Source organism: Leucoraja erinacea, chromosome 2 (assembly GCF_028641065.1).
Source record: "Leucoraja erinacea ecotype New England chromosome 2, Leri_hhj_1, whole genome shotgun sequence".
Taxonomy (NCBI): domain Eukaryota; kingdom Metazoa; phylum Chordata; class Chondrichthyes; order Rajiformes; family Rajidae; genus Leucoraja; species Leucoraja erinaceus.
This window is the reverse complement of record NC_073378.1, coordinates 98,203,119-99,356,551: the sequence shown is the minus strand read 5'-3', so window position 1 is coordinate 99,356,551 and position 1,153,433 is coordinate 98,203,119. Positions and strand designations below refer to the sequence as shown.

General features: G+C 41.9%; 2 protein-coding genes and 1 long non-coding RNA gene across 5 annotated transcripts; 1 reads left to right on the top strand and 2 right to left on the bottom strand.

Moving 5' to 3' along the window:
* Positions 1 to 330,221: 330,221 nt before the first annotated feature.
* etv1 (ETS variant transcription factor 1) lies at positions 330,222 to 434,691 on the bottom strand. Of its 2 annotated transcripts, XM_055661912.1 has the most exons (12): positions 434,546 to 434,691; positions 433,955 to 434,080; positions 433,007 to 433,091; positions 432,259 to 432,306; positions 422,455 to 422,508; positions 378,392 to 378,521; positions 375,297 to 375,485; positions 373,185 to 373,432; positions 352,502 to 352,570; positions 346,027 to 346,196; positions 336,031 to 336,132; positions 330,222 to 331,557 (listed from the first exon to the last, which is right to left on the bottom strand). In XM_055661912.1, exons 2-12 carry the CDS (start codon positions 434,009 to 434,011, stop codon positions 331,336 to 331,338), a joined length of 1,374 nt encoding a protein of 457 aa, XP_055517887.1. In that variant the 5' UTR covers positions 434,012 to 434,080; positions 434,546 to 434,691; the 3' UTR covers positions 330,222 to 331,335. The 2 variants fall into 2 exon arrangements, with proteins under 2 accessions (XP_055517887.1, XP_055517897.1); XM_055661922.1 differs by lacking the exons at positions 432,259 to 432,306; positions 433,007 to 433,091; positions 433,955 to 434,080; positions 434,546 to 434,691 and adding an exon at positions 431,709 to 432,133.
* Positions 434,028 to 477,693, top strand: LOC129713052 (uncharacterized). Its single transcript, XR_008726177.1, has 3 exons — positions 434,028 to 434,335; positions 434,689 to 435,887; positions 476,031 to 477,693. It is a non-coding gene; the product is annotated as an uncharacterized LOC129713052 (long non-coding RNA).
* Positions 468,784 to 987,232, bottom strand: dgkb (diacylglycerol kinase, beta). Of its 2 annotated transcripts, XM_055661892.1 has the most exons (23): positions 986,815 to 987,232; positions 909,001 to 909,077; positions 892,265 to 892,430; positions 879,725 to 879,895; positions 868,857 to 868,906; positions 857,022 to 857,096; positions 843,347 to 843,466; positions 828,267 to 828,384; positions 823,751 to 823,839; positions 823,534 to 823,650; positions 793,697 to 793,795; positions 777,325 to 777,441; positions 766,425 to 766,498; positions 763,979 to 764,053; positions 742,235 to 742,320; positions 734,794 to 734,883; positions 728,337 to 728,497; positions 636,265 to 636,329; positions 551,085 to 551,175; positions 541,907 to 542,099; positions 511,693 to 511,813; positions 510,772 to 510,832; positions 468,784 to 473,929 (listed from the first exon to the last, which is right to left on the bottom strand). In XM_055661892.1, exons 1-23 carry the CDS (start codon positions 986,912 to 986,914, stop codon positions 473,834 to 473,836), a joined length of 2,412 nt encoding a protein of 803 aa, XP_055517867.1. In that variant the 5' UTR covers positions 986,915 to 987,232; the 3' UTR covers positions 468,784 to 473,833. The 2 variants fall into 2 exon arrangements, with proteins under 2 accessions (XP_055517867.1, XP_055517874.1); XM_055661899.1 differs by lacking the exons at positions 868,857 to 868,906; positions 892,265 to 892,430; positions 909,001 to 909,077; positions 986,815 to 987,232 and having other exon boundaries at positions 879,725 to 879,846.
* Between the last annotated feature and the right edge of the window lie 166,201 nt (positions 987,233 to 1,153,433).

Below are 1,153,433 nucleotides of genomic sequence, written 5' to 3'. Positions count from 1 at the left end.
TGATGCTATCTGTATGGAGTTTGCATGCCTTCCCTATGACTGCATGAGTTTCCTCCAGATGCTCAGTTTCCTCCCACATCCCAAAGACATGTGGGTTTGTAGATTAATTGGCCTGTATAAAATTGCTCCTAATATGTTGGATATGGATGATAAAGTGGGATGACATAGAACTAGTGTGAATGGGTATGAAAGAACTGGTTTAAACCAAAGATAGACACAAAATGCTGGAGTAACTCAGCGGGAGAGGTAGCATCTCTGGAGAGAAGGAATGGATGACGTCTCGGGTCGAGTCCCTTCTCCAGATTGGGTGTGAATGGGTGATCGATGGTCGGGAAGAACTTGGTGGGCTGAAGGGCCTGTTTCCATGTTGGATCTTGAAACTAAACCAACCTAAAATTGATCTAAATAAAACTAAACTAAACTAAACTAAACTAAACTAAACTAAACTAAACTAAACTAAACTAAACTAAACTAAACTAAACTAAAATAAAATAAAAAAATATATAGATAATTTTCAGTGAAATGTTGAAGACATATGCTCCAGAACTAGCCATACATCCAGCCTTTTATTCCAGTGCAACTAAAACACTCAACTACCAGAGAATGTTTGATGTTGCCCAGGTAGATTGTGTGAAGCAGGAAAAATTCCAGTCTGGTTAATTATCACTGCAGCAGTTTTATCAATCATCTTAGAAGATAGCATTGACAACAGCAATGATAGTGTTTTCTTAGCAATAGATCACTCAGAGATGTTCAGCTGCATTTATCTGCTGTGTCACTTGGCTTCCCTCCCCAATGCAGCATAATCTAAACAAAAACAAAAGAGTTGAGTTCCAGGGGTTAGATAAAAGTGACATCATGACATCAAGGCTGCATTTGACCAAGTGTGTCGTGAAATACCTGTTAATACTGAAGTCACTGGCACCAAAGGGCAAAGACTCCAATGGCTGGAGTTACCGTTTGCACAATGGAAGATCATTGTGGTTGTTTGAATTGAATACTCCCAGCCAAAACAGCACTATAGAAGTTATTCAGGTTTGCGGCCTACGTTCAAACACATTTAGGCATTTCAAAAGTTAATGTTCCTTTCATTGCAAGTAGAAACATTTACTGATGCTTACACAGTGTTCAATTGCTTACGCACATTAGGTAATGAAGCAATCCATGCCTGCATGCAGATATACCAGGAGAATATATAAGCATGGAAAGTACAGCTTTCATGCCACATTAGTAATGAGCAATGATCGCCTCAATAGATTCTAATCAACTCTTGATGTTTAAAACATTATCATCACCGTGAATACCCAAGATATTCTGGTGGCTGCATTGCACCAATATTTAGAGTTAGAGAGATACAGCATGGAAACTGGCTCGTTGGTCCACTGTTCCACACTGACCATTTACCACTCGTTTACACTAATCCTACACTAATCCAGTGCAATTTTATTCTTTCTCTATTGTTATCATCTCCCCCCTTATTCTATCACTCACCTACACACCAGTAGTAATTTGCAACAGCCGATTTTACCTGCTATCTCACATGTCTTATGGATGTGGGAGGGAAGCCAGAACATCCACAGGAAAGCTCACAGGGAGAACATGCAAACTCCACACAGGAAGTATCTGAGGTCAGAATTGAACCCTGATCTCTGGTGCCATTGTGCTGCACCTTTAAATGGACTAGTAAAAAGAAAATGTGATTATAGGAATAGTGCTGAAACTTTGCATTAATTACTTATTCATAATTGCCCTCAAGAAGATGGGTGTGAACTGCTTTCTTGAAATACTGCAATCCTTTAAATTAACATATGCTCACACTGCTATTGCTAAGGGTGTTCCAGAATGTAGACCTGTATTCTTTGAGTATAGTTACAGTTGCACTCATCTAAGTAAGTGGAACTCATTTCACCAAGCTCATGACTTGTGCCTTATAGATTGTAGAAACCATAGGGTTGTAAGGAGATGAGTCACTTGCCACAGGAAATCCAGCGGTTCGGGCCAGGTAGCATCTCTTGAGAGTAGGAATGGGTGACGTTTCGGGTCGAGACCCTTCTCACCATGTGTTACATAAAGTAATTTTTTTTTTGATTACCAATAATTGTGCCGTGATCTCAAAAAGCAGACGCTAGCTTCAGCTCCGAGCTCAATATGTATGAAATTGGTGCAATGCAGAACATAGTTCTGAATCGCTAAAGACCGATGCATTTCATTTGCCCAAGTGCGTTCCGCATGCAGAACTGTCGAGGTTCCTAATGGATCATATTGGCTCCATTCCATACTACACATCAGTCCATTAGATTTTGCAGGAGTGGACCATCTTGCTCCGCTCTATGATCTTTGGTCAGACTGGTTGGAGAACTGGGAAGGGGGAGGGATGGAGAGAGAGGGAAAGCAAGGATTACTTGAAGTTAAAGTAAATATTCTTACCACTAGGGTGTAAGCTGCCCAAGTGAAATTTGAGATGCTGTTCCTCCAATTTGCGCTGGGGCTCTATTTGATAATGGAGGAGGCCCAGGACAGATAGGTCAGTGTGGGAATGGGAAGTGGAGTTAAAGTATTTAGCAACCGGGAGATCAGGTAGGTTTAAGTGGACTGAGCGGAGGTGTTCAGCGAAACGATCGCCGAGCCTGCGCTTGGTCTCACCGATATATAGGAGTCCACACCTGGAACAGTATTTAACTCTGATTGCTTGCTGGTGTGGGCATCTTAATTTTCTGAAGAGCTGTGAATATCCCACCTCTGACTTCATCATGGAAGAAAAGGCACTACTAATGAACCAGCGGAATATAACATCCTGAGGAACTCCTGCAGCATTGTTCTGGGTCTAACATGATTGACCTCCAATATCCACCTTTAATGGGGTGTGACTTGATTCCCATTGACTCCAATGTTACAAACACTTCTTGATGTCACACTTGGTTATATACTATAACCTGTCACCTCCCCTCCAAACTTCCATGTTTGATTCATGTTTGGACCAAGGCGATGATGAAGGTTCAAGTAACCTTGATGAAACCTATATTGAGCAATGGCGCGGAGCTTGTCAAAGACTGTCATTTAATAGCAATTTGAAAGTCATTTTCCATCACTATGCTGATGATTAGACTGGTTAGATAGCAATTGGCCCTTTGGATTTGCCCTTTTTTATGTCACTCATCATGGGCTAAGTGACCTCCCTTCTGAAATCAACGAGGAGCTCAAATGTTTCCATTTTAGCGGGTGATTCTATTTATGGTACTAATTTTAATGCAACTATATAATTTTCAACTAATTACTTGTTATACTTAGTTTACTTTTTAATAAAGAATGTTTACAATTACATCACCATCAGCAAATGGAATGCAAGGGTTAGCATATTCATATACAAAGGAGGAGCTATTGGGAAAGTATGTGGTGTGTGTGTGTGTCTGTCTGTGTGTGTTTGTCCACTTGTGACTATGCAACTATATACCTGTCATACTTAGGCACAGTTTTATAAAAGTAAGAATCAAGCAATTTAAGTGTATTAGGTTTGCTATTGTCACATGTACAGTAAGAAGCTTTGTTTTGCAAGCCATCGAAACAGATCAGATAAACCATACATAAATACAATCAAGTCAAATGCAGTACAACTATTTTCACTTCTGCACAACTGATGCTGATTGGGCCATGTATGCAACCGCACTTTCTGAAGTCAATAACTAGCTCCTTCATCTTGCTGACGTTTAATGAGAGGTTATTGTCCTGACTATGTTCTTTATCTCCTTCCTGCACTCCATCTAGCACTGTTCATGATTTGGCCAACAGTGGTGTCGTCTGCAAACCTGTATATGGAGTCAGAGCCAAATTTGGCTGTACAATTGTGAGTGTATAAGGTGGATAGTAGGGAACCGAAAACACTCCCTTGTTCCGGAGATGAGTTTTGAGCCAGGGAGTTGGTAACTGCTTTGGAACTGTTGCGATGGTAAGCAAACTGCAATGGATCAAGTCTGGCTAGGAGGCTGGAGTTAATGTACACGATCACAAGTCCTGTGAAGCACTTCATGATGGTGAATGTCAGAGCACCTGGACTGTAGTTATTACAGCATGTTAGCAACTGATAATGGATGATTGTGGTCTTTTTGAAGCAGATAGGGACTCAGAATGGAGAAGTGAGAGGTTACAGATCCAGCTAATCCACATAATGTCCTGGGGATGTGGCCAGGAACTCCATCTAGGCCAGTGCTTTCCGCGGATTCACTCTCAGTAAGGCTGAACTTACCTCTGACATGCTAACCATTGGTACAGGTGCACCTGAGACTGGTGAGGAGGTGGCTTTACACCACTGACCTCTGTTCAAAGCTGCCAAAGGATGCTTTGCCTCATCAGGGACTGACAGTAAAAGTATTAATTGTGGAGACAGTGGCATGATTCCAAAAAAAAATCACAATTACAATCTTAAAAATGAGACTGTAATTATTCATATTTGCCACTGTGCAAGTCTACAACGATTTTTTCTTTAAATTTTTTTAGATTTTACACGTTTCAGAAAAAAAAAAGCATGTTAGTTTTGATGTGCTATTCTCAGCAGAAACAATTTGTCAAATTAAAGGGCCTGTCCCACTTCGGCAATTTTATAGGCGACTACAGGTGACTAGGCTGTTGCTACATGGTCGCCAGGGTGTCACCTGTATGGTCGTGAGTAGTCTCCTCAGTCGCCCAAAGAGTCGTAGCATTTTTCTGATCGCCTCTGGATTTTGAAATGTTCAAAAGTTTTCGCCGACAGTCGGCGACAGTGGGCTTGACACCAATGAGCGTAGCTTGACTTCTCCTGACGAGGTGCTGTTGTAGGTTGTCGCCAGAATAACGTAGGTTGGAGCCAGGTGACGTAGGTTGTCGCCGGTACTGGCTGGTGAATTCCTTTGGCTACTACCTAGGTCATCCTACGTCAACCGGCAACTGAATTCTTGTCTTCAGTTGTCGTAGCTTGTCGTAGACGTAGGTGTGGTCGTAGGTGGACATCCTAATGGGTCGCCGGTTGTCGATAGCTTTCCGTAGCTTGACGTCGACTAGGTGGTTGGTTGTTGTAGCTTGTCGTAGACATTGTCGTAGGGGGGTCCAGTCACCAGTTTTTCGGCGACCTGCCAGGACTATGACAGTCGCCGAAAAAATTACCTAAGTAGGACAGGCCCTTAAAAGTTCTAAAGGAACACAAAACAATTTGTCCTGATGTAGTCCTTGTAAATGAAGATGTTGCAGGTATGCTCGTATATTTTTAATATGCGTTAGGTTTACGTTTATTATTGTCACGTACTGTGGTATAATGAAAAGCTTTGTTTTGCATGCTATCCAATCAAATCAGATAATACTATACATAAATACAATCAAATAAAATTCAAGTACAATAGATAGAGCAAAGGGGTAGATACAGAGTGCCGAATATAGTTCTCAGCCTTGTGGAGCATAGGTTCCATTGCTAAAGTCGCCTTATCCTTAATCTCTGTACTGCCAGATTCATAAGAAATTTTAATAGAACTGGAATATTTAAAAACTCATTTTTAATTGTTAACAAAGAAAATAAGTAATTTCAATCAGCTAGATAAATTTAATTCACTTTTTAAAATGTATTTGCTCCATTATTTTGATACAATTTAACACATTAGTTGCAAAAGTGTGAGAAATTTACATGTTGTGGATAATGTTGAGATCAATATTAAAATAATCAGCTGAATCTTCATGACACAGGTCAGATCAACATACAATCTAACTCCATGTTATCCCATGTTATCCCACTTTCACAATCACTCGCTATGCATTCTGGGCAATTTACAGCAGCCAATTAACCTACAAACCAGCATGTCTTTTGGATGTGGGAGGAAACAGTAGCATCCCATAAGAAACCTATGTGGTCAGAGGGACATCGTGCAAACTCCACAGATACAGCACCAGAGGTCAGGATCAAACACAGGCCTCTGGCAGTGTGGGACAGCAGCCGCCCATACTTGGGCATAAAATGGGTGTAACTTCCAAATTAAACCCAGTAAAAACTTCCAGACTCGCAAATAAGTCACCATTTAATACGCAGATCTTTCCTCAGAATTGTGATGACTAATGATTTTTTTCTATCTTTGTTTCATGAGTTTTATTAACTAGGAATTAAAGTATGCTGAGTTTATTTTGGGCGTACTACTCTTTTAATATAACCATTTAAGAGGATTGTTATTTATTACCATTTTAATTTTTTTATTATGAAAATGTTGCAGAATTATCACATGTGATACTGTGCAAGAAGAGTAAACAATAAGGAGACAAACTGTAGTACATTTACCTCAAGATATTCACAGGACATGAGAAATGTTAATGCCATACTGGAATCATGATATTATAAAAAGGCTCAGGTACATGAACAGTGTTTGAGAAATATCCAACTTCTTTAGACTGATCTTGCCTTTATTATAATCTAACTTGACAGTGTTTAATTCTAACACTGGGAACAAATGTGGGAATATATTCTACTGTCTAACACTGCTTGGAGGAATATAAACAAAAAAATTGGCATGATGGCACAGCATGTTGGAACATCGAGAGAGGTGGCATGCATATTCACACTAGTGATTCTTCACATGCTGAGATGCTAATCTGAGCCAAACCCCTGCTGGGATGCACCAAATGAAGGCCAAATGCTCCTATACAGAAAGGAGAGACAGAAGGGGAGACATTCCTGCCCCTCCTTGCTGCATGTTCATGAGACTTGTTTTTGAGTGGCACAGTTGAATGTCTAAAAGGTCACTTGCTTGCTGATTTGGATGTGGATGTTAAAAAAAAATGTATTGAGAAAATAACATTAAAATAGTATCATGGTTGTGATCTTTCTCCAGTTCAATTAATATTCAGACTAAGGCAAAAACAAAATCATGTCTACATTGCAAGAACCCACCCACTTACTACACCACACACAAAAATAAATGCATTTTCATATAAAATTGAAAATAAAACCAAGCCTTAACATAGCTAAGGTCTATGTTTCCTCATGCTGGTGCTGATGGTGCAGTCCTTTGAAAAGTAATTACAGAATAATGAAGAGCCGAAGTCTCATAAGAGAGACCTATATCTCTCTAAATCTCAATTTTTTAGTTGAGTATGTTAGAGTCATGACTATGTTCAAGTCATCTAACAAAAAGTGGCACTGTGGAGTTAGTGCAGCAAAGTGATGCTGAGAAAACTGATCAGCAATGATCTCATGGAACAGCAGAGTAGCCACAAATGCTTTCTCCTGCTTCCATTTCCAATATTTTCATATTTTATGCGGACCTAGTAGGGACAATTACATTTTGGCCATGGCAACAGCCATATAGCCATTATATTATAGTCTTAGAGTTATACAGCAGGAAATGAACCTCAGCCCTACCTATCCACACTGAACAAATTGCTTACCTGAATTAGACATATTTGCCAGCGTTTAACCCATATCCCTCTAAACATCTCCTATCCATGTACCTGCCTAAATATCATTTAAATGTTCAAATTGTACCCATCTCCATCACTTACACTGACAGTATGTTCCACATACCCACCACCCTCTGTTGTCCCTCTTTTCCATCTTAAATCCATCTAATTTTTGACTCTCCTGTCCTGGGAAAAAGACTGTGGGCATTCACCTTATTTATACCTCTCATGATTTTGTACACCTCTATAAGGTTATTCCTCTCTTATATAACTCAGAGTAGTATAGCACACGACCACATGCCTCGGTTCAAAAACATGTTGTCAAGTTAAGTGAATGTCCTCTGCCTGCATGTGATCAACATCCTTCTATATTTCTAATAGCTGTTAAACGCCACAATTGCATCTGTTTTCACCAACACCCTTCGCAACACGTTTCAGATACCAACCACTTTCTGTAATAAAATGTGCCCCACACATCTCCTTTAAACATTCCGCCTCTGACCTTAGAACTATGCCCTCTGGTCTTTGGCATTTACATGCCGGGAAATAGGTTCTGACCATCTACCCTATCTACGCTTCTCATAGTTCTTTATGCCTCAATCAGATCTCCCTTCAATTTCTGACTCTCCAGAGAAAACAATAAAAGTTTGTCCAACTTAGCTTATAGCTGATGTCCTATAATCCTGGCAGAATTCTGGTAAACCTGTTCTACATCTTCTCGAAAGCCTCCATACCCTTCCTGTAATGGATAATCAGAACTGTGCAAAATACTCCAATGTTTAACTAATGTTTTCTAAAGCTGCAACATAACTTTCTGCTTCTTAAAGTTAATAACCTGACTGATGAAGGTAAGCGTACCATATGCTTTCTTTACCGCCCTATCAACTTGTGTTGCCACTTTCAAGGACATATGGACGGAGACTGCAAGTTCCCTGCCTACATCAATTCTTGCCATTAACTGTATACTTCCCCCTTAGATTCAACTCCTAAAGAGCAAAATTCTACTTGCTTGGATTAAAAGCCACATTCCATTTCATCAATTTCTGGAGTTGATTTTTATTCCGCTGCATCCTTTGACAGATTTCCTCACTATCCACAACTCCACAATTATTTTGTGTTGCCTGCAAACTTACTAATCTCATGAAACACAATTAAATTCTGAATGAATTCTACTCTAATCATAAATATATGCTGAATAACACGGCACAGTGGTGCAGTGGTAAAGTTAATGCCTTACAGCGCAGAGACCCAGTTTCGATCCTGATTATGGGCGCTGCCTGTATGGAGTTTGTATGTTTCCCCTGTGAACTGCGTGAGTTTTCTCCGGGTACTCCAGTCTCCTCCCACACTCCAAAGATGTACAGGTTTGGAGGTTGTTTAAGAAGGAACTGCAGATGCTAGAAAATCGAAGGTAGACAAAAATGCTGAAGAAAACTGCAGGTGAGTTGCTCCAGCATTTTTGCCTGCCAGGTTTGTGGGTTTAATTGGCTTCGATAAAATTGTAAATTGTCCCTGGTGTGTGTAGGATAGTGCTCCTTCTTCTTCTTTCGTGTGGCATGCACAGCTTAAAGTTGTGGGACAACTTGTTCTATTTGATCTTCTGTTTGTGCACGTCTAGTTGATTGCATTAGTCAAAACAATCTTCCACCCCAGGATAGTGCTGGTGTGTGGGGATTACTGGTCGGTGCGGATTCAGTGAGCCAAAGGTCCTGTTTCTGCGCTGTGTCCTCAAACGAAACTCTAAACGAAAACTAAACTAAACTCAGTAAAGCTGTTGCAAATGTTGATGTTTTTCCGATGAATTTGTCACTTTCTTATAGGTAGTAACACAATATTGTTAGAAATGGTGATGTGGATGTGCAGACAGCCTGATAATAGTGAATGACAATAGGCAGCCTGGTGACAATGAGTGAAATATTTTCAAGTTATTAGAATTTTGGATTAGCGAAAATTTGAGGAAAAATGAACCAAAAAATGTCACAACAAGATTGGCGGCACAAGAGGAAGTGATCCAGCCCACTTGAGTCCATTCCAGACTATCCCTCCATCATCTATTCAGATGGTAAGATCCAGACCCTCAAGATTGTGAGTGAAATTACTGATTATTTACTGTACCAAGGAAAACAGATTGTTCACCTTGCCTAGCCCTCTCTTAATATTATCCATTTCAATTAAATTTCCCTTCTATATCACTCCTAAGGTAAATACAGAACCTTATTAGGGTCTCAATCCGAAACATCACCCATTCTTTCTCTCCAGAGATGCTGCCTGACCTGTTGAGTTACTCCAGCATTTTGTGTCTACCATCGAATTAAACCAGCATCTGCAGTTCTTGCCTACACAGTCTACGCAGCTTATAACAATAATTCTCCAGTCCAGGCCCATCCTCACATACCCTCTCCACTACTACTGTCATATTATTTTTATTATTCAACCCCTAGAACTGTACACAGTCCTCAACCTGTGGCCAAGCTTATTTATTATAACATTGTAGCATGATTACCCCGCATTTTTATTCTATGATTCAGCCAACATATTCCTTGTATATTCCTTTTAAACCACCTTCACTATCTATTCTGCTACATTCAGGGGTCTATGGGCCCCTGAATGTAAGATTATGTTCATCAGCGCTCCACCATTTCCCATTTATTTCCATGCTATATTTACTCTCTCATATGCATGATCTCATCCTATAATTTCCAATTTTGTGTCCACTCAGTCATTCCATTAATATTGAACACCAGCCTCGAACTTTCTTCATCGTTATCAAATAAGGTATCAAAGGTTTCAAAGGTCTTTTATTGTCACATGTACCAATTAAGGTACAGTGATATGCGAATTACCATACAGCCATACAAAAAGAAAAGCAACAAGACACACAACTACATAAAAGTTAACATAAACATCCACCACAGCAGATTCCCCACATTCCTCACTGTGATGGAAGGCAAAAAAGTCCAATCTTATGCCTCTTTATTTTCCCGCGGTGGGGGCAGTCGAACCATCCATCGGGGTGATCAAAGCTACCGCAGACAGTGGTCGAAGCACCCGCGTCGGGGCGACTGATACCCCTACGTCGGAGCAGTCGAAACTCCCGCAACTTGGAGTTCCCAAAGTCAGTCCCGGATCAGAGATCCCGAGCTCCGTGATGTTAATTCCACAAGCACCCATGGTTGGAGCTCCGAGGTCGACCCCTGACAAAGGGATCATGAGCTCCGCGATGGTAAGGCCACAGGCCACTGCGGTGGAGCTCTCAAAATCGGTCACCAGCAAAGGCCGCCTACTGCTCGATGTTAGGCCGCAGTGCGGACGCAAATGCGAATCAGAAAAAAATTCCATCGAGGTAAGAGGTTAGAAAAAGTTTCCCCCAAACACCCCCCTTGCATAAAACAAGCTAAAGAATACTAAAAACATACATATAAAACACAAAGAGGGAAAGGACGGTCAGACTGTTGGCGAGGCAGCCATTGATGGCACCACCCAGCAACCAAAATATAATGCTAGTATTGTTATCAGCAATAAACTTGCCAACTACGGCCCCTTCAAATCACTTATATACACCGAGCAAATGCAAGTGTACTGAAGTGAACTCACTGCATACAGTCTTTCAGTCACGATGACAGGTTAAACCTAGGCCACTTTCACTGAAGGTAGACCAGCAGTTTTCGATTTCTTTCAGATTTGCAACATTTATTTTTGTTTCTTTTTTTCTCTCACTCTAAATCTGTGTCCATAATCTTCTGTTACATTCAGCAGCAATTACATTCCCTTGCAACAATTGATTAGTTTGTGACATCAATGATCTGCAACTCAGTTCCTTCGAAAAGCTAAGGGACAGCATTCTTTTGTCCATGGGATTTATTTTAGTCATTTTTAAAATGAAAGCTGAATTATCTTTTGTTACTTTTTTAAAGTATGTGGGATAGGAACATAGGGACAGAAGGAGACAATTTTGGCCCTTGATTCCCAAGTTCTAGACCCAAGTTCTAGACTCCTCAGTCAGGGGAAACTTTCTTGGTGCAGTTGAGCCCTCTGTTATCCCTCACTTTACCAAATTCCAGTGAATGGAGGCCTTGCATACGCAGAATATCCCTGCTATAAAACAATACAGCTTTGAAGCCGAACCTTAGCTTACAGTCAATAGCAAATATCAAACACCAACTTTACAGCAATCCTGCATTAATCCCAGTTTTGTTTTTCACCGTCTCCCTCCAGGTTTTACTATCTACTTGCACACCAGGTCAATTTATAATGGCCAACCCGCACACGATTTGGGATGTGGGAGGAAACGTGAGTATGGAAGAAACCCATGCATCTCATGGACCATTCTGGTGAACGTACCCTGCATTGCCTGCATTAACAAATACATCATTCTTTAGAAAAAGGAGAGCAAAATTGTGCACAATACTCCAGATGTGGTTTTACCCAGGCTCCATATAATTATAATAATAAATTCATAGGACCGGTACTCAAATAAAAAGCCATCACATCATTTGCCTTCCTAATTGTCGGCTGCAACTTTATGTTTGTTGCCACTCATGTCCATTGGAAAATTAATGTTTCCCAATCTCTTATCAGTTTGAAACAAAGCATTTTGAAAGAACTCAGTGACTGAGTTCCTTCAAAATGTTGTATTCAGTGTCCTCAGCTAAATAATCAATATAGATTGTGAACAATTAGAGCTCAGGCACTGATTGCTGTGACACCACTAGTTACAGCTTGCCAAACCAAGCAGAAACCATTTATTTCTACAATTTGTAATTATTTGGAATAAAATGTAATTATTGCTGTTGGAGCATTTTTAGCTTCATGTACTTTAAACATTATTGATTTTGTACAGTCTTTCTTGCTGCTTAAAAGCAAATTGTCCTGTCGTAGTTCCTTTGTGTTTATTCTATATGGAAATGTTTCACATTATACATTATATGGATTTGCAGTAAAAAAAGAAGCCCATGCATGAACAGTTGCTTTAAGACAAGATTTGCAACTATCTGATTTTAAATTGCATGAGATTTGCACCAGTGCCACCAATTCCTGGAAGCATGGGTACTGCACAGAAGGTTGCAAAGCAAATGTAAGATTGCAGAATTCGCTAGAACTGTTTGGCAAGAAGGCTGTTTTTTTTTAGTATTTGGTTTGTAGCCAGGCGCACAAAGCTTTTTCTCCCACGAATGAACTGACAGCATCAGCACAGATCTTTGCAATGTAAAACAAGTTATTGCACCTTCTCAAACAGTTAGGTAGGTAGGTGCAGACCAACAATTACAAAGCCCCTTCTTGCCAAGGTAAAGTGATCCTCTTAGTTTACGGTTGACTGTAGTACATTTAGATTAATCCAAAGACAGCACTGCATGTGAATATGCCTGCAGAAAGCATTACAGGTTTGGATACTGAGGAAGTAGTTGTATAACCTCACTGCATTGCAACTTATATACTAACAGCCATAACCATCCAATGAAATCTTAAAACATGCTTTTTAAGCTACAATAAGTCTTTCGATTATGAGGGAGTACCTGTTTCATTAGATTACTGGCTCCTGCAGGCATTGGAGTGTTGGACATATTTAGTGTTAATTAATACATTTGCATAACATCTCTAAGGATGGCTGGTGCAGCATCAGTGCTGTGATAAAAATATAATTAAGCTACTGGGTTTATAAAGATGCAATGTAGAGAAAAGCAAGAGTTAATCTGCAGTCCAGAATATGAACTGTGGCAAAAGATTGTGTAATCGTGAAGGAGACATCTGAGAGATTAATTTTATAGAAATGTAAATGGCTTTGTCAAGGAAAAGATACATTTATCAGCAGGTAAGATATCAAGAGATCTGGGAAGTGGATATAAATATGTTTCTTATTTGTCAATCTATGTTGTCAGGTCTAGAAGCACAAGTAATGGAAATAATGGGACAGCAATCTTTCTCTTTTTTCATCATGGTTGCTATGTAGAACAAGAAATTGCAGATGCTGATTTACAAAAAAAAACATAAAGTGCTGGAGTAACACAGCAGATCAAGCAACGTCTCTGGTGAACATGGATAGGTGACATTTCAGGTCGAGATTCTTCTTCAGACTGGGTTTTCCATCATGGTTACTATGTTTATTTTCTGTCAATAAACCCCTCTTCACCTATAACCACTTATTGCACCTCTTTGCCACCTCTTTATACTGACTATATCTTCTCTACTCTCATTATATTGAAGGGTCTTATCGTAGGATATTGATTGTACATTTCCTTCCACAGGTGATGCCTGTCCTGAGGAATATAGTATTGGTTAGAGAATATCCTATGATCAGGTTCAATGATACAGCAGAATATAAGAGTGGAATGTCTTTTTCCTCCTCTTATGTTTCTGCTTCTATATTCTACAGAAAATAAGCGTGGAGCAGAATAATTCCTTAAATTAAATTGCAGGTGTAAGAAATGGAAGCATGGGTTGAAACTAGTGAAACTTCATTAACTACTTAAGGGCTAATCAAGAAGAAATGTAACATTTTTGAAGGCAGCCAAATTATTCTTATTAACCCACTTCTTGGCTGTTTGAGACATCTGCTCTAATGCCGGCACAGCAGGCCACTTAATGATGTGGGAGAATCAATTATATTGACTAGCACTTATTAAATGCAATAATTAGCCATTTAAACACCTGAAATAGCACAGGGGAGTCCATGGCAGCATTGTACAATAATTCCCCTTAACAAAGAAAATATGTAGAAAGAGAACAAAACGATTTACTGAGTAGCTACTGAAAGCCAATATGGAAAGACTGAAAGACTGCCGAAATACCAACGCTTGGATGAGTCAGATGCTCAGAGTGATGGTCATGAAGACCATTTCTACTGCTTATAATCCAGATACAACACCTTAGATTTGTGAATATATTAATTCCTATTCAGGAAATGGATCAACTTTTTCCTTCCCATTCCTGTAAAAAACTGGAGATCCAAAATTTCACCCTCTTTATCAACACAACATGCTGGACTAACTTAGCAGATCAGGCATATCTGTAGAGGGAATGGACAGGCAACGTTTCAGGCCGGGACACTTCTTCAGATTGATTGTAGTAAGGGAGGGAAAGTCTGAAAAAAGGTAGGGGCTGTGGTATTATGCAATAATAGTGTAAGGCTGAGCAGAGGGGCACTAGGACCCTGCCAGAAGCCAGGCTCCAGTAACCGGTTGTGTCTGGAAACCCAGGGTGTGGGCAGTTAGAGAGAGAGGCCTGGGCTTACACGAGGCTGTTGCAGTTGCTGCTGTTGTTGTACAGATTAAAGGTATACTCTGTTTACGTCGTGGTACGAGCCTTATTACAAGCATAACTCGACATGGTGCCAGAAGTGGGAGACTTGTAAGCAAGAAAATAAATAAAGAAGAAGAGGACGGTGTATCGTTTTGGCAGGAAATAGGAGACGAGCTGGCAGATATGGCGCAACCCACACCAACTGCTACGTTCTCAATACAACCTCCAGAGCCATTCGATTTTACCAAGCCTCAAGAATGGGAGCGTTGGATCAGGAGATTCGACCGCTTCAGGCTTGCAAGCAATTTAAACGCGACGTCGGCAGAAAACCAGGTGAACACGTTAGTGTATTGCATGGGCGATGAAGCAGAAGATGTGCTAAAGGGGCTAACGCTAACTGCAGATGAGAGGAGGGTGTACACGGATGTCAAGGCAGGCTTTGATGCATTTTTTGTTATCTATGAAAGAGCCAAGTTCAATCAGCGTGTGCAACTGCCAGGAGAAACGGTGGATTCCTTCATCACTGCTCTATACGGATTAGCTGAACACTGCAACTATGGACAGTTACAGAACGAGCTGATCCGCGACAGGTTAGTGGTTGGGCTGAGAAACGTCTCATTGTCCGAAAAGCTACAGCTAGACAGAGACCTAACCCTTGAAACTGCTATAACAAAGACAAGGCAGTCTGAAGAAGTTAGACGACAGCGGTTTGACTTAAGAGGAGAAAATAGCGGTGCTAGCAAGTGCTCAAATGTTGATGCTGTGCATGCTAAAAGCTACAGAAAACCCAAATTTCCCTCAAAGCCTCAGCCACAAGCACAAACACCAGGCAAAAATAAATTTAATACACAGCCACAGCCAGGTTCAAAGGCCTGCTATAGATGTGGAAAAATGCCCGCGCATGGAAAATTGGAATGCCCTGCTAAAGATGCTGCGTGTCACAACTGTGGCAAAAAGGGACATTATGGCACAGTGTGCAGAAACAGTGCAAAATCTCTCAATGCTGTCACTACAGAGGAAGAAGAGAGCTTTTTCCTGGGATCCGTGGATGCTGGAAAAGACCCATGGACGGTGCAGCTACAAGTGAGACAACAAAAAGTGTGCTTTAAAATAGATACTGGTGCTGATGTGACCGCCATGCCAGCGGAGGTGTACCATGACATTACAGGGGGGCATGATGTGAAGTGCCTGGCAGTGTTGACACGCCCATTGTTTGGGCCAGGGGGCAATGCACTCTCTGTCCTGGGCGTAGCCAGAGAAACACTGCGCAGAGGCAACAAGACAGCCATAGAGGACATTTATGTAGTAGAAGACCTCCACACTGCACTGTTGGGAAGACCTGCCATAGAAAGGCTTCAGCTTGTGTGCAGGGTTGACGGCATCACCTTGGAATCTGTGAGACAACAATATCCGAAGCTGTGTAGCGGCTTGGGTCTTGTTCGGAGGCCATACTCAATTGAAGCCAGAGGCTGTGCCCTTCTCTCTCCACACGCCATGCAGAGTCCCTCTGCCGCTTATGGGAAAAGTGAAGGAGGAGATAGACCGTATGGAGAAGATGGGCGTAATCACCAAGATTGAGGAGCCGACTGATTGGTGTGCCGGGATGGTGGTGGTGCCGAAAAAAACAGGTGATGTTCGCATTTGTGTGGACTTCACAATGATGAATGGATCAGTATGCAGAGAAAAGTTTATCCTACCTTCTGTCGAGCACACTCTGGGCATGCTAGCTGGGGCAACAGTATTCAGCAAATTAGATGCCAACATGGGCTTTTGGCAAGTACCATTGACAAAAGAGTCTGCCAAATACACCACCTTCATCACGCCTTTTGGGCGCTACTATTTTAACCGTCTACCCTTTGGCATAGCATCAGCCCCCGAGCACTTTCAAAGGATGATGATGACAGAAGTGACCGGTGGCCTGGAGGGGGTACTGTGTCATATGGATGACATCCTGGTCTGGGGACAGACGCAGGAGGAGCATGATGTGCGGCTACATGCGGTGCTAGAGAAGGCACAAAAGGCCGGCATTACGCTCAACATGGACAAATGTGAGCTCACACGCCACACAGTCAGATTCCTGGGTCATGTAATTTCAGCAGATGGAGTGAAGCCAGATCCAGAGAAGACGAGAGCAGTACAAGAGTTGGATGCACCCAAAAATGTCAGCGAACTCAGGAGTTTTCTGGGCATGGTCAATCAGCTGGGCCGCTTCTTGCCTAACCTGGCTGAAAAAGACAAAGTGCTACGAGACCTGCTGTCCAAGAAGAACCACTGGTACTGGGGGACAGAGCAGCAGGCCGCCTTTGATCAGTTAAAAACAGAGCTGTCATCCACACCAGTGCTCACATTATATAACCCAAACAGTGCTCTAAAGATCTCTGCTGATGCCTCTTCCTTTGGCCTGGGGGCAGTCCTGCTGCAGAAGAGCGATGCCATGTGGTCACCTGTGGCATATGCATCCAGGGCAATGACACCAACAGAGCAGCGCTATGCTCAAGTAGAAAAGGAGGCATTGGCTGCGACGTGGGCATGTGAAAGGTTCAGCTGTTTCATCCTGGGAAGACCATTCGAGCTGGAAACTGACCACAAGCCGTTGGTGAGTCTGCTGGGAGGGAAAGCTTTGGATGACCTCCCACCAAGAATCCAAAGATTTAGGATGAGACTCATGAGGTACAGCTATACAGTAGATCATGTCCCTGGCAAAAGCCTGTGGACAGCCGACACCTTATCTCGTGCTCCTCTAAGAGCCGCAAGAACACACACAGACACAAGCCTACTAGAGGACACCAACATCTATGTAGACTCTGTCATCAGCAACATTCCTGTCAGTGGAGATTATCTGAGCAGCCTACGGGAGCACCTACAGACAGACAGCACATGCTCTGCACTGATGGTGTACTGCACAGACGGCTGGCCCGACAAAAGCCAACTGCAGGGAGTGCTGAGACATTACTGGGCTGATAGAGCAGTGCTGACTGTGCACGATGGGCTGCTGCTGCGGGGCACGAGGCTCGTCATCCCATCAGCCTTACAAGGTGATGTGCTGCAGAGACTACACGAAGGACACCTGGGGGTGACAAAGTGCAGGGGCCGGGCCAAACAGACGGTATGGTGGCCAGGACTCAGCAGCCAGCTGAATGACATGGTGCTGAAATGTAGAACCTGCATCCAAGAGAGAAGGAACGTCAAAGAGCCGCTGATGCCAATGGAGATGCCAGACAGGCCTTGGCAAACCTTGGGAGCTGACCTATTCACGCTGAAAAACAAGACTTATCAATTAGTCGTAGATTATTTCTCAAGATATGTGGAAGTTGCGCTGCTATCACCCACAAGGTCCACAGATGTGGTGGTGCACCTGAAATCCATACTTGCTCGTCATGGAATTTGTGAATTTCTTAAAAGTGACAATGGGCCCCAATTCTCAGGTAGCCACTTTAAATCCTTTGCAGCAGAGTATGGCTTTATGCACATCACGAGCAGCCCCAGGTTTCCTCAGAGCAATGGGGAGGCGGAACGCGCTGTACAAACCGTGAAAAACCTGCTAACAAAGGCGTCAGACCCATATCTTGCATTGCTGGCCTACAGAGCAACCCCTCTACGGAACGGCTATAGCCCGGCCGAGCTGTTGATGGGGCGCCGCCTCCGCACTACAGTTCCTGCCCTTCCAACCCTGCTGAATCCAGTTTTGCCTGACTACAACGCGCTGGGGGCCAAAGAAAGGGAGAAGAGGTGGAACGATGCAAGATCCTTTGACAAGAGGCACGGAGCGAGAAATCTGGAGCCACTAATACCTGGGGAGGATGTGTGGATCACCGATGCACGAGTCCAGGGCAAAGTGCTATCTACACACAATGCACCTCGCTCTTATATCGTCCAGGTGCCTCAGGGCACACTGAGGAGGAACCGGCAGCACTTGGTGTCGCTGCAGACCAACAGTGAGGTAGTCGACGCGGATGAGCCACTGGTGGGAGAAGAGCCAGCTCCACCAGAGCCAGCTCCACCAGACCCAGCTCCACCAGTGACAGCATCACCCAGCGGAGAGGGCCCCACCACAGAGACTGTGCGGACTAGGTGTGGGAGAGAGGTTAGAAAGCCGAAGAGACTTGATTTGTGATTTATTGATCTGTTTTCTACAATAAAGAAAAAGAGAGAGTGAAATGTGATGTGAAAATGTTCTGTAAACCTGTTACATTTACCTGAAACCTGAAAGAATAGTTCACAGTATGGTAACGTGTAAGTTATTTTATTTCTATTTTGCATGCTTAGATCAGGGACAGGTCTTCCAGCAAAAGGGCAGAATAAACCCCTTAAGACCTGCAGAGACAAAGGTAGTCCACCCTTTGTTCTCAAAGAAAGGGAGATGTGGTATTATGCAATAATAGTGTAAGGCTGAGCAGAGGGGCACTAGGACCCTGCCAGAAGCCAGGCTCCAGTAACCGGTTGTGTCTGGAAACCCAGGGTTGGGCAGTTAGAGAGAGAGGCCTGGGCTTACACGAGGCTGTTGCAGTTGCTGCTGTTGTTGTACAGATTAAAGGTATACTCTGTTTACGTCGTGGTACGAGCCTTATTACAAGCATAACTCGACAGGGGCGGGACCAGACCCGGCAAGTGATAGGTGGATACAAGTGAGAGGGGTTTGTTTGGTAGATGGGTGTTGTAAGTGACAAAGGCTAGAGATGTAAAGAAGACAAAAGGTGATCAGATAAGGAAAGAAGAAGAGTGAAAAGTAAAACCAGAGGGAGGGACACAGATGTAATAGAGAGGGGTAAGTTGATGGAGAAGGGGGGGAAGGGGGGGGGAGGGTTGTAATTTAAGATTGACAATTCAACATTCATAACTTTGGGTTGTAATCTACCCAAGTGCAATATATTACAACCCAAAGATATAAACATTGAGTTTTCTATTTTAAGTAACACCCCATCTCCCCATACAACTCTCCCTTTCCTGTGCTCCCACCACCTTGATGTGCACCCATTTCTTCCCTTATCCCACTCCTTTTTCTCCCCCTCTCCCCTGACTATTTCCACCTAAATGCCTCCCTCTGGCTTCACATTTCATTCCTCTTTCCTTCTCGTGTGACAACCGTTTGTCTCCTTTCCATCTACAGCCTTTGTCTCGAAACCTTTACTCCGCCCATCTGCTAATCAAACTCCCCTTCACCCCTATCACCTGTTGGGCTTTGTCCCAGCTCCATCTGGTCACTACAACTGTAACATGAGCTCCCAATCTCTGTGCTCAATACTGAGATGACTGATGAAGGCTAATGTGCCGAAAGCCTTCTTAGCCACCCTATCTACCTGCGACGCCGCTTTCACGGAACTATGTACCTGCACTCCTAAATCCCTCTGGTTCTAGAGGTTGACCATGAATGCCCTTGTCCATATCCTTTACAGCAGAACTCACATGCAATCTCTGACACAAAGTGCTGGAGTAACACAGTGGATCAGGCAGCATTTCTGGAGCATGTTCTTCACAGATGCTGCCTGCATTAAAATGATAGCAGTTAGCCTTGGAAGCCTAACCTCCTTACTCAAAACGCACGTCAAAAACCTTGGCATGATATTTGAATCCGCATTAAAGTTTGACAAACAAGTCAATGCTGTGGTAAAAGCTAGCTTCTTCCAACTTCGGACGATAGCTAAAATAAAACCATTCCTCTAATTCGACGACCTTGAAAAAAATCATCCACACATTTATCTCCTCCTGCCTTGATTACTGCAACTCCCTATACACTGGAATCAGCCAATCATCCCTGTCCCGCCTGCAATTGGTCCAAAACACCGCAGCGAGACTTCTGACGGGCACCCGTAAAAGGGACCTCATCACCCTGATTCTGGCCTCTCTCCACCGGCTCCCAGTACGGTACAGAATCAATTTCAAGCTCCTCCTGTATGTATACAAAGTCCTTAACGGGCTTGCCCCCACCTATATCAAAAATCTGCTAACCCACCATTCTACCTCCAGGTCCCTCAGGTCGGCCGACTTGGGGCTACTGACTATCCCGCGGGTCCAGGCTTAAGCTCAGGGGCGACCAAGCTTTTGCGGTTACGGCACCTAGACTGTGGAACAGCATCCTTCTTCTCATCAGAACTGCCCTCTCCATCGACTCCTTTAAGTCTAGATTTAAAACCCATTTTACTTCGGAGTCACGTGAGCGACTACGTGAAGACCCCATCCAGTACGCATGCGTGTCATATCGTCTATCGCATTGGGTGATGACTGGCAGGGTGAACATGATTCTCCTGCCAGCAACAGACCTGAGGTAAGTTTTTTTTTAACTTTTAGGTTAAATCTTCTTGCAGGAATCTCTACTTAGAGGTCCTGCTAAAAGTCCGGGGCTAAGTCGGGACGGAGGGGAAACCCCAGTCTCAAACTTCAGGGAACCCCAATCATGGGGAATCCCGCCCACGGACCTAGGCGCTCGGAACCGCAGAATGCCAGTAGCGGAATGCCGGAAGAAAGCCCCGACTGGAGAACACCGTGGAGAAGCCCGGTATAAGGGACCACGGAGAAAAAGCTTGGGGGAGAAATAACCCGCAATGGAAGTGTTTCTACAAGGACCACAGAGGAACCCCAGCTGTAACAAACCATGACCACGAGACCAGGCTCGGGAGGAGCAATGCTCCGCAGCAGAAGGTTTAAAAAGGACATGCAGGTAAATTCCTTACTCGAAGGTCGTTTTGTGCTATTTTGTGAGAATATGTTACAGGAATGGACCTCATCCAGACTGACAACGGAGGACCGCGGAATTGCGGGCAGTCAGCAGCTGTAGACTTCACCTGGATCGCTATTGATCAGTAGTCTCCGGCCTGGCACCTGCACAGTCGGAATCGACACCTCAGACTGGTGGGAAAGCCAAGCAGAAGTCGGACAGACCGAAGACTCGGACGAGTCAGGCTGTGAAGACTCACCGCCGGCGGGAGCAACTGTGATCACATATCCCACATGGAGCGGTTGATGGATCAGAAGCTCCAATGTGACATGCTCCGGTATATGGAGCCTAGTCACCAGAGGGTCCTGGGACGCCCCTGTCAGCACCTTATTGAGGGCTGCATAATACATCTCCCTCGACAGAGGGGAGCATTAGGAGTCACTTCTGGGCTGACTCTGAAGACAGGGATTTGGCTGAAGAAACCACAAGTGTGCAGGGGGTGCAGGAACAACACTACCAGCAGCAGGAGCTCGACGAGTGGCCATCGGGTTCAGGAAGGGCACATCATCATGCAAGACCTCACATCTTCGACGGCAGCACCCCTACACACCCACCAGCAAACCACGATGAACTGAAGCTGGTGAAAGCTTGAAGGCCGTACAACCAGGACAAAGGTCTTTTTTAGGCCACAGCCCAGAGCGGCCTTCCTGGAAGATGCGCCAACCTCGTACTCGAGCTCCTCTACCTCCCAGGAGCAGATGTAAAATCATGCACACATGTTTGAGGCAGCTCCTGGGTCGGGTTGCATAAGTCCTCCCATTCGGATAAAGGTATGGAACCTCATCGATGATGTCTCCAGTCACGGATACAAGTTGGTAATATTAAACTGGTTTGAATATTTACACTGGTTTGGGATAACACTAGATTAGTTTATACTGCACAAAGGTATGGTTGGAGTTGCCTTTCAAGACAAGGCTAAAAAAAAGGGATGCGGACTGATAATTGTCAACAGCCTCAATCTGCATGTGCAGTATAGACTTTTCTGATCATTTCCGCTCACAGGGTTGAAGATATTTGAAATTTAACTGGATGAGGCAACGATACACTCAGAGTGTTACAAAATGGGCTAACTTCAGTTTCCAGATTATTTACCAAATCACTACTATCAGTGCTTCGGCTGCACAGAGCTAACAAATAAGTAGCATGGCCAATCTGAATGATATTGAACATACTGTATTTTACTAAATTAGCCTTATCAACCACATAGCTATATTTGAGGAATTGGTTCTCACCCGTTCAGTTAAATTTAAATTAAGTTGATACCAACTGAAACTATTGATTGTTGGGATACAATCATCCATTTATTGGTCTAGGATCGGCTCTGAGACAAAAAAATAGACCTCTGCTATTTTTAGCTGAAACAATCAAAGTCACAATGATGGACAGCTTTGCTCCACTAAAACCTCTTATCCGTAAATCTTCAGTCATTTCCAAACTGATGCTATTGCCCAAAGATGGGTAATTTACTAATACCATCTCTAGTTATGGAGGCAGATGGGATTAGCATGAGTTATCAAGTGTTCAGTCATGGTATCAACTGCCAATGGACACCAGGTGCATTCTGTGCATTAAAGGGTGTGTGGATATGCATATACGGCATGCACAAGTCCAAGGTGATACACTTGGTGGTGGTATATGTTAATCACAAAGGTACAATCAAATCAAAGTATCCGGTGATAGTTTTACCAAACCGCTTTTAGCACTGGTGTATTATCATGCAAAATCAATGACAACACAGAATGAATGTGTGATCACAAAGTATTTAATGACAATGTGGATTGATAGAACACTAACTATTGAGTTGCTTGAATCCAGTTTCAATCAACAGTGAACGAGGCATACAGTGGCGAAGGGTGCATTCTCGCTACACTAGGAAGAAATGTTCTTTTATGTCTTCCTCCATTTGGCCTCAATAGACGGGTCTTGCAAAATTCAGCAAGATTCCCGCTTCCGGGTTTTCATAGTGCCTGCCTGGGTTATATACCTATGGCTTCTGCTGAGGCGAAGGATGAACATAAAACCTTACATGGTTAATTCCGGATAAAAAGATGCTGGTTCAGTTGTGATGTTGAAACCATCCTCTGCATGATATAATCAATCATAGACTTACAGACTCTGAGAGATCGTTTCTGCGGCTCGGGTTGTCTAACCATAAGCGTTAAGAGTGTTCACTACAGATTGCAGGGATAGCACCAAATAGCAGCAATCTGCATAGGAGATAGGAAGCATTGTTTATGCTTCCTTACGTTTAACTCGGCACGGATGACTGACACATTAAAATTCAGTTTTATGGGATTATAACATTAAGTTACTATTCCATTACTGTGCCTTAAGTACCTCTTAATCATTTGGTTGATGAGTACATAAACCACTCTGTCCGGTCTCACCCTCTGATATCCAGAGAATGAAGGTATCGTCAGCTTAAAACCTCCCAGGCTTAGGGATGCAGAGACATGAGTTGTTAACATTGTACTACATCACTTCACCGATGGGCACCAGCAACATCCCAGCCCATGGTCATACTCATGTACTAGTGATTATGCCATGGCACTGAGTTCAGCGCTATGGGTCCAGTCATTGCAACACTGGATAGGATGATCATATCTGTGGGCTATAATAACATGTTTTGTTTATGATTAATCAAGCAGATTAGACAGGGACACAAGACCAAACTAGAGTTGCATATCCCATGGACCTTGGGTTGCGTGTGATCACGCATTTACACCAGTATGTCAAGGTTCCTAAGAGCCTTATAGACTGACAGCAATATTATTAGTTACATAAAATCTTGTTAGAAGGAATCACTACGAACCTTCTCCAGATGGTTATATGGGTCTGGCATATACAGGAGTGTACATTGACATTGAGTCTCACTCCACCAGGACCGCTATACCTCAGCAGCAGGGATGGACCACATCCTAGCGGTTGCAGGATGGTCAAACTATTGATCTGTCCAAATATTCAGAATAAACCTATTGCCAGATCAGGGGTATTTGCCAACTCTATGTTAGGTATGGTTCATACTTCCTCCAGGTTGAGGGAGGTTACTATTGTCACTATTATTCATTAATAGCATCAACATGTCTATATCTATGTCATATCTGAATGCATTCTTAATGTTCACTCATCATTGGCCTACTGATGCAGTGTATGACGCCTGGACTCGGTTCCACGGCATGAAATTATAGAGCTTTATAATCTTCACATAGTCACTCACGTGACTCCGAAGTAAAATAGTAAGATTAAACAAGAACTTACCAGCTTGAAGTTTGATCTTTATTTTATGAGGAGTAACTTTGAGGGATTACGTGCCCTCCGCTCCCAGCCCTCTATCTTAAAGTTCAACTGGTATTATGGTTCTCTTATCTTCCTACGTTCAGTTCAACAACTGTTATCTGTGATTTCACACCGCTGCTTTGAAGATTGACACACATGCGTACTGGACGGGGTCTTCATGTAATCCCTCAACGTTACTCCTCATAAAATAAAGATCAAACTTCAAACTGGTAAGTTATCGTTTAATCTTACTATTTCTACTCACAAGCGTTTGTTGAGGTCCTCTGAGGGAACAATGTATGTATGTATTTATGTATGTATTGTTAGATCTATGTACCATTATATGTAGCACGTTAGTACCTGCACTGATATAAAACACTTTGGTCAACGAGAGTTGTTTTTAAATGTGTTATAGAAATAAAATTGACTTGTCTTGGCTTGACTTGACGCGCTGAATTACTCCAGACTTTATTGAAAACTAGCAACTGCACTTTCTTGCTTCTCACATGCAATCTCACCCTTTTGGAAGTTGGCACCTTTCTCCGACTGTAGACCACTCATATCCTGTAAGTCACCTCCGCATATTTTATCTCTATTATGCATAATTGCAGGTTCTCCAGTTGGGAGAATTTAATTAATACTAGACTAAGAGGGACCCGTTGGGTCCCATGTTCACACAGGAGGGCTGGTCCCCCGACGCAATATTCCACCTCTCCACCAATTCCAGTATTGGTGGCCAGTGGGGGGGGGGGCTTTCTGGAGCGCTGATATGGGTGTTGTTGGCTGCAGTGACTACTGGTCTCCAGAGGGCTAGTGTGAACATTGTGGGCCAAATGGATTCTTGGGGTGGCAGCTCAGTCCCTCAAGCCTGATGTGCTGGCAGCTCACTCACGGCTGGTGGGCTGGCAGTTGACTCACAGCTATTCCTTGAAATTCCATTTCAAGCAGAGTGCTAGGCCACCAAATTCAAATCCATTTTCCTACCATTTCAAGCAGGGTGCAAGGCCACCAAATTCAAGTGCAGTTTCTTACCTCTTCGAGAAGGGTGCAAGGCCACAAAATTCAAGTGCAGTTTCATACCACTTCAAACAGGGTGCAGGGCAGTGCCTTTTCACTTCAACCCAAATCCCCCAAAAAAACATTTGCAGGCAGTGCCTTTTCACTTCAACCCAAACCCCCCAAACAACCATTTGCAGGCAGTGCCATTTTACTTCAACCCAAACCTCCCAAACAACCATTTGCAGGCAGTGCCTTTTTACTTCAACCCAAACCTCCCAAACAACCATTTGCAGACAGTGCCTTTTTTACTTCAACCCAAACCCCCTAAACAACCTTTTGCAGGCAGTGCCTTTTTACTTCAAACCAACAATATTTTCATCTTCAAACCACATTAAGGGCACTCACAGTTGAGTAGACATGTGTTCAGTGTTATTCAGAGCTCAGAGAGATGGCTTCTTCCAGAGGCTGAGTGAGGCACACCACTTCCTGTTTTTATAGTCCCTTCCCCTCCCTCCAGCAGGTGCAGCAGAGAGACTGGCAATTAAAAAAAAAACATTAATATCTCTCTGATTTTTCATCAATGGGAAACATCCTCTGGTCCAGGTGAGCGAGGTAGCAAAAAATGATGGCCATAGGTGGCGGCGTTCTCTCTGAAATCGCAGCACAGTGGGCCAAAAGTGGTCAAGATCAGACTTTTAGTAATATAGATTGTGTCTTTATATTCATTCAGTCCTTGCTCTTCTTTTGCCATCTGGCCAGTATGAACTATTCTAAAATATGAAAATCATCATCATCATCGTTGAAAACATTAACGGGCACAATGCCTTACAATGCTATGTACGACAGTGATCACAACTTCTACAGAAATGAATAGGTGCTGATTTATAGTTGTGATGAAGTGGCAGGTTAGCAAGAGATCCATAATTACACCACCTAGAAGTAAGAAGTAAAGAATTTGAAGGATGGTAGTAGGATGTAAGAAAGAGGATTTGGTATGAGAATATCAACATCATCAAAGGCTTCAGCCCTGCCACTGTCGCTGCCTCATAACAGCCCCACCAGAGCTGATGATGATAATACAGCCAACTTATTGAAGATTGTCGCCCATCAACTGCTATAGCTATGATGCACGTTCCCTTTGAAAGGAGCCGTGGTCTTAAGTAAAGCAAGTTGGGAAGAGTGCAAAGAAGATTTACGTTGTCAGGACCCGAGGACCTGAGCTATAGGGAAATGTAAGGCAGGCTAGGTAATTATTCCTTGGTATGCAGGAGTCTGTAAGATGATCTTATAGAGGTGTATAAGGGGAACAGATAGGAAGAATGTGCATTTTTTTAAACCATGGGTAAGGGAATCAAGTATCAGAGGATGTAGTTTTAAGGTGAGAGGGGCAAGATTTAATAGGAACCTGATGGCCAACCTTTTCACTAAATTTGGTGGTGGATGCATATTACGAGCTGCCAAAGTAGATAGTTGAGGCAGGTAGCATAATAACATTCAAAGGTTGAGTAGACATGTGTTCAGTGTTATTCAGAGCTAAGAGAGATGCCTTCTTCCATCTTGCAGAGACTGAGTGAGGCACTCAGTAAAATGAGGGTAGAAGCAATAGGTAGCAAGGTGAAAAGCCAAAATGGCAGGCAGACAAAACCAGGGCAAAAATCAAAAAGGGCCACTTTTCAACATAATTGTATAAGGGGTAAGAGCATTGTAAAAACAAGCCTGAAGGCTTTGTGTCTCAATGCAAGGAGTATTCGTAATAAGGTGGATGAGTTGAACGTGCAGATAGCCATTAATGATTATGATATAGTTGGGATCACGGAGACATGGCTCCAGGGTGACCAAGGCTTGGAGCTAAACATCTAGGGATATTCAATATTCAGGAGGGATAGAGAGAAAGGAAAAGGAGGTGGGGTAGCGTTGCTGGTTAGAGAGGAGAATAACGCAATGGAAAGGAAGGACATTAGTTTGGAGGATGTGGAATCGGTATGGGTACAGCTGTGGGAGCAGAAAACGCTGGTGGGTGTTGTGTACAGGCCACCTAACAGTAGTAGTGAAGTTGGAGTGGTATCAAACAGGAAATTAGACATGTGTGCGACAAAGGCAAAACAGCTATAATGGGTGACTTCAATCTACATATAGATTGGGTGAATAAAATTGGCAGGGGTGCTGAGGAAGAGGATTCCTTGGAATGTATGCGGGATAGTTACCTAAATCAACATGTAGAGGAACCAACGAGAGAGCAGGCTATTTTAGACTGGGTATTGAGTAATGAGGAAGGGTTAGTTAGCAGTCTTGGTGTACATGCCCCCTTGGCCAAGAGTGACCATAATATGGTTGAGTTCTTCATTAGGATGGAGAGTGACATTGTTAATTCAGAAACTATCAAAGCGAAGGATGATGCGTACAAATTAGCCAGACAAAGCAGCATACCACAGGACTGGGAGAAATTCAGAGACCAGCAGAGGAGGACAAAGGGCTTAATTAGGAAAGGAAAAATAGATTATGAAAGAAAACTGGCAGGGAACATAAAAACTGACTGCAAAAGTTTTTATAGATATGTGAAAAGAAAGAGATTAGTTAAATGTAGGTCCCTTGCAGTCAGAAACAGGTGAGTTGATCATGGGGAACAAGGATATGGCGGACCAATTGAATAACTACTTTGGTTCCGTCTTCACTAAGGAAGACATAAATAATCTGCCGGAAATAGCAGGGGACCGCGGGTCAGAGGAGTTGGAGGAATTGAGTGAAATCCAGGTTAGTCGGGAAGTGGTGTTGGGTAAATTGAATGGATTAAAGGCCGATAAATCCCGAGGGCCAGATAGGCTGCATCCCAGAGTACTTAAGGAAGTAGCTCCAGAAATAGTGGATGCATTAGTAATAATCTTTCAAAACTCTTTAGATTCTGGAGTAGTTCCTGAGGATTGGCGGGTAGCAAACGTAACCCCACTTTTTAAGAAGGGCGGGAGAGAGAAAACGGGGAATTACAGACCAGTTAGTCTAACATCAGTAGTGGGGAAACTGCTAGAGTCAGTTATTAAAGATGGGATAGCAGCACATTTGGAAAGTGGTGAAATCATTGGACAAAGTCAGCATGGATTTACGAAAGGTAAATCATGTCTGACGAATCTTATAGAGTTTTTCGAGGATGTAACTAGTGGCGTGGATAGGGGACAACCAGTGGATGTGGTGCATCTAGACTTCCAGAAGGCTTTTGACAAGGTCCCACATAAGAGATTAATATACAAACTTAAAGCACATGGCATTGGGGGTTCAGTATTGATGTGGATAGAGAACTGGCTGGCAAACAGGAAGCAAACAGTAGGAGTAAACGGGTCCTTTTCACAATGGCGGGCAGTGACTAGTGGGGTACCGCAAGGCTCAGTGCTGGGACCCCGGCTATTTACAATATATATTAATGATCTGGATGAGGGAATTGAAGGCAATATCTCCAAGTTTGCGGATGACACTAAGCTGGGGGGCAGTGTTAGCTGTGAGGAGGATGCTAGGAGACTGCAAGGTGACTTGGATGGGCTGGGTGAGTGGGCAAATGTTTGGCAGATGCAGTATAATGTGGATAAATGTGAGGTTATCCATTTTAGTGGCAAAAAACAGGAAAGCAGACTATTATATAAATGGTGGCCGATTAGGAAAAGGGGAGATGCAGCGAGACCTGGGTGTCATGGTACACCAGTCATTAAAAGTAGGCATGCAGGTGCAGCAGGCAGTGAAGAAAGCGAATGGTATGTTAGCTTTCATAGCAAAAGGATTTGAGTATAGGAACAGGGAGGTTCTACTGCAGTTGTACAGGGTCTTGGTGAGACCACACCTGGAATATTGCGTACAGTTTTGGTCTCCAAATCTGAGGAAGGACATTATTGCCATAGAGGGAGTGCAGAGAAGGTTCACCAAACTGATTCCTGGGATGTCAGGACTGTCTTATGAAGAAAGACTGGATAGACTTGGTTTATACTCTCTAGAATTTAGGAGATTGAGAGGGGATCTTATAGAAACTTATAAAATTCTTAAGGGGTTGGACAGGCTACATGCAGGAACATTGTTACCGATGTTGGGGGAAGTCCAGGACAAGGGGTCACAGCTTAAGGATAAGGGGGAAATCCTTTAAAACCGAGATGGAGAAAAACTTTTTTCACACAGAGAGTGGTGAATCTGTGGAATTCTCTGCCACAGAAGGTAGTTGAGGCCAGTTCATTGGCTATATTTAAGAGGGAGTTAGATGTGGCCCTTGTGGCTAAAGGGATCAGAGGGTATGGAGAGAAGGCAGGTATGGGATGATACTGAGTTGGATGATCAGCCATGATCATATTGAATGGCAGTGCAGGCTCGAAGGGCCGAATGGTCTACTCCTGCACCTAATTTCTATGTTTCTATGTTTCTATGTTTCTATGTAAAAGACACTTAGACAGGTACATGGATAGGGAAGATTTAGAGTGATATGGGCTAAACGCAGGTAGATGGGACAAGCTTAGATGGGGCATCACGGCATAGACAAGATGGGCCAAAGGGCCTATTTCCATGCTGCGTTATTCTATGACTAAGTTTTAACTGGTACTAGCCAATCAGGAATGTTGTCCTCTACTGAGGCAACAACAAGGCAATTAGAACATTTTTGGTGCTAGTTGCAGACCTCATCTGTTATGATGAGGAGGCCGCAAGATTTTGATGTGCAGCCTGCAGCAGAAGCAATGGGCATCATCATTGTTTTGTCCATTTTTGGGAGCTCTCTAATTTAGTCACCTACCCTCTCACACAAAAGCTACCATTTGAAAATCAAACACACGAGATACATTGAATGATACCAGCTTAGGGTATTCACTGAGTCATGGTCATACAGCATGGAACCAGGCCCTTTGGCCTACCTTACCCACACCGGCCAATGTCCCAGTTACATGAGTCCCACCTGAACTGATGCTTTCTGTCTTCTCAGCATACCTTTGAATCTCTTGGTGTTATCAATTTAACTACGAGGCAAATTGTGTAGCCAACCAGATAACAGATTCAGAAATAGGTAACAAAGTAAATCTCTGATTAAAAACCATCAAACAATGCGCTAATGTCATTACAGCCTGTTCACCTCAACCACTTTAGATTTATAGCAATATTCTATTCTTCTTTGTTCCTTTGCTGAATTTTACAATCACTAGGATTCTCTCCTCTGCACTGAAAATAGACAAGTTAATTATGTTGTGCACACTGTCCAATACCTGCTGCTAAGGTTAATTTGTGCAGCGCAAATGAAGATTTCAGGAATACACGTCTGAATAAAGTGTAACAGTTACTGCTGTGCTGTTTCAAACTGAGCAATTTTTTGCTGTAAGACATCTTATTATTTTGTTATAAGAAGCACTGGTTTTCGTTTTCGATAGAATTAATTCATTATGTGTTAGCTACTTCATAATTGGCCCTATCTGCTTGTTTATTTATTTTTTATTTTTTTAATTAATGCTCTTTGATCAACCGATCTAAAAGGCATGAAGTATTACAGAGGCCATGAGAGGAATAGATCAGTAGATGCACAGAGTCGCTAGACAAGATGACATAGGTTTAAGGTGAATAGGGAAAAAGATTTAATAGGAATCTCAGGGGTACCTTTTCCACACAAAGGGTTGCGGGTGTATGGAACAAGCTGCCAGAGGAGGTCGTTGAGTCTGTGACTATCCCAATGTTTAAGAAACAGTTAGACAGGTACATGGATAGGACAGGTTTGGACGGATATGGACCAAACGCAGGCAGGTGGGACGAGTGTAGCTGGGACATGTTGGCCAGTGTGGGCAAGTTGAGCCAAAGGGCCTGTTTCCACACTGTATCACTCTACGACTCTATAGTGGCTCTGAAAATATCCAAGTCCAATAAATTATATAGAAGGTTCTTGAGAGGTGGGACAACAATATCAGTGCCAGTGGACTGCCCGTTTCAATGGTGGAAAGGGAAAGGAAATCAAGTTTAAGTACTAATGCATACAAACTGTTTAAGAAAGAACTGCAGATGCTGGAAAAATCGAAGGTAGACAAAAACGCTGGAGTATCTCAGCGGGTGAGGCAGCATCTATGGAGCAAAGGAATAGTTGACGTTTTGGGTCGAGACCCTTCTTCAGACTGATGTGGGGGTGGAGGGGCGGGAAGAAGAAAGGAAGAGGCAGAGACAGTGGGCTGTGGGAGCGCAGGGAAGGGGAAGGAGGGAGAAAGCAGGGACTACCTGAAATTGGAGAAGTCAATGTTCATACCGCTGGGGTGTAAACTACCCAAGCAAAATATGAGGTGCTGCTCCTCCAATTTGCGGTGGAACTCACTCTGGCCATGGAGGAGGCCCAGGACAGAAAAGTTGGATTCGGAATAGGAGGGGGAGTTGAAGTGCTGATCCACCGGAAGATCAGGTTGGTTAATACGGTCTGTTTGAAGGTGTTGGGCGAAGCGATCGCCAAGCCTGCGTTTGGTCTCACCGATGTGGAGCAGCTGACACCTAGAGCAGTGGATGCAATAGATGAGGTTGGAGGAGGTGCAGGTGAACCTCTCGCACTTGGAAAGACTGCTTAGGTACTTGGATGGAGCAAGTGGGGAGGTAGAAAGTGAGGACAAGGGGGACTCTGCCCTTGTTACGATTGGGGGGATGGGGAGTGAGAGCAGAGTTACGGGATAAAGAAGAGACCCTGGTGAGAGCCTCATCTATAGTCGAAGAGGGGAACCCCCGTTCCTTAAAGAATGAGAACATCTCCGATGCCCTGGTTTGGAACACCACATCCTGGGTGTAGACGGAGGAATTGGGAGGAGGGGACAGAGTCCTTACAGGAAGCAGGGTGGGAAGAAGTGCAGTCCAGATAGCCATGGGAGTCAGTGGGTTTGTAGTAGATGTCGGTCAGTAGTCTATTACCTGCGCTGGAGTTAGTGAGGTCGAGAAACGGTAGGGAGGTGTCGGAAATGGTCCAGGTGAATTTGAGTACCGGATGGGTTAGTGGTGAAATGGATGAAGTCAGTGAGTTCAGCATGGGTGCAGGAGGTAGCACCAATGCAGTTGTCAATGTAGGAATCTAAAAACAAACAAATAAATCTTCACCATGGAAGTCTGAAATAAAAATAAAACCATTTGAAATGTAGCATATGTGGATAGAGAAACAGTGAACTGTCATATTATCAGTTCATCTAAAAAGTTGCTGACCTGAATGGTAAGTCTGTTTCTCCCTCTGCCAATACTGTCTGTACTGCTGAATATTTCCAACCTTTTCCCGTTTAAATTCAAAGGAAATTTCCTCCATATTTTTCTAGGGGGTCCAGGTTAGAAGGCACTATAAATTGATGTGACATTGCAGTTCTCATGAACACTTCTCAGTAGCAGGCAATCAGCAAGGACGTTTGCCTTGGCCGCAGAGCAGATGGACATTCAGGGAGTGAAAACTCTCACAGGTGAAAAATTCTCATGTATCCTTCAAGAAAAGCTAGTAAATATTTTTCAAAGAAGTATCCGCAAAAAGTGAAATGATTTTCCATGATCAGCTTCAAGGATTTGAAGTAAATAAAATTTCAGACAAATGGCATTATTCATTCGTAACAGAATTGGAAGTGTTTATCTTATGGATTTGAGGAACTATCAAGATTTAGGGGATGAAGGACTGACAGACAATGGGGAAGCATCAAACTACCTAAGAAATATAATCTCTATCCCCTACTCCCAATTCCTCCGTCTACGCTGTATCTGCGCCCAGGATGAGGTGTTCCATACTAGGGCATCGGAGATATCCTCATTCTTTAGGGAACGGGGGTTCCCCTCTTCGACTATAGATGAGGCTCTCACCAGGGTCTCCTCTATATCCTGCAGCTCCACTCCTACTCCCCCTCCCACTATTTCTAACAAGGACAGAGTCCCCCTTGTTCTCACCTTCTACCCTATCAGCCGTCACATACAATGTACAATCCTCCCACATTTCCGCCACCTCCAAAGGGATCCCACTTCTGGCCATATCTTCCCATCTCCTCCCGTTTCTGCATTCCGCAGAGACCGTTCCCTGCGTAACTCCCTGGTCAATTCGGACCTTCCCTCCCAAACCACCCCCTCCCCAGGTACTTTCCCCTGCAATCACACATCACAATCAGTTTTACTCGTCACTTTGCACATAAAGTGCAAGTGAAATTAATTTGCCAGCAGCGGTACAATGATAAAGATAACACAAAAACACGCAAAAAAATTGAACACAAACATCCACCACAGCATTCATCACTGTGGTGGAAGGCACAAAAATTGGCCAGTCCTCCTCCAATTCCCCTGTGGTCGGGACCTCAACCCTCCGCAGACATCACTGTGGGCGTACAGATGTGCAGACAAGGTAAAAAGTCCAGGTAACTCCTGAATAGGTGCTGCACCACCGGAGACCGCGGCTTTCAAGTTGGTGTAGGCCGCAGGCCGGCGGTCAAGATTTAAAGTTCGCGCCGCGCCGCAGCCAGAAGCACCGCAGACCGCAGGTCCGGCAGTTGAAGCTCCCCTCCAGGGATCACTGGCGAGGGACCCCGCTCCTGTTGGTAAGTCCCCGCCGCGCCCATGGTAGAAGTTGGCCGTGGACCGGCAGTTGGAGCTCTTCTTCCCCCGGGCTTCCACGATTGATCCCAGGCTGCGAACATTGCGGTCAATTCGGCCCTTCCCACCCAAACCACCCCCTCCCCTGGTACTTTTCCCTACAATCGCAGGAAATGCAACACATGTCCCTTTACCTCCTCCATCGACTCCATCCAAGGACCAAATCAGTCTTTCCTGGTGAGGCAGAGGTTCACCTGCACCTCCTCCATCCAGATCTACTGCATCCGGTGTTCCAGGTGTCAACTTCTCTACATCGGTGAGACCAAGCGCAGACTCGGCGATCGCTTCGCTGAACATCTCCGCTTAGTCCGTCTTAACCAACCTGATCGCCCAGTGGACCAGCACTTCAACTCCCCCTCCCTTGCCCACTCTGACCTTTCTGTCCTGGGCCTCCTCCATTTCCAGAGTGAGGCCCAGTGCAAAATGGAGGAACAGCACCTCATATTTCACTTGGGTAGTTTACACCCCAGCGGTATGAACATTGACTTCTCTAATTTTATATAGCCCTTGCTTTCTCCCTCCTTTCCCTCCCCCTTCCCAGTTCTCTCACAAGTCCTACTGTCTCCGCCTACTTCCTTTCTTTTTCCTGCCCCCCCTAACATCAGTCTGAAGAAGGGTTTCGACCTGATACATCACCAATTCCTTCTCTCCATAGATGCTGCCTCACTGAGTTTATCCAGCATGTTTTTGTCTACCTAGGATATATAAGCTGGCTTTGCTGTTCAGAAAACTGTTGGTGAAGTCCTAGCAATAAGATTTAAATCCTACTAGCGAAGGTTAATAAACTATATTTAATTTGCTTAACTGTGTCCTCAACTGTCTATTCCATACAAAAATACCAATTAACTGCAATGCATGAATCAGATCAATCCTGACATCTCCGCCTACAAATTGCAATGTGGAATTTAGTGAAGAAGCTGAAGAAGAGATCGCATTGCATCTGACCTCCTGCTTTGCTCTGCTGCTGAACCCACTGCTCAATCCATGGCAGGAGTCATGGACTCATAGAGTGATACAGTATGGAAACTACCCTTCAGCCCAACTTTCCCACACCAGCCAACATGTCCCAGCCACACTAGTCTCACTTGCCTGCATTTGGCCCATGTCGTCCAATCCATGTGCCTGTCTAACCGTTTCTTAAACTGTTTCTGGAGTGTAAACATCCTGACACATTGGGTATCTAGTTCCTTAGTTTTATGGCTGACATGGATGGTATATGAAGCACACCCCTATTTGAATGGAAATTTAAAAAAACACAAGATGCTAAAGTAACAGCAGGTCAGGCAAAATCTACGGAGAACATGGATAGGTAATGGTTCAGGTCGGTACTCTTTAGACTGATTGAGGTGGGGGTGAGCGGTGGGGAAGAAAGCTAAAAGAAAGGAGGGACAGGACAAAGTCTGGTGGGTACATGTGAAGTAGTGTTGATTGACAAATGGTTGGTCAAAGGCCAGAGATGAAAAGACAGGAAGTGTGAAATAAGATAAGGTTAGAAGACGTTTGAATTGTGGAACCAGAAGAAGGAATACTGTACTGAAAGTAAGCATGTAGGTGCAGCAGGAAGTGAAGGAAGCTAATGGCCTTGATAACGAGAGGAGTTGAGTATAGGAGCAAAGAGGTCCTTCTGCAGTTGTACAGGGCCCTGGTGAGACCGCATTTGGAGTATTGCATGCAGTTTTGGTCTCCTAATTTGAGGAAGGACATTCTTGTAATTGAGCGATTGCAGCGTAGGTTTATGAGGTTAATTCCCGGGATGATGGGACTGTCAAAGAATGGAGCGACTGGGCTTGTATTCACTGGAATTTAGAAGGATGAGACGGGATCTTATAGAAACATATAAAATGATTAAGGGATTGGACACGCTAGATGCAGGAAATATTATCCCAATGTTGGGGGAGTCCAGAACCAGGGGCCATAGTTTAAGAATAAGGGGTAGGCCATGTAGAACGGAGATGAGAGACATTTTTTTCACACAGAGAGTTGTGAATTTGTGGAATTCTTTGCCTCAGAAGGCAGTGGAGGCCTATTCACTGAATATTGTACATTCAAAAGAAAGTTATGGGCCTGTCCGACTTAGGCGACTTTTTAGGTGACTGCAGGAGACTATGCAGTCACCACATGGTCGCCACATGTTGGCGGGTGGTTGCCAGGGAGTCGCCTTCATGGTCGTGAGGAGTTCCCGCATTCTGGGAACTAGTCGTGGCCTCATTATGGTCGCCGTGAATTTTTCAACATGTTGAAAAATTAGAGGCGACTAGAATGAAGCCGCCATGGAGAGTAGCGAGAATTCTTGAGCCGTAGGTGGGTCGCCAGGAGGTCCTAGTGGGTCGAAGGTTCTCGGAGGTTCTCGTAGGTTGTAGCCGGTGCTGACCAGTGAATTCCATTGGCTCATTGGGAAAAAAAAGGTAAGCAGTAGTTTTCAGAACCAAGGATAACCGACCGGTAATGTTAATGTCCGCCGAATTTCACAGCCATGTATCTCTGGCTTCTTAAAAGTTGTCGCCACTCCTCCTCCCCCTTTCCACACCCCCCCCCCCTCTCTTCCCCCCTTCCCCCCAACTCTGCCCCCATCTTTTAAAGGCCTTACCGTACACTGTGTTAGCCGTCTTTTTACAGCGCCAACGTTCCTGTTCATAGCGGTGTGTGTCTGTTTCACCTTGGCTCTGCTTCATGTGAATTTTTTAGACAGCGCACCCCCCGCTTGCCCTGTCCCCCACCTGCATAACTGGCTGGTGAAGGAAGTGATGTGTTTGTGTGTGTGTGTCTGTGTGTTCCACTCTGACAGTTGCCATTCCAGTTGCTGGTTTTTCAGGCGACTGCCGGCAACTTGACAGTCACTGGCAGTCCACTGAAAAATCGCCTGTGGGACAGGCCCATCAGATAGAGCTCTTAGGACTAGCGGAATCAAGGGGTACGGGGAGATGGCAGAAACGGGGTCCTGATTGTGGAGGATCAGCCATAATCACATTGAAAGGCTCGAAGGGCCAAATGGCCTACCCCTGCACCTATTGTCTGTGTACTGTAGCTATATATAACCTATTTATCTTCTCCAGAGATGCTGCTTGACCCTCTGAGTTACAGCACAGTGGGTTTTTTTTAAAGCAGGGTCTGCAGTTCCTTGTGTCTCCACTTAAAGATGTTATTTGAATAAACGTTTAAGCAGTTTTAGTTAGAAAGGGCGCAGAGGAGATTAAACAGAATGTTACTGCACTTACTGGTGTGTTACGGAGAAATATTGGATAGGCGGAGGCATTTTTCTTTGGAGTGTAGGTGACTGTGGTGACCTTATTGAGGTGTACAATATCATGAGGTGCATGAATAAAATGAGTGTTCACTGTCTTTTTCCCCAGGGTAAAAGATTATAAAATTAGAGGGTAGATAAAAATGCTGGAGAAACTCAGTAGATGTGGCAGCATCTATGGAGCGAAGGAGGCAGCATATATGGAGTGATGCTTCGGGTCGAGATCCTTCAAAAATTTGAGACTTCTTCTATAAAATTAGAGGAAATATGCTTAAGGTGAGGGGGGAGAGAGATTTAAGAGGGACCTCAGTGATGGTCCACATCTGGATTGAGCTGCCTGAGAAAAGGCTAGATAATCTGATACAGTTATGATTTACAAAATAAATTGGTTAGATGTTTAGATAAGAACATTTCAGAGTCTTATGGGCCAAATGCAGATAAATGGGACTAGCCCACGATGCCAACTTAGACGCCATGAACAAGGTGGGCCAAAGGCCCTGTTTGCATGCTGTATAGTTCTATGACTGTTTATACATAGTAATCCATTTAAACTATTTTAAAATATTTATGCTCATCAAGTCAAGTCACTTTTATTTCTATAGCACATTTAAAAAACAACTCTCGTTGGCCAAAGTGCTTTACATTGGTGGAGGTACTAACGTTTTACAACATTGTTTCATAGATTAAGTACAAACATAAAATACAAACAATATAGCCCTCCTTCAGAGGACGGCAAGAAAGGCTTGAGAGTAAAGATGTGTTTTAAGTCTCGACTTAAAGGAGTCGATGGAGGGGGCAGTTCTGATGGGAAGAGGGATGCTGTTTCACAGTCTAGGAGCTGCAACCGCAAAGGCGCGGTTGTCCCTGAGCTTATGCCTAGACCGCGGGAGGTTCAGTAACCTCAAGTCGGATGATCTGAGGGACCTGGAGGTGGTGTGGCGGGTTAGCAGACTTTTGATGTAGGTGGGGGCAAGCCCATTGAGGGCTTTGTAGACATAACGAAGGATCTTGAAATTTATTCTGAACCGCACAGGGAGCCAGTGGAAAGAGGCCAGAATCGGGGTGATGTGGTCCCTTTTTCGGGTGCCCGTCAGGAGTATTGCTGCGGTGTGTTGGACCAGTTGTAGGCGGGACAGGGAAGATCGGCTGATGCCAGTGTAAAGGGAGTTGCATAATCGAGGCGGGAGGAGATAAATGTGTGGATGATCTTTTCGAGGTCATCAAACTGGAGGAATTGTTTTATTTTAGCTATTGTCTGAAGCTGCAAGAAGCTAGCTTTTACCACGGCATTGACTTGTTTGTCAAATTTCAATGCTGAGTCAAATATCACGCTAAGGTTTTTGAAGTGAGGTTTGAGTAGTGGGGTAAGGCTTCCAAAGCTGCCTGCTATCATTTTGATTGAGTCCGAGGGGCCGCGAAGGATGGCCTCAGACTTACTCTCGTTTAGTTGGAGGAAGTTCTGAGCCATCCAACACTTTATATCCTCGAGGCAGTGGTAAGGTTAAGTAGATTTGATTGGTTTTTGGGCTTCAGGGGGAGATAGAGTTGTGTATCGTCTGCGTAGCAATGGAAGGAGATGCCGTGGCTTTGAATGACTAGGCTTAAGGGGAGCATATACAGGGAGAAGAGAATGGGGCCAAGGATGGAACCTTGTGGAACCCCACAGCAGAGATTAGCTGGGGAGGAGAATGAGTTGCCTATGTTAGTAGAGAAACTCCTATCTTTGAGGTAGGAGATGAACCAGCTCAGGGCAGTGCCATCAATACCAACCCCATACCGGAGACGGTCAATTAGGATGGTGTGGTCGATAGTATCAAATGCTGCGCTGAGGTCGAGAAGGAGCAGGATTGCACAGTTGCCGGAGTCAACAGTGAGCAGTAGGTCATTATGTACCTTCAACAAGGCAGACAATGTGCTGTTTTGGGCCCTAAAACCTGATTGGAAAGTTTCCAAGATAGTATTTTGGTGAAGGTAAGGCATAAGTTGACTTAAAATTACCTTTTCAAGGGCTTTTGAAAGGAAAGGCAGTTTTGAAATAGGTCTGTAGTTGCTTGGCAAGGTGGGGTCGAGGTTAGGTTTTTTCAGGAGGGGCTGGACCACCGCATGCTTGAAGCAGGTAGGAACAGTGCCAGTAGCCAGAGAACTGTTGAAGATGGCGAGGTTGCTGGGACCGGCTATTGTAATGACATCCTTCAGAAGGGCAGAGGGGACAACGTCGAGGGGGCATGTAGTAGGTTTCATGGTGGTGACCAGTTTTACAAGGGAGGGTAGAGTAACGGGTTGGAAACTGTCTAATTTTGAAGAGACCAATGAGACAGGCAGGTCACGGATGGGAGGGGAAATATTTGTTCTGATGTTCTTTACTTTGCTGATGAAAATGTAGTAAATTCCTCGCACTTAGCAGGGGACCCAGTTAAGCTGGTGCTGGGGCAGGACATATGATGGAGGTGAAGGTACTAAAAAGGACCTTGAAGTTATGAGTGTTTTTGGAAATTAGGGTGGAAAAGTATTGTGTTCTTGCAGATTTTACTGCTTCCTGGTATTTGTGAAGATTGTTTTTCAGGAGTTCAAAGGAAATTTGAAGCTTATCAGATTTGTACTTCCGTTCTGATTTACTGCACTCTCTTCTTAGGGCTCTGGTGGTGCCATTGAGCCACAGCCAGCCTTTAGGATTAGGCTTTTTCATTTTAAGAGGAGCAACAGAATCCAGGATGGAAGAGCAAGTAATATTGAATAAAGAAACAAGGTCGTTGGTGCTGAGATGGAGGGGAGACATCTCAATAGTGCAGATGTCGGGGGCGGCTATGAGAGCCTCAGAGAACTTACCAGCAGTCGAGAAGTTTACATAGCGGGAGCAGTGAGCAAGGAGATGGGATTTTGAGGGAGAGAAAGGCAGAGATGCATTGAATATAATTGCACTATGATCAGACGGACAGGCATCAATAATTTCTGTATTACAAATTTGGAGACCAGACGAAAGTACTAGGTCTCGTGTATGGCCAAGCTTGTGCATCAGGAATATTTTAAAAATGTCCAAAGCCATTTGATGTCTACGAAATGATTGTCAGGAAGACAAGCACCTCAGGATCTACTGCCTGAGGTCGTCACTGCCCGTGACTACTTTGCTTCTTGGGACCTGAATCACAAGGCCTGAAGCTCCCATTAAACTGCTGGATCCTAAAAGGTTGAGACAGCTGTTGAAAACAAGCAACACATCTGTCAAGTACAGCCTGGATTAATAACTGTGTGAAAGTGGTAGAAAAGTTTCTGGAATGAGTAGAAATACATTTATTTTCAAAAGGTATCTCAAGATTAGAGCCTACCCAGTCTGACCCAGCTGACACCCCAATGTTTCGTTTGAAATCCTCTCAGCAAAACTGAGAATGGGCAACAGAGACACAAGGAACTGCAGATAGAGTCATAGAGTCGTACAGCATGAAACTGTCCTTTCATCTAAACTAGTCCATGCTGACCTAGATGCCTCATCTAAGCTAGTCCCATTTGCCCATGTTTAACCCATATTCCACTAAACCTTTCCTATCCATGTATCTATCCAAGCTGGATACTAGATCATGAGCAAAACACATTGTGCTGGAGTAAGTCAGCGGGTCAGGCAGTATCTAGAGGGAGTGGATTTGAAATGTTTTGGGTCAGGACCCCTCTTCAAACTGGGATGGTCAATAAATGGGAGAACATAGTTCATGGGCTTGGAACAAATATTTACTCAAATCATTATCATTGGATCGCCTTATTTCAAAACTTAGGGCCTGTGTTTTTGGACTTGTTTGATTCAGCCGTGACAAAGAGTGCTGTCTGGCAAAAACAACAATGAACACTGGTGTATTTGTGCTTTCTCATGTAAAATTCTTATGCAGTAAAATCTTATGGCTTTACATTTCGCAAATTTTCAATGGTTCAATGGTTCAATGGTCCTTTACTGTCACGTGTACCGAGGTACAGTGAAAGTTAATTTGCCATACAGTTAAACATAAAAAAAGCAACAAGATAAATAACTACATAAAGCTTAAACATAGACTTAAACAGCCACCACAGCAGGGTGTGAGAGTTCCTAGGGCACACAGCATAGGCGCAGATCCACAACTGTCAGTTCAATGTCCAGCCCACACACACGCTCCTTCACCGTGATGTGACCAGATTTGTACCGATCACTGTCACTCTCTCTGCAGTCCCTGTCCACCCGAAAAGTCAGATAGCAGTCCACACTCACACCAGACTCCAGGATGTCCTCATGGAGCGATGTCCCCACAAACACCGAGATCACTGCACTCACGGCAATCACTCCGAGTCGCCACCAGCGCAGGCAGCACGTCCATCTTGTTTTTCGGCGACCACTGCGATGGAAGGTGGATAACGTACCTTCTTTCTTCCTTTGAACTATTTTGGAATGATTCAAAACTAGCCATTATTTGAAAGACAAATTACAACAATTATTAGCAGTTCAATGTTCAGATGAAAATTAACTTTTATCTCCCTACTTGTGAGTACAGCATGAACTTTCAAGTGTTGATTTAATAAGCCTGAAACAGCTATTTGTGTTCACAGAGTATTATTGCTGTAGATATTTAGTCTCTATGTATTCCTCTATGAATATACGCTTACACTTTTATGCTTCTACTTTTTTGTATACAGTAATGGACAGAAACAAATATGGTGGATGGGAACAGAAAATGATAATATTGCAGTTCTCCGAGAAACAAGATACAATGTAACTTTATGATTTTAACAAATAAATCGTTAAAAAGCCATAATTTTTTGTGGTGTCCATTTATGTAATGAAAACATAGAATTGAGAGCTGCATCCCTGTTGTTTGAGAAAATGCTCTACAATTCGTAAGATCGCACAGAAAGCATCAGTGTTAAGCATTTCTGTTAGAGGTTTCAATAAAGGTGCAATTTTATTTTGGCAGTGGATGGTAACCTATTTAAAAATATTCTCAATGTTTCTGATTACATCAAGTGAAGCAGGAATGTGTGATGGTGTGTGATTTAAAAAAAACTCTAAAAATAGTGAATTTGAAACGATTCAATGGCTTACACTTACTTTGGTTTCCTTGGTACCGGATGTTCTTCACATTGCGCAATCCTGATTTGTAAATGGTGTTGTCTAACTTTGTTGGACATACGCTGGAGTAAACATCACACACCTGCTACCTCCAATCATCCAGCCTCCATTCTCACACTACATTACTGCACTAGATTCTTCACCCATTCGACTTTGAATGGAGTAACCCAATGGGTCTAGCATCATCCCTGGAGAATATGGACAGGTGTGATGGTTCAGGTTCGGACTCTGAAAAAAAGGACGCAAATTGAAATCTACAGCAATAATACTCTGTGAACACAAATAGCTGTTTCAGGCTTATTAAATCAACACTTGAAACTTCATTCTGTACTCAAAAGTAGGGAGATAAAAGTTAATTTTCATCTGAACATTGAACTGCTAATAATTGTTGAAAGGTTAAATTGCTGGAGTAAATCAATGGGTTCGGCAGCGTCTCTGGAGAACATGGATTGGTGACGTTCGGTTAGACTTTATTATCTAATTGGTTGATTCTAGACTGTCACTCGAGAAACTTTACTTCCCACATATTATTTCTTAATCTTATGGACCCCTTAATATTCCTGATGAATTATAATGGAGTCTTGGAGATCAATATTTAACTCCAGGAATACTGGGGAAATCTTACCAACCTTATTATTGAGAGTAATTCTGAAGAAGGGTCCCAATACCTTATGTCACCTAGTCATTTATTCCAGTGATGCTGCCTGACACACTCAGTTAATTCAACACTTTGTTTCTTTTATTTCTAAACCAGCATCTGCAGTTCCTAATGTTTCATTATTGAGTGTACTGAGTTTATGTACAATATGATATGATAATAATTTTTGTTTGCTTGATCCTGCTTATACGATGACAGCAATAATGTTGGCAGCTCTTTCAGCTAAGGGAAAGGATTGGTCTGCACTTCATACATAATTCCACAAGAAAATGCCTTTTGTTCTCAAAACACTTTGGAGTCAGTCAAATAACGAAAGGGGCCATTGAAATTAACATTTGGGAATTGCAAAACAAAGACAAAGTGTGTTCCCAATTAGATAAAATAAAGCAGAATGCAACTTTTTCAGGGATGTAAAGATAAAATTAAAAATGAACTGAATTATCAGATTATTGCAAAAATCCATCCAGTTCATCATTGCCCTTTAGGAAAGGAAATCTGCCAAAGATAGAAACACAAAGCTGGAGTAATTCAGCGGATCAGACAGCATCTCTGGAGAAAAGGAATAGGTGACGTATCAGGTCTAGACCCTTCTTCAGACTGAAATCTGCCAACTGTACTTGGTCTAACTCAAAACCACAGTGATGTGCATGACATTCAAATGGTCCTCACAAAAGGCTGAGCAAGATATTCATTTTGAGAATGATTAGGGATGTACAATAGACATTATCCTTATGGGTAGCATTCATATTCAGTAAATGGAAATAGAAGGAACAAAAAACACTTTCTTTGTATCCAGCTCCCAGCAGACAATCAGCAGAAGAGATTTCACTGCCAGTCTTTCAATTGGCTAGTAAACAGCTAAAACGATATGGTTGACTTCCATTGAAAGTTTTATGCGTTGTGAAGGGATATGTGAATGCCAACAACATATCCAGTTGATATTTCGCTTTTCTCCTACCAAGAGACACAAGCTGTTCCTAGCATCTGTAATTTGCTCCTCCTTGATGTACTGGTAACCAATATCATTAATTTGCTCTTTCAATATATTGTTAAGTAACTTAACACTTCATATCCTAGCAACATCAGTAATAAAGCTTTAATTTGCTCATGTAATTAGATCTTTCATCATTCACAGTGGTACAGGCCATTCTGTTGTCAAAAGAAGTAACATTAGGGATAGAGCTAATATAAAACCTAAATTGCTATTGATTAAAGCACTGAAATAGTGTCTGTGTAACAATCAGTAAAGCGTTAAGGGCATTGAATGAACTGACGTGAAGAAATGAGTGTTTCTGGACAATTATAAATTGGCAATATGTAAGCTTAAATTCACAAAAAAAGAGAATGAACTGAGACATGAGGAAAATTAGGTGCCTTTGAGACTCATTATGCCTGGTGATATAAGATATGTGGTGATGCTTTACTATTCTGCTTTTATTAGGTTTTGTGGAAGTGCTTCAATACTTTGTCCACACTCCAGTAAAATGGGTCCTGGCTATTTGGTTCCAACTGAACTATTGGAGAGAAATTTCCTTTGCAATCTTGGGAAAACACATGGGCAGCATTTCTTATTGGAACCTGGTGTACTTTAGGGATTAGACAAAATTAAAACTATATTCCTTCTATCCCATAATCTAGTATATTGGGTTATGGTTGGGTTTTTTTTAAACAGTTTACATTACTTATCAGAATATAATAATCAGCAAATAATGGTAAGATAAAACACATAGAGCAAATACCTCATTCCTCCAGTAGAATTCCTCAGGCAAATTACACTATTTTAACAGTAATCATAGCAGCAGTTTAATAAACAATTTCCATGCAGCAACTTCATTACATCAGACCATGCTGCTTATACTGCATTTGTCCATTAATAAGTATTAACTAATATTTGACTTGAACTCAAGCCATCTCACTAAGCCACAATCAGTTTTAGTTTGGTTACTTGAATTCCTATAAGAGCACTTTGTGGCCCGGGATTTCACGGGATTTAATGGTGAGATTGCAGTGCTTGCCATTACAGGCCCATAAAACAACATGGATGTGCTGCCTGCACTGGTGGGAACTCGGAGCGATTGCCGTGAGTGCAGTGATCTCGGTGTTTTGCGGGGACATCGCGCCATGAGGACATCCTGGAGTCTGGTGCGAGTGTGGACGGCTTTTTGACTGTTCGGTCGGACAGCAACTGCAGAGAGAGTGACAGCGGAGGGTACAATTCTGGTCACATCACGGTGAAGGAGCGTGTGTGGGGCCCGAACATTGAACTGATGGCAGTGGGTCTCCGCTTATGCTGTGTGCCCTGGGGATTCTCACACGCTGTGTGGTGGCTGTTTACGTTTATGTTTCATTTTTATGGGATTATGTTTCTTGTTACTTTTTTGTATGACTGTTGGCAAACCAAATTCCTTGTATGTTTACATACTTGGCTAATAAATTAATTACAATTACAAAAGTGTTAAATTGCACTTTATTTCCTTTTTTTTCTGTTTCAATTTTTTACACAGTGCAGCCTTTCGTATGCTCTTTTCTTGTCCTTTGTTGAATTTGACACAATTGTACCATTTCCATCCATGCCATTTGCTCCACTCCTTCCCCTGCTTTTAATTGAATGTTACTGGATCGGACATTCAGAAGCTCCCAGATTAATTATTGACTTCATGATGCCATTGTCAATTTGCATTTCCTGCAGTTTTCTAGTGTAAAAATTAGGTAATCTAGATGAAGAGATTCATAAAAGACAATAAAGCATTGTGAGATTAGTCACTCCAGGAATTTCTTGATTATAGAAATTTAATTAAAGAAGTTTGTCAACAAAGTATAGTCGGGAAGAACATCAACAGTGTCTCGAGCAAAACGTCACCCATTCCTTCTCTTCAGAGATGCTGCCTGTCCCGATGACTTACTCCTGCTTTATGTGTCTATCTTCGATTTAAACCAGCATCTGCAGTTCTTTCCTGCACATCAACAATGTTAAAACTAGAGAATGAATATGGCTGGTACCAATAAATATTAACACAGGAGAGTTTCAACTAATTTATATTTGCTTTATTAGTATAACCCAAATGAAATCAAGTCAAACAAATGCAAAAGACTGGGGAATTATAAATGTAAGATGATAATGCTTAAATTAAGTTTACATAATGAATAATGCTTCTTTTAAAATATTTGTTTCCTGAAATCTGCCCTGTCCACAGCGCTAATCAGTATCCCAAATCAAAATAATAAGGATGGTGAGAAGTTGTACCATAGGTGGCCCTTCTTGCAGAGTCTTTAAATTGCATTCCTTTCTTCGATGGACAAGTATTAGGATGAATACTGTGAGAAAAAATGACGTTAAACCTATTTGATTATGTTACGCATCGGACAAGTGTGCAACAGTGAATTAAGGGATGTTGCAGCAAAAACTCTCTTTCACATGTCATTTTATGGATGTAAAATTATGTTTTTCATTCAAGGAGTACTTAATACATGCAGAAGATAGACACAAAAAGCTGGAGTAACTCAGCAGGTCAGACAGTATCTCTGGAGAAAATAAATAGGTGACATTTTGGCTTGAAATGTCACCTATTTCTATTCTCCAGAGATACTGTCAGACCAGTTGAGTTACTCGAGCTTTTTATGTCTGTCTTCAGTTTAAACCAGCATTTGCAGTTCCTTCCTAAACATTTAATATATGCACTCTGCTATTGTCAATCTTGTAAAACAAGAAGCCTTCAAAGCTTATTTTTAGTGATTAAATTAATTTACAGTAATGTAAATTTATATATAATGTATATCAAGAACCAATTTTTATTGGAAATAAAGGGTAATTCTATTCTACTGTCCAATTGGACTTTTTGTTGGGAGATTTTAGATTTGTGTTTATGCAAATATATTTTGGAAGAAAATAGTAGTGTTTTCCAACCTATAAAATGTCAACTTAATTGGCACCCAGTTTCTCAATTTTGGCTAGAGTTACAGCTCTGCCACATGTCTCTTTGTTGCTAAGGTAATGATTTTCTTATTTTGTTCAATGATATTCCTGTAATGTATGTGAACATAACCATGCTAAAGCATATTCTTCTCCTTTGTGTAATCACAATTCTTTGAGTTGCAATATGCTGTTGAGTTCCATCAATAAAGGTTGTGACAGCTGAGATCAAATTAAGTAATATATTGATAAATATGGCATTCAAACTCAAAACAATGGCCTATTATCCAAGATTCAATACATTTTAGACAATTTTAGCATTAAATGGTAAAAAAAAAAAAAAGATCAATTTAAGGGACTGTAACATCTTTGTATATGATTTGCTTTAACAATAAATATTTACCACCTGGGGCTAAAAGCACTAGTCAAAGTAATTATTAGCTGCATATCCAATCAGGATAATTAAATCTGATATTTCATGTTATTCCAAAGTCATTACACATGTTGTATTTGGCTATGCCTTAATACCAGAAATGCACAAGTCAATATATTTTAATTTGTTTGGTTGAAAATAATTTGCAATAAAAATTGGGAGCTGGAACCTCCCTGAAACATTGTTACCCAGAAGAAAACACAATTAATAATTAAAAAAATATATATATAAATCCAACATAATAAGTCAGTGGATAGTTCTCAGCATACATATGCAGAAACCTAGCTCTTGAAAATAAATAGGAAATAGACAATAATGGGCCTATCCCACTTAAGGGCCTGTCCCGCTTTCACGAGGTAATTCACAAATTCTCCCGAGTTTTCCCTTTGATTCAAACTCACAGAATGTTTGTAACGAGTCCGTAGGAGGTTGTAGGAGTTTGTAGATATATCGTAGCAGCTCGTTATGCTAACTGTAGGTACTCGTGGCATCAGGTAAGTTGGGACGTTTTTTCCAGCCCAATAAAAAATCTCCACGAGTAAAAAAATGGTCGGGATAAAAGAAACTGCAACTTTTTACTCGTAAGGAGGGCATCAAAATAGTTGTAGGAGTTCATAGACATACTCGCAGGAGTTCGTAGGAGTTTGTGAACATAGTCGTGGAAGGTTGTAGGAGTTCGTAGATTACCACGATCTTGATTTTATTTTTACGTCCTTTAAACTCGGCAGAGGTTTTGAATTAAGTTGTGAAAGTGGGACAGGCCCTTTAGGCGATTTTTCAGGTAACTGACGGCGACTCTCAAGTTGCCGGCAGTCACCTGAAAAACCAACTACTGGAATGGCGACAGACAGAGACAGAGACAGAGACAGAGACAGAGACAGAGACAGAGACAGAGACAGAGACAGAGACAGAGACAGAGACAGAGACAGAGGCAGAGACAGAGGCAGAGGCAGAGGCAGAGGCAGAGGCAGAGGCAGAGGCAGAGGCAGAGGCAGAGGCAGAGGCAGAGGCAGAGACAGAGGCAGAGACAGAGGCAGAGACAGAGACAGAGACAGAGACAGAGACAGAGACACACACACACACACAGCGGGGGACAGGGCAAGCGGGGGTAGCACTACCTGAGTGAAATTCACACGGTGCAAAGCCAATGTGATACAGACACACACCACAATGAACAGGAAGGTTGGCACTGTTATTGAGATGGCTAAGCACATTGTATGGTAAGTCCTTTATAAGAGGGGTGGGGGAGAGGTTGGAGAAGGAGGGAGAAGGAGTGGAGCCAACTATTAATAAGCCAGAGATACACGGCTATGAAGCACGGCGGGCATTTAACATTACCGGCCGGTTATCATTGGTTCTGAAAACTACGGCTTACGTTTTTTTCCCAATGAGCCAATGAAATTCACTGATCAGCACCGGCTACAACCTACGAGAACTTTCGACCTCCTTGCAACCCACTAGGACCTCCTGGCGACCCACCTACAGCACGAGAATTCTCGCTACTCTCCATGGTGGCTTCATTCTGGTCACCACTAATTTTTCAACATGGTGTCACGTCGACCATAATAAACCACAACCAGTTTGGAGAATGCGGGAACTCTTTACGACTATGAAGGCGACTACCCGGCAACCACCCACGAGCCTAAAAAGTCGCCTAAGTGAGACAGGCCCATAACTGCATCCTAGGTAACTTTTTGGATTTTTTTAAATGAAAGACACTTCAGCCTGAAAGCAATCACTTTAAAGAGTAATTGCTGTACAATACTATATGATAGAACTTTATTTATCAGGAGGGAAATTGATCCCCTTTGCTGTTCACCTTTGACATCCAATATTGAATCTTTCGAAATTCTTAGAGTGAATGGGACTAGTTTACCTGCTGGATGCTAATGATCCTGGGCTACTCTTTGCAACTTTTCCATGATTATTTCAAGGCCTCTAGCCTGCCAACGCTCTCACCTTATGCTCACTACAATTTTCTCAGTTTAAGGGCAATGTCTACTTGCTGTCTGATCTCACTTTTCCTATTCAGGTTGCACTGGAGCCCATTTTCAGAAATATAAAATGAAGCCCTGCAGTTTTATTAGAGTCATGGAGTTGTACAACGCAGAACAGGCCCTTTAACCCATCGAACTATGTCAACCATTTTGCCCATCTATGCTAAAAATATGCCGAATGCCTATTCTGTTGTGATCATTCATTTCCTTCTCCTGTACTTACAGGTCAACAAAATTCTCGTCATCGGGCTCAAATGATTCTGGGATAGGGTTAGATTGAAAGAGATGTCAAAACGTTTGAACATGGTCTTAATTTGCATCCAATCTTTCCAATTCCAAATTTAAATGACTTTATAGTTCCATTGTGGACCTAAAGATGCAAAGACGCCTTTCATCCTCCTCTAAGCTTAGCCTTTTTCCTTAATTCAGAAGCATGCTCCACAAAAAACTCCTTTTCCATTCCCTGCATTCAGGGATTATAATTTACGAGATCAGATGTCCTTGATTCAGAGGTCAAACATCATCACATCTTCCAGTAATCGGGCAGGCTCCTAACTTTGGATCTGGTTAGATTGCCTGTTGCTCAACTGGAAGAAGTATTGAGCGATAGTTAAGATAAATTAAGTGCCAGTGATAGTTCAAATCACCTAATTTCACATGAACAAATTCAAAACCTACAACTCTCGATTGAAACTGCATTTTCTGATTAATATTATGACTTTGTCTGCTATTTAATGTGTCTGTTGGAACTATAAAACAACTAAAGTTCAACAAAACTGTAAATGATCTCAATCAACCAGTTTCACTTCATGGACAGTTTTTGTAAGATGAGCAGAAAGAGTAATGAGGCTCAGTTTATGCACCATGGTCTTCAAAGGGGCATTTATTGTAACAATATCTGAGAAGAGCATGATGACTTTTTGCACACATCATATTGAAGTGCTTTGAGAGATTTGTTATGACAGTAATCACCTGAATCTGCTGCAATTTGCCTATCACCACAATAAGTCAACAACAGATAGTCTCACTGGCTCTCCACTGTTCTGGACAATCTGGATACTAGGAACAAACATGTCAGGCTACTTCTCTTTGACTACAGTTCAGCGTTCAACAAAATTATCCACTTCAAACTCATCACCAAGCTCCGTGACCTAGGAACCTTTGTATCTCGCTTTGCAAATGGATCCTTGGCTTCCTCATCGGCAGATCTCCATCAGTGCAGATCAATGACAACATCTCCTCACTGACCATCAGCACAGGTCTACCTCAGCATATATGCTGAGTCCCCTGCTCTACTCCCTTTACACATAACTGTGGGCTAATCCCAGCCTCAATGAAATCCATGAATTGATCAACAACACCAATGTTTTTGGCTGAATCATGAGTGGTGGTAAGTCAGTGTCCAATAAAGAATTAGATTGAGTGGTGCTGTAACAACAATCTCTCACTAATGCCAATAAAACCAAGGAACGATCGACGGATTTAGAAAAGGGATGTCGGGTGGTCTTGTGCTGGTTTTCTTTGGTGGGTTGATTGTGGAAAAAATTAAGGAGCATTAAATATCTGAGTATTAATTTTGGGTAACCTATCCTGTCCCAGTGCGTCAATATAATCATGAAGAAAATGCCAGAACTTCTATTTTGTTAGAAGTTTAAAGACATGCAGCATGCCACCAAATACTCCAATAAACTTGGAAAGATGCAATGTAGAAGCTATCCTAACTGGCTGCATCATGGCCTGGTACAGAATCATCAATGTCCAGGAGGCCAAGATGAAGCAGTTGCAAAACTTACCTTCAGCGGCGCTGCAGTCCTGACACTGGCCGTGTGCGTGACTTTGGCGCCTTTGCGGGGGGGCGGGATTAAAATCCAGTTTTGTGCTGCCTGTCGGAGGCGCATTTCCTTGGGCTGCTAGCTGCTGAAGAAAAATCGATCGGACCTCCGTTCCCGTATTTTTTTTAATCGCTAGACAATTTAATAATTAGTTTAAAATAAAAAGCGACTTACGCCCTCAACGCCTACATGACAGATCGCAAGAACGAGACAAAACCAGGGTAAGTCGTATATTTTACATAAAATCTTGCTTCTTGGGATGGCTTTAATCTAATTTTACATTGCGAAAATGTTATTTGGGACCCATACGAACCGCCAGTGTCTTTCCTGCCAGTATGTTGTTAAAACTCACTGAAAATGCAACATTCCAATCAATCGCATTCCATAAGCAAGATGATTAAAATTACATTTTATTTTTGGCCAATCAGGTCATAAGCCGTCCAAATTGTCTGTATTTTGTGTTATTCGCTCTCCATGATCATTATTTTTAAACTAAACTAGACTAAGTGGGACCCGTTAGGTCCCAGCATCACACAGGAGGGCTGGTCATCCAACGCAATATTCCACCTCTCCACCAATTCTAATATTGGTGGCCAGTTGGGGGGGGGGGGGGGGGGGGGGGGGGGGGGGGGAGACTTTCTGGAGCGCTAGTATAGGTGTTGTGGGCTAAAGGGACTGGTTTCCAGAGGGCTAGTATGCAAATTGTGCGCCAAATGGATTCTTGGGCTGGCGTCTCAGTCAATCAAGCCTGTTGTGCTGGCAACTCACTCACGGCTGGTGGGCTGGTAGTTGACTCACGGCTAATCCTTGAAATTCTATTTCAAGCAGGGTATAAGGTCACCAAATTCCAGTGCAGTTTCATACCATTTGAAGTAGGGTGCAAAGCCACTAAAGACAGCGAGTCGTGTCCTCTCCCTCCCCCATCTTGCAGAGACTGAGCCACCCCCACATTTCCGGTTTTTATAACCCCTCCCCCCCACCCCCCCACCGGAAAAGGTGTGGCTTTCATGGAGTGATTGACAGGAGAGAGATTCTCAACATTTTTTCAAAAACTAATAACACTTTTATTTTTCATTGATGGGAAGATTTCTCTGCATCTGCTCAGCGGATGGGGACCGAGTAAGATGGCCAAAATTCACAGCCGTAAGTGGCAGAGTTTTATCTAAAATCAATATACAGTGCAAACAGGAGGTAAGTGCATTTACAGTAGTGCCTTTTAACTTGAAGCCAAAGCTCCCAAGCCACCATTTGCAGTAAGTAGTGCATTTCAACTTCAAGCCAATGAACCCAAGCCACCATCTGCAGTAAGTAGTGCCGTTCAACTTCATGCCACCATTTGCAGTAAGTAGTGCCTTTCAACTTCATGCCACTATTTGCAGTGAGTGTTGTCTTTCAACTTCAAGCCACACCCAAACCACACCCAAGCCATAATTTGCAGTAAGTAGTGCCTTTCATGCCACCATTTGCAGTAAGTAATGCCTTTCAACTTCAAGCCATTGCACCCAAGCCACCATTTGCAGTAAGTAGTGTCTTTCAACTTCATGCCACCATTTGCAGTAAGTAGTGCCTTTCAACTTCAAGCCCTTTCAACTTCAAGCCACACCCAAGCCACCATTAGCAGTAAGTAGTGCCTTTCAACTTCGTCAAAGCTCCCAAGCCACCATTTGCAGTAAGTAGTGCCTTTCAACTTCATGCCACCATTTGCAGTAAGTGGTGTCTTTCAACTTCAAGCCACACCCAAGCCATCATTTGCAGTGTGGTGTCTTTCAACTTCAAGCCACACCCAAGCCACCATTTTCAGTAAGTAGTGCCTTTCAACTTCAAGCCAAAGCAACCAAGCCACCATTTGCAGTAATAGTGCCTTTCAACTTCAAGCCAATGCACCCACGCCCCCTTTTGCAGTAAGTAGTGCCTTTCAAGCCACAATTTGCAGTAAGTGGTGCCTTTCAACTTCGTCAAAGCTCCCAAGCCACCATTTGCATTAATAGTGCCTTTCAACTTCAAGCCAAAGCTTCCAAGCCACCATTTGCAGTAAGTAGTGCCTTTCAACTTCATACCACCATTTGCAGTAAGTAGTGCCTTTCAATTTCATGCCACCATTTGCAGTAAGTAATGCCTTTCAACCAAGCCATTGCACCCAAGCCACCATTTGCAGTAAGTACACTGCCTTTCAACTGCATGCCAAAGCACCCAAGCCACCATTTGCAATACGTAGTGTATTTCAACTTCATGCCACCATTTGCAGTAAGTAGTGCCTTTCAACTTCAAGCCACAATTTGCAGTAAGTCGTTTTTTGCAAGCTTTAGAACCAATAGACATATTTTTGCAAGCTTAGAACCAATAGACATATTTTTGCAAGCTTTAGAACCAATAGACATTTTTTTGTAAGCTTTAGATCCAACAGAGACACTTTTTTGCAAGCTTTAGAACCAATAGACACATTCTGCAAGCATTTTAGAACCACTAAGGGCACTTACATTTGAGTAAACATGTGTTCAGTGTTATTCACAGCGCAGAGAAACGTGACCCACTGCCTTCCTCCAGCTTGCAGACACTGATTGAGGCACACCACTTCCTGGTTTTATAGTCCCTGCCGCCAGCGGGGGCAGCAGAGAGAATGGGGAATTTTGTAAAAACATTAATATCTCTGTCATTTTTAATCGACAGGAAAAATCCTCATCACACATGCGGCGGAGGGGGGCTCTGAGCAAGGTGGCCAAAAATGACAGCAGTAGGTGGCGGCGTTCTCTCATTAATCGCAACACAGATCGCCAAAACCGGTCAAGAACAGAGTTTTAGTAATATAGATATTTACAGCAGTTTGAGTCACATGTATTGTGCAAAAAACAATAATTTTGATTATATTTTGAGTGGATGTTTCTGGATTAATGGGAATTAAACATTAAATTCCTTCCATCTGTTAAAAATCATGTTATATTGTGAATTCTTGTGTGAATGGAATAAGTTTGTTATTTGGATACTTAGGCTATTTAAAAAATATATCCTTTTCTTAAGAAATGGAATCTACAGGACATTCTTAATGGGAAAGTAGTGAGCAGAAAGGCATGTCATGCGTGGTTTGAAGATCAAAAATTTGTAGTTTACAAATACCAAAATTGAAAAGTTGAGGAAAAACAAGGTGTGCGGAGTTGCTTATTGGTTACAATCTGAGGAGTATGATGATGCTACTGATTATGATATGCCAATGTACAAGCTAGCAACTGATCTTCTCCATAAAGACTTGGTCTATTGCTAGAAATTGTATTTTACTTACCTTTCTGGTATGGACTTACAGCATTTAATACAATAATATTAAAGTTCTAACCTTGAGAATATTACATTTTTGATTTTTCAAGGCTGTCTGGGTGTTTATTACTATTTCCGTCACAACGGTGAATTTTGTAATTAGCTACAATTAGATAATTAACTAATTATATGCTTTAATTTCAGGTCATCCAAGTAAGATGTTTTATATTTGTTTCAAAATGCTTCAATCTACAATAACTGAAAATTTCATTCAGTTCTCTTAATTTTTAAGAAAGTTATGGGCTTTTGACTGTCCTCAATCACAGCTTTTGCATTAAGTCAATGGAAAAGCAATAGGGAACATGATGCTAATTTTCAAGTATGAAAATGGCCATAATTTTTTAAATATTGAAGATATGAAAGTGAATTATGTGTCAAATTAAACTTATTTTTATGTTTTATCTGATGGGATAAATTGCAGACTTGATTTTTAAAATCTCAAAATGTTGTAACATTGCTACAAGATGTTGTAAAGTGTGGTGAACTCACCCCAGTCCATCACCGGCACAGTCTTTCCCACCATTGAAAACATTTACGTCCTTCAAGATGGCGACATCTAAATCAAGGAAAGACACAACAGCATCTGCAATTTCTCGTGCCTACATATATATTGAGGATCCCCACCATTCATGTCATGCCCTCTTCTTACTGCTACTGTTGGGCAAGAGATGTGGAAATCTGAAGTCGCACACCACCAGGTTCAGGGACAACTATTCTCCTTCAAACATCAGGTTGTTGAACTGACCAGCACAACACTGTGACCACATGGGGTTTCTCCGGGTGCTCAGATTTCCTCCCAAATTCCAAAGATTTGTGAGTTTGTGGGTTAATTGGCTTCCGTAAATTGTTCCTAGTGGGCAGGTTAGAACTTGTGTACAGATGATCATTGGTCGGCATGGACTCAGTGGGCCAAAGGACCCGTTTCCACGCTGTATCTCTAATCTAAACTGAGCAAAATTTTTGGCACAGACATTGTGAATTGAAGAGCCTGCACCTGGGCTGTAATGTTCTATGTTCTATTTTCTGTGTCCTTGGTCTTACTGAATGCAGATGCATGGGAGTCATTTGGTACCTCATCTATATTCTCTGCCTCGATGCATAAATTCCCACCTATATCCTTGGCTGGTCCTTACTTCTTCCTAGTTATCCTTTTACTTTTAAGGTAACGTGTCAGACCCCAGGGATTTTCTTTAATCTGACTTGCCAGTGACATTTCATAGATCCTCTTTGGCCTTTCGAATTACCTTGAGTTCTTTCTTGCCTGCTTTATATTCTTCAAGGTCCTGTCTGAATTCATCCTTCTACACATTACACATGCTTATTTTTTTCCTTATTCACCCATTTTACAACTTCTCTGGTCATCCAATGTCCCCTTATCTTGTCACCATTATCCCTCCTCTTTACTGGAACTTGCCATTAGCTCAGCCGATCAGGCAGCATGCAAAAATCTGGAGTAACTCAGGCAGCATCTCTGGAGAGAAGGAATGGGTGATGTTTCTATCCGAGACCATTCTTCAGACTAGTGAGAGAAAAGGTCCTTCTCTCCAGAGATGCTGCCTGTCCTGCTGAGTTATTTCAACTTTTTGTGTCTATCTTTGGTTTAAACCAGCATCTGCAGTTCCTTCCCACACAGATCATGCAACATCCCTGGAGAACATGAATAGGTGACAGTTTGTGTCGGGATTCTTCTTCGGACTGGAATGTTGGTGACAGGAGAAGGGGTCATCACTGGGAGGTAAGGATTCTCAACTCTGGTATTATGTTGCTGGTTGCTTTAACTTATTATCATTCTATTCTCTGAAAGCTTTTGTAATACCTTATTATTTCCATTCCTGAAGATTACAAATAACAGTTCTCAGTTGAAGTTTAGGACTCACTTTGCACTTTAAATTCTCTAGGTATTACAATTCTGCAAGGATTTTTCTTAACTATTCTAATTCCTCTAATTTTCACGAGCACATTTTAGAGTGGGAGCTAGACTTATAGCAGCATAAATGGACCAGAAAGAACATTAACACGTATGCTCCCCTGATATCACAAATCTAAATTGTCATTAAAAATCTCACATAGAGGAAAATCTGGACCATAGCTCCATGAAGATGTTATTAAAGGGACACATTTTCCATTTAATTGATCGTAAGTTGGTCCAAATTTGAAATTAACATGGTTTACCCCCGCTGTTGTTGGATGAGTTAACCAGCCGTGCTTGATGGTACTTTTCCTAAAAAATTATCTTCAGGAGCTATGCATATCCCTGCTTTATATGCATCTTCACACTACACGTTCCAAATATCTGGAAGCTGTGTGATTAATTAACATCAAATACATGAACCCTGAATTTATTGCAAGTTCTCAGGAACCAATTAACTTGCTGTGAACCTATAGCAGGGAGAACTATAGACGAGCTTTTATCAACAAAAATTCTAAATATATCCTGACACTCAGAGCCATGAACCCACAGCTTTATAAGTGCAGTCAGCTCACTGTTGGTGCAGGTGGATACATTTAAAGTGTGCTTCCTTGAATGGTAACAGTGTGAGTAGTTTAAAACGGTTGTCATACCGAGAATGTGTGGGGAAACTTGAAGGGAACAGTTGGCAAAATGAGGCAGACTTTCATTTATTGCTGTGTTGAAAGTGGATGGATTAGGCACCCTTTTTAACCAACATGATTATCATCTCCTTTGAGGGTGTGCATGAGGGGATAACAGGGATGCTCAGACTACTGCTGTCCATCCATCTCCCACATGGCAGCAAACATGCTAATTCATCCCTGTGTTTGAAAATGTTAAGAAGAAATGCCTTGCCCTTTGACTCATTGCTGTAGCTCTTCCTTTAACAATGGCAAGCAGCAACCAAAACTGTAAATGTTAATGATGATTTTAATGCATACTTTTAATAACCATGAATTGGCAGTAATCGCATAAATATAATATTGTTTGGTATTAATATTAAATGAGTTGAATAGCTATGCATTACATCCTTACCTCATTTCTAATTAGAGTGCTCATCTGGGTACTTTTGTAGGTTTTGGTCGGATTTGAAAAAAATCATGCTCTCCATGCATGGATCCACTCAATCAGGGTGACCTTTGGTCAACAGCTCAACACACATGGCTTGCTACTTGCAGACCATCTTTTACTCAAATACCAACCAGGCCAGAGGCGGATTAACATTTGAGATCAAATGCATTCACGTAATTCCAGACCAGTACTTTAGTTTAGTTTAGAGATAGTTTAGTTTAGAGATACAGCGCAGAAAAAAGCCCTTTGGCCCATAAAGCTGCGCTGACCAGTGAACACTATCCTATACACACTAAGGACAATTTACAATTATACCAAGCCAATTAGCCTACAAACATGTACAAGTGTGGGAGGAAACCGGAGCATATGGCGAAAACCCACGCAGATCACAGAAAGAATGTGCAAACTCTGTACAGACAGCACCCGTAGTCAGATTCAAACATGTGTCTCTGGAGCTGTGAGGCAGCAGCTCTACCACTGTGCCACTGTGGCGTCCCTAATAGAAACAAGAATGGGAAAAAAGAAATAAAATTATAAATGCTGTTACAATTGATTTACAAAGTGAGGTGTTACAAAGCACATAGCTCAGAAGCTGACAATTCTGCCCAACCCTTTTCCACCATTCATTCATCATCATTGAAAACATTAGCGACGCAGTGGTTCTGGTTTCCAACGATAACGGTGACAGACGCACCACACATCTCTGTCCTCCAGTTCCTGCGGACTTCCGCCGCTGGAAGTATAGGATTTTGGTGTGTGTGCTTAATTATCATTCCTTACAATACTATGTACGATAGTGATCGCAACTTCTACTGAAGTGTCGATGGCCGTTGGCTCGCTAGAAGCTCATCCACCCTTTGACAGGTCTTGTTTTTGGTCCTGCTAGGAGTCCACAGCCCCCTCCTCACCTGACAAAACAGGTGGGGGAGACGGTTTAGTCGTGGACTATCCGACCATGGAGCAGGTAGCACGGGATTACATGGTACCTGTTCCTATATTCCTATAAATATAACCTTCTAATCCTTTCTTCCCCATCTGCTAAAACTTTCTCCATTTAAATAACTCTGTGCTGTTAGCCTCAACTGTTCTTTCAGGTACCAAGTTTTATTTCATAAAAATGTCACAGTAATTTGATTCTAGTCCCCTGACATTTATCTCTCTTCTATTTTTTTTGTAACAGGTATCCAATAGAGCCTTTGTTATTTCCACCAGACAAGGCACATTTTTGAGTCTCTTGATTGTTTATCATTGCGGTCTCCTGTGTTCTAACATTCATGTGTGTGTGTGCGTGTTTTTTGATTACTTAATCTACATGTGTGATTTTTATTTTTTCAGACCTGTCTTCTATTTCTGGTTCTTCCTTCTTGATCTGTTTGCATCTGCATTTGCTTACTCCCCCACTTTACTGTTTTTCCTTTACTCAATGTGAAAGATAGCAGAATGGGTGAGTGAGCTAAGTTGGTGTATGGGCAGCAGCAGGGCTGGACTGTTGATCTGGTGATGTGTTCAAGTCACACCATGGCAGCCGGAGAGATGTGATTCTGAATGGTGACGAAAAAGCTCCAATCCTGTTGTAAAAGTCCATCTGGTTTTGTGATATTCTTCAGGAAAGTTAATCTGCCATCCAAACGCATCATGGCCTACATGTGATTCTGGAAAGCAATCTGGTTGATTCTTAACTGCCCCCTCTTCAAAGTTATATGGGAATGGACAATAAAATGCTGTCTTAACCGGTAATACTCATTACCTGGCAGTGAATAAAGTAAAGGAATATGGAGACAGGGTGGGGCATGTGAGGGTAAATGATGTCATGAAGGAGCTGACAAATAAATTATACTGGAAAAGATCCCATAAGGGTCCGGGAGAGATGATATTAAGTCCTGAAATCATGATCTGACTTAAAGAGCATGCAACATACACTCACCAAATTCAGTCAGATAGGAAGTTAGCACACAGAGTGGAGTGAACATGGTAATGAAACAATAAAGAAAGAAAGCAGCAAAAGAATGAAAGTAAAGAGAAGATCAGAAACAGAAAAAATAGCAATTGGAGAATTAACCAGAGAAGATAAACAGCTGGGAAAGATAAACAACAAGGACTAGCAAAAGGAACAACGTGAATATCGATAAACTAAGTCTCATCTTGACCACTTCCTGGCTGCGCTGTATATTGATTTTAGAAAAAAAACGCTGAGGCAGCCCCGAGGATTTTTCTGATCGATGAAAAATAAAAAAGTTATGAGTGTTTAAAAAATCTTGAGATCAGCTGATTCGTCCTCTCGCCTGTCAATCACCACGATGAAGGTAACACCGCTTCAGGAGGAGGCAGGACTATAAAACCCCTGATGCCTGGACGTGAGTCAGTTACTATGGAAGATCGCGAGGGAGCGTCCACAACTGTGATTCTAAGCTGTGAATCAAATGAACTGTGAGTCTGCAATGTACTTGCAATAAATGATTTGTTAGCCCTTAATGACAATGCAATGAGTTGTTTGGCAATTTGGTGGCCTGCACTCTGCCTGAAATGCTGTGGAATTGGGTTTGGTGGCCTGCACTCTGCTTGAAATGGAATTTCAAGGAATAGCCGTGTGAACTGCCAGCCCACCAGCCCTGAGTGGCTGATCTGCCAGCCCAACAGCCCTGAGTGACTGAGCTGCTAGCCCACCAGCCCTGAGTGACTGAGCTGCCAGCCCATCAGCCTTGACTTAGCTGCCAGCCCAAGAATCCATTCGGCCCACAATGTCTGTACTAGCCCTCTGGAAACCAGTCCCTTTGGCTCACAACACCCATACTAGCGCTCCAGAAAGCCCCCCACTGGCCACCATATTGGAATTGGTGGAGAGGTGGAATATGGCATTGGGGGACCAGCCCTCCCATGTGAACATGGGACCCAACGGGTCCCACTTAGTCTAGTAAATAATAAATTCCAAACATCTTGGAAAAAATTAAGTAATGCACGCCTAAGTCAAAATACAAACAGAAATAATGTTTCTAAATTTGTTCTTTATGCAAAGATAATCAGTTGCAAGCATGAAAATATTGAAGAAAAAGTCATAATGAAAGTAGAAAAAGTATAGCAACAGCGAAATTCTGACCAGAAGGCAGAAGATCTGTCAGAGCAGAAGAGTTCTTGGAACCAGATCAAAAGAAGTAGATATATCACGATGAAAGCAGTAAGACAGTTTGTTGCAGTTAAGTGGGATTCAGTGCCGCCTCACAATATGGAATATCTTGTAAAGACTGGCTACAAGACATTGCAAAATAAATTATGTCAGTGCTGGGATAGCCAGCAATCTGTAAACTATATTTATAGAGGTGGTTTCAAAAATGCTGGCGATGAGCTACCATTTAGATGCCAGTTGGGTTAAAATTACCAGAATTCAACAAAATACAATCGCAAACATCAACTGGTGAACAAATAGCAAGGGGAAAATTCACTCCAGTTATCCCCTTAGGGTCCATTAATTCATGCAACTATTTTTAAAGTGAAGTTCTGAAAGCCAATAAATCAGATATTATCTTCAACAATATTAAGGGATGAATATTGCTCAGCGGTGAGAAGATTCTTCACTCAAATTTGTTGAATCCCGAAAAACAAAGTCATTTCTCTATCTCTGTAAATAGTGAACAGATTCAGATTCAATATATTTTTCCTTCATTTAAGACTAAATGACGGCTTTGGAGGTTTATCATGTTGTACTTATTTGTCCATATCAGAAAGATGGTACTGTCAACACATTTGGATACAGTGATTATTTTGTTCTAACATACATTCCTGTCTCATTTATTACAGAATTAAACAATTGGGTCACTCCATAACCAGTGGTCCAAAAGTCAACTATAATTAAGAATCATGTCACAGATTACTTCCACATATCAAATAGGTTTTGTTTTAAATCATACCATCAATACTAAATATACATTTCTTTGAGTTCTTTCCACATTACATTGCATTGGATAGAATTAAATTATATTTCAAAGATCAACTAGATGTCAGCTTGCTAAAGCTGAAAACCAACAGGGACTAAATCATGCTATCATGCATTTACATGTTCTGTTACTCAAACTTGAGTAGTTACAGCTGGGATTAATAGTGTGGTTATTGCTACTGTTACCGACAAGTTATTATTCCCAGCAGTAATTGCTGCAATCATTACACTTCAAATTAGACTCCAAAGATCACAGTACTTAATTAAAATAGCAACTGATATAAGACTAAAGTAAAAGATTTCTTGTATTCTGATTTAAGCACAAAAAGTTTCTCATTCACATGCACCGACTGTTTTAGACCACACTTTGGGTTCCTCTGATGGCAGTTATGTTTCTTACTGCCTTTCTTAATTAAGAAAGATGACTGAGAAGAAAATAAAGTTAACCAGAAACAAATGGACAGGCATACTGTTAGAAGTGCACATCATCTCCCATGTAAAAAAACTGGATAACAACAATAAATCTGTCATATCGAATCAAATGTTACTTGTTGCCTCAATAATAACATTTGATAATTGAAGAGGAGGAGGAAGGGTAGGAGAGAGCTTTCAGTATATTATGCAAATAGTAACAAAAAATTAAAAGCCTGACCTTATCAGTGTGGAAAATCTCATACGTAGCCATAGCACACAATTCAACATGTATGAGGGTTTTTTTTAAGTTTAAAGACAGCATGGAAACAGGCTGCTGAGCCCACTGAGCTCATGCTGACCATCGATCACCCATTCACACTAGTTCTATGTCATCCCACTTTCTCATTCACTGCCTACACCCAAGAAGCAATTTTACAGAAGTCAATTAACCTACAAAGCCACACATCTTTGGGACTACCGAGGAAACGGAGCACTCAAAGGAAACCAACGTGGTCACGAAGAGAATATGCAAACTCCACACAGACAACATCCAGAGGTCAGGATCACATCCAGTCACTGGCGCTGTGAGGCAGCACCTCTACCAGCTGCGTAACTGTGCCATTCAATGACTTTTCTGTGTCCCAGCTGAGATACACCGGGTTACAAAGGTGGAAGGAAAATCCAAGTAAAATGGGGATGTGGATTGCCCATCTGTAGGGATGTGTGCTGGCTTCCCCAGTATTCAGTCCATCCAGTCAATCCTGTCACCCTGCATCTGGAGCCACAAAATTGCCCCTCATAACATTTTGGAACAACAATGACCTCCAGCAATTTGTCCACATTTCTGATCTATGCAGAGATCTGAGTACAGATTGGATGAAGCAGGGACCTCTGGCGTCCCATTCAATGTTGATTCATGCTATCTACACAATTAGGGGTCTCTACAACAGGAGTGACAAATGTGAATAAATTGAATATGAACAAAATGAAAGAAAATGTCTATTTCGTCCATCAATTGAGAGCCAATCTCATATGGTTGAGAAGGCTTCTGGGAGACGCCAATTGCTTGTGATGAAAGCAAATTAGAAACTTACTACGAAAAGTTTAATTTCTCAGGAACCAGCAAGGTTCCTTTAAATGGTGGTGAAGAACCATAGCCATCACAGGTTCAGAATATTTGCCCCAAACATACTCATATTCAGGCATATTGCCCACACCTAACAATGACATGACTTCTTGTCTTAACTAATTATTCTTTTCAGACATCTCATTTAATTGGATTGTAACAAACTTTTCCTCAGCCACATTTTCTCTGAGTTTTCACTTATTCGAAGTAAGGCTGACTTGTGGAACCTATCATTAATGCAAATGATTTAGTTAGTTTCACAAAGTGCATGAGGAGATCTGTGAGGCAGGCATCATATGGGGAAGAAATGGACTGGCAACATTTTGGTTCTTCAGTACCCTTCCTCTGATGATTTCAGAGCGATCAATGGAATTGGAAGCAAAGTATAAAGGGCAGCAACAAATGGCTAAGGCCATATTTCTCCTCCTAAAGCTTCTAATACAGATTTACCATAGAGCTGTGCTCTTCTTTACGAACCAGCCATCCTAGAAATGCAATCGAAGATCTAATTTTCTTCCCCGGAGCCAACTATTTTTGTATTTAATTGAGTGATCAACCGTTACCTTCAAATCCCTCTCCTGATCTATTAATTTATTCATGTTCCACCACAGAGAATGACTTTATTTGTTTATTTGTTAGTCACATCAAATGACACCCGGCACAGTTGGAGCAAACTGGCGATATGATCTATGGACATTTTCGTATCAGGCTAAGTTAATTCCACAGCATTAATTTTAATGAAGGAGGATGACTACAAGGGATTAACTTGTTTATAATTTTCAAGTTTTTTAATTGGCTGAGTTTATTTGGATGATGTCTTGCCATTCTATTTTACCATACGTTTTTAAGATCTGTTTTAGTAATTTGTTTAATATGTTCACTTGTCTGACTATTTTCAGTAGCGTTGGAATGTTTTATATACTCTTGAATGTCAGCTGTGACAGTGACATCAGTTAGAATCAAGGCTTAGCAGGCTGCCAAAGTTTCCTTCACATTTTCGTACCTTGGTCTTATTGTTGCAATTCCCACCTCATCGATTCCTCTTCCCTTAATAGGAAATGAGAGGCAACGTTTTCACACAGAGGGTGGTGGATACATGGAACGAGCTGCCAGAGGAGGTGGTTGAGGCTATAACAGTATTTAAAATATGCTGGACTAAGTGGGACCCGTTGGATAATAATAATAATAATGTTTATTTATATAGCACCTTTCAACAAAATCAAATTTAAACCAAAGTGCTTTACAGAGATTGATTAAACTAATTGAACAGATGAAATGTCAATAAATCCATACAAAATAAAAAGAAAAAGAAAAAAAAGACACAGAACAGTACACTATAGAAATCAACAAAAAAAACGTCCCCCCACAGCAGAATTCACTGTGAGGGAAGGCACTAAAAATATCCAGTTCTCCCCCTCATAGTCCACCCCAGGTCGGGGTCTACATGTGGCCTCCTCAGCCAACTCGATGTTTTCAGGCCCCCTGCCGCGAAGCTGGATCATCGGCGTCGGGTGAACATTCTTCAGCGGCCTGGACTGAAGCGGCCTTCCTCCCTGAAGACTGCAATGTCCAAAGTTCTCAGGCCGCTTGGATCCCATGTTCACATGAGAGGGCTGGTCCCCCAATGCAATATTCCACCTCAACACCAATTCCTATATTGGTGGCCAGTGGGGGGGGGGGGGGGGGGGTGCTAGTATGGGTGTTGTGGGCCAAAGGGACTGGTTTCCAGAGGGCTAGTATGGACATTATGGGCTGAATGGATTCTTGGGCTGGCAGCTCAGTCACTTAGGCCTGGCGGGCTGGCAGCTCAGTCACTCACGGCTGGTGGGCTGGCAACTAAGAGACTCAGGCCTGGTGGGCTGGCAGATCGCTCACGGCTATTCCTTGAAATTCCATTTCAAGCAGAGTGCAGGCCACCAAATTCAATTCCACAGCATTCCAGGCAGAGTGCAGGCCACCAAACACAATTTCACAGCATTTCAGGCAGCGTGCAGGCCTTCAAATTTTATTTCATAGCATTTCAAGCAGAATGCAGGCCATCAAATTGCCAAACAACTCATTGCATTGTCATTAAGGGCTAACAAATAACTTATTGCGAGTACATTGCAGACTCACAGTTCAGTTAATTCACAGCTTAGAATCACAGTTGTGGACTCGTCCTCATGAATGACATCGTCCTCACGTCCAGACATCCGGGGTTTTATAGCCCCCCCCAATGGTGATTGACAGGCGAGAGGACCAATCAGCTGATCTCAAGATATTTTAAACACTCATAACTTTTATATTTTTCATCGATCGAAAAAATCCTTGGGGCTGCCTCAGCAGAGGAGGACTGTGAGTAAGATGGCCAAAAATCATAGCAATAAAGAGTAGTGTTTTTTTCTAAAATCAATATACAGCACGGACAGGAAGTGGTCAAGATGAGATTTAGTTATATATATTTGGAGAGGTGCATGGGTAGGAAAGGTAGAGGAAACTTATTGCCAAACACACATTCCTGGCTATTAGCTTTAGATTTAATAATGGAATTAATGAAAACCACCTCAAATCATTAATAAAAATTAGGCAGTGCAATATTGCCAACACAGAATCCTTTGGAATGTTACTTTTAACTCTCATTTACTCTTGTATTACTGTTATTTAACATAGGATTTTAACAGCTATTCTTCCATAATAACTCTTCCACAAAGCAAGGAGTTTGAATTTATCCTAACAGCTATCTTTATGATATTTTGCTTTGTCTAAGCTAAGTGCTTTGTCAAAATAAATAATATCAATCAGACTATATTCATCCATCTGGACATTTCCTCAAATAACTTGATCAAATTAGTTAGCAGGATCTACATTTCCTAAAGCCAGATTAGCAACCCTAAATAATCACTACATGATCCATGTGATCATATATCACATCCCATATAATGCTTTTTAACAGCTTTCCCACTACTGAAGTGAAACTAATGGCTCTGTCATTTTGAGAGTTTGATTTGTTTCCAAATTACTGACTTACATCAACTACCCCCAATCCATGGGAAACTTAATGAACAAAAGAATAGTTGGGAAAGAAATTAAATATATGACCGCGCGCACTTTCTTGAACTTTGTAGGATTAATGACATTAGATCCTGTAGCACTATTAAGAATGCACAAAAATAATTTGTAATATGCCATTTGGACTATAAGGATGTAAATGTACTTATTTTGACTATTCTTTGTTACAGGATGGCAGTGATCACTTTAAAAGGTAGAACTGGGAATTTTGTCACTTTAGCAGAAAGCAAAAGTAGATTTGAATGAAGAATTTCTGTTGCTGTCCTTGAATCTACAATGGTCAGTCAGGAAATCCCTACAGAAAATTCCAGCTAAATTCGAGAGGTTATGGGGAGAAGGTAGGAGAATAGGGTTAGGAGATAGAGATAGATCAGCCATGATGAATGGCGGAGTAGACCTGACGGGCCGAATGGCCCAATTCTACTCCTATCACTTATGATCTTATGACCTTAAAAGCTAGAATACTTAAGTATCATTCAATAGAAAATGCTAGAGACAGTCATCAGATCAGGCAGCATCTCTGAAGAGATGAGCAGAGTTAATATTTCAGTCAATATTCAAATTACCGCACAGTAAGATATCTGATGCGGTAACCAGGTAATGAGGGGATAATCCATTCTCAGGATAACAGGATAACAGGGATACATACTAACCTGTTATGGAAATGCAGTTTAATTTATTTATCTTTGGCATGGCCATCATTTAAAGCTCAACCTCCGTTGCTCTTTGAGCTTTCCTAATATCATAAATGGCGCCCCTTAAATGTATGTATTGCTTTCTATAGTTTTATATTTACAATCTCTTCATCCTCCATTATAATTTCAGTCAACAATTGATCTGCATACTCATTGCATATGAGCCCTCACCACTTCACCGGGTGGAGCCGTATGATGGCATCCTCACCAACAGTCTGTCTCGTCCTTTTCTTCTTTTGTTGGGGGGTTGGTGGGGGAAACTTTTGTTAATCTCTTTCCTTGACGGAGATGCAACTTTTCCGTGTTGTATCTCCGTCCGCACTGTGGCCTAACATCGAGGAGCTGGCGGTCCCTTTGCTGCGGATCGACTTCGGGAGCTTCGACTGCCTCGATAGCGGGAGCTTTGATCACTTTGACCCATATATGCTACTTGACTGACAAGTTCCTCCAGCAGTATTCTCCAGATTAGAAATTGTTGGTTTGTAGAAAGCAATAAACTGTGGTAGAAGGTGTGAATGTGGGTGCACGGGTGTGTGTGGAGAGGGGGTGGAATTTGAGTAAAATCTAAGTGTCATTGATGCATCGCCCCAGTTGTTATTGATCTTAGAGAACTTCAGATGCAAAGAACTTCAGATGCAACTATAACACACTCCTTTGTTTCCTGCATAAAACTTTATAGATTTTGGAGCGACATCTTTGAAATATTTACAAAATTATTCAAGATCAGAATAGAACCTAATACTGAAATGATTATATTTGGAGTAATGAAAGATGGGAATAAATTGAACACATCTCAACATTTATTTTTAAATTATGGTTTAATAATAGCAAAAAAATTAATACTTAAATTTTGGAAAAATACATCAATAGCAACGCTTAAAATGTGGATTGCAAGCATGTTGGACACCGCACATCTTGAGGAAATGCGATTCCTCCTAATGGATAAATCAGACCAATTCATAACGAGTTGGTCTCCATTTGTCGTCCTTTTGGAATCATATGGTGCAACACAATTGTAAAAGCTAACTGTTTCAGGATTGGACGAGGGATGGTCAAGATTATAAACAATGATCTCCTTACTATTTTTTTTTTTTTCTTTATGTCTTATTCTCTTTTTTCTATTTTCTGTTCCTCAACTTTCTTCACTTATTCGTCTTTTTTCTTTTTCTTCACACACTATATATCTCATGTCTTTCCATCCTTTACTATCTAATTTATTTTTGTTATTCTCATCTTTCTTTATTATAACATAAAAAATAAGAAGCTGTACATAAAATGTATTATGAAAATATATATTAGGCACTTTGGTGCCATATGATTGTACTTACTTCTAATAAAATAAAATATTTTTTTAAAAAAAAACTTCAGATGCTGGAATCTGGTGACAAACACAACGTTCTGGAGTAACTCAACTGGTCAGGCAGCATCTCTGGAGGGCATGGATAGGTTGTTGGACAGTCAGTCAAGTAATAGGTGGATACAGATGAAGGGGCTTTTGAATGGTAGATGGGTGGACCAAGGGCAGAGATGAAAAGTGGAGAAAAAGTGGACAAATGGTGACAAAAGGAGATAAAATGAGATAGAAAGGAGACAAGGATACAAACGTGTATCAGATAAAGAGAGAAGAAGTGTGAAAGGTGAAATATGAAGGCAAAGGTGGAAAGAGATGGGAGAGGAGGGGTGGATAGTGGAATAATTGGGTGCATGCTGGAGAGGGGGATGGGCACAGGTAAGGGAGGGGGAAAATCAAGAAAAAGCTGGGAGTGTTATTTAAAATTGGAGGATTTGGTGTTAATACTGTTATGTTGTAAGCTACTGTAAAATGACTTACTGCACACACAAGTCTTTTTACTGTAACTGTTTATTAACTGAGAGTTAACACTAGGCTGTAGCTGTCCGTGGTCATCACTGGAGCTAGAGAGAGAGCTAGAGGTGGGGACACTACAATTATACTGGAGACAATGGGGAGTGGTTAGTAATGGGGAGGTCACTATGGTTAAGGGAACATGCACTGATCTACAGCTACCAAAGCGGAATATGTGGTGCTTTTCCGCCAGTTTACATGTGGCCTTTTTCTGGCAATGGAGGAGGCCCAGGACAGAAAGATCGGTATAAGAATGGGAAGGGGAGTTAAAATTATTAGCAACGGGGAGATTCAACAGTCTTTGGTGAATCAAACGTAAGTAGTTGGTAAAACAGCAACGTCGTCCACGCATGTAGTATGGCCTCACCGATGGGTAATGATTTAAAGAATGGAATTGTTTTCATGTTGCCAAATATTACAGACATATTTGAACCAGGAGTGATGATAATTATTAATGTTCATCGGTCACAAAAAATCATTCAGATGCTCGCTCAGTGATGTGTACGTAAGACTGGATATGAACAATAATTGTTGCCTTAAACAATTGCCTTAACTGATCTTTGAGCTGCAAAAACATTGGTAGAAAGTTCCAAAGAGATAGTATGTGCAGAGCCTTTAGATATAGAGGACATTTTTATGTTTTATGTCATTGTCTGCAGGTTCTGCAGATAGAGTTTGTTGAATGATAAGAATTCAAGAGAATGTCTTCTCCCTGTGGGTGTTCTCCGATTGCTCCAGTTCCTCTCACAAATCCCACATTTGATAAGTACGAGTGTCAGGGGTTATGGGGAGAAGGCAGGAGAATGGGGTTGGGTAGGAGAGATAGATCAGCCATGATTGAATGGCAGAGTAGACTTGATGGGCCGAAGGGCCTGATACAACTTGTCACTTATAAACATGAACTTATTTCAAAGATGTGCAGGTTTGTAGGTTAATTGAATTTCATAAAGTGTACCTAGTGTGTAGAATGGAAACAGCATTTGCCCACTCACCCAGCCTATCCAGGTCACCTTGCAGCCTCCTAGCATCCTCCTCACAGCTAACAACTCTTGCCCAAGAGGCCACGCACAACAAGACTGCTAACTAACCCTTCCTCATTACTCAATACCCAGTCTAGAATAGCCTGCTTTTTCGTTGGTTCCTCTACATGCTGGTTTAGAAAACTATCCTACATGCATTCCAAGAAATCCTCTTCCTCATTGGCCTTCATCATTCTACTTTGTAAATTGGCCTTCATCAGTCAAGATATTGAATATCAAAGTTTGGGAGGTCATTGAATAGTTATACAAGAATTTGATGAAGCCACATTCAGAGTATTGTGTTTTCTTTTCGTCACTCTGTTACAGGAAAGATGCAGTTAAGCTGGAAAGGGTGCAAAGAACATTTACGAGGATGTTGCCAGGACTCAAAAGCCAGAGCTTTAGGGAGAGGTTGGGCAAGCTAGGACAAGCTAAGATTTTGTTCCTTGGAGCACAGAATAATTAGCGGTGATCTTATAGAGGTGTATAAGGATCATGAGAGAAATAAATAGAGTAAACACATTTACAATGTAGCTGGCAGAGCACTTGACTGCATCTCATCCATTTCTAGCAACTCCTCTCTCATCCCTCTCCTATTGGACAGAACAAGGATAGAGACTCTATTCCACCCAATAGCCTATGCGTTCTATGGGTCATCCCTCACAATTTCTGCCCATTTTAACAAGATTCCATCACCAGACACATCTTCCCCTCTCCTTCCAGCATTTCAAATGCATTCTTTCCGATTCCATGATCTAATCATCCATCTAAAGCCATCGCCCCCCTTCATACAGTATATTCCCAAGCAACCACAAGAGGTACAGCATGGTATTAGATACCATTATACTGAAATATTTATTTCCAATTATATTACCAGTTTAGCACATTTCCTTAATGCTTGCTTGCAACTTATTGCAGTTCTCCTTATTTTTGACATCCATTCCTCAATTGATGATTTTCTTAGATTTAGAATTTGTGCATCGTATTACAAAATCATGGTTGTTAAAATTAATTATGAACCATAATAGTTCCCAGTACTAATGTCACAGCACTTTCACTTCCTACCTGCAAGGAGGCTGAGTAGCTCTCGTTTGTCCTACTCTACATTCTGACTGACTGCCAGTTGGTTATCAATTTTGAAACTTGTTCCCTAACTCTAACATGCTTGAAACTTGCTGCGTAACACTTTATAAAAGGCCTTTTAGATATCTAGATATGTTATGTCTACCATATTGCCTGGTTCACTCTCTCTCTGTTTCCTCTAAAATTAATGGATTGAGATTTGTAAACTGAATTTCCCTTTTGAAATCCATGCTGCTTATTCAAATTCATGAATGTCTTTTATTTTATTTTTTTCTGTAGGTGTTACACTATCAATTCCGGCATCATTCAGCAGAGACATCTTTATTTCTGAAAATATGTTCTAACCCTTTTCCAAAATATAGGTATAAAGTTAGCTACCTTTTGCATCATACCTTTTCTCATACAAATTACATATTTGCAAGAACAGTTCAGTTGTTTCCTGGATTCTTCTAAAACAAATTAGACGACAATGTCAAGTTGCTGAAGCACACCTGCTTTGTGCACAGCTCCTTGCTGGGAACAAAAGAATGGCTAATTTCTATATAACTAAAAGTCTCATCTTGACCACTTCCTGTCTGCGCTGTATATTGATTTTAGAAAAAACGCTGCAATATATCGCTATGATTCTTGGCCATCTTACTCACAGTCCTCCTCCGCTGAGGTAGACATGAGGATTTTTCTGATTGATTAAAAATAAAAAAGTTATGAGTGTTTACAAAATCTTGAGATCTGCTGATCGGTCCTCTCGCCTGTCAATCACCAGGATGAAGGTAACGCCCCTTTCTGTGGGGGGGGGGGTGTCAGGACTATAAATCTCCGGATGCCTGGAAGTGAGTCAGTCACTCTGGAAGATCGCGAGGGCGAGTGCACAACTGTGATTCTAAGCTGTGAATCAACTGAACTGTGAGTGCAATGTACTTTCAATAAATGATTTGACAATGCAATGAGTTGTTTGGCAATTTGGTGGCCTGCACTCTGCTTGAAATGCTGTGAAATTGAATATGGTGGCGTGCACTCTGCCTGAAATGCTGTGGAATTGAGTTTGGTGGCCTGCACTCTGCCTGAAATGCTCCGAAATTCAGTCTGATGGCCCACACTCTTCATGAAATGCTCCACAATTGAGTTTGGTGGCCTGCACTCTGCCTGAAATGCTCCAAAATTGAGTTTGATGGACTGCACTCTGACTGAAATGCTCTGAAATTGAGTATGGTGACCTGCACATCAGGCGCAGAGGATTCTTCCCATCAATGAAAAATAAAAGTGTTATTAGTGTTTAAAAAATGTTGAGAATCTGTTTCCTGTCAATCATGCCATGAAGGCCATGCCCCTTCCGGTGTGAGTGGGAGAGATTATAAAACCAGGAAGTGTGGGTGTGGGTCAGTCTCTGCAAGATGGGGGAGGGAGAGGTCACAACTCTGTCTGAGCTGTGAATCAACTGTACACACTGAATGTCTACTGAACTGTGAGAATTGTGTTTATGTGGTGTTTTGTGGCGTTTTGTGCAGTTTTATGGTGGTTTTATGATAGTTTCACCCGGCTTGAAATGGTATGAAACTGTATTTGAATCTGGTGGCCTTGCATCCTGCTTGAAGTGGTAGGAAACTGCACTTGAATTTGGTGGCCTTGCACCCTGCTTGAAGTGGTAGGAAACTGCACCTGAATTTGGTGGCCTTGCACCCTGCTTGAAATGGAATTTCAAGGAATAGCCGTGTCAACTGCCTGCCCACCAGCCGTGAGTGAGCTGCCAGCACATCAGGCTTGAGTGACTGAGTTGCCACCCCAAGAATCCATTTGGTCCACATTGTTCATACTAGCCCTCTGGAAACCAGTCCCTTCAGCCCCCAACACCAATACTATCACTACAGAAAGTCCCCCCCCCCCCCCCCCCTCCACTGGCCGCAAATATTGGAATTGGTGGAGGTGGAATATTATGCTTGGGGGACCAGCCCCACCAAATGGGTCCCACCAAGTCTAGTATATACTAAATGCGAGAGAAAAAAAGTTCAGTGTGTATATATACACATACTCACAAGTACACATAAACACACTGAACTTTTTTTTCTCTCTCATTTATTATATTGTTTACAGTATACTATGATTGCATATTCTGTATTGCAGCAAGTAAGAATTTAATTGTTCTATCTGGGACATATGACACTCTTAACTGTTGACTCTTGATTCTTGAAGGGAAAGAGGAGATGTAGGAGTAGGGTGAGACTGGTCTTTAAATATGCTGATGGCCTTGATGAGGCAGTGTGAAGTGTAAATGGAGTCAATGGAAGCGAGGTTGGTTTGCGTGATGGTCTGGGTTATGTCCACAACTCTATGACATTTCCTGTGATCTTGGATGGAGCTTTTCTCAAACCTTGCTTTGATGCATCCCGATAAAATGCTTTCAGTGGCGCATCTATAGAAGTTGGTAAAAGTTGTTGGGAACATGCTCAACTTCCTAAGCCTTCTAAGGAAGAAGAGGTATTGGTGTGCTCTCTTGACCATTGCTTCAATGTGGCTGGTCCATGGCAAATTGCTGGTGAAATTATTTCCTACAAACCTGAAGCTTTAAATCATCTCTACTTCAGCACAAACAGCTGTGGAAAGAGAAACAACGTTTTATTGTTCAAATTAGAGATCAATCTGCCAGCATCAAGTATATCACAGGGTGAAGACAACTCTTTCTGGAGCTGGAAGATGAGCAGCCAGAGGTTAATATCTATCTATGATTTCCATATACCACTAAGCATGGAGCAAGCAGAAATGAGACCTTATAATACATACACTGATGTTAAAAAAATGCAAGTCACAGGTAATATAAGGATTTGAGTTACCAATGTAATAACAACTCTATGTTTAAAATGTGTTTAGCAACAATTCCCTTTGGTGGATTGCACCTCTCTGGGAAGCCAAGGGCTGGAGATTATGTGTAACTGTTGAAGAACTTTAACACACATAACTCAAACAAACAGTTCACAATTCCCAGCATGTCACAGTTTGAGTCTATCCAAATATCATGGAGAAAATTCCCAACATGCTACCTTCTAATTCTCCACAGTTGTCTGCTTAGAAAAGACAAGCTGCAGCAACAATTAGGAGTTCATTGTTTTTACACAAATTATGGCAACAATTTACAGCATGTATTTTAATGAATATTAATTTTCAGGGCTTCAATTTAGCTGCGAAAGTGAGCAGTTAAACTGTAAAGCAGCATTTTCCTCATACAATCTTTTTTTTCAAAAACACACAAACACTGTATTTGAGGTGTGGACATTTCAGTCTTTCTATTGTAAAATCCACCCACTGCTTACTTTCTGGTGAGAATCAAAGTTAAAATTTTGCAGTGTTTGAAAGGAATACTTCAACGGACCATCGATGCTATCTAATCTCTCGGGTTTCCAATATCCGTTAGTTTAGAACCAGATTTCCATTGATTTTTTTCCCTTTCTACCAAATGCATTCTAGTGCTGACAGCCCTGAGCATAATTTGCTGTTGAAGACCTCATCACTTCTGAAGTCCACAAAGAAGCACCACCATTGAACAGTTTGATACATGGCATTGTTCAACTGCAAAACAAAGTTCTAGTTTCCTTTTGGTCTTAATCTAAAGCCATGCCTCCTTTGATCAATTTTCATTCATAGTATATATCCTCATTTGGATCCGAATTCTCCAAACCCCTCACTATCTGAAATGCTTTAATTAAAAGACCCCTAGCTATTCACTTTTCAGAAAGGTTAAGGCACTTGTCGACTGATCTCTCTTTTTCATTCTTAAATTTATCAAATTTAACAAGATACTAGACTAAGTGGGACCTATTGGGCCCCATGTTCACACGGGAGGGCTGGTCCCCCAACACAATTTTCCACCTCCACCAATTTCAATATTGGAGGCCAGTGGGGAAGGGGCTTTCTGGAGCGCGAGTATGGGTGTAGTGGGCCGAAGGGACTGGATTCCAGAGGGCTAGTATGGACTTTGTGAGCCGAATGGATTCTTGGGATGGCAGCTCAGTCACTCTGGCCTGGTAGGCTGGCAGCTCAGTCACTCAGGCCTGGTGGGCTGGCAGCTCAGTCACTCAGGGCTGGTGGGCTGGCAACTCAGTCACTCAGGGTTGGTGGGAAGAATCCTCTGCGCCTGATGTGCGGAGGGGGACTGAGTAAGATTGCCAAAACTCACAACCATAAGTGGTAGTGTTTTATCTAAAATCAATATACAGTGCAAACAGGAAGTTGTCAAGTTTAGACTTTTAATCATTTGCCATTTCAAACCAACCATCACCAACCATTTGCTGTGCATTATTTCAAACCAACCACCACCAACCATTTGCTGTGCTTTATTTTAAACCAACCACCGTCAACCATTTGCTGTGATTTTTCAAATCAACCACATTTTCCTTTTCAAACCACATCAAGGGAACTCAAGGTCAGTAAAACCACACTCACAGTTTAGTAGACATGTATTCAGTGTTATTCACAGCTCAGACTGAGAGACGTGACCCTCTTGCTCCCCCATCCTGCAGACACTGACTGAGGCACTCAACACCTCCGGGTTTTATCGTCCCTCCGGGAGGGGCGTGACCTTCAGGAGAGAGAATCTCAACATTTTTAAAACTCTAATAACTCTTTTATTTTTCATCGATGGGAAAAATCCTCTTGTCCTGTGCAGCGGAGGGGGACTCTGAGTAAGATGGCCAAAAACCACAGCGGTAAGTGGCAGCGTTTTTTCTAAAATCAATATAAAGAACAACAGGAAGTGGTCAAGATCAGACTTTTAGTAATATAGATTGTTATTACATCAGGCAAGAGGTACAGAAGTTTAAAAATGTATACCTCCAGATTCAGGGACAGTTTCCCAATTATCAGATAACTGAACCATCCTCTCACCCAACTAGAGAGCAGTCCCGATCTGCCATGTACCTCATTGTCGACCTTCAAACTATCTTTAATCAGACTTTACTGGACTTTATCTTGCACTAAGCATTATATGCTTTATCCTGTATATGTACACTGTGAATGGCTTGATTGTAATCACGATTATTATTTTTGCTGTTTGGATAGCAAGCAACAAAAAGGTTTTCACTGTACCTCGGTGTACATGTCTAGAATAAACTCAACGAAGTTAAAATATCTCTCAACGTTTACCCAGGTTGACAGGCAGAAGTGGACCCTGCAATTGTATACATAGCTCATCTGGAAATCTTTAATATGATGCCAAAGATCCATGAACCCATGTTCATTCTGCTTTGATAATTAACGTTTTGGAACAAGGCACTTGTTTAAATAAGTTGAATCCTCATCGACGCTAAAGATCCTTGCAATTGCAGCAGAATCTCAAAAATACCTTAACAGATCTCAGTGCTCGGTTCTTGCCTGAAAATAGGCCAAAAAACCACAGTCAACACAAACACGGCTGGTTCCAGAAAGTTAGCAAGGAAGAATGAGAATGGGTGATGCAGATCAGAGGACACAGACAAATTTGGGGGGGACAAGGACAAAGAAATCTTTGAATGTAACTCGCACAGTTTATTGAAAATGGAAGGGCAGGTTCATAAAAGCATACAGAATCCAGGGCTATATAAAGTACAAGCACAGACCCGTTGGGCCCCATTCCCCCAACGGAATATTCCACCACTCATCCGTTCCCCCAACACAACCCATTTCCCCAATGCAATATTCCACCATTCACCCATTGCACAATACGTTTAGAAATAAAGCATAAAATGTTCATTGAAAATTATCTCGGCTCGAGGGGAAAAATGTGAATCAGAATCAGTTAGGTCTTTATTCTCTGGAGTGCAGAAGGTTAAGGGGGGACTTGATAGAGGGGACAGAAGTTTAGGGGTAACATGAGGGGGGACTTCTTTCCTCAGAGAGTGGTAGCGGTGTGGAATGCGCTTCCAGTGGAAGTGGTGGAGGCAGGTTCGATGGTATCATTTAAAAATAAATTGGATATGCATATGGATGAGAAGGGAATGGAGGGTTATGGTATGAGTGCAGGAAGGTGGGACTAAGGGAAAATAATTGTTCGGCACGGACTTGTAGGGTCGAGGTGGCCTTTTTCCGTGCTGTAATTGTTATATGGTTATATGGTTATATGGTTAATATGTAATAATCGTGTGAAAGTTAGCATTTTTAAAGCTTTAATTGTGAATAACATGTCAAATATAAGATTAAATCTTCATTCAGGCTGCTCTCTGCTAGCTGAGCCGTTGTGACGTCATCATTTGATGCTGGCGGTTTTAATATCAAAATCTTTAATCAGCAATGTCGAGAAATAAAACATGAAATGTTCAGATAAGGTGATCTTGGCCTCGCCGGGAAAAATGTCAACCGGAATATGTAAATATGTTATCGTAACCGCATAGTTTTTTCGCGAAGATGTAAAGACAACCACATATACACACACATATACAGATATACACACTAACAAGATCAGAGTTTTAATATGATGATCAATAGATACAAGAGTATACAAGAGCAAGGAAGCTGTGAAAAAGCTTTCTAAAGCAATATGTCTATTCACTGGTTTTACTGGACAAGAACAGACATATGTGGTCGTTCCCACTTTATCATCACAGACAGGTTTTGCCAAAGTGGTGAACAGGGGATCAGGCTAGATAGGGCTCTTAAATATATATAGCGGAGTGAGGGGATATGGGGAGAAGGCAGGAATGGGGTACTGATTGGGGATGATGAGCCATGATCTCATTGAATGACGGTACTGGCTCGAAGGGCCGAATGGCCTACTCCTGCACCTATTGTCTGTCTATTGTCTATTGATATACATGAGCTGGAAATTGCTCGACTTGTTGTGAACCAAACCAAAGGTTGTTTAAAATGTTTTGTCTAATTTACTGCAGCGACTCGGGTAACTCGATCATATTAAATCTCAGTACCTAAATTTAAAACCTAATTTTGGCAATAGAATGAACACAGAGGGTAAAACAAGCCAGATGACTGTCACATGCTGTTTTTTTTGCAAATTAAAATGAATTATTTAGGCACCTCTTTTAAAGAGGAAAAGGAATTATGAAAACAAATGTCAGAAAATATAGATTTTGCAACTCACTAACTGAAATTCTATGCGGTCTTTTTTTGTTATTTTGTTCTTCTACACTAAATAATTATTTGTTTGCACAGTTACAATAATTTGAATGGCCACATAGTTTCCCCTGTGGTATTGAAGATAAGATGAGTATTCCACATTGTTTTCCACAATTTAATGTGGCATTAGTAATTGTGATACTCATCTGAGGTTATTTTCACATTTCTTCAATATATAGGAAGTGTGAATATATTTCACATTTCCTTGTTCAGCCCATCAAGGGTGTGCTGGATCCTCTTCCTCACCATTTTTACCTGTAACTAATTCTCCCCACATTCCTATCAACACTGTTCTGATTGTCATCCATCTACACTCCAGGGGGCTATTTGAAGTGGATGAATAACCTACCAATTCATAAGCCTATGAATTGTGCAAGGAAACTGGAGCACCTGGCATTCACATGGAGACTGTCCAGACTCCTCATAGATAGAAGGTACACAAAGTGCAGGAGTAGCTCAGCAGGTCAGGCAGCATCTCTGTAAAAAAAGGGTATGTGTTTCAGGTCGGGACCCTTCTTTCCACATAGACTAAAGTTATTGACAAGCTTATTTAGCTATTATACAGCCCTCATTAATATATTAATCTAGTTAAAGATAGCATTTTGTTACATGTCAATTTTGTAACGGTTTTGTTTATATAATTTTATCAGAATCACCGCAAACTGCCGTGTAATCTGTGTGCAAGAAGGATATATGTTTAACTTTTACAATTGTTCATAAATTTATACCTGTTTGTCAACATTTTCCATAAATTCTAATGACATACTGAAAACTGTTCATATATCGTTTATGAGAGTTGCGGTTCTATAAGTTAAGGTGATTATTAGGAGGGATTACATTTTGCAGAGGATTGTGAGTTTTTAAAATTCTCAATGCAAAGGTGTTTTGGAGGCTGATTCAATGAATATATTCAAAGATGAAGTAGACAGACTTTGTTACCACAAGGAGTCAAGAGTCTTGATAACAGGCATAAAACTGGAGTTGAAACCATGATCAGTTCAACTGTGAGCTTATTGAATGGTTGAGCAAAGGTGGAAGATTCCAACCTTCACGTGGTCCACCCTGTTTCGACTAATGCAATCAACTCGACGTGCACAAAAGGAAGATCAAATGGAACAATTTGTCCAACAACTTTAGGCTGTGCATGCACACACGAAAGAAGAAGAAGAAGAATGGTTGAGCACAGTCGACTATTGTTCTGATCTATTATAAGACACAAGTAACAAGAGTAGAAATAGATCATCACCTGTTTGTACCTGCTCCACCATTTCACTAAATTACAGTTCATCCTTTACCTAGGTGCCACTTTCCTGCACAAACATCAAATCCCTTGAATCTCTTGATATCCAAAGATCTATCAACTTATTTCCTGAATATTCTTAGTGACTGTATCTCCTCAGCCCTCTTGTATAGATAGTTCCAAAAATTCACTGCCCCCTGAACAGTATTCTATGTACTCTTAATCTATAATGTTTTCTTATCTCCAATCCTGCATGACCAACTCTTTGCCTTCAGACTATGACCCCCGAGTACCCCAGCCAGAAGGGGCAAAATTCCATATCTCTCGTATCTATCCAGTCAATCTCCATAGTAGTTGCATGTATTAAAGGGCAAACTAAGCTCGAAAGAGCATAGCCCCAACCTTTTTAACTTCTCCTCACAAGAATATTCTCCCATACCATCAATCAATCACAGGCATCATTGCACTTTTTTCCAATAATTCTAAGATTTCTGAAGAATTTATTTTTGGATGATTTGATTCTTTGCACACTAGAATTGGGGTTTCAAATTATTGTGTTTGATTTGATCTCTGTGGCTGGAATTCATGGCCTTATGTCTTCCACAAGCTTCTTATCTCCTTTGCTTCCCCGACTCTGAATCTCCACCTCACTGTTTATGCAAGGTGGCCTATTGCATTGATATAATCTGAATCATGTTTATTGTGCCTACTGTAACATTATTTGGCTTCAGAATCCATCTTTGCCCTAACCCAAAAAGCTAATGCACACAGTCTGAAATTTGGCAGGGTGAAGGGCACCAAGGTGCATAAAAGTTTGGGAGAAGCAGATTATAATTGTATACAACATAATAGTGGTGTAAGAAATAGCACACTATTAGGTGGAATAGCACTAGGAGTTTCAGATGGATTTGAAGTGCATTTATTTAAATACATGTTATATAGTAATTGAGATTGTTGAGTCAAAGGATATAACTATTTGTAAAGTCAGAAACAGCACAAGGCTCAGGTACTTAGGATTGAGAGATGTCCCAAAGTGGTCACACAAAGTTTCAGTAACATTTAACATATATACCCTGATCCATGGTGTTAAAATTAGAAGCGTCAAGTGGCACTTTCTATAGCAATTACAGGTTCAAGATCCTCATCATAAGAACTCATATCCTGAGCTTCAGATAACTGTCTGAACACACATTGGGAGCAGAGAATCTTCTTTATGTCCAGAACATATAAAACATGAATGCTTCTAGACCATCCTGCACTCCAAAGGTTTGAATAGTTTGTTCATCCACAAAATGGATCTACACAATTTCAGAGTCTGTTTTCAGCGTGCCTGATCACAAAGTTTAATGTGCAAGTTTACTTCTGTCTTCTTTTAAGTGTTGTGCATGCAAGTCTTTGTTTTGAGTGACTGCATTCAGATTGATATTATGTTCTGATTCAGTAGCATTACTTTTGAAAGTGGTAAGTGGAGATTTTTATGGCTCTCCGTGGAGTCAGAAGCAGGTGCCCCTCATTTTACATTTCCTATTTTGCATTAGTATTTCCAGGTTGTCTGATTAAGAGACTGAAGTTTTGGAAGATTGCTGTAAGTTTAATTTATTTTGTAGATGCCTAATCTATTTTCATTTGAATTTTCAGATGTTGCAATGTTGTTTTACCTGCTATCTGCAAATTACCATACACATTCCCCAATAGGTATAATTAAGCGATTCTTGCTTAAAAGTTTTCCTGAATGTCTCTCAGAGATGTATTTGGCAACATTAGCACTTTATGTTTGAAAATGTTCTGGTATATTTATAAGATAGTACTTATAAACACATTTGCATATATTAAGATGAAAAATTCATTTAAATTGCAGTCATTTGCATTTCTTAAGCATATGGTATATCAGTGGAGGCCATTGGGCATGCCTTCATTAATTGAGTGTTGTTTCATCATTATCCCATTTTCATGCTGTGGTTCCCTGTGGCGAAGCCTTCTGTCCCTGAGGTTTCACTGACAAGGGACAATATGTCCCCAAGGTGAAAATCTGGACAAAAGATTGCAGATTAGCTCTCTAAGGAGTTGTAATTATTATTTTATCAGACTAAAAGAAATGTACGCTGCTCTTAGAAGATTATTAATCACTTCACTGATAGTATTCAGAAGTACTTCATCTTCCTGTACAGCCCACACATGCTAAATACTTCAACATTAACTTTCAGCAGCCTACAGCTCTTAATTATGACAGGATTAGCATTTGCACAGAATTCTATAGATCAAGAAATGTTGTGTATGACAGATTTTGTGATACTGTTTGTCAGAATTTGACATATATATTAAAACATTGTGGCAGTGTTATTCATGGAAAGCTATTTTGAAAAATTGCTATTTGCAGTTCATTTGTTTTCATTAGAACTAACCTTGTTATGTTTAAAGCTGTTCAATGAAACTTAAATGGTATCTTAAACTGATCTCACATTTTATCATAAAATATTCACTCTCTGGCAATTCAGGTTTTTGTGAAGCACAAATTAGAATGTTGTTTGTGCATAAATGCCTTTAACAACTGCCTGAAACTTAGATGTATAAAACTATATTCTGCTAGCCTTAAAGGTGAAGCAGCAAGCAGCAGCTTTCATGTACTGAAAATGCGAGTAATATCAGCACAAAAAGGGATGTGGAAGTTACGTGATCATTCAATCTACAAATTATTAGGGAACGAAACAGAAATGATTAGGGCTGATCTTAACTCAAAACAACAATTGGAGATGGATGGAGGGTGGTCTTGATCAAATCACCTAGGATGTGATCTTAACTTTAAAACTATCAATTGCTGTAGGTATGGCTCAACTCCTCATTCCTGGGTAATGAGTTGGTGCGAGGAGACTGGGTGAGGACTGGCAGTGAAGGATTTAGTGGTGGGAGCATATAGAATTTCTTCTGACCATCGACAAAGTGTAAAGAGAAACTGTAAGATTAAATTGATTTCCTGAATATGTTCAGGTTATTTCCGATGGCAGCTTTTGAGCATTCAAATAGGGACTCTCCTCCTTGAAGTAGGCAACATTGCCATGCCTGAAGGCCAGTGAGTGCAAATAAATAAGGTTAAACCTCAATATGAAAGTCCTATCAATCTACTCCCATTCAGACAATTTATGTTGATAGAGGAAGTGAATTAAAATCGTCTTTCAAATGCAAAAGAAACAGCTGGTCACACAACCTGCTTGGTGGCAGCCAGTAAGAATCTATATTTATGTATTTATCTATCCACTTATCTATCTATTTATTTATTTATCAATCCATTTACCTATCTATTTATCTATTTTATATGGATTTTTATTTTTGTTATTTCTTTATCTATCTATCTATCTATCTATCTATCTATCTATCTATCTATCTATCTATCTATCTATCTATCTATCTATCTATCTATCTATCTTCTTATTATTACCCAAATATTAATTGCATTTGAATGCGATCACTTTCAAAAGCATAGTTTAATTCCCAATGGCATAATTTCAAATTTAAAGTTACTTCATTTCATTTCAGTTGCAGTTACTGTTTGGCTTCTAAATCAAAATATGCCGGTTTTTTGGCTTTAAATTAATTTCTCAAAATTCAATTAATATTTAATAATCACTTTAAAAGAAAATACATTAAATGATAGCAATATTTAATAGATCTACAATTAATATTTAATGCACTTAGGTTAACGTTTTAGATTGAATATTTATTTTGTATCTTACTACTAATTACCTATTTAATCTGTTGTATTATCTATATATGTTTTCAGGAGATGCTTTTTTACATCTGTATCCCACTTGTAGATTTGGTTCTAACACCTTTGTACTATCCAGTTAGTTCCTGTATTGAAAATCATATTTCCCAATCCCTGTGATCTATGCTATGACAATGTTTACCCACACAACACATATTCAAATTAAGTTGTTAATCACCTCCTAGCTTGTCCTAGATGACTAATTATTTTATGATATTCTACATCATTTGACATGTAGAATTAATATAATTAACAGTCCAATATTGAAATTAATGCATGAGATGTTATGTAGGTGATTCGTTATGTGAACAATAAAAAAACTTTAAATGATTCACTGCTCAAAATTATATTAGGGCCAATCTAAAATAAGTGGCCGCGCTCATTTGCAGGAAGGATGAAATGATTTTTTAAACCGACTAAAATGCTAAAGCACTTGAAATGTAGCATTTGTTTGGTGTGCCTCAGTTCCCTGCTCAATTAATTGTTCCATCAAATTCTGATGTCTCAATTGTGAAACACAGAGGATTGAGAGCAAGGGGAGTCATTATATCCTGTGGTGTGCAGAGATCTTGTTTTGATATTCTTCCACTGGGCTCGGTCACTTCCACAATTATGTTTGACATTTAGAATAAAAACTATGTCTGTGTGCTGCAACCTGTGTTATTATAATGGTTGAAAATGATCAGAAATAGCTGGGACAGAAGAAGGACAATGAGTGTTATTGTCATTCAGACACCTTCATGGTCACAAGTTATATATAATGGATAACTATTAACTAGTGATACCAACATTTGTTTGTTACTAGTTAAATTAGATTTTACTTGCAAATACATTGGGAAAGAATGATAGATTTATGTTATTTTCTAAGAAAGGAGGAAGCTAATGGGAGATTGAATTGATCTGTGTAAAATTATGAGGGAACTAGATAGATAAACAGGAAGTACCTATTATTCTTAGCCAAAGGGTCAAACAGTAGATTTAAAGTGCAGGAAGGAATTGTAGTTGCTGTTTTAAACCAAAGATAGACACGAAAAGCTGGAGTAACTCAGTGGGACAGGCAACATCGCTGGAGGGAATGAATGGGTGACGTTTTCGGACAAGGCCCTTCTTCAAACTGGGTCTCAACAAGAAACATGGCCCATTGCTTCTCTCCAGAGATGCTGCCTGTCCTGCTGAGTTACTCCAGCATTTTGTGTCTGTCTATAGTAGATTTAAAGTAATTGGTAATAGGATTGGAGTGAAGATTAATGAAGAGGAGGTTGAGGAGAGACCTGATTGATTAAGTAAAATTATGAGAGACATAGATAGAGTAGATAGTCATAACCTTTTACCCTTTAAATCTTGGGTTAAATCTAAAAGACTAGCAGGCATTGTTTGAAGGTAAGAGGAGCAGTGCGGGGCATGTTTTTTTTTTTATACAGCTGGTTGTGGGAGTATAGAACACACTGCAGTAGGGGTGGTGGAGGCAGATACGATAGTGGCACTTAAGAGGCTTTAGGATAGGTACATAGTTTTGCAGAGGATGGATGGATATGGATCATGTGCAGGCAGAACCTTATATTTTGCTTGGGCAGCTTACAGCCCAGCGGTATGAATAAATATTTCTCTCTTTTCATGTAACCCTTGCATTCCTTCTCTCTCCGTCCCTCCCCCATCCTAGCGTCTCATAATGTCTTGTTAATTTCACTGACGTCCTTCTAGTTTCACTGTCAATATCCTTTCATTATCACTTCTACGGCCAACAACGGACCATTGTGGGCTCCACCTTTAGTTGGTCATCGGTGCTGGCTCTGATATGTTCTGTATGTTTGTATTCCTCTAGTTTCCCTCTCCCTGACTCTCAGTCTGAAGAAAGGTCTCGACCGGAAACGTCACCTATTCCTTTTGTCCAGAGATGCTGTCTGACCCGCTGAGTCACTCCAGCATTTTGTGTCTATCTTCAGTTTAACCTGGCATCATGTTCGGCACATAAATTGTGGGCCACAGGGCCTGCTCCTGTGCTGTATGTTTTAAGGAAAACATCGCCCAGAGTGTGGGAAAGGTCATGGCCTAGCTGCCTGAAAGGGTGGATGAAGCAAAAACTGTCAGCACAGTTTAAAGAGTCATGAACTACAAGATTGCAGACCTTGTGCTGAAATGCAGGATCAAACTGTATGGCCATCCTAGGCATGAGAAAAATGACCTAAATTGCAGTTTTATATGGCTTTTTTTGAATTTGGGATAACCTAAATGACGATGTCCTTTAAAATACTAGATAATGCAATGAAATGCTTCCCTTTCCTTACAATGCTTCACTTTTTAAAAATATATATATTTTTTAATTAGTACAGTAAATTACAGTAATACACATCACATAAATCTTATTACATTTGTTGTACCACTTCGTTGTTCGAGCTTTAAAAAAGGTAGAAATAAAATAAGTAAGGAAAGTGAGCAAGAGTCGTGAAGGTGCAGGAAAGTGTTGGGAAAAGAAAGCCCCTTAGAGAAGAAGTTAGAGAAGGCAGTAAAGAAAGGAAATAGACCCTAGAAAGAGAAGGGAAAAAAGGAGAAATAATTGCTCTATTATAACACAAAACTCCACAAAAAACGATATACCAACCGTGTTTTATTTACCCCCCGTTACCAGATCCTGGTACCATTTATTTTTTTAAATTACTATTGCACCTTATGCTTGTAATAGTTCCATAAATGCAGACCACGTCTTTTGGAAGTGGTCTGCTTTGCCTGCTAGGAGGAGTCTCATCTTCACTTTTTGTGTAGAAGAAAGAGCACTTCCTTTCTAGAAAAGTGCAATTACTCAATACCCTTTAAAACTTCAATTGTGTCATCCCTTTAGAATTGTTTTCTCACATAATTTATGCTGGGTTGGCATTGGTAAATTTAATGATCCAGATCTTGTGGTCAACAGCAAAGTGATACTGTTTGCTGCTGACCCCACCAAAAGCCGTATTCATAGTTAGCTTCTATTAGACCTAATATTATAGCCAGTTGAGATGATAGGCAATTTCCCTGCCAATTGACTTTGATGACCTCAATGCCACAAACAATCATGATTGATTTTATGCAAGAATTCACAGGTAACTATCCGTATTCACTATAGAATGTATCTGCTCTGACAGGGAGAAGTTGCAGAAATTTGTTGCCACAGCTCTTTTTAGATCAGTTTAGTTCATAGATACTGTGTGGAAACAGTCCCTTCAGCCCACAGAGTCCACAACAACAAATGATCAACCATACACTAGGGACAATTTCAACGGTCAATTAATCTACAAGCCTGCACATCTTTGGAATGTGGGAGGAAACCAGAGCACCCGGAGAAGACCCACGTTGTCACAGGGAAAATGTACAAACTTCATACAGACAGTACCCATAGTCAGTATAGAATCTGGATTTCTTGAGCTGTAAGGCAGCAGCTCTTCTGAAAACATAGAGCCAGCACTGCCATTCAATATGATCATGGCTGATTATCTAAAATCAGTACTCCATTCCTGCTTTGTCCCCATATCCCTTGATTCCTTTAGCACTGAGCTAAATCTAGTGGCATTGTGGCACCGTGGTAGAGTTTCTGCCTTACAATTCCAGGGTCCTGGGTTCGATCCTGACTACGGGTGATTGTTTGTACATTCTCCCCATGCCTGCGTAGGTTTTCTCCAAGGTGTTTGATTTCCTCCCATACTCCAAAGACGTACAGGTTTGTAGGTTAATTGGCTTGGTATAAATATAAATTGTCCCTAGTGTGTGTAGGATACGTTAGTGTGCGGGGATGGCCGGTTGGCGCGGACTCGGTGGGCCTGTTTCCGCGCTGTATTTCTGATATCAAGAAAGAGTTAGATTTAGCTCTTAGGGCTAAAGGAATCAAGGGATATGGTGAAAAAGCAGGAACGGGGTACTGATTTTAGATGATCGGCCATGAAGGGCCAGCTGGCCTTCTCCTGCACCTATTTTTCTATGTTTCTATGTATGTTTCTAACTCTCTCTTGAAATGTTTCCCGATTGTTTAATGAGTAACTTAACTTTGTTTGTTTGCCGCACAATAAATGTAAATTCATGAATTGTACAACCACCCATTTCCAACACATGTTCTGACATTATGTTGACAGTAAATGCACTGTACAAATACCAAACAATCTATTTCACTCTGATGACATTTGTAATGGAACAATGCAATCAAGAAAAATCAACCAGTAAAAAAAATGAAACAGAATAAAAATGGTGCCAGACGCTAGCAAATAAGGTAACACAAACCTTAGTTCAATAAACATAACTATGCTGAATGAATAATATGCTACACTAAAAATCAGTTTGTCATGCTGAGGAGGGTGGTTCAGCAACAATAACGATTTATCATGTATAGGACCGAACTGCAGATGCTGGTTTAAACTGAGGATAGACACAAAAAGCTGGAGTAACACAACGGGTCAGACAGCATCTCCGGAGAAAAGGAATAGGTGATGTTTCGGATCGAGACTCTTCTTCAGATGATTTACTATGGTGTTACAAATTTAATTATAACCCTTTTAACAAGGCTTAGCATTCATGATGACTGTTACAATACTTAAATAGATGGCCTGATTTTTAGAGCTGAGATCAGAGGCTGGCACCTGTTATGCCTCAGTTAAAACATGGTGAGCAGGTTGTTCTGAGTTCAGATTTATAAAATGTTAGCATCTAACCTGAGCCCAATGCACCCATTTCTGTGGTTAAGAATTCACAGCATGGAATAGCACAGTGCATAAAAAGCTCATTCGGTCCATTGAGTCTGTGCAGGCTCATTCAATGAATATTCTCACCACTCCCCTCTCAGGTTCCTCAGATTTGTGCAGTTATTCTCTGCTTCCCTTCTCCAAATTGCGAAGTTCCATTGAATATGTAACTAATATTCTATCAGGCAGCGTAATTCAAATCTTCACCACTGATCACAAAGTTTTTTTCTCTCATTGCTTCTTGTTCTTTTCCCAGTCACCCAAAACCTGGGACCTGTCAATCGCCCTCGAATCATGGAAAGGCTCTTGGCTTTATTTGCTCTACCCAAACTTTTCTGTCTCTTCTATTAAGTCTCATCCTAGTTGTAGAAACAAGAAACTGCAGATGCTGATTTACAAATCAGACACAAAGTGCTGGAGTAACTCAGCGGGTCAGGCAGCATCACTGGAGAACATTTTGGGTTGGGAAAAGGGTCCCAACGTCACCTATCCATGTTCTCCAGAGATGCTGCCTGACCCATTAAGTTATTTCAGCACTTTGTCTCTCTCTCTCTTCATAGTAGTCCCTGCATTATATTATGTATTCTGGAAATAACTTTCCTCTTGATAAATGAAGCAGTAATTTGAAATTAAAAAAAAAAGAAAATGCTGAAAACACTATCTGCTGACCACTTCCAACATTTTCTGTTTTTACATCAGATTTCCAGCACATGCAGTTTAAAAAAAATATTACGGGTGGTAATCTGCTTGCGTGGATCGTCCGTATGCATTACATCTCACCTAATTCACATTTATCACAGGCAAATGATCTGCTACCCAATTGATGCATTGTTCGTATCCCTTCGTTATCACCTCCTCCACAATCAACAATGGACCATTGTGGTCTCCTTGGCCATTGGTGCTGGCTCGGATCTGTTCTGTACCTTTGCACTGCTCTTATTTCCCTCTCCCCTGACTCACAGTCTGAAGAAGGGTCTCGACCCGAAACATCACCCATTCCTTCTCTCCAGTGATGCTGTTAGTCCCGCTGAGTTACTCCAGCATTTTGTGTCTACCTTCGATTTAAACCAGCATCTGCAGTTCTTTCCTACACAATTTTGGATGAGAGGTCTCAATATTTGTTATGATGTGTGTAGCAGAATTTTGAATTGAATTGAGTATGAGGTCAATTTCATGGTGTTCTTTTCACTTATTTTACCTTGTGCAGATGAATTACTTATGACAAATCAAGTAACAATTTAGAAAATAAAATATAATTAGTCTGGTTAGCTTCCATGCCCTCTTTCTGAGTGTTAACCTGACGGATCGGATCATTTATGGAGAAGGATAGGCTGCCATTGTTTCCCTAGGGCACAGGAGGCAGTGGGTTAACCTTATAAAGGTTCATAAAATGGCGAGCGGAATTGATACAATAGGTAGTCTTTTTTCCGGAGGTAAGGGAGTCTAATACTAAAGGACATACGTTAAAAGCGAGGGGAAAATATCCCCCCTGGCGGGCCCGGCGTGAACTTACCATCACCCCTGGAGGGGAGCTTCGACCGCCGGCCCTGCAGTCTACGGTGCTTCTGGCTGTGGCGGAGACTTTAAATCTTGACCGCCGGCCTGCGGCCTCACCAACTTAAAGCCACGGTCTCCGGTGAGGAAGAGCCGATCCTGGAGTGTCTCTGGACTCTGGTCCTGTCCACGGAGGGGAAATAGAGGAGGATTGGCCAAATGTTGTGCCTTCCACCACAGTGATGAATGCTGTGGTTGATGTTTGTGTTACATTTTTATTGTGGTTGTGTGTTCTTTATTATTGTACCGCTGCTGACAACCCAAATTCCACCGACCCTGGTTGTGTTGCAAATAAATTCTATCAAAAATATTTGAAGGAGATCTGAGAGGCAATATTTCACACAGAGGATGATGGGTATATGGAACAAGCTGTCTGGAGAGCTGGTGGCAGCAGGTATAATCGCAATATTTAAAAAGCTTTAAAAAGGTACATGGATAGAAAAAGAATAGGGTGAAATGGGACTAATGCAGGAAAAAGGGATTAGTGTGGATCAATAGCTTGGTCGGCAAGGGCACCTTGTGCCTAAGGGCTTGTTTCTGTGCTGTACAACTCTAAGAATCTAAATTGAAACAAAGCTCTAGAAATCCAATTCGTTGGCACCTATGTAGCTATCGGAGGGATCTGGGTCCAGAGATTTATGAAAATGGTTCCTTCCTGGGCTGAGGATATGAAGAAGCTAGGGCTGTTTTCTTTTACAAAGTTTCAAAGGTTTCAAAGGTTTCAAAGGTCTTTTGTTGTCACACGTACCAATTAAGGTCAGGGCGATCGAAGCTCCTGGAGCCGGCTGTTAAAGCCCCCGGGTCGGGGCGATCGAAGATCCCACGTTGGGGCGGTCGTAGCTCCTGCGGCTTGGAGCTCCCGAAGTCGGTTTCTAGCCAGGGACTGCGAGCTCCACAATGTTAAAGTCCGCAAGGTCCGATGGTTGGAGCTCCGAGGTCGATCTCTGGCAAAGGGATTGCGAGCCCGCGATGGCAAGTCCCGCGGGAGGCCGCGGTTGGAGCTCCCGAATATGATCTCCAGCAGAGGCCGCCAGCTCCATGATGTTAAGCCGTAGCGCGGACGGAGATACGATACGGAAAAAAATTGCATCTCCGTCGAGGTAAGAGATTAAAAAACGTTTCCCCCAACAACCCCCCCCCCCCCCCCCCCCCCCCCCCCCTCCCCCCCCCACCCACCACATAAAGCCAAAGAACACTAAAAAACATACATTTACCACATACTATTAAAACATCAAAAAAAGGAAGGGACAGACAAACTGTTGGCAAAGCAGCCATTGCTGGCGTCACCTGGTGGAGTCTATAAGAAGGTTGAGAGGAAATTTGGCAGAAGCATATGAAAAGATTGGGTGTTTGGTCAGGGTGAATTGTGAAAGGATGTTCCATTTCATTGAAGGGTCAAGAACTAAATGTTATAGTTAACGAAAAGGAAAGGAGACTGCACTACCTGCCAATGTGGGGTCTTCGAGTGAATAAATGGTGCGGAAAAATTTGTAAAACAACAGAGAAAGAACCAATGAGTGAAGGAACTAAAGAAAATATAAAAAGATGATGGGTCAAATGGCTTCCCTGTGTGCTGCAACTATTCTATAGTTGTATGATAAAAGCAATTCATCCCAACTTAGAGAGGCTGGCAATCATTTCCAGGTAAATGTGAATCCAATGAGAAATGTAATTTGTTGATACAGCGTGGAAACAGGCCCTTCGGCCCATCGAGTCCATGCCGACCACCGATCACTCGTACACTAGTTCTATGTTATCCCACGTTCATATTGTACACACTAGCAGCAATTTACAGTAGCCAATGAACCTAAAAATCACGCACGTCTTTGGAATGTGGAAGGAAACTGGAGTAGCCGGAGAAAACCCACGTGGTCACAGGGAGAATGTACAAACTCCACACAGACAACAATAGTATTTAGGATCAAACCAGGAACTCTGGTGCTGTGAGGCAACAACTCTACCGCTGCACCATTGTGCTGTCCTTTAGACAGGGGACTTTTCATTATACTTTCCTGACGTTTTCTTGCTGTCACACCCACACTTCATAGTGTTATCTCACATGCAGAGGCTATGTTCTGGATTACAGGTAAAGATCCAATAATGACCACTGTTTTTCAATCATGAAATAATAAGGGCAGTAGGTTGACAGATAAGACAGTAAATTAAATGGTCCCCAATGTGACATCAATATTTGACTCATGGCATCAGGCAAACTTATTGTGCATTGCTCAGTGTTCATGCAGATACTGTATGTTCTTTTGATGATTCCATAGTTCGGTGCAAGTGCTGTGATGTCTGTAAGACTGGTCACCATATACAACAGTGTTTTGGGACCATTCAAGGTACAGGACTCTAACAGGACATTAGATTACATCACATTAAATCACATCTTCCAGGTCATAATTTTCCCTTTACCACACTTGCTCTCACCTCCATGACCATACTTTTACAGCTGGTCTGTGGCTGCTATGAAGAGAGGTTTTCTTTTTATAGGGATAGCTATAAGGTGAGAGGAGGAAAGTTTAATGGAGATGTGTGGGGCAAGTTTTGTACACAGTGTGGTGGGGGCCTGGATCACACTGCCAGCAGTGGTGGAGAAGGCAGATACCACAGTGGAGTTTAAGAGGCTTTTGGATAGGCACATACACAGAAGTGCAGGGAATAGAGGGATATGAATCTTGTACATGCAGATGAGATCAGTTTAACCTGGCATCATGTTCAGCAGTAAGATTGTGGGCCAAAGGACCCATTCCTGTGCTGTACTGTTCTATGTCAAGTCAAGTCAAGTCAAGTCAAGTCAAGTCAAGTCAAGTTTATTTGTCACATACACATACAAGATGTGCAGATGTTCTATTAAAACACAAAATGCCAGAGGAACTCAACAGATCAGGCAGTATTTCTGGAAGGAAGTGACAGGTGACTTTTCGGCTTAGGATTGATAAGAGTCCCGACCAGAAAAGTTACCTGTCCATTCCCTCCAAGGATGCTACCTGGCCTGCTGAGTTCCTCCAGCACTTTGTGTAATGACAGCAGCAATCTCGGGCGGCAGTTGTCACTGGGAATTGAGCAGGTAATATTGTGAAGCATGAATTTAATTGCAATTCATTCTCCTAATTTGTTTTAGTGCTTTATCCCATAGTTTTCTTTTTTGTTGTTGTGGTAATTGATTAGGCATTAATTGCTATATTTAAGAGGGAGTTAGATGTGGCCCTTGTGGCTAAGGGGATCAGAGGGTATGGAGAGAAGGCAGGTACGGGATACTGAGTTGGATGATCAGCCATGATCATATTGAATGGTGGTGCAGGCTTGAAAGGCCGAATGGCCTACTCCTCCACCTAATTTCTATGTTTAATGGTGTATATAGCATCTATAAAGTGTACCAAATTCCAGTGATAGCCAGTGCATTGACACTTGTTGCCTTGGGTGTGTCATGATAATTCCCACTAATGCTATATTTCAAAGCTACCACCGATTTATCACAGAGGTTGGGAGAGAAGCTCGTTTGATGTGTAAATAAAGGATGCATGACACGCACCACAGGGCATAACTCTGCTCTTTCAGAAATATCCTGGGCAAAGTTGTGCTGAACAGAGGTACTCATCTGGATTATAACAAAACAGTTGTTCTTTTGCTCCCACCTCTCTTGCCCTGTCTCTGGAAACACTGGCTGGTTTAACATGTATGGGACTCAGCACTCAAAATGGTTAGTTTGAGGAGCAAGATTGGCCTTGAAGAAAGGCCACGGTGGCACAGCGGTAGAGTTGCTGCCTTACAGTGAATGCAGTGCCGGAGACCCAGGTTCGATCCTGATTACGGATGCTGTCTGTACGGAGTTTGTACGTTCTCCCTGTGACCTGCGTGGGTTTTCTCCGAGATCTTCGGTTTCCTCCCACACTACAAAGACGTACAGGTTTGCAGGTAAATTGGCTTGGTAAATGTAAAAATTGTCCCTAGTGGGTGTAGGATAGTGTTAATGTGCGGGGAATGCTGGCCAGCGCAGAGCCGGTAGGCCAAAGGGCCTGTTTCAGCGCTGTATCTCTAAACTAAACTGGAATCCCAGCACAAAAAGTTAAAAAATTATTCTCAGCAACAATGTTATTTTAAAACAGACTTCCTAAACACAAGTTGTTTAAGAAGGAACTGCAGATGCTGGAAAAATCGAAGGCAGAAAATAATTCTGGAGAAACTCAGCAGGTGAGGCAGCATCTATGGAGCGAAGGAGTAGGTGACGTTTCGGGTTGAGACACTTCTTCAGACTGATGTTTGGGTGGAGGGGGCGGGAAGAAGAAAGGAAGAGGCGGAGACAGTGGGCTGTGGGAGAGCTGGGAAGGGGAGGGGAAAGAGAGAGAAAGCAAGGACTGCCTCAATTTGGAGGTCAATGTTCATACCGCTGGGGTGTAAACTACCCAAGCGAAATATGAGGTGTTGCTCCTTCAATTTACGGTGGGACCACTCTGGCCATGGAGGAGGCCCAGGACAGAAAGGTTGGATTCGGACAAGACCTCATTCTGCTCTGGGAACCCAGAGCCAAGGACATCCTCTTTAGTTTTTGCAGCTTACTCTCCTTAGGGCCTAGCTCCGCTTTCCCCAAATCCTCCCCCATGCTACTCATACACATGCCCAGGCTTTGACCTTGTAAAACAGGCTCCAGTCTCTGGGCACCCTGCTGCAACAGGTACAATCCTTGGGCACAATCCCCACCAATCCCCCAGCCCCCATATATGGTTGTCTCACTAGGATCAGATCGGAACCCTAGACCTCCACCAAAGCACGCCCCCATTCTGGATCCCTCACATTTGCCGCGTGCTTAGGGCACAGCTGAACTAGACAATAGTGAGCTGCCAACTAAATTGATCATTGATGTGCCACACTATAATTCTCTAGCACACTTTTAATGGTACACATCAATTACTAGTCTGGTATGTCTCAGTAATGGAAGGATAGCACACCTCACCAATCTATCATCAAATTCCCCAAACATTCTCAATCCATTCTCAGCCCCTATCATTTACATTTTGCCAAGATGCCAGCTTTTCTTTGCTAATGATCCTTGGGACATTTTGTTCTGATAATGGTGCTATGAAAGTTGTTGTTGTGGTGGTACATTATTTTGAATTAAAAGTTAATTCCAAATAATTTTTGGTTCTGTATTCATCAGTGTTTGTTATAGTTCATATAGTTCCAGGGACTAACTTACTGTACCAATTTACAGTTGTGTTGTGGCTTTTTTTAAATTGCTGTTTTTTTCTCACTAATATGTAATTATGGATTCTGTTCTATTCTGTTTCATAGTTTGTTGCACATTCTGCAAGCATTGCCACTTTTCACTTCACTGCGCATCTCGTATGCGTTTGTGACAAATAAATCTGACTTTACTTGACTTCTGTAAATTTGTGACTCATTTATCCCATACATTTGATCACTTCAATTAATATAAAACTATATGGTGTCCTGTATCAGTATGTTCTGCAAGTTCATTATGGGTTACAAGCCCAACCAATAAAAATAATTCACAGTCATGAGATCTGTCAGAACTGGATGCAGATTTGTTTCTGATGTAATAACATTAGTTTCTAGCCAGGAGAAGAAAGAAAAGTGACAAAAAAAGAATCTGGTGCAAATATCGACTCATTCTTGAGTTTACTTTAGTTTAGTTTAAAGATACAGGGTGGATACATGCCCTTCGGCTTGCTGAGTCCGCGCTGACCAGTGATCCCCACACACTAATACTATCCTACACACACTAGGGACAATTTACAATTTTACTAAAGCCATTTAACCTACAAACCTGTGCATCTTTGGAGAGTGGGTGGAAACTGGAGTACCCGGAGAAAACCCACACAGGTCATGGGGAGAATCACAAAGCTCCATAAAGACAGCACCTGTAGTCAGGATCAAACTTGAGTCTCTGGCTCAATAAGGCAGCAACTCTACTGCTACGCCACCATGCCCCCCCAGTTGTTGAGTGTACTTTCTTGGTCTGTGGTGCCTGTGCCCTGTTGTTTCCATGACTATCATGAACTGAAAGATTGACAGTATACAAATTTGGAATTTGGGATTGTGTTACCTTCTCAACATCTCCCACCCCCACTAACCGTGTTCCCTTCCCCCCTTCTCCCACTACCACACTTCCACTCACCCACCCCTCTTCCCACTATTCTGGTACCACATGGCTACAGTATTTTCCGAGGATTGCCTCTGGGAATTTATTTCCAAACATTTCATCTCAATGCTTCCTGATGCTCTGCAAGTCACAGGCTCAGGCTTTACATTAATGTCAGAAATGTACTGCTAAGAAGGGGTGACATTCACCATCTGTCATGTTGTGGATAAGCTCAATGATAACCCCAGCTGTACAAATCTGACACCGTTTAATATAATCAAGTTTAATAGCCTGCCCCAAACAAAACCTTCTCTCAGTATTTGTTCCAGAAACCCCCAAGATCTTTCTGCCAACTGTGACAATGCTGGCAGCTTTGTAATAATTCATAATTGCCAAAGATCAGAGGAATTACTACCTACAGAAACAAAGGCATTTTAGCATGAGCTTTGATAAATATTTTAATAATTGAAAAAATATAATTAACTGATTGCTTGGATGATTAACAATTAAAGTGGTCAGGTAATGTATCTAATTATTTTTTTTCAATGCATATTTGTGGGTAGGAATTGCCTCAGTTATTTTTTGTTAAGGCACAGACAGACGTTATTCAAAGTTCCAATCTGAAAACTAAAAAGAGCCGGAGGTATCTCACTCTGGATGTGAAGAGATAACAGGAACACTATATTAAGGAAGAATCACACATCCTCAAAAAAACTTCAATGCAGGATGAGTTGGCAGTCGCCATTAAATCAATGCAGGGACCAGCCTGAATGAGTACATTTCTTTTACATCCATTTATGCATTTATGTTGCCCCTTGCCCCACAAGCTCAGAAAACATCACTCTCCAATTATGGAAAAGCTCCAAGTACACATTAGGCATCTGCACTCATTGGTTATCTTTTGATAAAACTCTTATGCATGTCAAAAAGTTAGGGCCGCATGCACGACAGAATTCTTCTTTGTTATTTTCCGGCTGCCTTACTCATCACATCCCATAAGTTTCCTGCTGAAAGTAGCTGGTTGAATCGCTCAAGACCTTACTGCTACAGGTGCATTACATTTTCTGTTGAACATTAGGATTTTGTAACCGTACACACAGTAGGGAGCATATTATAGTGTACAGTAGGGAGCATATTATAGTGTACAGTAGGGAGCATATCGACTGGTTGCTTCACAGCCTCGATGCATCGATTCAAAATGATGAGGATTTCAAAGGCTTACGGTATCCCTTTCGTCTCCCTAGAGCATTTGAGCAACTGGGCTCCATGTTTGTCACCTCGGATGGCGAGGGCAAAATATTCGAGATCCTCGTGGGGGTCTTACAGGGAGACACGCCGACACCCTTTCTCTCCGTCATTGTCCTTGATTATGTCATGAGGCAGGCGCTCAAGGAACATGAGAACCTCGGCTTCACAATCACCCCAAGGCATTCGAGAAGAATCGGGCCAGTCAACTTGTCAGTCCACGACTTCACTGATGACATCGTCCTGCTGTCATACCAGATTAGGGAGGCCCAGGAGCTGCTCGGCAGGGTCAAGACGGAGTGTGAGAAAGTGGGCCTCCACCTCAATGCCAAGAAGATGGAGTCGATGGTGTACAACGCTGGTGACCATGAGCCTTGCAAGACATGGCGGTGCATCTCTCATGAAAGTGGAGGACTTCAAGTACCTGGGAGCGAGGATGCAGAGCTCGGAGAATGATACCAAGGTCCGGAAAGCGCTCGTATGGAAAGCCATCAATAACATGGGGAAAGTCTGGACGCCTCAAATGTCTAAAGGGCCTGTCCCACTTAAGCAATTTTTCCGGCGACTTGCCTGCACCCGTCATAGTCGCAGTAGGTCGCCAAAAAATGTCAAAATGTTGAAATGACATGTTGAAATGTTGAAATGACATAAGAGCAGGGAGGTTCTACTGCAGTTGTACAGGGCCTTGGTGAGACCACACCTGGAGTATTGGGTACAGTTTTGGTCTCCTAATCTGAGGAAAGACATTCTTGCCATAGAGGGCGTACAGAGAAGATTCACCAGACTGATTCCTGGGATGTCAGGACTTTCATATGAAGAAAGACTGGATAGATTCGGCTTGTACACGCTAGAATTTAGAAGATTGAGGGGGGATCTTATAGAAGCTTACAAAATTCTTAAGGGGTTGGACAGGCTAGATGCAGGAAGATTATTCCTGATGTTGGGGAAGTCCAGAACTAGGGGTCACAGTTTAAGAATAAGGGGGAAGTATTTTAGGACCGAGGTGAGAAAATCATTTTTTACACAGAGAGTGGTGAATCTGTGGAATTCTCTGGCACAGAAGGTAGTTGAGGACAGTGTATTGGCTATATTTAAGAGGGAGTTAGATGGGGCCCTTGTGGCTAAAGGGATCAGGGGGTATGGAGAGAAGGCAGGGATGGGATACTGAGTTGGATGATCAGCCATGATCATATTGAATGGCGGTGCAGGCTCGAAGGGCCGAATGGCCTACTCCTGCACCTATTTTTTATGTTTCTATGTTTCTATGTTGCGGGGTGACGCTTGTATGGTTTTGAGTAGTCGCCCAAAAAGTCGTACCTTTTTCTGGTTGCCGCTGGATTTTCAACATTTTGAAAATTTTCGGCGACCTGCTGCGACTATGACAAGTGTCGGCAAGTCGCTGAAAAAATGTGTAAGTGGGACAGGCCCTTGAGGGTCTCAAACTGAGATTCTTCCATGCAACTGTAGAGACCATATTATTGGACGTGTGAGGCATGGACTCTCACTCGAGCGCTGTCCAATGGTACTTACACCTGAATACTCAGAAATGTTCAAAATGTCAGTTGGAGGGACCACATCACCAATGCCCTGCTCTATGGGGAGAATCCACATCTGACTGAGAAGATCAGGTCGAGAAGGATGAGGCTGGCTGGAAGATGTGACCCGGGACGGCCAATCAAGATGATGCTGAAGACGCATGCATGTGTAGAAACAAAAGAGGAGTTTGCCAGCTGCATGGAGGACAGAGATGTACGTTGCGTCCGTCACCGTGCCCATCGGAAACCAGCACCACTGCGGCACTAATGTTTTCAATGATGATGAACGAATTCACGGCCTGGTTCGGTAACACGAACACCCAGGAACAAGGAAGATTGCAAATAGTGGTGTACACTGCCTAGTCCATCACAGGTGCTGGCCTCCCAACCATTGAAGGGATCTACAGGGGTCGCTGCCTCATAAAAGCAACCAGCATCGTCAGAGACTCACACCACCCTGGCCACACACTCATTTCACTCTTGCCATCGGAAGAAGGTGCAGCAGCCTGAAAACTGTAACATCCAGGTTCAGGTGCAGCTTCTTCACAACAACAATCAAGCTATTAAACACTTCAACCTCCAAATAAGTTACATAGACTTGGGGACATTACTTTTGTCTTTGACTTAATATATTGCATATGCAACACAGCAGCATAATAAACTACAAAAAATGCTTTAGTATATACACACACGCACATTGCATATGCAACACAGCAGCATAATAAACTACAAAAATGCTTTAGTATATACACACACGCACATTGCATATGCAACACAGCAGCATAATAAACTACAAAAATGCTTTAGTATATACGCACACATATATATATATATATATATATATATATATATATATATATATATATATATATATATACAGGGTGCTCCCCAATTTACGATGCTTCGACTTGTGATATTTTTACTTTACGATCGGCAAACGCTCGGCAACATGATTGCAATATCTCGCAATGCGTTTTCGACTGTTGATATTTTCGGTTTATGATGAGTTTATCGGAACGTAACCCCATCATAGGTCGAGGAGCAGCTGTACATATATTAGGTATATATACGTATATTTATACATATATTTGTGTGTAATGTATATTTATGGGTGTGCGTGTATACTTTGTAATTTATTATGCTGCTATGTTTACATATCAGTTGTGCTGCTGCAAGTAAGTATTTCATTGTTCTGTATCGGGATATATGAGGGGGTTGGGGAGGGGATATGAAACAAGCTGCCAGAGGAGGTGCTTGAGGCTGGAACTATAATGCCATTTAAAAAAAAACTCTTGGACAGGTAGTGGATAGGAAAGGTTTTAAGGGATAAGGGCCAAACGTGGGCATGGGACTAGCTTGGAAGGGGCATCATTGATGGCATGGACGAGTTGAGCCCAAGGGCCTATCTCCATGCTGTATGACCCCATGACACAGGTTAAAAATTGTGGATAATAAAGGCACTAAATGCAAATTCCCATTCTTGGATGCCTCAGCAATGATTTCAACCCAGCCTCCAAATGCCACAACTTGAGGCACTTTACTTGAGGCCTGCAGCAAAATTTACAGGATGCTTTTCCGCACTAGTGAGGGAATACATGATGTTGTCCTGCATGTAGTTTATCACAAGTGCAGGAGCCTCTGCAAAATGTATCATTGGATATATGACAGTGCAAATGATAAATGGAATTAATCAACTGTAATAATGGTCCATTTAAAATAATTGCATTTTAGTTAATTTAATAATGTTGTTAAGTTTACACAATTCAGATACCAATCTTAATTTGATTCAAGTTGGTCCTGAACTGTACACATTTTATCTGGTTTAAAATTGTAGATTTTCGAGTTTCCTTTTTTTAAAACTTTGAGTCATTTGCAGTACTTCCTGAAATTAAGCTGATCTAATTTGAGTCTTCAGATTGATTCAGAAAATACTTGAAATTTGGCTCTGTTCAAAGTCAACGGCACCTGTTCCTTTAAAGTGCAGTGTCACCTCATTGTGAAATGTTGGCTTGGCTCAGTTATTGGAGCAGTCCTTTAAGCGATTTGCCAGGGAGAATCTACAGCAGAGCAATGCAATTTTATTTAATGTGCAATTTATGATTTTAATTATTAATGACAGTACAGATTCTTTGCAACAGGCAGTAAGTGTAGGAAGGAACTACAGTTGCTGGTTTAAACTGAAAATAGACACAAAAAGCTGAAGTAACTCAGCGGGACAGGCAGCATCTCTGGAGAGAAGGAATGGGTGACTTTTGTGCCTGAAGAAGGGTCTTGACCCGAAGTCACCCATTCCTTCTCTCCAGAGATGCTGCCTGTCCCGTTGAGTTATTCCGCTTTTTGTGTCTATCTTAAATAATTTAGTAATATGGCTTCATCATTAAATATGCTGGGACTAGGCTGTAATTTGCTGTGCATGGCATCAAACAGTATTTGCTGTTGGTTAGACTTTGCACTTGGTAGACTTAACATTGGACTTTTAAATGTATATGTGTTTTGTATTGAAACTCCAAGCTGATAGTTACACAGCAACATAAATAGCACCTGCGACCTGAATGAGTAAGATTATCAATAGAATCTTTCCACAACCATTTGCAGTAAATATTTGAGTACTAAGCAGGGCCAGAACTGAGAAGGAATGGGAAATTAGAGTGGCTAAATTTAATACCAATTTTGAGACTGTTGAGTCCCAGAGTGTCCCAAAGGCTGCAGTCCCAAATGCACCATTATGGGCATAGCTTCCCACCATCAAATGCATCTACAAGTGGAACTGCTTCATAAAGGCAGCATTTTGTATTGCTATTGGCATTGGTAATAGTTTACAGTTATCACGTACCAAAATGTGAAAAACTTTATTTGTGTGTTTTCCAGTCAAATCATACAATACACGATTACAGTCTAGCCACACATGAATACAACAGGATGTGAAAAGAGAAAAACAACCAGGGTGCAAAATTTCAGAGTGTTACAGCAACAGATAAAGTGCAGATAGATAGTCAGATAATGGTGAAGAAGCTGTTCCTGAATCTGATGTTACATGCATCAAATCTTTTGTATCTTCTACCTGATGAGGGATGGGAGAAGAGGAAGAGGAAATGATTTGGGTGCCAGCGGTGCTTGCTTATGTTGACTACTTTCCAGAGGTAGCATGAAGTGTAATTGGAGTCGATAGGGAGAAGCTGATTTGTGTAATGGATTGGGCTGCAATGACAACTACAATATTTGTGCGGTCTTGGGCAGAGCAGTTGCCAAACCAAGTTGTAATGCATCTTGATAGAATGCTTTCTACAGTAGGTATGTTACAAAACCTACCTGAATCGTGGCTGAGCATCTGCCCCACCCCTTGTGCGTGATTTGGCGCTGTTTAGAGGGGGCGGGTTTAAAACGCGATTTTTACTAGGCTGTTGCAATCGAAAATGTTCAGCCTAGTAAATCATTAACGGAAAATCGCTGAAAGACCCCGTCGCAAAAGGTATTATTAGTTTTTATGGCCTTGTAAAATAGTTAGAGTAATTTAAAAATCACTCTCTAAACTCGCAACCTCTCGCAGCCCCAGGGTTTTATAAAGCAAACAATTAAAGGTATGCACCTTATTTTTACATTAAATGGGGCATGTATATAACCCTGTTATTAAAGTTTTCTATAGCGAGTAGCTCATTTTGGGCTCTTTATATCCCGCAGTATTTTTCTGGGCATTTGAGGGCATAAATCTAGCGCAATGTGAACGTTCTAAACCAGCGCGTTCACAGGAACCCACTAGAAAGCTGATTTAAATTGACTTTAATTTACAGCAATTGAACACTAAATTCCTTCCATTTGGCCTATAAATTGATGTAAATGAGATTTAAAAATCATGTTTTATTGTGAATTATTTGTGAATATTATTTGGACATTTGGGCTATTTAAAAATGTTAATCATTTATTAAGAAATGGATAGGTTTAGATCTAGTAAATTGAAGTTTGAAATTAGCTACAATTGGGTAACTAACTAATTATATGCTTTAATTTCAGGTCATCCAAGTTAGATTATTTTATATTTGTTTCAGAATGGTTCAATCTATGATAACTGAAAATTTCATTCAGTTCTCTTAATTTTTAAGAAGGTTATGGGCTTTTGACTGTCCACGATCACAGCTTTTTTGTTATGTCCATAGAAAATCAATAGGGAACAAGATGCTAATTTCCGAGTATGAAAATGGCCATAACTTTTTTTATTACTTGAGATATGAAAGTGAATTAGGTGTCAAATTAAACTTATTGTTATGCTTTATCTGATGGGATAAATTGCAGACTTGATTTTTTAAATCTCAAAATTTTGTAACATTGCTATCTACAGTGCATCTGTAAAAATTGGTAAGAGTCTCTCCTGCATGAAGCAACTATAACCCATTCCTTTGTCTCTTGTATAAAGTTACATAATTTCTGGAGAGGAATTTTTGAAATTTTTTCTAAAACACTTTAAAAAAAATTGGACCCCGACACTGAACTGATCACTTTAGGTACGTCAGAAGCCTGTTCTGAGCTAACATTATTTCAAAGACGTTTCCTTAATTGTGGCTTGACAACGGCGAAAAAACTAATACTTAAATTATCCGACTTTCCAGTCCCGATTGTTAAGATGTTGATTACAAACATGTCCAAGACACTACATCTTGAAAATATTAGACTTGTCTTGGCAGAAAAAACAGATAAGTTTTCCAAGAGATGGACACCCTTCACCGAATTCTTACAAGGATAGTATGGCGCAACAGAACTTTGGATTAAAATCCAACTATGGGTTGGGTGAGGTGGGTGGGGAGGGACGAGAGGCAGGTACATCACTGCTTTTTTCTTGGTAAGAGACATTGAATCATGGCAAGAGTGATGCTCAATTTCCTTGGTCTTCCATGAAAGTAGAGGTGTTGGTGTGTTTTCTTGGCTGTAGAGTAAGTGTGGCTAGTATTTAAAATAAATAAATGGATTAAAAATGCAGAGACAAAAGATAAATCAAATTTGTACTTTAGTACCAAGGGAAGGGGGGAGGAGGGGCATGGTTGCGCAGCGGTAGAGTTGCTGCCTTACAATGGCAGAGACCTGGGTCGATCCTGGCTACAGGTTCTGTCTGTATGGACAGTGCCTACGTGGGTTCTTCCCGTGACCATGTTGGTTTTCCAAGGGTGCTCTGGTTTCCCCCACACTCCAAAAACATACAGGTTTGTGGGATAATTGATGTTAGTAAAGATTGTAAATGATCCCTAGTCTGTAAGATAGTCTAGTATAAAGAGGCTGGCGTGGAATCGATGGGCCGAAGGGCCTGTTTCTGCGCTGTATCTCTAAATTAAAGTATGCTTAGAGAGAAAGACGATATACTTGCATTTGGCCATGCCTCATAGAAACAGGGCAATATCAGAGCTAAGTAACAAAGTGCATAAGGTGAATAGCGAGTAAATTCATGTTGTTTTGCTCCATGGAAGGTGAACACACTTCCATCGAAGAAAACAATAAAAAAGTGTGAATTGATTTTCGCAACCCTTTCTTCTTCAAAGACTACTTCTTGGGTAACTGGAAGATTGTATTTATTGGAGTAACTCAGCGGGACAGGCAGCATCTCTGGAAAGAAGGAATGGGTGGCATTTCAGGTCGAGACCTGAGGTATGAAGAAGGGTCTCAACCCAAAACGTCACATCTTCCTTCTCTCCAGAGACGCTGCCTGTCCCTTTGAGTTACTCCAGCATTTTGTATCTATCTTCAGTGCAAACCAGCATCTACAATTGAAGAAGAAACTGGAAATAAAGGCCTTTTAAAAAATAAATGATTTGACCCGGGGACAAAAAAATGTAAGTAGGCTTATGTGTATGCATAAAGAAATGAAAAAAAGGAAAAGGAACAAAGAGGTGGGGGAATACTGATACACCTGAAAAAAGAAATATTGTGAAGGAGAGAAAATTGTGGGCTAATAGTGAAAATGTATTACCAATGTTTAGAACTGTTTCTTATATCTTGTTTAGGAGTGAGAAGAACATTATGAAACCCTTTGTACATGTAAGGTCTGTGATCATGAAGAAGCAAACATCTGGATTCATGTAAGAATCCACTGGCTATTATGATGGGAGAATTCAGGATCTCTATTGTGATGCAACTTGTGATAATATACTGTTGCTGCAGTCCTGAATGCATGGAGAAATGCACCGTTAAAATTTAATATATGATCATATTTTTCAGGTCAGTCAGTGACCTTTTATTGATCAATCCCTTCTTGTTAATTAGTGAAATGTATTTTTCCATTCCACTAACTTTCCTTTGTGTTGTTCAATATTTACCAATATTATTGGGTGGATTACCATAATATTAGTTAATACTAGTTGTCAGAATCAACACTGAATACCTTATGAACACTGTTGGGAATTGCATGATAATTAATAATTGCATATAAAATTTGTGAAAATCTAATACAAACTAAACATGGAGGCTGACGGTATGACTGAAATATTAAACATTTTGCATAATTTTTCTACAAGTGCTCTGGTTGTGAGGATGCATGTGTGAGAAGATTTTAAAGGAAGATGTGGAGTTATTGTTCGGTATATGCACTGTTCGGCTTCTGACACCGTGCGTCTCTGTTTATTGAAAGGAAACCAGAGAAAAGATCTGTATTTCAGCAAATTTCCAAAACTGTTGAATAAAACTCCACCCTTCCCCACCGTCCCACAGGATAAGTGGAGCAATGTGGAACATGTATCTCCTTTCAGGATGGCAAGCATCATGAACACATCACTGCACTTTTCGCTAAGGCAAAGCAAAGATGTGAATGGGTGGTGCTTCACTGCAATGTATTTTGAAGAAGAAATGCAAGAGCAAGCTGGTATGAGAAGATTGTAGATTTACGGTTAGGTTTAGGTTTACTATTGTCAAGGGTACCAAGGTATAGTGAAAAGTTTTGTTTTGCAGATAAAACCATACATAAATGTAATCAGATCAAACTCAAGTACAATAAGTGGATTAAAGGGGAAGATACAGAGTGCAGCATTTAGTTAAATGGCGCTAAATTTACAGGTAGAAAAGAGATTTAAAAGAGTAGTGCAATTGTATCGGTTGATAGTAGATGCTCCTCTGAGAAGAAGACACAAAGAGTCATAATGCTCCTGCTCCAGCTTACATCCTCCCTAATCCCTTGATGCTTCTTATACTGTAGGAAGAGCCAAACTCGTTCCAAGATCATAGTTTAGCAGTCACAGAATTAATGATAGACAATAGACAATAGACAATAGACAAGAGACAATAGACAATAGGTGCAGGAGTAGGCCATTCGGCACTTTGGCTTCATTCACTGTGATCATGGCTGATCATCCACAATCTGTACCCCGTTCCTGCCTTCTCCCCATATTCCTTGACTCCACTATCTGTAAGAGCTCTAACTAACTCTCTCCTGAAAGCATCCAGAAAATTGGCCTCCACTGCCTTCCGAGGCAGAGAATTCCACAGATTCACAACTCTCTGGGTGAAAACGTTTTTCCTTATCTCCGATCTAAATGACCTAGCCTTTATTCTTAGACTGTGGCCCCTGGTTCTGGACTCCCCCAACATCGAGAACATGTTCCCTGCCTCTAGCGTGTCCAATCCCTAATAATCTTATATGTTTCAATAAGATCCCATCTCATTCTTCTGAATTCCAGTGTATACAAGCCCAGTCATTCCATTCTTTCAACATATGACAGTCCCACCATCCCGGGAATTAACCTTGTGAACCTCACTACCTCAATAGCAAGAATGTCCTTCCTCAAATTTGGAGACAAAAACTGCACACAATACTTCAGATGTGGTCTCACTAGGGCCATGTACAACTGCAGAAGGCCCCCTTTGCTCCTATACTCCTCTTGTTATGAAGGCCAACATGCCATTAGCTTTCTTCACTGCCAGTTGTACCTGCATGCTTATTTTCAGGGATTGATGAACAAGGACACCCAGATATCGTTGTACTTGCCCTTTTCCTAACTTGACACCATCCAGATAATAATTTCCTTCCTGTTCTTGCCACCAAAGTGGATAACCTCACATTTATCCACATTAAACTGCATCTTCCATTCATCTGCCCACTCACCCAACCTGTCCAAGTCACCCTGCATCCTCATTGCATCCTCCTCACAGTTCACCCTGACACCCAGCTTTGTGTCATCTTCAAATTTCCTAATGTTACTTTGAATCCCTTCGTCTAAATCATTAATGTATATTGTAAATAGCTGCAGTCCCAGCACCGAGCCTTGTGGTACCCCACTCGTCACTGCCTGCCATTCTGAAAGGGACCCATTAATCCCTACTCTTTGTTTCCTGTCTGCCTACCAATTTTCTATCCATGTCAGTACCCTACCCCCAATAACATGTGCTCTAATTTTGCCCATTAATCTCCTATGTGGGATCTTATCAAAGGCTTTCTGAAAGTACATGTACACTACATCCACTGGCTCTCCCTTGTCCATTTTCCTAGTTACATCCACAAGAAATTCCAGAAGATTAGTCAGGCATGATTTCCTCTTCATAAATCCATGCTGACTCAGACCGATCCTGTTACTGCTATCCAAATGTGCCGCTATTTCATCTTTCATAATTGATTCAAGCATCTATCCCACCACTGATGTCAGGCTAACTGCTCTATAATTCCCTGTTTTCTAACTCCCTCCTTTCTTAAAATGTGGGATAACATTAGCTACCCTCCAATTCACAGGAACTGACCCTGAATCTATAGCACATTGGAAAGTTATCACCAATGCGTCCACGATTTCTTAAGCCACTTCCTCAAGTACCCTGGTATGCAGACCATCAGGACCTGGGGATTTATCAGCCTTCTGTTCCCTCAGTCTATCCAACACCATTTCCTGCCGAATATAGGGCACACTGGTGAAGAAAAGATGTATGCACTTTGCAATTGATGTAGATAAATCAGTGTTGTGCAGATTAGTTACTTTGTTCACTGTTAAGGTTCCAGTCACACATTGATTTCATGCTGACATTTGTTCAAGTGATGGCCACTTGGATGGTCACATGTAGGCAAAAAGAGCAAATACATCATTATCTTGTAGTCAGAGTATATCTTTTTACTTACAATATAGGGAGAAGGAACAAAACAATGTGGCATTACAGTGCAGTCCCCTCCACAGAAGAGTGGGGTACCATATATGTACCATAAGACATAGGAACAGAATTAAACCATTCAGCCCATTGAGTGTGCTCCATCATTCAATCGTGGCTGATCTATTTTTCCTTCTCTACCCCATTCTCTTACCTTGTCCCCATAACCTCTGACACCCTTATGGGCCTGTCCCACTTAGGCGACTTTTTAGTCGACTGCAGGAGACTATGCAGTCGCCACATAGTCACTACATGTTCTCAGGTGGTTGCTGGAAAGTCGCCTTCATGGTCGCAAGGAGTCCCCGCATTCTGTGAACTAGCCGCGGCCTCATTTTGGTCGCTGCAAATTTTTCAACATGTTGAAAAATTAGTGGCGACTAGAATGAAGCCGCCATGGAGAGTAGCGAGAATTCTCGTGCCGTAGGTGGATCGCCAGGAGGTCCTAGTGGGTTGCTAGGAGGTCGAATGTTCTCGGAGGTTCTCGTAGGTTGTAGCCAGTGCTGATTGGTGAATTTTATTGGCTCATTGGAAAAAAAAAGATAAGCAGTCGTTTTCAGAACCAAGGATACGTTAAATGTCTGCCAAGCTTCACAACCGTGTTTCTCTGGCTTCTTAAAAGTTGTCTCCACTCCTTCTCCCCCCTTCTCCCCCCTTCTCCACCCCTATACCCCCCTCTCCCCCCTCTTTTAAAGGACTACCTGTACACTGTGCTTTAGCCGTCTTACTTACAGCGCCAACCTTTCTGTTCATCCTGGTGTGTGTCTGTATCACCTTGGCTTTGCACCGTGTGAATATTTTAGACAGCACAAGCGGGGGGACCGCTGTCTAAAAAATTCACATGGGCTGGTGAAGGAAGCGATGTGTTTGTGTTTGTGTTCCACTCTGACAGTCGCCGTTCCAGTTCCCGGTTTTTCAGGCGACTGCCGACAACTTGACAGTCGCCGGAAGTCCGCTGAAAAATCGCCTAAGTGGGACAGGCCCATTTCTAATCAAGAGCCTATCAATTTCCACTTTAAAAATAATAGGCAGTGTTGGATTATCATGTATTATCTTTCAGATGAAATATTAGATAATATTAGATTAGGTGGAGCTTTCAAAGATTATCTGATGTTGGCAATGTGTTCCCCACGCTCACAGTCATATATTCACAAGACATTTATCCCAATTCATCCACACCAACCACAATGCCCCAAGTATGAAAGTCTCATTTACTTGCATTTGGCCAATATCTGTCCAAACTTTTCTTATCCATGTATCTGTCCAAATGTCTTATTAATATTCTTCTTTAATCCAAGGGTTAACAAGTAATTTCATATTTGTTGATTATTAGACCTTGTATTCCCAATTGGCTTTAGTATTTGTTAGAATAACTATGATGGCTGCACTTTAAAAATAGTTCATTGAATTTGCAACACTTTCGAGAAGTCCTGAGGATGTGCTAATGCGCTGAGAAATAAAAGTACTTTTTGTTTTACCATGGAGTCATTTCTTGTCACCTTGCGGATACAGTTCCACATCTCACTTCAGGTAAATTGGAGTGTGTGGCTTTATTAACTTAGCAATTATCTGAAAAGCTGCTTTCATTAAAGTAAATGGTTTTCACAGGTTGAAGGTAAAGGGCTAAGAACTACTTTAATTCACAATGGCAAGATTTTCAGTGTTACATTTGTGTTTGAAAAAAAACAACAGCTGTGAATAAATGAACACTTCATTTCATTTTTTATACACAGAAAACACTAGAGACTGTCAAATGCTTAGGTTCTGCTGCAGGTAATGACAGTGACTTCTTATTTCTTTATGAATTACACAATTAGCCTTTAAAATGCTGTACTTTAAAACTCTCATTATGATCCGTGGATTTAGGCAAAATCAAAACATGATTAGCAGTGATTCATTATCACATCAAAGAGCATTATTTTTGCAAATGAGATGCATTATTTTTCTCATGATAGTCTCTTTTTAAAAATTTTAATTGGAATCTGTGCAAACTTCCAGATAAACAACATTTAGGACACTGTGAGATGCAGTAAAACATTATTTTATACTGAGTTCAGTTGAGCAATCACACTTTTACAATGGAATGGGCATAAAATAAAACTTCATAAGCTTTAAATAAACACTCATCTAAACAAACAAGGCATTTGTCAGCTATGAATCAATGGGCAGCACTTTTATCTCAGTCATAAGGTTGTGGGTTCAATCTTGCTCCAGAGCCCAACAAACAAGACTGACAACACGATGCATAACTGAGGGTGGGAGGCACTGTTGGAGGTCTTGACTTCCAGATGAGACTAACAACCTCTGACTTAACTATCAGATGAGTGTTAAATATCCAATGGCACTACTTCAGGTGCCCTGGATAATATTTATCCTTACATTAATATCTCTACACCAGGTTATAATATTGCTGTCTGTTGAGAAATTGCAATGTACAAATTGCCTGCCATTTTTCCAATTCTGCATTTTATTTCAAAAGGTACTTCATTGGCAGTAATGTATTTTGGCATCTCCAAAGGTTATGAAATGTGTCACATGAATTCATGTTTTTTCTTTATGAGAAAATAAATGGACTGAAACCATTGCAAAAAAAAAAGTACTGTTATGTAAAGTTAGAATGTACATGTGCACAAAATAAATAAATGTTTAAAATATTGATTCTGCTCTCAGAGATAGTATCATCCATTGATGATGTAGTTCACAGCTTGACTAAAATGCCAAATAATTGTTAGTTCATTTGGGAAATGTAGTGAGCTGTGATGCTTTCATGGAAAGAGAAGATAATATGGGTTGCGTTGTGATATTACTGGTAACTTTAAATAGCGATAAATAGATTGATACAAGATAATATGCGTTATGAATTTTCTTCCTTCTATGTTTCACAATAAAATGGTTTAAAATAATCATTAATGTGTTTCCTGTGTTGTGTAAGTCAGAAATAAAAATAAATGAACTGGGGCAATGTTAGACCTTAGCCAAGGGTTATAAAAACAGGCAAGTGGATGAGGTGTCAGCAGGCAAGCACTTTGGTGTGTTTCATAATAGTTACAGAGAGGAATATGGATAACCCAGAAATTGCATCTGAAAATTGTATTATTATTAGACAGGACCCACATACATAGACTGGTAGCAGACAGTTGTGGGTACATCTAAATACAGGAAGTGGGATACAGGAAGTTACAGTTGTGGGTAAAATCTAAATACAGGAAGTTTTAAAAGTGCAATTGTGAGAGTTTAGAGCCAACATAATGATTAAAGGGAAAGATGGTTAGTAAGTCCCAGAACTTACCATGCAGAACTTTATCAAATGCCTTGCTGGTCAATATAGACATCAACCTGTTTGGCCACTCCAAAAACACAATCTGATTCATAATATAGGATCTCCCACATACAAAACCACACTGACTATCCCTAATCAGCCACTATCTATACAAATGCATATCCTATCCCTCAGAATCCTCTCCAGTAACATGTCTACCAAGGATGCTAGGCTCACTGATTCCCTGTAGTTCCCAGGCTTTTCCTTGCAGCCCTTCTTCAAGAGAGGTACAATATTAGCCACCCTCCATCACCCGGCACCTCACTGTGTCTAATGATGAGTTATATCTCTAAGCCAGGGCTGCCTGCAATTTCTTCTCTAGCTTCCCACAATCTCCACAGATAAATCTGATCAGGCCTGGGAGATTTATCTACTAGGGACATCCAGAACCACCTCGATCATAATTTGGATTGCCCTCAAGATATTGCTGTTAACTGTCCCAAGTTCCCCAGTCTTTATGTATTTCCTCATGGCAATAACAGAGACAAAATACATTGCGGACTTTGCCCATCTTCTGCTGCTCTACACAGAGATGACCGCTTTAGTTTCTGAGGTGTCCTTCTCTTTGTATTTCCCTTAATATTATCTCACAAAGCTTTCACCTGTCCCCTTTTTGCCCCCCTTATTTCCTTCTTAAGTATGCTCCTCAATTCTTGAAACTCCTCCAGAGATTCACTTGATCCCAGCTGCCCACACCTGTCCCAGGCCTCCTCAGTACAGCCTCAAGAAAGTAGTTGAGGCCAGTTCATTGGCTATATTTAAGACGGAGTTAGATGTGGCCCTTATGGCTAAAGGGGGTATGGAGAGAAGGCAGGTACGGGATACTGAGTTGGATGATCAGCCATGATCATATTGAATGGCGGCGCAGGCTCGAAGGGCCGAATGGCCTACTCCTGCACCTATTTTCTATATTTCTATGTTTCAATGTCCCTGTTCATCCAAAATTCCTTTCTCCAACCTGCCTTGCCCTTCACTCTAACATGAACATGCATGCTCTGAACAAGCATCCCACTTTCCAGCCAAACAATCTACTCCAATCAGCTTTAGCAAGTTTCTGTCTAATCCCATCAGAATTGGCCTTGTCCCAATTGAGAATTTTAACTTGTGGGACTGCATGTGACCCCCATGAAGGAGGATAAATGCCCAGACCGTGATGAGGTATTTCCCAGGCCGCTAGGGAGGCAAGGAAGTATACTTCTTCACTGTCATCGGTCAGGTACGAGCAGACTGGAAGACAGTAATTTCTTTTGAGATTTAGAGATATAGCGCAGAAAAGGGCCCCTCGGCCCACTGAGTTAAATCCAACCAGCGATCCCCTTTACATTAGCATGCACTAATGAAAATTTACAATTTTTACCAAAGCCAATTAATCTATAATCTGTTCAAGAAGGAATTGCAGATGCTGGAAGATCGAAGGTACACAAAATTGCTGGAGAAACTCAGCAGGTGCAGCAGCATCTATGGAGCGAAGGAAATAGGCGACGTTTCGGGCCGAAACCCTTCTTCAGACAGATGGGGGGTGGGGGGGGGGGGGAAAAGGAAGGAAAAGGGGAGGAGGAGGAGCCCGAGGGCGGGCGGATAGGAGGGTGGGAGGAGACAGCTAGAGGGTTAAGGAAGGGGAGGAGACAGCAAGGGATAGCAAAATTGGGAGAATTCAATGTTAATGCCATCCGGACACAAGGTCCCCAAGCAGAATATGAGGTGCTGTTCCTCCAATTTCCGCTGTTGCTCATATCTATATACCCTGTATGACTTTGGAGTGTGGGAGGAAATTGGTGCACCCGAATAAAACCCACGCAGCCACGTGAAGAATGTACAAACTCCATACAGGCAGCACCTATAGTCAGGATTAAACCCGGGTCCCTGGCGTTGTAAAGTATTGATGGAGTTAAGTTGAGTTTTTTTTAAAGCAATAACTAAATACATAGACCAGGACAGTGCATCTGATGTGGTTTAATAGATTACAGAAAGGCATTTGACAAGGCTTGACATGGAAGGCTGACCCAAAAGCTTAGGGCCCTTAAGATCTGAGTAAAATTGGTAAGTTGGCTTAGTAATAGGACAGGGTGATGTTGAAAAATTGCTTTTCAATGGTCAATGGCCAAGAGTCAATGGTTTATTTATTATCACGGGCACCAAGGTCCAGTGAAATACTTTTTCTGCATTCAGATCAGCAAGAATATCACCTTACATAAACACCATCACCCGGTTCGTACAGAATGTACGGCACAGCCCATTGAGTCTATATGCAAGAGGTGCCATTTTGTGATTGGAAGCTTGTGACCATTGGAGTATTATAGGGCTAGGTGCTGGGAGCTTTCTATTAATAACTTGGAGGTGAATGTAGGAGGTATGGAAATAGAACATAGAAAAAGTGCAGCACAGTTAGAGGCCTCTTTGGCCCACAATATCTGCACCAAACATGATTAACTAGTTTCATCTGACTGCACATGATACGATTTCATTCCCTGTATATCAATTATGATTAGTAAGTTTGCAGATCATTTTTTTGTGTGTTTTTAATAGTAAGGAGGTTAGTCTTAGGCTACGGAATGATAATGAAATTAATAGGTAGGTAATAAAAGAAATACCCCCACAATCTAGTCATATTTCCAAAGAGGGTTGGCATGGTGGTGCAGCGGTAGAGTTGATGCCGTGCAGTGCCAGAGACCTGGGTTCAATCCTGACTACAGGTGATGTCTGTACGGAGTTTGTACGTTCTCTCCTGACCAAGTGGGTTTTCCCCGGGTGCTCCAGTTTCCTCCCACACTCCAAAGTCGTGCATGTTTGTAGGTAAAATTTGGCTTTGGTAAATAAATTGTAACGTGTGTAGGATAGTGCTAGCATATGGGGATCGCTGTTTGGCATGGACTCGGTGGGCTGAAGGGCCTGTTTTCACGCTGTATCTCTAAACACTAAACTCTGAAGATCTGAGTTGAATCTTCATTTGCATCTTAAAATAATCACTGACATAATTTTGTAAAAAACGTGATTGGGCTATTGGCCATTGCTGTGTTTGTTCAGTCGGTGAATTTGCATTGTTTTGCTGAGAGTTCCTGACATATGTCAACACTTATGGTGGAATTTTCAACATTGTGTTTCATTACAATTACAAAGTAGGCCACCGCATTGATGGACTGCAAGGTGGCAGCTCGAACATGATACAAAATGCTCAAAGATTGACAAGATAAATATTTTGAAGTTTTATTTTATTGCTGGACAACTTCTTTTTCCAACTAGAATGGAAATGTAAATAACTTCTAAATCATTATGCCCCTTGTTGTATTTTGGTATCCCAAAAATATACATGCGTGACAAGACCTCAGACTCTTCTGTGGTTCTTAATCCAGGTCACATTTCAGTGGTTTTAAATTATGTGAAAAATCAAACATGGTGAATACTAGTAACTACTGTGTTGATATCAACACCCTTGGGACATGGGAAGATTGATTTAAATATTCTGCCCTAAACCAACTTTATTTTAATGCCAACAAATGACATTTGTAAAATCCATGTAAAATAATGTTTGATTATGCTTTGTACAGCATAAGTATCTGATTTTAATTGTACATTGTTTGGCATTTGGAAAAAATCTATTCTTCATAAAACCACTTGGTTTGAATATATGAAAAACAGTATGTGACAATGAACAGATTTGCAAATGTTGCATTGCACAAAGTCAATTCTGAATCTGTGTTGCAAATAGAAAATTCTGACTTCAAAGTGTTTAAATATTACAGCATGTAGTTTTGTTCTTTCTGGTGCCCATTTCCCATTCACCCTGGAACAGTAGGCAGAAATTCCAAACTTTCTTACAAGTAAATTCTTGATGAATTAAGTGCGGGAGCTCTCTTGACAGTTCTAAAGAACAAAGCAACACAACATCTTAGGTTATTTGCAGCATTGTGTAATTCAGAAACTGTTAAAGGAAGAAAGTGTGAGGAGTGGAATGGAAGTATTGGTGAAATGGACTATGCTTACAAAAAAATGAAAACTGGCACTTTTTCTTGCAGAAATATAAAATAATCCTTGTTATGCATCTACACAAGGTGCTGGTGCCACTGAGTTAATCTGTGTTTTCTTCAAGATTCCAGCATCTGCAGTTTTTTTATGTCTCCTTATTGTGCAGCTATTCGGAATTTTTACCTGGACTCGGAGCACTAAATTTACTAAAATTGACACTAAATTTGTGATGTTTCACTGTCACAGTTACTTTATTGAGTGCAGATAATTTTATAAATGAAAACAAATGAAAAATAATGGCTCTGTTGGCAGTAGTAATGTATAGACGTTTCAAAACCAGGCTTTATACGTTCCTTTATTATAACCAAATATATATTGTTCTTTGGCTTCTCCAAGTGGAATAGTAAGTTCAGAACTTGAATGGATTTTGAATACATAAAATTATTGCTAACTGGTTCTTTCTGAATAATATTTGGCATCAACAAATATGATTTTGCAGAACAGTTTGGAAGAGTTAATTGGGGCTGAATCTTACCTTTCCTTTCAGACTAACATTAACATCCACCAGCTTAAAATGAAAAGAATAACATTCTTCAACATATATGTGTTTTCTTTATAACCAATTAACTAATTTTGGTTGCTCTTGACATTATTTTAGCATGCAACAAATATAGGTGAGACATTATTATCCCTGTAAATGGTTATCTTGTTACAATGAAAAATAATGAGGTAGGTATGGCAATCATATAGTATTTCTGTTTAGTCCTAGGTGGTCTCACTTGTCTAATTCTGATAGGTGCTAAATGATACCAGCTGCCACTTCTGACAAAGAAATATTAAAATTATCATTTATGATTTACAGTGCATTTATATGCCACATAATATGTTTCTTTTGGCAGTTCAGCGGTGTTTCTATCACTGGCTAGCTCCAACCTTTCATTCCTTTTAAGGCATCAGCACTTGAAGCAAGGCTGAAAATTGCCAAGCATTGCAACAAACAACATCTAATTGTGCAACACACCAATTAGATGATATTCAATCACGTGAAGCTCTATTCTAGTCATACATGAGGCAATAACTTCCAAGTCTTAAGGAAGGATCTGTGCTCCACTGAAGTTTATAGAAGAGCATGTAAAGATGAGTAGCCAAGGACAGACTTTGTTATGTTGAAAATGTGGAAATGCCGTTTCTTTTAATTGCTATATTTATGCAAATCTTCAGTGACAGCTTCCCTATTGATTGACCATTTGGCTGGTGGGTGACTGAAGATATTAGTGTTAGGAGTTGGTTTTATATGGTAGTGAAAGGATATTGGAGGTTGAGGCCCCTATGAGACCAGAGTAAGCGAGAGTGAGAGAGATTCAAGAACTCCCAGAGGGGACTGGGAGTCTACCCCTGCTCCTCCCAGAGTAGATCTTCAAAACTTACCAAGCAGCTGCTGTTATTGGATTCTCATTGAGGTTAAAGTAATCCCTTGTAATGAGGGAACTCATGCCCTCAAATATAATGGAATGTTCAATGTTCAATTATAACCCAAGCCACACTTGCCTTTTATGGAAGTTGCATCTTTATGCCCCTGTCCCACTTAGGAAACCTGAACAGAAACCTCTGGAGACTTTGCGTCCCACCCAAGGTTTCCGCGCGGTTCCCGGAGGTTTTTGTCAGTCTCCCTATGGTCGAAAGTGGTTTCCGCTTCTTCTATGTTTATAAACTTCTTCTACGATTATTTCAAAAAATTCAAAATCGCCGCGACTAAAAATTGGTTGCCTTTTTAAAAATCGGTAATTTTTTAGTCGAAGCCGGTTGGGATGCTAGTTGAATGTCTTACCTTCCACTACCTGCAACCTCCAGCAACCACCTTCAACTAGCATCGCAACCGGCTTTTAAAACGGCAACCTATTTTTAGTCGCGGCCGGTTTTAAATTTTTTGAAATAATCGCCCGAACATAGAAGAAGCGGAAACCACTTTCGACCATTAGGGAGACTGACAAAAACCTCCGGGAACCTTCGGGAACCTCCGGAAACCGCACGGAAACCTTGGGTGGGGCGAAAAGTCTCCAGAGGTTTCTGTTCAGGTTTACTAAGTGGGACAGGGGCATTAGACTACTTGAAGGATAGTGAAAATTTAATTGAGCGGGAAGATGGTGAGTTTAAGCTTGGAAGAGAAATGTTAAATATTAACCCCTCCCTTGTATTAACCACTCTGCTCCAGAATTTTAAGAAGTGGCCAATGAAAGACAATCAAAGGACAATTTAATTAGATAAGATAAGGAGATCTTGGGTATTTCCATTAGTTTTGTTACCAGAACAAAAGGTACCAAACCAGGATTTTCAGTTCCAATTGATATATAAGACAACATCCTATTTATGAATAGTCATTAAATGTTTAATGCATATTTGACTTTTATGAGATGGGAGAAACATTACATTGGTACTTAATGGGTTGAAATAGGCACATCTCCTTACCAAAATTGATATATTATTAGAACATAAATTAAATACTCAATTATATCATCAATTGTCCAGCAACAACATTTTTATTTTCAGTCCTTGTGAATGACCAATGCATCTCAATAAATATATTCTGAAATGTTATAAAATATAGAGCATAGAACAGTACAGAGCAGGAACATGCCCTTTGGCCTACGATGTATATGTCAAACATGATGCAAGACCAACTCTTATCAGCCTGCATATAATCCATATCCTTCCATTCCCTGCATATACATGTGCTGATCCAAAAGTCTCTCAAATGCCACCATCATATCTGTCTCCACCACCATCACTGGCAGTGCATTCCAAGCACCCATTACCCTCTGTGTGAAAAACCTGCCCCGCACATCTCCTTTAAGCTTTGCCCTTTTCACCTTAAAGCTATGCTCTCTCGTATATGAGATTTTCATCCTAGGAACAAAAAGGGTCTGACTGTCTACCCTGTTGTGACTCTCATAGCTTTATATTCTTCGATTAGTTGTCCCCTTAGACAGTTGACAATCCAAAGCTGTCCAACCTCTCCTTGTAGTTAAATGCTGCAGGCATTTTCACATCAATGATTCCCCAGAATGATTTTCTGAGTAGAAGATTCCTTCAACTCTGCCTGGTCTGGAGTTAGGGAATATGAGTGGTGGTCAGTAAGAATATGGATTTTTGACAATTGTGTAAAACAGATGATAAAGGCTCAACTGTCTGTTAAACACCTCTCCATATTTTTGCCTTTAATGAAAGCAAGGGCAATATGCCCAGTGTTGTATCAATCAAATCTGATATTATTAAACAATGCTTTTGATAAAAAGGTCATTTTATTCTCAACACGTGGTCCTTGATTCCATTGCCCCAATCACTTGTCCTCTGCTGTACAGTTCAATGTACAGCAACGCTATGCAAGCTTACACTCAATAGGAGGATGAGCAGTTTAAATTTAATTACTTTGCACAGAGGGTGGTAAACAAAAGATTGCAGACAGGTTGGCAGTGAGAGCTGCTAGTCATGTAAAATTCAAAGGGTAAATAACTTAGAAAAAAGTGAATCCAGGAAATTAATTAGTGTATTGGATTTGAACTTTAAAATTAGCTTGGTGACCCATTACAGATGATAAATTCTTATCATAAAATATCATCAGCTATTGCAATAAAATTAGTACTGGTCCTACTGAGAATTGTGTTAACATGAAAGTGTCTGCCAGTCTTTATCTGTTGTCACGCAACACTTTTTTGGACCATTCTTAGTGATATGCTTCAACACAGCAGTTATCCTGCTGATTTTGATCATGTACAAGCTGCAATGAGCTTTTTGTGATGTTCCTTTTCCTTGCATTGTTCCATAGCACTCTCCTTTCATGGTTTCAAGGTCAGTTTATTGTCACGTGTATCAATGAAGATACAGTGAAATTTGAGTTACCATAAAGCCTTGTTGCCCCTGTCCCACTTAGGAAACCTGAACGGAAACCTCTGGAGACTTTGTGTCCCACCCAAGGTTTCCGTGCGGTTCCCGGAGGTTGCAGTTGCTTGCCGGAGGTTGCAGGTAGTGGAAGCAGGTAGGGAGACTGACAAAAACCTCCGGAAACCTCACGGAAACCTTGGGTGGAGCACAAAGTCTCCAGAGGTTTCCGTTCAGGTTTCCTAAGTGGGACAGGGGCATTACTGAGTGAAAAGCAACAAGACACACAACCAAATGCAAGTTAACATAAACATCCATCACAGTGGATTCCACATTCCTTACTGTGATGGAAGGCAATAAATCTTCTTCCTGATTGTTCTCACGTGGTCGGGGCAGTCAAACATCCGCAGTCAAGGCAATCAAAGCCCCCGCAACCGACGATCGAAGCCCCCGTCGGGGTGATCGGAACTCCCGTATTGGGATGGTTGAAACTCTCTCCGCAGCATGGAGCTCCCAAGTCAGCCTCTTCTTACCAGAGAACGCTTCAAAATGTTAAAGTCCACAGGCCGCCCGGTTGGAGTTTCGATCCCGGCAAAGGGATCGCAAGCTCCTCGATGTTAAAGACCCGCAGACTCTTGACTTCCAGTGAAAACTCACAGGCTGTATGTGTGGCTACCCTGTTTAAAGTTCCAGCAGTTGCCAGTGCATGTGGCTCTCCTCGATGTACATTTGCTAAAAATCCATTGGCTGTATTTGCAACCTCAATGGTAACCTGGAGCATTATCATCTCAGTTGCGAAATTAGACGCTGGAAATACTTCCAGCAAATAGTTTTTAAGATTCAACCGGGCAAAAGTAACAAGTTAACAGTGTGCTCACCGTGTCATGGCAGTAGCATATGATAAGAGATAGGATCATCTATTTCAATGTACATCATTGGATTACTTTTGTCAATGACAAAAAATTGTATGAATTTATGTGAAGGAATAAAATAACTTAATTTGACTATAATAAGCTTTTTGATTGAATAAAAGATGCAGCATGGAAACAGGCCCTTCAGCCCATTGTGTATGAAGGAACTGCAGATGCTGGTTTAAACCAAAGATAGACACAAGAAGCTGGAGTAACAGCAGGAGAGGAAACATCTCTGGAGGGAAGGAATGGGTGACATTTCAGGTCAAGACCCTTCTCGAACCGAAACGTCACCCATTCCTTCTCTCCAGAGATGCTACCTGCTCGGCTGAATTACTCCAGCTTTTTGTGTCTTCCTCAGCCCATTGAGTCTATTCCAACCATTGATCATCTTTCACACTAGTTCTATGGTATTCCCTCACCACACACAAACACACATACACACAAGCTACAATTTACAGAGGGCAATTAACCTATAAACTCATTTGTCTTTTGGATATGGGAACAAACCAGAGCATCCAAAGGAAACTCACACAGTCACAGGGAGAACATGTTAATTTCACACAGGCACGAGTTCAGAATCGAACCTAGCTCTCTGACATTGTGATATAGCAGCTCTACCAGCTGCACTGCTGTGCTGGTCCATCAAAAGGTTGAAAGTTAGTAGCTTGTCACAGGGGCTTGTTTACAGTAATGGAGCGATGAACTCTCTTCTCCAATGATCATGTTCATGGTCATGGCACAGGTTGGAATCAAACTTATGTTGGTACCAAAGGCTATTTCCCTTAGAGGATGTTATGGATATTTCCAGCATTCCCCATCGTACCAAAGTTCTGAATGCTTTATATATATATATATATGACCCATTCTCTGTGAGAAGCACAATGAACAGTGAAATATAATCAGTGCCAATAGGTAAAATGAATGATATGGTGTTGGGGACAAGAACAAGGTTCAACCAGAGGGCAGAGCTCTTAGTTTCACACTCCTGAGCAGAAATAATATTTTGAATTGTTTTAAACTTGGATGTGTCGGAACCACAGGCTGTTTAAAAAAAAATCCTGCCAGATGGTGTGCATTATCTTTTTCTGGCAAAGCAGCATTAATTGCAGAGAAGCCTAAGGCTGCACTCAGCTCATCAGTGTGATAACACTACATGACCCTGATTATCTGTCAATCTGCTCAATTAAAAGAATCATTTGGATATTCACCCAATCATTTGCCCATCCAGCCACCTGGGCCTCAACCAGGCTCCCTTTTTAACGCTGGCCTCTTGCGTTGCGTGGCTTTTACATGCTTCGGAAAGATGTAATTGAACTAAAAAAGCGTCTTGAGGGCAGCTGTAACATCTGCTGTTTGTGGTATGTCAAGCCTTCAGCTTTAAAAACAGTTACATATGCTCCAAATTAGCAGGTCACAGAGATGAAGCAGTTGATGATAGTGTTTTCGCTTGCATGATAAGCAGCGTGCAGCTGTGTGCAATTTACAATTAAAGGTTGCTCAGAGCTCAGTTGCAATGGTGAATAAAGTGGCAAGAGGTCAGTCAATGAATTAGACCAATTAGAGCTGAATTATCTATTCTCTTACATGCTGATAAGCAGCCCTGTCATTGGTTTTAGATGCTACCCAAACTCAAGTCTGCTTTCTGATCTGACATTGTGATTCTTAACATTCAAGCACGTAATTCACTCTCTTCAAAGATTGTTTCTACATCCAATCTGACATTTAAGATGACTGATACTAAGAGTTACGATTATCTAAATCTTTTTTTAATTCCCCAGTGAATAAACTTCACAAGTGTGCTCAAATTGACACAATCAAAAACTTATGTTTTACAAATGCATTTCACATTTAACTGATCATTTTTGGATTGTTTAAAGCTGTTATATCGGTTTGTCTAAATATGACCAACATTGCAATCTGGAAATGGTTGCTATTTTTCCCTTGTAACAATTAGGATTAGGAAGTTTACTGCGGATGTGCTAAATGATGGTGCAGATTCTATTTGGTTGGATACTGAAAGAAAACTGATGGGAAATTCAACTAAAACATATTGTCATCTCCTATTACTAACGATAGGACAAACTGAAAAATAGTACAAAAATATTAAATACATTTTTTTTAAATTATTTGAAGAAAATATTTTATCAAAATGAGTTCAGAATGGGATACAATGGAAAATTGAATGCATTGGAATTGAGGTTTTGGAAATGTTTAGTTAATTTAATATTAACAGACTGTTCCACAGCCTAATGGAACCCTGATATGTCTGCAGCAGCACAAGTTCACTGTCGTCACATGAATTCCCAATCATTGCCACATTGTTGTGGGGTTTGCTGTGAGTTGAGACCAGGTGCTTCCCTGCAGGGAGGGGATGGGAATCAGAGGAAATGGTACACCAGCTGTTCTTGGGCACCTTCAGACTGTTAGAATGAGAGATACTTTCCTAGGACGTCGGTTGGGGATGGTTTAAGGAGAGCCAAGAAAGAGAGAAAAAAATCTCAAGAACATGCAAAGTTCAATTCTGATCTTCATGAGAAATATAAGACCGCCAGCCCTTCCCGTTTTTGAGAGAATTAATCGGGCAAAAGTACTTAATTTTGCTGACCATACTCAATTGTCATGTGTAAACTGGACCCTGAGAGATATCCATTATGCTCCCTAACAATTGCAATACTCATTTTGTAATGTAACCTATCCCCTATGATGGGGGGAAACAAGGCTTATGTACAAGATAATATTCCAGGTAGACAAAAATGCTGAAGAAACTCAGCGGGTGAGGCAGCATCTATGGAGAGAAGGAATAAGCAACTGGTTTTATTTACCAGGTTGACTAGTCACTTAAAATGAATAGTGACTAGCGTATATGATAATTAATCTCAGTATGATTTAAACAATAATGGTTTTAAATTATCCTTTACTTTTTGAAAATTCAGTTACAAAGACTGAAATGCATTGATAAATGCGTTGGACTGATAAATATTTCAACGGTAGTGTACAAATAGCAATCATATCACAGCAGCATGATAAAATAGAGACCAAAGCAAGATTGTGAATTACACTTATGCAAGCCCAGTTCTAATAGACTGGCACTGAAACGTCTTTCAAATGTAAAAAAATATCTTGGAACACCTTCGAAGGCAATCCATAATTTCAGGAAGTTGGTATTGTATTGAAGCTGAGCTATTCCCAGTGGCTGACCCACCTTTTCGTGAACTATCAGCAGGAATTTAGAGTCAATTGATTGCCAATGTAATGATGAGTGGTATGGTCACTGTGATATTTATGGGGAAACCGTTGAATTCAGTGATCATGTAATGAAGGTTCAACCTCATACACATTAATAGTTAACTACTACCTGCTGAACATTTCAAAATGATAAGCCTGGTGATGATGGTAGATCAGAACTAAGTCAATTGATGGTGGCAGACTTCAGAAACTGACTGTGCTGTTTACATCACCATGCCTGTCTGTCAGAAAAGGAATATATTGTATAAGCTGTTTTTATAGCATTCAGTGCCCTTTTAATTCACTAACACATTTCTTCTCAGCTCTTTATTTCACAAAATGTTCCTTCTATTCCAGTTCTTTCCAAGTTCACAGGTTTTTGTTTTGGTGAGGTATGCTATTAGATTCAGCTTAGGCACACAATTAAAAGGAACAGAGAAAACTTCAGCATATTCAAGCTCAAATATTATCGAGAAACTGCCTTGGGATCTATCATTGTTCCCACGGCTGCTGGTAGGTAGAAAATACATAGTTCTCTCTTTTTCCCGAGATATCCTCATTGTCACATTCTCTGCAAATAATTTTGTGATCCTGCCACGATGAAATCAAACAAACAAACCTGCATTTCACACCTGCCCATATGCAATGCAAAACATGGTTATAATTACATCTGCTTTCATCTTACAGATCATTGGTGGGGGTAGGGGGATGTGGAGGACATATCTTACTGCCTTCCCACACATTCAACTCAAGGAGCAAGGTTAGATGGCAGCTTGGACCAGAGGTCCCACCATCAGGATGCAGTACAGAGGTCCCACCATCAGGATGCTGCAATGTTAGTATTGTAGCGGCGCCTGTTGGCGCACGCAGGTATCGAACCCGACGTTCGGAAGCCGCGGTCACGTGACATGGGAGGCGCTGCTGGTTTTCAAGCGGTTTTGCTTTTGCGTGGCAGTTCAGTGCTGACCACCGTTGTGGCCAGATGTGTTGTGAGAGCCTGTGAACTGAGAAGTGATTTTCTGAATAAAAATGTGTTTGAAAACTCAGTTGTCATTCTTGTGACCGCCAAATTGGTGACCCCGACCTGTCTAGCCGTTGTTAGATCATGCAGGAGGACTACATTCCCGCAGAATCGGCCGGCACGCGTCAGGGCTCACCGGGCTTCAAATTGTCATCGTTTTGGCCTGATCAACCTCAGGTGTGGTTCGCCCACGTTGAGGCACAGTTTCACCTCCATCGTATCATAGCAGACGATACCATGTACTTCCATGTGGTGGGAACTTTGCCACAAGACTGTGCCTCGAGGCTGTTGCCCTACATCAGGGACCCGCCATCCATTGCCAAATATGAAAGGCTGAAGGCCCTGCTGCTCTACACTTTCGGTCTCAGTCGCAGAGACAGTGCGGCGAAGATACTACACATGGGCAGTGTCGGCGATCGGCGGCCATCCACCATCATGGCGGAGATGTTCGCCCTGATGGACGGGCACCACCCATGTCTGCTCTTCGAACAGGTGTTCCTGGATCGGTTTTGCGAGTACCTGGGGTTTTCTGCCCGTCCTCCGGGATCAGGAGATGGCTTTGGCGTTGTTAGCTGACCTTCGCGAGCGGGAGCGTGCTTTGGTCCCAGTTCCCACTTCCCGGCATGGTTCGTCTGAGGTGCATGTGCCTACTATGTTACGGGATTGTGCTTATGTTTTCCTTCGTAGGGATGCTCACTGCTCGCCGTTACACCGGGTGTATGAAGGTCCGTACAGGGTGCTAGAGACTGGTATCTCGACGTTTACATTGTACATGGGTGGCAAGGAGGAGTTTGTCTCCATGAGCCTCCTTAGGCCAGCACACGTCGACGAGGATATGTTATGTTCCACCGGTCCCCTCTGTTACGCCCATCCCTCGTTCACGTTTTTTGTATCCCTCCGGCTCTGTTTTTCCGGCCCCTACTGTTACGCTCGCCCTGCGACCTCGGACTACGCGTTCCGGTCGAACCGTCTGGTTACCCGTGCGTTTCCGTACCGCGGATTATGGGGTGTGCCATGTAGCGGCGCCTGCTGGCGCAAGCAGGTATCGAACCCGGCGTTCAGAAGCCGCGGTCACGTGACTCGGTAGGGGCTGCTGGTTTTCGCGCGGTTTTGCTTTTGCGCGGCAGTTCATTAAAAAATAAATGGTACCAGGATCTGGTAACGGGGGGGGGTAAAAAATAAACACGGTTGGTATATCCTTTTTTGCTGAGTTTTGTGTTATAATAGAGCGATTATTTCTCCTTTTTTTTCTTCTCTTTCTAGGGTCTATTTCCTTTCTTTACTTCCTTCTCTAACTTCTTCTCTATGGACCTTTCTTTTCCCAACACTTTCCTGCACCTTCATGACTCTTGCTCACTTTCCTTACTTCTTTTATTTCTACCTTTTTTAAAGCTAGAAAAACGAAGTGGTACAACAAATGTAATAAGATTTATGTGATGTGTATTTACAAACTTAAAGCACAAGGCATTGGGGGTTCAGTATGGATGTGGATAGAGAACTGGCTGGCAAACAGGAAGCAAAGAGTAGGAGTAAACGGGTCCTTTTCACAATGGCAGGCAGTGACTAGTGGGGTACCCCAAGGCTCAGTACTGGGACCCCAGCTATTTACAATATATATTAATGATCTGGATGAGGGAATTGAAGGCAATATCTCCAAGTTTGTGGATGACACTAAGCTGGGGGGCAGTGTTAGCTGTGAGGAGGATGCTAGGAGACTGCAGGGTGACTTGGATAGGCTGGGTGAGTGGGCAAATGTTTGGCAGATGCAGTATAATGTGGATAAATGTGAGGTTATCCATTTTGGTGGCAAAAACAGGAAAGCAGACTATTATCTAAATGGTGGCCGATTGGGAAAGGGGGAGATGCAGCGAGACCTGGGTGTCATGGTACACCAGTCATTGAAGGTAGGCATGCAGGTGCAGCAGGCAGTAAAGAAAGCGAATGGTATGTTAGCTTTCATTGCAAAAGGATTTGAGTATAGGAGCAGAGAGGTTCTACTGCAGTTGTACAGGGTCTTGGTGAGACCACACCTGGAGTATTGCGTACAGTTTTGGTCTCCAAATCTGAGGAAGGACATCATTGCCATAGAGGGAGTGCAGAGAAGGTTCACCAGACTGATTCCTGGGATGTCAGGACTGTCTTATGAAGAAAGACTGGATAGACTTGGTTTATACTCTCTAGAATTTAGGAGATTGAGAGGGGATCTTATAGAAACTTACACAATTCTTAAGGGGTTGGACAGGCTAGATGCAGGAAGATTGTTCCCGATGTTAGGGAAGTCCAGGACAAGGGGTCACAGCTTAAGGATAAAAGGGGAAATCCTTTAAAACCGAGATGAGAAGAACTTTTTTCACACAGAGAGTGGTGAATCTCTGGAACTCTCTGCCACAGAGGGTAGTTGAGGCCAGTTCATTGGCTATATTTTAGAGGGAGTTAGATGTGGCCCTTGTGGCTAAGGGGATCAGAGGATGATCAGTTGGATGATCAGCCATGATGATATTGAATGGCGGTGCAGGCTCGAAGGGCCGAATGGCCTACTCCTGCACCTAATTTCTATGTTTCTATGTTTCTATGTATTACTGTAATTTACTGTACTTCTAATTAAAAAAAAAAAATTAAATTAAAAAAAAAAAAAGAGATCTGGCCCAAGTGTGATATCTTAGGTATTGCAATAAAGTAAGCAGTCATTGTTCATAATATGCTCAACACAAAGCCCATAATCCCAGTAAACCTCTTTTGCTTCTTCTCCAAAGCCTCCATATCGTTCCTGTGAAGGGCCTGTCCCACTTGGGCAAAATGTGGGCGACATTTAGGCGGGCGTGACGCGTGGTGAGGCGTGGTGACGCATGCAGTGACGCGCAGTAACACGCAGTGCTTCCCTGTCACCCCAGGATTTTGGAATGTTCAAAATCCTGGGGCGACATTTGGGTGTCTCATCATGTAATGCGCCCTGTCACACACTGACGTATGCTGTCCTGTGGGTGACGCCCGGTTAGGGTTAGGGTTGGGGTTAGGGTTGGGGTTAGGGTTGGGGTTATGGTTAGGGACCACAGATGGGCTGTAAAATATTCTTCCTTCAATGCATGGATTTTAAACATTAATATATTAAAATTAATACAAAATCAATTGTGCAAATGGAAAGATGTCTGAGTCATTCAGTTTTATTTATAGATGTATTATTATAGATTTATTAGTTCACTTCCAGATGCAATCACCGTCTCTATAACTTTCTCAGGGATGCATTCAGTGAGTGTAGACTGAACACCCCTCTCCCCCCTCTCGCCCCCATCCCTCCTTTTCCACTTGCCCCTCCCCTTCTCCCCTCCCCTCTCCCTCCCTTCTTGCCTTCTCCCCTCTTCCTCCCTTCTCCCCACTCCACTCTTCTCCCACTTCTCCACTACCCCCCCCCTCCACATTCCCTTCTCCTTTCTCCCTCCCTTCTCCCATTCTCCACACCCCCCCCCCCCCCAGAAATGGTGCCCCCCAGCTAGATACCACTAATAGCACTGCAAAAAGGCCGCATCATATGTTTTAGTAACATTGACTATGGAATAAATGCAGACTTTGGGAATAATAGTTGCCAGAAAATCGGTGGTGGACCTGCATTACGGCAATGGAATCCACGCATGCAAATTGCAACTTCCTGCTAAGGAAATATAGAGAAGGTCAAGAATGTTAGTTCAACCATTCATTCCATAAAACCAGTATAATGAATGTTGAAGCTGATGCAGAGAAGATAACCAAATCTGATGATCTCTAGATGGTATTTGCTAATCACCGCACATTTCAGACTTCCTGGAGATGAGGTCACCTCATAATCCCCTGCAGGATACTTTCTGAACCAACCCCATTCATTCCATGGCAGCTTCAGGCAGATTCTGCAGGTTCCCCATCAGCAGAAATACTTAGCTCCAGGGCTGTGTTTGCTGCATCCCCTAGTTTTCCTCACTGTTGGCGACTGATCCAAATCTGCACAACTCTCAAAGCTATGCAACTCTCAGACCTGCCACTGGCTTATCCAATCTCACCAGCCTGACTCATGAATAGCATCAGCACTAAAAATCACTTCTGTAGGAAAATCAATGGTAAAGGTCTCAAAGATGCCATAAATAAAGCTCTAACTGAGCAGTGGCTCACATACAACTTGATGATCCCAAGTGAAAGGAAGCAGAGAGTGTCCAGTGTGGGGTTGGTCCTCAAACTGTGCAGCATGTCATGAAATTCACAATAATTAGTATTGTAAAGAGAGTCTCAGCTTCTCTGGTATAAGATACCAAGACTGGCTTGATTAAAATGAATTACTGGACTGGAAACACCATCATGATTCAAGGGAGAGAAAACAGATTACCAAAAAACTGAAAATTCAGGCACAAAAAGAATTCTTATGACCTGTAGACTAACTGGTGCTGGTACAAACCCAAGAAATCTGGCAATTGAGCAATAACTTAAACACGAATGGATTCTTAAGATCATCTGCATCCCAAACAGGCAATCTTGCTGAGAGCCAAGTGATGGAGCACAGGGGGGCATCCAGTGCAAATTGGAATTGCAATTTGAAGATCCTCAAGCAAGAGTCCATCAATGATATGCATTCTTGACTCCATCCCACAGTGATCTAAACACTCAAATATTATCCCACTACAACACTATCCCAGCTAGACATGAGGGTGAATAGACATCCAATAGCTGTAAACAAATCTACTGAAGCTGACAAAATCTCTTCAGAAATAATAAGTCAAGGCTCTTAGCACCAAAAGTAGCTATGGTGAGGGCAGAAGCTATTCAGAAACAATAGAGGGTGTGTGTCACATCCCACCCATCTGCCATGTTGAGTCTGTGAATTCTGCATAGGATTCATCAGCCTGATGGGACACCCAGAACTGGAGCATAAGCCAGTCATCTTTAATTCTGAGCAACTGTCTCTGAAGGAGGATTTGTCGGAACACTGAGCCGTGAATACAAATGTTTGCAACTCACGAATCAATGTGTTGGTTGATGCAAGCGCATCTGTCTATGTGATGAGTAAATAAACCTACACCAATCTTCACTGTCATGTTATTCTAACCCGGTGAAGAAAATCGCAAAATAGTTCCTCACAGAAACACTTTTATCACAAATGACTTTCAAATCCAAGGAAGCCAAAAATGCTGGAGAAACTCAGCAGGTGAGGCAGCATCTATGGAGCAATTGAAGGTAGACAAAAATGCTGGAGAAACTCAGCAGGTGAGGCAGCATCAATGGAGCTAATCGTAGGTAGACAAAAATGCTGGAGAAACTCTGCGGGTGAGGCATAATCGAAGGTAGACAAAAATGCTGGGGAAACTCAGCGGGTGAGGCATAATCGAAGGTAGACAAAAATGCTGGGGAAACTCAGCGGGTGAGGCAGAAATCCAAGGACATCTATGTGACACAGTGCAGGAGTAACTCAGCAAGTCAGGCAGCAAATCAGGAGAACATAGATAGGTGGTGTTTGTGGTCAGGTCACTTATTCAGTCTGAAGAATAGTCCCAACCTGAAATGGTGCCTGTCCATGGTCTCCCGAGTTGCTGCCTGACCCAGTGAGGTACTCCAACATTCATTATCTTCCTTTATAATTCAGCATCCATAGTGGTTTGTTTCTAGCATTGATAATACATTCTGTATAATCTCAGGTGACTATGACGCTCCTCTGAATTTCAACACGTCAAATTTTCACATTATGAAGATCAAATACTAGATACTACTTATATGCAATGATATCTATACATGTTTAGTTGTTTTAATATGATTGTGTAACAGGTTATTGGTTATGTGAGCATATACAATGCCCAAAATAATGATATTGAGTGAAATGAAATGACAGCAATTTAGTTAAAAACTGGAAATGTTTCATGGGAAATGCATCTCCTGTGATGTTGTTCATGCACTGCAAGATTTGCATTGTTCAGTTAACTCATCAGTTAACACCTCAGATCCTATTTGGTGGAAAAAGTGCATTGATGCAAAGGAACATGTTTTTTGTAAAGCACCTCCTCAGGGTCGATGGCAAATTACTTCCCCTCTTGATTTGGATGTTCTGAGGAAGCTGATGAGGCTAATGTTTAAGCCACAGACTTATCCACAGTTACAGGAGGACAGGAGGTGACTGATGGGACAGGCAGGTAGGCAGGACGTTTGTGAAATGTTGCATTCCTTTTTACCATTTACACTGGTATTTTGTGTCCTACAGATAACATCAAGATTCTCAATACCATCCTGAACGCATGTTCTCCACTTTGTGGAGTCATAGGGCAGTCGAGATGCTGTAATTTTACAATTAGCTTTTTCAATGCTTTGTGTATATTTTTCATGAAGGGAGAATGGGAGGGGATGAGTTTAGTTGAGCTGAGTTTAGTTAATTGTCACTTGAACCGAGGTACAGTGAAAAGCCTTTGTTGCATGCTAACCAGTCAGCGGAAAGACAATACATGATTACAATCAAGCCATTCACAGTGTACATGATATATGGAATAACTTGAATAACATTTAGAGCAGAATGAAGCCAGTAAAGCCTAATCAAAGATAGTCCTGTGAAATATCCTGAAAGGTCTTGACATGGTGGAACTGGAGTGGGGTTTCCTTTTGTGGGAGAATCCAGAACTAGAGATCACATTAAAAATAAAGTGTCAACCATTTAAGACAGAGATTACATGATTTTCTTTTTCTCTCAGAGGGTTTTGGAATATTCTTTAATTTTTGGGAATGATAATCTTTGAATATTTTAAGTCAAAGTTAAATAGATTCTTGATAAGCAAGCTGAAAGGTCACCGTGGATAGACTGCAATGCAAAATGTGATTATAATTACATCTGCTATGATCTTATTGAATGATGGAATGGGCTTAAGGAGTTGAGTGTTTATTCTTGGTTCTAATTTGCTTGAATATTTCGGTCATGACTGACCATGGGTGATGCACCCGGGTCGGATGCAAGCCTGGGCGATATCATATGGAGGACAGGCTGTCGTCCCCCCCTCTCCACGTCGCTGATCGATCCAAAGGAACAGCAAGGCCGTTACAGTTTGGCACCAGCGCCGTTGCAGGAGCTGACAGAGCGAGGTTATAGACAACAACGGACTGCCTGAGGGACTCCCACTCTGGATTTTCTTGAGGTTTACTCATGGAGCCTTTTCCATGACTGGATACAAGGCAGTGGAGGTATTAAATCAGAGTTTCCTTCTCCTCCCAGGCTGACAAGCCCCATCTGCCCGAGACTCGTGGGGACGGGAGCGTCCACCTTCCCGTGCAGGTCTATAGCAGGTCTATAGCACCTGCCCACTGCCCTGTTAAAACTAAACAAACAATAACAAAGAAGGGACCATTCCCAGGAATAGATTGTTCACGAAGGAACTGCAGATGCTGGAAGATCGAAGATACTCAAAAATGCTGGAGAAACTCAGCAGGTGCAGTAGCATCTATGGAGCGAAGGAAATAGGCAACATTTCAGGCCGAAACCCTTCTTCCCGACCTCTACCTCCGTTACATTGACGAATGCTTTGGGGCCACCTCCTGCACCTACACACAACTGACTGACTTCATCCACTTCACCACCAACTTCCATCCGGCACTCCAATACACCTGGACCATTTCCGACACTTCCCTACCACTCCTTGACCTCACCATCTCCATCGCAGGGGACAGACTTCTGACCGACATACACTACAAACCAACTGACTCGCATGGCTATCTGGACTACACGTCTTCCCACCCTGCCCCCTGTAAAAACTCCATCCCCTACTCCCAATTCCTCCGCCTACGCCGCATCTGTTCCCAGGATGAGACGTTCCACACCAGGGCATCGGAAATGTCCTCATTCTTCAGGGAACGGGGATTCCCCTCCGCCACCATAGATGAGGTTCGCACCAGGGTCTCATCCATACCCCGCAACACTGCTCTCACTCCCCATCCCCGCACTCGCAACAAGGGCAGAGTCCCCCTAGTCCTCACCTTTCACCCCACCAGCCGGCAAATACAACACATAATCCTCCGCCATTTCCGCCACCTCCAACGTGACCCCACCACTCGCCACATCTTCCCATCTCCCCCCATGTCTGCCTTCCGCAAAGACTGCTCCCTCCGCAACTCCCTTGTCAATTCTTCCCTTCCCTCCCTTACCACCCCCTCCCCGGGCACTTTCCATTGCAACCGCAAGAAATGCAACACCTGTCCCCTTCACCTCCCCCTTCGACTCCATTCAAGGACCCAAGCAGTCGTTCCAGGTGCGACAAAGGTTCACCTGTATCTCCTCCAACCTCATCTACTGCATCCGCTGCTCTAGATGTCAGCTGATTTACATCGGGGAGACTAAGTTGAGGTTGGGCGATCGTTTCGCCGAACACCTACGCTCAGTCCGCAATAACCTATCTGAACTCCCGGTGGCTCAGCACTTCAACTTCCCCTCCTATTCCCAATCCGACCTCTCTGTCCTGGATCTCCTCCATTGCCAGAGTGAGCAACACCGGAAATTGCTTGCGTCCGGATGGCATGAACGTTGAATTCTCCCAATTTTGCTAGCCCTTGCTGTCTCCTCCCCTTCCTTAACCCTTGAGCTGTCTCCTCCCATCCCCCCGCCCTCGGGCTCCTCCTCCTCCCTTTTTCCTTCCTTCTCCCCCCCCCCCCCCATCAGTCTGAAGAAGGGTTTTGGCCCGACACGTCGCCTATTTCCTTCGCTCCATAGATGCTGCTGCACCCGCTGAGTTTCTCCAGCATTTTTGTGTACCCAGGAATAGATTGTTTGTTTGAACACAAAATCGACAAATGTAGGCACCCGAGATGCCTACAAGGATCAATATTTGTATTAATTTACAAGACACCCACTGGTGATCAGTCTGTATTGTGGCAATTGCCAGTTCAGCATCAGTTATCATCCCAAAGCTTGATTACATTGAAAGCTAGTGTTGTTCACTGGTCTTACCATGTGAGGACCTGTAATGAACTGCTGATCAAAAGTGATAATTTAACATCATACATAGGTTTTGCTGATCGCAAAATCAGTGGTCGCTGGCCATGTGCCAGACGTGAAGTGGAGAAATCTATGTCAAGTTTAATGAAAGTCATCCAGACTATTCATGCCAAAGGGAAATCATGGAAACAAGATCCCAATTGTTTTTACAAAACTGCCAAGCAAAATTGCATTAAATATTGGGAATATCGTCAATTACACTCACTTTTGGACAACCTTTCAGAAATACTCCATAAGACAGCTAACCAATGTCTATTTTAGCATGAATAAGCCAAAATAAAAGCATGAAAGCAAGTACAGAGAAACATAGAAACATAGAACATAGAAATTAGGTGCAGAACTAGGCCATTCGGCCCTTCGAGCCTGCACCGCCATTCAATATGATCATGGCTGATCATCCAACTCAGTGTCTATTCTAGATCATGAATAAGGGCCACATCTAACTAAAAGCATGAAAGCCTCAGTACCAGAGAAACACTCTCTGTGTGATAACATTCAGAGCAAAACATAACATTCAACATGCATTTGTGGAGGGAATGCTGAAGGTTCCAAAAATTGCAGTTCCTTGTGTCTGCATAGAATTCAGATATTATGCTATTGACTGAAAATGTGCAATAGCCATGCAGACAAGAAAGCAATTCCACATGGCATGCAGCTTCATGAAAGGGTTCACAATGGTGTGTTTCACCAAGCATTACATGAAGTGTGTCTGTAAAGTCTGCAGAATGCATTGAGGCGCAAGACATTTATATTTCCAAAAAAGTAGAGGGTGACTTGTAAAACAGCACACTAACCATTTGCTGCTAACACATTGAAACTTGGTTTGAGCCATGCTGTGAAACAGTTACATGGTGTGAGAAGAAGGCATCCAACATAAACCTACTGTCCCAATAAGATGATAATACAAACACAGAGAGACACAGAGGAAGCACCATGCTTCTTGCTTAATGATTCATTACATTCTGCTCCTCCCTTTTTAGAAAACAACACTGAAATGCAGTGTTGTTAACATACATATTTAATTAACTAAAACTTTAAATTTGTCTATTAACTGGTTTTCTAACTTTGCCTGAAGTCCTTTTAAGTTTTCATGTTGAATCAACTTTTGGACTGTTTGCTTCAGGATTTAAACTCAAAGAAGGGTTTTTTTTTTTTTTTGTCAGGCCTGTACTTGGTAATTTATTCCCTATTGTCCACGCTAGATACAATTCAGAAGCAACTTTATGTTCATTTGCTTCAACACCCAATATCGGTTCATCTCTAGCAGAGATCATCGATCAATGTCAATTGCATTCTGGAAGCCAAATTATGTTCAACAAGTTTCAAGTGTGGTCTTGATGACCTCTTTATCAAGGTCTCCCTTAATGTGCATCAAGGATACAAAATTAGATTGCACTTCTGGAAGAAATCTCCCCAAGTGTTGTTTCATCGTGGGTTTTAAATATCCTTGCAACACCTCCTCTTTCAGAGCTTCCTCAACTATTCTGAATGACCTTTCAGCTACTTCATTCGAAGTTGGATGTATGTGTCGTCACACCTATGAGGCTGTTTGTTGACATACATCTGATCAAACCCAATATGATCAACACATTTGTCTGGAAATTGTGCAAGTGTTCTCATGTATACTGCCTGCAAAATGTCACCTTTCTCTGGCGACAACACTGTCACTCTCTGTGAAAGAGCCTTAACCAGTCAAGTCCCACCAAACAAACAAACAGGGCGGCACGGTGGCGCAGCGGTAGAGTTGCTGCCTTACAGCGCCAGAGACCTGGGTTCAATCCTGTCAGTGTTGACAGTGGAGGTGGATGATGCTGGACTGATTAGTAGATTGGTGGAATGTGGATGGTAGGCAAGGACCTTAAAATGAAATAAAGTAAAGTAAAGGAGTTATTAGCCTGGTGTTGGGTAAATTGAATGGATTAAAGGCCGATAAATCCCCAGGGCCAGATAGGCTGCATCCCAGAGTACTTAAGAAAGTAGCTCCAGAAATAGTGGATGCATTAGTGATAATTTTTCAAAACTCTTTAGATTCTGGAGTAGTTCCTGAGGATTGGCGGGTAGCAAACGTAACCTCACTTTTTAAGAAGGGAGGGAGAGAGAAAATGGGGAATTACAGACCAGTTAGTCTAACATCGGTAGTGGAGAAACTGCTAGAGTCAGTTATTAAAGATGGGATAGCAGCACATTTGGAAAGTGGTGAAATCATTGGACAAAGTCAGCATGGATTTACGAAAGGTAAATCATGTCTGATGAATCTTATAGAATTTTTCGAGGATGTAACTAGTAGCGTGGATAGCGGAGAACCAGTGGATGTGATGTATCTGGATTTCCAGAAGGCTTTTGACAAGGTCCCACATAAGAGATTAGTATACAAACTTAAAGCACAAGGCATTGGGGGGGTTCAGTATTGATGTGGATAGAGAACTGGCTGGCAAACAGGAAGCAAAGAGTAGGAGTAAACGGGTCCTTTTCACAATGGCAGGCAGTGACTAGTGGGGTACCGCAAGGCTCAGTGCTGGGACCCCCAGCTATTTACAATATATATTAATGATCTGGATGAGGGAATTGAAGGCAATATCTCCAAGTTTGCGGATGACACTAAGCTGGGGGGCAGTGTTAGCTGTGAGGAGGATGCTAGGAGACTGCAAGGTGACTTGGATAGGCTGGGTGAGTGGGCAAATTGTTTGGCAGATGCAGTATAATGTGGATAAATGTGAGGTTATCCATTTTGGTGGCAAAAACGGGAAAGCAGACTATTATCAAATGGTGGCCGATTGGGAAAGGGGGAGATGCAGCGAGACCTGGGTGTCATGGTACACCAGTCATTGAAGGTAGGCATGCAGGTGCAGCAGGCAGTAAAGAAAGCGAATGGTATGTTAGCTTTCATTGCAAAAGGATTTGAGTATAGGAGCAGGGAGGTTCTACTGCAGTTGTACAGGGTCTTGGTGAGACCACACCTGGAGTATTGCGTTAGTTTTGGTCTCCAAATCTGAGGAAGGACATTATTGCCATAGAGGGAGTGCAGAGACGGTTCACCAGACTGATTCCTGGGATGTCAGAACTGTCTTATGAAGAAAGACTGGATAGACTTGGTTTATACAATTTAGAAATTGAGAGGGGATCTTATAGAAACTTACAAAATTCTTAAGGGGTTGGACAGGCTAATGCAGGAAGATTGTTCCCGATGTTAGGGAAGTCCAGGACAAGGGGTTACAGCTTAAGGATAAAGGGGAAATCCTTTAAAAACCGAGATGAGAAGAACGTTTTTCACGCAGAGAGTGGTGAATCTCTGGAACTCTCTGCCACAGAGGGTAGTTGAGGCCAGTTCATTGGCTATATTTAAGAGGGAGTTAGATGTGGCCCTTGTGGCTAAGGGGATCAGGGGTATGGAGAGAAGGCAGGTACGGGATACTGATTGGATGATCAGCCATGATCCATTGAATGGCGGTGCAGGCTCGAAGGGCCGAATGGCCTACTCCTGCACCTAATTTCTATGTAGCCAGGATGTGGTTTATAGGCACGTCCGTTCTTTTAGCCGTCGACGTTAATGCTGCCCTGGTGGAATGAACTTTGTACATGTTAGTTTTTATCCCAGCAGCTTTTAGCACCTGCTTGAGCCATCTCAAAATGGCTCGTCATCCGACCATAAAGTTTTTTATGACTGACCCACAAGGCTTTTCATCTCCCTCAAATATTTTGGTTATGTCTATGTAGGATAATAGGGTCATGGCACATAACCATGTTTCTGGCGGGTAAGCCCAGAATTCCGCGACTGGATTAGGTGTTCCTGGTCTGCTCTGTTTGATCATTCCCTGGACAACGACAGAGATCTGGTCTGGAGCTGTGAGCATGGTGTCCAGTCGCCATAGGTGTAGTGACTGGACCCTCTGTGCAACTACAAGTGCCATCAACATGAGTGTTTTGAGCATAGATGGTTTCAGGTTGAGGGATCTGGCTGGTGGGCATCCCCTGAGGTATGTCAGGACCACACTGACATCCCATATATAGGCGTACATTGGTCTAGGGGTTAGAGTTGTAAATACCCTTCATTAGTTTGACCACCAGCTGGTGGGACCCCATGGCCTGTTGTCCTGGAGCTGGTTTTAAATAGACAGGCAGGGCAATTCTAGCTGTGTTGATGGCTCTGTAGCTGAAGTCCTTCATCGTGGTGAAAGTTCACCAGGAATTCCAGTACGTTGGTAACTGTAGCGGTTCAGTAGGTGATCCCTGTATCCAAGCAGTACTTCTCCCATTTTTTGATGCTGGACAAGTGCTGTTTTTTAGTGGATGTTCAGAGGGATGCCGACATGGTGTCGACGGTTTGTTATGATAATCCCAGTCCCAGAAGTGGTTTGTGCAGCATCTGCAACCCAGGAGTTTGATTTTCTCATGGCACGGGTGGCTTGTGCCCAACACTGGGTGTTAACAACTCTGGGTCACTGGGGAATACCATCAGAGTTGCAACAACCATGTCATGGAGTATTGGGAACCATGGCTTTGTAGGCCAATTGGGTACTATCAAAATACCTGAAGCAGAGTCCATTTGTACTGTGCGTAGCCCCCGACTGATGAGGCAGAAGGGAGGAAATGAATAGAAGAAAGATTTCCCCAATCCAGCACGAACGCATCTACCGCTGCTACCTCAGGGTCTGGTTCCCAAGCGACATACATAGGTACCTGGTGATTTAGTCTAGATGCAAATAAATCGATATCTAGCGTGCCATATTGCTTGATAACTTTTGTGAAAAATATATATTTTTGGGGTTTTAACATCCATTCGATGTTGTCATTAAATTTACGTGATCTGGTGTCTGCCACTGTATTTAGCTTACCTGGTAGGTAAGTTACTGATAGCCAAATATGTCTTTGGACACACCATTGCCAAATTGTATTGACCAACTTGTCGCATGATACCGATTTTATGCCGCCCATATGGTTAATGTAGGCCACCACCGTAGTATTATCTATTTATAACTGTACATGCAAGTGATGCATATTTATGCATATGCTTTTAAACCATAAAAAGTCACCCAAACATCTCTAGATAATTAATGCCCAGTGTAAGTGGTAACGATGATTCTAGGTTAGTCCATCTACTACTTGTGCTGGATATAGAGTTAGGTGCTCCCCAGTCTTGAATTGGATAACTGACGTAGGGATAGTGATGTTAATAGGCTGAAAATATGTGAAACGTTTTTTGCCCACCACTGTAGTTCTGATATTACTTCAGTGGGTAACTTCATGAAACGATCATAATGACCTATATGTCGTTTTTGGTACAAAGGTCCGAATTATGTAGCTGGAAATGCTATTACCATTATCCCAATTACTCTGTTACTTGTCGAGTAGTTGGTAGTTTGTTGACCATTAAATTGTTGTACGATTGTGCCAATTCAACTATGTTGTCTCTTGGCAATGTTACAGTCACGTAGACTGAATTAATTGTGAAGCCCAAGTAGTCCATGATAGAGGATGGCTTCAACTTAAATTTATCTGGATGTAAGACAACCCCAGGGTTTCGAATAACTGTTTGGTAGCTGAACAGCTAACATAGTCAAATTCATGGTCTTGCCTACCATTTAGCATATCATCAAGATATGCCATGACAATATGTTTTTGTCTTCTGAATATTGCCAGAGCTGGTTTTAGTGTCTGGGTGACACTCTTGGGCTGATGTGAGCCCATTGGGTAACGCTTTAAACTGCTATAGCTGCCGCATCCAGTTAAATTTCAGGTATCTGCGATGATCCTTGTGAATGGTACTAAATGGTAAACATCTTTAAGATGAATGCTTGCCATGAAGTATCCTTTGGAATTTAGTTGTTTGGCAGTAACAACCGGTTCCATTTTGAAATGTATATACTTAACAAACATATTTAGTGAAGTTAAGCCAATGATGATGCGACATCCACCATCTTTTTTGGGTTTAGTGAATATATTTGATACAAATTGCAAGGGTTCAGGTTTTCCCATTATACCCTTTGTAATTATTCTCACCAGTTCAGCTTGTCCCTCTTGTTTCTTTAACGGAGAAAGGAAAAATATCCTCTGGGGTGAATGTTGACCTGGTGGCAATTTTTATAGTATGAATTGTTTTCACTAATGTCATTGAGTATATGCTGATCACTCGTGATAGACTCCCATGTGTTGGTATGCTCTATATACTGGTAGGAACCAGACCCACCTACCTCCATGGTTATGGGTATTCTTCTGTTTCCTGCCAGTCCAACGAGTGTTGCACGTCGTCTGACGTGGCGGTGACATTGGGGGGTGGCGCATTTTCCATGGGGTCCTCTCTGGGCCCTGGTCTAAATAAGACATTTTGTGATAGATGCGGGCCCCAAGCTTTCTTCAGTCCGATATGGTAGACGTTGACTGATGGATGCGATGGGGTGTTGCTGCGTAGGAATTACTGTTTTTGGTTACTCGTCCCGGCCCTGCCCTCATGAGCCGAAAGTTTTGTAAAACCTCTTGCATGTCCTTCATATGTATTGTGAGGTTTTTGCCACAGAGCAGTGGGTCTGGCTCAGTGGCTGGGGTCTTATGACTTGTTTACGAAGGTTGTGGTCATCTCCGTATTTGTCCATGGAACGAGGAAAAAACGATGTGATGGCTGTCGTCAGGCTTTTAACGCCTCCTGCACGTGGGGTTTGCAGCCCAGGCCACCCTTGACTCCCACACGGACATTGATTCCTATACATCCTCTATTCTGGACTTTATAAACTCCACCATCAATAGTGTCACCTCCCTCAAACAGGTGACCATATTCTCGAATCAGAAGCCATGGATGAACAGCGAGGTCAGGCTACTGCTGAAAGCACGGGACACCGCTTTCAGGTCAGGCGATGCTCGAGCCTACAGTTCATCCAGGGCTAACCTGAAGAGGGGCACCAAGAAGGCCAAGCACTGCCAAAAGCTCAGGATTGAGGAGCACTTCAATAACAACTCCTACCCCCGACGCATGTGGCAAGGCATCCCTCCACATTGGATCCCTATCAGTTTGCCTACCGCAAGAACAGGAGTACGGAGGATGCCATCTCAACGGCACTTCACTCCGCCCAATCCCACCTCGACAACAGAGACACTTACGTAAGAATGCCGTTCATCGAATACAGCTCAGCATTCAACACCATTATACCCTCTAAACTGATCACCAAACTCGGTAACCTGGGCATCGACCCCTCCCTCGGCAACTGGATACTGGACTTTCTAACCAACAGACCCCAGTCTGTGAGGTTAGACAAACATACCTCTTCAACCCTCACCCTGAACACTGGCGGTCCACAAGGCTGTGTGCTGAGCCCCCTCCTCTACTCCCTCTTCACCTATGACTGCACACCTGTACATGGTACTAACACCATCATCAAGTATGCAGATGATACAACGGTGATTGGCCTCATCAGCAACAACGATGAGCTGGCCTACAGGGAGGAGGTCCAGCACTTAGCAGCATGGTGCGCTGACAACAACCTGGCCCTTAACTCCAAGAAGACCAAGGAGCTCATTGGAGACTTCAGGAAGTCCAGGGGTGGCACACACACCCCCATCCACATTAACGGGACGGAGGTGGAACGTGTTTCTAGCTTCAGGTTCCTGGGTGTTAACATCTCCGATGACCTCTCTTGGACCCACAATACCTCAACTCTGATCAAGAAGGCTCACCAGCGTCTCTTCTTCCTGAGGAGACTGAAGAAGGTCCATCTGTCTCCTCAGATCCTGGTGAACTTCTACCGCTGCACCATCGAGAGCATCCTTACCAACTGTATCACAGTTTGGTATGGCAACTGCTCCGTCTCCGACCGGAAGGCATTGCAGAGGGTGGTGAAAATTGCCCAACGCATCACCAGTTCCTCGCTCACCTCCATTGAGTCTGTCCAAAGCAAGCGTTGTCTGCAGAGGGCGCTCAGCATCGCCAAGGACTGCTCTCACCCCAACCATGGACTGTTTACCCTCCTACCATCTGGGAGGCGCTACAGGTCTCTCCGTTGCCGGACCAGCAGGTCCAGGAACAGCTTCTTCCCGGCGGCTGTCACTCTACTAAACAACGTACCTCGGTGACTGCCAATCACCCCCCCCCCCCCGGACACTCCTCCCACAGGAAAAACACTATGTCTGTATATATGCTAATGTAAATATTTATTCAAATCATATGCTATGTTGCTCTTCCAGGGAGATGCTAAATGCATTTTGTTGTCTCTGTACTGTACTGTACAGTGACAATGACAATTAAAGTTGAATCTGAATCTGAATCTGAATCTGAATCTAGCTGCCCACCACACACCACACCTAGCAGCTCTTCTTGTTCCTGCACCCCTTGCATACTCCAGAGATCTTCAGCCATTGCCCCTGTTCTTGACCAGCCTAGTCCTGGTCACAAAAGCTATCCTCTGGAAAGGAGGAAGCAATGGACAGTGCACAAGGCACTGTGGAGGGAGAGCCTGACCACCTCTGCAAGAGTGCCCCTCCTGGGGTGCACCTCGCTGGAGTTTCTGCTCCAAGAGCCGCTCCATGCGGCTCAGGCGGCTGTGTTTCCCCCGCCTGGGTGGAGAGACGTTCCCGTCCGATAAGTCGGAGCCACCGGCCGGAAAGCCTCTTCCTTGGCTTTTACATCCAGCCCGCTGCTCAGGCGCTAGCGGGGCTGGGCTCGGTCACGGTGTCGGGGTAGCGGACCGCCCGATAGGCGGTTCTACCGCCTTGTTGCTGCTCCCGCGAGATGAAACACTCCTCCGTGGAGTCGAGCGGGGGGGCAGGTCTGTGCAGGCGGCTGTCTTTCCTCCCGTGCGGGTGGAAAGACGTCCCGTCCGATAAGTCGGAGCAACCGGCCGGAAGCCTCCGTGGCGTTACTTCCAGCCCGCTGCTGAGGCGCTAGCGGGGCTGGGCTCGGCGCGGTGTCGGGATAGCTGAGCGCCGGGTAAGCGGTCCTCCCGCCTTGTTGCTGCCCCCCCTCGATGGAAACGCTCCTCCGTGGAGTAGAACGGGGGGCAGGTCTGTTCCGTTGCCCCCCCCCCCCCCCCCCCCCCCCCCCCCCCCCCCCCCGAAGGCAGGCTCCTCCCCGTGGAGTCGAGCGGGGGGACATGTTTGTTGCAGAGCTTTTTGCTTCTCTGCCGGACAGCAGAAGGCTCCCTGTGAAGGAAACCGACGTCAGCTTACCTGACGGTCCGTTCTTTCACCTCCATAGCGGGAGAGCCCGACTCCCGCTGTGGCTCTGCTGGACGTAATGCCGCACATGCATGCTGAACGGGTTCTTCACGGAATCACTCACGTGACTCTGAAGTGAAATAACAAAACACACAATAAACACAAATTTAACATCCACCACAGTGAGTCTACCAGGCCCTCCTCACTGTGATGGAAGGCAAAAGTCTTAAAGTCCTTGTCTCTTCCCTCCTTGTTCTCCCTCTGCGTTGAGGCGATCCAGGCTTCCGATGTCGTGACCCCACCGGGTGATGGTAAGTCCCGCGGCCGAATCCGAGCTGTGCGAATGGGCCAGTTCAAACTCCGCAGCCCGGGGCCCACGAAGCTGCCACCCTCCAGTCCAGCAGACAAAGCTGTTGTAGCGGGAGCTCTGGAGAGCAGGTCACCAACCTGGGACCTGCGAGCTCCCGACGATGTCGTCCACTGAGCCTGCGGCCAAGTCCACTGGGCCCGCGACGGAGCCTCCGAGGCTCCAAGGCTCCGAAGTCAGGTCGCTGCAGCTGCAACACCACCGCAGCCCCGAAGTCGGCCAGCTTCGCGATGGTAAGTAAGTCCTGGCTCTGCCTCCGGAGCCTCGAGGTCGGTCCCAGTTGGAGGCCGCCAGCTCCGCCATTAGGCCTCAGCGCAGACGGAGACGGAGACGGGGATACGACAAGAAAAGGTTGCATCCCCCCCAAAGAAAAAGACTAAAAACAAGTTTCTCCCACCCCCCACACATACACAACCAAAATTAGGGGGATCTTCTATGGGGCATATTCTAAGCTAGAGAGCCCAAAAGAAAGTGAAGTAACTTATTTGGGATCCAAAACACAGTGAATGCTTCTGCATGTGTCAGATTACTTTGTATTTTGGCATATCAGAAATGTAGAGCAGTCCAATCATTAATTTTGCGTATTTTCATGATCCCCCTACTTTTTTTAATCTTTTTTTTCCCATTTTCACTGACATTAGATAAGCTAATGCGAAATATATGGTTCTATCAGATCTAATTTCTGGACAATTAAGCTTTATATAGTGTAGTACCCCGAAATTGGTCAACTATCTTTAATGTGATTTGTCTTTCATTATGGTGTTTTATTGGTAGGTTCCACTTTAAGAATTGCAGCAAATGACCAATGGCTTTTTGAATGTTATTGTACTTCTTTGTTTGCAAGTGAAGGGAATTGTACCATACCATAAAGCCTTTGAATCATTCTCTGTAAAATGCAGCGCAAGCACATTGCATTTACCCACCTAAACATGTACGTTTGACTATGTGATAAACTCTCTTTTGGAAATGATCATTGCTTTTTGCACCATAGAAATGCCAGATTGAAGTGTAAAACAGTATGGGAGGATAACTGAGGGCAACCAAAAGAAAACATCGACATTTTTACAACAGATTTGTTAAAGACCCACCACTGAGAAGGGCTGGAGACGCAGTGAGGATGAGTCCATATCAGACAATTGAAGAGTTGTGTTTGAAAGAGGCAGTGGAGAAACCAGAGGGTGCAACATCAAATCTGCAGGACAAGAACACCACAGTGTAACAACAGGCAACTGTTAACCAAGGAAGAATCAGTTATGACCAAAACCAGAGGTCAGTTGTGCAGAAGCAATGCACACAGTGATTGGACAATTTTACTTTGGAGTCACGTGAGTGACTACATGAAGAAGGCCGTCATCCCACTTCGCGCGTCATTACGTTGACTCGCTTTGCGCAAATGAGTCGACTGCATTCGCGCTGTCCAGCAGTAAGTTCAAACCAACAAGGTAAGTTTTTAAAATTACCTCTGGAATATGTTTTGTATTGCAGGAAACTAATTTTCAGAGTTTGCCTGCTCGATTGGGGGCGAAATCCGGACCGGCCGCGCGCGGGTAAACCTCTATGGACCGCGGGAACCCCAGTCACGGAACAGAGGGAATCCCGGTCATGACCTTGGTCACGACCCGCTACAGAGACCGTGGCAATGCGAGTCGTGGGTGGAGGTCAAAATTTCGCCTCACGAATCGCTGGCAATGGAGCCAGCAGCGTCGGACTGATACCGACAGCACCTAGACAGCCGTTTGAAAGGTTAGTCATAAAATTGTATCTCCCGCTCTGCGGAGGGGAGTGTAGGAAAGAGGCCCATACATTAAACATACGGGCCAGAAGTTCCTAGGCAAACCCGTTTGGAGGGTGAGCCATTAAATTATATCTCCTCTCTGTGGAGAGGAGTGTAGGGAAGAGGCCCATTCATTAAAACAAAATGGGCCAGGAGTACCTAGGCAAACCCAATTGTAGGTTTAGCCACTATTTGATCTCTCGCTCTGAGGAAGGGAGCGCAAGGAGAAAGTCCGCAAACAAGCCGGGTCAGGAGGATTCCGGATGAAGAGGATAACCTCCTTCATGGGTAACGTGTTTAAACATTCAAACCCACATGGAGCACCTGGTGGAGAGGTGCTCCACAATGATATACTCCAAAGGAGGGAGTTATCAGCCCGGGTATTATGGAGAACCCGCAGGCAGCGGCACCTGTTTCAGGGCTGCACAAATATCTCCTGCTCTGATGAGAGGAGCATCCACGGTCAGTTTCAGTCGGATCCAAAGCAAGAACCTGACATAGGTCCGCTGGAGGGGCCATGTCAGCGCAGGTATCCTCAGGGGCCTGCGGCATCACCTGTTTTCAGGGCTGCCTACAAATCGGACTCTCTGTGGAGAGGAGTGTGAGTGATCAGTAGGTAACTGATCTCAAATTTAAAGTATGAACATACTGAAGCACATGCATATGGCCTCAAGAGTACTCGCAAACAAAAGGTTTGCTGCCAGAAGAGTTGGTCTCCAGCCGTTGGCAGAATAGCCGGTAGAGACCAGAGTTCTCACACTACAAATGCCGGCAAGGGAACAGCGCTATCAGGGTGACATTGGAGAAACCAGCCGCCGAATCCTCTCTTCGGGTAAGACCGGAAGAAGGAAGCAAAAGTTGTCGGACTAATCAAGGTACCAACGACAAGCAGAACTTCATAAGTAGGCGACAACACACCCCACACCTCCATAGGGGGTAAGCGGTTCACTGAAGCCGGTGGTAGCTTGAAAGCTGGGCACGGAAATATGATCACAGTCGTCTTTCAAGGCAGACTCAGAGTTATGGCCAGAATTGTCTTACAAGGCAGGCTCAGAATTATGAGGTTTCAGACCAAGACCCAAGCAGAGGTCAGGAGAAACATGGAATCCACACTTCCTACCAGTCCAACTTCCCAATCAAGGAGAGAAAAGGAACCCGCATCAAGGGCCTTTGGGCTTACCACAAGACCACTGGTAGTCATGGAGGTAGGTGGGTCTGGGTTTACCGAAACAAGGGATTGTGGACCAGTTACATGTTGGTAATTTTACTCTTGTGTTTTTGTTCAAAATGACAATGAAAAACACCACGAGTTTCAGATCTGGTTTAAAAATCCAGATAATAACATGTGATTATTTTTACTGCACAACATACATAGGTTCCTAGCAAACTTGGATTTCGGACCAGAGTTGTCTTCAAGGCAGGCCCAGTATTATGGGCAGGATTGCCTTTCAGGACAGGTGACAGATGGGGGATGTCACTTCATCCGGGTTTAACTCATATGTGCAGTACAGACTTTCAAAATAGTAAATTTTGTTACGGTCTAACAACTGTTTTATAGGAGCTATATGGCAAGCGTCAATCTCAAAGATGCATGCTATGCAGTTCCCATTCACTGGAATTGCCAGAGATAACTGAAATTTACCTGGATGGGGTTATAATAACAGTTAAAGCATTGCAAAATAGGCTAACTACAGTTCCCAGGTTTATTTACCAAATTTCCAAACAGAGCTTGGGCTGCTCAGAGTTCAAGAACATTAGTTATCATTTATCTGGAATTATGTTAAATGCTGTGTTTTGCTAAAAATTAACTGTTTTTGGCCCAAACTATATTTGAAGAATCAGGGTCCCACCCATCCAGTTAAATTTAAGTAGATACCAATCAGAACTACCGATTATTGGGATTAACATTTAACTATCAACTAACAAGGGATTCCGCCCTGGAGCAAGAGATGCAATTAACAGAAGCCTGTAACAACCTTGTTGGTTGTTAAGCAGCTTTCTATTCATCAAGATGTAGTTGACAATTTAGCAGCTGTCTATCAGCAGTACAAATTGGGCTTTGCATTACCTGAAGTTAAAACATGCAAAGAATTAACCTCTCTAGTACCATATAGGTCATTACAAATAAACCTATGCTATTCTCAGCTGAAGCTACCAAAATCATGATGGTGGCAGTATTCAGCATTGCTCCAGTATTTTTGATCGGGTATAATTAGTATTACAAATTAATACAAGTGGTCAAAGATGAGAAGTATGGTATGCCATCTCCAGTTACAGAGGCGGATGCGGGTTGCATAAGTTACCAATTTTCAGTAATTGGTATCAACTACCTATACATCGGTGCATTCTATACGTTAAAGGTTATTGTAAGAATGTGCACAATCTGCATGCTCAACTCCAAGTTGATACACTATGGGGTGGCATATGTTAGTCACATGGGTGCTATGAAGTTTAAATATCCTGTGATATTTACCTAATTTCATTTTGAAACTACTATCTCATGTGAAATCTATGAAACACAGGATGGATGATGGACTACAAAGTATTTAATGTCATTTTGGCTCGATGGAACATCGAATATCGATATATTTATATACAGGCTTAATTACCAGCTGCAAAACATGTGGCATACAGTGGCAAAAGATACATTATCGCCACTTGGTGGAGGAATTATTGCATGTGTGTTTCTCCATTCTGCCTCATCAGTGGGGTTTTGCAATTTATATAGCAAGACACCGCTTCAGGCCTCAATCTGCCTGACTGACATATATATATATATGGAACCTATATGGTTATTCAAAGCATAAACTTGCTGGTACAGCCTATGTCTCGGGAGACTAGCGTCTGCATGATACATCAAGTCATTGACTTGAAGACTCCAAGACGATTTCCTGCGCCGCGGGTTGTCAGACAAATCCGTGGAGTGCTCACTGCAGAATGCAGAATAGCACCAGAAAGAGGCAGGAAATCTCCACTTCAGCAGATGGGAAACAAGTTTAGCTGAATATACATGGTACATGCTATACAGCACGAATAACTGATGTCCTAGAGTTCATTTCTTATGAGTCTTTGACAACACTCAGTAAGAGTGCCATTAAATGGTGCAAACGTGCTTCTCATCATATTTGCTGCAGCAAGTGGAACCCACTCTGTCGGGCCTCACCCCCTGATATCCAGAATTATGTAGGATATCTTAACACATTTCTCCCAGGCCCAGTAACATGGGAGTATGGGACATGGCGTAATGTTAACATTACTTCAGCAGGGGGCTCCAGCTGCATCCTTATCTCAAGCCAGCTCTCAAAAGGTAATAATCCACATGGCACTGGCCTCAGTGCAACGGTACAGTCACGACATAAATTATGCTTGGACAGGATGGTTACACATGTTAATAACATAATATATTATGATTTGATTTAGTAAACCAGAGATAACGAGAGCGTGAGGTACATACAGTTTCATGGCGTACCTGATGGATCTTCGGGAATGTGTAGTCACACATTCATAACAACACGTCTAGATCACTTAGAGCCTTAAAGGCTCCAAAGGAAACAATGTTTTGTGGAAGAAATATATATATAAAATTCCATAAAAAGTTAGTTCTACCATCTTCAGGTGGTAAAACGGGAGTTTGGTGAATGCAGGAGTCAATACTAATATTTTAACACGCACTCCACTGGGGCTGCTACAACATCAGCTTCACTTCAAGCAGTGTGTTACGCATGGATTCGGTTCCGGCGTGAAATCACAGAGCTTTGAAATCTTCACGTAGTCACTCATGTGACTCTGAAGTAAAATAGTAAGATTAAACGAGAACTTACCAGTTTGAAGTTTGATCTTGATTTTATGAGGAGTTACGATGAGCGTTTACGTACCCACCGCTCCCACCCTCATATTATCAAGGTCATATGGTAATTCTAGTTCTCAAAATCTTACTATGTTCATGGTCAACTACTTGTTTCTGTGATTCCACACCGCTGCTTTGAAGTATGACGCGCCATGTGCGATGACGGCCTTCTTCACGTAATCGTTCATCGTAACTCCTCATAAAATCAAGATCAAACTTCAAACTGGTAAGTTCTCGTTTAATCGTACTATTATCCAGTATGAGTTTTGTCTTTCATTATTGAAAGCGATATGTAACAATGTTTATCAGCCAATATTGGTTTAAGAGTTGTACCATGTAACCAAGCGTGTTCTGTATGTTACTATAACATTTCAACCTAGAAGCTCCCATATTGTCTCTGTGCTGTAACCCACCATAAAAACGATGTTGATTTGCACAATGTAATTTCCTTTATAAATCAAATAATTTTGTTTGTTAGTTTAATTTACCACCTGCCTTCCAATGTCTCTAAACATGCACACAAAAAGTTACTAAGCCAGAGAGTACTGCATAATATATCTGGTACATAATTGTTGGAGAAAGTAAAGGAGGAAGAGGTTTGTACATTTGCTCTTCAACTGTAGATGAACGAGTAGTCTCAGGAATCTTGGGAAGAAAAAAATCCATTGTAAGATAACCCTAGAGATACACTGTAACTTAGATTTGATATTCAAATAATTGGTGATAAAGTAGGCTCTTTTAAAGTAAAGGCAACATTACAACTGCCTGGAAAGAAGACAGTGCTTTACACATCCAGGGCTGATGATTTTAAATTAGTTGAATATTTCATTCTGCAGAGTCCTTTCCAATTCATGCAGGCAGTGGTTCTGCAAAGGAACAGTGAGCCACATGAAAGCAATCTGAAACCCCGGAACCCTAAGGAATCCTGCCAGGATGTGAAACAACACAGCCTCCTTCTGCTGCTGTCAGTTCTGTGCGAGAAAATAAATAAAGTCATTCCCTCATAGCAAAAGACAGGAACTAACGTTATGATTAATACATCAATACTGACGAGAAGCATTTGTTGCTGATATCCACAGTGATATTCTACAGCTTAAATATTAAAGGCATTTTGACCTTAATGACCACTGACTGAGCTGTGCCTGTGGTTTGGTTGTAAGACTGCATGATTCAGGTCTGGTGCTTATGCATAATGTATTCATCTTTGGGAAGAAAAGCTGTTCAGGAATATCTAAAATATTTCTTTCAGGAGAAGAGGGGAGCAAAGAGAGGGACATCATGGAGTTAGCTTTACTGCTGAACATTGCAACCCAGTGACATGTGGAGGCCAACCTGTTCACACTGAGTTTTAATTAAACTAGATCATAGATGATTTGGACATTAAATCCAGTCATTTACCTTATAAACACGTGAATATCCCTGATCTTTTTTTTTTTTTTTACTTGATTCGGCATGCATGGTCTTTAGGGAAAATGAACTGCACATTTCCAGTAAACTTTGTGGGAAAAGGTGCTGCCTGATTTCACCCTTGAATAAGTTAGCTCCAATTTTAAGGTTGTGACCTGTTGTTTCTGGATTTCCCCCCTCCTTAAGAATTCCTTTGAGATGAAATAAGAAAGTTAATAAATAAAAAGTCTGAAGGTGGCAGCTGCCCATCTTTTACAATAGTATCCATGAAACAGGGCCGGCCTTAAGCCGATTGGACCGATTGCTCCCAATTGGGCCCCGCGGCTAAGGGGAGCACCCATGCTAGAGTAATCCAAAGATCCGCTCTAAGATCTTTGGAGTAATCTACTCTCGGCTCGGGTAGATCTACCCCGGGTGGAGGGGTGAGAGAGGGGTGGAGAGATAGTAGAGGGGTGGAGGGGGAAGAAAGGGGTAGACGGGGAGGGTGGTGTGAGGGGGAAATGGAGAAGGTGGAGAGGGGGAGGTCCCTCATGGTTTCAGGGCAGCGCTCCTGCCCCTCCAGTCGCCGTGCTTCACGCACACAGCCCCAGCTCCACCCCTCTCTCTCCCCGGGGAGACGCGGTGAACAATACAGGGAGGGCTGGGCCGGGGTTTGGGGCAACATTTACAACGCTCAGTTTACACGCATTTGCCCAGACCCCAGCATCCGCTCCTGCTGCTGGCCCTCTCCCTCCCTTCTCTCCTTCCCTTCCCTTCCTCCCTTCTCTTCCTCCCTTCTCTCCTTCCCTCCCTCTTCCTCTCTCTTTTCCCTTCTCTCCTTCCCTCCTTTCTCTACTTCCCTCACTCCCTTCTCTCCTCCCTCCCTTCTGTCCCTCCCTTCTCTCCTTCCTCCCTCCCTCCCTTCTTTCTCTACTTCCCTCCCACCCTTCTCTCCTCCCTCCCTTCTCTCCCTTCTCTCCTTCCTCCCTCCTCCCTTCTCTCCTTCCCTCCCACACACACACACATAATGCACAGACAACTAACACACACACATAATGCACAGACAACTAACACACACACACAACACGCACAGACAACTAACATACACACACACACAACTAAGTTAGGATGGGGTAAAACAAAGGGTAGGATGGGGCTGAAGACCAAAATTTAATGCCCGGACTGGTTTTTCACCAATAGTTATTGGTTTGCCAGGATCTAGTTAATTAAATTACTTTTTTATTCATTTCACAGTCACTAAAACAAGTGGTATTGCAACTATGTACTTTTCAGAGGTGATCTATACATTTTGTTTAAGAAGGAACACATTTTGTTTGTTACTTGTAGGCTTACATGTATGCAATTTTATATCAAAATGGAGCTTAGATCTGTTCGGTCCATTAACTCGCAGGCACTTTTTAAGCGAACATTTTGATTACTTTCAATTCTACCATAGAGATATAAAGTCTATAATAGACTTTATTTGTATTTCCATGAACCTACAGACCTTGGCTAGGAACCTGGGGCTCACAAAATTGTTCCCAATTGGGCCCCGCACTTTCTAAGGCCGGGCCCTACATGAACATTATTGTCGCTCGGCTGAGCAATTAACAGACTGTAAAATGCCAGTTCTGCCATCCACAGTCGGCAGATAACAAATGTTCGTCCGGGTAGGTTTCTTCTATAATTAATTTGCGGGTGTTGTTGGCATGGCTGGAATTTTATTGCTGGATTATTTCAAAGCACAGGAAGGGGGCCAACCAAACAATGTGTGCCAGGAGTCAGATTTTGCCTCGACCAGGTAGATGTATCTTTATCCAAAAGACATTATGAATCAGATGACTTAGAGTCATAGAATCATACAGAATGGAAGCAGGCCCATCAACTCAACATATCCAAACTGACCAAAATGCCCCATCGACACGTCCCATTTGCCCGTATATGGTACATTTTCCTCAAAACCTTTTCTATCCATGTACCTGTCCAATTGTCTTTTAAATGTTCTTATAGGACCTCAACTCAACTACCTCATCTGGCAGCTCCTTCCATATACCCACCACCCTTTGAATGAAAAAGTTACTTCTCAGGGAAATTTTTCCCCTCTCACCTTAACCACATTTCACACAGAGAATGGTGATACTCTGGAATTCTCTACCACAGAAGGTAGTTGAGGCCAGTTCATAGGCTATATTTAAGAGGGAGTTAGATGTGGCCCTTATGGCTAAAGGGATCAGGGGGTATGGAGAGAAGGCAAGTACAGGATACTGAGTTAGATGATCAGCCATGATCATATTGAATGGTGGTGCAGGCTCGAAGGGCCGAATGGCCTACTCCTGCACCTATTTTCTATGTTTCTATGTTTCTATGTCCTCTGGCACTTGGCTCCCCTACCCTGGGGAAAAAAACTGTGCAATTCAGTAGATATATAACCAAAATTACTGATATGAGTTTGTTACTGTTGATTTATTTAGTTAACTAAATTTAAACTTCCCAAAAAACTCATATCTCCAAGTCAATGGACCGAGACTCTGAATTCATAGTCCAATAATAACTGCCATCAGCATTCGCTGGATTCGAGCAGAATGTCCATCTCAGGAGTCAGACCCAGAAGCACAAAGTATCTGCAGAGGCACTGTCATTTCCTTAAAGACCAGTTGCCCACTGCCAGAAGATACTTTCTCCTTCCATCTTTCAGTCTTTTGGTTCAGAGGCCAAAGTGCTTCTTGAAGATGGTTGCTGGTGATAGAGAACATAGCAAAATTTCAGTCTGAAGAAGGGTCTTAACACAAAATGTCACCTATTCATTCTCTCCAGAGATGCTGCCTGCCCCGCTGAGTTACTCCAGCATTTCATGTCTATCTATAGCAAAATGTTAGATCAATTAATCACCTTCTCCCAGCTTAAGAAGTCCAAACCTGCTTTCTTGAGATAAGCATTTATTTCTGATCAGCAGGGAGTCAGTGACCTTGGTAAGCTACGTGTAGAGAGCTTGTTCATAGAGATGATAAGCCAGTTCCTGTCTTGTGGAATTGGTGCTTGAGGATCATTGCCTCTCTACTAGTGATGTCAGCTTCAGTGAAGATTCATTAGGACATAAAGGAAATCTTAGAAATCCATGACTGGCACATTCAGCTAGATGGCTAACATTCAGCATGTTAGTCATGGTAATTGCAATATAAGCCTGCATCTTGGCGTTCTTCCAGAGGTTAAAAGTGATGACAATGTGCCGAGTAGTTTCTCCAGGAAGTATGTGGAATCTGTGCTGAATCTAACAGATGGCATTTCAAGAATGTAACTGTTTTGTTTTGGTGCATATGACAATTCAATACTCTTGACGTTTAGAGAAGTGACAACTGAAGAAGCCAAGGTGACCAACTGTCTCCAACGACTATCCATTAACAGTGATATCAAGTGTTTCCTATGCAAGAAAGATAGGCACAAAAAGCTGGAGTAACTCAGCGGGTCAGGCAGCATTTCTGCTGAAAAGGAATAGGTGACGTTTTGGGTCGAGACCCAATCATCACATTGGTTCCTATGCAAGGTTCATCAAACACCTTGCCGAGATACAAGGTAAAGGAATCAGATCCTCCTCAGATAATTCAGAAGAAGGGGGAGATAGAGGAGAAGAAAGAAGACAAGGAGAAACAGATATTAAGATTGGTTTTGAGTGCCAGGATGTAATGAGGATCGTTATCATGTTTACTACTATTCAATGGAGGGTAAAATGAATAAGAAGTGTTCTGAACCAAACATCACCTAGCCATTCCCTCCACAGATGCTGCCTGTACCACTGAGTTCCTCCAGCTCTGTCTAATGCCCAAGTTTCCAGATATCTCCAGATAAAAACATAACAAGGTGACAAATTAAAAAGCCAATGTTGGGCATGCTGAATATATATTTATTGGTTATTTATTGGTTCCTAAGTAAGTCTTGGATGACTCCATATTCAGAGCAACTAGCAATTATTATTGTGGCCAATATGTCGTTGGAATGACGAATCAAAGTGCGTGTGAATCCTAAGGGCATATGGTGCATGTAAGAACAGAAAACCTATGGTGTTGCAGCTTCAAGTTTAGGGGAGACACATAATGCTATTAGACAAGTTGCAAGAGTGAATACTTCATTAAAGAACACAGACAAACACATCCCACTGTTAGCAAAAACGGTACACGATAGCGCTACAATTTTTCCGCCAGCTCACTCGCAGTTCTCCTGTGCTGCGAGTGCACCAAGTTTTGTTCCGATCGGTTGAAAGGTGTAAAAGTTAGCGAGGTTTAAAAATCTTAAAAATGCACGTGCACAGATCGATCTCTTCTCCTGTCACTCCCCGGGATGGTCCACCCCTTCCTGCGCCATCACGTCTTTATTACTGGAGCTAAGTTAGGCCGGTAGAAGTCTCCAACCGGACGCAATTTTCAGAGGGACACGAAGCAGCCCGAACCAGCCCAGCCCGAACCAGCCCAGCCCGAACCAGCCCAGCCCGAACCAGCCCAGCCCGAAACCAGCCCAGCCCGAACCAGCCCAGCCCGAACCAGCCCAGCCCGAACCAGCCCAGCCCGAACCAGCCCAGCCCGAACCAGCCCAGCCCGAACCAGCCCAGCCCGAACCAGCCCAGCCCCCAAAGCCCAGCCCAACCTGCCCAGCCCAGCCCAACCTGCCCAGCCCAGCCCAGCCCAGCCCAGCCCAACCTGCCCAGCGTCGGAGACCCAGCCCAGAATCGGAGACCCAGCCCAGCATTGGAGACTCAGCCCAGCCAGCCCGGAGTTGGAGATGTCGTCAAATGGAAAGCGGAGACTCTGATCCCGGCGGAGGAGTACGACCAGCGACCAGCAGCTGCTGTCAGTCTCCATCGCACTGCCAGCTCCAGCCCCTACCCCTCTGACCCCCCTTGCTGGCTCTCACCCCCCCCCGTGATAACCTCCTCTTCCCCGTCTATACTGTGCTCACTCCTCCCCCTCTTCCCCCTGCCCACTCACCCCACACACCCCCCTCTCCCCCACTACCGCCCACACACCCCTCTCCCACACACCCCCCTCTCACACACACCCCCCCCCTCCTGCACAAGCCCCCTCCTCCACACCCCCCCACCCCCCCCTGCCCACCCCTGTCCACCCCCACCCCCTCCAATAACACTTTGAAAAACAAAACAATGTTTAAGTATGAGCTAAGTGCTTTACCACAGCAAGCAGGATTATCCAGGTGAAGGAGCCCCCAAGGTCCACTGTAAAACTAATCAGGCACAATACTCCCCCTGCTCATTTCAAGTGCTCCATTACTTATTGTTTTAACCTTGGGTAGCCAACAAGCCTTCTTCAAAAGCCCAATTCAACTACTGTACACAAGTGGATGTAATACATTTTAATTTTTTTCAGAATTTCACAAAGCTTGAACATAGTCTCTCTGGTATTTGTCTTCCATTTAAATCATATTATGCTTATCATTACAGGAGTGTTTTGAAGTGGTTATTCATGATCTGAAGTGTGTACTTTTAGACTGCATTTAGAATTTAAAATGCATTCAAATCAAAACAATTTGCTGCCAGAATTTCACACCTGCTCCTAAAGGTGTATGTGCCTTCCTTTACCTACTGTGTGTTTTCATTCACTTTCACTCTTACAAAATGGTAGGAACATAAGTAGACAATTCTGCCCTTTGAGTTAGCTAATAGCTGAACTGTATCAGCAAATACACCAAATGGATATCGAAAATATAAATGATATGCTGTTGAAATATAATAACTCATAATAGAAAAGAGACAAATTCCTAGCATTTGTAGGAATCATTTAAAACAAATCTAAGCCAAAGAATCACTGCATTTGGGAAAGCAGCACAACATAATTAAAGATCATTCACGCCCTAGTCATTCTCTCTTCTCCCATCTCCAATCAGACAACACAAAAGGTTGAAAGCAAGTACCACCAGATTCAAGACCACTTTCTCCCCCATTTTCTTTAATCAGAATCATGAAAGGACTTCACAAATGCTAACTATGAATTCCTTATCATCAATCCATCTCATTGTGGCCCTTGCGCTTTTTTTACTGCACTTTTCTCTGCTTTCTCTTTTGCATTACTTGCTGTACTCATGCACTGTATGGTATCATTTGCCTGGATAGCATAACAAAGGTTTTCACCGTACCTCAGTCCAGATGACAACAATAACCAATAGCAATATCAAAAAGTCAGATCCTGTTGGATGAAGTGTCGGTCAAGCAGACTGCTCTATTCTGGATGGTATTAAACATATGATTGTTGAAGCTGTACTCTTTCAGGCAGATGACTAGGCTCACATTTAATATCTTTCATAATTCAGCTTGTCATTCAACCTCCATTACAGTCCATAGATGGTGGAAAAGCATTAGGCTCTCAGAAGCCACGGGATGATCAGCCTATGATGGCTCATGTAGTCATAGTATTAACAAAGCTGGTGCTCAGAAGTGTCAGATAATGATTTCCATTACTCCTCCCCTGGCCCCACAACCATCAGGATTTTGATGGTAATGGTAATGGTGCTCAGCGGCAAGAGAAATTAGTTAGAGTCTTTCTTATTGGAGATGGTTATTGTCGGACACCTTTGTGACTCAAAGTTCCATTATTTATCAGGTGAAGTCCACGTGCAGCAGGCGTGAGGCTACTTTCTGAGGAGTTGTAAATGGAATTATGCGGCTATAAGAAAATATTCACTAATTCTGATTAATCATGGAAGAAAGGTCAGTGATAAATCACTCAAAGGGTTGTAACTATGCCACTGATTTTCATCACTTAACCATTGGTTTAGTTTAGTGATACAGTGCAGAAACAGGCCCTTCGGCGCACTGAGTCCGCGCCGACCAGTAATCCCTGCATATTAACATTACCCTACATACGCTAGGGGACAATTTTGCATTTATACCAAGCCAATTAACCTACAAACCTGTACGTCTTTGGAGTATGGGAGGAAACCAAAGTTCTTGGATAAAACCCACGCAGGCTACGGGTAGACCATACAAACTCTGTACAGACAGCACCCATAGACCGAGTGGTAATTGGCCCAACGTTCCTTCCATTTTGTGGATAGCACAAAGCTGGGCAAATTTTTGATTTATTACTTCAACTTCTGCAATCACGGCTGGTTCTGAAGCATCTCTTCAGTGCTACAATTCAGATTTTATTGGTGCCAAAGCCTTTGTTAAATCCAATACTATTTTTTTCTTCTTGGCAAATGCAAAGTTTATCACTCCAGCTGATGACTAAATTACATGAATGAAGGCTTGGATTTTTCAATTGACATTTCTGTCTGAGGATGGAGGCAAACACTTCAGCACTGACCTAAGCACTCATGCTGAATTTCACAAACGTACAATGTAAAGATCTTTTTGGAACCTTCTCCTCCTGTAGGCTATTTAATTTTCTGCCATCATTCACAGGTGGATGTTACAGGGTTGCGGAACTCTGGTTTTCATGCACTGGATGGGGGTCACTTAATAGCTGCTTCAGCAGTAAGTTAACAATACAATTTTTAAGTTGAGAATTCTTTAGCATAGTCGTCATTGGTATAAAGTTTACCATATTTTTTTTTTATTACAACATTGTTATCACTGCCACCTTTGGTGTCCAGTCTCTACAGAAACGAGCATGTTATCAATCGCTCCTGTTATCTCGAAACCTGAAGGCACAAAATGATAATTAATACTATTTAACATGAATGCACATATGGAGGTAAAATGGATATGCCAAGAGCTCTTTAACTATAAAGAAAATCAGATTAAAATATTAATTTACTGATAAATATTACATTAAATATGCCAAGGCCTTTTTTATTCTTTGTCATAAATAAAGTCTTGCTATATTAAGAAACTACCCAAATGCTACTGAGATTGTTAGATACCCATGGAGATATTTAACTCTCTTTTAAATATGATTAGAGGATCAAAGTCACTTACTTATTCAGTTCCAGGGTGGATTGTTCTATCCTGGATTTATTGACTAATTTATGAAGAAATAAGGCAGTGATTAGCAAATTCTTTGATGAAAGGGAATTTATGCGTACATATATTTGGCAGTTAACTAAAATGATTTGAAAATAGGTTAACCCCCAGGGGTCCAAAACTGCAATAATAAAACATTACAGAATGTTTTTTTCAAGTTAACTCCATAAATCTTAAAAAGTAAATATTCTTTCTACTTCCTTAACTCTTCTCTCTAGTGTGGGACTTTGGAATTTTGAGGTAGATATCAATTCAAAATTGTAGCCAATGCAATAAATTACACGATAATTTGTGAAATTTGACAATTCTTACAAGAATGTGGAATTGAAACTTGCCCCCTCCCTCACATCTAACCCCCACCAACAATATTGACTTCCCCAGAACATACCACACACAGTTCTAGAAATCTTCAGAATGTGTGAAAATTGGTCAAAAGGAGGAGAAATTGCACCACTGTGCTTCAAGCTGTAATTCAGAAACGTTTTCATTGAAAAGTTTCCACACTCCAGTACTGGAGTCACTAACTGCACTTTACTCCCACTCGTTATCACTGTTTAGAGATACAATGTGGGAACAGTCCCTTTGTTCCACCAAGTCCGCACCGACCAGCACTCACTCATGCACTAGTTCTATTCTATATGCTAAGGACAATTTCCAGAAGCTAATTAACCTACAAACCTCCACGTCTTTTGAATGTGGGAGGAACTGGAGCACCCAGAGAAAACCCACGCGGTCACAGGGAGCACGTACAAACTGCATACAGAACGGACACGTAGTCAGGATCTCTAGCATTGTAAGGCATCAACTTCACTGCTGTACCACTGTGCTGCCCCATTGCTGCTTTCTCCCAGTCGGTACATCTATTAATTGCCTTTGTCAAAAACTGGGAAAGCTCAGCAGTTCAAGCAAATGATTGTCGATATTTCATGTCAAGACTATGCTATGGGACTGAGAGGGATCAGGAAAGATTGTCACCTTATAGCAGGATGTGGGTGGTGGGACAGAGGCTGGTAGGCAAGGGATGGAACCAGTTGGAGTGCTGATGGTGGGCAGATGGAACCAGGTAGGAGGAGGGATGAACAAAGGGAGAAGAAAACTTGTTAAAACAGATGTTTGTGTGGGAAGAGAGCACCTGGGAGTGTGAGCGGAGTGAAATAAAATGGTGGAGGACATGAGATCATTCCCAGATATTAGTGGGAAGGAACTGCACAAGGGGATACAGATGTAAAGAAATGAGTTCTGTGAGGTGAGCTGGCAAAATCAAATAGCCTACCGGGGCTGTCCAGTTTATGGATATTTGGGTAAAGATAGAAACAGTTGTAGTGCGGTTGGAGACGAGGGAGATCTTCAGATGTGATCCGTAGCAGCCCAGGAGAAGGTGGCCTAGTGTTCATCAATGGTGTCATGGTCTGGAGGGAGGTATGAAAGCTGATAGACGGGTCTGTCTGAAGAAGGGTCTCGACCTGAAACGTCACCCATTCCTCTCCAGAGATGCTGCCTGTCCCACTGACTTACTCCAGCATTTTGTATCTACTTTCGGTTTAAACTAGCATATGCAGTTCCTTCTTACACGTCAGAAAACTGATGTCTGGCTACTGCAATGTATAGGTCAGTTACCACACTACAAGAGCTGCCCAATTGTCTATGGGTTTGAAGATGAGATTGGCATTAGTCTCAAGTGAGCAGACTGCTGCATATTCAGAGGGAACTACAAGCCAGCCTCTTCAGCCATTATGAACTGTAAGTTCATCGGACAATAATGATTTACATTCACAAGCAATTCACAACCCAAAGATGCAACACAGAAAATGAATTAGATAAAAAATGAATTTTAAGCATAAGAAAGTAATACAAGGAATGGAAGGTTTTAAATAGGGAGGGAGATGGCAATGGAACAATATATGTAAAGTAAGATACTCAGCCAGTTGGTTTCCCATTCCTCAAAATAAAACAAAGAAAGGCAGATAACACAGTTTTCTTCAATGCATCAGGACAATCTTTTATACGCCAATTAATAGTGACAAACTTGTGGAATGTTATTCTGGGCACACAATGTGTATGATACACACAATGTTATGTTGTGCAAATGAAGAGTTGCATAAAAAAAACATTGAACATAGAATAGTGCACCACATCAGGCCCATTGGCCCACAATGTCCATTCCAAACATTGTGTTAAATGAATCAAATGCCCTCTGCCTGCACACAATCCATAGCCTCCATTCTCTGTATTCCTTGTGCTTATCTAAAAGTCACTTAATGCTACTATCGTATCTGCCTTCTGGCAGTGCATTCCACGCACCTACCACTCTCTGTAAGAAACCTGCCCCCAAACATCCCTTAAGAAGGTAATTAGGCCTTAATTAGATAGTTAAGGCTTGATTTGTCTTTATCCCTAAGTCCTCACAGATGCTGCTCAACCCATTCATTTCCTTCAGAAATTTGCTTTCTGCACCAGATTCAATGGCTCCATGTAAACACAATCTAATTCACTCCTTCCATTGAAAGTGCTCCACTAACCCCACTCTAATCCTCATCCCAATGGATATCGTCTGTCATTGAGATCGCCCCTCATTCTTCTGGTCTCAATCCAATTCTCTTCCCAGATGATTATTCCTCCCCTCTTAAAATTAATATCATCCTTTCTCTTGCTCTCACCTGATACATTCCACCTCCCCCTAACCAGAGTTTTCCTATCACTGGCCTGCAGTCCACAGCTAACGTACTCCATGAACTTAGTCATTGTGTGAAAAAATATACAAACATATAGTGTGAGCCACCACTCCCTCATTCCCTAGCCCCAACCCTCATCCACAGCAACTTTCCAGGACTACCCCACCAATTCTCCCAGGCCTACCCTGCCAGCAGCTCAATGCAGGTGTGGATTCTTTATCTTTACATAAAAAACATAGAAAAATAGGTGCAAGAGTAGGCCATTTGGCCTTCGAGCCAGTCACCATTCAATATGATCATGACTGATCATCTAAAATCAATACCCTGTTCCTCCTTTTTCCCCATATCCCTTGATACCGTTAGCCCCAAGAGCTAAATATAACTCTCTCTTAAAAACATATCCTCCAAGCTGTAACTGAATTGCTGAGAAGTGTTAAGGCCTTACAATACTTCACATGGACAGATGAAAAGGGCTAATTGTACTCAGTTGGAACAAATATCAAAATACATTATTATGAAACAACCCTCCCCTATTCCCAACAGACTCTGATTCACTACCTTCCCAAACAAGAGCTAAAATACTCTCTCTGCACTTCAAGTGTTACTTTCTTCGGTGAACATTTCAACAGCACACAGAGAGTTTGTTCAATTAATAATTAAGATGGGGATTTGAATCTCTGATCCACATCATTATTCACACAGGCAGAAAGACTTATGTTTAATGAAAGCAACTTAATAGGACGAATACTACAATTTTAGACAAACAAGCCTATAATCTTCCAGCACACATGCTTCACACTGTGCCTGAAGTGGACAGTTAAATTAGAACTAGATCCCTTATGAAATCAGTTGCACATTCTGAAGTATAATTATATTTAATGCATTCAAATCCCACACAGTTGCATAAGCTTATTCTTAAATTAGTCTAAGTGATTGAAATTACAATAATGCAGATGTTTCTAGTTGCTATTTTCAGTTTTTAAAATGTCTTTAAAATAAAAGTCACACATGTTGGTTCAATGTGGTTGAATGCCGAGTATTATGCTATCAAGAAGATGATATATCAGGGCCATTCTTCATGAGTGTATACAGACAGGGTTAAAATCATAATAGTTGAGCTATTTCAAGTTTGAAGCACCCCTCCTATCAGAAGAGGAAGGCTTTATATATGTCTTTGATGAAATAACAATTTAGATGAGAACATGTAAATTATGTCCATTTACGCAAGGGCAGTTTGAGATTAATAAGAATGAGGTGTGCGGGCTCTTGAAGATCATTAAGGCGAATAAAGTGGATAAGGTGCAGTAAGGTGAAACTTAACGAATAATGAAAGGAAAGGATAGAGTGAACATTGAGAGGAAGTTTTCACCAGTGGGAGAGTCCAGGACCAGAGGGCACAGCCACAGAATAAAAGGACGTGCCTTTCTTTAGCCAGACGGTGGTGATTCTGCAGAATTAATTGTGACAGTAGGCTGTGGAGCCGGTCTTTGGGTATTTTAAAAATTAGATTGATAGATTCTTGATTAGTATGCATGTCAAAGGTAATGGGGAGAAGGCAGTAGAATGGGGTTGAGAAGGAAAGATTGATCGGCCATGATTGAATGACAGAGTAGACTCGAGGGGCTGAATGGCCTAATTCTGTTCCTATGTCTGTTTGAATTTATGAATTTATAAATCCTTAGGGCCTGATGGGATCCATCCCAGGTTATTGAAAGTGGCAAGAGAGGACATTGCAGGAGCCTTGACAACAATTTCAAAGATCTTCCCTTGCCACAGTCAAAGTCCCAGAGAACTAGAGAGTAGCTATTGTTGTTTCTTTGTTTAAGAAAGGAAGTAGAGAGAATCAATGGAATTATAAACTGGCGAGCCTCAAGACAGTGGTAAAGAAGCTATTGGGATAGGATATACTCCCATTTGGAAGGGAATGGGTTTATTAGGGAGTCAGCATGGTTTGATGTGCAGCAGATCATGTCTTACTAACTTGATCGAGATTTTTTGAGGAGGCAATAAAGGTGTTCAATAAAAGTAGAACAGTGGATGTTGCCAACCTTGATTTTATTAAGGCATGTGATGAAGTCCCCCATGATGGGCTGATCCAGAAGATTAGGAATAATGGGAATAACAGTGACTTGGTCCGATCGATTCAGACCCGGCTTACTGATAGAAGACAGAGGGTTGTGGTGGTAGGATGACATTCAGCCTGGATGTCTGTGACCTGTGGATTGCCACAAAGGTTTGAGCTGGTTTGGGACCTCTGTTGTTTGTGATATATATATATATATATAACTGGCTTGGTCATCAATGTAAATGGGTTGGTTAGTATGTTTGCAGATGATGCCAAGATTGCTGGGGTCACTGACAATGAGGAAGGCTGTCAAACTATAGTGGGATATAATACAGCTATTGAAATGGCTTGAGAAACGATGGATGGAGTTGCATCCAAATAAATATGACGTGTTGAACTTTGGGATTGAACGATATACAATTGAATGCATTCTCCTTAACAGCATTGGTGTACAGAGAAATCTTGAGGTCCAAGGCCATAACTCTGTGAAAGTGACAACACAGTAGATAGAGTGATCAAGAAGGCATATAGTGCGCTTGCTTTCAGAGATCGGGGCATTGGGTACAAGAGATAGAAAGTCACAATGCAGCTTTATAATTATAGGAATTTGGAGTGATTTTTCCAGTTCTGGTCCCCCATTCCCGGAAAGATAGGGTTTTGGAGATGGTGCATAGGGGGTTTACTATAATGATGCCTAGATTAGAAGGTATTTGCTACAGGGAGTGTTGGTTAGACTTGGATTGTTTTCTCTGGAATGCCGCAGCCAAAGGTGACATCTAATAGAAGTATATAAAATTATGAGAGGCATAGATAGGACAGACAGTCAAAACCTATTTCCCAGGATGTAAATATCAAACACTAGAGAGCCTAGCTTTAAGGTGGTGAATGCCTGCAACACACTGCCAACGGTAGTGGTGGAGGCAGATCCGAAAGTGGCATTTGAGAAACCTTTGGACACGCACATGGACATGCAGGGAATGGAGGATATTGATTATGTGCACACAGATAACGGTTGGACTTGGCATCATATTCGGCACAGACATTGTGTGTTGAAGGGCCTTTTCATGTGCGGTACTAGTCAATGCATTTCGAATGGGGTTACCCTCTTAAAAATTCTTTGGCAAATCATCTTTCCCATCAGGTAAGCACAAACACAATTATAAAATCATAGTAAAATAAAGGGAAAAATTAAAAAGGCAAGAACAAAAGAACCGGGGCTGGAGCAGTGGTGAATTCAGCATGAGTTTAATCAGAGCCACATATTGTGTGCAGCCCATTGGCTTTTGTGTTTCATTGTGACTTGTTTGTCTTCATTCAGCTAATATTCACTAGTTGGCACGATCATTAAGAAAGGCAGGAGGGTAATGAAGATGTCATTTAAGGTGATAATTGGATGCAAGTGAAGGTCCTTCCACAGAAAATTAATTTTCCTTCCGATTTAATGAATTCAGGCTTGGTGTTCTGCAGCTCTGAGAACTGATCAATATAAAGGAGGCACATCTGGGGTTCCAGCAATTCTAATTTAGCCAATGCTCACTTTCTGCAGCTGCTTCCTTGGTTATAACTGGGTGAGAGGCTCTGTCACTACATAGGCAGTGAAGAACTATATGAGCCTTTCCCACATCAGCATTGTCAAAGGTGCTGGACAATAAACCAGAATAAGAATAACATCAATTAAATGCATCATATACACCATTATATATGGAATCAGCAAGTGTCCTGTTAATTGCCCTGCAGTAAAGCCTGAACATCAGACCAGAGCACCACAACATCTGTCCATGTGTAGATAGACACAAAATGCTGGAGTAACTCAGTTAGTCAGGCAGCATCTCTGGAGAAAAGGATTAGGTGACGTTTCAGGTCGAGAAGAAGGGTCTCAACCCAACAGGTCACCTATTCCTTTTTTCCAGTGTTGCTGCTTGACCTGTTGAGTAACTTTCTTGTCTATCTTCGGTGTAAACCAACATCTGCAGTTCCTTCCTACATGTAGATCAGTGTCACTCATGTTATGAGTCATGCTTTTGTAGTTACGCCCACTAGCTTTACAGTAACCATCCCTACCTGGTTCCCGCATTATTAGAAAAACGTGCTAGCATGAAGTTACCTATGCTATGTCATTAATAAAGTCTTTGGGCCTTTATCATGGTGTAAGGTTTCAGTTATTTGGACAGCCGCATCACAACATGGTGTCAGAACTCGCTCCTTCCTTAATTCTATTGCTTTTATTTTAGTTTATTGTTTTTCAACTATTTTGCAATAGTTTCTGCTCTCAGAAAACCAGAGGTCTTAGTATTTGATGAGGATCTCGCAGAACGATGGCGTGTATTTGAAGAAGATTTCTCAATCTACATTAATGCGGCTCACCCTACTGCTGACCCTGGTGTTCGAGCGTCAATCCTTCTTAAATTTGGCAGGCACAGAAGCTGCTCATCATGCCAGAAGATTTCACTATGAACCGGCTAGATTTAACGAGGCTAGTGTCCAGATTGCTCCTGCTGAATCCATTCGAGACCCTGACTGCCTACTGCACAAATTCCGACAATTATGTGAGTTACGGACTAATTTAAGTATTGAGCGGCATCTGTTTTTTTCACGGTGCCAGAGACAGGGAGAACCTGTGGAGTTATACGTTAGTGCACTGAAGCACATCATAAGTCGGTGCGATTTCAGAGATATGTGACAGCCTTATCCGTGATCGTTTGATCTATGGCATCCACAATGATAAATTACGCGACAAGCTACAGCGGGATGCTGACCTTACCCTAGAGACTGCTAAAAACCGCAGTTTGCATTGCTGAAATGACTGATGCTCACATCAAAGTTCTGGAGCACTCTACTGCTCATGAAGTTAATGTTGCCGGTATGTATTATCAAATCTCTCCTCGTTTTTCTCAAGTGCCTGATACAAAGTTGAGTAATTGACAATTGCTTTAATTGTGGGGATTCACATGCCGCTGTTCGTGACCGTTGCCCTGCGTATGGAAAATGATGTTGATTCTGCAACAAAATAATCAATTTTCTTAAGTGCTGTCGTTCACGTAACAACAGAGTTCAAACGAGACAATCTGTTAATTCGCTTGGCCGTGAAAACTTTATCTCAGAATTCTCACAACCAGCTCCCATGGATTTACAGGCTGCTGGCGAAGGTGTTGATGTTGATGTACATGCTTTGTCTGATTTAGTGCATAAACAACTGGACCCCAAGGTCGCTTTGCTCATTAATGGCAAAACTCTTTATCTGAAAGTGGATTTGGGTGCTTGCTGCAATGTAATTTGCCTGGCTGTGTTCCAAAAGCTAAGAAAAACGGAGACTGTTTCTCCAATGGCAGCATCCCTCGTTTCATTACCTGGAAGTTGAGTGCACCCTATCGGTCAAGCTGAGTTATGCTGCTGTCTTAACTCACGTATCCACAACCTGGGATTTCTATGTGGTAAGTGAAAATGCTATATCTCTGCTGGGTGCCAACGCATGTCTAGACATGTGTCTGATTACTTTCAGTACTTCTGTCTGTCCTCTGACTACAGACTGTGACTTTAGCCATCAAATCCTAACACAATACAAAGTTTTGTTTGGCGATAAGCTGGGCAGGTTGCCTGTCAGGTACACGATTACCATTGACCCTGAGGCAATTCCATTGTTCGTTCAGCTCATAAGATTCCCCACGCTATGCGGGACCGTGTTCAAAGTGAACTTAACACAATGGTGTCTCTAGGTGTGATTACTCCCGTAACTCACCCCTCGGACTGGCACCATGGTCGTGGCTACCAAAAAGAGCAAAGACGAGATACGGATTTGTACCAACCCCAAGCAATTAAATTACCCCGCTATCCCTTGTGCACTGTGCATGAGATTGCTGCGCAGATAGCTGAGGCAACTGTATTCACGGTGCTAGATGCCAAGAGTTCATTCTGGCAGATTTCGCTGGAACATAACTCCTCCAAGTTGGCCACTTTCAGCTCTCCATTCGGGCGTTATAAATTTCTTTGCATGCCCTTTGGAATAAGTTCTGCTAGTGAAGTATTTCAACAAGCTATGGAGCAATTGTTTGCAGGCTACCCATGCTCCATCGTAGTGGATGATATCCTCATTGCTGGAAGAACAGTCAAAGAACACGATACCAACCTGACAAAGGTCTTGGATCGTGCCAAGGTCATCCATCTCAAGCTGAACCCTCAAAAAATGCAAATTCTGAGTGAATGAGGTAAAATACATAGGCCATATATTTACCAAAGCGGCCTAAAAACTGATCCAGCGAAAACCAGTGCTATCAACGAGCTCCCAGCACCCACAGACGTGCTAAGTTTGCATTGATTCCTTGGCATGGTTAACTATTTGAGCAAATTCATTCCGGGTTTCAGCGAAATATCAGCCCCATTGTGCCAGCTTACACATAAAGACACCGCTTGGACTTGGCACGAGCAACAACAGAAAGCGTTCGACACTCGTAAGCAGCAGATGTGTCTAGATGCTCAGGACAACATCAAGGAGGCTGCTGCTGTCCTTCTATCCAAAAATACTAACATAATGTGTATGCATGTGGTACACCAGCTGCACAGCGGCTCAGAGGAAAGCGCTCCAGAGGGCCATTGACAACGCCCAGAGGATTGTCGGCTGCCCTCTCCTTACCTTGGAGGACTTACACAGTTCCCGCTGCACCAAAAAAACCCAGAATATAATAAAGGACATCTCCCACCCCGGACACTCCCTGTTTGAACTGTGCTTGTCTACTCTGGCTTACTTTGATCCTAAACTATCGGTTACACTGACTTGTGATGCCTCATAACATGGACTAGGCGCATCATGACTTCAAAATGATGTCAACGGCAATAAGTCTGTTGCCTATGCCTCATGCAGCATGACTGACACATAACAACAATATGCCCAAATTGAGAAAGAGCTGTTGGCGGTTGTTTTCGCCTGCAAGAAATTCAACAATTTCATTTTTGGGCACCTGGTCACGATTGAAACTGACCACCAACCTCTGATCAACATTTTCAACAAACCGATCCACGCCTCTCCTGCGCGCCAACAGCGAATGTTACTTCAACTTCAAAAATATGACATTGTTATGATCCACAAACGCGGTAAGGATATGCACCTGGCTGACACTCTCTCTCGTGCACCCCAGAAGGCCTGTGAGAATCCGCGCTCGCCGGATGATTACTTTATTGTAATGGCCGTGTCTTTTATCCCCTCGTCCTGTATGGAGGATTTAGTTGCCCACACAGCTGCCGACAGTACCCTACGATCGCTTACGTCCGTCATTGAGCACGGCTGGCCAGACGTTCCACTGCCAGTCCGGCCTTTCTTTGTCATCCGTGATGAGCTAGTGCTGCAGGATGGCATTGCTTTAAAACGACATAAGGCTGTGGTTCCTGGTTTGCTGCGCAACCAGTATTTTAACTCTGTCCATGCAGGGCACCCAAACGCTGATGCTACTGTCCTACGGGCAAAACGCATGTTTCACTGGCCTGGCATGGTCGACTACATCACCAAGAATGTGGCATCCTGTGCAGTGTGCAACTGCTTGGCACCTCACCAACACTGGTGAGGTGCCACTTCTTTCACATCTGGTCCTTGCACTCCCATGGTCTACAGTGGCAGCTGACATATTTGATTGGCATGGCAAGCAGTACCTGGTACTCATCAATTCGTATTCAGGATGGTTTGACATTGATTTTTTTAGCAGCCCCACTTCCAGAGGAGTGATTTCGAAGTCATCTTTCCATTTTTCAGTCCACTGATCTCCGGGCAGTCTGCTAACTGACAACGGCAGTCAATTCACCAGCCAACACTTCAGGGAGTTTGCTAGATGTTGGAATTTTCACCACCAGCAGCCCTGAATATCCACAGTCTAATGGGCTGGCTGAACAAGCTGTCAAGTGCCAAACAGCTCATGGAACATTCGCACAGAGCTAAATCCAATGTATTCCTGGATCTGTTCAACTTACAAAACATGATCCCGTTTTGGGTTCACCCGTTCAACATTTATTGTCGAGGCAGACCCATGCTATGGTGCCTGTGGCGGATCAGGCATTGATCCCACAGGTGATTCCACCTGAGGAGGTTCAATCCAGGTTGCAACAGAAGCATGACATTCAAAAACAATGGTTTGACAAAACAAGTAGGCCACTGCCACCATTGACAAGTAAGGTAAACAGGCAACAGGTAAAAGACGGCTGCACAGTGTACAGTAAGTCCTTTAGAGAGCACGGGGGGGGGGGGGGGGGGGGGGGGGGGGGGGGGGGGGGGGGAGGGGGGGAAAGAGGGGGAGAGAAGGAGAGAGAGAAGGGAGAGAGGGAGAGAGAGGAGAGAGAGGGAGAGAAGGGGTGAGAGAGAAGGGGTATAATAAAGTTTAGCGGGCATTTTACCTACAGGTCGGTTTTCCTTGGTCCTGAAAACTCCAATGAGCCAATCAAAATGCCCGGTCAGGGATGGAGATTGCCTATGGCTGCCCTCGACTGCCTGTAACTAAATAGCGACCCCACTCCACTGCACTACGAGTTAAAAAGAACCATGCCGATGCCAACCAAATTTTACTCGCGGAAACATTGAAAAATGATCACCAATGCGTCCACGATTTCTGGAGCCACCTCCTTAAGTACCCTGGAATGGAGACCATGAGTCCCTGAGGATTTATCAGCCTTCAGTCCCATCAGTCCACCCAACACCATTTCCTGCCTAATGTGAATTTCCTTCAGATATGCCGTCACCCTAGGTCCTCTGGCCACTAATACATCTGGGAGATTGTTTGTGTCTTCCTTAGTGAAGACAGATCCAACGTACCTGTTCAACTCCTGCCATTTCCTTGTTCCCCATAATAAATTCACCTGTTTCTGCCTTCAAGGGACCCACATTTGTCGTAACTATTTTTTTCCTCTTCACATTCCTAAAGAAGCTTTTACTATCCTCCTTTATATTCTTGGCTAGCTTACCTTCATACCTCATCTTTTCTTGCTGTATTGCCTTTTTAGTTATCTTCTGTTGCTCTTTAAAAGTTTCCCAATCCTCTGGCTTCCCGCTCATCTTTGCTATGTTATACATCTTCTCTTTTATTTTTATACTGTCTATGACTTTCCTTGTCAGCCACAGCCGCCCCTTACTCCACTTAGAATCTTTCCTCCTCTTTGGAATGAACAGATCCTGCACCTTCTGTATTATTCCCAGAAATACCTCCATTGGTGTTCCACTGTCATCCCTGCTGGGGTCCCTTTCCAGTCAACCTTGGCCAGCTCTTTCCTCATGCTTCCATTGTTCCCTTTGCTCAACTGTAATACCGACACTTCCGATTTTCACTTCTCCCTCTCAAAATGTAGATTAAAACATCATATTATGTTCGCTACCTCCTAATGTCTCCTTTACCTCGAGTTCCCTTATCAAATCTGGTTAATTACACAACACTAAATCCAGAATTGCCTTCTCCCTGGTAGTCTCCAGTACAACCTGCTCTAAGAATCCATCTCGGAGGCACTCCACAAACTCTCTTTCTTGTGGTCCAGCAGCAACCTGGTTTTCATGTCTACCTGCATGTTGAAATCTCCCATAACCATCGTAGCATTACCTTTGCTACATGCTAATTTTAACTCTTGAATCAACGCACCCTATGTCCAGGCTACTGCTTGGGGGCCTGTAGATAACTCCCATTAGGGTCTTTTTACCCTTACAATTCCTCAGTTCTATCCATACTGACTCTACATCTCCTGATTCTATTTCACCCCTTGCAAGGGACTGAATTTCATTTGTTACCAATAGATCTGCCCCACCCCCTCTGCCCACCTGTCTGTCTTTTCGATAGGAGGTATACCTCTGAATATTCAGTTCCCATCTCTGGCCCTCTTGCAGCCATGTCTCTGTAATTCCCACAACATCAAACTTACCAGTCTCTAACTGAGCTTCAACTCATCCACTTATACTTCACGCATTCATGTACAACACTTTACATTCGGTATTCACCTCCCCTCTCACTCTGGTCCAGCAATGTTCAGGCTCTCGAACACTGCACAACACTAACAGTCCTTTTTCACGGGGCGACTTGACGCAAGATGTAGCCAGAGTGAAGTGGTCGTGGTCTAGCACGATATCACACGATATAACGGGGGGGTAGACAAAGAGTTCCCACGGTACTCGGCATTTCTGTTATTTGTGCGAGTGACTTGTCCGTCTCCCGAGCTTTCCCGTTAAATCTTGAATGACATTGTATACTGTCAAGTGTAATTAAATCATCACGTGGCACAAATTATGTCACTTTTTTTTTCACACACTATAAATATCCTCCCTTGGTTGAATTGGTATATACACACACAAAGCAGAGTTTTACTGTGTATGTGGGAGACACAGATGGAGTGAGCACAGTTACTGAGGCAGAGTCTCTCAGCCTGTGTGAGAGGGAGGGAGGGAGAGAGAGAGAGGCACACACAAGGTGGATGTGAAATCTCACCTGCCTGTTTCAGTGACAGACACCCGCCACCAGTAAATGAAGCCACCCCCATCTGTCTCCCCCTCCTCTCCCCCGACTCCCCCACCTTTCCCTCCCAACTCCAGTCCTGTCCCGACCCCCTGGGAAACTGAAGGGAGCAACAATTAACTGCTACCTGCCCGCTGAGTTAAAGAGTTCCCACGGTAAGACAATGTTAGTTGCGCCCAAGTTTAAATTTCCAACGTGTGTTTCAGAGTAAATAAAAAACTGTCTGAATCAGCAAGTTAGACACAAAATGCTGGAGTAACTCAGCGGGCCAAGCAGCATCTCTGGAGAAAAGGAATAGATTCCATTTTTGGTCGGGACCCTTCTTCGGGATGATTGTAGGGGGGAACTGGAAGCAAGAAAAGACCGGGTCAAATCAGGGCCAACAACAGATGACCTCAGCAGGGTATTTTGAAGAAGGGTCCCGACCCGAAATGTCGCCTAACCCTTTCCTCCAGAGATGCTGCCTGACCCACTGAATCACTCCAGCACTTTATGTCTATATTTGGTTCCCTGATAGGCCAATTGTTGGCTAGGGATAGTGTGATCCCAAGAGGGAACCAGCGTTGCAAACCTTGGACTGGTTAACCGACATACTGCATGGGGGAGGGGGTGGGCGGGGGAGAGAGAGAGAGTGTAAGTTACCTAAAATTAAATAATTCAATGTTCATAGTGAACACACGGACACAAAGTTGGTGTAACTCAGCAGGTAAGTCAGATCTGGGAAGAAAAACATAAAAAGCTGGAGTAAGTCAGCGTGTCAGGCAGCATCTCTGGAGAAAAAGTATAGGTGGCGATTCGAATCGGAACCCTTCTTCAGACATCCTAATCGGAATTGAGTCTGAAGATGTGTCTCGTCCCGAAACATCACCTATTTTTCTCCAGAGATGCTGCTTGACTCGCTGAGTTACTCCAGCTTTTTGTGTCTGTCTTCGTTTTAAACCAGCATGTGCAGTTCACTCCTTTACACGGGTCTCTGGAGAACATTGATTGGTAGCGTTCCGGACCCTGCTTCGGAAAGGCATCGATCGCTGGTTGGCGAGGACTCCGAGCTGTATCTCTCAAAGAAGTACATGTGAAAAATTTCTCACGGACCATAAAAATGCGGGACCTTTCAGTAAAGTCCCTTTTAAAGATTATAGTTATTTTCTTGAATCTCTCATGAATAAGTTGATGTCCATATGCGGATGCAAATCTTTATTTTTTAAATTCAATCCCACAGAAGACAATTTTTACTCACCTTCTGTCCCCTCTGTCCAGCTTCCGGGTTCACCGTTCGCAGGAGATCCCACGGTACACGCAAGAGTCAGTACGGATATCGCACTGGCCACTACGTGCATATAATGTTGCAATGTTCAACCACAAGTGTACAAGTCACTCTTGGAGAAATTCAAGCTTGTTTGAATTTTCTCCCGAGTCACCAAGTTACACGAGTACCTGCCGTAAGCGCCACGGTGGTCCACGAATTCCATATGGTTATCGCACGAGGTTCCCACGATGTTCAACTCTGGTTAACTCTTGCGTCAAGTCGCCCCGTGAAAAAGGGGTTTAACTTTGGCAACTATGATCTACGATGGACTGTGTCTTTGATTGTACTTCGGACGGTTTTTTTTGCAGATTTACCTGTATTCATTTATTGTATTTTTGATTATTATATACCATCTGTGCATTATTGCATCTGCCCACCTGTTGAGCTGCAGCACATAAGAATGTTAATGTTCTGTTGTCGGTACATATGACAATTAAACACTCTTGACGTGACTTTTGAATGAACTGCAACTGATTCAGAACAAACCAATCTAATAAAGGAGGCATTATAAGATCTCCAATCTGTATTCCCATGGGTCTTAATAATTGACATTGCCTGTACCATTTCAGAAGACAGAGTAATTCCAGCAAAATAATGAATACCAAAACAAATCATTAACTTGTGTATACATAAAACATCATAGAATTTTCAAAAAGACATTTACATTATTAATGTGAATAATATTGCCCTATCATAACAACATTAACATATACAATTATTTATTTTTTAAAAACCAACTACTAGATTATTTTTTCTAAATTTCATTTGTTTCTTCCACCTTGCAATCTTTTTTTTAACTGAAATCCAACCTCCAAACCTTTTATGTCATGGGGTGGTAAAAGGTAAGCAAGTTATTTTCAGCTACTAGTGACTAAGGAACCTTTTCTGATATAGTTTCTTCAACATAACTATTTTCATTCAACAGCATATAATTTGGCAATATTTTCACTCTTACTCATTTTCTCCTGACATTTTGCAGTTATTACTTAAACTACATTGGCTTAATTTAGTAAGGGATCATTCTCATGTGAGCTTGTTGCTGTGCACAAAGTTCTATGTGCACAGAGACTGAGGAGCCTTTTAGACGAACTACTGCTGCATGAGCATCATGTGACATGGTTCAGTTCAAGTGCAACCATCTGCTGTTTACTTGAACTCTAACATTTAGAACATGAATAAAAATGCATTTAAGACCTTCAGAACAAAAGTAAATTGCCAAAATTGGAATTAAATTAACTCCTATTTCCAAAGCAGACATTTAAATCCAACGGGTGGATCCTATATTAACCCGATCATTCAGGAATGATTGGGTTCACATATGACGAGCGTTTGACGGCCCTTGGCCTGCATTAACTGGAGTTTAGAAGGAAGAGGGGAACCTCATTGAAACAGACCAAATAGTAAAAGGTCTGGATAGAGTGAATGTGGAGAGGATGTTTACACTAGTGGAAGAGTCTAGGACCAGAATAAAAGGATGTATCTTTAGAAAGGAGGAGGAATTTCTTAAGTCTGAGACTGGTGAATCTGTGGAATTCATTGCCACATATGGCTGTAGAGGCCAAGTCATTGGGTATTTTTAAATCGGAAATTGACAGGTTCTTGATTAGTAAGGGTGTCAGTTGTGGGGAGAAGGTAGGAGAATGGAGTTGAGAGGGAAAGATAGATCAGCCATGAATGAATGGTGTAGCAGACCCAACAGGCTGAATGGCCTCATTCTGCTTCTATGACCTGAATTTATATTTTAATTTGATTGTCAAAGTTTTATTTTAATCTGCATGTATTTTATCTGAATATATAACAATATTGTACAATATACACAATATATCTATCCATCGAGAGATGCTGCCTAACTCACTGATTTACCCCAGTACTTTGTGTTTCTTCTTTGGTTAACTAACATACCATGGTATTTGTCTCCATACCATGGTATTGCGGTCTGAAGAGGTGTTCCGACCCAAAACATCTGAAAACATTCCCTCCACAAATGCGGCTAAGTTCCTCCAGCAATTTGTCTTTAGTTCAAGATTCCATCAACTGCAGTCTCGAGTTCCTTCAAGGTATTGTATCTATTTGTGGCTAATGTTTTTGCTCCTGCTGATAATTAGCCACACTGTCACAGCCTTAGGACTCACCCTTAGAGCTCCATATGCCCAATAAAACAGAAAAAAACCCAAAATCTTTAGTGCAGCGCAGGCAACTCGTAGTTTAGTGTTTAGTTGGAGATGATAGTGTTCAATGGCCTTATTGCTGTGGGGAAGAAACTGTTCCAGAAACTGGTCAACACAATTTTCAGACACCTGTACCTTCTTCCCGATGCCTTGAGAGAAAAGAAGGCGTGGCTAGGATGATGTGGGTCCTCAATGATGCTAACTGTCTTTTTGAGTCAATGCCTTCTATAAATCCCTTTGAGGGTGGGGAGGTAGGTGAGATCCATGAGTGCAGGGGCACAGTTCCTTGAAAGTGACATCACGGGTAGAAAGGGTGGTCAAGAAGGCTATCAGTATACAAAGTATTGCGTATAGAAGTTGGGAGGTTATGTTACAGTGTACAAGACATTGGTGAGGCCACATTTGGATTATAGTGTTCAATTTTCATCACACTGTAATAGGAAATATGTTGTTAAGCTGGAAAGGGTGCAGAGAACATTTCCGTGGTTGTAGCTAGGACTCAAGAACCTGAGTTATAGGGGGAGGTTGGGCAAGCTAGAACTTTATTTCTTGTAGTACAGAAGAATGAGGGGTGATCTCATAGAGGTGTATAAAAGCATGGGGGACTTGTATAGGGTAAATGCCTTTTACCCAGAGTAAGGGAGTCAAGAAACATAGGACATAGGTTTAAGGCAAGAGGGAAAAGATTTAATAGGAACCCGAGGGGCAACTTGTATTAAAACGGAATATTTGGTATATATGTATATACTAGAGCTACACACGGGAGGGCTGGTCCCCCAACGCAATATTCCACCTCTGCACCAATTCCAATATTGCTGGCCAGTGAGTGGGGGTGGCTTTCTGGAGCACTAGCATGGGTGTTGTGGGTTAAGTCAAGTCAAGCACAGTGAGTGCAGGGCCAACAATCCATTTCAATCCATTTCAAGTCAAGTCAAGTCAAGTCAATCCATTTCAAGTCAAGTCAAGTCAATCCATTTCAAGTCAAGTCAAGTCAATCCATTTCAAGTCAAGTCAATGTATTCCAACTCAAGTCAATCCATTTCAACTCAAGTCAATCCATTTCCAGTTAAGTCAAATCAATCCATTTCAAGTCAAATCAATCGATTTCAAGCACAGGGCAGGCCAAATAACTCATGGCATTGTCATTTCATTTTCAATTATGCATTGCAGTTTCAAGCACAAGCAGAGCAGGCCAAACAACTCTTGGCATTGTCATTTCATTTCTAATTTTGCATTGCAGATTCAAGCACGGGCAGGGCAGGCCAAACAACTCATGGCATTGTCATTACATTTCCAATATTGCATTGCAGTTTCAACCACAGGCAGGGCAGGCCAAACAACTCATTGCATTGTCATTAAAAGCTAACAAATCATTATTGCAAGTACATTGGAGACTCACAGTTCAGTTGATTCACAATTTAGAATCACAGTTATCTCCCTCGTGATCTTCCAGAGTGACTCATGTCCAGGCATCCGGGGTTGTGGGAGGGGGGAGAGGGGGTGTGTGGGGGAGGGGGCTGTGTGGGGGAGGTGGGTATGGGGGAGAGGGGGTGTGTGGGGGGGGGGGGGGGAGTGTGTGGGGGAAGGGTGGTTGTGGGGGGGGTGTGAGAGGAGGGGGAGGTTTGTGTGGGAGAAGGGGTGGTGTGGGGAAGGGTGTGTGTGTGGAGGAGGGGGTGTATGGGGGAGGGGGAGGGGGAGGGAGGAAGCGGAAAACGGGTGAGGGGGGATGTCGGAGGGGTGGTTGCCACAGATGTAGCTTGCACTCTGCTCACCCCGTACCTTCAGCTTTCGGCCTCACTCATTAGCTCCCGTGTCGGCTCCGGCTTCTCTCAGCGGCTCTCGGTTCCACTCAGCGGCTCCCGGCTCATGTCCGCAGAAGCAGCCCGAACGCTGCTCTTTCCCCACACGCTTGTCTCTCTCCACACGCTTCTCTCTCACCGCACGCTGCTCACTCCCCGTACGCTACAACGACTCATATGGATATTTCGTCAGCATGTCAAATGTATTTGCAAAAATGGAAAAATGTGACCTTATTATCAATAGACTCACTTCAACTATGTTCCTGTGCAAGGGCAGTTTCTCGATAACCAATGTACAACACCAAAGATTTTGGCCTCCATACAGGGCACCAAAATTCAGATAGTGGCAGTTCACAGTTTCCAAAAAGATATGCTTCAAAACCATGGTTTATGCAGGGAGTTGAATTTGGAAAGGCGAAGCTGAGAAGCAAACAGTGTACATGTTTCAATATATGCAACGGAAAAAAACTTGCAAACCATTATTTTTCAGAAAATAGCATTATGAATTTCAGTTAAACAAAGCTGTGATTTTGTCCCACTAGCTGGCATTCAGAAGAATGAGCATGCATACTGCAAGCTAAATAGATATGTTGTGTGACATTTGAAAAAAAATGGTCCTGACAGTAATGTATGCATTATTTATTCTGCATATACTGTGCAAGATTCAAAGAACAAATCCGAAAATAATTAATGTATCCATTGATAAACATACCTTTTGCAGTTGGCAAACTGAATATTCTGAGTTGAAATATATATATATATATATTTATATTATATTGTGTTGCTTTTGTGAATATGAAAGTCTGGGGAAATTGGAACAAAGGAACACATTCATTGAAAACATAACAAGAAATAGGATCAAAATAGGACATTTGGCCCTTTGTGCCTGCTCTACCCTTCAATAGGATACTGGCCTACTGTTTGTACTCCAGATCCACTTTCTTTTGCTCATCTCATATCACTTGATTGCTCTTCATATTCAGAAAATATATTGATCACTGTTTGAATATATTCATCAACTGATCATCCAGACCTCTGTTCTACAGAGAACTCCAAATTCTGGAAGATATTTCTTCTCATCCCAGTCCTGAAGACCTGATCACCTACTTTATGAATGTCATCCTGACTAGGCAACACAGCCAAGGGAAACAATATTCTGCATCTATCACATCCAGCCCCATAAACATCTTAAATGTTCACCTCACATTTTTCCAAATTGCAGAAAGCATATTACCAGTTGTTTCATTTTTCCTCATCATCCTAGATGCACTATACAACTATATTCTTTGTTAGGTACAGCACCAGACCTACAATATTCCAGGGTGGACTCACTAGCATTTTACATCTTACTACATTATAGCCTGGCTATTACTGCTGGGTGTCTGGAAAGTATGTTTTGGGAAGAATTGTGGTCAAGATGTACAGGAGGAGATGCAGGTGGAGGTAGAGGTGGCACTTCAAATCAAGGAAGTACATTCCACTGCTGGACATGAGGGCGGACTACAATGCCCAGAGCTGAAGATCCAACATCTTTACACAGGCCTTAGCTGGCCTATGAATGGGGTCACTGACCAGGATGGAAAGTAGAGGTATGTGGTTTGGGTTATTTGCCCCCATTTTAATAAATATCAGAGTTCTTAAATAATTTATGTTAGATGTTTTTAAATAAATGCATTACTTTGGAATTTTTTTATTATTTGTATTATTTACGTATTCTCATTGCCAGTTAAAACAAGGCTTTGACAGCATGGGTCTAGCCTCATGCTCACTCAGACTCCTGGGTCGACAAAATGCTGATGTAGACTAGGAGATTGGCCAGGTCAATTTCATCCACGGTGAGAGGCAAGAGGCTTCACACCTCATGTGCAGGGCCATTCACTTTAGCCTCCAATGGTCATCTTCAATGGTCCATCAGATGGCACTGTGGCACACTTCACAGTAATATGCCATTCTTTGTGGTTTAACTGTTGCAAAATGTCATGCAGTCTGAGGTCATTAGTATCAAATCCCCAACAGAAATGCAGCTAATAATAGATTTTCCTGCAAGATTTACACAGGTAAACCCTGCTTATCAGTATCTTGATTCATTTAAACAAAGATAGAGGATGTCACTGTACCCCACACTACCTCACTGTACTTTCAATATTACATCCTCTCTGGCTGCTGTTTCTCTGCAGGGAATCAAGTCTCCTGGACAATCTAGGCCCCTTGCAATTTGCAAACAATTCCAACCTTCCAACATGTCACTGTAGTTACTTTCTTAGGTGCCTGTGAAGATTCAGCATGTCCATAAAGATTCTCTCAAACATCTACCGTTTCACTGTAGAAGGTATTCTGATGGGATGCATCTCAGCCTGGTCTGACAACTGCCTTTGGCAGCCTGAACCTGCAAACAGTGACAACCCCAGCCCAGTCTTACTATATGATACGATACAATACAATACGATACAATACAACAATTATTCGATACGATGTGATACGATACGATAGAACTTTGTTTATCCCAGGAGGGAAATTGATCTGCCATAAAACACAAGAAACATGAAACATGAAATAAAAGTGACGGGTGGAAAGGATTGGGGATATGCAAAGATTGGGAAGGGGGGGAGGGGTCAGTCTACCTCACGACAGAAGGGGAAGGAGTTGTACAGTTTGATAGCCGCAGGGAAGACATGTTTCAAAGGCACGTCGCATCCTTCCATTCAGTTCATCGTCATGTCATGCCACATCAAGAAGGCTGCATACATTGTCAAGGATGCCTGCCCTCCTTGCCATTCCCTTTACACTCTTCTACCTTCTGGGAGAAGATATCAGAGCTCAAAAGCATGGACGTCCACACTTAAGAACATCTTCTTGCCCACTACAGCCAGGCTCCTGAACCAATCACTTCTTTCACACCATCTTCCTGGAAATGCCACATATTTTAACTCCACTTCATTCGGCTCTTCTCTTATTGTACTGTAGTTTTTTTTTTTAACTACAATCTATGAACCATTCTGCTGTTTTCCATTCATTGTTTTCTTTATTGTTGTGTTTGTTATGCTGATGTATACTGTTTAATCTATGATCTTCATGCAAACAAATATTTTATCGCATCCTGGCGTACATGATAATTAACTAATCTGAACCTGCTAAAGTCCATGCAGACTATGTCAACCACCCTGTCTTTGTCAATCCTCTTGATCATCTCTTCAAAAACCTCAATCAATTCTGAGAAATAATTTCCCATGCACAAAGTATGCTGACTATCCCTAATCAGTCATTGCATTTTTAATCTGTCCCTCAGAATCCCTTCTAATAACCTGCCCACTGCTGATGCAAACCTCACTGCTCTGTAGTTCCCTGATTTATCGCTGCAACTTTCTTAAATAAAGGCACAGCATCCTCTGGTCTTCTGGTACCTCAGCTGTGGATACCAAAGGTACTAAAATATTTGGCTAGGCCCCAGCAATCTCCTCCCCTGTTTGCCCAAAACATTTTAAAATAAATATCTTTTGGGAATGACCAATTATCAATCAATCAATCAATCAAAACTTTATTGTTATTCAGAAATACATCAATATTTGCAATTCTAAACAAAATTTTGTTGCATCTGGCTCCCCGTGCAACACAAAAATAACAGAAAGATAAAATGGATAAAATGGATAAAATGGATAAAAAGATAAAATGGATAAAAAGTTAAAATCGATAATGGTGGCGGCCCATTACACGACATTCAAGAGTCTGATGGCTCTTGGGAGGAAGCTGTTGCAAAACCTAGCCGTTCTGCTCCTTATGCTACGATATCTTTTTCCCGAGGACACCAGAGTGAACAGTCCATGATGGAGATGTGTGGGGTCCTTTATAATCTGCTGGCCTTAGACAAGCAATGTTTGCTTGCAATGTCGCCGATTGAGGGGAGAGAAGTCCCGATGATTTTGCTATGGTTTACATAGAAACATAGAAAATAGGTGCAGGAGTAGGCCATTCGGCCCTTCTAGCCTGCACCGTTATTCAATATGATCATGGCTGATCATCCAACTCAGTAACCTGTACCTGCCTTCTCTCCATACCCCCTGATCCTTTTAGCCACAAGGGCCACATCTAACTCCCTCTTAAATATAGCCAGTGAATTGGCCTCAACTACCTTTTGTCACAGAGAATCCCAGAGATTCACCACTCTCTGTGTGAAAAATGTTTTTCTCATCTCGGTCCTTAAAGATTTCCCCCTTATCCTTAAACTGTGACCCCCTGTTCTGGACTTCCCCAACATCGGGAACAATCTTCCTGCATCTAGCCTGTCCAACCCCTTAAGAATTTTGTAAGTTTCTATAAGATTCCCCTCAATCTTCTAAGTTCTAGCGAGTTTCTATAATCACAATAATTAAACATAAGATATTCCTGGATTAGAAGCTCCACAATTCAACTTTAGAAAATAAACTGCTCTACTCAAACCTGAAGAGCGAGGAACAGTAGAAAGCTCTTGAATTAAAAGTAAATAGATGATGGAGAGTATGCAGGAGTATCTGGCATGTGACATGCACAGGTTATTCAGCATTGTAAAAGCCATGTCATGCATTCAAGGCCATACTCCACTCAGTGCCTTATCAATGAGCTCACCATGGGTAGATAGTAATGGAAGAAACACAATGGAAGTAATTGAAGATATCCTCAACCTAATTATATTCTTGACATATGCCTTTGATTGCCTTTGATACACCTCCCCATCGCAGCCTATATAGCTTAGCTTTGCCAGCACTCTGACTCACAAGATATTGATATTGCTTTATTATTAAACTTATTTGAGAACCCATAACCTGGTGCCAAGCCAATACCATTTCCCTCAATGTCAGAAAGACCAAAAGAAATAGTGATTGATGAAAGCAGAACATATCCTCCCCTCCCCTTCCGCAGTCTACATTGATGAAGCCAAAGTGGAGATTGTCGAAAGCTTCAAGCTCTCAGGAATATATTTCATGTCCTGAACCAGCCAATGGCAACAATGGCTAACAAAGCATACCAATGTTTCTACTTCCTGAGAAGGCTTAGGCAGTTTGGCATGTGCCCAACAGCCCTCACCTGAGAACTTCTCCAGATGTGCCATAGAAAGCAATTTATTGCTTTAGAAACAGCTCCTCCCAAGACTACAAGAAATTGCGGGGAGTTGCGGACGTAGTCTAGACCATTACATAAACCAATCTCCCTTCCTGTGACTCAATTTACACTTTATTCTGCCTCAGCAAAGCCACCAGCATAATCAAGGACCAGTCCCACTCCCTCTTCTCCCCTTTCCCATCAGGTAAGATGGGCAGAAGTTTGATAACACATGCCCCCAGATTCAGGGACAGTTTCTTGTCGGCTGTAATCAGGAAACTGAACCATCCTCTCACTAGCTGGAGTGCGGTCCTGACCACACATCAACTCATTGGAGATGTTTGAATGATCTTTAATTGCATTTTATCTGACTTTATCTCACACTAACTGGTGTATCCTTCATCTGTACACTGTGGACAGCTTGATTGTTATCATGTATAGTCTTTTCATTGACGGGATAACACACAGCACAAAGCTTTTCACTGTACCTCAGAATACGTGAAAATAATCAACTAAACTATTATTGTTACATGTACCGAGATCCAGTGAAAAACGGTGTTTTTATGCTATCCTGGTTAATCATACTGTATTAAAGCCTCAGGAACAGATACTTTTCCTGCTGAAATCCTAAAGGTTGAGTGTGGAGGAATATTAGTTATAAATCCAGAGCCTCATCATCCACACTTGGGAAGTGAAGGATGTAGGACTTTGTGCTCTCACCTGCACCATCTTCAAGAAATGAATCGTCTGACAATTACGGAGGGGGTTCTTTACTTTCTGCCACAGGGGAAGTTATCACAGGGTCCTATTGAACTGTTGCCTGGGAAAGTGGCCAAAGAACTGGTCCCCATATCGGAGGGGAGGTAATCTTTGGAAGGAATGAGCAACTGCTTAACCAACATTGACTACACTTCAAAGTAATCAAAATTGCCTGAACGTCAGTAATGGAGCAGCAGTATGCAGATGATGCATATGTTTCGTGATTGTTTAGAGATCATGCTCCAATTCAGCGTTGAATTACTCACTAAAATCAACATTTACAAAGAAACAAACCTGCCCCACTGAAAGCAAACATCAAAGAAGAAATTCACTGCTATTTTTGCTGTGCCTTTACAGCCTTTGATTGCATTATTAGAAGGCCACTTGAAGCCTGAGACCCATCAGAAATCAATGGTCTATTAGAAACAGTGATCCCTGCTGTCTGATATGCTTTCCCGGGCACTGGAAAAATATTACCAATGTGCAAACACCACCAATTTCACTGAAATGACTGGCAAACCAATGTCAGTTCCTTCTCCAGGATAATACCTCAATTTCTGATGTACTAGTTACCAGTCACATTCAATCAGCCACACTGGCCACATCGCTCACATTTACACCACAACATTTCTGAAACATTCACTTCAATCTGATTTTATTTAACAGGAAAAATATCAGATGGACATTGGAAATGATTCCAAGAAGTGCTGAATCATTCTTTGAAGAAGTACATCGCCATTGATTTCTGTGAAAGCCATGACGGCTCAAAGTTGGGAAGGTGCATTCAGGATAATGTTCAGAACCCAGAGGTCGCACATCGAGAGCACACAAATACACCGTGTAAGTAGTAAAAGCTGGAAACTGCCTGGAGAACTATTGTATCAGAAATAGTTGCCTCAAATTGTATGAATTATCTGTATTCCTTTACAGATAAAGATGAGAAAAATCAACAGAGGGTTAGCTTGCTAAAATTAGGTGAAAGCCACGTAAGGGGAAGAACTGGATTGCAAACAGCATGTGGGATGAATAATCTTTCTCCAGTCCAATACATCCCATCTAAGCACTTGTTTGTACTGCTATACCCATCAATAATTCAATCATTTGATATCAGATTCATAGAGTCATCGAGTTATACAGCATGAAACAGGCCCTTCAGCCCAACTTGTCCAAGCAAGCCAAGATGTTCAAGCTAAGCTAATCCCATTTGTCCATGTTTGGCTCACATCCCCATAAACCGTTCCTATCCAAGTACCTGTCCAAGTGTCTTTTAACTGCTGTTATAGTACCTGCCTCAGCTACCTACTATAGTTTAGTTTAGTTTCGAGTTCTACTCCGAAACAGGCCCTTCGGCCAACTGAGTTTGTGCCAACCAGCGATCCCCACACATTAACACTATCCTACACACACTAGGGACAATTTACATTTACACCATGCCAATTAGCCTACAAACCTGTATGTCTTTGGAGTGTGGGAGGAAACCAAAGATCTAGGAGAAAACCCATGCAGGTAACGGGGGAACGTACAAACAAGTACCCTCTGAGTTAAAATTTCCCCACAGGCTTGCCCCCCTCACCTTGTCCACTAATTCTTGAACCCTCTACCTGGTTAAAATCTGTGCATTCACTCTACCTATCATGATGTTATACACCTCTATATGATCACGCTTCCTGCGTCCCCACAAATAAGTCCTAACCTGCCCAACCTCATCCGACAGCTCAGTCCCTTAAGCCCAGGTAACGTTATAAATCCGAATAAATCTGAATTTATGAGTCTGAAGAATGGTCTCGACCCAAAACGCCTCCCATTCTTTCTCTCCAGAGAGCTTGCCTGTCCCGCTGAGTTACTCCAGCATTTTGTGTCTACCTTTGATTTAAACCAGCATCTGCAGTTCTTTTCTACACATTTTTATAAATCTTCACTCTTTCCAGCTTGATGACATCCTTCCTACAGCAGGGTGACTAAAACTGAACGCGGTACTCTAAATGTAGCCTCACTAATGTCTTGCACAGCAGTAACATAACATCCTAAATGTTATGTTGCCACTTTCAGGGAGCTATGTACCTGTACTCCTGGGTAGACACAAAATGCTGAAGTAACTCAGCAGGACAGGCAGCATCTCTGGAGAGAAGGAATGGGTGATCTCCGGAGATGCTCCTTGAACCGCTGAGTTACTCTAGCACTTTGTGTCCAGGCACGGAAATCGCAATCAAAACATGGGGGGGACACAATTTCTTGGCGGCCGTGCGCGCATGTGCACACTCACACACACAGGCGAGGCTTCGGAGGCTTCAGCCCGGTTCCGGTTCCCTCTGCTCATCGGGCGCCGACTCCACGCTGTACCGAATCACCCCCGAGTCAAGCGGCGCGCTGGGCTAGAGGAGAGAGCGAGATGCATGCGAGGCTTCGGCCGTGCGCTTGAATCAGCCCATTCACGGGGTCTTTCATCGACCGGTGGAGGCTTCAACATCAGGAGGCTTGATCGACTCGATGCAGCAGTTTGATTTTAAGCCGCGACGGGTGCTGAAAGGCCCCGCGAATGGGCCGATTCAGCCCTTAGAAAGCGGCTGATAAAGTCCGGATGCCAAAACGTGGGGGAGAGGGGGGGATTGTCCCCGACGTCTCAAATCATGGGGGGATGTGTGTCCCCTGTACCCCCCAGGATTTCCACCCCTGTTAAACTAGCGTCTGCAGTTCTTTCCAACACATACCTGTACTCCTAGATCCCTTTGCCTACAACACTGCCAAGGGCCTTACCATTCACTGGGAAGATCCTGACATGGTTTGACTACCCACAAGGGTCTTCATTAAACTTCATTAGCCATTCCTCAGCCCATGTCCAGCTGATCAAGAGCCTGCTGTAACCTTTGATAACCATCTTCACTATCTATGATACCACCCACTTTAGTGTCGTCTGCAAACCAATTAATCATGCTTTGTACATTCTCATCAGAATTGTTGATATAAACCACACACAGCAATAGGACCAGCACTGTTTCCTAATGCACACCCCTCATCATATGCTTCTGGTCCAATAAACACCCTACCATCACACTCTGTTTCCTTCGATGAAGCCAATTCTGTATCCAGTTAGGTAGCTCTCACTGGATCTCATGCCATCTAACCTTCCAAAGCAGCCTACCATGTGGAACCTTATCAATATTCGTAGAGTATACAGCACAGAAATTGGCCTTTAGCCCAATTTGCCCATGACAAACCAAATTGCCTAACCGAACCAGTCCTATTTCCCTGGACTTGACCCATATTCCTCTAAACTTTATGTATCCATGTAGCTGTCCAAATGTCCCTAGAATGTGGTAAGTGTACCCACTTCTACAACTTCCTCTGGCAAATAATCCACAGAAACACTACCCCCTGTGTGAAAATGTTGCCCTGCAGGTCCCTTTTAAATCTTTTTTTTCTCACCTTAAATTTATGCCCAATACTTTTAGACTCCCCGAGCCTGAGTAAAGGTGCTATTCATCTTATTGACGCTCCTCGTGACTTTATAAACCTTTATAAGGTCTCCCCCTCAGATTTCTATGCTCCAGTTCAATGATATGCTTCTCATAGCAGAGTAACCAGAGCTGTATAAAATATTCCAAACATGACCTTAACTACACCCTACATTGGGATGCATTGGGATGCATGACATCCCAACTCCTGTATTTAATATGTAGAATATGTAGACACAAGGAATTGCAGATGGTGGTTTACAAAAAAATGTGCTGGATTAACTCAGCGGGGTCAGACAACATATCTGGACAACATGGATAGGTAATGTTGGGTTAGGATTGTGCCTATACTTATTCTTCAGAGAAGCTGCCTGACCCACTGAGTTACTCCAGCACTCTGTTTCTTTTCTTGTATTTAATATTGACCAATGAAGGCAAGTGTGCAAATGCTTTCATCACCACCCTGTCTGCCTGTGTTGCCATGTTCATGGAACTATATATCTGCATCCCTTGTTGTTTGTGTTCTACAACATTCCCCAGGTCCGACTATGAAGTCCTGACCTGAATTATCCTACAAAATTCTACCTGAAATTCATCATGTCGTTAGTTAAGATGGTCATTGAGGGGATTTCCAAACCTTTAACATTCATCTGTAATTTATCTTTCCAAACCGGTACTTTTCCAATCAAAATTAAAATAGCAAAAGTCATACCAATATACAAAACTGGGAACAAGCATCATTTCACAAACTATAGACCTGTTTCTTTACTCCCTCAATTCTCCAAAATCCTAGAAAAAATGTTCAACAATAGACTAGACATATTTGTAGAAAAGCATAAATTAATCACTGAAAGTCAATATGGATTCAGATCAAACAGATCAACATCATTTGCAATAATAGAATCAATTGAAGATATCACAAACGCTATTGACAATAAACTATATGCAGCTGGGATATTTATTGATATAAAGAAAGCATTTGATACGATCAATCATGATATTTTATTAAAAAAATTAGAAAGGTATGGCATCAGAGGTCTAGTACTGGATTGGATAAAAAGCTATTTAAGTAACAGGCAACAGTTTGTGAAGCTGGGTAGCTACAGTTCTACATGTTTGGACATTGCTTGTGGTGTCCCCCAGGGGTCAGTGTTGGGTCCAAAACTATACATCATGTATATAAACATCATTTATAATGTGTCCAATGCCTTGAGGCTGGTCTTGTTTGCAGACGACACCAATATTTTTTGTTCTGGGGAGAATTTAAAACAACCACTGGACAAAATAACAAAAGAAATGGGCAAACTGAAAACATGGTTTGACAGGAACAAAATATCATTAAACTTGAGCAAAACCAAAATAGTGTTATTTGGTAATTGCAGAACAATTACACAAGCAAATAAATGGGGTTGAAATTGAACGAGTTCATGAAAATAAATTTCTTGGGGTTATAATGGATGATAGAATCAGCTGGAAATCACACATTAAACATGTACAATCCAAACTGTCAAAAAGCATTTCTGTATTACACAAAGTTAAGCAGGTTCTGGATCACAAATCACTCCGCATTCTCTACTGTTCACTAATCTTACCCTATTTAAATTACTGTGCAGAAGTCTGGGGCAATAACTATAAAAGTTCGCTACATTCATTAACTTCTGCAAAAAAGAGCAATACGTATTATTCACAATGTCAGGTATCTGGGTCGCACTAATCCATTATTCTTACAGTCAAAATTATTAAAAATTAGAAGATTTGGTTGCATTTAAAATAGCACAGATATTGTTTAGGGCCAAAAATAAAAACTTACCTGGAAATATACAAAAATTATTCAATGAGCGAGTGGGGGGTTATAATTTACAAAGAATATTTAATTTTAAGGTACAAAGAGTCTGCACGACCAGAAAAACTTTTTGTATTTCGGTCTGTGGAGTAGGATTGTGGAACAGTTTGAATGTGGAGTTAAAGCAATGTCCAAATATGAACCAGTTCAAAATGACATACAAAAAACTTTTTTTCACAAGGTACAGGGATGAAGGGGATGGTTGACAAACAGGGGTTAATGTTTATTTATTATTTTATTTATTATTTATTTATGTTTTTTGGTTACTTCATACATATTACTTGTATGTGTATATCAGTTGTATGTATATATATGTCTGTATGCATCTCTAAAAATTGTCTGGGGTATTATTATTATTAATTAATTAATTAATTATTAAATATGGAAGAAGGGTTTAGGGAGAAGGGGTGAGATTAAATAAGTTATTCTTCTTCTCACTCCTTTTCGAGCTTGTAAAGAAAAAGTGTTGGACATTTAAATTTTGCTTTATGCTTTTCATTGCTTTGCAAATATTGCCTGGAATGTCCAATTGTTTGACTATTTCTATTTTGTTGTTGTTATTTATTCCTATTTATGTCTTTACTTGTTCAGAACAAATAAACAAATAAATAATAAATAAATAAATCAGTCCATTGGCTCTATTGATCTAGATTTTAGATTTTACATAACCTTGTTCATTTCTACTGTATCACCAGTTTTAATGTCATCCACAAACTTACTAAACATGCCACTGACATTCTCATATAATATAAATAATGAACATCGGTGGACCCAGCACTAATTTTTGCAGTATACCACTCATTGTCAGCCTCCAGTCTGAAAACAACTCTCTATCACTACCATCCTTCTCTTACCTTCAAGATAATCTTTTTGTCTAATTGGCTAACACAGTGGATCCCATGTAATTTAGCCAGCCAAACCAACCTAGCATGTGGTGCCTTGTCAAAGGCATTGCCAAAGTCCATGTAGTCAATGCCCACTGCACTGTCCCATTAATCTTCTTGGCGGTCAAATTTGTGGGACGCCATTTCCCATGCACAGCCATGCTGACTAACCCTAATCAGTCCTTGCCTTTCCAAATGTAGGTAGATCCTGTGTGTCAGAATTCCCTCCAATAACATCCCATCACTTAAAGTATGTTAGCCTATAGTTTCCTGGTAACCCTTTTAAAATAGAGGCAAAATATTAGCCACCTTCTAGTTTTCAGGCACCTATAATTATTGATGATGCAAATATCCCCGCCAGGGGGCACACAATTTACTCCCTAGCTTCCTACAACGTGTTAGGATATACTAGATCTGTTCCCAGGGATTTATATACCTGTATGCATTTTATGATCTCCAGCACCTCCTCTACAGTAATGTGGCTCTCTATCCATCATGATATCATTATTTTCTTCCACAACTTGTCTAACATCCATGTCTTTCTCCACTGTAAATACAGACACAAATATTCAGTTGATACCTCGCCCATCTCCTGTGGCTCCACATAGGGACAATCTCATTGATCTTTAATGGCCTCTTTTCTCTCCCTTGTTATTATTTTGTCTTTTGTATACCTGTAGAAACTCTTTGGATTCTCATTCTCCTTAGCAGCCAAAGTTATTTCATGTCCCTTTTTGTCACCTACTGTACACTTCATTTACTCATGAAGGGATTCACTTGATCCCAATTACCTATATCAGTTGTATGCCTCTTTTCACTTTTGCTTATCTTTATCAATATCTTTTGTTATCTAGGGTTTCCTAATCCTGTCTGGCTTGCCCTTCACTAATAGGAACATGCTGGCCCTGAAACTTCCACTTGCCAGACCTGTAAGCAGCCTTCCCCAGTCGATTCACGCAGAACAGTGCAGCACAGGTTTGTTTGTGCCGAACATGCCAAATTGAACTGTTCTCCCGAGAGGGAGTTTGTGCATTCTCCCTGTAACCGCATGGGTTTTCTCCAGGTGCTTTAATTTACTCCCACATTCCAAATACGTGTGGATTTGTCGGTTGATTGGTTGTTATATATTATCCCTGGTGTGCAGAGAATGGATGCAAATGAAATAAATTGAACGTGTGAATGGTGATAGATGGGTGGCGTTGACTTGCTGGGCCGAAGGATCTGTTTCCATGCTATATCTCTAAACTAAATTAAACCCCAGTCATGTACCTATCCATGCCCTGGGTTCAGCCACCTTGCGTTTAAATAAATGCAGCTTAACCCTTTGGTCTACCCTCACTCTCTGCCATGCTCCTGCCTGTCCTGTCTACTGCACTTTCTCTCTTTAACTTGCATTTGCCCCAACATTCTCCGGAATGCAGGAGGTGTGGAGAGACCAGATAGAAGCATATAAAATTATTAAAGGCATAGATAGACAGTCAAAACATTTCTCCCAGGATGGAAAAATCATACACTAGAGGGCTTTGCTTTAAGGTGAGAGGGACAAAGTTAAATGGCGATGTGGGGGGAAAGTTTTTTAAACGGAGGGTGGTGAATGCTTGGATCACGCTGCTGGGCTTGGTGGTTGAGGTAAATATGACACTGGCATATAAGATACTTTTGGATGGATATACGGATATGTAGGGATTGGAGGAATAAGGATTAGGTGCAGGCAGATAAGAGTTGGTCTTGGCATCATGTTTGGCACAGACATTGTGGGCTGAAGGTCCTGTTCTTGTGCTATTCTGTTCTATGTTCGATTATTCTATGTTCTCATCTGCCTCGTGACTACGTTGAATCCCACACCCTTCCAGTTTAGTTGAAACTCTATCAAGCAACACCGGCAAATCTCCCCACCAGGATATTGGTCGCCCTCTGGGTAGCGCTGTATGTGGTTATCAGTTCATTGCTGTTCAGCTGTTCATGTTCCCTGTGACCTGCATGCCAAAAGACTGAGAGAGCTCTAACCAAGGTCCTTACCATTCAATGCAAAATTGTATTCCATGGATTGTTTGCAAGAAGAACTAACTTCAGCCTGCTTTTGAGGGTAATGAACTGTATTTTGATTCATTGTACAGATAATTCTGGCTTGAATTTCAACCAGATGCCCATGTTTTCAGTTTCACTGTCAAATCATGTCAGTACGAGTTAAATGCAAAATATTATTTGCATCCCTCTAGCATTTCTGCTTGCCAACATAACAGAACAATGTCCAGAACTGGAATGTGTCAACTTTCCATAAACATATGATTTAATCATATGAAAATATCACAGATTAATTCTCACACAAAATATTCCAAACTATTCTTTTTCTCATAATCATCCCTTGGCATCTCTTACATTTTCATCTATATTGTCCTTTTCAACCAGTTGCAACATTTGCATTGCAACATTCAGGTCTGAATTCAATTGGCTCAAAAGCTAATCGGATCTGTGTTACACATTGATATACTGTAGGTACTGCTGCCCAGCATGCATCAATTTACCACCAGCTCCCCATAGGATTAAACCTTGGCATATTTCATTACTTAGTTTGACTGCAGGGTGCAGCAAAAGTGAAGCACGTCTTCAGAGTCTCAGAGAGTCATAGAACAGTAAGTACAGGAATGGGACCTTCAGCCCTACTTGCACATGATGAATGCAATGCCTATCAACGTTAATCCCATTTGCCTGCATTAGACCCATATATCCCAACTTCTTTCCTTTCCAAAATGCCTATTTTTCAAATGCCTCGACCACCTTCTGTGGCAGCTCATTCTATATAACTTCTATAACTATGTAACTTGCATGCTTGACTTCTTTGTGGAATTTCCAATCAACTACACAATGTGTGTACAATGTAAGGAAAGCGATTTCTTCCGTGTAGGAAGGAACTCAGATTCTGATTTGCACCAAAGAGAGCCACAAAGTGCTGGAGTAACTCAGCCGAACAGGCAGCGTCTCGGGGGAGAAGGAATGGGTGATGTTTTGGGTTGAGACCCATCTTCAGAACCTACAGATCTGAATAAGGGACTTGGCCCGAAACGTTATCCATTCCTTCTCTCCAGAGATGCTGCCTGTCCTGCTGATTCAATTCCTTCTTATATTTATTCATTCATTTTCCTAATTTTATTTGTCGAAAAGAAAAATTGTCTAGACCTTATTTTAGATAAGTAAAGTTGAAAAGAAAAATTGTCTAGACCTTATTTTAGATAAGTAAAGCTATAATTGTAATTCTACAGCTTATGATTTCCTTCTAAGCCTTGCTTGGAATATCTCAGCCTAAAATTCTCAATTACTGTAATATTGTGAAATTTGCTCTCTTGCCTCCCATCTCTTTGGAACTGCATTAATTGCAACCATTCACTGCATCCATTTTTTACGTCCAAGATATGGATAAGAGGATTTCAATGTTAATACCCCATGGAATTAATAGTTGCTACCTCATCTCCCTGTGTGATACAGATTTGATGTGTGATTTACATCAATGGCAAAACACAATGTCATCGAGGATATACATTTAATGCATATGAAACTCTAATTTTCAATCTTTCCCGTATCCAACCATCAATGTTATGAGCTTTCACAAGTTCACGTTATAGGAGTAGAATTAAGCCATTTGCCCATCGAGTCTGCTTCGCAATTTAATCATGGCTGATCTCTGCCTCCTAAAGAAGTTCCTCTTCACCTCATTTCTAAAAGGCCTTTAATTCTGAGGCTATAACCTCTGGGTCTAGACTCTCCCACCAGTGGAAATATCCTTTCCACATCTACTCCATCTATGCCTTTCATTATTCTGTAAGTAAGCTTGCTTCTTTATTTAATCACTCTTTTTGACCTTCTTTGGAGGGATAGCCTTGCTGTTGATGACTTACTTTTCTCATTGGACATGGACATGGAAACACGAGCAAATATAGTTGATAGAACTCAGCAGGTCGGGCAGTATCTGGAGATACAAAGGAATGGTCTATGCTTCATTTAAGAAGCAGCATCTGAATCTTTACATATTTGAAGCAGCCAGCTGTCAGAGCTAATGTGAACCAAGCATTATTTTACACCCGTGGCGTTAATTTGTGGTGATTATTATATGGTTAATATCTCCACAGCTTTGTTAATGGAAGTTATAGTTTAATATTGACTAACCTGTGTTTAGTAAAGATAGATATTTCTCCAGTAAGATCATTAATGCCTTCTTGTGCAACAGATATTTGTGTGAATTGCCTTATCAAATATTCTACCAGCATTTATGCTTCACTGGTATACCTAATGCAAAAATAATGACAGGGCAAAGGTCGGTACCTATGAGGCAGATGTTCACTCCAATATTTCACTGCAGATGGGATAAATTTAAACTCTTTATTGAAGCTCTCACACCTCCTTCATTATTCAATTTGCACTCTGCTAAAGAGGTGCTGTTGTATGTGAGAGAGAGGAAACATTTTAAAACAAAATAATCCACCATTGCAAGGCTCAAAATGATTTTCTCCAAATTGTGATATATTGTTGATGGTACAAATTTTTAGACTTTGTAAAGCTAATATCTTTCTCAGATGGTCCATTTGTTTTAAGGGTTTATTTATTAAATCTATCACTTTTTATCATTGCTGTTTTTCTAAGTTCTAGGAGCGGCATAGTGGCGCAGTGGTAGAGTTGCTGCCTTACAGCGCCAGAGACCCAGTTTGGATCTTGACTATGAGTTCTTATCTGTACGGAGTTTGTATGTTCTCCACATGATCTGTGTGGGTTTTCTCCGGAACCTCCGGTTTCCTCCCAGACTCCAAAGATATCCAGGTTTGTATTTTAATTTGTTTCGGTAAAAATTGTAAATTGTCCCTAGTGTGTGTAGGATAGTGTTATGTGCAGGGATTGCTGGTAGGCGACGACCCGGTGGGCTGAAGGGCCTGTTTCCCCACTGTTAAATGTTTCTTTATATATAGATATCTAGCAGCATGACATTAAGTTGTTCCTTTTTATTAGACAGGTCCACAGAAGGCCTAAGAGATCAGAAGAAATATCAACAGATGTGTTTTGTAACTGCCAACGTCTCACCCTGGCTGAAAGCAACATCTTATAATCCCCTAAAACAGCTGTAGACAGCTTCCAGCAGTCACGTAAGTGCAATTGTCTAATTTCATAACCGATCCTGTGGCAAGTTCAAATCTAGATCATCTTCAATGACAGTTGGCAAAGATGTACCATGATTGCTGTACTGTCTGGGAGCCACGGAAGCCTAATGACAAGTCATTGCTTTAGAAAATGACAGTGAACCAAATTATATCGGTCAATAGATTTCTATCACCATTTTAGCATTTAACTGTAGTAATACACAAAATGCTGGAGTAACTTAAAAGGGTCAGGCAACATCTCTGGAGGGAACGGATAGGCGATGTTAAGGAATGTAAAGAAATGTCAAATATATTACCCAATCCCCAATATATTACACATGTTCCATATGCACTATTCCCACCTGTTTTCATTTGGCCCATATCCCTCTAAACCCATCCTTTCCATGTACCTGTCTAAAGGTTTCCTAAACGTTGCAACTGTACCTGCAATATTATTTTGTAATTGCAATAGTACCTGTAATATCTACTCCGGCAGCTACTTCCATTTTGTGTAAAGAAGTTACTCCTCAGGTTCCGATTAAATCTTTCTCCCCTCACCTTAAACCTATATCCTCTGGTTCTCGATTCCCCTACTCTGTGCGTTTACCCGATCTATTCCTCTCATGCTTTTGTACACCTCTATAAGATCACCCCTCATCCTTTATGCTCCAAGGAATAGTCCTAGCCTGTTCAACATCTCCCCGTAGCTCAAGCCCTCGAGTCCTGGCAACATCCTCGTGAATCTTCTCTGCACTCTTTCCAGCTTGACAACACTTTTCCTATAACATGGTGCCCACAACTGAACACAATACTCTAAATTTGGCCTCACCAACAATGAATTGAATTATCCTTTATTGTCATTTTTACATATAATAATAAATATCAAAAACATACAATAAACTCAAATATAACATCCACCACAGTGAGTTCACCAGGCACCTCCTAACTGTGATGGAAGGCAAAAGTCTTAAAGTCTCTGTCTCTTCCCTCCTTGTTCTCTCTAATATAACTGCAACATGACCGCCCATCTTCTCTACTCAATATTCGGACTGATGAAGCCTAACGTGCAGAAAGCCGTTTTGACCACCCTATGTACCCATGATGCCACTTTCAAGGAACTATGTGCCTGAAAGCAGACCAAGATCATTCACTGATGATTAAACTGTAATCAATTCAGTCTGAAGAAGGATCCTGATACAAAACATCACCTATCCATGTTCTCCAGAGATTCTGCCTGAACTGCTGAGTTACTCCAGCACTTTGCATCCTTTTATCAGTCCTCCAGTGGAGTACCCATGATCTACTAAATGTTATGGATTAACGGATTCTTGGATTAAGAGAATGTGTGAATGGGCAATTGAAGTTTGCTTCAAAAGATGCAGAAAAAGCACAAATAGACAAAATATCAACAGCTGGGCTCCTCCCCCTTCAACGATAAGACCCATATAACAATGAATATTTATTTATAGTGTAAAATATGTATACATTCGTTCAATATGAAGACCAGCTCAAACTCATGGGATTATTGTTTGGTCACAGAATAGAAATATCGAAACATAGAAAATAGGTGCAGGAGGAGGCCATTCAGCCCTATGAGCCAGCACCGCCATTCATTGTGATCATGGCTGATCGTCCCCTATCAATAACCCGTGCCTGACTTCTCCCCATATCCCTTGGCCCCACTAGCCCCTAAAACTCTATCTGACTCTTTTAAATCCATCCAGTGATTTGGCCTCCACTGTCCTCTGTGGCAGGGAATTCCACAAATTCACATCTGTCTGGGTGAAAATGTTTTTTCTCACCTCAGTCTTAAATGGTCTCCCCTTTATTCTAAGACTGTGGCCCCTGGTTCTGGACTCGCCCAACATTGGGAACATTTTTCCTGCATCTAGCTTGTCCAGTCCTTTTATATGTTTCTATAAGATATCCCCTCATCCTTCTAAACTCCAGTGAATACAAGCCTAGTCTTTTCAATCCTTCTTCATATGACAGTCCCGCCACCCCAGGGATCAATCTCGTGATCCTATGCTGCACTGCCTCAATCACAAGGATGTCCTTCTCAAATTAGGAGACCAAAACTGTACACAATACTCCAGATCTGGTCTTACCAGAGCCCTAAACAACTGCAGAAGCATCTCTTTACTCCTATACTGAAATCCTCTTATTATGAAAGCCAACATTCCATTAGCTTTCTTCACTGCCTGCTGTACCTGCACGCCAACTTTCAGTGACCGGTGTACAAGGACACCCAGGTCTCGCTGTACCTCCCCCTCACCTAACCTAACACCATTGAGATAATAATCTGCCCCCTTGTTTTTGCCGCCAAAGTGGATAACATTTTTCTATATTATACTGCACCTGCCATGCATCTGCCCACTCACTCAACCTGTCCAGGTCACCCTGCAACCTCCTAACATCCTCTTCTCAGTTCACACAGCCACCCAGCTTCGTGTCATCCGCAAACCTGCTAGTGTTGCTCCTAATTCCCTCTTCCAAATCATTAATATATATGTTAATGTTTATATGTTAGCTGTTAGTGTTAGCTGTGAGGAGGATGCTAGGAGACTGCAAGGTGACTTGGATAGGCTGGGTGAGTGGGAAAATGTTTGGCAGATGCAGTATAATGTGGATAAATGTGAGGTTATCCATTTTGGTGGCAAAAACAGGAAAGCAGACTATTATCTAAATGGCGGCCGATTAGGAAAAGGGGAGATGCAGCGAGACCTGGGTGTCATGGTACACCAGTCATTGAAAGTAGGCATGCAGGTGCAGCAGGCAGTGAAGAAAGCGAATGGTATGTTAGCTTTCCTAGCAAAAAGGATTTGAGTATAGGAGCAGGGAGGTTCTACTGCAGTTGTACAGGGTCTTGGTGAGACCACACCTGTAGTATTACGTACAGTTTTGGTCTCCAAATCTGAGGAAGGACATTATTGCCATAGAGGGACTGCAGAGAAGGTTCACCAGACTGATTCCTGGAATGTCAGGACTTTCATATGAAGAAAGACTGGATAGACTCCGCTTGTACTCTCTAGAATTTAGAAGATTGAGAGGGGATCTTATTGACACTTACAAAATTCTTAAGGGGTTGGACAGGCTAGATGCAGGAAGATTGTTTCCGATGTTGGGGAAGTCCAGGACAAGGGGTCACAGTTTAAGGATAAGGGGAAAGTCTTTTAGGACCGAGATGAGAAAAACATTTTACATACAGAGAGTGGTGAATCTGTGGAATTCTCTGCCACAGAAGGTAGTTGAGGCCAGTTCATTGGCTATATTTAAGAGGGAGTTAGATGTGGCCCTTGTGGCAAAAGGGATCAGGGGGTATTGAGAGAAGGCAGGTACGGGATACTGAGTTGGATGATCAGCCATGATCATATTGAATGGCGGTGCAGGCTCGAAGGGCCGAATGGCCTACTCTTGCACCTAATTTCTATGTTTCTATATGGTAAACAGTTGCGGCCCCAACACCGAACCTTGCATCACTCTACTCTGAGCCATTGCTGTTCCACCGTCATTCCTGCTAGGATCCCTTTCCAGTCTACCTTGGCCAGCTCCTCCCTCATGGCTTCATAGTCCCCTTTGTTCAGCTGCATCACTGACACTTCCGATTTAATGTTCTCCTTCTCAAATTGCAGATTACAACAAATCATATTATGATCACTACCTCCAAGCGGTTCCTTTATCTTTAGCTCTCTTATCAAATCTGGTTCATTGGACAACACTAAATCCAGAATTGCCTTTTTTCTGGTCGGCTCCAATACAAGCTGCTCTAAGAATCCATCTCGGAGGCACTCTACAAACTCACTTCCTTGGGGTCCTGAACCAACCTGATTTTCCCAGTCTACCTGCATTTGAAATCCCCCATCACCACAGTGGCAATACCTTTGTTACATGCCAGTTTTAACTCCTGCTGCAACTTACACCCTACTTCCGGGCTACTATTTGGGGGTACACAAAAAAGTTGGAGAAACTTAGCGGGTGCAGCAGCATCTATGGAGCGAAGGAAATAGGCAACGTTTCAGGCCGAAACCCTTCTTCAGACTGATAGGGGGTGGCGGGGAGAAGGAAGGAAAAATGAGGAGGAGGAGCCCGAGGGCTGGGGGATGGGAGGAGACAGCCCGAGGGCTAAGGAAGGGGAGGAGACAGCAAGGGCTAACAAAATTGGGAGAATTCAATGTTTAAGCCCACAGGCTGCAGACTCCCCAAGCGAAATATAAGGTGCTGTTCCTCCAATTTCTGGTGTTGCTCGCTCTGGCCATAGAGGAGACCCAGGACAGAGAGGTCGGATTCGGAGTGGGAGGGAGAGTTGAAGTGCTGAGCCACCGGGAGGTCAGGTAGGTTATTGCGGACCGAGCGGAGGTGTTCGGCGAAATGATCGCCCAACCTCCGCTTGGTCTCACTGATGTAGATCAGCTGACATCTAGAGCAGCAGATGCAGTAGATGAGGTTGGAGGAGATACAGGTGAACCTCTGTCGCACCTGGAACGACTGCTTGGGTCCTTGAATGGAGTCGAGGGGGGAGGTGATAGGACAGGTGTTGCATTTCTTGCAGTTGAGTACCCCCCCCCTTTATTTAGTTTAAAACCACCTGTGTAGCAGTGGCAAACCTGCCTGCTAGAATGCTGGTCTCCCATCTGTTAAGATGCAATCCGTCCCTTTTGTACAGTTCCCCCTTACTCCAAAACAGATCCCAGTGGTTTAATAATCTAAATCCCTGCCCCGTGCACCAATTCCTCAGCCACACATTCAGGTCCTGTATCTCCCAGTTCCTGCTCTCGCCAGCACGAGGAACTGGAAGCAAACCTGAGATAACCACTCTGGAGGTCCTGCTTTTCAGCACTTTTCCGAGCTCTCTAAAGTCAGGCATCAAAATATCCATCCCCTTCTTTCCAACATCGTTTGTGCCAACATGCACTACCACTTCCGGCTGTTCACCTTCACCCTTGAGGATTTTCAGCACTCTGTCCATGACATCCTGGATCCTGGCACCAGGAAGGCAGCACACCATCCTCGAATCCCGTCTGTTGCTGCAGAAACCCCTGTCCGTACCTCTCACAATGGAGTCTCCAACTACCACGGTGTTGTCTGATGTCGGCCTCTTTGGTTTTGGCTCAACAGCACTTTTTGCTTCGCAAGCCAGTGCGCTGCTCAGTGTGTTAACGTCTTCTGTCCCGACAGCTTCTAAGTGGGTGAACCTGTTCACAAGAGGTACAACACCCAGGTGCCTTCCCATATTTCCTTCCCTTTCTCACCGTCACCCACCTTCGCTCTTCCAGTACCTTAGGTGTAACAATCCTACTGTAGGACTTGACAAGGAAGCGGTCCTTCAGGAGCTGTACCTGGATGCACTTCTCACATTTGTAGCAGCCAGAGGCACCAGCGGTGTCCTTGACCTCCCACATACTGGAAGCATCACACTGAATCAGCTTGCTGACATCTCCTCATTTCGTCTCTCCCTCTCTCCCTCTCCAGCGTTTGGTGTGGCGTCCTCCCTCAGCCTCCTCACTCCCTCACTGCTGCTCCCCTAGAGCAGCCTTGCTTATATTGACTTATAAATTGCCTAATTTACCAATTTACAAACCAAATTCCTCAGTTTTAAACAGTTTTTCCCCTCTGACTGACTAAAAATTGGAAACACATGCAGCACAGTGGTGTAACGGTCCAGCTGCTGCCTCACAGTGCCAGAGTCCCATGTTCGATCCTGGCTACGGGTGCTGAGTGTGCCGTTTGTACGCTCTCCCCATGATCGCAAGGTTTTCTCTAGGAACTCCGATTTCCTCCCACATTCCAAAGACGTGCAGGTTTGTAGGTTAATTGGCTTCTGTAAATTACCCATAGCGTGTAGGATAGGAAACTGGATAACATAGAACTAGTTTATGGGTGATCGATAGTCAGTGTGAACTCAATGAGCCAAAGGGCCTGAACTTCCTTCTGTAGGAAGATCAGCTCAAAATCAAGTGGGATTATTGTTTATTTATAAAATATGCATGCAGTAATTGGAACCACATATGCCATGAGGGTTTGTTGAGGTTAAAATTCAATCTGAAAAGCCGAAGAACTGGAATTAACTTCTCCCACAATTTCAAGGAATGAACATCCTGAACCTTGAACAATAAGATTCCAAAGTAAAAGTAAATGTCTTTGCACATTCACAGCAGTGCTTGGTTCTGCAAAACATCACCGATCCACCGGCAATTATAAACTCTGATATTATTTTTTGACAACTTTCTTTGTTCTTTATTTTCTTGCACCATCTGTGTAAACCATGGTTGCAGGGTAATCTGTTTGAAGATGTACTTCCTTGGCTGCCGTGATGTGCTCTTTGGGGATAGCTACCATTTTTTTAACAGAGCATTTATCTTCTTTTGATGAGGAATTAAAGTTGCAGGATAGCAAGTGATTACCATGTCACAAAGCTCAGTTTAAGTGCAGCGGGAAATAAAGGCCAGCATTTTAGCAATGGTTTGACGTGCCAATCCACCTGGCAATGGCTCTGGGAGTTCCAAACCTCCGCAAATCCTGTTGCCAAACCGAGTCTCATGGGTTCTGGCACAATGCTCATTTAGCACAAAATGCACTCAGCACTGTAACAGTAATAAGATTGGGTCCTTAAAGACTGCTTACTTAGCAGCCATTACAGAAATCCCATCATCTGCATCATTGCATTTTGTTCAAAGAACATTGCTATCTCACTGAGAGAGTTTAGGTACCAGGCTTGATTCCTGAAACGGGCTCCAAAAATTCCTTAAGGCGCTACGTTGCCTTCCAGGTAGATTTGATTCTATCCGTTTGGAATTAATTGTTTGCTGTTTTTGACGAGGAATTCATTCTTCTTTTGTATATTACACAAATAAATGATTTGAATATTAGGGCAACAATGCACTGATGTTTATAATTAGTTGGATAATTCATCTTTTTAAACCACCAAAAAAAATAGAATGTGGAGATAACCATATGTAAATGAATTTGAAAATGATTGAACAAAACATTTATGTATTCTGCTTTACATAACAAATACTATTATTTAAATATATATTTGTGCACAACAGAAGCAAAATAATTTTGATTGCAATCTATTGCATTTATGGATTATTTCCATCTTAACTATTTTCTGTGATTTCACTGTGATTTTCTAACTCTAAATACATTTTCCGAATTTTTGTCAGCACTTGGTCCAAATCTTCTCTCTGGGAATTGAGAGATAGGCCCTTGGCTTCACTTGGGCTGGCTTGACTTTGGAAATCGCTGGCCCAACTGCATCTCAAAGTAATAAATGGACAGAAGGCAAAAATAATATGGGGAAGGAAACATAGCTAAAACAAACATTGCTCCAGCGTTGTTTACAAGATGGATAAATGCCGTCATTTAATTTAGAAAACTCACTGCCTGAGCTCTGCAAGCATTCCAAAGCAACAGTAAAGTAGGTTGCTGCCCAACAACAATGGCTGATAGACCCATATAGATGGGTTCAATAATGTTACTTACAATGCATTCAGAAAGTATACAGACCCCTTCACTTTTTCCACATTTTGTTACGTTACAGCCTTATTCTAAAATGGATTAAATTATTATATTTTTTAATCATCAATCTACACACAATACCCCATAATAAAAAAGAAAAAACAGATGTTTAGCAATGTTTGCAATGTAATTAAAAAGATATAACTGAAATATCACATTTACATAAGTATTCAGACTCTTTGCTATGACACTCAAAATTGAGCTGCAGTTCATCCTGTTTTCATTGATTATCCTTGAAATGTTTCTGCAACTTGATTGGAGTCCACCAGTGGTAAATTAAATTGATTGGACATGATTTAGAAAGGCACACACCTGTCTATATAAGGTCCCACAGTTGACGGTGCATGTCAGAGTAAAAACCATGCCAAGAAGATGAAGGAATTGTCCGTAGACTGAGACAGGATTTTGTCGAGACACAGATCTGGGAAAGAGTATGAATCAATTTCTGCAGCATTGCAGGTCCCAAAGAGCACAGTGGCCTCCGTCATTCTTAAATGGAAGAACTTTGGAATGACCAGGACTCTTCATAGAGCTGGCTGCCCGGCCAAACTGAGTAATCAGGGGAGAAACTGACCAAGAACCCGATGGTCACACTGACAGAGCTCCAGAGTTCCTCTGTGGAGATGGGAGAACCTTCCAGAAGGACAACTACAGTGGCTTGTAAAAGTATTCATACCCCTTGAACTTTTCCACATTTTGCCACATTACAACCACAAACGTAAATGTATTTTATTGGGATTTTATGTGATAGACCACCACAAACTGGCGCATAATTGTGAAGTGGAAGGAAAATGATACATGGTTTTCAAATTTATTTACAAATAAAAACTGAAAAATGTGGTGTGTAAACATATTCAGCCCTCTTTACTCTGATACCCCTAAATAAAATCCAGTGCAACTAATTGCCTTCAGAAGTCACCTAATTAGTAAATAGAGTCCACTTGTGTGTAATCTAATCTCAGTATAATTACAGCTGTTCTGTGAAGGCCTCAGAGGTTTGTTAGAGAACATTAGTGAACAAACAGCATCATGAATCCCAAGGAACACACCAGGCAGGCTAGGGATAAGGTTGTGGAGAAGTTTAAAGCAGGGTTAGGTTATAAAAAAATATCCCAAGCTTTGAACATCTCACGGAGCACTGTTCAATCCATCATGCGAAAATGGAAAGAGTATGGCACAACTGTAAACCTACCAAGACATGGCCGTCCTCGCCGTCCTCACCGGTCCCTCGCTCCCCTCCATTGAGTCTGTCCAAAGCAAGCGCTGTCTGCGGAGGGCGCTCAGCATCGCCAAGGACTGCTCTCACCCCAACCATGGACTGTTTACCCTCCTACCATCCGGGAGGCGCTACAGGTCTCTCCGTTGCCAAACCAGCAGGTCGAGGAACAGCTTCTTTCCGGCGGCTGTCACTGTACTGTACTGTACTGTACACTGACAATGACAATTAAAATTGAATCTGAATCTAAATCTGAATCTGAATCTGTCCACCTAAACTGACAGGCTGGGCAAGGAGAGCATTGATCAGAGAAGCAGCCAAGAGGCCCATGGTAACTGGAGGAGCTGCAGAGATCCACAGCTCAGGTGGGAGAATCTGTCCACAGGACAACTATTAGTCGTGCACTCCACAAATCGGGCCTTTATGGAAGAGTGGCAAGAAGAAAGCCATTGTTGAAAAAAGGCCATAAGAAGTCTTGTTTGCAGTTTGCCACAAGCCATGTGGGGGACACAGCAAACATGTGGAGGAAGGTGCTCTGGTCAGATGAGACCAAAGTTGAAGATTTTGGCCTAAATGCAAAACGCTATGTGTGGCGGAAAACTAACACTGCACATCACCCTGAACACACCATCCCCACTGTGAAACATGATGGTGGCAGCATCATACTATGAGGATGCTTTTCTTCAGCAGGGACAGGGAAGCTGGTCAGAGTTGATGGGAAGATGGATGGAGCCAAATACAGGGCAATATTGGAAGAAAACCTGTTAGAGTCTGCAAAAGACTTGAGACTGGGGTGGAGGTTCACCTTCCAGTAGGCCAATGACCCTAAACATACAGCCAGAGCTACAATGGAATGGTTTAGATCAAAGCATATTCATGTGTTAGAATGACCCAGTCAAAGTCCAGACCTAAATCCAATTGAGAATCTCTGGCAAGACTTGAAAATTGCTGTTCACAGACGCTCTCCATCCAATCTGACTGAGCTTGAGCTATTTTGCAAAGAAGAATGGGCAAAAATTTCAGTCTCTAGATGTGTAAAGCTGGTAGAGACATACCCCAAAAGACTTGCAGCTGTAATTGCAGTGAAAGGTGGTTCTACAAAGTATTGACTCAGGGAGGCTGAACACTTTTACACACCACACTTTTCAGTTTTTTATTTGTAAAAAGATTTGAAAACCATGTATCATTTTCCTTCCATTTCACAATTATGCGCCACTTTTTGTTGGTCTATCACATAAAATCCCAATAAAATACATTTACGTTTATGGTTGTAACGTGACAAAATGTGGAAAAGTTCAAGGGGTATGAAAACTTTTGCAAGCCACTGTATATCTGCAGCACTCCACCAATCAGGCCTTTATGGTAGAGTGGCCAGACAGAAGCCATTCCTCAGTAAAAGGCACATGACAGCCAGCTTGGAGTTTGCCAAAAGGCACCTAAATAAGATTCTCTGGTTTGATGAAACCAAGATTGAGCTCTTTGGCCTGAATGCCAAGCATAAAATCTGGAGGAAACCAGACACCGCTTAACACCTGGCCAATACCATACCTACGGTGAAGCATGGTGGTGGCAGCATCATGCTGTGGGGATGTTTTTCAGCGGCAGGAACTGGAAGACTAGTCAGAATCAAGGGAAAGATGAACGGAGCAAAGTACAGAGAGATCCTTGATGAAAACCTGCTTCAGAGTGTTCTGGACCTCAAACTGGGGCAGAGATGACCAACAGGACAATGACCCTAAGCACACAGCCAAGACAACGCCGGAGTGGCTTGTTCGAGGAGGCTGACCAGGAGGTCGATTGTTCTCGTAGGTTGTAGCCAGGGCTGACCGGTGAATTTCATTTGCTCATAGGGGGACAAAAAACGTAAGCAGTAGTTTTCAGAACCAAGGATAACCAACCGGTAATGTTAATATCCGCCGAGCTTCACAGCCGTGTATCTCTGGATTCTTAAAAGTTGTCTCCACTCCTTCACCCTCCTTCTCCGCCTTCTTCAACCCCCTCTTTTAAAGTACATACGGTACACTGTGCTTTAGCCATCTTGATTACAGCGCCAACCTTCCTGTTCATTGCGGTGTGTGTCTGTATCACCTTGGCTTTGCACCGTGGGAATTTCACTCAGACAGAGCTCCCTCCGCTTGCCCTGTCCCCCACGTGCCTAACGGGCTGGTGAAGGAAGCGATGTCTGACGGTCGCCGTTCCAGTTGCCGGTTTTTCAGGCGCCTGAAAAAGCGCCTAAGTGGGACAGGCCCATGAAAAGTTTTTCAATTGTACTTATGGTACTATATGGATAGTGGGTAGTAATTCTGTTTAATTAATGATAAATACAGACTGTAGAATTGGTAGGCCAATATAAAGAGCACCCAATATTAGAGTCTTCAGAATTTATTGGAATCATTGTCCTCAAGGGTAGTTAATACTGTTTATCAATCAAAAAATAATTTATATCCCCGATGTTGCACATATCAATTTCTTGATTTTATTCCTTTAAAAAAAAATCTAACCTTTTGCACGGCTCTGTGACAATTTTAGTTTGATAATGCCCCTGTGAAGCACTCTGGGCCACTTTTTATGTCAACCACACAATATAAATGCAAGCTCATGTCCTTGAAAATGAAGGTATGGACAACAAACGTTTGTGGCCTCAATCTGGTCTAGTTTTGTTCTCATTTATTCCAAACATTTTGTCATAAAGAAGGAATGCATGGGTGGGATACAGTCTGTTTAGCATGCAGGGCATTTATTCAATTTTCCTCCAGACGTTATGAGCAATAACTTCAAAATGCTATCTTGCCTGTGAGTTTATCCTTTGCATTAAATGACCATTTACTGACTTGGATGGTACAGGTTTCATGGAACTGAAACACAAAATTATTGCATTCTACTTTTGTCTTCCCTCAAACCTACTCATCTTACCTTTGTAGTTTATGCAACATTGCTATTAGCAAAACAGCCTGTGTTTTCATTGCAAACGTTAGGCCTTTTCAGGTGCTTTAGGATGTTTCTGAGAGACATAAGAATGTTAAAACAAACCACTTTGGTTATTGTGAAGAGAAAATATTTCTTAAAATTGAAAGGTGTCCATTTAACCACTTTAAACGGTAAATTGGAAGAAGGTGAAGCCATTTCTACTGGGAATTAGAGTAGTACTAGACTAAGTGGGACCCGTTGGGTCCCATTCTCACATGGGAGGCCTGGACTCCCACACAATATTCCACCACTCACCCATAGCCCCCTACTGCACAAGCGCGACTGACTCACAGCTTTCTGGACTCGCTCACTGACACGGCTTTCTGGGGTCACTTACTCACTCACTGACTGACTGACTGACTGACTCACGGCTTTATGGACTCACCCACTCCTTTCTGGACTCACTCACTCACTGACTCATGGCTTTCTGGACTCATTCACTGACACGGCCTTCTGGACACTCAGAATCATGTGGGGTGAGTGGGGGAGGAGGGTGCGTGGGGGAGGGGGGTGCATGAGGGAGGGGGGTGCGTGGGGGAGGGGGGTGCGTGGGGGTGCATGGGGGGTGGTGTGCGTGGGGTAGGGTGGTGTGTTGGGGGTGCGGGGGATGGGAGGACGGGCAGCAGGGAAGGAGGGGGGGGAGGGGAGGAAGGGTGTGGGGGAGGGTAGGAGAGGGGTGGAGGAGAGGTGTGGGGGAGGGGGAGGGGTGCGTGAGGGGGGGAGGGGTGTATGGACACTTGCTCCACGGCTTCGGGGCAAAGCGGGGCTCACAAAATCAGCCTTGCCTCCGGAGCTTTATTCTGACTATGAGTGCCGGAAGGGGCATTGCCATCCAAGTGATTGACAGGCAAGAAGACCAATTTGCTGATCTCACGATTTTTTAAACCTTCACATCTGTTGTAATACTCCACCGATCAGAACAAAACTTGGTGTATAGGAGAACGGTGAGCAAGGTGGCGAAAAATCCTAGCGATATAAGGTGCCGTTTTTGCGCAAATTTAAATGCAATGCAGACCAGAAGTGGTCAAGATGAGAGTTTTAGTAATAGTATAGATAGATAGAAGAGAGATAGAAGAAGACAAACAGACAGACAGACGTGTGGTACAAGGCAATTTGTGCCACTGAATAGGCCTTGCTTAAGTTAAGGGCTTTCTTATGGTAGAGTGTGTAAAGGAAATTTCCTAGATGTCCAAACTGGTGAATGAGACCTGGTGAGGAGTGGAGATGTTGGTCAGAAGGGTCAGAATGGGGCTAAAACACAGTGTGTGACAAATGCTGGTTTAAATAAGAAGATATATGTGTCAGCGCCAGGGTTAGAATTGAACAGTATATCCGGAATTGGAAGAGATTCGGCATAAGAATCAGAGAGAGCATGGAGCGATATAATTTCTGGTCAGAAGGGTTTTTTTTGTGTGTTCCAAGTCTCTGACAGCATTCCAGTAGGTCCTAAAATTATCAGCTGGAGCAGTTCTAATTCTTTCCTCGAGAGTTCTAATTTTACAATAAACAGGCTAACAAATGTGTTAAAATAGCACACAAAGGAATTCTAGACACATATGGCAAAGTGTTTCAACTATTTTTGCAACCTGAAATGTAAACAATACTGACTCTGGTAAGCAGGATGGGGTATGATTTACAACTCTACCCAGCAGGGATTTGGAATTCTTTTCAGATAAAATTAAAACTCCACCTTACTTGGCCAACCAGGAACTACATCAGCATTTTAATAAAGATTATCATCCAAGAAAATAGAGAATATTGCAAACCTGTTCCATTTGGCAGACCACAGAGGAAACCTTTATTTAGTTCATTAATTCAATTTGGTCCACATACATGCAGCCGTTTGATTTGGTATGCTCCAGGTCGATCCATCCTGAGTAATAATGAACTGCTGATCTTCTGAATGTTACTGAATTTAATTAGCATTATTTGCTCAAACCAAATCATCAAGGACATGATGGAAACAAACTAATTTCAACAAATGCAAAGAATACTTTTGACCCTATATTTTCCTGTGAAAACTAATTAAATTACTTACCTGCTCTGATATAGCTGGAAGGCAAGCAATTAAAATATTTTTTTTTTAGTTTAAAAACACAGTTATCAATTTTGTTCAGGGTAATGAGAGATAATATGAACTAAATAGCAAATTTAACAAGGGTAGAAGGTGGAAACCACAGAACATTTTAACACAATTCCTTGAGTGCACCACAATAGGTTGAGAAAAATGACATGATTTGTGTTTGAGGGGGCTGGTGAGAGATTGTAGATTGGGGAGAGCTTGAAGATTGACAAGTGAGGAAGGGAATCCCAGAAATATGGGTTTTCTGGGTCCCCTGCATAATATTATAAAAAGGAAATTATGTCTAAGCTCTGAGGAAGTATTTGCCAGGACGGATCGAGGGGAATCAATAGATGTGATATATTTGTGTTTTTTAAAGGTATTCAGCAAGGTTCCAACTCAAAAGATTACTCAACAAGGTAAGAGCTCATGATTTTGTAGGTAATACATTTGTATAGAAAGACGATTCGCAAACTAGCAGGAAGCAGGGAGTTGGGACAAGAGTGTAATTTTCATGTAGGAAGTCTATACCCAGTGGGATATCCCAGGGATCACTACCGGGACTGCAGCTATCTAAGATGTCTGTTAATGATTTAGAAGAAAAAACAAATGTACTGTAGCTAAATTTTTGTGTGCTACACAAGTAGATGACAAGGCAATCTATGTATGGAAATATATTGATAGGTGTAATGTTTGGGCAAAATAATAGCCAGATGGATTGGGTATAAGTGAATTGGCTTCCGGTGGCACTGCGAATCGGCTGCCTCACCTGCAGCTGGTTCGTTGTTTTGACTTTTTTGGTTTTTTTAGTGGAGCTTCTAGCTGCAGGCGTGGAGTGAATCTTCTATCGTGGAGCAGGCGATCCCTCACCGGGGGTCGCCGGAGAAGAGCTCTGACTGCTGGCCTGCGGCCTACAACATCTGGAAGCTGCAGTCTCCGGTAAGGAGGTGGTCAATTTGGGAGCTCCGGGCCATGGGGTGTGCTCGACCTGTCCCAACGTCAGCGTTTCTACTAACCCGACCAGAGGGCTTGAACATTGGTCCATCCGAAATGGCGACTACATGTTCACCCGTGGTCATGGCCCTGACCACGGGTGAACAAGGGAGGAGGAGAAGGAAGAGGAGGACTGTCTGAACTGTATTGCCTTCCACCATAGTGAAGAATGCTGTGGTGGATGTCTGTGTGAATTATGTTGTGTATTATGTCCTTTTTTAATTGTAACTCTGCATGGTAAATTCATTTCACTGCACCTTATGGTGCATGTGACAAATAAATTTGAACAGTTGAAGAAATAATAATGAAGAAACATATTATTAAGTGCAGAAAGACTGCAGAAAACAACAATTCAAAGGAATTTGCAGTCCTTGTGCATGAAATAAAAAGCTAGCATACAGGAGCATCAGGCAATTGAGAAGGCTAATGGTCATACTGCTCATGGCCTGTTGGGTATTGAAGTTACACCCATCCCCATAGGTTTGTGTTGTTGACTGGGCTGAGAGTGACTTTGCCACTTCTATGTGGTATGCATGAACATCGAATCATTTGCAGTCAAAATCTTGACCATGTGAAACCCAATTGTTAGTTTGTTAAAAACATTTTGTTACATTTCTCATCCAACAGCGACATTTGTTGTGGCTCATTTGATCTTCCAAAATGGCCAACATTTTTTGGTCTCCGCAGTATGTTGGCTGCCAGGGATGTTCTTAAGAACTTACTGCAACTTTAATATAGATTGAGTTTATTACCAGGCCAATTCAAGTAGATCTAAAAACATTATGTTTTCAACATTTTCCTAAAATTTTGTTGTGGGACACAAAACTCAGGAGTGTTCCTCAAGGCAGGAAATTCCATGGCCCTTCCCTTCTTGCAGACATTGCCTCCACCAAACCATTCTCCAAAGCACAACTCAATCCACATCACAAACCACTCCAGACTGATAGTTGGTTCCAGAGGACAACCATGCCACACTCGCCTGACTTTAGATAGTTATTCCCCATCAACTCTCCAGCTGGAATGTTCAACAGTAATCTAGGTCTTAAGTTTGTTTCACCATGACCTTTCAGTCTTCAAATCAGTTTAAAATAGTGTTAAAATCAGAACTGCTCAAGTGAGTAGCAACAATTCAATGTCATTCAACCTGTAATAAGGGTTCAAATAGATTTCAGTGAAGCACATAAAACATAGAATTTTACTTCGGAGTCACGTGAGTGTCTAAATGAAGAACCCCGCCAGGATGCATGCGGGTCATATCGCTTTCACGCTTGCGAAACGACAGGCGGGGTGGAGCGTTCCCCCGCAGCGGTAAGTTTGAAACCGCGACCTGCAGGTAAGTGATTTACTCTGCGGTAGTTTTTGTCCCCGCGCTGTTTTACACAGGGGGGGGAAGCTGGACAAAATAGTGTCCACAAGTGCTGCGAGTGAAGCTGGCTGGGGAGGACCGCGAAGTTGCGGGAGCCAGCAGCAGCTGAAGGCACAAGCCCCATAAGTGGGATCAGCTGTGCCGACTTTTGGTCCCGCGCCGGCCAGAACACCACGGCCGGGCGGGAGACTATTCAGAATGGGGCCGTCGACTTTTGACAAGTCGATAACGGCAGGAGGCGGGGTGGAACGACGTTCCCCCGTAGCGACAATTTAAACCTGGACCTGCAGGTAAGAGCTGCGGTCTTTTTGTGTTTTCCCATGCTGATTACAGGTGGAGAAACCAACGGGCTGCGACAAAGCTGGTGGGCTAGCAGCGGCCAGCGGCACTTGAATCACCTATAATGGGATCAGCTGTGCCCGATGTCGCCTCCGCACCGGCCAGATCCACTCCGCGGCCGGGCGGTAAGGCAAGACAAAAAACCATCAAAGTCGTGGACTCAGAGGAGTCCGACTTTGAGCAGCCGCGGGCGGCCAGCGACCGTGAGCGCTGGAGCCGGATGGAGCGGTGTGTGGAGCATTTGCTCCAATGTGACAGGCTCCGGGAGATGGAGTCGAGTCACTGTGGGCTCTATGTAAACCCCACAACAGTACCTCCTGTAGGGCTGCACAGTGCTTCTTCCTCGTCAGAGGGGAGCACTGGGGGTCAGTTCTGGGCTGATCCTGAAGAGGGGTTTGCAGAACAGAAATCAAGTGTGCAGGTGGGGGGACAGGAACATGCAAATCTACTTCATACAGCCAGACCAGACTGGCCAAAACCTGGAGGACACCTGACACCGGGTAACTGTATATCCCGGTATGTTTCCTGTAGTAAATAATTGTTTATGGAAACTCCTAAACAGCGGGGATAACAGCTTTCACCCGCGCAGTGGATGAGAAGGACATGTCGCAGGACCAACAGGATGCACTGGCACTGCTTTGCAACACACGGCCATAGACAGCACCCCTACGCACCCACCAGTAGAACAAGACCGACTGGTGAAAGCTCGAAGGTCCGGTACACCAAACATGAGTCTTTCTTAGGCCATGGCCCAGACCGGCCTTCTTGGAAGATACGCAGACCTCCAACATCAACCAAACCACAAACCCAGATACCGACGCCTCAACATCAACGAAGGATTTACAAAAATAAGTAAACCTGCCACTGGTAACTATTGAGGTAGGTGGGTCTGGTTCCCTACAAATTGCAGGGAGCATGGAGGTTGGGGGGGGGGAGATTACTCTCCTTTCTGGATGCATAGAGTATGTTAACTACCGATACTTATACTTAAGCAGTATCCAAGGATATACAATAGAATTATACACAAGTACAGCCCTCCAGTTCAACATATACCGAACCGAATGTTCATACTTTCCGGTAAAGAAAAATCAGAAGCGCAGGCTGAACTGGAGTGGCCTTACGCAAAAGAGGTAATTGAAAAATCCCAATACGAACCGCTAGAATTCGTGTCCAATATCTTTACCAAAATCAAAAAAGATGGTGGTTGTCGCATCATCATAGATCTGACCAAATTGAATACATTTGTACAATATATTCATTTTAAAATGGAAACCTTTGTTACTGCTAAACAATTGATTTCCAAAGGTTACTTCATGGCTAACATCGATTAAAAAATGCTTACTATTCAGTGCCTATACGAAGTGACCACAGATGTTACTTAAAATTCAACTGTATGGGACAGCGCTGCCAATATAGAGCGCTGCCAAATGGGTTAACATCAGCCCCCAGGCTGTTCACTAAAATTTTGAAACCAGCCTTAGCGTTTCTACGGAAACGAAAACACATGGTCATGGCATATCTAGATGACATACTTATTGTGGGCAAAACTTTGGAATTGGCCAAACAAACTGTAACAGCCACAAAACAGTTATTTGAAAAACGGGTTTATTATCCATCCAGTTAAATCTAAATGAACGCCTTCCACTACTATGGACTATTTGGGGTTCACCATTGACTCAGTTCACATGTCGGTGACTTTGCCAAAGAGAAAGGCTATAGACTTAATAGACGCTTGCAATAACCTCATTGACATCATTAACCGCCCATCAGATTGGTAGCAAAAGTAATTGACAAAATGGTGGCTGCTTTTCCAGCCACACAATTTGGACCTTTATATTACCAAAATTTACAGAAAGCAAAAATACAAGCACTCAAAATCAATGCTTGTCATTTTAACAGACCAATGAAGCTACCAATCAATGCTATAATGGAACTAAAATGGTGGATAGATAACATTTGGCTTTGTTTCAATCCAATCATTATCAGCAACCCTTCTATGGTGCTACAAACTGATGCCAGTGCACTTGGCTGGGGTGCCACCAATTCCATCTCCAGCTGTGGAGGTAGATGGACTGCTCAGGAGGCATTATTATTATTAACACTGGGCATAAACTACCTGGAAATGTTGGGTGCATTCTATGGCCTAAAGTCATATTGTACTGGGTCATATCACCAGCATGTTAGACTACAGATTGACAATACCGTGGTAGCTTATATCAACCACATGGGTGGAAACAAGTCAACATCATGTGACAATCTGGCTAATACAATTTGGCAGTGGTGTATCCAGAGAGATATTTGGATATCAGCTACTTACCCACCAGGTAAACTAAATTTAGTGGCAGACACCAGGTCACGCAAATTTAATGAAAACACCGAATGGAGGTTGAATAAAAAGTATTTGCTGATATTACAGCATGATATGGAACACCAGATATCGATCTATTTGCATCCAGGCTTAATCACCAGTTATCAAATTATGTTTCATGGGAACCAGACCCTGGGGCAGCGGCGACAGATGCATTTTCACTGGATTGCGGGGAAATTGATTATTTATGCATTCCCTCCTTTCTGCCTCATCAGTCAGGTATTAAGGAAAATACAGCAGGACTCTGTGTCTGATATTTTGGTAGTACCCGATTGGCCTACTCAACCATGGTTCCCAGTGATAATGAACATGGTATTAGAACCATGTATCACCATCCTGAATAGACCAGATTTATTGCTTCATCCCGTAACAAGGGATAGCCACCCATGCCATAACTATTTGAATTTATTAATTTGTAGAGTTTAAAAATACCTCTACTACAGCTGGGACTGATGGACCGAACAGTGAACATGATTTTGGCGGCCCAAAGACAGTCCACCAAAAAACAGTATCTGGTCTATATCAGGAAGTGGGAGATGTATTGTAACAAAAACAGCATCACCTACAGAGATATGAACATCCCGTCTGTTCTGGAATACCTGGCAGGCCTCCATTATGATGAGGGGCTCAGTTATAGTGCCATCAACTGCGCCAGAAGTGCCTTATCAACTTATCTATGGCAAGGAACAGAGCGTCACTCTGTTGGAACTCACCCACTGGTAACAAAACTTATGAGGGGAATTTTTAATACCAATCCCCCAAGAACCAGGTACTCCCAAATATGGGATGTGAGTATTGTCCTGAAGATGCTCAGGAATTGGTCTCCAGCAACAGCTCTGTCCCTACATAGACTGACATTAAAAACAGTCATGCTAATGGCATTGGTCACGGCACAAAGGGTACAGTCATTGCATAAATTAAGACTGGACAACATGACTTCTTCACCTGAAAACATTACGTTTCATATTTATGAATTAGTGAAACAGAACAGACAGGGATCAGCGGGCCTCAATATCGAATTTAGGTCTTACCTAACAGATGATCATCTCTGTATAGTAAAACATTTATCGTTATATATGGAGAAAACGAAAATCATCAGAGGCAATGAGAAGGCACTTTTAGTCAGCCATAAGCAACCACACAAAAAAGTGTCGGTCCAGACCATCTCAAGATGGCTGAAACAGGCTCTAACACAGGCTGGGGTGGATACTAATATTTTAAATCTCATTCCACCAGAGCTGCAGTTACATCGGCAGCTATGCAGTTGGATGTACCAATGGACCAAATCCTCAAGGCAGCAGGATGGTCAGGGGAAAAAAAATTCCAGCTATTTTATCATAAACCAGTCATTAATCCTGGAACATTTGCAGAAACAATTTAAGTTCTGTAATTTAATTACCCCATAAATAGGGGCTATAATTTGTGTTAATCAATTCATGGATTTCAATGTCGGATTCATTTCTAAAATATGTTGACACAATTCCTCCTACAACCATTAAGGCAGATGTGATGCATGGACTCGTTTCCATGGCATGAAATCACAGAGCTTTGAAATCTTCACGTAGTCACTCACGTGACTCCGAAGTAAAATAGTAAGATTAAACGAGAACTTACCAGTTCGAAGTTTGATCATTATTTTATGAGGAGTATGTTGAGGGAATACGTGCCCTCTGCTCCCACCCATGATCATATACTCAACTGGTATTTTTTTCTCTAATCTTACTATGTTTAAGTCATTACAGTTATCTGTGATTTCACACCGCTGCTTTGTAGAATGACACGCATGCGTCCTGGCGGGGTTCTTCACGTATTCCCTCAACGTACTCCTCATAAAATAATGATCAAACTTCGAACTGGTATGTTCTCGTTTAATCTTACTATTCTACAGCACAAGAATGGGTGCTTCACAAACATTATAGAAAGACCTATACTTATCTGCCTGTACATAAATTAGTTGAATTTAGTTTAGTTTAGTGGCACAGCATGAAAACAGGCCTTTGACACACCAAGTCCAATTAACCAACAAACCTGTATATTTTTAGAATGTGGCAGAAAACCAGAGCACCCGGAGAAAACATAGTCAAGATCTAGCCCAATTTACTGGTGCTGTAAGTTGGCATCTCTAATGCTGCACCACTGTACCATACATCTGCTTTTGTTACTTCATATTCTCTTTGACATATTAACTGGCCAATATATTTTTAAATACATTTTACCTCTAAACATTTTTAAGCTTATTCCCAGGACTTCAGTCAAGTGTTCCTAGTTTAATACATTTGAGGAATTGATCATGGAAAATTAGCTTTTCCATTTCTTACTTCTTTTTTTAAACATTAAAAATATATATTTTGAACATCAACAAATGTAAGATGTCAGTCTGAATCAAAGCAACTTCTGCATGCAGAGGAATAAACAAACATACAAAATGATTTAAATTTTTATGACTTATTCAATATCAATTACTGAAATGGATGTCAATAAAAGCCAAGCAAAAGAGTGGGCCTGTTATTCCTCATTCTGATTTTAAAGTAAATTGAAATGATTTCCTGTGATAATGATCGTATTTCAAATGAGAACAAATAGTGGTTTAACAGAGTCAATGTGCAGTCATTGTAACCACTAAGGATAATAGAATTACTAGCAGACAAGATGCTTGGTGATTACAGGAAGAGATGAACAAATGAATAGTATGTTATCAGAATGGTAAATTCATATTGTTGTGCATGGTCAAAGGATCATTTCACCACTCAATCATGCAACTTAGTTTTAAACTCCATGTTAAAGCAAACTGTAACTTTGAATCGATAGAAATCAACAACTGTTCATTTCATATTTAAAATGTGACATCCAAGGATCCAAAAAACATACATATAAATGTTATAATTTATTTTTGATAGTTTATTCCATTTAGCTAATTTTGCAGGGCAGCAGTCTTATGTGTGTATTTTAGTGAGTCAGAGGAATGATTAAATAATAATATAAATAAGCGAGTTCAGTATTCCGAAAAATGCAAGGAATCATGGGATTTGTCAAAGGTCATAAGGGATAAAAACTCTCGGCAGCCTGCGCCTCATCTGCAGCCAGGATCGATCCATGGTTTCCGGTACCGCAATCGCTGCCGAACCGCCACGGGACCATCCCCGTCCTCACCCGAGTGCCCTGCCTGGACTTATGGGAACAATGGCCTAGGCTTACAGCCAGCGAGGAGAAGCAGCACTTAATCAAGCTCAACTCTGCCTGTCTCACCGAGTTAACCTACAGCCCTGCCTGGACTGACGGGACACCAACCCGGAGCCGTGGAGTTAGCCCTGCTTTTCCGCGCTGGCTGTAAACCTGCGCCTTCGTTCCCGTAAGTTAGGGCTGGTAAGTTAGCAGGCAGAGTTCAGCTGGATTTAACGCTGCTTCTCTGCACTGGCTGTGGGCCTGGGGGCGCCGCTCCCATCTGACTCCCGACGTCTCCATCCGCCCCCGGGTGGGGGCAATGGGGGGGGGGCACTCGGGACGGGACGGGGATGGTCCAACAGTGGTTCGGCAGCGACTGCGGTGCCGGACACCCGGGTTCGATCCTGGCTGTGGATGAGGCGCAGGCTATGTCCATGCCACAGCACGGCTGCCGAGAGTGTTTTTCGCTTGTGACCTATGACCTGGGCATGCAGAGTCGGAATGCCGAACTTGCTTATTAAATGAAAAGGAAGAGAAATTCAGAGAGTTTTGGATAAATCCTGTTTGGTTTAGTTTAGTGCTACAGGGCGGAAACATGCCCTTTGCCCCATCGAGTCTGCACCAACTAGCAATTCCCACACTTTTAACACTATCCTACATACTCTAGGGACAATTTACAATTACTCCAAGGTCTCAGAGAAAACCCACGCAGTCACGGGGAGAACATACAAACTCTGTACAGACAGCACCCGTGTTCAGGATCAAAGCCAGGTCTCTGGTGCTGTAAGGCAGCAACTCTACCGCTGTGCCACTGTGCCATGCAAGGGGTGAAGGGAAGCATGCTATATGGCTTCTTTACTACCCTGTCTACCTCTGTCCATTGTACAAATACTTATTGATCACGTCTCCACTGACCTTGATATGTAAGCTGTTACTCTGATACTTTTATATGTAAGTATATATAAAATATTATATTATATTATATAATTTTAGATATATATTACCCATAGGTTTTTGGATGTGTTCTGTTTGAAAAGTTGATTCATTTTACCAATCCAGCACTGGAAGCCTTTGGATTTGTTAGTAAGTTCTGTAAGGTAGGAATTTCATAACATTTTAATTAAGAGGAATTCCCGAGGTCTCTGGTAAAAACTGAGGTGAACAGTATCTAACGACAAACTTCGGCATATTCTGAGTTCTGAGGAAGGCCCTCTGACCTGAAACATTCTCTTTCCAAAGATACTGCTTGTCTGGCTGAATTCTTAAGCATTTCTGTTTTGGTTTCAGATTCCAGCATCAGCAGAAATATTAATTTTTCTTCAATTTGTTCTTGTTAATCTGATATTTGAACTGGTAATCTGTTATTTAGACTTTGGGGATGATATGATTTTAATGCTCTGAAGGCAAGTGTTAGTTCGCCTTGGTACCACTCTTACCTGAGTCAAAACAGTAAACCCTTATTATAACGGACTATAGGGGGGAGAGACGATGTCCGTTATTGTCGATTGTCCGCTATAACCGAGTGAGGAGGGTAAATATTAACTAGTTTAACCTAATTATGGGAACAAGCATGGTGCCAGGGGATTAAACCAGGGGGAAGTCACAGACGTGGAAGTTGCAGAGGCCCCCAGTCCCACATGTGGTGCTCCAGGGATGGGTCCCATACTCACAGCGCCTTCATGCTGCTCGCTCACTCTACTCCTGCAACTGGAAGCTCACCACAAGGCATCAGCTCATGGGGTAATTATTGGGGTAATTACCAGGACAACGCATGTGCAGTGGCGCACGCTGCATCTGCATCCAATATCCCGGGTCCTCGATTTGGTGCAGCCGCTGCAAACCCGTGTTCAATACAACACTCTCTCTCCACTGCGGCCTTCCCGCTGCTCAATGATGCGCTGCACGCCTCCCGCCAACCACCACCACCACTACACCAACCACCACCACTACACCAACCACCACCACCACTATACCAACCACCACCACTACACCAACCACCACCACCACTATACCAACCACCACCACTACACCAACCACCACCACCACCACTACACCAACCACCACCACTACACCAACCACCACCACCACTATACCAATCACCACCACCGTAACCACTATACCAACCACCACCACCACTATACCAACCACCACCACCACTACACCAACCACCACCACTATACCAACCACCACCACCACTATACCAATCACCACCACTATACCAACCACCACCACCACTACACCAACCACCACCACTACACCAACCACCACCACCACACCAACAACCACCACCACAACAACCACCACCACCACAACCACAACAACCACCACCACAACACCAACCACCACCACAACAACCACCACCACAACCACTACACCAACCACCACCACCCAACCACCACCACTACACCAACCACCACCACCACTACACCAACCACCACCACTATACCAACCACCACACCAACACACCACCACTACCACCAACCACCACCACCATACCAACAACCCCCACAACCCCACCCACTGCACCAACCAACCACCACCACTACACCAACCACCACCACTACACAAACCACCACCACCACTATAACCACCACCACCACTACACCAACCACCACCATTATACCAACCCACCACACCACACCAACCACCACCACTACACCAACCACCACCACTACACCAACCACCACCACTACACCAACCAACCACCACCACTACACCAACCACCACCACCACTACCAACCAACCACCACCACTACACCAACCACCACCACTACACCAACCACCACCACTACACCAACCACCACCACTATGCCAAACACCACCACCACCACACCAACCACCACCACTACACCAACCACCGCCACTACACCAACCACCACACCAACCACCACCACTATACCAATCACCACCACCGTAACCACTATACCAACCACCACCACCACTGTAACCACTGTACCAACCAACACCAGCACTGTATCAATCACCACCACTATACCAATCACCACCGCTATGCCAAACACCAACACCACCACTACCACCAACAATATAACCAAAATCTATTATAAAGAGGTCTGTAATATTGAGGATAGACCGTTTTGTGATTTATTTGCTTCTTGTCAGCATTGCTTCCTCACGATTTTACTTTTCCAATACCATACAGTTCCACTTACTTCCACATTTTGCCTGTATTTTCGTTTTTTTATTTGTTTGTTGGGCACATTATATGATCTTCACAGTGGAATAGCAAGGCCCTGTGGAGTGTTGTACAGCAAAGGGATCTAGGAGTGAAGGCACACAGTTCCCTGAAAGTAGATAGCATGGTAAAGAAGGCTCCCAAGGACACAAAGCATTGAAGTCATCAACGGGACAAGCAGCATCGCCGGAGATTGTCGATAGGTGACGTTTCGGGTCAAGACCCTTTTTAAAGAAGGCTTTTGTTACATTGGCCTTCATCAAGCAGGCCATTGAGAAATTTTATATAGTTATATCACGACAAGAAATTCTGAACCATTGAATTATCCTGTCAAATAAACATTTCATTGGACCAATGCAAATGATGGTTATTAGCTGTTAACAAATTTAAGATTTGAAACAAATTATGAAATGGCTGCATTGATGATTAAATTTTGCATATTTTCCATCTATTGTTATTGTTTTTTTATCAGAAAATTAATATTGGCTGTTACTTCCTTATGTAAATTGGCATGTGATTAATGATTAATTCAGAAAGAATAAAATTGATGAAATCACCAAATCGGAGCTATGAATGGCATCTACTGTTTCTTTCTTTATCTGTTAAATTTCATACAGTTGAATTAAACAGAAAAAAACACGGAGAAGGAAATCCCATTTAAGCAATGGATAAATGTGCTCACAGTGCTAAATAAGATTATTGTTCATTGAGAATTACCCTGAAGGTTAATCTTCATCTTGGCTGCTATTTATTTCAAAAAAAGCATTATAATAATTTTAGTAAACAGGAACCAATAGTTGCTTGAATTTTGAGACTGGTAGCGATACTTGTTTATTTACTATTTATTACTGTACTCATCTCCCCTGCACTCTTTACTTTCTAACATCTGTCTTGTGACAGTTTGCGATTTTTAGAATTTGAGATGATAATGAAGCAGCACTTTCCAAAACACAAATAATTATTCATGGCTGGTGTTTGACAGTTCTTTGGAAATTACCCTCACCTCTATTCCTTGCACTTTCACATTGAACAATATCTGAACCCCTCCAGCAGAATTCTGATGTCAGTTGAAGAATGTAATAATTTCAGCAGAAAAGTTCCTTTGCACTTAAGCAGTCTATCTGTGAGGAAAAACAGTGTTTCAGTTTATTTTCCCATCTGAAGTACATCATCCTCACTGCAGTACATACCCTCGAGGCTGCTGAGAAAATGGCAGCCTTTGTGTGTGCTCAAGGCTATAGGGCCAGCTTGAACCTACCACCTCCTGACTCAGATAACTCGTAGGCTACTGTTGCACAAGGCACAACACCTTTATTGATTTAATTTAGTAGCACCCTTTTTCTAAGCAGTTTATTTTGCTATTTTAAGCATTTCACATCAGAAGTGAGTTGCTGCAGCACTTTCGTTTCTTCAGGCAACTATCTCAGTTACACGTGCTTGCAGTAAACATGCTATTTACTGTCACTGTCATGACTCACAGCCATTCAGCAATGATAATGTCACCAAATAGTTTAACATGATCCTTTTCTTCCTAAAGTATTCAAAGGACGATTGTGCCAATGTTTCAGATTGCATTTCGCCTGTGCCTGCATTGGCTTTAAAACTTATTTTTAGAATCCAATGGAAATGAAGGCTAATTCCAACACTGTATTTAAATACAGATAATGCTTGATTCTTGGCCTGTCCTGGTCAAATCTGATCTAAAGTATTTAGATTTAAGTACTTTGGAGAGTGATTTGAACTACTTAAAGTAAATGTAAATAATATGACTAACTTACATATTGAAATTTATATGTAGCAGTGTAAGGCACTTTACTATATTCAAAGTGATATATAAATGTTGCTGTTGGGCTTTCTTTGAAATACCTAGAAAATTAATGAATTCTGTGTGATTCTACTTAAAAATGTTTTACAGACCGTTTCTGAGTTTTGAATGAGTTGTAAGAATATTAAGTAAAAAGTAACTTCAATCGTATCAGGTTACGTTAAAAAGTTACATTAATACTTGCTGTAATTTGTCACTTTTTCATGTGCAAACTACTTTTGTTCCGTTACAAACGATCGTAGTCAAGTTAAATTCCCATAAAATCTAATCAGGCAAAAATGCTAAATTTATCTTGTCCATAATTTGTGCATTGTCATGTAAACTCACATTCACTGTTCTCATTAGGGTGCTACAGTAGTTGTTAATTGAATTATTGTGTGAAAAGGGCTTTCATAGCTGTAAATCGAGTCTCCAACACTTCTAATCAGCTCTTCTAATCTGTCGATGTTAGGAGGATAAAAAGATTGATTTGCTGGAGCTTATGTTTGTAGAAGCGTTGAGACAATGACACAAATGAGGTTGGCAACAACACATTGTGGATTGCAGACATGTATCATATCCCATCATCCCATGATAAAGTACATGAGTGCTCAAGTCTACTATATTACTGCTAAAACTCAGAAATAAGTTTAGTAAAGTTGAATTCAATTGTCTTTGAGACTCTAATATAACAAAATATATAACTGAAATAAAGGAATCAATGAATATAGGATTTGTGCAAGAAAGTGGTGCTAAGGTAAAGGATTTGCGGTGATTTTATTGAATGGTGGACCAAGCGCACATGTCCAAATGGCCTTCACCTGCTTCTAAATCTAACGTTGTTTAAAACATTATCACAACATAAATATTGTCCAGTATTTTCAAAGCTATTTCCTCTGCATTGTATGAGCGACCCATGTTATGCTTGAGCAATAACCTTGAAAAATAGTGTTATGCAATATAGTATGGAAATAGACTAAGTTCAACTAAATTGAGTTATAAATGTCAGTCAAAATTTTACTGTCAACATGTGAATCATATAATTGATCTAAAAATACTGAATTTCCGTAGGGGGTTTTAACATAATTTTCCTATCAAAATTGTTGTTGTACAATCCAGTAACATAAAGATTCCTTGTCATCTCTTCAGATCAAATTCTTCAAACAAACAACAAATAAGAATAATTCATCAAATAAGAACATTTGTCTCCAACAAATAAGAATAGTTCTGTAAAAAAGCATTTTCATAATAAATTGGCACAATGTACGCAAAAACACTTAATTACTAAGAATGTTATGTCAGGCCACAGGGAGTTGCACAGTTATGTATGTTGAATGTGCTGATATCACTTTTACCACTTGATTTAGAGCTTGGATATAAAAATGTAACTAGCTTTATTACTTATGCACACATACAGTTCGGCTTGGTGTCAACAACTTTACAACTTGCCCCACACCACGATTATTTGAACTTCCACAAAACATCTAGTTATCTGAAAAGGATGATAGGAAAGGAAGGCTTGTTAAATAATCAGCTTTCTACTTGCAAAGGGACCAGGTTACAACAGATTAGCATCTATCTAAAGAGCGTACCCTCAGACCAAATCAGACCATTAGTGTATGTTCAATGTTAAATTTTACTTGATAACAAGTCGCATCAGAGAAAAAGAATTGGGGGCTTTAATTGCTTCATGTGCAGCCTAATTGCAGGCAGGCTGCTTCACAAAAGATGCACTGCCAGGAGGAGTGTGACTGCACTTGGCCCTGTCTAATTAATCCTGTGATACAAACCTTCTGGCTTCAATTTTCACTTTTCTGTCTCTTTTTAAAGGTGATAATAAAACTGGAAATTTATGTTGGTTACTGTATGATTCTAACTGTGCCAGATGAACACAAATAAAACCATATGGATGAACAGGATTTCTTCTTGCTTTCTGGCTCTGCTCTCATGTGAGCTTTTGCAAAGGATTTCATACTTGTTGTGTTCTCTAGTAACAAGATGATAGTCAAACGATGTGGAAAAAGGAAGAAAAACTTGACGCTTTTCTGTAACAGCAAACATCCCATATGGAGGAGCGCAGGGTGACAATATTGCACTTTGTCTCAAGTTTAGATAATGCAGAACAGTGACAATGCAGCACTTGTGAAATTATATGAATAAAATATACACATGCTCTCTTAAAATCAAACCAATGTATCTGTGAATTATGATAGCTGCAGGGTAGTGTCTGTAGCTCATGTATCCTCAAAGGCTTTGTCTTGTATTTCAGGAGAATGAGCAAAAGAGTTAGGTAATTAAATGTTCTCTGTTGTGCGTTTTGGGTTCCCATTGTCTTATGGTTAAAAAAAAAAGTCGTCAGTACTAATATAGAAAATTGTAAAGTGTATTGGCCAGTTTCCTTTGTGGGCAGTAGATAGTTTTGTTCAGATAAGCAGAGGTCAGTGCTTAAATAATTTATTGTGAAAATTCATTTTAAATCGAGAAACTTTATTATTGATATTGGCTGGAATATTGTTTGTGCAGAAAGATTGTGGTGGGGGAATTTGTGCTAAACATGTAATGCTGAGGGGAACTGATCTCCCACAAGGGATTAGATGACCTTGGGGTTCACTTGGGGTGATGGGGTTGGGACGATGACATGGTGATCGTGCAGCAGGTAGTAGTGTTGTTGAAAGTGAGGTCTCCAGATCGACTGAAAGTTTGAAGCAAATTGGTCTGAGGATTTTGATGTATTGTTACTGTTTTGCATCCACATGCAGGTAATGCTCTATAAAAGCAGATATTCGTTGGATCTAAATGTTCCTGTCTGCCAACAAGGCTGGGAGTCCAAACCCTTGTAAAGCTTGGTCTCCAGCAGCTAACCCCAAGTATTTAGAAACATAGAAAAATAAAAAATAGGTGCAGGAGTAGGCCATTCGGCCCTTCGAGCCTGCACCGTCATTCAATATGATCATGGCTGATCATCCAACTCAGTATCCTGTACCTACCTTCTCTCCATACCCCCTGATCCCTTTTGCCACAAGGGCCACATCTAACTCCCTCTTAAATATAGCCAATGAACTGGCCTCAACTACCTTCTGTGGCAGAGAATTCCACAGATTCACCACCACTCTCTGTATGTAAAATGTTTTTCTCATCTCGGTCCTAAAAGACTTTCCCCTTATCCTTAAACTGTGACCCCTTGTTCTGGACTTCCCCAACATCGGGAACAATCTTCCTGCATCTAGCCTGTCCAACCCCTTACGAATTTTGTAAGTTTCAATAAGATCCCCCCTCAATCTTCTAAATTCTAGCGAGTACAAGCCGAGTCTATCCAGTCTTTCTTCATATGAAAGTCTTGACATCCCAGGAATCAGTCTAGTTGTGCGGAAACTGGGGCAGAAAGTCTCATGACAAAAGTTATCTGACAATTTGCTGCATTTTTGAAAGTTATTTGGTCCCAATAGATCTCAACTTTCCTTTTCTAAAACTACAAATGGTCATATTCACAGCTGATTGAATGTTTGGTAAAATATTTTTGAAGATTCTAACAAACAGTTTGATCAACCTCTTTTGCTGGGGTAATTTTTTCCCCTTTTCAACAGTTCTCCAAATTAGAGGCCACTTTTTTTTAGGGCAAATTATTTTTCCTCATATAGAAATACAAATATACTAAAGAGTGAGGGATGCTATCATGTATAACTTTGTATCAAGCTCCCTGCATTGTCTGCAATAAGACGGAAATATCTAGGGTAAAAAATAAACTATTTAGGGTATTCATTTTACTTCATTGATAAAATTCTGATTGTATTTAATTTCAGCATTTTTCATAGATTTGGACATACTCTAAGACCAATGGTGTACCATCTTCTTAAAACAAAATGATCATTGTATTCAAGAACCTTCATGATGCTAAGTAATTTGTCTCATCTTTCACATAAGATAGATTAATAAAGATATTTTCTGCATAACTGAGGTTGAACTAAATATTATTACAAACAGAACTCATAACTCTTCCATATTTAAGATTGCTACCTCAAGGTTGAAGGTGAGCAGCCGGAAGTGGTAGAGCATGTTGGTACAAATGACGTTGGGAGGAAGAGGAAAGACATTCTGCAGCGTGACTTCAGAGAACTCGGAAGAAGGCTGAAAAGCAGGACCTCCAGGGTGGTTATCTCCAGTTTGCTTCCAGTTCCTCGTACTGGTGAGGGCAGGAACGCGGAGATGGGCGATATGAATGAGTGGCTGAGGAGCTGGTGCGGGAAGCAGGGATTTACATACTTAGACCATGGGATGTGTTTTGGGGGAAGGGTGAATTGCACAAAAATGATGGGTTGCACCTTAACAGGATGTGGACCAGCATTCTAGCAGGCAGGTTTGCCACTGCTACACGGGTGCGTTTAAACTAAATAGTGGGGAGGGGGATGAGACAAACTGTAGATATAAGGATGGAGTTAAAAGGAAAGAGAGTATAAGAAAAGTTAAGAAAGACACCAGAATTAATGGGGAAGAAAGGTCAGGAAGGGATAAGAGACCAAGATGGCCAAGTGAAATAGGAATCGATGTGACGGGTGAGGGGAGTGATGGATTAAAGGTATTATATATGAATGCATGAAGTATAAGAAATAAAGTGGATGAGCTTGAGGCTCAGTTAGACATTGGCAAGTATGATGTTGTGGGAATTACAGAGACATACATGGCTGCAAAAGGACCAGTGCTGGGAACTGAATATTCAGAGGTATACCTCCTATTGAAAAGACAGACAGGTGGGCAGAGGGGATGGGGTAGCTCTGTTGGTAAGGAATGAAATTCAGTCCCTTGCAAGGGGTGACATAGAATCAGGAGATGTAGAGTCAGTATGGATAGAACTGAGGAATTGTAAGGGTAAAAAGACCCTAAGGGGAGTTATCTACAGGCCTCAAAACAGTAGCCTGGATATAGGGTGCAAGTTGAATCAAGAGTTAAAATTGGCATGTAGCAAAGGTAATGCTATGGTGGTTATGGGAGATTTCAACATGCAGGAAGACTTGGAAAATCAGGTTGGTACTGGACCCCAAGAAAGGGAGTTCCTCCGTGATAGATTGTTAGAGCAGCTTGTACTGAAGCCTACCAGAGAGAAGGCAATTCTAGATTTAGTGTTGTGTAATGAACCAGATTTGATAAGGGAACTCGAGGTAAAGGTAGTGACCATAATGTGATAAGTTTTAAGCTACAATTTGAGAGGGAGAAGGGAAAATCAGAAGTGTCAGTATTACAGTTGAACAAAGGGGACTATGGAGCCATGAGGGAGGAGCTGGCCAAAGTTGACTGGAAGATACCCTTGCAGCGATGACAGTGGAACAACAATGGCAGGTATTTCTCAGAATAATCCAGAAGGTGCTGGATCAGTTCATTCCAAAAAGAAGAAAGATTCCAAGGGGAGTAAGAGGCAACCGTGGGTGAACAAGAGAAGTCAAGGACAGTATAAAAATAAAAGAGAAGAAGTATAACATAGCCAGAGGATTGGGCAACTTTTAATGAGCAACAGAAGATAACTAAAAAGGCAATAAGGGGAGAAAAGATGAGATACGAGGGTAAGCTAGCCAAGAATATAAAGGAGGAAAGGAAAAGCTTCTTTAGGTATGTGAAGAGGAAAAAATTAGTGAAGACCAAAGTTGGACCCTTGAAGACCAAAAAATGTGAATTTATTATGGGGAACAGGGAGATGAGTTGAACAGGTACTTTGGATTTGTCTTCACTAATAGCCCTGTCCCACGGTGCGAGTTTATTCCAAGAGCTCTCCTGAGTTAAAAAAAAAAATCAAACTCGTGGTAAGCACCGATAATGAACGTAATGGCTATGTCGGAGCTTGGGGACGTCTCTTAGCGCTAACGGCAGGTACTCAGGAAGACTCGCTAATGGCAGGTAAGCACGGGAAGACTCGTGAAGATTTTTCAACATGATGAAAAATGTCCATGAGAGCCCCGAGTACCGACGAGTGGCCATTACCGTATATTTCCGAATTCGAATCAAGGCAAACTCGGGAGAACTCATGGAATGAACTCGTACCGTGGGACAGGGGTTTGAGGAAGACACAAACAATCTCCCTGATGTACTAGTGGCCAGAAGATCTAGGGTGATGGAGGAACTGAAGGAAATTCACATTACAGGGTGGCTCAACACCTCCCTGTGTGCCTGGGTCCTGGACTTTCTCACCGCCAGGCCCCAGGTAGTCAAGATGGGAGGGAATACATCGAAGTCCCTCACCCTGAGCACAGGATCGCCCCAGGGTTGCGTCCTCAGCCCCCTATTGTACTCCCTGTACACACATGACTGTGTGGCTAGGTTCAGCTCCAATTCAATAATTAAGTTTGCTGATGACACTGTGGTGGTGGGCCTGATCTCAGACAATGATGAGAAGGCCTACCGGGAGGAGGTGGCTGATCTAGCACTCTGGTGCCAGGAGAACAGCCTCCTCTTGAACATCAAAAAAACGAAGGAGCTGATCATGGACTTTAGGAGGGCACATCATCCGAGGACGTACACTCCGTTGAGGATAAATGGGGATCCTGTGGATAGGGTGAACTGTTTTAAATATCTGGGAGTCCACATCTCCGAGGATATGACATGGGCATCACACGCCTCAGCACTCGTGAGTAAGGCAAGGCAGCGCCTTTACCACCTCAGGCAATTGAGGAAATTCAGAGTGTCTCCGAGGATCCTACAGTGCTTCTACGCAGCGGCGGTGGAAAGCATCTTTTCCGGGAACATTACCATCTGGTTCGGGAATTGCTCTGCCAAGGACAAGAAGGCTATGCAGAGAGTAGTGCGTTCGGCCGAACGCACAATGGGAACTTCACTCACCCCCCTGCAGGAACTATACAACAGGAGGTGCAACTCCAGAGCAAACAAAATCATGAGAGACCTCTTCCACCCCTGCAACGGACTGTTCCAGCCGCTACGGTCAGGCAAACGCCTCCGTTGCCATGCAGTGAGAACGGAGAGGTTGAGAAGGAGTTTCTTCCCAGAGGCAATTCGGACTGTAAACGCCTTTCTCACCAGGGACTAACTCTACAGAACGTTTTTCCTTCTATTATTTATTATGTAAAAGAATATGTGTGTTATGATTGTGTTTATAATTTGTTTGGTTGTTTTGTTGTTTGTCTTTTGCACAAAAGTCCGCGAGCATTGCCACTTTCATTTCACTGCACATCTCGTATGTGTATGTGACAAATAAACTTGACTTGACTTGACTTGACTTGACATTAGGCAGGAAATGGTGTTGGGTAGACTGATGGGACTAAAGGCTGATAAATCCCCATGGCCTGATGGTCTGCATCCCAGAGTGGCTCTTAAGGAAGTGGCTCTAGAAAGCATGGATGCATTGGTGATCATTTTCTAATGTTCTATAGATTCAGGATCAGTTCCTGTGGATTGGAGGGGAACAAATGTTATCCCACTTTTTAAGAAAGGAGGGAGAGAGAAAACAGGGAATTATAGACCAGTTAGTCTGACATCGGTGGTGGAGAATATGCTAGAGTCAATTATAAAAGATGAAATAGCGACACATTTGGATAGGTCCGAGTCAGCAGGGATTTATGAAAGGGAAATCATGCTTGACTAATCTTGTGGAATTTTTCGAGGATATAACTAGGAAAAAGGACAAGGGAGAGCCAGTGGATGTAGTGTACCTGGACTATCAGAAAGCATTTGAGAAGCATTTGCAGATGACACAAAGCTGGGTGGCATTGTGAACTGTGAGGAGGATGCTATGAGGTTGCAAGGTGACTTGGACAGGTTGTGTGAGTGGGCAGATGCATGGCATATGTAGTTTAATGTGGATAAATGAGTGGTTATCCACTTAGGTGGCAAAAACAGGAAGGCAGATTATTATCAGAATGGTGACAATTTGGGAAAAGGGGAAGTACAAAGAGATCTGGGGGTCCTTGTTCATTAGTCACTGAAAGTAAGCATGCAGGTAACAGCAGGCAGTGAAGAAAGCTAACCCTCATAACAAGAGGAGTTGAGTATAGGAGCAAAGAGGTCCTTCTGCAGTTGTACAAATCAAAGTCAGCAACGAAGATCAGGGAAAGGTGAAACCCACAATGGTCCATTGTTGGTTGTGGGAAAGGTGATAACGAGTGGATACAAACAGTGAAACTAAGCAATGTAACTAATAGAATGACTAGGGTGGGGGAGAGACAGAGGGAGAGGGAATACAAGGGTTACTTGAAATTAGAGAAATCAATATTCATACCAATAGGTTGTAAGCTGCCCAATCTGAATAACATTTAGTCAACCCGAGTTATGTAGAACATACCGTTCTTTATCTTATTTAAAGAGACAAATTATTTGTCATCTTTGAGGCACTTGAATATAACGATTGCTTTATTTTAAGAAGATGGTACACCAATTAATAAATTTGGTCCATAGCAAAATCCTTCAAACAGCAACACGATCATGATATGATGTTCTGTTCAAAGTATTGATTTTAAGTAATTTCTGATGCCAGTAATTCCCCTACCGCCATTAAATAATGCCACAAGATCATTTGCATCTTCCTTGGATGACAGATGCAATCTCTTTGGAAAGCAAAAAAACCTACAAGAATCCTTCAGTACCGCTCTGAAGTATAATCCTAGGATATATGCCCAACATTGGACGATGTAAGCATGAATGCAGGACCTTCAGCCTCAAAAGTAACATTAAGAAACATTTATTTAATCTGCCTTACTTTAACAACAAAAACTGATTTTGTTTGCAACATCTTTTTGTTACCAGCTCAGTGATCTAAAACCTAAACCTATTTGCATCACCCTTCCCCGAAAACTGTCCATTACAATGTAGGTTGAAATTCCATTAGATAGATTTGAAATGTATCAATTCGTTTCACTAAATGTGCTATTATTTTTAAATACATTTCTGATATTCCCTTCAAAGTACATTTCTTGAATACAACCTGCTATTTTAACAAAATTGGCACATAGCCTTGCCAAAGCATATTATGTTATTGCATTGAATAATGCATTATTAAGGTGAAGAAAGAGTTTCTATCCCAGTATGTTGAGCAAGATTTGACTGAAAACAGCATGCAGTATATTATTTATTTTTTTTGTGATTTAGTTTAGTTTAGAGATATAGTGTAGAAACAGGCCCTTCGGCCCACCGTGTCTGCGCCAACCAGTGATCCCATAAACTAGCCCAATGCTACACACTAGGGACAATTTACAATTTTTATTGATGCCATTTAACCTACAAATCTGTACATCTTAGGAGTGTGGGAGGAAACCAGAGCACCTGGAGAAAACCCATGTGGTCAAGGGCAAAACATACAAACTCTGTACAGAGAGCACCTAAAGTCAGGATCGATCCAGGGTCTCGGGCTCTGTAAGGCAGCAGCTCCACTGTGCCATTCGCAATCAATTTCTACATTGTTTTCTCTTTCTTCCAAAGTCCCCTCTTTCCCATCCAATTAGACTTATTTGCAAAATGAATCCTTCACCCTTTGTGTCTTCACAATATCTGTAACTCAATAGGATGAACAGCAGAGATCCAAGATCTGTTTGTCAAAAATGATTGGCATGAGTCACAAAGGTCTAATTAAACCTACCTTGCATTGATCAATACCATTTTGTTCAATCTTTCTGCAATTTGTGCCTTCCTGATATCACAAGAGCTTTATTCTAACCATAGATCTCGTATCCTTTCGTATCCTTTCTCTGAAAAATCAAGATAGCCTCAACCACATTACCATCATTCACCAGTTCTGCTATGTTCTCAAAGAATTTCAATAGATTTTTAGGCATGACTCGTCTTTTATAAACCCATACTGGTGGGAAATTATTGTCTTTGTTTTTGTTAAATGATGTTGAATTGCTTCCTTTATAAAATACTTCAATGCTTTTTTTTTTAACCAAAGATGTCAAGTTAATAGCCTATAATTCTTCGATCATATTTTTGACATTTTCAAATATTGGAACATCATCTGTTTTCCCATCTTCTGTCATGCTGCTGTATTTAATGAGCTGTAAAAAATTTCAACCACAGCTCCCCCTACTTCTACCCTCATTTCCTTAAGTACTCTTGGACGCATTCCATCTGGGCCTGTTTTCTTATGAATATTCAAGTTCCCTATTATTCCATTCCTAACCTCTACTTTCCCCATGCATCTCTCTTGAAGAAAACCTTGTACTCTTCTTAAAATGAAAATTGTCTGAAAATATTGTTTAAGATACCTTGCCTTTTAACAACCTTCATATCTTATTGTTTCATTCAAAAAACATCTCCATTTCAAAAGGTTTCTCTCTGAATTTAGTTTAGAACGTCTCTTTCTTTTTGTTGTTTATTGCGTAAATCAAATTTAGTTTATTCATCAGTTTAACATTTCATCTTTTTTCATGATAATCTACCTTTATTAACACTTTATTATTGGCATTAATGTTTAGTTTGCATGTTCTCTCCTTCTTATCTCAAAGGTAAGTATAGTCCAGCTGAGAAGTAAAACACCAGCCAGACCAATGCAAAGGAAATCAAGTAAATCAAGTACATAAAAAAGCTGGAGAAACTCAGCGGGTGCAGCAGCATCCATGGAGCGAAGGAAATAGGCAACGTTTCGGGCCGAAACCCTTCTTCAGTAAATCAAGTAAATTGATGAGTTGGCGACAGGAGGGAAGATTCACAAAGGAGAGAGACCCATGGGGTCAGACAGGTGTGGTGATGGGGTGACAGTTTAGCCAACAATTAGGGGAAGGAGTCCTCGATCAGGGCCGAGGCTTGGTTAAGTCTGAGGCTATGATCACCACTTAGTTTAGTTTAGTTTAGAGATACGGTGCAGAAACAGGGCCATTGGCCCACCGAATTCATGCCGACCAGCAATCCCCACACACTAACTTTCCTACACACACTCGAGACAATTTTACCAAGCTAATTAGTCTACCAACCTGTACTTCTTTGGAGTGTGGGAGGAAAGTTAGAGCACCCGGGGAAAACCCACGCGGTCACGGGGAGAACGTACAAACTCCATACAGACAGCACCCGTAATCAGGATCTCTAATCCCATGTCTCTGGCGCTGTAAGGAAGCAACTCTGCCGTAGCGCCACCATGCCTCCCAAATTGAGGGGTGTATCATGTGATTGGTGAATGGGATGGAATTGGAAAGCAGGAGGAAGGGTCTATGGGGAGGATCAGTGACCATTAGTGACAGTGAAAGGAATTGGTGATTACCAGTCATGAGTGACTGGTCATCAGCATCCAGTAAAAATACTGGGGAGTAAGGACTTCAGGTAGTGTGCTCAAGAATCAGTGCTTCCAGGACCATGTCCTCCTTCCACACTTCACCAGCTGAAGGTTCCTGCAGCTGCTAATAACCAGGACCCACTTCCACAGTAAAACATCCAACAGGCTGAGTCTGAGCTTCTGCCATCTCCTCAGACTGAGGAATCAATAATGAATTTAATCGGTAATGAAGTGTAGGTCATGTTGTGCTGTGGCCGAGCACACTAGGAACTGGTTAAAGACTGTGGTAGTGACTTCACACCTGATTGAGAAAACAATTTCTCTCCAACAGCATTAACTACAGGAACATTTGATTTTCTCATTGATGATGTGCAGGATTTAGCAATGACATCTATCCGATGAATGATTATTATTGTACTTACTGCATATTAGCTCAATACTCCTTATAGAAGCTCGCTTTTATTGTATCAATTAACGCATTCACATACAGTAAGTTCCTATCGATGCTATTTCAACACTATATTTGCAGGTTAACGTCTGTGTAAAACTCGAGCAGACAGGAGTTTATGCCAACCAGTCAATGGTGAGCTTAAAAATAGCTCACAGAGGGAATTAAACCCATATGTGAACAAAATATGAAAATATGAATCTTCAAACAAATTTCACAAAGATAAAGCCAACAAACCATATGACTCGTCTATGAACCCTCCCTTACAAAACAGATGAATCAAAACACAGACTTCTTTATTGTTTGGCGCTGTCATAGTGTGTATCAAATAACTGAATCATCATAGTGCATACGTCCCCATGCAGCATACAAAAGGTTTTCCAGACACACACATCAATTGCAGCCATATGCTGGTGTAATTTGGTTTAATTTATTTATTTCATACATAAGCACTAAAATACGCCAGTCTGGTTGGATGATTTACTTTGTGGCCCTGGAAGACTCATAAGTTCACAAGTGATAGGAGCAGAATGAGACCATTCGGCCCATCGTCTACTCTGCTAGTCAATCATGACTGATCTATCTTCCCTTCTTAACCCCATTCGCCTGCCTTCTCCCCATAACCCCTGACACTCATACTAATCAAGAATCTTATCTATCTCTCCCATAAAAAATATCCATTGACTTAGCCTCGACAGGGCATTGCATTCCACAGATTCATCACCCTCTGAATAAAGAAATTCCTCCTCATCTCTTTTCTAAAGAAAAGTCCTTTTATTCTGAGGCTATGATCTCTGGTGCTGGACTCTCCCATTAATGGAAACATCCCACACTCTAGGCTGATCTTCCTATCATCATCCACAGAACAAGCCAGTACCATTGTGTCCACCTGTGGAAGGACAATGAGTTTGGAGGGAAGATAATGACTCGTCGGCCAGATATTATTCCATTAGCTGAGAGTTTATCTGGTAAACAAACTGGTCCATACAGATCAGCAGGTTTTGAGTTTATTCCAATCTATATGCATTTAACTGAACTTAGCCAGGATAGAAAATCAAAGATGCAGTAAGTTTAGGTTTATTATTGTCATGTGTAATGAGGTACAGTGAAAATCTTTGATTTGCATGCTATCCGATCAGATCAGGGAATACTGTACATAAATACAATCGTCAAACATAGAGCAAAGGGGAAGGTAAGAGCACAAAACACAGTTCTCGGCATTGTAGTTGTAAGAAATAGGGCAGGAACTTCTCCCTTGATTCTTATTTAAAAATGCAACTTCCCCCATCCTCATTAGGATTGTGCATATATAAAAGTCAAGTAGTTGTATGTAGGACAATATGTAACTTTTTTATAGGCTTCCTGCATGAATAATGGCTAGTTGGACAAATTATTGAAGTGGAATCACTAACTGTAAATTCTCAATTAGCCAGTGACAAAGAGACAAAAGGAAATTATTCAATGGAAGGGAACAATAAGTAAGAAATATGTATATACTGTGAATTGCATGCATGCAAATGAATTAAATGTGAACATATCAATTTTAAATAGTAAGTCTTCTATGTAATGGCAGAAAGAATATGCTTTGACTCGCATACAAAAACTCGATCAGGAATTAAAACTATTGGTAGATGACTACCAATATTGATTCAAACAAAGTTTTGATAATCAGCTGGCAGAATGCAAGACGGTGCTATTATGTTTCAATATTCAGATGCTGTTTCACAAATAGGGTGCCACATTATACCGTGTCACGGATGAAATGTGGTTTGCAAGCTGAGAGTCCAATGAGTATCAATTGAATCCTGACAGAATTATTATTCCAAGCTGCTACATAACATGGATTTTGCTCCTGTTCTTCACAGATATGATGGTAGAGAGATGTGGTAAAAAAGTAAAATGCAAACAAAGGAGCTAGTAATGTGATAGTTGCAGTTATATGTGTTTATGCACTACTGCTATAATATTGTTTTCAATCAGAATAATGAACATTTATGCTTAGTGTAGTTAATGGATTGTCAGACATTCATCCTGATTGTTACAAAATATCAACATGTAAAAATATGAAACAGCAAAGAACCATAATGGGCCTGACCCACTTAGGCGATTTTTTTAGGCGACTAGGCTGTGTCCACATGGTCACCGGTGGTCACCAGGGTGTCGTCTGTATGGTCATGAGTAGCAAAGATCATAGAGCAGAGCAAGATAGTCCACTCGTCGAAAAAGCCGTAGTAGGTCATGGGTAATCCTCAGCATCATTTCCGTAACCGCATTCTGTCTCCGCTCCAATCTATGATCTTTGGTCATGGCGTCCGCTCTATGATCTTTGGGGTGGACTATCTTGCTCTGCTGTATGATCTTTGGTTTACACAGAAGATCGACATAAAAAGCTGGAGTAACTCAGCAGTTCGGGCCAGGCAGCATCTCTGGAGAGAATGAATGGGTGACGTTTCGGGTCAAGACCCTTCTCCCCATGTTAGATAAAGTTAATTATTTTTCTTTTGATTACCTATAATTGTGCCATGCTCTCAAACTGCAGATGCTAGCTTCAGCTCCTAGCTCAATATGTATGAAATAGTTGCAATGCAGAACACAGTTCTGAATCGCTAAAGAACGATGCATTCATTTGCCCAAGTGCGTTCCGCACGCAGAACTGTCGCGGTTCCTAATGGATCGTATGGGAAGTCTAAAATCAAATTATAATCCGATGTTTCTTGATGAAATTTCTTGATTGTGAATTAAGAATTTATGCACTCAGGACATTTTTCCTCGATTTTAGTTTTGGGAAAATATAATCGGTTTCTATTTAAAATGGTTTACACCGTTTATGATTCCCACAATTAAAGAGAGCGCATTTAACTAACTAATCACAACTGAAATAAACTCTTTTAAAAATATAAATGTGAATACCAATTACAAGCTTTTTTGGTTTATGGCAAAAATCTCCATGTTGTATTGTCATTTGCTTTTACGCGCATTAAAACGAGTAAAGAAAATAACTCTACTGGGCTAAGTGCAGCGAGATTCGGAATCGCTGTATATTTCACCCATTCAAACGGGCCCCAAAGTATTGTGTAGGGATGGTGGATTCCCTCGTATAATGTAGTGGTGCAAAGTGTCATTCTGTCATTTATTGCGTCGATTTTAGAAACTGCCATACAAGTAATGAAAAGTGGGGAATGAAGCGTGTATTTACTGGTGATTAATACACCCCGGGATCGGTTTCAATGCGGGATGAAGTTAAGAACATAAACTGGGGCCAGGTGCATTAATCATCCTTGAACACTCGCTGTTGCATTTCGATCACCAATTGTGCCCTCGACTGGACATACTGGTGTGTGTATAGGAAGGAACTGCAGATGCTGGTTTAAACTGAAGACAGTTCTTGCCGTGGATAGATCTACACCTCCGAATAAAGATTTGAAAATTTCTCTTTTAAGGGGCCTTCTCTCCTATTTCTACTTTCCACTTTTTCTTTTTTTTTATATACACACTTCACATAGAAATATAGAAGCATAGAAATTAGGTGCAGGAGTAGGCCATTCGGCCATTCGGCCCTTTTTTTATTAGAAGCCTATTACCGTCAGTTCATATTATATAAAAAGATTTTCATAGCTGTCATCATCCAAAAATTTTCAATTATCAATTACTTCTGCTTCTAGTGTTTTTATTTTTTATAGAAAGAGAGAGAAAGAGAGGGTAGATCCCTTAGCCAAAAAACAGGAAAACACAGGTGGAATAACTCCCTCTAATAAATGGAGATAGGTTCGTAGATTATAAAGTGGCTTTTCATCAATCCTGACCAAGTTTCAGTTGGGTCCTCTGTGGCAGTCTAGTTCAGAGTTAATGATTGACCCCAGATTTTATTGAAAAATGTTTGTTTAGGACAAGTCTATCTGCAGCCATTTATAAAGGGCTGATTTCCCCCTCAGTATCCTTACCTGCCTGTCTCCCCCTCTGTCCTGGAGCCTCCCCAATCATCGGGAACAATCTGGCCTCAACTGCATCTGTGGCTGTCCAGAGATCCCACTCTAAAAATTTTTTCTCATCTCGGTTTAAAGGATTTATCTTTAAAATCCCCTCTCACCTCCCCAAACCTCGGGAACAATTCTGCAGAGACTGTCCAATCCCTTAAGAATTTTGTAAGTTTCTTTAAAATCCCCTCTCCAATCTCCTAAATTCTAGAGAGTACAAACCAAGTCGATCCAGTCTTTCTTCATAAGACAGTCCTGGCATCCCAGGAATCAGTCTGGTGAACCTTCTCTGCACTCCCTCTATGGCAATAATGTCCTTCCTCAGATTTGGAGACGTTTTTCTATTCTCTACCATCTATTTTTCCTCTTTTTCCCCTTTCTATTGTTTTTTTTTCTTGTCTTGCTTTCTTCCTTCTCAAAACATAAAACTAGAGGTTGTACATACAATGGATTATGGTATGACATAGTTGGCACCTAAAATTAGGTTCCACTGTACTGTTTTGTACTGTATAAACTTCTAATAAAATAAACAAAAAAAATAAATAAATAAAATAAACTGAAGATAGACACAAAAAGCTGGAGTAACTCAGTAGGACTGGCAGCATCTCTTGAGAGAAGGAATGGGTGACCTTTCGGGTCGAGACTGAAGAAGGATCTCGACCCAAAACCAACCCGACCCGACTCCACTCTATGATCTCGCTGATTACACTGCGAGGCATAATGGAAGTCGGGACGAGTTTGCTAAAATGGCCGATGTCCCGCTCCGTTCCGTACTACACGTCAGTCCATTACATTTTGCAAGAGTGGACCATCTTGCTCCGCTCTATGATCTTTGGTGAGTAGTCTCCTCAGACACCCAAAGAGTCGTAGCGTCTTTCTGGTCGCCGCTGGATTTTCAACATGTTGAAACTATTTTGGCGACAGTGGCGACCGTGGGTTCGACACCAATGAGCGTAGCTTGAAGTAGCTGCAGTCGTAGGTTGTCGCCAGGTTAACATAAGTTGTCGCCAGGATGTCGTAGGTTGTTGCCAGATGACATAGATTCTCGCCGGCGCTGACTTCGGTGAATTCCATTGTCGTATTCCAAGCAGTCGCCTAAAAAGCCATCTAAGTGGGACAGGCCCATTAGTCCAGTCGCTGTTTTTTCGGCGACCAGTCACCTAAAAATGGCTTAAGTGGGACAAGCCCATAGCACTCAAATCCTAAAGGACTAAAGGATTAGTGCGCCACAGTGGTGCAGCGGTAGAGTCGATGCATTTTAGAGATTGGGTTTGAGCTCTGATTACATGTCTGTATGGAGTTTGTACGTTCTCCCTGTGACTGCATTGGTTTTATCTGGGTGCTCCTGTTTCCTCTCACATTCCAAAGAAATACGGGTTTGTAGGTTAAGTGGCTTCTGTAAATTGTGTGTACGGGTGATCATTGGTTGTACTGGTGATCCATGCTGTATCTCTAAACTAAACCAAGACAACAGCAATGTTGCAAGGTAACCACAGGCATTGATGGATTTCAATGTCTCCACACCAGGCTTAAGTAACTGTGTGTATGTATGTTCAGACGTGGTGAGGTTAGAAGGTGGGTGCAGCTTGCAAGTTCAACTGGTCGCCCCTCAACGTACATTTCAGGGGATATTCCGAAACTATACTGCCATTCTTTTCCTTCTTTGTGTTATTGAGCTTGGAAGCTCTCCATCAGTCTGAAGCCAAATGATAGTTCTGACGCTTGCTGACATCAAGAAAAGAACCATCTGTCTATAAAGAATAATCAGAACTTTTAGCTTGTTTATATTAGTCTACCATCAACACATATGCAAAAATGTCTATCCATCTAAATCTAATTGAAAGGTAATACAGCCTGTCCTATATACCAATACTTTGCCTTGAGGCCGGTGGAAGAACACAACATTTAGCTTACATTTAGAATAGATCAACACAGTAGTAAACCCATGAGTGTGTGTGTTTTTCTCTGCGAGTTGATCCTGGAAGTGAGATGTGAAAATGGACCTATACTGCCCATACTGTAAATATCATTTTACATTGACATCATATTTCCTGCACATTTCATTAAAAAATATACCAATTGAAATGTACCAAATGAAACAGTTGTATCTTGCTATGGAATTAAGCACAAAAAGCCGATTGGTCCATTGTGTCAATGACAGCTCTTTGAGAGTACTATTCAACCAGTCCTCTTTCCCCCACAGCTCCATAAGTTATTTCTAAATCAATTTGCTCCATTCCATCTTGAAAATTATTAATTAGTTTTCTTCTGCAATTCTTTGGGCACTGCATTATGGATCATAAGTTGATGTAAAACAAAACGTCTTCCCATTGCTCTTTGATTTTAAAAAAATGACTACCAAAATATGGTATCCGATCCACAATGCCTGAACCAAATAATTAAGCATGAGTGGAAGAGACATTTTGCTTGAGATGTGTCGTTTGCCAAGTGTTTAAATATTGTATTAATTCAAACCCTTTCAGTGGTACTGGCCTCTGAAAGGCTTCTTTTGCTTTGATGTATAGAAGCAAAAGCTGTCAATGAGAAAACACGGCACAGAAAACTGTTGAACACGTCTGTTATGGATAACGTTTAGGTCACCATCTGCTGCAGTCAGTACAAAGCAGTTAATTAGAGACATCTTTCCATATGCACATTAGGCTGTAGCACTGTTAATGCTTGAGTACAAGTGTTACAGTTACTGACAGGTTTGACCACACAGCCAAAAACTGACATATGTGGTGATTTTGGCTGTACTTGGGTGTTGTATGTTAGCTTGTCTTAATATTTGTGCAACCAAGATCATTAGGATGCCTATCTAAACCTACACGTGCAAATTTAAACTCATAGTCTTAGGGGAATAAATTAGATAGCCCCAACAACAAATCCTGGGATCATCTTGCATGATTAACTTGAACCTGTTCAACCTGATGGTCTCAAACCAAATTTGTGGTGCGGCTCTTGAATTATAGCAGTGAATAGCTGATGTTGACCTCACTGCTTAATAGCTTATTACTTCTTTGGCAATGAGCATAGGTAGCATCAGCTGAAGCAATTGGCGTCTTTTTGAAGGTGTCTCAAGTTTAGTTGGGTACCACAAGCAATGGATATCCAGTGTCTGAAATGTTACAAAGGAAATTCAGAGGTCTCTCATGCTATCTCACTGTTCACATCGATAGATGCTGATGCTCAAATCAAACTGCAGGATCTCACATCAATCCAGCAATTGCTAATCCAGCATATCAATAGGATTGCTGAGACACTTTGGAGACATTTTGGAGAAGTATTTCCATGGAGTGTGAGCAAGGAATCTACTCTTAGGATGATACTGTTCATAATCTAACTGCCATGATGATTCTGCTAACTTATGAATGGAGTTAGAGCACAATCTGTCCACACAGTTGTGAATGTATAGGGGATGTATAGTAGTAAGAGGCTGAGAACAGCTTTGTGGAGCACTTGCATTGAGGATTATTGTGGAGGATGTGCTGTTGCCTAACATTACTGATTGTAGTCTAAGGATCAGAAAATCAAAGATCCATTTGCAGAGGAGAGTGTGGAGTCCTACATCCAGGAGTTTGGAGATTAATTTGATTGAAATGATGGTGTTTAAGGCAGAGCTACAGTCAATAAATAGGAGTCTAACATAGGTGACCTTGTTATCGAGATGTTCCAAGGATGAGTGTAGACACAAGGGTGATGGCATCTGCCATGGATGGACCTGTTGTGGCAGTGGGTCAAGGCTGTCAGGGGTGCTGGCGTTAATGTACAAGATGACTATGGCTTCTTGAAGCATTTCTTGATGGTGCATTTCAGAGTCAATAGACAATAGGCAATAATAGACAATAGACAATAGGTGCAGGAGTAGGCCATTTGGCCCTTCGAGCCAGCACCACCATTCAATGTGATCGTGGCTGATCATCCCCAATCAGTACCCCGTTCCTGCCTTCTCCCCATATCCCATAACTTCGCTATCTTTAAGAGCCCTATCTAGCTCTCTCTTGAAAGTATCCAGGGAACCAACCTCCACTGCCCTCTGAGCAGAGAATTCCACAGACTCACAACTCTCTATGAGAAAAAAGTGTTTCCTCGTCTCCGTTCTAAATGGCTTACTCCATTATTCTTAATGATCCAACTACCATTAGTCATTGAGGCATGTTACCTTGTTTTTCCATGGAATGATAATTCCTTGCTGGAACAGTGAGGTGCAGGACACAGCCGGAAATCTGAAATAAAAGAGAACGCTAGAAATAAGTTAATAAGTGATTGGAGCAGAATTAGGCCATTTGGCCCATGTGTCCTCCACCATTCAATCATGGCCGATCTATCTTTCCCTCTAAACCCCATTCTCCTGCCTTCTCCCCATAACCCCTGACACCCGTACCAATCAAGAATCTGTCAATCTCTGCCTTAAAAATATCCACAGCTGTCTATGGCAAAGAATTCCACAGATTCATCACACTCTGAATAAAAAAGATTCATCCTCATCTCATTTCTAAAGGTACATTATTTTATTCTAAGGCTACGGCCTCTAGTCCCAGACTCTCCCACTAGTGGAAACATCCTCTCCACCTCTACATCCATATCGGCTGCTGGGAAACTACTAATGTTTTTCTTTGTAGCATAGTGTGATGAGTTATTAAGTGTGACAATTATAAAAATATGTATTAGAACTACTCATCTTTAAACATCTACAGAAGCTGCTAAACTAAAATTAAAAAAATGAACATGCTGAAAATATTAAGTCCACGAAAAAACCATGAGCTTCTTGCGCAAAACCACAAAGTGCTGGAGGAACTCAACGTGTCAAGCAGCAAATGGAGAGGAAATGGGCAGATGACATATTGGGTCAGGACCCATTTTAATTCTCCATCCTGTTCCCCCTCTGACCAATCTGCCTGCGGTCTCATGGTCTGTTTTAATGAAGTCTAACAGTAGCTTGAAGAACTAGATGTGTACTTGATGGTTAGTATGGCAGGCTAGGCTGAAGGGCCTGATTTTGTGCTGTATTACTCTATCACTCTTTAACATTTCTGCTTTAGGATTCAATACTGAATTCAATGATATCATGACTCAATTTTCTATTTGTATCAGAACTGACCTGCTTTGTCCCAAGTGTATCAATCTGAAATGTTAATTCCGTTTTGTTTTCTTTCTCCATATTTTTTTTCTTTTCTTATTAGTCAATTACCCAGATGCTCTATTATCATTTAGATCACCAAGACAATCATGTCCTCGCCCTTTCAGAGATACTTCCACTGTCAAATTCATCACTTCCATGCCCTCGCTGCACCTTAAAACGAATAGTTTCCACCCTTTCTTAATTGAGATGAAGGGTCTTTGATCAGAAACATCAGCTACGTGTATGATTCTCTCACCAATGATGCTGCCTGGCTTCTAGCATTTTAATCTAGAATTTCCAAACTTGGCGGCAGTTTCATTTTGGAAATTGCTTTGAATTGATAGCTGGACCTACAATTAAATAATTTGTTTGCTGATTGCTAGTAAGTTCTTGATTTTCACCTTATTCGCTACCAAATATCATTTAGCTCCTCTACATCAGGATGCTAACCCCGCCAAATAAATAACATTTTACTAATTGGATTTAAGATTTTAAGTTGTATCCTGATAGTCATTTGAAATAAAAGCAGAAAATGCTGGAAATATTCAGCAGATCAAAGACCACCTATGGAGAAAATCAATTAATGTGGTAGATGAATGATCTTTCATCAGGCCTTTCATTAACCTAAACCTTTCCACAAATGGTGTCAGAATGTTTCCAATATTTTCTGCCTTTATTTCCAGATTTACTATTTTGCTTTTTGATAATCATTTGTCTTTGGTTGTTCTAAGAATGCCCATTGAAAATTAATATTTAAGGAATACCCACCTTTCCCCATTAGATATAAAACAGGTCCACTGGAAGGATGCATTTTCAATCATTCACCACTTCCTAGCAAGAAACTAGCAGACTACTCAACAACAAACTTAGTTTCTGATGCATTCAGTCTGTCAGTGCCAGCTGGTGTATAATCATAATTCAGATCAAAAGATAACACAATGATAAGCCAATCAAGATTTGTAATATCTAATCTCTGTTCTCCTACAATTTGAGTCATCTTGGATTGAACACAGTATTAAATATCCTTTTGTTTTGTTCATAACAACAACATAAAATAAATGCACAGAAGCTGATGTCATGCCAAAGATTCTGTCTTATTTCATCGTTTAGATAAAATTAGAATTGTTAACAATACAGAGCGATGAAAGTACTACCATATGGAAAAGTATTGGCATGAGAGCTCAAGTGCTTATTTTTGAGGAAGTACAAATTTGGTCTTACCTATTGAATAATCTAGCACCTGCGGGTTTGTGGCCTCTGCATTTTGAACAGGAAAGTACAGAATTAATAAGAAAATTGCAGCAGGACTTTAAAAACTAAACTTAATGTAAAAGCAAGCTGCCAGCTCGAGATGGTGTAATATCAAGGAACAGCAGATGCTGGTTTACCAAAAAAAAGGTTACAAAGTGCTGGAGTAACTCTGCAGGTCAGGCAGTATCTGTGGAGAATGTGGATAGACAAGTCAGGAACTGTTCAGTTCGTCGAACTGAAGAAGGGTCCCGACCCAAAGCACCACCTATTTATGTTCTCCAGAGATGCTGCCTGACCCAGCTAGTTACTCCAATACTTTGTGCTTTTTTATGGTGGAATATGTTCAGACATAGGGATTCTAGTTACCAATTCATCCCCATGGCACTTATTGTTTGGGCATTACAACTCCCACCAAAATTGGTATAAATGTGGAGAAAATCACTCCAATCAATATAGTAACTTGAATCCTTCTGTCTGAACATCTTCATAAGCACATAAATGAAAGCAACCCAAGTACTTACCAAAGGTATTCAAACCACAACCTTCATGATCCAGCTATCGATCTCTTTCAAACTTGCAGTTAAGCACATGTGCAACAGCAAGAAAAAAAGATACTGTAATGGCACCTGCTAGCACACATATATCGAGCCCAGCATTTGTAAGCCGTGAACATGTGACTCGGGAGGGACTGCTTGTTTCGTGCGGTTTTTCACTTGCGCGCGTTAGTTCAGCGCCTGCCACCATTGTGGGCAGACGTGTCTTAAGAACCTGTATACTGGATATCAAACTTGTGAATAAAGATCTGTTGAAATCTCCAGTAGTCGTTTCACAGACCACTAAATTGGTGACCCCGACCTATCTAGCCGTCGTTAGACAAGAAGAATTATGCAGGAAGAGAATGTTCCCGCAGAATCAGTCAGCACGAGGCAGGGCGCACCGGCCTTCAAACTGCCAGCCTTTTGGCCTGATCAACCTCAGGTGTGGTTCGCCCATGTTGAGGCACAGTTTCATCTACATCGTATCAACGCCGACGACACCATGTATTTTCATGTGGTGGGCACATTACCACAGGACTGTGCCTCGAGGCTGTTGCCGTATATCAGAGACCCTCCATCCAGCGGCAAGTACGAAGGGTTGAAGGCCCTGTTATTCCATGCTTACGGTCTTACCCGTAGAGACAGGGCGGCAAGGCTGCTACATATGGACTGTATTGGTGACCGAAGGCCATCGACGATCATAGCAAAGATCTTGGCCCTGATGGACGGGCACAGCCCCTGCCTTCTTTTTGAACTGGCATTCTTAGAGCAGATGCCCGACGAAGTACAGCTAATGCTCGCCGGAGCTGATTTCAGCGACACGCAGCAGCTCACAGAGATAGTCTACGAGCTGTGGGCGCTCAGATGACGGGACATTTACGCTTTTGCCCACCCCCTGGTCACACAATGGGTGCAGCCGAACCGACATCGGGAGCAAGAAGAAGAGACCCAGCCCAAAGCCAAAGAGGAATTGCCGCGGCCAGTGGTCTACAGTCAACGCAGATGGTGCTACTACCACCAATGATATGGACCCGAAGCCCGGAGCCCCTGTTCGTTTTGGGGAAATGCCCATGCCGATCGTCCATAGAGGCAAACACGATCGGCCCCAATGGACGCCTCTTCGTCCGCGATTGCCATTCCGGTCACCATTTCCTGGTGGACTCCGGTGCCCATGCCAGTATCCTGCCCTCAAGCGCTCGAGACACTCGTGCTGGTAAGGTATGACCCGTCCTCTCAGCCATTAACGGGAGCGACATTCGCACCTACGGTACGCGGACAGCGAATCTAGATTTAGACTCCCACCAGTACAGGTGGAAGTTTATCGTTGCTAACGTCGACCAACCGATCCTTGGGGCCGATTTCTTGAGCGCGTTCTCCCTGTTAGTCGATGTGCGAGGTGGACGCGTGGTCCCTGTGTCGGATCCATGCCCCGCCAAGCAGCGCAACCCGTCAACGCCCCTGCAGCAATTCGTCGAGGTTCCTGAAATCCAGCAACCTTTCGCAGCCCTGCTCGCTGACTTTCCAGGGTTGCTCACGCCCTGGTTTGATGGGGCCGCGCCCCGTCATGGCGTGGTCCACCACATTCTCACCGAGGGACCACCGGTTCACGCCCGCGCGCGCTGCCTCCCACCAGATAAATTGCGCATCGCACGGGAAAAATTCCAGCTTGTGGAGGACCTAGCAATTGTCCGGCAGTCGGATAGCCCCTGGGCTTCCCCGTTACACATGGTGCCCGAAGCGTCCGGGGGTTGGAGACCTTGTGGTGGTTATAGGAGTTTGAACGCAGTAACCACCGCTGATCGGTATCCAGTCCCAAACATCCAGGATTTCTCAGCCCATCTGGAGGGTGCGACTATTTTCTCAAAGGTCGACCTTATCCGCGGGTATAATCAAATCCCGGTCCACCCCGACAACGTCCCTAAAATGGCCACCATTACCCCTTTTGGCCTTTTCGAATGGCTCAGGATGCCTTTTGGCTTGATGAACGCCACTCAGGCATTCCAAAGTCTAATGGATCATGTCGGCCGGGGTTTGCCATTTATTTTCATCTACCTGGATGATATCCTGGTGGCCAGCAGCTCACAGGCGGAGCACGTCAAGCACCTCCGCCTACTTTTCGAACGGCTGCACAAACACGGGTTGGTGATCAACCCTGAGAAGTGCCAGTTCGGATTGCGCTCCACCCCATTCTTGGGACATAACATCACCTCTCACGGAGCGCAGCCATTGCTCGAGAAAGTCGACGCTATCCATCGTTTCCCGACGCCTCTATCGGTTAAAGGTTTGCAGGAGTTTATCGGGATGGTTAACTTCTACCACCGATTCGTCCCGTCTGCAGCCGCCATCATGCGGCCGTTATTCCAATGCCTGGCCGGTAAGCCCAAGGACCTGGTCTGGTCCAAAGAAGCACAGAAGGCGTTTGAGGGTGCAAAGACCACATTGGCCAACGCCACTATGCTGGAACACCCTAGGGCATCAGCCCAAACGGCCCTCACCATAGACGCTTCTGACGTTGCGGTAGGCGCCGTCCTCGAGCAGCGTGTAGGTAGTCGCTGGGTGCCGCTGGCATTTTTCAGCAGGCAGCTGCACGCCACCGAAGTTAAATACAGAGCTTTCGACAGAGAGCTACCCGCACTTTACCTAGCAATCCACCATTTTCGTTATTTCCTGGAGGGGCGCGTTTCACCGCATTTACCGACCACAAGCCACTAACTTTTGCTTTGACCAAGGTGTCTGACCCTTGGTCTGCCAGACAGCAACGGCACCTCGCCTATATTTCCGAATTCACGTCTGGTATTCGGCATGTGGCAGGGAAGTTGAACGTTATGGCTGACGCATTGTCCCGTCCAGCGCTGCCCGAAGTCTCAGTGCTTAGCCTAGGCATTGACTATGAGGAGCTGGCCGCTGCCCAACAGTCAGGTGCCGGTATGGAGGTTTACCGCAATGCTGACTCAGGACTGAAGCTGGTTAAAGTGCCATGTGGCGCCTCCGGCGTACAAGTCCTTTGTGATATCTCCACGGGCAAAGCCCATCCCATTGTCCTGGTCGCTTGGCGGTGTCGGATTTTTTACGCCATCCACAGCCTAGCGCACCCGTCCATTAACGCCATCTCTACCTTGTTCGCGCGGGACTACCCACTTACTGACCATCGTGGACAGATTTACCAGGTGGGCGGAGGCAATCCCATTGACGGATACCTCTGCTGATGCAAGCGCGAGGGCCATTGTCTCCAACTGGGTCGCTCATTTCGGGGTTAACTCAGAAATTACCACCGATCGTGGGTCCCAGTTCACGTCCTCCCTGTGTAGTGGTATGGAACAGCTGTATGGCGTGAAGCTACATCAAACAACCGCTTATCACCCGGAGTCCAACGGGTTAGTTGAGCGCTTCCATAGGCACCTTAAGTCGGCGTTGAATGTTCGACTCACCGGCCCTGATTTGGTCGACCAGTTATTGCTCTAAAGATTCAACCATTCCACTGCTAAAATATCCTACCTGAAAGTATTTTATTCATCAAATTGACTCTCCTTCTCCTTCTCCTTCTCCTTCTCCTCCTCCTCCTCCTCCTCCTTCTTCTCCTTCTTCTCCTCCTTCTTCTTCTCCCTTCTCCTTCTCCTTCTCCTTCTCCTTCTCCTTCTCCTTCTCCTTCTCCTTCTCCTTCTCCCACTCCCACTCCCAATGTTGAAAGTGGACAATGGGGAATTAGGGAATGTTAACATTATTTAAATACTATTTCTGATCACTTTACCAAAAACATGAGGCCATATATAATAAATACATTAGAGCAGATCATACTCAGTAGTGCCTGCTTTTGTGCTCATGCCTGTGCTGTCTTCAAGGCCACACTAACCTGTTGCATCTATGTGACTGGCAAAGACCATGCACCCAAGACTTAGTAACCAGGGTCATCAAACCACCCTCATTGTCTTTGACAGGCTTACAATATTTTTAAATACCTTCATTTTAGATTATAAAAAATAAACATTGCATGATATTCATTGCAGATCAGTACTTTAATAAAAAACAGAAATATGCATAAAAATTAACACAATTTATCTTCACTTAACATTTTGTCTAGGCAGGGGTTTCTGTTCAAATGAATGGGACCGTGCTAGTAGCCCTGTTCCAAAATATCATGTTTTGGTCCTGACTCAATATGTAGCCAGTCCATTCCCTCCACTAATGTGTTTTGCTCGAGATACATGCATCTGCAGTTCCTTGTGTCTCCATACTAGAGTAGTGTCAGCAACAAGGTGAAATGGCAGTGTCAGCTCATGCATCTGGACTCTTTATTCAGAAAGTTTCAGAATGCCCTTGGACCCTGTGGTGAGTCCAGAATGGAGCGAGAGATCAGGGATGGCATCGTCTGACTTCCAGAGCACATTTCCACCCAGCAGCCACCTGACAGATATCTACACAACCATTGTTTAGTGGTCAGCATGATCTGGCCTATTAAATGTTCAGTTTAACTACAGTTTGTAGAGCAATTGTTTCTAGGTCAATGTAATAGTAATTGAATACTTTAAAGCAAAGGTCGATAGATTCCCGATAAGCAAGTGAGTGAAAAGTACCGGGGTTTACAGAAATGCAGAGGTACGGCTACAATCAAATCAGTTGTAAGTTTATTGAACAAGTTTATTAATTATAATAAATAAGTGTATTAAGCAGGCCTGAGAGACAAAATGGCCTGTTTCTGCTCCTTGTCCATCTAAATGCATGTATATCTTATCCCTCAAAATATTCTGTAATAATTTTCCAACCACAGATGTTAGACTCGCAGGCTGATAGTTCCCAGGCTTTTCCTTGCAGCTTGTATTTAATGACAACTCATAAATTTCAGCTAGGGCATCTGCAATGTCTTCGTTTGCTCCTACGTCATGCATTTGTATGTAACTCTTTTTTTTCTGATGAGCAAATTAATTAAATCATTGTTGAGAAATGGAAATTACAAAAGTACACATAACCAAAAGTATACCGTTTCCCATCGAAGAGGTGGCATTGTTTCAATAACAAGTTCTTGTTTATTGGAAGATTCATGAGCAAAATATTTAACATGATTGGTTTCCTTTCTTTAAAATACACTCAATTCTCTCAACATTCTTGGGATTTGGGCACAACATTTATTCCCAGTTACTTGTCATAGTCATAGAGTGAAACAGTGTGGAAACAGGCCCTTCGGCCCTACTTGCCCACACCGGCCAATAATGTCCCAGCTACACTAGTCCCACTTGCCTGCACTTGGTCCATATCCATCCAAACCTGTCTTATACATGTACCTGTCTAACTGTCTCTTAAACGTTGGGAAAGTCTCAACCTCAACTACCTCCTCTGGCAGGTACACAAAAATGCTGGAGAAACTCAGCGGGTGCAGCAACTTCAGAAGGGTTTTGGCCCAAAACGTTGCCTATTTCCTTCGCTCCATAGATGCTGAGTTTTTCCAGCATTTTTGTGTACCTTCGATTTTCCAGCATCTGCAGTTCCTTCTTAAATACCTCCTCTGGCAGCTTGTTCCATACACCCACCACCCTTTGTGTGAAAAAGTTACCTCTCAGATTCCTATTAAATCTTTTCCCCTTCACCTTGAACCTGTGTCCTCTGGTCCTTGATTCCCCTACTCTGAGCAAGAGACTCTGTGCATCTACCCGATCTATTCCACCCACGATTTTGTACACCTCTATAAGATCCCTCCTCATCCTCCTGAGATCCATGGAATAGATACCCAGCCTACTCAATCTCTCCCTGTAGCTCACATCCTCTAGTCCTGCCAACATCCTCGTAAATCTTTTCTGAATTCTTTCAAGCTTGACAATATCTTTCCTATGACATGGTGACCAGAACTGAACACAATTTTCTAAATGCGGTCTTACCAACGTATTATACAACTACAACATGACCTCCCAACTTCTATACTCAATACTCTGACTAAATCAACCACACTGACACAGGATTGGATTTAAATAAAGTCTAGTCTGCATTTCCTTTCTGAAAGAACGTTGATGATCGATTTGGGTTTTCATCCTATCTTATTAGCGTCACATCTTTCATTAGTTTATTTACATCTAAATTTTACAGTCCAAACATATATATTTTAACAGAATATCTGTGCTTATGACAAAGTAAATAACGAATGTCCTTAAAATTCTATTTGATATTCTACAGGATTTATTAATACATTAAATTCATGTTCCTGCTTACTTAATAATCACAGTTTTAATGTATATATTTAATCACTGACATATTTTTAATAACTGGTTGTATTAACAATGTAAAATGCTCTTTTTAGATTTGGGTGACCCAAGAAAGGGTAAGGGGAAATGGAAGCTATTAAATAACTGATTTGAACTAAAAGGCACAAATATGGGGCCATGTTATGATGTAGGACCCAAATGTGTGTCAACTGGAGTATTTATGATGATTTTGTGTATTTCAATGTTATAAATAAAAGGAAATGAGAAGGATATTCATTTTAATTAAAGAAAATATTTGGAGTGTGGACTAGTGTCAGTAACAATGTAGGATAACAAGGGTTTTCTTTGTGTTACTAACTTGGTTCAGCAATAAAACAAAGAACAATCCCTCCAGGAGATGATAACATTGTGCTCTAGTGATCTATAAAAGTAAAACTAATCATTTGCTTTCTAAAGCAGGTAACAAAATAAAAATAACAAGAGGAAATAATAATTTGTTTATGAACAGTATTTAATTCACTGTTTAATTACAATACATATGTTTTAAAGTTGGTTTAGATGGCAAGTAAAAAATATCTTAAAGAATATCAATAAAATAATATATTAAAGTAATAATATCTAATATCCCTTTTGTTACAAGTCATAATAATCCATGTACAATCAAACCATCATTATTACAAATAGGTTTACATAATTAGAACATTTACATTCTTTAATGCTTCATGTTGCCTCATTGAGCTGAGAATTATACCTAAATTGCTCTTCATTACACATAATTAACCTTTTTGCCTGGATTTAAAAAAAACTCGATGGAACAGTCTAACTATTTGATATATGGGATACCAGAGAGGCAGTACATGAGGGATCAGATCCTAAACCATGAGAGTGAAATTTAAACTGCTTAGAGATACAAACTTAATCCTAAAATATTACACCAGTTTTGAATACTTCAATGTAAATGTTAACTATAAAATGGGTGGGGTTGTGTTTTACCTCTACCTGGTCCAGCCCTATTTTTTTTGCCAATTCCTAATTCTGGCTTCAAGTGGAATGGTACGGGGGTGGAGCAGCAGCGGGATTAAAGTGAGGATTTGGAACATAATTACAGGTGATCTGCTCCAAGAGTAAAATTTGCAATTTATCGTCTCATTTGAGCTGGCTGGTCTGTCTCGATCACAGATAAAATAAATTTGAACATTTTGTGTTAATCAACAGGTCACAATCTTCACCAAAATCTTCAGCCTCTCATTCTGACCCAAATGCTTTAAGGAAGCATTCCAACCCCCCAGAAAAATAAAGTGACCTATCTTAATGATATCATTAATATTGATCATAATAGACAGCACTTGCCCACATCTCCACTGATCTTATGGACAATCTGGACCCCCTGCAGGAAATATAGGTGCATAGAGGATACCATCTCTCCTGCCCTACAATCAGCTTGACAATAAGAACATCTATGATGGGATGCTAAACATTGACTTCAGAGAGGTGGCATTGTTGACCTAAGTGCAGGGGGTTACACAATCCTGTCCTCATCAACAGAGCTGCTTTGGAGATGATCGACAGCTTCAGGTTCCTAAGCATCCATATCACCCACAACCTAACTTGGCCCCTCACATTGATGCAATAATTAAGGAATCAATAATAAGGAAGTAATTAGCATATTTACATAATGTGTAGAAAGGAACTGAAGATGCTGGTTTACACCATAGAGAGACACAAAGGTCAAGCAGCATCTCAGGAGAAAAGAAATAGGTGATGCTTAGGGACCTGTTTCAGGATGATTCGGGACTATTCCTTTTCTCCAGAGATGCTGCCTGATCCACTGAATTACTCCAGCATTTTGCATCTATCTTCAGCATACTTACATACTTGGGTAACTGAAAAAAATTAAGCATGTCCCCAAGGAATCACTTGAATTTCTAACAATGCACTGTAGAACGCATTCTGATAAGATGGGTCGCCAGTTGGTATGACAACTATTCTGTTCTTTACCACCTGAATCAACAGAAAGTGGTAAACACACCCCAGACCTTCACAGGCTTATCATCTTCTATCCAATCTATCTTCAAGGTGTGTTGGCAGAAAGATAGGAACTATTGTCAAATCACCCTGTCACCTTAGCCATTCCCTTTTCTCTCTTGGACTTTCTGGTAGGACACCGAATAGTACAGCACAGGAACAGGCACTTCATGCTGAATATGATGCCAAGATAAACTGATCTCCTCGGCCTGCAACTGATCCATATCCCTCCGTACCCTGAATATTTACATGCTGATCTAAATTCCTCTTAAATCGTATCTGACATCACCACAACCTCAGGCAGTGCATACCAAGCACTCACCACTCACTGTGTAAAAAAACCTGTCCTGGACATCTCTTTTAAACTTTGCCCCTTTCACCTTAAAGCTATGCCCTCTAGTCCTTGACACTTTCACGTGAGAAAAAGGGTTCTGATTGTCCACCCTATCAACGTGTCATAATTTTATATACTTCTATTAGATTAGATTAGATTAGATTAGATCCTTTATTTCTCATTCAGACCTTTCAGTCTGAACAAAATGTCGTTGCCTGCAGTCATACATATAATAATAAACAACAAAACACACAATAAACACAAATTAACATCCACCACAGTGAGTTCACCAGGCACCTCCTCACTGTGATGAGTCTCAGCCTGAGTCAGGCTGCCCTCACCGGAGCGCCATCTCAGCCCCGAGCCGGGCCGCCCTCACAGAAGCGCCGTTCCAGCCCCGAGCCGAGCCGTCCTCACCGAAGCGCCGTCTCAGCCCCGAGTCGAGCCGCCCTCACAGAAGCGCCGTTCCAGCCCCGAGTCGTGCCGCTGCCACTGGAATGCCGGAATGCCGCCACAGTTCCGAATTCGGCCAGCCTCGCGTTGGTAAGTCCTGGCTGGCTCGGCTTACGGAGCCTCGAGGTCGGTCGCAGTTGGAGGCCACCAGCTCCGCCATTAGGCCTCAGCACAGACGGAGGCAGAGAAGGGGGGATACAACAGAAAGAGTCACATTCCCCCGAAGGGAGAGACAGAAAACTATGTTTCATCCGCCCCCCACACCCACACATAACACAACCTAATAACTAAAATTTGACCAAAACAAAACAAAACAAACAACAACAAAAAGTAAAGACAGACGGACTGCAGGCGAGCCACAGCCGTTCAACAGCGCCGCCACTTCACGTCTCCCCTCAACCTCCAACAATCTGGTGAAAACAATCCAAAGTTATCCAATCTCTCCTAATAGGTAATACCTTTAAATCCAGATAGCATTCTGCACCCTCTCCAAATCCTCCACATTCATCATGTAATGGAGATACCAGATTTGCACATCTAAGATATGCAGTATAGGAGCTGGAAAGCCTGGGCAACTGGACTTGGGAATAGCTTCTTCACCACTGCCATCAGTCTCCTAAACCAATCTCACCTAACACATTCCTTCCCCGGAGGTGTTGCCATGTACTCTTTCCCTTAACTCTAGCTCACTCCGTGATTCCATCTTGTACTTCAGGGGTTGGACAGGCTAGATGCAGGAAGATTCCCGATGTTAGGGAAGTCCAGGACAAGGGGTACTTTAATATAAGGGGGAAATCTTTAAAACCGAGATGAGAAGAACTTTTTTCACACAGAGAGTGGTGAATCTCTGGAACTCTCTGCCACAGAGGGTAGTTGAGGCCAGTTCATTGGCTAATTTAAGAGGGAGTTAGATGTGGCCCTTGTGGCTGCAGGGGGTGGAGAGAAGGCAGATACTGAGTTGGATGATCAGCCATGATCATATTGAATGGCGGTGCAGGCTTGAAGGGCCGAATGGCCTACTCCTGCACCTAATTTCTATGTTTCTATGTTTCTATGTTTCAATATTCTTCGCCCGATTTAAATTTTCCACTACAATGTTGCACTGCTGAAGATGGGTTCATACTCGTAAAGTCACCTATCCATGTTCTCCAGAGAAGCTGCCTGGCCCAAAGAGTTACTCCAGAACTTTAGATCTTCTTTTGTAAACCAGTATCTGTAGTTTCTTGTTTCTACCTTCAATCTTATATTTTCTGTTGTTCTGTTGATCCTCTCTGGGAGTTAACGGTGGAATGTGATGGCAGAGCAGCAAGATTTTCCCTTCAGATCTTTTAACTTCCAAGAATAAACAAACATGAATGGGTGACCCATTCAGTGCATTAAGTTCATTGCTTCCATACGTCATGTATAATTTACATTGGCTATTTTGTGATGCCCTGTTCGCATCATCCATCAGGGTTCAAGTAATGATCCAAAACAGTCGGTAAGACAGACCTTTCACCACCTGAAGTGTGCCACTCATCATTGTAGGTGGGTCTCCTCCTTACGCAATTTGAAATATCCGCCAAAATGATTTAACACCTTTATTATCTTAATTGCATTCTCGTCCTACTTTTGTCCTGGAACATATATATATATATATATATATGTAGTGGCTGGGCTATTTCCATATTTACATGGGCATGGGAGAAGACCTTTCCTCCATTAATTTTCTCTGTAGTTAGTCATCTTCTTGGAGGCTAAACCAGGGAGGACAAATCATCCCCTCCAATCTGCCAATCACATAATCACACCAACCAAATATTCTATCAATTAATGCTTTGAAGAGTTTTACAGACCCTCCACAGCTATATGCAGTGGAGATATCCTCAGATTCACCAACCTCGATGAGACCTCCCATCTAAATGGCCTTTTCCTGAGACCGTTTGTAGACACCTCATTCTAGGATGCTGAATTCCAGTATATGTGAAAATAATAAACCAATACCAATACTGATACCTCAGGCGAGGGAGCCATCCTCCCTGCAGCCAGCCTGTTGAGCCCTGGGAGAATGTTATAAGTTTGAATGAGATCAAGTTTATTCAACATGTATATTTAACATTATCTGGATTGAGCAAAATTAAACAATTTGGGTAGCTAATATGAAAGGAAAGTATTTGTATGAACATATAAATAAAAGGCTAGTCAATGGAATGTTGGGGTACATTTGGTAACAGCGGATATCCTGTTGAAAGTAAAGGGTACAAATGAGAAAGTCAATTAATACTTTCCTTCTTTCACCAGAAAATAAAACAGACACTGTTAATGAAGGAAGGAGGCTGATGCAATATTGAATATAAATAATGCGGCAAAGGTGACCTGTTCAACAGCTTGGCAGCACCAAAGTAAAAAGACACCCAGAGTGAATTGGATGGATATCATGTAAAAGAGGAAAGACAGACATAAATTGCGGGAGGAATAAGGCTGGAATTCTAGCCCAGACAATCGATTTGTGCTGGGACGTATTTAAAGATAAAGGGTGAAATGATTGCCTTTGGGCACCAAACCTAACGCAAGAAGAAGCTGAAGATTGTATTCATCTCCAGACAGTCCATTCCCATAACTTCAAACTCAATAACCAGAAGCAAAATTTTCCTCCAACAGTCAGGATCAAAAAGAACTGAACTTGAACATCATGGGTTACAATATGGAGGCTGAAGTGACTTTTCAAGTTTGAATATTGCTTTTTAATCACTTCCCTCCATCCACTTTTCTGCTTTATTTTTTTATCCTATCCAATATTGCTGCACTTGCTCATTCTTCCTTTCCATTCACCGATGTTGCTTGGAATAGATCGAGTCAATGCACAGAGTCTTTTACCCAGATAGGGGAATCAAGAACCAAAAATATAGGTTTAAGGTGAGGGGGGAAGATTTAATAGGAACCTGAGGGGAAACTTATTTATACAAAGGGTGGTAGGTGCATGGAATAAGCTGCCAAGGGAGGTAGTTGAGGCAAGTTCTATCACAATATTCAAAAAATATTTGAAAAAGTACATGGATAGGATAAATTTAGAGGGATTTAGAGGGATTAGAGAGATTAAACACAGGTATGTGGGACTAGTGCAGATGGGGCAAGTTGGGCCGAAAGGCCTGTGTCCACGCTCTATGACTCTATGATGCTATAACCCATTGCCATCTCCCAGTAGATTGATTGTTGTTCATGGAACATAGACCAGTACAGCATAAGAACAAGCCCTTCAGCCCACAATGCCTGTGCTTAAAATGATGCCAAGATCATTATTTATCTATCTGCACATAACGCATATCCCTCCATATCCATATGCCTATCCAAAAATCTTTTAAATCCCACTAACGTATCTGCTTCAACCACCACCCCTAGTAGCACGTTCTAGGCACTCACCATTTTTTTTGTTCCTGTACTTCATCTGTAGTCTTTTGTGTCTGTGCTACTTCCTTCACTGTTATAGTGTCAGGTTATTATTTACTGGTGAAGATGGAAGCAAAGCACCCCCTCACTTCCAGCATTCAAGATGATCTCCTTTGTTCCCCAATTGACCCCACTCTCCCATTGACTACTTATTTGTTTTTATTTGCCCATACCCAACTTATCTTTTGCATTAGACACCCAAATTCTTAAGTGCAATGAAGGGAGATTCATTATAAAATGCATCTTCACAGCTGGCTCATAACTACCAGAACAATCCTTACAAAATGATTTATAATGATTTAAAATTGAGTTATTACATGATTATAATGGGTAAAAGTGGTCAGTCATTGAGCTTGTCATTCTGAGAAATTATGCTTAAAATCCTGACAGGGATAACATTAGGCTTAGTTACATAATTACACAATTGCATGAGAGAATGGGGATATGCATCTAAGAACAGATGTTCAAATGATGGGCACATTAAAGAAAGCAAATTTAGAAATTCTTAAAGTAATAAATATTCTTGAAGTAATAAATATTCCAAATGCAAAAGGACAACCATTTTTGTTGTCATTTTTCAGACCAGTTCGTGATTGTTTTATCACCTGTAATTATTGTTACAGTTGTAATGTTTCCACAGTAAGATGCTTAATGTTATTACCTGTTCATGTTGTCTTTGAAGCTACATTAGCATGAGTCAATGGGATGTGTTCTTAACCCACATTGCAGAATGATTGCTAATAATGCATATTACCTTGTAAAATGATCATACTTGTTGAAATGTTAAACATCAGAGCAGGAGTATAATTAATGTATTTTTTAATAAACTAAAAAATGTAATTTGTCTCGTTTAATGGCAGAGTGTGAAAATGTTTTAAGTGCTCAAAAAATTATCAAGCACAGTAGGGATATGAATATGAATGTATTGGAAAATTGTTGGAGCTGTTGCATTTTCGTAATCTCCAGGACTTTTTTTCAGGCCTGGTGACAGATGGTACGCCACCTGACTCCAATCAGGCTAATGTAAGATTCATTGTGCTTCACAGGAAGTCTAAAGATCAAGCGACACTGCAGAAGGTGAAGCAGCACCTTGACAGCCAGTATCACTGTGTGACACATCGAGGCAGCCAAGTCTTCGGAACCTCCAAAACAACATTGACGATTAACCCTTTCAATTCCACTGCAACCAATTCACAGATTTTGTTTTCCCGATGATTGTTAAAAAGCATTTAACTGTCTGCCTTTCGTGTCGAAAGTGAAGCTAAAAATGGCAATGTTACGCTTAATGTTTTTGAATATGGGGGAGACGGCAATGGGTTCCATTTTTCTGTGAAAGCCATTTTAGAATGGCATGGATATAGTGCACACATTTATGTTATATAATTAGACAGGGTTAAAGATTACAAGGAAATCTTGGCTGTGTTTTATTCTCAATGAAAATAGACAAATCAATATCAAAAAGCCAAAGCATCCCATTTGGCATAACTTAATTTTTATTATATAAATACAACAACATTGTTTAATAAAGTGATTGTGAAAAACACTTTTTGATATCATTACTTTAATATTCCAATGCTTGTTAGTATATAATTTACGGGTAAGTTTAATGTTCATATCTAGTATTCCAAATTTGAAATTAAAGGAAAATAAGAAAAAAAAGCACAGCATTTTGCTCAGCTTCTGAAAGGAAAAGATAGATTAATGATTTGAACATAAACATTCAGGTGCTCGTGTCAGAAAATTCCTCCATCAGTTAATTGATCTGTGACAGATTTCATTCATTTACGATTTTATTTCAGATTTCCAGCATCAATCGTTTTCCTATTTTCTTAATATTGAATTATGTATTTTCAGTTATATACAGTTATTCCAGGAAATTAACTCCCATATATTGAGGAAAATTAGAGGAATGTTCAATATTTGTGCAATTTATAAACTCAACAATTCGCAGGTCTAGAAAGAGTATTTGTGCACAGATGTTATCCATCATGATCAAATGAAGTCCACATAATGTTTCCCTTACTGTGTCTCACTTTGATATGCTGTCACGTGTTACTATATGGATTGTGTAACCTTTCCACTTTTACAATATTAATTTTTTATGATGTTGTCTTCATTGTAAGGACTCCATAGAATAGTTTAGGGAAGAAAATCTGTAATTTATTATTAAGTCGGCTGAATCTTGACATTTCTCCTACATCACCATGCTGCATTAATGCAATTCATATCAGTGGCACACTTGGACTAATTTTGGAATGACATGAACATACTGTAGTGCCCACATTTCTGCTATCTCTTTGGACAGGGATAAAGATTGCAAGAGAATCTCAATGTGAGGGGAAGTTAATTGCAACTGCGTTTGCTGTAGAAATGTTCAAGTTTTGTTATCTGAAAATCTGGGCTCATACAGTAGTGCAGTACTAAGTCTGTGCTAAATGCTCAGAGGGTCCATCTTTCAGATGAAACATTAAATCAAAGTTGTGTATGATTCTTCAAGTGTCTAAGGGATCCCATGGCACTATTTGGAAGAGCAGCAGAAATAATCCCAGTCCTGACCAATTTACACCCTTTGATCCATAACTCTAAAAAAATGATTATCTGATGATTATTGTTCCTGTTGAAGCTTGCTAAGTTCAATTTTCTTTGTTCTTACATTACAAAAATAACTACACAAAATCTGGATAGGAGAACCTGCAGATATAAATAAACTTTATATATACAACATTTTATGTCTCTCCCTTTGGCTGGCAACGGTAACTGGATTACAAGGTATTAACCTTATTCATATTCCCCACAAATCGATATTTTAATATTTCTATTGATTTCATGTTTCTCCTTCAAAGTCAAAACTATTATTCTCTGTAACTATGAACTTGGTGGATTATCCCTCCTTGGAGTATCAACACTAAGTGCTGGAGCAATTCAGCAAGTCTGTCAGCATCTGGGAAGTGAATGGACAGGCAACTTTTCAGGTCAGCACCCTTCTTTACCGGTGACACAAGAAACTGCAGACGCTGAAACCTTGAGCAAAACACAATGTTTTTGAGGAAGAAGGGTCCCTAAAATGTTACCTGTCCATCCCCTTTTCCAATTCTGCCTGACCTGTTGTGCTTTTCTAGCACTGTGTTTTATTTGAGATTCCAGCGTCCGCAATTTCTTGTGTCTCCAATGGAAATATCATCCTTCCATCTATTCTGCCCCGCCGGATAAAGATATTTTGTGTTTCACTGAAGTGACTTATTCTTAGAAACTTTGAAACTAATATTTCTCTCTGCTGCATGGTGCCATGCAGCAGAAGACCGTGATGCTGTGGCTATCCCTCGGCAGCAAGCCTAGTTCACCCGTCACGGAACCGAAAAACCCATTCTGAAGAAGGAAGCGGAAAGCCGCCGAGCCCAGTCCCTGCTCATCCCCGTGAAGTTGGCCCATCCCAGTCAAGGCGATGACTGGAGGCCCGGCAGCAGCCTGGGGCTCGACTGAATCGGGCACCACTCCAGGAGACTGAATGTGCAGACTGGACATGGCCTGCAGCAGTACGATGTGGTGGAACAGAGGTGGAGAACACCTACAGGTTTGCTGGGCCAAGCCAACTTTGCAACGCCACCAGGACAACGGGCCTTTATGCCCAGCTGCACTTAAAGCAACTAGTACTTTGAAAATAGCGTCAAAACCTGGCAACTCTTTTATATGGTCTCAGTGGACTATTTCTATACACCTTGTACTTAATCTGGAATTGTGTTTATGTATAGTGATAATTTACCAAACCTTATGTGAAAATAGTCTTTCACCGTAACTCGGTACATGTGATAATAAAGAAGCATTGAACCGTTGCACCAATGAACCATTCTTTTGGCCACAATAAGTCTACATTAGCAGCTCTTCCATGATCTACCATAATATTTCCTTTCAGCTTGACTATTTTGGTCTGGTTTCAATTTTACCTGCTTGACATATAACAAACCATACAACAACTACAATGAGTTTTCTTCAATTCCAACATTACTCAACAAATCCCCATAAAGGTTTATCTTTGAACTTTCCTCTTCCTTCACTATATGATACTCTATTACCTGTAAGATCGGTAAGCTTCCACTTCTTTGAAGATGCATCTTTGAAGATGCCAAACCTTTTTCTTTTTCTATTAACTTTATGCAAAGGCTGCCGTTCCAAAATCTAGTTCTTATTAAGTTAGATTTTCTCCGCCTCTTCTCTTTTCAGATCAATTTGAAAACCTACCTTATTGACAAAATTCACACATCCTTAATATCTATGTTTTGGCAAGTGGCTATTTTTTATAGGATTTGGATGCTGCTTGGGATTGGTGAGCACGGTGTCAATGTTGTTTTGTGACAGATCAGCTCTCCCCTCAGAATGTGATTTGTGAATGCATGAACACATTCCAAGCACACAATTCTCTGCTGGACTTAAGATACCTAAACAAATGGAATTGAAAAACAAAGACAGAGGGCAAACAGGCCACCATTTTGTTATTACCTCGCTTTTTTGTTACTGCCCAAGGTACACTTATACCTCTTAATTCATTTACAGCATAGTAGTGGGTGTTAAACATCTCACTCCAGTCTAAAGGGCATGTTCCACTAGGCACTTTTTTAGGCGACTGCCGACGAATACAACTATGGAATTCACCTAAGTCAGCACCGGCGACAACCTACATCACCTGGCGGCAACCTACGTCATTTTGGCGACAATCTACGCCATCCAGACAACAACCTAAGACAACCTATGACAGCACTTATGTCAGGAGAGGACAAGCTACGACAAGCCCATGGCCGCCGACCGTTGCCGAAAAGTTTAGAACATTTCAAAATCCAGTGGCGACCAGAAAAATACTACGACTCTTTGGGCGACTGAGGAAGGTACTCACGACACACCGGCGACCGTGTGGCAACAGCCTAGTCGCCGGCAGTCGCCTAAAAAATCACCTAATTGGGACAGGCCCTTAAGGTTTTAAATGGGATAATAAAAACCCTGCATCATTCTTCCTTTTCCCATATACAGTATGCAGGTTTTATTTGTATTCCGAAATAATAACAGATTAGTGATGTTACAAAACTTACCTTCAGCAGCGCTGCAGTTCTGCCACTGGCCCTGTGCGTGACTTTGGCGCCTTTGAATGTGGGGGGCAATTAAAATGCCGTTTTCTCCTGCTTATCGGAGGGGAACTTCCGCGGGCTGCCAGCTGCTGAAGAACAATCGATCGGACTTCAGTTCCTGATTTTTTTATTTATTTAATCGCGAGACAATGTAATAATTACATTAAAATAAAAAGCTACTTCTAATGCCCTCAACATAGAAACATAGAAAATAGGTGCAGGAGTAGGCCATTCGGCCCTTCGAGCCTGCACCATTCAATTCAATATGATCATGGCTGATCATCCAACTCAGTATCCTGTACCTGTCTTCTCTCCATACCCCCTGATCCCTTTAGCCACAAGGGCCACATCTAACTCCCTCTTAAATATAGCCAATCAACTGGCCTCAACTACCTTCTGTAGCAGAGAATTCCATAGATTCACCACTCTCTGTGTGAAAAATGTTTTTCTCATCTCGGTCCTAAAAGATTTCCCCGTTATCCTTAAACTGTGACCTCTTGTTCTGGACTTCCCCAACATCGGGAACAATCTTCCTGCATCTAGCCTGCCCAACCCCTTAAGAATTTTGTAAGTTTCTATAAGATCCCTCCTCAATCTTCTAAATTCTAGCGAGTACAAGCCGAGTCTATCCAGTCTTTCTTCATATGAAAGTCTTGACATCCCAGGAATCAGTCTGGTGAACCTTCTCTGTACTCCCTCTATGGCAAGAATGTCTTTCCTCAGATTAGGAGACCAAAACTGCACGCAATACTCCAGGTGTGGTCTCACCAAGAACCTGTACAACTGCAGTAGAACCTCCCTGCTCCTATACTCAAATCCTTTTGCTATGAATGCTAACATACCATTCGCTTTCTTCACTGCCTGCTGCATCTGCATGCCTACTTTCAATGACTGGTGTACCATGACACCCAGGTCTCGTTGCATCTCCCCTTTTCATAATCGGCCACCATTCAGATAATAGTCTACTTTCCTGTTTTTGCCACCAAAGTGGATAACCTCACATTTATCCACATTATACTGCATCTGTCATGCATTTGCCCACTCGCCCAGCCTATCCAAGTCACCTTGCAGCCTCCTAGCATCATCCTCACAGCTAACACTGCCCCCCAGCTTCGTGTCATCTGCAAACTTGGAGATGTTGCGTTGAATTCCCTCATCCAAATCATTAATATATATTGTAAATAGCTGGGGTCCCAGCACTGAGCCTTGCGGTACCCCACTAGTTGCTGCCTGCCATTGTGAAAAGGACCCGTTTACTCCTACTCTTTGCTTCCTGTCTGCCAACCAGTTCTCTATCCACATCAATACTGAACCCCCAATACCGTGTGCTTTAAGTCTGTATACAAATCTCTTATGTGGGACCTTGTTGAAAGCCTTCTGAAAGTCCAGATATAACACATCCGCTGGTTCTCCCTTATACACTCTACTAGTTACATCGTCCTAAAATTCTATAAGATTCGTCAGACATGATTTACCTTTCATAAATCCATGCTGACTTTGTCCAATGATTTCAACGCCTACAGCATGACGGATCGCATGAACGGGACAAGACAAAATGTAAGTCGTATATTTTACATATAAACATGTTTCTTGGGATGGCTTTAATCAAATTTTACAATGCGAAAATGTGATTTGGGCCCCATACGAACCGGCAGTGTATTTCCTGCCGATATGGGGTTCAAATTCACCACTAATGCAACGTTCCAATCGATCGCGTTCCAGAAAAACCCACTCGCAAGATGATTCAAATGCTCTTTTTGTTTGGACAATCATGTCATAAGAGCATCTAAACCATCTATATTTTGTGTTATTGTCTACCCATAGTCAATATTTTTACACTAAATATCAGTTTTAGTCCCATGCATTGTGCAAAAATAAAATAAAAATTTAATTATATTGAGTGGATGTTTCTAGATTAATTTTTGGGAATCATTAATTTCCTTCCATTGGCATATAAAATAAAATTTAAAAATCATGTTATATGTGAATTCTTGAGAAGAAATGAATCTACAGTTTCTAATGAGAAAGTATGGGTAGGAAGGCATGTCATGCGTGGTTTGAAGAGCAAAAACTTGTAGTTTACAATGCCAAAATTGAAAAGTTGAGGTAAAACAAGGTGTGCAGAGTTGCTTATTGGTTACAATCTGAGGAGTATGATGATGCTACTGATTATGATATGCCAATGTACCAGCTAGCAACTGATCTTCTCCATAAAGACTTGGTCTATTGCAAGAAATTGTAATTTATTTACCTATCTGTTACGGATTTACAGCATATAATACAATAATATTAAAGTTCTGATCTTGAGAATCGCACATTTTTGAATTTTCAAAGCAGTCTGGGTGTTTATTACTATTTCCGTCACAACGGTCAATTTTGTAATTAACTACAATTAGGTAATTAACTAATTATATGCTTTAATTTCAGGTCATCCAAGTAAGATGTTTTATATTTGTTTCAGAATGCTTCAATCTATAATAACTGAAAATTCCATTCAGTTCTCTTGATTTTTAGGGAAGTTATGGGCTTTTGACTGTCCTCGATCACAACGTTTGTGTCTAGTCAATGGAAAAGCAATGGGGAACAAGATGCTAATTTCCGAGTATGAAAATGGCCATAACTTTTTTAATACTGAAGATATGAAAGTGAATAAGGTGTCAAATTAAACTTCTTTTTATGCTTTATCTGATGGGATAAATTGCAGAAATGATTTTTAAAATCACACAATTTTGTAACATTGCTAAACATATCAATGTGCTAATTTTCATGTGAGATTTGCCTTCTATTTAACAGTTCACCTGGATTGGCAAGCAGCAAATTTAAACCAAACATGTTGATGCACTCTGTAATAACACCACATAATAAAATTTAACATTAGCAGTTTCTTCATACCATTATTCGTGATCATAAATTCATAGTCGTACAGCACAGAAATGGGCCCTTTAACTCAGCTCATCCATGCCGATGCCTATTTGTGCTAATTCCATCGGCCTGCATTATGCCCATATCTCTCTACTCCATACAAATGCCTTTTAAACATTGCAATTGTTTTTGTGTCCATCGCCTCCTCTAGCAGCCCCTTCTATACAACTTTCACCCTCTATGTGAAGAACTTGGCATTCATATTTCTTGGCATTCCATTCAATTAGAGGGCAGACATTTTAAAGGGGTGGGGGGGGGAGGGGGGGGGGGATTTAATAGGAACCTCAAGAACAACTTTTTCACATAGAGGATGACGGGTATATTGAACGAGGTGCCAGAGGAAGTAGTTGAGGTAGGTAGAATAAAAGCATCTGAAAGAAATTTGGACAAGTGTGTGGATAGGAAAAGTTTGGAGGGATCTAGGACAAATGTGGGTTAATGGGACTTTCTTAGATGGAGTATCTTGGTCGGAATACTGTAGATGAAATACTGTCGATGAGTTGGGTCAAAAGGCCTGTTTCTGTGTTCTACGACTATGATATTTTGATTCTAAATTCTATCTGCCATCACTTTGCCCAACTTTCCAACTGACATATGCCTTCTGCATTCTCAGCCACCTTCCTCACTGTCTACAACTCTACCAATCTTTGTGTCATCTGCAAACTTGTTAATCATATTACCTGCATTCTCATCTTCAGTAAGTCAATTGTATGTGAAAAACAACAATAGTCCCAGCTCTGACTCCTGTGGTACATCGCCGGTTACAGACTTCCAGTCTGAAAGCAACCCTCCACCATTACCCTTTACCTACTATCACCAAGGCAATTTCAGATAATGTATTCCGATGATTAGTACATTTTTTTGGTTAATTTCTCTAAAGTGAATTATAATAGTGTGGCACAGTGTCGTAGTGATAGAGCTACTGACTTACAGCGTCAGAGACCTGGGTTCGATGCTGGCTAGGGGTGGTTGACTGTACGGAGTTTCTAAGTTTTTCCCGTGAAGTGCATGGGTTTTCTCCAAGATCATCAGCTTCCTCCCACACTCCAAAGACGTACAGGTTTGTAGGTTAATTGGCTTGATATAAATGTAAAGTTGGCCCTAATGTGTGCAGGGTAGTGTTAATGTGCGGGGATCGCTGGTTGGTGCGGATTCGGTGGGCCGCAGGACCTATTTCCACATTGTATTTTTAAACTATACTAAACTAAACTAAATACAAATTTCATAATAATATCTCCCTTCTCTCCCAGTTCTATTTTTCTACGTGTGCTTTTTTTAATATTCCCTACTTTATTGCAACCATTATGATTAGCAATCATGTTGGAAAGTAGTTCAGTTTATGGCTATATAACTCTCAAAACAATATGGTTCAAAATTAGTCATTAAACCTAATTATTATTGATCTGTATTATCAAAAATTATTAATATTTAAATTATGTTTCAATATTTTGTAAGGGTAGACATAAGGAACTGCATATCAGGTAGGTGGGTCAGGCAACATATGTGAAGAAAATGGACAAGCAACATTTAGAGTCGGAGCCTTTCATTAGTTTCAAGTCAAGTCAAGTCAAGAGAGTTTATTGTCATGTGTCCCAGATAGGACAATGAAATTCTTGCTTGCACAACAGAGTATTGTAAACATAAATACAGAACAGTTCAGTGTGTGTATATAGCATAGACCATATATATACACATAAATAAATAGATGAAGTGCAATAGTTCAGAGTTTGTTTGAAGGTGAGTTTAATAGCCTGATGGCTGTGGGGAAGATGCTGTTCCTGAACCTGGATGTATCAGATGTCAGGGTCCTGTACCTTCTACCTGATGGCAGCGGAGAGATGAGTTTGTTGCCAGGATGGTGTGAGTCCTTGATGATTTTGGTAGCCTTTTTAAGGCAGCGACTGCGATAGATCCCTTCGACCGTGGGGAGGTCAGAGCCAATGATGGACTGGACAGTGATCACAACTTTCTGCATTCTTTTCCGCTCCAGGACGCTCAAGTTGCCGAACCAAGCCACGATGTAACCAGTCAGCATGCTCTCTAATGTGCATCTGTAGAAGTTCAAGAGAGTCCTCTTTGACATACAGACTCTCCGTAATCTTCTCAGGAAGTAGAGGTGCATCATCAGTGTGCTGGGACCAGGAAAAATGTTCGAAAATATGAACGCCCAGGAATTTGAAGTTCTTGACCCTTTCCACCATCGTCCTGTTTATATAAACGGGATTATGGGCCCCTATCCTACCCCTTCCAAAGTCCACAATCAGTTCCTTGATTTTGCTGGTGTTGAGAGCCAGCTTATTGTGCTGGCACCATTTGGTCAATCGGTCAATCTCACTTCTATACTCTGACTCATCACCATCAGTGATTCATCCCACAACAGTCACCTATCCATTTCCTCTACAGATGATGCCTGACCTGCTGAGTTACTACAGCACTTATTCCTTTGCTCAGTACTTTGCATGTTCACTGGAAAATCCAACATGTTACAAGACTCAAGCTCAAATTTATTTAAATGCCAGACCAAAGATCTGTTCCAACACCCACTTTTCAAGCCTTCCTTTCCAACATACTGCTGAGATATCACACATTACTAGATTACCTAACCCACATTTTTCACTCATTGCTGGTAATTTTCTCTTTTTTTATATTGTTTCTCAGGCAGATACTCCTTCAACTGTGAAGCTAATGAGAATAAAAATCTACAAATGCTGCAGATCTGAAATATAACAGAAAATTCTTCATTAGACTTTTTAAACCCAATGTATTAACACAAGAAGAACACATGTGTCAGAGGTTATGGGAGAATGCGGGAGAATGGAGTTAGGAGGGAGAGATAGATCAGCCATGATTGAATTGCGGAGCAGACTTGATGGGCAGAATGGCATAATTCTACTCGAATTCCTTATGATTTTATGACAGAAAAATAGGGGCATGATTATGCCACCAGTTTCTTCAAACCTGCCCCACCATTTACTGTGATCATGTCTGATCTATGGTGGCCTATACTACTCTTCTGTGCCTCACAGCCCCTAAATTTTTCAATCTTTCAAATCCTTATCTATCTCCACTCTGGGTTTGTGTAATGATCAAGCCTCCACAACACTTGGGGACAGAAAATCCCAGAGACTCTCTACTCTCTGAGATAGGAAATTTTATATCAAAGTCACGTGAGTGATAACGTGAAGAGCCCACCAGCCTGCATGCGCGTCAATACATCGACGCATGGCGCAAGGTTTGGTTGGCGATGAACGGTTTGGTCGGTCTCCCTAGTGGTAAGGTTTAAAAGCCAAACAGGTGAGTAAATGTTGACTTAATTCCGACGTTGTCCTAGGTTATTGTGATGGAAAAACCGAGAGCAAAAGGGAAACGGGCTTCTGAGAAAGCAGCAGCGGAGGACCGTGGCAGTGGGAAAAGCCAATGGCCGTCCGTTTCTACTTCGGAGCCGCTGGCAGCCAAGATCTGCACAGCAAGCTCCGATTCAGCTCCAAGAGGGAGAAGCTTGGCAAACCCGAGTTGGGGCAAAGCCAAAGCTAAATCTGTAATACAGGTCCAATCGGACGATTCTGGACAGGACAACACTGTCCCAACATCTATGGAAGAAGTTGTTTGCCGACTATCTAGACTAGAGCGGCTAATTGAACAAATGGTGGAACAAAATATGCTCCGTGCACCGGATGCATTAACAGGCGGTTCGAGCCAAATGCCTGTGGCAACACCTGGCTCATGGTTGCAGTATTCCTCCCACTCTGATGAAGGGAGTATCGGAGAATATTATAGAGATGACTCCAATTATGGGGATATTAACAGGATATCTGAATCCCATGCCTTAATCGATGATATGCGGCAGACGGATCATAAGGAAGAGCTACCTGCTCTTGCCTCAAAATATGCTGTTCCCTCGGGGACAGGTAAGCCACTACAGGAGGAACGGGCCAGCAGCATCAGCTATTTGATGTTGCATCAGCTGAAGGAAGAGGTTATGCTGGATGCGGCTGGGAAATATCCCAGCCCAGAAAACTGCAACATCTTGGATGTCCAGAAAGTCAATACTACAATACTACCATTTGGGAAAACCTTGGGGGTCCAAACAAGGTCCAAAGAGATGAAATGACAGCGAATCCTGAGACTACTGTTAGGAGTTATTATGGAGGTATTATGGCTTTTGCTAGGTCAGTGGATGGGATTCAGCTGTCGGAAGCACAGCAGGATACATTGGCACTGTTATGCAATACTCATTTTGAGATAAACTGCTTCCGTAAATATGCCATTAGGCCTGAAATTAACCCTAAGGTTGCACACTTACGCATGGCCAGTAATGTTCAGCCTGCTAAATATCTCTTCGGAGAAGATTTATGTAAACGTCAAAGACTTGCAGGATAAATTGAAGGCTGCTGCTGGTATGGTTAAAACACCGTATATGGGTAAGACTCCTATAATTTGAATTTAAATTTGAATTTGAATTTGATTCCTTTATTCTCATTCAGACCTTTTGGTCTGAACGAAATTACGTTGCCTGCAGTCATACACAGTAACGATAAATAACAAAACATACAATAAACACAAATTAACATCCACCCCAGTGAGTTCACCAAGCACCTCCTCACTGTGATGGAGGCAAAAGTCTTAGTCTCTGTCTCTTCCCTCCTTGTTCTCCCGCTGCACTGAGGCGATCGATCCAGGCCGAAGATGCCGCTCTCCAGTCCAGCGGACCTCCGTGGTGATGTCGCCACTGCCGAAAGCCGGAACGCCGTCTCCGCTCCGCCCCGAGTCGGCCCGCCACAGCCTCAGCTCCGAGTCCCGCTGCATCAGCTCCGAGTCCCGCAGCCACAGCCCCGGGCCGCTGCATCAGCTCCGAATCCCGCTGCAACAGCTCCAGGCCGCTGCCTCAGCTCCAAGTCCCGCTGCATCAGCTCCGAGTCCCGCAGCCGCAGCCCCGGGCCGCTGCATCAGCTCCGAGTCCCGCAGTCTCAGCTCCGGGCCGCTGCCGAAAGCTGGAAAGCCGCATCAGCGAGTCGGGCCACCGCTGCCTCGGCCCCGAAGACAGCCAGCCTCGCGTTGGTAAGTCCTGGCTGGCACTGCCTCCGGAGCCTTGAGGTCGGTTGCAGGTTGGAGACCGCCAGCTCTGCCATTAGGCCTCAGCGCAGATGGAGGCAGAGAAGGGGGATACGACAAGAAAAAGTTGTATTCCCCCGAAGGGAGAGACAAAAAAATCACGTTTCACCCCCCCCCATAACACAACCCAACAAACTAAAACTTAGCCAAAACAAGACAAAAAAAACAACAACAAAAAATAAAGACAGACGGACTGCAGGCGAGCCGCAGCTGTTAACAGCGCCTCCACTTCCGGAATATCGCCTCTACACCGGTGATATCACCACTATGTGACAACCAGCAGGAATCGGTTCTCTGAGGCTGGTAGGAATACCAGGTCTGCTCAATTTAGACCCAGCCAGAGGTCTTTTTTAGGCCCAGACCCATTTTGTCCTTCTTGGAAGATGTGTCAGTCTCAGTTCCCAGCGGGTCAAGATATCAGAGCAAAGGGAAGGAAATCGAACAAAACTTAGGGTCTGCTGGCCCTAGTGATAAACCGCCTATGACCATTGAGGTAGGTGGATGTGCATCCATCAGTCACATGGGGTGTGCGGAGGAATTTCAAGTTGGTGGCAGGTTAAGGCTATTTTTACATGAATGTCAACAGATAACCTCTGATCCATTTATACTGCATAGCATAATGGGTTACAAAATTGAGTTCTTGGCTGACATGTTTCCACCTCGACAAGATATGCCGAGACCGGCGTATATTCGTTCCAAAAAGGAAACTTTGGATATGCAAGCAGAGATAGAGGCATTGCATAAAAAAGGAGTGATTGAAGTCAGTCCATGACTCTAACATATTCTCAAGGGAGAAGAAAAATGAAGGATGCTGTATCATTCTTGATTTGGCGAGCTTCAACTCTTATGTGCTGTATAAACACTTTTAAATGGAAAATTTCCACACCACAAAACAGCTGATTACTGAGCATTGTTTTTTGGCATCCATAGATCTTAAGGATGCATATTATTCAGTTCCTATTCATAGGAATCACAGGAAATATCTGAAATTTAGCTGGCTGGGGCAGTTATGGCAATTTAAGGTTTTAACCATATAACCATATAACAATTACAGCACGGAAACAGGCCATCTCGGCCCTACAAGTCCGTGCCGAACAACTTTTTTTCCCTTAGTCCCACCTGCCTGCACTCATACCATAACCCTCCATTCCCTTCTCATCCATATGCCTATCCAATTTATTTTATATGATACCAATGAACCTGCCTCCACCACTTCCACTGGAAGCTCATTCCACACCACTACCACTCTCTAAGTAAAGAAGTTCCCCCTCATATTACCCCTAAACTTCTGTCCCTTAATTCTGAAGTCGTGTCCTCTTGTTTGAATCTTCCCTATTCTCAAAGGGAAAAGCTTGTCCACATCAACTTTGTCTATCCCTCTCATCATTTTAAAGACCTCTATCAAGTCCCCCCTTAACCTTCTGCGCTCCAGAGAATAAAGACCTAACTTATTCAACCTTTCTCTGTAACTTAGATATTGAAACCCAGGCAACATTCTAGTAAATCTCCTCTGTACTCTCTCTATTTTGTTGACATCCTTCCTATAATTGGGCGACCAAAATTGTACACCATACTCCAGATTTGGTCTCACCAATGCCTTGTACAATTTTAACATTACATCCCAGCTTCTATACTCAATGCTCTGATTTATAAAGGCTAGCATACCAAAAGCTTTCTTTACCACCCTATCTATATGAGATTCCACCTTCAAGGAACTATGCACGGTTATACCCAGATCCCTCTGTTCAACTGTATTCTTCAATTCCCTACCATTTACCATGTACGTCCTATTTTGATTTGTCCTGCCAAGGTGTAGCACCTCACATTTATCAGCATTAAACTCCATCTGCCATCTTTCAGCCCATTTTTCCAAATGGCCTAAATCACTCTGTAGACTTTGGAAATCCTCTTCATTATCCACAACACCCCCTATCTTGGTATCATCTGCATACTTACTAATCCAATTTACCACACCTTCATCCAGATCATTGATGTACATGACAAACAACAAAGGACACAACACAGATCCCTGAAGCACCCCACTAGTCACCTGCCTCCAACCCGATAAACAGCCATCCACCATTACCCTCTGGCTTCTCCCATTCAGCCACTGTTGAATCCATCTTGCTATTCCATCTGTTGAATCCATCTTGCTATTCCTGCATTTATACCCAATTCCTGCATTTACCTAATGGTATGAGCTCAGCTCCTAGGTTATTCACCAAACAAAGGTCACAGTTAGATTTTCTGTACCTATTCTGTACATTAGTTTTGTTTACTATTGGAAACCAGCCAATAATTTAATTAATTCTGAAAAAAAATCTTTACAGGCCTGTCATATTGATACAATTATTATCCCAACACAACCGATCAACACTAATATTTACTACATTGCAACTTAGAGAGGCTTCTAGATAACAATTAAATATTTCCATATACTCCAGTAATCTTAATGTTGTCATAACTTCTGCATATATAACATCTTAGTGTTGACCTGTCAATTCTTTACATCCTCACTTGGTTGAAATCATTATTGTGTTTATTAGTCAATACTTCCTGAGTCTTTCCTCCTGCCGCTTGCTTAATAGGAAAGAAGGTTCTGCCACGTCTGTCTACTTCCATCACCCTCTTCAACCTTCTCCAGAGAGGCTGGAGTTAATATGCTGGTCCTCAACCAACTGCCCAGATTTTGCAAACAGCTAAGTCCATATTATTGTTAAGTAATGCTGGATGGCATGAATCAACAAAATAACAGAGTGGCTCACAAGGCTTTATTGGGAACATCACCTGAAATAAATGTAATGTAATCTTTGGAGCACAGGAGGCTAAGGGGTGATCTTATAGAAGTGTATAAAATCATGAGGGCAATAGATAGGGTGAATGCACAGAGCCTTTGACCTAGGGTATGGGAATCAAGAACCAGAATACATAGGTTTAAGGTGACAAGGATAAGAACCTGAGGGGCATTTTTTTAATTCAGAGGATGGCAGCTATATGGAACGAGCTGCCAGAGGAGGTAATTGAGGTAGGTACTAATGCAACATTTAAATGACATTTGGATAGGAACATGGATAGGAAAGGTTTAAATAAATATGGGCTGAATACAGGCAAATGGCTCTAGCTCAGATGGGGCATCATGTTCACATGGACGAACTGTGTCAAAGGAGCTGTTTTCATGCTGTATGACTCTAATCATTTGTGCAGGACAGCTAATATGCGTTCAGTCAAATGTCAGGTGTTTGTGACCTTATTCAATGGTTATAGAGTTTCCTGACAGATCCTGGCTGCTCCTTTAGTAAAATGCAGTGTCCTGAACCATAGCTCTCAATTAAGCGCACATTAGAAGGAGTGGTCAGTGGAGCACCGTCTTCATAGGCCTTCTCAACGCACATCCCCAAATACTATTCTTCTCATAACAGGTTGCCCTCATCAATGGGGCTTCTCATTCTCCCATTAGTGAATGTCAAAGTGGTCTAGCCACTATTGGACATGTATTCAAACGATGACTGAAGACACCTGCAAAAAACATCATACACTTCCGTAACCTGGATTTACACTTTCCCAAAACAAACCTGATTCCCACTCAGTCCCCAATAAAAATTACCAGAATTGAGGAACTCATGAATTCCGACATTAGGAGTTGGATTCACCCTGCAGCTAAAACCCAGTTTCACTCATTAGATTAATACAATGCCTAATCTGAATTGATGTGGCATTAATTGGCAAAACTGGTCTTGCATGAGGCCTAATGTCAATGACACCCCACATTATATTTTTGTGATGTACTTGGAATCCAAATTGCTGCCTAGAATCATGTCCAAGAAATTGTATCCTTAGAACTTGCACTGTATATTGAAAACATTGCACTAATCAAAGCACTGTGAAATAAGGTGCTAAGGAGCATAACTTTCTGGTCCAGCTTTGGTGAGCCTGATGTAACTTTCTTCCAATACTAGTGTTTAACAAACTGGTAATTAAAGCTTCTTTTGAAAAATGTTGGTGTAATTGGCTCCTGACAAGTAGGCCTTAGTCAGCTAGTGGTAACACAACCTGCCAAATTCGTTAAGGGTAATGACAGGAAGGCTTGATGGAAAGGAATGGGCCATTTGAGCCAAGGCACTAACAGAATATAAAAGCTCCTTTAATGCGGTATTTTAATAGCTCAACAGACAGCTCCTGTTTCATAGCCAGGTTACACAGAACAGAACCACTTCAAATAAAATTAGATCCAGTGCACAGGCACATCAATTTGGATGTGAATTCCTGAGCGCCAGAAGCAATGCAAAAGTGGCAGCTGTTTGATTCCATTCCATCTCTGTATTTTTATGTCAAGGACAGAGATGACAAGAAATAGTTTATGATATTTTTCAATTTGATTGTTACGTGATAGCAAAATGTTTATTAAAAGTTTTAAGATTTACAGTGGCCAAAGGGCGGCAGAGTGGCTCAGTGGTAGAGTTGCTGCCTCACAGCGTCAGAGATGCGGATTTGATTCAGGCTATGGGTGCTGTCTGTGCGCAGTTTGTACAATCTCCCTGGGACCAGGTGGGTTTTCTCAGGTGCGCCAGTTTCCTCCCACATTCAAAGACGTGCGGGATTGTAGGTTCAAGGTTTCAAGGTTAGTTTATTGTCACATGTACCAATTAGGTTAATTGGCTTCTGTAAATTACCCCTAGTGTGTAGGATGCGAAAGTGAGATAACATAGAAATGATGATCGATGGTTGCCTGAACTAACCTGAATCCAACCAATTTAATGTTAAGTTTGAAGTTCAGTTTTGTTGTACCTGTTTTGTCTCTCTAGAATGGTGTAAGGTTAACCAATTTATCAAAGACAATACCATTTCAGGACTTCCATGGAAAAACTAACCACATTGGTTCTAACTTTGTTTTAGATCTGCCTGATAGTCCTTGAAAATACTTTAAACTTCAATTAAATAGCAAGTTGGTTTTCATCCATCAAAACGGCAACTTGTCGTCCTAGCCTTCACTACCTCGACCTGAGGGTCAACTGAAGATCAACTCAATAAAAGTCCACAAAGAGTCTCTTGTATAGATTGCAGAGTGGGGACAGATTATCTTGCTCTGACAGAACTGCAGGGTATTTCAACCTTTCTCCAAAACTTAACTGTGGACACTATTTTCAATAGTGAAGGAACTGCAGAAAGTAGAAAATCGAAGGTACATAAAAATGCTGGAGAAACTCAGCGGGTGCAGCAGCATCTATGGAGCGAAGGAAATAGGCAATGTTTCAGGCCAAAACACTTCTTCAGACTGATGGGGGGGGAGAAGAAAGGAAAAAGGAGGGGGAGGAGGAACCCGAGGGCTGAGGGAGGGGAGAAGACAGCAAGGGCTAACAAAATTAGGAGAATTCAATTATCAATAGTCCTGAACATGTAGGTATCCAAATTGTGAGCTGCATTTGGCCATTTAAAAACGGGCTTCAATGTGGGATAGTCTATTTCCCATAAGCTTGCTTTAACCCTGGCACCGGACTCGAGCAACTGACATGCGCGGCCCATACAGCTACAGCCATGGAGGCTCTGAACGGGAGCAGGCGGCCGGACTCGAGCAGCTGACGGGCGCGGCCCATACAGCTACCGCCGGTGAGGCTGGTCAGACACGGCTTGAAATAGCTACTGCCTTGAGGCTGACGGGCGCGGCCTGTACAGCTACCTCTATTGAAGCTTCGGAAAGGAGCAGTTGGGAGTCAGGCGTGACCTGTCCACTGAGCCCCGGGGAGGCTCCGAAGGAGCAGCTGGCCAAAGGAGCAGCCTGTCAATCCAGGCTGGGAGAAACTGGCAGCATGACCTGCACAGTAAGCTCCAGCAAGGCTCCAAAGAAGCTGTAGGCCGAAGGAGCAGTTTGTCCCATTGGGCTCAGAAATGCTGGCAGACGTGTCTTGCACAGCAATGTCACTTTTGAGCTCTGGAAACAAGTTGTTTGGCAAGCATGGGGCTGAAGATGTGGTTAGACATGGTCTGCAATGGAACTTCGCTGAAGCTCCAACAAGGATGTCGACCTGGGCTCAGAGACGCTGGCAGGTAAGGTCTCTTTACTAACATCTGTAAAATCTCCGAAATGGAGCAGTCTGTCGACTCAGGTATGGATTTGCGGGCAGCATAGTCTGTCTAGAACCTTTCACTGTCTCTGGAGAAGAGCAGGTTGATGCAGAGACATTGGCAGGGTGCCTTGCATAGCAACCTCTAAGTTCCAAGTAGGAACAGTTTGGCTACCCTGGCTCTAAGTAGACCAATTTGAAACTGGCTGTCGATATGGAACGCATTGACCAAGGAAGTACTGCCTCAACATCTGTGATTGAGGTTATCAGGCTGCTCAGTAGAGTGAGGTAGTTTGAGGTTTCCCTCAACACATGCTTAATTCTTTCAGCTCAGCTAGTAGAGTTGCCAGTTCATAGGAAACATCTTTGCCATCCTCTCTGGGATAGGTAGCTACCAGCAGAAAGCCGATCTGGCATGTAGCATTTTTTAATCTGACTTGCAGGTTCATGTTGTAAATAGTAAACATATATATAATATATAATCTGTAGGTTCTCAATACCAGAATTCCTGATTGAGTGGCTGGTCGAAGAGAATGTTTTGCGCACACTGGCGACTGAGACAGGTGGTTCCAGTCAGAGCAATTCCTGGTTCAGGGTTGCATTATGATATTTTCCACTGTGAGGAGGGGTGTTGAGGATTCGTGGTGACTCTGACGGTGAGGAGTTGACAGGGAACTCGTATTCCCACATCAAGTGGATGTTACGCTTCAACTCGAGTCATAAGGATCTGATATATGTTATGATTCTGCCAGACACTGGAGCTTCATATGTTTATGTCATCAGTTGAAGCAAAACAAGTCAAAAGGCCTTTTACCCGAGAAAGGTCTGAGTTTCCTCAGGGAAGGATTCGGCCTTTGCAAGGTCAGTGGAGGGAATTCTGCTGTCTGATTTACAGTAGACACATTAGCACTTTTGTGTATTTGCAGTCTAAACTCAATTGTGTTAGGATGGTATAGGCCTGAGGTCTATCCAATTTAGGTTAATTTAGTGCAAAAGAATTTCAAGGATCCGGTGGGTGTGGTAAATACACCCTTTGAGGGTAAGACTTCCATTTACATGCATACATATCATCTCTACCAAGTGAGTGACAGATATCGTTTCACTGAGGCTGGTTTGGAGCACCAGGCCTACACAATTAACCAAGCCAGAGGGCTTTTATTCGCAGGTTTCAGCGATCACCATGGATGCAGCGCTCTCCTCATACTCAGTATTGTCCCCAGCAGGTCAGGATGTCTGTGCAAGGGGGTAGAGCAAAATCTAGGAACAGTTGACTATTAGTCTTCTGCCTGAGGCCATTTTTTGGTGGTGTCTGTCACGGGGATTGCTGGATCATCATGGCAGGGGGTGATAATCACCTTTTGTCTATTATTTTATTAGTGTCTTGGTGGTTTTTATCAAAGATCCTATAGCAGAGCAAGATAGGCTACTCCTGCTAAATGCAATGGACTGACGTGTAGTACGCTATGGAGGGGATCATGGGCATTTTTCCACGCCCATTTTAGCAACCTGAGCCTACCTAACCCGACCCGACTCGCACTGTAATCAATGTTGCGGGCAACAGTTTGTGTGGGTCAGATTCATAATTCTGTCAGTTCAAACTTCTTGTCAAGAATAAAATTTGATTCTGGTAATTGTCTTTTTTAATGTTTTTTAAATAATTTCTTTTTAAATGGCTCACAAACAGTGTTTGAGTTGATTTTGTAGCAACCGGAACCGACCCGACTCGCAGGGTGATTGACACGGGGGGGACTTTTTGTGCGTGATTATAGGGTTAGATTCATAATTCTGTTAGTTCATAATTTTGTTGATTCTTGTTAAGGAATAAAATGTTTATAAACACACATACATGAAAATTATACATTATAAACATACATTATAAACACACATACATGAAAATTATATAAATTTATATAACACACACAATTATATTTATTCTAATCCAATAATGAACTTTTTTCCTCACTACACAAGCTATTATTCTTTCTATATTTCTTCTAATCCAATAATGAACTTTATAATTTCAGACTAGACAAGGGACATTAAAGAAGAAACATTGTCTTGGGGCACTCTCTCTCCCCGCTGCCCCGCACTCTCTCTCCCCTGTGAGGAGGGCCCCGCACTCTCTCTCTCCCGGTGAGGAGGGCCCCGGGAACTCTCTCCCCCACATCAAGTGGGCCCCGCACTCTCTCAACCCGCTGCCCCCGGATCTGCACTCCCTCTCCCCGCTGCCCCGGACTCTCTCTCCCCGCCGCCCCGGGCTCAGCACTCCCTCCTCTCCCCGCTGCCCCGGACTCTCTCTCCCCGCCGCCCTGCACTCCCTCTCCCGCTGCCCCGGGCCCCACACTCCTTCTCCCCGCTGCGGATCCAATCTTTGGCCGGAAGCAAGAAGGCGGGAGCAAGAAAGCGGAGCAAGATGGCGGAACAAGATGGCGGAGTCAGGTTGCTAAAATGTGTCCTATAATCACCCATGAATCCGCTCATGAGCGTACCTCACGTTTGCGTGAGAGTAACCCATCTTGCTCTGCTATAAGATCTTTGGTTTTTATAGCAAGGGCTTTCTCAGAAACGGCCTTGATCACATCTACAGTCACCGTCTGTCTTGTCATGGACAGCAAAACAACAATGAGGTGAAGGCTGTTGAGTATGCAAATGTTATTATATCAGTTGCATGAGATGTGCTGTTGATATTCAAGTCAGATAGGTAAGACGGTTCGACAAACAGGTGAGGACAGATTTTACAAATCATGAATGGTTATATGATTCAGTTTTCTGGTTGAATAATTCCTTCGTGGCAATAGAAGCCAAGATTTCTGTATTTATGGTTGAAAGAGGAAACTATGGCTATCGAAGTGAAAACAGAGACATCTCACAAAGGAAGAACAGTTTGTCGAAGAACTAGAGGGGTATCTATATTACTAAAAGTCTCATCTTGACCACTTCCTGTTGCACTGTATATTGATTTTAGAAAACACGCTGCCATGTATGGCTGTGATTTTTGGCCATCTTACTCAGATTCCCCCTCCGCTGCGCAGGACGAGGATTTTTCCCATTGATGAAAAACAAAAGAGTTATTAATGTTTAAATAATGTTGAGATTTTCTCTCCTGAATGCCACGTCCCTTCTGGGGGGAATATAAAACCCGGAAGTGTGGATGTGCCTCAATTCTCTGCAAGATGGGGGAGCGAGAGGTCGCAATTCTCATTCTGAGCTGTGAATAACACTGAACACATGTCTACTAAACTGTGAGTGGTTTTACTGACCTGTCAATGCCCTTAATGTGGTTTGAAAATGTAGTTTGAAAATGCAAAAGTATGCTTTGATTTGAAAGTGCTAAAGCTGTGTTGCCTTTAGTTTGAAAGAGCTAAAGCTGTGTTGCCTTTTGTTTGAAAGTGCTAAAGTTGCTGTGTTGCCTTTGGTTTGAAAGTGCTAAAGCTGTGTTGCCTTTGGTTTGAAAGTGTTAAAGCTGCATAGCCTTTGGTGTGAAAGTGCTAAAGTTGCATTGCCTTTGGTTTGAAAGTGCTAAAGTTGCCTTGCCTTTGGTTTGAAAATGCTAAAGCTGCCTTGCTTTTGGTGTGAAAGTGCTAAAGTTGCATTGCCTTTGGTTTGAAAGTGCTAAAGCTGCCTTGCCTTTGGTGTGAAAGTGCTAAAGCTGCCTTGCCAAATTGAAGCTGCCTTGCCTAATTATGCTTTGCATAATTAAAGCTGCTTTGCCTAATTAAAGCTGCCTTGCCTAATTAAAGCTGCCTTGCCTTCTATATAATTAAAAGTCTAATCTTGACCTCTTCCTGTTTGCACTTTATATTGATTTTAGAAAAAAACGCTACCACGTACGGCTGTGATTTTTGGCCCCTTTCGCTCATCAGGTGCCTGTGGTTCCCGAAGGTTTTTGTCAGTCTCCCTACCTGCTTCCACTACCTGCAACCTCCAGCAACCACCTCAACCTCCGGGAACCGCACGGAAACCTTGGGTGGGTCGCAAAGTCTCCAGAGGTTTCCGTTCAAGTTTCCTAAGTGGGACAGGGGCATTAATATGCAGTTCGAGCAAACAATTACAAAGACATTCAATTGGTTAGATTACATTACAAAATGATTAGAACCATAGAAACCTGTCTTTGTCTACTTAAGGGCAACTGCATCCATTTTTATTGGGATCATCTGAGCTCACTAGACCATTGCACAGTCCTACAATATTCACTTCCATTGATTTTATTGCAATATGTGAATTCTTTGATAAGGTTGCTTCTGGAAGGATAATTTACCCTGGCGAGAAGTCTAAATGTAGAATAAACATAAATTACAACGAAGGGGAGACACATTTTTCATTAAATGTTGAGAATTTTTTGAGTTCTCTCTCCCATTGCCTGAGGACGTTCAGACAATGACAATCAAAATAGATATTTGAAACTTTTTCAACCTTGACATCTGCCGACATCCCTTTGTTCAATATATGTTACACATCTACAAAATGTTGCTGCCACAAATAAAAAGTGAGGTCTGGATGTGAAAAGAATTCCAAATTACATTGCTTGAAGGATAGTTGAAAAATAAATCTAAACTTAAAATGGTGCAAGGGTTAATTTAAACATTGATTTTTAGCTCATGCAGGTCTTTTGGGAAACAACGTATCTTCCAAAATGATAAAATCAATCAGGCTTGCTCAATTATCGGTCTCACATTGTGTGAATAAATTCATTTTCCTTTTTGCTGCCTCAGCACGATTCTATTACTAGAGCAGAACAATATGCAAGTTTGGGCTTTGACATAAATATCGAGGCTGTGAGGCTCAAGAAGGCAGCAAAGGCAAGCATATTGTTATGGTTTCTAAAATATCACAACTATTTGTATACCCTGTGGTTGCAGTCTGATAATATAAATTACCAAGCGTTGCCTATGACTACAATTAATATCACATGGAAGTGATTGTGTAATAATAGTTTTCATACTAATTAATGGCCTGGTGTTTCATTTACAGTAGAAAATTAAATTTGCAATTTGTTTATTGAAAACCAGCAGTAAAACTGGCCTTCAACCCCCCCCCCCTTTCCCCTGCCCCCCACCCTTATCGAGGTTAATTAGCCAAGTACAGTACATCTGTGTGGTCCTATGAAAGAGTTTTTCAATTAATACCATTCCACTGCTCAATTCTCACACTTTCAAATATTTCCAATTGATTTATCCAATTGCATTTATAGATTGCTGTGGAATTTACTTTGCACACCTTTCCAGCCAGTGCATTCCAGATGATAACACAGTATTATATCATTGGCATCATTTTTGCAGCTTATTGTTCATTCTGACTCCCTAATTTTTTCTGTTTAATTCTCCCGTAAAATGGTTGCTCCAATTCAACCTCGATAAGCAATTCTCATTGACCACGAGACTGAAGAAAGGTCTCGTACCGAAAAGTCACCCATTTCCTTCTCTCCAGAGATGCTACCTGTCCCACTGAGTTACTTCAGCATTTTGTGTCTATCTTTGGTTTAAACCTACATCTGTAATTCCTTCATACACACGTGAATTTGCAGGTTCTCTGTCCACAATTGTTGCACCTGTGATTCTCAGCAAGGCTCTCAGAGCCTACCCTCGAGCTGGATGTGGTCAGTGAGGCATTGGTAGCAATCAAAGTATCTTGCCAAAGGAGACATTCATCATGTTTGAAGTGTTACAGCCAAGGTGGTTCATTTGTGAGAAACAGTGTTGTTCAACTGAACCTCGCATCCCCTAATATCATAAAACAAAGCAGGGAAGCCAAAAAGGTGATTACTCAAATGATGTGCTTGTTTCTTGCTTAACTGAAAACACGGAAGACAGTGCAACACTCACGCCATCGCTCTGGCTGAGGATTGAACCTGTGGTGTTTCAGGTAAACACGACTCAATTCTACATTGCAATCAGCAATTCAGGAAATAGTTGAGTCACTTGCTCCTTTCTCCTGTTTTCTTTCCAATGAGTAATGCTAGTTTCATTAATGTTAAGAATTGTGTCCCTCGCTGATGTACATGTAGCTTCGGATATAGATATACAGATATACTCTGGCTCACCCCAAGGCTGTGTCCTAAGCCCCCTGCTGTTTAGTCTGCTTACACACGACTGTACTGCTAGACTCAACAACAACTTCATCAACAAGTTCGCTGATGACACAACAGTGGTGGGTCTCATCAGTGACAATGATGAGTCGGCGTACAGGATGGAGGTGGAGCTGCTCACAGGATGGTGCAAATCCCACAACCTCATTCTCAACGTGGGAAAAACTAAGGAGATGGTGGTTGACTTCAGGAGGGCGGGAAAACAACACCATACACCTCTGCACATCGATGGAGCTGATGTGGAAAGGGTCAGCAGCGTGAAGTTCCTAGGACTCCACCTGTCAGATGACCTGACGTCCACGACCAACACCACAGCACTGGTCAAGAGAGCCCAGCAGCGACTACACCCTCTACGAAGACTACGTAAAGCAGGTCTCCCCACTACACACCTACGAACTTTTTATAGGGGGACAATCGAGAGCACATTAACCTATGGCATCACTTCCTGGTTCGGGAGCTGCAAGGCGTACGAACGGCACCAACTAGACAGGATTGTGAAGACTGCCAGCAGGATTATTGGTGCTCCACTCCCTTTCCTGCTGGACATATACAGGAAGAGAAGTATCAGCAGAGCCATCTCCATCATCAAAGATCCCTACCACCCATCGCATCACATATTCTCCATCCTGCCATCTGGGAAGAGGTACAGGAGCATTAGCTGCAAAACCAGCAGGATGCTCCTCAGCTTCTTCCCGCAGGCTATAAGACTGCTAAACGGACTTTGCCCCCTGCCAAAGTATCGCGCACCAACCACCAACCTGGACACACTGCAGCAGAGCCACTGTCGTGCCGCTGCCGATCGGAACGCCTGTTGATGTTTAGTAGAGTGTTAATTTGTTCATGATATATGTATTTTTATTTCTATTTATTTTTAATGCACACTGAATGGACACTGGTTGAGCAACGTTTTTTTGTTTCCTCTGGGTATGTGAATACTCAGGAAATGACAATAAAGATATACAATACAATACAATACAATATTCAAATATACTCAGATATATTGAGATGGATATACAGAGATACTCAATGGGCAGCAGGATGGCATAGAGGTAGAATTACTATCATACAGTGCCAGAGATCTGGGTTCAATCCTGACTTTGGGTGCCTATCTATACGGAGTTTGTACTTTCTCCCTGCAACCTGCGTGTGTTTACTTTGGGATCACCAGTTTCCTCTCACACTCCAAAGACGTAAAGGGTAGTAGGCTAATTTGCTTGGTATAATTGTAAATTTTCCATAGTGTGTGGAGGATAGTGTTAGTGTACGGGGATCGCAGTTCATGCAGACTTAGTGGGCCGAAGTGCCTGTTACCACGCTGTAACTTTAAACTAAATTAAAGATACACTCAGAAATATTCAGATATACTCAGATATGCAGATGTACTCTGATATACATGTGTAGGAAGGAACTGCAGATGCTGGTTTACACCGGAGATAGACACAAAATGCTGGAGTAACTCAGCGGGATGGGCAGTATCTCTGGATAAAAGGAATAGGTGATGTTTTGAGACCAAGACCCGAAACATCACCCATTCCTTCTATCCAAAGATACTGCCTGTCCCGCTGAGTTACTCCCAGTGCTAAACACTCCCATTGTCCCAGCTTTCACAGGTGCTTATCTAATGCAGTAATCTTTTATGGGGCACTTCACGAACCAATTTTTGTATAACAAAATTTGCTACATCCATTGGCTTCCTTGTTATCTAACATGCTAGTTACATTGTCAAAGAAGCAATCAATTGGTTGAACACAATTTCTCATCCATAAAATTATACTCACTCAGCTGTATAAGTATTCTGTTACCATTTCCTTCATTTTCCTAACAAACTGTCCTGAAGTCATTTTCACCCCCAATATTTTCAGTATTTTGCTGTCTCCCTCTCAGCTGGGACTTTTCCGAAATGCAAAATCCAATAACAATATATATTTAAGCAATAATATTCTATTTAATGTGATCGTGGGAGTACATTACATTTTCTGTGGTATTCATAACACAACAATGATAAAAAGATCTTTGATATAATTGAACCTACCAACATACATACTTTATTATATTACAGTTAATAACCGAGGGCAAATTTTGTTCCAATGCTCCCCATTCCCAATTACTTTTACATTGAAGTGATTGAAGTCCAAGTGAAGTTTAAATGGCATCAGAAAAATAACTTCCGGAATGGATGATATTCATTACGTGGTTGGTTGTAGTCAGTATCAGCACATTTACTATATTAAACTTTGAATCTTCAGATGTTCTGGTTCAAGCTAAAACTAAAGACAGATAATAACTTCCTCACACATTCCCCTGCATGTATCTCTGTCACTCCTTTAAAATATGCCCCTTCTTTGAACATTGGAACAAGTAAAGAAATCTGGGAAGTACAGTCATCTTCACTGACTGCACTCTCCCAGCCATAGTGAGTGGCGGACTACGCCATCTCTCAAAGTCAGCCTTCATTTGGCTAACTTGAGGCATGTAGTTAGCTGCAAACAGGGATGTGAAAAAGCGGGTGATGTGTATTCCTAAATATACAAAACCGTCTTGAGATATGGGAAAGGGCAGGGTTTCCTGTTGGATCTGTAGGGCTAGGTTGATGGGAAAGCATTTGCATTTTAATATTTAAAGGAAAGCCTAGGTCCAGTATCACAGGTGAGTGATCTGATATTACTATAGCGGTATATTCAATTTTCTTAACCCTAGGAATGAAGGGGCTGTCTATAAAAAAATAGTCTATTCTGGAAAAAGAATGGTGAACATGAGAAAAAAAAGAGAATTGTCTAGCAGTTGGGTTCAGAAATCTCCAGGGGTCCACATAACCATTTTGTTGCATAAACAGTGAGAAGGTCTTTGCCAAACCAGAAGGTGTCCCCTTAGAACTAGACCTATCAAGCAGTGGATTAATAGCACAGTTCAGGTCTCCCGAAAAAATTAGCTGGTGCGTGTTCAGATCAGGTATTAATGACAGAACCTTATTTGCAAAGTGAACATCATCCCAATTAGGGGCATAAACATTCACTAAAACGACAGGTTTTTGAAAAAGACACCCGGAAACTATAATAAACCGGCCATTAGGGTCACTGACTACGTCAGACGGTGTAAACTGTATTCTTTTGTTGATTAATATTGCCACACCCCTGGACCTACTATTAAATCTGGAATGAAAAACCTGACTAACCCACGTTTTACGCAGTCTATTATGATCTTGCAGTCTTAAGTGAATCTCTTGTAAAAGTAGTATATCTGTATATCACCATTAACCATATTTCATAAATTGATTCAAAAAATACATACAGCGTCTGCCATCCAAAACCACGCGAAGGCTGCATGTGAGAGCCCACAATGGGGGGGGGGGGGGGGGGGGGAGGAACAAAAAAAGAGAAGAGAAAAAAAGCAAAAAAAGAAGAAAGTCGAGTGCATTTGTAACAATCAAAGAATGAGCTGCCATTACCCCAAAACCTTTCCCTCATCCCCTTATAATAACAAAAAAAAAATGTTACCCCCAAAAACCTAGATCTTCATCCCCGACTGAGGATGATTGCAGGCATTACAAAACAAAAAACTTCCGAAGTGTTCCCTAACTAAAATTTTTGATCCAATTGAGGGTGGCTCCCTTTTTTGAAAGTTGTACAGTCATTTATTCTACTTTTAAGATATATAGGCTAAAGATAACCCCGGACAAGCAAAGCATTACGAGAAAGAAGGTAGCTGGGACATGTTGACGGGTGTGGGCAAGTTGGGCCGAAGGGCCCGTTTTCACACTGTATCACTCTATGACTACATTACACTTCCACCATGCATGAATGCTTCAAAATCAAATGATCGAGTTTTATTGCCATATACTCAAGCATAGAAACAGAAAATAGATGCAGGAATAGGTCATTCTGCCCTTCGAGCCAGCACTGCCATTCAATATGACATGGCTGTTAATCTAAAATCAGTACCTCTTTCCTTTTTTTAACCCATATCCCTGGATTTCTCTAGCCCCAAGAGCTAAATGTAACTCTCTCTTGAAAACATCCAGTGAATTGGCCTCCACTGCCTTCTGTGGCAGAGATTTCCAGATTCACAACTCTCTGCGTGAAGAAAGTTTGTCCTCATCTCAGTCCTAAATGGCCTACCCCTTATTCTTAAACTGTGACCCCTGGTTCTGAACTCCCCCAACATCGGGAAAATTTTTCCTGCAGTTACAGTAAGTGAAAATCTAGCAGAACAAGCAGGATGCTTTCTCCAGCCACCCCCATTTGAAGGGTACTATCTTCCACCGCTTCTACCCAGTGCTTGGTACCCATTTCCAGGAGCCATTGGTTGTTCTCCAGGATGCACCGAGCCGCAGTCTGGTCCATGCCGGTCACCAGGGTGAATTCGGCACAGAGACTCTCACGGCCACGACACAGAAACTCCGACGGCCTGGTACTCTTGCACTGAGGCTGCTCCATGGCCGGAGCTGCAGCAAGCGACTCGCCAGCCCGGCAAACACTCGCCAGCCCTGGCTCTCCGTCCGCATCTGCCCCTGCCACTGCTTCTGCTTCCATCCCTCCCTCCCTCCCTCCACCATGGCTCTCCAACACCCACAACCAGGTTGCTCAGAGCACAGCAGCGCCTCGTCCAAAGCTGGAGACATTGAAACATGTCTAGCCAAAAAAGTGGCCCCCCCCCGCCACCCCGGTTCCGCGGCCCATGTACCTCTCTCATGCTGCTCGCCGGTCTCACTCAAGTCAGCCGCTTCCTGCAAATCCTTAAATTCTGACTGCCGCCGGGAGCAGGACATGTCCTCACTTCTTGCGCTGGGTGACTCATTCACTGCCCGGTCCGTGTCTTTCAATGTAAATTTGCATTGAGACATGCTTTGGAGTTGTGTGACAGTTCAGTCAAGTGAGAATAACAGAGAATAAGAATGTTGCTGTCTTGTCAACAGATGCGCACACAAGTAGTTGATATTAGTTTTGAAATTCTCATTGATCACAGAATTTCTCACGACAGAGCGTGAGAAATGTGATCAGCGTGAGAATTGGGTGAAATGCGTGAGTTTCACGCTCAATGCAGGAGAGTTGGCAGCTCTGCTATCAGTTCCTGAATTTCAGCAAACCACACTCGGAGCATATCCATGTGCCTACAGTGGCTGATGCTTTCCAATCCAGCATGAACAGATAGCATCCATGATAAGATAACATATGTGATATTTCAGACTCAGCAGCATGCTGTAAATTGGGAGAAGTGGCATTTGTCAACCCCTGCTGCTTGGAATGAATCAAGAGTTAAGGTGTTCAGGCCGAGTGCCCTTCAGCACCACATGCAGACACGACCATGCACGAACACGAGTTGGAGCCCTGCCCACAGAATGTGATAGATCTGTCATCACTGCCTAAGAGAATCCTGGCCTCCAGAAGATCGTTCACTAGGGTGAACTCTTGGAATGTTCAGTCATGATGGTGTACCTAGCTGTGTTCTGAAAACTTCCACAGAGCAACTGACTGGAGATTTTGCCTACACAGGCTGGGCCTGCGTTAGGTTGATTTGGGACAATAAAGGTCACAATCATGGGGCATCAGTCAATCAGTTGCTGTCTTGCAGCTCTAAAGAGCTCATTGTCGACTTCAGGAGGCACAGCACCGACTTAGTCCCCCTACATATCAACGGCGAGTGTGTGGAGAGGGTCAACACCTTCCGGTTTCTCAGCGTCCTTATCTCTTCTGATATCTCCTGGACAGACAACACGACAGCGGTCATCAAGAAGGCTCAGCAGCGGCTGCACTTCCTGAGGGTTCTCAGGAAGCACAACCTGGACTCTAACCTGCTGCTGACCTTCTACCGCTCGTCCATCAAGAGCCTGCTGACATACTGCATTACAGCATGGTACGGCAGCTGCACCATGGCAGACAGGGAGAGGCTTCAGAGGGTAACTAGGACAGCACAGAAGATCATTGGTTGCCCTCTCCCCTCCCTGATGGATTTTTACACCTCCCGCTGCCTTAGCAGAGCAAAGAATATCATCAAGGACAGCTCCCATCCTGCGTTTGGACTGTTCGACTTGCTGCCCTCTGGAAGGCGCTATAGGTGCATCAAATCTAGGACAAATAGACTCAGTAATAGTTGTTTTCCGAAAGTCATAACTACCCTTATTTCACACATGCACTGACTTCACAGCCCAACACCCGGACTTCCATCTATTCTATCCACGTACTGAAATTTGGAACTGTAATGTGTATTGTAACTGTTATTTTAAATATTTTTTAAAAACATTTTTAATATTTAATATAATCTTTAAACATCTGCCTAAGAATACTACCTATTCATCCTTCACCATTTTGCCTTTATAGATATGTATATATCGCCGCAGAATTGTGCACCTATCCCCCCCCCCCCCCCTCCCCTTTTGTTTTTGTTTTCTGTTTCTTGTTTTTTGTACTAAATTATATGTATGCACTGAGTACGAGCTGCTTTTAATCTCATTGTACATGTATAGTGACAATAAATGGCATATCTATCTATATCTATGTATCTAAGACACGGATTTGAGGCTGACCTCCGGTGCTGTATGTGTGAATTTTAAGGGCGGCACAGTGGCCCAGCAGGTAGAGTTGCCACCTTGCAGCACCAGAGACTCGGGTCCAAACCTGACTATGGGTGCTGTCTGCACAGAGTTTGTATGTTCTCCCTGTGACCGCATGGTTTCCTCCCACACTCCAAAGACGTACAGGTTTGTAGGTTGATTGGTTTTGGTAAAAATTGTAAATTGTCCCTTGTGTGTAGGATAGTGCTAGTGTATGGGGTGATCGCTGGTCAGTGCAGACTCGGTGTGCCAAAGGGCCGGTTTCAGCACTGTATCTCTAATCTAAACAATACTAAATTTCAACTTTTTATTATTACGGTCCGAGGTCTCAACCTGCTTTAAAATGACATCCATAATATCGGAGTGTCTCAACAATATCTGGCCATTGACATTCACATCCAATGTTATAAAATGCTTCAAAAGATAGGTTATGATGCAAATCAACTCCTGTCTCAGTAATGACCTGGACTCATTTCAACTTGCCTTTTGCCGCTACAGATCAATAGGAGATGTGATCTCACTCTCTTTCCAATCTGCACTGGGCCACTTGCATAACAGGTACACCAATGTCAGGCTATTGTTCATAGACCAAGGCTCGACGTTCAATAATATCCCTTCTAAATTCATCATCAAACTCAGGGAACTGGATCTCTGCTAGTCGTAATATGATTGGATCCTCAAGATCTTCATTGGTAGACAATCAAAATGGATTGGAAACAACTCTTCCTTGTTGACCATCAGACAGGGGCATCTCAGGCCTGTATGCTCAGTACCCTTCTCTACTCAATCTATACCCATGACTGCAGAACCAGACAAAGCATCAATGCTGCATTTAAGTTCGCCAATGATGCCACCATTATTGGAATCAGCACATGAGGGAAATCGATAACCTGGTTGGGTGGTGCCAGAATAACAACACTGCTCACAATATTCGAAAGACTAAGGAGTTAATTATTGACGTCAGGAAGGGAAAGTCAAGGGACGATCCCTGGACCTATTTGCATTGAAGGCATGGCATTGGAGAGAGTCAAGAGCTTCAATTTCCTGGGGATACACGTCTCAGATAATCTGTCCTGGGCCCAGTACATTGATGCAATCACTTTAAGCTCACCATTTGCTCTACTTCCTCAGAAGTTTGAGAAGATTCAGTATTTCTCTAAATATGCCATCTAATTTCTACAAGTGTATAGTGGAGGGCATAATGGCTGGCTGCATCATGGCCCAGATTGGATATTCAAATGCTGAAGAACAAAACACACTCCACCAGACTCAGGAACAGCTTCTTCCCCTCTGTTATCCTGCTTCTGAAAAATCCTTCCATAAACTAGGGTATTGTCCAATTTACTTTTTACCTCATTGGGGATTTGGGATTTTGTCTATGAAACTGATGCACTGCAATGTTGAAAATGATATTATGTACTGTGTATCTTCTCCTTTGCACTATCTATTATACTTGAGCTTGACTTGATTTTATCTGTGTATAGTATATCTGATCTGTATTGATAACATGCAAAACAGAGCTTTTCACTAACACTCGGTACACGTGACAATAATAAACCTAAATGTAAACGAAACAGGGTGGCACGGTGGCACAGCGGTAGAGTTGCTGCCTTACAGCACCAATTACCCGAGATTCAATCCTGACTACAGGTGCTGCCTGTATGGAGTTTGTATGTTCTCCCCGTGACCATGTGGGTTTTCCCTGGGAGTCCAGTTTCCTCCCACACTCCACAGGCATACAGGTTTGTAGGTTAATTGACTTCAATAAAAAAAATTCAATTGTGCCCAGTGCATAGGTTAGTGTTAGTGTAAGGGGAACGCTGGTCAGTGCAGACAGTGAGCCAAAGGGCCTGTTTCTGCACAGTTCCTCTAAACTAAGCTAAACCAAAAAGGAAGCTGCAGAAATGCAGGGCATTACCTGGTCAATCATAGGTACTGACTTCCTCACCATCAAAGGGATTTACAGGAAATGCTGCCTCGATGGCAGCTAATACCATCAAAGGCCAACTCCACCCTGGCCATGCATTCTTTTTGCTGCTAGGGAAGAAGGTAAAGGTACCCAAGAACTGTTAGTTACAGGTTCAAGAACACTTTCTTCCCATCACCCGTCTGGTTCTTGAACGACACTGTACAACACAAACCACAACCCCATCTCAGCACGGAAGCACAATTTATTCTACCACTTTGGTTTCTGCAACCATGGTCTGGTTTATTTAAGATAACTAATAATTTATTGTAATTTATTTGTTGTTGTTTCTGTCGCATCTCATGTCCTGTAAAGCTACAAAATGTAAGACTTTCATTGTTCCTGTTCATATCCAGCACATAATGCAGTATAATGTGGATAAATGTGAGGTTATCCATTTTGGTGGCAAAAACGGGAAAGCAGACCATTATCTAAATGGTGGCCGATTGGGAAAGGGGGAGATGCAGCGAGACCTGGGTGTCATGGTACACCAGTCATTGAAGGTAGGCATGCAGGTGCAGCAGGCAGTAAAGAAAGCGAATAGCATGTTGGCTTTCATTGCAAAAGGATTTGAGTATAGGAGCAGGGAGGTTCTACTGCAGTTGTACAGGGTCTTGGTGAGACCACACCTGGAGTATTGCGTACAGTTTTGGTCTCCAAATCTGAGGAAGGACATTAGTGCCATAGAGGGAGTGCAGAGAAGGTTCACCAGACTGATTCCTGTCAGGACTGTCTTATGAAGAAAGACGATAGACTTGGTTTATACTCTCTAGAATTTAGGAGATTGAGAGGGGATCTTATAGAAACTTACAAAATTCTTAAGGGGTTGGACAGGCTAGATGCAGGAAGATTGCTCCCAATGTTGGGGAAGTCCAGGACAAGGGATCACAGCTTAAGGATAAGGGGGAAATCCTTTAAAACCGAGATGAGAAGAACTTTTTTCACACAGAGAGTGGTGAATCTCTGGAACTCTCTGCCACAGAGGGTAGTTGAGGCCAGTTCATTGGCTATATTTAAGAGGGAGTTAGATGTGGCCCCTGTGGCTAAGGGGATCAGAGGGTATGGAGAGAAGGCAGGTATGGGATACTGAGTTGGATGATGAGCCATGATCATATTGAATGACGGTGCAGGCTCGAAGGGCCGAATGGCATACTCCTGCACCTAATTTCCATGTTTCTATGTTTCTATATGACAAGTAAATGCTATTGATCTCTTGTTCTTATTATGCCCTCTGAGCATTACAAGATAGGAGCAATGTTCTCAACTAATTCCTTGTTAGTGGCCTTCTTGCCTTCCTACCCAGGCTTTTCTATAGGGGAAGCATTGCCTTTGTCTATGTTCCCTTTCTTTCAAATTCTCGTTCTTCTGAAAGCTCAGCAGATTCACAACTACAGAACCCATTGTTTGAAATTTTAAAAAAATGACTTAACAAAAGTTAAATAAAAAGTTAAAAACTTCTTAAAAGTCTCTCAAATGTCCAGAGAGATTGTCAATGTAAACTTCACTGTAATCGAACCTCATGACTCATAAAAAGCTTTTGAGTAATTGATAATTATTTTAAATCAAGAAGGCACAGGTCTTGCCCAACTGTTCACAGCAGATTCATAGATTATGCTATGTGCTAATTGTATCGACGTGAATCAATTTCACAGGGGAAGTCTCAATTGGGTGTTGCACGTGGTTTGGTATCGCTCCATGTTTTGCATGCATCAGGCAGGTGTGGAGCCATGCGATCAATCCTATCATTGTCACTATGTGCTCCATAAAAAAAACGAATCACATTTAGTAATTGGTTTTAACTGTAATTCAATCTTGTTCCATATCCAAGACAACTGGAATACACAATCCCATTTTGAGACTTCAGGTTCATAACCAAGACTTCCACTAAGTGCTTTGAAAATGACCGCATCATGGCTGGACATTCACTAAAGAAATTCTCGTAATTATCTTTTTAAGCTCAGCCTTCATAAGGGACTCATTTATGGCATAAACTCAAAAACGTTGCTCTTGGAAAGTTTGAATTGTAATTCCCTTGATATAAATTGTCAGACTTCAGATATCGCTCCATAGTTATTGTCCATATCCACATGCAAATTTTTGTGTCAAATCTGTAGTTGATTGCCAAAGGGCAAAACAAATGGTTAGTTAATGTTACAGATTTTCAATTACATACTGAATGGCTCCAGGATAAAACTTTATGCATTTAATAAAATTGATGAACCATCAATTGAATAAAATGTGCTTGAGAATTGTTTCCTTATCATTTAGCTTCTGCATAAACTCAGCTGCAATTTTAAATGCAAAATTTGACATGAACCAGAAGAATCAGTTTTATAACATTTTAGAAAATTGCTTTAAAAAATATTCTTTAATACATATCAGAATAATACACTACGGTTAAATACAGGTGAAAATGGGTATGAACGTCTAAAGGCCCAATTTTTTTTTTTTTTAATTATTTAGCTAAGTCACTACATATTCATTCAGTTGTATTGTGTCTTGGTTCTTCCAAGGAAAATATAATAAGGCATTTCAAAATCAGTTATTAATAATAATTACCCAAAGAATCCCTTAATATTGGAGAGGCACAAGGAACTGCAGAATCAGGAGTCTTGAGCAAAACACAGTGCTGGAGTAATTCAGCGGGAGAGGGAGCTTTTTCCGGACCGAGTGTAAAGTTTTCAGGTCTGAAGAAGAGCGACGGCCCGAAATGTGACCAATCCATTCTCCACTCAGATTCTGCCTGGCCCGCTGAGTTACGCCACACTTTGTGTTTTGCTTAATATTGACCACCTTGATGCCCACAAATAAGTGGAATTATTCGATCCATTTCCTTGTCAAGCTTTGTGAGTTGAGATCTACTTCCTGCTCAATATGTTCAAAAACTGCTTTAAAGTTTGTGAAAACAAAACCGCTGAATGCAATGTGCACACAAAAAAAACGACAAGCTTTTGTGCTGATGTTATAAATCTCTTTTGAATTAAACCAAAAAGCAAATGAAAATCTGGGGGTTTCAGATTCAGCAAGCTATTGCCCAAAATGGAGATATTGTGGGAGATTGGGTAGCTCTGGCTTTGATCCATGTCAAGAGTATCATTATGTCACCATGTTTATAAAAAAAACTTAAAATAACTCATCCAGGACAGTGGGTTGTTGGGTATTTATTGGGATTGAACTTGATGAAATTGCCTGTATTAGTTGCTTATCATTGCTGCTGCAGTCCTCAGAAATGAGTTTAAGTGCCACTTTGCCTCTGTCCAAGATAGCAGTCTGCTATGATATCTGGTAGGCTCGGCTTTAAAAGAAGCTGATATTTGTTGAATGTTCCTTTTCTGATTAAACATTCAGCAAATGCTTTAAACACCTTTTGTGAGACTTTGACCAAGTTGAACAATATTTCATCCATCTACTATTGGTGCAAGTCTGAAGAAGGGTCCTGACCCAAAATGTAATCTATTCATGTTCTCCAGGAATGCTGCCTGACCCGATGAGTTACTCCAGCACTTTGTGTCTTTTTATTTACGATTGGTGGAAGATGATGGTTAGTGGAGTGAATATTTCTGTTCCAACATTATACATAAAACTAACTCTAAAACAATTATACATGAACTACCATGAAAGGGTTACATCTATATATTACTAAAACTCTCATCTTGTTTGTTTGTATGTGTGCGTACATGTGCGTGGTACCCCAAACCTCGCCAGTACGGGACACGATAGCGCTACCATTTTTTGACCCACCTCACTCACCATTGTCCTGTGATGTAAATGAAACAAGTTTTGTTCCGATTGATGGTATAAAAGTTATTGACAATTTAAACTTTACAAAAATCACTTTTCAAACCACTTTTCCCCTTGCCCTGCCCGTCAGCCGCATGACAACGACGTCACAATGGGATCCCTAATCTCATTTACATAAAACATTGCGTTTTTCAAAAAAAATCAGTTTTAATCAAAATCTTCCATTTTCATTAACAGCTAACAATGTTCAGGTTATTTTAAAGAAAAAATGCAATTTTCATTATGATTTTTTTTTAATCACGATTTTCATGGGATAGGGGGGAAGGGTCCATTTTTTGAAGAAAAAAAACATCGTGCTTTGCATTATGGGGGGGGGGGGTTGGGATAGGGGGGAGGTTTTTTTACTTTTTTTAAATCGCGATTTTCATTGTCGGAGGGTGGGATTTGGGGGAGGTGAGGCATGGGGGAGCAGATGGATAGAGGGAGAGAAGGGGGGGCGGGAGGGAGAGGGAGGGGAAAGTGGGGGAGTTGAGGAGGGAGAGTGGGGGGAGGGGGGGAGAGTGGGGGAGGTAGGGAGTGGGGGATAGAGGGAGAGGGGGGCAGAGGGGAAGGTGAGTGAGAGTGGAGGGTGGGATAGGGGGGGGGTGAGGAGTGGCGGAGCAGGGCAATAGTGGGAGGGGAGGGGGTAGGGAGGGGAGAGGGTTTATGGATGGAGGGAGGGAGGGAGTGACAGGGTAGGGAAAATGAGAGGGAGGGAAAGGCGAGGGAGGAAGATGTGAGGGAGGAGTGGGGAGGAGGAGAGAAGAAAGAAGAGGGAGGGTGAAGAGTAGTGGGAGAGTGTGCTGGGGATGAGGGAAATGGAGGAGGATAGGGGTAGGAAGAGGGATGGTGAGGCACAGTTGGGAGAGGGTTGCCATGACTCGCATCACAACAAGGATCTCTGGTGTCACAACGGGAACCCCTCAGCCGGGCCTGCGCAGTTGGGGGCTATGGGTCAGTGGTGGAATATTGCCCTGGGTCAGCACTTGGTATAGATTAATATAAAACAGAGAATTACACAATAAGAAAGCCTTGTATATTTTCATCAGTTCCAGAAGTTGCACAAAGACTTTGATATATATATAGTCCTGAAGAAATCAGAACTTATTACTCTGCCACTGTTGATCCATAATCCATAATGAACATCAAAACATTTACATTTGGATTTCTTTCAGTATTATATGGCTGCTTAATGCATGAAGCTAGTGATTTAAGCCAAAGCTTATGCAATTTGGATCAGTCATCATTCCTTATTCTAAGAGTGCAACTGTGGCTCAGATGTAACATCATAACTTTTCATACCCAGTGGAATATAAACTGGCTTACAAGTAAAAAAAAACAAATTATTTTCTACCATATCTAAAACTAGCCCCAATCCCACCTTCTCCAATAAATAAAAAAATGCACATATCAAAATCATATGTTAATATCAAAAAGTTAGGGAAATCACAATTTAAGAAGAACCATTGGAATTTTAATCAGACTGTGTGCAGGAAAGGTGCTCCTCTCCCAGGCTGACACTGGCCAGCAAATGTTGAGAATGATGATGAAGTTCTTCAGATTTATTTGAGAAACGTCTTCAACAGACCAAAAAGTGCAGGATAGTTCAATAGTTACTTTATCATCACGTACCTGTGAAGAGTAAAATGATTTGTTTTTACAAATAATCCAGTAAAAATATTATATTTAAGCATAATTATAGTGTAACAATTGTTGTGTATAAAAAGTAGATTTGTTCTGTGGCAGTACGCAAAGATTTGCCATATCTCCGGAGTCATCTTGTAGCTTCCATGTATCAAGATCTTAAAAAATTATCAAGTCTTATCTCAGCCTTAGAAGCCCACTACTCCTTCGTGTCACACAAGTCGTGGTGTTTGTCATTTTCTCTTTGGCTACCTTCTGCCCACAATACTAGCCCCAAATTCCCACCCCTGCACTTAGCTGCAGGTTAATCGGTGGCTTAAGACCAACTAGATTTTCCCAAGTGCTTTGCAATCTGTGGGATGAAAGCATTGAAATAAAACCCAGTGATTAACATCACCATAACCTCTTGTGTCTGAAGTGCAGTAAATTCACCCACAGGAGTGGTTTCCTACTGGAAACTTTATCCTGGTTGAAGTCCAGTCTGTTTAGGATTGAAATGAATATCAGGAGGTTCAACAAAACTGGTAGAGATCTATTTTTAGTTCATCAGGTGTTGTGGCATTTTGGCATAAATTCTATGTACTGACAAAACACACATCAATTCACAAATTGTGTGGCTGACTCATGAGTTGCTATTTTGTTTGCTCTATCTCTCCCAATGAACCTTTTTAGGAAATGTTTCCTGCCGTGGGAAGGAAAATGAGAACTGCAACTGAAGCTATGAATAAGAGGTGTAATCCTTCGCCAGAAACTTATTTTTAGAAGGACCCATCATCATGTCAATAAACATGGACCTAGGAAAATATCTTGGCAATAATTAGCAATAAATAAGCTTTGAAAATTAAAAATCTCTGAAGACTTGTGGCCAAACTAATGAAACACCTCAAAATACCAGGCAAAATAAAATTGAGTCACTGGATCGGTTAATGGGAATACAGTAACAAATAATTTAGATATGTGAGAGTGTGCAAATCTGTCCTTTGCTTCGGAAGGAAGGCTACAATTTGTAATCTTAAGGGTAGACATCTGGTTAAGCATGGTGCCTCTTCATGCTGGCGTTAAATTTGGGAAATCAATCTGGGGGATGTATCTTGACTTGATTATTTTTAGTTGTTGTATAACCATTGCATCTAAAATATATAGATATGCAGGGAATGGAGGGATATGGACCATGCAGAGTAGATTATCTTAACTTGGCCACAGTTGTTCTAAATTTGTGGATGATATGGCTTTGTAATCTCTTTCAATTACATTTTGAAAAGTTGATTTGTTATAACACCTTTGCAAATGGCTAACATAATACAAATAACAGATGATTTTCATTAAAATAGCCAGGACCTTCATTTTGTGGGCAGTTTATGATTGCTATCTGGCCTTAACTGCCAAAGTGTGCAGGCCATATCAGATATGGCATTTCATTCTGTCTCCCGATGCCTCCAGAGGTGCAATTTATTTCTGCAAAAGCAGAGATGTTGATGGTTTCCTTGCTCCTACCTAGTTCAGGATTTGCAAGTTATGTCAGCCCAGCTGCCGTTCATTCCATTGATGACTGCAAGTGGCTGTAGGGATTGCCACAAAGGACAGCTGTATTTTCAGGAGTCACTTCATATTTTTGTTGCTGATTAGCAAAGATTGAACTTGGAGTCAGTGTAAGAATGCAATGTTCCTTGAATCAAAAGCAGAAAATGCTGGAACCACTGATAAAGAATCTCCGACGATAACTTAGCTGTTTCTTTTGCCACAAATGCTTTCCAACCTGCATTTCTGTTTCTTTTAGTTATCCAGCCTCAGCACTTATGATTTAATTTCATTGAATGTACTTTACTTACAATGAATCTTTACAAGATCTACGTCCCAAAATTCCAATTCCATTGACAAATGCCTGATGACCCAGCAGGTAGCAGGACAAGAAAGTAAAGACGATGTGGGCATTGTACAAATGGACACAAATCGCTGGGTTACGGGTTTCTCCCCCTCTTCAGGTGTCCATGTTCTCCAGAACTGCTGCCTGGTATGCTGAGTTTCTCCAGTCCTTATGTGTATTAACGAGCATCTGCAGTTCTTTGTTTCTAAATTCTGAACACAAAGAGACTGCGATGGGATACAGTGCTTTGTTTCTACGTGATAAATGTGCCAACAGCTATATTGACCATGGCACTAGCTGATATACATGATAGGCACATTATGCAGGCTGCTGTTCATCATATCTTTCTCTGAAATGATGTCAACTGCCATAATTGGAAAAAGCAGGGAAATGACATTGGAATTAACAAGTCTGAAGTACTAGCAATAATACTACAAACTCGGCGATCACCTCTCATGCTGGAACTTCTATACAACATTATAATGAGTTTAGAGCAGGCAAGTTTCTATTGGTCTGTATTAGTCTCCATGCTCCATAGGGACATTAAAAAAAAACCTGTTTAATAATCCTAATAGACAATTCTTTTTTTTTCATTTGCTTAGTTATTTAAATTTATTGAACTATTTGTTTGACTGTCTCTGTGCAGTGAAAAAGCCATCAGAGCAGTCTGAAGATGGGGTGAAAGGATCGATCACCTAAGGACTCGTCACCACCAAATCAAAACCTCCAAGTCTATTGATCTACAAATGGAAAGTGTGGCCATGAGGGAAATGTGGCATTGGGAGCATAGTGGAGAGCACAATATGACCCAATAATTCAATGCGCCCAGATCTTGTGTGGCCTTTTGCAAAAGAGGTCCTATGTGAGTCAGAAATGATTTAGCCTAAAGAAGAGTGGATGTAATCCTATTTGACTGTAGCAAACACTCGATTTCTTACTTGTTCTGAAGGATAACTTATTTTACCAAGTTGGTGCAACTCCCTGTGGTACGAGAATTGACCTCGGCCTGAGTGGGGGAGGAATATTGTTTATGAGCTGAGCAAATTTACATGAGGTTTTTTTCTGTAAGTATAAGGATCCCTGTGGCATCAGAAATCTCTGGATTGGAACTAATGGGTTGTTAGCTTTGGCAAGAGCCAAAATGTTCCACGAGTCAATGAAGTGCAGATGTCCAAATATCAGTACAATGATATTCCTTAAAATCTTTATTTGAGCTCATAAGGCGGCACTGTAGCACAGTGGTAGAGTTGCTGCCTTACAGCGCCAGAGACCCGGGTTCGATCCTGACTACGGATGCTGCCTGCACAGAATTTGCATATTCTCCCTGTGATCACCTGAGTATTCTCCGGGTGCTCCAGTTTCCTCCCACACTCCAAAGACGAACTGATTGTAGGTCAATTGGCTTAGGTAAAATTTTAAATGATCCTTAGTGCTAGGATAGTGCTGGTGTACAGGGTGATCATTGGCAAACTTGATGGGCTGCAGGGCCTGGTTCTATACTTGATCTCTAAAGTCAAAAGTCTAAGGTCTAGTCTGCAGTCCTCAGCACAGAAATGGGGTGGAAGATTGCAACCTTCACGTGGTCTGCTCTGTTTCGACGAATGCAATCAACCCGGCGTGCACAAACAAATAAGATCGAATAGAACAAGTTGTCCTTCAACTTTAGGCTGTACACGCCATACGCAAAAAGAAGAAGAAGCACAGAATTAGTCTAAAGTCTAAAGCTAATCTGCCAATCTCTGCTTTAGCTAACAGATATAAGTATTCTGCATTTGTTCCATGGTTAATCATTTTGGGAGATGGCAGGTATTATTATTTTTTCATCTCAACCTTATTCAAAATCATCCAATTCCTATTTTATGGCTCCTGTTCTACTTGACAGCAGGTCAACACAACTGATATTTTTACTAATCAATTGGTTAACTCAACTTTGAACTATGGACTAACTTTGGTTACACCATGGACCTTGGGATGTTTTTGCACTGGTAGTAGTTTATTGAATTTGACAATTAAACAATCTTGACTCATTCATGTCATTCACTCAATCTGTTTTGTATTCATCATTGTACTTATTGCTGTGTCTATCATTACCATATTTAATGTTTACTCTTTAGTGTTTAGTGCAAACAAGAAATTACTTTGAACCCTGATGTATATGACAATAACCTAACCTGAATCTGATTGTTAAGGGCCTGTCCCACCAGCATGCGATTGCATGCGTCTAGCGCGACCAAACGTGGTGACTTGAGGCGTACGGCCACGCGGAGCCCGTCCCACTTCCAATTGCGGAGCCGTCTGCAGTTGTGCGGGGCTGGTCCCAACATCATACTCACCAATCAGCTGGGCAGGAGGCGGGCCGACTGAATTTGGACGTTGCACGGTGTCGGGCGGTATGTCAGCGTGCAACGCCACGGGTTAGGCGTACGTCGTCAAGATGCTGCATACGGCGTCAAGACGCTGCGTACGGCATTGAGACGGTGCATATGGTGTCGAGACGGTGCGTACGCCCATCAAGGCGCTGCGTATGGCCTCAATGTAGCTGCGGGCCGACAGGCTGTTGCCGCGCGGAAATTTTGGACAGTGTCAGTTTTTTGGAGCCCCGCGCGATGTCGGGACCAGCCCCGCACAACTCCAAACAGCTCCGGCGATCGAAGTGGGAACGGCCCTATGGGGCCGTACGGCTCAAGCGACCATGTTAGGTCACGCTCGCCGCATGCAGTCGCATGCTGGTGGGACAGGCCCTTTAAGAATTCAATGCTCATGAAAACTAACTCCTTGTTATAGAATCATACAATGCTCACCATGGAAACAGGTCCTTCAGCCCAACTCATCCATACCAACCAAGTCCCATTCAAGCTAGTCAATTTGTTTGCATTAGACCCATATCTGTTTAAACCTTTCCTATCCATATACATGATGAGTGTCATTTTTATGTCATTATTGTACCTGCCTCACCTACCTCCCCTGCCAGCTCAGATCCATATACCCACCACTTTCTGAGCAAAAAGGTTGCCCCTCAAGTTCCTGTTAAATCTTTTCCCTCCCACCTTAAACCCATGTCCTCTGGTTCTTAATTCCCCTACCCTGGGTAAAAGACTTTGCATTCCCCTCTTGATGTTATGCACATGCATAAGATCACCTCTTATCCTCCTGCGCTGCAAAGAGTCAAGTCCTAGCATGACTCTGCCTCAGAAGGCAGTGGAAGTCAATTCTCTGGACGCTTTCAAGAGAGAGTTAGATAGAGCTCTTAAAGATAGCGGAGTCAGGGGATATGGGGAGAAGGCAGGAACGGTGTACTGATTGTAGATGATCAGCCATGATCACTGTGAATGGCGGTGCTGGCTCGAAGGGCCGAATTGGCCTACTCCTGCACCTATTGTCTATTGTCTATTATCCCGTCTCTCCCGATAGCCAGGCCTTTAATTGGCAACATCCTTGTAATTCTTCTCTGCACTCTTTCTAGCTTAATGACATCTTTCCTATCGGGTTGGGGGGGGGAGGTGATTTACATTGCAGCAATACTTTAAGGACTAGTTGAAGGCACCCTGGAGCACTGTGAGGAGGTGTGTTGGTAATGGGAGATGGGCTCCATATAATAGCAACGTCTATTTAAATACAAAGTTGAACATAACACGAGTGTTGCTAAACATTTTGTAGGAGGATTATCATACAAATAATTGACACCAAATCATATATGGAAAAAAGAAAGGAACAGATCTTCATAATCTTGTAGAGATAAGCTTGAAGTAGTGCCTTACAGAAGGAACACGAGGCAGTGATGCCTTAGACAGAATTGTGCAGCTCAGGGCTTTGACAGCTGAAGACTCATTTGGGAGATTAATTCGGTAATACTGAAGAGACTAGAATTGGGCATTAGAATATCAGAGGGTTATAAGAGCTGAAGTTGTTAACAGACTATAAAACATCAGGACGGCTTATAGGATCTGAATTAATTTGAAAAGGATTCAGAGAGGATGGTATCATTTTGGAAGGAAGTTCTCAGCTACCAGAGAATCTAAAATAATCCTGCAAACAACAGTTAGGCCACAAAGCTCATTTCAAGTCAGTGAATACATCAGTGAAGTACTTAAAAACATGAAACCATGGGGATTTAATCATGAATTAAATATAAATAAGTCCGGGCCTTTTTATAAAAACATCCGTTATTTATGGCATGGTTTTGAAGCTTGCCTCTGAAATAATCAACAAAAGAAACCTTAAGTATGCTTTAAGTTACTAATTGAGAACGCATTTGAATAGCTTACAACAGAAAGAAGAAAAATTGTAGATGAAGTTGAAAAAAAAATTACATTTTATTGGAAGCCTCTTATAAAAGTGTATCTCCTGGCAGGCAAACTTTTCTAACAAAGTCGCGGACAGACGACGGAGGACTCCCTTGCTGTGGTCAGAGGAGCAAGGAACACTCGCCGTGGACCGCTTACAGAGGGCCTGTAGGCCTGCTTGCCCACCGTGAACTCCGGATCAGCCCTGAGTCGCTGGCGTCGAGGGGAACCAGTATGGAAACAGGCCCTCCGGCCCAACGTGCACATACAGGCCAACTTGTCCAGGCTACAATAGTCTCACCTGCCCGCATTTGACCTATATCCCTCCAAACCTGCCCTATCAATGTACCTGTCTAACTGTTTCTTAAACGTTGGGATTGTCCCAGCCATTTCTTCCTCCTCTGGCAGCTCGTTTCAGACACCCACCTCCCTTTGTAAATAAATGGAAAAAATATCTATAACAAATAAAAATGTAAATGTTTTCTTTTAAATAATAAAGGGGTTTATTTCAAATAGGCTGTATCCAAATGATGACATCACTTGCCATAACCTCCTCTTGTTGACATGCCAATTTAGTTTACCCTGGCACAATAGTGAAAGAGTGATGAGTCATTAATGCCTTGCCTTTTAAATGAGATATTGGTCTAAAACTTCATAATTTGTGATGTTTAACATGCCATGTACAGTATTGCATAGTTTTACATTTTCCTACAACCAAATTCAATACAACTGAACTTTGGAAGTGGAATACAATGTATATCCACTACTACTAATACACTACTACATTGTGCATTTAGCATTATATACTAAAGATGAAGTTATCACCAAACCTAAAGTCCAAGTGTCTATTCAGTTGAATGTAAAACAATTGGTGACATCAATTGAACAATCGCTCAGAAAGATTTAAAATACTATTTCCTCAATTATCACTATCCAAAATAAACTTTATTTGTTTTTCATCTCATTTCTAGTTAATGGGGTCATGCTATCAAAATAACAGCAAGGCCTGCTCTTCATTGAATGTGAATTACTGAGAAGCATCTTAAGGATACGCTGAGGTTCCCTATAAATGAAAGGATGGTGTTTATTTTTTTTTCCTTTACATCAATGATACATTTATAAGTTTCTTTCTGGACTGAATGGTGGCAATATTGGATGCAATTCCTCATGCATAAGTCAGTTGAAATTTGAAATAAGTCTAACCAGCAACCATAATTTCTATCCGAGCTCAAAAATATTTTGTAATTAGTACGTAGGTTTGTAGTACATTAATTGATCATGGGGATGTTGTTTTCCCTCCTATTCCGGTACATTAGATTGCATTTCACTAATAAATGCCACATTTTCTCCATAGATCTTTTACTCTTTCTAAGCAGATGTCCACAAATGTTTGCTAACTATGCTTGGCCACAGGACTTCTGATGTGATGTGCGCATGTTTGCTGCAATCATTCAGCACTTATGGCAGGGAGTGGCACTTACATTCATTTCAATGGAAATGAATAGCACTGCTGGATGTAGGTTAGTGGTAGTTATGTATGCCATTAATATAATGTGTATATGTATATGTAATTGAATTTACATAAATGTCATTCATTCTTATCAACTTTTATTTTCAAGTTAAATTTTTATATTTTTTCCTTTTGTTTAAGTTTGATTAATCTTTCATACTTCATGAGGGTTTCTCTATGTCAAGGACAGCTTCTTAAGTGGTGTGATACCCATTTATTCAGGCTGTGCCTCATGGGATCGCATGGTGAACATGGAGATGACTGCTGCAAGTATACTGTATCCTCATCAGAGGATTCTTTCAACTGCAAAGGAGTGTGGTGGGGTCCAGCAAAGTGCAGATATTGTGGGTGCCTCCAGGAAATTTGACACCATTATTGTTCAGTTCATAAGTGCAACACACATGACTCTATTTCTGCTATTTGGCTTTAATCTTTTTATATGACTAATTCATGTTTGTATCTTTGCACAAGGGATAACACGTAAGTCTGGACTAATCTATTGTTATGACACGCTGCTGATGTTTCATTAATTTTCCAGCTTGAGAGTGTTTTCAATGTCCCGTAGAAGTGGTGCATTACTATAAATTAATTCACACCTACGCCACCTGGGGTTTCCTTGAGAATGCTAGTTATTTGCACATTGTCTAATAGAACTTTCATGTGGAGCTTGGCTTTCGAAATGGAAAATGGTCCAATGATGACAATCTGAAGCAATGGATCTGTTCAGAATTTAATTTTGCAGCTTGCCTAACACATTTTTTTACTATTTGTTCTAGTCATTACCACTATACCACCTTTACTTTTTGCGTTATCATTTTAATAAGGTTTTCTTCAGTATAAATTAAGAGAAATCAGCTGTCAGAGACAACAAGGTGCGATACCCAATGTGTAGCTATTTTGTTACCTAGAGATTAGTTTCATAGTTTTCGGAGAGCCTAAATATTATTGAGTGATGGTCTCACTGAAAGACCGCGACATCGGTTTCGAGTGGTTATGCAACATTGTAAGTGCATTAGTGATGCCAAACGTTACCTTGCACGGCAACCAGAACAGGCTTCAGTGGCAGCACTGTAATTTCCAAACAAATGCCAGTAGTTTGCCATGCAGCAACCACCAAGACAAGTTGTATCTATGGAGAGAGAAGTACAATTAGCATTTCAGTCTGATGAACATTCAGCAACATGAAACATTGAGCAGAACATAATGTGGTGGTAGAACTCAGTGAGTCAGGCAATATCTGTGGAAGAAACAGATAGGCAACAATTCAGGTCAGGACCCTTCTTCAGACTGATGGATCAATATTCCAGCATCTACAGTTCCTTGTGTGCACATGAAGTATTGGCATGTTTTTCTCCACAAACACTGTTTGATCTGATGTGTATTTTCAGCATTTTCTGAATTTATTTCAGATTTACAGAATCCACTGTGTTGAATTTGAATATAAACTGACCCTTGTGTTTATTTTATTTTTAGGAATGAGGATCATGAGAATAGTTTTGATGATGAAGATCTGTTTGATCTCATTAACGTAATGTTGTTACCTCCGGCTTCTAATTAAAATTCCTAACATCAACAAGAAACCATTGCAATTTGTGTAGGAAGGAATTGCAGATGCTGGTTTACACCGAAGGCAGACACAAAATGTTGGAGTAACTCAGCGGGTCAGACAACATCTCTGGAGGAAAGGAATAGGTGATGTTTAGGCCTCTCGACCCGAAACATCACTTATTCCTTTTCTCCGGAGATGCTGTCTGTCCTGCTGAATTACTCCGGCGTTTTGTGTGTATCTTTAGCATGGCAATTTGTTAATGGCTCAAGGACCCGAAAGACACAGCACTGAAAAACCTGAAACTGACTATATACTTTGGTCGGGACTGGTGACTCAAATGGGTAACTTTCTGTTCTACCTTACTACAATTTAGTACCTCCCCACCACCCACCCCCATGCTCCAGACTAATGGGACAAATGGTCAATGTCATCTATGAAAGTATGATCATACATGGTAGAATTACAAATTCAGCATGAAAGTTATGGGCCTGTCCCACTTAGGTGACTTTTTTGACGAGTGCAGGAGTCTCTGCGCTCACCACATGGTCGCCACATGTTCGCTGGTGGTCTCTGGTGAGTCTCCTTAATGGTCGTAAGGAGTTCCCGCATTCTGGGAACAAGTTGCGGCCTCAGTATGGTCGCCGCAAATTATTCAATATGTTGAAACAAAAATTGGTCACCATGTAGAAAATCGATAATCCTGTAGTCGTAGGCGCAGTTGAAGTGGGGTCGCCATGTAATTGTAGGTGGTCAACGTAGTCGTAGGTAGCTTTACTTAATCGCCTTTGCTGACCGGTCATTTTCATTGGCTCATTGGGGGAAAAAAAACGTAAGCAGTCGTTTTCAGAACCAAGGATAACCGTATCATCTGTTGCTATCTTTCAAATTAAAAGAAAATATATGCGCTATATTGTGATGGTTTGTGGTAGACCTAAGGACTGGGATTTTATTTAGAAACAAACAAGGGAAAACTAAATTACAAAGGGAGAGAAGATAGAGTATGAGAGTACATTAACAAATAATATTAAATCAGACGTTAAGAGCTCATATGACCATGTAAAAAGGATAAAGTAAACACAGGTCTCTTAGAAGATAAGATTGTGGAATGAATAATGAAAAAATAGAGAAATGGTAGAGATTGTAGATGCAGACAATTATTTTAGATCGGCCTACCATTGAAGACAGTATAAACATTCCAATAATAATCGATAATGAGGGAGCTATAAGGAGAGAGTAACTTAAAACGATCTCTATCACCAACAAAAAAATACCAGCCATACCCATGGGGCCAAAGGCCAGCAAGTCCCATGGATCTTTTGGCCTGCATCCTAATTTCTAAATAAGTGGCTGGAATTATAGTGAATGTATTAGTTGCAAACCAGCAAATTTCCATAGATCCAGGGGCAGTCAAAGAAGATTGAAAAACATACTCATGAAATGCAAATTAATTCAAGAGAGTAGAGAGGCCAAAAGTAGGAAACAATTGGCGAGTAAACTGCCGTTGGCAAAAAATCGAGAATCCATTATTGAGTAGGTTATTGCAGGACATTTACAAAATCATAACACAATCAAGTAGTGTTAGTATTGTTTATTTTGTTCACAGTTTTGATGGAGTCCTCAGACACAACAAACAGGGTGGTTCAGAGGGAGATCAGTAGATGGTGCACATGGAAATTCCCAGAAGGTACTTGATTTTTTTTTCTTCGTTCTTTTGTTTTCCTTTTTAATTTTACTAGAAGCAATTGTACAAGGATAAAATGATCAACATAGCAGTTATACAATTATTGTACAGCTGCATTTTTAACCATGTCACCTAAATCAAAAAAAAGAAAAAGAAAAAAGAAGAAGAAAAAAAAGGGAAAACAAAGAAAGAAGAAAGAAGAGAATGAAGAAAAAAAAGTCAAATACAAAAAGCAGGAAAAAGACCCCTAAACTACTAAAGAAGTGCAGGAGAAAAGAAAAGAAATAAGAAAAGAAAAGATGGAGATATACTTTTTCGCCGTTATTAGGCCGTAATTGAGGAAACGTCTTTGAAATATTGTTAGTTTAGAACAGACCTCTGACATGCCTAATGTGATCAGTTTTATATCTGGTTCCAATTTAATTTTAAGTATTTTGGAGAAGGTACCAAATATTCCCGCCCAGAAGTTTTGTAACTTAATACAGGAAGTGAAATAATGGGTTATAGTCGCTTCTTGGAGGAGACATTTATCACAAATAGGAGAGATGTTTGGGAAGATCGTGTTCAATTTGGTCTTTGAATAGTAGAGTCTGTGCAGTATTTTAAATTGTATCAGGGAGTGCCTAACATTTAGATAGCAGTAATGTTTGCATAAAAGGCTTCCCTCCCAGCTATCTTTTGAGATTAATAAACCCAATTCATCTTCCCATGCTTGCCTAAGCATTTCAGAAGATAGGATGTGTGCAATTAAAAGGGTATTATAAATGTAGGATATTAACTTACTTGTATGCGCCTGTCTATTCATGCATTTGTCTACTATATCTGGGCCCATAAAATGACAGTCTTGTGTATGTGTTTTCACATAGTCTCGGATTTGAAGATGTCTAAAAAAATTACTTGCTTTCAAATTAAATTTCTCCTGTAATTCTTGAAATGAGAGGAAAATCCCCTTCTCGTAGAGATCTCCCAGCATTTAAATTCCTGAGTTTTTCCATTGTGCAAACGCCTTATCTAAAGTAGACGGTTTAAACGAGGGATTGTTCGCCATTGGTAAACGAGGGATAAGTTACTTGAGTAGGTGCCACATTAAAGTTTAAAGGCAAGATGCAACAAGACCTGGGTGTCATGGTACAACTGGCATTGAAATTAGACATGCAGGTGCAGCAGGCAGTGAAGAAAGTGAATGGTATGTTAGCATTCATAGCAAAAGGATTTGAGTATAAGAGCAGGGAGGTTCTACTGCAGTTGTACAGGGTCTTGATGAGACCACACCTGGAGTATTGCGTACAGTTTTGGTCTCCTAATCTGAGGAAAGACATTCTTGCCATAGAGGGAGTACAGAGAAGGTTCACCAGACTGATTCTTGGGATGGCAGGACTTTCATATGAAGAAAGACTGGATAGACTCAGCTTGTACACGCTAGAATTTAGAAGATTGAGGGGGGATCTTATAGAAACTTACAAAATTCTTAAGGGGTTGGATAGGCTAGATGCAGGAAGATTATTCCCGATGTTGGGGAAGTCCAGAACAAGGGGTCACAGTTTAAGGATAAGGGGGAAGTCTTTTAGGACCGAGATGAGAAAATCATTTTTTACACAGATAGTGGTGAATCTGTGGAATTCTCTGCCACAGAAGGTAGTTGAGGCCAGTTCATTGGCTATATTTAAGAGGGAGTTAGATGTGGCCCTTGTGGCTAAAGGGATCAGGGGGTATGGAGAGAAGGCAGGTACAGGATATTGAGTTGGATGATCAGCCATGATCATATTGAATGGCGGTGCAGGCTCGAAGGGCCAAATGGCCTACTCCTCACCTATTTTCTATGTGTCTATGTTTCTAAACCATGGGGTTGGGCTATTATATTGGTATGGATACGAGGAACGGCTGATTAATGGTAAATAAGAGAATGGGGATGGATCTATTAATCATTTTCAGACTGGCAATCAATTACCATTGGGGATTAGTGCTGTTGCTTCATCTATTTGTAATCTATGTTGATGACTTGCATGAAAGGACCAAGTATTTAGTAGCCAAATTTGCTGATGAAGCAAAAGTACGTAGACTAGTAGATTCTGATTCAAAAGAAGGGTCTTGACCCGAAACGTTACCTATCCATGGTCTCCAAGGATGCAGCCTGACCTGCTGAGTTACTCTGGCACTTTGTGTCCTTTTGTGCATTAACCTGCATCTGCAGTTCTTTCTTTGGTTCTAGATTCTGAGACAGCCACAAAGAGACTGCAATGAGATGTAGATAGGTTAAGAGGGTGGACAAGAATTTGGCAGATAAAGTACAAGCTGGGAAAATCTGCGGCTAGCCAGTTTGGCATGATAGAAAGAAAACGTGAATTATTACTTGAATACCGTGAGACTACAAAATATTGTAGCGTGAAGGGATTTGTGGATCCTAGTACATGAGTCAGATTACAGGTTGAACATGTATTATAAAGGTTAATGTAAAGTTGTCCCAGCAGTGTGGAGTATAAGTATGGAACATTTAATGCAACTTTACAAGTTACTGAGAGGTACAAATTAAAACTTATAACATTCTGAGAGGGTTGCCAGGGTGGACATTGAGATGATGTTTCCCCTATTGTGGGTGAGGGTGGTACTTACAACCAGGGTGTAAGTTTTAGAATAGGGGTTACCATTTATGAGGAAGTGAGGAAGAATTCCTTCTTTCAGAAGATTATGAATGTTTAAAATTCTTAACCACAGACAGCTGTAGAGGTAGTCATTGAATATACTCAAGATGGAGATTATTAGAAATTTGAAATACAATAGAGAAAGTGAGTGTGGAGTTGGGGCCAACACTGGATTAGCCATGGTCCTATTGAAGGAACCAATTAGCCTAGTCCTAATCCTGTTCTTCGGTTATTACATTCAATGCTAGCTTTTTACTAGAATGTTGCCTGGGTTTCAACAACTAAGTTACAGAGATAGGTTGAATAAGTTAGGTCTTTATTCTCTGGAGCGCAGAAGGTTAAGGGGGACCTGATAGAGGTCTTTAAAATGATGAGAGGGATAGACAGAGTTGATGTGGACAAGCTTTTCCCTTTGAGAATAGGGAAGATTCAAACAAGAGGACATGACTTCAGAATTAAGGGACAGAAGTTTAGGGGTAATATGAGGGGGAACTTCTTTACGCAGAGAGTGGTGGCGGTGTGGAATGAGCTCCCAGTGGAAGTGGTGGAGGCAGGTTCATTAGTATCATTTAAAAATAAATTGGATAGGCATATGGATGAGAAGGGAATGGAGGGTTATGGTACGAATGCAGGCAGGTGGGACTAAGGGGAAAAAATTTGTTCGGCATGGACTTGTAGGGCCGAGATGGCCTGTTTCCGTGCTGTAATTGTTATATGGTTATATGGTTAATGCTGACCATATCATAGGGATGAATGCAAGAAGATCTGTAGCAATTAAAAGTCATGGTTTGAGCCCCTTTAAATTAAATTAGGTATCATTACCTTACTCTTGCTTGCCCTTTTCACCTTGGGTAGTCACCTCCTTATGAAAGAAATCTCAGATTTTGTTCTTGTGTCACTAAGCTGTTAGTCAAGAACAGGATAAGGGATAAGAAGGGACTTCTTGAGCAGTGGCTGAAATTTAACAGAAATATTGAAGTAACACACATATAAGGATGCTCAAATATTTGAATAAAATAAAATGTAAATAATGCTTGCAAATGTTAACTGGCGAGAGCACAAAGAAGATTCACCAGGATGTTTCCTTGTTTGGAGGACTTCAATTACAGTATGGGGAGAATTTGGATAGGCTGGACCTGTTTTCCAGGAACAAAGGAGGTTCAGGGGTATAATTGTATTTGATATTATGTGGCATAGATAGGGTAGATAGTCAGACACTTTTCTCTATGGTAGTGGTATCAAAATTAAGAAATAATAATTTTAAATTGAGATGAAGGTGTTTTAAAGGGGTTCTGAGGGGGTAAATATATTTACACCAAGAGCAGCTTACATTTGAAATGCATTACAAAAGAACTGTAGAATCAGATGCAGTTACTACTGTTAAGAGGCATTTAGTTAGACACTTCAATTGGGAGGACATAGAAGTGTGCAGTCCTAATGAAGGCAAATTACATTAGTATAGATGGGCAATAAGGTTGACACGGTGGGCAAAGTTTAAGACCTTGCATCTGTCCTGGTAAAGTTAATGATTGTTCAGGGATTTCTAGAGAAATTTAGTAATGTGTTTTTTTACTGGAATATGATTGAAAAGTTGTTGAATTATTTAGTGAGTTGCCAGGAAACCACCAGATCACCCCATTTCCAGATTAGTACACCCCATTAGTACAATTCTTGTAACATATCATCTTGTCTCATGACAATTTGAGAGTTTGAGGGAAGATTTCATGTTTTGCATATTATCCATCCTCACCAAATCCCTCAACCCACCCACCTCCCCTCTCTACTCATCCCCTCAACCCAAGGCCTGGATTATTAGTACCTCCACACCCCGATTCCAATATGGAGTGATTAAGTGTAGGGATACTCACTTTTTTACTTGGTACACTTAGGACAATTAAAAATACATCGCCAAAATACAGTGTATTATATTGTCTATAGAATTTATAACTTAGTCTTTCCATCGGAGCCTCCAAGTAAGTCAGCTGATGAGGTGTAGTTGGCAGAGAATTCTTATCTCTCACCCAGCCAGTTGGGCAATGGGGCCCAGTTGAAACCAGCTGGATTTTGCTACTGAATGCCAGGATAAATTTTTACAGATTTCCTGTTTAACACACTGAAGTGTTGGACTGTTTTGGCAATGTGTGAATACTGGTTTGAATTAAAGTCCTTGTTCATTCAGTAGTGGAATTTTTAACTCCTCCATGGCATGACTTGTATTGCATTAACAACCAGAAAAAAATGAAATCTTTTAGCCAATCTTATTTTTTTATACCTAGCGAAGCTATTTATGGAATCATAGATTTATGTATCACGGAGGAAAACCATTTGGCACATTATATTTCTGCCAACTTTTTGATAGAATTACTTAGTTTAGGCACACACTGTTACTTTTAACTCCTTAACTTAGCTATTGAGTCTTCTTCCAGAAGCACCAACATTCAATCAATACAGCAAAAAGGTCCCCAAGGTATGTAATTGACACTAGGATAGAAAAACAAAAAGTTAAAGCAGATGAACAAAATCTAGCCTGATGATATAAGACTTGAAGAGTGTCTTAAAGGAGGCAAGAAAGAAAGAGGTGGGGACTATTAGGGATAGAATTACAGGCTCAAGGTGTTGGTAAATGAACACACAAATCCCATTGCGGAGTAATTTTACTTCGGAGTCACGTGAGTGACTACGTGAAGAACCCCGCTAGGACGCATGCGTGTCATATCGCTACACGCATTGCAACAAGTCACAGCAGGGGGAGGACGTCCCCTTAAGCGGCAGAATTAAAAGCCGACAACAGCAGGTAAGCGACTCTCACTTTTTCCAACTTACTTTACAGGAGGAAAAATGGTCAGAGTGACCAGAAAGAAGGCTGCCAAAAACCTGCAGGGGGAGAACCGCGGAGTTGCGGGCATACAGCAGCAACAGCAGCAGCCGACAGCACGGGAATCTCCTGCAGTGGAATCAGTTGTGCCCGACTTCGCTCCCGCACCGGCAAAATCCACTCCTCGGCCGGGCGGGAAGGCAAAGCAAAAGACGCATCATATGTCAGACTCAGATGAGTCTGACTTTGAGCAGCCGCGAGCGGCCAGTGCCCGTGAGCACCGGGGTCGGTTCGAGCAGCTGCAGGATGACGAGCAGCCGGGAGCGGCCAGTGCCATAGAGCATTGGAGCCGGTTTGACCGGATGCAGGATGAAGAACAGCCGCGAGCGGCCAGTGCCCGTGAGCACCGGGGTCGGTTGGAGCGGTTGTAATATAACGAGCAGCCGGCAGCGGCCAGTGCCCGAATGCATTGGAGCCGGTTGGACCGGCTGCAGGACGAGGAACAACCGCGAGCGACCAGTGCCCGTGAGCACCGGGGTCGGTTGGAGCGGTTGCAGTATAGTGAGCAGCCGGGAGCGGCCAGTGCCCGAGAGCATTGGAGCCGGTTGGACCGGCTGCAGGAATTGGAACAGCCGCGAGCGGCCACTGCCCATGAGCACCAGGGCCAGTTGGAGCGGTTGCTGGAGGAGATCCTCCAAAGTGGCAGACTCCGGGAGATGGAGGCTAGCCACAGTGGGCAATCAATAAGCCCCACAGCGGTACCCATTGTGGGGCTGCATAGTGTCTCTTCCTCATCAGAGGAGAACATGGAGGATCAGTTCTGGGCTGACCCTGAACAGGGCAGGGAACAACATACCCCCAGTAAGCCTGGGGTGAAAGAGCACATGCTGTACATGGTAACCCAGTTCTTCCAGCCAGACCAAACCGGGGCAGACCTTGAGCCTAAGATAGCAGCAAGTATAGATTATATGTCCTTTCATCAATTGCAGACACAGGCTCTTTCGGACACCATGGCACGGCATTTGCCTCCTGGTAACTGCAAATCTCTACATGTGCCAAGTGTAAACCAGTGCATCTGGAAACATGTGGGGTCAGGGATTCGAACCCAAGATTTGAAAATTCAAAAGGATTGACGGCGGGCATAACAGCTTTTGCCCGTACTTTGAAGGAGACAGAAATGACCCAAGACCACCAGGATGCACTGGCTCTACTGTGCAACTCACAGTATGAGTTAAATAACATTAGGAAAAGTGCGATCCAACCAGCACTGGACCCCAAATTTGCCGGCCTTCGTAAACCGGGAACCTCTAAACCGCCAATTCTTTTGTTTGGAGGGGATTTATCCAAACAAGTAAAGGTACTGGATGAAGAGGCAAAAACGCTGGGGCTAATAAAGGCAGCCACCAAAACATACTTTGGCAAAAATTTTCAGCCCTACGGACCTCCCAGACGGGGAACATACAGCGCAGGGAGCGCAAAAACCATGGGCACCCAACAGCGGTCTTTTTTAGGGCATGGCCCAGGACGACCGCCCTGGAAAATGCGCCAGCCTCCACCCCAACAGCAGACCAAAACAACGGAGCATCAACATCCAAAGAAGATAACGAGGAAATAACACACCCACCACCGGTAACCATGGATGTAGGTGGGTCTGGTTCTTTAAAAATGAAAGGGAGCATGGAAGTTGGTGGGAGGTTACGATATTATTTGGATGCATGGAATAAGATAACTCTAGACGCTTACATTCTAAGCAGTATCCAGGGTTATACCATAGAATTCATACTAAAACATAACCCTCCAGTACAGCATGCACCCGACCGAACATTCGTGCTCACAGGCATAGAAAAATCTAAAGCACATGCAGAACTACAACGACTACATAAAAAAGGAGTAATTGAACACACCCAACACGAATCACAGGAATTCGTGTCCAATATCTTTATAAAAAACAAGAAAGATGGTGGTTGTCGTATCATCATCGATTTGACAACTTTAAATACATTTGTACAATACATGATGCTATATTTAAGAGGGAGTTAGATGTGGCCCTTGTGGCTAAGGGGATTAGGGGGTATGGAGAGAAGGCAGGGAATAAAAGAGATAGGGATGGGTGAAGCCATGCTCAGAATTGAGAAATGTAAGCTTGTGGCTTTGTTTAACCAGGAAATTATAGATGGCTGAGAGATATTTGATGAACCCAGGTAGAAGAAATTTGAATGATCATGTAGGACAACACAAACCAACCTCCCTTCCATTGTCTCCATTTACACCTCATGCTGCCTTGGCAAGGCCAGCAGCATAATCAAGGATGAGTCATACCCTGGCCACTCCCTCAGCTCCTGTCTCCTATCGGGCAAAAGATATAGAAATGTGAAAACGCACATTTCCAGATTCAGGGACAGTTTCTTCCAGCTGTATCAGGCAACTGAACCATTCTTCCAATAACTAGAGAGCAGTCCTGAACTGCTATTTACCTAATTGGAGACCCTTGGACCATCTTTGATTGGACCTTACTCGCTCTATCTTGCACTAAACGTTATTCATGTTATTCCCTTTATCATGTGTCTGTACACTGTGGATGGTTCGATTGTGATCACGTATTGGCTTTCCGCTGACTGGTTAGCACACAAGAAAAGCTTTTCACTGTACCTTGGTACAAGTGACAATAAACTAAACTCAAACTAAAACTCAAACTTAGATATGTGGCACAAGGTTTTAACCAGAGGGTGGTGAATGTCTGGAATGTGCTGTCAGGGGTGGTGGTTGAAGTCGATATGTTAGTGGTTTATCTGAATTGGATAAGCATATCGATATGCAGGAAACAGAGGGATGTTGGTTATGTGCAGGTGGGTAAGTGATGGTCTTGCCATCATGTTCAGCCCAGACATTGTGGGCTGAAGGGCCTGATCTTGTTCTGCACTGCTCTATGTTCTATAGAGAAAAGGCTGAACAATGGCAATAGGATTTCACATGATTGATTGAGTCTGGAGGAAAGGGAACCAAAGATCAAGGTTTGAACAATAATGTACTGGAGAAGTGGAAGTGAGATAAATCATGTTACATAGCTGGAAATAAGTGGTCTTGTTGATGGCAAAGATCTGTAATGCAAATTCAACTCAGACTTCAATATGACACCAACATTTCAAAAAGTCGGTTTCAATTTCAAACTGATGGAGGAAATGTCTGGTTATGCATTATTGGCGAAAAGACAAATAAATCTGGAAATTTAGATCAAATCTGGTGATGATTAGGCAAAGCTAAGTCATTGATATACGTGTGAAAAAGATGTTTCCAGAAGATGTTGCCAAGAGACAGCACATAAAATAAATATGGATTTCAAGGAGTTCTGGAGCTTGGGGGCGGGGGAGGTGGGGTTGTGGTGGAGGGGGGGTTGTGGGGGAGGGGGGGTTGTGGGGGAAGGGGGGGGTGATTGAGTGGGGGGGGGGGTTGTTGTGTTGGCGGGGGGTGAGTGAGCTCGGAAGTCGGGTTGCAGCAGCGCACCACCACAGCTCTCCACGCTCCGAAGTCGGCCAGCACAGCAATGGTGAGTCCGCAGGCTCCACGACTGGAGACCTCAGGTTGGTTCCAGTTAGAGGCCGACGCCGGCTCCACGATATTAGGCCCAATGACAATGGAGACACAACAGGGAAAAGGTCGGGTCCCCGTACAGGGAAGAGATTAAAATGTTTCCCCCGCCCACCTCACCCTCCCACATATACACATCTAAAAATCAAAACCAAAAACAAACACCTAACGGGCCAAAAAGAAAGAAAAGACAGACGGACTGCAGTCGAGCCGCTGCCACAAGGTGCCGCCACACCGAATCTCCATAGAGATAGACAGATAGACAGATAGACAGATAGATAGATAGATAGATAGATAGATAGATAGATAGATAGATAGATAGATAGATAGATAGATAGATAGATAGATAGATAGATAGATAGATAGATAGATAGATAGATAGAGTGGGAGAAACCGTTTTTTATCTCTTCCTTCAACGGGGATGCAACCTTTTCCTTGTCATATCTCCGTTTGCGGTCTAACATCGTTTAGCTGGCGGCCTCCAACTGTAATCGTCCTTGAGGGTTGCGGTCGCAGAGCCTGTGGACTTACCATCGCGGAGTTGGCTGACTTCGGACGCTGTGGTGGCGCTTTGGCTGCGACCGACTACAGAGCTACAGAGGATTCGCCACAAGTCCTGTGGACTGTAATATTGGGAGCTCGCAGGGCCCTGGTTGGTGACCGATTTTCTGGAGCTCCCGCAATAGCAGCTTGGTCCGCCCTGAATCGCGGGGTTTGAATCGGCCCGTTCGTGAGGCCTTTCATCGCCCGGCGCAGCTTTAAATCGGATACTGGATCTACCATTGCCCGGCGGGGGCTTCAACATCGAGAGCCTCGATCACCTCGATCGATGCAGCAGTTTGACTGCCTGACCGCGGGAGAGAAGCAGGGAAGATTAAGACTTTTTGCCTTCCATCACAGTGAGGAGGTGCCTGGAGATTCACCGTGGTGAATGTTTGTGTTAATTGTGTGTTTTGTTGCTTTTTACTGTCATGACTGCATGGAAAAATCATTTCACTGCACCTTAATTGGTGCATGTGTCAAATAAATGTGAACTGAACTGTTCAATCACAGTAGAAGGGAAAATACGTTTCCCGTAAAGGGATGTCCTGGAATGAAAGACATCATCTCGAGGGCAGATGCAGCACGGTGGAGAAGCTGAGAGAAAAGGATGACATCTTTACAAGAGGCAATTGTCTCAGATGCTGAGGCCTTCTGAAGTAAAATGAGTAATTGATGGATGTTGAAAACTTACCAAGGAAAGAGAGTCTTCAGTTGCATATTTTGAAAAATTGAATTGAAACTGATTCCATCATGCTCACAGGTAGCACAAGCCAGATCTTAACAACCCTGTACACAGAAAAAAATTATTATTTCCTCTGATAATTATTTAAAATCTGTGACTTTTACTTATCAATCCACTTTCCTAAAAGTATAGATTCTTCCTTACTTGTCCAGTTCAAAGTTTTCATACATACTGCTAGGTTCCACTTTAACATTCTCTGCTCCGAGGGGAATGTACACAGATTTTCAAATCTCCATGTAATTGACCTTCTTAGTACCCTTTCCAAGACACTGAAATCCTTGATAAAGTGTGGTACCAGGAAATGTACACAGTATGTCGGTGATTTGTAAATATTTGGCTTTTTTGCAGGCAGTCCCTCCATTAAAAAAATAACCAGATCTTCCTTTTAGTATTTTTTGTACCAACTTTGTCAATTTGCCCACCTACCTTTAAAGAGTTGTGAACGTGAATCATTGACCAACTTTACATCGAAGTCACTGTTTTCTACACCAAATGGGTCCTCAAGACTAGGTAATTGGTAGGGATAAAAATAGCAGATAATGGATAATCATGAGATTGGTGTTGCTGACATAGGGTCTGGCACTACAGAAGTGCAAACTAAAGGTGAGGAAAAGGAAAGCAATGTCAGAACGTTGAGCTTATAATGTGAAGTGATAGGCTGTAAATAAATCATTGAAAGCTCCCCAAACTAAATAAAGTGAATTAACTGTAAATCATATACAACTTCAGACCCTGGACATGGTGAAAAATGGTTGGGAAAAGCTTAAAAAACTCTCTGGGAAATATATTGGAAAATGGTTGGCAACTGTCTTGCACACATCCCAAGATCATACCCGCTCACAATAGCACCACTTTGATTGTACTGCCACTCTACATTGTTCTTCTTAAAGTCCATCACTTCACAGTTTTCACAACAAATTCCATCTGTCGTACTATTTCCTTGAAATTTCTGTTTTACTTTCATGTCTAATAAACAGTGGGAAGAAAATGTGAATGCATGGATCCTCTTCTAACCAGGTTGAAATATTTAATGAGGTCTGGGGGATTAATATTGGAAGCATTTTTGAAAAATGTGTAAATCACCAGGTATTTCAAAGTTCATAAGATGGTACAGTGGCACTTCCTATTAGTGTCTACACCACAGTTTTCCCTTTTCCTTTGATTATAAATGTAATTATGAAAGAAAAAGTGACTGGCGGACACTGGCCTGTGTGACTAGAAATCTAAACTTTAACCTTTAACATTGCACACAACATTAGGATGGTGGTTAGAGACCATGAGTATGACAAGTATAGGGACTACATTAATTAAAACCTACAAACTTTAAAGCAAAGGATAAACTACATGCAAAGAAGAAGGGTTTTGACCCGAAACGTTGCCTATTTCCTTTGCTCCATAGATGCTGCCTCACCCGCTGAGTTTCTCCAGCATTTTTGTCTACTAGTAAATTTCATGAGGCAGTTGTTGAGCTAACCTTCTCTAGGTAGAGGGGTCTTCGTTAGGCTCACATTGACCACAGTATCAGCTCTGAGAAGGTTTTTTTATTTAATGTTTCTGCCTGTTGGGATATATGTAAAAATGTGAGGAATGTATATTTTTGTGCCACTCGCTCACTGTTGCTAAGAATCAACAATTAATGGTCGGCTCATTATAAACTCCTCATACAATTGCAGACTCTTTTCCAACATCTCATCCAAGCCATAATTTTTGATTTCACAGCCTGTTAACTCTGACTCAACAATCTGCAGTTAACTTATTTACCTTCTTATGAACTGCCTTGGGGTTCTAACAACAATTTCTGTCCTGTCGATCAGTTTGCTTTACAAGCACAATGTCCTGGGATTGCTAACCCCTCCTTTGCCTTCAGATACCACTCCAAATGTGCAAGATCCTGTGCCACTCAGAAAATCATCAATTACTTGTGATTTTGTCCTGCAAATTTAATAAGTGCTCAGGAGCTTGTCGGTGTACTTAGTGCATGCAGTGATATATTGCTGTCCATTCTGACACTGTAAGCTTGGTGCAGCTCAAAAAGATTTCAACCATGATATGGGTCTCTGCGGGACTACTTGGTTTCAGCCCATTTTTCAAAGCTTCGGAGAGGAAAACAGAGCAAAGAACATTTACATTGAATCTTGCCAACTTTATACTGTTCTGTGACTTCCAGGGATGCAAATATGTGAAGCAAAGACTGGACCATCATTAGTGTACATTTCACATGGTCACGTTGATGTAGTCATTCAGTGTATTCAGGTTGATGTAGTTTGTGGGAATATTATCAAACTCCAGCCTCACTATCTCCTTCATTTCTTGACATGGGGCCTTGAGAAGAGGTAGTGATCCATCATTGGTCATCAGTTAATAGTGTGCTGCACCTGACACAGTGGAATACTGAACTGCACTCACGTGAACACTGCCAATTCAATGTGCCAAACCGACATCTTAATAAAAGGAGGCAAGACACATCAAATTCATATATGTTGGCACTCCCACTTTGCCTAACTCTAGTCTAATACCAGCTCACAGTACAGTTAATCACCCATGTCCAATTTGTCCTATGGTGTGGCACTATGTTCAAGTTGACTGTTATTAATTATAATGGTTTCATCACAAAATTACTTTAGATGATGAGGTTTAGTTCTATGTCATACCTGCTTGGCTAATACCTGTTATTGCATAATTCATCCATATAGTTTCTGAATTACATCCATTTAACAGCTTTTGTGTAGTTATTTTACTGATCATGGAGTCATACTGCATGGAAACAGGTCCTTTGCACCAACTTGCCCAAGCCGACCAAGTTCCCCCATCTACACTAGTCCCACCTGCCCACATTTGGCCCATGTCCCCCTAAACCTTTCCTAACCATGTATCTGTCCAAATGTTTTTTAAATGTCGTTATAGCACCTGCCGCAACTACCCCTGTTGTTGATTATCGTATTTGATGTCACCAAATCACACCAATAGAGGAAGGCTCTCTTATCCCTTAAATCCTAAACAAGCAAGTTGTCAAAATAAACCTCAACATCTTTATTTCCTGTGAGCATTTCTGTTGATGGCCTCTTCCCTGCAGAATCCTGAAATAACCTCCTTAAAAGATTTAAGTGCCTTACACCTGTAGCTCCAGGGATCAGCCTTTTGTAAATGTGTTGTCTACTTTACTATATTTCAAAAGTCATTCATTATTAAGCACTCTGGGACTGCTTCAAAGATGGCAAGGCAAGTCTTCAATGATTTATTTTGTTCTAAAGGATTTCATTATCTTGAAAAAATATCAATATCAAGGATAAACAAGTAGCAATCTTCTCACAAATAGCATCTCTCATTCAACTGTGCATCTAAAGCTTTTTCTAGGTCACAATTGTGAAATTGAAAATCGGAACTGGGGTTAAAAGTAATAAAGACACTTTGATAGACTTTTATCATCTGAAAGGGGAAAGGATGTACCTTTTTTTAAAATATTTTTTTGGTGTTTTTGTTATTGAGATTTCTCAATAACATATTGCCTTTTATCTTCAGGTGTTAATGAATTTGGTTCATTCCAGAGGAACTGTGAAATGGTGCTTCATAGATCTTAGTCAAGATGAAGATCAATGTCATTCCTGACCTGTTTACATGCGTGTAACCCATCAATGGGATGGGGCTGAGACTGAAGTGTCCCGACACGATACGTCATCTATCCATGTTCTCCAGAGATTCTGCCTGACCAGCTGAGTTACTCCAGTACTTTGTGTATTATTTTGTAAAGCAGCATCTGTAGTTCCTTGCGTCTGCAGTTAATGTGCTGGTGCAGTGGAAGTGTGACTGTTTAGGAGCCGTCATGGCCTGGCACCCCTGTTCAATTAAGTGGAAGCTGCTCCATCCCATGAAGCCAGTGATGAGGCAGCAACACGGTGGCGCAGTGGCAGAGCTGCTGTTTCACTGCGCCAGAGACCCAGGCTTGTTCCTATTGTCAGATGTCATCTGTGTGGAGTTTGCACGTTCCCCCTGTGACCAATGGGTTTCTTCCAAGTGCTTCGGTTTCTCCCCACATTCCAAAGATGTGCAGGTTTATAGGTTAAATACAATCAAGTCAAATTTAAATGCAATAGAAAAAGCAAAGGAGAAGATACAGAGTACAGAATGGAGTTCTCAGCATTGTTGCGCATTAGTACATAGACAAAGTCCAATCTCCTCAATTGGATAGAAGTGAATCAGACAGTATCCTAGCTTATGGAAGGACGGTTCTGAAGCCTCATAAATGAGGGGATAATCTCTTCCTGAGTCTGGCGGTGCATACACAGTTGTGATTTCACTAGGTCTCTTATCCTTACTTTTGTACTCAAAGCCTCTTTGAATGACAGAATCATCACTTTACAACATGTTTTACATTTTCTATTGGCTCTTGCAGAATCTCTATCCCACTATTTCTCAAAACAGAGGCATTCCCATGTTCTTGTTCCTCAATTAATTGGACTGTCATTCAATGTAACATGTGTCCTTAGATTAGTGGCAAAGCAAAATCAACAAGATCTCAACCGGCACAGAGCTTCTACATAAGAGGCCAATTAAGATGGTTCCAGACATATTGTAAATGTAAACATGGTTCCCCTTTCCCCACATATACTTCGGTAGCCTCACCATAGAGTTTGGGACAGGATGATATTAAGAGTTCTAAATTGAAATAATGCTTGAATAAAGTGCTGTCAACACGTACAAATGATATTGAAGTGCAATTTTAAGAAGTCAAATGAGTAAAAACTGAAAGAAAGCTTTGAGCAATTTAATAACCTGGCAAGAATGCGGAGTGGTGATTGGGTATTTTCCATATAAATCAAGCACAACATCTGTTAGATGTGTTGCAGTAAATAACTTTCTGCAAGTAACTGAGACTGATTTAATACACATGATACACATGCATAAGTTTACACAACTCACTTTATTTTTAATAGTAAATGCCCCACTTTTGCTGGAAGGTTGTTTTGGTTTTGCTTTCTGAGTAAAGGACCTTTGATTGCTGTACAATAGTTTCCTATGAGTTTTACGCTTTAGCCCTGCTGCAACTTGCTGGCTGAGAGGGCAGTGTCAATGAATAGTCTGAAATTAATTTTCTTGGATTTAAATGCAGCCATCAGGCGAGCTCTGTTTCATCAAGGTACTGAAAGACAAAGCTGCCCTAATTTCTACTTCAGGTATGAGGGCATCCATTTTCTACTGAGCCCAAGCTCTGATATGGGATCTTGAGCACACAACTGCTAAGCAAATAAATAATGTCACTGATCCCTTCCTACTGTGTCAAAAAAACCATGCACATCTCCTTTAATCTTTGTTCTCCTTACCGCAATGCTATGTCCTCTAATCTTTGACATTTCCAAGTCAAGTTTATTCGTCACATACACATATGAGGTGTGCAGTGAAATGAAAAGTGGCAATGCTCGCGGACTTTGTGCAAAAAGACAAACAAATAAACAACCAAACAAACTACAAACAGAATGGAACAGAATCACATATTCTTTTACATATTAAATATTGTGGGCGGAAGGAAAAAGGTAAAAAAACAGCAATTAAAAAAAAAAAGCAGTAAAGTGGTACAGTAAAGGTTAGTCCCTGGTGAGATAGGGGTTTACAGTCCTAATGGCCTCTGGGAAGAAACTCCTTCTCAACCTCTCCGTTCTCACAGCATGGCAACTGAGGCGTTTGCCTGACCGTAGCAGCTGGAACAGTCCGTTGCAGGGGTGGAAGGGGTCTCCCATGATTTTATTGGCTCTGGAGTTGCACCTCATGATGTATATTTCCTGCAGGGGGGCGAGTGAAGTTCCCATGGTGCGTTCGGCCAAACACACTACTCTCTGTAGAGCCTTCTTGTCCTGGGCAGAGCAATTCCCAAACCAGACTGTAATATTACCGGACAAGTTGCTTTCCATAGCCGCTGAGTAAAAGCACTGGAGGATCCTCAGAGACACTCTGAATTTCCTCAATTGCCTGAGGTGGTAAAGGCGCTGCCTTACCTTACTCATGAGTGCTGCGGCGTGTGATGCCCATGTCATATCCTCAGAGATGTGGACTCCCAGATATCTAAAACAGTTCACCCTATCCACAGTATCCCCATTTATCCTCAATGGTGTGTACGTCCTCGGATGATGTGCCCTCCTAAAGTCCATGATCAGCTCCTTTGTTTTTTTTATGTTAGTTTCCATGCTGGGAGAAAGATTCTGGCTGTCTATCCTATCTATACCTCTCCTAACTTCATAGACATCAATAAGGTCTCTGCTTAGCCTCTTGCATTCTGTAGAACAAAATCCAATTTTGTCCATCCTTCTTGCAGCTAATAACTCCTGATCCAGGTGGCATTCTTGTAAATCTCTATGCTGTGATTGCAGTGTATGTAAACTATGTGATGCATTGCAACAACTTGCCATGGAACCTCCTAAACCCACACCTTTCTATGCCTTGCAAGATAAATGCTGCACATGTACAAATATCCATATAACTCACGCAGCATCTTGATTCAGTAAATTATCCTAGAAATCCTTGCACTGAAGTGGAATTGCGCAGAGATTCTGCACTAACAATTTGCAATTCTCTTATGCATCAGGCTATATCTACATAAGTATTATGATTCTCAGGTCTTCTGTGCATAGAAAATCTGAGTCACTCATAAAGAAGAAATATGGCTGACCATTCCTTCTAATAATGTGGGCAATTTGGAATAGGTTTGACTAGGTGAATGGTGGGATTGTGTACCATGGCTCTAAGATCCCAATAGGTACCCAAAATACTGTTTTGCTCCCATCCAAAAGTAATGGAAGGCAGTCATCTGTACTGATTCCAGAGACTGTTTTTTGATGGACCTCCTAATAGCCACCTACGTAGAGGAGTTGGTTGGGGTGGTCACTGGCTAATTAATTGGACAATGCCTTCATCTGATGTTGAATGGCTTCTCCTGCATTAAAGGCCCACTGATTTTCTGAAGTATGTATGTATGTTATAAATTTGCTGCAATGTTGCCCATCGAGTGATGAACACTGACCGACCGACGTCTCTTCAGGGCCTTTGTGCCAAGGTGTGTTACATCCATGGAAGTGTAATTTATCTCAGTTTTTGATGTGTAGAAAGTTGCTGATTACTTTCAGCATCTATTTTTAATTTTGACACCATTGCATAGAGCAATGCGAGGCGAGTTCTCATCCCCATACATCCAAAAGCAACATATTGCAGTTGCCGAAGATCAAAAACAAAACAGAACATTTGTACCCAGCAGAAGCAAGATCTGTAGCTCTGTATATATTATATTTATATATATATATAACATATACAGCTACAGATTTTGCTATATAGAGAGTGAGAATTTAGGAGATTGAGAGGGGATCTTATAGAAACTTACAAAATTTTTAAGGGGGTTGGACAGGCTAGATGCAGGAAGATTGTTCCCGATGTTGGGGAAGTCCAGGACAAGGGGTCACAGCTTAAGGATAAGGGGGAAATCCTTTAAAACCGAGATGAGAAGAACTTTTTTCACACAGAGAGTGGTGAATCTCTGGAACTCTCTGCCACAGAGGGTAGTTGAGGCCAGTTCATTGGCTATATTTAAGAGGGAGTTAGATGTGGCCCTTGTGGCTAAGGGGATCAGGGGGTATGGAGAGAAGACAGGTACGGGATACTGAGTTGGATGATCAGCCATGATCATATTGAATGGCGGTGCAGGCTCGAAGGGCCGAATGGCCTACTCCCGCACCTAATTTCTATGTTTCTATGAGAGAGGGAGAGACAGACAGAGAGAGAGAGACAGAGAGAGACAGAGAGAGAGAGAGAGAGAGAGAGAGAGACCCCCACCCCCCCCCCCCCCCCCCTGCGTGACATGCAATGGGGGTTTCTGGCATTTTGTGTTTTTGTTACTTATGCATGCCTGGATAGAGATAACATCAATTAACATGTGATATTTCACAAAGAAGGCACTGCTGTAAACAGCAAGCAAAGTTTAAAGTATTACCTAAACTAATGTTGACACTTTTGACAAGCAATACTGTGTGAGCAGCTTGATTATTCCACTGTGTTAGGTGTGCTAGACAGTCCTCTTTTTTTCCTGTGTAAGTTAATGCTTATTTCTCTATAAGATTGTGCGTGGTCTAATTGTTGAAGGTAATTTTAACAGCAGTCAAAGGTACAGATTTGATGGTGTATGAGTTAGACTAAAGTTGACAAGGAACTGTTGTTCTGCTAGTTATCCTAAATATTCTGGTGGGCCTGGCAGGGTGCTGCCCACACGTTCGTTACTGATAATTGAATTCCAAAACTCCTTGTGGCATTTCAAAGTCATTTTTTTGGGTCGTTACTTAAAATGAAAGACATGATACTAAGCAGCTTCCAAAAATGGATTGATGACTGACATGTAAAGGATTTAGCGTTGCCCTGCTGTATCATACAACATGATTAATGTTGGTCAACCGGTCATTATATCTGTCTGATAAATCATAATAGCACTCGTTCATTTTTATAACTGTAATTCATGTGATCAAAAGTTAATTAATACCATTTAAAAATGATTGATGATAACAAGACACACATCACATGAATTTTGATACAAAAGTAAAATGGATATTTGAATCAGTTATTACACAGTATAATGTTATTGATTGATACAACGTTTGTCATCATCTGCTGACTTAATCACCTTCTATTATTGATATGTCAAATGCTTTGGGTTGCAATAAAAGAAACATTGCAATCAGCAAAGAACCGAAGGCTTAGACCATTGAATGAGGGGTTCCTGTGTGAAGAGGAAGTGCATTTGTGGTACATTAAAAAAAGGTACTGCAAAAAGTTTCAGCATGGATAATTTCAGTGCAAATCAGCATATCGTGAATTGGTAGCCACTTTACAAGCCTCTTTTGAATTTCCATTAATTTTATCAATTTATCAAACTTACACTTTCATATAAAATCAAAATAACCCCCAAAGAAAGAATGGAACTACACACATAATTAGTGTATATGTAATGTGTTAATGCGTAATTATTTCAACATTGGAGTCTTTCCTCGTGGATGGTTATGCTGCCTTAGAGCACTTTGTGGACAGACAGCACATGATGCAATATTTAAATGATAGGTGGTAAACTAACAGCCCTGAAATTGTAATCTGCTCCATACTAGGTCTGCAGAATCAGGGCCTGTTCAATCTGGATTCAAATCTATCAAAATGTATAGATCTTGATGCCTCTATTTTGCAGTATAAATATTGGTTGCCATTTCATGAATTGTGGCTTCATGGAATCCAACCTAAGAAGTGTTCATATGAAGGCAGCAAAGAGAAGGTTATTCATCCAATTAAACAGTTCCTTGGCAAATCTCCTGATCATTAATCACAGCAGTCAGCCACACAAAATGTTATAAAGGTGTCTACTGAACTTCATACTAAATTATATAAGTCCTGTCTGGACTATTTGATTGCGGCGTGGTAAAGAGAGGCAGGACACAGTCTTTTCTTGCCTTATGTTATTATGTTACAACATATTTTGGTTAAATACAGTCCAATTCTTTTTTTTGTTGCTTTTGACCCTGGGTTAACATCGAAAAGCTTAATGTGCATTTAGCTCTGTGTAAACTGGCCTATTAAGCCAAGTAATACTGACCCTGAATTCCATTCATCATCTGGGCCGTGAATGGTTCTGTCACCTCAGCAGCAACTGCAGTTAGTCATAGAAACATTGAAAATAGGTGCAGGAGTAAGCCATTCAGCCCTTCCAGCCTGCACCACCATTTAATATGATCATGGCTGATCATCCAACTCAGTATCCTGTACCTGCCTTCTCTCCATACCCCCTGATCCCTTTAGCCACAAGGGCCACATCTAACTACATCTTAAATATAGCTTGAATTAGATTATCAAATTGGATTATTGAGCCTTACAGCACAGACACAGGCCCTTCAGCCCAACTTGCCCATACAAACCAAGAATCCCCATCTACGCTAGACTGATCTGCCAGCATTTGGCCCGTATCCTTCCAAACCTTCCCTGTATGAATGTCTTTCAAATGTTGTTACAATGCCATATATCAGGCCTGCTTCGAGAAAACCATTCAAAAAAGGTGAGGGGAATGCTAAGCAGATGATGGTGAAGGGAGTCATATGCAGCACAGAAACAGGCTAAGTTTACTGAGCTTGCACAAACTATCACCCATTTGCACTAACACTACACTGATTCTGTTTTATTCTACATATTCCCATCAACTCCCAGCATGTTGTTGTGGTTTGCGAAAAAATTGGAATGCCCAGATGAAATCAATACAATCAAAGGGAGGACATGCAAACTGCAGAGGAAGCACTGAGGATCAGCACCGAGGTATGAAGTAACAGTTATACCAGCCATTCCATTATGCCAGTCCAGAGGGAGAGCCAAAATCCAAGAAGGAGAATCACTTGGGAAGTTATTTGCTTCAAAATAATTCCAAAAAGCAGGAATAACTTCTGTTGCTAAATAATAATCAAAGGTTAGGATTGGAGGGAGTTGGAGAGGTTTATAGCTGGAGAAAGGTTCTCAGACGTAGCAAAACCGGCATGAGATTTAGAATGAAGACAATAGAGCCATTCTATCAGTGATCAACATCCCAGTACTGCAAGGCCAAGGATGATGACAGAATGAGACGTGGTTAATTTTCAAAGAAATTTAACTTTTTATTTTAAATGAGGGGGAAATAAGAAGGGAAGTTAATAAATTAATTCTAGATTTTAACAGAGATGGATTTGGGCTTCTGATATGAAGGGAGAGAGGTGGGTGCACTGTTAAAATTCATACTATTCATTCTATCGATATTAACATTTGTACTATACCTCACTTCCATGTAATAAAGTTTGTTTACAAAAATCTCCTTCCACTGTTGTGTACAAGTTTGTTTGTTTTGTTTGCTGGCTACATTCATATCAAAAGCATAAATGCTGAACAATAGCAAATGCATTGTACTCTCCATTCACCGATAACGCTAAATTTGCTGACAGCTAGTTATTGGATGAAAATGGGTAATGTGTCAGAGTGCAGGAGGGAGATCAACAATCTGGTTGAGTGGTGCCAGTACAACAATCTTATTCTCAATGTTTGCAAGACCAAGGAGCTCCTTGCTGACTCCAGGAAGAGTGAGCTGAAGGGCCATGCACCTGTCTTCATTGGTGAAACAGAGGTAGTGAGTGTCAATAGTTTCAAATTCCTGGGCATTCACATTTTTGATAATCTGTCCTGGGACCAGCACATTGATGCTGTCACAAATAATACCTGCTTCTACTTCTTCATAAATTTGAGACTTGGCATGCACCACTCTATTGAATGTCTACAGGTGTATGGTGGAGGGCGTACTGACTGGTTGTATCATGGACTGCTCATGAACAAATGGAGGCTGCAGAAAGTGGTGAACATTACCTGGTCCATCACCAACCTCGCCAGCATTGAAGGGATCTATATAGGAGATACTACCCCAAGAGGGCAGCTAATATCATCAAAGACCCAGACCACCCTAGCCACACTGTTCTCGCTGCCACCATCCGGAGGAAGGTACAGGAGCATGAGAACCATTATCTCCTATTCTGCAACAATTCTTCCCATCAACCATCCACTTGTTTAACCACAACCTGAGGTCAAGCATACTGAACCACCAAGGACTCTGCACTGTGTTTGCCCCATTGTTTGCCCTGTCGTGCTTTAATTGATTTAGAGTAACTAGTAATTTATTGTCTATATATTTTTGTGGATGTTGTGTTTGATATGCGCATTAAACTGCAACAAGTAAGAATTTCATTGTCCCAGTTCATATCCAGTACATATGGCAAACTCTCTAATCTTAAATCTTTTCAATCTTGAACTCTTGGTGAAATTGTTATTACTGAATGAAAACAAAAAAACATAGGCTGACTTATTCCAAACCAGACAATGGCACTGCAGAAGAATCCAAGGAAATTGTATTCAACACTAAAATTAATGGATGGAAAATAAAATATAAATATGGAAACACTGTGAGCATTTTCATTTGAATTACATATTTCACCGTTCATTAGGAATTGAACAGAGTTTATTAAGCCATTACATATCTTTCTTCAAAAAGCGAGAGAAAAAAACCCAAAAAGAAAAGCAATACAGGAAGTCCATGAACCTTCGAACTACTCAAAGCCTTAGCTGAGGAAAAATCAAACATTGTGATTTACATTAATTCGAATGCTACTTTGTGGCCATATAAAACCAAACATACATGATAAATACAAAATTACAAAAATTTAGAAAATTTTTCAGAAACAGCAGAAAAAATACTGTCCATCATTTACAGATGTCCCTCAACATTGTCTTTTTTTTTTGCTACATTAGATTTCCAGATGACCATCGTTAGGCAGATGCAGTGTTTGCATTTTGCCTCCAGGGCTTCTCAACACAACACCTGGTTCACCTGGCACAAACCTAGAGACACAGGGATGTTGTAAATCCTAGGGGTAAGGTTCAAGATCCAATACTCTAACATCTTAAAAGTTACTTCTGTGTTAATGTGTAAAATATTACAATAATAAATATGCTTCTTGACAAAAAAAAACGTATTAAACTTTTGCTGTTAGGCTGCTTGTGGAATTTGCATTATTGGTTGCAGGAATTTACACTTAGCTCGAAAAAGTTTGGGAGGAATTGTACTTTACAATATTTCTCACAACATTGAAATATTAGAAGTGAAGTGGACATCTTAAGGACAAAAGCATGTGAATGAAGGAGTGGGTGAACCTTCCAGGGGCCCATGTTTCTCATAACGTTCGACAGGGCAGTTTAGACACTGGATTAGTTGCTTTTGTTTTTTAGGAAATGAAAGATCAATTTAGTAATAAGATCATGAACTGAATCTCCACATGTGGCAGCTAGAAATTCTTTTATTAGGGTGTTAAATGAATTATTTTAACAGGTCATTTAAAAATGTAAATTAAAGATGTAACATGTCGACTACCTTGATAAGATCCAAGAACCTTTGTGCATTGTTTCTTGGAATCTTTTTGTTAGAAGTGATTGGATTACACTAATTTTGTATGCCGGCAAGCGTTTAGATTGGTCATTCATAATTGGCTTGTCCTTGCCTTCAATGTCCATGCACTTCCCAATCAAAAAGCTTGTTTGCATGCACTGAAAACTAACAACTAAAACCCAGCAGAGAATGATCAAATCGGGCCATTTGTAAATGTTAATTAAAAAAACGAATGGACAATTGGCCTTATATTGTCCAATTCTGAACTCTCTCAGTACTTGTGGGGAGACAGTACTTGTTCCCTGTGAACCAGGCATGGTTGCACCTGTTTGTACCGTCAGCATGACCAGTACAATTCAACAAATTAATTGGAAAGAGCAAGACAACAGATTTGCATTTTATCAATATCCTGAAGTTACAATGTGGAAACTTAGAATAAGGTTGAATATCCCCCCTTTTATACAAGAGTGGTTGCAAAGTGCTCTGTCAATTACAACATCTAATTGGTGCCATTTCACTCTGTGGTGCATTTGTTGGTGCTTGCAATCATTTATAACTGCTCAATACTTCAATGAGATGACAATTTGATCTAGAATTTTGATTATGGAGTTTCCCTGGCAGGGAGGAGGTGGATAACTAGAAGGAAATGTGTTTCTCTTTAGATACTTGGATCTACTGTTAGCACTGCATGGTACTACTTAATGTAAGATTGATGTGTACAGACACAACTTCTGACTAAATTCCGAAAGTAATTTTCAAAAGGGATCTGGATATTTAACAGATAAGGAAAAAAAATAGCAGGGTCATGCGTAAAGACGGATGAGTGGAATTAATTTGATTATTTCAAAGGGCTAGTTTGAATACCTCTTCCCATGCAGTGTAGTTCAATTGCACTCAGTAAAATAAGTGATAATAATCAAGCAGATTTGCTGTCAAGGTGTGTGTTGGAGAGAGGTTTGAATCTGTTCAAGGTCAGTATTACAGACTGCCTTCCAAAATGGGTAGCAAAAAAAGTTTCCAGACAGAAGAAACTGCAGATGTTTGAATCTTGAACAAAACACTAACTGCTAGAGGAACTCAACTGGTCAAGCAACATCTGGGGAGGGAATATGAAGGCAATAATTGGGATTGGAAATCATCTTGTCTATTCATTCCCCAGATGCTGTCTGACCTGCTGTGCTCCCCCAGCACTTTGTATTTTGCTAGAAAGTGTGCACCCTCACTTATCCCATCTTTTCTATCTTCCTAATGTTGAGGACCTTCCAATGTATAATTAAAGTACATATCAAGTAGTTGGTGCACAAAATTGGAAGTTGATAAGGGTTTTGGGGTTTCATGGCCAAGCAGAACTGAACTATTAAGTCCCAGTGCACATGCTCTCCATGTGCTTTGTGTCCTGGAGATTGATATGGAAGTGAAGATTAAAAAACATTAACAAAATACAGAAAAATCATTTTCTACTGGTGTACCAAATAAAACAAAATTGAAGCATTAAAATTGCATTATTCATAATCCATCGTTTATATTTTTATTATCTCCATGTGAACTTATTATGTCACTATGGTGAAGTTTTCACGTTTCCTCCGTGTTTCGTGATTGCTTACCCCAGATAATCCTCACATACAAAGAGGACTTGATAATGTTTAAGTCCTGGATTGAGTAACTTGAATGAATGGAGACTTTAAGCAATTTTGTAAAAGGTTTTAAAAAAGTAACCCCGAGTGCATTTTCAATTTACAATATTGATAAGGAGAGAAATAAAAGGAACACACATTTCCTAGCTTTAGCTTCTGTTGGTATCAATGAATAATTTTTGACATGAAAATGAAATGCAACAAAATTCTAAATAATGTTCATGCTCAATGTTATTTTTTACATAATGCAGAGTAACCGACTGCACTCTTGTGCGCATTTCCTCTTGCAATCATAATCAGCATTGATGTACATTACTGATTGAAGAAAACACGTAAGCTTAAAGAAAGCAGACAAACTTATTACGGATTTAATGTTTCAAACAGAAAGTTAGTTGGAGCTTTGCTTTCATGTCATTCTGGCAGAAATGGCCCGGAGTGCAAGTCTTGTCAAATTTGGAGTACCTGATTTCACCTCACATACATGGGTTCTGCCATCTAATCACAGCACCAATAAAATAGGCACGGCACTCGAATTGTTTTAGGGAAATATTTTAAACAACTAAATATCCAGTCACATCCATGTGTTTTAATCTTGATCCGATGAAAGGTCATCCATTTTTGATGAAGAATTGTGCTTAACAGGGTTACTAACAAAAGCATTGAAATAATTCTGAACGATATCAGAGTAGGAAAGTTTAATTTGTTTTCATCCAAATCCATTATGCAGGTTTTAAACAGTTTAATATCAATGAGCTGGTGCCATTTTTGGAGCAACAGGAATGAATATCCAAATACTAATACTGCTCAGTGTAATTCCAAAGCTCATGCATCTGGTAACCCACTTTAAAAATTCTTAAAGAACTAAAAAACGCATAGTTCAGTAATGATATTGGCATCAGCATATGTCCTTCAATGCCTGGATTTGAAAACTGAAGTGAGTGCAAATGAAATGTTGCCACTGACAGGCCACGTTAGGAAACGTTTCCATTGATCTAGAAATCTTTAAGCTTAAAAAAATTCCTCTAGCAAGTGGGTAATCTTTTACCAATTTCTAACGCATACAGTTGCTCATGGTATAACTACAGCATAAACTACATCGTAAGCAGTAAATGTTTTAAATTGACTATTTGTCCTGAAATGCTACCTGTACAGCAATGCTTCAAATTGCTTTAATAGACCCTGCGTTTAAAAGAATTTACAGAAAAGGAGACTGCAGCAGAAGCTTCGGCATATTCTAGTATTCATATATTTTAACAAATATGACACAGCAGTAAAATGTTTGACTGTATATTAATGTGTACCCGGACAAAAAGTATTACGTATCTACTTAGATATAGATTTTAAAGAGTGCCGGCTGTGTTAACACAGCAACATTAGATATGCAGTTTCTTTTATTACTGATATCAGCAGATTTCTTGTAAGTTTGACGGTAGGTTTTTTATCTTATATGAAACCAATATTCATAAGATAGTGTCAATCAAACCACTTAAATGTCTGCAATTTCCAATCCTCCCATTCCCCCCTCTTTTCCACAAAAAAAAACACTTAGGCAAAAAAAAACACTGCCCTCCCCATCCCACCCTTAAAAAAAAACAAGTAGAGCTCTAATGAGTCTTTTCATAAAGTGCACTGTCCCAGGTAGTGGACCATGGGGTTAATGCGACATAAACTGTGGACCCATTGCTTAATGTCAGAGGTGCTGAAGAGATGAAGTAAATCCAGAGTGGGTCACAGTCTACAGAGGAAAACAACCGAGAGAAAAAAACATGAAGTGACTGCCCCAACAAGGTTGCATCAGTACACATAGGCTTCATTGTATGAATGGGGATTGCAACAGCCACTATCTTGTATGTATGCCATGTTCTCATCAAAATGGGAAAGTGGGACAGTGTCCTCTTCATTGATGTGGCGCTCCATGTCAGTTTTCAACACAGGCCTCTGGTTGTCCGGGAAAGCCATTGAGAAAAGCGCTTCAGGGTCACAGACAAATTTGTACACATATCTTTCTCCAGCAACCTAAAAAATAAAACAAAGGAACATTTTCCCATAAAGTTTGGATCTTCAAACACATTGAAAGCATCATTAGGATGAAATATCAAAAATATCAAATTGCTGGCCGACCACTGAATATAAAATGGGAAATTTTAAGAATGAAAAAATATACAAACTTACTTCAAACATTTGTTCTATAACTTTATGGGAACTGCTCCCTATACCTATATCAGAAGAGGGCAACTGTGCATTTCAGAGCACCTCAATTAGCCATTTGAATACTTCCTTAATTATATGGCTTGACTGAAGAATATATTGTCCAAATAAAATTCTTATTCTGGCCATGCTGCATATGAGAAGGTTGGGTTGGAAATGGACTTTTATTGTTAACCATTGCTTTCATCTATGCTGCCTCCAGGACATACTAATAAAGTTATTGTGCACTCTAACTATCCTTTCATCTCTGAGATAATCAGCTTAGAGTATTTGTCAATGGCAATAAAGATCTTCTGAAATATTTTTGAGCAGTCCAAGTTCATGGTAGGCAAAGCGTCACTGTAGGTGGAGACATAATTGGGAATTAATACCTAATCTTGCCTAGAAACAAAATATATAACATAGAATATAGAACATTATGGCAAAGGAACAGGCCCTTTGACCTGCAATGTCTGTGCCGAACATAATACCAAGACCAACTCTTATGTACCCGCACATAATCCATATCCCTCCATTCTATGCATGTCTATGAGCCTATCCATAAGTCTTTTAAGCAACACCATTTAAATGGCACTTCACACCTGCATCACTGACACCACACCTTAAAGACAAAGGAAGTAATAATAGACTTCAGACAAACGTGCATTACCAGCATCTAGCTTTCTTCCTGGGAATCCATATTGAGGAGAAACGTCCTGCGCTGCTGAAAAAGGTCCAGCAAGACTCACTCCTGAGGGTGCAACATCACTTTACTCCTCTCACCTTAAAATACTATGCGCCCTGCACAGCGGCTCAGAGGAAAGCGCTCCATTGACAACGATATTTCGGCTGCCCTCTCCTTACCCTGGAGGACTTACACAGTTCCCGGCAAAAGAATATCCATGTCCCTGTCTACCCTCCCAGATGCCACAAGCAAGGACAAATAGACTAAAAAACAGTTTTTACCCCACTGCTATAAAAGCACTAAATGTAGCCGCCAAGGAACGCAGGGGCGATACATATTCCTACTTTTGTTCACAAAACCTTGTCCTTTTAGACGCATAAAACATTTTAAATCGTGGCCTACCCAATAAAGAAACATCATCATTCTATTCTATTCACACTCCTCAAAAAGACAGTGCATTCCAGCATCCAGCTCTGCAGTCAAAAACTATGCCCTCTAGTATTTGATATTTACATCTTGGGAAAAAGATCCTGTCTGTCTACCCTCCCTATGCCACGTATAATTTTACATATTCCTACTTTCACAAAAGTCCACGCATAAAACATTCTCTGGCCTACGCTCATCAATCATCTTCATCACCTCCTCAAAAATCTCAGTCAAGATTGTAAGACATGAATTCTTCTGCACAATAAGTCTATGTTTTTTTTCCAAATGTGAGTAGATCCTATACCTAAGAACCTTCTCCACCATTTGCTTGGGTATACCCGGTGCCCTTCTTAAACAAAAAATTAAACAGTTTTGGCTCTCCCCCAATCTTCCCCCATGTCTCCAATGGCTACAGAGGATACAAACATCAATATCAAAGCCCCAACATTTCCTCTCTTGCCTATCTCACTAATCTGGGATAGATCACACCAGGTTGAGGATTTATCCACCTCAATGTTCTTCAAGAGATCCAATACCTTCTCCTTCTTAATACCCACATGCCCTTGAATATCAGCATATGATTCCCTGATCTCACTTTCATCCATGTTTTTGCCTTGGTGAATATTGATGTGAAGTACTTCTTTAGCACCATGCCCACTTCCTCTGGCTCAAGGCTGTGCCTCAGTTGTCCCACTCTCTGTCTAATTATTCACTTGTTTTTAATATAGGCTTTGGGATTTTCCTTAACCCTGTTCACCAAGGATATTTCATGGTCCCTTTTACTCCTCATGATTCCCCGTTTTTGTTTCCTGTTTCCCTTGTATTTCTCAAGGACCCTGTCCGATTTCAGTTTCCCAAAACTTACATACGCTTCCTTTTACTTTTTTGATTGCATTTCCAACATCTCTCATCATCCAAGATTCCTGAACTCTTGCCATCTTTGTCTTTCTTCCTGATATTCCTCAAGGGCCGTATCCCAATATCAGCTTCCTAAACCTTACATGCTCTTCTATTCCTTTTTGATTACATTTGCAACATCTCTCATCATCTAAGGTTCCCAAACTCTTATCATCCTTGTCTATCCTCCTCACAATGGCTGCCACATATCAGATGTGGAATTACCCAATTACAGATACAGTCAGTCCATTCTACCCAGCTCCCATCAAATACAGTTATAATTAGCCTTTAATTAGCCTTCTCCAATTTAGCAGTTTTCCCCAAACTTCAGTCATACTTTTACTCAAAACTACCTGGAATCTTACAGACTTATGATCCCTGATCCCAAAGTGCACTCACACTGAAAAACAAATATTGCTTTGAATCTGCATTTTAGAATAAAGTAGAAGCAGCTTAATTTTGTATTAGTCTAATTCAGAAATAGAAATGTTTATTTTTGACTGTGGTTGAAAAGAAAACCTGTTCTATTTCTCAGCAGTGACATTCCACTTAACAAGCAACAAAACAAATTAAGGTAATAATGAAGCTGTTCTTTGAAAAATCAATGCATCACTCACTGATTTCTATGGGGTCTCTTTCCGCTTTGCAGAAAAATAAGCACATAATTTTTTAGTCAATACTTCAGAGCCACTTTTAGAAACAGCAAATTTAATTGTTAATCAATCTGCTGGAATTAAACCAGCTTTGTCATTATAACTGGAGCAAACAAAAATAATGCAGATCAGGAAATCCAAAACAAAAAACAAAAAAATACTGAAGCCAATCAGTGGGTTGAACAGCATTGGTAGGAAGAGAAATAAAGTTGCTGCTTCAGTATAAGGACCCTTCATCAAAACTGGAAATTTAAAAAAAGCAAGCATGCTTTTTTATGGAGGGTGGTGTCGGGGAAATCAGAGAACAGAGGGAATGTTGGAGATATGATGCAGACCAAAGTACCAAATGTTATCAACATAACAATTCTTTAAAAAACAGCAGTTGAAGACAAAAAGATTTAAAAAAAGATGCTATGGAGAACATTGCTACACCCTCCCAAAATAAGCATGGGTTACTGTACTTGTTAAATGTAATATTGAGGATTTATTGTCATTATAATGTAGGTGCTCCTATGATTTATTCTGATGAATACAAAATGCATTTTGTAACTGAGTTAAATGAATCATTATTCAATATGCCTGCAGAGTCTCTATTGGTCACTTCTCTTAGATCTCCTGCTTTTGGTTTATCCGTTCGGACAATATGTTTACATTATTAGAAGAGCATTGTCATAGAGTTGTTCAACATAGGCCCTTCAGCCCACTATGTCCATACTGACCTGTTTGTCCCCTACACAAATTCCATTCACTTGTTTTAGATATATCCCCTTGATGCCTTGCCCATTCAAATGCCTGTCTGAATGTCTCTTAATCGTAATGTTTGTATCTGATTCTACTACCTATTTAGCAGCGGGTTCCACATTATAACCATTCTCAATGTAGTAGGACTTTTCTTTCAAATTCCATTCAAAATACCTTCCTCTCACCTAAAACGTTACACCATTCAGACAAAATTTGGGGTTGCATCAAAGCAAGGGCATCACAGATGACTATTCTGGTTACTATTATGTAATATGTATGTGTTCAGCTCTAATGACTTCAGAAAAGGATATGAAAATCTGGATCACAATCTGTTATCTCAGCTGAACAAGGCTTGGGCATTCTTGCCTCTGTGGCCCAACCACTCCTTATCATTACCAACTATAGATGAATGTAAGTATATATGAAAAGTGGGATTATCAGTTACTATTTAACTGAGGAGCAGCCCCTGAAGATTTGAGCAGACCACAGATCTTCTGTAAAGGAATGTCACATAGAAATAACAGCCCACGTCACTGTGGTCCACCTAACACTTCTGAGCTCTTGCCTCACTCCTTCATCTCTTTATATTGACCATCTCTCCTCCACTCTTTCAGTCCAGATGAAGGGTCTAAACCTTAAGCTTCAACTCTTTATTTTCCTCCACAGATACTGTCTGACTTGCTGGTTTCCTTCAGCAGATTGCTTTTTGCTCCAGACTTCAGCATCTGCAATCTCCTGTGACTCTATAATTCCAATTTGATGGATTGAAACTAATTTGGGCTACAGAGATTTGTTTTCGCAGTTTAAGAATGCTACGCTATATCTGTACGTTTTCTTTGGATGGTGTCTGACTAATGCTTGAAAAATGACTCAGAAAAATGACTCATACTTCAGGCTTACTTTTTGCATGATGCCTTTCTCATAGTAGTAGCGCAGTGAACGGCTCAGCTTGTCATAGTTCATAGCAGGGCGGTTCTTCTGGATTCCCCAACGACGCGCCACCTAAGAGAAAAAGCATAAATTGCATGAAATTCAACAGTTGTGGAGTAATATTCCATGCCAATGACTTGTCTCATGTGACTCAAAATCTCATTTAATTCAAGAATTCAGTACATTTCTGAAATGCTCGCATTAAATGGCAAGAAGTACAATATGGGGATGTATGCCGTCATTCTTTTGTTCTTTGTACCTCCTCATACCTGCAGTTTCCATCTCCCCTGACTAAGTTATAAATTCACAAATTATAGGTGTAGAATTAGGCCATTTGGCCCACTCCGCCATTCAATCATGGCTGATCTCTGCATAATCCCATTTTCCTGCCTTCTCCCCATAACTCTTGACAAGAAGGATCTCGACCCAAAACGTCACCTATTCCTTTTCTCCAAAAAGACTGCCTAACTTGCTGAGTTATACCAGCTTTTTGTGTCTATCTTCAGTGTAAAGCAGTGTCTGCAGTTCCTTCCTACACAGTACAATATGGGAACTGGATTACTCTACTGGAATGATGAAAATCCACATTGCACCTAGTCTAATCTTCTGCACACGTGGCCTGATTCCATCACTAAAGGCAATGAAGGAATGAAGGATCAGAGGATCAGTCTGAAGAAAGGTCACAACCCAAAACGTCACCTATCCATGTTCGCCACAGAACTATTGATAATGTTGTAGACCATTTTGTATTTTGGAATCATATAATCGTGAAATATGTTGGTACAATAGGCCACTTGGCCTATCGACTTTGTCCTTGTCAAGCAATTTAGTCAATGCTATTTGTCTATTATTTCCCTCAGGCTCTCTAGATCTTTTACCTTTAAATATTTATCCACATTCCATCTCACAGCCACAATTGAATCTACATCCAGCACTTTATCAAGCAGTGTATCTATTGCATAAAAACCTCTCTGCTGAAAGACTGCGGATCATTTTAAATCTCTGACCTTAGAAATCAAGCTCTCTCTTAATGGGAATAATTTCTCTCTTTTAATATCAAAAGAAACCAATTCATTTTTTTTAACCTTGCATAGGATTGTTAAACCTTCTCTGTTCAATGCCGAGTTTTGTTGCAATTATTTTCCCCCAACAGAAATAAACATTTTATACAAAATCATTCACACATTTCTATCCACAATTATGTTCACATGCTCTCAGATCCAACCACACCATGTTCTGGGTCTCCATTCACAGCCACCTTTTGTACTAACTCTTCAGTGTGATGCAGTCAAAACATGTTTTTGTGTTCTGGGAACCAACCACAATCTGCTATTTGTGAACCTTTAAACTACAAGGCATTTTTTTTTTGTATTAAAGACAATTTCCAAGTACATTTATCCTCAGAGTTACTTCAAAAAATTCCTTTAATATCGCTTAATTTCATAAAATGTCATTACGCTATTTACGTATGTATACATTCTGGGTCTTAAATCTATTATAGATCTGGACTGTTGGACTGGTGATATGGAAAAGGAGCAATGTTAAAGCACTCGTCTCTACACCATGTATTTCTATCGGGGAAGCATGCTGAGGACAAGCAGAAATGCTTCAATGTGCACACAATGTTCCAAACTCATCCACCTGGCCCTGTGGTGGAGTCTGTAGATTCCACATAGGACTCTTTAACCACCTACTGAATTGGAGTGTAAGCAAGTCAACCTTGACTCTTAAGTTTACAATCTATTATGAAGGAACGAGCTGTAATATAGACAGGAGAACATACTAAAAATCCACTACACAGAAACAGACCACTTGTCCCAACTGGTCCATGTCAGAGTTCATGCTTCACACTATCCTCCACTTACCTTACTTCTCTTACGAACATCAGCTTTTCCTTCTACTTCTTTCTTTCTCATGCATATATCTTGCTTCCCCTTAAATATATCTACACCATTTGATACATCTTCTCCTGATTGGTGCTATTGGTTCCACCTTGTATTCATGACTCGACATTTTGATTTACCCACAAGTGGGTAGAGATACAGTATGGAAACAGGCCCTTCAGCCCACCAGGTCTGCGCCGACCAGCGATTACCTTGTACACTAGCCCTATCCTACACACGTAATGTGTACCGCATTTTTATATCCAGGAAGCAACATTTCTATGGTTAACTTTTACTAGATGTAAGCTGATAGGTCAACTCACTGGTGGTAGAATTGGGTGTGGCCTGTGCTCAATGCCGCAAATGGAATCATAAATTATACCCCACATCCTGCATGGTCCGTGAATACCTCACTTTAGTTAAATAATTAACACGATATTTGTATCATGCTTTTCCTGTGTATAAATTCTAAAGAATACATTTAAAAAATGATTGCTATTTAAACACTGTGGCTTAAGAACAACTGTTATAACTTGTATATCTTTATCAACCGTGTCTTTTATATAGTGTGTATTATTATAGACAATAGACAATAGTTGCAGGAGTAGGCCATTCGGCCCTTCGAGCCAGCACCGCCATTCAATGTGATCATGGCTGATCATCCACAATCAGTACCCCGTTCCTGCCTTCTCCCCATATCCCCTGACTCCACTATTTTTAAGAGCTCTATCTAACTCATAAATTATTCTAATAATTTGTTAGAAATTTGAATGTAATGTGCCTCTCTGTACCTTCAGCTACACTGTCCTTGATATGCTGTTTTTCTTCTATTGAGAAAACAGAGCCGTTCATGTTCCAACCTGTTAGATCAAGATATAGGCAGCACAGTGGCACAGCTGGTACTTAGGGCTGCTGTCTCACAGTGCCTGAGACCTGAGTTTGGTCCTGATCTCGGGTACTGTGTGTAAGTTTACACATTCTCCCTGTGACCACATGGTTTTTCTCTGAGTGTTCAGGTTTCCTCCCACGTCCCAGACATTCAGGTTTGCAGGTTAATTGGCCTCCATACCTTAGTGTGTAGGGAGTGGATGTAAAAGTGGGAAAACATAGATCTAGTGTGAACATGTGATCGATGGTCAGCGTGAATGGTGGACCAAAGAGCCTGTTTCCCTGCTGTATCTTTCATTCAAACCTTGCTCAAACCTTTGGTTTTTACTTTAAAGGATATCTTTAGGAGTCCAATAGGGTCTAGCCACATATAGTACTGTATAACATGAAAGATAAAATTGAGCAGTGCAATAAAAGGTGCACCAGTTTAGGATTGTAATGTTCCTGGTCTCAAAGCCAAGGTGGGGCTGTGAATGCTGGGGCTTTACTTGCAGTTGCAGACTGGAGTGCTAATCCAAGAATGGCACTGCATATTCTCTCTTGCCAATAATATGCAGGATAACCAAGATATAATATCTCTGTTAACATTGCACATACCATCCCTTTAACCTGAAATTCTTCCAATAAATAGCAAGAAAACTAATTAATGCATGTACACAATTAATGTAGAGATAAAGATTACATTATATCTGCCAGATACTTGAATCTAATATTACTGATGCTTCCAAGCAAAGCAGGATTCATCTTTGTATTTTATGAACACAGCTACTGCATGGAATTGCTGCTTTATATCTCGGCTCAAGTTATTAAGAATTTTCTGACTGTTGCCAACTGCAAGTTTCCTCCTTCAAAAAGAAAGGTAAAGTGAGGCAAAAGCAGACATATCCACAATTGGCATCAGCGCCATTTCGTAATGAGAAAGGGAAGGAGAGGAATAACCTTTCCAGAGGCTAGTCCGGGCATGTTTCTTTTTTCGTGCTTATTTAGAAGAGAAAATTCTCAGATTGCGGTAACATACCAACAACTCGGTTCAAAAGCAAGCAAAAGCCACTTTGAATAAAGTCTTTGACTGGGATGAAAACCAGGGTGAACTGGATTGCTTACACTAACAAGGCAGGGAGAGGGCATCCATATAAAATAATCTGCCCTACTACACATTAAAACTCAAGATACTAGTGTAGAAAGTGTTGCTTTTATTTCTTTTTACTTTATCCTGACTTTCATGGAATTATTCCAAGGATGTGAACATAATGTGAATGTAATGTGAGTGAATATTTCATTTACGGGAACAAAGGCACTACTTATCCCAAATGAAGTAAGCAAAGGAATGGAACATTTTCACAAATCAAACATTGTTGTTATAAAAACAGACCATTTACTGCTCAAGTTTAGCTCCACAACTGACAGCTGACCATTGTTTAGTTGAACATTAAATTACTTTAGAAGAATCTGCTTTTGCACCAAATTTTTGTCAAGGTCCTCTTCGTTCATGAATAAAAAGCAGTAGACTAACTTAAAGTTTGGAGCCTACGAATGTTCTACCATATTCAGTCCACTTCAAAGGTTACTCTTTTTAAGTGGTCCCCTGCATTCAAAATTATAAAACCTTTGCCAGTTGTATTGTCTGATAAAAGAGAAAGCCTCAGCAGCATTGATGCCTTCATTAGCACGTGCTGCTTTATGCCTAAGCCTAATTATAATGTAGAGCAGCATATTGTAAATTGTGCAGTTTTCAAATCAGATTCAATGCAAATGTTCACAGATGCTTTGTTTGGAGTGGGAAGGGGAAGCCATGAATCTGAGCAAATGGAGCACAATTCATATTGGAACTTATCTCAAGGTTAATTCAACCCACAGTGCTGAACACCAATGAGTACAATCTCACAATTAGAATCATTGTTCCCTCTTCCCACCCAATTTCCCACCCTGTGTTTACTGTTGTTAAAAATCTGAATAATAATTCATCCCTGCAGATGCACACCAGTTGCAGCTAGACCTCCAACTTCATGAATTAGTTTAGTTTAGTTTAAAGATACAGCACGGAAACAGTGGCACAGTGGCACAGCGGTAGGATTGCTGCCTTACAGTGCCAGAGACTGGGTTTGATCCCGACTACGGGTGCTGTCTGTTCGGAGTTTACACGTTCTCCCCGTGATCGCCTGGCTTTTCTCCGCGATCTTTGGTTTACTCCCACACTTCAAAGACGCACAAGTTTGTAGGTTATTTGGCTTGGAATAAAATGTAAAGTTGTCCCTAGTGTGTGTAAGATAGTGTTAATATGCTTCAGTGAGTTTCTGGTAATTGCTGAATCCATTGAACATATTGATTAACGTAGAACAGGTTGGGTTTTACAAATATGCACAAAGAGTGTAAAAAAGAGTGCAATGAGCTTATTTATAAAATCTCCCCTGAATCTCTTTCCACATTCTAGTTTTTAATTTTAGAGGTACAGCACGGAAACAAGCCCTTCGGCCCACCGAGTCCTCACCGACCAGCGATTCCCGCACGCTAACTCTATCCTACATGCACTAGGGACAATTTACAATGTTACCAAGCCAATTAGTCTACAAACCTGGAGTGTGGGAAGAAACTGGATCTCCTGGACAAAACCCTGGACAAAGGATGAGGAGGAGCCATCTTGGGGAGCGGCTGCTAACCAGCAGCCGTCCGTTTACTTCGCTTTTTAAAAAAGTTTTTAGTAAGTCCTTTTTTTCGTCCGTTGGAGAAATGGACTTTTTAATGTGGGTGGTAGGTGTCAACTCTACTTCTAGGTCCCTACCTGGTCGGTGAGGCAGCTTTTTCTCCGGGCTGCCCGTCGACCCGTCCTCGTGGCCTACCAGCGGGCTTGGAGCGGGGACCGCCTGGCGGGGACCGCCCAGCACCTCGGCCTCGGTGGCGGCACAGGAGGCGATGCCTTGCCTGGGTCGCCGCGCTGGATCGACGCGCTGGAGCTCTGTGACCGCCGTGTTCGACACCTCCGGGCTGCGGGTCTGTGGAGCGGAGCGGACAGCACCGATTTCAACATCGGGAGCCTGGGAGCTCCAGGCCGGCGCGGCCTTGTCAGCTTCAGAAGCCGCGGTCTCCAGCTAGGAAGCGGCCGTTCCAGGTGGCCCAGCCGCTGAGAGGACTCTCCCGACGCCGGGGCAAGATCACCCAGTGAGAACGGCCAGGAACATCGTGCCTCCGTAGAGGCAATTGCAGTGGCCTCAATAGGCCTGACTTTGGGTGAACTTGGGGTTGGGGACGGGACAGTGTGCCTTCCCCCACAGTGGTAACCATTGTGGGGGGATGATTTTTTTTGTCTGAGAGTAATCCTGTTAGTCTTTGTCCAAGATGGCTGTGGGGGGGGGGGGGGGGGGGCTGTCGGAAAGGAGAGTGGACGCTGGCGCGCTTTAGCTGCCGCTGCTCTCTTTTTCACATTGTGTTTTTGATTTTTTGTTTTTGGACTGAATTATTTGATTTAATTTGTGTTTCTGTGATGTCTTTATTATTTATTTTATTCTGATTATATGTTTTTTATTCCTGTTTATCTCTGTAAGGTGTCCTTGAGATTTCTGAAAGGCGCCCAAAAATAAAATGTATTATTATTATTATTATTATTATTATTATATTAAAACCCATGCAGGTCACGCGGAGAACATTCAAACCCCATACATACAACATCCGTAGACAGGATCACACCCGAGTCTCTAGCACTGTTCGGCAGCCATGGTGCTGCCATGGTGCTGCCATGTGTTTCATCAATAGAGAATTATCTCTGTTAAATGTCCAAGAGTGGGATTGTTTGCTGACAACTCAACAAATCAACACATTCATAAGACCTCCTGTAAATCAAAGCTATGATGCAGCACAGCTTGGAGGTCCTGATGTGGACATGCAAGTGGCAGACAGAATTCACACTTCACAGCGGTTGACGATGACCACTTCTTCAGAAGAAAATCCGATCTCCATCCTTTAACCTTTAACATTAATACAGCATTTCATCAATGTGCTGTTAGGAAATCATAATCCTTTCGTAGTTCAATTGGGCCAGGCATATCATAGCGATTACCAAACTATTTTGCCCACAGACCTTTCCTGGCATATACAAGGCTCAACGTAGAATACTCCCCATTGTCGTGCCTGAATTCAAGAGTACAAAGTAACCAAGCAGCATATGGGCGAAACTTGGGCAGGTGGGACTAGTGTCGATTTTGGTATCTTGGTCAGCAAGTGAGGCTGAATGGCCTGTTTCCCTGCTGCATGAGTCTATGACATAGGGGCTCAATATGCTTCCCCTCTAGTGCCACCACATCCTGGCCAGAGTCAACATTATCAGCTCATTATGTTGCAGCCTATGATCAATGTTATTATTGACATTTCCCACCCCTGTATTTCCTATCTGAAAAGTAAAGAGCAGAAAAGAAGTAGCCACACCATCAACGATTATATGTCACCTTGCCTTACATGTATATTACCAATCCTCCACTGGGGCTGTGCGGTAGGATTTCCTTACCCAGCTACACTGTAGGTGACCATCATCATCATCAGTGCTTAAACCACCCGTGCAAGGCAACAGGGGAGGTACAATAAATGTGGCCTTGGCACGATTGACTATGTACTGAAAAAATATATATATTTTGGAGCGTGAAGTAAATCTGCCACAGGAATGTTAGGGACCTGACCGTCAAACAAATATTTATGATGTTGATTTACCAAATAAAGGAGAATTCCATGGCCAACTAAAAATATACACTAGCTTGCAAGTTTTCAGTTTTTCAGGAAATAATACTTGATATTGTGTGGTCCATGGCGGTGTGTACAACCCACCTACATTTCACAAACTTAGACTATCCAAAAATTCCAAATGCACCTAAACAACTATTTAATTGCCATTGCAAGTAAACAGAGACATGCAGTTACTTGCCTTAACCAGTTGGGCAGTTAATTTGGGCGTTGAATAAAACTGATTGTGATTGTGATTGTAATTGTGAAGTATAACAGTCGGGAAGTCATTTTACAGCTGATTAAAACTTTGGTTAAACCGCATTTGGAGAATTGTGTGTAGTTCTGGTTTCCCCATAACAGGAAGGAATTGGAGGCTTTGGCGAGGATGCAGATGAGGTTCATCAGGATATTACATGGATTGGGAGTGTATTAGCTAGAAGGAGAAGTTGGACAAACTTGGATCATTTTTGTAAGAGTGTTAGAGGCCGAGAGGTTGACCTAGTGGGAGTTATGATATGCATAGATAAAGTACTTTGTCAGTCTTTTTCTCTGGATGGAAATGTGAAATATTAGATTTAAAGTGAGAGGGGGAAAGTTTAAAGAAGATTTACGAGTTTGACATAGTGGTGCCTGGAATGCACTGCCGAAGAAGCAAATACAAATGCAACATTTAAGAGGCATTTAAATACATGAACAGGTAGGGATCGGTGGGATACGGGTGATGTGCAGACAGGCAAGACTAGATTAAATTGGCATCATGGTCAGCATAAACACAAGAACCAAAGGGTTTTTTACTGCGCTGTAGTGTTCTACGTTTCTATGTCTCTATGTTAAGTAAAGCCCCATTTCAATACAAAAAGACATGACAATCAAAAGGATATACCAAGTTGCCCCCAACAGGGCGGCACAGAGGCGCAGCGGTAGAGTTGTTGCCTTACAGCACCAGAGACCCGGGTTCGATCCTGACTATGGGTGCTGTCTGTACGGAGTTTGTATGTTCTCCCCTTGACCAACGTGGGTTTTCTTCAGGAACTCTGGTTTCCTCCCACACTCCAAAGCCGTACAGGTTTGTAGATTCATTCGCTTGGTAAAATTCCAAAAATTGGCCTTAGTGTGTAGGTTAGTGTTAGTTTGCAGGGATCAGCTATCGGCATGGACTCAGTGGACCGAAAGGACTGTTTCCATGCTCTATCTCTAAACTAAACTAAACTAAGCTAACCTATGCAGATCAAGGACCATAAATTGGGTTCTGCAAGCCCAAGGTTTCTGTTCTCCTGCCCTTTCCATTTTCAGAACTTACCTGAAGACAGAGCCCAGCAATGCAGCCACTCAACCCTGGGAAGTAGTGAACTGGAAGCTACCTTTTACACTGAACATTGACAACTTGTCACATTGGTGGAGATAAGGGTTCATGTCTCAGACCACCAGAAATGTACCCAATACCATATGCTTAAAAACAAACTGAAGGCATTTCCTAGGTCAGTCAAAATATTGTTGGCTAGATGTCTTACGTCAAGTCAAGAGGACATATGGGACATTATGTGTCATCTGAAAGCCCTCATTGTACACTCAGTCCAGATGATGGGCCGTTAAGTCTCAATTCCATAGCACAACAAATTATTCAGTATATTATTTCTGCGTGAAATACTGTCTAAAAGTTGAACTCTGGCCCATCTTAATAATTGCCACAAGTTGCAGAGATCCTTGGCGAAGAAAAGTAGCAGACACTTTTGCTGCTCTCCATTCAGGGTGACATCATTGCCTGACCAAGGAAAGGCCTTTTTTAAGGGAGCATCAAGCAGAAGTGCTTAGGGATGCACCATTGAAAGAATCCTATCAGAAGGCATCACAGCCAGGCATGGTAACTGCTCTGCTCTAGACTGCAAGAAATTGCAGAGCGTTGTGGGTATAGCTCAAGACAAACCAGCTCCCCCAACCCCACCCCCCCCCCCCCCCCCCCCCCCCCCCCCCTGCTGTTATCAAACACTTGAATACGCTAAGGAGGTATTCCTGATCTTCCAATCTACTTCATTTGCATTCTTGCACTTGTTTTATCTACACTTTCTATTTAGATGTAACACTACATTCTGCTTTCTGTTTCCTTTCTCTTATTTGCACTACCTATACCTAAGGCATAGTATGTTTGCATTCATGCATGGTATGATTTGCCTAGATGGCACGCTAAAACAAAGTTCGCCAATGTATCTCAATACATTGATTGATTGATACTTTATTCTTTATTCTTGGTGGCCACACCACGGGTCTACCTCTTTGTTCTCTTGGCGGCGCAACCTCCACCGAATGCCTGGACCTACACGGGCCCGTCCTTGGACACATTACAATAAGAAACCAATACCAATACCGGTATCAGAATATTCAATTGTTATTTAATTCTTTCTTCACCGCCCAACCCCGCACTCCTTTGCTGATGTCACTAGCTGGCTTCCTGTTTCCATTCACTATCGATGCAGTTGCTACAGAAACTCACCTCCTCTGGCTCGATGAGTTTGAACTCCATGCCACGTCCCGTCCATGCAATAAAGTGCGAGTTTGCTGGATCATCGAGCAGAGCCACTAGGAACTGCCAAAGCTGGAGGGAGCCTCTACGCTGATAAGTGGGCCCTTCACGATATACGCCTGGCTCCTGCTTGATGTCACCTGAAGAGATAAGAGCAACAAAATCATGAACCGGACAAAGTTTATATCTGATCAGCAAGGGCTCATGCACAGACTTTGCTTATCCATACAATTGTTACCTTGATATTCCCAAAGTTCTCGAGCAAGATCTGCACAGTATTCACATTCCTGACTTCATCAAAAACACAGCAGCCTGTGCCCCGACTTGCATCTTTAACAATTACCATTATGCTTGCTGACCTATATTCACTGCTAGGGTGGCTGAACCTCGATTTATAAATTAACAGCCTCGGTTTCAAATCTGACCATAGTCTTTCACCCACCTATGTCATTGTCACCTTCTCATATGGTAAAAATCTCCAACATTTTCTGCAGTGGAAAAAACAATCTCAAATTCCTCTTGTATCTCTTGGCAAAATGTATTAATTTGCACCTCCTGCTTTTGAATCTGTTGACCAATGGGGCAATTGCCTTCTATTTGCCCCATCTAACCCAGTCATAAACTTGCACACCTCCATCACATCCACTCAGCCATCGTTGCTCAAGTAGAACAACCCTTCAGTCTAACTTTATTAGTAGAACAACTTCTGCAGTCTAACTTTATTCATGTGATGCTTCCAATATATTAGCTGCTTGATGCAAAGATCGGACATGAGATCTGCGGAATACCACAGGCTTGCTCGACATGCTGCACATTGGCAAGGGAATTATATTTACTTCGCTCTCTTCAAATGGAGAGCAGATGTCATGGAGTCGAATTTTGTGGGCAAGGAATCTAATGTCATCTAACTGGGCTTGTTCCAAGATCTGAAGTCTCCCTGTGAAACTGATGTACAAATGCCTAACCGCACATGTTCATCTAAAATTTCACTCTCTGCCGGGTGAGCAGGTTTATTAGTGGAATGAGTCATTTCAGGTGAATGCATTGAGTATTTATGTGATCCCATTCCGTGATGTCCAGGTGTATGCTTGTTATACTTCTATAGATTCCATGAGGATACAAAATCAGCTGGGATCCAGTTGGTGTTGCAAAAGAGGACTGAATGTGAATGCAAAGATGTAGTCATGTTCACAACAGGTTCTATGTATTCTCGGTTTAAAATACACTTTCATTAGACTGCCTCATGGCCCAAATTTAATGATTTTTATTTACTTTGCATCTTGTTTATAGTGTGCTGTGGGTAAAACAGAGTGAACTGCAAGCTTGGGTCCTTCCGCTACTGATAATTGAATGTATATATATTCAATGTTCAGTACTCACACACACACACACACACACAGAACATAGTGTAAAGTTCTTTGTTTGCAGTATTTTAAACCGAAATCTGTTGATTAGTCTATACATTGTTGATAATTCTATACATATTGGTGTATAGATGGCATATATTTTGTATTAACACTGAATGTAAGGAACTGTACACTATATTCTTCTCTTGTTTGTATATTTTTATTATGAATAAAATTTAGTTTTGAAATTTAAAAGTGAATCAATCAAGCTGATTGAGTAAGGAGGACCCTCCCCCACCAGATATTGAGACAAACAACTATTGCTGCTGGAAGATCAGCAATTCAATGAAAGGTAGTCTGCCTAAATAAACCATTCTGGTCTTTCAGTGCAAGGAGCTGAATCCTGCTGTCCAGCACATTCCAAGGTCTATAATGCAATAGCCACAGAACATCCATGGGGAAAGATCACAGGTTAAGGCCATTCGTACATTACACACTGAAGATCTGCATAAATCATTGTCCAACCCACCGTTTATATAAATACATGCAAAATTAAAATTGATGTCACTGACATAATATGAATCTTTAATATGAATGGAATGATTCTGCTTGTACCAAGAATGTTGATGTATGAATGGAATGTATCATATGCAGGTGATCCTTGCATTCCGGTGTTCATGTTACAGAAATTCACCCTGACAGGATTCACGTCACGCACCAAAATTTTGAGATATGGAATAAAACTCACTCTCATGGAAATTATGTGAAGAAAGTAACTAGATAAGCCCTATTTATTTTCACCTGACACTTCTTACAGATAGTTACAAAATGCTGGACTAACTCAGCAGGACAGACAGCATCTCTGGAGAGAAGGAATGGGTGGTGTTTCGGGTCGAGACCCTTCTTGCAGATGAGACAGGCTCACATTATAGAAAATCACGAAATGGACCTTGGGAGGCCACTAACGCCCCCCTCCGCTCGTGATGTAGGAGTCGCCTGTATTGCTAGTTTTATAAATAAAGTATATTTAATCAAGAAACTCCGTTTTGAAAAGAAAACAGGTGAGGTGATTCAAATATTTAACGGAGTATCCTACACCCAGCAGCTTTTGAGATTTCTGCTCCCCTTGTTCACAGGGAGAGCGCAGATGAAAGTGAAAGCTGGCAAAGAGCTCAGCAGAGCCAGTGGCACAGAGATCCCGCCAATGTTAACAGCAGGACCTCATTATCCTTTCTGTTCCATTTTCCAGCTGGCAGGCAGCCAAACTAACAGCCCAGCTCACGGTGGGGAGGGACCTCCAGCTGCAGGAGGCTGCAACTGGTGACATCTGGAGATGATCCTCGCACACCAAGAGGAGAAGGCAGCTGATATGGAAGTGATGGAGGAACGAGCTCAGAGGTTAATGGGTAGGGTGTCGCCGATTGGCTCAAGGAAAGGGCAAGGCCAAAGGCTTCTTGCTTATTCTTGAAACAAAAGCATTACTCTAAAATTATTTTCTTTAGACCATTCTTCCCATTAGAGGCATAGAATCCCTCAGCAAAAAAACAGGCCCTTCTCCCCAACTTGTCTATGCCGATCAAGATGCAGTCTGAAGAAGGGTCCTGACCTGAAATATCACCTATCAATGTTCTACAGAGACTACTCGACCTGAGTTACTTCAGCACTTTGAGTTTTTTTTGTAAACCAGCATCTGCAATTCTTTGTGATTGCCATTGTTCCCCTTGTTTTCCCGAGCCACAAAACACCAGACACTAATTCCCATGATATTGAATGTCTTGGGGCCTTTTTGCTCTTAAGATCCTGTCCCACTTGGGCGTCATTTGCACGTCCCACAGGTGGCGCGCGAGGATTTTGAGCATCCCAAAATCCTGGGGCGCCATGCGCTGTCGCGCGGCACTGCATTCGTCACCACACCTCGTGCGTGCATCATGCACACCATGCTCACGTCGCGATGCGTAAATTATGTTGCGTAAATGACGTCCAAATGGCGCCCAAGTGGGACAGGCCATTTACTCTTAAAATGCTAACTGATCTGACGTACACTTTCCTAATTTTCTGTTCATATTTCTTTTTAATTGTCAGTGAATTATATACAGAATCAGTCAGAAGTTGACTCATGTTACAGGACTTTTAAATGGTTTTATTGACAGAACAGAATTATTTACTAAAGCAACATATATAGTGACAAATAAACGCATCCAATATAGAAAGGAATCATTGAGTCAAACTACACAGAAACAGGCTCATCAACTGCACTGACCATCAGCCACCCATTTACACTAATTGTTCAAAAATCCCATTATATTCTCCCACTTTCCGATCAATTCCCACCTCCCCACTCGTACCTATTCTACCACTGTCAACGAACTAGATGATTTTTGCAGTGGCCAGTTAATATAATTACCAACTAGGTATTTGTGGGAGAAACCCAGATGGATGGCAGGGAGAACATGCAAACTCCACACAGTCAGCACCAAAGGTTGCTTGGCCCATATCCCATTCAAACCATTCTTATCCGCGTACCTGTCCAAATATATTTTAAATGTTGTCATTGTACCTGCCTCAACTACTTCATCTGGCAGATGTTCCATATACCTGCCATCTTCTGTGTGAAAAGTTGCCCCTCAGATTCCTACTGAATCTTTCCCATCACAACTGAAACCTGGGCCATCTAGTGCCTGAGTACCCTACTCTGGGGGAAAAAAGACTGCTTTCACCGCATCAATTTGCTCATCATTTTATACATCTCTACATGATCACTTCTCAAGCTCCTGCGTTCCTTGAAATAAATTGCTAGCCTGCCCAATCGTTCCATGCATCTCAGGCCTTTGAGTCCAATGACATTTTTCCTAGAGCAGGGTGACCAAAACTGAGCACAATACTCCAAAAGCTGCCTCACCAAAACAATGTATAATTGCAGCCTAATAGCACAACATCCATATTCAATTCCCTGACTGATGAAGGTCAACATGCCAAAAGCCTTCTTCAATACCCTGCCTACCTACAACACTGCTCTCAGGGAACTATGTACCTGTGCACCTAAATCACTGTGATCCACAATGCTCTCCAGGGCACTACAGTTCACAGTGAACTATTAATTCTTTCCCATCTCAACTGAAACCTGTGCCATCTAGTGCCTGAGTCCAACTGAAAGTGGTCCAAGCCTGTGGTTAGACTTCAAAAAATGCAAAATGAATGAATGAATGAACGAAAAAGTTTATTGGCCAAGTATGTACACATACAAGGAATTTGCCTTGGTGCTCCGCTCGTAAGTAACAACACGACATACAGTAAACCATGAAGAATAAAACATAAAACATGAAATCATTATGATAAAACATAATAATTTCAACATGTGAATGAAATTAAATACCAGAGTAAAAGGAGGCTACAGACTTTTGGTTATTGAGTAGAGCTACTGCTCGTAGAAAAAGCTGTTTTTATGCCTGGCTGTGGTGGCTTTGACAGTCCGGAGTCGCCTTCCAGAGGGAAGTGCTTCAAAGAGTTTGTGGCCAGGGTGAGTGGGGTCAGAGATGATTTTATCCGCTCGCTTCCTGGCCCTTATAGTACAGTTCATCAACAGGGGGAAGGTTGCAGCCAACAACCTTCTCAGCTGATCGAACAATTTGCTGCAGCCTCCGGATGTTGTACTTGGTGGCAGAGCCAAACCAGACCATGATGGAGAAGGCGAGGACAGACTCTACGATGGCAGTATGGAATTGGACCATCATTGCCTGAGGCAGATTATGTTTCCTCAGCTGCCACAGGAAGTACATCCTCTGTTGGGCCTTTTTGACTGTGGAGTCGATGGTGGCCCCCCATTTAAGGTCCTTGGAGATGATGGTTCCGAGGAAGTTAAAGTACTCCACAGATGTTGATGAAGCCGAGTTTTAGTTAAAAATATAAGAAGATATTAAATTGGCTTCTGGGCTAGCTTACAGCTTATATTTAGTGTCAAATTAGGCTTTCCTCAGGTTGCGGGGTGTGTGAGATAACATTGTCTCCCAAGTGAAGGAGCTAGAGAGATATGTTTGAAAGTAAGATGCCATAAACCAAATGACCAATGTTTATGGGGGAGGAGGCAATAAAGGAAGAGAGAAATAGCTAGTCACATCTTTGTAAACAAATGACCTATGTTTATGAAGGACCAAATGACAGAGGAAGCAGCGAAGAGAGCTAGGGTGGTCTATTTGGAGATAACGCAAATGGCCAATGTTTTCAGTATATCTTGTACCATGTCCTACCATGTCTGTGGACCATCTTAAGGGAACATATTTAAGCAATGTAATTCCAGAGAAGGTGACTGAGGACAGTCAAGTGTCTGTGTTGGTCACTTGACTGGAGTTCTCCCTCCCTTCTATCGGCCGATGTTAAGTAAAGTTTTGAACTGGTCTACCAAACAGTTTGTGTGGTGTCTGTTTATTAAGAAGCGAACCTGGTTTAGTAGTTAAGATAAGTAGCTTTTTCAATGTGACTGTGGTGTTGTTGATGGTGAGTGGGGGGAGGGGAGGGGGAGCGCTCCTAAAGTCTACCATCAATTCCACCATCTTAAGAACATTGAGCTTCCTGTCTGTTGGCAGATTCCTCCCCATCCTGGATCAGTCCAATCAGGAGTGTGTCATCTGCAAAATCCTCACACTTAAACTGTATCTAAGGGCAGATCTTCTCCAGTCCCTCCATTCAATGAATACTTTACTGAACCATTCCCTCTCAGCAGTATTACCAATTCCAAAATTCCAGAATTGTTCACCCCCACTCCCTCCAGCCATGTATACCGACCACCACACAACGATACACTATTGCTGAGACCGTTATTTGGAGAAACAGCCTATTCGGTGAAAGATTGGTAAAGATTAATCACTCAAGTGTCTACCTGAATTACCACTTATCTTTCACCAAATTTATTGTGGACAACCAAGAGGAAATCCATAGTATATTGTTCTAAAAAAGACATTTGGAATAAAATGTCTTTCAATTATTAAACATTTTTTTTTTTTTCTGAGCATTAGCACTTCTTTCCCATACAATTTGTGCACATCCTGAACAATAAATTACACATTTAGTATAGTAGTTTTAAAAGTAATGGAAAATTCACTTACTGTCAAATTTTTCAGGAACGACACAGGTGTCATCATAAAAATGCCTGGGACCTTTTTCATACATGCAACCTGTGGGTACAAGGAAAGAGATAATGACCACAGTCTATCATTAGGATGCATTTATCCCAATTCAGTTTCCACTGAGTGGAACAGGCCAGATGATTCCATCACACTCTCCTATGTATCTCCTTCCACAAAGACACCCATTACAACAACCAAATGCAAGTTTACAACAAAGGACACAAAGTGCTGGAATAACTCAGCAGGTCAGGCAGCATCCCTGGAGAATATAGGTGACGTTTTGGGTTAGAACCCTTTTTCGGACTGATTGTAGGGGGATGGGATAGGGAAGGGGTGAGGGGTAAGGGAAGAATGCTGGAAGAGAGGAGGGGCAAGACGAAGCATGGCAGGTATTAGGTGAACTTGGGCAAGGGAGATTTTTTCTAGTCAGACGGTTGAACAAAGGCCGGAGATGAAAACAAACAGAATGTGAGACAAAAAGATTGAAGAGTTGCAAAATGTGAAACCAGAGGAAGGAATTTAGATGGTGGGGGAGGGTAGAAATAGTTGCCAGATAATTCAGTTTGGCAGTCATTTTGCACACCCAGCTTCATGAGAATTAAGCATAATTTGTATTTGAAAACCCAGTTTTATCTAAGGGACCAGGATAGTAGTATTGGCAACATAGATTACTATACAGAGAACCCAGATTACAAGGAAGAGATGTGATGTGGAGCCTGGAGAGCACACTCTCTTATGTATCTTCTTCGTCCACAAAGGCAGGCATTATGGCACATTCCACATTAAATGCATTCTGGAGGTCATTCCACATTTAAGCACTGTAAAGAACAGAAATCATGCAAAACTCAGGTTGGCAATTGTATTGTTGGAGCTCCAGTGATGGAATAATCCCTTGCAGCTCCTTCATGGGTTACAGACACTCCAGTCTTCTTCTGTATTTTCAGAAGGCACATTAGATACAGAAAGCCCTTTGTGGATCAATTCTCCACAACATTGCCCACTCAATTTCAAAATACACGTTTATTGAACCCAAGGCAAATCAATGTGTGGAAAACAAAACGCCTTTGCAAACTGGCAACAATTTAGTGACACTGAAGGTGCAGTTTTACAGAGCACTGGAAGAGAACAAGCCCTGAGATTAAATGGGGCTGTGCCACTACATAACACAACACTGACCCTCATCAAAGGGGTTAATCAGTATGCTGCTAAAGTAAACTGAAAAATGGTCTGTGCCATGTAGGCACAGCAAGTCTTCCTCTAAGTAAACAGGACATTTTAGAAAACTTGCTGAGATTGTAAAATATTTATTTTATTGCAATATTTACGTTCCAGAAGTACTTAGATGGCCACCATTTAAAACACTCATACTGTATATCAATCACATGAAACCAGGCGAGCATAGAAAGAACTGAATACAGAATAAATCAACCAATCTGGCTTTTACTGATTGAAGAACCTCTAAAAATGCACTGTTTCCCTCCAGATGAAATATTGAGTTTCAGGGATAATATTTTGACTTTAACTTTCCTGCTGACAGCAGATTTCTAGATTCCATTGCAATCAGAGAAATAAACAATTCTGAAGGAGGCAATTTGAGGTTGCCAATTTTTGTAAACACATTTTAAGATTCATAAGCCAACAGGAATGGAGTATTCAAATGTATGAGTGAAATTGTTAAGCTCTGGGACAACTAATAGTTTAGTTTAGCTTAGAGATATAGCGCTGAAACAGGCCCTTTCGGCCCGCCGAGTCCGCACCGACCAGAGATCACAGCACATTAACACTATCCTATACACACAATGGACAATTTACACATACACCAAGCCGATTAACCTATATACCTGTATATCTTTGGAGTGTGGGAAGAAACTTAAGATCTTGGAGAAAACCCACTCGGTCACGGGGAGAACGTAAAACTCCGTACAGACAGCACCCGTAGTCAGGATCGAGCCTGGGTCTCCGGTGCTGCAAGCGCTGTAAGGCACAACTCTACCGTTGTGCCACCGTGCTGCCCGTGATTTGCAACTCATAATTTGTTGCAAGTTTTATGAGATGCATACAAGTTTCAAAAGAAGCTAGCTTACTGAAAACACTGCAAGGGCTGCCACTGGCTTAAAATATAAAGTTAGATATACACATAAGCACTGTAGTGAATGGATCACATGCACCCACTAGCTAGATCTGTCATTCAGTCGAATCATGGTTGATTTGCCTCAGACCTCTTCTATGCTTGTTTCGCATTGCCCTCAACTTCCCTACTCTTTCCAAAATTCCTATGCACCTTTGTTAAAAATGACCATCTTGTAACTATATCCCATGTTCAAGACTTTTGCACTGATCAAAAAATCACCACATCTATTCTGACATGCCCTCTTATAATTTTATATATTTAATATCGCCTCTCATTCTTCTATATTCTAAAGAATATTGGTCCAATGTTTTTTTAGTTACTGGAAATAAGGCCAACTCTCTCATTCCACAAATTAGCCAAACAAATCTCCTCTAAACTACTTCAAATGCTAGTACAGTAAACCTTCATTATACTGGACCATCGGGAGGGGGGTACAATCCATTATTGCCAAGTAAAGGGTTCGTGCCAACCTACTTTTCAAATACAAAGTTCTTTTAACTGCTAAAAATGTATTTTTGTTCCGCAGGCTAAAAATACTAAAGATAGACGAATACAAGGTAGAAAAATACTAAAGATAGACACAAAGTGCTGGAGTAACTCAGGGGGTCAGGCAGCACCTCTGGAGAAAAAGGATGAGTGGCGTTTCGGGTTGGGACCCTTCTTCAGACTCACACCCATCATTTTTCTCCAGAGATTCTGCCTGACTCACTGAGTTACGTCAGCACTTTGAGTCTATCTTCGGTATATGCCAGCATCTGCAGTTCCTTTCTACACTAAAAATACTGAATGAAGGCTGCTTGTTACATTGTTTAATAAAGTTAAATGTCGATCGGAGCAATTTCTTGTCAATTTCCATGTCTTGGCAGCCTGTGTCCGGCAACCAAAATCCATTACTTATTCATTATAAAGAGGTCTGTAATAATGAGGGTAACCTTTCTTAAATAAGGAGACCAACCCCATATGCAGCACTCAGGTGTAGCCTTATCAACACCTTATATTGGGTATATGTAATCCAAATTGTAAAGAACAAAATATTTCACAGCAATGTCACCAACAAAATGCATCCCGAATATATAATTTATGCCTAATACTCAAATTAGAACCGAAACAATATCTTGTATAAATGTAAAATCAAACCCCTCCCTTCTTAAGGTTCCATCCTTAAGTCAAGTTTATTTGTCTCGTATGTGTATGTGAGAAATAAACTTGACTTAAGGATGGAACCATGGGTTGGGCAGGGACTCTCGTCTGTGGAAATGTTGGTTGGTCAGACAGGCCCGGTTCTAGATTTGTATCCACGGGTCACTGCCCTGACTGGGACCCTGGTGCAAGTGGTCGCTATCCCAGGTGGAGTTTAGAAGAATGAGGGGGACCTCGTTGAAATGTACAGAATAGTGAAAAATGGAAAAAGAGGATGTGGAGAGGATGTTTCCACTAGTGGGAGAATCTAGGACAAGAGGTAATAGCCTCAGAATTAAAGGATTTTTTTTTAGGAAGGAGAGGAGGAGGAATTACTTAGTGGAGTTGAATCTGTGGAGTTTTTTGCCACAGAAGGCTGTGGAGGCCTTGTCAGTGGATATATTTAAAGCAGAAATAGATAGATTCTTGATTAGTACTTGTGTCAGAGGTTATGGGGAGAAGGCAGGAGAATGGGGTTAGGAGAGAGCAGCCATGATGAATAGCGGAGTAGACTTGATGGTCCGAATGGCCTAATTCTACTCCTATCACTTATGATTTTATGACAGAAGCCACCGTCACACTGAAGCCCAGGAACAGGAGGTCATTTTCACACTTGGAGCTCCAGGTCTGCTGCAATTCCACAAAATTGGGGTAAATCTCACTCATGCTCCCAGACCTCTGGGAGCAGAGCATAAATAGCACACATATGTTGTTCTTCCAAAACGAGTTTGGCCTTTACATTGTGAAAGAGAAGTCCGATTTACTTTTGGCTTATATGCAACACACCTCCTCCCTACTATTAGATACAGTTCTTAGGATAAACGGAATCAAGGGATATGGGGAGAAAACAGGAACGGGGTACTGATTTTGGATGATCAACCATGAACATATTGAATGGCGGTGCTGGCTCAAAGGGCCGAATGGCCTACCCCTCCACATATTTTCTATGTTTCTATGTTTCTAACAATATAGCACAGGAACAGGTTCTTTGCCCACAGTGCCTGTGCTGAACATGATGCCAAGTTAACTAATCTCATCTTCCTGCACATGATCCATATCCCTCCGCTCTCTGCATTCCCATGTACCTTATCTAAAAGCCTCTTAAATGCCACTATTGTACTTGCCTCCATCACCAGCCCTGGCAGCGCATTCACGTCACACACCACGCGCTCTAGTTTTTGACATTTCCGCCCTCGGAAAAAAGTTCTGACTGTCTATCCTGCCTATCAATGCCTATGATAATATTATATACTGCACTTCTATCAGGTCTCCCCTCAACGTCTGGTGTTCCAGAGAAAACTATCCAAAATTCCCTTGACTCCTGTAAGAAATCAAGGGAAAATCACAGAATATCAGCTTAAATATACAGACATCATTGTCTTTGTATTCCTAGGGTAGCATGTCTACTCATCCATTCTAGCGACATGGAGCAACACAGAACCTTTCACTCTTTCTATCCATATCGAAAAATCTGAGTTCCCCAGTGAGTTCCATCTTACAAATCTTAAATTATACGACGGTAACTACAATTTGATCGTTTTAACTTTGAACTAAATCACATACCTTTGCTGTATTGAAAATGCAAACCAGCAACCTTAGTTCATGTTGCATTCAGTAACAGATCTGCGTTTACAGTGATTGATAAGTCTGCTGTTTTATAACAAGTATCTGTGGGTCACTTACTAATCTGCTGATGGTGTGTAGTGCTGAAATCATCGGGAAACTTTGAATGCAACAATTTAAAAACCACAGGTAGACACAAAATGGTGGAGTAACTCAGCGGGACAGGCAGCATTTCTGGAGAGAAGGAATGGGTGACGCTTCGGGCCGAGACCTTTCTTTAGTCTCGACCCAAAACATCACCCATTAATTCTCTCCAGAGATGTCCTGCTGAGTTACTCCAGCATTACTCCAACATCTGCAGTTCTTTCCTACACAGTTTAAAAACCATGCTTAGATAAGTATATTTAAATAAATCTCATGTAGCAGAGGATAAATGTAACAGAACATTGAGGGAACTTTGAAATAATCGATCACTTAAGTATTGCCGATAGGCTACAATAGTCTTGCAAACTTTCACCTTGACATGCACTTGGCTGTGAGCTCAGATTTAACCTCCAAACTAGAGAGTTTGTCACTTCCTTCCTATCTGCAGAAACATGAGTAAACACCGAATAACTTTGTGGTAAACTTAGGACTGGAAAGTTGACCAAGAAGCAACTTTCTTGGTTGTACAAACCAGTTCAACTAGTCTAATGCGCCTCTTTTTCAATCCCTCCTGATGTTTTCAGATGTTTTACTTTACATCTTTGAAATTGAAAGGCAGCACCTTTTCAAGTTGTGCAGCCCTGATATAGAAGCGAATCAGGGCGTACAATGTGAAATGCAAGTTCCAAGAAGTTATCTGGGCCTCAAATTTCCAGAGACCCAGTTTCGATCCTGACCTCAAGTACTGTTTGTGTGGAGTTTGCCTAATTCTACTCCTATTCCTTATTACCTTATAAAAAGATCTCAAAGATAAAATTATGTATTTTAATAGTTGAAATCCCAGTCTATAATACAGAGGAGATTTTGGTATTGGTTTATTATTGTTATGTGAAATGAGATCGTTGTTTTTTAAGCCAATAGCCAGAGACACAGGTCTCTGGGCTCACAGGTATCCTATTTAAGGCTTTAGACCGAACCGGGGAAGGACCTGCGAAGGGAAGTATGCACAAGCCGTGTTCACTGCCAATTAGGATTTGCTTCTTGGTACAAGCAGAACTACTCTTTTTCAATATCTGCTTCAAACAATCCAGTAGCAGAGCCTGGAGAATTGCTGCTTCACATGGCCTGAGACCCCGGGTTCAATCCTCAGCTTGGGAGCAGTCAGTGTGAAATGTTCACATTCTTCCTGTAACAGCATGGACCATGAACAAGTTGATGGGCAGGTCGACAACTCCAGCACAGTGTCCCATCACAGCAAACTCCATCGCGTTGCTACTGCTGAGCAACGGCCGCTTCCCCAACGCAGACAAGGACTTCACCAGAACAACATTGGCGAGAGTCCACGAGCTGCACAGGGCCCCGAGCTGCGACTCCAACCTATCCCACGATTTCACAACACACAAAATCGAGCAGGCCATCCGACGGCTGAAAACCGGCAAGGCACCAGGCACCGACGGCATCCGCCCGGAATACATAAAACACCAAGGCAAGAAGGCAATGACTGGCTGTGCTCCTTCTTCTCCACGTGTTTCCGCTGCCTGAAGCAGCCAAAGATCTGGCACCGTGCCAAGGTGATCGCTCTGCCGAAGCCAAACAAGCCTAGCGATGACCCCAAGGGATACCGACCCATCTCACTGCTGTGTGTTCCATACAAGCTCCTGGAACATCTCCTCCACACACGTCTCAATCCAGTGATCGACCCCCAGCTGCCTAAACAACAGGCTGGCTTCCGAAGCGGTAGGTCAACGGCGGACCAGGTGACCCTCCTGTGCCAAGACATAGAGGACAGCTTCCAGGCAGGGAAGAAGGCTGGCGCTGTCTTCTTGGATCTCACAGCTGCATAAGATACTGTCTGGCTGCGTGGACTACACATGAAGCTTCGGGAAACCATCCCAGACAAGCACATGGTGAGCTTCATCATGGAGATGCTAAGCAACGGCAGCTTCAGGCTACACACCAGCAACGGGCAATGCAGCAGGGTGAGGAAACTTAAGAACAGCGTCTCACAGGGCTCAGTGCTGGCACCAATGCAGTTCAACATCTACATCCATGACCTGCCTGCAACCCAGTCAAAGAAGTATGGCTCTGCTGATGACCTGGCTATCCTACTCAGTAAGCCATTCTGGGAAGCAGCAGAAGAGGGCCTCTCTGAAGACATGAACATCCTGTCTTCATTCCTGAGGAACTGGCGCCTCAAGCTCAGCATGGGTAAGACAACATCATCAATGTTCCACCTCAACAACAGGGAAGCGACCCGCGAGATAAACATCATGGTGGATAATGCCCAGTTACGGCCCCAGCCCGTCCCCACGTACCTCAGTGTGAAGCTCGACAGGACGTTGTCATTCAAACATCACCTGGAAGGTGCCAAGGCAAAGACAAGCGCCCGTGCTGCACTGTTTCGCCGCCTAGCCGGCACCACATGGGGAGCCACGACAAAGACACTGCGCATGTCCACAGTGGCCCTGGTGTTCTCAGCCGCAGAGTACTGCGCCCCGGTCTGGTGCTGTAGCCCTCACACCAAGAAGCTGGATGCTGCCCTCAACAGCGCCCTGCGGACTGTCTCCGGATGCCTACGAGCCACCCCAGTAAACCAACTGCCCGTCCTCGCTGGCATCGCCCCAGCCAACATCAGACGAGAAGCAGCCACGCTGGCCCTCTCTCGAAAGGCACAGACCAGTGAATCCCACCTCCTCCATCAGATCGTCACAGAGACACCACGACGTGTGTGCCTCAAGTCACGGCGCCCCTTTGTCACGCAAGCCCAAGAGCTGCTCTGCACAACACCGGCTGATGCTTCTAAGGCCGCCTGGGTCAAGACTAGATGGAGAGACCAGTGGAAGTCAGCGGAACCATCTAGGCTACACCATTACATCGATGACCCCATGGACGTCCCTGGCCCGAAAGCAGTGGATAACCCTCAACCGCTTGAGGACAGGCATCGGACACTATGGAGTAACGATGAAGAGGTGGGACCTCGTGGACAGCGCCTCCTGCGAGTGTGGGGACCCAACACAGACAGTGGAGCACATAGTCACCAGTTGCCCCAAACACCGGCCACCGAATGGTGAACGAGGTCTGATTGACCTGGATGATGACACGTTGGCCTGGCTCGCCTCAACGGAGCTGCAGGTCTAAAAGACATACGACAGAAGAAGAAGAAGCATGAACTTCCTTTAGGTTCCTCGGTTTGTTCCCTCATCTCAAAGACAAGCAGGTCAGTGGGTTAATTGGGTGCCCAGTGTGTGGGTGAGTGGAGGGAGTTGAAGAGAATGTGGAATGAAGAAAAATAGAATGAATGTAGGATTCGTGTAAATGGGTGGCTGATGGAGTACAGGCGTGATAGGGCAGAAGGGCCTGTTTCAATGCTGCATGTCTCTGCGACTCTATCAATTTATCTGTACGCATTTATCCGCTTCAAGTATGTAACACTGGCATCAGAGTTTAATCAGCAAATTTCTGAGATCATATGCTCTTTTTTTTTTACAAAAGTGGATATTTGTAACTTGCAGTTGATTCTACATTTGAAGAGTCTGATATGAAAGATGCTGGGTGAAAGTGTGGAGGAGTAACATCTCAGGCTGCATTACCACATGGCTACTGACTGGCATCCCCATGGGAGAGCTGGTAAAATTAATTTGAAATAGTACAGCAGTTTGCACCAGGAAATAGACTTAAGTCAAATGGAACAGAAAATTATTTTACAACTGAATTAAGTATTATCTATCATAGTTAGATCAATACATCATACACAATGTACAGGAGAATGCTGTCAAGCTTGTCAGAAAGTCTTCACTAAAGCACAGATTGCATGCGGAACTATGAGCCGTAAAACTATTCAATCAGAATGAAAGGACAATCCAAAAATTGGCTTGTTGCTCTGCAGCTAATGGAATGTGGCCCATCTTAAACCAACATGGGACGTGCCTGTCATTGGCTGGGCTGTCATGGCATGGCAAAATGGAAGGAAATGTCCTCCAGTCTATTGCCTGGAGCTTGCCTGTAACTTCAGCAGATGCTGAGATGTGGATTGGGTGCAAAAGGGGATACATTGGAGGAAGGGAGACGGCAGGGAAGTAAATGAGTGCAGTGGGACTGGCTTCTTCACTGCCTATCAATTTCAAAGATACAAAGTAAAACATCTGAAAACATCTGGAAGCAGTGAGAAAGAGATGCAAGAGACTACAGATGCTGGAATTTTGTGCACAAAACAAAGAAGCAGTAACTCAACAAGTCGGAGGAACACCTGTGGACACTGCCCAGAGCATCACACAAACCAACCTCTATTCCATTGACTCCATCTACACTCACACGCTGCCACAGTAAGGCTACCAGCATAATCAAGGTTGAGTCTCACCCCAGACACACCCTCTTCTCCCTCTCCATCATGCAAAAGGTACAGAAGTGTGAAAATTATCATGGAAACCATAGTGAGGCAAGAGGAAGCATATCTACGACTTTATATAAGAAGCATTAGTTTAGGTTGCCTTCGACAGAACAGATATGTCACATAACTGGGAGAATGGAGTTCTTGTGGGAGGGATTGTAGTCAAAGTACCTGCAGCAATCATGGGCTTGTAAAGGACGTTGATCACTAACTTTTCCATGAAATGGAGATGGAGGGTTCAACAAAGTGGAGAAATGCATGAGTTGAGTGAGATGGGAATGAGAGTAAGATACTTAATCATTTGCCTGAATTTTATTTTGCTGTTTTAGCGGTCCCAACAAAGCATTTACTCCCAACAGTTATTTCTTCCGCTTTGATATTTAGTGGGGAGTCACAAGTTGGATGAGCACCTTATGCATTAAACAATAGACAATAGACAATAGGTGCAGGAGTTGGCCATTTGGCCCTTCGAGCCAGCACCGCCTTTCAATGTGATCATGGCTGATCAAGCCCAATCAGTACGCCGTTCCTGCCTTCTCCCCCTATCCCCTGACTCTGCTATTTTTAAGTCCTATCTAGCTCTCGCTTGAAAGCATCCAGAAAACCTGCCTCCTCCGCCCTCTGAGACAGAGAATCCCACAGACTCACCACTCTCTGTGAGAAAAAGTGTTTCCTCGTCTCCGTTCTAAATGGCTTACTCCTGATTATTAAACTGTGGCCCTGGTTCTGGACTCCCCCAATATCGGGAACATGTTTCCTGCCTCTAGTGTGTCCAAGCCCTTAACAATCTTATATGTTTCAATAAGAACCCCTCTCATCCTTCTAAACTCCAGCAGCTCCATTCTCTAGAATTGGTACACTGTATCTCACCCTTTCATTTCAAGGACATTTTTTAAACATCAGGAAAGAACAAATCTATCTTCCCCTAATTTCAGAAGCTTGAGGATACAAATACACATTAAATTCAATGAAATAAACTACTGTTATAATATTTATACTTTATTTATGACTAGCACTGAGACTGCAAGCACAATTAAATTTTAAAAACCATCTCCACAAATGATTATCCAATAAAATAAGTAACATGGTTAATTTGGAACATCAGTGTCATTCTGAACTTCATCAAAGTAATGGTCTACCTAATAACATTACTTCTAATTAAATTGCCAGCCTCTCCATTTTGACCAGATCTAATAAAAAACAAACAAATGCCATTTAACATTTACAGTAATAAATTATACTAAATGCTATACTCGGAGCACTTCTGTATGCACAAAAGACCATTCCCGAATGACAACGCAGTACAAAATTCAATCCAAGCTCTGCAGCACCCTTGGTGAACAGCTGTAGTTATTGTTGCTATCACTATTAACAGGCACTAAACAGCTTTGAACCGATTTGACAATGAGGTAGTATCCTTGAAACCTGAGATTTCTAAGGGGTTTCGTATGGCCAAATTGTTTTTAATAAAGATTGTACTGCCCCTTAATTTCCACTGATCAACGTCAATGCACAACATTGCAGGGGCATGATTTTTGTGGTTTTGTAACCCATGTTGATTCTAGCCCTGAAGGTGATCCAACGGCCAACCCATCTATCTCAGTCACCCTGCCTGCTGTGTCCCACATGCAGTCAAAGCTGGAGTGACCGGGTGAAAATGTTACAATATACAGTCTATCATTGTAGACTTTGAAAAAAACCCATCATGCTGGTTTTGAAAATGCTTTGTGTGAGAAGGTGGACCATGTAAATTAGGAGCAGAAACCGATCATTCGGCCCCTCAAGAGGACTTTGCTATTCCACAAGGTCCGAGTTGATCTGATGGCTATTCCTTGGGCATCCTAACATGCAGTGAAGCAGAGTGCTGAGCAAGTGAAGACAGATTAGTCAACAGCGAATTACTTAAGAAGAAATTTCTGAAATTGTCACCATGCACGAGTGCATAGTCTAATTTAATGTTTATTTAAGAATGTTTCAGCCCCTGCCTCCCTCCCACCTATCCCATTTGAACTGTCACAGGTAAGGGTGAAGATGCATATTCTCTCATTTCTAGAACTAGAAAGTGCAAAATAAATCATCAGGCTTCTGAAATCTGATTTACCCTACAAGAAATGATATCACATACAGGCTGCTTACAAATTGTAATTGCTCGGAAGTTGGTATTGGTGATAAGGGTTTGAAAACATTTTGTTGAAGGGAGTGCCTTAATTCACAATCTCTTAATTATACAGTGACCATTTATAGAAATGTCTTAGATTGTAGGATGTAGAATTGCAGAATGGGTGTGGAAGGATGTGGAGGCTTTGGAGAGGATGCAGAAGAGGTTTACCAGAATGCTGCCTGGATTAGTGGGCATTAGTCTCAAAGAGGGCCTAGACCAACTTGGATTGTTTTCTCTGGAATACCTGAGATTGAGGGAGATGTGATGAAAGTATGTACAGTTATGATGAGGCATTGATAGGGTAGATAGTCAGAACCTTTTCTCAGGGTGGAGATGACAAAGACTACAGGGCATATCTTTAAGGTGAGAGGCGTGTAAAGGAAATTTAAAGGCATTTAATGTGCAGGGCAAGTTTATTTACAGAGAGGCTGATGAATGCCTGGAACGCACTGCTAGGGGTGCTGGTGGAGGGAGAAATTGTAGTGGTGTTTAAGAAGCTTTTTAGAAAGCCCATTGACATGCAGAGAATGGAAAGATATGGATCATGTACAGGCAGATGAGATTAGTTTATCTTGGCATCATGTCCGGCACAGGCATTGTGAACCAAAGAGCCTGTTCTTGTGCTGTACTGATCTATGTTCTATGTTCTATGGCCCTAGTATTCAGGGAAGGAGATTGAAAGAAAACCTGGGAGGTTTAGAAAACTGAAAAAAAGGGGGTTGGCAGAAAGAAAAGAGGGTGATATTTAATCTGTATCATGATGATAAAACTGTAATTGTCATGGCCAAACAGAAAGAGAAACAAATATTGCATGTTTCAGACCGTTTGTTGAAATGTTAAGACATTAAACAAGGTTCTGACCTGCACATTGTTGTAACTCAACATTCTGCTTTGGATTCCAGGATTCAATTACATTTATCCATGTATTAGTCTGACTAAAGTAAACATCCGTTTACCAGAACTATACTGTCTGGCCTCAGGGAGCAGTCAGTTCACCATCTCTCACACACAATGAATTAGCATTCCATATAATTGGGATGGAAAGTAACAAGGGTGTGAGTGTGAGAAAAACCTTGTTTTTTTTTTTATCCACCTCAGTTAAAATGTATTTGGTTTTCAGCAGCTAATACACTTTCATACCATCACACAACGACTTCTATCTCTCTGCAACAAAGCCAACATACATAAATAAAATCATGTGCATTCACTGAAAAGTACTGATGACAATTCCAGATCAGTAAATTTTAATTAATTCTCCTCTATGCTAATTATTCATGCATTTGTGAGTTGGCTAACTACAATTATTTTTAAAGCCAGTAAAATTCTGTTTCCAAATATAAAAATATTTGCAACATGTGTTTACTGTACATTTAATCCTGACAATTATATAAGTCATGTGAGGAAATATTTGTTTAGCTTTCTCTCTGTTATAAAATTGAATTTCCACTGAAACATTCTTGGTTTGTCACTGTGATTTGGAGAGACAATCCATTGATAATCTCAGTGAAACAGCATAAACACTGCTTATGTATTTCTCCATGGTTTCAGCGGATTTCATGCAAAAGTAACAGAGGACAATTAGAAGCTCTCTTGCAGCATTCAACCTTGACATTCAGAGAATTCATGTGACTTTGCTTTTGAATAGCAAGACAAAGAACAGTTGGCTGACCCTCATTTCTCTATGGTCTACAATCCAGGTTCATTTTCTTGTTATAAATAACCAGAATTTAGGTCAATGCCACCTCTCTCCTTGGGTTTGAAAGAGACAATGATGAAATCTGAGGTAGACTAAATGCTGGAGTATCTCAGTGCGTCAGGCAGCATCTCTGGAGACAATGGATAGGTGATGTTATGGGCAAGGACCCTTCTTCAGGCTGATAGTAAGGGATGGGAACGTGAAGAAAGAAAAGACCAGGACAAATCAGGACCAGCAACTGATGACCTCAGGCAGGGTGGTTCCCTGATAGGCCAATTATTTGTTAGGGACAGTGTGATCCTGGGGTACATTGTTGTGAGCTGTGGTGCAGTTTAGTCAACTTTTAGTGGAGAAAGAGGGAGGTGGGAAAAAATTATGATATCTGGCAGATTTAACCTTTTATAAACTTCACAGCCTCCAGACACTATCACTGGTTTACATTATTCCTTTACTTTCCATTCTATTACGAGCAAACCTCGTTCCTTCAACAGGCAAAGCTTCAGTTAGAAATCGAAAGTAAGCTGGACCGATATGTTAACAAACCATCTTCATGCAATATCTGATGGTGCATCTTCCGATTTTGCTTGAACAATATTTTTATGACTTTAGTGAGAGTGGTAGAATTAACAACGCTAAAACTCGCATCTGAGAGGTTATGACCCTGGTACAACTTCCAGCAAACTACTCAGAATCAACAAAAAACATACTTTTTTAGACAGGTAAGTGGATATTTTATTTAATTTTGTACTTTGGGAGTCCCAGAAGTACCAGCAGTACATCATTTATTCAATTTTAAAGCATTCATTCTAACATTCAATAATGAGCAAAACACAAAGTACTGGAAGAACAGACCTAAAAATCCATTCCCTCCAGAGATGTTGCCTGAACTGCCGAGTTTAATTTTGTGTTTTGCTCAAAATGTCAGCATCTTCAGTTCCTTTTGATTCAATAATGATAGGCATTCAGATATAATTTTCAATTTCAATTTCAATTCAATTTCAATTCAACTTTAATGTCATCGCACAAATACAAGTATGAGTACAACGAAATGCAGTTTTGCGTCAGGCCGTAGTAGTTGTGCATGAAGAAATTTAAAAAAATAGAAAGAGAGAAGATACAGAATAATCAAAAAATACAGAATAATTAAACAATGGGGACGGAGGGACTGGAGAAATCTATCGGCGGGACTCCGAGTTCAGCAATGTGATTGTATTATTGTAGAAGCTGTTCCTCATCCTACTAGTACGTGACTGACATCCAGACTGACATATTTAAGAGGGAGTTAGATGTGGCCCTTGTGGCTAAGGGGATTAGGGGGTATGGAGAGAAGGCAGGTACGGGATACTGAGTTGGATGATCAGCCATGATCATATTGAATGGCGGTGCAGGCTCGAAGGGCCGAATGGCCTACTCCTGCACCTAATTTCTATGTTTCTATGTTTCTATGACATGCCCAAACTTATGAAGGGCAGATAGGTGGAGATGATGAGAATTCTTCCTCCATAGCAGAGATGTGTACAACTGGATGGCACCAGTTTAAAGTAAAGGGTGACAGTGGGAAGATGGTGGTTGAAATCTGGACATATTGCATGGCAGGGTAGATGGTAGCATCTTTCACAACACTTAAGAATGATGACTTAATATTTATATTCTTATATAATTAAATTATATAATATTATTATTATATAATAATAATTACGTAACCACAATAATGAAGAATAACTAGATGAGCATTTGAAGTGCCATGGCATATAAAGCAACCAATGAGTGCCAAGAAATTAGATTAAGATGGATTAGTACTTGCAGCCAGCATGGTCTCAATGGGCCAAAGAGCTATTGTTTCCATGTTGTGATTCTCTAACTCTATCTTTATTCTTATATTCACATCCTCTTGTAAAAAAGGCAAACACACCATGTGCCTTCGCAATTCTTCATTGTACTCACACATTAATTTTTAGTGAATCAACAAACTGAACACCTTTGCTTTTCAATTTCCCACTATTTTAAAAAATGCTCTATTTGACTGTTTTCCATACTGAATTACATGGCTTCACTTCTATCACACAATTCTCCATATGCTTTGTCCTTAACCATTTACTTTGTCGGTTCATTGAAACCTCTCTGAATCCTCCTCACAACCCAGCAATGTACATCAACAAATTTATCTTGATACTTTACACGGGTTGACCTCCACCCTTCCACCACCTCACAAACACACACACTCACGCACACACCCCCGAATCACTTATAAAGACTGTGAATAGCTTGGGGGAAATTACCACTCCCTGCAACACCCCGTGTCCTGGCCTCCAAACTTGAGAATGACAATGGTGCAGGTAGAACTGCTGCCTCACAGCACCAGTGACACAGATATAATCATGACACCATACCCCAACATTCAAGAAACAGTTAGATAAGTACATGGATAGGACAGGTTTGGAGGGATATGGACTAAATGCTGGCAGATGGGACTAGTTTAGCTGGGACATGTTGGCCGGTGTGGGCAAGTTGGGCCAAAGGGCCTGTTTCCACACTGTATCACTCTATGACTTTATGACTATGACTCTATACCCTCTAGCATTTGACATAACCAACCTTGGAAAAAACATTCCGACTGTCTACCCTATCACAGGTTTCTTTCCTACACAATTTTGCATTTTATAATTAATTTGCATAGGTGCAGATTCATATTCAATAATTCTACAAATGCTTGGAAATGAAAGGGAAAAGGGATAATTTTGATTTTAATCTTTGCCCTTGCGGTGACGTTTTGCATCTCCCCAGAGAAATGAAATATGTGGACTTGCCCAGGTGACGTGTCAGAAATTAGGAACTTAGAAACTGCATTGTGACCTTGTAAATGGATTATCTACATTACTCTGTGGCCTGCTCTTGTTCCCTCCACATAACTTGCATCAGTAACTCGAACCATATCAGCGATGGTGTGTGGCTGGAAGAAATATTTGAATGGAATTCAGAGCAGCTAGTTCCTGTTATCTCTGCACAATGTGAATGGGACATCCTCATTCATTGGTCTTCAGTTCAGCACAAAGTCAGTTGGCTGGTGTCAGATTACACTGGGCATGCCTGCTGCAGTAATGTCCGTATCAAATAATCTGGCAAAGGAAGCAGCTGCTAAAATTGTACACCCTGCCCTGTCTAACTGGGAATTCTAGTCTTTCCTTCCCTCCATTTTCTGAATGAAACTTAATGCTCACGCGCTCCATTCATGCTCGAGCTCGGTTTATGTGCTGAGGCCCCAAGGGAATAGATTGAATCAATCACTCCTGAGCAAAGATGATGGGATTGGTCTAATGTGAGTTTCAGCCTTCCATTACTGGCTTAGGAAGACAGCCAGAGCCCTTTTGACCTCCTAACACTGTAATAGGAGAATAAATCCGGATTATGCTGTTGACATGTGCTGAACTCAGAATGTTGTTGAAGGCTGCAGTAACTGCGATTTTTAATCATTTAAACTGAGAATATATAGCTGTACACATGGTATATACCTGAGGGTATACCATGCACATAAATTCTCTAATGTATAGGTTCATAAAGCTGTTCTCTTCAGTGCAACATGTGGGAGATAATTAGGAGTTTTAGGGAACACACAATAATCTTAATATCAGAAACATTTATTTTTGAACTACTTCAATTATTTTGAGAAATTAAGAACAAATACTGGGCCCTATGCTCATTATCTACAGAAGCTTCTACAATCATGATATACTCTGCTTAATAGAGATCGCTTTTAAAGGACATCGATTTGTTTGATTTGCAGACCCAGTATAGTTTGCCACTGCACCTAATACAGTTGCTTTAAGTTCAAATTTACAGTTCTTTGTGGTTTTATGCCAGTGGTGATGTCAATTCAGTCAATTTAATCAAAAATACCACTCTTTTATAGAAAGATAGAGATTGACCAGAGAGAGAAGGAGTGTGTGTGTTAGTCATAGTCATACAGCATGGAGACAGGCGCTTTGGCCCAACTTTCTCACGTCGACCAACACGTTCCATCTACACTAGTCTCATCTGCCAGTGTTTAGCCCATATCACTCTAACCCTATCTTAATCATGTACCTGTCCAAATGTTTTTTTAAATGTTGTGATAGTACCTGACTCAACTGGCAACGTTCCACATATCCAAAGTTGCCCCTCAGGTTCCTGTAAAATCTCTCTCCCCTCACGTCAAACCTATGTCCTCTGGTTCTAGATTACTCTACTCTGGGTAAAAGACTCTGTGTATTTACCCCACCTGTTCCTCTCATGATCATATACAGCTCGTAGCCTGCTCAACCTCTCCCTATAGATCAGACTAAGTCCTGGCAACATCCTCATAAATCTTCTCTGCACCTATTCCAGCTTAACAACATCTTTGTTATAACATGGTAATCAAAACTGAACACAAAATGTGGCCTCACCAATGTCTTGTACAACTGTAACATAACCTCCCAATGTCTATCCTCAATAGTCTGATTGATAAAGGCCAACGTGTCACAAGCCTTCTTGACCACCCTATCTACCAGTGACATCACTTTCAAAGAACTATTTACCTGCACCACTAGATCCCTATGCACTACAACACTCCCCAGAAACCTACATTTCACTGTGTAGGTGCAGCCCACGTTAAACTTCCCAAAATGCAACATCTCACCCTTACCTATATTAAATTATATTAACCATTCCTCAGCCCCCCTGCCCAACCAATCAAGAACCTGCTGCAAATTTTGACAACAATCTTCACTATCTATATTGCCACCCAGTTTAGTGTCATGTGCAAACTTACTCATCATGCTTTGTACGTTCTCATCCAAATCATTGATAGAGATGAGAAACAGCAATGGGCCCAGAACCAAACCCTCAGGCATAACACTAGTCACAGACCTCCAGTCCAAAACAAGCTTCGGCTATTACCCTCTTTCATTAAGCCAATTTTCTATCCAGTCGGCTAGGTCTCATTGGATCCCATGCGATCTAACCTTCCCGAGCTGTCTCCAATGCAGAACTTTGTCAATTGCCTTGCTGAAATCATACAACTTCAACAGCTCTGCACTCATCAACCTATTTGATCATCTCTTCAAAAATCTCAATCAGATTCATGAGACATGATCTCCCACGTACAAACCCATGCTTATTATCCCTAAACAGCCCTTGTCTATCTAAATGCATGTATATCTTATCCCTCAGAATACTTTCGTAACTTTCCGAACACAGATGTTAGACTCACTGGCCTGTAGTTCCCAGGCTTTTCCTTGCAGTTGGTGCAGCATGCTAGCTGCTGATGATAGGATCAAACACAGTCGTACTGTATTAGCAAGGAGGAGAAATCAATAACAAATAATGGCAAGATGAATAACTGGAGATCATAAATCAGATGGACCAATCCAATTATATAAAAGAGCAGATTTCCATTAAATTGTGCATCTAACGGGAAATCTCAAGCATTTTACGTACACATTTGTAAATTCATTTTTCTTAATAAACCGCGAGACTCAAGACTTAAAAATGATATTGATTTATCAAATTTATATTGATTTATCAAATCATTTTGTACCAATGTAAAGATAATAATTATGAGAATTACTGTTTACCAACATTCCCATCAGAGAAAAAAATAGCATCTCCAGACTTAGGAAAATGGCATGTTGAGTTGGTTGAGTGGAAGCACTGACTGAGAAAGGAATGGATTTTAAACTCCACTCCAAGGACCTGAGTGCACAAATCACACTAATACTTTAACACAGTCTTCAGGTCATGTTGCACTGCCAGAGCCGATGTTAGCCAAAGACCAGGCACCATTTCAAGATGAAGAGCACTGGCATGTTCCTGATGTCTGGATAAGATGTATTCAGCTAAATGCTGCAAGCTTGGCTGCAATTGATCACTGTTTTTGCAATGTCGATGTGTTCAATCTTATAGAAACATAGAAATTAGGTTCAGGAGTAGGCCATTCGGCCCTTCGAGCCTGCACCGCCATTCAATATGATCATGGCTGATCATCCAACTCAGTATCCCGTACCTGCCTTCCCTCCATACCCCCTGATCCCCTTAGCCACAAGGGCCACATCTAACTCCCTCTTAAATATAGCCAATGAACTGGCCTCAACTACCCGCTGTGGCAGAGAGTTACAGAGATTCACCACTCTCTGTGTGAAAAAAGTTCTTCTCATCTCGGTTTTAAAGGATTTCCCCCTTATCCTTAAGCTGTGACCCCTTGTCCTGGACTTCCCCAACATCGAGAACAATTATAAGTAATTGCACCTCCAAAAAATAAGAAAAATCCACCACACAGAAGTGGAAGTTGGCAATTGAAGCTATTGTACCTTCACTGCGTTCATTAAGATCACAGCTGATAATTTGCCTCAGCGTCGAAGTCTTTCACTAACCATCCCTAGTTTCCCCTCAATGAGCAAAACTAATTCAAACAATCTTCAATATGCCCCACAACTCTCCCGAATTTAGAATTCCAATGATTAGTGGCAATTTCTTTTTGTCCCAGTCCTGAACCTCATCCAGCTCCTTGGCTTGAAACTGACCCCTGATTTGAGAAACTAAAGGAAACAACACATTTATATCTGTGCTGTAAAGGTTTTGTCTTTTTCATAATTCATTGTTAGTGAAACATCTTGCAAATCTTATGGCAAAAGAGCACTGAAAATGAAATTGTTAATATGTATCTCTAAAGCCAGGGCATAAATAACTAAGTAGCTTTTATTTAATAAGCCGTCAATCAGCAACTAATGACTATTTTTTTGGTGTTTACAACAGAGACGGAAAACATGATGTATGATGCAAAACATGGTGTGGAGCTATGTAACACTGTTCACATTACATAAGATTTGTTTTAAAGTCATAAGATGATAAATGGAAGGATATTTGCATACATTAATACTGTATATGCGAGCATTGCTTAAAACTATAAGCAACCATGCCAAAAGACATAACCAAACACAGCAGCTGAAACATAATCTTTTTTGAGAATCTTATTTTCTTTTAGTGAGGTCTTGTTTGTGAGGCATGTTATTTAAGCAAACATAACAGTTTAGATGAAAGATTGGGAGAAAACAGCTCAGAGCAAGACCTTCCTCTGAATAGCATCACAACTGTGACACAGCAAACAACCTTGGTAATGAATGGATTTATCTTTAATAACCACAATTTCTCCAGCCATTTTCACACAGCCAGAGGTGGAAATGTGAGCCCAGAGCATTTTTCTAATGCTAACACATCAGATAATGGATTCAGGCTGAGGCTCCACTGGGACTGAAAATGACTGGTAGCAGTCCCTTCAGTGTAATCGTAGAAGCTTGTTATTCAATAACTCCAGCTGAAGACATTTCCCCTCATTGATGCCATTACCTTGGATTCTGTCTTGTGTATTTGTACCTCACCATCACTAACCTGAATCATATGCATAATCCCGTGGCTCTTGTTTAATCATCATGGGCTGCGGAAAACTCTGGTTTGTTGGACCACCTATCATAGTGGCATGTTCATAGACTGGATCGTGGTATTCCTGTTTGAAGCCCTGAGGGGGGAATGGGATGTTGGGCTCAGACAACTGCCTCTGGTACATCGGACGACCTTCCCTGGGCAGTCCATGAGGAGCTGGGAAGGAATGGCATGGCTCGGAGAGCTGGCGCCGGAACCTGCAAGAGACATATAGTGGGAAAAGTTTAGTTTAGTTAAGTGCATTCCCATCACATTCCTCAGCAGACCAGCATTGTTTATACTGTCAAAGATGAGCATTTGTGGGAATTACCCAACACATTAAGCAATAAATGTAATTTGAAAGTAAAATCAGGGGAGAAATTAGGGGGAAACTATTAAAGAAACAGGACTCGAAATGCGTTAATAGGAAAAATGTGTACTCTCTTTTCTAACAACATGAAAACAATGCTGCTTTGTATATGCATATCAATAAATACATATTTTAAGAGAAGGGCAATTCTGCAACCCTCTGGGATTATGCATGTCTACAAGGAAAATATAACAGATGTAAAAGGCTTCTCTTATAGATTAATGGATGGAGCATTTTGTTTGACTCATACCTAATACATCAGCTTGTGTGATTCTATGTTAGAATCCTTAGGAGGCAGAGTAGAAGTTTCGGATTCAGATTAGTTTATTGTCATATGCACCAGGGTGCAATGAAATTCCTTGTCCACATGAAGCTCACAGAGCCAATAGTAAACATACACTAATGATAAATACCATAAATACCACAAGTACAAAACAACACAATGATGCATGAATTCTGATCAGTGCAAGTCTGATCAGTGAAAATAAATATTAAAGAATAATAATGGAATAAGCAAAGATGGTAGGGTTAAAACAAAGTAAGATTTTGCGGCAGCATCTCTGGGAAGGGAACGTAATATGGTGATAGGTTCAGACATCTGATAGGAATGGGGAAGAAGTTGTTCTTAAGTCTGAGCTTTCAAGCTCCGCTCTCTTCTCTTAGAAAGAAGAGGAAAGAAAAGGGAACGTCCAGGATGCTAGGCATCATTGACAATACTTCTAACCTTCCTGATAAAGCGCAGCATGAAGATGAGCTAGATTAAATGAAGTGGCAAGCCCGTGAAGGACTGGGCTGTTTTCATCACTCTCTGCAGGCTCAGGTGGTCAAGAGCAAAGCAGTTGCTCTGCAATCATGATCAGATTTAAAGTACCTAATTTTTAAGCAATATTTATGTGTTTGTGAAGGTGGATTAACGATTAGAGTCATTTTAATAACATTTGCTAATTTTTCAGAACTTTTCGGCACAATTATAGAAACCCACGGGGTGGAACAGTGGGTAGGGCTGCTGTCTCACAGCGCTAAAGACCTAGGTTCGATCCTGACCTTGGGTGCTGCTGTGTGGAGTTTGCACGTTCTCCCTATGAGCGCATAGGTTTCCCCCAGGTGCACCAGTTTCCTCCCACATCCCAAAGACATGCAGGTTAATTGGCCTCTCTAAAATTGCCCCTAGTGTGTGGGGAGTGGATGTGAAAGTAGGATAACTAGTGTGAATGGCTGATGGATGTTGGTGTGCACTCCGTGGGCAGAATGGCCTGTTTCCATGCTGTATCTCAAAATACTTGAACTAAATCTATGTTCTTAGAAGTTTCATGAGATTCGTCATATCAGCAAATACGCTAACAAAACCTACAGAGGCACTGTAAAATATATCCTGACTGGTTGCATCATGGCCTGGTACAAAAATTCCATTGCATTGGAATGCAAGATGCTGCAGTCTGGTACATCATGGACACAGCCTTCCCTACCATCGGAAGCATCTACATGAGGAGCTGGTCAAGAAGACAGAGAACAGCTTTAAATGCAGAAAGTAACTACACTCCACCAATATATGATCATGTTTCTGCACAAAGAGCAATAATTAACATGCAATTCATGTTTGTTGCTGATTTAGGTCTTACCAGTTTCCTGTTCATTTTACAATTCTCTTGGATAGAATCAATAACATTCTTAGCACAGCTAAATGAATATAGACGTTGTCTGTATTTGCTAACCTAGGATCCATTGGGTAGGCGTTCTCTGGAATGGGCTGTGTGGCAGGCAGATGAGCTGCAAAACTTCTGTCCGGTTTCGGGGTTGCTGCAGGGTTTGGTGACCCATGGTGTAAGGGGGACACTGGTGTACTGGACGGGGTTGGCGGGTTGGAGGGCTTCAATCCAGCAGGTGGCTTCTGGTCGTAGGCACTAAGAAAACAGAAGCAAGCCCACAAATGAAACAAGAGATAACTGGACAAAATGCCCCTGCTCTGCACTACCATTTAGTAAATGTTACCTTACTTTCAGCATTTGATTAGTTGTGGGGAAAATAATCCAAATAAATTGCTCCCCCAGATACTTAGACGCAAGGTTGGAGCGGTCCCCCTGCTCAGTAATTAATAAAAAGGATGACATTTTAAAAGAAAAATCTGCAGATCTAAAATAAAAATAGAAAATGGTTCGATCTGAAATATTTACTCTGTTCCTCTTCCTGTAGATGTGGCATGGCATACTGAGTATTTCCAGCATGTTCTATATTCTTTTTTTTCCAAAGGAGCAGTTGTTTCATTCATGTGCTGATATATTTTAAGTACAAAAGACAAAAGCACATTTATCACACAACCTTAATTGTAAATTCAATATTGGTACGTGCTCCTGCACTAACTGATGGGCATTATGGCCCTACTTTGACGTATGATGTTTGCCCATTGATGTTCTGATGCATCCCCACTCAATTGCAGAGACACTCGGGGAACTCTGTATCTACATCTGTTCAGGAGGCATAAGAAAATGTGTTTTTTTAAGATATTAGTTTAAAACATTGAGATCTCTTTTGGTTGGTTTGCGTTATAACCAATTTGCTGGGAATTTAATACACTGCGGAGATTTATCAAGTCTTCATTACCTCACCTGGTGCAATATTTTTTAAAGTGTAACACCTACTGCACCAATTAAAGAAATTAATTGCACCAGCCTGCATTCTACAGAAGAGCCAGAAATGCATTCAAAGCTCAATTCCTGACTTTAATATCTGAATTCAGAAAGATAGACACAAAAAGCTGGAGTAACTCAGCGGGACAGGCAGCATCTCTGGAGAGAAGGAATGGGTGAGATTTCGGGTCGAGACCCTTCTTCATAATTTTCAGAATGAAACAGTAGCTCTGTTTTCAACCCCCATAATATTTTTAACATTTTCTATTTTTGTTTTGGATTTCCAGCATTTGTAATTCTTTTGATTTTCACCCAGCTGCGAATATACTTTAATACACAAATATACCCCCCCCAGTATTACATTTTAAGAGCTGTGTTGCATTGGCTGGGCTACATATGGAGAAGTGCAAGAATTTGCAACACATCAATAGGGGACATAGCTTTGAAACTGACAATGTTAGTTGCATCGCAGCGTTACTAGGGGAAACGTGACAAGCTGCATTAAAATGAATCACAATGTTGTCTTAAGATTAAAAAAAACAGCAGAGAGCATTTTCTAGGACATAATCTTTCACTCTCAGCCAGATTAAACAATATTCAGTCCAGACATTATTGCTTCCAAGGAGTGTTCAAAATATTCTGCAATTTTTGTCAGAGGAAATACTTTTGATACTAATTGCACCTTCAGAAGAGAAACAGGAATCGGATAATTGATTATGAGAATCAATTGGGACTAATGTAATGTGAATTTAGTTGGCAGGATAAATAAACCTATACTCAAATGTGTCAGAAATAAACAGTTCACCTTTACTTCAGCTACTTTGCATTACATGTTTGAGCATACATGCCCGTTTATATCTCCGGTAAGGAGGTGGCCGATTGGGAGCTCCGGTGTGCTCGACCAGTCCCGACGTCGGCATTCCGATCATCCCGACCAGTGGGCCCGAACATCGGGCCGTCCTTAGTGGCGACTAGCAGAGGGTCAGGGTCCCGACCACGGGTGAACAAGGGAGGAGGAGGAGGAGGAGGACTGTCTGAACTGTATTGCCTTCCACCACGGTGAAGAATGCTGTGATGGGTGTCTGTGTTGAATTATGTTGTGAATTGTGTCCTTTTTTAATTGTAACGCTACATGGTCAATTCATTTCACTGCATCTTATGGTGCATGTGACAATTAAATTTGAACTTTAACTTAAAAGTAATTTGGATTTAACTGAACTGTGACAAACAGTTTATGTTGCCTGAAGCAGAGATATTAATAAAGGTAGAATCACAGAACATTTATGATGCAGAAGAAGGATATTCAGGCCATCTTATGAGCTTACTAAAAGGATGTGTTGAACCTATTCCCATTTTGGATCCATAGCTTTGCAAATTTCAATACTTTGTGTATATGTCCGAGTGTTGTTCAAATTATGAGTTTCCACTTCTAACGCCCTTTCAGGCTGTGAATTGCAAACTCTTGCCACTCTGGGTTTAAACATTTTTAGTTATAGAATCAGGAAACTGGCCCTGTGGCCAATCTTGCCCATGCCCACCTAAATGTTCCATCTAAACTAGTCCCACCTGCCCACATCCCTTTGAATCTTCAAGAAGGAACTGCAGATGCTGGAAAACCGAAGGTACACAAAAATGCTGGAGAATCTCAGCGGGTGCAGCAGCATCTATGGAGCGAAGGAAATACGCAACGTTTCGGTCCGAAACCCTTCTTCAGACGTCTTTATGTACCTTCCCTTTGAATCTTTCATATCCATGTACCTGTCCAAATGTCTTTTAACTGGTGTTATAGTACATGCCTCAACTACCTCCTCTACCAGCTTGTTCCATGTACCCACCAGCGCCTGTGTGGAAAAAGTTGCACCTCAGGTTCCTATTACATTTTCCCCTCTCAGTTTAAAGCTATGATTTCTGTTTCCTTATTCAGCTACTCTGGGTAAAATACTGTGTGCATCTACCTTATTGATTCCCCTCATGATCTTATAGACTTCTATAAGATCTCTATAACCTCGATAGTCCTCATCCTCCTGCGCTCAAAGGCATTTTTCCGCCATTCCCCTCTGATCCGTCTACAATTACTTTAAAGCAATGCCCCTGCATTTTGACCTCTGTAAATAAATAAGGAAGGCGATTGGGAAGAGTAAGCAATGTGCAGACAGCTGGGAATACCAGTGAACTCATCTTACCTGACATTATACAGGCACTTTTCCCCAAAGCTGAACTTGAAAGGTTGCTCATGGCTGCAGGCAGTGCTCAGCTCAGAACAGGGACTCTGTGGTTCCTTCTTGATTTTTAGAGAGAGGCCGTGAAAAGCCACTGAAATGAGTGAGAAAAAAAAGAGTGAGAAAGAGTGCCTCGGCAGATCAGTACATGAGTTCAAACAGATCCAAAATAGTGGCTTGGCTCTGATCTGCCACCACTTATGTCGGTCACTTTTCATGTTGCCAAACACTGTTTAGTTTCTTCGGATCTCATTAACATTACTTCAGACGGAGGCTTAACTGGACCTGGATTCAAGAGTATAGTTAAATATAGCAATTTGCCCAATTAGAACAACACACCAATGAACAAATGGCACAGCAACGATAATTTAGTTTGCTGATATTTATGTTTCTATGCAAACAACCGATGCCAGAAGCCTCATTGCAAAATACATTAGTCAAATAGCCATGATTTAATTAATCTTGTTACATAACATGAGAACTGTGTATATTGGAATGAATATAGTAAACAAATAATTCAGCCTAAGTGTGCCTTTTATCATTGATAGCTGAGACACTCCTAATTGTTTGTAATTTATCTAATTTTACAAATACAACCATGTAATATAAAAAAGAAGAGTCCCAACCCAAAACGTCCCATATCCACGTTCTCCTGATATGCTGGCTGACCTACTGAGTTACTCCGACACTTTGCGTCTTTTAATGTCAAAGAAAAAAACTTAATATGGGGGACAAAAAATCTCCACATTTATGAAGTGATTTAGTTTTGACTAAGGTCGGAGGTCACAGCTTCAATGTTGAGAAATAGCGAATATGAATGCTCATAAGGTAAGTTAAAAAATAACGTTCAGTAAATATTCAGGGCTTAAATTGGAGAGGATTAATCTTGATGAATGGCATCGCATTTTCCTTGAAACCACACCAATAGTATCATGATTCCAGCAGGGTCTTTGAACAATCTAAATTCCGATGTGACAAGAGAAATAACCATACAATACAAGGAATGGGAAAACAACTTACATTTACATAACACCTTTAATGTAACAACATGATCTTAAGGCAATAAACGCAGCATTTCAAACAAATATACATTGAAGCACGCTTCAAATGGGCAAATAGCCATAGACTTGATCAAAGATGTTTAAAGGTCATGTTAGAATGGAAGACAGGTGGTGAAATGAAGGATGGGAGATCTAGAAAAAACACGACTGGTACACAGAAAGGTGTCACTGCTGTTGATTCCCAGGCCGCAACTATAGAGTTTAAAGCAATTATCGGGTGGCGCCACGCGTGGCAGCCTCGCCAGCAGTCTGTCTGTCCTTTCACCCTTCTTGTTATTTTTAGTCTGTCTAAAAGTATGTTTTTGGAGGTTTCTTAGTCTTTTTTATGTGGGGGAGGTGGGGAGGGGAAGGGGAAACTGTTTCCCAGTGACTACCTGGTCGAGGATGCGTCTTTTCTCCGAGTCGCACCTTCGCCCCCCCCTCGCGGCTTCCCGTCTGGATTGGTACGGACTTTCCTGCCGGAGACTGACCAGGGCATCAGAGGTGGCGCAGCACTGAATTCCATCGCGGAGCGGGCAATGCCTTACCGGGGATCACCGTGTGGAACCTTGGAGTGCTGGGCTAACTGATTTGAACATCGTGGAGCTGTGGTTTGCAGAGCTTCCAGCCGCTGGCAGAGCTGACTTTACCATCGCGGAGTCCTGGGATCCTTTGCCGAGGATCGCCAGTGTTGGAGCTCCGTCCAGCTTGGCCTGTGGACTACGGAAGCCGCGATCTCTGGTAAGAAGCGGCCGATTCAGAAACTCCAAGCCGCTGAGAGTGTTCTTCTGTTCCGTCGCCAGAGTTACATCATCCCGGCGAGAGGGCCTGAAACATCGGGCCGTCCGTAGTGGCGACTGCGGAGGCCTCAAAGGCCACGACCACGGGTGTACAATGAGGAAGTGGACTGAACTTTTATTACCTTTCCTCACAGTGGGAACGTTGATTCCGTTGTGTGGGGATGTTTTTGTTAAACTCTATCATGTAGTGTTATTTTATTTGTATGGCTGTATGGTAACTCAAATCTCTCTGTACCAATTGGTGCATGCGACAATAAATGTAACTTGAACATGTGTCTTGCACTTGAACTTGAACTTAAAATTGAGACAATCGAACACAGTTTCACCCTACTACAGTGGCAGAAGGGAGGAGAGGGTTGAAGGTTGATGGTAGAAACTGGAATTTCAGCCCACGTGTCCGGGCCGACCAGCGATCCCCGTATACTAACACTATTCGACACATACTAGGGACAATTTATAATCATACTAAGTCAATTAACATACAAACCTGTACGTCTTTGGAGTGTGGGAGGAAATCCGGGATGCAGTAGAAAACCCACACAGGTCACGGGGAGAACGTACAAACTCTCTACAGACAAGCATCTATAGTCAGGATTGAACCCGGGTCTCTGGCGCTAGGAAAAAGGTTCTGATTGTCTATCCTATTTCATAATTCGATACATTTGCATCAAGGTGACACTTCAGCCTCTGACAATCCAGGGAAAACACCGTCCAAATTTATCCAACCTCTCCGTAGCCCTTACTCTCTAATCCAGGCAGCATCCTGATAAACTTATTTTGCACCCTCTCCAGTCTCCACATCTTTCCTGTAATGGGGCAACTAGAACTGCACACAATACTCCAAATGTGGGTTAACCAAAACGTTATACACAGCAACATGACTTCCTGACTCTTACACTAGGCCACCAAATACGTGCAGATCTCCACACACTAATACTATCCAACGCACAATTTTACCAAGCCAATTAACCTACAAACCTGTGTGTCTTTGGAGTGTAGTAGCATCTTAGAAACTTAGTAGCATCTAGGGCTGGCAGCTGTCCCTTATTAGCCGGGACATTCCGTATATTGGACTAAATTGGTTTGTCCCATACGAGACCACCCTTTTTGACTTCTACTACTTGAGTCGAGGGGACTGTCGGGTCGCAGCGTCGCTTCCGGCCCCGCCTCACACGTCCTGACATAACATGAAGTGCAGCAACAGCGCCTCGCCCGTGGGCCCGTCGGTCGGCAGCCCGGCCAGCTGTCCGACCATCGGATCTTCAATTACCGCCGACGCCACCCCCCTTCCTTCTCATGGCCGATTATCGGGTCATGAGTTGGATGGGGTGCCAGAATTTGCACGTAACGTCGCTCGCCCGGGCCAAAACTCCTCAGCTGGCCTGCCGGCTGGGCATTGTGTCCAGTCCAGCACCCGGGCCAACTCATCATTCACCTAACCACGGCCTAGTCAGTCAACGAATTACCGTCGGGAATTTGTCCTTTATTTTGACCGTTTGTCCCTTATTTGGAGTGAGAAAGTTGGCAACCCTAGTAGCGTCTACCATTAAAATGATGTTACGTTATTTTTGCTTACTACAAAGTACTCCAGTTGGCTCTCTCACTCCCCATCCTCTATAATTGCCTTTTTCAAACTCTGCTGCCCTCCAACAAGCTCCACATCATGGTTTTGTAATGGTCCTTTGTTCTTTTACCATATCTGAATTACGCATCCTCAATGTAAATTTTCTCATGCTTCATCCCTTTCAATCCTTGTCACTTCTTCCAGCCACAAGACAAGCCCTGTTCCCCTATCCTAATTCCAACTCTATTCCTTCAGTACTTTGAGCTGCCCCTCACCCCTTTAACCGTCATCAGTGCCTTTATGTTTTGTACTACAGAATCCTTTCCTAAATTATTCCGCTGCCATTTAACATTGGCATCAAAATTCAAGTCTTTAATTGAGCTTGGTAACATTTTATAATGCCTCCTTCTGCTCGTACATTCTTGTTCCCTCTTGGAGCAGTGAAACATCCCAGGACAGGAGGTGCTTTAAGAACGCATGACGTTGTTGTCTCTTCTCAGACATCTCAGTGAGCAAAGACAAAATTCCCCAGAGGAAAACTCAGGCATATTTTAATAAAGCTGTTTAGCAGTGAAAACAGAGGTATGACAGGTGGATAAATAGTTGACTCACAAGTGTAGTCATCCCTAATGATGGCAGCGCTGCAGGTTACCAAACATAACAGTGTGAAAACAAACACGCTTGTGGCACCATCCTTCAGGGTTAAACTAAATGGCTGCATAAAGGTTGCATTATGTAGCGTAGTACACGCAGGGATCTCTAAAGCAAACACACATGAATGCAGCAGATTAATTTACGTAATTTACTTTACCTTCCAACATATACTCAGTGCATGTAAGAAGCTGTTAAGGACTAAATTATTCCTGATCAAATCAAAATCATCTGGAGTCACAATCAACGCTAATTAAATTCCATTTGTTTTTAACACACAGAAACATCCCAAGGTTCCTTTAGGACAAGATTTTCCCTCAGTTTGTGTCCCATCACTACGGCTAACAAGCACGACGGAGCTGATGCTGCTCTACAAATCCAACAGCATCCATAGCCAAACATTTGTCTGAATTGCAGAGCTCGCCACAGCTTGAAACTTTAAATTCTAACTAATAATTATAGACAGATTGTCTCCAAATGTAAAATTATTATTAATTATATGGTTAGTTTAATCAAGATGATTACCAAATTCCTTGTATGTGAATACTTGGCCAATAAACTTATTAATTAATTCATCATTCATTCATTCATACATTCATTCATTCATTCAAGAACACAAACATTTGGTAAATTGTAAGCCACTTTTTCTTGGATATTAAGTGCAAAGCTGTTTGCCTTTATGTCGAAAAGATACAGTGTGCCGGAGTAATCAGCAGTTCTGGCAGTATTTCTAGTGAACATGGATAGGTGACGTTTCAGGTCAACACTCTTCAGGCTCCCAATCCGAAATGTCATCTGTACATGATCTGCAGAGATGCTGCCTGACCTGCTGAGTCACTGCAGCGCTCTGTGTCCTTTTGTATATTAACCAGCAACTGCAGTTCCTTTTTTTCTCTGCCTTTCTGTTAGGGTAGATATTTGGTTTCCCCTTTCTATTCACTACCACAGATCTTCTCATCCTTGGCGCTCCACTTAATGAGGGAGGAAACAAAACAGAAGAGGCAGATCCAAAGCAATGATGCACAATTTGCTGGTCACAATTAAAGTCAGATATGCAGACAAGGTACATGGCCCCAAAAAATAATTTTAGTTAAGAAATTAATAAAAGTAAGAGCACCCAATATTCCTGTTTCAAAGTGGATTAATACAGAAAAAGTCAGGCAGGTTAAATTATGCATTTATACACTGGATAGAAAGATTTAAATGCATTTGTAAACGTAAGGTTGATTGCCAGAAGTGTGGATAAAGGCCAGAGATGGGAAGAAGACCAAAGACTACAATTCCTTTAAGCTTTAAACTCATTTACGCATTTTTAGTGCTGGTCATAGTTTCTGCAATAACCTGATCCAATTCAAAAGTATTTTTCAATTTAGTTTCAGATTCCTGGCCATTACAACGCCTTGTTAGGCTTTTTTAAACTCACAACTTTAAAATCCAACTTGACAATATAGCTTTGGGTCCTTGACAATAAGCAAACCAATGATTCCGATCGACAAGTCTGTCTCTGCTTATTACGTTAGGTACAGGATTATTCACCAGCAAAGTGCACACCACTTAACGCAATGCTGTAGGTTTTAATTTCTGTTGCTTAATTTCTTTCAGTATTGCAAAGCTGAACAAGTCCCACAATTTCTCATCCGTAGGAGCTCTCAAGGGACACAAGTGATGCCTCTTATCAATGCAGTCAGAGGGTCGGTAGATCCTACTCCCGCTTAACACCTCTTCACTCCGAGAAAGGGATCTGCCAACCATCTGACTGCATTGATAAGAGGCATCACTTATGTTCTTTGAGAGCTCCTACGGATGAGAAATTGTGAATAAGAAGTGAAAGGGAATTTATTGTAAAAAAATGATGGAATGAGTACTGAAATCAGAAAGCAATAGTAAAAGCTAATTTACATGTTTCCAAGCATGCTGCACAGGGAGGATGGGAGGAAAGGAATTTGTCAGTGAGCTGATTGCAATACGTTGTGAAACCAACTGACGTTCGCAGATTTATACAGCACACATTCATACCAACGGCCAATGGTAGATCTTTGATATTTTTGCTAATTAATTCCACTGCCATGGTTTTTCTCACTTGTTCTAGAACATTTATTGTCATCAGTTCTGTGCATTTCCTTTTGAAAATTATAATGTAATCCACTTCCAGATTTTAACAATTCATTACACAAAAAATGAATTTATGCTCCCATTTAATATCAAACTTATCAGACAAATATTAATTTCTTTTCTCTTTCCTTTAAGTGGGCAACAGGACAAAATATCAGAAACTTATCCATGTGTCGGTCACGATTTTTGTTTCTAAGCACCTAAATCAATGTATGGAAAAATTACAAGCAGTCCACATCTTAAGGGGCTGTCCCACTTGGGCAACCTAATTGGCGAGTTTAGAAGAGTTTGAAAAAATGACATGTTGAAGACCTCCTTCGACTATGTAGAAGACCAGCTTCGACTAGCTACGACTAACTTCAGGAAAATTGGACACCGAATAGTGGAGAGTGAAGACGACCTCCTTCAATTTCCTTCAACCTCCCTTCGACTATGATGAAGACTATCTATGACCACCTTCGACTACCCTCGATTACCTACGACTAACATGCCGACCTACTACGACCTACTACAACTAAACCCCTTCCACCCCTGCAACGGACTGTTCCAGCTGCTACGGTCAGGCAAACGCCTCCGTTGCCATGCAGTGAGAACGGAGAGGTTGAGAAGGAGTTTCTTCCCAGAGGCAATTCGGACTGTAAACGCCTATCTCACCAGGGACTAACTCTACTAAACGTTTTCCCTTCCATTATTTATTATGTAAAAGAATATGTGTGTTATGATTGTGTTTATAATTTGTTTGGTTGTTTTGTTGTTTGTCTTTTGCACAAAAGTCCGCGAGCATTGCCACTTTCATTTCACTGCACATCTCGTATGTGTATGTGACAAATAGACTTGACTTGAGTAAAAAAAGTATTGATTTTTTCCATGGCAACCCTTTTTTACTTGCGGGCATTTTTTAACATATTATAAAAAACGCCGCAACCTAACTGAGGCCTCGAGTATGCGGAGACCACACTCGAGCATGAAGGAGAGTTACGAAGACCTCCTACGACCTCGACCATGCTGTGAGAATGAGTCGAGGGCAAACTCGGTTGAACTCGCGGATTAGGTCGCCCAAGTGGAACAAGCCCTTAAACCTATGATGCACATTCCACGTGTATGAGACACTGTGTTCTGATCCTGAATGCAGGAAGAAATGCCTATACTGTGAGGAAAATAAAGGAAAAAGAGACATTCAAAAGTATAAATAAAGCTTCCTTTTGAAGGAATAAAAGAGAAAATGGTTGAAATACTTATTTGGTCTTCTTTGTGACTGACCTGCAGGGTAGAAACATAGAAACATAGAAAATAGGTGCAGGAGTAGGCCATTCGGCCCTTCGAGCCTGCACCGCCATTGAATATGATCATGGCTGAACATCCAACTCAGTACCCTGTTCCTGCCTTCTCTCCATACCCCCTGATCCCTTTAGCCACAAGGGCCACATCTAACTCCCTCTTAAATATAGCCAATGAACTGGCCTCAACTACCCTCTGCGGCAGAGAATTCCAGAGATTCACCACTCTCTGTGTGAAAAAAGTTTTCCTCATCTCGGTCCTAAAAGATTTCCCCATTATCCTTAAACTATGACCCCTTGTTCTGGACTTCCCCAACATCGGGAACAATCTTCCTGCATCTAGCCTGTCCAACCCCTTCTTATTTATTTCAGTTTTCCAGCAACTGCATTCTTTTGTGCATGAATTATGCACAACCAAGTAAGTTCAAAGTGGATTAATATAAAAAAAGTCAGGCAGGTTGAATTATGCATTTATACACTGGATAGAAAGATTTAAATGCAATAAATGCACAACCAAATATATCCATATTAGAGAATATACTAAAGCTCTCAGACTTATTGTTTATAATAAGACTATAGATCCTCACAGCTTAGGAGCACTCGACATGGATATAAATGTGCAAATAAGCGAGCGTTTGGGAGACCGGCGGGATGGATTTGCCGGCTCCTGCAGAGCAGCAGATTTTTTTGCATTTTTCTGTTCGGTTCATGGTCCCAGTCTATGAATGCCTGACTTATGGACAGCCCATATGTACAAACAAATGCATGGCCGACCAGAGGGATAGATTGGCTGGCTGCTGCAAGCTTTTTTTAGGAATTTCGGAATTCGGCTCACGGCCACATTTCCGACTTGAGAACAGTTTGGGTTATGAATGGTTCATAGGAACCGAACCTTGCTCTCACCCGGGAAGGACCTGAAATGACAGCTGCATCTACATCCACTTCAACCACCACACCCTCACCATCTTTGTTTGTCAGGACAAAATCTCCTGGTCTATGAAAGAATATCTTTAGATTTTATCCTCAGTCATCAAACTGCTTGGAGAGTGAAATAGCACCAAGAGTAATTTTTGTGAAACACCACTTCAATGGAAGAAACAATGCAAAAACACTGATGGTTAAACCATAATAATGCTCTTGGTCATTAAGGGGTATAGCCAATTTAAACAAAAGCAATTTAATCCAACTATGGAATTTGCACAGGCCCTCCCAAGGTTACAGCTGGGTTCTGTCTTTGCGAATTGTTAGTAACCCAAACAGTTCACAAGTCAGACCTGTGCCCACAAAATGTGTTCCATGTGGCAGAAGATGCCTGCAGCAGCCAGCAAATTCATCCTGCCTGTCTCCCAAATGGTTGTTGATATGTACGGGCTGTCCTTAAGTCGGATGAGGACATGTAATACTAATATGGTGGAAGTTATGATTTGCCCCTATAGCTCGTCATTTCTGTAACATACCTCACATGATTATATGTAGTAAACTTTCATTATCACAATAAAAACACAAGCCCACATTATCAGAATGCTTTAACACATAAGCCACTCTTATGCTTGTTCTTGACGCCACTAAAAATTATCTTTAGCTAGACAACTATCTAATTCTCTTTTTTTAAAGCAAGAAATGGATTTTGACAAATGAGGTGAGAAAACCCTGGGCACACTGGCAATACTCTTTCAGTGCACTTTGGAAACGGGGCTGATGCCAGAGGACGGGAGGATGACCTCTTGGTCAAAAAGATGGATAAGGATAAACCTAGCAAAGCATAACAGTTAGTTGAACCTCAGTTATAGGAAAATGTACAGAAACAATCTCCTGTTACAGGTTTAATAGTCACCTGGAAGAAGATGGATTAATTAAGGCAAACCAGAACAGATTTATTATGGGCCAATAGTGATTAACAAGCTTGATAAGAATTTTGGATGAGTTAGCAGATAAGGTTGATGTGCTGTGTGCAGAATTCCAGAAGATTTTTGATAAGGTGCCATGTATCAGGCTTATCAGCAAAGTTGAAGCAGCCTATATAATACGGGACTTTGATAGCATGGATGCATAGGTGGTTAATTCCTAGCCAACAAAGTGTTATGATGAATCTTTGTTCCTTGAACTAGATGGAATCATAGAATTTATACTCTTTGCTTTCTTCCTCTTTTAATTGCCCCCTCCTTTATTTAAAATATGATGATTATTTGTCCATAGGAGCAGCGGTCACAAAAATACATTCTAGTACATCTACTACTCAGGTACCTATTCATCTGCATGCATTTCTTTTCATGAGTGTGGTTAAGTCTGGAATATTATTCTGAAACTAGCAGAGATTAACTAGGAACAATAAGAAAGGAAAGTTGGGAATAGCAAGTGGAAAATGTGCAAAGTAAAATAAATTTAGGTCAATAATCAGTGCCTCTTTAAACTGAGGCAAATGCAATATTTCCGTAAGTCAACAGTCATTTGTGTAAACAACGCAAGTCAAATATCTGAACACCATTCGTCTGTTATCATTTTGTCCATTTCCCGCATTAATCAATAAATACATTAAAACATATCATGTTTCCAATGTAAAACTCAAGATCTTTAGCAACCAATGTTTTATTAGAGATCGCAGAAACAAGTAACTGCAGATAGGCACAAAAAGCTGGACTAACTCAGGCAGCATCTCTGGAGAGAAGGAATGGGTGACGTTTCGCGTCAAGACACTTCTTCAGAAACAAGGAACTGCAGATGCTGGCTAACAGGAAAAGACACAATGTACTGTAGTAACTCAGCATCTCTGGAGAACATGGATAGGTGACATTTCATGGATAGAAACCATTAGCCACAGGAGAGTGATGGTTGTTTTACTTATGGCTGTGTCATGTAAAGTTAATGGGCCTGTCCCACTTAAGCAACTTTTTAGGCGACTGCTGGAGACTATGCAGTCGCCACATGTTGGCGGGTGGTTGCCGGGGCTTCATCTTCATGGTCGTGAGTAGTTCCCGCATTCTGGGAACTAGTCGCAGCCTCATTATGGTCGCCGTGAATTTTTCAACATGTTGAAAAATTCACGGCGACTTGAATGAAGCCGCCATGGCGAGTAGCGACAATTCTCGAGCCGTAGGTGGGTCGCCAGGAGGTCCTAATGGGTTGCCAGTAGGTCGAAGGTTCTCTGAGGTTCTCGTAGGTTGCAGCCAGTGCTGACCTGTGAATTTCATTGGCTCATTGGGAAAAAAAGGTAAGCAGTAGTTTTCAGAACCAAGGATATGTTAAATGTCCGCCGAGCTTCACAACCGAGTTTCCCTGGCTTCTTAAAAGTTGTCCCCACTGCTTCTCCCCCTTCTCCTCCCTCTTCCTTCCTCTTTTAAAGGACTTGCCGTACACTGTGCTTTAGCTGTCTTAATTGCAGTGTCAACCTTTCTGTTCATCGCGGTGTGTGTCTGTGGCTTTGCACTGTGTGAATATTTTAGACAGGGCATTACCACCAGGGGCGCCTTTACGATTGGCAGCCTCTGCCAACAGTCTGTCTGTTTTTTCGTCTTTTTGTTATTTTTAGTCTGTTTAAAAGTATGTATTTTGAGGTTTCTTAGTCTTTTTATGTGGGGGAGGTGGGGAGGGTAAGGGGGATACCGTTTTTCAGTCACTTCTTAGTCGAGGATTAGATTATTTTCCGAGTCGCGTCTTCGCTCCCCCCCTCGCGGCTTACCATCTGGATTGGTGTGGCCTTTCCTGCTGGAGACCGACCAGAGCTTCAGCAGCGGCGCTGCACTGATTTACATCGCGGAGCGGACGATGCTTTACTGGGGATCGCCGTGTTGAAGCTCCGGAGTGTTGGGCCTGCTGCTTTAACATCGTGGAGCTGTGGTTGCGGAGCTTCTAGCCGCGGGCGTCGCTGACTTTAACATCGCGGAGTCCTGGAATCCCTTTGCCAAGAGACGCCAGTGTTGAATCTCCGCCCAGCTCGGCCTGTAGACTTCAGAAGTCGCAGAAGTGCCCGATTCAGAAACGCCAAGTCGCTGAGAATGTTCTTCTGTTCCGACGTCCCGGCGAGAGGGCCTGAACATCGTGCCACCGTAGCGGCAAGTGCGGAGGGCTCAATAGGCCCCGACCATGGGTGAACAAAGAGGAAGATGACTGAACTTTATTGCCTTCCCTCACAGTGGTAAACGTTGATTCCGCTGTGTGGGGATGTTCATGTTAAAATCTATTCTGTGTTGTGTTCCTTTTTATTCGTATGGCTGTATGATAACAAATTTCATTGTACCAATTGGTGCATGTGACAATAAATGGTAAACTTAAACTTAATTTAATCGGGGGGGGGAGCGTTGTCTAAAAAATTCACACGGGCTGATGAAGGAAGCAATGTGTTTGTGTGTGTGTTCCACTCTGACAGTCGCCGTTCCAGTTCCCAGTTTTTCAGGCGACTCCGGCAATTTGACAGTCGCTGGCAGTCCACTGAAAAATCGCCTAAGTGGGACAGGCCCATAAGGCTTGTAAAGTTATTTATGAACAGGAAGATCCAGAAATAGTGATGCATGTGTTTTATATCTAATAATGAATAATTTACAACATTTCTGTCCATGCAAGAAATTTGATAGCTATTAATATCTCCCAATTCTTTATTTTGTATTTTTACAAATATTAATAATGATCAACATGGTAGAAGAAGCAGACATTATATTCATTTTTCCACACTCTTAGGTTACAAGATAGGATAGTTGGAACCTCAAGCTATACTACTGCTGTGGTGACATGTAATAGCCAGACTAGTCTGAATGCACAGAGAAAATTATAGACTGCTTTGCATGGAGACAAACTCCAATCAAACCTTCCAATACCTTAAATAATTGTAAATGGCTTTTTTCTCTTTGTGGCTTCACAAGAATGAAAATAATCTATGCCTGAAGCAAAGCCGTGGATAAACATGAAATACGAATGTAAACAAAAAGGAGTAATGCTTGTGTTTACTTAAAGGTCTTAGAAAGGATATACAGGCCTAAAATAATAATGTAACCAATGAAAGATGGACGTCTGGACAGGCAATATGAAAATCAGGATCAAGCTAATTCAGGAAAAGAAATGTCACGATTCAGTCATTCTTTTCACTCCCATGGGAATAAATAATCTATGACGTTCACTATTTGTAACATTGTCAGTCTTGTAAACAAAAGCCAGACATGTATTTTATACAATGGCCATTCAATCGCCATAGATTCTAATGAGCCACTTCAGACTTCTTCAAATTGTTATGGTTCTCTTCACAATATTAGAGGAGTAATAACTAAGAATTTCCATCATATTTGAACCATCAGTCTGTTACATTTAATTGTTACTGTGGCACATTGGCACAAATTAGTTCATTCATACATTTCCCTAAAACACGCCATAATTTCAATTTATAGTGTGCCGAGCACAAGAGAACTACTCAATAAGAAGTTTCTTCATTTAGAAAATTAATTAGAATCACCTGGAACAAATTTACCATCTTATTAGAAATTGGGTGATTTTGTAAACAGTGGAGGGAAAATTATGTTAAGAGTGTCAGAAAATTGGTTTAGGGTTCAGTTTTGATTATCAATCAAAATTCCAAGTCAGCCAACAATACAGTGGAATGCATAAGAACATTATTTTAATAGGAAATACCACATATAAAAAAAAGGTCAGGGCAAAAACATTGTTGTTTGCCATGGAATTCTGCAATGTCCCAATATTGTAAGTGTAAACGTTCAACTATGTTCTTGCATACCAGAAAGTAGAGAAGTGAAGCATTTTGATGGCTAAAGCATTAGAAGAAACACACGCCGTTCTCCATTTCATTTTTGTTTTAAGGAAGTAAAACTATAGGAAGCCCTGCAAAAAGTCATACTTCTTTCATGGAGAGTTTAGTTTAGTTTACTTAATTTAGAGATACAGGGCGAAAAGAGGCACACTGAGTCCACACTGACCAGTAATCCCCGCACAATAGCACTATCCTACACACTAGGGACAATTTATAATTTTTACCAAAGCTAATTAACATACAAACCGGTACATCTTTGGGGTGTGGTCAGAGGGAGAACGTATAAACTACGTACAGACAGCATCCGTAGTCAGGATCGAACCCTGGTCTCTGACACGCTAGGGCAGCAACTCTGTGTTGATCATAAACTCTGTATCCTCATCTGCAAATGCATACAATGCCAATTTCCTTTTGCAGTCTTATCCAGCCAATTGTATATGCTTAAACTCATGCATTCAATCTTTGGCTCCCTATACAGTGCCATCTTCAGAGTTAAAAAATCACCTGCTTTAACCCATTTCTACCCCATAAGACCCTTTTTTTTTATCTTTATAGCTTTACAAACTATTTAAAATCATATTGATTAATTTTCTTTAGGGTGTCTCATCAAATCCATATAGTGGTTGTTTTCTTCTGTGAATGATGCCATGACCTTTCAAAACAAATTATTGCTGGACAAATTAATATGTATTTTGGTCATAATGGGGACCTGTGATGCTGGTTCTGACTACAGTCATCAATGGATATTGTGGCATAATTACTTAGGAATGTTATCATGTTTAAAATGCAATATGCAAACTCTATATGCAAACTCCATTACAGGTTAAGAGCTACCATCTTGAATCACCACCCTGATTTTCACCACGGCAAACACCCTAACACTTTCTCAATATCAAAGAAAGAGGATTCAAAAATATGATGCAGTTGGCCAAAATGTTTTGTTATTCAAATCTAATAATGAAACTGTAGTCATTTGAGATGCATGACACAATATAGCGGTGTTCACAAACTTTGAGAACTCCCAAGAAAAAAACAAGAGCTGTAGGGGAAACTCAGCAGGACAGGCAATATCTGTGCAAGGAAATGAATAGTCAATGTTTCGGATCATCTGGACTACTACCGATGCTGCCTGACCCCCCAAGTTCCTGCAGCAGATTTTGGTGCCTTGTGTCTTCATGAACTCTCACTCAACCTGTGTTCATGCATTACCAAAATCGACCCTGCAACAGTCTAATGCTTGCTTCCAAGGAAGCAGCACAGGATTATTGTATTTTAAGGCAATCTCCCATGGTTAATTAACATGGAGAAGACAAACTTAAATGATGGCTCTGCAGAGACCTAAGCTGTGAATAATGACATTCTTAGGAGCCACAGTCTAAAGTTGAAAAAACACAATACATCTCAGCAACTATAACCAATTCTTGAGACTTTAGGCTTTACTTTAGAGATACAGCGCGGAAACAGGACCTTCGGCCCACCACCATGTCAGCGCTGACCAGCGATCACCCCGTGTACAGTAACACTATCCTACACATTAAGGACAATTTACAATTTTTTAACTAAGCCAGTTAACCTACAAACCTGTACGACTTTGGAGCGTGGGAGGAAACTGGAGAACCCGGAGAAAACCCACGCACATGTCTTCTTGCCTTTACAAACCCTCAACTCAATCCACAGTGACTCTACCTTGTCAGTCCCAATGTCTTCCCTCGCAAGGGACTGAATTCCATCCCTCACCAGCAGAGCTACCCCCCCCCCCCTCCTCTGCCCACCTGCCTGTCCTTTTATAAGATGTATAACCCTGAATATTAAGTTCCCAGACCCGATCCTCCTGCAGCCACGTCTCAGTAATCCCCACAATGTCATATCTACCAACCTCTAACTGAGCCTCAAGCTCATCTACTTTACTTCTTACACTTCGCGCATTCATATACAGTAGTTTTAATTCCTTACGCATCTCACCTTTCACATCGATCCCTATTACACTTGGCCATACTCTCCTATCCCTTTGTGAGCTTCCTTTCCTGTTAATTCTGAGGTCATTAACCATCCCGTTACTCTCTTTCCCTTTAACTCCGTCCTCGACTATCCCATTTGACACCCCACCCCCCTTATTCAGTTTAAAACCACCCGTGTAGCAGTGGCAAACCTGCCTGCCAGAATGCTGGTCCCCCACTTGTTAAGATGCAATCCGTCCAATCCGACAAGCAGGTAGGAGCAGTGCCAGTGGCCAGAGAACTGTTGAAGATGGCGAGGATGCTGGGACCAGCTATTGTAATGACATTCTTCAGAAGGGCAGAGGGGACAACGTCGAGGGGGCATGTAGTAGGTTTCATGGTGGTGACCAGTTTTACAAGGGAGGGTAGAGTAACGGGTTGGAAACAGTCTAATTTTGAAGAACAGACCAATGAGACAGGCAGGTCACGGATGGGAGGGTAAATATTCGATCTGATATTCTTAACTTTGCTGGTGAAAATGTAGTAAATTCCTCGCACTTAGCAGGAGACCCAGTTAAGCTGGTGCTGGGGCAGGACATATGATGGAGGTGATGGTACTAAAAAGGACCTTGGAGTTATGAGTGTTCTTGGAAATAAGGGCGGAAAAGTATATTTTGTTCTTGCAGATTTTACTGCTTCCTGGTATATGTGAAGATTGTTTTTCAGAAGTTCAAAGGAAATTTGAAGCTTATCAGATTTGTACTTCCGTTCTGATTTTCTGCATTCTCTTTTTAGGGCTTTGGTGGTGTCATTGAGCCACGGCCAGCCTTTAGGCTTAGGCTTTTTCATTTTAAGAGGAGCAACAGAATCCAGGATGGAAGAGCAAGTAATATTGAATAAAGAAATGAGGTCGTCGGTGCTGAGATGGAGGGGGCTCGATGGTGCAGATGTAGGGGGCGGCTATGAGAGTCTCAGAGAACTTACTGGCAGTCGAAGAGTTTACGTAGCGGGAGTAGCGATGGGATTTTGAGGGAGAGAAAGGCAGAGATGCATCGAATATAATTGCACTATGATCAGACAGACAGGCATCCATCATTTCTGTATTACAAATTGGGGGACCAGACGAAAGCACTAGGCCAGCTTGTGCGTGGGTCCAGTAGTGAGTAGAGTCAGATTGAAGGACTCAACCAGGTTTATAAATTCACTCACAAGAGGCTTTGTGGGACAGCAGGCATGAATGTTAAATACCTACTAGTAATCGACTTCTCAAATCCCTTTTTCCTTCACCATCATCCTCAGTGATTACTTCGCTCTCATCCTAACATTACTTTAGTCTTCCCACCCATGCTCAAATAGTCATCACTGTCCAGTCCTGCATCCCAACGGCCTCTCTTCATAATCTCCACTCCTCATCAATGGTGGAAGATCACAATAGCCAATGTGATGGCCCCATTTAAGCCGCTCCCATAACCCGAAGAGTGTATTTTTCGTCATGTTAAACAATTATTGTCCTCCTGTGTAATATATTTGTTTTGATCTCATTGAGAAGATCTTTAGGTCTGGAGTCTGTGACAAACAGGATGAAACTTGAATGGACTTAAGTCTGAATGTGAATATAGCACCAAGTCTGAAATGTTTCACCTTGGCAGAGTGAATGATGAAAAATGACTCAGCCACTAAAACTAAAAGACTGAGGTCCTTGAACAAAATGCCTATTCTTGAAATTCTTGGAATCTGAATTCCCTGTGGAAAAGTTTAAGTGTTCAATTGTGCCTATCTACTGATCAGAATTCACTTGCGCCTGTGACTGCGCTTTAAGCTTTTCAAATAAATATAAAATTCACTGCATCGATTCAAATTGGTCAATAAATAGAAAAGAAAACGTGGGCTGAGACTTAGGATTCAATCTTTAAATAGAATTTATCAGAAAAAATTACGCAGAGAACTGAAGAGGAAAAACTAAAGGACTATTTATCCCAGCTCAGAGATGAACAAATCCTTTCCTTGCTAAGTGTTTGTACAAATAAAAACAGTTTCATCATTGGAGAAGAAAACAAAATTCTAGTTACTCAGTCAGTCAATGAATTTCCCTATGTGGAATTGATCTGTGCACATTGGAAGATTGCCAACCCAGAGGTGAGATCCGTTAAATGGCCTTGGCTATGGAGTGGTAAAAATAGCTTGAATTAATATTTGCTATTGAATGACCTCCAGAGAAGTGTATGCATGTGGACAAGTACAGGATAGGGATTGGCTGCGGTAATGCAACATCAGTTTTATAGATTTTTAGCATTCGCTCTCAAAAGGGAAAGAAAAGGAGAGACAGATGACAGCTGAGAGAAAACATAGAAACATAGAAAATAGGTGCAGGAGTAGGCCATTCGGCCCTTCGAGCCTGCACCGCCATTGAATATGATCATGGCTGATCATCCAACTCAGTATCCTGTACCTGCCTTCTCTCCATACCCTCTGATCCCTTTAGCCACAAGGGCCACATCTAACTCCCTCTTAAATATAGCCAATGAACTGGCCTCAACTACCTTCTGTGGCAGAGAATTCCAGAGATTCACCACTCTCTGTGTGAAAAATGTTTTCCTCATCTCGGTCCTAAAAGATTTCCCCCTTATACTTAAACTGTGACCCCTTGTTCTGGACTTCCCCAACATCGGGAACAATCTTCCTGCATCCAGCCTGTCCAACCCCTTAAGAATTTTGTAAGTTTCTGTAAGATCCCCCCTCAACCTTCTAAATTCTAGCGAGTACGAAAGTGAAAGAAATGGAAAAAGGGGAGAGACAGAGAGAGGGAGGAAAGAGAGAGACCGAGAGAGGAGGTGAGGGAGAGGGGTGAGGGAGGGAGAGAGGGATGGGGGAGAGAGAGAGATAGAGAGAAGAGAGAGAGAGAGGGAGAGAGGGAGAGGGAGGAAGGGGGCGAGGGAGGGGTAGAGGGAGTGGGGGGGGGGAAGGAGGAGGAGAAAAGGGGAAGACCCACGTCATAAGGACCAACGTCCATTTACCTTCTTAAACACATACCAACTGCTAAGCTCTTGCTTGCACAGGAAAACCTAGATCTGCTGCAATCTTTCCCCATTGAAATAACAGCCTGCCTTGAGATTCCTTACTGATGATGTTAAACTTTCTTATATTAAACTCCATTTGTTAAGTTTTCACTCACTTAGTTAACCTAGATATATCCAGTTGCAGATTTCTAATATTCTCACTGCACCATGCCCTCCCATGTATCTTTTGTGTAATTTCCCCTAGCTATTAATATAAATTACAAAATAATTAAGGGCCAAGAGCTCATCTTTGAGCCTGAAAAACATATATTCAAGCTCTGTGTCTTCTATGCAATAATCCATCTTCAATCCATACTAACATTCTACCCATAATACCATGAATTTCTATTTTTTATTTGGCATCTTGCTAAATACCTAGTGTAAATACAAATCACTACATCTGCAGATTCCCCACTATCGACTCTGCTTGTTACTAGAACTAGGGGACATAGTTGCAGAATAAGGGGGGGCTCTTTTAAAACTGAGATGAGGAAGAACTTCTTCACCCAGAGGGTGGTTAATTTATGGAATTCACTGCCCCAGGGAGCAGTGGAAGCAGAAACTTTAAATATATTTAAGACTAAAATAGATGGTTTTTTAGCTGCCAAGGGGATAAGGGGCTACGGGGAGAGGGCAGGGATATGGACCTAGGTATGGTTAGTATAGTAAGACCTGAGTGATCTCCTGGACAAGTGTCGATCGCCTAGATTGGGGTCGGAGAGGAATTTCCCGGATTTTTTTCCCGAATTGGACCTGGGTTTTTATCCGGTTTTTTGCCTCCCCCAGGAGATCACGAGGTTCTTGGGGTGGAGAGGGGTGATAGCGGTATAAAGGGGAGGGTAGTGTCTTGTGTTCTGTGTCTTGTGTCTACTGTTTGTGGGTAAGTGTGTCTGTTTAGTGTTCAGCCATGAGCGAATGGCGGTGCGGGCTCGATGGACCTGGTGGTCTGCTCTCGCACCTACTTTCTATGTTTCTATGTTTCTATGTTACATCCTCAAAAAACTCTGGTAATTTTTTCAAATATGATTTACCTTTCATGAAAACACATTGGCTTGGTTTGATTATATTAAGCTTCTCTAACTGACTAGCTTTTTCATCCTTGATTATCCATTCCAGAACTTACCACGAAACAGATGTTAAACTAACAGGCCTATAATTACTCACCTTTGTATTCCTCCCTTTGTGAACATCGGAGTCACATTTGCAGACTTCCAATGCACAGGTAACTTCTTAGAACTCATTGAGTTGTGAGAAACTTCAACCAGTGGCTCCACTATCTCTGCATTTTGTTTCCTTGAAAATGTGCAGATTGGGAAAGAAAGTTGGCTACTGTACATTGCCCCTAGTCTATGGGTTAGTGATAGAATCAGCTGGGAGCTGAGGAGAATGTGAGAATAATTTTTAAAAGGTTAAACATATGTTCAGTGTAAACGTAGAAGCAATATGGACATTGGACTGAAGAGCCGGATTCTGCGCTGTATGTCTCTATGGCTCTCCAAGAAACAATATCTTGAGGACCTACTGACCAGTGCCACCTGTGTCTTCTTTCCCCAGCTATTCTTTATTTATACCCACAACAATACCTCATCACTGTATTTATATCAATTTACAGCCACATGCTGTTTCCAAAGTTACCGTTAGTTAACAAAACTATCCTGAGTAAGTACCCTTTTTCCCTATTCACTTGTAATTTGAATAACCTGGAATAGATATTAGATTATACCCCTGTGACTAGTTCTGCCATAAACTCACCTTACTTGACCGAGGAGCAGATCATGGAAGCTAAGGAATTGAAGCATGTGAGTTGTGTTTAGTTTAAGCACAACATATTTGCGCAGACCAGTGATCACCCGTAAACTAGTTCGACCCTACACAATAGGGACAATTTACAGCAGCCAGTTAACCTACAAACTTGCACATCTTGGGAATGTGGGAGGAAACTGACTGGAGCACCCAGAGAAAACCCAGAAATGTAATGAAGAGAACAAAAACACAAGTTTAACAAAAGTATTTTCTTATAGTTGGCATGTCTGCTTTTGTAATTTGAAATTCTAAGATATCACGATAAGGTGTCATTTAAGGGCTGATTTAGAAATATTGAGAAGGGAAGATGGAATAAAAATAGATACTCTATGGCACAGATTCTATATTCAACTTCCTAAAATGACCTATACTTTTACCTTGCTAAATGTTTAATCATAGCACTCTCTATCTCAAACATTCTGTGAGGAAGTCATCAGAAAGAATTCATCTGGAATAACACCTTTAACTTGCACTTTCCAAAAATATTAATTTAGATCAAGGAATCAAAACATTACAGAGTCTGACAGAAAACAAATAAACTGCACTTGACATAAAGGTAAAATGCAACTGGAGAAAAGTAATGAAGAGAACAAATACAAAAGTATTTTGTCTGCTTTTGTAATTTGAAAATCTTATTGTGTCACTGAGTCCTAGAGTGCAGAAACAAGCCCCTCAGCCCACCAAGTTCATGCCGACTGTCATGTACCTATCTGTATTCATCCTATTTACCAGCACCACTGGACCTCAGTCTACTATGCCTCAGCAGTTCAAAAGTTCATCAGGATGCTTAAATGGAGTGAGAGTGTCTACCTCAACTTATTAGACTTATTTTCTGGCATCATATTGCCTGCTGGAATCATGGGGAAATACCTTTGCATACCTTTATAAACCTCTCTAAATCAAGGAAGAATCCTGCAATTGTCAAAGTCTAGCAACCTCCCTAAACATAAAACCAGAACTATTTTGTCACTGGTGATTGGATGCAATCTATGTTAGAGGTAACGTTGGATCAGAGACTTGGTTATTTGTTATGTTAAATCAGAAGCCTGCTCAGAATCAGCTGTCACTGAATCAAGTTCATGGATAGCTGTAAATGCATTGTGATGCCTTTTATTGATCAGTGATGTAAACAATTATTTACTTCTGAATCCAGAGACTAGACTTTAGACTTTACTTTAGACATACAGAGCGGAATTAGGCCTATCGGCCCACTGAGTCCGCGTCGACTAGTGACCATTATCCTATACACTAAGGATAATTTACAATTATTACCGAAGCCAATTACCCTACAAACCTGTACATCTTTGGAGTATGGGAGGAAATCAGAACACCCTTAGAAAGCCCACGAGGACACAGGGAGAAAATACAAACTCCATACAGACAGCACCCGTGGTCAGGATCAAACCCGGGTCTCTGGTGCTGTAAGAAGCAGCTCTACCGCTGTGCCACTGTGCCGCATCTAATGATGCAGATTTACCAAAAAAATAGGAATATTATATTCTAGTCCTTTACAACAGCTGCAAGAAGGAAGCCAAATTAGGGTTTAAGAACATGATACAATTGCAAACACCATTTCATTCTGCACAGTAAAGTGTGAAGAATATAACAACTACATTTCAGTATTTCAATAATCTTATAAATAGAAACATAGAAACATAGAAATTAGGTGCAGGAGTAGGCCATTCTGCCCTTCGAGCCTGCACCGCCATTCAATATGATCATGGCTGATCATCCAACTCAGTATCCCGTACCTGCCTTCTCTCCATACCCCCCTGATCCCCTTAGCCACAAGGGCCACATCTAACTCCCTCTTAAATATAGCCAATGAACTGGCCTCAACTACCCTCTGTGGCAGAGAGTTCCAGAGATTCACCACTCTCTGTGTGAAAAAAGTTCTTCTCATCTCGGTTTTAAAGGATTTCCCCTTTATCCTTAAGCTGTGACCCCTTGTCCTGGACTTCCCTAACATCGGGAACAATCTTCCTGCATCTAGCCTGTCCAACCCCTTAAGAATTTTGTAACTTTCTATAAGATCCCCTCTCAATCTTCTAAATTCTAGCGAGTATAAACCAAGTCTATCCAGTCTTTCTTCATAAGACAGTCCTGACATCCCAGGAATCAGTCTGGTGAACCGTCTCGGCACTCCTTCTATGACAATAATGTCCTTCCTCAGATTTGGAGACCAAAACTGTACGCAATACTCCAGGTGTGGTCTCACCAAGACCCTGTACAACTGCAGTAGAACCTCTCTGCTCCTATACTCAAATCCTTTTGCAATGAAGTTAATGAAATGTACAGTTACATTTTCTACGGTAAATACGCAACAACACGATTGCACAAATGCTTGATGTTTGACAATTTACAGCAATATATACGTCACAAATCCTCACGATTGACCGATTCATGGCCTCATTATTCAAGGTGGACCATAATTACATCCATTGCTGCAAATCAATGGTTAAATTATTGAAAATATTTTAGAAAATATTGGATTTGTACAAATATGTTTTTCCTCTAATAGTCTTTTTTTAAAACAGTAATGCATCTATTTACAAAGACATTAATTAGCAAAATATGCCGCATTTGAAAAATCAAATTAGCCTTTATATTGTCCCAAGAGGCCGTACATTCCATAATTTGAAGAAAATAAGGAGTTTACTTACTCCTGAAATGATTTTCAAAGAACTCACTGTACCTGGTCCTTTTCCCTCATCCCATGCACACTGATACAACTACTTACCTTGCAAAGAGCAATGGATGAAGCATATGACTGACTGAATATTGGAGTTAACTTGTACCACTGTGTTTTCAAAGCTTAAGGGTTATTCTGAGAACCAACGTAATGTATAGGACTAGTCACTAAGCTTGTACCTGCAAGATTCTTTATCCTGTTCAATGGACACTTGTAAATCAAAAATCTATCTTACTTCTGTACTAAGTAGTATTATCCATATAATTCACAATAAATGCCAGAAGCAGAAGCCAGGTCTGTTCCAAGAGAGAGAAAAAAATGTGTATCACTGCCTTTTATATCTATTTCCCCAGATTTGTGCAGTAAGCATTTGAGATATATCGTAGGCTTTCAATAGCTCTTTTACAGTACATTTACCCCAGCTAAGTGCTCCCCAAAACCCATTACTAATCGGCTTAATCTCAGCTATGAGCTCAGCAGTCTTTTACAGAGCCAATAAAGAGACTCACTTGGTTCTCACTGCGAGTCTCTTTAATGGCTCGGTAAAAGACAGATATAGCAATAATATGGCAGGATCACTTAACTGCAATTAGAACACAACTGAGATAAATTTAAGGACTATGCCTTTATTTAATTAGTCTTCTCGTATGATATTTGTGATTTTAATATTCTGTTACAAACCATGATTGAAAACATATAAAATCTCCCTTATCCTTATTTACTTGAACCTTCCGAAGCACACACAGCGACAACCCTTAAGAGATGGCAACAAGATGTCCCAATCCTTATTCCCACAAATGTGATCTGCACTGGATTCTCTGCTCATTGTGGCCTGGCCTCAGGGAGTGTAAATCCAGATATGAATGATTGTAACTATTGGCAACTTTGGAAGTGCCATGAATTTATTGGAACATAAATTACCTGGACCAATGTTCTTGAGACACAAGCTTACCCCACACATCTTTAATATTTGCCCCCACTCACTCTAATGCTATGCCCTCTACTCTTTGACACTTGACCACACACTGTAGCCACCACGATAGCCTAGGAGTTTAAAATGCATTAATTAAGTAATCTAGAGTAATATGCTAATATCAGTAAAGGTGACCATGAATCCACCATCTTCCAGAATTAGACAATGGACTTGGCAGTCCATAACCAATAGTAGAGATCAAGGAAGGTTTAAGGGTGGAGGGGAAAGAGTTTCATACCGATAGTGGTGGGTATATGGAACAAGCTGCTAGAAGAGTTGGTGGGGATACTTACAATCATAATGTTTAGAAGACATTTGGTCAGGGACACAGATATTCAGTGAGTAAGAATTCAATTGTCCCATATAGGACATATGACAATAAAACACTCTTTGAGTCTTGACAGATAGGAAAGGTTTCAAGTGTACACAAAAACCTGGAGAAACTCAGCGGGTGCAGCAGCATCTATGGAGCGAAGGAAATAGGCAACGTTTCGGGCCGAAACCCTTCTTCAGACTGATTGGGGGTGGGGGGGCGGGGACAAGAAAGGAAATAGGAGGAGGAGCCCGAAGGCTGGGGCATGGGAGGAGACAGCAGGGGGACTGAGGAAGGGGAGGAGACAGCAAGGACTAACAAAATTGGGAGAATTTGATGTTCATGCCCCCAGGATGCAGACTCCCCAAGCGGAATATGAGGTGCTGTTCCTCCAATTTCCGGTGCTGCTTGCTGTGGCCATGGAGGAGACCCAGGACAGAGAGGTCGGAGACGTATTTGTATCCAAGTGTAATTGGACAAGGGTGAGTTGGGCCGAAGGTCCTTTTTCTGTGCTGTATAACTCCATCTATGAATATCTCCAAATCCAAGTTTTGCAGTCTAGCCACATGCCAATTTGAACCCTTGTGTACATTTAAACAACAAATCAGAGAACATCCCCAATCTTAAAAATCACAAGGGCTAAAACATTTGCATCTAACTTCAGCCAGAAATGTCAAATAGCTAATCATTTTAGCCTGCTGCAGATGTCCCCACCATCATGGAAGTCAACCCCTGACCAATTCAATTTGTTCCAGTAGATTTCAAGAAATAACTGGGAAAATTGAACATGGCAAAGGCTGTGGAAATAGACAACATCTGGCTGGAGTATCTGGCTTTCAAGTTGTAGCTAAGCCTTTAGTCAAGCTGCCCCAACACCTGGTATTCACTCAACAAATGAGAACGTCTCTGCATACTATATCGACGGAAGGCATGGCAAATCCTATCTGCTGATTTGTTCTTTAGTTCATTTTCAGTCAACAAGTTATCAGGAGCTTTTTGGTGATAATGTGATCGTGGAACGAACCAACACCCTGACTGCCAGTGGACAATTTGAGTTTCACCATGGCAGGAAAACAGAATTCGAGATGAGGCATTAACTAACTAAGTGTCATCAAAGCGCTATTGTAATATTGCCCCCATCAGAATTGTGGCAATATTTTCACAAAATGGCAGATTGTGCTAAATGTTATCCGTTAAGCAAAATAAATGGCAATGTAGTGGATTTTCCCATATGCAAATTGCATACTTTTGGTGAAAATCAAGAAAATGTAATTATGAAGGAATATTCAGCAAATCTGGATTTGGAGGGAATCAAGGGATATGGGGATAATGCAAGAGGAAGTTGACATAGACGATCAGCCATACCTTGATGAATGTGTAGAAAGGAACTGCAGATGCTGATTAATACTGAAGATGGACACAAAGTGCTGGAGTAGGTCAGCGAGTCAGGCAGTATCTCTGGAGAAGAGTGATGGGTGACATTTTGGGTCAGCACCCTTCTTCTTGATGCATTATGCATTCAGACTTGATGCATTGTGGGCAGATGTGAAAAAGCCAGATGGTTTTTTCCCCCCTCTTAATTCTTACACTCATACTTAATATTCTCATAGTTGTGGTTGTTGTAAGCACGTTTTATCAGTACCAAGACATTGCTGCAGGCGGTCTGCTGGTCAGTGCCCTGGGTCAAGCTATCAGGTTTCAAAGCAACCTTTCCTCCATCATGTGATCAGAAATGAGGATGGAGAATTCCCAATGTTAAACTCCACATTCCAACGTGAAGATAAAATTGTCCTCTATGGCAAGTTCTGGGCAACATTTAGATCAAGTCAAATATTTGCAAATACTAATTGTCCAACACATGCAATACGCATCTCTAACAAGAGAGGCTCCAATCATCTATCCTTGACATTTAACAGCATTAACGGTCAACATTCTGGATGTTACCCATTAACCAAAAACTTGAGTAGACCATTTAAAACATCAAACAGGACAGCACAGGAACAGACTCTTTGCCCCCCAATGTTCCTGCCAAACTTGATGCCAAAATAATCTAATCTAATTTGCCTCCGCGTGATCCATACCCCTCCATTCCCTTCATATCCATGTGCCTATCTAAAATTATCTTCAATGCCATTATCGCATGTGCCTCCACCACCACCCCAGCAGCACATTCCAGGACCCCCCATGCTCTGCGTAAAAAAAACTTGCCCCGCGCTTCTCCTTTAAACTTTGTCCCTCTCACCTTACGCTCTCTAGTGTTTGACACTTGACCAAACACTGTAGCCAAAAGCACAGGCCAGAGCCTTGATATCCTGCAGTGGAACAAATCATGTTTGAGAAAAGTGACTTTCTCAAACATATTCATCCATGTGTTAGGAGTGCAATTGATGAGTGCAGCTCCAAAAACACTAAACAAAAATTGCTATCATGCAAAGCAATGAAGTCTGCTTAACCCACTCCACCATTTGATCTGCAACAAAAAAAAATGGAGAGTAGCTGGAGTAAGTCAGCGTTCTCTGGTGCAACCATTCAATCTCTTCACTTCAGTGGCTCCAGACTGCATGAGCTGTCAGTATGACAACTCACTAAATCCTTCTTTGACAGCACTTTCAATTCCCACTAGACCATAAGACATAGGACCAGAATTAGGCAATTCACCCCATCAAGTCTGCTCCACCATTTGATCATGGCTGATCCGTTTTTACCTCTCAATCCCATTCTCCTGCCTTCTCCCTGTAACCTTTGATGCCCTTACTAATCAAGAACCTATCAATCTCCGCTTTAAAAATACCCCATGACAGCCTCCTCAGCCGTCTGTGGCAATGAATTCCACAAATTCACCATGCTCTGGCTAAAGAAATTCCATCAGATAAGTGCCATTTTTTTTGACAAGCACAGATCCAACCTGATCAAATTTACCAAGTTTGAAGAGGGTCAGCATTCCAGCTTGGTTTCCTGTTCAATTCACATGCACATCCTCAGTTCCAACCAAGGTCGGAGACACAAGGAACAGCAGATGCTGAAATCTTGAGTGAAACATAAAGTGCCGGAGTTACTCAGTCAGGACAAGACCCATCTGGAATAGTGTGCCGATCCAAAACATTCCTTGTCCATTCTCTTTAGAGATACTACCTGACCCACTTAGCTACTCCAGTATTTGTGTGTTTCACTTGAGTAACAAAGGGATTAACGGAATATCTAAATTGAATGAAGAAGATTGACAATTCATCAACATTTGCAAAGTGACTAGTACTGCTGCATTTCAGCGTCCCTCTGAGGTCACTCTAGGAATCTTATCAATGGATAAGATCACCATTGTCAGCAGACCATTGAGGAAGGATTGATCCATTCATTTTGCAAACACCTGAACACTATAAAATAAATCAAGGACCATTGTTTTTATCCACTACAAGTGCACAACCTTTTATCCAAAAGCCTTGGGACCAGACACTTTTCGTAATTCAGAATTTTTCGGCTTTCGGAATGGAAGATTTTTAGCATAGATTTTAACGGTTGGCTCAGTGGTAGAGTGCTCGGCTCATATCCGCAAGGTCGCGAGTTTGCGCCTCGATCCCGGCAGTTACTCAATCGTGAGTTTGAGTCTTCAATCTAGATTTTTCTTGCGGAATATGAGAGAATAGGGAGGGTTAGGCTGGGATCATTCTCTGCGAGATGATCTTAGTGCGGGAGATAAGTGTAGGAGAGGTGTACTGACTGTGTGGGCAGAACTTTGGAAGTGATTACCCACCATTCTCAAAAGCCGCTGGGTCTCCCTGTCCCTGGAATAGTAGGGGGCGATCAAACAGCACAATACCCCCCTCCCCCTCCAACTCCAGAGGTATCCGCTCCCCGATGGGCTGCTACGGCGACGTGGCAGTTCGCCCACAGCCTGAGCTGCGCCACCCCAAGAACAAGACGTACCTTGCACACCATCAGCTTCTGCCCCTATGGGGAGCGTGTTCCTCTGGAGTTGGAGCAGGGCGGGGCTAGAGTTGCTGATCTGAGATCTCCGTGCTTGCAGTGGGCCTGGAGGTCGGTGTCCCGATGAGGGGGTGCACCTCGGGCTGTGGGCGAACTGCCACTTGTCGCTGTTGCGGCCCATCGGGGAGCGGCTTCTGGTGGTCCTGACGTTTCCGGCCTTGCAGGTGAGCAGGAGAGTGGGGTTGTTTGCTGTTGCAGAGGGAGGGGGCAAGGGCGGTACAGTTCCCAGTCTCAGCTCCTGTCCAGGGGGGTGGCCAGAGACGTCAGGACCAACAGGAACCCGCTCCCCGATGGGCCGCTACAGCGACAAGTGGCAGTTTGCCCACAGCCCGAGCTGCGCCCCCTCATCTGCAACCCGGGTTCCTCTGGAGTTTGAACGGGCTGAGCTAGAGTTGCTGCTGGCTGTGAGTCTCTGGGATCTCCGTGCTTGCAGTCGGTGTTCCGTTGGTCCTGACGTCTCCGGCCACCCCCCTGGACAGGAGCTGAGACTGTGAACTGTACCGCCCTATCCCCCTCCCTCTGCAACTGCAAACAACCCCACTCTCCTGCTCACCTGCAAGGGCGGTACAGTTCCCAGTCTCAGCTCCTGTACAGGGGGGTGGCCGGAGACGTCACAGCCCGAGCTGCGCCCCCTCATCCGCAACCCCAAGAACAAGACGTACCTTGTACACCATCAGCTTCTGTCCCTACGGGGAGCTTGTTCCTCTGGAGTTGGAACGGAGCTGGGCTGCTGCTGGCTGTGGGTCTCTGGGATCTCCGTGCTTGCAGTGGACCTGGGGGTCGGTGTCCCGTTGGTCCAGATGTCTCCGGTGACTGGCACTGACCTGCTGGCATCGCCGACGTGAAGACAGTGCAAAGCCCCCACGCTTCTCCTTTAAACTTTGGGCGGGGAGCTGGAGAGGGGAGGGAAGGGGTCACACACATGGCCGGGAAGCAGAGGTGTGTAGGTGGGGTGAAACTGAAGGGAGCGACAATCTGCTGCTACCTGCCCACTGTGTATCGTGAGTCTACTGTGGGAACTTTTTAACTCAGCAGGCAGGCAGCAGCAGACTGTCAATTATTAACCCTCCCGCGCAATATACCCTCACCTTCACTTTTATGAATGGGGATTTAGTTCCCCTTTCTTCGAGGACCGACCGGAGGTTCCGCTGTCACCTCTGCGGGCCGCCCTCGGTGAACGTCTTCAAGGACCTTTCTTCAAGGACGCTATTCGGAGCTTTTCGTTATTTGGAATTTCGAATAAAAGGTTGTGCACCTGTACTGAGAAGTTTTGCAATTCTAAATTCTTCTAAGGTTCCTTAAAATATGCATAACAAATTATGAACGATGTTAAATAATGCAAATTACAAAATCAATGCAGAGGCACTGCAAGTTTAACTGCTGATTTACAGCTTTAGCTCTCTGGGCTCACTCCTGACCTCTGTTCCTGTCTGTAGAGTTTACACATTGTCCCAGTGACTGTAATGGTCTCTGCTCTTCTATTTTCCTCCCACATCCTAATAAAGACCAGGTTGGTTGATAATAGCACTACTGTAAATTGCCTAAAATGTGCTGGAGTAATTCAGCGGGTCAGGCAGCATCTCTTGAAAACATGGATGTTCTCAACAGACGCTGCCTGAACCACAGAGTTACTCCAGCACTTTACTTTTGATTGCAGAGGTGAGTCGTGGAATCACGAATATAATTCGATTTGTGTAAAGAGATTATTCAAGAGTTCAAGATTGCTTATGTGTGATATGGATATATGAACTGAAACAATGAAATTCCAACATACTGCAGCTTTACAGGCACATGGTTGACTCAGTGTTGGTGGGCCGAGGTGTCTTTTCCCATACTATAAATACAGTTCACAAAACATTTGGACAACTAAATGTGAATAACCGTATACAAAGGTTGAAATTATACTTCAAGATAAAGACCAATTGCTTAGCATCTTATACATTATTTATCACTGTGCTTGGATAACATTCTTGTCAGAGCCTTTGACAAGATATATCTGCAGAATAATTAAACATTATCAAGAAATATTGGATGGGGCCCTGACCTACCACTTCTGAAATGTTTATTCCACCTTGATCTTCTTTAATGGTATCTCCTCCATTGTTACAGCATTGGAGACCATTCAGCTCATTAAGTCACTAGCAGCTCATTGTGAATATAATCCAGCTCGTCCCACTCCAATACTCCCTCCCATAGTTCAACAAATTGTTTCATCCTGTTATCTTGTGAACACACTAATTGGATTAGCCCCCATGACTTTCCACCATCAAGGATGCAAGATGGTTTAAGAAGCAGATGAATAGGGAAAAGAAAAATCAGTGCCTCATAAGTTAAGAAAGTCATCTTGAGTGACATAGGTAATGGAATATGAAGCTCATCTTTTGTCATCCAGAATCTCTAGGTTACAGGATGTTAGATTCAATCTGGATGTGTGGCTTTAAAATCAAGACCTCAGACTCTTTTGGAGGGTGAAGAGCCAGCTTCCCCATCACTGCTGCCAGGTTGCATGAAGTTCATTGTTCATGCACTACTGAACGTTAGTTTTGCAATCAAGCAGGTCTAACTGGAAACAAAAACTCATGAGCAGACTTCTGATGGGTATTTATAGTTGGTGAGTAGTCTCGTTCAATAAAAAATAAAATATACAAAAAGATATCCGAAGAACAAAGTCTCCTCAATGTTCAAACTGATAAACATAAATGATAAAAACAGAAAGTGCTGAGAATTGTCAGGCAGCATTTGTAGAGAGAAAATTGTACATATTATTTCAAGTCAATAACTATTCATCAATTGCCTGAGGATGGATTTGATGAAAGGTCGTCAACCTAATTATTTATTCTGTTCTTCACATCACAGATGATTCTCTGATATTTTCTGATTTACTTCGGAATTTTAGCATGTGCAATTGGTCTTTTCAGTTATTAGTGAGCATGTGCACAAGATAACTCTGCTGACATGAAAATTATATAATCAAAAATCTTACTATTGTCAAAGTTTGAAATCTAAAATGATCTGGTGATTTATGGAGTCAGCTCACTAATTCGAGCCGTTCGTCATTGGCCGACAGTGCAGCAAAATAATATTGTAATTAACCTAAACCATCTTTGGTTAAAGATGGTAATGTCTGCTGGGATTGCCATTCCCAACGTTGTCCAATGGAAAAACGAGGAACTGCAGATGCTGGTTTGCAAAAGAACACACAAAATGCTGGAGTGACACAGCGGATCAGGCAGGATCTTTGTCAGAGAGAGGATGAAATGCTGCCTGACCCGCTGAGTTATTTCTGCACTTTTGTGCCCAACTATGTCCAATTACCTGTGCTAGATGTTCACGTTTGTAAATATTGGACATCGTGATTACTATCATGGCCACGTAGCCTGTCAATAGGTAACAATGCAGCTCACGTATTTCACATGAAATGTTGGTGCTCCAATGTGGGGCCAGTGGTTTCAGGAGGGTTGGGAGGGGAAGGAAATTGGGGAGAAGGAACACAAATTTTATTGGCTGACATTTCAAACTTTATAATTGTATTCTTTTAAACTGCTTGACTTGACCAGCATTATTCCATCTGGCAATGTTGCAAAGTTTAAATGTTTACAAATTAGATAAAGCTTTAGTTAATCAAAGAACTGCAAAAAGCTCTTGCTGCAGTGTGGACAGTGTTTTATGCCATGCTTGAGCACAGAAATTGTGGCTATGCTGCAAAAAACAGTTTTCGGTATTCATATTTTACAACCCACTTTAGTATGTTTTAATTTCTCAAGAACTCAACAAACGTAAGGTTACAGATATTGGAATATGTGGCACACACGGTAGGAGCTCACATTAGCCACCCTAATTTTCTTTTGTGTTTATTGAAAAGTAGTGAATCAGTTCAGCGTGTTATGCTATCACTGAATATTCAAACTGCTTTTAGAATTTGATCATCAAAGGGTAAAGTGAGATTTTTTTTGCTTTGAGATCTGACTGTTTCACTTGTAAATTTGTTTGTGGTAATATAACCAAAGTGTACAAGTTACACGTGGCTTTAATCACGAGAAGCAACTCGGCAGTAAGCCAGCTGCTACAACAGCAGGATCCATCTCTGCTAAGAGATTAGTAATACTGTAGACTGAATACTGTGATGTAATTTTTGTTTTGTAAGAGCCTTTTAAGTATGTTCCAGGTTTTCAACATGGTAGAATGAGTTAACAAAAAATAGGCTTTTTTTTTAAAGCGCTACTAGATCTGGTGTCATTGTTCAGAGGCCTTTTTCATTCAGCAAAGAAAGTCTCTTATCAATTATTTAAGTGGAATTGAACCTTGTTCGAGACAAGGTTATGCAATGGGGAAAGAAGATTTTTATAGGACATAATTGCTCATTAAGCGGTTTCCCAGAATATTAGTATTCAACCTCAATCTTGCATGTAGCTTTAAGTAACATCAAAATAAAAATCCACAAAGGGCAAGGTACCGAAATGTAAGTGTTTCAAAGGGAAATACACAAAGATTCAATCCACGATTATTTGCTTTTCGTTGGAGGAAGGGTGGATGTATTGATTAGCTGCTTCATTCTCCGGTGCAATATTAACCGTGTTGGCTACAACACAGCAGAGCAACTTTACCTACATTCGGGTGAAAGCTGCTTGTGATTGGTACTTTTAAAAAGGACAAATGAATGGAAGGAATCCAGGATGATGAGACCATCAAAAATAAACTGTAATACAGAAAGACAATCAACAAAATAATCGATCGCATGCAGCATGCGCTCTAAGTCAGCTTCTATGCCAACGTCAACGATCCATAAAGAAACTGCCACCCACTTGAACTTTGAAAAATTGTCTAAGTAAAAGCAGAAGTTTAATTCAAAAGAAGCAAAAAAAGGGGCAGCTAGGAGTTTAAATGAAATTGGCATTAATCTACATAGTCAATGTTCACCGATTAGGAAGAAAACCTTAAATGTGGAGTAACTCAAGGTCAGGTCTTCTTCAGATATCGATCTGAAATGTCACCTATCCATGTTCTCCAGAGTTGCTGCCTGACCTGCTGAGTTACTCCAGCAATTTGTGTCCTTTTGTGTATTAACCAACATCTGCAGTTCCTTGTTTCTATAGAAAGAAAACCTTTTTGCTATTGGCACAAAATAACTCCTTGTGTTATTGTCATTTATTTTAAAAGAGCTGATCTACAAACACCAGTCAGTTTTAAGCCTGAAAATAATAAAAACATGCTCAGCACAAGGATGGGGTAAGAAATCTGAGTATAAAATAGTATAAATGAGCATACTTTATTCGTCAAATCCTTTAAAACAAAAAGATAAATGTGCAGTTGAGGCTGTGGTTTATTTACGTTGTTAACTAAAACAGAAATTTGGGCATTTATTTGTATTTAAATTTATCATCAATTTAATTTTGTCTCTTTATTTATGCCAGCAACACAAGAAGTTTAGAAATAATGTTTTCCTAAGATTAAGGATTTTTTTTAAATGCTCTGCTCTGTAGTTTCTGTCCATTGAATCTTTGTTTACAATATTCAATGAAAATGTTTTTTCATAAATATTCACAAAACATAAACATCATTCCTAGTTTGAAAGGTCGTGAGCCCTTTAGTAGGATTATGTAGGAGGGTTAATCAATTATATTTACAAGGCATGCAGAGAAGGCAGGTTGTAAACGGGATGATTAGCGACTGTGTGAAGCTCCAGCAACTGTCTCCATCTCTATTATATTGGGGATTTATCAGAGCTTAATGGACTGGCTTCAGTTGAGGTTCCTGGGGTGGTTCAGTTTCATGTAACCGGTTCATGGCATAGCCAAAGACAGGTCTTAACAACTGAAACTGCTGTGTCAACATTGAGAGTCCAAAAGGAAACTGGGCACCATTCCAAGTTGTCTGTTTAGATTCTAAAGACATTTCTGATATTTTAATTCTTCATTAGTTCCAAATCAAAACTCGGCATGAACACGGCAGCAACAGTCACACGGGAGACGGGGGAACTCACCCTGACAAAGTTAATCAGAAAGACTGCGCATATTACTGTTACTTTATCAAATAGGCTTAATTTTGCCATGCAGTAAGCCATGTGTTATTAAATTATATGCCCCCCCCCCCCCCCATTCCCCCACCATTAATGCTTGGAATGGGATTGTTTTTCTACATCTTTGCTACTTTTAGAAACAAATGATCACGGACCAGCCAACTGAAATGAAGTTAAAAGCTTTACCACTCAGGAAAATTTTCCTATTTTATGACTTTCTTCTTCCTTTTTTCGTGACATGCACAGTGCTACTAAATCTTCAAAGTAATGGACACGTATAGGCTCAAAGCACCAGACACCTGGGTTCAATCCTGATCTTCAACGCTCTGTGTGGAGTTTACATGGTCTCTCGTGGCTGTGTGCTTTTCTCTGGGTGCTCGGAGTTCCTCCCACATTCCACAAATGTACTGGGGGGGGGGGGGGGGGGGGGGGGGGGGGGGGGGGCTGGTGATGGAATGATCAAATTAAATTAACCCTTAGTGTTGATCAATATTTAAAAAAATTAAAGGGAATATATTGGGCATTTGAGACAGAATAAATTGCAGATCTGTGGGAAAACAACAAGGGCAAATAAGGCTGAAGAGAATGCTGTAATGGGGGTTCTATGGATCTGAGTATAATGGCCTTATATCTGCAACAGAATATGTATGTAAGGCTAGAAGTCATCCTTCAACAATGTGCAATTTTCTTATATGAAAACTTGGAATTCATATCTGCCCCCCAAGTTCTGTTTTATAAATATACTAGACCAAGTGCAGACCCGTTGTGTCTGTTCCCCCAAAGTGTTGGTTGTGGGGGGGGGGGGGGCATGCGTCATCACACACACTAACTACCCCCCCCACCCCCGGACACCCGCTAACTACCCCCTTTGATATTATATTAATATTATTAATTTGCTCCTTTTACCCCATAGCCGCCCTGTCCACTGACGCATAGCCCCCAACTTGCAGGCGCATCTAGAGACGGAGGGGGGGGGGGGGGTAGGGGGGGAGAGGGGGGGGGGGGGGGGGGGGGGGGGAGAGGGGGGGGGGGAGGGAGGGGGAGAGAGAGGGGGGGAGATAGAGAGGGAGGGGGGGGGGGGAGAGGGGGGGAGAGAGAGAGAGAGGGGGAGAGAGAGAGAGGGGGGGCGAGAGAGAGAGAGAGGGAGAGAGAGAGAACGCCTCCCCTCCCCTCTCCCCTCCTCCCCTCTCCCCCCTCCCCCTTGACACACGCACACACACAGCGGGTCCGATCTAAGCTATCAATGAGTACAGCTAATTTTTTTTTTTAACTGTCTTTGAAATTTAATGTTAAGCATTAGTGATGTTAAGTGACAAATAATTAAATTAAATTCAATAAAAATTAAATGGAATCTACAACCTGGCAGCTGGGGGGGCGGGACCAGCAGCAGGCTGGGGAGGCGGGGCTGGGCGGGGCCAGTTGGGCCAAGTGCAAAGGCATTGTGAGGTCAGCAGGCGGGGCCACCAGGCAGGCTGGGAGGTCATGGCTGGGCGGGGCCAGTTGGGCCAAGTTCAAAGGCATTGTGAAAGGGAGGGCACTGTGACTCATGCAGCAGTTTGATTTTAGTGGCAACACGTGAAGGTTCCAATCTCCCTCACCTGTCCCATTGTGATGTCATATATGTAAATGAGATCCATTGTGAGTGGACATCTGTGAGGTGGCACTTTGGCTCATGTAGCAGTTTGATTTAAAAATGTTTTGATGTTTTGTGAACAAATTTATTCAAAATCTGGGGAAATAATTGACGAAATCTAGAGAGGAGTGGATTTCTGAACTCATAAGTTAAATCCCTACCGAAATTGTAAAAATCTCCACGTTTTTGCATCTGGTATTCGAGGAAATACGTTTCACATGGTAAAAATCTCGGAGTTTTAGCATGTGGTTTTGGCAGACCAACGAATCACAGGACATACACCTGACATACACCCACACACACACACACACACACACACAGAATTTTAAAAGTATATAGATAGATGACTGTGCAGATACAGATAAATTCCTTTTCTTAAAAAAAACTGTGTAAAGCAGAAGTTAAGACCATTTTGTTACTTTGGTGTTCTGGGAAATGATAAGGCAACTCCATGTAATGAATCTTCGTAGAAACAAAGAACTGTTCTAACAAAGAAGGAAACCATTCAGCCCATCAAGTCCACAGCATCTATTAAAGCAAACCCAGCAGATCCGCTCCCCCGCTTATTCCCTATACCCCAGGAAATGACGCCATCTCAACTGCCTTGCTGTTTCCTTTTGAAATTGAGAGGCTGCGGATGCTGTAATCAGGAGAGAAAATAAAACAAACCACTGGAAGAACTCAGCAGGTTAAACAGCATAAGGACATACGTGTTTGAAGTAGAATTAGGCCATTCGGCCCATCAAGTCTCCTCCGCCATTCAATCATGGCTGATCTATCTCTCCCTCCAAACCCCATCCTCCTGCCTTCTCCCAATAACCCCTGACACCCATCCCTAAGACCTCTGACAGCATCTGTGGAGGCAGCGGGATAGCAAAGTTTTGGGTCGTGACGCTGCATTCGGACAGATCCTGATGAAGCATCTCGATCATAAACATCATCCATTACTCCACAGATGCCGTGTGACCCTGAGTCCCCCCAGTGTGCTTGATACCCTTTTAAAGATTTGGCTTTTTTCTGTCACTCCTAAATACAGAAACATCAAGATCATAACTATCACCTGTATAACGCATTTTGCTCTCAATATCAAATTGCGTCACCACTCATACCTTTCACCACCCTATAACTACCTTCTTACATAAAGCTATTGATTTCCTAATAGCTAATGAAGAGTGTCAAAGGGCCTGTTTCTATGCTGTACTGTTTGCCAACATAAAGGTGCTAAAAATGTAATATAACCATGTTATCTTTTAAACAAAGTTGTCTCTTTGACAATACGTTCTTCACTGGAGATGCAGAACAGCCTCTCCAAGGATCATGTTCAGCAGATATTTTGGGCTGAAGGGCCTGCTCCTGTGCTGTACTCTCTACGTACTGTGTACAACGCTAAGTAAACAAAAGAGAATTAAGATATTTCAATAAGAGCTACCAGTCACACCACGGGAACCACAGCCCCTTCGAGCAGACTGGTGACCATCTGGAGAAACAATGGGGTTGGCCCACTCCACTATTGCCTCATGTTTTCACAGTCATGTTTTGATATCAAATGACAAGTGAAAGTGCCGAGCAATATTTAAAGGGAATAAATGAAAATGGTTAATACCAAGAATAAGATGCTATCAGGCCGCTTATCTACATTTTATGAATCATTTTCCATATTGTATCTATAATAAATGCAACATTGACAACATTCTTGACACACAAAAAAAATCTGCAAATTCATTTAAGCACAATTCCTTATTTGTAAGTCAGAATCCAGTAAACATTTTTAAATTGCTGGGGAAACTCAGTAGGTCAGGCAGCATCTGTGGAGGGAAATGGATAGGCGATGCTTCGGATCGGGATCTTCCTTTAGTCTGAAGGGTCCCCATCCAAAACGTTGTCTGTCCATTTCCCTACTGGGTTTCCCCAACAGTTTGTGTTTTGCTCAGGATTCTAGCATCTGCAGTCTCTTATGCTTCCAGGAAATATTCACGAGTTATATGTGATCTGATGTCTTTCCCAATGGATGTAATCTCACGCCTCATGTACTTTTGTGAAACAAATTGACAGACCTGAGTGATTTAACTGAACTCGTCCAAGTTGAAATAGGATACTGCAAATAGTCTCAGAAATCAAGATAACCATCCGTTGAAATTACCTTTCTTGATCAGTTTTAAGGGAACTGTTATGTGAGGTGTGTAGCAAAATCTCAGTCAGATATTGGCTTGATGCCTCCCCATATTTAAACAGAGGAATAGACCTCTGTCATTCACTGCCTAAGGTCACACAAGTACAAGTAACAGACAGAATTGGAAACTAAGAAGCTCAGAGACTTAACAAATGGTACGAGTAAACTGGATCCCTTCCTTAAACAACCACAGCATTCTTTAAAAAGCTACAACAGTACTGAACTGTTAACAGGTTTACTGTCAGAGCAGTTTGCCAAACTAGTTTCTCGACATCTGTTACTGCATAACAAATCCACATCTCAATACTGAAGGAAAGGCTTTTGTGAGAAAAGCAGACGCTCTTTAACACAAAACGGTGACAAGATCAGGTTAGTCCTGCATTTTTATGAACAATTACAAAGATATCAGTAGACATGGCAGTTCATGTCGAAATTTGCAGTTCATTCATGAACTAGCCATCCCTACTTCAACTTACAACTCTCTTGATCACAATTCGGTGCAAAAGGTCAGCTTGATTTAAACAAAAGATTGGTATACAGCAACGCAAACCAGTGTGCACATAGACACTGGAATCAGTCTTGCAAATAAAACGTTACAAGTTCGAGAGGACAAGCTTTACATCTTAAAATGCCTTGTACTACCAGTGGTGGATTTTGCGTTTCCTGCCAGAGCTAAATTGCCCAATTTACAATACAGGGTGGATGAACGGATTAGACAATATTAAGGTATAGAGCATATGGACCAGAGCTGCCTGGGTGCCCTTTGCTTGAAAGGAAATTGCAAAGATGGTATCAAAGCGCAATACGTGTGCAAATCTTCTGCATACACATTTAGGGGAAATTTTCATTTAAGATTAGCAACAACACCATGAGACACAACCATGCAGTAAGTAGAAGGAATTCGCATCAATACAGCCACATTGAAGCTAGGTGTAGTCCAGTAAAGTTTTTATTAATAACTAGACCAAGTGGGACCCGTCGAGTCCCGTCCCCCAACACGGGGGGAGGGGTGTGGTAGTGTGGCATCACATGGGAGGGCTGGTCTCCGAACGCAGCATTGGCGTTCGCCCCGGAGAAAGGCGCCCCCCAGAGCCAATCTCCCCCATAACCCATTCCCCCAACGTAACCAGTTCGCCCAACGCAATATTCCACCATTCACCCATAGCCCCCAACTGCGCAGGCGCAACTCATTTCCCCTCATCCCCAACACTCCCTCCCCCTCTTCACCCTCCCTCTTCTCTCCCCTCACCTCCTCCACTCCCTCCTTAACCTCTCCCTCCCTCTCCTTTCCCCTACCCTCAGTCACTCCCTACTCCCAGTCACTCACTCTCACCCACCATAACCCCTCCACCCTCCCTACCTCCCTGACCCGTTGTGCCCCATTTCCCCAACACAATATTCCACCACTCACCCATTCCCCAACGCAACCCGTTCCTCCAACGCAATGAATCCCCCTTGCTCACCTCTCCCCTTTCGTACTCTCCCACTAAAGAAAATGTTTAAATAACATTTCTTCTCCTCCCATCCCCCACTCCGTCAAATCTCATAACTTCTGCTTTGGCAGCAGAGATCACATTGTGATGTCATTTTCGGTTTTTGGAATGTTCACTGCAGCGTGTGAAAATGAGAACCCATTGTGATTGGACGACTGTGAGATGCCATTGTGGTATCATCACCGGAAGATGCTAGAAAAGTCTCCCACTCACAGGCAGTTATTATTTTCAAAGTTGGCTTTTTTTAAAACGTTAAATATTAAAAACGTGAAATATAACATCAAATGTGAAGAAACTTGATACTAACGACCATGGGAAAAGGCCGAGAAAGATTCTGCAAAAATGTCCGCACTATTGGGCACCGTTTTGGCGTAGTTCCTTGATCTCACAGACTTTTAATAGAATATAGATAACAACTGTCTATGAGGACGTGTCAGGCACTCAATCAGCACCACCAGACGTAGTTTGGAGAAACAAGGTACTGCAGATGCTGGTTAACAACAAAATACACAAAGTACTGGAATGTCTCAGCGGGTCAGGTAGCATCTCTGGAGAACATGGATAGATGACGTTTTGGATCGGGACCCTTCTTCAGACTGATTGTGGTGGCGGGGTTAGGAGAAGAAAGCTGGAAGAGAGAAGGGGTAGGACAAATTCTACCACGTGGGTGACTTGGACAGGTTGGGTGAGTGGGCAGATGCATGGCAGATGTAGTTTAAAGTGGATAAATGTGAGGTATCCACTTTGGTGGTAAAAACAGGAAGGCAGATTTTTATCTAAATGGAGTCAAGTTGGGAAAAGGGGAAGTACAACGGGATCTGGGGGTCCTTGTTCATCAGTCACTGAAAGTAAGCATGCAGGTACAGCAAGCAGTGAAGAAAGCAAATGGCATGTTGGCCTTCATAACAAGAGGAGTTGAGTATAGGAGCAAATAGGTCCTTCTGCAGTTGTTCAGGGCCCTAGTGAGACAACACCTGGAGTATTGTGTGCAGTTTGGGGCTCCCAATTTGAGGAAGGACATTCTTGCTATTGAGGGAGTCCAGCGTAGGTTCACCAGGTTAATTCCCTGGATGGCGGGACTGTCACATATTGATAGAATGGAGTGGCTGGGCTTGTATACTATGGAATATAGAAGGATGAGAGGGATTCTTATTTAAACATATAAGATTATTATGGGTTTGGACACGCTAGAGGCAGGAAACATGTTCCCGATATTGGGGAAGTCCAGAAGCAGGGGCCACAGTTTAAGAATAAGGGGTAAGCCATTTAGGTCAGAGATGAGGAAAAACAGAGTTGTAAGTTTGTGGCATTCTCTGCGTCAGAGGGCGGTGGAGGCTGGTTCTCTGTATGCTCTCAAGAGAGAGCTAGATAGAGCTCTTAAAGATAGCGTAGTCAATGGCTATGGGGAGAAGGTAGGAACGGGGTACTGATTGTGGATGATCAGCCATGATCATAATGAATGGCGGTGCTGGCGCGAAGGGCCGAATGGCCTACTCCTGTGCCTATTGTCTATTACAGACTAACGGGATGAACATTTAATTCTCCACCGCCCACAACCTCCTTCCCCCACACTTTTTTTTACCCTCTCTTCTGAGGGCCAAACCAGGACGTATCCAATTCTCCATTCCACCTATATTCCTTCCTCTGGCTTCACGATTCGAACATCTCCTATTCTCATCTCATGTCTTTTGTCTTTTCATCTTACATACCTCACTGAGGTAACTTGATGATTGTGCTGGTGAGAGCTTCATCAACAACAAGGAAAAAAAACCTTCATGGTGCATTTATATAAAAATGCTGCATTAATAAGCTGCTCCTCATTGGTTAATGAAGATCAACACAGGACTTAATTTGAATGTCTCACAAGTTCAACAGACATTGTCAGTAAACCATGGAGGGATAAGGCAGGTAACTACAGACAAATGGTACATACGTCAGTGCTTGGGAAATTATTGGAGAAAACTCTAAAGGAGGAGATTTATGTTCATTGTAAAGGCAGGGACAGGGGTTGATCAGTATAGCTTTTTTCAGCGGAAATCCTGTCTAATTCGATTGAGATGTTTGAGGAGGTACAGAGGAGAATGATGAATGCAGGGCTGTAGACGTTGTCAGTATTGATCTTAATAAACTAGTTGACAAGGTACTGCAAGGATTGCTGGTCCAGAAAGTAAGGCACATGGGATCCAATGTGGGTGGCTGACTGGATACAAAATTAACTTGATGGCAGGAGGCAGAGGGTGTGATGGTAGGGTTTATTTTCTATTGTAAGTCTGTGAATAGCGGTGCTGATATCTTTGTTGTTTTTGATATTATTAACGACCTAAGTGAGAATATAGATATGATTAGTAAGTTTACGGATGACAGGAAATTGGTGGTGTTGTGCATAGTGAGCATACAGGAACATACATGTGTCAGATGGAATTTAATGCCAAATAGTGTTCTACTATTTACTGTCAACTTTCAGGGCAACAATAGACTTATTATGGCTATTAAAATTCCTTGGTGCTCTACCGTTTACTCTATATTCTATCTCTAAGGAATATTGACAAATACAGAGACCTAAGATTCAAACTCTATTGTTGCCCTGAAAGTGAATGGTGATGATGGCATATGGCATGTTTGACTTCATAGGTCGAGGCATAAAAAATCAGAGTTGGGGAGTTATATTTGTTTAGTTTAGTTTAGTTTAGTTTATAGATACAGCATGGAAAATTACCCTTTGGCCCATCGTGACGACCAGCGACCACCCGTACACTAGTTCTTTCCTAAACGCTAGGGACAATTTACAGAAGCCAATTAACCTACCAAATCCGCAAGTCTTTGGAATGTGGAAAGAAACCGGAACACATGGAGAAAACACATGCAGTCGCGTGGAGAACATACAAACATCATATAGACAGCACTCGGTCAGGATCGAACCCGGGTCTCTGGTGCTATACAGTAGCAACTCTACTGCCGTGCTACTGTGCTACCCCCAAACATTACAAAACACTGCTTAGGCTGCATTTGGAGCATTATGTATAATTCTCCAATAGAAAGGATGCCAATGCACTGGAGAGCGTGCAGAGGAGATCACCACAAATGTTTCATTGATTGAAGGATTTTAGTTATGGGGAGGGATTGGATAGGCTGGGTTTGTTTTCCCTGCAGTGAAAGAGGCTGAGGGATGATCTGATAGAAGTATTATGAGGCATAGATAGGCATAAAATTATGAGGCATAGATAGTCAAAATCTTTTTCCCATGATGTTCCCAAGAACAAGAGGACATGGGTTTGAGGGAAAAAGAGGAGGTTAAAGGGGAAATGGGACACTAAGAATATATATTTTTTTACAGGGTGGTTAATATCTGGATCTCGCTGCCAGAGGAGGTGTTGGAATGAGATTCAATTACTACATTCATAAACCATTTTGACAGATGCAAATAGGAAAGGTATAGAAGGATACGGTCCCACTGCAAACAAAATGAAATCAATGTAGATGGGGAAAACGATCAGCATGGTTATGCCTCTATGTGTCTAATGTCACTCAGTCCTCCCAGGACATAGAAACTCAGCCAACTCCCACAGCAACTCTGATTTGGTTCACTATGTTGTCAATGCTAAAAGCCAATAAACCATCTCAGATGCAGCCTATTGGCTACCAAGGCAACGATGCCGGGTTTTGTTTGTTAACAGAAGGCCATTAATATTGGGCCACAACTCAGTAATCCATTGAAGTTGAATTTGACAAAGGAGAAAACATGATTAAATAATGCAGCAATGCTGTTGATGAGCAAAGACGACAACTCACAATTTGCGTACTCTTCCCTTACTTTGGTTTAAGTGCGCCAATAGAAACATCTATTTTTAAACAATCTTTCTTGTCAATACCATTGCATGAATGCAATAGGTTTTAAATGACACACAACTGATTCATAACAGCAAATCAGAATTCTACACACCTAATCAAAGTAACATATATTCACACAAATAGCTGTTAACATTGATCCCATGGCAATAGGCCTCAAAGGGTATGGGCTTGCACTTTCATGCTTGTTATGGTTCCACTCTCACCTCCAGGTACCTGATGTGCACGCACATTGTGCGAGGCAATGTGCAATGAATACACGCCAGTAAAATATCCCATGTATGCTAGAGTAGTAACTTTCAAATGACCCTGTGTGTTTGGGAGACCTTCCCCTCAGCCCCTTCAATTCCAGGCACATTTTGCACATTCTCCATCATGACTTCTGAACGATGGTGTCAGCTCATCGAAGGAAACCATCAATCATTGCAGGAAAATGGTGAAATCTGATGACCGCTGGGGTGCCGGTTTGAAAGCGCACACTGAAAGTGATAATATGTGGATTTTATGTGTATTAATCAACAGTGATGCCTGTGTATCGCAGTGAATGCCCAACGTTTTCAACAGAGCATGCAATGAATTCATGTTACTGTAACAAGAGTTGGCTCAGGCAGCCGAAGCTGCATGCAATTGGTTTCCCATCTGTCTTCAGTCCAGAGAACATATGAATGACAGATCCCTCTGTGTCTAACACCTTGATCCAGTTGGTATTTCCTAAAGCTGCCTGCAGCCACAACAGCCTCATTCATAACATGGATTCTAAGTGCTAGCTTTGCTGATGTCACACAGACCGGGAAAGAAGACTCCACTGCACCCCCTCCCCCTCTGCATCCCCACCACCCCCACACCAGCACCTGACCACAAAGCAGGTTACTGTTCAAATTAAAAATAATCATTTAAAAAAATCAGTCATATTCTACTTACAATTTTCAGACTGGAAATCTGGCACAAACTGTTCATCATTGTCAGGGACCTGAGCTGTTGGGGGGAAAAAAGGAAATCTGTGAAAATATTGAATGTGAAACAATTTAAGAATATTTGATTTAAATAAAACAACCTTAAAACAATTTTGGCTTTGCAATTAAAGGCAACACATTCCAACATGATGAAAAAAATGGTTGCAAAAAAATTAGGGCAGCACGGTGGCACAGCAGTAGAGTTGCTGTCTTACAGCACTCATAGCGAGGGGTGCTGTCCATACAGAGTTTGTACGTTCTCCACATGACCTGCATGGGTTTTCTCCGAAAGGTTCGGTTTCCTCACATATTCCAAAGACGTACAGCTGTGTAGGTTAATTGGCTTGGTGTATGTGTAAATTGTCCCTAGTGTATGTAGGATAGTGTTAATGTGCGGGGATCGCTGGTCGGCGCGGACTCGGTGGGTTGAATGGTCTGTTTCCGCGCTGTATCTCTAAGCTAAACTAAAAAATTAGCAACCCTATAACTATAAATCTACAAATAAACTAAAACCAATTAGTAAATAAATGCAATTGATAACATATTAATCTTGAAGATAATAGAATCTTCACTCTGCACCATTACATTGGATGGAGCCTATTCTCTGCATATTCAATGATCTTTACTCCACTGAGGTGAAGAGTTGGCAAGATACGATTTCACAATTCCATTTCTGAAATACAGCAACCTACAACAGGAAAGACTTCCACGAAAAAAGTTGTCCAATTGGGATTGTCAGTGAATAATTTTGCATGTGGCGCAGCGGTAGAGTTGCTACCTTACAGCATCAGAGACCCAGGTTCGATCCTGACTAAGGAAGCCAATGGACGGAATTTGTACATTCGCCCTGTGACCGCCTACGTTTCCTCCGGGTGCCCCGCTTCCCTCGCACATTCCAAAGACATACAAGTGTGTAGGTAAATTGGTTTTGGTAAAAATTGTAAATTGACCCTAGTATGTAGGATAGTGTTAGTGTACGGAGATCTATGGTCAGAGTGGTTTCAGTAAGCTGAAGGGTCTGTATCCATGCCGTCTCTATAAAGTAAACTAAAAAAATGTTGTTTCTTTGCTGGACTTCCATTAAGAAAAAAGTTGATGAATGGCAGTTGCAATTTTAAAATATTTGGGCAAGTGTACAAAGTTCATGAAGTTGAAATAATAGCAGTGAATGATTCCCAAAATTGTAATTCACATAAGGGCTTTGAATTTTAACATTGAGATTGTATTGAAATATGAATATTAGCTTAGTGGCTAGACTCTTTTGCTCAGTCAGCAAAACAAAGGAACTGATCATCAGCTTCAGGAAATGGAGTAAAGTACACTGGTTCTGCAGAGGGAGATGGTCAAGAGCTTCAAGTTTCTAGGTGTAAATACCATCAGCAATTTGTCCTGGTCCAACCACACTGGCGCTACAGCTAAGAACGCCTCTACTTTCTCAGATGGTTAAAGAAATTCAGCATGGCTTAAATTAGTTTTTTTTTTTAACCGATGCCCCAAAGAAATCGGGACGTATCACAGCCTGGAATGGCAACCGGTCTACCCAAGACTGTGAGAAATTACAGAGAGTTGTGACTATAGCCCATATAGAATACAGACCAGCCTACTCTCCATCAGCTCCACTTCCATCTCAAGCAGCCGCAGGAGAGCAGGCGACAGGCGACGTAACAAAGGACCACTCACAAAAGATGCAACAAACCACCACATTCAACCCTTTCTCCCCACTGTTATCAGACTTTTGAACATATACAGCACATGCTAGGAAAGAAATTCCCAATCTTCCAATCTATCTCATTGCAGCCCTTGACATTTTTTCTGGCACTTTCTCTATGGCTGTAACACTAGATTCTGCACTTTTTGTACAAGCTGAAGTACTCATACATGGCACACTTGCCTGGATAACATGTAAAACAAAATTCTCAGTATGCATGACAATACATACCTACTCTTGGTATTTCTGTATGTTACAATGTAAACCAATACCAATACGTGTTCGGGAGAATATACGTGTTCGGCACGGACTAGAAGGGTCGAGAAGGCCTGTTTCCGTGCTGTAATTGTTATTATATGGTTAATAAGTGGATTTCCCCAATAATTCACTCCCACTTTAACTCCACACCTTTTGTTATTTGGTCCAATATCAAGAAACGTTGATGTGGGAAATAAAACCCCTTTTAAATTCAAATCCTGCCGTTTAAACATCAATCTTATATCAGAAATGTTGTGCTTCACTCAGCTGATTTTTAAATAGTATATTGGGTATGCATGAAAACTAAAATCATGCCAAACTAATTTTGAAAACAATAATTCATAATTTGAAAAAGATGCTCATTCATGAACACATGCATGCACATGAACACACTCATGGGTATACACATGTACACATTCACAAAATTCAATTTGGGTGCATTTAAAATTATTTTTTTAATTAATGGAGTTAATTTAAAGTACTAAAGATAGACACAAAATGTTGGAGTAACTCAGCGGGACAGGCAGCATCTCTGGAGAGAAGGAATAGGTGATGTTTAGGTCGAGACCCTTCTTAAAACTGGTCAGGGATAAGGGAAACAAGAGATGTAGACGGTGATGTGGAGAGTTAAAGAACAATGCATTAAAGATATGCAAAAAAGTAACGATGATAAAGGAAATGGGCTATTGTAAGCTATGTAAGGTGAAAATGAGAAGCTACTGCAACTTGGGTGGGGGAAGGATAGAGAGAGGGAATGCCGGGGCTAGAAGCAAGAGAAATCAATATTCATACCACTGGGCTGTAAGCTGCCCAAGCAAAATATGAGATGCTGTTCCTCCAATTAGCGTTTAGCCTGACTCTGACAATGAAGGAGCGGAGGACAGAAAGGTCTGTGGAGGAATGGGAACGAGGATTAAAGTGTCCAGCAACCGGGAGATCAGGTTGGTTCACGCGGGCTAAGCGAAGGTGTTCCGCAAAACGATTTGGTCTTGCTGATGCATAACAGTCCACATCTTGACAACAGATACCGTCAATGAGGTTGGAGGAGTTGCAAGTGAACCTCTGCCTAACCTGAAAGGATTGTTGGGGTCCCTGGACAGAGTTGATTGAAGAGGTATAGCGGCAGGTGTTGCATCTTCTGCAGTTGCAGGGGAAGGTGCCCGGGGAGGAGGTGGTTTGTGTGGGCAGGGATGAGTTAAATTGAAATATTTTAATAGATTTAAAGTACTACTTAGATCCGGTTTTCGTATGAAAATAACTAAGCACTCCTTTACAAATGTAAATAATCAATTTTGCGAGTTCACCACCATTCAGATCAGAGAAACTTCAAGATCAATTTATTGTTTTTGCAGGCTTACTTGAAATCAATTGGTAAAATGGCTGGGATCCATAATTAGCTCAATGCCATGAATGAAGAATTAAAAGTTGTTCAGAATTCTGCTCTTAAACATTATCCAAAGACTCTTGTGGGCAATGTACTCGGATAGAATTTGAACTGATGAATTCTGCAGTTGAATTGCCTATATGTACGCACTCACGAGCAGCCCTTTACCAATTAGTTTATCACAGAATGATAGCAATACTTGGATCCATATCTGAGGAAAGAATTTATAGCTTTGGTCTAGAGGTATGAAAAGAAAGTACCAGAAAATAAAAATACATGAAGACTATAAATGAGAATAACATTTTGATCAACGAGACAATTTACTTTATATAAATGAAAAATAAAAACAAAATGCAGATATTGGAAATCCGACATAAAAACAGTAAATCCTGCAAACCACAACATGATATGCATATAGGTAAGTGCAATGGTTGGCATGGCCTGGTGGGCAGAAGGTCCTGTTTCTAGTATGACTATGACTATGACTCTACAGTTTCTACAGTTACTCTGCAAGTGGAGAATCTGGTTAGTTGTTGGGTCATATCACAAAACTGTGTGTGACCTGCACAGACTTCTTTGACCCTTCAAATAAATGAGTATCCCCAACTCAGAAAACTGGTCTTGTCTGGCTGACTTGTCCACTAGCCTTATGAAGATGTAAAATGATCAATGTAACTACTGTTTAGGGAGTACGGTGTCCAACCGGAAGTTTTGTTGCGGGTGGGATTTGTTGTGCAATGAGTATAAATGGGAGACTGGAAGCCCCTGTTTAATCACAGAGACCATGGCTTGTTGTGTGACACAGATTTTTTTATTCTTACATTTTACTGCCTGTGTGGGCCTTTGTTCTAAATTGTTGTATTGCCAATTATTAAAAGTAAACTTTTGTAAAATATCAATTTTTGCATAGTTCTCAAGATTGACCACAACATGATAAGACCATAAATGCTTAGTGATTACCAGTGGAGCCTTCAAAGTGCATGGCCCTGCTCATTTTGGTGGATTTGTGATCTCCTACAACCATCACTGCCAGCAGTCAGTATAGATCTAAAGATCTTTCCGCATTTGCGATTTCCACGACAAAAGCAACATTTATACAATTATTTTTAAAATTAAATTTAAAAATTAATTTTAGGTTTAAATTGAATTTTGATTATCCCTGATATGACTGACCAAGAGGCTTTTACTATTGTTATTGCTCTATGTACTTAGGTTTTGGCACTATCGTGTCTAATTTACTTAGAATAAATGATAATTTATTGTGCATTTATTATTATTGTTCCATTTAATGTGCCTATAAAACTGCAGCAAGTAACAATTTCATTGTTCTGATTTAAATCGGTGCATACGATACACACTCTTGACGCGCAAAATCCTAGAATAATGTGGACTTTGTGGTGAATACAGGCACGCATTTCATCCCCCCATCAATTACTCTCCATAATAAGGGAGCCAAGGTTTTTGCAACTGCCAGATTCACACATAAAAGTAGGAGTAAAAATATTATGTCACTCTGAAAGCCTTGGTTTCTGTCACGAAATAGGGGCATCCAGTCCCCTGATTATACTCATGACACAACATAACCCAGCAGCAACAAAACACCTGCCTGCGCACAGTTCTCCTTAAATAGGAGTCCGAAACAAGCACAAACATAATGTTTCTTTAAACCTTTGGCCTAAATAGGCTAAAGGCCAGAAAAGAGTCGCAACTTACGCTATCGAGTTAATGTCAAGCTCACTTCTATTTAGCCGGCATATTTAAACTAAAGATGGCATAGAATGCTCCAGTTCTGAAAAATAGGATTAGTATTGACAGGTATTTGATGGCCAGCACAGAATTAGTGGGCGGAAGGGACTTTGTTTTATGCTACACGACCGTGATTTAATAAACCACAACGAGGAATCTACAGTTTGTATCCATTTCTCTCAGAAAGAAAATGGATTGTTTTGTAAATAAATTGATACCTTAAGAACCGCAAAAAAAGTCAAATTTAGCATTCTCTTATATTTTAAAACAATAAATATGATATCCTGTACAAATTTAGTATTGAACACAAAGTTCTGAAGTAACCCTTTGGACCCTTCATTACATCGAAAATGCCCAAAACGTTGCCTATCCAACCACTCCAGAGACATTGCCTGACCCGCTGAGTTACTCCAGCTCTTTGTGTTCTGCATGAGATTCCAGCAACTGCGGTTCCTTGTATCTCCTGTCATTTGGCATTCAGTTTGAAGGCAATTCCAGGTCTCGCATGTCTGAATGGCCACCATAAGGATGGTATTCTCAGTCCTCCCTTGTTGAAAAAAAGCTTTCAGAAACATTCAACGAACTAAATATATCAACAAACTACAAATGACAGCCTATACAATTGAATTGTAAAAAATAATTCTGCCGAATGGATCAATTTATTTTCTATCTATTTAGTACATCTGGTTTAATTGTAGTCCCCATCCATTTGGCTTCTCTACACTTTTTAAGTAGATAGTAATTGACAGTCAAATATATTATAAAAAGAAGCTCCATGATCCAATCTAACAATGAATAAGATAACTGATTATAACAGTCACAGTACAGCAGTGTGGAAAAATATACTGAACTCCATCTTGATCAGGCTCTGGAATGTGTGGTCAGATCACTAAAACAATGTCACGCCCTTTAGCCTGGGGATTAGGGGTGGGGTTGTAGGAAACAATGGCAGACGTAAACTTGCACTGTCCCGGTAAACACTGCAAAGCATCTGCACTTTACATTCAAAACCAAAACGATGAAATTTAATGGTATACGCAGTACCTTTTACAGCTTGGGGGTTTGCACTGATTTTTATTTGTTTGGAGCTGATATTCAGCAGAACTGTTATTTAAGTGCTATCTGGTAATAGAACAGTATCAGGCAAGTCTATACGGAAAGAAAATGGTGCGGTGCTGCCCTTCAAAAGCTTTTGTTAACCTGTGTAACAGTATATTCCACAGAAGTAAGTGTTGTTAGTGGTAGACTACTCCGCATTTAAACACATGTCCAAGCAGTTTTTTTTAACTTTACCTACACTCCACAGATGGTTTTTGTCATCTCTTGCCCCCAAAACAGAAAAAAGACAACTTTATGAGTGAATTTATGTAAGAGTGGAAGTTTTCTTTTGATATTCTATATCTGTCTATGTCTACAGCAATAGAAATTTACATAACATAGCCCTACTCTTTTTAAATGGTCTCAAAACGTGCCTGAAGACTGCTTCAATTCCAAAAGCATCATATTTTCCTTTCTTAATGAGCCACCCTGATGGAACCTTGTACATAATGCATAATTTCTTTCACAACAGTTTGTGCAACACGATGACCATTTTACCCCCCCCCCCCACCCCACCCCCCAGGGTATTAGTTCCACACAAAAATCAATGCTAGATTCAACTCCTAGACCCACCATTAACTTAGGTTCTCTCTCCACAAATGCTGCATGACCCACTGAGTATTTTAACCATTTTTTGTTTCAATTCAGATTTCTAGCAGCTATGGTGTTTTATTTTAAGACTGCCATTGCATTATCATGACTGTGATTAGTTTAGTTTTAGAAGTTGCAAGTCAATTTCTAAACTAAGAAAGCTAATACAAAAGCATATCTTGAAAATGAATCAATAAAATTAAACTCGCGAGTAGCCATTAAGATATTTTTGGGGAGCTGACCAAAAAAATAGGATTGGTGGCATGACACCAAGTTTATTGACACCACTGGCTAAAGAAAAACTATAAGAAGACACATGTAGAAACGGCGTCCAACAAACGATAGAGGCGGAGAGAAATATTGAATTACAAATAAAATAAACACAATGCAGGTATATTGCTTTGATGTAAGCGAACCGTTCTCCATTTACGCTCCGTTAGCGGTCAGTAACCACACAATGCCACACAATGTCAAAACGCACTGGCTGTTTGGGGCAGACTGAAGTTGCTCCGTATGTACCGAATACTTCAAAAATATATATTTTTTACCTAACGTGCTTGGCTCCTCTAGTATCTTTGCTCAAAGCTGTCTCTTTAAATTACAAGCCAATAATCCGTGCACAACAGAACGGAAACAACTCGGATACATTTCTACCAAAAGTAGAAAGAAAACAGCATTTATTTTTTGATCAATTCCATTCTGTTGCTTATTCAAAATGCTTTCTGGATCCTGAGACACTCGAGTATACTTTGGTTACTTTCTATCTGCTTCCAGAACATCCTGTCCCCAATCATTCATTCTTCCCATTAGTGTTTCCCAACTTCCAACTGCAGCACACACAACGCATCGGCAAAAGGCGCGGTGTTTGCAGACGGGAATGGCAATAATCCAGCTGCATAGTTATTTTGCAAATGCGTTGAAGGGATAACGGCAGATTGTTTTGTCCAATGTTATTTTTAAAAATAGCGATCGTAACAAGCAAACAAAAAGTTGCCAAAGGAACATGAGCGTTTGACCAAGTTTTGTTACAACAGGACATCGCTGAATCAAAGATCCTTGCGCTTAATACTCTACACACCAACTATATATTATTGATAATATGGACCATCCCTCCTGCGTTCTTTACCATTGATACCTTATATATTATAGTTTATCAACTATCATATATATATATATATATCAGTATTACTAGAGTTCACCGAGATTGCGCATACATCTGGAACATAAAATTACATTAGGAAAAATATATTGCCCCTTGTACATTAACAACCCAGTACCGCCTGTTCATCGGTATTATCTACTTGATGTTTATACCTGAATTGATGACTCACTCAAATGCACGTCCTTACCATAAACACATAGAATTATTAATATATCTTAATAATCATGTGTTTTGCACGATCGTCACAGGAAATTACTTACTACTTTAAATACCAACAAAGCAAATTTATGGAGCGTTCCATTCAGAAATCAATTTATTTTCAGTGAAATTGCTATTTTAAGTATCTCGGAGACTTTTGAACACCTGGTCATCCCACACAGCCCAATGAAAAGGCAGGAAACGTCTATTCCTCCTATCCTTATGGCGCCCAGTCATTTCAATCAGACTATTCAAATGCTATTGAACGTCTCAAAAGATGTAGGAACAAACGCGGAGTAAAAGGAACTAGTTTTATTTTAGATTATTCTTGTTTAAAAGTTGCCAGAGTTAATTCCCGAATAGATATGTACAGACAGAAGCCTAAACGTCCCAGCACGAAAAGAATACATAGGATTGTAAAGTGGGATTTCAAGAGAGTGGTCAATGGGTTAAGCTATGTATTTCAATGAAAACCAATGATCACAATTTGTTACTTTAACTTATATCTATTTTATTAACCACCACGTTATTAAGGTGACTTTCTTTACAAGAATGGGGACGACCTGCGTTCCATTTGGTGCTCAGATTTGCGGATGAGGATCAAACTTTGGCAATGCCAATGATAAAACCAGTATCATTTAAAAATGCAAACAGAACTGAAGCACAAACAGAACTTTTCCTCCCGCTATAATTTGTGTAACAAATGTTGACTAAAACTCAAAATTACATAGTGATTAAATCGAACTATATATTACGTCCAAAGTTCATGCAAACAGTCTTGTATGTCATGTTTAGACTATGTATCGATAATAAAACTATTTAACATTAGAAATAACTTAGTACAAATTCCGAATGACACTGGAAATTATACATGAAGCAAATTGATATAATTTAAAACCAACGAGAATTATTTGAAATTAATGTTGGCGTGAAATTAAGGCTAATTTATATTAACAACATGCTTTAAAAAAACCCATATGCAATCTAAAGTTATAGGGCTCAACATCGTCCGAGTTTCGGATTCCCCCCCTGTTTTACAAATAAATTTAAGAGATTTTAAATATACTAGCCACAAACCTAAACTTCTGTGCTGTGAGCAAGCTGGATAAAAGACACTTGCACTCAGATCCTGAAGCATCCCGTCGCGATGAATCGAGGAATATAAACACTTTTTGCCATCAGAAAACAACACCTAAAGAACATCAAAGCTCGTTTTTTGGCACCATCGGAGTTCAGATGCAGCTTAATAATTCACGCTCAAAAAATTCTCCAGCAGCAATGAAGATTGATCAAGTGAAATCATCGCCAGTCAAAACTAAATGGTGCTTTCAAACTTAAGTCTAGCTGTCTGGGCGGCTGCAGATCTTCCCCCCAAAAGCAGATGTGATTGTATACTGGAAGCAATTTCTCCTGGTAATCTGTGATGACACTGGGAAGATCAGCCCTGAGTTCCCCAAGGCAGACTAATCACAGTCTATAATGTATGCATGACATATGAGGTGGCTCTTTTTGAGCTCAATTAATTGGGCTTCACGTTCGGAACGCAACTTTTAGGCGTCGCAATTGTATTTATTTTCTACATTTTTTTTTTCAATTCTATCTCCTAGGGATGAGACAGTTTTCTTACCTTCTGCGAGCCACGTTTCCTGCAGCTGACTCAAATCCTGAAACAGTTCTGCAAGATACGGAGAGAATGAAAACACAAAGTCAGGCCATTGTTTAAAGATGCAATAGGGATCTTATTTTTTAAACGCAATCTGAAATCAAGTCAGCAGAAAACACGTGAAATGGATTTCTAATAACCTTGTGTTAACATTCAATATGATGGAACAGTATATCTGTATAATGCTCTAAACTTGGACGAATATCTTAAATAGCAATATTGATCAGATCCTACGTCTCATGTGTAAATGATGTGAACCACCTTGAACGCTCCCAAGATATAAAAAAAAACATTTTCCTTATCTTTTTAGTTGAAATCAGTCAACAATATTATGAGTTAACTGCAATAATAAGAGATTAGGCAGACAGACGTTTGCACGATTGATTCAATTGACCGACTATGCACCATCTCCTTGGTTTTAAATATATATTTTCTCAATCACCACATATATTATGAAGTTACGGAACATATTGTGCAAAGACTAAAACTCGACACTAAGCAGAAAAATGGGTACAACCTGTCCCACAGAGTGATTATATAAACTACGAATGCATTTATTTCATAGTAGATGACAGACGTGGATTTGTAAACTTTTGCTCTCAAATGCTAGTGACAGAGGTCACTATTTATTTTGAAATATTTTAATGCAAATAATGATTAGGGGCGCAATAAAGTAGGCGGAAGATATTTAATTTTGAAAAAAAAAAGTTACCTTCTGAATCTTGAGCTAAATCTGTGTCAACGAGTTTCCTTTTCCTTTCACTTGTCCTTTCACTACATTTCCCTCCATGCGGTTTCTACAGAAGACGACATGTTTGTTAAAACGTGGATCCAAACACATCTACTGCACGGAAAGTATACAACGCATGTCGCTGGGACTCACTCCGGGTTGAGAGGACAAAAAAAACCCTCAAAATCAGTACGCCTGGCTTTGGCAAGTATATGTACTTTGGGAGCTTAATGTTGATAAAACAAGTGAAAACTTGATCTCGGTCCACCACGTGGATGTGTTTTCTTTTTCAACTATCTGTGGCAAACCATTTAATCAATTTGTATTTAGCAGTCACGCGAATGTTGTATAGGATGTCAAAATAACTGATGATGTTTTTTAAAATATGAAAACATAAGAGACCTGTTTGGTGTATGTGCGGTAATGTAGCATGTTATACAGCCACAGTGATACATAAAGGAAAATGTAGTTCTACATTTGTCAAACACAGTAAAAAGCTGCGTTTCCTCTGCTGGTATTTACAACAGGACGGTCCTGGTTGACAAATAATGAACAGCTGTTTAATGTCCTGCTGACTGTTGAAGCTTCTGCCTACTTCTGTGGCGTTGCATAATTTCTCATAATGATGACAATTTAAAGTCTGGTCGAGTTGAGGTACGACAACTGAGCTTTACTCAGCTCTGGTGTAAGGCTGGAAGGGTGAGGGAGAGTGGGGTGGGGAGATGGGTTCAAATCCTAAAGCCTCAGATATTCACTTATTTTAAAATGTGTTGTGTTAATCTCCACAGGTGCCTTTTTTTGTTATAAGCATTAACAAAATGGTGTGCAGCTGAAGTTATAGTGATGACTGTTCGTAAAACTGTAATATTAATTTAAAAAATCACGTCCGTCGTCAAGTTTTTATACTAATCCACTTGTCAGTTCACTTACAGGAGTCACCATGTAAGGCACTTGCTGGTCGTAGTATCCGTCCATTCCGCAGCTCATCGCAAACTCTTAGCTCGCTTTATTCTTCAGCATTTAGATAGAGACTGTGCCTTGACGGACTCGATCAGCCTACAATGACAGACAAGATGGCCAAAGAAAATTCTTGAATGGACCGCCTGAACTTGCATAAGTAATTAGCCTGCAGCGCACCATTCACAAAAAAAAATCTCAGACTACCGCCCCAGCCTGTTCCAGAGAGATAGCGATCGGCCTGAAAACACGGACAAACTGCAGGGAATTAGCGGCGTACGGCGGAGGTTGGCAAGACACCGATACACGCACAAGCAGATAAACTGCTTCTATCCCTGCACTTCAGAATTATCTGTGAGTGTGCGTTCGCATCGATATAAAGGGATTTGCAGACCCGGGCAGTACACAGTAAACTGGTAATGGCGATCAGCGTGGGATTCCCAAATGTTGTCCCTATATGCAGATAACGGGGCGAGATGGAGAGCGTTTTATTCCCATTATTATTTCTGCAAAGCTGTATCACGCAATGCTCTAGAGGCTTGCAAAAGTTGAACAGGGTCTCACCTGAATGGGTGTAGTGCGATCGCCTATAAATATCCCCGTCAGATTTGGTAAATAGCATGAATTAGTTGATGTAAGTCCTTTCAAGACAGCCCAGACCTATGATTGTGCTCAATTCACTCGTTTTTCCTTTGCTTCTCCTCCAGGGGCCTCCAGTGTTTTCTCACGGATCTCTCCCATTGGTCGCCTGTCTATTTCATCGGCTCCAATTTCCATCCGTCAATCACTCACTCCTCTACTTGATTAAAGATACAGGCTTTCTTCCGCGAAGACTAACCTAGTTTCTAACGCCTCGGTAAATGGGAGATGTGGAGGGGGGGAGTCTAAAATAATATGGCGTTAATCATATATAATTCTGAACATCACTATCCTTGAAAGAGAAGACGGAGACATTCGTGGTTTAAATCAGGTTGCAGAGTCTTAGATTGTAACCGAGCACAGCTTCACCTCAATGCAAAGTCCAGGTTTAAAATCAGTGCGGGCGAAGCAGTACTTCTTTTCTGGGACCGGAGCGTACATAAATCTGGCTGCATAATTTCTGCCTCACATCGATCATTTATTCAAGTTATCCGAGCCTGCCTGAAAGCTTCTCCATGTTGCCCGACGCGTTTCGCCACATCTGTTATGAACCAGAGAACACTATTTTGTGCATAATATTTGGAAATTAAGCGTTAAGAGTAAAGCAGGAAACTAAAATCGGAAAGTACAGCAACAATTGCAACATTTCTGACCTGGTCGTGCTTAATAATTGCAGGACTCACAAACCCCGAGCAACAATGACGTTTCCTACAAGTCTGCAGATGTGTTTTTGTTTTATTATTTTATAACGTATATGCTGTTTTGCTCTTGGCAACTGCAACGCTTGCATGTTCAAGCGTTGCTTTTGGCAAAAAAGAGGAACTTTGGTTCGAGAAATACAAAGTGAGTTAAAAGTTCTGCGGTTGAGCGTTTTCGACTTCATAAAAAAAATACCCTCGTCTCTTTCCCACTGTTTCTTTAATATAATCTGAGCAACAGTTTTCAAGCTGTCTAATCAGGCAGGAAGAATGGTTCCCGCAGCAACGGGGGGGTGGCACTTTGTGCATGACCAGACAGATTTGCATGGCTTTGGTGAGTGAACCAATGGTGCGGGCTGCTTTTCAGCTGATTGATATGTTTATTCATAGAGCAACAGTTTCCCTCCAGGCGAAAGAATGGGAGAACGAGAGAGCGAGAGAGAGAAAGGAGCCCTTTCAAAGTGAGAGAAGGCGAGTTTATTTCACAAGAGAGAGGAGGATGAAAAGTCAACAAAACCAGACAGCAAGAGGTTGTGGGGGAGGTACATTCATTCACAAAAAAATAACAGGTACAGCCAGCAACCGAGAGGGGACGTGGGGGAGGGAAAAGTTCATTCACAAAAAAAGGTCAAATGCAGCGAGCCGCGAGAGACCAAGAGGAAGGAGTTCATTCAGAAAAATAAGCTGAAACTTTCATGGAGGGGGGAGAGAGAGACAGAGTTAATTCACAAAAAAAAAGTCAGATCCCGCAAGACAAACCAAAAGCGTGCACCAAACAAAAGTTATCGCAAAAAAGCTTGAGCACAAAACACCACAAAGTAAAAGTAAGAGAGAAATTCAACTATTTAAAATATGCGATTCGGAATTTGACTTTGAAAATAAACACGGTAAGAAAACACTTTGCAAATTAACTAAAATAATAACGTATCCAAACTGTTTTTTTTGTCTGCGCAATCATCTAACCACAGTGCATTGTCATTAAAATCACATGTAATGTTGCACTATCTATCGTCCAACCCAGATATGTCTATTAATCTCTCCCTGCCCTCGCCAATTCTCACAAAACATGAGAAGTTTCTCTGTATTTCAGAGTGTGGGTGTTCGTCAAGTCAAGTCAAGTTTATTTGTCACATACACATACGAGATGTGCAGTGAAATGAATGTGGCAATGCTCGCGGACTTTTGTGCAATAGACAAACAACCAAACAAATTATAAACACAATCGTAACACACATATTATTTTACATAATAAATAATGAAAGGAAAAACGTTCAGTAGAGTTAGCCCCTGGTGAGATAGGCGTTTACAGTCCGAATGGCCTCTGGGAAGAAACTCCTCAACCTCTCCGTTCTCACCGCATGGCAACGGAGGCATTTGCCTGACCGTAGCAGCTGGAACAGTCCATTGCAGGGGTGGAAGAGGTCTCCCATGATTTTATTTGCTCTGGAGTTGCACCTACTGTTGTATAGTTCCTGCAGGGGGGCGAGTGAAGTTCCCATAGTGCATTCGGCCGAACGCACTACTCTCTGCAGATTCTTCTTGTCCTTGGCAGAGCAATTCCCAAAGCAAATGGTAATATTTCCGGACAAGATGCTTTCCACCGCCGCTGCGTAGAAGCACTGGAGGATCCTCGGAGACACTCTAAATTGCCTCAATTGCCTGAGGTGGTAAAGGCGCTGCCTTGCCTTACTCACGGGTGCTGAGGCGTGTGATGCCCATGTCATATCCTCGGAGATGTGGACTCCCAGATATTTAAAACAGTTCACCAAATCCACAGGATCCCCATTTATCCTCAATGGAGTGTACGTCCTCGGATGATGTGCCCTCCTAAAGTCCATGATCAGCTTCTTCATTTTTTTGATGTTCAAGAGGAGGCTGTTATCCTGGCACCAGAGTGCTAGATCAGTCACCTCCTCCCGGTAGGCCTTCTCATCGTTGTCTGTTATCAGGCCCACCACCACAGTGTCATCAGCAAACTTAATTATTGAGTTGGAGCTGAACCTAGCCACACAGTCATGTGTGTACAGGGAGTACAATAGGGGGCTGAGGACGCAACCCTGGGGCGATCCTGTGCTCAGGGTGAGGGACTCCGATGTATTCCCTCCCATCTTGACTACCTGGGGCCTGGCGGTGAGAAAGTCCAGGACCCAGGCACACAGGGAGGTGTTGAGCCCCAATTCCATTAGCTTCCCGGCCAGTCTGGTGGGGACTATCATGTTGAAGGCTGAACTGTAGTCTATGAACAGCATCCTCACGTAGCCCCCCTTCTGGCTGTCCAGATGGGAGAGAGCGGTGTGCAAGACCTGGGAGACCGCATCGTCCGTGGATCTGTTCGGACGGTATGCAAACTGCAACGGGTCCATGTTCCGAGGGAGGAAGGCGCAGATGTGATTCTTCACCAGCCTCTCAAAGCATTTCATGACTACCGAGGTAAGGGCCACCGGACGGTAGTCATTCAGACAGGCTGGGGAGGCATTTTTTGGTACTGGTACAATGATGGATTTTTTGAAGCAGGCAGGGACCACGGACTTGTCCAGGGAGAGGTTGAATAATGTAGTGAGCACTGGAGCTAGCTGCGTAGCACAGGACTTGAGTACTCGCCCCGAGATGCAGCTTTTCTCGTGTTCACCCGTGTCAGAGCCCTCCTCACGTCGTGCTCAGACAGCGAGAATGTGTGCACATTCCTCCTTTCAACTTCGGTAGCCAGCCCGCTGGCGGTATTGTTGATAGTCGGCAGACGTGGGGTGGTGTTGCCCCTCTCAAAACGAGCGTAAAAGTAACAAGATGTTACTGGGTCCTAACTCTTGACACCTTCCTTGTGTCTACTGCAGTTTGCCACTCCCGCTCATGCGCATGTCAGGGTGTGCACATGTATAGAGTGGGAGTCATGTCGGCAGATGGGGTGACTGCACTGAGCCATAGTTCAGCTGACTTCCAGCCTCAGCACCAAGACATTAGGTTGGTATGCTTGGCTTGTCAATGCATGTCTAATATCTACTCTGTGCAGTTACTTATTGCCCAAAACCTGGTTGCATCTCTAATTTGGATTAAATTCTGTTCGGCATGATTTACAGCCTAATTGCACAATTCAGTGTCTTGGGACTTCGAAAGTAAGTATATGTAATCATGAACCAATAGTTCAAACTGGACTTATCCACTTCCTCCCCAGATGCTGCCTGACCCGCTGAGTTGCTCCAACACTTTGTGTTTTGTTCAATCTCAACCAATGGGTGATAGAAGCAATTACAAACAGGGGAGCTTACTGCAGCTTACTTAATATATACGTTGCTTTCTTATCTATTTACTTATTTATACTTCCTAATATTGTTGCTTGTTTGCTTGTTATTTTGCTCCTGGAGGTTTGAAATAAATAAATAAGAAATGTGAGATAAAATGGAGGATTGACTTATATTCCTACTTGAAGCACCTTACACAGACAAGTGCGTGGCCAGTGAGTTAATTACAAGCCACCATTTCATTTTTTACACAGTTTCTTTTGTGGGGAAGTGTGGTGTTTGGTCGGCATGTTGCCAATGTTCTGGGAAGATCCACTACTTCGTTTTGTTTGCATGCAATATCCTCACGCTGCTTCTGTTATTCTACATCACATTTTGGTGTTATTCAGTGCGGACTTGGTGAGCCAAAGTACAGATTCCATACTTTATCTTTCAATCAAATACTGGCTGCATAAATTGGATATAGGAGAGGTTCAAAGGGAATAGTGAAAGGATGTCAATGGGTGTCATGGTACACCCAGTCATCAGGTGGGAAGATCCACTACTTCGTTTTTGCAGATAGGAAGTCTCAAAAGATGAGGAAGGACATTTGCATGCAATATCCTCACGCTGCTTCTGTTATTCTACATCACATTTTTATGGAAAGACTGATAGACTTGGTTTATACTTATTCAACTTACAAAATTCTTAAGGGGTTGGACAGGCTAGATGCAGGAAGATTGTTTCCGATGTTGGGGAAGTCCAGCAAGGACTTAAGGATGAGGGGAAATCCAAAACCGAGATAGGAGAACTTTTTTCCATGGTGAATCTCTGGAACTCTCTGCCACAGAGGGTAGTTGAGGCCAGTTCATTGGCTATATTTAAGAGGGAGTTAGATGGCCCTTGCATAAGGGGATCAGAAGGTATGGATATACGGGAGGTTCAATCAGCCATGATCATATAAATGGCGGTGCAAAGGCCGAATGGCCTAGCACCTAATTTCTATGTTTCTATGTTTCTATGTTTCTATGAAGCTAACATCAAAAGGAGAGACAATGAGTTGCAGTGTTCTTGAAGGAGATGGATTTTGAGCTGGATATGGGGAGTGAATGTTGAAAATGTTTAAGGGTCCGTAATGCTTCATTTCCCCCCCCAATTATTGGATTTTTATTACTCAAGTTACTCAAATATCACATTTGAGGGGCAACACGAGGCTGTTCCTCTGCTGTACTGTTCTAGCACTCTAAGATTTGTGAAATGGGCCGCACAGTGGCGTAGCGGTAGAGTTTCTGCCTTACAGTGCCAGAGACCTGGGTTTGATCTTGACGATGGGTGCTGTCTTAACGGAGTTTGTATGTTCTCCCTATGACCTGCGTGGGTTTTCTCTGCGGATTGCTGAGATGGTGCTGCGGATTCCTCTCGCATTCCAAAGACCTACAGGTTGGTAGGATAATTGGCTTTGGTTAAATCATAAATTGACCCTAGTCTGTAGGATAGTGATAGTGCTAGTGTACGGGGTGATCACTGGTCAGCGCATACTCTTGGGCTGAAAGGCCTGCTTCCGCCTGTATCTCTGAACTCGACTTCAGCATTTAACTGTGGTGAAAGCCTGTATCAATGTCATTATCTTGGAAGTAAGCCAGGTGATTTATTTATATTAAGTTGTTCAACTATAGAAACTGCTGTTGTTAATTTGCTAATTTGAGTTGAATTTATTGTATTATGCACAAGTATATGCGTTTCCCTGGTGGCAAGAATTCAATGTCAATTATGAATCGTAATCAACCATTTTCTTCTTTGCGGAATGGCAGCATCTCTGGATAGAAGGAATGGGTGACGTTTTAGGTCGAGACCCTTCAGACTGATGTCAGGGGAGTGGGTGGGGCAGAGATAGAATGCAGTCGGAGACAGTAAGACTGGTGGGAGAACTGGGAAGGGGGACGGGATGGAGAGAGAGGGAAAGCAAAGACAATTTGAAGTTAGAAAAGTCAATGTTCATACCGCTGGGGTGCAAGCTGCCCAAGCGAAATATAAGGTGCTGTTCCTCCAATTTGCACTGGGCCTCACTCTGACAATGGAGGAAGCCCAGGACAGAAAAGTCAGATTGGGAATGGAGGAGGAATTAAAGTGCTGAACAACCGAGAGATCAGGTAGGTTAAGGCAGACTGAGTAGAGGTGTTCAGCGAAACGATCGCTGCATCTCTGCTCAGTCTGCCTTAGCCTACCTGATCTCCCGGTTGCTAAACACTTTACCTCCTCCTCCCATTCCCACACTGCCCTTTCTGTCCTGGGCCTCCTCCATTGTCAGAGTGAGGCCCAGCGCAAATTGGAGGAACAGCACCTCATATTTCGCTTGGGCAGCTTGCACCCCAGTGGTATGAACATTGACTTCTCTAACTTCAAGTAGCTCTCTCTATCCATCCCCTCCCCCTTCTCAGTTCTCCCAACAGTCTTACAGTCTTCGACAACTTTCTATCTCTGTCCCGCCCACTCCCCTGACATCAGTCTGAAGAAGAGTCTCGACCGAAACATCACCCATTCCTTCTCTCCAGAGATGCTTCCTGAGTTACTCCAGCATTTTGTGTCAACCTTCAATTTAAACCAGCATTTGCAGTTCTTTCCTACACTTTTTTTCTTTTACTGATGCATCCCCTGTGACAAACTGATAAATTAGTGAATATGCCATCTCATTGTCAATGGTTCTAAATATTGTGTGTTTTGCTTTCTTCACTTTGTTGCTTTTACATTATTTGGCACACATTTCCTTGTGGACTTGCCTACCTGAGTGGTTTTCAAGATTATGCCCAAAACCACCATGGCATAAAACACCACACCCACACTAGCTCTTGTGAATACCCAGCCCATAACTTTGCCAAGTGCAGAAGGAACATTTGAGATTCAATTGAACATTGAACTTGTTCTCCTTGTGTCTTGTTGCAGGTGTTTGAAATTAAAACCTGTTTCACAGGTGTGAACAATTAACAGTGACCTTATCTAATTACCAACACAGATGGAGTAACTTATTGGCTTTTACATTTCTGTTGTATTTCATTTGGAAAATTGAATGAACTAGCAAAGATCTGGCTTTTCACCTCGTCTGGCTTTTCACTTCTCATCATTTGAAAGCAAAACAGTGTTGCAGTTGAATAAAGAGGACTATGGGGCCATGAGGGAGGAGCTGGCCAAAGTTGACTGGAAAGATACACTAGCAGGGATGACAGTGGAACAAAAATGGCAGGGGTTTCTAGGAATATTACAGAAGGTGCAGGATCAGTTCATTCCTGGGAGGAAGAAAGATTCCAAGGGGAGAAAGGGACGACCATGGCTGACAAGGGACGTCAGGGACAGTATAAAAATTAAAGCAAATAATTACAACGTAGCAAAGATGAGCGGGAAGCAAGAGGATTGGGTAATGTTGAAAGAACAACAGATGATAACCAAAAAGACAATACGGGGAGAAAAGATGACGTAAGAGGCTAAGCTAGCCAAGAATATAAAGCAGGATAGTAAAAGCTTATTTAGGTATGTGAAGAGCAAAACATTAGTTAAGACCAAAGTTGGACCCTTGAAAACAGAAAAAGGTGAATTTATTATGGAGAACAAGGAAATGGCAAATGAGTTGAACAGGTGCTTTGGATCTGTCTTCGCTAAGGAGGACACAAACAATCTTCCTGATATAGTAGTGGCCAGAGGATCTGGGGTGACAGAAGAACTGGAGGAAATCCACATTAGGCAGGAAATGGTGTTGGATAGACTTATGGGACTGAAGGCTGATAAATCCCCAGGGCCTGATGGTCTGCATCCCAGGGTACTTAAGGAAGTGGCTCTAGAAATTGTGGATGCATTGGTGATAATTTTCCAATGTTCTATACACTCAGGATCAGTTCCTGTGGATTGGAGGGTAGCTAATGTTATCCCACTTTTTAAGAAGGGCGGGAGAGAGAAAACGGGGAATTATAGACCAGTTAGCCTGACTTCGGTGGTGGGGAAGATGCTGGAGTCAATTATAAAAGATGAGATAGCTGCACATTTGGATAGCAGTAACAGGATCGGTCTGAGTCAGCATGGATAATGAAGGGGAAATCATGCTTGACGAATCTTCTGGAATTTTTTGATGATGTAACTAGGAAAATGGACAAGGGAGAGCCAGTGGATGTAGTGTACCTGGACTTTCAGAAAGCATTTGATAAGGTCCCACATAGAAGATTAGTGGAAAAAATGAGGGCACATGGTATTGGGGGTAGAGTGCTGACATGGATAGAGAAGTGGTTGGCAGACAGGAAACAGAGAGTAGGAATTAACGGGTCCCTTTCAGAATGGCAGGCAGTGACCAGTGGGGTACCGCAAGGCTCGGTGCTGGGACCACAGCTATTTACAATATACATCAATGATTTGGATGAAGGGATTCAAAGTAACATTAGCAAATTTGCAGATGACACAAAGCTGGGTGGCAGTGTGAACTGTGAGGAGGATGCTATGAGAATGCAGGGTGACTTGGACAGGTTGGGGGAGTGAGCAGATGCATGGCAGATGAAGTTTAATGCGGATAAATGTGAGGTTTTCCACTTTGGTACCAAAAACAGGAAGGCAGATTACTATCTAAATGGCATCAAGTTGGGAAAAGGGGAAGTACAACGGGATCTGGGGGTCCTTGTACATCAGTCTATGAAAGTAAGCATGCAGGTACAGCAAGCAGTGAAGAAAGCCAATGGCATGTTGGCCTTCATAACAAGAGGAGTTGAGTATAGGAGCAAATAGGTCCTTCTGCAGTTGTTCAGGGCCCTTGTGAGACCACACCTGGAGTATTGTGTGCAGTTTTGGTCCCCTAATTTGAGGAAGGACATTCTTGCTATTGGTTTACAAGGTTAATTCCTGGGATGGCAGGACTGTTATATGCTGAGAGAATGGAGCAGCTGACCTTGTACACTCTGGAGTTTAGGATGAGAAGGGATCTCAGTGAAACATACAAGATTGTTAAGGGCTTGGACACACTCGAGGCAGGAAACATCAGGGCTGCCAACTCTCACGCTTTGAGCGTGAGACTTGAAGCGTTGCGCCGCTACCGTAAGAGTCTCTGCTGAATTCGCCCAGGTGATCGGCATGGATCAGGCTGCGGCTTGGTGCATCCTGGAGGTCAACCAGTGGCTGCTGGAAGTAAGTACCAAGCACTGGGTAGATACGGTGGAAGATAGTGGACTTCAAATGGGGATGGTTGGTGAAAGCATCCTGCTTGCCTGCTAGATTTTCACTTACTGTAACTGCAAGAAAAATGTTCCCGATGTTGAGGGCGTTCAGAACCATGGGTCACAGTTTAAGAATAAAGGGGGGGCCAGTTAGGACAGAGATGAGAACAAACTTTCCTCACGCAGAGAGTTGTGAATCTGTGGAATTCTCTGCCACAGAAGACAGTGCAGGCCAATTCACTGGATGTTTTCAAGAGAGAGTTACATTTAGTTCTTGGGGCTAACGACATCAAGGGATATGGGGAAAAAACAGGAAAGAGGTACTGATTTTAGATGAAATGCCATGATCATATTGAATGGCAGTGCTGGCTCGAAGGGCCGATGGCCCATTTCTGCACCTATTTTCTATGTTTCTATGCTTGAGTATATGGCAATAAAACTCGATCACTTGATTTTGAAGCATTCATGCATGGTGGAGGTCTAATGTAGTCATAGAGTGATACAGTGTGAAAACAGGCCCTTCGGTGCAACTTGCCCACACCCGCCAACATGTCCCAGCTACGCCACCTGCTTTTGGTCCATACCTCCAAACCTGTCCTATCCATGTATCAGTCTAACTTTTTCTTAAATGTTGGGATGGTCCCTGCCTCAACTACCTCCTCTGGCAGCTTGTTCCATACACCCATCACCCTTACCCCTTAAAAAGTTATCTCTTAAAAATACTTCATACAAAAAACATTGAAATCATACTTCTACAGTGCACTAAAACATAATTTTAATACATCAAATTTCAAAAGCTTCCTACCCTGGGAGGGGGGACACCCTTCTTCCACACCCTCTCCCCACTCGGTTGCTCCACTCCCTCACCGGGTACCCCCAAGGCCAGTGATCAGTGATCGCACAGCCTCCCCCCTTTCAAAAACGCTCCAATCCAATTTAAAGCATATATATTGCATCCAAGTGTAAGTTAAAAGACTCGCTACAGTATGCACCATATTGCACAATTTCAAGCTGAAAAATGCAAATGTTCCGTACCAATGGGAGAGGTAAGTTGTGCATTTTCTCAGTAATGTAGGTGATAACATAAAGGGAAGTTAAGAGTTGAGGGTGCCCTTCCATTTATGTGGGATGTGTATAGGGACTAATAGATTTATTTGGTGGCCCTTGTGAAGTAATCATACTAATCTCTAAATGGTGCATCCAACATCTTAGTGGGAAGAACCTAGTGCTACAGCTGGGTAATACTGGATGAACAACCAACAATAACCAGCAGGAGGATCTGGAAGAATGGAAGTGATGTTAGACCAGGTAAGGTGGAGAAATAACTACCTTTTGACTTACCTTTTTAAGATTTAAGTTTCTTCAAAATAAACAAGGACAGCAGTGCTGCTGCCTCACAGCGCCAGAGACCCGGGTTTGATTCTGATTACAGGTGCTGTCTGTACATTTGTACATTTTCCCTGTGACTGCATGGTTTTTCTCCAGATGCTCTGGTTTCCTTCCACACTCCAAAGATGTATGGGTTTGTAGGTTAATTGGCTTAGGTAAAATTGTAAATTGTCCCTAGTGTGTATGATAATGTTATTGTACAGAGTGATTGCTGGTCGGCAAGGACTCGGTGAGCCGAAGGGCCTGTCTCCACACTGTATCTCGAAAGTAAAGTCTAAAGTAAATGTATAATGCTAAATAGATTTTCTTTTGTTCTGTCGAGGAATAATGAAGAGCCTAGACACGGTGGATGTGGAGAGGAGGATTCCAGTAGTGAGAGAGCCTGGGATCATAGGGCACAACCTCAGAATAAAAGGACATTCTTCAGAATGTAGATGAGGAGGAATTTCTTTAGCTGGATGGTGCTGAATCTGTGAAATTCATTGCCACAGATGGCAGTGGAGATGAAGTCTTTGCGTATTTTTTTTTTAAAGTGGAGATTGATAGGTTCTTCGTTAGTAAGGGCATCAAAGGTTACATGGAGAAGACAGGGGAATGGCCTGAGAGCGGAAAAATAGATCAGCTGCGATATAATGGCAGAGCAGACACGATGGGAGGAATGGTTCCATTCAGCTCCTGAGCCTTATGGAAGGGTTGATATTCTGATGGGGATAATTTGAAAAAAATGCTAGTAATTACGTGCAACCAGGCAACTTTGGTCATTTAATGTAGTATTCCTTTATATTATCATTTTAACCACATTTTGGTGGAGGAAAGACATGCCTTTTTATGTCTTATTTTGTCAATAAATGCCTTTTTCGTGCCTTTTTTGTAATTTTATTATGCCTTTTTGCCTGCCTATTTCACAGTTTTTTAGTACCTAAACATCCTGGCTCTAATAATGCACACACACACACACACACACACACACACGCACACGCACACGCACGCACGTAAACACACACACGTAAACACACACACGTAGTCTAATTGGTTAGTGAGTTTGCAGATTACGCCAACATTGCTAGGGGTCATGGACTGTGAGGAAGGCGGTCAAAGTATACAGCAGCATGTACATAAGCAGAGAATTGGCAGATGGATTTTAATCCATGCAAGCATGGGGTGTTGCACTTTGGAAGGTAAAATGTAAGTGATAAATATACAATTAACAGCATGACCCTTACCAGCATTGTTGCATAGAAGGATCTTAAGGATCCATCACTTCCTGAAATTGGTAACACAAGTAGATAGTGGTAAAGAAGGCATATGATATGCTTGCTTTTATAGATTGGAGTATTGAGTATAAGTGTCAGCAAGTTTTGAAGCAGCTTTATAGGGCCTTGGTTATTGCTGCATTTGCAGTATTGCATGCAGTTCTGGTCGTCCCATTACCGGACAGTTGTGGAGTCTTTAGAAAGGGTGCAGAGGAAGTTTACCAAAATAATCTCTTGAATAGCAGGTATTGGCAACAGGGAGCGGTTAGGCAAACTTGAATTATTTTCTCTGGAACGTCGGAGTTGTGGGGAGACCTGGTAGAAGTATACAACATTATGAGATCTACATCGGTGAGACCAAGCGTAGGCTTGGCGATCGTTTCGCCGAACACCTCCACTAGGTCCGCATTAACCAACCTGATCTCCCTGTGGCTCAGCACTTCAACTTCCCCTCCCATTCCGTATCCGACCTTTCTGTCCTGGGCCTCCTCCATTGCCAGAGTGAGCACCACTGGAAACTGGAGGAGCAGCACCTCATATTCCGCTTGGGCAGTCTGCATCTCGGTGGCCTGAACATTGAATTCTCCAATTTCCGATAGGCCTTGCTCTCTCCTCCCCTTCTCAGCTCTCCCTCAGCCCTCTGGCTCCTCCTCTTCCTTTCTTCTTCCCGCCCCCTACCCCCACCTTGCATCAGTCTGAAGAAGGGTTTCGGCCCGAAACGTTGCCTATTTCCTTCGCTCCATAGATGCTGTCGCACCCACTGAGTTTCTCCAGCAATTTTGTCTACCTTCCTTTTTAGTATGTTTAAGCAAATAAGCCAGTTCGGTATTCAGAAAAAAGTAAGGAATCATGGGATGTTTCAAAGGTCATTCGAGAATTAAAAAAGCGAATGTAGCAGCCTGGTAGCGGGGGAGAGCAGGGTGTAACAGCGAGAGAGAGAGAGAGAGAGAGGGGGGTAGATGCGACAGGGAGAGACGAGGTGGGGGAAGAGAAGTTTCAGTTAGACTGACAACCAGTGGTAAAGCCATGGCTTGTTGTTTCTAGGAGAGTCGAGAAAATGTTCTCAATCGAGAGAATGCAACTTCAGAAGCCCCTCGTCTCGACCGCGCTGGAGATTTCCGCGGGCGCAAGGAACAAATGACCTAAAGTTTGCATTGAGTGAACTGGACTCAGCGGCGGGTGGGATGGGAGGGGTTGAGCTGGAGTTGTTGTTACCATCCTCAGCACACATCGGCGTTTTGTCAGGGTGGTTGGATCCCGGGATCGAGGAGTCAGCACCGGACAGGTAAACGGTCCGCGGTAGCTGGTGCCTCACTGCTGGAAGAACTGACACCTCTACTCCCGGTGTCGGGCGCTGCTGCCTCGATCCCGCTGCTTTGCGGAGGCCGACTAGGATTCCGGAGTATTGCCTATGCCTTTCATCAGCTCCTGATCCCCCGCCGCCTGTCCGGATCATGTGACCGATGTTGGTTGAGCGTAAGCTGGGATCCAACCTCCCTCACAAAATGCCATTGTACTACGAGGACGTTAAGAACAGTCAGTTCACTCAATGCAAATTTTAGGTCATTTGTTCCTTGCGCCAGCGGAAATCTCCAGCGCGGTAGAGACGAGGGGTCGAGACAAATTTTCGGTCATTAGGAGCAACACTAGCAAGTTTGCGGATGACACAAAGATTGATCCATGGGATGGCGGGACTGTCATATGAGGAAAGATTGAAAAGACTAGGCTTGTATTCGCTGGCGTTTAGAAGGATGAGGGGGATTGTATAGAAACATATACAATTATAAAAGGACTGGACAAGCTAGATGCAGGAAAAATGCACCCAATGTTGGGTGAGTCCAAAACCAGGGGCCACAGTCTTAGAATAAAGGGGAGGCCATTTAAGACTGAGGTGAGAAAAAACTTTTTCACCCAGAGAGTTGTGAATTTTTGGACAGAGGGCAGTGGAGGCCAAATCACTGTATGGATTTAAGAGAGTTAGATAGAGCTCTAGGGGCTAGTGGAATCAAGGGATATGGGGAGAAGACAGGCACGGGTTATTGATTGGGGACGATCAGCCATGATCACAATGAATGGTGATGCTGGCTCGAAGGGCTGAAGGGCCTCCTCCTGCACCTATTTTCTATGTTTCTATGTCATTTGTTCCTTGCGCCCGTGGAAATCCCCGCTCCCATCCATCCCAACCACGGCGCAAAAACCTAATGTGTAGGAAGTCTGAAGGAGGGTCTTCCATCCAGAGGTCCGCGGATGGGAGTGTCGGCCCAGGCCCGCAGCCAGTGAGGAGGGTTGGCGCTGGACTCAGCCTGTCCCGCCGGTGGGACGGGCGGGGTTGAGCTGGAGTTGTTGTTACTTTTCCACGGCACCTGTGGGCCTGGGCCGCCACTGCGACGCCCCCCCCCCCCCCCCCCCCCCCCCCCCCCCCCCCCCCTCCTCCGCCCCGCCGCTCCCGTCTGGCTCCCGCCAGCCGCGGCTAGATAGAGACGAGACGCAGGTCTGCACCCATGCTGTGGCATGGCCGCCACGAGTGTTTAGCCCAAACGACCTGTGCATTCGCAGTCGGAATACCGAACTGGCTTATTGAAAGGATTGCTGTTCACGATCCTCAGGTGGCTTCATGATACAAAGCTCTGACACAATGTTGCAATTTATAAAATCACATTTGATGTTGTACCCCATTTCTGCAGTCTTCTGCATGTTTCTGTCCTCTTCTGATTCTGACGTGTCTGTGCAATTCTAAGTATTATTGCGGCACCCAATACAACCATGCCTTAAGGGCCTGGAGTTATGGAATTCCCACTAAAAACTTGTATTCTGTCCTTTCCTCCTCAAAATCCTCCCCTCTGCCCATGATTCTGGTCACCAGCCCTGTGGGTCATTGTCAAAGTAAGTGTTGATCACTCTCTAGTGAACTATCTAGGGCTGTTTTGCTATGTTAACCACATTATGGAAATGGAAGTCACTTTTGTTTCCGTACTTCCAACATTATGTAAATATGCAATTTAAAAAAATGTTTTCATCTGTAGTATGGCACTACAGAATTCTCACACATTGTGAGCAAGAAGATTAAAACATTTTGCTTGGTTTGTACATCGTTGACAGCTTAAAGGGGCATGTCATTCTGTGACCCACATAACTCGCCACTTTCTGTCACTGGTCTACATTGAACTTTCCAAAGCAGCTGCAGTATTCTGTAAGTCCTTCTCAGTCTGGATAGTCTGATTTGATGTTTGTTCTTTTTTTTAAACTTGCTTCTTTTATCTGTTGTTGCTTGCCTCTCTCTGTATTAAGTGTCATCTACTTTCATTGGCATGTGCCTAAACCACTCAGTATGATTGCTTTTTTTCACGCTCTGCTTTTCACTGTAAGATGCAGTAAATGGAAAGTGCTCACAAAAACTGCAGCACATTCCTTATCTGTCAAGAGAGAAATTATTTCACTTTGTGTATTTAATCTCTAGTCCCAGCACTTCACCTCATGCAATAGCAGTTTAATTTAACAGCATAAACTCTATTTCTAACCAGGCCAGTGCAATGAAGGTAACGCATTGAAGGAATAAGTAAGATCTCACTCAGGATCCCTATTCTGATAAGTGACAAATGTTTATTTAATGTACTTATTTGCAATAATGCTATTCGTGCATTAACTAAGACAACTCTGGATCTGAACTCCCCACAAACATGAAATTCTAGGTGGGCACGTTAGCACAGTGCCGTTCCTTCTTCTGAGTAGAGACTCCTTCAGTCTTTGTGAAGTAACATTAGTGGGCTGGGCATAGTTCAGTTTTGGTCAGCAGGAAGGAGACTCAGTGAGAATGTGCACCGAGTGTTTGCCCTTGGACTGGGTGCAGCTTCTCAAAATTGTTCAAAGATTAGAAATTGGGTGGCATGGGATTTAGTGGAAGGGGAAGAGCTGTTGCCTGCTACTTGAAAAATAAAGATTTAATTAATAATGAAGTACCAAATGAATGAATCTAACCAGTAAAACATCCTTTTGTTATGCAAGTGTTGAACCTGAGGGAATAGTTGAATTGTAAGTCTTGCTCAACTAAACAGATGCATGGCACGAACTCTCCAGTCTCACAGAAGGCACATACACTGGAAAACGAAGGTCCCTTACATCTCTTGCACAGTCATTGAGAAAATGTGGTCAATTGGATTGCTCACAATCTGGAATTTAAACATCAGTAGCTAAGGCCAGTTCAGTACATTGGTGAAGCTGAATTACATAAACAATTTATATAAAGAAAGTTTATAATGGGGAATATCGATACAGCAGAAGTTACCACAGTGGTTGGCCAAATCACAGCTGGTGATGAACCAATGTACAGCAGAGATAGAACATATCACAACAACAATCTCTTATTCAAGATCAACAAGACCAAGGAATTAATCTTTGACTTCGGAAAAGGTAAGTGGGAATCACGTGCCAGTTTCCATTGGTGGATCGGTGGAGAACAGAGTTAACAGCTTCATATTCCCGAGCACTAACATCTCTTTTGTTACGTCTTGGGCCCAGCACATGGATGTAATCATGAAGGCGCATCAATGCCTCGATTTTCTTAGGAACATAGAACACAGGAAGAGGCTGTACGGACTATGCCAATTATGAATCAAAGACCATCTCTTACCCACCTGCACATAATTCATATTCCTCCATTCCCTCCGAAAAGCTTAAATGTCACTATAATATCTGCCTCCACCCCACCCCCAGCAGTGTTCCACCCTCTGTGTAAAAGAAAACTTGTTCCGCACATCTCCTTTAATGTCATAAAACTTGCTATCTTGTATACTATTGAAAACAAATTATTTATTATATCAGAAGTTAAGCTAAGCTGGGATGAAAACAAATTATTTATTATATCAGGTTGAGCTAGTTTGGGATGACTCCAGGAAGAAAATTTTGTCTTTTGTTATTACTATGTCCTTGCAGTTGCATGATATGAGGTCTAGTTCTTCCAAATGAGCAAAATTATTTTTCTAAGCAATTAATTGATTTCCTAAGCATAGAGGCGATTCCAATAACTAAATTTTAGCTGAAGAAACCTGTTTAACATTTGCATCACAGAAAGATGTGTATGTGTATGTGTATGTGCTTTGTAAGAGAAAAAAGGGAAGCATGACCTGTTAGCCTATTGCCAATGGTAGGGGAAATACTAAAATATATAATGAAGGGTGTAATAAGAGAAAATAATAATGGACATTATTGTAGTTTATGGATGGGATCAGCTCTTTAATTAGAGGAGTGGTACAAACCTGAGAATCAGTGTGTGGCAGCCTTCCATGGAATTGTGTCCTTGTACTCCTAGGTCCCTCTGTTCTACAATACTTTGTGTTCATTGTGAAGGTTCTACTCTGGTTTGGTGTCCCTAAATGCAACATCTCGCACTTATCTGCATTTTCCATTACCATTACTTAGCCTGATTGGCAGCTGATCAAGATCTCACTACAATTCTTGATAACCATCTACACTGTCTATGATGCAATCTATTTTAGTGGCGCCTGCAAACTTGCTAACCATGGCTTGCACATTCTCATCCAAATTGTTAGTATACAAGACAAACCACAATGGGCTCAGCACCAATTCCTGAGTCACACTACTAGTCATAGGCCTCCAATCAGAAAAACAACCTTACACCTGCTTTCTACTATCAAGCCAATTTTATATCCAAATAGCTAGCTCTCCCTGGTTCCCACGCGAGCTAGCCTTCCAGAGCAACCTATATGTGGAACCTGTCAAAGGCCTTGCTGAAGTCCATATAGACTACATGAACACCCTGCTGTCATCGATCTTCTTGGTCACTTCCTCAATAAATCATTCTAATTCATAAAACATAATCTCAGATGCCAAAAGCCAGCTGACTATCCCGAAGCAACCCCTGTAATTCTAAAAACTCATGCATCTTATCTCCTCCAGTAATTTGCCCATCTCAGACGTCAGGATTAAGGGCCTGTCCCACCAGCATGCGATTGCATGCGTCTAGCACGACCAAACATGGTGGCTTGAGGCGTACGCCCCCGCGGGGCCGGTCCCACTTCCAACCGCGGAGCCGTCTGGAGTTGTGCGGGGCTGGTCCTAACATCGTACTCACCAATCAGCTGGGCAGGAGGCGGGTCGACTGAATTTGGACGTCGCACGGTGTCGGGCGGTTACGTCATCACGCAACGGCACGCCGGGCGGTGACGTCATCGCGCAACACCACGCGCTAGGCGTACGCCATCACGACGCTGCGTACGGCCTCAAGGCACTGCGTATGGCGTTGAGACGCTGTGTATGCCCGTCGAGGCGCTGCGTACGCCCTCAATGCGGCTGCGGGCCGACAGGCCGTTCTCGCGCGGAATTTCTGGACCGTGTCAGTTATTCGGAGCACCGTGCGATGTCGGGACCAGCCCCGCACAACTCCATACGGCTCCGGCGATTGAAGTGGGACCGGCCCCACGAAGCCGTACGGCTCAAGCGACCACGCATGCTGGTGGGACAGGCCCTTTACTGGACTATAGTTCCAAGTTTTTTCTTTGTTGCTTTGTTAAATAAATGCACAGTATTAGTCACACCCCAGTCTTCAGGGACCTTAACCTTGGTTAACGATGATGCATATATCCCAGCCAGGGCTTTCTAGCTTTCCACAGTGTTCATGGGTATAACTAAACCGGTGCGGCACGGTGGCGCAGCGGTAAAGTTTCTGCCTTACAGTGCCAGAGACCCGGGTTTGATCAGGTGCTGTCGATACGGAGTTTGTACGTTCTCCTTGTGACCACATGAGTTTTCTCCTGGCTCACATTTCCTCCCACACTTCAAAGACGTATGGGTTTGTATGTTAATTGACTTTGGTAAGACTTGTAAATTGTCCCTAGTATGTTTGGTAGCGTTAGTGTACGGGGTGCTCGCTGGTTGGTGCTGACTCACTGGGCTGAAGGGCCTGTTTCCATGCTGTATCTCTAAACTAAACTGAAAAACTGATCACGCACTGGAGATTTATCTACCTTCATACATTTAAGATATCTAAGATCTTTTCTACAGTAATATGGACAAGCCCCTATATCTTCCCATTTACTTTCTCGAGTTCCTTTGTCTTCTTGTTTCTCCATGGTTAAAACAGAGGAGCAATATTCATTGGGACATCATCCAGCTCCTGGAGCTTCAAACAGAGACGTTTAATTTGGTCCTTGAGGCCCCCTATTCTCTCCCTGGTTATATATTTTGATTAATATTTATAAATTCACTTTGGATTTCCCTTAATGTTCTTCTTTATCTAATCTGCACATTTTATGTCCTTCTGATTTCCTTCTTGAGTATGTTTCTGTATTCCCAATGCTTCAGGTGTTCACTTGGTCCCAGCTGCTTGTACCTGACCATTATCTCCTTTTCTGGCCACAGTTTTAATATCTCCTATTGTCAAGTGTTCCATATCCTCTCCACTTTAATACGATCTTAACTTCTTGCTATCTCACTTTTAAAAATGTCCTCCTTGCTGGATGTACCTTTGCCCGCAAGCAACTTAGTCCAATCAACTTTTCCAAGCTCTTGTCTAATACTGTCAAAATTAGCCTTGTCCCAATTTAGTTTGTTATGTCCTTTGCTATAACTATTTACAGCTAAGCTCTCCCCCACTTGCCCAGCTCTGTTTCGCACCAGTAAGTAAAGTTTTGCCCCCTCCCTCGACATATTGCCTGAGGAAACTTTCCAGAATACAATGAATCTGGTATTTTATTTCATTCTTCACATGTTTAAATTGTTTTATTCTTAATTGTTTACTGTATATATCGTGTTGTTACTTGAGAGCAAAGTACCAAGGCAAATTCCTTGTATGTACACACACTTGACTAATAAAATGTATTCAAAATGTATTCAGTTCCACCCCATTTAAGCCTTTACACCATGGCAATCCTTGTCAATATTAGGAAAATTAAAAATCCCGACTATAACTATTATTATTCTTGCAACTTTACCTAATTTCCGGGCATTTTTGTTAATCTAATGCTCGTTGACTCCTTGGGGACCTAGAGTTCAATCCCAACAAGGTGGTCATGCCCTTCTTATTTCTCAACTTCACCCATAAAACTGCAATGGATCATACCTCCATACCTTCATCAAAGGCTATTTCCATAATGTTCTACTTAATCAAAAGTACGATTCCCCTCTGCTAATTCCTCCACCTCAATCTCACGTGTAGGATCTGTACCCTGGATTTGTCTCTCCCTTGAAAATGTTACTGTAATGGCTATAATCTCATACCTATCCAAGGAGTTCATCATCTTTGCTTTTCAAGCCTCTAGCATAGAAGTAAATGCAATTTAATCCTAACAGTTTTTCCTTGCTCTCTGCTGCACTCACACCTTTCATTTCTACTAAACTTGCTATTGTTCACCTGTATCAACCTCCAGCCACTCATCTACCATACTACTGCTGTAGATCTCACCAGCCTGGATATGATTCCTGGTCATCGCTCATCCAGCTGATTTCAAGTTAGATGTGGATGTTATAGTCAGCCTCCATGAGATATGAAAGAAAAATATTGTCCCTGCTAGTGATCAATGTAGATATGCTGTACTTATCTATTGCACCTTTCAATAGTTCTTGATCCCTCTTTCCTTTCTACCTCACTCCTCTCATTTCCTTCTGTTCTTTCTTTTCCTTTTTATCTCATGAACTTCATTCTATTCCTCTAAACAAGGAAGAGGACTGAACTTTATTGCCTTTCCTCACAGTGGGAAACGTTGATTCTGCGTTGTGGGGACGTTCATGTTAAATTCTATTGTGTACTGTGTTCTTTTTATTCGTATGGCTATATGGTCATTCAAATCTCACTGTACCAATTGTTGCATGTGACAATAAATGTCTCTAGAACTCTTCTCTGGAACTAGTTATTAACCCCTTCTCCTACCCTGCCTATTCACCACCAGCATCAGGCATTTCTCTTTGGAGAATGTGGCTTTAACTATTCCACACCCACCAAGCCAAAGTAAGTACTGCTCCTGACAGCATTGGTGAAAAACCAGGAACTTTGATTATGCTGTAGGAAGGAGGTGCAGATGCTGGTTTAAACCAAAGATAGACACAAAATGCTGGAGTAATTCAGCGGGACAGGCAGCATCTCTGGAGAGAAGGAATGGGTGACGTTTTGGGTCGAGACCCTTCTTCAGACTCAAGTCTCGACCAGAAAATTCACCCATTCCTTCTCTCCAGAGATGCTGCCTGTCCCGCTGAGTTACTCAGCATTTTGTGTGTAACGATGATCAAGGAAAAGTGGAGTAAACATAACACGTCGTTAACAATGCAATAGCATTGCCAAGATGAATGATTAGCACCTCATTGCTCAATATCAACTCCTTATCCTCCAGTGTCAATACCCGGACCCAAACCTCAATTAACCACGCTGCATAAATGGCTCGACCTGAAACGTCAACTATCCATGTTCTCCAGAGATGCTGCCTGACCTGCCGAGTTACTCCAGAAATTTTTGTCATTTTGTGTATTAACCAGCAAATGTAGTTATTTGTTTCTACCACTTATACAATGATAATACCTTACTCAGTTATAGCCGACAATTGTCAATAACGGACACCATTCCCCCCCCATGGTCCGTTATAACAAGGGTTTACTGTATTTTGAAGTTTTACGATAAAATATGAGGCAGCACATCATTTTTAAACATCAGTAAGGTTTGAGGAAAATGTGTTATTTGCCAAAATAAATTAATATTTGTTATCCAAAGCTAACCAATCCTTCAAGAATACAGTAGTGGTGCCCGCAAATAGGATTAGTGTAGATGAACCAAAAGATTGGCATTAAGCTCGTGGGCGAAGTGCCTGGTTCTCTGCTGTACAAGTCAGCCATGGTGATACACTGTTGAAAATCACAAGGACGAATGGGACAAAAACAATGAACCAATGTCCTTTTGTTTGAAATGTGCTCCCCCTGACATCCTCATTTTGAAAAATTGGAGACATATCCCCACCAGTTAATGGCAGACTGGGAATCTTATATTGGCAGAGAGCCATTGAAGATCATCATCCAGCTGCACAATTGTCCTTATCAACAAACCCTACCATTTCAAAACATCCCATGCTGTTTGTCAAAGAAATAAAAAGGTAATTGATGAGTTTGTTCAGAGTTCACAATTATGACTCCTTTTTTTCCCCAGAGTGTTGCAGTTCCATTCACAAAACTTCACCACAAAGTACAACTTGGAAGCGGCTGAGACAGGGTGGAGTCTGTGGTCTGAGCTGTAAACAATGGGGTAAACTTTCTGACATTCATTCACAAATACCTTTCAACACTGAGTCTAACTTCAAGTAGTCCGTCAAGGTGGTGACATTTTGCATCAGAGTTTGAGAAAGACTTGTAACATAACTAATTTAGCTTGATCACTGGAAATCCTCAGTTAAATTAGCAACATCCCAAAGTTCACCCTATCCTTCCTGGTACATCTTCGTACAGAAATACTGTAGAAATTCAAATAAAATCAGTTCAGAATATTTTGATGTTTACAAGGAGGAGTTTATTTTCTTCAGATTTTATCTGTGTGATTCTTGATTTGTTTTTAACTTGGAGAAACAACCATGTGATAATGATCTTTTAGCACCAGTAGATATTTAGAAGCCATTTCCCCACAAGCACTTTTGGGCTTGATGCAAAAGGAATAACATGTTAAGACAGAGATTATATGGACATAATGCTCAAGTATGTTAATAGAAGCATAAATAATGTATTGTACGTTATGTCAATGTGATTATCGGAGAATTGTACATAACATCAGTAAATGATATGAATAAATAATGGCCGATAATCTGCCAGACTAATGAAGTCCACCATTACTTACCCCTTGTCTGTATAATCTTGATGATATTTTGCATCGCTAAAAGTGCGAGTTGGTAATGCCATGCTGATAGGAACCTGGCATTTGCAATTCAAATGAAAAGGAAGGCAACTGTACTTAACCAAAAGGACAAAAGATTTGTAATTTAAAAAAGTGTGTAATAGTAAGCAATAGGTGTGAATATGCAGAAACTCAATAAGTGCTCCTGTTTCCTCTCCCAGGTCGGCTTGCTGTAAATCGCCTCCACTGGAGGTGGGTGGTAAAATCTGTGTGCAGGTGATGGGAATATTAATTAGGTTTAGTGTAAATGGATGGATACATGATGTCAGTGTGGATTTGGGTGGGCCAAAGCACCTGTTCTGTGTTGTGTGACTAATGTCAAAATAAAATCGAATTAAGGAAAAGGAAAATCATACTTGAGAAATCTAGTTGAGTTCTGTGTTTCCACCAGTGGGAGAATCTAGGATCAGATGGCACAAATTCAGAATAAAATGACGTATCTTTAGAAAGGAGATAAGGAGGAATTTCTTTAGTCAAAGGGTGGTGAATTTGTGGAGTTCGTTGCCACAGACGGCTGTGGAGGCCAACTCATTGGGAATTTTTGGGAAAGATCAGCCATGATTGAATGGTGGAGTAGATGGGCCGGGTGGCCTAATTCTGCTTCTATGACATGAACATGGTTTACAGAAAGAGACACACTGTGCTGGAGTAACTTTACAAGTCACACAGCATCTCTGGAGGACTTATATATATGTCCTCCAAAGATTCTTCCTGATCACGCTGAGTTACTCCAACACTCTGAGTCTGAGGTTAAAAAGAGATTATGTAATTGATTGTCATAAAGGAGACACGTGTAGTAAATAGGTCATTTTCCAAGTGACAAACAGCAACTAATGGGGTAATGTTGAAATTTGTGCTGTGGCTTCTGCTACTTACAGTCACATTAATGATTTAGGCAAACAAAACAGGTGTATTGAAGCAAAGATCAATAGGAAAGTGAGGACATGGAGACTGCAAAGGGATTTAAATTGATTAAGCGGCCCAGTGTTGTCAAACGTTCATCATATGTTAACACTCTCATTCCTTGAATCATTCTTGTAAACCTCCTCTGGACCCTCTCCAGGGCCAGCACTTCCTTCCTCAGATATGGGGCCCCAAGTTTGCTTACAGTACTGCAAATGCGGCCTGACCAGCGCCTTATAGAACCTCAGCATTACATCTCTGTTTTGGTATTCCAGCCCTCTTGATATATGCTAGCATTGAATATGTCTTCCTTTTTTGGGTATTTTGGGAAGTCAAATCAGTACAGGATCTTCACAGTGAATGGTAGGCTCTGGGGAATGTTCTAGGGCAGAGGGATCTATGTGTTCAGCCATTTGGTTCCCTGATAGTGGTGTCATGGGTAGGGTCTTAAAGAGGGCGTTTGGTACATTGGCCTTCACAGGCTCTCATTTCACGTTTTCTCTCTGTTGTCAGCCGGGCAACCTAGGCAGCATTTTAAGTTGCCAAATGAGAGTTTAGGTGGTCATTTAAGACGGCTTGCATGACGCGTGCGATAATGTGCTCGGACGAAGTGCGTAGTTACCAGTCGGAATTATGCTCAATGAAACATTCACATATTATTTCTGCTTCAAATAAAGTCACAAACTAAACATATTCACCAATCAAGACATGATATATACCACAATGACATGCAGCAAAATTATAATACAGTATCTCAACTCTTTTTATGTTGCAATGAATGCAATTTCTATTATTTCTTTCCACTTCCAAACAAAAATGTGGTTGGATTATTCAGCGTATGATCAACCTCGGTGAAACCAAGCGCAGGGTTGGCGATCGTTTCGCACAACACCTCCACTCAGTTCGCAATAACCAACCTGATATCCCGGTGGCTCAACACTTCAACTCCCCCTCCCATTCCAAATCCAGCCTTCCTGTCCATTGGGGATGATCAGCCATGATCACATTGAATGGCGGTGCTGGCTCGAAGGGCCGAATGGCCTACTCCTGCACCTATTGTCTATTGTCTCATATTTAGCTTGGGTAGTTTACACCCCAGCGGTATGAACATTGGCTTCTCCAATTTCAGGTAGTCCTTGCTTTCTCCCTCCTTCCCCTCCCATTCCCAGCTCTCCCACAGCCTACTGTCTCCGCCTCTTCCTTTTTTTTTCCCGTCCCCCCCCCCCCCAAGATCAGTCTGAAGAAGCATCGCCTATTCCTTCGCTCTATATATGCTGCCTCACCCGCTGATTTTCTCCAGCTTTTTTGTCTACCAATGGGATCCCACCACTGGCCACATCTTCCCATCTCCTCCCCTGTCGGCTTTCCACCCCCCGTGGAAGACCGCTCCCCCCGTACCTTCCTGGTCAATTCGTCCCTTCCCACCCAAACCACCCCCTCCCCTGGCACTTTCCCTTGAAACCGCAGGAAATGCTACACTTGTCGCTTTGCCTCCCCCTTGACTCCATCCAAGGACCCAAGCAGTCTTTCCAGGTGTGGCAGAGGCTCACCTGCACCTCCTCCAACCTCATCTATTGCATCCTCTGCTCTAGGTGTCAGCTGCTCTACATCGGTGAGACCAAGCGTAGGCTTGGCGATCGCTTCGCCCAACACCTCCACTCGGTTCGCAATAATCAACCTGATCTCCCGGTGGCTCAGCACCTCAACTCCCCCTCCCATTCCGAATCCGACCTTTCTGTCCTGGGCCTCTTCCATGGCCAGAGTGAGTAAATTGGAGGAGCAGCACCTCATATTTCGCTTGGGCAGATTACACCTCAGCGGTATGAACATTGTCTCCAATTTCAGGTAGTCCCTGCTTTCTCCTCCCCTTCCCAGCTCTCCCTCAGCCCATTGTCTCCGCCTCTTCCTTTCTTCTTCCCGTCCCCCCCCCCCCCCCCCATCACATCGGCCTGAAGAAGGGTCTCGACCCGAAACGTCGCCTATTTCCTTCGCTCCATAGATGCTGCCTCACCGCTGAGTTTCTCCAGCATTTTTGTCTACCCATTCACACAAGTTCTGTTATCCCACTTTCCTCACCCACTCCCTGCACATTAGGGGCAATTTTACAGAAACAAGTTAACCTACAAAGCCAATGCGTCTTTGGGATGTGGGAGGAAACCCGCACGCTTGCAGGGAGAATGTGCAAATTCAACACAGACAGTGCCTGAGGACAGGATCGAACACAGATTCCTGCCGTGTGATGCAGCAAGTCTACCAGCTGTGCCACTATATTTTGTTTTCCAACACACAAAAAATTATACGTTGATAACTTTGGTTACTAAAAAAAATAAACTATCCATTTTCAGTCTTAAATCTCTAAGTGACGCTATGCCCCCCTTTACAGCTACTGTATGTTTTTATTCAGATCAAGACTATGGGGCAGTACATTGGCCATAAAGTTGCTGCCTAAAAGTGCCAGAGACCCGGAATTGATCCTGAATATGGGTGCTGTCTGTATGGAGTTTGCTCCTTTTATTTTTGATCACATGGGTTTTCTACGGGTGCTATTGTTTCCTTCCACATTCCAAAGGTGTGCAGGAACCTATTTCAGACCAAACCCAAAACGTAATATTTTCCTTTTGTCCAGTTATTCTGTTGACCTTTTGAGTCAATCCAGCTTTTTGTGTCTATCTTCAATTCAAACCAGCATCTGCAGTTCCTTCCTACACACCCGATACGATAGAACTTTATTATAGTTCTATACGATAGTTCTATACGATAGAACTTTATTAATCCCAGGAGGCAAATTGTGTGTGTGGGTATATATATCATACACACACACACACACACACATATATATATGTTATATATATATATATATATATATATATATGGTTATATATTCATATATAAATATACACTGATTTATTTTCTCGTTTGTAACATTGTTTACAGAGTACTATTTTTACATATTCTGTTGTGTTGCTGCAAGAAAGGATTTAATTGTTCTAACTAGGACGTGAGAGAATAAAACACTCCTGACTCTTGACTTACGTCGCTAATGTGTGGGATAGAACTAGTGTACGGGTGATCGGTGGTCGGCGTGGACTCGGTGGGCCGAAGGGCCTGTTTCCGCTCTGTATTTTAAAATTAAACTAAAAACACTAAAACCAGAGGGCGTCTAAGGAAAGGTCTCTACCCGAAACTACACCCAATTTCTTCTATCCAGAGATCTTTGCTGCTCCATGGAGTTCTCCCACACAATTAAAGCATGGAATAGTCTTCACCCTACCATAGTTACCCAACCAGACGCAACTAAATTTAAGGTAGCTCTTTTTTCCCTAAGAACCATTTTTTGCTTAAGTCCAAATCAAGAGTTAAGAGAGTTTTATTGTCATGTGCCCCAGATAGGACAATTAAATTCTTGCTTGCTGCAGCACAACAGAATATGTAAACATAACACAGAACAGGAGATAAAAATTCAGTGTGTCTATATACCATAGACCATATATATATACACAATAAATAGACAGATAAATTGCAATAGGCTGTTATTCAGAGTTTGGAGTTTGGTGATGGACCCTCCAGCACCTCCAGTTTAAATGCTATTTAGAATATTTTTGGAGGACCAGGGAACCAAGAAGCAAGAATTACTCCAGGGAGTTACTCCAGCTCCAGGGAGTGATTCTGCGTTGGTTTTCTGTGGTCGCGGCGAGTCGGCGACTGACAGCAATGCCGGCCATATCTCCCACAATGCAAAGGGAGGGAGAAAGTGCCCGGCGCCGACCAGTTGCCGTGGCAGTGCGCATGTGCAGGGCGCCCGATGATGTGTTGGCCGTGGTTGTGTGCATGTGCAGGGAGAAGATGTGCTGGCCGTGGCAGTGCGCATGTGCTAGGCTGCCGGCCGTGCCGGCAGATGAGGAACGAAGACCCGGACACGGATGGTGGTTGGAGACGGAGAGTGACAGAGAGAGAGAGATAGAGAGGGGGACCCGCTCAGAGTTGAACGGCAGGTGTCCCAGGTACTTGCCAAGCCGGGCAAAATGACACGACTTTTAGGTTGCCTGGCGGGACGTTAGGTGGCAATTGGCACCCGGGCAACCGTTAATTTCGAGCCCTGCTTCATCAGTCAGGGTATTGAGCCTAGAAGTTGTGACGTTATGTTACAAGAGGTTGGTGAGGTCACATTTGGAATACTGTGTTCAGTTTTGGTCACCCTGCTATAGGATAGATGTCATTAAGCTGGAAAGAGCACAGAGAAAATTTATGTTGCCAAGACCTGAGTGGTTGGGCTATAGGGAGAGGTTAAGCAGGCTAGGATGTTTTTTCCTTGGAGTGCAAAGGCTAAGTGACGATCTAATAGAGGTGTTTAAAATCATGAGGGAAATAAATAGGGCAAATGATTTAACCCAGGGTAATTGAATCAAAATCCAGAGCAAAATACAAAACCTAGATTTAAAGTGAGAGGGCAACATTCAATAGGAACCCGAGGGGCAACTTTCACTTTTAACTCTTTTTCTAGGCAGAGGGTGGGGGGTATACAGGACGAGCTGCCAGAAGAGGTAGTTGGGTCAAGAACTATAACAGTATTTCAAAGGCAATTATGACAGGTACATGAATAGGAAAGGTTTGGAGGGATATGGGCCAAACTTGGGCAAATGGCTTAGATGGGACATCATCGTTGGCATGGATGAGGTGGTCCAAAGAACCTTTTTCTGTGATACTATCTGCAAACTTACTATCCATACTTGTACATTCTCATAGACATAGAAACATAGAAATTAGGTGCAGGAGTAGGCCATTCGGCCCTTCGAGCCTGCACCGCCATTCAATATGATCATGGCTGATCATCCAACTCAGTATCCCGTACCTGCCTTCTCTCCATACCCCCTGATCCCCTTAGCCACAAGGGCCACATCTAACTCCCTCTTAAATATAGCCAATGAACTGGCCTCAACTACCTTGTGTGGCAGAGAATTTCAGAGATTCACCACTCTCTGCGTGAAAAAAGTTCTTCTCATCTCGGTTTTAAAGGATTTCCCCTTTATCCTTAAGCTGTGACCCCTTGTCCTGGACTTCCCTAACATCGGGAACAATCTTCCTGCATCTAGCCTGTCCAACCCCTTAAGAATTTTGTAAGTTTCTATAAGATCCCCTCTCAATCTTCTAAATTCTAGAGAGTATAAACCAAGTCTATCCAGTCTTTCTTCATAAGACAGTCCTGACATCCCAGGAATCAGTCTGGTGAACCGTCTCTGCACTCCCTCTATGGCAATAATGTCCTTCCTCAGATTTGGAGACCAAAACTGTACGCAATACTCCAGGTGTGGTCTCACCAAGACCCTGTACAACTGCAGTAGAACCTCTCTGCTCCTATACTCAAATCCTTTTGCAATGAAAGCTAACATACCATTCGCTTTCTTTACTGCCTGCTGCACCTGCATGCCTACCTTCAATGACTGGTGTACCATGACACCCAGGTCTCGCTGCATCTCCCCCTTTCCCAATCGGCCACCATTTAGATAATAGTCTGCTTTCCTGTTTTTGCCACCAAAATGGATAACCTCACATTTATCCACATTATACTGCATCTGCCAAACATTTGCTCACTCACCCAGCCTATCCAAGTCACCCTGCAGTCTCCTAGCATCCTCCTCACAGCTAACACTGCCCCCCAGCTTAGTGTCATCCGCAAACTTGGAGATATTGCCTTCAATTCCCTCATCCAGATCATTAATATATATTGTAAATAGCTGGGGTCCCAGTACTGAGCCTTGGGGTACCCCACTAGTCACTGCCTGCCATTGTGAAAAGTCCCTCATCCATATTGTTAATATAGATAGCAAACAGAAATGGGCGCAGCACCAATCCCTGTGGCACTCCAATAGTCACAGGTCTCCAATGTTGTTACTTGCGGGCGGAGCACCAAGGCAAATTTCTTGTATATCAATAAATGTATTCATTCATTCAATCCAATTATGTAATCTTCCACCGTCTCCCTCAACTTTTTAACCAAGCCAAATACGTATCCAATTAGTTGACTCTCCCTAGATCCCGTGCTATCTAACCCTCCAGACTAGCCTATCATGCGGGATCCTGACAAAAGCTTTGCTGAAATCCATATGATGTCCACTACGCTGCCTTCATAAATCCTCATGGTTACCTCTTAAAAGATTTCTAACAGATTTGTGAGATTTCCCACCCACAAAGCCACACTGTCTATCTCTAATCAATCCTGTCTATCCAAATGTTGTAAACATAATCCTCTCCAATCACTTGCTCACTGACCTATAGTTCCCTGGTTTGCCCTTGCTGCCTTTAAATAACGGTACAATGTTAACCACCATCCAGTCTTCCAGATCTTCACCTGTGACTAAAGTTGAGGCAAATATCTCTGCAAGGGCCACTGCCAATTCTCCTCTAGCTTCCCACAAAGTCTTAAAGATGCATCTGGTCAGGCACCAGGGATTCATCACCTTAATGTGCTTTATGACTGCCAATACCTCCTCTTTGGTCATTTGTATATTGGCATGACATCACAACTTAGCTTCTATGGTCTTCTCCACCATAAAACATGATGAGAAATGTTCATTAAAAATCGCACCTATCTCCTGTAGCTACTCGCCTAGACACCCATGCTGATCTTTAAGGGGACCTATTCTCTCAATAGCAACCTTTTGTGCTTCATCCTTCCTAGAGTAGGGTGACCAACATTGCATACAGTATTCAAACGTCTTGCGCATGTAATTCTAACTCCTATCATCTATTCCCTGACTAATGAAAGTGTCTTTACCTTCCAGTCTATTTGTTCCACCACTTTTGTGTACCTGCATTCCTAGGTTACAATGTTCTGTAACACTTTACAAGACCCTTCCATTTACTGTCTAAGTCATGCCCTGGTTTGTTTTACCTAAATGTAACACTTCACATTTATCTGAATTAAACCCCCCCAATTGATCAAGATCTTGTTGTTGGAAAAAATAAACAAATGCTACTTCATGATTAATTCGCTATTTCAAATGGCACGGAATTATGGGTATTAAGATTTGCATTACTTTTTTTTAATTTGAGACATTTACCTCTTATTTTATTTGCCATTTGTACTGTTTTTCCGTGAATTCTGAGAGTATAAATACTTATTTTCAAAAAACATTTCTATCCAAGTTTATTGTTTTCTACAGACTCTGAAATTGGTAATTATTCATGTACTGACTGTTGGCATTGGTGGTAGGTTGTTTATATCTGAGACCAGCCTTGCCCTCCTTTGATATCCTTGCATGTACAGTTCTGCCAGGGATATTTGGAATTGTGTATGTGAACTCTGCATGATTTACACCCCTTCCAAATACAGCCTCAAGGTTTATTTTTAAAATGTAACACATCTCATTATCTCTCTATACTCAAAGGAGATCAGTTGTCTTGAAAAGAATCAAAATGAAACTTCTATATTTTTGCATAAATTTGAAAGTTGAACCTAAAAGGATTTTTTTTTTTATTTGTTCAGCATTTACTTTTCTTCAAAATGACAGTACACCAAAGTGCTACAAAGCAGAGCTATTGCATTTTACAATTTACAAATTAGAGCATACACAGCTCCTTTACTTGAAAAGACAGTTGTCATCAGTAATAGACTGCATGCTGACATTACGTGGTTCATAGACGTACAGAACAAAAACCATTGTTACGCCTATGATTCCCACTGTCCACACTTTTTTCCTGCAGGAGACCAAGCAGTGTTAAATTTAATGCACCAATGACCATGAGATTGCATGGGATGTATGTGCATTTTGTACATGATTCCGATGCCCGCTGTGCGTTTCATCACTATTGAGAGAGAACTCTATGCCACACAGACAGTAGAGGGTCAGCTAAACAATGGATTGCCATTTTCAGAGCAACTCAGCATGGGCAATATATCCAGTGTCACATCATTCCAACAATCTGGGAGGTGGGAAAGCTGGTCATCTTTGAATTTATGACAATGATGTCGAGGTCAATCCCTGGCTGTTTTTGTGGTCTTCTCAAGGTGAAATGTTGTCTTTCTGTGCAGCTCATAATATTATTTTTCTGTCACTTCACAATCATAATTATAATTGGGATAAGATGTGAGCTAATTGATAAAGGATCTGTGGCAATTAGATATAAATATCAAAGGCCCACACAGCAGTGCGAATGTTATGCTGAAGGAGTGATATATCATCAGAAAACATTCATTTGTTACTGAAATATAATTTTGCTAATCTGTTGATGATCTTAGACATATTCTAATTTTTACACGTGCAAAATGAACCAAATGTGAATTGCATGTTTTAAGTGTTACTTATTTACAAGAAATGAATTTAGAAAGTTCAAAATTTGTAAAAAAAAAAACACCCACATACTGAACTGGAAAGTTGTAATTTTGTAAATATGTTGATTTACATTTGTCCTAAATTTGGACTAAGGTGAAAATTATGGGGACGAGATGAGAGGTATTTGATTATTAAATCTGATAATCAAGAACAATTGTAATGTTGGAAAATGAGGGGAGACCTGGTAGAAGTATACAAAAAATGATGAGAGGCATAGTTAGGGTAGACAGCCAGAACCTTTTTTCCAGGATGGACATGTCAAAGGCTAGAGGGCATGGTGTTAAGCTGAGCGGCAAAGTTTAAAGCAGATGTGTGGGACTTGTTTTTTTTTTACACAGAGGGTAGTGGGTGCCTGGATCAAGCTTCCATGGTGGAGGCAGATACAAGAGGTTTAAAGGGCTTTTTGATACAAACATGGATAAACGGGGAATGGAAGGGTATGATTCATGTGTAGGCAGATGGATTAATTTATCTAGGCATTATACATGGAACAGACATTGTGGGCTAAAGGACCTGTTCCTGTGTGGTACTCTTCTAGTGTTTATGAGTGTAAAGTTGTTTTAATGCATGTAAACTGTCATAGTTCAAAGATAGGAAACGGTCACAAACATCCCAAAATTGTTCATTTCATCCTTACCACCCCCACACTCATTATCAATAAAATTGTGCAGGTAATACATGATGAAACAAATACAGAGCATCAACAAAATACTTTAATAAAAAAGATTATTTTTTTAATATTTTATGACTGCTCAAAATGTATCTACAAATCTATTTGTTCTACAGATACCTTGAAGAACAATTCCAATTATATACCTAGTTTCTGATACCACAAATAATAGTCATGTTAAATAATAAATCTTTATGATCTGAGGTTCCACTTCCAAAGTTCAAATATTTGCCTTTCTCTCAGTTGAGAGACACTTCCAGGTATTGCTTATCTTCACTTGTTACCATGTTAGATGTAGGAACAGCAATTCTGGATGGAGCTTTACGTTAAATAGTTTTGTATGACAAGGCATAGATCCAAAGTGCACAGCAATGGAGTTTGTAACGCTATATTCAAACACGGTGACATTGTTCATCTCTCAAATACAGTTCAATAATATCCTTCAGAATAAGAAGAATATTTTATTCACCACTATAATTGTCTCATATTTTAAAATTAAATATTGATAAAAAGGTTTATTGTATGGACTTTGTGCTTTCGCTGTCCTGCACTGGTGACTGGGATGTAGGGGGGTTATTCATAAACTTGTCAGATTTACTAAGGTTGGCTATCATTATCACATTGCTGTGAGAAATAACTGCTCATGCCCTGCAGATAAAGGTGGACAGATACCAACACTGCATTATAGAGATATAACAATGGTTAAGATGCACAGAAGAAATTTTATTGCATGCTTAGTAAATCTTCGCTTTAAAAAAAAAAATCCTGGTAGTGACAAGAACCAAGTATCACTTACAAATGTACACAACCCAGATGCATGCCTTATTGAACTTTTAGCAATAAATAAATCTTTTATAAATAAACCTGTAGCAGAAGGTAAGTTAAACTGTATGGATTAATTAGTATAATCATTTCACCTCTGGAACCTGTGTTTTAATCGAGTTCAAGCAGTTAGAATAAAATAGCTGTTCGCTGGTCAGGGGACTCTAGCACGGAGCCGCACGTTCTATTTAAATAAAAGTTATGACATTTTAAGTATTGTATCTATTTAGGTTGTTAAAATTGAAACAATTGAACTAGGATTTTACTGGGTTTCAGTTTCCAAATGTTTACCATAATTTAGTTATGAATTATTTGCATTATAAAATGAATAAGATGCATGTAATAAAAATATGCTGACTAGTTGGCTGATGTGCAGGATCTGTCCTTTTATAAGCAGAACTAGAGACTCTGAAGGACAGACTGAAGTGCTGCCTTCAATTGTGGATAATTGTTACCCTGAGGACATCTGCAATGTCCTCGTGGATCTAAAAGGGTAATGCACACTCCATCAGATTTCCACATTCATAAATTGAGAAGCTTTCCTGGTAAATGTGCACCAGGAAGCACCCCAGTCCCTTGATAGTGATGGTCAAAAATGGCTATCCACAGATCAGCAAGTGGACCACACAATTTAATTTGGTTAATTTAAATTGTATTTCAATTTTCTAGTTTTAATAATTATATAAGATTTGTAACCGTTAAATAGTGCACGTACTTTTGAATAGGGAGAAGGGGTGAGATTAAATAAGTTATTCTTCTTCTCACTCCTTTTTTTTGCATTATGCTTTATGCTTTTCATTGCTTTGCAAATATTGCCTGGAATGTCCAATTGTTTGACTACTTCCATTTTGTTGGTGTTATTTATTCCTATTTATGTCTTTACTTGTTCGGAACAAATAAACAAATAAATAAATAAATGTTTATGAATGTCTTTTCACGGTTCTAATCTTAATGACTGCCCAGGAGTCAGGGCCCCAATTTAAAGTTATTGGAGGGGAGTGAATTACCCTATTACACCTTGCTAATCCATACTCTTCTGGTCCTTGCTAATCACCTAACTGTAAACACTACAGAAGACTCTGCCTGGGTTCACACTGACATAGCAGTGAGTTCCCAGGACATGCAATAGGCTAGTTCACGATTTTCACCATTTAGAGGACAATCTGGACCAATAAAGTAGGATTAAGGACCATTACTTTGTTAAATCCAACAGTGTGCCAAGGATGACTTCATTTCCCAATCTTCTGGATGCTGTGTATTAACAAACATTCATGTATTTCCATTTTGCAACTGAATAAAACAAAACACTGAATAAAAGGTAACAGAATAAAACAGGTGCTTGCTCTATGCCAAGTAAGGTGTATACTCAAGAGATGATTTTGTAAATAGCGATTGTAGTCATTTGCCAGCTACCCCAAAGATGTGTGCATTCATTGGTTAATTGGTCATTGTAAATTGACCCAAGCCCAGAGTAGATGTGAAATTGGAAATAGTGAGAGCATAGTGACAGTCCGGACGGTGGGCCGAAGTGCCTGTTTTCATGCTGGATTTTTCAATAAAATCAATTCAATTCAAATCTTTAATCTTTCCTCTCGAATGTGCTAACAAAATTGCAATCGGCTTGGGTAGGTCATGGGCTGGCTCCTGTGATTTTTTTTTCCTCTCTGCTTCTTTGTTGAATGCTGTGAATCCTGTCGGGTATGGATTCTACAGGTGTTATTGTTTCCTTTGTTTCATCTAAGTATCCACCCTTAATGTGTGAAGCTAGACAGTGTTGGCAGATTACTTGGTGGATAGATAATGTTGACTTCCCCACCTCAGGCACAATCTTGTCATCCATCTGTCTTCAGGTTGTCATCAGTGGATAGCAATCAAGAGTGACTGTTGCTCTTCCCCAGTGCTAATATGTGTTAAGGTCAATTTCCAATGTCACCTCAACTGACATTTGAACGGTTTTGTATTCAGTCTTGTTCTGCATTAGAAATTGTTAAGGGGTGAATTTAACCCCCTGAACACATTTTTCTTTACAATTAGATGAGTAATAATGTGTGCTTGCTGTGTTGATTTGTACCAGACATACACACTCTGTAATCAAGTACTGGCTTACATCAGCGTGACTACTTGGTACTTGGTATGGAATACTCATGACTAGTAATGGTCTATTGTCATTTAAGAGTTCTGCTCATCAAAGAGCATCCACAAGTGCCTGTACATTAGGTAAGATTTCCAGCTTCACCAACACTTTTAAGGAGGTGCCTTCACAATTTGAAGAAAGGATCTCTTGACAGTTCAAAATTTATCTTTTGGCCTATTTGCAGCCAGTACACCGTTTTTATTAAATACTTGAACACTGTGAAACTCATAACAGTGGAAGCACCAAATTACTTGACCAGTCTTAGGGGGATTGAATATTGGCCTTTTTTTTCTCTATAATTTAAAAAACATTTTCTTTGCACAGGCATGTCTATGCAGATCTAAGGTAATTGTGGATTTCCCTCTGAAGCAAATTGGAAAATGTGGATGTCGATATTGTCTGTTTGTGACAGATCAAAGGGAAAGCTGCAGGATAGAAGGCTGCTCCTCCAGGCAGCTAAAGGACCAGATACCATAAAGAGACTTTCACCAGACCTGCTGCTCGAGGTGCTTTGAGGATAGTTGAATAAGCCCTTCATTGAGCTGCTGGAAACTCTGACCAATCAGCATGTTGCAGCTGAAATGAACGGTGGAACATTCTGATAAAAATATGCTGAGGTGTGAAACAGTGTTTTGTCTGGTTTATACCAGTCGCGCAGAAGAAAAATAATTCTGAAAATTGGCCATGGGCAGGATATTAAACCAGGAGTTGCGCCCTGCAAAAAATGGGCGTTCAGCAAACAAACACATGCTGCAATTAAAATAAAGCATTTTACCGCCACCGTATAGTATGAAAAAATATCATAATGTCACCCTAATCAGAATGACAATTTGCATATAGTAACATGCAAAAATTACGTACAAAATCTCAGGAGAAGTCATTTTAAACTCTTCTGCTATCTTGGGTTAAGATAGCTCATTGCAGCTGTGATCATTGACAATGTAGTGAATGACAGAGAACTACAGGACGGAATGAAACGCTTCAATTTATCGTAATGAATTTTTGAATTAGTCTCCATCCCTGGTTCTGCTTCCAAAGTTCTGTAAATTTTATCTTTGCAAGCATGTATGCTATCAAATTTCCTTTTGAAAGCCACCATTGAATCTGCTTCATCATCCATTCAGATGTTTGCTGTGTGTATATTTACAAACAACAAATATGGTAACCCGAGTTGAATATTTTAATTATAATTTTAGTTGAAAATTGATTTGTTGTTCAGGTCCTGATTACACAAATAGTACTTTGTGTACTCAGATCATTCTCTGCCAGTGCTGCTTTTATATGGAAATCCTTTTATTTAAAACATGGAAGCTACACTATCGCATACTGCTGCCAGAAATTAGCACATAGAGCAGATCTGAATATGTGGCATTTATTCTGTTATTAAGTCAGCCTAAATTAACCATAGAACAGTCAAGAGTTTGTCTCTACAGTCAGCCAATGGTACATTGTGGAAGACTGCTTCTGCACATGATGAGCGTTTGACAGCATTGGGCCTGTACTCGCTGGAGTTTAGAAGGTTGAGGGGGAACCTCATTGAAACTTACAGAATAATGAAAGGCATAGATAGAGTGGATGTGGAAAGGATGTTTCCACTGGTGGGAGAGTCGAGGACCAGAGGTCATAGCCTCAGAATTAAAGGACGCTCTTTTAGAAAGAAGGTGAGGAAGAACTTCTTTAGTCCGTGGTTAATTAATCTGTGGAACTCATTGCCACAGACGGCTGTGGAGGCCAAGTCAGTGGATATTTTTAAGGCAGAGATAGACAAATTCTTGATTAGAATGGGTGTCAAGGGTTATGGGGAGATGGCATGAAAAATGGGATTAGAATGCATAGATCAGTCATGATTGAATGACAGAGTAGACTCGATGGAGTGAATGGCCTGATTCTACTCGTATAAATTATGAACTTTGTGAGTCCATAGGCCGCACAAGCAAAAAAATAATTTGCAGAAGTTGCAACCAAATATGTACCACATGCAGCATGACCATGAATTACCCATGCAGAAATCTTCTTGCATTTGAGGCAGCAGAAGTTATGAATGCAGTACCCATGCGGGATTGGTGACCACAAATCACCCATGCAGAAGTGAGCCTCCTCAAGCGTGTGGATGACCTGCTTTAAATTGTTGCTCCTGGAATCTGGCACTTGAACTACCAGATAGGATAACCTTCTGTAGATGGGTCTTGTAGCATTAAATCAAACTTATTTCCCTTGGGTCTTAATCGTTCAACCCCAGCCACCAGATTATAACCCTGACACCATTCTCCCACCGCATATCATTCTTGATTATCCACCCCAAGTGACTTAAACCAACCTTTGGCAACTGATCACAAGTCCTGCCCTTAAATGCCACACCTTATTCCTCAAGTCCCTTTGGCCTGACCAGTCATTTTTTTACACTAGCTCCACCATGGTGGAAAGGCCTTTGAGAGCATCAGGCATGCAAAACCACACTACTGCACACAATACCAAAACAGAACTTTGTAACTGTGGGCCCTCTCAAAACAGACTGGCCTGCATGCAATACATGCTCAGTGTACTTTTCAGAGCAACAAAGATTTCCAAAGCAAGGTTTGTGTCTGTAATCTGACCAATTTTGTTTTGGTAATTTGTACTGATCCATTTAGGCTAGTGAAGTGGATATCTCCTGTTAACTCCCAATTAATCGTTTGGCCCAGCTATGACCATTTAACTGAAGTCGAGCAAGAAACAGATTCCTTGTAAAGTTGGCCGCTTAAAGTTTTGGGCAATTTTATGTGTTTGCCCAAGTGCTGTGGAGTGCAAGCCACAAGAATTATAACACTATATTGTGTGTGGGGTAAGTCAGAAGTACAGAATTAATGGCAGAGAGCTTCGCTTCAGTGGCAGCAATTACATTGCGTGTGCAATTTTAGTCATGTGCAATAGTATTTGGGCAGATTGGGCTGAAGATTCAAGAGCCAAGTCTCCATCCCTCTCTGTTATGTAACAGAATCAACTGAAATTTGACAAACTGCTTCAGAAGCAACTTTCCATCATAATTTTTACTCCTAATTGGATTGAAATCTTGTTGCATGATACCAGAAATAAATTCACTGATATATTCTGCATGAGATGCTTGTGTTACTAAAGACTTTGTTAACATTTTAGTTTCAATAGAGGACAAGGAATTCCTTATAAATGTTTCCAATGTGACATAGATTTGGTATGGGTTTGCTGCATCTTAAAGTGTTTTTAATGCTGTCACTTCATCCCCCTGTCCTAATGACAAGAAAGCTTTGTAGCAAAGTCAATAGCTCGGAAGCAAAAATTGCCTCTGCAATATTTGCCAAAAGGATAAAGCTGGGAGGGTAAATCTGCTCTCAGTAAATGCTTGTTACACGTAAACTGCAAACCACATGTACCAACAATAACTTTCATGATTTAATTCTTGTATTCAATCATAGAAATGACAACTGTGCAAATCAATGGTCTACAGTAATTTAGTTTGGGGATGGAGAGGTTGTTTACTGCTTTTGCAATTAGAGGAAACCTCTCCAGCTGATCGGGAGTAATGTGATTTTAGTCGTGTTTTACCTGATTTTCTGATTATCATTGTAGGTGGACAGGAAGAACATGAACTGGGTAAAACCAGATTTCCCGTGTGTGCTTTAAAGTTTCCAGCTAAGAGCGACTCTTTCAGAGGGCAACATGTTCGTAATTCCTTGTTCTCATTCAAAGAGAAAAATGCACCAAGTTCTCTCTTTCTTCCTTGTGTCTTAACTCCGAGTCCTCTTGATGATTGAAGAAACAAAGCCAGTCTTGGGAGGTGGTGCCTTCAGCATTGGGGCTTGGTTCTTGTGATTTATTGTAATCTGTAAGGAACAGAAATAGAGGGAGGAAGGAGATTCGATGAGGATAACATTAATATTGGAACTGTTATATAAAATCACAATAATAGATTGAATAATGTATATGTCATATTACTCAAATGATTTACCAATCTGAAAAATCAGGGTTCTTAATTGCTGTATTTTGGTTAAGCCAGCTAATCCCTTTTAAGACACAAAAAGCTGGAGTAACTCAGTGGGACAGACAGCATCTCCGGAGGGAAGGAATGTGTGGAGACCCTTCTTCAGACCTCGACCTGAAACGTCACCCATTCCTTCTCCCCAGAGATGCTGCCTGTCCCGCTGAGTTACTCCAGCTTTTTGTGTCTATCTTCGGTTTAAACCAGCATCTGCAGTTCCTTCTTACACATATTCCCTTTTTATATGGGTCACGTTAATAAATGAGGGCTATCAACTCCAGTTGGCATTTTTTTTGAATTATTCTATGATGCATTAGACTTTTGATAATATATTAGAGGAATTATTGTATTGTATGCCATTTGTAATTTTTGTTATAATACTACTGGTTGTAAGTTATTCTAGAATAAAATCATTCACTTCAGTAATTCTGCCCATTATTTGAAATCTGTGAAAGGAATGTCTTTTTCAGTCAATAGTGATGAATCAAAAAGAGCAAAATTTTTGTTTTAATGAGAAGGGAGTTCATTTCTAATTATTATAGTTGTGAGTAATAATAGGCCCCCCTCGGTCATGACTGACCATGGGTGATGCATCCTGGTTGTTGGCTGCTTGCTCCAAACATCGGCTAGCACAGCATCGCTTGTGGCTGAAGAGACCAATGCGGGAGTGACAGTCTCTGTGGCAAAGGTCACATTTGTGTGTGGTCTCTGGTTTGTTGAAGTTGCTGCGCTCCTCTCTGCGTGCCCGCTTGTCTGCCGCTGCGTTCGTCAATTTCTCTTCCCCCGTTTTGAGATGTTGGTTCAGCGTACCTCGCCACCTCGTGCGGTCAGCTGCAAGGCTCTCCCAGGATCCACATCAATGTCGAGCGCCTTCTTCGAAACAGCGTGGAAAGGCACTACGGCCCACCAAGTCCGCACCGACCAGCGATCCTCGTACGTAAACACTTTCCAACACACACTAGGGATAATTTACACTGATACCAAGCCAATTAACCCACAAACCTGTATATCTTTGGAATGGGAGAGGAAACCGAAGATATCGGAGAAAACCCAAGCAGGTCGCGGAGAGAACGTACAAACTCCGTATAGACAGCACCCGTAGTCAGGATCGAACCTGGGCCTCTGGCTCTGCAAGTGCTGTAAGGCAGCAACTCTACCACTGCGTCACCGAACCGCCTTTCTCCCAGATGGTTTTCTGTTCTTCAGATGGTTTCTGGTTCTTTCAGATTGTTTTTCTGTTTACTCGGTGTATGTTTTTTTTAATGCATATTTCACTTTGTTCTTTTCCCATCCTCATTGCAACTTTATTATTAAATAATTTGAATGAAACCAATCAAGATGTAGCTGATCCAAAAACTTTATAGATTTTGTTCATGGGTGGAAAAAAATGAATAGTACAAATGTGTTTTTTGTGACCACAAAATATTAGTATTCATAACTATCTAGCCCTAATGTTTGCATATTTTTCTTCAATATGTTGGTTCTTCTGGTTACAATTGCTTTTGGTTTATTATGATAATCACCTTTAATAACTTCTGTAAGCCCAGTAAATGAACCGAAGGAAAGAAACTAAAATTAAAATGGTTGAATCCCTATACATTCCTTTTTAAAATTGGTAACATTACCAAGGATCTGCTACTCATTTTCATTTTTGTACCAATTAATGCACATGGTGCGTTAGAGAAAAAAAATCTTCGATAATAACTTTAATTTGTTTTCAAGGACAGTTGCATCAAAATGTGCTAAATCTAATCGTATTATATCACTGCAATCAGAAGTAATGAACATCAACTCTACTTGGAACATAGCAATTAAAGTATTCTTTCACACTATTAGACCAGGGACATTATTGTGTCATTGCAATTCTATAACCTGCTATGAAAATGACAGAAATGCAAAATTAAAATAAATGATTAATGGTATTTTTCCATGTTTTGTACTAATAGGTATCCCTGAGCCTTGAAATTAATAGACCTGTCAAGCTTCAGGTTGTTATAGATGGAGTGCTGAACAAAAATGGAAATTAAATATTCTTCAGACACTGCAACACGACACTTCTGAATATTTTAAATTTAATTACTAGTTACTGATTTTTTATCTTTTATCACTAATTTAAATGTTACAAATTAATTGGAATTTTGTCATAGTTATTTCTTTTATTTTGAAGAGCACTTATTTGTCCAGAATGTTAAAGCATACAGTGTAAATTACATGTCAATAATTTTGTAAACAACTATTAAGAGAATTAACGTTAGACCTATTTTCCTCTCCTTTTACGGTTCTCATTAAAATGTGAAATTCCTTTATGTGATCACTGTGTTATAAAGTAGTTTATTTAAACGGGTGGTCATTTGCAACTAATTCAAAATTTGAATCAAATATCCGACAATGCTCAGTAAGTTAGTTACTTGACATAAGGCCACACATGTCACTTAAATAAGGTTCCAGTTATATTTGGCTAAGCTTTCAAGGATTTGAGGATGGAAAAAACCCACCAAGATTCTGCTTGGGTTTGTGTCCTTTTTTTGCCTTCCACGGCAAATTTTCCTCCTTCAAATGGTCACAATCATCTTTAGGATTTATTAGCTAGCTGGAGATATAGGTCTGAACTGATAAACATGAAGTAACCCGAGCATTTTAGATCTATGCATGAATATAAAATTAACCAACTACCATTAAAATAAGCATCTAAGTTGGTAATATCCAATTTTTTGACTGAAAATCAATTATCCTTAATTAAAATGTCTTTAACTCCAAGTTAGTGACTTTTGAAAACAATCGCAGTTTCTTAAAGATGGTCCCCAAAGTTAGTTCTATGCATCTTCCGACTATCTGCCTGTGTGTCACATTAGATCCTCCCAATAACAGCACTAATTACTGACAACAGGGGTTTAATTGATAGGCCGAGCAGCTTGCCTCAGATGTAACTTTTAAAACAATTTGAGGGACTTTCGCTTACACATTCAAGCTCAAAGTTATAGTTTTCTGCAATAGAAAATGAGCCTCTATTTTACCATGCGAAAAAGTAATATCACTGTTATCTACATGTCTTGCTATGTTTAGTTGCATATTTGGGCATGCAAGAAATGACAAAGTACTAACAGCTGAATGTTACGAAATTATTATGCTTATGGCTCAAAACAGCTGCCTTTTTTTTCTTGTCTTCCACCTGCCTCTGCCTTCCAATTCGATCCTTCGCAGTCGCTCATCTGGCTCCATCTGCCCGTCATCCTTCACCTCTAAATGGTCCACTTATCACCAACTGGCTCCTGTCTCACCTTTCCCCTCTCCTTTTTAAACTAGCTCTCTCCCCTCTCTACTCCATCCTGACTCAACCGAAACGTCGATAATTATTTTTCTCTCCATCGCTGCTGCTGAACCTGCTGCATTCCTCCAGCAATTTGTTTTTCTTTCCTCTCTGTATTCCTTCAGCTTTTGACCATTACTGGACTACATATCGAGAGGCATCACTAAATTAAATCGCTATTTTTGTTTTCTTTGTAGGATCAAGGTACCCGCGTTAGTCCTAATGTTTGCAGTCACTGAAATATCAAAGTTTTCCAGTGAAATGCCTTTGCAAATGTATTTTTAACTATTATAAAGGATTTATAATGGATTGAATTTCATTGAGAATGGACTTAAACAAAAAAAAAATGATTGTGACAAAAATAAAACACTTATGGCGGGTTTATTTTGAGCATTCTGCAATGACCACTGAGTGTGCTGCTCTTATGGGACATGTAACATGCCCTTTGAATTTGTTATTAATTCTCTCAAATTGTCACAGGACTCAACTTTCACATTTGAGCCAATCATTCACTTGCTAACATTTATGGATTACCTAGACAGTTTCAGGTAAACCCTACATAACTATTATATTATTCTCAGCTGCAAAATTGCTGGCAGTGAACTGAATTATTGCTCCATTATCTCACATATATTATTAGGACTTTTCCATGCCTAAATACAGGTAGTTTATCTTTGCTCACGAGTGCTCACACATCATTTCATATATTTAATCTGCAGTCCTGGATTAGTTCACCCTCATCTTGTCATCCTCGATTGCCTTGTATCTAAGAGTTGTGAAGTGAAAGCAACAGTATTGTCTGTACTATCTCCTCAAGTCAATGAACCACGTCAAGAGGAAATCTTAAATATGAGGAATAACAATGTGATGGGTAAGATCATTAGGGTTGTGTAAGAATAGAAAAGGGGAGCAGCGGCCTCTGCAGTCTGTCCGCGGTTTATTATTTTCTGTCTGTGTTTTAACGTAGTTTTTGTTATTTTTTTGTTTGTGTGTGTGTGTGGGTGTGGGGGGGGGGGGGGGGGGGGGGGGGACTTTTTAAATCTCTCCCTGCACTGGAGACCCGACCTTTTTTCGTCGGGTTTCCGTTGTCGTTGGGGCCGCAACGAGGAGCGGCCTCCAACAGGAAGAAGCCAGGGACTCTGGTGCTACGACTCACCGTCGCCGTCGCGGGGCTGGCCGAGTCCGGAGCGGGTGGAGCGGTGGAGGAGCGCTGCTGCTGCTGCTGCTGCTGCTGCTGCTACTGGAGAGTCGGAGGCTCCAACGGCAGGTCTGTGGACGGTGGGACCGGGAGCCCGTGGCTCCCTGGAGGGAGACCGCTTTTCAGGGCTCTCGCAACGGCGACTTCCCCCGTCCGAGTTGCGGGGTCGAAGAGCTCCTGGAGCGGGGCCTTTACAGCACCACCCCGCGAGGCTTGGAATGGCCTCGGGACTCTGCGAGCGCACGCCGGGGGCTCTAACACCAAGACCCGGTGTGCGACCTCGCACCACCCGGCGTGGCTTTAATGGCCGCGGGACAATCGCCATCGCCAGCCGGGGGCTTTGACTTTGACTCTGACCATGGGGGGGGGAGAGTGCAGTGGAGAGATAAGTGTTTTTGGCCTTCCATCACAATGATGTGATGGATGTTTATGTAAATTATGTTGTGTTGTTGTGTCTTGGGTCTATTTGTTTGTAATGTATGGCTGCAGAAACGGCATTTCGTTTGGACCTCAAGGGGTCCAAATGACAATTAAATGTATCTTGTATCTTGTATCTTGTACACTTTAAAACTGGACAAATTAAAATCATAGCAGCATAATAAATAGCACTATTTAGATTAAGTGTAAAACAAATAAAATCAAAGGACTGATGAAAAATCCAGATGATAAAAAAAGGTTATTAAACAATTATAATTCTAACATGAAAATTAGGAAATGTATCAAATATTATAGTTTGATGGAGCAATAAGATGAATGGATAAAATTTGAAATTTATATAAGAAAAGGCACAGGGTACTACTAATTGGCAATTAATGGAAATAGAAGCACAGATAGATATAGCGCTGCTTATTTTTCTGAATGCTTGGTCAGAACCCCATCAGATTTATGGAGAATAAATTCAATTGTAATTGTGGACAAGGTATGCACAAGTAAGCAGAGGTATACTTTTAGAAATCATGAACTTAAGGTGAATAACATAAAGCAGTCTTCTATTCTATACTTCCATTTCTTAGTACAAATATAATACAGCAAAAGCAATGTAGTTCAGCAGCTGAAGATATCTGAAGATGAATTGCAAGCTTTTCTATGTATTTCTTTGATTTCTCATTGGTTTTGTCTGTCTGGTTTCCTGAACCACACCCTACCTGCACAGTAGATGACATACCAAGCTATGGCCCAAGCCCAGCTCTTCCCGTACAGTAATAACACTGGGACCTTCACAACAATGTGGAAAGGTACCTAGGAATGTACTGGCCACAAAAGGCAGGAGTGATGTAATCCAGCTCATTACTGACCAATTAATATATCTTCACATAAAGGTGGAGAGGAAGGTGGTATTTAAGCAAATGGCACTGAATTGTTCAGACACTCAATTGGCATTTTCTCTTGAAGCACAAAGCTTCAGACCTCATCAGAGTCTTCGTACAAACATGAACCAAAGATGTAAATTCCAGAGGGTAGGTACATATGACCAAGTGTGGCACCATAATGCTGTGATAAAAGTGGCTGATGAATTCAATATGAATTAATTCAATGTGAAATCTCTAATTTTAGGTTTCTAAACGCAAAGATCCCCCCCCCCCCCCCCCCCAACCCCAAAACACCCCCATCCATGTTCTTAACAGATGCTGCCCGCCTGAGTTACTCCAGCACCTCATGTCTCATTTTGGCTACAAGTGTATGTCAGAAACAAGGCTCTCTGATGTAGTCATTCATCTTTCCACCATCTACCAGATGCCATTCAGGAGCATGAGAGTTTGGTTATGACACATATCTATTCCTGCCTTAGTAAGGAACTGGACCTGCTGCAATTGGCTTTGAGCCACAAACAGATTAATGGGATCCAATCTTGCTGGCTACACTGCAATGACCCACTTGGACAATAAGAACACTTATAACAATATGATGGCTATTGTTCATTGACTACTGTTCAGCGTTCAACACCATTATCCCCTCCAAACTTAAACCCCCTTTTCACGGTGCGACTTGACGCAAGAGGTAACCAGAGTTTGACATCGTGGGAACCTCGTGCGGTAACAATACGGCATTCGTGGACCACCGTGGCGCTAACGGCAGGTAATCGTGTACCTTGGGTACTCGGGAGAAAATTCAAACATGTTTGAATTTGTCCAAGAGTGTCTTGTGCACTTGTGGTTGAGCATTGCAACATTTTATGAACGAAGTGTCCCGTGCGATATCGGTAGTAACTCTTGCGGTCACCGTGGGAACTCCTGCCAACGGTGAACCCGGAAGTTGGATAGAGTGAATCCAGCCAGTTTGCTATTTACATACAAATCTAATAAAACTAGCTAAGCATTTCATTAATGTCAGTGTGTCTCTTTTTGTCTGAAAGATGGGGGTGTCTTCATTTACTGGCGGTGGGTGTCTGTCACTGAAACAGGCAGGTAAGATTTCGCATCCACCTTGTGTGTGCGTCTCTCTCTCTCTCTCTCTCTCCCTCCCTCTCACACAGGCGTGAATGGATGAACTCCGCGGGCCAGACAGCATTTACGGAGGGAAATGGACAGACGACCCATTCTTCAGGCTGCCTTATGTCTCCCCCCCCCCCCCCCCCCAACTCCCACCCACACACGCGAATGCAGGAGAAACTCCGCGGGTGCAGCAGCATCTATGGAACAAAGGAAATAGACAACGTTTCGGCCCCCCGGCCCCCGTTGTTTTTCTCCGGCATTTGTGTGGGTGTGGGGGGAGTTAGGGTGGGGGGGGGGGGAGAGACATAAGGCAGCCTGAAGAATGGGTCGCTGTCCATTTCTCTCCGTAGATGCTGCCTGGCCCGCGGAGTTCATCCATTCATGCCTGTGTGAGAGAGAGGGAGGGAGGGAGAGAGAGGGAGAGAGAGAGAGAGAGAGAGAGAGAGAGAGTGAGGCAGTCCTGGTCAGTCCTTTGAAGATAGACACCAGTTGCTTGGGGCAACTCAGCGGGACGGGAAGCATCTCTGGAGAGAAGGAACGTAAATGCTGCCTGGCCCGCGGAGTTCATCCATTCATGCCTGTGTGAGAGTGAGAGAGGGAGGGGGGGGGAGAGAGAGAGAGAGAGAGAGAGAGAGAGGTAGTCCTGGTCAGTCCTTTGAAGATAGACACCAGTTGCTTGGAGCAACTCAGCGGGACAGGCAGCATCTCTGGAGAGAAGGAACGGGTGGCGTTTCGGGCTGAAAGTTTCTTCAGACTGAAAGTTTCACCTCTCAGTAGATCATAAAATAACACAATAATCACGGTCAATGTGAGATACAGTCTTTATTCATATTTGACAAAATAAAAAGACGACTTCTTGCACATATTGAGAGAAGGTGCATCACACCAAACAACATTTGTCTAAAAAAACAGATTATTCTTCAGCTCATTAAAGAGCTCGGGTGAAAAAAACGAATAGAGTGTGTGACAACAAAGTAACATCATTTGTGCCACGTGATTAACTACACTACAGTCCACGATGTTCATTCGGGAAAGATCGGGAGACGGACAAGTCACTCGCACAAATGACAGAATTGCCGAGTACCGTGGGAACTCTTTACTCTACCCCCGTTATATCGTGTGATATCGTGCTAGACCACGACCACTCCACTCTGGCTACATCTTGCGTCAAGTCGCCCCGTGAAAACTAGCCATTAGCATTAAACTCAAGAGGACTGGGTCTCAGCTCATGCCTAGGTAATTGAATCATTGACTTCCTCATCGGCAGTTCACAATCAATATTTATTGGCAACAACTCCTCCTCCTCAATAACTATCAAAATGAACGCCACAAAGCTGTGTGCTGAGTTCTCTGCTCCATTCCCTCTTAACTCATGGAGCCTGAATCAGCTCTACTGCCACCTTTAAATTTGCCGACGACACCCCAACTGATGGACGAATATCAGGTAACAACGAGTCAGCGTTCAGGAGGAAGAATGAAAATCTGACTGAATGGTACCAGAACAACAATCGTGCTCTCACTGTGAGCAGGACCAGGAATCCACAAAGCTATCTTCACTGAGGGGATGGCAGTGGAAATCCGTCCTGAGCAAAGCTCTTCGATGCAATCACAGAGAAAGTTTATCTCTACTTCCTTAGAAAATTGAGGAGATTTGATTTTTCTGTCAAACCTCTACAGGTGGCCAGTAACAAACATACTTACTGGTTGCATGCTGACTTGGTCCAGCAATTTGAATGCCCAGGAATGAAGTAGAATATAGAGAGTGGTAGACATTGCCAGGTCCATCACTCATCGAAGGGATCTATAGAAGGCGCTGCTTCAAAAAGGAAGCCAATATCAATGAAAGACCACACCACGCCCACATTTCGCTACTATCATCGGGAAAAAGGTAAAGGAGCGTCAAAACCATGAGCACCAGGTTTGAGTATAGTTTCTGGTCCAGCAACCATTATATTCTTGAACACCACACAACACTAACATCAGCAACAATGAACTTCGATAACTGTGTTTTTGTATGCATTACGGACTTCCAGTTCACACTATTATGGTTACCTGGTTTTATGGTTATTAATTTGTTGCATTATTGATTATTATATGTCAAGTCAAGTTTATTTGTCACATACACATACGAGATGTGCAGTGAAATGAAAGTGGCAATGCTCGCGGACTTTTGTGCAAAAAGACAAACAACCTATAAACAATCATAACACACATATACCTTTATATAATAAATAATGGAAGGAAAAACGTTCAGTAGAGTTAGTCCCTGGTGAGATAGGTATTTACAGTCCGAATGGCCTCTGGGAAGAAACTCCTTCTCAACCTCTCTGTTCTCACCGCATGGCAACGGAGGCGTTTGCCTGACCGTAGCAGCTGGAACAGTCCGTTGCAGGGGTGGAAGGGGTCTCTCATGATATTGTTGGCTCTGGAGTTGCACCTCCTGATGTATAGTTCTTGCAGGGGGGCAAGTGAAGTTCCCATAGTGCGTTCGGCCGAATGCACTACTCTCTGCAGAGCCTTCTTGTCCTTGGCAGAGCAATTCCCAAACCAGATGGTAATGTTCCCGGACAAAGATGCTTTCCACCGCCGCTGCGTAGAAGCACTGGAGGATCTTCGGAGACACTCTGAATTTCCTCAATTGCCTGAGGTGGTAAAGGCGCTGCCTTGCCTTACTCACGAGTGCTGAGGCGTGTGATGCCCATGTCATATCCTCGGAGATGTGGACTCCCAGATATTTAAAACAGTTCACCCTATCCACAGGATCCCCATTTATCCTCAATGGAGTGTACATCCTCGGATGATGTGCCCTCCTAAAGTCCATGATCAGCTCCTTCGTTTTTTTGATGTTCAAGAGGAGGCTGTTATCCTGGCACCAGAGTGCTAGATCAGCCACCTCCTCCCGGTAGGCCTTCTCATCGTTGTCTGAGATCAGGCCCACCACCACAGTGTCATCAGCAAACTTAATTATTGAGTTGGAGCTGAACCTAGCCACACAGTCATGTGTGTACAGGGAGTACAATAGGGGGCTGAGGATGCAACCCTGGGGCGATACTGTGCTCAGGGTGAGGGACTTCGATGTATTCCCTCCCATCTTGACTACCTGGGGCCTGGCGGTGAGAAAGTCCAGGACCCAGGTACACAGGGAGGTGTTGAGCCCCAATTCCATTAGCTTCCCGGCCAGTCTGGTGGGGACTATCGTGTTGAAGGCTGAACTGTAGTCTATGAACATTATATATATATATATTTATCTGTGTCTTATTGCATTTATGAAAGCTGCAGCAAGTTAGAATTTCATGGTTCTGTTGCCACTACATATGACAATACGAGTCTTGACTCTTGAAAGAACAGTCTCTATTTACAGGTAAGAGTGCAGCTTGAACAATTCTCAGAAAGCACAACATCATCCAGGGCAAAACAGCCCGCTTGATTGGCACCCTATGCTGTATACTCATTCCTTCGATTGACAAACACGGCGCTGCATAAAAGCACTGCGGTCATCTATCCAAGCCACTCCGACAGTATTCCTGACCTCTCACCCTGAAGAACAAAGGCAAGGAGCACATGGGAACACACCAATGTGGGTTTCTCTCCTAATCGCACACCTGACTTGGGAATATATTAGAACACTGGGTCTAAATCTTGGAATTTCCTGTACAATAACATTGTGGGAGTAGACATAATGCTGGAGAAAATCTGAAGAAGGGTCTCGACCAGAAACGTCGCCAATTCCTTCTCTCCATAGATGCTGCCTCACCCGCTGAGTTTCTCCAGCATTTTTTGTCTACCTTCGATTTTTCCAGCATCTGCAGTTCTTCCTTAAACATTGTGGGAGTGTACCTTTATCTGAAGACTTGTAGTTCACGAAAGTAACTGAACACCACCCTCTCAAGGGCAACTATGGATGGTCAATAAATGCCAAACTTGCCTGTCACAATCCTGAAAAACAAAATCTTGTGAGGGAAGAAACCGTAGATGCTGGTTTTAACCGAAGATAGACACAAAATGCTGGAATAACTCAGTGGGGCAGGCAGCATCTCTGGAGAAAAGGAATGAGTGTCGTTTCGGGTCGAGACCTTTCTTCACTCAAAACTCAGTATCCCTTCCCTCTCTCTGATCACTATCCAGTGCCTTCAAGGTCTCGGCCCACAACGTCAAAAGTAATCTGGTGCTAGTTAATACAAAGACCAGTCATTTTATTTTGCATTCAAATTTTTATGCTTCGAACTTCAGCTTCCTTTATGCGGGGAATATTTTAGAATGATCATATACGGCTATTTAATTTGTTTCCCAGTGGTGAAATATATATATGTGTGTGTGTGTGTGTGCGCATGTGTGAGTCTGTGCATGTGTCCGCATGTTGGAAGAAGGCATGATACCACAGAGCATTAATGCAACACATTTCTACTGGACAAGATACAGACGATTACACAAATAGCAACCTAACAGGGCAAACACTCCAGAAAATCTCAGGAAAGTGACGCTGAGGTGAAAGTACAGTCATGTTCTTACTGAATAACAGAGCAGGTAAAAAAATTAATGAAACAAGATGAACCCAAGCCTCCTCAGGTCGAGGAATTTGGACGTGAAGCCCAACAGGATTGCAGACAACCACTGAGACACAAGTTGAAAGGCAAACTGATTACAGACTTGTATAATGTCAGATATGATCACATCCAAAATGACATCTGTAATAACCAGAATACCTCACGTACATTAGATCCACAATCCACCAGAGCACCTCATTAACCATTTAAATAAATCCAAAATTCAGCACAATATTAAGCTTGGAAAATTGTTCATGTCATGAATATGTACAAGGTCGTTTCCTGGGTGGAGAAGGCAGTACAGTGAGAAAGATTTTCATGGAATAGGCCAAAATGACAAGATTGATAAGCTTCTGGAATCCGAGAATCAAATGATATAGGTTATGAAGGGGGGGGATGGTGAGGTAAACTAATGTGAAGGATCAGCATTGATATTTTTACATAAAACCGTTGGCTGCAGGGAAATCCCCTCCTGCTTATGTTATTCCTGGCAACAAAAAAAATCTTGTAAATTAAAAAACTGAAAGGTGATAAAGTTGACCACTGTGGAGTCCTCGTGCGATTTCTCATTTCTTCTGTATCTCAGTTATACTGACAATCAACGGCATCTTCTAACTTTCCAAATAGAGTCACTCGTGTTTGTAGGGCAAGTCACACAGAATTATCTAATGCTTCAGCAGACAAAGACATATACACTAAAAAGTAAGAGTCGGAGAGTTGAAGAAAACACAAAATTAGGCTAATTGACAAGTCAAATTAGCAACAACAAACCCAGACAGATTCGGAATGAAGAGGGCACGAGATACGCTCTTCTCTACTAAGTTTACCTCATGTAACCCAAAGGCTACAGTAGAAGGTAGGAGAATGAGGTTAAGAGGGAAAAATAGATCAGCCATGATCGAATGGTGTAACAAACTCAGTGGGCTGAATGGCCTAATTTTCCCTGATGTCTTATGTCATGCCACATATTACTCAAATACTGCATCTAAAAATATAATTTCCTGAACTAAATCCATCTAATTTACATTTGAACTAATTTGCACTGAAAAGGAAGCTCGTCAAACACCTGAATGAGAAAGTAGTGGAAGGACCGGCAGATCGAGTAAAAACAAAATAGTAGGGGAGAAGACACATTTGGACACAAATGCATACACGATTGGGCTGAAAGGCCTCTTTCTGCAGAGTTCATTCAGTAAAATTCTATGTAATTACTACTAACTACTTCCAGCACTCCTCCAGGGAGCACCAAGCCTCCTTCCTCAATGGTGTCACAATAGTCCCAAACCTACATCACTCTGCTGGATCTGTCGAGAAGTTTCTGCTGATCTGCTGGCTGCAGCTTGCCCTTCATAGGAATTATGTGAATCGTCTCCTGCTGTAGAATACTTGTTCCTTTCTGGCACTGATTGAGCTCTGTGACAGCTGCTGGGGATCTTTTATTTTTGCTTTATGGAGAATCCACGGGGAAAATTACATATAAATAGCTTGGCTCTTCAGATATAGTTTATTTCTCACATGTGTGGAAATTCATACATTAAGTTGATATTTTGTGTTCTGGAGCATGTCACTGAGCTGTTGGAGTTAATATTGTATGGTAGTTTCACATTTTTTAAATATAGGTGATGTTTTGGACGATTTGGGAATTACCACATACAGTTGCCCTTTGCTTTGATGGTCATGGCTGCAGATTATCCAACGTTTAACCAATTAATTGGATTTATTCCATCCCTCAAATCTAATTTTATCATTAAGAATACTTCTATCACATTCTAAAAATCTCTGTTTATTACAGAAATGCATAAGTTTCTGAATCTGGTTCCAGTCTTAAAAGTGGTTCAACCCCAGCTAAAACTCAGAATATAGAATGCTGGAATATCTCAGCGGGACAGGCAGCATCTCTGGAGAGAAGGAATGGGCGATGTTTTGGGTCGAGACCCTTCTTCAAACTCAAAACCCAGAATCCCTCTGTGCCTCCAAGACCTGCTGCAGCAACTTAAATTTACACTTTTGTTTCCACCTGCAGTATTAAATAAACGGACTCTAGTATTTGGTTGCAGTTTTGCCTTAGTACAATCCATTCTTCAGATTTCTAGGGCCAAAGTTTGTTGGGGGAAAATTTGTAAAAATGCATACACAATTGGGCTGAAAGAATACACTTTATCAAAAAATGGCACTTTTTTCATGAACTGTTTAATAAAATACAATAAAATAATTTTGATAGAAGCTAATGAAAATTGTATCACACAAGGTCACTAATCTGTTAAAGAGTCAAATTAGTGATGGTGTAAAAAAAGTTGAAATATCAAGTAATTACTTTGTCTCATTTTCACAGAATAGTGGCCATCAAAATTGTAGTACAGGATGGGATGGGTGGTAGATGTTAAAATAGAGTCAACAACCAAATCACAATGATCCTTAATTAAGACTTTGTCCATAAATTCCCCAAACTCTTGAAAAGGAAAAAACTAATATCAAAGGCCACATTGTAAGGAAGCAAATAAAAGTAAACCAGGAAGTAGAAGGAAACAAGTGACAATGTTACTTCAATACATTGCCAATGTTTTTCTCTTCTTCTTGCCAATGAAACATAATCCAAAGGAATAGTTAGATCTCAAGCCGGGTGTTGAGCAACCAGGTTGGTAAACCAATGTTTATGATTGGAGATTAAATGTTATCATTTGGAATATTTTCGTCATTACGGAGTAAAGGAGTTTAAAGGCAGATTTTATTTGGCTAAACAACTTTATTTTCCAGTGATAACAAGAAATTCACTACATATTCACTACAGTAAAAGCTTCTTTCGATATGTTAAGGGAAAAAGAGTAGCAAAGTCAAATGTGGGTCCCTTGAAGGCAGACATGGGTTAAATTATTATGGGCAACAAGGAAATGGCAGAAGAGTTGAACAAATACTTCGGATCCGTCTTCACTAAGGAAGACACAAACAATCTCCCAGATGTACTGGAGGACAGAGGCTCTAAGGGGGTAGAGGAACTGATAGAAATTTTCATTAGGCGAGAAATAGTATTGGGTAGGCTAATGGGACTGAAGGATGATAAATCCCCTGGGCCTGATGGTCTGCATCCCAGGGTCCTCAGGGAGGTGGCTCTAGAAATAGTGGACGCATTGGTGATTATTTTCCAATGTTCGATCGATTCAGGATCAGTTCCTGTGGATTGGAGGGTAGCTAATGTTATCCCACTTTTCAAGAAAGGAGCGAGAGAGAAAACGGGGAATTACAGACCAGTTAGCCTGACTTCGGTGGTGGGAAAGATACTGGAGTCAATTATTAAAGAGGTAATAATGGGGTATTTGGATAGCAGTAAAAGGATTAGTCCAAGTCAACATGGATTTATGAAAGGGAAATCATGCTTGACTAATCTTCTGGAATTTTTTGAGGATGTGACAAGTAAAATGGATGAAGGGGTGCCAGTGGATGTAGTGTATCTAGACTTTCAGAAAGCCTTTGATAAGGTCCCGCACGGGAGACTGGTGACTAAAATTAGAGCACATGGTATTGGGGGTAGGGTGTTGACATGAATAGAAAATTGGTTGGCAGACAGGACGCAAAGAGTAGGAGTGAACGGGTCCTTTTCAGAATGGCAGGCAGTGGCGAGTGGAGCGCCGCAAGGTTCGGTGTTGGGGCCGCAACTGTTTACCATATATATTAATGATTTGGAAGAGGGAATTAGGAGCAACACTAGCAAGTTTGCAGATGACACAAAGCTGGGTGGCAGTGTGAACTGTGAAGAGGATGTTAGGAGGTTGGTGACCTGGACAGGTTGAGTGAGTGGCCAGTTGTGTGGCAGATGCAGTATAATATAAATAAATGTGAGGTTATCCACTTTGGCGGCAAAAATAAGGGGCCAGATTATTATCTCAATGGGGTTAGGTTAGACAAGGGGGAGGTGCAGCGAGACCTGGGCGTCCTTATACACCGGTCACTGAAAGTTGGCTTACAGGTACAGCAAGCAGTGAAGAAAGCTAATGGGATGTTGGCCTTCATAACAAGAGGATTTCAGTATAGGAGTAAAGAGGTTCTTCTTCAGTTGTATAGGGTTCTGGTGAGACCACTTTGGAGTATTGTGTCCAGTTTTGGTCTCCGAATTTGAGGAAGAACATCCTTGTGATTGAGGCAGTGCAGCGTAGGTTCACGAGATTGATCCCTGGGATGGCAGAACTGTCATATGAGGAAAGATTGAAAAGACTAGGCATGTATTTACTGGAGTTTAGGATGAGGGGGGTCTTATAGAAACATATACAATTATAAAAGGACTGGACCAGGTAGATGCAGGAACATTTTTCCCAATGTTGGGCAAGTCCAGAACCAGGGGCCACGGTCTTAGAATAAAGGGGAAACCATTTAGGACTGAGGTGAGAAAAAACTTTTACACCCAGAGAGTTGTGAATTTGTAGAATTCCCTGCCACAGAGGGCAGTGGAGGCTAAGTCACTGGATGGATATAAGAAAGAGTTAGATAGAGCTCTAGGGGCTAGTGGAGTCAAGGGATATGGGGAGAAGGCAGGCACGGGTTATTGATTAGGGACGATCAGCCATGATCATAATGAATGGTGGTGTTAGCACGAAGGGGCGAATGGCCTCCTCCTGCACCTATTTTTTTAAAATGTTTCTATAATGAACAGCAAATTGACACAAAAGTGATACATGACTAAGATATTGAGCTGCATTCTATAGTCAACACCCAAAGAATATGGTTCTTTCTGTTCATTACGCTGGGAAATGTTATCAAGGAGAAGTAGCACAGCTGGTAGAGCTGCTGCCTCACAGCACCAGACCTGGGTCCGAACCTGGGCTTATTTAGAGATACAGTGCGGAAACAGGCCCTTCAGCCCACCAGGTCTACGCCGACCAGCGATCCCTGCACATGAACACTATACTACACCCACTAGGGACAATTTTTACATTGACCAAGCCAATTAACCTACAAACCTGTACGTCTTTGGAGCGTGAGAAGATACCGAAAATCTCTGATAAAGCCAAAGCACATCACGGGGAGAACATTCAAACTCCATATAGACAGCACCCGTAGTTAGGATCGAACCTGGGTTTCCGGCACTTCATTCGCTGTAAGGCAGCAACTCTACCGCTGCACCACCATGATGGCAGATCTTGGGTGTTGTCTGTGTGGAGTTTGCATATTCACCCTGTGACCATGTGGGTTTCCTGCAGGTGCTCGGGTTTCCTCCCAAATCCCAAAGACGTATGGGTTTGTAGGTTATGGCTTCTGTAAATTGCCCCTATTGTGTAGGGAGTGGATGAGAAAGTGGAATAACATAAAACTAGTGTGAACAGGCGATTGATGGCAGGCATGGACTCAGTGGGCCGAAAGGCCTGTTTCCGTGCTGTATCTTTCAACTAAAAGGATGAGATTGCTTGGTACTGAGGTTGAAGGAAGTGATTGGTAGAGTTATCCATGAGAAAAGTACATGAGTGAGCAGCACAAAACTTGGATTTAAAATCAGATGCCAACAGAGAAAGGATAAAATGAGATGCTCAATGGAGAATATATGCCAGAGAAGCCTCGTTGTGGGAAGTAGACTGGACCATGCTGTAATTTAAACCGAAAAGGACCCCAAACCCACAGTCTGAGTGAGACAAGTGGTGAAGACAAGGATCAACACCTCACGTAGAGGGAAAGTGTCATCATCCATCAGTTAGATTTCTGTCACGGCAATTAAAGCAACCAAGGATGTCAATGGATGGCCAGGTTCTCGTTCTGTAGTGAATGACACATGGGGAGAGGTGTAGGGGTAAGAGAGAAAGAAGTACCTGATTCCCACAACCTCCGATTCTCATTCAAGCAACAAAATATAATCTCAGCCTTGAAACTACTTTGTGGCTGAGCATCGATAGCTCCCTCGGATAGGAAATTCTAAAGACTAGGCCTCTCTGAAAGTAGAAATTCCTCCTAATCAATCTTTTATGGGAACACCTTATCTCAAAACCATGCCTGCCCTCCCCCAGATCTAGATTCTTCCAACAAGAAAACATCCAATAAATGCCTATCCAGTTCATAATAATCTTACAAGATTTACAATGATTGCCTCATATTTTCCAAAATCCAGACACCTGATTGCTTGGTACTGAGGTTGAAGGAAGAGATTGGTAGAGCTACCCTGAGGGTAATTCTGCTCACTTTTTCCTGCAGAACAATTCATTCACCATAGGGGTCAATCTTGTAAACCTTTGCCACATTATTTTTAAAACAAGAGTGTTCTTTCAATATGTGCAGCAAAACTCCACAAGGAGTCCCACTAAAACTCGTGATAGATACAAAATGCTGGAGTAACTCAGCGGGACAGGCAGCATCTCTGGAGAGAAGGAATGGGTGACGTTTCGGGTGGAGACCCTTCTTACCGGAAGAGCCGGCGCTGCTCAAGCAGCTTTGGCTCGCCTGCAATCCATCTGCCTTTTTCTTTTTTTTCCTTTTGTATGTTTTAGTTTATTTTTAGTTATGTATGTGTGGGGGTGTGAGAAACTTGTTTTAGTCTCTTCCTTTCGGGGGATGCAACCTTTTTCTTTGTCGTATCTCCCTCTCCGTCTCCGTCTGCGCTGAGGCCTAATCGCGGAGCTGGTGGCCTCCAACGGAACCTCGTGGCTCCGGAGGCAGAGCCAGGACTTACCATCGCGAAGCTGGCCGACTTCGGGGCTGTGGTGGCGCTGCAGCGGCAGCCCGACTTCGGTGCCTTGGAGGCTTCGGCCTCGGACCCAGTGGACGACAACATCGGGAGCTCGCAGGTCCCAGGTTGGTGACCGATTCTCCAGAGCTCCCACAACAACAGCTTTGTCCGCTGGACTGAAGGGTGGCAGCTTCGTCCGCCCCGGGCCGTGGAGTTTGAACCGGTCCGTTCGCGGAGCTCGGATTCGGCCGCAGGACTTACCATCACCCGGTGGGGGGCCCAACATCAAAAGCCTGGATCGCCTCAATGCAGAGGGAGAACAAGGAGGGAAGAGACAAGGACTTTAAGACTTTTGCCTTCCATCACAGTGAGGAGGTGCCTGGTAGACTCATTGTGGTGGATGTTAAACTGTGTTCATTGTGTGTTCTGTTATTTTATTCTCTGTCGTGACTGCAAGGCACGTAATTTCGTTCAAACCAAAAGTTTGAATGACAATAAAGGATACTTTATACTTATACTTTATACTTATACTTTTTGTTAGTTGCAGCATGAATTCCATTCTCTTTTTCCCCCCTCACCCTTTCAACAAAAGTGAGATCGCCTAGAACATATTGACAATGTACTGGCAGGTCTAAATTAGGCCACTGCTAGAATATTATGGTTTATTTTATATCTTAGAAAATATATAAAATAGCTTTAAAAAAAAAAAATCAGGATAATGGAAGATCATAAGTGATGGGAGAAGCATTAGGCGATTCAGCCCATCAAGTCTACTCCGCCATTTAATCATGGCTCATCTATCTCTCCCTCCTAACCTCATTCTCCTGCCTTCTCCCCATAACCTCTGACACCTGTTCTAATCAAGAAACCCTGAGGAAGTCCTGAGGCATTGGACTTTTTCTACTGGTACTTGAAGTATGGGGTGATCTGACAGAGATAGCAAGACACTGATAAAGGAGCTGTGATAAATTGTTTCCATTGTTTGTAGAGATAGTTACATTAGGACACATTTTGAAGATAATAAGTTAGAAAATTACACGGAAGGCAAAAAATGATTTTTACACATAGTGGATTGAATGTAGTCTCCCCAACGACTAGCCAGTGGGAAAGAAGGCCAGAGGTTTACTTTTTGGAAATGATTAGTTGCTTCAAAAGGTCAAATTTTAATGGGAGTGAGGACGAGGCAGTGTGTATTTAATTGCAGAACAGGTTTTGGTTCTATTTAGGATCCTAAATTCTGTCTTGTCAGCTGACATGCATCTCCTCCTTAACAGCTTCAGATTTTTGTTGCCTCGAGTAATTTCATGTTAGATCCTGTTTATTGAATGTTTGATTGCAAGATACAGCATGGAAACAAGCCCTTCAGCCCACAGTGTCCATGCATCACCCATTCATACTAGTTATATGTCATTTCACTTACTCATTCCCTCCCCACATATTCTTGGCAAATTACAGAAGCCAATTAGCTACTAACCTGCACGTTTTGGTATGTAGAAAAAACTGCCCGTGACACACACACACACGCGCGCACGCACACACGCACACACACACGCGCACACACACACACAGCCCTTGAGGTCAGGATCAAACTCAGGTCTCTGGCACTGTGAGACAGCAGCTCTACCAGCTGACCCATTGGGCCACAACTTATGCCATTTCAATGTTCGAATTTCTGCTCTTTTATATTTTGGGCTTGGAATTGCAGGAGTGATAGAGAATGCAAAGTGAGATCCCGGGGATCGCAGGCTTCGGGTGGCATTGCTGCTGTGACTGGGGAGTTAATAGACAGATTGGGAGAAGCCCCGAAGAGGTGCGAGTAACAGCAGCAGTCGGTAAGTGGTCTCTCCATTGAAGAGCAGCTGACAAGTGGAGTGGGAGAACAACGGTCAGGAGGAGAAGGAAGAGGCACAGGGATGATGTGAGTGATAGGATGGGAAGTAAATGGGAAAGTAACCAAAGGAGTGGTGGGGACTGGGGAAAGCTATGAAGGGAAGAGGTTTAGAAGTCTGAAGGGGTAGTTCTGAAAGAGGGACTGGATCAGGGTGGGAATTGTGAGGAGAGGTTGTTGAGGAGAAGTGTGTTATTGTGTCTAGGTCCTTACATGTGTTTGTACAGTGTCTTACAGCATGGAATTAAACCCCTCGGCCTTATGTACTGACCACCAAGCATCTATTGACAAAATGTAATCTTCTGCAATGCTATTGGAACTTCCCTAAAATCCTACCATCTGATCACACTGAGGACAATTCTCAGAAGCAAATTAACTTCCCAATCAGCACATCTTTTAGCAAATGAGAGGAAAGCAGGGTACACAGGAGAAACCTATATAGCTACAGAGAAATCAAGCAAACTCTATACAGGCAGCATTCAAGGTCAGGATTTAATTTGAGTCACTGGAGCTGTAAGATAACAGCATTAACCACTGGGACACAGTGCACATGTATGTTAAGTCTTTGCATTATAGCGTGGTCATCGTCAATAGAATAGCACCCCCAATCCAGGTGAGCCTCCAGGCTGCTGCAGGGCCTCCTACATAACCCTCGGCTGGCTTGCCCTGTGAACTGACGTCCCTCTCCTCACCCAAACGCATTTGTGTTCTGTGGGAGCCTCCCACAGCCAACATTGTACCAGTGAGTACAATGCATTGGTACAAAAACGATGTTAACATTCTCTGTACAACTTTTTTTTAAAAGAGAGAAGTGAGAAAGGAGAGAAGAAAAAGAGGTTGTGAAAAGTGAAGAATAGATTAGTGAAGGTGCTGTAGGCGATACCCCAAACCCTATCCAACCGGCCCACTCCTCACATTTGTTGTTGCTAGGGGCACCCTCCCAGGGCTGGGTTTAAATGAAGAGAGGCCCTAGGCTATTCCATTTGAGAGGCCCCTCCCAAACCCCCCCACCCCCACGACGAGAGGGAGATGGAAGAGTCCACCAGATTGACACCGATGTGCAGCCGAACGTGGCCAATGAGATAAGGGCTGGAAAGCTGCACTTTTTATTTATTGCCAGTGCTAGTGTCGAGTTGTCGGCTTAAAACACTATTATTCTGAAATTGAGGTCAAGGAAAATTACTGAAGTGTTGTTTAGAGACTAAAGTGCGTTGTGACAGCATATGTAAGAAAGGCCTATGACAGTCAAAAATATTATACACCAGGCCCGTACGAAGCTTTTCAAAAAAGGGGGTGGCATGGCAGGATTACAAACATTTTATGCGAATTAAGTGCACACAGTGCATATCACAAGCGCGAAGCTCAAAGACCCTTGTGGCCGGGGTTTTAGATGCTCTCTGGCACATTCCGAGCCTTATTTTGGAGCATTTTGCACCAAATTTATGACCAATATTTTAGAAATAATTTTGGTTGAATCAAGAGTAATGAGTGGTTGGAATGGGTGATTGGGGTCACTGTTGTATACATTTTTTTAAATCCAGAATTGAAGCTGTCCTTGTTTTAATAATCAAGTTGTACTTTAAAATGTTATGTAAAATGTTATAAAGGAGCATGCAAACACTGCAAATAAAATACTGTAAGTTTATGCAGTAAATAAAACCTTTTTTTAGAAAATGTTTTGTGTGTTGATTTTATTGCCTGTTACTGTTTGACTGCGTTAGTGTGTGCACATTAAAATATGATGCAAAATGAGTCACAAACTATGGAATTCATATTTTGAAGTATTGTTATCAAGGAAAAGAAAGCAGTTCCAATTGTTTGATATTAGTCATATGGAGGAGGAAATATAATTGCTCTAAAACCTACCTTCATTTTTCACTCACTAAAGATAATCCCCCTTTCTCTCTCCCCCACCTCCTCCCTCCTCTCCTCTCTCTCCCTCCCCTCTCTCTCCCCCCCTCCCCTTGCTCCCCCTCCCCTCTCCCCCCCTCCCCCCTCACCCCCTCCCCCTCCCTCCCCCCTCTCATATCCCTCCCTCCCCCCTTCTCTCTCTCCTCCCACGCAGCGAACCTCTGACTCCGCACCACAGATACTGCAGCCCCCGCACTCCCGGCTCGGAGAAATGGGCACTCCCGCAATGCAATATCCCACTACTTACCTGGAGTAGACACCAAGGATCTTTGGTAGACACGAGGCATCGAGGTGATTGTGTGGAGTGCAAATGGAGATCTGAACCTGCCCAGTCCCACTGCGCAAGCGCGGAGAGACAGCGTCATTTTGCGTCGCTCCTGCGTCACCGGTTTCCCCCAACTGCGCCGGCGGATGGTCGCAATTTTTTTCCCCAAAACTTCCAGCGGGCCAGAACCAGACTTTCGGGTAATTTCCGTTAAGTGGAAACGCTGATAGCTCTCCAATTTTTTTTTTCTCTGGATTTTTTTTACTCTGGGAAAAAAAAACACTTTGGCCGAAGGCCCCCTAGATTTTGAGGCCCCAGGCTTCAGCCTATGAAGCCTATACTGCCCTACTTTGACACAAGGAAGCAACTGACAGAAAGGCGGATTCTTGTAAATGAGGAAAACGTGTTTTTCTTTCAGCTCTCTTACTTCTCTGGTATAAATATTTTCAAATTGTACTCAGAGAAGACTTATTTTGTTCACCATTGTGTAGAGCATATCTCAAATACCTTAAAACAAGCAATAACTCAATTTTGACAAAACTGTCAGTTGCTTCCTTTTGTCAAATTAGGGCAGTATAGGTAAATCCGGCCCTGCCAAGGCCCCCCTAGATCTCGAGGCCCTAGGCTTAAGCCTATGAAGCCTATACGTAAATCCAGGTGACCTGTCGGGCCCATCTTTGATCTCGGAGTGCGCCAGGTCCGTCTCAGTTCGGCTCCGCAGTGTATCGTGGGAGATTTCGCACAGAACTTTAACAGTAAATGTCAGCGTTTTGGGGAATGTTGTAGAGCAGAGGATTCGAGAAGTGCAGGTACATAGTTCCTTAAAAGTACGTCAAAATAGATAGGCTGGTTAAAAGGCTTTCGGCACCTTGGCCTTCAGCAGTCAGTGTATTGAGTATAAAAGGGGGGAGGTTATGGTACAAGAGTTTGTGAGACTGTATTTGGAGTATTGTGTCCAGTTTTGGCCACCTTGTTATAGGAAATATGTTGTTAAGCTGGAAAGAGAGCAGAGGTGATTTATGAGGATGTTGCCAGGACTTGAAGGTCTGAGATATAGGGAGAGGTTGGGCAGGCTAGGACTTTATTCGGCGCATAGGAGGAAAAAGGGTGATCTTATAGAGCTGTATAAGATCATGAGCAGAGTAGATAGTGTACATGCACAGTCTTTTACACAAAGTAAGTGAATTGAGAACCAGAGGACATAGGTTTAATGTGAGAGGCGAAAGATTTAATGGGAATCTAAGGTGCAACTTTGTCACACAGAGGGTGGTAGGTATATGGAATGAGCTGCTAGAGGAGGTAGTTAAGGCAGACACTATAACAACATTTTAAAGACATTTGGACAGATACATGAACAGGAAAGGGTTAGAGAGATATGGGCCAAATGCGGGCAGGTGGAACTAGTGTAGATGAAGCAGCTTGGTCAGAATGGGCAAGTTGGACCGAAGGTTGGCATACTGTTTGAATAGCCTCTACAATCTTACGATTAGACAGTATTGTGCCAAATAATACAACAGATGTAGTTCATAATTACCAAGTCAAAATATATAGTGCATTTCTCAAAACAGTAAAAGCAATGCATTTTGAAATATTTATTTTTAAACTGTGTTTTGCAAAATTAGAAAATAAATTATGCTCTTATTTTGGTGAATATAAAAGCAGATATATTAACATGGTCTAATTTAAATGTATTTGTTCATTATGTACATTCTTGCGACAATCACGTGGATGTTAATATTGCATTTAAATTGTACAGCGATAGTGACAAGTGGACAATGTTGTAAGTAACCTATTTTGTATTGCATTTAAGAGGCTATTCAAAAAGTGGGTCACTCCCTTAGGATATTTAATGGAAAGGGTTAATTCCCCTAAGACCCTTCTTAAAGCCTTAAACTACACTCATGTAATTACAGAATCTCTATGAAAATCCATACCCCACTTTCCCAGTGATAAATAACTAAGAATGAGATTAAAATAAAATGATATCCAATGCCAAGCTGAATGTGTTTTGTGCAAGGATGAATGTACATTAACATTCACACTGGGGTGGAAGATTGCAACCTTCATGTGGTCCGCCCTGTTTCCACGAATGCAATCAACCCGGCGTGCACAATCAAATAAGATCTAATAGAACAAGTTGTCCAACAACTTTAGGCTGTGCACACTATACGCAAGAAGAAGAACATTCCCACTGTTTACACTTTGTTTCTTTGTGGTTGATTCATCAAAGAGGTTTATTTTTCCTGTATGGATATATAATTTGTACACAGAACATTCCACTCCTGGGAAACATGTAAATAGAGCGCACAGTGGAAATAATACTCTGCACAGTCTTTTACAAACATCAGTTTCTACCACAATCTACACTCTCCCCAAATATTGGTAATGACTAAGATGGACTATTCCACCATTATCATTTCTAATATAGTCTGATAATGGTTTTAAAGATTGCAAGGGAGATGTTTAATCATTCATTACATTTCTCATCTGCCACTTTGTTTCTTACAGAGAAACTGAATTATTATATGAATTGGCAAATTTGAACGATAAGTTGACAATAACTTTTAGTTGTGTTTGCTGAATAAGGACTTCACATAATTAAATATGTGGCAATGTTGAATGTTCTTCGTTGCAGTTTAACAGTGATGATATCTAGCTGTCCCAAACCACAATTGCAAAATCCTAATGCATTTTAACTAAAAATCTACCATTTATCAGCGTGCTTACAAATAAGCATGAAATTTCCAATATTCAATGAAGATTATAGGCACAGTGCACCATGAATTTACACTGTAAATTTACTGAATAATATCCAATGGATCAATAGGAGAGATCCTATCAACATAGAGTAACACAGCAAAGAGGAGTCCATTTGGCCAGGTCTGCTTGCTGTAGCTCCGGGGCACTGACCCTATATCACAGCCTTGCACATGTTCTCTCCCTTGATGTATTTATCTAATTTTCCTTTAAATTCTGACCATACCTTCAAAGTTACTTCAATTTGCTTAAGTAATTGTTTCCTCATGTATCTCCTGATTATTTTGTGGATTGCCTTAAATCTTTTATCCCTAGTCATGGACTCAACTGGAAACAGTTGCTTCTTATTTATTCTACCCATTCCTGACATTGAACATCTCTGCTGCACCCCGGTGAATCTGTTTCATGGAGAACAACTTCAGCATCACCAGAGTTTCTACATGATGCAAGTCCTTCATGCAGAACTATTGTTGTTATCATCAAGGTGTGAACAAATAAAATATTGTAAAATGGCAAATTAAGATCAAGACAGAGTATTCTACAAGTCCTTAGACAAGAAGTTTAAAAACCTATGAGCTGGCACCAGCTCAGTGCCTTCCCCCTGCAGGCCGCAGTCCACCAGGTCTTGTATTTGGCTGTGGGGGACCAGTTCAGCGGTCTCACCATGGGCTCCTCCCACATCCCAAAGACATACGGGTTTGTAGGTTAATTGGCCTCTGTAGATTGCCACTGATACGTAAGGAGTGGTTGTAAAAGTGGGATAACATAGAGCTAGTATGAATGATCGATGTTCAGAGTGGACTCAGTAGGCTTTAGAGCTTGTTTCCGTGTTGTATCTGCCCATCAAGCAGACTTTTTTTAAATACTGGTGCTCATGTATCAAATTATCCAGCCAGTGATTTGCCCTATATTGCAAGTAGAAGCACAGAAGGGGAAAACAGATATAGACAAAAGGATCTGCAGGTACTTGTTGGAAAAGTTTTAAAAAAATGTATATGATCAGGTTTAGTCCTAAGATGCAATTAAATCACTACAAGCAAAGAAAAAGAAAAAAAGTTGCATTTACAATGCCTTTCACATCCTCAGGGTTTCCCAAATCATTTTCCAGCCAATGAATTACTCTTGACACGTAGTCACTGTTATGTAAATAAATGTAGCTGCCAATTTGCATGCAGCAAGATGCTAAATAACCAAATTTGTATTTGCTGGTGCTGATCAAGGAACTAATCGCTGAGCAGGATTCCCAGAAAAATCTCTGCATTTCTTAAAATATTGCAATTGCATGGCAAGAGAATGGTGTTTGGATGGAAGCAGCAGGACTGTAGGGAAAGTGAATGGGCAACTTGCCATGTATTTGTACTGCTTTTTTTTAAAATTTCTACATTAACAAATATTAACAGGGATCTGTGAGGTGATTTATTTATGAGGAACTAATTTCATTGCAACTTTTGTCTCAACAGCTGAAATATGGAACAGTACAGCATGAGAACAGGCCCTTCAGCCCACAATGTCTGTGACAAATATGATGCCAAGGTAAACTGATTTCATCTGCTACACATGATCCATATCCCTCCATTTTCTGCACATCCATGTGTCTATCTAAAAGCCTTTTAATTGTGTGTCACACAGCATTTTGTGTCTATCTTCAGTGTAAACGAGCATTGACAGTTACTTCCTACACCTTCTTTGTACCTACGCCATTCTATCTACTTGTGTAGCCACTTTCAGGGAGTTATGGACTTGGACCTCAAGAACCCTCTGTACATCAGTGCTGTAGAGGGTCTTGCCATTAACTGTATCTTAAGCACAGCTTTCTGTAGAAATAAAGTTTCTCTAGAATGTTAACATGTACACAAATACTCTTTTTGCATAACATCTGTTCAATATTTGTTTCCTTTAATTGTATTGGTGGTGATGGTTACAGTAGGATATAGGCTACATAAGTTATTATGTAGATTCTGTACCCAAATGTATGTAAATTTGAGCATACCTGTAAGTTTCCCCGAGATCAAGAATTTAAGACAACTGGTCCAGATGGAACAATTGGTGCGGGAGGTAAAGGTGACTTAATCCTGGAGGAATAGATAACAAATCTGCAGATGGCATTACATTCCTCTGACATATTGGAAAGTTGACCTCCTTTTCTTAGAGAGAGTTGTGTCATTTGTTCACTTGTTGACTCATAATTGTACAAACTCAATTTAAAATCATATATTTACTTCATCCGATTCACTGATTACCTAATGTTAGAAATGTATCCAGTCCTAAATTAATTTTACTAATTCATCTTAATTTATATTAATCTATGCCATTTATTAAGTACATACTTACAATCAGCAAACAATTGATGTTGAATTAATCTTGAAAGCTATTACTGAATCTGCTTCCACGATAAATAGAGCGGCACGGTGACGCAGTGGTAGAGACACTCGGGTTCTATCCTGACTACGGGTGCTGTTTGTATGGAGTTTGTACGTTCTCCCCGTGACGTCGGTGGGTTTTCTCCGGTTTCTTCCCACACTCCAAAGATGTACAGGTTTGTAGGCCAATTGGCTTGGTATAATTGTAAATTGTCCCTAGTGTGTAGGATAGTGCTAGTGTGCGGGGATCGCTGGCCAGCGCGGACACGGTGGGCTGAAGGGCACATTTTTGCGCGGTATCTCTAAACTAAACTAAATACCAAAAAACAATTAATACCTCATCTTTCTTTGGGTTCTTTTGCCAATTACCTTAATTGTATTTTGTAATTCTTATTATTTGTGTTAAGCAGCTTAGACAAGTGTGCAAAATAAAGGCACAATTGCCTCATATGTTAATATCTACCTCAGCTACAACCAACACAGAGACCCATCATTCCAAATTGTCTTTGGCCCAAGTCCAAGCATCGGGCTGGTAGATATTACATGGCAGTACTGTCGACAGTTGTACAACCGGCTAATTTTAGTTGATCATAAAGGACATTGTTTCTGCATTATTAATAAACAACATATTATTTTACTCAACTCTCACTGGAAGAAAAATTACTTCCATGTTGATAAATTATACTTAAACAAATCAAGTTATTCCTACACATTTGTAGCAGTGTTCCAACTGTCAGAGGACCCTGGAGCACTCCATGTGGATGGCTTACATAACCTGGCAGCACCACTGACATAATTACAGTCAATGTGCCACACTCTCAGTAGTAAGTTACTGTATATGTAAGTAGGCACACAAAACAAAGGATTGACACAAGCTTAAGGAATCATATTTTAGAAATCTAATACAATCAATTCATCGACAAATTATAATCAGGGCCACAGCAAATTTCTGACATCTGATTGAATGTTGTTAAAATATTTGCATTATGCTATCCTTTGTGATGTTGCACTGAGATAACCAAATTCATCATTGTATTAACACTTCCTGATGCTACTATAATTTAGAATTTAAATTAATTATTATCCCAATATAACATATTAGTTCCAAATCTATCAGGATGCAGCTGGTCTACATAGAGACCAGTGTACAGCTGCTGAATAATTCCACTGTATTATTTCAATGCTCATTTCATAATTTGAAACGTAATTTTTTTCACACAATGTTATTTCGTCAAATCATTCAAAATGTAGTCAAAGCAGAACACAATATTTAAATGGATCATAATGTTCCTCTCCCTGACCAACATGCCTAGCATCCTTACGACCCTCAAGCAGAAATGTCTCCACTGTACATCTTAAACACAGTTGCAGGATGGAAAATAGATGCATCCCCAAAGATGTGCTATACGGGGAGGTCGCTAATGCACGGAGGCTAAGAGGAAGACCAAAGCTTTGCCACATGGATACGTGAGATATGAAAAATGTTAACATTGGCACTGATACTGGAAAGCGGCTGCTGAGAGCTGGGCGAGGTGGAGAAGGGACCTCCAGGTGGGTATGACGCACCCCACAGCATGTGGTTTAAGACACTGGAGGCCAGGCACCAACACCACAAAATGATAAACGGCTACAGCAACGCACTCCCCCATCCAATGTCTAGAGATAAATTCACCTGTGGAAGCTATGGGAGGGTCTGCCTGTCAAGGAGAGGCCTAGTCAGCCATACAGGAAATGCAACCACAGATTCCGCTCTCCAAAGAGGATGACATCAAAGCCCCATCAATGTCTCTTGCAGATGAACGGATGCTAACTAGAACACAAATAAGTCACGTTTTTCCAACACTTGTCAAAACTATCTGCACTCTACCATGGACATGCAATTGCTCTCCATCTCCATCCCGTGTTGAAGGGTCCAGGCATATATTACTTCATCCTCAAACAGGGACAACCATTACTCCACCAACACAATCATAGAAACATAGAAAACATAGAAATTAGGTACAGGAGTAGACCATTCAGCCCTTCGAGCCTGCACCTCCATTCAATATGATCATGGCTGATCATCCAACTCAGTATCCTGTACCTGCCTTCTCTCCATACCCCCGATCCCTCTAGCCACAAGGGCCACATCTAACTCCCTCTTAAATATAGCCAATGAACTGGCCTCAACTACCTTCTGTGGCAGAGAATTTCACAGATTCACCACTCATGTACCTAGCTGAACTCGTTACTGTATTTACTTTCTATAGATCAAAGAGATAACTATGGGAACTCACATGGGCCCAAGCTACACTTGATGTATATCGAGACACAAAATGCTGGAATAACTGAGCAGGTGAGTGGCATCTGTGGAGTGCATAAGCGATGTTTCAGGTCTGAATCCTTCTTCCGCCAAAATATTATGGTTGATGAAACTGTTGCAGGAGACAGTCCTGATGCAGTTGTCAATAAATAGTGGTCAAAAGGTGGGGAATGATATGTTTGGAATGACGACTTTTTAACATATCCAACAAAAAGACAGGCATAGGTGGGACCCATATGTGCGCCTATGGGTACACTTTTGACTTGAAACATTTTCTATCCTTTCCCTTCATAGATGCCACTTGACCTGTTGAGTTACTCTGGCACTATTTTTGCTCTAAATTCCAGCATCTAGCATTGTACCTGTCCTTTAGTGGATTACAAACTTAACGTCCCATAGTAATTTCCACTATACTGATTCTTGGAAAGACCCTATTCCAATTCTTCCAGTTTATCAGTTGTATTTATGCCAAAGATGATACTCTCCACAATGCTGCCTCTCAAATGCCTTCCTTTTACCGAAACCACAAAGTCATGTGATAGGGGCAAAATTAGGCCATTCGGCCCATCAAGTCTACTCTGCCATTCAATCACGGCTGATCTAGTTCTCCCTCCTAACCCCATTCTCCTGCCTTCTCCCCATAACCCATGACACCCATACTAATCAAGAATCTATCTATCTCTGCCTTAAAAAATATCCATTGACGGCCTCCACAATGCTTCTGTGGCAACACATTCCACAGATTCACCACCCTCTGATGAAAATGACTCCTCATCTCCTTCTTAAAGGAACATCCTTTAATTCTGAGGCTATGACCTCTAGTCCTAGACCCTTCTCCGAGTAAAAGCATCCTCTCCACATCCACTCTATCCAAGCCTTTCAAACTATGACCCTTCATCAACTAAAGTTGGAAGAATCCTTGGCTACAACTCCTGAACAGGGCAAAGATAGACACAAAAAGTTGGAGTAATTCAGCAGGACAGGCAACATCTCTGGAGAGAAGGAATGGGTGACGCTTCGGGTTGAGACCAGACAGAAGAATGGTCTTGACCCAAAACATCACCCATTCCTTCTCTCCAGAGATGCTGCCTGACCAGCTGAGTTATTCCAGCTTTTTGTCTGTATAATCAGTTTAAACCAGCATCGGAAGAGTTCTTCTGATCCTCACCTTCACCTCAGCACCCTTAGTATTGAGATAGATGGAATCTTTATTTGCCACACGACCAGGGTTGGTGGTATTTGGGTTCGGTACACTGCTTTAGTCACATTAACACTAATAACAACACAGATTCACAGTAATAAAGTGCATCCATACCACATCACAAATCTCACCAACAAAACATAGTGCAAAGGAACAGACAAAGACCATAGACAAGACACTGTATACATCAAAAGTCCTTAATATTGACTGTTATTGGAGGGAATTGAGTGTTCTTATTGCTGAGGGGAAGAAACTGTTTTTAAAGCGGGTGGATTTTGTAGCAAGTGAACGTCATAATTTGGAATTTTCACCAGCTTCAACAAGATTCTGACTCAAGGGACATAATTTCCTCTTTTGGCAATTTACTGAATTGCCCCCTTTGTGACATTGGAGTCCAATCTTCAATCCCAGTAATCACACATTCTTACAGCACTTTCCCATTCAACATTCAAGACATTTGGGCAGGTAGACAAATATGAAAGGTTTAGAGGGTCATGGCCAAACATGGGCAGGTAGGAACAGAGTAGATGGGGCATTGCGGAAGGCATGGATGAGTTAGGCTGAAGGATCTGTTTCCGTGATGTATGACTCTATGACCCCAGCTGCAAGTGATGTAATACGTGTCATTTTATCTCTTCCCTTCCCACCACACAGGGCCCAAACAATACTTCCAATTAAGGTACAGGAAGAAAGTAAATGGGTGATGGGAGCAGGCAGAATATTCAGGAATACCCAGTGGCTATTTCCCTCGAAAACAAGTACACCCTTTTGGAAACTGTTGTCGGGGCGATGACTCTTCAGAGGAGAGAAATACCTACAGTCAGTTCTGTGGCACTAGGTCTGGCTCTGAAACACAGCATGGAAGTCAGATAGGGCTATAATGATAGGAGGTCCATTAGTTAGGGGATCAGACAGAAGATTTGTGACAGAAATCGATGATAGTGTATAGCCTCCCATGGCATCATAGAAATTCTCAAGCAGCCAGCAGCCATTGTGCAGAATGGCAGAAAAGAAAAGAGTGCAGTGTGAACATTGGGAGATAGGCAAATAGGTTACAAAGCAGGACCACAAAGGTAGAAATCGCTGGATTACTCCTGCTTTCATGTGCTGGTGAGGGCGTGAATAGAAAAATAGGACAGATGAATGCATGGCTGAGGAGTTGGTTAAGGGAGCAGATTTTTGGACCATTAGGATTGCTTCTAGGGCAGAAATCACCTGTACAAGAGGGAAAGGTTGCACCTGAACTGGAGAGGGACTGTTATACAGGTGGGCAACTTTGTGAGTGCTACTTGGTTGGGTTTAAACCTGATTGGCAGTGGGTGCTGGATCCAATGCAAGGGTGAGGCAGGTGGGAGGCTGGAAGTCAGACAGAAGTTAATAACAGCCAGCTCCGTAGAAAGAAATGGATTGAGCATAGCTGGGAGCAAGAAAAGATGGATTACTTCGCAATCATTTCAATGGCTCTTCAGAGACCTGACAGGTAAGGCAGTTGAACTTGGGGCATGGAAAGGAATGTGCAACTGCGACATTATAGCCATTATGGAAATATGGCTAAGGAAAGGACAGGATGGCGGCTTAATGTAAAACAGGAGGAGGAGTTATTTTATTGATAAAGGATAAAGGAGAACATTGGGACAATGGTTGCCTGTATCATTGAATTTACAGCACAGTAGAAGTTTCTGTGCTGTGTGAGTCTATGTTAAATGCAGTGGACTCTGCAGTGCCTATAACCCATGCATATGTAAATAAATAATTTCAAACAAATAAATAAATAAGATAGATACATAAAAAAGTGAGGTTGAAGCAATACAATAAAATACAAAAATTCTGATTGTGTAAACAACATATGACATTTGGGTAAGTCTGACAAAAATGACAACAGGGAGACAGATTAGAAACATAGGCAGAAGAATGAGGATGAAACGCTGAAAAAGTTTCAGAGAGAAGGTTATCAAAACAAGAAGCAAATAACTGGAGATGTTTAATGGGACAAATATTGCAACAGTTTCAAATTACATTTCAGAAATAAAAGGAAAAGTATGAAAAATAGGGAGAAAACCACATTAAAGTGGATGATTCAACTGCAGTTGCAGGCACGTGGATGTTGTGGGTTGAATGACTTCTACTGTGTTATAAATTAAAAGATACAATGACAAACATTATCATCTCAACTTAGCCAATTTTTCCGACTCGTGCTGAATGTAAGAGAGGACTGAAAATAGAAATGCAGTTAGCTCTGAATAAAATAAAACATATTAATTACTTTTAAACAATTCAATATTTATGATTTCAATTTGCAATCATCCTTCCAAATCACATCAAAAATAGAAATAAAATGCAGACAGTCTGGTGAAGCCTTATTCAATTCTATGATCTAGCAACTTTCTTCAAAAAAATAAGTGTTGGCTCGAAGTCAGTGGTTCTAACGGACCCATCAGATTCAATGGCTCTGTGTGACGAAGCTACTGATAAAATTGGCCAGATGATCATCTCAGATTCACATTCACATTCACATTTATTGTCACATGCACCAATTAAGGTACAGTGATATTTGAGTTACCATGCAGCCGTACAATTAAAAGAACACAACACAATTAAAAAGTACGATAGAACTTAACATAAACATCCACCAGAGTGATCACTGTGACGGAAGGCAATAAAGTTCAGTCAGTCTTCCTCCTTTTGTTCTCTTCTTGCTCATTCAATGTTCCTCACATTTCTTTTGAGCCAATGGTGAATCTACTCAATGAGGTCCTACTAACCCTCAGCCAACTTCTAAATCTTCAGCATCCAATTGGAAGTTTTCAAAACTGATCTGCTTACGTGGGTTAAGAAATTTTAAAATGGGATGGTCACTTGAGACTCATTACTGTTAATGGTTTGTTCAAAATGCAGGTGAGGCTCTGCATATCCTACAAGTCACCATTCCTGTCTATGGGAATTCCCTAAACAATTAATTAAAAGATCCTAATAAAGAAATAGTTCGATTTTTTTTTACATTAAAAAGTTAACACTTAATTTAATTGGAAATTTCCATTACAATATCAAGTTAAATTGGAAGCAAACAAAAATGCACATAAGTTATTTTTTTATCAGCAATCATGTTTACCATGTTATTTTGTGGCATTGTGTCTGTTGGTCAATGGCTTTAGTAGAGAGTAGGGCAATTCTAATGACATTGTGAACACTGAATTAAGTACACTAATTGGAAGAAGTGCAAGTGAATTACTGCTTTGAATGGATGGCAGGAAGAGAAAAAAAAGAGGTGAAAGGCCATGTGTTGTGTCTCTTGCAAGTTGCTTAAGAAGGTGCCATTATACAAGGAGTGGCCCGGGGGGACAAATAATGGACCAAGGCGTCACAAAGTGAATGATCCCTTTCAAATACTGAGAGGGAGTGGATGGGAATCTGTGTCTGATGATGGAATTTTATTGGACTGAATGGAAATTGTGAAGGGTGATCCAATGAACGCAGAGGGTGGTCAGTTAGAACATGAGGACTAGAGGAATTCTGGTCAGCAGGATCATCTAAAATAAACCCCCAGAATCCAACCACCCATACTTGACATTCAATAGCATTACCATTGCTGAGTGCTGGTTATCACAAATGGGAAATACACTGGGAATCACAAATGACCAGAAACATAACCGTAGCAGCCCCATAAATGGCAATGCTGCATTTCAGAGGGTGGATATCACACAACAATTGAGTCACCACCTTGACATCACAACACATTCACCAACAACAAAGCACACACCCGACTTATGATGGAATAGTCTCTTCTTGCCCAGATGGATGCAACTCCAAGAAATCTCAAAAAGCACAACACTATCCAGTGCAATGCAATCCACTTGATTGTCGCCCTAACAACCTCCCTATCCATTCAATTAAGGCACTGTAACTGATGTATTTACCATCTACACATGCATGGCATTGCTAGTCAGGCAACACTTCCTTAACCACGGGCCTTCCTACCAAGAAGGATTGGAACAGAAGATACAGGGACAAGCAATCACCTGCAGGTTGCCCTCCACATTACACTACATTCTGATTTGGAAATATATCACTAATCTTTTATTGCCACCAAGTCTAAATCCTGGAACGCTCTCTTTAACAGCACTGTGAAATGTTTTATCACCGGAAGAACTGCAGTAGATCAAGAAATCAGTTCATCCCGGTCGTCTCAAAGAAAATGTTGCCAAAACTTTGTTTTGCCAAATATGCTGAGAAAATTAAATGTAAAATCCAGGTAGAAATATATCCGGTAGATTTTGTTTTCTCCATAGTACCTTTTTAAAATGATTTGGATTATTCCACTTGCAAGAAGAATAAAAGTAGATGCACTACCATCACTGAGGAATATGATAAATATTTGAAAAGGAAGGAATTACATTGCTATATGGAAGAGGCAGGGTGATTGGAGTAATTTCACTGAGCTGGTCCATGCTATTATTTAATGCAAAGATGCCAGAGGGCAAAGTGCCTGTTGTGCCCAGTTAATGACTGCAGTGAGCACTCCAAATTCTCAGTTTTAAGCCACTGGTCAAATGTTTCAAACAGTTGACTGATAGGAGTTGTATATGATTACAATATCTACGATGCCAGCAAGACACAGGAGCTAGTTATTTATTTCAGGAAACAGAGTGGAATACAAGACCTATTCAGCAACAATGGTGCTGAAATGGAAATGGTTGAGAGCTTCAAATTCCTAGGTGTAAATATCACCAATAATTTGTCCTGGACCAACCACGTTGAAACTATGGCCAAAAAAGCATCCCAACATCATAACTTCATCAGTCTGAAGAAGGGTCTCGACCCGAAACGTCACCTAGGAGACCAAGTACGTTTGGCATGTCTCCAACAGTGTTTCAACTTCTACAGATATACGGTAGAAAGCATACTATCTGGTTTATCACAGCTTGGGGTGCCACAGCTCTGCCCAAGCCCGCAATAAATTGGAGAGAATTGTAGCTCAGTCCCAAGCCCGCAATAAATTGAAGAGAATTGTAGCTCAGTCCATCATACAGACTAGTGTTCCCACCACCGACTATCTACACTTCAAGCTGCCTAGCGAATGCAACCAATATAATTAAGGACCTTTTTCACCAGATCTTCCCTGTTCCTCCTCTTGTCAGGCAAATGTTACAAAAGCTTAAAGGCATGTGCCACCAGATTCAGTAACAGTTCCTTCTCTCCTGTTATGAAATTACAGATAACCCTTGTTATTATGGACCATTGAAGGGGAATGGTGTCCGTTATTGGCAATTGTCCACTACAACTGAGGAAGGGATTCATTCCAATCATCCAGCAGTCACTCCATCAAACAACGAGTTGTTTTCAAATACAAAGTTATTTTTAACAGCTAAAAATTTATTTTTGTTACAGCAAGCTAAAAATACTAAAGGCTGTTTGTTACATTGTTTAATAGAGTATCATTGCACTTGCTTGTCAATTTCAATGTCTTCTCACAGTGTAACCAATAGCCTGCGTTCTGAAAGAGACATTTGCTCTAAAGCACTTGCCAGGGCCCCACATTCACTGTAAATGCCCCGACTTGGTTTGACTTTCCAAAATGCAACACGTCACATTCATCTGAATTAAACTCCACTAACGATTCCTTGGCCCACTTGCCCTTCCGATCAACATCCCGCTGTAATTCTTGATAACCATCTTCACTCTCTATGAAGGCATCTATTTTAGAGTAATCTGCAAATTTCTAATCATGCCTTGTGCATTCTTATCATTTAATTAATTGTAAGTGCTCTGGGACTTTGTCAGATTGTAAAAAATCTCAAAAGAAAGTCTCCTTCTAGGATTTGCCAGTTTAAGAGCCTGATGGGTTTTTTTTTGCGTAAATAAATGTCACCGTGAACATGTCTTACTGTGCAAGGGGTTTGCATCCAAGGTTCTCCGTCAACCTGCATTGGTAGGAACTTGCTGGTTCTGAAAAGCAAAGGAATCAATGACACAGTCACACGAGAGCTCCTGTTACAATTACAACAAAAACTTTCAATACTTTTATGTATTAGGTCTGGTCTTACATACCCATTATAATTATGCCACGAATGGCTTTGTTCACAATGCACTGTCCAATTTGACAAATGCTGTGTTTTATGCTCGTTTACAAAATAAATACACAAAGTGCTGGAGTAACTCAGTGGGTTATCTTTGGAGAACATGGAGAGATGCGATTTTGGGTCAGGACCATTCTTCTGACTTGAAGATCAGAATGACAGCTTGAATGTGACGTATAACTGCTCATTGGTGCAAGTATTATTTTTGCCTTAATTAAAGGTTCAAAGTTAACTTGAAAAGATTGCAATGCTGAGGGAGATTTTATATCTATTAAAAAGATATTCTAAATATTCAAAAGACACACACATATACATAAAAAGGCAATTTAAAAGTTTTATTCTACCCCAAAAGTTTCCAATCTGACACAAAGACTTCACAGATTTTTCATTTTTAATATTTTTGCATTAATTCTGAGATTTAATGAGCCGAAGGTAGGAGCGGGAATAACAAGCAGCTCAAGAAATTTAGAAGACTTCATCATTGTAGCCAGAAATAACTTGGTTATGCTGACTCTCTAAATTGAGCTCTCCGTCTGCCCAGTGCATAGGATGACAAAATCAGCCTTCATCAGGCAGCCACAGACCATGGTTTATCATTGCTGGATTAAAAACTGTGGGCTTACTTGGAAAAAGTCTGGTGAATTTTGCTATAAAAGATTTTAACATAATAACTTCAGACCATATGCATTATCATTCATTCTAGGACTGTTGAGATAGATTGAATTGTACCTGATGGTCACCAAGGAGCACTGAGCCAGTCTTTTTCCTGCACTTTTTAACCCGGTGTAAATCTGTCCCATTTCCATGGCCCCTTCCAGACCAATCACTTCAAACAACTGGTCACTTACATCTGAAAAAATAGATGGTAAAATTCATAATCCAGGAATGCAACCATGCTTTCAAAATACGATAGTTATCAAAACGTTCCCCGTTTCACACTCTGCAAAACTTTTCAATGCTCCTTTTTGTTGTTGTGGCCAGCCAAACGTAGACAAATAGCTGGAATTAAATTTCAATTTTACCATTAGACAGTACTTTTCACTTCAATAAATTCTAAATTGTTTTGAATCAAATTTCTAAATCCATTCTAAAATGATCAATTCAATTAATCTGGAGACAAATTCTTCAAAGGTATGCATGTTTTTTTGGGGACCAAATTCATAGCAGAAAATTACCGTCCATTAACTTTATTAACGCATTCCACATAATGTTAACAGAAATGTGTAGGAAAGAACTGCAGATGCTGGTTTAAATCGAAGGTAGACACAATATGCTGGAGTAGCTCAGCGGGACAGGCAACATCTCTGGAGAGAAGGAATGGGTGACGTTTCGGGTCTCGACCCGAAACGTCACCCATTCCTTCCCTCCAGAGATGCTGCCTGTCCCGCCATGTTAACAGAAATGCCTGATTCGATTTTTCAGGTTCAGGAAAAGATCATGGTATGAACAGCTTGCAATGTGTAAAAGGCCAATAAATTGATAACCCTAAATTAGTACAAAAAAAAGCCCAACGTCCTGATACAAGATAGTTCGTCGTTCATAGTTTAGTTCGTACTTGAAGTGTTCAAGAGCCTGATGGTGCTGTGATCTAAATATTTTTGAATTTAAATAAGGATTCTGCCTCGGTTTCATTTTAGGGTTCTGCTCAAATAATTCCTTATGTGGCTCATTGTCAATTTGTACTTGGCAACTCTTCTGTTGAGCACCTGGGAACACTCTACCTACATTCTTTGCAAGTTTCAAATCTTTGTTGTTTTATAAAGAATAGCAGTAATCATTTTTGTTCAGTAAACAAAGAGTTTATAATTACATATGTAGCAATATTGTATGCCACATTATATTTTTATGATAAGAAGAATAACAGATTTACTCATTCATGCTACTGGTGCAGTGATTGTAAATTTGAGCATTAAAGTCAGAGGCTACCAGTTTTAGATTCATTCATTTCACTTTCAGGAAATTATCAATAAACTCACACAAGGGAATGAATCAAAACACAGGAACATTAAAGGGACAACAGTACTAATCTAAACTAAAGCATAGGGTAAACATCAGGTTGTATGGCATTTTACATACCCCCAGATACACATCTGGAGTATTGTGCACAGTTTTGGTCTCTTAATTTGAGGAAGGACATCCTTGTGATTGAAGGAGTGCAGCGTAGGTTCACGAGATTGATCCCTGGGAAGGTGGGACTGTCATATGAGGAAAGATTGAAAAGACTAAGCTTGTATTCACTGGAGTTTAGAAGGATGAGGGGGATCTTATAGAAACATATAAAATTATAAAAGGACTCGACAAGCTAGATGCAGGAAAAATGTTCTCAATGTTGGGCGAGTCCAGAACCAGGGTCCACAGTCTTAGAATAAAGGGGAGGTCATTTAAGACTGAGGTGAGAAAAAAAAACTTTTTCACCCAGAGAGTTGTGAATTTATGGAATTCCCTGCCACAAAGGGCAGTGGAGGCCGTCACTGGATGGATTTAAGAGAGAGTTAGATAGAGCTCTAGGGGCTAGTGAAGTCAATGGATATGGGGAGAAGGCAGGCACGGGTTATTGATAGGGGCCGATCAGCCATGATCACAATGAATGGCGGTGCTGGCTCGAAGGGCCGAATGACCTCCTCCTCCACCTATTTTCTATTTGTGGCACATTTTAATGTTCTTCGATTTAGCTAAATCGTTTCACTAAACCTATAAACTAATTTTAATAGGGGGGGGTGGTTAAAGATAGTTGGCCATCTGTCAGGAAAATACACTAAAAGATGCCATCTCAACATTTAGAGAGGCACATATTAATCTTATGCATATATCGACACAGAAGGAGGCCATGGTGATGCAAAAGATAGCATATATTGGAATGTTGGACATAAAGCAGACTGCTGGAGTACCTCAACAGGCAGTTTCTGTGAAGGGAAATGGACATTCAACATTTTGATCAACACCGTTCTTCTGGACTGGAAGGAGGCTATTCAGTCCATCAGGTCCATGATGTGTCCCAGTATCTCCCTGTAATCCTGAAACCTTAGCAGCATCGCCCTTTATGGAAATAACACCAAGCTCCAGCTGCCCCTGGAGGAGGAGTTCAAGGTGACTCGGGCCAGAGAGGTGATGCTATACAGGGACTCCAGCGACCCCAAGGTGGATCAAGCAGGGGTGGAGGTGAAAACTGGGAGGAAGTGGAGAGCTGGCGAAGCCGTGCTGCAAGCAGAGTCCCGGATACACCACAGAGTCCTGGTGGGAGCAGTGACTCGGGGAAGAGCAGGCCTGGGAATCTTCCCATCTCCCCAGTTTGACAAGGCCAAGGGGAAGGAGAGGCGCAGGCTGGTCCAGGAGGAAGTGAGGGCAGTGATGGAGGAGGAGAGGTGTACCAGAGCAGCTGGATTGAGGCAGCAGGGAGCTTGGACAAGGTGGGAGCAGGCCATGGACCCAAAAGTCACATGGACTGAGCTCTGGCAGGCTGAACCACAGCGCATCAAGTTCCTGGTCCAGGCAGTGTATGATGTCCTGCCCAGCCCATCGAACCTCTTCATCTGGGGCAAAGCGGAATCTCCAGATTGCCCACAATGCTCAGGCAAGGGGACGTTGGAACACATCCTGAGCTGTTGCCCAAAGTCTCTTGGACAGGGCCGGTACACATGGCGTCACGACCAGGTTCTCAATCCCATTACAGAAGCCATCAGCATGGGAATCAGCAGCTGCAGACAAGAATGCCCCACCACCCAGATGATCACCTTCGTGAAGGCCGGAGTGCAGCTGCCAAGAACTACAGCAGCCAGGAATCCATCGGGAATTCTTGCGACTGCACAGGACTGGCAGCTTTCCGTAGACCTGGTGAAACAGCTGAAGTTCCCACAGCACATTGCCACGACCACCCTCAGGCCAGATATCCTCCTGGTCTCAGAGGCGATCAAAACCATCGTCTTGTTGGAACTGACAGTGCCGTGGGAGGACCGTCTGGAGGAGGCCCACAAGAGGAAGATGGCCAAGTATGAAGAGCTGGTCATAGACTGCCGCAAGCAGGGCTGGAAGGCAAGATGTATGCCCATCGAGGTTGGCTGCAGAGGTTTTGCAGGGCAATCGCTCTACAAAGCCTTGATATGCACTGGGCATCAATGGAGTGGCAAGGAGAAGGGCCATCAAAAACACCACAGAGGCAGCGGAGAAGGCCTCAAGATGGCTCTGGATCAGGAGAGGAGGTCCATTGGGAGGAGCGAATGCCACTTGAACACAAGTCGTGGTCTGATCAACCACGGCTGGGTCGCCTGGGTGAGGGTGTCTGATGTTGAAAGACCCGAAACACCCAATGACCCCAGGTTACATCACTGATGATGTGTTCAGGAGCATCTATCGATGTATTTTTTAATCAATCTCCCTGTAATCCTGAAACCTGTTCATTCATAAGTGTGACTCAATTCTGTTTTATTATTTCTGTGATCAACCTACATAAAGGGGCAATTTTAAGTAGAAAATTAACCTATCAGCACCTGGGATTTGGGAAGAAACTAGAGCATGTGAAGGAAGTCCATGCAGTCACAGAAAAACAACATGCACAATTCATGCAGACAAAATCTGAGGTCGGGATTGAGAAGAGGTCCCTGGTCTTTAAAGGTTTCCTGCAATTGATTAGAATAAACAGAGAGTGTTGGCAAATAATTTATCAAAGTGCAGTTCAAGTGCGAATCTGTTATGTCTACTAAATCAACTTTTGTTTTAGAAGCTGCTATACGTGAAGAATAAGGAGGTAAGGACAACCAAATCCCTCGTTGTTAAACCATTGTATATTTAGTTTATTTTCACTTACACCATAGTTCAAAATGGTCTCTTGGTACCCAGGTACTGGGTATCAATTCAGTATTGGTCTGTATTATGATCCAATGCTTCCAATGGCAAGCAGTACCTACAACAACCACACCTCAGCATTCCCAAGACCTAAATTTGTGGATTTTTGACTATTTACCTTAATTTCTACACATATAAAAAGCAGTTCACCTGGGTGTGCTTCTCACTTGAAGAATGGCTGACACTGAGAATGGTGTGATCCTTGTAGTCATTGATAACAGCCAGTAAGTGTTTTTCTCTCGAGCTGATGGATAAAGGGTCATGTGTGTGCATGTATGGCGGACTGGGTCTAAAAATATTGGTTGCCAGGAGACAAAGGGGGCCCACTTCATCAGGGGCCTACTTGATATAGGGGCCCCACTTCATCAGGGGCCCACTTGACATCGGGCAAGCTGACACCCTGGCCAGTCCGCCACTACATGTATCTCATAATTTTGTAAAAAGGCACCTGTTGTGATTTCAAATCCAAGTTTGATGTGAATAAGTACTGATTTCTAAAGTTGAAAATTGTTGATGTTATAACTCCAATAAATATGTGAATCATCAGACCATTTTAGTTCCCTTAAGAAAGCTAGGATTGGTGTGCCTTATTCAATGACTAAATGGAAATGAACTTACCAAATATGTAGCTTTTGTACTCGGAATGCAACAAAATGTGTAACAGACTTCCTCCAGAAGCTATTCTAAGCTTTTTTAATGTTGGGTTAATGCCAGGCCGATGTGTCAACTCTCAACACACGGCTCGAGATTCACCAAGGCCATCAGCAAACTAGACACATTTTTAGGGTTTCACATATTTGGCTTATTAAGATCCCAAATTGAAAAGTATACAATGGGAACAATCCAAAAAATAAACATAGTAATTTAACTCTTCCTCACAGGTAGGTCATTTATTCCATCTTGCTGTGGGAAACCCATGGGAAACCCAACTTTTATTGTGTTTTTGTGTGTTCTTTTTCATTGTACCGCTGCTGGCAAATTCATTTCACTTGCACATTATGTGCAATGTGACGAATACAACTGATTGTATTGTATTGTATGCACCAGGAGCATGTGCCCCACAAAAGACAATTAAACAAATCCTCTTTTAATGCAGTCAGACAAGAAGGATCTGTCCCTGACAGTGATCCAGAATGAAGCCTTATTCGGTGTTCTTTTAGAATCACAATAGGAGAATCCTTGCTGTGAGTCTGTCAATAACATTTCCTCTTAATAAAAAATAACTTAGCAAAGCAACAGGAAGCAACTTGGTCAGATGGCTGAGAAGCTGTTGATAAAATGAATCCATTCAAAACAGAATCATAAAAGCCGATCTAGAAAACAAGCTGAAGTGAACATATAAAAATAGAGCCCCCATGAAGTGCAAGAACAGCCTTGAACTTCTGCCGACATGTGGAAGCAAAACTTGCATGGGCAGGGTGGTGGGACAAAACTGATGCTGATCAACAAAACCTGGCAATTGCATGCAGCACCAATACCATACACAGATTATACACTTTCTCATTGTCTAGCAATCTCTGATGGAGAGGAACACTTCCTTTTCTGTTGCTGCTCCTTAGTCATAGAGTCACAGTGTGGAGACAGGCCCTTTGGCCCAACTTGCCCACACCGGCCAGCTACACGTCCCAGCTGCCTGCGTTTGGTCCATATCCCTTCAAACCTGTCCTATCCATGTACCTGTCCAACTGTTTCTGAAACATTGGGATAGTCCCAGCCTCAACTACCTTCTCTGGCAGCTCGTTCCATACACCCACCATCCTTTGTGTGTAAAAGTTATCCCTTAGATTCCTATCAATTCTTTTCCCCTTCACCTTAAATCTATGTCCTCTGATCCTCGATTCCCCTACTCTGGGCAGGAGACTCTGTACATCTACCCGATCTATTCCTCTCATGTTGCTGCTCCTTGTTATCTCCTGTATGTATCTGTCATTATTTATGTTCTTCCCCCTTTAATGGAATGTGTTCTCTCTGTTACAGTCTGTTTTGTTTTCTTCTCTTTCACCTATATTTGTTTGTTTATCCATATTTTTGTTGTCTCTCCTCTTTGCTGGCTTATTCCCCCACAGCAACCAAACCAATGGAAATGGTGGCTGCAAACTCTTAACATAGAAACATAGAAACATAGAAAATGGATGCAGGAGGAGGCCATTTGGCCCTTGAAGCCAGCACCGCCATTCATTGTGATCATTGCTGATCATCCCCAATTAATAACCCGTGCCTGCCTTCTCCCCATATCCCTCGATTCCACTAGCCCCGAGAGCTCTATCTAACTCTCTCTTAAATCCATCCAGTGATTTGGCCTCCACTGCCCTCTGTGGCAGGGAATTCCACAAATTCACAACTCTCTGGGTGAAAAGGTTTTTTCTCACCTCAGTCTTAAATGGCCTCCCCTTTATTCTAAGACTGTGGCAACTGGATCTGGACTCGCCCAACATTGGGAACATTTTTCCTGCATCTAGCTTGTCCAGTCCTTTTATAATTTTATATGTTTCTATAAGATACCCCCTCATCCTTCTAAACTTCAGTGAATACAAGCCTAGTCTTTTCAATCTTTCAAGATCAGCAATGAGAGCCAGCATAGGCAACATGAGGGACAGGGCAAAACCCTCATTGATAATTTACAGTCTATCGTACAACCCATAATAGTTATTTCTTTCCAATGAAGGTGGATGGACCATGGAACACATTATTTTAAATTGCTCTTCAATGATTTCAATGTATTCCCAGTGCAGAACTCGAAAAAGAGATATCTGACAAACCTCCCGTGGCATTAATTATGATTTGCATGGAAAAGTGCAAAACGTGTGGATAATGGAGAATGGATGGGCATTTGGGTGAATAAAAACAGATTTCCTCAGACAATGTTATGCCGGAGGAGGTAGTCAAGGCAGGTACTATCGCAATGTTTAAGAAACATTTCGACAGGTACATGGGTGGGGCAGGTTTAGAGGGAAATGGGCCAAACGCAGGCAGGTGGGATGAGTGTAGATGGGACATGTTGGCCGGTGTGGGCAAGTTGGGCCAAAGGGCCTGTTTAAACACTGTAAAACTCGATGACTCTATGAACTTACTCTACCCTCCCATTGCTGCCAGTACTACAGTACAATAACAGGATTGTCCAACTAGCTACACACAAAATGCTGGAGTAATTCAGCGGGACAGGCAGCATCTCTAGATAGAAGGAATGGGTGATGTTTCGGCTTGAGACCGTTCTTCAGTCTGAAGAAGGGTCTCGATCTGAAATGTCGCACATTCCTATCCAGAGATGCTGTCTGTCCCGCTAAGTTACTACAGAATTGTGTCTCGCATCTGCAGTTCCTTCCTACACATTTTGTCCAATTAAGTGTTAGAATCAAGTTAAACAACAATGGTTAACCACAGCCCAGCAGGGGATTCTTAAGTGTCCACGCTCTTGGAGAGCAGTACTGCAAAACTAATTTGAAAATGGTTGGTTTCTGAGAATCTGAGAAGGCAGGCACGGGTTATTGATTGATGATGATCAGCCATGATCACAATGAATGGCGGTGCTGGCTTGAAGGGCCGAATGGCCTGCACCTATTTTCTATGATTCTAATCGTGCTTATGAGAAGTTATGATGTGATTTCTTGTTGGAATCATTTTTTTACTGACATGAATATAAAAAGCTGGCATAAAAAGCTGCAAAGTGGGTAGTGCAAGGAAGTGTAGCAAGTTAATAGAAAAAAACAATCTAAAGCATGGCAAGCTTTTAATTTGCCATCTTCATTTCATCTTGTCATGCAATATAAAAACGCAGAGTCTCTAAGCAATAAGAAGAAGAGTATGGCATGGGTCGGAGTGCAGGAATACACAGCATTCAGGGACCAATGTAAATACTGAATTGGGTATACTTGCAATTCATTTCTATTGACACCTATATTTTTCACTCTCTTTCACTCTATCCCAATGACAGCTATGAAAATAAGTAGATGTTCTAACATCAATAAATACAGTTCATAATTCATGCTTCCAAAAACAAATTCATTCTTTAATTAAGAAACAAAACTTCAATCCTGAGGAACGATGTACGAGCATTTCCGCTTATGTACAGACATGCTCTGCAAATGTTAACACAGTGCATGAACTGTGTGCTTCACATGCTGTGGTGTGGAAGACCTGGGCATTTCTGCTGTGATACAGCGATAACATTTGCAGCTACTGCAGAATGTGGGAAATTGCCTGGTATTTCCTGCCTACAAAATGTTGGACAAATCCAATAGAGCTAAATACCATCTAATCAGTCTAAGTATGGTGTAATATGCTTTGATAGCATACAAACAGTTTTTCACTGTATCTCAGTACACGTGACAATAAAAACATTATCATAATCATAATATTAATCTTAATTTATTAACCGTATGTTTTGCAACATACAAGGAAATTAGTTTGCCTTAGTCATAACAAAAAATCTGTGAAATCTCAGTGAAAGCCACTTTTTCTGAACTTTTCCTGGCTTGGTATGGGCCTTTTGGGCCAAAATGCTCCTTCTGGTCTAATATGGTCATTTTGGGCAAAAGGTTTCTCAGCTAATAGGGACCCTCTGGGCCGAAATAAGAGGTTTCAGGCAGGCCAAACAACTCATTTCATTTCATTTCCATTTTGCATTTCCCTTTCAAGCACAGGGTAGGGCAAACAACTCATTTAATTTCCATTTCCATTCCTATTTTGCATTGCAGTCTCAAGCACAGGGCAGGCCAAACAACTCATGGCATTGTCATTTCATTTCCATTTTACACTGCAGTCTCAAGCACAGGGCAGGCCAAACAACTCATGGCATTGTCATTTCATTTCCATTTTGCACTACAGTCTCAAGCACAGGGCAGACCAAAGAACTCATGGCATTGTCATTTCATTTCCATTTTGCACCGCAGTCTCAAGCACAGGGCAGGCAAAACTATTCATGGCATTGTCATTTCATTTCCATTTTGCACTGCAGTCTCAAGTACAGGGCAGGCCAAACAACTCATGGCATTGTCATTTCATTTCCATTTTGCACTACAGTCTCAAGCACAGGGCAGACCAAAGAACTCATGGCATTGTCATTTCATTTCCATTTTGCACCGCAGTCTCAAGCACAGGGCAGGCAAAACTATTCATGGCATTGTCATTTCATTTCCATTTTGCACTGCAGTCTCAAGTACAGGGCAGGCCAAACAACTCATGGCATTGTCATTATGGGCTATTACATCATTTATTGCAACTACATTGCAGACTCACAGTTCAGTTGATTCATAGCTTAGAATTGCAAGTGTGCCCTCTCCCTCACGATTCTCCAGAGTGACTGACTCACATCCAGGCATCCGGGGTTTTATAGACCTGCCCCCTCCGCGGAAAGGGGCGTTACCTTCATCGTGGTGATTGACAGGTGAGAGAACCAATCAGCAGATCTCAAGATTTTTATTTTTTATCGATCGGAAAAATCCTCGGGGCTGCCTCAGCGGAAGAGGACTGTGAGTAAGATGGCCAAAAATCATAGCGATATAGGGTAGCGTTTTTTTCTAAAATCAATATACAGCGCAGACAGGAAGTGGTCAAGATGAGACATTTAGTTATATAGATTACACAATATTTAAATTCCCTTTAACACCCTTTAGCAAATGTGAAACTGCATGACTACACACACTAAGACCTCGAGCCTATTCAGGGAAAGGCTGAATAGGCAGGCAATATTTGCATCACCAAGATACCAGACCATTTCCTGTCGAGAAGAGAGTCTAAACAAACATGTTTGACATTAATGGGCATTACCATCAGCAATTCTCAAACCATCAATATCTTGTGGGTCTACAGTGACCAGAAATTCACATGGGTACTGTAGCTAGAGGAGCATGTCAGAAGCTAGTTACCTTATTCACCTCCTGTTCTCCCAGATTCTTTCTACCTTTTGGGCGGCATAAGCCGATGGCATGGTGGAATACGTTCTGCTTGACGGGATGACTGTGCCCATAATAGCACTGTTACAAAACCTGGCATCATCCTCGTCAATGCAGTTCACTCGTTTGGCATCCCACACACCATCTTAAATATTCAGTCACTCCATTCTTGGCATATGGTGGCTGCAGTGTGTACCATCTAAAAAATTATTGCAAAGCACAAGGTTTGCAGAAAGCTGGTCTTGCCATTACACTTTCTCATGCAGTGGAAAAACTAGATTCTTCTCCAATTATTCAGAGACTAAAAGTGTGTTTGACTGTCCTAAGAAAAACTCACCTGGTTCGCTCAAGCCAGCCTTGCCAACGATGCCAGGGTGCATCTACAAGGTGAAACTCTTGGAATAGTGACAGCTTTCAAGGGTTTCACACATTGAGGCATGGTAAACAACCCAGCGCTGAGATGAATTCCACTTGCTGACACACAGGATGGCAACATGTTGGCCACATGCCTGTCACTGTGCATCTGCTCCTCCTGTGTGTAAGGTCTGAAGAATACTTCTGTGTTTATTCAAGAAGGTGGCAGAGTACAACAGGGGAAAACCCAAGGTAGAAGTGTGCTGAAGAATTTGAGCACTTTTTCCCTTCAATGTTTCCCAGGACATTCTTGCATATAGTTCAGTTAATTCCAGTTCCGTTTAGTTTATTGTCACGTGTACCGAGGTATAGTGAAAAGCTTTTGTTGCGTGCTAACCAGTCAGCAGAAAGACAATACATGATTACAATCGATCCATTTAGAGTATAAATTAAAAGGGAATAATGTTCAGTGCAAGTTAAAGCCAGCAAAGTCCAATCAAGGATAGTCCGTGGGTCATCAAAGAGGTAGATAGTAGTTCAGCAGTGCTCTCTGGTTGTGGTAGGATGATTCAGTTGCCTGTTAACAGCTGGGAAGAAACTGTCCCTGAATATAATGTTGATAGTTACTAAAAAAAACAAGCACTGTCAGTACCTTTGGATAGAAAAATTGTCCTGTGTTATCACTGAAGTTAAATGGTGACAAGAGAGAATTCTTGATTTATGTGGGAAATCTTTTAGGACCAAGATGAGGAAAACATTTTTCACACAGAGAGTGGTGAATCTCTGGAATTCTCTGCCACAGAAGGTAGTTGAGGCCAGTTCATTGGCTATATTTAAGAGGTAGTTAGATGTGGCCCTTGTTGCTAAAGGGATCAGGGGGTATGGAGAGAAGGCAGGTACAGGATACTGAGTTGGATGATCAGCCATGATCATATTGAATGGCGGTGCAGGCGCGAAGGGCCGAATGGCCTACTCCTGCATCTATTTTCTATGTTTCTACGTTTCTATACAACAAATTCTACTTTGACTTCAGGAAGTGGATTTTTCCAAATAGAGTCAGAGTATCATACAGTGCAGAAACAGGCTCTTCAGCCCGACTCGTCCATCCCATATAGTTTAACATCAATTATTGGCAAAATGTTTAAGAAAAAAAATCAAAGGAGAAATTGCTCCAATTTCGACAAATTTACTCCAATTTTGTGAGGAAGTGGCAGGTTTATAGATGATAATCTGTGGCGTATTTTGTTTTCCAAAAGGCATTTGACAGTGCAACATAAAAGGCTGTTGCATAAATTAAGTGTCCAAGGAATTGGAGGAAGTGTTAATTTTAACCACAAACTGCTGAATAAAAAACAGTTTAAAAAAAAAGGTCCTTTTCAGGCTGAAAGGATGTATTTAGTGAGGTATCATCAGGAGTCAGTTAATGGACCATTAATAGTAATATTAATCACCTAGATGTGGAAACAAAATGTAAGGCTTCATCCCATATTCTTTGGGATATGGGATGAAATCAGGTCACCTGGACGATCCCATGCAGTCAAAGGGAGAACGTGCAAACTTCACACAGACAGCAATTGAGGTCAGGATTGAACCCTGGGTCTCTGGCACTGTGCTGCTCTTCTGTGCTGCCTTATGATACTTGAAGACTTGCTAGCAGACAGAGAAGAATGAAAAAGAGAAGCTGCTTTGTTTAAACCCAGTTTAACATTTTGCAATTATTAACACACAACAAAAAATACACAGGTTTAAAACATGCTGAAAATCACGTACATATATAAATTATTAGTACAAAATAAATATGTGTTTTTCTACTTAAAATCTTGCAACACAATATAGCAACTTTAAAGATATCTTACACTTAAGGCTGTAATTGAATTATCAGATTAAATCAAATAATTGTGAATATGGCAGATTAAAATTGCAGAAAATTAATCCTGGCTCTCTCTTATTTGCAGTAATTTGGCAAAAGCCAGTGGAAATAGTCATGCGAGTGATCCTGGTGGGAGTGGCGGCGCCTAACGGCAGTGTCTCGGCTACAGTCGTCTGTCTTTTTTTATTTTTTGTCTTGTTAAATGTATGTCTTTGAGTCAGTTTTTATTAATTTTTTTAGCTGTGTATATGTGGGGGGTGGGGGGGGCTGTGGGGGAAACCGTTTATCTCTTCCCTGTGCGAGGACCCGACTATTCCCTGTCGGGTCTCGGATGTCGTTGGGCCTAACATCGTGGAGCCGGCGGCGACCTCCAGCCGGGACTAACCTGAGGGCTCCAGTTGCAGAGCCTGCGGAACGGACATCGCGGAGCTGGCCAACTTCAGAGCGGGAAGAGCTGTGGTGGCGCACGACTGCGACCTGACTTTTGGAGTTCAGAGGCACCGGCCGCAGACCCGGTGGACGGGAACATCAGGAGCTCGCAGGTCCCTGGTGGGAGACCGCTTTTCCAAGCACCGCAACGGCGATTTCTCCCACTGGAATCACGGGTTTAAGGACATGGAGCCGGGGCCTAACATCGCCCCGCGTGGCTTAAACAGCCTCAGGACTTACCAACGCCCGCCGGGGGCTTTAACATCGGAGCCCCAGTTCGCCTCGACACTGCAGTTGGACTGCTGAACCACGGGAGAAGGAACAAAGGGAAGAGATAAAGACTTTGCCTTCCATCACAGTGAGGAGATGTTGGAGACTCACTGTGATGGATGTTTATGTAAACTATGTTAAGTGTGGGTCTTGGATTGTGTTGTAATGTAAAAAACTGTAGAAATTGAATTTCGTTCAAACCCAGGTTTGAATGACAATACATAGCATTCTATTCTATTCTATTCTCTATTCTGTAAGGCCAAGAGGGAAGCTAAAGATCCCAAGAGTTGCTCAGAGAAGTGCCAGATATCTTGGGAGTCAGAGTTCTGGTGACCTTCCAAAACGCAGTGTCCAACAGTTGAGGTGATTTGGCCCATTGTAGTACAGTCCTGATATTGTGGAATCCACAATGCCACAATTGAAGTTGGGAGCAGCTTGTACACTATACAAAACTTGAATAGGCGAGTCCTCTTCACTTTGTCTTTTTAGGAGTTTATAATTTACCTTCAGAACATACCATATCCGAATTATGAAGCTCTAAAGTTCTTTCATATACAAGACTTCTTATCAACAGAAATTTTGCTGCACTCCATGCTAGCAAAGCACAGCAGGTTGGAGGTTTCTTGAGACGTGTTGCCATATGTTGAACATATTGGTTTTACTGAGGAAATTGGCTTTCCCCATTGTTCTGACAACATGCAAAGCCCAGTAACTGTATGTATATTGTCTTGAGTATTGAATACAGATAGCCCTAGCACTCCCAACTATGAAAAGAATAAAAAGAAACAAAAAAAAAATGCTGCTAATTATGATAGAAGGTAATATCTTGAGGTTCCACTAATCTAAGCTTGGCAAAAATTTAAATCCTCAAATAATGAACACTTGAACACACTTCACCCATGTTTAATATTAAAATCAAATCCCAAAATAAAATTCACTGATAGTACAAAATCATTCCGTTACATCGTTGTAAGCTAAAATCAGTTGAGGAAAATTAGCTTTTTTAAAAAAAAGCTTTACCGTATGAACACTGAAAGAAAAAATACATCTCAATGCATTTCGGGCCACAAAATAAGCAAGAATGAGCACTGAAACTAATATGAAACTCCCCTTCTCTGTGTGTTCACAATGTGTCTACTGTGTATCAGTAAGATCAGGCTTTTGAAGGGTGGTTGTTTCTTTTTCCTCCCTCTGCTTATTTTCAATGTGAATTAGCTTGCAGGCTGTGTGGGAATGTGTACATAGTACACACCATCTCCGCCTTTTCTATAAACTCTGCTGCTTCACGTGTCTCTTCACATTACTGCAGTGTGAAAACAAGGCCTGGTCTCATGAATGAGTGCTGATGTCAGCAAATTGTGAATGGCACTCAGTCAGAGGGGGCTGACCTGACACGCTCATTTCTAATGATGGGATGCAATCACCAAGAGACACCCTGTTCATTTCCTCTTTAAATTTAGAAAACCTTGCGCAGGATTGCAAACAGTTCAGAAATTATTTTGAGGACATTACAGATCTTGATGTTAAATGTCTGCATTGTTTTTGTTGGCCGGACCCTAAAGCTACATAATGTGCTTTTTCATGTTTTATTCCCCATCAGACTTTTTGCAATATCCAAGTAAACAGTTAGTCAAATAAGCCCTCTATGTTCAGCAAAAATCAAAAATTCTTCATGTTGCTTTCAAAAATTAGATATAAAGAACTGCAGATGCTGGTTTACAAAAAGATGGCACAGAGTGCTGGAGTTAACTCAACGGGTCAGGCAGCATCTCTGCAGAACAGAGAAAGGGTCCTGGCCTGAAAAGTCACCAATCAGTTTGAAGAAGGGTCCTAACCCAAATGATCAACTATCTATTTTCTCCAGAGATGCTGCCCGACCCACTGAGTGACTCCAACATTTTGTGTCTTTTTTTTCTCTCAAAAATTGTTCAGTCTTACAATTAAATTTCTGGTAGTTAGATATGTGGTCCTAGAAACAGTATTATGCCTTGAGATTTAGTTTTGTTATAAAATGGCTCGATCTACGATTTGCCTTCCAAGTCCTGTGAGCATCAGACACACTAACATCGGAGATCTACAGTTATGTCCCAGGATGAACTGGTAAACATAGAAACATAGAAATAGAAAATAGATGCAGGAGTAGGCCATTCGGCCCTTCGAGCCTGCACCGCCATTCAATATGATCATGGCTGATCATCCAACTCAGTATCCTGTACCTGCCTTCTCTCCATACCCGCTGATCCCTTTAGCCACAAGGGCCACATTTAAGTCCCTCTTAAATATAGCCAATTAACTGGCCTCAACTACCTTGTGTGGCAGAGAATTTCAGAGATTTGCCACTCTCTGTGTGAAAAATGGTTTTCTCATCTCAGTCCTAAAAGATTTCCCCCTTATCCTTAAACTGTTACCCCTTGTTCTGGACTTCCCCAACATCGGGAACAATCTTCCTGCATCTAGCCTGTCCAACCCCTTAAGAATTTTGTAAGTTTCTATAAGACCCCCTTTCTTATAAGATTCTAGAAGATGGAGTCTGTAGAAGGGTCTCGACCCGAAACGTCACCCATCTATCTCTGTCCTGCCACCTCCCCTGACATCAGTCTGAAGAAGGGTCTTGACCCGAAACGTCACCCATTCCATCTCTCCAGAGATGCTGCCTGTCCCGCTGAGTTACTCCAGCATTTTGTGTCTACCTTCGATAAGTAGGAGGAGGTGTCTGAGAGTTGTCGCCTGGCCTCAGCTAGACTAGGTCTGCCAGACAGAGGTCCTCGTGCCAGACTACCACGGCACCTCCCTTGTAGACGGGTTGGATAATGTCGGGGTAGCTGCAGTCTGGAGAGTGAGCGGAGGGCTGTACGTTCAGAAGGGGCGAGGTTAGGATAGATAAAGGGAGAGGAAAAGTTGAGACGGTCAACGGTCGACATGGCTAGGAAAGGTTTAGAGGGATATGGGCCAAATGTGGGCAGCAGAAACTAGCATAGAAGGGGCATCTTTGTCAGCATGGGTAAGTTTGGCCAAAGGGCCTGATTCGATGCTGTACGACTCTATGACGTGCATCAGTTGGATACCACTTCCTTGATATCCATGTATGCATGTGAGAGAGTGAATAGTGTGGATTGTTCATGCCTCACAACAGCTGTGGGTCCTGTTTTTTTTTGTGACCTGAAGGCACCTGGCAAAGCATGGAATGTGGAATCATAGAGTCCACCTCAGATACATCAACATCGTTAATATACTAACTCTTCACACACTTCATCCTCAGACCCTTTCAACCCCACCACCCCAATCCAAATGCGACTTCATCCTACAACCTCAAAGCCGTTGTCACCTTAACCATCCACTCAAAAAACATACCAATTTTGTTAAACCTCACTCACAAACTGTGACTTGTTCTTCTACACTCAATCTACATAATCTGGCCGAATCTACATAATCTGGCCAAATCTACATAACAGTCTGAGTCTCTCTCACATAAACAAGCTTGGTAGCAAGGCCCTGAGAACAATATATGTTGGCAATCTTGCACTACCGTTTAACATACCAAACACTGAAGCATTTCTACACTAAGACTTTACTTTTAATACTTTAATAATGTTTTATATTGCAACCTGAGAATTAGTCTACCCCTTCCTCCAAACTGATTTCGTTATTGGACTATAATGTCTTGTAAAATACACAGCATTTCGCATTTTCTATTTACATTGGTTTATTAATCCATTGAGCAGATATTAGCATTAAAAAACTATATATCTATTCTAATCTCTTGTTGAGAATACAACATCTAATTTTGGAGCAATCACATTTTATGAATGTAACTCCGATGTGGAGGCTTTTAACACGATTGCAAACAAAAGCAGTGTGCCTAATTACCATCTAAAGAACTTAAAACATCTAATGGCTCAGTCCGACTTTTGGTAATCATCTGAGAAGGTTTTGTTTTTTCAAAATAGTTTCATCATTTATCTTGGCAAGCTGACAATTTTATAAAGGATTGCTGGAAAACTTGTAAGAAATGGTAGAAATCATTAGCAAAAAAAATGCATTTCAGCAAGTCTCTCAGCATGCTGCATGATGATTATTTGAAAATGGTGATTTCTACTGTTGGATGATTAATTGGTCCTTCTTGTCCAATGGTAATGATTATTTATCCTTCCTAATATAAAATAGAACAAGGTTTAAAAAAATGCTTGCTGAACAATTGTAGTAGGCAAAGCAGGCCACTTGAAATTAATTGTATTTGCTAGGTATTTAATTTATCTCTTCTCTATTCCTGAAGCAATGCAACGCAGCTTACACACAACATAATATAATTCCTTTCACATTAATGGAGCCTGAGCCTGATGTTGATCCTAACCCACCACCCTCTTCTTCTCTGATAACTAGGTCAGTGAAGCTGACATGGTCCATCCCTCGTCTCTTCCCCAACTTCTCAATCTCCATTTTCGGAGATAGTCTAGTAAGCAATATCTACTACAAACCCATGGATTCCCTTTAGAAACCTAACTACACTTTCTCCCATCCAACTTGCTAGAAGACCTCCCTGCCATTCTCCAGGTTTCTCTTCTGTCTCTGCTGCCTCTATTCTGAAGATGCCATCTTCTACACTAGATTTCACAATATGTTTATATTTTCATTCTCCACTCCGTCCCAATTGACAAGTCCTCTGTGATATACATTCCATCCCCTGCACCACCAAGCACACCCATTCTCCCCACAGAACAGTAGTCCACCCCTCCAACTTTCATATTTCCAGCACCCCTGTAGTCAAAGCATCTCCTTTCCTCCCTTATAAGTATTCTGAATTCCTTTTGGGATGCTCAGGTTTACTAACGCCCACTCCCCTTCTCACTGTATTTTTTCCATGCAACTACAAGATACACCTTTTAACTGCACCCTTTCCATATTTCAGAGATCAAAGCTCTGCATCTGGATAGTGTTGGATGTAGGGGTTTACTTATACTTCTGATTCGGTACTCGTGATGCAATATCCTCCACTCTGGGAAGACCAAATATTATTCTGGTGACTACTTTGTGGAAGACCTCTCTGTACATTGCCCAACATGATTCTGAATTTTTATTCCCCATTCCCTGCACAGATACTGCCTGACTTGCTGAATTCCTCTCGTACTTTGTTTTTCTATCCGCATTGTTTTACTTGCATATCTGAGGAACCAGATTTCTGGAGGTAGATCTTTCTTTATTTTATCCTGGGACAAAGCAGAATGTTGCCATTGAGGTGAAGATGACGGACTATCTGCCACTAACTTTGAATGTCTTGCTGCAGCAATTGACTTGGGTGCTCTGGTGGGACCTCCTTCCTCGAGCGAAAGCACTAGGCTCATTCCTAGATTCATCATTAGTGAGAAATAAATGGTTTAAAAGGAAGATTAAAAAAGTTATCTTCATCGACTATTTTCTCTCATACCCATTAACATTTATAAAAATAATCAAAATCTGTCACAATTTAAGTATCTGAACAGCATGAATTATATGAAGAAAACTGTTTATGTGTAAGGTAATGTTAAGTTCAGTTGCAACATCTGCAGCTTGGGAAACAAATGGTTCAGGTTTTTTTTTCATTTTAAGTCTCCAAAACAGAAATTGTTGTTCATCGTTAATCTCTAACGTACTGTAGGTTTGGTGACTGTGCCAACCATTCTTTTTGAATCCTGAAGTAGGGGCACTGATTCTCTGAATGTCAAACCATTATGGTAGTGGCAGTTCTTGGTTTTCCTGCTTCTAATGAATGTCTTTTTTATTATTGCAGCTGCTCGCATTGGAACAGTAACCCAAATGTCTGCCTTTAACACACCACTGGCCAGCATCCAGACCTCTAGCAGCGCGTGCATACTGCCCACATTGTATTTGTTTTGTACCACTGTAAATGTGCTGAGGGTAGAGGCAGAGAGGTGATTGCATGCTCACTGTAGCCCTGTATGCTGGGAGATGGTAAATTTTGGTCCATTCATGATCAGCTGCTGATCCAAGTGAAAGGGTTTCGCTGTAAATGGATCTTGTCATCGTGGATTTCTGGCTGGCAAGGAAAGCGTTCTGTCCATGAAAGTGGTATGCTAGAAACTGTTCAAAAGTGCCTTCATTGTAAAAGTTGCAGCAGATGCAAATTCCTTGCTCCATCTTTCATTCTCTAGACCATTTGTGTACTATAATGCAGACAATGCTCTTTTTAATTGGTGCAAATTAACTTTGAGACTGGCTTTACTTTGATTAAACTTTGGCTCTCCTCACCCATATGTAGAAAGAAGATAGGACATGGTTCCAAATGTAGAATCTTACTGTGCAGTAGAGTCCAAAATTTGTTAAGCAAAGGATTGGCACCATGCAAAAAAAAAAGTTAATTACATCTTCATGGGATCGCTATTTTCACAGCAGAGAAAGTAGGAAATAATAAAACTATAATGTGAGTAAATAGAATTTGATTGGGGGTGACTCACGTTCAAATCATGGGTTTCTGTAATGCTAAATAGAGGGCGAGCAGGTAGACGGACATGATTGCACCATGCTGCAGAAAAAAAGTCAACTCCACCTAAGTTTGACAACAAATTTGGAGGAATTTCAAACTGATGACAGAATTATAACATTGGTGCAAAGTAGTTTAATTCTCCACCATTGTTCTTAAGTTCATAAGTTATTGGAGCAGAATTAGGCCATTCGGCCCATCGAGTCTACGGCATTGAAATCAAGGCTGATCTATCTTTCATTCTCAACCCCATTCTCCTGCCCTCTCCACATAACCCCTGACACCTGTGCTAATCAAGAATCTATCAATCTCCATCTTAAAAATATCCATTGACTTGACCTCCAGAGCCTTCTGTGGCAATTAATTCCACAGATTCACCACCCTCTGACTAAAGAAATTCCTCCTCATCTCCTTTCATCCTTTTATTCTTAAGCTATGGCCTCTGGTCATAGACTCTCCTTGGGTAATTTTTATGTGAACCTGGAGTGAAATCCTGACCTAACTAGGAGGCATGGTAAGAATTATTTCTTTATTTATAGCGCATGTGTAAAAATAAAATAATCACAAAGAATAAAAAATATATCTTTGTAGAAAACCCATGGAATAATAAAACTAGATATCACAATAAATATATTTTCAAGACAGGTAAATTAATTATATAACGGACAAATATCAGACAGCAGAATGAAAGATGTACGTTCTTTAAATACACTTAATGGACTGTGTGGTGGACATTTCAATGTTTAACGTTATAAACATAATGTTAGGACTGTATAATATGTCATAATCACACCTTTTTATTTCTAGATATATGCATATAACCTCACATTATATCCCATGAATATACTATTTAATGGGTATAACCATAATTTGTGACATCCCCTATTTTCGATCGATTGTTGTTTTCACTAATCAAAATGTGACTCTTACCTTGATCTCGATCACACCAATAGCATCTTCCAATGAAACATTGAGCTGCAATCCTGACCACCCCTCAACCATGTTTCTGTTAACGTTTTCATATCACAGTCCCATGCCCTGAGTTTGTTTGCCTTACCTGTTAGGCCTTTTTCATTACATTAAATGCAGTTTAATCTATCAGACCTTCCTTGCTCCCTGACTTAGAATCATATTGTACTGAAGAAGATCCTTCACCCTCTGAGCATCAAGCACCCACTTGCAGAATCCTTCACTAATCCCATTTTATGCATTCCACATTCATACCAACATTCCCATATTCTACCACTCGTTTAAATTACTGGGGATAATTTACAATGATCAATGTTCATTGTTTTCGGCATCTGTGAGAAAACCAGTGATCACAGGGAGAAACCTCACACAGAAAGCACCAGAGGTAAGGATTGAACCGGATCTCAAGAGCTGTGAGGCAGCAGCTCTACGAGCATCACTGCTGTGCCGCACAAGCTGTGCAACTGTGCCACCTACCATCAGCAAATTTTCATCTGGTGATAAAAGAGAAAATCATTCCAATCATCTTTAAAATTATGATAATTTGCTCCCAGTATGGGGTCTCACTGGATCAAAAGTGATGTTTATTGTGGTTAATTTGTGGCATTCCATCGATTTTATCATGAAGAAAATTACTAGTAGTATGAACTGAGCACACAAACCATTGAGCCAAATCCCTGTTCCACATCCAGTTAAGTAAAACTTTTCACCAGTTTTGATGAACTGCACCTTTAAGTCAGTAACGTTGCTGGGTAAAAGGTTACCGCAAACATAAATATATCTTTTGATTTGTGCTGACCTGTGCATCTGAGTTGATACTCACCAAAGTCCATTAAAAAAAAATCTATTCTAATTCTCACTTGTACTCTTAGTTTCGTTAAAACCACTTCTCAAATAATGATTATGGCAACAATAATGGTAACAGCTCAAGGCCATTATATATTACTTTTTATTCTTTTTAACAAGCAAACATTAGTCAACTTGTCAGACTGTTTCCCTTTAAAAAAAAAACAGAGAACAGAATCCTTCAGGGCTCAATGGGCAAAATATCTACTGTCAGAAGGGAAACTCGATGCATTGTCAGATATGTGTCCATACTGCCCATCAAATGACAACAGTAAAGTATGGCCTATGCTATATTTCTATGTGTCCTTCATTCCTTCACTACGCAATATATGAGTGGGTTTGACCTACCCTGTTTACTTGTTTCAATGGCAGCAGTACGATCGAGACTGTGTGTTGTAATGGAAACATGATAGTGTTGATGCATTCCTCAGCCCAATGTAAATCATAAAGTGGTCTGAAATCCTGTCTGCAGGTTCATCAGAGCCCATTCTACAAGGTATGCTGCATTTAACATGATCAGAATACATGGGAAATAAACACTTATGTTCCTCGCTTCTTTCTGGTGGAATTAGTCACTTTAGGAAATATGCAGTTGCTATTCCTTCAGCCTAATTTCAAACTGGATTTTTTACACACACTCACAGTTTGGTGATTTCCACGGAGTTCCACTGGGGCCGCTACTCTTCACTTGTATATTAATAATTTGGATGAGGGGATTGAAGGCTTTGTGGCCAAGTTTACTGATAATATGAAAAAAGGTGGAGGGAGGCAGGTAGTGCAAAGACTTGGACAGGTGGGGACAGGTGGGGAGAGTGGGCAGAGCAGTAGCAGATAGTATATAGTGTAGCAAAGTGTGGAGTTATGCATTTTGGTAGTAGGAATAAAGGCGTAGACTATTTTTTAAATGGGGAGAGAATCCAGAAATCGGTGCAAAGGGACTTGGTAGTGCTGGTGCAGGATTCCCAAAAGGTTAATCTGCAAGTCGAATCGGCAGTAAAGAAGGCAATCACAATACTAGCAATTATTTCAAATGTACTAGAATACAAAAACAGTGATGTAATGGCAACTTTTTTAAATCTCTCCCTGCACTGAAGACCCGACCTTTTCTCGTCGGGTTTCCGTTGTCGTTGGGGCCGCAACGAGGAGCGGCCTCCAACAGGAAGAAGCCGGGGACTCTGGTGCTACGACTCACCTCACCGTCGCGGGGCTGGCCGAGTCCGGAGCGGGTGGAGCGGTGGAGGACGCTGCTGCTGCTGCTGCTGCTGCTACCGGAGAGTCGGAGGCTCCAACGGCAGGTCTGTGGACGGCGGCACCGGGAGCCCGCGGCTCCCTGGAGGGAGACCGCTTTTCAGGGCTCTCGCAACGGCGACTTCCCCCGCCCGAGTTGCGGGGTTGAAGAGCTCCTGGAGCGGGGCCTAACATCACTGACCCGCGCGGCTTGGAATGGCCGCGGGAATCTGCGAGCGCACGCCGGGGGCTCTAACAGCAAGACCCGGTGTGCGACCTCGCACCACCCGGCGTGGCTTTAATGGCCGCGGGAAAATCGCCATCGCCAGCCGGGGGCTTTGACTTTGACTCTGACATCGGGGGGGGAGAGTGCAGTGGAGAGATAAGTTTATTAGGCCTTCCATCACAGCGATGTGATGGATGTTTATGTAAATTATGTTGTGTCTTGGGTCTATGTGTTTGTAATGTATGGCTGCAGAAACGGCATTTCGTTTGGACCTCAAGGGGTCCAAATGACAATTAAATGTATCTTGTATCTTGTATATGATGAGCGTTTGACTGCACTGGGACTGTACTCGCTGGAGTTTAGAAGAATGAGGGGGGACCTCACCAACATATACCAAATAGTGAAACGCTTGGATAGAGTGGATGTGGAGATGATGTTTCCACTAGTGGGAGTATTTAGGACTAGAGGTCATAGCCTGAGAATTAAAGGACGTTTCTTTAGGAAGGAGGTGAGAAGGAATTTCTTGAGTCAGAGGATGGTGAATCTGTGGAATTCTTTGCCACAGAAGGCTGTAGAGGCCAAGTCAGTGGATATTTTTAAAGCAGAGGTAGATAGATTCTTCATTAGTATGGGTGTCAGGGGTTATGGGGAAAAGGCAAGAGAATGGGTTTAGGAGGGAGAGATAGATCAGCCACAAACTAATGGCAGAGTAGACTTGATGGGCCGAATGGCTTAATTTTACTCCTATCAGTTACGAACTAATAAACTTACGACAGTTGCCAAATATAATCCCTTCCTCCCCACCTTCCAATCACCACCAGCCTCTCCGACATGCATCACAAATGCTCTTCCTCCACGAGACAGTCACTCATGTGTACTTTCAAATGATGATGTTGCATTTGTTGTTCACAAAACTAATTTTGTGAATGGAGAAAAGGAGGAATTTCTTCAGCCAGAGGGTGCTGTATCTGTGGGAACTCATTGCACAGCTGTGGAGTTCAAGACATTGTTTTTTTTTAAAGCGGAGATTGGCAGGCGATTGCTTAGGAAAGGAGTCCAAAGTTATGGGAGAAGGCAGGAAAATGGGAGTGTGAGCAAAATATACAGGCATTATTGAATTGCCTAGTAGACACAATGTGCTGAATGTTTAATTCTGTTCTTATGTTTTACGGTTTAATTTTCAGATTATGTTTGGCGACATTTGGTGGAGGGGGGTGGAGGGTTTGTGGGGGTTGGATGGAGGAGGGTTGCAATTTGTCCTGTAAATCTGCATAACTTTGTGTCAACTACTTGGTCCTCATGTAAAGGAAGTTAGCTGGTAGAATTTAAATGAAGCCCCAAAATTAAAATGACCTGGGACTTGCTTATTCCGCAGCAGTTAAGTATTGAACTGGAATTCATCTCATCCATGAAAACCCATTTGTCTACAGTTGCCATTCGGATATCTGCCTCAACACTTGTTGTACTGAATTCCATATTCTACTATCCCTTCTAATTTCATTCCTCTTGTGATAATCCAGATATGGCAATCTCTTCTTACTGATTCACCAAATTACTGGCAGTAAACTTTAGTTTCTTAAAATCTTCCAGAACTTTAAACGTTTAATTAGATGTACATTTGGAACTCAAAGGGATGGAAAGGAATAGATGGATGGTGCTATGCACAAAAATTTATATGACATCTTCCGCTAGACACACAACCAAATCTGGACCACCCTCAGCAGTTCTGATATTCACAGGTGCAGATTAGGCTGTGATGACATTGTTATTTAGGAATGTCAGTCTGAAAAACGTTGTCTGCTCCTTTTCATCTAGAACAATTAGGAATCGGTGTGTCGGAGCCATTCATGCTTCAGTTAGTTACTGTTATATTATATTATAGTATTTTGTATAGATATTTCTAGCTGTATCTTTTTTGTATGCTTCGGGGATGGATTTTGATACGAAGATGGGCGTGTCTACATCCGAGGAGGCTCGCAAAGCCACAGGAAGTGGTCAGATCGGATTAGCCTCGGGGATTGAAGAGACAACAGTTCTTACCACACAACACAGTTAGTAAGAACGAAAAGTTACAACTTGTATAAGAATTAAGAGGATCGGATATATTCATTTGTTATCTGTATTAAAGGCCTGTCCCACTTGGGCGACCTAATCTGCGAGTCCAGAAGAGTTTCTTTGACCTTCAAGCTCGAGGGCAATCTCCTGGAAAGCCTTGAACTGGATCGACCGGCCGCGTTGAAACACGAGCTGCATCGACCAAACCGTGAGCTGCATGTACCGACCGCACACACACACACACACACACACACACACACACACACACACACACACACACACACACACACACACACACACACACACACACACACACACACACACACACACACACACACACACACATCGCGAAGGTGGGGGCCAGGGAAAGCGGAGGAGCGTTGTCTGCGTGATGAAGAGGAAGGTAAACGGCTGCCACAGTGTATGGTAAATCCTTTAGAGAGTGCGGAGGGGAGGGGGGGGGAGAGAAGGGGAGAGGGGAGAGAAGGGGAGAGAATGAGCTTCCAGTGACGGTGGTGGAGGCAGGTTCATTTTTATCATTTAAAAATAAATTGGATAGTTATATGGATGGGAAGGGAATGGAGGGTTATGGTCTGAGCGCAGGTATATGGGACTAGGGGAGATTATGTGTTCGGCATGGACTAGAAGGGTCGAGATGGCCTGTTTCCATGCTGTAATTGTTATATGGTTATATGGTTATAGAAGGGGAGAGAAGGTGGGTGTGGGGAGAACGGGGTGAGAAGGAGTGGAGACATTTTTGAGAAGTTTAATAAAGTTTAGCGGTAGTTTTAATAAACCTACCGGTAGGTCCTCCTAGGTTCTGAAACTCCAATGAGCCAATCAAAATGACTGGTCAATGAAGGAGATGGCCTACGGCTGCCCTTGGCTGCCTGTAAGTAAATAGCGACCCCACTCGACTACACTACGAGTTAAAAAGACCCATGCCGACCAAGTTTTCCTCGCGGAAAAACTTTCAATATGCTGATACATTTTCTGCGACCTAGCTGAGGCTGCGAGTATTCATGAACTTCCCTCGAGCATGAAGGAGAGTTCCAGTGACCTCACAGAACCTCCTAGGACCTCGTGTCAACCATGCTGCGAGTTTGAGTCAAGGGAAAACTCTTCTAAAGTCATAGATTAGGTCGCCCAAGTGGGACAGGTTCTTTACTACTTCCATATAGGACCAATTAAACTGGAAATAATGACTGGAAGATTTGTTTTTACTATCAGCGACTGGGAAAGTTCTTTCACTCTGACATTCCCGAGTAGTAATGGCAATTAAAAGTTGGACACTGGAAAGTTAAGAAATTGCCATTACACCACTGCTGACAGTCTTCCAGCTAAAATAACACCATTCCACAACTATCAGCTGTCTACTCTGGATAACAGTTCTGAATCCAAACTACCAAGTCATCTTGGAGCCCATGCATTTCAAAGATCCATAAGCCTATCATGAGGAATCTTGTCAAATGCCTTATGTTCCATGTTCACAACATCTACGACACTATCCTGATCAATCAAATTTGTAAGACATGACGTGTCCCACATAGAGCCATGTTGATGTCCCTGAGCAGCCATAGGCTTCAAAATGTGAGTAAATGTTATCTCTAAGCATCATCTCCAATAGCCCCTCTGCCACTGATGTGAGGTTTACAGGCCTATAATTTCTTGGAATACCTCTATTTCCCTTCATAAATGATGGAATGATATTGGCAAATCCTCAGTCCTCCAGTGGCCAGAGAGGATACAAAGATCATTGTCAATGCCCGAGCAATCTTTGCTCTTGCCTCTCTCAATAATTTAGGATAGATTTTATCAACCAGTATGGACTTATCCACCTTAGTTTCCTTCAAGAAACACAACACTCTGTACTTCTTGATCACAAAATACCCCTGCATATGAGTGTACCCACATTGATCTCACTGTTCTCTATGTCCTTCACCTTGGTGCAGGAAATGGTACTTTTATCCTTGTATCATCAACTGAGACCAATGATTAATGGACTGAATCAGCCATCTGCCAGTGCTGTCTAATGTAGGTTGCAATGGTTTCCTAGTTACAGGAGGAACTTGCAGAATCCAAGTCAAATTGGTCATTTGCTTGTGTAAATATTCAGGCAGTGAGCTTGATAAGCAAGCTGAATCTGTAATGCTACAACATCCCTGCTCAGAGTCGGTCATTTGATGAAGAGGCAGAGAAGATTTATCATAATTTGCTCATGTTAAACATGAGCAAGAGAATTGACACACTGGTTGATCTCACTTCCCGAAGTTCACTTCTGTACCAAAGAAAGCACCCCGGGTTGCTTTGGGAACAGCTCTGCCCAAGACCATAAGAAATTGCAGAGAGTTGTAGATGTAGCCCAGTCCATCACACAAATGCTGTCTTGGAAACGCAGCCAACATAATCAAAGACTTGTCCCACCCCTGTCATACAATTTGCTCCCTGCTCCTGTCAGGGAAAAGGTACAGAAGCTTGAAAATGCACACCACCAGCCTCAAGAACAGCTGTTATCAGGCTACTGAACGGTTCTTGAGTTTGACTTAATCATGTATCTAATCTGTTTGAATAGCATGCAAAACAAATCGTTTCACTGTACCTTGGTACTCATGACAATAATAATAAACCTAACCTATTCACTGGAACCAAATGAAAACAAATGCAGCTAACAGCCTGTAGCATCAGACACATTGTGCATTAGGGGCCAAAAACAATTGTTCCTCCTGAGAATTTATCCCAAATTTGTCATGCACTATGTTTTTCAAGTACAACAAAAAAATCTGTAATTGCCCAAATGTTCAAAGTTTTGTCTGTTGAATAAACCTGAAAGCTACCATTATAATTTCAATTAGTCTTCCTGACAGGCATAGTCCTACCCAAAAAGGAAGGCTAATACAGCTTTCAAGCCCAAAATGTATACATCAGCCCTCATATTCATAGAAAAATTGTTGAAAATTAGGACTTTATTTGAATATTAATGTTGCTACACATTATTTTCATATCATGAAAATATTACTTGATTGGAATACAGGTGTTCTGCAGTCAATGGCTGGAAATGACCCATGATATTCAACAGAAGCTTTGAAAGCAGTGTTTGGCAATACACTGTATGTAAAGATCAAGGTGAGGTTGATGGGAAAATTAGCACATTTACTTGTCTTTGCTTGCACAAGATAGATTAAATGAATCAAAATAAGATGGTTCCTTCAGCTGCATTCAGAGTGAGGGGAAAAGTTAAGCACATTTCCAATTGTCTTTGTGGCAAGATTGCACCCCAAAAAGATAGATTAAAATTAATCAAAAAAATAAGATTGTATTGAACCTGTTTGTAAAACGCTGCATGGATATCCACCAGTAGTAAAAATTAACATAGAATAAGAGGATTGAAATCCAGTGCAATATTGAAGCAACATTTGAAACTATAATAACATTCACAGGATTGATCTTTGCAAAGGAATGTTGCCATACAATTTATTAGGTTTATTTCGCAACCTTTGTGGCAAGATTAATGCCACCCATTCTAAACAACCTCTAGAGGGACACAAGAAACAGAAAGTGAAAAAAAAGTGCTTTGGAATTTTGAAAACGTTGTGAATAAAAAAAAAAAAAAGGAAGAAAGAAGGGAAAGTAGAAATAGAAGAGAAGGCCCCTGTAAATCTGTATTCGGAACCTACCAAATGTTTGTAATTTGCACCTAATTTACTGTCATGGATATTACATCCACCAGTAAAGGTAAAATTACGCTCATAGAATAAGAGGCTTGAAATCCAGTGCCAAATATAATCCAATTTTATGGGTGAAGGAAAATTTTTCCAAAATTTAAGTAGCATCCCGCGTCATGATAACTTTCCTTACTATTAACCCCCAAAGGGAATAAAAGGAAAACATTTTGATCTTTATTTAAATTGGTATCTTCTATCTATTAGTCGGAGATTCTTGAAAATGGGCAACAGCATTCACTTTTGTGGTTAAACAATAATAAACAAACATTCACAGGTGATTGATCTTTGCAAAGGGAATGACAAGGAAAATTGCACATACAATTATGAGAGGAATAAATATGAGAGGTCAGTCAGAATCTTTTCCCCAGGAAGGAAAAGTCAAATACTAGAGAGCATGGTTTTAAGGCAAGAGGGGCAACGTTTAAACGAGATGTGTTGGGCATGTTTTTTTTAAGCACAAATGGCAATGAGTGCCTTGATTGTACTACCTAGAGTGTTGGTTGAAGCAGATACAATAATGGTACTTAACATACTTTTGGATAGCACATATGTATATGCAGGGAATGGAGGGATATCGGTTTTGTGCAGATAGATAAGTGGTGGTCTTGGGATCATGTTCAGCACAGACACTGTGGGCCGAAGGACCTGTTTTTGTGCAGTACTGTTCTATGAAAACAGGAACAAAGTTGTTTTACTTCTGCGAAGTTCACCATTTGAATACTTGTCTGATGCCATGTGCAGTGTTTGATTAATTGATTGAAGGATACAACACAAAAACAAGGTATTCGGCACAACGAGTTTATGCCGATCACCATTCACCCATTCACACAAGTTCTATGTTATCCTACTTTTGCATCCACTCTCCAGCGACTCAGAAGTATTTACAGAGTCCAATTAACCTGCAAACCCGTCCATGTGGAGAGGAAACTAGAGCAGCAGAAGGTAATCCATGGTCACAGGGAGAATATAAAAACTCCATACAAAAAGCACCTAAGGTCAGGATCAAACCCAGGCCTCTGGCACTGTGAGGCAGCAGCTCTACCAGCTGAGCCACTGTGCTGCCCTTTCGATGGTGAGGGAGAGAGTAACTGAGGGAGTGACTGAGAGAGGGCGAGTCTATAAGAATGACACCATGTGTTGAGCATACATGTGTATCTTTCAATATTCCCATAAGAAAGCTGAATGCTAATCCAACAAATAAATAATGGTATTATAGGTAGAATCATTTTTCACGGGATAGCTTTGCCCTGATCTTAATTTAGGTGTGCACAATCAACCATATAAAGATGTTGACAGCCCCAATGTTTTGATTCCAAATTGCATCATAACTTAATTCGAACATAAATGCATAGAGATGGGTGAGAAGTAGATATCTTAGCTCGCTTTAGCATTATGTACTCAGTTCTAACAAAATATTAATGTCAAGAATCAGAGAGGCCGAAATTACTTGAATTTTAACAAATGCTGCTTCTGAAATAGTTGTAGATTTCTGTCATTGAATGATCTGATCTTTGTAAATATATTACTTATAATGTTCCTTTGGCACAGTATTTGGTATTTAGAAGAAACAAACAAATTTAAAATCACACTGTAATTCATCAAGCATAAATGTCCTCCTAACAGATTAAACCATAGTATTTTATTATTGTACCGATGGAAAATATCTTCACATGTGTCATAAATATGAACATCTGATTTGTTGATTTATTTTAGAATCAGTTTCTTGTGTTGTCACGGTTAACTTGAGAACATTTCCAGACAGCTTCCTACCTTGAACACAATATTTCAGCTCTTTGGTATCGAGAACCGTCCGTTTATCGGGCGCCTTCTTGCTTGTCCGATGATAACTACGTCGTTTCTTGCTCTCACCCCACAAGTTCGATCCACCATGTATGCTTGGTATATTGAGAACAGCTATACCTTCCAAGGGCATATTGCTCAAATCCAGTAGTATTCCATCACACTAGAGAGTAGAATCACAGTTGGAATAAAATAAATATTTTATTTGAATAAGCTACCAATGCAATTTTAACTTTTAACGTCAGTAAAGTCCAGTCAATCGTCATGATGGCAGGGACCAGGGAGGACCATAAGGAGGAGCAGAATTAGGTATGCAACCCATCAAGACTGCTCCATCATTCAATCATGGCAGATGGATTTTTCCCTCTGAACTCCATTCTCCTGCTTTCTCACCGTAACCTTTGACTCCTTGACTAATCAAGAACCTATTAATCTCTGCTTTAAAAATACACAACGACTTGGCTTGCGCTGCTGCCTGTGGTAATACATTCCACAAATTCACCACCCTCTGGCTCAGGGAATTCCTCCTCATCTCCATTCTTTGGTACATCCTTTTATTCTGAGGCTGCACCATTTGGTCCCAGACTCTCCCACTACTGGAAACATCCTATACACATCCACGCTTTCTAGGCCTTTCTTTTCTTGAGTAATTATCCTGTTCCACTGCATTAGAAATGTCCACTGTTGTTCGTGCCAACTCAAAATGCAAAAAGTGCACATTGAATTGCACTTCCAAAATGCAGCTGAAATGAACTGAAACCAAATATTTTTGTAGGTGGTGTATCTTGCAGTTGATTCTAAAAGTGGCAGAGTGGCGATGCAAAGTTTTTTCATGACTAAAGCTGAATGGAAATGGAGAAAATTTCAGCTGCAAAGGAAGCCTTTGGACGTATGAAGGGCGTTCATCTTTGTATGTGCAAGCTCCTGGGCTTTTTCCAGAGGCCTGTTAGGAATTTAAAGGTGGTGGAATTTGTTTGAGGACCTAATATGACATCCTATGCTTGACCCTAGAGGAGAAAAATGTGCAAAGCTCATTTGTTTCATATTTTAGACTAGACTTTAAATGAATATTTAGTTGGGGCCTATTTCCTTCCAGAAATGTTTTGGCACAGGATTACTGCTCTCTTAAGCAATCTATTAATGTGGTGCCATTCAAGATTCAGGGCTTCTGATCTCTTGAAGTTTGGCGTGTTGCAAATGTTCCTGAATTAATTTGTTCATTTGTGCATCTCCATAACTATACTTAAAAGTTAACATGCTGCGTTTAATCTTCATGAATAGAAGATCCACAGGGGTTCTTAAATTTCCCTTGGCTTACTGCTGAGGAGCTGAGGGCAGCTGGAGCCAGGAAGGACAGGTGCAGACAGCAGCATTTCATCATCATCAAAATCCCACTCAATATAGTGACCCATTGATAAACATTAACAAAAAATAGTTTTATGTAACATTCAATTGACAGTAGAAACAAATGACATTTTTTAGCAGCCCAGACGTCAATCATTCTCTGAAATATGCTATCATAACATTTAATGTTGCCTGAAAATGTCAGGTTTTTGTGTACATTCATTTAAGGCTCCTGAATTAAAATTTGAGGAATCTTAATCAAAGGTTATCATAGTTACCTATTATTTTTCTTTTAACCAGGAATAGAAAACTAACATGAGTCTGCCCTTCGCCACATCACCTGCCAAATATTTCATTTCAGTTTTAAAGGAATGAAAATCTGTCAGGTTCTTTACAGGTGTACATTTGACAAGATTACTCTCCATTTCCTAAAACTAAAAAAACACTTGTTTTCACCTTGCATTATGAGTGAAATACATTATGTAGAGCTTTGAGTAGATTTTGGAGATCTGTTTAAATAGAAGTGTGTAGGAAAGAACTGCAGATGCTGATTTAAATCGAAGGTTTAATGCTGGAGTAACTCAGCGGGTCAGGCAGCATCTCTGGAGAGAAGGAATGGGTGACATATCGGGTCTGAAGAAGGGTCTCGACCTGAAACATCACCCACTCCTTCTCTCCTGAGATATACCAGCATTTTGTGTCTACCCTGTTTAAATAGAACATTGGATCATTAGAGGGGAATCAAACATAAAATGCATTATTTGCAAAATAAAACTAATAGAATGAACTGTGCATAATTTTTTAAACAAATTTAGTTTAACGCAATGTAAATTTTCGGGTGTCAAGAAGGATTCATATAACATATCTTTGGTTGCATCCTTTGTTGCATTACAAGTGATTCGAAGATGCCTCCTCCAGACTGTTGACTGCTCAATGGAAGATCCTGTTGGAGAACATGTTCCAAGGTGTATCGTGTGAGAGCATGTTTTCAGGTGCCAAGTTTAAAGAAGATATGCAAAGCAGTGAGTGCCTGGAACACGGCCAGGGGAGGCATTGGAGGCAGACATGATAGTGGCTTCTAAGATGCTTTGAAAGAAGCACATGGGTATGCAAGTAATGGAGCGATATGGATTGTGTAAAGGCAATCGAGATTGGTTTATCTTGGCAACAGATTTTTTAAGAGGATCAAGAATAAAAGTTTTAAATTGTGTTGATAAATAATCAAGGCACAAGTAACTGCAGATTGCGGAAAGTCGAGTAAGAAAGTATTTTGAGAAACTTAACAGGTCAGGAAGCACATGTGGAGGGACATGAACAAACAACGTTTCAGGTTGGGATCCTTCCTCAGATTAATAGAGTCCATTTGCCTCCGTAGCTGCTACCTGATGCACTGAGTTGCTCCAGCAGTTTATGTTTTGATAATTCAGGTAAATTTTAATCTGCCAGCCTTAATCTTTTACAAAACTGGTACTGGAGGGTGGTGGGGGGGGTGGCGGGGGGGGGGGGGGAGGGGAGGGAGGGAGAGAGTTGGGGTTAAGTGTGAATGAGATGCCAGCATAAGGGAATGCTCCAAAACTGAACACAAATTTTAAAGGAGCAAGGGGCCCATTGCTTTTAATTTCCACTCAGAAAGGGGAACATAAAGGAGGCACAGATGTACTGCTCAGCTACCGAAGCAAGGGCTGCTGATGCAGGTCACAGGAGGGAGGCAACGGGGGACAGCACTCTGAAATGAAAGTATATCATCAATGGCAATTGTCACACGAGTGAAATCAGCAAAATTGACCAGCTGGCAGGTAATCATCCTCATGCATTCAAAATATCGAAAATTTGGCAAAAAAGACAAACTTCCACCTGCTTTACGGTGGCTGCGGGGGTCCATCGCGGACGAGTGGCAGAAGGAAACTGAAGCACTATGATTTCCAACTGTCTTTGGCAAAGTCCCTGATTGTATCAACCAGGCATTATACCCACTTGAACTTGTTGCAAGGCAGGGCGACCCTTTGATATTCAGTCTTGAAACATCTGGTTGAAACTAAATTGTCCGGAAAGAAAATGTAATGGTGCAAACATGATGGATAGACCTTACATGTATCTTTCTTATGCTGCTTATTTTAAGTGTCTTGGTGCAACTTTATAGTGGGGGATTTTAGTTTCCAACAAATGTCAAATTTTGTAGGCCCTAACTCTGCAAGGATTATTAGTTTGCACCTCAAATCCTTTACCTACTTATTCCAATTGTAGTCTGCAAACTAACCCCCTTTGTACCATTTTTGGATCAATATGTTGTCAGCCTAAAAAGTTGTTGTTAAAAATATGAAAATAAGGATACAAAATAAAGAACAATGCTAATTATAGATCAGTCCGTACCAACATAAGTGGACCCAACCTATCATTTGTAATACGATAATTATTTTGTTTTGCTGCCAATAGTAAAAATGTTATCATAATGAATCAGGATTAATGAAATACAAAATTAAACATTGGCAATGAAATCTCTTCATGCATGATGTGCAAATCAGTGCAAAAAATTATATCAAATGATATTTGTGGGAGAATTATATTGGTCAATATACTGGTGCTGCAGTTTATGTTGACATTTCTGTGTCATATAGTTGGAATATGCTGGTGTTGGGGTTTAGTTTGCAATTCTTTGCATCGGTAAGAGAAAAGTTCCATTCAGATCGAGGAAAACCATCCAGCAGGATGGAGCCAATCTCCACATGGATGGAATAAAGGGGAAATTGATACAAATGTTAGTGGCCGTATTTTTGAAATATTTATGGATTGATAGATCAAAGACAAGAGCAATAAAAGTTCGGAGGGATGAGAAATAATGACGATTCACAAACAAAAATGTACACCACTGCTCAAAGACAAGATTTATACCTTAATACCAATTTAAGAGAGATTTTGCAATACTGTTGCATTTTTCATGTCCTCTGACTTTGAAAATATGTCAAAGCCAATTAATCATGTTAAAACCATGGCTATTATGTAAGTTATGCATAATAATTACCATCATGCAGAATTAAGAGAAAAAAATAATTCTGCTGAAAGCCCAAAAGTGATTAATAGAGCTTGAAAAAAATTATGCTATACAATCTTCTAAATATATGGGATGTGGACATCCTTGACAAGACTCATCATGAATTGCCTTGTTCCACATTCTTTAGAAATGCTGCCTGACTCGCAGTTATTCCAGCACTTTGTGCCTTTTTATGCAACCCAGCATCTGCAATTCCTTATGTCCACATCAATGCCTTGGATTAGGTGTTTGGGAAATGCTTTTTAAATTGTGGCATTCCTTAAGTGAAGACGTGCGACATAGGGATTCTTACAGATGGTGGGAGTTCTTTTGAGTCAGCTGTCCATGTTCTTCTGGGTGGTGGCTGTTGTTATCCAGAAGACTGTTGTTAATGAAGACTTGAGTAAATGATGCAATGCATCCTGAGGACAGAGCTAGATGCAGTAGCAGCATGCTAGTGTTGATGGGTGGTGTTGGGGTACAATCATGCCATTTTAAAAATCCTGGATGAAGTTGCTCCTCCTGAGTTTAGTTGGAGCGACACTCATCAAGGCAAATGAACAGTATTCTACCAAACAAGGGTCTGAAGAAGGGTCTCGACACAAAACATCACCTATTCCTTTTCTCCAGAGATACTGCCTGACCCGCTGAGTTACTCCACCATTTTGTGTCTATCATCGATGTAAACCAGCATCTGCAGTTCCTTCCTACACAGTATTCCATCACACTCCTTATTTATGTCTTGCAGATGCTAGAAAGATTGTGGGATCATGAAGGGTGTCTCTAAGTGTTCAGTATTTTTTATTTGTCAATTAAATATTTAATCTCTTTCTTAGTCGCCAACAGCTGGTGCAAGCATAACATTATCATTGTCATAGAATATTACAGTACTGGAGAGTATCATCCAATTTACCCAAGTATGCAGTGGCATTTGGAAAACAAAATATCAGGATTTCCACTGTCCACAGTGAAGATTTTCACAAGAAAAGACAGGATAATTAGAAACATGCATTTTTCACCTGGTTTACATGTGTATGGTAACGTTACTATTGCAGCAGGAACAATAAAAGTCAATTTCTCATGGGGAATTCCAAGAGAGCCACTGTGACATCATATAATTGCCAGGCTAATGTAAAGTGATTTGAACTTTTACTTGAAAGACATTCCAAATAGTAGGGAGTCAATTGGAGAAATGAACACCATTTGAATTCCAACTAATTCATGTCAGTCAAATCTTTATACATTGCAACTTCTGGTTCATACAAGAGATGATAAATTAGCAATCTACTCTCCCAGCGGTTAATTTTAAAGAGTCTGGGGTTTCCAAAACTAACTATTTGTGCCTCAAATAAAAAAGGACGAGTTATGCAAGATAGAAGCTGTTGGGAAAGGGCTTCCATTAATACCTAATTTTGAACTCAGCAGGTAATTTACAGCTGTCATTATTTGAGTAAGCTTTGGCTTCACACAGTCTACTTACTGGATTATTTAAAAATATACATCACAACAATTTTAAAGTTCAAGAAGCAGAATTATTTGTATAACCTTTATTAAGAGTGTATTGGAAATATATAATTTCATTTCTATCAAAGCCTGCATTGCCTTCCTTAGGTTTTCCTTTGACCCCCATCTTTAGAATTTCTTGATGACAATTTGTTGTTGGTAGCTGCAGGCATTTTCCCCCCACTGCTGATAAGAAATAACACTGGACTATAGTTCTTGTTGCTTTCCTACTTCAGCCACTCTCAAGTGATAATAAATGTCGGAACGGTTTCATTTGTTGTGTGGTTTCATAAATCATATTTGAAATCTACTTAAAGTGTTGAGCTCAGCAGTTTCTGAGGGACCTGAAAAGTAACTAAGCTAATCCTTTGAGGTTTTCCTCAACAATCTAAAAAAAAAAACAACTTTATGAATGAAATTAATTCAATAGAATATGTAGGAAAACGAATTTGGAATGAATTCTTCCAAGACCTTTCGTGATGTAGGAAGAACAGATTTATTTCTTCTGCACTTCGAAATAGATTTGGCAATATAAATAAAAATCAAGTCTGTAGGGCCATATTTTATATTAGAAGATGCTGACCTTTGATCTGTTCACTTAAGTTGAAATAAAATTAGACATGTGTTCTTCATGCCCAATTTTCTTTATTTGCTTCACGGAGACAATTATCTTGCACAAAGATTAAAATCTGCCCCGTGTCTTGTGCACAGATATGGAAATATTTTAGATTAGTTGCATTTTTTGAAAAAGGACATTGAAACACAATATGTGTGAAAAGCATGCGACAGTTCAAAATTCCTCCTTGGATGAACAACAGATCTTGGCAATGCTAATTAAAGGATCCAAGGGTCTTGATCTGAAATGATAAAGGTTTCTCTTTTCACAGATGCGGCCTGGCCTGCAAAAAATTCCCAGCATTTTTTTTTCTATCTATCTATATTACTAAAAGTCTGTTCCTGACCGGTTTTGGCCATCTGTGCTGCGATTTCCGAGAGAACGCCGCCACCTACGGCCGTCATTTTTGGCCACCTCACTCAGAGCCCCCCTGCCGCCCCCCCCCCCCCCCCCTCCTCAGGATTTTTCCCGTCGATAAAAATTGACAGAGATATTAATGTGTTTACAAAATTCCCCATTCACTCTGCTGCCCAAATATCTACAGCACTGTGAGTACCCTTAATTTGGTTTGGAAATGAAAATATGGTTAGAGGTAAAAAAAGTACTGGCTGCAAATAGTTGTTTTTGGGTTGAAGTAAAAAGTCTCTCTTCTCTCTCCCCCCCCCTCCCTCCCCTCTTCCCCTCTCCCCCCCCCCCCCCCCCTTCTCTCCCCTTCCCCCCCCCCCCCCCCCCCCCCCCCCCCCCCCCCCCCCCTCCTCTCCCCCCCCCCTCCTTCCCTCCCCCTCTCTCCCCCTCTCCCAGAGAAGGTAGTTGAGGCTGGGACACGATAGTCCACACCAGACTGGCTGAGAAGCTACTGGAATTAGCCCCAAAACAGGCATAAGCTAAATATGGCTGCAATACAGGCCTGGCAGAGCATCACCAGAGAAGACACCCAGCAACTAGTGATGTCCATGAATTGCAGACTTCAGTCATTGCATGCAAAAGATATGCAACAAATTACTAAACATGACTACTTTCATTTACATGACATTGCTGTGTCCCAAACATTATGGTGCCCTGAAATGGGGGGACTATCTATAAATGCTGCTGTAGATTCTTCATGGTGAAACCAAAATGTATTAAAAAAGCCTTTGTTATAATCTGACAATGTGCACTTTAACCACATGTGATTTTTTCTATTACAAATCTCAAATTGCGGAGTACAGAGGCAAATAAATAAATTATGGGTCTTTGTCCAAAACGTTATGGAGGGCACGGTACATTTGGATTAGTTTTGATTTAACTTGTTCACATTTTTTCATACATTAATTTTGTTTGCCTAATTTCATCTTCAATTTCACTTAAACTTTCTATGCTCCTCCAGGCTTTCTGTCGTATTAAGTGTCAATGACAGCCTTCTTTTATTTGCATTATTGTACCATAAATACACTTGTTGACGAGATTTGGCAACTCCATATGTGAACAGTTTATAGTGAACTCCTTAAATTTGACCTTTTTTGCTTGCGTTTATTTCCAACAGATACACAGAAAATTTCAAACCTCCGGGTTTTCTCCGGGTACTCCGGTTTCCTCCCACATTGCAAATATTTGCAGGTCTTGCCATTGACCAAGAATGAAGTATAAAGAAAATCAATATATTAAATTTTGCACCATGATTTGGTTTAGAGAAACTTAATGGAAACAGGACCTTTGGCCCACCATGTTGGCGTCGACCAATGATCACCCAGCAAATGCAGTAAACACATGCGGTCACAGGGAGAACATGCAAACTCCCCACAGAAAGCACCAAAGATCAGTATTGAACCTGGGTCTCTGGTGCTGTGAGATTATAGCTCTACCCGCTGGGCCACCGTGCCGCCCCTAAATTGACCCATATAACTTCTTATATGCAATATTATTGTTTGCATGTTCTCCCTGTGACTGCATGTGTTTACTCCATTTGCCCTGGAATCCTCCCACATCCAAACTACATGCAGGTTTGTAGGTTATTTGGCCTCTGCAGAATTGCCCCTAGTATGTGGGATAGAACTAGTGATCATGGGTGATCGTTGGTCGTGCCAACATGGTGGGCCAAAGTTCCTGTTTCCACTAAGTATCTATAAACCAAGCATCAGTCTGAAGAAGGGTTTCAGCCCGAAACATTGCCTATTTCCTTCGCTCCATAGATGCTGCTTCACCTGCTGAGTTTCTCCGGCATTTTTGTCGAACTTCTTTTCATCACATGATATAGATATCATTAATGTTAGAAAAGCCTTACAATTGCACTGTAAATACTAGATGCCTTTGAACAATATTTTTCCATCGTACTCTGCAAGTCAACACAATATTTATTTAACTAATTTCATTCACTATGATTCAGCAATATATTCTATTTACCTTTGAATTCCATATTGGATTTTCTAAAGCTTGGAGCAATTCTAATGTAAATGATGAAATCCTCAACTAACTTATCCAAGTTAAAGAGATGACTATCAGTCTGCAATGTTTGTTCATGGAAATTAGGTGCTGATTTTTTTAATTAAAATTTCAATACATTGGAATAGCACCAAATAATCTTGTATATTTCCTCCTTGTAACAAATCATGTGTGACCGTACAGAAAGTTAAAGGTGGGTTAGTCTGAAACAATTATGACTAAATAGTTATTCAACTTACCTCTATCTCTACATATTCATGGAGTCTTTTGCACGTAGCAGAGAATGTTTCAGATGTCCCAAATTCAAAATACCAGAACTTGTTCTTCATTCTGCAAGAAAAAGATAAAGCATATCATTTCACATAAATATTTCTTACTAAGTAAGTCATTATTTTACATGTCCTCTAGTTATGTCCTGCCCCCACCGATGAAAGCATTTTGTTCTGCATTCTTTCAATAAAAACACTTCAAAATTTTAGGTCATGCAGCACAGTGGTAGAGATGTTGCCTTACAGCATCGGAGACTAGGGTTCGATCTTGACTATGGGTGCTGTCTGTACGGAGCTTGTACATTCTCCCTGTGACCACGTGGGTTTTCTCCGGGTACTCCGGTTTGCTCCCACATTGCAAATATTTGCAGGTTTGAAGGTTAATTGCCTTCAGTAAATCGTAAATTATCCCTCGTGTGTAGGATAGTGCATGTGTATGGGGTAATATTTGGTTTGCTTATTTATTGAACCATGTTTTATTATTGAGTACTGTATTTACAGATGTGTTGTGCTGTTGCAAGTATGAATTTCATTGATCCACTTCAATACATATGACAATTAAACATTCTTGAGATGCCTTATTATCAAACTATCATTATTTCCATAACACAAATGGTCGCATGATACCAATTATAGAAACATAGAAACATAGAAAATAAGTGCAGGAGTGGGCCATTCGGCCCTTCGAGCCTGCACCACCATTCAATATGATCATGGCTGATCATCCAAGGTAATCCAAGATTATCAAGGTAAACCAAGCACATGCAACATTTCCCTTTCCTGGGTCCTGCCAAAGTTTGTATACCATCCCATTTACAGTTAAATAACTAATTTGTGTTGCCTTTTGCTTTCCAAATCCATTAAAAATGAAATGGGACTAGGTACTTAGCAAGTTCTTGCAGCAAAGTGTTGTGCACTTCATTCAGTATTATTCCACCATTCAAATTTAAATGACTCCAGAAGAAAATCAATATCATGATCATAATCATACTTTATTAGCCAAGTATGTTTTGCAACATACGAGGAATTTGATTTTGATATTTCCAGACAACTGCTGGCTACTGTTTAGCCAGTAGGTATGGATTATCTTTAGCTTTCTTTTAGCTCCTATGGGAGATTCACATAGCTAAAGGAGTAATAATGAGTTAGCAACCAAGCTCAATTCACTGTTCAGCATTTGACTGGTTGATATTGCACATTGTCAGCACTTCATGTTGCAGATTAGACTTGTCATCAGTCCACTATTATAGGGTGGTGACATTCTATTTAAACTTTGAACACTATTGTGTGCATGTTTTATTAACTGAGAAATGATTCAGTCACACTAAAATAGTGTAGCGTAACAGTGATATTATAGATTTTTGAGTGAACTGAGTTAACTGTTTGGAAAAAAAGGAAAGTCAAAATGAATTGATGATTTTGAGTCTACGTGGAAATCAGCAGCAGCTGAGTAGCTGAATTATATTACATAAACGCCAAGGAATGAATCATTTTAATATTTTCACTGAAAGCAATTTGAAGCCCGAATTCCCTTTCTTAAAGGGAACGTAGCTGGAATTAGTACACATGGATTCCAACAGACATTTGTTCTTCTGTGAATGAAGGCATGGCAAATGTTACCAAACGTAAAGCAATGAGTTGGTTTTCCATCCTAATTCATTCCTACAAAGGAATTATTATGAGTTCCAACCTGACCTAACGTTAATCCAATATGACACTGAATTAGATGTACGACTGTTTGGATTTTCTGTCCCAAATAATTACTGCCACAGGATTAGATATTTCTTCAGTTCTTATTCTTCAAGCCTTGCTGAGGATGTTATTATCAGGAATGGAGGCAATAAATTAATTTACAAACAAAAACTGACAAACAAATGGACACAGTGGGCGGAAGGACCATTTCCACACTGTATCTCTAAACTAAACTACTCCAATCAGTCTCAAGAAAAAAACCAAAAAGCTGTCTGTCCATGTCCTTCAGAGATTCTGCCTGACCTGCTGAGTTACTCCAGCATGTTGTTTTGCTTATGGAATGACAGAGCAGACGAATGCTGAACAACCTACCTCTGTCCCGGTTTCCTCGGTTTTGCAGCATCGACAGTGATTTACAGCTGGTGCACATGCTTGTGCCTAATGCCTTTCTCAAGCAGCATCACAGTGCCCAAATAACTGACTCTACTGATCTGATCTTTAACCATTGACTTTAATTCAATACTTGCTCTCTTCCTTTCTTCTTAAGCAAGTCAAATCCATAAGAAGGAGCCGATAGAATTTTGCTTTGATAGTAGAAGAGATGAGCGTACATCAGACCATAAATTGCTAGATTTTCAATAATCTTTTACCAAGAGGAAAATCTGGATCAAGCTGTAGGAAGCTGGAACAAATTTACATCAATTGGCCTAAGTTCAATGCACTCCAGCTGAAAAGAAAAATGTGATCTTTCATGTGCCATTAGCCCTGCACTAATTATTGTCATTGGGCCATCAGAGCCTGTTTATGATGGCTGTGGCTGACAGAGCACTGAGACACCCTGTCAAGGCCAGCCCCTTGACGGGTTTTTTTATTGGCATCAGCTCATCTTTCACTTACTTATGTATATTACAGGCTTCATTGCCTCATGAACCATAGATGGAGCTTTGCACAATTACCGCTGTCTGAGAAATTAATTTATTTCTGTTTGATTTCACAAACCAGCTGTTTCATCGCAAATATCTTACAATCAACGGAATCAGTGAACTTCTGCTTGAACCTTCCGGGCGCTCAGTATTCGAGCTATTTGAAAGAGTGACATCTGAAATCAAATCAACAGAACCACGTCTACATAGCATGAACAAATATTAAATATTAACAAGATATCCGTGGTTGAATTTGCTACACCTGGTAATCTTCCAGCAGAAAGCAAATGATTTTAATGTATGGCGATATCAAAACTGGGCATCTGCTGTGCAATTTGCCACAAAACATGGGTGAGATGAACCCACACAGAGATGTGACACAGCCAATCATTACAAGCACCCTCAACTAGAAATCAAAATTTAGAATTGATTCCTTTTGGTTTATAGATTCTTCTCATGTGGATCATCAAATCTTTTGAACGACAGTGTTCTACATTATAGGCTTTTATTCAAATTGCATTATATAAAATGAATGTAATTGCTGCATCTGATTTATACACAAACAGAGACATTTTGACAGAGAAGAGTACAACACAGGAACAGGCCCTTCAGCCCACAATGTCCCAACTGAACATGACATGTTAAGCTAATCTCCTCTGCCAGCACATGATTCATACCCCTCCATTCTGATGCTTCAAATTTCCTATGAACTTCTGAGAAACAATCTTCTCAAATACCAGGAAGCAGTAAAATCTGCGAGAACACAATACTTTTCCGACCTTATTTCCAAAAACGCCCATAACTCCAAGGTCCTTTTTAGTACCATTACCTCTATCATATGTCCTGCCCCCAGTACCAGCTTATCTGGATCCCCTGCTAAGTGCGAAGAATTTACTACATTTTTCACCAGCAAGGTTAAGAACAAATATTTCCCCTCCCATCCGTGACCTTGCTGTCTCATTGGTCTGTTCTTCAAAACTAGACTTTCAACCCATTACTCTACCCTCCCTTGTAAAACTGGTCACCACCATGAAACCTACTACATGCCCCCTTGACGTTGTCCCCTCTGCCCTTCTGAAGGATGTCATTACAATAGCCGGTCCCAGCATCCTCGCCATCATCAACAGTTCTCTGGCCACTGGCACTGTTCCTACCTGCTTCAAGCATGCGGTGGTCCAGCCCCTCCTGAAAAAACCTAACCTGGACCCCACCTTGCCAAGCAACTACAGACCTATTTCCAAACTGCCTTTCCTTTCAAATGTCCTTGAAAAGGTAATTTTAAATCAACTTATGCCTTACCTACACCAAAATATCATCCTGGAAACTTTCCAATCATGTTTCAGGACCCACCACAGCACAGAGTCTGCCTTGTTGAAGGTACATAATGACCTACTGCTCACCGTTGACTTCAGCGACTGTGCAAATCCTGCTCCTTCTCGACCTCAGCGCAGTATTTGATACTGTCGACCACACCATCCTAATTGACTGTCTCTGGTACGGGGTTGGTATTGATGACTGCCCTGAGCTGGTTTGTCTCCTACCTCAAAGATAGGAGTTTCTCTACAAACATAGGCAACTCTTTCTCCTCCCCAGCTAGCCTCTGCTGCAGGGTTTCACAAGGTTCCATCCTTGGCCCCATTCTCTTCTCCCTGTATATGCTCCCCTTAGGCCAAGTCATTCAAAGGCACGGCATTTCCTTCCATTGCTATGCTGACGATGCACAACTCTATCTCCCCCTGAAACCCAACAACCGATTAAATCTACTCAGCCTTATCCACTGCCTCGAGGATATAAAGTGTTGGATGGCCCAGAACTTCCTCCAATTAAACGAGAGTGAGGTCATCCTACTCGGCCCCTCGGGCTCCATCAAAACGCTAGCAGGCAGCCTTGGAAGGCTTACTCCATTACTCAAATCTTACATCAAAAACCTTGGCGTGATATTTGACTGCATTGAAATTTGACGAACAAGTCAATGCTGTGGTAATAGCTAGCTTCTTCCAGCTTCAGACGATAGCTAAAATAAAATCATTCCTCTAATATGATGACCTCGAAAAGATTATCCACTCATTTATATCCTCCCGCCTCGATTACTGAAACTCCCTTTACACTGGCATCAGCCAATCATCCCTGTCCCGCCTGCAATTGGTCCAAAACGCCGCAGCGAGACCCCTGACGGGCACCCGAAAAAGGGACCACATCACCCGGATTCTGGCCTCTCTCCACTGGCTCCCAGTGTGGTTCCGAATCAATTTCAAGCTCCTTCTTTATGTTTACAAAGCCCTTATCGGGCTTTCCCCCACCTACATCAAAAATCTGTTTACCAACCATACTACCTCCAGGTGTCTCAGATTGGCCGACTTGGGTTTACTGACCATCCCGCGGTCTAGGCATAAGTTCAGGGGCGACCGCGCTTTTGCGGTTGCAGCTCCTAGACTGTGGAACAGCATCCCTCTTCCCATCAGAACTGCCCCCTCCATCAACTGTTTTAAGTCTAGACTTAAAACTTATTTCTACTCTCAAGCCTTTCTTGAGAGCCTCTGATGGAGCGCTGTATATATGTATTTATGTATATATTGTTAAGCTATGTACCACTGTTTGTAGCATGTTAGTACCTGCACTAATGTAAAGCACTTTGGTCAATGAGAGTTGTTTTTTAATGTGCTATAGAAATAAAATTGACTTGACATGACATTCCCCACATATCCATGTGCCTATCCAAAAGCCTCTTTAATACTACTATCATAATGCCTCCACCACCAGCCCTGGGAGCACAATCTAGGCTTTCACTACTCTCTGTAAAAGACTCACCCTTCACATCTTCTCTAAACTTTGTCCCTCTGACTTGAAAGCTGTGCCTTTCAGTCTTTGACATTTCCACCCTGAGAAAAAGGTTCTGATGGTCTACCCCATCTCTGCCTCGCACATTATATAAACTATCAGATCTCCCATCAGCCTCCAACGCTGCACAGAAAACAATCTGTCTGTTCAACCTCTCCCTGTAGCTAATGCCTTCTAATCCACCCATCATTCTGCTAAATCTCCTCTGCACCCATTCCAAAGCCTTCACATCTTTCCTGTAATGGGGCAAACTCCAAATTCAAAATGGCCTGAAGAAGGATCTCAATCCGATACATCACCTACTCCTTTACTCCAGAGATGCTACCTGACCCACAGATACTTCAGCATTTTAGGTCCATCTTTGGTAGCTTAAACAAAGTTCAATAAAGCTGCAACATGACTTCCTGACTTACAGTATATCGAATGGCTGCACTAATGAAGGCAAGCATATCATACACCCTCTTTACCATTCTATCTACTTGTGTTGCCACTTTCCAGCACCTGTTGACTTGGACCCCAACACCCCTCACATTCACACACCCAGGCATGCCACACCACCATGGTGCTTTGCTTTCTAATTAAGAACCATATTTGAGGCATATAAATGGGGTTGGAGCCTATGAAGGACCGAGGCAGGTGAGAGACTGTAAGGTGAGAGGTTGGATGGTGATGAAAGAAAGTTTTGTTGACATAATAGGCAGGAGAAAGGCAGGGGGTGAGGATGTCTGTTGGTTTGAATTGCAATTATTTTAATGCAAGAGGCCTGACGGGTACGTTCAGATGAATAGGTCGCAGGGCATGGATAGGTACGTGCGACTGGGACGCTGTAGTAATGACAGAAATCTGGTTAAAAGAGGGACAGGGCTGTCGTCTTAATGTTCCAGGATACTGATGCGTCTGTAGAGACAGAGGTGGGGGATAAAAGAGGAGGAGGTGTTGCTTTATTCATTAAATAAGATGTCACAATAATGGTCAGTGATGACATTATTGATGGTTAGTCCAATGAGGCTATGTGGTGGAGCTGAGAAATAAGAAAGGGATGATCACCATGTTGGAAATGTACTACAGACCGCCAAATAGTCAACAGGAATTAGACGAGCAAATATGCCAGGTGACTGCAGGAATAATCGGGTTGTCCTAGTGGGGGATTTTACCTTTCGCAATATTGACTGGGAATGTCATAGTGCAAAAGGTTTAGATGGGACAGAATTTGTTAAATGGGTTCTGGGAAGATTCTGCAGGAAATATGTAGAGGGCCCTACATGGGAGGGGGCAACGCTTGATCTAGTCTTGGGAAATTACGAGGGGAAAGTATATGAAGTGTCCGGGGTTGAGACTTTTGAGATCAGCGATCACTTCTATTATATTTAAGATGATCATGGATAGAGACAGGGCAGGCCCACGAGTTAAAATTCTAAATTGGGACAAGGCCAACTTTGAATGTATTAGACAAGAACTTGCTCAACTTGATTGGAGCAGGTTGTTTGAAGGAAAAGGGACATCTGTAAAGTGGGATGTTTAAAAACAAATCCACACTGTCCGCAAAGGCCTATGTGATGTGATCTCTCACTCCCATTCCCATATTGACCTTTCTCTCATGGGCCTCCTCCAGTGCCAAAGTGAGGCCCAAAGCAAATTGGAGGAACAGCAACTCATTTTTTGCTTGGACTACCCAGCGGCATGAATATTGATTTATCTTACTTGTATTAACCCTTGGTTTCCCTTTCTCTCCGTCTCTCCCCCAGACTTATTTTCTGACTAGTTTGACTGTCATTCTGATTAATATTACTGAATGTATGCTTCCTTGTCACCTTCCCCTCAGCTAACAATGAACCGTTTCCTTATCATCGTTTGCTTTGAACTATCATTTTCACACCTTATCCCTCCATATCTCTAGACTCCCTCTCCCTGACTCAGTCAGAAGAAGGGTCCCTACTAGAAAGTTCACCCACTCCTTCTCTCCAGAGATGTTGCCTGTCCCGCTGAGTTGCTCCAGCATTTTGTACCTATTTTCGGTATAAACTATCATCTGCAGTTCTTTCCTGCGCTTACAGTAATTGAGGTGATAACCAACTTGCTGTACTTTGTAGCTCCAAACTCTCTTTGATGCTGTCAAGAAAAAGAACCCCATTGATCTTTTGTGACACTGAATGCATCCCTCAGCATGATTTACTGCCTTATTTCCACACTGATTTCTCCACTATCACAGGTGATAAATATCACATACATAAACTAGTTTTCTTTAAACATTACAGTTTACCGATTGCAATTTTTGCATTGTGTCTACAATGGAATACATATAAAAGAGGTCCAGCTGCACACATTGTTATTCATTGATATGGATTTTAATGCATTCTGTTAAGTTTACAGTTAGTTTAATACAATGGGAGTTTTTTCCTTCACACACAATCAGCAGAATGCATCCCTCCTCCCCCACCACCCCTCAAAACGCAATTTTCAGAAATAAGCTACTAATGATTCAAGATGCATCACTTCTTGGTTGCTATTAGATAAATGTGGTGCAGGGAAACCCATCTGAGTTTAATTTGCTTAGTAAACATGTGTACCTCTAAATAGTAAGATTAAACGAGAACTTACCAGTTTGAAGTTTGATCTGTATTTTATGAGGAGTTACGATGAGGGTTTACGTGAAGAAGAAGAAGAAGCCCGTCCCAGGACGCGTTGCGGCATACTTCAAAGCAGCGGTGTGGAATCACAGATAGACACAAGTATTTGAAGTAACATAGTAAAGAACAAAGAGACATCAATTATCAGTTTGATCCATGTAATGAGGGTGGGAGCGGAGGGCACGTAAACCCTCATCGTAACTCCTCATAAAATACAGATCAAACTTCAAACTGGTAAGTTCTCGTTTAATCTTACTATTTTACTTCGGAGTCACGTGAGTGATTCCGTGAAGATTTCAAAGCTCTGTGATTGTAAACCGTGTAACAGTTATACTACACTCACTGCCGAAGTCTTTGAGGGAGGAAGTGTGTATCGTAACCAACCAATGATTCTGTTATAGAAAGCCCAATGGTATTTTACAATAGACACTGAAGAAATTTAAATGCTCCCTTTGGCTAATTTGAATATTTGCAGATTGGAATCTTTCCTGCAAATGAAAAAACAGGTTTTGTCAACAGTTTATAATAAATTATTTCTCTGAACGTTTTACCCCCACTATTCTGCTGGAGCCAGGATGTGGTTTATAGGTACGTCCATTCTTTTGCCGTTGACGTGGAAGCTTCTCCTGTGGGATGACAACTTTGACATGTTAGTTTTATCCCAGGAGCTTTAACCTGCTTGAGCCATTTCAAAAAAGGCTTGTTACCCGACCACAAGGTTTTTTGTGACCAACCCACAAGGCTTTCCATCTCCCTCGCATAATTAGGTTGTGTCTATGTAAGGTAAAAAAGGGTCTTGGTACATTACCGTGTTTTCTGGCGGGTAAGCCCGGATTTTATGACTGGATAAGGTATTCCTGGTCTGGTTTGACCATTCCCTGGACAAATGATAGAGATCTGGTCTGAAGCTGTGAGCATGGTGTCCAGTTGAAATAGGAGTAGTGACTGGACCCTCTGTGCTGCTCAGTGTGCCTTCAACATATGTTTTTAGTGCATAGAAGGTTCAGGTTTAGGGCTCTGGCTGGTGAGTATCCCCTGTAGTATGGTTAACCATTGTGACATCCCAACATATGGGTGTACTTGGTCTAGGGTTTTAGAGTTTAATACCCTTCAAATTTACCCCCAGCCAGTAACCCATACCTGTTGTCCTGTAGCTGTTTTGAAAAGAACAGTCAGGGCAATTCTAGCTGTGTTGATGGTACTGTAGCCGAATCCTTCATCGTGATGACGGTTCTCCAGGAATTCCAGTTTGTAGTACCTGTATCGGATGAGTAGGTTTTCCCTGTATCCTTGCAGCACTTCTGTTGATGCTGGACAAGTGTTGTAGTCCAGTGAATGTTCAAAAGGATGCTGTCATGGTGTTGATTGTTCAGTATAACAATCCCAGTCCCAGAGGCTTGCGCAGAATCTGCAGCTCAGGAGCTTATTTTCTCATGGCACAGTTGATTTGTGCCCGGCTCCGATTGTTAATAATCCTGGGTACTGGAAAAACTCCATGCAAGTTCCAACAATCATGTCATAGCGTAAGTTCTGAAACAGAATCCTTTTGTACTGTGCGTTGTTCTCGATTGGTGAGGCAGAAGGTAAAAAAATACATAGAATTAATTTCACCAATGCAACATGAACGCATTTGTCTATCAATATTATAAATATATTGTTGAATGACAACATGACCTATAGGTCAGAAAAGTTAATATATATAGCTGACAAGCTTTCTGCTGGAACTATCTGTCCCAGAGAATTTTTTTTATATATATGAGGATTCCACTGCCCCAGGGTCTGGTTTCCCCCCGCGACATACATAGGACATCCCCGAACCTCTGGTGATATAGCATTGATGCAAATAATCGATATCGGATTCACATTCCATTTTAATTGTCATTGTCAGTGTGCAGTACAGAGACAATGAAATGCATCGTATAGCTTGATAGTTTTGTTAAACTTTATATGAAAACATCTACTTGATGTTGTCCTTAATTTATTGTGACCTGGTGTCTGTCACTGTATTTTGCTTACCAGGCAGGTAAGTTGTTGATAGTCCAATACCTCTATGGATATACCATTGCCAAATTGTTTTGACCAACTTGTCATATGATACCGACTTTATGCTGCCATATGGTTAATATAGGCCACCTCCATAGTGTAGTCTATTTATACCCATACATGCAAGTGCTTAAACTCATGAATTTCACCCGAGCATTTTTAGATACTTAATGCCCAGTGTAAGTGGTAACCCCACCACTGTCTTTCTGATATTATTTCAGTCGGTAACTTCATGAGATGCTCAATGACAACCTATATGTTGTTCTTGATACTAACATCTGAATCATGTAGACAGAAAATGGTATCATTTTCCCCCAATTACTCTGTTATTTGTCGAGTAGTTGGTAGTTTGACCATTAATTTGTCCCTTGTTTGTGCCAATTCAACTATGTTGTCTCTTGGCAACATTATAGTTACGTGGACTGAATTAATATGAAAGCCAAGATAGTCCAAGAAAGCGCTCTTTATGCTGGTAGGAACCAGACCCACCTACCTCCATGGTTATTGGCGGGGTTGTGATTTTTTCTTTTTGAGTGTTCTTCCCTGTCGACGTGCTGGCGATGTTGGGGGGAGGCGCATTTTCCAGGGGGTCCGCTGCAGGCCCTGACCTAAAAAAGGTCTCTGGGGATAGTGCGGCCCACAGCTTTGACCAGTCGGATGTTCGGGCCGCCGACTGGTAGATACAGTGGTGTGCTGCCGCCTGGGTGGAATGAAGAGCTTTGGTATGTTCACTGCCGGTGGTGCCCTCATGAGGCTAAAGGTCTTGGACGCCTCCTCCATCTCATTGAGCTGTTTGTTCAAGTCCTTCCCAAATAAGAATGAGTCGGTCTCTACTGATGGAGTTTTGCATAAACCTGCAAATTTAGGATTGAGGGCCGGCTTGATGTTGTCTCTTCTTAGGTTATTCAACTCATATTGTGTCGTGCACATGAGTGCCAGGACATCCTGTTGGTGAGTGGTCATCTCTACGGTCTCGACTCCCCGCGCATAGGCTGTTATAGCCGCCGTGAGGAGGCGAAGTATGCGCTGTAGTTTGACCTCCTGTCTCCGAATCTGTCCCTGCATAGGTTTGTTGGAGAGATGATTTATGCTGGCAGCCATCCTTGGCTCCAGCGGTGCTCCAACCCGTGGGGTAGCGACAAAGCGGCTTACAACCCCTAGCAGCTCTTCCTGCACACCCTGCTCTCTTTCGGCTCCTTCCGCCTGCCCCATACTCAGACCAGCCTGCCCCTGGTCACCAATGCTAACCTCCCATTCCTGGTCCGAGGTCGCAAAGGGAGGTGCCGGACTCAGCACCATGGAGGGGGCGCTTGTCCTGTCTGTCTGAGAGCGCTGCTGCTCTCGGTAGACCATCCCCTCCAATAGCTGCTGGATGCAGCTTAGGCGGCTGTCTCTCCCCCGCTTTGGGGTGGACATTTCCCCCCTCCGACGAGTCGGAGACGACCGGCCGTTTGGCTTCCTAGCCCCTTTCCCAGTCCGCCGTGCAGGCTCTGGCGAGACTGGCTTGGCTCGGTCTCAGGGATAGCGAAAACGCTCTGCGAGCGACGCTGCCGCCGGTTGCTGCCCCGCTGGTATAGTTGGAGCGGGGCAGTACCTCTTTGCGAGTTTTGCGTTGTGTTCCTGAACTATGTAATAAAAACACAACTGCAAACTTACCTTTGGAATGCCCAAGAGCTGCTCCTGTAGTTCAGGCGGCAGTCTCTCCTCCTCCTGGGTGGAGAGACTTCCCAGTCCGATGTTGGCTCCACCGCCGGGTTTTACACACATCCAGCCCGTTGCTCAGGCGCTAGCGGGCTGGCTAGGTCCCGGTGTCGGGTTTGTGGACCGCCCCCTAAGCGGTCCTACCGCCTGTTGCTGCCCAAAGACGTCGTTTCGTCGGGCAGGTGCAGCATTTCCCTCCCAGCCCGCAGCTGATGCTGACGGGCTTGGTACAGAGTCGGGAGCGGGGCGCTGATTAGCGGTCCTCCCTCTCCCTCTCTCTCTCTCCTCGGGCTGCTGCACTCGGGCTGCAGCGCACTCCACGCCAGCACTGCTCCGTGGGTCCCCTTAACGGCTCCGCAAAAGTCGGAAGCCTCCTCCCGCCCGCCTGCCTGCCTCACCTGGACAGTCCTTGAGGGCGAGCGAGGACTGAGGGGAACCCCAGCGCAGTGCTAGCCCTGCGCCGATGTCGCCCCTGAGGACAGCTTACCGGCACCCGCACCATGGTCCGCCGGTGAGTCCTAGTTGCGTCTTCCTCCCCTCCCGACAACGGAAAAACTCCTCCCGGAGTCCAAGGGGCCGCTTGCATGCCCTGCAGGGAACAAGCAGACGCAAAGGCTGTAAAGTAAAGGTAAGTACTTACCTAAACTTTAGCTTTTCTCGTTTCTGCGGGAGCCCTGTCTCCCGCGCTGCCGCTTGGCCTGCTGAAACGTAATGCCGCAACGCGTCCTGGGACGGGCTTCTTCACGGAATCACTCACGTGACTCCGAAGTAAAATTACTTATTATATAACATAATGACTCCTTGGTGTAAATGAGGCATGTCACTCTACTGCATCAAAATGCATAGTTGCATGTGCGCTGCTGGTAGCAACGGGCATGCACCCTATGTTTGGCTGATGTCACCAGTGAGATGTGCTAATCATTTTCATGTTGTGGTCTCATCAGAACAGAGTAAGTCAGCTGCCAGCACGTTGAGAGAAGGTTCACCGGTTGCAGTGCTGCTGGGCTTTCACTTGAGCAAAATGAAAGGGGGAAACAACAATCTGTAGAGAGACACAAAGGGCCAAAAGGTTTTTAGAGAATATTTTTTATTTTGTTTCACTTGGCCCGATAAAAGTCAGACCCACTGCACATCACCTTGTATATAGAAAATATATTTTTCTGCAGAAGTTGTAGTAGTAGTTCTTTTGTGACGTGGTTGTTCAACATCTGAATGCACATTCCATGAAAGTGATCACCAAAGTCATCACTGGAGCACTTTTGTCCAATGGTTTGTTACAAACTCTGCCTGTTGTGAGCAGAAGGACCTGCAGTTGGATTCGAGACATGCTTGATAACTGAGATGGTCGGGTTGTGTGGAGCATTTGAAGAAGAGTTTATTTGAAACTATGCACTGAATATTCCTTAAAGTATTGAATGCTTCAAAACCTGACAAAGTCAGTTGTCAAGTTGGTCTCAAAAACTAGTCCTTTTACTCAAAACAGGCAGGGTTTATACCAAATGTGCAAGAAGGAATTACAAATACTGGTTTAAACCATAGATAGACACAAAAAGCTGGAGTAACTCAGCGGGACAGGCAGCATCTCTGGAGAGAAGGAATGGGTGACGTTTCGGGTCGAGACCCTTCTTCAGACGTCTCGGCCAGAAACATCACCCATTCCTTCTCTCCAGAGATGCTGCCAAATGCGACATGGCAGGAATTGTTGACCCTTCATCCTTAGGTTCATCCTGTTTCCATTGATTATCTTTGAGCTGTTTCTACAACTTGATTGATTGGACATGATTTGGAAAGGCACACACCTGTCTATATAAGGTTCCACAGTTGACAGTACATGTCAGAGCAAAAACCATGCCATGAAGATGAAGGAATTGTCCGTAGACCTCCGAGACATGATTGTGTCGAGACACAGATCTGGGGAAGGAAATAAAACTATTTCTGCAGCATTGCAGGTCCAAGAACACAGCGGCCTATGTCATTCTTAAATGGAAGAACTTTGGAACCACCAGAACTCTTCATAGAGCGGGTCGTCCGGCCAAACTGAACAATCGGGGGAGAAGGGCCTTGATCAGGGAGGTGGTCACTCTGACAGAGCTCCAGAGTTCCTCTGTGGAGATGGTAGAATCTTCCAGAAGGACTACTATATCTGCAGCACTCCACCAATCAGGCCTTTATGGTAGAGTGGCTAGACGGAAGCCACTCCTCAGTAAAAGGTACATGACAGCCCGCTTAGAGATTCCCAAAGGCATGAGAAACAAATTCTCTGGTCTGATGTAACCAGGACAAGGGGTCACAGCTTAAGGATAAAGGGGAAATCCTTTAAAAAACGAGATGAGAAGAACTTTTTTCACGCAGAGTGTGGTGAATCTCTGGAACTCTCTGCCACAGAGGGTAGTTGAGGCCAGTTCATTGGCTATATTTAAGAGGGAGTTAGATGTGGCCCTTGTGGCTAAGGGGATCAGGGGGTATGGAGAGAAGGCAGGTACGGGATACTGAGTTGGATGATCAGCCATGATCATATTGAATGGCGGTGCAGGCTCGAAGGGCCGAATGGCCTACTCCTGCACCTAATTTCTATGTTTCTATGTTTCTATGTAAGCAAGATTGAACTCTTAGCCTGAATGCCAAGTGTCACGTCTGGAGGAAACGAGGCACCCCTCATCACCTGGCCAAGCATGGCAAAGGCAGCATCATGCTGTGGGGATGTTTTTCAGCGGCAGAAACTGGGAGACTAGTCAGGATTGAGGGAAAGATGAACTGAGCAAAGTACAGAGAGATCCTTGATGAAAACCTGCTCCAGAGCGTTCTGGACTGGGGCGGAGGTTCACCTTCCAACAGGACAAATACCCTAAGCACACAGCCAAGACAGTGCAGGAGTGGCTTCGTGACAAGTCTGTGAAGTCCTTGAGTGGCCCAGCCAGAGCCCGGACTTGAATCCAATCGAACACATCTGGAGGGACCTGAAAATAGCTGCGCATCGACGCTCCCCATCCAACCTGACAGGGCTTGAGAAGATCTGCAGAGAAGAATGAGAGAAATTACCCAAATACAGGTGTGCCAAGCATGTAGAATCATACCCAAGAAGACTTGAGGCTGTAATCGCTGCCAAAGGTGCCTCAACAAAGTACCGAGTAAAGGGTCTGAATACTTGTGTAAATGTGATATTTCAATTATTTATTTTTAATTACTTTGCAAAAATTTCTAAACACCTGTTTTTGCTTTTTTTATTATGGGGTATTGTGTCTAGATTAATGATTAAAAAAATGTATTTATTCCATTTTAGAATAAGGCTATAACGTTACAAAATGTGGAAAAAGTGAAGGGGTCTGAATACTTTCAGAATGCACTGTACATAGTGATGGAAGCTCACCATGAATCATGTACTTCATCTGATATCCTCATCAATCTTCTATATGCTGCTGGTTGGAAAATACCACATCATTTGTATCACATCAGTGGCAACAGCAGAATGGGAGAAATTTGAAGGAAATTCACAATCCCACACATTCTTAGCGATTGACATGGAAGAAAATATTATTTTGTACATTCAATGCATCAGAATCAGATATGTTGTTATACTTTATAGCCTTCTAATATGTTAGAGTTACTTTGCACTTGCTATGGAATGGAAATGCAAACAAATGCAACTCCCCAGTCACGTAGATTAAGATTTTGCATACATTCAAAGACAGCGGTCATAAACAAACTAGGCATTGCCTGGAATAAGCACCCCACGTTATTGTAAAGGAATAGATTCACATCAGCCAACACAGAATTTTACAAGCATCTCCACAGGTTTTTGACCAAAACTGTTCAACAAAACCAATCTATCTGTAACAGCCTCTTTTCATGGGAGGTCATATTAGATTTATGTTTCCCTGAAAGCTCAGTCAATTTCTTGTGTGGCCTTCAAACCATGTCACCCTGTACTGCATGTGTGACCTGAATCAGGGAGGCAATTAGATCCAAGGAGAGCTATCTGCATGGATACATAATTTGCATTCAACAGGTGGTGGTGGAAGGTTGTCTTTCAGGCTTGGGGCCTGTGACCAAGGCTCAATGCTGTCTCTCTCTATCAATAATAACTTGAATGAGAATGTACAAGGCAATGATTAGTAAGTTTACAGATAACACTAAAATAGATGGCGTAGATGGTTATCAAGAATAACAGCAGGATCTTGATCAGCTGGTAAGTGCATTGAGGGATAGCAAGTTGTGGTGTATTTCAATTATGTATGAGGAATTTGGGAATTTGGGAAGTCAAACCAGGGCAGGTCCTTCACAGTGAATGGCAGGGTCCTGCTGAGTGCTGTAGAGCAGAGGGATCTAAAAGTGCAGGTACATACTTTCTTGAAAGTCGCATCACAGGTCGATAGGGTGGTCAAGAAGGCTTTCCGCACATTGGCCTTCATCAATCAGGATATTGAGAATACAAGTAGGGATGTTATGTTACAATTGTTCAACCGTGGTTAAGCTGGACTTGGAGTATTTGTTCAGTTTTGATCATCCTACTATAGGAAAGATATCAATAAGCTGGAAATGATGCATAGAATATTTGTAAGGACGTTGCCAAGTCTCAAGGACCTGAGCCATAGGTAGAGATCAGGGAAGTCATAGAAACATAGAAAATAGGTGCAGGAGTAGGCCATTCGGCCCTTCGAGCCTGCACCGCCATTCAATATGATCATGGCCTATCACCCAACTCAGTATCCTGTACCTGCCCTCTCCATACCCCTATCCCTTTAGCCTCTTAAATATAGCCAATGAACTGGCCTCAACTACCTTCTGTGGCAGAGAGTTCCAGCAATTCACCACTCTCTGTGTGAAAAATGTTTTTCTCATCTCGGTCCTAAAGTATTTCCCCTTTATCCTTAAACTGTGATCCCTTGTCCTGGACTTCCCCAACATCGGGAACAATCTTCCTGCATCTAGCATGTCCAACCCCTTAAGCCTGTCCAATCTCGAATTCTGTTTTCCTGCCATGGTGAAACTCAAATTGTCCACTGGCAGTCAGTGTGTTGGTTAGTCCCACGATCACATTATCACCAAAAAGCTCCTGGTAACTTGTTGACTGAAAGTGAACTAAAGAACAAATCGGCAGATAGGATTTGCCATGCCTTCCGTCGATATAGTATGCAGAGACGTTCTCATTTGTTGAGTGAATACCAGGTGTTGGGGCAGCTTGACTAAAGGCTTAGCTACAACTTGAAAGTCAGATACTCCAGCCAGATGTTGTCTATTTCCACAGCCTTTGCATGTTCAATTTTCCTAGTTATTTCTTGAAATCTACTGGAACAAATTGAATTGGTCAGGGGTTGACTTCCATGATGGTGGGGACATCTGCAGCAGGCTAAAATGATTAGCTATTTGACATTTCTGGCTGAAGGTAGATGCAAATGTTTTAGCCCTTGTGATTTTTAAGATTGGGGATGTTCTCTGATTTGTTGTTTAATTGTACACAAGGGTTCAAATTGGCATGTGGCTAGACTGCAAAACTTGGATTCGTAGAGATTCATAGATGGAGTTATACAGCACAGAAAAAGGACCTTCGGCCCAACTCACCCTGGTCCAATTACCCTTGAAACCTTTCCTATCTGTCAAGAGTCAAGAGTGTTTTATTGTCATATGTCCCGAATGGGACAATTAAATTCTTACTCGCTAATATCTGACAAAATGTCTTCTAAACACTATGATTTTATCTATCCCCACCAAGTCCTCTGGCAGCTTGTTCCATATACCCACCACTATCGGTATGAAACATATTCCTTTGAGATCCCCGTTAAATCTTTCCCCTCCACCCTTAAACTTCCCAACCAATTGTTCAAGCGCTTTTGATTGCAACATGCGCCTTAATTTAGTTTCACAAAGAAACTGACAAGTTACTAAAGAACCTATTGGTTATGGACCCCCAAGTCCATTGTCTAATTGTGGAAGTTGGTGCATTCATGGTCACCTTTACTGATATTAGCGTATTACTCTAGATTATTTAATTAACGCATTTTAAACTCCTAGGCTATCGTGGTGGCTACAGTATTTGGTCAAGTGTCAAAGAGTATAGGGCATAGCACTAGAGTGAGTGGGGCAAATATTAAAGATGTGTGGGGTAAGCTTGTGTCTCTGGAACATTGGTCCAGGTAATTTATGCTGCCAAAGTTGCCAATAGTTACAATCATTCATATGTAATGTTAAATTGTACAAGGCATTGGTGAGGCCAATTCTGGAGTATGGTGTACAATTTTGGTCGCCTAATTATAGGAAGGATGTCAACAAAATAGAGAGAGTACAGAGGAGATTTACTAGAATGTTGCCTGGGTGTCAGCAACTAAGTTACAGAGAAAGGTTGAACAGGTTAGGGCTTTATTCTTTGGAGCGCAGAAGGTTAAGGGGGGACTTGATAGAGGTTTTTAAAATGATGAGAGGGATAGACAGAGTTGACGTGGAAAAGCTTTTCCCACTGAGAGTAGGGAAGATTCAAACAAGGGGACATGACATGAGAATTAAGGGACTGAAGTTTAGGGGTAACATGAGGGGGAACTTCTTTACTCAGAGAGTGGTAGCTGTGTGGAATGAGCTTCCAGTGAAGGTGGTGGAGGCAGGTTCGTTTTTATCATTTAAAAATAAATTGGATAGTTATATGGATGGGAAGGGAATGGAGGGTTATGGTCTGAGCGCAGGTATATGGGACTAGGGAGATTATGTGTTTCGGCACGGACTAGAAGGGTCGAGATGGCCTGTTTCCGTGCTGTAATTGTTATATGGTTATATGGTTATATCTGGATTTACACTCCTTGAGGCCAGGCCACAATGAGCAGAAAATCCAGTGCAGATCACATTTGTGGGAATAGGGATGGAGACATCTTGTTGCCATCTCTTAAGGGTTGGCGCTGTGTGTGCTTCAGATGATTCAAATAAATAAGGATAAGGGAGATTGTCCAACCCCTTAAGAATTTTGTATGTTACTATAAGATCCCCCCTCAATCTTCTAAATTTTACTTCGGAGTCACGTGAGTGATTCCGTGAAGAACCCGCTCAGCACGCATGCGCGGCATTACGCCAGCAGTGCAACAAGCGGCTACAGCGGGAGTCAGGCGCTCCCGCTGCAATTTAAAAGGCGGACGTTCAGGTAAGTGAACTGAGGTTGGCTTTACTTATCAAAGAAGAGCCGTCTGATTTCTCTTTCAGAAACGAGTACACTGAAGACAAGGCTCTCAAAGAAATCTGTCCCCCGTTCGACTCCACCAGAGGAGCGTTCCATCAGGGGGGGGGGGGGCAGCAACCGGCGGGAGGAACGTTAACCAAGCGCTCCGCTATCCCCGACACCGTGCCGAGCCCAGCCCCGCTAGCGCCTGAGCAGCGGGCTGGAGGGAAAGCAACCAGGAAAAGCTTCCGGCCGGAGGTTTCCGACACGTCGGACGGGGACGTCTCTCCACCCGGGCGGGGGGAGAGACAGCACCCTTAGCCGCGTGGAGCGGCTCTTGGAGCAGGTGCTCCAGCGAGGTATGCCCCAGGAGGGGCGCTCTCACAGAGGGAGGTCAGGCACTCCCTCCACAGTGCCTTGTGCACTGTCCATTGCTTCCTCCTTACCAGAGGATAGCTTTGGTGACCAGGACTGGGCTGATCAAGAAGAGGGGACGATGGCTGAAGATCTCGGGAGTATGCAAGGGGTGCAGGAACAGGAAGAGCTGCTTGGTGTAGTGGACTGCTACGTGGCAACCCCACGTGCAGGAAGACCGTTAGAAGCCAAACTAGCGGTCAGCATCAACCACCTCTCCAACAGGGCTCTACAGGAGCAGGTGGTCAATGATGTTTTAGAAATATATACAGCTCCAGAGAACTGTGAGTCCCTCAAAGTGCCAGCTGCAAACAGCCAAATCTGGGGACACGTTGGGACAAACATCCAACACCACGAGCTAAAACTGCAGCGGATCCTCAGGCTCCTGATGTCGGCCATCACTTCATTTGCTCGTTCCGTAGACAACACCGAGATGACCACCACTCAACAGGATACTCTCACGCTGTTGTGCAATACGCAATTGAGATCAACAACCTGCGTAAAGAAATAATAAAACTTGCCCTCAATCCTAAATTTGCGGGGTTGTGCAAAACCCCAGCCTCTGAGCCAGACATACTGCTCTTTAGCAATGACCTCCCAAAGCGAATGAAGGATATGGCCGAGGCCTCAAAAACTCACGGTCTCATGAAGGCAGGGCACGGGACGAGCAAACCTAGAGCAATAAACACCAAGTGGCAGCACCCCGTCGTGTCCACCAGTCGACGTCCACCATATAGGACTGGTGAAAGCTCGGGGTCCGCATTCTATCACCGTAAGTCTTTTTTAGACCAGGGCCCAGAGCGGACCCCATGGAAAATGCGCCATCCCCCAACGTCAACGCCACATCAGACAACACGCAAGCCTCGTGAGCCAGAGGAAATACCCATAACCATGGAGGTAGGTGGGTCTAGTTCCTACCTGCATATAGAAAGAAGGGGCTTAATACTAACATGGGGGAGATTACACCAGTTTAAAGCAGCATGGGAGTCTATCACAAGTGATCAGTATATACTCAATGGCATTAGTGGATACAAAATACAATTCATAACAGGTAAATTGCCACCAGTTCAACATTTACCCCAAAGGGTATTTTCCCTCTCAGTGAAAGAAAAACGAGAGGGACAAGTTGAACTGATGAGACTAATTACAAAGGGTATCATTGAAAAAACAAAACATGAACCCTTGGAATTTGTATCAAATATATTCACTAAAACCAAAAAAGATGGTGGATGTCGCATCATCATTGACTTAACATCACTAAATATGTTTGTTAAGTATATACATTTCAAAATGGAAACGTTTGTTACTGCCAAACAACTAATTTCCAAAGGATACTACATGGCAAGCATTGATCTTAAAGATGCTTACTATTCAGTACCTATTCACAAGGATCATCGCAGATACCGGAAGTTTACCTGGATGGGGCAATAATGGCAGTTTAAAGCGTTAGCCAATGTGTTAACATCAGCCCCAAGATTATTCACCAAGATACTAAAACCAGCCTTGGCAATATTAAGAAGACAAAAACATATTGTCATGGCATATCTTGATGATATCTTAATAGTAGGCAAAACCATGGAATTGACTATGTCAGCTGTATCAGCTACCAAACAGTTGTTCGAAACCTTGGGATTTGTCTTACATCCAGATAAATCTAAGTTGAAGCCATCCACAACTATGGACTACTTGGGCTTCACAATTAATTCAGTCCATATGACTGTAACTTTGCCAAAAGACAAAACAGTTGCATTGGCACAATCATGCAACAATCTAATGGTCAACAAACGACCAACTATTCGACAAGTAGCAAGAGTAATTGGGAAAATGGTAGCAGCATTTCCGGCTACGCAATTCGGACCTTTGCACTATCAAAACTTACAAAGAGCAAAGGTACAGGCACTAAAACGACATGCAGGTCATTATGATCGTGTCATGAAGTTACCCACTGAAGCAATATCAGAACTACAGTGGTGGGCAGAAAACGTTTGGCATAGTTTCAGCCCTATTATCATCACTAACCCTACGCTAGTTATCCAAACAGATGCCAGTGCTCAAGGGTGGGGAGCAACTAACGCCATATCCAGCACAGGTGGTAGATGGACTAACCCTGAGTCGTCATTACAACTTACACTGGGCATAAATTATCTAGAGATGTTAGGTGCCTTCTATGGTTTAAAAGCATATGCATCAAATATGCATCACTTGCATGTTCGGTTACAAATAGATAATACTACGGTGGTGGCCTACATTAACCACATGGGCGGCATAAAATCGTTATCATGCGACAAGTTGGTTAACACAATTTGGCAATGGTGTGTCGAAAGACATATTTGGCTATCAGCAACTTACCTACCAGGTAAGCTAAATACAGTGGCAGACACCAGGTCACGTAAATTTAATGACAACATCGAATGAATGTTAAACCCCAAAATATTTGCAAAAATTGTCAAGCAATATGGCACACCAGATATCGATTTATTCGCATCGGCTAAATCACCAGGTACCTATGTATGTCGCCTGGGAACCAGACCCTGAGGCAGCAGCGGCAGATGCGTTCGCGCTGGATTGGGGAAATTTCTTCTTCTATGCATTTCCTCCCTTCTGCTTCATTTGTCGGGTACTACGCAAAATACAAATGGACTCTGCTTCAGGTATTTTGATAGTACCCGACTGACCTATGCAGCCATGGTTCCCGATACTCCATGACATGGTTGTTGGAACTCCATGGCATTTCCCAGTGACCCAGAATTATTAAAACACCCAGTGTCTGGCATAAGCCACCCATGTCATGAAAAAAATCAAACTCCCGGGTTGCAGATTCTGAACAGACCATTGCTGGGACTGGGATTATCAGAACTAACTGTCGACACCATGTCAGCATCCCTCCGAACATCCACGAAAAAACAGTACTTGACCAATATCAAAAAATGGGAAAAATACTGCCTGGATACAGGGACCACCTACTCAACTGCATCAGTCACCAACGTACTGGAATTCCTGGCCAAACTTCACTACGAAGAAGGACTCAGCTACAGTGCCATCAACACAGCGAGAAGTGCCCCGTCTGCCTACTTAACACTAGCACCAGGACAACAGGCCATGGGATCTCACCTGCTGGTGGTAAAATTAATGAAAGGCATTTACAATACCAATCCCCCTAGACCAAGGTACACCCATATATGGGATGTCAGTGAGGTCCTGACTTACCTCAGGGGATGGCCACCAGCCAGATCCCTCAGCCTGGAACAATTGACACTCAATTTCGATTTGGGGGACAGGAGGTTAGTCCTTTTGCTGTCTCCCTCCCTTCCTCAGCCCCCCTGCTGTCTCCTCCCATCCCCCAACCTTCGGGCTCCTCCTCCTTTTCCCTTTCTTGTCCCAAACGCTCATGTTAATGGCACTTGTATCCGCACAGAGGGTCCAGTCTCTACATCGGTTACAACTGGACAATATGATTACAGCTCCAGACCAGATCTCGTTTATGATCCAGGGACTAGTCCAGTCGTGATATTCCGGGCGTACCCACCAGAACCACGGTTATGTGTCATGACCCACCTACTATATTATATAGACGCAACTACCAATATTCGAGGGAGTGAAAACGCCTTGTGGGTCCGTCATAAAAAAATCTCATGGTGGGGTGACGAGCCAAACCATTTCGAGATGGCTCAAGCAGGTGCTAAAAGCTGCCGGGATTGACACTAACTTGTATAAATCTCACTCCACCAGGGCAGCTTCCACGTCAACGGCGGAAAGAATGGACCACATCCTGGCTACAGCAGGATGGGCAAGGGAAACCACGTTCAGGACTTTTTATCACAAGCCGTTGGCAAAACCTGTGTTATATGCAGAAACAATTTTACAGTCTGCAAATATTTAATTTAAGCCCGGGGGAGCAAATTTCTTTTTGTTGTTATTGTTAATAAATACCGTTTTTGTTTTTCATAAAACAGATTCATTGGTTGATTACGATAACACATTTCCTCCCTCAAAGACTTTGGCAGTGATGTAGTAATAACTGTTACACGGTTTGAAATCACAGAGCTTTGAAATCTTCACGGAATCACTCACGTGACTCCGAAGTAAAATAGTAAGATTAAACGAGAACTTACCAGTTTGAAGTTTGATCTGTATTTTATGAGGAGTTACGATGAGGGATTACGTGCCCTCCGCTCCCACCCTCAATAATATGGGTCAAATTCATAAACTGATGTCTCCTTGTCTTTACTATGTTTACTTCAATAACTGGGTCTATCTGTGATTCCACACCGCTGCTTTGAAGTATGCCGCGCATGCGTGCTGAGCGGGTTCTTCACGTAATCCCTCATCGTAACTCCTCATAAAATACAGATCAAACTTCAAACTGGTAAGTTCTCGTTTAAGCTTACTATTATAGTGTGTACAAGCCAAGTCTATCCAGTCTTTCTTCATATGAAAGTCCTGACATCCCAGGAATCAATCTGGCGAACCTTCTCTGTACTCCCTCTATGGCAAGAATGTATTTCCTCAGACTTGGAGACCAAAACTGTACACAATACTCTAGGTGTGGTCTCACCAATACCCTGTACAATTGCAGTAGAACCTCCCTGCTCCTATACTCAAATCCTTTTGCTATGAATGCAAACATACCATTCACTTTCCTCACTGCCTGCTGCACCTGCATGCCTACTTTCAATGACTGGTGTATCATGACACCCAGGTCTCGTTGCATCTTCCCTTTTCCTAATCGGCCACCATTCAGATAATAGTCTACTTTCCTGTTTTTGCCACCAAAGTGGATAACCTCACATTTATCCACATTATACTGCATCTGCCATGCATTTGCCCACTCAGCCTATCTAAGTCACCTTGCAGCCTCCTAGCATCCACCTCACAGCTAACACTGGCCTCCAGCTTAGTGTCATCCGCAAACCTGGAGATGTTGCATTCAATTCCCTCGCCCAAATCATTAATATATATTGTAAATAGCTGGGGTCCCAGCACTGAGCCTTGCGGTACCCCACTAGTCACTCCCTGCCATTCTGAAAATGACACGTTTACTCCTACTCTTTGCTTCCTGTTTGCTAGCCAGTTCTCTATCCACATCAATACTGAACCCCCAATACCGTGTGCTTTAAGTTTGTTTACTAATCTCTTATGTGGGACCTTGTCGAAAGCCTTCTGAAAGTCCAGATATAACACATCCACTGGTTCTACCTTATCCACTCTACTAGTTACATCCTCGAAAAATTCTATAAGATTCGCCAGACATGATTTACCTTTCGTAAATCCATGCTGACTTTGTCCAATGATTTCACCACTTTCCAAATGTGCTGCTATCCCATCTTTAATAACTGACTAGCAGTTTCCCCACTACCGATGTTAGACTAACTGGTCTGTAATTCCCCGTTTTCTCTCTCCCTCCCTTTTTAAAAAGTGGGGTTACATTAGCTACCCTCCAATCTTCAGGAAATACTCCAGAATCTAAAGAGTTTTGAAAAATTATCACTAATGCATCCACTGTATCTGGGGCTACTTCCTTAAGTACTCTGGGATGCAGCCTATCCGGCCCAGGGGATTTATCGGCCTTTTAATCCATTCAATTTACCTAACACCACTTCAGTGTAGGTTCATAAGGTTAATTCCTGGGATGGTGAGACTGCCATATGCTGAGAGAATAGAGCGGCTGGGCTTGTATACTCTGGATTGTAGAAGGATGAGAGGAACACTTTTTGAAAAAAATAAAATTATTAAGGGTTTGGACACGCTAGAGACAGGAAACATGTTCCTGATGTTGGGGGAGTCCACAACCAGAGGCCACAGTTTAAGAATAAGGGGGAAGCTATTTAGAACGGAGATGAGAAAAACTTGTTTACCCAGAAAGTTGTGAATTTGTGGAATTCTCTGCCACAGAACGCAGTGGAGGCCAATTCACTGGATGAATTTAAAAGAGAGTTAGATACAGCTCCATGGGGCTAGCGGAATCAAGGGATATGGGGAGAAGGCAGGCATGGGTTACTGATTGTGGATGGTCAGCCATGATCACAATGAATGGCGGTGCTGGCTCGAGGGGCCAAATGTCCTGAACCTATTTTCTATGTTTCTATGTTACTGTAAGATAATCATGGATAGTAATTTAGTCCAATTTAGCTAATTCACAGTCAATAGGACTTTGATTAGTCTGCATTTGGAGTATTGGGTGCAGTTTCATTGCAGGAAAGATGCGGAAGCTTTAGAGAGGGTGCAGAGGAGGGTTACCAGAATGCTGCCTGTTTTAGACGGTTTCAATTACAGGGAGAGGTTGGATAGACTTGGATTATTTTCTCTGGAACATGGAAATTTGAGGGGAGACTTGTAAGTATATAAAAATATAAGAGGCATAGATAGGGTAGAAAGAGAGAGCCTTTTTTCCAGTGTGGAAATGTATAACACAGGTCATAGCAAAACGGTGAGAGGGGGAAAGTTTAATGGAGATGTGTTGGGCAATTTTTAAAAAAACACAAGGTGTGGCGGGGGCCTGAAACCCAATGTCAGGGATAGTGGTGGAGGCAGATGCGCTGGTGATTTTTAAGAGGCTTTTAGATAGGCACAGTGGATAGTGGAATATGGATCATGTACAGGATGATCTTGAGATCAGTTCAGCTAGGGATTATATTTGGCACTAATATTGTGGGCTGAAGGTCTCGTTTCTGTGCGGTACTGTTCTAGGTTCTATTTAATTCAAATAATCTGACAATACAAATGATCTTTTTGCACTAACTTTCCACGTTTCTATTTATTCACATTTTAATTTTCAAATGTAATTGATAATTCAAATTGTGAATTTATTTATATAGAAAAAAGCTGGGGCTCGATTTCTCTCGGCATTGTTCATTAGACAGATTTTAGCTTCATTGTTCAGCTCAAAATATTTTTGTACAACATGTTACTGGTGGAGAGAGAGACAAAGACAAAATAAAGAAACTGAGAAGCTGACAGTGACAAAGAGAGCAAAAGCATGAACATTTATCAGAATATTACATTTTTTAAAAGATGTAAGGAATAGTGAATTAAAGGTGAGGCTGTTTTGCTTTCCCCAGATTCATCTGTTGATATTACCTGAACTGGCAGAAACAATAATTATAGATTTATATGAAATACAATAATTATTTAGATTACTTAAAGGTGGCATTAATTCACAGCAGTGCTACAATGTGGCAGCAGAACGGGGTTTTCAAAATATTTGAATGATTTGACATCAATCCTTTCCTAGCCTGAGATGATGGGAACAACTCTCAGAGCAGACCACCTGGTTAGGTTTAAACTGGGTCCCTGCCTTCGATCTAACCACAATACCCGCCAGAGGGAGGTTACAGCGATAGAGCCAGCGTTTATAAAAGAAATGCTGGAGGAAGGTGATTATCGCAGCCCCAAATTGACAGACAGTGGCTCTTCCTTGCCACACAAAAAATGTAAAAAGAAAGATATATTTTTCAGAGATGTCATCAGTGGTCCTGTTGTGAATCCCTACCTGAGCTTCTCAACCCCTGGAACCTATGAACTGCCATGTAGTCAAACATACCTCAGACATTATCTTTGAAATTATTGGCAGGGTCAAACAGTTGCCATTCCTAAATCCCAAATTATTGTCACGTGTACCAACTCACAGTCAAAAAACTTTGTTCGTGTGCTATCCAATCTAATTATATTATTCACTGGCCAAAACCTACCAGATAATCTACAGTTGAACAGAGGGATCTGGGTATAACCGTGCATTGTTCCTTGAAGGTGGAATCTCATATAGATAGGGTGGTAAAGAAAGCTTTTGGTATGCTAGCCTTTATAAATCAGAGCATTGAGTATAGAAGCTGGGATGTAATGTTAAAATTGTACAAGGCATTGGTGAGGCCAAATCTGGAGTATGGTGTACAATTTTGGTCGCCCAATTATAGGAAGGATGTCAACAAAATAGAGAGAGTACAGAGGAGATTTACTAGAGTGTTGCCTGGGTTTCAACAACTAAGTTACAGAGATAGGTTGAATAAGTTAGGTCTTTATTCTCTGGAGCGCAGAAGGTTAAGGGGGGACCTGATATAGGTCTTTAAAATGATGAGAGGGATAGACAGAGTTGATGTGGACAAGCTTTTCCCTTTGAGAGAGGGAAGATTCAAACAAGAGGACATGACTTCAGAATTAAGGGACAGAAGTTTAGGGGTAATATGAGGGGGACCTTCTTTACTCAGAGAGTGGTAGCGGTGTGGAATGAGCTTCCAGTGGAAGTGGTGGAGGCAGGTTCACTGGTATCATTTAAAAATAAATTGGATAGGCATATGGATGAGAAGGGAATGGAGGGTTATGGTATGAGTGCAGGCAGGTGGGACTAAGGGGAAAAAAAAATTGTTCGGCACGGACTTGTAGGGCCGAGATGGCCTGTTTCCGTGCTGTAATTGTTATATGGTTATATGGTTATAATGAAAGGCTTCAATAAAGTGGAATGTGGAAAGGATATTTGCAGTAATGCAAGAATCTAGAACACAAGGATACAGCCTCAGATAAAATGAAAGTACCTTTAGAATGGAGATGTGGAGCAATTTCTTTAGTCAGAGGGTGGGATTAAATGCCACAGAAGGCTGTGGGGGCCAAAACATTGAGTATTTTTAAAGTGGAGATTGATAGGTTTTTGATTAGTCAGAGCGTCAAAGGTTACAGGGAGAAGGTAGGAGGATAGGATTGAGAGAGAAAATTCACAGCATTTTCACCGACTTCTGCAGATGCATCCTGTTGGATTGCATCACAGTCTGGTATGGCAGCTGCTCTACCTATGAGTTCTGAATCTCACATTTTAACCAAGAGTGCAGGATATTGAGCTTAAGGCTTGCCTTCAATATGAATCAGGTGGGCAAACAGGTTCACAAAGCCCATCTGGGGTCCATTGGTTTTTGATCATGTGACCATTAATCATGGATCACCAATGTCATGATAAGTACCTACACTGTGCAAATTATTCACTGTTTGCTGCACAAAGATAGATAAAGTTTAAAGACAATGTAATTAGTCGACAGCTTTCTAAGGGCTGAATCGGCCCGTTCGCGGGGCCTTTCAGCGCCGGGTGCGGCTTAAAATCAAACTGCTGCATCAAGGCGATCGAGGCTCCTGATGTTGAAGGCCCCACGAATGGCCCGATTCGGGGCGGACGAAGCTGCTGTTGCTAGAATTCTGAGTCGGTCACCAACCAGGTCAGCTTCCAATGTTACCGTCCACAGGGCCCACGGCCGAAACCTCGTGTGTGTGCGCATCTCTGGTGGACGGGGAGGTGACGTTTTGGGTTGGGTCCTTCATTCAGACTCAGTATTTGCAATTTATAAAGATGACAACCATAAACAGTTCATCCATTCTCGGTTTTTCTTAATTGCCACTTAATCTATTGATAGTATAAAATAATCAACGAAATTAAAGTGCAACTAGTAAAGAATTCCCAGATTTGTCTGAAAGATGGACACAGCTTTATGTGAGGAGTGGTCCATTGAACATGGAAATTTCATTTAAACAATTGATGAGATCATACTTAAAGATTAGGCTTCTTTTACTTTGGTAACCACATCTTATAATATTTAAGAATAAAGTGTCCAGATAAGACAGTTCTTTCTCGGTTAATGAAATATAACCAATACCCAAGAGATCAAAACAGGGCAATTTCACAGGGGCTGAGATTAATGAGGAGTGTACAGTATCATTTTAATCTGTCATTTCTATGTGATTTTCAGCAGGTAACATTTCAGTACTAAAATTGGTATTTGTGATTATTTAAAAAACGGAACCATTGTAAATGGGCAGAGTACTTTAACTTGTCTTGTGTGCCTTTATAGAATGATAGGAATGTTCAGAGACAATTCTCCAACATCTTTGTGCTGTCTTATTAAAAACCTGTCTTAAATAAATTCACTTTTTTAAAAAATTTTCCAAGAAATTGCAATTAGCTAGAAATGAAAACTCATGCAGTCAGGCTACATCTATTCAGTCACTAAACCTGGTGGACTACTTTTTTTTTTTTTTGCAAACTCCCAATCTTTATAATATGCTGTTTTAACCTTTCCAAAAGGCAGAGGGAAACCAGAACATTAAGAGATACTTAGCTTAATTATCTGCTTCTTCAAAGGACATGTCATATGACCCAACCCAGCCTGCCGCACTAGCTTTCACACTGCTGCGGGATACAACGCCTCTAGTTGCTTAATTGCTTGGTCCTAATTTGAGATAAAATAATTTCTCTAACTAAGCTGTCATCTGCAGTATAATTCATGGCCACTTACGAGTGTAATTCATTGAAATATCACCTGTGGCCCAGCCTCTTCCACAGCAGGATCTCATTTTAATGCAAGTTTTTGTATTTTTTTAAACCGAGCATTGGTCTGTCTTGACTGAGGTGTATTACATATCAGCAATGTCTGGTGAATAGTTAATACTTTTTTTTCTTTTTTAATGCAGTACTTCCTCTTCAGTCAAGTTTGTATTTAGTCATCTGATGCCAATGCTCTTTGGAGTGCTGCTAGTTATATATTATTGCCTTGATTATAAGTTTTATAATCATTTCTAAGTTATATTAATGTACTCTGCTTAGTGGAGTGTTATTGGTTCATTGCCAGCAATTGGGACATTAGCAGTTTTAACAAACAAAAGAAATCTTTGAAAAAATGATCAATAGTCAAGTTTAAAAAAATTTACTTCAGAGGCAGGAGATTATTGTCCTTGAGTAAATCAGCATTGGCAGCTTTTGTTTTATTTATGCCAAAGGATCTGGGCATTCATATCAAGACCAACATCTATTGCCCATTCCTTAATTGCCCTTGAGAAGATTGCAGTCTCCTGAACTGCTTTGCTCCTTCTGGGATAAACACTCCTGCAGTGTCCTCATTGAAATGTACAGAATAGTGAAAGGCATGGGTAGAGTGGGTGTGGAGAGGATGTTTTCACTCGTGGGAGAGTCAGGAAATAAAGGTCATAGCCTCAGAATTAAAGGACGTTCCTTTAGGAAGGAGACGAGGGGGGATTTCTTTAGTCAGAGGGTGGTGAATCTGTGGAATTCCTTGCCACATAAGGCTGTAGAGGCTGTTGATGGATATGTTTAAGGCAAAGATAGATAGATTCTTGATTAATACAGGTGTCAGGGTTATGGGGAGAAGACATGAGAATGGGGTTAGGAGGGAGAGATAGATCAGCCATGATTGAATGGTGGAGTAGACTTGATGGGCCGAATGACCTAAACATTCTGCTCCCATCACTTATGACCTTATGATTCTGGTATCTCATCATGGATGATACAAAAAGACCTTCACGCAGCTAGGGTTGGCCTGACTTAAATTGCCAACTGTGATACACAACCAGCAGCTTTGAAAGTTTTTCAATACTGACCCCCTATTTTCTGACTAAAATTAAATTCTTTCTTTAGACAAAATTTTGGCTGGATATTTTGGAGCAACAGCAATTAAAGTATTTCTGTTCTATGGGGGGGGGGGTTCTAAAAGGAGAGTCAAACTTCTTTTTCCCAAAGACAGCAGCTGATATTGTTAGCTCGTAAATCATGGTCATTATGTAAAACTTCCATGTTTCTTGTGCTGTTCTGATATGTGTGCAGGGCTTGATGGATAACTTTAATCGTGGTTCCGCTACCATCAAACCATCATTGCAAAACATCAGACTAGTAAAGAAATACATTGCTGAGCAAATGTACATATAGTACATATCAAAGGAAAGATACAAGCCAGAAATTAATATTAATCTACAAATGTTTAATATGTTTGTCCAAGTTCCTGTCACTATTGTCTTACAGCTACATTAAGTTATTTTACACAGTTAATGAGATTGTAAAAATAGCCAAAGGAAGCATTCCTTAGCATGATGTGAAGCATGGACATCTCATTCTCACTGTATCTACAGTATGTGAGACCCAGATTGTGACTGATTAGCCGGAGTAATCATGCAATGTACCTGTTTCTCAGCAATTGTCAAAAACAGCCTGGAACTCTCATTCTGCTAGTTCAGTGCTTCAGCAAATGCATAATGCTTGCAAAATAAACCACCACTGAAGCTTCATGCATTTGTGAAGACATTACAAGTTCACAATGAGAATGGTAGGTTCCCTTTGGAATGGTTGAATGGCAGGGATGACTTTCGTTTGACATGTTCTAAATCAGCTTACAGCACCAGCATTCATTCTTTGCAATGTTCCCTGCAGCCACTCCCATGGAATCTCATTGATCTTTGTGTCCGAGTTACTACTAAGGGTGCCCAATGCTGCAAGCCCTAGTGGCAAAGAATATTGGTAATGACGTATTACTGGATTATCACAAGCACCAAGTTTAGCTGCACCCTAATGAAATGAGATTGGGAGTATGTGGCACAATCTTCCTGTAACACCCACGGTAAAATATATTTGTTTAAAGATATTGTAGAGATACCACAATATAGTATTTTATCTGTGAGGTTATTGGTTATCCAAGGATGCTAGAATATTCCTTCCACAACAGCAACTGGTAACAACTGAAATCTAGAGAGCAAAAACAGAGGCCAAAGTTATGAAACCAAGTCCTAGGCATACTGGTGAGACGAGTTTATTCATATGCTATTAGTGCAGTGGCCATGATATACCTCCATCTGATTAGTTTTGAACAGCCTAGTGCGTGTTACGAAGAGAAGAGCTACATTTTGAGAACCTGTATATCCAAGGTTAAACCTAGCCACAAACAAAAAGAACTATCAGCAGGAAGGATTTCATAGTTTGGCTGTTCATTCAGACAATGAGGAACAGGATTGTACAATATCTATGCTACAATTGCAGCAACTGAGCAGCCTATCATATTGAAGGTGATGATTAACAACCAGTGTGTCGACATGTGAATTCATACTGCAGCTGATTGGTTCTTTAGCCAAATACAATTGACAGAAAACATCTCACACTGAAAGCAAAAGAAGAGTCTCAGACTGAAGAAAAGTCCTTTCTTTCTTTTAAAATCTTGTTATTCATTTTTTTCAAAAACAAAAACAAAACAAAAAAAAGTAATGATAAACATAACAATGATATTGATACATAGGGATCAGGATTACATTAATAACAAGTATAACCTAAGTATAAGTCCAGTGTCAAAATACACATTGAGAATAGACCTCCCGGTCTCTGTGTATATATGGTTAAGTGTTTAAAAGAGAACTGAAGAAGTCCTGATCCAAAACATTGGCTGATCTATGACCACCAAAGATGCTGCATGATCTGCTGAGTTACTCCAGCACTGTGTGTTTTTTGCTCAAGATTCCAGCATCTGCAGTTCCTTGTTTCTAAATCACACTAAAAGCCTTTCTTGGTGAGGACGTTAGACAAAATAGAGTGTACGGTGCAACTCAACAACAGTGAAGTTGCCAATCATTTGCACAGCAAAGAATTAGGGGAACAACAGCAGTGCAGCAGGGTAGCATGTGCACATACACAGAAGACTAGATGCAGAGCAGGTCGAACACAAGCCTTGAACAGTTGCATATATTGCAACGAGACAAGGAACAGGATAGGCAAGAACAAAATAGTTTGCTTGTGAAAATAACAAGGGAGATTGAGCTACCCCACTTGTGGTTGTGCTCATGCCACATAAAATGGTGTAGCTTAATGAAATCATATTAGAATCAGAGTGGAATTGAAAACAAATATCAGCTATACAATCTGCGATCTGAGTATGGAATTATCAGGATAAAAACTATTCTGGACCTTTCATGTAACTATCATAGTGATACAGTGTGGAAACAGCCCCTTCGGCCCAAATTCCGTATTTAATCCGGAAGTGGCGGCGCTGTTGAACGGCTGTGGCTCGCCTGCAGTCCGTCTGTTTTTACTTTTTTTGTGTTGTTTTATTTGTCTAGTTCAGTTAAATTTTTGGTTATTAGGTTGTGTTGTGTGGGGGGGCTGAAACAGGGCTTTTTGTCTCTCCCTTCAGGGGAATGCGACTTTTTCTTGTCGTATCCCCCTTCTCTGCCTCCGTCTGCGCTGAGGCCTAATGGCGGTGCTGGCGGCTTCCAACCTGCGACCGACCTCGAGGTTCCGGAGGCAGAGCCAGCCAGGACTCACCAACGCGAGGCTGGCCGTCTTTGAGCTGTGGCGGCATTCGGGCGCTCCAGTGGCAGCGGCACGACTCGGCGCTCCGGTGAGGGCTGCCCGGCGCGGGGCTGAGACGCTCCAGTGGCAGCGGCACGACTCGAGGCTGGGACGGCGCTCCCGTGAGGGCGGCCCGGCGTGGGGCTGAGACGGCGCTCCCGTGAGGGCGGCCCGGCGCGGGGCTGAGACGGTGCACCGGTAGCTGAGGCGGCGTTCTGGCGGCGGCAACCTCAATCCGGGGCTCGGCCGTGGGCCAGTGGACGACATCGTCGGGAGCTCGCAGGTCACAGGCTGGTGCCTGTTTTCCAGAGCTCCCGCGGCAACAGCTGCATCCACTGGACTGGAGGGCGGCAGCTTCGACCACCCCGGGCCGCGGAGCTTGAACCGGCCCGTTCGCGGAGCTCGGTGAGCCGCGGGACTGACTTACCATCGCCCGGTGGGGTATCGCCTCAGCGCAGAGGGAGAAGAGGAGGGAAGAGACAGTAACCCTAAGACTTTTGCCTCCATCACAGTGAGGAGGTGTCTGGTGAACTCACTGTGGTGGATGTTAATTTGTGTTTATTGTGTGTTTTGTTGTTTATTATTACTATGGCTGCAGGCAACGACATTTCGTTCAGACCGAAAGGTCTGAATGACAAATAAAGGATCTAATCTAAGCTAATCTAAAAAATTGCCCACACCGGCCAAACTGTCTCAGCTACTCTAGTTCCACCTGCCTGTGTTTGGCCCATATCCCTCCAAACCTGTCCTGTACATGCAATTGAATGTTGATAAAGTTTATCCGCTGGACCTGACCATCAATATGCACAAATATATATCGAGATGTCTTATTGAGTTAATTCTTCACCAGAATTTTCCATTGGATAGATCTGTGCCACATTGTGAAGGTTGATTTCAACATTTTCCAAAGAGAGATGTGAAAAGAAGCAGCAATCACTAATACAGCAAACCTAAAATAAATACAGCAGAGGGATGTTAGAGAACAAACATTTCCTTGCAAATCTTGTGACCTGCTCACAGTGCTGACTCACTTGATGGAGAAGGCAAGACATCTAAATATTAAATGATGAAAAATAAATATGAAACAAGAAGCTACAATGTATATATGATGAATGCAAGGAAAGATTAGCAAAGGAAGCTCTGCTTGTTCCACGTTGTTATTTTAAATGTATTATTGTATGTGACATAACTGTCAATGTCAACATTTATTGCCCATCATTGAGAAGGTTATGGTGAGCCAAACTTGAAACATTGCTAACCCCTGTTGTTGGTAGTCCCACAATGCTGTTGGGGAGAGAGTTCCAGGATATGGGCCATGAATTGATGAAGAACCAGTGTTATTTTTTCAAATCAGGATGGAATTATAGCCATAGTCATAGAATGATACAGTGTGGAAACAGGCCCTTCAGCCCATCTTGCCCACACTGGCCAACATGTCCCAGATACACTTGTCCCACCTGCCCATGTGTGGCCCATATCCCTCCAAACCTGTCCTGTCTATGTACCTGTCTGTTTCTTAAATGTTGGGATAGTCTCGCCTCAACTACCTCCCCAGGCGACTTGTTCCATATCTCCACTACATTTTGTGTGAAAAAGATACCCCTCAGATTCTGATTAAATCTTTTCCCCATCACCTTAAATCCATGTCCTCTGGTCCTCGATTCACCAACTATGGGCAAGAGACTCTGTGCATCTACCCAATCCATTCCTCTCATGATTTTATACATCTCTATAAAATCACCCCTCATCAGTCTCCTGTGCACCAAGGAATAGAGTCCCAGCCTATTCAACCTCTCCCTATAGCTTAGACCCTGACAATATCCTCGTAAATCTTCTCTGTACCCCTTCCGGCTTGACAACATCTTTCTTATAACATGGTGCCCAGAACTGAACACAATATTCAAAATGTGGCTTCATCAACATCGTATACACCTGCAAAATGCAACACTGCACATTCTTCAGCATTAAATTCCGTCAACCATTCCTAAGCCCACCTGGCCAATCGACCAAGATCCGGCTGCAATTTTTCACAACCGTCTTCACTATCTGCAAAACCACCCACTTTTCTATCATCAGCAAACTTGCTAATCTTGCCATGTATGTTCTCATCCAAATAAATGATATAGACAACACACAGTAATGGACCCAGCACCGAACCCTGAGGCACACCACTAGTCACAGGCCTCCAGTCCATGAAGCAACCTTTCACCACCATTCCCTCCATGAAGCCAATTTTCTATCCATTTAGCTATCTCTCCAGAGATAGCTAAACCTTCCAGAGCAGCCTACCACGTGGAACCTTGTCCAATGCTTTGCTGGTCTATATATATAACTTCTACAGCTCTGCCCTCATCGACCTTTTTGGTCGCATCTTCAAAAAACTTGATTTGTGAGACATGACCTCCCATGCTGACTACTCCTAATCAGCCCTTGGCTTAGAAGTGGTGGAGGTTCCCATGCATCTGACACCCCTGCACTCCCACATGGCAGAAATTGCAGGTTTGTGAGGTGCTGTAGTTTTAGCCTAGACCTGTAGCTACAGTGTATTTTAAGCTGATATTCACGTTGGCCCAGTAGTGGAGGGAATGAATGTTTTGAGCATTGAATGAGATGCGTTGTCCTGGATAGTACTGATCCCTTCTCGCTGGTAGAATGCATTTTTTTTTACAGTGAAGCAGAAAGCATCTCATTATGCTCCTGACTTGCAACTTGTAGATGATGGAACAGTCGGGACATAAATCACTCACGGCAAGATACCCCACCTTTCCACAATTCATTACATTTCAGTTTTTACATGGCTGATCCAGTTCTGTTTTGATCCAAAGTGTTGATGGATTTAGGAGAAGGCAAGACAACTAAATATTAAAGGTATAGGCAGTTCCCTGTTTATGTATGGGTTACATTCCTGAGAATATTCTGTAAGGCAGAAACATTGTTTTCTATAGTAGCCTTTATCATCTTGATATCCCTACACTTGCTGTTATTTATTATATTTCATTGAATATTGACTCTGACTACATTGAACTAATGGAATTGTACAGCATCCATTCTTAGTGAATACAATGAAACAATTTAATATATTTTTTACCAGCTTCAAAACATGTTTTAAATCCCTATGGGAGAAATTGCAGAGAGTTTCTGTAAGCTGGGTAATTCATAACTTGGGGAGTCCCTGTAGTTGTTTAAAATCTCTCTCAATAGTGGCACTCATTGTGTGGAAATGTTAGTGATACAATGAGTGTTTCCACACCAGTCCAATTGGTAATATTATCTAAATCTTGCCATGCACAAGTTGTTGATATTAACACATTGAGATATGGGGTTGGTACAAGTGGTAAACCAGGTTACTGATGATAGGTAGGAGAAGTCCATGAATTTCTTTCACTTTCACAGGGAGCAAGCTTAATCATGGGTAGGTTTGCAAAACAACTCTTACAATCATATTTAATGTCAATAAATTCCACTAGATTTTATTAAAAAACAATACTTCACCTGTATAACAAATCAAAAGCCATTAGTAATGACATTAGATCATTCATCACTGATGTGTGTTATGATGGATATCATGGAAGTCAAGATGGGAAATCCTACTACCACAATACAACCACACAATCGAGCACAGGTTACAAAGTAGAATATCACTGTCAATGAAGACTTTCTAGTAACTGATGTGAAATCAGGCAAGAGCCAGTGTTGAAAAATGTCTCTAGAAAGACCTTGAAATTACAAACTGAATTTGAGTGGTGCGCAGTCAAGGAACTGAGAAGGTTCTCTGATCTTTGCAATGACGAGTTAGAAGAACACGTGTGTATTAACTGGGTCATCAAGTGGTAATCCGGGGTGGGAGATTGCAACCTTCACGTGGTCTGCCCTGTTTCGACAAATGCAATCAACCCGGCGTGCACAATCAAATAAGATCAAATAGAACAAGTGTTTAAGAAGGAACTGCAGATGCTGGAAAATCAAAGGTACACAAAAATGCTGGAGTAACTCAGGCTGCCAAATAAAACAAGTTGTCCGACAACTTTAGGCTGTGCACGCCATACGCAAGAAGAAGAAGAAGGTGGTAATTCCACTACCTTGAGAGAAAATATTTTAGCCAAATGTCTTACTGAAGCCCCAGTTGTAATCAGTATAAAATCAATTGCAAAACATTTGTTTACACAGCAGCTGTGAAACACGGTTAAGCAAATGCAATATTTGCCTAAGTTGTAGGGACAATTCATCGAATCCTCCTTTGTAGTTGTGGTCATGGCCTACTAGATTTTATCAGAGACTTTGTGTTTCTGTGAAAAAGGGAATGGTTATTTCTTGGTAGTGAGCATCATTCAAGTGGATGGGAGAAAAATATCTGGGTTCAAGTACCACTGCTGAATGTACAATGGGTAGGTTTAGGTTTACATGCATGTCACAGCTCCTCTGAAGTGCTCACTGCTACCTTGATTTTGCTCAAATATTTTGTAAAAGTTTATGAAATAGAATGCTCTGAAGTGTTGCAGGGATATTAAAAACTCAGTGTGAAGCATGTTTTGGCCATTTTTTGCTGCAATGGGGAACAAGTGAATACTCTACCACAACTTGATCAAAAGGGATCAAAAGGGATCAAAGGGATGATTGAAAACAGTCTTGAGCCTTATTCAAGTAAACACTGATTCTGGAGAATGTCACATGACACCAATTGGATATAATGTGGTTTCAAGCAAAACAAATTTTGAGCCTTCATAGCAAGTCATATTTACACAAATGGGAGGTAAGAACCAAAGTAGAGGTTTGTAGAACATAGCGAACTGGTTAAAATTGGTGATTAAATCCAATTTGTTCACCTAGTTAAATGATCTTTACTGGAAATAACGTAAGTCTGGATGGTGAATCACTCACAAAGAAGTGTTCAAACTGGATCCTATTCAGACTTTAGCAAGTGAGGGTAAATCAAAACAAGGTTGACAAAGAAACAGAACCTCCTTTAGTTCATGTCCAAACCAAAGAATTCAAATGTGGATATAATATCAAAACCTGTTAGGACATCAGGCAGACCTTGAAAGCTGGTTAATAGATGGAAGGTGAATATAAAAAATAAAAACACAAATGTTTGAGATCTGAAGTAAGAACAAAAAATGCAGGAAAATGCGAATAGTTCTGGCAGCATCTATGGAAAGGAAGGTAATTATGTTTCTGGTCAAAGACCTTTCATCAGAACTTGGGAAGACAAAACAAGTAAGTTGCAAGGATAGAAGAGAGGTGGATAAGAAAAAATGAACATCATTCATAGAGTGATACCATTGGTTTCCATTGTTTATGAAACTATTTGGTTGATAGATTCGTGAGGGCAGTTGGAGAGAGAGAACAATCAAACAAAAGGATTTAAAGATGTCCGTAAACATGTGTTGGTAAGTTATTTGTATTTCATTGTTGCTTTAAGCTGTTTTGACCATATGGCTACTTTTAATCGGATCCAGTTTATAGGTTCACAATACAGATAAATGTTTTTCAAAATGCACTTATACAGAACAACCTATTAGTAATCATAGTAATGCAATGAAAATAATCAGATAACATCTAACAACAAAAGCATAAAAAGGTGAAGGTACACAAAAAAGCTGGAGAAACTCAGCGGGTGCAGCAGCATCTATGGAGCGAAGGTAATAGGCAACGTTTCGGGCCACAACCCTTCTTCATAAAAAGGTGAAGATCCATACTGTACAAATATGAGCATTATATACTAGTAACTGAATCTATTACTCATGTCTTACTTACTAATTGGAAAGTCAATTAGTCTATTGTGTCTGGAGGGCAAAGTACTGGATTATGCGGAATAGCAGCAATCCAAAACTAAACCCACATCAAGCTTTATCTCGTATCTGTGCTGGGTAGCAATTAGTTGGAAGACATTTTTAAAAGATAATGTATTAACAGGAAGCCATAAAGACATGAAGCTCAGAGACAGGTTCTTTGGCCCATCTTGTGCATGCCGACCAAGGTCCACATCTAAACCTATGCCATTTGCCTGTGTTTGACATATCCCTCTAAATCTTTCTTATCCATATAGCCATCCAAGAGTCTTTTAAATGCAGTTATTGAATGTGCTTAAATCACTTTGTCTGGCAGCTTGTTCAATATACCCACCACCCTCTGAGTAATAAGTTGTCACTGAAGTCCCTATTAAAAATTCCCAACTCACCTTAAACCTATGTCACCTGGTACAACATTCCCTTATTCTATCTAAAAAGACCCTATCTATTTCTCTGTCTAGTAAAATACCCTATCTATTTCTCAAGATTTTATAAGATCACCCCTCAGGCTCATGCACTCCAAGGAATAAAGTCCTAGCCAGCTCAACCTCTCCCTAGAGCTCAGGACTTCAAGTCCGGGCAACATCCTTATAAATCTTCTCTGCACTCTTTCAAGTTTAAGGACACATTTTCTTTAGTAGGGTGACTAAAATTGAACACAATACTCCAAATGGAGTCTCGCCACCATCTAATAAAATTGTAATACAATGTCCCAACTTTTATACACAATACAGGTGCACAACCTTTTATCCGACGTTCCAAATAACGAAAACCTCCGAATGGCGGACATTTTTTCAGTCCTTAAAGAAAGGTCCTTGAAAACGTTCACCGAGGGCGGCCCGCAGAGGTGACAGCGGAACCTCCGGTGGGTCCTCGAAGAAAGGGGAACTAAATCCCCATTCATAAAAGAGAAGGTGAGGGTATATTGCGCGGGAGGGTTAATAATTGACAATCTGCTGCTGCCGCCTGCCCGCTGAGTTTAAAAGTTCCCACGGTAGACACGAATACACAGTGTATCGTGAGTCTTGCATGAGAACTTTTAAACTCAGCGGGCAGGCAGCAGCAGATTGTCGCTCCCTTAAGTTTCACCCCACCTACACCCCTCTGCTTCCCGGCCATGTGTGTGACCCCTTCCCTCCCCTCTCCAGCTCCCCGCCCATTGCACCGGCGCGGGGGTTTTGCACTGTCTTCACGTCGGAGCTAGTGCCAATCACCGGAGACGTCAGGACCAACGGGACACCGGCCCCCAGGCCCACTGCAAGCACGGAGATCCCAGAGACCCACAGCCAGCAGCAGCCCAGCCCCGTTCCAACTCCAGAGGAACACGCTCCCCGTAGGGACCGAAGCTGATGGTGTGCAAGGTGCGTCTTGGTCTTGAGGTTGCGGATGAGACGGCGCAGCTCGGGCTGTGACGTCTCCGGCCGCCCCCCTGTACAGGAGCTGAGACTGGGAACTGTGGGGTTGTTTGCAGTTGCAGAGGGAGGGGGCAAGGGCGGTACAGTTCCCAGTCTCAGCTCCAGTCCAGAGGGGGGACCGGAGACGTCAGGACCAACGGGACACCGACTGCAAGCACGGAGATCCCAGAGACTCACAGCCAGCAGCAACTCTAGCCCAGCCCCGCTCCAACTCCAGAGGAACCCGGGTTGCGGATGAGGGGGCGCAGCTCGGGCTGTGGGCGAACTGCCACTTGTCGCCGTAGCGGCCCATCGGGGAGCGGATTCCTCTGGAGTTGGAGGGACAGGGAGACACAGCGGCTTTTGAGAATGGTGGGCAATCACTTCCAAAGTTCTGCCCACACAGTCAGTACACCTCTCCTACACTTGTCTCCCGCACTAAGATCATCTCGCAGAGAATGATCCCAGCCTAACCCTCCCTATTCTCTCCTATTCTGCAAGAAAAAACTACATTGAAGACTCAAACTCGCGATCAAGTAACTGCCGGGATCGAGGCGCAAACTCGCGACCTTGCGGATATGAGCCGAGAACTCTACCACTGAGCCAGCCGTTAAAATCTACGCTAAAAATCTTCCATTCCGAAAGCCGAAAAATTCTGAATTACGAAAAGTGTCTGGTCCCAAGGCTTTCGGATAAAAGGTTGTGCACCTGTACCCTGACTGATAAAGGCCAATGTACCAAAATCCTTCTTTATTACCCCATCTACCTGTGACACCACTTTTATGGAAACGTGCACCTTTATATGTACTGTAGATCCCTCTGTCCCACAACACTTCCCAGGGATCTAATATCCACTGTGAAAGTCCAGCCCTGATTTGACTTCCCAAACTGTAACATGTCGTACTTATCTGCATTAATCTCATTCTCAGACATTCCTTAGTCCACTTGCCCAGCTGATCAAGATCCCATTGTAACTGTCACTGTGTACAATATACTGCATACTTTACTGTCATCTGCAAACATACGCATCAGACATTACACATGCTCATTGAAATCATTGATATAAACCATAAACAGCAATGGATCTGCACCGATCACTAGCCACAGCCTCCAATCCAAAAACCATAATTTCACCACAACTCTCAGCGTCTTTCCATAAAACCAAGTTGGTATCCAGAGTGAAGAAGGGTCTTGACCCAAAACGTCACTTATCCATTTTCTCCAGAGATGCTGCCTGTCCACTGAGTTACTCCAGTATTTTGTGTCCATCCTTGGTATTTAATTACTTTGTTTTCCTTGGATGTCATGCATCTTAACCATTCACAACAGTCTAGCATGTGGAACATTATCAAAGACTTTGCTGAAACCCATATAGATAAAGTTTACAGGCTTGGCCTCTTCAACCTTCTTGGTTACTTCTTCAAACAACTCAATCAAATTTGTAAGACACAATGTCCTACATACAAAATCAGGCTTGAGGAGTCTCAGAATCCTCTTGAGCAACTTACCTACCGCAGATGATAGGGCCACTAGTCTATAGTCCCCAGGGTTGTTTTGCAGCTCTTTTTAATAGAGGCACAACATTAGCCACCCTCCAGTCTTCCAGCACCTCACCTATGTCTAATGATGAATCATATATCTTAGCCAGAGTACCTGTAATTTCTTCTTAAGCCTCCCAGTGTCCTCAGATATATCTGATCTGCCTGGAAGATGTATCTACCTTCATAAGTCTTAGTATGTCCAGTACCTCCCTGACTGCAGTGCCGACTATTCTCCAGCCATCTCCTTTACCTCTGTTTTTCTCTTCCTTGCTTCCATCTGCCTTGCCCTACACTCTAACAGGAACATGCATGCATTGAACTTTTAAAAAAGCATCCCATTTTCCATTTGTCTGGAAACAACCTACTCTAATCAATTTGGCACATACCTTCAAAGTTGGCCTTGCCCCAATTCAGAACTTTAACTTGTGGGCCCTCCCTGTTATATCCATAATTACTTAAAAGCTAATAAAGCTGTGGTTGCTGATCCCAAAAAACTTGAACACTGACTATAGTCACGCCTTTCCCAAATTTCAAAGGGAACCCTCTACATATTGCCTAAGAAAACTTTCCAGAACACATGGCATGGGATCGTGTATCCCTGGAGGAGTTACTTGATTTGGACAAACAAGAGCTGATTAGGGATAGTCAGCATGGTTTTGTACATGGGTCATCATGTCTTACGAGCTGATTGAAGAGACCAATAATTGATGAGGGCTGTAGGTATTATCGATATAGACTTCAGCAAAGCATTTGACAAGCATTTGACATTGTAGGCTACTCTGGAAGATTAGATTGCATGGGTTCCAGGGAGAGCTAGCCAACTGGATAGAGAATCAGCTTCATGGAAGGAAGCAGAAGGTGATGGTGGAAGGTTGTTTTTCAGACTGAAGGTCAGTGACTAGTGGTGTGCCTCAGAGATTGGTGGTAGGCCCATTGATATTTGTGGTTTATATCAATCATTTGGATGAGAATGTAGAAGGTTAGGACAAAGTGCAGCAGATAATCAACTTGAATTTGCATAGTGCCTTTGAAAGAATGCAGAAACCGCAGAGGAACCTTTTTTCTGGATGAGTAGTTAAAGCAAGGCTTCCTCTATTCTGTCAGATGGGTTAGGACGTGAAGGCCTGAGACAAAATTAGCGATTAGCTTGAAGCGTGTTGTTACCCCTTCATCCTTCGGGTGCTGGGTAACAATAATACTGGGGCCAGTGTTTGTGGCAACTGCAAACAATATTAAAGATAATGAAATAGGTACAGGCTGAGGCTCCATATCAGGTGAATGACACGTCTGTAATCATGTCCCACATTTATTGCGCACTGATGCTACTTCATTTTTTTAACTTCAAAATCAGTAATTCTTCAACAGGGTACCGAGCCACATTACAACCTACGATACAGCACCTTGCGATACTGATATCTTTCAAGGATTTCTGTTTGGTGGATACAACATCAAATAGTAGCCTCTGTAGTTTGTCTTTTAGCTTTAATGCTAACATAGGATGTGAATGCCTGCATAACAATGTCAATGTTTACAGATCATTCAAGAGATTGGCAGCAAGCCACCTTTTCACTGATTGTGAGGTGAGGAATGACAATATATTGCGTATAATTGTCCTGGTAATTAGCAAATTGAAATGGTTGTCATACTTAGGGATATATTTTTGACCACGATGACACATTTGACCCTCACTGTGGTGCTGAAAGATTCTATGCGGTATCTTTCAATCAATCAATTCATGGGAAGTATTTTTATTTGTATTTCTGAAATCAATGATTGATTGAAAGAAACCCCATAGAAACAGGCTCTTCGACCTGCCGTGTCCACACTGACCGTTGAGCAACCAATCACATTAGTTCTATATTATCCCATTTTCACATCCACTCCCTACACATGAGGGACAATTTGCAGAAGCCAATTAGCCTACAAACCCGCATGTTTTGGGCATTTGGGAAGAAACTGGTGCACTTGGACAAAACTCAAATGTGGTTAAAGGAAGAATATGTAAATTCCATGCACACAGCATCCAAGGTTAGGATCGATCCCAGGTCCCTGGCGCTGTCAGGCAGCAACCCTACCAGCTGTGCCACTATTGATACAGAAGACAAATCTCTGGCCAGTTGGTCTGCAGTGAGCTGTGAGTGATTGAAAATGAGGTGTGCAGGTGGCTGTGTGGTGTATGTATGCATCCCGACTTGCCTTCATTCACCTTAAATATAAATATTCTTTGTACAAAATTCTTTGTGTTTTTGTACAAAAATAATCAGCATCTTAAGGAAAAATGCTATTGATTTCAGAAATGTGAATAAAACTACTTCCCATGAATTGTGCGGTGAAAAAAAGACATCACAATCTATGCAATAAATTCTGCATGGAAAGCCTCTTTCACTTCTATTTCAAATTGACATGATGGGGAATTAGTTTTCACACCTAATCTAACCCCTTAATAAATCGGAGCAGCAAGTGGCTGCAGGCATCTCAGCATAGTAAAAATGTTAAATGGGCAATTAAATGTTGTCTGGTTCTCCAATGCCTTTTCTACCTCTGTACCGCTCACACACATCACTCAATACTCAGGATAAATAATACAGCCTTGTGCAAATTTCTTTTTGACTAATGTTTAACCTGTGGGTCAGTTATTTATCAAAATTAAATCTGAAGCATGCAACTAATGGTCTTGTTACACAGTAACTTACTTACTCCTTCTGTCTCTCCACGGGATAGGGATACACAGGGCACATGAAGGAGCAGAAGAACTATCTTGGTTTTAAAGTTAGCAGCATCAAATAAAGTTGTCAAGTATATTAAGACCACGCTGTGAAAATAAGCAGCTGTTGGTTTCACAGATCATTTAAGGATACAGTTTGCAGCTCCTTTATTTCATAAAACATGATGACTGCAATGGAACATCAGAGACATAAAGACTTTCAATTAATATTTAAAGATTTATTACAAGATTTCCACATCTCAAAAGATAAATGTTCTGGCTTCACTTGACTTATCTTGAACAGGGAAGTGGCTAATGCCTCTTCTTAAAAGAATGACAGAAACTGAGAGCAATTGGCAGTATTAAATAATATTCAATTTTCAAACACAATTGCTCTCCCCTCAAGTGCAAAAAAATGCAAATATTCTATTGACCATTCAATATGTAAAAGCTACTTGTTTGCCTTCAATATGTATGTGCAGATCAATTTAAAACATCTGCTGTTTGGTTTCAAGATGTCAACCAAATCTGAAGAGCCAAACTAATTGTTTGTCATGGTAAGCAAACCTGATTTTCAGGAAGATCTAATGTCCCACTTAGGCGACTTGTTAGGCGGGTGCAGGAGACTCTGCGCTCGCACATGTCCGCTGGTGGTCTCTGGTGAGTCTCCTTCACGGTCACAAGGAGTTCCCGCATTCTGGGAATTAGTCTTGGCCTCAGTATGGTCGCCGGAAATGTTTTAACATGTTGAAAAAATTGGTGGTCATGGAGATAATCGATAATCCTCTAGTCGTAGGCGCAGGTGTAGTGGAGTCACCATGTAGTTGTAGGTAGTTGAGGTAGTCGTAGGTAGTTTTATTTAATCACCTTTGCTGACCGGTCATTTTCTTTGGCTCATTGGGGAAAAAAAACGTAAGCAGTAGTTTTCAGAACCAAGGAAAACCGACAGGTAATGTTAAATGTCTGCCGAACTTCACAGCTGTGTATCTCTGACTTATTGAAATTTGTCTGGCTTCTTAAAAGTTGTCTCCACTCCTTCTCCCCAACACCCCCCCCCCCCCCCCCCCCCCCCCCCCCACCTTCTTCTCCCCCTCTTTTAAAGGACTTATCGCACACTGTGCTAGCCGTCTTAATTACAGCACTAACCTTCCTTTTCATCGCGGTGTGTGTCTGTATCACCTTGGCTTTGCACATTGTGAATTTCAGACAGCGCTCCCCCGCTTGCCCTGGCCCCTGCCTTTGTGATGTGTGTGTTCCACTCTGACAGTCGCCGTTCCAGTTCCCGGTTTTTCAGGCGACTGCTGGCAACTTGACAGTCGCCGGCAGTCCGCTGAAAAATCACCTAAGTGGGACAGGCCCATAGGAATGTGAAATCATGTTACATCTGAAATATTCTCCTTATCTGATCCTGGAGCTCTTATATTTCATTTTGTCTAATAATGTGTCATCTGTAGATCTCCCAACATTTAGGTAGGTATATGAGGTGCAGATTCAGCTTCATGACGTTATTCAGTTTTATAGCACATTACAGTATGGGTGGTGCAACAGGGTAAGAGGTCTGCACAATAGCATTACATTAAAACTGCTAGCTTTGGGGGGTCTAACTGGTCCTGATTTAGAGAACTTAACTGTTTAACTTAACCAATTCGTTGAATTCCAATTTATCATAGAAATAGGTCAACCTGTCACCATACACTGAGTGAACCCCAAATCAAGAAAATATGGGCAGCACAGTGGCACAGCAGCAAAGTTGCTGCCTTACAGCACCAGAGACCTGGGTCCAATCCTGACGATGGATGCTGTCTGTACAAAGTTTGTACATTCTCCCTGTGACTACGTGGGCTTTGACCAGGTGTTCCAATTTCCTCCTATGTTTCAAAGACATGTTTGTAGGTTAATTGGCTTCTGTAAAAAATTAGCCCTCGTGTATAGGTAATTGTTGATTAGTGTACACTCAACAGGCAGATGGGCACGTTTCCAAGTTGTATCTCTAAACTAAATGAAAGTAAACATTAAACGATGGTCTGAACCATTCCTAAACACGAGTGAGTCTCTTTCACTGTCACAGAGATGCCAGAATAAATATTCAGGAAAATCTCTAAATGGTTCTCAGACATTGAATAATTGAACAACTAAATAAGGTTCTCACCAACCTTAAGACCCCACCTGTTAAATGAAATACATTGGCAGCATTGATGATTAGACACATGTGACTAAAGTAAGGGAAATACTGTATGTAGATGAAGCTTCTATTCATTTAATCAGCGATAATTTCATTATGCTTGGATATTAGGTAGGAGTACCGCAGCTTTTAAAAGGCATTGCCTGTGCAGTATTTACTGACATGATTCTTCATGGATTACACATTAGCTATGGTTTATGCAGCGTGGACATTAAAGTCAATTCACATGTTACTGTTTCCAGTGAAGAAAAGACATTTCATGGTTCTAAACAAATGTTTTCTCTTAGCTTTAAATATTTTCAATGGATTCTGATTTTTGACCTAAATATTTGAGTGATAATGTGTTGGTTTGCACCTCCAAGCTGATTCTCATTCAAGATGACATATTGGGTCCAGTTTAAGGTTGGTTTCAAGTTACCCAATATACAACGTCACCAGGAGCTAGAAATTTCCATGAGCACATAAAGCCAATGCTCAAATGTTAACGGAGCATATCAACTTTCCTACTTTTCATAATGTTACCCTTGACATTGGAGCGAGAAAACAGATGAAAGTGATTTGGTAATTCCATTCCATTGTATGACCTGTATGACCAAATTGTTCTTCAACCTCATATGTTTGATCCAAAAACTGGGAAGCTGAACAGAAACATTGGAAAGAACAACATACTCACATAATAACCTTCCTAAAATTCTGCTTCCATAAACACCTGAAAACGAATTTCCCCATCTTACGTTTTAGATATTTTCTGTCAGAGAAGGTGGGATATTTTGATGGGCGCTGCCAGTAATTGTTACATCATGCCCAGGAGGACCAGAACATCCTCTGATGGTGAGGAGTGAAAATGTCATTGTGAATTGCTCAGGCGGTCTTTAATATTGACTAAACTAATCAGAATCAGCATGGGAACTGACAAAAGTGCAATATCAGCAACTAAAAACAAGTAGTAAATTTATCACAGTGATATAAATAATCATACTCATCTTCGACAGGGTAGTGTTTACAGTTCTAAGTATGCTCAAACTACTATGATAGCAAGAACCATGTAGAAAGAATGCCCCAACAAGAAGTAGCAACTTTAATTCTCAGGACCCTTTTAGTGATCGTACAACATCGAAAAAATGAATAATTACAGGGACTTTACCGTCACCATCATGGGAAATAAGTGAATTTCTGTGGAATTCCAGACATTTTCTTTGCTGGATTCATGTTGATGTGGTACTCTCTATGGTGGTTTGCTGTTCTCTTTCCAGTCAGGATACAACTTTTTCACTTCTGGGATGGTGTGCATAAGTAATGAGAGCTTTTTCAGTTATGTGGAGAGACTAGGGAGGCTGGGTCTGTCTTCTGCAGAACTGTGAAGTTTAAGAAGGGACACGATTGAAGAATGTAAAATTATAATGGATGTAAATAGCATAGATTATGGGAAAACTCTTCCCTGTGCCAGCGTGAAAAAAAACTAGAGGAGAAATGGGGCAATGGGTAAGAGATTAAGAGGGGATCTGAGGATAACCTTTCTCACTGAGGGGGTGATGAATACCTGGATATGCATTGGCTGAGTGTGGTGGAAACACAGTCGCTGATAGCATTTAAGAAGTGTCTCGATCTGCATTTGAATCATCCAGCTATTGAACGATATGAGCCACGTGCTGGATAATGGAATTAATAAGGAATGGTGTCCTTTGGGAGGAGGAATTTCTTTAGCCAGAGGCTGCTGGATCTGTGGAATTCATTGCCACAGATGACTGTGGAGGTCAAGTCATTGTGTATTTTTAAAGCAGAGACTGATAAGTTCTGGATTAGTAAAGGTGCCGGAGGTTACAGGGAGAAAGCAGGAGAAAGGGGTCAAGAGGGAAACATAGATCAGCCATGGTCAAATGGTGATGCAGACTCGATGGTCTGAATGGTGTAATTCTGTTCCTCTCTCTTATGATCGGTATGGATGTGGTCAGCCAAATGGCCTGTTTCCATGCTGTTTGTTTCTCCGACTATGAAAGTGACACATAGATGTTTCTCATACTAGGAAAATCTAAAAGTTATGAGCATTTACACAAAAATGGTAATAACCTTTCATTTGATCCCTGTAAGAGAAAATAGACTGCACTGATGCTGAGACCCAATTCAGCTTGGTTTCACAGTAGCCACAGTCAAGTTGTGCAGTATTAACTACCCAACATCACAGTAAAGCTTTTACATTTCCAATGGGCTAAAAAGAGTACAGCTGTGTGCGGCATGGTGGTGCAGCGGTAGAGTTGCTGCCTTATAGCCACAGGAACCCGGGTTCAATTCTGACTCTGGGTACTGTCTGTATGCAGTTTGTATGTTTGCCCCCTGACCATGTGGGGTTTCCCCAGGTGTTCCGGTTTCCTTCCCCATTCCAAAGACATGCAGGTTTGTAGGTTAATTTTGCTTCTGTAAAAATTGTAAATTGTCCCTAGTGTGTAGAATAGCACTGCCAAATGTACGGGGATTGTTAGTTTGTGCAGACGGTGGGTTGAAGGGCCCGTTTCCACACTGTATCTCTCAACTAAACTAACTCCAAATTGCAATTAAGTGAATTTCTCAGGCCCTGAAACTTAACAGGGCTTCCCTTAGTGGGTGAATAATGCAACCCCAAGGGTAGGATAGCATGTGACCATATATAGTGCTTCTTTGATGGATTCCACTGCTCCAAATGTTCCTCTCACCTCAGTTCACACTGTAAAAAGCATACTGTCGTGTTGCATCATGGGCTTGATTTTTGAATCGTTCTCCCCAAGATCACACAAATTGCAGAGTTGTGGATGTAGCTCACTCAACTCCCCATCATCGTCTCTATCTACACATCAGGCTGCCTCGGTAAAGCAACCAACTGAATCAAGGACCATTTTCACCCTAGTCAAACCTTGAAAGTACATACCACCAGACTCAAAGACATCTTCTTCCCATCTGTTATCACAGACGACTGAACATTCATTCTGTAAACTAGGGTGTAATCCCAATCTTCCAAACTTCATCATTGCAGACATTGGACTTTTGATCAGGAACTGTAATGCTAAAATTCTGTAAAACCATATTATGCACTACTTGCCTTTCTTGTCTGGTTTGAATGTACCCCTGTATCGTTTGATCTGATTTAATTGGATGGCATGCAAACAAAAGCTTTCCATTGTATCTTGGTACACGTGACAATAATATACCAACATTGATGGTGGGAAGCAGCCATTTCCTTGGTATATTACAAATATCATTGATTCCTGGAAATGTAGCTGCTATATTTCTGTTCATCATTGTTTTATTCTCATTGGGGTATTTTGCTTTATTTCTGACATCATGTTCTAACAAGTGTTTCAGATTTTAGGCTAAATTTAATATAAAATCCATGAGTTTAAACAATTTACCTTTTGTTAAAATGTTTATCAGCAATTCAAAATATGCATTCAAAGGATTTTTTCATAGTTTTGCATAATTCCCTTTTAGATAGATAGATAGCCTTTTAAGGTTTTGCATAATAATTTGTATTTTAGAACCTATATTTAACTCTCAGCTAATTTTATTCTTCTTTCCTCTCAGGTTTCCCTTTTGATATTAATTTCTTCTGGAATAATTTTCTATCTCTAGACTCTTTTCTGCCTGACATATGCAGCTACCACAATTCTCTTTCATGTCTTAATTTCCGAAAATGAGTCAACAGTGACAGTGTTGTATTTTACAAAGTGTGATAGACACCAAGGAGGATTACAAAACAATATTCCCAAAAGCAAAATTAAATAATTTCAATAATTATCTAGACCCCACGTGGAGACTTAAATCTTGAAACCCCTTGATGGAATCAGTTGTTTTTATGTGCACTGATAGATTTTTATGGGGTTTGTTTAGGCTTTTGTGGACAGCAGCTGTCAGCCCCTTCTCTTGTTCCTTTGCGATGACAAACACAAGGGGATAGACACCACTGACGTCATCACTACGAGGACTGTTAGTTGCTGAGAAATCCCATGCCCTTGTGCAGGGATCAAATGATTATAAGGAGCAAGAAGAGGATTTGGAAATGTCTCCATGGACTATGACAGGATAATCAACCTCAACCTGAAGCAGGTGTTGGCAGAGCAAGGGTACCATCTGGTCAGAGTGGGTAATGGGAGGACAGTCATTAGGGGGGTGTCAGACAACTGGGAAATGAGGCCACTGTACCTCACCAGTTGGAGGATGTTGAGAGATCCACCTGTTACTACCACGAGCCATCCAGCAGATCTGTGGACGAGAGGCTGGCATGGGTTGGAGTTTTGATGTAAGGGTCAATAGGGTTGGGGATAGAATTGATCCAGTGGTAGACCAACAGAGGCCAAATACTTTGGTGCCTGCACGAACAAAATTCCCCCAAGATAATTTCTTGACCTGTGCTCAAGCAGCCACCACTATTCCACCTGTTGTCCACAGATTTAGATAGCTCGGCAGCTGTTGCAAATGGAGATGAAAGTTGCTCACATACTATCCATGTACACCTGAAAGGGACAATGTGGTCCTCCCAACCCAGCCTATTAAGAACACAAGGACATCTGCAATGTTCTCCCACTTTGAACTGTTACTACTTTTCACATGGCTGGGAGCTGATTGAATTCACAATTCTTACTGATGTGGCATAATGATATTGAAGACACATTAAAGACGCAGAATGCTGGAGTAACTCAACAGGTCATGCTGCAACTCTGGAGAAGATGGATAGGTGAATTTTTGTGACTCGACCCAAAATATCACCTATCGTTGTTCTCCAGAGATGCTTCCTGACCCACCGAGTTACTCCTTATGCCTTTCATTGGTACACCAGCATCTGCACTTTCTTGTTTCTACATTAGTGACATTAATTTGTCTGATTTTTTAATTATGGGAAATGGGTGAAGCCTATATTAAAATGTTTTAAGTTTCTGTCCATGAAAATTAATTTACATCTTTGATTAGTACAGGTGTCAGGGGTTATAAGGAGAAGGCAGGAGAACGGGGTTAGGAGGAAGAGATTGTATTGTATTGTATTGTATTCAAATTTATTGTCATTGTCTCAATTTGAGACAACAAAATGAATTTCCCTTACAGGCAGTATCATAAAAAAAATAATTTAAAAATAAATAAATAATAAAACATATTAAAAATAAAACTGAAATTGAATTTTTAAAAAAAAGCACAAACACAGAAAGTCCACGACACAACATAACATAAATGGCACCAAGGTGAGGATGGCACCATAGTCCAGCCAGCCTCCCCTCCGTGTTCATCCGTGGTCGGGGCTTTCCGAGCACCCGCAGTCGCCGCCCCAGTTGGCCCGATGTTCAGGCCCTCACCCCGGGCTGGTGGAACGCCGACGCCGAACCCCAACAGTGAGCATCCTCCTCCTCAGCGGCCCGGACCTCCTGATCAGCCGCCTCCCGCTGCCGGAGTCTGCAGCTCCTGAGTCCACAGGCCGAGCCGGGCAGAGTCACAGGACCCCGCGCTGTCCATCAGCGCCGCCCGCGTTGGGAGCTCCGCAAACCACAGCTCCAGGATGTCGGTGCAGCAGGTCCAGCACTCCGGGCTCCAGACGGCGACCCCCGGTAAGGCATTGCCAGCCCCGCGATGTTCCAGCGCTGTCCCGCCACTGCTGGAGCTCCGGTCGATCCCGGCAGGAAAGGCCGCGCCAATCCAGGTAGGCCGCTGAGGGGGGGTGGGGCGAGGACGCGACTCGAATAATAGTCGCGTCCTCACCAGGAAGCGGCTGAAGGACGGTATCCCCCGCACCGTGCCCTCTTCCCCCACATAAAAACACCAAAAAAACACAAAAAAACACTTTTTCATAACTAAATAAACAAAAAAACAAAAAGATACCGGGCTGTAGGTGGAGGCTGCTGGCACCAGTACCACCGGAAGTACAACACTAGAGATAGATCAGCAATAATTAAATGGCAGAGTTGACTTGATGTGCCAAAATGGCCTAATGCTGCACCTATCATTTATGACCTTATGATTTCCTTCACAGGAAAAATAGTCAGTAAAAGCTAAAGGAAATTATTAAAAAATCAAATAATGGTCTACAATTGGTGTGATTAATTAGTTAATTAATTGATGGATTGTGAATTAGTAAGAAATCTCATCTCTGACTTGCAATTGGAAATAACATGAAATAATCCTTCCAAGATTTCCTATGGATAACCATTCACTCAATAACAATTTAAGGGCTTGTCCCATTTTCGTGAGGTAATTCACAAATTCTCCCGAGTTTTTCCCTTGATTCAAACTTGCAGAATGTTCGTAACAAATCCGTAGGAGGTCGTAGGAGTTCATAGATATATCGTAGTGGCTTGTTATGCTAGCCGTAGGTACTCGTGACATCAGGTAAATCGGGACGTTTTTTCCAGCCTGATAAAAAATGTCCAGGAGTAAAAAAAATGGTCGGGATGAAAGAAATTGCAACTTTTTACTCGTAAGGAGGGCATCGAAATAGTCGTGGGAATTCATAGACATACTCGTAGGCGTTCATAGGAGTTTGTGAACATAGTCGTGGAAGGTTGTAGGAGTTCGTAGATTACCGTAATCTTGATTTTTTTTTTAGGTCCTTTAAACTTGGCAGAGGTTTTGAATTAAGTCGTGAAAGTGGAACAGGCCCTTTAGGTTCTCTTGTGCATTAAAATAACGAAAATTCTCAAATCAACAAGAACTCTTGAAACAAACCTTGAATAAAGTTGTCATTAAAATAATTCCATGCAAGTTAGCAATATAACAATTTAGTTACAGCAATACTGTGACACAAAAGCAAATGACTTGGTTGATCAAACTGAAGGCCTCAAGGCAAACAATAGCTGTTTTCAAAATATCCACTTCAAGAATGGCGAAGGAGAGAACTGCAGATACTAATTTACACTGAAGATAGATACAAAATGCTGGAGTAACTGAGTAGGAAAGGCAGCATCTCTGGAGAGGGGGAATGGATGATGTTTTGGGTCTGAAAAAGGGTCTTGACCCGAAACATCACCCATTACTTTAATAATGGGGCAGCCGCATGCTTTGGAATAGCAACAGCTCAGGGATATTTCACAACTTTTTTTTCTTATTTTGCCTCACGAATGGAAATAAACTTAAATGTATCCGTTATCAGTGCTTCCATTTAAATAGATTTGTAAAACAAAACAATTTTCATTTTATAGCTTCTTGAAAAAAAAATATTATTATTTAAAATTTTAGAGATGGAGTTTAATCCAGCTGCCTGGCTGCAAATAGTACAGAGGGATTTATTGCAATCATTGCTTTTTCTTACTCCCTCATCATTTTACTCCTGAACATAAACATAGAAGGATTACTTAACTTAGAGAAACATGGGCCTAATTTTATCCTGACATGTGACGTGTTTGACTTATACCCATGTGGTCTTGAACCCGCGAGCGGTATCTGAAGGAGTCCTCTGGTGGGCACAGTTCCTTCCTTAGACTGGCAGGGAACAGCTGCAACCTGACTCTCTGTGGAATTTGACTTCCAGTGACAACAGTGACGTTCTTCCCACCACCTTCATGTGTGCCCTGTAAATGAGGCCTGGGACTTGAAGCCTCTCAAGTGTCACATTCCAAGAGGGAATGGATGGCCCACCACCTACTTAATCACTTCCATAAATTTCCATTCCCAACTCAAAATCAGGGATTTAATAGAAAATGCCATTACACATAATATTCGATTCCCCGCTTGCTTTTTATATGCAAATATCTCGCCACTTGTTTTGACTGTAAAAGGATCAAACCTCTTGGTAAATGATATAAATAACTTGTGCCTTGTGAAGTCATCCATTGGTAGCTCACAGCAGAAAATGTTTGTGTTCGTTTTCTAGGTCTGCACAAAACTTGAGAATCTTTCATTTACAACAGAAGTCTTTAATGCTTTACTCAAGGCTGGCAGTAAGACAACTCAAAATGGCAGCACACACACACACTAAAGACAGGATAAACTATATACCACAACATCTCCCTTTATCCTGTGCAGCGCCACCTGCAGAGCAACGGGTCCTCCCACCCCACACAATCCACCAAACATCACATTTCCCCTTTCCAATTTGAACGTCTCCATTTAGCTGGACCTCGCTTCACTCTTTCTTTCCAGCCTTATTTGCGTTTTGCAACTCTTGCTAAAGGCTCAGAATCAACAGTTTTCGTCAGTGTTCTCTTTTGAAGATATATCAGTATTTGCTTTATCTGTATGTTGTACTTTCTCCACTTGAATGTAGTTTTTCTCGGCAGTCGGCAGCGTTTTGGATGCAAACATGATTGGTTCTGCCTTCGTTCGGCGTCGTTTGTGAGATTACAGCTCCATGACCATACGGCAATGCATCGGCGGCCAGCGATATCTGCTTCAATGGGTCATAGTGGACCAAACGCATCTTCTGGGTGAAAGCCTGGTGAATGAATGGTCACACTCTTTGGACTAGTGCCATTCGACGTCCGGTTTTTGCACATGCTGACCACGTTGCAATCCATGGTAGATGACAATGCCATAATTGATCCATTGTATATCAATGCGTTCATGTCAAGCCTGAAAGCATGGATCCAGTCAATGGGATGTACCTTCTTTACAAATGACGATCAGCGGCAACATCTGTGTCATACCATTTCAGGAAACGGCGACAGTGCATTTGCCTTTCGTGGGAATGGGCTGTCGTCTGTATCCAAAAAGGCGGGTGTTGGCCAGTTTCAGTTTTGGCGATCCAATCTTCTCCCAGATGTCTTGACCCTCTAGCGACACAGCTGCACCAGTGTCCACCAGGAACTGTAGATGGACGTTTGAGACCCGCAGCAAAATCCTCGTCTTGTCGGTGATTGTAGACACACCGAGCACTTGAATAGGAATGTTCTCCGCGATTTGGTCGACTGTGTTTTGCGCATTCTTGCCCTTTCTCAGCTTTTTTACGGATTGACAGACTGTCTGGAAATGACCTTTTCAGTAACAGGCATAACACACGGACTTGATATACAGGCACTCACGGTGATGATGAGCAGACGAGCAGCACCGGTAGGAGGGTTTCCATCCTCCCCCCACAGGGGAACGGCTCTTCTGAAACTGTCCCACCTTCTCCGGATTTGCTCTGGGTCGATCAACTGGTTTCTGGCGTTGTGGATGAGTCTGACGAACTGTATGGACCTCCTGAGGGAGCCTCGACACTGTTTTGCCGGCCATTTTGTGCAGTTCTTTACTCAGCAGCTCGGTCATCTTAGCACATTGCAGCACATTCTTCAATGTAGTATTCGATTCCTTGAGAATCGCCTGATGGATGAATGCGTGCCTGCAGCCCATGACCAGTCTATCCCGCAACTCATTGTCTTGGCACTTTTCGCAGCATTGAGTTTAAAATCACATGCCTTTTCCTTGGTGCGAAGTTCGGCAAGAAATTTGGTTGTTGATTGCCTTTCCTGTTGCACCGTCCGGTAGCAATTAAAGTGAGCTGCGAGGAAATTTTGACTTTCTTCGAAATACAACTGCAACACCGTTGTGATTTCTGCATTTAAGACCAGTTACTTCTTCTGTAAGTAAATTTTGAAGCAGTGCAAAAGTTTCTGGAGACATTGATGAACACAAGGGAGCCTTCTTCCTCTGGTCAGTTGTAATTGCCATACTTTCGAACTAAAACTCAGCGCGCAGTATATACAATGACCACCTTTCTCGCTCGGGTTCGAAACCATCGAATTGCCGAGACACGTTAGTTTGCTTTGTTAAAATTTTTTAAATGGGCTCTTATCCGGGTCTTTGGACGCAATCCGAAGTATCTTGACACCACTTTTGTGTTCGTTTTCTAGGTCTGCACAAAACTTGAGAGTCTTTAATTTACAACAGATGTCTTTAATGCTTTACTCAATGCTGGCAGTAAGACAAACACAAATGGCTACACACACACACTACAGACAGGATAAACTATATACCAAAACATCTCCCTTTGTCCTGTGCAGTGCCACCTGCTGCACGGGAGGAGCAACAGATCCCCACACAGTCCACCAAACATCACAGAAATTGTGAGTGTTTTCCGGTCAGGTGAATTAATGAATCAGGATGAGTGCCGTTCACGATTTCCTGACATGTGCTGCAGATGGGTGAAGTTCCCTAATGCAACGGGAGGTTTGCAAGCACAGTCCTTAAATGCTTACTCCTTGGAACCCATCTCGTGGTACCACAAGTCTCCTTTTTGACATTGGTTGACTGAATAACTGACTGTCTTATATAAGCAGCTAATATATTCTAAACTGTTTGACACTGAGCAAAGCTCTCATTACCAAGATCCTGATACAAATATTCAGAAACAGTGAATCTGCATTAATCACTGGCAGGTCAACCTAATCATTCTTACATGGATGTAGATGTAATGGCTATTTTCATCACTTAGTTTAATTGCAGTAATAAAATGACTTCTGACATTTCAGTGGCTTATTACTGCCTTATTAAGATTTCATTCTGCAGCAGCTAGCATAAGCTGAAAACTTATCCAGACAAGTGAATCTGGGAGATGGTTAAATTCTTTCTAACCTGGAATTGTTCTAAGGAGAGCACGAGGCAGAACAATGTTACGTGCCTAAGTTTTAGCAGAGCCGGTCCTGAAACTCAAATTCTCTAAATGCTGGTGGTCCATTTTCTACCGCAACCTACCTTGTGAGCCCATTGTGTGACACTTGGTCCTCCTCACGGTCCCAGATAATTGGACCTGGATCAGGAGGTTGGTCCATGGCGATATTTTGCCAGCGGCACAACAGAAAATCTTCAAATATAGTATTTCTGAGATCACCTGTATCAAAGAATCTGCAGAAATCAATGATGTAAGTAGCGAGCGGCTAACGCATTTAAATGCATTGCGAACACGCGAAGATAGCGACGGTAAGGGAATCCCCGATCGGTGGGGAATCCCCGACCTCGTGGATGCGCGCAGGTACAGTAAGTACTGCACCTGTTAACACCGGGGAGGCCTTCATGGAGTCCAGAATCAAAGCCGTCGGGCAGGACCTCCCAACAGCAACGGAGCTGGAGGTGTCAAATGTAAGGGAATTCCCGATCTCAGGGGAATCCCCAACCTCGTGGAGACTCGCAAGTACTGTATCTTTAAACACCAAGGACGGCTTCATGGAGCATGGAAACATGGCCATCGGGCAAGACTACAAGTAAGGCTGAAGCGTAAGGGACCGCGGCCTCCGCTCCCTACCATCCTACTGGCCAACGTACAGTTACTAGAAAATAAAGTGGAGGACTTAAGGGCAAGGCTGCTTTACCAAAGGGAGCTGAGGGAATGCTCTGTTCTGTTTCACAGAGACATGGCTCACTCCCCAGCTCCCCAGACTCAGCGGTCCAGCCTGAAGGGTTATACAAGACTGTACCCTGGCATCTGGGAAAGGGAGAGGAGGGAATATCTGCCTCATCGTCAACTCTGCGTGGTATTCAGACGTGGCAGTCCTATCCAACTCCTGCTCTCCACACCTCGAACATCTGGTGGTGAAGTGCCGTCCCTTCTACCTACCGAGGGAATTCTCCTCCATCATCCTGACCGCGGTCTACATCCCATCTCAAGCAGATGTCCGTCTGGCACTGGAGGAGCTGCATGCCATGGTCAACAAGCACCAGACGGCTTTCCCCGAGTCATTTACCACCATCGGATCACCTACAAAATCCTGGTCCTCACCTACAAAGCCCTCCACCATCTGGCCCCCCCCATATCTCACTGACCTCCTCTCCCCCTACCAACCCTCATGGTCCCTCAGATCCACATCAGCTGGTCTCCTCTCCATCCACAAGTCCAACCTCCGCAGTTTTGGGGACAGAGCCTTCTCCAGGGCAGCTCCCAGGCTCTGGAGCTCCCTCCCCCAACTGATCCGCAATTCCGTGTCCCTCACCATCTTCCAGTCCCGCCACAAGACCCATCTCTTCACCTCTGCCTATCCTTAGCCCCACATCCCCCTCCCCTTTCATCTGTGCATTAATTGCCTCATATTGTGGTTTGAATTGAATTCTGTCTTTACTTTGTGTACTAGTCATGTCTCTACTATTTATTTCATTCCCCTTACATGTTTTTCCTCTACCTGCTAAATTTTTGTAAGGTGTCCTTGAGACTCTTGAAAGGCACCCATAAATAAAATGTATTATTATTATTATTATTATAGCCGTGGACTTCAACAAAGCCAACCTGAAGAAATCGCTCCTTAACTTCCACCAACATGTCTCCCGCAGCATCAGAGGATGAAACACCCTTGACCACTGCTACACGACCATCAAAGACGCCTATCGCTCTATCTCTCGCCCTCACTTTGGAAAATCCGACCATTCAGTGGTGCTGCTTCTACCTGCATACAAGCAGTAACTGAAGAAAGCGCCCCCAGAGGTGAGGACAGTACATATCTGGGCGGGGAGCAGAGGAACAACTCCAGGACTGCTTGGAGTCTGTAGACTGGGCAATGTTCAAGGACTCGGCTACGGGCCAGAATGAATATGCCACAGTCGTTACAGACTTCATAAGGAAATGTGTGGAGGACTGCATTCCAACAAAAACCTTCCGAGTGTTTTCTAACCAGAAGCCTTGGATGAACCATGAGATCCGCATTCTTCTGAAGGCAAATCCCGGGCATTCATGTCTGGTGATGCAGAGGTATATAAGAAGTCCAGATACGAATTTGGTAAGGCCATCAAAAAGGCCAAAAGAGACTTCTGCTCTAAGCTGGAGGATGAGACGGATGTACAGCAACTGTGGCAGGGCTTCAATGCCATCACCTCCTACAAGGCAATATCAGGAGGCGGCTCAAACGACAGCGAAGCATCACTGCCTGAGGAGCTCAATGCGTTCTACGCACGGTTCGATAGGGAGAACACTGATGTGCCTTCCCGAGCCCCTATTCGCCCTGACAGTGTTACAGTCATGGTCACAGAGGCCGATGTCAGAAGATCCTTCAGGGGGGTGAATCTTCGGAAAGCGCCTGGACCTGATGATATACCTGGCCGTGTTCTAAAAACCTGTGTGGACCAACTGCTAGCGTTTTTATGGACATTTTCAACCTCTCAGTTCTGAGGTCTGAGGTTCCCACCTGCTTTAAGAGGGCATCAATGATACCGGTGCCCAAGAAGAGTAATGTGACATGCCTCAATGACTATCGACCAGTGGCACTAACGTCCATGGTGATGAAGTGCTTTAAGAGGTTGGTTACTCAACTACCTCAACAAGAACCTCGACCAACTACAGTTCGCATACCACCACAACAGGTCAATGGTAGATGCAATTTCACTGGCTCTCCACTCCGCACGGGACCACTTGGACAATAAAAACACCTACGTCAGGCTGTTGTTTATAGACTATAGCTTACCGTTTAATACCATCATCCCTTCCAAGCTGGTTACAAAGCTCATGGAACTGGGCCTCTGTGCATCGCTCTGCATTTGGATTCTCGACTTCCTCATCCACAGACCACAGTCTGTTCGATTTGGAGGAACAACTTCATCCTCAGTAACAATTAGCACGGGAGCACCTCAAGGCTGTGTGCTCAGCCCCCTGCTTTATACCTATGACTACGTAGCCGGTCATAGTGCGAACTTCATCATCAAGTTCGCCGATGACACCACTGTGGTTGGACGAATCACAGATGGGGACGAGTCAGAGTATGGAAGTGAGATCGACCATCTGACCAAATGGTGCCTGCACAACAACCTGGCTCTCTTAACATCAGTAAGACCAAGGAACTGATTGTGGACTTTAGTAGGGGAAGGATGAGGACCCACAATCCTGTTTATATCAACGGGGCAATGGTGGAGAGGGTCAATAACCTGGGCGTGCAAATATCAGAAGATCTTTCCTGGACCCATCACACTGATGCAATTGTAAAGAAGGCACATCAGCAACTGTACTTCCTGAGAAGATTACGGAGATTTGGCATGTCAAAGAGGATTCTCCTAAACTTCTACAGGTGCATGGTAGAGAGCATTCTGCCTGGTTGCATCATGGCCTGGTTCAACTTGAACATCCAGGAGCGAAAAAGACTACAAAAAGTTGTGACCACTGTCCAGTCCACCACCGGCTTTGACCTCCCCACTGTCGAAGGGATCTATCATAGTCGTTGCCTCAAAAAGGCAGTCAAAATCATCAAGTACCCACACCATTCTGGCCACACATTTATCTCACCACTGCCAATAGGAAGAAGCTGCAGGAGCCTGAAGACTGTAACATCCAGATTCAGGAACATCTTCTTCCCCACAGCCATCAGGCTATTAAACACAACAAATAAGCGATTAGCTCTGAACTGCAAAATACTTTATTATTATTTGTTAATTGCACTATATTTGTTATTTATTGAACTTTTTTTTTCCCGTTATATACAATGTTTAAATATTCACATATTCTGTTGTGCTGCAGCAAGTAAGAATTTCATTGTCCCGTCCGGGACATATGACAATAAAACACTCTTGTCTCTTGTCTTGTCTTGTCTTGGTTTTGTCTTTTGCCCTACTTATTAATCTGGAAAATACAACTCCTTCTTCATGCAACTCAAGTTTAAGTGTCTTTGCAGTGCTGATTAGCAGAATGTGGTGTCAGTAATACCCAGAGAAGACAGTGGAGTAGTAAGATCAAGTTGAGTTTAGAGGTAGTAACAGGAAACTGCAGATCCTGGTTTACTCAAAAGGGCACAAAATGCTGGAGTAACTCAGCGGGTCAGGCAACATCTCTGCAGAACATGGATAGGCAACGTTCCAGGTTGGGAATCTTCTTCAGGCTCAAGCATTGGACTTAAATCTGAAGAAAGGTCCCGACTTAAAGCATCACCTATCCATGTTGAACAGTGAATCTGCTTGACCCACTGAGTTACTCAGCACTTTGTGTCATTTCTTGGTAATCCAGATTCTGCAGTTCCTTGTTTCTACACTATAACACTAGCACAACATTGTACTATTTAAACTGCTTCTCTGTAAAAGAGATTGCCCAATTAGTGAGAATTAGAACAAATACGTAAAAAGGTTTGGTTCAGGATTTATATCTAATGGGACTGAGATAGTAACTGCCCAAAGACATTTATTTTAACTTATTTACACAATGTGCCCAGTGTAATATTAATTTCGATGTTGAGTATTAATATTTATACGGTAGTTACAGAAGGGGTTGTAAATATTCTAAAGAGATAAGTGTATAAAAAATCTCATTCTTATGAATGAAAAGATTCATATTCTCAATGAAAAAAAAAAATCATATTGCTGAGATAGTGTTCCACTTAACAGATACTAGTTTGAGCCACTGCTAAAAGGATTTATTATGCTGTCCTGTAATGAGAAGATCCCTAAAAGTAAAATCCATTTTGTTTTGATCATCTAGTTAGCGCACTTCAACTATGACGAATGGAAATCAAAGATTGTCAAGAGTAGTTACAGAAACGATTCACTGGAGGTCAAGACAGGATCTCAATATGAGCTGAGCAGGGATCTAGGCTTTTTGTAAATCCACGATAAAATGCAGAACTGCAAATTTAACAATAAAATCTGCTCGCTACAAGGTGTAATTTACAATCGATGAAAAATAAAAGAACACATATATTTCTCTCTGATTTATGACCAGCACACTGGCAAGCCCTGAAATATTTTTGATTTCTGATAAATTGCCTTTAATAGCAAGTTTTCAAATACAGAGAAAAGCTAAAGTAAGGAATTTAATGACCACGACATGGCACAATTTAATACATATCCCCATCTTCCTTTTCTTCCCTCTTGCAAAGACAATATTCCAAATTAGTTTCAGTTCTACATGTCCTGGATACAGACCTAGATCTAGAATGGAGAGATTCCAGGCATATTCCTCAGTGATTTTCTCTGGATTTGGATTTGTGATACAGTTCCATTGGGATTGCTTGAATGAAGAATACTGCTCTATTCAAACTCAGTCTCCATGTTTTGGTGCACCATCACCATATTTACTATGCTGTTCATTTATTGCCATACACTCCCAAAAAACAGCCATTGTAAAGGTGAAAAACATGCAGAAAATATTTGCACCATTGTTAACTGGAATTGTTCCTCATCCAATATATAGCTACCAGCCTATAAATAGACAAATTGTTCAAATACAAACATCAGAATATCTTACATCACACAAACCATTAGATATCATGCTAAATTTGCTTCTTGTTATTATTAATAGATAGGAGTAACTATGGTTATTATGGTAGAAGTAGCTATTGCTGCAGGAAAAAGATCAAGAATCTTGCGTCATGGTATCAGGACAACAACCTAGCTCTTAATATCAGCAAGCCAAAGGAGTTGGTTGTTGATCTAAGGAAACAAGGTGGTGTGCACAATCCCTATCCTCATCAACAGAGCAGCTGTCGAGATGGTCAACAGCTTTATGTTCCTAAGTATCCATATCATCGACAAACCTATCCTGCTCACCTCTCTCAGTAGGTCCAGGAGATAAAAAGCATTACATTGAGAAAGTCTACATATAAACACAGTTGTAATATCTACATGGTGAAACCAAAATGTGTAAAAATGGCCTTTAACAAAATCTGACAATGTGCACTTTAACCACATGTGTTTTTTTTTATTACAAATCTCAAATTGTGGGGTACAGTGGCAAATAAATAAATGATGGGTCTTTGTCCCAAACATTATGGAGGGCAGTATATGTCTAAGTGATTCAAGTGCTCATCTGTATACTTCACCAGTGTTGTTTGAGTACCTCAGGCAGTGAATTCTCGACTACAACCATACTCTGGGTGAAAAAAACGTTCTACCTGTCTCTTCTAAATCTACTGCCCCTTACCTTAAACCTCATCCCCCCAGTTTTGGATACCCATGTAATGGGGAATTGTTTCCTACTATCCACTCTATCAATGGCTTTCATAATGTTGCACATCTTTATCAGGTCTGTCCTCAGCCTTTCACATTCTCCAATCTAGGCATTGTCCTAATGAGCCTAGATAAATGTAGTCCTGGTGCAGAATCTCAAACTAAAATATTGTCCCACCCTCTGCCTCCACAGATGTGACCTGACCCATTGAGTTCCTCCAGCAGTTTAATATTTTGCTATCATCATGATGAATCTCTGCACACTCTCTGGAACAATTGAATACTTTCCATAATATCGCAACCCTTAAAACATAGAAACACAGAAAATAGATGCAGTAGTAGGCCATTAGGCCCTTCGAGCAAGCACCGCAGTTCAATATGTTCATGGCAGATCATCCGAAATCAGTACCCCATTCCTGCTTTCTCCCCATATTCCTTGATTCCGTTAGCCCTAAGAGGTATATCTAACTCTCTCTTGAATACATCCAGTGAATTAGCCTCCATTGTTTTCCGTGGTAGTAAATTTCACAGATTCACAACTCTCTGTGTGAAAATGTTGTTCCTCACCTGAATTGTCACCCATTCCTTCTCTCCACAGATTCTGCCAGCCTTGCTGAGTTATTCCAGCATTTTGTGTCTAACTTTTAACCAATCAGAGTTATCGCTAATTTTATTCACTGAGATAAATATAAACACTACCACTTTCCCAAATCATATGTTGACTTTATCATTGCATTATCTTTATTGTATCCATATACTCAGGCATCGCATGTAACTTATGATTATACCCAGATAATCTGGATAATCGTTTGCATTCATCCATGTATTAAGGTAAATTATTTAAAAAATCTGGAAATGGATGATATATCTGCAGGAAAACAGGACTGGAGTGAACTCAAAGTTGGGGCATTTAATTTCAGAAAGCACAAAAGACAGGAAAAAGTGCATCAGTTGCCAATAAAAAATACTAAACTTAATTTACTTATAACTAAAATAATTGAAAGGAAAATGTGAATTGTAACACAGATTATTAGAATGTAATAACTTGCAGGTATCAAACTGGATGCAGTTAGCCATAAAAATATAAACTTGAAGTTTTTTTGTCAATTTTTCAATTACTGATGAGATTTTAATGCAGATAAGTTTGCAGATAAATAGTGAGTGGATAGTGGGCAACATAACAAAGCAATGTGGTCTAGAGGTTGGACTAATAGAGAGTGCACAATTAATTTGTATGATTTACCTTTTTATGATACTTTTACAAAGCCATTAAATCTTTTTTTAAATTAATACCACCTTTAAAATAGACGTGAAAATATTAGAGAAACGTATCATGTGATAAATGCTACCGTACAACTACTGAATTTTGGAAGCTAGACTAGATACAGAACTGTCATTGTGTAACAGGGTCAATACATAAATCTTGAACTTAAAGTTAAAGACAAGGATGGTCACTCTGCCTCCAGTGAGTATGGCTTCCATTTAATGGTTTGATCTGTAGCTTCTCAATGATTTAATGAACTAGAATGAAGCTCACTTTGGTCTGCTGACTGTGCTTGCACTCTCTACACTTTGGCTACAGGCCCAGTGGCTGTGTGCAGCCTTACAGTTTTAAACAACCTGGATTCCTCAATTTCTTGACCATTTTGTGAGGTGCAGCAATCTGTGAATGGTGCCTGGGCGTCAGGCAATCAACCTGAGGTGCTGTTCCCAGAAAAACCCTGATGGCCATTTGACAACTCAATGTTATCAAAGGCCGTTAAACTCAGCGTGGAGATCAATAGTGGGACAGGAAGTCAAATGATTCAACACATAACCTCCAGGTTATATTTAAACTCTGTACTGGTGCGGAAATTCAAGGCTACTTGACCTAAAAAGAAAAGTTAGCCCCCCATGGGACAACCGACATGAGCAAGTATTTCTTGAACTATTGTGTCAACTCATTTGGGAGGTACTTTCTCCTTTTCATCATCTGTACCAGGAAAGAGTGAAATTTCTTTCAATATTATTTTATTGAAGCTATAACTTTGGGTCTGAGAAACCAGCCAATGATTTATTCATAAAAAGCATGGTAACTAGAATGATCCCTTGATAAGACATGTGAGCAAATGTACAGGAGCGTCATCTGATCTACGAAAAATTGGAAAAGATTTGCCTATTTACTGCTATCCTGTTCATGTTTGTAAAAGGATCTATTGGCTGTAAGACATTTTGGCATGTTCTGAATGTGAAGCATGTTGGAGCCTTGTACACAGGGCCGGCCTTAGGGGGTGCCGGGCCCAATTGGGAACAATTTTGGTGAGCCCCAGGTTCCCAGCCAAGGTCTGTCAGCCCAGTTATTTAGTATATATTATGAAATTGTACACTAAGGTGCTATGGATTATACACTGTCTGAATGTCTCCTGCTCCCATTTGACTGTCAGTACCTCCACTGGCTTCCAGCCGTCACCAGCTAATTACCATTAAACTGCATTATTTAATTGGGCACAATGCCCTTGGAAACAGCAGCTGATTGGATGGGAGGAGACCTATTTGTTGATTGGATGGGAATTTTAAGGCAAGCTGGTTGGTGATTGGACGCAACCCCCTTAGAGACAGCGATTGATTGGCCGCAAAATAATCAGGCACAAAAAAATTGACAAATAGGAAAACAAAAATCGCTGGTCAGTGCGAACTCAGTGGACTATGTGGCTGTATCTTCAAACTAAACAGTATAACATGCAGGTACATTCATTTAAAATAAAATTCAGTGATTATTTCACATGATTTCTCACTGTGTAAAGCTCAGTATCTGACCAATTTCTGTTTAACACATTTGGTCTGCCATGAGCATTTTTCTCTCCCAAAACAGTTCATATCTAGCAATACGATTAATGAACCAGACAGCAGTTGGACGCAGCCATGCGATTAGCAAGCGATTGATAAGATTTGATGGGGCACCCTGAGCTTTTTTGCACTAGTATTAGGGTTAAGTTATTGAATTCATTTGTTTCTCATTTGTTCTCATACAATCTATGAGTATTGTGTTTACACGCCTGTTATGCTGCTGCAAATAAGAATTTCATTGTTCTGTTGTGGGTACACATGACAATTATACATTCTTGACTCGACTCTTCACTCATGCATTTGTGCAATAGAAAACGGGTAACCATTGCACTCTGCCAATTTAAAAAGAGTCAGCAGTCAGTCAGGAAGTGACAATTTGCCTCCAAAGAGCAACCCTTTGTTAGGTGGCTTCACTAAATGGTGTGACTCAATATTCCTCCAGCAGTTTGTTTCTTTTGCTCAAGATCTGCAGCATCTGCAGTCGCATGCGATTTAATACTATGTTCCGCTGCGATCTAACTGATGGATGGCCCATGCTGAAGCACACGCAGCATTGAAATGCTAATACGACAATTAGCAAGAATATTGAACAATACAGTAACACGTAGCTCAGCGGACACTGGGGTTTAATTTTACAAATGCCCATTTTCACAAAGCAAGTCACTTTTGGCAACGATACCAGTTTTTAAAGAAGGCAGACTTTTCACTGACTCACTTGAAAATAAATCAGTGGTTAACTGGCAATGTAAACGTGATGGTGTGCCTGCCACTAAAGCAACAGGCACCGTGGGAGGAAGGTGGGGGAGAGGGAGATGAATGTGGACGGACAGGAGGTGAACTAAAAAGATAAAGAGCTGGTTTCAGTCCAACAGCCGTACAAAACTTGAAACAGCTGGTCGCAGGGCTAAGAGGCTGACGTGCTTCAGGTTGCTGTTGGACTGAAACCAGCTCTTTATCTTTTTGTTTCACAGAATCACTTCAACCCCGGTCTCTGCATTATAAGTGCAACATGAACAATGATGGAAATGGGTTTTAGGACCTAGGGGCACGCTAAGGTCCGTGAGGCTGAGAAGGAAAGGGGGAGGTAGACGCTATAAGCCCCATGTGAGAAATTTGATTTCTCTGAAATTGAAGATAGACATAAAGCTGGAGTAACTCAGCAGGACAGGCAGTGTAGTGACTATAGAGAGAAGACCCTTCTTCAGACTGAACTGAACTCTCATCGATGAGAGTACTTGTGATTGTCTGAAGAAGAGTCACGACCAAAAACGCAACCCTCTCCCCGGAGCCCATGCCCGTCCCACTGAGCAACCTTCAACTTCAGAGCCAAACAAAAAACACAGAGTGCTGGAGGAACTCAGCGGGCAAGGCGGCACCCGCAGAGGGAACGGACCAGAAGCTGCCACGGGCCAGGACTCTTCCCCCCCTCCCCACCACCAGAAATGAACTGCAGTTGAAGCCGTCACCACAAAATGTCTAAGAAGGAACTGCAGCTGGAAAATCGAAGGTAGATAAAAATGCTGGAAATAGCCAATGGAGCGAAGGAAATAGCCAATGTTTCGGGCCGGGTCTGAAGAAGAGTTTCGGCCAGAAACGTTGCCTATTTCCTTCGCTCCATAGATGCTGCCTCACCTGCTGAGTTTCTACAGCATTTTTGTCTACCGCAAAATGTAAATGATTACGGGAATGCTGAGGCGACAGGGTGAGAGAGAGGGAGTGAGATAACTAGAGAGAGACGAGATGGGGAGCGGGAGAGAGAGAGAGCGTGAGAGAGAGAGAGGGAGGGAAGGAGAGAGTGAAAGACAGAGAGACACACAATGGGTCGGTAGGTGAATGACTAACTTGCACACCAAGAAGAAGCCCCTTCTCGCGGTACGGAGCCCTCATTCATGATGGTGAGTTTTAAGAAATTCTCAATGTGTCATCAATGCATCAATCTACATTCCTCAGCAAATGTAATTGTGTTTTGAATAAGAATTAATGACGCCGCGTGAATTTTATTCAAAGGAACGCGGCTTCATTAATACTTGTTCAAAACACAATTACATTTACTGAGGAATGTGGATCGATGCATTGATGACATATTGTATAACTACTTGTTAACTACTGGCTGTTAACCAGTGCTAACTGTAGTAGTTAACAAATTGTTTGTGTCTGATGGCTGTGCAGTGGTTGTTATCCATGTTAGTTTAAATAGAAAAATCCAGATGGCGAATGTTAACTACTGGCTGTTAACAAATGCTAACAGTAGTAGTTAACAAATCATGTGTGTCTGATGGCTGTGCAGCAGTTGTTATCCATGTTTGTTTAAAAAAAAAATCCGGATGGCGAATGTTTAAAAAAAATCTTTATTTAACAAAGCAAATTCGTATTTCCGTACGAAAAACGAAACATTAGCGTGGGGCCCCCCTTAGGTGCGGGGCCCCAATTGGGAGCAATCGGTCCAATCGGCTTAAGGCCGGCCCTGCTTATACAAATTATTTCAGAATTTATTTGGAATATTTGGCTACTTTGATTTTAGTGGATTTACAATACTGCCTTGACTTTGAGTACAGCCAATGACAATGTGAGTCCAAACGGTGAAGTGGAAGATTTGAAAATAAAAACGTGACAGTGTTTGGAGAAGTTAATGACACTGGGGTGCAGTCAGCCATCATAGATTTATTTTCTTAAAAGTTCTGCCCTGAACGGGACTTTAACACAAGCGGTGCAGTGGGGTTTGATACAACTCCAAGAAAAATAGAGCTGCACAGTTGAAGATTAGTAAAACCTGGAGGAAAGCAACATTGTGTACATTTTTGGGTGTCTCGAGTAATTTGACCCTTGACTTTTTGGTTATGTTTTGTTTATGCTAACACCTTTCTTCTGCATTAAACTTTCCAAGTGACATCAACAGTAATCTCCAACCTCACTGATCAGAACAATGAGAGTTTGCATTTATAACAGAACAATTATTATTACTGATAACTGATAACTGAAAATTACAGTTTACATGGAACTTGTAAAAACATCAACAGGGTGGCACATAACACCGCCATAGTGCTCTTCAAATGTAATAAAACTAGTTTTAGGCCAATGTGTGTTATAGTAATCAGGCTTTCAAAAAGTGGAATTAAATTCAGACCTCCTAATTAAAATCAAAGAACATCTTCATTCACATCAGGCCATTAAGAAATCCATCCATTTGGAGAGGGGGGAAAAAAACAATAATCCCATTTCTCCCTCATCCCATAACATGCCTTTCTTTGTTGACCACTTATGTGTGAGGAAGGGATATGATAATAATATGAAGAAACAAGGACTGCAGATGTTGGCTTACAAAAAAAAGACAAAAATATGCAGGAGTAATTCAGTGGGTCAGGCATCATCTCTGGAGAACATGGATAGATGACGTTTCGGGTCGGGACTCTTCTTCAATCAAGATGTTTCTTGCCACACCACAGTTACTCCACCACTTTGTGTCTTTTGTGCTTTAAGATGATGCTTGAGATAGGGTTCTGAATGAATCAACAGCAGTTGTGAAATCTGGGAGAAGCATGCCAACTTGTCTTGAGCAAACAGAAAAGATTGTCAGGCTTTTATTGAGTAACTCCATCCCCTTAAAAATCCCACGAAGAGCTGGAGTAACTCAGTGGGTCAGGCAGCATCACTAGAAGGCATGGCTAGGTGACAGTTTGGGTTGGGACTCTTCTTCAGACTGCAGGTTAGACTGCACAGCACTAGACTCAGGCGTATTACATCTGAATGTTTAGTTTAGTTTGGAGACACAGCGTGGAAACAGGCCCTTCGGCCCACCGAGTCTGCACTGACCATTGACCCCCGCACACGAACACCATCTCACATGTACTAGGGCCAATTTACATTTATACCTACAAACCTGTACATGTTTGGAGTGTGGAAGCAAACCGGTGATCTCACAGAAAACCCGCAGCACCTGTGGTCATGATTGATCCCAGGTCTCCACTGCTGTAAGCCACCTGGATTTTGTTATAATTAGGTTCTTCAATATGGCTTGGGAGAACAATTTACATATTTGCACTGCTTTTCATCTGCTTCAGGCTGGTGGACTGCTCACCCATCTCCAGACTTGACTAAATACTGCATTAGATGTGTGCGCCATCACGTATCAGATGACCAAGCAACCATGCTTCCCTTCCCCTCCTGTGTCAAATTCTAATGACCGAAAGGGAATTTTTAGGCTTGACATAAGTGGCATGGTTTTGATTATTACGGTAAAGCTCAATCATCCATGGTGCTCAGGGCTTTGGTTATGCTGCACTGGCAGGTTTACTGGACTGTTGGATATTATCCTTACTAATATCCCAACACACTTTTAATTTACTTGTTTCCCTGTTGTTTCACAGCATTATAATACACTAGACTGTGGGACCCGTTGGGCCCCTGTCACACGGGAGGCCTGGTCCCCCAACGCAACCCATTACCAAACGCAATATTCCACCACTCACCCGTTCTCCCAACGCAACTCATTCCCTAAACACAATATTCCACCACTCACACTTATCCCCCTACCATCAAATCTACCCCTCCATCCCCCTCTCCCTTCAACAACCCCCTCCCTCCCCTACCCCCCCTCTCACTCCACAACTCTCTACCCCCCTCTCCCTCCCTCTTTCCCCCCCCCCTCTCTCCCTCAGCCCTCTCTCCCCCTCCCTCCCTCATCCCTCTCCTCTCTCCCTCCCTCCCTCCCTCCCCCTCCCTCCCTCCCTCCCTCCCTCCCTCCCTCGTCCTTTTCTCCCCCTCCCTCCCTCATCCCTCTCTCTCCCCTCTTCTCCCTCCATCATCCCTCTCAACCCGTCCCTCCATCCCTCTCTTCCCCCCCCCCCCCCCTCGTGCTGTGGGCTGTGCTGCAGTGCTCCCTCTCTCCGTGTAACGTTGCGGTGAGTTAGGGCTGTTCACGGTGTCCGCGCCCGCGGGCAGGAGCTGCTGAGGCACTGCCCATCCCAGGACCCGTGGTGTCCCTCACCAGTGGGCAGACAGCAGTGCTCGAAGCTGCTCCCCTCCCCCCCCCCCCCCCCCATCTCCCTCTACCACCCCCATCTCCCCCCATTTCCTGCATCCTCCTCCCCTCACTCCAATTCCCTGCCCTAGCACCTACCCATGTCATAGAGCAGCACCTGGATCTCGGCCTGGTTCTCGCACTTGGCCCGGCCCTGGCTGTTGTTGGCCGAAGCACTCACGGACCTAGCCCTCGACGGAGCCGGGTTTGCTGTGCCGGGGTTGGGGTGAGTGTGGTGGGTGGCCAAGCCAGAGCTGCCCGCAGAGCCAGAAGGGGAGGCTATGTTGCAGGATGGCAGCAGCTGGGCAGCCCCCGAGATGCTGGTGCACCTTGATCCAGGCCACGGGCATGGGTACGACTCCACCCCTCATCTGGGCCACCGCCTGGGATCCAGTCCAGGCACAACACCAGGCGCGGCCAATCATTGTGGCGATGGTGCCAATCAGTGTGGCGTCCCGGCGACGCCCCTTCCTGACTGACAGGAGAGGAGATCAATCTGTGTGGCGGTGACTGACAGCAATCTGCGCATGCGTGGTTTTTCCGATTTTTAAACTTGCATAACATTTACAATATTCCATCGATCGGAACAAAACTTGTTGCACTCGCAGCACGGTGAGTAAGCAGGCAGAAAATCGGAGCGCTATCACATACCTTATTAGCGCAAATAGGGAAACCGTGCAAACCGGAAGAGAAAAGATCAGAATTTTAGTTATGTATAGATTTTTCAGTGAAAGTAGGTTTACAGAGAGTGTGGGAAACAGGAGAGCAGAAAGTCTGAATCCACAACTTGAATCAGTTTTGCAAAAAAATTAAGAACTGAAGAACAAAAATATACCTAACCATCTGTTCTTCCTGACACTTGTCCACACATTCACTTCAATCAAAAACTTTCCAAAAATTAACTGCTTCAAGCCATTCACCCTCCTGGTTTTCAGCTTATAACATTTTTCCCTCTATTTCAGTTGTATGGTTAGATGGTTCCCATAATGAGTTTTAGTATGCTGTAATCTTATTGTTGATTCAGCAATTCGTTTTCCTCTTTCCATCCTCTGTATAATGTGCTGCTCATTTTAGCAAATTAGTTATCATGTGTGTCCATCTTTTGGCATCTTAATGAAGATTCCACAACATTTCAATGTTTTTAATTGCAGAGTTTAACTGACAAATATGCAGAGGTTATAAAAACTCTTCAGCAACATCAACATTGATCATCGATTACTGACACTGACTGAGCTGGTTGAGCTCTGAACATCTGGAACAGATACTGAGTGAACCAACATGAAGGGTGACCATACTTGACCTCATCCTCACTATTCTCCTAGTTGTAGATCCACTTACCATAGCCTCTTCCTTCTGAAACTCACGTCAAACTTCCATCTCAGCTTCTATAATGCCAACTTACACTCCTCGTAGAATGCAATCTCCCAGACCTCCCTTCATCACCTGCAGGTTCCTCTCCTTATGGCAGACCATTCTGACTTGGAAATATATGCTGGTCATTCACTGCTGCTAAGACTAAATTCTGGAATTCTCTCCTCTCAGCGACACTTTGCGAGTACCGTCATCAGAGACCAATAAATTAAGCAGGACCCTTCTCCAGATTTCCAGACCTGAAACATAATCTGTCCACTCCCTCCTCAGATGCTCTCTGATCAGCCGAGTTCCTCGAGTACTTTGCTTATTGCTCAAGATGTCTCTGATGCCCTGATTTTTTACTGACATTCTCTTGTTGCCTGCCCCCTACTGATGTCAAGGCTTTTGGAAGCTTCTAAAATCACAAATGCCAGAACACATCAACTGTTGTAAGTATTTGCATGCTAAACACATGCGTGAGCCTGCTAATGGATATGAGAGCCCATGGTATAAGAGGAAATATACTGGTTAGCAGGTTGGCTGGATGGCAGAAGGCAGAGTAGCAATAAAGGGGGCTTTTTCATGTTGGCTGGCAGTGACTAGTGGTGCTCCGCAGGGATCAATGCTGGGGCCACTACTCTTGACATTGTGTATCAATGATTTGGATGAAGGAATTGAAGGCTTTATGGCGAAGTTTGCAAATGGTACAATGGTAGGTGGGGGCAGGTAGTGTGGGGAAAGCAGTGACTCTGCAAAAGGACTTGGACAGGTAAGGAAATTGGGCAGATGGAATGGCAGATGGAATGCAGAGTAGTGGAGTGTGGAGTTGAACATTTTTGTAGTAGGAATGAAGGAGTAGATTATTTTGTAAATGGGGAGAGAATTCAGAAATTGGAGGCTAGTAAATTGATATTTTTAAGGCAGTGATTGATAGGTTCCTAATTAGTACGGGTGTCAGGAGTTATGGGAAGAAGGCAGGAGAATGGGGTTAGGAGGGAAAGATATATCAGCCATGATTGAATGGTGGAGTAGACCTGTTTATTACCTTTTGATTTCTAACTGTCAGGTTGGAAAGAGTGGACACTCACAGTAATAACCAGGAGTGACCGTGAATTATTTTAAGGATGAGACGAGTGTTTCAATTTCCTAAGGCTCCAAAGTCAATCTGAATATAAGTGCGTAGGGGGAAATATAAATTGTGCAGCATGAGCAAAAGTTTATCCAATACAATACAATACAATACAATTTAATTGTCGTTTGAAATGTTGTTTCTGCAGTCATACACACAAGAAAAAAAGACCCAAGACACAACACAATTTACACAGACATCCATCACAGCGCATCTCCTCCTTGCTGTGATGGAAGGCAAAAAACGTATCTCTCCCCTGCACGCCCCTCTCCCCCCCGATATCAGAGTCGAAGCCCCCGGCGGGCGATGGTAATTGTCCCGCGGCCATTAACGCCACGCCGGGTGGTGCAAGGCCATGCTCCGGGTCTTGTTGTTGGAGCCCCCGGCGGGCGCTAGCAAAGTCCCGCAGCCATTCCAAGCCGCGCCGAGCGGTGATGTAAGGCCCCGCTCCAGGTAATCTTCAACCCCGCAACTTGGGCGGAAGAAGTCGCCGCTGCGGAAGCCCCGAAAAGCGGTCCCCCAGCAGGAACCCCTGGGCTCCCGGTGTTCCCGTCTGCCAGACCTGCGGTTGGAGCCTCAGAATCTCCGGGGGTCGGGTCACAGCAGCGCGCCACCACCGCTCCACCCGCTCCGGACTCGGCCAACTTCGTGATGGTACGTAAGTCCGCAGCTCCGCGACTGGAGCCCCAGGTCGTTCCTGCTGGAGGCCGCTACACGTTGCAGCCCCAACGACAACGGAGACCCGACAAAGAAAAGGTCGGGTCTCCCGTGCAGGGGAAAGATTTTAAAGTTTCCCCACCCCCCGCACCCCCACACACATACCCCGTCAAAAACATAAATAAAAACTACATTAAAACGAGACAGAAAATAATAAAAAAGACAGAACGGACTGCCAGGGTCGCTGCGAACACGTGACTCTGGAGTATTGTACAAAACACATCTTGACTCTGGAGCTTGTCGTACCAAATACAAAACAAATAAAAATAAAAAAAACTACATTGAAACGAGACAGAAAATAATAAAAAGACAGACGGACTGCAGAGGTCGCTGCGAACACTTGACTCTGGAGTAGTGTACAAAACACTTGACTCTGGAGTTGTGTACAAAATACAGATCGTTCAGTGGTTATAAGCAGGGAAAAAGGATAGTTGGAAATTGTTAACAACAGAAAACTATTGGCCATGAATTCAGTCAAAGTATCGGCAACTGAACTAATGAGCATCTGGGAAGGTCATCAGGCAGCAAAATTAAAAGGAATTTGGTCTACATGACCAGCAATAATTGATTTTTTAAATGGTCATATTCTTCTTCTATCTGTCATTAGAGCAATGGAAATGGGTTTGCATACATGGGATCAGAAAACAATCAAGCAGGAAATAGAATTGGCTACCCACAACCCTACTCACAAACCCTTTTCTCCGATGTCTCATCCACCTTCTCCCTACATTCGAAAGTGGATATATGGGCGGCACAAATAATGGTGGCACCAAGATATAGTTGGTGCTTTACAGTGCCAGGGACCCGAGTTCGATCCTGACTATGGGTGCTGTCTGTATGGAGTTTATGCATTCTCTCCGGGACTTGTGTGGGTTTTCTCCAAGAGCTCCGGTTTCCTCCCACCCTCCAAAAAGACATATAGGTTTGTAGATTAATTGGCTTGGTAAAATTGTAAATTGTTCTTGTTGTGCGTGTGATAGTGTTAATGTGTGGGGATTGCTGGATAGGTGCCGACTCACTGGGCCAAAAGTGCCCGTTTCCTCGCTGTATCTGTAAACTAATCTAAACAAAACTAAAGGAGGACATGGCATCTGGACCAATACTTAGTCCTCAAACAACATCACAAAAAATGGGGAAGGGTCTAGATAGCAGGAAACTGTTCCCATTGGTTGAAAGGTTGTGGATTAGAGGGCATACCATATAACCATATAACCATATAACCATATAACAATTACAGCACGGAAACAGGCCATCTCGACCCTTCTAGTCCGTGCCGAACACATAATCTCCCCTAGTCCCATATACCTGCGCTCAGACCATAACCCTCCATTCCCTTCCCATCCATATAACTATCCAATTTATTTTTAAATGATATAAACGAACCTGCCTCCACCACCTTCACTGGAAGCTCATTCCACACAGCTACCACTCTCTGAGTAAAGAAGTTCCCCCTCATGTTACCCCTATACTTCAGTCCCTTAATTCTCATGTCATGTTCCCTTGTTTGAATCTTCCCTACTCTCAGTGGGAAAAGCTTTTCCACGTCAACTCTGTCTATCCCTCTCATCATTTTAAAAACCTCTATCAAGTCCCCCCTTAACCTTCTGCGCTCCAAAGAATAAAGCCCTAACTTGTTCAACCTTTCTCTGTAACTTAGTTGCTGAAACCCAGGCAACATTCTAGTAAATCTCCTCTGTACCAATACATTTAAGGTGACTGGCAAAATAAATAAAGTGAGAAGACAGTCTTTACACACAGTGAATGGCTGGCATTGACCATGCATGAATTGATGGAATAATGAAGATGGGCTGATCCACAAATTTTAAAACCAACTTTAATCTGCACTAAATTAAATAAAGGCTCATGGTTACAAAAAATGGTATGGACATTGGGCCATCTGTTGTGCTCTTTAGGATGGGTGGCAGGAACTTACAACTGAAAGTACAGCCTTGGAACAGTTTCTTCACCCCAGAATGTCCATGGCACAATGATGCCAAGTTAAACTTCTCCTTCTCCTCTTAACCCCTGACACCCGTACTAATCAAGAATCCGTCAATCTCTGCCTTAAAAATTCCATTGACTTGGCCTCCACAGCTTTCTGCGACAATGCATTCTACAGATTCACCACCATCTGACTAAAGAAAATCCTCCTCATCTCTTCTCTAAAGGTGCATCCTTTTATTCTGATGTGTTCTTTAGTGTTCACCTAAAGCCACTCCTGGGGCCACATGTGGGCGAAGAGTTATTTAGACAGTGGGACCAGCAGCCTGGTGAGCCATGGCGGGCACTGGCAGCTTGCCAAGGTCATTTACTTGCCGCGCGGGGGCCTCCCATTGTGGGCACATGATACGTTCACATCAGCGGTTTTCATGCCCAAATTAGGTTGCCCACAAATTTCCATCACATTGATTTATTAGGATGATAAACTTGATTTTTTGCATGTGCAGAGTTGCCAGACCAATCAAATATGCACTGTTTATTATTTTGATGACTATTAAATTAATTAAGGAACAAGATTTGAAGGAGAATATAAACTCTTTCCCAAGTCCTTTTAATCTTAAATGGATTTGCATGTGCTTTAAAATTAACTTGGCAGGGATTAAAGGGTTTAAGAACTTGATTGAAATACTTTCCCTTAGGGTGCTAAAATTAGCTAGAACTCCATATCCAGTTCAGCAGACTCAGAAGAATAATAAATTGGCACCTACATTCTCTCAACAAGATTTCTCTACTAAAAGCTAATATGTCTGATTGTACTTGAAATTTTAAAAGCAAATTGAGCATATTGAGCACAAGAACGCATGTGATATGCGTGCCTTTATAGGTTAGGGTATTGAGTATAGGGTCAGGAAGTTGCAGCTTTATGCCACTTAGGTTAGGCCGCATTTGGAGAATTGTGTGCAGTTCTAGTAGCCCTATTACAGGAAGAATATACAGGCTTTGCTGAGGGTGCAGCAGAGGTTTGCCAGAATGCTGCCTGGATTAATAGATGACAGCTATAAGGAAAGGTTAGACAACCTTGGATTGTTTTGTTTTAGCGTTGAAGTTTGATGGGAGATTTGATAGAAGTGGTGTCAGAGGTTATGGAGAGAAGGCAGGACAATGCAGTTAGGAGGGAAAGATAGATCAGCCACGATTGAATGGTGGGGTAGACTTGATGGGCTGAATGGCCTAATTCTACTATCACTTACAACCTTATGACTTAAGTGCATAAAATTATGAGAGACATAGATAGGATAGAAGGTGAGAACCTGTTCCCCAGGGTAAAATTGTCAAAGACTAGATTTAAAGTAAGAGGGTCAAGATTTAAAGATGTGTGGGGCTTCGTTTTTTACTCAGAGATAGGTGGACACCTAGAATGCAATGAAGGCAGACATTTGTCATGAAGGCAGACATTTAAGTGGATTTGAGATAGGCACATGGATCTGCAGGGAATAGAGGGTTATGGATCACATTAACATGAAGGAAATTGGTGTAATGACATTATGTTTGGGCACTGTGGACCAAAGGACCCGTTCCTGTGCTGTGCTATGTTCTATATACCTGGTGGAAATTGTACCACAAATATGTGGTAGGAATTCTGAGGCTTGATTTGCCTGAGTCCTGCCAGAGGGGTGGATTCACATTTTTATGTCCTGACATCAACCTCGTAAGAAAATATCTTATAAAACTAGTACGATATTTTCCCACATCTTGCTGAACAATATTGCCAATTCAACGTCAAATTGAGAATGGATTGCAGATATGATTGGCAATGAATAAGCATGTTTCAATAAAGATGCCTGGGATAATTTAAAAAAAATGGAGGATTATTTTCAATCATACCTTGAGTAATCTCCTAGTGAAATAACAATAATCTCATTCAATGCACAAAAAGCTCGATCATATTTTTCTAAAATATAATTCCACTGATTCAAATCTGGATTAGTCCCCGGTTCAGTCCACTCTTTTAAAAGTGAGTCACCACAGCAATATGTCACTCTGGAAGAATATAAAATATATTATTTTATAGAATGCAATCTCAAGATGTGTCAGTAAGTCCCATTGTAAATGTCAGGAAGTTTCATGCATCCAGGTTAATGGGAAAGTTTGGTGCTGCCCATTTCTAAGCTGTGCTTTACATAAGAGACCAACCCCCAGCAGTAATGGTGAGACCTGCCAATTGTTCAGTAACTATTCATTTCAATGGTGAGGAACTGTTGCACAAAGGCAAGAAGATAGATTTAGGTATTTTTACATTCCATTGAATGCGTTGATATCGTATAAATGCATTTCTTTGTTTTAAAACTTATGATTTTAAATTAATCTTAAAAACTAGTATTTTTGGAAACTCTGAAATGCCAGGGTTGATGTCAGAAACACCAACAGTCAGTTACAGCTGGTAAGCCTGAGAGTACATGACCTTTACAGTCTTTTTTCTCATGGGCTTATCATTACCAGTTGTGTAAGGTTGCCAGACATCAGTATTGTTCAGGAGGTTATCACTGGAAAAACGTTCCCAAATAAATGCAGACAACATTGAAAAGGAGAGTGATGTTTTAACACTGTCAGTGTTTGTTGGATTGGTGAAAGGTTGAAGACGGTGTCAGAAGGAACTGCAAATGCTGGTTTCCACAGTCAAAATTGCCCAACAGAGGATGTACGTCCTGCGGACCATCATTGGACCATCTTTGCCACAGGCAATGATGGTCCAATTCTATACTCCATCGTAGAGTCTGTTCTCACCTTCTCCATCAGGATCTGGTTTGGCTCAGCCACCAAGCACGACATCGGGAGGCTGCAGCGAATTGTCCGATCAGCTGAGAAGGTTGTTGGCTGCAACCTTCACTCCATTGACAAACTGTACACAAGGGGCCAGGATGCGAGTGGATAAGATCATCTCTGACCTCTCTCACCCTGGCCACAAACTCTTTGAAACACTTCCCTCTGGAAGGCGACTCCGGACTGTCAAAGCCTCCACAGCCAGATATAAAAAACAGCTTTTTGTCCACAAGCAGTTGCTCTACTCAATAACCAAAGGTATGTAGCCTCATTTTGCTCTGGTTATTTTTTTCTGTCACATGTTTAAACTATAATGTTTTATTAGTAATGTTTAATGCTTTGTGTCATTCTTAATTGTTACTGTAGGTCGTATTGTTACTTGCGAGCGGAGCACCAAGGCAAATTCCTTGTATGTGTACAAACAAGACCAATAAACTTATATAAGACTGTTCATTCAAGATAGACACAAAATGCTGAAGTAACTCAGCGGGTCAGGCAGCAAGGACAGCCTTTGCTTTCTTTCTCCATCCCCTTTCCCTTCCCACTTCTCCCTTTAATCTTACTGTCTCCACTTACATTTTATCTTTGTTCCGCCCCCTCCACTGACATCGGTCTGAAGAAGGGTCTCGACCCGAAATGTTACCCATTCCTTCTCTCCAGAGATGCTGCCTGTCCCGCTGAGTTACTCCAGCATTTTGTGTCTATCTCTGGAGAGAAAATCATTAAAGAGACGAAGGGCAGTGTGAGGTGTCTTAAACGTAGGTTGTGAGGGATTGGACCAAGGGAGGATAGGATGGAGCCGGAAGTGAAGACAAAAAAGTTACCCCTCAGATTCCTATTACATTTTTTCCATTTCACCTTGAACCTATGATCTCTGGTCCTTGATTACCCTACTCTGGGCAAGAGATTCTGTGAATCTACCTGATCTATTCCTCTCAAGATTGTATACACCTCTATAAGAACATCCCTCATCCTCCTGCGCTCCAAGGAATAGAGACCCAGCCTACTCAACCTCTCCCTATAGCTCACACCCTCTAGTCCTGGCAACATCATTGTAAATCTTCTCTGAACCATTTCAAGCTTGACAATATCCTATTCCTATAACATGGTGCCCAGAACTGAACACAATACTCGAAATGCGGTCTCACCAACACATTGTTCAACTACACGATGACCTACCAGGAGGTGTCAGAGTTAGCACTAGCTGTCACCCAAAATCTTTATAATGGGTACAATCAGATGGAAATATTAATTCTATATCAAGCAACATAAAGCAGCTAACACTGGGCATTAATAAATGTGGGACACTGACAATACTCCTGCCATGTTTTCTAATTGTAAGGTTGAGAGGTCACAAGTGGCAGGAACAGAATTAGGCCATTTGGCCCATCAAGTCTATTCTGCCATTCAATCATGGCTGATCTATCTCTCCCTCCTAACTCAATTCTCCTGCCTTCTCCCCATAACCTCTGACACTCTCACCTTAAAAACATTTAAACAGTGAGCATACTTCAAAATTACTTGACTGGCACCCTCAAATGATTTTGAACATCTTGAGGTTATGAAACAAGTTAGATAAATACATTGTGGCCCTTGTGGCTAAAGGGATCAGAGGGTATGGAGAGAAGGCAGGCACGGGATACTGAGTTGGATGATCAACCATGATCATAAGGAAGGGCGGTGCAGGCTCGAAGGGCCGAATGGCCTACTCCTGCACCTAATTTCTATGTTTCTATGTCCATGCGTCCTTCCAACATATAGTAGATGCTTGGTAACTAGGTTTAAATATTAGACCAAGAAAATATTTATTTATTGTTATAAGTTCTTATATTCTCCTGTTGGTATTTCTGCTCTGTGAGAAAATAAATACGTTCTAGGACAAATGTGACAGGGAATTAGACAAGGGGTGCCAGTTAGTTAGTTGCTCAGCCATTAAAGAGCATTCTCCCAGAGATTAAAATATATTTGAATTTGGCTTACTATCAATAAAATCTGTGGGATCTAATCTGCCAACATCACGCATCACCAATTAATATATTAATGAAAAATGCTGTCTCTTTTCATCCAGATAGTTACTATCAGAACCATTAATTATTTTTACCATGGCATATAATGAAACAATATGAAATATCACTTTGGATGTGAGACAAAACCAAAATTTTAATTGGCAAATAATCGATCAAGCATGCCGCTTAATCTAGTTCTGAATATTAAACTCTACATTCTATTCAGCTCCCAATCCACTCAATTCACGAACTGAATATTGCCCGCACCATTTTTGTTTTTCAATCCTTCAACTATGAAATTCGCACAATACTGGCACTCCTGTCATAAGGAATAGGAGTGGAAGTAAGCCATCAGGCCCATCAAGTTTACTCTGCCATTCAATCACGGCTGCTCTATCTCTCCCTCCTAACCTCCCTCTCCTGCCCTAACTCCCTCTCCTGCCCTTAACTTCTATCTATCTATCTATCTATCTATCTATCTATCTATCTATCTATCTATCTATCTATCTATCTATCGAATCTATCTATCTTTGCCTTAAATATATCTACTGCCTTAAAAATATCTACTGATGGCCTCCAAAACCTTCGTTGGCAAATAATTCCACAGATTTACCACCCATTTGCTGTAATTTTCATCCTACCACCACATGGTACAAACTCCATTTTGTCTGCACTTATCTTGTCCTGCATCAAGTTCAACTCAATAGCACAATTTCCTTAATTAATTAAATTATCTACGACTTCTCCAATACTTTAAGTTTAAAATCACCAATCTATTATTATAAATGTTGTACACTAGACAGGTTCAGTAAGTAGCAGGCCTGCTTTTAGTTTAAAAACCAGATGATTCAAAATATTAAAACAAAGGGCAAGTAATGACAATGCAATAAATGAGACAGACTAATTTTCATAAATTACAAAGAAAAGTTCTATATTTTAGTTTGGTGATACAGCATGAAAACAATCCCTTTGGCCAACCAAGTCTACGGTGATCATTGTAGTTCTACGTTATCCCATTTCACATCCACTCCCCATGCAATTTACAGAGGTCAATTAACTTAGAAATCGACACATCTTTGGGATGAGGGCGTAAACCAGAGCATCCAGAGGAAACTCGCGCGGTCACAGAGAAAATCTACAAACTCCCCATAGACAGCACCCGAAGTCAAGATTAAACATGGGTCTCTCTGGCACTGTGAGGCAGTAGCTCTCAACCAGCTATGCCATTGTGCTGCCCTAATTAATCTCTTTCCAAATTTGCTGAACTCATCACTGCAAAATAAAAAATCTGCATTATTTTGACAATGGCTCAATTTTTCCAGGCAAATTATATGTATGTTAAAACAACTTCAGTGACAAGTCTTTAAAAAGATGGAATTTACTGTTTGTTGAGACCTATTGAACAATAAATGAACCCAGAATTAATTAAGAGACAAACCAACCAAACATCTCTATTTACTATAAATAATCTAATCCAGTGCAATAGCAAGACATGAGTTTTTTTATAATTCTCCTCTTAAATATATGCTGGCAGATTATTTTTTAAACATTTCATTTCCCATTACTACCAAATGTAATGTGAAATTGAATATTTTTTTAAAGTGCTTTTCAAAGACCCCGAATGCAGCAATTCAAATTAAATGAAAAATTGAAGTAATAAATGAAAACAGTCAACACCAAATATGATCTTTTGTACCATGCCTAATGATATTGGTGTTGGATCTGCTACTTATAATGTTGTATTTTAATGATTTAGATGAATAAATTGATGGTTTTGTGGCCAGGTTTGTGGATGATACAAAGATATGTGGAGGGACAGGTAGTGTGGAGGAAGTAGGGAGTCTGCAGAAGGACTTTGATTGGTTAGGGGACTGGGCAAAGAAGTGGCAGATGGATTACCATGTAGCAAAATGTGCCGCCATGCATTTTGGTAGTAGGAATAACGATGTAGACTATTTTCTAAATGGGGCGAGGATTCAGAAATTGGAGGTACAAGGAGGCTTGGGAATGGTAATGCTTGGGGATGCTCTCGAGAAATCTCGATATGAATATGATGTCTGCTAACAGCCTATGCTAAAAGAGGCTAAATTTAAGCTGTGGTGCTAGCCTTCTAAATCGGGCTCTTTTAAATCTCTCTGTGTCCTCTAAGGTAAACTCTATACTTTCATCAGGCTTTTGGTTACATATCTCATCATCTTGAAATGACAATACTCATGCAAATTTCTTGGCAAACATTATGAGTTTATGGCTCAATATGAATTCAAGTTATTGTAATAGAAGTTTGATACAAATACATCAATAGATGCTCTTGAACACATCATCAGTGATGTAACCTGGGGTCATTGGGTGTTTTGGGTCTTTCAACATCAGCCACCCTCACCCAGGCGACCCAGCCGTGGTTGATCAGACCACGACGTGTTCAGGTGGCATTCGCTCCTCCCCATGGACCTCCTCTCCTGATCCAGAACCATCTTGAGGCCTTCTCCGCTGCCTCTGTGGTGTTCTTGATGGCCCTTCTCCTTGCCACTCCGTTGATGCCCAGTGCACTCAAGGCTTTGTAGAGCGATTGCCCTGCAAAACCTCTGCAAACAACCTCGATGGGCATACACCTTGCCTTCCAGCCCCGCTTGCGGCAGTCTATGACCAGTTCTTCATATTTGGCCATCTTCCTCTCGTGGGCCTCCTCCAGGCGGTCCTCCCACGGCACTGTCAGTTCCAACAAGACGATGTTTTTGGTCGCCTCTGAGACCAGGAGGATGTCTGGCCTCAGGGTGGTCGTGGCAATGTGCTGTGGGAACTTCAGCTGTTTCACCAGGTCTACGGAAAGCTGCCAGTCCTGCGCATCTGCAGTTGTTCCATCTGCTGCAATAACATCTGTGTGCTACCAATATAGCAAGCATAAGGCTTGGACATGCAGTGGCCACTGTCAGTAATATTCAGCCACTCCCTTCATCTCTGCCCAGTGCTACTAAATCCCATTCCAGTGGATAAAGGCTACCAATGGGCTTCACCAGATTTTTAACATTTACAAGGCTGCCAATTTTACATCTGCAATGTTATTTTGCCACTTCAATTTACATGCTTGCAGCCCTTTAAATGTCACCTGAACCACAAGTTTCTGCCCCACCCTCCCATTTTCTGGTTGGGTGCCTGGTCTAATTTCCTGATGGAAGTAACATTTGCCAGAAATGAGCGCAAGAGCACACATGACTGACGTGTAAACAACAGGCAGGATTCATTTTTATCCAACCCATTTCCAAGATATGTATTAATTATTTCGGTTTGATAGGTCTTAAATAGACCTTTCACCTCCAACATTTGAGCTTGCAAAGGATGATGTTATCAACAATTATTTCCATTTAAATTCAATAAAGTGTACTTTTTTTTTAAAAACACAAACAATCACAGAATAATTATGATGATCCATGATGATATAATTACTCCTTTCAGTCGATCACTAGCTGGACAGAATTGTAATGCAAGTTTTGAATGAACTTACCGACTGTTGAACTTCTCGGGATGTTTCTCCCGCATGATGTGGAATCTATGGGCTATTGATGCATCCTAAAAGAAAATTAAGGGAGACATTGAGCAATCAATGTTTCAGTGCAAAATTATTTCAAGCATCAAAGTTTATACGTTCAGAACACATTGGCAAGAATATAAAATGGACTGTTGATTTGCTATTGCCTCCTTTGAGTCAACATCCAAGATAAATTTCTGCCCTGTATGCATAACCTCTGAATGGCTCAATAAACACACATATACTGTGAGCTAATGTTCCATTTTTGCATTTTGTTTATCCAAGAAGGTACAAACGTAGTAGCCTTGTGGGATAGAGTTTAAATCACCAGATTAATTCTCCAATGATACTATGCCAGGAATAGAAAGAACAAAATCATATCCATCCTTGTCGTAGGGATACGCCATTGCAGGAAAACTGCCTCAAGGTCAAAGACATACCTCTGATTTTCAGTGGCATTTAAGAGACTTCCATATAGCACATGGAAGGAATGGAAGGATATGGACCATGTGCAGGCAGAAGAGGCCAGTTTAACTTGTTTAGCACAGATATTGCAGACCAAAGGGCCTCTTCCTGTTCTGTGTTGTTCCATGCACTCTACAGTTTTTTTTTAGTTCAACCAGCTAATAGGTTGGGTGTTTCCTAGCTATTGCTACCATCATAGGTCAAAATATTAATGTTCATGAGATAACCTATGGGCTAACTTCCTTCCCAAACCAGCATTAACTCCAGCAACCTTCTCTTAACTGTAAGCACCAACCCTCCTTGTTCGTTATCACAGACAGATAGTGAACACCAACATCTGACACAACATGCTGGAGTAACTCAGCGGGTCAGGCAGCATCTCTGAAGAAAAGGAATAGGTGACATTTCGGTTGGGAAGGCCGCTATTTCTTTTCTCCAGAGATGCTGCCTGACTGGCTGACTTACTCCAGCACTTTGTTAATTTTTGAGATGAACCAGCATCTGCAGTTCCTTCCTACTAAAATGTGACAGATGTCTGTGAATTTCCAGATTGAAACAGTCTTATAGCCAGGTTTGCTGTAAAGATAAAGAACATTCCTAGAATGTCAGCCAAAATTGAGAATAAATTACTATGGGTGTAATTCTGTGGCATTATCTGTCAGTCGTCAAAAGAATCAGATCTACTGTTGTTTCTTGCTGCATTTTTACAATCCAAACTCATCCCGGTGGTCAGTATCCCCTTTCACATCCTCCAAGTGGAAGACAATGGTCTCAACCTCCGAAGCCAGCTTTCCGTGAGCACATTTTCTGATGACACACAAGAAGTGAACTGGATGTAAGAATTTGTCTGACCATATAAAAGAGGTGGAAAGATAGCAAAAATAATTATTCATCCAATTTCTTCTACCTGACACTCCTAAACTCAGGGCTGATGATGCAATAATAAAATGTGCTATTACATCACTTTTCACGTGTGCACTTCAGAATATATCACCAGGGGTTTGAATAAAATGTACAGTGTCTTATATAATAGAGAAAATGAAATGCTGATAATGAATAGCTGCCTTTTAATAGTGGTAACACATCAGTCTTCGCACACGATTATTTTCACGGACAATCTTTGGACTGTTAATACCAAAAACATAACAACTCCTGCAGTGGGAGTAATGTTTCATCAATTCTTTTTTACCCTTGAAGTTTGCTGTTTTTCCCTGAAGAGAATAAATACATTTTCCCCCCCACAATCTCCCAAGAAGTTCACCTTGGGTGATTACACATAGGTAATTTTAACCATGCAAGTGACACCAGAAATGTAAGTTGTACAGAATACGTGATGTACGTCATAAGATATGTTGCATGTTATTTACATTCAACAGCACAAGGTGATGTTAAAGAGGTGGAAAAATCTAACAAAGCATGCTGGGTGCTTGGCCTGAAGCTACAAGAGACGTTTTTAATTCAAAAAAATGTAAATATTTGTATCCACCAAAACTTAAACTATTCTGGAATTCTATGACATTAAATATATATGGAAAACGGCATCAACATAATTTAGCTAACCAAAGCTAAGTTGTGATTTATGCATTTGTATATGGTTGTTGTATCTAGTTGCATCATTACAATTCCTTTTGCAAGTTTTATTTGGCTTTTTCCTGTGCATCAACAAAAGTGTGACAGTTATGAAACAAAATATTATTGCAGGTAAATATGCTTTTGATCTCTCTTCACAAAGATACCCTTTGTTCTGCATGTCGCCCCTCTACCCACCGAAAACTAACCTGCGTCTCCTTGCAACCCAGTTCTGATAAATGGTCACAAGTATGAAATTCACCTGCTTCTCTTTACACAAATGCTATCTGATCTGCTGAAATTTTTCAGCATTTTCTGTTTTTACACCAATTTCAATCAATGGATTTTTTTTCGATATCCTGTCTCTTTCTCCCTGTTATATGGAATTTAGATCTCAATTACCATGACCAAGTATAATAAAGCAACAGCAACCATTTTTCATGGGCCCTTGTAATATAAACAGTGGCAACCATCACAGGTTGGTATTGGGGTCAGTCTACTTCTGACTGTTCCTGACTTGTATAAAAGAGGCTCACTGCCAACATTTACATGTGACATTAAAGAAATCACATTCGACTGTGAAAAAATTGAAAATGACAGAGATAGATTATTAGAAAAGGCAGATTGATAGTCAAATCAGCTTAATACATGAAGATATGAAAAGGATAAATGAGGCTAACGTACCATAAGATTTTATAAAAAAGTTTGAGGACAGAGAGGAATAAGTAAGTTTACGGTAAGGTTGAAGCTGTGCAAGGGTAAAGGCCTGTCCCACTTGGGCGACCTAATCCGCGAGTTCAGGCGAGTTTCCCCATGACTCATACTCGCAGCATTGTCGACACGAGATCGTAGGAGTTCTTCACAACTCTCCTTCATGCTCGAGAGTGGTCTCCGTGTACTCGAGGCCTCAGCTAGGTCGCTGCGGTTTTCTCAATATGTTAAAAAAATGCTCGCAAGTAAAAATTGGTCGCCATGGAAAAAATCAATACTTTTTTTACTCGTAGGTTTAGTCATAGTAGGTGGTAGTAGGTCGGCATGTTAGTCGTAGGTAATCGAGGGAGGTCGAAGGTAGTCCAAGGTAGTCGTAGATAGACTTCATCATAGTCGAAGAGAGGTCAATGGTGATCGAAGGAGGTCATCTTCACTCTCCACTATTCGATGTCCAATTTTCCCGAAGTTAGTCGTAGCTAGTCGAAGCTAGTCTTCAACATAATCGAAGGAGGTCGAAGGAGGTTTTCAACATGTCATTTTTTTTAAACTCTTCCAAACTCGCCAATTAGTGGGACAGCCCCTTAACAGGCAAAGATTTTTTGAAAACATTCACATCAATGTAAGTCTAACGATGAAAATATTAATGACCAGGTTTAAATGGGCTTAGCACTGCCACAAATAAATCAATGTAGCTCCAGCATATTTAATGTATTAGTGTTTGTCTAGTCAACTGACTGATCCAGTTATGTTTCCCAGTTATTGGTGATGCACAGCATAGTATTGTGAAAAATTCAGCAAAGCCACTGCCATTCAGCACTTGGGGTTGCTGTTAGATTCTCTGCAGTTAGGTTCTCTGCTATCAGTCTCATCACCTATGAAAAGTGAGGCACAAATTCTACTTCACATTTATCAGGCCATGCTTGATCTTTGACCTGGTGGGTATAGTTTACTCCATTATTTAAAGGAATGGAATAAGACACTGTGCAAGGTGATTCTCTTTTGACCTTATTATAGAAGGTACATTATATTTATTAGTTTTATTACTGTTGTCATGTGTACTGTGGTATGGTGAAAGGCTTTGTTTTACATGCTATCCAAAGAAATCAGGTAATACTATACATAAATACAATCTGGCCAAACTCGGGTACAATAGGTAAAGCAAAGGAGAAGATACAGAATGCAGAATATAATTCTCAACATTGCAGTGCACGAGTTCCAGAGACAAAGTCCAATGCCCGCAATGGGGTAGAGGTGAATTAGACAGTACATTAGCTTATGAAAGGAACATTCAGAAGGCAAAGAATAACAAAGGGGAAGAAGCTGTTCTAGAGTCTGGTGGTGTACACTTTCAAACTTCTGTACCTTCAGCCTGACAGGAGGAGGGAGGATGAGAAAAATCCTGTGAGGGGTGTTGGCTGCTTTTCGGAGGCATCATGGTGTGTAGATGGACTCAATGGTGGGAAATCAGGTTTGCGTGATACAAAGGCTACATCTACAACTCTCTGAAATTTGTTATGGTCTTGGGCAGAGCTGTTCCCAACCCAAGCTGCGATGCAACATGATAGTATGATGTCTATAGTGCATCTGTAGACGTTTGTAAGAGTCACTTGAGATGTGTGGAATTTCCTCCGTTTCCTGAGGAAGTAGAGGCATTGATGTGCCGTCTTGACACATCCTCTTCTTACCCTATCGGACATTATCTTTATTTCACCTCTAGTATTTGGCACTTACTCTGCTCACCTGCCGATCAACTTCCCTCCCCCTTCTATCTCACCTGTATCCACATATTACTTGTGTAATCGAAGGGCCGAATGGCCTACTCCTGCACCTATTTTCTATGTTTCTATGTAAGAAGGAACTGCAGCTGCTGGTTTAAACCGAAGATAGACACAAAAAGCTGACACAAAAGTCTGAAGAAGGGTCTCGACCCGAAACGGTACCATTCCTTTTCTCCAGAGATGCTGCCTGTCCCGCTGAGTTGCTCCAGCTTTTTGTGTCTATCTTCCACCTAACTCTTGCCAGGCTTTGCCTCACTACTACCTCTCTTTTCCAACTTTCTTCCCCCACTCTGTCATTCTGAAGAAAGGTCCTGACTCAAAAAACCCATCATCTGACTGTTTCCTTTCGCAGATGCTGCCCGACCCATGGGGTTCTTCCACCACTTTGCATTTTCTGTTCAAGATATCAGCATCTGCAGTTTTGTGTGTCTCTATCCCTGTTATGGGGGGCGGGGGGGGGGAGAGTGTTAAATCAGAACTGCAGGAAATCAAGGAGACATATGTGTGGACTCCACAACTGCAGGCATAGTAGTTAAGAAAGAGGGTATATCAGATGTCCTGGATAGCAGAATCAGAATCAGAATCAGAATCAATTTATTTGTCATTTGGACCCCTGGAGGTCCAAACAAAATGCCGTTTCTGCAGCCATACATAACACACAAATAGACCCCAGACACAACATAATTACATTTAACATAAACATCCATCACATAACTGTGATGGAGGCCAAATAAACGTATCTCTCCACTGCACTCTCCCCCCCCCGATGTCAGAGTCAAAGTCATAGCCCCCGGCTGGCGATGGCGATTGTCCCGCGGCCATTAAAGCCACGCCGGGTGGTGCGAGGTCGCACACCGGGTCTTGATGTTGGTGCCCCCGGTGTGCGCTCGCAGAGTCCGCGGCCATTCCAGCCGCGCGGGGCAACGGTGTCAGGCCCCGCTCCAGGAGCTCTTCGACCCCGCAACTCGGGCGGGAGAAGTCGCCGCCGCAGAAGCCCCGAAAAGCGGTCTCCCCCCAGGGAGCCGTGGGCTCGGCGCCGTCGTCCACAGACCCGCAGCAGCAGCCTCCGACTCTCCGGCAGCAGCAGCAGCAGCAGCAGCAACAGCACCAGCAGCAGCAGCGCTCCTCCACCGCTCCGGACCCGGCCAGCTCCGCGACGGTGAGGTGAGTCGACACCTGAGTCCCCGGTCTCTTCCTGTTGGAGGCCGCTCCTCGTTACGGCCTCAACGACGACTGAGACCCGACGAGAAAAGGTCGGGTCTCAGTGCAGGGAGAGATTCAAAAAGTTTCCCCCCCCCTCCCAAAGTTTCCCACACACCCACACCCCAACATAAAATAACAAACACTACATAAAAAACACAGACAAAAAAAATAATAAAAACGCGGACAGGCTGCAGAGGCCGCTGCTGGCCAGAGCCGCGCCGCCTACTATGTCTAGCAAAGTCTTATCTTGAGAGCAGACGCAGCAGAGATGGAGTTGGGAAGGCAGATCCTTCCCCTCATTTCCCTCCACCAGCCTTCTCCCCTGTACTTGTACTCAATCTGACGGGTTCCCACCCAAAAACTTAATTTGTCCATTCTCTCACAGATGCTGCCAGTCCAATTGAGTCCCTCCTGCTGGCATCTGCTGTCTCTTTTGTCTCTAATTCATACAGTAATCCCGCGTCTTAGTCTACTCTTTCCCTTACAGTCTTAACAATTAAAATATGCGGCATTCTCTTTCGTGGATAAGCGTGATGGTCAGGTTTATGAAGATTTTCAAAAATAAAAATAAGAAAAACCATGACCTGTGTACTCAGATCTGACACTATGTTATAGCAGATCAATATTTTTGAAATATAAACATTCTGATTATGTAGTGAAGTGCTGCACAAATGTGCAGAGTGAGAAATGAGAGGAGGACAATGATTACAACATTAAAATCAAAACATTTTTACAATAAAGTCACTGAATGCCCTGCACATTCTTCAATCCATTGAAACTTTCCCCTAAAATCCATGTATCTCAATTGTGTAATAGAATCACAGTGTCATACAGCAAGAAAAGCGGCCCCATCTAATCTCATCTCATTTGCCCACATTTAGCCCATATCTAAACATTTTCTATCCACGTACCTGTTCAAAGGTCTTTTAAATGTTGTTATTTTATCTGCTTTAACTACCTTCTCTGGCAGAAACCCACCACCTTTGTTGTGAAAGTTGTTGTGAAAACGTTGCCCCTCAGGTTCCTACTGAATCTTTCCTTACCTCTCACCTTAAACCTGTACTATATAGTTCATGATTCCCATACCTTTGGGAAAATATACTCTGTGCATTCACCCTATCTCTTCCCTTCATGATTTTGTACACCTCTGGAAGATAAACTCTCAGCTTTGTGTGCCAAGGAATAAAGTCCTAACCTGCCTAACCTCGCCCTACAGCTTGAATCCTGGTAGCATCCATGTTAATTTTCTCTGCACTTTTTCCTGCTTCTGCAATTTCTTCTCATGCATGCCACAGAGGGTGGTGTGGGAAGGGGAAGGGAGAGAAAGTGGGGTGCCTCCCAGCTAGCTGTGTTCCCCTGTTGCAGTTTCGAGGAAGACTGAGCCACTGGGACAGCCCCAGGACCACCAGTGCCACCGTGTGGTCAAGACTGGGCTGCCTGGATGAAGCCCTAAACAGCCAACGACTCTACCGAGGCTAAGACTACATGGCCGGGCAAGTCTGAGATGCTTGCACATTGCCCACTGGCAACGGAGGACTACGTTCACACACACAAGCATGTACAGAATTGCCAGAATGACCCAGAGACTGCCAGTGCCACCTATTCAAGCCCAAAGTTGAGCCACTAGGATAAACCTGAGAAAGTCACTGTCTCCTCACTGGCAAATGTGAATTGCGTGGAGAAGTCTGAGATCACTACACCTCCTCCTTCGAAGACCAGGAATGAGCTGCCGGCACAAGCTTGAGATCGCCAGGTCCACTGCATATGCGCCAATTCGATGAGGGACCGGCCCCCCCCCCATGCAGTCCTGGACTTTCTTACCGCTGGAAATAAAGTACAGATTTATTTTCTCTCTCAAGTCCTAAGATCGTCAATAAGAGGGAAGTAGTCCAAAAAGCTGATATTGGTTTGGCCACCTGAACATTATGCTACTCATAAAACAGGCATTCCGGCCAGAGGAGAGAGAATGAAGAGAAGCTACAAAATGGAAAGATGAAGGGAGAGAAAGTAGGGTGCCTCCCTGCTATCTATTTCCCCCTGTTGCAGATTCAAGGAAAACAAAGCCACTGGGACATACATGAAACCACCAGAGTCACCCTGTGGTTAAGACTGAGCTGCCGGAAGAAGCCCTAGACACCCAGAGCCCCTGAGTGGCCAGGGCAAGCCGAAATTCCAGTGCCTCTTCCTGCCTGCAGACAAGGGACTGTGTGCCCACACACACAGAGGCAAAGACTGAGCAACCAGGGTAACCCAGAGACTGCCAGCGGCTCATCTCGAGGTAAGGGGGAACTGCAGGGAGAAGCAAGAGATCACCTCGCCTCCTCCTATGAAGACCAGGACTGAGCTGCCGGGACAAGCCTGAGATCACCAGCACCACTTCACAGGCACTCTGCCAGCGAGGGACAGCGCCCCCATGTGGTCCTGGACTTTCTCACCACTGTAAATAAAATACATATGCGAGTACACCCGAGTGTGAGTGAGTATCGGTGCAGTTACTGGCAAACCCGTGTCATCTCTGATACCATAGTATCTATAAACTCACTTTGGATTCTCTTCAATCATACCTGTCAGAGCAATCTCACGATTCCATTTTGCCCTCCCAATTCACCTCCAGAAAATAATTGATCCCAGGTGCCTATACCTGACATGTTTCTTTTTTTTCTGACCAGAACCTTAATTTCTCTCATCATCCAGGTTGACTCAAATTCACCTCCTTTGCCCTTCACTCTAACAGAACATACATAACTTGAACTCACACTATCACACTTTTAAAAGCATCTCACTTTCCAGGTGTCCCTTTGCCCACAAGCAACCATCTCTAATCAAGTTTTTGTAAGGTACTGTCTAATATATCAAAGTTTGCCTTGCCCCAGTTTTGAAGTAACTTGTGGACCAGGCCCTGTTCTTGCTCATGACTATTTTAAAGCTAATAAAACTGTGGTCCTTGTTCCCAGAAGGCTCGCGGAATGACATTTCAGTCATTTGGCCAATTCCACAAGAGTAGGTCTGGCTTTGCCCTCGCCCTTCTAGGCCTCTCTACATATTGCATGATGAAATGTTCATCCACACATTTAACAAATTCTATCCCATTTAAATCCTCAGCACGATGGCACTACCAGCCAATAATGGGAAAAGTAAAATCCCCTACTTCAACAATCCTATTCATTTTGCAGCAGCCTGCAAACTCCCAGTATATATGATCTTATAATTCCTGTTGATTATTTGAGGCCTGTAGTATAATCCCTACATCATCTCGGACTACTGCCTTGATGTTCTCCTTAACCCCAATTATCCAAAAAATTGAAGCCCTGCCCCCTGCGCCATCACCTCAGCCATGCATTCACCTGCCCTATTTTCCTTGTCCTACCTTCATTATCATGTGGGACTGGGAGTAATCTGGTGATTACTGCCTTTGAGATCCTGCTTTTTCATCTTTTGTCCATCTATTCACTAAACAGGACCTTATTGAACCCTTTTCACCACGTCATTAGGTGAACATGCACGACAACTTCTGGCTGCTCCCCTTTCCCTTTAAGAACGTCACACAGCCACCTGTATACATCCTAGACCTTGGCACCAAGAGGGGAAACACACCTTCCTGCAGTCACATTTGCAGCCACAGAATCCCATCTGTCTGTCCTCCTGATTAATCTCTGAAGGAGTGAGTCTCCTATCACTTTAGCCTTGTCTGAGATCACCCTTCTGTGCTGTGCCTCAGAGCCAGGCCTGGTGCCACAAGCTTGACTGGAGGTGCTGCAGATCTCATCAATGATCATCCCCCCAAACACTGTTCAAAAGGGTTCACTTGTTTTCAAGGAGAATGGCCACAGGGGATTCCTGAATGCTCTGCCTACTCCCTTTTCCAGTGGTCACACATCTCCTTTCAATAATTCAATGATACTTTATTGTCACATCTGCATGGCCGCGGGCTGCCCGCTGGGTTATGGTTCATTCTCAGCACCCCCCACCGGGACCCTCTTTGTTCTCAGTGGTGCGATGCACCTTAGGTGTGTTCTCCTCACCATAACTTCTTTCTCTTACGCTCTCATTTCCCCGGATGATCCTGAGGTCCATCCAGCAACAGCTCCAGTTCCCTTACCCAGTCAGTCACGAGCTGCAGCTGGATGCACTTCCCATTAGTGTAGTCCTCAGCTTGAAGTTTCCCTGACTTCCCATACCCTGCGGGTACCCTGCGGGTGGAGCTTAACATATCAAGTTAAAGTGGGGAAAAAGTATACTATATTTTAAATTATATGGAATAAAAGCCTGAACTCAGTATCTCAGGGAAGCTTAACTACACTTAACATTTCTCTTTCATGAACCCTGTTGATCATCAAGGCAGACTAACCTGTTAAAGGCAGCTAATGGAGTGTATGTGAAGACTACAGAGCAATAAGAATGATTTATCAAGTTTAAATCTTTAACGCTAAATTTCACATTTCTTCTAATAAACTATTACACTGGCATAATTGAGCTTGATACACTTCATAGGATTTTAATACTCCACATAATTCACATTAAAATATAACTGCAAATAAAAACACTTTAAATATTAATCAAGCAGAACACTGGGTTGGTTAGGACCAAGAAAACGATATATATCACAATTTTCTCTTAACAGCACACTTAAAGAGGTAGCAAAGCAAAGTAGTCCAGTAGCTGGTGTAATACAAAATATTAATGCAGCTGATATGATCAAAAGACAACAATGTGATTATGCTCTCTTTACTCTACAATGGAGTAATAACAATTGATGAGCATATATGTTGCTGTTATATTATTGTGAAAGAAGCAAGAAGTATATTTTACCATTTTTTCCTCGTACTAAATGTTCGATAATACTCTAAGAGCACAAGGGTCTGAATTTAAATTCAGTGCAATTAACAAATTAATGGTCTTAGTTTTGGTACCAGTTATGATGGTTTCAAATAGAATTGAGTTGACACCATATGTTTTAGTTTTGTAGCCATGGGTCAGACAAAACACCTTCACTCAGTTCGCAATAAGCAACCTGATCTCCCTATGGCTCAGCACTTCAACTCCCCCTCCCATTCCGAATCCGACCTTTCTGTTCTTAGCCTCCTCCATGGCCAGAGTGAGTCCCACCATAAATTGGAGGAGCAGCACCTCATATTTTGCTTGGGTAGTTTAAAACCCCAGCGATATGAACATTGGCTTCTCCAATTTCAGATAGTCCTTGCTTTCTCCCTTTCCCCTCCCCTTCCCAACTCTCCCACAGCCCACTTCCTTTCTTCTTCCCGCCCCCATGACCCCAACATCAGTCTGAAGAAGGGTCTCGACCTGAAACATCACCTATTCCTTTGCTCCATAGATGCTGCCTCACCCGCTGAGTTTCTCCAGCATTTTTATCTACCTTCGATTTTTCCAGCATCTGCAGTTCCTTCTTAAACATGATGATTATACAATGCTCAGTTCCATTTGCAACTTCTCAACATATGAAGCATCAATGCCTGCATGTGGCAAAACCTGGACAAAATGCACACATGGGATACTAAATGGTGAGGAACATTCATGCCGCAGAAGCGACAGGTCATGGCAATCTCCAACAAGACCTGCCCTTTAACAACCTGGCCTTGAATCAATCACACTGCCATCACTAATACCCTCACTATCAATATCCTGGTGAACATCTTTGTCTCAAGATTCAATTGGACCAGCCACATACATGTAGATAAATAGTTCCTGTTAAATTCTCTGAGCCAATTGACTGAAAACATTTGGTGTTTTGGTATGCCGTGTTTTTCTTTAACAATGCCAGAGGATATTTTACAACCATGCAAGACCTCAGGTCAATGACTCACCTGAAAATCCACTTTCAACAGTGCAGCATCCACTGGTGATTTCTCAATTATCAGCTGCTTTATGAGCAAATTCCTGAACCTTCCCATTTTATTGCATAGACACAGCTGACATTTTAGAAACAGAAACATAGAAAATAGGTGCAGTAGGCCATTCGGCCCTTCGAGCCTGCACCGCCATTCAATATGGTCATGGCTGATCATCCAGATGTCTTAGGACACCCGACATGATATTCCTTCATTATGTAACAAACATGAAGGCCAATCAAAAGACTTGGGATTTTAGGGAGCAGTGTGCAACAGGGAACTGGTTCAGCAAAAAAGGGCGCAAATGCAGAGTAAGTCAGTGGGTCAGGCAGCATCTCTGGAGAACATGAATAGGTGACATTTCACATTTTCTTCAGCTGGTCCACCAGCTCTCCCCAGTTGAAGAACCCTTCATTAGGCAAAAAATCATAAAGCAGAGGGTGCACAAAACATTAACCTGTTTGAGGGATACTGGCTGCCGTGGATGGTAAGAAAACTAGTCTGAAGTAAACTAGTCTGACAGGCTGAAGCGTACAATCGGAAAAATAGAAGTCTCACCAAATCACATTATTCCAGATGGAAGAGCACAGGTGCTTAATAGTTTGTTTATTTAACAGATTCTTTTCCATCGACCTTTTAAATATTACTGGGTTTTACAGACTTGCATTGGATATAACGTCTGCAAGTGCACTTCCCTCTTCGATGTAACAAACAAATTCATTATAAGCTCAAATTAAATTAAGTGTGAATGTTGCACTTCAGCAGGCTAAATGTAAGGGAATACTATACAGTAAATGCAGGACCCTGAAAAGCATTGATGTACAGAGGAATCTTGGGGTCTAAGTCCATAACCCTGAAAGTAGGAATGCAGGTCGAGGTTTTGGTAAAGAAGGTGTATGAAATGCTTGCCTTGATCAGTTGCAGTATTGAGCTTAAGATTCAGGGAGTAATGCTGCAACTGTTGAAAACTTTGGATCAGCTGCATTTGGACTATTGTGTGGGGTTCTGGTTGTTCCATTTCAGGAAGGATGCAGAGCTATTGGAGAGGCAGAATAAGTTCATTAGGATGTTGATCAAACAGTGTTGGCTATAACGAGCGGTTGGACAAATGTGGATTGAAGCATCGGAGGCTGAGGGGAGACCAGACAGATGTTTATAATATAACGAGGCACTGATTCGGTAGATAACTCTGGGTAGAAATGGGGGGCACAGCTTCAAGGTGAGATGGGAGATATTTAACAGAGATCTGTGAGGCTAGGATTTTTACATGGAATGATAGGTCTGCCATGGGTAGTGGTGGCAGCAGACATGATAGGGACATTTCAGTTATTTACATAGGCTGAAGGGTTTGTTCCTGTGCTGTTCATTTTTCTATGTACAAAATAAAACTTTTTGTTGCAGTGAAGATTTATCAAGTAAATGCTTTTTAACCAAAGACATTGGATCTATAACAAATGAAGGTCTACCACTTCCTCCGTGCACCCTGTCAAAAGCTGTTTATTTACCATGAGTCATTGTTTCTCCTGTCATACAGGCAAAGTTGTGTCTTCCATGACTCACAACTATTCAACCTGCCCTTTTTTTCTCAAACAATGAATCTCAATAACATTAATGAAATCTATCCAAAATATATTTGGACAGAGATTTTCAATTTCTCTTAACAAAAAAAAAATATCAATTTTGGATGCACACCCATACAACACCCAGCCTGCTGTAGGAAATGAAGTTTGCTGAAGTTAGACACAAAATACTGGAGTAAGTCAGCGGGACAGACAGCAGAAGGAATGCGTGACATCTCGGGTCGAGACCCTGTCCCGCTGAGTTACTCCAGCATTTTGTGTCCATCTTTGATTTAAACCAGCATCTGCAGTTCTTTCCTACACAATAGACACAAAGTGCCAGGCTAACTCAGCAGGTCAGGCAGCATCTCTGCAGAACATGGATAGGTGATGTTCTGAGTCAAGACATTTTTTCAGACATTGTAATAGAAGGGAGAAAGCTCTTTGGGGATGGAACAGCCTGGCAAGTGATAGGTAGATACAGCTAATAGGGTATTTCTGTTCTGCCTCGAATCACTATCAATGGCAGTGCTACATTGGACATGGCAAATGGATGTTACATTTCCTCTCAGACTGGAGCCATAAGCAATTCTATTTTCTTGACCAAAATTACATGGACTTCCATGTGGATATTGGGACTGTGCCCTAGAACAATAGAAAATGCAAATTCAATCACACTGCGAAACAAAAGACAAAGGAATCTGCATTGTAACATTACTTTTTCAACTAAACTATTCCTATCTAAAGAATTATTTCCAATTTTGATAAATGGGCATGGTCGATGTCATTTAATAATTTTGATTGGTATGTACCAAATTAAAAACACAAGCATATTAATTTAAAAACAAAAAATTGTATGAGCATTGTTCTCGGAGAAAACTATTTATGGTGTTTAAGAAGGAACTGCAGATGCAGGAAAATCGAAGGTACTCAAAAATGCTGGAGAAACTCAGGGGGTGCAGCAGCATAGAAACATAGAAACATAGAACTACAGAATAGTCTACCTGCCGACCTAGACCCACTGCAGTTCGCCTACAGAGCCAACCGATCCACAGAGGACGCAGTCTCAACAACACTGAACCTCGTACTGTCACACCTCGATCGGAAAAATACTTATGCCAGGATCCTCTTCATAGACTTCAGCTCTGCGTTTAACACAATCATTCCGCAGCAGCTGGTGGAGAAGTTGGAGCTATTGGGGGTTGATGCTGGCACATGTAACTGGGTCCTGAACTTTCTATCACAACGGCAGCAGACAGTCAGGGCGGGCAGTAGGACATCAAAAACCATAGCCGTGAGCACTGGCTCGCCCCAAGGCTGTGTCCTAAGCCCCCTGTTGTTTAGTCTGCTTACACACGACTGTACTGCTAGACTCAATAACAACTTCATCAACAAGTTCGCTGATGACACAACAGTGGTGGGTCTCATCAGTGACAATGATGAGTCGGCGTACAGGATGGAGGTGGAGCTGCTCACAGGATGGTGCAAATCCCACAACCTCATTCTCAACGTGGGAAAAACTAAGGAGATGGTGGTTGACTTCAGGAGGGTGGGAAAACAACACCATACACCTCTGCACATCGATGGAGCTGATGTGGAAAGGGTCAGCAGCGTGAAGTTCCTAGGACTCCACCTGTCAGATGACCTGATGTCCACAACCAACACCACAGCACTGGTCAAGAGAGCCCAGCAGCGACTGCACCCTCTCCGAAGACTACGTAAAGCAGGTCTCCCCACTACACATCTACGAACTTTTTATAGGGGGACAGTCGAGAGCACATTAACCAACAGCATCACTTCCTGGTACGGGAGCTGCAAGGCGTACGAACGGCACCTACTTGACAGGATTGTGAAGACCGCCAGCAGGATTATTGGTGCTCCACTCCCTTTCTTGCTGGACATATACAGGAAGAGATGTCTCAACAGAGCCATCTCCATCATCAAAGACCCCTACCACCCATCGCATCACATATTCTCCATCCTGCCATCTGGGAAGAGGTACAGGAGCATTAGCTGCAAAACCAGCAGGATGCTCCTCAGCTTCTTCCCGCAGGCTATAAGACTGATAAACGGACTTAGCCCCCTGCCAAAGTATCGCGCACCAACCACCAACCTGGACACACTGCAGCAGCTGTCGATCGGAACGCCTGTTGATGTTTAGTAGAGAGTAGAGTGTTTAATCTAATTTGTTTATGATATATGTATTTTTATTTCTATTTACTTGTTGTTATTTGTACTGCACACTGAACGGACACTGGTTGAGCAACGTTTTTTTGTTTCCTCTGGGTATGTGAGTACTCAGGAAATAACAATAAAGATATACTGATACTGATACTGATACTGAAAATAGGTGCAGGAGTAGGCCATTTGGCCCTTTGAGCCTGCACTGCCATTCAATATGATCATGGCTGATCATCCAACTCAGTATCCTGTACCTGCCTTCTCTCCATACCCCCTGATCCCTTTAGCCACAAGGGTCACATCCAACTCGCTCTTAAATATAGCCAATGAACTGGCCTCAGCATCTATGGAGCGAAGGAGATAGGCAACGTTTCGGGCTGAAACCCTTCTTCAGACTCCAAATTATTTCCAAATTCAGATTCAAGCTATTTATGGTGCTTGTTTCAAATGTCTTAGATATAATTTTAAAAAGTTTAAAATCATTCACATATGGTCTCATCAAACTTTGCTCCTCAGGGATATATGGGCTGCATTAATTTAATAATGGGATAAGATTGACCAATCATATTGCATATTCACTATTAATCATTTTCTCAATTTTTGGCATTCAATGAAATGCATAATTACTGTTACTTCTTTTTGGGCTGTAAAAGTAGATATTCTGTAAGGAAATTAGACCATCACCTCATCACTCTAGTTGACAAGCTCCAGGAAAGATAAGAAGCTGTGTTGGCAACTACAGAACAGCCTATCATTTAGATTTGCTGGAAATCCACCGAAACATTTCTCGGCCAACACATTAGCCGAGGCTCAGAAGCATGTAACATCTTACGGAATGCCAGAGGCAGAAATGCACTTAAAAGATGTTGCAAAAAAATTAAACTCTAAACACTATGGACTTTTTGCAACACATGTTTAAATGGGACATTGTAAGATATTCCAAATTTCATAATTGGAAATTAAACCTGTTCTTGAATACAAGATAAAAATAGTTATTTTCTCCAGTACATGGGGGTTTGGGTTACGTTCAAGATCATTGTTCAATTTCACTTCCCACACCACATTTTTACAACACATGGTAAATAAATTACCAAAAGATTGATTCTGGTCAAACATCACTCGTACCATCCAGCCCTTGGTGAGATCAGGGGCACAATTCCTGGCTCCCGTAATTATTATTGTCATTCTGCTTGCAAGACCACAACCGAGAATTTATGCAAGCTGCTAATTTAGGTAAACTGTTAAAAGGAATAATTTGGTCAGCTAACCCTGTTCAAAAAACGAATTATTCTTGTGACCACATGAATTTGCTGCTGAAATTTACATAATTATGTATCGTGTTGGGAAAAGGGGAGGTACAACGGGATCTGGGGGTCCTTGTTCATCAGTCTATGAAAGTAAGCCTGCAGGTACAGCAGGCAGTGAAGAAAGCGAATGGCAAGTTGGCCTTTATAACAAGAGGGTGTCGAATATAGGAGCAAAGAGGTCCTATTGCAGTTGTACAGAGCCCTAGTGAGACCACACCTGGAGTGTTTTGTGCAGTTTTGGTCCCCTAATTTGAGGAAGGACATTCTTGCTATTGAGGGAGTGCAGCGTAGGTTTACAAGGTTAATTCCCGGGATGGCGGGACTGTCATATGCTGATAGAATGGAGCGACTGGGCTTGTACACTCTGGAGTTTAGAAGGGTGAGAGGGGATCACATTGAAACATATAAGATTGTTAAGGGTTTGGACACGCTAGAGGCAGGAAACATGTTCCCGATGTTGGGGGAGTCCAGAACCAGGGGCCACAGTTTATGAATAAGGGGTAAGCCATTTAGAACGGAGATGAGGAAACACTGTGAGTCTGTGGAATTCTCTGCCTCAGAGGGCGGTGGAGGCAGGTTCTCTGGGTGCTTTCAAGAGAGAGCTAGATAGGGCTCTTAAAAATAGCTGAGTCAGGGGATGTGGGGAGAAGGCAGGAACGGGGTACTGATTGGGAATGATCACCCATGATCACATTAATTGGCAGTGCTGGCTCGAAGGGCCGAATAGCCTACTCCTGCACCTATTGTCTATTGTCTACTGTGTTTATCTTCTAACAGACAAGAATCAAATTTGTTTACTATTTTATTGGTTTTATATATGACCTCAAAATAGTAAGTAAACATTATACATAGTTTGGGCAATAAATAACTTTCCCAACGTCTTCCCAAAGGCTACTGGAATTATGAACGGTAGGATAAATATTAAGAGGAAGCAGAGGTTATAATAAATAGAAAATAATCTTAGGAAGAAAAAAATCATCTTTTGGTCACTCACGATGCTGTCACTTCTATCACTTTTATCATTTATTGAGCATTCAGTTCTACTGGCTGCAAAAGATTATAATGCATGAAGGGAAGTACAACTAGCACCCATTCAAAACACAGAATGCTTTCCCATTACCCCACTAGGTACAAATATCATTGCTGATCAAGGACTAGGAATAATATTCTTCATGAAAAAATTATCTGGAGTTTACACAATGTCCCAGATGTAAGAAACAGGCAGTTTAAGCAATGATAAATTAAGCAGAATTCAGATAAATAAGTAATTGTCCGATAAGAAATGAGATGGATGACAAGTTTACACCAAGAAACACAAAGAGAAAGAGAAATCAAGAGGAGGTGATTAAGGAGAAATGGTGCAAGACATAAAGACAATTTACGTCAGCAAATAAATCTTTTAATCACAGGTGCCACGTAGATTTGTTTCACCAAACTTGTGCATGTCCAAGTTAATTTAGCAAATGCTTTTGAATCTAAAATGCTAAACTTCGACATGCACAAGGAAGAAAACATTTGAAATATTCCAAGATGAAATTGAAAGGTAATAATTACCAGAAAACTTTAGTTTCAAAGGTGTTCTTTTTTCTTTAGTTTTCAAATCATTAATTTTGAAACCATGTTTGAAAGGGATATTATTTTCACAAACACATTTCACAAACCCAATATTATTTACAAATTCATTGCATTTACATATATTCAATTGAATTGCATGATCATTTCATTTGAAAGCACTATGTGGTTGTGTGTCTTGTTGCTTTTCACTTAATATGGCTGTCTGGCAACTCACTACTCAATAGTGAGGTCACTATTACATTCATAATGCATCTGCTAAACCATGCCAGTTCCCTCAAAATTAAGGTTTCTCAAGAGCTTATTTTCAAAGACAATGCCTCTTTAAATTTCCAGTCTATCTTAAAAATACATTCACACGACAAAACAATCACACAATGCCTCCCATCTTCCAGAGGGTGTTCTACCAATGATGAGAATAATGAGTATGAAGTTTATCTTAGATTTCACGCACCACTGTCCAATTGAGCAGTTGACATTCGCTTCATACCAGAAACAGACACAGTATGCTAAAAGCCATGACAAATGTGCACCTTCTCCCACATTACTGTCCATCTGATGGGCAATTAACTGTATCACAGAGAATGTGAGTGTGTAGTGTGTGACTATCATGCACATGAGTCTTAAATAGATTTTAAAGGGGAAACAAAAATAGGCACTTGCATTTTTTGTCCTTTAATGGTATTTGTCATACCCATTTTCACATTTTTATTTGGAGTACCATACATACACCTGGATTTCTGCCAATTTTGATCATCTGCTTTCAATTTGGCATGTTTATATTGCATAATATAACATTCTAGAACTTGCTCCTCTGTAAACAAATTAGTTCCAATTATTTAGGACCTTATTTCTTCAAGCTATCCGGAAAAGCAAGACAAAAGATGAATTACTTTTAGAGGAAGAACCTGATTTGCATTTGAGAATATTCCTACAAATGAAAACGGACCAGAAGGTTTGTGGTGAGAACGGAGAGTTTTGGTTACAATAACAGCAGAAATGTAAGGACTGAACGGAGTTGATCTGCAATTCGGACAATACAGCAGAATTAAGTAGGATATTGTGAACTTTGTTATGGGTTTTGATCGCAGGTCCGGCATGGACACTGCACATCTCGTCGTATGTGTATGTGACAAATAAACTTGACTTGAAGGGCTGTTTCCATGCTGTTTCTGCTGTATCTTGAAACCAAACTGAACTATGAGTTGCCCACAGTGGCAGGAGAATGCCCTGCGATCTTTCAAATCGGATAATGCAATCCTTTAAGTCACTTGAGCAGCTAAGATTTTAAAGCAGTGTTTGAACTCAAATGTGGACTATAAATTGGGAGTATAATGTAGAACATACAGCACAGAGATAAGCACCCGCTGAGTTTCTCCAGCATTTTTGTGTACCTTCGATCTTCCAGCATCTGCAGTTCCTTCTTGAACACAAGGTACAGTGAAATTTGAGTTACAATATAGCCATACTAAGTGAAAAGCAACAAGACACACAACCCCATAAAAGTTAACATAAACATCCATCACAGTGCGAGGAGACAGTTGAGACCATGCATTGAGTCCGTCATAGAGTCATCCAGCATGGAAACAGCCCCTTCGACCCAACATGCTCATTTGCACTAGACCCATGTGCTTGCATTTGACCCATATCCCTCTTCCTCTTGTAACCATCCACATTATTGTGAATTCCCTTCTCCCACCTGCGTTTATCATTAAATGTATAAACGAGACCTGTGGTACTGTGCTACCGTCACAGTCTCACCACCCTTGGGGTTGCATGACTTTAAGTGACCAACTTGCATTCACTACGCCTGGTTTTGCACTTCCCCACATGTGGCAAAGCTGTATTATTCTAAGATTTTCATATGATTTTGAAGAAACAAAGAGTGTCTTACCAAAGAGCACAATAAATTATACCAGGTTAGTCCTAAAGTCTTCCAATGAAAAAAATGGAAGATCAGACATTTTATTCCAATTCATGTTTCAATGACCACACAAATGGTAGAGCCAGTTATCATTAAGTGTTATAAAGTATTGTGTTTTCCTAACCATGGAGAACCCAAAGTGCTTTACAGTCAAAAAACTAATTTTGAATTGTAACCCCCCCCCCACCCCACACCCAATGTACAGAGGCGTCATGTCCCATTTCCCCATTGTATACCACGTTATAAGATGAGATGCATTCCTGTGGGAAGTTTGTCTCTCAATAGTAATGCCCCATGTCTACATGTCCGGATGCAAGGGAATTTTGATTGTATCATGGGTGGATAAAGCGTAGAGCAAATAACAAACACTTCAAGTAACGATCCAACAAGTTTATTAGCATATTGTAAAGTTACACTGCAAGTAGTCACCACTGTGACTACATCCTGACTATCGGACTAGTGGCTGAAAGCGTTAGTAATATATGGTGACTGTAAGATAAAACCCGGACTGGATTATAGATCCGAGTGGTGTGTAACATATGTGTGTTAATATTAGGTAGAGCAGATCTACGTAACGTCCATAATCCTTTGATAAAATAACATTGAACAAGTGTCAATGGAGGAGATTGCCTTGTCAGTTTTCAAAGCAAATGCCTTAAGTGGCCTCCTGCTGTGAATTTACAGTCTGCAGTTGTTGGGAATGAGCATTGCCTTTACATAAGCTAGCAGCAACCTGATAGAGATGATCACTCCACAGTATATCTTCTAGAGGGGCAAATCACCCCTATTTCCTTTTCCCTTATCATTTATCCTGTGACAAAAAATAGATGTAAATTTACATCCTTTGTTTCACTTCCATAGATCGATAATATTTGCTCTGAAAATTGCAGAACAGAATATTTTTAGTGGTGTCTGTTTTAAAGCATTATTTTATCCCTCGTAAACATATATAGAGTCATACAGCACGGAATCAGGCCCTTTGGACCAACTTGCCCATGCCGACCAAGATTAAATGTGCAAAATATTTTGGTGCCGTACACTTGTTTTGTTTAGTTTCGAGATACGGAATGAATACAGGCCACCAAGTACACACTGACCATCATCACCTGTTCACACTAGTTCTATATTATCCAATTTTCTCATCCATTCCCTATGCATTAGATTTTACAGAACCCATTTAACCTACAACTTGCACATCTTTGGGAAGAAGCTGTAACACGCAGTGACAGGGAGAACATGCAAACTCCACACAGAGAGCACCTGAGGATGTCTCTGGTGCTGAGAGGCAGCAGCTCTAACAGCTGGACCATTGTGCTGCCCCAGTGTTGATCCACCCTTCTTGGAGATAATACACAAAATGAGCTAAAAATCATTCAGCTGTATATATAATCATCATTAATTCTGTTTAATAAGGATCACATATTACTGATTGTTTTGAATCTTTGGAATGAACAATTTAGAGTCCAAATATAGTGGCTTACACAACCCAAAGCTAAACAACACATCTGTTGTTGGAGTGCGCAATGCCTTTATTTTCTCAGCAAGTTCAACAGCTTTTGTTTTTCTTTACCGTCACCCAATTGATCATTTATTTGACAAGCATAGCTCGATGCCTTGAAGCACCTGTCACAGTAAAGAGTGACAAGTGGTGCAGTTGTTACAACATCACTAATGGTTATTCGAGCCATATTGCACTTGTAATGCATCAGGTACATGAAGCAAAGTGCAACTAAAACTGAACAAATAAACTCTTTAACTATTGCTTGGATTCATAGCTGGAAATGGCAATCATGTAGTATTGTTCAGGAATTGTTCACCAATTGATGAGAGGGCCATTATCACAGATGGTCCAACTGAGTATGGATCAAATTCCTGGATGAATTTTTAGCCATTACCATATTATACATGTCATCTGTAGCAAGTATCACATCATTAAATATTATTGCTGAATGAAAATGTACACAATTAAATACTGAAAACATACAGAAATGTTTATTGTGAATTAACTACAGATAGGAATGAAGTAAGTAAGTAAGTAAGTAAGTAAGTAAGTAAGTAAGTAAGTAAGTAAGTAAGTAAGTAAGTAAGTAAGTAAGTAAGTAAGTTTATTGACCATTTATTGTCCACATACAAGGAATTTGCCTTGGTGCTCCGCCCACAAGTAACAACATGACATACAGTGACAGTTACTAATGACTGGGAAAACACTAAACATTAATAATAATAATAAAACATTAATGTTCAAACACCATTGATCAATCATGTGAACCAACGAAATACTTGATCAAAGAGAGGCTACAGATTTTTGGCTGTTGAGTAGAGCAACTACTCGTGGATAAAAACTGTTTGTATGTCTGGCTGTGGCAGTTTTGACAGTCCGGAGTCGCCCTTCCAGAAACTAATAGCAACAAGGTGAGAAATATGGAAACAGTCGCTGGGGAAAAATTAAGGGAAAGCAGAACGCTTGACCTTTTGTTGAGATGGTTGTGGCTCTAATGTACAACATCAGGCTGGATGTTATAATAACAGTAATTTGTTAGTGAGGGAGATGCAGCGTGAGGTGAGGAATATGCCAGCTATCAATTGGAAATGCAATGATTTAGAGGAAAATACATTAGTCAGCTTCCATTAAAGTGGAATGATGCTGTATTATTACATGAAGGTCTCAAAAAATTAAAAAGCACTTTTATAAAATTTCCAAGTTGCTCAATTATATTTTGAGTTCAGAATTGAAGATGTCATCTTAATCAAGAACTAAAGGTCACTGTAAAAACAAGGGGCTGCCCAATTATGGCAGAATGAAATTATTTCTCTTTTCTCTTTCAGATCCCTGGAATTCTTTTGCGCAAAGGAAGCAGATTATTTGAATATTTTTAAAGGTAGCAATCAATAGATTTTTGGTTAGCAAGGGAATGGGAGGTTACCGGAGTTGACAGAGAATGTCAAATTGAAGTTACATCAAATCGGCCATGATCTTGTTTAATGGTAGAGAAGGCTTAAGGGACAGGTGATCTATTTTGCTCCTAATTCTTACGATTGTGACACCCATGAATCCTCATGAATGTTAAGCTGTCCTTCAATAAGCTATAGTTTGATATCTGTATTAATCTGGTTTAACTCATTCAGCCTCTAATAATCTGTTGAAAATTTGCAGTAAAATAAATGTACTAATACATTTGAATCTAAGACACATAAACATGCTGCGGAGTTTTTATTGGAGTGAATCGGTGTTTGATACGTATGTGCAGAAAATGACAAGGGTACTGAACACACAATGACAGTTTTGATCAGTGAAAGCAAAGATTCATATACAGACCCACACAAATCAGCAGCTGCCACACAGCACAGATTTTGTCATGTTTTTGTTTTTCCTGAGCTTGAAGAAAGAGTTTTAAGAAATTACATAAATGGACTTTTAATGGTGCACAAAGCTACAACTGCAGCTGAATAATCTGGTAGACCCTTAATCCAAAAATGTTATTTGTGTGGAGCAACAGCCCCATATTTGTATATTTTAAAAGTCCATTGCTATATACAATAACAAAAGCATCTTCATTTGATTTGTTAATAGTTAGAATGTTGAATAAAATGTATAACTGTAGAAATGATATTTCGTTCAAACCTAGGTTTGAATGACAATAAATTGCATTCTATTCTATTCTATACTTCTAAATCATTTTTAAACTAATGCCAGAAACCATCTAAAGTGATTTTTTTTTCATATCATGATATTGACAACTTTAATTCAATCACTTTGCAAACTTCAATTTGAACTAAAGAACAAGAAACAAGTTAACTTTTCTCAACCATATTTATCTCCTTAATTTCTCAGTTTTAGTATCATTCTCATGGTCTCAGGTTGCCTCTCCTTAAACTCTCCACAGGCCTTTATGAGCTGCAGATTCAATTTGCACAGATTATGCCAGATCTAATCTATATTGATTATTGTTATAATCTCTCAGTTGTGCTCTTCTAATTAGCTCTCTTCCCACGACATTATGTATTGAGGATGAATTGTATTTGCACAAATAATCTTAGCATAGGCTATCTTGTCCCTATACATACTTCATATTCTGGTTCTCTAGAGTGGTTTAAACAGTTGAAATATTGCTGAAGTTCACTGCTGTAATATAGACATTGCCCGAGATAAATTGCACACAATAAAGACCCACAAATAGCTATGCAATAATGACTAATTAATATTTTTAGTGCTGTTTATTGAGGGATACATGTTGGTCATCCACTGGAGAAACATCCTGGAAATACTGATCCGCTGCAGTGCCAAGGGATTTTTTATTATATGAACTGAGATGCCAGACACATCCTATGCTTAATATTGTCATTAGTAAAAGGTACACTGGTTATTGTAGCTCTCTAACTGTTTGGCATTGGATACAACGTAGATTTGTGCATTCTAGGCTGTGGAATGGATCTTTCATGTAGACTTGTTGACTGAGAAGCAGGAATTATACCATCTGAGCCATCATTGGTAACATCAAGAAATTAAAAAAAAACACACAAGCTCTGAGAGTTCATTGAATCAAAGCAATATTGGGTTTTTTTCTGAAAGGCAAGGTGCGTTATAAGGGATAGTTAGCGGCGTTTTCACATGGGAAATCCTACTTCACCGATTGGATGGAAGGTTTGAAGAGGGGCCAGGGTTTGAGAATGGCTGTTACCATCATGGCTGAAGGTACAAACAGGGGCGGAGATAGAGTGACCTCAAAACCAAAGTACACAGATGGAAAATTAACTCCAACGCGCAAGGTTTGAAAGAGATTTTGCTAATCGGCTCATCAAGGGAAGATGATCAGAACACAGGAACCTCAACACCAAAGCATGGTCAATTGAGGGCAGTGCCCCTCTGGAATGTGAACTGGACGCATAGGAAAGGGAACAACATCAACCTAGAGGGAGCAACATGGGACGCATGGTTCAGGGCCCTGGAAGTGACCCAAGTGGATAAATTTCAAGTGGGGCAGAAGGTTGTCCTGAGGTGCTGTGGCCATACACAATAGCAGGCCCAGCTCATTGCCGCGGAACCGGAACTGGGATCCTGCTGTGCATGTTGAAGGTGGAGTGGGCCGCTGGAGACCCGGCAGCAGCCAGGAGATTGGCTGCATCGGGCGCCGATTCAAAAATCGCAGCGTGTGGACCAACGAAGCCTGCAGCGGCACGGAGCGGTGGAGCACTTAACAACAACTGGGATTGGAAATGGGCGCCAAATCTGGCGACTCAGTATACTGTTTCAGTGTACTAATTTTAAACACACGCACTGCATCTGGGATGCTTATCTAAGATGTATCCGTGCTTATGTATAGAGATACCTGTACTGAATTGTATATAAATTTGCATTTCATTGTACCTGGATTGGCAGGAGAGGTGGGATCCTATACAGAATGAGGCAGGTGAGAGTCTAGATGTTGGTATGGAGACTGATGAGAGAAAAGTCAGTGGACGCAATAGGCAGGAGAAAGGAAGTGAGTGAGGACGGACTGTTGCTATATATTGCACTTAGTTTAATGCACGAGGCCTGATGGGTAAAGCAGATGGGTACATCGTACTGAATCATTGTACTCATTACAGAAACATGGTTAAGCGAGGAGCAGGACTGGCAGCTCAATGTTCCAAGGTACAGGTGCTTCAGGAGACAGTAGTTTGGGGGGTTGGGGGTGTAAAAGAGAAGGGGATGTTGCATTATTGTTTAAGGAGGGTTTCATGGTGGTGGTCAGAAGTGCCAATAAGTGAGGCTATATGGATTGAACTGAGGAACAATGAAAGATGTTGGGGGAGTACTATAGGCCCCCAAATTGTCAACTGCAAATATGCCAGGGGATTATCAGGCAGCTGCAAGGTTGTCATAGAAGGGGATTTTAACTTTCCCAATATTGACTGGAATGTCATAGTGCAAAAGGTTTAGACAGGATGGAATTTATCAAATGTAGTCAGGAAAGTTTCTTCCAGCAATATGTGGAGGGTCCCACATGGGAGAGGGCAACACGATCTAGTCGTGAAAGATTGGGAGGGATAAGTAGCTGTGTTTGTGGGTGAGCCTTTCGGAACCAGCAACCACTGTTCTATTAGGTTTAAGATAGTTATGGATAGAAACAGCGTGAGCCCACGAGTTAAAATTCTAAATTGGGACAAGGACACCTTTGAATGTATGTGACAGGAACTTACTCATGTTGATCATGTTAAGTGTTCGGCACGGACTTGAAGGGCCAAGACTGGCCTGTTTTCCGTGCTGTAATTGTTATATGGTTATATGATTGTAGGCTGTTTGAAGGAAAAGCAACATCAGGAAAGTGGAAGGTACACAAAAATGCTGGAGAAACTCAGCGGGTGCAGCAGCATCTATGGAGCGAAGGAGATAGGTAATGTTTCGGGCCAAAACCCTTCTTCAGACTGATGTTTTTAAAAGTGTACTGACAAAAGAGTCCAGGATATGCATGTTCCTGGGAGAGTGAAGGGCAAGGCAGATGAGCGTAAGGAAGCTTGGATGATGAGGGAAATTGAGGTTCTGGTCAAGTAAGGAGATGGCATGGGGCAGGATGAGCAGCTGGGATTGTGTATCCTTGGAGGAGTTTCTGGAGCAGAGGAGCAAGCTAAATAAGGAGGGCAAAAAGGGGACCGATGATAGCTCTGGCTGATAACATTAAGGACAATTGCAAGGGATTTTATGTACATAAAGGGGGAAAGTGTAACCAGAGAGTGCTTGGGACCCCTCAGGAATCAAAGCAGTCAACTTTGTGTGGAGCCACAGGAAATGGGTAAAGTCCACAATGAGTATTTCTCTTCTGATTTTACCTTGGAGAAAGACTTGAGGACTGGGGAACTTGGGGCAGTCAATAGAAGTATCTTGAGAGCACAGTATTACGGTTGGGGAGGTGCTGAAGGTAAAGAGATGGATGAATGTAGACAAATCTCCTGGGGCTGATCAGATATATCCAAGGACACTGTGGGAAGCTAGAGCGGAAGTTACAGGTGCCCTGGCTGAGATTTTTGAGCAGTCAATAAATAAGGGTGAAATGTCGAAAGAATGGAGAGTGACAAATGTCGTGCATCTATTCAGAAAGGACTGCAGGGAAAAGCCTGGGAACTACACGCCAGTCAACTTAACATCTGTGGTCAGAAAGTTACGAGAGAGTATTCTGAGGAACAGATATCCATGCATTTAGACGGACAAGGTCTGATTAGGAATAGTCAGCATGGTTTTATGCATGGGAAGTCATTTCTCGCAAGTCCAATGACCAAAAAGGTTGATGAAGTCAGAGCTATAGATGTTGTAAATATGGATTTCAGCAAGGCATTCAACAATGGTAGGCTGTTCTGGAAGTTTAGATCACATGGTATCCAAGGAGAGATTTCTGAATGGATTTCTAAATGGTCTGTGAACTCTGCTGTAGTTGTAAAAAAGGCACAACAGAGACTTTACTTCCTCAGAACACTGAGGAAGGCCCATCTGTCTGCTAAACTGCTGGAGTCTTTCTACCGCTGTTCGGTAGAAAGCATACTGACTTACTGCATAACTGCCTGGTTTGGGAACTGTTCAGCAGCTGACAGAGCAGCTCTCCAGAGGGTGATAAAAACTGCCCAGGGTATCATTGGACTCCCCCTGCCCCCTCTGGAGGACATTTACCACTCCAGATGCCGCAGCAGGACCTGTAATATCGTGAAAGACATTACACATCCTTGTCACCACCTTTTCACACTGCTGCCCTCAGGAAAAAGGTACAGGTCGCTAAAGTCATGCACTGCCAGACTCAAGAACAGCTTTTACCTATCAGCAATCTTGGAACTGAACTCTGTCTTGGGAGGGGTTAAAAAGGTACAGGGGGGGGGGGGGGGGCAGGGAACAGTGTCAATTTATGTAAATGCCATGGGTGGGTTTTACTCAGGGAGGGAAAAAAGTATGAGTATGTTGTTTGAAGTTCTTTTAAATGGAGAGACACAGTAATCTCGTTGTATGTTACATGCAATGACAATAAAGCATTCTGATTCTGATTCTGATTGAAAATTGGCTTTTGGTCTTTTGCCCAGAGGAGGGGAATCAAGAACCAGAGGTTTAAGGTGAGGGAGGGAAAAATTTAATAGGAAACTATAGGAGTAACTTTTTTACACGAAGGATGGCGGATGTATGGAACGTGCTGCCGGAGGAGATAGTTAGGCAGGTACGTTTAAAAAACATTTAGACGGGTATATGGATAGGATAGGTTTAGAGGGATATGGGCCAAATGCAGGCAGGTGTGACTAGTGTAGATTGGGCATGTTGGTCGGCATTCGCAAGTTGTAACAAAGGGCCCGTTTCCATCCTGTATGACTCCAGCTCGGTACATATGAGAAATAAAGTACCATTGAATATCCAGTAATGTTTGAGAAAACTTATTCCAGATACACTATTATACCCCATAAGCATGCATTTATATAACATATTTGCACAAAATATCCCCATTTTAGTAATGCTAACCAATTTAAATTATTGGTCTTGTAACGTTAGATTATGTTAAAAACAATCCTTGATATTTGAACCATAATCGAGATCAATTAAAAACATAGGATGCAATGGAAATTATCTTTTATTCGCCCAAGAACAAAAGGTCACTCATGTATGTGGAAGGTTATATATGACAGATATGGGAGAAATTGGGCATTCTTGCGTTTTTCTTTCTAATTGGAGACAACCATACCTGACCTTCATACAATGCACTTTGGGCCCCTGTACTTTTAACATAGCCTGCTGTCTCATCATTAATAGGTTATGAGTTTGTAAACATTGTCCCATTTTAGCTGTAACTATAAACCGTTGCCTATATTTTCCTTAGCAACCACACAGATCTTCTTGATCGCTACTTGGCAACACAGCCTCAAAGCTTTGTGTCCAGTATGGTATCCATTGGTTGCTATAGCAGGTGTTTATATTTGCTATATTTCACTATTTGATCTAATGCCAAGTATTGCATCTCACTATTTGGTTTTGAATCTCATGCAACAGGTGACTATTTGATTTATTCTGCACCATCAATGATTTACTGAATGTAGATACAGGATGAAGAAGGAAGTTGGGATATAGCTTTTCTGTTTTGATGTAGTTTGACATAGATTTTTAGGGGGTTGATATTTTCCATTTTTTTTACTATTGTTTTATTCCATAGCGTGCCAAATCCTTCTCTGTGATTAGACCCTCGTTTTGGGGCTTTTCTCCTTGTTTTTCCAAATTTGATTTAACTGACAGAGTTTGTGACACACAGCATGAATATTGTGCTTTGTTCGATTCAACTGAAGTCATTGATTACGTTTTAGTTCTGTACTCCTCCCGGGTGCTATTTAACTTCTGATTTAATGAAGCAGTTTAGTGGTGGAGTGCGTATCATTTATCTCTGCAAAATTAGTTTGATATTAAGATGATTAAGATGATAGAACATAAAAATGAAATAGCTGACCCTAGATTTAAAGTTTAAGAAGACAATTCCTTTGTCCAGGGTTAATGTCAGCTTATAAAGGTGCACTGGAGAGCGAGTGGAGAGGAGATTCACCAAGATGTTGCCTGGATTGGAAGACATTAGTTATGGGACAGATTGTGCTCATTTACTCTGGAGCGATAAAGGCTAAGGAGTGACCTAATGGACAGATAAAAAATTACACATATTAGATGGAGTAGATTTTAAATATTATTGGTTGTAATATATTATTGCTGGCAGTTATCATGATATCTGCAGTCCAATATAGATGTTGTATTAAACATAGACTTTACTGAATGGCGGTAGTTTATTAGATAACAACTGAGTTAACTACCAAAGGTAGATCTGCTTTGAATAGTCTAATTTTGGCATTTCTGGATGAGTTGTACCTCATGTTGGTGCAGCGATAGAGGGGCCATGAAATATACTTGGGTTCCTTGTTGTTGTTGATTTGTGTTAATGATTTGAGTGTGTGTTATTTCTAGATGACCGGATGAATCTTACTTGTATGAGATGTTTCAGCCATCTCTTTTACTCCCAGCCGAGAGATGCCTTTTGCATTCAGAAATACAAATGAGCATTAAGTTTACATCACCCTAGAATTTGCACTGTTCATAAAACATGCACTGGAATTATTCTGTGGTGGGCATAAGCAGGAGTAACTTCATTTCCATGCGTGATCTACAAAATATGTAGTAGCACAATTCACCAACCTTTAATGTGCTTTGGAGCACTAATGTAATTTTGGGAGTCACACACAAAGGACTACTTTGCTGGTGCAATAAAACATCAAAAAGTTGTGATCCACCAGCTGGAAGTAAAGATCAGCTTTGTGTGTGTTGATGAGGTAAGACAGGGCCAACAAGGGCTTGGCCCCAACTGTTTGTGTGAAGATGAAATGGAGATGTTGACAGTGATGGTGACTTGGGGAAAGCATTGATGCCGATCAGACACGTTGGAGGGGTGGGAGATTACAACCTTCACATGGTCCGCCCTGTTTCAATGAATGCAATCAACTCGGCGTGCACAATCAAATAAGATCAAATAGAAAAAGTTGTCCTACAACTTTAGCCTGTGCACGCCATAAGCAAGAAGAAGAAGACACGTTGGAATCTCACACTCTCCAAAATTAGAAGGCCTCATGTGCAAAGAAGTCATTCAATCATTGCTTTGGAACACAATTTATCATTGTCTTCGATAATGGATTCCACAGCAACAGTTTAAGCATAGTTTCTTCCTATAATAAGAAGCCACATATTGAATCCTCGGCCACCGTTTTGAAGCAACCATGTCTAGGGTAAAGTGTTTCAGGAGTGATGCCAGCCCTGCATTGCAAGTTAATTGATGTTACTGCTGCATGGCTGTTGACATTTGTGTTTATGAGCACCAGGTCCACATGATAGAAACTTTACTCGCACATCAATCTCTGGGATCAACTGCTCAACACAATTTCTTATCAATTTTGTATCTGAATTAGAGTCATAGAGTGATACAGTGTGGAAACAGGTCCTTTGGCCCAACTCGCCCACACCAGCCAACAATGTCCAGCTACCCTAGTCCCATTTGCCAGCGCTTGGTCCATATCCCTCCAAACCTGCCCTATCCATGTACCTGTCCAACTGTTTCTTAAACGATGGGATAATCCCAGCCTCAACTACCTCCTCTGTCAGCTTGTTCCATACACCCACCAGCTCGAGGCTTTCCAGGCGAGTGCCCTCGAGCTTGAAGGTCAAAGGCACGCTTCTGGATTAGGTCGCCCAAGTGGGCCAGGCCCTTAAGTTCTGAAAACTACTGCTTATGTTTTTTTTCCCCAATGACCCATTGAAATTCACCGGTCAGCACCGGCTACAACCTACGAGAACCTATGAAAACCTTCGACCTCCTGCAACCCACCCACGACAGGAGAATTTCCGCTACTCTCCATGGCAGCTTAATTGTGGTCGCCGGTAATTTTTCAACATGTTGACTGTAATGAGGCCGCGACTAGTTCCCAGAGTGCAGGAACTCATCACGACGATGAAGGCGACTACCCGGCAACCACCCGCAAACATCTGGTGACCATGTTGCCACCTGCAGAGTCTCCTGAAGTCGCCTAAAAAGTCACCTAAATTGGACAGGCCCATAAGGAAGACAAATGCATTCATTCGAGTGGACAAGAATATAAAAGCAAGGATTTAATGCTGAGGCTTACAAGGTGGCAGTCAGAACACATTTGGAATATTGTGAGCATTTTTGGGCCTCATATCTGAGGAAGGATGCGCTGACATTGGACAGGGTCCAGAGGAGATTTACAAGAATGATCCTGGGGATAATTGGGTTAATGTACGAGGAGCATTTGATGGCACCAGTCACTGGATTTTAGAAGGATGGGATCTCATTGACACCTACCGAATAATGAAAGGCCTAGATAGAGTCGATATGGAAGGATGTTTCCTATAATGGGAGAGTCCAAAACAAGATGGTAGAGCCTCAGAATAAAAGGATGTATCTTTAGCAGAAAGGAGGATCTGCCAAGGAGATGAGGTGGAATTTATTTAACCAGAGGATGGTGAATCTGTGGAATTCATTGCCAGATGGCTGTAAAGGCAAATCTTTGGTATTTTAAAAGGAGAGATTGCTAGGTTTTTGATTAGTCAGGGTGTCAAAGGTTACAGAAAGAAGGCTCTTTTAAGAGAATGGGATTGAGAAGGAAAAATAGACAAGCCATGAATGATTGGCAGCGCAAACTTAATGGGCCAAATGGCCTAATTCTGCTCCTATGTCTTATGGTCTTATGATTTCAAATATAATACAAAACCATATCTTATCTCTTGGAAAAAAAAGCAGATCGCACAAGATTTCAACTGAGTCACGAGTTTAAAGAATATGGTAAAGTGCCTAAATTCAGTTTAGGTTCTTATAAGGAGCAATTGTTGTAAATCAGGGACTTTCTGATCAATAAAGGTTAATGCAGTATTGCAGATCATAAAACTGAATCAGCAAATAAAACAGATCAAATTAAAAAGGATTAAATTATAAGCTGAGGAGCAGAGTATATAAAAATACGTATATATTGAAGCAACATGACTGTTTACAAAAAGTATATCAAAAATGATTGCTTTGATTTATGTTGCTAATGAATCCGGAGTTCTACCATGACTCCCAGCTACAGGTTTGCAAATGCTTTTTCCTCATATCTGCCATAGACTTTGTCATTGCAGTCGTGTATAATCTGAATATATTGAGTTCCCCAGATTAGATGTTCCTTTACTGTCTCACTTGTTTCAACAGTACTATTGAACTTATTAGCTCTTTTGTTTAAAGGAGGATACGGCCAAAACGTTTCTATTGCCGAGAATGAGTCCAAAGGCTCAAAAGAATAATAATAAAGCTTACATGGTCTCTGCATTGGAATTTGAATGGTTAGCAGTTCAAAGCTGAGAAGGCAGAATGGGAATGTACAATTGAGGATGTTAGCCCAGTCCTGGCCAAGTGGATGAAAAAAACTAAAACCTTTTAAAACTATAATTCCGAAAATGACCAGGAATATTTTCTCCCTCACAACTTCCAAAACATTCACCGTGTAATTGTAAATTGGCTTGACCCAGAGTATAACGATATTGTACACATTCCTTATTTTTGACTTTTTTGGTAGAGATGTTTGTTTGCTCTATTACCTTTAATACAAGTGTAAAATTCTGCAAAATAAAAGGTAGAGCAATGTATCAAATTTCCTACAATTTTTTCAATGTAATTAGTTAGAAAAAAATGCAGTTCTATGTACTAATAGCAAGATTTTATTAACTCCATTTCTGTTAAATGGGGCCAATGATTGTATTGTATTCTTGGCCCACAGTGAAGTCACTGACCTCTGAACTCCTCCAAGACCTCAAAAACAATTTCATAGGCACATTTATTTGTTTGACATCAAGATCACAGACTTGCTCGGCTTTTATTTTGTCTCTGGATCATATCAGCAGCTACTGCTCATCTCTGCTAAGAGCATTGTGCATCACTCTGATGCTGCCTGTGGCAGTTTCCTAAAGACCCACACCAAAACGAAGCATTCACTCACGTCCTCGCTCATTTCCTTACATTAATCTTCATTTCAGCGCTGGCTTGAGAGAATGCACCAGCGAGGCAAAATGCTGACATTTGAGAGAACTTGAAATATACCAATCAGTAATGTGCATTGCACAAGAAACCTAAAGGGCCTGTCCCACTTGGACGTCATTCGCGCACCATTTACGGTACCTGCTAGCGTGTGGGTAGCGGGTGGGTAGCGTGGGACGGGTGCATGGAGTGGCGTGGAGGAGTGTGGACTTCGTCCTGCATGAAATCTTCACGCGCCACCGGCCTGTCGTGTAACTGACGGCCAAAGTGGGACAGGCCCAAGACCCTGGCACGGCGCAACGTCTCACCTCCAACAGCAGCAGAAGCAGGCAAACGATCGCCGTGCTCGGCCTGAGTCTCACGGCCGTTGCGGATCTGGATCCACCCCCACTCCTACTCCCAGAGAGGGGCCAAGGCGATTGGAGACAGACACAAAATGCAGGAGTAACTCAGCGGGACCGGCAGCATCTCTGGAGAGAAGCAATGGGTGACATTTCAGGTCGAGACCCTGCTTCAGACTTTCCTTCTCTCCAGAGATGCTGCCGGTCCCGCTGAGTTACTCCTGCATTTTGTGTCTATCTTCAAATGACGTCACGCGCTCCAGACGCCTGTGCGGACACATGATGACACACGTGACCGTCGCGTCGCGTAAATGACGGCTAAGTGGGACAGGCCATTAACAGAGCTGCTCTGTTTGGTGTGCTGGAGTTAAGTGCTTGTCTAGTTCTTCAGATGACTTCCACAAACAGCATTGAGGGGATTCACAATTATATTATAATACCATTAAAAGGTAGTAGTGCATCTTCTAGGCCAAGATCTCCTTTTGTCAGCAAAAAATGGCTTGGTGATCTTTCGGAAAAATATCAATTATTCTCCCATTTTGCAGATATTATTGAATAAAAGGGTCAGAATTTTTCAAGGTGTACGTCATGTGGATTTTATGCAATTTATGATTGTCATGTGGAATGTCATGACGTTTTAGAAAAGTCATGCAAATATTCTGGTAGTTAAAATCTGAAAAGTCTGATTGTCCAATTTTTCAAGTTGTATGGTGCAATCCAAGTGTGGAGGAAAGACAGAACTTTTGTCCCAGTGGATTGCATATCAGCAATATAAGGTCACATCTACAAAATGAAATTGCAGACCCAAGTTAAAAGTGAGTTCTTTATGACATTAAATGCACATTTTAAATTAAGTAATTGAAAATACCTTCATGTAATTCTCCCTCGAGATTAGATGCAAGCTATCACTTTGAATTTTGGACTATTTAGACTTGTTACTCTAGTCCTGATTGCATCCCACTGCAAAAAATGAGAAAGCTTTAAGCAGGATGGTTAAAATGTCACAGTCTATGTATCCATATTGCTGTTGTGACATTTGAGACATGGCTTGTATTCACTTGCATTTAGAAGGATGCGAGGATATCTTATAGAAATATATACAATTCTTAGAGAATTGGACAGGCTAGATGCAGGAAAAATTTCCCGATGTTGGGGGAGTCTAGAACCAGGGGTCACAGTTTAAGAATAAGTAGGCCATTTAGGACAGAGACGAGGAAAAACGTCCTTACCCAGAGAGTTGTGAATCTGTGGAATTCTCTGCCACAGAAGGCAGTGGAGGCCAAATCAATGGATGTTTTCAAGAGAGAGTTAGAATTAGCTCTTACGGCTAAAGGAATCAAGGGATATGGGGATACTGATTTTAGATGATCAGCCATGATCAAATTGAATGGGGGTGCTAGCTCAAAGGGCTGAATGGCCTACTCCTGCACCTATTTTCTATGTTTCTATGAACATGTGTGTTTGTTGTTTAAGAGCCGGGGCAACATCATTCAGATCCCACCAATATTTAACTGACCAACAATGCATTCTTGACAGGGAAAATCACATAAGAGCAGTAAATTCAGAAAATTGACTCAATTATTCAGGATTTTATGTAGAATATGGAACACAAAGGGGACCATTCAGGTTAAATGGTGTCCATTCTCCACACGATAAAGATGAAGACTCCGTTAATATCAAGAGAACATGAATATGAAGTGCACTTTGTTTTAAAATTTCCCATGTGGAGCAATCCAGCTGCTCAACATTCTATATTAGACAAATATCCAGATAAAAATAATTCATAAAAATCTTGCTGCAAACATAAAATATTGTTCAGGTTAAAATAGACTTGTGTGGAGCATAGATGGTGGCATGAACATAGGACAGTACATCACAAGAATAGATCCTTCAGCCCAAAATGTTTGTGGTGAACATGATGGCAAGTTAAACTGATCTCATCTGCAGAAGATCCATATCCCTCTATTTAGGCACTTCCATGTGCCTAACTAAATGCCTCTTAAAGGCGGACCATAAGAGGAGCATAGAGTCCCACTTGTCCAGCAATAATACACGGGAGGTATGGCGGGGCATACAAGACATTACCAACTACAGAGGCTGTGCCACAAAGTCAGAAGACCTGAGTGCGCTGCTGGCAGAAAAGCTAAATTGCTTCTTCTCCCGCTTTGAAACATCACAACAGCAGCACTCACCTGCTACAGCCCTGTTTCCACCCTCACCTAGCTCCTGTACTACTCCACTCACTGTAACGGAGCACGATGTCAGACGGGTGCTCCTGGCAGTGAACCCCAAGAAGGCTACCGGCCCAGATGGAGTACCTGGTAAGGTGCTCAAAGCGTGCGCCCACCAGCTCACTGCCATCTTCACCAGAATTTTCAACCTCTCCCTGGCCCAGGCAGTTATTCCGTCCTGCCTAAAATCAGCCACAATCGTCCCTGTGCCGAAGAAGTCTACCATCACCAGCCTTAATGACTACCATCCTGTGGCCCTCACTCCGGTAATCACGAAGTGCTTCGAGAGGTTGGTCCTCCAGCACATCAAGGACTATCTACCACCAGACCTCGACCCCCACCAATTCGCCTATCGCCAAAAACAGATCCACAGAAGACACCATCACCGTAGCTCTCCACTCTGTGCTGAGCCATCTGGAGCAGGGGCAGAGCTACGTCCGGATGCTCTTTGTGGATTTTAGTTCAGCCTTTAAAACAATCATTCCGGACATTCTTATAGGTAAACTGGTCACTCTCGGCCTCCCCACTGTCACATGTGCCTGGATAAAGGATTTCCTCACCAACCGGCCCCAGACTGTGAGACTCGGCCCCCACCTCTCCTCCACTCGCAGGTTGAGTACCGGTTCCCCACAGGGCTGTGTGCTAAGCCCCCTCTTATACTGTCTCTACACCTACGACTGTAGTCCGGCCCACAACAACACCCGCATCGTCAAATTTGCTGACGACACTACTGTGGTCGGACTTATTTTGAAGGGAGACGAGGCAGCCTACAGAGAGGAAGTCCTGAAGTTGACAATCTGGTGCTCAGAAAACAATCTGGCTCTGAACACCAGGAAAACAAAAGAGCTCATTGTCGACTTCAGGAGGCACAGCACCGACTTAGCCCCCCTACACATCAACGGCGAGTGTGTGGAGAGGGTCAACACCTTCCGGTTTCTCGGTGTCCATATCGCTGCTGACATCTCCTGGACGGACAACACGACAGCGGTCATCAAGAAGGCTCAGCAGCGGCTGCACTTCCTGAGGGTCCTCAGGAAGCACAACCTGGACTCTAACCTGCTGCTGACCTTCTACCGCTCGTCCATCGAGAGCCTGCTGACATACTGCATTACAGCATGGTATGGCAGCTGCACCATGGCAGACAGGGAGAGGCTTCAGAGGGTAACCAGGTCAGCGCAGAGGATCATTGGCTGCCCTCTCCCCTCCCTGATGGACATCTACACCTCCCGCTGCCTTAGCAGGGCAAAGAAGATCATCAAAGACAGCTCCCATCCTGCGTTTGGACTGTTCGACCTGCTGCCCTCTGGAAGGCGCTATAGGTGCATCAAATCCAGGACAAACAGACTCAGGAATAGTTGCTTTCCGAGAATTATATCTACTATAAATTCAAATTCACACATGCACTGACTACACCGCCCAACACGGACTTCCATCTGTATATATGTATATATGTATGTAGCGCCGCAGAATTTGTGCACCTATTCCCCCTCCCCCCCCCCCCCCGCCATCTCCCTTCTGTTTTTTGTTTTTTTTTGCTGTTTCTTGTTTTTTGTGCTAAATTGTATGTATGCACTGAGTACGAGCAGCTTTCAGTTTCACTGTACATGTATAGTGACAATAAAGAGCATATCTATCTAAACACCACTATCATATCTGCCTCCACCACCACCCCTGGCAATGCATTTCAGACTACACTACTCTCTGTATAAATACTTGCCCCACACATCTCCATTACGCTTTCTGCCTCTCACCTCATATCTATGCCCTCTGGTGTTAGACATTTCCACGCTGGGTAAAAGTTTGTATTATATACCCTATCTATGCTTCTCATAATTTGATATACTTCTATCAAGTCTCCCTTCAACCTCCAACATTCCAGTGAAAACAATCCAAGTCTATCCAATTCTCCCTGTAGCCAAAGCTCTCTAATCTTGGCAGCTTTCTGGTAAACCTCCTCTGCACAGTCTCCAAAACCTCCTCATCTTTCCTGCAATGGAGCGACGAGAACTGCATGTGATACTCCAAATGTGGCTTAATCTTGGTTCTTGGTTGGTTACTTGGTCCTCCAAAATATTCCAACTGGAATTTAAACTGGAGGTGGTGAAGGGAGGGATTAAGCCAGAAAGGGTTATTGGGAAGAAAGTGCTACTTTAAATTTAGTTGGATCTGGTTGGATAACTATAGTTTGGTGGAGATTATTCCATGCTTTAATTGTGCGTGGGAAGAACGAATTGCTGTACACATCTGTCTTTGTAGCTGGGATCACAAATTGGATCGAATGCCCTCGTCTGCTCCTAATTGGTTTGGGGTTGGTGTAGGTCTTGTGATCTATGTCTAGCTGACCATTTAACATTTTGTAAAAACAGGTCACACGGTGAACTTCACATCTGTCTTGGAGAGGGTTCCACCCCAGAGAATTCAGAAGTTTGGTGACACCCCAGAGGTTTCCACCCCAGAGAGTTTGGTGACACTCGCTTCTCTCTCATAGGTGTTAGTAACAAATCGAGCAGCCTGTCTTTGGACACGTTCGATGGATGAAATGTTTTTATCTGTGTATGGGTCCCAAGCTGCAACTGCGTGGTCCAAATGAGGTCTAACGAGGGTGAAATACAGCTTCTCCTTGACAGAAGCTGAACAATGATGAAAATTGCGCCTCAGGAAGTTTAGGACACCTGTTGCTTTCACTGTTGCATGATGAGTCTGACCATTCCAACGCAGATCATTCTGCAATTTGATGCCAAGATACTTGGTTTGTTCGGATTCTTCAAGGGTGACACCAAGTATGTTGTAGGATGTGACGCCTAGATTCCTCTTTCTGGTGACACGCATGGTTTCACATTTGGAAGGGTTGAACTGCGAACATCGAAGTCCTATAGAGCTGCATCCAGGAGGAACATAAATATGGCATTGGAATAGAGGATTAGCCAACATTGTAGTGAATAGTGGAGCAGGCTGCAGGGGATGAATGGCCTACAGCTGTTCTTTCTGCTACTTTCTACAGGCCTGCTAGGCTCATGGCTTGTTTTTATATTCATCTGGAGTGGGATTGGGGAATATACCTTTATATAAATACAACCTCTTCCCCTTTACAAACACTACAGCTCCACAGAGGCGCTGGTCTATAACAACTGTGTTTTATTTTTTCTGATGAAACTCTCTGGTCAAGTCTTCTCTGGCCAGTATCTAGTTCCATTTCAGACTTTCACTCGCACTCTGAGCTAGAGCAATTTCATTTTATATGTGCAAACTTGAATCAAATTTATCTTGCAAATAGTAATAATTGGACAAAGTTTTCCACCGTTTAAAACTGACAATAATAATCAATAGGATATAATGATAGGATGTTTAAATCTGATTCACTTTGTAGAAGTCAAGATAAATATTAAAAAACTAGACCAAGTGCAGATCCGTTGGGTCTGTACCCCCAACGTGCGGTTGTGGGGGGGGGGGGGTCGGTGGCATGCAGTTTAGGGTGGAAATGTGGGGGAAGCCTTTTGGGGGGAGGGGAGGGGAGCATCTGCAGGTCCCCAGAGAGAGAGAGACTCTCCTTAGAGAGGGGGGAGAAAGAAAGGGGGGAGCACAGGGGGGGAGAGGCTTAGAGGGGGGTGGAAGAGGAGTTGGGGGTTTAATTAGGAGAGGGGTTCCTAATAAGGAGAGGGGGGGGGGGGAGGAGAGGATTTATGGGGGGAGAGGATCTTAGGAGAGGATAGGGGTTAGAGAAGAGGGGCGGAGAGGAGAGGGTGTAGTGAGGGGTGTGCTGAGAGGGGGGTGAGGTGAGGGGAGGGGAGAAGAGGGGGGGGGAAGAGGAGGAGGTGGAGGGGGGAGAGGAGAGGAGGGGGGGAGAGGAGAGGAGGGGAGAGATAGAGTGCCTTTTTATTTCAACCCAAACAACCATTTGCAGGCAGTGCTTTTTTTACTTTAACCATATTTTCATTTTCAACCACATTAAGGGTGCTTACTCATAGTTGTGTGGTCATGTATTCAGTGTTATTCACAGCTCAGAGAAACGTGACCCTCTGCCTTCCTCCATCTTGAAGAGACTGATTGAGGCACACCACTTCCTGGTTTTATAGTCCCTTCCCCCTGCTGCCAGCGGGGGCAGCAGAGAGAATGGGGAATTTTGTAAAATCGTTAATATCTCTGTCATATGTCATCGACAGGAAAAATCATCAGCACACATACGGCGGAGGGGGGCTCTGAGCGAGGTGGCCAAAAATGACAGCCGTAGGTGGCAGCGTTCTCTCGGAAATCGCAGCACAGATTGTGAAAACCGGTCAAGAACAGAGTTTTAGTAATATAGATTATGTCATTCGGTTTTGCTCTGCACTGAGGGCATTTTTGACTGAGCTCTCGGAACACTAAGCTGAAAGGAAGTCTTAGCATGCATCTATTGTAGATCTATTGATGGCTCTTATTGGTCCCCAAAGACTTTTAACGGTGTCAGTAAGATTTATTAGCTGTCAGTCTTTTTAATCCAATGACATTGGAACGTCTCAGTGCAAATGGGCAATGATCATTTCTTTTTAGCAAGGAAATAGTACAGCATTCATAGCAGCATAACAAGAATCCAACTTAATCAAAGGGACCTGCCACACACTGGCCTTCAAAGTGCAGCACTGCAAATTTTTCATTATTTATTAAGAAATGTTGGCTTCGGTTGGGGGTTGGAACTTGGAGGCTGGTGAGGTGATGATTTTCCAAAAGACTTCTTCCATTTATTCATAAAGTTCAGCAGGAATACTAGAAATGTATGAAAAGCCACATGCAGGGAGTTTCCTTCATTATTCCGGGGCTCTTTCAAAAATCCAATTATTGACACTCTCTCACTTCCTCACACTCAACTTCATTTGCCAGGTTTTCAGCCAACCACTCAAACTATCTGTATCCCATTGCTGAATCACAATGTCTGCATCACAACATGCCCTTCCACCTACTTCCGTCTTCCAGGCAGACTTGGAAACCTTACATTTCTTCCCTCCTCCAGGACGTTCATGCAAATAACAAATAATTGAGGGCCAAAGAAACAATTCCAAGTATACACCCTCCAGTTTGAAAAGGACCCATTTATTCCACCTTTGTTTTCTATGTGACAATCAGTTTACTCATGCAGCACTTAGGGCTCAATGTAATGTCAAATGCCTTTTGGAAATCTAAATACACTCCATCTGCAGGTCCCCATCCATCAACTCTCCTTATCACATCTTCAAAGAAATTGAGCACATTAGTCAAACATGCTTAACCTTTCACAAACCAAAGTTGACAAGGTTTAATTATTTTCAGTTTTCCTAAATAATGCAATATTTCCTCTTTGATTTATTGATTCTAGCATCTTATCACCCATAGTTGTTAAACTAAGTGGCCTATAGCTCTTTGTCTTCTTGTCTTCCTCCTTTTTAAACAAGTGAGTCACATGGACTGTTTTCCAATCTTCTGCCGTCTTCCTGGAGTTTAGTGAGATTGAACATTTTTCAACCAATGGCTCTTCCATCGCTAAAGCAATTTTCTTTAAAATATTATCTATTAATCTATTTTTAATTTTCTCATTGTCTCTTATATTCTTCTCTATATTGATTCTTCTCTATATTGATACTAATAATTGATTTCCTTAATTTTATTTCAATGTCTGTACTATGGTTTCAACTGAATTCATTATTTTTATTGCCACTTCCTGGTTTAGACAGCTGAAGTTGAGTTGAGTGAGTGGGCAAATGCATGCCAGATGCAGAATAATGTGAATAAACAGGACAATACCACCTCTGATGGCAGAAAAAACCTGGCAAGGCAGATTATTTATTGAATAGCAAGCCGTTAAGAAAGTTAGAAATGTAATCAGACCTTGTGCAACAGTCAATGAAAGTTAGTGTGCAACTGCAGCAGAGAGTGATAAAGGCAAATGGTCTGTTGTTCATAGAGACAGGATTTGAGTACTATATATTTTTTTTAAATTACGGAAGTTATTTATTTTTCTTTATTACGTTAACTATTGAGTACTGTTTTAACCAACCTCTTGTGCTGCTTTCATTGCTCTATTTCGGTACATATGGCCATTCAACACTTTATTCATTTTTGACTGTTGAAATGTCAAACTGCAGTTTTACAGAAAATTGGTACCACCCATTGTTTCCCTGATTTATTTTGGTTGTTCAAGGGCAAAGCTCATTCAAACTGCCCTGTCATGCTATTACTGCATAGTCCTAACATTACATCCAGCAAAGAGCATTAAGAAAATTAGGATTTGTAAGTCATCGACTTTTGGTTGCATACGAAAAAGGAAAAGGAAAAGGAAAAGGAGGGGTTTCAAAGGAAAATTGGTTTTAATGGAAGACATCTTGCTTAAAATTCGTATTTCATACAAAATCTCTGAAGATCAAAAATATCTTGAAGGGTATCAAATAAGCATTGCTAACTTCTTCATAAGACACTATCGGTCTATACTCCTGCCATTTGACTTCTCAAAGAGAAATTTTGCATAAATACTCCCAAAGTCCCAAAGCAAAGCCAGCTTTATCTTGACACAATGTGCAGTCGAACCGGCTTTCTACAAAGTCTCCAGACTAGGCATCAAGAAGTCTGCAGGCAAAGTACTTTCAATCCGCTCTTATATATACCTCACAAAATCACCTTTAATTTGCAGAATTTGTGCAACGTCAAGAGTGAAGATGTACTTGAAATAGGAATTTCAACCACAAGGTGGTCCATTAAAACCAATTTTCCTTTGAAGCCCTTCTTTTTCCTTTTGCAAGACATACTGTCGACAGCACTTCCATGTTGAACAGTAATATTTTGTTGTGCTGAAGGAAGTAATGAAATGCTTGCAATTTGCTTACAGGAAAGATATGTCTATGGAGGATTCCATCTCTCTAGCACCACATTCTACTCTGGATCATCTTTACAATAAGAATGCATGTCAGGATGCTAGTTATTTTCTACAGCTCAACGTTCAACACAATCATACTAAATACACTCATCTCCAAACACAGTGGGTTAGAATTGGTCACAATATTTCCTCCACCCTGATCCAAAACATTAATGCTTCTCAGTGTTGTGTGTTTCGTCTCTTGCTCTGCACCCAGTTCACCTTTCACCCTGTGATCAAATACATGGTCAACTCGATCTTTAAGTTTACCAATGATACTACTATTGATCTGGTCAACAACAATGATGACATGACATAGAGGTCCAGAGTCTTGTATTGTGGTGTCAGGACCACAACTTGGCTCTTAATATCAGCAAGACCTAAGCAAGCGAGTGGTTGAACATAACCCTATCCCCAATGGAGCTGTTATTGAGATGGTCGACATTTTCAGGATCCTGGCCATCCATATCACCAAGATCATAGAAACATAGAAAATAGGTGCAAGAGCAAGCCCTTCGAGCCTGCACCGCCATTCAATATGATCATGGCTGATCATCCAACTCAGTATCCTGTACCTGCCTTCTCTCCATACCCCCTGATCCCTTTAGCCATAAGGGCCACATCTAACTCCCTCTTAAATATAGCCAATGAACTGGCCTCAACTACCTTCTGTGGCAGAGAATTCCAGAGATTCACCACTCTCTGTGTGAAAAATGTTCTTCTCATCTCGATCCTAAAGGATTTCCCCCTTATCCTTAAACTGTGACCCCTTGTCCTGGACTTCCCCAACATCGGGAACAATCTTCCTGCATCTAGCCTGTCCAACCCCTTAATAATTTTGTAAGTTTCTATAAGATCCCCCCTCAATCTCCTAAATTCTAGCGAGTACAAGGCGAGTCTATCCAGTCTTTCTTCATATGAAAGTCCTGACATCCCAGGAATCAGTCTGGTGAACCTTCTCTGTACTCCTTCTATGGCAAGAATGTCCTTCCTCAGATTTGGAGACCAAAACTGTATGCAATGCTAGCCTAGCCTGATCCCTTCACGTTGGTACAGTGATCAAGTAAATATACCGGCACATATACTTTCTTACGTTCTTAGAGGATTCAGCATATTCACAAAGATTCTCTTAAACTTCTACAAACTTCCTGATCTAATGCGTCACACAAATGGACTGGATAGAAGAAATGGAAAAGCCTGTGATGGCTTGGGCTATGTTCACCATCTCGGTCTTATGGCAACTACTCTGTTCTTGATTCCTGAACCTGCAGAGAGTGGTGAACATAACCCAGTCCATCACATAAATGTGATTCTTCCTACTATCCAGTCCATCCTTGTGCTGCATTGAATCAGCAAGGCTGGAAACATAGTCGAGAATGCCTGCCGCCATGGCCATTGTCTTTTCTCTATCTATATTCTGGGAGAAGATGCAGGAGCTTGAAAGCCCAGACATCCAGACTTTAGAACAGCTTCCCCCTCACTGCTGTCAGTCATAGGTTCTAGGAGCAGAATTAGGTCATTTGGCCCATCAAGTCTACTCTGCCATTCAATCATGGCCAATCTACCTTTTACTGTCAACCCCATTCTCCTGCCTACTCCCCATAACCGCTGATACCAATCTCCATAATCAATCACCATTTTCAAATTCCTTTCCTGCAGGTGCTGCCACATACTCATTTTTTAAACTATACCTTTTTTGGTGATTTCATTAAAGTACTTAATTTTTTTTGCACTCATTGAGATTTGACTACAATTAGACACCAACCATATTGATGCATTTATCATTACTGTGTGTACACTGTTCACTCTATGAGTTTCATGTGAAGAAGAAATTTCATTGTAAACTGGTGTGTATTCTGATAACATTATCTGAATCTGAAATACCTAGAAGCTCTTGTTAACATCTTTCCCACACCCATTGTGAGCAACTTAAACCCCCTCACATTTCTATCCACACTCGGGGGATTTTCAGAGAAACAATATTGATCTTCAGTTGTCACATTACCTATTTGCTTTTCCAAAACAAAGTCAACAAAATCGAATCCACAAACCATGAGGAATAACTGCAGCTGATCTCCAGAGTAGTTACTTGTAGATGCATCAGTGATACACACAGACACTGAGTAATCTGTCCATGTCTAACTGCTCATAAACAAATTAACACAGTTTCTCTCAGATTGTGTAGCTAACACACTGAAGTGACCTGGAAAGGTCCTTCCTGCTTAAGAAGGAACTGCAGATGCTGGAAAATCGAAGGTACACAAAAATGCCGGAGAAACTCAGCGGGTGCAGCAGCATCTATGCAGCAAAGGAAATAGGCAACGTTTTGGGCCGAAACCCTTCTTCAGACGGTCCTTTCTGCTGACTGGTTAGCATGCAACAAAAGCTTTTAATTGTACGTCGGTAGACGTGATAATAAACTAAAACTAAACTGTGCTTTTGTCCTTATAAACCAAGCCACGGATCCTGGCTACAAATGCATTCAAGGTACAAAGATATATTCAAGTTGGATGAAGGGAAGGTATTTCAAAAAGTATGTCAAAAAAGTCATTCGAAACTCTTGTGATGTATATTTTTAAGAATCATTTTCTTTCCTCAGGATAATTACTAGTTGTCAGCAAACATTAATTTTATTTAGGATTTTTTTTTAATTTGCTGTTGAAATAACATTTTATGTGACATAAATGTACAGGTAATAATGGCGGTTAATATTTCTTGTTCTCATAAGAATGTACCACAGCAAGGATTTCATCATGTGCCTAACTACTACTCACCTACATTATTGCAACAAATCTCAAATAGAAAGTTTTCAGTACAGAAATTATGTAACGTGTGGAAATGTTATCCTAAGCTTTCTGTATATTTAACATAGTATCCTTAGTATTTATTTAAATTATTAACATTTCCCCAAAATCTTGGAGAAGATTGTGCGACACATTCTTCAAAAAACTTCACAGATTTTGCATCAGTAGAAGGATGGGGAGTGTCAGAAAACTGGCTGACAAACGATCGTACTATATTCCATTTATATTTCTGATTCTTTTGGTTTCTGGCAAATACTTCCATCGTTTATCAACATGATATGACTGGATAAATTGTAACAGTGCAGATTTTCTATCACATTGGTTTATTTTATCACTTTACTTGATTTGGACGTTATAGTCTAAAGATATATCAGCCTTTAAAAAAAACAACGAATAAGGTGAAACAGCAGTGAGGAAAAACAGGGCATATCAGGATATCAAATAAAAAAATGGTACAATCAAAGAGGAACACTCCACATCATTATTATATGTATTTCGGAGGCTGCAAAATTATATTCGCTACAATTTACCAGATACCATACGCCCAAAGATTAGAAACATGTAGCGATCGTTTGCCTTTAAATTACTCATGGGTATGAGTCGATTATCTGACACAAATGAAGAGCACCAAACTGTCTGCTATTTTGGTGTGTGCATTCAGTTCTTTTCAATGAGTTAACATCTCTGCTATATTCAATTAATACGTTAACACTTCTGTTAAACTAGCAGTGTTAGACTAATCACTCCTTTAACAGCTGCACATACGAATGTGGCAAACACGTGTTTGCTAATATCACCAATTGTCATTACAAGGCTGTTATGTTTCTTCTATTTTGAATTACAGATTGTGTAAAATGGTAAGTCGGTAAGCTTCCTTATAAATCTTTGGCTCTTTTCCACTCTGTCCAGAGAGAATCTGGCCGATCTGAGTGAAATATGCTCAATTCCGCAGGATGAATAATCCGCCCGTAACAACACACTTGTAGTCCATCAACAGTATTATTTATGACCTATTTTATCAAAATGCCACACCCCTCTCAACTTTTAGTATGGAGAAAGTGAAGACATGGTAGATGACGGATGACTCAAATACAACAATGGATGTCTTAAGGGCCTGTCCCACTTGGTGATTTTTTCGACAACTGCCAGCATCATTGACTGACGTATCAGGTCACCGATGACGCAGCGTGATGACGCATGTTGCGCGGTGTTTTTTCAAGTCGAGCAATTTTTTTTGTCGCCGCTGGATTTTGAAATGTTCAAAATCTTTTGGCGACACTGATATGACGCTGGCCGTCGCTGAACAAATCGCCAAGTGGGACAGGCCCTTTAGACTTCCGACCTCACCAACTAGATTGAAATCAAGAGGTTAACAATAGTAACACAACCTGCTCATCTAAACTTGGTGGGCAGGTAAAATATTCTGCATCTTTTACCTGATGGACAACCATCTGGATTGCACAGTTCCATCCTTTAATTCATGCTTTAGAACTTGCAATAAGTGTGATGGCAGCAAAGTAGAGGTGGTTAATATCTTCAAGTTCCAAGGAATAACTTGTCCTGGACTAGCCATATCAAAGCAATGGCCAAAAAAGCACACCAACGCCTCCACTTCCTAAAAAGGATTAGGAATTTCGGTATGTGCCCAACAACTCTCACCGACTTCTCCTGATGCACTATAGAAAGCATTTTATCTGGATGCATCACAACATGGTTTGGGAACAGTCCAAGACCCCAAGAAATTACAGAGAACTGTGGACAAAGCCTAAACCAACTTCCCTTCCATTGACTTCATCTACACTACATGCTGCCTCGGCAAGACCACCAGCCTAATGAAGGACTGGTCTCACCCAGGACACTTCCTTTTCTCCCCTCTCCCATCAGGCAAGAAGTATAGAAGTGTGAATTCAGGATTCAGAATTTTGTATTCAGGAACAGTTTCTCTGCAGCTGTTATCAGGCAACTGAACCATCCTATCACCAATGAGAGAGCGGTCCTGAGCTATCATTTACATCATTGGAGACCCTCGGACAAACTTTAATCAGACTTTACTAGACTTTATATTGCACTAAACATTATACCCTTTATCCTGTATCTGCACACTGTGGGTGGCCTGATTGTAATCATGCATAGTCTTTCCGCTGATTGGATAGCACATGACAAAAAAGCATTTCACTGTACATCCGTACACACGACAATAAACTTAACTAAGCCATAAAACTGCATGATTCACAACAGTATAAGTGTCGGAATAACTGTTAAGGAAAGGTCACTACACAGGAAAACCCTATCCAGAATTATAGTGGAACAGCAATGCCAAGAGTTTCTGTGAATAAATCGGAAGACGCAGTATCATTTCATCCCAAAAAGGAAGAAAGATTCTAAAGGGGAGAAAGAGACGACCATGGCTGACAAGGGAAGTCAAAGACACAATAAAAGTAAAAGAGAAGGTACATAATATTCCAAGGATTAGTGGGAAGCTAATTGGGAGCATTGGGAAGATTTTAAAGGGGCCAATAGAAGGTAACTAAAGAGGCAATGTGGGGAGAAAAGATGAAATATGAAGGTAAGCTGACAAATAATATTAAAACAAATAGCAAAAGCTTCTTCAGATACAGAAAGAGTGAGAAAGAGGCAAGAGTGGACATTGGATCACTAGAAAATGATGCTGGAAAATGATAATGGGGAATAAAGAAATGGCAAATAAATTGAATCCCACAAGGATCTACATTTTCAGATTCAGATTCAGATTCAGATTCAGATTCAATTTTAATTGTCATTGTCAGTGTACAGTACAGAGACAACGAAATGCATTTAGCATCTCCCTTGAAGAGCGACATAGCAAACGATTTGAATAAAAAATAAATAATAAGTGTCCGGGGGGGGGTGATTGGCAGTCACCGAGGTACGTTGTTTAGTAGAGTGACAGCCGCCGGAAAGAAGCTGTTCCTCGACCTGCTGGTTCGGCAATGGAGAGACCTGTAGCGCCTCCCGGATGGTAGGAGGGTAAACAGTCCATGGTTGGGGTGAGAGCAGTCCTTGGCGATGCTGAGCGCCCTCCACAGACAGCGCTTGCTTTGGACAGACTCAATGGAGGGGAGCGTGGAACCGGTGATGCGTTGGGCAATTTTCACCACCCTCTGCAGTGCCTTCCGGTCGGAGACAGAGCAGTTGCCATACCATACTGTGATGCAGTTGGTAAGGATGCTCTCGATGGTGCAGCGGTAGAAGTTCACCAGGATCTGAGGAGACAGATGGACCTTCTTCAGTCTCCTCAGGAAGAAGAGATGCTGATGAGCCTTCTTGATCAGAGTAGAGATATTGTGGGTCCAAGAGAGGTCATCGGAGATGTTGAATCCCAGGAACCTGAAGCTAGAAACACGTTCCACCTCCGTCCCGTTAATGTGGATGGGGGTGTGCGTGCCGCCTCTGGACTTCCTGAAGTCTACAATGAGCTCCTTGGTCTTCTTGGAGTTAAGGGCCAGGTTGTTGTCAGCGCACATTTCTGATCATTGTCTGAGCCTATGTCATTCCCAGGAATGATTGGGTCAGCATATAATGAGCATTTGATTGCAATGGGCCTGTATTCGCTGGAGTTTAAAAGGATGATGGGACACCTCATTGAAACTTACCCAATATCCGATTCAGATTCAGATTCAACTTTAATTGTCATTGTCAGTGTACAGTACAGAGACAACGAAATGCAGTTAGCATCTCCCTGGAAGAGCGACATAGAATATGATTTCAATAAATAAATCTATTTACATGCATACAGTCATAGTGTTTTTCCTGTGGGAGGAGGTCGGGTGTCGGGGGGGGGGGGGGGGGGGGGGGGGGGGGGGGGGGGGGGGGGTGATTGGCAGTCACCGAGGTACATTGCTGAGTAGTGTGACTGCCGCAGGGAAGAAGCTGGTCCGGCAACGGAGAGACCTGTAGCGCCTCCCGGATGGTAGTAGGGTAAACATTCCATGGTTGGGGTCAGAGCAGTGCTGAGCACCCTTCGCAGACAACACTTGCTTTAGACAGACTCAATGGAGGGGAGCGAGGAACCGGTGATGCGCTGGGCAATTTTCACCACCCTCTGCAATGCTTTCCGGTCGGAGACAGAGCAGTTGCCATACCATACTGTGATGCAGTTGGTAAGGATGTTCTCGATGGTGCAGCGGTAGAAGTTCACCAGGATCTGAGGAGACAGATGGACCTTCTTCAGTCTCCTCAGGAAGAACTTTCTGAGCAACTAAGTTACAGAGAAAGGTTGAACAAGTTAGGGCTTTATTCTTTGGCGCGCAGAAGGTTAAGGGGGGACTTGATAGAGGTTTTTAAAATGATGAGAGGGATAGACAGAGTTGACGTGGAAAAGCTTTTCCCACTGAGAGTAGGGAAGATTCAAACAAGGGGACATGACTTGAGAATTAAGTGACTGAAGTTTAGGGGTAACATGAGGGGGAACTTCTTTACTCAGAGAGTGGTAGCTGTGTGGAATGAGCTTCCAGTGAAGGTGGTGGAGGCAGGTTCGTTTTTTTCATTTAAAAATAAATTGGATAGTTATATGGATGGGAAGGGAATGGAGGGTTATGGTCTGAGCGCAGGTATATGGGACTAGGGGAGATTATGTGCTCGGCACGGACTAGAAGGGTCGAGATGGCCTGTTTCCGTGCTGTAATTGTTATATGGTTATATGGTTATATGGTTAGAAGAGACGCTGGTGAGCCTTCTTGACCAGAGTTGAGGTCATCGGAGATGTTGACCCCCAGGAACCTGAAGCTGGAAACACGTTCCGCCTCCGTACGGTTGATGTGGATGGGGGTGTGCGTGCCACCCCTAGACTTCCTGAAGTCTACAATGAGCTCCTTGGTCTTCTTGAACAATTTCTTTTCTTCGGTATTCACCAAGGAGAAGGATATTGAATTATGTGAGGTAAGGGAAACTAGTAGAGTAGCTATGAATACTATGAGTTTCAAAGTAAAAGAAATACTGACACTTTTGAAAAATATAAAAGTGGATAAGTCTCCAGGTCCTGACAGGATATTCCCTAGGACATTGAGGGAAGTTAGTGTAGAAATAGCCGGGGCTATGACAGAAATATTTCAAATGTCATTAGAAACGGGAATAGTCCCCGAGGATTGGCAAACTGCGCATGTTGTTCCATTGTTTAAAAAGGGTTCTAAGAGTAAACCTAGCAATTATAGACCTGTTAGTTTGTCTTCAGTGGTGGGCAAATTAATGGAAAAGATACTTAGAGATAATATATATAAGCATCTAGATAAACAGGGTCTGATTAGGAACAGTCAACATGGATTTGTGCCTGGAAGGTCATGTTTGACTAATCTTCTTGAATTTTTTGAAGAGGTTACTAGGGAAATTGATGAGGGTAAAGCAGTGGATGTTGTGTATATGGACTTTAGTAAGGCCTTTGACAAGGTTCCTCATGGTAGGTTGGTTAAGAAGGTTCAACTGTTGGGTATAAATGCAGGAGTAGCAAGATGGATTCAACAGTGGCTGAATGGGAGAGGCCAGAGGTTAATGGTGGATGGCTGTTTGTCGGGTTGGAGGCAGGTGACTAGTGGGGTGCCTCAGGGATCTGTGCTGGGTCCTTTGTTGTTTGTCATGTACATCAATGATCTGGATGAAGGTGTGGTAAATTGGATTAGTAAGTATGCAGATGATACCAAGATTGTGGATAATGAAGAGGATTTCCAAAGTCTACAGAGTGACTTAGGCCATTTGGAAGAATGGGCTGAAAGATGGCAGATGGAGTTTAATGCTGATAAATGTGAGGTGCTACACCTTGGCAGAACAAATCAAAATAGGACGTACATGGTAAATGGTAGGGAATTGAAGAATGCAGTTGAACAGAGGGATCTGGGAATAACCGTGCATAGTTCCTTGAAGGTGGAATCTCATATAGATAGGGTGGTAAAGAAAGCTTTTGGTATGCTAGCCTTTATAAATCAAAGCATTGAGTATAGAAGCTGGGATGTAATGTTAAAATTGTACAAGGCATTGGTGAGACCAAACCTGGAGTATGGTGTACAATTTTGGTCGCCCAATTATAGGAAGGATGTCAACAAAATAGAGAGAGTACAGAGGAGATTTACTAGAATGTTGCCTGGGTTTCAACAACTAAGTTACAGAGAAAGGTTGAATAAGTTAGGTCTTTATTCTCTGGAGCGCAGAAGGTTAAGGGGGGACTTGATAGAGGTCTTTAAAATGATGAGAGGGATATACAGAGTTGATGTGGACACGCTTTTCCCTTTGAGAATAGGGAAGATTCAAACAAGAGGACATGACTTCAGAATTAAGAGACAGAAGTTTAGGGGTAACATGAGGGGGAACTTCTTTACTCAGAGAGTGGTAGCGGTGTGGAATGAGCTTCCAGTGGAAGTGGTGGAGGCAGGTTCGTTGGTATAATTTAAAAATAAATTGGATAGGCATATGGATGAGAAGGGAATGGAGGGTTATGGTATGAGTGGAGGCAGGTGGGACTAAGGGAAACTAATAGTTCAGCACAGACTTGTAGGGCCGAGTTGGCCTGTTTTCGTGCTGTAATTGTTATATGGTTATATGGTTATTCTTGGAGTTAAGGGCCAGGTTGTTGTCAGCGCACCATACTGCTAGGAGCTGGACCTCCTCCCTATAAGCCGACTCATCGTTGTTGCTGATGAGGCCAATCACCGTTGCATCATCTGCATACTTGATGATGGTGTTAGTACCATGTACAGGTGTGCAGTCGTAGGTGAAGAGGGGGCTCAGCACACAGCCCTGTGGAACGCCGGTGTTCAGGGTGAGGGTTGAAGAGGTGTGCTTGTCTAACCTAACAGACTGGGGTCTGTTGGTTAGAAAGTCCAGTATCCAGTTGCAGAGGGAGGGGTCGATGCCCAGGTTACTGAGTTTAGTGATCAGTTCAGAGGGTATAATGGTGTTGAATGCTGAGCTGTAATCGATGAACAGCATTCTTACGTAAGTGTCTCGGTTGTTGAGGTGGGAGAGGGCGGAGTGAAGTGCCGTTGAGATGGCATCCTCCGTACTCCTGTTCTTGCGGTAGGCAAACTGATAGGGATCCAATGTGGGGGGTAGGCAGCCTTTGAGGTGTGCCAGGCCCAGCCTCTCGAAGCACTTGGTGATGATGGGGGTAAGTGCAACTGGGCGGAAATCGTTGAGGCTTGCCGCAGTGGAGTGTTTTGGCACCGGCACGATGGAGGTGGTTTTAAGGCACGTGGGCACAACTGCTTGGGCAAGTGACAGGTTGAAGATGTCAGTCCAGACGTCTGTCAGCTGCGCAGCACAGGCCCCGAGGACGAGCCCGGGAATGCCGTCAGGGCCAGCAGTCTTACGTGCATTAGTCCTACTCAGTGCCACGTACACGTCGTAGGGGGTGAGTGTGAGGGGTGGGTGATCGGCAGGTAGCACAGCCTTGATGGCTGTCTCTAGATTGCCCCTGTCGAAGCGGCCATAGAAGTGATTAAGCTCCTCAAGGAAGGAGGCGTCGCTGGATGTGGGGGTGATGTTGGTGGGTCTATAGTCCGTGATGGCCTGGATGCCTTGCCACATGCGGCGGGGGTCGGAGTTGTTGTTGAAGTGCTCCTCAATCCTGAGCTTATGGCATTGCTTGGCTTTCTTGATGCCCCTCTTCAGGTTAGCCCTGGATGAACTGTAGGCTCGAGCATCGTCTGACCTGAAAGCGGTGTCCCGTGCTTTCCGCAGTAGCCTGACCTCGCTGTTCATCCATGGCTTCTGATTCGGGAATATGGACACCCGTTTGAGGGAGGTGACACTATTGATGGTGGAGTTTATAAAGTCCAGAACAGAGGATGTGTTGGAATCAATGTCCATGTGGGAGTCAAGGGTGGCCTGGGCTGCAAAATCCTTCGAGTCAGTGTTTCCAAAACACTGCTGAAGTTTGGAGTCCGCTTCCTCTGACTAGACTTTAACTGTCCGCACAGTGGGTTTAACCCATCTGATGAGTGGGGAGCACTTAGGGAGCAGGAACAATGAGAGGTGATCAGACTGACCAAGGTGGGGGAGGGGGACGGCTTTGTAAGCTTCAGCCATGTTAGTGTAGACTTTGTCCAGTGTCTTGTCTACTCTAGTGGCGAAGGAGACATATTGGTGGAATTTGGGGAGTACAGTCTTCAGGTTGGAGTGATTGAAGTCACCCGCAACAATGAAGGCTGCCTCGGGGTTGTGAACTGGTGTTTGCTAATGGCAGTATGCAGCTCCTTCATTGCAAGCTTGGCATTAGCATCAGGAGGGATATAGGCTGCAGTCACAACAGTGGAGGTGAACTCTCTGGGCAGATAGAATGGTCTGCATCTAACCAAGAGGAACTCTAGGTTAGCTGAGCAGTGACTCTCGATGATGATGGAGTCTGTGCACCGTGCTTTAGTGAATTGTTTTATGTGCAAGGGGCTGTATTAAGGGCCATTTATGGAAAACAAAGGAACTCTGATTCAATGAACAACTCTTGCTTGGAACAATTGGATTATCACTTCCATTATTATTCTGGCAGGTTCACAGGATGTAATTTCAATTTCTATCTTGTGATTAGGGCTGGAGGGAGCATACAGTAGAATTTGCCAGGAGCCAGTATCCTTATACTTTTGATACATTTTCTTTTGCAGGTGAATGCTCTTGATGCTCCTGATAAAAGTCAATTTAATTAGGCTGATCACACTAAGTTCACTGGGGTGTGCAGCCTGACTGCCTGATGGACAGATTCCTATTTTACGGCATCCAGCGGTGCTGCTGCCAAAATGAGTTAATTTTTAGGTTTAGTCCAATTTTGCAGGTGGCAGGGCAGGGGGGAATTCATTCTGATCGTCAGACACAAACTCAAATCCAGACCAATGATCCATTCATTGCCAGGTTAATGCTCCACACTTTGAATTTGCCAACAATTGCTTCCAATCTGCTTTTGGCCCTCAAGAGAATTGAGCAAATACATTGGTGGCGGAAAAAGTAGTTGCACTTGCAGATGCTGGAATTTGGAGCAAATATCTAATCTCTGGGAAACTCAGCAGGTCAAACATCATGAGCAGAGTCAAAACGATGGTCGATGTTTTGGGTCGTCACTGCATCAGTATTGGGAGTGTTGATCAGTTGATAGCCAAGATAATGAGTTGAAAGAGGCAAATTAGGGGCTGGTCAGGTGATAGGTGAGAAAAAAGGGTAACTTTCTCTGTGCTCAAGGTGAAATTATCATCTCAGCTTCATAAAAATGGCTACATTGCTAAACCCGGGGTTCATTGAAACATAGAAATTAGGTGCAGGAGTAGGCCATTCGGCCCTTCGAGCCTGCACCGCCATTCAATATGATCATGGCTGATCATCCAAATGTCAATAAGATCATGGCTGATCATTAAATGTCTTTTCCTCATTCATCCCCATTGTAACAACTTCCTTTTTGCAACCCAACACTAATGTAGATTATTTGAATTAATCTGCATACAACAATTTGACTATGATGTAAACTTTTGAGTAAAATGCACAAAGATACCTGAAGTACATTAGTTGAAATATCCATTAACAAGAGACAAAGTGCTAACTGGTGTCTTCCAGAGACGTCTCAGTTTAATAGCTTGTGTAAGTCTGTCATCAGAACTGTTTAACCCAGTTTGAGCATACCCTTTGCATCAGCTGGTAGACTGCACATCCGGAGTTCAGCCACAGTTTCATGAGTGCACTCCTTGCAGCTGCAATCACATACATTTATCGCCACAACAAATGAGCAGCTGTGGGCTGTTCTTCCCCAGTGGTGACTGACCAAACTGTGCGTGATCTCTATGCCAGCTGACAACAGCTGGTGGCATCGTTCCATGAAAGCTGGTGTTGTGGCTTTGAGGTAATTGACTAGCATCAAGAAACATCTTCTCAATGCTAGGACATTCTACTTCCCTTGACATGCCGTAAATTTCTTAACTGTAAGCCTGGCAAGTTAAACCTCTAATCATGGTTGCAATGGCCTGACACTGGGCTTCTCTCATGTGGCAACTGAAGGCTAATAGATATCTTGCCATGAAGTACTGACAAGCTATAATTAAATGGGTGTGATTGCCTGAGTATGACCAAACCTCAACTGAATCAAGAACACAGAGGTTAGCTTGATACTTATCACTCCCCACAAGTTTATACTTCTCATGAAATACGTGTTCTGAAATATTTTAAAATGTAATTTCTTACTGAACCAAGTAATGGCAGCATAATCAATGTTGGTTTTGAGGATAGCAGCAAATTGCCTGGGATTACTGTGGGCCTTTGAACCGAGGAGTTTGAATGCTGCCTCTGCATTCTCCCAATGCAGATTTATCAGGCATTACCAGCGCCAGACTTGATGTCAAGGCCTTGAACTCCAACAAAGGAATTTGCATATTAGCCACCCCATAGAAAAGCAGAAATAATCCAACAGCATAAAATTTCCAAGTACTTTTGCAGTCAGCCAACTCCGTGGTTTAGCCAACTGCCAAATATGTAAAACACGGGGATAATGCATTGATTTTAATGCATAATTGATGCATAATTTTAAAACATTCCAAAGCGATAAAACCAAATCAATCTATTTAAAAAGGCCTTAAAAATCTAAACCACTGCAGTGCATTAAAATAAATGTAAACAACTAAAACAACTAAAACAGATCTAAAACCACAAATGACTTAATGCCTTGAAATGAATGACAGAGAATTCCTTGCAACACCCAAATTGGTACAAGATGGGTGGAGAAATTGTCCAGCCCAAGATCTTTGGTCTCCACTGGACTTCAGGAGATGTTCCAATGGAACACAGGCAAACAGCAAAAATGAACCATTTATGTTTTGTGCAGGATCACAGATAAAAGCAACAGGAGTACACCACCTGCCCCCCACAAGCCTGCCCCACCATTCAACGTGATCATGGGTGAATCGGCACCAGGTCTCAACTGCACTTCTGTGCCTCTTCCAAACAGCCCTAAATGATCTGACCTTTAAATAACTACACCAATCTAGATTTATATAACCAGGGTATAGATCAGTGGTTCCAAACCTCTTTGGCCCCAAGACCCCATCAAACATTCTTGGTCAGTACCGTGACCCATGAAACAAAAATTGAAATAAAAACAGCCCGATTTATTAAAACATGTCTGCCAATACTCAGTTAATGAGATGGCTGAATTGCTTTGCAGCCATCAGGCGATCAAAACGAGGACGAATGCTCGACAGGCAGCACCTCATGTCAGTGTCGATCACAAGCCTGTTGCGTACCTTCGTTTTCAGAGTTAACATGGTTGAGAATCCAGCCTCACAGCGATAGGTTGAGGGGGACTCGACCAATAGGGTCAGGGCCCTCTTCGAAAGAACAGGACAGTCCATCACTTTCAGCCAAAACGTGGTGAACACTTGTTCCATGAAGTCACTCATGAGCTGCGCATCTTCACGAATTCGGTGAAATTCAACCTTCGCAGTCACGTCAGTATCGCTGATGGCACCGTCTTCAATGGAAAAGGGTCGGATGATCCACTCATCATGAGAGCAGTCGCCCAGTCCGGGGATGCAACGTTTGATGGGCTCACTAAATGCCATGTTGGGTTGAGATCTCCTTGTGGCAGTGGCATAGAGCATCTGGTGTAGCATCCAGCAAAGTCGTCATCTCAGGGAAGATATTCGTGTCATCGTCCTGGACTCTTCTCTGGCAAAGATGAATCTTCCTCCTGAAAGCTGCCACTTTGTCACGAGCCGTGCGCAGCATTGGGAGGATTCCTTGAAGTGACAGGGACAAGGAATTCACCACGGCGAAGAAGTCAGCCAAGTAAGCAACCTTCATCACGAACAGTTCATCCTGTATTTTTCATGAAGCTGATTCGCCTTCTCAGTACACACTCTCTCCAAGAACAGCGCTATTTCCTCTCAAAGTTGAACCACATGATTGAGAACTTTACCACGCAATAGCCAGCGCACCTCTGTGTGGAATATCAGAACAGTGAAATCAGCGCCCATTTCTTCACACATCGCTTTGAAGATTCTTAAGTTTGTTGCGTCTCCTCGAACTTCACCACATCTGGAAACACTTCTCGAAGACCAGGAGGGAGAGTCTTCATCGCTAAAGCATGGCGATATATCATGCGGTGGATGAAGGTGACATGGGGAGTGACATCCTTCACGAAGGCTTTGAAGACGGATCTGCATCCGACCATGGAAGGAGCCCCATCTGTACACACCCTGACAAGGCGTTCCCAGCCAAGCTCATGTTTCTTCTTCTTCTTTCGTGTGGCGTGCACAGCCTAAAGTTGTAGGATAACTTGTTCTATTTGATGTTCTGTTTGTGCACGTCGAGTTGATTGCATTAGTCGAAACAGGGCGGACCACGTGAAGGTTGCAATCTTCCACCCCAAGCTCATGTTTGATGAGGAAGGATTCCAGCATACTGAACACTTGTGGTGGTGGCCATTGGTTCCGAGAACAGGTACTCCTCCTTCATGGCTTCTCCTTCGAGGTAATGAACGTAGACTAGCTGTAAGGAACATGAGGCAACATCTGTTGACTTGTCCAGTTGTAGTGAATACACTGGACTGCTCTTCACAGCGCTCACTACTTGCAGCAGAATATCATTACTCATATCTGAGATTCGACTTTTGACTGTGTCATTCGAAAGGGAAATCTCATTTGAAATAGTTCACGCCCTTCCCAGCCAGGTCGCTGTGACAAAACTCCAAATGGATCTTCTGTTTGCTGGGCCTCATGCTCTCGTGGCTTTAAACCTTGGCACAGGTAACACATTGCGGCTTGACTACGGATTTTTGAACAATGCTTGTGAAGCCAAACTTGAGAACTGCTTCACTATATATCTTGGCAGACATGGGTCACAACACACAACTGCACAGAAGTTTAGATGTCCAAACAATTTCTTGAACAAAGTGAAAATTACATGTTCTGGATTGTTTTAATTTGGACCTTTAAAAGTGCAACAATAGCCACAGAGAGCAAGCCCCTGTCCCATTTAGGAGACCTAAACAGCAACCTCTGGTGACATTCCCCGCCACCCCAGGTTTCCATGAGGTCACCGGAGGTTTTGGTCACTCTCCCTAATGGTCAAAGTGGTTTCCACGTGGTCGAGGCTTCATCTAGGTTGCTGCTATTTTTTCATCATGATTAAAACCGGCCTCGACTAAAAATAGGTTGCCGTTTTAAAAATTGATAATTTTTTTAGTCGCAGGTCTAGTCGAAGCCAGTTTTCTTCATAGTTGAGGAAGATTTTCAACATATGCGTGGGAGGCGGTAGGAGATTGCAGGTCACCTCGACCTTGATTGTTTTTGGGTGCGGACAAGGTCACCAGAGGTTGCTTTTTAGGTCTCCTAAGTGGGACAGGGACTTAACACTCTCCTCAGCTCCCTGGGAAACTGAGCAGATATGTTAGAGATTAGAAAATAGCAGCGAACTAAATGAAGCCTCGACCACTGTGGAAACTACTTTCGACCATTAGGGAGAATGACCAAAACCTCCAGTGACCTCATGGAAACCTTGGGTGGCAGGCAAGGTCACCAGAGGTTGCTGTTTAGGTCTCCTAAGTGGGACAGGGGTTTTTCTGTTTCAATGTCAGTGATTTTAAATCATTATGCTTTTGTTCCTGCTTCCATTCACAACCCTCACACACTGAAACCATGAAATGATTTTCATTTGGAACAATAAATAGTATAATGCTTAAAAAAAGATAACTTTATATTGCTAAAGGTCATGTAGTGGCTGGAAAGATTTTCTTTTAAAATCAACTGATTTATATCTTTGCATAAAAGTCTAATTCAAAATGGGAACATAAAAAAAAAATATTTTCCGATTCAACAATGGCATTATCTAAAAGCACAATACCTTCCCATCAAATTCTCCTTTTAGACATTAAAGCAGAAAGTGCTTTAACAAAATAGCCAAATTATTTAAAATAGAATAATAGTTCTATTTAAGATGAAGCAAAAAGAGATACGATATGGGCGGGCTGATTAACTATTTATAGAAATGCATCACCAACGGTAATATCTAAATTCTTAAGGTTAAATTATTACCTAGAAATAATATTTCAAAGGCATTAAAAAATGTAATAAATTTAAATACTGAAGGGTCCTGACCCAATACGTTGTCTGTCCATTTTCTCCACAGATGATGCATGACCCATTGAGTTCCTTCAGCATTTTGTGATTTGCTCAGGATTCCAACGTCTGCAGTTTCTTGTGTGTACATAAATATGAGCTAAACCAAACCCCACGTCTCAATAGAGGAACGAATAATAACTGCCAAAAGTACCAAATGGTAACAAAGTCATCAAAATTTATTAATCTATGTTGAGCTGTGAGATGTTCCAACTGGCAACAAGATACAAGATACAATTTATTTGTCATTTGGACCCCTTGAGGTCCAAATGAAATGACGTTTCTGCAGCCATACATTACAAACAAATAGACCCAAGACACAACATAATTTACATAAACATCCATCACATTGCTGTGATGGAAGGCCAAAAAACTTATCTCTCCACTGCAACAGAGGTGTGACTTGCTGGCAAAGTGCAAACATATGATCAGGGCAGGTTCATCTGCAGCCATGCCTGGTTAACCTTGCAAACCAGCGGAGGAACACAAAAGCATTGGTGAAATTGCTGCAAAGTCAGATTTGCAAAGGTAGAATGCAGCTCGTTTGCAACGCTCTTCATGATCAATACGCCTGCATCTGAAATGCTGGTATAAATAGCAAGAGAACTGGAGAATACATCAAAGTTAATTGATCTTCCCAAGTGGGGTAACTTTGTGAATTGGGATTTCAAGTATTGAGCCTTACACTCTGGGAAGCAGAAATTAATATCAGTCAGAAAATCCAAACAACAATGGACAGCAAAAACTTAAACAGTAAATTTTCAAACTTTTGATTTAGCTCCCAAATCCTTTTACAGAAAAAATGAATATAAGGGGTTATCTTCTACACTTTTTAAAAACGACCTTCTCTTCTAATTGCCATTGAGAAACAGGTTAATACACTTTAACCTGGAAATATTAATGCATGGCACAGTAGCTACACGGTTGGTTGACTGCATCAGGTGTGCTGTTGGAGGGAGGTTCCCCTGCAAATCTGCTCTGCTTGTGCCTTTTTCACACTCGGTATGAGTACAGCCATTTCCATTCTCGGGCCCGCTCAGTTCATTGGGGCTTTCATCGTCAACCTCTGAGATCACAGAGGCATAATCCTTCACCATCCCCCAGTATCAACATCAATGAACATATCATTGTTGTGGCCATACCAATGCAGAGTGGGGTTGTAGTCTCTCCAATGTAATTTAAAGGAGCTGCCTCCATCATTCAGAGAGATATTTCCATACCCAGGTAGACAAAAATGCTGGAGAAACTCAGCGGGTGAGGTAGCTTCTATGGAGCAAAGGAAATAGGCAACGTTTCGGGTAGAGACCCTTCTCCAGACTGATGTGAGGGTGGGGGGGGAGAGAAGAAGGCAGAGACAGTGGGCTGGGGGAGAGCTGGGAAGGGGAGGAGAAAACGGGGACTACCTAAAATTGGAGGTCAATGTTCATACCGCTGGGGTGTAAACTGCCCAAGCAAAATATGAGGTGCTACTCCTCCAATTTACGTTGGTCCTCACTCTGGCCATGGAGGAGGCCCAGGACAGAAACATCAGATTCAAAATGGGAGGGGGAGTTGAAGTGCTGAGCCACAGGGAAATCAGATTGGTTATTGCAAACCGAGCGGAGGTGTTAGGCAAAGCGATTGCCAAGCCTATGCTTGGTCTCACTGATGTAGAGCAGCTGACATCTAGAGCAGCGGATGCAATAGATGAGGTTGGAGGAGGTGCAGGTGAACCTCTGCCGCACCTGGAAAGACTGCTTGGGTCCTTGGATGGAGTCAAGGGGGGAGGTAAAGCACCAAGTGTAGCATCTGCAGTGGCAAGGAGAAGTGCCAGGAGAGGGGGTGGTTTGGGTGGGAAGGGAGAGACAGCAGGAATTCCAATTTTATTGCATCGTCAAAAATTCCCACGCAGCCTTCAGTAGCAAATCTGCTCTGAAGCACAGAAACACAGTGAAGAGATCAATAATGGAATCAGTTGCGATTTGAAATTAGATCTCTTGGGGCAGCAAATCAATGTTTACCTTGCAAACACAGCTAAGGTAAAGTGTCTACAGATGTTATACTTTGCTCAATCCAGCTATTTATCTGTAAGATGTGCTTGGACTAAAAAATGCTTAAGATTGATGGGATTTCAGCTTCCCAGAAAACCAACTCCACCATGTTTTCAATGAACTAAGCAGCCGTCTCTTAATCTAGAGTGCTGGTATAACTCTAATGCCCCTGTCCCACTTAGGAAACCTGAACGGAAACCTCTGGTGACCTTGCGCCCCACCCAAGGTTTCCATGAGTCGCCAGGGGTTTTGGTCACTTGCCTGGAAAGCCTCGACCGAAGCGTGAGCTGCATCTACTGACCAAAGATCCTACAGGATCTTTGCTACCGACCGCACACACACACACAAACACATCGCGAAGGTGGGGGCCAGGGACAGCGGAGGAGCGCTGTCTGTACCATGAAGAGGAAGGTAAACAGCTGCCACAGAGCACGGTAAGTCCTTTAGAGAGTGCGGGGGGGAGGGGGAGAGAGAAGGTGAGAGAGAAGGGGGAGAGAGAAGGGGAGAGAGAAGGGGAGAGAGAGAGAGAAAGAGAGAGAGAAGGGGAGAGAGAGGGGGGAGAGAAGGGGAGAGAGAAGGGGAAAGAAGGGGTGGAGAAGGGGGAGAAGGAGTGGAGACAGTTTTAAGAGGTTTAATAAAGTTAGCGGGCATTTTACCTTCCGGCAGATCTTCTAGGTCCTGAAAAACAAATATCCTATAGTGTCTTTGTTGAAAACTCCAATGAGCCAATCAAAATGGCCGGTCAGTGAAGGAGATTACCTTCGACTGCCTGTAAGTAAATAGCGACCCCACTCCACTGGCTTCGACCAAACGGCAACCTATTTTTAGTCGAGGCCGGTTTTGAATTTGTTGAAATAATCGCAGGAACATAGAAGAAACCTCGTCTACGCAGAAACCACTTTAGACTATCAGGGAGAGTGACGAGAACCTTCGGGAACCTCGCGGAAACCTTGGGTGGGGCGCAAGGTCGACAGAGGATTCCGTTCAAGTTTCCTAAGTGGGACAGGGGCTTAAGGATCAGGCAGCATCTCTGAGTTACTCCAGCATTTTGTGCTTTGCTCATGATTCCAGCACTGCAGTTCATTGTCTTACCAATTCTTAATGTAATCACATTATCTTTCCGAGACATCCGACTTGCTTTATCTTACCTAGCTTTACGTTGCAGGACATGCATATTCTTGCAAGAGAATATTGTGTTGCCAGCAGTATTGGCCTGGAAATTGTTCTGTGCCTCAAAAGACAACAAACCAATATATTTTATGCATGAACCATATGGCAATGCTCGAGTCAGCACAAGGTCCACATTTAGCCATGCATTTGTTTAGTACACATAGCCTGTTCTCCACCTACTCAGACAATTCCAAGGAAATAACAAAACTTGAGTAGACTCTGGATTACGACTGTAAAGACATTCCAGCTCAAAATGGCTTAAGGGGGATGGAATAGCTTAGGGCTATTTGGAGAAGAGATGGGCTTGATTAATGCAGTGCGTATCTGGACAGTGAAAGGTGCAATCAAATGAATGTATGGGGAGATGGAGACAGATCTTGACTCAACAACAGTGAGTCTGACAAATAATTTGTGTAAGAAAATGAGGTTGTGAGCTGAAGTTTGGGGTAAATGGTAAGTTGAAGTGAGGATGTGTCCATTTTATTGTGCCAAACAGTTTTCACCTCCCTTGTAAAGATATAATTGCCCCTGCCATTGATGGGACATAGAAACATAATAGAGTTTGCTGGAAATGTGTCAACACTCTGAATGCAATTTGCTACTGAGCATAATATGGTGTTGTCAAATAACATATTAAAGCAGCATCCAATAAGAACCATGCAGTTTATAGGAAAATTATCTTCTGCATAAAAATGTTTCACTATGCTGAAGTATTTTTGAATGAGATAAACTAAATAAACTAAACTCTGAATATATTTTTTTAATTTATCGTATCTGGGTGCTGGCAAGACTGACTGGTATTGCTCATCTCCAATTTCCTATAGAAGATGGCAAACCTCCTTCTTGAATTGTTGCATAAAGGTACTTCCAGTGTGAGAAACATGGAAACATAGAAAGATAGGTGCAGGAGTAGGCCATTCTGTCCTTCGAGCCAGCACCGCCATTCAATACGATCATGGCTGATAATCTAAAATCAGTACCCCGTTCCTGCTTTTTCCCCATATCCCTTGATTCCTTTAGCCCTCAATGCTAAACCTAAACTCTCTCTCTGTTGTTGGTGATTTACATCTTGGGGTTAGACCTATCATAAAGGATACTACCCACCATGTCCACTACCAATACACTCTAGTCCCCACCAGACTTGGTGAGAAGCTGCTGGAACTGGGGCTTAACATTCCCCTGTGTGCCTGGGTCCTGGACTTTCTCACCACCAGGCCCCAGGTAGTCAAGATGCGAGGAAATACATCGAACACCCTCACCCTGAACACATGATCCCCCCCAGGGTTGCATCCTCAGCCCCCTACTGTACTCCCTGTACACACATGACTGTGTGGCCAGGTTCAGCTCCAACTCTATAATCAAGTTTGCTGATGATACTATGGTGGTGGGCCTGATCTCCGATAACAATGAGAAGGCCTACCGGGAGGAGGTGGCTGATCTGACACTCTAGTGTCAGTGCAACAACATCCTCTTTTTTTTTCTTTTTTTTTTAAATTTTATTTTTATTAGCAGTACAGTAAATCAACATCGCATATATCTTAACATCCTCTTGAATGTCATAAAAACTAAGGAGCTGATTGTGGACTTTGGAAGGGCTCAACATCTGAGAACGTTATACGCCACTGGGGATAAATGGGGCTACTGTGGACAGAGTGAGCTGCTTTAAATATCTGGGAGTCCCCACCACAGAGGATCTGACATGGACATCACACGCTGCCGCGCTGGTGAGTAAGGCAAGGCAGTGCCTTTACCACCTCAGGCAGCTGAGGAAATTCAGAATCTCTCTGAGGATCCTTCAGTGCTTCTATCCAGGGGCTGTAGAAAGCATCTTGTCTGGCAACATCACAATTTGGTTTGGGAACTGCTCTGTTCAGGACAAGAAAGCTCTGCAGAGAGTAGTGCGTTCGGCCGAACGCACTATGGGAACTACACTCACCCCCCTGCAGGACCTATACATCAGAAGGTGCAGAATCCGAGCCAGCAACATTATACAGGACCCTTACCACCCCAGCAACGGACTGTTCCAGCTGCTATTGTCAGGCAAACGCCTCCACTGTCATGCTGTGAAAACAGAGAGGTTGAGACGGAGTTTCTTCCCACAGGCCATTAGGACTGTAAACTCTTATCTCACCAGGGACTAATTTACTGTATGAATTTACTGTTGTGTCTTTTTAAAATTGCTGTTTTTTTCTTCTAATATGTAAATACTGATTCTGTAGCTTTTTGCACAATCCGCAGGCATTGCCACTTTCATTTCACTCATGTAAGTGTATGTAACAAATAAACATGACTTGGCTTGACTTGACTCTACCACAATCTTCACCTGTACACTCTCTTTTCCAAGTCAGGCACATTTCCATTGAATGGCTATGGTTTGTCGTGGAAATTATCTGGGGGACATTCTTCCCTTTCTCAAGGAAATTCAGTTATGCATGTTATCCTTAATTTTAATTTACACATAATTTCACATTTTGGAGAGTTTTGTGGTGAATATCTAGTCAGCGGATGATTTTAGCAGGGGCATTTCACTGAAAACATCCATAAGTACCATGTGATTTTTTTAAATTATATTAACGATGCAACATGGAAATAGGCCTTTCACCCAACTAGGTCCATGCCGATCCATTCACATTAGTTCTATATTATCCCACTTTCTCATCATTATCTTCAGACTTGGGCAATTTAGAAACCAATTAGCCTTCAAACCCTCAAGTCTTTGGGATATGGGAGGAAATCAGGCAGGCGGCACGGTGGCGCAGTGGTAGAGTTGCTGCCTTACAGCTCCAGAGACCCGTGTTCGATCCTGACTATGGGTGCTGTCTGTATGGAGTTTGTAAGCTCTCCCCATTTTCTTCGGGTGCTCTGGTTTCCTCCCACACTCCAAAGACGTACAGGTTTGTAGGCTAAGTGACTTAGCAAAATTGTTAATTGTTCCTAGTGAGTGTAGGATAGTGCTCGTGAGCAGGGATCGCTGGTCGGCGCAGACTCGGTGAGCCAAAGGGCTTTTTTCCGCTCTCTAAATTAACTAAACTAAATCACAGCATCCAGAAGAAACCCATGTTGTCACAGGAAGATCATGCAATCTCCACACAGACACAGCCAGGATTGAACCTGGATCTTTGGCACTGTGAGGCAGCAGTTCTACTAATTGCACCACCATGCTTATTCACAGTAGGTCGTAAAATAGTCCTTTAAACTCTTTATTATAATCCAAGGCAGATACAGGGAGGTCAATATGACATTGGATGCATTGCAGAGACAGTAACATAGCTTCCTAAATTGGACATCTGGACTTAAACTTTTCATGGACAGTACACACAAAATAATACATTTTCACAAGTCTACCAGATTTTAGGTCATCAGTCAAACACAAACAGAAATGTAGCATATATATGGTTTTGATTAAGGCGCTCGTTCTTTATGTACTTTGTCAAGATGCCAACTGCTCCCTGGGTGGAATTAGGGTTTGTAGTACCTACAAGATTCTGTCTTGGGAACCGTTTGAATAAACAGTCCTGTCACACAGTACATGGTAGTCACGTGTGGATCATTCTTGGACTGCTATGATTGCTACCAAATAAGGGGACACTGAGACTTTCTTGCAGTGCATCCAGTTCATTCTTGGATAGGGATCATGAGTACATTACAGTCAATGCTTCTTGGATGGTGACAACATTTGAAGAGGAGCGGGTGAAGCTAGTCACAAACAACCATGACAAGCCTCTCTCCTGAGATGGAGATCCAGAAAGGGCAGGAACGGGACAGAGATGGACCATGTGAAGGCAAGAGCAGAATGGAATTGACAACTTCAGCATTACTAATTTTTACCGGTACCCACTTCGGAGACTTTTATTAGGCCATGAAACCCTGCTTAAAAGCAAAGACAAAAGCTGGAAACACTCAGCAAGTGGGGCAGTATCCGAGGAAAGCATGATAGTTACCATTTCAGATTTAAAAAATGCAGTTTTAAAGAGGAATATTTGACTGAAATGTTAACTCTTCCACTTTCCACTTTAACACTTCGTAGCTTCCATTTTCAGGCCCATCCTTTCACAGGGAGTTTAAGACTGGCCCGGTTCTATTTACATGCTCACCAAAACAAATCATTGGGTGAAGCAGTCAAAATACACCTCACAATCCATTATCAGTCACAGATTTAATATAATTCTTAGTTTTATATCCTTCGTTGATGCCAGAAATTCATTGGTGCTACCATATAGTTAACGTAAACTGGGTCACACAAAATCAAAATGACTGTTTTCAAACATCTCCATAACTACAACTCTTATACAGTGGGCGTCTTCAGGATAGATAATTGCCTCACTGATTACAAACATGAATAAGAACATTATTGCATTAATATGAAAATATAATGATTTCTTGGATATTACCTGTTTTGCTTTCCAGGAGACAATGTGATCATGCCCATTGATACGTTTATGGTTGAAATCCTTTGGTGGGAAACATACTGCCTCCAAAACACTCTGGTTTTAGCAGCTGTTACCAGCAGTATTAAATTAAATCATCCCATAACCTTCGACATGTACACAATAACAATAAGGCTGAACAGCTGTTAACTCAATGAAAGATTCAGAAGGCAATTTGTTCTTTCAGTTTACAATGTTGCCTCAATATGGCTGCTTCCTTCTTGCTACCTATCCATCTTCATTAATCTCTTTGAGACAGAGATAATTTTAATTTGATTTTAATTTGTGATATACAAATCACAAAATGAATTTTAGGCCATTCAGAAAGAAACAGAATGTTTCACTCCCAACACCTGCCTTGTCCTTTATCCATAGCATAGCACTTTCATACACCTATACACAGTCCTATACATGATCCCGCACACTGTGTGGCAAATCCACACACAATTCCCACACACTGTGTGGTGAATCTGCACACACACTCCCATGCACTGTGTGGTGAACCTGTTTGCACAGTTCCACATGTAGTGTGGAGGATCTGCGCATTCAAGTTCCATAACAATGTGGTAATTCCGAAACCTCAGTCCCACACACAAAGGCAGTGAATCGACACGAGATCCTGCAATCAGGGTGGTGAATGCATACACACGCACACGCACTTGAGAAAAGGACATATGGGAAGTTACACAGAAAAATAAAACAGGGATAGACAGATGGGAAGATAAATATGCACATGCATAGGCACAAAATAAATTAGCAGACATGCAAATGCATATTGACAGAAAGTCAACCGGGTGTGCATATGCACATCCACAGACACAAGCGCACACACGAACACACACACAAGCATCAAGGAACATGACAGTTGCATGGCAGATAAAACATGCTAAAATTGACATAGTGTGTATCAAAATAACCTACAATCAAAATAATATGGGATTTAGACAGAACCTTGATTTTCTGAATACACACCGGCATCTCTATCTTAAACCATCTTAGAGACCACCTGGAGAAATCTGCTGGGTTACCAAAAGCATGTATCATTGCAAAATAAAACATTAGAGATTATTTGAGAGAAGAATCAATTACTCTTATGAATTCTAGCATATGGTCCAGCTGGCTTAGGAAAATATAATTCATTAACTAAGTAAGGAGATGTTAGCAGCCATCTAATGTTTTCATTACAAGGATAATCTACTTCATTTCAGGAAATGTGCAGACCAGATCTGGTTTAAATGCTTTTATTTGAATGACATAAGGTATGTACATGTTGTTATAGAAATAGTGATTTAGTGGGAATGGCTTTTCTATCTGCTTTGGAAACAGCTCCCAAATTCAAAAAAGATAATTGTGGTTAAGTGATAATGGACCTGCCCCAGACTTAGTTTAAATTATCTTAAAATCCAAATAAAAGTTGCTCATCATTGAACAACTAAATTGTTTTTATTTCTACTTGAATGATTCATGTACAAAATAGTATGAAATATGCAAGGTTAAAACATAGTATGAAGTGAAGTATACTTTAGTGTAATATATTATTGTCAGACCTTGCAACATTTTAAGGAAGCAATGCACAATTTATATGGATGCCAACATAGCAGTAGGAGTTTATCTTTGGAACCACAACATAATATTCCTTTCTAATGTTTTGCACCACTTCAGTCAATGGAAAGATTGTGCAATGTCAGAATCAATGAAATGATGGAATGTTAGTAAGATAACATCACAATTTAAAAAAGTGTGTTAATTTGCAAAACAAATGGTGAACATGCAGAAAGTATTGGTTAAAATTCCTCATGAAACCAATCGAGATTTTGTGCAACACAAAATAATGATTATTTCATGAGTAAATCATCTTTCAGCATTTGAAAATCTCAGCTGTGATTAAAAGAAACGTATGAAATAGAGGCAGTTTCAGGCCATTCAAACTTACATATTTCCAAGTCTTTCTGGTAGACTTTAATGTACGTTTACAGTGTTAATTCCAAAGATTCACTACCCTCTGGGTGAAAAAAAAACTGCTGAATGGATCACGATGAGAAGAATGAATCTTATTGTGAAACAATGACGCCTGCTTCTAGACACAGCAGTCTGAGGAAATATCGTCCCTCATTTACCCTGACAGGCCGTGCAGGAGTTTTATCAATGAGATCCCCTCTCACCCTCCTAAACACTAAAGCTAAGCAGATTAATTACGCATATAATTAATTATGCCTTTTTTGTTTATGTGCAGATACAGAGTATGAGGTAAACCAATGATATCTGCAATTGAACAATTGGTTGATTATCAATTATCCAATTACTTTATCTGTATTGTAAATACGAATAATAATACTGATGAAGATATTTCCGAACTGTCGTGCTACACACTGCATGCAGAACAAAGGTTTCTGTGGAAGTGCAACAGTGATTACTGATGTCTCCTCACATTAAATCAACATGAATCCTGGCCCAAAGTTAATATTCAATGTATAGATAACACTGGTATTGCACATCACTGTTTACACCTGACATATTATTGCAAAGCTAGGCAAGCATTGATACTAGAACGGATACTGAATTCCTCGAGGATTGGTCCAAAATCTCTTCCTCCAATGGTAGCTTCACACACATTACATCTTCCTGCTTGCCTCTTTATCATATACATTGATTGGTGAAATTGTGCTGTAATTACATGGTAAACACAAACAAATCCCACCACAGGAAATTCCGACGTCCATTATAAGTTAAGTACATACAGATTTGCAAGTCGCAACGGCGACTTCTCCCGCCCAAGTCGCGGGGTCGAGGAGTACCTGGAGCGGGGCCTGACATCGCCCCGGCGCGGCTTCAACGGCTGCGGGACTTTGCTAGCGCCCGCCGGGGGCTCCAACAAGAAGACCCGGAGCGCGGCCTTGCATCGCCCGGCGCGGCGTTAATGGCCGCGGGTCAATTGCCATCACCCGCCGGGGGCTTTGACTCTGACATCGGGAGGGGAATGGGGAGTGCAGGGGAGAGATAAGTTTTTTTTCCTTCCATCACAGCGCGGAGGAGATGCGCTGTGATGGATGTCTGTGTAAAATGTGTTGTGTCTTGGGTCTTTTTTTCTTGTGTGTATGACTGCAGAAACAACATTTCATTTGAGCCTCTATGAGGTTCAAGTGACAAATAAATTGTATTGTGTATTGTGTAACTATATTCTGCGCACTGAATCTTTCCTTCGATCTACATATTGTACTTGATTTTGTCTTCATTGCGTTTATGTATAGTCTTATCTGATTTTGTTGGATAGCATGTAAAATAAAGCTTTTCACTGTACCTCAGCGCACATGACAATAATATTCTCAACCCAAACCAAAACTGTGGCACGGTGGCATAGTGGTAGAGTTGCTGCCTTTCAGCGCTTGCAGTGCCAGAGACCCGGGTTTGATTCAGACTCCGGGCGTTGTCTCTGTGGAGTTTGTACATTCTCACTGTGACTTGCATAGGTTTTCTCTAAGATTTTCAGTTTCCTCCCACACTCCAAGGATGTACAGGTTTGTAGGTTAATTGGCTTTGTATAAATTAAATTGTCCCTAGTGTGTGTAGGATAGTGTTAATGTGCGGGGATCGCTGGTCGGTGCGGACTTGGTGGGCCAAAGGGCCTGTTTCCACACTGTATCTCTAAACTAAACTCCTGCCTCAATTAAATATTTTGTTATTAAATACTCAATTAAATCAGTGTTTTCTTTGGCATTAATCATTGGTAGATGAACATATTTTAATCATTAAGCATGCACTCAGCAGTATTTCATACAAATAGTTCTATGAGATCATGCCCTATTATTAATAAAAACAAAAGCTTAGACTAAGAGGATTATGTCTGACTGTGCCAAACCTATGCTCCAATCATTTAAAAACAAAATACATCTTAAAATATATAGAACATTTCATCTGCATGATTTTTCACCAGTCACATGGAAGGTATACAATTTTCATGTGTTTCAAGAGAATTTTTCAATGTTAAATTGTTTTGGATAAGGCAGATATTAACCAGGGAAATTTTGATCACTTACATCACCTGCTAGGTTTTATTGAATATTATATTGATTCACAATGTTATTGTATTCTTGCAATGTTATTGTATTCACCCCACCAGCCGGCAAATACAACAAATAATCCTCTGCCATTTCCGCCACCTCCAACGTGACACCACCACTCGCCACATCTTCCCATCTCCCCCTATGTCTGCCTTCCGCAAAGACCGCTCCCTCCGCAACTCCCTTGTCAATTCTTCCCTTCCCTCCCGTACCAACCCCTTCCTGGGCACTTTCCGTTGCAACCGCAAGAAGTGCAACACCTGTCCCTTCACCTCCCCCCTCGACTCCATTCAAGGACCCAAGCAGTCCTTCCAGGTGCGACAAAGGTTCACCTGTATCTCCTCCAACCTCATCTACAGCATCCGCTGCTCTAGATGTCAGCTGATTTACATTGGGGAGACTAAGCGGAGGTTGGGCGATCGTTTCGCCGAACACCTCCGCTCAGTCCGCAATAACCTACCTGAACTCCCGGTAGCTCAGCACTTCAACTCCCCTTCCCATTCCCAATCCGACCTCTCTGTCCTGGCAACTCCATATTCCGCCTGGGTTGCCTGCGTCCGGATGGCATGAACGTTGAATTCTCACAGTTCTGCTAGCCCTTGCTGTCTCCTCCCCTTCCTTAACCCTTGAGCTGTCTCCTCCCATCCCCCCGCCCTCGGGCTCCTCCTCCTCCCTTTTTCCTTCCTTCTCCCCCCCACCCCCATCAGTCTGAAGAAGGGTTTTGGCCCGAAACGTCGCCTATTTCCTTCGCTCCATAGATGTTGTTGCACCCGTTGAGTTTCTCCAGCATTTTTGTGTTCCAAGGGATGGGAGGAAGCAAGATATAAATACATTTGCAGACAAGAACAGGAAAAAGAGCCGAATGATTGGTGAAATGTTTGTTCGGAAATTAGCAAATAGCTAAGATACACACAAAAAGCTGGAGTAACTCAGCGGGCCAGGCAGCATCTCTGGAGAGAAGGAATAGGTGACATTTTGAGTTGCGACTCTTCTACAGATAGCTAAATGCATAAAGAGATATTAAAATGACATGAGAAAAAACATTTGATAAGATTTTTACCTGGTGTCATTTTCATCTTGCACGAGGATGAAAACAGGCAGCAGAGACTGACAAAGATAATTCTCGGATATTCAGACTGTCTCAAGCCTTGCTCCCACTGTGTCCTATCATTCAAGTTCACAGCCCTATGCTGCCATTTTCCATCTGCCAATGCCCACCTTCAGATGCATTAATACACTTTGTTACGAGAATATTTGGGTTTGCACATCGTTCATATTCACTGTTATTGACAACATTGTATTTCAAAAGTTATGGATCCACTGCAGGCAGAAGACCGTCAGACATATGATCAGAATTAGGACATTCAAGTCTGCTCCGTCAATTGATCATGGCTGACCTATTTTTCCCTCTCAACCCCATTTTCTCTTCTTCCCATAACCTTTAACACCCTTACTAATAAAGAAACGGTCATTCTCTGCTTTAAAAATACCCAATGACTTGTGTCATTAAAATATTTATTCTGCTCATTCTCCTCTGATGTTGCCCAATCAGCTATGGCGACATTTGCTGATTTTCAATTGTTAAAGCAATTTCCCTCAATGTCTGCAAAACAAAGGAGACTGTGAGCGACTTCAGGAAGCAGAGCAGTAAGGGCCTGTCCCTCTTACGTGTACTTGGCACGCAAATTACGCGACCTTGAATCACGTTGAGGCGCATGGGCATCGTATGGCTGCGCGGGGCCGGTCCCACTGAGAATCGCGGAGTGTATGTAGTTGTGCGCGACATTGCGAGGAGCTCCGAAATTTTTGTAGCAAACAAAATCTTTGCACGCCAACGGCCTGTCGTGTAACTGACTGCCAAAGTGGGACAGGCCCAAGACCCTGGCGCAATGCAACGTCTCACCTCAAACAGCAGCAAAAGCAGGCAAACGATCGCCGAGCTCAGCCTGGGGCTCACGGACGTTGCTGTCCGGATCCGCCCCCATTTCTACTCCCATAGCGGGGCCAAGAAAATTGAAGATGGACACAAAATGCAGGAGTAACTCAGCGGGCCCGGCAGCATCTCTGGAGAGAAGTAATGGTGACGTTTCGGGTCAAGACCCTTCTTTTCAGACTGAAGTAGTCTCGACAAGAAACATCACCAATTGTTTCTCTCCAGAGATGCTGCCAGTCCCGCTGAGTTACTCCAGCTTTGTGTCCATCTTCAAATTACGTCACGCGCTCCAGATGGCTGTACATACGCATGAAATCGCGCACAACCTTTGCGGGACCGTCGCGGCTCAACGCGACGACGAGGTCGCGTAATATGCGTGCCAAGGACACGTAAGTGGGACAGGCCCTGTTCACATACCCTGGTTTACATTGACAGTGTTGAAGTAGGGATGGTTGAAAGCTTTCTCCAGCATTTTTGTGACCTATTTCCTTCGCTCCATAGATGCTGCTGCACCCGCTGAGTTTCTCCAGCATTTTTGTGTACCTTCGATTTTCCAGCATCTGCAGTTCCTTCTTGAACACATGGTTGAAAGCTTCCCGTTTCCAGGAGTAAATATCACCAGAAATTTGTCCTGGACCAGCCACATTGCACAATGGCCAAGAAAGCACACCAATGCCTTTACTTCCTTAAAAGTCTTAGGAATTTTGTCATGTCCCCAAACACCCACACAATATCTAAAGATGTGCTGTAGAAAGCATTGTATCAGGGTGCCGACAGCTTGTCCGGTTTTTCGCCTTTTTAAATTTTAGTTTGTCTAAATTGTTTGTTTTGGGGTTACTTTAACTCTTCTATGTCGACGAGGGGGGCAGGGTAGGGGGGAAACTGTTTCTTAGTCGCTTCCCGGCGAGGATGCAACTATTTCTCCGAGTCGCGTGGGGGGGGTGGGGGACTATGTATAAACACTGTTGTAATTTATACTTGGTGAAACCAAAATGTATAAAAATGGTCTTTATTAAAACCTGACAATGTGCACTTTAACCACATGTGATTTTTTTCTATTACAAATCTCAAATTGTGGAGTACAGAGGCAACTAAATAAATGATGGGTCTTTGTCCCAAACATTATGGAGGGCACTGTATATTATCTTTTCGTTGACTGGATAGCATGCAACAAAAAAGCTTTTCACAGTATCTTGGGGCAGATTAATAAACTAAACTTATTGATTGGGAACCTATATTTTGAAGAATGCAAAATAACTTCCTAATTTAGCGTCAGAAGGATTGCTGGAGAAACACTGCACTCCAAAGGTTTACACAATATCTTCCTTGATAATTTCAAACTGAGCCTTGATACTGGGCAATAGGCAGGTGTGAACACAGTCAGATGCTGCACATTTCCAGAAATACATGATCCTGAAGAAATTAATACAGGAATGCATCGAGCTACAGCAACATCATTCAATTAACCCACTAGTCACTGCCTGCCATTGTGAAAAGGACCCGTTTACTCCTACTCTTTGCTTCCTGTTTGCCAGCCAGTTCTCTATCCACATCAATACTGAATCCCCAATGCCGTGTGCTTTACGTTTGTATACTAATCTCTTATGTGGGACCTTGTCGAAAGCCTTCTGGAAGTCCAGATACACCACATCCACTGGTTCTCCCCTATCCACGCTACTAGTTACATCCTCGAAAAATTCTATAAGATTCGTCAGACATGATTTACCTTTTGTAAATCCATGCTGACTTTGTCCAATAATTTCACCACTTTCCAAATGTGCTGCTATCCCATCTTTAATAACTGACTCTAGCAGTTTCCCCACTACCGATGTTAGACTAACTGGTCTGTAATTCCCCGTTTTCTCTCTCCCTCCCTTCTTAAAAAGTGGGGTTACGTTTGCTACCCGCCAATCCTCAGGAACTACTCCAGAATCTAACTCTCTATTGCCCAGTATCAAGTTTCTATAAGATCCCCCCTCAATCTTCTAAATTCTAGCGAGTACAAGCCGAGTCTATCCAGTCTTTCTTCATATGAAAGTCCTGACATCCCAGAAATCAGTCTGGTGAACCTTCTCTGTACTCCCTCTATGGCAAGAATGACTTTTCTCAGATTAGGAGACCAAAACTGTACGCAATACTCCAGATGTGGTCTCACCAAGACCCTGTACAACTGCAGTAGAACATCCCTGCTCCTATACTCAAATCCTTTTGCTATGAATGCTAACATACCATTCGCTTTTTTCACAGCCTGCTTCACCTGCATGCCTACTTTTAATGACTGGTGTACCATGACACCCAGGTCTCGTTGCATCTCTCCTTTTCCTAATCGGCCACCATTCAGATAATAGTCTACTTTCCTGTTTTTGCCACCAAAGTGGATAACCTCACATTTATCCACATTATACTGCATCTACCATGCATTTGCCCACTCACCCAGCCTATCCAAGTCACCTTGCAGCCTCCTAGCATCCTCCTCACAGCTAACACTGCCCCCCACTGAACTCGAGTGCAAGAGAGTTACCACCAACGTTATGCCTATCAATGCCCAGATTACATTCCCACAAATACCATCCTTCATCTGGGAAGGAGAGAAACGGAGGACTAACCCCTCGCCTCTCAACTCATGCCCACTGAATGCAGCCAGGGACTGGGAAATGCGTGTTGACCTAGGCCAGAGGCTTTCGTTCCCAGTTGAAATTGCAGTTACCAACCTGCGACCAGACCTCGTTCTCTGGTCCAACTCCTGTCGGTGTGTTTTCATCATTGAGCTGACGGTCCCATGGGCGGAGGCTGTGGACGAGGCTTATGAAAGGAAAAAGCTTTGATATTCAAACCTTGCAGCAGAAGCAGAGGAGAGAGGTTGGAGTGTAAGGGGGTGTCCAGTGTAGGTGGGGTGCAGGGGCTTTGTAGCCAGTTCCACCGCAAGGCTCCTGAGGGAAGTAGGAGTCAAAGGGCAGGCACAAAGGAGGGCAATAAAAGAACTTGGCAATGCCGACGAATGGGACAGCCACTGGCTGTGGCTAAAGAGGAAAGATGCTGTCTGGGCTGTCACGTGACCATCTAGATGCTAACAATAAGACACACACCCAGGTCAGATCAACCTGCGGTGGGCCTGCCTCGACTGAGGGTGTCTTGTGATAAAAGGCCGAAACACCCAGTGACGTTGAGGTACACAACTGAAGATGTGTCTGATTGGTAGCAAATTCACCTAGTGGTCATCCCCAAGAATGTCAATTGTAGTGAAATCTTAGAGATTGTAACATCCAGTCCCACTAATCAATCTGAACAAGAAACCAATAAACCAATACCATTTATAACAAAGACGCTTTCCTAAGGGAAACATTTCACCGTCAGGTGATGTTTACTGTCTCATGCAACTGCAAAGAAAAGTTCTGCAGTTGGTATACTTTTTTCCATTAAACTGTTTTATTCTATGTGATGGACAAGCCCGTTTGTAGTCAACATTAAAAATACACACACCGTGTAATCCTTGAAATAAAAGTGTGCCATTTTACTTTCACATACAAACAAAAGTTATTTATCAGTTCGCAGTTACTGTCGTGCTTTGCAAAATCTAGGGCATGCTCTGACAGATTCAAACCAGTAAAATAACATTATCTCTTTCCACCCTTAGCTCGCCTGTGTAATTAAAATGCAGATTTGCAGCTTTTCATATTTGACAGATAACAAGCCTGGGCGATATCACCAATGACACTTGCCGCCTAAAAGTGAAATAAGCCAACCTCAGGCCATTCTCCAGCGTGTGCATGAACAGATCCTGCAGGTTTCAAACTTCATCAATTTATATTTTGTGTAGTATATTCCATGTAAACTTTGACTTTGTAATAAATGTTTGATTTGCACTTCTGTCATGCTAAGCTGATGGTGCTAGCTAGAGAATGGGGTGGGTGAGGGGACAGAGGAATCTAACGGAAAATTATTCAATTACATTCATTGTTCTGGATCAGACAAATTGCATTCATAACTCAAAGCACAGTACTGAAAATGATGAATAGGGCTTCTTCTTAACTAATGCTGACCAAACAGAAATACAAGTGTAGGCAGCCAGGTAAAAGTTGGGATTCTAAAATTAGCTGCACTGTCATTTGTGAATCATTCAAATGTACATCCAGCTTGAGAATATTTTTGAGTAGGTGGTCTCATATTCTCACAGCAGTGATTAAAAGAGCTGAATGAAATTAGTTACTTGCTGTTTGCAGTGGTATTGGGGATTGGTATTAGGAACATTGGCAGTTGCATATCAAATAGCTTTAGCGCCAACTTGGAAATAAGCCTTTGGCTACAAGCAACAGATTGTGCTGACCTGGTGTTAACTTAACAGATCTGTACAGTATTTGGCTTGTAACACAAATGGAAATTTCCACCGGGACCAATATGATTCAGTTTGCTACAGCTTTCTCTCATTATTGATGCAACTTTCTGCTTTAGGAATAGAGCAAGACTGCCACTAAATATTGAAGTTTGGAAAAACATTCTGTCTTTGCATCCTTACATAGCACCATGATGGTATATTTTAAATAGAGAAAAAAATATTCCATTCAAATCAATGCAGCATACTCCCTCATTCTTTTTCGACTCGGCAGGGCGCCAAAGCTTGTACAAGAATAGCCTCACAAGATACATGAGAAGGTGTACATTATAGTTGATTGGTGGAAAGATGGCTTTTGGTTCAATGAGTGTGCAATTTTTAATTACAAGAGTAGTCAAATAGCTCTTGTTTATCCAGAGGCCTGTACCTTCTGCTGTAAACAACACATTAATGCAAGATCGTTAATGAAAATCGCTGCTCTCAATAACACCTCTTGAGACTGTTTTCTTTCATATTTCAAATTTGTCTTCTCCACGTCCGAGTTATTCCTTTTCCATCCCTGGCAATTGACAACATTGGCTCAGCGGTAGAGTTACTGACTTACAATGCCAAAGACCCAGGATTGATTCTCACTGTGGGTGCTGTCTGTACAGAGTTTGTACGTTCTCCCTGTGACGATGTTAGCTTTTTCCGGGTGCTCTAAAGAACTGCAGGATAGTCGATTAATTGGCTTAGGTAAAATTGTAAATTCTCCCTAATGTGTAGTGTAACGCTAGTGTATGGGGTGATCGCTGGTCGGCGTGGATTTGGTAGGCTGAAAGGCCTTTGTCTATTGTCTATTATCCACACAGTATCTTAAAATCTAAACATGATGCAGCGTAAATTCATTGTGAGATGAATTAAATTCCCATGTAGGCTAGTTATAAATTAAATTTACATTAAGGCTTGTGATAAACCAAGCTCTCTGCAAGAATCAAGCTTGTCCTGCTCCAAGCACAATGAAACATTCTGGAAATAACGCAGCAGAGATTGCAGTGAAACAATTCCCTTAACCCATTACAAATTAGCATTAATTTTCAAAACTGCATCAAATAATAAATAAATGACCAAGATTAAGAAAGAAGTATTCACTTGCCCTTTGATGGTTTCTGATTCTTGGTGAGAATCCAAAGTGAGATTTCATGGAAATAAAAGCATCTGTATAGTTCAGTTAAAATATATAAATACGCAGATGACACAACCATCATAGGTCTCATCTCGAACACCAACGAAACAGAATACCGCACTCAAACACGCAAAGCAGTCACTTGGTGCACAGATAATAACCTCCTACTCATCAAAAACACACAAACTTATCATTGATCTCAGACGTAAGGCACAACCCAAGACCCCCCTACTCATCTCAGGCGAACCCATATCCACCATTGACTCATTCAAATTTCTTGGCACTCACATAAGCAATAACCTCAAATGGAAAATCAATTCAGATCACATTTATAAAAAAGCCAACCAAAGACTTTTCTTTCTCCGCCAGCTCAAGAAGTTCAGAGTGAGGAAACATCTCCTAATCCGATTTTACACAGCCATCATCCAAAGCATGCTCACTTCATCAATAACAGTCTGGTACAGCAGCTTAGACACTCACTCCCAAAATAAACTACAGCGCATTGTCAACAAAGCATCCAAAATCATCAGCCCTCCCCTCAATAGAATCACTCAATCTCAAACGGTCCGTGTCAAGGGTGAAGAAAATCATTTCTGATCCCTCCCACCCAGCTCACTACATCTTCCACCTGTTGTCGTCAAGAAGGCGCTACAGCTCACTGCCCGCCAAAACATCACGATTTAAAAACAGTTTCTATCCACATGCAATTCGAATTCTGAACACTCTATGAAAATATCACATAGCCACCTCGTGCATGTACTGTGTACTGTATGTTGTTGTGTTTTATGTTATGTTTGACGGGAATCAGCCTATTGTGTAACATCCTGTACTGAACCTGAATTCCACCAGCTTGACTGTGTGGTCATTAAATAATCTGAATCTGAATAATCTGAATCACAACCCGTTGAACTGACAAATCAACTGTAAATCTCAGATTATGTATGTGATGGTTAATACAAGTATTGATTTACACCTGGTCCTACATGTACAGAATTATTTTTCTAATAATTGCTCAGTGATCAATGTATTTAATTGCTTAAATTCCCAGAGGCTATTTAGGATCTAAAGAAAAAATAAATACATAAAATCAATGTGCTAAAAGTATATATGTGAACCTAATCAGTTATCAAAAGAAAACTAGAATTTAATAAATACCATTTACGCATTGGGGCAAGAAGCCAAGCTACTTGATTGACTCAAAGCAACAAGCAGAGCTGTGTTAAGTAAGTAATCCTCCTCTCTGCCTCTGAGACATGCCTTTGACTGAGGTAAATTAATTTGGTAAACATTGGAAGAATTTACATACAATGGTAAGATTATTCTTTGGTTACACAGAAAAGCTGGAGAAACTCAGCGGGTGCAGCAGCATCTATGGAGCGAAGGAAATAGGCAACGTTTCGGGCCGAAACCCTTCTTCAGACTGATCAGGGGTGGGGGTGGGTGGGGACAAAACCCAAAGGGAAAATAAATATTGGAGGAGGAGTATAGCCGGAAGGCTGGAGGGTGATTGGGGGAGGGGAGCAGCCCTACACGAGCTGAGGAAGGGGCACAGACAGCAAGGACTAACAGAATTGGGAGAAGTTATAACGATCGTCAGGCCCCCGGGATGCAGACTCCCCAAACGGGGTATATGAGGTGCAATTCCTCCAATTTCCGGTGCTGCCATCGCTGTGGCCATGGAGGAGACCCCAGGACAGAGAGGTCAGAGAAACAGGAGTGGGAGGGGGAATGTTGAAGTGCTGATGCCACCGGGAATTCAGCTAGGTTATTGCGGACCGAGCGGCCTCTTCGGCGAAACGATCGCCCTGGACCTCCGCTTGGTCTCACCGATATAGATCTGCTGACATCTAGAGCAGCGGACGCAATAGATGAGGTTGGAAGAGATGCAGGTAAACCTCTGTCGCACCTGGAACGATTGCTTGGGTCCCTGAAAGGAGTTGAGGGGGGAGGTAAAGGGACAAGTGTTGCATCTGCTGCGGCCGCAAGGGAAAGTGCCCGGGGAGGGGGTGGGCCGAGAGGGAAGGGAAGAATTGACAAGGTAGTTATGGAGGGAGCGTTCTTTGCGGAAGGCAGATATGGGGGGAGATGGGAAGATGTGGCGAGTGGTGGGGTCACGTTGGAGGTGGCGAAACTGACGGAGGATTACTTTTTGTATGTGACGGCTGGTGGGGTGAAAGGTGAGGACTAGGGGGACTCGGCCCTTGTTGCGAGTGCGGGGATGGGGAGAGAGAGCAGTGTTGCGGGGTATGGAAGAGACCCTGGTGCGAGCCTCATTTATGGTGGAGGAGGGGAACCCCCGTTCCCTGAATAGTGAGGACATTTCAGATGTCCTTCAATTGGAACGCCTCATCCGTCTTCAGCAGATACGGCGTAGACGGAGGAATTGGGAGTAGGGGATGGAGTCCTTACAGGAAGCAGGGTGGGAAGAAGTGCCGTAGTCCAGATAGCCATGGGAGTCAGTGGGTTTATAGTGTATGTCGGTTAGAAGTCTATCACCTGCAATGGAGATAGTGAGGTCAAGGAATGGTAGGGAAGTGTCGGAGATGGTCCAGGTGTATTTCAGTGCCGGGTGGAAATTAGTGGTGAAGTGGATGAAGTCAGTCAGTTGTGTGCGGGTGCAGGAGGTGGCACCAAAGCAGTCGTCGATGTAGCGGAGGTAGAGGTTGGGGATGTATTATCTAACCATAAAGATTATTCTTTGGGATGTATTATCTAACCGTCTGACAAAACCACTCTGAGGCCCAGGAACCACTTGGAGCACAGCAAACAGTGAAGGCTCGGTCACACAGAGGTGTTGGAGGGCTGGCAGATGAACCTCTCAAGAGAAAGCCCATGATGTCCAAGAGGGTGTGGAGGTGGGGCCCACACTAAGCCACAAACCCACAAGCCACAATGGAGGAGGAGTATGTTTGCCAGGATGTAAGAGGGTGATTGGGGGTTGGGAAGCAGCCCTACCGAGATGGTCAGGGATGGGGCACAGTCACAACACAAGGCTAATCATGGGAAATTGGACACGTTATAACAATCGTGAGGGAGACCAGGATGGTGAGGTAGGAAAAAGGGGTAGATTTACTGCAGCAATTTCACTTTCACTCATATCTGCAATATACTGCCATAGCAAAATGTTTCCACCTTGGCATTTACATAGAATAAAACAATGCAGCCCAGAAACAGGCCGTTTGACCTACAATGTTCATGCTGAACATGATGCCAATTTAAATTAATCTCCTCTGCCTCCATGAGCCTAACTAAAAGCCTCTTAAATGCCAGTATTTACGGCTGGACATGCAATGTTTTGCACTTTTACTTACATCACTTTATAATAAATAGTTGCTTTACAACAATTCCACAAATAAATGACTTCCTTGCATATATGTTATGGAGTCATACAAAGGTAACTTTTTCCACATATTCATTATGGAATGGGTGTATGGAACAAGCTGCCAGGGGAGGTCGATGAGGCAGGGACAATCCCAACGTTTAAGAAACAGTTAGACAGGTACATGGATATGACAAGTTTGGAGGGATATGGGCCGAACACAGGCAGGTGGGACCAGTGTAGCTTGGACATGTTGGCCGTTGTGGGCAAGTTGAACCAAAGGGCCTGTTTCCACGCTGTATGACTCCAAGACTCTATGAGTCACCGTCATGCAGCCTGGAAGTGATATGGTCCTTCAACCCATCAGGTTTGTACTGGCCATCAATCATCTGTTTACATTAATCCTACACAATCCCAATTGCTGGGTTCTGATGAGCAAGAAAATTGCTATTAAACTTTGCAACCACATTTCAATACCAAAAGACAGATTCAGTCCTGCAACCTACACAAACTCTGCAGTTGCTATTTGTCTCTAATCAGAGGTGTAGATGACAGTAAAAAGCAACACATTGATTACTTAATCCTGCTGGGTAGGTCTTCAATTCAACCTCAAAGTCCCGCCTCATCAGAATGGTAGTCATGGCAATTATAGATTATCAGATGAAAGTACTTCATCGCAAAATAAGTAGATTTAAAATATGGTAATGTGCCGTTTTCCTTATCCTAAGACTTTAATAAACCAATGCTAGCATTAGCAACAGAATAAAGTTAGATAAGGCAATGCTTGCATATCACTTATTTAATCAGACCCCACTTTGAAAGTCACTGAACTTTGATGGAATAATGTATTGCCAACTCCACTTTGAAATCAGTCTGAGTGCACAAAGATCCTCCTTCTATCTCACCCTCAGAAAAGCTATTTGTTCTATCTCTGTACCAGGAAGGATTCCTTCATTTTCCCACTGCTAGATTTTCTAATCAATTTTGGCACCCATGTCGATAGAATCTCCCTTCCAGCTCCTTGATCTCCCCTACTGTCCTTCACTGATGGAGCAATCATAGGAGCTAGAAGACCCTTCCCCGATTTCTCCACTTCAGGTTTGAATTTAGTGGGAGGAGCCGAAGATAATGCTGACTCCTCCCTTGTGTCCTGCTCGCAAGCTGCACATGGTGTCTCCGAACTGGGAACATGAGGGTGTTGTGAGGAATGTTGTGGCTCTACTCTGCTGCCCATCCTGGCATTTAGTGAGCCTCTCTCCCTTCAAGGTCTACAGATACTACTGCACTCTTGCCAAATGTATTAGTTTAATTTTTGTCTACACCTCTCCTTTAAGAGCCTTTCAGTATTTTCCCTTTTAGAAGATGGTATTCTCTCCTGCTCTTGCTCCTGCTGTTGGTTTACTAGTTCTTCCTGTTCCTGTTCTGGAATGTTTAGAGAAGGACCTGTTCTCTCGTGTTCTCCTCTAATCCCCAATTTATATGCTGCCATTCTTAGGGTGGACAGCAAAACAATCTCTTTATTTATTTTCCTTCTAGTGAAGAACATTCTCCATATTCCAATAAACTCATTTCCTTCTTCACTTTTTCCATATTTTTTGACAATCATTTCTATGTAGTTTATCCTTATTACAGATTTTAGTCCACCCAGTGGCCAAAGTTCGTTTCTCAAAACTAAACTTAATTCCCCAGATAATCCTCTTAATCTGTCTGCTTCATGTGGAAGCTTCTCGCAAATTATCCTTATCGGGCTCCCTGATCTATTTGATCGGTCCTTCTCTGAGACATTTCCCATTCTCTGAACAATCGTCACAATACAAAATACAAATACCAGACACTAGCACCTGTTCAAAATCATTCCTACCTCTCAGACTCCAAGGTCAATGGAGTCTCTCCCACACAATGGATAATTGTCTCTCCGATTCACACTTACTCGCACAATCGCTCCCTTTCAAGCACTCCCTCAATCGCTCTTATTCAATTATTCAAACGAGTCACTCATATTCAATCGTTTCGCTCCGCTCGGTCCGCAATAACCAAGCTGACCTCCCTGTGGCTCAGCACTTCAACTCCCCCTCCCACTCCGCCTCCGACCTCTCTGTCCTGGGTCTCCTCCATGGCCACAGCGAGCAGCACCGGAAATTGGAGGAACAGCACCTCATATTCCGTTTGGGGAGTCTGCACCCCCGGGGCATGAACATCGAATTCTCCCAATTCTGTTAGTCCTTGCTGTCTCGTCCCCTTCCTCAGCTCCCCTGCTGTCTCCTCCCACCCTCCAGCCTTCTGGCTACTCCTCCTTTTCCCTTTCTTGTCCCCACCCCCGATCAGTCTGAAGAAGGGTTTCGGCCCGAAACGTTGCCTATTTCAGACGCTCCATAGATGCTGCTGCACCCGCTGAGTTTCTCCAGCTTTTCTGTGTAACCTTCGATTCTCCAGCATCTGCAGTTCCCTCTTAAACGAGTCACTCATATTCAATCTCTCTCCCAACTCTCTTATCAGTTAGATCGTAATCACTTCATTCAACTCTAAACTTTCAAACAAAGGATCTCCGGTATCTCAATCCAAGTCTGACTCTCAATCACAGACTTTTCCATGCAGCAATCTCTCTCTCACTCAATCCACGTTAAATTCACACAGACAGTCAAATCCGAACCACGCTAATAAAACTATGATCAAAAATGAAAATATTCCTCCAATTCCAAATAACCCAAGACACACCCCAATATAAACTGCAAGCATCCAATAAGTCACATCCTAATAAATCTTCCTTGTGGCGCAATCGGTCAATGGAATGACTCCTCCCCGACACAGTGATCGAAAGAGTACAATCCCTGATCGAACCATGACTCAGATTCTCACAATGCTACGATCTAAACAATTACAAATATCTAACTCAAACACACTTTTACTTCAAGTATCTAAATCCGTAAACACTCACACAAGCAGCAATACAAACAGCGGTCCACTAACCTAACATACTCTAAATCTTAACTTTTTAAATCTTAACTACAACATTTTTTACACACACGGAATATTTACACAATTCTGATCCGATAACACAAAAAGCAAGATTCTTCAATTTACAAGAAATGATTCAAAGCACTAATGCACAGTTTACAAACACTCAATCTCAATGCAGCGTCACGCTGTTATCACTCAGTGAACCTCTCCCTCTGATACCGAAAATGTTCCCCTTCCTATGTTACTCTTTGCTGAGGGGTACTACACCTTAAATGACTACTTTTCCTCCCGAATGTTACTATCCTACCAAGACTGGACTTCTATAGGCGGACCTCTATCCCTCCTCTCTAAGTTCTACAGAATTGGGGGTGCCCTCCGCATTTGGGTTACTTTTCACCAAGTAAACCAGGTTCCCGTCTCTCAGGTACTCTTCACTATCAGGTACTAGTCAACAATCAATCAAAGGGTTACTATTCATTGTTGATCAGCCACAATTCGGAATCGATCACGGACATGCACCAACTCCGAAGTTCTATCTACAAGAATTCGAATTCTACCTTACGGGCAGAACTTCAATGTGAAATTCTGTATTTGGAAACTTTACTGCAAATATAGACCCGTTCTCGAACACCTAGTTTCATTGCGTATACCTCCTCATACGCGGGCACTCGAATCAACTAAAATTCCCCAATTAAATTCTCGAATGGACTAGATCATTCTCAGTCAATATATACTCTGTCCACTGAGCCCAGTACCTTTACGACATTCCTCGTCCATCACTCCACGGAGGGACTCAGACACCTTCACGCAGATACTCCTCTTTGCTGGGCACTGGGTGTTCAGCGCTTAGCCGCTTCGCTTTGGCAGTCGTCGATGTCGATTTTCAGAGCGCACATTTCTAATCCGCTCTCCCGGCAAAGATTTGATCCATACGTAGGTCAGACCTGCATTTCATTATCCCATCAACTGGATACCAAATCTAACCTTGGGTCACTCCTCACCCAAGGAAGTGCGTCAGGCTCTCGTTAAAGCAGCTGCAGTCTGCCAACTACGACCACGTTTTGGGCCACTCCATGCACGGTTTTATGGACCACCAACCCAAAGGAGTGCTAACCCCCCCCCCCCCCCCCCCCACCCTGTGCTTGCGAGAGTCTTTCTAATGATCTTGATTAGACCCTTTCCTAAGCCGGTGAATTATCGATCCACTCAGACTAACAAAGTGCCGAAAACCAATGCAAAAACCGCACAGTGGGCCCGATTTCTGCATTCACAATCAAACACAGAACCTGCAGATCCTGGTTTACCCAAAAGGGCACAAAGTGCTGGAGTCACTCAGCGGGGCAGGCAGTATCTCTGGAGAACATGGAGAGGTGATGTTTCTGATCGCGATCTTTCTTCAGTTGAGTTTATTGTCATATGCATAAGTACGGAGAGGTACAGGTACAATGAAAACCTTGCTTGGAGCAGCATCATAGGTGCCTATGCGCTGATAATGTACAAAAACAAAATTGTACATATATTGCACACCTTAGCGAGATCTTATTGTGATGCACTTTTCATTGCTTCTCCGATAAGACCTCTTCAAAACATTTTGACTTTATCAAGACTTGTTTTTCCATTGATGCTGCAAAGTCAAGCACATACTGTTCACTGACTATTGCAACTGAGTGCAATCCAGCAGCCTGTGATTATAGCAACAATACAAGGATAACATTGTACACTTGGAATAGTGCCACGTGCATCTTACAATTAATATTCACATACAAATCAATTGCTTAACACACAACTCCAGATCTCGTGACAGAAATATTGGGGCATAAACATTAGCACGCATTTTCAACATGCGATCAATCTATGCAAAACAATCTTCATCTTCAATTAAGATGTAGAAATTTGGTTTCTGTTCCAGGTCATTGGACTGCAATCAGAAACCTCGACTGATCTTTCTTCTGTGGGCCAGCTTGTTAAACCTGGACCTTGGGCCTCCCTCTGATTTCAGCTAACTCAGCACAAGATCAGATTGCCAAGCAGATGGTTGCATTATGGCCAAACCTAGTTTCACAGCATGTGCAATGGCCATTGGCTAAAGGACACCACTACATCCCCTGTTCTTCAATAAGGTGAAAGTCAAATGAATTCCAAACACAGACATATTTCAAACAGAAACAATTCTGTATGAATTGTGCATCCTCTCTCTCTTGAACTTTAATCAACATTAATCAATACTGTAAATATTATAAATGGCAAACTGCTTCATGGAAATAGAGTGCCTTTCTGCATTTTATAAAAATTAAAACCTTAATTGGAATTAGGGAATTAAAACTCAGTCTTCAATCTTCTGCATTAAAATATTCAAGGTTGAAATGTATCCTCAATTACTGGAGGTTAATGGGCCAATGGTAAGCCCACTGTTCAGAGTTGTTGGCCATCGTCCCAGTACTAACCTGGGCTAGATATGGAGGGTCGAAGATAAATACAAAATGCTGTAGTCACTCAGCAGTCAGCAGTTTCTCTGGATAAAAGGAATGTAGGATGTTTCTGATCTTAGTGCCCCTCACTCTGTAGAGAGCTTTGAATATGTGTTCATTAATGTGAATGCTTTTAACTTTTTAGAATCTGGTACAGTTTCAGTTCAGGTCCCAATAATAATATAGCCATGAAGGAGAGTAGCTGTGTGTGGGGTATTAATGTTCAGTTTAGTGTACAGTAATGCATAGAAACAGGCCCTTCAGCCAATTAAGTCAATGCTGACCATCGATCACCCGTTCACACTAGTTCGATGTAGTCCCACTTTCGTATCCACTCCCTGCTGATTTGGGACAATTTTACTGAGGTTTCATTAACATAAACCTGCACGCATTTGAGATGTGGGAGGTAAATGGAGCACCTGAAAGAACATTCAAACTCCACATAGACAGCACCAACGTCAGGATCTATGCAAAGTCTCTGGTGCTGTGAGGCAGCATCCTACCAGCTGCACCCCAGTGCTGCAGAGGCCCTGTCAATGGGAAACTCACAGCAGGTTTTCACATGTGGCAAAACCGCGATGGAATTTTTCCTTCTGTCAAAGATGCCTGGGACTTTCAAAGATATTTGAAAATGTTAACATCAAAGAAAATTATTAAAAAATAATTAAAAACTCAAGTAAATTAAAAAAATCTTTAACTGAAATTGACAAAAATGCCTGTATTTTGTATTCTAATCTATCCATACAGATTTAAATCAATAAAATCTTTAATCCTAGATGAGATTGGAAAATCAAAAAGTCCCTGCAGATGCTAGAAACTTGAGATAAAAACAGAAAATGGTAGTAACACACAGCATCCGTGGAAAGAGAAACAGTAGAACTGACAAAGGATCTGAAAAGTTAACCTTGATTCTCTTTTCACACACATTGCCTGACCTACCAAGTTACCAGCATTTTCTATGTTTACTGCAGATGATCTGATGTGTTTAGTTTAGTTTAGAGATACAGCACTGAAACAGGCCTTTCGGCCCACCGAGTCCACGCCGACCAGCGATCCCCGCATTATCACTGCATATTAACACTGTCCGACACACACCAGGGACAATTTACACTTATACCAAGCCAATTAACCTAAAACCTGTACGTTTTTGGAATGTGGGAGGAAACCCGAAGATCTCGGAGATAACCCATGTGGTCACGGGAAGAACGTACAAGCTCTGTGCAGACAGCACCCGTAGTCAGGATCGAACCCAGGTCTACTGGCGCTGTAATGGAGCAACTCTACCGCTGCGCCACCATGCCGCCCTCAGTGGAATAGGATGAAAGAGATAAATCCTCAGTGTGACGCTAGTAAGTACTAGCAAGGCTTCACCACATTGCTGAGTACACACAGAGTCCAGCAGCACAGTGTTCTGCCATGTGCAGCAACTGTTCAGAAACTCGTGCATGGAAGTTGAAGGCTGGAAGTTCCCACCCCAGCAGCAAGTTTGGCATACTGTGGGAAAACAGAGCAAACACCACTCTAGCAGTTCATCTCTACTGAAGAAACTGAACTTCAGTTGTGCTATGCACCATATATACACTATTATACATTAGTGTTCTTGTAACCTATTCAGGTCGGATTCCAACCCTTTTTTAAATATATAGATTAAATGGTCTGGATAAATTAAGCTTAAAAAAAGCTCTTAAGATAAAATTCCAGGAGTGTCGGAATTCAATTAAGATCTGGAAATCTCGCCATCCCAGATAAGATGATCGAATGGAGGACAGACACGAGATTCAAACTTTGAAAAGTTCCTGTGGTTCCAGAGTTATCTACAATTACTGAAAGTAGCCTGAATGCAAAAATGTTTCACAGATCGGTTCATTTATGTGAATTCTTTTTACTTTCTGGAATCTGGTATAATTTCTGTGCACAGCTACATAGGTCAGCAAAACAATGTAATTATTCAAGGTGTCACTATTAAATGGTAGCAGCAATGCTGGGTGCCATGAAGAACTGCATCGCTGTGGTAATAGGAGCAGTCAAATCACTCTTTGCCAACAAAACTAAAGCAACCTGAATTATAGAGTCATAGTCATTCAGTATGGAAACAAGCCATTTGGCCCATCACATCTGCACTGACCAGTGGACAGACATGCACAATAAACCAGGGGGAAAACAGCCCACAGATGCTGTAGTCTTGAGCAAAGAGCAAACTGCTGGAGGAACTCAGTGGGTCAGCCAGCACCTGTGGAGGGAAATGGGGAGACTGAAGAAGGGTTCCGACACTTTGTTGTCCATTTCTCTCCACAGATGCTGCCTGACCCACATCCTCCAATTGTTTGTTTTTTTTGCTCCATGTTCCCATCTTTCTGAAACGCATAACCTTCTACACTGAGTCGAATTAAGTGCAGCTTAGACATCTCATAAATGTTCTTTGCTTGCACCACTCTCTCCGACAGTGTCTTCTAGGTACTCACCACTTGCTGGTAAAAAAAAATCTCCCCTCATATTCCCTCTAAATCCCTTATTCTTTATCCTAACTGAAAAGAACATTATACTCTTATTTCAGAAATATTAATGGCATAACTCTTTTGGCACAAGCTCCTGATGTGAGTTAACATTGAAGGAAGTGCCAAGTTGTGGGCAGTGGATGACAAACCATAATGAGTCTAATGCAGTCATTGAATGCTCAAAAAAAAAACTAATGTTTCAGTGAAATAGCTACTAACTGGCCCTTGAAACCTGTATCACCATTTAATATGATAATGGCAGATTAAAGTTGGCCTCAACTCTTCTATGCCATTTTCCATTCCTCTCTATTCCTTGATCTATCAAATAATTATGTACCGCCACTCAGTACTTCTAATGAAGCTTCCAACACCAGTTATAACAGTAAATTCAAGAGATTCATCAGCATCTGTGGGGAAAAAACCCTCAGTTTTAGATAACCAGCCCCTTAGCTTGTATTTCTGTCACCTTATTTAAGACTCGTCAATGAGCAAAAACATTTAAACTTCTAGCCCCCTTATGATCTTATGTATTTGAATAATGTTACTCCTCATCCTTCTAGACTCCAAGATATAGAGGCACAAATTATTTAATCTATTTAGATATAACAACTGTCATCACAAAAAATAGCCTTCTGGATCTTCTCTCTGCTGCCTCCAATGTTACTACATCATTTGTTTTAAATGTAAGATGGCCAAAATTGCACGCAGTATGACAGATGAGGCCTTGCATTATGCACAATTGTGAGAAAACCTATTTTTAAAGTCTAAACCTTTTGCCATGACGGTTAAAATGGTATTTGCCCAATTAGCTACTTGTTGGGCCCTGCCTGCTAGTATTTTGTGATTCATGCACAAGAACAGCAAGACTTCACTCACTTGCCACCCCTCTCCATTTAGACAATAATTTGTTTTTTTATATCTGTTACCAAAGAGCATCACCTCATACTTACTCAAATTAACCTACCTTTGCCAGTTTTTTGTTGAGTTATTTAACCTATACTGATCCTGTTGCAGGATTACAGTATCCTTATCACAAAATGCTGTTCCACCTATTTTTATATCATCAGCCAATATGAAAACCTTTTATACTGCTCCTTCCTCCAAGACATCATGTAAATATTGAACAATTGCAGGCCATGAACTGATCCCTGTAGTACTCCACTAGTTACATCCCTCCAACATGAGGAGGACCCATCATTCCAATTCCGTTTTCTGTGAGATAGCCAATTTTCAATCCACTCGAACATTTCTTCCGATACCATGGGGTATTAATTTATGCACCAGCCTCCAATGTGGCAACTTGTCAAATGCCTTGTGTAAATACACCCCATTTACAGGTCTCCCTCTAGTAACTCTCTCAGTTACATCCCCAAAGTATTGGTCAAACATGATGAGCCTTTCATAAATACATGTTGACTAGGTCCAATTATATTCAGATTTCCGAAATGATTAGCCATTTCCCCTTTGAATTTTGACTCCAGTTTCGTGCCAAAAACTACTTGGCCAATAATTCTCTGCCTTTTGGCCATTTTTTTTAATTGAAAAAGGGAGTCACTGGCTATATTATTAGCTGTTTTATTGGAAGTCTGGTCAATTTCAGTGAAGCAATGTATATTGCAGCAGCAACGTGGAAATGGAATCACCATTTAAAAAATATCCACGAGTGTAGTAATGCATCACATAGACTTACCACTCCGATAGAGAAATAGTTGTTGATAATATTGTAAGGCACCGGGTCTCCCTTTTCTTCTTTGTTGTTGGGAATCACCTCAATTTTCCACCTGTCCAGCATGACTACTGTGCAGTTCTCAATGTCTTTGATAATCTTCATCAGACTCTCACCTTCATAACCTGGTAAGATATCAAAGAAAAAATAACCTGTCACATTTGTTGAAATAAAGCACAAAGTGCTGGAATAACTTAGCGGGTCAGGCTGCACCCTTGCAGGACTTGGATAGGTGATGTTTTGGATCAGATGCCTTATTCAGACTAATTGTATTGGCGAGGGGAGAATGCTGGAAGAGAGGTGGCAGCAGGATAGAAAAATAGAAAATAGTTGCAGGAGGAGGCCATTCGGCCCTTTGAGCCAGCACCACCATTCATTATGATCATGGCTGATCGTCCCCAATCAATATACCCGTGCCTGCCTTCTTCCCATATCCCTTGATTCCACTAGCCCCTCGAGCTCTATCTAACTCTCTCTTAAATCCATCTAGTAATTTGGCCTCCACTGCCCTCTGTGGCAGGGAATTCCACAAATTCACAACTCTCTGGGTGAAAATGTTTTTTCTCACCTCAGTCTTAAATGGCCTCCCCTTTATTCTCAGACTGTGGCCCCTGGTTCTGGACTCGCCCAACATTGGGAACATTTTTCCTGCATCAAGCTTGTCCAGTCCTTTTATAATTTTATATGTTTCTATAAGATATCCCCTCATCCTTCTAAACTCCACTGAATACAAGCCTAGTCTTTTCAATCTTTCTTCATATGACAGTCCCGCCATCCCAGGGATCAATCTCGTGAACCTACGCTGCACTGCCTCAATCACAAGGATGTCCTTCCTCAAATTAGGAGACCAAAACTGTATATAATACTCTAGATGTGGTCTTACCAGAGCCCTATACAACTTCAGAAGAACCTCTCTACTCCTACACTGAAATCCTCTTGATATGAAGGCCAACATTCCATTAGCTTTCTTCACTGCCTGCTGTTCCTGCACGGCAACTTTCAGTGACCAGTGTACAAGGACACCCAGGTCTCGCTGTACCTCCCCCTTACCTAACCTAACCCCATTGAGATAATAATCTGCCCCCTTGTTTTTGCCACCAAAGTGGATAACCTCACATTTATCTATATTAGACTGCATCTGCCATGCACCTGCCCACTCACTCACACTGCAACCTCCTAACATCCTCTTCATAGTTCACACTGCCACCCAGCTTTGTGTCATCCACAAACTTGCTAGTGTTGCTCCTAATTCCCTCTTCCAAATCATTAATATATATGGTAAACAGTTGCAGCCCCAACACCGAGACTTGCAGCACTCCAATCGCCACTGCCTGCCATTCTGAAAAGGATCCTTTCACTCCTACTCTTTGCTACCTGTCTGCCAACCAATTTTCTATACACGTCAACATCCTACCCCCAATACCATGTACTCTAATTTTAGTCACCAGTCTCCCATGCGGGACCTCGTCAAAGGCTTTCTGAAAGTCTAGATACGCTACATCCACTGGCTCCACCTTATCCATTTTACTTGTCACATCCTCCAAAAAATTCCAGTAGATTAGTCAAGCATGATTTTCCTTTCATAAATCCATGCTGACTTGGACTAATCCTTTTACTGCTATCCAAATGCCCCATTATTACCTCTTTAATAATTGACTCCAGCATCTTTCTCACCTCCAAAGCTAACTGGTCTGCAATTCCCCGTTTTCTCTCTCGCTCCTTTCTTGAAATGTGGGATAACATCAGCTATCCTCCAATCCACAGGAACTGATCTTGACTCTATTGAACATTGGAAAATGATCAGCAATGAGTCCACTATTTCAAGAGCCACCTCCCTGAGGACCCTGGGATGCAGACCATCAAGCCCAGGGGATTTATCATCCTTCAGTCCCATTAGCCTACCCAATACTATTTCTCACCAAATGAAAATTTCTTTCAGTTCCTCTACCCCCTTAGTTCCTCTGTCCTCTAGTACTTCTGGGAGATTGTTTGTGTCTTCCTTAGTGAAGACAGATCTGAAGTATCTGTTCAACTCTTCTGCCATTTCCTTGTTTCCCATAATAATTGCACCCATGTCTGCCTTCAAGGGACCCACATTTGACTTCGCTATTCTTTCCCCCTTAACATATCGAAAGAGAAGCTTTTACTGTCCCTCTTTACATTCCTGGCAAGCTTCCCCTCGTACTTCATCTTTTCAGCCCGTATTGCCCATTTTGTTTCCTTCTGTTGTCCTATGAAAGTTTCCCAATCCTCTGGCTTCCGGCTACTCTTTGTTTTTTTATACATCTTTTCTTTTAGTTTTATTCTATCCCTAACTTCTCTTGTCAGCCACGGTTGCCTCCTACTCCCCTTAGAATCTTTCTTCCTTTTTGGAATGAAATGATCCTGCGTCTTCTGGATTATGCCAAGAAATTCCTGCCATTGCTGTTCTACCATCATTCATGCTAGAATCACTTTCCTGTCTACCTTGGCCAGCTCCTCTCTCATGCCTTCATAGTCCCCTTTGTTCAACTGCATCACTGACATTTCCGATTTAACCTTCTCCTTCTCAAATTGCAGATTAAAACTAATCATATTATGATCACTACCTCCAAGCGGTTCCTTTACCTCGAGTTCTCTTATCAAATCTGGTTCATTGGACAACACTAAATCCAGAATTGCCTTTTCTCTGGTCAGCTCCAATACAAGCTGCTCTAAGAATCCATCTCAGAGGCACTCTACAAACTCACTTCCTTGGGGTCCTGAACCAACCTGATTTTCCCAGTCTACCTGCATTTGAAATCCCCCATCACCACAGTGGCATTACCTTTGTTACATGCCACTACATAACTCCTGCTGCAACTAACACCCTACATCCCGGCTACTATTTGGGGGTCTGTAAATAACACCAATTAGTGTCTTCTTGCCTTTACAATTCCTCAACTCAATACACAGTGACTCTACCTCGTCAGTCCCTATGTCTTCCCTCGCAAGGGACTGAATTCCATCCCTCACCAGCAGAGCTACCCCCCCTTCTCCTATGCCCATCTGCCTGTCCTTTCTATAGGATGTATAAATCTGAATATTAAGTTCCCAGGCCCGATCCTCCTGCAGCCAAGTCTCGGTAATCCCCACAATGTCATATCTACCAATCTCTAACTGAGCCTCGAGCTCATCTACTTTACTTCTTATACTTCGCGCATTCATATACAATATTTTTAATTCCTTACGCATCTCACCTTTCACAGCGATCCCTATTACACTTGGCCATACTCTCCTATCCCTTTGTGAGCTTCCTTTCCCGTTAATTCTGGGGTCATTAACTATCCCTTTACTACCATTCCCTTTAACTCCATCCTTGACTATCCCATTTGACACCCCACCCTTTATTTGGTTTAAAACCACCTGTGTTGCAGTGGCAACCCTGCCTGCCAGAATGCTGGTCCCTCACCTGTTAAGGTGCAATCCATCCCTTTTGTACAGTTCCCCCTTACTCCGAAACTGATCCCAGTGGTCTAAGAATCTAAATCCCTGCCCCCTGCCCCAGTTCCTCAGCCACACATTCAGGTCCTGTATCTCCCTGTTCCTACTCTTGCCAGCACGAGGAACTAGAAGCAAACCGAAGATAACCACGCTCGGGGTCATGCTTTTCAGCACTTTTCCGAGCTCTTTAAAGTCATGCTTCAGAATATTCATAGAAACATAGAAAATAGGTGCAGGAGTAGGCCATTCGGCCCTTCGAGCCGAAACCGCCATTCAATATGATCATGGCTGATCATCTAACTCAGTATCCCATACCTGCCTTCTCTCCATACCCCCTGATCCCTTTAGCCACAAGGGTCACATCTAACTTCCTCTTAAATATAGCATCCCCTTCTTTCCGACATCGTTTGTGCCAACATGCACTACGACTTCCGGCTGTTCACCTTCGTCCTTGAGGATTTTCTGCACTCTGTCCGTGACATCCTGAATCCTGGCACCAGGGAGGCAGCATACCATCCTCGAATCCCGTCTGATGCCGCAGAAACCCCTGTCCGTAGCTCTCACAATGGAGTCCCCAACTACCACGGCATTGCCTGATGTCGGCCTCTTTGGTAAAATATTACTTTTCTTCCTAATCAAGAACCTATCAATCTCCATTTTTTAAATACCGAATGACTTGACCTCTACAGTCATCTCCACAGTCTAACAGATGGGTGAACTTAAACACTTGCTAAAACTATTATTAAAAGCTTGAGTGTAACCACCCATCAGGATCAGCATATGTGGCTAAAAAGCATATAATGGTATGAAAAACAGCATTCAAAGACATTCCTATTTTATTTTTAGCTTGGTTTCAAATCTGGTCCATATCTACAGAGCTGTCAACACTTCAATTAGCATAAATAATCCAAACTAGGCAGTGTGGAAATCATTCAGCCATTCCTTCACATTAACTTGGATCAGTGCTGGAATCAAATTCTGCATTTCTCTGTATCAGTGACCATACGTTTGATGTTGCAGTCATGTGTATTAAGCAAGAAGTGGATGAGAAATTAAAAATAAGATATTGTCAGCCCATGGGTGATCAACCAATACTCTGAGCAAACTGATCAATGCTAGATGCACCCAATTAGTACATACTGTACTATCTCAATACGCCAAAGCTTTAAGCAGAGGTATTTATGACAATGTGACAATAGAATGCAAAATTATCAAGCTAAGAGAATGAAAGTATGCTCAAAGATGTATACAAATATTTCTTGGATTTTTCAGTAGTATGGTGATAGAAATACCTGTTAACTCTGTCTTTACTCCATCAAGTTACATTAACTTCTTCATTTATATTTATGTTAATGTGGGAATCCTAAAGTTGCTGTCAGCAAACCCACTACACATTTAGCCTGTAATCACCTGAATGGACATGAACTTATGCTGCGTGCTAGGAGTTCCTCCAGCAAAATATCCTGAAAATCCCACACTTTAACCACATTCAGTTATAATATTACAATTGTAATAATGGTCAACATTCCTGCAAAATTAAAAAAAATCTGTTTAAGTCATAGATTAAAACAGCATGAAAACAGGCCCTTCAGTCCAACTAGCTCCTTGCTGAGTAAGATAATCCCATAAATTGGTCCCATTTTCCTCTGTTGACCCATATTCCTCTTCTTACATGAATAATCTTTCCTATCCATGTACCTGTTTAAATATTGTTTTTGCACCTGTCTCAACCATTTCCTCTGTAAGGCTGTTCCATAAACCCTCTGTGTGAAAAAATTGCCCTTCAGATTCCAGTGAAATCCATCACCTCTCACCACAACCTATGCCATCGAGTTCTTAATTCCTCCACCCTGGGAAATATTGGGTTTTGATTTTTTTTTTTAAAGAAAAATTATGTATGAATTCAGCTTTTGACTATTTTCTTCCTTACATTTTAATCTTTATTTAATGCATTGCGTAACATGTAAAATGTTAATTAAAATAGCTTCTTGGTTTCCTTTTTGTTAAAGTTAACCAACTTAACATTATCCTAGCTGTTATTGATCGCCACTGCAAAGACTCAGAGACGATTCTTCCCAATAGATATGTGTGGCAAACCTTTGCAACGATAGTGGGAAGCACAATCTTTTCACTGTTGACTTCTACTTCCAGGGTATTATAACATGGTGGCTACTCTCTGCAGTTCAGATGAATAATTCTGCAATATCTTCTCACTTCAAGAACTGCTTGGCTTCAGCATTTTGTTCCAAATACACCAGTTAATCACTCAGCAAACATTAGAAAACCTTCAGTCAAGTGTGCCCATTGCCTTTGGAAAATTCTAATTTGTGTTTGGCTTTAACTCTAGATGTAGTGCACATGACCTTGCCACTTAATTCAAAATCCCTTTCCAAATAAAAGGATACAACTTTGGATTTGGGCATAACCTAATACCCGGATGCAACATGCGCTCAGATCTGTTCTGATCTCCAAATTGATTTTAAGTCTCAAGTTTCCATTCAAACAGCAATGAGTCAGTGTCTGAGAATGGAGTAATCTTTTGTCTTGCATTTAAAAATATTCCTTGATACATTTAAGGGGGGGTGTTTAAATAATGCAGCTGACTATTGATTTTATCACAGAAATTAAATACTTTTGCTCTATTTAGTGATTTTAAATAACCAAAATACACTATAAATAGTAGTCAGCAATTAACACATTTAAAAGATTTATGTTGGTCTGCTTAAACCTTAATAATAGCTTCAATAACCTCAATGATCTGCAAATAATTTCAACATTTTAACCAGCACAATACTTAACGTTACTTAATTTGTGCCAAAGCTAACAACCTTGAAGTTCTGTAATCTTTTGATCTTATTTGGCAAGTCTTGGGTCAATTGTACAATCTGACACAAAGCCTTTAAACCCAAGGCTTTTAACAATGATTGGAAATGATTCAACCAGGAGCTTCCATCCTTACCTCCTCCTGATCTAAGACATCGAGCCAAGTCATTGCCAGTTCCAAGTGGAAGAACTGCCACTGGAGGGTGCTGAGGCAAATTTGCTTTATCTGAAAGTAAAAATAAACACAGGTTTGATAATATTTTTAATACAATACTGTTTTCCAAGCAGTCATTTTTAATATTCTATAAAAATGAACCAAACAGAGGAAAGTAGTCCAATAGTTATTTTGAGACCAATACTGATACATCAGTGTGTGTGTTATTTGCATGCACTTGTCATGCACTTGTCATGCTCGGTTTCTGGAAAATTGAACCAGATTCAAAGGGGATTGCCACTGAATGTGTGACTACATTGCACATTTGGTACATACGACAGAAAACAAGTTTCAAGATTTAACAGAAAAAAATGAAATGCAGTTCTTCTGATGGAGACATCACATCATACAGTACAGAAACAAGTCATTTGACCCAACTCATCTATGGCGCCTTCCAGAGCTAGTTCCATTTGCCTTTATCGGGTCCCTATCCCTCTTAAATTTTCCTGTGCATGAACCTATCAAAATGTCTTTGAAACATTGTAATTCTACCTGTATCTGCCACTTCTTCTGGCACAAAGGGCACAATACCTGCCCCTCATATCCCCTCTAAATCTACCTTATCTTGAAACCTTCGCCCTCTAGCTTTAGACTCCCCTTCTGTGGCGGACAAAAAAAAAAGCCCATCCACTTGATCTTCATGGTTTTACAGACCTCTATATGGTCACCCCCTCAGTCTCCTGTGCTCGAGAGGGAACAGCCCCAGCTTATCTAGTCTTTTCCACAAACTCAAGCCCCCAAGTCTCAGCAACATTCTTGTGATTTTTTAATACATTCTTGTGATTTTTTAATACATTTTTTAATTACATCCTTGATTTAGTATGACAACTAGAAATGTGCATTATGCTCCATGTTTGGTCTCACCAACATCTTTTACAGCTGCAACATAATGTCCAACCTCTTGTATTCAATGTTTTGGAAGTAAACTGCAGATGCTGGTTTAAACCAAAGATAAACACAAAAGGCTGGAGTAACTCAGAGGGACAGGCAGCATCTCTGGAGAGAAGGAATGGGTGATGTTCTTCGACTCGACACGTCACCCATTCCTTCTCTCCAGAGATGCTGCCTGTCCCGCTGAGTTACTCCAGCTTTTTGTGTCAATCTCTTGTATTCAATGCTCTATCTGATGAAGGAAAATAGGCCATACACAGTCTTCCTTTCTTTAAGAACACAAGTAGAGATAATCCTGGAAGTTATAGCTAATGATAGGAAGCTATTGGAGCGGATTCTTTGGGATATGATTTACTTGCATTTGGAAGAGAATACGATAATTAGGAACAGTCAGCATGGGTTGGCCATTGCAGGACATGTCTTACTAACTCAATTAAGCTTTTTGAGGTGGTGGTGAAGGTAATTGATGAGAGTAGGGAAGTGGGTGTTGTCAACGTGGATCTTAAATTCATTTTGAAAAGTCTGTCATGGTCGTCTGATATGGAAGATTAAAATGCATGGGATTCACTATGATTTGATAGCTTGGATTCAGAACTGGCTTATCCATAGAAGATAGAGTTGTAATGGAAGCTTGTTATTCTGGTAGGCGATCTGCGTAGGCGAAAGTGGTGCCTGCAAGAATCTGTGCTGGGATATCCATTGTTTGTGGTAGATTTAAATGACTTGGACATAAATGTAGATGGGTTGGTTGCGAAATTTGCAGAGGAAACCAAAATTGGTGGACAATGAAGACAGATGTTAAAGGATACATCAGGATATTGATCAGTTACATATATGGCTGGAGAAGTGGCAAATAGAGTTTTGTCTGATAAACATAGAAACATAGAAACATAGAAAATAGGTGCAGGAGTAGGCCATTCGGCCCTTCGAGCCTGCATCGCCATTCAATATGATCATGGCTGATCATCCAACTCAGTATCCTTCTCTCCATACCCCCTGATCCCTTTAGCCACAAGGGCCACATGTAACTCCCTCTTAAATATAGCCAATGCACTGGCCTCAAATACCTTATGTGGCAGAGAATTCCACAGATTCACCATTCTCGGTGTGAAAATTATTTTTTTCTCATCTCGTTCCTAAAAGACTTCCCCCTTATCCTTAAACTGTGACCCCTTGTTCTGGACTCCCCCAACATCGGGAACACTCTTCCTACATCAAACCTGTCCAAACCCTTAAGAAGTTTCTATAAGATCCCCCCTCAATCTTCTAAATTCTGGCGAGTACAAGCCGAGTCTATCCAGTCTTTCTTCATATGAAAGTCCTGCCATCCCAGGAATCAGGGTGGTGAACCTTCTCTGTACTCCCTCTATGGCAAGAAAGTCTTTCCTCAGATTAGGAGACCAAAATTGTACGCAATACTCCAGGTGTGGTCTCACCAAGGCCCTGTACAACTGCAGTAGAACCTCCCTTAGGGGAGGGCACCTTTAAATTTGGAATTAGGAGAGGGCACCTTTAAATGGTAAATGGTGAATTAGGGGAGTGCACCTTTAAATGGTGAATTGCAAGAGGGCACCTTTAAATGGTGAATTACGAGAGGGCACCTTTAAATGGTGAAATAGGGGAGTGCACAATTAGGGGAGGGCACCTTTAAATGGTGAATTAGGGGAGGGCACCTTTAAATGGTGCCATATCCCCTAACTCCGCTATCTTTAAGAGCCCTATCTAGCTCTCTTGAAAGCATCCAGAGAACTTGCCTCCACCGCCTGAGGCAGAGAATTCCACACTCACCACTGTGTGAAAAAAGTGTTTCCTCATCTCCATTCCAAATGGCTTACTCCTTATTCTTAAACTGTGGCCCCTGGTTCTGGACTCCCCCAACATCGGGAACATGTTTCCTGCCTCTAGCGTGTCCAAGCCCTTAACAATCTTACATGTTTCAATAAGATCCTCTCTCATCCTTCTAAAATCCTGAGTGTACAAGCCCAGCCGCTCCACTCTCTCAGCATATGACAGTCCCGCCATCCAGGGAAATAACCTTGTAAATCTATGCTGCACTCCCTCAATAGCAAGAATATACTTCCTCAAATTAGTGGACAAAAACTGTACATAATACTCCAGGTGTGGTCTCACTATGGCTCTGTACAACTGCAGAATTACCTCTTTGCTCATAGAAACATAGACAAAATAGGTGCAGGAGGAGGCCATTCGGCCCTTCGAGCCAGAACCGCCATTCATATAACCATATAACCATATAACAATTACAGCACGGAAACGGGTCATCTCGACCATTCTAGTCTGTGCCGAACACGTATTCTCCCCTAGTCCCATATACCTGCGCTCAGACCATAACCCTCCATTCCTTTCTCGTCCATATAACTATCCAATTTATTTTTAAATGATAAAAACGAACCTGCCTCCACCACCTTCACTGGAAGCTCATTCCACACAGCTACCACTCTCTGAGTAAAGAAGTTCCCCCTCATGTTACCCCTAAACTTCTGTCCCTTAATTCTCGTCATGTCCCCTTGTCTGCATCTTCCCTCCTCTCAGTGGGAAAAGCTTATCCACGTCAACTCTGTCTATCCCTCTCATCATTTTAAAGACCTCTATCAAGTCCCCCCTTAACCTTCTGCGCTCCAAAGAATAAAGCCCTAACTTGTTCAACCTTTCTCTGTAACTTAGTTGCTGAAACCCAGGCAACATTCTAGTAAATCTCCTCTGTACTCTCTCTATTTTGTTGACATCTTTCCTATAATTAGGCGACCAAAATTGTACCCCATACTTCAGAATTGGCCTCACCAATGCCTTGTACAATTTTAACATTACATTCCAACTTCTATACTCAATGCTCTGATTTATAAAGTCCAGCACACCAAAAGCTTTCTTTACCACCCTATCTACATGAGATTCTACTTTCAGGGAACTGTGCACAGTTATTCCCAGATCCCTCTGTTCACCTGCATTCTTCAATTCCCTACCATTTACCATGTACGTCCTATTTTGATTTGTCCTGCCAAGATGTAGCACCTCACACTTATCAGCATTAAACTCCATCTGCCATCTTTCAGTCCACTCTTCCAACTGGCATAAATCTCTCTGTAGACTTTGAAAATCTACTTCATTATCCACAACCCCTCCTATCTTAGTATCATCTGCATACTTACTAATCCAATTTACCACACCATCATCCAGATCACTGATGTACATGACAAACAACAGTGGACCCAACACAGATCCCTGTGGCACCCCACTAATCACTGGCCTCCAACCTGACAAACAACCATCCACCATTACTCTCTGGCATCTCCCATTCAGCCACTGTTGAATCCATCTTGCTACTCCTCATTAATACCCAACCATTGAACCTTCTTAACCAACCTTCCATGAGGAACCTTGTCAAAGGCCTTACTGAAGTCCATATATACAACATCCACTGCTTTACCCTCATCAATTTCCCGAGTAACCTCTTCAAAAAATTCAAGAGGATTAGTCAAACATGACCTTCCAGGCATAAATCCATGTTGACTGTTCCTAATCAGACCCTGTTTATCCAGATGCTTATATATATTATCTCTAAGTATCCTTTCCATTAATTTGCCCACCACTGACATCAAACTAACAGGTCTATAATTGCTAGGTTTACTCTTGGACCCCTTTTTAAACAATGGAACAACATGTGCAGTACGCCAATCCTCCGGCACTATTCCCATTTCTAATGACAATTGAAATATTTCTGTCATAGCCCCTGCTATTTCTACTCTAACTTCCCTCAATGTCCTAGGGAATATCCTGTCCGGACCTGGAGACTTATCCACTTTTATATTTCTCAAAAGTGTCAGTACTTCCTCTTCTTTGAATCTCATCGTTTCCATAGCTACTCTACTTGTTTCCCTTACCTCACATAATTCAATATCCTTCTCCTTGGTGAAGTGAGGTTGCACTTTGGGAGATTCAATGTAAGGAGAAAGTATACAGTTAAAGCCAAGACGTTTAACAGCATTGATGTACAGATGGATTGTGTGTCTATGTCCATAGCTCCCTGATAGTGATAACACAAGCAGATGGAGTGGAAAAGAAGGCATATGGTCAGGACATTGTGTATAAGTGTCAGGAAATCATGATGCAGCTTTAAAGCACTTTGGTCAGGTTACATTTGGAGTATTGCGTGCAGTTCTGGTTGCCTTTTTATAGGAAGAATTTGGGAGGCTTTGGAGAAGGTACAGAAGATTTAGGAGGGGGAGTATGCACATAAAATACCACAGATGTGCCCTAATAAAATAAAGGACCTCTTTCAACCCAAAATAAATGAATTATAAAATCAAGATAAGTGACGATCACAACTGTGGTTTTAATAGAGAAACAAAGCAGGAGAGAATGTGATGAGTTAGTTTTCATGATCTCAATTAACTTCTTACACTTAATCTAATCTTATGCAAATAACTGTTTTAGCTGTTCACTGTTTATTAGTTGCAATGCTTCAGTATCAGAGCTTTGTATTCAATGCCCAGGTTTTATAAAAGGGAAAATGTTTTGTCAAACCCTGTTATTACCAACTCTATTTTGCCCATGTTTGTGGGGATATGTGTTGTAATAGTGTAAATGGGGCTGCATTTGAACACTCCTCCCTGTGAGGAAACATAACTGAAACAGGTTGGCACATTCTTGTGTAGAAAGGAATGCAGATGTTGCTTTATACTGAAGAAAGACACATTATTGGACTCCTTCCTTAATGTCCTGTGGCTTCAGGTTTGTACCACCAAAACCAGACAGGGGTTTGAGCATTGGATTTCGTGACAACTCTGCATAAGGGTACTTAGACCAATGAAATTGCCAATAATGTAAAAATCAAACAACTGTCGTGTCAATAGTATACCGTAGGTGTCTGGGATCAAATGAGAGCTTCAGATTTTATATTGGGATGTTCTCTATCATTGCCATTTTTCCTTTGTGTTTCAGTTAAATGTCTGATCTCCATGTGCAGGGGTGAAGGCTGGCAGGTTATTCAGTCGCTAGGAAACTGTTAAATTGTGATCAGTTATTGCCCATTGCCTGCAAGCAACCACCACTGGTCGGAATAACTGGATAGCTATTGTGGATTGCTGTTGAGCTAATTATGCTATCCCTTGCACTGGGGCACTGAAGCCAATTTTAATCCCCTTGCTGTGACATCAGATAAGATCCGTTTAATTGGCACAGGCCATGGATCAAACCTGGGTCCTATTTCGTTGACATGGCTCAGTTACTCTTTGAGGGAACTGCCCCACTATTGTGCAATGTGCATGCACTTTGTGTCCCTTTAGTTAGAAGAATTAATGAGTTCTGCACAATTGTTTACACATGAATTCACAAACACACACGATTGCATTGATAATCTTTTATGTGGCAGAGCATCTGGCCCTTTCTATGTTGAGGTTGTGAATGAATCCTGGTTGCCTTGCTTGTGCCTGAATGGATTATAACTGTTGGAGAACTCTTATTTGTTTCAATGTTTTACTTGCAGCATCACCAAGACAACCTGGAACAGTTGTATTTAATATTTATAGCATGGAAGCCTTACAACTCAATAAGAGTGCATTTGTTTTTGGTGGAACATTCTTTAACCACGTAATTTGTTTCCCAGCCTCCGATAAATATTCATACTCTTAAATAAAAAAGATTAACACTGCACATAGGGTAAAAAAAAAATCAAATGAGCAGATCACAAGATGAAGATTTTAATGGCAAAGCTTGTAAGTTGTTGAGTGGAAGATTGTTGAAGGCGAGATGAAGGGTGTGTAGGTTAGTGGAGGGTGTGAAATTATAAACTCTACAACACGGGTAGCACGATGGCGCAGCGGTAGATTTGTTGCTTTACAGAGCCAGACCCGGGTTCGATACTAACTATGGGTGCTGTCTGTAAGGAGTTTCTACCTTCTCCCCGCGACCAGCATGGGTTTTACCCGGGGTGCTGCAGTTTCCTCCCACACTCCAAAGATTTGTCGGCTAATTGGCTTGGTAAAATTGTAAATCATCCTGAGTGTGTATAGAATGGTGTAAATGTGCGGGGATTGCTGGTCGGCGTGGACTCTGGGTGAAGGGCCTGTTTCTGCACTGGATCTCTAAACTAAACATGAGTAGAAAATGTCCAAGAACATAAGATTATAACAACATTGCCTTATTACTGAAAAAAAACGTTTTCAAAAATTAGTATTTCGATCCTTTGCAGAACATGTGCAACCTATTAACGCATTCCCACCAATTGCAATTTTCTATCTCTCAAACAATTCATTATTTCCCCCCAAAATAAACTGAGGAAGCAAATAGCTTTAAACAGTGAAAGACATTCATTCATGTGAGAGTCTGCATTAAGAATCAGTCAATATTACAGATGCAATCTTGCCTTAAACCTGGTCTTTTTCTGTTTTATGGCGGGTTTTCAAAGCTCATCCAATTATGGTTGTAGTTCTGGGGTTGCAGTAGCTAAGAATCTTACCTATGCAATCAAGGATCCATCCCACTGTTCCGTCTCCACCGCAAGCTAGAAGTCTAAAGTCAGGAACATCCCGAAAAAAATTTAATCTGGAAAAAAAAAAGTTTATGACAAGCCTATCCTGAACTCAAAGCAAAATACTGCAGATGCTGGAAATAGGAAAACACTGAATATTTTGAGAATTTCTGTTTTATTTCCAATTTTTAACTGAATGACTTCTTAAAATGGGATATTCACCATGTTCCACAAAAGTTCTTGCGCTGAATGATTTATCACTGTGGAGGCACAAGTGCAAAACCATTTAGTCTTTCTTGCTTCCTATGAATGCAGATCCTACAGGGACAGTTTCATGCACGCATTTCTACAAACTGTTCCAATTTTACAGCTTTCTCCCCATAGCTATTGAAATTTAGCATAGTTAATTTATTCTGTTACTTTTAGAATGTTCACGTACAATTTATCATTAACGTGAATGTATTTCACATGTACAAAGAAGTTTTCCTCACTTTTAAATAAAAATAATATTCGACATTATAGTCTCATATCATCAATTTACACAATAATGTTTATCCTCGATACTTGGTCTATCATTTTAAACAATAGTATTAAACGCTCTTCAAGATTTTAGAGAACTCAACCCTCGTTCCTTGTAACTCAGAATCGTCATTCAGGCAAATATTTCAGGAACTACGAGAAGTATGCAAATACACTGATCATTCCACTGTGGCCTATATGGTTTAGATCTATGCTTTTGCATTCTAAGCAGAAATCTTTCAACCCATTTTACCTTCAAATGGATTTATTTTAATAATCCCTTTTACACATTTCTATAGTTGGGCATATAGAAATGCACATTCTCCAATCTGTAACCTCCAGCTGCATTTAGAAGCTCATGATTTAAGCGTCATTCTATTTCTCCACAGAATTTTCACAACTAGGGTTATATGACAAATTAATTAGCAATCAAAATATTCAGTCCCTTTTCTCTTGGATTCTCTATAATTTCAGTTACTAAGAACTTTCTCTCTTTATTTTAGTTTCAGATTTGCCCTATAAATAATTAACTGAATTAAGTGCATCTTAAAATGAAATTGAACTTTGTCTTCTAAAATAATCGCCTTTAAGCTACCACTTTCATGAAAAAAAATGTTATTACATTTTCCATTCAATAGTGAATAACTGTACTTCAGACTGATTCCTATATCAGAGTTTAGCACTGATATTAAGTTATCAACTAAATCAATTCAAAGTGACATTCACTTGCTGAAGTGAAGAAAACTATCGAATTTAGTATTTTGTTTAATCAGTATCTCAGGTAACAAAGACCTGGTTGAATTATGCATTCTCCATGTGGGATTATAACTTAATGCTGATGCTAGGAATGTAGCAACGCTATTGAAATATTGTAATAAAATTCATACAGAATTAAATAGCTTTGAAAAGAGGAATTTCAGTTGATATAACAAATAGTTTATTTTTCTATGGGTCAAAGACAGTATTTGATCAGCTTTGATCTACAAAATATCTTTGTAAGCAACAACATCAACAAGTATTTTCATAACATCAACGTTGCAAATAATTACAAGGCACTTAACAGGAACAAGATTTAAAAAAATGCTCCTTTTGAACAGAGAAACCCCCAAGTCTTGTTTCGAGAATTAGGAACAATCAGGACTGGGAATCGATTTGCAATTCTGCATAGAAGTTCAAAAATCATGCTTAAAAGTTAAAATGTGCAGTTGGAGACTTGACTACAAGTTGGTAGAGGGAGTGCTGCCAATCGAGTATCATGGCATTCGGGAAGCAAGTGGCATTGCTGCCAACTGCCACACAGCTACACTGTTTGGAGTGTTGAAATATTTAAATGCAAGATCCTCACTCCTGACTTCAGCCAGCCTCCTGCTGTCAATTCAGAACTATAATATTCCATTTAAATAACAATTCCCCCCTCTGTACCTAAAACTTAAATTGTTGCTCATGCAACTCCTCCATCTTCTGAACAGCAATCGGTCTCCATACATCAAATGCTGAGTGATAAATTGCAAGTCAGAACAAATTACTAGTCAGAACTGTGTTCCGTTCCAACCGGTTCAAATTAGTGCCGTTCTGCTGTACTTGTTCCATCTGGTGCTACAAATCATTATATTTTATTTTTATCTCTTTTCTTTATGAAGTTAAAAAATGTAAACTTTATTCAGAAAAGTTCATCTCGCAAGACACAAAAAACGTCAGCATCTGGCTTCTCCAAACCTCTGACCAAAAACTCTTACTGAAGCAATGCCATTTTCAGATGCTCTATTCAAAGCACAGCACAAAGAAGGATACTTTTACTGTAACCCGAGATGAGATTATTTGTAATAAATTGCCCCTTTTCTTCGAAAGCAGGTGCCTTTTGAGTAATGTCTTAAGGAGAACAATCCATGAGATGTAAAGAAAACCCACATTTCTGAATAATATCAAAACACCAAGTGCTGGAGGAACGCTACGGGTCAGTGCTGGGAATGTAGTGGTGGCATTTTATGTTGGGACTTCCTGAATAGGAAGGAGTAATTTTCAAGGGAAAGATCAGCAATCATGATGCACGATTTGCAGACCAAAACACTCGTGTGTGGTTGTAATGGGCAGGTTACATAAAGCCCTGTGATTGGAGTGGAAATAATTAAAATCTACACCCTGCAGAACAATAAATATTCATGATCCACAGAATTTGCAAAATCAAAAACTATACGGACCATCTTGCATTATTACTTCCAAAAAATATCTGCAGGCTCATCTGTGACCACAGAAAGAGTACCTTTCACCATGGAGCAGTGCTTGAGAGGGGTTTTAACATGACAGAAATAATATGGCAAAGTTCAATTTCAGGTCTGCAATCAAAATCAATTGCTGTCAATTCCATACAATCAATTACACCTCAGACCACTGCAGGAATGTTCTTACTCCAGAAAAACAAACAAGGAACTGCAGGTGCTGGCTTACACAAAACTACACTAATGCTGAAGTAACTCAAAGGGTCAGGCAGCATCTCTGGAAAACATGGATAGGTGACATTTGGGTGGGTCAGCACCCTTGGTTTAAGCCTTGGGAGGAGCAGGTGGAGCAGTTGTGGATTTGTGGACAGATTGACCATTTCAAAACAATATATCAAGCCAGTAAATTGCCACCAGCCACCTGTGTAATTGGGATGAGGCAGTGCAGTTATTTATGAGGATGGGTGAACAATCAGGAGTTTGTGAATTTGGAGTAACATTCTTGTCCTTACTGCTCTAGATCAATATAATCTTTGACTCAAGCCCCTTGAGCATAATTTAAAACTGACAACAGAGGAGCATTTCAGAAATATAGAAAGTTTAAGGGGTGTATTTAAACATAATATAAATTAAGAGAGAGAATGAAATAGCACTGAGGACAAAGGTTAAGGAAAATTCTGAAACATTTAATAAGAGTATTTAGGACAAGAGGATAACCAGAGAAAGTGTAGCACCCAATAAGGACTAAAATGACAACCAATGCATGAAGTCAGAGAGCATAGGGGAGGTCTTAAATAAATAGTTTCATCTCTAATCACAACATAGGACATTATAGAATTCAGGGAGGGGAAAGTTGAAATTCTAGAACATGTAATCAATGTAAGGGATGAGTATTAGTTGCCTTTGTGGGCTTAATGGTAGATAAATCCTTAGGATCAATCTGAACAGGCAAAGAAGGAGACTGCCGGAACCCTGATAGTGTCTTTCAAATCTTGTCTCCAAGCAAGATGCCAAGTGACTGGAGCACACCAAATCTGCTATCATTGTTCAAGAAAGGCAACAGAAATAAGACAGGGTTATAGCTCTGTGGTCAGAAGATTACTGGGGGCGGGGCGGGGGGGCATATTATTCTATAATTGTTAATGAAGGCATTAATCTGTCAGCATGGCTAGTACCTGGATTAGAAAGACATACCTACCTAATGAAGCCAAATAAGTTTAACAAAGATGGGCATCATAATCAGCAAGGACGAGGACAAAATGGCCTCTTTCTGTGCTGTATTTGTCTATGATTCTATGACAGTTAGAAGGTCATCATGTCTATCAATATGATTGAAATTTTTAAAGAGATAATAAATTCCATTGATGAGTACAGTGCACTGTTGATGTTGTCTACATGGACTTTAACGACAAGGTTTTACATGGAAAACTGGTTGAAAAGGTTAGGTCAAGTTAACAAATTGGATCCAACTGGTCTTGATCAGCGATGTATTCACAGGTATAATTTCTGCGATCTTTACTACCCATTGCTTAGATTAAGCGGCCTGTCCCACTTACCCGACCTTTTTGACGACTGTGGCACCCGTCATAGGTCACCAAAAAATTTCAACATATTGAAAATTCAGCGGCGACCAGAAAGACGCCATGACTCTTTGGGTGACTAGGAGACCTCGCACACCCATACAGGCGACCCCTGGCAACATGGCGCGGGCTGTCACCAGGCGGCATCTCGCCAGGGGGTCGCTTGTATGGTTGTGAGAGGTCGCCAGGGGATTTCCCGTATGGTTGTGAGAGGTCTCCTAGTAACCCAAAGAGTCATAATATCTTTCTGGTCGCCGCTGAGTTTTCAACATGTTGAACATTTTCGGCGACCTATGATGGGTGCTGGCAGTCGCAGAAAAAGTTGCGTAAGTGGGACAGGCCCTTAAAGGTTTTGAAATGAATGTAGGTGGCACGATCAGTTAGTTTACAGATGGCACAAAATTAGTATTATTGTTAATAATGACGACAATTGTAGGCTACAGAATGCTATTTAAAAATTGGTAAACCAATTTCATTTGCAAATTAATCTTGATCAGTTCAAACTGATGTACTTTGGGAGGACTCACAGTGGTACAATATATACACTGAATGGTAAAGCCTCTGGGAATACTGAAGAAGACAGAGTCTTTGGTGTAAAAGGCCAAGAATCCCTGAAGGTAGCAACAAAGGTAAAAAAGGTGGTGAGGAATGCATGAGTATCTTCATTAACCAGTGTACAGAATAAAATAACATGGATGTTAGGGTAAAGTGTTATTGTAAAACATGGGTTAGGTCATACCTTGAGTATTTCATGCATTTTTAATCACCACATGAGAGGAACAGAGGAGATTCTCCAGGGTGGTATCATAGATAGAGCATTTCAGGTTCAAAGACTACATAGGCAGGATTTGTTTTTCTTGAAGATGAGGAGGCTCAGGGAATAGCTGATTTAAAGTACTTAACAATATAAAGGGTATGAATACAGAATATGGTTGGGAATATCTCTCCATAGTATGTAAACTTAGAGGACTTTGGTTCAGAATAGTGGTCAGAATATTTGAGAGGGGATTGGCTTATTTCACTCAGAGGGTGGTTGAAATCTGGGTGGCTGAGAGTCTTTAATCTAGTCAGAATTTTGGTCAACCTCTTTTGCACCCTCTCAAAATCCTCCACATCTTTCATGTAGTATATTCAATGACTGCACCTCCACATACCTCTGGGTAAATAATTCCAAAGATTCACGAGCCTGAGATAGACACAAAGATAGACTCAAAGATAGATTCAAAATGCTGGAGTAACAGCGGGATAGGCAGCATCTCTGGAGAGAAGGAATGTGTGACGTTTCGGGTCAAGACTCTTCTTCAGACTCAACCCAAAACGTCACCCATTCCTTCTCTCCAGATATGCTGCCTGTCCAGCTGAATTGCTCCAACATTTTGTGTCTATCTTCGGTGTAAACCAACATCTGCAGTTCCTTCCTACACAGAAGAAATTCCTCCTTTTCTTCTGAAATGGTTGGGCTCTTATTCAGAAACAGTATACTCTCAGTCTGGATACCACTCGGTCAGGAAAATTCACCCGTTCATTCAGTGTTCATTCTCCTCAGAATCTTACATGTTTCAATGATTATCTCTCATTCTTCTGAACTTCAATTAATGTTGCCCAACCCACTGAACCTCTCTTTAAATATCATAAACGTCATCAGAGGAATCAACAATTTTTGCCTTGCGTACAAGGCAAACGTGGAGATGAATAATGTGCGCAGGTCTCACCAGTAGAATGTGAAGTTGCATCAGCATTTCCCTATTGTTTTTTTCCAAACCCTTTGCAAAAATGTGCAGACTTCCTAAATGCTTGCTCTACATGCACACCAACCCTTTGTGTTTTAAGTACCAGGACCCCCATATAATTGAGTACAAGAACATTTAGCAGGCTCACTAGTTTTAAATAATAATTTGCTTTCAAAGTCTTGCTTCAAATGTAGAAAACTCCACCTGTCAAGTTCTGACCACTTCTTTGAAAGAACACTAGAAATCACCAGTAAACAGCCCTTTCATTTTTGGTATGACATTGCCATTCTGCCTTGTGGAATATTTAAGCCTGTCTTGAGTAGGGGTCTTCCCACTCACAAAGAAAAGTGTTGTCACACAGGGGTACATGAAAACCCAACACCCAATGCTAAGAGATCCCATTCCCTGGCACAGCCAATGGTCATGTAAAGGGTATGCTGCTGCTGCTGCTGCTAGTCAACATGGAAACATGGTGCAAAGCAGAAGGAGCCATGTCTGGAGGTTGTGATGAGGAATAAAATAACCAATCCTCGTCTTACTACTGGGCATCAGGCATCAGACATCCAAGTGTGCAATAAGTCATGTACTCACCGCATGCAAATTAATTGCTTTCCCCACTGTACTTGTGTGGCAAATGCAATTATGGCTTCATTGAATTCAACGGACTGCAGTTTATGTTCAGCGGATAATGATTTAAAAAAATCACCCCCTTCTGCCAGTTACCAACCCCTAATCGTTGTCATTGTAACATTCAATGATTACCGATGTGCATGAATCAATGGTTACTACTACATCCCTCCGAAGGGTCTAAGCTGATTTACATCCCATTAAACGGCAATCAATGGCCACATTGTGGGATTCAATATAATTGAAATAAGAACAGCACCGACTCATTCTAATTTCTCTTTACTTGCATTGCAGTTTTGATGTGAGGAGGAGGCACTGGGGAGCTGGGAGTTAATGCATTTCTTTAAGATTATTTTTATCAAGAGCATCTTGATGTTTGAGTTCCAAGGTTGAGTTTATCTCACTGAATATCAGAGAGTTTATGAAATCAGTCTTTTGCTGATTGAACGTTTCTTTTCTGCGTCCAATTTAATACCGCTGGGGAAAGATCAACAAAGCACAAATTGGTGCTTTTTAAACATCATAGTCATAAGGATTCCCGATGTGAAACATTTAAGCTACAACAATTTTCCTCTGCACATACTGCCTGACCTGCTCAGTTCTTCCAGCAGATCTCTTTTTTTGCTCCAGATTCCAGCTTCTGCAGTCTATTGTGCCTCCGCAACTACTGTACATGATTTGTCCCTGATGTGTGAATATTCATGCCATCATTATTTTAGGGCTTAGACACGATAGTGCGTAAAGTGGTGGCAGTATGGAATAATCAAAAATCTAATTGAGGCAGTGAAGCAAACTTTAGATTCAGTTCGCAAAGATAGGAATAGCCTCCTAATTAAAGGGTAGCACAGTGGAGCACTTGGTTGAGCTGCTGCCTCATAGCGTCAGAGAGACCTGGGTTCAATCTTGACTAGAGGCACCAGAGATCTGGGTTCAATCCTGATTTTGGTTGGTGTCTGAATGTAGTTTGCAGGTTTTCCCTGTGACCATGTAGGTTTCCTCCAGGTGCTCCAGTTTCCTCCCACTTTCCAAAGACATGCAGATTATGAGGTTAATTGGACTCTGTAAATTGCCTCTAGTGTGCAGGGAATGGATGAGAAAGTGGGATAACATAGAAATAACTTGCAAGAAGGAACAGCAGATGCTGGTTTAAACCGAAGATAGACACAAAAAGCTGGAGTAACTCAGCGGGGCAGGCAGCATCTCTGGTGAGAAGGAATGGGTGAACATTCGGGTCAAGACCCTTCTTCAGACTGGTTCGGGATAAGGGAAACAAAAGATATAGATGGTGACGTGGAGAGATAAAGAACAATAAATGAAAGATATGCAAAAAAGTAATGATGATAAAGGAAACATGCCATTGTAAGCTGTTTGTAGGGTGAAAATGAGAAGTCAGTGTGAATTGGGTGCGGGAGGGATAGAGAGAGAAGGATTGCTGGGGCTAACTGAAGTGAGAGAAATCAATATTCATACCACTGGGCTGTAAACATTAAACATTAAAACAAGCCCTATTTTTATTGTCTTGACAGATAATCAGCGAGTCAATTCTAATTGAGAGTCCATGAATTTAATGTGACATTGAAGTAACAAGGGAATCATGGACACAAATATTCCTTTTATAATTCAAAATACATTCACAAGAACATCTGGACCATTACATACTGTATCAAAATCAGCTCAGTCCACTTGGAGATGTACATAGTGAATAGTGAAAGAGCTTGATAGAGTGGATGTGGAGAGAATGTTTCCACTAGTGGGAGAGTCTAGGACCAGAGGCCATAGCCTTTGAATAAACGGAAGTACCTTTAGAAAGGAGATGAGGAGGAATTTATTTAGTCAGAGGATGGTGAATCTGTGGAATTCATTGCCATCAAAAGCTGTGGAGGTCAAATCATTTAATATTTTTAAGGCGGATATTGACAGATTCTTGATTAGTATGGGTGCCAGGGGTTATGGGGATAAGGCAGGAGAATGGGGTTGAGATGGACAGAAAGATCAGCCATGATTGAAAGGCAGAGAAAACTTGATGAGCCGAATGGCCTACTTCTGTCCCTATAATTTATGACCTTATGAGCTTAGAGACGATGGCATTCACCTGATACTTCGACCTTTGCTCTTCTCAGAGTATAAATACCCTGTGTGGTGGGAGTGCTAGTGTGGTACTTTTCAAGTAACGTTAGCTACTGTATTACATCCAATTAACAAGGAACTGCAGATGCTGGTTGAAACCAAAGAATGACACAAAATGCTGGAGTAACTCAGCAGGTCAGGCGACATCCCTGGAGAAAATGGATAGGCGAAGATTTAGGATTGGAACCCTTCTACAGACTGTTTACCGTTCCATTGATTGTACACATCCAAGTCACTGAGAGATGAGTGCAGGGCTGAGAAACAAGTGATGGGTCATCAATCAAAGTAATTGCCTTATCCCAAGTTCTTAGAAAAGGACAACCACACTAAAAGGTGAATTTTGTATTTGAGGAGCACAAAATCTGATTTATTTTTTGGGAATCGGAGAGATCATTTGAACCCTTTATCAGCCTTTGCCTCCCCAGAATGATTTTGGATTAAGAAACAGACAAATGAATGAAAATCAAGGCACAGTCATGGGGCAATGAACAAGTCACGGCATTCAATGGCCAGCTGAGCTGAATGACACTAAAGTCACAGAACTGCATATGAGAGAAGGGTTAGCTGTGTCACTCTGTTGTTCCATTATTCTTGTAGGACACTGAGTGAGGGCACTGAGGTGACAACCAACCATTATGCCTTTTGATGTGGTGGTGCTGTGCTCTCAGTGTCTGGGAGTTCATCATGGGGCTGCTCAAGATACCGCACATTATCACCAGTTAGTAGATGTGCAGGAATGCAGTGCTTTGAAAGATACTGCAAATTAAATCATGCAACTTGGTGTGAAATACTAGGTTTTGAGCGCTCCTGAGGAAGTATCCAACAATGTAATTAGTCCAGCATTCAAATATTATGATTATCCCATTGAAGGTTTATGCTCACACATTCATATGGCAAGAAATTTTTACCCATTTCTCAAATCATATTTTGTAATATCAGGTGACCACAGTCAAATGCCAGAGGTGCAGGGCACATTTGCACTTCTGCCAAATATTTTCAATTTAAGGAGTGCCTAGTGAGGAAAACAAATCCAGAATTGAAGCAATGGTTAGGTGAAGGAAATGAGTAAGAGAACTACAAGGGACAGAAATATAGGACGACATAGATCCGGTAGCTTAGGACCACAGTGCTCAAGTTTGTGTACTTAATGGAGCTGAAACAGTGACTGCTGGTGGAGATGGTTCCCATGAGGAAAAAGGGCTCATTTTCCAATGTTCTATAGATTCAGGATCAGATCCTGTGGATTGGAGGGTAGCTAATGTTATCCCACTTTTTAAGAAAGGCGGGAGAGAGTAAACAGGGAATTATAGACCTGTTAGCCTGACATCGGTGGTGGGGAAGATGCTGGTGCCAATTGTAAAAGATGAAATAGCGGCACATTTGGATAGCAGTAACAGGATCGGTCTGACTCAGCATGGATTTACGAAGGGGAAATCATGTTTGAATAATCTTCTGGAATTTTTTGAGGATATAACTAGGAAAATGGACAAGGAAGAGCTAGTAGATGTAGTGTACCTGGACTTTCAGAAAGCATTTGATAAGGTCCGACATAGGAGATTAGTGGGCAAATTTAGAGCACATGATATTGGTGGTAGGGTACAGACATGGATAGAAAATTGGTTGGCAGACAGGAAACAAAGAGTAGGGATTAACGGGTCCCTTTCAGAATGACAGGCAGTAACTAGTGGGGTACCGCAAGGCTCGGTGCTGGGACCGCAGCTATTAACAATATACATTCATGATTTAGATGAAGGGATTCAAAGTAACATTAGCAAATTTGCAGATGACACAAATCTGGGTGGCAGTGTGATGAGGATGCTATGAGGATGCAGGGTGACTTGGACAAGTTGGGTGAGTGGGCAGATGCATGGCAGATGAAGTTTAATGTGGATAAATGTGAGGTTTTCATCTTTGGTGGCAAAAGCAGGAAGGCAGATTATTATCTGAATGGTGTCAATTTGGTAAAAGAGGAAATACAACGAGATCTGGGGATACTTGTTCAACAGTCACTGAAAGTAAGCGTGCAGATACAGCAGGCAGTGAAGAAATCTAATGGCATGTTGGCCTTCATAACAAGAGGAGTCGAGTATAGGAGCAACAAGGTCCTTCTGCAGTTGTACAGGGTCCTAGTGAGACCACACCTGGAATATTGTGTGCAGTTTTGGTCTCAAAATTCGAGGAAGGACATTCTTGCTATTGAGGGAGTACACCGTAGTTCACAAATTCCTGGGACGGCGGGACTGCCATATATTGATAGAATGGAGCCACTGAGCTAGTTAACTCTAGAATTTAGAAGGATGAGAGGACATCTTATTGAATCATATAAGATTATTAAGGGATTGGACACACCAGAAGCAGGACACATATTCACAATGTTGGGGGAATCCAGAACCAGGGGCCACGGTTTAAGAATTAGACAATAGACAATAGGTGCAGGAGTAGGCCATTCGGCCCTTCGAGCCATCACCGCCATTCAATATGATCATGACTGATCATCCCCAATCTGTGCCCCGTACCTGCCTTCTCCCCATGTCCCCTGACTCTTGTGTCCAATCCCTTAATAATCTTATATGATTCATGACCCTGCATTCTCATAGCATCCTCCTCACAGTTGACACTGCCACCCAGCTTTGTGTTATCTGCAAATTTGATAATGTTACTTTGAATTCCTTTATCTACATCATTAATGTATATTGTAAATAGCTGCTGTCCCAGCGCTGAGCCTTGTGGTACCCCACTAGTCACTGCCTGTCATTCTGAAAGAAACCCGTTAATCCTTACTCTTTGTTTCCTGTCTACCAATCAATTTTCTATCCATGTCAGCACCCCCAATACTATGTGCCTTAAATTTGCCCACTAATCTCCTATGTGGGACCTTATCAAATGCTTTCTGAAAGTCCGGTGCACTACATCCACTGGCTCTCCCTTGTCCATTTTCCTAGTTACATCCTCAAAAAATTCCAGAAGATTAGTTTCGCATGATTTCCCCTTCGTACATCTATGCTGGCTCAGACCGATCCTGTTACTGCTATCCAAATGTGCCGCTATTTCATCTTTTATAATTGACTCCAGCTTCTTCCCCACCACCGATGTCAGGCTAACTGGTCTATAATTCCCTGTTTTCTCTCTCCTGCCTTTCTTATATGTGGGGTAACATTAGCTACCCTCCAATCCACAGGAACTGATCCTGAATCTATAGAACATTGGAAAATTGTCACCAATGCGTCCACGATTTCTAGAGCCACTTTGTTAAGTACCCTGGGATGCAGACCATCATCCAGAGATTTGTGAATCTGTGGAATTCTCTGCCTCAGAAGGCTAATTCGCTGGATGCTTTCAAGAGAGAGTTAGATAGAAATCTTAAAGATAGCGGAGTCAGGGGATATGGAGAGAATATAGGAATGGGGTACTGATTGTGGATGATCAGCCATGATCATATTGAATGGCGGCGCTGGCTCGAAGGGCCAAATGGTCTACTCCTGCACCTATTGTCTATTGTATTCTAGAGCATTAAATGTGCTGAAATGGTGTTCTGTCTCTCCCAAAAGACACAAACACATTTGTCATTTGTCACAAATTGCAACATTTTGGCGAGAAATTTCAATTCATTTAAGAGGCATGCAGCAAGGAAACAGGCCCTTCAGCCCAACGTTCAGCCAACCAAGATGCCCTATCCACCAGCACTTGACCTATAACCCTCCAAACCTTTTCCTATCCATGTATCCAAATGTATTTTAAATATTATTATAGTACCTGCCTCAACTACCTCCTCTGGCAGCTCGTTCCATATACCCACCACCTTCTGTATGAATCAATTGCACATTAGGTTCCTGTTAAATCTTTCCCCTCTTTATGAAGGAATAAAAAGTTATAATCAGAAGGATGACCATGACAGTACTTGGATTGTAGTTGGAACTTACCCGGCTAACTAACACCCTTCAGAGGTGACCTGCCATACTTGCTAATGATCAAGTGAAAGGATAAATAAGAGTCCCTTTTACTTGAGCAAAAAGCTTGCAAACTTCACTTTTCAAAAATATGAAATACAGGTAGATTAAATAGTTTCTGATCATTGTAAACCCACTTTTGAGACATCCTGGTAATAATAACGGTGCAATTTTAAACGACTGGCAAAACCTCGATGGAAACGCGTTCATTACAAGAATCACCTTCATTTCCGCGATGTGTTGTTGCTGCACATTAATTAACATTTATTTCTGTAAAATATTACTGATGCACATATGGGAATGCACCCGTTCATTCGCACTTCTTTTGCCTTGCACTCAAAGTTCACATACAAAGCCAGCAGAATGATCAAGGACAAAGCTGAAAACGCAGACTCTTTCTGATTTCCTCAGTGTTGCAGTATATTTGGCTATGTCACTCGTTGAGAATTAACAGATGCAGCAGGCTAAGAGAAGCTGAAAAGTTATTTTCATTAACAGTTCAGTTCTCTGAGAGTGAGTTTAATTTTTAAATTTCCATTTTTGGTTTGCTGCCATTTGCCTTCCATCTGGATCTTTGTTTTGAACCCAGTTTGTTTGTAATGAATATTAATCTTTTTTCCTAGCTGTTGGTCATTGGTGCAAATCCAACAAAATATCACTTTCTCTGGGAGAAAACGAATGGAAATGTCAGATCGAAATAATAACAGTTCTCTGTGGGAAACCCGATGGAATATTATGAACATTATATACCCAGGCTAAACGATGCCATTGAAATATGCTGCTGAAAAAAACCTGATGCTATTGCTGATTCATTCTTTGGATCTCTGAAAGAAAAAAAAGATGTAGCCTTTCAGAGCATTGAGGACTTTGTTGCCCTTTCCCCAGAACGTGTGGTCAGAGTGGACCAGGATACTGGTCACATGATCTGCCTCTTTGAATCAGCCTTCTTCAATGGGCCTCACTTGGTGACATGACTGTCTTGTCTTATATTCAATGACATGGGAAATGAGGGCCAGCATCCAACATAACTCTGACAGCACCTCATCTGCTTGTCCTGTAACGTTCAGTGATCTTTGGGAAATTGAGGGGTGATGGAGAAAATGTGACAGACAAATTTCCTTTCATTTAATTGATATTTTATATTTGTTGCAGACAAAAGGACTGCGTGTGCCTCACTTTAATAATAATAATAATAATAAATTTTATTTATGGGCGCCTTTCAAGAGTCTCAAGGACACCTTACATAAATTTAGCAAGTAGAGGAAAAACATGTAAGCGGAATGAAATAAATAGTAGAGACATGAATAGTACACAAATTAAAGACAGAATTCAATTCAAAACACAAATGAGGCAATTCAAGCACAGATGAAAAGGGACGGCACGTGGGGCTAGGGATAGGCAGAGGTGAAGAGATGGGTCTTGAGGCGGGACTGGAAGATGGTGAGGGACACGGAATTGCGGATCAGTTGGGGGAGGGAGTTCCAGAGCCTGGGAGCTGCCCTGGAGAAGGCTCTGTCCCCAAAACTGCGGAGCTTGGACTTGTGGATGGAGAGGAGACCGGCTGATGTGGATCTGAGGGACCGTGAGGTTTGGCAGGGGGAGAGGAGGTCAGTGAGATATGGGGGGGCCAGATGGTGGAGGGCTTTGTAGGTGAGGACCAGGATGTTGTAGGTGATCCGGTGGGAGATGGGAAGCCAGTGAAGTTGTTTGAGGACTGGAGTGATGTGATGCCAGGATTTGGTGTGGGTGATGAGTCGGGCGGCTGCGTTCTGGACCAGTTAGAGTTGGTTGATGTAGGTGGAGCTGATGCCAAGGAGAAGTGAGTTGCAGTAGTCCAGTCGGGAGGAGATGAAGGCATGGATGAGTCTTTCAGCAGCGGGAGGTGTGAGAGAGGGTCTGATTTTGGCGATGTTGCGGAGGTGAAAGAAGGAGGTTTTAATGACATGGCAGATGTGAGGCTCAAGGGAGAGGGTGGAATCAAAGATCACGCCAAGGTTGCAGGCCTGGGGAGATGGGGAGACAGTGGTGCCGTCGATGGTGAGAGTGGGGTTATTGATTTTGCTGAGTGTGGATTTGGAGCCTATGAGGAGGAATTCTGTTTTATTGCTGTTGAGTTTGAGGAAGTTATGTTGCATCCAGGTTTTTATAGCTGACAAACAGGAGTTGATATGGGAGAGGGAGGGTTGTGGGGGGATTTGGTGCCGAGGTAGATCTGGGTGTCATCAGCGTAAAAGTGGAAGTCCAGGTTGAAGTGGCGGAGTATCTGACCAAGGGGGAGGATGTAGACGATGAAGAGGAGGGGGCCGAGTACGGAGCCTTGGGGAACGCCTTGAGTGACTGTGGCTGTAGCAGAGGTGTGGTTGTTTGAGAGAGATGAAGTGGGATTAATGTGGATAAATAGGAACGGATCCATGAGTGGTGAACAAAAACGGTCCCCAAGTCAGGTTAGCATCTAAATGGTGGCACGATATCGAAGGGGGAGATGCAGCGGAGAGGATGTTGAGGGAATGGTGTCAGCAGAGGTGAGGAAGTGAAGGTAGGCATGCAGTTTCTGTGCAGGAGGCAGTAAAGAAAGCCACTGGCCTGTTGGCTTTCATAGCCAGAGGATTTGAGGATAGGAGCAGGGAGGTTCTACTGCAGTTGTATAGGGTCTTGGTGAGACCACACCTGGAGTATTGCGTGCAGTTTTGGTCTCCAAATCTGAGGAAGGACATTATTGCCATAGAGGGAGTGCAGAGAAGGTTCACCAGACTGATTCCTGGGATGTCAGGACTGTCTTATGAAGAAAGACTGGATAGACTTGGTTTATACTCTCTAGAATTTAGGAGATTGAGAGGGGATCTCATAGAAACTTACAAAATTCTTAAGGGGTTGGACAAGCTAGATGCAGGAAGATTGTTTCCGATGTTGGGGAAGTCCAGGACAAGGGGTCACAGCTTAAGGATAAGGGGGAAATCCTTTAAAACCGAGAGGAGAGAGGAGAACTTTTTTCACACAGAGAGTGGTGAATCTCTGGAACTCTCTGCCACAGCGGGTAGTTGAGGCCAGTTCATTGGCTATATTTAAGAGGGAGTTAGATGTGGCCCTTATGGCCAAGGGGATCAGAGGGTATGGAGAGAAGGCAGGTACGGGATACTGAGTTGGATGATCAGCCATGATCATATTAAATGGCGGTGCAGGCTCGAAGGGCCGAATGGCAGACTCCTGCACCTAGAGGAGGTTTCTATGAAAGAATAGTAGGAGAGAGAGCTGCAGAGAAAGTGAAGGTAGCACAGAGCAGAAGAGAGAGCAAAGGGAGAGCAAGAGCAGTGCAGAGAGAAATTAAGGAAGCAGGGCAGTAGGAGGGGGGGCAGAATGAGGAGAGAGCAAAGGAGAGCAGAGCAAGCAGGAGATGAGGAAGGTAGGGCGACGTGGGGCTAAGGATAGGCAGAGGTGAAGAGATGGGTCTTGAGAGGGGGAGGAGTGGAGGCACACGAATTGCGGATCAGTTGGGGGAGGGAGTTCCAGAGCCTGGGAGCAGCCCTGGAGAGAGGCTCTGTCCCCAAAACTGCGGAGAGCAGAGCAGAGGAGAGAGAGGAGACTGTGGAGAGAGAGAGACCAGGAGAGTGGAGCAGAGGGACAGGAGAGGTTTGGGGAAGGCAGGGGAGAGGAGGTCAGGAGGGAGAGATGGGGGGCAGCAGGTGGAGGGCTTTGTAGGTGAGGACCAGGATTTTGTAGGAGCAGGTGGGAGATGGGAGAGCAGTGAAGGGAGAAGCAGAGAGCAGGAAGTTGCAGAGGACAGGAGAGAGAGGACAGGAGGGGTGTGGGTGAGAAGAGAGAGGGCGGCTGCGTTCTGAGAGAAGTTGGAGTTGGTTGAGGTAGAGTGAGCAGAAGCCAAGGAGAGCAGAGGGAGTTGCAGTAGTCCAGTCGGGAGGAGATGAAGGCATGGATGAGTCTTTCAGCAGCAGGAGGTGTGAGAGAGGGTCTGATTTTGGCGATGTTGCGGAGGTGAAAGAAGGAGGTTTTAATGACATGGCAGATGTGAGGCTCAAGGGAGGGTGGAATCAAAGATCACGCCAGGGTTGCGGGCCTGGGGAGATGGGGAGACAGTGGTGCCGTCGAGAGTGAGAGTGGGGCCAGATGATTTTGCTGAAGAGGAGGGGAGCCTATGAGGAGGAAGGGGAAAAGATTGCTGTTGAGTTTGAGGAAGCAGAAAGGTCAGAAGCAAGAGAGAGCAGATAGCTGAGAAGCAGGGCAGAGGAGGGAGAAGAGCAGAGAGGAAGAGGAGAGTGGGCAGGAGAGGCAAGTTGTGGGGAAGAGAGCAAGAGCCGAGGTAGATCTGGGTGTCATCGGCGTAACAGGGAAGTCAGGTTTGAAGTGGCGGAGATCTGACCAAGGGGAGGATGTAGAGAGATGAAGATGAGGGGGCCGAGTAAGGAGCCTTGAGGAAGGCGCCTGAGTGACTGTGGCTGTAGCAGAGGTGTGGGAAGTGGAGAGAGATGAAGTGGGAGAGTTGGAAGGTAGGAACGGAGCCAGCTGAGGAGCAGAAGGTTCAATGCCAAGAGTCCCCAAGTCTGGTAAGCAGATGTTAAAGTTCACTGTAGAGTAGGCTGCACTCAGGGAGGGAGGAGGATGAGGATGTTGAGGGAACCAGTGGCAGCAGAGGTGAGGAAGTTGTTGAGGACTTTGAGGAGAGCAGTTTCTGTGCTATGGAGGGGGTGAAAGCCAGATTGTAGGGGTTCAAATAGGTTATACGCAAGGAGGTGGGAATGAAGTTGTGACGCAACGATACGATCCAGGGTTTTTGAAAGAAAGGAGAGGTTTGAGATTGGGCGGTAGTTAATGAGAGAGGAGGGATCAAGACCAGGTTTCATTAAGATAGGTGTGACAGCAGCAGTTTTGAAAGCGGAGGGGACAATTCCTTGGGACAATGAGGAGTTGAAGAGATTAGTGAGGTAGGGGCAGAGAACGGGGAGGCAGGACTTCAGCAGGGAAGTGGGGAGAGGGCCGAGGGAGCTGGTAGTGGGTTTGGAAGAGCTGATGAGTTTGGAGATTTCAGTAGGTGTGACCAGGTCAAACTGGGAGAGGAAGCAGTGTGGAGGAGGGGTAAGGAGGTCAGTGGAGATGTTGAAAGGAGGGGCCTTGGTAGGTGGTGGAGTAGATGCTGGGGAGTTGGGTACAGGGGATAAAGATTGATAGATGGTGCTGATTTTATCAGCGGAAAAGTGGAGGAATGAGTTGCAGAGATCCGGAGTAGAGGTAGGGAGAGTGTTGGCTCGAGGCTTGAGGAGGTTGCCCACTGTGGAGAAGAGGGTTCTGTGGTTAAGGCAGGGGTCGGTGAATATGGAGGAGAGGTAGGCAGATTTTGCAGCAATGAGGGCATCTTTGTAGTCAGTGAGATGGAGTTTGTAAGCTTCAAGGTGGACTGTGAGAGATGATTTCTTTGTGAGTCATTCAAGTCGGCGACCAGTCTGTTTCAGTTTACGAAGTGCAGGTGTGTACCAGGGTGAAGATGTGTTGAAAGTTACGGTTCTTGTTTTGAGGGGGGCCAGAATGTTAAGGGAGGTAGACAAGGTAGAGTTGAGATGGTTTGTGAGATCATCAGGTGAGATATGGGTTGAGTCCAGGGGGAGAGTGGTGGAGAGCAGGTCAGAGAGATGGTGGGGATCGATGGATTTTAGATTACGGAAGGTGATTTCTCAGAGGAAGCGGGGGCGAGGTGTCAGAGAAGGGATGGTGAACTGTATAAGCTTATGATCAGAGAGGGGGAAGAGGCATGGATGGAGGTCGAGTACCGGTTGATTTGTGGAGCAGACCAGGTCAAGGATGTGACCTTTGTCATGGGTGGGAAAGGTGACGTGCTGAGTGAGAGAGAAGTTGTCCAGTAAAAAGGCGAATTCAGATGAGAGCTTGCAGGTGGAGGAGTCGATATGAATATTTATGTCACCAAGTAGCAGCGGACGTGGGGAGAGGTGTGAGTGTGAGGAGTTCAGTGAAGTCAGATAGGAAGGAGGGGTTTGGTTTAGGTGGCCGGTAAATGAGGATGACTGTCATGGAGGAAAGGGCTTTGAAGGCGAGGAATTCAAATGATGCTACTGGGGGGAGGGTGAGTTCAGTGATACGAAAGTTCTGGTTGAAAATAACAGCGAGGCCACCTCCATGGCGGGAGGGGCGGGGTTTGGAGATGTAATTAAATCCAGGTGGGGATGATTGAGGGAGAAGAAGACATTGGGTTGTTGCCAGGTTTTAGTGAGCAGAAGGAAGTCCAGAGTGTTGTCAAGGATTAGTTCATGGAGGGCAAGGGCTTTGTTGTTGAACGACCTGGTGTTGAGGAGGGCAAAGTTGGCATTGTGAGAGGGTGGAGGGATGGGGGCAGGCTGGAGAGATCTGAGATTGTCCCAGTTGACAGTGCGTGTGGTCAGCTGGGATGGGGGGGTGATGCGGTTGAGGGGGGTAGAGCGTGGTAGTGAGCAGATGGATGGAATGGAATGTCCGTGGTTGAAGTAAACAAGCTTGCGTCGAGAGCCTCTGTGGATGAAACGGGGTCGACGTAGAAGTCTAAGCTGTTTAATGACTTGGATGCAGGATGGGATGTGGTTGTTGAAGAGACCAATCAGTTGCAGAGTTGAGTATTTGAGCATGATGAGGAGCCCGAGCAGCTGCAGGAAGCAGCAGAGAGGTTGTCTCTGAGGGTGAGGGTGCAGAGAGGTGTCCAGCAGAGAAGGTGAAGAGGGGTGTCCAGCAGTGAGGGTGCAGAGAGGTGTCCAGCGGTGCAGGTGGAGAGAGTATCCAGCGGTGAGGGAGCAGAGAGGTTGTCCAGCTGTGCAGATGCAGCGAGGTGTCCAGCATTGAGGGAGCAGATAGGTGAGAGGGTGTCCAGCGGTGCGGGTGCCAGCAGTGCAGGTGCAGAGATGTTGTCCAGCGGTGCGGGTGCAGAGATGTTGTCCAGCAGTGCGGGTGCAGAGAGGTTGTCCAGCGGTGCGGGTGCAGAGAGGTTGTCCAGTGGTGCGGGTGCAGAGAGGATCCAGCGTCACTGGTGCAGGGAGGTGTCCACCGTCGATAGTGCACAGGCACAGGCAGGTAACAGACAGGCAGGTAGGTAACAGGTAGGCAACATACAGGTAACAAAAGGGGGGGGGGGGGGGGAAACGGCGGGCGGAGAAGCGGCGAACAATCAACGCCAGCGTCCTCTCCGTGCAGCGTGCAGGTTTCTAGCGGTTCTAGCAGCTAGCAATATAGGCAAACTAAAACTATAGACAAACTATAACTTATCATAAAATTGAAGCTGGAGACGGTACCATGTGACACCAACTTTTCTCTAGTTTCCATCTCACTTCCATTTGTGAATTGTGTATTTCCCAGGTATATTCTCAGTGAAGCTGTGAGCAACAATAATTGACCCAGTCCAAAGTTGTGCAGATGAATTCAAAGTTTCTACCCCCACAGTCTCAACTCCATTGACTTTCCCTACTCATTCACGACGAGGTTGTATGCATGTAGTCCTGACGTTTTGGATGATTCCTTTATTGAGCTTCAAACTCATCGCATATCCATTGCTAAGGAAGCCAGTTTCAGTTTCTCCCCATGGAAGCCTCCTATCCAAACCATATTTTGTTCCCTCAATTCTTCTCGCTTGACTCCAATGGTTCACCTTGTACAGAAATTTGAGCTTATTCTACAAACTTTATTCACACCCAACTCCAGGTTGCCCCATCAATGTTTTCATCTGTTGACTGCTTCTCTTGTAATACATTGATTTCAGAAGGATTTTTACAATCCCTTCCACAGCATCACCTCTAACTTGGCAAGATCTTCCAACTTTGCATGTCAGCACTCTGTTGCATTCTTCTGCCACCAAACTTCCTCAACTTCATGCTCTCCTCTATTTCATTGGCTTGAGCTATCCTATTGGAATGACTAAAATATCCTCCTTTTTCTCTCACTATTAAGAAAAATATCCTGAAAACAGTTCAAATCTTCAATTGCCACTACTGTTTTAATGCTACTTATGGTCTGCACCTAGTCTAAAACTGTGAAACACATATGTTTAACATTACATTAATGCCCAATGTAAACACTCTTTTTATGAACATCTTTTTATTCTTTACTGGACTCTGATGGACAACTTATTAAAACTACATCTCTTTTTTTTAAATGAAAGAAGGTTCAGAAAAAAAGTACAATTGTTCACTATACTTTTGTTTATGTTTTACAGGAAAGAGCCTCTATGGTTGAATAGAAAGCCAGACGTTTAAGATATTATACTGTTGTTTGTGAATTAGGAAACAGATGTGTCTGGTAATCTAGCCTCAGGCTGATTGCAATCTTGTAATGTTTCTGTAAGGTTAAGATTTATCAGCTTGTACATCCCACCCTGCTGGGAACACAGGGTATCATAACAAGCTGCACAGCGCATAATTCATACAAGAACCTTCTTCACTATTTGTCTTCAACATTAATGAAACTTGTCAACTCCCAAGATAACAAAAGTTTCTATGCAGATTTAAGAGACTTCATTGTGTCTCAGTCACACAAAAGGAGATTTTCATGATCTTATTAAACACCGATGCATCAATAAAAATATATTGTGTCTTAATTAGTTTGAGGTGATACCCGTGAAATTGTTTTTATATACCTTATAATAATTGCAGCAGAATTTTACAGGTTGCAATTTCTGATTAGATCTCAGTCATTAAAGAATGCAATGTGGGTCATGGTGCTAATAAGTGGATATCTCTCTGAATAATTTTGTTCTCTTTGTAAAAATATTACACTATATTTGGTAATTGAGCTACAAAAATAAGATTAAATAACAAAGCACAAATTATTTTCTATGGATTATGTTAGTGTTTAGTGTGAGATTGGAAAATGATATCCATTTACTTTTAGAAACAACTCACATCCCTTTTGTTTAACATATATATTAATAAAAATACAATGTTGGTAATCTTTTGGATTTTCAACCTGTACATGATACTTTCAATTACTGCTTTGCTGTTGTACTTACCCTGGCATTGGGCCACTACTACCAAGACTGTAAACCTGGCGTGGATTCAGAAGGAACTGGAATTTTCTGAAGATTCTGTGAAAAGAATATAAATAAACTTCCATTAGTTTAAAATAAACAGATCCATCCAGCAATCTGTTTTATGTTGGAGTTTCATGTCAGCTATCTAAAAAAAGTTTATTTGATAAAGCATAACGGACTCTTTACAGACAATGTAATGCCTGTGAATTCATCATTTAATAATAATGAAGAAGTGATCTGTATTGTTACTGTAATCATTTTAATTTTAATGATGATTTATAATGAAGGTCTTTTCCAGAAGGGTGCTTGGGTCAAGCTTGTACTGGTGTCACACCTAATTAATGTCCCCAGGTAGTGCTTTTACAGAAATGTGAGTTGAAACAGTGCATAAGTCACAGGGGAGGATAAATAGAGGCACTTGCAGGGGATATTAACTAGACATGACACTTGTACCAGGTCATGTTTTCTATTCTTTATTTTCACTCCACAATTAGCCAGTGACAATTTTAATTCAGTATTTCATAGGAATGCAATGGAATTAAAGGGGCCAATTTTATAAATTTACCTTGTGACGTTTATCTTGTTAGATTTATTTTTCAAAAATAAGACACAGTTCAATATTATGGCAATCAAGCAGTGTCTGTCAAGGCAGAGGAATGATTCCTATAATGTTATTTTATGTTTGCTGGGGATGGATAAGACTTTAAAAATAAACTGACGACATCAAAGTGCAGTTAGTATCAGATATTATTTTTCTCAACAAAACTGTAATTTTAAACTTTGAAAGACAACGGACATCTCACTTCTCAAATGCATTTTAAAAGCATCAAAAGTTTTGCTGTTTTACAGATAGTTGTTAGGGATAAGATGTTAATTATTACCCTATGGAATAAGCAGGAAATGGAGGAAGTTTTATTAAAAACTGCATTAATTACACAAGCGTCGTGTGGTCATTGTAATTTCAGGAAAAGCTGCAGGAGACATTACTTCGACCAAACACGGTAACAATGATCAGAAATTTCCTTGGCTTGTGATATTGTGTCAGATGGTGCTCCACTTTGCTGGCACAGTCAACATTTGTGGAAGATCAGAGAACGATATCTCAAGAGTATGGGAGCAGACGGGACCTAACACTATCAGGCACATCACCGGCACTAATTCCCCTCTTTAACACTGAAAGTTAGGGCATCTCCTGCTTTGCAGTGCTACATGTAGGTTGCTAGACCCCTCCCATTCACTTGCTGGATATCACACTCTTCAGTCTATTGTGCACTTTGACAAATTTGGCTAAGTACTTGTACAAATATTTTTGGAGGGTTTTGAAGGTGCAATGTATTTATCTGCCTTGAAAGACCACTTCAGTCTTGTAGACATCACCATGCAGCTACTAAGTTCATAAGTTCTAGGAGCAGAATTAGACCATTCGGTCCATCAAGTCTACTCTGGCATTCAATCATAGCTGATCTATCTTTCTCTCTCAACCCCATTATCTTGCCTTCACCTGACAACCTGACATAGTTACTAATCAAGAATATGTCAATCTCTGCTTTAAAAACATACATTGAATTGGCCTCCACAGATTCCACAGATTCACTACCCTCCAACTAAAGACATTCCTCCTCATCTCCTTTCTAAAGATGTGTCCTTTTATTCTGCGGCTATGGCCTCTGGTCCTAGTGGAATCACTCTAGTGGAAACATTCACTCTATCCAGGCCTTTCACTATTCGATAAGTTCCAATGAGGTCCTCCGTCATCCTTCTAAAATGTGATTAATCGTTGCCACGGAAAAGTTTGTAGCCTTTTTGTAGGAAGCAAATATTTCAGCAAATATTTGTTTTAGAGAACCCCTATTTAGTGCCAATCATCACTGGGCAGGGCTTCATTAACATATTACTTATCTCATGGTATTTTAAGAAGAGTTTGAATTCCATTGGTGCAACACTTAACAGACCAGTAAAAGCTGAAAGACCCCACCGACTGTGCCTGTAAAACTCTCCCCTTCCTCCTTATACGATCTCCCCCCTTCACTAGTGACAATTGCCTTTTAGGAAGCATAAATTGATTGAGCTCATGGTTTGACATTTTGGAGTCTCTAAAGTCACAGATACCCAATTCATCCAGGTTTCTGGCGTTCCATCACCTGTGTCCCAACTTGGATATAAAATACACCCAGGTAATATCAGATAAATAACATTAATTCCCATTGCCATTTTTGACAAAACCAGATGATGCCTTCTGATTGAGTTGGATACTGACTAATCTGTATTTACATTAAAATATGTAGCACAATAATAAAGTTATAATTACACGGGCTGATCACTGGTCCTCTGCGTTTAGAATTTCTGTTTAATTTCTCAGCAAGCACAACATTCTGCCATATTTCCTTTTTCCACAAATCACTGAAATACAAAATCAGAGGCTCACCTTTCTCCTTGTTTCCCACCACTTTTGGGATTGACAAAAACCAGAAGCGGGTGTGTGCCTGGAACTGGTGTAACCTGCAAAAAGATATCCAAATGATTCAATGCCAACCATCGCAATGCAGGGCTTCATTTAAGCATATTATTTATCTCATTTTATTTTAAGAAGCGTTTGGATTCCATTGGTGCAACACTTAACAGACCAGTAAAAGCTCAAAGACCCCACCGACTGTTCCCGTAAATCTCTCCCCTTCCTCCTTGTATGGTATATGACCTCCTCCTCCAGATGGAAACAATAGCCCACATGGGAATTTGGTTAGGAGTGCGTTGTGCAGTTCTGATTGTCCACTCCAGGAAAGATATGGAAGCTTTGGAGAGGGTGCAGAAGAGGTTTACCAAATGGCTTACCAGAGGGTATTAGCTATGAAGGAGAAGATAGACAAACTTGGTTTGTTATCTCTGAAGCAGAGTCTGAGGGGAGGCCTCAGTTCCAATCCCCCTGCACTTCACTACATCCCTGGGGCACCAGAGTCAGCTGCCTCTCACTGTTTCATGGCAAATTACGTGCTGGCCCCAAAGTTCCCACGGCTGCCCATTGATTATTCCTTCAGCACCAACAGTTAAAATCAACTCTATTAATTTAGTGGGAACATTAATAAGAGGCTGAACATGATGCCTGATTTCCATTTGCTATAATTTTTACAATGACTGCTACAAATTTGTAAGTAGTTAAACATTTTACATCACATTCAAATATCATATGTTTTATGTTTTCATCTAGCATAGAAAGCCATTCAGCTACAGGGTTTATGTCAGCTCTCAGAGCAATACCATTCTCTCACTTATTTCCTGTGACACATTCTATGTCACTTGCCCATCAACTATAGCCTGATTTTGTTGCCATCCACTTCAGAGGCAATTTATAGTAGTCAGTTAACCTACCAACAGGCACATCATTGGGATGTGGGAGGAAGTCTGTGCACCCTGGGAAACGCATAAAGTCACATAGACCGCAGCAGAGACCAGGATCGAATCCGAGTCACTGGATCCATGGAGCATCAGCTCTACCAGCTGTGCCACTGTGCTGAAGAAAATAAATCAATGCATAATAGTCCAAAAAATATAAGAAACACATCCAATACCCCTAACTTCCAGTGAAGAAAGATATTAGATCCACCTTTTGCATACACCTTATATCTTGGGACAGAAGATAACTGACCTCCTTATAAATTGTTTTGAAAGTATTTATTTTCATCAGATTTTCCAAGGATTTAACTTTTACAGTTAATTAAATAGTGCATTTAATTGAAAGCAAATCTACGATCATTAAGTCCCTTTATCATAATTGTTACTGTGGCATTTGGCACCACACTTTTATTTAATGTTAACACCAACATATCCCTAAAAACAAATGCCATGAATCAGTCAGTGCATCTTAGAAAACTCCCATGAACTTCGGAAACATTAAACCCCAAATTTCAAAGCAATGCCCTACATTTTCTTACCACTCCAGTACGAAATAGTCACAAACTTCCCTTGAGTATTTGTCATATTTTTCTTTCCATGATCACATTGCTGTCCTTTTCAGAGCATTAACTATGTGCCATTGGAGCACAGAATGACAGAGATGAAGTACCTAACTACCTCAGTATGAAGTCCCGATGGAATCAAGTAAATTAATGAGACTCATCCAAAGGTTATGTATGATCTATTACTTCCTCTAATTATAAATAATAATCCTGATCATTATGCTGGTTAGCTATAAAGAACTAAGATAAATGTGCTTAACCATGATTAATAGACATCAATGAATTGCATAGGTCTCTTTCGTTGCCATGGTATCTCTAGAGTGCGCCACAGTTATTCCTTTTTGTTTCTTTTCTTCCCTGATACAGGCATTAATTCTTTGGGAAGTAAATATGAATTTGCTTTGCAAATCGGTTTTAAACTTCAGTAGTACTTAACAATCCTCTTAGTGCACTATTCCAAAGAGTTAAGGTACTTGAGAACACCTGAACAGATGTGTGAGCACTGCAATTAAAGGAATCATTTCCTGAGTAACACCAAAAGAAATATATAATGTTATTTCTAGCACTCGGGGTAAAATCCATCCTGACAGCTGGAAGCCATAACTTAATGGTGTGTCATATTGGCAGTGCCAGAGCTAAAGAGATGCCACCTTTATCACCCATCCCACACTTGGCAGCTCATTCTGAAACCTGAGGGCAAACAGCTTGGCAAATTGTATTTATTTTATTGGAGCTTGAGGAGATCACTAAATTGTTGCATGAACCAGAACTACCTTCTCTCTGTCGGTTCATGTGGAAGAGCAAGTGTAATCTTTGCTTCTTACATCAACTGCCATATTCATTCATTGCTACTGAGAAAGAAATAAGACGACTGAGTAGCCATCAAGTTGGGATAAATAACCCATTAATTTATCATACCATCAATCAAAATGAACATCCATTCCACCAAGTGCCAATGAGTGTCACCAGCGCAAAATGTTGTTCTCCAAGCTTTATGGTGTCACTGCGAAAGATGAATGGAAGCCTTTTTCATGCACAGTCACCCATCTCCTCCTTTCCCCTTCTGAAGGTGGTGGCTCATTCTGGGTTATTCTCAAGTTAGCAGTCTTCTCTCTCCCCCCCCCCCCCCCCCCCCCCCCCCCCCCCCCCCCCCCCCCCCCCCCCCCCACCTTCCGCTCACTGTTCTTCCAAAGTTTCTGTGCTTGTGTCAGCCTGGATTGCAAGTAAAGTATACTATTTACAAAAGGGAGCAGATACTGACTCAATCTTTTATTGTCTTGAAAAGTATGTTTTAAACACAGCTTTAAATTAGCATTTATAATTAATATACAGGAACAAAACTCAAAGGAAGGAAAACTAGACCACTAATAAGGAAAATATTGACAAACACAATCCAGACTTTGTAATTAAGATTTGGAGGAGACAGCATGATTTCTTCCAGAGAGTGGTTGACAATCAGAATATAATAATGTTAAGTTTATTTGGCTAGTATCTCAGATTCAGTTGGTAATGCAAAGATGTTTTTCATTGAGAAGAAAATGAATTTATTGTGATCATTGCAACTACACACTGAAGATGAAAAAAATTCAGCCAATCTGGTAAACAACTTGGCATACAGCAAGGGAGTTGCTATTCGCAACGCGTCCACTTGAGTGGCAGGAATAATTAATGTTCTAATTACCTGCCTGTTGAAAAGAATCTGGCTCATCTTCAATGAAACCAGCTTCATGAAAGAATCTTTTTGATCTGAATTGTCAAAACCTGGCTTGGAGCAATGCACGTACAGTGGGCTATTCCCATTCTGGTGATCCTTTGCTCCCATTGTTTCACTAGACTTGACATGCTCAGATAGTGACAGAGTTCTGTATGTAGTAGTCTTGTCATGGTCAACAAAGTCTCAACAAAGAAATCTGGAAAAGGATTCATTGAGTTGAAACACTGTTATTTCAGTGTTGCAAACCACTTTAGTGATTATGTTAATCAAGCATTGTGTTGCAAATTACCTTTATAATCTTTTGCTTCTGAATAATTAAATATTGTGCTGATACTTTCAATCATCAGTTTACCATTGAATAGCGCAGTCTAACTTTATTGTATTTTGACTTTCAGGAAGAAGTGGTGTGTGCTGGACAAACCATGCAAACCCTGTGGTGAACAAAAACTAGTAAGAAGATGTTTGTATTTGCACATGGCATGGGGACTGGGAAGAGAGATTTTACTCATTGTGCAATAATTCTAGTAGACGATATGATCAATATTAATGTAGTAACAACAAACAATAGATGCTGGTTTACACAAGAAGACACAAAGTTCTGGAATAACTCAGTGGATCAGGCAGCAGAATAAGGAGAGGTGGCGTTTTTGGGTTGGCACTAGAGTCCCGATGCAAAATGTCACATATCCATATTCTCCAAGGATGTTGCCTGACCCGCTGTTACTCCAGCGCTGTGTCCTTTTATGACCAATATTAATCTTTTGGAGCTATGGTCACTTAAATGTTACAGGTGAGTGGTTGCACTAATCATTGTGCAAGCAGGCATCTCACCATTGAGGGGCAGAAAGTGTAATGCTTACAAACAACCTGCAACTCTTAGAGGGTTGACGAATATTGCTATTTGCCAAGATAGTACATCACATAATACTGCAAAGCATAATTCAAGAGCACCAATTCACATGTGGTGAGGGTGTTTGTTGAAGAAACAGAAAAGTATAAAAGGGTTTTCTTTCACTCTTAAGAGAACAATGATGATTCTCCAAATATGAGTTAACAGCAATGCAGCAAGGGGTTTGATGCATCAATGCCAGTACCTTAACTTTAAGGACCTATTTAAAAAATGCATTTAAGGAAGGATTAGAAGTTCCACTGCATAGCTCAAAGTTTTTATGGAGTTCACAATGGTTTAGGATCAGAAAATTGATTAGTTGAAAGTGTAGCTTAGATGGATAAATTCTGCCAAAGCCCTCTGACAAGTATTCATTCTGGAGACAACTGGACTCACAAGGTTGACATCCTTGTGAATGATAGGTTTCACTGCAGCACATACTTGCAGGCTAGACATCAAAAACAACAGCAGGCCTGCTGGAGGTTGAAGGCCAGCCTGGTTGTAGTTCAACGGGTCATTAATTCCTAAGGTTGCCATCTTTCTCACTCCCAAATACGGGACAAATTCCCGACAGCAATTCGTTGACCGACTTGGCCATGGTTGGGTGAATGATGAGTTGGCCCAGGTGCTGGACTGCACACAAAGCCAAGTGGCAGGCCAGCTGAGGAGTTTTGGCCAGGGCGCCTGACTTTGCACGCGACATCACGCGGCCCGAGCCAAAACTCCTCAGCTGGCCTGCCGGTTGGGCTTTCTGCTCTGTTGCACGTAAAGTCCGGCACACCATGATCTGATGATCGGCCATGAGAAGGAGGGGTGGTGGTGTCTGCGGTAAGCGAAGGTCCGAAGGTCGGACAGCTGGCCGGGCTGCCGATCGACAGGGCCATGGGCGAGGCACTGCTGTTGCACTCCATGGGCTGCACTACGTCGGGACGGGTGAGGCTGGGCCAGACGCGGCGCTCTGACCTGCCAGTCCCCTTGATCCGAGTCGTAGCAGTCAAATACGCGACAAGGACGGTCCCGTATGGGACAAACCAATTTAGCCCAATATACGGGATGTCCCAGCTAATACGGGACAGCTGGCAACCCTATTCATTCTGGAAAAGGGTGCTAGGGGCGTCAGTCAGTGCACCAAGCCGTGGAATACTCACAGATGCTGTCATTATCTTTGAACCAGTGGGGGCAAATTATGCTAATTATGGAACTAATTCAGATTCTTCAGAGACTTAAAACATCTTTCGCTCTCTAGAATATTGATTTCACCCTCTCTACCTCACTAAAATGCACCTTCTGCTCATTGATACACTTGACTAAGATGAAGCCCCTGACTAAAGATGAAACGTATCTGGTTGCTACACTCCAAGCAGCAGCACAGAAAGTATCAGCTCAGATAGCAGGGATGGGGAGTTACATAGATCTGTGCTAGATGATTCGCTAAGTACAAGAACAAGGGAATGGTGCAAGTGTGAAGAGCTGCTCAGGAATGGCTCGGGAGATTTTAACAAGATGCAGATTCATGAGCAAGAGTGGTGGAAATAAAACTGGAAGCAAAGAAAAACGGGACAAATCGGAGCTGGCAACAGATGATCTCAGGCCAGGAGGTTCCCTGGTTGGCTGACTGTTGGCTAATGACCGGTGTGAGCCCAAGAGGGATACAAAGTTGCAAACTGTGGAACTGGTTCACCAACTTTTATGGGTGTAGAGGGGTGGGGGGGGGGGGGGGGGGGGGGGGGGAATGGGACAACGGTAGGGGACAGCGAGGGCAGGGGTAAGAGGTTTTTGAAAGAGTTACCTAAAATTGACAAATTCAACATTAATACAGTTGGGTTGTAAGTTATTCAAGCAAAATATGAGATGCTGTTCCTCCAACTTGCATTGTGGCCTCACTCTGGCAATGGAGGAGGTCAAGGCCAGAGAGGTCAGAATGGGAATGCGAAAGGGAGTTCAAGTGATTGGCAACTGGAAGATCCGGTAGGCCTTGGCGAACCGAGTGCAAGTGTTCAGCAAAATGATCACCAAGTCTCGCTGATATCCAAGTGCCCACATCGGGAACACCGGAAGCAGTTTATTCCTCCACCCCGACAACAATTAGTACAAAGAAGGGTCCCGACCCGAAACATCACCTATCCATTTTCTTCAGAGATGCTGCCTGACCCATTGAGTTACTCCAACACGTTGTGTCTATCTTTGGTATAAACCAGCATCTGCAGTTCCTTTCTATTACATTTTATTGCAGATTTTTAAGATTAACCAGAAATCACTTTCTGCATACCAGCTATTGTTTAATGAAATGATAAGGAGGTATTTAAGCTTAAGGGCTTGTCCCACTCTCTCGAGTTACTCACAAATTCTCCCGTGTTTTCCCCTTGATTCAAACTCAGAGAATGTCTGTAGTGAGTCCGTAGGAGTCCGTAGCGAGTCTGTAGAAGTCCGTAGGCATATCGTAGATCTTATAAAAACATATAAAATTATAAAAGGACTGGACAAGCTAGATGCAGGAAAATGTTCCCAATGTTGGGCGAGTCCAGAACCAGGGGCCGCAGTCTTAGAATAAAGGGGAGGGAGGCCATGACTGAGGTGAGAAAAAAGTTTTCACCCAGAGAGCTGTCAATTTGTGGAATTCCCTGCTGCAGAGGGCAGTGGAGGCAAAATCACTGGATGGATTTAAGTGAGTTAGATAGAGCTCTAGGGGCTAGTGGAATCAAGGGGTATGGGGAGAAGGCAGGCACGGGTTATTGATTGAGGACGATCAGCCATGATCACAATGAATGGCGGTGCTGGCTCGAAGGGCCAAATGGCCTCCTCCTGCACCTATTTTCTATGTTTCTATGTTTCTGGAATTTTCAGGCTCAAGCCACCGCCTCCAAATGTGATGTGAATTATGTGGGGTGGGGGTGGGGTGGGAGTGGGGCGTGTGTGTATGTGCGTGTGTGTGCGTGCGTGTCTGTGTATAGAGGGGTAGGACAATGTGCAAACATACACACAAGATACACAGGTTTCTAGGAACAGTTGTAATCCAGAGCACCCAAAAAAATATGATCGCAGGGAGAAGATGCAAACTCCACATAGACGATGCAAACTCCACTGCAGCAGCTCAGTTAGCTATATCACTGTGCCACCAATGAACGCAAATAAGTTGAAATTGGTTTGTTCAAAATTGGTTGAGGATACTGGCTTTCTTACTCTTTTTAGTTTCATTTTACCCATGTGGACATCGCAGAAGCTTATTGTATTTCTTTATTTTAGGAGGGAAAAAAATAATTATTGAGTAATTGTTTATAGATGAAACCTTTTTTGTTCCAAGTCAATTAATGCTTCAGGAATGAATCAATCAAAATAGCATTCTTGGATATCAGTGTCAATTGGTGAGATTTTCTACGTTTTTGAGATAATGGCTTATTATTTTAAATTTAAGTAAAATCTATGAGGATTAAATTGGGCCATGAAGAACATATTGTTTAAGGTGATACATAGCTTAACAAGGACCAAATCTGATGTCCACAATATACACACACCATTTAGACAGGAAAAGCACAGTACCCTATTGAGGTCAAGGACGTTTCAAAGAACTACCTAACAAAGACTGGCAATACATGGAGAACATGGTGGTGCAAGTAAACATGCAATGCTGATTTGACAGTGGACTTCCCAACTTTACATTTTATAGTCCACCTTTTTCTTTGTCTTCACCTAACACAGACAAGCAAAAAATGAGAAACCTCACAGCTAGAACCATTGAAAGTGATCTCAAACTGTTTACATCTTTATACCCTAAATTGTTTCTAAGTTGTCAGACTGTTTGCCTTATCTCCAAACTACACAAGCAGAAATGTTGTCTGAGTACTGCAAATAACTGTCAATAATCCCTGCCACAAACTCCATGACGTCAGCACAAATGCTATCCATCCCTACAGCAAATATCCAAAAATGAATCAGATTATTCATAACCTTGATATTAGACTTGACCACGTTTCACATGCTGCCTGCAACACAATGGTTAGATTTAGATTAGATATGCATTGCAAACACCATTTCTGTCACAGATCAAATTTAAATTCCAATATTTCTGGATTGCTGTTCTAATGTCACTCATGGTTTGAATAGTGCCAAGAAGAGAGTTCTGGCAGGTAATATGGAAAGCTGCTGTATGTGATTTGACTGCATTTTTAACCAACCTTATTGAAGATTTCAGCCTTGGGGTATAATTATTTTTGTGTGCACTGCCATGCCCTCCCATTGTTTTAAATGAGGAACACAGTAATAGGGCAAATCCACAGTGCAAATTACTGTTAACTTCCATCAGCACTTCCGTAATTATTCATCACAATGTTAGACTATGCCTTGCTCAGTGGTAGATTACTGACTGGACCATCTAAAAGTAAAAGTATTTAAGAAGGAACTGCAGATGCTGGAAAATCGAAGGTACACAAAAAAGCTGGAGAAACTCAGCGGGTGCAGCAGCATCTATGGAGCAAAGGAAATAGGCAACAACGTTTCGGGCCGATTTCGGGGCTGAAGAAGGGTTTCGGCCCGAAACGTTGCCTATTTCCTTCGCTCCATAGATGCTGCTGCACCCGCTGAGTTTCTCCAGCTTTTTTGTGTACCTTAAAAGTAAAAGTAGTTCTGACAAGACTTTTTAATAAAAGTCTGACTATTATTGAGCTATTTGGTATTTAACGTAAAATACCACCATTGTTTGATGGTGTCATAAGGAGAAAGGTAGCAAAATAGATGTGAGTCGATGTGCAGCTAGAGCAGTAGAACTTGAGGAAGCTCTTGCAAAGTTCCCTACTCTGAATGTCTTAGAAATAAATATTCTTCACAGGACCAGAAGATCACAATGGATATTGGAAGAGAACAAGAGAAAACAATGTGGCCTGTCATTCGTATTTTGACCGATTTGGTCTTATCTGATCTAATCTTAGCCTGGGTATCACTTTTCTGCAAATTCCTCAAAACGTTTTCACCCCTCTAGACCTAAATGTGTTTATCTTTACCTTGAATAATTCCAATGAATTGGTTTCTATGTGAAGAGACTCAAATTGGCACTATTCAAACCAGGGGAAACACATTCCTCCTCACCTTCATTTAAAATGGGTAACTCCATTATTCTGAAAGGATGTTTCCTATTCCCACACAATTCAAAACATCCTCTAAGCATCTATCCTATTAAAACCCCTCAAAATATAGGATGCTTCAATAAGATCACCCCATTCTCTAAACATTATTGTTTTTGATCCAAACTTGCTCAAACTTACTACATAAGGCAATCTCTTCACACTAAAAAAACAAATACCGTGATTATATCCCCTCTTTAATAAGGACACAAAAACTGTGTGAAACTTCAGATATGATTTTACCAGTGCTCTACGTAAATGTATCGAAACTTCCATACTTTATAATTCTTCTTTGCAATGAAGGCCAACCCTCCAATAGCCTTCCTTATAACCTGCTGAGAATATCCATATAATTCTGAACCACATGATTCTGTTGCCTCTCATTACTTTAATAATATTCTAGTTATCTATCCTCCTTACCTGAGTCGATGCCTCTAATTTCCCTACTTTATTCTCCATCTGAGAATGTTTTGTCCTTTCACTTAACCTTTCAGACTTTATTTCTTCCTCATAGCTCATATTTTTTAATTTCAACATCCCATTCTCAGGTTACCTTAACAAGAAAATGTTCAAAGTACACATCATGAACTTGTCTTCTCGGCTATATTAATTGACCCAATAAATATAGGATGGTACAGGCAGCAGAGTAGCTGCCTCACAGGTCCAGTGATTTGGGTTCAATACTGATCTCCAGTACTGTCTATGTGGTTTTCTTGTTCTCTCTGTAACCTTGAGTTCCCTCCCGCAGCTCCAGTTTCCTCTCACAAGGCGGATTATTGCTGATTGCTAAATTAATTGACTAGTGTAAACTGCCGATAGTTTATAGATGAACGACAATGGAAATGTAGGGGAAATAAAATGGGTTCCATGTACAATTAATATAAATGGATGCTTGATGGCCAACCTGGTCTTAATAGGCCAAAAGTCCTTTTTCCATGCAGTATCACTCTATAGTTCTATGATTTTATATCAAGATTAAAATCATAAAATAATATTGCAATACCTTGCATGATGCAAGTCCTTGCAGTTATTTATTTAGCTATATTCTATCTTAAGGCTGGGAAAAGATATTCCAGGTAACTTCACAATTCATAAGGGGATGCAGAAAGAAAATTGAATTGTTTTATCTATTTTAATAGAGCTTGAGATCAGCATTGCAGTTAAAAAATAATCTGGGCTCAGAAAATCCTGTGTAACTTCATAGGGAGTCTATTGATTTTATTTCTTTGTTACTTACCACCTGCATCCAAGCTCATCTCATATTTGAACTTTCTGACAGCCTCTTCCTTTAGGGCCTGTCCCATTTTTCAACATGTCGAAAAAAATTCCCGAGTACCTGCCGTTAGCATTACGAGCCGTTGGCAGACGTCCCGAGCTCCGACGTACCTGCTACGTACATTCTACGTACTTACCACGAGTTTGATTTTTTTTTTTAAAACTCAGGAGAGCTCTTGGGTAAACTTGTATAGTGGGACAGGCCCTTTTCTTTTTAACTTTCTAAATTTTCACTCAACAAGAACACCTCCTTTCTGAACTGATCCTGTTCAATTTTTTTTAATTGACAGTTTGTTTAAAGATTACAAGTTTCCACCAAGTCTTTGTTGAGAAGTGACTGAACTGAGTGAGAAGTGAGTATCTCACAATGTTGAACAACATACCTGCAAACCTTGTCCGTCAACTGTGACAGAGTTCGCTCGTTGTATCTTGATGCGCTCCTCTGACTTTTTTGTTGGCTGGGAATTACCATCTCTTCTTTTCACAGTAGTTTGCCTATCCTGGAATTCAAACAAAACAAGAACATCTGTAAAACAAATTTCTCTGACATTTAATAACATATTCAGAAGAACTGAATTTCCACGTGAAATCGTCCGTCATCACTTTGGAAACGTTTATGCCATTTTGTACAGCTTTTCCACTGACATGATGGCAAATAATCAATATAATAACAATGGTAACTGCTCAGTCTGATCATGTCCAAACATCAGCTCATTGTTACAACGTCTTTCTACTTTAACATTAATGAGGAATGTTTCTGATGGGCACTGAGATCTATGTAAAAAAGGTATTCTGAACCATGATCACAATAATTTTGGTCGACTCATAATACAATACAAAACAATACAATTTATTTGTGTCATTTGAACCTCATTGAGGTTCAAACAAAATTTGGTTTCTGCAGTCATACACACAAGAAAAAGAACCAAGACACAACACAATTTACACAAACATCCATCACAGTGAATCTCCTCCTCACTGTGATGGAAGGCAAAGTCTTATCTCTCCCCTGCACTCCTCATTCTCCTCCCGATGTCAGAGTCAAAGCCCCCGGCGGGCGATGGTAAGTGTCCCGCGGCCATTAACGCCGCGCCGGGTGATGCAAGGCCGCGCTCCGGGTCTTGGTGTTGGAGCCCCCGGCGGGCGCTAGCAAGTCCCGCGGCCATTTAAAGCCGCGCCGGGCGATGTAAGGTCCCGCTCCAGGTAATTTTCAACCCCGCAACTCGGGCGGGAGAAGTCGCCGTTGCGGAAGCCCCGAAAAGCGGTCTCCCAGCAGGGACCCGCGGGCTCCCGGTGTCACTGTCCACCAGACCTGCGGTTGGAGCCTCCGAATCCCCGGGGTCGGGTCGCAGCAGCGCACCACCACCGCTCCTCTCGCTCCGAACTTGGCCAGCTCCGCGATGGTGGGTAGGTCCGCAGGCTCCGCGACTGGAGCCCCAGGTCGTTCCTGCTGGAGGCCGCCTACTGTGCTAGGCCCCAACGACAACGGAGATGCGACAGGGAAAAGGTCGGGTTCTCCGTACAGGGGGGAAAGATTTTTAAAGTTTCCCCCCCACCCCCCGCCCCCCACACACACATACCCAGTTAAAAAAAAACACTTTAAACTACATTCAAACATTCAAACTCGACAAAAAAAAACTAAAAAACGACAGACGGACTGCAGAGGCCGCTGCAACGCGAGTCTCACTGCCCACCCAAAACATTTAAATAAGTTGCTATTGGAAACATCCTTCAGAACATAGGTGCAGCACAGGGAAGGCCCTTCGGCCCACAATGTTTGTGCCGAACATGATGCCAAGTCAAACTGATCTCACCTGCCTCCTCATGATCGTTATCACCCTATCCCCTACACTTCCATGTGCCTATCCAAAAGCCTCTCAAACACCACTATTGTATCTGACTGAACCACCACCCCTGGCAATGTTTTGCAGGACCCCACCACTGTGTAAAAGACTCTATTAAACTTTCACCATCTCACTTTCTAACTATGCCTTCTATTGTTGGACATTTCCAACCTGGGAAAAGGGTTTTGCTTGTGTACCCTATCTATGCCTCTCCAGCATTTTGTGTTCATCTTCGGTGTAAACCAGCATCTGCAGTTCCATCCTACACATGTATGGAATCATTCCGGCTACTATCAAGTCTGCCCTTAAACTCCAACATTCCAGTGAAAAACAATCCAAGTCTATCCAAACTCTCCCTGTAACTAAACCATTCTAATCCAGGCAGCATTCTGATAAAACATTTCAAACAATACAGTATCACTTTTAGGAACACAAAATGGCTCAGTAATGTTTAACACCAGAAACTCCAGTCTATACCTTTGGCATTTAGAGTGCACATAAGAAGGCCACTCAGCCCATTGCGGGCATACTGGCTACCAATAGAGGATGCCCACGTCCGATTTGTTTTTCAGCATAGCTCCATAATACTCCTTTTGCTGCTTACAGTGTATCTTTTGGACATGTGAGAAAACTGGAGGGTACCTACCTATTCACGGTGAGGACATGCTAACTTTGCACTAACAGTGCTTGGCCAGAATCAAACCTGGATTTCAAGAGTTGTAAATTAGCAGAAGCAACTGGTGTGTCACTGTGTTTCTCTGAATATATCACGTTGCAGGGAAGATGAACTCTTGATAACAGTGACTGATAACAGGGCCTGTCCCACTTGGGTGTCATTTGCGCCTCATTTACGCGTCATGTAAAAAATTGGGCGATGCGCCATGACGCGTGGGTAACATGTACATTGAGCATGGTGAGGCATGGAATCGCATGTAGTGGCGCGCGGTATTGCGCGGCGCGCCAGGATTTTGTAGTGTACCAAAATCCTCGTGCGCCGCCTGTGTGACGTATCGCTGATGCACTGGCATCGCACGCAAACGTCCCGGCGTCACACCTGTATCGCGTGGTGACGCATGGTTACGTCACCATGCATCAACGTTTGTAAACATGCGACGCCGCGCGACGCCCATACGCAGTCAGCCCGCCTTCTACGTGTCATGTAACCTCTAACCTCGTCCACACAGACCTCTTCCTGAGTTTCTTGCTAGTATTTCTTGTTGTATTCCTGCCTGATTTGTAAGTATGAGGGCTGCTGCTGACAGAAGTCTCTGTTGTTGCTGTAGCAATAAAATCTGTAGTTCTACCATGATGGTCATGATGCAGAATAGGGAAGCAGGGTGTTCTAATGCACACCAGATGGCTGTGCTGACGCATGATGACGCGTGATTTGCGAGTGACCGTCGTGTCAGTCACTACCGGCCTGTCGCGTAAATGACGGCAAATGACGCCCAAGTGGGACAGGCCCTTGAGTTGTTAGCACTCTTGTTCAAAGGTTGCAAATTCACATTGGACCCTTGAGCTTAAGTATCGCATGCTAATAATCCACTGATGTAGAGCAACACTGTTAGAGCTGTTGTCTTCAGATGGGACATTAAACTGATAATCTGTTCTCCCTTCCTGCAGGCTGCAAACAATACTAAGCCACCATTTTGATGAGATAAAAGTAAGCTACCTGCAGTGGCATGGCCAATATTTATGCATCAATGAATGTGAAACAGTTCTGGTCATTATTTCGGTTATTTGTAGGAGCTTGATGTGTGCAAATTGTCTGCCAAAATTCCTCTTCAGAACAGTGTTTATACTTCAAAAAACTGTAACAAAACTTGAACAGAATTTTAAGCTTTTCTTTCCTAAGTGTTGGGAATCTACAGTTACCTTCAATGAGATGATAAATTGTTCAAATCCTAACACACTAGATTCCAGTGAAAGTGGCAGCACATTTCTATGCCAAGCCCTGTAACCATGTGGAGTTCTGGTGGAGATAGGCACAAAATGCAGGAGTAACTCAGCGGGATTATGTCTAGGCAGACAAGAGTTGGTCTTGGCATTATGTTCGGCACAGACATTGTGGGCCAAAGGGCCTGTTCATGTATAAATCTTAACCACATATTTATAGACCTCTTCCCTGGGCAAGATAACTTAAGATTCAGCTATACAATGCACGCATGTTACTGTTAGTCTAAGAGGCACGATGTAGCTCTGGCTTGTCTCAGCAGTAAACTATTACGAATTACAGATAAAACCACATCCCAACCTTTAAATCAAATCTTTGCAATCTCTAATGCTATGATCTGAGACTCAACAGTCTTATCCTTACAAAAAATACTATTCCGTAATTAGAAATATCTGAGCAGTTATTTTGTTCTTTTTGTTTGCTATATTTGGCCATACACTGGAAATCTACTTTAGTAGTGCTGCCTCATTGAAACACACAAGTGCACAACATGTCAAACGTCATGGTACTTCAGTGCTGGTGAACTGGCACACCTTTGATAGTGCTTGAGCTTGATCAAATGAGCTGCATTTTTCAAGTAAATGGAGAATATTCTATTATTCATCTTCTGGATTGTGCAATTCTTCTGAATTTGCCGATGATACTTGGTTAAGGGGATTTGTGAGTATGGGGTGAGAGGAATACATGGAGCACAAGTATATATAGATATATTGAGTATATTAGCAGATATATTAGCAGAAATATTGCACAGAATATGGAAAAATGTGTGGTCATCCATTTTGGTGCACAAAGTAGAAAACCAGTCGTTTTAAAGGATTAGAAAATGGGCTGTGTTAAAGTTCAAAGTGACCAAAGTGTGCCAGTAAATGCCACAAAAACAAAATGCAGATACAATAGGTGATTAAGAGGGGATTTTTTACATTAGGCTTATGAGTGAAGAGGATTTGAATGAATAACCTGGTGAGGCTGAATCTGCTATTTTGATCACCTTCCCTGAGAAAGGATGTATTTGCCACAGAGGGAGTGTGGCAAAGACTCACCAGAATGATTCCATACATGTGTAGGATGGAACTGCAGATGCTGGTTTACACCGAAGATGAACACAAAATGCTGGAGAAGCTCAGTGGGACAGGCAACATCTCTGGATAAAAGGAATGGGAGACATTTTAGGTCAAGACGCTTCTTCAGACTGAGCTCAGTATAGCTCTTCTATCCAGTGATACTGCCTGGCCCGCTGAGTTACCCCATCATTTTGTGTCTATCTTGGATTCCACACATGGCTGTTTGCCATATGTGAGATTGAGTGGACTGGGACTGTGTTCTGGAGTTTAGAACAATGAGAGGTGGTCCCATTGAGTTTCATGCCTCCATTGAATCATACAATGTTTTCACAGGATTTTGGAAAATAGAATTTTCCTCTGGCAAAGAAGGTATATGACCTACCTTGCTGACATGTAACTTTGTGGTTATCAGTAACTGAAACTGGAATATGCATCAGTGATGAAGGAGCGGGGTCAGTGATACAATCAGACCGATGGCAGGTGGACTACCACATAAAACATCTTAAAAATGCATCTAAACACCATTCTAACAAAAATGAATACAATATCGCTCTGGCTACACGATCGTCTATTTCTGTCACTTGACAACAGACTTTTAATTTGAATGTGTAATTCAATCAGTGTCAAATTAAAATTGGAGACCTCTAAAAGTAATTTCAACTGAAAGTGGTAAAAGTGGTCGATAAATTATGTTTCCAAAAATATATTTACGTTATCATAGTTGACCATGATGCATGAGGAATATACCATTCTGGTCGGACAATTCCCTTGACACAGGTAGGAGAATATCAATGATCTTTGGGTTTCACAATCAATGAACGGATACGATGGGAAAATAGATGGAAGCCCAAGGAAAATCACTACCTATTATTCTCAAATCAGTGATCACTGGCATAAAAGAGAAAGTGAAATAAATGTTGTGATCTGGTCACTGCCCATTCCTGTGAGTCAACAGAGTAACAATGTGTACTCCCAGTCTGTGATGGTCCTGCTATCCAAATTGGCAGATATTATAGAAATCATAGAGGAATGGCTGGAGTTGAATGATCTGCTGATTTTCCAACCACTGACATCAATGGCCAGAAGAAACATGCCGAGTGTGTTGAACCTTCTGCCCAAATCACTAACAATGCTTTGCTCTGTGTGAAGATTGGAGCATCATAGCTTCCTCGTTATAAGATGTAGGTGGAGCCATATTTAACTCCTGCAATTGCCTCTTTTTTATTGTGTGAAAATCACATGAATATCTTGGTGCTAGATGTTCTTCATTAATTAAAGCCACCCTTTGTTGTTTTGATTGTCCCTTCTTTGTTGCTCCTCAGTGATTTATAAGGAATCGAGACAAAGGCAACTTTATGTTACTGACATCATATCATTTTAAATGCTAAATGTTAAAAGCTTTCAAGTGTTAAAAAATCTGGCAATAATTTAGCTGTGAACTGAGTAAAGTAAGTAGGATACTTGTCAATTGACACTGACAAAAAACAGCTCAGCTGTCACCAAAAGTTCAGACACCTGTTTTTAAGTTTTTGTGCTATTCAGATGAAATGAGAGAGAATTAAATGTAAACATGCTTTACATTTCCTTTCTACTAACGGATGTGAAAATATTCAATTACATGATGCCATTCTTATACTCTTAGTCATGCAGTGGCACAGCGCCAGAAACTCGGGTTCAATCCTGCCTACAGGTGCTGTCTGTACGGAGCTTGTATGTTTTCCCTGTGACCACGTGGGTTTTCTCCGGGTGCTCCGGATTCCTCTCACATTCCAAATACATGCAGATTTGTAGGTTAATTGGCTTCTGTAAATTGCACTTAGTGTGTAGGATTATTGCTGATGTATGGCTGATTGCTGGTCGGTATGGACTAAATGGGCCGAAGGGCCAGTTTCCATCCTGTATCTGTAACCTAAAACTAAAGCAGATGATGAGGTGATGGAAAATGTAAGGGATGTTTGCGCTTAGGCAATCGCGACAAGACACATTGTTTCTTCACCAGGTTTATAAGAGGCAGATTCAAAATAAAATTTCACAGCTTTGACAAAGCTCTCTGTGGCTTTCTAATTGTTTTGAAATTGTACTCAACAGAAAGAGTGCTACCTCTGAAGAAAAGCTTGCATTTTATGACTTGTGTTCGAACCATGTATCCCAGTGTGGTTAAGAGTCATTGAATCACTGCCAGTCATACTCATTAGGATTTATGATTAGGTGTCTCCAATTGTTAATTATGTCCAACTAACAGCACCAGCAGATAATGGTTACTTTCTTTTTAGTATATAATTACAATATAATTACCCACAGGATATCAGAACGATACAAAACCTTTTCACTAAATGTGCCCTCATTAGAAATCAACTTATAACGCACAATTATTCAGTCAACCTGAATTAATTGAAACATTATTGCATTAATGGATGTAACATTAAGTACCAAGGCCTGGTAATTTCTGTGCAGATTTGGTTTCATGTGCAGAGAAACCTGCTTATTATCATAATGTTTTACATCTTAAACCCACTCATTATCATTGAATTCCAAAACACCACTCCATTCCCTATTCATTTCTATATAATTTATCACTTTTCAGGTCATAATATGGTATAATGTCACTGTTTAGTTTATTTAGGTTACAGAATCTCAACCAGTCACAATTAATCCAATGTAAACATCCTTGAACCCTCTCACACCTACACTATGTGTGAATGACCTCTGCTTTCTGCTATATTTTTGCTGGGGTTTTGTTGTTAAATATTTTTCTTTCCTTCTCTTTTGTAAGAGTTCATCTAAACAACCACAGAACACTGTCTGGCTTTTCAACAAAATTATATATTTTTAATGTCAGAGCACGTTCACTAAGCTGCAACATATTTGTCTTGAGATTATTTTACTTGTTACTACAAGTTAATAAAATTGTGATTGCAATCCAGATCTGATTTGCACCTCCCCGAACCAGAACATTAAGGGATTTTTTTATTCTGCTGTTATGCGACCTATGACCAAACTCAAAGTCGACCTGGAAATGTATCTGTGAGGAGAGGTCTTTATCTATTACTTTCAGCAAATACATTTTATGATGCCACATTCTAATCATAGTTTTAAGATAACATACACACATGATTATTTCTTCAAAAAACTGTTTAATTTCTGAATTTGAATCTTAATGAATTTAAAGTGATAATTCAGGCCATGACATTTGACTCAAAATATATTCATACTATGGGACAACCAGAATGTAGATGACGGCTGCAATGGGCCTTAGTAGCTGTCTGCATCTCGGACTGTTGCATGTCTCCAAAATGGTGAATCGTGCACATAGAATTAGTGGGCTATTCTGTACATTCTGTTAGGGGATTGTGCTCACATATGGTGATAGCCGTGATGACCTGTATGCAACATAAAGTATTTCACTGCACCATGATACACATGATAATAAAGAAAGCATTGAAACATTGAACTAATTTTCTCTGCCTGCATGTACGGCATATCCCTCCATATTTGTATGTCTATCCAAAAACCTCTTAAACTCCATTGTCATATCTATTTTCACCACCACCTCTGGCAAAACATTCCAGGCCACTCACCATGTAAAAAAATTGTCCTGCCCATTTCCTTTATATCTTTCCTCTTTTGACTGTAGCTTGTCCTCTAATACTTGACATTTCCACCCTTGGAATATGTATCTGACTGTCTACCCTATCTATGCTTTCTATCTATCTATCTATCTATCTATCTATCTATCTATCTATGCTATCTATCTATCTATCTATCTATCTATCTATCTATCTATCTATCTATCTATGCTATCTATCTATCTATCTATCTATCTATCTATCTATCTATCTATCTATCTATCTATCTATCTATCTATCTATCTATCCTATTACTAAAAGTCTCACCTTGACCACTTCCGGCCTACGTTGTATATATATTTTCGCAAAAATGATACCCTATGTCGCTTTGATTTCCCCCCCATCTTACTCACCATCCTCCTCTCTTCCAAGCGCCCCAAGTTTTGTTGTGATTGGTGAAATAATAGAAAAGTTATGAATGTTTAAAAAATCGTGAGATCAGCAGATTGGTCTTCTCGCCTGTCACTCACCATGATGAAGGTAACGCCCCTTGCGGAGGCCAGGAGAATAAATCCCCGGAGGCTGGTCATGAGTCAGCCAGCCCGGAAGACCGTGAGTGAGAGTTGAGTCCAGAACTGTGAGTCTACGCCGTGAGTGAACTGAACTGTGGGTCTACGCCGTGTGTGAGCTGAACTGTGAGGTTACGCTGTGAGTGAACTGAACTGCGAGTCTGCACCATGCTGAGTGAACTGTGAGTCTAAGCCGTGAGTGAACTGAAGTCTGCATCATGCTGATTGAACTGAACTGTGAGTCTGCGTCGTGAGTGAACTGAACTGTGAGTCTGCACCGTGCTGATTGAACTGCGAGTCTGCGCCGTGAGTGAACTGAACTGTGTCAGAGGTCGCACTCTTTCCGGAGGTCCCGCTCATCCCGGAAGTCCCACGCAGTCAAGAGGTTGCGCTCATTCCGGAAGTTCCGCTCAGTCCAGAGGCCGCGCTTAGCCATGTGAGTAGATTCAAGAGATTTTTACTGTCATATATATGTCCCATGTGTGTGTGTATGTGTGTGAGTGATGGAGGGTATGAGTGATGGAGGGTGTGATGCATGTGGGTGCGTGATGCATGTGTGTGTTGTGCATGTGATGTGTGTGTGTGTGTGATGTGTGTGTGTGTGTGTGTGTGTGTGTGTGTGTGTGTGTGTGTGTGTGTGTGTGTGTGTGTGTGTGTGTGTGTGTGTGTGTGTGCGTGTGTGTGTGTGTGTGTGTGTGTGTGATAGAGGGTGTGTGTGTGTCCAGCCATGTGTGTGTGAACTGTGTGTGCCCACCAACCATGTGTGTGAACTGTCAGTGTGTGTGTGTGTGTGTGTGTGTGTGTGCCAGTGTACCAGCCAGCCATGAGTGAGTGAACTGTGAGCCCACCAGCCGTGAATGAGTGCTCTGCCAGCCCACCAGCCGTGAGTGACTGAACTGCCAGCCCACCAGCTATGACCGACTGAATTGAGTCCAAGAATCCAATTGGCTCACCCCCCCCCCCACTTAGTCTAGTAGATTTATAAACCTCTATTAGGTCTCTCCTTGGCCTATGACATTTGAGAGAACACAATCCAAGTTTGACCCACCATCTCTTGTAGCTAAAACCCTCTAATCCAGACAGCTGTCTGGTAAATCTCTTCTGCATCCTCTGCAAAGCGTCCACATCCTTTCTGCAAAAGGGTGATCAGAACTGCTTGTAATATTCATAAACTAGCATTCAATACCATTGATTTGTTATAATGTTATTAAAGAGTTAGACAAGCCATAAGTTCTCGGTACTATCTTTTACAGTGCAGATTTAAATCTATACTTTAAGATACTTTTAAGCAGTTTAGACAGGTGAGGATAGGAATGCAAAAGAGGAGGCACGGTATAATTGATTAGGAATATAATACAGTGGCAATGAGGGAGGATGTCCAAAGAGGTTCTTCAAATGTGACCATGTCAGTGAGCAAAAAGAAGGACAATTGTGTTGTTGGGGTATTTCACAGTCTTCCTAAGAGCCAGAACGTGAGAGAAGAAAAGATGTTTAGACAAATCACAGAGATATGCAAGAGTATTAGGAATACAAGAAGTGGTCCCGACCCAAACGATCACCTGCCCATTCCCTCTCCAGATGTTGCCTAACCGACTGAGTTCAACTAGCACTGTGTTTTACTCAAAATTCCAAAATCTGCAGTATACATATTCAGGGCCAACATGTTCCCATTTTGTGAAAGGTAAGGACAGCAAGTCCAAGAAACCATGGAAGGTAAAGAGTGAAAGAAACTGCAGATGCAGGAATCTCATGTCGAACATAAAGTGCTGGACTAAATCAATGGGTCAGGCAATATCTCTGAAGGACATGGATAGGCGACATTTTCGGTCAGGCCATTTCTCCAGACTGATTGTAACAGGGGAAAAAGCTGGAAAAGAGATAGGGGTGGGCCAAAATCTGGCAAGTGATAGGTGGGGGAGGTTTTGATTGAGAGATGGGTGAACAAAGGATAAAAATGAAAAGGAGACAAAGTGTGACAGAAGGGCACAAAAATAGACAAAAAGGAGACTAGGAGAAAAAAGGGAATCAAATCAGTAGAGAAGAGAGATGAAAAGGTGCATTTCCATTTCCTTTGGTCTAGCTATTGTACTTGAATTTGACTTGATTTTATTTATGTGCAGTATTATCTGATCTGACTGGAAAGCATGCAACATAAAACTTTTCACTGTATCTTGGTACACTTCACAGTAATAAACCTAAATCTAAAGAGGAATGAAAGAGCAGTGAAATGTAAAGCCAGAAGGAGAAACATAGGTTTATAATGGTTTCTGCCAGGTCCCTTGTTAACTGCATAGATGGCTGTTCCCTGACCTAACATAAAAGATGACAAACCATAGATCCATCAATGAATAGTAAGTTGTAATATTGTAGCAGGAACTATGCCATTCTTCAAGGCTTTTCCGGGCATACCCCTTAGCAGGGATTTGGGAGCCCAACAAAATGCTTTTTGACCTCAAGATGGACAGAATTAAAATCATAATTCCTCCATTGCTATGGATTACACTTTACCTACCATTGGCTGACTATCTAGCCAGTATTTTATTTAGTTATGCGACTGGCTTATCTAACTGTACCAGTTTTTAAAATAGATTATCTGTTTTTTTAAATAGATTTTTTTAATAGATTTATTAAATAGATTTTTAAATAGATTATTTGAACTGGCAGTTCAAATTAAAGTGAATTTGATGAATGCAGATTCTAATACAACAAAGGATTCAAACTAAAATATTTGAATAAGCTTAAAATAACATTTAATATCAACAGAATAGGAGTACTTACAGTACATCCCACAAAGACTTCCAAAACAATACAAGAAAAATAATCTCAAAGTGAAACATTATAAGTCTAAAATATTCTATTATCAGGTCGATGGTTTCTCCTGAAGACATACATGCTTTAGAAGTTTAGAGGCTCATTAACATTAATTTTACTGCGTGCTCAAGAATGAATAACTATGATTTTTTTTTCTTTGGTATTAGGGCTGATTAACATGATTATTTTATGTAGAAATGTGAGTAAGTTAACACTATTATTGAGTCAGCCTCCTGGATAAAAATGCAAATCAGGAGCTGGCTGGAAGGTGCTTACGAGATTTCATAATTGGTAGTTGGAAAGGGAGCAGCAAAGATTGTTGTTAGTGCTATCAATTTTGCTGGTCAAAATCTTAAGTGATGAGGAGGCCAAAGGAAAAAGCAGGTACTACACAACAGATCCTCATATTCTCAGAATATAGTGTAAAACATAGTATAAAAAGTATAAGCTTGGGCTAAATTTAAACCACTATGATGCGTGAAAAAAGGGAACAATGACTTATTAGCCTAGCCAAATTCTAACGAGTAGATAAAAATCACAGCAATCCTTTACAAGAATTCAGACAAATAAACCAGATCAAAATTAAGTAGTAACTGCATGGGGGAAAATACAAACATAAGGAATAGGGACAGGAGTCGAACCGCTTTAACCTTCAGGGTTGCTGTGCCATTCATCATGCCTTGTGTCTAATCCGAACCCCTTGATCTTGTACCATCACTTGATTCTCTTAATATCTAAAAATCTATCACTCTCTGCTTTGAATGAATGTTATGACTGTGCCGCCAGAGCTATGGAGAACAGAATTATGAAGATTCAGCATCCTTTGAGTGAAATTTTTTTTTTAATCTCAATCCTTTACTTTGAGGCTGAAACCCTGGTTCTAAATTCGTCCGCCAAACAATTATTTTGAGGCCTATAAAATACTTGTAGTTTTCAGTGGGGTTTCTCTCATACTTCTAAAGTGTGGAGAATTCAGTTTCAGATCAGTTTCAGATCAGCCAGTTTCTCCTTATAGACCAATGGTGTCATCCATGGTGTCAGTTCAATTGTTCTTTGCTGTAACTCCCTCCATAATTGCTGCATTTTTAAACAACTAGAAGAAAATTGCTCAATCCAGCAAATTCAGTTTAATAAAAGCCTTAAGTAGTTCCTGTAAGATATCTATGTTCCTGTATTGCATTCTCATATAAAGATCAACATATACAGTACATATAGATTCATGTTAGCTTTCAATGTGTACAAGGATACCTACGTATCTTTGAACAACAACATTGCCCAATCTCTCATAATTTGAAAAATAATGTGCTTTTCAGTTCTGTGCACCAAATAAATAAAGCCACAGGTTGTCACATTACACTCCACATGCCATATTCTTGAATACTCACTCAGCTGAAGCCTATTTACATTCTCCTCTTTATTCACAATCTCAGCTTGTTTTGTATCATCAGTGAACATTGTAGCATTATATTTTGTCTAATCATGAATCATGAAGTCATACAGCGTGGAAATAGGCCCCAGCCCAACTTACCCACACCGACCCACTATCTCTGGACTCCCCCAACATCGGGAACATGTTTCCTGCCTCTAGCGTGTCCAAACCCTTAATAATCTTATATGTTTCAATAATGGTACAATTCTATACGGTCATCGTAGAGTCTGTCAATAAGAATCCCTCTCATCCTTCTAAATTCCAGAGTATACAAGCCCAGCCGCTCCATTATCTCAGCATATGACAGTCACTCCCGCCATCCCGTTCCTGGGTAGACTCCTCTCTGATGATCTGTCCGAGACCAAGCACATTGATGCAATCACAGACAAAGCTCACCAATGCCTCTTCTTCCTCAAATGTTTGAGAAGATTTGGAATGTTGATGAATACCCCTCAGGTTCCTATCACTTTATCATCTTTTCCCCATCACTTTAAACCTTTGCTTCCGGAACTATGTACCTGCACTCCAAGATCCCTCTGCTCTACAACACTACCCAGAGCCCTACCTTTCACTGTGTAGGTCCTGCCCATGTTGGACTTTCCAGAATGCAATACCTCACATTATTCTGTATTCCATCAACCATTCCTCAGGCCGTCTGCCCAACCGATCAAGGCCATGCTGCAATTTTCGACAACATAGAAACATAGAAAATAGGTGCAGGAGTAGGCCATTCGGCCCTTCGAGCCTGCACCGCCATTCAATATGATCATGGCTGATCATCCAACTCAGTATCCTGTACCTGCCATCTTTCCATACCCCCTGATTCCTTTAGCCACAAGGGCCACATCTAACTCCCTCTTAAATATAGCCAATGAACTGGCCTCAACTTTCTTCTGTGGCAGAGAATTCCAGAGATTCACCACTCTTTACTATCTTTACTATCTACAATAGTACAGGCCAGTGAGCTTAACATCTGTGGTCGGAAAGTTACTAGAGAGTATTCTGAGGGATAGGTTATACCTGCATTTAGATGAACAAGGGCTGATTAGGGATAGTCAGCATGGTTTTGTATGTGGGAGGTCATGGCGAATCTTTACTATCTACCTCTTTTGTGTCATCCGCAAACTTGCTAATAATTCCATGTATGTTTTTGTCCTAATCATTGATATAGATGACAAACAGCAAACCCTGAGGCACACCACTAGTCACAGGCCTCCCGTCCAAAAAAACAACCTTCCACCATCACCCTCTGCTTCCTTCCATGAAGCCAATATTCTAACCAATCTCTCCTTGTATCCCATGAGCTCTAACCTTCCGGTGCAGCCAACCATGCAAAACCTTGTCAAATGCCTTGTTGTAAACCATATATACAAACATCTACAGCTCTGCCCTCGTCAACGTTTTTGGTCACATCATCAAAAAACTCAATCAGGTTTGTGAGACATGACCTCCCACATACAAAACCATGCTGACTATCCCTAATCAGCCCTTGTTCATTAAATGCAGGTATAACCTATCCCTCAGAATACTCTCTAGTAACTTTCCGACCACAGATGTTAAGTTCACTGGCCTGTAGTTCCGAGGCTTTTCCCTGCAGCCCTTCTCGAATAGAGGCGCAACATTTGCTCCCCTCCATACTTCGGACACCTCACCAGTATGTAATGACAATTAGTAACCCTTCGCCACGGCACCTGCAATTTCCTCTCTAGCTTCCCACAGTATCCTAGGGTAAATCTGTAGTACCAAAATAACTATCCTGCTCTGACATTATGAAGAGCAGAGAGGTGATTGTTGACTTCAGGAAGGGAAAGCCAAGGGACCACACATCTGCCTTTATTGGTGGAATGGCGGTAGAGAAAATCACCAATAGACAACAGGTGCAGGAGTAGGCCATTCAGCCCTTCAAGCCAGCACTGCCATTCAATGTGATCATGGCTGATCATCCACAATCAGTAGCCCGTTCCTACCTTCTCCCCATATCCCCTGACTCCGCTATCTTCAAGAGCCCTATCTAGCTCTCTCTTGAAAGTATCCAGGGAACCGGCCACCCTCCCTCCGAGGCAGAGAATTCCACAGAATTCCACAAATTCCAGAGTATACAAGCCCAGCCACTCCATTCTCTCAGCATATGACAGTCCCGCCATCCCGTTCCTGGGTAGACACCTCTCTGATGATCTGTCCTAGACCAAGCACATTGATGCAATCACAAACAAAGCTCACCAATGCCTCTTCTTCCTCAAAAGTTTGAGGAGATTTGGAATGCTGATGAATACTCTATCAGTGGAGAGCATACTGACTAGTTGCATCACATCCCAGTTCAGAAACTCAATTGAGTTTGATGTACAAAGATGACAGCAGAAAGTGGTGGACATAGCCCAGTTCAGCAGAGTTCCTGACCTCTGCACCATCAGAAAGATCTATAGGAAGTGATGCTTCAGAAGGCAGCTATCATTAAGGACCCATATCACTCAGGCCACTTTCCCTTCTTGCTGCTATCATCTGGATAAATGCACAGAAGCATGAGAACTGCTACATACAGGTTCAAGTACAGCTTCTTCCAATCAACCACCCTGCATAACCTGAACCATTACACTACCTCAAACTGAATGAATGAATGAATGAATGAATACGTTTATTGGCCAAGTATGTTCACATACAAGGAATTTGCCTTGGTGCTCTGCTCGCAAGTGACAACATAACATACGGTGATAATTATGAATGACACGCAAAATATTAAACATTAATAATAAAACATTATCAAAAAAAAACCATGTGCATTAAATAAAATACCAGAGCACTGCTCCAGAGTTCAACATATTAGCCAATGCCCTAAGGAGTTTTCCCAATCATAAAATAACGGAGGGCATCGAGAATATGTACCCAAACGTACATGATAATGAACAGAGCAACATGCTGGAATTCATTACATCGCCACGATGTAATCCTAGAATATGTTACAGCCTTAAACAAAGTTCTCACTTGGCGGCTTGATTTTACACTTCCTTTTCATTTAAATCACGCTACCCTCACAATGTGAGATTAAGATACGTTTCATAAATGAAACCGGATGCTGTAGCTAGAAGTTAATTTACTGCCAGAGCTGTGGACCAGAGACATCAGTGTGAAACCCTATTATGGCACCTGAGAAATGCAAATTTATGTAAAACTTGGAAATTAAAATATTTTTTTAAACTGCTCAGTAATGTTAGCAAGAACTACCTGCTTGCTTTAAAAATTGCATCTGATGGCCTACTGTCTTTATGGCCATCCCTACCAAATGTGGTATAAATATAGCTCCAGACCAACCAATATAACTGGTTCCCTATCTCTGGGGTAATTAGGATGGACAATAAATTCTGGAATTATCAATAACATTCACATACTATGAACACACCCACTTAAAAAGGATTCAAATCAGTAAGGCTGTGAGTGACCTGGTTATTTACCGAGTTGCACACATGAAATTTACACTTGGCTAATTTAGAAGCATCCAAAAACACCAATTAATGCAAGTGACTTACCAATACGATGGGACAGATCGAAGATGGGGGTAAGATATGATCTTTCAGTGGTCCAAAGTCACATTCAGGTTTCATGTGGGATGCACACTTGTTGTGCAGCTGTTGAAAACACAAATGTCATGTTGCAATGAGGTTTACAGAACAGGTAATACTGTAAATATTACATAAACCTAAAACCTAGTTTGCTCTTTTAGCAGTTGGCCAGGGTGGTCTCCCATTCCTCAATCGTTTAACCAAACTGTAGCATACAATCCATTGACATGTGTGAAATGTTCCAAGATTCCAAAAACACACAAATTGGGAATTGGAGAAAGCCACTTGTCTCCTCAAGCCTGCTCTGCCATCTAAGAAGATCATGGCATATCTGATTGTAATATCAATTCTACATTTTTATCGTCTTGAGGTAACAATTAAGAATGACACATGAAACATTAAACATTAATAATAAAACATTATAGTTTAAACATGTGAATGAAATAAAGTACCAGAGCAAAAGGTGGCTACAGACATTTGGTTATTGAGTAGAGCTATCACGTGGGGAAAAAAGCTGTTTTTATGTCTGGCTGTGGTGGCTTTGACATTTCGGAGTCGCCTTCCAGAGAGAAGTGCTTCAACGTGGCCAGGGTGAGAGGGGTCAGAGATGATCTTACCCATTCTCTTTCTGGCCCATGCAGTGTGCAGTTCGTCAATGGGGGGAAGGTTACAGCCAACAACCTTCTCATGTGATGGGATGATTCGCGCAGCTTCCAGGTGTCGTGCTTGGTGGCTGAGCCAGACTATGATGAAGAAGGTGAGGACAGACTCTATGATGGCCATATAGAATTAGACCATCATTGCCAGTGGCAGATTGTGTTTCCTCAGCTGCCGCAGGAAGTACATCCTTTGTTGGGCTTTTTTGACTGTGGAGTGGTGGCCTCCCATTTCAGGTCCTTGGAGATGATGGTTCCAAGGAACTTAAAAGACTCCACAGATGTGATTGTGGTGTTGTTGATGGTGTGGGGGGAGGGGAAGCTCGCCTAAAATCTACTATCAATTCTACGGTCGCATAAGCATTGAGCTCCTACATAGAAACATAGAAACATAGAAAATAGGTGCAGGAGTAGGCCATTCGGCCCTTCGAGCCTGCACCGCCATTCAATATGATCATGGCTGATCATCCAACTCAGTATCCTGTACCTGCCTTCTCTCCATACCCCCTGATCCCTTTAGCCACAAGGGCCACATCTAACTCCCTCTTAAATATAGCCAATGAACTGGCCTCAACTACCTTCTGCAGGAGAGAATTCCAGAGATTCACCACTCTCTGTGTGAAAAATGTTTTCCACATCTCGGTCGTAAAAGAATTCCCCCATATCCTTAAACTGTGACCCCTTGTTCTGGATTTCCCCAACATCGGGAACAATCTTCATGCATCTAGCCTGTCCAACCCCTTAAGAATTTTGTAAGTTTCTATAAGAACCCCCCTCAATCTTCTAAATTCTAGCAAGTACAAACCGAGTCTATCCAGTCTTTCTTCATATGAAAGTCCTGACATCCCAGGAATCACTGGTGAACCTTCTCTGTACTCCCTCTATGGCAAGAATGTCTTTACTTAGATTAGGAGACCAAAACTGTACGCAATACTCCAGATGTGGTCTCACCAAGACCCTGTACAACTGCAGTAGAATCTCCCTGCTCCTATACTCAAATCCTTTTGCTATGAATGCTAACGTACCATTCGCCTTCTTCACTGCCTGCTGCACCTGCATGCCTACTTTTAATGACTGGTGTACCATGACACCCAGGTCTCGTTGCTTCTCCCCCTTGCCTAATCGGCCACCATTGAGATAATAATCTACTTTCCTGTTTTTGCCACCAAAGTGGATAACCTCACATTTATCCACATTATACTGCATCTGCCATGCATTTGCCCACTCACCCAGCCTATCCAAGTCACCTTGCAGCCTCCTAGCATCCTCCTCACAGCTAACACTGCCCCCCAGCTTCGTGTCATCTGCAAACTTGGAGATGTTGCATTCAATTCCCTCGTCCAAATCATTAATATTTATCGTAAATAGCTGGGGTCCCTGAACTGAGCCTTGCGGTACCCCACTAGTCACTGCCCGCCATTGTGAAAAGGACCCGTTTTCTTCCTGTCTGCCAGCCAGTTCTCTATCCACATCAATACTGAACCCCCAATACAATGTGCTTTAAGTTTGTATATTAATCTCATATGTGGGACCTTGTCGAAAGCCTTCTGAAAGTCCAGATATAACACATCCACTGGTTCTCCCTTATCCACTCTACTAGTTACATCCTCAAAAAATTCTATAAGATTCGTCAGACATGATTTACCCTTCATAAATCCATGCTGACTTTGTCCAATGATTTCACCACTTTCCAAATGTGCTGCTATCCCATCTTTAATAACTGATTCTACCAGTTTCCCCACCACCGACGTTAGACTAACTGGTCTGTAATTCCCCGTTTTCTTTCTCCCTCCCTTTTTAAAAAGTGGTGTTACATTAGCTACCCCTCCAATACTCCAGTTTTGAAAAATTATCACTAATGCATCCACTATTTCTGGGGCTACTTCCTTAAGTACTCTGGGATGCAGCCTATCTTGCCCTGGGGATTTATCGGCCTTTAATCCATTCAATTTACCTAACACCACTTCCCGGCTAACCTGGATTTCACTCAGTTCCCCCATCTCATTTGACCCCCGGTCCCCTGCTATTTCCGGCAGATTATTTATGTCTTCCTTAGTGAAGACAGAACCAAAGTAGTTATTCAATTGGTCTGCCATGTCCTTGTTCCCCATGATCAACTCACCCGTTTCTGACTGCAAGGGACCTACATTTGTTTTAACTAATCTTTTTCTCTTCACAGCTTTTGCAGTCAGTTTTTATGTTCCCTGCCAGTTTTCTTTCATAATCTATTTTCCCTTTCCTAATTAAGCCCTTTCTCCTCCTCTGCTGGTCTCTGAATTTCTCCCAGTCCTCTGGTAGGCTGCTTTTTCTGTCTAATTTGTACGCTTCATCTTTTGTTTTGATACTATCCTTGATTTTCCTTGTTATCCACGGATGCACTAACTTCCCTGATTTATTTTTTTGCCAAACTGGGATGAACAATTGTTGTAGTTCATCCATGCAGTCTTTAAATGCCTTCCATTGCATATCCACCGTCAACCCATTAAGAATCAATCGCCAGTCTATCTTGGCCAATTCACGTCTCGTACCCTCAAAGTTACCGTTCTTTAAGTTCAGGACCCTTGTTTCTGAATTAACGATGTCACTCTCCATCCTAATGAAGAACTCAACCATATTATGGTCACTCTTCCCCGAGGGGCCACGCACAACAAGACTGCTAACTAACCCTTCCTCATTACTCAATACCCAGTCTAGAATAGCCTGCTCTCTCGTTGGTTCCTCTACATGTTGGTTTAGAAAATTATCCCGCATACATTCCAAGAAATCCTCTTCCTCAGCACCTTTGCCAATTTGATTAACCCAATCTATATGTAGATTGAAGTCACCCATTATAACAGTTTTACCTATGTTGCACGCATTTCTAATTTCCTGTTTGATGCCATTCCCAACTCCACTACTACTGTTAGGTGGCTGTACACAACTCCCACTAGCGTTTTCTGCCCCTTAGTGTTTAGCAGCTCTACCCATATCGATTCCACATCCTCAAAGCTAATGTCCTTCCTTTCTATTGCGTTAATCTGCTCTCTAACCAGCAACGCTACCCCACCTCCTTTCCCTTTCTGTCTATCTCTCCTGAATATTGAATATCCCTGGAGGTTCAGATCCCAGCCTTGGTCACCCTGGAGCCATGTCTCCGTGATCCCAACTATATCATAGTCATTAATAGCTATCTGCACATTCAACTCATCCACCTTATTACGAATGCTCCTTGCATTGAGACATAAAGCCTTCAGGCTTATTTTTACAACACTCTTACCCCTTATACTATTATGCTGAAAAGTGGCCCTTTTTGATGTTTGCCCTGGATTTGCCGGCCTGCCACTTTTACTTTTCACCTTGCTACCTATTGCTTCTACCCTCATTTTACACCCTTCTGTCTCTACGCTCACACATTTAAGAAACCCTTTCCCTTTAACTCCATCCTCCACTATCCCATTCGACACCCCACCCCCCTTATTCAGTTTAAAACCACCTGTGTAGCAGTGGCAAACCTGCCTGCCAGAATGCTGGTCCCACACCTGTTAAGATGCAATCCGTCCCTTTTGTACAATTCCCCCTTACCCCAAAACAGATCCCAGTGATCCTGGTTGCTATGAAGGCACCAGGATGCCAGCTATGTCACTTCTTGTCTGTAGACAGATTTCTCCCCATCCTGGATCAGTCCATTCAGGGTTGTGTCATCCGCAAACTTGAGAAGCTTGACAGAGGAGACTGTGGAGATACAGTCGTTGGTATTGAGAGAGTAAAGGAAAGAAGAGTGTACGCCCATCAAATGCCCATCAAATTCCCTTTAATTTTTTTCACATTGTTAATGAACAATGTCAATTATCTACTACATGCATGAGTAATTTACGGTAATGAAAGGATGCCTTTGGAACATGAGAGGAAGCCAGAGATTCTTGTGGTCAGAGGGAGATTGTGCAATATTCACACTGATCGTATCTGCGACCAGGGTCAAACCATGTCCTTGGAGTTATAAAGTCAAGCCAAGTCACTTTTATTTCTATAGCACATTTAAAAAACAACTCTCATTTACCAAAGTGCTTTACATTGGTGGAGGTACCAACGTTATACAACAGAGATTCATAGATTAAGTACATACATACATATAGCCCTCCCTCAGAGGACGTCAAGAAAGGCTTGAGAGTAAAGAAGTGTTTTAAGTCTCGACTTAAAAGAGTCGATCAAGGGGGCAGTTTTGATGGGAAGAGGGATGCTGTTCCAAAGTCTAGAAGCAGAAACCGCAAAGGCGCGGTTGCCCCTGAGCTTATGCCTAGACCGCGGGATGTCCAGTAACCCCAAGTTGGCCGATCTGAGAGGGACACGGAGGTGGTGTGGTGGGTAAGCAGACATTTGATGTAGGTGGGGGCAAGCCCATTAAGGGCTTTGTAAATATGAAGAAGGATCTTGAAATATATTCGGAACCGCACATGGAGCCAGTGGAGAGAGGCCAGGATCGGGGTGATGTGGTTCCTTTTTCAGGTGCCCGTCAGGAGTCTCGCATCGGCGTTTTGGACCAGTTGCAGGCGGGACAGGGAAGATTGGCTGATGCCAGTGTAAAGAGAGTTGCAGTAATCAAGGCGGGAGGAGATAAATGTGTGGAAGATCTTTTCAAGGTCGTCAAACTGGAGGAATTGTTTTATTTTAGCTATCGTCCGAAGCTGGAAGAAGCTAGCTTTTACCACGGCATCGACTTGTTTGTTAAATTTCAATGTTGAGTCAAATATCACGCCAAGGTTTTTGACGTGAGGTTTGAGTAATGGGGGAAGGCTTCCAAGGCTGTCTGATATCGTTTTGATGGAATCCGAAGGGCTGAGAAGGATGACCTCAGACTTACTCTTGTTTAGTTGGAGGAAGTTCTGGGCCATCCAACACTTTATATCCTTGAGTCAGTGGATAATGTTAAGTTGATTTGATCGGTTGTTGGGCTTCAGGGGGAGATAGAGTTGTGTATCGTCTGTATAGCAATGGAAGGAAATGCCGTGGCTTTGAATGACTTGGCCTAAGGGGAGCACATACAGGGAGAATTGAATGGGCCCAAGGATGGAACCTTGTGGAATCCCGCAGCAGAGGCTAGCTGGGGAGGAGAATGAGTTGCCTCTGTTAGTAGAGAGAGAGCATCTTCAATGTGCATCCGCATCTTCAATGCCTTCATCTATGTCAATTATACAGGTTGTTAGAAGTTGAGGCCCCCAACAGTGATCGTGCTTATTACATCTTGCCGACTGGATAAATACACATTTAAGCCTACCCTCTTGTTTCTGTCAGACAGCCAGTTTCCCATCCATTACAATTTAATACCTCCTACACTGATAGCATTGCTTTTCTAAAATAACATTGGACATAGCACCTTCACAAACTACCAGCAAAGAAAATGGTAAGATAAAAATTGGAAACGGCTCCAAGGAAATAATAAATCTTTATCATCTTGAAGCTGTACACCAGATTTTTTAAACTAAAAGGAAAGAGTAAGTGAAGGCAACACTAATTATGTGGGTTTTGCCCCTGATTCTTCAATGTTCAAAGGTGATGGGGAGAAGGCATGAGAATGGGGTTGAGAGGGAACGTTAGATCAGCCATGATTGAATGGTGGACTAGACTTAATGGGCCATATGGCCTAATTCTGTTCCATGAACTTATGAACTTACAAACTTAACCATGAAGTGTTCAGGCTTTGTTTTCACGCAGGGCATCTGTTTAACAATATTGTTTTGTTTATTAAAGTTAACAATTAAAAAAAAATTATAGGATGATGGGTCTTTGATCTGAATTGATCATGGAATCACACAGCACCATTTGGCCCAATTCGTCCATGTTGACCAGTCGGAATTCTTCTTTGTTAATTCCATAGCCTAGCACTTGGTTGAAAGCCCTCCATGCCTAAGCAACATGTCTTCATCTAGACTACATGAATGCTGTCCATGACCCAGCTTTAATAAATCTCTCATACTATGCAATTTAGGGTGTATATCACTCTCTGGATGAAGAAGGTTCCCCTCCTATCCTCTCTGAATCTCTTCTCTCTTATCCTGAACCTATGTCCTCCGGTATTTTGTGAGGTAATATGTTGCATATGCAGGGTGTCTTAGTACATACAAACTCAAGTTCCTTAATTCACAAATCGAATATTCCTTCCCAATTTGGAATTGCCTTGAAACAGAGATTCTTGGAAGTCAATGGGAACTTTGCATTCAATTAAGCCACAATATAAAGTAAAAAATGATCCAAAACCAAGCAATTCCATGGAAGGGAGTGCAGGAACAGCTGCAAGGACAGGATCTTTACATAGAAAGGTGGTGAAGCTGGAAAAGAGAGAGGGATCCTAATGTGAAGAAATTCAAGCTGAAGAGAGGAGCTGGAAATGCTGAAAGAGAAAGTTGCAAAACAAAAAAATAATGAGGCACAGGGAGTGAAATTGCACTGTGATAAAGAAAAAGCGAGGGTTAAATGATTGAATGAAATGCTTTAACATCAAAATAAATCATTTCTCAGTAACCAATTGACAATACCGTCATATCAGTTCATCCACGCAAATTCCTCTTTGAATGATCAAATCATACATCTTGACACATGGTACTGCTTTTACTCAGGACTGAATAAGATATGATGAAGCAAATGTGCTCACCGAAAAACAGGTTTCAATAGGCTATGGATTTTGTTGCTACACTTCATTAGACGATCTCAAGCAGCAGGAATGCACTGCCTCTAGTGGTGAATGCATGCAATGATATCAACTCAGTTTTCCCACCAAGAAAAACTGGTGGATCAGGAGATTCTAACACATATTCTCTTTTTTTCCTAAGAAAACTATGTATACAAGGCTGTGGAAACACATATAAAAATGTAAATGTCAAATTATCTATTATTAAATATTATGATGTGCAGTAATTCTTGGATGAGGTATTAGTAACAGTAGAATATCTCCTTGTCTCCCAAACAATGTTCCAAAATGTGGCATAGACAACAATTATTTTTTAAACTTAGTAACAGTAGTTTTTTAGGCAGGTGTAACAGCCAATTTGAGGTCAGTCGATTCAATCAGGTAGCAACAAGATCAGTCTTCTGCTAATCCGTTGGTGTTGGTTGCTGGATAAATGTTTGTTCTGATGCCGGGAGAATCGGACAGATTTTTCTTACATCCACCTGACAAGACAGATGGAGCCTCAGCTCCATGTCTCATCTGCCAGACAGCATATCTGCCGAGGCAGCGTTTCACTGAAGTGCCAGACTAAATTAGTGTATTTGCTTAACAACTGTTAATGCTGCTACCTCTTGTATAATTTCTTGATCAGGGTGAGGATGGTAGCTTTGAAAGAAAGGCTTTCAAAAAAAAAAAGACCGTCAATTTATTGCTGAAGAATTGGGAATATTTCATTATAGCTTATGCACATAATCTTTCCCTGAAATATCCAAGACAGTCTCAAGTTCTATCAGACTCAATTACCAATGAATGTCTCTTCTACACTAGTGTGGCATTTTCATTCTCCCCAGTACAACTGATCTTATGCCTGCAGAAGTGACATTGCAATTAGTATCAGTTTAGTCCTATAGGTCCATGCACATTGTCCACAGGGAAACTTCTGGACCATCATTTCAATTAGATCTGAGGTCACCTCTCTGAAGGAAAATTGCAGCTTACCCCACCACTCCAAGTAGATCCCTTGGAGACTTACAACTGTATAGAATGGCTCAAAGGGGTTTACTTAAAGCACTTTCAAAGAACAGCAGTTATTATGCAAGCAAATACAGTGGCTAACAAATTCTCTATAAGATCCCTTACGTAGCATGAAATCAAGAATCAACTATGTTTTATCGCACTGAAATCATTGAGCAAAATTACCGATCATTTTATGTAATTCCTAGTTTTCCCATCATTTTCATCTTTGACCTTTGATAAGGTTGAATATGGCAATCCCTTTTCATTATTATATAGGCATAAGGAACTGCAGCTGCTGGTTTGCAAACAAAGAGACAAGGAGCTGGAGTAATTCAATGGGTCAGGCAGCATTGCTGGAGAAAATAATAGGTGACGTTTTTGGCAGCAGGACCCTCATTCAGATAGATCATGGTGGTGGGGGGAGGGGGGGGCGGAAGCTGGAAGAAAGGCGAGGGAAAGATGAAGTCTGGCAAGTGATATGTGTCGAACTGCAGATGCTGATTTACACCAAAGATAGACACAAAATGCTGGAGTAGCTCATCGGGACAGGCAACATCTGGGGAGAAAAGGAATGGGTGATGTTTCGTGCCGAGACCCTTCTTCAGACTGATAAATGCGTGAAAATGACAGATCAAAGCAGACAATGAAGGTAATGTAGAAAGGTTCATTGTTAGCTGAGGGGAAGGTTTCAAGGAGGCTTACCATCAGAAAAATTAATTTGACGGACAGTGAAACTATTCAGAGAACTCGAGTGGGGGATGGATGGTGAGCGAGGGAAAGCAAGGGTTATTTGACGTTAGAGAAATCAATTTTCATACCACTGGGGTGTAAGGTGCCCAAGCAAAATACGAGGTACTGTTCCTCCAATTTACGTTGGGCCTCACTCTGACTGCAGAGGAGGCCCAGGGCAGAAAGGTCAGTATGGGAATGGGAGGAGGAGTTGAAGTGTTTAGCAACCGGGAGATCCGGTAGGTTTAGGCAGACTGAGCGGAGGTGGTCAGCGAAACGATCTCCGAGCCTGCGCTTGCTGATATATACAAGTCCACACCATGAACAGCAGATACAGTAGATGAGGTTGGAGGAGGTAAAAGTGATGGGGTCCTTGGACGGAGTAGAAGGAGGAGGTATAGGGCCAGGTATTGCATCTCCTCCGGTTGCAGGGGAAAGTAGCTAGGGAGGAGGTAGTTTATAGACAATAGACAATAGTGGCAGGAGTAGGCAATTCGGCCCTTCGAGCCAGCACTGCCATTCAATGTGATCGTGGCTGATCATCCGCAATTTGTCCCTGCCTTCTCTTCATATCCCTTAACTCCACTATCCCTAAGAGTTCTATCTAACTCTCTCTTGGAATCACCCAGAGAAACGATCTCCTCTGCCCTCTGAGGCAGAGAATTCCACGCACTCACAACTCTGTGTGAAGAATTTTTGGGGAGAATGGATGTTGACCAGGGAGTTGTGGAGAGAACAGTCTCTGCGGAAAGTGGAAAGGGGTGGAGATGGGAAGATGTGGCTTCTTGACACCTGCCCCTCATCTAACAATGAACCATTCTACATTCTACATTTCCTTATCTTTGTCTGCTTTGATCTATCATTTTCACAATGTATCCTTCCATATCTTTAGACTTCCTCCCCCCTACTCTGTCTGAAGAAGGGTCTTGACCTGAAACGTCACTCATTCCTTCTCTCCCTAGATGTTGCCTGTCCCGCTGAGCTACTCCAGCATTTTGTGTCCATCTGGCAAGTGATAGATGGATACAGGAGGGGGGGGGGGGGGGGAGGGGTTGGGGTGAGTTTGCCATCTGCCAATTTATACCACCTCACCTGTACCTATCTATAATTTTGTCCGTTTTATGGCTTGCCCTCACCTATCAGCTTTATCCCATCAACCAGAGTCAGGATCACGACCCAAATTTCACCCATCAATGTTCTCCAGATATGCTGCGTGTCCCATGGGGTTACTCCAACACTTTGTGTCCTCTTCATTAGTATATTATGCTCACACTCATGACCACACCTTCCTGCGATCTGCACATGACAAGAACGCCATTCCATTTGCATTGCTTCTCTGTCCCCTTTGTATCTGTTCATATAACCTTCCAGGCTTGTACTTGAAAGCTGTCTTTCCTTAATCATGACATCCTCTCCAAGAAATTCGACCAGGATCTCAACCTCCTTCTCTATTTCCCATATGCCTTCACCCCTCTCCCCCAGGCTTCCCCTTGTCCTCACCTTCTTCTCCACGAGTCCGCACTTTCAATGAAACCCTCTCCATAATTTCTGCCACCTTCAAGAGGATTCCACTGCCAGATAAATCTTCCCCTCCCCTTGTCTTTTAGTATTCCCAAAAGGACTGTTCTCTCTATCACTCATTGGTTGTCACTGCCATTTTTACCAAAGGAAGGAAATAAAAAAACTTCTTGACATAGTTTTCGGACAATAAGCTTTCCCTCAATGTCAGCGAGACAAAGGAGCTAGTTATCGACTTTTGGAAGCATGGCGGAGTACGTCCCAATCAGCATCAATGTTGGCCAAATGGAAAGGGTTGAGAGTTTCTAATTCCTTGACGTCAATATTACCAATGATCTGTCGTGGACAACCACATTGATGTGACAGCCAAGAAGACAGACCACACCTCTACTTCCTGAGGAGTCTGAGGAAATCTGGCATGTATGCAACGACTCATTTCATACTTCTACAGATGCATCACAGAAAGCATACTATTGGGTTGCATCACACCTTGGCTTGGGAATAGCTCTGCCCAAGACCACAATAAATTGCGGATGGTGGTAGACATAGCCCAGTCCATCATACAGACCAGACTACACACCATTGACTCCATCCACTCTTCTTGCTGCCTTGCAAAAGCAGCCAAAATTATCAAAATTATCAACATTTATGCCAGCTTGGACAATCCTTCTTCTCCCTGCTCGCATTTGGCAGACGGTACAGATGCTTGAAAGCGTGCACTACCAGACCCAGAAATAGTTTCTTCCCCTCTGTTATCAGGAATATGAACTGCCCTTCCATAAGCTAGGGTACTCTCTATGTTTGAATAGCATGCAAAACAAAACTTTTCACGGTACCCGTGAGAATAATAACCTTAACCTGGTCCTCCCTTTCTGACAACACATTTGCATGTCATGTCAAAGGATCAGTGACCTGAAACAGTGACTCCGTTGCACACGTCATAGATGCTGACATTCCAGCTGAGTACCTCTGTTGCTGCCTGTGTATGGTTTGCTGTCCATTATTGTGTAGCTCAGTCAGGATGCCTTCACCTGGTTTGCTTTTTAAACATCAAATGTGCAAGAGCTCATTAAGGATCCAACCTTCAGCCCTTCAATTTCTGCCAGATCGCTCCTTAATGTCTCCTTCATGGTGAATGGCTCGTGATAGCTGCATTCATGATTCTAGCTCATAATGGTAGCAGACACAAAGTAATTGGTGGGGTTTGTCTCAGGATGAGATATTACACCGAGGCTCAGCTGGCTCTTCCCTTGATTTTATGGTAATGCCAAGCAGCTTTACTTTTCCACCTTCTGATAGGGCTCTGCACTATCAGACTGTTCACTTTTAACACTAGAATGGATGTAATTCCATCCATTTGAACAATCAGAAGACTAAAACTTTATAATGTATTCCATACAACTGTCACGGAATCCACCAGCCACCCAGCCAGGTTTTCAGGTTGAACTAAACTGTTGACAACATCAATTCAACCCTGAACTGAGCTGCGGACACATGCTATTTCATCACCAAAGATTGCAAACTTGGTTACATCTGCTGCTTCCACCTCTCTTCATCTATTTGTTACTGACATTTCATGCTACCTTAGGTACACAAAATTGCTGGAGAAACTCAGCGGGTGCAGCAGCATCTATGGAGCGAAGGAAATAGGCGACGTTTCGGGCCGAAACCCTTCTTCAGACTCTTTCATGCTACCTTCATCACTTGCCTACCCAGTAGCTCCAATCTTCCAAACTAATCCCTTACTTTCTACACACATAAACATCAGCACATGCAAAATCTGCTGGCTATCACACACAACTACCAGTTGCTTAACTACATTGGCTCTTGGTTTTGTCATCCCTCCAAATTCCATGAATATTGAAGCCCTTCCAAGATCGAGTCTCTTTTATCACTGTTATCTTCTCCATCCTTAAAATACACCTTCCACCTTCAAATTCTCTATCCGTATTTATCTCCCTTCTGTTTCTTTACCTTACCACCAAAAGCTATAACCTCAGCCATCGAAGTTCCCACATTAAAACCTTCCTCCACCTCTTCCTCTTGCTTTATGATCCCACCTAATACCCACCTCTTAGACAGGAATGCTTTGTCCCAGATTTTGAGCTCAATTTCTGTCGTGGGTTTCAAAACTTCACCCTTTTGACTCGGGTTATTTAATTTACAGTGGGCAAATGCACAACAAAACTGTACCTATCTACTTCTGGACAGCAAAGCTTTGAAGCTATACATAGAAAAAACACTGCAATTAATAAACTATTTAATCACAAGCCATTAAATGTCATTAAAATCTGTACTTCACGAAAAGGACTTCAATTGTAATACCTCAAATCCTCAGCTATTCTACCAGTTCTTTTGAGTAATGTAATTGCACTAAGGCTGTCAAAGCAAATCTCCAGTGTCAAGTTCTGGATGAATAAATCTTTCTTGCAACCACGTAATCCACAAAATGAACCTCAGATGAACAATTAAAGCTCTGAGATACTACACTGAGGAGTTACTGTTTCACATTAGCATGCAATCTCAGATTAATTACATATTATACATGATGCAGATGATATTCCAATGCTATATTTCATTGTTAGTTAGAAGACTTTTCTTTTATTAACTACCCTTCTTTTTGAAAGCGCATTCTGACAATGGGCACATTTTAAAAGTTCATGTTAATCTTCATGCTCGCCATTTAGAATTTACGCAATATCTCTAAAGATGTCCCATTATTTTACTTAAATTAGAATGTTTGTCTTGAAAATGATGCAAAAATAAAAGTGATATATTAAAATTGCACAACATTTAGGGACAGCAGTATTTAGTTGTAGATTTCTTGGTATAGTGTTTCTGAGCTGAGCTGTTTGAGTCACCAGAGACGTGAACTGAACAGAATTTAGCTGTTTCTCTACTAAAAGATAACCCACAAGGAATACATCTACTCAAACATTTGTGTTTACTTGGAAACAATTGGGTTGCAAGCTGCTTTGGTAAGAGCTTAGAAATAAACAACTTCCAATTACCTGAATATGATCTGTGCCCTATAGAATCTGGAGTGATAAGGAACAGTGAGCCTGGCAGACACAAGCAACGGCAAATTCTCCAAGTGTAACCAAATCAGCGTTTTGCGAAGTTGCAATGTAACATTCTAACTCTTATATTCTATGCTCCAGCCTTTGCCATATGCCCCCTCACACCCTGTCCACATGTGTTGTTGCTTTCAGGCAACTATGAACTTACACTACTCGGGTTCTCTGTTTACCAACATTCCTTGGTGCCCTACCATTTACTGTATAGTCTGATCATCTGCTGTCTGAGAATGAATGAAATGCTGTCAGATTTGGTTCATTTTCCTAAATGTCCAATGATTTAGTTGTTTTAATACAGAGAGCACCTGACCAATAAGGCAGAGAATCTGTGCCAGTTGTGTTGCACTCACTGATCTTATCTCAGATGGACCTAATAGACATAGACTTTGTGACCCTTCTCCGAGATTCTCCACACTTGCTTTTGTCTTTCTGTGAACTCTCCTGAAAATTATATTTAAATATTCTGCCAAAGCCGAGCTGTGCTGCCTCTCCAGTTGAAAAGGCGATTGATAATGAAGCACAGTTCAAAGTAACAAGCTTTTCGCTGGATTAAATGATGAGAGCACCTGCGGATTATCATGCAACAAAAAAATTAAATACTCCAGGAGAGGAGGGTCAGCAAAGAACATCAGTAATAACAAGAGTAAAGATCATAGAATCTCCAAAATATACAGCATGTGGTCAGCCATTTAGCTTCCTGATCTTTCCACATGACTATAATGCCCTGGATTTTGAAATCTCTAATCTGCTTCATCTTCCAAGGCATTCTCTCAGGGTGAAGGATGACTTCCACTCGTTTTGTGGGATCCTGTTCAGGACACTGAGTGCACAAGCACAGGTGTATTTGCTGGGTTCTCAATGCCACACAAACAGCTCCTCCTCCATTTTGAGTAGTCCTGGGCCAGAAATTCCCAGGGGTGGGGTTTGCATTTCTTCAAGGAAGCTTTGATCACATCCTTAAATCTTTTCTCCTAATAATCACTTCCCATGATAGGGTTGGTTGTAATTACTTGGTTGATCCCATCACTCTTTATAAACAATGGTATCATCTTGGCATTTGTCCAGTCTTCTGATGCCAGAATTATAGCCAAAGAGAACTGGAAAATGATAGCCATTGTTTGATTTTGTCCAAAGTTCCTATCGAATCATGTGAATAAAACATGTATGTACAATTTTTGGCCAAGTCTTTGGGGCTTCCTCTGGCTGTTTTACAAGAGCGGGTACAAAAAGTCTCAGAAAACCAATAAAGGCAGAAAAAAATGAAATGTGATTTCTCTCTCTATTCTCCAACTCTCTCTGGATGTCTCGAACATACCAGCATGATTTGGCACCAAATCCAGACTGCAAGAAAAGAAGAGAGTGATCTGCATGTCATTTTTCTTGACCTTGCCAACACGTTCGGAACTGTCCCCCACAGTTTCCTCTGGGCATCCTTTGACTTCTTCAGGATACCAGAGACTATCGCAAGCCTTGTCAAGGCTTATTTCCAAGATCTGCAGCTCTGTTTCACCACGCCTGACTTCACCACCACATGGCACTGCATGGAGATTATGGCATTATGGCGGGGTGTACCATCTCCCCATTGATCTTTACAATGGCTATGGAAGTCATCATAAGGGCCTCCAAGTGGGTAGTGGGTGGCGAGCGGCTGAAGTCTGGAGTCCGTCTACCACCCATTAGGGCCTACATGGATGACATGACGATCATAACAACAACAGCACCTTGCACCAGGCACCTTTGAGGGAAGCTTCAAGAGAACATCACTGGGGTCAGAATGAAATTCAAGCCATCCAAATCAAGAAGCATTTCTATAATCAAAGGCAAACTGACAGATCAAAGGTTCTTCATTGATTAAGAACCTATTACAACTGTGTCAGAGAAGCCAATCAAAAGTCTGGGAAGATGGTATAACTCTAAACTGAAGGACACTGATCAGGCGAACGAGTTTAGGCAAGAAGTCATCAAAGGTCTGGCGAACATCGACCGATCCGTGCTGCCTGGAAAGCTTAAAATTTTGTGCCTGCAGTTTGGGTTACTACCTCGCCTTATGTGGCCACTAACCATGTATGACATCACCCTCACAAGAGTTGAAAAGATAGGAAGAACAAGCAACTCTTTCATTTGAAAGTGGTTAGGTGTTCCTCAGTGCCTGAGCAGCGTAGGCCTGTACGGTTAGGGGGTACTCCAGCTGCCTCTCTCTAGTCTCACAGAGGCGTTCAAGTGCACTAAAGTCAGACTAGAGATGACCCTGGCAGAATCAAGGGACACTGTCATCCGAGCTGCTGCTCCAACCCTGGCAACAGGAAACAAGAGGATGGCTAAGAATGCGACACAGCAGGCGAAATCTGCACTCCACCAAGACAACATGGTAGGGCAAATCCAACACGGAAGAAGTGGCTTGGGGCTTGGCGGAAAGCGACCTTGCTGGAACACGGCATCATCACTGGAGCGCCGGAAGTTGGTCGCGACCGAAGTCCGCCGACAGGAGGAATCGAGTAGGTGTGCCACAGCTGTGTCGCAAGCTAAACAGGGCCAGTGGATGAGATGGGAGAGTGTGGAAAAGAGGAAGATCAGCTGGAAGAACATGTGGGAGATGGAGGCGAGCAGGAGAAGTTTCCTCATTCGGGCAACCTATGATGTCCTTCCTAGCCGAAAAAATCTCAACCAATGGCTGGGCGAAGATCCATCATGCCCCCTGTGTTCAACACCAGCCACACTTAGGCACATCCTCACTGGGTGTAAAGTAAGCCTCTCCCAAGGACGGTACACCTGGAGACATAATCAAGTGCTCAAATGCCTGGCAGCGACTCTGGAACGCAGGAGAACAGCCAACAATGCCCTGCCACCCAGAACAACAAAACCAGTTAAGACAATTGCCTTTGTTCGGGGGGAGGAACAAAGGCAATGGAAAATTCCACCAAGGACCAGGTTTGGACAGCTGGAGGCAGCCCGGGATTGGCAGATGCTGGTGGATGTGGACCAACGGCTTACAGTTCCATCAGAGGTAGCCATCACCAACTTGAGGCCTGATCTTGTGCTCTGGTCGAACTCTCAGCACATGGTGTATTTTGTGGAGCTCACAGTCCCTTGGGAGGATGCTGTGCAAGAAGCCTTCAAAAGAAAGAAACTGCGATATACAGAGCTTGCAGCGGAGGCAGAACAGCGGGGCTGGAGAGCTAAGATCTGCCCAGTAGAAGTTGGATGTCGAGGATTCGTGGCAACATCTACCTTAAGACGACTGATGAAGGACCTGGGGATCAGTGGACCAGCCCTACGCCAGGCCATCAAAGAAACATCACGGGTGGCAGAGCGGAGTAGCCGGTGGCTCTGCTGAAGAGGAAAGACTCCATTTGGTCTCCCAAGTAACTGACAGAGGGGGGTGGTTCTAGGACGCCAGAATGCACCGCTGAGCCTACTGGAGACGTCGTGGGTTCAATCAGCGAAACTTCGATGAAAGTAGGTACCCACTTGATAACCCCAATGACGTGTCTGCCTAGCCTTTCTCAACATCGGAGGAGCATAGGTGAGTGCAGAAGGCTCCCATCATCATCGGGAGTAAATTGATATTTGGCACTTTGGACTTTTAACATCTAGTCCTGTGTATTTGTAAACATCTCTTTCGTTCACTGATATGTACTTTCTCTCTCTTTTCCATCTTCTGCACCATAATATCCAAGTTCCATAATATTTGAAAGTTATCCTGACAATTCACATGTAATCTGGATAAAATTAAATGCTAAAGAAAATAGCCACCTTAAGCTTCAACCAAGTCTGCAGGTTACTAGGCAACATAATGCACAGCCAATGAGGTTGAACAAGTACATTCTCTTTGTTGAAGAAGCTTTAGAAACAAGTCTCTGAATCTCACGCCAGCAATCATCAGGCCCACTGGCCAAGAGAAACACTGTAATTTCTAATAATTATCACCTCTCTTCGGAGTTTTAAAATAATAATTACTGCCAACATTACCTCACATGAAAAATAAAATTTGTAAGAGCTCTGTGGTCAGAAAACAGACTTTAATTGATTCTTAAATGCAGCCTGCTATCTTTCAATAACTAGGCTGAGAGGAGAGGAATTTTTAAAATACAAATGAAAGACAAAGTCTGAAATCAAGTGCCTGACCCCTGTCTGGAGAGAGATGTTTTAAGCAGAGAAGTTCGCTTACCACAGGTATCTTAGCAACAGGAAATTAAATCCCAAATAGGGTTAATTTACCAAGGAGTCAAAGGCCTCATTGTGGTGCAATTCAGTGGCACTGTAATTTCATACATTTGTCACACTAATTCCCAACCCCAGTGGTGAGGCTACTTGTATGCTAATTAATGCTCACCAGGCGATACAACATTAAATCAATGCACCTCAATGAGCCATTGAAATTCAATGATAAATAGCAGTTCTGTAACTTGGCAGCATGCAGACTTAGCAATAAAATTATCAAATTCTTACATTAAAGCAGAACTCTGATGGTCTTTGTGGGAAGTGTGCCTAGCTATTTGGGATATGGAAGAAATCAGATGCTAATTACAGATTTATTAAACAGCAGGCTCTCAGTTTCATCCCTCAGTCCTGCAGTGCACTAAACTAACTCTGATTTTTTTTTATGAGTAATGAACCAGCCAGCCCGTTATTTCGTCTGGACCCCACTTCAATTTTCACCCGGTAACTGGAACAGTAAACAATGAGCACGAAAAGAACTCAAAACAGCTGCGTGCTCTTTTGAGCACCAGATGCTGTTTGGGAGAGATGATGGGCAGACATTATAAACCGATGACGTGAGCTCTGTGTCATTGCAACACAGAAATAAACATTGCACTGTAAATACCATGAGCCTGACTTGTTGGTGGTTGATTAGTTCCATATCTGCTCCGCCCCAAAGCTGGTATTAATAAATCCAGTCAATGTGAGATTCTAATGCAGGGTTTCAGCATAACATTTAGTACTCAGTAAAGAGACAATTAGCAGCAAACACCAAATGTGCTGATTTTGCCTGAGTGAACAAAGATTAAAAAACTAACTTGAGGCCAGATATTGAGACGTTTCTCAATAACAGCACTCATTTTCAAAGATGTGAATTTTAAACAAGATTTTCTTCATGATAACAGGGTTTTAAAATAATTATTTAGGGTGAGGTCATGCAATGTTCTCAGCTGCTTCTCTTTGTCGCAAAAGTTGGATCATTGAGTCTGCTCGGTGCATCTGCTCCCTTGATCAGCAAAGAAGGTACAAGGGCTACTGTCTCAGCTTCTTTCCCAAGTGAGATCTCAGATTATTATTGTGACATTGGACAGAGAACAGACGGTTTGACTTACTTCCGCTGATCAAGAATGGTGCTCGGGATTACAATAGAGAAGGGAAACTCTCTTAAAGCAGACTGGTTTTCTGGTTAAATTGCCATCATGCTTTGTCTTGTATGACCCCATAACTCCCACCACTGACAGGAAGCATATGAATGCAATACAAAATAGTCAATTTCTTTAACAAAACTGAACATGTCCATGTTCCTGCAAATTATTTTCATATTCTGCTGTTTTTGCAGTACTGTGAGCTGGTTTTCTGCCTGCATTATCCTGCTGATCACCTTGATGCAAACAAACAACACGATTGCTAGCATCTCGTCTGCAAAGTTAACAGTGCCAAAACTAAAATATTGTCAAGTAACAGTCTTTTCCAAGATTCCAAAATGTCTTCATCCCACCTTAATACAAAACAATGATAGTCAAGATATATTCAACATATGTGAATGCTGTAATCTGAAGTAGAGAGAAAAAAATAAATTTGGAGGAACACATGGGAGCAGCACCATCTGTTTTGGGTTGAGACCCTGCATCATGACTGAGAGTGGCGGGGCAATGGACGATATAAAGAGGTGAGTGGGGGGGGGGGGGGGGAGAGAGGAGGTGGCAGGAAAAAGGTGAGCCAGGGAAGGGGGTGGGAAATAATGGGCAGATGGAGTCAATGGGGAGGAAGAGGTAGTTGGCGGACTGCAACTTGGTCTTGTGTTTGAGGCAGCAGAAGTCTGCAAGCAGGGTGATGCCATCCGGTTCGACATCCGTAGGTGCCCGCCCTAAAAAGGGCGCATGCTTCGGGTTGGCACCAAGCTGCAGCACTACTGCTGTCTCTGTTTGTTGTCGTTCGCCTGACTGAGGTCAGTTGACAGGGCTCACCATGGGGAGGTCAACATCTGGCGGGTGTTAGGCGTTCAGAGAAAGAGAAACAAAAAAAGGAAAGATGGAGGAGGGAGAAGGATGTAATATTCGCATTGCACCTCCTCCAGTCTGATCTCTGTATTTGATGCTCATGATGTAGCCTCCTCTACATCGATAAGACCAAGCGCAGACCAGGCAACCATTTTGAGGAATACTTGCGCATTGCCCAATATTTCCACCCTGACCTTCTGATTGCACACCATTTCATCTCCCCTTCACATTTCCACATATACCTGCCAGTCCTTGGTCTTTTCCACTGCAAGAATGAGGTCAAGTGCAGACTGGAAGAACAACATCTGATAGTTTGATGTGGTAGTCTACCACTGTGGGTATGAACATTGATTTTTTCTTCCAATTTCAGGTAATCTACACTCCCTGTATTCTTTTCTCTCTCCCCTTCTGAATTAGTCAGGTGCTTCCCTCCACCAACTTGGTTCCTTCTGCTCACCATCCCTCTCTTACCCGATTCCACATATTACCTTTCTTACTTATCAGAATCCAGCATCTGCGGCCACATATTTTGCGCATCACCTCCCCACTTTCCTCCACTCACACATGTTTCCACCTCCTCAATTTGTTCTCTCTCCTTATTTGTCTTTACTTCTTACTAACCAATTGCTGTCTCCCAACTTCATCCCTTCCTGTCCCCAACTGGCTCCACCTGCCCATCATCCCCCTCCTCACCAAGTTCTAGTTATCGCCTGGAAATCTCTGCTTTCAGTCCTGATGCAAGATCTCAGCCCAAAACATCAACTGTCCCTTTCCCTCCCCAGATGCTACCTGACATGTTAAGTTCCACATGCAGTTTTTGAATCGCAATATATTGAGGATAACTTCACAGCATCTTCACTATGAAAGTATTTAAAGCTCTGCCATCTTGTTGAATTCAATCCAATTTAATTTTGAGTAATACAATCATGCTTGACATATCTATTTTAGGAGGCATTTACTTCCCAAAACTTAGGTTCAATGGTACACACGATTATGAGCTCTGGCTGATAGAACATGGCTTCAATCACAGATGAGGTAAACTCTCATGAGAAGAGGTGAATGGGGGACCTTGAAAGAAAACAAAGTTCAAGAAAACATTTCCACACAAAAGGTTTTGCGAATGTGGCATGTTTTGGCAGTTTTAATAAACCATAAATGTTTTAGTGTTTGAAAGGGAATTGTTTCACTCTTAAAATTAGGATATTAAAGAGATGAAAATGAGAAAATGGATTAAAAATGCTAAAGACAGGGATAATAAACAAGAATAATAATAGCAGATTAGCAAGTAAGTTGTGAAGAAGACAAAAGGTGGCTACAAAGGGATTGAAATAGGTTAAGTAAGTGAGCAAAGGAAATATACTGTGGGGGAAAAGATTAAATTGTTTATTTTGGCGGAAATTGAAAAAAGGAAGTATTGAATTCACAATTGCAGATACAGCAACAAAAATCGGAAAGCTAACAGAATGTTCACGTTTCAGTGGAAGAATTGAATAAAAAATGGCAAGATTATGTTTCTTTTATAGGGCATTGGTGAGATCACATCTGGAGAACCATGAACAGCAGGGGTCATCTTATTTAAGGAAAGGTGCTAAAGCATAAGAAGTCGTTCAGAAAAAGTTTATGGACTGGATTGAGCGATTATGATTTGAGGAAAGTTTAGACAGGATGGATGTGCATTCTTTGGAGGAGAGAATTGCAGGAGGGAATTGAAACGTAGAAGATTCTGATGTCTTGAAAGCCTGAAGATGTATGGACAGACTAGTTCAGAGTAGTAGAAACCAAGTGTTAAATCTATGAGCATGGGCTAAAATGGTTGCTATGTGCAAACATAAATGCCAAGTGAGGTTCAGGTAACAATCAGCTCAGCCACATCCTATTAAATGTTATCGCAGCCTGCAATATTCCTGCTCATAATTTGTATGCTATTATTGAATGTGTTCAGTGATTATATTTGTTATTGAACAGAAACCATGCATGGTGCCACAGTTGAAGAATGAAGGTAAATGTTTCTATGTAAAAATTTATAGAAAGTCAAATGTAATAAATGACAGAACTCAAATAGATAACCACAAAAATGTAAATCGGGAGCAATCTGGATTTAATAAATATTTAAATCTGTTCCACTTGTTTGGTGTCCCACTTACATGGGTGATGGATCTGCAAAGAAATGTGGGAAGTTTGACACAAGAACTAGATCATAATGTGAAAACATATTGGAATTATTACATTCCAACACTACCTCCAGATGTTTATGCCTTCACGGTAACATAAAGAGAGCAATGTGTGTGATTCTGGAGGTACACATTGTGTGTGATTCTGGAGGTACACATTATGTGTGATCCACCATTTTATGTAATTCTCAGACTGCCCAAAATCCTAATGTTTATGGCTTGTGCAATGTTACCCTGACAACAGCGAAAGTCAATAACATAAAAATTAATGGGAGAAACTGCAGTATATTTACCCACGTTACAATACAGGTTCAGCTTCAAATATAGCCACTTGGGGATGGCTAAGCATTGTTAGATCATCAGTAGGAAGATGAGTGATGAGATGGCTCAACTGATTGGGCTGGGAACGGAATTGATCCAATCATGCACGAAGATGGCAAAGGCTGCCATCCACATATGTATCATTTTCCTGTTTGACAATGATGATTCCAAACATATTGATCCAAAGCCTTTGGTTTTAACAGTTTTCCTTGTAGCATTGAACATAGAAAAGTAGGTACAAGAACATACTCTTTGGCTCAATATATCTCTGCCAATTTAAACTTGTCTATATCCCACAATGCAAAACACAAGTTGCTGGAGGAACTCAGCAGGTCAGGCAACAAATGTGGATGGAAAGGATAGACAACATTTTGGGTCAGAACCCTTCTTCAGACTGATGGAGTGGGGATGAAGAATGCATTTTGTTGTCCCTGTACTGTACACTGACAATGACAATTAAAATCGAATCGGATCTGAAGAAAGCTAGAAAATGGAGGTGGGAGTGGAGCAAAGCCTGGAACATTTTATCCCCTCCTGTCCCCTTCCACCTATGTCCCCTCACTGTGCCTTTATATCTAATTCATCCTCTTATTTACATGTCTGAAATCCTTTTGTTTCCATTTCACCACTAGTCTTTGTCACTATCTGGACCCATCAGCCAATCACTCCCTTCACCTCTATCCATCTATCACTTGCTAGGCTTTGCTCCACCCCTTTGCCTCTATTTTCCAGTTTCCAGTCATCTGTCTGACCCTGACCTAAAACATCATCTTCCATTCTCTCCTCAGCTGCCGCCTGACTTGCCAAGTATCTCCAGCACTTTTGATTTGCTCAAGATTCCAGCATCTAAAGTTTTTGTGCCTCTTCTCCCTCAATTCCTTGCCTGTTCATGTATCTGTCCAAATGCTTCTTGAACATTGTTATCATATCTGCAAGCTTGATGGAGTATCTTCCTAACGTTGAAGATGACAACTTCATCTCATCTCCAACAAGTTTAAATGCATTAATTTCTGGATCAAGATTGTAAAGTGATCAGTAATTGAGATATTATTGTAGAATCTGAACTGTTTCAATGAGCAAATTATTATTACCTGTCACTACTTGTGACTTATTCATCACTCTGGTGAGGAGGGAAAGAAAGCTAATAAAGCAGAACTGACTGAAATAGATCTGCCCTTCATTTTTGTAATTTGAACATATTTGGGGGATTGTCAGATAGCTTCCAGTATAATTGCTCCATGAAAAATTATTGCAGAAAGGTCCGGCAAGTATTGGTGTACTGTTATCCAGAGTATTAACCAAAACTCCCATTATATATGTAGGATCCGCCACTTCTTTGTCAGTTGTTAAGTGAATTAAATTGGCTGGCCTATGGGATGGTGGAGTATTGGGAGAAAGTTTTATTTTATTTTTTTATTTTTTTATTTTTTTTTATTTTATTAGAAGTTAATACAGCACAAAACAGTACAGTGGCACCTAATTTTAGGTGCCAACTATGTAATACCGTAATCCATTCTATGTACAACCTCTAGTTTTATGTTATAAGAAGGAAGTAAGCAGGACAAGAAAAAGAAAACAATAGAAAGGGGAAAAAGTGGAAAAATAGATGGTAGAGAGTAGAAAAACGTGAAGTGTGTATATAAAAAATAAAAAAAGGAAGAGAGAAAGTGGAAAGTAGAAATAGAAGAGAAGGCCCCTTAAAAGAGAATTTTTCAAATCTGTATTCGGAGATGTAGATCTATCCGCGTCATGAACTGAAATCAGCAATCCTTACGGTACCGCTGCATCACATGATTCCAAAAAGTCGATGAAAGGAGACCAACTCCTTAAGAATTGGTCATATTTATCTATTAGTCGGAGTCTCATTTCTTCAAGGCGTGCTATGTCCATCATATTCCTAATCCACATTTTAACAGTTGGTGTGGTTGTATTTTTCCAAAATTTAAGTATCAATTTCTTTCCAATTATTAACCCATAATTAAAAAAAACATTTTGATCTTTATTTAAATTGGTATCTTCTCCTATTATTCCAAATATAATCCATTCCGTTTTGGGTTCTATTCTTGACTTGAAAATCTTTGTAAATATATCAAATATATCACTCCAAAATTTATTCAACTTTGTACATCCTACAAATGAGTGTGTTATATTAGCGTTTTGAAACAAACATTTATCGCATCTGGGAGAGACGTTTGGATAAAATTTATTCAACCTCGTTTTTGAATAATATAGTCTATGTAATAATTTGAATTGAATTAAATTATGTCTTGCATTAATAGAACAGTTATGTGTATTCATCAAATACTATTGGGAGAAAGTTGAGTGAACAGATATGTTTTGTATTTTCAGTTTAAGATCTTGACAAATACTGTTTTATCACCTGTAGACATATTTTGGGCTTCAACACAGTTCAAATAAAATGTATGTACATTGCATTAGAACATTAGAAGCAATTTCAACGATGTGTGAGTGCTGTAGGGCTTTACGATCTCTTGTTTGTATGACTGCCATATCCAAAAGATGTCTATATTCGATGTTTATGCACATTTTTACTCCCATTATTTCCTTATATTGATAATTAATGCAACAATGCATTATTAAAATAATGATAAACTAAACTAAAGCTTTTCTTCTAATGGGATTATTTGGGAAATAAATGATAATTTCACACAGTGGAACATTCTAATTGCTGACCATTCTAATTACTAGTTCACTCAACGTTCACTCAATGTGAATGTAACATCTAGATCACCTTAAGGTGAACTATCTGACTTAAATACATTCAAGAACTAAAATAGAACCATTATATTCAGCAATGACAAATAAGCCATAAAAAATAAAGATTCAATAGGAAAATGAAGTGCTGGCATGGATGAGAAGGAAAACAAATATTGCTGAAAAGATCGGAAAAGGATTGAAAAGGTTTTAAAAAATATTCACGTGATGTTACCAGGACTGGAGAGCTTGAACTATAAGGAGAGACAGAATAGGCTGGGATTTTTTCACTGGAGCATAGGAGGTTGAGGGGTGCCTATACTGAGGTTTATAAAATCATGAGGGGAACATATTCATTGGATTGGTACAGTCTAGAGGAACATAAAACTAGAGGGCATATATTTAAGGTTAAAGGGAAAATGTTTTTCACATAAAAGAAGATGGGTACATGGATGAGCTGTCAGACGAGATGGGCATGGCAGGCACAATTACAACATTTAAAACACATTTGGGGAAGTACATTGATGAAAGGAAATTGAGGGATTTGGGCCAAATCCATGCAAATACAATTCGCACAGATAGACAATAACAATTGTCAACTTGGATGAGTTAGGCCTACTATCTACCTCTCTGGTGACCCTCGGACTATCCTTGATCGGACTTTGCTGGCTTTACCTTGCACTAAACGTTATTCCCCTATCATTTATCTATACACTGTAAATGGCTCAAATGTAATCATGTATTGCCTTTCTGCTGACTGGTTAGCATGCAACAAAAGCTTTTCACTGTACCTCAGTACATGTGACAATAAACTAAACTGAAGGGTCTGATTCCTTGCTGACTATCACTCTAAAAGTTCTCTGTGGCTGGCAAATGTTGTTGTGAATTAACCCAATAATGATATTAAAATATTTTTGTTTAAAGGAGATATCCAAAGTTGGGTTACTTTTCATGTGTACATTTTTTGACCATCTATCTTTCAAGATATAGAGAGAAATCTATGAGAGGCATGGATTGGATTGATGTTCTGGATCTTTTTCCTGCCAGCAGCAGTGTCAAACACCAGAGGGCATTTGTTTAAGGTAAGGGAAAGAAAGTTTTAAGGAGATTTGTGAGGCAAGTTATCTTTCTAAAGAGTGTGGTGGGTGCCTGCAACTTGCTGCCAGGGAAGATGGTAGAAGCAAATAATAAGATACATTTGAGGCATGAAAATACATTGAATAGAGGGATATGGAGCAGTTACAGGCAGGTAGGATTTGTTTAAGCTGACATCATGGCTGGCACAAACTATATTCTATATTTTCAATTTTAAAACAACAGTGTTGAAGCATTGAACCATCTATGCAGCACAGAGAAAAATAATTATATACATTGAAACCTAATGTATATAATTATGCACAAATTATTTCTGCATCATCTCCACGGTGATAAAATTGTAAATAAAAGATTCATCACATAATTCACTCATGGCCATGATATAGTCGTGTTGTTTTAAATGCTGCTTCATATTACATCACCCACATCTTGATACTTTTTTTAATGATGCAAGATGCGGTGTGTGTGAGTGGGGGGTGGGGGGTGGGGATTCTGTAAATGAATTAGTTGGTAAATCTACACATTTTAACCCGCTGTGTGCAACCTTGTTTGGGAGAATGGAACAAGGAAAACTAATATGAGCATGAGCAAATCCCCTCTCAAATTATGATGCCGAGTCATACAATTAAATTTGGTTGATGTAAAAGCAGTGAAATTATTTTAAAGGACTAGACTAGTGGATTCTCCCCACCATAATTCAACCATTAATTTCTCAGTCTTGCAAAATGTATGTACAATTTACATATGATTTGTGTTTTTATGTGTAGCCTGTCTACGAGGCCACGATGATGCTGCAAGCAAGATTTTCAATGAAATAAGAACAATTCACATGTTACATATCCTTTAATTTAGTCAGGTATTTGCTATGGAAAATTAGTTGCCATACGGTCTCATTAGGGAACAGGATAGTGAGCAGAAATGGCTAAAATGGCTTGAAAGTAAAAAGCATCTTAAAAGCCGAAAGAAGTGCAGACAAGAAAGTGCGGGAGAATATTCATGAGTTTGATTGCCAGCAACTGATTGTCCAGCAATGCTAGAACTGGTTGACTGAAGAGATCTCAGAGGGTTGTGAAACTGGACTGTGTTACAGAAAGGAGAAGATAGAATTCCACAGATTTGCAGGAAGAATGAGAATTTCAAAATTAGGCACTGGCATACGTGTCAGAGATGTCACTAGATGTATTGAGCAACTCCAGTGGTCACTCATGATTCTGCAGAGTGTGCTGTTCTTCTGCAACTTAATGCATTAAGTTATTGACTACATGTTATCCCCAGTTTACAAATGCCCGACTTATGTACGGCCAGTACATACAAATAGACACATGGGAGACCTGTGGGATGGATTTGCCTGCTGCAGCAGGGCTCCAGGAGACTGTTCTTGACACTTGCTGGAAATTTGCCAAACTGAACCAAAGAAAAACACATTCCAGTTCCATTTTATGTATCCTATCCACAGGCCATGCAAACCAGCAGCAGCATCCTTTTTAAAACTGCGAATAACATTTCCCATCTGCAATAATGTTTTCAATATATATATTCCTATCAACCGAGATGGACTAGGTCTAAATCTGTTAAAATCAATGCTATTATTAAAACTTGAAATTTAAAATGCTTCTTCAGTCTATCCATTCTTAGAGACAACCCGCCAATGCAGGCATCTTCTGCTGTGTGCAAACCCGGTTCGTGGCCACGTTTCCGACATGAAAACTGTTTTGGGTTATCAACAGTTCTCAGGAAGGAAACTTTGTGTAACCCAGGTCCTGTTAAAGTCTGAGAGCAAATTGACTGCTTATTCTTAGATATTCTGTTGGATCTAATGGAGCATTCAAAATTTAAAAAAAGATTAAAATGGAAGAAGTAGTTAGGTAGCAAGACAGAGTGAAACTGAAAATATACTTGGAATCAATGTTCATGAATTATATGGTTATTTTAAATTTTAAAACATGTTGAAATATTACCAACACAATGCAGAGGAGATATTTAAGGGCCTGTCCCACTTTCTCGAGTTATTCACAAATTCTCCTGAGTTTTCAAACTTGCAGAATGTTCATAAGGAGTCCGTAGGAGGCCGTAGGAGTCCGTGGGTATATCGTAATGGCTCGTTATGCCAGCCATAGGTACTCAGGGCATCAGGTAAGTTGGGAAGTTTTTACAGCATCATGAAAAATGTCCTTGAGTAAAAAAATAGCCCCGAGTACCTGGCATAACGAGCCACTACAATATATCCACAGACTCGTTATGAACATTTTCCGAGTTTGAAAATTGGGAGAATTCGTGAATAACTCGATAGTGGGACAGGCCCTTTAATATTTTGAATAGTTACGAGTAATAAATCTACGGCTTATTTTAGCAAACACAACATCATGACTCAGACCCTGACATATTTGTTGATAGCTGAAGCATAACATTAAATTATAGTCATGGTTTCATTCTACAATTTTATCTCATTTCATTGTACAAGAATCTTATTAAACTGAACATTACACTGATAGTAGTTACGATTAGTTCTGGTTGAAATTAACATGGATAGCTACTGTAAATCATGTTCCACAATATTGGCACCAAATAGATTTCAATTGCTTGAAAATGCACTCTCCAATATTGTAGCAAAGTAATTAACACTGTTGAAGTAAGGTTATTTTCTACTAGTATTGCATGGTTTAATTTTAAATAACACTAGACCAAGTGCCGACCCGTTGGGTCTGTTCCCCCAAATTGTGGTTGCGAGGGGGGGGAGGGGGGGGGGATGCGGCATCACACACACTAGCTACCCCCCCGCTCACACATGCAAACTAACCCCCTTGATATTATATTAATATTATTAATTTGCTCCTTTTACCCCATAACCGCCCTATCCACTGACGCATAGCCCCCAACTCGCAGGCATTTGGGCCAGGTGCAAAGGCGTTGTGAAAGGGAGGGAGTGAGGGGGAGAGATCTCCCACCCCTGTCCCATTGTGATTAGACATCTGTGAGATGGCGCTGTGACTCATGCAGATGGGTGATTTTAGTGGGAACACGTGAAGGTTCCAATCTCCCTCACCTGTCCCATTGTGATGGCATATGTAAATGAGATCCATTGTGATTGGACATCTGTGAGTTGGCACTTTGGCTCATGCAGCAGTTTGATTTAATTTTTTTTTGATGTTTTGTGAACAATTTTATTCAAAATCTGGGAAAATAATTGACGAAATCTAGAGAGGAGTGGATTTCCGAACATTTGTTAAATCCCTACCGAAATTGTAAAAATCTCCGCGTTTTTGCGTCTGGTTTTCGAGGAAATACGTTTAACATGCAAAATAACACACACACACACACACACACACACACACACACACACACACACACACACACACACACACACACACACACACACACACACACAGTTTTAACAGTATATAGATGCAAAGCCACTGCAGTCATCATTGCAGAATTACATCAGTTATGTGGTAGTAAATTTGCTTCTAAATCAAAATGTGAAGAAAATTAATTATACAACATTATATTATGTAACATTACAGTGTACAATGCTGCAATATGAGATTTTGCTGTGCATTCACATTCAAAATAGGGCAACCTAGAAAGGAAGTTTCTCTGCTGGGATGTCCTTTATATGTGCTGCTACCGATTAATATCTGTGAATTGCTAGAGTTGCAAATACTTACAGTGATTTGACACCATACACAATGAAGGCCTGTAAGACCCTGATAACACTTGATGGTTTTATGGCACTTGTCACATTTCTTTGGACAGTTTCCTTCCACCCAGAAGTGATGCATTACCTAAGGGAAGCAAATGTGTAATTTGTTTAGAAAATACACCAGGTCTATAATGTAAAGCCAATGCAATTCACTGTGCGAGATAAGTAAGAGGACAGCTTACAGTTGCATTCTTTTTTGACTTGACATATGTGTTGATGCAGGTGGGAAGAGTTCTGGACACACAGCGTTCATGAACTGTATACTTGCAGACTGCAGAATTATAAACATAGGTCAATAAAAATAACTTAACCTTACAGTTTTAAGGCAAAACCAACAAATACATTTGTTTTTATTCTTATTCCTGAAGAGAGAAAATAATAAGTGTGGGCTTTTTTTGACCCAGTTCACTTCAGCAAGAGACTATAACCAAAATGAGGTCATTATTTTTTTGTATATAAATGGTTGGAAAACAGCAACAAGGGGTTCGCCATTTAACCCCCTGAGCCCATTCACCATTCAATGACAGACATCCTGATTGATCTATATGTAAACTCCATTTGCTTGTCTTGGTCCCATTTCTCTTGAAAAGCTCTTGATGAGAAAATAAATCAATTGACCTTGGATTTAACGGAAATTACATCTATCATCTTAACTCTACCATGGTTTGCAGACAGAAATGTGTTTTAGCTTCTGTTTTGAATGAATTGGCTCTAATTTTAATAGCAAGTGTTTGGGTGACCTAGACTTGCTCATGAATAGAAAATAACTGATGTAATTCTGCAAGGGTGACCTAGACTTGCTAATGAATAGACATTCCCATTTACATTCAAGTCCACTAGATATCATTCTATAAGCCTTATGATTATGTTGTACATGGATTTTCTGAATTTTGCACTCCACCATCTTAGTTTTTTATTTCAAATCATTAAAAAATACTCAGCTCTATTCCATTTTGTGGTCCAAGATGGATGACTTTATACTTATCTGGACTAAAATTCATCAACCACAGTTTTAACAGTTTGCAATATATCAATGTCACTTTCTAGGCTCAATGCTCCCATCTGCACGACTTACTGTGTCACCAATCTGTGTCAATGGAAACTTGAATTTATGGGTTACTATTGTTTTCTCCAAGCCATTAATAAATACCGAGAACAGTTGAGGCCCTAGACTTCAAATATATTCTTGGGGTTTGGTGCTCACTACCCTTCTAACTCAATCGCAAAGCCATTTTGACTACTTTGTCATCATTGCCTACAAACCAATTCCTTACCATGTTAATGGTTTGCCTTAAATTGCATTAATTTGTATTTCAGTTAAAATCTCTTAAGTGGAACATTGGCAGATATTCTCTGAAGATCAATATAATCCATCAGTATTTTCTTGCTCCCATTTCAGTTACTTATACAAAAGGATCTGTGTTGGCTTTCCAGCCATGACCTACCTTTCAGAAATCCATGACCTATCTTTCAGCAATCATTTTCTTCTACTGTGAACACCAGTCTTAATTGTAGATTCCAATATTTTCTACACAAAAGATGTTGGACTAACAGATCTATAATTTGCTATTTTACTTCTCTCTCTTTTCGTCCATAAATAAATAACATTCAGCGTTTTGTAACTATGAAAAAGGTCTTTGAATTGGCAGTTTCTTGGAATCTTAAGGCTCAAACATATACAACTTTCTTGTAAGAAAACAGGGATTTCTCACTGTAGGAACCATTATATTTGTCCAATATTCAATCTCTGCTTACATTAATTCAGTGACTTTCAGTTCTTGATTTATTAGTTCCTCTGAAATGCCAGCTATGTTATCTATTTATCCCAGCATGAAGGATAGCAATTATTCAATATGTCTGCCATTTCCTTATTTTATTTGCAATGTCTCAACACCTGTTGACACTTTTCTGATGTCCACCAGAGTTAGCACAAAACCATTTAATTGTCTCTACATGTATAAAGTGTTTTTGACAAACATTATACAAACTTAGCAATTCACAGCAGCATAGACAAAAATGAACAAAAAGTTGCATTCTATATCATCAGAGGAAACAAACGGATCAGAAATCTCAGGAACAGAAGTTTTTAAAAAAAACATGTATTTCAAAGTGTAAATGAAAATCGTCCACAGCTCTGCCAGCTCGTCAACTTAAGAAGAGGATGTTTTGATGTGTCGGCTCAAGACCTTGCATCTGAACTGAAAGTGTTGAGGGGAGATAGATGGTACGAAGAGATGAGATAGAGAGGTGAGGCAGAGTCTGGCAAGCAATGGGTGGAACCATCTGTGGAGAGGGAATGACGGGCAAAATGAGTCAGGAGTGGAAATGAGAGGGATGGAAGGGGCACACGGTGAGGTGGGGGAGGGGAACAAAACTGGATAACAGGGGGCTGGGAGCAGGCTAGAAAAAGGAAGGTGAGGAAACCTGGGTGAATGAGGAGAGAGAAATGAGGAAACAAACACGATATCAGGATATCTGAAATTGCAAAATTCCATGCTTGTTCCCTTGGGCTGGGGACTAAGCTGCAATATAAGGTCTTATTCTACTAGTTTATATTTTATCTCACCCTAGCAGTGGGCAAGGCAGAGGACAGACAGGTTGTTGTGGGAATGTGAAGGGGGAGATGAAAAGGTATGGAACTGGAAGTTCAAGATGGCCATTATTGACAGCGAGTAGGTGTTCCACAAAACAATTAACTAGACTACACTTGATCTCACTGACATAGAGGAGGTTACATCAAAAGAACCAAATACAGTAAACAATGTTGAAGGAGGTGCAAGTGAATTTTTGTTTCACCTGGAAAGGTTATTTGGGTCCTCAGATGATGGTGAGGGAGGAGGTGTGGGGTTAAGTGTTGCATTTCCAATTGCTGCAGTAGTAAGTGCAGAGAGCCTGGGAATCGTGTACAGATTGATCCCTGTGGAAAACAATGAAATGGAGAGGAGATGTACCTGGTGGTGGCATAGTGTTACAGCTGGCAGAAACAATGAAATGTGCCATGCCGGATGCACAGGTCGGAGGGGTGAGAGGTGAGGACTATTGGTACTGTTCAAACTGGGAAATGGATGGTGTGACAGTAGAAGTCTGGGAAATGAAGGAAATGTAAGTAGAATGGATGTTTATTTGCACAATGTTATTAAATTATTAATTATGGAGGAAAAAGGTAAGTTCCCAGTTTAAATTTGTTAAATAGAAGACCAGATTTTGAGGTCAACAATAAAGTTATCTCTGACAGTAACCTGCACTTTTCTGACTCCTACCTCAATCTGGTATCAATTCAAAGGGACGCAATATCAAAGCATGATGTTCAGAAGCTGTGATGATTTGAAGCTTTCTGACAATTCTGGCATTCTCTGTGACATAGATGTTTAGAACATGTGATAGCTCCTTCTGACAACATCTTGATAAAACACTCTCTCCAGTGCCCTTGGAAATCTCTCTACAGATCAGGTCTCCTGTTGAGGATCCTTTTCTTGCATATCCATGTGGCAACTAGTTCTGCACAATGAGCACTCTGCCCTCTCTTCCTGTCAGATGATAGCTCAAATAGCAAGGCCATCAGTGTACCTATGTGCGTGTTGCCACAAACTGCAGAATTTCTCTGCAATTAAATGGTGCTTCTATCAAATTTATATTTTCAGCCATCGACAAACTATATCTGCACCTCAGTTTCCATCCAAAGGGACGTAATTAACAACCCTTTTAAATTATGCTTGAGAGTGTGACCAAGTGTGTTGACGATTGTGTGGCAGAAAGTGAGAGAGTACGTTTCTGTCTGCATGTGTGTGTATGTATGTGTGCATGTGTACGTGTGTACGTGTGTGTGTATGTGCATGTGCATGTGTACGTGTGTGTGTGTGTGTGTGTGTGTGTGTGTGTGTGTGTGTGTGTGTGTGTGTGTGTGTGTGTGCATGTGTACGTGTGTGTGTGTGTACGTGTGTGTGTGTGTGTATGTGCACGTGTGTGTGTGTGTGTGTGTGTGTGCATGTGTACGTGTGTGTGTGTGTGTGTGTGTGTACGTGTGTGTGTGTGTGTGTGTGTGTGTGTGTGTGCATGTGTACGTGTGTGTGTATGTATGTGTGTGTGTGTGTACATGTGTGTGTGTGTGTCTGTGTATGTGTGTGTGTGTACGTGTGTGTGTGTATGTATGTGTGTGTGTGTGTGTGTGTGTGTGTGTGTGTGTGTGTGTGTGTGTGTGTGTGTGTGTGTGTGTGTGTGTGTGTGTGTGTGTTTCTGTGTCTGTGTCTGTGTGTGTTTGTGCATGTGTGTGTGTGAGTAAATGCTTTTTGTTCGCATAGTACAGTTGAGTAAGCATCATTTCAGTGTTGTGAGAAAAATTACATCATGAATTGGTTTCTTTACATTCTTCCTGAATGTGCACACGCATGCACAACTGGTATCCAAATTTGTGTTCCAATCCATAGATATTTCGCTGCCTGAAGCGCCTAAACAAACAGGAAAAAGGAGCCCAGTTTTGCCCAATTATTTATTTGTATCACCACCGGCAAAAGCTCATCAGATAGAAGTAACCAAAGTAGCTTAGAATACTATTTTGTTTAATCGCTAATGTAAAAGACGAATGTGTTTTCTACATAATGTAATGTGCATTTGTGGATAATGCAGCCCAGTGAAGATTTCAAGGGAACTTTGCCTGAATTGAGCCTGACAGTCAATTCTCCACATTATTTCAATACTCACAGGAACAGCAGAGGCCTTGCTTGCCAAGACCAATCAGCATGTTCAAGCAGAGATTGCAGTAGGCAGGTTTGTTGAAGTGTTTCAGCTTCCACACATGTTGCCCATCATCTTTCACATTCTGCCAAGGAAAATAAATTTGCAATCAAGGTTATAGTGTCATCAACAAAATAAAGACATATCATTTAATTTAGTAGGTTAACAATTCTCACAGATTCTTTGAAAAAAAATTGTTGCAGTCCATGTTTTGTTACAGGGCAGATGAAATCTATTTAAAAATTGTACACAGCAAGATTCCACAATTAGCACATAAATGACCAGTTCATCCGTTTTCCTTATATCTGTTGACGAACAAGTCCTGTCTAGGACACCACAGGAGCCCATTCTTCTTTTTGAACATTGCCATTGAATATTTCATTACCATCTGAACTGGTGAATAGGATCTTAGTTTTAATATATTATTCTAAAGGACAGCATGGCTAATAATGCAATAATCCTAGCCCTGTCAAATTAAGTTAAAAGTTTCAAGTCTACACTACCTCCAAAGCAAATGGCTGTAAATCACCTAGTGAGTCTCTATTGATAGAACTTTGAAATAATAAAAGGATGATCACTTTGATATGTTTGTAACACAGGTCCCCAAATAGACAACGGGAATTAGAAGAACAGACATGTAGGGAGGTAGCAGATGGGTGCAAGAATAATAATGGGCCTGTCCCACTAAGGCGACTTTTTAGGTGACTACAGGAGACTGTGTGGTCGCCACATGTTCGCGGGTGGTTGCTGGGGAGTTGCCTTCATGGTCGTAAGTAATTCACGCATTCTCGGAACTAGTCGCGGCTTCATTCTGGTCGCCGCTAATTTTTCAACATGCAGAATCTTTACGCCATGGAGAGTAGCGAGAATTCTCGTGACATAGGTGCAGTGGTAGTGGGTCGCCAGGAGGTCGTAGATTGTCATAGGTTCATGTAGGTTGCCGCCAGGGCTGACCAGTGAATTTCATTGGCTCAAAAAAGCCATAAACAGTGGATCTCAGAACCAAGGATAACCGACCGGTAATGTTAATGTCTGTCGAGCTTCACAGCCGTGTATCTCTGGTTTCTTAAAAGTTGTCTCCACTCCTTCTCCCAACCCCGTCAACCCCTTCTCCCCCCTTCTTTTAAAGGACTTAATGGACCCTTCCCGTACTCTGTGCTTTCACCATCTTAATTACAGCGCCAACCTTCCTGTTCATCGTGGTGTGTGTCTGTACCACATTGGCTTTGCACCGTGTGAATTTCACTCAGACAGCGCTCCCCCCGCTTGCCCGTCCCCGCCTGCATGACTGGCTGGTGAAGGAAGCGATGAGTGTATTTGTTCAACTCTGATAGTCACCGTGCCAGTCGCCGGTTTTTCAGCGACCTGCTACGACTTGACAGTCACCGGCAGTCGCTTGAAAAATCACCTGTGGGACAGGCCCACAAGGTTGTAATATTAGGTGATTTTAACTTCCCTGGTATTGACTGGGACTTCCATGGTGCTCAAAGATTAGACGGGGAGGCAGTGGAAAAATAGATTATGAATGAGGCAGACAGGAGAGCAAAAATGCAGGTCATAAAATCATGTGATAGGTCAAGAATTAGGCCATTCAGCCCATCAAGTGTACCCCACCAGTCAATCGTGGCTGATCTAGCTCCCCCTCCTAACCCATTCTCCTGCCTTCTCTCCATTATCTCGGACACCCTTAAATCTGCCTCCTTTCAGCACCCCGGGCACTTTCCCTTGCAACCGCAAGAGATGCAACACTTGTCCCTTTACCTCCCCCCTCGACTCCGTTCAAGGACCCAAGCAATCGTTCCAGGTGCGACAGAGGTTTACCTGCATCTCTTCCAACCTCATCTATTGCGTCCGCTGCTCTAGATGTCAGCAGATCTATATCGGTGAGACCAAGCGGAGGTTGGGCGATCGTTTCGCCGAACACCTCCGCTCGGTCCGCAATAACCAAGCTGACCTCCTGGTGGCTCAGCACTTCAACTCCCCCTCCCACTCCGTCTCCGACCTCTCTGTCCTGGGTCTCCTCCATGGCCACAGCAAGCAGCACCGGAAATTGGAGGAACAGCACCTCATATTCCGTTTGGGGAGTCTGCATCCTGGGGGCATGAACATCGAATTCTCCCAATTTTGTTAGTCCTTGCTGTCTCCTCCCCATTCCTCAGTCCCCCTACTGTCTCCTCCCATCCCCCAGCCTTCGGGCTCCTCCTCCTTTTTCCTTTCTTGTCCCCGCCCACCCCCGCCCCCGATCAGTCTGAAGAAGGGTTTCGGCCCGAAACGTTGCCTATTTCCTTCACTCCATAGATGCTGCTGCACCCGCTGAGTTTCTCCAGCTTTTTTGTGTACCTTCGATTCTCCAGCATCTGCAGTTCCTTCTTAAACACTCCTTTCAGCATCTACCTGCCTCAACATCTCACCTCCATCCTTGCCCTCACCTGCCTGGCTCTGTTTGTAAATCGTTCTTCACCATGCCCCTTCACCACACCAATTACCTCTCACTTCTGTCTCACCATTTCCCCAGTCCTTTTCACACTTGCTATCTTCCCTCTCCACATTCAGTCCTGATGTAAGGTTTCGTCGAAACGTCGAACATGCATTTCCATCCATAGATTCTGCTCAACCCACTGAGTTCCTCCAGCAGATTGTTTGTTGATTTAGAGATTAAATCTGTGTGGCTGAATTCCAATTCATTTGATTACGTCATCATTTTGACATTTGCCAAAATGATAAATGTGTTCCACCAGGAATAAGATAGCCATAATAAGATATTATATCAGAATGCATAAAATCAAAACATTTCATAAACCATACCAATCATTGTTCATTGCTGTAACATTTGCCAACTATAATATTGAACAGAAATTATAGTCATTTTGTTCTGCACTAAGGTACTACAGGTAATTGTAACTAAATGTGAATTTACTAATAATACAAACTAAACTGAAATAATCTAACCTGGAGTGACTATTGTTTGTATCCTTGGAAAGCATCGCTATCTGATTTTTCCAGCTTCCACGACATCATTCCACTGCTGTATAACATCTAGCAAGTTTGGAAGCCACAGTCATGAACCTATCCCTTCAATCAGACTTTTTCTATAATTTAGAAAAGTACTGATGGTTATAGCTCATGCTGGGTCTTTAAGCAATTTCAATCATCTGTTTGTCTCTCATTAAAGTATGATTACCTCCATGCTGAGAAACTGGCTCCAATGCCTAAAATAGACAGTTGGCTAAATGAGGATTCCCCTCTAACCCTAAGCATATTGGCTACCTTTCTATTTAACTTTAATTACAAAGTAGGAAATGCACTTTATAGTGAGGCACCTGGTACACACAATTGCAATGGCATAAGATATTTTAATTTAAAATGCTAAATAGTTTTCAGCCTTTGTTTAGTGAAAACCACTGTTTTCCTCGTGAGGACAAAATCATAATACTGCTGATGGTAATAAATTGTAACAAAACAAGAAAGAATATAATAAGTATTCAGTAGATTAGCCAGCAACAGTGAAGAGGGAAGTAGAGACAATGTTTCATATGTTCATAAATCATAGGAGCAGAATTAGGCTATTTGGTCCATCTTTCAGTCATGATTGATTTATCTTTCCTTCTCAACCCCATTATCTTGCCTTCTCCCCGTAACCTTTGACACCCTTTCTAATCAAAAACCTGTTAATCTCCACTTTAAAAATATCCATTGATTTGGACCCCACAGCAATCTGAGACAATTAATTCCAATGAATCACCACCCTATAGCTAAAGAAACTTCTTTCTGAAGGTATGTCATTTTATTCATAGGCTGTACCCTCTGGTCCTGGACTCTCCCACTAGTGCAGATATCCTTGCCACATCCTCTCTATCCAGGCCTTTCACTATTCGGTAAGTTTTAATGAGATCTCATAGATCCCCTCATCCTTCTAAACTTAATCTGAAGACCATCAGAGGTTTGTGCGCATGAACTTGGTTCTGATTTTTTTTAAACTGTCCGCATTTGTCTCGAAAACTTGGAAAACTTCAAACTCTTTCTCTGTTGCCTTACTAGCAGAGTGCTCCCAAGATTTTCTTAAAGATAATCTGAAAATAATGACCCACCATGAATAAGGATGATAATTTAATACCACCTTAGGGAGATGCTTTGTTATTCAGCTAAGATGCTGAAACCTGGCTGCTCAAGCGAATGTTAAAGGTACCAATCTAAACCGAAAGAGACATCAACCAATGTTTTAGCCAAGTACATGGAACATAGAAAAGTACAACACAGGAGGAACAGGCCCTTTGACCTACAATGTCAGTGAAGTGTCATCCATACCACCCTGCTGCAGGAATTCACTTGGCTCTCCTGATGGCTGTCTGCATGCCTCCCTGGCTGATGCTAAGCTTCCACTTGATGAACAATACTTTTTCACAAATATCTTTGCAAAGTACCCTGAGACCTTTTTTAATCAGACCAACCTCAAGAGTGTGCTGCCACAATATTATCAACATGTCTTTTGTCCAACTAGAGGCCCAAACATCCTCAACCACTGCAACACAGCATCAAAAACACACAGTATTCCATGCCTAGAATGTACTTTTGTAAAACACCAAACACTAACTCTGTTTCCACTCCCTGTTTATAAGCAGAAACTAAAGTAAGAGGATTTGGTATAGAAAGTCATAAAGTGGTAATCCAAGGAAACAAATGAGATCCTTCACCACTGCTTTGAGTGGGTGAACTGGTCTGGATTCAAGGAATCTGCAGCTAACATAGATGAATATGCTGTCACAGACTTCTTCAGCAAGTGTGTAGACGACCGTGGACCAAAGAAGACAATTTGTATATTCCCAAACAGAAAGCCATCGATGAACCTCAAGGTCCTTTCCCAGATGAAAAACAAGTGAAACAAACCCAAGCGGTTCAAGAAACCTACCCAAGAGCTTCCAAGATTAAATTCCAAGGCAATGATTGGAAACCCGTAGATTGTGGCAAGGATTGCGCACTATAAAGTAGCAATGTTACAAAATTTTGAGATTTAAAAAATCAAGTCTGCAATCTATCCCATCAGATAAAGCATATAAATAAGTTTAATTTGACACCTAATTCACTTTCATATCTTCAATATTTAAAAGGTTATGGCCATTTTCATACTCGGAAATTAGCATCTTGTTCCCTATTGCTTTTCCATTGACTTAACTCAAAAGCTATAATCAAGGACAGTCAAAAGCCCATAACTTTCTTAAAAATTATGAGAACTGAATGACATTTTCAGTTATTATAGATTGAAGCATTCTGAAACAAATATGAAACAATCTTACTTGGATGACCTGAAATTAAAGCATATAATTAGTTAGTTAGCTTATTGTAGCTAATTACAATATTAAATTACTAGATTAAACATCTATCCATTTCTTTAAAAAAATTAACATTTTTAAATGGCCTAAGTGTCCAAATAACATTACACAAGAATTGACAATATAACATGATTTTTTAATCTCATTGTCATTAATTTATAGACCAAATGGAAGGAATTTAGTTTAATTCACGTAAATTAATGGCCATTTTAATCATCTTGGGAGTGGGATTTTGTGGAACGCGATCGATTGGAAGGTTGCATTTGCGGTGAATTTAAACCCCATAACAGTAGGAAAAACACTGCCGGTTTGATGGGGCTTACATCACCTATTCGCAACATGAAATTTTGATTAAAGGCACTAAATGAACTAAGAAGCACGTTTATATGTAAAAATTAATGGCTTACCTTGCTTTGTCCCGTACATGAGTTCTGTCCCATTGTCAGCGTTGATGGCTTTAGAAGACGATTTTTATTTTACTCCTGCTATTAAATTATCCAGCGATGTTTTTCAAAAACTTGATAAAACGCAAGTCGGATCGATTTTTCTTCAGCAGTTAAACAGCCTGACAAAGATCGACTTCAAAAGGCTGTAGAAAATGGCAATTTAAACCCACCCCCCTCTCAAAGGGGCCAAAGTTGCGCACATGGCCAGTGGCAGAACTGCAGCGCCGCTGAAGGTAAGTTTTGTGACATACCTATATACAGGGCTACAAAGCCAAGGAGGGCAGTATCACTGGCAACAATGGAGCCACACCGATTAACAATCCATAAAACACCACTTTGAACAGTAGACGGTGGAGGAATGTCTCCTGCCCTGCTTGTCTCAGGCGTCTGTACCAACGATTACCATGGCAGAAGTAAGATTGACCTTTCTGAGAGTGAATCCGTGTAAAGCAACTGGCCCAGATGGAGTCCTTGAATACGTCCTCCAGACTGGTGTGAATCTGGCAGAAGGATTTACAGACAACGCTAACCTCACTACCCCATTTCAGGGGCAGCGAAACATTTTTGAAAGTGGGGGGGCTGAGCGATCACTGATCACCGGCCACGGGGGGCAGGCCTCGGGGGACCGGCCACGCGGGGCAGAGCGACCAAGCGGGGTGGGTGTGGGATTGTGGCACAATTATTATTTTTTGGTGTTGCTCGACCTCTAAATACTGGGGGATAATACAGGCCATCCCCCAACTCAAAAAGTGGGGGGCGGGGGGTATATCCCCCATTCCCCTCACCCCTCCACTCTCCCCCTCTCCCTCCCCCTCTCAGGGCCCGCCCTCCCTCCCTTCCGCTCGGCGGCTAATCACAGCGCTTCATTCATTGCCCCATATCTCGATGGTGAACAGCGCTATGATTGGCCGTTGAGTGGAGGGGAGGGAGGATTTTGGGGGGCAGTTGGTTTCCGCCACGGCTGGTCATGGTTTTGCCGCGCTAACTGTGCGTTTGTTCTGAGATACTGGATGTCGGAGGTCCTCAGAAGAAGAGAAAAATATGCCTGCGGGCCGGATAATTTTGGGTTATGAAGCATGTCTTGCCAAAAAAGTGGAGGAGCTGCAGCCCCCTCAGCCCCCCTGGTTCCGTGGCCCATGCATTCTAAAGTCCCCACCTGCTTCAAGAAATCCACAACCCGGGGGTGCCAAAGAAAAGTAAAGTTCAAGAAATCCACAACCATCCCGGTGCCTTAATGACTACCATCCTGTCTTCTGACATCCACCATCATGGAGTGTTTTGAGAGACTGGTGATGGCACAGAATTACTCCAGCCTTCCAGCCAGCCTTGAGCCACTGAAGTTTGCTTACCATTGCAACAGGTCCACAGCAGACATCATCTTCTTGGTCCTGAATACATTTCTGGAACAACTAGACAACAAGGACTCCTTCATTCTACTCTAATTATTGAGTATAGTTCCACCTTCAATACCATAATCTTCTCCAAATTAATCTCTAACCCCTTGGACCTAGGAGTCAGTTCCCCCCCTCTGCCACTGGATCATCAACTTTCTGACCCACAGATCACAATCAATTGCAGGTGACAACTCCTCCACAATAATTCCCAACAGCGGTGTCCCACACGGATGCATTCTCAGTCCCCTATGGTGCTGCCTATACATTCACGACTGCATGACCAAATTTGTTCTATCTCCATCTATGCGTTTGCAGGTGTCACCACTGCCGTGAGCCGCATCATAAACAATGACAAGTCGGAGCAAAGGTAGGAAATAGAGAACTTAGTAAAATGGTGTCAGGACAATAACCTCTCCCTCAATGTCAGCAAGATGAAGATTGACTTCAGGAAGCATGGTGGAGACATGCCACAATCAACATCAATGGTGCTAAAGTGACAATGCCTCAAGTTCTTTGGCATTAATATTACCAACAATATGCTGTGGATCAACCACATTGATGCAACTGCAGAGATGGCATATCAACACCTCCACTTCCTAAGGAGTTTGACAAAATTCAGCATGTCTCCAATGGTTCTTACAAACTTCTACACTTGCAGCATAGAAAGCATACTGTCGAGTTACACCATGTTAAGTTGGAACAGTTCTGCCCAAGACTGCATGAACTTGGAGAGAGATATGGACATAGCCCAGTGTCTCAAACAGACCAGTCTTCTCACCATTGACTCCATCTACACTTTGTGCTGCCTTGGAAAAGCACACAACGTAATCAAAGTGTAGGAAGGAACTGCAGATGCTGGATTACACTGAAGATGGACATAAAATGCTGAAGTAACTCAGCGGAACAGGCAGCATCTCTGGATAGAAGGAATGGGGTACCTTTCGGCTCGAGCCCCCTCATTCTGAAGATGGGTCTCAACCCGAAACGTCACCCATTTCTTCTATCCAGAGGTGCTGCCTGTTCCGCTGAGTTACTCCAGCATTTTGTATCAATCCTCAGCATAATCAAAGGCATGTTCCACCCTGCTCAACCGAACATGATGCAAAAATAAACGAATCTCAAATGCCCATATGGTCCGTATTGCTCCACTCCCTGCATATCAATGTGCCCATCAAGAAACCTCTTAAGTGCCACGATAGTATCTGCCTCCACCACTATCCCAGGCACTCGCCACCTTCTGTACAAAATACTTGTTCCACTCATTTCCTTTAAACTGTGTCCCTTTCACCTTAAAGTTATGCCCTCTAGTCTTTGACGATTCCATCCTGGGAAAAAGGTTCTGACTGTGTTCATCCATCAATGAATATGTTCATCTCAGGCAATGCATAAGGCAACATATAAGTACAAATATTTTAAGAAGTCTTAACAATGATGTGCAAACGGTAGTGCATATTATATTACAAGTGGCACTTAAGGTTTCTTCCTAATGTATTTCTCTTCTGTTGCTCAGCATTGTGTACAAACAATTCATGTTTTTAAAGGAGCCCTTCTTTCTCAAGAATAAGATAATGAGTTTCAACAAAGTAACCAAATTCTTAACCTTCTGAGCATGCGGCAAGGCAGGGGTAAGAGAGTGCTCCACTGCTAGCCATCTGTTCCTCCATCTGCCCGTTCATACCACCTCATCTGAAGACCTTTCACATGCTTTGTCACTTCTGCCTTTTAACCAAACATGATAGCTGACCACTTTCAACCATATAATTAGTCACTGTCACACACTGGCACCATATGTTTGGTAACATTTCATCTGCGAGAACTAATCGGTCCATACGGATGTACAAATTAAGAGCAGGAACAGGCCTCTCCCACTGTATATGGATGAAGGCTGATCTATTTGCAATCTCAGCTCTGCCCCACTTCCTGGGATCGTTCACTTCCCTCCCTTGCCTATCAAGAATCCCTTAGTTTAGTTTAATTTGTTATTATTGTCACGCAAACTGAGGTAAAGTGAAAAGCTTTTGTTTGCATGCTATCTAGTCAGACAAAAGACACAATATGAATCGACCTCATCCTCAAGCATTTTCAGAAATCTTCTTCCACCACCCTTTATGGTTGAGTTCCAAAGACTGCAATGGTAGGTGTCACATGGATCATTAGATGCTTGAACTGCTCGAGGCAGTGGTCAACATAACCACTGCAAAGCATGAGTCCTAATCTAAGCCAGCCAGCTAAAGATGTACTATAATTTGTGTCAATGCTGGGAGATAACGAAAAGGTGTTGAAAAGGTTGGGAAATATATTTTATTTGGCTTTCTTGAAACTTGAACTCATAGGTCCTGCTTTTACAGCCAAGACCAAACAATATTTGGCAATTGGGAACCCTGTAAAAGGTGCGGTATTCAACTAATACTCAAGGCATCAACAAATAAAGTTTCAACAAGTTCCCTCATTCAAGTCTCTTCCACAAGGGGAAACACTGCTGGCCTAGTACGGCAATTCCAATGCACAGGAACATGAGGATAGTGGTGGATTCAGCCATCATGGGCGCAGACGTCCATCCATTGGAAGCATCTACATGAGATGCTGCTTCAAGATGGTGCCACCTAAGATCATGGGTCATGCCCTCTTCTCACTGCTACCATTGGGCAGCTGGTAGAGAAGACTGAAGTCCTACACCTCCAGGCTTAGGAAAAGCTACCTTCCGACAACAACAATAAGGTTCTTCAACCAACCCACTTGACTCAAATCCTACTTCAACAATAGACCACTACAGTCCACCTCTTGCAGAACCATGGAGTTGGTTGTTTCTCTAATTATATTTTTGCGCTAATGTCGTACTCTCTGCACACTCATCTGTTTTTTTAGAATTTTGTGCGCCATTCGTGTATACATTGTTTTTGTTCAAGTCTTTGTGCTTGTGATGCTGCTACAAGCAGTATTTTGTGTGTAGCTGTACCTCACTGTACTCATGCATAATAATTTGAACATCTGGCCTGTCCTGTCCCCTCAGGATCTTACAAGTTTCTAAATTCCAAAGAGCAAACTACTTTAGCCATTCATAATAGGTAAAGCCTTCATCCCAGAATTAGCCTGGTACACCTCTTTTATACTGCTTCTAATCCTAATTTATTGTTTCTTAAATAAGTGGATCAAAACTGCGCACAAGACTGAACAAAGCTGTGCGTCAGCATGGTGGCACAATGGTGTAGTTGCTTCCTTACAGCGCCAGAGACCCGGTTCGATCCTGAGTACGGGTACTGTCTGAAAGGAGTTTTATGTTCTTCCCGTGACTTGTTCGGTTTTCTCCTCAGGCTCCTGTTTTCTCCCACACTCCAAATATATACAGGTTTGTGGGCTAATTGGCTTGATAAAAATAGTTTAAAAATTGTCCCCAGTGTGTGTAGGATAGTGTTACTGTACAGGGATTGCTTGTCAGCATGTATTCGGTGAGCTGTAGGGCCTGTTTCTGAGCTGTACCTTCACAAATTCAATGAACAATTTTAATTTTACTTCGGAGTCACGTGAGTGACTACGTGATGAGCCCGTCAGCCCGCATGCGCGTCATTTACGTCAAACGCATGGCGCTCTGATTGGCTGGTAGGCGCGTCGCTCCACCAGCGGTAAGTTTTAAATGACCTCCAGGTAAGTTCTTGAACTTAGTCTGTGGTCATTTTGTCTTCTGTCTTGTTACAGCAAGAACACCATGGATAAGGCGAGGGTGAAGTCTTGACGGGCTGCAGGGAGAACCGCTTCTGAAGACAGCGGGAGTGCGGTCAATGGGCGGTTGTCCGTTTCATCATCGCGGTCGCTGACAGCTCAGCCAGCGATCATTGGCTCGGTGCCCATGGAGAGCACTTTGGCTACCCCGTGGGTTGGGAAAGCCAAGTGCAAGTCCAACAGGCCGGTTAACTCGGACGAGTCCAGCCGGGAGGGTTCGCCTCCTTCAGCGGGAAGCGTTGTCGGATGCCTTTCCCGAGTGGAGCATCTTATGGAGAAGATGCTCCAACATGTGCTCCTTGGTTGGGAGTCATATCACAACGGGTCTCAGGGGCCCGCAGCAGCGCCTGGTGCAGGGCTGCATTATGTCTCCCCATCCGAGGATGGGAGTGTAGACCACCAGTCCTGGGCGGAGGAATGCTTGATACGGGACCTGTCAGAAGCAGAGGTGCCAACCATGGTCTCCAAATTTGCAGTGCAGTCACTGGTTTGGGAGCCGCTGGACGAAGAGCTGGCGGCCAGTATTAACTACCTCGTTTCCCACCAGCTTCAAGAGCAGGTGATGATGGAGACAGCCAAGAGGTACCACGCGCCCAGCAACTGCGCTTCCCTCAAGGTACCGGTGGTGAACAACTACATCTGGAGCTACATTGGTGGTGGCATTAAGACCCAAGAGGTCAAATTGCAGAGAATTCTGAACCTGCTGGCATCGGGGTTGACAGCATTCACCAGGTCGGTGGATGGCTGCGCAATTCAATGAACAATTTCAATTAAACTTCTGTACCTTTAAACATGTTCCCTTGTGTTGAATGCCAATATGTAATTTGACTTCTTAACTGCATAATGCATGTGCCCACTAACTTCTTTGTTTTGTACACACGGATATCTCTACCTCTATGACTCTATTCAGATGCAATCTATCTCCATTCTTCATTTTTGAATACTCTTACCAAAGAGCATGACTTCACACTTTCTTACATTAAACCTCCATTTGACAAGAAAGTGGGGGAAATAAAAAATGGGATTTATGCAAGATAGTTTTAAATGGATGATTAATGGTCATTGTGGATTCCATATACCAAAGAGTCTGTTTCTGTGTAACATCACTATAATCAGATCTATATTCTGTATGTGTAGCTTATGTATAATGTCAAATGCTGCTGGAAATCCAAATATACTACATCCATTGATTTCCCTCTGTCAAGTTTGCTTGTTACAGCCTTGAAAACCTTAAACTGGTCAACATTTCATAAAACCAGATCGACTTTGATTGCACTAACCCTTTCTTAATAAATTTCTCCTTTGATTGTGATCTCTACTACCTTGCCAGCAAATTAGGAGAAGGCAACAATCTAAGTTGTACACATGTGGATATAAAGACTCTCAGAACCAATCCACCCTGACGTTTCATATGTCAATATGATCAAACTGTTTGAATGTTCATAAATCTTTAGTTAACATGACTTAAAAAATGAAAATGAAAAAATCAATACAAAACACTATTGAACAATGAACAGCAATGTAGCAGACGTAATTAAATCAAAAATACAAAATTTACCTTACATAATAAATAGGCTTGCGCTATTTAGCTTGTGTTAAATACAACCTGCTGCAGGTGCAGAGGAAAAATTACTGTTTATCCCTGCTAGTTTTCTATTGTCCAACCCAATATCTCGGCTAGTAGATGATGCTACACTCCACACACTCGTGCAGTAACCAACATTGACACCTGAACAAATGTACTTTGGAAATCCAAAATTGTGACATTCTTTGTTTTATTTCTTCTATCGTATTATTGTCAGCTATTAATATTCTTAGTCTAATAAATCTGACAAACAGAATTTCCTTTTGATTAACCAATTTTGTAATTTTATGGTTTTCTTAGTGTCTTGATATCACTTCTTCAATATGGATTCCAAACGTTTCATAGAATAACCAACTTAAGACCACTGCCCTGTAATTCTGTTTTCTCTCTCCCTTATTTCTTCAATAGACACCTGCTGCTTTTCAATCTATTCAAATATTTCCAGAATCCTGAGAATTTTGCAAGATTGCAACAAATGCATTCCCTATCAAGGCAGACATCTTTTCTCATATCATAGCAGGCAGACCATTAGGACCAGGGGATTTGTTGACCTTTAGTCCCATTCATTTGTCTTGTACTTGTTCTCCAGTGATATTAATTATTTTAGGCTTCTCACATTTTTTTTGCCCCTGGCTACCCATCAGTTTTGGTGTGCCAAATCTTCCAACAGTGAAAACGGATACAAGATATTTCTTATTAATTAGTCATTATTATTAATTTCACCGTTTTAGCTTCTAAAAGAACAATATTTATTTCTGTTGCTCTCTTTGATACATTTTTATAGGAACTCATATAAAGTTTTAATGTTCTTGCTGGTGTACTCTATAAAACTGTTATGACTATAAATTGGTTCTTTCTCTTTAATATTATCCTTAAACTCTTTAATTAGCCACATGTGGATCAATTTTCTCATAAATCCATTATTTCTTAAATGGAATTCTGTGAATTTTGAAATAGTTCTTTAAATATCTGAAATTATATCTCTGTCAATTCATTTCGTGTTATTTATTTACATGCCTTTATTTACATTTTAGATCTAGTTTCAAACACCTTTTGTTGTAATCCTTTAAACTAAAGTATGCCTGAGCTGCAATCCTCCACAATACGATTGCTAACCAATCTTGTCTCAGTATGCACGACCAGATCTAAAATAGCTTATTCATTGCTTTAGTTTATGTTAGAGGTACATCACGAAAACAGGCCCTTCAGCCCACTGAGTCCGCACTGACCAGTGATTCCCGCACATTAGCGCTACCCTACACACATTAGGGACAATTTACACTTATACCAAACCTGTACGTCTCTGGAGTGTGGGAGGAAACCAAAGGTCTCAGCGAAAACCCACGTGATCACGGAGGGAACATATAAACTCCATACAGGCAGCACCCTTAGTCGGGATCGAGTCCGAGTCCCCGGCGCTGCAAGCTCTGTAAGGCAGCAACTCTACCACTGCGCCACCTTGTAGCCCTCTGGTTGTATCCACAGTGCAAATGTAGTTAAGAATTTGTGATTCTGCATTTTATTTTCCTAATTGGTAGGCAAATTGAAAATGGCCTCATCTGAAGCATCTAAACTATTTAGTTTAATTCAGCCCAGATATTTAATTCAATGGTATAGTAATCACAAGTGAAATCTATCAAACTAAACAGAGCCTTCCTCCCTACTACTATTGCTGGTGCCATATAAACAGATACCCTCTTTCCATCATGCCCTGAACTGTCTGGCCAATGCCAAATTGACCAAGGCTCAGATGGCAATGCACTGATTCTTTCTTTTGTTATTTTGCTTGTTAGTTTAGATCTGAGTTCTTCATTCTCACTCTGCAGAAATTTATTTTTGCTTGTCTGTTGATAATTCTCATGTGGTCTACAAAAATCATGATACCCCCACCCCCCTCCCTCTCCCCACCAGATACAAACTCACAGCCACATAGAACTACATCTGTCACTCATTTCACACTACCATCACCCCCCCCCGCGCCCCCCTTCCCACCACCACCTAGAACCACATTCCTTTCAATAAGCACAAGATGAAAAGCCCCTTCTACCATGTCACTTTACTGCTGGCATGATGCTTTCATCAATGCAGTTTACAAGATGCTCATATTTGTTGGGCAAGTAAAAGGTCTGAGGGTTCCTCACCCTCAACCACTGACTAAATCTAAAGTGCTTCTCAACCTTGGTGATATGACTGTCCCTCCAACTTTCTATTGTGCAGCCAGCGGAAGTGGTAGAGGTTGGTAAAATTATGAGATTTAAAAGATACTTGGGCAGAATATCGGTCAGCCCCAGGCAAGTAGGTCTATCTTGGTTAGGCAACTTGGTTGGCGTGAACACGTTGGGTCAAATAAGTTGTTTCCATGCAATCAAGCCCTATGACTCTCGCTCTGAAGATTCACTCATGAAAAATCTCTGCTTGGGCATATATCCAGAAAATAACTTGCACTGCATAAACATTATACAATCAATGACCTCTGTCAAGAAGAGGAGAAGAGTTCAAATTCCTTATTTGATGCATTTATTTTCTTATGGATATTGCCTCAAGAATTAAAGATCGGCAGAAACAATTTGAAACTCACTGTTTCGAGACCCAAGAGAACCAGGAGTGGGATGGTTGTCATTCCTCCCTGAATCCATTCATCCAGAGACACTGTACCATCATGGTCATAATCTATCTCTTCCATCATCTCCTGAAGAATCTATCAATGAAAAGAAAAACCTTTATAAACACAATTAACTTGCACACAATTTCATCTATGTTATGGTCACTTTAGTTTGGTTTAGTTTAGTTTAGATAAATAGCATGAAAACAGGCCCTTCTGTCCACGCCATCCATCAATCACCTGTTCATACTAGTTCTATGTTATCCCACTTCCTCATGACTTCCGACACACTGATGGACAATTTACAGAGGCCAATGAACCAACAAATCCGCACATCAATGGGATGTGGGCAGAAACCCACATGGTCACAGTGAGAATGTACAAATTCCACACATACAGCACCCGAGGTCAGGATTGAAACTGGGTTTCTGGCACTGTGAGCAGCAGTTCTATCACTGTGCCAGTGTGCTGCTGAACCATCTTGAAAACCCAACCATCTAACCATCTAACTCAACTGCTTTGAAACAGAATCATCTCATTAAAAGTAAGACTTCTGAAATATCTTTCATTTATAATAACTCTCTCACACCGAGTCTGCTTCTGTGTTGTTTAACTTACCACAACAAACTTCTGCCCGACTGAAGTAAGAGGGATTTTCGTACCCATGCCAGTTTATGCTTTCATGTTAAAAATATGCAGAAATCAACAGTGATTAACAACTGCCGGCACAACATCAAAGATTTTAGCTCTTTTTCTGTTGCCTGCACCTCCAGGCCTATTTCCCTGGGAAAGCATTCATACCCCCTAGTGACAAACCCTTCTTCAGTCTCCAACATTTCTCCTCCTCCTGGCCTTCCCCTGCTGGCCTTCTACCCTCTCTGGACCTTTTGATTTCCAATTGCCTGGACAATCTTTTTTTTCCACCATTAGCTTTATTGGTATTGGTTTATAATTGTGAAGTGGTGAGATATAGTGAAAAAATGTGTTTGTTTACTATCTCGTGAAATCGTACTATATTTGATGACAATCAAGCCATACTTAAGTACCACAGGTAATGCAAAGAGAAAAATACCAGAATGCCAAATATAGTGTTACAACATTATATGTTACAGAAAATGTGCAGATGAAAAGACAAGCAAGGGCTGCAAAGAGGTAGGTTTGGAGATCAAGACCACACCCTTAGACCGTATAGCAGTTTGATGACAACAGGGAAGAAACTGTTTCTGAATTGAATTTGTTGAGGTTATAGGACTTTACAGTAGGGATTGTAATATCGTTGGTATATGCTCTCAAGCTTTTGTATCTTTTATCCCCACAGAAGAGGAGAGAAGAGGAAAATACCAGGGTATAAATGGTCCTTGATTATGATGCCTGTTTTTTTCCAAATAGCCTGAAGTATAGATGGAGTCAATGGGGGTGGGGGCAGGAGATGTGTGATGGACTGGGCTACATCCAGAACTATCTGCAACTTCATGTGGGTTCCTGGGGTGTGCTCTTGCTGAACCAAGCTGTTATGCATCCTGTTATATGTTCTTCCTGATAGAATGTTTTATACATTCTACATAGAGTTGGTAAGATTTTTTTGGATCATGCCAAACCTCCTCTTCCTTCATATGAAAAAAAAAGAAAAGTCACCACCTGGATACTTACAGCAATGTTCCACCAGCCCAAAGATGCAAGCAACCAGACACTGTTACATCAACTCAACGTTCCAATTTTCCTTCAACTTTTTTTTTCTACATAGAACATCAAACAATATAGTTCAGGAATGGTTCCTTCGGCCTGTAACGTTTGAGACGAACATGATGGCCCGTTAAACTGATCTCATCTGCCCATACTTGATCCACATCCCTCAATTCCCTGCACTTCATTGTGCCTATCTAAAACCTCTTAAATGCCACTATTGTATCTGCCTCCACCACCATCTCTAGCAATGCATTCTAGACTGTTACCAGTCTGTGTAAAAAAACATGCATTCACCTCTCCACTAAACTTTCCCCCTCTTACCTTGTAGCTATGGCCACTATTGGTGAACATTTCCAACGTGCGAAAAAGGTTCTGACTGTATAATTCTATCAAATGTTCCCTCAACCTCTGACTTTCCAGAGAAAACAACCCAAGTCTATCCAATCTCTTCTTGAAGCTGTAACCTTCTAATCCAGGCAACATTCTGGTAAACCTCCTCTGTACCCTTGCCAAAGCCTCCACATCTTTCCTGTAATGGAGCGACCAGAACTGCACGCAATACTCCAAATAAACTTCTATTTACATTTCAAATTTTTGTGGAATGCAAAGAAAGAATGACTACTCTGTAAAAATTGTATCCAATTCTCCACGCAAATCTTATTATCATGCATCAATGGGTCGCCAGCAATCAACAGTGTTATTGTGTCTTCTTCTGCTTCAGTCTGTTCACTGAGTTAGCTGGTCAGTTACTGTTCTTGTGTTGACTTGTGAAGAAATAATTATTCTCTTAATTTGTTCTTATGCAATTCAATTGTTCTAATCTTAAGTAATTGGTAAGAGTTCTGTGCAATATACTATTTGTAAAGATTGCAATGATTTATATGGTTATATTTGGAAGATAAGCTAGCTAGCCATTTTCTTTATACAAGGTTGGGTCTATTTATGTGCTGTAATAATGTTTATTTCTAGGAGGCAAGGAATTTGTATTTAAACTTAAATGATGATGAACAACAAAGACTTCATTTCCACGTTTTCCCTTTTTAAAAAATGTAAATACTTAGTTGGAAACTCTCATTGGGCTGCACATTCTAAGAAAATTGCTGAGTCGTGCACACTAAAGCAGTTTTACACAAACACCAATTCTGTTTGGAGCACTTTTTAATGTTGATCTGTTGCTGATGATCTCCAGCAACATAACTTTTCAGTTATGCCATTTCACAGTGAAATATTTAGAGAAAATCTAAATTGTTTAGCTTAAGTGACTGAGGTGGCATTTTTTTGTGTAAACGTAACCCTCCAGTCTGAACAAGTAGCAAGGTACTTTACTATAACATTTAACTCTTTCAAACAACAATTAATCAATTGAATTACCAAGCAATTAGTTATCTTATGACATGTTGATGCAACAAATGAATTTAACATTATTGGCAGATGCAGAAACTTGTTAAAATCAGGCAAATTAATGAAAATCTTTTCCTCCTACTAGAGGTATTCAGATTCAGATTCAGATTCAGATTCAATTTTAATTGTCATTGTCAGTGTACAGTACAGAGACAACGAAATGCATTTAGCATCTCCCTTGAAGAGCGACATAGCAAACGATTTGAATAAAAAAAAAATAATAATAAGTGTCCGGGGAGGGGGGTGATTGGCAGTCACCGAGGTACGTTGTTTAGTAGAGTGACAGCGGCCGGAAAGAAGCTGTTCCTCGACCTACTGGGTCGGCAACGGAGAGACCTGTAGCGCCTCCCGGATGGTAGGAGGGTAAACAGTCCATGGTTGGGGTGAGAGCAGTCCTTGGCGATGCTGAGCGCCCTCCGCAGACAGCGCTTGCTTTGGACAGACTCAATGGAGGGGAGCGTGGAACCGGTGATGCGTTGGGCAATTTTCACCACCCTCTGCAATGCCTTCCGGTCGGAGACAGAGCAGTTGCCATACCATACTGTGATGCAGTTGGTAAGGATGCTCTCGATGGTGCAGCGGTAGAAGTTCACCAGGATCTGAGGAGACAGATGGACCTTCTTCAGTCTCCTCAGGAAGAAGAGACGCTGATGAGCCTTCTTGATCAGAGTAGAGGTATTGTGGGTCCAAGAGAGGTCATCGGAGATGTTGACTCCCAGGAACCTGAAGCTAGAAACACGTTCCACCTCCGTCCCGTTAATGTGGATGGGGGTGTGCGTGCCGCCTCTGGACTTCCTGAAGTCTACAATGAGCTCCTTGGTCTTCTTGGAGTTAAGGGCCAGGTTGTTGTCAGCGCACCATGCTGCTAAGTGCTGGACCTCCTCCCTGTAGGCCAGCTCATCGTTGTTGCTGATGAGGCCAATCACCGTTGTATCATCTGCATACTTGATGATGGTGTTAGTACCATGTACAGGTGTGCAGTCATAGGTGAAGAGGGAGTAGAGGAGGGGGCTCAGCACACAGCCCTGAGGAACGCCGGTGTTCAGGGTGAGGGTTGAAGAGGTGTGCTTGTCTAACCTCACAGACTGGGGTCTGTTGGTTAGAAAGTCCAGTATCCAGTTGCAGAGGGAGGGGTCGATGCCCAGGTTACCGAGTTTGGTGATCAGTTTTGATGGAATAATGGTGTTGAATGCTGAGCTGTAATCGATGAACAGCATTCTTACATAAGTGTCTCTATCAAAAACAAGATGGCATAAGTTTGTGAGGGGAGTTTTAAAGGGGATCTGAAGGTTTTTTTTAACACAGTGATTGACATCAGAAGTATGTTGCCAGAGGAGATAGTTGAATCTGATGCAAGATATTTGACTGTACAACAAATATTTGAGATACACTGAGGCAGACACTGAAATAGGAAAGGCATCAAAGGATACCATCCTAATGTGGGCTCATGGGATTGGCATCCATGGGATCACTATGTATGGGCAAAATGATCATCATGGACAAAGGGCCAATTTCTGTGCTTTGTAATTTCCCCATGATAATCTACAGAGGCCCCTCCACAAAGTAAGAGCACAATCGTGTAACCCCAATGAGACCCATTTGTGAAATATCAATGAAGGCGGGTGCCCACCATCACTAATAACATAAAATAAATAAATATGAGCAGTATGTTTCAAGGTACAGAAGTATGTGCCCTGTTTCTGATGAAAGGACATGGACGTAAAATGTTAATTCTGCTTCCTTCTCAGTATGTCAAGCAACAGCTGTAGAGCCCTTCATTTTACATCAGACTTCCAGCACTTGCTGTTTTTATCTTTAGGTTTATACGCCTGAGCTGCCCTTCTCATCTAGAGTTCATGCCATATTAATTGCCAACAAGCTTTTGATTATCCATGCCATTTTTACTCTTGCTTTAGAATATTTAAGTCTAATTCTTATTAGTCTAATGAGGAAAGAAAATGTATATATTTTTAGGCAATACTTGATCCTTATGTAGTGAGCAGATAACAGGCCTCCTTGGGGTGGAGATGCATCATTTAATTTCTAATTAAACTCATTAACTAAGGTTAAAAATCAGCTCATTATAGCACTTTTAAGTTGACTAGCAGACAGCACTGCAATCAAATCAAAATGGTAGAAGTTTAAAACTGGCCAATATTTCAAATTAATTCTTTACAGCATCTCTGACTGACTGGGTTTTTAAACAATTTCAAAGTTAAACATGCAACCTGAACTTGCAGTGCCACTTGTCCCCAGAAGTTTGCTGGCAGTATGCACCTGAAGCCAAATGGTTAATCAAAATCTCAATTAACATTCAGAGAACGTGCGCTTGGGATTGTTGAAGCTTGGAATTCTGAATGCACACCCTTGGGCTAGAGACCCCTTAATAGAGTTCTGCTCTGTACCACAAAGAGATGTGCAAGGTGTAAAGGTACATTGTAGTTATTTAAATACTAATTTTCTTACATAAATAATAAATTAAAATGCTGAATTATGAATTATGATTCATTTAAAGGTATCAGAAGAGGGAAATATTGGAAAGAAAGCAAACTGCTCACTTAGCAAACGGAGGAAAGAATATAGTTAAATTAGATGATAATTTCAATCCAATTCAAATCCACACATGCACTGACTACACCGCCCAACACGGACTTCCATCTGTATATATGTATATATGTATGTAGCGCCGTAGAATTTGTGCACCTATTCCCCCCCCCATCTCCCTTCTGTTTTGTTTTTCTGTTTCTTGTTTTTTGTGTAAAATTGTATGTATGCACTGAGTACGAGCAGCTTTCAGTTTCACTGTACATGTATAGTCAAATATTGGAGCTGAGCAATATGTACAAGAGTGTTTGTACATTGGAGACCCTTAAACAATAAACACCTAAACATGGTGACATAAGTAATGTTTAACAGTCAAACACAAGCAATTTATTATCTTTTTTTCATTTCCTAAATATACCTCACCACACTCAAGTAAACTGATCATGAACTAGCCCCAACGGTAACAACGGTGGGATTTCCATTATTAATTAAAGAATTTGTTAAACTATTTTTATACACAGTTTAGGGTTTTAATATAAATATTGAAAAGTGGGTAAATTTCCTTACTCATTTGGATGGATGTTCCCAAGATGCTGACACCATCACCATATATCAACTGCTGGGAAATGCAACACAATTCCTTTCTCTCTTCAAAGGGCCTGTCCCACTTTTTTCGGCAAATGCCGGCATAATTGACTGACGAATCAGGTCACCAAAAAAGTTGTGGCGTGATTCGGCGTGATGATGTATTGACGGGGTTTCTTCAAGTGTCGCAACACTTTTTTTTGTTGCAGCTGGATTTTGAAATGTGCAAAATCTTTCGTCAAAATGATACGTCATTCAATGATACGTCATTTCAAAAATCGCCAAGTGGAACAAGCCCTTTACCCTCCTCCTCACATCCTTGAATTTTTCTTTCCTCTGTCTGGGAGCATGCTTCATAGAGTACAGGTTACCATTCAGTCCATTGGTTCCATTCTGACTCCATATACAGCCAAATATTCAGCTCCATTCCCCCTCGTCTTTGTCCTTACAACTTGTAAATTGTTTTTATTCATATGCCCTTTTGATCAGCTGGATTTAATTGTGTTTCCATCATCTTTAAAGGCAGTGAGCTCCAAATCATCAGTACTCTGCAGTAAATAACGGATTTTGTCAACCCCACACTGCCCTTGCTGTATTATTTGTCTTTCAATGTGTTTTTCCCCCTCCTCCGGTTGTGAAATGTCGACTAATCTGAACAGCTTCTTTTCATTTATCTAAGGCAGTCACAATCATGTACATTTCCAGTAAATCTCCTCTTAACCTTCCGTACTCCTGTTAGGTGTTTTCAACATTTCATATTTGTATAACAGCTCTGCTTTTTGTACTTTACATCTTTATTAATGAATCCCTGGATTCCAATGCATTATACTCATTGATCTTTCAAAATATTCAGAAACTTTCAAAGATTTATCTTCTGCTTTGTTATCTCGAGAGACCCTGCACATAAACAAATCTAAATCAAGAATTTGCTATTATGCAGCACCATTTGGTGGTACATTATATCAGCTTGCTTCACACGATTATTTAGAATCAGCCATGCCCCAGCTGAATTGAAGACATTACTTGGTGCTTCAAAAAATGAGATAAAAGCAATGCAATCTTAGACAACTTTAGTTATAAAACCAATAACAGATGATACAAAAGTATTGTTAAATGCGCAATTAACATTTGTAAATGTCTTACAATGTCATGGAAGTAATGACAGACACAATACGAAGCGTCAAGAGATCATCACATAAAACTCATTTACTTTCCATAAACCATGCACAATGTAACCCAAAACGACAATCATAGCCATCGCACTAACCCTGGTGTGGCTCTGCACAACTAGTTAAGTTCCAGGTCTAGCACCTTCAACCATTTCACACGTAGTATCTAGGTCTTATGGTGCAAATGCTTCCTCTTCACCGCAAGAGGCATTTGACAGATATGCAGTCAGTCTTTTTGACTTTCTCAATCTCTTTGATAATTGAAATGTTTAAATAATTAGAAATAATTTATAAAATATCAAATTAATATTTTAAATCACAAATTTTAAATTTGTGATAAAAAAATTATAGAACATAGAACAGTACAGCACAAGAACAATGTCTGTGCCAAACATAATGCCAAGACCATCACTATCTACCTGCACATGAACCACATCCCCTCCATTCACTGCATATCTCTATGCCTTTATAAAAGTTTTTTAAATGCCACTAACATATCTGTTTCAACCACCACCACCACCACCACCAGTACATTCCAGGCACACACCACCCTATGTAAAAAAACTTGCCCCATACATCTCCTTTTAAACTTAGCCCCTCTCACGTTAAAACTATGCCCTCCAGTATTTGATTTTTCCATCCTGGTGCAAAGATTCTGACTAACTATGCATTTAATAATTGTATACACTTCTATCAAGTCTCCCTACAACCTCCAGCATTCAAGGGAAAACAATCCAAGACTGTCCAGCATCTCCCTGCAGTTAATTCCACCTAATCCATGCATAATTCTGGTAAACCTCCTCTGCACACTTTCCAAAGCCTCCACGTCATTCCTGTAATGGGGCGACCAGAACTGCACAGAATACTCCAAATGAGGCCAAACCAAAGTCTTATGAAGCTGCATCATGAATATTATTATCATATTAACCTCTTTTTTTTTTAATGATCTATTACAGATAGGTCAGTGACCTATTCAAATGAATGGGTCCAGTTAACTTTGGCTGGTTGAAAACTGCAGAGCCGGGTGCAAAGTTCATCCATTTCCTCAGCTCAGGACATTCATGGTCTACCCTTGGATTTGGTGCTGTGGCCAGCAACAGAACATAGAAACATAGAAATTAGGTGCAGGAGTAGGCCATTCGGCCCTTCGAGCCTGCACCGCCATTCAATGTGATCATGGCTGATCATCCAACTCAGTATCCCGTACCTGCCTTCTCTCCATACCCCCTGATCCCCTTAGCCACAAGGACCACATCTAACTCCCTCTTAAATATAGCCAATGAACTGGCCTCAACTACCCTCTGTGGCAGAGAGTTCCAGAGATTCACCACTCTCTGTGTGAAAAAAGTTCTTCTCATCTCGGTTTTAAAGGATTTCCCCTTTATCCTTAAGCTGTGACCCCTGGTCCTGGACTTCCCCAACATCGGGAACAATCTTCCTGCATCTAGCCTGTCCAACCCCTTAAGAATTTTGTAAGTTTCTATAAGATCCCCTCTCAATCTTCTAAATTCTAGAGAGTATAAACCAAGTCTATCCAGAACAAATGGTCAAATGTGCCAACACCCGACTTTCAACATGCAATTATGTTGGTGTAAAAGTCAGGAAGAGTCAGACACAATAGAAAGACCTTGCCTGTGGTTCTCTTCTCCAGGTGAATATAAATTGTATTTTTGCTCAATAACTCTGAATCAGTAAATCACTGTTTGATGTTGGGGAAAAAACTGTCATTATTTTAATATTGCTCACTGTTTCTAGCATATTTATTGATAAACCATGCTTCATAAATTGCTCCACATTTCAAACAATATATTAAAGAGTCATTTATATTTGGACAGAGAAACAGCTGCACATATTTTTTTTATCATGTTGCTATTGCATGTAAATGTCATTTAAACAATTTTAAAGACAATATAATTTCAATGTGTAATTTTAATTTGTGAATGCTATACCTAGTAAAACATATACAATGATACTTCTGGATTCTATTCAAATTCTTAATTTTTAAAGGAATCTATTATATATGAATTATTTTGGGCTTCAGCACGAGCACAACTTAATCAGGTTATTACATTAAATTAAACTAGATTTGAATACCAGAGCAAAATAAATCCAAAAGCACTTCAGTGTAAACTCGGCTTTAAGTAAAAGTCTACATTTTTATTATTACTTATATGAGGGAAGATGATTTTGGTATCTTTGAGCGCTGGTCCATTTCAATCCAGGTCCTGGAATAAAAGCATTTGCTGAACAAAATGTAGATGGTGCTTCAAATATCTTTCATGTTTAATTTTTTTCCCTCTCATATGTTCCTTGAATGCAAATTAAAGAACATAGAATAAAATAATTATTTCTTTAATCTTTTCCTTGAATGCAAATTATAAAACTTATTTGTACACATGTGTGTGTACACACTCAAGGGCCTGTCCCACTGCGGCAACCTAAATGGCGAGTTTAGAAGAGTTTAGGAGAGTTTGAAAAAGTGTCATATTGAAGACCTCCTTCGACTATGTAGAAGACCTCCTTCGACCTCCTTCGACTATGTTGAAGACCAGCTTCGACTAGCTTCGGGAAAATTGGACACCAAATAGTGGAGACGACCTCCTTCGACCTCCCTTCGATCTCCCTTCGACTATGTTGGAGACTATCTATGACTACTTTCGACTACCTTTGATTACCTTCGACTACCTTTGATTACCTTCGACTACCCTACAAGGCAGAGTCCTACCGACTGCGAAGGGCGGTGGACGCAAAGAGGAGGTACAGAGACATGATGGAGTTACAGATGGAGCAGCAGGACAACAGAAGCCTGTGGCAGGGGCTACGGATTGTAACCAACTAGCGGAGCACCCCTCCCTCATCCGCAAGTACCGGCACCTCCCTAGCTGATGACCTGAACTACTTTTATGCTCGTTTTGAGAAGGGCAACACCACCCCAGGTCTGCCGACTATCGACAATACCGCCAGCGGGCTGGCTACCGAAGCTGAAGGGAGGAATGTGCACATATTCTCGCTGTCGAAGCACAACATGAGGAGGGCTCTGACACGGGTGAACACGAGAAAAGCTGCAGGCCCCCGATGGCATCTCGGGGCGAGTACTCAAGTCCTGTGCTACGCAACTAGCTCCAGTGCTCACTACATTATTCAACCTCTCCCTGGACAAGTCCGTGGTCCCTGCCTGCTTCCAAAAATCCATCATTGTACCGGTACCAAAAAATGCCTCCCCAGCCTGTCTGAATGACTACCGTCCGGTGGCCCTTACCTCGGTAGTCATGAAATGCTTTGAGAGGCTGGTGAAGAATCACATCTGCGCCTTCCTCCCTCAGAACATGGACCCGTTGCAGTTCGCATACCGTCCGAACAGATCCACGGACGATGTGGTCTCCCAGGTCTTGCACACCGCTCTCTCCCATCTGGACAGCCAGAAGGGGGGCTACATGAGGATGCTGTTCATAGACTACAGTTCAGCCTTCAACACGATAGTCCCCACCAGACTGGCTGGGAAGCTAATGGAATTGGGGCTCAACACCTCCCTGTGTGCCTGGGTCTGGACTTTCTCACCGCCAAGCCCCAGGTAGTCAAGATGGGAGGGAATACATCGAAGTCCCTCACCCTGAGCACAGGATCGCCCCAGGGTTGCGTCCTCAACCCCCTATTGTACTCCCTGTACACACATGACTGTGTGGCTAGGTTCAGCTCCAACTCAATAATTAAGTTTGCTGATGACACTGTGGTAGTGGGCCTGATCTCAGACAACGATGAGAAGGCCTACCGGGAGGAGGTGGCTGATCTAGCACTCTGGTGCCAGGATAACAGCCTCCTCTTGAACATCAAAAAAACAAAGGAGCTGATCATGCACTTTAGGAGGGCACATCATCCAAGGACGTACACTCCATTGAGGATAAATGGGGATCCTGTGGATAGGGTGAACTGTTTTAAATATCTGGGAGTACACATCTCCGAGGATATGACATGGGCATCACACGCCTCAGCACTCGTGAGTAAGCCTTTACCACCTCAGACAATTGAGGAAATTCAGAGTGTCTCTGAGGATCCTCCAGTGTTTCTACGCAGCGGCGGTGGAAAGCATCTTGTCCGGGAATATTACCATCTGGTTTGGGAATTGCTCTGCCAAGGACAAGAAGGCTCTGCAGAGAGTAGTGCGTTCGGCCGAACGCACTATGGGAACTTCACTTGCCCCCCTGCAGGAACTATACATCAGGAGGTGCAACTCCAGAGCCAACAATATCATGAGAGACCCCTTCCACCCCTGCAACGGACTGTTCCAGTTGCTACGGTCAGGCAAACGCCTCCGTTGCCATGCGGTGAGAACGGAGAGGTTGAGAAGGAGTTTCTTCCCGGAGGCCATTCGGTCTGTAAATGCCTATCTCACCAGGGACTAACTCTACTGAACGTTTTTCCTTCCATTATTTATTATGTAAAAGAATATGTGTGTTTATGATTGTGTTTATAGTTTGTTTGGTTGTTTGTCTTTTTGCACAAAAGTCCGCGAGCATTGCCACTTTCATTTCACTGCACATCTCGTATGTGTATGTGACAAATAAACTTGACTTGACTTGACTTGATTACCTATGAATAACACGCCGACTAACTTCGACTAAACCTGCGAGTAAAAACAATATCAATTTTTTTTCCATGGTGACCTTTTTGTACTGGCAGGCATTTTTCAGCATGTTGAAAAATACGCCGCGACCTAGCTGAGGCCTCGAGTACGCGGGGACTACTCTCAAGCATGAAGGAGAGTTACAAAGACCTCCTAGGACCTCGTGTCGACCATGCTGCGAGTATGAGTTGAGGGCAAACTCTTCTAAACTCGCCAATTAGGTTGCCGCAGTGGGACAGTCCCTTCATACTTCAAATATTCAATGGGATAATAACAAAACCAAACTAATAGTTATGCACATTTAGAGTAATCATTTTGCATGCAGGGAATTAAAACAACCCCAGTCAAATTATCATCAAAAGTAATTTCTTTGTAAGAGAATAGGATCCAATTTGAAACTTAGTCTGAGACTAAATCTGCTCAGAATGTGCTTGGATAATTCACCTAGTTTCAAAACATATTAATGAGAGCATGCATTTACTTTGCCAGCTATCATTTTAAATCAAAATGTATAAAACTGAACTTAAAATGGGATCAAAATAGAAATAAGAGGCTAAAAGCAATAGATGACACAGCACAATGTCATACATTCCTCAGAGGTATCACTGGATGAGCCCCAATTTGTCCACAGTGCTTTTCTGTGATATCAACTGAAGACATCAAGAGGTGTTACAACATTGCTTCTAATTTTACAGGGGATCAATTGCTCAATAGGCCGGCATCTAACTGGAAACTCATGTCCACGCATATACAAAATTACTTGTATTTCAATCAACTACATAGGGAACAATAGATGAATGAAACAACATTAATCCACAATCAGATGACCACTGAGAACACTACACCACATCAGTACACATGAATTATTTGCAACTATTATAAACAGAGATAATTTATCTGAAATTATTTTATTATTAGTTAATCCATGTGATACGTTTTGTCATACATAAAGTCCTGGGGGACCAGAGGGGGGGGGGGGGGGGGGGGGGGGGGGGGGGGGGGGGGGGGGGGGGGGGGGGGGTGGGACAATGAGTGGGTTATGCTTTTGCAGGGGGAAAGTAGGTCAAACAGGTCATTCAGTTGAGAACTGTTTTTGTGACTTGCAGACGGCATTCATGCTTCAAGTCCTTAATGCGTGACTACATCTAATTAAGAATCATGACGCCGATAACTTTTATTGCAAAATTACTATAAAAATCTATTTCTAGAATAAGGTCAATTTTTTGTCACTAAAAATATCCCTTCTCATTTTCACATGAAAACATATACCTACTGATAGAAGCCTAAACATGTCCAACTGATCAAGTATCAATATGTCATTCATTATTCTTAAGGGACGATTGAATTGCCCTGGGCCAAGCTTGTCTGAGTAAGTTACTGAATAATTTTAATGCTGCTTCATGCCTGTGCACTCATTATCTAAGATTAGTATTCAGGACATTTGACCTCAATGTCATGATCCAGGAAGATTTCTAAGGAAAATAAATACACCTTCATTTAAAGAAAATGTGCACAAATACGGAGTCCTTCTTGAGAAGAAATGAATTCAATTATTGATCATTAAACAAAGGTTTCAATGTTTCCAATCCCACCCACCCAGTGTGATTATAGCGCCACCAAGTGAGCGTGAGCTGAAGTTACATACTGGTTTGAGTTCGGTCACATCCCATTGTAGATATTCAGCGACATGCATCATTTGACTGATGATCTGGTCAAGTTCCTGCAGAGGAAAGAACATATTATTTTTTTCCACCAACACAATTTGCTATAAACAACATTCCTGTTAATGCAAATGTTGCAGAACACCTTAGACAAAAACTATATTAATATTAGGATATTCTTCTGTCCGGTGTTTTTCGAAGCAGCATGATAAAAAGGCATATATATGGTCAGAGTAAAAAGGGACTGCTAGGAGGTAGTGACCACGATATGATAAGTTTTAATCTGCAATATGAGAGGGTGAAGGTTAAATCAGAAGTGGCAATGTTGCAGTTGAACAAAAGGGACAATGAAGGCATGAGTGAGGAGGCAGCCAATGTCGACTGGAAAAGGGTCCTCGCAAGAGTGACGGTGGTACAGCAATGGCAGGATTTTCTGGGCTTAATCCAGAAGATGCAGGATTATTTCATTCCAAAGAGGAAGAAAAATTATAGGGGGAGTAAGAGCCAACCGTGGCTGACAAGGGAAGTTAAGGATAGAATAAAACTAAAAGAAAAGGTGTATAACATAGTAAAGAGTAGTGGGAAGCCAGAGGATTGGGAAACTTTCAAAGGACAACAGAAGGTAACAAAAATGGCATTACGGGGTGAAAAGATGAAGTATGAAGGTAAGCTGGCCAAGAATATAAAGAAGGATAGTAAAAGCTTCTTTAGGTATGTTAACAGAAAAAGATTAGTAAAGACAAATGTGGGTCCCTTGAAGGCAGAAACAGGTGAAATTATTATGGGGAACAAGGAAATGGCAGAAGAGTTGAACAGGTACTTTGGTTCTGTATTCACAAAGGAAGACGCAAACAATCTCCCAGATGTACTAGTGGATAGATGATCTAGGAGACAGAGGAACTGAAAGAAATTTGCATTAGGCGAGGAATAGTATTGGAGATGGGACTGAAGGATTATAAATCCCCAGGGCCTGATGGTCTGCATCCCAGGGTACATAAGGAGGTGCCGCTTGAAAGCGTGGGCGCATTGGTGGTCATTTTTCAATGTTCTATAGATTCAGGATCAGTTCCTGTGGATTGGAGGGCAGCTAATTTTCTCAAGAAAGGAGAGAGAAAACGAGGATTATAGACGTTAGCTTGGTGGGGAAGATGCTGGAGCCAATTATTAAAGAGGTAATAATGGTGCATTTGGATAGCAGTAAAAGGATTGGTCCTAGTCAGCATGGATTTATGAAGGAGAAATCCTGCTTGACTAATCATCTGGAATTTTTTGAGGATGTAACAAGTAAAATGGATGAAGGAGAGCCAGTGGATGTAGTGTTGGAGTACATGGTATTGGGGGTAGGTTGTTGACATGGATAGAGAATTAGTTGGCAGACAGGAAACAAAGAGTAGCAATAAACGGGTCCCTGTCAGAATGGCAGGCAGTGGCGAGTGGAGAGCCGTAAGGCTCGGTGCTGGGGCCACAACTATTTACAATCTATTTTAATGATTTAGATGATGGGATTGAAAGCAACACTAGCAAATATGCAGATGACACAAAGCTGGGCGGCAGTGTGAACTGCGAAGAGGATGCTAGGTGGTTGCAGGGTGACTTGGATAGGTTAAGCGAGTGGGCAGATGCGTGGCAGATGCAGTATAATGTAGATAAAGGTGAGGTTATCCACTTTCGCGGCAAGAACAAGGAGGCAGGTTATTATCTCAATGGTGTCAGATTAGAAAAAGGAAGTGCAACGAGAACTGGGTGTCCTTGTACACCAGTCACTGAAAGTAAACATGCAGGTACAGTAGGCAGTGAAGAAAGCTAATGGCATGTTGGCCTTCATAACGAGAGGATTTGAGTAGAGGAGTAAAGTCCTTCTGCAGTTGTATAGGGCTCTGGTGAAACCACATCTGGAGTGCAGTTTTGGTCTCCTAATTTGAGAAATGACATCCTTGCTATTGATGCAGTGCAGCATAGGTTCACGGGGTTAATCCCCGGGATATGAGAAAATCGTCATATGAGGAAAGATTGGAAAGAGTGGGCTTGTGTTCACTGGAATTTAGTAGAATGAGAGGGAATCTTATAGAAATGTATAAAATTATAAAAGGACTGGACAAGTGAGATGCAGGAAAAATGTTCCCAATGATGGTGGTCTAGACCAGGGGCCACAGTCTTAGAATAAAGGGGAGGCCATTTAAAACTGAGATGAAATAAAACGTTTTCACCCGGAGAGTTGTGAATTTGTGGAATTCTCTGCCACATTTGGCAGTAGAGGCACTGGATTAATTTAAAAGAGTGTTGGATTAGGGGCTAACGGAATCAAGGGATAGTGGGAGAAGGCAGCACGCGTCACTGATTGTGGATGATCAGCCATTATCACAATGAATGTCGGTGCAGGCTCGAAGGGCCAATTGGCCTCCTCCTACACATATGTTCTACGTTTCTTAGTCCAAGCTGCGCCTTGCCATCAGCCCCAGTACCATTTTCTAAAAAATAAATAAGTACACTTTTATCTGGATTATACCACCTCTTTTATACTCATCATGCATACAATGTGGTGTGAAGTAACAATCTTTCAACTATATAAAAGAATCAGATGCAGAATGTAGCCTTGCTGACTATTTATCGATGCTCTCAGGAATTTTCATTTCTCTCCCAGGCAAACCCATTCTCTGTGAGCCCAATATTACTGACACCAGAGGAAAAAAAGGACAAAGGTTCAAATATATCAGTTTAAGAAACTCTGGTGAAGTGGTTCAGTATTCCCGCCCTTTTAAGAATGAGAATCATTGGAAGCTTAGTAATACAGGAATTTCACCTGCAAGTGTCTGGTGTATGTATAGCAACTTCAGGGGTAGCTGGTCGAAAGGAATTGTGATCTTTAGTTAGATTAATAAAAGGAGTGCATGTGGGCTAAAGTGTAAATCAGTAAGATAATATGTAAGTGATTAGGTGAGTCACTGTATTTAAGCGAGTACCGAGAATGGCACATGTGTTGAGATGGTCGGTCTGTTAAGTGGACACAAAACTCAACTTAACGCAGAGACGATGAACAAAACAACCAACAAAAAAGTACAAGCCAACATCGACCTTCCATCCTAGTACTCTTCCCTCCCAATGAGCAATCCACACAGGGACTTAGTTAAGGATTAGGGCAATCACATCATAAAATGCCATCAAGCGGCAAGCATTTGAGGGGAGAGAGTAATGCAGAATATTTAACTTATTTGCACATAATGTAGGATGAGGGAGATCAAGAGAATGTGTGTGGAAGATGCAGCTCAGGCTGAATAGAGAGAGAGCATGTAACACATATTCTAACAGAATGTAGTAATAAATGGTCCTCAGCTCAAATCATTCATGGTTTCCCTCTTCACAAATGCTGTGTGTTTCCAGTATTTTCTGTTTCATTTTAGTTTTCCAGCATCTGTAAAGTACTTCCCTCTCTTGGGATATTTCACAAAATGTCTAAGTGAGAGATCATTAAAAAAAAAAAAAATCAGTGAGAGGATGATCCTATTTCCATGTGCAGTTTTCACTAAATTTCCATATTACTCGCATTGGTTGTGTTCACCTCTTTTGACTTCACCTTCCTTCTCATGCATTTCCCTCAGTCAGCAGAACATGGCAATTATTTTTGAAATCTGCCTCTTGTCAAAACGATATAATAGCTGCAGGAATATTCCAAATATGCCCTCCACCCATCCAGTAACTGAGGTGGTGATGGCAATGACCTCACTATTATCTGTGTTTATTAAGTTTAGAGATACAGCATGGAAACAGGCCCTTCGGCCCACCGAGTCTATGCTGACCATCGATCACCCATTCTCACTTGTTTTTATGTTATCCCACTTTCTCAATCAAACCACACACATTAGGGGCAATTTTACAGTGCCCAATTAATCTACACACCAGCACATTTTTGGGGATAGGAGAAGAAACCAGTGAACCTGAAGGAAACCCACATGGTCACAGGAAGAATGTGCAAACTACACACAGACAGCACCAGACATCAGGAACAAACCCAGATCTCTGGTACTATGAGGCAACAGCTCTACCAGAGCAATGTATGTTTCCAATTGTATTAATTAGTAATGTCTGTAAATTATAAGCTTGTTCCCAAAATACATCCATTCAAATTCTGAGATCATCAACTAATCAGTTGAGTGTGAAAAGTGGCACTGTTGGACGCTGAATAACAAAAATATACAGCCATGGGCTTGAATATGACCATTTATGACGGGCGTCCCTTTCCATCAATATATATTTGTGCTCTTGTGCAGAGGACTAATGACAAAAATCCATTATTCAAGGATAGATACCAGATGATATCTAATTCATCTTTGGAAATCCTGCAAAAAACTCCTGCAGTGGCTCAGCTTTCTCTCATATCATTTAAGATGAGACAACATTTAATGAATGAACATGCAGTGAAGGATTCTCTGGGGAAGAGTGACCATAGCATGATATAATGACATAGCCCATTGAAGAATGAGAATCATTGGTCTGAAGCCAGTGTCTTAAACTTAAATCAAGGCAATTACAAAAATATGGAGGCAAGTCTAAATAAAGTGTACTAAACAAAAAGTTCAAAGATAAGATGGCGAGATGGTGTAATTCATAATTAACAAAGTAAGGCTTCATGAGGAGATTAATCTATCTATGGTTTAACTAAAACTAATTAAAGATAATTGAGGATGGTGAATGAGATGGGGGCATTAATGATGAGAAACAGAGAACTTGAACAAATATTTGATAGCTATGTTCATGGAAAATGTTAACATTATTCCAATAATATCAAACAAAAGTGTTGATGGGAAAGCAAGGGAGGGATTAAAGCAATCACTATCACTGTAGAAAATATATATTTTATCTATGTCTTTCTTATCCACTGTGTTTCTTTTCACTGCCTTGTAGAATTTGTGCAATTAATGTAATTCTTGGGATGGATCATGGTTGAGAGAGGGGCCCGACTCGCAGCTCAATGTTCCGGGATTTCATTGTTCCAGATGTGATCGAGAGGAAGGCAAAAGGAGATGGAGGAGTTGCACTACTAATCATGGAGACTATCACTGCAGCACTCAGAGAGGATATACTGGAAGCTTCATCTGCTTCAACGATATGGGAAGAGCTTATAAATGTTAAAGGTGCAAACACTAATGGGGTGGTACTACGCGCCCCATTAAGACATTTACAGAGTTCCATTATATATATATATCTGTTATACTGCTGCATATAAGAATTTCATTTATCCATTTCGGGACACGTAACAATAAAACACTCCTGACATTGAGTATATGAGTTCAGGAAGTTATGATGTAGCTTTTCAGGATTTAGGTTAGGCCGCAAATGGAGTATTATGTGTAGTTCTGGCCGACCCATTGCAGGCAGAATGTGGAGGCTTTGGAAACGATGCAGAGGAGATTAGCAAAATGATTCCTGGATTAGGAGGTTAGCTATATGGAGAGGCTGGACAGACTTGGAGTGTTTTTCCTGGAGATCTAATAGAAGTATATAAAAAAATGAGATATTATGGATAGAGTGGACAATCAAATGGAAAATTAAATAATAGAGGGTCGAGGTGAGCAGGGCAAAGTTTAAAGGAGTTGTGTGTTGCAACTTTGTTTTTCTTTTCACACAGAGAGTAGTGAATACCTGAAGCATGATGCAAGTGGTAGTTGAGGCAGATATGATAGCAGCATTTAAGATACCTTTAGATATTCAGGTAATAGAGGGATATGGATTATGTGCAGGTAGATGGTCTTGACATCATGTTCAGTACAGACATTGTGGGTTGAATGGCCTGTTCTTGTGCTACTATTCTATGTTCTATAATATTTGACACAGCTATTAATTTTATTTTGACGATGTAATGAACAGGGTGGGAGAACAGGAATTAATAAATGTAATGTAATTGTGTCTCCAAAGTCATAATAATATGTCAATATGACTGCCATAAAATGTGGCTGCACAAAGTAAGAGGTCATGGAAGTAGGCGCAATTTGTGAGCAAGAAGCGAGGATTGGCAGAGTAACAGAACGTTACGAGTTAGGATGAATTAGATAGTTTCAGGCCTGCAAATTGAAACCTTTAATATGCCATCACGATCATTTCTTAGCTTTCAATTACTTACAGGTGATATTAATGACAGATGAAGAGGCTGAAAGCTTTGCAAATCTGTTAATGATGTGGGAAGGAAAGCTGCAAAGAAGGCATGATGAGTCTGCAGTAGAAGAGAGATATGTTTTGTTGGTGGGGAACTTTTTGACATTTAGAGTATAATGTAAGGAAATGTGCAGTTATCTACTTACGCGGTTAGAATAAAAAGCCAGAATGGAGTTTAAATTGGAATATAGAATAATGCAGTGTAAAGGGATCTATATGTTCCTCATAAATGTACAAGGTGTTAATGATACCATGCCTGTACAAATGAGTGCAACGTGTCTTCTTACTTCACAGAGGATACACCTACTGAAAGATTGTGCTGTGTGGACCTACATTTTTGGATTTTATAAGAATAGGACGTGATCTTAGAAAAACATACAAGCTTTTGAGGTGGCTGACCAGGGTTAAGGAAATCAAGACACAAGAAACTGCAGATGTTGGTGTCTTGCGTCAAACTCTCGAGGAACTCAGGGGGTCAAGTAGCAACTGTGGAGGGAATTTTGGGGTCTAGCATTCGAAGTATAGTTTCAGAATAAAAAGATTTTTATTTAAGATGGGGAAAGAGAAAGAATGTATTGAATCTTTTGATGTCTTTACCCTCGGAAGCAGTGGGAGCAGGATCATTGAATCTATTCTGTCAAAATGGACCAATGATCAGGGAATCAAAGATAACTGGGGAAGTGGCAGGATAGTGAAATTGAGGCAGAGATCAGATCAGCTGTAATCTTACTGGATACAGAGCAGGTTCAAGCAACTGTCCAATTATTCCCACCTATATCTAACGGTGTTTATTCTAATGGCTTTCCCGTAGTACTCTTTCATGCACACAAGATTTAATAACCAAACCTCGGATATCTATCTCTCTTTCCCAGTTTGGAATTTTTTTCCTCATCCCCAATGCTTCCTTCTCATCTTCATATGTACTTGAGCCAATCTTTGGACAAAATCCAGTAAAGTGGGGTTTGTTGTGGCCTCTATCAAGAGTTTAATCAGCACAGGGTTTAGGGTTACACCTTAACTGGAGGGGGACCGACATTCTGGCAGGCACGTTTGCTAAATAGTAGGGGGGAGGGATTAATAATAATAAATTAATAAATTTTATTTATGGGCACCTTTTAAGAGTCTCAAGGACACCTAACAAAAATTTAGCAAGTAGAGGAAACACATGTAAGCGGAATGAAATAAATAGTAGAGGCATGACTAGTACACAAATTAGAGACAGAATTCAGTTCAAAACACAATATGAGGAATTCAAGCACAGATGAAAAGGGAGGGGGACGTGGGGCTAAGGATAGGCAGAGGTGAAGAGATGGGTCTTGAGGCGGGACTGGAAGATGGTGAGGGACACGGAATTGTGGATCAGTTGGGGGAGGGAGTTCCAGAGCCTGGGAGCTGCCCATGAGAAGGCTCTGTCCCCAAAACTGCGGAGGTTGGACTTGTGGATGGAGAGGAGACCAGCTGATGTGGATCTGAGGGTCCGTGAGGGTTGGTAGGGGGAGAGGAGGTCAGTGAGATATGGGGGGCCAGATGGTGGAGGGCTTTATAGATGAGGACCAGGATTTTGTAGGTGATCCAGTGGGAGATGGGAAGCCAGTGAAGTTGTTTGAGGACTGGAGTGATGTGATGCCAGGATTTGGTGTGGATGATGAGTCGGGCGGCTGCGTTCTGGTCCAGTTGGAGTCAGTTGATGTAGGTGGAGCTGATGCCAAGGAGAAGTGAGTTGCAGTAGTCCAGTCGGGAGGAGATGAAGGCATGGATTGACAAATTGGGAGTATAAAGATGGAGTTGAAGGGGAAGTGACTACAGGAAAATTTACAAAATATTCTCGAATTAAAGGGAAGGAAAGCTCGAGAATGGACTACAGTGTAAGGTCAGGTCAATTGCGAGCGGCGTGATGGGGGAAGTGAATACGGAAGTCAAAGTGCTGTATATGAATGCACAAAGTATAAGGAATAAAGTGGACTAGATTGAGGCTCAGTTCGAAACTGGCAAGTATGATGTTGTGGGAATTATTGAGACATGGCTGCAAGAGGGCCAGGGCTGGGAACTGAATATTCAAGGGTATACATCCTATCGAAAAGACAGGTGGGCAGAGGTGGTGGGGTTGCCCTGTTGGTGAGGAATGAAATTCAAGCTCTTGCAAGGGATGACATTGAAACAGGAGATGTGGAGTCAGTATGGATAGAACTAAGAAATTGTAAGGGTAAAAATACCCTAATGGGACTAATCTACAGGCCCCCAACCAGTAGCCTGGACATAGGGTGCAAGTTGAACTAGGAGTTAAAATTGCCATGTAGCAAAAGTAATGCTGTGGTTGTTATGGGAGATTTCAACATGCAGACTGGGTAAATCAGGTTGGTACTGGACCCCCAAGAAAGGGACTTTGTAGAGTGCCTTTGTGATGGATTCTTAGAACAGCTGGTATTGGAGCCTACCAGGGAGAAGGCAATTCTGGATTTAGTGTTATGTAATGAACCGGATTTGATAAAGGACCTCAAGGTTAATGAGCCATTAGGAGGCAGTGACCATAACATGGTTAGGTTTAATCTACAATTGGAGAGGGAGAAGGGTAGATCGGTGGTGTCAGTGTTGCAGTTGAATAAAGGGGACTATGGGGCCATGAGGGAGGAGCTGGCCAAAGTTGACTGGAAAGATACACTAGCAGGGATGACAGTGGAACAACAATGGCAGGTATTTCTAGGAATAATACAGAATGTGCAGGATCAGTTCATTCCTAGAAGGAAGAGAGATTCCAAGGGGAGAAAGGGATGACCATGGCTGACAAGGGACGTCAGGGACAGTATAAAAATTAAAGCGAGGAAGTACAACGTAGCAAAGATGAGCGGGAAACAAGAGGATTGGGTAATGTTTAAAGAACAACAGAAGATAACCAAAAAGACAAATCGGGGAGAAAAGATGAGGTACGAAGGTAAACTAGCCAAGAATATAAAGCTTCTTTAGGTATGTGAACAGGAAAAAAATAGTTAACACCAAAGTTGGACCCTTGAAGACCAAAAAAGGTGAATTTATTACGGGGAACAAGGAAATGGCAGATGAGTTGAACAGGTACTTTAGATCTGTCTACATTAAGGAGGACACAAACAATCTTCCTGATATAGTAGTGGCAGGAGGATCTGGGGTGACGGAGGAAATCCACAATAGGCAGGAAATGGTGTTGGATAGACTGATGGGACTGAAGGCTGATAAATCCCCAGGGCCTGGTGGTCTGCATCACAGGGTACTTAAGGAAGTGGTTCTAGAAATCATGGATGCATTGGTGATAATTTTCCAATGTTCTATAGACTCAGGATCAGTTCCTATGGATTGGAGGGTAGCTAATGTTATCCCACTTTTTAAGAAAGGCGGGAGAGAGAAAACAGGGAATTATAAACCAGTTAGCCTGACATCGGTGGTGGGGAAGATGCTGGAGTCAATTATAAAAGATGAGATAGCCGAACATTTAGGTAGCAGTAACAGGATGGGTCCGAGTCAGCATGAATTACGAAGGGGAAATCATGCTTGACTAATCTTCTGGAAATTTTTGAAGATGTAACTAGGAAAATGGACAAGGGAGAGCCAGTGGGTGTAGTGCACCTGGACTTTCAGAAAGCATTTGATAGGGTCCCACAAAGGAGATCAGTGGGCAAAATTAGGGCACATGGTATTGGGGGTCGAGTGCTGACATGGACAGAGAAGTGGTTGGCAGACAGGAAACAGAGAGTAGGGATTAACGGGTCCCTTTCAGAATGGCAGTGGGGTACCGCAAGGCTGGGATCGCTGCTATTTACAATATACATCAATGATTTGGATGAAGGGATTCAAAGTAACATTAGCAAATTTGCAGATGACACAAAAGCTGGGTGGCAGTGTGAACTGTAAGGAGGATGCTACACAGAGAGTAGTGAATCTCTGGAACTCTCTGCCACAGAGGGTAGTTGAGGCCAGTTCATTGGCTATATTTAAGAGGGAGTTAGATGTGGCCCTTGTGGCTAAGGGGATCAGAGGGTATGGAGAGAAGGCAGGTACGGGATACTGAGTTGGATGATCAGCCATGATCATATTGAATGGTGGTGCAGGCTCGAAGGGCCGAATGGCCTACTCCTGCACCTAATTTCTATGTTTCTATGTTTCTATTTAGAACGGAGCCGAGGAAACACTTTTTCTCACAGAGAGTGGTGAGTCTGTGGAATTCTCTGCCTCAGAGGGCGGTGGAAGCAGTTTCTCTGGATGCTTTCAAGAGAGAGCTAGATTGGGCTTTTAAAAATAGCAGTGGATATGGGGAGAAGGCAGGAACCGGGGGGGGGGGGGGGGGGGGGGGGGGGGTACTGATTGGGGATGATCAGCTATGATTACATTGAATGGCGGTGCTGGCTCGAAGGGCCGAATGGCCTATTGTCTATTGTCTATTGAGGGAGTGCAATGTAGCACAGAAACCATTCAAGACAATTAAATGTATTCAGGGAAGAGTTATGTGGAAGTAAAATAGCTAAAGAGACCAAGGGATATGGGGAAAAGGCAGGAAAATGTCTTGAATTGGGATGATCAGCGTTGATTTTATTAAAGGGAGGAGCAGGCTAGAAGAGTAGATCAGCTGACTCCTCGCATGGCAATGCAATCCAATGCACTCTGAGAAGTACTATTTAAGAAGAAAATTATGGAACTGCCTGATTTCACTTTGGGATTAAATGTATACAATTTGTTACTTTATGGTTTTCTGTTCCATAGAAGCAAGTTATGGGAATCAATTCATAAGATTTAAAACATAAATAAATTAAATAAAACAGAAATTAAAGTTTTTGTCAATTTTTCTCTTGAAAAATGCAAGCTTTTTCCTATGGTTACTGAATGAAAATAATGTCCTGTATGTGCCTGATTTCACCAAGAAATCATTGTGTGTTAATGCTACTATGGACAGTGGTTACATTAATGAACTGTTATCTGGTAACCAGGACTATTCATTCACATACACAAATTTAAAATCCACTATAGCTGTTGAAGTAAGTAAATACATGCCTTAACAGTGACCATGATATGACCAGATTGTTTGAAAAAACATTGGGTTCACTGCAGGGAAGAATATCTGGCTGACTTGTGACAACCATTTGTAGCTGACCCATAACTGGCTTCTGAAATGATCTTACAATCTTACGTGATCAGTAAATAGCTTTGACTGTAACAAGTACTGCCTTGTAGGCAAACTTCACATCCTATGAATGAATTTAAAAAAAACTCAACCAAATAACACAATAAGTGTTATTTTTTTCAATGCAACATAATGCATTCCCATGACAAGAATGCCAAACATTGATCTATGCATTGGTCTAATTTGCCAAACAGTGTTGATCATAGTGCTGATACATTTATCACTTCGGCATAGATGCAGACGTTTATATCCACAAGTGAAAGCATTGTTAGAACTTGCTGTGTCACTTTGGCATCTTGTAATAAATGAAATTTGGGACTGCAAGTGATGGAAAAGCTGCCATTGTTGCATGTATAGCAGGTTTAATATAGCAATGCAAAATATGATAAAACATGCATTTCCTTTCAGTAAATGAAAACCTCATATAAGTCCCTTGTAACTAAAGCAGATAAGTAAGCTTCGATAGTTTATCAAAAACAAAACACAGTGAACAAAATTCTAGCGATCGCCAGGTCTCTAGAGATCTTACCGAGCTATCTAGCGACCCATTTCCATCAGTGTCATAAAGACGGAACATGACTAAAAGGGAAAATAAAAATAAGTCATTCATCTTTGAAAAGCATCCCTAATACATCAACAAAACTGTATAAAAAGGGAATATTGAGGGGCTAACTCCACACAAAATATTCTCATATAAGGTGATTTCTGCTTTGCTTCTAGACCTGTACTAATATGAATTAATTCCAATAATGGAGATGCATGTCCAGCTAATCCGACCATGATTTCCATGTGGAGCGCAACTGGGTTGATATAAAATGAATGTACATGTCAAAATAAACCAGAACTTAACACTTTGCGGATGACCATTGTGGTTTGATAAAATATTCTCGATCTGGGTTTTCAAAACTGGTGTTCTTTCCTTTAGAAAAGACTTCAGCTGAACAAAAGGAGACGTTTACAATTAGAGGGGTGGGGGAAATAAAGTAGTTGCAAAGACAGATCTAAAAGTAGGGCCTCTTACAAACCTAATCACAAATAATTGTTATAAAATAAACTGGGACCTGGACCATTTAAGTGCTGGTGATTAGCAAAAGTGCATTTAAAGCCATATTGATAGGTACCCAGGAGGAAAATGAATAAAAGCAATAAAATAGGTGAGATAAAATAAATAGTTGAAAGACACTCACATAGAGCATTAACAGCAGCATAGACCAAAAATCCATGTTTGTGCACAGCACTTCCATGAATCTTCAATCTTAATGCTAGTCCATGAGGAAAGAAACTGGGGAGGTAAAAATTAGCTCATATGCAATTTTACCTCATGGAAGGATGTGGATGTGGGTGGTGTGCTGGGAAGAGAGGTGGGGGTCAACCCATTCAGCCTTCCATTAAAGTTTAGACCAGTGGTAACTGTGGGCGATAAGTCTGGGCAGTAGACACAGCCATGCTTTAGATTTATTATTAGTCAAAGTTGCAACATGCTGACAGCAGATATCAAACAGCAAAAGACAAAAGCACAATTTCCAGAGAGACAGCTCTGTTTACAATTAACAAACCACTGTTAGATTAGTTAAATTATGCTGATGGAGTCTTGGGGTTCCACAATAAATAGCATTATTGTATCTATATCTATCATTCATTATAACTACTGCCTCTGCTATCCAACCATTCTCATGAGATGACTAACCATGTATCACTTTCTCAGACTATGTCCTATAAATCCCAAAATAGGATAAATATTCATATATGGGCAATAAGGGAGAACCGTGAAAACAAGGAAATAATTTACTCATTAACATCTACTTGGATTATTAACTATCAAATTAATAATTGGTTTAAATAGAAACAGTAAGTACTCTTGCTATTCACTAATTGTAAAAACTTTTAATGTTTTTTTATCGTTTCATTAAGCAGATGGTTGGCTTAATAAATGTACTTTAGAGGTTAAGGGATTTTATTTTAAATGTATTGACAAAGAAAGTACTTAAAAAGCACATAAGTACTTTGGACAGTACACAGGGCAGATGATGTTCAAGATGGTGATTCAACAAATGTTCTTGATCCATTATTAGCTTCAAAAATATGTTCGAACGGCAAGTCAAATGGCTTTTTTTTAAAAAACGTCTTGAAGTATCTGCTAGAACAAAAAATGCCAACCTTTTATATTAAACAGATATTATCAATTCTGCATGTTTTTCTAAATCTGCCTTCAAGCAACACCTGGGAGCATTCTGCTGCATTCCCAATATCATAAAGGCAACAATGGCATATTTATTAAATGCAGGTGCAGAACACTCACTTTAATGACAATGGCCATAATAACCAAATGGCCGTGGAATTACCCATTGGTAGTAGAAAGCATTGAATGTCATCACCTCCCAACATGTCAATAGCACGTACACAACTAATTACAATTATCATAAATTATAGCATATAAAACAAAACACTCATATTAATCAAACGGTGATAATAAAAATAGTAAAATTAAAGTAATGGTTGATGAATATGTTTTGGAATATCAATACGAGTTAATGTTGTACATTCAAATCGACTTTTTGCCAATGGATGCAAATTGAACCATAATATCAGTTAGACCACTGCGTGTAGGTCGCCAAGTTGTTACATTAAGAGTTTAAGAGGGTGTCAGGTTTAGGTTTCCTATTGTCACAGATACCAAGGTACAGTGAACAACTTTGTTTTGGATGCTCTCCAAACATATCAGATATACCACACAAAAATACAATCAAGTATAATTGAGATTCCAATATAGCTAGAATGACCAACAAGAGATACCCGGAAATATTAGAATTAAGCAGTTTTCCTCTAGGCACTTCATCATTCAACTATTAGTCAAGTCAAGTCAAAGTCAAGAGAGTTAATTGTCATGAGTCCACGACAAGACAATGAAATTCTTGCTTTGCTTCAGCACAACAGAACATAGTAGGCATTGACTAAAAAACAGATCAGTGTGTCCCTATACCATTATATATGTAAATACACACATGAATAAATAAACTGATAAAGTGCAAATAACAGATAATGGGCTATTAATGTTCAGAGTTTTGTGCAAACCAAGTTTAATAGCCTGATGGCTGTGGGGAGGTAGCTATTCCTGAACCTGGTTGTTGCAGTCTTCAGGCTCCTGTACCTTCTACCTGAAGGTAGCAGGGAGATGAGTGTATGGCCAGGATGGTGTGGGTCCTTGATGATACTGCCAGCCTTTTTGAGGCAGCGACTGCGATAGATCCCCTCGATGGAAGGGAGGTCAGAGCCGATGATGGACTGGGCAGTGTTTACTACATTTTGTAGTCTTTTCCTCTTCAGGGTGCTCAAGTTGCCAAACCAAGCCACGATGCAACCGGTCAGCATGCTCTCTACTGTGTACCTGTAGAAGTTAGAGAGAGTCCTCCTTGACAAACCGACTCTCCGTAATCTTCTCAGGAAGTAGTAGGCGCTGATGTGCTTTCTTAATAATTGCATCAGTGTTCTCGGACCAGGAAAGATCTTCAGAGATGTGCACGCCCAGGAATTTGAAGCTCTTGACCCTTTTAACCATCGACCCGTTGATATAAACAGGACTGTGGGTCCCCATCCTACTCCTTCCAAAGTCCACAATCAGTTCCTTGATTTTGCTGGTGTTGAGGGCCAGGTTATTGTGCTGGCACCATATGGACAGTCGCTTGATCTCTCTTCTATACTCTGACTCATCCCCATCAGTGATACGTCCCACAACAGTGGTGTCGTCAGCGAACTTGATGATGGAGTTCGCGCTATGTCCGGCTACGCAGTCATGAGTATAGAGTAAGTACAGCAGGGGGCTGAGCACGCAGCCTTGAGGTGTTCCTGTGCTGATTGTTATCGAGTCTGACATATTTCCACCAATATGAACAGACCGTGGTCTGTGGATGAGGAAGTCGAGGATCCAATTGCTGAGGGATGCGCAGAGACCCAGTTCTGTGAGTTTGGTAATCAATTTGGAGGGGATGATTGTATTTAATGCTGAGCTGTAATCAATGAATAACAGCCTGATATATGAGTTTTTGCTGTCCAAGTAGTCCAGAGCGGAGTGGAGGGCCAGCGAGATCGCATCTACCGTTGATCTGTTGTGACGGTAAACGAACTGCAGTGGGTCCAGGTTTTTGTCGAGGTAGGAGTTGATTTGCGGCATGATCAACCTCTAAAAGCACTTCATCACCACAGGCATTAGTGCCACTGGTCGATAGTCATTGAGGCACGTCACCTTACTCTGCTTGGGCACTGGTATAATTGATGCCCTTTTGAAGCAGGTGGGGGCCTCAGACCTCAGAAGTGAGAGGTTGAAAATGTCCAGCCAGTTGGTCCGCACAGGTTTTTAGAACACGACTAGGTATACCATCAGGCCCAGGCACTTTTCGAGGGTTCACCCCGCTGAAGGGTTTCCTGATGTCGGCCTCTGTGACTGAGACTGAAATACCATCACAGCGAATGGGGGCTTGGGAAGGCACATCGGTGTTCTCCCTATCAAAGCGTGCGTAAAAGGCATTGAGCTCATCAGGGAGTGATGTTTCGCCGACATTCGAACTGCCTCCTGATTTCGCCTTGTAGGAGGTGATTGCATTCAGGCCCCGCCACACCTGCCAAACATCTGTCTCATCCTCCCTCCAGTTTGGAGCAGGTCCCTTTTGGATTTTTTGATGGCCTTACCAAGGTCGTATCTGGACTTCTTGTAGACCACTGTATCATCAGACATGAATGCCCAGTGTCTGGTCTTCAGAAGGGTGCGGATCTCAAATATTAAAAATGATTCTTACATGTTTTTCTGTAAAATGTTTTCAATTTGCTTATCTAAATGCAAACAAAATTCCAAATAATTAAATAATCTACATTTCAAATATAAAATGTTGAAAAATAAAAATGGTGGTTCATAAAAGATAAACTTTACAACTAATGTTCTGCCACACCATATTAGTTGAGGCGAGAGGATTCTGCAACAGTAGCAGTAAACCTCCAGCAGGGGACGCTCTGTTCCTCTGCTTTCCCTGAGACAACAGTGAGAGCAAGCAAAATGTAAGTTGCTTTGATAAAGACAAATTAATATGTTACCAACAGAAATAATGGAATTTCATAATAATTCTTGCAATTTAAAACACATCAAGAAAATCTCATCTAATACATGCTCAGATAAAATTGGAGCCAATCCCCTTTAAGTATAGAAACTCTGTTGTGAATGAACACAATGATTGAGGCTCCACATACAGGGTAGGAAATACCAAAAGCTCACAACTAAAAATTAAAAAAAAAATCTCCTCATCTCAGTCCTCACTGCTTACTCAAACCGTGCCCCTAATCCCGGCACTTCAGTAAGGGGAAAACATCTTCTGCATATTCAGATTATTGAATACTTTACAATTTTAATTCAAAAGTTTCAATGAGATCCTCTCTCATTCTTCTCAATGACTTCAGAAAACTCCCACAGGCTTCTTGAAATGTGTAAGCAATGTGTCGGATCACGATGATGACAAGCCAACAGTTCAAACAGAAAGTCAACTGCCAATTCATTGCAAACCGCACAGCTGCAGAAATATGGAATGCACTGAAAGGCAGATGTATTGCATCTGACCTCTGGGTCTGCCCTGGACTCTCCACTGGGTTCAGGAACATTCCTCAGTGTCCTGAACCCAGGCACTAAATAAACTTGCATTCTATGACAAAAAAACATTATTGGGATAATGAGAGATTGCAGTGTTCTTTAATGCAGGGGGATCTGGGTGTTGCATTGCCTCTACAGCAAGTGATTGGCAATGTTTTTTTAGGAAAGTTAACAGAATATTACTTAATGGCAGGGAACAGAGCCCAATAGTAAAGTTACGCTTCAGTTGTGCACGGTATCAGCTAGACCAATCTGTGGCCTTGTGTAAGGACGTGTGTGAATACATTACAAGCGGTTCAGAAAAGGCTGACTAGACTAATATCTGGAATGGGCCTGCTCCCAAATAAGGAAAGATTGGTCAAACTAGCTTAGAGTTTAGAGAATATGAGGAAAATTGATTGAAACATACGAGCTTCCAAGGGATGCTGACAGAGAAGATATGGAGTGTATACTTTCTTCTTTCAGAGGATCTAAAACTAGGGATTACCATTGAAACAGGGGGTCACCATTAAAGTGAGAGATGAAGCGCATTTCAGAGAGTCATATGCCTTTAGACTTCCCTTCCAGAAACGCTATTGGAAACAGAGCATTTTAATATTTTCCTAGTACATAGATTGGTTAACGGATTAGTCCCGGAAGTGGCGGCGCTTCTGGGGGGATGCGACCTATTCTTGTCGTATCCCCCGTCTCCGTCTCCGTTGAGGCCTAATCGCGGAGCTGGCAGCCTCAAACTGGGACCAACCTTGAGGCTCCGGAGGCAGAGCCAGGACTTACCAATGAGGGGCTAACCAACTTCGAGGCTGTGGTGGCGTTGCGGTGGCAGCGACCCGACTTCGGAGCCTTGGAGGCTCGGCCGCGGGCCCAGTGGATTCGGCCGCGGGCCCAATGGACGACATCGTCTGGAGCTCGCTGGTCCCAGGTTGGTGACCAGTTCTCCGGAGCTCCCGCAACAACAGCTTCGTCCGCTGGACTGAAGGGTGGCAGCTTCGCCTGCCCCGGGCCGCGGAGTTTGAACCAGCCCGTTCGCGGAACTCGGATTCGGCCGCGGGACGTACCATCACCTGCCGGGGCCCCAACATCGGAAGCCTGGATCGCCTCAACGCAGAGGGAGAACAAGGAGTGAAGTGATAAGGACTTTAAGACTTTTGCCTTCCATCACAGTGAGGAGGTGCCTGGTAGACTCACTGTGGTGGATGTTAAACTGTGTTCATTGTGTGTTTTGTTATTTTATTCTATGCTATGACTGCAAGGTCCGTAATTTCGTTCAGACTGAAAACTCTGAATGACAATAAAGGATACTTTGACTTGACTTCGAACTCAGCGTGTCAGGCAGCATCTCTGGAGGAAAAGAATGGGTAATGTTCAGACACTCTGAAGAAAGGTGCCGACCCAAAATGTCACCCATCCTTTTTCTTCAGAGTTGCTGCCTGACCTGCTGAGTTACTCCAGCACTTTGTGTCTATCTTTGATATAAACCAGCATTTGTAGTTCTTTGTTTCTAGATTGGCTAATTGATTCAAAGATGCAGCGTGGAAACAGGCCCTTCGGCCCACTGAGTCAACGGCAACCATCGATCACCTGTTCACACTCATTCTATGTTATCCCACTTTCACATCCACTTCTTACACACCAAGGACAATTTACAGTGGCCAACTAAACCTAAAAACTTGCACATCAACCTTTCAACTGGAATTCCTGAGCAATTTGGAGAGTGGAGAATGCAAAGACAACAGTTCTAAACATAAATTTGCAGAGGATTTCCATTTGTAGAGGACTTCCACAAAATGGTACTTCTTCATGGTCTCACTCATACATCATCGTGTATTGTCTTTCCGCTGACTGGTTACATGCAACAAAAGCTTTTCACTGTAATTTGGTACGTGACAATAAACTAAACTAAATAAAAACTAAATTATCTTTGAAACTTGACTTTGCAGTTGGCTGGAGATACACCAAATTTGCACTTAAGTGTTATTTTGCCTTTAGTATCACGTACTCTGGAGCCAATTCAAGTCTTGTATCTGTAATTATATCACCACATTAATATCTCCACACATTATATGTTGAATATTAAACCACACTACTAAAGTGTAAGTAGTAGAAATCAGCTCATCGCATTTAGAGTTGGAACGATGTTTCGTATTTTTCTGGGTAGTTTCACAATATGAATGTTGTGTTTCTACTTTATTTTCCAATCAAAGTGGATTGTCCATAGGTTTTTTTTTCTTGTGAAACCACAGAAGAAATACACAGCAAAACAGACACTTTCCATTACCTCAGAGCCCATCGAACAATGTTAATTTCTAGTGGGAAGGCTTGGATATGCAACGTAAACCAGAACATCTCTGGAGTGTTGCACACCAATTTCTTGCCATTAAAATTAACAGGTAGAGTTAATTGATTTTACCTCTACGTGGAGAAGTTCACAACTTGAGCACAAGTGTGTGGAGTTGAAGCTTTCTGAAAGTTCCTTGACACTGATCACTACATTTATTCCAACTGTGCTTAATTGGTAAACAACACATTGAGTATGGCAATGGAGGCGGAACCTCTGTATTTTCCATTAGTAGTGTTGTAAACCAGATAGGGAAAATACAGGCAATTTTATATACTGTATTTGCTTCATCTCTTGGTGTTTTTTCCAGCACAAAATACTATTTGAACAACTTTAATATTTTTAAAAAAGTCAGAGATGTTCATGAACATAAAACAGATAAATGCAGCACAAGAACAAGCCCTTTGGCCCACAATGTCTGCGCTGAACATGATTCCAAGATGAACTTTTCTAATCTGCCTGTACATGATTCAAACCCCTCCATTCCTGGCATATCTATGTGCTATCTAAAAGCTTCTGAAATGCAACTATGGTATCTGCCTCCACCATCAGCTCCACAGGTGCTCTCCAGCCAGAGCAGCTTTTAAATAACCCGAGATATATCCTAGAGGCCCCATAGATTTATCCACCTCAATGCCCTTTAATAGCCCCATCTTAACCTCCTCCTTGATCTCAAACTGCCCTAGCATATTAATTTCCCCCACTTATCTCACTGTCCTCCTGTCCTTCTCCCTGGTGTTAACAGATTGAAAGTATTTGCTCTGCTCCGCACTGATATTTTATTAATGCCAAGCATAAATTCCTTCCTCTAACATTGGGTGGTCCTACCTTCTCCCCTGGGTGCCCTCGTGTTTGAAAGCCTTGGGATTTTTTTTTAAATCCAGCAGACCAAAGCTATTTTGGCCCTTCTAATTGGCTGCTTGAGCTGCTTTCCTCTGTGACAGCTTTAGCAGCTGGTTCTGTCTTGGCAACTGGATTCATCAAATCATGTCCATGGGACCAACAATCACTATTTTCTCTACCAATTAGCATCTTGCCAATCAGTACACTGCCAACTTTACTAAGGAAGTTCTCAGAGAGGACTTGCTGCAGGAAGGGAAGCTGTGACTGTGTATTTCAAGCCTCTCTGTAGAAGCTCTGAGTCATGAAAAAAATAACAAATGAAAGGCCATTAACAATAAACTAATAACTTCCCAACAAACATGGCATAGCCTAAACTCCAGGTGGGTGCATGAATTAATTGCTTTTTTACAAATTTTCAGTGAGAAAATTTATGACTCTTCTCCCCTCTCCCATCGGGCAAAAGGTATAGAAGTGTGAAAACGCACATCTCCAGATTCAGGGACAGTTTCTTCCTAGCTGTTATCAGGTGCTACATATGATAAGGGCATCTCCTTCGCGTGCAAAGCACAATGGATAATCCAATGTGAGGGTTTGAATCCCATCCTTGTCACCAATGTCAGATCCTCATAGTAATATTGAAGTAATAAACACACTTCAAGGACCCTGAACTTAAACGCTTTGTTTTATTCCACCATTCCTTTACATGCCTCCGACATGTGTCCTCTGACCATCCTGACTCATAGTAACACGTGATACATTTAAATATGACATCAGGCAACTGAATCATCCTACCACAACTAGAGAGCAGATCCTCAGACTATATTTGATCGGACTTTACTAGCTTTACCTTGCACTAAATGTTATTCCCTTATCATGTATCTTTACACTGGAAATGGCCCGATTAGAATCCTGTATTGTTTCCCGCTGCCTGGTTAGCACGTAACAAAGGCTTTTCACTATACCTCAGTACAGGTGACAATAAACTAAACTGAACTGAAAATTTGCGACTATATTTTCCTTAACTAAACATGAAGTTAAATCCTTCCATACCCATCTTCCTTAAATTCTATTTTATGTTTTCACTTTCTTTAGCTTGTATCATCAAACATATTATAAATGGAAGCTACCCACAAATCAGAATATATAGGTGCAGGCATTATACTTAAAGAGTATAGATATTATCTGCCTTAAGCATTGCCAACCTTTCTGACAGAAACAGGTATAGAGGAGCACTCACTGGCAAAACATACTTGGGAAATTATAGGCCTTGTACTCACTGATTTACACAGCTGCAGATTTAAGTTCTTTAAAATCATTCACTCATAAGACACATTGTAATCATAAAGATGCTTATTTTACCATTTGACTTTCACCAGGTTAAGGTAGTGAATAATCAAGATTGTCGGATGATGAACATGATTGTCTGATGACGAACATGATTGTCTGATGATTGTGAGATGAACATTTCATCTTAATATACATTGTTAACTGAATTTAGCTGAAGAGAGTAGGACATTACAATTGGCCTCAATTTCCTGTCCATTATCAGTGGCACCTTGCCATTGTTGGAAATATAAATAGAAATGGAGCAAAGGCTGGATGGCAATGGCCCACTGGGTTAACAAGCTTGCTGATTCTAAACGCTGCCTGTGTTGGAAAAAGTTCAAATAGAAAATGAAATGATGATGAAATGAAATGATTCAATTTATTGTCATTGTCAGTGTACAGTACAGAGACAACGAAATGCATTTTTAGCATCTCCCTTGAAAGGGAGACACAGGGCGTCGCGGTGTGCCCGCGCCTGCCGCCGTAACATTCCATTACAGGCAAAGGTGGGTGAAGTGTCTTGCCCAAGGACACAACGACAGTATGCACTCCAAGCGGGATTTGAACCGGCTACCTTCCGGTCGCCAGCCGAACTCTTAGCCCATTGTGCTATCTGTCGTCCTCTGTGGAATACTTATTTATTTAGAGGTACAGCATGGAAATGTACCTGTTCAGCCCACTGAGTCAACACTGACCATCGATCACCCATCCACATAAGTTCGATGTTGTTAAAAATTCTCATCCACTCCCTGCACATATTTTAGGCAATAATTGAATATATCTTTCTTTTGATCCCCATATACTGTACAAAACAACAGTGCTTAAATCAAAGAAGATGGAGATACAGGAAACTGCAGATACGGGAAGCTTGGGCAAAATACAGAGTGCAGGTCAGGCAACATCTGTGGAGAGAATGGACAGAAGAATTTTTGGGTCAGGACCTCTGAAGATGAGTCGCAACCTGAAATGTTGCCTGACCATTCCTTCTCCAACGGATGCTGTCTGACCTGTTTAGTTCATCCAGCACTTAATGTTTGAATCAATATCATTTCAAGCTAATAATGTTATTGAGTCACACAACAAGAATGTTCAGGTTAAAAGTTAGGCAATGGACTCGGAGCATTTCTCTCTGGGCATCTTTGCTACCACAACTCCAGTAGACTTTATATTACAATTCCATTTACATATCTACTTTCTATGGCAGAGACTCCAAAGAGATTACATTTCAACAGTTCTAGCCTAGATGTATTAATAATCTACATACATTCTAACTTGTCCTCAGGCCGACCACCCTCCAGTAACGACAAGTAGCAAACTATATCCTTTAGCTGAACCACATCTGATGCATCAATGCTGGCAAGGGAGGATGTGACAGAAGGAGATGAGGTTTCTTGAATAATCTGTAGTTCAGTCTTTGTCCCAGAGCTTTGAAGTCCTAGAAAAGAAAATGAAACATATTTTCAAACAACTTTTGCAAATTTGCAAATTTTTACTTCGCAAATTTAAGGAGAGGGCAGGAGTTTTTAAACAGTTTTTAAAGTCAACAAAAGCTGCCAGTTCATAACATCTCTCACATGGAAGAATTCAAATGTTGTTATTATAAAAATGATAGTACATTACAGGGAAATTGATCAGATCAGCAAATCTGACATTGCTATACTGAGATTAGAAATGCTGTGTTTTGAATGATTAGCATTTAGTGCATTTTCCCTAGTCCTTTTTACAGTTTCCTCCATTTCAATTATCCTGCGTTCCTCAGCAACCTTCTGTTTAGACATAAACCCTATTTGATGTCCATCAATGCTTTTTCAAAATATTTTCACAGAAAAGCAAATATATCCTTTTTTTTTAAATATTTTTTCTCAGACAATGCCAGGTAACAATTTCCTTTTAAATGCGTTTTAATTAATGAATACTCCCAATTTTAATAAACTGTCTGAAGAAGGGTCTCGACCCGAAACGTCACCTATTCCTTCGCTCCATAAATGATGCCTCACCCGTTGAGTTTCTCCAGCATTTTTGTCTACCCAGTTTTACTAGATCGCTTGTAAAATGTAACTGAAGCATCATTCAAGACGATGGGTGGAATTGTAGGAGACATTCCAATTTCTTCCCTGATTTTGTTACATCTAAAATTCCAGATAGTTTTAGCTACATTTTTGGATTCTGTACTGAATCTAATTTACTATGATAAGTGAAAAAGAGGAACCATAACAATTTGTTTTTTTTTGCAAATAGTAACAAATAACTGCATAAAGGTAAGGACATTATGCATAAAGTGAAAGAAGGAACTGCAGATGCTGGTTTACACTGAAGATAGACACAAAACGCTGGAGTAACACAGCAGAGCAGGCAGCATTTCTGGATAGATGGAATGGGTGATGTTTTGGGATGAGACCCTTCTGCAGGCTCAATAAGGAAGTGTAAGAGAACAATAGAGGAAAATGTAGAATAGATCATTGTTAGGTAGGAGAAGGAAACAACAAAGCAAACACATAAAATGTAATCGGGGGACAGTCAGACTGGTCAGAGAACTAGTAAAGGGGAGGGATGGAGAGAGAGGGAAAGCAAGGGTCACTTGAAGTTAGAGAAGTCAATATTCATACTGCTGGGGTGTAAGATGCCCAATTAAATATGAGGTGCTGTTACTCCAATTTGAGCTGGGCCTCACTCTGAGAATGGAGCCCCAGGGTCAGGCCATTGTTCTGGCATGGTGTACTACATTGAGGACTTAATTACAGAAGGATCATGAGAAACCCATCAGAGCCATTGAACATACTCTTCAGACTCCCCACAGTGATTCAGCATGAGCAATCCATAGTGATCAAGAAATAAGTGGTTGGATAATATTAATATTATTTCAACCAAAACTTCAGGCTACTAGCGGCTTGTAAAATTATGAATCATTTTGAAACGCTGATAGAGGAAACACTATGTTCTCTCATTCAGGGATAAAACATAATATCTGACAGTAAATTAACTGGATTAAAAAATATATATATATTACTTCCACAGTGTTCCAGCTAAGATTCCACCAAAACCATTACATTGTATTATTACCCTTCAGATTTGCTACATTTTATTTTTGCATTTTATATATTTATTTTCCAGGAGAGATTTTCTGAATTCACGTTCTGGAAAAAGGATGCATCTGATGGACATCTTTAATTCCTTATATTATATACTGCTGGTGTGTGCAGAAGATAAACAAACCAATGATCAAAACTTAGTTGGGAAAATTCCCATTTGACAAATGACCGATTAAACTGAAATTGGATAGAGAGGGGTGAATTCACACAGAAACTTTATTTCATGTTGTTTGCTGGTGTGTTTATGCTAAAGTTAATACTCTCACATATTTTAAGGTCAGCCTTGAGATCGATGCAGCTTTTAATGAATGAATGAATGAAATGAATGAATGAATGTATGTATGAATGAATGAATGAATGCATGAATGCATGAATTAATTAATGCCACGTTCATGGGTCAAGTATTCACATACAAGGAATTTGAGAGTGATTTAAGAGAAACTAAGAGTGATGTTTCTCGACTCTGCAGAGGTCTGGTTCACTCGCAGGTGGTCACGGGAGAACATGCGAACACCACACAGACTACACCTGAGGTCAGGATCGATGCCGGGTTTCTGGCGCTATAAGACAGCTGTTGTACCCGTTGCGCCACCGGTTCCGTTTGGGCAATGTGATCACATAGCTAGGAGTGCTTATGTTTTAACACTGTGGAATCTGTGGAATTCTCTGCCACAGAAGGTAGTTGAGGCCAGTTCATTGGCTATATTTAAGAGGGAGTTAGATGTGGCCCTTGTGGCTAAAGGGATCAGGGGGTATGGAGAGAAGGCAGGTACAGGATACTGGGTTGGATGATCAGCCATGATCATATTGAATGGCGGTGCAGGCTCGAAGGGCCGAATGGCCTACTCCTGCACCTATTTTCTATGTTTCTATGTAACACAATCTGTTTAATGACCTCTAACCTCCTGGCAGTAGTGAGCTTCTACAAGATCCATCTACAGGTACCAGGATTGGATGTCTCAGTGGCAACCACTTGGGAGATGAGCTTAGTGCATGATGTGAACAAGTACAGCCTGAATGGGTCCCACCATAAGAAACTGGACAGCCAAGCCATATTGAATTGGCTGTGAAAGACATGAAGATTTCTATATATTTAAATTTTTACAAAACATGATTAAAAAAAAGGTTATTAAAAGAGCAACAATTAAATTAGATAGACAATAGTATGGATATTTTACCAGTCTAAGTCAACCATTATATCAATACCCAATATGGATAGATTTCTGCTTGCTAATGGAATTAAGGGTTTTCACTTCAGGGTAGGATTAAAGTATAGATCATCCATAATCCCATTGATGTGAGATGGTAATGATCTGTTTCTATACTTATATTCTTGATAAACAAACTACTTTAATTAGGGCATGCTCCATTGCTTTCCATCACCTAATATCAGTCAAAAAGAATCATTGTCGATTGATAGGTATTTTCAAACATATTAAACAAGATGGATCTCCAAAAACTCTGTATATTTCAATTCATACAAAAGGTTGAAGACTATATTGTAAAGTTGGTCATGAAGAAACAATCAACCATTGACCAAACATAACCATTCCAGGGATGAGAATGTGAAATAGAAATAATATTGCAATACCTCAAATTGTTTATTCAGATATAATTAAACCCCTAACTAACCATTGCCCCTTCTAATATCACTAAAGTAGTTTATACTTTCTGCATTGTCAATAATTCCACAAAATATTCAGACTTAAAGACTCCCTTCAATTTAAAAATAAATGCAAGCTATTTCACATTTTTTCATCATCAAATGGCCAATGCTGCATCTCTATCGGATGCTTTACAGCTTAATTTTTAAATGAAATTAAATATCATAAACAAAAAGTATCCATGCTCCCAGAGTGGAAATTTGCTTAAAGGAAAGGCACTAACCATTAGAACACTGGGGAAATAAGGCAGCAGGCCCCATAGGATTGCCCAGCCATTAATATTGCCAACACTTTATTTTGTCTGAAATTTCTAATCCATGTTTATGGAACAAATAACATTTCCATAAGAGCATAAAATAAGCGTCAAATACCATTTAGAGTTTGCGTGTGCATGTTCCATAGAGTGTATTCATGAAAATTTGTGTGCAGCATAGATTTTATCAATAAACCCTTCATTATAAATGTTCAGAAATTTAATGTAGTTTGTACAGAATGGCAAACCTTCCAGGTCTTTTGCACATAGAACATACACAGACATACTAACATGTACCAACCAAAGTTTTATGCATGCTATTTAAAATTAATTGATACATGGGCAATCCATAGCAGCACAGAACACTGATGCCAAAGCAAGTTAAGTTTCTTTGGCATAAATTAAAGATGGCCTGCCTTCAATATCCACTGCCATGGAACTCAATGCATGGATCATTTTCCAAGTCAGACCTCTTCGATTTTGACAGCCCTCCCACAACCTGCCCCACCTCACCACTATTGAACCATAGCCTGACCTGACGAACTTCACAATTTCTAGGATTTGTTTTTCACTGCACCATTGATAATAATATTGAGGAACCTAACAAACGAAAGTGCCTGCAGTTGCTCCAGAGTGTACATCCCAGCAAGACTTCTGTGTCAGCTTGTTTATATAGCCAGCATGCTGTGTGATTAATGAAGATGGAACATATCCTCTCTTCCCAAATCTGTTAAAACTGCAGCTGAGCAAACAACTTTCTGTTGATTCTGTATGGTCAGGCCCACACTAGACGCTGCAGGTAGCTGCGAACACGGCAACAAATTGGCTTGTCTTTAGCCATAGGGAAACAAAGTAGTGGAAGAACTCCATTTAAAACAAAACTAAATACAATACCAAATCTTGACTCCAATTAGTCATTGAAACTGACCCTTTGGATGAAATCATGTTCCCCTTTACGATGTGGTCTATAGATTTTCAGTTTAGTTGCACCAGGAACTTTCAGGTTCAGTTCTTATTGCATGCTTGGTCCAAATGGGAATTCCAGGGATAATACCAGATGAGATTTGCTGGCCTAACATCAAAGGAACTATCAACTAAATGCAGTACCCAAGAAGCTGTGATACAATTGAAATCATTATGCAAACCTTACAGTAATACCAGTCTTATCTGGTTAATGGAGGTTGAGATTGTTGAAGGCAAATATTCTTAGCTGCAGAAATCTCAGAGAAATGTCCTAGTCCACAACTACCATTATAAATTATCTTCCCTCCATCCTCAGTACAGGAGTGGGAATGTTTTCTAATGTTATGGCATCCTGAGTTCTAGCTACAACTCGGTTAATAAAGTCAACAGTCCCCACATACACCAAAACCTAGCCAAAATCTGGAGGCATTAAGTGGCAGGTTGTATTCAGGCAATGACTATTTCTGAGAAAAGCGTAATATCTCTCCTTCGCATTCAGCTCTAATTCCCAAACCAATACTGCCAATTACCAAAAACTCTGCAAAAATGGTACATAAATACTGGAATTTTAAAGCAGGCCAGAGCCTCTACTCCTCACCCATAGCTTACGTCCTCAATGCATAAGTGAGATGGGGTACTGTCTGCTTGCTTGGATAAATGCAGGTGCATTGAAGGCTGATGTATTCCAGGACAGTCTGTTTGATATGCAATCGTATTCAGTACCTTGAGTTTGAACTTGCTCATTCCAGATATTTTGAAAGCATTTTATATTTTGCATTGATTTCATCTAAAAAAATCAATAGGGTTTCTTTGATATCACCTGAGAAAAACACCTTGAAGAACATAGATAATAAAGACAGAGCAATACAACCCTCTGAAAGTCTCAATATATTTTAGTGTGAGCTTGGGCAAACATTCATTAGCTCTGGCTTAATATTCTGAAACCCCCTTCCTGGAGGTATGCTTCGGCATATCAACTGCATCAGTTCAAAGATGCAGCTCACATTACCTTCAAAAGGGCAGTGAGTATTGCACATACACATGGGTGCTTATTACGCATGAACTATGGGTTGCAGAGCTCATTCCAATATTTTGGACAGGTTGCTTCCATTTGCATTAAAAAACAAAGGGCAGGATGAAGAGCATGCAAACTTAGAAATTCCTTGATTGCACATTTTTTTGTGAATATATAAACTGAAAAAAATGACAGATCTCTGCTGGGAGTTCATTGAACAGAGAGAAAGCACCTCAAGTGGGAAGGGTGGAAATTTGCAAAGGTAACTCCCTCTAGCCTTGTGCTTTTGTAGCATTCAATTGAAAGATGCTGTTGGGAATTTTCAACCCATTGATTGCTTACTGACTCTTATCCTCAAGGATACTGCATATATTTTTCAAAGGGAAGAAACATGAAACCAAAATAACCTCAATTACCATGGAGAAATTAGAGAAATGTAACATTACACTTTTGACGATCCTGATGCAGGAAAGTTATGCCCCTGTCCCACTTAGGAAACCTGAACGGAAACCTCTGGAGACTTTGAGCCCCACCCAAGGTTTCCATGCGGTTCCCGGAGGTTCCCAGAGGTTTTTGTCAGTCTCCCTACCTGCTTCCACTACCTGCAACCTCCGGGAACCGCACGGTAACCCTGGGTGGGGCGCAAAGTCTCCAGAGGTTTCCGTTCAGGTTTCCTAAGTGGGACAGGGGCACTACTGCAGCCCATAAATTAGCAACTCATTAAAATAAATTGAATATTTGCTTAAATTAAAATAAACAATCTATAGGTATGGGGCTATTAGTCATTTATCAAAGTTCTGTGCTATGAACTATTTTTCAGCAAGATTTTCCTTAATTAGGAAATTTACATTAACCGGAGTTGGTTTATCATTATGCCTTTCCACAGAGAGGTAGAAGCTAAATATTGCACCTTTAAGAAATGGAACTGCAATTGGTCAACTCTGGTTTTGTGACAAAGTTTCATTGTGAATTCAGAGTTCAGTTTACTCAATGCCGAGATGCCTCTCCAGTTTAGACTTAGACCAGCTCATTTCGCATGTTTGCTACTGACCATTTTCCACACATTCTAACTGTAAAGATCAAATCGGCTTTTTTGAATACATGACTCAACATGACTAAATCCTCATCTTACGTTCATGTAAACTATCCTTGATAAGTTACTCAAGCAACCACTAAATAAGTCTCACCACAACAATGTCGGCAGTCTATTTGGTCTCAAGGGCATTACAGTTGATCTGAACCTAAGAAGTCAATATTCAGAAAGGTATTTCTAGCACAAGCAAACACCACTGTTCTCTTTTCACTTTCCAAAGCTAGGTCAGCAGCAGTGGTTAAACACAATATCAGAGTCAAACACACCAACCCACGGTCAAAGAATTGAATCAGCAGAGAACAAGGCTGAACCCAATAATAAAATTGTTCAATCTGCAAGCCTGTAATGGACCTCCTGATAAAATCCCTCGGACATTAGAATGACAGCTGGACATCTCTCATATGTACAGTTCAGGTATCAAGATTTCTGACTTCTGATTGATGACAATGGATTCCTGCAAATTGGAGCAAGAGCCAAACTTCAAGAGGAGAATTCGGAACTAAATTCATAAAGCACGTATTTCTGACCTCATTCCCAACGTTAGATTTTCTTCAAAATGGCCACATACATACAGTTTGATTGTCACAGCGGGCTTCTATAATTTCATGAGTTAAAACCAACCAGAAAGTTTACAACAAAGACTTAATGTACTTTGCTCTCTAAAATGGACATCATTTCATTTGCTCTGTTTGTGTCAGCTGCCTTTATAAAACATACACTACCAACAAAGCAAAACAATCTGGGTGCTACCACAATCAGCTGGAACATCATAGCACCAGGCTCACAATCACATGGCAAATGTCAACACTTCTTGAACAAATTATGTTCAGCAACATAATATCTCCAATATTAAATTGACCTCTTGGATTCAGAGGCAAAACATGACATGCACATGATTAGATTCAATGTATATGACAACTGATCCAGACATCTTCATCACTCTTTTAAAATCTATTGCCTACCCCTTGTGCGGCTCTATTCCATCCTATCTAACTGCAGGCAGCACAGTTCAAGCACTAGTGTTTAAGAGGGAACTGCAGATGAACAAATCGAAGGTTACACAAAAAAAGCTATCAGTATCAGCAACCTTCTTCAGACTGAATATGGCTCCAATATTAAATCGACCTCTTGGGGTTCATGGCCACAGCGAGCAGCAAAAAATGGAGGATGCACATCATATTCATTCAAGTGTGCATATGACAAACATGATCTAGACATCTTCATCGCTCTTGTCTCCTCTATTGCCTACCCCTTGTGCTCCTCCCACCCCCCAGCCTTCTGCTCTATCCCCTCCTTTCTAACCCACTGTCAAGAAGGGTTTTCAGGCCCGAAACGTTGCCTATTTCCTTCGCTCCAAGCACTGCAAGTTTCTCTTTGGCTTATCCTCTTTCCCTCACAACTTTATAAATAAGGGCTTTATAAATAACCAACGGGGGCCCAATAGCTTTTGAATCTCTATTTCTTTGGATGTTTCATTGGCAGGCACTTGGGAAACTTCCAAATGAATGTTGAAGACTTCCAAAAATCTCCTCACTGTTGCATAGCATGATGTTTAATTGTTTGTGTGTGTCTCGTATAGTTAGATAGTTAGCCTGCCGGGCCATTTTTACTCCTTCTCACCATTGATGAAACAAAAGCCATTGTGCATAGCCTTTGCCAAGAGGGGGATGTGTGTATGTGTGTGTGCGTGCGTCATTTTTAACCCAAAAAGGGTGGAGTAAGGTCAAATAGGAAATGAAAAGGCTTTAACTTCCAATAAGATCCCTATGTGCCTCAAACTCAGCCACATAAATGAATGTGTAAAGGAATAGTTCAGTCTTACAAGAAGGATTGATCATGAGGATCAGTTAGGGAAGCCACTTGCATTCCTCAACGGGATTTTTATTAGCAATCTAAGCAGTATTCTCACAAGGAAAAGTGCTGTACATAATCCATAATGCAAGTGCTTTGGTAGCAGCTCTTGCAGTCAGGAGGAACAGACATATTCCCTGCAGGATTAACAGGCTAAAAAAAAGTTTTGTAATTAACATCTTCCCCAAATTCCCATTCACTCACAGTCTGTCATATTACCCACTGCCCGCACAATCTCCCCTTTCCTCAATTACATTACTTCTCTTGCAATCGGCACTCTCCCAGTCCCACCGGCAGCCTAATAACTGGGGCCACAGCCTTCTGAATTTTAACAGTCAGCCAAAGCTATCAATCTTGTTTGGGCAGAAATACTGCTGGGGATTGGGGTAGAAGAAACACGCATATTGTGGAGTTACAATTTCTTTGCAATAGGTGCAAACCTCAATTTATGGGTTTCCTATTCATAGCTTCTCCTAACCCTGTTCCTAAACCAAAATAAATAGCAAGTTCTTTGGAATTCTGGCACAATGTCTACTTCCAAGATGACCTTGAGACCCCACATCCAACAATATCACTTAATGTGACATTAGCATCATTCCCCACCCCCCAGCTTCTCTTTTCCAAAATATTTAATGTGGCAGATCTAAACTCAATTACCACAAAAAAACTTATTTTCCCCCAATTGGCTTCCTTCCCTTTACATTTTCTTCAAATTTGTTCCAAAATGTCCATACCAAGTTTAATTTGGCCATATGCTCCATACTTGCTGGCTTACATTCTGTCTCCATTAATGTACTCAACTTCATAATTCTCTCCTTCCCCATGTTCCACTCGAATTCTGCAAAACCATCCAAGCAGAAAATACTTTCTGATCACTCTGATCTAGATTTTCTGTACTTTGATTCAACCCTTCACCTCACCATTGGTACCAAACCTTTGTTAAGTTAGGCCACCACTTTGGAATTAAATCAGAAATAATTGACCTGAAGCATTCATATTATTTTTCTCTCCAAATGTAATACCTACCCGTTGAGTCTTTCCAACATTTGCCATTTTTTTGTGCATGTTTCCAGCATCTGCAGGATTTTTGCTTTGCTGTTCATTTACTGCTTCCTGGAACTCCCATGTTCATTTCGTTCAGCTTTTATTACACACTCGACCAAGTGCAGACCCGTTGGGTCCTGTTTCCTCAACGCAATATTTCACCAAACTGGTTCCCGTTGTGATGCCAGAGATCCTTGTTGTGACGCGAGTCACGGCAACCCTCCCCCAACTGCGCAGGCACAGCCGGCAAGTAATGACTGCGACATTTTTAAAGTTCAAAATGGCAATAACTTGTAAAATATAAGATCAATGTGAACGCATCTCACTCTCCCTCTTCAATCCCTTATCCCCTTCTCTATTATCCTCCTTCTCACCGCCCTCCACCAACCCTCCTCTGCTTCCTCCCCTCACCCCCTCCATCCCCTCCTCCCTCTTCCCCCTCTCCTCCTCCATTACCTTACCATCCCCCTTCCTAACCCTATCCTCCACCATGTCCCCCAAATCCCTCGGCACTCCCTCCCCCTTCTCTTCACCCTCCCTCTTTCCCTCTCCTCCTACTCTCCCCAACTCACCTCTTCCTCACTCTCCTTTCCCCTACCCTCAGTCACTCCCTCCCTCCATAACCCCTCTCCCCTCCCTACCCCCTCCTCTCCCTCTATCTCCCTGATCCCCCACTCCTCCTCTCCCCTATCCCATTCCCCCACTCGTCACCTCCCCAACTGCCCTCCTCTCCCTCCATCACCCACTCCCTACCTCCCCCACTCTCCCTTCCCAACCTCCAATTTCCCCTCCCTCTCCCTCCCTACCCCCTCCTCTCACTCAATCCCCCCTCCTCCCCCACACTCCCTCCTCACCTCCCCCACTTTCCCCTCCCTCTCCCCTCCCAACCCCCCTCCTCTCCCTCTAACCCCCTGCTCCCCCACTCCTCACCCCGTATCCCAGCCCCACAATGAAAATCGGATTTAAAAAAAATGAAATTCTCAATAAATTTCTCAATGAAAATAACGTTTTTTCTTTAAAATAACCTAAACACAATGTTAGCTGTCAATGAAAATGGAAGAATTTGATTAAAACTGATTTTTTTTTTAGAATAAAGTAAATGTCAATGAAAATTGCGATTTTTTAATGTAAATGAAATTCGGGATCTCATTGTGACGTCAACGGCGGCTGACGGGCAGGGCAAGTGGAAAAGTGGGTTGAAAAGTGTTTTTTGTAAAGTTTAAAATGTCAATAACTTGTAAAATATAACATCAACGAAACTTGGTACTGCACATTGCAGGCAATGGTGAGCAAGGTGTGCCAAAAACTGTAGCGCTATCGTGTACCATTTTGGCAGAGCTTCCAGAACTTATGCAGACACACGGACGCATGCACGCATACAAATAAACAGGATGAGAGTTTTAGTAATATATATAGATAACTTTCACATTTTCCTGAGAACATCTCTCTGTTCAACTCCATGACTTAAACTTCCCTCGACAGCTTTATACCAAATTCTGTAAAGTACCAGAGTGCATTTTGTTATGCATGTTCTATGCTGGGTTGCAATGCTGCAACCAGTACAGTTTTTGCAGCCATCAGGTGTGTGTTCAGTCATTCTGCAACCTAGATTAAAGCCTTGATGTGAGATATGGAGATCAATGAACAACATTTAGGATGGCACGCCAAGTGGAAGAGTAAGCTATGAGGAGGACACAAGACATGGATAGAAATAAAGATGCTCAATAATGTAATAAAAATGCTAAACAAGCCATGTGGAGCTGAGAAACAGAATTAACATTTCAGGCTCAAAAACACTGTATTTCAAAAGCTTTCTGATTTTATTTCAGATTTCCAGTGATAGCAGTTCTGGCTTCCCTTTAGAAATGCTAAAGGATTGGACAAATTGTGGACTCTCATTGTGGGAAAGGAAAGTCATTCTCTTTGGTAAGCAATATAAAAAAGCACATTACATTTAAAATATTATGCACAAGGAACTGCAAAGCAAGCAATGAGAAAAACACCACGTTATGTTGTAATTTAATGTAAAAGGATGGGTATAAAGGAGTAAATTATGATTTAGGGTGTTGATGAGATCACACTTTGAGTGTCACAATTATGTTTAGACTCCCTTATGGAGTGAATGACATACTCGACTTGGAGGAAGGGCAACAAAATTCATTGGATTGACTCCTGGAATTAGGGAATTGATTCATAAGGAAAGACTGATGATTGGATCAGTGAATTAAATCTCCTTTTCCCCAAAGCTTGAAAAGTATGAAGTAATTAGGAGTCTGTAAAGGCTTGACATGGTGAATGATGGTGGAACATGTTTTGTTGGAGTCTTGAGTTAAGGGCTAGAGTCACAGATTGAGGGCTTGATCTTGACAAAGGATAATGTATCTTCATAATTCTTTACCGGAGGGCGATGGATACTCAATCATTAAGTGCTGGCAAAACTGAAATCAACTGATTGATTGATACAAAAAAGAAATGGGGAAAATGCAGGGATGCAGAATTGGAGGGGATGATCAGCCATTAACTTACTTAATGGTGGTGCAGATTGTTGGGTAGAAAACCTGCTATTGCTTGAATCTGTTATCAACCTTTTCTGTAAACAAATGAATCATAACCTCTCTTACTCTCAGCAAGTAATAAATTGGGTCCTCAACTAGATTGCCCAACTTGAAGAAAGATAGTTTATTTCTATCACTCAATTAAATGTCCTCATTTTATTTTATGCTCCAATGAAAATAGTCAATAGATCTATGAGTTTCTGTGTATCATTCTATTCAAGCTTTATGAAAACAGAAATAGAGCAGACATACTGATTCAGAGCCCCCTATTGCTTACCCCCTGCATCGAGTGAAGGACTGCTGGAATTTCTAGCCTGCGATGAAGGGCTTGGAAGGATTGATTTGTTCTTGAATGACAGGAACAGATGCTGACAGAAGTCATCAGGCAGCTCGGCTTCCAAGAATGTTTTCATAAACAGTTTGAAGCCTTCAAAGTCGATTGGCTAGAGGTAAAGTAAACAACAGTTACTCTCAGAGAAAATAACGAAAAACTAGAAAATAGCTTGGATTTAAAATAATGATATCCATAACGCCAGGTGAAATCTAAGTTTTTCTAAAAAAAAGTGTTTCAATGCAAAATACTTCTATTGTTAGGTCTAAACATTCATAATTATAACATAATATGTGATATGTATTACTTAAAAAAATTAATATTTGTAATTCTTTAAATGAAGTTGAACTTATGTTACATAATATAGTTGGGAAACAGCAATATATTTGTCTCTAACACTTGCTGTTTGTGAACCATTGTACATAAGTTTACAACATTACTCAGCCAAAGATTTGGTAATATCATAACTACCTTATTCCATATTTTTCACAAAATGCATGGGAGGTATTGTGGTAATTTAGTTAACAGCACATTTGCGACTGACACACTTTACCATATGTATAATCACATAATGCACGGATAATTAGAAAAAACTCCTCATTTGGGTTATTCACTTACACTTCAAACACTGGAATTGCAGAACACAACGAATTAATCCACACAAATTGGCTTAGTAAGAATAACTTCCAATGTTCAACTTATCGATCAACTAATTAAACCTTTAGCCTCGCATCAATGGCTACTACTGGTCCAAGAAGCCAATATTGTGGAGGCTGAGGGTTTGAGAGAGACCCCAGCTGTTCACTGTCAATGATTTGGATGAGGAGGCCAAATTTAAATGACTTCAGGTGCCATGGCTAGGCCAAGTAAATGGACGAGAATGTGGACACGCAGAACATAATGTGGAAAAAAAGGTGTAGCAAAAACGTTAAGCAGAATATTTTTAAGTGGAGAAATATTGATGCGTTGGGGTTCAAAGGGACCTTGGTATTCTTCTTGATTAATCAATGAGAATTAACATGGATCTATAGCAAGCACTTAAGATGACAAACAATACACTGGCCTTTATTATTGGATGATTTTAGTATAAGAAAGATGCCTTGTGTTAATCACTTATGGTGCTGATGACATTGCATGTCAAATGCTGATTGCATGTTTATTCTCCTTGCTCACAGAGGGCTATTGAGGGAATTCAATGAAGTTTCACTAGATTGTTTCCTGGGTCCTTTGGGGGAGAGATTCAACAGACTGGACCCCAACTCCTGAGTATAGACTGAAAGATGATCCCACTAAAATGTGCAAAATTCCTATGAAGCTTGAAAAGGTGGTTACGAGAATGATGTTCCTTTGCATGGGTTGTTCAGAACAAGGGGACACACCATAAATGTAAGAAGCTGATTGCTCTCTTCTGAAATGTTTTTGCTTTGATATTTAAGCTTCAGCTGAACAAACCTGAGGACTTCAATAGAAATTGTATGTATAAGGTGATGATATCCAGCCATAACGCAGTCTTTCATTACTTTAATCCTTCTTCCAATGGAGGATACAGACACTCGACTTCAATGCTGACTACAGGTGCTGTCTGTATGGCGTTTGGACGTTCTCCCTGTGAGTGTGTGGGTTTTCTCTGGATGCTCCGGTTTCCCCCCCCCCAATCCATAGATATGATGGTTTGTATGTTCTGTAAAATGTCTGTAGTGCGTTGGATAGGACCAGTGTTTGGGAGATTGCTGGTCGGCGTCGACTTGGTGAGCCAAAGCGTTTGTTTCCACACTGTGTCGCTAATCTAACCAATTTGAAGAAAACAAAACAATACTATTAAGATATATCTCCAGGAGGGAAATTATATGACACATGATGATGTGTAATAACTAGTGCTCAACTTTCAAATCTTACATACTCCCTAGGTGAGCCCCTACACATTGTGTTATTCTACAACATCTTTCATCTCATTTTACTCCCTCTGAATTGATTTTAACAACTCTTCTTCTTCTGTCGTATGTCTTTTAGACCTGCAGCTCCGTTGAGGCGGGCCAGGCCAACGTGTCATCGTCCAGGTCAATCAGACCTCGTTCACCATTCGGTGGCCGGTGTTTGGGGCAACTGGTGACTATGTGCTCCACTCTCTGTGTTGGGTCCCCACACTCGCAGGAGGCGCCCGCTGTCCTCGAGGCCCCACCTCTTCATCGTTACTCCATAGTGTCCGATGCCTGTCCTCAAGTGGTTGAGGGTTATCCACTGCTTTCGGGCCAGGGACGTCCATGGGGTCATCAATGTAATGGGGTAGCCTAGATGGTTCCGCTGACTTCCACTGGTCTCTCCATCTCATCTTGACCCAGGCGGCCTTAGAAGCATCAGCCGGTGTTGTGCAGAGCAGCTCTTGGGCTTGCGTGACAAAGGGGTGCCGTGACTTGAGGCACACACGTCGTGGTGTCTCTGTGACGATCTGATGGAGGAGGTGGGATTCACTGGTCTGTGCCTTTCGAGAAAGGGCCAGCGTGGCTGCTTCTTGTCTGATGTTGGTTGGGGCGATGCCAGCGAGAACAGGCAGTTGGTTTACTGGGGTGGCTCGTAGGCATGCGGAGACAGTCCGCAGGGCGCTGTTGAGGGCAGCATCCAGCTTCTTGGCGTGAGGGCTACGGCACCAGACCGAGGCACAGTATTCGGCGGCTGAGAACACCAGGGACACTGTGGACATGCGCAGTGTCTTTGTCGTGGCTCCCCATGTGGTGCCGGCTAGGCGGCAAAACAGTACAGCACGGGCACTTGTCTTTGCCTTGGCACCTTCCAGGTGATGTTTGAATGACAACGTTCTGTCGAGCTTCACACCGAGGTACATGGGGACGGGCTGGGACCATAACCGCGCGTTATCCACCATGACGATCCTCTCGCGGGTCGCCTCCCTGTTGTTGAGGTGGAACATTGATGACGTTGTCTTACCCATACTGAGCTTGAGGCACCAGTTCCTCAGGAATGAAGACAGGATGGTCATGTCTTCAGAGAGGACCTCTTCTGCTGCTCCCCAGAATGGCTTACTGAGTAGGATGGCCAGGTCATCAGCAGAGCCACACTTCTTTGACTGGGTTGCAGGCAGGTCATGGATGTAGATGTTGAACAGCATTGGTGCCAGCACTGAGCCCTGTGGGACGCCGTTCTTAAGTTTCCTCACCCTGCTGCATTGCCCGTTGCTGGTGTGTAGCCTGAAGCTGCGGTTGCTCAGCATCTCCATATGTGCATGTCTGGGATGGTTTCCAGAAGCTTCATGTGTAGTCCACGCAGCCAGACAGTATCATATGCAGCTGTGTGGTCTGAAAGTCGAAATGGATCAATGGGCTGAATGGTATTCAAATATGAGGAAATACCAAGTTATCAAAGGACCATACAGCACCAAATTAAATTTATTCAGCAACCTAGTTGAAAGTAACTGACGTGTAGGAAGGAACTGCAGATGCTGGTTTAAACTGAAGATAGACACAAAAAAACTGGAGTAACTCAGCGGGACAGGCAGCATCTCTGGAGAGAAGGAATGGGTGACGTTTCAGGTCGGGTTTTTTGTGTCTATCTCCTGAAAGTAACTGATAATCACCTTAAATAGTACTAGTGTTGCCCGTCCTTTTGCAGAACATCTAAATAAGGTTAGAAAACAGCACCTGATGGTACTTTGAAATTAATTTAGCAACCTCCGATAGCTGTGCTTTGAACCCAAACTTTGTGGCTTCAAATAATTATTTTCAAAATATGCACTTTGGTTTATTTGAAGAATATATTACGTTGAGATTCTCTCACGGAAACATAGGTCCTGGGCTCTCATTATACTTACTCAACAGTAAATTCAAAAATTACATATGTGTATTATAATTAACCTGCAGATTTAAACCTGAGTGCACCACTCAGGAAATCATCTGAAAGAAGCATTTTAATATACTTTAATATGAATAAGGATGATGAAATTGTTGTTTTAATAATAAGCAAGGCCAATAATAATTACAGTCCAATCTTGGCAATAATTGTCTTTCACTGGAAGATTTCTCAGTTTTACTTTGACCTTAAATGACTTGGATCTGTTGTATAGCAAGCATTGGCCACATAAATGAAAGCAGAAGCATTTCTTCAACTGAGCCATAAAGAGTATAGAAATTGTCATGAGCTGTGGAAGAAATGGATATACACATTGTCATGGAGGTTTCTCAGTGCTGAGATGGGTTTGATGTACTTAATAGGTGTTGAGAACATAAGCATTGATTAAGAAGACAGATGAAAGGGAAAGCAAGGAATTATTACGCATGAGTGAAAAGCAAAGAAGGTAAATGTTAAAAAACTGACAGGAGGTTGCTAGTGCTAAATAGCAATGAAAGGGATTGAATGAATAATAAATGGGTAGATGACTCAGGTGTAACGTCATAGTTATTACTGAAACACATCTTAGATTAAGGCAAGAGTGGAAGCTGAACATTTATCAGTATGTCGACAAATAATCTCTAAACCGTCTGCAGGTGTACGAGCGAGAACATATTGACTGGTTGCATCATGGTCTTGTTCGCAATGTGAATGCCCGGGAACAAGCAGATTACAAAAACTAGTGCATGCTGCTCGACCCATCAAGGGTACTAATGCCATTAAAGGGATCGAAAGAGGGAGCTTTCTCAAAAAGGCAACTAGGATCAAAGACTCACTGCACCCTGGCCATGCTCTCATTTCACTCCTACCATCAGGAAGAAAGTATAGAAGTCTGAAAATGATGAGCTCCAGTTTCAAGAACAACTTCGTCCCAACATCTAAATTGTATTGTATTCAAATTTATTGTCATTGTCTCAATTTGAGACAACAGAATGAATTTCCCTTACAGGCAGTATCATTAAAAAAAAAATCATTAAAAAAAAAATAAAAAATAAATAATACTAAAACTTATTAAAAATAAAATTGAAATTGAATTAAAAAAAAAACACAAACACAGAAAGTCCACGACACAACATAACTTAAATGGCACCAAGGTGAGGATGGCACCATAGTCCAGCCAGCCTCCCCTCCGTGTTCATCCGTGGCTTCTGAACTCTACAAAATACTAATTAAACCATGAATGTTGGACTGTCTTGGTTGCATTAAGGACTTTGGGCTTTTTTGCATTAATATTCTGGTTATTCATTTACTGATTTAAAAAAATATATTTGTTTTTAAATATCTATGAATATTGGGTTTGCAGGCCTGTGATGCTGCAAGTAAGATTCTCATTGTTTCATTGTCTGTAAATACAACAATGAACACTCTCTCAGTCTTTTGACACTTCCCAGGTGCCAGGCTTACAGCTGAGATAGAGGAATAATAATTGCTATCTTGAGGTGAGGAATTCAAGGAGATGATAAAGATAAATATATTCTTACAAAATTAATGGAACTAGCATCAAGAACTCCCCAAGGCGGGAACACAAGGCAGGATCAGAGAAAAAAGGAAGGTAATGTTCGAAACCAAGAAATCAGTTTTGCTAAATAGCCGAGATACAAATAAAACACGGAGGTGATAGTAAAGCTATAACCAGGGTGGCAAAGAGAGGGCATAACATGGTGTGAACAAAAATTAAGAGCATTCTTAATATATAAAAGTGAAGATTATGGCACATTGGTGCAACCGGTAATGCCACTGTCTCAGAATGCCAGAGGCACAGGTTCAATCCAGAGCTCGGGTGTTTTTCTTTGTGGGGTTTGCATGTTCTCTCTGTAACTGCATGGGATTACTCTGGGTGCTCCAGTTTCCTCCCACATCCCAAAGACATGTGGTTTTGTATGTTAATTGGCCTCTAAATTGCCCCGAGCGAGCAGGGAGTGTATGTGAATGTGGGATAACTGGTGTGAACAAGTGTTCGGTCAGTACAGACATGGTAGGCAGAAGGGCCTGTTTCAATGCTGTATTTTTCAATTCATCAGTATTAGTATCTAGTGATTAAAAAAGGTGATCTTTGTGTGCCAAAGAGAGTTGGGGGTTTAGATGTGTGGAGCAGAGGGGAGAACAATATGCACAATGTAGTTAGGGAAGAGGAATGTGAAATGCTGAATAGAATAAAACAGAGTGAGAGAGAAAATGGTAAGGTGGTATCTCTTCATATATAGCCAACAATTTTGATGAGAGATTTTAATTTACCTGAGAAAAATAAATTACCTGACTCTGGAACAGGAGTACATTTCTATGGTATGTCTACAATAGTTTTCTGCAACATTATGCCCCTGCACCAATAGACTAACAGGCTAATTTAGATTTAGTACGGAATAATGAGTCCGATTCAGTTAGCTGAATACTATGTGCACAGCAGCAATCACAATGCAATTGAGCTCAGTGCAATGATTAAAAGGGGGGAATGTGGAATAGTTGTTTTGATTTGGAGAAGGCCGACTTTAACAGTCACAGTGGTTGGGAATAATGCTAATGGATAAAATCATAAAACAGCATTTGGACTCATTCAATAAAAGAACGTAACATGAATAAAGGATTAGAGTCAGAGTCATACAGTATGGAGACAGTCCCTTCAGCCCAACATCCACCTCGACCAATGGGTCTCTTCTACACTAGTCCCACCTGCCGGCATTTGGCCCATATCCTTCTAAACCTATCCTATCCATGTATCTATTCAAATGTTTCTTAAACGTTTTGGTAGTACTTCAACTACCTCGTTCAGCATCTCATTCGGAACACCCACCACCCTTTGTGTAAAAAAGCTATCCTCTGGTTCCTATTAAATCTTTCCACCCTCACCTTAAACCTATGTCATCTGGTTCTCGAATCTACTACTCTGGGCAAGAGATTTTCTGTGTTTATCTGACCTAATCCTCTTGTGATTTAGAAAAACCTCTATAAGATCACCCCTCACCTGCACTCCAAGGAATAGAGTCCTAGCCTGCTCAACCTCCCCTTTTGGCTCAGGCCCTCAAATCCTGATGTCCAGTCCACCACACAGTCCAAACGCCCCATCATTGACTCAATGTACACCTCACTCTGTTATGGAAAAGCATCTAACATAATCAAATACCTTTCCTATCCCTGTCATTCCGTCTTCTCCCCCTCCTGTTCGACAGAAGCTACAGAAGCTTGAAAGTGCACACCAGACTCAGGAACAGTTTCTTCCCCTCTGTTGTTAGGCTTCTGAACAATTCTTCCATACGCTAGGGTGCAGTCTTGAGTCTCCAACCAACCTCATTAGACTTTGTGTCTGGAACTATTTCACTACAATGATGAGAACTATAATCTACACACTGTATCTTTCTATTTGCTCTAAAGTAAAGTAAAGTAAAGTATCCTTTATTGTCATCCAGACCTTTCAGTCTGAACGTAATTCCGTGCCTTGTAGCCATACATATAATAAAAATGACAAAAACACACAATAAACACAAATTTAACATCCACCACAGTGAGTTCACCAGGCACCTCCTCACTCTGATCAAAGGCAAAAGTCTTAAAGTCTTTGTCTACCTACTGTAGAGTGCAGTTGGTAGAGTACAGTACAGTCTCTACCTACTGTACTTGAGTTTGGTTTGATTATATTCATGCAGATTTGAATGGATATTTTTGTACACATGACAATAATAAATCTAAAAGCTGGTCCCGACCCAAATTATCATCTGTCCATTCCCACCACAGATTTTGCCTGACACATTGAGTTTCTCCGGCACTTTCTGTTTTGATTAAGATTGCAGCATCTACAATCCCTTGCATCTTTACTATGTTGAAATGTTCCCCATGTCTATATTTGATTGTGGCAGGGTGGACAATCAAGATGATTTAACTGAGATCTAAGCATCATTTTTTAAAATAATTCTATTTATATAGAAATATGTATTTTTAAGTTCTCTAATATAAAATTCCATCGTTTTTTCAATAAAGAGATCAATCAATTAAACTCTCGATAGATGAACCACCAGATTGTAGTTTATTACATGTGGTTTTGTTACTTGCATCTTACTTCCATTATAAAAAAAGTCACAAATATTTATTTTCAACAATATCTTTGCTGGTAAATCACTAGTCTGCAGAGGCCGGCAAAGTGTTGCTGCAGTAGAGTGTTGCCTAAAGAACCAGAAACCCAGGTTCGACCCGACTATGGGTGTGGTCTGTACAGAGTTTGTATGTTCTCCTTGAGTGTGTGGATGTTCTCTGGGTGCTCGGTTTCTTCCCCCACACTCAAAAGATGTGCGGTTTTGTAGGCTAATTGGCTTCTGTAAATTGTCTCTGGATAGAACTCATGTGTGGGTGATCATTGGTCAGCATGGATTCGATAGGCCGAATTACCTGTTTCCACGCTGCATCTCCAAACTAAACTATATTTTGGCAAATATTGTCAACATTAATGAAAACCTGCAGAAAATATTGGTTAAGGAAACCAATTATTTGCAAAGATGCATTATGTGTAATTGATTTCCACATCATTATTTCTTTTATCGAATTGTTTCTGAGACATTTGTAACTTTACAGTTAAGTAAAATGCTGAAATCTATGGATCTGGAAGGCAGAAAAGGAATAGAAAAGAAAATACTTATTTTAGAAAATACTATAAGAAAATACTTATTTTCTCTGACCATTTTTCTTCTCCCCATTCCAGTAGACAGACAATTGATTGTTGTATAACCTCCACAGATGTTGATTCTCTGTTGTGCATTATTTATTGATCAATCTCAACAGTGGGTATGAGCAGTCTATTTCACCGAAAGAGATTTTATCCCATGTTCAAAGCCAAAGTCCAGCAGGGCTCATTGGACAACAATCAAAACAACAGTCTCCAGAAACAGAAAACCCAAAACTGTTCAATACTAGAATGCACCAATTCTAATGGACTGAACAATGAACTCTTTCTATTACATTAGATTAACTACTACTTAAATATTTCCAGGTATCTGTGATTTTTTACCCAAAATCTTCTCCACGGTACAAAACTATGAAATAAACCCCTATTGTTCTTTTGGTGATCAGTGAACTGAGTCAGGGATTGAGTCTGGGATTTTGGGTCAGAGGCTTACCATTAGACTCAACAAGCCATTGGTACTGTAGTTGAACATTATCAGTTTGACTCCTTGATTTTTACAGCATATAACACACCCAATTGTCATTATGGCCAAGTAAATATTGGGCATGCTTCCACATTACACAGTCTTAAATGTGTAACACTTACTTGACTCAGAATATCCTCCTTCTGAATAGCAGTTTGGAGAAAAGGAGTAAGAAATAGGTTAGTAGAAGGAATGATATTTAAGTAAGTTAAACAAGAAAAGAGGAATTGAGGATAAGACACAATGGCAAGGAGTTGTGTGTTCATTTAAAGATCAAGGACATTAACAATAAGGACTGTTGGGAAGAGATTTGTAACTACCAATAGTAATGCGATAGGAAATTTGGGTCTGGCATCAAATTAAATGACAGAGATTTCTGGATTATCTCCCCATTAGAAAGTCTACACCTTTATTCCTACCACCAAAATGCATGACTCTATTCCTACCACCATAATGAACTGCTGAAATGCATAAAATGCACAGGCATAATTTTTTTTACCCACACCAAGCACACTCAACAATTCTGAAGTTCATAGTTTTTCCATCTGTGAATTTTCTAAAAGTTATTTTTCTCCACATCTAATGTGGAATCACATCAAGTTGCCCATCATGCTCGTTCTATAGTTCCCTTAGGACATGTTTGATATAATTTTGGACACGTTTCATTATTGATATGTTTTAATTGCAAAAGGACCGTTGTTTCGCCTTTAAGTATTCTGTGATTATAGAAACATGGTAAAGAGGTGCAACAGTATGCCATTCGGCCCTTTAAGCCAGCACTGCCATTCAATATGATCAAGGCTGATCATCCAAAATCAGTACCTCGTTCCTGCTTTCTCACCATATCCCTTGATTCTGTTAGCCCTAAGAGCTACAGTATATCTAACTCTATCTTGAAAACATCCAGTGAATTAGGCCTCCATTGCTTTCTGTGGCAGATAATTCCACAGATTTACAACTCTCTGGGTGAAAAAGTTTTTCCTCATCTCAGTCCTAAATAGCTCACCCCTTATTCTTAAACTGTGACCCCTGGTTCTGGGCTCCCTCAACATGGGGAACATTTTTCCTGCACCTAGCCTGTCCAATCCCTTAAGAATTTTATATGTTTTTTTTATGATAACCTCTCATCCTTCTAAATTCCAGTGTATATAAGCACAGTTGATCCATATTGTTGCTCATTTAAAATGCAAATTGAATATTTTAAGTGAATAAATCTGTGTGGCTCTGTGCCTATGTGTGTGCGTCTGCATGTGTGTGCATCTGCATGTGTGTGCGTGTGTGTGTGCATCTGCATGTGTGTGCGTGTGCCTAGAACTTTCCACTGAAATTCTTTACCTGGAATTATCATTTTTTGCTGCAATTCTTCCAAGGACAGCATAAATAGTGCAAAATGCAATTTAAAGAGAAAGTTATGTTAAGTGTAATTCCAGTTTCATGGATGTTTTAATTGTGCCATCGAAGCATTACTGGAATGAAGCCTCATCCACAGAAATAGCCCTATCCCTGGGATGTATTTTTGCCAGTCTCTGTTAATTCTGCTCATTTGCAAGACTTTGAGATGGCTTTAAATTTATGGTGTGAATTTTACAAAAAATAGACTGTTTAACAGAGAGGCCAGAGGCTTTGATCACGGGAAAATATTGATGGTCTGATGAGATGAACAGGACTAGGCCAAATCAAACTTAATACAGAGAAGTCAGTGGTAATGCATTTAGGAAGATGCAGCAAGCCAAGGGAAAACAGAATAAACAGGAGGAATAAAGGGACCTCAGTGTGCAGATGTGTAGATCTTTGAAGGGAACAGACCAAGTCAACAATGTGGTTCTAAAGGCATGCAGGTGGCTATGTTATTAGCTGAAGTACGCAACATAAGAGTGGGAATATTATGTTAAAAGCCAATCCTAGCTCACCCTGGATCTCATGTGTTCTAATTTTATGTACTAGCTTACCATGAGGAACTTTATCAACACCTTGCTGAACCAGTGGCCACGGTTTAAGAATAAGAGGTAAGCCATTTCGAATGGAGATGAGGAAACACTTTTTCACACAGTTGTGAGTCTATGGAATTCTCTGCCTCATAGGGCGGTGAAGGCTGGTTCTCTGGACACTTGTAAGAGAGAACTAGATAGGGTTCTTGGGATAGTGGAGTCAGGGGATGTGGGGAGAAGGCAGGAATGGGGTACTGATTGTGAATGATCAGCCATGATCACATTAAATGGCGGTGCTGGCTTGAAGGGCCGAATGGCCTACTCCTGCATGTATTGTTTATTGTCTATTGTCCATAGAGCCAACATCCAATGCATTATCCTTGTCAATCCTCAACCATCTCTTCAAAAACAATCAAACTCATATTTAAAGTCAAAGTCAGTCAAAGTAGCCTTGATTGTCATTCAGACCTTGCGATAATGGCTACTTTGACTTTATCAATATGGATCAATATGGAGCATACGGCTGATGATGCTCAAAGCCGTACTGACTATCCCTAATCAGAGCTTGCCTTTCCAAATGCAAATAAATCTCGTCCCCTGGAATCCCTTTCATGACTTTTTGCACCACTGATGTAGTACGCTTGTAATACCCTTGTTTATCCCTACTGACCTTCCGGTAGGCGGCGCGACTCTGGTCAGCAGCGGCCTCTGCAGCCTGCCCGCGTTTTTATTATTTTTTGTCTGTGTTTTTATGTAGTTTTTGTTATTTTTATTTGGGGCTGTGTGGGGGGGCGGGGGTGGGGTGGGGGGGGGGGGAAACTTTTGAATCTCTCCCTGCACTGGAGACCCGACCTTTTCTCGTCGGGTCTCAGTTGTCGTTGGGGCCGCAATAATTTCTGCCACTCACCGTCGCCGTCGCGGAGACCAGCAATGTTCTCTCTTGCAGTTGTCGTTGGGGCCGCAACGAGGAGCGGCCGAAGCTCTATAACCGTCGCCGTCGCGGAGCTGGCCGAGACCGGAAGGGGCACCTCGTCAAGCCCTTTTCAGAGATTCCTGCAACGGCGACTTCTTTATTGCGGTTTTGAGAGCTCCTGGAGCGGGGCCTAACACCACTTTTGGAATACTCGGGACTCTGCGATATCACCGGGGGCTCCCCAAGACTCCTGAACTCGCTAGCTTTAATGGCCGCGGGACGTCGCCAGCCGGGGGCTTTCTTTGACACATCGGTAAGTAGACGAGAGATATTTTTTTAAAACCCCATCACAGCTATCCTGATGGTTTTATGCACACATGTATTATGTTGTGTCTGGGGTCTATTTGTGTGTAATGTATGGCTGCAGAAACGGCATTTCATTTGGACCTCCAGGGGTCCAAATGACAATTAAATAGACTATTGACTATTGACTATTGACATAAATGCACAGCATTAACTAGCCTCCCCTCGTCTATGGCTAACAAAGATACAATAATCTCTGCCACAGACCAGCAATATTCTCTCTTGTTTTCTATAACATTTGAAGGGGCACCTCGTCAAGCCCCAGAGATTTATCCCTCTTTATACAGTTTAAGACCTCCAATTTTGCAATACTCAATGATATCACTGTTCCCTCTCCTGAACTCGCTAGCTTTCGCGTCTTCCACGGTAAGTAGACGAGAGTATTTATTTAAAACCCATCATTTCCTGTGGTTTTAGCGCACAGAGTAGGTGGGTCTACACTCTCCCATGTTGCAAATTTATTCATAATAGTCAAAGTCAAAGTAAACTATCCCTCTTGTGTGGAACACTTGCCTGAGAGTGTGGTTCAAGCTGGGTCACTGACAGCATTTAAGAAGAGTCAAGATGTATACTTGAATTGCTTCTGCATAAAACCCGATGGACCAAATGATGGGTAATGGTATTAATACGGAAGGATGCCCACTGCTGAACAAGGCCAAGTTGAGCCAAGTGGCCCGTGTCTATGCAGTATAATTCTATGATTTGACTGGCACTTTTACTTAGATGCTGATATTTGTGATATTTTATTTGTACTTGTCTTAATTAGGAACAAAATTAAATTGCCACTCCAAAAATTTTTGACTATCAATATTTTAAGGCAAATCTAAATGCTGCCTAATTAGCATTGGTTCAGGCCAGATTTGCATTCAGCAATATGCAAATAAAATTTGAGCAGAACACATACATATTGCCATGGAGTCAGAGAATGCAACAAGGCAAAACCCCTAGGAGGACGTTGGCAAGTAGATTATACCAAGCAAATAAAAGTGATCTGCTCATGTGTTGGGAATGCTACTTAACAACCTCCAATTTATTACACTCCAATAGGTTTGCAACTGCATTGACAAGCAGCTCTGAAGCTGGAGTAATTTTCATTTGATCATCAGTTTAGTCTTTTGCTCAATAGAAGCCAGAACACATGCAAAAACCCACACATGGCAATTCTTCCCATTAAACATGGCGAGTTATGTTTATGAAAGTAATAATTATGAATTTTCAACACACAAGGTGAATAGAAAGGTGAAAGAAATGTGGCTGAGTCTATCAAATCCAGCATTGTCTTTGATTAGCTGAATTCATTCATCACATTGTGAAGATGTGTAGGAAAATAAAACAAATGTATGTACTCATTGCACAGAGATGATTCAAGCTGAACACTGTAAATTCCCATCCTATTCCTGTTTTTACAATGCATGTAAATGAATGTCATAAGCATGCACGTGTGGCGCCATTACAGTATTGAATATCGCAGTGAAGCATATTCTCACCATACTCTGTATTGCTTTGTTTCTACCTGTGTTACATACAGAGTAAGGGGATGATCATCAGCCTTATTCTGTACCTGCATGTTCACTTATAGTGCATGATGTACTTGGACCACCAGTTCCTAATGTATTACACATGTTGCAGTTGCATTCTGTGTGTGCTTCCCCCCCCCTCCCCCATTCTTGCTAACCTCATAATGTACTCCATCTATCAAGTTCTTTCCCACTTACTTTACCTGCCCTTTGCAGATTCTGTGGTCTCCTCACATTGTACTAATCAATCTATTTTTCATACCCACAGATTGCGGTGTCTGCATGCTATAATGAGCTACAAAGCAAAGGCTGGCAGTATCTCGGCAACAATGTGTCCCTCCCCGATGAATTCAATGCATTTTATGCCTGCTTTGAACAGAAGGTCATAGGAGGAGCGTCACTCATCACACCAGTCTTAGATGTGTCTATACCAACGGTTATCGTGGCAGATCGGCCTTCATGAGAGAAAATCCATCTGCTTCCAAAATTAAATCCAATGGTTTCAATGGATGAATTACAGAGAAGCAGTGCACTGCATTGCTCGTACTGCAGTATGGCTGCCCAGTGATAAATATCTGGGTAGCTATCAGAATTTCAATGATCATTTCCTTTACTTTCTCCTTCCATGGTGTGACCTAATTTGATGAATAACATAAACATGGATTTGTGTAGGAAAGAACTGCAGATACTGGTTTAAATCGAAGGTAGACACAAAATGCTGGAGTAACTCTGAAGAAGGGTCGCGACCCGATAACGTCACCCATTCCTTCTCTCCATTGATGGTGCAGAGATGCTGCCTTTCCAGTTGAGTTACATGAACATGAATTTGGCAAGATTCCATCATCAGAACACCTCTCAACCCTTTGTTTCTCAACAACAGACGTTTTTAACTAGGAGGATGTGGAGACACAGAATTTATTGCAATGGCTGGCTGCAACTGATATTCAAAACTGACACTAACTTTGTCCTTATAATACCTCTATCAACTTTTGTGAATAGATATTCCATGAAAGGAATTCATCAATGAAGTAGCAACAAAGATTCTGCAGTAAATATGAAAATTGAAAGTAACAATCTGGAACATTGTGGCAGCACAGTGGCACAGCGGTAGAGTTGCTGCCTTATGGGCCTGTCCCACTTAGGCAACTTTTTAGGTGACTACAGGAGACTATGCAGTCGCCACATGTTCGCGGGTCGTGAGTAGTTCCCGCATTCTCGGAACTGGTCGCGGCTTCATTCTGGTCGCTGCCAAGTTTTCAACATGTTGAAAAATTAGTGGTGACCAGAATGAAGCCACCATGGAGAGTGGCGAGAATTCACGTGCCGTAGGTGGGTCGCCAGGAGGTCGTAGGTTATCAGAGGCTCTCGTAGGTTGTCACCAGTGCTGACCAGTGTATTTTATTGGCTCATTGGGAAAAAAACATAAACAGTAGTTTTCAGAACCAAGGTTAACCAACCGGTAATGTTAATGTCCGCCGAGCTTCACAGCCATGTATCTCTGGCTTCTTAAACATAGAAACATAGAAAATAGGTGCAGGAGTAGGCCATTCGGCCCTTCGAGCCTGCACTGCCATTCAATATGATCATGGCTGATCATCCAACTCAGTATCCCGTACCTGCCTTCTCTCCATACCCCCTGATCCCCTTAGCCGCAAGGGCCACATCTAACTCCATCTTAAATATAGCCAATGAACTGGCCTCAACTACTTTCTGTGGCAGAGAATTCCAGAGATTCACCACTCTCTGTGTGAAAGTTGTCTCCACTCCTTCTCCCCACCCCGTCTCCCCCTTCTCACTTTCCCCCCGCAGTCCCCACCTCTTATAAAGAACTTAAGTGACCCTTCCCGTACTCTGTGCTTTCACCGTCTTAATTACAGCGCCAACCTTCTTGTTCATCGTGATGTGTGTTTGTATCACATTGGCTTTGCACTGTGTGAATTTTGCTCAGACAGCACTCCCCCGCTTGCCCTGTCCCCTGCCTGCATAACTGGCTGGTGAAGGAAGCGATGTGTGTGTGTGTGTGTGTGTGTGTGTGTGCCGTTCCAGTCGCCATTCCAGTCGCTGGTTTTTCAGCTACCTGCTACGACTTGATAGTCGCCTGAAAAGTCGCCTATGTGGGACAGGCCGGTTACAGCGCTTGCAGCACTGGAGACCCGGGTTCGATCCCAACTACAGGTGCTGTCTGTACGGAGTTTGTACATTCTCCCCGTGACCTGCGTGGGTTTTCTCCAAGATCTTCGGTTTGCTCCCACACTCCAAAGACGTGCAGGTTTGGAGGTTAATTGGCTTGGTATAAATGTAAATTGTCCCTAATGTGTGAAGGATGGTGTTAATGAGCGGGGATCATTGGTCGGTGCGGACCCGGTGGGCTGAAGGGTCTGTTTCCACGCGGTATCTCTAAACTAAATGAAACAAGTGTGATTCATGACGGACATATACAGATATAGCTATATAATAGCAAAATGTTGGAGTATCCAGGAAGAAGGGTCCTCACCTGATTATCCACTCTCTCCACAAATGCTGCCTGACCCACTGAGTTATTCCAGCACTTTGTGTTTTGCTCAAGATTCCTACATCTGCAGTTCCTATATCTCTATAGCAATGTACATTTTAGCTCTCACATTCATTGCAATAAATCTGTCAATTTACTGTCCAGTATCTGAGAAAATGCCATAGGCAACTGGATTACAAATGCTTTCTAGATAAATAAACCAGTCACAGTTAGTTCGTCAGGCTTACATTTGTTATCAGTCCTAGAAGGAATAGTCTCATCTGTGTCTTCAAAAGTGGCCAAAGAGTCATCCGGTGGCGTAAAACAAATATACTTGACATTGCGGGTGAGCAATCAATCCAATCATTCTTGCAATCTCAGAATTTAAACAAATCCAATGTTTTTATTTCTTGACATAGATAGAACAAATAAAATATAAAATACCTGCTCTGGATTGTATTTCACAAGCACACCAGCACCATGGAATTCTTCTAGAACATCCTTCAGCTTCTTTGTGGAGTCTGAATGGAAATAAATGTTTTCAATATTTAGATTTTTTTCCAAACTAAAATATCTAATTGATTTATCACAGGTCAGAGATGGTGTTTTTTTTTTAATACTTTATGTTCCAAAGTCCTGGGATCCTTCCGCAAGTAAAATAGAAAGAGCAAATTACTCAACCAAAAATAAAACTGCACCAAAGTATGTGAGCACATTTATTGGCATACACATGAGACCCAAAACATTCGTAATAAGACCCAGGCTGCCAGCAAGTGGGCTGACATATATTCATTTCAATACCTGCTGTTATGAAATTGGATATGGAAAACAAGTCTCTTGTTGCATCTGGAATGTTTCCCTCCTGTTCAAGTAAATATATTTGTATAAGCTTTTTATGTCAGGTTGCTTTTTTTTTAATTACACAATGAATTTAATCTTCCCCTACCAGGAAGGAGAATATCCAGGACTGAAGGGTGCTTCAAATATTTTATTGTGTGTTCTGAAGAGTTTTGACGGAAACTCTTCTTGAGTGGTAACTGCCGCTCTTCTTAAAGATGATTTGAGGGTCAGTCTGAAGAAAATACTTTGTATTTTTTTCAGGTTTAGCTTTATTATTGTCATGTGTTCTGACAATGACCATAATAATCAAATAGCCATTGTTAATGGAAGGATCCATTGAATTTCATCACTTCCCAATATTTCAATAGTACATATACAACTAAATACAATTATCATAAATTATTGCATTTCAAACAAAACACTCAAACCTATGAATAAAAATAATAAAATCAAAGTAATGGTTCATGAATATTTTTAGGAATGTTAATAATTCAAGTTCATGTTGTACGTTCAAATCGACTTTTTTACAAATGGATGTCGTAAGATACCTTTTGAACCATAATATCAGCTAGACTACTGCATGACAATAAAGGATACTTTGACTTTGACTTTGACTTTGCAGATAGCCAAGGTACGTTAAGCGCTTAAGAGGGAATTTGGTTCAGGTTTATAATATTGTATACCAAGGTACAATGGGAAGCTTTGTTTTGCATGCGATCGAAACAGATCAGATATACCATACATAGATACAATCAGATCAAACTGAAGTACAAAAGATAGAGCATATGGGAAGATATAGTACAGAATATAGTTCTCAGCATTGTAGCACATTGGTTCCATAGACAAGATCCATTTTTCAGAACCAATGGGGAGAAGACAGACTTTAATGGTATTATCCAAAAGCATACCACCTTATAAAAGTGGCCAATGAAGAATGTCAACTGTCCCAAAGGCAATGAGCCTTTTCCGCTAACACAACACCGCTACTAGGAAGCGCATGAATAAAATGAGAGTTGCTTCCGCAATCAAAGTTTCACAATTTTTACAGATCACATCATTCACATTTCATCTTAATGGTTTAACAGATTAGAAACTGAAAAACATGGGACAGCTTCTATAATCATTAGCTATGGTTTATTAGATTATTGAAATCCTTTACAATTCTGCTCTGAGGGAGAAAAATATTTTTTGGTCTTTACAATTAAAAAGGTCATAGATCCTAAAAGCTGATTTAAGACCTACCTACAAATATTGTCTGATGTGAATACATGTTTCCAGCTTTTTGTGCTCATTGGAGATGCAGTATATTTGCAGTTGTATGTTTGCAGAATAGAGAACTTAGATGGCAAAATAAAAGTGAGTGTAACAGAGATAAGAACCCCAATAAACATGTATGCACAGTATTTTAGTCAACATCATAATAAAATAAGCTTCAACTACTTCATGGATGCTCATCTTTCTGCTAATTTGCAATTATATGTACCATGGGCCAACTGTACCAGCCTTTTTCAAAATTTCAAACTGTTTTTATTTTATTTTCTTCTTCAGAGCCAATGATAAATTCCTCAGAAAATGATTTTGTCAGATGTAATTATCTAACTCATCAACTAAAAACACAGTAATATTGTTTTCAACAAATGTTTCTGTGGTTAAATTAAATTCTACCCAGAAAAAAAAATGTATTTGGATTTGACAAGACATAACATTAACTGTGCAAAATTCTATTGGCAATGTGAACAAACTTGCATAAAATGGCTGTATAGCTGGATGTGCACAAATGGAATTGGTTGAGATGAGGAAGAACCTGGAAGAGGGACAAGCAGCCTACTCTTCTGATGATTATTCAGATCACATGTTATGATACAATAGAACTATATTTATCCCAGGAGGAAAATTGGTCTGCCAACAGTCATAAAACACAACAAGATACATGAAACATGACATTAAAGTGACGTTGAAAGTCCAAGTTTGCGGATGTGCAAAGATTGGGGGGGAGGGGAGGGGAAAGAGGCATCAATCTACCCCACAACAGAGCTGTACAGTTTGATAGCCACAGGGAAAAAGGATCTCCTGTGGCGTTCTATGCTGCATCTTGGTGGAACCAGTCTGCTGCTGAAGGTACTTCTCAGGTTGACCAGTGTGTCATGGAGGAGGTGAGCTGTATTGTCCATGATGCTCTGCAGTTTGAGGAGCATCCTCCCCTCCAAGACCACCTCCCATGAATCCAACTCCACCCCTAGGACAGAGCCAGCCTTCCTGGTGAGCTTGTTGATTCTGTTGGCGTTGCGGCCTTCGCCCTTCTGGCCCAGCGCACGACAGCAAAGAAAATGGCACTGGCTACCACCAATTGATAGAACATCTGCAGCATCTTACTGCAGACCTCAGGAAGTACAGTCGGTAATGTCCCTTTTTATACAGTGCCTCAATGTTCTTGGACCAGTCCAGTTTACTGTCCAGATAAACTCCAAGGTACTTGTACTCCTTGACTCCTGATGACAGAGATAGACCACAGGAGAGAGGAACAGGGCAGTTAGTGATCTGCCAAAAATACAGATGGGTTCACCAGAGCAGTGGGTTCGTTAAACATTATACATGTTACTCCCTTTATTATGTATTTGTACACTCAAGCTCGATTGTAATCACATATTGTCTTTCCGCCGACTGGTTAGCACGCAACAAAAGGTACACGTGACACAAAACTAAACTCAGCTCTAACTCATCAGATGTTCCATTGCTTCAACCAAGTTGACCCCATTAATGTCTGCCGCAATAGATTAGCCACGGATATAACTAATGATATATGGCAGAAGGCAATGCACAAGCAAGCTAGCTTTCATCTGCCTGGCCCATTCTGTTTCCTATTAGCGATAAACAGTTTAAAGTAAGAAGAACAGTCTCAATGAACTTTGTGCTCAAGAAATGGACTAGCAACATAGGCAACTGGGACTAGCACAGGCAGGCAGATTGGTCAGCTATGACTCCATAACTATTGACTTCACAGCTTATCCAAATGACTGCAGACTATGAGAATCCAATTTGACTCCCGGCGAATCAAGTAAGAAGGATTCAGACAGGAAAGTGGTGGTTCACAATTCACTTATTGATATGGGCACAGACATGACTGGCACAACACCTACTCCTACTTGCATCTCTCATATTAATCCTTATTCGCCATGAATGCTATGTTTCTGCTATTGCAGTTTATCTTCTGAACACCAGATGGAGCAATGGACAAATGGCCATTTTCTGAAAAGATAACACGACAATCCTCCAATTCAAGAGTGTTTGTTTATTTGTCATAGGCACTGGAAATGAACTGAAACAATGTTCTTACTTCCTGCAGCTTTGCAGGCAGAATTTCATGGAACAACAATAACAATAAATAAAAATTATGAGAGGCATTGACAGAGTCGAGTTAGAATCTTTTCCTAGGATGGAAATATCAAATTCTAGAGGGCACAGCGTTAAGGTGAAAGGGGCTTGGTTTAAAGGTGATTTGCACGGGGCAACACTTTTTTTGCGTGCCTAGAACACATTGCTGGGCATGGTAATAGATGCAGATACAACAGTGGCATTTTAGGGACTATTAAATAGGAACATTGATATGCAGGGAATGGAGGGATGGCAGATTACAGTTGGTCTTCGAATTATGTTTGGCACAGACATTATGGGCCAAAGGGCTTGTTCTATATTTAATGTTTTATGTACAATGAAATATCAGTTATTCTAATTAAACTGAACCATGATAGCGCAAAAACCAAAATACAGACACAGAGTGGGTTCAGCAAAGGAAAGAGCCCGCCTGATTGTGCATAACTTACTACCATGTATATTGTTAGTTACCTCCATGGGGAGACTATTACAGCAGTTATTAATGGGGTCAAAAATAAAAGGATCATTTGTCACTGAAAGGCATAAAATATCTTGTGTCCAGACCTTCTCATGTTTCTTCTCTTCCTATATGGACCCCCTCCTTCCTTGTTTCCCTCAATACTGATGCAATTTGTAACTCATGAGAGGAGTGAAAATCCCCCATTAATAAACAATATCCACGATTTCCACACTGGGAGCCTCAACGGAATTATGTTCCTCCAATTTCCAAACTTCAAAACATTTTCCGGTCATTGCTCTTTTTGCAAATAGACAAATATCAATATAGGAAATTATGGGACCAATTAAGGGGTAGATTTCAATGGGAGTCCTGCCAACTGCCCACAGTTACCTCTGTGGAAGATCCACAGATGTTTACTGAATGGAATAAAAGACCTCCAAACCATTTTTTATGCTCCTGCTGAAATTGTGACGAACAGTTACGAGAAAAGAATGGCAGTATTTCTAACACCTGTCATTTATTATCTCCATAATACAGAGCTGCTTCTCAATAATAAAAGCAGTACTTAAAGGTTCTGGCTTTTTTCTATAAAGAAAAACAATTCTTCTCAAGTTATTGGATTATTGAAGCAAACATCATCAGTTATCTAAGTGGTGTCAAATCGAAGAGTGTGAGGAATTTATTTGCGTGGGAGAACTGGCAAACTTCTTGCAACAGCTATCAACAATAAATCATGTTTAGCTACACTTTTTACCCCTTTCTCAATTATTTCTTGCAAATTAATATGCAAGGATATCAATTTTCACAATCTTGTTGAAGAAATCAACTAAAAAAAACCAAGGATGCTCTGCCTACCAAAATAGTAGCAGGGAAAACATTTGAAACATTTCAAAGAGAAAGCAGCTTAGAGTAGAAAATTGAAAATCCCTCTTAATATTCCACTTTTAAATGCTCACTGGCAAAAATATCTTTAATATTCTTAGTGACTAAAATATGCAATGCTCTTTTATCGTGTCTTTATGTTCATAATAAAGTTAGGATTCACACTGTGCAATGGGTAAAATGTTAAATAATTAAAACACATGTATTAAAACAATGTTTACTGATCTTGTGCAGAGTATCAGAACAGCTGTTGCCAACTGCTTACACTTTAATTTGGAATTACAACATCCTTCCGTTAATGTAGAAAATTGAGCATGAACTTAGAAAATGGTTACGATTCAACCTTTTTTCAGACAATAGCTGCTATGGTGTTTAGGGAGCTACATTCTGGTTTTGCTTCATTGATCTAGAATACAGCAGCAACAGGAGGGCTATTCATCATCATTACTTTGGTCTTTAAACCAAATACCATGGTTTCCTCAGGGTGAGTATTATTGAACTTATTTGAAAACAATATCCAAATCTAATTTGGTGTGTAAACAGAAGTAGCCACAATAATGTGGATTTTTTTCATTGTCAGCTTTCATTAGCCCAGAATTTCCAAGTAAATAATGGGATTAGCCATCCATGCAGTTATTAATGCATGAATAATATGATGAGGTGCTCGGAAAGATGCAGTTGACACAAACCAAAATGTTCAACAATTTGCCAAAATCACTCACATTTCCTAAAGATCAAAGAGATAGACAGTGGTGACAAATAGGCTCGAGCTATATCACCATTTTCTTGGTCACATGTAACAGCCTTTATTTCAATCCTCTTCAAGCACACCCCTCCCCCCAATACTTTCTCCACTAGATCGACAACTACAGCAGTGCTGCCTCCTGCACCAATATAGAACCTTCATTGTCTACTACCACACAGGCCTCAAAATCACCTGGGCTATCTCTGCCACATTACTTTCCTTTTTTCAATCTCTCAAATCTCCATCTGACATTTTTCATGAACTCACCCACTTCACAGCAACATTGACTATATCTGCTCCCTTCATGCCTCCTATAAGGATGCAATATCTTTTTCCTCAATTTCTCGGTCTTCGCTGCATCTGTTCCCAAGAATAGAACCTCTGCTCTAGAGGTTCTGAAAACTCCACCTTTTTCTGGGAGCATGGTTTCCCTTCTACCATGGTTGATAGAGCTGTCACCTCCATCTCCCACATGTCGGTTCTCACCCTTCTCCCCTCTCCCCAAACAGAACAGCAACAATTTCCTTGGTCCTCACCTTTCGCTCCACCAGTCTCTGCATCCAAAACATCATAATCTGTCATTTCCGCCAGCTCCAATCATCAATCACATCTTCCCCTCTCCCCCATTTACTGCTCTCCTCATGGACATCTCTCTCTATATCCCCTTGGGTCCCACATTCCTTCCCATCTACCACAGCGCATCCCTTAGCATTTTCTCCTCCAACCAAAGGTGGCGTAACAATTATCCCTTCACCTCCCATTGACATTATCCAGTGACCTAAATAGTCCTTTCAGCTCCATCCAAATTACAGTGAATTGTGGACGCAGCACAGACCACCACACACACCAATCTCCCTTCTATTGACTCCATTTATACCTCACGCTGCCTCGGCAAGGCCAGCAGCATAATCAAGGATGAGTCGCACCCTGGTCACTCCCTCTTCTCCCCTCTCCCATCAGGGACAGTTTCTTTCCAGCTGTTATCAGGCAACTGAATCATTCTACCACGACCAGAGAGCAGTGCTGAACGACTATCTACCTCTTTGGTGACCTTCAGACTCTCCTTGATCGGACTTTGCTGTCTTTACCTTGCACTAAACATTAATCTCTTATCATGTATCTCAATACACTGTAATGACTCGATTGTAATCATGTTTTGTCTTTCTGCTGACTGGATAGCACACAACAAAAGCTTTTCACTGTACCTCGGTACATGTGACAATAAACTAAACTAAACTAAAGAAGCGGCAGAGATTCATCCACACCTCTTCCATTCTGACTGACTGCAATCAGTTCCCACGATATGGTCTCCCCTGCATCGCTAAAATTGAGCATAGACTAACCTGGTTTGTGAAGACCCAACGCTCTGTTTGCGATGACCACCTTGAACTTCCCTGTCATTTTAACTTTCCATCCCACTAACTCACTGATCTGTCTGTCCTCAGCCTTTCCCATTGCTACGGAGAGGCCAAATGCAAATTGGAAGAACAATATCCCATATTCTGCTTGGGAAGTGTACAACCAAATGGTAGAAACATTCAGTTTTCCAATTTCAGGTAACCCGTATTGACTGGATTTTCCTCCCACATGCACTCCCCCATGCACCTAATTTTCTTCTCCATACATTGGGATAATGTCTTCCCTCCATTATCTGGTTCCATCTGGCCACCATTCATTCACCAACTGGTTCCACCTTTTACCTACAACCTCTGTCCAATATCTGTTTGCCATCTGGTTTCATCAATCACCTACATGTCTTTATCCCACCATCCTCTCCTCATACTGCCATATACTGGGAACTTTTCTGCTTCCATTCAATGGCGATGCAATGTCTTGACCAAAAACTTCAACATACATCTTTCGGCTTCGCTGTTGCCACATGACCCCCTGAGGACTGATAATTTATTTCATTTTGCTGCATTTGTCCTGCTACAGCTGGCTACACTTGTTACAGTTAGGGTTGTATTGAATTATGGGAAGATGCTCTTAATAATTTAAAACAATTCTGCAAAGCCAGTTCCATATAGCCCTGAAAGTCTAAAAAATTAAAGCAGTATTTGTTTTTGCTTAAAGATTGAAGACTGTTTTGAGCTTTTTAATAATTGGAAGTATGCATTTTAAAAATAAGAAAAATATTTATCTTTATTTTTACTCCTGATCCAATCATTATTTTCCTCTAATTATTTCTTAATATGAACTCACCATATGCTCCTTCTAACATTCTTCCTTTACATCAACTAATTAACCTGCACCACTACCATGGGTTAATCATTCTCTCCAAGTCTCCATCCATTATACCAATCCTTCCCCTTCCCACAGCTCCTCCCCATTTCTCTGTGTCTCAAACCAGTTTTAATCTTAATTTTTCCCAGTTTGATGAAAGATCAATTTAAGATATTACATTTCTTTCCACAGGTTTTACTTGAAATGCTCAGTATTTCCCATATTTTCTGCTTTTATTTCAGGTTTACATTTCTGTTATCAACTCAGTCCTTCAGCACCATTTTTGCTCCAAATTGAAGATTGAGCAAATCAATTTAAAAGTGAATCACAACAGAATTTATCACTATAACAAATTCTGGGTGCCCAAGTAAATTTGTAATATTAAAACATCTCACCTGCAGTCATGTGAAACAATACTGATGTACTTTCTAATTTTCACTTAGTTTTAAACATCTTTTAAATTATGAAATATGTTTGCTTATTATAATGAGCACCGTGAGCCTGGTCTCATGACTGAACAAATGGATAGTAATTCTGTTTTTCCACTGAGGGAGATTTCATATATCCTATCTTCCTGTTTCCCCATGATTATAGTTGGTATTCAACATTTAAACAATGAATAAAAATCCACATTCAAAATTTACAACAGGGCAATTAATAAAAGTGAGGGGCATTCAACTATTTAAATTTCAGCCAGTCGTTTCATTCAGCAAATGGACCAACAAAAACAAGGGAAATCAAACGAGGACAAGACAATCACAGTGAATGTCGAGCAAAAGGATCTAGAAGCCCAAGTACACCATTTCCAGAACGTGGCATCATAGATGGATAACATGGCAAACGAGGCTTCTGGAATGTTAGACTTCATCGGTCAGGGAACCAAGTACAGAAGATTGGACATTACATCACATTTGTACAAGTCTTTGGCGAGGCTGCAACTGGAGTATTGCGGACAGTTTCAGTCACCCTGCTATTGGAAGAATGCCATTCAGCTGGAAATATTACAGAGATGATTTATGAGGATACAACCATGATTCAAGATCCAGGGCTACAGGGAGAGATTGGGTAGGCTCAGACTTTATTCCTCAGAACACAGCAGACTGAGGGGTGATCTTGTGGATGTGTACAAAATCATGAGGGAATAGATACGGTGAAATCACTATCTTTTCCCCAGGGTAGGGAAACCAATTGGAAGGTGTAGATTTGAAGGACATTATTGCCATAGAGGGAGTGCAGAGACGGTTCACCAGACATTCCTGAGGCTCAGGACTTTCTTATGAAGAAAGACTCTTGGTTTATACTCTCTAGAATTTAAGAGATTGAGAGGGATCTTATAGAAACTTACAAAATTCTTAGGGGTGGACAGGCTTGATGCAGGAAGATGTTCCCGTGTTGGGGAAGTCAAAAGGGGTCACAGCTTAAGGATAAAGGGGAAATCCTTTAAAACCGAGATACACGCAGAGAGTGGTGAATCTCTGGAACTCTTTGCCACAGAGGGCAGTTGAGGCCACTTCATTGGCTATATTTAAGAGGGAGTTAGATGTGGCCCTTGTGGCTAAGGGGATCAGGGGGTATGGAGAGAAGGCAGGTACGGGATACTGAGTTGGATGATCAGCCATGATCATATTGAATGGCGGTGCAGGCTCGAAGGGCCGAATGGCCTATTCCTGCACCTAATTTCTATGTTTCTATGTAAGGTGAGGGGAAAGATTTGGCACAACTGTGAACCAAGTTCACAAAGGGGGGGGGGGGGGGGGGGGGGGGGGGGGGAAAAACAAGCTGCCAGATGGAGTAGTTGAAGTTGGTGCAATAGCAACATATAAAATACATTTGCATTTGGTACACAGATAGGAAAGGTATAGAGAAATATGGGCCAAACACAGGGCCAAAGGGCATGTTTCCATGCTGCATGATTCTATGACACCAAACACAGGCATCCAAAATTAACTGACAGATGCCGATGTTATCATTTTTCTACTCTGTTAATGAAGCCCAGTAATAGAACCCAGTTGGGCAGGGAGCCCCCAGCATTACAGGTCAGATGAGGTTTGGGGTTTGAGATCCCAATTGTCCAAATTTAGGTTCATTCCTCTGAATTTGAAATCATAGAAAATTGTTTTTCGTATCTGTTCTGTTTTATGAATTGAATAGTGTTTTTACATTGTTATTACTTTTTCAATATTTAATATTCACTGCTAATAATTATGAAATTTCTCATTTGTAAATTGGAAATGTTAAATGCAGACTTTGATAGAAGACAAAGCTCCACACTCAAGCCTTGCCTTCTAATAAAGCCTGTCAGGACATTCAGGGACTCGTGTCTGCATGATTCATCACCCACGGCTCTCTCGCTGTTAAAACCTTGCCAGGGAAAAGAGGTCAAGTGTAATTGGTCATCACAACAGATTTTTTGTAAGGGGTGTCAAAGACAATTCTGGGCATAGCCCATGACCTACATAACCTGGCCCAAGAGTACCACTACTTACCATGGGTGTTTTTAAACTTGTTTTGGATGCACTGAGTGTGTTACGCTTCAAGTTTGCAAGATATTGCATAATTCAAGTCCTCTGTGTTTGTGAATTTGCATATTATTCACTGTGGGGTGCTACATCCAACATTGCTATTCTAGTGAGGTTCTGAGAAAAAGATAGATTTATTGCATCTAGATGTAAAATTATTCATGAAATTAGCAATTGAAGATTAATAATATCATTACACGAGTGAATTATAGGGCAGAAGCAAATCACCTGATAATGATTTTAAAAAATAAGTAGAAATCTAAAACCCAGACTGCACACTTTCAAAGTAAGGAACATTATATTCAGTGCATTCTCAAGTTTTGCAGATTCATTATTCACACTTTTGATTACCTGCCAGAGCCTTTGCAAAAGTTGAGATTTTGGTCCACAAGCCAATTGAAATTTTGAACCACGAGAATTTATGGACTTGGCATCCATTATTATTATGGATGATGAAGTTTCATTATATTTTCTCTAACTAAAGTTTAATGGATAATAAATAATATTTAACCACACAAGTACACGATGTAAATAATCTCACACATCAATATTACCAAAACCACAACTGAGGAAGATAAATGATTTAATGCCAAATGAAACCAAGTTAAGATTGTTTTTGTTCAATTTTGATTTGTCAACATTTATGGACCAACTCAGGCTTTACTGAAATATTTACAATCAGCAATGATATGAAGAGACTGTAAACCACAATTATTTCTGTAGAATATAAAAATCAACTACAGTTACAACAACAAAGATATTACAAAACTGCTTATCCATTAATATGGTCTGCAAAGACTCTTTGATTGTTCATTGCTAGTTGCTGTTTGAACATCGTGGTTGATGATATCCGTGGAGCACCTTTTTTTTCGTGAACCAAATTGTGAGGGGCAAGACCAGCCTTAGATGCACACACTTGGGGACGGTGAGGACAAAGAAGAGTGTCTGTGGCAAGTACAGATGCTGAAGCCTTCCTGTGCTCTCTGGCTCTGGGGACTCTGTCCCGCAGGTTGCCTTAAAGGTTAATGCAATTTAATAATTGTCAACATATCGATTAAGAATATTTACACATAGGTATGGTCAATGCATTTACACTAGAGCAGCAGAAGAAAAAGAGAATGGAAGATTATCACTTTTACTGAATTCATACAATGTTACAATAGAGAAACATTGTGTCTTGATGCTCTTTGCCAAATAAACCTCTCATTCTATTCCTTTCTTAATGTCATTATTTATCTAATATTCCATTTGAATAAGTTTTTAGTTTATTATTGTCATGTGTACCGAGGTTCAGTGAAAAGCTTTTGTTTGTGTGCCATCCAGTCAAAGAAAATACTATACATGATTACAATCAGCTGTCCACAGGGTCCAGATCAAGGGTATAACATTTACTGTAAGATTAAGTCCAATGACATCAAATGAAAGATAGTTTAAAGTACTCCAATGAGATAGCTGGGAGGTCAAGACCACACTCTCGCACAGAAGAGTACTGTTCAGATGCCTGAGAACAGCTGGAAAGAAACTGTCCCTTAATCTAGAGGTATGCGTTTTCAAACTTCTGTACCTCTTGCCTGATAGATGAGAGAAGAGGGAGTGACTGGAGTGAGACTCATCCTTGATTATGCTGGTGGCCTTGCTAATGCAGCGTGAAGTGTAGATGGAGTCAATGGAAGCGAGGTTGGCTTACGTGATGCTCTGGGCTGTGTCCACAACTCTCTGCAATTTCTGGCGGTCTTGGATGGAGCTGTTCTCAAAACATGCTGTGATCCATGGTTCCAAAATACTTTCCACGAAACATCTGTAGAAGTTAGTGAGGGCTGTTAGGACTTGCCAAACTTCCCAAGCCTTCTAAGGAAGTAGAGTTGTTGGTGTGTATTCTCGGCCAGAGCCTTGAAGTAGCTGGTCCGAGATAAATTACTGGTGATATTTATTCCTAGAAACGATGCCTTTGAGCATCTCTCCTTCTGTGCCATCAATGTATATGAGGGTGTGTGTACGGCTTTGCTTCCTCAAGTTAATCCTTTGTCTTGCTGAAATTCAGGAAGCGGTTGTTGGCTTGGCACCAGGTTAAGAGGATCTCAGTGGGTGGGATCTCAGTATTTCATGAATTTATTGTTTATTGTAATTAGGTAAACAACATTTATCAAACCTCAGTTTTACATTTCCTGGGGTTTCAGTAAATCTGTGAATGCCAGATACTATTCTGTGTCATCAAAATATTACAAAAAGAGAGAGAGAGCGAGAGCGAGAGAATGTGGTCTGATTAAAACCTTTTTGCAGACCATCATGTCCATCCACTACATCGGCAGAATGTTCCAAAGCATTATTGCATAGTTTACAATAACCTTCTGTGATTTTACAAGCACACATGGGAGAATTTATAATGGGGAATAAGGAAATGGCAGAGGAATCAAACAACTACTTTGTGTCAGTGCTCGGAGAACAAGCAAAAACAACCTACTGAAAATACCAATGAACTAAATGTCTATCAGAATTAGGAACTGAAGAAAATAGCAATGAATATTTAATAAAAACATAAAAGAGAAGCTGAAGAGACTGTTGGAGTTTAGGGCTGGCTCACGGTTTAGTGAGTCCCAGAGGAACATTGGGGATCTAGTCAGAAATAAAGGAGGCATGAAATCATCTGAAATAAGTGAATCTCTATTAAGGATGAAAATTAAGAAGGCAAAAAGAGTACATGAGAAGCAAAGAAATTAAGGGAAATGAGTAGTGATGTGTGGGACCATGTCTGAATTACAAAAGAGGTGCTAACAATGTAAAACAATTTTAAGATGGATAATGTACCTACAGATCTTTATATCGTTCAAGAGATTACTCCCTCCAGCCACTAAAGTAGACAACATGATTAAGGAGAATGTCGAAACACGCATGTGAGCTCTCCGTGAGACCTTCAGAGCTTCTTCACAGATAATCTTCATAACACACTTTTGATTAATAGTTTCTTTATTGGTGAAGAAAAACAATAAGGTATACGTCGGACCTTCTTCCGACATACACTTTAATCTTCGTCAAACTCCAGCATATTGCTTAAACATTAGAAAACTCCTCGTGTCTCCGTTACACTTCACATGGTCAAAGAGTATGCCTTTCTCATGCAAGTCCAAAACTAAAGTAAAAACTAAGCTTCTGCACAAGAAATCTAGCAGCAAATACGCCTTAGAACTGGTCATAAATTCCACCCACATAATAACGGGCATTCTAAAATTTAAAGACACATGCCATAATTAGTGACACACAAAATAAGCCAAATCGCCACTACAAATAAGCCCCCAGGCCCAACCAAGTATATCCTGGGGCATTGTGGGAAGCTAGTGAAGAAACTGCTAGGGCTCTGGCAGAGATATTGGAATCATCTTTAGCCATAGAGGGGCATCAGGAAACTGGAAGATGGCTAACGTTATACCTTTGTTTAAGAAAGGCTGCAAAGACAAGCCAAGGAGCCAAGACCCGATGAGCCTGACAACGGTGGTGGGAATGTTATGAGAGAGTATTGTGGGGGATAGGACACACCAGCGTTTGGATACAGTAGGTACAGATTGATTTGGGTTTGTCAAAATGGGATTGTGTGAGCCATCCCCTTTCATTTCAGACCTCACTCCTAGGAGCATTATTTGAATGACTGCTGTAGCCCTGCATTCTCACCTCACCCATTCTCTGCTGTCATTCCTCTTCAAGGGGGTGCAGTGGTAGAGCTGCTGCCTCAAGACAACAGAGTCTCCGGTTTGAAACTGTGTGTTTTGCATGTTTTCCCTGTCACCATGTGGGTTTCCTCCAGGAGCTCTGGTTTCATTCCACTTCCAAAAAACATGCGGGTTTGAAAGTTACTTGGTCTCTATAAAGTGCCCCGATTGTGTCGTGGGATAACTACTGTGAACAGGAGATCAATGGTTGGCATGGACTCAGATGACCAAACCACCTGTGAATGTGGAGAAGAGGACCATACAATGCAGCACTGCCTTGTCTGCCCCCTACTACCCAACCAGTGCAGCCCAAAGGATCTTGCAGTGTTCAATAAAAACGCAAAGGACTGTGTAAAGGAATGGGAAACTGTCATATAACCAACCAGCTTCAAAGACACGAAAAAAAAAAAGAATGGACTCAATGGGCCATAGGTCCTATTTCCATGTAGTATCTCAATAATTCACCCATCCATCCACCTAGCTACTTCCTTTTTCTGTAGCAAATATCATGTGTTCTGATCAAGGACCAGAGATGTTTCAAGTCCACAATTCATGCCCTTCTTCCTATCTGTCATTGGGCTTGGTTGTTGGAATAACTTATCACACTGAGTGATTAAGATCCAAAGATTTTTATTAGTATTTTATTAGTATTACAGGATAGTATTACAGGATAGATAACTTCATCTTAACACATAACTCTAGACTGGGGAAAAAAGGGAAGAGAGGCTTTCTATTAAACCAGTGGGCAGAGCTACAGTATGACTCATAACATGAGTGACACTGATCTACACTATCCTCCTCAATCTTTTATTTCTGTCTCTCAGACAGACAATATTAATTTTCATTTCCAAATAAATGTCAAAAAGGAATGAAAAATTAATTCAAGAAACAAGAAAATGCAAATGCTGGTTTACGAAAAATGCCACAAAGTGCTGGCATAACTCAGCGGGTCAAGCAGCATCTTTGGAGAACATGGACAGGTGACATTTTCAGTTAAGACCATACTTCAGATCCAAAATATAGTTCAAAAAATCATCCTGTCAGTTTTTCCTTAAGTTTCCCTTTATCCCTGACTGGCATGTGGAACGGAAGCAGGAGCAGGTCAGATAACCTCGCAAACAGATTGCATTGTTGAACAAGAACTCAGCTGATCTGAGACCTCAGCTCAACTTTCCTTGATCCCCTTTCCAAGGAGACCAAAATTCCTAATCTGCAATTGGATGTATTCAATAGCTGAGCAGAATGTGTCCCTGTCCATAGGGCAGTTCAAAGATTTGCAAATCCACAAATGAAGACATTTCTCCCGAACATGCTAGTCCCTGATACTGAATAAAATGGCTTACCACCATTGCTCAAACCCCTTCTGTGGTTCAGAATCTCCTAGAAATGTAAATAGCTTCTTGAAACTTGTAAATCCAACTCTGAAACTTCATAAAATTACAACTCAAATTCACTTAAAACTATTAAATCTCCCTTATAGAACAACCTTCCAATTCTTGGAATCATTCTGCTGAATCTTCATATGGCCATCCAAGACAAGAATATCCTGTTTTAGAGTACGTTGCATATAATTGTCCATATTCTCATTGCAAATATTAAATTACTATCAATAAAGACAATCTATCTACTGTCTGCTTGATTCACTGTTATATTGGCAGATTTTACTTCGGAGTCACGTGAGTGATTCCGTGAAGATCCCAGCCCCAGTGCGCATGTGCGGCATAATCGCACAGCTGTGCAGAACGCGGCCAGCGGGAGTCGGCGCTCCCGCATCCAAGGAACGTGAGGTAAGTACTTACCTTAATCGGGCCTTGTGGTTTTTGCTCCAGGGGGAGCAAAGTAGAGAGGCAGCGGCCCCCGTTTCGACTCCAGCGAAGGAGCCGACAGTGGAGGGGGAAAGGCGCTAAACGGGACCGCACACGCTGCGGACCGCTGCAGGGAGCTGCGCTGATGCCGGTCCGCTGAACAGCTGTTTGGTAACAGCAGCGGACCGGCGGGAAGTTTAAAAACCCGACCGGCAGCCCTGCAGACTCCTGACAAGGAGAATCGCCGCCCGGGAACCGCTACAATGCCGCCTGAAAAACGGCAGGCAGCCTCTACATACAGGTAAGACAAAAATCTTCCCAATTTAACAGGTTCTACAGGAGCCAACTTCCTCCAAAACTGGAACAGGTTGGAGACAGCAAAAATAAGTATGTCTGTCTCCCCAAGCCAGAGGAGGTCATGGAATTCACCTCCAGGAAAAAAGGGGCACTGGCTGAATGCCAAGGGAGCTGACACTCCTACCCCAGTGCTATTGCACTAGCCATCTCCCTTGACGAGGGATTGATGCAACAGCGGAGTTTGAGCTATGCCTCCTCCAATTTATAGCACACCCTTTTGCTCCCTCTTTTGAGGCTAGCTAAGGAGGCCAGGGCTGGGCTGGCTTAAACGCTGGGCAGGCGGACGAGAACAGCAGTATGCCAGGGGAGCAGGATCAGGAAGAGCTACTGGGTGTCGTGGGCCACTACATGGCTCCTCCACGCGACCATCTTCCCAACAAAGCCCTGCAGGAGCAGGCCTTTCTAGAGGCAAATCCGCAGGCAGCTGGGTCAGCAGACTCGCAGACAAGCAGCGAATTCTGAAGCTCCTAACAGAAGGGTCAAGATGTTACCGCCTTTGCTCGTTTTTTCCACGGATCATACTCACCTGGCAGGCGAGACGCCATGATCACCAAGGTGGTTCTCCCAGGATGAGACCATCCCGTTGCACTACCAGGGTGCTGACGCCTAAGATGTTCCCAAATTTGGGATACTCGACTGAACAATGGTGCATATAGACCTGCCCACAACCCCAAATATACGGGGCTATGCAAACCGCTGCTGCGGGAAGAGAGGCAGCTAAACCTGTGCGCCTCATGAGGGCAGGCCATGGAACGAGCAGGACATCGCATCCAACACCCAGCTGGCAGCACCCCTCGGCATCCACCAGCAATATCAAACAAGGACTGGTGAAAGCCTGGCGACCGCTTCACGTTACCCCCAAAGTTCTTTTTTAGACAGGGGCCTAGAGCGGAGCCGTGGGAAAATGCGGCGCCCCACCGACAGCACTAGCATACCAGCAAACTAGGCCTTCATGAAAAAACAATAAACATGGAGGTAGGTAGTCTGGTTCCTCCCAGTTTACACTAAATAAGGGTGTTCTACTAACTGCGGGGGGGGGGGGGGGGGGGGGGGGGGGGGGGGGGGGGGGGCATTTACACTTGTTGATAAAGCATGGGATGCTGTCACAAATAACTAAAATATACTCAACAGTATTAGAGGATAAAAACGAATTCAAATTGGGCATATTACCGCCAGTTCAGCAATGCGCCCAAAGGGCATTTTCTCCCTCTAAGAAAAGAGAAGTGAGAAGGTCAAGCTGAACTAGAAAGGCTCATTACTAAACGGATCATGGGAGTAAACATGAACCATTGGAATTTGTATCGAATATATTCACAAAAACTACAAAAGATGGTGAATGTAGCATCATCATTGATCTAATATCACTAAATAAATCTGTTGAGTATATACACTTTAAGATGGAGACGGGTTTTTGTCACTGCCAGACATCTGATCTCCCAAGGATACCTATGGGGAGCATTGATATGGAAGATGCTAACTATCTTATACCCATACACTAGGATCATTATAGATACCTAAAACATTTTACCTGGATAATGGATATCCCGGTTAGGGCAACCATGGGAGCATAGAGCATTCCCTATGGTCTAACCTCAGCCCTAAACTATTATAAATATTAAAAACGGCCATGAAAATATTAAGAAAACAAGCATAATCATGGCATATATTGGATGATATCCTCATATTAGGGGAAACAAAGGAATTAGCTGTGGCAGCAGTTCTAGCTACGAAACAGCTCCCTAAAGCTCTGAGGTTTATCCCACGCCCAGATAAACCAGAATTGAAGCGTTAACTACCAAGGATTATCTGGGCTTCAATAATAATTCCGTCCATATGACTGTTACTTTGCCAAGATACTTGGGTCACTATAATCAAATCATGAATGTACCCACTGAAGCTATATCACAATTAAGGTGGTGGGTAGACATATATTTGGCATAGTTTTCAGCCCTATTATCATCACCAATCCCAACTTGGTTATTAAAAACCGATGCCAGTACTTTAGGCTGGGGAGCAACTAAACTCCATATCCAGCACAGGTAACAGATGGACCAATTCACAAACATCGTTACTACACATACCGGGCATCAACTACTTGGGATTGGTGATCGCCTATTGGGCTAAAAAGCATATGCATTTCAAATGCAGCACGTACATATGTGGTTACGGATTGATAATACTATGGTGGTGGCTTATATCAACCATATGGGGAGCATAATAATCATTGTTGTGCAACAAATTGGTCAAACAAATCTGGCAATGGTGTGTCAAAAGACATTTTAACTATCAGCTGCCTATGTCCTAGGAAGCTAGAACACAGTGGGAGACACCATGTCACGGGGTAAAATTTATGATTACATTGAATAGATGTCAAACCCAAAATATCTGCTAAAGGTATTAAGCAGTTTGAAAGCCAGATATCAATTTGGTTGCACAAGACGGAATCACCAGTAACCTATGTATGTGACTTAGGAACCAGATTAGAGGCAGCAGCGATAGATGCCTACACGCTGGAAGGGGGAATTTCTGCTTTGCCTTCCTCCCTTCTGCCTCATCAGACGGGCACTTCGCAATACAGATGGGAGTCTCCGAGATATTGAACGTGCCCGACCGGCCTACACAGCCATGGTTCCCAGTTCATCACGACACAGTGGGCGAGTCACCTATGGATTTCCCTAGTGGACCATGGTTGCTGACTCAACCCAGTATCAGGCACAAGCCACCCATGCCAGGGAAACATCAAACTCCTGGGTGCAGGGTTTGAATAGACCTTACCAGGGACTGGGATTATCTAAGGAACCATTACCACCATGTCGGCATCCCTGCGAACAGTCACTAAAAGCTAACATGGGTAAAATACTGCCACGACGCAGGGACAACATACCGAACTATTCAACCACTGACGTATTGGAGTTCCTGGAACATCTACACCATGACTAAAAGGTGAGTTACAGTGCCGTAAATACAGCATGGAGCGCCTTATCTGCTTATCTAAAACAGCATGACAGCAGAGCATGGGATCCCATCCACTGAAGGTAAACTTATGAAGGGCAACTATAATAATAAGCCCCAAAAACCCAGGTATACCCATGTATGGGATATTGGTGTGATATTGACATATCTCAGAGAATGGCACCAGCCAGATCCCTCAGCTTGCTTAATCTATGTTAAAAACGCTCATGCTTATGGCTCTCGTACACGCTCACAGAGTCCGGTCACTCCATAAAACTAGACTGGATAACATGGTGATTACCCCAGACGCATCACGTTCATATTCTAGGTCTGGTAAAATCTAACTCGCAGGTATATGGGACTGGGCGAGATTATGAGTTCGGCACGAACTAGTGGGGTCGAGATCGCCTGTGTTTTCCGTGCTGTAATCGTTATATGGCTATATGGACCAGGAACGCCCAATTCACTGGTGGGATTCCGGGCCTACCCACCAGCGTCCAGGTTGAGTGTGGTGACCCATCTACTACTATATATAGACACAACCCACAATCTTAGAGGGAGAGGAAAGCCTATGGGTCAACCACAGAAACCCCCAGACGGGGTACGAGCCAAACCACTCCAAGGTGGCTCAAACAGGTACTGAAAGCTGCCGGAATAGATAATAATACATTTAATCCCATTCCACTAGGGCAGCATTGGTATCAGCGGCTGAACGAATGGACATCCCGGTTGACCACATTCTCAATACGGCAGAATGGTCAAGGGAACGACGTTCAGAACATTTTTTATTATAAACCGTTGATAAACCTGATTTAATTGCAGAAAGAATATTACAAACTGCAATATTAATTTAAGCTCAGGGGAGCTCTTTATGCTGTTATTGTTAACAAATACCTTTCTGTTTCTTGTGAAAGCAGATCCACTGGTTGATTACGATAACACTTCCTCCCTCAAAAACTTCGGCAGTGAGTGAAATAAAAACTGTTACACGGTTTGAAATCACAGACCTTTGAAGTCTTCACGGAATCACTCACGTGACTCCGAAGTAAAATAGTAAGATTAAACGAGTACTTACCAGTATGAAGTTTGATCTGTATTTTATGAGGAGTTACGGTGAGGTATTACGTGCCCGCCGCTCCCACCCTCATTATATAGATCAAACTAATAAACTGATGTCTCATGATCTTTACTATCTTACTTCAAATATTGTGTCTATCCTGTGATTTCACACCGCTGCTTCGAAGTATGCCGCACATGCGCACTGGGGCTGGGATCTTCACGTAATACCTCACCGTAACTCCTCATAAAATACAGATCAAACTTCATACTGGTAAGTACTCGTTTAATCTTACTATTAATTTCCATGTTTCCTATTTGCAACCATTCTTATTCTTCCAATCATAATATTCAATGGTTTCTCTCAACAGGTTGCAACTTCAATACAAATTCTTCCTTGAACGCTGTCAGTTTGTACTTAAGTTTCCCTTTATCCCTGACTGGCATGTGGAACGGAAGCAGGAGATTTTGAAGTTTTGAAATATGTGTCTCCCATTTACAAGTAGAATGAAGCGTGCAGTATTACATCCCATAGGAATAAACTATCAAATCGCCATCAAATACATCATCTAGCCTTTTAAATTTACAAAAATTTAACCTAACAGATCATTTTCCAGGAACACCATCCCTTTTGAAAATAAAGGAATACATATTCTCAAATGCGTTTCTTTTATCATTACCATGAAGGAGTTCATGTTCCCAGACTCTAATTATGTTGCTACCTTCTCATCTGCCAGTACGCCTGTGTAATTTTTTGCATCATCCTCACAGCCTACTTTCCCACTTTGTTCTGTACTGTCAACATGGCTACACCATACTTTGTTGTTTTATCATGGTTGATTAAATGGACTTTGAAAACGAAAGTCTTATTACTGATCCATCTAGCACCAGCTAGTAATAAGATGCCAAACTGAAACAATCCAGTAATTGCTTATCAGTTTATTTTGTAGTCACTAATCCTTTTACCATGCTAATAAATCATCCACAAACATGCCAGCAGCATTTTGTGCATATTCACCAAGTACATCACTGGAGTCCGAGCATGCTACATCCATTGCCTCAACTTTCTATAACCTCTTCCAGCTTCTTTGCTGCTTCTTCTAGGTCCCACTTGTCGGAGGGTTTAAATAATATCCTTCAGTAAAGATCAACATTTGCCGTCTCAAATTCATGTTGTATCTACAAGTTAATCCCTGTGTTTATTTACAGAAATTTACTTTCGAACCCTTCAATATTCAGTGGTATCTCATTACTCAAAACAAAAGGTTTTCTTTTCTTATCGAAGCAAGTAATCTTCACCTCTTGCAGGAAACACACTGAAGCAGTACTGTTAGATTTTCAATGCAATTTCCTTTTAATAAAACAATACTGACATAATTTAATTAGCATTAGTAATGCCTGTTTACCATTTATAGCTACCAACAAAAGGTGAGATAAATAGTTGGTTTCAAAATTCAAAATACCCTCTTAATGAAAGTAAAGATGATTATGCAGATGATTATTGCTGTTTTATCTCCTTGCCTGATCGATATACCAGAACAAAGCAACAAAAGGGCAGCAATCAGGACTGGCATTTTTTCCTTTCACTGGTTCACAGTTACACATTTCTAAAGATATTCAAAATAAATTTGAATAGATCTTCTGCATTCAAATCAATGACAGAAAAGCAATGATGTTCAATCAGCAAATAAAAAATACCTGTGCGGTGCAGCAGAACAAATAACTGAAATATGCTAGGAAATAAGATGCGTTATGTTGGCAGATCCTGAGCAATTTAAAACACGAGTCCATGTGAAATGTTGTGTCCAAAAGATATACTTAATGGTAGGCTGCTCTGGAAGGTTAGATCTCGTGGGACCCAATGAGAGATAGCTGAATGGATAGCAAATTGGCTCCATGGAAGGAAGCAGAGGCTGATGGTGGAAGGTTGCTTCTCAGAATGGAGGTCTGTGACCAGTGGTGTGGCACAGGGTTCGATGCTGGGCTGTTACTGTTTGTCATCTACATCAATGATTTGGATGAAAACATACAGGGCAAGATTAACAAGTTTGCTGATGATACAAAAGTTTGTAGTTTTGTAGAGAGTGAAGATGGTTGTGAATGATTGCAGCAGGATCTGGATCGATTGGCCAGGTGAGCGGAGGAATGATTGATGGAATTTAATACAGAGAAGTGTGAGGTGTTGCATTTTGGAACGTTGAACAAGGGAGGACCTACACAGTAAATAGTAGGCCTCTGGGTAGTGTTCTAGAGCAGAGTGATCTAGGAGTACAAGTGCATGGCTCCATGAAGGTCGAGTCACAGGTAAAGTGGTCCTTACGGCTTTTAGCACATTTGCCTTCATCAGTCAGAGTGTAGAGTATAGATGTTGGGAGGTCATGTTGCAGTTGTATACGTCATTGGTGAGACCGCATTTAGCACAGTATATTGTGTTCAGTTCTGGGCACCATGTTATTGGAAATATATTGTCAAGCTTGAAAGGGTTCAGAAAAGATTTACGTGGATGTTGCCAGGACCAGAGGGTGTGAGCTATTTGAGAGGTTGAGTGGCTGGGTCTCTATTCCATGGAGAGTCGGAGGATGAGGGGAGATCCTATAGAGGTGTACAAAATCATGAGAGGGATAGATCAGGTAGATGCACAGAGTCTTTTCCGCAGAGTAGGGGAACCGAGGATCAGAGGACACAGGTTCAAGGTGAAGGGGAAAATATTTAATAGACAATAGACAATAGGTGCAGGAGTAGGCCATTTGACCCTTCGAGCCAGCACCGCCGTTCAATGTGATCATGGCTGATCATCCCCAATCAGTACCCCGTTTCTCCCTTCTAATGGCTTACCTCTTATTCTTAAACTGAGGCCCTAGTTCTGGACTCACCTAACAATGGGAACATTTTTCCTGCCTGCATGTCTAACCCCTTAATAATCTTATATGTTTTAATAAGATCCCCTCTAATCCGTCTAAACTCCAGAGTATACAAACTCAGCCGCTCCATTCTCTCAGCAAATGACAGCCCCGCAATCCCGGGAATTAACCTTGTAAACATATGTTGCACTCCCTCAATAGCATAAATGTCCTTCCTCAAATTAAGGGACCAAAATTGCACACAATAGACCAGGTGTGGTCTCATTAGGGCCTTGTACAACTGCAGAAGGACCTCTTTGCTCCTATAGGGATCCCGCTTGGGCAGTCTGCATCCCAGTCTGAACATTGACCTCCAATTTCCGGTAACCCTTGCTGTCTCCTCCCCTTCTCAGCTCTCTCTCTTCCCTCTGGCTCCTCCTCATCCTTTCTTCTTCCCGCCCCTCCCACCCTACATCAGTCTGAAGAAGGGTTTCTGCCCAAAACGTTGCCTATTTCCTTCGCTCCATAGATGCTGCCGCACCCGCTGACTTTCTCCAGCATTTCTGTCTACCTTCTTTGCTCCTATACGCAACTTCTCTTTTTATGAAGGCCAACATGCCATTCGCTTTCTTCACTGCCTGCTATACCTGCATGCTTACTTTCATTGACTGAAGAACAAGGACCTCCAGATCCCGTTGTACTTCCCCTTTTCCCAACTTGACACCATTTAGATAATAATCTGCCTTACTGTTTTTGCTACCAAAGTGGATAACCTCACATTTATTCACATTACACTGCATCTGCCATGCATCTGCCCACTCACTCAACCTGCATTCTCATAGCATCCTCCTCACATTTCACACTGCCACCTAGCTTTGTGTCACCTGCAAATTTGCTAATGTTACAGGTGCACAACCTTTTATCCGAAAGCCTTGGGACCAGACACTTGTCGGATTTCGGACATTTTCGGATTTCAGAATGGAAGATTTTTAGCGTAGATTAGGTAGGTAGCGCGGGCGGCTTGAAAAGTCTGGAGCAGCTGCCTCCTCCCCGGAGACCGGGAGAATCATTGCATAAATGTTAGTCAGTTAGTTTGGAGGGATTTTATGTGGTGGTGGTGGTGTAGGGGTGAAGGGGGAAACTTTAATTCTTAGTCCCCTACCTACCTGGTCGGCGACTCCCAACCTCGCGGAGCTGGGGGCTCCGTCCGGCCGCGGGCGGCGCCGGTTGGAGCTCCGACCCCGGCAACTCTACCCCTGGCTGCGAGGCGCTCCAAATCCAGCGCGGCCCGCGGCCGGACGTCCCAGCTCCGAGAATGTCGGGAGTCGGCGGCGTCGCAGTGCTGGGATACCAGCGGGGAGCGAGCAATGCCTTACCGGGTCGCCGTGCGGCAAGCTCCGGAGCGCTGTGGCCGCCTTCTTCCAACATTCGCGGAGCGTCGCTGGATTTGGAGCCGCGGAGCTGGGGGCTCCGTCCGGCCGCGGGCGGCGCCGGTTGGAGCTCCGACCCCGGCAACTCTACCCCTGGCTGCGCGGCTCCAAATCCAGCGACGCTCCGCGATGTTGTGTGTCGGCGGCCACAGCGCTCCGGAGCTTGCCGCACGGCGACCCGGTAAGGCATTGCCCGCACCCCGCTGGTATCCCAGCGCTGCGACGCCGCCGACTCCTGACATTCGCGGAGCTGGGGCGTCCGGCCGCGGGCCGCGCTGGATTTGGAGCGCCTCGCAGCCAGGGGTAGAGTTGCCGGGGTCGGAGCTACAACCGGCGCCGCCCGCGGCCAGACCGGCCACAGCGCTGCGGAGCTTACTGCACAGTGACCCGGTAAGGCATTGACCGCTCCCCGCCTCTCCGACCAGGTAGGGGACTAAGAATTAAAGTTTACCCCTTCACATAAAAGCCCTCCAAACTAACTGACTAACATTTAAGCAATGATTTACAGATGTTTAAGCGTCTCCCGGTCTCCAGGGAGGAGGCAGCCGCTACAGTAGTACAGACCTGGGTTGACCGTGGGTCGTTTTGGGTCAAGTTTGGCGCCAAATGCGAGCTTTGGTGCGCAGACGACATCTGGAAAAAATGGCCGGTTTTCGGAGCTTTTCGGTTTCTGGAACACCGGATAAAAGGTTGTGCACCTGTACTTTGAATCCCTTCATCTAAATCATTGATGTATATTGTAAATAGCTGTGGTCCCAGCACCGAGCCTTGCAGTACGCCACTAGTCACTGCCTGCCATTCCGAAAGGGACCCGTTAATCCCTACTCTTTGTTTCCTGTCTGCCAACCAATTTTCTATCCATGTCAGCACTCTACCCCCCGATACCATGTGTCCTAATTTTGTCCACTAATTTCCTTTGTGGGACCTTATCAAATGTTTTCTGAAACTCCAGGTACACTACATCCACTTGATCTCCCTGCTCCATTTTCCTAGTTACATCATCAAAAAATTCCAGAAGATTAGTCAAGCATGATTTCCCCTTCGTAAATCCATGCTGACTCGGACTGATACTGTTACTGCTAACCAAATGTGCCGCTATTTCATCTTTTATGGTTGTCTCCAGCATCTTCCCCACCACTGATGTCAGGCTAACTGGTCTATAATTCCCTATGGATAGGACAAGTTTGGAGGGTTATGGACCAAGCGCAGGCAATTGGGACTAGGGTAGCTGGGACATTGTTGGCCGGTGTGGGTGAGTTGGGCCAAAGGATCTGTTTCCACATTATATTAATCAATGACTATGAATCTTAAGCTTTCTAGAAATAATTTAGATGTTAAAATGCAATTAAAATATTAAATATGCATAACATTATGAAATAGGTAATTTAAAAAATATTTCCCATCTTTATTTTAGACTTTAAACAATTTAATCACTGAGAAAATCCAGTAGATAGAAAAAATATCACTTTTCAGTGAGTGATATGTGATGTGATTCAGAAATAAGTTTGGGTTTGTTACACTGAGCACAAATTGCCAAACATCATGCAGTGAGCAGCAGCTTTGAATTAACATCCCACTGTGTCATGGCAACAGGTGAAGTTTATTTTCATTTTGTGAAAATAAAGTCAAAATGGCTATTCAGCTAAATAGTGCCTCGGAGCAAATTACTTTAAATGAGAAAAGATATTGAGGTTCATTGGGGAGACAAGAAACTGCAATAGACAATAGGTGCAGGAGTAGGCCATTCGGCTCTTCGAGCCAGCACCACCATTTAATGTGATCATGGCTGATCATCCCCAATCAGTACCCCATTCCTGCCTTTTCCCCATATCCCCTGACTCCGCTATTTTTAAGAGCCCCATCTAGCTCTCTTTTTAAAGCATCCAGCAAAACTGCCTCCACCCCCCTCTGAGGCAGAGAATGCCACAGACTCACAACTCCAGAGTATACAAGCCCAGCCGCTCCATTCTCTCAGCATAAGACAGTCCCGCTATCCCGGGAATCAACCTTGTAGTTACTGGAATCTCGAGCAAATAAAAAGTTCTGCAGGAACTCAATGTGTCAAAGAAAGCATCTGTGGAGGGAATGGATTGATGAGTCGGGAACTTTCTACAAACCGATAGAGTATTGAGAAGAAAGGTGGGGGTGAGGCAAGATAAAGTGGGGAGGGGCAAAGGCTCGCACGTGATAGGTGCGTACAGCTGAGGTGAGTGGCACGTGGGTGGAACAAAATGGCAAACGATACAGGTTAAAAGGAGACAAAGAAATATCAGATAAAGAAAGATGGGGAAGAGTGAAATGTAAAGCTGGTGGGAGGGATTGGGGAGGGGGATAAATGCGAAATATGGGACTTGGGGAAAGGGAGATGAACGTTATGAGGAGTGGCTTGGAACAGGGTGACTTGTATGCTGGGATAAATGTGTGATTGTATGCACGACAATATGGGATGGGGGACAAGCTAGGGAGTGCAAGGATAGTGGGGGATGACCTGAAATTGGGGAACAGAAAGATTGGTGCAGGAACATGAAGGGGAGTGAAAATGGTTAACAATGGGAGATGCAGCAGGCCTTGGCGGACTGAGCACCAATGTTCAGCAAAACTGTTGCCTAGTTTACGCTTGGTCTCATCAATGCAAGGGCGGCTACAGAGGGAGCAGAGAATAGAATAATTTGGAAGAAGTGTATCTGAAGCTCCATCTCACCTGAAGGGATGCTGGATGGATACGAGAGGATAAGAAGAGATGGAGAGATGGGTATTAAATTACCTACTTTAGAAGAGGTTGTAAGAGGAAGTGCCTGGGACATGGGAAAGGATGCACAATCCAAGAAGAGAGGGATTCTTTAGAAATGGAAGTGGATGGGTAGATGTGATCGGTTGTGGGATCATGGTGGAGATGGCAGAAATGTCAAAGAATGATGTGTTGTTTGCGAAGGCTGATGGAGTGAATGACGATGACCAGGGAAACTCTCCAGCAGAGCTACAGGACACAGAGGAGACAGAGCTGTGGGCTCCAGCCAGAAAAAGCAGGGAAAAACCATGTCACAGAATTTGAGAGCAAGGTATGGTGTCCTTGCAAGAGGCATGATGGGAGGAGGTGTAGTTAAGCCCTATCTCCTTCAATCCTTCCCTTCAGCTTTACAGTTCATACAACTTTGCTTTCCTAATTCAACACCCTTTTGTCTCCTTTTCTTGCCCTCGCCACTTACTCCACCCAACTGTCAATAACCCCCTCCCCTCACGTATCCACCTATCACTTGCCAGCTTTACCCAACTCAAACATTTTTTTCAACTTTCCCCCTCTTGTTCCATCAGACTGAAGGAGGGTCCTGACGCAAAACGTCATCTGGCCTCTCCACGTGCTGCTGGACCATCTAAATTCATCCAGTATTATGTCTTTTGTTTGAGATATATATTGGGTTTGAATATAAACTTGCTTATTTTATCTGTAGCCTCCCATGTTTCTTTAGCACAACACTTTACCATGACCCATGACCACAACATTTCTGATCAAATAGCTCACTCAATTTTTAGAAATACTTTCTTCTCTGGTTGCTGTTGGATCTGCAGTGAGAAATATTGATTTTGCTCTATGAATAATAACCCTTATTAGAATTGTATAATTCTTTGTCCCAATGTCATCACTTATTGGTAAGCTTCCTCCCCAACCCCATCTAGTTCTGGAGAGGATGAATGCATGCACATTTGGAATAATATCTGTTGGAATTCATTTGGTGGCATGTCACAGGAATTGTGTTATCTTGCACCAAATGCAACTAGATCCAGTGGAGAAGAAACTTTCCAGGACTGAAGAAGTTTTTCAAACACTTTACTGAGAAGGATTATGCATTCTTTATTGACAATGCAGTGGTGAGCCATCTTGCTGTTGGAAAGTATAGGGCCTGTCCCACCAGCATGCGACTGCATGCGGCAAGCGCGACCTAATATGGTCGCTTGAGCCGTATGGCCTCGCGGGGCCGGTCCCACTTTGATCGCCGGAGCCGTATGGAGTTGTGCGGAGCTGGTCCCGACATTGCGCGGGGCTCCGAAAAACTGACACTGTCCAAATATTCCATGTGGCAACGGCCTGCCGGCCCGCAGCCGCATTGAGGCCGTACGCACTGCGTCAGCGTGCTCAGCGTCTCGATGCTGTACACAGCGTATTGACGCCATACACAGCGTCTTGACGGCGTACGCCAAGTGTGAACTTCCCGCGGACTTCGCTTGAACATCACGTCAATTCGTACGGGATCACTCGACCTCCGCGCGGCCTCCGCTTCCGGTTTGGTCTCGCTCGCCGCATGCAGTCGCATGCTCGTGGGACAGGCCCTTTACACTCATGGTGTTATTAAAGACCCGTGCCCTGTGATATGTTTTCAAGTCAAAATAGTGTACTCATTTTAAAAAAGCATTTGAATTTGTTCTTGACATTCTACATCATAGGTTACAATTGTGGCATTAATTAAGCAGACAGCTTTACCTGGTCAACATCGATAGTTGTGAAATCATAGAAATAAAGTTATCCTCTGGGAATAAACAATTATTCAGGCAAATAGTAAATATTCCATCACAATGCAAGCTTCTGCCTAATAACAATTACAGGACTCTGGGATGTCAGATGATGAATCACCTCACAACAGGATACTTGGCCTGCAACCTGCTCTTACCACATTAATTATGGGCCAATTATATTCTTGGTCAATGGTAACTTCCAGAATTCCGATGGAAATGAATTGTAGGTAAAAATACAATGGTTAGACTGTCATTAACCAACATTTGCTTGACACAAATGCTTTGTTCCACTTAGTTTTTAAGAGGGAACTGCAGATGCTGGAGAATCGAAGGTTACACAGAAAAGCTGGAGAAACTCAGCGGGTGCAGCAGCATCTATGGAGCGAAGGAAATAGGCAACGTTTCGGGCCGAAACCTTTGTTCCACTTAGTTGCTCATATACGAATGTTGTCCAGCCAGCCTTATTAAACTGAAGAGCTGAAAAGGATTTGGACAGGCTAGATGCAGGAAAAATTATCCCGATTTTGGAGGAGTTCAGAACCAGGGGTCACAGTTTAAGAATAATGGGTAGGCCATTTAGGACTGAGATAAGGAAAAACTTTTTCATGCAGAGAGTTGTGAAACTGTGGAATTCTCTGCCACAGAAGGCAGTGGAAGCCATTTCACTGGATGTTTTCAAGAGAGAGTTAGATTTAGTTCTTAGGGCTAAATGAATCTAGGAATATGGGGAAAAAGCAGAAACGGGGCACTGATTTTAGATGATCAACAATGATCATATTGAATGGCGGTGCTGGTTCAAAGGGCCGATTGGCCTACTCCAGCACCTATTTTTCTATGGTTCTATGTTTCTAAAATGGAACTATAAATTCCATGAAAAACCAACCAAACCGCAGGTGGAAATTGAATAAATAGCTTAATTCAGACTGTCCGGTGAAATACCTGGAGCAATGTAGGGATGATTGGCATCCAACAATCACAACAATCTTGCCTTAGATTAGCTACAATTTCAGTAAGTGAACCTTTCCCCATGATTCCATTGCCTGAGAGTCATAAACCCCCATGGGCCAACTTGCATGACGAACAAGATGACCTATCCAAATTAACCCCACTAACCTGCTTTTAGACCATATTCCTCTAAACCTTTCCTATACATTTACCTGTCCAAATCGATTTTAAATGTTGTTATTGTCATTAACAACTCATGGCTCAACCACTTCCTCTTGTTCCATGTACCCACAAAACCCAATGAGAAAAAGGTGTCCCTCAGGTTTGTATTAAATATTGCCCCTTTCACTTTGAAGCGAGTTCTTGATATCCCTACCTTAGGATATCTGCTTCACCCTATCTATTCCCTTTTTTATTTTATACACATTTATAAGATCATCTTTCAGCCTCATGAGCTTCAAACTATCTGAACATTATCACATTTGAAGTCCTGTTTTATAAATGAACTCCCTTTATTCATCTGCAGGATCACATCCCATTTCCTACCCAGGTCATTTGTGGCAAGGTGCATGACTTCTGGCTGCTTACCTTCACCCTTGAGAACATTCTGCAGCCATTCCAGATATCATGGACTGGCACCTGGGAGGCACACAAAATCCTGGAGTCACATTTGAAGCTCCAGAATTTCCCGTCTATATCCCTAAATGACGAGTCTCCTATCACCATTGTCCTGTCTGACCTCACCCTACTCCTATCTGCCTCAGAGCCAGACTCTTTGTTACAGACCCTTGTTCTCCCAGATGATCACAAGGTCATCCAGCAGCAGCTCCAGGTCTCTCACGTGGTCAGTCAGGAAGCAGGAGCAGTAGCTTCACACAGGTATAGTATTTAGGAATGCTAGTTAGCTAGATAAGGGTGTCAGGGGTTATGGGGCGAAGGTAGGATAATGGAGTTGAGAGGGTAAGATAGGTCAGCCATGATTGAATGGTGGAGTTGACTTGATTGGCTGAAGGGCCTAATTCTGCTCCTAAAACTTATGAACACCCCAACATCCTCGTTACTCCAGGACAACATTAGTCTCTTAACAGCCGTCTCCACTGCACTAACATCAAGGAAGAGTGACACAAAACAAAAGGCCATATCTTATCTTGGTGTCACCCTCTACTCCGACTCCTCTCCAAAGGACACTTGTCTTCAACAAAGCACTTGCACCTCAACACAGCCTCTCCCAACATGACTGCTCCCTATAGGCCATTCCACTCCTACCGACCTATTCAGTACTCGGAGCAGTCCCCCTGTTGCTTTTTGAAACTCCTGCACTGCTCTCCCTATCAGCTGCTCAAGTGAGACTTCAATTTAACCAGAACTCCTTGATGACACACATGGTCAAATACTACCTGTGAAGGATAGTCACTCCCATCTTACTTGTGGAACATAGGAAGAAGAGATGCAGCTTAATTTTAAATGTTCCCCACTTTGTTGGCCTGATTTCACGTCCCAAATTCCCGCCTTAAGCCAGCACACGTTGACGAGGATAGCCCAGTGACAGTGGCTACTCCACAGCGTAGAGGATGTTCACTTGTTGTTTTGTCGCTCTCTGCACCTGTTACCCCCGGTCGCGTTTCTCCGGTCCCCTTTGTTACGCCCGTTCCTCGTTCACGTTTTTTGTGCCTCTCCAGTCCTGTTTTACCGGTCCCTAATGTTACGCTCGCCCCACGACCTCGGACTACGCATTCCGATCGAACCGTCCGTTTACCTGTGCGTTTCCATACCGTGCATTCTGGGGGGGGGGGGCATGTAGCGGCAACTGCTAGCGCACGGATAAATCGAATCCCGGCGTTCGGAAGCCGCGTTCACGTGACTCGGGAAGGGATGGCTTTTTTCGAGCGGTTTTTCACGCACGCGTTAATTCAGCGCTGACCACTGTTGTGGGCAGACGTGTCTGAAGAACCTGCATACTGGATATCGAACTTGTGAATAAAGATCTGTTGAAAACTCCAGTAGTTGTTTCTCAGACCACTATTACCTCTCTCATTTCTGCATTTTTGCCTTTTTTACTTCATGTATTAATATCACTTCATGCTATTAGCATACTTAGATTTATATCTCATTATTTCATTGTGTTTCTCATTAAAAATGACCCCAACAAGGATGCACACCATTCAACATTAATCACATACTGCTCTTTATCCCTGGTTACCACCTGCACATTATTCCCATTCTCCCTTTCCTAAAATGCAACCAATGGCCTGGTCTAACTAATAACTTGCCATCTTCTCTATAAACTTCAGCTTTGGTTAGATTGCCTCAAATGCATTATTATACATGGTTTCTAAGTGCTTGTTAAACACCATACCAAAAATTAGCAAATGTTTCAAAATTTCCATCAGACATAGATTACATTTAAATTCCTACTGACTTCCTCACTGATCAGCTGAAAGCCTTCAATGCATTCAGCTGATGCAATGCATGCACTCTGTAATTATAGACTTGTGACTTCCTGACAACAGTTGTTATGCTAACTGGTCTTAAATAATTTCTAGGTCACAAGAACCAAGAAGGCTTTCACAATCATCCTGAACTCGCCTGCAAAAACTTGTCTCCTCCATCCTTGTGTGCTTTTCTTTTCCAGTTACATGGTACAAACCCCAACCCACCCCATCCATTTGCACCATTGCTCTCCCTTGTCAATTCCTTTGCACCCTAATATTATCAGTGGTCAGGAATCATCTCCTAGCTGCTACTTTTTACCAGATAATCTGGATGACCTTCAGGACAGAACAGTATAAAAATATTAATATGATTGAGCTGTTATCAATAGGATTATGGCTACAGCAATGTGTTGTTCACATCATCGCATTATTAAAAAAGTGATTGCATTTCAGAAGGTGCAGAGCAGATTCATCAGTGTGTTGATGAGGAGAGAATGGACAGACAGGGTTTTTTTTTTTAACCTTCAAGCAGAGGAAGGCTGGGGGAGTGAGGGTGGAGCGTCCTGGTAGAGTTGTTACAAATTTATCAAACTTTTTTTTGTGGCAGTGTCTAAAACTAGGCTTTGGTTGAGGATAGGAGATATAAAACAAACCTGGCATATATTCAGCCAGTGGTTAGAATCTTGGACAAATACCCAAGGAGCGGTGGAGACAGGGACTGTCACAACATTCCACCTGCTTCTATACAGTATGTCTCCATGGCTTAGCACCCAAACCTTCTCAATATTTCATTATTTCTCAGCCTCTGTTGCTCGACTTCAAACCTCCCAGTTCTTAATTAATCTTAAGAGCAAGTGGCAGGTGCTGATGCTACCAAGATCAGTGAAAGACGCAGGCAAAAATCATTAATCACAATCTACGAATGAAATGCAAATGTTTGTTTTATGCAAAGAGGCTTAAGAAGCTGCCTTTCTTTCATGCACTTACATCAGTGATGAACAATATGGTGTTGAAAGATAAGTACTAGTGTGCTATAAATGACAGATTGGCTTTATTGCATTATACTTTTAAATCATGCTGCATGAGAGTGATGAAAAAGAGGCGCATTTGTTTCAGTTATGTGAATACCAATAAAGGGCAATCATACTGAACTGCACAATGTTGTAAAGGTTTAAAAGTACCAACCATTAAGTAACAATCCCATATATATCTCAAGCCAATGATGAGTTCAACTTATCCTCAGCATTGACCAGTACGATATATTTTAATGAACTTGAACTGATAATACTAATAAATGTACTAAACTGGCAGCTGTTGTGTGTCATGGTCAATTACATCTATTTTATATGCAATTATAGCTGTCTGTATTTGAGACAAAAAACATTTTATAGCTGTGATTACTACTAAAAGGATAGTTCAATATCGCTCTACTGTTGCATGATCCCTCTTCCCATTTCAGATTTAATTTGAAATGCCAATTAGAGTTTGCATTAGAGTGAGTATACCTGTAAAATTCACAACATCAATGTGTCCAGAGAAGAGGATGACCGTTAGTAAATCAAATGTCACCACACAATTTGCAGCAAAGGCTTCCAGAAAATGTGCCCAACAAAATTGGCCACAGGTTATTGAAAACACCTGCAACAATAATCCTCATGTCATAAGGTCATCAGTGATAGTAGAATTAGGCTATTTGGCCCATCAAGTTTACTCCGCCATTCAATTGAGGCTGATCTATCTTTCCCAGCTAACCCAATCTCCTGCCTTTGACACCTGTACTAATCAAGAATCTATATCCTATTCAATTTTTTCCACTAGTATTAGTTATTCATTTATATTTATTTTTATATTAATGTGTGTATTACGTTTGCAGTCCTGTACAATTACTGCAAGTAAGAATTTAATTATTCATTCATTCACAGTTCATATGTCAATTAACAGTCTGTCTATCTTTTTGTCATCTTTCCCAGTTTTCTACCCCTACTCATTCATCCTGAAAAAGAGTCCTGAACCAGCATGTCTCTTGTGTCTCCAAAGAATTACAGCTGAGTTGGATAGGATGTCAAGAAGAAATGGTTAATTTATTAAGGAGCTTCAGAATGAAGTACACAATCTAGCCTCAAGGACACAGTTCTGGGGTTTGTTGAAAAATCTGAAGACAAATATACTGAAGTAATTAAATAACTCTCAAGTAGATACGTTGTTTTTTTTTGTTAAAAGAAATGCCTGCTCAATAAGGCCACATTGAAAAAGAGCCAATATAAAAAAACACAATATACTATTCCCAAGAAGGTTGATTATTTGTTGGAACTGCTTACTGAATGAGGCGATGTGGAAATGAAATGTGATTTGTTTAGATTCAAATTGGACATGATTTTTTCTAAGAAACCATCACTATCACTGCCAAGGTAACAGGAACGTGAACTGGACAAATCTTTTTACAACTTTAATTTTTTGTAATTTATATTCTGTATTAGTAAACATCTACATGTTAACCAAATGATTACATGATTTAAAAAAAATGGATTTAATTAGGTTAGTTTGTCAGAAAGGTTAAAATAGTGGCGTACTTCTGAAATAGGATGCACAAAATGTCACGAGAAAAACTGTAAATAAACAACTTTGATTTACACTTTAAGAGAAGATGTCACCGGAATAAGATTTGCAGTGCTCTAAAAATAGATTCCTGATAGTGTTTGTGTTTAAAGTACAGCTGTGGATGAAGGGAAGCTACAAGTGTCTCATTATGTTTTCTCTGATATTAAAACCTATTTTTAAAAACCACTCTCATCCTCAAAGAACTGTATTATAGTGAGATGAAAAATGTTTGGCAATGAGTCTTCATGGAAGTTTTTTTTGTACACTTGCTGCAATAAACCCCTATTTGAAATAATAATTGTAGTAGTCTATAGTTACTGTTCTTTTAATTATATTAATGTGGCAAATTGCTGTGAAGATTTATTTTTCAGTTCTAAATACAGATTCAAATCGATAAGCTAACAAGCTACTATTTAAAATAATTTTAACATTTGGTACATGGATAATTATTATGTGGGGAGACTTATTTCATTGTTACAGCAGTCAGGTATTTTCACTTTCCTCCTCCATCTTCATTTTTCTCCCTATTACAATTCATTCCATGGTACAGAACAGATTCATATTTTTTTTAAATGGCCTCAAGTCATGCTCATATTCAGAAGTCATTGGTGTAATCTGCGGTGAAGTGCAGATCAGATGTTACATGACTGCGTTCTCTGAGGAACTTTTGGATTCCATCTACAAACATAAGACACTGCTCAGACAAAGAATGAAGGACAAGGAAAAGCATTGGACCTAAAGTCGATGACAAGCACCTGGATGCCATTTTAAGATGCTTACCAAAACAAAAAATGTTTATATTTGTGGTATAATTGAGCATTTATAAAACCAATTTAATTAATATAATTTATTCTGTGAACTTTGGACAATTGCAATCGTTAATATGTGCAAGATAAAAGGCTATTCAGGGGCAGAATTGTATGCATTTTTATCCGGGTTTCTGATGGTTGCAAATGTTAGCATATTAGAAATGTAACTCACACAGAAGCAAATTCAAAGAGCAGCTTTTGAGAAGGAATGCGGCTGGGAACTTTCTGCCATCTGTGAAGAGATTAGTTAGAATGGAAAGAGCACACACCAAATCATGTGATAGATTTGATTCAGAAGGCAAAGCCAGAACTACGAGGAGGGAAGTTAAATTCTGATGCCTCGCCTGTCATGAATGACTAATCCTTCTCTATTAACTCGAGTCGCTCTGCTTATCTAATTAATATTCTCACTTGAAAGCCCAAGCCAGCAACCACTGCTCATCTCATTATAATTACTATCACTCAAATACTTTTTACCTCTACCACGTTAATTTATATTTTTGCTACTGTATCTGCACATATTGCCCAATTTATCTCAAAAATGAGTCATGAACTTCCTCTTGATCTCTACAGTCCACCTGCTGAGGTTGCTTAAACGGTGCTGTTGTGGAAGGGGTTCTAGCATTTAGATCCTGCAAAGATGAAGAAATATTTATATTTTTCCAATACATATTGAATGTATGTTAATGGGAACTTGTAAGTGGTGTTCCTATGGTGCCCTCATCCTTCTTGAAGGGGACTGATTTGGGATGTGCTCTTCAGGAAGGCTCCAGGAACTCTGGCAGTGCATTTTGTGGACATTACAACCATGGTGGCTATGCAAGTGAACACTTTGGGTAATGTGTTGTCCACTTAATTATGAAAGGAGTCAACTCAATTTTTCACAAAACAATTCTTGAAAATGTTATGTATTTTAATCACCTAAATAAATTGAAAAATAGATAGGTTTATTATGGAGGAGATATCAAAGAATCCAGGTATATTGCAACAATATACAACTGTTCATGGCAAAAAAGAAACCGACTAGGAATTGGAGCTGATACCTGCATTAATTGTGTTTTGAAGATGTCTATGGGTATTTTGGCATAAAAATATGGTGCCTTAAGTGCTTTTATTAAAATAATTCCCCATTGCAGACCAATACTGTAGTTTAAAGACAATTATTCGGAACTCGACATTTGTAGACTGTCTTTAGTGAACCAAAAACACATACGCTTCCATCATTGTAGATGGCCAAAATAGCAAAAAACAAAGTTAAAGGGTGTGATTGGGTGAAAATATTCAAATAAGAATTTTTCAATCTTCAATTCACTGTTCACACTTCTTATTCTCAGTTGCAATGTTTAGAGTATTAATACCACAGAGATTCTTCATTTATATACAGGCAAAGAGAGATAATCACGATCATCTGGCATCCAGATATACTGTGTGCATTTCTGTATGACATGCGGGTAGAGTGAAAACAGCTGAGGGAAGATATGCAATCTGATCATCATTACACTCAGGCCTCTTGTATTACAATGTCAAGACTTTAGTAAATGTCACAGTATTACCAGGAAAATATATCACTACCACCAGAAAAAAAATGGACCAAGTATTTGCCAACCAATTATATTTCCTCTTTTTTCCTGTTTAAGTACTTGGAAGCTCTATCACAGTCAATACAGAGCTACAGAAGAACCATAACAACAATTCATAGGGTAGGCTTATACTAAAGTTATAATAATGAAATGGAAATAAGTACAACTGCAGTTTTGTTGGAAAAAGGTAGATAGTCTGAAAACTATATGCCTTTATTCAGATTCAGGAGCAGCTTCTTCCCAACAACCATTGGACTATTAAACACTATAACTTTAATATAAGGGCCAACCTACAGAGACTTGGGGACATTGTTTTTGTCTTTGCACATTTGTTGTTTTTTTGTAATATACATACTGAACTATTTTCTGTTCACAGTGCTATTTGTTGTGCTGCTGCAAGTAAGAATTGAATTGTTCCACCAGGACATCTGTCAATAAAACACTCTTGACCCTTTGATTGCATTATTTGTAATAGATTAGACTAAGTGGGACCTGTTGGCTCCTTGTCCCATAGGAGGCTTGGTCCCCCAACGCAATATTCCACCACTCACCCATAACCCACAACAGTACAGGCACAGCTCATTTCCCCTCATCCCTAGTACTCACTCCCCCTCCTCTTCACTCTCCCTCTTCTTTCCCCTCTCCTCCTCCCCAGCACTCTCCCCCCTCCTCTTTCCCTTCTCCTCTCTCTCTCTCCTTTTCCCTACCCTCAGTCACTCCCCTATTCATAACTTATCTCCCCTTTCAACCCCCTCCTATCCCTCTATCCCCCACCTTTCCCACTCCTCACCTCCCCCACAGTCCCCCTCTCACTCTATTCCCCACTCCCTACCTCCCACTCTCCCCTCCTCTCCCTCTATTCCCCTCTTCCCCACTATCCCTCCTCACCTCCCTCTTTTCCTACCCCCCCCCCATCCCTCCCATACCTCTCCTTTCCCCTACCCTCAGTCACTCCCTCCCTTCCCAACTCTTGTCCTCTCAATACTCCCCTCCACTCCCTCTATCCCCTCTCCTCCCCCACTCTCCTGCCCCAGGATCTTGAGATTACCACTTCTCTTCTTTTCTTGCGTACCCCGGAGGAGCATCAGCCGTCGGCGCCCTCAGAGCCAAGCCTTAGATCGGCCTGGAAGCACCAGCAGCTACAGCCACGTCAACGTGTGGGCAGGAGGGGGGGGGGAGGGGGGGGGGAAGAGCTCAGTGAAAAGACGGGGGAAGAGCCATGGGGGAGAGGAGGGTATCACGGCGGAGGGGGGCAGAGCCAGTGAGGGGTACCAGAGGGGAAGGGGGTGGAGCTGCGGAGTGTGCGATGGCGGTACATTTAGGACTCACAGTGGGCGCTGAATGCTCTTCTCCACCACATGGATTGAATGTAGGATTACTGTAAATAGGTAATATTTTATAGTCCATTATAAAGAATAAAGTTAAGTATTGAGAAGCTCATGGTAAAATAGGGGAGTCATGCATTTTGGTAGTAGCAATAAAGGTGTAGACTATTTTCAAAATGGGGAGCTAATTCAGAAATCAGAGGTGCAAAGGGACTTGAGAGTACTGGTGCAGTAATGGTGCATCAAATTGTTGGTAAGGAAAGCAAATGCAATTCTAACATTTACTTAAAGAGGATTAGAATATATAAAATAGGGATGTAATGCTGAGGCTTTATAAGGCACTGGTCAGACTGCACGGAGTTCTGAGAGAGGTTTTGGGCCGCATAATTGCGGAAGGATGTGCTGGTGCTGGAGAGGGCCCAGTGGAGTCGGTTCAGAGGAGGTTTGTGAGAATGATTCCAGGGAATCATATGACGAGCATTTGATGGCACTGGGCCTGTACTCGCTGAAGATTTAAAGGAGAGTCAAGAGTGTTTTATTGTCATGTATCCCAGCTAGAACAATGCAATTCTAACTTGCTGCAGCACAACAGAATATGTAAACATAGTACACTGTAAACAATATGATAAACAAGAGAAAAAAGTTCAGTATACATATATACACACATACCCACAAGTACACATATATATTATATATACACACACACACATACACATAGATAGATAGATATAATTTATTGCCACACAACCAGGGTCGGTGGAAATTTGGGTTGTCAGCAGCAGTACAATAATGAAGAACACACAATTCACAATAAAACTGTAACACAAACATCCACCACAGCATTCATCACTATGGTGGAAGGCGCAAAATTTGGCCAGTCCTCCTCCATTTCCCCCCCGTGGACAGGACCAGAGTCAGTCCAGGATTGGCTCTTCCTCACCGGAGACCACGGCTTTAAGTCGTTGTACATACACACTCAAAAAAACAAATAGTAGTGCAATAATAATAATAATTATTATTATTATTATTATTATTATTATTATTATTATTATTATTATAATGTAGATTGAAGTTCAGAGCTTAGTTGAGGTTATTGTGTTTATAGCCTGATGGCTGTATGGACGAAGCTGTTCCTGAACATGGACATTACAGTTTTCAGGCTCCTGTACCTTCTTCCCAATGGCAATGGTGAAATTAGTGTGTGGCCAGGATGGTGTGTTTCTTTGATGATGCTGGCTGCCTTTTTGAGGCCGCGACTCTGATAAATCCCTCAATGGTGGGGAGGTCAGAGCCGGTGATGGATTGGGCAATTTACAACTTTTTGCCGTCTTTTCCGCTCCTGGACGTTCAAGTTGCCGAACCAGGCCATGGTGCAACCAGTCAATATGCTCTCTACCGTACACATGTAGAAGTTCAAGAGAATCCTCTCTGACATACTGAATCTCCGTAAACTTCTTTGGAAGTGGAGGCGTTGATGTGTTTTATTTATAATTGCATCAGTGTGCTGGGTCCAGGAAAGATCTTCGGAAATATGCACACCCAGGAAGTTTTTTGCTCTCTCCACCGTCATTGCTATAAACACGATTGTGGGTCTTCACCTTTCCTCTTCCAAAGTCCACAATCAGTTCATTAGTTTTATTGATATTGAGAGCCAGGTTGTTGTGCTGGCACCATTTAGAAACATAGAAAATAGGTGCAGGAGTAGGCCATTCGGCCCTTCGAGCCTGCACCGCCATTCAATATGATCATGGCTGATCATCCAACTCGGTATCCTGTACCTGCCTTCTCTCCATACCCCCTGATCCCTTTAGCCACAAGGGCCACATCTAACTCTCTCTTAAATATAGCTAATGAACTGGCCTCAACTACCTTCTGTGGCAGGGAATTCCAGAGATTCACCACTCTCTGTGTGAAAAATGTTTTCCTCATCTCGGTCCTAAAACATTTCCCCCTTATCCTTAAACTGTGACCCCTTGTTCTGGACTTCCCCAACATCGGGAACAATCTTCCTGCATCTAGCCTGTCCAACCCCTTAAGAATTTTGTAAGTTTCTATAAGATCCCCCCTCAATCTTCTAAATTCTAGCGAGTACCAGCCAAGTCTATCCAGTCTTTCTTCATATGAAAGTCCTGACATCCCAGGACATACCAGGATTTGGTCAATCGGTCGATCTCACTTCTACAGTGCATGGATAGGATAGGTTCTGAGGGATATGGCCAAATGCAGGCAAGTAGGACAAGTGTAGGCATGTCAGTCAGTGTGGTCTAGTTGGGCCGAAGAACCCGTTTTCACAGTGTATTATTCTATGACTAAGTAAATAGCAGAATAGACAGTCAGAGGATGTTGTTTTCCGCGATTTTCGGAAGACCTATGATAAGGTATCACACATTAGGCTGCTAAGCAAGATGAGAGCATTAGAGGAATGATATTAGCATGGATAGAAGGTTGGCTGAATGGCAGAAGGCAAAGAGAAGGAATAAAGCGGGCTTTTTCTAGTTGGGTACCAGTGATTAGTGGTGTACCGCAGGGGTCTATGTTACTTTTACATGTTATTTTTCATGTTGCATTATCAATGATTTGGATGATAGGATTGGTGGGTTTGTAGCCAAAGGTGCAGATGTTACGAAGATAGGTGGAGGGGCAGGTAGTGTAGAGGATGCAGGGAGTTTGCAAAAGGCCAGGGACAGGTTGGGACAGAGGGCAAAGAAGTGGAATACAGCATAGAAAAGAGTGTGATCATGCACTTTGGTAGTAGGAATAAAGGCATAGACTTTCCTAAATGGGGAGAGGATTCACAAATCCAAGGTGCAAAGGGAATTAATAGTGCCAGTGCAGGATTCCCAAAAGGTTAATTTGCAAGTTGAATTGGTAGTAAGGAAGGAAAATGCAATGTTAGCATTCATTTCGAGAGGACCAGAATACAAAATCAGGTATGTAATGCCTTTATCAGGCACTGGTCAGATCACATTTGGAATGTTATGATTGCTGTTGGGCCCAATATCGGAGGAAGGATCTGCTGGCGGTGGAGTGGGTCCAGAGGAGGTTTATGAGAATAATTCCAGGAATGATTGGGTTCATGTATGATGAGCATTTGATGGCTCTGGGCCTGTCCTCACTGGATATTAGAAGGATGAGAAGGTCATCATGGAAACTTATCAAATAGTGAAAGGCCCGCATAGAGTGGATGTGGAGAGGATGTTTCTACTAGTGGGAGAGTCAAGGACCAGAGGCCACAGGCTTAGAATAAAAGTATGTACCTTTAGAAAGGAGATGAGGAGGAATTTCTTGTCAAAAGGTGGTAAATATGTGGAATAGAAGGCTGTGGAGGCTGTCAATTGATATTTTAAGGATGAAATTCATAGGTTCTTGATTAGTGTCAAAGGTTATGGTGAGAAGGAAGGCGTATGGGGTTGAGAGGGAAAGATAGAAAAGCCATAATTGAATGGCAGAATAGACCTGATGAGCTGAATGGCTTAATTCTGCTCCTGTGTCTTATGAACTTATGTTCTTATGGTCAAGGGTAATATGTTCTCAACCACAGACACCCAATGAAGAAAATACCTATCAGGCCAGGCAAAGCAAGAGGTGCCACCCACACCTCCACAGGACTAATCATATCCGTTTTTATAGCTGGCACCTTATAGACAATAGACGATAGACAATAGGTGCAAGAGTAGGCCATTCGGCCCTTCGAGCCAGCACCGCCATTCAATGTGATCATGGCTGATCATTCCCAATCAGTACCCCATTCCTGCTTTCTCCCCATATCCCCTGATTCCGCTATCTTTAAGAGCCCTCTCTAACTCTCTCTTGAAAGTATCTAGAGAACCGGCCTTCACCGCCCTCCAAGGCAGAGAATTCCACAGACTCACAACTCTTTGTGAGAAAAATTGTTCCTCATTCTAAATGGCTCACATACACATGTTTATTCAATCGCATTCATATATATTGTATATTACAATTATTTTATATGCATCACTGCCCATTACATGTAAATATATCATTAAATGCATCAAAAAGTGCAGTATAAACAGCACGCATTACCGCACTTGTAAGTTACAATTCTCGTTTTGTATGTTGGGATGAGCAAGTGTAATGGGTGGAAGAGTTCAGGAACCAAACTCTCACCTACAATGAAGAGGAATCATTATAAATCCTGGAGAGTCCAGGTCAGCATATGGGACTTGGAAACATGCTGGCATGTATTAGGTGCAACGAATGCTGCACTTACTCATCCCATTAAAAGAGACAAACAAAGCTCGACAATCAGACTGTTGCCAAGCCTTGAAATGTTTGTGGAGTAATTCAAGCCAAGGGAATAAGAGAAGAGGTTAAATATTATGAGAGAACAAACTTCTGGATAACAGCTGCCAAATATCAGAGCAGCCCAAATGTCCCATTAATACACGGTCATAATTTTAAATTGGGTGGAGACCTTGTGCCACTCATGTTGATAAGAACATGTGAAATGCCCCCCAGGAAACAATTTCAATAATCATTCCTCCCATACAGTGCCACCAATATTCCACAACATGAGGTATTGATCTCCGGATCCCTCTCATGCATTTGTTTTACGATTTCCACTGGGGAAAAAAATAAATAAAATTACATAACTTGGAATGCATAGACAATGCTGAACAGAAAATAACTCAGTGAAACCTACTCGTGGAATGTGAAAAAAAAAGAACATTATTGTCTTTAAAACCAAAACTATATGACAGTGGATTGCTTCACCTATTTATGACAGATTACTCAATCTCACAGGCATTGATAAGATGATAAGTTTCACAGCATTTTACAACATAGAAGAAAGCCATTTGGTCCATTGAGTCAGTGCCACCTCTCAGAGCAATCCAATCAAATCCACTGCCCCATTTATTTCTCTGCAACGATTCTCTCCAACATCCCCTTCAACTCAACTTCAATTTTCTCACTAGCCACCTACACTAGCAGTAATTTACTGTAATCATGTACAGTCTTTCTGCTGACTGGTGGGCATGCCACAAAAGCTTTTTACGGTACCACGGCACATGTGACAATAAACTAAACTCAACTTTACAGTAATTATTTAAACTATCACATCTTTGGAATGTGGGATGAATACCCAGGGAAAAGCTACACGATCACAGGGAAAATATGCAAACTCCACACAGATCTCAAATGTGGTCAGGAGTGAACCCAGTTCATTCATGTGTGAGGCACTCGCACTATCAGCTGCACTGTTGCACCATGCATGATGTCCACTCTGAGCTGGTGCCAAAAACGAACAAATGCATTCTTTGGTTAACAACACAAGCACATTGTCCTGTAAAACACAGAGTGCTGGAGTAACTCTGCAGGCCAGGCAGCATCTGGGAGAAAATGGACAGGTGACATTTCAAGTATCCAGCACTTGTGTTTTTACAGGACAATGTGCTCAAACTAAAGAAGGGCCGTGACCTGAAACATCGTCTATCCATTTCATCTTCAGATGTTGTCTGACATGTTGAATTATTCCAGCTCTTATTATTTTACTTAAGATTCCAGCATCTGTAGTGCCACACTCCCCACTGCTGTCCACACTCTTCTGTAGGTCCTCTTTAATCACTGAGCAGGTGGCAGGAAGGATGAATTTCAAAGTTACCTTTGAACCAATTAAAGAGATACAATCTGCAATAAAACCAGCACAGAGATACTGTAACTGACTTTATTATTACAGCACTGTAGCCCGTTACTTACCGAACTTCTGCCTCCAAGGCGGCTGCTGGAAGATAGACAATATTTAAACCTAAGATCATACACTTAATACACAGGAGCCAAGAATCACTGATCAGACATCCTATCGTGATTTTATCTTGAAATTCTCAAAGCACTAAAGTTGCATTGTGTGTATATGTCGGCCAAGGATTTGCTTGACGCTGCTCCCATTCTGCGGCACTTCCGATAAAAGTACAGTGGTGAGTGGGAATTGTTCCAAGAAATCTCTGGCCCATTGCTATTTGAAAGGTATAGAAGCAGAATTCATTTCAATTACTTTGAAATGTGGATGGAAAAAAAATCAGTAGATGATTTCAAACTAGTGTTCCACTCAGCAGTGAAAGACTAAGAGTATACAGGATTATTATTGCATCTTCTTAATAGTTTTGAATAAAGGTATCTTGTGTAAAATCAAATCATTTCAACAACTACTATTGTCTTGTCTTCCACATCAGCTTCACACTGCTTTTACTGTGCCTGTTGAGCTTTCAAGCCATTAGGGCTCTTTCTCCTCCGTGACCTCATTATGGAAGGAATGTGTGGTGTACAACACATAACTATAAATCTTTAATATTCTGGCAAAAACATGATGCAGAACATCCCCAGCTTACCCAAACCTCCGAAGCATGGTTTCAGAACATTAACAATATGTTCCATTATTTCCCTGAGGCATAAATGGATCGCATTACACTGGGGTTCCACTCAGCTACAGAATGACCACAGAGCCATTACGACCAGAGTTAAATAGGATAGTTTTGATCCAAAAGAAATCCTTGGATCAAACCAATGTGATAGTGAATCTGCTAAAGTTAAAGCATTGTGAGAGGTGGGCATTTCATATGCTTGTCACAGAACAGTTGAAAACTGAAATAGAACATAGAACATAAAAGCCCACCACATCCTGAACCTATAACTTATTTCACCTTTGAAATGTTCTAACATTTCACTGACCTGTATTAGTGCTGTTAATTGCATGCTAGAAGCTAATTCACCATTTGCTTAGAAATTGTACATAAACACTCAACTCTGCCAATATGGAGATGATAGTCAAATTCCTCTCTTAATTAAACTTGGTGACGACTTAGCTTCAACACTGCTAAGTGACTAAGATGAGTTTTATGGGTGTAGTAATTGGTGTAACAATCTACTACTAAACCTACTAAGCTTTTGTTGGGAAAAGTCGCCATAGTCTTTAAAATACATTGTTTACTCCATTCCCTCACGTCTTCATCTGTTACCATATTTCACACTTAAAAGTTTTTTAATTCTGAATTTTCGATTTTTCTTTTTGTCCAAATTTACAACCTCATTAGTCATCCAAAGTTCCCTAAGTTTTCTGAGAATATCCTAGTTAATAATAAATTATAATGTAAGACTAGACTAAGTGGGACCCGTTGGGTCCCATGTTCACACGTGAGGGCTGGTCCCCCGACGCAATATTCCACCTCTCCACCAATTCTAATATTGGTGGCCAGTGGGGGGGGCTTTCTGGAGCACTGGTATGGGTTCTTGGGGTGGCAGCTCAGTCCCTCAAGCCTAATCAGCTGGCAGCTCACTCACGGCTGGTGGGCTGGCAGTTGACTCATGGCAATTCCTTGAAATTCCATTTCACGCAGGGTGCAAGGCCACCAAATTCAAGTGCAGTTTCATACCACTTTCAGCAGGGTGCAAGGCCGCCAAATTCACGTGCAGTTTCATTCCACTTCAAGCAGGGTGCAAGGCCACCAAATTCAAATGCAGCTTCATACCATTTCTTGCAGGGTGAAACCACCATAAAACCGCACAAAACACCAAACTCACAGTTCAGTAGACATTCAGTGTGTTCAGTTGATTCACAGCTCAGACAGAGTCGTGACCTCTCTCTCCCACATCATGCAGAGACTGAGCCACACCCACACTTCCGGGTTTTATAACCCCTCCCCCTCCCACCGGAAAAGGTGTTGCCTTCATGGTGTGATTGACAGGAGAGAGATGCTCAACATTTTTTAAACACTAATAACACTTTTATTTTTCATTGATGGGAAGAATTCTCTCCACCTGCTGAGCAGAGGGGGACTGAGTAAGATGGCCAAACATCGCAGCCGTAAGTGGTAGTGTTTTATCTAAAATCAATATACAGTGCAAACAGGAAGCAAGTACATTTGCAGTAGTGCCTTTCAACTTCAAGCCAAAGCACCCAAGCCACCATGTGCAGTAAGTAGTGCCTTTCAACTTCAAGCCAAAGCACCCAAGCCACCATGTGCAGTAAGTAGTGCCTTTTAACTTCAAGCCAAAGCACCCAGACCACCATTTGCAGTAAGTAGTGCATTTAACCTCAAGCCAAAGCACCCAAGCCACCATTTGCAGTAAGTAGTGCCTTTCAACCTCAAGCCAAAGCACCAAAGTCACCACTTGCAGTAAGTAATGCCTTTTAACTTCAAGCCAAAGCACCCAAGCCACCATTTGCAGTAAGTAGTGCCTTTCAACTTCAACCCAAAGCACCCAAACAACCATTTGCAGGCAGTGTCTTTTTACTTCTAACAAACCATATTTTCATTTTCAAACCACATTAAGGGGACTCACAGTTGAGTAGACATGTGTTCAGTGTTATTCAGAGCTCAGAGAGACATGACCCTATGGCTTCATCCATCTTGCAGAGCCTGAGTGAGGCGCACCACTTCCTGGTTTTATAGACCCTCCCCCTCCCTCCAGCAGGGGCAGCAAAGAGAATAGTGAACTTATAAAACAACATTAATCTTTCTGATGGATGGGAAAAATCCTCCAGTCCAGGAAGGTGGAGGGGGGCTCTGAGCGAGGTGGACAAAAATGACAGCCGTAGGTGGCGGCGTTCTCTCGGAAATCGGAAATCTGAAGCTTTGTAATTCTGTGCTGTAGAAGAGCTGGGTAATCAGGAAGTTAGAGGCCTGCATTCAAGCTGCTTCCTGTTATGCCCAATCAAAAGACCATTTATAATAGTGAAAAAGGATGTATTTCCTGGGAAGGTGGTAGCTTCTCTAAACAGATGTCATCTGGTTGGTACTGATACTGAAGATTACATAATTAAGGCGGAATTGTTAATGTTAAGTTCCTGTTGTTTCGAGTTTTGTGATCAACAGTTTGAGATTGATAGAACCACAAGATGACAAGTATACTTTGAATGGGTAGAGCCTGTGATTGATTTGTATTAAATGTCATTGCTGCTACTCTGTATAAACATGCAACTACGTTTCCAAAATACATGGCAACCCTGTTTATTGAAGAGGGGGAATGAAGGAATAATGTCAGGAATAGTTTAGACCACCTCCCCCACATAAGATCTCGCAGGGAGGAGGGAGGCTCCAGCATCCCTACAGGAAAGGGCATCCCCAGACGAAAATGATACTGATAGCGACTCGGATTCTGAAACGACAGATGAGAAAGAAGGGAAAGGGCTGAGGCAAAAGAGGATGAAGGAGCTGTTATTGAATTCAGCAGTGAGAGAGTTAAACAACGCAGAGCACGAGAGAGAGACACAGCGGATAAATTAAAGAAGATTGGAAAAGGAAAAAAAGCATGAGAATCAAGGCTGCTCGAGAACTATAAATCACAGCCAACAGCCTGTACAGTTTAAAACAAACTTGCCTTCGAACTTTGAATTACTTTTGCGAGAGAGAGCGAGAGAGAGCATGAGAGAGCGCATGAGAGAGCGCGAGAGAGAGAGCGCGAGAGAGCGCGCGAGAGCGCACGAGAGAATGCACGAGAGAGAGAGAGAGAGAGAGCAAGAGAGCACGCGAGAGAGTATGCGAGAGAGAGCACTCGCATGAGCGAGAGCACGCTAGAGAGAGCGCGAGAGAGAGCGCGAGGGAGCGCATGAGAGAGCGCACGAGAGAGCGCGAGAGAGAGCGCGAGAGAGAGCGCGAGGGAGCGCATGAGAGAGCGCAAGAGAGTACGCGAGAGAGAGAGAGAGAGAGAGTTGAGAGTTTGTCAGTGACCCAATGGTTGTGGGGTGTGGCAAGACTCTGAATGACAGGGAGTCTGAACAATCTGGATCACTGTCCAATCACAGCACCCAGGATCCTGACTGACAGGGAATTGGACCATCCCATTGTGAGTCATACCGGCCCGCCCATTACTAGCCGATGAAGGCTTTTGAGGGCTTGGTTAATTCTTTTACATTTTAACTCTCTCATTCCAACAAGAAGACGACTTTCGCAACTTAAAGACAATACTGACCACTACACTAGCCACACTGCAAGCCTCAGCCTTCCCAGTCCACCTGGCCATTATTAAGTGCAATATCCATATGAGTGGCCATTTCAAAGTCTCCCAGGGGAATGTCCTAGCATGCAAATTTTGCACATTGGTCCCCACAGAACCAAAGATTCTAGTAGAAAGAACAGTCTTGTCAGACATGAGGGAGGTTTAGGAATGCCTCTTTGCGCAATTACTATGGAAACAAGAGGGCTGTGCCATTGATTCCACCACAGAAATATGTAACGAATATTTTTTCTGCCCATTCTTTTATTTTATATACACTTCCTTATATATGCAGGTAAGAAGGGAACACAATAGAGATACACCTTACAATTTCAAACCCTAATTGTGAAGCTAATTTTCCTTTATGAAAATTCCATGTTAAATCAGTAAATGTGTGAAATAGTGGGCAAGCTTATGAGCGTATTTGGGTGTATCAAAGTTTTAAGAGTTAGAATGATTTCCTTGAGGTGTGTATAACTGTGTTTCACTTTTGAATGAGAATTTTATTGTTTTAAAGTGTGTGCATATCTGTGAGATTTAGCATATTGCATGAGTGTGTGGCAACTTGTGAGTGAATGTCACACAGAGAAAAGTTATAAAGTAAGTGAATTTAATGATTGTTACATGTTTGTGGAATGGGTTCTGGTGAATGTTGAATAAATCCCATAATTAAAATGATAATAGGAGGGATGTGCTATTATAGGGAGAGATTGCTGCACTTACATTCCTGATGAATCCTCTAACATTACAGATTTAGCAGCACATATCACCAGAGAAATAAAGATGATTACAGAGATTGGGGAAGAGATGCATAACTTTAATAAAGGTGGTGAATGGTGGCCATTTAGCATGTTTGGAGGAATATGGGGAATTATAATTCACCATGGATCTATTATACAGCCGATTGTTGTATTAATCTATGTACTGAGATACCTGAAGCCTTTACTGTGTACTAACCAAGGACTGTAGTATTATTGTTAAAATCGATGAAAGGACAGAATGAGAATATCCTAGCTGCTACTCTGTATAAACATGTGACTACGTTTCCAAAATACTATAAAAAGATGCTGTATGACTGTTCATACAGTGGTAGCTCAGGAGGATTAAGGGTTAAGGTTCTGTTGCATACTTGACTTTGCATCCCTGACACTCTCGCCGGCTAATGGTCAGTAAAGCGTGTGTTGGTTTACCTAACCTATTGTGAGTTGCCTGTCTTTAAGAAATGAACCTTAACATTTCTACCCTTATCCCTCCTCACTGGAAAATGCCAATTCCGAACTGATTAACTGATCTTTAAACAATTCCCATATAAGGACGACAGCCACATGCACACTGCAAGAACACCTTTTTGACTGACTTCAAAACATGAAGTTCAAAGATTCTCCAATGGATATTTATTTTCATTCCATGTAGCGTCTTATATATTTGCAGTCATTCCTTTGTCATTTTATCACTTCTGTCTTCAGCTCAATCATGCATCTTCCCTTTCATTCATTCTTCCTTCACCCCAACATTGTTTCCTTTTGCTCTGCTCTTGCTAAAAAAAAAAGCATTTTTCCAGTTTTGATCAAAGTTCATTAAACTGAAAAAAATCAATGACTTACATCGTGACCAGCGTTGATCAACCAACGAACAGCATTGAGCTTTCTCCCTCCCCCCTACCACTTTTATGGGCGTCATTGGTGAAGCAATCTGCTACTAAATGTATTTCCAAGAGAACGCATTCAGCTTTTGTTGGGAAAGGTTGCCACAAGTCCAAAATACATTTACTCCACTTGGCTGAACGTCTTCATCTGTCACACTAATTTATTTCACAATTTTCATCAGATCTGGGGTTTTTATTTTTATGTTTCTAAAAAAGAGAGAGAGAGAACCATTTCTGACAGCACCATGTTTCCACTCTCCATATGCATTGATGTATTTTGTATCTATAGATCTATAGTATCTTTCTTGCCTCTATAATTGTAACAACGTCATACAGCATATTAGTTACTGAATATAAATTTCAAATTAACCAAATCCCACCTGAAAGAGCAGTTTCGCTAATACAGGAATCGGCCAGATGGATTATTGTTGCATTTGACTGTGGTAGGATCATTTCCAGGTCAGGAAATCGTGGATACACACAAAACTCCAGATATGGTTTTATCTGCACTCTATATAATTACTACAAGACATCTTTGTGATGAGTACCAACATACCATTTTCCCGCTTAGCTTGCTACACCAGCATTTTTGTTTTCCATGACTGGTATACAAGAACATACGTCACTCTCAATATATGCACTTCTCAATCTAATAACAATGAAAGAATATCCCACCTTTCTGTTTCTCCGGATAACTTTGGTAGGGAGAAAGGAGAAACTCAGCTAGAGAGAATGCAATGACATTCAGGGCAAGGAGAGACGATAAAAAGATAATCGAATTGCAGAGCATAGAAACATCCATTGCAATACAAAAGACAATTTAAATGAATATTAACACATAGGAGATGAAACAAGAAAGATATGCAAACATAAAATTTGCTATTTTTGCTGAATAAAGTTAAATGCATATCTTTTAGGATTATTTATTTTAATAAGCATATTGACAGATATGTCACCAAAGTTTCATATTGCAATGATACAAATAAACTATTTTAAGATTAAATTCAACAAGCCAGTGGCTTATTAATTGAGAAACATTTATTCTAAAATAGCACAGTTCAATGGCATAAATCGTTACAGGCAATTTTCTCATCGTCAGTTCATTGACTTTATTGCCTTCTGATCTTATATGCTTTATTTACATTTCTGAATTCATATTGATCTATTTTGCATTTGTGATCTGATCTAACTGCGAGACTGGTAATAAAAAAAAAATCAGCATTCATTTTTTAAATTTAAATCTCACATCTAGTACAGATACCCAATTATTAAATGAATATCTCCATGCTAATCCAGAAGACGCAGGATCATTTCATTCCAAAAAGGAAGAAAGATTCTAAGGGGAGTATGCAGCAACCGTGGCTGACAAGAGAAGTTAGGGATAGAATTAAATTAAAAGAAATGATGTATAACACAGCAAAGTGTAGTCGGAAGCCAGAGGATTGGACAACAGAAGGAGGCAATACGGGCAATATGGGCTGAAAATATGAAGTACGAGGGGAAGCTGGCCAGGAATATAAAGGACAGTAAAAGCTTCTTTAGATATGTTAAGGGAAAAAGAGTAGCAAAATCAGATGTGGGTCCCTTGAAGGCAAACACGGGTGAAATTATTATGGGTAATAAGGAAACGGCAGCGAAGTTGAACAGGTACTTTGGATCTGTCTTCACTAAGGAAGATACAAACAATCTCCCAGAAGTACTGGAAGACTGAGGATCAAAGGGGGCAGAGGAACTGGAATTAGGCGAGAAATAGTATTGGGTAGGCTAATGGGACTGAAGGATGATAAATCCCATGGGCCTGATGGTCTGCATCCCAGGGTCCTCATGGAGGTGGCTCTAGAAATAGTGGACGCATTGGTGATCATTTTCCAATGTTCAATAGATTCAAGATGTACCTGTGGATTGGAAGATAGCTAATGTTATCCCACTTTTCAAGAAAGGAGCGAGAGAGAAAATGGGGAATTACAGACAGTTAGCTTGACTTTGGTGGTGGGAAAGTTGCTGGAGTCAATCATTAAAGAGGTAATAATGGGGCATTTGGATAGCAGTAAAAGGATTAGTCCAAGTCAGCATGGATTTATGAAAGGAAAATCATGCTTGACTAATCTTCTGGAATTTTCTGAGGATGTGACAAGCAAAATGGATGAAGGGGAGCCAGTGGATGTAGTGTATCTAGACTTTCAAAAAGCCTTTGATAAGGTCCCGCATGGGAGACTGGTGACTAAAATTAGAGCACATGGTATTGGGGGTAGGGGGTTGACGTGGATAGAAAATTGGTTGGCAGACAGGAAGCAAAGAGGAGGAGTGAACGGGTCCTTTTCAGAATGGCAGGCAGTGGCGAGTGGAGCGCCGCAAGGCTCGGTGTTGGGGCCGCAACTGTTTACCATATATTAATGATTTGGAAGAGGGAATTAGGAGCAACACTAGCAAGTTTGCAGATGACACAACGCTGGGTGGCAGTGTGAACTGTGAAGAGGAAGTTAGAAGGTTGCAGGGTGACCTGGACAGGTTGAGTGCATGGGCAGATGCGTGGCAGATGCAGTACAATATATATAAATGTGAGGCTGGTGCTCACAGATATCTTATAAAAACATTTAAAATTATAAAAGGACTAGACGGAATGCAGGAAAAATGTTCCCAATGTTGGGCGAGAACCAGGGGCCACAATCTTACAATAAAAGGGAAGCCATTTAAGACTGAGGTCAGAAAAAACGTTTTTACCCAGAGTTGTGAATTTATGGAATTCCCTGCCGCAGAGGGCAGTGGAGGCCAAATCACTTGATGGATTTAAGAGGGAGTTAGATTGAGCTCTCGGGGCTGGTGGAATCAAGGGATATGGGGAGAAGGCAGGCACGGGTTATTGATTGGGGACGATCAGCCATGATCACAATGAATGGTGGTGCTGGCTCGAAGGGCCGAATGACCTACTCCTGCAACTATTTTCTATGTTTCTATGTTTTCTATTTTTAAACATGTCTTCTATTATTTTATTGCCATCCACAATTGTCATATCTTCTCCAGTCATGCCTTGGAGGGCATACTAGTGAAAAATACTAAAAAACAAATCAAGTCACAACAAACCTATATTACATTCTACTTCAATTCAGTGTTAATTCTGACCATATATTTCCATAACAGCTGCAATAGTACATGTCAAAATCAAGTCAATAGCCAAGATATTTCTTTTTGCCATTTAATGACATTAAATCAGTTATAAGATACTCTAATGCTGTTTCTAAAAGATCCTAAATGATTGCATTATTCATTCATGTAATTCTCAGACAGTTATCATATTTCCTGTTTAATGTCATGCTGTGTCTGATGCAACATGTGTTACTGTATTGATTCATTGCAAGGATTTTGCTGCTGCTTTTTTCCCCACTGTTATTTTTAAATGATGTCACAAGAAACTTCTAGGCCAATAGTAACCACATAGCCCTAATCCATGGAATTACCTTCTGTGTTTATCAGGTTAAAATTAATCTCTAAGCATTGAAAGTAAATGAATCATCGTCAATGATAATAATCCAGTATATACAGGATTAAATATAGGCATTATACTGCAGTATTTTGAACATAGGCCAGTACAGCACAAGAATAGACCCTTGAACTCATTGTCTGTGGACCATGATGGCAAGAATAACCCTTTTCTACCTGCACATAAGCCATACCCCTCTATAGGGATATGCCTATTCAAAAGCCTCTTAAATGCCATTTTCATATCTGCCTCAAAGACACCCCCACAGAGCATTCCAGGCACTCATCATACTCAGTGTAAAAAAAAAAACCTGTCCTGCACTTCTCCTTTAAATTTCCCAGGAAGCAACGACAGATGCTGGTTATACACCAAAGCTATACACAAAATACTGCAGTAACTCAGTGAGACAGGCAGCATCTCTGGAAAGAAGGAATGGGTGATGTTTCGGGTCACTCCGTTGCTCCTCCACCCTCGTTCTCCAACTAGCTTCACTGTCCTTCCGATTAATTTTACTGATTGTATGCATTCTGGTCACCTTCCCCATAACCAACAATGTACAATTCTACATTTCCTTAACATCATCTGCTTTGATCTGTCATTTTTAAATCCTTACCCTCCCATTTCTCTAAGCTCCCTCTCTCCCGACTCTCAGCCTGAAGAAGTTTCTCGACCCAAAACATCATCCATTCCTCCTCTTCAGGGATGTCAGGACTTTCATATAAAGAAAGACTGGATAGACTCGGCTTGTACTCGCTAGAATTTAGAAGATTGAGGGGGATCTTATAGAAACTTACAAATTTCTTAAGGGGTCGGACAGGCAGGATCATGATCAGCGGTTAAGAGGGCTGATGGATAGTAAATGGAGCTTCATTCAAATGAGTGCAAGGTGTTGTATTTTTGGAAGAACCCCCACAGTGAGTAGTAGGGCCTGGGTGTGTTGTAGAAAAGAGGGACCCGAGAATGCATGCACATGGTTGCCTGAAAATGGCATCACAGGAATAGTGTAAAGAAGATGTTCGACATGTGACCACCATCAGCCAAGACAAATAGTCTCGGAGCTTGGATGTTATGTTTGAGGTGTGCAAGATGTCGGCAAATCTGCATTTGGAGTTTTGTGTATAGCTTTGCTTTTCCTACAATAGGGAAGATGACATTAAGCTGGTAAGAATGCAAAGGAGATTAATGATAATGTTGGCAGGAAGTGTGGGCCTGAGTTACAGGGCGAGGTTAGGCAGGCTAGAACTTTATTCCTTGGAGTGCAGGAGACTGAGGGATGACCTAAAAGAGAAGTATAAAACACAAGAGGGACCGTGACAAGATGGATACACAAAGTTTTTTTTTTCCAAGGGGAGGAAAATCAAAAACTACGGGCCATAGGTTTAAGGTGAGCAGGGAAATATTTAATAGGAAACTGAGAGGCAACTTCTTCACATAGAGGATGGTAAGTATACAGAACAATGTGTCGGAACTGCAAATGATGGCTTAAATCGAAGATAGACAGAAAATGCTGGAGTAACTCAGCGGGACTGGCAGAAGGGTCTTGACCTGAAGTGTCACCCATTCCTTATCTCCAGAGATGCTGCCTGTCCCGCTGAGTTACTCCATCATGTTGTGTCTATTATAGCGAGACGTGTTGTCAAACAAAGTGATCTTTATTGTTAACACAAAAGAGCTCTCAGAACCACAACAAGGGGCAAGGGTGTTACCAGCAGTATATATACCCCAGGGTATATATCACCCCAACCATGGACTGTTTACCCTCCTACCATCCGGGAGGCGCTACATGTCTCTCCGTTGCCGAACCAGCAGGTTGAGGAACAGCTTCTTTCCGGCGGCTGTCACTCTACTCAACAACGTACCTCGGTGACTGCCAATCACCACCCCCACCCCCCCGGACACTTATTATTATTTATTCAAATCGTTTGCTATGTCGCTCTTCAAGGGAGATGCTAAATGCATTTTGTTGTCTCTGTACTGTACACTGACAATGACAACTAAAATTGAATCTGAATCTGAGGGGAGACCCATGACCCACTCTTTCCGCCAAACCAAGTCACATGACCTAACCCCCAGAGCTGAGGGTTCGCACCATCGCCACCACACTATCATGAATAGGAAAGGTTGGAAGAGACATGGGTCAAATGCCGACAAGTGGCACCAGCTTAGATGGCATCGTGGTCAGCATGGATGACGCTGGCCAAAGGCCCTATTTCCATCCTGTACTACTCCAGGATTTTAACCAAATACATTTACTTTCAATTCACTGACACCAACAAGAGTTAGTGTAAAGGAGCCAGAGACATCTCACCAGGAGGGACTGAAATAAAATAGAAAAATAATCATATTATCCAATGATAGGACCATTTTAGAAATGCATGTAATTGATTTTAGCATGAAATACAGAATGACAAAAAATAGAACAGCAGTTAAAAATATTCAGTGCAATCAAAAGTTCTCATATTGCTGCATTTCTCCATTGCTTACAATTTCCACACAGCATGCCCGAGGCATCACTTCAATAAGAGTCACTCTCACCCTGCATCACAAACACATCGAGTGAAAATGACAGTGGAATGTGCACAGTTGACATCTAACAAAACGTGTTAATGGTGGTTTTAATTATTCTCAAAATAGTTTGCTGCATAATTTAGTCTAACTTGCTACTTGTATTGAGAAATGTCCAGTCGTAAGAATTGTTAAGAATAATATCAATTGGAAGCTTTGGAGTCACTATAAGGGGTTCTTAAGGGGTTGGACAGGCTAGATGCAGGAAGATTGTTCCTGATGTTGGGGAAGTCACACAGTTTAAGGATGAGGGGGAAAATCTTTTAGGACCGAGATGAGAAAAACATTTTTCACACGGAGAGTGGTGAATCTATGGAATTCTCTGCCACAGAAGGCAGTTGAGGCCAGTTCATTGGCTATATTTAAGAGGGATGTGGCCCTTGTAGCTGAGGGGATCAGGGGGTATGGAGAGAAGGCAGGTACGGGATACTGAGTTGGATGATCAGCCATGATCATATTGAATGGCGGTGCAGGCTCGAAGGGCCGAATGGCCTACTCCTGCACCTATTTTCTATGTTTCGATGCTTCTATAAAAGGAAGGAAGTTGGGAAATCTTGTTTGCAAAATAATATTTTGTAAAATAAATACATAGCATGGCTAAAATTATGGGTTTTAAAATAAAATTATTTTGTCCATTGGGGGCCATTGCAATGTAAACAGTAAGAGTTGTGAAAGATTTACAGCTCAATGATGTTTCACCATTATAGGCAAATCGACGAGGCAAATGAAAAAACATAAGTAAAATTTCTAACATTTCATGGGGGATAACATAATAAAAATGTGGTGTGTATTAAACAACTGAGTGGTGCTGTTTTACTATTGCTTTGTGTGCTATCCTTATAAATCATTCCATGCACAAATTCAATCAAATCATTCACAAATATAATAGGTGGCGCAGAAACATAGAAACATAGAAATTAGGTGCAGGAGTAGACCATTCGCCCTTCGAGCCTGCACCGCCATTCAATATGATCATGGCTGATCATCCAACTCAGTATCCCGTACCTGCCTTCTCTCCATACCCCCTGGTCCCCTTAGCCACAAGGGCCACATCTAACTCCCTCTTAAATATAGCCAATGAACTGTGGCCTCAACCAGCCTCTGTGGCAGAGAGTTCCAGGGATTCACCACTCTCTGTGTGAAAAAAGTTCTTCTCATCTCGGTTTTAAAGGATTTCCCCCTTATCCTTAAGCTGTGACCCCTCGTCCTGGACTTCCCTAACATCGGGAACAATCTTCCTACATCTAGCCTGTCCAACCCCTTAAGAATTTTGTAAGTTTCTATAAGATCCCCTCTCAATCTCCTAGAAAGGAAAAGAAACACTGCAGAATGTGGTCTTACATCGACAGAGAGCGTGCTGATTAAAAAGTGAGAGCTGTGATGACGTTGATTAGAATAAATGCAATGCATGAGGTCCATTCAGGAGACTGATAACCGCGTGGAAGAAGCTGTTCTCAAATCTGATGTATCTTTTTCCCTCAGAGAGTGGAGAAGAGAGAATGGGGCATGAGTGTTCCTGGAAAATGTTGTCCGATTTCCCAAAGCAGCGTGAAGTACAGATGTAGTCAATGGGGGTGGAGGGGTAGCTGGTTTGTGTGATGGACTTGGCTGCATCCACATCACTCTGCAATTTCTTGGGGTCCTAGGCGGACCAGTTGCCATATCAAACGGTAATGCATCCACATGCATTCCACAGTGCATCAATAGAAATTGGTAAAAAGTCATCAGAAACATGTTGAATTTCCATAATCTTCTGAAGGACTAGTGTCAATGTGATTTCTGGGCCACAATATCGATGCGGTTGTACCATATTAAATTGTTAGTGATATTTATACGTTGGATCTTGAAATTTGACCATTTTCACCAGCACTATTGAACTTCACCCCACTTCCTGAAGTCAATGATCAGCTTCTTCATTTTGCTGACATTGAAAGAGAGACTGTTGTCTTGATATGACACTACTAAGTCTCTATCTTCTTCCTGCACTCCACCTAGTCATTGTTCAAGAACCAGCCCACTATGGTGGCAATAACTGCAAACTTGAAAATGCAGCTCCATTCTATCAACATATGACAGTGTCGTCAAACCGGGAATTAACCTTGTAAACCTATGCTGCACTCGTTCAATAGCAAGAATGTCCTTCCTCAAATTTGGAGACCAAAACTGCACACAATACTCTAGGTGTGGTCTTTATACTGGCTATCTCCACTTTAATCCTTCAGTCCTGTCAAATGGTCCCTACCTTAAACATCGATTGTCCGTTTCCCTCCACTGATGCTGCTAAACCTGCCTAGTTCCTCCAGCTGAATGCTTGTCCGAATAATAGGTTATTTTAAGGCTAGAGGATGCAACTGGTTGACTGCACCAAGGGTCAGTTTTGGTCATCAATTATAATAATGGCCTTGAGAGAGTGGACCGAGTGAAAGGTAGCCAAGTTAACCAATGACAGCAAAATAGTGATGGTTTTGCAATTAGGATATTTGGGCAATAAGGAAAATATATATTGATAGGCTGAGATAGCTTGGGCAAAAACAAGCTAAATAGAATTCAGATTGGAAACATCTGATCTTATGCACACTTTTGAGGTATCTGAAGGCAGACAAATAAATAAATTTCTAATAAGTACATGTTCTTGTACATGAATCACAAATAGCTAGTGAGGATGTGCTGCAAGGGAATAGGAAGGCAAATGGTAATATTGAGCCAGATTCATAGAGCACAGAAACAGACCATTTAGCCCAGTTTGTTTAAGCTGTCCAAGATGCCCCATCTAGGCTAGTCCCATTTGGCCCAGATCCGTCTAAAGGACATTTGGGCAGGTACATGGAGCGGAAAGGTTTAAACTTTGTTGTAACCCCTCCTCAACTACCTCCTCTGGCAGCCCTTTCCAAATGCCCACCACCCCTTTTGCGAAAAAGTTGCCCGTCAGGTTCCTGTTAAATCTTTTCCCTCTCATCTAAAGCTTTTGTCTTCTGGATCTCGATTTCACTCCTCAGGGTAAAAGAAGGATCTTACTTAAATAAAAAGGACTTGCATTTATGCATAAGAGGCCGTGATGAGCAAAGCAGAGAATTGAGATACATCATTGACCAAAATACTTCCATTACATAACATTTTTCATTACCGCTAAAACTCTCACGTCTGTTCAAAGGCAAGGAAATAATTGCAAAAAACGGTGTCTAGGAAATGCAGTGACCAAGTCAAGCATCAACAAAACCCTTCACTATAATTCCTTATTCTTCCATCGCTCTAAAGAGGCAACTTGATCTACTCAATACCTCCAGTATTTATGGTCGTAAATTATTAACTATTTTAAGAATGCTGACTGAGTGATGCATATGTGCTGAGGACAGTGGATTCAAAGTAGCTCCTTGGGAATCTTGGCAGAGCCAGTTTTTAAATTGGTTTGTTTCAATCACATTAAATGTATTACATAGTACTAATTTGTATCTGGATCTCCTCAATACATTCCCTGTACTACCATTATTTTTTTACAGAGACAGGCTTGAGTTTCAATCAATCCTCCATAGCTTTGCTACACTGCAAGGCATGAGAATGATATGAGAAAGTACAATTTATACACAAGGATTGCAGAAGGTGGTTTACAAAAACACAGAATGTACACATACTGTTCCAAACCTATAATTAGCACAAAATCATAATAATAAACATATTCTGCACCAGATAAACACAGAATGCATCTAGATTCAAGATTCAAGATTCAATTTATTTGTCATTTGGACCCCTTGAGGTCCAAACGAAATGACGTTTCTGCAGCCATACCTTACAAACAAATAGACCCAAGACACAACAACAACATAATTTACATAAACATCCATCACGTCGCTGTGATGGAAGGCCAAAAAAACGTATCTCTCCACTGCACTCTCCCCCCCCCCGATGTCAGAGTCAAAGTCAAAGCCCCCGGCTGGCGATGGCGATTGTCCCGCGGCCATTAAAGCCACGCCGGGTGGTGCAAGGTCGCACACCGGGTCTTGATGTTGGAGCCCCCGGCGTGCGCTCGCAGAGTCCCGCGGCCATTCCAAGCCGCGCGGGGCAGTGCTGTAAGGCCCCGCTCCAGGAGTTCTTCGACCCCGCAACTCGGGCGGGAGAAGTCGCCGTTGCGGGAGCCCTGAAAAGCGGTCTCCTTCCAGTGACCCGTGGGCTCCCGGTGCCGCCGTCCGCCAGACCTGCAGTTGCAGTCTACGAATCTCCGGAGGTCGGGCCGCAGCAGCAGCGCTCCACCACCGCTCCACCTGCTCCGGACTCAACCAGTTCCGCGACGGTGAGGTGAGTAGTCGGCTCCAGAGCCCCCGGTCTCCCTGTTGGAGGCTGCTCCTCGTTGCAGCCCCAACGACAACGGAGACCCGACAAAGAAAAGGTCGGGTCTCCCGTGCAGGGAGAGATTAAAAGTTACCCCCTCCCTCCCACACACACACCCCAACAAAAAATAACAAAAACCACATAAAAACATAGACAAAAAATAATAAAAACGCAAACGGGCTGCAGAGGCCGCTGCTGACGAGAGTCGCGCTGCCTATCTAGAGTTGTGTAAAAGGGAAACATCTCAATGACTTTCCAATGAATGATAAAAGTAAGAAGAGAATAGACAGGTGAAGCATTGCGCTCAATACCCATATTTTATTATTTTAGATAATGTGACTGAAATAAAGTGACAAAGACCTCTCTGAAATGAGCCAACATATAACTGGAAGAAATGCACAAAGGTTTATTTCCTCAACTGTGAATTAAATATTTAAAGACATTCTAAAAAAATGAGTACCTCAGGGTATTTTCAAGCTGTTGTTCGAAATTAACAATCCACAACAATAGGTACTAACTTACTCAAATACAATTTGTAACTGCTGTTTAATGACAAAATTTGGAAACTTCCCTGAGCAGTTTTATGTGTCAGGTGCCTTATCACTGTGCTCACTAAAATGCAGAGTACTTTATTCATTCTCCTTTTTACCCTCCATTCATGATCCTTTCCGACTGTATTTCCATGCTGATCTATTTTGATAAAGTGGTCATCATCAGGGCCCTCCTCATTTGCCTCCTCCCAGCAATGAAAGAGTGGACGTGATCTTCATTGTGCATAAAATTCCATGTAAAAGGCAGGGAACAGCAGCTGCCACTGAACATAGCCTTTTCCCATCTTACTAAAAACTTTGATTCCAACAAACAAGGAGGACTGTGGAATATCCTGCTCAATATCAGCTGCCCATTTAAAAGTATCCTGGCAGCACTGATTGATGAGGAGTCGGCTTGACCCATCACTATGCCGTTGGGTTCCATTTACTACCACTCCATATAGCTGTTACAGTCTGCTAACTCACCCAGCTAGAGTAAGTCCTCAGAGGCCACCCCGTCTACCCATTCTAACACCAGGACCTATGACCCACTGCCAACTCTCCGTAGAGTTCATCATGTCCCACTTCCCTGAATTGACTACCAAATGTTAGGCCACTTGAGTGCATGGGAGATGAACTCAGATTATTCACAACCACCAACTTTCGCTTTCACCTTCTATCACTGCTATCTTGAGATCCCACTGACAGGGAAGGGAAATATATTTCCATTCAGGAATAACATTTGCTATCCTTACCTGGTCTGCCCGTTATGTGAAAGAGGTTTATATATCCTCTGTTAGATGACCATTCAGTTTACTATGCTTTAGAGTCCCAGCCTAACTAGCCTCTCATCATAAGGAGTTATGAGTTAGTGGTGGACTTTAGAAGGAGAACAACACCCTTGTCCCCCGTCTCCATCAATGGTGGGGATGTGCAGTTTACCAAGGAGTACAAATACCTTGGAGTGTACCTGCAGAATAAACTGGACTGGTCCAGGTAGGCTGAGGCCCGGTACAGGAAGGGAGAGAGCTGGCTGTACTTTTTGAGAAGGCTCCGCTCCTTCAACTTCTGCCAATCGGTGGTAGCCAGTGCCATCTTCTTCGCTGCCATGTACTGGGGCAGCAGGGCAAAGGCTGCAGACACCAATAATATCTACAATCTCCTCAGGAAGGCCGACTCCATCCTGGGGACGGAGTTGGATTCACTGGAGATGGTCTTAGAGGGAGGATGCTCCTCAAATTGCAGAGCATCTTGGGCAGTACAGTTCACCCCCTCCTTGACACACTGGTCAACCCAAGGAATACCTTCAGCAACAGACTGGTTCCACCAAGCTGCAGTCCAGAACACCACTGGAAATCCTTCTTCCCTGTGGCTATCAAACTGTACAACTGCTCCGCCTTCTGTCATGGGGTAGACGTATCGTATCGTACGACTCAAACACAGCAGATCCCACGTCAACTTTTTTAAACTTACTTTCTTTAATGGCATCCTTCCTAAATCAGGCCAACCAGAACTGTACATAGTATCCCAAATGTGTTGTGGTCTTACCAACATCTTGCTTAGCTGAAACATGATGTCCCAAATCTGTACTCAATACCCTGACCAATGAAGGTTAGCGTGCAAAATGCATTCTTCACAACCCCGTCAACTCATGTCACCACCTTCATGGAACATGTATCTATACCCAGGTCTCTCTGTTTTGCAACATATCCTAGGGCCCATCTATTTACAGTGGTTTTCAGAACCAATTGACTACTTACCGAGATCAATTGCCAGGTTTCAGCATGCAGCCAATACTTATGTTTGCACTCACTCAGAGTCCAATCTCTGCATAATTGTCAACTAATTGAAGCATGAGAGAGATTGAACTTTGCGTTCAGCATCTACAATGTAAATGTTTTCTACAAACCAGTCCCTACTGCCCTCCAACAATACTTCAGGAATTAGAGATACAGCGCGGAAACCACAGAGTCCGCAGGGACCAGCAATCACCCAGTACACTAGCACTATATTACATACAAGGGAACATTTTACAATTTACAGAAGCCAAATAACCTGCAAACCTGTATGTCTTGGAGTGTGGGAGGAAACCAGAGCACCAGGAGATAACCCATGTTGTCACAAGGAAAATGTACAAACTCCAAACAGGCAGTACCCACAGTCAGGATCAAACACAGGTTTCTGACACTGTAACGCAGCAACTCAACCACTGTGCCAATATGCCATCAGTGAAGACATGCCTTGAGGATGAGAGTCGCAACTACCTCCAATACACCAGGAAAGCCTTTGGGCAATTGATCAAATGTTTTTTGAAAATGAAGGCATCACATTGAACACAAAACTCAGTGTACTGTACTCTTCTACAGGCTTCTGAGACCTGAACTATCCTGTTTCACCTGCTTCAAAGTGGCCACTATCATCCCTGTGCCAAAGAAAAACAAGATTTCATGCCATAATGACTACCATTCAGTGGCCTTGACATCCACCATCATGAAGTGTTTTGAGAAGCTGGTTATGGAATGCATTAAATCCAGTCTACCAAACAAACTTTATCCACCGCAGTCCGCCTACCCCCACAACAGGTCCACAGCTGATGCCATCTCCCTGGCCCTACAATCACCCTTGGAACACCTGGTTAAGAGAGACACCCACATCAAACTCCTATTCATAGACTACAACTCAGCTTTCAATACTATTATCCCATCCAATCTCATTGCCAAACTCATAGAACTTAGACCTATTTCCTTCGCTCCATAGATGCTGCTGCACCCGCTGAGTTTCTCCAGCAATTTAGTGTACCTTCATAGAACTTAGAGTCAGCATTCCCCTCTGCAACTGGATCTTTGACTTCCCAACTGACAGTCCACTATCAGTGAAGATAGGTGACAAATCATCCTCTGCAATCATCCTCAATACTGGTATCCTGCGAGGATGCATTCTCAGCCTCCTTATGCACTTGTGACTGTGCAGTTAAATACCAATCCAACTCAACTTACAAATTTGCAGACAACACCATCGAAGTGGGCCAGATATCAAATAAGGGAGGAGATTAAGAACCCCATAACCTGGTGCCAAGACAACAATCTGTCCCTTAATGCCAGCAGGAGAAAAGAGAATGTGATCAACTTCAGGTAACAGACACCTTAGTATATATTGATGGCACCAAAGTAAAGCTTAAAGTTCTTACAAAAAATATCAACAGCAATTTTTCCTGGACCAGCCACATTAAGCACACCAACACTTTTACTTCCTTGGAAGGCTGAGGAAGTTCAGCATTTTCTCAACAACCCTCACCAACGTCAACAAATGGGCCATAGAAAGCATTTTATCAGAATGCATCACAGAATGGTTTGGGGAAAGCTCCATCCAAGACTACAAGAAATTGCAAAGAGTTGTGGCTGCAGCCCACACCATGGTGCAAACCAACCTCTCTTCCAGTCACTCCACTTTCATTTCACACTGTCTCAGCAAGGCCATCAGCATAATCAAGGACCTGTTTCGCCCTCTGTGTTCTCACCTTTCCCATCAGGCAAAACATATAGAATTTTGAAAATATGTACCTTCAGATTCAGTGACAGCTTCTTCCCAGTTAACTGAACCCAGCTAAAGAGCGGTCCCGACCTCCAATCTACCTCATTGGAGACCATCAAACTATCTTTAATCGGACTTTATCTTTAACTAAACATTATAACCTTTATCCAGTATTTGTACACTGTGGACAACTTGATAGTAATCATGTATCCCCTTTTCACTAACTGGATAGCACGCAACAAAATACTTTTCATTGTACGTCGGTACACATGACAATAATAAATTATACTAAACTATCCGTGCAGTCCTCTTAAGGCATTACAGGCCCCACTACTTCCATACCAGTTCCAAAACAGACATTTTATTCCAAATTATTTTTTCTGGGAAGAGATTACCAGACAGAGACAAGGAAACATTCAAGGTTGTGCTCATATATTCCTGGAGCAAGTGCACTGTCTATGTCCACTCAAAGAGGTGAAGAAGCATTTGGAGGTTATTAGGAATAGAGTCCATGCATCAGGTGCAGACGCAAGATATTCTGAAACTGTGGATGCAGTGCATCACTGCATAAATTCCTGTCCCATCTGCTCCTTAAGACACCTTTCACTCCATCTATGATAGAATCTGTGGTTCCCACTTGAATAATCTCCCTAGATCCCAATGACGGTTGAGGAAGTAAATCAACCTGAATCCCAAGCGACAGCTTAATAAAAATTCTATCAATTTTCCGCAAGAAGTGCTAATAATAATGATTTTTTTTAGGGCTGTTAGGGGTAGAATTTGGATCATTATTGCAGAGTATTAAAAAAATATTACATGGATTTCTGGCACCTGAGAAATGACCAAAAGCAGTCCAAATTCCATTAATTTGGGACCATCTGGATAGATTGGACTGAAGTAAGTTAAAATCAATATGCCAAGGCAGTGCACTTTGTGGCATTTATTGTAATTTTCCTATAAAGAGTGAACCTCTTGAATTTTCTTTACTGCAATGCTTTGGAAATCTTTGCATTGGTTCGGATGGAGCTCACCAGTGCTGTCAGTTCCACAGAGAACTGCTGGCTATTTCCATTCTGCAGTTCAGCGCATGAGGGGCTTCGAAGAAGGCCAAAACAAGCTGGAATTCAGATGCTGACTTCACCGCTGGACCGTTAGAGGTGGGGGGGGTGAACTCCATGTCTAATTCCCTTCCAGGTCACGCACCTTCTCTCTTCCTGGACCTTCAGTGATGACCTCCCACTTTATCCAGCCCAGGAAGCTCTCATTTTCCTGGATGTTCCAGAGGCCATCCAGGTGCTGCTCCAGCTCCCTAACATGGTCGTTAAGGAGCGGAACCTGGACACAATTCCCACAGGTGTAGTCATCAGGTACACTAGCTTGATGACTACACCTGACTTCCCACATCCTGAAGGAGCATTGTACCAACTTACCTGCCATCATCACTTAAACTAAATAAAATTAAATAACAAGACTCACGCAAGAGAGCAGATTGAACCTTATCCCCACCCCCAAATCTGTCTCAGATGGACTCCTTGCCTCAGCCTCCTCGTTGAAGACTCCTGAACCAAAGACTAGCACTTGACCTGCACACAGCCTTTCTTGCAATAGGCCACTCTACCTTGCCTCACTTTTATTTGCTAGTAAATTAACCGATTTGGATGATACAACCAGTCCAGTGGTTACCTTTAAATTGTCCTGCCGCTCAGTTTAACTACCTTCAGCTGACTTGGCTAATCACACTTCTTTCAAACTTTCCCGCTCTTTTCACACTGATGGGAAAAGACTGAAACCACTTACCTTTTAAGCACTGCTGCTTATTTCACAATGGTCAGTTAATGACCCAAACAGGCAGCCTTCAAATTTCTATGTAGACTTTGTTGCAAACATTAAGCGAGAGTTAGTAATTTGGGGAATATGTAAATTATCTTTGTTGCTATGGGATGCAGAGTGTGCTGGATTAAATCCATGCAAGATGGTGGAGCTATGTGGGTACATTTACAAAGTTTTGTGTTTTCCTGGTTAATACCGAAGAATTTGAAGATCAGATGTGCCTGCAAAAGAAGGGCTATGTACATTTCTTCCTCCCCAAAGCCCTTATTTGATAAGAGAATCACAATAAATAAAATAAAATGTCCTTTCCCCATTATATATCCAAGGATGAACATGCAAAGCTCAATTTGCCATCCATTTCCTCATTGATATAATTGGTTCTGCTACTGATTAAATATCTTCTGATTCCAAAATATGCAGCCTGCCAATTTTCATGAAAATTCTAAGTTGTTACTTTTCCTGATCGAAATTGTTCTGTTGAGGGTTGTTTGCAGTGATGTTTTTGTGACACTACATGCCAATATACTAGCACCTCTAAAAACCAGCAAACTAGATATTCACATTTTTGCAAAACCTTTACAAAAAAACTGTTACAAAATGATAACTAAAGTTTAAAAAATAAAATGTGTAAATTAAATTAGGCAGTTAGACCCTGAAATGGCCTATGCACCTTATAGGACGACGCTCTGCCATAAACTCCAACAGAAAGGAACCATATGCTTACAGGCATCTTATTGTCGATATAAAATAAATTGGTTGTCATGTCCTCTACAGATGCTACCTGATCCACTGAGTTACTCCAGCACTTGCTGTTTGTCTCAAGAATATAACCTATGCAGTTTCATGCATCTTCACTGGTTAGTTGCTTAATTAGATCAGAACTGATAGGCCATCTTCTGTGGCCCAAGAATATTGCTGCATGCCCTTGAGCCAAGCTGTGTTGTTAGTTGCCCAAGAATATTGCTGCATGCCCTTGAGCCAAGCTGTGTTGTTCCAATGTGGCCCAAGGCACAGCCTTCCCGAGGAGTTCTCAGCACTTGTGCATAGCCGAGTGCAGCTTCGGGCCAGTCTCACAGAAATCAAAATGTTTTCGACAGCCTTGGAACACCAGTTGTGAAAGCTGTCAGAGAATCTTTAACACTCACCGTCAGTAAAAATCAGGATCTGTTTAAATTGGTAGAATTTCATTTTCACACTTCACATGGCGATAACACACCCACATGCAAAAAAAAATCAATTAAAAAAAAACATATCCTTCCACAAATCCTGTACCTATTTTAATCATTACCGATTTATCTCCCTACATTTATTTTCAAAAAACTCGATTCTCTGATCACAAACTTTATTTGGGATTATAAAACATGCAGAATGCATAAACAACATCTATGTTAACCCAAAGAAACTGGCGGATTGGCTCTCCCCAATTTTTTGTGCTATTACTGGGCAACGAATATTAAAAACGTAATCTATTGGATGGACAACACATGCCAGCAGGTACACTGGTTAATAATGGAGAGAGTAGATTGTTTGCCCTTTAATATAGGTGCGATTCTTCTCTCTCCACTAAATCTGAAGAAAACAGTATATGAGAAAAATCTGAATCTGGAAACAAGTGAAGTCAACCCTTAAACTGAGAAATGTATCTCTTCTCCCACCAATCGGCAATAATCCCTCGTTTAAGCCGTCTATTTTAGACAAGACGTTCACATACTGGGAAAGATTAGGAATTAAAAAACTTGGAGATCTTTATGAGACGGGAACTTCTCTCATTTCAAGAATTACAGTCGAAATATCATCTGAAAGGTAGCCAATACTTTAGAATATCTTCAAATATGAAACCATCTGAAATCATATTCCCAAGACTTTCAATATTTGGTTCCAGACATACTAGACGAATGCAGGAATAGAAACTCGGATTCAAATAATTTAATATCGTACCTTTATAATAACCTTTTAAATATACAAACCCCATCGTCGGTAGTAATTAGACGAGCTTGGGAAGATGAACTCGGCATAACAATTTTAAAAGAGATGGGAGGAAAGTCTTCTATATATATACACATCTGTTCTCTTAACGTTAGGCATTCGCTAACACAATTTAAAGTACTGCACAGACTTTATTATTCAAAGTCTAAACTGAATAAAATCTTCCCAAATGTTTCTCCTATTTGTGATAAATGTCTCCTTCAGGAAGCAACTATAACCCATTATTTTGCTGCTTCTATAAAGTTACAGAATTTCTGGAGGGGAATTTTTGAATTTTTTTCTAAAATACTTAAAATAAAATTGGACCCCGACACTGAACTGATCACTCTAGGTACGTCAGAAGCCTGTTCTGAGCTAACATTATTTCAAAGACGTTTCCTTAATTATGGCCCGATAACGGCGAAAAAACTAATACTTACATTTTGGAAACACACATCAGTCCCTACTGTTAAGATGTGGATTACAAACATATCCGAGATACTACATTTGGAAAATATTAGGCTTGTCTTGGCAGAAAAACCAGATCAATTTTTCAAGACATGGATACCCTTCACCGAATTCTTACAAGGATAGTATGGTGCAACACAACTTTGGATTTAAATCCAACCATGGGTTGGGGGAGGTGGAACGAGAGGCAGGTACATCTCCACTTTTTCTCTTTTTTTTTTTTTTTTTTTTTTTTTTCTTTTTTTTTTTTTTTTCCTTCTTCTCTCTTACATCTTTATTCACTCTTTGGCTCCACTACTTTGGTAGTCTAGGGGTCCTATCTTTGCACCTTTCAATTTTTCTCTTTCTTGTTCTTTCTCTTTTCTTTTCCCTTATTTTCAAGTTAAAAGGTTAAAATTGAAGCTGTACAATAACTATATAATTTTATATGCCGAATGTTTTATTCTTGTACAATTGCTAATAAAAATAATTAAAATTTAAAAAAAAGACTAACAAATAAATAACTTAAATAAGATAAGATAATAAATAAATAATAAATAAGATGATTTAATAACTTAAATAAGACAAATAATCTTTTCCAAGAAGCTGATTTCTCCTATTTATCCGAATAGAAACTACTAAACCCTGCAAGGTTAATTGTGGGGTTGGCTCAGCTTTTGGCCAAAGGCTTGTGGAAGCTCATGTTGATTCATTAGATTCCACAAAGAGTCCAGTGGTGCAGGAAAGGAGCAAGTGGTAGACTTTCAGTCAGGTGGAAGTCTTCACCACTAGCCAGGGTCCTCGCCACTTTTTGAGAAATGGCACTTCCGTTGGGGTATTGAATCAGATTTGGCAATAATATTCAAAGTGTGTTGGAGGATCAGAGCCAATATTCTTCACAATCCCAGTGATATTTTCTACATCCTTTAATTTCAATTGCTTTGATAGAGTTACCTTCTACAGTTTGGAATCTGATTTTATTGGTGTCTTATGGGGATGGTCTTGTTCTAAAGGGATTCAGCAAAACACCAGATGCTATCCTTGATTGGGAACAGTAAATTACCATGATTTAATGGCTCAAAGCTGAAACTCTCCTTTAGCTCTTTGAAGGAATTGAGCACTTGACTTGGAGTTAACAACAGCAAATAAAGTGGGGTGGTTGCTCTCGCCAACAAAAGCACCCAAAAGACAATTAATTATCCATCACCACAGGTATGTGATGAATAACAAATTGAAACGTCACCAATGATTCACTGTGGTTTTCCTAAAGTTAAATCATGCTACAGTTCTAAATGGAGACACCAGAGACTGCAGAAGCTGGAATCGTGAGCAAAAAACAACCTTCTGGAGGAACACTGTGTTTTTCGGTGTCTCCAGCAGGTTATTTTTTGCTCAAGATTTGCTCAAGGAACCGACACGCTCAATGTTCCTCCAAGACTTTGTATTTAGCTGCTGTTCTTAATGTTCACTTCAACCAATATCCAAGGTGAACAACTCAACCAGTGTCACCACTATTATTGATATTCACCAGCTATCAAAGTGTTCCTTTTTTATTTGTTCATTAAAGGTATGTGGTCTTCTCAGGCTGAGCCAGCATTAATTGACAAATCCTATTTCTTCCATTCTCTCATCTCGCCTAAATCCCACAAGTATTGGATTGGTTTCTTCTAGTTTTGAATCCCAGCCAATAGGATATTAATCACACCTTTCAATATTATGAAGATCTGGGTCATGCCACTTTCCAATTTTCTTCTTTGAATTGGTTTACTAGTCCTTTTCAGCTCAGTGCCATGTGCCAGAATCTTCTCTATTGTCCTCCTTTGATGTCTTTAGAATGCATTAGCACTCTTTGGAAGCCGAACACCCAATATAATAGGCATTTAATGAATAATAGGTATTTAATGAAGGGTGCTAAATTTATCATATCTTGAATTACACAGGGACGTAAAACCTATTTTGACATGATCAAATATCTTTAAGAAACAACCAAGCGTTTGGACAGTTGTGCTAATACCAATATCATACTGCATTGAATCTTACTGAATAGCCATTATCCTTTTTGCTGGGACACTCTCACATTGATAGATGTTTGGAAGGCTTTGGAGCATCCAGAGGAGAGTTGATGACCTGCTTTTGTAGCCACTGCATTTATCTGGCAGTCCGGTTGAGTTTCTGGTCATAGGTTACTTTTCGAGTCAAGACCCTTCTTCCTCGACCCAAAACGTCACCCATTCCTTCTCTCCAGAGATGCTGCCTGTCCTGCTGAGTTCCTCCAGCATTTTGTGTCTACCTTCGATTTAAACCAGCATCTGCAGTTCTTTCTTGACAGTAGTGAGCTATCCACGTTAAACAAAGCAATCATTTTGCTGATTATGTCACCCTCCCCCACCCCATCCCCCACCCCATGCTCTTGGTTTAAGAACCAGCAACAATACAGGGACAACTATTAATTCATTGTTACATTATCACAATGCTTAGAGTGATTGAAACTGCAATCATCCAGATAAATGGAAAATAATCCATCACATTACTGATTTGTGTTGTGCAGATGGTAGGAAGGGTTTGGAGCAAAAAGAGGAGAGTTGCTGACCTGTTTTTGTAGCCACTGCATTTATCTGGCTAGTCCGGTTGAGTTTCTGGTCAGTGGTGACCTCTCAATGGTAAAAAGACACAAAGTGCTGGAGTAACTTTGGGGTCAGGCAACATCTCTGGAGAACATGGATAGGTGATGCTTGTCGTTACATATCATGGATAGATTCTACACTGTTGCAGACAGTCATTCATTGGGACTAACGTTATATGAAAATTACACAACATATTAGCCCTAGTGAGACCACACCTGGAGCATTGTGTGCAGTTTTGGTCTCCAAATTTGAGGAAGGACAATCTTGCTATTGTGGGAGTGCAGCGTAGATTCACGAGGTTTTTCCCGGGATGTCGGAACTGTCATATGTTGATAGAATGGAGCTGCTGGGCTTGTACACTCTGGAATTTAGAAGGATGAGAAGATATCTTATCGAAACATATAAGATTATTAAGGGATTGGACACGCTAGAGGCAGGAAACATGTTCCCGATGTTGGGGGAGTCCAGAACCAGGGGCCACAGTTTAAGAATAAGGAGTAGACCATTTAGAACGGAGATGGGGAAAAACCTTTTCAATCAGAGAGTTGTGAATCTGTGGAATTCTCTGCCTCAGAAGGCAGTGGAGGCCAATTCTCTGCATGCTTTCAAGAGAGAGTTAGATAGAGCTCTTAAAGATAGTGGAGTCAGGGGATATGGTGATAAGGCAGGAATGGGGTACCAATTGTGGATGATCAGCCATGATCAACGTGAATGTCGGTGCTGGCTCAAAGGGCCGAATGGCCTACCCCTGCACCTAATGTCTATTGTCAAAATATAAATTAAATTTATTTATCTTGCCAACTTTTCTTTATCATTAAAATCTGCCAGCATCTCACCTTCCTGGCCCAACACAGATGATCTCCACCCTTAACTACCTTGAAATTCATACGTCACAATTTATTCTCTCATTCTGTCAATGTCACTTTATAATTGTAATGTTGCCATCTATACTATTTAATATGCCACGATTCTTTGCAGCAATCGTGCATGTAGGGCTGGCTCATGTCAAAGTTGTTAAGAAAAATTGAAATAATGACAGACCCTTTGTTTATGTTGGACAGTTCCTGTCATTTGGGAACATTCAAAAGCACTTGATAAGCAATAGTTTTGAATAGTTTCCACTGTTGTAACCTTGGAAGCATAAAAGCTAGATTACTTGGAGCAAAACCAAATACACAATGATAACCAGATTAACTGTATTAGGATTAATGATTGAAGGATAAATAATTACCAGAACCTGAAAAAAAATATTAAAAGCAAAAGGAACTGCAAATGCTGAAAATCTGCAATAAAAAACAGAAAAGGCTGGAAATAGTCACTGGTTCAGGAAGTGGCTATGCCAAGTGTTACCATTTCAAGTCAACAACTTTATTTGAATTGCCAAAAGGTTCATGATTCTGAAATATTACCTCAGTTCTCAACTCCTCGAGCTGCTCAAGCTGCTGAATATTTCAAATGTGTTCTGCTTTTGGATCCTGCAGAAGAATGCATGCTCTTGAAACCATCATGAGGATTGTTTGACATACAAAGGAGAAAGCAGATACTGCCTCTGTGTAAGGTATTTGTTCAAAGTTCAATAATAAACCATTGCATCAGTACATTATGAGAATGACAGCCTTGAATTGTGTGCTCATCACCAGAGTTGACGTCAGGTGAAAATGTTAACAAGCAAGTCATAACCAGTTGAGGCTGTTTCAGTTGAGACTCCACCATTGTTCTTTTCCTCCAATTCAAGTACCCATTATCCTGAATGCTAACTACCAATTATACTCTCACTGGCAATTAAACATGGAATCCCTGCAGAGCAGCCAGACAAAGTGGCACATAATGGAGTCTGAATCATAGTTTTAAGTTACAAATGGTTAATGCATAATTCAATCCCAAAAGAGCAGTTGTAGAATTTAAATTCAATTATTAATCTGGAATTGTAGATTAATCTGGAAAGTTTATTGGCAATGATAACCTCAAAACCTGCTATTTCATTTAAAAGCTCAACAGGTTCTCTGATGTCTTTCAGGAGAGACATTCCAGCTACCTTGACCAGTCTGACCTCAAGGTGGCTTCAGACCCAACAAGGTGGTTCACTCTTAAAATGCCCTCATGAGTGGCTAGCAACCCACTCAACTGAAGGGTAATTAGGATAAAGCAACAAATCCTGGCTTTGCCAGTGATGAACAATCCCCCAAAATGGAATAAACAAAATCATAAAAACCCTGTAAGCTTATCTGTGAAATAAAACTCCAATCAAATAATTGTCCGTAGGTACACAAAAATGCTGGAGAAACTCAGCGGGTGCAGCAGCATCTATGGAGCGAAGGAAATAGGCGATATTTTGGGCCAAACCCCTTCTTCAGACTGATGGGGGGTGGGGGGGGAGAAGGAAGAAAAAAGGGAGGAGGAGGAGCCCGAGGGCAGGGGGATGGGAGGAGACAGCTCGAGGGTTAAGGAAAGGGAGGAGACAGCAAGGGCTAGCAAAACTGGGAGAATTCAACGTTCATGCCATCCGGACGCAAGCAACCCAGGCGGAATATGAGGTGCTGTTCCTCCAATTTCCGGTGTTGCTTACTCTGGCAATGGAGGAGACCCAGGACAGAGAGGTCGGATTGGGAATGGGAGGGGGAGTTGAAGTGCTGAGCCACCGGGAGTTCAGGTAGGTTATTGCGGACTGAGCGTAGGTGTTCGGTGAAATGATCGCCCAACCTCCGCTTAGTCTCCCCGATGTAAATCAGCTGACATCTAGAGCAGCGGATGCAGTAGATGAGGTTGGAGGAGATACAGGTGAACCTTTGTCGCACCTGGAATGACTACTTGGGTCCTTGAATGGAGTCGAGAGGGGAGGTGAAGGGACAAGTGTTGCATTTCTTGCGGTTGCAACGGAAAGTGCCTGGGGAGGGGGTGGTATGGGAGGGAAGAGAAGAATTGACAAGGGAGTTGCGGAGGGAGCGGTCTTTGCGGAAGGCAGACATGGGGGGAGATGGGAAGATGTGGCTAGTGGTGGGGTCACGTTGGAGGTGGCGGAAATGGCGGAGGATTATTTGTTGTATTTGCCGGCTGGTGGGGTGAAAGGTGAGGACTAGGGGGACTCTGCCCTTGTTTCGAGTGCGGGGATGGGGAGAGAGAGCAGTGTTGCGGGGTATGGATGAGACACTGGTGCGAGCCTCATCTATGGTGGCGGAGGGGAATCCCCGTTCCCTGAAGAACGAGGACATTTCCGATGCCCTGGTGTGGAACGTCTCATCCTGGGAGCAGATGCGGCGTAGGCGGAGGAATTGGGAGTAGGGGATGGAGTCTTTACAGGGGGCAGGGTGGGAAGATGTGTAGTCCAGATAGCCATGTGAGTCAGTTGGTTTGTAATGTATGTCGGTCAGAAGTCTGTCCCCTGCGATGGAGATGGTGAGGTCAAGGAATGGTAGGGAAGTGTCGGAAATGGTCCAGGTGTATTGGAGTGCCGGATGGAAGTTGGTGGTGAAGTGGATGAAGTCAGTCAGTTGTGTGTGGGTGCAGGAGGTGGCCCCAAAGCAGTCGTCAATGTAACGGAGATAGAGGTCGGGGATGGGGCCCTGGTACGTATTGAACAAGGATTGTTCAATGTACCCGACAAAGAGGCAGGCGTAGCTGGGGCCCATGCGTGTGCCCATAGCTACGCCTTGTGTTTGGAGGAAATGGGAGTCAAACGTAAAGTTGTTGAGGGTGAGGACCAACTCCGCTAGGCGGAAGAGGGTGTCAGTGGCTGGGTATAGGTTGCTCCTCTGGTCGAGGAAGAACCGGAGGGCTTTGAAGCCATCCTGGTGGGGGATGGAGGTGTAGAGTGACTGGACATCCATGGTGAAGATGAGGGGGTGAGGGCCTAGAGAGTGGAATGCGTGGAGGTGGGGGAGAGTGTCTGAGGTGTCTAGGACATAGGTGGGAAGGGATTTGACCAAGGGGGATAGTATTGGCGTCAAGGTATGTGGAGATGAGTTTGGTGGGGCACGAACAAGCAGAGACAATGGGTTTGCCGGGAGAGCCGGGTTTGTGGATTTTGGGGAGAAGGTAAAAATGGGCCGTGCGGGGCTGGGGAACGATGAGGTTGGAAGCTTGGTCGGGCAGGGCGTGGGAATTGATGAAGTCGGTGATGGTGCTAGATATGGTGGCCTGGTGCTCGTCAGTGGGGTCATGGTCCAAGTGTAAGTAGGAGGAGGTGTCCGAGAGTTGGCGCGTGGCCTCAGCTTTGTAGAGATCGACGCGCCAGACTACCATGGCACCTCCCTTGTCGGCTGGTTTGATAACCCAATCTGGGTTTTTGCAGAGTGATTCAATGGCAGTGCGTTCAGGGGGGGGAGAGATTGGAGTGAGACAGGGGAGTGGAGAAGTTGAGGCGGTTGACGTCGCGGCGGCAGTTCTGGATAAAGAGTTCCAGAGCCGGGACTTTACGAGAGGGGTTCCACGAGGAGGGGGTGCGTTGGAGACGGGAAAAAGGGTCATCATTGGGGGGCGAGGACTCCTTCCCATGGAAGTGCGCTGTGAGGCGGAGGCGACGGTAGAAGCGCTCCAAGTCATGGTGGGCGCGGAACTCATTGAGATGGGGACGGAGGGGGACAAAGGTAAGACCTCTGCTGAGGACAGACCATTCGGTGTGGGAGAGGGGGAGGTCGGGGATGGTGAACACCCAGCAGGGGTGGGAGTTGGGGCAAGAGGAACCGAGAGAGTGGAATGCGCGGAGGTGGCGGAGAGTTCTAGAGAGTGGAATGCACAATAATTGTCCGTATTCTCTTGAATTCTTCAGCCAATCAAAACAGTTGACAAGGAATGAAACAACAAGCTATCATATTTTATGCCCGGCGTTACTTTTGCCGAGTTGCACCAACTATGCCACCAACTCCAGTAGCTCAAATTTCCTGCTTGGTTGTTTGAAAGAATTCTGTTCATGGACTGGTTGTAACCTGCATCTTGGAATGAACTCAAAAGTCCAGAACAAGGCAGGTATCCTCCGCACAAATAACCTACCGTCAATATTACTGATTAAGAAGTGAAAAATATAAAGATTGATGAAGGCTGAAATATAAATTATGGTTTTAAATCAAGTCAGTGCGTGCACGCAGCTCTATTAACATGAAATCAATGAAATACCATAAGCTATTATTTTACAAAATAAAGCATAAAGCTTAAACAACAGAAAATAAAAACCGACCGGAGATAACGCAGCTGCTCCTAACACTTGGGCAATTGCGTTTTAAGTAATGTTATCCACAACATCGCAGCATAACATTACGTAACAGGTACCAAATCTACCAAGCTCCTCATCAGAAAGCTGGTTAAGATTTCGAGGCACCACAGAAGTGCGATTCTCAACGGGTGATCCCTCAAAGCACAGACAAATTGACACAGTTTGTCCTCTGGTTCCAATACCGACGTGGAGTGAGAACAACGTTCTTCATTGCTAAGGCGAAATGGACGAACAAATAGGAAGTGTGCCCTTTTTTTTTAAATCTCATGGTCCTTCTTCATTCTAATAGCAGCCGGACCAGTCTTTATCTCTGGTACTAGCGCAAAGCACATGACGCAAAAACGAAGGATGGGAGGAAACGGTAATTTCACGAGGAACAGTTAGAAGGTGTTCCGATCTCAGAAATGACAACGCTGCTTGAAATGCAACCCGGGGTATTATAAAGCGTATGATTTAATTTGCTAAACTGGTTATTTAATAGGTTCATAAAGGAATAGCGGAAGCATTTATTTTATATTGAATTTAAAATGCAACATGACACTTTAAAATTCCAGTGAAATGCAACATAAACAATGCTATACCATCACTCATGCAACAAACATAGGCATTAATTGTGTCAGCTCCCGTTACTCTATGTTGCTCTGCTAACTGATGTGCAGTGTTAACATTTAATGTAATCCTAAAGCAACGCAACTGCACATTAAACCCGCGCCGCTTTAGTTCAGCAATAGCATCTGAAACCGCGGCATTATGAGTGGTTTGATTGTCTCTTTTAACACTTACACTGGGCGTACTTCTGTAGCTGAGAGAATTCTGCAGGACTCAGGGTGATCCACTTTTCCTGGTTAGTCATGGTGGTCTTCGCACTCAATTTCCCCGACATGTCCGGTCCACTTCTGGACGGATGAAGCCGCAGTTGGGTGGAATTCCCACTCTACAGGAACCACATTCGGCTTCAGAGGGTCTTCATTCCTTGGCTGACTTGGAGGGACGATGAATACGCGAAGCGGCGGCAAGAAGCTACTGCTGGCACAAGCGCCTCCAGATCGAACTGCTGCAAATATCTGGAAATAGACAAAAGCAAGCAGCAGTGATGCATTTGTTCATTAGATCAGAACTTGTTTCAACAGAGAGCTGCAGGCTGCAGTGAACGCGTGCCTCTGCTGAATCCAGTCTAAATTCCCAGCATTCATTCACATGCAATCATTACGAGCCATTTTCCTTTTTTGAGATATTGTCAAAAATAAATCTTATCGATGATTTTATAGTCAGCTGCAAAATGAGAACTTGCACAGTTCTGAATGTAATCTTTTCCGCGTGCCAAGTGCATCATAAGTTTCTGGCTCCAGGGACCGAAAGGTTCAACTAAAGCTCATTACTCAGTCCACTTGACCTATTTACACCGTAACTTTCTCTAAAATCATGCTATTTATTTTTAAACCAAGATTTAAAATAAAACAAAGACTTATTTCAACTGTGCATAAGGGCTTGTCCCACTGCGGGGACCCAAATTGCGGGTTTAGAAGAGTTTACGCTCCACTCAAACTCGCAGCATGGTCGACACGTGGTCCTAGAAGATCTATACAACTCTCCTTCTTGCTCGAGAGAAGTTCTCACATACTCGACAACTCAGTTTGGTCGAGGAGTATTTTTTAGCATGCTGAAAATTGTCCGCGAGTAAAAATTGGTCGGCATGGAAAAAAATTGATATATTTTTTATTCGTAGGTTTAGTCGAAGTAGGTCATAGTAGGTCGGCATGTTACTCTTAGTTAATCAAAGGCAAACAAAGGTAATCTAAGGTAGTCGTAGATAGTGTTAGTATAGTCGAAGGTAGCCGAAGGTGGTCATCTTCACTCTCCACTATTCTGTGTCCAAATTTCCCGAAGCTAGTCGAAGCTAGTCTTCCTCATAGTCAAAGGAGGTTGAAGAAAATCAAAAGAGGTCTTCTACAGTCGAAGGAGGTCTTCTACATATTCGTAGGAGGCTCTCTACATAGTCAAAGGACGTCGTAGGAGGTGTTCTACTTTGGCGATACAACAAGACCGTGACACTTTTTAAAATTCTCCCAAACTCTTCTGAACTCGCAAATTAAGTCCCTGCAGTGGGACAGGCCCTTTAGGTCACTTTTTAGGTGGCCCTTTAGGAGACTCTGCGCTCGCCTCATGATCACCACATGGTCACCACATGTCTGCTAGTGGTCTCTGGTGAGTCTCCTTCATGGTCGCGAGGAGTTCCTGCAATCTGGGAACTAGTCGCAGCCTCAGTATGGTTGCAGCAAATTTTTCAACATGTTGAAAATTTTTCTTGGAGAAAATCGATACTTTTATAGTCGTAGGTGCAATTGTAGTGGGGTCGCCATGTAGTTGTAGGTGGTCGAGGTAGCTGTTGGTAGTTTTGGTTAATCTCATTTTCATTGGCTCATTGGGGGAAAAAAAAGTAAGCACGAGTTTTCAGAACCAAGGATAACCGACCGGTAATATTAAATGCCCACCAAACTTAACAGTTGTGTATCTCTGGCTTATGAAAAGTTGTCTGGCTTCTTAAAAGTGTCTCCACCCCTTCTCCCCCCTTTTAAAGGACTTACCGTACACTGTGCATGCCATCTTAACCTTCCTGTTCATCGCAGTGTGTGTCTGTATCACCTTGGCTTTGCACCGTGTGAATTTCAGACAGCGCTCCCCCCACTTTCCCTGACCCCCGCCTTTGCAATGTGTTTGTGTGTGTGTGCTCCATTCTGACAGTCGCGCTCCAGTTACCGGTTTATCAGGCGAGTGCCGCAAACTTGACAGTCGCCAGCAGTCTGCTGAAAAATCGCCTAAGTGGGACAGGCCCTTCACCCTCTGCAAACTTGAACAAGTATTTTATTTTTCCCTTAGACCCTTTAATTATCCTTAACTACTGGATTGGCGACTGGGTCTTGTAATTGGTCAACAAATCTTTATGGTCTGGCCACCCGTTTTTCCCCGACAAGGCACATATTTAAGTCAAACTATTCCAGTACAATCTGCAATAAAATATACGGGTTGCATATATATTATGGTTCATTTGATGATGGCAGCTTATTTTGAGCCAGTGTTCCTTCAACAAGGTGGATGATTCAAATGTTCTTTCTACAGTTCTTGAAAATGGCATTGTCAGAAAAAACACATTTGATTTTGGAAATTCTGTGTAGCTTCTTAAATGCAATTACTTTGCTCAACTAAGCAAACAAAATGAGTTTATTGACTGAACTACCAAATCACACCATCTATTCTGGGCAGTAGCCTCATTATCACTTCCTAAACTCACTGGATTCTTCCTCCATGTTTCTGAGTAGTAGCATAAAAAAATAGATCTCTTTTTAAGTAAATATATATTCTTAATTAATTATGTCATTCAGAACAAGTTTCACAAGACTTTCAACTCAAGTATTTTGTTCAAGAGGATTGAATGCAAACATTCTTAAACTGAACATATAATTTCCCTGTTGCTCATTTATTCAAAAGTGTACAACTATGTTCTCAGTATGTAATCAGAGATGTAAATATACACATAAGATCATTTAAAAACAATAAATCTTTTTCAAATAGAAATAGAAATTAGGTTGAAAAGAGAATGTCGGAATAAAGCAGGAAGGTGGAGTTGATCTAACACCTCCCTCACGGTTTTACTGTAAATGGTGAAGCAACTGCTTCTGCTTGCAATTCAAACTCAGCAGAGGAGAGGAGGCAAGAGGTGGTGAGGGAAGCGCTGAGCGCATCCCATTGGTGTGTTGAATAAAATGCCGGAGGTGAATGTTCCTCCAGGAAGTGTTGTTCCTGGAGCCTTGTTCATTGGGTTGACTGCAGCCTTGTTCATTGTGTTGTCTATGGCTCAGCTGCATAGGCGTGGGTGGGAGTTGGGAGAGCAGCTGTGGGATGTGACTTCATTGAGAATGCAATGCAAAATAGGAAATGAAATGACAGTGCCATGAGTCGTTTGGCCTGCCCTGCCCTGCCCGTGCTTGAAACTGCAATGCAAATTGGAAATTAAATGACAGTGCCATGAGTTGTTTGGCCTGCCCTGCCTGTGCTTGAAACTGCAATGCAAAATTGAAATGAAATGACATTGCCATGAGTTGTTTGGCCTGCCCTGTCCGTGCTTAAAACTGCCCGTGCATGAAACACTCGAGGGGGGAGGTAAAAGAACAGCTGTTGCATCTTCCTTGGATGGAGTCGAGAGGGGAGCCCCATCAGCCATTGCATGCAGCAGATAATCCTCCAACATTTTTGCCACCTCAAAAGTGATCCCACCACTGGCCACATCTTCCCATCTCCACCCCTCTGTGCTTTCCGCAGAGACCGTTCCCTCCAAAACTCCCTGGGCAACTGGTCCCTTCCCACCCAACCCAACCCCTCCCCTTGTACGTTCCCTTGCAACCGCTCCCCTCTCAATGAAGTCAAAAACACCTGTCCCTTTATCTCCCCCTTCAACTCCATCCAAGGACCCAAACAGTCTTTCCAGGTGAGGCAAAGGTTCACTTGCACCTCCTCCAACCTCATCTACTGTATCCGCTGTTCCAGGTGTCAATTTCTCTGCATCGGCGAGACCAAGTGTAGACTTGGCGATCGTTTCGCTGAACACCTCCGCTCAGTCAGTCTTAGCTTACCTTATCTCCCGGTTGCTCAGCACCAACTCCCCATCCCATTCTCAATTTGACCCTTCTGTCCTGGGCCTCCTTCATTGTCAGAGTGAGGCCCAGCACAAATTGGAGTAACAGTACCTCATATTTTGCTTGGGTAGTTTACACCCCAGGGGTATGAACATTGACTTCTCTAACTTCAGATAGCCTTTGTTTTCCCTCTCTATCCCCTCCCCAGCTCTCCCACCAATCTTACTGGCTCCGATTACATTCTATGTTTGTCCAGCCCACTCTCCCGATATCAGTCTGAAGGAGGGTCTCGACCCAAAACGTCACCCAACCCTACTCTCCAGAGATGCTGCGTGTCCCGCTGAGCTATTCCAGCATTTTGTGTCTTGTTCATAATGAATATTGGGTCCTTAGGTTCATTGAGAACTAAAGTATGTTGGTATACAAATCCAAAGATCCCAAGGCCAAGGTAGCAACACAGATACTGTAGAATAAATGGTTATGAAGGCATCAGGGTATTTGCATTGCAGCAAAGTAGCAAAGCTGATCAAGTCAGCAAAGTTGTTGAAGAGGAACTGCAGATGCTGGAAAATCAAAGGTACACAAAAATGCTGGAGAAACTCAGCAGGTGCAGCAGCATCTATGGAGCGAAGGAAATGGGTAACGTTTCGGGCTGAAACCCTTCTTCAGATTGATAGGGGGTGGCAGGGAGAAGGAAGGAAAAAGGAGGAGGAGGAGCCCGAGGGCTGGGGGATGGGAGGAGACAGCCCGAGGGCTGAGGAAGGGGAGGAGACAGCAAGGGCTAACAAAATTGGGAGAATTCAATGTTCATGCCCGCAGGATGCAGACTCCGCAAGCGGAATATCAGGTGCTGTTCCTCCAATTTCCGGTGTTGTTCACTCTGACAATGGAGGAGACCCACGACAGAGAGGTCGGATTGGGAATGGGAGGGGGAGTTGAAGTGCTGAGCCACCGGGAGGTCAGGTAGGTTCTTGCGGACTGAGCGGAGGTGTTCGGCGAAACGATCGCCCAACCTCCGCTTAGTCTCACCGATGTAGATCAGCTGACATCTAGAGCAGCGGATGCAGTAGATGAGGTTGGAGGAGATATAGGTGAACCTCTGTCGCACCTGGAAGGACTGCTTGGGTCCTTGAATGGAGTCGAGGGGGGAGGTAAAGGAACAGGTGTTGCATTTCTTGTGGTTGCAACTGAAAGTGCCCAGGGAGGGGGTGGTACGGGAGGGAAGGGAACAATTGACAAGGGAGTTGCGGAGGGAGCGGTCTTTGCGGAAGGCAGACATGGGGGGAGATGGGAAAATGTGGCAAGTGGTGGGGTGTCAGCAAAGCTGCTGCCTTGCAACTCCAGCAATCCAGTTTTAACCTTGATTCTTCAGTGCTACGTGGATTAATTGTGTGCTTCCCTTGACCACATGCGTTTTCTCCTACATTTCTTATGGGTCACCTACATGTGTTTGTAGATTAATTGGCAACTATAAGTAAGACCTCATGTGTAAATGATTGGTAGAATCTGGGGATGGGCAGAGGAGAGAAATTGATTGAAATGCAAAGAAAATAATTTAGTGGGCAATGTGATTGCTCTGTGGGATGGTATTGACTCAATGGGTGGAAAATTGCTGACTTCTATGTTGTCAGGAAGCATGGCCTGATACTTTAGCTGAAGTGTGTAATTTAGGAGCAAAGAAAATATCTAGAAGGATCACAAATGGACATGCATGTGTAGGTCTGGTCACACACTGCAGGAAGAACTAAATTGCACTGGAGAGCGTGAAGATGACATTCACTAGGATGTGGCCTAGTGTGGAGCAGCTCAGTTATGAGGAAAATCCACAAAGGGTGAGTTTGTTGTTCTTGGAATGAAGGGGTCTGAGGGGTTGACCTATTTGAGGTATATAAAATTATGAGGGGGAAAGATAGAGAAACTAATAAGAAAGTAAGATGTGTAAAGGAGCATCGGCTGAGAACATAAAAGCACAGCACAGGAACAGCCCTTGAGCCCACAAGCCAAAAACATCTGTGTGCACATAATCTATTCCCCTCCATGCCCTGCATATCCATGTGCCTATCCAAGTGCCTCTTAAATGCCAATACCATATCTGCCTCCACCACCGCACAACAGCATATTCCAGGCATTCACCAGCCTTGGTGTAAAAAAAAAACTTGGCTCACATATTTGGTTTAAATTTTGCTCTTCTAACTATAAAGATATCCCCTCTTATATTTTATATTTCCATCCAAGGAAAAACATTCTATCTACCCTAAACATGTCTCATAATTTTATATACTTCCATTAGGGCTCTCTGCAACCTGCAGTTTGAGGTAAGAGTAGGAGATATCTGGGGTATCAGAGAAAGAATCTTTCATCCAGAGGATGCTTAAACTCTGGAAGGCACTGTCAAAGGACTTATGGAGACAAGGACCAACACAGCATTTAATTATGAAGACGATCACTTGAAGATGACTTATCTCACATTTATCTCACATGGTATGAGCGCAGGTATATGGGACTAGGGGAGAATATGTGTTCGGCACGGACTAGGAGGGTCGAGATGGCCTGTTTCCGTGCTGTAATTGTTATATGGTTATATGGTTATATATGGTTATTTAAGAAGCAGTTCGACAGGTACATGGATAGAACAGTTTTGGAGGGATATGGACTAAATGCTAGCAGGTAGGACTAGTGTAGCGGGGGAAAGTTGGCTGGTGTGGGCAAGTTGGACCAAAGGGCCTTATAGAGTCACAGCACTCTATGACTCTATAACTGGAAAGGTATAAAAGGCGACAGTTCAAGTTCTGGGAAATGGATTATTATGGCTGCTGCCCGACCGGAGAGTCAGAGGCTTCAACGGCAGGTCTGTGGACGGCGGCACTGGGAGCCCGCGGGTCCCTGGAGGGAGACCGCTTTTCAGGGCTCTCGCAACGGCGACTTCTCCCGCCCGAGTTGCGGGGTCGAAGAGCTCCTGCCGCGGGGCCTACATCACTGCCCCGCGCGGCTTGGAATGGCCGCGGGACTCTGCGAGCGCACGCCGGGGGCTCTAACACCAAGACCCGGTGTGCGACCTCGCACCACCTGGCGTGGCTTTAATGGCCGCAGGACAATCGCCATCGCCAGCCGGGGGCTTTGACTTTGACTCTGACATCGGGGGTGGAGAGTGCAGTGGAGAGATAAGTTTATTTGGCCTTCCATCACAGCGATGTGATGGATGTTTATGTAAATTATGTTGTGTCTTGGGTCTATGTGTTTGTATGTATGGCTGCAGAAACGGCATTTCGTTTGGACCTCAAGGGGTCCAAATGACAATAAATGTATCTTATCTTATCTTATTATGTTTGGTTACTCAACAGTTAAAATGGACAACATAGTCAGAGATGAAACAAAATGTTTTCTATCAGAGGGCTGCAGATCTTTGGAACTAAAGGGAGTGGAAGTTTTAGATAATCATTAAAGTAGAGGTATATAGAAGCTTGATAATCAAGTGAGAGAAAAGGTGAACCGGAGCAGTCTAGTTCAATGCACAATTTAGGTGACAATCAGACCAACCAAAGTCCAATTAAAAAAGTACCAACTTGCTGGAGCAAGTTCAAGAGGACAAGTGGCCTACACCTGCTCCTAAATCTTTTGTTCATATGTATACATATTTCAACATACAGAAAAGACACAAAATGTTGGAGTAACTTAACGGGTCAGGCACCATCCCTGGAGGACATGGTTGTGTGATGTTTTGGGTCGGGACTATTCTTCAGACTGCAACATTCAAAACATTGGCACACGATATCACCTGAATTCAAGTTGGATCCTGTGTATGGTCAAAGATTGGTGTTTAGAATAATCACCGAACATTAAATATTTGGCAGATAATAAAGAGACCCAGTTTTTTTGTCAGGTGTGAGGTATTTCTCAATAGCCTTTAGATTTTCTTCCCTGTGGAGCATGAGACTTTATGGCCCAGCACGCCATTGGAGGAACGGGATGATCACGGGAACTTTGATGAACAACTCAACCAGCATTCTGTCTTCTTTATCCTGTTCTTCTCCCTGTTATGATCAAGTTGATAGAGTCTGCCAACTCCCAGCTCTCATTCAGGTTTGTCACCTATCAATTCTCAATTAAGCAGAATTCCATGAAAGCTCACCATGAAACCTTTGGAGCGTTGAAAGTAGATCGGAAGACTGCTGATGTTTTATCACTGTTTGAACAGGGAGAAAGGGTAACTTAATCAATCTCAGGCTAGTTAGCCCAGGTGGAGTCTATTCTAATGTACACTATAAATCATAATTTATGAAGACACATTAAACAGAGATGATCAGCATAGATGTTTAAAAGATAAATAGCGTATGAATAACTTGGTTCAGGGTTTTCTTTTGCAGGAAGTACTAAGTTCAGTTTAGTTTATTGTCACATGTACCTAGGCACAGTGAAAAGCTTTTGTTGCATACTATCCAGTCAGCATAAAAACAATACATGATTACAATCGAGCCATTACAGTGTATAGATACATGATAAAGGAAATTGTTTAGTGCAAGGTAAACTAGCAAGTTCCGATCACAGATAGTCCTAGGGTCACCGAAGGGTAGATAGCAGTTCAGCACTGTTCTCTGGTTGTGGTAGGATGATTCAGTTGCCTTATAACAGCTGGGAAACTCAATTTGCAATAAATGAACTAAAGATACTCAATTACAGCAGTGCATTTGATGCAGCCAACATGGACTTTAGCTTTGTGAAGCTCCTTCAGCAGGTTTGTCAGGATGATGTAACAGATAAAAGATCCAAGTGATATTTGATCCAAAATTTGCTCAGTGCCAAGATGTAAAGTTTAATTGTTGATGGATGTTTCTGTGATTGAAAATTGTGACCAGTAGGGTTTCTCTGGGCTCAGGACCTTGTAGCTTTTTTGATCAAGTAGACTTAAACACAGCAATAATACACTTGTTCACTGACGATACAAAATGTAGCTGTGTGGTTTGCAGCGAGGAAGAATGCTGTAAAAACTATATGATGTAGAAAGACAAAATGGAATTTAATTCAGATAAGACTGCAGGACACGGGAAGGATTTCTTTTCAGTTTTAGTTTTGAGATACAGCATGGAAACAGGCCCTTTGGCCCACTAAGTCCACGTTGATCACCCATTCGAACTTTGTCTTATAACATCCCACATTTGCATCCTCTCCCATTTCACTTGGGGAAATCTACAGTGGCCAAATAACCTACAAACTCGCATGCCTTTGGAGTGCAGGAGTATAAATAGCTCGTTCTAAGCTTCCCCCCAGTCTAGTTTCAGTCAAAAATCACTGAGTCAAGCACTTGTGCAACTAAACTATATTTTCGATAAAGCACAATTACAGTTCCCACTACTATACCTAACCATCGCAGGTTCGATCCTCGTATCTGCCTGGCCAAGCTCTCTTAGCCTCGTTCAAGCAGAGACACTCCAGAAGATCACGCAGTCCCAAGCGCTCTCCCAGAAGATCGACACAGGACCACGGCATAGGAGCGGCCGTTTATAGGTCCCTGAACCTTGAGGGGCCGAACCACATGGGGGTGGTCTCTTTACAGTCCAATAACAGATATCGATTAACGCAGTACATGATAGACATTTCCCAAACCCAATAATACAGTGACTAATATAATGTACCTGATAAGGTTTCTAGATGCAACTTAACCGAGATGAATTATGCAACATGTGCCTTGATAGTCAGGAAAACCAGACAAGGTTCAACACTTAATCCAATCAACATCTAGCAAATTAAAGCTTTGCAACATTATTTACAATGTGTATGTCTGGCTTGCATTCATCCAAACCGTTCTATGCAATTTGCACCTAATTGTCAGAATCTGCAGATGTTCCATTCTCTTCCTGCAGCTCTTATCTGGGCTCTAGACAAACTGGCACCATTCTGCAGCTTGTCCCATTTCTGCAGAAGGCACATATAAATTTACCAAATGGCCTAGCAGCCCAGAAGCCATTACTCAATTGTAGTGTCCTAGCCTCTCGAATTTGGCCAGAATTAACAGAAGGAAATCAGAGCACTCAGAAGGAACCCATGTGGTCACCGGTAGAATGTGCAAACTCCACACAGACTGTGCCCAAGATCAGGATTGAACCTGGGTCTCTGGTACTGAGCAGTAGCAGCTTAACCAGCTGTGCCACAGTACTGCCCTAAGGGAGCAAATAGTGTATGAGAGGATATCGCATGGATGACCTATTTCCCTTAATATGAGTGTAAAAAGCCAGGGGTGTAAATTTAAAGTAATGGACTGAATAATTAGAGGGGAGATGAGGAAATACATTTTTCACCCAGAAAGCATTCCTTGCTTGAAAGAATTGTAGAAGGAGAACTTCAGAAATACAGTTGAACATTACTTGAGTATGCAGTTGTAAGGCTACGCTATGGACTGAGTGCTGGAAAATAGAATTTGGCCGTGAGGCTCTTTTACAACATAATACCCGTGCCCCCCCCCATTCTGTGTCATAAACATTTATGATTCCATAGATCAATGGTTTGTTTTCTTCTTGAAAGGCTCAGAGTTATATTTATGGAATTGCTGTCTCGAATAAAATAAGGCAGAATTTTGACTAGCAGTGAAAATTATAGTGAAAGATGAATTTCATAGAATTTACAGTCCACAGCTTTAATATTGAAATAAAATTGAGATGATGCAAAATTCAATCCATGTGGGTGCTGAAAGCAAAGAGTACAGTTTGACATTTAGAATTTGAATACCTTTTCAAACATGGACTAATTTCAAAATCAAACATCTGATTAAAGACAAAATAGAACTGAGAGAAAAATACCAATTAGAATAAAAGGAGGCATTTATGCAAACTGAACCTATGCCAGTAATAGCCTCACACTGCAGTAATCAGGACTAATTCCATTTCCTTTTCTGGAACCTGTTATCCCCATACACCATGTATAATTCATTCCTAATTATGATTTTTTTAAAACATTTTCATACCTCGGGATGTGTGTGTTACTGATATGTAAGCATTTATTGCCCATTCCTAATTGCCCTCACAAAAGTAATGATGAGACCGCTTTTTGTACCACTGCAGCCCTCCTATTGAAGGTAATTGTACAAATGAAATTGGGGAGAAAATTCCAGAACTGTGACCAAGAGATGATCAAAACGCAGTCATACATTTGTGTAATTTGGAGGTGGTGATTATTATATTTTATGCTCTTGACATTGGTAGTATAGACTACTGTTGAAATGACTGTGTGATGATAATAATGATTCATGGCCTAATAATCTCACACTTGAATGTTTTTCTAACCTCCTTTGTACCATTAGTAATCACTGCATACTGTTTAATGATTGTAAAGAGTCTTAAAATCGTATCCTTAATCTTCTCACGTCGACTAAATGCACATGGTAATTTATTTCCCCACATATGTCATCATTACGTACATTACGGGAGGAGGAGCCATCTTGGGGAACGGCTGCTAACCAGCAGCCGTCCGTTTAATTCACTTTTTTTTTGTAGTTCTAGTGAGTCCTGTGTTTTGTTTGTGGGAGAAATAGACTTTTTAATGTGGGGGGAAGGGGGTAACTATATTTCTAGGTCCCTACCTGGTCGGTGAGGCAGCTTTTTCTCCGGGCTGCCCCGTCGACCCATCCTCGTGGCCTACCAGTGGGCGTGGAGCGCCGTTTCCTGGTGGGGACCGCCCAGCACCTCGGCTTCGGTGGCGGCACAGCGCTGGGGCGTTATCGCGGAGCGGAGCGGGCGATGCCTTGCATGGCTCGCCGCGCTGGATCGACGAGCTGGAGCTCTGGTGAGCTGTGACCACCGAGTTCAACACCTCCGGGCTGCGGGTCTGCGGAGCGGAGCGGGCGGCGCCGACTTCAACATCGGGAGCCTGGGAGCTCCAAACCGGCGCGGCCTTGTCGGCTTCGGAAGCCGCGGTCTCCGGTAAGGAAGCGGCCGTTCCAGGTGGCCCAGCCACTGAGAGGACTCTCCCGACGCCGGGGCAACAGCACCCAGCGAGAACGGCCAGGAACATCGGGCCTCCGTAGAGGCAATAGCGGAGGCCTCAATAGGCCTGACTTTGGGAGAACTGGGTATGGGGACTGGACATTGTGCCTTCCCCCACAGTGGTAACCATTGTGGGGGGATGATTTTTGTGTGTAAGTGATTATTTTAGTTTGTGTCCAAGATGGCTGTCGGAAGGGAGAGTGTACGCTGGCGCGGTTTAGCTGCCGCTGTTCTCTCTTCATATTGTGTTTTTGATTTTTTTTGTCTTTGGATCGAATTCTGTCTTTAATTTGTGTATTGGTGATGTCTTTATTATTTATTTTACTCCGATTATATGTTTTTTACTCTTGTTAAATTCTGTAAGGTGTCCTTGAGACTTTTGAAAGGCGCCCATAAATAAAATGTATTATTATTATTATTATTATTATTATTATCCATCGAACCATCAGAAGCAAGTACATGCATGATTTTCATCAGTGGTACATGATCTTTTGGATATTTTTGTAAACTTGTATTATGTCCATTCATTTTTTGGTTATTGGTAAATGTTAACAAAGTGACATTGTAGTTAATTTCCTTCGGTGATAAAGTATGGGCTGCTGAGGAAACCAACGTTTGTTTTTCATTCCATAAAAGTACTTTCTGAATCATCTTGGTTATGCTGAAACTGCTTCCATTCATCTTCAAACTAAAGCAGGCCCTGGACATTTGTTTAGAGGCTGCAAAGTGGAAAACATTCAACAGCTTTAATGGTGGGTGAGTAGAGGCGTGGAATCTAATAACACGACCCAGGCATTCACCCACTCTTTTTGCTGGGAGTCGGGAAGGAAGGTGGTGGAAATCATTGCTCTCAGTCTCACTGCCTCCCAAAGGGTCCACACCCCACTCAAATTGGCAGAGTTTGTTAAGTACTGATTATGGAAACTACTTACAAATAATTGAAACATCAAAATGAAATGAATCTCAATTTTTTTTTGCGCATATGAATTACGACTATTATGATTCTTTAACAATGTAGTTTCCTTCCTTGTAATTAAAATAATTTGACATTACAAAAGGTTTGGCACGCTACTTTTGTGAGGAAATTGAAATTCATGTTGGCAGAATCTCTCTATTCACCTGATGAGCAAAACAACTTGCCAGGTTAACACCTATGGGACTTTTTATATAATTTTATTCTTGGCCTCATTTCACAAAAAAAACCAATAAATAAAGCTAGTAGATTTTCTTCTTACTCTTATTTTCCAATATATTTTCTCCACTTCTTATTACTTTAACTCTGATGATATTTACAAATAATTTCAGAAATACTGATCAGGAAGTAGCAAAGGGAGAAATTAGAAGCGATCCAAGAATACAAGATTGGAGACCTCCTCACAATGACAATGATGGATGCAGGAAAGGTAAATCAGTCCTGACCAACAGCTACTGATTAGGATCAGTGCAATAACGCCGGCCATAATACCACAGATAACCTAGAGGAAGCAATTTTTCATTATTTCTTGCAAATAACTGCATCGCCACCACCCATTCTCTTTGAACATGACACACCTTTCCGAAAATGTTCATCCCTCACACTTGTCCATCGTTGAACTAATCAGGCTCTGGCCTTGGCACAATATTGAGAGGGAGGTAACTTAGAGTCATAAAAGGACATCAAGACAGAAAATAATCTTAACTGGCTACTCTTTCATCATATATCCAGTAATTAAACCCAGAGACCTCACGGATCTATCTTAAATCCAGTCCAACCTCATACATTCATATTATCTGCCAATAACATCAGTCTGATGAATCACTGATACCACATTTGTGCCAACTGCATTCAGCTCTACTTCTCCACAACTTCTCTCATCCCCTCAGTAGCATTACAGCTCCAATGACTGATGTTCAATCCTGACCTCTGTGTTGGTTTCCTCTCACATCCCAATGATGTAAAGGTTGGTATATTAATTAGCATTAATTAGTTTATTGTCACTGTAGGTGGTTAGTCGGTTAATCAGAGGGGAGTTAACATGAATTGAAGAGGGAGCAGGGTATAGGGACAATAACAGACAATACCAGGACAGACATGACTCCCAGTATAAACATTCAGACACGTAGAATGTGGCACAGTCTGAATACTATAACAGGTCAGGCAACAGCACAGGTGATAGTGTGGCTTTACCTGATTAACAATGCATTCTATGCTCGCTTTAAGCAGAAGGCCAACCGTCTCCTCAGACGTGAGTGTGCTTCTTCGCAGGGTCACTGTTGCAGTGAACCCCCGGAGAGCAACTGGCCCAGATGGAGTCCCTGGTCGTATCCTTCAAAGCTGCACAGGCCAACTAGTGAGAGCGTTCCAGACATCTTTAATCTCTTCCTACTCTGTTCAAGAAAATCACTATCATCCCAGGGGTGCCAAAGAAAAACAAGGTCTCATGTCTTAATGACTACCATCCAGTGGCCTTGACATCTACCATCATGAAATGCATTTGATAGGCAATGCAAGCAGCTCTGACCCACTGCAGTTTGTCTACAGTCACAACGGGTCCACGGCTGACGCCATCTCCCTGGCCCGACACTCATCCCTGGAAAATCTGGATAAGAGAGACATCTACGTCAGACTTGCATTCACAGACGACAGCTCTGCTCTTGACACCATTATCCCATCCAAGCACATCAACAAACTCGTGAGACTTGAAATTAGCACTCATCTTTGCCACTGGATCCCCGACTTCCTGACTAATGCCCCTGTCCCACCTAGGAAACCTGAGCGGAAACCTCTGGAGACTTTGCGCCCCACCCAAGGTTTCCATGCAGTTCCCGGAGGTTGCAGGTGGTTGCCGGAGGTTGCAGGTAGTGGAAGCAGGTAGGGAGACTGACAATAATTTCCGGGAACCGCACGGAAACCTTGGGTGGGGCGCAAAGTCTCCAGAGGTTTACGTTCAGGTTTCCTAAGTGGGACAGGGGCATTACAGACCACAATCAGTGAAGATAGAGAACAAATCATCCTCTGTGAAAATCCTGAATACTGGTGTTAACATAGAAACATAGAAATTAGGTGCAGGAGAAGAATTCGGCCCTTGGGTGGGCACCGCCATTCAATATGCAAAGATCATCCAACTCAGTAGAGGCCTTTCTCCATACCCCCGTTCAGGTTAGCCTAAGTGGGACTAACTCCCATTACCAATGACCACAACTACCAGTGAAGATTCCAGAGAACAAAAAAAGTTCTCATCTCGGTTTTAAAGGATTTCCCCCTAAGCTGTGATTCCTGAACTTCCCTAACATCGGGAACAATCTTCCTGCATAAGCCTGTCCAACCCCTTAAGAATTTTGTGCACGTGTTGTGCACGTATGTGTTCTCAGCCCCCTTCTCTGCTCCTTATACACCCATGACTGAGCGGCCAACCACAAATCCAATTCAATCTAAAATTTTGCAGACAACACCACTGTTGTGGGCCAGATATCAAATAATGATGAATACAGGAAAGAGATTGTGAACCCTGTGACCTAATGTCAGCAATACAAAGGAGATTGTGATCGACTTCAGGCAGCAAAGCAGTACACATACATTGACGGCACCAAAGTAGAGATGATTGAAAGCTTTAAGTTCCGAGGAGTAAATATCATCAGCAACTTGGCCTGGACCACCCAATAACAAAGCAATGGCCAAGAAAGCATACCGATGCCTCTACTTCCTTAGAAGGCTCAAGAGGTTTGGCATCTCCCCAACAACTCTCACCAACTATAGATGGTCCGTAGAAAGCATTTTATCGGGATGCAGAGCTTGGTTTATCAACAGCTCCATCCGAGACCGCTAGAAATTGCAGAGAATTGTGGATGCACCCCAGACCATCACACAAACCAACCTCCCTTCCAATGACTCCATTTTACATTTCACGCTGCCTTGGCATACCACCAGCATAATCAAAGTTAAGTCTCACCAATGTCACTCCCTGTTCTCCCATCAGGCAAGAGGTACAGAAGTGTGAAAATGCACACCTCCAGATTCAGGGGCAGTTTCTTCCCCACTGTTATCAGGCAACTGAATCATCCTATCAATAACTAGAGAGTTGTGTTAACTCACTGGAAATCCTCAGTCTATCTTCAATTCGACCTTATCTTGCACGAAACGTTATTCCCTTTTATCATGTATTGGCACAATATGATGGCTCAATTATAATCATGTATAGTCTTCCCACTAACTGCAACAAAAGCTTTTCACTGTACCTCGGTGCATGTGACAATAAACTAAACTAAACTAGGGAAGTGCGTGGGCAGAAAGGGATTGATCCAACAGTTGCCATTAACTTGATGGGCTGAATAGCCTCTGTTTAAGTAGTAAGAAAATGTTAGACATTTTAAATAAGAAATCTGATTTACTATATTGGTCATTGATATCCAATATTGGATGGTCAGAAATGGCTCCCAGTGAGGGAATCCCACTGTTTACAGCCCCCACCACAAAATTAAGTTATTTACCCATCTACTCTATCCTTCACATGAAAATGTTTGGAGGTCAAACATAATTGGTCCAAAATCAAATTCAAAGTCAAATTAGACCCAGAAGCAAGTTCAATACTTTAAAGTAATTCAGCATGTCAACATGCCTGTCAGCTCAATGCATCCATGCCAACCAAAGGGCGCCATCTAGTCCCATTTGCCCGTTTAGCACAAATTTATCCCTGGCCCAGCCCATCTGCTTCCCAAGTACTCATCCATACATTTATTTCCAACCATAACCATTCTCCTCATTGGTCTCACATATTCCATTCCCTCTATATTTCAGATTGTCTTAAAAAACTGCAACACCATGTCTCTTTTAGCCTTCAAATTATTAACCTTCTTTAGCTTCCAGTCAGCCTAGTGAACAAATTCCTCTAAACATCCGATTCCATGACATCTCGGTCCTGATGATCACAAGACTGCATTCTGGGCTCTTATAAATGCACATTCCTTTAGTCTTTACACTTTATTGCAAAAATCACTTCAAGGAGCTTTCTTACAATAAGCACTATACTCAAAATGTTCTTCTCTTAAAATCTCCAAACCAAATTTTCCCCTCCTGAGACATTTTTTCCTTAAGGCTCAATTCAAAACAAGCTGACTTACTTTTTCCATGGTTCACGAGTTTTACAGAATTGTATGTGAAATGGTTACATAGCAAAAAAGGCATGCAAGTAGAGCAAGCGATGAATTAGCCATGATTTATTATTACATAGTCAGAGACTGATTGGGCGACTGGTGTTACTATATCTCTTCACTTTTTGCTCTGATACAAAATGGTTATTTACAGTGTCTTCAATAATGTTTGGGACAAAGACCCATCATTTATTTAGTTGCCTCTGTACTACACAATTTGAGATTTGTAATAGAAAAAAAATCACATGTGGTTAAAGTGCATATTGTCAGATTTTATGGAAGGCCATTTTTATACATTTTGGTTTCACCATGTAGAAATTACAGCAGTGTTTATACATAGTACCCCCATTTCAGGGCACCATAATGTTTGGGACACATCAATGTGATGTAAATGAAAGTAGTCATGTTTAGTATTTTGTTGCATATCCTTTGCATGCAATGACTGCTTGAAGTCTGCGATTCATGGACATCACCAATTCTCTGGTGATGCTATTCCAGGCCTGTATTACAGCCATCTTTAGGTTTATGCTTGTTTTGGGGGCTAATCCCCTTCAGTTTTCTGTTATTTTCCCACGGTAGGGAGCTTTTGCATTTTTCAGCTTGAAAATGTGCAATCTGGTGCATACTGTAGCGAGTCATTTAACTTACACTTGAATGCAACATTTATGCTTTAAATAGGATTAGGTAAGAATAAGGTCAGGCTAAATTACATTCCACTGTAAAGCCAGGCAACAGGTACAGCACATGAATGACCTTAGTATATCCATTTATGGAAATCAGATGATGTCATGCTGTTATGCTATATATATATAATATATATATATGTCTGTGTGTATACACATATGTGTGTATATATAATATATATATATATATATATATATATATATATATATATATATATATATTTATATATATATATATATATATATATATATATATATATATATATATATATATATATATATATATATATTTATATATTTATATATAAAACAGAGAAACAAGGCAAGAGTCGGACTTCCATCACTGTTCTACACTAATAAATCTATCAACCTTACCCTTTGACTATAGAAACAAGACAAAAATAATGCCACATATTCAATAGTATATAGTTCAATGAAATTAAGATATATATGTAAAACAAATATATGGAAACAGGCCCTTCGGCCCACCAAGTCCACACTGACCAGCAATCTACCATACACCAGTTCCATCCTACATGCCAGGGGCAATTTACAGAAGCCATGTTAAAAATCCATGGGGTGTGGACAGCACGGCCGACGGAAACAAAGCCACCGGAGGTGAGGGTGGGAGGTGTGAGCGGTGCCTCGGTGGAAGGTTTTGGTGCTGGGACCACCGCCATGTCTCACCTATCACACCATCTGCATGGGAGAAACAAAACAACTTTTTTTCCCCCCCAATCATCCGGCGGGCCAGTAGTTTAACAGCCCTGCTTTAAACCAATCCCCTCTAGTTCTGGAATCACATATCCCGGGAAAAATCTATGCATTCACCTTATATATTTCCCTCATGGTTTTTACTCACCTCTAAAACAATTTTTGCTTTATTTTGAATTTCAAGCACCTGCAGATTTTGATTCCATGAAAGTCAAATTTACTGCAGTTTGCCATTTTCAATAGTGTGCTTAAGAGTCTAAAGGGCCTGTCCCACTTACGTGTCCTTGGCATGCAAATTACGCGACCTCTTGGTCATGTTGAGCCGCGACGGTCCCGCGAAGGTCAGGCGCGATTACATGCGCACGCACAGCCGTCTGGAGGGCGTGACGTAATTTGAAGATGGACACAAAGCTGGAGTAAATCAGCGGGACCGGCAGCATCTCTGGAGAGAAGCAATGGGTGACATTTCGTGTCGAGACTCTTCTTCAGTCTGAAAAGAAGGGTCTTGACGCAAAATGTCACCCATTGCTTCTCTCCAGAGATGCTGCCGGTCCCGCTGAGTTACTCCTACATTTTGTGTCTATCTTCAATTTTCTTGGTCCCACTCTGGGAGTAGAAGTGGGGGCGGATCGGGACCAACGGTCATGTGCCCCAGGCCGAGTTCAGCGATCGTTTGCCTGCTTCTGCTACTGTTGAAGGTGAGACGTTGCATCGTGCCAGGGTCTTGGGCCTGTCCCACTTTGGCTATCAGTTCCAGGACAGGCCGTTGGCGCGAGAAGATTTCATTCGCTACAAAAATTTCGGAGCCCCGCAAGATATCGCTGACAACTACATACCCCTCTGCGCTTCTAAGTGGGATCGGCCCCGCGCGGCCATACGATGCCCATGCGCCTTAACGCAACCACGAGGTCACGTAATTTGCATGCCAAGGACACGTAAGTGGGACAGGGCCCTTAAGACAACTGCTCGTTGTTTATGGGGAAACCTGCCGACAGAAACTATTCTCATTGGTTAGTGTGGAGGAGATCTGGAAGCTTTGGACAAATTGAATTGCTCGTGACTTTATTTATTTATTTAAACATTTTAGCGTGAGAAATTTGTGATCAGCGTGAGAATATCGTGAAAAGGGTGAGTCTCGTGCTCAATGCGTGAGAGTTCGCAGAGCTGCGATTAGTAAGCTCACCAGTGCACTCTTTCTTCTTAATAATGTTCCACACAGTTGATTTTGGTAAGCCGAAGGTTTGGCAAATGTCTCTAACAGTTATATTCTTGTTTCTCAGGATCATAATGGCTTCTTTGAGTTTCATTGGCACAACTTTGGTCCTCATGATGATAAACAGCAATAAAAATTTCCAAAGGTGATGGAAAGACTGGAGAAAAAACGAGGTGCTGAGAGCTCTCTTATACCTGTATTAAGGCAATTAAACATACCTGAACAATTATAAACACCTGTGAAGCCATGTGTCCCGAACATTATGGTGCCCTGAAATGGGGGGGGGGGGGGGGAAGACTATGTCTCAACACAGCTGTAATTTCTTCCTGGCGAAACCAAATGTATAAAAATGGCCTTTAGTAATATCTGACAAAGTGCACTTTAACCACATGTGATTTTTTTCTATGACAAATCTCAAATTGTGGAGTAATGAGGTAAATAAATGATGGGTCTTTATCCCAAACATTATGGAGGGCACTTTATATGATTTGGAAACTAAGCTTTATTTGAAGAGCAACAAGTAATATAAAATAATTTAATGGTGTATTATTGCAAGCAAATCTATTTTCAACTCATGCAATAAGAAAGGTAGTACATGATGGAACAGTGTGTTAACTGTTGACTACACCTGAGCGAACAAAACTTTTACAAATCAATTTTAAATCAACTACTTCCCTTAGTGGAACAAAAAAATCCTGAATGATGGGGTCTTAATCTTTTCAACGCAGCAGTGACAGGATAAACAATTAATGGTTCATAAGCTGATTTCTTCAGAAGAATGCCGGCAAAATTACTAAATTATTACTGTAAAAAATGTGTATGCTCTGTTCCAATTATCCATAATTTTCTTGTTGCATAATTTTAGATGCCATGGCACACTTGCAATTATAACATTTAGTTATCCCATACATTCACATGTTCATTTTCATTTTATTTTCAGAATTCTCCTTAACTTGTCTCTTTATTCGAAAGACATTGAAATATTTAGCAATCAACAAAGGGCCATTATATATTTTTTTCAATTTAATAAAACCATTAATGAATTGAATTGTAAGCTGTTCTTTGCAGTCAAGAATGTTATCTCTCGAAAGCAAAGCTCAACAGTGAATTTGGGAATGAGCAATTAATTGGGCAGAATTCAAACACAATTAAAAAAATTAATAGCTGGCATTCAATAATGCAATTCTTTCCTGCAGATATGAAAAACATTGGGATTTACTTCTGTGGCACATTTAAGAGTGTGGCGATGCTGGGCAGTACAGATAGAATGCTGAAATAACATACCCCATTGGAAAGAAAATATGCAATGTTTCATTTGAGCAATGTAATTTGGTTTTGGTATTCAAACTATCATCTGCATTTCTGATCCTTCAACATCTTGATGTTGTGTTGGTACTGCTCAATTACTGCTCAAGTCTCATTTTATTCAAGTGCTTTTCAGGATGATACAAATATTTTTAAGTCCTTATAATGAACTCATATTTATTCATTGAAAAAAGAGGGTGCTCCAAATTATTGTGCTCTCGTGTGTGAAAAAAAAACATAACAGCAAAACTCCAAGTCATAAAAACAAACTACTTCAGTTTTAGAGTTGGTTGAAGTCTCCATGTGATGCATACATTGGAATTTAACTTGGAGATACAAAAATACTTGAATCTTGGGCAAAAGGACACAAACTCCCCAGGCTAGGCAGCACCTGCGGCAGGAAATGGACAGACAACGTTTTAGGTTGAAACCCTTCTTCAGGCTAAGCTAAGGAATTGAGGTGTAGACTATTTTCTAAATGAGGAGAGGATTCAGAAATCAGAGGTGCAAAGGGACTTGAGAGTGCAAATGCAGGATTCCCAAAAGGTTAATTTGTAGGTTGAATCAGTAGTAAGGAAGGCAAATACAATGTTTGCACTTATTTCAAGAGGACTAGAATATAAAAGTAGGGATGTAATGCTGAGGCTTTATAGGGTACTAGTCAGAATACATTTGGAGTATTGTGCACAATTTTTGGCTTCTTAACTGCGAAGGGATGTGCTGGCATTGGCGAGGATCCAGAGGAGGTCTACGAGAATGGTTGATAGAGTTAACATATGAGCATTTGACATGTCTAGGCGTATAGTCACTGGAGTTTCAAAGGATGAGAGGCAATCTCGTTGAAACTTACTGAACAAGTGGATCTGTAGAAGGTGTTACCGTATTGGGAGAGTCCAAGACCAGAGGACACAGCGCTAGAATAAAACAATAGACAATAGGTGCCGGAGTAGACCATTTGGCCCTTCGAGCCATCACCGCTATTCAATGTGATCATGGCTGATCATCCCCAATCAGTACCCCGTTCCTGCCTTCTCCCCATATCCCCTGACTCCGCTATTTTTAAGAGCCCTATCTAACTCTCTCTTGAAAGCATCCAAGGAACCTGTCTCTACCGCCCTCTGAGGCAGACAATTCCACTGACTCACCACTCTCTGTGAGAAAAAGTGTTTTCTCGTCTCCGTTCTAAATGGCTTACTCCTTATTCTTAAACTGTGGCCCCTGGTTCTGGTCTCCCCCAACATTGGGAACATGTTTCCTGCCTCTAACGTGTCCAAGCCCTTAATCTTATATGTTTCAATGAGATTCCCTCTCATCCTTCTATACTCCAGAGTGTACAAGCCCAGCTTGCCAATTCTGTCACCATATGACAGTCCCGCCATCCCGGGAATTAACCTTGTAAACCTATGCTGCATTCCCTCAATAGCAAGAATGTCCTTCCTCAAATTAGGGGACTATAACTGCACACAATACTCCAGGTGTGGTCTCACTAGGGCCCTGTACAACTGCAGAAGGCCCTCTTTCCTCCTATATACGATTTCTCTTGTTATAAAGGCCAACATGCCATTCACTTTCTTCACTGCCTGCTGTACCTGCATGCTTACTTTCATAGACTGATGAACAAGGACGCCCAGATCCCGTTGTACTTCCCCTTTTCCCAACTTGACGCCATTTAGATAGTAATCTGCCTTCCTGTTTTTGCTACCAAAGTCGATAACCTCACATTTATCCGCATTAAACTTAATCTGCCATGCATCTGCCCACTTCCCCAACCTGTTCAAGTCACCCTGCATTCTCATAGCATCCTCCTCACAGTTCACACTGCCACCCAGCTTTGTGTCATCTGCAAATTTGCTAATGTTACTTTGCATCCCTTCAACCAAATCATTGATGTATATTGTAAATAGCTGCGGTCCCAGTACCGAGCCTTGCGGTACCCCACTAGTCACTGCCTGCCATTCTGAAAGGGACCCGTTAATCCCTACTCTTTGTTTCCTCTCTGCCAACCTGTAATGTACCATTAAAACAGAGAAGAGGTCATTTTTTTGTCAGAGGGTGGTGAATCTGTGGAATTCATTGCACTGTGGAGGAAAAAACATTAGGTGTTTTTCAAGCAGAGATTGATAAGTCCTTGATTAGTAAGGACATCAAAGGTTACAGGGGAAAGGGAGGAGAATGAGGGTGAGGGAAACATAGATCATCCATGAATGTCAGAACAGACTTGGGTCGGATGACACAAAGCTAGGTGGCAGTGTGAGCTGCGATGAGGATACTGAGGTTGCCGAGTGACTTGGATAGGTTGGGTGAAAGGACAGTTGCATGGCAGATGCAGTATAATGTAGATCAATGTGAGGTTATCCATTTTGGTGGCAAGAACCAGGAAGGCTGATTATTATCTGAATGGTGTCAAATTAGGAAAAGGGGATGTGCAACAAGACCTGGCTGGGTGTGCTTGTACATCGGTCACTGAAAGTAAGCATGCAGGTACAGGAGGCAGTGAAGAAAGATAATGGCATGTTGGCCTTCATTGCAAGAGGATTTGCGTTTAAACAATAGACAATAGGTGCAGGAGAAAGCCATTCTGCCCTTCTAGCCAGCACTGCCATTTAATATGATCATGGCTGATCATCCCCAATCATTACCCCGTTCCTGCCTTCTCCCCATATCCCCTGACTCCGCTATCTTTAAGAGCCCTATCTAGCTCTCTCTTGAAATTATCCAGAGAACCGGCGTCCACCGCCCTCTGAGGCAGAGAATTCCACAGACTCACAACTCTCTGTGAGAAAAAGTGTTTCCTCGTCTCCGTTCCAAATGGCTTACCCCTTATTCTTAAACTGTGGCCCCTAGTTCTGGACTTGCCCAACATCAGGAACATGTTTTCTGCCTCTAGAGTGTCCAAGCCCTTAACAATTTTATATATTTCATTAGAATCACCTCTCATCCTTCTAAACTCCAGAGTATACAAGCCCAGCTGCTCTCCATTCTCTCAGCATATGACAGTCCCGCCATCCTGGGAATTAACCTAATAAACCTATGTTGCACTCCCTCAATAGTAAGAATGTCCTTCCTCAAATTAGGGGACCAAAACTGCACACAATGCTCCAGGTGTGGTCACACTAGGGTCCTGTACAACTGCAGAAGGACCTCTTTGCTCCTATACTCAACTCCTCTTGTTATAAAGGAAAACATGCCTTTTGCTTTCTTCACTTAGGAGCAAGGAGATCCTACTGCAGTTGCACAGGGCCCTGGTGAGATTACAGGGACCTGGTGAGTATTGTGTACAATTTTGGTCTCCTAACTTGAGGAAGGACATCATTGCTATTGAGGGAGTGCAGCGTAGGTTCACCAGGTTAATTCCCAGGACGGGACTGACATATGATGAAAGATTGGGTTGACTGGACTCACTGGAATTTAGAAGGATGAGAGGGATTCTTATAGAAACATATACAATTCTTAAAGGATTGGACAGGCTAGATGCAGGAAAAAATGTTCCTGATGTTAGGGGAGTCCAGAACTAGGGATCACAGTTTAAGAATAAGGGGTAGGCCATTTAGGACTGAGATGAAGAAAAACGTCTTCACCCAAGAGTTGTGAATCTGTGGAATTATCTGCCACAGAAGGCAGTGAAGGCCAATTCTCTGGATGTTTTCAAGAGAGAGTTATATTTAACTTAGGGCTAAAAGAATAAAAGGGACATGGGGAAAAAGCAGGAACAAGGTACTGATTTTAGATGATCAGCCATGGTCATATTGAATGGCAGTGCTGGCTCAAAGTGCTACTCCTGCAACTAGTCTTCTGATTCTGTGTTTCAAATGGCCTAATTCTGCTTACAAACCTATAAACTTACATGGGAAAAAGTCAAAGAGGCGATGGAAGAAGAGGTCAATATCATGGCAAACGTGGAACTCAATGAGGTGGGGGAGTAGGGGTACAAAGATAAGGCCTCTGCTGTTACGCTCCTTACGAGAAAAAAGGGGCGACAAAAGATTAGCACCAGTGTGAGAGGCCTTTTATTCGGGTACAGGCCTTTCCTATCCAACTGAAATAGAGAGCCATCAGGAAAAGATAAAGAAAAAAGGGAAGGAAAGGGAATGAACAACCAAATAAACCAATTACCTGCAAAGGGCTTCATGTGAACCATTGGTATGAAGTTTGCAAAGATAATGCAGATATTATCAAAGCAACAAACAATTTGCAAATTACTTGAAGGGCTCCATGCAAGCAAGCACATTGAAAGATAAATAACCTGAATATATTGCAATCATCAATCTTGAGATGAGTGAACGCAGTCATATCACTGGTACAGACTGGCAACATCCATCAATACCTTTCAGTCTTCTCAGTGATCTCAGCAGGTTAGTATAAATATAATTTATTTGAGGATCACTTTTTTTTAGTGCCTTCTCGCTGTCTCGTGCTTTCATTCAATTTATGTCAATGTCATTAATTTTGCCTTTTATCGCTACTTGTTTGTTTATTTTGGTGTGAAATTGGCTTGAGTGATGGCTTGACAAAATCTATGGTGGACCAGCAACACATCTCACACCATACCCAATTTTCTTCTCCAATGATCTCAATGGAAGAACAAGGGGAGACAAACAAGGAAGTCAAATTGTTGTAGAACTGCTTTGCAGCAATAGCAAAAAATGTTACAACACTCCTCTTTCATTTATCTCCCCTTTGACTTCTGAAAAAAAGAGAACTGATAACTAACAAGCAATATATCCAAACCCAAAAGTTGTCTGGTATTCGCAGTGTTTTCTTGCCACTTTTCTAATAATCCCGAATTCCAATTCATTTCAAAAACCTGTCTCGTTCTTTCACGAATGTATTATGTATTTTTATTCTATTTTTGCTTATCGGCAATGCAGATAAAGTCTGCTGGATTAACAAATTTGAGGATCTGAGAAATTTGAACCTGTGGCCAACATGGGGTCATTAGCGACTTCAGGTTACAGTAATCACCTATGACAAAAGAGTCATCATATAGAGTATTATTTATGTGCCAATGATGCAAGCATGACATTTCTTTTCCCATTCCTTACCCACTCTACATCATAATCCTATTCTAATACTATCATTGGTGACAGAAGGGGAACAAATGGAGCAGCAAGATATTATAGTTTGTTATTTAGTCCATCCTGCATACAGTGTCATGAAATAAAAACAAAAGTATTCAAATATTCACAGCAAGATGCTGGGGTACATTTTTTGGACTGACAATTTTGTATACTGGGCAAGGGAACACAAAGTCATCTACTTCTAAAATGTGTACAGAACTTGGAGCCTATCTGTTGTCAAGTACATGATGGGCAACTTCAGAGATGGACAATCACAAGTACCTGACAACTGAGCTGTGAGCTCAAGCAGAGCCCAGTCAACATCTGAGTGTTACAGTCACGTTCCAACATTTGTCATGTATGCTGCACTGATTTGGATAGCATAGCTCCAGGCTGCTTGCAGGATATCTCTATAGTTGATTTCTAAAGGTACACACATGGGATACTGAATGACATCACCAAGTGGCACAAAGCTGCTCTCCGCACCGGAACATAGGATGGCAGCAAACATTGTACGCCACTGCCACTGCACCAATGTCTCTGTTGTTCTGCAAGTCAACAAGTGAGCCAGCCCAAATCATTGTCATCAGGTGCTTGTTCACCTTCCTAATTTACCTGCAGCCTTCCCCATTGAAAATCCAGGGCCGTTTATGTTCCCGACTGAAGTAGCACCATGCAGGGCACAAGGGAGGGCAGGCAACCATCAATATTAGGGGAAATGCAAATGGGTGCTTAATCGAGGTTCAATCATTCCTGATAGGATTTGATTTGGAATGTTATTATTTGTTGCAATGTTGTAACAGTCAGCTACAGTGATGATAGGTTGGCACAACAGGTAATGCTACTGCCTCACAGGTTTGACACGGTGTACTGTCTGTTTGTGTGGAGTTTGCACATTCTCCCCATGACCATGCCCCTTGTATCTGGCTACTCTGCTTTTCTCTCACATGCCATAGATGTGTAGCTTGGCCACTATAAATGACCCCTTAGTCTAGTTGTGGGAAAAGAATTACAGGAGTATAGCAGGGACTCACAGGAGTCCAGCTAAAAATCTAAGCGGACACATGTTGTGTGCTTGAGTCGTGTTTTAATCGGTCTGTTACAGCTCCCTACCCCTCCAATGGGCACGGGCGTTGCCCGACCTTAAATACCCCTAAAGGTCAACCCTGTGACCTGCACCTCCCACACTGAGACACCTAACTCCTCCCTCCAGAGCCGAGGGTTTGCTCTGCCAGTGGCCGACCACCAGGTGCATCACATGACCCCCCCAGAACTAGAGGCACCCAAAAGGATGGGACGCCAAACGAGGCGGCCAGATCGCGTAGATACTTCCCCTCGCACAGGGGACTTGCCCGGTCCGGAATAATTCAAGGGGACCCGGGACGGCGGGCGCCTGCAACAGGGAGGTTGAGCTACCTGTACCAGCTCGCTCAGGTCCAGATGGGCTGGCATTAAACGAGCCACGGATACAGTTTCCTGCCGGCCCCCCATATCCAAGACGAATGTCATGTGCCCGTGCCGCAGCACCCGAAAGGGACCTTCATAAGGGTGTTGCAAGGGCAACCTGTGGGCATCATGGCGCAGAAAGACGTACGGGCAATCCACCAACACTGGTGGCACATGGGATGGGGCCACCCAATGACAAGACGTTGGGACGGAAGTCAGGGTGCCAACCCTCTCCCGCAAGTGCACCAACACAGATGACGGCGGTTCCCGGGACCCATAAGCGGCTGGGACAAACTCCCCGGAGAAGGTGAGCGGAGCGCCATACACTAATTCCGCCGAGGACGATGATAAATCCTCCTTGGGGGAGACCGAATCCCCAGCTAAACCCATGTCAACTCGTCCATCCACTCAGGGCTCGTGAGACGAGTCTTCAGGGCATCCTTCAGGCGGTGGTGGAATCGCTCCACTAACCCATTCGACTGGGGATGGTACGCTGTCGAATGGTGCAGCTGCATCCCCAGCAGGCGGGACATTGCGGACCACAGTGAAGTGAACTGGGCACACCAGTCCGATGTGATGTCCAGAGGAACCCCGAAGCGGGCCTCGCAATTAGCCACGAGGGCACGAGCGCACGACCGGGTGGAAGTGTCCATTAGCAGGAAAGTCTCCGGCCACCACGTAAAATGGTCCACCACCGTCAGTAGGTGCGAATCACGCCAAGACGGAGGCAGTGGCCCCACGATGTCCACGTGCATGTGGTCGAACCGCCGGCGTGGCACCGTAAAATCATGAACCGGTGCCCGAATGTGTCGATGTCCCTTAGACGTTTGGCACGGAATGCACACCCAGGCCCAGCGTCTGACTTGCTTCCACAGCCTGTGCCATATAAACCTCGTGGCCACCTTTCAACTCAAGTCAAGTCAAGTCAAGTCAAGTCAAGTTTATTCATCACATACACATACGAGATGTGCTGAGAAATGAAAAGTGGCAATGCTCGCGGACTTTGTGCAAAAAGACAACCAAACAAACAACCAAACAAACTATAAACACAATCATAAACACACACATATTCTTTTACATATTAAATATTGGAAGGAAAAACGTTCAGTAAAGTTAGTCCCTGGTGAGATTTACAGTCCGAATGGCCTCTGGGAAGAAACTCCTTCTCAACATCTCTGTTCTCACAGCATGGCAACGGAGGCGTTTGCCTGACCGTAGCAGCTGGAACAGTCCGTTGCAGGGGTGGAAGGGGTCTCCCATGATTTTATTGGCTCTGGAGTTGCACCTCCTGATGTATAGTTCCTGCAGGGGGTCGAGTGAAGTTCCCATGGTGCGTTCGGCTGAACGCACTGCTCTCTGCAGAGCCTTCTTGTCCTGGGCAGAGCAATTCCCAAACCAGATGGTAATATTTCCGGACAAGATGCTTTCCACCGCCGCTGCGTATAAGCACTGGAGGATCCTCGGAGACACTCTGAATTTCCTCAATTGCCTGAAGTGGTAAAGGCGCTGCCTTGCCTTACTCACGAATGCTGAGGCGTGTGATGTCCATGTCATATCCTCAGAGATGTGGATTCCCAGATATTTAAAACAGTTCACCCTATCCACAGGATCCCCATTTATCCTCAACGGAGTGTACGTCCTCGGATGATGTGCCCTCCTAAAGTCCACGATCAGCTCCTTCGTTTTTTTGATGTTCAAGAGGAGGCTGTTCACCAGAGTGCTAGATCAGCCACCTCCTCCCGGTAGGCCTTCTCATCGTTGTCTGAGATCAGGCCCACCACCACAGTGTCATCAGCAAACTTAATTATTGAGTTGGAGCTGAACCTGGCCACACAGTCATGTGTGTACAGGGAGTACAATAGGGGGCTGAGGACGCAACTCTGGGGCGATCCTGTGCTCAGGGTGAGGGACTTCGATGTATTCCCTCCCATCTTGACTACCTGGGGCCTGGCGGTGAGAAAGTCCAGGACCCAAGCACACAGGGAGGTGTTGAGCCCCAATAGACGAGTAAGACAGCCCGTGGATGACATCGAACATGCGATGGCGCCAGGCCGCCGGAACAACAGGCCGCTGCTGGCCCACCCAGTATAGCGGGGTGATAATGGCCGTCTTCGGGACATTCTCCGCTCACACGGGGATCTGGTTATGTTGCCGGACTACGTCGATTTTGGAAAAGAACTTTGCCCCGGCCAGATGGGATGAGAAATCTTGTAGGTGGGGAATGGGGTAACGATCAGCGATTGTCGCCTCGTTCAGGCGGCGGAAGCATCCAGCCCCCCGAGTCCTTCGGCACCATGTGCAGCGGGGAGGCCCATGGGCTGTTGGAGTGTCGGACGATGCCCATGGACTCCATTTTCCAAAAGTCCGCCCTCGCTATCAGAAGCTTGTCGCTGGGCCAGCCTGCAGATGCGGGTTTGGAGCGGTGGACCCGATGTAAGAATATGGTGCATGACACCATGTCACGGGTTGGTCGAGTCAAACTTCAGGGTCACATTGTCCGGAAACTCGGCCAGTATCTGTGCATATGTATTGTCCACCGCCGTCACTGGGATGTGGATTAGCGCGGCGGACGCAGTAGGGCGCAAAGAGATCTTCTCCAACGTTGAAGCAAGGTGTTGTCCTCTCACGTCCACCAGGAGGGATTACTCCCGCAAGAAATCTGCGCCACGTCCGCAACAATGAATTGCCAAGTGAAGTGGCACGCACCAAAGATGACTGGGATAGTGCAGACACCATAAGTGCAGATGGCACTGCCGTTCGCAGCGGTTAAGAGGGGGTGGGGGGGGTGGGGGGCTTACCAGCATACGTATCCACTCTGGAGGGGAGCAAAATGCTGACCTTTGCCCCGGTGTCCACCAAGAACCTGAGCTCCGAGCGTCAGTCCCAGACATACAGGCGATGGATCCTGCCGGCCACCGCGGTGACTATTGGTGGCCGGCAATGGCATTTCCCGGAAACGAACATGGCTGGCGGCATTGGTGGGCTGCTGAATCCGAGGTGGAAGGAAAAGGAGCAAGAAAGAAGAGGGAGGGAAAGGAAATGATGGGGGGGGGGGAGAGGAAAGAGAGAGAGAGAGAGAAAGTGGAAAGAAAAATAACGTGAGAGAAGAGGGTGGAAAGAGAATGAATACAACTTCCTATAGTTACAATTGACAAAATGTAGGGAAACCTGAGATGCTACAAATTGTAACCATAGTTTGTGCAAAACAAGCTGTCAAGCAACAAAATGCACATATCTCCCATTGAAGAAGTGACCAATACATAGAAATGCATTGTTCCTCGCATTTGTCCACATAATGACAATGTTATTATCACCATGTTCCAAGTCTGTAGTTGTATTTTTCTCTGAGGATCCCCATACTGAAATGAGAAACCAAGCAACCAGTTTCTCATTGAGGTCCAAATAAGAGGATTGCTCCCTCAACATAAGAAACAAAAAATGCTGGAGTAACTCAGCGAGTCAGGAAGCATCTCCGGAGTACACATAAAGGTGATTTCAGGTCGGGAGAAGGGTCTCAACCTGAAACGTCACCTATCTGTGTTCTGCAGCGATGCTGCCTGACCTGTTGGGTTACTGCAGCACTTAGCATCTTTTCATGGAAACCAGCATCTGCAGTTGCGCCTAGCTCCTTCAACACGGTGGGCAAATAAATATGGTTGCCTAGCAACTACATATCTGCCGCTCTGCACTGTTCAAGCAGACCTTGCACATCCTCTGTTTACTCTCCCATCGTACACTCGCCAAGTCGAATGCTCCAAGACTCCACCAATGGGAGAAAACACATGTAAAAGAGGTCCAAATCTTTAGCTGTTGGTGCATCTTTCCTTATGTCGTTCAACACCGATGACATCATTGACCAAAAAAGGAGCAAAATAGCAATGAATATAGAAAATTATGATCTATTTAAATTCCACCCATGAGATGGATTGGGTATGGAAAGGGGATAGAAACATAGAAAATAGGCACAGGAGTAGGTCATTTGGCCCTTTGAGCCAGCACCGCCATTGAATATAATCATGGCGGATCATCCAAAATCAGTACCCCGTTCCGGCTTTTTAATCCCTTGATTCCTTTAGCCATGAGAGCTAAATCTAGCTCTTTCTTGAAATCCAGTGAATTGGCCTCCACTGCCTTCTGTGGCAGAGAATTCCACAGATTCACAACTCTGGGTGAAAAAGTATTTCCTCATCTCAGTCCTAAATGGCCTTCTCCTTATTCTTAAACTGTGACCCCTGATTCTGGACTCCACCAACATCGCAAACATTTTTCCTGCATCAATTCTTGTCCAATCCTCTAAGAATTTTATATTTTCTATAAGATTCCCTATCATCCTTCTAAATTCCAGCGAATACAAGCCCAGCCGATCCATTATTTCATTATAAGTCAGTCCCACCATCCCGGGAATTAACCTTGTGAACCTATGCTGCACTCCCTCAATAGCAATAATGTCCTTCCTAAAATTAGGAGACCAAAATTGCACACAATTCTCCAGGTACGGCCTCACCAGGGCCGTTTACAACTGCAGTAGGATCTCCTTGCTCCTAAACTCAAATCCTCTGGTGCTAAACTCAAATGGTAGTGTAGGAGGTAGATTCCATTATGCCAGTGAATGCAAATTCTGTTACGCAACATTGAAATAAGGACATCAGTGAGAGCTCCAAAATGGAAATCTTAGTTCAAGGTTAGACAGGAATAAGCCACTCAGTCCCTCAAACCTTCTCCACCATGTAACCTTGAATCTGCATTCCTGCATACGTCTGGTAACTGTTCACGAGCTTCAAATCAGTATTGAACTCTGATCAATGTCTTGATCTGCCTTTTCTTCGTATTTATCTCATCGTTTGCGTGCTCTTACTAATCTGATCTACAGTTTGATTCACACCACATTGCGTAGCACAAATCACTTTGGGCCCAAAGCGATTCTTGCTGCATGGAAAAATTGACATGGAACAGGATCAAACTTCACATAGTAGTTATTTTTTTCTGAAATTCTGTGAGGAAATTATCACAAATAATTATATCTTCCTTTTCATGGGGATGAAAACAGCACGCTGGTGATTCTTTACCGTGGTTAACCCGCAATTTAAAATAGATTAAAAAATAACCCTTGCCATAAATCTGCATATAAATACACAAGTGTCTGTCACTTGCAAGTAGCATAATAACTATCACAGATGTGGTGCAAGTGAACTGGTAGTTAGACTTCAACTATTAATTGGTTTTCCTGAATCTTTTGTTATCTTCTGGAGTTTATTTAATGTTGCAGTCACCGGTTATGCAACAATACATACAGACCACCACGTAATACACTAATTCTTACTCTGCAAGGCAACATGCTGTTTTTAATCACACACTATTCTTTTTAACAATGTGAGTGCTTTTAGTTGCACTTCATTCACCTGCCCTCCTACAGCTCCACTGCCTCACTTACATTTTCATTTGGCATCCAATTTTCTTGATTTTGTGCTGTCATATTTCATAAATCTTTCATTCCTTAATACAAGTTTGTCCACCATTCCACTGCTGACTGATCAAGTAAATCCAAGTTATTTTGAACTTTGGGCCATTAATGGATGTCATTTACTATTGCTCCCAGTTGGATATCATTTTGTCCCTTTTCCACCCAATGTCTTGCATTTTCTGGTCCTTTTGATTTTTATTTTATTTTATTATCACTTTTGACAAACCATCTTATTAAATGTTTTCTTATCTGATTGCAAAACAAATCTGAGCTAGCTTTTTTTTTTTAGTTTCCCTGATGATCACAACTAGAAAATGGATGTTCTTTTGGGAATAATGATCAGAATCAGCCTTACAGCCTTAATCAAGTTCATTGATCTTCAGCTTAGCATCTGAGCCACAAATAAAGAAATCTTGTACATGAGTACATTTTTTTTTACCCCTCTCCGTTTACAAAACCAGATTTTAGTTTTTTTTTAATATAACAGATTTAATTTAAAAAAGAACCATGAATGGGAATTTAAAACAAGAGCCGTTAGTATCAGGCCAGGTCAGTTTCACCAGTAAATATGCAGCTGAGAGGAAAAGCAGAGCAGGGGATTTAAAAAAACCCGACAAAATGCTGGAGCAACTCAGCAAGTCAGGCATATTGATGGAGGACATATATAGGCGATGCTGCATCTGAATAAAGATCCCAAACTGTAACATCACCGATTTAGATTCTCCAGAGATGCTGCCTGACCTGTTGAGCTACTCCAGCACTTTATGCCTTTTGCTAGCATCTGCAGTCTCTTGTGTCTTAAAAAAGGCTGTGTTTCTGAGAGTGACTGCCTCCACTGTATAATAGGAAGACAGGCATAAGTGGTGGCCAACTTTGGGTGCATCCATGTTTAGGTTTGACTATGCCCGTGGTGCAATGCTGCAAATTAAGGTAAGTGCTGAGGCTTTGGCATGAGATGCTGCAGTGAAGGAGTAATGTATTTACACACCAGTTCCTCTTTAGACTCTGTGCAGTGAAAATGGTAGTTGGAGCAAAGGTATGTTTCTCTTGTAGGTTGTGAGAGATCAGGGATACTTCCAGTATCTCTGGGGATTCCACCTGTGGGGCGTGCAACCCTGCTCCTGTACCTGACAGACCACATTAAGGAACAGGAGCTCAACATACCGAATATCTTCTGCGAAACTGAGAGATTCATAAAGGTTTCAATGAGGTGTCACACAAAAGTGATAGGAGACGTTAGCTAAGGGAAGAGACGCGAGTGTCTGTCGCCGCTAATGGACCAGGATTGTGTATTGTCGCCCTGGTGGCAGAGTCCAGGATATTTCAGAGTGGATGCAGAACATTCTGAATGGGGGGGGGGGGGGGGGGGGGGGGGGGGGGGGGGGGGGGGGCTGGAAGCAGCTGTAGTTGTACACATTGGCACAAAATGACAAAGGTAGCGAATGGGATGAGGTACTGTGGAGTGAATATAGAGTTAGACAAAAAGTTGGAATAGAAGAATCTGAAGGTAGCAATCATTGGATTACACCTAATGCCACATGCTAGCGAGTGCAGGAATAGGAGGATAGGACTGATGAATGAACGACTGAAGAGTTGGTGCAGGAGTCAGTGATTCCGAATGTTGGGCCATTGGGGTCTATTCTGGACCCAAGAACCCTGTGAAAGAGGAACGGTTGCACCAGAACTGGAGGGCATCCTGGCAGGCAGGTTTCGAAGAATATTTATCCTCTGGTTTTTTGGTGGAGAAAGCCATAAACATCAGGGAAGTTGGAAAACTTAATGGGGATGTCTTGGGGATAATCCATATTACAATAAAGGTGCTGGATGTCTTAGAACACATCAAGGTAAATACAACTCCAGGGATCAGATATATCCAAGGACACTATGGGGAACCAGAGAAGAAAATTCCCCAGGCCGAGATATACGAACTGGAAGGGGACTAATCTTGTGCCTTTCAGAAGGGCTATAAAGAAAAAGCTGGGACCCAGAGACCAGTAAGCCTATCATTTGTATTAGGGAAGTTAATGGAAAGGATTCAGATATATAAGATATACAGTACATGCATTTGGAAAGACAAGGGTCAAATAAGGATGGTCAGCATGGTTTTGCACGTGGCAAATTGCGTCTCACAAATTTGATTACGTTCCTTTTGAAGAAGAAACCAAGAAGGTTAAAGAGGCCAGGGCAACACCTTTGATAAGTTTCTGCATGGTAGGCATTTTTGAAAGGTTAGATGGCATTGTGTTCAGGGAGAGCCAGCTAATTGGATAGGGAGTCGGCTTAGGATAGGAAGCAGAAGATGGTGGTGGAAAATGTGTTGCCAAATTGGAGGCTTGGAACCAGTGGTTTGTCTTTAAAGGTCAGTGCTAAGTCGATTATTTTTTGTCATCTATGTTAATGATTTGAATGAGAATGTTTAAGGCATGACCAGCAAGTTTGCAGATGACACCAAAATTGCAGGTGTTGTAAATAGTGAAACTGGTTACCAGAATTACAGGGATCTCGATCAGCTGGGCCAAGGATCAGATGTGAAGTGTTGTATTTGGAAAGTCAGGCCAGGTCAGGATTTCCACAGTGAATGGCAGAGTTATGGCAAGGGTTGTACAGCAGAGAGATTAAGAAGTACGAGTACATCATTCTCTGAACGTGGAGTCACAGGTAGATAAGGTGATGAAGGTTACTTTTGACACACTGGTCCTCATTAGTCAGGGAATTGAGTATAGAAGACACACAAACTGCAGAGCAAAACACCGAGTGCTGGAAGAACTCAGTTAGTTAGGAGGCACCTGTGAAGGGAATGGACAAATGGTGCTTCTCCAGAGAAGAAGATGGGACATTATGTTATAAGTCCACAAGACATTGGCGTGGCCACACTTAGAGCATCATGTTCAGTTGTGGTCACCCCACTACAGGAAATATGCCACTGAGCTGGAAAGAGTGCAAAAACATTTATGAGGATGTTGCCAGAACTCGAGGTACTGACCTATTGGGAGAGGTTATGCAAGATAGGACTTCATTCCTTGAACCACAGAAGGGTAAGGAGTGATCTTATAGAGGTGTATACAGGTAAGGCACAGTTAGAATAAATGCAGTCGTTTTCGCAGGTTAGGATAAACAACTAGAGGGATAAGGGGACAGGGAAAATATTTGCTACTGCACAGTGGCAGAGCTGCTGCTTCACAGTGTCAGAGACCAAGGTTTCAACCTGACTATGGGTGCTGTTTGTGCAATATTTATATGTTCCCCCTGTTACCGCATGGGTTTTTTTCAAGGCTATCAGGATTTCTACCAAATTCCAAAGACAAGCAGGTTTGTAGGTGAATTGACTTCTGTAAATTGTGCCGAGGGTGCAAGGTAGAACTAGTGCACAGGTGATAGTTGGTCGGCACGGAGTATGAAGGCCTGTTTCCATGCTGTATCTCGAACCTAAACTAAACTAAGGAAACATAGGGGTCAATGTTTCATACAGAGAATGGTGGTTAATGGAGGAAGATGTTAGTGGAAGTTGGTGAGGCAGGTTCAATAGCACTTCAGTCATTTGGACATGCTTGGATAGAAACAGGATATGGGCCAGAGGTGGGCAAATTGGAGTAATTTAGATGGGCCTTTTTGTCAGCAAAGATGAGAAGTGCTGAAGTGCCTGTTTCTGTGCTGTATGAATCAATGATTTGTAAATGTGTTTGAATTGTCCCATCTCATCTTTGGATCAATTGGTCATTAATGCATCTGCCTGTATTTCTTTGCTAATACATTTACATTTAACCCCACTTCCAAAGACAAAGACAAATAATCCAATCGCGTTCATTAGCAAGATAATTTAGATTTTTTTTTAAATACTGGCAATGACATGAATTATACACCTCATTACATCAACATAATATATTTGTATGATGCTCCGTAATATAATTGTGATATTGCAATGCAGAAATTCCTATCCCTAACACAAACTAAAATTTAATGCACAGGTTTATTGTTTTAAAATCACATTTACAGCCAAATTATTAGTTTTAATGCTAAAGTGAGCTTTTGTTTTAATCTAATTGAAGTAGCACATTGGTGCAGTAGCTAATGCTGCTGCCGCACAGTTCCAGCTATCGGCTTCCACCCTGACCTTAGGTAAAAGACTGTGCAATTTCTTGTTTCTCTCCGTGACTGCGTTGGTTTCCCCTGATGCTCCAGTTTCCTCCCACACCCTGAAGATGTGCTATTTGTTGGGTTAAATGACAGCTGAAAAAATTACTCCTTGTGTAGGTGTTTGGCAGAAGGACTTAATGAGCTTGTGAGATGGAATAGTTTTCTGGGAGGTAAGTGGTGAAATAGGGCATTGAACAGGAAAAGGCCCTTCACGGCACAATGCTTGTGCCGACGGTGATGCCAATCTAAACTGATCCTATTTGGCTATATCCCTTCAATTCCCTGCCTTTGTGTGGCAGTCAAAGGCCTCTTAAACTATTCAATCAGGTCTGCTTCCATCACCACCCCGAACAGTGCATTGCAGGAGCAATAAAACTTGCTGTACAGGTCTCCTTTAAATCTTAGAAAGAAGAAACTGTGGTTTACAAAATATGACAAAGTACTGCAGTAAGCCAGTTGGTCAGACAGCATCTCTGGAAAACATGGACAGGTGATGTTTCAGATCAGGATCCTTGTTTCAGGCAAGGGTTTTGGCCTAAAACATTGTCTATCTCCTTCGCTCCATAGATGCTGCTGCACCCGCTGAGTTTCTCCAGCATTTTTTTGTGTACCTAGGCAAGACAAGTGACTGAAGTGTCAGTGGGCAAATCTTTTGGGATCAATTACCACAGTTCCATTTGTTTTTAAATAATTATGGGTAAGGACAGGGCTAGTTCGCAAGTTACATTTTAAAGTGGGGAAAGGCTCACACTGATGATATTGAATAGACATTTTCAAAAGCTGAATAGAGTAGATAATTTCCAGGCATAGGCATGTCTTGAAAGTGGACTGTTTTAAGAAGTGCAACAGTGAGTTTTCAAGATATGCACATTCCTGCTCGAGTGAAGGACAAAGCAAGAAGGAATAACAAACCCTGGATGATGAGAGAAATTGAAGCACTGGTCTGGATAATGAGAGAAATGGGTCAAGTATAGACTGCCGAGGTCAAGCGCTTCCTTCGAGGGCTATCGGGGTTTGAGGAGCAGTGTAAAGGAGGAAATCAGGAGGACACAAAGGCACCTCTGACATATAAGAGCAAGAAGAATGCACAGAGGTTTTATGTATATTAAGGGAAAATAACAATGAAAAGGATAAGAGGCAGAAATCAAAGTGATCATCCATGTGTGGAGCTGCACGACAAGGTTCTCAATTAATATTTCTCCTCTGTTTTGTCCAAAGTGAATGACAAGGTGAATAATTAAGGACAGCCTGTATTACAGTCAATTACAGGTGGTGTTGGATGTCCAAAGATGTGTGGAGGTAGAAATATTTCCCGGGCCTGATCAGATATATTGACAGACTCTGAGAAGCTAGCGAAGAAGTTTGAGATACATGAATCATTGTTAGATGCTGGTGAGGAGACAGTAAGGTGACAGAAGGGTGACAGAAGGGTGACAGAAGGGTGACTAACATGTGCCTCTATTTAAGGACGGTGAAGAAAACCCTGGGAACTGTAGACCAGCCACTGAAAGGAAATAACATGATATGGCTGAAAAGCACGAGAAAAGAAAGCTGAAATGTAAAATGAACTGCAAAGAGTGGGAAAGAAAGCATAGGAATTGATGGCCAAGATTGGAAATCAGGAATTTCCAAAAGATGCATAAATGGAAAAAGTGCATGATTATTCATTCAGGAAGATATGAAAGCCAATAAATATTCTGCACTGTATTTGATAAAGGAGGAGGAAGAGAATGGTGAATAACAAGATATATACATTGCGAAATGATATTTTAGAAATATCTGGGGAGAAAGGTCATCAACAGAGTTGCTGCAGTGTTGAAGGAAGGACAGAAAACGGACACCTGAAGTTGGAGAAAGCATATTGTTACATTGGAAAGAAAAGAGTCTAATATACAGGCTGTATTTTTCTTGTTGCTGAAAATTATAAGGAGATAACAAAATGTATTGAGCCATCTGTAATCTAGTATAAAACGATGCTCTAAAATTAAATACAAAGATAAGGAATTGCGAGGATCTAGTGATCAATTATTGAAGGCTCCAGAACTAACGATGTAAAGGGATGATAAATGCTTGCTTGTTATGATTCCCACAAGGTACCTCTCAATGGAACCAGAGCATTGCAGCCCCAACAAACAAGAGGCATTGGCACAGTTATCTGGGCAATGAAGGTAAGACAACAAAATAAACCATCAATGTTTTGAGTTGGAAATAGCATGTGGTGTTTGGAAGGGGGAGAGAGATAGCCCTGCAGGGAAAGAGAAACATTAAAAATTCAAGGCAACAACAAAACTGAGTGACCAGGTGTAATGTAGAGGTGAAGTTAAGGGATCAGGTTATGGGTTACAGAATACATTAGAAAGTTGTAGACCCGTGAAACAACAGGACTTTAGGAAGTCATACCCAAGATCATAAGAGATGTGGGGAGAAAAATAACAAAACATAGAAGTGATTGGACAATAGTCTTAACATGAAAAGCAGTATTTTTAAAATAATTTGCCATTGTTTCAGGAGAACCGGCAAAACACAATATAAACAAGATTGCCTCAAATTGTCCTGCAGTCCATTTACTTAAATACTTCCCCATATCCCCACGACACTGGTCACAGTACAAATAAGCACTATGTACAGGTGTGAATGTTACTTCATTTCAAATTACAGCTGCACAGCTTTTAAAGTAACAAGGGAGAAATCAGCATTCAGGTAATGGGAAGCACAAGTGTTGGTGTGCAATTATAATATTTACCATCGGGTACATATTCTCATTTCTGAATCATCATTTGTAAGATTTTCTGTGATTCTGAGAGCATCATCATTCACACTGTGTAGACGTGTTTGTCGTTTGTTAGCTGGAAGCAGCATGGGGTTTGTGCTAATAAAATGCCTGGAGGATGAAATTCCAAGAATATTGCTGCATCAAGTCAAAATGATCATGATCAAAAGAATTTAAAAAACAAAATAATTGACATTCCTTGATTGGAACATCTTTTCAAAATCAGTTGAGCAATTGAGACCAGATTAGATACAATTTGAAAATATATTTAATTAGGCACAGACATCTTCAGTTTTTATGTTATAAAAAGGAAGTGATGCATAGCCAATGTGTAGCTTTGGAGTGATGTTGGCTTTTGTTTCTGTGCTCTTTCCTCTATGCTTTTTCTCAAAAGGCAAGGGAGAATGAAACTTCAGGGCAGAGATTTACGTCAAGAGGTGAAAGATTTAAAAACGGTATTGGCCATAAGGTCAAAAGTGAAAGGAGCTGAATTAGGCCATTCAGCCTATCAAGTCTACTCCGCCATTTAATCATGGCTGATCTATCTCCCCCTCTTAACCCCACTCTCCTGCCTTCTCCCCATAATCCCTGACACCTGTACTATTTAAGAATCTCTCTATCTTAGCCTTAAAAAAATCTATTGATGGCCCCACAGCTTTCTGTGGCAAAGAATTCCACAGATTCACCACCCTCTGATTAAAGAAATTCCTCCTCATCTTTCTAAAGGTATGTCCTTTAATTCTGAGGTGATGACCTCCAGTTCTAGACTCTACCACTAGTGGAAACATCCTCTCCACATCCACTCTATCCAAGCCTTTCACTATTCAATTCGTTTGAATAATTTTCCCACTCGTCCGTCTAACATCCAGCGAGTACAGGCCCAGTGCCGTCAAATGCTCATCATATGTTAATCCACTCATTCCTGGGATCATTCTTGTAAACCTCCTCTGGACCCTCCCCAGAGCCAGCGTATCCTTCATCAGATATGGTGAACAAATAGCTCACAATACTCCAAATGCAGCCTAATCAGCACCTTATAAAGCCTCAGCATCACATCTCTGTTTTTGTATTCTAGCCCTCTTGAATCAAATGCTAGCCTTACGTTTGCCTTCCTTACCACTGACTCGACTTGCAAATTAACTGAGAATCCTGCACCAGCACTCCCAAGTTCCTTTGCACATCTGATTTCTGGATGTTCTCCCCATTTAGAAAATAATCATCTACACCATTATTCCTACTACCAAAATGCATGCTTGCACACTTTGCTGTACTATATTCCATCTGCCGCTTCTCTGCCCACTCTCCCAACCTGACCAAATTCTTCTGCATAATCCCTGCTTTCTGTACACTACCTGACCCTCCACCTATTTCCGTATCATCTGCATCCCTAGAGATTGGCACAATTACAATATTTAAAATACATTTAAATTAGTGTCAATGACATTCATGATAAGGAAATGTTTAGAGGGGTATGAACCAAATGCAGGCAAAAGGGACATGTTGGGATGGACCTCTTGTCAGCATGGACAAACTGAACCAAAGGGCCTGTTTCTGTGCCATATTTTATTTTATTTGTTATACATTTACTTGTTTATTTGTTCTGAACAAGTAAAGACATAAATAGGAATAAATAACAACAACAAAATCAAAGTAGTCAAACAATTGGACATTCCAGGCAATATTTGCAAAGCAATGAAAAGCATTAAGCAAAATTTAAATGCCCAACACTTTTTCTTTACAAGCTCGAAAAGGAGTGAGAAGAAGAATAACTTATTTAATCTCACCCCTTCTCCCTAAACCCTTCTTCCATATTTAATAATTAATGAATTAATAATAATAATACCCTAGACAATTTTTAGAGATACATACAGACATATACATATATATATATATATATATATATATATATATATATATATATATACAACTGATATACACATACATACAAGTAATATGTATGAAGTAACCAAAAAACATAAATAAATAATAAATAAAATAATAAATAAACATTAACCCCTGTTTGTCAACCATCCCCTTCATCCCTGTACCTTGTGAAAAAAAGTTTTTTGTATGTCTTTTTGAACTGGTTCATATTTGGACATTGTTTTAACTCCACATTCAAACTGTTCCACAATCCTACTCCACAGACCGAAATACAAAAAGTTTTTCTGGTCGTGCGGACTCTTTGTACCTTAAAATTAAATATTCTTTGTAAATTATAACCCCCCACTCGCTCATTGAATAATTTTTGTATATTTCCAGGTAAGTTTTTATTTTTGGCCCTAAACATTATCTGTGCTGTTTTAAATGCAACCAAATCTTCTAATTTTAATAATTTTGACTGTAAGAATAATGGATTAGTGCGACCCAGATACCTGACATTGTGAATAATACGTATTGCTCTTTTTTGCAGAATAGTTAATGAATGTAGCAAACTTTTATAGTTATTGCCCCAGACTTCTGCACAGTAATTTAAATAGGGTAAGATTAGTGAACAGTAGAGAATGCGGAGTGATTTGTGATCCAGAACCTGCTTAACTTTGTGTAATACAGAAATGCTTTTTGACAGTTTGGATTGTACATGTTTAATGTGTGATTTCCAGCTGATTCTATCATCCATTATAACCCCAAGAAATTTATTTTCATGAACTCGTTCAATTTCAACCCCATTTATCTTTATATTTGCTTGTGTAATTGTTCTGCAATTACCAAATAACATTATTTTGGTTTTGCTCAAGTTTACAGATATTTTGTTCCTGCCAAACCATGTTTTCAGTTTGCCCATTTCTTTTGTTATTTTGTCCAGGAGTTGTTTTAAAATTCTCCCCAGAACAAAAAAATATTTGTGTCGTCTGCAAACAAGACCAGCCTCAAGGCATTGGACACATTACAAATGTCGTTTATATACATGATGAATAGTTTTGGACCCAACACTGACCCCTGGGGGACACCACAAGCAATGTCCAAACATGTAGAACTGTAGCTACCCAACTTCACAAACTGTTGCCTGTTACTTAAATAGCTTTTTATCCAATCCAGTACTAGACCTCTGATGCCATACCTTTCTAATTTTTTTAATAAAATATCATGATTGATCGTATCAAATGCTTTCTCTATATCAATAAATATCCCAGCTGCATATAGTTTATTGTCAATAGCGTTTGTGATATCTTCAATTGATTCTATTATTGCAAGTGATGTTGATCTGTTTCATCTGAATCGATATTGACTTTCAGTGATTAATTTATGCTTTTCTACAAATATGTCTAATCTATTGTTAAACATTTTTTCTAGTATTTTGGAGAATTGAGGGAGTAAAGAAACAGGTCTATAGTTTGTGAAATGATGCTTGTTCCCAGTTTTGTATATTGGTATGACTTTTGCTATTTTCATTTTGATTGGAAAAGTACTGGTTTGGAAAAATAAACCGACATATGACCCCATCACTAGTCAAAATGTTTGATATTTTATCCTCCAGGCACTTTACTCAAATATATTCTACAAGACTATGGAACATAGTATCCGAAAGGTCAACCACACAATAATTGAACTTGCAGTTCATCTAATGCTGTTAGAAAATTCAATCCCAGATCTAACAACAGTATCATGAACAACTGTCACCTTTTTTGCTGAATTGTTATCCATACCTCCAAAGTCTCCATACTTAAAATTCATGTCAAGTTTCTTATTCACCAACTGTGTTTCAGATGAAAGGCTTGTTTCAGTAAGTTTGTCGGAAAGTGATACTTGTAAACAATTTTTTATTTGGATTTTAAAATTTCATGAGAATGCCAAGTCCGGGCCAGCTCTGTGTGCGTGCAGCTGCAGAGAATGTATCCGCCAGTACAGCCTCTTCACCCCCCCCCCCCCCCCCCCCCCCCCCGCCGATCGGTCCAACTCGCATCTCTCCCCACTATCTGCCCCCTGACAAATACAAACTTGAAAAAAGACCAAAACAATTGGACCCAAACAATACTCACTGTATCTACAGCTCTTTGTTCAATTTTTATGTATAGCATTTGACCTTTGACAAATCCCATGATTCCTTGCGTATTTCAGAATACCAAACTCGCTTATTTGCTGTGCTGTTTTGGTAATGAGCCAGCCCAGCTTTCAAAAATGACCCTGCCTTATCATAAGTAACTATCTAATGTTTTGTGGGTAGCTTTCCAAAAAGAATAGGGTTAATTTCAAATACTCAGCTTTTAATGATTGGGTGAAACCCCAAGATACAGGGAAACAAACCATACACACGGATATTCACTAATCCCAGACCAAAGCAAGTGATGCAACAGACACATAGATTTTGTAAGCAGTGGTTTAAGCAATATTGCACAATGTCAGCCTCAAAGTATCCTTATCCTGAGATGATCCTCCTGGCAAATGCCCAGAGGAAATAAATGAATGAGTGCTTGGCAGCACTCTACCCAGCTAAGAAATATTCTTTAATGGCCAGGTATACCTGATATGGTAGCGGGCTGTGAAGGCCAGACACAACCATAAACATCAGACAAATTACTTAACTATACATGGTACTCATTTATAATTGTAGGCAGGTCTGCAGAAGAGTTATGTGGTGTCTGAATGAAAACTTTAAAACAATCATTTTAGAGTAAAATGTGAAGTGACTGAAGTACAGTATGTGTAATTTTTGTTTTAACATCAGAAGCATGAAATAACTAAAAACGTTGCTGCCAGTTTATTGCGTGCACCTTTAAAGATGTGTAATGTGGTGTGAGGCTCTTCAGATCAACTTAAACAAATTATATAAGAAGATATTTTAATGTAAAGATGATTGGAGGATTTGTCACTGCACACTGTAAAGGAGCAATAAGGCAGAAGTTTCACGATTTCCATGCAAAACTACTTGCAGCAAAGGTTATTGTCAGTTTCTCGTGTAACCGCAATTTTAAACTCCCAATATTATTATAGTTGCAAAATCCAGGTGAGGATAGCCTGATTTTCATGGAGACTGGCAAAGTTGTAAATATAGCGATGTTACAATACTTACCTTCAGTGGCGCTGCAGTTCTGCCACTGGCCGTGTGCGTGGCTTTGGCGCCTTTGAGGGGGCGGGGGGTGGGATTAATATATTGTTTTGTATTGCCTATCGGAGGCGGACTTCCTCGGGCTGCTAAGCTGCTGAAGAATAATAGATCCACCTCCCGTTCGCACTATATATTTTTAATAAATAAATAAATAAATAAATAAATAAAAGATTAAATCGCTGGACTATTTCATATTTGGATTAAAATAAAAAGTGACTTTGAACACCCTCAACGCCTACAATGTAACAGATCGCAAGAACGGGATGAAACAGAGCGTAAGTCGTCTATTTTACTATAATCTTGCTGCTTGGGATGGCTTTAATCTAATTTTTCATTACGAAAATGTAATTAGAAAAACGAACCGGCAGTGTTTTTCCTGCCGATATGGGGTTCAAATTCACCTCAAATGCAACGTTCCAAGCGATCGTGTTCCAGAAGCAAGATGATTAAAATGCCCTTTTGTTTTTTAGATAAGCCGTCAAAATTGTCTATATTTTGTGTTATTCTCTCTCCATGAAAATGATTTCTAAACTAAATATTCACAACAGTTTGAGTCGCATGTATTGTGCAAAAAAACAATAATTTAATTATATTTTGGGTGGATGTTTCTAGATTAATTTATGGGAATTAAACATTAAATTCCTTCCATCTGGGATATAAATTAATGACAGTGAGATTTAACAATCATGTTATATTGTGATTTAAAAATCACGTTATATTGTGAATTCTTGTGAAGAAATGGAATCTACAGGACATTGTTAATGGGAAAGTAGTGGGCAGAAAGGCATGTCATGTGTCGTTTGAAGAGCAAAAACTTGTAGTTTACAATACCAAAATTGAAAAGTTGAGGAAAAACAAGGTGTACAGAGTGGCTTATTGGTTACAATCTGAGGAGTATGATGATGCTACTGATTATGATATGCCAATGTACCAGCTAGCAACTGATCTTCTCCATAAAGACTTGGTCCAGTGCTAGAAATTGTAATGTATTTACCTATCTGTTACGGACGTACAGCATATAATACAATAATATTAAAGTTCTGATCTTGAGAATATCACATTGACTTTACAAGGCAGTAAGGGTGTTTATTACTATTTCCGTCACAATGATAAATTTTGTAATTAGCTACAATTAGGTAATTAACTAATTATATGCATTAATTTCAGGTCATCCAAGTAAGATGTTTTATATTTGTTTCAGAATGCGTCAACTGAAAATTTCATTCAATTCTCTTAATTTTTAAGAAAGTTATGGGCTGACTGCCTTCGATCACAGCTTTTGTGCTAAGTCAATGGAAAAGCAATAGGGAACAAGATGCTAATGCCCGAGTCTGAAAATGGCCATAACTTTTTTAATACTGAAGATATGAAAGTGAATTAGGTGTCAAATTAAAGTTCTTTTTATGTACCTGATGGGATAAATTGCAGACTTGATTTTTAAAATCTCAAAATGTTGTAACATTGCTAGTAAATACCATTAGAATGGTGTATATCCAATTGACAGTAGCAGGAAGGTAATCCATGGCTGTGCAATAGTAATTAGAATTAGAATTAGAATTAGATTCCTTTATTGTCATTCAGACCTTTCGGTCTGAACAAAATTATGTTGCCTGCAGTCATACACAGAACCAATAAAAACAAAACATAAAATAAACACAAATTAAACATCCACCACAGTGAGTTCACCAAGCACATCCTCACTGTGATGGAGGCAAAGTCTTAGTCTCCATCTCTTCCCTCCTTGTTCGCCCTCTGCGCTGAGGCGATCGATCCAGGCTGGAGATGCCGCTCTCCAGTCCAGCGGACCTACGTGGTGATGTCGCCGCCGCCGAAAGCCAGTACGCCGTCTCCGCTCTGAGACGGCCCGCCACAGCATCAGCTCCGGGCCGCCGCCCCAGCTCCGGGTCCCGCAGTCTCCGCTCTGGGCCGCCGCCCCAGCTCCAGGCCGCCGTCCCAGCTCCAGGCCCCACAGTCTCCACTCCAGGCCGCCGCCCCAGCTCCGGGTACCGCAGTCTCCACTCCGGGCCGCTGCCCCAGCTCCAGGTCCCGCAGTCTCCGCTCCGAGCCCCGCTGCATCGGCTCCAGGCGGCCCCGAAAGCCAGTACGCGGCACCAGCAAGTCGGGCCACCGCTGCCTCAGCCCTGAAGACGGCCAGCCTCTCGTTGGTAAGTCCTGGCTGGCTCTGCCTCCGGAGCCTCGGGGTCGGTCGCAGGTTGGAGGCCGCCAGCTCCGCCATTAGGCCTCAGCGCAGATGGAGGCAGAGAAGGGGGATATGACACGAAAAAGTCTCATTCCCCCGAAGGAAGAGACAGAGAACATGTTTCACACCCCCCCCCCCCCTCTAACACAACCCCAACAAACTAAAACTTAATCAAAACAAGACAAAAAAAACAACAGAAAAAAGTAAAGACAGACGGACTGCAGGCGAACCGCAGCTGTTAACAGCGCCGCCTCTTCCGGAATGTTAGCTTTATTATAAAATTTGGCAGAAATAAATTAAAATTAAAAAGTATAAAGACGGAAGGAGCAGGGATAGGTTATATTGCCCCCAAGTCTGTGCTATCTGTCAATGAAGGTACACAAAAAAGCTAGAGAAACTCAGCGGGTGCAGCAGCATCTATGGAGCGAAGGAAATAGGCAACTTTTCGGGCCGAAACCCTTCTTCAGTCTGAATGAAAGTCAAAGAATGAAATGATAGTGAAACATATAACATTTTTATATAAATGATGAAGTGGATCTTTATCGATAAAAAATGTAAAAAAAAAGGAATGGTTTCAGAACAATAGGTCATCATGTAAGATAGAATTTTGTATCCATGAGGATTGTGATTTTTGCCAAGATCACCATGATTGAAAAAAAAATGATTTAATGGATCTAGTTCATAAATTTGGTTTGCACTCACTTATTTAGTTGACTAGAAGGAGTTTTAATCATGAAATGTAAATGAGATTCATAGAATCATAATGGCATAAAATACTATTCAGTTTATGAAGACAACATTGGCTTTCTGTCAAGTAATCTGATCTTTCATGTGCACTGCAGGCCTGCAAATTATTTCCCTGGCAGAGGTTGTCCCATTCTCGTTTGAACGTTTTGATTGACTCCTCTTGCAAGCAGCATGTTCTAAATCATAAATTAAAAAATATTCCTTGCACCCTCCCTTGTCTATTTTGCCTACAACTTTAAATTTGGACTCATGGCCATTTTAAGTATTTACTAATGTGAATGGTATCTCTCTACTGACCTAACCAACGTAATGTTGTTCTTTTGCAAATTTCCCAAATATCCTTTTAACCGTCCTTGATCCAATGAGAACACTTGCTGCTTCTCCACCCAAACCTAGAATTTGAGAACTTTCATCTCTTGAACCATGTGACAAATCTTTTCTTCACCTTCTTAGAGAGCTTCACATTTTTCTTCAAGATGTAGTGACCAGAACATGATCCAATACTCCTGTCGTCATATAGCTAGTTTTATCACCACACTCTTCATGCATCTCATTAACCAAGCCCAGGATATGTCAAAGATAGCCACAAAATGCTCAAGTAACTCAGCGGGTTAGGCAGCATCTCTGGAGAAAGGGAATAGGTGTCATTTCGGGTCAAAACCCTTCTTCGGACTCCTCTTTCCAAGGCATTCTACTTTAAAAAAATTCTCCTCCTCTCTCCGATGAATAATGCCTACTTTGAAGAATTTCTCTTTCCGATGGACCTCAAATTATGTTATGTCAGCACCTATCTGCTCAACATGTTTTTGGGCTGACACATACACAATCACATGTACAGACAATAGAAGAGGGTCATTTAGAATATATATCACCTTGTTCTTTCTGTCAAATTAATAACATGTTGATTTTTTAAACTAATAATATCTGCCATTTATGCATCCTGCTTGCCTATCTGGATCCAATTATCATCTTACTGCTGTCTACACACCTCCAAAATATGGTGTCAGCTGTAAATATTCAACTTTTACCCTGCAGGTAACAATTCAAATGATTAATATTTGCAAAAAATGTGATCCCTGACAAATACAAGCTGCCCAATGTCCAATCTAATGAACAACAGTTAATTATAACTCCCTGCTTTTTATTCATAACTAGACCAGGTGCGGACCTGTTGGGCTCGTCCCCAAGGGCAATATTCCACCACTGACCCATATTCCCAACTGCACAGGCGCGGCTGAGGAGTTCTCGTTGTGACGCCAGAGATCCCCAGTTGTGACGCGAGTCACAGCAACCATCCCCTAACTGCGCCTCACCATCCCTCTTCCTACCCCTATCCTCCTCCATCCCCCCTCATTACCCAGCACTCCCTCCCCCTCCTCTGCACCCTCCCTCTTCGTTCACAATAATAATCTTCCTCCACTGACAACCCAATAGTCAATGTTCCTCCTGCCCAACAACTATTTACTTTGCTTCAATGGGAAACATGGGCATAATAGTAAAACACATCCTGTTTTGCATTTTCTCATGTCCTCATCACAAAGAAAGCTCATCAATGCCTCATTTCTTTCAGATATTGAGGTGATTCAGTACGTCGCCAAATACTCTTTCAAACGTCTACAGGTCTATAGTAAAGTGCATGTGGATTGATTACATCATGGCCTGGTTTGGCAACTAGAAGCCCAGGAACCAAGGTGGCTGCAGGAAGGGGTGCGCATTGCCAGGGGCATCAGAGGTGTTGACCTCCCCACCAAAGAGATCTACAGGAAGCACCGACATATATGCAGCCACTGTAAAGGGTCCACACACCGTGCTCTCATCTCACAGCTACCATCTGGAAGAAGATAGCCCAAAAACTGTGACTTTCAACAACCTCTTCCAGGCATTTGAACCACATTGCACAACACTAACCAAAATCCTACCTCACCAACAAGCTATAATATTTGATTTGATTGCACTACATACTTAGGTTTTTGCATTATTATAATCTGATTACAAAGTGTTATTGATAATTAATTTAAACAATATGATAGAATGTTATTGATCCCAGGAGTGAAATTGATCTGCCTAAAGCCATAAAAATGGAAATTACATTAAAATCTGTATAGATTGGTTTATGCATGACAGCCAATCATAGTAGAATAGCATCATTAACACCACCCTACTGTATGATTCATACTAACACCCACTTCCTATACTGGTCAGTCTTGGAAGCGGTCACGATGTACTAACAACCAACGACCTGCTGTACTGTTATAATATTAGTACTGATTAAAGATGATCTTGAACTTCAGATTGTGGACTTCGACTATTTACAACATGAAATTAAAGTTACAAGTGGAAAAGCTTGGGGGATGTGCAAAGATTGATTATTGAATTATTTATTATTGCACATTTAAGATATTGCATTAGTGGGCTTATAAAGCTTCATCGTAAAATGTTCATTGTTCCGTTATGGCAATAAGACACCAGCCTTTTGACCTCGGAGCAAGCCATTTACCCCACTGGAGTCTCTGGCAGTTTTCAGAACAATCCTCTCAATTCCATTTCCCCATCGCCCATCTTCCCACTAACAATCTGCTGATACTGTTTCCACTCACCTCCAGGGGCAATTTATAGTAGCTCACTACCTTAACAATCAGCATGTTTTGGGGTTTTGAAGTATTGGCAGCTCAGAATTTGAAGAAAATTAGCATGTGCATTAACACTAGCCAGAATAACCCAAAAAACACTGGTATAAGATTCTGCCAATTGTATCTTGATTTAATTTTCAACATTATACAAGACCTGATTTTTTATTCCATCTGGGAAAACTGCAATTCACTAATATATTCTTTGCAGATTGAAAATATATCTTTGCTTATAGGTCCATATCGTGTTAGTACATTCCTTGCAGAACAAATTGATGCATTGCATGTGGCTTGAATTTTTTTTTCACTTAACAATATTTCAGTTCATTACGTATCTGGCCTCATGACCCTTGCAACCGGCAAGCTGAATCGGGTCCTGCTTGAATACATTCTCTTCACTGCACATCATCTTAATTGGCCATCATGTTCTGTTCCTCCATTATTACATGTACATAGTATTTCCAGAAGATCGTGGTCGTCTTTTTAACAGCCAGTTTATGCTCAGTGTTTTTGTGGCTATAACTCGGTGGATAATTTTATTATGAATTAGTGTTTCATTGAAGGAAAGATACAGCCTGGAAACAAGCCCTTCAGGCCACCACGACTATGCTGACTATTGATCACCCATTCTCACTAGTCTACGTCATCCCATTTTCTCATCCACCCGTCAAACTACGAACCGAGGCCAAATCCGCATATGTTGGTGACCTGGTGGAAATGTACATCACCATAATCAAACTTTATTAGCCAATTACGTTTTGCAACATATGACAAATGTAATTTGCCATACAGTGATCATACCATTACAAAGTAAATCACACAAAATACATTTTAACATAAACATTCACCACAGTGACTCCTCAACATTCCACAAACACTGTGATGGAAGGCAAAAAAAAGTTCAATCTCTTCCCTTCTTTGTTCTCCCATGGTGGGGGGGCCTCGATGGGGAGGTCTTGACTCCCGTCACCAGCGGCGTTTTGGGCCCTCTGCGTTCGGGGCGATCAAGCTCCTGCATTGGAGGGGAATCTCAGCACCCTCGGAGCAGAGCAATCGGACCCCGGGTTGAAGCTGGTCGAACCTTATGCGTTGTTTGGAGCTCCCGACGGTTCCCGAGACAGAGAGCTCCGCGATGTTGAAATTCGCATGCCGGGGTTGGAGCGTCGATCCCAAGCAAGGGATCGGCTCTGATGGCGTCAATGTCCCCGCGATGGGGCTCAAAGTCAGTCCCGAGCAATGCCTCCAGCTCCATGACGTAAGGCTGCAGAACGACTGGAGATACAGTCTCGGAAACAATCTCATCTCCGTCAAGGTAAGAGACTGAAATAAAAGTTACCCCCCACCCCCCCCACACTCCACCCCCACATAAAACAAATCAGAGAAAATTATCACATACTTTTAAAACACCCTAAAAAGAACAAATAAAGACAAAAAGACAGACTATTAGTGAGGCTGCCATCATGCAGCACCCCCTGATGGTGGAGAACATGCCAGGGAGAACATGCAAACTCCACACCATCAGCTCCAGGTTCAGAATCGAACCCAGGTCACTGGCACTGAGACAACAGCTCAACCAGCTGTGTCACCATTTACTTGATGTGTTAATCCACTCTGACATAAAGCACCAGCACATCAAGCCTGAGCTCACGCACACTTCCAGTTCAAGCAAACATTTTATCTTGTATTGCACAAACATTCAGTGGTTGCATATAAATGCTTTCATTTCTCTTATATTCTCAAATTACTCAACAGAGAATATTATTTTTAGAGCAGCAAGTTGTCACAGCAGTTAATTTAAGTACCAGGGATCAAACCCCACCTCAGAGGCCACCTGTGGGGAACATATTTGCACTGTGTCTGTATGGGATTGACACAAGTATGAGGTTCCACACCACCAGGGTCAGGAACATCGACATTCCGACAACCATCAAATTCTTGAACCAACCTACACAACCCTAATCCTATCTCAACAAGAGAATGCCGCCTGCTCAACCATGAAGCTGCATACTAATTGTTTTTGCACTAATACCATACTTTTGCACAGTGCTTTTCTTTACACTTTCTTGTATAATTTGTTCTGTGTGTTGTTTGATGCCATCTGCCCTTAATGCAGTTACACGCAAGATTTTTCATTTTACCTGTACCTCACCATAATTGTTCAAGTGACAGTAAACTGGAATTAACGCCTCTGAGACTGGCTGGCATTTTAATTTGGCAATGCAAGTCACCCCCCCGCCCAGGAACATTAAGAACCAAAACAAAAAAAATCAAAAAGCAACTGAGAGGTATGAGAGATATGAGAGAGGACATGGGAAATAGAGGGTGCAAGGAAAATGAATAGGAGAATGGCGCTGAAGGAATTGTTTTCGTGGGAGCTGCCTGTTGTGCCAGATGACCTTTCCTTATGTGCATATAATTCTGCAAACTTTGTATTTTATTTATAATACCCACTTTATCCCCCAGAAGTAACATAGTGTGCTATCAATAGATCCAGCTCTGCTCAAGGTTGATGCTCACTTTTAACATTGGTTTTACATTCCATTTAGCTCTAGTCTGGAGCATTTAGCACTTGAATCAATTTAGACTCCCTCTTACTCTGCATTCTCACTAAATCCTTTCCTTCATCACTCACAACTGCAGTAACACAATTACATGGGGTGACCAAAGCAAAGAACATTTTTAGGCATGATGATAGTTTCATTAGTACATTATATAAACCTTGCCGCCCGATTTAGAATTAAATGACATATCAGGTCATATTTTTGTGCCCTTGTCAACTCCCAAGTTCCTGCTTGGCACCATTCCATTCCTAGAACTATGGCTAATAATTTGTTCACAAAAAATATACTGTGTAACAAGTAATTCTGCAAAAGTAAAGTAAGATAACCAGAGCAGGCACAACTCGGTGTTTATGGGTATTCCTGCAACAGTGGTCATTTTCCAAGACTGCTAGAATTCAAATTAAATCCAATTTACCCATCCTCACTCATCCAGGAGCACTGACGTCAACCGTGTCAGCTCTGTTGTGGCAAACCATCTCAACATCTACAGGGATCAAATAGAGCAACTTTCTGAATAATTTAACTTTGGACGTACCATATTTTAATTAAATCAATGATCAAAATGGCAAAAATCCAACCTGGACCAAAATTATTAACCCATTTCTGGTCGCATGAATTCTATTATACATTTTCATAATTTGTTATATTAAAATCCTGCCTTTTTTTGAAGCAAAAGCAGCCCCCATTTAATATTACACCATGATGCTCAGCAGATGAATAAATGGAACCAAAAATTACTAAATGGGTCCCCAATAATTACATTGCTTATTGAACAACTGTTTTTGTACAGATGAGGGTGCCAATAATATACCATCTCTAAATTGAAATACCTTTTATTTACCACTGCATGCAGTTAGCACATTAATGGAGTCGTGCAATTAACATTTTGCAGTAATCTCCTTTCTAGCTTGTCACCCCAATAATGAAGATATCTACCTGGTTTTAGGCAAAGCGGCAGATGAATCTGCACATATCACAGTTCAGAAAAGAAAATCAGTGAAATCTCTTGGCAAAAACTAAACTTTGTACTCTTTCTTACACTTTCTAGACTCCCTATAGGAACTAGGCCAGATCCTGCACAGTGATGGGTGTCTTTTGAAACAAATTGTACCCATTACATGGAAGAAAATAAATCATAGATGATCTAATTAACCCCGTCTAAATGAGGAATCAAAACACGTAAGTATTTCAATACTTCTGACATTCAGAAACATTGGAAACAAAGGGTGGTGGTATAGTGGCACAGATGAAAGCACCAGATATCTGGGTTCAACCCTGATCTCGGGAGCTGTTTGTGTGGAGTTTGCACATTCTCCCTATGACCGTGTGGGTTTCCAGCAGTTTCCTTCCACGTCAGGTGAACAGGTTAATTGGACTCTAAATTGTTCCTAATACATAGGGAGTGATGCAAAAGTAAGATAACATAGAACCAATGTGAAGGAGTGATTGATGGTCGGTGTGGACACACCGAGCAGAATGGCATGCTTCCATGTTCTAAAACCCAAAGCAAAAAACCTCCCAAATACTGCACTCTTCTCTGAATTGCATTCCATTTGTTGGTTATCTGTCAAACAGACCTATAATATCTTATTACATTTTACTGCTCTCTTCCTCAAATCTGATTTTTGTGTCATTTGTCTAAGACTAAATTAAAATAAAAAATAAAAATCCAGAACTATTAAAAGCACTTAAAACATAATCTATTAAAAACTTTTTAAAAAAGATTCCTTTATCACTGTCCACCTTCAAAATTAATGGAGATTTCCGAGACCGCCCTTGGGCAGAATGAATGGATTTCCGACTGTTAGTGAGGAGTTGCCACAACTTTCAGATAAGTGCGATGCTGAAGCACAGTTGGCAAAAACATCCAGTGAATATCTGGCAGCTAGTTCAAAAATACCGTATTTGTTTGCTGCCTCTTGCAGGGGCAAATGCCAGTAGTTTTGCATAAGACTGTCATTCTTACCAGACAAAATCTGAACCAGTCAGAAAATGTCCCAAGCATTCACACTTCCAGGAAATAGCACTCTTTTCAGTCACTCACGTTCAATGGTAGAATACGATTTAAAGATATTTTGAAATAAACAGGAGGAATTTACACCCTCATTTCATCATACCACACTCCAGAGGAAAGTATGAGTAGTTAGTGTATGAATATGCTGTAGAACTGATGGAGAGGTTGATGTGCTGGCCTGTCAAACAGCATCATGTCCTCACAATCAGTGAAGGCAAAGAAGAGACCACAAGGAGTGCAGTTCCACTGCTTGCCAGGAACAGGATGTCAGAGGAATAGTAAAACAAAATTATAGAATACAATAACGGAAACAAGACATGAAGAGTGTGTCACCTACATGGAGAGTGACAGCCAAAGGTATGAGCCAAACACAGGCAGGTAGGACTATTGTAGATGGGGCTTGTTGGTTGGTTTGGGCAAGTTGCACCGAAGGGCCTGTTTCCACACCATTTGATTCTTTGTTGGATATTTACAGAAAAGGAATTGAAAAAGCGGGTGAATATTAAAGCGAGAACTGATATTAAGCTGTCTGCACAGCAATGTACACAGTACTGTAATAAAGCAGAGGAACTAGAGCCAACAATACACTGGCTGGAACCAAATACAATAAACTCCTCAAAGATTTTGTTCAGAAAGATCATGCATGGCATCAAATATTACAAAGTATAACAAATTATACAAAGACAGAAGAAAAAAGGGAAACCAGAATAGCTGCAACTATTTGAGATGCCTTGGAAGGCCATCATTTCTTGATTAGCACGAATGTCAGAGGTTAAGGCAGGAGAATGGGGTTAGAAGGGAGAGATAAATCAGCCATGATTGAATGGTGGAGTAAACTTGATGGGCCGAATGACCTAATTCTGCTCCTATCACTTATGATCTTTTGATCATTAGTAAGATAGAAACCTCTCAAGAAATGGTTCTGCAGTTGAAAAGTCTTCTTAAACTCATAAAGCACAGTGGAAGTCAACAAATTTTGTGCTGGAATATATTATTCTGTGCCCAGTCCAGGGTAGTGCTTACATTCAATGGGCCTTGCACACTTAATGTATATCAGAGACTTTATTCTGAAGCTAACTGGCAAATTCAGTACAGTCCTGGGTTGTGGTTGTAGGGATGGTGGGCACGATTGAGGTGTCAGAAGGATTGAGCCTATCGTCAGCGAGAGGGGAGACAAAAATATACTTTCATTGTTCATCGAAGGGCCGAATGGCCTACTCCTGCACCTAATTTCTATGTTTCTATGTTTCTATTGTTATCTGGGATCCAATCATGGCATGCAGAACAAATCATATGGGTTGAACAGAGGCTTCTGCGATGATGGGCAATCTCAGGAGGAAGGCCAGATGGATCAAATAGGCACTTAAGACCAAGCATGATTGTGGATGCTTCATCCTAATCTTTGACATGGCGAACATGGGTTTCACCAGGGTGCCAAAGTGCTGCAGTGGTAGAGGTACAGCACTAGAGACTTGGGTTTGATCATTCTCCCTGTGACAATACAGGGTTTCCTCTGGGTGCTCTAGTTTCCTCCAAAGATATACAGGTTTGTAGATTAATTGGCTTTGGTAAAATTGTAAATTGTCCCCAGTGTGTAGGATAGTGCTAATGTATTGGGTGATTGCTGATAGGCGCTGTGGGTTGAAGGGACTGTTTCTGCGAGAGGATTGGAGTTTAGGAGCAAGGAGGTTCTACTGCAGTTGTACAAGGCCTTGGTGAGACCGCACCTGGAGTATTGTGTGCAATTTTGGTCTCCTAATTTGAGGAAGGACATTGAGGGAGCGCAGTGTAGGTTCACCAGATTAATTCACACAGAGAGTGGTGAATCTCTGGAACTCTCTGCCACAGAGGGTAGTTGAGGCCAGTTCATTGGCTATATTTAAGAGGGAGTTAGTTGTGGCTAAGGGGATCAGGGGGTATGGGGTATGGGGTATGGAGAGAAGGCAGGTACGGGATACTGAGTTGGATGATCAGCCATGATCATATTGAATGGCGGTGCAGGCTCGAAGGGCCGAATGGCCTACTCCTGCACCTAATTTCTATGTTTCTATGTTTCTATTCCCGGGATGGCGGGACTGACGTATGATGAAATAATGGGTCGACAGGGCTTGTATTCACTGGAATTTAGAAGGATGAGAGGACACCTTACAGAAAGATAAAATAATTAAAGGATTGGACAGGCTAGATGCAGGAAAAATGGTCCCGATGTTCAGGGAGTCGAGAACCAGCATCACAATTTAAGAATAAGGAGAAAGCCATTTAGGAATGAGATGAGGGAAAATCTTTTTCACCCAGAGAGTTGTGAATTTGTGGAATTCTCAGCCACAGAAGGCAGTTGAGGCCAATTCTCTGGATGTTTTCAAGAGAGAGTTAATTAGCTCTTAGGGCTAAAGGAATCAAGGGATATGGGGGGGGGGGGGGGGGTAGCAAGATTGGGGTACTGATTTTAGATATTGAATGGCAGTGCTGGCTCAAAGGGCCGAATGGCCTACTACTGCACCTATTTTTCCAATTAGATATCCTCTGTGCTGTTTCCAAAATGTCCTTCCGCCATCCTCAGTGAACTGGAGTCAATCCCTTAACTTGTAGCTAATGAGAGTTTTGCCAAGTCACAGTTAAAGGCTAAGCTGGCCTATTTTTCAGTAGCTGATAAATGTCCACAGTGCCTCATGGATGTCTCATCTGAAGCTGTCCTATTTATCATGTGTCTAGCACATGCAGCATGAAAGTATGCCACCATGTTTCCAGAACAACTGCAAGAGTGTCCCTTCGACCAATTCCAGCGCAGGAAGATTCATCTGTAACAGGTAGATCGCTGAAGAAAAAGTTCGAAACATAGAAACATAGAAAATAGATGCAGGAGGCCATTTAGCCCTTCGAGCCAGCACCGCCATTCATTGTGATCATGGCTGATCATCCCCAATCAATAACCCGTGCCTGCCTTCTCCCCATATCCCTTGATTCCACTAGCCCCTAGAGCTCTATCTAACTCTCTCTTAAATCCATCCAGTGATTTGGCCTCCACTGCCCTCTGTGGCAGGGAATTCTACAAATTCACAACTCTGGGTAAAAACGTTTTTTTCTTACCTCAGTCTTAAATGGCCTCCCCTTTATTCTAAGTGTGGCCCCTGGTTCTGGACTCGCCCAACATTGGGAACATATTTCCTGCATCTAGCTTGTCCAGTCCTTTTATAATTGTATATGTTTCTATAAGAAATCCCCTGTAGGATATCAATGTATTAATACACTCATTGCCTGTTACAGTCAAAGTCTCTTAGCTACATCATTCTGTTTTTTTATTTTGTGCCCTTCCTACTGTCAGATCTTTTCCCAAACATTATTCAACATAGAAAAGCAATGATCCATAAGTTGATGTTGGTGTTTAGCAAGAGGTTTCCTTGCTCAAGTTTTATCGATACCATCATACTCCACCAGATCTAACCATTACCAAGTTACTCCAGCACATAATGCTCTTTTCCACCTCAGGCCATTGAGGAAATTCAGAGTGTCTCCGAGGATCCTCCAGTGCTTCTACTCAGCGGCTGTGGAAAACATCTTGTCTGGAAATATCACAATCTGGTTTGGGTATTGCTCTGCCCAGGACAAGAAGGCTCTGCAGAGAGTAGTGCGTTCAGCCAAACGCACTATGGGAACTTCACTCGCCCCCCCCTGCAGGAACTATACATCAAAAGGTGCAACTCCAGAGCCAAAAAGATCTTGGGAGACCCTTTCCACCCCTGCAATGGACTGTTCCAGCTGCTAAGGTCAGGCAAACGCCTCCGTTGCCATGCGGTGAGAACGGAGAGGTTGAGAAGGAGTTTCTTCCCAGAGGCCATTCGGACTGTAAACTACTTTCACCAGGGACTAACTTTACTGTACCATTCTACTGTTTGTTTGTTTTTTAAATTGCTGTGTTTTTTCCCTTTTTCCTTCCGCCCACAATATTTAATATGTAAAAGAATATGTGATTCGGTTCCATTCTGTTTGTTGTTTGTTTGTTTGTTTGTTTTTGGCACAAGTCCGCAAGCATTGCCACTTTTCATTTCACTGCACATCTCGTATGTGTATGTGGCGAATAAACTTGACTTGACTATGCAAGATTCCAGCACCTGCAGTTCCGTACCACTCCACACGATCTAAATGTTTTGAACATTCCAATTGCTATTTTATTCTGTTTGTATAAGCACTGTCTGCCCTCTCCAGTGTCAGAATGTACACAAGAATTGTAATGGAGATGCCTGGCAGATTATCTAAATGGATGTTAATATGGATGTGAATATGCCAGGCTTCTGCTTGATACATCTGGGGATAGTTCCTCCAATTTAAACATCAGTTTGAAGAGGATGTGATGTAAATTTACTGGAATGGTGTAATTTTCCCTACAATTGATGTTAGGCTCAGTGGCTACAGTTCCCTGGTTTGTCTTTGCAGTCGTTCTTAAATGCTCGTTACTCCCCCTCCAATCATGTCTAAAGATGATTAAAAAAATATCTCTGCAGAGCCCCTGCAATTTCTCCCCTACTTCTCACAATGTCTTAGCTACACTTCAGATTCAGATTCAATTTTAATTGTCATTGTCAGTGTACAGTACAGAGACAACGAAATGCATTACACTTGCACAGTAATTGGTAGGCCATGGAGGGCATTGTAGAACAGAGACCAAGGGGTGCAGATTCATAGTTTCCTTAAAGTGATGAGACCCTTAAAGACAGCATTTGGCATGCATGCCTTAATAAGGAAGGATATTGATTACAAAAGTCTGCAAATTATACTATTCAAGATGTGTTGGGACCACAGTTGTCCTGTGCACTGTATTGTCACCTAGCTGTAGGAAAGATATCATTAAGCTTAAAAGAGTGCAGAAAAGACTTGTTGCAAGGATGTTATCAGAACTGGAGGGCACATGTTTTTTCTCCCCTGAAGGCAGCTGACAGGTCTCGGTGTAGAGGTTTGTAAAATCATGAGGGGCATCGATTAGATGGTGGTCACAGTCTTTTTCAAGGGCCGGGCACAGACTTAAAGTGGAGAGGGGAAAGATTTATGAAGAAACTGAGGGGCAACATTTGCATACATAGGGCATTAGGTGTATGGTATGAGCTGCATACCATAGAGAGGAAGGGACAGAGGCAGAATATATTTACAGTGTTTAAAATCATTTGGATAAGTATATGGATGGGAATGGTTGAGTGTGATATGGACCAAATACAGGCAAATGTTACTAACCCAGGTAGGCAACTTGGATGAGCTGAGCTGAAGGGCTCTAGGCCTGTGTTCACAAGGAGTGTTTTGCAAGGTGAGCAGAGTGGCAGTGACTGCCATGACAGGATGAAGTCATGTAGTGCAGCTGGTATTCTTCTGTTAAAATGTTACAGTTTTAATGTACCTGAGTGGCTTGTTAAGTCAGTGACATTGCTCCAATTTTGAAATTACATACATCAAAGCGGTTAAAGATGGCAGATGTCTTCTCTTCAAGAGCATTATTGAAGCAGATGGATTTTAAGACAATTTAGTAGTTTCATGGCCTCAAGAGACTTGGTTTTGAAAAGAAAACCAATTAAGATTATTTCATTAAATTCAATTGATTTGCAGTTGTCAGGATGAGATTTGAACCTGCAACCCGATCACCTATTCCTCATGATTGCTAGTGTGATTACTTAATATTGAGAGACTGATGCAGCCCAGTTAGAATAGCATGCAAATTTCAAGGGGAACTAGCTGATCATGGAATAGATCGTGTAGATGCACAAAGTCTCTTGGCCAGAGTAGGTGAATCGAGGACCAGCGGACATAGGTTTAAGGTGAAGGGTGAAAAGAGTTAATAGGAATATGAGGAGTAACCTTTTCACACAAAGGGCGGTGGGTATATGGAACAAGCTGCCAGAGGAGGTAGTTGAGGCAAGCGTTTAAGAACAGTTAGACAGGTTCATGGAAAGGACAGGTTTCGAGGGCCACGGACCATACGGGGGCAAGTGGGACTAGTATAGCTGGGACATGTTGGCTGGTGTGGGCAAGTTGGGCCGAAGGGCCTCTTTCCACACTGTGTCACTCTAAGACTCTATGGCTCTGTTCATCATTCTTAGTTCAAGTGGTTGCAGGTTGGGATGTGGTGTCATTGCCTTGAAGAGTAACTGTGATGTATATTGTAGAGGGTGTAGAGAGCATAAGGGATCTGCTACAGGCGGAAGGAGCAAATGTTTATTGTGGTAAAAAGATTAGGAAAGTCCAAAAGGCAATTACAGTGGCAAAGCACAACAAAATTAAGTTTTGATTTATAATCCTTAGCAGTGAAATATTTGGCATAGGGAAGTGAGGATGGGAATGCTGCCAATAAGCGAATGATAAAAACCACAAACAGCAAGAACAAAATGTCAAGAATATAAAATTATTACTTGGCTTAATTATTAACTGAAGAGACAGTCATCTGGAAGTAAGCACTGATGATGGAGCTCAGAATGAATATTTTACATAAAAAGAACCAAAATATTACACAAGTTAGAGAGGATAAACAAATATCCATCATAAAAGAAAGAAAATGATCTACACGTACGGCATTATGGCGCAGCGGTAGAGTTGCTGCCTTACAGCGCAGGGGACCTGGGTTCGACCCCGACTATAGTCTGTACGGAGTTTGTACGTCCCTCCCCCCCGTGACCTGTGCGGGTTTTCTCCGAGATCGGTTTCCTCCCACACTACAAAGACATGCAGGTATGTAGGTAAATTGGCTTGGTGTATGTGCGAATTGTCCCTGGAGGGTGTAATATAGTGTTAATGTGTGGGGATGGATGGTTGGCGCAGACTCGGTTCCTGCACTATATCTCTAAACTAAACTTAATTAAACCTCAAGAAAATTCTTTACAACCTGGAGAGAGGCAAGAATATGGAACTCCCTACAACAGGGAATGATTGAGATGCATTTAAAAAAACAATGAGGACCAGTCTAGCCAAACATATGACGGCTAAGGGGTTATGCTGATAGTTAGATAAATAAAAGTGTAATATAAATGCTGGCAAAGGAGTAAGTGGATTGCTTCCATCCAATTCAATTTTCACATCCCTTATTCAGTTTCTGCCTTTTTCATTACTTATGATGCAATATATAAAATTCAAGATTCCATGATGGATCTTTTATGAAATCAGTTATATTACAAACAAATCGACCCTTTAGAAAAAATCCATAGGATTTTGTTTTAAAGAAACATGCAATTCCATTGACCTTGCAAATTCTGTTGTCCCTCCATGTCTCCTGTTAAGGTTGTTTAAAAACCCTTACTTTCTATCTTGAATCTAAAATGTGATCATATTAAAAAAGTGATCATATTAAGTTGGTTGATTTATCTTGTGTCCCTTTGTAGTTTCGCATTCCAATTACACCACTTTCTGATCATCCTAATTTAATGCAGTATCTGATCCTGAAGACGATTACAAATTATTAATCCACTACAAGTAGCTTCATAAAATTCCTATCTTTCCAAATCAATCATTATGATTTAAGTTCATAGATGATTAAATTTTAACGATTAAATAATTTGTCATTTCCAAACAAATTCTTAAATCACAGGATACAGAAGGCACATGTACAAAATATTTTAGCTCACAGCTGAAGTCTTTGCACGTCCGAAAATCAAGATGTTCACAGGTCCCTTAACCAGCTAATACCGATTGCTCCTAGCCTGTCAGGCAGCAACTGTGGAAAGAGAAACTGCTAACGTTTCAGCTCGGTGATCTTTGACCAGAAGAGTTTTAATGAAGGATCTTTGACCTGAAATGTTAATAATTTCTCTTTTACGCAGATTGCTCCTGACCCACCATTGATGGCCCATTTCCACCATTTTCTGTTTTAATTTACACTTTCACATAGTTTTAAATCAGTTTCTTTTTAGCCCCCCTCTTTCTATGCTACAGCTCATTATCAGCAGGGCATTGATACAATTGCCCTTAACTGTTTTACCCGAACCACACATGGATCATTTCAGGAGTTAAATGGTTCATTTTCCTTCTTAATTTCGCCGAGTGGAAGACGTTACATATTTAAAACCCAACTTTACACACTCCACCCCCACATAAAACAAATCAGAGAACATTATCACATACTTTTAAAACACCCTAGGAACAAAATAAAGACAAAAAGACAGACTATTAGTGAGGCTGCCATCATGCGGCACCCCCTGATGGTGGAGAACATGCCAGGGAGAACATGCAAACTCCACACCATCAGCTCCAGGTTCAGAATCGAACCCAGGTCACTGGCACTGAGACAACAGCTCAACCAGCTGTGTCACCATTTACTTGATGTGTTAATCCACTCTGACATAAAGCACCAGCACTTCCAGTTCAAGCAAACATTTCATCTTGTATTGCACAAACATTCAGTGGTTGCATATAAATGCTTTCATTTCTCTTATATTCTCAAATTACTCAACAGAGAATATTATTTTTAGAGCAGCAAGTTGTCAGCAGTTAATTTAAGTGCCAGGGATCAAACCCCACCTCAGAGGCCACCTGTGGGCAACATATTCGCTCTGTGTCTGTATGGGATGTACACAAGTATGAGGTTCCACACCACCAGGGTCAGGAACATTGACATTCCGACAACCATCAAATTCTTGAACCAACCTACACAACCCTAATCCTATCTCGACAAGAGAATGCCGCCTGCTCAACCATGAAGCTGCATACTAATTGTTTTTGCACTAATACCATACTTTTGCACAGTGCTTTTCTTTACACTTTCTTGTATAATTTGTTCCGTGTGTTGTTTGATGCCATCTGCCCTTAATGCAGTTACACGCAAGATTTTTCATTTTACCTGTACCTCACCATAATTGTGCAAGTGACAGTAAACTGGAATTAACGCCTCTGAGACTGGCTGGCATTTTAATTTGGCAATGCAAGTCACCCCCCCGCCCAGGAACATTAAGAACCAAAACAAAAAAAATCAAAAAGCAACTGAGAGGTATGAGAGATATATGAGAGAGGACATGGGAAATAGAGGGTGCAAGGAAAATGAATGGGAGAATGGCGCTGAAGGAATTGTTTTCGTGGGAGCTGCCTGTTGTGCCAGATGACCTTTCCTTATGTGCATATAATTCTGCAAACTTTGTATTTTATTTAGAATACCCACTTTATCCCCCAGAAGTAACATGGTGTGCTATCAATAGATCCAGCTCTGCTCAAGGTTGATGTTCACTTTTAACATTGGTTTTACATTCCATTTAGCTCTAGTCTGGAGCATTTAGCACTTGAATCAATTTAGACTCCCTCTTACTCTGCATTCTCACTAAATCCTTTCCTTCATCACTCACAACTGCAGTAACACAATTACATGGGGTGACCAAAGCAAAGAACATTTTTAGGCATGATGATAGTTTCATTAGTACATTATATAAACCTTGCCGCCCGATTTAGAATTAAATGACATATCAGGTCATATTTTTGTGCCCTTGTCAACTCCCAAGTTCCTGCTTGGCACCATTCCATTCCTAGAACTATGGCTAATAATTTGTTCACAAAAAATATACTGTGTAACAAGTAATTCTGCAAAAGTAAAGTAAGATAACCAGAGCAGGCTCAACTCGGTGCTTATAGGTATTCCTGCAACAGTGGTCATTTTCCAAGACTGCTAGAATTCAAATTAAATCCAATTTACCCATCCTCACTCATCCAGGAGCACTGACGTCAACCGTGTCAGCTCTGTTGTGGCAAACCAGCTCAACATCTACAGGGATCAAATAGAGCAACTTTCTGAATAATTTAACTTTGGACGTACCATATTTTAATTAAATCAATGATCAAAATGGCAAAAATCCAACCTGGACCAAAATTATTAACCCATTTCTGGTCGCATGAATTCTATTATACATTTTCATAATTTGTTATATTAAAATCCTGCCTTTTTTTGAAGCAAAAGCAACCCCCATTTAATATTACACCATGATGCTCAGCAGGTGAATAAATGGAACCAAAAATTACTAAATGGGTCCCCAATAATTACATTGCTTATTGAACAGCTGTTTTTGTACAGATGAGGGTGCCAATAATATACCATCTCTAAATTGAAATACCTTTTATTTACCACTGCATGCAGTTAGCACATTAATGGAGTCGTGCAATTAATATTTTGCAGTAATCTCCTTTCTAGCTTGTCACCCCCGTAATGAAGATATCTACCTGGTTTTAGGCAAAGCGGCAGATGAATCTGCACATATCACAGTTCAGAAAAGAAAATCAGTGAAATCTCTTGGCAAAAACTAAGCTTTGTACTCTTTCTTACACTTTCTAGACTCCCTATAGGAACTCGGCCAGATCCTGCACAGTGATGGGTGTCTTTTGAAACAAATTGTACCCATTACATGGAAGAAAATAAATCATAGATGATCTAATTAACCTTGTCTAAATGAGGAATCAAAGTATTTCAATACTTCTGACATTCAGAAACATTGGCAACAAAGGGTGGTGGTACAGTGGTGGTGGTACAGTGGCACAGATGAAAGCACCAGATATCTGGGTTCAACCCTGATCTCGGGAGCCGTTTGTGTGGAGTTTGCACATTCTCCCTATGACCGTGTGGGTTTCCAGCAGTTTCCTTCCACGTCAGGTGAACAGGTTAATTGGACTCTAAATTGTTCCTAATACGTAGGGAGTGATGCAAAAGTAAGATAACATAGAACCAATGTGAAGGAGTGATTGATGGTCGGTGTGGACACACCGAGCAGAATGGCATGCTTCCATGTTCTAAAACCCAAAGCAAAAAACCTTCCCAAATACTACACTCTTCTCTGAATTGCATTCCATTTGTTGGTTATCTGTCGAACAGACTTATAATATCTTATTACATTTTACTGCTTTCTTCCTCAAATCTGATTTTTGTGTCATTTGTCTGTCTAAATTAAAATAAAAAATAAAAATCCAGAACTATTAAAAGCACTTAAAACATAATCTATTAAAAACTTTAAAAAAAAGATTCCTTTATCACTGTCCACCTTCAAAATTAATGGAGATTTCCGAGACCGCCCTTGGGCAGAATGAATGGATTTCCGACTGTTAGTGAGGAGTTGCCACAACTTTCAGATAAGTGCGATGCTGAAGCACAGTTGGCAAAAACATCCAGTGAATATCTGGCAGCTAGTTCAAAACTACCATATTTGTTTGCTGCTTCTTGCAGGGGGCAAATGCCAGTAGTTTTGCATAAGACTGTCATTCTTACCAGACAAAATCTGAACCAGTCAGAAAATGTCCCAAGCATTCACGCTTCCAGGAAATAGCACTCTTTTCAGTCACTCACGTTCAATGGTAGAATACGATTTAAAGATATTTTGAAATAAACAGGAGGAATTTACACCCTCATTTCATCATACCACACTCCAGAGGAAAGTACGACTAGTTAGTGTATGAATATGCTGTAGAACTGATGGAGAGGTTGATGTGCTGGCCTGTCAAACAGCATCATGTCCTCACAATCAGTGAAGGCAAAGAAAAGACTCCAAGGAGTGCAGTTACACTGCTTGCCAGGAACAGGATGTCAGAGGAGTAGTAAAACAAAATTATAGAATACAATAACGGAAACAAGACATGAAGAGTGTGTCACCTACATGGAGAATGACAGCCAAAGGTATGAGCCAAACACAGGCATGTGGGACTATTGTAGATGGGGCTTGTTGGTCGGTGTGGGCAAGTTGCACCGAAGGGCCTGTTTCCACACCATTTGATTCTTTGTTGGATAGTTACAGAAAAGGAATTGAAAAAGCGGGTGAATATTAAAGCGAGAACTGATATTAAGCTGTCTGCACAGCAATGTACACAGTACTGTAATAAAGCAGAGGAACTAGAGCCAACAATACACTGGCTGGAACCAAATACAATAAAGTCCTCAAAGATTTTGTTCAGAAAGATCATGCATGGCATCAAATATTACAAAGTATAACAAATTATACAAAGACAGAAGAAAAAAGGGAAACCAGAATAGCTACAACTATTTGAGATGCCTTGGAAGGCCATCATTTCTTGATTAGCACGAATGTCAGAGGTTATGAGGTGAAGGCAGGAGAATGGGGTTAGAAGGGAGAGATAAATCAGCCATGATTGAATGGTGGAGTAAACTTGATGGGCCGAATGACCTAATTCTGCTCCTATCACTTATGATCTTTTGATCATTAGTAAGATAGAAACCTCTCCAGAAATGGTTCTGCAGTTGAAAAGTCTTCTTAAACTCATAAAGCACAGTGGAAGTCAACAAATTTTGTGCTGGAATATATTATTCTGTGCCCAGTCCAGGGTAGTGCTTACATTCAATGGGCCTTGCACACTTAATGTATATCAGAGACTTTATTCTGAAGCTAACTGGCAAATTCAGTACAGTCCTGGGTTGTGGTTGTAGGGATGGTGGGCACGATTGAGGTGTCAGAAGGATTGAGCCTATCGTCAGGGAGAGGGGAGAAAAAAATATACTTTCATTGTTACCTGGGATCCAATCATGGCATGCAGAACAAATCATATGGGTTGAACAGAGGCTTCTGTGATGATGGGCAATCTCAGGAGGAAGGCCAGATGGATCAAATAGGCACTTAAGACCAAGCATGATTGTGGATGCTTCATCCTAATCTTTGACATGGCGAACATGGGTTTCATCAGGGTGCCAAAGTGCTGCAGTGGTAGAGGTACAGCACTAGAGACTTGGGTTTGATTGTTCTCCCTGTGACAATACAGGGTTTCCTCTGGGTGCTCTAGTTTCCTCCAAAGATATACAGGTTAGTAGATTAATTGGCTTTGGTAAAATTGTAAATTGTCCCCAGTGTGTAGGATAGTGCTAATGTATTGGGTGATCGCTGATGGGCGCTGTGGGCAGAAGGGACTGTTTCTGCACTGCGTTTCTAAGTCAAAAGAAGGGGATGCTCCTTCTAATGGGATGTTCTTCACATTAACTGTATAATTATCCACCATAGTTCATTACGAGAGCGGTGGTAGCATAGCAAAGCATTAATCTGACCCATGAGGTGAGGGATTTCTTAACTCTGCTATTGCTTGCTATTTAGTATACATGCTGTCCTGTGTTGCAGGTCCTCCAGACATGTTCTCACTATTTAGACGAGGGAATTAAACATGTGTTTTTGATTTTTTTGTCTTTGGATCGAATTCTGTATTTAATTTGTGTATTGGTGATGTCTTTATTATTTATTTTATTCCGATTATATGTTTTATTATTCTTGTTAATCTCTGTAAGGTGTCCTTGAAACTTTTGAAAGGCGCCCACAAATAAAATTTATTATTATTATTATTATTAACATGTCCAAGTTTGCGGATGACACAAAACTGGGTGGCAGTGTGAGCTGTGAGGAGGATGCTATGAGGCTGCAGGGTGAATTGGATAGGTTGGGTGAGTGGGCAGATGCATGGCAGATGCAATTTAATGTGGATAAATGCGAGGTTATCCACTTTGGTGGCAGGAGCAGGAAAGCAGATTATTATCTGAATAGTGGTGGAATTCTTAATTAGGAAAAGGGGAAGTGCAACAAGACCTGGGTGTCCTTGTGCATCAGTTACTGAAAGTAAGCATGCGGGTACAGCAGGCAGTGAAGAAAGTTAATGGCATGTTGGCCTTCGTTGCGAGAGGATTTGAGTTTAGGAGCAAGGAGGTTCTACTGCAGTTGTACAAGGCCCTGGTGAGACCGCACCTGGAGTATTGTGTGCAATTTTGGTCTCCTAATTTGAGGAAGGACATTGAGGGAGCGCAGTGTAGGTTCACCAGATTAATTCCCGGGATGGCGGGACTGACATATGATGAAATAATGGGTCAACAGGGCTTGTATTCACTGGAATTTAGAAGGATGAGAGGACACCTTACAGAAAGATAAAATAATTAAAGGATTGGACAGGCTAGATGCAGGAAAAATGTTCCCGATGTTCAGGGAGTCGAGAACCAGCATCACAGTTTAAGAAGTTTAAGGAGAAGGCCATTTAGGAATGAGATGAGGGAAAACCTTTTCACCCAGAGAGTTGTGAATTTGTGGAATTCTCAGCCACAGAAGGCAGTTGAGGCCAATTCTCTGGATGTTTTCAAGAGAGAGTGAATTAGCTCTTAGGGCTAAAGGAATCAAGGGATATGGGGGGGGGAAGCAGGAATGGGGTACTGATTTTAGATATTGAATGGCAGTGCTGGCTCGAAGGGCTGAATGGCCTACTCCTGCACCTATTTTTCCAAGTTTCTATTAGACATCCTCTGTGCTGTTGCCAAAATGTCCTTCCGCCATCCTCAGTGAACTGGACTCAATCCCTTAACTTGTAGCTAATGAGAGTTTTGCCAAGTCACAGTTAAAGGCTAAGCTGGCCTATTTTTCTGTAGCTGATAAATGTCCACAGTGCCTCATGGATGTCTCATCTGAAGCTGTCCTATTTATCATGTGTCTAGCACATGCAGCATGAAAGTATGCCACCATGTTTCCAGAACAACTGCAAGAGTGTCCCTTCGACCAATTCCAGCGCAGGAAGATTCATCTGCAACAGGTAGATCGCTGAAGAAAAAGTTGAAAACATAGAAACATAGAAAATAGATGCAGGAGGCCATTTAGCCCTTCGAGCCAGCACCGCCATTCATTGTGATCATGGCTGATCATCCCCAATGAATAACCCGTGCCTGCCTTCTCCCCATATCCCTTGATTCCACTAGCCCCTAGAGCTCTATCTAACTCTCTCTTAAATCCATCCAGTGATTTGGCCTCCACTGCCCTCTGTGGCAGGGAATTCTACAAATTCACAACTCTGGGTGAAAACGTTTTTTCTTACCTCAGTCTTAAATGGCCTCCCTTTTATTCTAAGACTGTGGCCCCTGGTTCTGGACTCGCCCAACATTGGGAACATTTTTCCTGCATCTAGCTTGTCCAGTCCTTTTATAATTGTATATGTTTCTATAAGAACCCCCTGTAGGATATCAATGTATTAATACACTCATTGCCTGTTACAGTCAAAGTCTCTTAGCTACATCATTCTGTTTTTTTATTTTGTGCCCTTCCTACTGTCAGATCTTTTCCCAAACATTATTCAACATAGAAAAGCAATGATCCATAAGTTGATGTTGGTGTTTAGCAAGAGGTTTCCTTGCTCAAGTTTTACCCGATACCATCATACTCCACAATATTTAATATGTAAAAGAATATGTGATTCGGTTCCATTCTGTTTGTTGTTTGTTTGTTTTTGGCACAAGTCCGCGAGCATTGCCACTTTTCATTTCACTGCACATCTCGTATGTGTATGTGACGAATAAACTCGACTATGCAAGATTCCATCACCTGCAGTTCCGTACCACTCCACACGATCTAAATTTTTTGAACATTCCAATGGTTATTTTATTCTGTTTATATAAGCACTGTCTGCCCTCTCCAGTGTGTCAGAATGTACACAAGAATTGTAATGGAGATGCCTGGCAGATTATCTAAATGGATGTTAATATGGATGTGAATATGCCAGGCTTCTGCTTGACACATCTGGGGATAGTTCCTCCAATTTAAACATCAGTCTGAAGAGGATGTGATGTAAATTTACTGGAATGGTGTAATTTTCCCTACAATTGATGTTAGGCTCAGTGGCTGCAGTTCCGTGGTTTGTCTTTGCAGTCGTTCTTAAATGCTTGTTACTCCCCCTCCAATCATGTCTAAAGGTGATAAAAAATATCTCTGCAGAGCCCCTGCAATTTCTCCCCTACTTCTCACAATGTCTTAGCTACACTTGATCATAACCTGGGGATAATGCAACTTTGAGAATTTAGCTGCCCCTTAGGTTCCCATTACATCTTTCCCTTCTTACCTTAAACCTATGCCCTATGCTCCTTTATTCCCTCACTCTGTGTAAAAGACTGTGCATTCATCCCATCAGGTCCCCTCATGATTTTACACACCTCTATAGGATCACCCCTCAACCTCCTGCGCTTCTAGTAATAATGTTCCACCTGCTTAATCTTTCCTTACAGCACTTTCCCTCAAATCCTGGCAACATTCTCTTAAATCTTCTCAGCACTCCTAGAATCCAAGGTGATCTTGCCAATAATATACAAAATTGGCTTGGTGGAAGAAATCAGAAAAGTGTTAGTGAAGGGAAAAACAAGATGCTGGATGAACTCAGCCAGTCAAGCAGCATCCGTCGAGGAAATGGACAGATATTGCAGATTGAGCCTTGCTTTTCAGATCAGAGGGCTGTGACCAGGAGTATGCACACACAGATTAATGCTTGGTCCACTGTAGTTCATCATCTATATTAACGATTTGGACGACACATTGTTAATATGGTTAGTAGGTTTGTGGATGGCACAAATTGGTGAAATAGTGGATGGTGAAGAAGTTAATCCAATCTATTACAACAGGAAGCTACTGTAAAAATACAATCAATTTATTTGTCACTTGAACCTCAAGTAAACACAATTTACACAGACATCCATCACAAGGAATGGCACTTCCCTCTCCCCCCGATGTCAGAGTCAAAGTCAGAGCCCAAAGAGCCCCCTGGGCGACAACAATTGTCCCGCGGCCAAACGCCGCGCAAGTGGGCAAGCGTTGCATTTTGGGAAGCTAAACCACGCCGGGCAGGACTTGCACAGTAATTGGTAGGCCATGGAGGGCATTGTAGAACAGAGACCAAGGGGTGCAGATTCATAGTTTCCTTAAAGTGATGAGACCCTTAAAGACAGCATTTGGCATGCATGCCTTAATAAGGAAGGATATTGATTACAAAAGTTTCCCCCCCCCCCCCGCCCCACACCCACACACACATCCCAATCAAAAAAAATCAAAAACTACATTAAAACGGGACAAAAAATCATGCAGAGCAGAGATATTGCTGCAAATTATACTATTCAAGATGTGTTGGGACCACAGTTGTCCTGTGCACTGTATTGTCACGTAGCTGTAGGAAAGATATCATTAAGCTTAAAAGAGTGCAGAAAAGACTTGTTGCAAGGATGTTATCAGAACTGGAGGGCACATGTTTTTTCTCCCCTGAAGGCAGCTGACAGGTCTCAGTGTAGAGGTTTGTAAAATCATGAGGGGCATCGATTAGATGGTGGTCACGGTCTTTTTCAAGGGCCGGGCACAGACTTAAAGTGGAGAGGGGAAAGATTTATCAAGAAACCAAGGGGCAACATTTGCATACATAGGGCGTTAGGTGTATGGTATGAGCTGCCAGAGGAAGGTACAGAGGCAGAATATATTTACAGTGTTTAAAATCATTTGGATGAGTATATGGATGGGAATGGTTGAGTGTGATATGGACCAAATACAGGCAAATGTTACTAACCCAGGTAGGCAACTTGGATGAGCCGAGCCGAAGGGCTCTAGGCCTATGTTCACAAGGAGAGTTTTGCAAGGTGAGCAGAGTGGCAGTGACTGCCATGACAGGATGAAGTCAAGTAGTGCAGCTGGTATTCTTCTGTTAAAATGTTACAGTTTTAATGTACCTGAGTGGCTTGTTAAGTCAGTGACATTGCTCCGATTTTGAAATTACATACATCAAAGCGGTTAAAGATGGCAGATGTCTTCTCTTCAAGAGCATTATTGAAGCGGATGGATTTTAAGACAATTTGGTAGTTTCATGGCCTCCAGAGACTTGGTTTTAAAAAAAAAAACAATTAAGATTATTTCATTAAATTCAATTGATTTGCAGTTGTCAGGATGAGATTTGAACCTGCAACCCGATCACCTATTCCTCATGATTGCTAGTGTGATTACTTAATATTGAGAGACTGATGCAGCCCAGTTAGAATAGCATGCAAATTTCAATGGGAACTAGCTGATCATGGAATAGATTGTGTAGATGCACAAAGTCTCTTGGCCAGAGTAGGTGAATCGAGGACCAGCGGACATAGGTTCAAAGTGAAGGGTGAAAAGAGTTAATAGGAATATGAGGAGTAACCTTTTCACACAAAGGGCGGTGGGTATATGGAACAAGCTGCCAGAGGAGGTAGTTGAGGCAAGCATTTAAGAACAGTTGGACAGGTACATGGAAAGGACAGGTTTCGAGGGCCACGGACCATACGGGGGCAGGTGGGACTAGTATAGCTGGGACAGGTTGGCTGGTGTGGGCAAGTTGGGCCGAAGGGCCTCTTTCCACACTGTGTCACTCTAAGACTCTATGGCTCTGTTCATCATTCTTAGTTCAAGTGGTTGCAGGTTGGGATGTGGTGTCATTGCCTTGAAGAGTAACTGTGATGTATATTGTAGAGGGTGTAGAGAGCATAAGGGATCTGCTACAGGCGGAAGGAGCAAATGTTTATTGTGGTAAAAAGATTAGGAAAGTCCAAAAGGCAATTACAGTGGCAAAGCACAACAAAATTAAGTTTTGATTTATAATCCTTAGCAGTGAAATATTTGGCATAGGGAAGTGAGGATGGGAATGCTGCCAATAAGCGAATGATAAAAATCCACAAACAGCAAGAACAAAATGTCAAGAATATAAAATTATTACTTGGCTTAATTATTAACTGAAGAGACAGTCATCTGGAAGTAAGCACTGATGATGGAGCTCAGAATGAATATTTTACATAAAAAGAACCAAAATATTACACAAGTTAGAGAGGATAAACAAATATCCATCATAAAAGAAATAAAATGATCTACACGTACGGCATTGTGGCGCAGCGGTAGAGTTGCTGCCTTACAGCGCAGGGGACCTGGGTTCGACCCCGACTATAGTCTGTACGGAGTTTGTACGTCCCTCCCCCCCGTGACCTGTGCGGGTTTTCTCCGAGATCGGTTTCCTCCCACACTACAAAGACATGCAGGTATGTAGGTAAATTGGCTTGGTGTATGTGCGAATTGTCCCTGGAGGGTGTAATATAGTGTTAATGTGTGGGGATGGATGGTTGGCGCAGACTCGGTTCCTGCACTATATCTCTAAACTAAACTTAATTAAACCTCAAGAAAATTCTTTACAACCTGGAGAGAGGCAAGAATATGGAACTCACTACAACAAGGAATGATTGAGATGCATTTAAAAAAACAATGAGGACCAGTCTAGCCAAACATATGACGGCTAAGGGGTTATGCTGATAGTTAGATAAATAAAAGTGTAATATAAATGCTGGCAAAGGAGTAAGTGGATTGCTTCCATCCAATTCAATTTTCACATCCCTTATTCAGTTTCTGCCTTTTTAATTACTTATGATGCAATATATAAAATTCAAGATTCCATGATGGATCTTTTATGAAATCAGTTATATTACAAACAAATCGACCCTTTAGAAAAAATCCATAGGATTTTGTTTTAAAGAAACATGCAATTCCATTGACCTTGCAAATTCTGTTGTCCCTCCATGTCTCCTGTTAAGGTTGTTTAAAAACCCTTACTTTCTATCTTGAATCTAAAATGTGATCATATTAAAAAAGTGATCATATTAAGTTGGTTGATTTATCTTGTGTCCCTTTGTAGTTTCGCATTCCAATTACACCACTTTCTGATCATCCTAATTTAATGCAGTATCTGATCCTGAAGACGATTACAAATTATTAATCCACTACAAGTAGCTTCATAAAATTCCTATCTTTCCAAATCAATCATTATGATTTAAGTTCATAGATGATTAAATTTTAACGATTAAATAATTTGTCATTTCCAAACAAATTCTTAAATCACAGGATACAGAAGGCACATGTACAAAATATTTTAGCTCACAGCTGAAGTCTTTGCACGTCCGAAAATCAAGATGTTCACAGGTCCCTTAACCAGCTAATACTGATTGCTCCTAGCCTGTCAGGCAGCAACTGTGGAAAGAGAAACTGCTAACGTTTCAGCTCGGTGATCTTTGACCAGAAGAGTTTTAATGAAGGATCTTTGACCTGAAATGTTAATAATTTCTCTTTTACGCAGATTGCTCCTGACCCACCATTGATGGCCCATTTCCACCATTTTCTGTTTTAATTTACACTTTCACATAGTTTTAAATCAGTTTCTTTTTAGCCCCCTCTTTCTATGCTACAGCTCATTATCAGCAGGGCATTGATACAATTGCCCTTAACTGTTTTACCCGAACCACACATGGATCATTTCAGGAGTTTAATGGTTCATTTTCCTTCTTAATTTCGCCGAGTGGAAGACGTTACATATTTAAAACCCAACTTTACATGCAGAGCCTCTCAGTCTATTTCACCTGAAAGATCAAAAGCACAGGCACGAGAGTAATTGCAGGCTCGAGGCAGCATCTTACCATTCTGGAACAGAGCATTTGGAAGTAGTCTCGCATGACAACACCGCAGATTCTCTGGCATTGTGGAAATAGAGATTTCTCAAAAATAATTGTGCTTGTTGGCAGTGCCAATGAAGTCCAGGTGCAGTCTTCCAGCAGCCAAAACGATTACTTTTATAAAATGCAGCTTAAAAGGATTTGATTATTTCTTTGTAGAATAGAAAATATTGCAATCCATTAAAATAATTATCTGCACAAACAAATGGCTGACGGTTGCAACCAACTTCACAAATTGAAACTTTGGTACAATTCTGTGTCATGAACACAGCCTCATTTTAAGCTTTAATTACAAAGTTGATTGCTGAGCAACAAGAATTGTTAATTAACCAGCAAACGGGCAATAAATAAAGTGCAGCAATGCGGAACAAGGGTTTGCCTGCAAGCTTATAAACCAGCTATCATTATACCATCAATTTTAGCCTACACAACTGATTTAAATTGAGCTCTCTCATTAACCATTTTGTTTTACAACAGGTAGCACATACCTTCAATATTATCCAGAAATTGAGAACTTATTAAACGATGTGCCAAGCAGCTGCAGAATAAAGGAGTCTACTGGAAAATGAGTGTAGTCCACATACTTCAAAACTAAACTCTATTAGAAAAACTTCCGGATTTAACATAAAAATAAGGTACACATATGTTATCTCAAATGGGTGCAGTGATACTGTCAAAGATAGCAGCCAGAGAATCAATGGTATACTAGAGATGAACTGTGGGTGGGTAATTATGTCCCTCAGTACTGACGTCAGACAGCCTCCACAAGCATATAATAAACGTATTTGATTGATGTCTTGGGCTAAAACACTTACAGGAAAGATCTTGGGCTACCGCTGAGCAGAGTGCAAGATTATTCCTCAGTATCTATACATCTGTTTTTAAACGTATTGATCATAAAGGTTTCTGAAGTGATTTACTAACCAACCCTGCAAAACAACCACTTTTCTGATCCAGTGGCATTGTTTGGAAAATTAGTCAGAAATAACTGCTCGACAAATTAAAAACAAGATCAAATTTACAGGCTATTGGGTATATAATGGGTTTCAGAGAGCCTGCCAGTCCCAAGCTGAAGTTGTATTTCCTTTCACATTTCAGTGATCTTAGTACACTTGGGGCAAGAAAGTAAAGGCACTATTGCAGTTCATTTTAGGTTCCTGTAATGTTAGCACCACAGGAAAATTACAAACGGGATATTCTTTACATATAGAAATGATGACACTCTACTTGTCAGTGGGCAGGTGCTATAGACCTGCATGGGAAGGTAAACACTCCCGCCCCCACGAGTCGGTCAGATGGGGCTCGTCAGCCTGGGAAGGCAGTCCATCTAGGAGAGGGAAAGCTCTGATTTAAAACCTCCACTGCCTTGTGGCCATATCCAGTCATGGAAAAGGCTCCAGGAGTAAATCTCAAGAAAATCCGGAGTCGGAGCCCCTAAGGCTCCGTCGTTGTCTACAACCTCGCTCTGGCAGCTTCTGCGACGGCGCTGGTGCCAAACTGTAACGGCCCTGCTGTTCCTTTGGATCGATCAGTGACATGGAGAGGGGGGACGTGCTGCATGGGCAACAGCTTGTCCTCCATTTGACATCGCCCAGGCTTGCATCCGACCATGATGCATCACCCATAGTCAGTCATGACTACTACTTGTCAAAAAGGATAATAGAGAAGGGGGAAAGATTCAGGTGGGGTGTGGAAAGGTGACAATGGGCAAGAATTAAGGAGCATTTAAACAAAACAAGATGTACCCACAAAATAGGAATTACGCACTTCAACTCCAGAAAGTGGAAACAATAGATAAAGCATCCAAAATTGAGTAGCTGTTGCGAGTTCCTGGATACAGCCAAAACATGATTGGAAACCAAATATCTCAGATGTGACCTTTTGATAGAAAAATAATTGCATTTTAAATAATTGGAGACTGCAATCCCAATCAAAGCCAACTACGACAACAAAAATAAGATTTTGGAAGGGCGATTTTGCAATGCAACTTAGAAATGCTTTACAAACGAAGATTAGTAAGAGATGCAAGACTTCGCTGGGTGCAGTCTACAGACCTGTTTAAAGATATTGATGGCATGGATGATATGTAAAGTATCAAGTGGATATTCTGAAAACAAAACAATTAACAATTTTCCATCCGGGCAAAGCAAAGCAGATTTGGCAAAAAAAAAGCAAGACAATGCAGTGATTATAAGCAGAGATCTGCAGGGAATCGAAGATGGGTAGTGAAGTAGGCAAAAAAAAAAACATGTGTTGAGTTTGAGTTGAGTTGTTGATTGTCACATGTACCGAGGTGCAGTGACAAGTGGAGTTTAGCATTTGATTTTAAGGGATTTTGTTCTATTTAGCAGCACCCGGACATGATTATTTTTTGTTGTAACTAGTCAGTCAATTTGAGAGGCCAGTAGTCTGATAGTGATGGAAGTGCCTTTGGTCTTTGAGGAAGTTAACAAGTTAACCCTGAGATGACAAGTGACCTGCTCCTCCTTCCCCATCACTGTAGGTTTCGAGTGGCAATTAATGTTACCATTGTAGCAAAGAAATGATCTTGGAACCAGAGTTTCATTAAAACATTTAAATGAGGAATATAGCAGGTTTGGAATTTATGTCATAACCTCTTACATATTCACATCCATTGTTTGAGAGATTTGCAAATTATACTCAATTTTGACATTAAAAAAATGTAGGAATTAATAACAGACTGATCGTTTGATAGAACGCAAACAGTAAATGGGGAAGTTTCATGGATGTGAGAGAGGGAGAGGGCTATGAAGGATTTGCTGGCCATGGGACAGGCTGAATAAGAGTGCCTTCTTCTTCGTCTTCTTCTTCTTGTGTTTGAGACAGCAGAGGTTATGTAACGCCCTCCAGGCACTGTAGCCAGTTCAATGTGCTGTTGTCGAGGGCCGCGAGGTCTACACCACCATCAGGGGGGGCGGAGGACAGCGCAGTCGAAAACATCATGCTGTGCTGTTTGCTGGTCTGCTCCACACATGCACGCTGCTGATGAACGCAGCCCCCAGCGATGCATGTACGGAGCCGTTTTGGGGCGACACACGGTTTGCGGGGCAGGTCCGAGCCAGGTGGGGCTGTGGTGTTCGGTGCAACTGTGAATTGAGGAGGTCATGAAGTCTGTTCCCAGCTGGTTCTCCATGCTGCTCATGTGTTGAAACCGGAGCCACAGAGGGTCGCTGCGTGATGGGAGAAGGGGCGACGAGATCACAATTGTTGAGATCCCAGGTGCTGTGAGTCCTGGGCGAGGTGGTACACAGGATGTTTGAACAAATCGCTAGTTAGATCATGCATTGAGTTGCATGCAATTGTGTGGTTAACACATTATGGGAAGGATATACACAAGATGGTGAAAGTGCAAAAAAGATTCACAGGAATGTTGCATGGACTGGAAGGCTTGGAGTTAACATGGGAGATTGGATAGGCTAGGCCTGTTTTCTTTGGAGTAAAAACTGGCTGATCTTAGAAGTTTATAAAATATTGACCATTACAGATAGGGGCTAGTTTTTTTTAATTTAGGAAATAGATTTAGGATAACATTATAATAATTTAATAATTTAGGATATTTATATCCTTCTATAGTGTGGTGATCACTTGCGCCAAGGGAACAAAAATCCAACCAAAAATTGAGGGAAGTGACTCAATGGGTCCATGAAACCCAGAAAAGTGTGCAAGATTTTCCCACTCTGAGCTAACCCAAGTTTTTTAATGTATTGTTTTGATTTGGGGAATTATGAGAATGAATTTCTGGCCTCTACCCATACAGCAAACGGTAGAGCATATATGTAATCCAGCCAAATTACTAAACACCAGGAGAAAAAATATTGCCAATAATGCTCTCAGTGGCATTTTCTTTCTAATAATCTGCCCATAGGTGCCCATCGTGGATTTCACTCCAGGATCATTCAATTTCAAAGCCAAATTCCAGGTATCAGGAGGCAACAAGGCAGCATTTGAGTGAATATGTAATCAAGAAGGCCTGATAATATTAAAGCTAGTGGAAACCACTTCCACCAATGAGAAAATATTACCCCTGGGTGAAGCAATATTAATCATAAAGAAAGATGGATATGATGATTGGAAGAAAATCTTGTCAGATCTGAGATATCACTGCAGGAGTTTGAGGGCCATGATCTAATCAACTTTGACAGCTTTATCATTCTTTTTCCTTCCATCATAACGTCAAAAGTAGAAACATTATGTATAATTGCACATTGTAAACCGCAATTCAAAGAATGACGTGGTCCATGCGCACAAACAGCAACTCTTGAAAAAAGTCCAGGCTTAGAGTGATAAGGGGCAAGCAAGTTATATTTATGTACCAATTAATTGGTGTTACTGGTAATTTAGAAACAAATTCATTGCCAGAGCTTTGATAAAAAAAAAAACCTATTGGTGTCATGTCCATTTGATTGCCATCTGCACATGTAATGTGAGGTACAGATAAAATGAAAATTTGGCTTGCAGCAGCATCACAGGCGCATTGACTCAACAAACAGTAAGGAAAGTAAATTATATGCTTATGAAAATTGAAGGAAGGAACTGCAGATGCTGGTTTAAACCGAAGATAGATACAAAAAGCTGGAGTAACTCAGTGGGACAGGCAGCATCTCTGGAGAGAAGGAATAGGTGACGTTTCCGGTGGAGATCCTTCTTCAGACTGAGTCAGGGGGAAGGGAAACAAAATATGTCGATGGTGATATAGAGAGATATAACAAATGAATGAAAGATATGCAAAAAAGTAACGATGATAAAAGAAACAGGCCATTGTAAGCTATGGGCTAGGTGAAGACTAGCATAGACAATGAGATTCAACAAGACAACTTTGAAGTTGGTACGACGGGTGGGGGAGGGATGGAGAGAGGTGGAATGCAAGGGTTACTTGAGGTTAGAGAAATTAATATTCATACCACTCACTGGGTTGTAAGTTGCCCAAGCAAAATATGAGATGCTGTTCCTCCAATTTGCGTTTGGCCTCACCCTGATCTCCCAGTTGCCAAACACGATACGATAAAACTTTATTCATCCCCGGAGGGAAATTGGTCTGCCAACAGTTACTTAATTCCCAACAACATTTTAGTTCCCCTTCCCATTCCCACACTGACCTTTCTTTCCTTGGCTTCCTCCATAGAGTGTCAAAGATGATAGTGGTGTTTAAGAGGCTTTTAGGTAAGGCACATGGAAGTGCAGGGAACAGCAAATTGGAAATATTCTGCACATGCTGAAGTTCACGTTCCTGTGCTATATTGTTCTATGTTCTAAATACAAAAATTAATATTTCTTGGAAGAAAACAAGATCAAGCGTGATTCAAAATAGAATGTTGATGTACCACCACCTATAACCCTCTCCAAGCAAATTGTGGAGAGACAGAATATGAAAATGCAATTGCGCAATAAAGGTGACAGTGACAGAGCTAACAATTATTTTCTTTCAATCTCATCAGAATATAAAATACATCAGAGCACCTTGAGAACCAGACAGGTTTTCAACAAAATATCAACATCTGAGCACGTCACTCTCTCTCTCTATTTCATCTGATTTTTCCACAATTAACTGAACACAACCCACTTCTGAAGATACTGTTGGGAAGAGTTATGGGATGTTTACAGGCTAAAATCAATCCTAAATTAGCATTTTTTTAAATAAATGAAAAAATGCCTATTTTGTTAATTTCCTGCAACAACTGATACTAGTACATTTGTAAGACCCTTGGCACCTAACTTAAACATTTCAGCAGAATGGGTCTTTGATTGTAAAGAAAGCAGAAATCTTTAAAAACTTATCTTCATGTGATGTTGTGAAGGGCACTGGAGTTCTCCATCGAAAATACAGCAAACCTCGAGTCCTGTCCTTACAAACCACAAAACACACGTTATGCCAATTGTTACGAAAGACAACCACCAATGCAACTCCATTGCATAGTTTAATAGACACTGTCTCTTGTGCTTGGATCTGGTTGCCTTGGATGCCTAATGGTTTTCATATTATGCTAATGTAATGATCTCAGGTCTCAGGCCTTCAACTGCTAGTTGCAGCCTCAAGGACAACTTGTTTCCATTCCAACCTTGCTCCAAAGCCTTTACTCCTCGCATTTTGCAATAATGAGCCTCAACAAGAAGTCAGGGCCAAGACTGCAATAGATGCAGTGCCATCTCATGGTAAATTGACAATAGTAAACATCAGGCATTTCCTTGTCAGTGAGTGTTGCCATGTTGGAGGCTTGTGAGTAGGTCAGAGCTAAAGTGAAATGATTCATCAAGATGTCACAAGGAGGACGTTAATATAAAGAGCAGCTATCAAGTACAGCATATTGTGATAACTGATCTTATTTTAGTCTGCGCAGGGTTTACCATTTACATTGTACATACACTATATGTAACTTTTCTTGAAACTGCAGAGCAAGTTCACTAGGAATTATGACACAAAGTGCTGGAGTAACTCAGCAGCAGGTAGCATCTCTGGAGAACCTGGGTAAGACTCTTCTTCAGACCCAAAACATCACCTACCCATGTTCTTCAGAGATGCTGCCTGATCTGCTGAGTTACTCCAACACCGTGCCTTTTTTGTAAACCAGCATATACAGTTTCTTGTTTCTACATAGCCAGAAATTATGGTGGACCTTGGAGGGAGAAACACAGATTTCACGCACTGGATAGGGTCTCCAGCCAGCAATGGTCTTGAGCGTCAGATGCATCCCCCTTTGCTGCCCTTTAAAAAAAAAAATTGGATCTGTTTATTCAAATATGGCCTACCATAATAATGAAAAAGAGTACTCTTCAGTTGTGAGCAAGTATTTTCTTTTGTTAGCATCTGATTACAACAATGATCAATTTAGTGCAGATTCCATGTAATAAAATAAATTAGGAACTCTCGTGAATCTCATCTGCTTACCTTTTATTTATAAGAAATTATGACACAATGCAATTAGAAATGTTGACATGAGTATTTGGAAATCCTGTCGTTAGATTATTGTCTGTGTATACTTCATGGGAATATAGTCATTTAGCTGCCTTCATTTTAGCTGATGCGGGGAGGTGTGGGGGTGGGGTCGGAAGACAATCTGCAATGCAGCAAAAGATGATTCACATCTACACAAAAGCCAAAAAAGGTCAAGCATCCTATAACTATATTTAATTTGTTTCTAGTTTTAACCTTATTTTCATTGGTTCTACGACCAGGAGCTATTTTGTAAATGTGCTTTAGAATTTAAATAAGAATGTGGCAAATATACTAAAATTGTCTTTAGAAACCTAACCTAGTACGACAGCCAACTTTTTAATACCACAAATAAAAGCAGATCTTGAAATATTGTTGTTTTACAGATGTTTTTTTTTTACTTCTAATGAATTTATACAAAGGAGAAAACAAATCAGCGGCACAGCTGCTGCCTCACAGCAGCAGATTCTCGGGTTTGATCCTGACCTTGGGAGCTGTCTGTGTGGAGTTTGCAGATTCTCCATGACCCCAGGGGTTACCTCTGCATGCTCCACTTCCTCCCATATCCAAATTGGATAGGGAAGGAAATGTCCACAACAAACAGGATTGTCTGTTAATTTGTAAAATCACCCCTAATGATGCGAAAGTGGGGTAAAATGAACCTGGTGTGAATGGTTGGTCAACGGTTGGCATGTGGAACGAAGAGTCAGTTTCAATGTTGTTAATGGATTTCAAAAGGAAAAATAACACAAATCTTGTTGGATTTTTGCCTCTTTTTTTAGGCAAAAATTTGAAAAGTAAAGGGCCTGTCCCACTTTCACGACCTAATTTAGAACCTTTTTTACTCGTGGACATTTTTCATCAGGCTAGAAAAATGCCCCGACCTACTTGATGCCACGAGTACCTACAACTAGCATCACAACCTACCTACGACCTCGTGACGACCATGCTGCGAGTACAAGTCAAGGGCAAACTCTGCAGAGGTCGTGAATTAGGTCGTTAAAGTGGGACAGGCCCTTAAGGAGAAGTATCAGATCAAAACATACACAGCCTACAACATTTGAATATGTTTGATTCAGAAGATTAACCGCGCTTGTGGAAGTATTTCTGAAAATGATCATTGGTACTTGTATATTCTTCATTGTGAACTTAACTCAGATAATCGACCACAAAAAGTCTCTCTCTTTTTTTCCTGTGCAACAAAGCACAAATTAAAAATCATGTTTGCACCTGAACAGATTTTTCTGCAAATCATTAAAATAGTTGAGAGGTGGACACATTTGTTATTGATATATTTTTGAAGAAAACTGATTTTTTCCAAAAAGCCTCATTTAAATTTCAGTTATGGTGATATTGAAATATGTTCCAAAATTTCACTTGGGCAGTGAAAACTTAAAAATAGACATTTGACTACATGAATGAAGAATGGTACAATTCCAGTAGCAAAGTGCAGTTGCATGAAAACAAGAGTAAACAATTAAGCAATAAAAGCATTTGTTACATTACAAGAAAAACTAGTATAGTTATTGGCAAGAACAAAAAACAATACTGCCTTAGGCCAAGAGATGAACCAATCAACAATTGAAATCCATTCTCAAAAATTGGATGAAACTATTACAGATGTGTACCAGAGTTCAATGTTTATGTGTGTTGTTACTATGAATTGCGCAGCTCTGTTGACAGCAGCAGAAGGTTTAATGAAATTATTTGACAGGGCCAAATTTGATACAATTTCCAAGTTGCTGAAATAGCCTCAAATGGCTGAAGGGTTTCTTCCTGAAGGCATTGACATAAGGATGGAAAATCTGTCAGATCAGTAACTACTTAAAGGGAATCTGGACCTATTAAATAAACTGCAAGTGTGCCTTTCAATGACCTTAACTTTGAGGTACCTTATGAATTATTATTTGTGCTGCATTAAAAATGAGAAGATCTCTTTTTCATGAAACGAACCACAAGATTTTCCCCGCAATAAGAATGCAGAGTTACTCCAACATTTTGTGTCTATCAAGATTATTTAGGTTGGTTCTATAAATAGGAAGACCAAATTATTTTCTGAAACAGATAAAGGTGGAAAGGGATAGGTACAATGAGATCTAATGCCATTGCACATCCATTGCTTTTGGGCAGCAAGCAGTTAGGAAGGCAAATGAAGGTTGGTCTTCAATGGAAGTGAATTAGAATACTGTAACACGAACGCCTTCCTGCAACCGTACATGGCCTTGGCGAGACATTGTCTGGAGTTTTGTGCGCATTTTAACTATCCTTTTCTGGGGAATGATGTTCCTGCTGTGGGGAAGAATGCAACAAAGGTTTATTTGACTGATTTCCAAGATGACAAAGCAAGGGGGGGGGTGGGGGGGGGGGGGGTGGGGGGGGGGGGGGGGGGGGGGGGGGGGGGGGGGGGGGGGGGGGGGGGGGGGGGGGGGGGGGGGGGGGGGGGGGGGGGGGGGGAAGGCAGAATGTCAGGAGCCCAGAAAATTGTGACAGCAATGGACAGGCTAGATATTGGGTAGATATACACAGAGTGCAGGCAAGAGTTATTAGCTATGCTATTTATGATACAATAGAACTTTATTTATCCCAGGAGCGAAATTGATCTGCCAACAGACATAAACAATTAAAACCAAGATCACAAATTTTTTGGCCAACTCATTTTCTACTAGGGTAGACAGATGATGCCAAGTCATTAAGTATCTTCAAGGAGGAGGCAGATAGATTTAATACTGGAGCTACAAAAAGAGGAAATAGCAGGAACTTGAAAATGAAGTGGATGATCAAGCAGCATCACATTGAATGGTGAAACAGGCTGAAAAAGGTCCAAATTGTTTGCTTTGCTCCTACTTTCATAGTTGTATTAACTGGATATGCAAATTATTCAGTTTTGGAACTCCCCTTTAATGACGGCACACTTTAACCAGAGTGGCTTTGCATAAGCTTGCAATGTGAGAGAATAGGACAAATGTGTTTTCATCACCATGCTGCAAATCTTGTAAACCAATGAAGACCCCAGATTCCTCGGTTGAAACTAATTTGGCAGAATTCATGTTTAATCAATCGACAAATCAGAATTGAATTTGAAGAGCATCACAATCTGCACAATTTAACATATTTTATAAATCGGCATGAATTAAATGCATAAAAAAGGAAATCATGAGATTTGATTAAAATGAATGAGATTTTTTAGTTGACCACTGCTGTTTTTCTGACCCTATTATCATTTTCACAAAAGGCTTAGCAAGAAAGAATCAATTAAAAAAAAAGTAATGTACAACTTAGTTTCACTTCCATTCAAAGTTCTGTTGGTTTTTTTTTTAAATCACCCTAAACTCTTTTTAACCAGTTGTGACATAATCAAGTTTTATGCTACATTGTTGGAAACTTGTCTCATCAGTTCATTGATTCATTCCAATGACTACAATGGTCTGCTTGATGAGAATTCAGGATCCCAATTTTTTAACACGAGCTATCGAAATAAGAGGAAAAAAGCAAGAAGATGACAATTACAATGTTCAACCACTTTGCTTGTAATTGCTTGAGTTGTAAGCACAGATCTAACTTTTCATTTATAGCCTTATAGTAGAAGATAGAGACCCAGAGGATATGCAAGAATTGAAAAACTTTGTGGATGCTGCCAGGAAAGCAGGCATTTACATTTTATTGGAAATCCTCAGTTTATGAAAGCAGAAAGCAACAGAATTAGATGGAAGGTACACAAAAAAGCTGGAGAAACTCAGCGGGTGCAGCAGCATCTATGGAGCGAAGGAAATAGGCAACGTTTCGGGTCGAAACCCTTCTTCAGACTGAATTAAAGAATTAAATGGACTTCAGAATTAAATGGACGTAGTTTCCAATCTAGGAAAACCACAGGATTCAATTCTGCTGCTACATTTATTGATTTTTTTTAATAGGACGATGTGGCACTATTGTTGGCGAGGAACACCTACTGAATGACCACAACAGTAGACCAAGCAAAACCACAAATATCTTCAGAGAAGGTCTCAAAAGAGATAGAAGCAAGGAAATTGAGGGCCATGGTAAATTTGACTACATTTGGGAATATTGTACCAGCTTTAGGAATTTATTACGTCACGTTGTTATGGATGATGGAACCTTAAGGCAATCAACTTAGAGGTGCTGCTTTATTAATGCACTGTATCCGTATCACAAACCAGCAGTCACAGTTTTGCACCTCACTTCAAGTGATCCATCACACCCATGTGCTTCGAGCACTGCTTAATGCTCACAACCAGGTTCTTCAATGTTTCCTGATGTTTATAACTTCAGATTAATTATCCCAAATTTGTTCCTCACTTGTCTATAATACATCAAACACAATTATCTAAGGTGATTTAAAAAGGGGTTCAGTGTTAAAATTAGCAGCAACCTCTCTTATTCAATTCTGTCACACTTAAAATAGGCTCCAATGTGCCGTTGTTATTTTTATAGCTTTAATTAATTTACAAGGCCATTTTTAGTCATTTGTGTATTTGCACTGAAATATCCCTTTCTTCCTCTGCTTTATTTAGTTCTCATTTTTCAAGCCATGGGACGTTTTTTGACAAATTCTAATAATTCACATTTTGAAATATACAGGCTAATTGTAAGTTCATTCTGCGGGTGATTTATGCATTGTAAGTCATCACAGTCCTCCTCGGTTGTTTCTCTTAATTTGGAGTCATAGTAAATATAGCAATTTCTTTCTGATGCCAAAATCTAAATCACTAATATAAATTAGAATCTATCCGACAAATCATCCACTTATTCTGCCCATTCTATTTATCTTTCATCCATCCCAGAGTCATAGAATCACAGTCATGCAGCATAGAAACAGGCCCTTCAGTCCAACTTGCCCATGCTTACCAAGATGCCCCATCTTCACCTGTCTCACCAGAGCACATTTGGCCCAAACGCTAAGCATTTCCTGTCCATGTGCCTGTCCAAATGACTTTTAAATGTGCATTTTTTAGGTTTATGTTTATTATTGGCACATTTACCCAAGTACAGTAATAAGTTTTGCTTTGCATGCTATCAAATAATACTATACATCAACACAAGTACAATAGGTGGAGCAAAATGGGAAGGATAAGTGTGCAGAATATAGTTCCCAGCATTGTAGCACAATAGTTCCAAAGACAAAATCCACTGTCTGTAAAGGGTAAAGGCGAATTGGACTGAAGCCTAGCTTTTATAAAGACTGTTCAGAGGGCTGATAACAGAGATGAAGAAGCTGTTCATGAATCTGGTGGTGTGTGCTTTTGTGCTTCTGTATCTCTGCCCATGGGCAGTGGGGTGAAGGAGGAATGGCCAGGGTGGGACAAGTCTTTGATTACATTGGCAGCTTTTCCAAGGCACCATGAAGTGTCGGTGAAGTCAACGGTGGGGAGTCTGCTCTGTATGATGGACATTGGTTCCACTGTATGACACTTTTCCTCCCTCTGTTTCTATTTCAAAGAATTAATAAATGTATACATCAGTCTGAAGAAGGGTCTAGACCCGAAAGTCACCCATTCCTTCGCTCCATAAATGCTGCCTCACCTGCTGAGTTTCTCCAGCATTGTCTACCTTTGATTGTTTCAGCATCTGCAGTTCCTTCTTAAACAATAAATGTATACAAATATAAATTCCATTTTAAAATATATGATTAAGATTATTTTTTATGTCAAGATGTATTTTTCTATGTTCTCCTTTATCTGGGATTTGAATACATCCTACCAATCATGTTGATCAACAATTCCTCAACAGATTCTACTTTATCAAGCTTATGTAGATATCTAGAACAATGGCAGAGGGATTTCTTTTTTCATTTTAAATATTGGATGCAATTCTTTTCTTACCTTCTAATTTCTAGCGTCCATCCAAACTTACATTTGAAACAAACACGTTTCTTATATTTTCTATCACTGCAAGAATGTTCACCCTGCAGACCCGAAAGGCATTATTCCCTCAATTATTTTTCATGTGCCGATTATATTTTATATAATTTTCTAACCCCCACCCATTCCCCATGCAAATTATATTTTGTATACTTCCATCTGTACCCTCATTTTATTTTCATTGTGTGCTTTTAATCATCTTATAACTTTTCCAGGGGAAGAAATCATGAACAACGAACAGTGCAACACACATCGTTTGGCTCATGACATATGTACCAACCATGATGCCAATCTAAATTAATCACATCTGCCTGCACAAGATCCATATCCCTCTATTTCCTGCCTGTTCAGCTATCTCTATATAACTAAAAGTCGTTGGCTTGTTTGTGCCCACGATGTGTCTTTGTGTCAATCAGGTTTTCCAATCTTCTTCCAAACGCTAGGTCACAGTCTTCCCATTTTCACACATTCTACTCACATTTTTCCCGTGGTGGTGATAAACATCTTCCCGTCGCATTTCCATCTATATTACTGAAGTTACAGCATTTTAACCAAAACCAAGTTTTTAAATGGAAATTCTTGCAACACAATACCAAAGTGACATCACAATTGGGAGAACAGGTGAGTGATGGATATTACGTTGGGGGAGCAGACCCAATGGGTCTGCACTTGGTCTAGTATCTACCTAAATGTTTCTCAAACACTTCTATCATATCTGCTTCCACCATCTTCCCTGCAGCACATTCCAGGCACTATCATTCTGTGTAAAAATGTTGCCCCACAGATCTCCATTAAACTTTCCACCTCTCACCTCAAAATGATATGTTGAGTTTTCTTCCTTGGGAGAAAAGACTGACTAGTTACCTTGTGTAGGAAAGAACTGCAGATGCTGGTTTAAATAGAAGGTAGACACAAAATGCTGGAGTAACTCAGCAGGTTAGGCAGCATCTCTGGAGAGAAGGAATGGGTGATGTTTTGGGTCTCAACCTGAAACATCACCCATTTGACATTACTTATTGACTTTCAGTTATAAAAAGAAACTTGGTGTTAATTTCCACCGATTACATATAACAAATTTGTTGAATGTCAATTTAACGTGTGGCATCGGGGATGAAGCTGGGTTCGACAATTACATTTTTTCAGTTGGGTGAACTCACGTGATATGGTTGATAAGACAATAAAATCCAGTACTGCACGGGGGTGCTGTCCCTTATTGTTATGGTGCATGCAAGGTGGTGTTGGTGATCTCCGACTTGTCCCGGCAGCTCCGTCCTGTACTCAAAGGAGGAGACATGGCAATCTCTCGCTTCTCCCTGCAGTTCACCCTTGTCTCAAGGGAAGGCAGTGGCAATCTCAGATTTGTCCTGGCAGCTCTGCTTTAGGCTTAAAGAGGCAATGCTGGCCGTCTCTGGTGTATCCTGGCAGCTCTGTCTTTGCCTCTGTGTGTGGGTGCAGTCCCTCGTTGTCTGTGGGCAGGTCAGGGACACCAGTGGTCTCAGGCCTGCCCTGGCCACTCAACTTTAGCCTCTAATGAGGCACTGGCTATCATAGGCCTTTCCCAACAGCTCAGCCTTGACCACACAGTGGTGCTGGCGGTTTCAGAAGGCCCATTGCCTTGGATGGAATGCCTGGTTTAGAAGAAGGAGGTTAATGAGGTTCAGGTGGGTTAATCCAAAATCAGCTAATTGGACACAGCTGTACTTATTTAGCCGTGGTCTCAGCTCAATGATGCAGAGGTTTGTCCTCTCCTGGCCTGACATACAGTGATCGGGATCAGAATGGCATTCAAGGGAGGTCACATATAGTACAGAAATAAATCCATGCAAATCAAAATGTAAATCATGTCAGAAACTTGATTTTCTATCAATTGCAATAACATCTTGTAATATTATAGTATATATACACCATTTAATGTGTCATTTGAGATTCTTGGGTAATATAATGGTCCATTATCCAAGAATCTCAAATGGCACATTAAATGGTATTTATACTTTACCAAAGATAGTAGTTGTGAAAATAAGAAACTGGTTCTTCAATGTCAAAGAGCAAGCAGCACTGGGACTTCCTTCAATCTATCTGAGCTCTGCTCGACCTCATCCAATAACCTGGAGAGTCAGTTGACTCTACCAAAGCATCTGCCTTGCAGACAAATCGGTATTTAAAGAATCACCTTTGGAGACAATGGCCAAAAGTGTTCATAGTTCAACAAAATGGTTTCCCTTGCAATTGCCATTATAGAGTGGGAATAAAAGAAGCTCTTCTCAGACTAATTCCTATACAAAACTGTCAGTAACATCCCTACATTCAGCAGGCAAATACAAACATATTTTATGCACATGTTTGTGAATTGTGGAGACCAGAACCATTTAGACCCATGACACACTAAAGCCGACAAGTTGTCCACCTCCATTTTGAAATAACTTCCATTCAGGCATGTGGCACTGGCTGATTCATCTGACAAAAATCTGATATAGACTGCAATCATGGAAGAGGGAGGGTGCCTAACATGGCAATGAAGCAATCACTTTTAATGATTAATATAGGGGTCAGATGGGGAATTCCCTTGTTATAAAAAGTGTAAAAATTACCTGCCTCCCAAGATCCACAAACAGGGCTTCCGTGTGGCATTATTTTTAACCACACAGATTAACATTTTCACATCTCCTTCTAACCTATGTTTCCATATTTTTTTAAGAGGCTTGCGCCTTCACATCTCCTTCTAACCTATGTTTCCATATTTTTTTAAGAGGCTTGCGCCTTCACCAATTCCTCCCCATCTCATTTTACTATAATGTTTAATCCATCTATTTTCTTCTGTTCCTCCATCCACCACACACACGACCCTAAACCTGTCTCCAGAACCTACCAGAGCAGGCTTAGGACCATTTATTTCCTCGAAAGGTGACTAAACCAATTACTATCCACAACTGCAAACCTCATTGGCCTGGTTCAATGTGTCTGTGCATCAAACTTATAGGACTCCACTCACACCTCTGAAAATAAAAAAAACCTGCAAGCTTGCAGGATACAAGCCTTGGTTGCAGAACCCATATTGTTTAATTAGTATGGGTGTCATGGGTGTAAGGGATTGAGAGAGGATGGATCAGCCATGATTGAATGACAGAGTAGACTTGATGGGCCGAATGGCCTAATTCTGCTCCAGGAACTTGAGCTTATGACCACGTAGCAAGGTCTTTGGTCCAGTCTTACATGGGTTGCCTTTCTTGCTGCCCATTCACTCAACCCATCGTGCAACCCTGGCCACCTGTAGAAGAATACTCGTCCCAGTTGACCTCACCGGCCACAGAAACGACAGTACAATCTACCCTCGCCATATAGTGGATTTCAGTTATAGCGCACTGGCTCCTATTGCTGCCACCCCCCCCCCCCCCCCCCCCCCCCCCCCCCCCCCCCCCCCCCCCCCCCCCCCCCCCCCACCACACCCACATTTCATCCCCTCCAAGCTTGGGCTAAACTTTACCCCCCCCTCACTCGCATATAGTGGGCGACAACAGACACCATCCTCCCCCGTGTGGCCCCTTATTGGGAAGGTTTACTATAAAGCAATTAATTCACCTGCCATTGAAAAAGAAAATTGCCATTACACAAAGCAGGAAGTGCAAGAAGCAAGAACATTTACCAATATATCAGTCTGGCGAAAATGTACAGAAATACACATGAAATAACACTTTCTATTCAACAGATAGGTTGATACTTCAGATACCCGGGAATATCTCTTGCTGTGAGGAAGAGATCTAAAATCATCTAAATTACATGTTCCATTTTGAGGTTTGTTTATTTACCATTCATTGCAGCTAGATTAAAAATATGAATATAATATAAAAATATGAACCTCTACTTCTTGTAAGGTGGCTGTAAAATAACCTTAAAACACACACACAGGAACCATTTTCAGTTTTAATAATATGAACTCCTATTTGCAGAAACCATTCATCCAGAACCATCATAAATCTTTCCATAACCAGCAAGGCTAAACATATTAGGTGCAGACAGCATGTTGTATTCTACACTTAATTGCTTGCCTTCCAGCCTAATCAACTGGTAGGTATTTTGAGGCATATTTATTAACTTTTTTAACTCTCTCTGATTTTATAACATCATATACATTGTTTTTGTTATGAATCGCAACAGACGTCTGGCACTTGAAACAAATTATTTTGTAGAATAAAGCTCAGCAGACAGAGGGGATAATAATTTGAGCTTGTGCAGAATGTGCATACCTAATTACAAGTTCCAAACTGTTAGCAAGAATTTCAGGTACAGGTTTTTCCAATGTAATAAAATAACAGGATTTTACAAGCAGATTATTTCAAGATCCTTCTCTGGATTTACTTATTCTAACAGAAGAGAATTGGATTAGCAACACTCAGTGGCAGATCATGTCTTACTAACTTGATTACTGTTTTTGGAGAGACAAAGGTGATTGATGAGTATATGACTGTAGATATTGTCTATACCGATCAAAATCCAATTGATCGCGTTCCAGAAGCAAGTTGATTGAAATGGCCATTTTTTTTGGACAATCATGCCATAAGCCTTCTAAATTGTTTATATTTTGTGTTATTCTCTCTCCATGATAATTATTTTCAAACTAAATATGCACAACAGTTTGAGTCACATGAATTGTGCAAAAAACAATAATTTTGATTATATTTTTAGATTAATTTGTGGGAATTAAACATGAAATTCCTTCCATCTGGCATATAAATTCATGACAGTTAGATTTAAAAATCATGTTATATTGTGAATTCTTGTGTGAATGGGATTAGTTTGTTATTTGGATACTCATGCTATTTTTTTAAATTATCCTTTTCTTAAGAAATGGAATCTACAGGGCAATGTTAATGGGAAAGTAGTGGTCAGAAAGGCATGTTATGTGTCGTTTGAAGAGCAAAAACTTGTAGTTTACAATGCCAAATTTGAAAAGTTGAGGAAAAACAAGGTGTTCAGAGTTGCTTATTGGTTACAATCTGAGGAGTATGATGATGCTACTGATTATGATGTACCGGCTGGCAACTGATCTCCATAAAGACTTGGTCTATTGCTAGAAATTGTAATTTATTTACCTATTGGTTACGGACTTACAGCATATAATACAATATTAAAGTTCTGATCTTGAGAATATAACATTTTTGAATTTTCAAGGCAGTCTGGGTGTTTATTACTATTTCCACCACAACGGTCAATTTTGTAATTAGCTACAATTAGGTAATTAACTAATTATATGCTTTAATTTCAGGTCATCCAAATAAGATTTGTTTCAGAATGCTTCAATCTACAATAACTGAAAATTTCATTCTGTTCTCTTAATTTTTAAGAAAGTTATGGGCTTTTGACTGTCCTCAATCACAGCTTTTTGTGTTAAGTCAATGGAAAAGCAATAGGGTACAATATGCTAATTTCCGAGTATGAAAATGGCCATAACTTTTTTAATACTGAAGAGATGAAAGTGAATTAGGTGTCAAATTAGACTTTGTTTTATGCTTTATCTGATGGGATAAATTTCAGACTTGATTTTAAAAATCTCAAAATTATGTAACATTGCTACATACAGTATGCTTGCCTTCATCAGTTAAGGCATTGGGCATAGGAGTTAGGGAGTCATATGGCATTTTAATAAAATTTTGATTAGGCCATATTGTGTACAGGAAGGAAATGGAGCCTTTGGAGAGATTACAGGAGATTGACCAGAACTCTGCTTGGAGTAGAAGGTATGTGCTCCATGGAAATGTTGAGTAAACTTGGATTGCTTTCTTTGGATAGTCAGAGTCCAAGGTGTGACCTGATAGAAGTATATAAAGTTATCAGAGGTGTAGATATGGTAGACAATTAGTACAATCATCATTCATAGAAATATACAAGTTTTTCAACTTTGAATTTGATTTGGCTTGAAATTAAATTTGACTTTTGATTTCTATTTGCACCAGTGTTTCTTTCAAGTATCAATTGATAGATCAGTGTGGCTTATTCGCCAAGAAAAAGTACAAGTATAAAATGGTTGGTGTGGACTCAGTGGGCTGAAGGGCCTGTTTCCATGCTAAATCTCTAATCTAAACTAAAATGATTTTGACAAAAGCCTTTAAATAAAATTAGAGAACACAATCAAATAAATTATAAAACACAACTATAGTGGTTTGGTAACAAAAGTATTTTATTTTCATAGCTCACTGCAAGGTGCAACACAAGAAGATAGAGTAGTAATGTAGGCATACAGTATGCTTGCCTTCATCAGTTGAGGTAAAACTGAGGTAACAAGAGCTAAAAAAAATAATACCAACTAAAATTGTCACAGAATAACTGTGTTCAAACTTAATATTATAACATAGATTAAACTATTTTCAGTTTCTTTGAGGAAAAACACGTATGGAACAAGTTCACCATGTCTGTCCCAACCACGATGACAATCTAACTAATCCATCTGCTTTCACATGGTCTATAACCTTTTATTCCCGAGCTGTGCACATGTCTGTAAGAATACTTTTTAAATATTGCTATTATATCTGTTTCATCTGCTTCCCCCAGCAGCATGTCCCAGGTACTTGCCATTCTCTATGTATAAAAAAGCACCTGCCTTGCACATCTCCTTTCAACAATCCCCACACCTAAAACTTAATCAGATGTACTCTTCAACATTTCAAACCTTTTTAGTTCAGTTTAGAGATATAGCATGGAAACAGGTCCTTCAGCCCTCTGAGTCCATGTCGATCATTGATCTCATGTTACCATTACGGTGACCTAATTCGCGAGTTTAGAAGAGTTTGCCCTCGACTTGTACTCACAGCATGGTCGACACGAGGTCCTATGAGATATTTGTAATGCCCCTGTCCCACTTAGGAAACCTGAACGGAAACTTCTGGAGACTTTGCGCCCCACCCAAGGTTTCCGTGTGGTTCCCGGAGGTTTTTGTCAGTTTCCCTAATGGTCGAAAGTGGTTTCCGCATCTTCTATGTTCCGGTGATTATTTCAAAAATTCAAAACCGGCCGCGACTAAAAATAGGTTGCCGTTTTAAAAATCGGTAATTTTTTTAGTTGAACCCGGTTGCGATGCTAGTTGAAGGTGGTTGCCGGAGGTTGCAGGTAGTGGAAGGTAAGACCTTTTTTTTCACCCAGTTTTATTCCACAAGGTAAGCCTTACCATCCACTACCTACAACCTCCGGCAATCCTCTGGGAACCGCACGGAAACCTTAGGTGGAGTGCAAAGTCTCCAGAGGTTTCCGTTCAGGTTTCCCAAGTGGGACAGGGGCATAACTCTCCTTCATGCTCAAAAGTAGTCCCCGGATACTCGATGCCTCAGCTACGTCATGGCGTTTTTTTCAACATGCTGAAAAATGCCCCAGAGTAAAAAAGGTCGCCATGGGAGAAGACATTTTTTATTTTATTTATTTATTTTATTTTTAAATCGATATTTTTTTACAAGTAGGTTTAGGCGAGGTAGGTCGTAGTGATATCATATGTAATCAAAGGCAATCGAAGGTAAAGCTTGTTGAGAAAAGAAAAAGATAAATAAACCGACCAGTAATGTTAAATACCCGCTAAACTTTATTAAAAGTGGTCTGGCTTCTTAAAAGTGTCTCTATTCCCCCCCCCCCCCCCTCTCACAAGGACTTACCGCAACTGTGCCAGCCGTCTTTTACGTTCCTGTTCATCGCAGGTGTGAATTTCAGACAGCGCTCCCCCGCTTTCTGTGTGTGTGTGTGTGTGGGTGTGTGTGTGTGTGTGTGTGTGTGTGTGTGTGTGTGTGTGTGTGTTCTTGTGTGTGTGTGTGTGTGTGTGTGTGCCCTTGAACTTTAAGGTTGAAGACAGTCGCTGAAAAGTCGTGTTTGTGGGACAGGCCCTTTAGTTCTACATTATCCCTTTTTCGCATTCACTCCTTTCCCCTTTGGGGGCAATTTTGCAGAGGTATTTCATCTCCTATTACTTTGGTTTGCACTTAGCATCCTCATCATCTATTCAACTAACAACACACAAAACAATGGCTTACACAACATGACCATTAATATCCAAACTTTACCCACACAAAAATAAAATCAAGATCTCTTAATACAACAAACAATACAACCAGTTGTTGCTGATATACAATGATAGCGCGACTTTTCATGTCTGTACAATTACTGGCAGGGCCGCTGAACAATACAAGGAACACAACTTCTTCCTTTTTCAGTAGCAAGCAATTATCCAGAACACAAGGCCCATTTGAAACCTACCCTGTAGAAACAATGACTCTTGACACTACATCACAACGGATACATGTGCAATCCCAAAGATTATATCTTCGATGCACAGCAAACAATTGCACACAAATTTATCTAGTGAGGAAGGCTAGTGAGGAAGACATTTCTTCTTACTCCGTTTTGAGCAGGTGCTATAAGTTTGATCTGCTGGCAAAAAGCTGTGCATTATGAATGCATAATGGAAATGAAAAAAACGTTAATGAGTTGCTTTAGACCACTCCAACAATTTTACATTACTTTATATAAAAAACATGAAAACTTGTGGGCATCCAGTCCTGAGTTCTTGATTCACATCCAACACCCCAACCCATCTTGATTCTTCTCCCCCCCCCCCCTCTCCCGACTCCAGTATGCACCCATTTCCCACTCACTCCATCCCTTCCCTCATCACCCCACCATCCTGACCCCCTCCCTTATACCTACATTCATTCCTCTGGCTTAACATCCTTTCATCTCCTTTAGGTCCACATTGTCTCCATTTCATCCCAAGCCTTATTCCACCCATTTCCCATTCAATAACTCCCTTTATCACATCCATCATGCTGGTTCTACTGCAGTTGTACAGGGTCTTGGTGAGACCACACCTGGAGTATTGCGTGCAGTTTTGGTCTCCAAATCTGAGGAAGGCCATTATTGCCATCGAGGGAGTGCAGAGAAGGTTCACCAGACTGATTCCTGGGATGTCAGGACTGTCTTATGAAGAAAAGACTGGATAGACTTGGTTTATACCGCTAGAATTTAGGAGATTGAGAGGGAATCTTATAGAAACTTACAAAATTCTTAAGGGGTTGGACGGGCTAGATTCAGGAAGATTGTTCCCGATGTTGGGGAAGTCCAGGACAAGGGGTCACAGCTTCAGGATAAGGGGGAAATCCTTTAGAACCGAGATGAGGAGAACTTTTTTCACACAGAGAGTGGTGAATCTCTGGAACTCTCTGCCACAGAGGGTAGTTGAGGCCAGTTCATTGGCTATATTTAAGAGGGAGTTAGATGTGGCCCTTGTGGCCAAGGGGATCAGAGGGTATGGAGAGAAGGCAGGTACTACTGAGTTGGATGATCAGCCATGATCATATTGAATGGCGGTGCAGGCTCGAAGGGCCGAATGGCCTACTCCTGCAAATTTCTATGTTTCTATGTTTCTATCACTTGCCAGGCCTATGCATATGCATATTATCCAGAGATGTGTAGGAAGGAACTGTAGATGCTGGTTTAAACAGAAGATAGAGACAAAAAGCTGGAGCCGCGGCAGGTCAGACAGCATCTCTGGACAAACGGAATAGGTGACATTTCAGGTCGAGACCTTTCTTCAGACTGAGAATCAGGGGAAAGGGAAAGAGAGATATGGACGAGTGAAATAGGAAAATGAATGAAAGATTTGCAAAGAAGTAACAATGATAGACCAAACAGGCTACTGTTAGCTGAGGCCTTGGTGAAAATGAGTTAGTCAATGAGACTCAACATGACAGCTTTGAAACTACTTCTTTGAAGTTATTTCAGCACTTTGTAGTCTACACAAACTTCTGGTGTGTCTATGTCATTATTAAATAGGTGTGAACTAATTGTTACAAATCCATAAACCATACCCTTAGAGAAAATAACATAAACAGCCTTTAAAAGAATGCGATGATAATTTGTCAGCCATGCCTCCCTTGGCGAGCATTGAAAATCAGTGAAGCAAAGATGTGAGGTAATTGTAGAACCATGAGGTTCCCGTTTGATGTAATGTGTACAAAGGTCACTGGTTATAAAAATCAGTTAGCCGGCCTAATTGTCATCCATTTAAAATAAAGGGCCTGTCCCACTAGCGCGACATTTCAGCGACCGTCTTCGACCTTCAAGGTCGAGGGCACTCGCCTGAAAAACCTCTAGCTGGATCGACCTTCATCGATGAAAAGGGGGGAGGGGGGGGGAGAAGAGGGGAGAAGAATGGGGTGGGGGGGGGGGGGGAAACTTTTAAGAAGCCAGAAAACTTTTGATAAAGTTTAGCGGACATTTAACATTACCGGTCGGTTTACTTACTTTTTTTTTCTCAATGAGCTTTACCTTCGACTACCTTCAATTACCTTTGATAGCATTATGACCTACTATGACCTACCTCGACTAAACCTATGAGTAAAAAAAAAATCTATTTTTTTCCATGGTGACATTTTTTTACTCATGGGCATTTTTCGGCATGTTGAAAAAACGCCGTGACGTAGCTTAGGCATCGAGTATATGGGGACTACTCTCGAGCATGAAGAAGAGTTACAAAGAATTCTAAGGACCTCGATCATGCTGCAAGTACGAGTCGAGGGCAAACTCTTCTAAACTCGCGAATTAGGGCGCCGCAGTGGCACAGGCCTTTAAGGATTGTATAAACCAGAACAATTTGCATTTTACAGTAAAACAAAGTGCTGGAGTAACTCAGCGGGTCAGGGAGCATTGCAGGAGGGAATGGATAAGCAACATTATATGGTCAGGATTGTTCTTCAATCCTGACCCAAAATGTCACTCATCCATTCCCTCCAGAGATTTTGTCTGACCTGCTGTGTTACTCCGGCATTTGTCTTTTATGGAAAGTTAAAACATTGTTTGGAAATTTGCAAATATTACCCTGCTGCACAAGAAGGGAGCAAAGCAGAATAGTGGGAACTATAGGTTGGTTAGTCTGACTTTGGTGGTTAGTAAGATATTAGAGTACATTATAAAGGATGAGGTTACAGAGTACTTATAAGTTCACGATAAAATAGGCCTCAGTCAGTATGGCTGTGTGAAGGGGAAGTCTTGCCTAACAAATTTGCAGGAATCCTTTGAAGAAGTAAATAGCAGGATAGACAAAGAGGAGTCAGTGGATGTTATATACCTAGATTTTCAGAAAGCCTTTTTCAGGTTTTCAGATAAGGTGCCACATGGGAGGCTGCTGAGGAAGATGAGAGCCCATGGTATCATAGGGTAGATACAAGCAAGGATAGCAGGTTGACTGGATTGCAGAAGGCAAAGAGTGGCAATACAGGGGGCTTTTTTTGGTTGACTGCCAGTGACTAGCAGAGTTCCGCAAGGCTTGGTGCTGCCCTTCACGTTGTATATTAATGATATGGATGAGGGGATTGAAGGTTTTGTGGCCAAGTTTGCAGATGATACGAAAATAGGTGGAGGGGCGGGCAGTGGAGAGAAAGCATTTTCTCTGCAGAAGGACTTGGATAGGTTGGGAGAGGGGGCAGAGAAGTGACAGATGGAATATAGTGTAGCAAAGTCTGGTCATGCATTTTGGTAGGAATAAAGGTGTAGATTATTTTCTAAATGGGGAGAGAGTCTAGGAATCAGAGGTACAAATGGACTTGGGAATGCTGGTGCAGGATTCCCAAAAGGTTAATCTGCAAGTCAAATCAATAGTAAAGAAAGCAAACACAATGCTAGCATTTATTTCGAGAGGTCTTATATACAAAAACAGGGATGTAGTGCTGAGGCTCTATAGGCACTGGTTAGGTCACATTGGAATGGTGTGAGCAATTTTGGGCACCATATTGAGGGAGGATGTGCTGGCTCTGGAAAGAGTCCAGAGGAAGTTTACAAGAATGATCCCAGGAATGAGTAGGTTAACATATGATGAGCATTTGACGGCACTGGGCCTATATTTGCTTGATTTTAGAAGAATGAGGGGGGACCTCATTGAAACGTACAGAAAAGTGAAAGGCTTTGATAGTGGATGTGAAGAGGCTGCTTCCACTGGTGGGAGAGTCTAGGGCTAGAGATCATAGCCTCAGACTTATAGGAAGGAGAAAGGGAGAAATTACTTTAGTCAGAGGGTGGTGAATCTGTGGAATTCTTTGCCACCGAAGGCTGTGGAGGCCGTCAGTGGATATATTCAAGGCAGAAAAAGATAGATTCTTAAAAAGATAGGTATCAGAGGTTATCGGGAGAAGGCAAGAGAATGGGTTTCAGAGTGAGAGATAGATCAGCCATGATTGAATGGAGCAGAGGAGATGGGCCGAATGGCCCAATTCTACTCCTATCACATGATCTTATGATATGCAGTTCTTTGCATCTCCAAATTGCATTTACCATTTTCATTTGAATTAGCAAAATATTCTAAGACATTTCACAACAGTAATATTTAGGTGCAGCAGATGATAATAGAAAAAAAATACAAGGAGAGGTAAAATGTTTGATGATGGAATTACAACAAACACAGAGAAAATGCAACTATTATATGACTTTGTTTAATTACATTTACAGTGCACAGTCAATTTTCAGAGGCACTGACAAAGGATTTCAGTAAATAACAAAAAACAAGAATTTATTTTTTGTGGCAAAGAACCTTTGCTTAAGGCTGAGAGATGATTGCAGCATGAACACAGCAACTAACAATATGATATCCTTCAGTTCACTCATCCCTCCCATATAATGAGCTGAGCCCAAAATATATTCACAAGCATCAAAGCGGTCAGTCTACAAATAATTAATTGGGAAGTAGCTTCTGCTGATTGACTAGGCCAACTATCCCCATCCAACTGGTGTTGCTGTCTGCAGGCCCTCATATTGGAGATCTTACTTTTAAGTTAAAAACTCTTTGCCATTAACAACTGTTCACATCTTCCCCATTGATATAATGCTCGGCATCCCCACCAACATCCTACATGTGCTCACAAACAAGTCTAATATCTGCAAGGGGGATAAATTTACAATGGTATTGCAATAAATCAGTTTCAAATATTCACACTGGAGTCAGATTTTAAATGGGAAAATGCAAACATTAAAACAAAAATCACAACATACATTTTTGTTCTTGAAATTAACTAACCACATATTGACATGAATTACCATGAGGAAATAACAAAGCCTTTAACAATCATAGGGGGCATCCAATTGCAGTTTTTTTCATTTATTTCCTCAGCTCAAATACTGCTTAACAATTTTTTCATCTCCGTGGGCTTCTGATGACGGAGCCTGTACTTTTGGCTGTAAAATATAGACACAAGAACGAGAAGAAAAGACATAATTAAACATAAGCGATGTTGAATCATGCCTTTCACTCTATTCTCGTGGCTTACAATCACAATCACAATAATACTTTATTAGCCTCGTATGTTTTGCAACAATACGAGGAATTTCATTTGCCAAGTCAGTCAAACAAATAAAAAGCAACAGAACACACAAAATACATTTTAACATAAACATCCACCACAGAGCCTCCTCCGCATTCCTCACTGCGATGGAAGGCGAAAAAAAAGTTCAATTCCCTTCCATTGGCTCTCCCGCGGTCGGGGGCCTCGAGCCCTCTGTTGACGGAACGATCTTGACTCCTGTAGACAGCGGCGTGCTCTCTGGGTCGAGGCGATCAGCTCCTGCATTGGGGGGGTTGTCAGCTCCCCCGCGCTGGACGATGGAACCCCACATTGGGGCTGGTTGAGCCTCTGCGTCGTTGGAGCTTCCCGACTAGCCGATTCCGAGACTGCGAGCTCTTGATGGTAAAGTATGCAGGCCACGGTAGGAGCGATCCCAGGTAAGGGGTCGACTTCGATATAAGTCTACGCCCCGCGATGAGGCCCATAGTCAGTCCAAGGAGGCCTCCAGCTCCATCGATGGTTGGCCGCAGAGCGACCGGAGAATGCAATCCAAAAATTAATTGCATCTCCGGCAAGGTAAGAAACTGGACAACAAAGTTTCTCCCAATCCCTCCCCCTCCCCCCACATAAAACAAACCGGAGAACATTTACACAGACTTTTAACACACACTAAAAATTAAAAGACAAAAAAAACCAGACTGCTGGCGGGGTTGCCAATGATCTGACGCCCCTTGTGGTATTATTAAATTAAACATTTACGGAAACTTTAGTTCCTTCATGGCATGTTGGAGTAATAAAGTTTTGGTGAATTACTGGAGTTGGGTAAAAACTGCTTCCACAGCCGTTTTTCTGCAATATGGCTCCAGCTGTGTCTGGAATTTGCTGATCACTATACTCTATGCACTGAGTATCAAAAATATCTAGAGAAATAGTTCTTCACATTACATGCTTGGAATGCAAAACTGCCTTTCTTAAAAAATACCCTTCAATATTTAAAGAGTAGCTTTCAGAAACATTATTTCTTTTAAAATGGCAGGTGTCAGCCTGCAATAGCAACCAGACTATACGTGAAAATACAGCAAGGAATAGATGATAATGTATTCACCAGAAAGCCAAGTGACCACTGCTAATGAAGGATGTCATTATAACCATATAACCATATAACAATTACAGCACGGAAACAGGCCATCTCGACCCTTCTAGTCCGTGCCGAACACGTATTCTCCCCTAGTCCCATATACCTGCGCTCAGACCATAACCCTCCATTCCTTTCCCGTCCATATAACTATCCAATTTATTTTTAAGTGATAAAAACGAATCTGCCTCCACCACCTTCACTGGAAGCTCATTCCACACAGCCACCACTCTCTGAGTAAAGAAGTTTCCCCTCATGTTACCCCTAAACTTCAGTCCCTTAATTCTCAAGTCATGTCCCCTTGTTTGAATCTTCCCTACTCTCAGTGGGAAAAGCTTATCCACGTCAACTTTGTCTATCCCTCTCATCATTTTAAAAACCTCTATCAAGTCCCCCCCTTAACCTTCTGCGCTCCAAAGAATAAAGCCCTAACTTGTTCAACCTTTCTCTGTAACTTAGTTGCTGAAACCCAGGCAACATTCTAATAAATCTCCTCTGTACTCTCTCTACCCGGACAGCCAAGAAAATCTTTGCTGACCAGTTTAAATTTTACCCATTACCAACCAACTGTTCCCAACAAAGTTATGTTCTAGATTTAATGTCTCCAAATGTGTTATTACACTTTTATGACAACCTTGTTGTTTTCCCAAGGTGTTTTTTGCCTAGTATTACAGATTTCTTTTGCTCTGCTTGTGTTTTCTCTGTCACAAGGGTATAATTTCCATACCTGGACAAACAGCTTAAACCCAAGGAGGGAAGCAGAACATTTTTTGCTATTTTACACGAGGAGCAATACAACAATTTTGTGTACTCTCATTGTTCTCGGCGGCACCCCACCAGGTCCCTCTTTCTTCTTGGTGGTCCACCTGCCAAGTTGCTCTCGGCCCATTGGTCGTTCGGCTCCGCGGCACATCCCAGGAGCCTTCCTGCAAAGATGCTGCAGGGAGTGCAGCTGACTCACACCTCCAGCAAGTGGATTTGATTCCCTGTGAGTTAATGTGTTTCAGTTCTCTCCCACATCCCAAAGATGTGCTGGTGGCTTGGTTAATTGGCTCATGTAAAGTTGTCCCCAGTGTCGTTGAATGGTAGAAGAAATCAGTGAGGTATAAAAGGTCAGTTCTGAAAGAATAAGTTACGTGAAAATAACTGGGAAATTTGATTGCTCAGAGAACAAGCCTAAGCCCATTGGGCCAAATGGCCTTCGATGCAGTAATGACATGTAAAATTATTTTTAAAATAGTAAAGATTCATTTCTTTAGAAAATAAATAGTTGGTTTTGCCCATTGTATACATATTAACATAAAATGAAACAATGAGGAACAGCAAAGTGGAAAGTCACATATCTTGACAAAGACTGTGGGGTGGATCGGATGGTACATAGAATTCTAGATTAATGGAATATATACGACCCTATCCAGACTATGTTTAAATACAAATCAAACAATTACTTTGAAAAACACTGCAAGAAAATGTCATGGAAGTTTTAATAAATGGCAGATGGTTTAAATAAATCTTCCACAATTGCCTTCAATAAACAAGGGCTATGATTAGCAAGCAGTTTCAATAGAGACAGCTTTGGAATTTATAACTGAGAAAGAGGTGAACTAAATGAGTTCTGAAGTAGTTTGAAGAATCAATTATTGTATCAATGAAACACAGACCACAAAGGAAATTCCCCAGCACCCTTAGAGACATGAGAAAAGAAGTGGGTCAGGATCCGATTAATATTTTTGGAAATCCTACAGAGGCACAAATTACCTTGGTTCTGCTTATAAACGCCAGATTTTAACTGATGAAGTTTGATGTGAATGAAATAACTATTTATCAGTGTTGCTTTCACAAAATGCTCGATTATTTTACTGGAACTTATTGGCATTTATCCAAAGTTGAAAGCTTACACTCTGCTGACAGTGCCAGGTCATGCCTAATAAGCTTCTCAGAGAGGATAAAGTAATTATAAGATCTATTGCATAAATTTAAAGTGCTAGAGCTTTTAACCAGCTTTTGATTGATAATTTCTTCATGAGAAATCTACCAAATAAAATTATAATGGAAATTCATTGGATTTGATGTAGTCAGATGCAGTATGAAATTAATGTTCAATTAATGGGCAAAGACATGGGATTGTAAGTTGGAATAAATAAAAGTTCAAACTGGTTAGGATTTGGAAATAGCTTCCATAACACCACCAAACCGACTCAATTAAGAGGAATTTTAGACCACCATTTATTCACAATGCCAGAAACACCCATGCCATGAATAAGAGAAATATTTTGGTGACAATGAAAACACTACAAAGCAGGCAAGAATCACCAATGAGAGAAAACAATTAAATCATACTGGAGACCAAGGCGAGAAATGACCACACAATACTATTAAAAACGATTTTGTATACAAATACCATTTTTTCTTTAAGAAAACCAACAGCTAGTAACGTTCAGGAAGGCAAATTAAATTGAGAGTTGGAGCATGCATTAAACTATGACTATTTTAATAAATACTTTGAATGGTAAAGGCATAAAATAGGGGGACACAAGGAACTGCAATTAATGGAGCCTTGAACAAAGCATTGGTGAAAGAATTCAGCAAGTCAAGCAGCATTGATGGAGGGAATAGACAGACAAGGTTTTGCTCTGGGTCCAGACTGAAGCAAACTTAAAATAAGAAGAGGTGGTGCAGAAAAGATGCAGAGATTTCCTTAAAAAGCTGGTAAATCCTTTAGGTACAGAACCAGCCAAGAAACAAAACATCAAGGTTGCTGAAATGAACCAAGCATAAGGGAAAAATGATGTTTTGGTTGAAATTCTTCTTCTGGAGGATCTTGAATGAAATGTCACTGTCACTTTGTCCATTGCAGCCTGAAGAGTCTCTCATATCTATGGTCCTTTGAATTCCCAAGACTTTTGCCAAAATCAATTGTGTAATCCAACTAGCACAAGAAATGAAGCTTGTAGAGTCTACAATCTACCAGCAGCGACACAAAAGGTAGCAGGATTAGTGGCTACACTTGATTTTCCAAACAGAAGATACAGATTGGTCACTGCAAGAATTTTAACTTGGTCTTTTGCATGGTGGAGGAATAATAATTGTAAAGAAAACTGAAGAAAATTTTCTGCCAGCTTCACAGCAAATGGCATTATTAACATTCTATATAAAAACTGATAAGTCAATGGCTTGAATGTCATTTATCACAATTCTGTATTTCACTTTATGATTAAATGATGACCTGGCACTTCCCCTTCCATGGATTTTTAATGGAGGTGTTGCAGCAATTCCCAGCATTCACAGATAACTTGTGGGGACACATGCAAATTGTTTAACTTCCCCATAACTAGTTGCACTATTGGGAGAATGTGATCTGTGTATTATGCTTGATTTAAAAGTTATCCTCGTTATCAAGTAGATCCAATATTTACATTGGCCAATGGTTCAGTTAAATACTTGGCTTAGTCTAGTTACTATTTTTTTTTTTTACTCAGTCAGTTGTAAAAATGGCTTGTAATTCTGCTCATAAATAAACCAGTAAGCCAGGCACAGAAAGCTAGGCTGGCCTTAGATTTGAACTCTTTTCTTAAGTTAAAGGTTAAAGCAATTTCACAGGAAAGCTTTTAAAAAAAGTATTATCAATAAATTTACAAATAGAAAATAAACTAGAACCTTCAGAATGCTTGAACAATCCCTATTCACTAAAATGAAAGCAAATAAATTATAAAAGTTGATGTTTGATCAAAATTTAAACATATTTATTTTACAAGTCCATTAGAAAGCCAAGGTTTAAATAACACATTCTGCAGCCTGCCTCAGGGGCATGTGCTTCCATCTTCATTCATTGAACAACTCATTTTTACATGTTTGATTACATGTTATTGATTAAATGCCGCCTCAGAACACTGAGAATAAATGGAAGTTTTAGTGCAACAGGAACAAGCTGAACAATATTTGTTTTAACTGTGCTGAAACAAGAAGTGCCATCTATTCAAAAGTCAACCTTGTACAAATTATGTTGAAAGCATAAGAACGTGTTTGAGATTCCAAATATATAGTCATCTTAAATAAACACATTCAACAATTTCCATCACCCTCTTCCCCTTTTCTGAGGCAAATCAAAAGATCAAACGCACATAATGTGTGAAAGCATATTAGGCTGTAATGAATAACAATACACATTTCAGGCTTTTGTGTCTTTAAGCATTGTTTTAGGAAATATGGGCAGAGACACCGTGGAAATGTGTAAATGTGTTGAAAGGTGTTTTTCTAACATATAAACTTGGAGTTATTAAAATTATAAAGTGGGGCAAGGCCAACTTTGAAGGTATTAGACTGGAACTTGGTCAAGTTGATTGAAGGAGGTTGTGTGAAGGAAAATGAACATTAGGAAAATGGGATGTTTTTAAAAGTGTACCGACAAGTCCAGGACCAACATGTTGCTGTTAGAGTGAAGGGCGAGTATAAGGAAGCTTGGATAAGAAGAGAAATTGAGCCTCTGGTCAAGAGTAAGGAGGCATGGGCAGTTAGGATCAAGTGTATACCTGGAAACTGGAGCTGCAGAGCAAGCTAAAAATGGAAATTGTGAAGGCAAAAAGGGGATGGGAGATGGCTCTCTGGCACATAACATTAAGGATAATCTCAAGAGATTTTATGTTCATAAAGGGAAAATGGGAAACCTGAGAGAGAGTGGAAGTCCCCAGGAATCAATGTAATCAACTCTGTGTGAAGCCATAGGAAATGGACAAGGTCATTAATGAGTATTTTTCTGTTGGCTTTACTCTGGAGGAAGACATGTGGACCGAGGAACTTTGAAGTGTCTTGATGGCTGTCAGTATTACAGTGGAGGAGGTGTTGAAGGTAAAGTCACATATGAAGGTAGACAAATTTCCCGGGCCTGATCAAATATATCTTAGGGCACTGTGGGAATCCACAGAGGAATATGCAGGTGCCCTGGCTGAGATTTATGAGTCATCATTAAATATGGGCGAGGTGACGGAAGACTGGAGGGTGGAAAATATTGTGTCTCTATCCAAGAAGAACGCAAAGAAAAGCATGGGAACTACAGGTCAGTGAGCCCAAGATCTGTGGTTGGAAAGTTACTAGAGTAGGAAAAGATATGCATGCTTTTAGATGGACAGGGACTGTTTAAGGACAGTCAGCATAGGTTTGTATGTGGGGGACCATGCCTCACAAATCTGATTGCATTTTTAGAAGATGTGATCAAATAGGTTGATGAGAGCAGAGCTATGGACATTGTCAAATGCCTTGCTGAAGTCCATATATACAACGTTCCACATGGTAGTCTGCTCTTGAAAGTTAGATTGCTTGGGATCCAAGGAGAGACAGCTGAATAGATAGAAAATTGGCTTCATGAAAGGAAGCAGAGGGTGATGGTGGAAGGTTGTTTTTTTGAACTGGAGGCCTGTGACTCGTGTTGTGCCTCAGGGTTTGGTGCTGGTTCCATTGCTGTTTGTCATCTTATATCAATGATTTAGATGAGAACATACCAGGCATGATTAGCAAGTTTCCAGGTGACACTAAATTGGGTGGTATTGTGGATAGTGAAGATGGTTGTCAAAAATTGTAGCAGGATATTGATCGGATGGACAGGGTGGCTGAGGAATTGTTGCTGAAATTTAACACAGAGAAAATTTGGGGTGTTGAATTTTGAGAAATCTAACATTGGCAGGACCTATGCAGTGAATGATAGGGCACTGCAGAGTGTTGGAGAACAGAGGGATCTAGGATCGCAGGTGCATAGTTCCTTGAAAGTGGTATCAAGGTAGATAGTGTGGTTGAAAAGGCTTTCAGACACGGGTTCGACTACGAGTCCTGACTGTATGGAGTTCATAAGTTATCCTCATAGCCACCTGGATTTCCCCCGGGTGCACCAGTTTCCTCCCACACATGTTTGCAGGTTAATTTACCATTTAGCAAGATCATGGCTGATCTTGTTGTAACTTCAATCAATGTGCCTCTGTATCTGTAGTAACAGATACTGAGAGGTTAGGCCAGATGACAAAATATGTTTAAGTTTGTGGGGAAGGTAAAAAGTTGCTCATTTTGAAAGGAAGAACAAAATAATAGATTATTATTTAAATGGAGCAAAAGTGCTAACAGTTGCAGCACAAATCAGCATGGGGTCCTTCTGCATGTACAGTTAAACAGAACATTGTCCCTTATTTCAAACAACATGGAGTATAAAAGTGGAAATGTCTTATTGCAACTGTGACACCAGATCTGGAGGGCAGAGAACAATTTTGGTCTTCCTATTTTTGGAAAGATATAATTTAATTGGAGGCGGTTCAGATATTTTAGGAAAACACATTAATTATTTTCCTAAATACAAACTCAAAAATGCTTGAAATAGTCTGTGGGCTGACACCTTCTGTGATGATAACTTTCTCTGAAAACAGATGTTGCCTGACCTGCTAAGAAGTTGAAGAAATCTTTGTGTTTTGCCTGTATATCCAACAATCATGTACTTTGCTTTTCAACCAAACATTAGTTTATTCTTGCCAACAGTCATGTCAAATTTACAATGCTCTTCGAAACCTATTAAACATTTCACTGAGCTGGAAATAAAATGTTTAGAATTTCATTTAATTCCAGGAATATATTTTTCAGGTTTAGGCAATGGAACCAAACGATTTCATTTGTTTTTATTTCATCTCTAGTGGACTAGGAACATCTCCCGTTGGAAGTCTGCAGCCTCCACTTCACGAATAATGATAATCCCGCTCAGTCAGCCTGTTTAATGTAGCACACATCTTTCAAAAGTCATTAAATTAAGAAAGGAACTGCTACATTTTGGATGTCAAGTTCAGTTATTTTGGCCGAACGCACTATGGGAACTACACTCAACTACACCTGTAGGAACTGTACATCAGAAGGTGCAACTCCAGAGCCAACAAGATCATGGGAGACCCCTTCCACCCCAGCAAAGGACTGTTCCAGCTGCTACGGTCAGGCAATTGCCTCCATTGCCATGCTGTGAAAATGGAGAGGATGAGAAGGAGTTTCTTCCCAGAGGCCATTAGGACTGTAAACTCCTATCTCACCAGGGACTAACTGTACTGTACCAATTTCCTGTTGTGTGGTGTCTTTTTAAAATTGATGTTTTTTCTTGTTTTTCCTCCCTCAAATATGTAATTACTGATTCCGTTCCATTCTGTTTTATAATTGATTTTTTGTTGTTTTTGTTTGCACAATCCGCGAGCATTGCCACTTTTCATTTCACTGCACATCTCGTATGTGTATGTGACGAATAAACTTGACTTGTTGGGAGGCAAACTCTCAATTTGTATTTATCAATATGACCTTCATTCAGTCACATCCAATTTGTTGACATCGACATCTTTAATGTTTGGAAAGAGCTAGCAGGGGAGGGGTGTGATAAACACTGCACTACCTAGTATTAGATAAAGTAAAGTAAATTATAAAGTATCCTTTATTGTCATTCAAACTGGTTAGTTTGAACGAAATTACATACCGTGCAGTCATGATAGAGAATAAAATAACAGAACACAAAATGAACTCAGTCTACCAGGCCCTCCTCACTGTGATGGAAGGCAAAAGTCTTAAAGTCTTTGTCTCTTCCCTCCTTGTTCTCCCTCTGCGTTGAGGCGATCCAGGCTTTCGATATTGGGCCCCCCGCCGGGAGATGGTTTATTCCCGCGGCCGAATCCGAGCTCCGCGAACGGGCCGGTTCAAACTCCGCAGCCCGGGATGGACAAAGCTGCTACCCTCCAGTCCAGCGCACGAAGCTGTTGTTGCAGGAGCTCTGGAGAACTGGTCACCAACCTGGGACTTGCGATCTCCCGATGTTGTTGGCCACTGGGCCTGCAGCCGAAGCCTCCGAGGATCCAAAGTCGGGCCACTCCGAAGTCGGCCAACTTCACGATGGCGAGTCCTGGCTCTCCCTCCGGAGCCTCGAGTTCGGCCCCAGTTGGAGGCTGCCAGCTCCGGTATTAGGCCTCAGTGCAGACGGAGACGGGTATACGACAAAGAAAAGGTCGCATCCCCCGAAGGAAGAGACTAAAACAAGTTTCCCCCGCCCCCCCACACATACACAACTAAAAATAAACTAAAACATACGTCCAACAAGACAAAAGGAAACACAAAAAACAAGAAAAAGACAGACGGACTGCAGGCGAGCTGCAGCTTCTTGGGCAGCGCCGCCACTTCCAGACCGAAACAACTGTCAGTAACTTGGATATTTTCTGATTTCTGTTTGCACACAGTATGAAATACATCACAAAATGCAGCACATGCAAAAGTTTTATTTGATTTAGCAAATTGGAAGGCCTTTTAAAAAATCCCTGGAGATTAAATGATTACAACCCATGATATTTGATCTGGACTCAGACATTTACAATGCAACAACTAATTTGAAAAATCTATACATTACTCCCAAATAACATATTTAGATCTCCTGTGAGCTCTCCTTTCCCAATGTACATTTACTGTGAGCAAGCACCACATAGGAGGACCCCAAATACCGTTTCCAGATGAATGCAGCACAATTTATTCCCCTGTTCATAATGTGATCTGCGAGTGAGAAAAAGGTCAACATATTCAATCAGATTCAATCAGTGAAGAAACTGTCCCTGAATCTGGAGGTGTGTGTTTGCACACTTCTTTACTTTTTGCCTGATGGGAGAGGGGATAAGAGGGAGTGGCCAGGATGCACCTCGTCCTTGATTAGGCCACTCTGGATGGTAATAAAAGAAAGTTTAGTGGACAGAATAGGCAGGAAAAAGGCAGGTAGTGAGGGAAGACTGTTGGGTTAAATTGCACTTATTTTAATGCAAGAGGACTGATGGATAAGCCAGATGAACTCAGGATGCGAATAGATACGTGCGACTGGAAAGTTGTAGCCAGAAACAGAGAATGGGATCCCTCAGGCACCAAAGTAGTCAATTCTGGGTGAGGCCACAGAAGATGGGCAAGATCCTCACTGAGTATTTCTCCTCTCCTTTTACTGTGAAGAAAGAGACGAGGGCTGGGACAAGCAATGGAAGTGGCTTGAAGGCATTCAGCATTACGGACAAGGAACTGCTAACGTTACTAAAGTGTATGAAGGTAGACAAATCACCTGGGCCTGATCAGATATATCTGAGGATACTGTGGGAAACTAGAAAGTAAATTGTGGGTGCTCTGGCTGAGATTTGAGTCGTCATTAAATATGAGTGAGTTAAAGATAGACTGGAGGGTGACAAATGTGTCTCTATTTTAAAGGGCTTCAGGGAAAGGTGTGGTTACCAGAGGGTATTCTGAGGGATAAGGTACACATGCAGTTAGATGGACAAGGGCTGATTAGAGATAATCAACACTGTTTTGTACGTGGGAGTTAGTCTCAGAAATCCGATTGAATATTTTGAAGATGTAACCAAAAATGTTGGTGAGGGCAGAGTTGTGGACATTGAATAAATGGATTACAGCAATTTGACAAGGTTTCACATGGTAGGCTGCACTGGAAGGTTAGATCACATGGGATCCAAGGATAGATAGCTGACTGGATAGAAAACTGGCTTCATGGAAGGAAGCACAGCACAAAGGTGTTGCTTTTTGGATTGGAGGCCTGTGACTAGTGGTGTGCCTCAGGATTTGGTGCTGGCCCATTGCTTTTTGTCATCTATATCAATGATTTGGGTGAGAACACACAAGGCATGATTAGCAAGTTTGCAGATGACACTAAAATGGATGGTATTGTGGTGAAGAAGATGGTGAAAAATTGCACCAGGATCTTGATTACATGGATTGAGGAATGGTTGATAGATTTCAATACAGAGAAGTGTAAGGTGTTGCATTTTGAGAAGTCTAACCAGGGCAGAACCTACACAGTGCATGGCATGGCACCGGGGAATGTTGCAGAGCAGAATGTTTAGGAGTGTGGGTACATGGTTCTTTGAAAGTGGTGTCATAAGTAGATAAGTGGTCAAGGAGGTTTTCATTACATTGGCCTTCATCATTCAGAGTATTGAGTTTAAAAGTTGGGAGATCATGTTGCAGTAAAATAAGACATTGGTGAGGCCACATTTAAAGTATTGTGTTCAGTTTTGGGCACCTTGTGGGCACCATATTATAGGAAAGATGTTGTCAAGCTGGAAAGGGAGCAGAGAAGATTTAAAAGGATATTGTCAGGACTTGAAGGCCTGAGCTATAGGGAGAGATCGAGCAGGCTAGGGCCTATTCCTCGGAGCACAGGACAATGAGAGTTGATCTTATAGAGATGTCCAAGATCATGAGAGAGATATGTAGGGTAAATGCATTTAACATATGCATTATCTACATTTTCTATGTACAATGACCTTGACGCATTTATATTCTTAATTACAACAACATTTATAGCAACATGTCGGCGAAGGTTGAAATGCGAAAGCTTGCAGTGCCCTGCGAAAGACAACCTTGACAATGACAGCTGGTGGTGGCAACCTTATGTCATCATGTTGCCATGGTGACAGTGACATCAATTTACGTGATAACTCAGTTCTGTAATTTGTCTGAAATCCATAGACGTTTATCTATTTATACACATCTTCGACTTGGTTTCGTGATGAGAACCGCTTGTTGCAGATTTTTTCAGTTAATAGTATTGCACCTTTTATGTGTCTGCATTTTCAAGAAAAGTGTCAACGGCTGAAGAGCTGGCATGTGGTGCAAAGTGCTAATTAGGAGTCCGTCAGAACAAATAGCCCTCAGAATACATGATTAATATAAAGGTTATCCTAGTCATATGCCAAACCAGGAAAGGCTGAATTCAGGTTGAATTATTTAGATTAAATTGTCATTTTATTGCTATCTAACCACTAATAAGCAACATGATACAAAAAACTTGTGAATCAAACTGGAAAGGTCCGCAATATAGTCCTAAACTGCATTAACCTTGCAATGTGAATTAAAACTGTAATGTAATAAACTGTAATAATCCACTACATTTCTGTGACAAGTTCTGGCCTTCGATGCATGGTTGATTCCTGATTATTCCTATTCACTGTCAGTAGCCATGTAACAACATTGACAAGAGACAACTGATGAAGTTACACAATTGTCTCTGTTCCCTTTTCCAATGTGGTAAAATAGATAATGTTTTGACCCCCTCATGCTATTGAAATATTCTGATCAAAGTTAACTCAATTACAGATAGTTTTAGTTTGTTTAAATTACTGCGCTAGAAACCATCATATCTAAACAAAGTAGGTGGATGCCAAATTTGGTCCTTTTGTCAATTTATTTACTTTCTTCAAATCAGTTGAACACATCCACCCGCAAACATAACCCTAACCTAGACAGCATAGACAAGGCCAAAGACCAAACCAGTGATGGAGAAAAAGCCCCAAAAGCTTGTGTTCCACTCTCGTTTGAAGAACAACTTCAATTATGCAAAATCAATTATGTACCCTGCTATAATTGCAAAGGGATAAAACTTTTTTAAATTTTAATTTAGGTTAATTTTTCAGCAGACCATGGCCAAGTTCTTTAAACCTTCACACTAATATTACACAACTAAAATTCATAATAAAACAACGTATTAAAGAGTAATCTATTAATATATAAAACTCTCGTGCCATCCGACCTGCTGCCGTCCGGATGCCTTTCTGCCTTTTGATTTGTTTCCATCGTGTGATGTCACAATGCCCAATGCTCGCAGATGTCCAATCTCAATGCCCAATGCTCACAGATGTCCAATCGGAATGGATCCATTTACATGGACGGCTGTCGACTGCCTTTCTTCGTTTGATTCCCTGCAACTCCGAAACCAGACGCAGAATCGCCGACATCTTTTCCATTTTGGTAGAGATTTCACTTTTATTTCTAAGTATCCGCTCCTCATTACATTTCGTCGTGTTTAAGTACACATTTTAAATCAAATCCTTCCCCCCCCCCCCCCCCCCCCCCCACCCCCCCCCTCCCCCCCCCCCACCCCCACCCCAATATTTCAAAAATAAACTGGCTTCCCACCCATAGAAGCAGCACCAGCCCCAGCCCATGATGAACGTTCCATCGTGTGATGTCACAATGCCCAATGTTCAAAGGCATTGTTGCCATAGAGGGAGTACAGAGAAGGTTCACTAGACTAATTCCTGGGATGTCAGGACTTTCATATGAAGAAAGACTAGATAGACTCGGCTTGTACTCGCTAGAATTTAGAAGATTGAGGGCAGATCTTATAGAAACGAACAAAATTCTTAAGGGGTTGGACAGGCTAGATGCAGGAAGATTGTTCCAGATGTTGGGGATGTCCAGAACAAGGGGTCACATTTTAAAGATAAGGGGGAAATCCTTTAGGACAGAGATGAGAAAAACATTTTTCACACAGAGAGTGGTGAATCTCTGGAATTCTCTGCCACAGAAGGTAGTTGAGGCCAGTTCATTGGCTATATTTAAGAGGGAGTTAGATGTGGCCCTTGTGGCTAAAGGGATCAGCGGGTATGGAGAGAAGGCAGGTACAGGATACTGAGTTGGATGATCAGCCATGATCATATTGAATGGTGGTGCAGGCTCGAAGGGCCAAATGGCCTACTCCTGCACTTAATTTCTATGTTTCCCTCTCCTCAACCCTCACCCTCTCCTCACCCCGCTCCCTCTCCTCACCCCGCTCCCTCTCCTCACCCCTTTCCCTCTCTCCCTCACCCCATTTCCCTCTCTCCACCCGCCCCCTTCCTCCTACCCCTCTGTCCCTCTTCCATCACTCCCCGTACCCCCTCTCCTCCCTCCCCCACTCCCCACTCTTCCACGTCTCCCCCTTCCCCCTCCACTCTCCCTCCCCACTCTTTCCCCTCTCCCCCCACCCCTCCCTTCCCTCCCCCCCCCCCCCCCCCCCACATCTCTCTCCCCATCCCCCTCTCTCACCCCCCTACCCCGCTCTCCTTTCCCTCCCAAATCTGTCCCGTTTCCTCCTCCTCCTCCTCCCCTCCCTCCCCCTCTTCTCACCCACCCCCCCCCCCCCCCCACCTGTGAGTTTGGGGGGTGGTTAATTTGAGTGTGATACCGCAGCCCCTCCCCCCCGCAAACGCTGTTGGGGAAAGACCCAATGGGTTTGCACTTGGTCTAGTAACAATTAAAATTAATGATCTGCAAGATTTTAGCAAGAATTATGACTGTCAAATAAATGTAGCAACTTATTATCTGCAACAATTCTGAGCTCCTAGAGTTCAATTAATCTTGACAGATGATAATTATTTTGCATGCAAGATATGGTTCGGGTGATGTCCTTTAAGTAATACCCAATAATTCATTTAAATTGGACAAGAATACCAATAATTTATTTTTATTGAAACTTTGAGTAATATTACAAATTAACTGATGTTAACAGCCATAGTGCTGCAAATGTGTGATTTGATTACACCATTGCAAAAAGACAATTGTACCATCTGCTTGCTGCCAAGGAAGCAGTAGAATAACCAAATATAGTTCACCGTTCTGTACTGATTGCCTAGTCTGTTAAGTAATTCATTTTAATACATTCAAATCTGTGAAACTATTTCAGAAATTATTTAAATGAGGCAATAAAATCCTCCTTAATAAAATGAATAAAAAATGTGGATAGGTCCACCCTTATGACACACTACTGAAGGTTTTTCATCAATTACTCTTTCAAATGCCAACGGACAATATCCCCATCAGTTCCATATCACAAGGTAAAATAATTTAATCTGTCATCTCCCGATATAGAATTAAAATATAATGACAGCAATGATTCTTACCGCCCCATAGAAATAGCCGAGTAAACTACATAGTCCAAGAAGCATGAAACCAGACAGGCACTTGGTATCAGACCAGGAATAACCAGACCCAAATGAATTAATTTTATAAAAAATTTCTCACTAAAGATCTAAATCCTTGTGCCAAAATTAGGAGTTGTGTGCCAAGGTCTAGTTAATTTAGAACCACCAATGTCAGGAAATTCATTGTTCTTGGGCAAGTCCAATCCCATCAGGAAGGTGCATTAACTGTGGAGGGCATCACTATGCTATATTGTCAGGAGGTATTATCTCCAGGAACTCCTAATATGGAATGCATGCCCTGTGAGGTCTCATAACAAACCCATGTTTATTCGAGTTTGTCAAACACATTGACTGCAACTTGCGAGAAAAAATCGAGAGCACGAAGCACAAAAGAATGTATTCTCGGCAGGGACATCAATATTCATCGCCTAAAGTGTTGCTGTAGCATCACCACTGATGACAACATGAAAATATAGTTTTAACATTAAGTCTACAGCAGTTGTCGATAGAACCAGCATGTGAGGTAGAAAGTTAACAGGACCAATTGCATCAATGGTATGACTACAAGAGCAGATCAGAGGTTAAGTAGTCTGTGATAGTCTTATGACCCTCAATTTAAAGAAAGTTATGCAATTTGAAACTCTTGCCTGGATAAATTCCAACTACAACAGTAGTCAAGAGCTTCAATATTTATTCTGCTTAATTGGCTCTTCCAATTGAACCACCTCCAGAATAAATTGTGTAAATTGGGCAAACATTACCTTGTTATTTAGTTAGTTAAATTTATTGTTTTGCATTCGGAGGTACAGTGAAAAGTTTTGGGCAGCACAGCTTTACAGTGCCAGAGACCTGGGTTCAATCCTGACTATGGGTGCTGTCTGTACTGAGTTTGTTGTACTCCCAGGGATGAGGGAAAAAGAGGGAGTGAGACTGGTAGATTGCCGAGGCAGCATGAAGTGCAGATGGTAGAGGGATTGGTTTGCATGATAGTCTGAACTGAGTCTACAATTCTCTGCCATTTTATTGTACTCTTGGATGGAGCTGTTTCCAAAACATGCATCCCAATAAAATGCTTTTTACAGCACATCTGTAATTGTTGGGAACATGCCAAACTTTCCAAGACTTCTAAGGGAGCAGTGGCATTGGTGTACTTTATTGGTCATTGTCTCAATATGGCTAATCCAGGTCAAGTTGCTGGTGATATTTACTCCTGGGAACTTGAAGATTTTGACCATCTCTACCTCGGCACTATCTATGTATGCAGAGGTATGTGTAACTGGTTAACAGAGACACCTATGTTGATTACTGTCTCATCATTTGGCTTGCTATCATTTCCAACCCGCTTCTGGTTTTCCCATATTCAGAATGTTCTACATTCTCCCCAACTTTTTACACTTAATTACCATAATTTATGTGCTTTGCAGTAGTTTTAACAACATTTGGGATGTGTGGAGGAGTGGAAGGGCACATCAACAGCTGCTGAAGTATTGTTAGGAAACAAGAGGCTAGACATTTTTGAGTCGAAAAGTTCAGATGGGGCTTGAGGGTGAATTTTTCCAGGAGCAAAGAGGATTGGCATAAATTTGTAATTGGAAGGAGCAAAGATAAGGTGATTTAAAATACAACCAATTAGGCAGATTAGTCATTTATAATTGCTTACTCTTCCTATCCAGCAATGCTGTTGGCACTAAATTTAGTTAAATGTTTTTTTCTCTTGTACTAAGACAAAGCCAACTTCCAAAACACAAATAATAGAAAATTGAACTTGTGCACCAGATTAAATTGAAAGGAGTAAATAATGCTTTGTGAATTTAGTAGAATTACTCCCAAAAGTGTTCAAATTCATTTAAAATGTTATGGACAAACTAATACAAATTAAGGCAATTGTTAGGGACAATAACATAATACGTCAATGAAGTCACCTCCATATCGTAAAAGAAATTATACCATTAAGCCATGTTCTCAAAGTTCATAGAATCAGTAAACAATGGAGATCCATGTAGGTAGATTCCACAGAAGCTTTCAAGAAGAAATAAAGGAATACATAATGGAGAAAAACATGCAGAGATTTGGAGAAAAGACTAGATGATAGAACAAGTGAGTTGCTCTGGTAGGGAAAGTCAACACTGACACAATGACCATGTTCTATCCAATAATATTTCCATTACACTTTCATATTATCCATTCTCCATTATACATGAAGAAATATACACTATTTCACATACTCTCTCAACATGTCCCCATTGGAGGTCAACATCACATTACTAATTAAGGCTAAAATGAAACTATCTCAAAATGTCATTATCAACCATGTCACATAAAAGTTTCAATATTACCCAACACAATTGAAAGCACCAATACTTGGTTTTATACATATCTTTCTTACCTGAAACTGGAAGAGTAAAGACACCTCCCGACTGCAACATTCACCTTCTGTTTACAATTAAACTCTAATTGACTTCACGTAGTAATTAGTATGCCAGCTGCATGTCGTTGTCTGAAAGAGACAAAACATTTTAAGGAGTTAAACCAACCAGCAGTTGAAAGAGACTTTTGTACATTTAAAAAAAAAACCTCATACTTGCACCAAGCTTTAAAATTCACAAAGTTCCAGTGTGACATTTTCTGAGAGTAAGTATGATGGATGAACTTACATGGGAATACTTTCACATTTAAGTTCAGATGACAAATAAAAGTAATTTGAACTTTGTGGTATATCAATTCACCCAACCTCTTACGAAGATTTCCATCTCATTTTTAATAATCCTGCCTATTATAAGAATGATATTAAGGGAAAATAATTTATCTTTTACTTATAGGGTATTGACAATTAACAATTTCTCCCAGAGATGCAGCTTGATCACAAACACCATAAAGTGAAATTAAAGGTCTTTCAGATGTTAATAAATGATCACACGGACATTGGGTTATTATCTGTATATTTGCTGCCATTGTAAATTCATGTTATGTGATGCAAACTGTGTAACAGAGGGCACAGCAAGCTCCAAGCCTGTACTCTGGTTTCAAGGATGAAAATTTCCTAAATTTGACAATAATATTAAAAAATAGAAATTCTAAAAAAATCAAATACAGTAACCCCTCGTATTTACAGACTTCTTTATAATATGTTTATAATACGGACTACATCAGTCTGAAGAAGGTTCTCGACAGGAAATATTACCCTTTCCTTCTCTCCAAAGATGTTGCCTGTCCAGCTGAGTTACTGCAGCATTTTGTGTCCATCTTTGGTTTAAACCAGCATCTGCAGTCCCTTCCTACACACTTCTTTATAATGGATTTTGGTCATTGTGGACTGCCCAACTGACCTTCCCTGCCAGGCTGGGTTGCTGTCGCCCAGCCACTCCCACTGCCATCGCAACCACCCCAGCCGCTCCCGGCATGCCTGCCGCCACTATTACCTCCGTCGCCGCCGCCACTGAAATTTACCTGCAGTCCAGCCGCCCGTGGACCACGACCAATTACTCTACTGATACTCACCTCTCCCCCAGCCATCAACTCATCTGGATTCCAGGTCCAGTTCCAGACCAAGAGTATGAAGATGGGTCTGCACCCGGGATGTCACCTATCCATGTTCTCCAGAGATGCTGCCTGACCCACTGAGTTACTCCAGCACTTTGTGTCCTTTTGTGTATTAACCAACAAATGTAGTTGTTTATTTCTACCAAAAATACAATGATAATCCCTTACTCAACAAGAGCAGACAATCGGCAATAACGGACACCCCCTCCATGGACCATTATAACAAGGGTTCACTGCAATATTGAAAAAACATTTGTTTCAATTGGTGTCCATGAAAGTCCCATAGCAATTGCCACCAGTTGATATGTACATATTAGACACAAAGAACTGCAGATGCTGGTTAATACACATAAAAAACACAAAGTGCTGGAGTAAATCAGCAGGTCAGGAAACATCTCTGGAGAACACAATAGGTGACGTTTCAAGTTGAGGCCTGAGACACTTCTGAAGAAGAATTGTCTATACCAAAATCGTCACCTACCCCATGTTCTCCAGAGATGCTGCCTGACCTGCTGATTTATTCCAGCACTTTGTGGCCTTATGCTGCTTTACATTCATTTATGTAAATATTGTTGCTGTATTGACAACTTCAGCAACCAATTATCTCAAAGCATGAACTTATATTTTTGCTGGTATAGGTTGAATAAAGATTGCTGGTGAGAGGATTGGGGAAACTCTACGTTCCTCCTCAATTAATGCCCTATGATCTTGCACATGCAACTGAGCGGATAAATCGAGTTCAATTAATTCCAGGATGATCACTGAGACACAAGCTGGCATTAAAACATTTCTGCTGCTGATCTCACTATCGAATGAAAGTGGAGAGATTATGGGAGGCCAAATGCAACTGATCTATCTTCCCTCACCTGCTAAGGTTGCTTTTCCTCTTGATATTTTTCTGATTGTGTTTTCCACAGTCAAATAGAAATTAGAAAAAGTGTTTTTTTTTTAAATACACTTAGGTGGCTTTATAGGCGACTGCAGCAGACTATGCAGTCGCCACATGGTCGCCACATGTTCGCGGGTGGTTTCCGGGAAGTTGCCTTCAAGGTCGCGAGGAGGTCCCGCATTCTGGGAACTAGTCGCGGCCTCATTATGGTCGGCGCAAATGTTTCAACCTTGAAAAATTAGCGGTGACTAGAATGAAGCCGCCATGGAGAGTAGCGAGAATTCTCGTGCCGTAGGTGGGTCGCCAGGAGGTCCTAGTGGGTTGCCAGGAGGTCGAAGGTTCTCTTAGGTTCTCGTAGGTTGTAGCCGGTGCTGACCGGTGAATTTCATTGGCTCATTGGGAAAAAAGGTAATCCGTAGTTTTCAGAACCAAGGATTTCCGGCTGGTAATGTTAAATGTCCGCCGAGCTTCACAGCCGTGTATCTCTGGATTATTAAAATTTGTCCCCACTCCTTATCCCCCCTTCCCCCCACCTCCTCTTTTAAAGGACTACCGTACACTGTGCTTGCCGTCTTAATTACAGCACCAACCTTCCTGTTCATCGCGGTGTGTGCCTATATCACCTTGGCTTTGCACCGTGTGAATTTTTTAAACAGCGCTCTCCCCGCTTGCCCTGTCTCACGCCTGTATAACGGACTGGTGAAGGAAGCGATGTGTTTGTGTGTTCCACTCTGACAGTCGCCATTCTAGTTGCCGGTTTTTCAGGCCGCTAAAAATCGCCTAAGTGGGACAGGCCCATTAGACACCACCTTCAGTAATATTACCATCACAGTTCATGCATTTGTAGGTTAATGGGCTTGGTACAAGTGTAAATTGTCCCTAGTGTATGTAGGGGAGGGTTAGTGTGTGGGGATCGCTGGTTGACATGGACTCGATAGGCCAAAGGGCCTGTTTCCACGCTGTATCACTAGACTAAACTAATATTTGCTATGCCATCACATCGTACTCAAGCATAAGTCAATGATGCTGTCTGCCCATGAGGCTTTCATTTTCATTCATAGGATGCCTATATAACACCTTCATCCCAGGCACGATTGGTTATAGGTTATAATTGACATCAAAATACAATGCCTTAGAGATCACATTGCAAGCGCTTGTTTCCCTGGAACAAAAGACATGAAATAACTCTGCAGGTCAAGCAGCATCTGAAGAGGCAAAAGGTGTGTCGGCCTTTCAGGTCAAGGCCCTGCATCAGGACTGAGAGGGAAGATGAGAGATTGTTAGTATATTGCAGTACATAGAGAGATGGAATAAAGGGTGGTAGATGGAGCCATGTGGATGGAATCAGGTGGGGAAGGCTAATAGGAGAGGTGAACAAAGGGAGAAGAAAGCTAAGTGGATGTTTGAGTGTGGGAAGAGACCAGGGGAGTGTGAGAGGGGTGAGGGTGTGGTGTTAAGGGCCTGTCCCAATTTCATGACCTTTTTTACTCGTGGACATTTTTCATCATGCTAGAAAAAACGCCCCAACCTACTTGATGTCACGAGTACCTACGACCTACCTACGACCTCCTACAACCTCGTGACGACCATGCTGTGAGTATGAGTCAAGGGCAAACTCGGCAGAAGTAGTGAATTAGGTCGTGAAAGTGGGACAGGCCCTTTTGTGCGCATTATCAAGCTGGAACATTGAATGCTCAAACCATTGAGGTGTTTCTCCAGGTTCCATGTAGATATGTAAGGTCCAAATGGAAAGCTGCAAGGTAACTATTTTTGCAATGTGCATGTGTCTGTCCAATCTACTAAAGATGAATAATAAATTAACTTTACCCTTGCCTACAGAAACCATGGAGTTTTACATGGAGGTTTGCAAATTTGTCTCCTAATATTTGTCTTTAGTCCATTCTGTCAGTGGCATAGTGTGCCGCTGATAGAGCAGCTGCTTCACAGTTCCAGCAACTCGAGTTTAGTCCTGAAGCTGGCATGTTCTCCTTGTGATCACTTCGGTTTCCAATTTCCCCCACACTCCAAAGACCTGCAAATAGCTGAGTTAATTGGTCACGGTAAATTGCTGTCTGCAGAGACTGTATTCAATTGCATAGATATGCTGCAGCCAAGAAAGAAATTGATTTAAAAACAGAGAACATTTAAAATCCTCAGCAGGTCAATCGCCATTTGTAGAGAGAAACAGGCACTTTTCATCTGATGTATGCTCCAATCTTCTTTTGAAAGTGCATGACAACCTGTGCATTTTCTTTTTTTTTTTTTTTTTTTTGTTTATTTTATTAGAAGTTAATACAGCACAAAACAGTACAGTGGCACCTAATTTTAGGTGCCAACTATGTAATACCGTAATCCATTCTATGTACAACCTCTAGTTTTATGTTATAAGAAGGAAGTAAGCAGGACAAGAAAAAGAAAACAATAGAAAGGGGAAAAAGTGGAAAAATAGATGGTAGAGAGTAGAAAAACGTGAAGTGTGTATATAAAAAATAAAAAAAGGAAGAGAGAAAGTGTCGCGGCCTCAACCTGTGCATTTTCGAGATTTTCTCTTCATATTTCATATTTTCTGTTATTTGAGGAATTTTGATTTTGTCCTCACTGCTATAGTCCCTGTTGCTACACCCATCTCTTAGTGTGGTAGAGTCAAACTGCATAGGAACAGGCCCTAGGGTCCAACCAGCCCATGCCGACCAAGTTGCCCCATTTATTCTAGTCCCACCTGCCTGTGTTTGGTCAATGTCTCTCTAATCCTTTCCTATCTATATACCTGTCCAAATGTCTTTCTAGTCTCTCCGGCTACCAGTTATGAGCCCCCAACATCTGCATCACGAGGACAGTCGGGTTGTTTTATTATAAATCATGTCTAACATTTGGAAATGTATTCACAGACATCATGCTCTCATTTAGTTTAGTTTATTGCCACATTGATGACAATTCAGCAAACATTCAGGGAGTGCAGCGTAGGTTTACAAGGTTAATTCCCGGGATGGCGGGATTGTCATATGCTGAGAGAATGGAGCAGCTGGGCTTGTACACTCTGGAGTTTAGAAGGATGAGAGGGTATCGCATTGAAACATATAAAATTGTTAAGGGCTTGGACATGCTAGAGGCAGGAAACATGTTCCCGATGTTGGGGGAGTCCAGAACCAGGGGCCACAGTTTAAGAATAAGGAGTAAGCCATTTAGAATGGAGACGAGGAAACACTTTTTCTATCAGAGAGTGGTGAGTCTGTGGAATTCTCTGCCTCAGAGGGCAGTGGAGGCAGGTTCTCTGGATGCTTTCAAGAGAGAGCTGGATAGGGCTCTTAAAAATAGCGGAGTCAGGGGATATGGGGAGAAGGCATGAACGGGGTACTGATTGGGGATGATCAGCCATGATCACATTGAATGGTGGTGCTGGCTCGAAGGGCCAAATGGCCTACTCCTGCACGTATTGTCTATTGTCTATTGTCTATTACCATGTCATTTGCCATTTATAATTATAGCCATGTGTAACTCAATTTTCAAGCAAAGGTTAGTGGAAAATGCAGCATTTTTTAGTATGTAAAGACAATTGCCATAAAAATAGTCATATTACCTTGTCTTCTTCAGCAAAATACAAAAATGAATATTTTTTCATAGTCCAATTTAATTACATAGTTTCCGAGTCAAATAACTCTGGAAAATTGGCCAGGACCTGCAATGCAAATCACACTTCCAGGGGAAATGTTTCACAAATGGGACATAATTACCAGTGTGAAAATAAAGAACCTACCTTTAGCAAGGTCAATGACTTGGACCCCAGCCTGTCCCCCCAGCTCCCCCACCCAACTCCACCCCACCCCCACATCTCACATACCTGCATTCAACCACCTCCCCATACCCCTCCATCCCCCCCTACCGACTGCGTTAGAACCTAGCTGCCTCATCTCTGCCCTGTCCATCCAGTGCATGAATATTAAACTGCCCTTTCATCAGTATTTTACCTTCTCTTCAGAGCTGGTGAGTCTATCGCTGGCCATCATTTTTACTGGTCTTTCATTTCAGCACCATTCTTTACCTCTTTCCTTCTTTAACAATTCTTAAATCCAATCACGATTGGTCACTCGTCCAATGTGGACAGAAAGTTTTGTGTGATAACTCTTCCCCTGGGCATGTTTTATCACAAATGCGGCCAATATAAACATGAGTTGTTTATTTGTACATCTTAAGGAGAAATGCTCCAGAATAATAGAAACTAAACTATTTATGGTTGAAAGCCTCATGGCTGAAAGCTAATGTTTCAGACTTGAAGGATTTTCATTCAAAATAACAATTGCCTTAACTGCTTTCATCTGAAAATAAAAAGAACATCTATCAGCTGCTCTAACAGCCACCTCGGGCTTGCATCCACTTATATAAAAAGTGTAGCTATGATTAACCAGTGAATCAAAATGGATTAAGTAGAATCTTGTGACTAAAAAAATATTGCATGCTCGTTTGTTGCTTTTTAAATTTTATTTTAATGTGAAACAAACCAATTGTAGTCAAATATAGACACAAAAAGCTGGAGTAACTAAATCTGAAGAAGGGTCTCGACCTGAAACATCACCCATTCCTTCTCTCCAGAGATGCTGCCTGTCCTGCTGAGTTCCTCCAGCATGTTGTGTCTATCTTCAGTTTAAACCAGCATCTGCAGTTCCTTCCTACAGCAATTGTAGTCAAAGCAGAATTTGTAAAAGGTTGTATCAATTATTCTCCAGAACATTCTCTGAACCAGCAATAACTCATTGGTCCAAGTTTAAATCATTCCTTAAATTAGTTGGGAATCTTTCAAAATTAAATGCTAATGATATTTAATTGTATGATTCAAAGTAACATTAGCAAATTTGCAGATGACACAAAGCTGGGTGGCAGTGTGAACTGTGAGGATGCTATGAGAATGCAGGGTGACTTGGACAGGTTGGGTGAGTTGCCAGATGCATAGGCAGATGTAGTTTAATGTGGATAAATGTGAGGTTATCCACTTTGGTAGCAAAAACAGAAAGGCAAATTATTATCTAAATAGGGAAAAGGGGAAGTACAATGGGATCTGGGGGTCCTTGTTCATCAGTCAATGAAAGTAAGCGTGCAGATACAGCAGGCAGTGAAGAAAGTGAATGACATGGTGGCCTTCATAACAAGAGGAGTTGACTATAGGAGCAAAGAGATCCTTCTGCATTTGTATGGGGCCCTAGTGAGACCACACCTGGAGTATTGTGTGCAGTTTTGGTTCCCTAATTTGAGGAAGGACATTCTTGCTATTGAGGGAGTGCAGCGTAGGTTTACAAGGTTAATTCCTGGGATGGTGGGACTGTCATATGCTGAGAGAATGGAATGGCTGGGCTTGAATACTCTGGAGTTTAGAAGGATGAGAGGGAATTCTTATTGAAACATATAAGATTATTAAGGCTTGGACACGCTAGAGGCAGGAAACATGTTCCTGATGTTGGGGAGTCCAGAACCAGGGACCACAGTTTAAGAATAAAGGGTAAGCCATTTAGAACGGAGATGAGGAAACACTTGTTTACACAGAGAGTTGTGAGTCTGTGGAATTCTCTGCCTCAGAGGGTGGTGAAGGCCAGTTGTCTAAGAGCTAGATAGGGCCCTTAAAGATAGCTGAGCAGGAGATATGGGGAGAAGGCAGGAACAGGGTACTGATTGGGGATGATCAGCCATGATCACATTGAATGGCGGTGCTGGCTCAAAGGGCCGAATGGCCTACTCCTGCACCTATTATCTATTGTCTATTTGAACTGCTGCGAATAACTGAAGCTGGAAGCTCAGATAGTTTGAAGTAGCCATAGAAAATGACCTCTGACTTGAGACATCACTGTTTTCCATTCTCCATGTACTGAGGCTGGACAGCAGAGACCTCGGGTTAGGCTTTCCACCACTTCTCAAATCTCATCCTAAACGTAATCCCCATTTACCTGAATATGGGTTAAATACGCATCTTGGGTGACAGTGGACTTGGTGCCACAGGCATCAGTTACTGCAGCACCAGGGTACATAAAAGGGGCAGAGAAAGCCTGCCATCACAGTGTCAATCTTTCCAGCAAAAATAAACCCCTGCTGCAAGGCAAATCCAAACCCAAGGGAATATTCACCAGTGACTTGTTCATTACAACAAGGACATAAATGATAAATGTTAGAATGTAGAACATAGAAAAGTAGATCACAGGGACAGGCCCTTCAGCCCACAATATCTGTGACAAGCATGATGTCAAGCTAAATGATTCTCATCTGCCTACACATAACTCATACTACTCTGATCCTAGCTCATCCATATCTAAAAACCTCTGAAATGCCACTATCATCACCTGTCCTAGCATCATTCCCAGCACCTACCACTATCTCTGAAAAAAACTTGCCTTGCACATCTTTTTTAAACTTTTCCCCTTTCACCTTTAACCATGCCCTCCAGTCTTTGACATTTCCACCCTGGGAAAAATGTTCTGATTGTATTCCATTCAATCATAACATTTACCAACTACTGTTCTGTAAAGAAAGTGATTGGCTGTTTGTCCACATTTATTAAGTTAAGAGTATACACTATTACCTTACATTACTGGAGGGGCAGGGTCAGCAGATGTCAAACTGTGTTTTTTGCTGAAGGTAAATCTGGAACAAAGAGCTTCTGGTTACACTACAATGTCAGCCGTGGACTGAAAGGAAAATTGGGCTGTACATCTTGTAGGCACAGTGTTTAAAGGAGATGTGCGTGGCAAGTTGTTTTACACAGTGGGTGTCAGGAGCATGCTGCCACGGGTGGTGATGCACGCAGTCACGATAGCGGCATTAATGAGGCTTTTAGATAGCCACATGAATATGCAGGAATTTGGATCAACAGCATCATGTTTGGCATGAACATTGTGGGCCGAAGGAACTGTTCCTGCACTGTACTGTCCTGTTTTATGTTAGTTTATATTTGAACATAACATAAATCTCAAATTGTAATTGACAACAACTTTTGTGGGAACCTTTCTAATATCCTGTCAAAATCTAACTGGAAATTTCAGTGTCAATTTGTTTGGAGCATTCATCAAAGTTACAGTATGGATCGGGAAACTCTTATAGAAATTTGATGGTATTATGTTTCTGTTCCAGTCTTGTGGGGTCATTACAGTTATCAAAAATGTTGTTGTTGCAAAAGTCAGAATGCATTAATTTATATTAAAATTGTATTTTTAGTGAATTTGGGAATTCCTTTCAATCAATGATTTCATTCCCAACTTTGTATTTCCTAAGGTATACAAAAAAAATTTGTATTTTTATATTTCACTGGCCTGCTACAACTAATGTTACCACAAAGCTAGGGGCGGTACAGTGGCGCAATGGTAGAGTTGCTGCCTTACAATGCCAGAGACCCGGGTTTGATCCTGACTACAGGTGCTGTCTGTATGGAGTTTGTACTTTCTTCCTGTGACTGTGTGGGTTTCTTTGGGTGATCTGCTTTCTTCCCACATTCCCCAAAACGTACAGGTTTGTAGGTTAATTGTGTATTGCGTAGGATATGGTTGGTCACTGCACAGCACGGACTCAATGGGCCGAAGGGCCTGTTTCCACACTGTATCTCTAAAGTTTAAAATAAACTAAAAAAAACCTTAAGATTCGATTCTGCAAATAAATAACGTCATTATTAAAATCCTTAAAACCGTTCTGTGATCTGCTCTTGCCATATTGGAGTGTGATAAGTGATCTGTGATCTGCTCTTGCCATATTGGAGTGTGATCAGATTTTATTGTAATTTTTATATTGCACATTGACATGCTGGCTTGTAAAATGTGCAACAAATTATCTGCATGTCAATATTTGATCGTAAATGGGCTTTTTGGAACAAACTGAGAGTTGGTAACATGAGTGCAAAATTGACATTCTTAAGGAATGGAATTTACATTACACTGCATAAGTTTATGAGCAGTCCATTGAAAATATACGTTTCATTTTGGCAAAATCTGAAGCATATGAAGGAACTGGTCAGCATGAAGGCACATTTGAAAATCAATCAAATAAGTATGAATGCGCCTCATCACATTAATCCTCAGACAGAAATCTACCCCAATGAGTACAAGATACTTGCTGGTGTAAAACCTGGCTGTCAAAGTAATTACTTGTCATAGTGTTCTTACAGCAGAGAAACAGGCCCTTTGGCCCAACCTGACCATGCCAACCAAGATGCCCCGTCGACAGTAGTCCCACCTGCCTGCATTTGCCCCATATCCCTCTAAATCTTTCCTATCCATGTACCTCGCTAAATGTCCTTTCATTTTAGATAATAGGACCTGACTCAACTACCTCCTATGGCAGTTTGTTCCTTATTACCACCACCCACTGTGTGAAAAAGTTACCCCTCAGGTTCCTTTTAAAATTTTACCCTCTCACCTTAAATCTGGTTCTCGATTCCCCGATTATGGGTGAAAGGGAAGATTAGGTGTATTCACCCTATCTATTCCCCTCATAATTTTGTAGGTGTCCATAAGACCATCCCTTATCCTCCTGTGCTCAAGGATAAAGTCCGAACCTGCCCAACCTCTCCTTAAACCTCAGCCCCTCAAGTCTTGGCGACAACATCATAAATATTTCCTGTCGTCTTTCCAGCTTACCATCCTTCCTATAGTACAGTATCCGAAACTGAACACAATATTCAAAATGCAGCCTCAACGGCGCAACTGTGGAAACAAGCCCTTCGGCCCAACTTGCCCACACTGGTCAACGTCCCAGCTACACTAGTCCCACCTGCCAGCATTTGGTGCATACCCCTCCAAACCTATCCTATTCATTTACCTGTCTAACTGCTTCTTAAATATTGGGACAGTCCCTGCCTCCTCTGGCAGCTTGTTCCATACACCCATCACCCTTCTGTGAAAACGTTACGCCTCAGATTCCTATTAAATCTTTTCCCTTTCACCTTAAACCTATGTCCTCTGGTCCTTGATTCACCTATGGACAAGAGATCTGTGCATCTACCTGATCTATTCCTCTCATGGTCTTAAACACTTCTATAAGATCACCCCCCATCCTTCTGCGCTCCAAGGAATAGTCCCAGCCTAATCAACCTCTGCCTATAGCTCAGACCCTCTAGTCCTGGCAATTTTGCAAATCTTCTCTGTACCCTTTCCACACTCCAAAGACACATAGGTTTGTAGGTTAATTGACTTTGGTAAATTGTCCTTAGTGTGTGTCAGCTAGTGCTAGTGTACGGGCATCACTAGTCGGTGCAGACCAGGTGAGCCGAAGGGCCTCTTTCTGCACTGCATCTCTAAACTAAAGTAAAATGAACTATAATAAACTAAACTAGTTTGTAAATGCAGGTTGAAAGAATAGCATTCAAGTACAAATATGTTTTATAAATTGGGATATTAAAATGACTGTGCATATAGCCGGAACAGTGCACAGTTGCAACGAGGCATATGAAGAAGAGTAACATGGATGCACTGTAGAAAAAAATGTTACATCAACATCTCCGCTGCCATAAATATGACATGATGTATGTATGTCAAGGACAATGAAAAAAAAGAAGTTTAATATTTTGATAAAAAAAACCTTCAATAGGAGGAAATAATATTCAAGAATATGTTAAAAGGTCATAAAGTTAATTACGATAGATTTTCAATTATCGCATCCAGGGGAACAGAAATGAAAAATAGAGTATGATTTTCTGGGGGAGAATTAAGATTGCTTCAATTTTGAATAGTGCCTAACAAAGATTTTTTTATTAACTGTCCAGTTATGATGTAAAAAATGAAGAGAAAAGAGTGAATGCAGTTAGAAGCACAGTGACAATTAAGCAAGTAGAACAGTGAAGGAAAGATACTGGACATTAGACATTAAAGAGAATACATTGTGGACTTTTAAAAATAACTAAACAACAATCATGTTATGAGAAAATATGTTTTACATTGTTTGCTCAACTCCATTCTTCCTTCTAAACCCATTCTCATCCCACAGTTCCTTCACATCTAATAGGAGAAGCAATATCTTTGTCTCTCATCATTCAGGGAGAAAACACTCCTTCCAGTTGAAGCAGAAATTTACGATTTAATTTAATTTAATTTAATTTCTTTGGTGTACGACACGATATGCTGATGATGTTTTCTCCAATACATTAGGGGGACCAAATGCAGGAAAATACTGGAGGATATTTTCTAGGTTTCAAAGATAGAAACAAAGATTAATCTCAAAACAATTATTGGAAAAACTAAGAACAGAATAATACAGGCCCATGCTAAGAATACAAGAATGTAATAAAAATAGAATTACAAATAAATATACAGAAAACTAGTATCAAAAATGAGTAAAAATTTCAAAGCACTGTGGAATTTGCTTGGGAGAAGTAGTTTTCATTACAAACTTAGCTAAAGGCACATGCAAATATATATTTGTAGACCATCATCCCTGAATAACAAGCAGGTTCCATTTTTACAGACATTGAAAAATATCCGGGTTGAAAAATACACAGAAATAACTTGATATAGTAACCATACCGCCACAGTGTTGTAATGAATGGCATTAAAAGCATTGAAGAATAGTAAGAGAAAACAATGACTATAAATGGAGAGAGAGAGGAAACTAGTTCTCAGTTCTGGTAGTTAAGTCTAAAGGGTCTTGACCTGAAACGTCACCTATTCGTGTTCTCCAAGGATGCTGCCAGACCCGCAATGTTACTCCAGCACTTTGCATATTTTATGCATACCAGCATTTGCAGTTCTTTGTTTTTACAAATTAGTTCTGCTGTTCATCAGAACGGACATATTATGTACATCAGAATTTAATATCACCATGGGTGCTCGTTCATATGTACTGGTATTCATGAATCAGATGTTTGCAAAACATGGACAATCTAAAATTGAAAAATCAACAGAAACATTAAACGAGAGCTGCAATCGGCTCACCATTGAGACTCGATGTCTGCTCTCCCCTTATCCATTTATTTGTGGCAGTTTTCATACATTTAATCTGCGGTCATTTTCATTTATTATCTTGGGCAACCTATTTATTTGAATGAATGAAAATAAAAGCTGTGCCCCGCAGCATCAATTGATTTTGATTTAAAAATATCTAGTAACCTGTGCTTAAAGAAGTAGAACTTGATTGGGAAAAAAGTTCTGTTAATTTAAGTTTGCAAACAACACCAAAATTGGCGGAGTGATGGATAGCGAGGAGAGTTGTGCGGGATATAGATTAGATACAGAAATGGGCAGAGAAATGGCGTATGGAGTTTAATCTGAGCAAATGTAAGGTATTGCATTTTTGGAGGTTGAATGTAAGGGGAAAGTATAGTCACTGGCAGGACCAACAGCATGAATGTATCTTGGAGTCTAAGTCTAAAACTCATTGAAAATGGCAACACAAGTAAATAGAGTGATAAACAAGGTGTGTATGGTATGTTGCCTCATCAATTGGGCATAATGCCATTGGCAATTAAGAGGCATTTAGATAGGCACGTGAATATTGGTGAGACCACACCTGAAGTATTGCGTACAGTTTTGGTCTCCAAATCTGAGAAGGACATTATTGCCATAGAGGGAGTGCAGAGACGGTTCACCAGACTGATTCCTGGGATGTCAGGACTGTCTTATGAAGAAAGACTGGATAGACTTGGTTTATACTCTCTAGAATTTAGGAGATTGAGAGGGGATCTTATAGAAACTTACAAAATTCTTAAGGGGTTGGACAGGCTAGATGCAGGAAGATTGTTCCCGATGTTCATAAGTCCAGGACAAGGGGTCACAGCTTAAGGATAAGGGGAAATCCTTTAAAACCGACATGAGAAGAACTTTTTTCACACAGAGAGTGTTGAATCTCTGGAACTCTCTGCCACAGAGGGTAGTTGAGGCCAGTTCATTGGCTATATTTAAGAGGGAGTTAGATGTGGCCCTTGTGGCTAAGGGGATCAGGGGTATGGAGAGAAGGCAGGTACGGGATACTGATTGGGGATGATCAGCCATGATCATATTGAATGGCGGTGCAGGCTCGGAAGGGCTGAATGGCCTACTCCTGCACCTAATTTCTATGTTTCTATGTTTCTATGTAATATGCAGGTAATGGAAATATATGATCGTGCAGGCTGAGGAGATTATTTTATGTTGGCATCATGTTTGGCATGGACATTGTGGACTGAAGGGCCTGTTCCTGCAGTACTGTTCTATGATTTATGTTCATACTCCATGAACCAATTTACGAGAGAGTTAGATAGAGCTTTAAGAGAGAGTTAGATAGAGCTCCAGGGGCTAGTGGAATTAAGAGATATTTAGATAGAGCTATAGGGGCTAGTGGAATCAAGGGATATGGAGAGAAGGCAGGCATAGGTTATTGATTGGGGACGATCAGCCATGATCACAATAAATGGCGGTGCTGGCTCGAAGGGCCGAATGGCCTCCTCCTGCACTTATTTTCTATGTTTCTACTTTTATAATCGCATGATTTATCAGTAAGCATTCAAAAACATGTTAATAAGCTATACCATTTATGAAGGCATTTCACTCAGAGGGTTGGGACGAATAGGGAACAAGCTGCCAGAGGGGTAGGTGGATATTATAACAGCATTTAAAAGACACTTGGAGAGGTTACTGGATTGGAAAGATTTTGAAGGATATGGGCCAAACGTGGGTAAAAGGGGCGGCTTGGATGGGATATCATGGCACATGGACCAGTTGGGCTGAAGGGCCTGTTTCCATGCTGTATGACTCTAACTTTGTTATATTAATTATTGTTTTTTTAACTTGCTGATAATTTTATTGTGATAATATGATGCAGATATCATATAAATATTTAAAGTCAAAGTCAAAGTATCCTTTATTGTCATTCAGACCTTTTGGCCTGAACAAAATTTCGTTGCCTTGCCGTCATACATATAAAAATAACAAAAACGCACAATAAACACAAATTTAACATCCACCACAGTGAATTCACCAGGCACCTTCTCACTGTGATCGATGCAAAAGTCTTAAAGTCCTTGTCTCTTCCCTCCTTGCTCTCCCTCTGCGCTGAGGCGATCCAGGCCTCCGATGTTGTGATCCCACCGGGTGATGGTAAGTCAGTCGCGCGGCTCAACCATGCTCCGCAAACGGGCCCGTTCAAACTCCGCGGCCCGGGGTGGTCGAAGCTGCCAAAGCTGCCGCCCTCAAGAGCAGCGGACAAAGCTGTTGTTGCGGGAGCTCCGGAAAAACAGGTCACCAACCTGTGACCTGCGAGCTCCCAACGATGTCGTCCACTGGGCCCGCGGCCGAGCCTCCGAAGTCGGGTCGACGGAACGCCGCCACAACTCCAAGTCGGGTGCACCGCCGGAACGCTGCCACTGCCCTGAGGCCACCAGCTCCGCCATTAGGCCTCAGCACAGACGGAGACGGAGACGACAAGAAAAGCCACATCCCCCCCGAAGGAAGAGACAAAAAACTATGTTTCTCCCACTATGTTTCTCACACATACACAACCTAATAAACTAAATTTATCTAACATTAACTAAAACAGACAACAGAAAACAAAAAAAAACAAAAAAAACCAGACGGACTGCAGGCGAGCCGCAGCTGCCAGGCAGCACCGCCACTTCCAGATTAAAAAATGTGCTGATGTGAAATCTGTATTATTACAGACTGGGAACCTGAACTGCTTCTTATCGATCACATCTAGCAATTAGTTTTGAAGGGAGCCAATGTGAATCTTTATTCACCGTTACAACAATCACTGCACTGAAAGCTGTTATGACTTGCATGCACATGCAAGAATGAAACAAAGAGCTGCTATAAGATGAATAACCAAACTGTAAGGTGTTTTGTTTCTACATCACTCAATCCCTTTAACAACCATGTAAAATATGCTTCCTCAATAGTGTGAAACATATCAAGCACCTGCTAAGCTGATGACATTTGATCCATAATATTTATTCACTACCACTGGCTATATTTTAACGGAAACTAATTTTATTACACCATGCTTGAATTGCCTTTTAGCAAAATATATTCACCATTTCTTTTGCAAAAGCAGTTGAAAATGTATGAAATGTGTTAAATAGCTTTCTCTGATAATATTGTTGTGAGGCAGTTTTCTTAAACTTTAATTTTTACACGTCTTCTAATGAGACCATGACAAAAGACATTAGCTTGCTGTTATATTCTCCTGTAACCATTTTGGACAACATAAGTCAGATGAATATGATTCATAAAATATATCTGGTGAAGAATGTATTTAATCCATAAATTAGGTTATATATGTAATGAACACTTTTTTACAAAAAAAAATATGCGATCTGGATGTTACTAACAAGGCTACAGTCCATTCAGGCCTATCTCCTTCACTCCATAGATGCTGCTGCTGCACCCGCTGAGTTTCTCCAGCATTTTTGTGTACCTTCGATTTTCCAGCATCTGCAGTCCCTTAAATATATTACAGACTGAGTTCCCTGTCGGTAAGTTGAAACTTTGTTTTTGTTTATTAATCTGCAGAGTACCAAGTCGCAGATAGACAACATAAGATGGAGTAACTCAGCGGGCCGGGCCAGGCAGCAGCTCTGGAGAGAAGGAATCGGTGATGTTTTGGGTCGAGACCCTTCATGTCCTTTTCTCCAGAGATGCTCCCTGCTGAGTTACTCCGGCTTTTTCTCTCTCCTCGTGGGTTTAAACCAGCATCTGCAGTTCCTTCCCACACGCTTCAACACTACAGGAGAGCCCGGAGTGGGGACTCGACCCAGTCGAGGGACGGTCGCTTCTTGCTCAGGCTTCAGGAAGCCGGTACAGTGGAGGGCTCCATTCGATACGCTCATGCACATGGCAACCGCCGAAGCTTTGGTTAGTGGTGAGTTTTCTATTCTCGAGTCCTATTCTTTATTGTTTATGTATGACTCCAGTTTGTCCCATGGTATTGTTATCCATCTTACACTCTGCCCGCCCACCAACACACTTCATTCACACGAATACATGACACATATAATCCTCGCATGTTGTGAACTTAATGCTGCCTGCCCGCTGAGTTAAAGAGTTCCCACGGTAGACTTACGATACACTAAGGTAAACGCATGGGCCACTACGTTCTTACGAGTTAAAATGTTTCAATTCTTAACCACAAGAGTAAATTTGACTCGTGGTAAACTTTAAAATGTTTGATTCTTTTCAAGCGTTGACAAATTTCACAGGTACCTGCCGTTAGCGCCACGAGTCTCTAATTACAGCTACATTAATCGTACGTTATTATCACGAGTTTTAACTCGGGATTCGTCGTGTGTCAACTCTCATCGTGAGACAGGGGTTTAACTCAGCAGGACAGGCAGCAACTCTGGAGAGAAGACCCTTCTTCAGATTGAACTGAACTCTCGTCGGTGAGAGTACTTGTGATTGTCTGAAGAAGGGTCTCGACCCGAAACGCAACCCACTCCCCAAAGTCGTCCCGCTGAGCCACCCCAGCCCCCCATGTCCACCTTCAACTCCAGAGCCAAACAAACTCAGGAGGAACTCAGCGGGCCCGGCAGCCCCGGCGGAGGGAACAGATCAGGAGCCGCCACGGGCCAGGGCTCTCCCCCAACAAGAAGGAACCACAGATGCAGCCGTCCTCGCAAAACACCAAATGATTCCGGGAATTCCTAGGCGAGAGGGTGAGAGAGAGGGAGTGAGAGACGAGAGAGAGACGAGATGGGGAGCGGGAGAGAAAGCGCATGGTAGAGGGAGGGAGGGAGAGATCGAAAGACAGAGAGACACAGCAAGAGAGAGAGAGAGAACGAGAGATGGAGGGAGAGAGAGAGAGGGAGAGAGAGAGGGAGGGAGAGAGAGAGAGGGAGAGGGAGAGGGAGGGGAGGGAGAGGAGGGGAGAGGGGAGAGAGAGAGGAGAGAGAGAGAGAGAGAGAGAGAGGAATGTGGATTGATGTATTGATGACACATTGTGTAACTACGTGTTAACTACTGGCTGTTAACAAGTGCTAATAGTAGTAGTTAACAAATCGTTTTTGTCTCATGGCCGGTACAGCGGTGACTCATTGTCACGATTATCCATGGTCGTTTTTTTTTTAAAATCTGTATTTATCAACTCTGACTCACTTCTAGTACAGACATTGGACAAACTGGAAACTGAAAGTAGGGAAACACCATCCCTCTGTGTACCCCCCCCCCCCCCCCCCCCCCCCCCCCCCCCCCCCCCCCCCCCCCCCCCCCCCCCCCCCCCCCCCTGAAGAACTCCTGCAGTGAATACAGGAGCCACTGGAATGGCTTTCCTTCAAAGCAACTGACCAGTTCCACTAGGATACCTTGATTCAAGTTGGTCAACTTGTACTTTGTTATCCAGGGCAGTCACTCTCCCTAACCTCTGGAATTCATGTCTCTGGTCCATTTTTGGACTATTTTCCAAATTGGAAAAATATAGATGCCAACATTACAACTGTGCTGGAGCAGTTTGACTAGAGGCACTACTAATTGTGGAGCACACCTTCAGTGCTACTGCTGGAATGATGTCTGCCCCATAGCCTGAATGTTGAACTGCAAGTATCATGTCCGACAGTACACATTGAATGATTCTATTACTGGCAAAATAAACTCCTTGCATTTAACCATTGTTCTTCAACTTCTATTGACCAGAGCAGCTAATTTACAAAGCCAAGAGCTACTGATTTATGAATATAAATATGATGACAATAAGATCTATGACCAAGAATTTAATTGTTCAGTAACATTTTCAAGAAAAGTTGGAAATCGATTGCTTAATCATGTAAAATAAATATTTATCTGTTTGATTAATAATTGACTTTGTTTAATTATTTCTGGAGTGACTTTTAAAAGAATATCTTCGATTTAAAACCACTTTTCAACTAATTAGAAATTAGAATTGTGTTGAGAGCAAAGGACTGAAAGATAATGGTTCAAACTATGTATTGCAAAAATAGGATCACGTAAATTTACACTTTTTAATTAGCTACAATAATATTAGAATTGTTATAACATTTGAGATATTTTTATACAATGGCCTTACATTTATAATTTATACCTCTAGTATAAATAGATTTCATCATTTTCATTTAACTAAAAATACTTTGATCTATAATTAGATGAGCCTGCTAACAAACCTGGGTTAAAGAATCAATCCTTATGACATAGAACGAGGAAGCAAAACACAATTGAAATTAGACTCCAGGACTCGTCTAAAATGACCAGCAAGCTACAATGCAGATTAAGCCACATGCAGACACATTTTTCTTAAAAAACACACATTGCCATTCATGTGGTTTGAGTTTAGGAGCAAGGAGGTCCTACTGCAGTTGTACAGGGCCCTGGTGAGACCGCACCTGAAGTATTGTGCACAATTTTGGTCCCCTAATTTGAGGAAGGTCATTATTGCTATTGAGCGAATGCAGCAAAGGTTCATCAGGTTAATTCCCGGGATGGTGGGACTGACGTATGATGAAAGAATGGGTCGACTGGGCTTGTATTCACTGGAATTTTCAAGGATGAGAGGGAATTCTTATAGAAACATATAACATTCTTAGAGGATTGGACAAGGTAGATGCATGAAAAATGTTCCCGATGTTGGGGGAGTCCAGAACCAGGAGTCACAGTAAGGGGGAAGCCATTTAGGACTCAGATGAGGTAAAACTTTTTCACCCAGAGAGTTATGAATCTGTGGAATTATCTGCCTCAGAAGGTGGTGGAAGCCAATTCACCAGATGTTTTCAAGTGTTAGATTTAGCTCTTAGGGCTAAGGGAATCAAAGCCGGAACGGAGTACTGATTTTGGATGATCAGCAAGTTATCTTATTGGCAAATTGGGCAGTTTTGGTGCAGAATATTTGTGCATACACTTCAATTACTATCACCACTCTTCCTCCCACTATACCCTTATCCCTGCTGCCACCATCATGGCAGACCTAGTGGTGCCTCTCTGAATCTGTAATATATAAAGATTACTGTTTGGACATGAAACACATGAATAGGATGTAGGATTATCTTTGACAATTGGTACAAAAATATAAACCTGTGTTTCGTTTGTCATTGTGAAGTGATAATATCCTGGTGGTTTATCATGTATCTGCACACTGTGGATGGCTCAATTGTAATATTGTCTTACTGCTGACTGGTTACAATGTGACAAAAGCTTTTCTCTGTACCTCGGTAAACGTGATAATAAACTAAACTAAACTAAAACATAACTCCCTTCATTCATTTACTCGAAACCCCACATAAAGACCCTTCCAGAGGGCTGTGTACAGCAGGATCTCCCGGAGTGCTGTGGTCTACAGAGGGAAGGTGCCGAGCTGATCCCTCACGGCCGAACTCAAGACCTGGAAGCCGGAGCCACCGAGCCAGCCCAACAACACATTTCCAGACAAAATTTGTTGGGGCTCATTCAGGCTAGAAGCGGTGGTGAATACGTTCCAGTTCACCGACTCAAGGCAGTGCTGGAGTAGACTCCCGGACTTGTCCAACCACTGCTGTATTAGTCTCTTTATTGGTGCCTTGTACTTAATCTTTGTCTGTAAACTGGCAGAAGCAGCAATGACAGATGATGAGACTGGCCAAACTGAGAGCAAGGGGTGGACCGATCAGCATACTCAATGGTGATGTAGCAGTAGTCCTGAGTGTTAACATCCATCATCATCATCGTTGAAAACATCAACAGGCACGGTGCCTTACAATGCTATGTACGACAGCGATCGCAGCTTCTACTGAAGTGTGGATGGCCATTGGCTCGCTATGAGCTCACCTGCCCTTTGATAGATCTTATTTTTGGTCCTGCTGGGAGTCCACAGCCCCCTCCTCACCTGGCAAACCAGGTGGGGGAGACCATTTAGTCGCCGACTATCCGACCATGGAGCAGGTAGCTCGGGATTTCATGGTACCCGTGGCGAGGGAACTCCCCCTAAGCTGACCTCAGATTAACATCCCACATCCTGAAATGTTCCTGATTGAAGTCGGCAGCAATGATGAATACGGCCTCAGGGTTTATTGTTTCAGGAAAGTTGACAACCAAGTATAACTCATCCATTGCCATCTTGGTGTTTACATAGACTGTCGAAAAGATGGTAGAGGAGAATGGGACCAGTGAATCTTTGAACTCTTTCAGCTTATTATCTCACAGAATGCTTCATTTCCCTGGAACTCATAAACAGGAAAATATTGTTAAATTTAATTATTTCATAATTTTCCGTCCTAGTTATTTTCATTTCATAATGCTGTGAATCACTGGACTCTAAAAGGAAATTGAAATGAAATGGTTTTCCGAATGGAGAGTTGAGGTGGTATTTGATGCAGAGGAAACCACAAAGGTAAAAAAGCACATCACAATTTGCAATGAAACAAAATAATGTTGGCATTATGTTTGATTGAAATGTTCAATGGCAATGATATACAGGTACCCAGGCACAAACACACACACACAACAAATTCTCAGTTGTTTTATAGACAGTCCTTACATAGAATTCAGAGGTGTTCAATATAAATGACTGATAAAACTGCAATTTACCGAGAAATGTAAATGTTTGCCAAATGAATGAGAAGAACGAAGGAGGCCACAAAAAAATGGTGGACATTGCCCGGTCCATCATGGATACCGACTTTCCCCACTTTCAAATGATGTGCTGCCTCATAAAGGCAGCTAATATCATCAAAGACCCACACCACCAAGTCCACCACGTCTCTTCTTGCTGCTGTCGTCAGGAAGAAGATATTGGAACAATATGATAACGCATTGGTGATCATTTTCCAATGTTCTATAGATTCAGGATCAGTTCCTGTGGATTGGAGGGTAGCTAATGTTATACCACTCTTTAAGAAGGGCGGCAGAGAGAAAACAGGGAATTATAGGCTGGAATTATAGACTGGAATTATAGAGTTAGCCTGACATCGGTGGTGGGGAAGATGCTGGAGTCAATAATAAAGGATGAAATAACGGCACATTTGAATAGCAGTAGCAGGATCGGTCTGAGTCAGCATGGATTTACAAAGGGGAAATCATGCTGGACTAATCTTCTGGAATTTTTTGAGAATGTTACCACCATAATGGACAAGGGAGAGCCAATGGATGTGGTGTGTCTGGACTTTCAGAAAACATTTGATAAGGTCCCACATAGGAGATTAGTGGGCAAAATTAGGGCACATGGTATTGGGGGTAGGATGCTGACATGGATAGAAAATTGGTTGGCAGTCAGGAAACAAAGGGTAGGAATTAACAGGTCCCTTTCGGAACGGCAGGCAGTGACTAGTGGGGTACCGCAAGGCTCAATGCTGAGACCGCAGCTATTTACAATATATATAAATGATTTGAATGAAGGGATTAAAAGTAACATTAGCAAATTTGCAGATGACACAAAGCTGGGTGGCAGTGTGAACTGTGAGGAGGATGCTATGAGGATGCAGGGTGACTTGGACAGGTTGGGTGAGTGGACAGATGCATGGCAGATGCAGTTTAATGTGGACAAATGTGAGGTTATCCACTTTGGTGGCAAAAACAGAAAGGCAGATTATTATCTAAATGGTGTCAAGTTGGGGAAAGGGGAAGTACAACAGGATCTGGGAGTCCTGGTTCATCAGTCACTGAAAGTAGGCATGCAGGTACAGCAGGCAGTGAAGAAAGTGAATGGCATGTTGGCCTTCATAAAACGAGGAGTTGAGTATAGGAGCAAAGAGGTCCTCCTGCAGTTGTACAGGGCTCTAGTGAGACCACACCTGGAGTATTGATCTCCAAACCTGAGGAAGGACATTCTTGCTATTGATGGAGTGCAGCGTAGTTTCACAAGGTTAATTCCTGGGATGGCGGGACTGTCATAAATTGATAGATTGGAGTGGCTGAGCTTGTATACTCTGGAATTTAGAAGGATGCGAGGAGTTCTTATTGAAACATATAAGATTATTAAGGGTTTGGACACAATAGAGGCGGGAAATATGTTCCCAATGTTGGGGGAGTCCAGAACCAGGGACCTTAGTTTAGGAATAAGTGATAAGCCATTTAGAACTGAGATGAGGAAAAACTTTTTCGCACAGAGAGTTGTGAGTGTGCGGAATTCTCTGCCTCAGAGGGAAGAGGAGGCAGATTCTCTGGATGCTTTCAAGAGAGTGTTAGATAGAGCTCTTAGGGATAGTGAAGGGATATGGAGAGAAGGCAGGAATGGGGTACTAATTGTAGATGATCAGCCATGCTCACATTGAATGGCGGTGCTGGTATCTTGTATTAATATCCTTACTTGGGATACAACTGGAATGGTTTGCATTGGTACTCGTGTCTTTCATGACCTTGGGACATGCCACAGCATTTTACAGCAAATCTCCTTTTGATATGTGTTCACTGTTTTGAAGGTGAAGCAGGTGAATTATACACAACTTGTTCTCACAACTGATACTGAGATAAAGGCCTGATAATCAGTTGGTGAAGTCTAAGTATTAGGCCCATGTCACTATGCAAACTTCCTTGCTTTTCTTAAAGACATGTCTGGGATGATTTTTGTATGATTCATAAAATTCATCGAGCCTATATTTCTAACATCACACTGAAGAATTTAGGAATTGCGATATATAGTTGAATTATACTTTAAAGAAAAATATATTCACACCAGCCAAAATTGAAAGCACAAGATGAAAGATCTTAATAGTCCTTCAAGCTTAGATTTAAAAGTATTACCTTTGGCATTATACCTCAAATAAATAATTCACACATTTCATTGGCAGGTTGCTGGTGTTGGACAGAGTTTTTCTGACAGGTAACTTTCCATAATTATATATTTATGAGGGAACACATCCCAACTGGCAGAAACCCAATGAATATTTGAATGTCAGTGGTTGATCCGAGGGATACTGAGCATAAACCACAAGACACCCAAAATATACCTCTTTTGTTACAGTGTTCAGGGTTGTCTCCCTGGATACATCAACAGCCAGAATACAGGGTTTCAACAAGAATAAAATAACATTGAGAATTAATTTCCACTTGCATATGCTTCTTGACCCGCTTGAGTTCATCCACCAGATTGTTTGTTGCAGCCAGAATATTAATCGGCCAAGGAGACATTCCCAAACTGCGAGTTAAGTGACGGGGATAGATCTATTATGATGTGTTAATGCAGGAGAAGGCCACTTCATGCCTTCCCCTGATCCCATCATGGCAGCTTCAATACGAACATTTATTTGCGTGTCGCTTCCTATGGAGTTATAATGGTACAGAATCAGAACATCCCACATCCAATAACTGGTTTTGATGGGTTTTAACACATCAGTGAATGTTACACTGTGAGCAGATTTCGCGTGCACAGCCTAAAGTTGTTGGATAACTTGTTCTATTTGATCTTCCGTTTGCGCACGTCGAGTTGATTGCATTAGTCGAAACAGGGCGGACCACGTGAAGGTTGCAATCTTCCACCCCTTCATTTCAAGTTGCACAGTCAACAAGCAAAACAGTGTGGCAGCTACCCAAATAAGACCTCATTATGGTGTAGAATGGAAAGCCATTGGCCACATACAGTATTATACACAACATTTTACAGAAGCTGAAACCACAGAGAAAGAAAAGAAAAATAAAGGAACTGTTTGAGAAAAGGAAGAAAATCCCTGTTTTGGGAATCACTGAGTGGAATTAACACCTAACAGCAGGAGAAGCTCCAAGAACAAGATGAAATATTAAGCAAAAATAAAGTGTTGAAGGAACAAAGAATGGAGTCTGAGGAAGGGTCCAATCTTAAAATGACACCTTCCCATTCCCTCCACAGGTGCTGCCTGACCCTCTGAGTTCTACCAGCACTGTGTTTTTTTTGCTCAACATTCCAGCATATGCAGTCTCTTGTGTCTCTGAAATCGTAAGCAATTATAGAGCACAGAAATTGAAGGTAAGTGGACAATAGTAAGGCTATCTTGGCTTATACTAATAACTATGACCATGAGGTCCCCCCTCATCCATCCAAACGCAAGTGAATACAGGCCCAGTGCCATCAAATGTGCATCATATGTTAACCCAATCATTCCTAGAATCATTCTCGTAAACCTCCTCTGGAACCTCTCCAATGCCAGCACATTCTTCCTCACATATGGGAACAGAACTGTTCACAATATTCCAAATACAGTCTCCAGGGGAATGGCCAGGCATCGCACTTGCAGAGAAAATTGAATTCATCTACTTTAACTTTGGTGAAGTGAAATGCAATCTTATCTTAAAGGTTAGTGATGAGGATTGAGGAATCAATTTTACTTTTTTATGGGTAGAACTCAAGATGTGTTCAAGCAGCAATTCTGTATTTCTGACAAAATTTGGCTCAAAATTGAATCACAAACTGCCCTGTTTTTAGGAGCTTATAGCACAAAATTAAATTTTACCCAGAAAACAGATTGTTCATTCCAGAGTGAAACTGCTGTAATCATGAAACTGAACCAATCCGCATCCGCAATCAATATTGTTACTCCTGACCTTTTCTCAGCATTGGGAGCAATGTGGCATCAGATGATGGTCAGACCACTTACGGTCGAACCCTCGTCAGTGGTTATGAGGGCTGTCACGTGACGTCATGGGTTATGGGGTGTGTCCTGCTACACGAGCAGATCCCACTTTGAGATCAGGATTGGACAAGCAGCTGAGCTCGAGTCAACACCCTCACTCAGCAGCAGCAGCAATGGCTTAGTATGTTATAGGACCAATCTTGCATGTACACCAACCATGTAATGTCTGAATAAAGCAACTGTTTGTTCACCATGGTTACACAGAAAAGCTGGAGAAACTCAGCGGGTGCAGCAGCATCTATGGAGCGAAGGAAATAGGCAACGTTTCGGGCCGAAACCCTTCTTCAGCTCGAGTTGTTTGTTCACCATGTTTGGTACCGCTACATTAGTGACCCGCGATGACCCAAATTGGGATTTTGGATTTCTCCGAGCACGCAGCCTTGGGAGACCTGATGTCTGCAGCCAACAGCCCAGCCCTGCTGAACGACGCTGCCGATAACCCGGCCCTACCATAATGTATGCTGCCGACAACTGTCTCAACGCGCTCCTGTGACTGATATTTGCAGCTGCAGGCTGCCCGGGTCGATGGGCGCGGTCCAGGCCTTGTTTGATGGCCGCCAATCTCTCCGGCATGAACCGCCTGGAGCCGACCACCGGAGCTGAGAGGCCTCGGCTGCCGTCGTTCCCCCACCAGCTGTGGCAGTTTAGCAGCCCCCCGCCCCCAGCACCACCGCCACCAGCCCCGGGAGCGGGGAGAGAGCGGGCCCACCCATTACCCCGCTGGCCGCTGCTCAAGGCCAAGCCTCCCGATCGAGCGGGCCTACCTGGGACGACTGCCCGAAGACGTCCTTTTGCTCCTCGCCAGTGCGGATTTCGATGATCCCCGGCCGCTGGCTGCCCGTCTGGCTGAACTGTGGGTGGAATCTCGGCCGGTCACGAGTTGGCGGTCCCGCAACGGATTCACCGGCAGCTTCCAGTCTCCGCCGAGGACGCGGTAGCGCAGACGGTCTCCGACGACACCTGATAGTCAGACCACTTACGGTCGAACCGTCGTCAGTGGTTACGAGGGCTGTCACGTGATGTCATGTGTTAAGGGGAGTGTCCTGCTACATAAGCAGATCTCACCTTGAGATCACGAATGGACAGGTAGCTGAGCTCGAGTCAACACCCTCGCTCAGCAACAGCAGCAATGAGTTAGTATGTTAGAGGATCAATCTTGCATGTACGCCAACCATGTAATGTCTGAATAAAGCAACTGTTAGGTCACCATGTTTGGTACTGCTACAGCATAACAAATCACATCATTATTTTCACAACACACATTTCTACCCTAAATTGAAAGCTTTACATTATAACCGTTGTGGTTGTCATCTCAGCGGAGCTAAGTACAACACATTAGTTTGTTGTTTTCCCCCATTATTTAATGCAACATCTTGGTGGGATTTGGATAGCTAAGAGGTAGTATTGGAACCAACTCCATACCGCTTACAAAAGTTCAAGGACTAAGCTAGAATCAAAAGGGATGTTTTCTCCGACTCTTAGATGTGGAAATCCATAAGATCGTAAGACATAGGTGTAGTTAGTCCATTCAGCCCATCAAATTTTCTCTGCCATTTGACCATGGCTGATCTACAGTATTTTTGCCTCTCAAACCTATTCCCCTGCCTTCCCCACACCTTTGATACCTTACTAATCAAGAATCTATCAATCTTCGCTTTAAAAATACGCAGTGTCTTGCCCTCCACAGCCATCTGTGGCAATGAATTGCATATCTGACTCAGACCTTTTTTTGGAGAACAGCCTCAAAGTTCATTACAAAGTCAACACTGAGATATGTGTCAAGCTGTGAGATGATCTCAAACCAAACTCTCATACTTGGACAACTCTCTCAATGGAGGTTAAGGTCACATCGAGTTTCAATTTTCTTGTCACAGGTTCTTTTAAAATGCCTGAAGCAAAGTACTGAGAGTTGGTGTTAACTGCAGCAGGAGAGGGATAGCCAGGCATTGCACTTGCAGAGAAAATTAGGTTAATCTACTTTGCCTTTGGTGAAGAGTTATGCCCCTGTCCCACTTAGGAAACCTCAAAGGAAACCTCTGGAGACTTTGTACCCCACCCAAGGTTTCCGTGCGGTTCCCGGGGTCGCAGGTGGTTGCCAGAGGTTTTTGTCAGTCTCCATACCTGCTTCCACTACCTGCAACCTCCGGGAACCGCATGGATAGTCTCCAGAGGTTTCCGTTCAGGTTTCCTAAGTGGGACAGGGGCATAAGAGCCATCTCAGGCAATTGGATTGACCAGTAAGCTGCATCCCTACGTTCAGGCAGTGTCTGCATTTAAAAGGTCCTAGTAGTAACCTGGGACTTCACCTCAGTCATAAGAGTTTCCATTGCCTCAATGTGCAACTGGTTGTGCATTGTGAAAGGACATTCCCCCTAGTGACTGCCACAATGACTTCTTATCCTTAAGTAGTAATTAAAATTATACCAATCCAGATACAAATTTTATTATCCTTTATCAGCATGGAAACAGGCCCTTCGGCCCACCAACTCCATGCCAACCATTGATCACCTGGTCAAATTAGTGCCATGATGTTAATGGTGGGGCACTTGGCAATGGTAAATTTAATTAATTTGCATGATTTCAGTTTTACTGTTGCTACTTACAGCATTTGACTCCACACGTTTGGAGATGATAAGTCAACCATCTGGTAGATGGTAAATTTGGGATCAAACTGTTTTATTGATTTTGGAAGTTGCGATACTCATTAGAACATTTAATTATACTTATCTATATTTACATTGTTGTATTAAACATGGTCTTTGCTCTCAGCAATTAACCTAACCCTGCTTTCACATATAATTTTGAGCAGCGCCTTTTTCAAGTTCAAGTACAAGAGAGTTTATTGCCATGTGTCCCTGATAGGACAATTAAATTCTTGCTTTGCTTCAGCACAACAGAACATAGTAGGCATTGACTACAAAACAGATCAGTGTGTCCATATACCATTATATATACACACATGAATAAATAAACTGATAAAGTGCAAATAACAGATAATGGGTTATTAATGTTCAGAGTTTTGTCCGAGCCAGGTTTAATAGCCTGATGGCTGTGGGGAAGTAGCTATTCTTGATCCTGGTCGTTGCAGTCTTCGGGCTCCTGTACCTTCTACCTAAAGGTAGAAGGGAGATGAGTGTGTGGCCAGCCTGGTGTTGGTTTTTGATGATACTGCCAGCCTTTTTGAGGCAGTGACTGTGTCAAATCCCTTCGATGGAAGAAAGGTCAGAGCCGATGATGGACTGGGCAGTGTTTACTATTTTTTGTATTCTTTTCCTCTCCTAACCATTTACTTGAATTCTTAAATCAATGATGGAAAACTGCAGTGATCTTTTCTTATGGACCGTCTATGCTGAAGCTGTCATCTTATTTTTAGAGCTTAATTTTCAACTAACATTGCTGCAACATCTTACAATGCAAATTTATTTCTGCACCAGTCTGTTGCAAACAACAGCTGTTTCCTTCATAGTAATCAAAGTGGTCAACATGGAAATTCCATTGTGCTGGATGGCTGTGCTGGATTTTGTGGCAAGCTCCACAAAAGGGATGCACATGCCCTTGCATTTGAACTACGCATCTCCTCGTTGAACCCCAGCAGAATTTAGGCCAAGGCACGTCTAATTCGTGATGTAAGTAAGTAAGTAGGTAAGTTTATTGGCCAAGTATTCACATACAAGGAATTTGCCTTGATGCTCCGCCGACAAGTAACAACATGACATACAGTGACAGTTCCGAATGACTCAGAAAACAATAAACATTAATAATAATGAGATATCAATGATAAAACACCATTGATCAAGCATGTGAACCAACAAAATACCAGATCTAAGGGAGGCTACAGATTTTTGGCTGTTGAGTAGAGCAACTACTCGTGGATAAAAAAATGTTTTTATGTCTGGCTGTGGCCGCTTTGACAATCCGGAGTCGTCTTCCAGAGGGAAGTGATTCAAAGAGTTTGTGGCCAGGGTGAGAGGGGTCAGAGATGATCTTGCCCGCTCGCTTCCTGGCCCTTGCAGTGTACAGTTCATCAATAGAGGGAAGGTTGCAGCCAATAATATCCTCTGCTGATTGGATGATTCGCTGCAGCCTCCAGGTGTCGTGCTTGGTGGCTGAGCCAAACCAGACCTTGATGGAGAAGGTGAGAACAGACTCTACGATGGCCGTGTAGAATTGGACCATCATTGCCTGTGGCAGATTGTGCTTCCTCAGCTGCCGTAGGAAGTACATCCTCTGTTCTGCCTTTTTGACTGTGGAGTCGATGATAGCCCCCCACTTAAGGTCCTTGGAGATGATGGTTCCCAGGAACTTAAAAGACTCCTCAGATGTGACTGTGGTGTTGTTGATGGTGAGTGGGGTGAGGGGAGGGGGGAGCTCTCCTAAAGTCTACAATCAATTCCACTGTCTTAAGAGCATTGAGCTCTAGGTTGTTGCTATGGCACCAGGCCGCCAGCTGTGACTCTTCCTGTCTGTAGGCAGATTCCTCCCCATCCTGGATCATTCCAATCAGGGTTGTGTCATCCGTAAACTTGAGAAGCTTGACAGAGGTGTCTGTGGAGGTGCAGGCGTTGGTGTAGAGAGAGTAGTGGAGAGGAGAGAGTACGCAGCCTTACGGTGCTCCTATGCTGAGCATTTGCGGGTCTGAGATGTGCTTTCCCAGCCTCACATGCTGCTTCCTGTCTGTCAGGAAGTTGGTGATCCACTGACAGAGGGGTTCAGGCACAGTCAACTCGGAAAACTGGAATGTAGTAACTCTGGCACAATGGTGTTGAATGCCGAGCTAAAATCAACAAACAGGATCCTCGCATAGGTCCCCTGGCGGTCTAGGTGCTGTAGGATGAAGTGCAGGCCCAGGGTGACTGCATCATCCACCGATCTATTGGCCCGATATGCAAACTGCAGAGGGTCCAACAGGATATTTTTCAGCTTGGCCAGCACAAGCCTTTCGAGTGTCTTCATGACTACAGAGTTCAGTGCGACAGTCCTTTAGTCATTAAGACAAGTAATCCTTGCCTTTTTGGGTACAGGGACAATAGTGGAGACTTTGAAGCAGGCAGGGACAGTGCATGTTTACAGGGACTTGTTAAAAATGTCTGTTTAGACCGGTGCCAGCTGTTTGGCACAGAGCTTAAGAGTAGAGGGGAAAATATTGTCAGGTCCTGGAGATTTCTGGCTATTCTATCCTCTGAAAAGCCTCTCCACCTCCTCATTGTTATCGTTGATATTGGATGTTATGTTGAGCAGCACAGAGGGTGGGGAGGGGGGGGTGTAGAAAGGCCCAGTCTTTGTAAACTGAGGTCAGGCTGTGGGTGGGTGTGAAGTGTTGGTTGGGGTGGGAAATGGTCCAGTCTTTTCATACTGGAGCCTTACCTTAAGTAGGTGTGAAGAATCTTGCCTTAAGTAGAATCTGAATCTGAATCTGAAGTAGTGAATGGGAAGGAGAGGGTGCAGGGTCCATTCTTTGTAGACTGGGGTCTGGCTGTGTTGGTTGGGGAGGGGGTACCAAGGTTACGTTTCTGACTTTCAAACCTGCAGTAAAACTCATTCAGGTAGTTGGTCCGCTGATGGTTGTCCAAAGAGTGGGGGGCTTTCCTCTTGTAGCTGGTAATTTCTTGCAAGCTCTTCCAAACTGAAGAAGAGTCACTAGCTGAGAACTTGCTCCTCAACTTTCCTTGGCAGCTCTGATTCCCTTTCTCAGCTTGTACTTGGCCTGCCTGTAGAGGGCCGGATCTCCGCTCCCGTAATCCTCCTCTTTAGACCGTCGGAGCTGTCTGAGTTCTGCAGTGAACCAGGGCTTGTTGTTGTTGAACCATGTCCGGGTCTTAGTTGGAATGCAACTGTCCTCGCAAAAGCTGACATATGATGATACAGTGTCAGTATACTCATCGAGGCTTGTGGTTGCTTCCCTGAACACATTCCAATCCGTGCAGTCAAAGCAGGATTGTAGGTTTTCAATGCCCTCACTTGTCCATATTTCCGTTGTTCTGACAACAGGCTTAGCAGCTTTTAGCTTCTGCCTGTAGGTTGGAATAAGGTGAACTATGTAATGATCAGAGACCCAGACCCGCCCGGGGAACAGGGCGATATGCGTTCTTGATTGCCGTATAACAGTGATCGAGTGTTCTCTCCCCTCTGGTGGGGCAGGTAACATGAAGTCCGAATTTTGGAAGGTCACGGCTGAGGTTAGCTTTGTTAAAGTTCCCCAAAACAATGACCATGGAGTCACTCTCTACCCTCATTACCTGGTCAGCGAATTGCATTTGCACCTCACGTACGCAGGCTTGGAATGGAACGTAAACTCCAGCGAGAATAAAGGAGTTAAATTCCCTCGGAGAGTAGAAGGGTTTCCAGTTTATAAAGAGGGATTCTAGATTTGGAGAGCAGAAATTTGACAGTACCGTGATGTCGCTGCACCAGTCCTGGTTGGTATAGAAGCAAATTCCACCGCCTCTTGATTTCCCCGCGATCCGGTCTGTGAAGTTGGAAGCCAGCTAGTTGCAGCGCACTGTCCGGGGTTGACACTCAGGTCTCGATGAAACACAGGGCAACAGCTCGAGAGAAGTCCGTGTTTGTCCGATGCAGGAGTTGCAGTTCATCCACTTTGTTCTTGAGAGAACGTATGTTTGCCAGGAATATGCTCGGGAGTGGTGTGCGTGATCCTCGTCGCCGGAGTCGGGTGAATGGTCCAGAACGCTTCCCACGGGTCCTCTTCTGTCTCAAGACCTTGAACGCAGCCACAGCCCCGTCGACGAGTATGTCCAAATAATCCAGCGAGTGAGAGATATCCGGAACGATGTTTGGAGGTTCCGTATGTCCGATGTTTATGAGTACCTCTCTCGTGAAAGTAATCTTTTTGGGGTTTTCACAGACGACACCAACGAACAAACACATAAAAACAGCAAGGAGCAGTACACCATGGCTGCTGTGGTGACATATCTTTGACATCCAAACATCATCAGCATTTTAGGTCTGATTGCCAAACTTGATCTACCAGAGCAATAGCTTTATGCTTTGAAGGGGATTATAGTTAAAAATCGTATTAGAGCCTGATCCTTTCAAGACCGGACTGATCACATTCATATCTAGTAGCAGGCATAATCGTAGCAAGCATAATCTGTTTATTTCTTTGCCAGTTTTTATCATGTTTATTTTTATCCAATGTTACTTCCTGTTATACCAGGAGAGTTGCCATCTATTCCTGTGCTTCTTCTAACTGGTCTTTCAGAGGGAGAAGAAAGTTGATAGCCTGCTGGTCCTCAATGGAGATATCCTTGCATCCCCTCTCTCTGTGTCCCTCCCCCACCCTAGTCATCATACTAGTTTCACTGTTGTCCTGCTGAGTTTCATTGTCTGTATTACTAATTATCACTTTTCCCAGAGTCAACCATGGACCATTGTGGGCTCCAACTTTCCTTGATGGCTTTTTGCATATCTTTCATTAATTTGTTCTATGTACCTTTTCATATCTCTCAGTTCCTTCTCCCCTGACTCAGAGTCTGAAAAAGGGTCTCGACTCGAAATGTCATGTATTCATTTTCTCCAGAGATGCTGCCTGACCTGCTGAGTGCTTTGTCTATCTTGGCATGACAGTTTGTCCAAGCAGGTATTCTCAATTTTTGATCTCTGCTACATTTGGTGTTGCTGCCGAGGCTGACATCAGCCACCATTTGTACCAGATATCCCTGCCATTCTGAGTTTCAATATCATCAGCAGATCATCTGAAGTATTATGTAAAACCCAGGGAAGATACACAATAATCCCTGAATAGACAGACATCAAGAAACTGGTTTTATATTTATTGTGCACAAGGGGACATTCCATAAGTGATTTTCTTTCTTGTATCTCAAAATTCATACTTACCTATGCAACGTATTTATAGCCAATTTAATGGGATATAGAATCATAAATAAATAATGTGCTTTTGAACTACACTGCTAAAATTCAATTTTAGTTTAGTTTAGTTTAAGTTTATTATTGGTGCAGAGATCAAGTGGAAAGGTTGTTCTGAGTATTATCCAGTCAATTAATGCTAACCACGACCAAAACCTGGTCTCTTCATGCAGATTGTCACCACACTCTGACACTATCTTGCAACTTCCAAGTCTCTGAAAACTCTGACTTTGGTCCAAGGAGAAATGCAATTTCTTATGTTCTCACTTAAGGCCCAGACCCTTGATGGATCTAGATTGACGAAGTAGGGGTTTGCCCGGCCCAGTGCGATGCTTTTTGCTCCTTCTGTCACTGTTCTGTGCAGCTGCCGCAGGCTCTGCCCGATCCACTCATTCACTTGGCTGCTGTTGGGCCACCCGCAACCACCTCTCCAACACCATATTATGACTTTTGGCCAGACTAGGGCATCATTTGTGAACGCTTATCTACCATATCCAATCCATCCAAAATCCTAATTTACATCTCCTCATAAACCATTGTATCCCCAATGACCACTGAGCTCTACCACGGGAGCCTGCGGACTTTCACATCGTAGAGCTCATGCTTTCTGGTCAGAGACCGATTTTGTGGACTCCAAGCCGCAGGAGCTTCGACTGCCCCGACGCGGGGGGTTCGATCGCCGGCTGCGGGAACTTCGACCGCCCTCGACTGCGGATGGTTCGACTGACCTTGAAACCTTGACCTTGAATATAGGTGTAGTTTTGCCATCTTCCTTCACAATTTCATCCTTTAGTTTAGTTTATTATTGGTGCTCTGGTAACTTTCTGAAGAATCTGTGTTTTACATCTTCCAAGGCCTTCATATGATGAATATGCAATATTTCAGGTATATTTTTTATCAGATCATATAACAGTGGATGGCCACACATAAGTTTCAATGCAGGGATCAAAAGGAAAACAAAACTGCACAAATATAACAATTTATTTTTGCAGCTACACAACGGCTGTTGAAGAGGAAATAATCACTCTCAATTAGAATTGTATTTATTCAATCAATCATTACACCTGCAGTGGGAGAGCCTCATTCATCATACTGAGTGCAGACCACACAATCTCCCTGACTGTACAGAACATGGCATTTTGTACACTTTTGGAGATAAGACACAGCATCTTCATTACTATATATGTATACTAATTTTCCATCACTGAGCCAATCAGCTATATGGGTGGAAGTGTGATCAATACCTTTGAACATCAATAGACCTGAATGAAGAATGAACAGCTAATGTAAAGATGCCCTTTCTCCTGGGGGGAGGGGGGTCGTGGCCATGTCTCATTAGATAGCTATCTGGGTGCTCAAATAAAGCTCTTGGTTCGAGACATCTGTGGAGGATACAGTGGAGCTATCTTCATTACTATGGAAAGCACCCCAGATCTAGCCATGTTATCTCCAGATATATTGTAGAAACAAGGAACTGGAGATGCTGGTTTACAAAAAAAGACACAAAGTGCCAGAGTAACTCAGTGAGCCATGTAGCATCTATGGAGATGCCATTCTCCAGAGATGCTGCTTGACCTGTTGAGTTACTCCAACACTTTGTGACCTTTTTTTAATCTCCAGATGTATTTTGGTTTCAGCTTTAATGTTCTGGTTTGAGCTTGATGTCTCAAGCCTGCAGTCTTCGTATAGATATACATGGAGTACGTTGTTCCTAATCTTGTAGCAGTCAGTCCTGTAATTTACTCTTCCACTGTGCTTGCCACCCGCTGCTGTTTGTAGGTTAATGATTTATCTTCCAATATTCTACCTTCACTGCTATCTTCCACTGTTTATTGACAATAAATACAAGCCTCTCCATTCAATTAAATAATGATTATTTGAGGTTCCAGCTCAGTTTCTTGTGGTATGTCTTGTTACTACCTTCCGAGCTGATCACATCCATTATCCCTAGTGTCTGACTGCTGCTTCTTAACTAAACTGTCAGTAAGGCTGTGGGTTCATCTTCAAATCCATTAGCTTTAATTTTAGCAGCCCATCTCTCCCTTGGGCTATTATGGAGGCCTTTTGGGAATTCACATAATCTATATCCACACAAATTCCCCGGTTGTCCTATTCTTCACATTTTCAATTGGGTTCATTGGATGTGACCCATCCTCTTAAATTCACTTCAAATCTTTTTAATTAATTCAGTTTTCCATGTACACCGTCTCCTTTCCTTTAATTACAATGTTCAATATCTTCCCACCAGATTTTTGTTAAACAGCTCAAGAAAAAGTTCAAGAGAGTTTATTGTATTTATTGTCTATAGTTTCCTGTTTTCTTTTCCTTCTCTTTCTATTGTACCAATCAAAAGGAAAATTCCCTAATTCGGAGAGGTATTTGCAATGTACCAGCTTGGTGCTCAACTCTGGAGTATATGCAGGATACAAGATAATTAAATTGAACTGATGTGGTTTATTCAATGACTCACTAACAATTGATTATACGCCAGATAAACCCCCACTCTACATGCTAACCATGCCTTGCAAACATGTTGTACTTCATGATATCAAACTAAAGTGCTGATTATGCAACCCAATGACGGACCAATTCCAAAAGTATTATTAATTCACCTTAGCTCTGTACTCGCTATCTTATCACCATTTACACAGTACTCGCGTAGTCGGCCTTGGCCTTGAACACATTGGTCCCATCTTCAGCAATTCTCTTCGCTCCAACATTCTTGAATGAATTCTCCTTAGGTTTCTTGTGCGGCTGCCAGACTGACAATGGACTAAGTTGCCAGTCAGATGTGGAAGGTGGTTGCACAGCTCAGTAGCAGATAGATTTAGTCAGATAGGGAGAGGAAGTTTTCTTTGGCCTCCTCTCCACGTTCTTGAAACCGTCAGCTGCCTTCCCAGTGCTGATATTGTGCTGCCCCCCCCCCCTGTTTTGGATGCAGGCCATTGGGTTTTTATGCCTTCCACAGGTCAAAGGGGAGGGGGGGGGGGGGGGGGAGTATTATCATCACTCTGGAGGAGTGGTGCTTGGCTTTGCTATGACTTGAACAACAATATCTCATTGAAAGTTCATAAGTGATAGTAGAATGTCTAAACACTTTACACCCGCAACACATCAAAGGCAAGGAGCTCATAACATGATATATGCCAGTTAGTATCATCCCAGCAGAGCCAGAGAACCAGGAGATTAATGCTCTCAGTTGCTGACCCAGCAATATCTGAGCCACCATCTAATATAAGAAATAAATGTTAGCTGTCTAGTATAACATCTGCTTTGCAATTTGTTTTCACAATTTATGACATCCATGCCCTTTTTTTAAAGTTTGTTACATCCTTGTCGTACACTCTAATCCAACTATTAATACACATTATACAGATATATAGAAATAATGGAGCAATGGTCTTGGAAATGACCCTCTAATTTATTAAATACTGACTAGTGCTTCCAAAAGAATAGAGTCTCCAGGGTGATAAAAATGTGCTAAATTCAAACTGTCTTGTTCCAACTCCTCACTCATTATCCAACCACATTTTTTTTCCATGGCTATTCTCACTGCAGAGAAATACTTTACATTTATGAGCCAATCAGCCCTGGATGAACAGTTAAAATACCTACAATCCAACTATAAGAGGCATCTATTATTCAACAGAAGATAGAAATTAAATGGTGTTTTTGAGATATTAAATAAGAATATTAAATAACAGTTGGGTGATATTCAATGCTTTGAATATGATTTTCAGACCCTTTGGCATAATTGTTCAGTTTTACCTGACAAATGCCTTTGTCATTTTTTAGCGGTGAGATTATCAGAACATAAAGACAGATGAAAGGAACAGCTCTCCTCATTAATCCCACTCATATATTGCTGATAAATACATTAGCATTTTAATAATAAATCCTGTTTTGCATGTATATGCGTATAAATGATTGACCAATGGGTTCACAATTATACAGACGTATGGGCATTTGATTATTGCATTTTTAAACAGAAAATGTCAAGGTGGGGGGGGGGGGGTCGTGGAATGCATGTGAAATGTTATCACTGAACAGCTCTGCAACAATAATACAAAAACAGCAAGGGAAAATTGCATTTAAATGTAAAGTGATTTGGAGATTGTTGAGCTTTTAAACTTGATGTGTTACTACCATATGAATAAACATGCCCTGGAAGTTGATGCTACCAGTCTTATACAATAAACCCTCATTATTACAGACCTCTTTATGATGGATTTTGGTTATAGTAGACTGTCTCCATAAGAACACAGGTTGCTAGTTATACTGAAGGAATTGACAAATCTTTTAAATTGACAAGGAATTGCTTCAATATACACTTAAATCTATTAAGCAATGTAACAAACAACCTTTAGTATTTTTAGCTTGCTGTAACAAAAATACGTTTTTTGCTGTTAAAAAGAGCATTGTTCACTCAGCTGATTAATGTCTTTAGAAGGAGAATGTTTAAAGTTTAAGGTTGATGTCCTTTCACCCTCAACTCCGGGCAGGCAGTTAGTCATGGAAATCTCACTGAGAGCGGGACAGGGTTTCCTTACCCAGTCACACCACCACCCCAATGCCCCAGACTTCCAAATTTGCTCTAAATCTCTGAATGTAGGAATCAGTAGCAGGGGCAACAGTTACTGTATCACCGTCCCCCAGCTGTGTTGGACAAGATCATGCTGAATGGCCTTCTTGGGCCCCTGCGCTCCGTGTGGTAACGGAGTGACGAGGCTCCCAGGATTCTGACCTGGTGCCCGGGCAGTGATTTAAATGGAGGAAAAATCTTTACTTGGTTATAGTGGACAATTGGCAATAACGAGCACCACTCTCCCCCTCCCCGTTCCCATGGTCTGCTGATATAACAAGGGTTTTCTGTACATGATTCACTAACCATGTCTTAGACTAGGCTGGTGAGGCTGGAATCTGGAGCAAAAAAAAACAAACTGCTGGAGGAACTCAGGGGATCGAGCAGCATGAGGTAAAGGATTGGTTGATGTATCAGTTCAACACCCTGCACCAGGATTGAGAGCAGAGAGAGAAGACAGCCAATATAAGGAATTGGGAGAGGGTGAGACAGGGAATAATAGATGGAGCAAGGTGAGGTGGATGATGATGCGCAGATGGAGCCAGGTTGAGTGGGGATTGCGTACGGCAGGAAGAAAGTGAATACTGAGGCTGGAAGATGATGTAGACCTCGATAAAGAAGGGATGATGGGTCGAGGTAAGTATGGGTCAAAGGAGGGGGGCCCACGTGAATAGGTGTACAAGTAATGGACAAATAGAATCAGTGGGAGAAGGCTACCAGATCTAGGTCAAAGAAAGAGGGCAGATAGAAAAGATAAACAAAGGGAGAGAGAGACTGGGTGGCAGAGGGAAAGAATAATTAAGGGGGTACGACACCTGAAATTATAATAATTAAATTATATTAAATTAATATTTGATTAAATTATATTGATCCTATATTGGGTTATAGGCTTACCAACTGGAATATCAGGTGTTCTTCATGTAATTTGTGTTTGGCCTCAACGTGGCAATGAAGAAGGCCAAGGACAGATGTTGGTGTGGTAATGGCCAAGGGTGTAGAGATGACTTGCATCAGTAATTTACATTGAACAAGGCTTCTTGTTGGTGGCATACAATCAGACAGCAAGTCCAGGAATCATCTTAGTTACATGTCGAAGTTATAATTCAATTTCAAAATCAGTTTTTGCTGACAGCTTCAAAACAGGTAATCATTCCTTGTTGGACCAGATTCATGGAGTTATGTGAAACAAACACCAGGACAAACCTAATAATTATAATTGTTTTTAATTGCAGCTGCAGGAAATCTGAAATAGAACCAAACTCAGCAGGGCAGGTTGCATCTGAAGGCTGTGGATGCCAAGTCAATGTATGTTTTAATGGGCCGAATGGCCTAATCGGCCGTATAGCCTAATTCTGCTCCTTCAACTTAGGAACATATGTGCAATCAAACACAGGTGTAACATTTCAAGTCAAAGACCCTTCATGCAATAACTCTTATATTGGTTTCCTTCCCTGGTGGAGTGAGTAAGTGCTGTTTCTGTTGAGATGAGAGTGTGCTATTGGAGGACATCAGGATTATGGTTTTACTGTTTACAATAGATAAAAGTTACAATAAAACTTGACAGGCAGGTATATAAATGATAGATAGACAACCAAAAGGAAAAATCATTCAGCTCTTCTGCTAAAAGCTTTGTGGTAAGAGGATCACTATAGTATAGGTATCCTTCTTTTAGAATAAACAGAGAATGAAGGTTATACATTTATATCTTTTGGCAGACCATGATGGTTGAGATGTTTTAATTCATGAATTAACATAGTTAATAGTGTTTACTTTAATTATTTAAAACAACCTTAATGTCAGACACATTTAGAAAAAGTTACACAGCTTCATGAATTTGTCAGGCAGTGAGGGTCAGATCCTGCCAGACATATCAGGCCATTCAAAGGGCAGGTTATTATGATACTACCCATCCCACACTCTATCTTTATTCTCCCACATTGGTCCGACAATGCTCAATGTGAGCTTGAAAAGAGCACTTCATCTACAAACCAGGTGCGTTTCAACCACCAAGAGTTCATATTGGATGATTTCAGCCCTTTTCATCCCTCTCCCCCCAGACTTCTTGTTTCAATTTGTTTCATTTTTCTTTAATGGCATCTTTTAAAGGTAATTGTTATCCATAAAACATTGGTCTGACATTTTCCACTGTGCATCTTCACTCCCTCCCCTTTCTGCAACTTACAACACACTTGTTTTCTCATGTTTCTAATTCTGATGAAGGGTTATTGACCTGAAACATTGGCTCACTTTCTTTCCCCGCTATTGCTGCTTGACCTGCTGAGTGCTTCCAACATTCTCTGTTTTGGATTTCCTGCATCTGCAATTTTTTATTCAGGCAGAATTATTTGATCTGCTGCTTAATTCCATATGAAGTGATGCCACTAGATGGCGCTGCTGGTGAATTAATTTGTTTGTTTTCTTCCATGTAGATCCAGGAACTGCAGGTCTGCAAAATAATTTAATGTGAGCAAAATAAAGCCAAATCCACCAGAAACTGTAGGAAGGAACTGCTGCTGCTGGTTTAAACCAAAGATAGATACCAAATGCTGGAGTAACTCAATGGGAGAAGCAGCATCCCTGGAGAGAAGGAATAGGTGACGTTTCGGGTCAAGAAGGGTCTCAACCTGAAACATCATCTATTCCTTCTCTCCAGAGATGATGCCTGTCCTGCTAAGTTACTCTAGCAGTTTGTGTCTACCACCAGAAAATGTTGTTGATTGTGGTGTCCCATGTCAAGTGAATATCCTTGCCTGCCATTTTAATTACAGTGCCCTCCATAATGTTTGGGACAAAGACCCATCATTTGATTTATTTGCCTCTGTATTCCATAATTTGAGATTCGAAATAGGAAAAAAATCACATGTGGTTAAAGTGCACATTGTCAGATTTTGATAAAGGTCAATTTTATACATTTTGGTTTCACCATGTAGAAATTACAGCTGTATTTATACATAGTCCCCGTCATTTCAGGGCACGTTCTCTAATGTTTGGGACACATGGCTTCACAGACGTTTTTAATTGCTCAGGTCTGTTCAATTGCCTCCTTATTGCAGGTATAAGAGAGCTCTCAGCACCTAGTCTTTCCTCCAGTCTTTCCATCACCTTTGGAAACTTTTATTGCTGTTTATCAAAATGAGGACCAAAGTTGTGCCAATGAAAGTCAAATTTTGGAGCCATTATTGGACTGAGAAACAAGAATAAAACTGTTAGAGACATCAGCCAAACCACAGGCTTACCAAAATCAACTGTTTGGAACATCATTAACAAGAAAGAGAGCACTGGTGATCTTACTAATCGCAAATGGACTGGCAGGCCAAGGAAGACCTTCACAGCTGATGACAGAAGAATTCTCTCTTTAATAAAGAAAAATCCCCAAACATCTATCCAACAGATCAGAAACACTCTTCAGGGGTCAAGTGTGGATTTGTCAATTTCAGGGCACGTTCTCTAATGTTTGGGACACATGGCTTCACAGACGTTTTTAATTGCTCAGGTGTTCAATTGCCTCCTTATTGCGGAGTGAAACAAAAATAGAGCACAAAGGTGTGGATTTGGTCAATGACCCTGTATAAGAGAGGCTCTCAGCACCTAGATCAAAAGCATACCACCTCATCTGTGAAACATGGTGATGGGGGTGTTATGACCTGGGCATGTATGGCTGCTGAAGGTACTGGCTCACTTATCTTTATTGATGATACAACTGCTGATGGTAGTAGCATAATGAATTCTGAAGTGTACAGACACATCATATCTGCTCATGTTCAAACAGATGCCTCAAAACTTATTGGCCGGCAGTTCATTCTACAGCAAGACAATAATCCCAAACATACTGCTAAAGCAACAAAGGAGTTTTTCAAAGCTAAAAAAATGGTCTTCTTGAGTGGCCAAGTCAATCACTCGATCTGAACCCAATTGAGCATGCCTTTTATATGCTGAAGAGATAACTGAAGGGTACTAGCCCCCAAAACACACAGCAGCTAAAAATGACTGCAATACAGGCCTGGCAGAGTGTTAATATGCAGGGGTTTGGATACTTTGGAAATGGTAGGTATCTGTGAGAAACTGGGCTTCATTGATGGTGACAATACATTGCAAGGTGCTAGAGACCCATGTGACCGAGTTGGCTGCAGTAAGTCTGGACCTCTGAAGAAGCCCCGGGAAGCTTCCGCCCTTGTGACCCACCTGTCGCCACCAAGTCTGGGTTCCTAAAGTGGTTTCTGTTAATGGTTCAGTACAATGATGCTTAATGCATGTCTGTGATTAGTTGGGGAAGCTCTATGTTTCTACTTTGTTTCAGTTCCTTCCCGCCAGTATTTGGGATTGGTCTAAGAGGGGTTACTCACCTAATGTGTATTTACTTTGTATTCTGTGTACTGAATAGGTGCAACGATTGTTATTTAGGGGTTGCCCGTCCCCTCTGTACTATTGTGCCGTTAATTTGTCCGCCACTGTATAGGGGTATAAAAGATCCGAGGCTGGCCCCGCGGTGCTGTATACAAATAAAGGGTTTGGTCTCCAGTGTTCAACTCCGTAGTTTTACTGAACCAGACTAGGGAGAGAGTATTAGATCCGCAATCAACAAGATCATCACCAGAGAAGACACCCAGCAACTGGTTATGTCCATGAATCACAGACGTCAACCAGTCATTACATGCAAAGGGTATGCAACAAAATACTAAACAAGACTACTTTCTTTTACATGATATTGCTGTGTCCCCAACATTATGGTGCCCTGAAATGGGGAGACTATGTATAAACACTGCTGTAAGTTTCTACATGGTGAAACCAAAATGCATAAAAATGGCCTTTATTACAATCTGACAATGTGCACTTTAACCACATGATTTTTTCTAGTATAAATCTCAAATTGTGGAGTACAGAGGCAAATAAATAAATGATGGGTCTTTGTCCCAAACATCATGGAGGGCACTGCAGAGTTCACTGTGGGGCAATCTGTACAATGCCAGCTGACCTCACCTTCCTGAACCTGTAGAAGCTGCAAGGGATGCAGATACTGGTTTCCCAATGAAACACTTCAGTCTGAAGAAGGGCCTCAACCCAAATTGTCACCTATCCATATTTTCCAGCTGCCTGACCCGCTCAGTTACTCCAGCATTTTTGTGTCTTTCCTCAACATGTACTCCGCCCCATTTCTAACATTAACACACTTGTTCACATTTATGTGGATTTTGCCAGATTTTTCTGCCCTTCCGTCTTTTTAGAAATCACATTCACTGTCTTTGCCTACCTTAGATCCTCTCCAACCTCCACTGGTTTTCTGTCACACATAAAATCAGACAATATAGAAGCCCACCGTTCTGAGATTCATATTGTTGATTCGTACCCTGACTTCTGTGGCCATCCAGCCCCAACTCCTCTGATCATGTCTGGAACTACCCAAGAGAGAGATGTTACTAACTGGGAAGATTGACTGTCTATGTCAAACAAGAAGTCATAAGCCTGGGGGTAAAAATTGACAATTATCTTAAATTTAATCTCACATAAATAAGGCCTTTCTTAACTCAACGTGACTGTAGAAAACATACATGCTTTCGTATCAAGGGGACTTGATTTATGTAATGCCTTATTTACCAGTCTGCCTTCAAAATCCACCAAGTTACAGCTCATTCAAAATACAGCAGCCCGGCTTTGAACAAATACCAAGTAAAGGAAGCATAATACTCCAGTGTTATACTACCTTCATTGGCTGTGAGATCCAGGATAGACTATAAATTCCTCCTTCTTGTCTGTAAATCCCTAAATGGCTTAGGAGCAGCATATTTTACAGTCCCTCCTTCTCTATGCCCCTACTTGAGCGCTCAGGTCTTCTGATGCCGGCCTGTAGCCTCTCAATGCCACGGCAATAAGAACATTTGTGAAGCAGCCTTTTTCAATTACGCCCCAAGCTGTGGAATACCCGACCCAGGGCTATGAGAGACACCCACAGTTGACATTTTTAAATGGCAGCTATAAACTTATATATGCAATCAAGCATTTAATTGTCTTCTGATGACATTGTAAAAATTACCTTTATTCTCTTGTATTTATCTCAGCACAGCCTTCAGCAGCTTGTGTGCTCATTCAGTATATCAGACTCTGTATTTGACCTCAGTGTTTTTGCTTTGTGTCCTTTTACACTCTCAATTTTTTATTTTTTATTTCCATATTAATCTGTGCTATTAACTGTCTATGTCCTCACTGTTTTAAATTTGTATATTTTTTAGACTTGTATTTTTGTGGAAAGCACTTTGGGTTGCATTCAATTGTATGAAAAGTCCTATACAAATAACGTCGTTGTTATTATTATTATTATTATTATTATTATCATGTGTTAACATCATACTTATTCTAATGCTTGGGACTACCATCATCATCTGAGTAGGAAGCACAATGTTATATGTTCTGCTATGGCAGGACACAGAGAGGGGGGGAGATGGAGAGAGAGAGAAACGGGGGAGAGGAGGGAGGGGGAGGGAGAGGGGGGGGGGGGGGGGGAGAGAGGGGAAGAGGGAGGGGAAAGAGAAAGGGAGAGGTAAAGGTAGAGGTAAAGGGAGATGGGAGAGGAGTGAATAAACGTATGCGGCTTGAATGAGCAAAATTAAATTGGTAAGGTAATTGACTGCATGACAGAAGGTATATGTCCCATTAGCTTTTAACTCAAACCTCTGTCAGAAGCTCCATCTTACACTGATGCAATGATTAAACAGAGCATGACTATCCTAGTTATGAAGCCACTTGCCTCGAGTTATACTGTGCATATGCATTTGCAGAACAAAAAATGCATTGCAGCAACACTATTAAAGTACCATTAAAATTGTAGTAGTCATACATTCCAAATGTTTAAGTCGTATAAAATATAGGAAACAGAACAAAAATACAGAGAAGCACACCACACACAGCCACACATGCATCCTGAGAACAGGGCACATGAACTTCAAAGGAACAATGCCTACCTTGACATAAAACATTTTATTGATCCCTGGAGGAGAGAGTAAGCTGCTGGTGCATGCTGGCTAGACAGGTGCTTTTTACAGTTCATTCTGAGCACAGCAGGAAGAAGGTTATATTTTTCATGATGATTATTTTTCACTCCGCAGATTCCTATTTACAAGTTTCTGAGATGACTAATTGAGCACCTTTCTGGAACTACTGATTTCTGGGCTCCAGCTGTGTTCATTATCAGCAAATAGCACGGTAAACTGTTGCACAAAAACTGCAGGTTCAAATAGGAATAAATAATAAAATTAGTTCCTGTGCTCAAATGAAAATTAAGTCATAACTAGTGGATTCCATCCCAATTGATTCTGGTAATGTTTGCATTCTGATTTGAATGACATGCACGTAATCCTTGCTTGCACATCTGATGTGTGAAGGTGGGATTGCGGTTCTGACATTAATGTGGAATGTGGGGGGAAAAGGATTGGGGCTCATTCGTAGTGCAATTGCAGTCAATACAAGTGGGTGGGGGGTGGGGGGGGTTAGGGCATCCCGATAGCAAGGACATTCGCAAGTTGGTGCATTGGGAGTAATAAAAAGGAACTGCAGATGCAGACTGATCTGAAGAAGGGTCCAGAGCTAAATTGTCACGTTAATTTTCTCCAGACCCGCTGAGTTACTCCAGCACTTTGCGTCTATCATTGGTTTATTTGAAAGTTTGGCTGAAGGATGCAGCATGCACCTCAGCAAGTCTGGCTAAAGACTGGGTAGAGAGGAAATTATGGCAAGAGGTCAAAGCCAGGGTTAACAAGTAACCATGTCAAGAAGATGGTCCGGGTTTTGCCTGCAACAGCATTGGTGGGTTGTTGGGAAGGGGGTGGGATTGGATTGAAAGATGGCCTTACGGTCCATCAAGTCCATGCCGCTGATCAATCACCTATTCACACTCGTTTTATGTTATTCCATTTTTGCATTCACTCTCTACACACTCGGGGCGATTCACACTGGTCAATTATTCTACAAACCTGAATGTCTTTGGAATGCTGGAGGACACTGGAGCGCCAGGAGGAAATCCACATGGTCGCAGGGAGAATGTGCAAACCCTATACAATCAGCGTTCAAGGGTAGAATTGAACTCGGATCTCTGGTGCTGTGAAGCAGCTGCTCAACCAGCTGCACCACCGTGCCACCCAGGGTCACAATTCAATGCTGTGACAAGGAAAACCCAGGAGGAAACCTGAAAAAAATATACTTAAAACCTACCTCAAGCAGATAGTCACAATATGTTGGAATAACTCAGCAGGTCAGGCAGTATTTCTGAAGACCCTGAAGACTGGTCTGTAGAAGGGCCTTGACACAAAGAGTCACCAGTTGCTTTTCTCCAGAGATGCTGCCTGACCCACTGAATTACTCCAGCATTTTGTGGTATATCTCTTGGTTTAAACCCGCATCTGCTGTTCCTTTCTACACCGTGTCAAGTAGGTCTGGACGGTGGTGAAAATGACACACTGACCTCTCTCACTGCTCTGGTCAATGTTGCAAATACAGTCAGGGTGATGCCATGAATTGCCTTTTTAAAAGTTTCCTTCCAAAGGATAAAATCCTGATCTGCTCATAATACCAGATTAACGGGGGGACTTGGTGGGAGGGAAGTGGATCGGTGGATAAGAGATTCCAATAAATTTAATTGCCTGCCCTCTGTTTTCCAGGAACACAGCTGGTGGTTGTTAGGCTGAGTCCACAGTGTTTCTGATGCCTCTTTAACATTTAAAGGGGAAGTGCACTCTCATTGCTTGGGCAGCAGGTTGTATACCACATGCATAGATCCTGCCCTGCATCTACGTGGAAGTTCTCCAGACAACCGCTGAACACCAATAACAAGATATTGCTAAGAAGGTCAAAGCTGAGAGCCACAGTGCTCAAGAATGTCCAGTGACCACACCATCATGATGATGAGAATGCCGCTTTTATATTCAATGACCATATGCCCACTTTCATCAGTTATCCCACACGCAATGACCCACACTTCTCTTCAGTCTCTTTCAAGTATTGTCCTCTAAATCTTTCTTATGAACTTACCAGTGTTTGCAAATCTCACAGTCCCTCATCTCACTTTTGACACATTACATACCAGGTGTTCTAATCTGGGTATTTACCCTTCAATAGGTAAAGGACTATCATTAGCCCATTTCATTTATTTATTTAATTGTCCATGGATAGGTTGCAGGTTGGCAGCACCTGCATTTGTTGTACATCCTTGAACTAACAGTTGCGCCTTGCTCCTTGAACTAACAGTTCTGATGTAAGAAGGCAGTAAAGAATAAACCACATTGTTGCAGAGATAGGTTTTGGTCAGATTCCCCACAGATTCCCCACTGATGGGCTAGATCAGTGTTTTATGACAAACCCGGAGTGGAGGAAGTTTCACTGACTCTCCATCTGTTTTGTTTGCCATATTTGAATGTTCAAAGACTTGAGATCCAAGGTTCAAAAGAAATATCTTGGCAAAGCTCAGTTTGAGAACAATTGCATTCAGATCAAAATCCCAAACACAAGACAAAAGAAAAATTGCTGTTGAACTCATTAGTTCCTGTAGTAACACTCAGAACAGAGAGTTCTGTTGGTAGTATGTTGTCATATTCTGCAGAGCAGCATCTAGTACGGTCTCAATCTGGCTGAAGTCTCAGGATTGCGTTGTGATGCATAAGTCATCGGCATACAGAAACGCCCTAGTTTTCGGGGTGATGGGTTGGCCATTGATGCATATATTGACGAATGTTGGGGCAAGGACACTGCCCTGTGGTAGACCATCATGACAGAAGCCCCCTCGTGGCGATCCCCGAAAAGGACATAGAAACATAGAAAATAGGTGCAGGAGTAGGCCATTCGGCCCTTCGAGCCTGCACCGCCATTCAATATGATCATGGCTGATCATCCAACTCAGTATCCCGTACCTGCCTTCTCTCCTTACCCCCTGATCCCTTTAGCCACAAGGGCCACATCTAACTCCCTCTTAAATATAGCCAATGAACTGGCCTCAACTACCCTCTGTGGCAGAGAATTCCAGAGATTCACCACTCTCTGTGTGAAAAATGTTTTTCTCATCTCGGTCCTAAAGGATTTCCCCTTTATCCTTAAACTGTGACCCCTTGTCCTGGACATCCCCAACATCGGGAACAATCTTCCTGCATCTAGCCTGTCCAAACCCCTAAGAATTTTGTAAG

What these genes read in the sequence shown, in the direction of transcription:
- etv1 (XM_055661912.1), bottom strand. Translation starts at nt 434,011, where the DNA reads ATGAGCTGCGGAATGGACGGATACTACGACCAGCAAGTGCCTTACATG. An exon ending in GGATTATGCATATGATTCAG is followed by an intron (nt 352,571 to 373,184) that starts GTTAGTGATGGT and finishes TTGTACCCACAG; the next exon opens with GTTGCATGTATGAAAAAGGT. An exon ending in CGTTCCTGAAAAATTTGACA is followed by an intron (nt 346,197 to 352,501) that starts GTAAGTGAATTT and finishes TTATCTCTTCAG; the next exon opens with GTGACATCAAGCAGGAGCCA.
- dgkb (XM_055661892.1), bottom strand. Translation starts at nt 986,914, where the DNA reads ATGTCGGGGAAATTGAGTGCGAAGACCACCATGACTAACCAGGAAAAG. An exon ending in GTGTATGGTGTCAAATCACT is followed by an intron (nt 793,796 to 823,533) that starts GTAAGTATTTGC and finishes TGTTTTCAACAG; the next exon opens with CTGCACAACAAGTGTGCATC. An exon ending in CCCGAGAAGTTCAACAGTCG is followed by an intron (nt 551,176 to 636,264) that starts GTAAGTTCATTC and finishes TTTTTCTTGCAG; the next exon opens with AATGAAGAACAAGTTCTGGT.